Source organism: Triturus cristatus, chromosome 4_1 (genome assembly GCF_964204655.1).
Source record: "Triturus cristatus chromosome 4_1, aTriCri1.1, whole genome shotgun sequence".
Lineage (NCBI taxonomy): Eukaryota > Metazoa > Chordata > Amphibia > Caudata > Salamandridae > Triturus > Triturus cristatus.
In genome coordinates this window covers 1211340082-1212493514 of record NC_140585.1, presented here as the reverse complement: position 1 = coordinate 1212493514, position 1153433 = coordinate 1211340082, and the positions used below count along the sequence as shown (strand labels likewise).

General features: G+C 45.8%; 1 protein-coding gene across 8 annotated transcripts; it reads right to left on the bottom strand.

The window, feature by feature from the left end:
• Window positions 1–259875: 259875 nt before the first annotated feature.
• SCN8A (sodium voltage-gated channel alpha subunit 8) lies at window positions 259876–1087923 on the bottom strand. Of its 8 annotated transcripts, none has more exons than XM_085654551.1 (27): window positions 1087800–1087923; window positions 937376–937708; window positions 871681–871798; window positions 829794–829884; window positions 826449–826577; window positions 819837–819928; window positions 798854–799075; window positions 797515–797578; window positions 734322–734463; window positions 685826–686032; window positions 665051–665332; window positions 662016–662399; window positions 657401–657536; window positions 615152–615390; window positions 578585–578758; window positions 543218–543574; window positions 527891–528358; window positions 524350–524467; window positions 514283–514437; window positions 512654–512827; window positions 479913–480035; window positions 462696–462980; window positions 416526–416579; window positions 391311–391448; window positions 359655–359759; window positions 279314–279584; window positions 259876–264679 (listed from the first exon to the last, which is right to left on the bottom strand). In XM_085654551.1, exons 2-27 carry the CDS (start codon window positions 937652–937654, stop codon window positions 263532–263534), a joined length of 5955 nt encoding a protein of 1984 aa, XP_085510677.1. In that variant the 5' UTR covers window positions 937655–937708; window positions 1087800–1087923; the 3' UTR covers window positions 259876–263531. The 8 variants fall into 8 exon arrangements, with proteins under 8 accessions (XP_085510677.1, XP_085510679.1, XP_085510674.1 ...); XM_085654553.1 differs by having other exon boundaries at window positions 662049–662399; XM_085654548.1 differs by lacking the exon at window positions 819837–819928 and adding an exon at window positions 819630–819721.
• Window positions 1087924–1153433: the final 65510 nt, after the last annotated feature.

The following is a 1153433-nucleotide window of genomic DNA, read 5'->3' as shown; positions in this document are numbered from 1 at the left end:
GGTGTGTGGCATGTTAAGCATCTACGCCCGTTGCCTAGTGCTTTGGAATGCTATGAGGTGTATGCGTTCTCCTGGGCATTCACAGCCTGGCTGTGAGACCTGTAACAGTTTGATATAACTGCTCCTTGTGGATGGGATCCTTTCCATGTGAATAAACAAGTTTCTTCAACTTGAAAGTGTGAACCAATTCTTACACACCCCTATCAAACTTCGAACCACTGCCACTTGTGACTCTAAAAACCTGATATACTTATTGAAGTAGGAAGACTGAGAGAAAAATAAAAGTAGGTTTAACTGAACATAAGAGCACTATTAGGAACTATTCAGAGAAGTCACTGGTAGCAGTTCATTTTACAACCCACAAACACAACATCAGCCAACTGCGATTACTCGTACTAGAAACGATACCTTTACTAGAAGGAGTAGACAACAAAAAAAACTACTACAGAGAAAACTAATCTGGATAAAGAAATTGGACTCATGCCAACCAAAGGGCCTCAATGAATGTATTGAATATAGTTGCTTTTTATAACTGTTAATTGAATGGTGTACTTGCTGTTAATAATAGTTCATGTTGACATTCATGTTTATTTTCTCACAAAGTTGCAGTTAGCATGGCGCCCATTTTTTAATCCTATTTTTATCACGGTTCTTCCGTATGGATGATTAACCCAGGACTTAGCGTCTCCACACCAGTAATTAGTCACGGTTTCACTCAGTTTACAACCTGCACATCTACTCGTTAGGTAAGCCGACTCACCCACACTGTTAACACGCTGTCTTGCTATTTAATCTGAACCAGGCTCTTAAATTATTAGACTTCGTTACAGATTTCGGAACTGCTTTTTTTTTTTTTTAAATAATGGACTGCCGAGATAGACCAGCAACCTACATGTATTCTGTGGCATTTCGAGGTAGACGCAACATTTTTATTTTACGGGTTCACTTACATCGGCAACTCGCGCACTGATGTCATCATCATTTGAACACTCACTGATATACGTAATGCGGGGTCTACTTAGTTCTTAATAGCACGGTCACAATCCGATCCAGACTCTTTGTCATGCGTATTAAGATTGCACCAATTCTGTCAGGAATCACGCATATATTTCTTTTATGCATGAACACTATCACCAAAGCTTTTCACCCATTTTACATTTATTCTTCCGGTTACATATTTCGCGCTACCAATTCCGTCAGGCATCACACATATATTTCTCTTATGTATGAGCACCATCACCGAAGGTTTTCACCCTTTTTATACTTCTCTTCCATTATTTTTAACTGCAACCGGTTACTTATTTCGCAATACACACTCCTTGAGATTTAGTTATTTTAATATCAGTGTTGGAGGCTTTCAGCCCTTGAATCTTCAATATATTTTCATTGCAGAGAATGATTCCCCTGATGAAGGGTTTCCACCCGAAATGCATTGGGATTATGGAAATGCCATGTAAAATAATTTTCACTTTGGAGCTGTTTCTATGAACAACAAGAGAACATTCACATGTGATTTATAACATTGTGATTCTAAAAGAAGGAAATAATAAAGAAGAAATTCACTCTGACATTGCGAAAAAATTGGTTGAAATTTTTGGGACTTTTATGGCAAGGGGCGTGGAACCCCAAGGAGTGCAACGTGGGGACGCTAGGTACAACCTACTTAGTGCTATTCAATAAGTATTCATTCTCGTGCCCTCAGATCAGAGGGAATACCCACTTGCATCCAAGCTGATTAATTTTGGACAATAAATTCCATTCACAAGATCTTTACCATAGTGTGCCTCACCATATACAATTTATTTAGTTCCATGGTATACATTGACATCGTTACTGCCGGTATCAACACTGTTGGATGGGCATAGATTAGGGCACAGATTGACATTGCATTCATGGGTGTAGACACGGTTATGCAGGCACAGGTTATGAAATATGTTGAGATTGCATTTATTGGTATTGCCATTGTATTCATTGACATCATATTTACTCATTCCAACATTACCATATAGAATCCTGATCAGCGAGAGGTGAATTCAGGCAGCACAGAGCACAGAGTCGATTGCAGAGTTTTCACGGAGGGGCGTGTCACAAAATGTGAGACGCCGCAAGGAACAAGGCGCTGGCACTCCAAGGTCCAAAGTTCTCACCCATCGGACCCAGCAATCAGAAAACCATTGGAGAAACTTTGCGGTGGCGAGCCAAAAGAAGCCACGAGAGCCAAAGGCAGAGGCGAGAGAGGGGGCAGAAAGTTGCAAGCTGAGTCAGCGTCGCCTCCCACATCCCTCCGCAGGTCGCAGTGCCATCGTCCACCTAAACTACTACTAGTTTCCAGGTATGCTTCAGCCCGGGGACAAATAAAAGACACAAGACACCCTAGGATCACCCATGGTGCCCTGAGAGGCACCATGGTAAGCACTGGTGATAGCGGGCTGTGAGTAGGGTGAGGAAAGAGATGCGGTTAGCCCCTTGGCAGCAGGTAGAACCCTGTGCACCACAGAAGTGGCCCAAATAGGTTCTCGTGCAGCTTGTGGGGTCGGGTGTGCTCCACCCCCTCACCCCCGGCCGAATTTACCATCTCTTCACTTCTCCCCCCTGAGTTTGGTGCCACCCCACTGCTGGAAAAAGCTAAAGACGAGTTGCCTCGAATTCCCTCATCTTTGTCCTCGTTTCGCCTCACTCTGGGCCCAGAGAACAGGGCAGCAAGGCCCAGAAAGGCCATAACGGCAAGACAAAGACACTAAGAGTCAGAAGGAGACAAGTACAATGACCATGTGCACTCTGGGTAAGACCAGGAGTGGGGAGAGGGGGTGCAGAAGTGGTGGATATGGCAGGGTTGTAGTAGATTAGGTTCCATTGTCTTAGTAGAACCCCAGGTGTGAGGAAGCGGGTGTGTGTTGAGGCCTGGGTGAGCTACCCCGTGACAGTCCAGCCCCCACCTGGTGGAAGGTGCAAGGTTTGCAAGGTGCGACTGTGTTCAAACGTGCCACCATTCACCTCAGCTAGCATGCCAGCTGCTCCCCAGTTGCCCTCAGAGCATTGAGGGACAGCGAGGCTACCTGAGCCAGCCTGGGGAATCATTAAGAGACTGTGTTCAACACTAACAATGTTGCACAATGGTGCATAATGGTGCATAACGGTGCGCTTGTGCCCTCCCCCCGCAACTCCCTCTAACTCCCGATAAAATGAGAGTGACGTGGAAGCTAACCAATGGTAAGTAATGATAAGCAATGGGAAGGCTCTAAGTCCATTTTTAAGCTTTCTTTTTGTTAACAATAGATTTCACTGACGAAACCTGAAAAAGAAGCTCTCTGTGCCAGCAGGAGCCAACAGAGCTGTTTTACAGTGTAGCAAGCTACCAATCCGTGCAAGAATAACGATTAAGTATAGCATGTTAAGTGCGTACTGCATCTACACTGAGCCGGCTGAGACTTAAAGGAGAGAGAAGGAAGCCACGCAGCAGATCAAACAATTAGCAGAGATGAAAAAAGAAACATTAATCATATTAAAGCCACATCATGGAAATGATATTCTACATCCAGTTTGTACCAGCCATCGCAGTATAGGGATAGGACCCAGATTCAAGCCTCTCCCAAGTAAGCATAATTAAAAACTGTAACTCAGTACATGACCGGAAGTGAAACTGGAAACAGGTGTACTCAGCAAAAAATGCAACAAAATAACATGCCAGCCCCTCTTGTCCAGCAGAGAAGCAGCAACAGGGGCATAGCTACCAATGGTGTGGCAGGTGCAGTGGCACCGGGTCCAAAGACCTTGGGGGCCCACTTAGCCTCGCTTATTGTTGGATTTTCCTAGCCGTCCAACAGTAATGGGGAATGTTGCTCTATCTTGCACCCAGGCCCATTGCACCCTTGCCAGCCACTGAGCAGCATAGTGGCCTCTTTCACTCCCTATAAATGTTGCTTAGATTGCTCATTGAGGTAAACGCTTGCCGCTGATATCTGCTGTGAACTGCAGGTTTGGCGTTCAGGCAACGTCCCTGCAGCTTCCTTCTATCCAAGGTCTGTAATCAGAGCACCATTAAACTACGTAATAGTCAGTGGTGGCTGGTGACATTTGAAAGGGATGTATGACGTATTCACGCATGCTTTTACAACGAAAGCCTTTAAAACACAGGCAATACAACAAACGCGTCGTTGCCACACGTTCCATTACAACGCAAGTCGGTACAACGACTTGCCTTAGGGATGCGTTGAACTTTGGAATAGTATATTTTACTATTCCAACTCCAGTCTGTGCAACAGTAGGGAAGGTGTTGGATTTAAAATCCAACAATGCCTTCCCTAAAGCAAGTTGTTGTAACGACTTGCATTGTAATGGAATGTGTAGTAACCAAGCATTCGTTGTAGTGCCTGCGTTCTAATGGCACTGCATAGTTTTGTCTGTGTTGTAAACGCTGTTTCTCATTTGAAAGTGATGGCAGGTAAAAGTTTGGGATGAGATCCCCTGTGGCAAGCGAGCATAGCGAGCGAGCCCGACCATCATAAGGGGGAATCTTCCCCTGTGAAAATTTGTAAAAAAAATGGGAAAATTGGGCTTTTTCAAGCAAATTTAAGGAAACAAGAAGGTTAATAAAGCATTTGAGAAAATGCACTCATGACATCAGTAAAGAGATTTCCTATGATAAAGACATAGGTAGATGCTTATTCAGTATAACCAAAGAACTTCATAACAGACTTTGAGATAACAATGCTGTGTACCACACAGATTTCTTTATATATTGATATTATTTCTTTATTGACTCCATGTATGTTATTTTGAATTTCATTTCTTTTTTTTTCTTTTGCATGCGTGTATCCTACCTTTCTTTTACATGCATGCATTCTACCTGTACTTTATGTCTTCCCTGTGTGTAAATGGTATTTAATGGTTCTTTGAATTGTGTATGGACTGGTGTTAACACGTGCAAATTGTTTCAGATTTCATAATGAACAATCATAAACTGAGAACATTAATAAATGCAGTTGCTGAATTACTAGTAAGAATTCATACGATCCATAGCCACTCTTTTTTTTTTTACCTTATACTAATTAAAGTAGCAGAAAAAAACGAAAAGATTTTAAACCTATGTCTTGCAGTTTGCATGCCACAGTTTGCTGCTGGTTCATAACTCACTGTGCTATATTAAGATTGTAACTTATGAGCTGCAAGTAACAAAAGGATCTCTGTGACAAAAGCAGTAGCCAAAATGGGAGAAGTTGGCCTGGCATATGCTGGTCACTAGTTATAGTGGCCACCTTGCACCAGTCCAATTCGACTCTTATGTTAGATAGGTTTAAGACAACCTTTTAAAGAAAGCTATCCTAGTGGTAGCTGTGGAGAGCAGCCTTCAGGCTAAGTCTCAGAGGAATGTAAAGCAGCTTGCTTTACCTGATAATCTCTTGAATTACCAAATGAAAGGACACCACACAGGTATATATATCAAATATATATGTATTTATTACTAGACACACTCTACTAATTTCTTTATGAGATTAGAAGTCAGGAACATATGCAAATATCAATGTTTCACAATAAGTTAAGCACAAATATGGCTGGGGACCTAGGGGCGTACCAGACCATATACAAAAAAAGAGGTTTAGGAAAGTCGCTTGCAAGGGGACAAGGCCTAGGGCCTGTGGAATCGCTGGGGCTTCACTAATCCACCCAAGGCAGGTAAGTAAAGGGCCCACGAGAGACGCGTGCAGTGTGAGAACACAGCCCCACGTTCCCTATTGATTTCAATGGAGCAAGTCGCGGTTGGAATTTTAAAGTTTTAGGGTACTTCTAGAGAGTCTACAAGCAAGCCACTTACAAGGTAAGTAGTTCGAGGGCCAACACCCACAGGAGCACAGGAGTGCACGAGTTACCTCACCCAGGGAAGCCGGGTGCATAGGTGTCTTTTGGTGTTGGGTCACGTCGTCGTTTTCTATGGAAGCCGAAGAAGTTTTGCTGCTTGTGAAGACTGGAGAAGTGTCCGGTGGTATGCAAGGCTGGATTCAAGATGAAGAAGACCTGAAAGCAGAAGGGACAGTGTTCACAGTCACTTGCCAGTGACCCGGGGCCAGGAAGATGGATGCCCACGGACGAAGGGTGATTTCAGGTGATCAAGGGTGTTTTGACTCTTCAGCCACGAGGTCCAGGAGGCGTCGACGACAACCAGGAGCTGGATTCGGAGTGTCTCACAAAGTCTGCAGCTTACTGAGGTGTCGGCAACCGAATTGGAGCCAACAAGCCTTGGCAACAGCAAGTCTTGTGGAATGTGAAGAAAGTCAGCGGTGCAGACCAGCAAGGTCTGTGGGACTCACCCAGCAAAGGTAAGTCAGGAAAGGCCTGGAGCAACCAGGGGAGCCCTTTGGTTTGATGAGAAAGTCTTCAGGGGACCCACCAGCCAGCCGGCAAGGGATCGCAAAGACGCCTCGTGAGGATTCGCTTCACAGGAGCCCACGGTCACTCGGGACAAGGTAGGCCTCTGATGTTCAAGGGAAATCCTGCTGGAGGCTTGGACCATGCGTGGTCCAATGCACAAGTTTGTAGAATGTCGTGACGGAGTTGCACTTGACAATAATGCACGGTACCCGGGTATTGCTGTTCCTCGTCACTCGTGGGATCCACTCGCCTCAGCTCTGCTGGGGACTCACAATGGCCATCAAGAAGTCAGGAAATCCACTTCCGGGGCTGCAGGAACTTCGGACTCCAACGGGAGCGGGAAAGTTTGCGACCGTTGATTCAAGTTTTTGGTGCCTGCCAAGCAGGGGAGTCACTCCTTGACTCCAAGGGAGATTCTTCAGTCTTCCAAAGGTAGTGGAACGTTGAAGGGCCAGGATTCTTCTTGTAGAGCGTCGTCCAGGGATATCTGATTTGCAATGGCAAGGTTTCCCTAACTTATACCAAAAGAAAGGGAGGGACTAGCTCTATGACCACTCCTCTGGGAGGGTCAGGGGAGTGGGTGGTTACACCCACTTCCCTTTGTCCAGTTTCGCGCCAGAGCAGGGGTAGGTAGACCCTGAACCAGTTTGAGCTAGCATATGCACAGAGGAGCCTACTGCTCCCCCAGTGCAGGACTTCGAAGCACTCTAGGAGTGCACCCACCCAGCCCCAATACACTAAATCCTGTCTGGAAGGTGGTGACACCTCCCTGTGACAGGATGCCTATTGTTGGGCCTCCTCCACTGCGAGTTTCAGTCAGCAGCAGGAGGGCAGCCCAGTGTCTGTGCTGGTGGCATCCATTTTGTGATGCCAGGGTGTAGGACCTGGGGTCACCGGGCCCTAAAGGCGTAGCGTGACTCGAGCGGTTGGGCACCCGAAGGCTTACGTGTGAAGCAACCATACAGCACACACATCCCCTGAAGCAGAAAGCGCACACAATAATTGACACCACACAGTAGGTTCACTTAAAAATCAATCCAGTTTATCTAATTCATATGAGGTTCAGAGGCAATTGATTAGATTCTCACTGGCAGTAACAGTATACATTCCAAAGCAGCTCAGTTTAAAAGCAATTCATTAAACTTTAACTTGGCCACACCTGGCTACCATAAAACATCAGGTTCTAGGGAGATAGTGCTGCGCACAACGATTAATAGCGCTTAAAAATCAGGTTGCTTAAACATGGCCCTGCAATTAGCACCTTGATAGCACGGTGAACCAGGCTCTAAGATTTTAGCGCCGCGCACAGCAGGTCAATAGCGCTTGGAATCAGGCTGTCTGAACCGGGCACATAGCATACAAATAGCGCGTTAAAGCAGGCCTCAGAACATAGCACTGCACCCAGCATTTGACTAGCGCTTGAAATCAGGCTACATGTACATAGCGCTCCGGGCAGTCTTCTAGCACGTCACATGAGGCATTGGCCACCCAGTGGAGAATCTCAGCCTCCTCCCATCGGGCCCCCAAATAGGTCTTAGCACTCTGTGTCCCCTTCGCGCTTCCTATGTCAGGTCCACAATGAGGCCCACAGTATCTTCGGGGGGCCCTACCCAGGGGGGAGAGGTGCTGGTGACCCGGATCCCGGGTCCGGGGGAGGGCCGTGGCTCACTGGGCCTTGTGAGGAACCTCCCCAGGGGAGGGGCGAACTCGGGGCCTCCTTACGGCCTTCCGCCCGCCTCCCCCAGGGGTTACCTTGGTCTTCGGCCTTCTCTCGGCCCTGGCGACGGGTTCGCTGGTGGGAGGGGATCCCTCCTCCTTACGTGTCTCGCGCCAATCAGCGCTCCGACCGGCGGGGACCTCACGACAGGATTCCAGGCCGCCCGGCGATGTCCGGGCCGAGGGCCTCCCTCCTGAGCTTCTTCCACCGAGTAGAGTGGTGCGAGGAGCGGGGGACAACGCGCGGAGCTCCTGGTCGGGTCAGACGTGACCGGGGAGCTCCGCTGGCCTCACCGGGGGTTCTGGGGATCTTCTTGTGGCTGCAGGGGTCCGCGCCCGCAGCCGCCAATGGCAGTGCGGTCTGCGGGGGCGCGGCCCTATCCACCAATGGCGCTGCGGCGGGGGCGGCGTTTGGCAGTCCGCCCCCGTCAGGTGATGCGAGTGCTTGGCCTCAGGCCTACGCGGCCGCGCTGGGCCCAACGAGGCCTTCCCGGTGCCGGGGATCGCGATTCTTTGGCTGCGACGGCAGCGGCGGGGCCCCGGGCTTCTCCGCGGGCCCCGGTGATGACAGGGGGGCAGTTTCCCGGCCCTGGGCCGCAGCGGTGAGTGCACTTCGAATCCCCACTCCCGGGGGGGGCAGAAATTAAGGGGTGACTTCGGCGACCAGCGCCTGGTACAGGACGGACTAGGGGGATCCCAGGCAAGGTCGGGGAGCGCAGGGGTCACAGCGCTAGTACCTGGTTGATCCCCCAGCAGTCCAGCAGGGAGTTTTGAGGAGAAAGTTCCAAGATTAAGTTTCAGCAGTAGTTTCAGAAGTAGGTTTCTGCAGTCTGGGTGGCGCAGTTGGTTCTCGCGCCCTTAAAAGTTCTGTTCCTTGGGGGGGGGGGGTGAGTTGGTGACTAGTTCCCTCCTAGTCAGGCTTGGCAGGTCATTCCGGGGTCTCCCTATCGCTGGGCCAGATCAGTGGGTAGTACAGGATCCCTCACTCACTTAAAGGGCAGTGCCTAAACCCTGTCACCTTCAGAGGCATAAGTCCCTGTCTAGGCCCTACCGCCTAAAACTCCTGCGTGGGTTCCCCAGGTCTGCTTTACCCCAACTAACTAGAAAAAGTTCCCTCCCTCTGTTAAGTAGCCCTAGGTCAGGTGACCACCTCCTAAGGCGGCAAAAGTAAAACCCCACCCTTCTTCTAGAAGGTTCCAGCACATTCCAGGAGCTTCCCCACTCTAGGTATAGGACAAAAAAAGGCGGGCTGGTGTCGCAACATTGTTGTGGGGTCCCAGCCAGCTCCTGGCAGCTAGGGTGCTACTAGAAAGGCCATTCCGCAGTAGCAGGGGCCTGTGGCAGCCATCTTAGGGGAAGGGAGCACCTGCACCTTAACACTGATTGGCAATGAAAAGGCGCCCGGAGACCTAAGTCCAACACAAAAATGAGGGTGGAAAAAATGAGGCACGATGAAAAATACAGGGGGAGACCACCCTAGGGCTGACAGGTCTAACACGCGTCCCCCCCAGCCGAAAGAGGGGAGAGCTACCCAACCTCTAGGGAGTTCTCATCGCTAAGGCGGAAAAACCGGGAGAGACCGTCAGCATTGGCGTGGTCAACCCCGGGCCGATGTTCCACCCGAAAGTCCATCCCCTGTAGGGAAATGGACCACCTCAGCAACTTGGGGTTTTCGCCTCTCATCTGCATGAGCCAGCGAAGGGGGCGGTGGTCCGTCTGAATCAGGAAGTGAGATCCAAAGAGGTATGGCCTCAACTTCTTCAGAGCCCAGACCACCGCGAAGGCTTCCCGCTCGATGGTGCTCCATCGCTGTTCCCGAGGGAGGAGTCTTCTGGAGATGAAGGCCACAGGTTGATCTTGGCCTTCTGTGTTGAGCTGCGAGAGCACCGCACCTATGCCGTGCTCTGAGGCGTCCGTCTGTACAATAAACTCTTTACTGAAATCTGGGGTTGCGAGTACTGGAGCGGTACACATCGCTTGTTTCAGCGTTTCAAATGCCTCCTGGCAAGCAGTGGTCCATATGACCTTGCGAGGTTGTTTCTTGGACGTCAATTCTGTCAAGGGGGCTACGATGGTGCCATATCCCTTGACAAACCGGCGGTAATACCCAGTGAGGCCGAGGAAAGCTCGGACCGCAGTTTGGGTCTTGGGGGGCTCCCAGGCCATGATGGTCTCTATTTTGGCCTGGAGGGGTTGCACCTTACCTCCGCCCACCAGGTGTCCCAGGTACACGACAGATCCCTGTCCAATCTGGCACTTGCTGGCTTTAATGGTTAAGCCAGCGCGTTGCAGCGCCTGCAATACCTCCTGGAGGTGTTGCAGATGGTCCTCCCAGGTGCTACTGAAGACAGCTATGTCATCCAGGTATGCAGCTGAGAAGGACTCCAGGCCAGATAGTACCTGATTCACTAACCGCTGGAATGTGGCCGGAGCATTCTTGAGCCCAAAGGGCATCACTCGGAACTGGTAGTGGCCCTCGGGGGTGGAGAATGCTGTCTTCTCCCTTGCTCCATCGGCCATGGCAATCTGCCAATATCCGGACATCAGGTCAATGGTGCTGAGGTACCGGGCTGCTCCCAGCCGGTCCACCAGCTCGTCTGCCCGTGGGATGGGGTGAGCATCTGTCTTCGTGACAGAGTTCAACCCCCGGTAGTCCACACAGAACCGAAGTTCTGGCGTCGTACCCGGTGGGGCCGCTTTCGGCACCAACACCACTGGACTAGCCCACGGGCTGCTGGAAGGTTCTATCACCCCCAGCTCCAGCATCTTTGTCACCTCACGCTGGATGCTATCCTTCACTCGGTCAGAGAGCCGGTAAGACTTGTTCTTCACCGGGGGGCTGTCCCCTGTGTCCACATCATGGGTACACAGATGAGTGATTCCAGGCGTGAGGGAGAACAACGAGGCGAACTGTCCCAGGACATGGCGACAGTCCCTCTGTTGCTCTGGGGTCAAGGATGGGGAGAGGACTACACCTTCTACCGAACCATCCTTCTCTTGGACCGCAAGGAGGTCAGGAAGAGCTTCACTCTCTTCCTCCTCGCTCCCATCCGTCACCATGAGGAGAGCAAGCTCCGATCGCTCATGGTGTGGCTTCAGGCGGTTGACGTGGAGCACCCGATGGGGCTGACGGGGGGTCTTCAGGTCAACTACGTAGGTGGTCTGGCCTCGTCGCTCCACAATTTCGTACGGACCAGTCCACCGGTCCTGGAGGGCACAAAGCTCCCCAGGTTCCATGACCCACACCTTCTGTCCAGCGTCCAACTCTACCGTCCGAGCGTTGCGGTCGTACCACTCCTTCATGACGGCCTGGCTAGCCTCTAGATTCTCTGAGGCCGCCTTCCACAGCTTGGCCATCTGGCTGCGGAATGCCAGCATGTAGCTGACAATATCACGGGGAAGCTTCTGCGAAGTCTTCTCCCACCCCTCCTTCACTAGGCTGAGGGGCCCCCTAACGGGATGGCCATAGAGCAGCTCGAAAGGGCTGAACCCGACTCCCTTCTGCGGCACCTCACGGTAGGAGAACAGCAGACAAGGGAGGAGGACGTCCCACTTACGCCTCAAGCCCTCTGGCAGGCTCCGGATCATTCCTTTCAACGTCTTGTTGAAGCGCTCCACAAGTCCGTTAGTCTGGGGGTGGTAAGGGGTGGAGAACCGATAGGTCACTCCACACTCCTTCCACATGGCCTGCATGTAGGCCGACATGAAATTCGTGCCCCTGTCCGACACCACGACCTTGGGGAATCCCACTCGGGTAAAAATCCCCAACAGTGCCCGTGCCACCACCGGTGCAGTGATGGTCCTCAGAGGAATAGCCTCTGGGTACCTTGTGGCGTGGTCCACCAAAACCAAGATGAACCGGTGTCCCGCTGCGGTCGGAGGGTCCAATGGCCCAACAATATCGATACCGACCCTCTCAAAAGGGGTCCCGACCACGGGGAGCGGTTCCAACGGGACCTTCAACTTAGTCCCAGTCTTGCCACTGGCCTGACAAGACTTGCAGGTCTTACAAAAGGTGTCCGAGGCAATCCTCATCCTGGGCCAATAAAAGTGGGGGACTAACCGTGCAAAGGTTTTGTCCTGGCCCAGATGTCCGGCTAAGGGTATCTCGTGCGCTAACTCCAGCAGGAAGGCCCGGTAACATTGGGGGACCACTATGGCCCTCGAAGATCCATGTACCGGCACCCTGGGCTCACTGTATAGGAGACCATCCTCCCAATACACATGATAACCTCCCAGTTCCTGACTGGCCACTTGGGCTTCGGCCTGCCGCCGCATGCCTTCAAGAGTGGGGCACGTCCTTTGTGCCTGACAAAACTCCTCCCGGGTAGGTCCTCCTTCCACCTGCCAGTCAGCAAGGGTTGGCAAGTCCTCCACAGGAACGACATCTACCTCCGCGGACTCCGGGGGCACCTCTGCGGCCTCCCCATCCATCTCACGGGGCATGTCCTCCACCACCTTCTTCCTTCCATGTTTGGCTTTGGGTTGGGCCATGATTCCAGGCTCCAACCCAGGGTGAGTTCCATGCCGGGCAGCCATGGACCGCGTGCTTACGCAAGTCCACCCTGGCAACCCCAGCATCTCTGTATGCGCTCGAAATTCTACTTCTCTCCACTCGGTGTGCTCCAGGTCGTTCCCTAGCAAACACCCCACAGGCAAGGCAGGGCTCACCGCAACTCTCAGCAGGCCTTTGACTCCTCCCCACTCAAGGGGAACTTGAGCCACTGGATAGTGACTCACACTGCCGTCAGCCAATACGGCCGGATGGAACTCCTCTGGGATTACTTGCTCTGGGGACACCAGCCGCCTCACGACAGTGGTCATGCTGGCCCCTGTGTCCCTCAGAGCCTCCACCCCCTCCCCGTTAATTCTCACCTTCTGCTGGTATTTAGCAGTATTCGGGGGTAGGGACACTACGGGAACCATCTCTCTATCCCCGAGTGAAACCAGGGCCAGGCCTGTCCACTCCCCTTCCCTATCTAAGGGCAGCTCCATCCCAAGCGCTACACTACTTACCCCGGGGCTCTTCCCGCCCGTTGGGGCTGGGGGTCGCTTGCGACACTTGGGATCTCCCTTGTAGTGTCCAATCTCCCCACATTCGTAGCACCTCACAATCCTTGGCTGCTGACTCCTGTCAGGGTAAGTGGGTCTTGTGGAATTGGACGGGGGTGGGGTTCCTACTCCTTTCCCAAACTTATTTTGGGGGCCTTTTGAGAACTCCACCTTTTTATCTCCCCCCTCTCTCTTCTGGGGGAAACCCTGTCCGCCTTTCGAGCCATCTCCCCCGGGGCCCTTGTGAGACACCCGGGTGCTCACCCAAATATCTGCCTCCTCCGCAAGCTCACGGGGGTCCGTTATCTTGCGGTCCACCAGATGTTGGCGCAGCTCCGGAAAGCACTTATCCAAGAGGTGCTCCCGTAAAAAAAGATTGTACAAGCCCTCGTAATCCTGTGCTTCGCTGCCACGCACCCAACCATCTAGCGCCTTACGGGCGTAATCAAAAAAATCCACCCACGTTTGCGTGGACAGCTTATGGCTGCCACGGAACTTCTGCCGATACCTCTCGGGGTTGAGGCCAAATTTCTTAAGCAGGGCTTCCTTCATGGGGGCATACCTGACCTGATCTGCCTTTGCTAAATACAAAAGGGTGTCCCTGACATCGGGAGGTATGTAGCGATACAGGCCACCCCCCCAGCTACTCTCAGGTACCCCATGGGCTGTCAAGGCCACCTCGTATGCCTCCAGCCACTTGGCGATGTCATCCCCTCTCGTGTAACTGGCAATCACGTCTTTGGGCAAATAGAATTTTGACTCCTGGGGAGTCTTTGGTACGCTGCCACCATCGTCCCTATTGGACGCATTCAACTGGAGAGCGCGCAGCTCCAACTCTTTAAGCTGAAGCTCGTGCGCCAGCTTCTTTTCTTCCATTGCCCATCTCTTGTTTTCTCTTTCCTGCTCTAACTTGGCTAGCTCCCACTTCAACCGCCTCTCCTCCCTCCTGTCCTCATATTCCTCTGGAGACGCGCTTCTCCTGGACCCTGCCCTACTGCTGGCCCCAGAACGTCTCCCTGGTGGCCCCTTTTCGGACACATCCCCATTGATCAGGTCTAGTACCTCCTGCGCGCTCTCCTCCTGAGGGGCATCCTGCGCCTCCTGTCCCTCATCCCCTCTCCCCTCTGGGTGGGCTTCTACCCATGCCCTTAAGGCGGTGCGGAGTTCCGGTCCCTTGACCTTCCGCACCCCAGGCACCCCCATCTCCTGCCCGAATTCCCTCAGTTGCCTCACAGTGTACCCCTCGAGGTCAGCTAACCGGAACTCCATCGTGACAGGCGGGGACCTAGATACTAAGGAAGAAGAGGAAAAAAAAAATCCTAGGATGTGGGGGACAGTTTCCGGCTACTGGGATTCTACACCCTCAGTCTGGACAGTGGAATTCACTCCATGCAGTAATCAACAGTTGAAGAGCTTAACCACAAAAGGCGTCTAATTGCGGCGCCCTCCGCTTCACTGGAGGGTGCTGTATGGTCACAGGTCCTTATCCCACCGCTCGCCAACAATGTAGGACCTGGGGTCACCGGGCCCTAAAGGCGTAGCGTGACTCGAGCGGTTGGGCACCCGAAGGCTTACGTGTGAAGCAACCATACAGCACACACATCCCCTGAAGCAGAAAGCGCACACAATAATTGACACCACACAGTAGGTTCACTTAAAAATCAATCCAGTTTATCTAATTCATATGAGGTTCAGAGGCAATTGATTAGATTCTCACTGGCAGTAACAGTATACATTCCAAAGCAGCTCAGTTTAAAAGCAATTCATTAAACTTTAACTTGGCCACACCTGGCTACCATAAAACATCAGGTTCTAGGGAGATAGTGCTGCGCACAACGATTAATAGCGCTTAAAAATCAGGTTGCTTAAACATGGCCCTGCAATTAGCACCTTGATAGCACGGTGAACCAGGCTCTAAGATTTTAGCGCCGCGCACAGCAGGTCAATAGCGCTTGGAATCAGGCTGTCTGAACCGGGCACATAGCATACAAATAGCGCGTTAAAGCAGGCCTCAGAACATAGCACTGCACCCAGCATTTGACTAGCGCTTGAAATCAGGCTACATGTACATAGCGCTCCGGGCAGTCTTCTAGCACGTCACATGAGGCATTGGCCACCCAGTGGAGAATCTCAGCCTCCTCCCATCGGGCCCCCAAATAGGTCTTAGCACTCTGTGTCCCCTTCGCGCTTCCTATGTCAGGTCCACAATGAGGCCCACAGTATCTTCGGGGGGCCCTACCCAGGGGGGAGAGGTGCTGGTGACCCGGATCCCGGGTCCGGGGGAGGGCCGTGGCTCACTGGGCCTTGTGAGGAACCTCCCCAGGGGAGGGGCGAACTCGGGGCCTCCTTACGGCCTTCCGCCCGCCTCCCCCAGGGGTTACCTTGGTCTTCGGCCTTCTCTCGGCCCTGGCGACGGGTTCGCTGGTGGGAGGGGATCCCTCCTCCTTACGTGTCTCGCGCCAATCAGCGCTCCGACCGGCGGGGACCTCACGACAGGATTCCAGGCCGCCCGGCGATGTCCGGGCCGAGGGCCTCCCTCCTGAGCTTCTTCCACCGAGTAGAGTGGTGCGAGGAGCGGGGGACAACGCGCGGAGCTCCTGGTCGGGTCAGACGTGACCGGGGAGCTCCGCTGGCCTCACCGGGGGTTCTGGGGATCTTCTTGTGGCTGCAGGGGTCCGCGCCCGCAGCCGCCAATGGCAGTGCGGTCTGCGGGGGCGCGGCCCTATCCACCAATGGCGCTGCGGCGGGGGCGGCGTTTGGCAGTCCGCCCCCGTCAGGTGATGCGAGTGCTTGGCCTCAGGCCTACGCGGCCGCGCTGGGCCCAACGAGGCCTTCCCGGTGCCGGGGATCGCGATTCTTTGGCTGCGACGGCAGCGGCGGGGCCCCGGGCTTCTCCGCGGGCCCCGGTGATGACAGGGGGGCAGTTTCCCGGCCCTGGGCCGCAGCGGTGAGTGCACTTCGAATCCCCACTCCCGGGGGGGGCAGAAATTAAGGGGTGACTTCGGCGACCAGCGCCTGGTACAGGACGGACTAGGGGGATCCCAGGCAAGGTCGGGGAGCGCAGGGGTCACAGCGCTAGTACCTGGTTGATCCCCCAGCAGTCCAGCAGGGAGTTTTGAGGAGAAAGTTCCAAGATTAAGTTTCAGCAGTAGTTTCAGAAGTAGGTTTCTGCAGTCTGGGTGGCGCAGTTGGTTCTCGCGCCCTTAAAAGTTCTGTTCCTTGGGGGGGGGGGGTGAGTTGGTGACTAGTTCCCTCCTAGTCAGGCTTGGCAGGTCATTCCGGGGTCTCCCTATCGCTGGGCCAGATCAGTGGGTAGTACAGGATCCCTCACTCACTTAAAGGGCAGTGCCTAAACCCTGTCACCTTCAGAGGCATAAGTCCCTGTCTAGGCCCTACCGCCTAAAACTCCTGCGTGGGTTCCCCAGGTCTGCTTTACCCCAACTAACTAGAAAAAGTTCCCTCCCTCTGTTAAGTAGCCCTAGGTCAGGTGACCACCTCCTAAGGCGGCAAAAGTAAAACCCCACCCTTCTTCTAGAAGGTTCCAGCACATTCCAGGAGCTTCCCCACTCTAGGTATAGGACAAAAAAAGGCGGGCTGGTGTCGCAACATTGTTGTGGGGTCCCAGCCAGCTCCTGGCAGCTAGGGTGCTACTAGAAAGGCCATTCCGCAGTAGCAGGGGCCTGTGGCAGCCATCTTAGGGGAAGGGAGCACCTGCACCTTAACACTGATTGGCAATGAAAAGGCGCCCGGAGACCTAAGTCCAACACAAAAATGAGGGTGGAAAAAATGAGGCACGATGAAAAATACAGGGGGAGACCACCCTAGGGCTGACAGGTCTAACACAGGGCTCTTTCAGATTTCTACCGTGTTTCCACAGTAGATACATGTCGTCCCCTCTAGAAGGGTGGGATCAGTTACTGGTGTGGGGGTATGATTCCAAGTTGTTTGACACCAAACACGACATGTTTTGATGCAGTCATTCCAAAGTTAGCATTTACCGCTGGGTTATAATGCACTTAAGAGTATATGGTTTAACCGCATCCACAAACAGCCACAGAGAATAGACTCTGCCAGCTGCAGAGGGGCCCTGTTCATGCAGAGGCACCCCCTCACATTGTAAACCAAGCACCCTGCCCTCAGGATTGATAGGGCCTGCCTTAGGGGTGACTGATAGGTTTATATGTGTGTGTAAGGTGAGATATAGGAACCTATACCTCAATGAGGAGTGCTAACACTACCTCACCCAGGCTGCAGTAGCAGGCCTGTGGTGTCAGATTTAGTCTGCTTCCCAGGGGTGGCATAATACATGCTTCAGCCCCTGGTAGGCCTGTGAAGTACCTATGCCCTTGGTACCTAAGGTACCATATACTAGGGGCTCATAAGGTACCACAGTGTCCAATCACTAGTGCATCTAATATGCACTCCAAGTTGTTTAGAGAGAACATAAAGACTGGGGCCCTGATTAGCAGGGACCCAGCCAGACTATAGCCAGAAACCAGTGTTAACATCAGAAAAAAAGTGGGGGCAACATAAGTGCAGATCCTACTCTCCTACACCAACCCACTGAGCTATGCAGTCTGTGAATTGCATGTTATGTATTGTGCTTTGCAGGAGGCACATTAACCCTCTTCACCACTTTAGGATAAGCCAAAACTGCCACTAAGCAGAACTCTCCAGCAGATACATTAATCAACAGCGTTATCTTGACATTTGTATTATGGGCTGGGAACATAAGGAACTCTGCTCCAGATGCCTTTAACCCTTGGATGTTTCAAGTGGCAGCCACCCACCAGGGTGCTCTGTCCTAGAGCCTGCGGCGCTGGGTCGTGAAACGCAGCAGGGTACCGTTTATTGAGCCTGAGAATACCACAGTGACGATAACACAGAATATGAAAACAAATTATTACTTATGAAACCTGTGTCTACCTGGTTTTAAAAACACATCCAGATGTGCTCTGCTTCAAAGCTGTATGTTCAGCAATGGAATGGGTCGCCAATATTTGCACAACAAGGGGCGGGTGCACAGGTGTTCAGGGGTGACATGGCTGGAGGTGTGCGTTATGCTCCAGTAATAGTGTGATATCATGAAAAAGGTCCAGTAGCCGAGGTGTAGGTTATGAATGAAGATTTATTGATCTTAGTTGCAGGTAAGTATGTAGCTCTGTAATGAGCCCTATGATAGGCCCCACCAGGTGCAGCCTCCTTGCTCCAAATGACACTTGCAACACCTCACAGGCACCCTAGCATTCCATTGCATTCCATGCACCAACATTCCACACTGCACATTCATACTGGCTGAGCAGCAAGAACCAGAGCACCAGGGAGGATGCATAGTACAATACACCAGATATAACACAGCGCAGCTCACGTGCATTTATTTTGCATCAATTAAGCCAAATGTTTCCAGGGCTCAGTTGGCAGTTTACAAGAGGAGCTGCACACAGACTTGCTTTTAGTGTGGAAAGTAACCCTTGCGCAGGCGTCTTCACGTATGCAAGAGGCTTTGTCGTCAATCGAGGGTAGCCGCTGCTATCTCTGGCATGTCCTTTGCTACCCCGGACACCAGCTTTATTACTCTGTTAGATTATGCTCACTGATTCTTTTTAATACCATATATAAGTTAGCATTTGCTGCAACATTTTCCTTTAGACGCCATTTTCCTGCTGTTCGAAACTAATCGTGCTGGATTCTGAAAAAAACACCTTGCTGAGTTTTGTTTCTGCAAGGAAGAACTGTTAGTGCCAGTGCATAGCTTTCCTTCTCGGTAAAGGCCCTCTTCCACCTGTCTGGCAGTTTAATCGCAGCGCAGGTTGGAACGGCCTTGAAAATGTTCTGAGTTGTGCAAGATACAAGACTAGAAGTTTTTTTCTCTTTACTCGTGGCCGATGTAATTAAGGGCATGGCTTAAAAACACGTACACTAAAAATCTGTGCTTAGCATAGTGTGCCGCCCGATTTATTTTGCTGTTTCTGTCATTGCATCTAGATATATGATACAACAAGTAACATCATGCCTACAACAAGTCAGGACTATTGACTTTGTCAATGGTAATTAGTTCAGTGGTCGAAGTGGAGAAAAAAAGGAGAGGAACTGTGGGCAGAGAATCAAAGGACGGGAATAACCAGTGGATTGGATCAGTAGGCGGGGTCAGAGGTGTGGCCAGAATGCAGAAAACCTCCCAGTTTTTAGTATTTGTTTGCCATTTTACTGAGCAGTTACAGCTTTATTAAGTTAGTTCATTCAATCAATGGATACACATGATTTTCTAAGGTTTAATATGAGCTATTGACATTAAAATAGATTCACAAAGTGGGATATGTTTCCAATCACATAATGTCCCAAATATGCTTAAAAGTGAAAGCACAAGCCATTTGTCTACGAGCCATGGAGTTTCTGTCATCAGCACTTCTCCTCCCTTTTTCTGCAAGAGCAGTTCAAACATGAATGGCACAATATCCTAGTTTGCAAATGTTTTCTATATAATTATGGTTCAGCCATATTTGCCACATAATACAACATCTGCTGCATAACCTGACAATTTTAACTAATAACTTGTAGCTCAAACGGATCAACAGTTACAAAAAAAAAGAGGGACTTGTGCTGCTATTAAGTGGACGTCCCTTTGCAAAGGTTGACTGGTCACCTTTCTCACTGCTGCACTTGTATGTTACACTGGTACTAATATGGCAAAATATTTTCAGAGACTGTCAGCATGTGTAAAAATAATAAAGTATAAGAAAACATACTGCATTACACTGCAGACTTATTTTTCTGCATAATGTAGTCAATACTGCAGCATAATTCTTTGCTCCTTTGCTACATAATTCCAGTGACCGCAAAGCTGGCAGCACATGTTAAAAGTGCTTGTGTATGAAGCAGTGAGACTGTGAAGTTTGCAAACTTAGTTTGGTGTGCGTGCAAATCCTGCATTGCCGACCCCTAATGAGCTGCAGCTACTACTGCTGAAACAAGTCCAATGGAGGTACCAATTGGTGAGGCGGACTGGCCTTAAAAGCAGGGCCAGCTGTAGCGCTGGTGGCACCCTGTGCAACAATGTTTGTTGGTGCCCCCCAATGACCACCTCCACCACGGATACCTTCACTACCACCCTTTAACAGTGCCCCTCAAGTCTCCATAACCACACTCTCTCTCAGATGCATTTAAATAGATTTACAGCACCACTCATACCAGTGTAGGGTGTCAGAGCACTTTACATCACACACATTAAACAGAGACAACCAATTAAACGTGTATAAATCCCTGTGTATGAAATGTTACATAAGACAAAGGACTACAAGGTGTAGGAGACACATGACAACCATAATAGAAGGCAGTACAGTTTAAAAGTGATAGGTCTGGAGAAACACAAACTCAGAATTTGAAATGTAATACCATGGTTAGGGCTTCTCTTTAATAATCAGAATTGATTTATATCTGAAGTAACATTTTTTGCAACATTAGGGTAATCAAAGACTGGGGGAAAAAACCATAACGCTCTAATTTATACCTTTCCATTTGCATAGAGCTCGTAGATGACAGGTAATAGCTCGCTGTTCTATGTTAGGATTTTAACTTATAAACTGCAAGTAACAAAGGGATCTCGCTGACAAAAGCAGTAACCCACAGACCTATTCACATTATGTGCACTTTGTGATCTGCATGGTACAGGTTCTCTGCTGCAGGCACAGTAACCCTCTGCACTACCTTTCCGTGAGTCAAAACTTCCACTAGACATAACACGGATCTCGATCTAGGAAGAACATTAATCACCGAAGTTATCATGACATTTTTATTGTTGGAGGCCAGGAAGGCGGCCGCAAGTGCTTTTAGAAACATAATATACTTGCAAACACGGCGCTCCCATCAAAGTCAGCGCCTGGTGCGGTCACACTGGTCTCACCGCCCTAGAGCCAGCCCATCTCAAGGGTTCTGTGACCTCAGTGACAGGGTCACTGTTGCTCTAGGGTATGCTGCTTCATAGGCCTGCCCCCAAGGCTAGAGGTAAATTTCAGTATGGATTGTGATGGACGGGCCTTCAAGGTTAACCCCACACTTGCCACCGCTAAGGTCCACCTGCTGGTGCTAAGACACCAGGGCTTCTAAGGTCCTGCGGGATCTTCTAAGGTCTAGCATGGGAATTTGCTCCCTCAGGAGAGTGGTCTGGGGGACTGGTCATGACGACTGAACCTGGTTTTCCAGTTTGAAATTCGGCAGCTCTGACCATAGTGCCACATCCTCTCCCCCCTAAACACCATACTGCCCCACTGAGAGAAACTCGCACTGCCTTCGGCTACAACCCAATAATGCCCGCTATAAACCCCTAGATGCGACTCAGTTCATATTACACACTTGACAAGAGCAATATGCTGCCTAAAAAAAGTAACAACATCCTGAAAAAAGTAAATTCTCATAGGGAATGCAACATTAAGTAAAGCTTGTGAAATGTAAGCAGGATCAACATGGTTACCATAACGCTTTTACACTCACTATTCGGAAATCAGTGAGTGATTTTGCCTGAAAAGTTAGGGACATGACTACGGGGCCCGGAAGGGACCCGTTTCAATGTCAATTGCTCATATCCTTACAAACTATAAGCAGTAATGGTTTAAAAAGACCACATCCATGAACTCAGAGCTGCAGTACACATTTTGTTTTCCAATCACCCATCAACCAGGTATTGCACAGTACTTCCAGGGGAAAATGATGCTGTTCATAGAAAGACAAGGACACAAAAGTAGCCCTTCACTTGCAAACTCTGTAAAGTGGCGCTAATGTGTTTGGGTGTGAATAAAATCAATCTGGCATCTTTACGACCACCCTGTCTTGCTTGATTTTATCTATTAATTGTTCATATTTTGAACCTTTTATTCCCGAGGCTACACTTTGGAAGACATTTTCACCAAAAGTGGTTTTCTTTTCTGGATCCATTCCACAGCGGAACAAATAAACGAATGTAGGAAAGAGAGGACGAGAACCGTTTCTTGAAGTCACAGTTTTCAGTAAACAAGGAGGAGCGAGACAGAAAGAGACGGAAAAAGAGAAAGAAAGAGAGGGAAGTGCCAACAGAAGTGGACACTGTCCTTGTCTTCTCTGGTGAAGAGTCCTTTTCCTTCTCTGCCAACCCGCCCGTCCCTGAATGGCCACGAACGCCGCTGAACCTTATCTATAGGCCTTGGCTTTTTATGCCGTCCTAGGACGCATATTTAAAATAAAAAAGTAGGGGAACGATGTCTACTGAATTAAAGAAGTAGGGCACACCGTGCCCTGCCGATCCCGCCCACTTCGGCCACTGTGTTAGTTGCATATGATAAATAAGCAGCAACCATGGCTTGTATATAATATTGAAAAATCTTCCACTTAAAGCCCTGGTGACACCATGACAATGTTGCTGCTCCTGAGTTTCAAAAAGAGAAGGGAAATCCAGAGAGAAAATGACTCTTTTTAGAGCATTTCCCTTCCCCTACAACACTCCCACAAATGCCCACAAATTTATTTATTATGTTTTGGCTCTCAAGAGGGCCACATAAACATATACAATACACAGCAACAAATACAGAGAAAATACAAGAATTTAAAAACAAAATTCAATCCGCAATAGCTATACATCAAAAAATCAATCTAACAAGGCCGGACAGACAAAATATCACCAGGGATATTAATAAATAGCTAAAAATCCTTTAAAAAAGTTAAAAATATAAGAACAGAACATTTCGTTCGGAGGACAATAAAGTGCATGAAGGAAATCCTTTAAAGTGACAATGCTAAGGCGGATACAAATTACTTTTAGCCATCGATTGCGCAAATTACGTAACATAGGACAAATCAATAATACATGCATACAGTCCTGGGTGTTCAGTTTACACAAATTGCACAAAGCAGAAGTGCCATGCCATTTAGATAACAGTAGATTAAGTGGAATTAAATCATAGCGTAACAAAAACCAAAACCTACGTATCCCATGCGGTAGATTCCATAGGGCATAGGGTTGTGGCTGTTTCAACCTATAGGAGGAGATGAGAGGTTCCACATTCCTTTTATCACCAACTGATTTTTTTATCGGAGAGGAAACAAAACTCCCACGAAGCCTCCTTGAGGACATGTTTTAACTGCGTGGAGGAGTAGGAGAATAGAACACTTTCATCAAGTTTCAGTATCTTTACAGCCCTTCTAAAGTTGCTTACGAGTTTAGAGAACTCTTTAAAATTGCCCAAAAGTTCATTTTTGAGGAGAACTCGCAGGGTGCTATCACCCGCTATAGCCAAACTGACCACCCATCTTATTAGGGCGCATAGACGCTGAACCCAGGAACTCCTGAGTCCAAAGTCAAGCCTACAGGCGGCTAGTGGGCAAGCATTGTTTAGAGTCGAGAGGGATCTTAAGAGTTTCCCCTCAATCTTATGGCAGAAGTCCCAGTTTTTCACCTCTATTAATTCAATACCATACAAGATAGTTGCGGGGATTTTTACTCTAAAAACTTCTAGAAGACTGGAAAAATGTCTTTTCCTCGTTGCCTGGTATAAGGACTTTAACCCATTGCCATGGGCAAGAGCTTTGCGGGAGCAGTGCTCTATATGGAGTTTCTCACTCATATTGGCCGAAAATATTTTTCCCAAAAAAGTATAGGAAGTTACGACCTCCAATCTATGCCCTCCAATAGCCCAACCGTAATTTGTCGAGCGGCACTTCTTCTTACCAGCTATACACATCACTTTACTTTTGGTAATATTAATCTTCATGTAATGCTCACCAGCGAAGGCCTGTAGAGCCTGTAGCCGATTTGCAAGACCAATTGGAGTCAAGTCAAGAATCAGAACATCATCGGCATACATCAGGCAGGATATTGGAGTCCCTCCTATCATCGGGGCAATCCCCTCACTGGCAGACACGGCAACAGGGAGGTCAGCCGTATATAAGGAGAACAAAAGGGGTGCCAATAAGCAGCCTTGTTTAAGGCCATTCCGAGATGGTATTTTGGCCGAAAGCCCCCTTTCGCCCCCCATTAAGACCCTGCACCAGGTCTCAGTGTGCAGAGCCCGCACCAGTTCCAACAGGGGGGTAGGGACACCAAGCGTCGCCAGTTTTCTCCACAGCGTTCCACGATCTACTTTATCGAACGCTGTGGAGAAATCAATGAAGGCGGCATATACCACTCCTCCTCTCACCTGGACATATTTATCTGTGATCACCTGAAGGGCGGACAGGTTATCTAGCGTACCATGCTCCCTTCGGAAACCAGTCTGTTCAAACGGCAAAATATTGCCGTCCTCGACCCAATCAGAAAGAGATCTAAGGAGACATTTCGCAAAGACCTTTCCGATGGAGTCGAGGAGTGCAATCAGGCGGTAATTACTAGGGCTATCCCTTATACCCTTTTTAAAGACAGGGACCAAAATACTTCCTCTCCAGGACGCAGGAACAAATTTGGAGAGATGGCACGCCTTAAACAAGGGGTACAAAATTTTGCTCCAACTTAAGGGATCTTGTTTGAGGACCATCATAGGAAGCTCATCCGGTCCCATGGCCCCAGAGGGCCGCATATTTTTTATAGCCGTCTCGATTTCTTTCTCTGAGGGAAGGAAAACCAGGTCTTCAGAGGCAGCATATATGGAATTATCAATACCTGTAGTCCCGTTCCCTGCATAGAGCTCTCGGATATGAGAGGACCATACCTCTTCTGGTATAGGAATGGGGGTGGGGGTATGGCGCGTACCACATCCCTTCCCAATTATTGCCCAAAAGTCTTTAATATTACCATGTACAGCAGATTCCCTTAGTTTAATCCAAACTTCATCCTCCCTTTCCTTTTTAATTTTTTGCTTGAGTCTGCTTCTCTTTCTTTTTAACCTGGCAATTTCTTTCCCACGTTCCAGAACCCTTTCTAAATACTGTTCGCGAACTAGTTTATTTATTTCCCTATTCAGGGTACGCAATGTATTGGGGACTACCTCTCCTTTCCTAGGGGGAACAGTTTTTTTTGCGTACAATAAAATCTTTCGCATAAATTCTTCAAAATAAACAAATTCGCTACCATTCCACTCGTTTATTACCATTAGGGTATCGGCCAATAGGTCCTGCACCCCATTAATGGCGGCAAAGTTCCAGAAGCACCTTCCAGAAGAGGCATGGAAGGTAGCCTCGTTGCCATTAAGCGACCAAGACGCCGTATTCAAGGAATTTAAAGACATTGTTAAAAACAATATACTATGATCGCTGAGTGACGTAGGTATAATCTTTAGGTCCAGAATATGGGGAAACAGGCCATAGTCTGCAATAGCATAGTCCAAAATTGACGACCCAAAGGGGGATTTATGAGTATAATTAGCGGGGACGTCAGATGGAAATCTTCCATTTAAAATAATACCATCCCCAATCGCTAATTCTTTTAACAAAATCTTCCCTCTTTTATTTGTCACCAAGTTCTCAGGGAAAAGCGTCTGGGGAATAAAATGAACCTCTTCCTTAACTTTATTCCTGAAGAGTTTCAGACTAGCATTTGAAATTTTGCAATTTAGATCACCTACAAGCAAAATTACAGGGGAAGATGGGGAATTTTTTATCTGTTCAATATATCGGAGAACCTGCTGCAAACTATCATTAAAACGCTCCTCAGGGGGTATATACACATTAAAAATTACCATAGGATATTTTTCACCATTATAGAACAGATTTTCTAGAGTTATTGTGTGGAAAAGTCTACTAGGATCAATATAATGGGAGAATCTCCATTGCAATTTATTTGACAATAAGCAGGCAATCCCCCCCCTGGCATGCCCTTTCTTAGAGGGCGCAGCTGGTACTTCCAGGACATAAAAATCTTTTGATGGAGTTAGCATATCAATGCACCATGTTTCCTGAATGCACAATACATCCGCACCCAGAGAAGATAAAAAAGCAAGTTTCTCTGGGCAACTGTGGAATCCAGCCGCATTCCAGGAAATTATTTTTAATGCGGTGTTAAAGATGGTGAAACAATTTGGGGTTATCCTTTGTTTTTGTTGATAATGCACTATGGAGCCAATTCCACCGGTTATTATCATCTATGAGTGAAGAGTTCTCAGTTAGTGGAAGTGGCTTCACGTGCGAAACTGAGCGTTTTCCCCTAGAAACCCAAATTTTTAGGTCTCTAAGGGGAGAGGTTACCCCGTTTTGCTCACCACCCCCAAACCCCTGGTTACATAAAAGATTTGGCTTGCCTGGGTTGGAGATAGGGAGAATGTCAATGCCTAGGCGCTGAAAATTTTCAACTTGTTCTAGTATCAAGTTTGTTATAATAGGCGAATAAAATTTCACCCGTATACTCAATACCCTACTTCCACCCAACAGAGACACCAGTTCTATGTCTCTAGATTGAATATGGTAGAGACTTTCAACCTCACTAAAACGTTTGAGAAGCCAAGCTCTATTTAACAAAAGGTCAGTATCAAATAAAGGTACAAAATCTAGTACACGTACGTCCGCCAGGGCCTTAGTGATATTTACAGATCGGGCCGGAGGACAGTAATTTTCCGACTCTGATGTTACAGCAGAGGGGGGGGCCAAAGGGTTAAGAGCCCCAGATGGATAAGAAATTGGCACTCCTAATGCGCTCCGTGAAGGAGAGCATGGGGGAGAGCCCCCTACTTGCGGTGTAGCTTCCTGAGTAAACAAACTACGTTGTTCGTTTTCCCCCTCTACAGAGGTTAAAGTAGTTAAGTTCAAATCAATGTCCACCTTTAAGGAAGTAGAAGAGGGCTCCACATTGATTTCATCATTCTCCCTTACCGCTGAAATATTTTGGAAAATAATCCTCCGCTGCTTTTTCTTTCTGTATTTTCGAATTGGTTTCCTCTTGTTACCTTTATTAATTTTTTGTTTACCATTTTTTCCCCTTTCTTCTTTTACCTCCGGTTTATCGTCCAGGGATTCTTTTCCGCACTCAGGCACAAAAATAGGAAACAACTCCTGGACCGCTTTAGGGCCAGGCAAAGGTTTATCCTCCTCCTCTATCTCCAGAACTGTGTTTTTGATGCAGTTGGGAGCTGCAGTAAGAGGCATATCCTTGTGAGGTTCCAGAGTAGGCGATTCAACCTTCCTATCCAGTTCCCCTCTAGTATCTCCGGTTTTCCCCTCAGACAAGTAATGCTCAGACTTGGGGGGAGAGGCCTTCCTCATATCAGGCGATTTCTGCAGCAATGTCTTTAAAATTTGAGTGACTGATTCAAGAATACAGTCCGAGCTGCCTACAAATTTCCCCAAAAGCAGTAAGATTGAAGCAAGGAGTTGTTCCAGAGCGATCATGAACTCAGAGATCGGCTTTTCTCGTACTTCCGCAGTGCAGCAATTATCCAAGAGATTAAGGTCGGGGCTCCTGGAAATATTTAACAAGTCGGATATTTCATGGCCATTTAACGAAGGGGTGCTACTATACAACAGTAACCCAGATGGGGTGGCACCCCCTGAAGCTTTAAACTGCTCCAAAGACTCCACTTTAGCTGGGCTTACGTAGCGTCCCCAAAGTTCCAGGTCATTAGATAGTGCAGACAAGTCACCCCCCGGCCTATCATTCATAGGTGACTGAGGGATCGGTGGTATATGCACTGGATCACCTACGGTCATCATTTTCCCCTCTGTGGAGTCCCGTAAGGGAGACCCCCCTACCATTGATTGTGGGGCCCCATGCTGTACCGGAGGCGGTTGGGGGTCTATGATGGCTGGTGAATGAAATTCCAGAGCTTTAGTATCTGATCTTTCTGGCGTAACAAGTTTGGATTTTTTTGGACCAGCTAGATCCCAAAGTTCAGATAGTTGGCATTGACCTTTCAACGGTGGGTTATTCACTGATTTGTTTCTTGTACGGGTGGTAGTTAATTTTCGGCCAGGTTTTTCTCCCACTACCCTTCCTGAGCGTAGGGTTTTAGACATTTTCCACACTATTTTCCACAGTAATAGACTTAATCAAAAATGTAAATAAGTAAAACTGGTAAAAGTCTGGAGTGACATCAGTCCCTGACCGGCCAAGTAAGTCCGAGATACAGTATAGCTATAACAGTACACAAATCATTCACAAACCTACGAAAATGTACACAAGTTCAATGAGGCAGTAAGAAAATGTAAATGACCGGGCCCAGCCCAGCCTACCTCGGTCACTGAGGGCCACAGAGGGCCCGCCCTTTGCCCGGGCTTAGCCCGGCGTCGCCCGCGCGCGTCCCGCGATGCGCGGTCTTCCAGCGATAATGAAGGCAGGTGAGGGGGGCGTGGCGGCGAGATGTAGCTGGCCCCGCTGACTTGTGGGCAATGTGGTTTTCCTCACCCACGTGCCGCCGACTGCCTCACCCAGCGAGTGTTTCCCGCGGAGCGGGAAACGCGAGCAGTAAATCCCTATGCGCTGCCAGATAGCGCTTGCAGGGTACAGGCGCTTAGAGTTCTTTCCAGAGCGTTGTTTCTTCACACCAGCAATGAACACGCTTTCAGACAGCACAGCAGCACTTGGAAAGTGCTCCGCTCCTCAGCAGACTTCCAACGATAATGAAGGCAGGTGAGGGGGGCGTGGCGGCGAGATGTAGCTGGCCCCGCTGACTTGTGGGCAATGTGGTTTTCCTCACCCTCGTGCCGCCGACTGCCTCACCCAGCGAGTGTTTCCCGCGGAGCCTGGCATGACGTCATGCCGTAACTTCTGCACTAGTGAAAAGTGAACAGTGTGAGAACGCGCACATCGATGTGTCTGCTGTCACTGCAGTCTGGAAAAAAACGGGCTGCCTGTGTACCAGGGCACAAAACGGAGCCCAATAGAGAACCGTTTCAAGGCCTCCTTTAAAAAACTGTCAGTGCTCAGCACTGGTGAGACCCGGCCCACTTAAAGCCCTGCCTGCAGTGATAAAAGTCCATGGCCTGCTTGAGGGAGCTGTAAGATCACACATAGAATATCATATGACAGCCCTGTAAATCACTTTTTAATAGCCGCAAAGGTGTGCAATAATGTCGCCAGCAACTAAACCAATCCTGATGCTGCTTTCATATTGTTATATTAGTGAACAGCATGACAGCAGCACCTGGATTGGATAGGACAGGCAGACACGGTGCTCATATAGAGACCATGAGACTGCATCTATGTTCCCTGAGCTCACTTGAACAATATAGATTGAGACGAGCTGAAGTATGCATGTCAGGTTGGCCGTGGAATATGAAACAGCCAAACTGACAAGCGCACTTCATTTCACTGAGATGGGCATAGCGGAGGCCAATCATTATGCATGGACCAGCCCACTGTCCATAATCGGGCATGGTGCTAAAAGTCATGGCCCGGCTATAATTAAATTCACTTTAAAACTGCAAAATATATATATATTTTATTTGCGACGGCTAGCATGCAGTGAGGCAACACCGTGGCGTTCATACTGACGCACCGCCCTTGGTAATAGCGACAATGAAGTCTTACACTGCTTAGCTATGGCAGAAGGGAGGCATGGAGTGAACCTTAAACAGAAAGCCACTGGGCAAACACGCCCAACAGCAAAAGACAAAAAAAACGAGAATACGTGCTCCACAGAGCCCATTGCCCTCCTAGCTGCATTGCTGTACCACGAATACCAAATGAACAGCATCGACATTCTTGTCGCATTAGAAGGCACTCTACTGTTGCTGCCTTAGCTGAAGAGGGAAATGGAAAATAAATAGTTTCATTTAGATTAACTCCCTTTCCTCCAAGCTGCACAGTGATTAAAAAATATATATATTTCCCATGTTTTTCATCTATTTAGCAATACTCTTCTCACAAGCGAGACTGGTTTTTTGATGTCAGTAACAGAAATGCCCATTTATGTATTTATTAGCAGTTTTATGGTATTCAGGATGAACAATACCCAAGGGGGTGACGCAGCGCATACAGAAGGAAAAAATAAACGAATGAAAAGAAAGTAAACCACAGGGAGTGCACATTTACTCCACGTGTCTATGTGTAGCGGTCTAGTTGTCATAGCGTCACGCTGACGTGACGCAGGCGGCCGTGCTGGCGCCGGGGTGCGCGCGCAGATTAGCGCGCCGGGCAGCCAGAGCGGTAGTCGTGGCCGACGCTCCTCGGTACATGTTAAATTGAATGCTAAATAAATATAGCGATAGCCCAACACGTGCCTCGTGTGATTATTGAGCAACTTTACAGTGGCGACGAGCGCGGGATACAGACCTGACCGACGCGGGAGCACAGGAGAGGGCAACACTCCACGTGGCCCCCACGAGGCGAAGGAAGACACGCAAACAGGGCACCAGGCCCAAAACGGAACACCAGACAGGCCTGCCTGGAGCGGTGGAGTCACGGGAGACGCCCTAGTCAACCACGTCGGACGATCCGAGGTACGGAGCAACCGAGGAGCGTGGCAGTGCCACAGTACAGCACACGAACTGCACATAGGCCACAGAGACGACGCTATCCACAAACGGCCAAGAGCACACGCGCCACCTTCACACATAGCCACGTACAGGGAGCGCTGCGCTGGCTACCAAGGAGGAGGAAGCGGGGTCTAGTAACAAGAGCCCCCAGAGAATCAAGCACACAGGGAACAACAACAACACCCCAGGCAGCCCCCCGAGCAAAGCCACCGACGGAACGAGCGCCAAGGAAGTGAAGATGAGTACCCCGGCAGGGTATGCGATTGCACCCGTGCAATTCCTAACGAAACCCGGAGACCCACTGATGAAATGGGAGGACTGGAAGGAATACATAGACAATTTCATAGGGGTTCTGGAGGACGAAAATGAAGAGCAGTTCACTCCTCAGAGAAAAAAACGCATCCTGCTACTAAATCTGGGCCCAGAAGGACTGAGAATATACAAGAGTCTGGTACCAACGAAGAGAGAAGACACAGACGACGATGTGTATGCGCATGCAGTGGAGGCCCTAGATGAGCGATACCGCCCCACCATCTGCGTTTCAGTGGATAGATATAACTTCCAGCAAAGGAAACAAAGGGTGGAGGAATCCATCGAAGAGTATGTAGCAGCGTTGAGAAAGCTAGCAGCCCCGTGTAAGTACGCACTGTGGGAAGATGAATTCATAAAAGACCAGGTGATCATGCACACCACCAGTGCAAACGTGCAAGACAAGCTGTGGGCGAGTGGGGACACCACACTCAAGGAAGTAATGGTCATAGTGAAGAGGGCAGAACTCTCGAAGAGGTGCGCCGACGCTACCAAAAAAGAGGCGGTCACCCCAACCATGGTGAACAGGATACAGGAGGGAGATCACCGCAAGGACCAGAAAAACAAACAACCCATGGCCAAAGGGACTAGCAGATGGCAAGGGAAACAAGCGGACAGTGAGAACAAGAAAACGTGCTACAGATGTGGGAGTTGGTCCCACGAAGCCCACGACAGACGTTGCCCGGCGTTCCGAGCCAAATGCCTACACTGCGGTATCATGGGTCACTACGAGAAGGTGTGTCGGAAGAAACAACAGAAAGGAGTGGTGAAATATGTTGACCAAAGCGCAGAAGACCTGGAGGAAGCCGCAGAGGAAGAAGTGGTCACCGTCTTATGTATATACGATCAGGTATTGAGCGTGGATGCCAAGAGATCAACCAAACCCGTCCTAGAGATGTCCATGGGCGGCATCACCATTTCAGTAGTGGCAGACACCGGATCCCCATTTACCATTATACAGAGAGCAGTGTGGGAAGAACAGTTCCAATCCAAGTTGGGCCCTGAACTGGAGAAACTAGACATACGACCAGTTACCTATAATGGGGATCGCATTCCCATGCTGGGTTTCCGACGTCTACTGTTCGAGTTCAGAGGCCGATCCGCGTGGTGTAAACTGTATGTGGCCGAAAAAGGACCCTCTGTCCTAGGATGGTTAGACCAGGGCGACCTAGGCATAAAACTCGACCCAGGAGGAAAGGAACAAATTCTGCTCACAGAACAGGAGGAATGGCCGGACATAGACAGATGGAAGAAGAACTACCCAAAAGTGTTTGGGGGCACTGTAGGAAAAATGGAGAAATTTCAACATAAAATAGTGCTCAAGGACGGAGCCACGCCAGTGGCACATAAAGTGAGGAATGTGCCCATTGCAGTAAGGGAAGCCGTCCAGACAGAACTCCAAGATCTGGAGAAGAAGGGCATCATAGAACCCATTACATGTGCCGAATGGCTGGCGCCCTTGGTGGTCGTGAGGAAACCCAACGGGAAGGTCAGGCTCTGTGTGGACCTGAGAGAACTCAATAAAAACATTGTGGTGGAGAAATTTCCCCTTCCCAAGATAGAGGAGATGTTGGCAAAAACCAGAGGAGTTCAGTGGTACTCCACCATTGACCTTACATCAGCTTACCACCAGGTAGCTCTACACCCGGACAGCAAAAGCCTGACATCGTTCATCACCCCGTTCGGGTGCTACAGATTTTGTCGCATGCCGTTCGGGCTAGCCTCGGCGGCAGCTGTCTTTCAGAAGATGATGCACAAATTGTTCAGAGACTGCGAAGATGTACAGTACTTCCAGGACGACATCCTAGTGATGGGGAGAGATAGGAGAGATCATGACCGGAAACTAGAAAAGGTACTACGAACACTAGAAGCCAAAGGTCTCACGGCAGAATGGTCGAAATGTCGGTTGGGACTGCAATCGGTAACCTATTTAGGCCATGAAATTGGGCGACAGGGGATCACACCCAAGGCGGGGAACGTGAAAGCCATCGCGGAAGCACCGCCCCCCAAGAACAAGGAGGAGGTCAGATCGTTCCTGGGGATGGCGGAGTACTATAGCAAATTCGTGGTACATTTCGCATCCAAGACCTACAACATGAGGAGGTTGACGAGAGAGAGCACAGTGTTCCAGTGGACACCGGAAGCCCAAGCGGAATTCGAAGTCATCAAAAAGGGAATCCTAGAAGCCATACCACTCAAGGGGTACGACCCACAAGGCGCCACCATACTCATCACCGACGCCAGTGACAAGGGGTTAGGCGCTGTACTCATGCAAGACCGAGGAAGAGGGGACACGGAGACAATCAGCTTCGCCTCCAGAGCACTGACGGAGACAGAAGGCAAGTACAGCGTCATCGAGAAGGAGATGTTAGCGGTAGTGTGGGCCATGACGAGATTCCGGCAGTTCCTATGGGGTACCCGATTCCTACTCAAGACGGACCACAAGCCGTTAGTGAAGGTATTAACATCGAGCGGGCACGCCAGTGCCACACCCCGGATATCGAAGATGTCCTTAAAACTGTTGGAATTCAGATATGATGTGGAGTACATTCCTGGAAACAAGAACCGAGTGGCGGACTACTTGAGTCGAGCGGCGGCCATGGAGCCGGGAGAAGAAGACCCAGCGGACAAAGGAGAGATGGTAGCTCTCATAGAGGACCAAGAGAAGATAATCAGCATACAAGAGTGGACGGAAGCCTATGAAGAAGACTCTGACCTTATGGAAGTAAAAGCGCACATCACACAAGGGTGGCCTGATAAGAAAAAGGTGAAAACCAGCCTCAAACCATTTTATGAAGTGAAAGAAGAACTGACAGTAGGAGACAAGGGCATATTCATCTACCGGGGAGACAGAGTAATTCCCCCCACGAATCTCATCAACAAGCTGCTGGACTTATTGCACGAAGGCCACCTTGGCATTGGGAAACTCAAGGCCAGATCGAAACAGAACTACTGGTGGCCAGGTATGGATGTAAGAGCAGAGAGGCATGTCAGGGAGTGCCCCCAATGTCAAGGGGCCGACAAAACACTGAGACCACTACGTCCAGCTCTTGGGAAATTCGACACTCCCTCAAACCCGTGGGAAGAGTTGTCAATAGATATTCTAGGACCGGTGCTGGATGACCAGAGCATACAGAAATACGTGTGTGTCCTCATCGACCGTTATTCTAAATGGCCAGAAATAAAGGTGAGCGAATCCATGGACACGGAGAACATCCTGGAGTTTCTATCGGAAACATTCACCCGAGAAGGAATTCCCAAGTCCATCTTAAGTGACAATGGACCACAGTTCACGTCGGAAAGATGGAAACAATTCATGGGAAGAAATGGCATCTCTGTAAAGCACACGGCCATATACCATCCGGCAGGCAACGGTCTGGTGGAACGATTTAACAGAGTGGTGATGGGGGCCATACAAGCGGCCATCACCTGTAATAAAGACTGGAAGAAAGCGTTGGAGAACATGGTATGGGCCTACAGAATAACGCCCACAAGCACGGGGTATAGCCCGTTTCAAATTTTGAGAGGACGTGAACCCTTCACGCACGACAACAGAATCTGGAAGGAGAAGGTGGTGACCAGCGAATGGTCCCCGGCGGTAGTGAGAGCGAATCTGGAGAGAGCACAAGCCACCTACACCAACAACTACAACAAGAGGAGGAACGTGAAGGACACTCATTTGGAGAGAGGAGAATGGGTGAGAGTAAAGCTGGCGACCCTACAAAGAAAGGGAGACAGCAAGTACAGCAAGCCGATGCAGGTTAAGGAAGTTTATGATCGAGCTGCCCTGCTCAGTGATGGGAACGCGTGGTCGCAGGACCGCATGGCCCGGTGCAACAAGATATTGAGATGGGAACAGTGGGATCCGGAAGGTGAGGACACGGAAGACGGGGATGAAGAGAACAAGGAAGGCGGAAGTGAACAAAGGGAAGAAGCAGGTACAGGCGAAGAGCAAGAAGGTGTGTTAAGGGGTGAGGCCCCAGTGGTAGAGATGGACAGGCCGAGAGGCTATATGAACAGCGAAGGAGCGATGAGTGGAGGAACAGAAATCGAGGAAACGCAGAGCCAAGGGGCTCGAGGGAACATTGGTAAGGTGACCAGGAGTGGAAGACAAGTTGTAAGGCCTTCCAGGTTCCAAGACTTTGAACTAACCTGCGAACTGTAAGTGCCTGATTTTTGGTTTGGTAAAAGGGGGAGATATGTAGCGGTCTAGTTGTCATAGCGTCACGCTGACGTGACGCAGGCGGCCGTGCTGGCGCCGGGGTGCGCGCGCAGATTAGCGCGCCGGGCAGCCAGAGCGGTAGTCGTGGCCGACGCTCCTCGGTACATGTTAAATTGAATGCTAAATAAATATAGCGATAGCCCAACACGTGCCTCGTGTGATTATTGAGCAACTTTACACTATGCTCTGACAAATTGCCCCTTGGGTTCCATTTTTTATGAATATATGCATATTTCCGAATTTTAAATAACGCAGCAGTGCAATTGTAGTGACAAAGTCCTTGAAAGCACAGGCTCTCCCGCCAGAAGAGAGGCGGACGCCGGTCCCAGAATGCAGCGGGCGCGTTTACTTCCTGGTTTGGAGAGCAGGATTTGACTTTCGCCATCCACAATGATGGCGCTGGTTGCTGCTGGACAGTGCGCTTAGAGTACTGATCAGCTGGCACCACCAGGAGGCAAAGGAAGGCCTTTGAGGTTCCGGGCGTGTGTCCTCACGGCTCAACGCCAGACTTTACGATCTTTTAGTCAAAAATCCACCGGGAAGTTAGCAAAAAGCTTGATTGGGAGATGTTTCTCTACCGGCTTTCTCAGGCCTTCCGCGGCTGCTGTGGCGCTGCTGGTTTGTTATCTCCTCTTTTCTCACACTGTACTCTGAAGGTAAGATGTCGGAGCTGTCAGTCAAAGTCCGTGGCCCTCGGGAGATGACGAGCTGTCAGTCACGCTCGGCTGAGAAATTGCTCTCAGGATCTGCAACAGTGCTCCCTCTCTCACTGGGGAATGGGATTATCCCTCTCCACAACAAAGCACGCTCCTTCTTCCTCCTCCTTTTGTTCAGCTCCCATTTAAAAATTCTACCTGCCGGGCATCAGTAAAGACCACCCTAGACGAGCTGCCATTTTAAAATTGTGTTCAATATTCTTTGTCCCCCCCCCCCCTCCCACCAGGAGGGTGGTTGCGACTCCCCCAAACCATGCCATCACCTTGTGTGCAAAGGTCCAGCCACCTGGTGAGAGGAGCACAGAATACAACAACTACCATAAGACACATGCCAGGTGTATTCTACATATATGTTTTAATTAAGGGGCTATATATTGTGTTACACCCGTGCTCCAAGGTCAGTTCTGAGCATTAGGTTTGTTCACATCTAGAGAAGACAATCACAAGCCAACAGAGTCCAACCAGATTGAGTAAGGATCCAACAAGCAGTAGTCTTGTGTGGCTATCCTCACTAGGCTCGGGGCCGCAGACCAATCTTATGGGAATCACCCTGGTTAGTGCAACTGTGCGCAGAGGAGCGGAAGAGAGAGGGGAACAATATGTGAACCAGGATGTTAACAATCCGACACAATTGCACCAAAAAGATGCACATTTCTAAAACTACTTACTAATTACAGACTGTATTTGGGTTACTATGAATGGGATTTCAAACGAAAGGTACTTTTGTATTGATGTAAGTAACTTCTCATATAGAGCTACAGCCAAAGAGAACGCTGTGTCCCTGGTTAATGATGCTGGACGGTACTGTTTGTAATTCAAGCAAAGCGTAATCTGTTGTTGTGCTTCACCAAACACCAGTGATAAAGAAATTATACATATTGAGTCAATTTTGAATTTAATCACACTAGCGAATAACCAATAACCTTTTCGGTGAATAAACAGTTTCTTTCTAAAATCTAAATTTACATCTCCAAAATGCACCCAGCACAGCAAGAGCTTTATTTACAGAGAAGTTATTTGTGATGAAAGTCAATGTTTTAAATAGCTTTAGGGAAGTAAATCTGCCCTATTCATTAAATATCATGGGTCAATTTCATGCACTGACGGGACCCACCAACTAACAAAAAACTCTTTGGAACTTTAAGAGGTTCAGGAAAACAACTGCCTTAGAACCACAATGTAGCACACAAACATAGAGCTGAAAATGAATCTGCAGATAAATTGAGCCGTCAAATACAAACCATCAAAAGCGGCAATTAGAACTTTAAACTGGAATGTGTGGGAGAATGAAATATGATTGAGTTTCAAATTAAATACCATGTCACTGAGCAGTGATCAGATCTATATATAACAAACAGGAATCAATGCTTCTCTTGAAGCGGCAGCCAGAGAAACAAACAGCAGAATCCACGCCCACACACAAAGTGACTGACAGCATGGGGGACTGCCTCACAACCAATCGCCATGAGACAAAGCTGCATGGTAGTTGATCATGTTGCTGGACTCATGGAGTCTGCCATATGGTGTGTGTTGATCACAGGGCGAGGAAAGAAGAGCGGCAGCTATAGTCGGAGCAGTTAGAGCGTGGGACGGCAGACACACTACAAGAGTGCTGAAGCCACCCAGAAGCCAAGAAGAACAGGAGCTGCCAGTGAGTCTTGAGCCAGTTGGGCATGCTGTGCATCTGAGTTCACCAGTGGCATCATCAGGCCCACCCCGGCATAAGGGGCTTATCTCTGGCACAGTGCCATAATGGTGACCATCCCTTCATTGTACCGGCATAATGATAGCCTGCCAACATTTTTGAGCTTCTCTGACATAATATAGAGGTTAAAATATTGCGAAGAACTATCATGAACATCAATATCCACTTAACATAATTACAATTCAAAGTGAATAATATCAAGCACAAAAATATAGTGGCCAAAAATAACATAATTACGTAGGTTAAAATATTGTGAAAAAACATCATGGACAAAAATACAACATATATAACTGCACTAAAACAAAAACAAGTAAAAAAAAAATAACAAACAAGCTTCAACATAAAAACATATTTAAAAAGTACTGAAATTTGGAGGAATAAAATTCACTATTCCCAGTGCGATCTAAGCAGCAGAGGGAAAGTGTTGAACTTTGGAGGGGTTGGGTTTACTGTTCCCACTGCAACCTAAGCAACTTTAGGGAAAGTGTGACACTTTGGAGGGCTTAAATTTACAATTCCTACTGTAGGTTAAGCAACCATAGGGAAAACTGTTGCACTTTGGAGGTATCAGATTTACTATTCTCACTCCAACCTAAGCAACAGTAGGGAAAATGTTGGACTTTCCTGAGCTCAGATTTACAATTCCCAATACTAAATTTAAAATTAAAAAAAACAACCTAACTACCGAAATGTGTAATAATAAAATGTATAAATATAGGTTCAGCTAATATATTAAACAATCTAAATTAATTAACGAATAATGTACATATTATTAATACAAATATTAAAAAGTAACACAAAATATAAAATTATCAATAACATAATTTAAGATATAAAAAATATATACATAGTAGAACAAATATAAAAACAAAACAAAATGAAAAATATATTAAAATATAAATATATATGCTACAAATTATATTTGTTTAAAGCAAACAATATTAACTGAAAATATAAAAAATTGCAACATATAATATACAAACTAACCAATTAACAAATAATAAATTGAACATGTAATTGAAATATCATTTATAAAATAACCTCCATACTTCCCTACACACCAAACAACCCAAAAAAAACAAATAAAATAATTAATTAAAGGTAACAAACACAACATTACAAATTTAAAATAACAAAAATATTTCAAACATATTTAACAGCCTAAACAAAATGTATTCATAAACTTTTCATAAATATTTACTTCAAAAAATGTACTTCCTGCAAAAAAACAAAATATCCAAGTAAACATATTTACTAAATAAAAACAGTATATATATGTGTGTGTGTACATATATAGATAATATATATATATATATATACTCCCTTACAAACCCAATAGCTTGCAGAAAACAATAGAATACTACAAAAACACAATAAATAAAATAATGAAAACAATAAATATTTAAAAATACTTCAACATAATTCATTAAAATGAATTTAAACAGTTAAGCTAAACAATAAAAACAGCTTATTCTCTGGTTCAGAGAGGCTCTGGAAATGAGGCTGGACTGTTCCTATTGAAGCAAAGCCCAAACTGATTTGCATATGGCTAGGTCCAAACTGAAGCATGCTGGGCAAAAGACGGATGGGTTGGAATGCTAACCTGTGCGATTGCCAGTGGTTAGACTTATAGCAAGCATTCCTCCCATCACTTTTTGTGTGTTTGAAGAAAGAAACAAGCTGCACAGAATCTGGACTATTATCCATTAAAAATGTGAAGTCTGCCTCAACTGCATGAAAAGACGCTGAAGAAGGGCTACAGTCTACCTGAAAATTTGTACCCAAATAATGCTTTATTGATTTCATCCTTTAAAGAAACTGATTGCTTGTTTTTTTTTTTAAATTATCACTATATTAAAGGAAACTAGGCAATGCATACTAAGCTTACGAATTCTACAGACTGCAGCTACTAATTAGCTCATCACTTCAGGAGCACTGGAGACGAAAGTGCTGGTGGCAGCACTGTGCTCAGCCTCGGGAATAATCACAGAGATAAAGGCTGAGAAGTGCATAAGCAACACTCAAATCCGAGCCGATGATTACTTACCACCATTGAAACGGCAGACCTAGACACTATGCAGGATCCTTCACAGCGGTCTAGGAAAAACTGACAGTGACAGGAAAGTTTGGAGTTTCACATTATATAGCAGCAGGGATACAAGTAAAAGAGCAAAGAACAAAACAGAACCTAATATGCTCACCATTCCTGACAGGTATAATGTGAGATCTCTACTAAGAACTTGTCCAATGAGCCCACGTGTAAGAAACAAATCTGACATGGCTATTACACATTGACAGCCAGTTTCTCCTTGGCTCGGGGTTTACAAGGACAACGTGATCGGGGTCGAGGAAGAAGGAAGCCGAGTGGCTCATCTCCTTTTACCTGTCGGTTTACAAATAGTAAAAGCGTTCTTATGAGGGTCTAAAACCCTCACAATGTTGGTTTTAGCAACTTACAATGTTGAGGTCTGAAAGTATCAAGCTGAGGTGATAGACAGTGTTTGCATTCATGTTGTAAGTTAGTTACCGTATGGGAACATATTGTGGTTTTTTTCTTAGAAAAATAATTGCTGACAACTTGACTGTACCAATTGTTTGGCGACTGCAAAAGGCAAGAGTGCCCTCACAAAAATGGTAAAAAGAATCTGCCGTAAAATAACCCACATGCTTGCTTAACCGCAAAAAGGTGGCCTATGAGGTTGCTGAAGAACATTATGTCAACAAATATGTAAAACCACTCCTAGCAAGCATGCTTTCGCTGACATACTGCTACTCAGACCTCTTGATCTTACTGTTTATCAACTGTTCTTAATAATGAAAGGAGCAGCAGGGCGCATGCGCCGCACACAGCATGGGGCGGGGGGCCTGCATCTCGACCAATCGCCATTTTTAGGTCTCGGCTCGAAGGCTGCGCTTGCGCAGTCTCGATCCGAGATTTAATGACTTGGAGAAGAGGGGCTTGAACCCGCCCCTCTTCTCCCCTGTTCTCCATTGGCTGGCCTCTTGAATGCTGGCCAGCCATTGGAGAAGAGGTCCGTCATTTCGATTAGGCCCCGTCCTTTTCGGATCGGGGGCGTGTTTTTTGCAGAAAGTCTAATTATCTCCTCCAGCCAATGCCAAGAGGAGATAAAAGCAAAACACGCCCCCGATTCCGAAAACGCCACTGCGTTTCTCCGAGGCATTTCTGCTCTGCCTCGGAGAAAGGCAGTGGTGTGCTTGCCTTTTGCTCTGCCTTGTTTTTGCCTTGATCTATTTGACTTCTAAGAACTTCCTTTTCACGCCCAAAGGTAAAGCTGCTCCGACGCCGCTCTCGCTCTCAACTGGGTGGATAAATGCAAGGGGGCCGCAGGTGTCCCAGCAGGGGCCTAGACAGAGCTCTATGAACGAGGCAGGCCCGTCCTTGAATGCCCCCAGTGGAGACCAGCCTTCACGGGACCCCCGCGCCCTCCCCCGCTGCATGACAATGGCTTCCTGCGCAGCCCTTAACAAGCCAAATGTCTGCATTTAAACACGTACATTTCAAACGTTTCCGGCAGGGAATATTGGGGGTTGCAGCTTTGGAAATGTTTCAGAATTGTAGATAAGTGGGGTGGGGTTTATTTGTTGGCAAAATTGCAGTAAAATGAGTGGCCCAGTCTGGCGATCTCCAAAGATTTGCTATCGGTTGGTCGTACACAGTTTGTGAAAGAGATAAGATTCCAGCGAGTTCACTGCTTGTTGTGTAGTGAGCCTGTCTCTCCCCAGGGTTTGCCCTGTTCTCCCCCTCCCCTGCCCCTGTGGCCCCTCCTCCGGGGCTAAGCCGGCTGTCTCTCCTCCCTCCCCGGCTCTGTCTCTCCTCCCCCAGAACGGTCCCTCCCCCTCCCCGCCCCCGCTCCCGTATCAGGTTTACGGAAAAGCGGAGTCAGAGGAGCTCAGGAGTGCGAGAGACATCCGAGGGGGGAGAGACCCCCAGAGAGAGACACGCGGGGGTAAACACTTAGGAGAGAGACCACCTTCTCTCTGAGGGACACCCTGAGCGTGAGAGAGACGAGGGGTCTCTGCCCAGAAATTCAAGACCCCTGAACAAAGTTCGGACATCCGACGAGAGAGAGGACGGACGAGACCCCTGGGGAGAAAGAGAGGGAGAGAGAGACCGCGGAGGTGAGAGAGACCGCAAGAGAAGCCCACGCTCCAGAGGAGACAGACATATCGAAGCATATCTTGGAGTTCGACTGAGGGCAGGTGCGACCCCTGCGGCGAGAGAGACCTACACCCATGTGCAACCTCTAAAACTGAGGTGAGGCCTTAAGGCGCTATACACCTGCAGCCAGAGGCATTGGAAGATGGGGAGAGACCGCTCGAAGAAGAGACAGTGTTCTGCTTGGGTTTTCGGATCAGATAGAACCCGCTCAGCAGAGCCTCTCTAACCCAAACCAGAACGTTACCCCCTCCCTAGGGCCTATTCACACCTAAATAACCACATATATGTACCACCTAAGGACAGGGAATTCCTACTATATATACCAAGACCTACAAGTCACAGCCTCGCGGTCCCAAACGGACCCAGGACTTCCTGCCCACACGGCAGCCACAGACTTCCTGCCCAGACGGCAGTCACAGCCTCGCGGTCCCAAATGGACCCAGGACTTCCTGCCCAGACGGCAGCCACAGCCTCGCGGTCCCAAATGGACCCAGGACTTCCTGCCCAGACGGCAGCCACAGCCTCGCGGTCCCAAACGGACCCAGGACTTCCTGCCCAGACGGCAGCCACAGCCTCGCGGTCCCAAACGGACCCAGGACTTCCTGCCCAGACGGCAGCCACAGCCTCGCGGTCCCAAACGGACCCAGGACTTCCTGCCCAGACGGCAGCCTTAGACAAGTCACAGCCTCGCGGTCCCAAACGGACCCAGGACTTCCTGCCTAGACGGCAGCCACAGACTTCCTGCCCAGACGGCAGTCACAGCCTCGCGGTCCCAAACGGACCCAGGACTTCCTGCCCAGACGGCAGCCTTAACACGAGTTCATCCTATAATTACCACGACATACAACAAGGGAATCAGTGTTACTATATATCAGATCACACAAAGACAGCTAGTTGAGCACAACTTGTTCCCCAGTTCGAAGGGCTCCTTTCTCCCTTATTCAGTTACCACCTACCTGATCAGGATTAACATCTGTCCATGTCAAGTCACAGCTGACTAGAAGAATAGGTTACCCTCTTACACAAGAACACGTAGCACATATTGCTTTACTACTTTATTTAGTTATTACATACACACTCACGGAACATAATACATCAAAGAAAAGTGAAAGATTGAGTTGTACACTCTAATAGTAAGGGGTTGACATCACCTTGGTCGTATGTAGCCTGCACTCAATGGTCATCTAGGTTCCCTTCTCGTCTGCGCCTCGGCTTCGCCTGGAAGTCACACCTCCGCAATCACGGGTTTACTCCCGTCTCCCTCTCCGAGTCACTGGGACCTCTTCCTCATCGGCTACTCTCTTCTCTTTGGAATATCTATTTCTCGGTTTTTCTCCACCTCCAAGTTTGTCATCTGTCTTCCCTGGAATAAGTAGCAGCTTTACTACTAACGGCCAGGTGCCGCCCATGGACTAGAAGCAAGTGCCAGTATCTGCCTCAAACTTTTACTAATATAGACGTGCATTTCCTCATGGAAAATTCCAGCCCGTAGCCTGCCGCCCACCAAATTCTTGTACCTCCCCGTGCCAAGGACACGTTCCCAGCCGGCCGGCCTGATGTAGTGTCTTCGGCATGAAGAAAAATACAATCCTTCGATAAGGGCCGGCCTGAACCGGTTCTCTCCAAGCGAATAACACCTCCTAACTAAAACACTGCCTATGACCTAGAAACATCCCGAGCTGCCAGAGCAGGAGGAAAGATGGAGTCCCTCCCGTTTAAGGCCTACCAGGCCTGAATTCAGCACGGCTCCATGAAATACCCTCACTACAGAACAGATTACCCCTAATACTAACGAATCTATCCCCTAGGATGTATATGCAAACCCTGATCTATGGGGAAGAACACAGGATCATGTCGAAGTGCCTAATAAATAGGCTCTATACACTACTCTAACCCTTAGACTTGAATGGGAAGAGACTGAAGTCACCTAAATCACCCTTCAACACAATAAGACCGGAAAAATCGAGCAGTACATTTCACCCTTGACTTTAGTCTATTATACATTCATTAAATGGAGCTAACATCTGTGGAAGAATAATATGAAACAAAGCTAACTGATCTATGTCTAGTACCAAGTATGCAGAATTGAAATAATGAAGGAATACACTGAATAAAGCAACAGATAGAAATCAAAACAGCAACAGCAATCAAAATACCACCTAATATTTGGCGTAGCACGTGTATATCAGGTAACCAATTAAAGAGCCAGTCAAACCAGCCCTGGTCAATGTGTTTTCTAACTTCTTCTGTTAAGTCACGCAACTTGTCGATGTGAGCACGAATGGATTGTGTATGGTCAGACAAGTTAAAACAACAGAGACCTTCGAAGTCCGAGCAATCATGTCCATGTTTAAGCAAAAGATAATCAATGGCTGCTCTATTTTGCAAAATGGCCCTACGTTCACCCTGGGCGTCTAATAGCATGTCAGACAAAATTGTAGAAGTATGATTAATAGATTTCACCATCCAGCAGGCCATTTTCCCAATAGATTTGGCATTATAAACCGCCAAAGCAGGAACACCAATAATTGAAACAGCTAAGCTAAGGTATTCAGACTTGGAATATAAATGCAAAGATGGGTCACAATCCTCCTGTAACATTACAGTATCTCGAAGCACACGAGAGTTGGCATTCGGATGCGATGCGAACATCAACAAACTGAGTCTCGTAATGGCACAAGGGCCTCCGGAAATGTTTGCAGGGACAAATGGCCAGGAAGTATTACCACATGAGAAAAGCCATCCGGCAGGTAGTAACATCGTGCGATAGTGACTGGGGGTAACTACCAAACTATTACAAGTCATATTGTTCTGAACTGAAACACATGTGGTCGGTGTCCTTTGAAAGCACAAAGTCCGTTCGTGAGTTGTAAACGAAGTGGCGCCTTTTAGTTTTAGGCGCAGACATTCAGAGATCGCACTAGGATTACACGTAAGAAAGAAGCACAAATCACCTTGTGTGATATTATAAGTAAGTATTTGGGACTGGATGGGGGGTTGCTCGTTCGGCAATTCAATACATAGGGGGCAATATACATGGGTAGCAAAATCACCCAGGAGAATATTGGGACGGGCCTTCGAAACATTAAAAATATGAGTTAAAGTTTCCAATGAGGCGGGGACAGCAACCAGGCAGGTCGCCAGAATATCATGTACAGATCTCATCGGTGTCAAACAGAAGTGAGGGGCGTCAGTCACCCTCTTAGCAAGTGCGGTCCAAAAGTTCGATGATGAATCCCATGCAGCGAAGGAACGCAACACTCGGGTTCCCAGTTCATCCCGGGTTGATAGGATCCCTCCTTTCTCGTCGTACCAGTCCGAAAACAGTCCAGCTCCGACACATCCTGCAGCAACAATCCAAAGAATGATCTGAAAGAGAACCAAATACAGGCATTAATCATTCTCGTAAATAACATTTATCAGCCGGGACCGCTTCCCAGCTATCTTTCCCTGGTCTCATAACCAAAATGGTATTATCCTGACCGGTGGCAATGACCTCTGCTTGTTCAGGGGGATTCTTAGGCGACTGCACCCAAACTCTGGCCCCAGGATTATCCGTGGAGCCAAAACCTTTCTGGCCACATACAGTTAGCAACGTTGGAGCAGTGCCTTTCATTAATACACCACTGAAAACAGGCATTATGAGTAATTGAGCCACTCGGTCAGTGCGATGTATCAGTAAGTCAACCTCACTGCTATTCAGCAGGAGCACCTTAATCTCTCCCTGATAATCACTGTCGATAATTCCTCCAAGCACCTGAATGCCTTTTACAGCCAGCCCCGATCTAGGGGCGATCAATCCGAAATTTCCAGGTGGTATCTGAACACCAACACCTGTCTCTATGATGACTCGATCTCTACTTTTTATAACAATGTCATCCATAGCATGCAAGTCTAAACCTGCCGACCCTGGGGTCGCTCTACATGGAGCCAAAGCTCCGGGAGTAATTTCCCAATACATCACAGTTTCTCTGATTTCATTAGGCATAGCCTCAGCATTCGGGGGAAACAAACGCATGAGTGGAGATTCAGCATTTAAAAAAGGACGATTATTCAAAATCAATAGTGCTTGGGGCAAAAAGTCTCGCCAATTTTTATACTTGTCATCCGTTAACTTACGCAGCTGGTCCTTTAGCAGGCCATTCAATCTCTCCACCAGGCCCGAGGCCTGTGGGTAGTAGGGGATATGGAATATCCATTCAATATTGTTTTCTGCACAGAACTCCTGTACCAATCTTCCACGAAAATGGGATGCATTATCAGATTGAATTTGGAATGGCACACCATAGTACATCATAATTAATTCTAATGTTTTAATGGTATTCAATTGGGTAGCTTGCTTACAGGGAAGGGCTACCAGCAGGCCACTGTATGTATCAACAATAGTGCAAACATATTGACAATTCCTACTCATGGGAAGTGGACCAATGTAATCGATCTGCCAAATTTGAACGGGCAATTTGCCGCGATGTAAATGACCTTTAACAATTTGGGGCACCTTACGCCGTCTGATATGCTGACAAACGGGGCAGTGTAAAATAACATTTTTGATTAAATCTAAGGGAATATAAATTCCTCGATCAGCAGCCCACCTGCTAGTGGCCTTCTCTCCAAAATGTCCTGCCTTCTGGTGTGCCCATTTCGCCAATCCCGCAATATCAGAATCTTGCCTGTCCACCACTGCCTCAGCAATTTTAGACTTCTCATCTGCAATGTTATGAAAAAATTTGTCAAGAGAATCTATCGGGGTGTGAGCGTCCACATGGAAGATTGTAACAGTACTCTGTGGGAGCATCTCCCAAATTTCTTGCCATAACTCTTTTCCCCATAATTCTTTGGAATGTAACTTCCAATTATGGGAATGCCAAGTTGGCAACCAAACAGCCAGTCCATTGGCAGTAGACCAAGAATCAGTGAAAATATGACATGTACCAGGTAACTCTTGTTTCAAAACTTGGTAAACAGCGTAAAGCTCGGCAAATTGGCTGCTTTTACCTTCACCAGTTGTGCTCAACAATTTCTGTGTGATCGGATTATAGGACACCGCCTTCCAGTGCCGTGTCATCCCTATAAACCTCGCTGAACCATCAGTGAACCAAACATGGTTTCTTTCCGCTGCGGACAAATCATCAAAAGGCTTACCCCACTTGACAGGAGACTCCTGTGCTAAAGGTACGGAACATTCACTCTCAGTCTCAGTCGATGGCACTCGCGCCACCTGCTCATGTAAAGAAGCAACTCCTTTCGGGCCCACACGTGCCCTGTCTTGTATGTACCATTTCCATTTAATCACACTCGCCTCTTGAGCGTGTCCAATTCGGTGAGTTTTCGGCGAACTCAGAACCCATTGCATGATAGGAATTTCCGGACGCAGAACTATATCATGTTCCAAAGTCAATTGTTCGGTATCCACCAGAGCCCAATAACAAGCAAGTAACTGTTTCTCAAAGGGTGTGTAACGTTCACCAGCATCAGGTAACTTTTTGGTCCAAAAACCTAACGGTACTTTACTCCTGCCTTGTTTCTGCCACAAACTCCAATTTGCATAAAGGCCCTGTACAGACACATTCAAATCCACGTCACCATCACGTACAGGCCATAAATCCAGAGCATGTTGAATTGCCTCTTTTGCCAGACTAAACGCATCTTGCTGTGGTTTATCCCATTCAAATGCATTCTTTTTACGCGTGACCCGGTACAAGGGGGCCAATATTTGACTCAAATGAGGAATATGCTGGCGCCAAAAGCCAAACAGACCAATGAAGCTCTGGGCTTCTTTCCTATTTCTAGGAACTGCAAAATCAAGAATCTTCTGTTTAACCTGAGGGATCACTTCACGGTGCCCTTCATGCCAATTAATACCCAAAAATTTTACAGCCTGGGACGGACCTTGCAATTTATCTGGGTTGATTTCCCAACCTTTCTCACGCAGGCACTCAATGACTCTGTCTAATTGGGTCTGAACTTCCTCTTGTGTTTCGCCTTGGATCAAAACATCATCAATATAATGACATATCTGAATTTGGGGATGAACCGGTACCTCAGCCAAATGCTCTGCCACCAGCCGGTGACATATCGTAGGACTATGCACATAGCCCTGGGGAAGACTTCTAAACGTCATCTGACGCCCGTTCCACGTAAAACTGAATTGTTCCTGACACTCTGGGGCAATCGGAATTGAAAAGAAAGCATTAGCAATATCAATGGACGCGTACCATGTACCTGGATGCTTTTGGATTCTCTCAATAAGTGTAATAACATCCGGTACTGCAACAGTCAAAGAGGGTGTGTGCTTGTTCAATTCTCGATAATCAACGGTCATGCGCCAAGAGTTATCACTCTTACGCACCGGCCAAACAGGATTATTCCAAGCAGAAGTAACTGGGGTTATGACTCCTGCATCCACTAACTCCTGAATAGTGGTACTAATCTCCTCATGACCACCTGGAATACGATACTGCTTCTGACAAACCACACTTTTGTCGCATGGGGAACTTGTATGGGGGGCATTCTTAAACGACCAACCCGTATAGGTCTGGACGATATATAATGCGTTGTTCCAAATTGGTAACATCCGTCATCTAGATGCAAAGTCATTCCTCTCAAAATATCAATCCCAATTATGAATTCTAGAAGTGGCACTACTAGTACAGAATACTCTTTTCTGGGAATTCTACCTATTCTCATTTCAAGCAAAGTTTGAACTGCAGGGGTTTCTTTTCCACCTAATCCGGTAATAGTAAAAGGCTGACCTGTAAACTTCTTTGATTTTCCATGAATAAGAGTGGCCTCCGCTCCTGTATCTACCAATGCTCGGGCCCTTTGGATATTACGATGTCTCCAATAAATATCAATATCTACATAGGGTCTATTATCTCTGTGAGCCCATCTGTGTACCGGAGCTTGACCTATTTCCTAGTCATTCTTACTGCATTCTGTGTACCAGGATAAATCAGGATAAAGACTCTCACGTTTCTTAGGTATCGGTACCTCCTGTTCATATCCATTCCCAGTACGGAACGGATTCGTATCTTCTGCATTGTACTGCGGGTTACGATCGACCAAACTGTGACGATCCTCTCTCCTCCTCACCTCAGGGGATTGATCCCTATCATCTCTACGTCTGCTGTAAACATAGTCAGTTCTCCCCCTTTCTCTTTCCCCCTCTCTCTCCCTGTCTCTCTCTCGACGGGGGGACACATCACGTGCAGAACGTCGATCATCACGACGAACAGAGCGCCCACGGCGGTCGTCATCACCGCTACCGTCAGAACCACCACGATCACACTCAGTGGTCCGAACACGCCGGGCACCCTCCTTTCGATCCAAGCCACGTTTGCGAAACAACTCCCACAAACGAGCGGTAGTCTCACCATCAATGTCCTCCCTCCGCACACCATCAGCCAGAAGACCAGAAAAAATATCACGTCTAGTAAGTTTATTTTCACCAGGAGTACGAGTGTCAGGCCGGGACTGACGTTCAGGTTTAAACCACTCACCCAACTCACCGAGTTGGCGCACCGATTCCAAAACCGTAGATAATACGTTACCAGTCTGATTAATCAATAAAGTCATCATGACCTGCTTATAGGCAACAGGGGAAGATCGAATGATACGGTTCCGCACAGAAGATGTCAATGAACCATCAAGCAACCTGTCAGCAGTACCCAGAAAAATTGCCGTTTTCATCACCTCCTCTTTGAGACGTTGAGCAGCATCACGCAAAGTATACCACGGCTTGTCATTCACAGGCCAGTCAGACTCAGTAGGATATTTTAGATTACAACCCTCAGTCGCCAATTGGAGTAAAGAAATCTGACCAACACCATTATAGTTACGAAAATGATCCTGCACAGTAGAATCCAAACTCAAGGAACAGAACTTTAAACAATCGCCAGTATCCAACATAATACCAGCAGCGCCCAGTTCATAAAGGCGCACCATCCATGTGAGCAAGGACTCACCAGCTCGCTGCCGAAATCGCTGCAAAATATCACTAATTTCCTGCTGAGTAAAGTCTTCTAAACAGTCCAAAGAAATACCCTGCGGAGCATTGGGAGACTGCTGCAACTTCCGACGGAAAACTGGATGCGCAGAAACCGCGGGACGAGCATCACAAGGAGCCTGATCAGTACTCGTAGAGGGACAATCAGTGTAAGAAGCATTGATCCCACTCGAAGAACGAGCGTAATCACGGGGTGCACCATCAAAGGTGCGAGAAACAGACTTACAATCATGGCGGGAGCGAGAAGACTCGCGCTTGGCAGACTCCTCACCCGAGGAACAAGAATCAGTCGAGTTCCAGATATTACCATCCCATTCATCAGGATTCCAATCCATCCCGGCTGTCGCCACGACCAGACGCACCTTTCGCGTCGAAACCCGACCGCGCCTGTTCTTGTATTTATAACGAGCAATTCGCACAGCCGCCCGTTCGGCAATAGTTTGGTAAGTCTCAAGTTTATCAGCAAGCAACTTATTTTGACACCGCAACAAAGTATGAGAATTCTGAATCTCAACAAAGTGCGCTTCCACATCTTTAAGAGATATCTGTAGCTTCAACAGTCTCTCATGCAGAATCCTGTATGCAGACAAAAGAATCCAACCTCTGCGCCCCAAAATGGGAATCTCCTCACCCTTCGATACGGGTGCCTTCTGCAAACAAGCAATCACATCAGCCGGCTCTGCCAGCTCCAAAGAAGAATTCCAATTCTCACTCAAACCAGTAGAATCAGCCCACTCACGGGCCAAGGCTTCATAAGGCGTTGAATCCCATCCGGGAATATCAACGGGCAACTTAAAAGTAGATTTAGACCTTCTAGAAAACATCGTGAAAAAGGAAAAAGAAGAAAAGAAGAGAAAGAAAAGAAGGAAGAAAAATAAAAACTATACACACAAATATACAAAAATAAAATGCAAACAAAACCACGCACGCGCCGAAAGCAAACACAAGACAACCACAACGCACACAGGTTTCGTAAACGGTTCGTGACGCCAAATGTTCTGCTTGGGTTTTCGGATCAGATAGAACCCGCTCAGCAGAGCCTCTCTAACCCAAACCAGAACGTTACCCCCTCCCTAGGGCCTATTCACACCTAAATAACCACATATATGTACCACCTAAGGACAGGGAATTCCTACTATATATACCAAGACCTACAAGTCACAGCCTCGCGGTCCCAAACGGACCCAGGACTTCCTGCCCAGACGGCAGCCACAGACTTCCTGCCCAGACGGCAGTCACAGCCTCGCGGTCCCAAATGGACCCAGGACTTCCTGCCCAGACGGCAGCCACAGCCTCGCGGTCCCAAATGGACCCAGGACTTCCTGCCCAGACGGCAGCCACAGCCTCGCGGTCCCAAACGGACCCAGGACTTCCTGCCCAGACGGCAGCCACAGCCTCGCGGTCCCAAACGGACCCAGGACTTCCTGCCCAGATGGCAGCCACAGCCTCGCGGTCCCAAACGGACCCAGGACTTCCTGCCCAGACGGCAGCCTTAGACAAGTCACAGCCTCGCGGTCCCAAACGGACCCAGGACTTCCTGCCTAGACGGCAGCCACAGACTTCCTGCCCAGACGGCAGTCACAGCCTCGCGGTCCCAAACGGACCCAGGACTTCCTGCCCAGACGGCAGCCTTAACACGAGTTCATCCTATAATTACCACGACATACAACAAGGGAATCAGTGTTACTATATATCAGATCACACAAAGACAGCTAGTTGAGCACAACTTGTTCCCCAGTTCGAAGGGCTCCTTTCTCCCTTATTCAGTTACCACCTACCTGATCAGGATTAACATCTGTCCATGTCAAGTCACAGCTGACTAGAAGAATAGGTTACCCTCTTACACAAGAACACGTAGCACATATTGCTTTACTACTTTATTTAGTTATTACATACACACTCACGGAACATAATACATCAAAGAAAAGTGAAAGATTGAGTTGTACACTCTAATAGTAAGGGGTTGACATCACCTTGGTCGTATGTAGCCTGCACTCAATGGTCATCTAGGTTCCCTTCTCGTCTGCGCCTCGGCTTCGCCTGGAAGTCACACCTCCGCAATCACGGGTTTACTCCCGTCTCCCTCTCCGAGTCACTGGGACCTCTTCCTCATCGGCTACTCTCTTCTCTTTGGAATATCTATTTCTCGGTTTTTCTCCACCTCCAAGTTTGTCATCTGTCTTCCCTGGAATAAGTAGCAGCTTTACTACTAACGGCCAGGTGCCGCCCATGGACTAGAAGCAAGTGCCAGTATCTGCCTCAAACTTTTACTAATATAGACGTGCATTTCCTCATGGAAAATTCCAGCCCGTAGCCTGCCGCCCACCAAATTCTTGTACCTCCCCGTGCCAAGGACACGTTCCCAGCCGGCCGGCCTGATGTAGTGTCTTCGGCATGAAGAAAAATACAATCCTTCGATAAGGGCCGGCCTGAACCGGTTCTCTCCAAGCGAATAACACCTCCTAACTAAAACACTGCCTATGACCTAGAAACATCCCGAGCTGCCAGAGCAGGAGGAAAGATGGAGTCCCTCCCGTTTAAGGCCTACCAGGCCTGAATTCAGCACGGCTCCATGAAATACCCTCACTACAGAACAGATTACCCCTAATACTAACGAATCTATCCCCTAGGATGTATATGCAAACCCTGATCTATGGGGAAGAACACAGGATCATGTCGAAGTGCCTAATAAATAGGCTCTATACACTACTCTAACCCTTAGACTTGAATGGGAAGAGACTGAAGTCACCTAAATCACCCTTCAACACAATAAGACCGGAAAAATCGAGCAGTACAGACAGTCCAAGGAAGAGTTAGCCTGAGGAAGAGACATCCCTGGGGGAGACAACTCGACCGAGAGACAGCCTGAGGAAGAGACAGCCCGAAGGAGAGACAGCTCGAACGAGAGACAGCCTGAGGAGGAGACAGGGGGAGAGACAGCTCGAACGAGAGACTGCTGGGGGAGAGACAGTCCAAAGGAGAGACACCCAGGGCAGAGACAGCTCGAACGAGAGCTTGCTGAAGGATGATTGACCCTGGGAGAGCCCCGGCCGGAGGATGAGACAGACCCTGCCTCCGAGGAGCTCCCGAGACACCGCCGCCGAGCCCCGGGGCCCAGGGGCGAGACAAGCGGGGAGACCCCCGAGGAGGATGTTCTCCCGGGGCTCCAAGAGACGCACCTCGGGCAGACAAGGGGTGAGTGTGGCTGGGGCCGGGGATGGCAGAGGCTGATACGGGGTAGTAGGGGCTGTAGGAGCAGGGCCGCGAGTGACGTCACTGGGTTAGCGGTGGGAGTGGAGGCTTCAGTGAGCTGCACTCACCCAGGGCACTGGAGTTCTGCAGCCGCAGCTTTGTCCACGTTATGTTATGTTTACGATGCTCCATAAAGCGCACGCAGACGGTTTCTGGGCGCTAAGCCACATAAATGTACATTTGCCGCACTGGTGACTGGTCACATAACCCACAATCAGCTGCATAATTAAGATTTCAACACAAACTTGTTTCTAGTACGCAGGTAACCAGGAGTTGGCCTAACGGCTAGGGCGCTAGGCCGGGGAACTGGGTTCGAGTCTCGGCAACGACGCTGAACCTCCTGTGATTCTGGGCAAATCACTTAATCTCCCCGTGCCTAACAAAACAATGAATGTGTGTCCTCATGTAACGCAACGGGTGCTTGTGTAAAGCGCTCCGATACCTGATTGGATTCGGGTCAAGATCGCGCTATATAACAAGCATTTACAATGCAATGGTCTCGGCATTGGTAAAATTAGAGCTATTGGCATTGCTCATGACATTATTTTTGTTTATGTTTTGGTTTTTTAAACATTTAAAGAAACGGCATTGTCATGAGCAATGCCAATAGCTCTAACTTTAACAATGCCGAGACCGTTGCATTGTAAATGCTTGTTGTGTCAATGCTGCAAGTTGATCAAAGTTGGGGGCAGGAGACGAGTAAAGAAGATTTTAAAAAACAATACCAGGCGCATTTACTTTTCCCTGTTACACAGTACAGTAGTTTTTCAGCAGTAGGTAAAGTCTGTGGGTTGGGCTGGCAGGAAGAAAGTAAAACAGACTTGCTACAGGAAAAACAGAATGTTGGGCAAAGTCAGAGATTACCGACGGCGATGAGAACTAACGTACCTGGGACAAGCCAAGCAATATCTACATTAAAAGGATTCGTTTTAAACGTGACAAGAGAACAGAAAAGGTGCAGAAATCATAATGGGAAAACGATGACCAGTTCTGTAGCTGAAAAGCATAACAAAAAACAAGTGGTTTCTTAAGAAAACGGTGGAGGGGGCCGAGAATTGTTGCTATTTTGACTATAATTGAAATAAAAGATGGCCCTGACCCTCCAAGTATATGGAAATGTGCATATTTCAAAGCTGTATGAAGACCCTCTCAACAACTGAGCAGTCTGCACAGAGAGTTAAAGGATCAGAGAAAAATGGAGCCAAGTGGGGTTTACCCGTACCTCTGAATTTGTCTCAACATCATTGAGAAACAGCCAAAATTATCACATTTAAAAACGGCAAAGGAATTTTAAAAAACGAAGGTCAGACATGCCTCCTCTGGCAACAAGGACAATTCTGAACGTGTCAAACTATAAAACAGGGAGCTCTAACGCGGAGGCCCATAGTCAACACAGAGCCACACGGGATGAAGGTACAACAATCTGACATAGCTCTGGCACTCATGGACCAGAGTTGGACACCCCTGCTATTAAAGAGTGAGACTGAAGAAGAGCAGGCGTGGCACCAAAATGTCAAACTCAGAAATGTTCAAGGAGATAAGCATTATTTCAGAAAATTGAATCCCACTGCATGGGTGCCAACAGTGGATGGGCAGGGGTAACGCCCGATCCTCGTGGCCTGCTCTTTGGCACGGCAGCCACTGCTATACCCACCACAGGTATCAAGACCATGAAGGTTAGGGGCAGGACCAGAAAGTAAACCGGACTCTAATACCCTACGTCACTCCTGTAGTTTTCACTGCTTGACATTCCCCTGGCTCTTCAGCAGTCAGGAAGAGTTTCGTAGGAGAAAGAGCTTGACAGACAGTCCTAACCAATAATGTCGAAGAGATGTTTGATATCACTCCCGTTACCCCCACCCTTTTTGGTGAATTCATGGCAATGAATATCTGAGGCCGTATTACATAAAGTGCACCAGAGGCACAACGGGCGTTTGCGCCCACTTTGCGCACCCCCGGGGCATTTTGGCATTACAGAAGAGGCTGCATATGCGGCCCCTTCTGTAATAACGATGGCGCTGGAGCACATAAAGGGCTAGCGCTATCTTCAGAGGGTGTTTGGGGCACGCCTCCACGCAAATGAGGGAATTCCTCTGCCTCTGCGCCCACCCAGTATTACAGATGTGGGCGCAGAAGCAAAGAAGCTGTAAGGAGACGCACTGACAGTGCGCCACCTAAAAGGTGTACTATCAGTGCGCCCTCTGAGAGCAAGCCTCTGGAGGGATAAGGGGGTCTTATGGACCCCCCAGACATTCCCTTGCAGGCAGGTGCAGTCACTGACTGCACCCGCCTGCAAGGGGATCTCAAATTCCCCTTCAAAGTGCAGGAAGGTTGTGGCCTGCACTGTGAAAACATGGAGCAGTTTTAAAGCAGCCGCTCCATTTTTCACATCAATACGCTGCCCCCAGGGCAGCGCAAGTACGCGGCTGCCCTGAGGGTAGTGCATTTATCATAATGAAGCACATTTTCCTTCATTGCTCCTGTGGCACCTTTTTAAAGGTGCGCCCAGCACAATGAAGTAAAATGCGCCGCATGTATAATGCAGCCCCCTGAACTACAAATTTTTCTCTTAACGTGTTTTAGTTGACAACAGCAACTTCACCTTACAAATCGTGCCATTCTGGTGTCACTAACGACAGCAGAGAACAGCCATCTCCAGATAAACTACATGTGGGGATGACATTATATTCTTTGTATCCATTTTAGGGAATTGTATTTAATTTAAGTGTTTTGGAGCAGTGAAGTGCTTACATAGATCATTTTTATTGGCGCGCGAGCAACTGAACGTTATTTCAAAAGTTTTCATTATTTTTCAAATTGATGTTGCAAAGGTCCTTTGCATCAAGACATTTCAACATTGTCAGTGCTGACAGAATATAGCAATGGATAAGAGTAAACTTTCACAATAGCGGAGTTGATAATAGTTAATTGGGCCGGATTTAGCGCTGATGACGCCCGGTGCTACTTTCCCTTTTGGAGCCCCCTCAATGACCTCATTCTCTATATATTTCCCTCAATACCATCCCCCCCAACAGTGCCCCTCATCTTCCCATATCCAATCTCCCACATGCATTTCAATTGTTTTATAGAGCCACTTATACCAGTGTAGGGTGTCAGAGTACTTTACAACACCCACATTATACATAGACAATGAATCATACATGTGTAAATCAGTCTATAGGAAATGTCTTATGAGACAATGAGGATTTCCTCCACACGAGTAGGCAGTATATTTTAAGAGTGCTTGGTCTGGAGAAGCAGAAATGGAACAGTGGCTGGGGTTGGCTTTGCTAATAAGAATGCATTTCTACCTGTATGAACCCTTTTAGCGACATTAAGAAAATGAAAGACTGAGGAAAAATATAATGCTGTAACCTGTACCATGCAGTCTGCGTGCAGCCCTTTAATGGCAGTTCATAGGTCACTGTGCTGTATTAGTATTGTAATTTATGAACTGCAAATAGCAAAGTGATCACTGTGACAAAAGCAGTAACCCACTGAGCTATCCACATAAAATACAGTTCTGTGATCTGCAGGGTACACGCTCTATGCAGCAGGCATATTAACCTTCTGCACTACTTTATGATGAGTCAAAACTACCACTGAGACATAACTCCATCTTACTCCAGCAGGAACATTAATCACCAGAGTTATCTTTACATTTTTATTGCTGCCTGAAAACTGCTGGATGCAGAAGGAACTCTATAGCAGGTGCTGTTAAACCAGCATGTTATTTCTAAACATAGCGCACACCCCACCCCCAAACTCAGCGCTAGGTGCGGCTTAACCAGTCACACCACCCTTAAGCCGGTCCTGATAGTAAACTATCCGATCAAGCATATTAACGCTGTAACACTTCTACAACAAGCATTGGCATAGCCAATAGGTCTCGCATTTGGGACCATATAAGTGTTTAGACATGCAACAGTTGCATAACTAAATACTTATAAGGTCCCAAAAGCGAGACGATTGGCTATGCAAAGCGGCAACGAAAGTGAAAGTAATCACGGTCAAGCGTGGCGCGCGCGCCTGCGCACATGCACTGTAGCTCTAGGCTGGCCTGGTAGCACTTTTTGGAGCCCTCTCAATAAGTCTCGCCAGACCAGCGCATGCGCTGGGTCAGGCGAGACCTAAAAAACGGAGTATTTCAACAATGGGGAGCCACTTTACTCATATTATTGTACCAGCCAATCTCCAGCTACTAATGTGAAAGGAAGAGATAGTTTTATGCATCCCGTTCCTTTATAATACTCACTGGACAATAATGTGGAATTTAATGGTAGAGAGGTCGTAGAAACACAACAGTAGTTAGTTTAACTTTGCTGCTGAGTTCCACCAGTCGCAGAGGAAAGCCCGGGCGCAGCACTGTCAGTCTAAATCCACAAAACAAATTAGTTAGACAAATCCTAATCCAATTGTGGTATGTTGCTGCCGCCTGCTGGAATAAACATATATATATATACACTCTCAATTGTGTTCCGCTCACCAGCGCCCTACAAATATAGCTTAACTTTCATTGAACAATTGTTTGTCGAATACAATTCATGTACGTTTCTCCAAAACTATATTAACAGAACCACCATTGAAATTTCTGAGTGGTTCTGTTGCATACGTAGTAAATAAAGACAATGTAGACCCTTTGGCTGTGAAATCGATAGCACTATTAGCATGTTTGAGCTTTTTTGAATCCAGAGTTCCTTGCAGTCTTCTTAAATCTTCCAGCTAAGTCGTATATACCATCCCTGGTCGTGGCATGCCGTCCTTCCCCAACTCGTTTACTTCTGCTCGTGCCCTGTTATGTTTGGCACTTACTTCAATGTCTTATAGGCCCCCTTTTCACCCCTGACAGTTCCTGTCCGTTAGGGCTCGCTGTCTGTTCTGCCTTCCTCTGACGCAACTGAACTTCCGCCTCCTATTGCTGCCTCGCAAGACACCACTCATGCAAGCAGAGTGCACGTCACAACCTATTTTGCTCTAATGAATTAACTCTGGCTTCGCTGGCAAATACTGAAAAAATGACAGCAGGCCCAAAAATACGCCTCCTGCCTCATGGATTGGGGTACATTTTCAAACATTTTGCGCTGAGTTAGCGTAAAAAAGTGACGCTAGCCAGCACAAAATGCCACTGGAAAGTACCCTAAATGTAGCATAAAGCTTTCTGTTACTTAGCGCCAAGGAGGTGCTACATGGGCGTTCCAATGCAACCATGCATGCCTTTTGAAACAAAACCCTATCTACAAAAAATTGTAGACAGGGTTTAGTGCCAAAAGTTAATGCCACTTCAAAGGCAGTACTAAGAGGAGAAATGTTTTTATTTCTCCCTTCTTTTCTGACTTTGCATGTGTGGTGCCCTGTGCAGCACACATACAAAGTGGGAAAAGCTTCTAAACTTGTCTAGATATGGTATTTCAGTATAAAACATATGCAAGACTCACACACACACCCTAGTGCTATTGCGCTAAGGTGTGTGCGTGATGCTTGGCAGCTGAAAGTAGCACCGGCGCTATCTCTGTAGATAGGGCGCTCTGCTGCTCCCTCCCTGTCACGCAATGCAGCACAGCCTCTTTTGGTGCTGCGCTGCATGTATCTTTTGAAAATCTGACCCTTAGACCACATCGTTACCACACAAATATATGCTCTTCCTACCAATAAAACGATGCATCAACTTCAAAAAGATTTCCACCACTCAAAGCAATCTATGGTCCACACTCCTTGCAGGCGCCTTGCAATCCCACCAGGCAACAAGGTGCGTAATCTTTGCTTCCTAATACGCTCCGACTTATATCCAGCAAGAACACATTCTCAAGTTAGATCAGTCAATCACCAAAGGTCCAGCAAATGGAATCATCTCTCGCACAGTCTCCATCTGGACCCAGGAAGATTGGGGTTCGGAGGATATTGAAGACCATTCTCTGTCGCCCCGTCTGTGGAGTAGCTAAGCAAGCGGTGTCAATATTGATTCCATGTGCTATCTCACCCTGGTTCTTTCTCCTATCGCGCTCAGAAACAGGCATATGCCAGCATAGGCACTCATCAGATCAGCAGGTGCCCAATGTCGGTATACCCTCTGAATCCCTCCCATTTGTATCAATCTGACACAGTGAAGATAACCTTCAGATCTATGAATTGAGGAGAAAGGGCATTTTCTTAGGCAGTGCCTTTTAGATTTCAGTTTTTATACAACTTTAAATATATGTTGAAAGCCTTTCCTTAAAGTAGTCAGATCACCAACAATTCATCAAGTATCTTTTTAAAAAAAATTTTTTTATTCATTTATCCATGAAAAAACATCAAAAAGAGAATAAAAGAGGGATACATTCACAGACTTAAGCATTTCCAGCAACAAAAAACAAATCAAAGTAATTTTTTGATATAATCCCAGGTTAGCAATCCAAATCTTTTTTTCCCCGGTCGTTTGAGCCTATACAAAGCAGTTTCTAAATGATATATAGCCAGGATCCTAGTTCTCCATTCCCAAAACGTGGGGGGATAAGAGTCAACCCATTTAGATGTAATACATAGTTTAACAATAGACATACAAATTAATAGAAAACGATGCTCTGGTGCATACGCCCCACCATTGCCGTTGCATGCTGCTACCCCAAACAATACAACTTCTGAAGTCAATTTGCATGTTATACCTAAAGAAAAATTGAGGAAGTGTTCAACCTCAGATAAAAATACCGCCAGCTGGGGGCAAGCATAAAACATGTGAACAGAGTCGGCAGCATAGAGCTTACATCTAGGACACTTGTCCCCCCTTCCCGTCCTCCATTTAGCAATTTTTGAGGGTGTATAATACAAATTGAAGACAGACATATAAAATTGACTTCTCAAATTCCCCGCAAGTAGAACTGAATTGGCCATTTCCAGCATCGACTGTATATCAATCGGGGCATCACCAAGTTTCCTTTTCCAGTTTTCCTGGTGGGTCTCTAGATCGTCTGCTTGAGCTGATATTAGACATCTATAGATCTGGCCTATTTTACACTTAGCTGTGATCAGAATTAAAAGATTGTTTCGCCCTTCCTGAAAGAGACCTTTGGACCGGACATTGTCCAGAAAACTGTGTACCTGGAGATATTTAAAGTAATCGCCCCTCAACAAATTACATTTATTCTGAAGCTCTACAAAAGACAATCGCTGTCCAGATTCATACAGATGTCCAACATCACAAATCCCTGCTTGCTCCCACTGCCGAGAAACCGCGTCTTGAAAAATACTGGGAAGAACCCCTATAGATTTAAAAGGAGTCAGAAATGATATTTTAGGGATTTTATACATAATGCGTATCTTTTTCCAAATCAAAAAAGCAGCCTCCAAGACCTTGAACCTAGTCCTTTTATAATAGCTCGGCTCCAGAAACCTTACTAAAAGGTAGCGGGCATTATCACCTAGAATCATCCTGTAGATTGACGGAGTAAGAGCAGGATCATACATTACTTCTTCGCCCGCTATTAAAACCCCCAGATGCTGCAACAGGGAAGCCCAATAATAGTACCTGAAGTTCGGCACATCCCAACCACCACGTACTCTAGGTAAGTTAAGCCACTTTATTGCCCTCCTAGTTCTCTTGTATCCCCACATGAAGCGTGAGCACATTCTTTCAGTCTTGCTGAATAGAGCATTAGTGAATACCAGGGGTATGGCACGGAATAGATAAAGAAATTTTGGAAGTATTGCCATTTTCAGCACATTGGATCGACCATAAAGTGATAGATGTAGTCTATTACATTTTTGTAAAAGCTTATTCGAAGAACCCACGATCGGATCTATATTAATCTCTGGTATTTTCCGAACATCAGAAGAGATGCGAATGCCCAAATAAACTGCCTCGGAAGCAATTTCAACCTGTTGCAGAAGGCCCACCTCAGAATGGAGAACCTGGGTCTTACTCAAATTTAATTTATAACCAGAGACTGCACCAAATACCTTAGTAATGACTTCAATTCTATTCAGAGCGGTTTTGATATCAGAAGATATTACTGCCAGGTCATCCGCAAAGGCCAGAACCCTGGGGGCCACTATCGGAGAAGCAACGGGAGATATCAGAGAATCTGTCTCTAATTTAGAAATGAAAGGCTCCAAATACAAAACAAATAAAAGAGGTGAGCAGGACACCCCTGCCGGGTCCCCCTGCCCACCACAAATTCATCAGACTCTCCACCCAGAATCCTAATAGTGGCCAGCGCGTTCTTATATAAAGCCTGGATCGCTTCAATGAATATACACGGGAGGCCCTTCCAGACAAGTACTGCCCATAAAAAGTCCCACGACACCCTATCAAATGCCTTTTCGGCATCTAGGAGGGCCAATCCCATTTGAGATTTCGTTACTTGAGCCCAGTCAAATAATGCTATGACCCATCTTATATGGTCCGTAGTGCTTCGCCCACCAATAAAGCCATGCTGTCTCAAGGAAACTAATGGGGCAATAATTTTCCCCAGCCGAATAGCAAGGATTTTAGAAAAGATCTTGCTATCAGCATTTATTAAAGAGATGGGGCGGTAAGATGAGAGTTCTCTGGCGTCCTTGCCTTTTTTCTTAAACACTACTATCGTAGTCCTTGACCATAAATTTGGTGGCGATCCTTCAAATGCCCCCTGGATTATAGCAAGCAGTTCCGTTTTGAGAACGCGATGGAAAATTATATAAAACTCAAGGGGAATTCGATCTGGACCCATTGCCTTTCCACGGGAGAGAGACAAGAGTGCCAACTCAACTTCTTCCCAAGTAATTGGAGCACCTAGATATTCCTTATTACATTGTGATCATACCGATCTTTCAATCCCCGCTAAATATCCTTCGGCTGATATAGTCTTTTCATTCCTATAAAGTCCTTGATAAAATTCCCTAAATGCCTGTCTTATATTTAAAGGAGAGATCTGCAGATTTCCACGCAGATCTTTAATCTCCCCAATCTTATTCTGGGACTCCCTCTGGCGTAGTCTATTGGCTAACACCTTACCAGTTTGCTCCCCAAATTCGTAGCACTCTCTCTTATGTATCTTGAATTTTAAAGCGACATCTTCTGCAAAATGCTGATATATTAATGATCGTTTAGCAGCAAGTCTTGCCTGGCATTCTACCAGATCTAATTTAAGTTTAATTTTGTTTGTCATTTCTTTCTCTACCTCCGCTAAAGCGGCTAGGCTACTATCCAATTCATCTTTAACTTTTTTTCTTTTTTGTGCCGCAAAGCTTAATGTTTCACCGCGGATCCCGGCTTTGAACGCATCTCAAACCGTAGGCAAGGAAGCAGATCCCTTATTGACAGAAAAAAACATTTTGATCCACTCTTCAAGGTGTATACAATAGTCTTGATCCAGAAGAAGTTTCCTATCGAAGGACCAATTATTAACCAGAAATTTCCAGAATAAGCGGATTATGATCCGATATAATTCTTGGTAACATTTTCACGTATGATTTAGCCAATAATGTATACGAGACCATAAAATAATCCAGCCGTACCAACTTGCTATGGGGTGCCGAAAAGAATGTGTACCCAGGTTGATTGGGTCTTAATCTAGTCCAAGCATCGCAGAGTCCCTGGTCCTGCATTAATCCCTGTAAACCTTTAAAAACTCTAGGTTTTCGCCCCCTATAGGGCTGACCGATTAAATCGTTAAGCTCGTTCCCCAGGTGAATGTTGAAATCTCCGCATACTACTAAAGGTTGTGGCCATAGTGATAATTTGTTGTTGATTGAGTCCATCAGTTCAGCATCATCTAAATTGGAGCCATAAAGACTACAACCTGTAAGACCCTCCCCTTTAATCCTCACCTCCACAATCACCCACCGCCCCCACGGATCCTCCCTTTTTCTTTTGCATTCCAATAGCCCTTTCCTTGACAATATGGTAACCCCCCTAGTGTTAGTTGTTTGTCTTGAGCAGCCCAATAGTTCCATCCCCAGCATACCCAACCAAGCTCTATGGGCCCATGAAATATGAGTCTCCTGGAGACAGACTAAATCCCATCCTTGGGACTTAATTAACCCGGCTAGCACCTTTCGCTTTTTAGGATTGTTTAGCCCCGAAATATTAAGAGTACAAACAGTTAATTTCCTCATTGTAATAGTTCAATTAACTTATAGCCCAAGCTATTAGAGGTAAAAGATAGATTGAACCACTGATAATCAATTCTACATGGGAAGCTGATGAATAACCTTTACATGTGCAGTCTAAATACCACAAAAAACAGAAGTGATAAAAGAGACAAGATGGCTGCAAGACATATTGCTGGATAGCAGGACAACCAAAAAGTAAAACACTCAAAAACAAGATTTTCATGGATACTTTTTTCTTTCCCCCCCACACCCCCCCTCTACCATCACCCACACCACCTCCAACCCCCACCTCGAACCCCACCCTCCCTCCCCCTTTACCCACCCCATGGAGCTTGGGGGCAGACGCCCCCTTTGATGTAGAGTCGATCTCCCACGTTGCCCCCCCTCACCGATGCAATAGGAACCACAAACAAGAAAAAAGCCTGACAGAAAAATAACACTATAAAAACAAGCCAAACTAGGGAGAACCCAAAGACCAGAAAGTGAAATCGGAGCAAAACTTAGGGTTACGCCAACAAGCGCACCCTTAATGACAATATTATGCACCTAAAGACTGTAGAAATTCGTTAGCTTTAACTTCAGAGATAAAAATCTGCGTATGGCCTTTAAGAATTACTTTTAGCCTAGCAGGATTTTGTAGAAAAATGTGTGCCCCCTTGGCCTGAAAGAGTGGAGAATCATCTGGCGCATTCTCCAACGAGTTTCCACCGTGGCCTGACAAAAATCCGGCCTTACAAAAAACTCACAACCCTTGCCACGGGCTTTTTTTGGGGGGCGAGCCAGATCATAGAGAGCCTCCCTTGCTAGAAAATTGTTGAGTGAAATGAGGATGGCCCGTGGCAAGGCCTGCTCCTGCCCCTTCCTCTTCTTTTGATTAAAAGGGAAGCGGTGTGCCCTCTGCACCTCCTTTTGCCAATCCCACTCCCCCAAACCCGGGAAGGCCTCGCTCAGAAGTTCGATGACAAATTTCCTTACATCAGAACCCTCCTTGCCCTCCGGAACCCATAGAATACGGAGGTTATTACGTCTGGCCCTGTTTTCTAAATCTATCAGTTTCCATTGTATATCTTCTCTCTGAGACAGCAAAGACGCTGTTGCTTCCTTTTGTACTACCAGATCATCTTCTATAGTTGAGATCCTAATTTCAGTCTCCCCCACCCGTGATGCTATTTCAGCGCACAATTTTGAAATCCTTCGTATTGCATTCTGTAACCGCTTACAGGCACCCTGGGCGCGGTTGCTCTCTGCTTGGGTTTCGGCTCTATGGGCCATTATAAGATCATAGATAGTAGAGAGTGTAATATCCCCCGTTTGTGGTTCATTCCCAGCATTCCCACCAGAAGTAATCTCGGCCACATTAGCCACATTAGAAAGAGTAGTGTCTATATTAGGGGAATGCTGATAGTCCCAAGTCAATGAAACATCAGATCCCGTATGCTTATTTGCCACAAGAGTACTCTTGTTGTGAGCCACCTGTCCTTCGATTGCAGCGGAGCCAGATTTGTCTGGATTCCCTTCATCTTCGTCTTCGTCTTGGTTTAAGTCCACCGCCCATTCCTTAGCTAGGCTTTCCAACAAAGAATGATCAGATAAAGAGAAAAAATCATCGGTATTTGATTTTTTATCAGGAATGTCAAAATTACTAAGAGCCTCTTGATTTTCATGTAGGCTACCAGCCGCCTTATTAGAGCTATAGCCCGTATTAAGGTTCCCCATTCTCGTATCCATTATAGGCATCAACTCCTGCCGGTGTAAGCCTGGTATACCCGAAGGTTCAGATGGTTGCGTACATTCACCTGTTTTGCCTACAAGTCCCAGTATGCAATTTTCTAGCAAGTTGTTGCTGGGTTTAACCGGAGTGGATGCTACACTGGAGAGATCCGATCCTAAACCCAGCGCGTCTTGAAGACTGTAGAGTCCCCCAACACTGTCGGCGCCAGGTAATGACTGGGGCAAAGAAGGAATTATAGACTCACCGGCAATGCCTTCAACCCCAGTCCCCGGCTCGCTGCTTCCCCCATTGCCTCCCACGACAGAGGCAGCCCCGGGCTCGAGCTGGAGCCCCTTCCGAGAGACCCGCGAAAAAATTGCAGGTACCGTCGCCGAAATGCTATGTGTGTTTGTCTTCGCTTTCGCTGAGCCTCCGTGCAATAATAAACTGGCATCTGTATCCTGGGATGGCGTGGTCTGGGCTGGTAAATCTTTTCGACTTACAGGGCTAGAGCTCTTGATACTTTGTTTCGTCGCCGTCTTAAGTGCCGCCACAACAGAAGCATTCCTGGTTTTAGGAGGGACCCCGGCCGACACTGTATCGCCTTTTCCCCGTTGACCTCGAGAGGCAGCCTTCGCCGCCATCATCGGCCCGATGGAAGTGCACCACGGCAGTCCGCCAACCAGAAAATGAAGAGGTAAGCCGCCATGATCCCTCCAGCCTCCCAGCGAGAAGACTCTCCAGCGCATTCGCACTCGCACTCTTGCTCCTGACTCCCCTCCCTCGGGCTCCGCAGATCTTCCTTAGCTGATCACTGCATCGGCAGAGGGAGAGAAGGTCGACTCACTCGGCCGACTTATCGGCTGCCATCTTGCAATTCATCAAGTATCAAGAGCTTTATTAAACAGTGCTGCTCACATAAACCAAACAGTGTGAGAAACAGCCAGAAGGAATGGGATACAATCCCTGATTTTCACGTGCTCCCAACTTTACAGAGAAGGTGTAAATTGATTTAATGCTGCACAATAATACAAGCACAGAGAGCGAGCAACAAATTTTAGAATTCAGATGGTTACTGTTACAATTCAGGATCGTTTACAAACAAGCAGGGTTTCCATGCGGGGTCCAGTGCTTAATTTGTAAATAAAACAATAAGTGCCAGGGCTCTAGTCAGCAGGCCACTTCTGCTTGCACTGCCCATTGCCAAATACAGTAACAGCATAACTAAGTCACACTCCTAAAAGTGTAACAATTCCGACAATTTAAATACCCCAAAAATAAAAGAATGGCTTTGGCAGCAGGTATTAGTCATTCTTAACGCATATTGAACTAATAAACAACAGTTGTGTTCATCTTTGAATTAAAAAAACAGTGCCACCATGTGGCAGACTGTCATAGGTACTGGTGCTGACAATTAACTGCTGGTGCAGTCTGGTACCCTGACTTCTGGGTGGCCTAGCTTTCCTGAGGTAGTTAAACTGTCTACCAGGAGTGGATGGCTGTTAGGTATGGTGGCAATGTATGTGATGCAGCTTATCTTGAAGATTATGCAGGCTTGGATGTGGAGCCAGTGCAAATCGGTCACGATCAGAGCAATACACTGAAACTTTCTTGGGCAACTGATGAGAATTGCTGCTGAATAAAGGATGCTTTCCAGGTGTGGTGTCCAGGAGAGAGACAATTGGGGCATTACCCCCTTCTAGGTGAAACATAACTACGACTTGGTCAGTTGTTCTGAAGGCAGTGTCCGGAAGTAAAGTTTCACTTCAGGAGGGCGACTACATACCATGCTTTCTTGGTTTTCTTGTCAATGGGTTCTTTGAAGTAGAGGTCAATGTTAAGAGTGAAACCATGTGACTTTGATGTTTGGTGTCAGCAAGGGGAAGAACCTATCCAAGTTCATTTCAGAGAATCTGCCTTGAATTTGTGATTGTTTGGCACGATTGTCAAGCAGGACTTTTTCTGGCTTGGCTGGGATATGTTTTAGGTAGCCTCTGGGCATCCAAATGTGAATGAGATTAAGACAGGTTTTAAGTCAACGGATGGTGCAAGCGGTGGAGGTTTTCAGACATATTTGTATGTCATTGGTGTGTAAATTGTTTTCGATGCTGCTGTGGGGAAGTAGAGTTTCAAGACTTTCATGTACAGGCTGAAGATTATTGGTGACAGAATCGAGCCCAGATGCACTCCACAAGAGAAAGATAGTCTCTGGGATTTTGAGGTTCCTTTGTGGATAAACACATGGTAGTTGGGGACATAGGAAATGCACAAATACAGAGACATGTCAGGGAATGCCCATGTATATTTACAACATGTGGGATAATAATCGGTGGTTGATTGTTTCAAATGCTGCAAAGTTTTAAAGGAGGCTTAAGAAACAGTGGCCTTTCTTGTCAGCAATCAGGATAGTATTGCCGACTATCTGAAGAGTGGCTAGTCTTTCTGCTGTAGTAAGGTGTTGCTTGAATATGAATTTACCTTGAAAAACCAAAGACAAGAGGCGGTTGGCAAAACAGAAACAGTTGGTTTAATTAAACACATCAGCCGGGAGCACAACCCACAGAAACAGGTCTGAGGACTGATTCAATGTAAAATCAATTCATGCTGGCTTTTATACATTTCTTGGGTTCAAAAAAGTACATTTGGTGGTCCTTGTTTGGTAGAAAAATGTGGACCTTGTATGTGGAGACATAAATAAAAGTGAAAAAAGATTCAAATAACAAATGCAGGTGGGCCTTGACAAGGGGTGGGCACAATGTGAGCCAGCGGGTTGTCCGTTAAGATGTCCAGTCTAATGGGGCGCATGATCACTGCTTGTACTGTGTGTACTGTGTCCTGACTGGCTATGTGTTCCCATCTCCATGTGGCATCTAACGTTATGATGTTCAGGAATGCATGCACCCCTCTGGCCATGTGTGCTTTATTGGGGCCAATTTACCTGGACCATTGTGATGTCGCTGCGCTTATCTGGGGGATGGACCCGAGTTTTCTGTTCAAGCGTTTGTCTGCTGGCTACGTGCCACCTAACTTGTGACCTAACAATAAGTTACCACGAGCCTAGGTTGCACAGCCTGCCTTATCACCTATTTCTGAGTCAGGGTTGATTGAGAGTTCATGACGGGTGAATTTGATAATAGTGATGTGACTACGGTCATGTATGCGAGTGTATTAGTATAAGAATAGGCATTCAATTTATGAATATCAACAAAGGTCTGAAGCCAGACTGGTAATCTTGTAGGAAGTGATTCATAGTGATCTGATCTTATAATTCAATGTAGATTTATAATGGAATAGAGATTACCTTCTAAATAGCTTTACAGATATAAGGTAGGTGGGTGATGGGATGATATTTGGCTTAATCATCATAATTTAAGGTAGGCTTTAGCAGGGAAGTAATATTGCCTTTGTTAAGCGTGTCTGAGAAGTGTTTGCAATTCTGAGGCGAGTGTGAGAGCATCTACACTGAGGGATTTCATGATAGTGGGTGGTTGACTGTAATCTTTGTAGATAGTGGCAGTCATAGTTGAGGAAGTCAGTGAATTCAGTGCATGAGAGAAGGGTGAAGGCAGTCCACTTTGAGGTATAGTAGTGGTGGATTGGAGGGAATATATTTGCTACTGCCTGGAAGAGCACTTGTTTGTATTGCTTGCCTAGATAGTGGTAGTCTTGTAGGCATTGTCTTTGATGATGAAAGATGTGCATGCAGATTTAAGTGCTTTGAGTTGGTTGAACTAATCAGGGACTTCTGTTCATCTCCAATTCTTTTCATGTCTTCAGAGGGAGTTTTTGTTCACTGAAAGGACTTGTGAGTACTCTGGTGCTGAGCGTTTGTGTGAGGAGGATCGTGTTTTGGGTGGTGCATTGAGGCCCACAAACCTTTTCATGCCACTGTTTTATACGTCAAGGAATGTGTAGCATGTAATGTAGATTGGACGGAGGGGAAAGACTGTTGTATTCATCTTGGAGATAGTCCAAGAGGAAGTCCTTGAAGAAGCAATACGTTTATTTTACTCTCTTTGGTTGACCTTGGTGCAATGGGGTGATATGATAGATGGATAGGAGGATGACAATATTACTCGTTCAATTCGGAAGTATTGGAGACTATATTGGATTGAGGATGAGGCAGTTATGAGGACATAGAGAGTGTTGACAGTGGAGCCATGTGTTGCATGAGGTCCAGGTTTTGAGTAGTGTGTAAAGTGATTCTTTTATTATCTTGGTGTTAGCTAAAGCTTCCAATGAATGGGAGATGGTTGGGCTATGTTGAGGCAGATGTGATGCGATTGATGACTTCTCCAGAGAAGTGTATGTGTCAAGTCGAGGGATCTGAATATATCAGGTTGGCGGTGGCTGTCTTGGATGTTGATGGAAAAAGTAGAAGGTGAAAAGTCAAATGATTTAAATGTTGCTTATATGCTTGTGGTGCAGAAACAAGTGAACAAACTGTTATCAAACGACTGGAAAATTATTTCAAGAAACATCACTACCCCTTTTTTCAATCTTGATCATCAAGAGTTGAATACAGTACTACATTTAGGGAATGATCCTGAATTGACTATAAAACCAGCAGACAAGGGAGGGGTTATAGTCCTATAACGAACAAAAGAGTATCAAGATGAGTGTTTGAGACAGTTGGGCAACACCACATATTACGAGCCCTTAAAATCAGACCCCACAAAAAGATTAAAAGAGATGATCAATCAACTAATAGAAGATGCGTGTGCACAGGGCTGGATTACACTACATGAATAAGAGTTCCTTCAAGTGGAAAACCCTAGAATCTCTTGCTTTTATACTATTCCCAAGATCCCAAAAGAATAAAATCCCCTCTCCTGGGAGACCGATAGTGTCTGTCATAGGATCCATTTTAGAACCACTTTTCAAGTTTGTTGATGTCTTTCTTCAGCCTCTTGTTCAGTCTTTGCCATCATATTGAAAAAAGACACAAAGGCAGCACTCAACATACTCCAAGACTTAAGATTCAACTCTGGATCACATATCTTGGTAAGGTTGGACGTAGAATCTCCTTACGTGTGCATACCTCAAAGAGAAGCACTTGTAATTGTAAAGCATTTTCTGGAGGCGGGTAAGGCCACAGAAATGACCAGTGCACTTTGTCATGTGTTGTGCAAAATTGGCATTGACTGAAAATGTTTTCCAATTTTAAGAGCAGTTATACCTACAGACCTTGGGGACTTCAATGAGGAGTGTATTCATCCCTAGTGTGTGGAATATGTACATGTACAACTGGGCATGGGTGAGGTATGAGTACCTCGGTATGTATTTATATAGTCAGAAACCAACCCTTTCGAACTGAACATCAATATATGGAAGTGGTATTATGGTGATATTTTCGTGCTCTAGGAAAGTGATATGACAAGTCTTAATGACTTCTTTCTGTGAATCAATGAATGTGACTCACGTTTGAAGTTTTCGGGCCAGAGCAGCAAAGATATGCTACCTTTTTTTAGACCTCCTGATTTAAAAAAAAGATGGTAAGTTAGGCCACTGAGGTTTGTAGGAAACCTACAGATAAATATTCTCTATTGAACTATGGGAGTTACCATCAGAAAGCATTAATAGATAACCGTCCAGTAGGACAGTTCTTGTGTCTTTGGAGAAATTGGACAGATGTATCTGCTTACAATAAACATTCAAAGGTTTTGAGCAATCATCTCAGACAAAAATCATACCCCAAGCATATTATTGACAGGGCTGATAAAAGAGCTAAAAAAGACAACAGAGCTGCCCTTTTCGAGAAGACACCAAAACAGAGTACTGAGAAACTGGTCTGTGTTACTTCCTATTCCAGTTTCTTGAATTCTATCAAGAACTTAATCAACAAACATTGGCATCTATTAAATACAGGCAAGAAGCAGGTTTGAGCGTAGCAAGAACCTCAGAGACCCACATGTGCATACAGGACCTAGAATTACCAGGACTCCCTCTCAGACAGGACTTTAGGGTCTCCCAAAAGTTAAGGGGCACCATCAGTGTGGTGCTTGCTCAGTATGCCATCTGACTAATACTACGACTGAATTAGGTTTGGGCTTTAACACCCCTTGGGAGTTGCATAAATGTACCAGCTGCAATAGAGAAGAAGTTATTTCCATGATCACTTGCCCTAATTCCCTTCGCTATGCAGGCATGACCTCCCTCAAAATTAGGGGTGGGCGGAATTTGCGAAAGTGACTTTCGCAAATTATCGAGAAAATGTTAAAAATCTCCGCAAACACGCGGAAATATCGCGAAGATGCGGAAGTTTTTTTCCCGCCCATTCGCGGTATTTTCTGCGTGGTCGCGGCTCGCCAACTTACCCATGCGGTTGCTCGTGGGCGCGGCCATCTTGTTTTCACTCTTCTCGCGGTGCATGATCGCGAGAAGAAAGACGTGATCGCGCGACCAATGACATTACTGCGGGTGCGAACTGTCGCGAGACAGCGCAAATGGCTACCAACAATCCAACATCTCGTGGAGAACGGGACCGAATGGGGAAAGCTTGTCGGCGAACGCGGGGATTCAGGTAAGGCGATTGCGCGCGCGAGAATGTATTATTTTACAGCGCGCGCAAGAAACAAATTATCGCTAAGCTGCGGAATGTGGAATTTTTGACGTTTTCTCGCTCTCCGCGGAACGCGAAAATGTCAAATTATCGCAATTTCCGCGAGCGGAACAGAAATATAACCCAGGCGTACTCAAAATACGCACAAAAATATGCAAGCATTGGCGTAATATGGGCTGCAGAAGAAGCACAACCAAATGAATGAATCATTTTCTCAACTTGGATCATACAGAAAATGATTTTATCTGGGTGATAATTGACAAACCTGATTTGAATGGCGATCAGAAAAGACAAACTGAGGCTCTCTTGATGAAACAAGAAAAGTGGATACTGCACATTCATAATGACAAAAATGGTTTAAATGATGACGTTGCTTTGATGGCCTTATCAGCTATCGATATACAGTAAACCATCATTTTCAAGGGCCGTGTAGCATGTAATCCAACAGTATTTCTTTGTATGTGTAGGCGGCGGATCTTAATTGGACTGGAGCAAATTCCTATAAGAAACTTAGAGGACAGCAAAGAATAATGTGAACACCTTATTCCTTATGCGCCGTGATGGAATGCCATATATTTTGCCACAAGATTGTGTCTTGCAAGGCTTTCCAGAAAAAATTCACATAAGATACTTGGAGGATACAAAAGAATAACGTGAGCACTTTATTCTTCAATGCCACAAGGAAGCATTACACACATCTAGGCGCTTAATGCATGATATGAGCCTTATTTAGAATTATTTTTACAATATGGCCAGTTAATGAGGATGTTGATTTGCATGATGTCAATGTACTGGTTGGTAAAAAACAAAGCATGTAGGACACTTCACTCAATATGCTGTGCTTCTATCACTTCACTGTGTATACTTTATAACATGAGATGAAATTAAATAACAGACCTATGTTGTCAGTTTTATTGTGTGTATTCTTTTCGCAGGCCAGCATTACAGATTGTTGAGGTGAACGCTCAAACTAAGGACATACATCATATGCGGGGTGAATCATTTTCAATACTTTTCCTTAACACTTGGCACAATAGCAGAGAGGGTGTTCTTGGTCCTGAAGAATGCTATTGATACCTTCTTTTAGGATCATGGAGGGAGAAACATGTTGACCTTAAGTAGTGGGTAGAACCATTCCCCACTTTGTTTTAACTCTAACACTGGGGGTTGCCATACAATTTCTTACTCCACCCTGGAGGTAGTTTTCATCACTAAACTAATCCCTTCTGCACGTAGATGCTTTATGTTAGGTTCCATACAAGTAGGGAGACTATAGGAGTGGCATAGCAATACATTTATGTACATGCATACAAGGATGCTTCCCATATAGTAATTGGTTAATAGCTTATACCCCATCCATTTAGAAGGGTGTTAGGAGGAGCCCGATGGTGAAGCATGCCACCCATTGGGTAGGTGAGGGCTTTTGTCCTTAAACATTAAGAATCCCCCACCCACGAGGTTCTCTATTCCTTCGTGCTTATGTCCTACATATCACATACGGTCAGTTCTGGTGTGTTTCGGACAATTGTTTAATACCACGAAAACCATAAGAGGAATTACTGCAGCATAAAAGTAATATTGCTGACAGTTATCAAAGTTCAGAAATCATTTTCCATCCAAGTAAAAAGGCTTTGAAAGGATTAACCCTTTCATCGGAGCGTGTCAGGCTGTTGTTTCATGAAGAGCCCACAGCCAGTGCTACTGAATGTCAACATGCCAAATACCAATGCTGTGTAGTTTTGAATCCACATTATGCCTCTTTAATCCACTACCAGCAGGGCTGCTGGAATTATGTGGCAGGGGTGCACCAAATTATGCGGCAATGTTGACTAAATTATGTGGGAAGACGAGGTAATTATGCGGCATACTGCCACAAATTATTTTATAGTATTACTTCATTGTTTTGTAATTTGTACACATGATAATACTGTTCATGCAATGATTTCACCTCATTAGTACCAGTTTACCAATCAAATACATAAGTGAGCATCTGAAAGATGACCAGTTAACCTTTGCAAAGAGTCTTCCAACGCGTGCAAATACATATCGCCACATTTTAGGTAACTTTTGATCCTTTGAGCTAGAAACAAAAATTTTTGTTTGTTAAAATCTGCAGATTATGCAGCAGATGATGTATTTTGTAGCAAATGCAGCAAATCCTTATTTATGCGAAAAAAACAGCGGCCGCTGAATCACACAATTCCAGTAGCCATGACTACAGACACTCCCTGCCCCCTTTATCTCACGCTTGCAGGTTCCTGCTGGTCCCTTTTTTGGCGGGTTTTCCGTCTTACTCCGCCTTTCTGCTTTGTTTTTCCCTCTTTGGCTCATGGTGAATGTCCGATGCAGAATAATAAGTGCCGGTCCCTAGAAATGAATGCCGGTGGGCACCACCGGCTCAAATTAAGCACTGGTCATGCCGCAGATTATGGTTGATGTAAAATTCATAAAAAGTGGAAAGCTAATCGGTAAATTTCTGCTCTGACGTCTTCGGTTTCTTGTAGCATCCAGCCTGCTGCTCGCTGTTTTTTATTATTTTGTGACAGACAGGTCCCTCCATCTCAGGGATACACATTCACATCAGTGATAGTGGATCCAATATCAAGTATTCCCCACATGGATCCACTCATCTAAAGTCTTTCGGAAGAATATATTTCAATGTCTTCGTTTATGTGCGATTGTACCTTTTAATCACAATGCATGTCGTTTTGCATTTCTAGAACATCTCCCATGGGGATGATGTAACAGAGTAAGCAACTTCTAGGCGATACCTTTGGTCTTACTGTTTTTCTCATGAAAAAGACATACATGGCATTTGGCCATGGCAATCTCTCCATGTTTGGCCCAACAGCGTCGGCATAAATGAGTACTTATGCAAACCATTGAAGCTTTCCCTGTGCTCGTCCACTCTAAGCCAAAGCTGGGGTGAATGCATGTGCAGATAAACACAAAAGACTAGCACCCTTATTCTTCCCTGGTGATTATTAAAACACACTTATTGATGTGCTGTGTCCTCCATATGTAACAATGTGTCATTGATTCTTATCGTGTAAAGCACACACGAGTTCAGACATGTTAGAAGCTTTGGTGAGGCCTGCGGCCAAACATTTGCTGGGTAATACCTTAAGGAAACAAGTTCACTAAGGAAAGTGAAAACTCAGTGAATGGTGCCACCTAGTGGTACTGACGCATTTCCTGCCTCACGAAGGAAAGGTCAGGCCTGCGTTGTTACTAGTAAAATGTTAACAGACGAGTGGGACCCCAAAACGCGCGGGGCCTCGGGCAAATAACCCAGGATGCTCTCCTGTTGTGACAGCCCTTCTCCAGGTAATTTTACTCTAGTTCATCATCTGCAAAGGTGTACTATTGGTATTTTAAACCTTTCCAAAAATGTGACCATCCTTTTGTTAAGCCCTATATCTATAGGCCAAAGGCCAACATTAGTTGAATTTGAAGCCTAAGGATATTTACATTCGGCTTGTAGAAATCATCAATTAATTTGCTTCTGGCAATCTGGAAGAGCATGGGCCAGACGACCGCCCCCGGTGCACAGCCACTAATGTTTTTGCTCTGTAACGTATTAGGGCCTCAAATGACATGCACTGAGACACCGGAGTGAGAGCATAGAGTAGGCCACGCTGATTGGGCCCGCCAAACTATTCCTAATATCCGGTCTTTACACACCTCTTCAGGACTGGTACTGGCCAGCTGGGCCTACCAAACAAAGAGGCATGTTTACCAGACATGTGCTGGGGGCAGGCTCGTTTGCTGGGTAATGCAGAGCAAGGGCCGTCCCCTGAGACACAGTGAAGACACTGTTGGTATAGGGTGACCAACCGTCCGTAAATTTCACGGACAGTCCGTAATTTCGGCCGTCTGTCCTTTGTCCGTGAAGGATTCTTTAACGGACGCAATTTGTCCGTAATTTTAACCGGGCACCGGTCGCACCACCCTAAACTGGCACAGCTTCCACCCACCTCCCTTCTTGACTCCGATCCTCTGATGCAACACCAAAGCTCAGATCCCCAGCAGCATTGGGGAGGCACAGCGTGATGGCAAACCTCACACCCTCCGCCCTTGATGAGCTGCTAAGAGGTTCTTGAAGGTGACTGAGAGGGAGGGGCTGCAGCTTCAGGGGCATCCATTCAGATGCAAACAGCCCGGAATGCGTCAATGTCTCTGCAAATTAGAGGGGCCTCACACATTCCCTTTCTGCCCAGGGCCCCAAACACCCTAGAACCGGCCCTGATTACACCAGGCAGCACGTGGTTCTCTTCACAGAGCTTAATTCCTGTCAGCAAATTGTAAGCAAACCTCGGTTCTTCAAACATGCTGTGTATAATGTAATAAAATAAAGAAATGGCACAATCGCAGCAACACTGATTAACAAAGTATGGAGGACAATCAGTTAAGTCAGTTCTCTTCCAGTATCTCTTTTAAGTACTGTACATCACAGTGGGGGTGGCAAAACTAACATTTTAGAAAGAGAGCCTGTCCTCTCGTTGTCTTGTCCAGGAGGGGGTGAGGAGCCCTACCCCACCCTGGAAGAGACCAAGATGACACTAGAATACTGCATGCCCACCCCTGTGCCCACCCTGGTGGATCCTGTTCCCCCGCCTGTGATAGCTCCTACCCCCCCCCCTCCAGTGATGGCTCCTGTCCCCCCCATGTGGTGGCTCCTGTCCCCCCCCCCCTCCGCCTGTGATGGCTCCTGTCCCCCCCTGTGGTGGATCCCGTCTCCGCCCTGGGTGGCTTCTGTCCCAGTCCTGGAATGGCTCCTGCAGCGAGGGTGAAGTTCTTGATGGGCCTCTTCTCAAAAAGGCTCAGCTCAAAATTAATATGAAAAGGTGAACGAGTGATTAAGTGAAGGGATGGGTGGATGGCTGGATGAATTAGTGAAAGGGTGAATGGACGAATGAAAGATTGAAAGATTGAATAGATGGCTGAGAGAGGATGGATGGATTGATGAGTGAGTGCAAGGATGGATGAGAGAAAAGGTAAATAGCTGGATGTATGGGTGGAAGGGTAGCTGGATGGGCAAAAGGGTGGATGGATGAGTGAAAGGATGGATGAGCGAAAAGGTGGATGATGAGTGAGTGGGTGGATGGATGAGTGAAATGATGGATGGACTGATGAATTGATAAGTGCAAGGGTGAATGGATGGAGGGATGAGTGGATGGATGGATGGGTAGAAGAGTGGATGGATGAGTGTACAGATGGATAGGGTGAAAGGGTGTATGGATGGATAATGGAGGGATGGATGAAGGGATGGATGAGTGTAATGATAGATGGAAGGATACATGATGGATAGGTTTACAAATGGTTGAATATGTTTGGACATGGCTGGGCTTACTTATATACTATGGCGTGACCTCCTCTGATGTGTCTGTAAAACTTACCTATTGTCCTGACATTTTGTCCTGAATTTTGACCTCCTGTCCTGAATTTGTGTCCTGAATTTTGACCCTTTGTCCTGAATTTTTACACTCACCGTCCTGAATTTGCACCAATGCCAGTTGGTCACCCTATGTTGGTATGTCCGTATGTTGCCGGCGCCGTGCAGGGAATCCCACTGAAGTCAACTGAAAGGTAGGAACCCAATATGGACGACGGAACCACTTCCAGGTTCAAAGGTCACACGGAAGCGATGTCAGCTCATATACGAAGATGAACTGTAAAAGACTGTTAACCTGAATAATTAACATATACAAATTACTCCAGAGTCAAGCATTAAGACTGATGGAGCGTGATGGTGCTCTTTAAATTTGTAGAGGTGCATTATAATGACGAGTCGTCTGCACCTACATTTATTCCTTGTCATATTAACAAGTGGCTAGAAAAACGTATTTGGTCATAACAATGTGAAAGAGAAATGTTAGAATTATGGCCTGCCGTGTAAAGAATTAAACATGTCAGTTGCGTTTCGAATAATGTAACCTTTCGCTTTTGTTGCAACGATTAACAAAGCTGCTCATGTAGAATGTAATGCATAGATAAATGTGCACCATAATGTAGTAAAACCAAAGGGGATGATGGACGGAGTGTTGAACAATGCAAGCACTCACCCCCAGTCAACTGATCTGGGTTTAATCCATCATCATTCTTTAGCTCACTCCGCCACCCCAGTTCAGCCATGGCCATATGCAAATCAGTCTGACCCTGTGCCTCATGGGAACAGTCCAGCCTGAACTGCCAAGCCATGTCTTCCCTGGACCAGAAACAAGCATCCTGGGACCGGTTTCTGGCTAATCAGCCAGGCTAGCTTGAATCCAGTGGCAAAGTGAGCAAGGGACCCACGTCTGGGCATACCCTGCCAACTTAGGGCGAACAAAGCAAAACCAAAGGGGATGACATCCATCAACTGTTGTTCTTGCATTCACCATAATGTAGTGGCATATGATATGGCTAATTGAGATTTAATGCGTAGAATATTACAGGTTGCCCACAACGATTTTGTATTAATGGGCTCATGTAACGAGATAGTTTGGAAATGCGTATATAAATGTTTGCTCATGTGTAATTCATAGGCCCTGTAGGGCTAGACTAATACTTGTCACTTATCAACTGCAGATGAAGGCGGACCTTGATGTTGGGGCAATCATTGCCTGCGTTCTGGTTCGGGAAATTGACATTCTTTTTCTGCTTCAAAGATTTAATCTTGCTCGTAGGTTTGGATTTGTATTAGTTCCTTTGTACTTCTTCAACCCTGTCCTGAGGTGTTTCCTGAGGTGTTTGTATGTCCAGTTATTTTTGGCTTTGTAATAAACCCACTAATTTGAACTTTCGATCCAGTGGTTCTTAAGAGTCATGCCTCTTTCTAAAGTTGACTAGATTGTATAAATGATTGATTTCTACTCTCAACACTTCTCAGCAGGCAACAAAGGTCCATCGGCCGAGGGTTCCAGAGTAAGTTGGTAGTGTGGAATCCACCCAGAATAATCGCAGGTTTTGTCAGCGAGAGTGAGGAGATCTGCAACCTTCTGAAGAAGCTGTTGTTTCAGTGTCTTGCTCTGCTAGCCAATGGAAGACAGAACAGGGAGCGGCCCTGTGTGTCCGTATCTTAAGGTCCAAATAAATAAACTACATCCATTACAAAGCAGGCGCTAGTAGGATCCAGAATGAATTATAAAAAATACCACCCTATACGCTAAATAATAAGTTGAACTTGATTGAAACAGAACAGGAGACATGAGAAAAATGAAGTGGTGGATATTGCCTGCTGGTAATTCTATGAACAAAAGCACTTACGTACAATACACGTGATAAAAAAGATGGAAAGTAAAATGTCCCAGTGAAATCCTAAGACGTGACCAGGAATGACTGAAGCAACTCAGTGGTCAAAGTGAGCGGAATCGGCAGGGCACGGTGTGCCCCTACTTCTTTAATTTAATAGATTCTGTTCCCCTACTTTCTTTTTTTAAAACACACCCCAGGACGGCAATATAGCCAAGGCCTAAAGATAAGGCTCAGTGTTGGTAGCCGTTTGGGCAGAGAAGGAAAAGGACTGGTAGCTGCCCCCCTCTTCTTTGTCACTCTTCCTCTCTTTCTGTCTATCTCCTCCTCACTTACGGAAAACCGTGACTTCAAGAAGTGGTTATTACTCCCTTTTTCCTCTCCTTTTGTTTATTTGTTCCACCGTGAAATGGATCCAAAAAAGAAAAACACTTTTGCTGGAAATGTCGTCTTTTTTGGACATTTTTCAATTCCAAAGTGAAGCATTGAGACGGAGAGAAATAAAAGTTTCAAAATGTGAAAGATAACTAAATAAAGCAAGATAGAGTGGTCGCAAAGTGGCCAGATTGATTTTATTCACACCCAAACACATTAGCGCCACTTTACAGAGATTGCCAGTGAAGATCTACTTTTGTTTTCTCGTCTTTCTTTGAACAACATTGTTTTCCCTGGGTGGGGAAGTGCACCATTCCTGGATGTACTGCAATACCTGCTTGATGGGTGGATTGGAAAACAAATTGTGTACAGCGGCTCTGTGTTCAGGGATGTGGTCATTTTCAACCATGCTGCTTACGTTTTGTAAGGATATAAGCAATGGACATTGAAACGGGTCCCTTCTGGGCCCTATAATCATGTTCTTAACTTTTTCAGGCAAAAACACTCATTGATTTCTAAATGATGAGTGTAAAAGCAGTAAGTAAAAGCAGTAAGGTAACCATGTTGTTCCTTCTTACATTTGATATGCTTTACTTAATCTTGCTTTCCCTTGATTTGCTTTTTCCAGAATGTTGTTACTTTAACAACAAAAATATTTAGGCAGTATATTACTCCTGTCTAGAGCGTAATTTGAACTGAGTCGCATCCAAGAGTTTATTGCAGGTACAAGTGGGTTGTAGTTGAAGGCAGTGTGAGTTTCTCTCAGTGAGGCAGTAGGGTGTTCAGTGGGGGAGAGGGGGTGGCACTATGGTCAGAGCAACTGAATTTGGAACTAGGGGACCAGGTTCAGCCTTCATGACCAGTCCACCAGACCGCTCTCCTGAGGGTGCACATTCCTGTGCTCGACCTTAGAAGGCCCCGCAAAACCTTAGAAGCCCTGGTGTCTTAGCACCAGCAGGTGGACCCGAACGGTGGCAAGTGTGGGTTAACCTGACGGCCCGTCCACCACAATCCATGCTGAAGTTCACCTCCAGTCTTTTGGGCAGGCCTATGAAGCAGCACACCCTAGAGCAACAGTGACTCTGTCAGAAGTCACAGGACCCTTGAGCAGGGTGACTCTAGGGAGGTGTGACCGGTACAATCGCACCGGGCGCTGACTTCGGGTGGGGGCGTCATGTCTGCAAGTATATAATGTTTCTAAAAGCACTTGCTGACTCCTTCCTGGCCTCCAGCAATTTTTAGCAACAATAAAAATGTCATGATAACTCTGGTGATTAATGTTCTTCCTAGAGAGGGATCAGAGTTTTGTCTAGTGAAAGTTTTGACTCAGGGAAAGGCAGCACAGAGGGTTAATGTGCCTGCTGCAAAGAACATGTACCATGCGGATCACAAAGTGCACATAATGTAAATAGGTCAGTGGATTGCTGCTTTTGGCAGAGAGATCCTTGTGTTACTTGCAGTTTATAAGTCAAAATCCTAACAAGAGCTGCATGCAAACTGCAATTTATGAATTAGACCGTTATGGTTTTTCCCCCAGTCTTTAATTAGCCTAATTTTGCAAAAAGGGTTCATTTTTATAGAAATCAATTCTGAAAATTATAGAGAACCCCCAACCATGGTATAACGTAAATTCTGAGTTTGTGGTTATCCAGACTAATCACTCTTAAACTATACTGCCTACTAGCATGTCATGTGACTCCTACACTTTGTAGTCCTTTGTCTTATGTAACATTTCATATACAGTGACTTGCACACGTATGATCGATTGTCTCTGTGTAACGTGTGTGATGTAAAGTGCTCTGACACCCTACACTGGTTTCAGTGGCTCTGTAAATAAAATTAAATGTATCTGAGCGAGAGTGTGGTCATGGAGACTTGAGGGGCACTTTTAAAGGGTGATTGTGAGGGAATCCATGGCGGAGGTGGTCATTAGAGGGCACCAACAAACGTTGTCGCACAGGGCACCACCAGCCCTAAGGCCGGCCCTTGAGGCCAGTCCGCCTTACCCATTGGTACCTCCATTGGCTTTGCTTCAGCAGTAGTAGCTGCAACTCACCAGGGATCGGCAATGCAGGATTTGCACGCACACCAAACTAAGTTCACAAACTTCATGGTCTCCCTGCTTCATGCACAAGCACTTTTAACATGTGCTGCCTGCTTTGGAGCCACTGGAATTATGCAGCAATGGAGGTTAAAATTATGCCGCAGTGTTGTGTAAGTTATGCAGCAAAAAAAAAGGCTGCAACATAATTCAGTATATTTGCTGATACTTTATTATTTTGACATTTGTGCACATGCTAAAAGTCGCCTTATTAGTACCAGTGTAACATGCAAATGCAGCATTAAGAAAGGTGATCAGTCGACCCTACACAAAGGGCCGTCCACTTCGCAGAAACATGTCACATTTTTAAGTAACTTTTGATCCATTTGAGCTACAAACAATTGTTTTTGTGAAAATGATCATATTATGCAGCAGATGGTGTATTATGTGGCAAATATGGCAGAGTCATGCTTATATAGAAAACATTTGCAAACTAGGTTATTTTGCCATTCATGTTTGTACTGCTCTTATTTGTATTTGTGACATTCTGTGATATGAAACGAATCCCACTTTGTGAATGTATTTTAATGTCAATAACTCATATTATAACATTGGAATGTGGAGCACTCCATTGTAGACAATGGAGTGCTCCATGCTTCTACGGGCCGGTAAAGGCCCGCAGAGCAACATTCCAATGTTTTACAAAAGCCTCTCGAAGCTCGAGTGGATTTAAATCCCCTTGAGCTTCGAGAAGCCTTTGTTTAATTTGTTAGAACATTCTGCCCTCTAGTGGCAGAATGTTCTAATAGCCTTATAGCCCTTCGTAGCAGGGCTATACCGCTATTAAAGTCCCGCTGCTTTTGTTAAAGTCCCTCGCCTTCGGCTCGGGCCTTTAACGCTGCAGCGGGCCTTTAATAGCCGGTATAGCCCGCTACGGCGGACTATAAGACTATATTAAACCTTTTATTTTTTTTATTTTTTATTTTATTTCAAAAACCTTTATTCAGCATAGGATAGCAGTACACAGCATAATGCCTACAACCTCAAGTGGCCGGCAGCATGTTCTAAGAAATGAAAGGCGGTGGTGTACACAGCGGTTCGCCTACAACCCGATACGGGCCGGCCACGTCACAGTGATCACACATATACAATATAATAGCCCACCGGGAATTGCAGCATTAACAACTAAACAAAACACCTAAATAAACCCCGCCTCGCTAATCTCACAGTGAGAGTAACCCAAAAGAAAGGTCGACATTCCGCATCACCTCCTTAAGCATCTAGAGTGCAAGAGCCCAGTCCTAGCCGTGGGGGGAAGGGGGAGCTGGCTCGCCCGGCAGCAGCGGGTTCGACAGCAAGTATGACTTCAAGGGTCCCCATATGTCCCGGGGCCGGGATGCCGATGGCAGGAGATCAGAGTACAGGGCAAGCTCGTCCTGCGGCTATATTAAACCTTAAATAAACGTGCATCCATTGGTTGAATTAAATAACGTAATAAGCTGTAACTGGGTAGTGAAATGTCAAACAAATACAAAAAATTTAAATTATTTGCTCTTACTGGCCACACCTCTGACTCCACCCACTGACCCACTCCTGGGTTATTCCCACCCTCTGATACTCCACCCACAGTTCCCCTACTTTTCCCCCCCCACTTCGACCACTGAAGCAACTACATGCACTCCACCGAGAACAGACCACAGGAAAAGGCTGAACGACAGAGCAGCAGAACAGGAACTAGAGGGAAAGAGAGGAGTGAAAGAAGCAGACATGAAGCACATAGCAGGAGTATAAGGGACAGAAGCACAGAAAGAAAAAGCCAACATGGCTGGACTACATGGAATTAAATGCACCAGGACTGGTGCTGCAGAGGACCCGGGAACTGGAACACTAAAGATACTGCAAGCTGGGTAATAAGCAGAGGCGTAACGCAGGGGTCCCCTACTCCGCCTAAGCCCTACAAATATGTGACTGACACAGGAACATGAGTGGGCCCTCACTCTATTCTGCAGGGGTCCCCAGCATTTCACATTACACAGCTGCTACTAAGTGCGCCATGAGCTGTAGTGTACGTGCCACTGGTATATGAGCACGAGAGGCACGAGGACTGGAGCAGCCGATGACAGTGAGGACCAAGAGAGGGGACGAGGTAGGGGAGAGGCTCGAAAGGGCCATTTCAAAGAACTCAACATCAAAGATCAGCAGACTCTGGGGATTCTGGAAAGGGAGAGGAAAGAGGCACGATCACAGTTGGCACAAAGCAGCAAGGGCACAGCAGGCATGAAGCAGCAGGGGCTCAGCAGGCATGAAGCAGCAGAGCAAAACAGGCATGAAGCAGCAGGGGCTCAGCAGGCATGAAGCAGTAGGTGCACAGCAGGCATGAAGCAGCAGGGGCTCAGCAGGCATGAAGCAGTAGGTGCACAGCAGGCATGAAGCAGCAGGGGCACGGCAGGCATGAAGCAGCAGGGGCACAGCAGGCATGAAGCAGTAGGTGCACAGCAGGCATGAAGCAGCAGGGGCACGGCAGGCATGAAGCAGCAGGGGCACAGCAGGCATGAAGCAGTAGGTGCACAGCAGGCATGAAGCAGCAGGGGCACGGCAGGCATGAAGCAGCAGGGGCACAGCAGGCATGAAGCAGTAGGTGCACAGCAGGCATGAAGCAGCAGGGGCACGGCAGGCATGAAGCAGCAGGGGCACAGTAGGCATGAAGCAGCAGGGGCACGGGAGGCATGAAGCAGCAGGGGCACAGTAGGCATGAAGCAGAAGGAGCACAGCAGGCATGAAGCAGCAGGGTTCAGGACGGAGGCTCGTAGCTAGGAATACTTGTTGTGGGGGGGGGGCATGGCCCCCAGTAGTGACATAAAGGGAATGACATTGGCCAGGTGCACTCAGTGGCGAGTGTATGGTTCCAGAAGATCATGGCCTAAATATCAGAGCTAATAATATAAAATTAAACTTGCCAATTTAATAGGGACTACTAAGCAGTTCATAAGACACTGTGAACTGTGACATGGACACACCATACCCATATCCCAAAGTTCAATAGACTTAAATGCAGTGTATTCTTAATCAAGTACATACAACTAAGCTTCATACTGTGACCATACCATATCCAAAAAAGTGAAACTTCCTTCCCAAATCCAAGTTCAGATCATCAGTGCAGGTGCTGGTCCTCTACCACTTGGATGAAAGCATAGCTCTGGAGAGAGGCTTGCCCCTCTGCATACTGTCACGTCTGAAGGCATCCTGCATCAGGGTCAGCGCTAGGCATCGGCAGTGTGGGCAGCTGCCCAGGGCCTCGCACTCAGCCCACCAGTATGGGGCCCCAAACCGGTAGTGTGTCCTTTTGTTTCCCTGCCGATCCAACTGAAAGAAAGGTGTCTCCTTGCAATTAGCGTCCATGGGAAGGGCCCCCTCCCCGAGCCTTTCAGGGATGGTGTCGCGAGGCCTAGAGGGGGGAGGCACTTCCTCTTGTCCCAATTGCAAGGAGACCATTCAGAGACAATGCGGGATGCCCATTGTCCATTATTTTATCGCCCCCACAGTTTTAACTTTCAGCCCTAAAGCAATTCTCACACTTTCAGACAGATATGAGCTGTAAAAGAGGTGCTTGTAGGAGGCTGGGAGGAGGAGCTGCAGCCCAGGAGGAGTCTGCACAAAGCAGCTTTCTGAGCTGTGTCACTTATGTAAATTAGAGGGGCCTCGCACATTCCCCTTAGGCCTGGAAGTCCCGCAAATCCTAGAACCAGCCCTGTCCTGCATACTGGTGACCTGATACCATTCAAGCGCACCACCTCAACACTGAGGGAACTTCCAGACCTGCATCATTTCCCTAAGACTTCTCTCTTTAGCTAGATACAGGAATAGACACACAAGCGCCAGGGACTACCAGCACCCTGTGCACCTGGATACTGTAAGCACCATCTTACACTACATCACTCAGGCTGCACGTGAAAGAGCCAGTAGAGGTCTGTTAGTCAATGAGTGAACCCTTCCCCTAGAAAGCTGAATCATCTTCAAACCCTGGTGCATCATCTACAAGTGCAACAGAAACAAAAGCCCTATTCCACCTAGCAGAGGCGCTAGCCATCTTGTGGGACAATGCCACACCAAAAGCAAATACATTCCAAGCTTAACAGAAGGAAACACCAGATAAAGAGGACCAGTAGGCATCAGAAGACAAACCTTCTCAATGTACGCGCCCACTTCGAACAGCATCCCCATTAGCACCCTAACCACTCTTGCCCTCGTGTGACTCAGGAATTACCTGAAGACACATCTTTTCTCAGAACATCTATTAGAGCCAGTAGGTACTCCCCCTTGCAATTTAGGAAGATTGTGAAGACTCACCTCTTAATTGAAGACTATCTCCTGTAGTGTCGCTCCAGTGACGCAACTGGAGCGTCAGGATTACGTTAATGTGCCCCGATGTTAGGGGTTTTATTTTAATGCTCCTACGGGCTGAGTATTATTTGGTTTGTCCCCGTGACACGTAGGGTTTAAGAAATAAAGGTTACCTTTGCCGGGCGTGACCTCAGAGGAGAACTCAACCAGGCCAGGGTGTGAACAAACCAGACACGTATCTGTGTGATCTGTTCAACACGCGCTTGTGTCACAGGGCCCTCTGGCACACTTCCCGAATATCAGGGCTCGCTCTAACCTCACTTACGGGTTCCCGACACAACACTCCTCACTGTTAGTTACCCACCCTTTCTCTACCTTACTGTACATCTTTTCAACAATGGACCATGGTTCTAGCTCTACTGATTAGCACTCAGGCTGTCCACAGCAGTTTGGCTATATAAATACCCTGACAGATATACAATGTTACAAAAGAGGATCATTTCCAGGAGGGAAACAGTAGTTGGGCATGGAGACCGAGCTAGAACGGATTTCTCTATGGAGAGGCGAAATATTGATTAGGCGTTGACATAAATCTTTCCTGTACCTCAAATTTGATTTTATCAACAAAGGGTCTAAGGATTAAGGGAACATAAACCTATACCAATACCTCTGTCCATCCTATCTATATTGTATGGGGCGGTGTATTTGTGCCTCAGTGTTTGTTGGCTGTGTGTTGATGTGTGGACAAGTATTCCTGGCTTGCCTGTCTAACATTAATAAACATCTGCTTAGAAGAGACGTATTTTCGGGAGGGTGGGTATTTGGGGCGTGACACCCCCAAATTAATGCATTCTGGGCTTGAGAGTTGGGTCTAGGGGCCCAGAGTCAGGTTTCCTCTGCTTTTGTTGGTCCTCGTTTGACTAAAAGGTTTCAACTTATTATTTTATGTGTTTTCAGGAACTCGGACAGGTGCCCACCTACTGCAAATCAGTATGGAACTAGTTCCTCATGGGAGGTGTATCCCATACCCTGGTCATCCCTCCACCCTTCGGCATACTGTTTTTAATCGGGATCAAACGAGTCACACACCCTGAAACTCCCTGATGAGCCCTGAGTATTCACACTCTTAGCCCTATCCCCATTGGTTTATATCTCCAACCCCATGTTTCTGCCTCTTTCCTTCGCCTGGGGCCTATTTTCTTTCCTGCTCCATCCTTTTGGACAAGCAGACACAAAATGTTATCAACCACATCTCGTTCCCATTTGGGGGAAGATCATGCATTCATAGGCACGTCCCTCGCTCTTCTTCCCTCCTTTCCATTCTCCTGTCACATCTGACAGTTGTAAACGGCGACCCGCAGCATAAAGCGCTACACAAGCAACCAACGCGACACGTCTGGTGGTCTGTGTGTATGGGTGATTGCATGTCAGGTGGTTTAAGTGCACGGATGCCTGTGGTGTGGTATGCCTGGCTGATGTGTGTCTGTAGAGGCATGAAGAGTGGGGTGAAAGAAGCAGGGAGCTCGAGAACAGACAACTGGAGCACAGGACTCAGGGAGCGACAACTGGAGAGCTGAATTCGAGTCAAAAGCAGTGACACAGGGGGCAAGAGCAGCCACTGGGAAGCAGGACGCTGCAGGACACTGCAAGCAAAAATGTAAGAATGTGAGGACACACACTCAAGCTCTCGAATCCTAACAAAATATGCTCGGTAAAAATGACATATTCAAGGTGAAAACAGGCTGAAAGGCGGCACTTGGAGAGCTAAAGGTAAACTGTTGGTTCCTTGTCTAAATGCTGATAAATCAAAGGTAATCGGGGGCCTCAGGCCTCTGGAGATTTTAGTTATTCAAATATTATAGAGTGTATTCCATGCTTTCAGAACCACTAGAAAGTGCATTGTGGGAGCTGTAGCCCTTTGACTCTGGTGCAAAATTCTGAAAGCAAGAGGACAGTTTAGGGTTGGCTTTGGCGATAAATTCCAAATCCTCCATAGTTTATAGATGGTTTCTCCTAGTGGCCAAATGTCAGCTTTGTCACAAAGACACTGTCTTGCCAACTTCTCTTGCAGTTCCAGATTGGGAGCACCTTCGAATATTCCAGGATGAACCTCAGGGCCGAGTTTTTTAGGTTTGTCCTCAGACAGCTCTAGCTGCGTTCCATAGCTCACACAATCATCATAAAAAGAGCTTGAATAAACTATACCAAGAGAAGGGCTTTGGCTCCACGCCAATGTTGATCATGTTCTCTGCAAACATTCCAGTGGACAGCAGTTGTATTAATCCACACATTAAGTAGTTCAATTGCTAATTTCTGGCAAGTCTCCATACCCTTGGTTAGTAGCTTCCGCTCACAACGGGCAACACTGCTTGTTGAGAATGCAGCAAGAATGCAGGACAGGTCTTCCTACCCTCAGGTAGTTGTTGCAGCCACAACAAAAACAACTACTGGCAAAGCCAATAGGTCTTGCCTATGTGAGATCTATTGGTTTTGCTAATGTTTTTTAGCTATGTTGCAAATGGCTGAAAGTAATGTAAAAACACTGTGCGACACAGCAAGTGTTGTCCTCGTTATCGCACTTTTTAAATGTTTTAGTTATTCTGCAGTGAAGTTAGCGCTGCTGTATAATATAGCTAAAAACCATTGACAAAGCCAATATATCTTGCATAGGCGAGACCTATTGGCTTTGCCAAAGCTTAGTATGGCATACCATTTGATCCCTTATAATTATTTATATAGTGTTTACAACAGCTGAAGTACTAATATTATAGAATGGAGAATACCCAAGTTCCATTCAAATCATAGCCCTAGTGCCTGCAAGGTGACTGCACTTGTAACTGCTTTTTTAGTAGTACAATATAGCAATAATCGATGTTAAGTGGGCTTCCGAGACCTTTTGGTCCCTGCGCCACTGCACCTGCTGCACCATTCAAATCATGACCCTAGTGCCTGCAAGGACAAATGAGGAAATTGGTTATATCCAAGTAATATATGTGTTCTAGAAAAGGCACAGTTGCAGACACAATACGTAATTATTGAGTGGCTAAACATGAACTCAAAAGCTTTCATAAAAAGAGCCTTCAAACTTATCCAGCTCTCCAAAATGTGTTGCCACAGATGTCATAAATAAAGTATATGCTTTACACATCAAAGTGAAAACGAATCTTAAATTGTCTTGCAATGTTCTTTCTCTGGAAATGCACCCAGCATATTGAACTCTTTACCTAGAGAACTACGATGCAACCCCTCCTTCTCTCGCTTCAAAAGTGACCTGAAACTCCTCCTTCTCATCAAACACCCAAGCATTCTGAACATTGTTACTTATCTCTCTATATAGGTATCTGCCCTCTGTTATAGTCAGTTGTTGTTTTGTTTCTGCTGTTTAGTAGGTGTTTCTTTCCCTTAATATCACTCTGTTCGTATTGCCAATCCGATTAATCTATGCTCATTGCCTAATCTTTTTTTTATTGTGTTTGTTTCTATTGTTCTAATATGTCTCGCATCTTCTGGTAGGCTACCTGATTATACGGTGTTCTTCGATCATGTAAAGCGCTCTGATACCCTTCGGTCTAGCTAGCGCTATATAAAACCTATATATAAATGTGACTGGCTCTTTCCTGTGAAAATCTCTTAGCCTGTGCTTAACAATGAATGGGTCATAAAACAGTGTAAATTGCCCAACATCACCATATGTTAGGCTGACTCTGAGACTGAAATGCAGTTTTGTACTTTGTTCCTAAAAAGGGAGTTTCACAAATTAAATGGACTCACAAAAGAAGAGGACTTTTGCAAGAGACGTGCAAATGTTTTGTGTAGCTGGAGAAAGAGATACCCTTTGAGATGGCTATGTTTAAAATAGAATTTTTTTAAAAAGGGCACAAGCAGACTCCATGGAGAAAGTACGCTGCATTCCTCTTTCCTATAAACGCTCTCACTTTGAAGTTAGCTGAAAGCAAAAGAAACACCAGGCTTCCACAAAAGCACAGATTGACATTTGACCTCAGTCTTTGAATGTCCGGCAAATGTGATGAGATACGATTTGAAGGCCTGTTTATTACAGAAAATGAGTTTGTGGAAAAATATTGTAAACACAGCTTTAGCATGGGGAGGTACAAACTCAAGCTGTACAACCTAAAGCTAATCAAGCCAACAAATGGAAAGGCACGCGAGTTACAAACCACAAAGCCAATAACAAGCAATGAGCGGATTGCATTCTCAGGGCAACTTTCCGAAAGCCCCTAAGATGTCTTTCACGTAGCCAGACAGCTGCGCTGTCTGGTAGGTGGCAACCCAAAAAAAAACACTTTTTGAGAATGTCAGGAAGAAGGCCTGTCCGTTCTACCTATACACAGTCCACAATAGGTGTGGAAGGACTCCCTACCTTCAGCAGCAGTCACAACCCACAACTGATAAAACTGATAAAAACGGCAGTAGTTGCAACCTGTAACAGATAAAAGTGTTGGGTGAGACTGCTTTTGTTGCATGCAGGCCTGACCTGTCTCCGTACTCTTCTGGCTGCAGTGGTATCCTAGAACAGAAATTAACGCTCATTGAGAATGACTACAAGCAGGCCTGGCAGGTTTACCTCCTCCCAGGCAGCAGTTGAGCACCCAACAGAGTGAAATGCTTGGTGAGTACAAGGGCACTTAGGTCTTACCAGTCTCCATTCCCTCAGCAGAAGTCACAGCCCATAGAATGATTACTGGCAGGCCTGGTCTGTCTTCATACTCACAGCCCACAATCCAGAAAAAGACGCTTACTGAAAATAAATGGCAAATGTGCCTAGCTAGTCAAACTTATCCCAGGTAGTATTCACTGCCTACAACAGAGAAATCTGCTTGTCGAGAATGACGGCAAAAAAGTCTAAAAGTTCGGCCTACTCTCGGGTAGTGGTTGCGGCACACCATGAAAACAACAGAGGTGGGAAAGAGAAGCAAAACTCGATCCAAATGTCTGCCTCTGGGTCGGTTCTTGTCCTGTGGGTAAAGGCGAGCCCAAATAGAACTGAGCCAACATCCCAGGCACTTGAAGCCCACACACTCTGAGATTGAGTTGAGTTTGAGTTTCAGGTAATAGCATTTCAATCAGACGCATGCAAAGTGAAGCCTAGCTTCAGACAGATATGTTCTATTATGGTGGTTCCAAACAGAAAAGCACACTTTCAAATCTTATCTATCTATCTATCTATCTATCTATCTATCTATCTATCTATCTATCTATCTATCTATCTATCTATCTATCTATCTATCTATCTATCCATCTATCCATCTATCCATCTATCCATCCATCCATCCATCCATCCATCCATCCATCCATCCATCCATCCATCCATCCATCTAAATGTGTTTGTGTAGTGCCAGTTTGATTTAAGGTGTGATAGTGTGATAATCATCAACTTCCTCACCTATAGCCAGGAGATCATGCAAGGGAAAGACAACAGCCACGTGAACAAAATAATAACAAGAATATTCAAACAAGTGCTGAGCCTTCCAAAAACTTCATCCCCCGCTCAAATACGTCTTGAGTTTGGTCTTCAAGTTCACCAAGCAGTAGGGGCTGGAGCATTCATCAGGCTGTGCAATAAGCTGTGTACCTCCAGAGAATGAAGCCTGGAGGCCTTTTTGTGGCAGGAAATCTCAGCCTGACAGTTTGGCAGATCATACCGGCGTTATTTACAAGACTCTCTAAAACTCCTGGACACAGAAGAAATCTGGAGCTCCAATCCATCGCAGCAGGCCCTTAAAATCCACATCAAAAGAAAGGTCTGCCTCTGGTCTTTCCACTCGGATAGAGCCCAACTGGCACAACGTAAGCACGCCTGGACAATCGTATCAGGGTTTAAGCCAGGGATCATGACACCCTATTTGTCATGTACCTATTCAGTGTTGTGGAAAAAAAGATTTCTGGCCCTCAGAATGGGTGAATGGCCATTCCTGTATCATTTGCCAAGTTGGCGCCGCACAAATACCAACATAATGTGCAGGGGGTGCGGGAGTAGCAAGGAAATAATCGAGTATGTGGTATGTCTTTGTCCTTCACTCCTTGACGACTGAAAGATCTTGCTAAAGAGCGAATGGAACAAACTTGGCATCCGCACGTGTCGACAAGCTATCCTTGCATCAATGAACCCGGATAACCCACTGCTTAATATCCGGTTCACCAAGTTCGCTACAAGAACAGTAAGAAGAATTATAAACAGTGAGAGCCAACAAGTCAACAACTGTTAATCATAAAAGGGAGGATCAAGTCCAACGTTGTTTTGTTGATTTACTCATTCCTCTGTACCACTCAACAGCAGTTGATTACGGCCTTTTTGCACATGGATTATTTTGCTTTCTTGTGTGTCCCGTGAGCATTCAAATTATTGTATGCAGGGATTTTACCTTATAAATGGAGTTGCACTATTAGTGGTATTAGTCATTAACTCTTAAATGACTAATGTCTTGCCCCGTGGCCTCAGCAGATGCCAAATTAGAACGGACAACCACGGTTCTTAATTATTTCTTAATCGTTTCTTAAAAAGTCTTATTGTCTAGATGAAGTTAATATATTTTACTATTATGAACAAACATAGACTTCCAGGTCTTTTAATTATTCATTGATGAACTTTACTCTTCCTATTTGCTGTGATGGTACAAATGGACTAAATGGACGCGGTTGGGTGGATTCTAAAAAACTAAGAGAAAATAATGTAAGCGAAAACACAGGACTTAGATAACGCCTGTACTATGTGTAAATATTTTAGCAATTATTTGATATACGTTTTTTATTAGTGATGCATGTTCACCATTATAATAATTTTTATTAATCAAACAATAAAGTATTCGACGCGTGTGATAATACTAAATCCTGAAATAAGCACAAAGCATTGTCATTTGGTGTTAAAGCGAAGAAAGAGAGGTGTACCCCTATGCCAAATGGCCGAATTGCAAAATGTGCGGCCAGAAAGCCCGGTTCCAAGTCCAGGCTTCCCCACATGACCGAAGTGTGTGATCCAAGGCAAATTGCTTTGCTTCACTATGTATCATTTTCCTTGACCAACCAAGGTGAGTGCACATTGAGGTAATTCACTTTGGGATCAAGGTATACAAAAACCTCACTTGTATATGGATAATATAGGTTTGCATCACATATAATACAAATATAGGCCATATGCACAGAGACCAAGACAAACTGACATGTCTTGGGTAAATCCTGGAATTGTCAAGACATGAGGATATTCTGGAAAATGTCATGATTAAATAAATATTTTTATTTAATGTCACTGAATGCAGGGATCCAATCGTAGGTACTTACTTGAGACACTGATATATCAAATATACATTTCTTCATTTTAAAGAGACTTTATCCTATTTTTTCATGACTTTTGTTGCATGACTTACATGTTGAATCTTTAGATGGCTTGCCCTCTAGCTCTTAGTGCCGAGACTGACCCCTGGCTCGGCTCTCTCTTTGAAGTTGCTGGCTTGCATACCTTTTGTAAAGAGAGGCACAGCAAAGAAGGAGCAGGAAAATAACAGGTACTCCATGAATGGGAGCAAGAAGAAGCCAAGGACAGAAAATACATGATGGACTGAAAAGCAGGAATGAAGTGCCTCACCAAGGACGGAAACAAGACTCATGCGCTGTCTGCAATACCTGCTGTATTCGCTTTACGGAGTGTAATCCCATCTGCTGCTTGCAAACGGTTGAGTCCTGCGTCGCTTTTATTTCTTGGCTCCTTATTGGTTGGTACTCCCGATACATCACTTCCATTTTTAGCTCAGGAGCACCGGCCAACTACAGTTTCCTTATGTTTGTAGGTGTTTATGTATTCCTCTGGAGACTGCTTGTTTTATTTCCTGCTAGTGTTACTGTGTGGTGTGAGTGCCTGTTGCTAGCCCCTTGCGCTGTTTATTTTATCACCACGGAGCCCGCTTTACCGTGTGCATAACTTGTATGTACACGAGCGCATCCACATGCATAACTTTTATGTACACAGGAGCCGTGCTTTATATTTAGCACGGTGCACGCTTTTATGTTTTTTTTTATTTCCATGGCTCCGCTTCACGGGCGGCCACGTGCATACGTTTTATGTACATGGGCGTCGCCCTTTGTTTCACCACAGCGCCTGCTTTCATGTGTATAACGTCAATACCTCTAAGTCCCACAAGTGTAAGACACTTTGCATTGCAAGTGTTTATTATTCTCTCCTGGCGGATGCCATTTTACTTATGAGGTGCACCAGAAGCTTGTAAGCGTTCAAGGGCTGGATACGCCAAGGAAGGAGAGAGGAGGCATGTCATCAAAGAGGATGCTGTCACATTTAGGAAGCAAAGAAGAGACACAAGGAGAAAGGGAGGTGGAGACATATCCAGGAAGCAAAATGAGGCAAATCAGGAACCAGAAAGGGGGCAAAATAAAGGAAAAAAAGAGTAGCACTGAGGAATAAATAAAGAATGTAAGAGTGCGAAAGAGGAATTTCAAGCATTGCTGAAAGAGTACTATGATACGGCCGATTCAGAAATCAAACACTTGGGTAAAAACACGACGGCCCTAAATTATGGGGAGGGAGAGTGTCCGGGCTCGGTTCTAGCCTCACTACTAAAGAAACGCAGAGAGACGACAGGTGTTGTTGAACTTAACAATGAGGATGGGGAATCTCTAAATGATCCAAAGGAGATAGCGGGCAGATTTAAACAGTACTACTTGTCACTATACAGCTCTGAGAGTGGGGGAAACAACGCCGAAATCCTTGATTATATGGCGCACATCAAACTACCCTGGTTGAGAAACGAGCACAGGGAATATCTCATGCGACCTCTAGAGGCAGAGGAAATAGCCGTAGCACTTGACAGGATGAAGTCCGGTAGCGCACCAGGCATTGATGGCCTAACGGTCACCTTTTACAAAGAGTTTAGAGAGCTACTAACACCGCATTTAACTACGCTGTTTGAGGAGATGAGTGAGAGCGGAGTGATGCCGCCCTCGATGAGGGAAGCTTTAATTGTTACAATATTAAAACCAGATAAGCCGCCGACTGAATGCCCATCGTATCGCCCGCTGTCGCTCCTGAACGTTGACACAAAAATATATGCCAAAATATTAGCGAACCATCTAGCTCGACTGGTTCATCTTTTGGTTGCGCCGGAGCAAGCTGGGTTTGTCCCTTGTCGGAATCTGACATATAACTTGAGAATGGTGTTTGGGGCAATGCAACACACTAGACAGGATATACAGTAGGTCGCTGTGACATGGAAAAAGCGTTTGATTCTGTAGAATGGTTATACATGAAGCAAGTTCTGACGAGACTAGGGCTGGGAGGCATATTTCTACAAATGATAGAAGTTCTATACAACTCCCCCACAGCCAGAATCAAAATTGGTCGGTTACAATAACCAGAGGCAGGCGTCAGGGGTGCTCACTCTCCCCGTTACTGTACGCCCTGGTGGCGGAGCCCTTGGCTTGCGCTCTTCGTGAGTATCACAGTCATAGGGGAATACGTTTTCCGGGCTATAATTTGATTATTTCCACATATGCAGATGACACATTGTTATACATAAGAGTCCCGGACCATAATCTGTCATCAGTGCTGCGTGAAGTAGTTACATTTGGAGCGATGTCAGGCCTTAAGGTCAATTGGACGAAGTCAATCATCTTCCCGCTCACTCTGGCTACCACTCCCTTTAACCCTGAATACCTGTTAAGATGGACGACCGAACTGGTGTGATACCTGGGAATTAAGGTGCACATAGACTCGGAAGTGGTTTTCAAGGAGAACTATGGAAGAGCAGTCAGTAAATTGGAAGAGGATGTTGACCGATGGATCTGCTTGCCTTTGTCTCTGGCTGGTAGGGTCTCGATGATGAAGATGGTGGTCCCACCCCGGTTCCTGTTTTTATTTGCAAACATTCTAATGGTTCTCCCTTCTTTCTTTCGGACGATCACAACACTGCTAATCAGGTTGGCTTGGTCTGGGAAGCATGCTCGGGTCAGGTGGGATATACTCACGCTACCATATCACATGGGCGGGCTGGGGGCTCTGGACCTAGATTTGTATTATAGGGCGGCACAAAGCACACATGCTCACTATTGGATTCAGGGCCCCACTGGTACCCCTCACGTTCATATTGAGCAGGTGGTAGCAGATCCTCTCCCATTGCTGGCACTTTTGTTTCATCCTCCTGTCCGCAGAACTGGAATCCTGGATTCCATTAATGCGACCGTACATGCTTGGCAACACCTACTGAAATTACAAGCAGGGGCTTTCTTATATTTCCCACAGACTCCGTTGGAATGGTGCCTCTGGATGTCGCCATGCAAAGACAAAGGAGCGATTCGGGCCTTGAATTCAATAAATATTAAGACAATAGGGGATATGTTTATGGTAGTCGAAGTGAAGACATGGGGCGAGGTAGAGATGACGGGACAGCACGCCACACTGCTAACACGTTGCCAGTTTCACAGAACGAGGCAATCGTTGAAGGATATTTTAGGCAGTGACTTAGAGGAGCCGCCTGATGTAGCTCCCCTTACATACATGATAAAAACTGACTCGCCATCGCAGATAGTTTCAAAAATTTATAAAATGGCACAAGGATACCGGAAAAATCACTACACCAAGGCTAGACTGGCTTGGCAGGCAGATCTGGGCAAAGTTATTGATGATAAAACGTGGAGATATTGCTGTGAGAACACAAAACTTATTTCTTTGAATGGACGCCACAGGCTGATTCATTTTACATTTCTAAACAGAGTATATTACATGACTGAGAGGCTGTGCAGGTATGGGCTATGGTATACCGCAGAATGTGAACGCTGTGGTGAAAGCTCGGCAGACTTTTTCCATCTAACCTGGTTATGCCCAGGGATTGCCAACTTCTGGGACCAGACCTTTAAAACTTTGGGGAATATTACAGCTACGACATTGACACCTGACCCTTTGCTTGTCCTATTGGGGTATTCTTTACACTTGCCAAAAGTGGTAAGATGGCTGGTTGATATGGGGCTATTGATAGCTAGGTGCAGAGTAGCGATCTGCTGGTCCTGTGACCCGACTCCCCCTATGACACGCTGGTCAAGAGACATGGTGTACTGCAGTACACAAACTGAGTATTACAGTGATCTGCTTCCCCCTCGTAATCGTCCTAAAAACATCTGGGAACTATATCAAACCTATTTGGCTACTAAAGCTAATGAGACAATGTGTGCAGCCACCCCTGAACAAGAGCAAGTCGAGTAATGGCAGGATCCGTAGTTGAGAATGAAGTGTACAGTTTGGTCGCTTCCTTGGGGTCCTAATGTCCGACTGCAGGTTCGCATGGATCTAGCGGGCAAGTAGAGGATATAGGATGCTGGTTTTATCTATTGGTATTGCGACATGCTGAACTGCTTTCTAGATATTCTTGATGTGTGCTGCAACGTGTTCTTCTAGGATGATATTTCATGTGGCAACCACTGTTTCTCTCCCCGTCCCCCAGCGGCTTGAGACCCTCACGGGTGAGTAGCACACTCTAGAAGTCGCTGCTTGATTGATTGATTGATTGATTGGAACCATAATGTATGGCAGATTGTGATATTGGATGCTCTGTACATTGATGCATAAATGACGTGTCTCTGTTTTTTGTTACTCATAAATGCAATAACATTTTTTTTTTTTTTTAAATCAACAAAAGAAAAGAATAAATAAAGAATGAAAGTCACAAAAAGGAAGGTAAGATAAAGTGCAACATGTTTTCTTTGAAAGAGCGCTACTCTTAGTCCTTTCGGAGAGTGCAGCAATAAATCTCTGATGTAGAGCCAACTAATCAATGTCTGCCTCAGAGACAGAGCTTTTAATCAGCGTCTCAAATGATTGACTCATGGATCCAAGTACTATTAAATTACAGGAGTAAATCTAAATAAAGATTGGATGAAGTCCTGGATTACAGGCCAAACTATTCGACGAAGCTGCAGATCTAATTAGAGCACATGTCACATTGTGCTGTGAATTGTGTTTTTATCGGCTTAAAGTATGCATGCAAACCCTCAGCCAAAGCTGTCTCAATAGGCTAAATGTTGTCCTCAGGTCAACTCTTAATAGCTAAAACTGCTCTTAAATATGCTTGGCTACAGGACAACCTGTATTGGGTCACCTGTGAGTCTAAATCCCATATCTGGTGCCCTAGAATTAAATTACCTTATTGTAAGTCTTTTTCGCCACATGATTTACACAATGAGCTTCAGCTCCTCAACAGAACCCTCCAAGCAATTTTAAGCTCTAGCCTTCCCATCACTCTCAAAGATGGCCGACCTCCTTCCCCCTTGACCCAGTACACCTCACTTTCTGTTCAACTACCAATCCCAGTAATCAACCGCATGAAGCCGACAGCCAAACAGGGAGGGAGGGATAGGAACTCATACGGCGAGGAAAGCTATACTCGGAGTAATGAAGATTACCAGTAAGTAACTGGGGCATTCTCCAAATATTGAGCTGTGGGGTCCAAAGCTGGCGAAAGTAGCCGTGAATCTGAATGCTTGCTTGATGATGCTCTCTGCTAGCCTCCACTGGGTGGAGCTCAGGATACGAGCTTCGCGAGGATCCATTGCTTTGCTAGACGGTGGGGAATTAATGAGGCCGGCTGTTTGCATTAAGCACATTGCCAAGGAAATTTATTTTCATTTATTATTTAGTGTTTTAAAAGTAAGTGCATCAGTGAGGGGAAAATGCATATGCAATCTTCCTTCAGAGAGGCGATCAAATGTGACTCAAGCTTGCATTGATCAGCCCTCGATAATTCCTCCACTTTATGTCTGGCTTTCGCGACCCTTTTTGGCACACACAATCAGGCCCTCTGCTCTAATCAAGCACAGGAGTGCATCGTCAATAATTTCACGCAAGCAACTAAAGACAAAGTTCCCACATCATCCTTTGTCTTTCTATACTTAAGAAATGTTATAGGGAATAAATACTTCAGTTCTCATTGAGAACCGCCACCTTGGGATTGGGGGAATGTGGGGAAATTGCTCGCCACACCAGCAAAATGAATTATTTGTAAAGCAATATATCATCAGTTGTACATATCAAAATTTGTGGTGTTTCTTGGAAAAAAGATTTGTTTACTTGACGCTTCTGAAAATTGAGCTGAGGGATTTAAACCAAATATTTAGTGAAAAAAAGGAATGACTACAGCTTAATATTTCAGTTTTAGCGATACTGGGGGGTACATTTACAAGCCCTCAACACCACCGGAGTGTCACTTTTTTGATGCTACGGTGGCTTTACGCCATTTCCCATATTTAGAAGGTGGAGCTAAGCCATTTAACATGGCTTAACGCCACCTTATAAATATGCTCCTTACCGCCACAGTATGCTTCAGGAAAGAGGTGGGTAATGGGTGTTGCTCTGAGCGTTCCACCGCAACACTCATTGCTTTTTGACGCTGCCCCAGATTTACAATGCTGGGGCAGCTCTAAAAACTAAGGACAGGTAATATCTGGTCTTAGAATAGCGATACGAGGAGAAATTATTCATTTCTCCTTGGTTTTTTGCTCCTTCTATGTGTGCTGCATTCTGCATTTTTGATTGTTTATGTGCAGGAAGGTGTCCCTCCTGCACATAAACAATCGCAATGGCAGGTCAAGCACCCTTGCTACAAGGCACAAGGGTGCCAGTACTGGCGCTAGGCACCTTTTTTAGAGCCAGCGCAAGGTGAAACACAGGCGTGAACCGTGTTTTTGTAAATATGGTGCATCCTTGCATTTTGAAAATATCAAATTTGTGGTAACACCACACTCTGGCACTTTCTTGCAAATATCCCCCTTGGTTTTTCTTGCCCTGTATGTGCTTAGTGGCTGCAGTCTGTGTCAAGCCTCCCCATCAGTTAGAATGGCCTTCATACATTATAAAGACTACTATAGGATGACTATATTGTGACTAAACTGCAAAGCACATACAAGACGAGACACCACCTTAACAGATCGCAGGTCGGCTTCTATAATTATGGGGAAGCACGCACTTCAGGCTCACGCAGATCTCAACTCTAAGGGGCCTATTTATGTAGAAATCACGCAGTGCAGTGCAGCAAGTTGCCTTGCTGCGCTGCGTGACAGGGAAAGTTGAGAACCAGGACAAGGAGACCCTACTCACTAAGGAACCAGGGTAGGTAAAAAACATTGGTTCTTGTGGAATAATACAATCTATCTTGATTATAAGATGCGCAATCGCAATGATAAGGGTTTGAGTAATGTCAGAGGGAGAAGAAACCACATACACAAATGGTTCAGTATATCACAGTTACATTTTATATTTCAACAAATATTTGTGACACAAAGAAAAAACGAACCATTAACCAGCGCATATCACTGTATATAGCCGCTGTTTACCGTGTATATATTGAATAATGGTCGACTTTCAGAGAACTTGTCACTAATACCTTAGGTTCCTCTTTTCACTGGGGACACCACGCACAAATGTTGTTAATTTCTCTTTTTCATTGTATATATCCTTTTTTTATAAAATATAAAACTTTACTGTGATATACTGAACCATTGGTGTATGGGGTTTCTTCTCCCTCTTACACTACTCAAACCCTTCTCATTGCGATTACACATCTTATTATCAAGATAGATTGTATTATTCCACAGGAACCACTGTTTTTGATAATAATGCGTGACAGGAAAACGGCAGGAATACACCGTATTTAACACGATACAGCGCATTCCTGCCTTTTCCCAGTGCAGGCACACAATGTGCTGCCTTAGCGCCAACGTAGGCACTCATGCAACATGGTGCAAGGGTGCGTGCATTGTAAGCAGGATTGTTTTTGTGCAGGAAGGGGCACGTTCCTGCACCAAACAATCCCCAGTCTCATTTTCCTTTTTCTATGTGTGAAGCAGAATGCAGCTCACATACAAAGAGAAAAGATTAGGAGAAATAATGACATTTCTCCTTGTTACACCTTCCCTGAGAAGGCGTAGCATTTTGGCGCATTCCCAGGTCTACCAGTAATGGTAAATCTGAGAATGCGCCAAAATCCATGGGTGTTGCGCCAAAATCCATGGGTTAGGTTAGGACACCCACAGAATAAAAATTGTTTCACATAGGGAAGTACTAGAACTATTTTAAAATCACAACGCACACTCACTTCACTACCCTGACCACATACCCCCACACACCAAACGACTTCCTCTAAAAGATCTCCGGCAAAGAGCCCATTTGCGGGTGCCCATGGGGCATTGCAGCACCGGCCCGACGAGGAGCACAGCCCAATGATGAAGCATGACATCCTTCGGGGTGTGTGAGGGTAATCCATAAGAGACCTGAACACTCCTTCACCTCAGGACCTGAACACAAACATTTTTCTCAACACCCACACACCACCCATGGAATGCCTCCCCGGAGTAAAGTAACGCAACATAGCGGTTTGCGCTGCGCTGCATTACTCTGGATTTATCAAGCCACTTAGAGCCATGCAAGGTGGTCTTGCGTGGCTTGATGGATCGCATTTTAGGGTTGCGCCGCATATGCACCCCGTTGCATGGTGCAAAGGCCATGCAACCTGTACATAAATATTACCCCATCTACATTACATAATTCCAAGACTTCAACTATGAACTACAAGCCTTGAGAAACCCCTAGACCCACAAGCTACACAGGACAAACACGCGTTGGCTGGCTTTCAAGCATCAGAAATAAGAATTCTGAAGAGAAGATCTTGGAGAAAATCTATACAACAAAGATGAATAAAAAAAAGCATCACAAAGAACATCTCTTCACATGGCTTCTGTATTAGGTTCCTAATTTATTTTAACAGAGGAAATGATGTCCAAATTGATGATACTGAAACTATATCTATACTCGAATGTTGAAGTAAATATTATCCTACTACCCATTGATTTACATATCTGTACTGTCAACAAGGAGTCACTCCTTACATATATTGTATCTAACTACAGGAATAGGGCCTGAGCCGCCACGTGGATATTGGACACACCGAAAGTGACAAGACTATGCATTAAGGGCTTAGATGGCTATAACAGCGTTGCCCCATTGGCTAGACACTTTCAGTCTGGTTGAACCTATAGTCACATTTTCCCTACCATGTTTACTATTCTCAAAAAACCTTGTTGAAACAAGAATTTGCAGAAATTAATAAAAATATTTGAAATGTGTAATGCATTCTTTGTCAGGCACTCACCTTTTGCTCTGAGATTGTTGACAACTGTGTGCAGTGCATTACAAAAGTTGAAAAACAAATGAATAGCTAAGTATTACTCAAACAGCTTACCTGGCTGGGAGGACTTTTGGAACAGGCATGGATGTCACTTACCTGAGTGTATGTGCAAACTGTCCTGATTCTGCAAAATTTACTATGGGTCAGCATGCTAAGCTAGTGGCTCTTAACTTGTGGTCCAAGGATTATTGGGAGTCCACACCTCATATTCAGGGGTCCGCTGCAGCATAAAAGATTAAATGTTAACATATTAATAAAGTACATATACATAAAAAAGCAACATTGAACGTTTTAAAACAATCTGTAACGTGAAGGAATTTGAAACTGGATACAAAAAATTAAATTAGTATACCTATTTTAATTATTTGGAGCAGCACAAGTACAGCATACAGAATCAAGTCATGATGACGGGTAGCCTGAAGAGAAGCAGCACTGCTATGTGCCGACAAAAAGAGAGCATGCATTAAAAGCAAAAAAGATAAATTGATATGGTAGAATTTATCATATCGAGTAGTCTTTTCAAAATAAAACTACATATTGAAAAGCTCCAACCTTCTCATTAATATAAAAAATGTTGTATTAGTTTGTTTCTGTGTTAAATAAAAATATTTTATCATTTGTGTATTTGTTTAATATGTAATTGTTTCTATATTTGTGTGCATAGTTATGAGGATCAATTCGAACAAATTGCTTAAATAGGAGTCTCCGTACTTCAGTACTGATTTAGTGGGGGTCCATAGAGGTTAAAAGGTTAAGAACAACTGCAATAAGCCATCTTTCGTGAAAAGATGACACTTGCATCCAGGCTCTCCTCCAGTGACTGTAAAGGGCTGAGAGTCTGGCCCGGTGTGTTTGGGAAACAGCACTAGGTTAGTGGTTGTGACTGGCTTTATGGGCATAGATACCTTCACAGTATGTGTCTCACACATATTCACTAGGTCTACCATTGCATGCTCCACCCTGCCAAAAGTTGCCTCTTTTTACCTTTTCCAGTAAAGGACTGTAGGAAATTCGGTTGCTGGTTGAGGGGACGGTCGGAACCCTACTCAAGCAGAAGCCGCAATTCTTATCAGCATGGAGTCACAAGCAACACTAAATTAACCTGTGCTTAATCCTCTGGTAGCTTGGCACAAAAGCAATCAGGCTTAACTTAGAGGCATTGTGTAAAGTATTTATGCAGCACTTCAAACAGTAATAAAGTGAAAACTCAACCCAAGTAAAATCTCACACAATTTAGAGTAAAAAGTTCTTAAATTATTTGAGACCAAAATAACAAAAATCAAATCAGTCGTACCGGAGATACGTAATTTGATAGATTTTAGTGAAACAGTGCTTAAAAGCACAAAGCTCCAACTGTGGCTATCTGATCACGCCGGCCCGGAACAAAGTCACAAGTTCATGCAATCCCCATAGAGCGTAGGTCGGATACAGGGACCAAGTTAGGCCTGCTGAAGAAAGTACCTTAAATCCTGGTTGTGGAGCATTGCAAGACACTGCATGGATGATGTGTTGCGCAGATGCAATTCAGAGGAATCTTGAGGGTGCGAAGTGAAGTCCTGCGTTGTCATTGAAGACGGTGTTGATGAGGGGTTATGATTCGAAGTCTGGCATCGAGGATGCATCGTTCAGCATCAGTTCCGAAGAAGCTGTGGGCTGTGATGCGAGGTCCTGTGCTGTGCAGCTGCTGTTCTGAAGCGGAGCTGCGAGAAGATGTGTTGTGCTGCATATGTTCTGGTAGAGACCACAGCTGGGCTGGCTGAGCACCTTTAGCCCTCCTTCCAAGGGTCCAGAATTTGAGAAGCACAACTTGGGGTTTAGGACTTACAACAGGTAGAATCCAGGTGCAGGAGTCAAGATGTTTGGAGACCTTTCCCTGAGGCTCTGATCAGGAGGCCAGTCAACTAGTCCTTGAAGTCACTCTGGTGGTCCTGGATTCAAGATACAAGTCCAATCCTTCTCACTCACACAGCAGGGTAGCAGAGTAGCAGAGCACTTCTTCTTGCAGCAAAGCAGCACAATAGTCCTTCTGAGTTTTCCACAGGTCTAGAGCTGTGCTGAAGAGTTGGGTCTGAAGGTCCATTATTTAAATTTTTTGCCCACTTTGAAGTTGGAGAAGGTTCTGGTTTTCAACCTCAGAGCTGCTTGGAGTTCCCTGCCTCCTTGCCCTGGCCCCAGCTTGTCTTGACTAGAGTCAAACCCATTGTGAATGTGCTCCGGCAGAGTCTTTTTGATGAGCAAGTGAGGTAGGTGCCAGCGTCTCTCCCTCATCAAGCCAGAGATGGCCCATCATGTCAACACCTACTCTCCTTTTATCACACTGTCTAGGATCAATTTCAAAAAGACCGACTGCCAGGGGCAGAGTCATACCACTGACCAAGATACCCGCCACTCTCTGAGACTCCGGACACCCAGGGAGAATACATTGTTCCACTGTCCTGCTACCTCCTCCATCTGCAGCCATCTGAGTGCAATCCCCACTCTACATCTAAGGGGGCACGTGGGGAGCCATTTCTCAGGGCCTGAGTCCTCCATTATCAGCCATTCTCAGCCCGGATCTGGGACCGCCATAATGGGAACCTGATCTGAAGCCTCTTCTCTGCCGCAAACTGGGGACAGATTTAGATCAAGAGGCCGTGCCTTGGGGCACTCGTCCCCCTTCAGTTTATCCACTCGGCAGGGCCAGCTGTTTTTGCCCATCCTCACCACCCTGCTCGCACCATCTTCTGCCTGCCGACCACACTGCGTCGCATATGGTACTACGGGCTGGGCACGGTACCCAGAGGAGAGACAAGTGCAGAGAGGTCACAACCACACAATGGACGGGGAGGACCTGGCCCTTCGGTAAAGTAGCACCCTCCACCCTGATGCTTAATGGACTAGCGGGGCATTCGGAGGGAGCCTGCCCTGCCAGGGGCATCATCACCCTGCAGACTAAGGCCAAGCGGCCATGCCCTGGGACACCAGTCTACATTCAGCTGATCCACACTGCAGGTCTGTGTGTTATCCGCCCTCACAGCCTGCTGATCACACCGGCCGCATATTGCATCCAGAGCTGGGCACAGTCCTGACAGCAGAGGCGAGCGTGGAGAATTTGCAACGGCACTCTGAACGAGCAGGACCAGGCCTCTCAGTGAGGCCACATCCTCCACCATAGGGTCTTGTGGGCTAGCGGGGCATCCGGAGGGAGCCTCCACCGCCCAGGAGCATCACCATACAAAGGGGTGACGCAGAGACTTCTCCTAAGGCCTGCTGCATCAGAGGTTGCCTACCTGTTGGCATGAGTCCATAACACTGCTGTCAGGCCATCAGACCCAGCTGACCAGCTCTGCTCCATCTGCATCTCCATCTATAACCATATCCATACTTCCAGATGCTGCCCCCCCTCCACTACTCCCGGGCTGCCCATTACTTGTGGGTCCGGGAGCAGCCAGGAGACAGGAGACACAAGGGTAAAGAACACCACAATTGTCAGACTGTGGTAAGTGCAGGAAGCCCCCCTACCTGACATCACACAGCATACTGCAGTCCTCTCCAGTGGATACAGGGGACCCACACTTCACCAAGCCTCCTGCCGCAACCACTGACCCTGGGATAGCCGGACAACCCACTAGTTTTGTGGGCTCCTGAACAACACCAGCAGAGATCCTGATCCTGTCCTTTTTGGCCTCTAAACACACTGACATAGCTCTTGTCCAAGAAACACATCTCCCGGGGTAAAGGAATAAGAGGGACTGGGTGGGCAGGGCCATATACAACTGCCTCTCATCAGATGGTTCCACACCCGGCAGACCCAGCACAGCTACGACCGGGCCCAGAAAATGTGGAGTGACCATATTAATTCGTAAGTCTCTTCAATGCAGATTACTCCAGACTTGTCCAATAATGTGGGTCATTATTTGTTCACCAAACTAAGGGCTGATCCAAAAGTATTCATTGTGGGCTCCATATATGCCCATGCCAGCAACAAATCCATCTTCCTCCCCGGTCTGTCAACCCCCGTGCAGTGGCCCGCACCTACGATGTTATACTGGGAGGCAACTGGTACCTAGCCCCGGATGCCGCGCTAGATCGCACCCGCCCCATTGACTTAAAAACAATGGAGACTGGGCACTTCTTACAGACCTCTGGGATGATTAAGGCTTGCACGACATTTAGAGAGTTCTTTACCCCACTGAGACAGCATATACATTCCTCTTCGTGGCTCGCGGAACTCAATCCTGTCTAGACTACTTCCTAATCTCTTTACCGACCCTTCCTATGGTGCTGGACTGTGCTATCCTCCCGGGATCCCTCCTTTACCCACCACCGGTCTGGCTTAACCATCAATTGTAGCATTCAGAAACTCATTTGGAAACCATGGGGCCTTAATGCTATGCACTTCAACCTTCCCCAGGAGAAAGCCCGGCTCAAATCTCACATGGCCGCGTACATAACAGACAACAAGGACTCTGTACAATCAACACAGCTGCTTTGGGTACCCGCTAAAGCCACCCTCTGGGGCCAGTTGATGGTTGATGCTGCACTGCCAAACAGACTCAGAAGGCAAAGAAAGGTGGCCCTAGAGCAAGAGCTTCGCACTTACACTCGGCTGTCCACAAGCAAACCTTCTCCTGAGAACAGACATAAACTGGAGCTGGCAAAGATGGAGCTTAGCTACCTCTAAATGGGCCAAGCAGAATACAAGCTCCAGAAACTAAAAGCCCACCACTACCGACCTGGGGAGAAAGCAGGAAGGCTCCTGGCTGCTCAACTTAGACAGCCAGAGGCAGCCACAGCCATTCCAGCAATCAAAGATACTTGCGGGAGCTTCCTAGACACCCGACAACAGAATGCAGATGCCTTTGGTGCCATTACACCAAACTGTACCGCTCTGACCTAGATGGTAATAGGGACAGGATAAGTGCCTTCCTGGATGCTTTACTATTACCAAGCCTCAACGCCGATGGGCGAGCACTCCTTGATGGCGAGATTTCCAATCACCCACCTCCCATACAATGGCTTTCCACATGAATGTTATTGATGGCTGAGCGAGGAGACTGCGGACTCCCTCCATGCAGCCTTCCAGGAGGCCAATAACACCAGATCCCTTGGCATAACTCTCCAACAAGCGCTGATGTCAGTCCTCCCGAAGCCTGCAGAGACCCTCTCTGCTGCAGTTATTGCCCTATTTCCCTATTAAACTCCGCCACCAACATTCTGCCCAGTATCATGCAGCCGCGGCCGCTGCAGGTAAGAGCGGTGGGGCCTGGTGAGGGAGTATTTTGAGAGACAACTACGAGGGGAAAATAATTATTTATTTAATTTTCCCTTGTGGCCGTCTCTCGAAATAACCCCTTACCTGGCCCCACTGCTCTTACCAGTAGCGACCGCGGCTGGTATCGCGTCCTGCCTCAAACAGTTTATCCCCACCATGATCCATCGATCACAGGTGGAGTTTGTGCCAGGACGCTTATCCAGAGATCACTTGGGATCCCTAGTGCATTTACTCTGGCTGCACAAAGGCTCACTGGAGGCGGCCTTGGCCCTTTCATTAGATGCCGAAAAGGTGTTTGACCGCATTGAATGGAAGTACATGTTCTGTGCCTTAAGAAGGTTTGTCATTGGGGAGGACTTCATTGCGAAAGTCAGGTGGTTGTGCTCCTCACCCACATCATGGGTCAACTGCAGGGGTTTTCTCTCTGATCCTTTCCCGGTCCAGAGGGGCACGCATCGAGGTTGCCCCTCTCACCTTTATTATTCCTTCTGGCAATGAAACTCTGTGGGCCACCATTTGCCATACCCCGAATATTTCCGGCATTCCCACTCCTGTGGGACAGTCCAAACTCTTTTTATACACAGACAACCTATTATTCCCTCACCAACCTCGATGTCTCCCGTCCAGCCTTCATGTCCCTTATAGCTGATTTTTCAGCCCTCTGAAGCTATAAGGTTAATTGGTATGAGAGAGAACCCCTACCTCTCTCAAGTATTATGACTAGAGTAGCCATCGTGATCTCCCGTACTACTGGGCACCACATCACTTGAAGTATCTGGGCATCCTTGTGAACACAGGACTGGAGGGAATGGAGTCTCTCAATCTTTATCCGCTCAGTAGTAAAACGACCATGGAATATGCTAAACAGTTCCATGTTAACCTATAAATGTGGGGTTGACTGCAGACTGCCAAAATAGTAGTGCCCCCCTTCATATACCTAATGGACATGCTGCCCATCACAATGCAACCCCCTATTCTCTGTTCCATCAACAAGGCTATGCAAGCCTTTGTATGGGGCACAGTATGACCTCAACTGAAAGCCTCTAAATTATAGCGCACTGGCACAGCGGTGGTTTAGGCTTACCTTGTACCGACCACTACCACATGGCTCTACACCTTGCCCAACTGACATCCATGAGACCCGGAGTTGTAGAATCGCCGCTACGGGAGCAACTGAAGCGTGACAGAGCTCACTGTGGTCCTGGTCTAAATTTCCTATACCAATATCATAACCCCTCAACGTCCCACGTAGCCCTCTCATACAGACAACTATGGAAATATGGAATAGAGCCCACAAACTGTTGCAGTGCCATGTGTTACTACATCAACATGCCATCCCTTTGGAACAATGCAGCCAATCAGGTGGGCGTCAGACCAGTGCAATGGAGCACATGTAGGGTGGCTGGGATTGACACCTTAAATGACTTGGTAATGGCCGGAGACGTGAAAATGTTTGAGGCTGTACACAAACAATTTCATCTTCTCTGTTCCAACGATGGAGATACAGGCAGCTCGGCCATTGCTTACATAGCATACTCATCGCCCAAGCCGTGGCAGCTCCCCGATTTCCACATTTCACAGCACTTGAGACTCTGGGGCACCTATAAGGGTGTTGTGTCTGACTTCTATAAACTCATAGTCCATCAACTTCATTCATGACCCCCACTGACCTTCCTTCGTAACACTTGGCAGGAGTGACTCCAAATAGTATGTGAAGAGCAGAACTGGGTAGAACTAATAGAAGCAATGGATAAGGTGAACCGTGAATCCAGGATGACATTTTGCCTTTTCAAGATGCTACAAAACTGGTACTGAACACCACAGAAACTGGTGTCCTCAAGACTCCTATATAACTCCAGCTGTGGGTGCTGCAATGCACCGGACTGTGACATTACATGTATCCTCCATGTCTGTCCAGACTTACTCCGATTCTGGCCTCAAGCGAGCTCCACGCTCCGACTCTCTTTAGACCTGCTGTACACTCTTCCCCGCACATTGGTCAACCTGCATGATTCTGGTGACCTTTCTGCACTCTCGGGCCACACATGGCGATTTCTTAAGACTGCTTTCACCACAGCTAAGCTCCTTATCCTCCGGCATTGAAGGCCGCCACAGACACGTTTTGGTGACGAATGGATGTGAGAAATGTATAATTTAGCCTCATACAAGCGAATCATATATGACCTACAAGACCGTATGGATCTCTTCTCTACCATCTCGGCCCCTTTCCTGGATCCTGTCCAAGTGTGACTCCCTCCCCCTTCCACCCCTTATTGACAGAACTCTACCACCAGGGCGAATCACGGTTCTCCATAACGACATATGATTACTCTCTACCATCTTATGTTACCCCCATATGGCCACTGTCAACAACACGATGGCTGTCTCTTCACCCGACCACGATCTGTTGCTTGAACATTATACCTTCACAGAAGCCATCCCTCCTTCTCCTCCCCCTTGTCCTCTGCCCTATTTGCACTACTGTTGGGACTGACCCAGCTCTGCCCCATGATCATCCCCCCATCTGCCGGTGACCCCACCCCACACCATAGGCAATGGGGATGGAAATCTTATCTGTTTTTAACGTTGTTCTGATGACATTGAACTGATCTTCCAAACCCTAAATAGTTCCCTGAGCTCCGATTACAGCTAATCACCTGGAAAGTATTCCACAGCTCATAACCCATGGACATTGATTTTCCTATCCTCCACTCTGAAGCCGTGGAAAGGCTGCTAGGATGCCGCTTGGGACTCCCAGAACTCAATCGGCGAAGCCATGCCTGAAGACCCTACACTGGCTACCCATTCCGGAGAGGATAAAATTCAAATCCCTCTGTATAGCCCACAAAACTCTGATGGGCAAAGGGCCCTCTATCTATAAGTCACTCATTACCTTCTACTATCCTAGGAAACATCTTCGCACCGCGAGCCTGAGCCTGCCGTCATCTCCAAAATCCAAAGAATGCGAAGTGGGGATAGCTCCTTCTCGTATAGCATTTCCAGGCTCTGAAATACCCTGCCCCTGCAGTTACACTCAGAGACCCATCATCTCACTTTTAGAAAGCACTGGAAAACATGGTTATTTCAGAACAGTAACCTGTAAGCTTCCTTCCTTCTCCTGCTCGGCTGCTAGCCCTGGGATGCCTTAGGGTAGCTACGAGCTTAAGAAATGCTAACTAATAATACTAATAATAAAAGGCTCCTTTTTTCTTAAGAAGGGCACCAGGTATCATACCCTATACTCTACTCCTATGTTTCTTTGCACCGATGTTTCACGTGTCAATTATACCGAGGGGCATTGTTGCTGTTGTTGTTGTTATATACACGCAAAACTTCAATAAAAAACGGAGACAAAAGAAAAAACAAAGATCAACTGCCAGCTACACCTAGTCATGTGAGTCCAGGAAACAGGCTGGAGGCACTAAATGGCTAGGAGAAGAAAATGCCAACTTTCTAAAAGTGGTATTTTCAGAATTGTTACTTTTAAAATCCGACTTTACCATTTCAAAGGGTTTTAAATTACAATTCTTTAGAAACCAAAATCAACATTCCTATCAACTCCAATTGAAATGTACCACTTATTAAATGTAATAAGGAAACCCAATATTATCCTATGGGAGAGGTAGGCCTCACAGTAGTGAAAAAAACACTTTTAGGAGTGTTCACTACCAGGACATGCAAAACTTAAAAAGTCCATGTCCAACTTTTTAAAATGCACTGCACCCTGCCCTCTGGGTAGTGTAGGGCCTACCCTAGGGTGACATATGTATTGAGAAAGAAAGTTTGGGCTGAAAGAGGTTTATCTTGCCAGGTTAAAATGGCAGTTTAAAACTGCACACACTGGCAATAGTACGCCTGAGACATATTTAAAGGGCTACTTAAGTAAGTGGTTTAATATGTGCTGCAGACCCACAAGTAGCATTTTATTTACAGGTCCTGGGTGCAATTGGTACCACTTTACTAAGGACTTACATGTAAATGAAATAGGCCAAATTGGTGCAAGCTAGGCCAGTAGAATTATGCTATTGAGATCCTGCAGAGTTTTCCTTATCAATCAATCAATCAATAAAAACTTTATTTCGGTTTTGTTAAAACAAACCATAAAAGTACACACACGTACGACACAATAAGAGTAAATATTGGGAATGAGTTCATCATTAGGATACATCAGTGCTGAGTTTTAGGCGGTACATACTTATAAATCCAGGCATTTTCTATATTTAACAGCCGACTTTAAAAACTCTAATACAAAAAGAATACTGTCACTACATAGTAGTTGTAAATACATCATGGCAGGTCTGACAAGCAAATGATGAAATAAATTCATCCGAAATCTAGTTAATAAAAATTTATCATGAGAAGACAGAGATCCCATTAGGTAAGGCTCAGTGTGTGGAGTTGTTTTTAACATAAGAAAAGTCCTGACGCTTGATTTCTGTGCCTCCTTAGCTTCCCTCATCATTTTCCTGTCCATCATGAAGGCTATTTTTGTTGCCTCCACATCCCCCTTAATAATACATTCGGTAGTTTCGAATAGCTCACACCGCCCTAAGCTTAAAAAACCTTTCCTGATATAATTCAGCCAGGGCACAGCAGATGAGTTATCCATAGACAAGCAATATTTTAAGATCATGTGCGTTAGGGGGATATCTGGGTTTAACCATAGTTTTAACCAGCAAATCAATGGTCGCAGGGAAAAGATATCATTGATATACTGTACCCCCAACTCCTCATGAACAGCTAAATTAGATGTACCTTGTGGGAGACACAGTAAGCGTTTCAGGAAAGTATTCTCCACAATCTGTAACCGCTCACCCGAGCTATACCCCCAAATTTCACTTCCAAAAGATGCCATAGCCACTGATTTGGCATTATATAATTGCAACATTGCACCAGTAGGCTTTTCCCCCAGTTTCGAGGCAAAATTAAAGATAGCTGCGTTCACCCTAGTAAAGTGCCCTTTCTTTTTCAGAATGTACGGGCCCCAATTCAATTTGTTGTCAAAAAGGACACCGAGATAGGAGAACGTGCTAGAGATGGGAATCTTTTCATTGCCCACATTAAATTGAAAATTCTTTTTTGGGGTTTGACCTACCTGCATAATGAATGATTTGGAGTTATTTATTGTGAGATCCCTGTCTGACATAAAAGATTTAAAAGCAGTTAAGAGTTCTTGGAGACCTCTTTCAGTCCTAGATATAAGGACCGCATCGTCCGCAAATAGTAGGACCGGGATACCCCGGCGCCCCACTCTGGGACAATCGGCCCCTACTTCCTGCAAAAAACTATCTAAGTCATTAATATAAAAATTAAACAAAAAGGGGGCCAGTATACAACCTTGTCGGAGTCCCCTTTTGATTATGAAGTCCTTCGTCACGCTCAGATCTTGAGAAAATCTAACATTTGCTCTGGTGGATCTATGTAGATCTTCTAAAAAATCCACAATGCCTCCATCAACCCCCTTTGCCCTCATGGACTGCCAGAGCTTCTTTCTGTTCACACAGTCAAAAGCTGAGGACAAGTCCATGAAGGCTAGGTGGACAGTCCCCTTATAAACCACTGTATATTTACTTAAAATCAAGTATAAGTTCAGACATTGAGTGGTCGTGGATCAGCCTCTACAAAACCCATACTGGGAGTCGGACATGATATTATTGTCCTCTACCCAAGAGGTGAGCCTTTGCAGGAGGACCCTACCCATTACTTTCACCATTAGATCTAGGAGTGAAATAGGTCTATAGCAGTGTGACTGCTTTTATCCCCTTTTTTAAAGACAGGTATTATAGTTGAAGTCCCCCAAGACTGAGGGCAACCTAGTTGAACTGTGGCGTTAAAAACCGATTCCAAAATTGGTGCCCAGAAAGAAGGGTCAGTCTTGAATAGATCGGGAGGGATCCCATCGGGACCAGGAGCTTTTACCGGGTGTTAAGCCTACAATACCTTCCATTATTTCACTCCTCTCAAACCTGAGCTTCTTAATGTTAAAACCAAATACAAATCTATCATCCTCTTCATAGGGGCAGGCATACATCTGCTCAAAATGGGCCTCCCATTCCTCCTTCGTTATATAACATTCAAGACCTGCTCCTATCTCCTGGGCAAGAAATGGTTTTCCTTATAATTAAGGATTTGCTGCTAAATAACCCATTGTTTGCTGCATAACCTGCAGAGTTTATTAAAAAAAAGTTATTTCTAGCTCAAACAGATCAAAATTTACTAAAATTTGGCAATATGTGTTCACATGTGTTGGAAGACCTTACACAACAATAAACTTGCTGTGATGCAGGTTGGCATGTAGAAATAAACAGAAAACGCCAGTAGATTAGGAGAGGATTTATTGTACGTTATATTGATGCATAAGTTTCCCTAGCAGGAGCAGATGTAGTCAGACACTCATCCACGGTCTGTCTGGCTCCACCGTCCTCCAGGGAACTGATAGTGCGAGCACTGCAGAAGGGTGCATAACGGCGTATGGATGTTAATATTACCACACGTAACCAATCTAAGCCTCTATTTTATATGACTGCATTTTGGCCCATATCTATAACTGGTCCTCCGACAGACCTTTTATTAGAGTTGACATGGATTTGGAAACATTTTAAGATGGATATCCCCCTCATGAGGACCTACAACAAAGGGAATATTCTATAAACTAAACTATATACATCTAAATATAAACCTTATTATTTACAATAATCAATAATGACAGACTGTTTTACTATTCACTTTGCTTTATCTATTTTCTTTGAAAGCATATGAAATGGTCAAACAAATGTACAACATCGAATTTCAAACCATCACACAAGAGAATTCAGAACAGTAATTCACAATAACATCTCATTGCAGGACTATGAGTTGAGTGGATAGGGAAAGAGACAAAAGAGCATTATAACAAGTTCAATGCAAATACAGATTTTCATACGAACCTAAGAAAACTATAGCACAGCGTGCTAACAGTCGGAAAAGCTAACCCTCCAGCCAGAAGGGAAAGCTGAGGCAATCCTCACAAAGGTATGAGGAGCAAAGTTAAGGAGTCAGGATCAGACAGCTACAGCCATAGATAAGCTTAATAAATCAGTTCTCAGCTCACACGGAGATGCCTACCCACGTCACTTCTCCCTAAGCCACAGAGCACGCAGAGCAGATTCTAACACTAATAATTATACCCTAATGTTAAAAGTCCATCCCTATTCTAGTAACATAATCCAGAAAATTCTCTATCCCCATTGGTTCAGAAGCAAGTGTGTTAAGTCACATTACTTCCGTCGCTCTTCACTCTCAAAAGTTCTTTGTTTAGACTCATGCTGTCATCATCGTCCTTCAGTGTCGGGATTCTGATCCACAAGGCAGAAGTACAAATATCCTCAGAAGCGAAGAGAGTGACCCCACTCTCCCCTAAGGTATAGCCACCTTCAGCCAATCAATGGCAAACGGAATATTGACTAATACCCCCAGGGAGAGAAGAGATGACGCAGGACCACCAGAAAGACGTTTAACTGGGCCAGCCGAGGGAAAGAGCGAGAACCTGGAGTACTTGTTCCCAACACTGCAGTATTCAAGAAAACAATAAAACAAAAGAAAAAGAGAGACAAGGGTTAAATAAAGTTCCCACTTATAACAGTGTGATAGACTTTGTTCAATAGCAAAGGACAGTGAGCGCAGGTTGTGTACTCTCCCAGACTCACCCATAGTTAAAGAAGTGTCCCAGATACGGAGAGGTCTCTTTTGTGTATAGGAAGAGAAATCAAGAAACTTGTCACACGTTGAAATCTGTGAGGCAGCACAACAAATAATTATAGGCATACGTCTGCCAAAGAGGTATGTACAACGTTGTAGTAACAGCTGAAGGTAGTTGCAGGAGCATCCAGACAGTTTGACTTGCTAGTGATTCTTGTGGGAAGCAAAAACGAACTATAAAAAATAACAGCTCATCTGTCTTTCCCCTTAGCGCTTCACGCTATAGAACAGGGGTGCAGCGTGCTCCGAATATTCTCATAAAGGTTGATAACACAAAAAAACAGCGCGGGCTGACACGAGAGGTTACTTAATAAACGTCTCGTTCAGATCTTGCGCTTTGCAGAATGAAAAGAAAAACAAGCTTCGAGCTGCTCTACAGCAGCGTTGTGAAAAATGCCGGCAGCGCTTCCTCGCGCTTAAAGAAAGAAGTCACAGCAGAGTCCAGACGGGATACACCAAAGGAGCGTGTAACAATGAAATGAAAAGGAAATTTGTAAGAGCGCGAAACATTCACCCTTGGGTATCATGGCACTAACTCAGCATAAGTCGAGAGAGGAGCAGCTAGAACACAGTTCAGAGGTTAAACAGCCACGTCTTCAGAGCCCTCCTAAAAGCTGGCAGTTGATTTTCTTTCGTGATATGTCTTGGCAGTAAATTCCAAAGTCGGGCTGTACCGACTAGGAAGCTCCTCCCCCCCAAGCAGTCTTTTTGAACCTGGGTACTACCAGGTTATAAGAGTGTGTTGAGTGGAGCTGACATTGGCCCTGCGTTGTGGGTGGCCTTGAACGCAATGCAAAGTGCCTTGAATTCAATTCTTCTGATCACCGACAACCAGTGCAGTTTTTTGAGTGCCAAGGAGACTGAATGATATTTTGGAAGGTTTAACAAAAGCAGTGCAGCGACATTTTGCACCAACTGCAACTTATTAAGGCAGTGTTTACGCAGATTCATGAAGAGCCCATTGCAGTAGTCCGCTCTAGATAATACCAGGGCTGAGACCACTAACTTCTTCAATTCCGCTGGGATGAAAGGCAGAATCCTTCATAAAATGTTTAAGGTATAGAAGGAGGCCGAGGTGACCTGGTTGACGTGCCCTTCAAAGGAGAGCCTAGAATCAAAGATCACCCCCAAGTTATTAACCTTATCTTTAGGGCAGGGGAGTGGACCAAACTCTGGCGGCCACAACGCAGGGGTCCAGAAATTGTTTTTGCCAAAAAGTAAGACTTCAGTCTTACTAGTATTTAACTTCAAACAATTTGAGGTCATCCAAGTCCCAACCTGGCTGAGACATGTATGGAACTGGGCAGCAGTTTCATTCGTGGAGCCTGTCACTGAGACCACTATTTGGGTGTCGCCCACGTAAGATACGGCAGCGAAGTCCAGAGATCTAATTAGTCCAGCCAGTGGGGCCACATAAATGTTAAAGAGGGTTCAATGACGAACCCTGTGGGACCCCACATGGCAGTGTGAATTTCAGTGACGTGACCTGCGAAGGCCACAAATTGTTCCCTCCCTGAAAGGAAAGATTTTAGAAGCGTTAGGGCTTTGCTTCTGACCCCGATGTCCTCCAGAACTAGCAGTAGTCTCTGGTGGTTTATCGTATCAAATGCTGCAGAGAGGTCAAGCAGCTCAAGTGCTGCATTGCCTCCTGCATCAACGGTCTGCTTAATCATTTCCGAAGTGGAGATCAGTGCGGACTCTGTGCTGTGCTGCTTTTGGAAGCCAAACTGAGAGCTGTCTAGGCAGTCATGCTTTTCCAAATAGTCCGAGAGAACCTCATTCATAGCCCTTTCCACTATCTTTGCGGGCAGTGGGAGTCTGGAGATTGGGCGATAGTTGTTAGGCTCTGTAACATCCAAGTTAGCTTTCTTTAAAAGAGGGAGAACAGATGCCAATTTCCAGCTGTTTGGAAAAACTCCAGAAAGGAACATTTGATTAAAAATGAGACCGAAGATCGGAGCAAGAGTCTCTGGCACAAGCTGGAAGATTTTGGGCATAAAGGGATCAAGAGGGGACCCGGATTTCGTTAACATCATGTGCTTGATAACTTCCTCCGTAGTTAAAAGGTGAAAGGAGAGAAGTTCATATTGACCGTCTTTCTCAGCGGAAACCAATTCTAGTGCGGTGCCCTGAGAGAACCCCCTATAGACCAAGTTCACTTTGTCCTGGAAGAACGTGGCTAATGAATTACAGAATGTTTCGTTCGACAGTAATGTGGTCTCCTCCAGGCATTTGGCCAGTTTTTTTACTGTGGCGAAGAGCTCTTTTGGTGAGTTTTTGGCAGTTAATATGGCCTTAGTGAAGTAAGATGCTTTTTCTATAAAGCAGTAGTTTTTTATAGTCAAGTATGGCTTGTTTATAGAACACTTTATTACTCGTGTCGTTCGATAGTCTCCATTTCGTCTCCAGGCGGCGACACTTTTTTCGTTCCAGTCTGAGTTGTTCAGAAAACCAGGGTTCAGACTGCCTTGTTAGATGGCTGATGGAGGATTTGATCTGAAGCACTCGATCTATAGAGCTCTTAAGCCAGCCCTCCACGGTGGCCGCAGCCTCACATGGATTATCAGAGAGAATCGGAATGTTCTGCCACAGGGTGCTCTCAAGATCCTCCTCAGTTACCAACCTGTTCCAGGGTCTAAACCTTTTCATCAATTTGTGCTTGCCTACCCCTGACTGAAGGTTTGGGCCCCTGAGAGAAAACATAATAGCTTTGTGGTCTGACCATACAAGTGGTATGGAAGGGAGAGACCTCAGGGACTTATAATTTGTAAACAGACCATCGAGCAAATGACCTCCTAAGTGGGTGCTATCCTTCAGCTGCTGAGATAGGCCCAAGCTGTTCATAAGATCAAGGAACTGCGCAGCGTCTTTGTCTGCAGAGTCCTTAAGATGGAGATTAAAATCTCCCAAGAGCGTAAAGCTGGATGACTGTGACTGACTGTGATATAATATCTAGGGAGTTACCAATGGTGTCCAGAAACTCTGCTCGTGGACCAGGGGGCCGATAGAGTAAAATACCCTTAAAAGCGAACTGGTCGTTGATAGTAATATTAAATGTCAGGGACTCTAATGTGGGGCTATTATTGTGCCTGTTAAAAGTCCCTTTCCAGGTATTTCTGTAAACGACAGCTAAATCCCCGCCCCTCTTGCCCACCCTGTCTTGTCTGCACATGGAGAAGCCCGCAGGGTCTGAAGAAGCATCCCCCCAAGTTTCTGTTATAAACCCAACATCTACACCGTGTCTTTCTACAAACAGCGCAAATTCAACAGCATGTTTACAAAGGAAGGGAGCATTGATTAGCGTACCACCTATAGTTCTCGGCCCCTCCTGTGTAGCCTTAATATGTTTGTAGTCTATTGACTGTAAATGGGGGATAGACAGACAGATGACTGGACTGCATTCTGGGCATTTATAAGGTTCCATGGAGGGATGAAACCTGGAAATGGCCTCACTGCAGCACCTACCGGTGTTTCTTAGGTCCAACAGTTGGTCCCTGGTGTAGTTGGTTCTGACGGTGGGCTGCAGACTGCAACAGGCATCATACCTGGCCCTCGGCACGGGGCAGGCACGGACGGGCGCAGACGAGCTTGCCTTTGGCGCGCCGGCGGCGCAACCACATGCTTTTATCCCCGCGGCTGTGATCGCAGCCGGACCGAGGACCCGCCCCTGCTCCTTCCTGCTTGGGCGGAAGAGCGGCAGCAAAAGCAGTCCCCGTATCCCTCACTCCTTGTTGGCAGGACAGCACTACCCAGAATGTGTGAGTTTACTTTTTTTTTTAATTTGCAAATGTGTCACATTTTTTAAAAAGCATATAAATTCAGTGACTGTACAAACGCAGTGATTTAAAAGAAATAAAAACCACGCAGCCGCTAAAAGCACTCTGCCCTTAGGGACACGCAGCTTGACTACACGCAGCTTTCAAAGCACAGTACAATCAAAGCAATTCTTAACAGTGCAAAACGGGAGATTAGCAATATTGTGAGGCAAAGGAGGCACGCGCAGCCGTTGTGACCTCCGGCTCCCTCAATCAATTACAAATGCAAGCAATTAATTGCGGCCGGCACGCGGCCATGCTTTTATCCCCCAGCTGCGATCGCAGCCGGACCGTGGACCCGCCCCTGCTCCTTCCTGCTTAGGCGGAAGAGCGGCAGCAAAAGCGGTTCCCGTATCCCTCACTCCTTGTTGGCAGGACAGCACTACCCCGAATGTGAGAGGTTCCTTTTTTTTTTTAAATGTGCAAATGTGGAAAAAAAATTTAAAAGCATATAAATTCAGTGACTGTACAAACGCAGCAATTTGAAAGAAATAAAAGCCACGCGGCCACTAAAAGCATTCTGCCCTTAAACTACACACAGCTTTCAAGGCACAGTACAATCGAGGCAATGGCAGCGTGTCCTCTGGCTGAATTCAAAACGTCCAGGCAGGGAGTGGGAAAATGAAGGCAGTGCGTCCTCACGTTGCAATTCAATGTGCCCGGGCAGGGAGCAGAAAACAATGGCAGCGCGTCCTCGCACTGAAATTCAACCCGTCTGTGCAGAGAGCGGTTTACCTGCCAGCACTATCTCGCCGCTAAAATATCCAGAAACGCGGCAGGAGTTGGTGCTAAACCAAGTCTTCTTATAAAGTTCAGAAAAGCCACTAAGAAAGCGTGTGTGATGGAAACTGCATGCTCAGTGGCAAAGGAAAGGAATCCCAGATTAAGTCCAAAGAGCAGTATGCTGTTGTTCAAACCTGGCAAGGGGTTATCAGGTTGAACAGGAATCTAACAAGGAAGGGGACAGAACAGGGAGGCGTGGTCCACCAGGAGGAAGTAAGCCAAGCACTTGAGAATGGGGGCGGGCTTCTTTTGAGGCCTTGAGGTCAGCTGATTACTTCCTCAGTGCAGCATGGGATAGCACACAGCCTGATCACCCAACCAGTGCATTATTGGAGAGTGTGAAAGGCAGCGAGTCGTCTAAGACCCTCAATGTTGCCTGGTGCAGGGTTCCACCTCTAAATCACGTTGGGTTCGCTCTCAAAATAATGAGGAAAGCGCTGGAAACTGGAAGACAAGAAAAAGGTTTATTTCTCATGAGGAGATCACGTCAACTGCAGACACCGGGATGTCTGAGGGAGGTGCTCCGCTGATAACTCCTTTGGCTCTTCCTTTTATACAGGTTTGACACAATGCATTTGTTTCATCAACATGGTTACACAAGCTTGGAGTCCCCGCCCCGGGCAGGTTGTCACACAAGCCCAACAGTAATTCTCTTCCCACCCAGGTCAAACAGACAATCTTATCTTGCAGCTGGACCTTGCTTCAGGGTCTAAAACATGTGAGACCGGCCAGATCTAAGAGTCCGTTCTGTTGATAAATGCAGGTCCCATTGTTGGTAAAAACAAGTCTTGCTGTTTGCAGTGCAATAAATCATGTTGCAAGAGTCTTTTTGGTGTTTGGAACCTGTTTGTGCAACTAGGTGCAGTGACGGGTAGAGTGTCCAAAGGTTTGCCTGTAAACAGAGATGAGAGGAAAAACGAGTTTGTGGCAGCAAGTGGCGCTGAGGTTTGTTGTGGCAATAGAGTTTATAGCCCCCAACACACATACCAGGGCGGTCAGAGGGTCAGAGGGATGCTAGTAAGGGCAGGGTGAAACAAAGGTGACCAACAGAGTACAAAATGGCTGTGATAGATTAAAATGACTGCAGTTTATGTGCACATAGAAATTTCCACCAGACATGATGGCGCAGGCAATGTTCACGATTGTCGTTTTGCTTTTAACAGTGGCCCCTTTAAACATAACTAGCCAGCTTATCAGTCTATTTCGATCTCCATAATGTCCTGTATCTCTTGTTCATACATTACTCTCATTTTTGTTAGCTGAGTGTCCATAGTCTTAGGGTGCAAGGTAGTTATGCAAAGAGGACACAAAGGTGGTATACAGTGTATACCTAAACAACAACCACATATTGTTAAAACTGGGACCAAGAGAATCATTGATATTTTCCAACCCCACTCCTTCAAGATGCCCCACAGCCAACTTCCAATTGTCCAAGTCTCTGATACCTGATGAATTTCTGAAGACAGTCTATGGAGATGTTCGATTGCTTCATAGACAGAAGGTGAATTATCAGGAATGTATACACAGCAGCTGGCACCGATGATGCGGCATGCTCCTGCACGGTCCGCTAGTACCACGTCTAGGACCATGCGATTTTGCAGGGTAACCAGACGGACCGCTTGGAGCTCAGCAGTGTTGTTGGTGAGGATGCCAGCAGTGATGTTCAGGGCAGACTCTACCGCTTGGGACAGATGTCTGATGGCTCGGCTGTTTGCCATCGGACCCCATAGCGGGATGAACCCTTTTGCTACGTCGAGGAACTGTGATGAGGCAGAGTCTGCTTGATCAGTGTCTTTAGAATGCTTTTCTCGATGATGCTTTGCATGGGCTGTGCAGGTTGATGGCAAAACAAAGACGATGTAGCACGTGCCCCTCCAGTTTCTTGGGAGCCAGGTGTAGGCTTTGGTTCCACAAACAAAGTACATATTGGGTGATGCAACAAGCGCTGGAGGGTTGGCAGTGTTCAAAGTCCTTACAATGCTACAGGTGCTGTGACCCACATTCTTAGTCCCACGGCCTTCAATGCATACAAGGCCAGAGACGTTCACCACAGATAGGGCCATAGTCAGTGTTGCAGCAGTTCTTTTCTTCAGGTAGGAAAATGTGGCTCTGTGAGGATTATTGAACACTTGCATTTCCACTCGTTCTTTGGAGGGGACATTCATCGGGAATGTCGCATTGAAGGTGTGAGGGCAGAAGGGGGCGGCTGTTCTTCCTGTTTTGTTTCGTCAGAACTCGTTGTAGAACTGGGCGATTGTTCCGTCGGAAGTGGCATTGTCTTTGTAACTTTCTTGTAGGAGCATCATCCAGGCAAGGCAAGATCCGTGAATAGAAAAGGGCGAAGGGATGAAAGGGATGGAATGTTCAGTGGCATGTGGTAACAGCCCACAGACCCAACAGTTGGTAGCATTGGTGGCAAGATTGTGCTGGTGCAACATCTGCACGAAAGAAATATTCCAGAATTCTTTGCGTCGTTCTCGGAGACGTGGCGGTAGTGATACCAGGTAGTGTTCTTTCTTGGTGATTGGTTACATGGTGGGTGACAATGTTCTGTATGCAGGTGCATTCTCTTCAATGATCCAGAGTACGACCATTAGCAGGACACAGGTGAGAAATGCGGCTACAAGTGCAATTGTCTTTGTGCTGTGCAGGTTAGCCTTCTTGGTGTCTTTGCAGTGGCTTTGCAGGTTTTCAGTTTCTTCCATCATCTTCGAGGAGCTCAACAACTGGTAGGACCACAGACTTTCATCTGGCGCTTTCCTGGTAGCGTTGTTTGACTGTGCTACCGATCTGAGACCTTGACTCAGTTAGTGACCTGGTCGTTGGAGCTCCCTCCTTTCGTCGATCTTAGCCTGTCTTGGATGGCACCGTGGGGTCGGGAAATTCTGATAGTTTGAGGGTGTCTTCTTGTGGGTAGAAACTCAGAGCTGGTCGGTTCTTCGCGAGTACTTCCTCTTGCACCTCCACCCCATCACAGGTTGCCAGGGTTGGAGGGACTTGCTTGCAATGATGAGCGTGCAGCCAGTTTCGTTTTCCTTCCACTCGGAGGGCAGTTCGGGTGGTGATCAGGACTTGCCAGGGGCCCATCCACCTAGGCTCCAGATTCTTCGTTCTTTGGAGTTGCGAATCAATACATGGTCGCCTGGCTTTATTTCATGTCACGGGCCCCTGGATACGTCAGGCTAGGCTTGCTGCACCTGTTGGTGGATAATTGTTAGCTCGTTTGTCAATTTATGCAAATAATCCGACATTCATATGTTCGGGACATCGTTAATGGAGGTAGGTCTTGGTGCCGCCCAAATGCTCATAGGCCTGCCGAAGACCACCTCATACGGGGTCAGTCAGTGTTTGGTTGGGGTGGAGCGCATTGATAGCAATGCCAATGGAAGGGCGTCGGGCCATTTCAACCCGGTTGTGGCAACTATTTTGGCTAGTTTTAGTTTCAATGTTGCATTGTGTCTCTCTACCAGGCCCGCTGATTGGGGGTGGAAGACGGCATAGAACTTTTGTTATACCCCCAACCCTCTCAGTATGTTCTGTATCACCTCGGCTACGAAGTGGGGGCCATTGTCGCTCCATAAAATTCTGCAAAGGCCGTATCGGGGAAGAATTCTTTCAGCAATACTTTTGCAGTGGCTAAGGCGGTATTGTCGCGGGTGGGATATGCCTCCACCCATTTGCTAAAAGCGCACACAACCACCAGGACATATTTTAGACCATGGCATCTCTCTAGTTGGATGTAATCCATTTGAAGGATTTCAAAGGGGTGGTCAGGGACTCCAAACCCTCCCCGTGGTACTACTGTCCCCTTCCCTGGGTTGTGTTGTAGGCAGACTATACATTGTTGTAATAGGCGTTTTGCAGATTCTGCTATCTTGACATTTTGCCATACTCTGGTGATTAGTTCAATCATGGGGGTGGAGCCTATGTGTGCTGGTAAATGTGCCATGGTCAATATGGGGATGAGGTAGGCATTGGGTACCAGCCATTTTTTTCCCTCTTTAGTTCTCCAGCAAACTTCCTTGTCTTTTAGTCCCACCTTTTCCCACTCGGTCAATTCGTGCTGTGTGCCTGTAGTCTGTATGTCCCTTACAGCGGTCCTAGCATCAGTGCATTGTTCAGCTTGTGACCTGGTCACATACATTCGTGTCATAGTTCTGTCTCCTGCCATGGCTCGGCAGTAACGTCTGCTAGTGCATTTCCCTGTCCAATGAGATCAGTCACTTTCCTATGTGCTTGGCATTTTATCACTGCTAACTTCTTGGGAAAGAGGACTGCTTGCGTCAAGGCGGAGACTAAATCTCCATGCAGGATGGGTGTACCGTTTGAAGTCAGGAACCCTCTTTCTTTCCATAAGATCCCAAAATGGTGAACCACCCCGAAGGCATATTGGCCGTCGGAGTATATGTTAACTGTCGTGTCAGTCGCTAGGATACATGCTTGTGTGAGGGCAACGAGTTTTGCAGCCTGGGCTGAACGTTAGGGAATACGGGCTGTTTCCAGAACGGTTCGGGCTGTGGTGACAGCGTATGCAGCTAAGGTGGTGCCGTCGGGGAGTTTGATGCACGAACCATCCACCCATAGTTCTCCATCTGGTTCTAGAAAGGCGGTGTCTCTGAGATCTATTCTACTCTTTGTTTGTTCACTGGTTAGTGTCACACAGTCGTGTAGTGGAGTCACGCTAGGATCATTTTCGGGTAGGGGTAACAGTGTGGCTGGATTGAGGGAGGTGCATCGCTTTAGGGTAATGTGCAGTGCTAGCAGGGTCAACTCATATCCTGTCAGTCGGGCGCTAGGCAAGTGTTGGGTTGTGGTCTTGTTTAGTAGTGTGTTGACTGCATGGGGTACTAAAACAGTGACTGGATTGGAGAGCACTATTCCTTCGCTCTGGCGTATCGATACTGCTGCAGCTGCAACAGCGCGCAGACATGCTGGCCCGCGCTCTGGCTACTGGATCGAGGGTGGCAGAGAAATATGCACAAGGGCGTTGTTTGTGACCAATTGATTGTGTTAGGACAGACAATGCACATCCCTCCCTCTCGTGAGTGTAGCAGAAGAATGGTTTGGAGTAATCTGGGGTTCCTAGGACAGGCGCTGAACAAAGGGCATTGCGTAGTTCTTTAAAGGCTGACTGGCATTCGGGGGTCCAGGGGAGAGGCGAGGGGATGTCTTTAGCTAGGAGGGAGAAAAGGGGTTTGACAATGAAGCCAAAGTTCGGTAACCACTGTCGGCAAAATGAGGTGAGACCTATCAAGGAGCGGACTTGCTTCTGATCTTTGGGGACAGGGGTGTCTAGAATTGTCTGGATCCTGTCAGGCGTGAGTTTCCTCCCTTCTTTTGATAAAAGGTGACCCAAATAGGTCACTTGTGATTTACAGAACTGCAATTTCTTTCGGGAGACCTTGTGATCATTCTCAGCAAGAAAATGGAGTAGTTTGATGGTGGCTGTGACGGCTATTGGTATGGTGTCTGCTGCTAGAAGGATGTCGTCTACATATTGTATTAGTGCCACTCCATCTGGCAATTGTATGGCGTCCAACTGTCTTTTAAGCGTCTGGCTATAGATGCTTGGGCTCTCAGTGTACCCCTGAGGTGCTCTGCAAAATCTGTACGAACTGGAGTTTAGGGTGAATCCAAATAGATAGCGGCTGTCCTCGTGTATAGGTATGGAAAAGAATGCGTTTTTTAGGTCAATTACAGTGAAGGTGGTGGCAGCGCAGGGGATTAAAGTCAAGATTGTCGTGATGTTGGAAACTACTGGGTATTGTGGCACTACGATTTTGTTTATCTCCCGCAGGTCAATGATGAAGCGGTAGGCTTTTCCGTCTCCCTCTCCCTGTCTCTTTACAATCGGTAGTATGGGGCTGTTACAAACGTTGCTCACTACTTTCTCTACCACCCCTGCCTCTACCAAAGAGTGTATGATCTCTGTCAGTGCCTTCTCACCCTTTGGCGATATTTTGTACTGCGGTACTTTCAGTAGGGTTGTGTCCTGTCGTATTGTTACGTGTACTGGGTCAATCATCATTCGTCCTACGTCTGAATCAGCCCCAGCCCATAAGTGTGATGGCAAAGTGTCCAGTAGGGATGCGTCAGTCTCGGAGATGGAAAACATGTGCTGAGAAGGGTTCTCTCTATGGCGCTGGGGGTTGTCATACAGGATGACACACACTCCATCTGGTGAGCATCTGATAGTCGCATGGAAGTGTTTCAAAAGGTCGACACTCATAATGGCGTCTGGGGTGTTAGAAGAGAGGAGGAATGTCGTTTCGACACTATTGTTGTCAAGGTTAAAAGGGATCGGTCTGGACAAAGGGTTGGTGGTGGGCGTACCGTCAAATCCTATTGAGGTCACATGTGAGCCTGACAAGGGTGCCCTTGGAATCAGTCATTTGGATAGTGCACTACATGTTGCTCCTGTGTCTACCAAAAATGGCGACTTTGTGCCCAGGACCTCAGCGGTAATATAAGGGCCTTGCTGATCAACATAGAGCTCGAATGGATCCCTCCCTTGCCCCTGGCTGTCCTATGCAAAGTCGTACGTATTGTCATAATCTGTCTGTTGGTACTGATTCTGTTTGGGATGATTAAATGCGTTCACTCTTCCTGGCCTTTCCTAGTTTGCTTCACTCGCGTACCCTCTCCCACATCCTCTTCCTCTCTGTCCACTTGCTATTTCCCTCGCCCCCCTGCCCCTACCAGCTCCTAACAAAGCCGGGCATTGGGTTTTCCAGTGTCCATATTCTTTGCAAAATGCACATTGATCCTGTCCTAGGTCTTGGTGTCTTACATATGATGTCGATGAATTGTTTCTAGGTGGCTGTACTCTAGGGGTATTCTGCTGGTATCCTCCCCTATATTGCTCCCTTCTGTATTCGCCCCCTGGAGTTGTGCTATCATCACCCTTTCCTTCAAGTCCTTCTTTTTCCTTTCTGTAGCCCTGTCATTTTCGTTTCTCTGATGCTCATAGTACTGGGCCATTTGGAGAATGGCCGCCGGTTTAGATGCTGCCCAACTACTTTCGCTGGCTTGTAATTTCTGGGATACATCTGGCAGTAGCCCTTTGACGTAGTTCTGCACAAATAAGTAGTGTCTGGTTGCGGTGGACATGTCTTGTCCACTGTAATCGGAGAACACCGTTTCAAATCTGGAGAAATACTCTGAGACATCCTCTTGTGGTTTCTGGCGGCACGCGGTTACTATGGACCAGTCTATCTTTTTCTCTGGGATCAGCGTTTTCACTTTCTGAACTATTTTGTCAGTGAGGTCCAATATTGCTTTAACCGGTTTTTGACCAGGGTTCCGCTGTTTATATAGTGTGTTGAGTTGTTCCCAGGTATGACCAAGCAGTTCGGTATGATCTATTTTCCTAATCTGTTTCCACACATCTGCTGGCAAACATAACCCGAAGAACAAGTCTATGTCGGCAAGTGTCATTATTGTTGATCCCAGAGCAGTACCTAGCTCAGTGTAAAAGGCGGTGGTTTTTTTTCGTAAATCCGGTAAAGATTTACGGAACGTCAAAATGTCCTGTCTGTCCCATGGCTGATACACCCAATTGTAGACCACCCTTCCTCTAGCGTCTTGATGGTTCATATCGTCATGAGTCCCTTGTCCTCTAGGAGGTACCCAATAAGGGGCAGCTTCTTTTATCGGCATTATGCTACCTGGTTTTTTCACCGGGGGTCCTGCTATCTTAGATGTCCTGTCCTTATCTATCCGTCCTTGTTCCACGAGGTGACGGAATACTTCCAGTGTGGATGAAAAGAGTTCTGTAACATCGTTGTCGCCTTCATCTCCGGTGTCTACTTTCCTATAGAGAGCCACTAGTCGCTCGGGCCCTACATCTTGGTACTTCTCTTCATATGCAGTAAGAGTGTGGTAACAGAGACGTACAATAAAGTATTGTTTGTGATTTTCAACTAAGGAGTTGCATATGCCAGTTACATACTCTTCTGTCTCCTTCCTATCTATGAGGGATTTAACTATTTTATCAATGCCTGCTCGCTCATTTTTACTTAATCGCGGGACCCTGGGTGCTCCTTTTTCTTTTGATCCTACCTCTACTACTGTATCCTTTGATGAGGCATTTGGTGTGGGTGACTCGGGATGAGTAGGGGCGTAAGGGGGTGGCATGTATATGATTGGAGGACCTAACAATAAATCATCAACTACCCTTTGTTTTGCAGGTAACTCGGGGTAAAGGGTCGAGGGCGTTCTAACAGGGCATTGACCTGATATTTTTGATTCCTGTTCCTTCTTATCGATTTCTTTTTCTTTTAGTTTTTCTTCTAACCTTTTACAGGCTTGGTAAGCTGATTTTCGTGTTTCTTTATCTTGTCTAGCTTCGTCTCTTTTCTTTCTTTGAGCTGCCTCTTTTCGCCATAAACCAAAACTGTCAAACATGGCTGGTCTAGTTTTCTTTTTGTGGAGAGCTAATTCTAACGTTTCTATTTTAGCGGGATCGAAAGATCCCGTCAGTGGCCACTGATTTACCCGGTCCTTCCTAGTGTATTTATGCCATAGTTTGCTATAAGCTACGGTGGCTAATCCATACTTTACGTACATGTCCTTGTTAGGGGTGCCTTCCGGCGGCGCCGGCTGACTGACCTCTAACAAACGGTCCGGTCCAAAACAATACAATCAAGCAATCTAGAGAAAACAGGCATGACGTATTTATCGGTCAAAATGAATATCTCAATCAATCAATTTAGACAAAAAGTCTGCACTACCTGTCCTTCGCTGTCTGCAAAGAGAGAGAATATTCCTATTCTTCGTTGTTTGCAAGCAGGGAATGTCTCAAATAACTCAATATCAAACAAGCATTTGCAATGCATTAGGTCTCGCATTTACGCGAGTTTGAGCTATTGACATTGCAAATAACAATGCCTATTGGCATTGTCATTTACAATGCCAATAGCTTTAACTCGTGTAACTGCGAGACCTATTGCATTGCAAATGCTTGTTGTAAATGGAAGAATAAAAAGCTGACGTGGCCACTAGACAGCTCAAACTGGAACATTGAAATTGCCCATCGATTTTCTCAGTAACAGCATTAATTTGTGAGTTATTTTAATGGCAATATCTGGTGGGCAGGATATTGGGTGGTAATGTAGCTTACTGGGTTAAGGCGCCGAGTGCTGACATCTGTGTGTATGCAGCGGGTCTAAAGCGGTAAGATAATACTTCTGGTTAATGTGCCTGTTGTGGAGCACTGTGCATAACTGCATGTTATATACTTAAAGAGGTCTTCTTCTGTCTTCAGTTGTCCCCTTTCTCCCACCTTGGCTCGGCTTCCCCATCATTAAGGGTGATTATCATCAGCTGCCATGGCAGGGGAATGGAAGGGTGTGGCAGGGTTTAGGAACAGGGACTGGTGGACTCTTCAGCTAGGGAGATCAATCTCTATAAAAAAGTACAACCATAAACAAGCGAAAAAGAGGAAGAGGGGTTGAGGCCGAGTTAGATAAACAAAGGGGGCCACCTGGTGCCAATGTCTCTGAGTGGGCCTCCATGGCGCGGCTAACACACACTGTAATTTGCACATAAAAAAAGAGACAAAGCCGAACAAAACAAAACTAAAGTGCACTCACCAGTTGGTTTTAAACATAACGTGGAGTGGAATGAAAACAGAGTGTTGCTTCAGCCAACAACAAACAAACTTGCGGAGCACAGAAACAAAAAGACACTGGCGGAAAGCAGCTGATAGTGATAGATAGCCCTGTAGCTGGGGGGAGGAGGAGGGAACATGAGAGGATGAGAAACATCAAAGACGCCGACAATCTTAAAACACGTCAGAAAAAAAAAATAAAACATATAAAGGCTATCACAGCACTATGTTGGAAAAATTATTGGATGCTCTCTCTATACATGCTCATTGAGGAAGGGACCTTTCTGGGAACAGCTCTGCACAGGCAGAAACTGCAACCACAAACCAGATAAAAACGTAGGCTGTAAAACTGACCCTGTGCAGGTATGATGGTAGATATCCTGAAGACAAACAGGAAGTTACTGGCACGGAATGAAAACAGGCGAGGGATAAACGATCAGTTGCTAAGCGGGCACAGACTGCAGTGCAAAGTAGCAATATCAGAGTAAATTTTATCACTGGGGCGAGCATTGATGCAAACCCGTACGCAAATCCACATCACCGTTTCCTCACTCTCCTTTCTACTTTTTTTAATACTGGAAATAAAATAAGATCCAAAAGTTAATTTCAATCCATGCAGATACAATGTAGAAGAGAGGCCGTAAATGGAGGAAGTTAGGACGTATTCAGGGATTCAGTACTGTTTGAGAATAAACGGAGTGCATCAAACAACATGGGTGGGGTATTTGCTGTTGGGAACGTTAGTGAGCAGCAACACAACGGAGACAGGGAGGGAGTTAAAAGCACGTGAGAGATGGAGGGACTAGTGACTGACGTAAACAACGAGCAAAGTGTGGTGGATTGGACTGCCTTGGGAAAATGCGATAATATACGTTGTCCATACCACCGCAAACCTCTAGCAGACGTGTGCGCGTGCACACAACCAAAGCTTCCAGCCAGGATTTAACGGTGCAGGCATTTGTAAAAAGTGTTCAATGTGAATAATAAGCGCTGGCTCTAGCGAGACCTAAAAAGGAATACTAGTATTTCAATCAAACTATTCAATCAATCAATCAATTTACGTCGTTTTTTCACGACCTTACCCGGACCGTATGGACAGTTCTTCGTCTTCCCCTTCCAGCGCCTGGTTGTCCTTTCACTCCAACAATCAATGCGGCGTTCCTCTAAAGGTCCCAGTCAGGACCGCAGGTCACTCGAGAGAGGTCCGTTCGGAACCGGTGAAGTTCAGTCGATCGGCAGCCAGACGAGGGTCTTCTCAGGCAGGTATACCCCTATTGTTTAGTCGTTCACTCCGTCGTTAGGACCTCTCTACCAGACCCACGCGTCGCTGATGGGCCCTCACGTTGGGCACGAATTTGTGAAAGGCAGCGAGTCTAAGACCCTCAATGCTGCCTGGTGCAGGGTTCCACCTCTAATTCACGTTGGGTTCGCTATCAAAATAATGAGGCAAGCGCTGGAAACTGGAAGACAAGAAAAAGGTTTATTTCTCATGAGGAGATCACGTCAACTGCAGACACCGGGATGTCTGAGGGAGGTGCTCTGCTGATAACTCCTTTGGCTCTTCCTTTTATACACGTTTGACACAATGCATTTGTTTCATCAACATGGTTACACAAGCTTGGAGTCCCCGCCCCGGGCAGGTTGTCACACAAGCCCAACAGTAATTCTCTTCCCACCCAGGTCAAACAGACAATCTTATCTTGCAGCTGGACCTTGCTTCAGGGTCTAAAACATGTGAGACCGGCCAGATCTAAGAGTCCGTTCTGTTGATAAAAACAGGTCTCATTGTTGGTAAAAACAAGTCTTGCTGTTTGCAGTGCAATAAATCATGTTGCAAGAGTCTTTTTGGTGTTTGGAACCTGTTTGTGTAACTAGGTGCAGTGAGGGGTAGAGTGTCCAAAGGTTTGCCTGTAAACAGAGATGAGAGGAAAAACGAGTTTGTGGCAGCAAGTGGCGCTGAGGTTTGTTGTGGCAATAGAGATTATAGCCCCCAGCACACATACCAGGTCGGTCAGAGGGTCAGAGGGATGCTAGTAAGGACAGGGTGAATCAAAGGTGACCAACAGAGTACAAAATGGCTGTGATAGATTAAAATGACTGCAGCTTATGTGCACATAGAAATTTCCACCAGACAAGGTGGCGCAGGCAATGTTCACGATTGTCGTTTTGCTTTTAACAAGAGGTAGTGCTTTTCTAGGGAATAGGGACAAAGTTTAGGAAGCCTGACGTGTAACATTCAGCAAAGGAAATGAAAATCTTCTCCTTCCTTGACTCATGCACATTCGGGGAGGTTTGTTACATTTTACTAGCACAGTTATCCCCAAAACTAAACATTTCCTCAGACAGTAGGAAGTTTCGCTGATACTCCGAACACGTAGCCATCGATAAGAAATAACACAATAGTCCCTATGATGAATAAAACAACTTTTTCTACATTTCTACGTTTAAAGGCAAACTAATCCTAATGGTACTTTTGAGTCCTTCTTTGTAAAGCATGCAATTTTCTCTATCAATCATTTTAACTATTATTCTATGTACTTAATGCTACTTAAGTAAACGCGTTTTCATTCACATTTGCTCCTAAAAATATTTTTTTTTTCATTCTTTGCTGTCTTTCGTGCAGAAATCATTTGTAGCCTACATAAACCAATTGTCATTTTCCCACACCTTTCTTATTTCTTTTTCCAAAACAAAAAGTTATTCATATTTTCTTGGTTAATTTCAAAATCTTAGTTAATGATTTTCACACAATGGGAGGTTTAATAAGACAGGTTTATTTACAGAAAACGCGCATATACTAGTAAAGGGCCGGAGGAGGTTTGAAGATCAGCGAGGGTCATCTCCCCAAAATAGCACTAAACACAGGTTGACCCTCGGGTCTGGGGAAGAAGGAAAAGGGGAAGAAAGAGACCGAGAAGGCTGACTATCCAGAAGGCGTCCCTTTTAAGAACTTTTTCCCTCACCCACCATAGATGGCATGCTTAATTGGGAATCCATCTCGCACCATGAACCTAGTGATGGTGCGGGTTACAACACACTTGCTGCTAATAGTAGGGTAAGTTAAAACAAACTACAGGGTTTACCGCGTTATTTATTCTGGCTGCCCTGTGCTAGGATTAAAAACAAAAAGTACGATAAGAGCCATTAGATCGATCCGTGCTGATTAGATCAACATGTTTCAGCCTATAACCCAAAAGGTGTTGTAGCTTTCTTCAGGATCTATTGTTTGCTACTGCTATACAAATAATGCTGTAAACCCTGCAGTTAGTTTTAACTTACCTCACTATTAGCACTGCACCCCTCACCACACCTAGCTAGCTTACATTGGGTCTTAGCGTTACCCCCTCTAACAAACAAAACATCCCTGAGCTCCTCCCTTGCAGCGAGGGAGTTGTAGCCTGCACCATGACTAGGTTCATGATGCGAGGACGATTCCCAATGATGAAGCATGCCACCTTTGGTGGGTTAGGGAAACCGTCCTTAAAAGGGACACCTGGATAGTCAGCCTTCTCTGTCTCTTTTTTCCCCTTTTCCTTCTTCCCCAGGCCTGAGGGTCAATCTGTGTTTAGAGTTATTTACGGAAAACCCTGCTCCATCAGAACCCTCATAACACTGACATTCCATGACATCATTGGGTAACCTGACAAGCCGAAAGCCACAAAACTAGATAACATAAGATAAGATAATATTTTATTTTGCTTGATTAATTAAAATCTTTGCAAATACATGACAGAAAGATTCCCATTGTGCACAGATAAATATGTATAAAAGCTATTAAAAGCCGCATAATATAAATGGGTCAACAATGGCATATTCCTAATGTATACAATCAGCTGTTTAAAAAAAGATTCTCATAAACCTTTACAAAACTAGTCATCCTTCAGTTGCTTATTTATGTATTTGGATGCTAAACTTGTACTAATGAGGTGAAGTATTTGCCCAGACAGTTTACCAGGTGCAAAAATAACAACATAAGTAATACTATAAAAATGTGTCACAGTTTGTAGCATAATTTGCCTTTTCTTGCCTAATAATTTAAACAATTCTGCCACATAATTTGGGGCTCCCCTGCTGCATAATTCCAGTGGAAATGGGTGTAAGCCAATTTTACCATGTTGAAAGGAGAGACCACAAGCACTTTAGCACCGGTTAGCAGCGTCAACGTGTGCAGAGTCCTAAAGCCAGGACAAATGAAGTCAGCAAAAAGAGGAGGATGGAAGGCAAAAAGATGGGGAAAACCACAAAGATGTCAGGTCCAAGAAAGAGACTTCACCCCAGATTCTAAGCCTGAAAATTACCTTGGCAGATACAACATTGGCAGTCCGTAGGTTATTTATACGCTCACCTTGGTTTCCGTTTCCACCTGTTCAAACAGTTAATAGATTTTTGTAGGTGATATCCTATTCAGACTTACTTCTGCGTTTTCATTTTCTATTTCTTGCTTCTAGACTTGGTCAGGCACAGATTAAGTACTCTTCCACTCTTCTGTTACCCAACATGAGTAATAAAAACCAGAAACTCCAGTTCGCGTTTGACTCTTCAAGGCCGCTCCGCCCATAAGGTAATGCGGAGATATATATTTAGCCCAAAAACCTGGGGAATCACGTTATGTTCTGGGGAACCAGTGCTTTGTATTAATTCTTTGCACTGATTCTTGATTCCATGTTGTGTATTACCAACACAATAGCACACCCACGGCACGTTTAGGGCTTCATTGTGACAACCCAGGATGTCTCCCCACATCACCTGCGTTTGAGATAGAAGGAGTGCTGGTAACTCTGTGGGGTGGGATCACCGGCTCATTACTAGTTAGACCCTATAGGTCTTCTACAAATCATGGACGTCATTTAGGGGTAGCCAGGGGTCGCAGCTGCGACCCTTGACTTGCCTCCTGCGACCCCTGGCCCTACCTTTGCGACCCCTGGCATCAGCTGTCCTAAAGGCAGTGGCAGCAACACAAATTAAACACGGGGCTTATGTGGGTCTTGTTTACTTTGAGTAGCCAGCAGTTATTTAGACAGACTGATTATGGGAATAAATGCCTTCAGGAGTGGAACACTTGGCTACTGTTAAACTAAATATTTCCATGTGAAACTTGACAATGGCTCCACCATTCGTGTGCAGGGCGTTCTGCCCTGAGGGGCCCCTTAGCTAACTTTTAGTTAAGGAAGGCATGAAAAACAATCTCATGGCAGAATGCAACAACTTTGCACCTAGTGGAGAGGGGTTGAGGTAAAAAGGCGCCTCCATGTCTTTGGCTGTCTGGAGCACGTGTGGGGAGAAAAGAAAATCAGGCAGGGTATGAGAAAGATGATAGAAAGAAGGAAGTGAGAGACAGAATGAGAGAGTGCAAACTAGGGGAAGATGACCAGTGGAAGCTGAAGGAAGACAGGAGTAGGACACAGCAGAGTGGCAGAGCAGTGACAGAAAGACAAAGACCGGTATCTCTGTGTGTTTGTATGTGCAAGGGAGACAGTAAAGAGACCGCTGACAGACAAAGACCAATTGTGATAGCAATAGACATCAACACCTGAAAGGGAGCTTGAGAAAGGTGAGGGAAAAATACAGGCTATAACAGCAGATGATTGAGAGACAGCTGAGGTGACAGAAACAGACGGTGAGACAGGTGCGAGAAAGAAGTGATGGAGACGGGAGGATGAGAGAGACAGCAAAGAAAAAGACGGCGGCCAGATCATAATAGAACTCAATCTGTGAGAAAAACTGGGACCGTTAAATGCTTATTACTTTCGGGTATCAGGCCTCACTCACTGAATGAAATAATCACGGACGTGTTCACTCAAAGACATAGTCTTCTGGCTTTTCCATATATTCTCTCTGTTTTTTATATACATGTGTTATTAATGAATTGTATGTGTTTTTATTACATTTTTGACAAGATTTAGATATAATTGAGTCACTGTGTTCCCTTGTACTGTTAAGCATATGCTTTTTTAACAAAGTAATACATTGAAAATATTTTCATACATCTCCTGTCTCGCAGTCAATAGGAAATAGGTTGAAATTATACTGTCCCCTCAATGTATGTTGATAGCTTGAATGCAGGGGAGTGCGTCGTACAGTAGCGTACTTAGTTTATAGTATTCAATTAGCATTCTTCAACTCTGTTCTCAAGGTAATATTAAATGACAAAACACTGGGCGACTAAGTAAAGGGGGGAAAGGGCGGCTTAGATAACAAGGAAATTATAAGACAACTCTGGCACCCCACCCACAGGATCAAAGCCACTGTCCCTAAAAAGCAGAAGAAAACAAGGAAAGTCGCATGTCTCAGAATAAAGCACCAGGCATTTAAAAATTACAGAGACTTGCAGAGCTGCAGGGCAGCCCCTCCAGCAGCAGTAAAATCATTTTAGCAGACAAATAGAATAGGAACATTAAGCACAATTTCATTCACTAGGAGAGCAGCAAAGAAAACAGCTGATGCAACAGAAGAAACCTAGCACTGACTGGCACCAAGGTCAATGCTAGCAGCAGCAAACCTTTAAGCCTTTCTCAAGTAAAGTGTGATAGGTCACAAGTCAAAATGAAGCTATAAGGACGAGTCACACAGCATATAACCTATCAAGGAGAAGAAACAGAGAAGTCTCTCTTAGAGAGTAGTCAGGACATGAAAAACAACTGCCCAGGAGAAAGCCTCAGGACAGAAGGTGGAGGAAAGAGGTTATGAGGCAATGAAATGCAAGGTCGAGGACATGGAAAAGGACAAGACCTGGCCATGACAGCAAAAGGTTGTAAACCTCTGACAGGCTGAAGGAGGCCCACAACACACATCTTGAGAGCAGGTTACCATAAGAACTGCCGGAAGAGGAAGCACCTGGAAAAACAGAACCTGCGAACACAGAGAAGGTGAAAGACACTCTCAAGGAGGAACTGTTTCCAAAGAAGGGATCTCACATTCAGAAGAAGCCCCCATCCTCCAGATATCAGATAGGAATCCCTCCCGAAAGATTCCAGAGCAAGATCTGACAAGAGGAATTTAGTGAGGAACCATGCAAAAGAGAGCCTAGATGACTTTTTTAGTAGCTATGCACAGAGATGGCCAGATCTATCGCTGTCCTAGAATAAAGGCAGTATGAAAAACGATCGAGAGGCAAATGCCAATACCCAAAATTAATCATATTCATCCAGGTGACCACAATAAGATGTTCAGCTGCAGGAACTGGCAAAGTTTCGAGAAACAACCCCTGACTCAGTGTTTGTTAAATTGCCAGTGAGCAAATTCAAACAATCTCAAGTATGTGAGACTTCCTACTTAAGTAACACTCTAAAGGCCAGTGATGTCACCACATGACACTTAAGTAAGCTCTAAAGAAACACCGTAAAGGGCAATGATCTCACTAAATGACACTTAGGTAAGCTCCAAAGTCTCAACTGATTTAATAGTTCATTTCATTTTCATTTCATAAAGCTTTATTCGATCTTAAAAAAAAAAAAATCATAAAAGCACAAGACATTATTGAAGCATAAAATTCATCAAATATTACAATAAAATATCATAAAATAACGAGTATATACCAATGTTCTAAAATTAATTAAAAAGCTTCCTTTTCTTTATACAAGCCCAGAGGAAGTTGGCTACTACATAGCTGATAAAGGGATTGCCGAGTTTTTTAAGAAACCTAAGTGCCACTCTACATTGTCTAAAATTATACTGTCTTAGAACCGGTAATATGCATCTTGCTCGTTCCTCTTTACACAGTCCACAGAATAAGAAGATGTGGATATCTGATTGTTCTGAGCTTCCGATAGCCTTTTTGTTTACTTCCGGCACCATGACGCTTTGAGAGATCTTCGATCTAGAGGTAAGCGTCCTTGTGTGATGCTTTGTTCACCTGAGCGTCCTTGTTTTTTGCAGTACGCTCTTTATCTTCCTTTTATTCATTTACAGACACCCCAGCGCCATACCCTGATTACCGTAACGGACTCGTAGTACTGCGTCTTGATAGGTAATCCCACTCTTTTATACAGTGGGCTGATTTTCCTCATTTTACTCTTTTTTCATTTGAATCCCCATGTCGATTTTCTGCACCGTTTTTGTTTATTTTTTTATTCACGAGAACCTTTGGTGTACACCATCCTTCCCGCTTTTTGTCACCATCACGAACACCATGCACCCGACCGTATTTATCCATTTTCCTCAGTCACAGTATTAACATTACTGTTCCCGTTCGTGTTTAGCCTTGTTCTCTGTGCACTTTCTCCCTCCCGTAACTTTACATCACCTTTGGCGATTTTGTAACGGAACACCGTTATTCCCAAGTCTATTGTGAATTACAATTGTACACTTTAGATCCCGTGTCTTGACAGTGATTGCAATTTATTGGTTTGTTTACAGGATTATTATCCCCTGATGAAGAGTCTTTTGACTCGAAATGCATTGGGATTATTATTTTATTTGAAGGACACGTCTTATGGAATTTATCGACGCATTGAATGTAACCCGTTCACACATATAAAGAAGTTCATGATTTGAAAAACATTTCCACCAACCAATTAAAGAAAAGTCTTTTGATTTCAAAACACGTAAAGTCTGTGAAAATTTCTTGATAGTTTTTTTAGGCCCCACGCGGACCACAAGGAGTGCATCTGAGGGACGTCAAGTACTTTACCTTGGTGCTACATACCTGTTCTGAGCTTCCGTCACATGGACAAACAGACAGGTCACAATGCTTGTATTTTCCCGCTGGGTACCCCACGAACAAGGGAAACAAATTCATACGGAATCTTACTAGAATGAATCTGTGCTGTAGATTCGGAAATTCCTCTAGGTAGTGATAGTCACTCTCTAGTGAAGTAGGAAGACTCCGATATATCGTGACTGATGACTTAACTTTGTTTATCTCTATGCGCTTGTGCGCCAGTTTGGCCAAAAGGTTTTCTTTTAGAACCTTCTTGGGTATTTGGAGGCATTTGCTAGGATTTTTGTACAGATCCTCCAGGCCCAAGGTGCTAAAAGTGGACCTTACATAGAATAACCATCTTACTTTATGCACGTCATCCAGCTCGAGGCAATCCTTTATGATATGCTTTGTTTGTGGAAGCGCATTCTTCCTCCAAATTGAGTGCCATAACGCTAAAGGGGCTAATCTTATCCAATCACTAATGTAAGGGAAGTCTAGTTCCGCATGACAGTTAAAATTGGAACATGACGCCGGTAGAGCAATTAGCCGCTTCAGAAATTTGACCTCCGTAATCTGTAACTGGTAGGTTTTAGACAAACTCCACACCCCTGCTCCATAGGTAGTTAAAAATACTGTCTTTGCCTTGTAGATGCTCTTTATAACACTTATGGGCTTAGTTCCCAATTTTTTGGCAAATCTGGTAATCACTGCCATACTTCTCTCCATTGCTCGCACCCTATTTTTGATCATAGGAGCCCAAGTATGACCATTATCAAACAAGACTCCCAAGTAGGGGAAAGAATCGACTATCTCTAGTTTACGGGCCCCTAAGTGAAAGAATGGTGTTTTTCTTCGCCCCGTTGGGGTTGCTATTAGGATAAATGATTTCGATTCACTGACCCTTAAATCGAGGGAAGTCATGAAAGAAGGGATGTATGATATTACGACGCGGGTTTTTACCACGCGTGCAGTTACATCGCATGCGTTACAACGCATGCGATGTTACAACGCTATGCCATTAGAACGCAAGTCTTTACATCGACTTGCGCTAGATGGCGTGCTGACATTAAAAAAGTGTAATTTACTATTCCAACTCCAGTCCACTTAACAGTAGGGAAGGTGTTGGGATAGTAAACTACACTATTTGTAATGTTAGCACGCCATCTAGCGCAAGTCGATGTACAGACTTGCGTTCTAATGGCATAGCGTTGTAACATCGCATGCGTTGTAACGCATGCGATGTAACTGCACAGCATGGTAATAACCGCGTTGTAATGGCTGTTCCCCTGAAAGAAGTATAAGCCATTAGCATATATTGCAACGCCCTACCAGTTCTGGCCACTAGGACAGTATCATCTGCATATGCAAGCAGAGGCAGAGATAGAGACCCAAATTTTGGGATATCCAGAGACGTGCCTGCCAGGGCTGCCTCTACCTCTTTCGTATATAATGAAAATAGGATAGGGGCGAGGACGCATACTTGCCTAACCCCCTGTAGGATCCGGAATGAACGGGTACAAGCACCGTCCTTGCCGTACAGCACCGAGGCAGTAGTCTGGGAGTAGAGCTGTCTAATAAACGTGAGAATTGGGGATTCTACCCCGATGGCCTCCATTATCTCCCATAGCCTGCTGTGGTTTACGCAGTCAAATGCAGCTGAGAGATCCATGAAGGCCATGTAGATTGTTTCCCCTTGAGCCCTGGTGTATTTTTCAATAACAAGGCTTAAATTCAGACACTGGTCGGTCGTCCCCCTTCCCCGTTGGAATCCATATTGGGCTGGAATCAGTATATTTGTATTGTTAGCCCACTCTTCCAGTCGATGTATTAGAAGTCGTCCCATTAGTTTTGAGGTGCTATCAAGCAGGGATATGGGCCTTTAATTGCCTGGATCGCTTCTTACTCCTTTTTTGAAAATCGGGACGATGACACTTGTGCTCCATGATACCAAGGGGCAGTCCTTGCCTATAGCATTAAATACATTCTGCAGCAGGGGTGCCCATAGAACATGATATTCATGAAAATTGTCTACTGGGACCCCTTCTGGGCCTGGAGCCTTCACCCTTCTGCACCTTTCCAATTCTTTTGCTATTTCCTCAACCGTAAACACAAGCGGGTCTGTGTGTGCTAGAGGGGCTGGAGGATACTCTGCCGTCTGAGTTACCCCTGACCCGAAGATTGTCTCAAAATGAGTCACCCAGGCATCCTCTCCCACATGGGATTCCAAAGTTAGGTCACTGGCATCCTTAAAGTGGGGTTTATTTACCACCCTCCAGAAATCCCTGCTATTATTAGTTAGGGCTGCCCTTTCTAATTGTTCCCAGGCCTCTTCTTTCACGATTTTTTCCCTCTGCTTCCTTCATTCTTTATATACCTTCCGAAGTGATTTTACCCTGCCTTGAACTATGGCGACTTGCTTCAGGGTTTCAAGGAGGGTTTTTAGCGATTGTGAACATGCACGATCAAACCAACGCCCCACCTGTGCTTTCCTTACATGAGATTCTTTTACGGGTTAAAACCTTGTTTACTGCCTCTAATAATTTTATAAAGTCATGAATGATCAGGACCACTGCATATTGCCCACCTTCCCCTTAATGCCCACAACATTCCATGAAGCTAATTTATCCAATTTCCAACCTCATCCCCTCCCATAACTAATACACAATCTCCCTCCTCATTTTTATAAAAACACTTTTTATTGGTTTTTCACATAAACATCATCATTTATAGCATTTTACAGTGTTATTCCTCTATCGGTTATTATACTCTCCAGGGGTCTAATATTTGGGTGGGTAAATACCTTATGGGTAGTCATTCACAGCTGTCAAGCCCCTCTAGGGGTGCAAATCTGTTTTGTGTTTCCCACTTAAAAGTTCCCTGGTTGCTCAGGGGAGTTGTATTCCTCTGGTGGGATCTTTGTTGGGGTCTGTAAATTCCGTATAAAGAGGTACGTAGGTCTGGTTTCCCCAAGGCGAGTTGGACATAAAAGAAATCTAGTGGTGGGGCTAGAATCTGAGTGCCAGGGAGTGATGCTTCACATAATCGACGTTTCAGAAGACTCGCCACCTGTCGATTGTTAAAATTCACCACAACGCAATCTCGTTTTAAGCTTTTGTCTATGGAGCCCACCCAACCCACTCTTCTTGCCATTATGATGTTATTTGCTAGATCCCTGTGCCTTTCTAAGCCCAAACCCCGTGCTTATTTAACCAATGCAGTGATTTATCCATTAATTGGTGTGTGGATTCCTTCTGGTCCTCTCTCAGTTCAGGGACATTTGCTAAGACCAGGGTCGGTGTTATGGCTGCAGGGGGAAGATCTACCACGGAATGCGGGAGCTGGGTTTTGTTAAGTCTATTATTTTCTATCTGAGATATTAGCCATGCCCCATGAGCTTCAACTCTCTCAACCATATGGGTAGTGTGAGGAGGCATTCTTTCTGGCTGTAATAACCCCCCCTATACCCAGTCGGGGGGGGCTTGCTCGACTATAGGAGCGGGAAAAGAAAACACGTTTGGGGGGGGCTGCTCTGGATCCATACAATTGTCTCCCTTTCCTGATACTCCCAGAACTGATGATCCTTTGGGATTTCCTGGTCTTGTTGCTATTGGTCCTCCACCTATAGCACCCATTGAACCAAGTAGACCTAATTGTTCTTCTATCTTAGCAAGTCCATGCAATAGTGTCTGTAGGAGGAGAGACATAACGTTCTCCAGTCTATTCCACACCTCTTCATTGATCGTTACAGGTTTTTTTTTTACCAGAGGATGAGTGTGGCAAACCCAGGGCTCCTTCGTTCACTGCCTGAGGTCTTTTTGGTTTTAAGTTTTTAGGTAGGTTTATTTTATGTTTCTTCCCACACTTTTTCCTTTTTGCAGCCGGCTCACTATTGGACTCTTCAAAGGGAGGTTGCTTATCTACCGCAGCAAAGGCCAAGAGCAGGTGAATAGAAGTTTGAAGCTCACGGAGAGTCATTTTGCACAGTTCTGACCCAATCACAGTCACAGTGCAGCATATTTCTTCCATCCTGCTCCCCGTCTCAACGAATTCAAATTCAATGTTTACGCTTTACTTTCTAATTTTTGCCACTTTCACTTCCACCACCTGCTTCCACTGTTAGCGTCACTCTCATCTCATCTTACTCCCCTATTGTGCTGAAGAAAGATCAGATTATTCATTTATTTCTGATTTTTGATTAAAAAAACACCTAAAACAGGAAAATGGGAAAGCATGCCAATGCAGAATAGGAAGCAACTTTGACCAGTAAAACGATTGACTGGGAATGCGAGTCCTTTCTGGAGGAGGTTGCCTTTTTAGCACCATCTCGAATTATGCTACGAGTTCAACCCTGTGATAATGTGCACATTCTAGAGATGTGGCTTCTTTTATTTTCTACATAGGTCCACATATGCACAGCTGTAAATTAAATTTTAGTTTGTTGAAATTGGCTAACAAATTACACACATTTTGAGTTGTACTAGTTTGCATTAGCCGGTTAATGCTCTAATGCTACAAGAACGAGTGAGCCTCAAGATGCTCCAATTAACATGTCCTACCGGTCAGCCGGTGGTGGTCTCTACCTGTCTCTTCACATTTAGTCGAAACGTAGGGAATCATAATTTGTAGCAGAGTAGGATCTGCTTCACAATGGTACCCCCAGTTTTGCTGGTGTTTCACTGTTTTTCGACCTTAGTCTGGCTGTGGCCCTGCTAATCAGGACCACAGCCTAGCTGCTTCCTCTCTAAAATGGTTTCCATGTACATTAGGTACATATCTAATTGGATTCTGGAGTGCCTTATAAGCCCCTAGTATATGGTATACTATGTACCTAGGGCATAGGTACCTCAGAGGCCTACCAGGGGCTGAAGCATGTATTATGCCACCCCTGGGAAGCCTCTGCAGCCTGGGTAAGGGTGTGCTTGCACCCCTTACTGTGGTATAGGCTACCTATATCACTACCCTATACAGACACATATAAACCTATAAGCCACTCCTATGGCAGGGCTTGACAATCCTGAAGGCAGAGTGCTTGGTTTTGTGTGAGAGGGCGCCCATGCATGACCTGAGCCCCTCTGCAGCTTTCGGAAATACTTCCTTATGGCTGTTCTGTGATACAGCCATACCATATACTCTTAAGTGCATTATAACCTCGCGGTAAATGCTAACTTTGGGAGGGCTGCATCAACACATGTCGTGTTTGGTGTCAAACGCTTTGGAATACTACCCCCCACCAATCCTGGCGGTGGGGGTAGCATTCCACCCTTCTAGAGGGAGAGACATGTTCACACTGGCTAAACCCGGTCATCACAAAATGGATGCCTCTGCCACAGACACGGGTCTGGTCTCCTGCTGCTGACCGAAACTCCAGCAGGGGAGGCCTGGACAGTAGGTTTCCTGTCGAGGGGAGGTGTCCCCACCTCCCCAGACAGGCTGATGTGTATTGGGGCTGGGCAGGAGCACTCTCTGGTGCTTTGAAGTCCTGCACTGGGGGCACACTTGGTGTCCCTCTGCATACTCCAGTTCAAACCGGTTGCAGGGGCTACCTGCCCCTGCTCTGGCGTGAAACTGGACAAAGGAAATGGGTGTAACCACCCTTCTTTCCTGGCCCACCTATAGGTGGGGCCTTAGAGTTAGTCCATCCCCTAAACTTAGTATAAGTATAGAAATCCAGTCCCTAGGACTTTAGATTACCCTGGACGAAACTCTGCAACATATATCCTGGACCTTCAACGTTCTACTTTAACTAGAAGACTGACAAAATCTCCCTTGAGGTCAAGGAGTGACTCCCCTGCTTGGCAGGCACCATAGAAGCAACTGACCGGTCTGCAATTCTGAAGCTCCCGCCGGACGCTGAAGTCTCTGCATCCCCATAGGTGGATTTCCAGACTTCCCCGAGGCTACCCTGATTCCACAGCAAAGCTGAGGCCCGTGGCTATCATGGGTGACGTGGAACCGTGACCCCTGGACACCGTGAGCTTTTGCAGCAACACTATCTTCCTGGTCCTCCTTGAAGTGGTGCTTTGGGCTCCGAGTAGCCCCAGGCTTGACCACCTCCTGCACCGAAGATTGTTGGCCTCCACTCCACGAGTGACCCGTGGGCCAGCTTCAAGTGCGATCACTTGAGGCTCCTTCGCGATCACTAGCCCATTGGCTAGCAGGTCGCCACGAAGGTGACTCCTTTTCTTATTGGGCTTGCCTGGTTGCTCCAGATGTGCCCTGACTTACCCTCGCTGGGTGAGTCCCTCAGACCTTGCTGGTCTGCACCGCAGTCCTTTCTCTGAATTCCTGTAACTTGCCGTTGCCAAGGCTTGTTGGGTCCATTCTGGTCGGCAATACCGCACCACTCGACAGATTTTGTGGAACAACTCGAATCCGGCTCGTGGACTCCGTCGACGCCTCCTGGACCTCATGGCTGAAGAGTCAAGACACCCATCAACTCACCTGAAGCACCAGACATCTGTGGGCATTGGTCCATCCTGCCCTTGGTCACTGGCTAGTGACCCAGACTCTGTCCCCTCTGCTTTCAGGTTCCTTTCATCCTAGATCCAGGCTTGGATCTCTACGGACACTTCTCCTCTTCGCGGCAGCAGCAGTTCTTTGCAGGCTTCCATTGAAATTGACGACGCGACCCGACACCAAAAGACACCTATGCACCCGACTTCCCTGGGTGAAGTAACTCGAGTGCTCCGGTGCTCTCGTGGGTGCTAGTCCTAGAACTTCTGAGGTCCAAAAGGGTTTGGTCCAAACTCGATTAGAAGTGTCCGTAATCTTTAAATTTCCAACCACAACATTTCCCATAGAAGATAATAGGAACCCGCGGTTGTGTTTCCACACTGCATACAGTTTCCGTGGGTCCCCTGTGTCACTACCTTGGGTGGTTCCTTGGGGTCCCAGCGATTCTAGAGGCCATAGGCCTAGTGCCTATTCCAGTCATGGTTCTTATACCACTTTTTTGGTATATGGTTTGGTACGCCCCTAGGGCCCAAACGTGTATTTGTGCTTTTACTGATGCTTGATCACTTGTAACTAAAGTACTTCGAACTCCAGTCTCATAAAGAGACTAGAGGGGTGTGTTTTATCTTAAATACATATATTTTGAATATATACCTGGTGTGGTTGTCTTTTCATTTGATCTTTCCAGAGATTATAGACTGGTAAAACAAGCTGCTTTACATTCCTTCAAGACTTAGCCTGAAGGCTGCCCTCCATAGCTACCACTAGGATACCTTTCATATAAGGTTGTCTTTAACCATTCACCATAAGAGGTGGTTTGGACTGATGCAAGGTGCCCACTAGAACTAGTGGACAGCATATATCAGGCCACCTTCTCACATAATTGCTCTGGATCTACTGCTAGTCCCGGAAAGCAGTGCAGTGATCTACAGAGTCAATCAAGAAACAGCTGACCATGGGCTAGAAAAACCTTGCTTTCCTACAAATGAAGTGAAGTTGATGACAGATTCGTGGATGATACCGTTGGCTGCTGTAATGTGATCTATGCTCAACCTGACCAGCATAATGTGCTTGAATTTGCCAAAATGGGACCTCGTGACACAAATCTTGCTAGGAACGCGCATGTTCCTCGTGGAGGCGGGATGTCATTCAATGCCCTGTACTTCATATACAAGGACACAATGGAGCAAAGGCCTTGGATAACTGAAAAAAAGTGGCCCTTGACTAAACATCAGCTAGGAACCACTGGTCAGCAACCCCCTACCTGATTTGAAACCATAACGTCAAGCATAAAAAACATGCTCGGAGGTCACTGGTAGTGCAGGGTCAAATATTTTGAAATGCCCATGATGGAGGCCAAGGGGCAAAATAAACTATGTTTCAGGGGGTCCCTGAAAATGGAGCTATCCAGACTGACCTTTGACTGATGCACTGGTGCATCAAGATCAGCGACAAACAAATCTGGGATAGGGATCACCCTGCCCATGCGTTTGGTTTCTAACTACCTTTTCTCCTTTATTCTCCTAAAACCATGCACAATCGTTGGATTGAGCTTTGCATCAACATTCTCCCACATACCGTTGTGTTCCAAACCTCTACATGCCAAAGCTTTATACTCAATGCTGCTCCATGACTAATTGCGCCCCCTTCTGCTCGACAGAGCTCTTGCAATAAATTCCTATGGGGTAGAGCTGTAGTTTCAGAAAAGGATTGGAAAGAACTATTGAACTATATTGTTGAACAGATCACAGTGTCAACATAATCCATATCTGGGTCACATAACCCGATCAGGCGAAGCGGTGTATATAACAATCCCATGTATAAAGTGGCTAATACAAATCTAGCGCATAAATAGAATGATATTCATAGTGTATCCCAAATATCAGCCATCATGCACAAATTTCTTTCTATCCACTTTAGATGGAGTTGTTTACCTGTGGATTAGATTGAATAAACACACTCATTTGAATCAAGATCTAATTCATTTGTACTAGTTGGAAACAAAATCAGCCTCTGTGTGCATCAAGGACCCAGTCAGCTGTGCTGTGGCCCGGTATCACCCGTGGAAGCAGACGCGGACTGGACTTCTCGTTAGAAAAAACTGTGGTTTCAATGTCCGTGGCCTAGGACTATGGAAGCGACGCATTAGTGTTTTTAGAACTGGTTTTCATATATTATTTAGATCCATTAGATCCATATAAGGGAAAGGAGCGCCGACGAAGGAAAATGATCACACCAATGTGGTTCTTAGAGAGTATTTGGCTCGTTCGAGGCACTCACTCGTGAGGTGTACTGGCACCTCTGAGTCTGGCCACATCTTAAAAACAAGTGAGCAAATTTCACCCCACCGGCTTGACCAAGATACCACACGTGAATTCCCATGTTATGTATGGCTCTCGTGGAGAGCCTCTATCATGTATTTCGGTTTCTAAAGCTCATAACACTGCTATGAGGTAGAAACAGTTGATAACAAAACTCGTTACCTGCTGTTGCTACATCCTAAGAGGCCAGCCTGGCAGGTCTCTCTGAGAGCTTGTGGGCACAGGGTTGCTTGTCTGCATTGATTTAAAGGCAGAAAGTACAGCTGCAGGAGGTGGGGGGGGGAGCAGGAAAGGTGGTGAGGGTGGGTTAAAGAGAGCAGTTGAGATATTTGTTTTTTCAAATATGGGCCAGGGAGGAAAAGCCAAGTTATGGATTGCTCCCTCATTACTTGTATGCCCCTATTCAGCAGTTGCAAGCAAGGGCAGAAGAGTGTGGGGACCATATATAACATGAAATTATAAATGGGTTAAAGTGAATTAAGGTGAGAGGATGTGGCCTAATGGGTAGAGCGGTCAACCTCGAAGTTAGGTAACCAGGTTCGAGTCTTGGCAGGGACGCTCAACGTCCTGTGAATCTGGGCAGATCACTTAATCTCCCCGTGCCTAACAAAATGAATGTGTTCGTCTGTAACACAACTGGTGCTTTAAGTGCTCTGATAACTTTGGGTCGAATTGGCGCTATATAAATCTCCACCCCCCCCCAAAAAAAAGGGGGATGTTTTTCACTTTAGGTCCTGAGCGACATCATAGACAACTCAAGCCTCTATTTGATGTTGCTCAGATCATCTTGGTTAAAAACATCCCCGTAATTCACTGTTACCCATCTATAATTCTATATTTTTCTTATTTGCAAAATACACATTGGGCTAGTGCGTTCTGAGAAATTAAACAATTTTTTACCTTGGACATATGTTGTAATCTATCAGTTGAATTGTCAAGTGTGAAAAATAAGACATTTATGGCTAGATGTACAATTTGCAATCAGTATTGTTACGTCCAATGTGGTATTTTGTGAACCGACCAATGTACAAATAGGTCGGTTTGCAAAATAATGAATCACAGTGGGTTGCAATGTGACCTACCTCCTGAATAATGATGCGGTAGGTTGCAAATTGCAACCCACTATGGTTCGCAGCCATCACAGGGATGGCGGCGTACTGGGAACAGTAGACCACTATGTCTTTGATTTCTTTTAAATAAAGCAATCATTTTTGTCGTTGTTTAAAAATGCAGCCTGTTTCCTTAGAGGAAAACAAGATGAAATAAAAAAAGGAAAAGTTAAAGTAATATTTTTCAACAGTACGCAGTGGCCCATGGGTCTACTGTCTACCCTTAGAAACATATTTTTGTCAACATTTACAAATGGGTAAGGGTGCCATGGAGATCCCTTCCTGATTGCAAATAGGCTACCATTACATTTTTGTAGTCAGTAAAATAATAATGTTTTGCAACCAGATTTCAGATGCAAAACATGAATACATCCCATTCCGAATCGGTATTTGGAACAGATGGCCTAAACACACCCCTTCCAAAAAACAATCCAGCATTAAGTTGCAAACCCAAATTATGAATCAATGAAGTGTTGCTGAATCATAATTTGGATTTGTTACATTCCAAAAGGCCTTATTGTTGTTGCAAACGGCCCGATTTTGTGAATCAGACCTTTTGCAAACACAAAATTCCTTCGTACCTCTGGCCCTTTGATTTTAAACCCATTTATCTACTTTTGACTACTGCAATGGGTAGTCCTATTAAATACGTCTTCCTGGGGTTAGATTAATTACCTGCCAATATGAAGTGTGCTTAGAAGCCGGGTATCCCACACCAGTGGCAGAAGGGATGGCTCGTGGGTGGTGAGGCGGGGGATCGTGGGAGGGAGGGTTTCAAGGGGGGGGGTCGCGTAGGGGGGAATAAAAAAATAAATAAACCTACCTTGAGGCTGGGTCCCGTGTCTCTGTTTCTGCTCTCCTGCCTCCGACTCCAGGAACAGGAAGCCAGGCTCCCTCCCCTAAGCCAATCACAGCGCTGCAATGTCACAACGCTGCTATGCAGCATTATGATTGGTCTGAGCGCTGGAACACGGCGCTCAGCCAGGGGCTGGAGAGGCGGGCATTTTCTCCATGCAGGCTGTAATGCAGCCGGCATGGAGAACGGGGAAAGTGTGCATGGGGACTGGTGATTGCGCACTTAAGAGTGGGCGAACCACTCCTCCCCTGCCCTGAGATCAGAGCAGCCCGCCCACTAGCCCGCACGCAAAGCAGCAGGACACAAAGCATAAAATGATAATAACTCTACGTTTTTATCATTTTATGTTTCTACTTGGCACTGCTTAAGAGCAGTGGGGCAACACTCCTCCGCCATAGCGAAGGAGCCGCCACTGTCCTACACTCCTGCACTCCTGATTAAAATAAGGGTGGCTTATTTTTAAGTTTGTTGATATTTTTCTTATTTTGAACTGAGCAACTGTAACTTTCAGAAGGTTACAGTTCACCAAAAATAAATATTCAATGTATGGAGGCGTGATATGGGGCCAAGACAAATCCCAGTGGTGGCGGTGATCAGCCAGGGAGGGCCATGGGCTGAAGGAATACCTGAGTGACCCGTACAAGGCTGCCCCTTGATATTCGGCTGCAGAGCAGCAGGGGACACTGCCGAGGGGGGGGGGGGGCACTTTTGTCAACACCTGGGTCCACCCCTCCCTGTGGGAGACATATCAGCTTTGACTGGTGGGGGTCAACCTAGGCCTAGCGGAGCACGTGCAAGGGGAAAAATGTCTGCAGCAGAAGTAATATGCTTCAAGAAATCCGCTCCAGGTGGTGTAACAGGCCCTGGGTAGTGGGAGCCACGGTGGAGAGTAATAGCAGAGACGGCTGAGAGGAGACTTCTTTCCCAGGACCTTGATTACCCCACTCCTGTGGAGGCAGAACCTGGCCCCAGGGAAGACACACTGGCTCTGATGGAGATAGGCTGACCGGGTTTAGCAGGCCAGCGCAAGAGGAGCTGCCGATGCGAAAGAGCTCCACCTTGAGAAATCCCTGCTGAAGATTGCAGCTGGCCCAGAGAACAGGCGCTGAGATAGGAGAAGGGGCTGCCTACGAGGGACGCTGCACCAGGGTTGGGACCTATGGCGTTGATAACGAGAGGGGACTTGACGCCCCCCCCCATTGCCCAGAGTGATAATTTTACCACATAAGGGAGGTGCCGGGCTTGCACGCAGATTGTACATTGTGGCCCAACCCTGGCTGGACAGCAACAGCACAGGGTCGAATACAAGACACACAGTCATGGTGGTGGTTAAGCCACATAAAAGAAAGGGGGATAGGGAGAAAAAGCCCCCCAGAGTGTTGTACACAGAGGTGCAGGAGGTGGTCCCCTCCCTGTGAGCCTACGCTGGGCTATGACATAAAACACAGTGCCCTGCTGTATGACGACTTATCAACCCACAGTAAAAGTGAGCAGTTGGAAGCCCCAAGGTGCATGGCCTACATATTGACCACTCATGCCACCTTGGTGAGACATCAACGAGGGCTGTTGGGTCGCTACCTGAGAGAAAAGAGAGCCAACACCACCAGAGGCCACCCCCCTTGAAGATAGGGCTAAAGACAAGGTAGCCCACCCCAATAAGAGGGCACCCTGGACAAATTCACCCAACCTGGGTAGCCCAACACAATCCCAGGGAGCGACTGCTCCAAATGGGGGTTCAGACACGGATGAGGCCAACCCCTCCAATTCGGCAGTCCAGAAGCCAAAATAAGCTAAGTGGATAGCAATGTCATGCTACTCCGCTAAGATCTTCGCAAAGCCGTGGAGAGATTTGCTGATGCAGAAACCCGAATCTCGGGAATGGAGAACTGAGTCCACACACTACAACAGATGGAGGCATGCCTTTGTTCGCAGCCAGAGTGAAAGAAACAAACGGGCAAGCCAGGAGAAGCAATCTTCATTTCATAGGATTCCCCAAGGGCTGTGAGGACCCCTCCCCCCAATAGTTCCTAGATAACTGGCACAAATCCTTCATGTCGAAGACACCTTATCGTCCTGTTTCTCAATTGAGAAAGCACATAGAGTGTTGGACCAAAGACTCTGCCTCCAGGGCCCAAGCTAGCCCATAATTGCCCGGATTCTTAATTATAAAGACAGAGACGCCATCTTTAAACAAACTTGCACTATGGGACCCATACACTTACAGTCCATCACTATAATGATCTTTCCAGTCTACACTAAAATGCTGAGGGAAACATTTATGGCAGCTCATAAAAGCGGCTACAAGAACTCAGCATTAGATATATGCTCCTCTATCCTGCTAGGCTCAAGGTCATGTCCCTATCTAAGACAATGTTTTTCGATGCCCCAGAGGACGTCTTCACCTGGACAGATGAAAGAATCAACAGCAAACTCCATACTCCACCGCAAATGACCAATGATGCCTCCACACGAGACAAATGCCTATGATCCCCTAGCCGGTCCAGCGAGCGCACTCAGAAACCGACAAAGACAACAAAATGGACTGACCAATTGCAGGGATGGTCCGGCAGACACGGACATTATAGACAAAGAGGATCCCCATATCACAAACCAGATGAGAGTGTGTCCATGCACATCCTTTCAGCACAAGCCAGGGGGCTAGAAGAGACCATCCAAGGGACTAGAGGAAACTAGAACTGGGCTGCATTTGGAGTCTATGTCAGCCCCCTGAACTACTTCGATTGATTGGGACCACAAACTAGTCTCCCTTTTTGTAAGAGAAGGGACAATGCTACATCTATAGTGAGTGTGAATGAGTTGGATATGGGATATATTTGGAGCATGGTTGACCCGGAGCCCTGTTGGAGCCAAGATCAGTAATACACAACAAGGCCCATGGGTCTAAACAAAAGGTAAAAAGTACATAGAATAAAAGAGCCAGGATCAGGCCTGTTCCAAAACACATGCTTCAAGTTTGAGAAGTATCAATCATCAATCATACAGTACTTGTAAAGCGCAGCTTGTCACCCATGAGGGGCTACGGGTTTCAGTAGGAGAGCCAGGTTTTGAGCTTCCTCTTGAAGTCTGTCAGCAAAGGTGATGTTCAGAAGTGTAGAGGGAGGGCATTCCAGGACTTGGCCAAAGGTGGGAGAAGGAGCGTCTTTCAGTGTGGCAGATGCACGGTGTCAATGCGAGGGTGAGGTGGGCTGAGCGGAGGTTTCTAGAAGGTTGGTGTTTCATGTATGCAGGTCCTTGGTCGTGAAGGGCTTTGTCGGCATGGGTAAGGAGTTCAAAAAGGCATCTTCAATGGATGGGGAACCAGTGGAGGTCTCTCAGGTGCTGGGTGATGTGAGTCCTTTTGGGTAGGTAGAGGATCAGTCTGACTGCTGCGTTCTATATTTATCTGAAGTCTTCTCATGAGTTTGATGGTGGTGCCTGAATAGACTGAGTTGCTGTAGTCCAAATGGCTGTTGATGAGGGCCTGCTTTACTGTTTTTTCTGGTGCTGGTGGGGAGCCATTTGAAGATTCTGTGGAGAGTGTGGGAGCAGGCTGAGAAGACGGCATTGACCTGTTGTTTAATGGTGAGTTTGCTGTCCCGAATGATGCCAAGGTTGCGGACGTGGTTTTTCAGGGTGGAGGTGGGTCTGAGTACTGATGGCCACCAGGTGTTGTTCCAGAGGACGATGTGGCCGCTGAAAATCAGAACTTCGGTTTTCTCCGTGTTGAGCTTCAGGCAGTTGTCCCTCATCCAGGCTGAGACGTTCCTCATGCAATCGTGGAAGTTGAACTTCGTGGTGGTGGGGTCCGTTGAGAGCAGGAGGATGAGCTGGGTGTCGTCAGCACAGGAGATGATGTTGATGTTGTGGGTCCTGACAATGTCTGTTAGTGACGTCATGTAGATATTGAAGAGGGTTGGGCGGAGGGACGAACCTTGAGGGACGCTGCCGATGGTGCGCTTGGGTTGTGAGGTGAAGGGAGGGAGGTGGATTCTCTGGGTGCGCCCCGTGAAGAATGATACCATCTATCTGAGAGAGTCCTCTTTGATTCTAAACTGGTGTAGACGTTTGATGAGTGCGTGGTGGGAGACGGTGTCAAAGGCTGCGAAGAGGTCGAGAAGGATCAGGGCGGTCGATTCTCCTCTGTCAAGTAGAGTGTGCATGTCATCTGTCACGGCGATAGAGGCCATCTCGGTGTTGTGGTTGACTCTGAATCCTGATTGGGAGATGTCTTGCAGGTTGTTTCTTTCCAGGTGTTTGGTGAGTTGAAGGTTGATGGCCTTCCCCAGAACTTTGGCGGGAAACAGGAGTAGCAGGATGGTGCGGTAGTTCTGGAGATCGCTGGGGTCTGCAGAGTGTTTCTTGAGAAGGGGTCTGACCTCTGAGTGTTTCCAGACGTCTGGAAAGGTGGCTGTGGTGATGGAGGCGTTGAGTATTGTGGTGAGCTGGTGGCTGATCTCGTCGCTTCCAAGGTTGAAGAGTCAATGGGGGCATGGGTCGGAGGGTGCTCCAGAGTGGATGGAGTTCATTAAGGCAGTAGTGTTCGGTGTGCTGAGCTGTTCCCATTTGGTGAGGGGGTGGTCGGTGACTGTCTTCATAGGAGTGGGGAGGCTGGAGAGGTTAGTTGGTTGGGGGTCAAAGGTCCTGTATATTTTTGCTATCTTGTTGTTAAAGTAGTCTGCTAGTGAGTAGGGGATCGAGTTTTCGGTAGCTGATGGGCAGGTGAACTCTCTGACGATGGTGAAGAGTTCCTTGGTCTGGTTGCGCTGGCCTCCATGCAGTTTGCCAGGGCCTTCTATTTGGCATCTTTGAGCTGGTGGTGGTAGTTCTCCCTTATTTAATCACCAGGTGGCACATCTGTTTACAGTGCATGGCATCGCTGGCAGGCAGCCCTTAACATACGCTGGCATTACACGCGCTTGGCACATGTGTTAGCTTGAATGAGCATCCATGTTGTTCTGGGGATATAAAATTAAAAGGCACAGACTGCCTGCTTTATATTAAGTACCTTCATACAGCTTAATCAGTAGCTCATGTTTTAGGAGGGCGGCAGAGCTCACCCTTGAACAAAAAGGCTGTTCTAATTTTAATGCCATCAAATAACTAAATGCACAGCTGAAAAGGGCTTCTCTGGGAGCTGAAGATGTTCTTTTAAGATGCAGATGTCCATATTTATATCGCTACAGTGGCGTTAAGCCAGTTCCAAGTGTTCTCAAGTTGGCCAGTGTGTCAGACATAGGAAATGACTATGAAGGCTGAATCAGTGTGGAATCAATATGAAGCGCCGCCCAATTTTTCCAACTTTCTGTACAGAAGTGTGGGGCATTGCTGCATAGAAAGCTGGAAAAATAAAATGGTAACAAAATCATTTTATTACCATTTTATTTTTCCAGCTTTCTGCCAAACGGAGAGTACAGGGCGGGCCCTGTGCATCATTTCTGCTGATTGACAGTAATGACGAGTGGCCCCTTCAGTCCTTAGTGCGTATGTTAGTTTGGCCGGCTACCTTGCTACGCACATACTGACATACACAGTTCAAAATCTCCAACCCAGCTATCTTAGACAGCTGGGTTGGAGAGCAGGCATCAGCCTTCGGAGCGCTGGGGCAGCCTGCTACCGCCAATCTAGACGCTTCACTCATGCTGGTTAACAGAATGAGAGCAGCGTCTAGATTGGCTAAGGACCTGTGGGACCTCGCTCTTGGAGGAGTCTGGAGCCGGGGACTTAAGCACATGGAGGACGTGCTAAAGGCTATGGTAAGTGAACCTTTTCTTTTTTCATTTTTAAATGTTTTCACATATTTGTATTTTTTAAATTGTGTTTATGTCGCCAACTCGCCTCACCATTTTTGTCGGTCACTAACCGCCACTGATAAACTCCACATAATTCAACTCCGCACCATGCCACAAAATTTCATTTAACATAATACCACAATGCTACATTATTACACTCCTCTCCAAACAATATAATTAAACTCCACACAACACAATTCACTACACATAATTACATTCCAACCTACATTTCACACCACATATTTTCACTCCATATATCTCCACTGAATTCCAAAACACTTAATTGCACTTCACAAAATAAATTCAACTTTGCAGCATGCCACATAATTCCACTGCTTATGATACTACTCCACTTCACACCATGCCACATACCACTCCAACCCATCCCCATAATTTCACATAACACCACACAATTCAATGCCACACAATTCTGCACTACACTACCATAATTACACTCCACATAATACCACTCAGTGCCAAATAATTAACCTCCACATGATTACACTCTACTCAATACAACATCCCACATAAATGCACTCTATACAACATACCAGCAATCTACATAAATTCACTGCACACATAAAACATATTTCCAATAAGCATAACAATTCAACTCCACACCTTTCACACACCGCATAATTCAACACCAAACTACATATTTCAACTACACAACACACCATATACCTCCAGTACACACCACAAATTTCCACATCATGCCACAAAATTTAACAGCACACCACATAATTAAAATCCACAACATGCCACTTTACAACACACAATACCATTCCACATAACTAACTCCATAACACACAATCTCACTGTACATAATTCCACAACAGTTAATACCATTTAATTACTATCCACATAATTCAAAAACACACCATGCCACATATTTCCACTACACAACTCCACACCACACAATTCCACAACAAACAATTCCAAAACAACCCATCTCTGCCTCGCACTTCCACCAACCCATCATCTCTCCCCCACACACCCACTGCCCCTCTTATTTCTCCCTTACACTCCCACTACCCCTCTCATCTCACAATTCCACTGACCCTCCCTCACACTCCCAGTCTCCTCTTTATACTACTTGCTCACACATGCTACCTTCCTGTACCTCCTTATGCTGTGCAATAGTCCACCTCTCGGCCCCGCCTCTGGTTGCCCCTCCGACTCGTCCCTCTCTCTCTCTCTCTCTCACACACCTCTCTCTCACACACTCTTCCCGCCTCGCTCATATTGGATCACTTCAGTTCTTCGAGCACCGTTTCATTCCCGTGCCTTTTCAACATTTACGTCTCAAACCCGCGCTCTCCTCCTCTTCTTGGCGTGTCTTCTGCGTACACAGGCGCTCCCTCTTTTGCGACTGTGGCCTGCTTTCTCCTCATTCCTCTCTTTATCAGACACTCTTTTTGCTCCTCTGTCTGGAGTTCATTCACCACTTCGTGCACAAACTACCTAGCCCTCTCTATCTTGCTTTCCATCTATTCTGTACATCTCTCACCCATAACTATTCACCAGGCCACATAATTCTGCTACACAAATACACTACACACCACACAATTCCACAACTAACAATTCCAATACAACCCACATGATTCCACTCCAAACCACATACATCCACTCCAAAACACATTGGTAAAAGACATTTTCATATACAACGCCAATAGCTCTAATTCTCACAAATGCGCGGCCTTTTGCATTGCAAATGCTTGTTAAATAGGTGCTGGGTCACCTTTTCCTTTTAACATTAAAGGAAGGCTGTGTTTTCTTTACATTTTTATCATTAGGCTGCAAAAAGCAGGGCCTGTTAATGAGAAGTGCTCAGTCAGATTTATGGGCCAGGCTGAGTCACAGAGGTGAAGAACTGAAGTATTTAATTTGTGAATAAAAGTCCTTGAGGTGAGAAGAAAATGATGTTTCTGAATGCTCCAAAAAGGGAGACAATTTTAATAAAAAGTTAACTTAATGACTAACTCTTCATTTCAACTTTCTCCCATTTCAAAGTGTCACATTTACAAGCAGCAGGCCTTTTGCTACCAGTGGCCAGTAGACATTGTGCCATACTTAAAACTGAAAAATAGTTATTTTTTTCAAATGGAACAAATTTAAAGTGAAGAAAACTTTTTCTATGAAACAATAAGAATTAATGTCCTTCTCCCCTTCCAATTAGGCCAAACACGGCTTAATGTTTTATGAAGCATGTTTTTTCACTTAAAAAAATAAATATATATATATGTACTCAACAAGCCTCCAAGCTTTTAAAGATGCACTCCACAAGGATTGGTTCAACAGAACATTTAATTCCAGAAGCGATTACAAACACCTGATTCATTTAAAGTCCTGACGCGTTTGGATGCCTCCAGGCATCTTAATCATAGGGCAGGCAGATCGGAAACCCAGTGCTGGGCTGCCACATCTTTTACCCATTAGCACTTGCTCTCCAGTGAACAGTATGCTGGAAGTGGAAGTCCCGAGTCTTCCCCTCTGGTGGGGTCCGTTTCTCGACCAAAATTATAACTGCCAATATTTAAGTAATTTTTCACAACTCTCCAGTGGGCCTCAGGTACAGGCAATCGCTTCCCCAATCAAGTAATCCTTCGCGCTGGAACGCGACTGCAAATAGTTTACAGTCTCACAGACCTCCTTCGGTAACTGGCGGTGCAGCCTTCCACGGCTGGAGCAGCCGTGCATTCATGTACTAAACAAGCCTCCAAGCTTTTAAAGATGCACTCCACAAGGATTGGTTCAACAGAACATTTAATTCCAGAAGCGATTACAAACACCTGATTCATTTAAAGTCCTGACGCGTTTCGATGCCTCCAGGCATCTTAATCATAGGGCAGGCAGATCGGAAACCCAGTGCTGGACTGCCACATCTTTTACCCGTAGCACTTGCTCTCCAGTGAACAGTATGCTGGGAGTGGAAGTCCCGATTCTTCCCCTCTGGTGGGGTCCGTTTCTCGACCAAAATTATAACTGCCAATATTTAAGTAATTTTTCACAACCCTCCAGTGTGCCTCAGGTACAGGCAATCGCTCCCCCAATCAAGTAATCCTTCGCGCTGGAATATTACTTAAATGTTGGCAGTTACAATTTTGGTCGAGAAACGGACCCCACCAGAGGGGAAGAATCGGGACTTCCACTCCCAGCATACTGTTCACTGGAGAGCAAGTGCTAATGGGTAAAAGATGTGGCAGTCCAGCACTGGGTTTCAGATCTGCCTGCCCTATGATTAAGATGCCTGGAGGCATCGAAACGCGTCAGGACTTTAAATGAATCAGGTGTTTGTAATCGCTTCTGGAATTAAATGTTCTTTTGAACCAATCCTTGCGGAGTGCATCTTTAAAAGCTTGGAGGCTTGTTGAGTACATGAATGCACGGCTGCTCCAGCCGTGGAAGGCTGCACCGCCAGTTACCGAAGGAGGTCTGTGAGACTGTAAACTATTTGCAGTCGCGTTCCAGCGCGAAGGATTACTTGATTGGGGGAGTGATTGCCTGTACCTGAGGCCCACTGGAGGGTTGTGAAAAATTACTTAAATATTGGCAGTTATAATTTTGGTTGAGAAACGGACCCCACCAGAGGGTAAGAATCGGACTTCCACTCCCAGCATACTGTTCACTGGAGAGCAAGTGCTAATGGGTAAAAGATGTGGCAGTCCAGCACTGGGTTTCCGATCTGCCTGCCCTATGATTAAGATGCCTGGAGGCATCGAAACGCGTCAGGACTTTAAATGAATCAGGTGTTTGTAATCGCTTCTGGAATTAAATGTTCTGTTGAACCAATCCTTGTGGAGTGCATCTTTAAAAGCTTGGAGGCTTGTTGAGTACATGAATAAACGGCTGCTCCAGCCGTAGAAGGCTGCACCGCCAGTTACCGAAGGAGGTCTGTGAGACTGTAAACTATTTGCAGTCGCGTTCCAGTGCGAAGGATTACTTGATTGGGGGAGCGATTGCCTGTACCTGAGGCCCACTGGAGGGTTTGTGAAAAATTACTTAAATATTGGCAGTTATAATTTTGGTCGAGAAACGGACCCCACCAGAGGGGAAGAATCGGGACTTCCACTCCCAGCATACTGTTCACTGGAGAGCAAGTGCTAATGGGTAAAAGATGTGGCAGTCCAGCACTGGGTTTCCGATCTGCCTGCCCTATGATTAAGATGCCTGGAGGCATCAAAACGCGTCAGGACTTTAAATGAATCAGGTGTTTGTAATCGCTTCTGGAATTAAATGTTCTGTTGAACCAATCCTTGTGGAGTGCATCTTTAAAAGCTTGGAGGCTTGTTGAGTACATGAATGCACGGCTGCTCCAGCCGTGGAAGGCTGCACCGCCAGTTACCGAAGGAGGTCTGTGAGAATGTAAACTATTTGCAGTCGCGTTCCAGTGCGAAGGATTACTTGATTGGGGGAGCGATTGCCTGTACCTGAGGCCCACTGGAGGGTTGTGAAAAATTACTTAAATATTGGCAGTTATAATTTTGGTCGAGAAACTGACCCCCACCAGAGGGGAAGAATCGGGACTTCCACTCCCAGCATACTGTTCACTGGAGAGCAAGTGCTAATGGGTAAAAGATGTGGCAGTCCAGCACTGGGTTTCCGATCTGCCTGCCCTATGATTAAGATGCCTGGAGGCATCGAAACGCGTCAGGACTTTAAATGAATCAGGTGTTTGTAATCGCTTCTGGAATTAAATGTTCTGTTGAACCAATCCTTGTGGAGTGCATCTTTAAAAGCTTGGAGGCTTGTTGAGTACATATATGTATATATATATATATATATATATATATATATATATATATATATATATATATATTCACTTAAAAAACCATAGGTTTCACACATGTTATAGTTAGCTGGACATTTCACTCGTAAAAAACCATTGAAATTCCCACTTTATAGTTAGTTTAGATAACTATAACTCGCGCGACCGCAATCCACTGCTGATGACGTCACATATTACATCACTCATGACATGGTCAGTGGCATCACTCATGACATAACTGATGACATCATCCTTGTGATAGGATGGCGGTCGCGCGAGTTATAGTTATCTAAACTAACTATAACGTGGGAATTTCAATGGTTTTTTACGAGTGAAATGTCCAGATAACTATAACATGTGTGAAACCTATGGTTTTTTAAGTGAATTTGCAAGGTTTTTTAAATGCTAATTCCTAACTATAACGTGTGTGAAACCTATGGTTTTTTAAGTGAATTTGTAAGGTTTTTTAAATGCTAAGTTATGTACGTGTTATTATATTTTTTATATATTTATTTTACAATAAGCTACCTCTGTATATAGTTATAGATTGACTGTATCCTGTAATATGGAATGGCTCGTTTAAAATGTTTTTTTTTTTTTTAAATGTTTTTTTACCGTGCGAGCACCCCGTGATTTTTTGAAAAAAATAAAAATGTTTTTTTCACCCTTTGGGGTCCTTCAGGGACCCCCTGACAAAGGCTAGGGGGTCAGGAACTCTCTACCCTGCCCCCTTTTCACGTTCTCCACGTTTCTTTTTCACTGTCACACACAAAACACACAAAATGGCGGCCGACACTTCCTGATTTCGACCGATTCGATTGTTGACTGACATTTAACCACCAATCAGAATTACGCTTGCGCATGTTATGGTGCGCGCACGGTGCGCGCACGGTGAGCGCAAGGTGCGCGCTTATAGATATTTATGTGCTTTTAAATGCAATTTTCTCAGGAACTACTTAACAGATTGACACCATATATGCAAAAGGCACATGCCTGACCTGAGGACGACCTCTTTGCCAAATTTCAAGTAATTCTGTTCAGCCGTTCGGGCTGTACCTTCGACTAAATGTCCTATGGGAAAATGCATGGGGAAAACGCGTTTTGGGACCCCCCTTTTTTCTCAGCCCCCGCTTGACGAATCACCCCGAGACTTTCAGGGTAGGAGCTGAGCGGAGCGCCCCATTTGTTTCGAAAATTTCACGAGGATTCGTCAACCGGCGCCAAAGTTATTCAAAATAGAATTTTCAGATTTCCTATGGAAACACGGTCCTAACTATAACTATCTACTGGCGACCGCCAGTAGATAATATACACACACATACATATATATATATAAATCACAAAACAGCATAGCATTTATAAAAATGTGAAGGATAGACGGTCAGGCAAAGGCATATAAATACAATAGAAACAGTTAAAAAATGAGTAAAATGCTGTCCTTCACCATATAAAGCGATACAATTTATTGTACAGATTTAAGCTAAAAAAACATTAGTTTCAAAAAACAAACTATCAGCCAATCGGTTTAGCATGGGGCTCTAATGGACACAGCAAGCTAATGCAATAATTTACGGTTTACCTAGTCTTAAGAATGGTATGGAGTGTATGTGTGCTCAGTGCCTGATGGAGGTGAAGAGCGAGTTTGGCATAAAAACAACTCAGCAGCTACAGCCTTTTCTACGCTAGTGGTTCGATATTTTTCCTCCTCTGTCGCCACATAACAAATAGGTACCTTGATACGGCGAATTCAATGTGTTTGCTAGTGTCTGTAGAATTCTATGAGCCACAATATGCTGTCTTGTTCCTAGATTCCTACAGATTGGCATTAGCCATTTGGCCCTGGCCTTACTATAATCAGGACAAAAAAGAGGGTATGGGCAACAGTTTCTTCTCCAAAAACACAGGGCGGACAAACGATCTCGACCGGGTTAACAGAGCCCGCCCACTTCGACATATAGGTTAATAGTGGAAGGGACCTATGTCTGAATTGAACATATAACTTTCTGGCCAAAATCAGTTCGATTTCATCTATAAATTGTTCAGTTTCATTAAGATTGTTTACCCTAAGAAAAGAGTTAGTGAGCGTGCCCAGGGCTAGGCTTGAGGTGATAGTTCCTAGTTTGAAGTTTCTATAACACCTTTTCAGCTCCAATTTGCTGGGTAATGGCCCATTCCCCCAGGACCTTCCCAGAGTCTATCTTTCCCCATGCTGAGCAGGGTGTCTCATATATTTAATCAAGGAGAGATCGTCCACTCCTGGAGCTCTTGACACATAAAATGGCCCATCTAGTTAAGAGTTTGCTTCTGCACAGTCTTTCTCTTTTGACAGCCAGTTTAGCCAACAAAGAGCTGGTGTTCTGAAATTATTTTGTGAGAATGATGTAGAAGCTTACTGCACATTTCAGGTTGAGCCTGGGAAGCCTCTCCTCCCCCTTGATGGATGTGCAGGAAGGAAAAAGGATGAAGGCGACGGATTGTCCCAGATGGAAGGAAGACGTCACCTTTGGGAAGAAAGCAGATTTAGTCTGCAGCACCAACTTGTCCATGAACTAAAATGAACAGGGGTTGGACAGGCAGGCCTGTAATGTGCTGCCTCGACAAGCCAAGGAGATGCCAACTATAAAACAAGCATTGGCATAGCCAATAGGTCTCGCCTTTGCGACCTTATAAGTGTTTAGCCATGCAACTCTTGATGTTGTTGCACCAAGGATATTGTGCTGGATAACTAAACACTTATAAGGTCCCAAAGGCGAGACCTATTGGCTATGCCAATGCTTGTTTTCTCTGACTCTGTCTACTTCAATGCAGACATTACTTATTCAGGCAAGAACTTAAGTATTTGAAAAGAGAGATCTGTTTCTGTGCTAGAACAGATAAAGATGAGGGTGTAGCTCTTAGGCCTCTGAGCGATACATTTTACAGGTTAGCCTGAACGACCAACTTAACTTTAGTGTAGCAGAGTCTGCAGAGAGGGAAGACAGACTATACATGAAAAAAGAACATCAAGTCTGTCCATGGTTCTGTGTAGTTTTCTGCATTTCAGCAAGTTTTCAATAGTTCCAGAACAAGTATATGAAATTATGCCGCTCAATATGCAATAACACGTCCACTAGAGTAAGGAATAGGTAGTGAGAAGTGTCCTCTGGTGACTTCCTGGAGCAGTCAGGCGTATTCAGTTGAATGGGGCTTGAGAGGCCTGGCTCCTGAAGTGTCTTCAAGTCATGGGCACAAAAGCTCCTGTGGCTAAAGCTATCGATAAGAAATGGAATGCCTGGCATAAGAGCCGCACAGCGCAGTAGTTGCTGGAGGCGGCGCTGAGCAGTAAGATGTAGTGTTCAAAAGCAAAGCGATAAAATATCTGCTTTGTTGCTAATGGGACCTGGCACTCATGTCTGGCTTCAGGGGTGCCATTAAACGGGAGAAGGATTGCACAGCATGGTGGTTGCCCCGGACTCTTATTAAGTAGCAGCCTAAAATGCAGTTGGTGGACAGGGATGGGACATTTACATCTGCCAACAGAACTTGGCACCTAGCGAGGCTGACTGCTGTGCATTCTTGTAAGCATACACAGTGGATGAGGAGCTCGGGAGCAGTTGCAGATTTGGCCATTGCATGCCGAGCCCAGCCCTTACCTTTCCAAGCATCCAAAAGTACACTGGGCCTGGTGGTGGACGCTGAGTGTAGCCCCAGTGATGCTTCCTTAGCCTTTTAGTAGTTCTTAAACAGTGCTGTGCATCATAACCCTGCACTGTTCTCAAAAGCAGAACTGTCCTTTAGGTCATTGTGCAATGCCCACAAACATGATCTGTGCCTAATACCACTGCAGACTACTCCTTGAAATCAATCTAGGCATCGTACTACCTCTCACTACACAAAAATAGGTGTGTTCCAAACATCTGAGCCATTTATTATATATCCAGAGAGTGCGCCATAGGCACAGATATCTACACCATAATATGGCAGTGTTTGCAAAACTCAACTAGGCATCACACCCCTCCAGTTTCTAAAACAGTCTTGTATTTCTTGACACAGTGTTCTTCCCAAAACAGTATTGCATTACAATGTGACACCGCAGGGCACTTCCCAGAACAGAGCGGTGAGTCATTAAGGAGTAAGAGAAACCAACATTATCCAATGCCCTCTTCTGTCTACATGCTGCAATGCCAAGAAACCACGAAAAAACGTACAAAACAAGGAGGAACCTTCAGCAGCTAACCATGCACGGTTTAGAAGGGAAACAGGCGCGCCTCGCGCTGAAAGTAAAAAAAAAAAGGCGAGACCTAAAAAGCAACGAGTGAAAGAGGAGGATACCTGAATGGTAGGGGAGACAAGTGCAGGCTGCAGCAGTAGGGACGTCAGAGGGGGAGAGAGAGGCGGAGGGGCGTGCACGCTTGGGAGAGCAGTCTTCACTTTTCAAGCACTGCACTCGTGCTTGTGGCGCGCCGCTGCTCGCTCCCGCAAGGTGGATGCCACCACAAGCACGAGTGCAGTCCTTGAAAAGTGAAGAAGGCCCATAGAGCAACGCATGCATGCTGCCTAGGCGAGACCTAAACAGTATTCAATGTCGAAAGCCACACTGCATGGGATAAAAAGGAATCCCTATGAGAAATGTCAAAAACAAATAAGGGTCCTTCGAGCATCAGCATTATAAAAGGATTCGGTAGATACATGTTTGACAAACCTTTCAGAAATCTAATACCATCGGAGACTTTAACAGGGAAAGTTGATCTGGTAAAGATAAAAGCAGATAGTGCTGAGAGGTATCCATTGACTGTAGCCACTGCACAACCTTGTTGTGCCAAGAATTGCTGACTGATTTCTAGCGTAACCTGTGTGTAGCGCTTGCGCTTCTTTGAGCGTTTTATACTTGGAACTTCTGGCCTTAGGCTCTTTTTAAATCTTCCTCGTTTTGTATTTAATTTAAAAATTGTTTGCATTACTCCCTGGTTTTACATATTAGGTCCCCTGCTCACACCATAAATTGTATTACTCACCGCTGTTGGGCGGGCCCATCTCCCGGTCTCATTCTGGACGTTAGGTCGCCATCTTGGGAGTGCTACGTGACGAGCGTGTAGCTCGGACGCTCTAGCTGTCCGAGGTACGATAGACGCTCTAAAACGGAGTCATGCCTCCGCGCAGCGGACTCGCGCAGCGGGTTCGCCGGACTTCCGCCGGAGTTACGCCTGAGTTCAGCCCGTCTGTGCCCGTCCGCGCTGAGGACGGGCTGATGGGCGGGCCGGTCGCAGAGATCTCCTATTACTCGCAATATACAGTGAGGAAATACTCATTAGGTTAGTTGCTAGCTCTTAGTCCACTGCCCCTAGCGTGCCACTTCTGTCTCTCCCCTGAGGGCCTGAGACGGTCTTCCACATGCCGCTCGTGTGGGGTGGTGTTGTTTCCACCTAACGTAGTTAGGAGGGGTCCTCCAACCTCCTTAGTCGTGCGAATCACTGCTCAATCCAGAAAGGGTTTTTTGATTAACGCCAGGTCGCTTATCAAGAATAATATAGCGTTCCATGAATTTGTGACCGACAGGCAACCGGATTGGGTATTTGTCACGGAAACATTGGCGTCCGAGTCTTCCGGACATGACCTAATATTAGCGACTCCTGAGGGCTTTACGATTTATAGACAGGATAGAGTGGGACGTAGATGGGGAGGGCTGGCAATTTTATGTAGAGCCCCTCTCTCCTGTACGACAAAAACTCTTTCTGAGCCCTCTGACTCCTTCGAGGCTATGTATTTTTGCATTTCGCTCTCTCCAACAGCTTCTTTTACTGGCATCCTTGTCTACAGACCTCCTGGTCCTAGAGCCACTTTTTGCTCCGACCTATTTCGAATTTTAGAGCCATACTTCGGTAAATCGCAGATTACTATTCTTGGGGATCTAAACTTCCATCTGGACGATCTGGGAGCAAGGGATACATCTCAGCTGATTGATTTGCTGGAAGCTTGTGAGTTTAGCCAGCTGGTGAAAAGCCCTACTCATCGAGCGGGCCATATACTAGACGGGGTTTTCACTAACGACTCTAGACTCTCAGCTGGCTCTCCTATTCCCTTGGCCTGGTCGGACCATCTGGCAGTACCCCTTGAATCTATAATCCTGGGTGAAGAGCCACGCAGTTGTGCCTCCAGCAATAGAGGTTGGAAAAGAAGTTATAAAAATATTACCACTGAAGCCCTCGCTCCTTTTATAAGAGGCTCTGGGGCACCACCTTTTCGAGATGTTGATGAGGCGGCTCAGGAGCTTGCCGACTCCATTACCAGAGCGGTTGACGTGCTTGCTCCCGCCTCTTTGCGATATGTGGCTCGGCGGAAACCCTCAGCGCCCTAGTTCACAGAGTCTTTAAGACTCCTAAGACAAATCTGTAGAGCCAAGGAGAGGAAATGGCGTAAGTCATGGGATCCTTCTGACAGAGATGACCATAAACGGATGTTACGAACCTATAAAGTTAGTGTGATTAAAGAGAAACAGGACTATTTTTCGAACCTGACGGTCTCCCTTTCCTCGTCCAAAGAACTGTTCAAAATAGTTGACTCTTTATGTTGTCTGCAGACTCCTGGCCCAGTCGAGAACTCACAGGAGCTATGTAACAACATCTCCGACTTCTTTTATAAGAAAATTTCGGACATTCATCTGGACCTAGAATCTCAGAGGAATCTGTTAGACGACTGTCCCTTCCTCGATATTAAGGCCCCACAATCCGGGAGGAAGGACCCAAATAAGTTCCTTACCCTTTTTCCGCCGCTCTCTCTTGAGGGTCTTAACGCCCTACTTGACAGGACTAAGTCTGCTTCTCCTGTTGACCCCTGTCCCCTAAAAGTTCTAAAGGAGTGCAGGGAGGTCCTTTTGCCCCCATTGCTGGAAGTAATGAATGAGGCCCTGGCCCAGGGTACTTTCCCCTCGGCCTGGAAAAAGGCCATAGTGAAGCCTCTCCTTAAAAAGCCTTCCCTCGATCCTGGAGTATTGAAGAACTTTAGACCAATATCCCTGCTACCTGCTCCGGCTAAGATGCTCGAAGCCCACCTTAACCTTCATTTATCCACCTTTCTTGACTTCTCTGAGTTCCTTGATAGTCCTCAGCATGGTTTCAGGAAATTCCACAGCACTGAATCTGCTCTGACTATGGTGGTTAATAATATTCGCTGTAAATGTAGGTGTACTTGTAAATGTAGGTGTACTTGTAAAGCGCACTGTGACTCCATGGAGTATCCTGGCGCTGAAGACCGCTGGGGAACCCGTCCTGGTTTTCCCTGTGAGATGGTCCCTTTCTGGGTATCTCCAAGGTGAAACCAGGCATCCCCGGCGTCTGTGGGGGGCCGTTGTAGAGATGAGGCAAGCTTAATGCCCAGAGTTGCCGAGTGTGTTCCTGGTTAGAGTAGGTACCGAGGCGAGAATTATCAAGTCCGTTTTGACCCTGGTCCACGACCCTGCCGCGTCGGGAATTGAACCCTAGTTTTGACACCCTGTCTCCCTCTATCTTAACTTCTCGGTTAAGGGAGGCAGGGGTGGCTGGGTCGGCTTTAGGTCTCCTTGACTCTTTTTTACATCTTAGAGAGCAAAGAGTCATGCTCGGAGAGTTCCTCTCCCCTGCTAAATCTTTGCAATGTGGGGTGCCCCAAGGGTCTGCCCTAAGCCCAACTTTATTCAACATCTATGTTGCCCCCCCTTGCTAGATTAGTAAGATCTCAGGGGATGGAGGTTGTGTCGTATGCCGATGACACGCAAATTATGGTGTCCCTAGCCCACTCTGTTAGTGCCTCGGCGTCTAGCTTTAGGTCATGTATGCAGATGGTGGCGGAGTGGATGGTTCTAAACTCCTTAAAATTGAATGCCGACAAAACAGAGGTCCTGGTCTTTGGTAAGGACCAGGACATCTGGTCTAGTGATTGGTGGCCTACATCTTTGGGAACCTGTCCTTCCCCTTCCAAGTCGGCTCGGAATCTCGATGTCATCTTTGATACTTCGTTGTCCATGAATCTCCAGGTCAACAGGACGGTATCCACTTGTTGGGGAGTCATCATGACCCTTAAAAAAATTCTTCATTATCTTTCGTTTCAGGCACGTAAGCAAACCGTGATCGCCCTCGTTGGTTCTAGGCTGGATTATTGTAATGCATTATATGCGGAGATCAATAAATACCTTATCCAGCGCCTTCAGGTTGTGCAGAATGCTGCCGCCAAATTTGTTTTGGCTCTCCCAAAAGACTCTTCTACAACAACTGCCAGGAAGACCCTACACTGGCTCCCCATTCATCATAGGATTTCATTTAAACTCCTATGCCTCACATATAGAGCCCTTCTTGCTGGCCCTTCGGATGCTTTGGGGTCTCTGTTGACCCACTCACTACATTCCCAGTAGATGTCTCCGCTCCTCTGATGCTAATCAATTGGTAGTCCCTCGAACCAAGAAGATTAGATGGGGTAGCAGAGCTTTTTCCATCGTCGCTCCGCTACTTTGGAATTCCCTCCCTTTGGAGATTAAGTCCCAACCTTCCTTGGTTCTCTTTAGGAAGGCACTTGAGACCTGGTATTTTATGAAGGCCTACCAGTAAGTTCCTCTTATCCTCTAGTTAGAATTTTGTGGTTAGGCGCCTTGATGCCCATTGGGCTTAGTAGCGCGGTACAAGTCTGTCTCATTCATTCATTCATTCAATTGTGCAAACTGTAGTACTTTGGCAAAGGGCTCCTTGAAAGGATAAACCCTCCTCTCTGCATACCAGGAAACAAACTTGTTCCATCTCCCAGAGTAAATGGATTAAGTGGAAGGACAATGTGTCCAAAGGATTATGCCCACCCCTTCCGGTGGTAGCTGAAAGTCATTCAGATATCCCCACTCGGTCTCCACGCATGATGGTAGTGGATGTTAAGATGTTAAGATTGCGGTGCAGGATCTGTCCCCCTAATTGGGAAAACAGACCCACTCTGAGTGAAAGATGAGTGCGGGTTGCGATTAACAGCTGCTGAAAGTAAGTTTACCACACCATTTGGGGACAGTTGGGGGTATAAAAGAATTACTTGGATCCTTTGTGGTGAACCTTCCCCAAAGGCCGAAAAGTTAAGGGTATGCAGGGAAATGCACAGTGGAGGGGAAATTCCACACCAACTGAAACTTATCCCTCAAGGCTCCTTGCGATAGCTGTTAGAGGGTTCTTAACTCTGGGCAGTAGGCATTGTCTTGAGTGGCAAGAGGTTCACTTGACGTGTGGCCTCAAACCCAAAGAGGTCTAATACCACCTACAGATGGAGAATGAGAAAATCTGCCCTCTGTTCAGCGAACCTGCCAAATCATTAGCCGCATTCACAGACTGTGATGGTGTGCCCTGGGTCTCATAGCTTCTGGCATAGTTTGAGACCCTACTCCTCCATGCTTGTTCAGGTGCTACATCACAATCCTAGTGTTGGTCAAGATCTTGATCGACTGACGGTGAATTGCTGGGAGGAAAGCCTTGAGCGCCACCCGAATCGCCCGCTGTTTGAGCATATTAACGTGAGAACTCTACTCTTCTGGAGACCAGAGAGTTCTGATCTCTAGTTTCTCCAAATGTGTATCCTACCCTACAACCATAGGGACTGCTGTAGGAGAGCAGAAAGGTATTAATTGCAAGTTCTCCTGTCTTCCCCACTAGCTTAATTCCGCTGCAGCATCTTTGAAGCTCAAAATTGATTTTCCAGAACCTCTTGATATTGGTACTAGTGCAAAGGCACCACTGCTGAACCATCATGTGCCCATGTGCATGAATGAACAGGAGGATACAAGGAGTCCAACAAACCGATGAAACGATGGGTCTTCAGGACTGGTACTCTAGCTCCCATCCAAAATATCGGAATCATATCCTAAATGTCCCATATCCTCTGCTGAGGAGGGAAAGCTTTGAGTGAGACGGTATCCAGTACCGCCCTGAAAAAGAGGCGCGGATGCAAGAGCTCCAGGCAACATTTAGTGTCAATTATTGAAAACCTCAAGTCGAAGAGCAAGGAAGCTGGTGACTGCAAAATCCGGTGACCTGGCTTTGGTCAGCTAGTAGTACAGGTACGGGAATACTGCAATCCACCACCCGCTGCAGTGGACTCCACCACTGCCAACACCTTTGTGAAGACTCTAGGTGTTGATGTCAAACTTAAAGGAAGCACTAAGAATTGGTAATGGGTAGTACCCACCACAAACCGCAAATACTTCCTGTGGGACTGCATTATTGGCATGTAAATGTATTTGGCCTGCAATCCTAAAAACACCATCCAGTCTTCCAGCTGCGACGACAGTAAAACCAGAGTCGAGGGCAGCATCCTGAATTTGTCCTTTCTGAGGAACTAATTCAGGACCCTGAAATTGAGGATCAGCCACAGACTGCCGTCCTTCTTGGGAATTGAGTATAACCCCTCTTCTAGTTCTTGCTCTAGCAATATTTCCACTACCCCTTTCTGCAGCACGGACTCTACTTTATTCTGCAGGATCTGCAAGTGTTCTTCTGAAGCCTGAAAGAGACGGGGAAGACAAATTGGGGGATGCTGGCTGAAGGGTAATGTGTAGCCCTTTTCTAAAATGTGCAGGATCCAGCATCCCAATGATGGCCTTCCAGGACTGTAGAAAAAGGAGCACCTTTCCTCCATCAACATGTCATGCTCCTTCCCTGGTAAACTACTGCTGTTGCCTGGTGGGGCCTGAAAAAAGGAATGAGGAGGCAGGGAGCTGTCTGTATTAGTGTACATGGAGGTTCATCTACTGGCTGAGCTGCAGTAAACTAAACTGGTGTGATTTCCTTTGGAAATCCTGAGAGGACAAGGTTGGTTTCTTAAAAGAGACAAAAGGTTCTGGGAGTGGACTACAGTCCTGAAGGACATGCTGTTCCTCTATCCTCTTTGAGGCGCTATAGCGCAACATCTGCCTTTTGCCTAAATTACCTCTCTTTATCAAAGGGCAAATCCAACAGAGTGCTCTGGACATCAGAGGAGTACACTGTGGATAGTAGCCAAGCATGGTGTCTTAAAGTGACAGATTTGGAATTACCATGGCTTCAATGTCCCAGATTTCTATTCAAGAAGCAGGTGGCATTAAGGAAGCAAAGGGCTAATTTGCCAGCCCCAAAGTACGAGTTACTTACCTTCGGTAACGATGTATCTGGTAGAGACGATTCTAGCCGCAGATTCCTTCACGTAGAATTATCCCCAGGCGTGAGACTGGATCCGGAAACTTTTTTGCCACAGCATCCCTGCTTGCCATGGGCGGGGCGACATCACTTGACTCCGCCCAGGCGTCGTCCGCGTACGTGACGTCAGCGAGGTCATATAAGACCCGCCCCGGTGCGCCTACGTCAGTTTTCTTCGGGGAACTTTTCCGTACCACAACGCGGAACCACCAGATAAAAAACTGTGGAAGCATGGGAACAGTGTGCGAAGAGCAGAAAAGTTGGAAAGAAACGGTGACTAACAACACCACCAGAGTAGTGCCAACACCACAGAACCCAAGGGCAGGGAAAGAAGAAAGAAGAAGAACAAGCAGAAACCTGCACAGTCACCCTGCCAGCACATAGACAACCTCCCATCCCTGTGCCCCGGAGGCAAAGAACATGCGTAAAAGTCATGGCACACGTAGAAACCCCCCCCCCCATCTTGAGCAAGGAATGGGACCAGTCCCAAGACAGACAGGACAACAAACCTCCAAGTCACCCCAACCTAGACAGCAACCACCCACAAGGGACAAGGGCAAGACAAGGCCAGATGACCCTTAATCAGAGGATAGCAATGGAAGGAAGGGAGGGGAGGGAGGACAGGGATAGAAAGCAATCCCTCCCAAACCTGGAGTAGCCAGAGCAGCAGGGCACCGGAGCACCGGAACCCCGTCCTCCAAAGGACCAAAGGAGGAATGAACCGCCCCCAGACGGAGCCACCCGTCAAGAACAAGATGTCACTCACAGGAGACACAGCCCCCCACCGGAAAGCGAGTACCGAAGACCAACCCAAGGGTCCTCGCAGAATAGGGGAGGAAGGGCGGGCCATGAAGGAATCTGCGGCTAGAATCGTCTCTACCAGATACATCGTTACTGAAGGTAAGTAACTCGTACATCTGATAGAGACTACTAGCCGCAGATTCCTTCACGTAGAATAGATACCCTAGCCATACCCCTGGGAAGGAGGATCTACGAAAGGACCCCACCAGCCAATGCAGAACAGAGGGCCCCACAGGCCAAGGGAACTCCCATAAGCAGAACCCCACTGACCCCAAGGGGATGTAGGAGGGAAAGAAGGCTGAAGAGGCTCGTACACTCACAGCAGAGGAACCAAGGGCAAGGACGGAGAGGCCAGAGCACCCCTCTCCCCCACAAGGCAACATATCTTCCACCCAATGCCAAGACAGGAAAAGCGGAAGAAGAAGAAGCCTAGAGGGCCCAAAGAAACGAGGGAAAAGAAGGCGAACCCACTCCAGATGGAGAGCAGCCTACCAGCCAGAACAGCGCCGGCAGTCAAAGCTGCCAGAAGCAAGAAGAACAGCCCGAGGCCCCAGGAAGGCCGAGTAGGCAACGCCTGGCAAGGGAGAACACCTACGCGTGGCCGTGCACAGGACCTCAGGAAGCAAAAGCAACCTACCTAAACGCCATGGAGAACAGGCACCCAAAGGGGACCAGAACCCTCTAGCAGAGCACAAGCTATATGACAGCTACCACTACCCCACATAGGGTACATTAAGTCCCAAGATATGGGAACCCTCTTTGGAAGAACTTCCGCAGCAGAGGAAAAACAAAAGAGCCACGGGGAAAAAAACACCCGGCTGAAGGCGTAATAAGCAGCCCAAGCAAAGCAGAAGGCCCAATCTCAGGGCCAAGTCCGTGCAACAAGTCCTGCAGAACCCACACACAATCAACACAAGGGCCGTCCAGCAGCCAACAATGCCAAAGTCCCAAGGAAGGACGTAAGCGGCCAGAAAACACACTGCACAGCCAGAACAACCAGCCTAAGAAGGCCCAGAATCAACCCAACTCAGAAGTCACTGAGGAGGGGATGGAGGAGGAGGAGCAGGGAGCCCCGCTAAGAGCCTTTGGATGGCGGAGTCGGCCGGGGCATGGAACAACAGGCTGCCATCAAACGGAAGGTCGATGAGTCGCTCCCGAATATTCTCAAGGAATACTCCGTCCCGAAGCCAAGCATGGCGATGGAGAGCGACTGAGGAAGCCATGGCTCGGCCCAGCACCTCTGAGATGTCCAGAGCGGAGCGGAGAATAAACGCCGCAAGCTCCCGGCCATCCAATGCATGATGTCATAAGTCCACCTGACCAGACTCCTGGGACGCTGCAGATCCCAGAGACTCAGCCGAGTCCCACAAACAGGAGGAGGCCCTAGCCAGCACACACAAGGTGTTAAGGGCCCACAGGGCCGCGCTGGTCGAGGCGAACATGTTGCGCCCCCAAGAGTCCAGCCAGCGGGTCTCTCAGAACGGGGGAGTCAACAGTGGCAGCAGGAAGGGAAAAGCAGTCCGCAAAATGGGGCTGGCGGCTGAGGGGTGAAGGGAAAGACACGCCGGGTCACGCGGCGCCGGGAGGTGCCGGTGCAGAAGATGCTGAGGCACCGGGTCCGCTGAGGCAGGACGCCTCCAAGCCCCCATCAAGGAAGTAAGGAGCGAACCTTCAAAGGGAAGTAAGAACTCCCTCCCACCAGAGCCTTGGTGGAGGACCTCCAATAGATGGTCTGCCGGAAAGTGAGCCACCGGGTCACCCATGCGCAGGATGCCCACACGGTAGAGAAACAGCTACTCCGTGGGCGATGGCTGCAAACTAAGGCGGCCATCCCCGAGGCCAAGTGACACGAGCAAGGGCCAGACCTGGAAGTCAGAAGGAGTCGAAGAATGAGGGACCTGCCGCTCTTCCGATGAACACCTCTGCCTCAGGAAGGGCGGGGAGCCACCCTTCGATGCCGGTGAGAAAGACACCACATGGCGACCAGTCTCTGGGGAGGACGACACCAATATACAGCCTGCCTCCGGAGAAGAAGAAGCGTCCGAAGACGAATCCACAGTACGACTTCTGCGCGCAGCCCTAGAGTCTGCTGCTTGAGACAGGAGGTCGGCACCATCCGGCATCACCGGACAAGGTACCTCCAAGTCACCCCGCACCAGGAACCGGAGTGGAGACCGGAGTAGAGCTGGAGCCGGACCGGCTCTGGGGCGGCGCCGGAATGACACCGACCTGACCCCCGCTGAGGCAGCCCCCTGCGTGGGGGAATGAGACGGGCCTGGGGAGTGGCACGAAGCCCTCCGCCAGCCGCGGCCCAGAATGAGGCAAAGATCGCTCGGCAACCCAGGTGGCGGCGCCAGGGACGATTCAACCTCCGACTTGCCCTCTGACGAGGCAGCCGCCTGTCGGGAGGCACGAGAGGGGCTCGGAGAGGGACGAGGATTCCTCCCTTGACCTCGACCCGGAGCGGGACCTCTCAAGCCAAGGCCATTAACACCTGGCTGGCTGGAGGCTGCGACTCAGTGGCGCCCTTACGCCGCATTTCCATCCGCCGACCTAAGGACTCCAATAGATGGTTCAATGACCACCTAAAAGATCTCAAACTGAGCGCCCGTCGGGCGGAGAGGCAATGGAGGAAAAATTACAGTCCCTTATCAAAAACCCACTTCTTATCAACACTGGCTAAATACAAAACAGCAATCCTGGCTGCAAAAACCTCCTACTTTTCCTCAAAAATAACTTCTGCAAAAAATAAACCCAGGGAAATCTTCGGCATAGTGAATGACCTGGCATTCTCAGACCGAACCTCGTCCCGAATTCCTCCTTCCCAGCTTCTCTGCGACCAACTTAATACCTACTTCTTAGAGAAAATTGCTACCATCAAGACCAACATCCCACCACCCTCGTCTGTCTTCGTTGATACCTCCCCCCCTCCCGTCCTACGCCCTTTTACCTCCATCCCCCCTCTCACTCAGGACTCTTTTCTAGAGATACTTCCCAAAGTGAAGTCGGGGTCTCCTGCGGACGTCTGCCCGGCACGAGTCCTGCAGCAAATTTACCTCGGCTGCCCTGACCCCCCCATCGCCTTCCTCAACAGCTCTCTGGCACAGGGCGTAGTGCCCTCTGTGCTAAAGGCAGCTACAATAGTGCCCATCCTGAAAAAACCTGGCGCGGATCCGTCCATCTCGGCCAACTACCGCCCCATCTCCCTGCTACCCTTTCTGGGCAAGGTGATGGAACGCCACGTCACCGCGGCACTTAGCGCCCATGTCGAGGCAAATGGAGGATTAGCATCCCGCCAAGCCGGGTTCCGCCCCAGGCATTCGACCGAATCAGTCGTGGTCGCAGTCTTAGACAAACTCAGAAGGGGCATGGATGAGAACAAACACCAGGCACTGGTCCTCCTTGATCTCTCCGCCGCCTTTGACACGGTGGACCATACCATCTTACTTACCCGTGTCAAGGCGGCTGGTATCGGGGGATCAGCTCTGGTCTGGCTCTCCTCCTTTCTGCGGGACCGCACTCAGGCGGTTCGGCTAGGCGACTTCACGGCCACCCCTCTCCCTGTCACTTGCGGTGTTCCCCAGGGTTCCTCTCTCTCCCCGTTGCTTTTCAATCTCTATATCTTTCCTCTCATTTTCGCACTCCAACAGCTGGAGGTCACCGTTTATAATTACGCGGATGACCTCCAGCTCATCTTTGATCTATCCCCCTCTCATCTTTCTGTCTCTAACTTCCAGTCAACTATGACATTCATCAGGGACTGGATGAACCACAACCACCTTAAGCTGAACCCGGATAAAACCGAGCTGGTTCTCACTGGTGGTTCACCCAGCCCCTGGAACTCTTTCTTCTGGCCCCCCTCTCTCGGTCCCGCACCTACCCCCTCCACCACGGTCAAAACACTCGGTGTCAAAATAAACAACCAGCTCACTCTCCATTCACAAATTAGTTCTGTGGTATCCTCTTGTTTCCTCACTCTCCGCACGATCCGCACTGTTTCCCGTTTTTTTTCCCCCCAGGCACTTAAGATCATCATGGCCGCACTAGTGATATCGCGACTGGACTACGCAAACGCTCTTTACCATGGTATCCCCGCGTACAGCTTGCGTAGACTCCAGATTATCCAGAACCAGGCAGCTCGGCTGGTGTATGGCCTTCCTCGCTTTCACCATTCCACCCCCCTTCTCAGGGAGCTTCACTGGCTCCCTGTAAAAGAACGCTCCCTTTTTAAGATCGGCTGCATGGCCTTCCAGGCCCGTCAGGGCACTGCCCCCGCTTTTATCTCTTCATTAATCAATCCGTATGTACCTACAAGAGTACTTCGGTCTTCCTCTAAATCCCTTCTTCAGATCCCTCGTTTCACACGTAAAAAGTGGGGCGGGGCCAGCTTTTCCACCCAGGATCCAACTTTTTGGAACTCACTCCCTGACCATCTCCGCTTTGCCACTCAGTACCTCCCCTTTCGTAGAGATTTGAAAACGTTCCTCTTCAGCCAGGCCTTCCCCTCTTAAACTCTCTTAATATCTCTTCTTATCTTTTCTTCTGGTTTTCCCCCTCTGTTGCCAATTCCCCTAGCGCCAAGAAACCGCAAGGTGTACGCTGCGCTTTAGAAATATTTTTTTTAAATTAAATTAAATGTCATGTCATAAATGTCATGAGTGACCCCTGCGGCTCCGCCCGGTCCAGCTGCTGCCGGCGCAGTAGCGGCGTCACCTCAGCCTTAGACAGGACCACATTGTCAAAGGACCGAGAGGGGCTCGGGGATGCGACCCGACCCCGGCAACCTCCGTGACACAACAGGGACCCTCGCGGGAGTGTGCGGCGAGGCAGAGACGCCGTGGCCTGAAGGAGGTGCCCCAGAGGAGCCGCACCCCAACAGCACCACATCCTCCAAGCCTGAATCCGAACCAGTCGGCGGCGGGGCCGGAGCCACCGCCGCCGCCGCGGAGGGACCTGTGCAGGGCGAGGGATCCGCCGAAGCCCCAGGAGGGGAAGGAGGAGGAGACGCCAGCGAGGTCTGCAAAGCCGCCGCATATGTCTCCATTTGGACTCTCAACTTCCCAACACCGGGAAACAATGATTAGGACGATACGCGGGCCGCATCACCCGTGGAGAGTCCACGCCCCCGGTAGGCCGGAAACCAGCCCCCAGAGACAAACTGCGACACTTACCCACCGGGGAGCGACGCACACGTGACATCGGAGAAGGGCGAGGACGACGACCACGGCCGTATCTGAAGCCGTCCGCCGAAGCAGACCGAGGGGAGGACGTCGACCTGGAGAGACGCACCGAGAGAAGTTTTATCCGGAGCTCCCGCCGCGACTTCGTCTTCAACTGTTGGCATGCCACACAATCTGTGGTGCCATTATCCTCCCCCAAACACCACATACAAATGAGATGAGGGTCCGTTGCCGACATAAGACGCATACAAAACGTGCAAGTTTTGAAGCCCGAAGGCATTCGCACACTGTTCCACCAAGAGGAAATGGAAGAAAAAGGGGCCCTAAACAGGCCCGTAGCAAGGATCGGATCCGCGTTGCACGTGGAAAAGGAAAAAACTGACGTAAGCGCACCGGGGCGGGTCTTATGTGACCTCGCTGACATCACGTACGCGGACGACGCCTGGACGGAGTCGCGTGATGTCGCCCCACCCCCGGCATGCAGTGATGCTGTGGAAAAAAAGTTTCCGGATCCAGTCTCTCGCCTGGGGATAATTCTACGTGAAGGAATCTGCGGCTAGTAGTCTCTATCAGATAAACTTTTTTCCAATGGCTTCCCGGTGCTTGGACGCCATATCAGGAGGGTGAGGGAGGAAAACTCGAGGTTTGAATTTGGATATGAAGGCACTCTGTATCATCAATTTTTCCAATGAGGGGTGAACGGTTAGGAAGGCTGGATTCCTTGATGCTAACAGTGAACAATTCCCCTATTAACATCAGTCACCCTGCCAATGACTAAATGGGAAGCTGACATTTCTGGAGGAGAAGGTCTCAGAACAGGTCAATATAAAGTCCGGAGATGGCCACTACCCCCATGTAGGGTTAATAAATCTGAAGAAGACCGGTCACCATCATCACCACCCGAGACTAGACATCTAAATCAGCCCCCATACTGTGGTATGGGGCATACTGCTCTTCCTCCAGGAGGCAGAATTCCCCCCTCCTGAATTAATGACTCTTGATCTGCAACCAGGATTCAGGTGAAGGTTGATACCACTGACGCAGAAGGTGATATCTTATGCGAAGTTGGGTTTGGCTGTGGCAGTGAGCTCAATGTTGATATTGGACTTGGAGTAAGGTCAGCACTAACCAAAACCGAAGTTTCTACTAATGCGGGGTTCAAAGCCGGTGGGCATGGAAGGGGCCCATAAGACGGGGTGGAGTAGAATCCATGTGGGGCCACGGGCACACGCAGACTGAGGAAGTATAGGCCCATGACCTGCCCTATGAAGCCTAAGGGCACTCCAGAGGGGATGGCCGCCCCTTAAGGCATCCATCATGACCTGCATGAAAGTCAACGGATCCATGCTTGCTATTCTTGGAAAGCAGTTTGAGGAGGGGAAGGAGTGGAGGGTGAAGAAAGAGACACTAGCTCAGATGGCATGGGCACCACTGCCAGGAAAATCTCTGCTAACACCAACTCTGGAGACTGACCTTAGGGGACTCTGATCTGGACTTACCACATTATGACCTTCGAGGAGAGGAGTATAGTTTCTTCTTTTTGTGTCTCCTCTTGTCCTTGGAAGATCTGGTGGGGGACTACCTCGATGTTGACCTGGAACTTGCCCTTGACTGTGACCCAGATAGCCTTCTTCGGTGTGAGTCATGAAAAGCTTGGTCTTGTACTCCTTGATGGCCAGTTATTGTGCAGATCTGAGATTAACAGTTGGCTGTCGATATAAAAACAGGGCTTGGAAAAAGACTTCTTTGGAGGTAACATGCTAATACCATAACCTCGGCTCCCTTCTTCACGCTTAAGCTGCAAAAAAAGGTTTTCCCATTCATCCCGCAACGATTAAAAAAAATGGTTACATCCGCATTGGTCTTATCAAAGGTTGATTACTACAATGGTCTCTTCGTCAATATCAGAAAAAAATGCCTGACCAAATTACTGATTGTGCAAACAAAATGCATTGGCCTGTCTACTCCTAGGCATCCCCAAACAGAAATCAGCTGCACCCGTGCTAAAACATCTACTCTGGTCACCCATCAACAAGCGCATTATTTTCAAGGCTTTGTGCATTGCCTTCAAAGCGCTTCACAGAATCGGCCCGGAGTTCCTCAGGAGGAGCTTGCAATTGTATATTAAGGCTAGACCAGTTTGGTCTGCCTCAGCGAACTATCTGGTAGTACCCAAATACAGAAGGGCCGGCTGGAAAGGCTGGAGTTTCCTGGTTGGCACAACCAAACTCTGGACCACCCTTCCGTCTAATTTTAAACACGAAACCAACTTACTGACGTATAGGAAGGCACTCAAAACATGGCTTTTTAACAAGTAACTGTTTTTGCAGCCTCAATTTTTTCAACTAGCTAGCACCTAGATACTCTTGGGTAATAGCTGCGCTTTATAAATAAAAGCCGCGCTGTATTTGGGTGCACCACTAAAGTTTGAGAGAATGAAGCTCTGGACAAGTCAAAGATGTCACACAACTCAATGCCCAACATTATAACAGAGTCTGCACCCTCTACCAGAGAGGTACTGTAGAAGTTTACAGACCAATCTGAAATATTAAAAGGTGAGGAATCTTCAAAATTATCTGTCACAAAAGCAGTTACTTCTCTGTAGCATCATGATGCTCCAACGTACAGTTACCTTATAAATACCCTACAAAGACCATAGCCCATAGGATACTGAAGGTAGGACAATTACTGCTTGAATGGGACTCAGTGAATAGGCTTTTACTTTTTCTGTCATATAATGAAAATGAAATTAAATGAAAATTGAAACTTATAAAGCGCGGCTATTATCCTAGAGTATCTAGGTGCTAGCTAGTTGAAAAGATTGAGGCTGCAAAAACAGTGATTTCAGGCGCCAGATGAAAAATCCTGGGAGGGTAAGCATTAAGAGGGGACTCGATTTGGTTTGGTGAATAAGGTTCATAACCTGAGACACCGTGAGGGGCGAGAAGGAAGAAAGGGTGGGTGAGGCTTCAGAGATAGGGTGTCTGGCCGCCGTGTACGCTGACGGTGGCTGGTCTGAGCCAGCATTGAAACGTGGTTCCTGTCCCCCCTGAGAAGTTATTGGAGAAATTGTGATACACAGCTTTGATCTTGTCCTGAAAAAAAATGGCAAGGGATTCAGAAAATTTGGCTGACGTTAGTGATAAGTGTTGAGGGGAGGACGTGAGAGCTTTTTTACCATTGTGAAAAGTTCTTTGGTTGAGTCTTTAGCAATTTCTATGGCATTGGTGTAGAATCGGGTTTTCTCGGAAAGGATAAGTGTTTTATAGGTGGTGAGGGATTGGCTATATGTCTCCCTGCCAATGGGGTCATAATGGAGTCGCCGTTTCCTTTCTAGTCGGTGACACACTTGCTTCTGTGCCCTGAGTTCCTTTGAGAACCAATGCTCTGTAGGCTTCGTTTTTTAATTTTTTTATTCTTGAATTATTTACATTTTTCAAAGGTGCAATCGAATCCAGGGATGTGGTAATCCAATGGGTAAATTCTACTGTTGCTTTATTAGGGTCGCTATTGGTCAGTGATTAGTTGTGGGAGAGGGCTGACTAAAAGATCTCTGATGAAATGGCTCGCCAAGGGCGAGTAGCTAATGGCTCTTTAGATGGCAGGGAATTGTGTGATTGGTGCTTGGCCTTAACAGTGAAAAAGACCGCTAGATGGTCTGACCAGATCAACGGAAGAGGTGGTAAGGTTTGAAGAGCGTCATAGTTGGAAAAAATGCCATCCAGCAAATGACCACCTGAATGAGTAGCTCCTTTGACCAATTGGGAGAGGCCTAAGCTGTTCAAAGCGTCCGCTAAATCCACCGCATCCTTATCCTGTGCATCTTCCAAATAAAGATTGAAATCGCCTAAGATTGTAAATTGAGAGAACTGGACTACTGAATTTAACGGCTAATTTAATGCCAGGATAGATGCTACTCTGGAACCTGGCGGTCGGTAGATTAGTAGACCGCTGAAAGAGTCATGGTAGGTGATCTGAATTTTGAATAGAAGTGCTTCGAACCCTGAGTTATTTAGGTTGGTAAAATTTGCTTTAAATGGGCTGCGATAAATGACGGCAAGACCCCCACCTCTTTTTAACGAGCAGTCTTGTCTGAATAAGGAAAAACCGGGCAGGACTGCTATAGATAGTTCTGGTCCGGACGCCATATCTGCCCAAGATTCTGTAATAAAGGCAATGTCAATGGATTGTGTGATCAGGAAATCGGCACATTCCAGAACGTTAATGAGGGGGCATGCATTAACTAAAGTGCAGCAATTAGGTTTTGGGGGCGATGCTGAGTGTTTACTGGTGGTAGATGACGGCATGAACACTTTGATGTTTTGGGTTCCCAAGGCGAGCTCATGTTCGAGTCAGGACAGAGGGTGGTGCCAGGGCAGCACTTACCTGAGAGGTTCAAAAGCTGGGCTCTGGAATATTTCTTAGGAGCCACGGACAGTAGCGGGGAAAACTGGCTTAGTGGCTGGCGCTGAGTGCAGTCCAAGCGCAAACTGGTGCAGACGGGCTATCATTTCAGGGGACTTTAGTCATCCATGCAGGGGGCGCGTCTAACACGCGAGCGCTAAAGTGCGAACTGACCTTAAAACAAGTGGGGAAGAAAACAGGGTCAAATCCAGGGTCCAGCCGCCCCACAAACCTCCACAGGGTACCCTGTGTGAGGAATGGTACTGGGAAAATAAAGTAATTAAATCAAACGGCGAATAAAGTAACCCATAAAATTATTTAAAACGTGTTTGTATACGGCGCCCGTTTGGCGCTGGGAACCAGGCAACTCCGAAATGGAGCACCGAGTGCCTGATACACCCAGCTCCCTCAAGGAAAATATAAGAACTGTTTTGAACAGCGATTCAGTTTGCTCAACTGAGCTGCGAGGATCTGTGTGTCTTGTTTTCGTCTGTCAGATGCCATCTGACAGTGGTGAGTTTTTGGATACCGAGGCGATAGCCTCATTACTCCACATTCATTTTGAGTTTTTTAGTCGCTGTTCAGGTTGTCTTATTGATGTCTGACACTTTGTCACAGTTGAGGTTGGATCACAAGGTCAGCGCTGTGATTCAATTTGGTTTGCGGAAGTGTCAGCAAGATTTATCGCAGAGTCTTGTCTGCGCTGTCAGGGGTCTTAAGTATCTATCCATGCAAGGGGCATGTCTAACAAGTGAGCGCTAAAGCACGTACTAACCTTAAAACAAATGGGGAAAGAAAACAGGGATCAAATCCAGGGTCCAGCTGTCTCGTATCTATGGTATTTTTGAAGGGGCTGCTGTTACCCCCAAGTCATAGATTCTCTCATTCTTTAATGGTGGAGCCAGTTTCTTTACAGAAAGCTTATCCAAAACCTTAGCCATTGTAGCACCAAATCTCGTCCCCACCACCAATGTGGGATTGCTGTATGCCTCTCCCAGACAAGTCATCGTTTGAAGAGGATGACCATAAGGTAGATCCCGGAGGACTTTTTTATTGCTGAAAAGCAAGTGGTTGCAGCAATGGGCTATAGTGGGTCTGAGGTGCCAACAGGGTGCGGTTAACTGTTGCCATAGATGGCTCCTCTGGCCTTATGAGCTGCACTGGAAACCCCATGAGTCACACCAGCATCTACACAGGAAAAAGTAGTATCAATTTCAGGACTGTATGGAGTGGGGTTTCTCTGGCCTTCATACTTGTGCTCAGAGCACCCAAGGACTATGAGGACTATGGGCAAATTCTGCAGCTGAATCAAGGGTTTTACAAACCATGATTCAGCTGCTCTTGGTCCTCAATGTTGTACAAATCCAAGATGTCCGCCACAGAATTCACAATGCCAGTAGGTGAGGCGGCTAAAGGAGGATGCAAAGGGGACATCACATGTACCTGGGAAAGCAATTCCAGCAGAAAAACGTTCTAAATTCTGCTCTTCCAGGAAACTGATTGGCAGAGGCCATAGTGAGATAGATCATGTCCTTTTTGCATTGTGCTGCAGATGTGAGTGCATTTATAAATATAATTGAATGTCTAATGGAGCTAGCTCACTAGGAGCTGGAGAATCCACTTGGGGAAATGGAATTACTATCGTCTTACACCAATGACATATAGTTTTCATGCTTAATATGTCCACCAGACAAGTTGGCCAAAACTCCCTGCATCACAAACCCATTGGCTACTACTTTACAGTAGCCAGTATGGCTTAATGTAAAGAGGATTGTCTGCCACTAAGGCAAGCCTTGTGTCCCTATGTATAGGTTATTTAAACTTGTATTCATGATATGTGTCGAGCCTTTTGTATTACGGCAAGAGCGCTAAGGTAATGTAGTAAGCTCAGCTCACTGTAAAAAAACGTGTACACGTTTGCAGTACTCAATACTTTATTGTGTCAGCTTGTCAAAGACAGGTCATACAATATACAATACAAAATATGCACAATTTTATATTTAATAACTTGTTTCAAAGTAACATTATTCCTAAAAAGACTATGTACAGTCTACATGACCGATAAAAACCACTCTAGGAGATGAACACCCAAAAAAGTGCTAGATCTAAAATGCTAGTACTTGTAAAAATGCATTGGTTGCAGCTGGCCGAAGTTACATCAAATGAAAGAGCTGCAAACATAATTTAAAAATCATCCAAAACAAATTAAATTAATAATAAAGTGCAGCTCGAAATGACCCTACAATTATGCAAAAGTGCTAGTGCATAGCCATCAGCCGGCTCTAAGGTGCTAGTACTTATAAAAATGCATTGATTGCAGCTGGCCGAAATTTCATCTGATTAGAGCTGCAGAGAGAATTTAAAAATCATCCAAAATAACTTAAGTCACTAATAAAGTGCATCTCGAAATGATCCCACAACTTGCCATAGGCAAATACTGGCAACTGTTGTGCAGACAATAGTTTATGCAGTTAAAATGAGTAAATAAAAAACTTTATAAAAAATCCTGAACTGACAGTGCAATTGTCTAGTTGCTCTCAAAGCCACATATCTATATTTTTAATTTATATATATATAACCTCCAAATCCCGCTCCAAAATATGAACGGGCTCTGACACTGCAGGTACACAGACAGTGAGTTTATTAAACCACCATGACTTAAAATACATTCTTCTCAGTGCGGTGTTTGTAAAACCACCTGGCAGACGCGTTTCAGAGGAATGCCTTTTTCAATGCCAGTTTCCTGTGGGAAGTTTGACAGCTGTGGGAATTTTAAAGTCTCACTGGTGACTCCCATTGGAGGATGTGAAACATCAAAGAGAGAGGACTGCAGTCAAAATCTGAGGGGCATATTCTCAAAAACGTGTGATAACCATTGCAAAAGTTACTTAACGCAACCTTCAACATCGCAGTCTATCGCGGGAAACTTACGCCAGGTTAACCAAGTATCCACAACACGGCAGTACCATGCGATAGTCACCAGATAACGCATCAAATGGCCGCTTTAAAATCAACGCTACGCCGCAAAAATGCGAAACACGAACACAAAAAAAGTTGTGATGAGGCCAAGCGTGATACAAAAAGCTGCAAAAACCAGCAGCAGGTCTGCAAATCCCACGCATCTGTGGGGAAAATGCACTATAAAAGCAGAACAAGAAAAAGACATCAGAAAAAATCCAAAGTGCGCAGCAACATGGATGCACCCTGACCGAGTGCAGAGGCCAACGCGAACCCCACAAGCCCCACAGACCACCAGCAAGGTACCAGGGGGTCGGGGAAGGCCAGGGAGAAGAGGGAGAGGAAGACGGGGTGCAGTCCGCAGGAAAACAAGACCAGTGTCACGGAGATGCTAGAACACTACCATCAACTGACCCACAATCAGACTACCTTGAATGCAGCCGGAGTGTCGAGGAGTCCAAGAGGCGCTGGCATGACGTGAAAACCTAAACTAGGCACAAAGATGCCACCAACAGGAAGGCAGCAATGGCGACAGGAGGTGGGAGTCCTGCGCCACAGGAGGAGCTGGAGGAAATGGAGGCCAGTCATCAGTGTGGAGACTGTGCAAGGAGGTGGGAGTACGGACACAGCTCGAGAGGACCTGACACAACAACAGCAGGGTGAGTAACAACCAGGGACTGGGGGAGATGGGCACAATGGCACACATGCACATGTAAGTATATCACACTGCACACCCACCATGACTCAGGATCATGTCCCTCATCCCCGTGGCACACTGCAGCACACACACATAGCAATCACAGCACATCCCATGACAATGTGGCACCAAGAGCAACACTGACACTGCAGAACAGGGGACACAACTGGGTCCGCTCATGCGCAGAAACAGGGCAATCACATTTGACAGAGCAGGGAACTGTGAGATGCATATGTACGGGTACAACCTCACATCCGTCATGTAGTCCAAATGCCCCCTCAAATTGCCAGCACCACCCAAACAGTCACAATGTACATTGTCACACAGTCTGCATGTCAACAAGAATAATGCGCCAACATACATCTCAACACAATGTCAACATGCATCTCCCCTTCACATTGCAGAGAGACAAAAAACACCTCCAGCAGGTCAGACCAGACAACCCATCAGTGATGCCGGAGACGACCACCACACCTTCGACACCGACACCCTACAACAGCTCATGGACATCTCAGGCAACCCACCCCCAGGAGCATGGCAGCCAAGCTACATAGAGGAGACCCCAGCCCTTGCACAGACCACACAGCAGGAAGCACCTGCCACCACGGCTGACTTCCAACACTTCACCGAGGCACACATCGCATTCCAATGCCAGGTGCCAGAATGCCAAAAGGAGGTGTCCGAACAGGTGCGGGTGGGCTCAGAGCTCACGGAAGCTGAACTACATCACATACAGGGTGTCAAAGCCCCATCAGGGACCCACTACACCCCACAAAGGACACCCACACTGCGACAGAGACACATGCAGATGCACATTCCCAGTACAGAACCACGCCTAAGGGCACGCACATATCAGTCACACACCCACGTTGGCTCTGCGTACGACAGCCCAGTCCACTTCCCTTACGAATTGAGTGGGTGACAACAAAGCTACATGTCCAAGCTCTGACCCGCTGCCTGCGGTGACATGTCTGCGTCCGCTGTACACAGCACAATGTAATGTCGTAGGGCCCAGGGCCCTCATACATACAACAAGACCACAGGGACACACACATATATCATGTTGGACTGGCTACGGGCACGTGTGTTCGGCCCCTTTATTGGCAGGGCCACATGTACATTTACGCCTGTGCTGGATATGTGTGGGGTGAGTATAAGCCAGCTCACACGGAGTGCTTGGTGCTGGCAACAACTTAAACAGTGGACACCAATGCAATGGAAACAGAAAACACCTGCATATCAGAGTCAACCGCTGAGCAACATGGAGGGAGCCCAACATAAAAACAGAAGTGTGCGTGAGTTGCAGTGCACTGAGGTTGGGGCACTAGAGATGAGCACGCTCATGTGAAGAAAATATCTAGGATTGTGTCACTTCGGGTTATTCCTGATGCAGATGCAGTGGGGAGTGTTAGACCTGCATCAACTTCCTCATCAATGTCTCAGGTCTCCCACACTGCCTGAGGTGACATTGCTGTGCAACCTCTCCACAGCACAAAACTCAATCAGTAACGGTCCATGGGTTGCGGTGCACTGAGTCAATGGCACCTGGAGTGCTGAGCAGGGGATCAGGAAGATGATGGCATCCACGACAGGTCTGAGCAACTCCATTAGTCTGCCAGTACCGCTGTTTCGACTCTGGTAGATGGTGGTTGGAGTTGGCCCTGGTGATGGTGGCGTGTGCCTCCTGCGGTGATGCGACGTCCGGGACGGTCACAACTCGAGTTGATGTGTGAGCTCTGGTGGTCCGCAGATGAGGCCGGAGGCAGTGGACATCGCAGGGCCACATGCACTTGGCGTCGATGACCCCAAGACCACCGTCACAGAGGTCATCCAATATTCATTCATGCAGGGTGCCTGACTTGAGCTGCACAGAGTTAGTGGCCCCGGATGCACAGCGGCCGGCACAGGCACACCACCACGGGAGGGTGACTTGCGGTCCACTGAGGTAGGGCCATGCAGACTGAGCCGGTCCTCATCCATGTCGAAGGTGAATGTGTCGGAGGGTCGCAGGGGACAGTGGAAGGTGTCCTCCAGGGCATGATGCAGAGGGTAGAAGCTACCCGGAAGCAGCAAATGAAGGAGTGAAAAGCGACAGCCTCATTGCCTCCACCAATTCGGTATCAGCTGCATGAGGATGAAAACTACCCTCAGTCCATAGAGTCAGACGCCACCAATGTACAACCAGAGAGTGTCCATGAATGTCGGGGAACAGACTTAGTGGCACCAGGGCTGAGAGGGAATGCAGTCTGCAATGATGCCGGTACACTGATATGAACTCCGGCATTCCCAAATCAAGACTCTGTGACCTACTGGTCCGCAGTATAGGTCGGAGGCAGCGGTCAGCAGTGGGCCACAGCCACGTGTCGTACGCTTGCGATGCACGGAGTCAGTGACACCAGGGCAGTTGTCGGTAAGGTTCGATCACCTCTGTAACGATGATCATTTTCTCCTCCCAAATGCAACGCGTCATCCTCTTACGCCTCTCCTTGCGTGCAATGATATGTACTCTGCCTTTGAATAATCGATGTTCACTTCCAATTCTGTGACCTACTCGAGCGCAGCGTAGACCGAGAGCAGTAGTCCGCGTGGGCCCACAGAATCTTGCGGTTGAGATGTACTACTAAGACCTGGTGGCACCTCATCGAAGGGTGTATAGTGACATACACTCAGATATAATTAATGTGCTCTGCCATGATGTAATCAAGACTTAGTTCCAAATGTGTGACCTACTTGTTTGCTGTGCATGCCGGTGGAGTACGTCAACGAGAAAGGAGTACTGCGGGCCTGTGTTGCAGAGGCCGTGACGGTCTGAGGTGGCTGCCAAGGTCGCAGGCCTCGGGCTTGGTGATTGCACCGGCACGTGGTGGGCCCTCTTCGACACACGCCGGTGTCGGCAGGTGAGCATTGAGGCCTGGGTGCGTAGGGGCGAGCAGGACTGATTCGGGGATCAGTATCCCGGGGTGCAGCAGGCGCACAGGACCGCTGGCAACAGCGCTCACGGCGACGGCCTCGTGGCGGGGTGAGAGGCGCTGCCCTGGCAGGGACGTTGGGAATTCCAGAAGGGAACCACGCCCAGAGTTACGTGCCTTTTATTCACACCCCTACGCTGGCCTGGCATACGCCGGGCCGGCCCACTCCGCTCACGCTTACGGGGAGGACGTAACAAGCTACATTTCCACGATCTTCCCCACTGGATGGGGTGACATGGTTGCGTCCACTGTCCACTCCAAACACCAGCGGTGTGTGTCGACATGGATGTGTGTGTGTGGTCTGCATATTGCAGTCTGGCCAGCACATCCACGCCACACTTGGCATTGTGTACAGTCTCATTCATCTGTCACTTGCCTCCTTCGCATATGTCTGGGCCCCACCTCTTCCGACATTCTGCTATTGTGTGGCAGAGGTGCTATGCCGTTGATGGCTAATGTACATGGCTGGCCCAAGTTCCCACAGTGAGTTGTGCTGTCATGTCTGGTGGGTGTGCATGTTGTATGTGAGCTTGTGACGTGTGCATTTCCTGTGTTGTGTGTTGCATAATTGTGGAGTTGAGGTGTGTGGTGTGTGCATTTGGTATTGGCCAACGAGCAGTGCATTTCCGTAAGTGCCATCCTGGTGGCGCAGGTTGATGATGGACCGTCGGAAGGTGTAGGAATCATGCACACTTCCTGGGTGGTTTGCGGTGGCGTTGGCGGAGATTCCCCGGTGGTCCACTATTGCCTGCACATTGGTGGGATACGTGCGCTTTCTGTTGTGCATATTATGTGCAGTGTTGCCAGGGGCCACTAGTAGAACATGTGTGCAGTCAATTGCCCCCTGACACGTGCGGGAAGCCAGCTGTGGCATACACGCCTTGCTTGGTCTCCAGCTGTTCCTGCGTAGTGTGTGAGAAGTATAGATAGTGGGGTACCAAGCTGATGGTGTCATCCATGACTGTTGTGAGGGACTTGGATTGGCCTGGCTGTGTGACTCCTCCATCTCCGGTTGATTTTGGTCGGAGGGTACCAGAGGCCAACACGTGCAGCACGGCCATCAGCTTTGTTTGAGGTGGGATGTTGGTTTTCCGCTGTGTTGGTACCATCAGCCTGTGAGCAATGGTGGTCAGGATGCGGAAGAGGGTTGTCCCTTTGAGCATGTAGTTGGCAATGACATTCTCTGGTGTTGGGTCTGTGAGGTTGGTGCATTTTCGGAGGGTCGCTGTCTTGTCTGCGCTGCCTCGGTGTTGATCGTGGGGGGCGGTGGGTGTCTGGGGGGTGGGGGTGGTCCTGAGGGTGGTGGCGGTGGGTGTTGGGGCCCTCTTGGGTGTCCTGCACGCATGTTCAGTGGCTCCATGGCATCTGTTGTTCTTCAGGTGTGCTTCTCGGCTGGGCTCCCTTTTGTGGTGCAGGCTGCCATTCTACTTTACACCAGGTCAGAGCAGGTGTTAATTTCCTGCTGCTAACGTGCCTTATCGCATGTTTCGTGGTCTTTTCGCCGATCTGGCTGTTCATTGAGAATGTTACGGAGTGGTGTTGTTGCGGCTTTTGGCACGGGAACGCCTACTCTGCATCTCATTAGCGATAGTTGCCGGGCTCATCTGTACATATGTTTTTTGCGGCTGGTATCGTGGGTAAACTGGTGTTATGGGCTGTTAACACCAGCTTGTGAATGGGGCGATACATTTATTGCAACTTTGGCTGCGGTAAAGTGCCGTTAACTCTGAGATAACTCCTTGAGAATAGGCTCCTGAATCAATTGGCATCTTAAAAGTAGTCCTTTCAATCCATAACAGTCACTAGACCCATATAAAACAGCTTGATGCGCATCGTATTAAGCCACAAAATGTATGTTTGGCAGTCCAAATCTGCTAACATGGGTTAAGTAACCCCCGTTCGTACAAATAATATTGGCCCGACTTTCGTCAGCTGTTCTGTTGAAAAACCACACTTGCGGCCACACTTGCGGCAAAGTCTGTGGTGGTCATTCTCACAGGGACCGTGTCTCATTAAAGCAGTGATGCTGCCATTCTCTCTCCCCACTGTAACCATGATCGCACGTGCACATAATAATGCCCCGACTTTCGCCAGCTGTACTGTTGTATATATATATATATATATATATATATATATATATATATATATATATATATATATATATATATATATTTTCACCAAAAAGAAGAGATACTCGCACTCCAGGAGGATAATTCAAAAGTTATTTTACTTCAAATATTGCAAAAACAGCTTAAGCACCATCAGGTTCCCTTAGCTAACCAACGCGTTTCGACCACTCTGGTCTTGATCACGGTTAGTTGTGTACTACAAGTGATGTCTTTATATATCCAATTACCCATGTGGCCATTGAAGTGCATCATGGGATATGTAGTTTACATTGTGAAGAAGTGATTAATATATACAGTGTAATGTGTCACAATATTATACAGTTTTGAAGGAAGAATCTGATCATTTAATTTGTATAGAGTATATATATAATTTTTTATATATTTCTGTATATACATTTGGCAGTTCATTGACGGCTTAGTGCCCTGATTATCGGTATAGTACCACATGTGTCCTATTTTTTGCCAATCAGTTCCTTGCTGATTTTTGCATAAAGTCTATGATATTGTTTTTTAAGCATGAGCAAATTATTTACAAATGAACATGAAGTTCTTCATCACCGTTCAGTCCTCTCGGTTGTTTCGTTTGAAATCTAATTATTAGTTTTGATTCCAATTGTCTCAATTTTTTAGTTCTGTCACCTCCTCTCTCATTTATGGGGATTGTTGCAAGTCCCCAATAATTCATTTGTTGCCATCCGTATTCCTGATGTGTTTTCATATGTTTAGTCATTGCATATGTTTGGTCGTTGTTTTGGATTGCGCGGATATGTTCTAATATTCGTTTTTTTAATTGACATATTGTGCTCCCAATATATCTGCTTCCGCAATTGCATTCCAACATATATACGGCATACGTGCTTTCGCAGTTGATCTTTTCTTTGATTATGTATTTGTTTCCTTTTGGACCCATGATCTCTTTTTTATTTATTCCAATTTTACAGGCCTTGCATTTTTCACACTTTTTGAAGCCTCTTTGATGGTCCGACAGCCAGGTTTTCTTTTTTATTCCTGTAAAGTGGCTATGTACAATCTTGTCTTGAATCGATGGTGCCTTTTTATAGGTTATATTCGATCTTTCATTCAAGATTTTTTTCATATCTGGATCTCTCAATAAAATATGCCAATGCTTATTCATAATTTCTGAGATTGCATGATTTTCTTTGCTGTATGACAAGATCATTCTGATATCTGATGTTTCAATTTTTTGTTGTCCATGTTTGGCCTGTAGGGTGATTTCTCTTGGAATTTCTTCTGTTTTTGTTCTTCCCAGTCTTATATCTGTAGGTTTGTAGCCTCTTTCCAAGAATTTTTTCGTTGTTTCATCCATTTTTTGTTTGAGTTCATCCTCATCAGAGCAATTACGTTTCATACGTAGAAATTCCCCAAAGGGTATGCTTTTTATTAATGATTTTGGATGGAAGCTGGTCCCATGGAGGAGGCTGTTTGTGGCTGTAGGCTTACAGTATGTTGTAGTTTTTAGTTGGCCATTTTCTTGGTATACCTCAATGTCCAAGAATTGAATTTTTGTTTTGTTTACATTAAATGTAAATTGTAAGCCCTCCTTGTTGATGTTTAGCTTTTTTACATATGTGCTGAATTCTTCTGATGTTCCATTCCAGATAATAAACAGATCGTCTATAAATCTGAGCCATAGCACAATTTTTTCCGTATACATTTCCACGTCTTCACTCCATGCAATTGATCTTTCCCACCATCCCATTGTGAGATTCGCGTAGCTCGGCGAAAATGAAACGCCCATGGCAGTACCGCACATTTGGCAGTAAATCTGTTGATCAAATATGAATATGTTGTTCCTTAAACACATTTCCACCATCTCCAAAAGCATTTTGGAATGTTCCAGATATTTGATGTCTCTTTGGTTTAGAAAGTATTGCAATGCTTTGAGTCCTGTATCATGATTTATTGATGTATAAAGTGAGACTACATCTATTGTAGCTAATAGGTAGTCTTCTTGCCAATGGATTTCATTCAAAATTCTTAGAAAGTCTCCTGTGTCTTTGATATAAGAGCTTAGTGTAGTTACCATCGGTGCCAAAAATGAATCCACATATTTTGAGAGGGGTTCATAGAGACTATCACAACTTGATATTATTGGTCTTCCAGGTGGATCTATTAGGGTTTTGTGAATTTTTGGTAGAAAGTACATCGTTGGTGTTGTGGGATTATCCTTTGTCAAGTATCGCAATTCATCAGTGGTTAGTAGACCATTTTCTGACCATATTTTCAATTTGGATTGTAGTTCAATTGTCAGTTGATTGGTAGGATTTGTTTTTAGCTTTTTGTAGTTTTTGATCTCATTGAGTTGTCTTGTGGCTTCTTTTTTATATTGGATTTTATCCATCACCACAATATTTCCCCCTTTATCTGCGGGTTTTATTTCAAGATTTTCATTTTCCATCAATTCTTTCAAAGCTTCTCTTTCTGTTTTTGTCAGATTCTCCTTTTTCTTTCTTTGTTTGTTTGGTAGATTTTCTAGATCTGCTATTACCAGATCATAATAGAGATCGATCTTGTTGCCTTGAGTGAGGATTGGGCAGAATTTGGATTTGGGTTTGAAGGATGTTTTTTCTCTTCCAGATGTTTCAAAACCCAATTGTTTTATAATCTCCAATTCTTGTAATTCTTCGTCTTGCAAATCATGTGTGAGATCATATACTGTTTTTATTTCAGATATTTGATCTATTGTAATATGGGGTGATGAGTTCATTGTGTTGCTTGTTGTCATTGGCGTGGCAGTCTTGGGAAATTTTGCAAAATATTTTGCCAATTTCAGCTTGCGTAGAAATTTATAGGTTTCAATTTTAGTTTCCACTATATCATGATGCATTTCTGGACAGAAAGTCAGGCCTTTATTGAGCAGTGAGCATTGATTTTTTGTAAGTTTGGTCTTTGATAAATTTACAATAAGGTTATCTTCTTTTTCTAGATGATATTTGTTGTTTATTTCTTTGATTTGCTGCGTAATCGGTACTGGTTTGTGTTTCCTGAGGCTTCTCCTTGTTTTTCGACGTTTGATGACTCCATTGGTTTGCCTCTTCCACGGCCGCGTCCTCGGTTCTGTATTTGGCTCCTTCCCCTTCCTTGATTTTTTCCAGGCCTTTGGTCTATGTATAACAGTCTCATTTCGTCTAAAAAAGACGTTTTTTCTGGAATATATTGATTTTCTCCTTCATTTGCTTCCACATCTGATTTACTTGCAGTGGTGTCTGAATCCTTTCGTTTGTCGGGATTTGTTTTTAATTGTTTTCTTATTTGTACAAATCGTTTCGCAAAAGTGAAGATAGTTCCCGTTTGATAATCTTTCTCATCTCTGCGGAATTTCCTTTGTTTTCTCTCTTCAATTTCTTTTTCATATTTTTCTAATATTGACTCAATTTCTGTCCTATAGCGTTCACTTTCTTCTTGTTTTTTAAAGGATTGTATCTCTTTCTCCAAATTTTCGATTGTTTTATGAAGTTCCTCCAGGTCTTTTTTATCATATTTGATCATTATTTCCATCATGTTGCGGGAACATAGCATGTTGTTTCTCCCCCATTCTTCGAGCATTTCTGGTCTGGTTTCTGGATGATTTGGTAATGTAAAAATTCTCAGACCCCTTGGTACTCTATCGACTTCTAGATATTTTTCCATTGTTATTATTTCCCATCCTTGAAATATTTCTTTTTTTAGAACTTTTTCTAGTTTGAAAAAGGTATTTTTAAGGGTTTTTCCACTTTCTCCATTTCCATTAGGTTCAACTGATCCATAGTTGCCTTGGGTAGTTCTGTTTTGTGAAAACAAAGTTGTTGCTTTCATCTGTCGTTTATTCACTCTTTCTGCAATGTTTTCCATTTTTTATTATATAAAAATATATCTTGTTTCCTTTTAGATATTCTTTTTTTGTCTAAACTATATATATATCTATATATATTCACTGAAAAAACCATAGGTTTCATGGGCGTTATAGTTAGCTGGACTTTTCACTCGTACAAAACCATTGAAATTCCCCCGTTATAGTTAGTTTAGATAACTATAACTCGCGCGCCCGCAATGCACTGCTGAAGACGTCACATATTACATCACTCATGACATGGTCAGTGACATCACTCATGACATCTCTGATGACATCTCAAATGACATCACTGATGTACGAGTGAAAAGTCCAGCTAACTATAACGCCCCTGAAACCTTTGGTTCCTTCAGTGAATTTCTAAGGTTTTTTAAATGCTAATTCCTAACTATAACATGCCTGAAAAAACGCACAGAAAGAAAAAAAAGAAATGCAGAAAGAAGCAACAAAAGTCCTCAAAGACGAAGAAAAGTGCAGGAAGAAGGATAACGTGCAGAAAGAACAAACAGAAGAGCAGAAAGAAGCCTTGTTGCAAAATCATCCTGTACCCTCAACTTTTTCAGACGGATACTGGTGATAACTGAGTCTGACTAACCAGTCCTAGAGCCAGTGCTATGTTAAAAGACACTCAGAATACAGTGAAAACACCTACATACACTAGGGAACACTATGCGTTGGGGTCTCCATGTGATTAGCATGACCTCCTCTGTAAGCCCCTAGTATATAATAGGGTAGGGGATTAAAACTACCTCTTAAAACGTGCCACAAGGCGTGTTTGCACACGTCACCTCAGACCCCGTCCCCTCCCTTCCCCACTGTGTAAACACGCCCTGTGGCCGTTTTAAGTTGGGAGATTAAGTCCCCTTGAATCCTGAGGGTCCCTAGGGTCCAACTAGACCACTAGGTACCTCCAGTAAGCGCCACAGAGCTGCGTTGCAGAGAGATGTAAAAAGGGGCACGGCCTAGACCACCTCTCTGCAACACAGCGCAGTGGCGCTTACTGGAAGCACCTGGTGAGCTAGTTGGCCCCCAGGGTCCCTCAGGATTGAAGGGGAATTATTTCCCCAACTTAAAACGTGCCACAGGGCGTGTTTGGACACATTAACTCAGGCCCTGTCCCCTCCCTTCACCACTGTGTAAACACACCCTGTGGCCGTTTTTAGTTGGGAGATTAAGTTCATTTGAATCCTGAGGGTCCCTAGGGTCCAACTAGCCCACTAGCTACCTCCAGTAAGCGCCACAGAGCTGCGTTGCAGAGAGGTGTAAAAAGTGGCAGGGCCTGAACCACCTCTCTGCAACGCAGCTCCGTGGCGCTTACTGGAAGCACCTGGTGGGCTAGTTAGCCCCCAGGGGCCCTCAGTATTGAAGGGGAATTATTTCCCCAACTTAAAACGCGCCATAGGGCGTGTTTGCACACGTCACCTCAGGCCATTCCCCTCCCTTCCCCATTAAGTCCTCTTGAATCCTGTGGGTCCCTAGGTTCCAACTAGAACACTAGGTACCTCCAGTAAGCGCCACAGAGCTGCGTTGCATAGAGGTGTAATAAGGGGCGTGGCCTCAGAACACCTATCTGCAACGCAGCTCCCTGGCGCATACTGGAGATACCTGTTGGGCTAGTTGGCCCTCAGGGACCCTCAGTATTGAAGGGGAATTAATTCCCCAACTTACAACTGGCCAGGGGCGCGTTTGCAGAGTGCTGCAAGGAGGGGCGTGGTCTCCGGCGTGATGCCGGTCTTTTATTTATTTTATTTTTTTAAGAAGGGGCGCTGTGTGCCCTCCTTCTTTTTCTAATTTATTGGCCCTGGGGACCCCATCCCCCAGGGCCTGCCTCCTAAGTCCTTAATCGGCCCCAGGGACCCCAACCCCCGGGGCATGGCCTTTTAAAAAAAAAAAAATCTTTAGGAGGGTACTACATTGGCCCCCTCCTCAGGCCACTTATGAGCCTTGATCATATGCAAACAATCGAAAGAGACCATAGTGATATGCTGGAAGCCACATAATTGAAGGTATTGGAATTGTCTGACAGTTGGGACACGGGTACTATTTTGCTAAACCTAAGGCATTGTGGAAACTGTGGTTCTGTAAATACTTGAAGGAAAAAGAAACAGTGGGTCGCAAAAGGAGGATGCAGAACAAGAAAAAACAGGGACTTCCCTTGCATCGAGTCTAATGAACTAAAGCTACTGTTTCATTTATTTAAAAAGAAATATGAATTATGAACTTACACATGAACTGCAGTTACACCTCGGAGCTGATGAGTTGCCGTTAGGAAATGTGTATGTTGGTCCCTTGTCACTGTCCATGAATGCCGGACATAAAACAGATCAGGTGGTGACTGCAGGATTGTTTGCATATGATTAAGGCTCAGTGGGGCTGAAACGCATAATGCTACTTTGCTCTGCCCGAATAAAAATATTCTTGGAACGAAGCACAGTGGTCGGGCCTGATTGCGCACACCAGAAGGTGGAGTGCGTTTTTCATTTGGTATATATATATATATATATATATATATATATATATATATATATATATATATATATAGAGAGAGAGAGAGAGAGAGAGAGAGAGGGGAGTTTGTTCAATAAACATCTACCTGCCAGAGCCGTTGGAGTCCGTCTCTCTCTTTTTCGCCTGGAGTGGAATCTGGAGAGTATGCTTTTTGTAATATATTATCTACTGGCGGTCGCCAGTAGATAGTTATAGATAGGACCGTGTTTCCATAGGAAATCCGCAACATTCTATTTGGAATAACTTTGGCACCGGTTGACGAATCCTCGCGAAATTTGCAAAATAGGTGGGGCGCTCCGCTCCTACCCTGAAAGTCTCGGGGGGATTCCTCAAGCGGGGGCTGAGAAAAAAGGGGGGTCCCAAAACGCGTTTTCCCCATGCAATTTTCCATAGGGACCTTTAGTCCAAGGTACAGCCCGAACGGCTGAACAGAATTACTTGAAATTTGGCAGAGAGGTAGTCCTCAGCTCAGGGAAGTGCCTTTTGCAGGTCTGGTATCAATCTGTTCAGTAGTTCCTGAGAAAATCAAAAGTAAAATCATATATATATATGTGGGCGGAGCCTAACCACACATCTCATCCTGATATCTGATTGGCTGTCAGCACTTCATCCAAGAAGTGTTGGCAGCCATCTTGGGACCAATATACATGATAGCACCTCATTAAAAAGCATTGCAGTTAATAGAAGGTTTTAAGACTTTAGTTACATTATAAATCATTTGTTGATGGTACCATACTCATTTTAGGAATTGTGGTATGTTCTAAGGTGATTTCACCATGTGAAAAAGCCTTCTGCTGGGATATCATGATTGAGAGAAAAATATTTTCTCATGCTTTTCCCACAGAGGTTTGGAAGGTGATCTATAAGCTAAACTGAGAGCTTATTTTCTGTAAATTCACATTATCTTTCTCAGTCATGTGAGAATGAAGTCTGACATTCTCAGTAAAACATGTACATCCAACAAGGGCAGAGACTGTCAGTTGATTCCTTTGTGTTCTACTGCAGCTTCCCAGAGTGTTCCAAAGAACAACTAGAGCGCTAACAGTCCTACTTATGATAAACGTATGGCACACCTGAAGCCATCTTGCTTGGATTAAAGTAGTAACTCTTAAAACATTTAATTTAAAAAGGAACAAAATGAGGGGATTCATTTTTCCATAACAAGTATGATTAGTGCTGCAGAAACAAAAACTAGGGCACATTTTGACTTCTGAAATCCTCTTTTATTTCATTAAAAAATTCTGACATGCAGACTGAAACATGCACTTTCAATACCAGCAGCAGTTTTCCCTGGTGAGCAGTAGCTTTACTACAGTGATCTAATGAGCAAAAAGAGTGCTAACATTCTGAATTTATGGCAAATGTGTGACACATCTGAATGTCTTCTTGATGGAATCAAAGTAAAAAACTGAAAGTATTTCCTACTGAGGAGACTGCAGTAAATGAGGAAATTAGGAAACTTCATAACAAATAAGTCTCCCAAGATGGCCACCAGAGACAAAAGAGCCCAAATGTAGCCCAAATATCAATCAGATGTAGCCCAAGTATAGCCCAATGACAGAATGTCCCAGAGTGTTCTTAAAAACAACTAGAGCGCTTACTGTCTTCATTATGACAAAAGTATGGCACACCTGAAGTCATCTTGATTGGAATAAACTGGTAACACTTAAAACATTTAATTTAAAAAGGAACACACTGAGGGGGTTCATTTTGCCATAGAAATTATGATTAATGCTGAAGAAAGAAAATTAGGGCACATTTTGAGTGACTTCTCAAATCCTCTTCTATTTCATTAAAAAATTCTGACATGCAGACTGAAACATGCACTTTTAATACCAGGAGCAGACTTCCATGGTGAACAGTAGTTTTACTACAGTGATCTAATGAGCAACTAGAGTGCTAACTTTCAGAATTTATGGCAAATGTGTGACATATCTAAATACCTTCATGATGGAATCAAAGTAAAAAACTGAAAGCATTTCCTACTGAGGAGACTGCAGTACATGAGGAAATTAGGAAACTTCATAACAAATAAATCTCCCAAGATGGCCACCGGAGACAAAAGAGCCCAAATGTAGCCCAAAATCACCCAGATGTAGCCCAAATATAGCCCAATGACAGAAGTGAGCAAAACACTTATTATTTTGTGTTTTTGCAGTGTTATATAGTGCAGACGTGTCAGGTATTGGAGTGCTTTACATGAGCATTGGTTACGTCACACAAGAACAAATTCATTTTGGTTGTAGACATGGGGAGACTAAGTGATTTGACCAGAATCACAGAATGTCGAGCTGAAGCAGAAACTCCAACCTGGTTCCCCAGTTGCAAAGTCTGCAGTTCTGGAAGTAACACCACATCCTCTCCCCTAAGTGCAACATTTAATCAAGTGGTCAACTGGATAAAAAAACATAAAGATAACAAATAATTTAAAAGTGCTTTGTCGCTATTTGAAAACTCAGAAAATATGTCCTTATTTTAGTCTTTTAGAGCACTAACCATAATTTTGATGCCAATAAGACCCTCTCATATATGTAATTTCTAAAGGAAATGCTCTAGGTATTACAGTTTTGATTACATCAAGATGACGTCAGGCGTTCCGCACTTTTGTAATAAATATAGAATGTTAGCAATCTAGTTGTTCATTAGGATACTGTTGAGAGGCAGAGGCCAGGGGCACGGACTCTGAAAATTGAAGGCAGGTAGGAGGGTGCAAAGGCAACAATTTAACCACACTGAGCAGGCAGGAAGGGCCGTAGCAGCACAACAGACTATGGAGGGCAGTGGAAAGGAGGGCAGGGGCAACAAACCAACAATACAGGACTTGCAAGAGAGGCTGTGGCAATGTAATAGACCATTGTGGGCAGAAGGAAGAGGCAATGGTAGTACAACCATACATGCCAACAGACCCGATTCAGCCAGGAAACGTCCAATGTTTTTAAGCTCAAATGGGCTTTATTTGATCTGTCTCCTGTCTACAATCTCCTCTTTTTCAATGTAACTCAAAGGGGAAAATCAATACCCCAGTTTTTTTTCAAAATCTCCCTCTTACCAATTTCAAAATGTTCGCAAGTATGGTACATTGGATCATGGAAGGAAATGGGGTAGGGACATGGACTTGGATAACAGAGGACAGGAGGGACATGGAGAGGTGCACCAAACTGACCCTGCAGGGCAGGCATCAGGGTTTGCAGCAGCACAATACACCACACAGGGCATGCGGGACGGGAGTGCAGCACAACAATCCATAGAAAGCAAGAGGGAGGGGACAGGACCATGCACATGGACAACAGAGAACAGAGGGGCAAGAGGCAATGGTAGCTAGCTGACCATAATGGACAGACAGGAGAGAAAGCTGCAGCATAACAGACCATAAAGGGCAGGAGGGATGGATCAGGGGCATTACAATGGAACAGACAAGCCAGGAGGGAGGGAGTAGGGGTCTGCACATGTAAACAGAGGGCTGGGGGCAAGGGGGTAGGGCAGGAGCAGCAAGATAGCCATGGAGGTCAGGCAGGATGGGCACTAGAAGCAAGACACACCATGAAGAGCAACAGTGAGACTGTGATGGCATACACACAGACCATGGAGGGAAGGTGGCAGGGGGTCAGGGGCAGCTAACTGACCACACAGGGAAGGGGGGAGGGGCCATGGCAGCACAGAAGACCATGCATGACAAGTGGGAGGGTTAGTGGCAGCACAATGGCTATGATGGGCAAGAAGGAGGGTGCAGGGGCATGCACAAAGGACGATGGAGGATAGAAGGGAGGGTCAGGACCTTTGCACAGACAAGAAAGTTCAGGGGAAGGGGCCTCACAACAGACCGCACGGGGCAGGCAGGAGGAGCAGTTGCAGCACAACAGAGCAGGGAGGGCAGAAGGGTGTGGCAGTACAATGGACCATGTAGGACAGGAGGAAGAGGATAGGGGCATGGCATGTGGACAGGCAGGGTGGAGGTGGCAGGGACAGGTTACAGTCATCTGACAATGCTAGGCAGGTGGGAGGGGAGTGGCAGCTCAACAGAACACTCAGAGTAGAAAGGAGTGGCAGGTCCATGGAACATGGTGGGCAAAAAGCATGGAGCAGGGGCATGCACAAAGACATCGGAGGGCAGGGGGAAGGAGAATAGGGGCAGCAAGCTAAGCACAGAGTTTAAGCAGGAGGTCAATGATGGGGCATAGAATTGGGCAATGGAGGGCAGGAGGAGGGGACTGGTACATCATACTAAATTGAGGGCAGTGGCAGCACATCAGACCATGCATGGCAGGAGGGAGGAGGCTAGTCCATGGATTCACACAACAGAGGATAGGGAGGAGGGGGATGGGGCAGCAAGCTAACTGTTCAGAGAAGGCGGGTATTAGGAACTTTATTGTTTTTAAAATGTGTGTCTGTGCGAACTACTTACAATATGAACAAGTATGCAGCATAATCTCACTTTTATTCAGGAAGAAGAGGACGTTTGTGACTGTGACTCCGGGCTCACTTGGCAGAAACACCCCCTGACCCTCCACCCCCTATCGCAAAATGTAATGCCTGTGAAAAGGGTAGGTGAACACAGTGTTATATAGAACATAGTCCTGAGAGCACGATTGAAAATGAAAACTAGATATAGTGTATGGTATAAACTATGCACCAAAAAGTGTGATATAAGATGAACCGGGCGTGAAATATAATATGCAATACATTGTGCGCAATGACAGATTCATTGGAGAGCGCGAGATAGCACAAGCACTAGCGCGTGCTATGCGATGTGCGCCTTGGAGTGTAATATGCACAGGGCAGTGTTGTGTAACCTAACTAGTCTCTAAAGTTGTAATATAAAATATGTGCTGGGGAGTGTAACGTTGCATATGCACTGTGACAAAGATATGGATCCCAGATTGTAATATGTATGGCATCGCACTGTGCGTTATAACATAGGCATCGAGGAAGGCACGTTAGATGGGGCAATATAACCCGTGCGAAGACAAGCGTGGCATGACATATTCACGGGGTGGTGTTACAGTGCACATGGGCTAGAGAGTGTCATAGCATATGCACTAGCTGGTGGAATACAACACAGAGGTGTGTGGCACTCGGCAGGCAACGGTGGGTGTAACACAGCATTGGGCTCTGCCAGGAGCACGCTGTGACTCTCAAGTGATGTTCGTCCCCTTTCTAGAGAGTAAAATAAAAAGTATTACATATCCGGCAGTGGATGTGTGTTATATTAACCGTGAGGGTTCTTACATAGTTTTGGTCGAATTTTTGTCGAATCCCCTTTGAATGGATTGGTGTGCATGTGTATTAAATGTGCCTGTCAATAGCTACCCATGTTTGTATAAATAAACGACAAGGTGTCTACCGGGATTAGGCACGGTAGGGCATCAGACATGTCAGAGCTTCACTAGTGATGTAAATACATTCCACGTGGATTCATTGTATGCATAGTCGCCTTTTAATGAATATCACTCAAATCGTCATGGTGATAGGTACGTACGGTTTGTCCAGCATGTCATAGGTATGTCTATAAATATATATTTTTTTAAAATAATAAAAAACAGTGGCCGGCCCTGGGGATTTTGGGGTAAAAAAAATATAATTAGGAGACAGGCCCTGGGGGATGGGGTCATCAGGGCCAATAAATTAGAATAAGAAGGGGAACCACACAGCCCCCCTTCTTAAAAAATTAAAATAAATAAAAGACTGGCATTGTGCTGAAGGCCACGCCCCCTCCTTGCAGCACTCTGCAAATGCGCCCCCTGGCGAGTTGTAAGTTGGGGAATTAATTCCTCTTCAATACTGAGGGTCCCTGAGGGCCAACTAGCCCAACAGGCATCTCCAGTATGCGCCAGGGAGCTGCGCTGCAGACAGGTGTTCTGAGGCCAAGCCCCTTTTTACACCTCTCTGCAACGCAGCTCTGTGGTGCTTACTGGAGGTACCTAGTGGTCTAGTTTGACCCTAGGGACCCTTCGGTTTCAAGGGGACTTAATCTCTCAACTTAGAACAGCCACAGGGCGCGTTTACACAGTGGTGAAGGGAGGGGACGGGGCCTGAGGTGACGTGTGCAAACACGCACTATGGCACGTTTTAAATTGGGGATATAATTTCCCTTCAATACTGAGGGCCCCTGGGGGCTAACTAGCCCACCAAGTGCTTCCAGTAAGCGCCACTGAGCTGCATTACAGAAAGGTGGTCCAGGCTGCGCCACTTTTTACACCTCTCTGCAACGCAGTTCTGTGGCACTTACTGGAGGTACCTAGTGGGCTAGTTAGACCCTAGGGACCCTCAGGATTCACATGAACTTAATCTCCCAACTAAAAACGGACACAGGGCGTGTTTACACAGTGGTGAAGGGAGGGGACGGGGCCTGAGTTAACGTGTGCAAAAACGCCCTGTGGCCTGTTTTAAGAGGTACTTTTAATCCCCCTGCCCTATTATATACTAGGGGCTTACAGAGGAGGTCATGCTAATCACAGGGGGACCCCAACGCATAATGTTCCCTAGTGTATGTAGGTGTTTTTACTGTATTCTAAGTGTCTTTTAACATAGCACTGGTTCTAGGACTGGTTAGTCAGACTCAGTTACCACCAGTATCCGGCTGAAAAAATTGAGGGTACAGGATGATTTTGCAACAAGGATTCTTTCTGCTCTTCTTTTTGTTCTTTCTGCACGTTATCCTTCTTCCTGCACTTTTCTTCGTCTTTGAGGACTTCTGTTGCTTCTTTCTGCGCTTCTTTTTTTTCTTTCTGTGCATTTTTTCTTCTTTCTTCACATGTCCTATCTCTGTAGGCATAGTTAGAAATTAGCATTTAAAAAACCTTTGAAATTCCCAGAAAAAACCATAGGTTTCAGGCACGTTATAGTTAGGAATTAGCATTTAAAAAACCTCAGAAAATCACTGAAAAAACCATAGGTTTCAGGGCTGTTATAGTTAGCTGGACTTTTCACTAGTACAAAACCATTGAAATTCCCCCGTTATAGTTAGTTCAACTAACTATAACTCGCGCGCCCGCAATGCACTGCTGATGACGTCACATATTACATCACTCATGACATGGTCAGTGACATCACTCATGACATCACTGATGACATCTCAAATGACATCACTGATGACATCACTGATGACATCATCCTTGTGATAGAGTGGCAGACCTCCTCTCCCCCTAATATAACCTTTGATACACACATTCAAAAATAGAGACTAAAATTTTCAAAACAATGGACATACCAATACCAGTTACAACAACCTCTTCAGTAATTCTAAGATCCACATACACATCCACTCATTCACCAACAGTCCCATACAGTCACTCATACATGTACTCACTCATCATATGTACTCATACACCTATACATCCTTTTACACAATGCCACTCATCCATAGAGTTACTCACACACATAGTCACTCATGCTAATAAAGAATCAAACATACATTTACTTGCATATACAGTTATACACACACCACCACACTTACTTCTACGGAAACTTACACATACTTAGTCTTTTAAACAATCACTTATAGAAACACATACCTATTCATACAGGAACTCTTTCAATCTCTCACTCTCACATATACTCACTTATATACACCAATAGTCAAATATACTAGTTTAAAACATATGTATTTACTCATAAAGACACTATTGAGACAGTCATTCACTCACTAACACACCCATACACACACTCATCCACCCATACAGTCCTGCACACATGCTGTCTTCAACACATACAAACAGTGAGTCACTCATTCATGCACCTATGCACTACGTAATACCCCCCACCGAACCATGCAGACACTCAGACTGATACTCAAAAAAACAACTAATAACCTATATAGACACCCATGTAGCTACTCACCAACCCATGCAGCCACTTATACACAAAGTGAGAGACTGATACAGATATTTACATATTTAAACATTACTCACTAAGCCATGTATTCACTATGATACACTTAATCAGTCAGTTACACAATCAATTTTTCAAAAACAAATCATCCATTTAGACACTTATATACCCATTTATTCTTCCATCGACCTTGAGATATACATATATAAAACATATTTAATTTTCAGAAAAACAGACATTCACTGGATGATGTCATCAGTGATGTCATTTGAGATGTCATCAGTGATGTCATGAGGGATGTCAATGACCATGTCATGAGTGATGTAATATGTGACGTCATCAACAGTGCATTGCGGGCGCGCGAGTTATAGTTAGCTGAACTACCTATAACGGGGGAATTTCAATGGTTTTGTACTAGTGAAAAGTCCAGCTAACTATAACACCCCTGAAACCTATGGTTTTTTCAGTGAATATATATATATATAGATATATATATATATATATATAGATATATATATTCAGCTCACTCTCCAAACAAATGAAGAGACCGCAGCTCATGGATGGTCAAAAGAACTCTTTTTACCGGGTCCAGAAAAACAGGACGCGTTTCGGCTTGTGCCTTTTTCGACAATATAGAGCACTCTCAACACCAGCGACACTCTAGATCTGCTCACCTCAAATGTCTGCTTTCCTATCAAAGTCTTTAAGCATAGGATTAGCACAGTGCCATCCACGCTGAGATAGAAAGGGACGAAGAGGCAGATTTATTGGCCCCTTGTGCCACTTTTGCGTCACTTTTCCCATGTTAACAATGACGTAAAAGTGGCGCAAGCGTCTTGTAAATAAGCCTCAAAGTCTTTTGCTTGCCATTTCTACAGCAATACTGGGTGCTCCCTTGGGTCTGGACAAAGCTATACCTCTCTGAAGAGCTTTGAGTAGAGTAAAACAATGTGTCAAGGGTGGCTTTTACTCATTTCAGGTTGGCTTGGTTGGTATTTTATCAATTCAAAGCTATAATATTGTGCCTGGAGTGGTAAATGGCTTTTGTCATTTTAAAACTCGGCTTGGACCGAAATATGCTAATCCTAAGATTAAAGACTTTGATGTAGAAATGGCAAAAGACTTTGTCCCTTTCTATGTCGGCGTGGATGGCACTGTGCTAATACTATGCTTAAAGACTTTGATAGAAAAGCAGGCATTTGAGGCGAGCAGATCTATAGTGTCGCTGGTGTTAAGAGTGCTCTATACATGAGCTGCTTTCCACATAAACTTGGGAACCACCCATAATTCTCTGCTTCTTTTTTGCATAATTTATGCATCACTCTATGCCTGAAAGGGTATTGTTTTGACTTATACTGGGTGCTTCCTTGTGTCTGGACAAAGCTATATCTCTCTAAAGAGTTCCAAGTACAGCGAAACACTGTGTCAGGGGTTGCTTTTACTCATTTCAGGTTTGCTTGGTTGGTATTTTACCAATTCAAAGCTGTAATATTGCGCCTGGAGTGATACATGGCTTTTGTCATTGTACAGCTTGTCGTGGACAGCACTGTGCTAGTCCTGTACTTAAAGACTTTGCAGTAGAAATGACAAAAGACTATGGGGTATATTCACAAGAACGTGTGCTAAACATCACCAAAAAATGCTAACGTAACTTTACACATCGCAGCCTATCGCAGGAAAATAACCCTGTGTCAACTTGGAATTCACAACACGGCGGTACCATGCGATAATCTGCCGAAAACGCAGCCAATGTCCACGATACAACCACCTCGACGGAGATAAAAACACAAACCTCAATGAAAAAAAAATGCGATGTGCCCAAACGCGATAAGAAAACAGTGACAACCAGCGAGAGGCCAGCAATACCCACGCGTAATGCGGGAAAAAGCACAAGAACAGCATACGGAAAATGCCACTAAAAAATGACATCAACTGCTGAGTATCATGGATGCACCCTGACCGACTGCAGAGGACCACATGAACCCCACAATCCCCACGGAGGAAAACCCAGGAATACAGGGCCCGTGGAAGAGGAAGAGGAAGACGGGGTAAAGTCGCCAGGAAAACCTCATTATCGCCACGGATGAGCCAGAACACCACCACCAACTGCACGTCACCACCAACGTGTCATTGGCAACAAAGAGGCAAAGATGGCACACCACCTCGGACCATGTGAATGCCGCTGCATGGCAGAGGAGGACAATAGCAGAGCACAAGAGGCCCTGGACTGATGTGAATGGCAAAACCAAGCAGAAACTCGCTGCCAACACGAAAGCAGCAACGCACCCCAGAGAGGGGGGCCAGCAGAACACCAGGATCTGAATGACATGGAGAAGATGGTGGCCACAGTCACCAGTCGGGTGACGGTGACAGGAGTCGGGGATCCGAACACTGTCCAACATGACCTGACACCACATCAATAGGGTGCGCACTGACTAGGGAGTGGGTGGACGGGGGAGATGGGCCCAATGGCACACATGCACAATTAAGCAGAGCACACTGCACACCCACAATGACTCAGGATCATGTCCCTGATCCCACGGGAACACTTCAGCACACACAAACACCAAGTAGTCCCACGTACACCATGTGCCCAAAGGGGCACCCACACAACACATCAACAAGCACACAACCAACACATGCACACATGCGAAACACATCAAACATGCACATACGTCAGCCACACTGACAATGCAAGAGACACAACATGATGAGTAGCATGGCTGCAGTCCAATCACCATGACAATGTACACGGCACGACACTGAGGTGGCTGAGTGCGGACCACAACCGGAAAGGAGCAGGTCACACTCGGACACAACCACCTGCACAAACAACCCCTAACGTCAGCAACGCCTCTGTGGACAAACCATGCCCATGGGTCACAACTCGACAAAGAGAACAAGTGAGCCAAGTCTGCAACACCTCAGCACCGTGGAAGCACAGTAATGACAGGCACACGCATGAAAGGGACCAGTAGCAGACAAATCAGAGCCGCAGGAGCGAATCACCCACCAGACAGAATACGCACATAAGTATAAGTGCACCTCGACATTGACATTGACAAAATCCCGGTACAAACAGCAACAACCCCACAATGGAACACAGGACACAACTGGTGCCGCAAATGTGCACAACATGGCAAATCACATCTGGCACAGCAGGAAACTGTACAAGTACAACCTGTAACCTGTGCTCATGGACATTTAGTACTGTCCCATGAATGTCAGGGACAGCCACATTGTCACGTGCTCATGAGAAGCAATTGTCAATGATGGTGTTCCTACGGGCCATTCCTGCCGCAGCTGCAGTGGGATGTGGGCCACCTGCCCCATCGTCCCCCTCATCGTCCGGTACTTCTGGAACTGGGATCCATGGGGCATTGGTGCGTACACAGATGTTGTGCAACACACAACATGCAACGATCATCTTGGCTGTACAGGAGCTTTCCACCGGTGCCGTACAGGCACCTGAAACGTGACTTCAACATGCCAAATGTGCGTTCAACGATGCCCCTGGGGCGTATGTGGGCCGCATTGTACTGCCTCTGGGCGGGTGTGTTCGGGTCTCGGAGGGGTGTGATCATCCAAGGGCAGAGTGCATATCCTTGATCACCTGTGGCAGTGCAGTGAGAAAAGATTCAATACTTGGTTCGGCAGGATGTGATGGCAGGCCCACTAATCCAGTGATGCCTGTTCTGGCTGTGTGTGGGGTGAGTGTAAGCCAGCCCTCAGGGAGTAGCTGGTGCTGGCAACAACTCCAACAGGCATCAGGCACACAGAAATGCAATGTCAGAACAGCAAGGGGGATGACTTGAGTCACACAGGGTTAGTGGCCCCAGATGCACAGTGTCCGACACGGGCCCACCGCCACAGGACGCTGACCTGTGGGTGACGGGGGTCGGGTCATGAGGGCAGAGCAGGGTCTCTTATGTGTCATAGGTGCCTTCCGCGGAGTGTCACGGGGAGAGTGGGAGATCTAACCCCAGGGCATGATGCAGAGGGCAGCTGTGTCCGGCAACATGGCGGATATGAATGCCACAGACTCATGCCAGACACCAAGTCCGTTCCTGCCTGTTGCTGATGACAACCCCCAGGCCACAGGCTCAGACACCAACGATGTTCCACCGGAATCTGACGGTCACACACGGCGCACAGGGTTAGTAGCACCACGTGTCACAGGCTTGAGTTGATCAGGGTTAGTGGCACCACGTGTCGCAGGCTTGCGTTGAACAGGGTTAGTGGCACCATGTGTCGCAGCCTTTCATTGAACAGGGTTAGTGAAACCACGTGTCGCGGCCCTGTGATCTGGAATTATGCCTCACTGATCAAAGGGAGTCTGGTGCTGTGGCTGCTGCCACGGACTTGGGGTCACTGCCATTCAGGACTCAGGACACAGTTCCACATGTGGGACCTACTGGTACGAAGAGGACGCCGGTGGAGTATGTCAATGAGAAAGGAGTGATGAGGACCAGCATCGTGGGTGTCAGCGATGGACTGCGGAGGGTGCAGAGGTCGCAAGACTGGGGCTTGGAGCTTGCCCTGGCACGTGGTGGGCCCTCTTTGACACACGACATTGCTGGCAGGTGAGCAGTGCGGCCTTGGGGCACTGGGGCGGGCAGGCCTGGTCTGGGTATCAGCGTCCTGGGGTGCAGCAGGCGCACAGGGTCACAGGTACCGCTGCTCACAGCATCAGCCTCGTGGCGGACTGCGAGGCGCCGCCCTGTCAGTGACGTTGGCCTTTCCGGGAGAGAACCACACTTTGCGCCACAAGGTTTTTGTCCACACCCCTGCGCAGCCCTGGCATACTCTGGGCCAACCCACTACGCTCACACACACGGGGGGCGCAGTGAGTGACATTTCCGCTATCTGACCCACGGCCTGAGGTGACATGGTTGCGTCCACTGTTCAATACTCTCCAGTCACCAGCAGTTGTGGTCTGCATGGACATATCTGTGGTTTGCATACCCATGTCTGTCCTGCACATCCACGCCTCACTTGTCATTGTGTACATGTCGTTGCAGACCTTCTGAAAACGCACCAGCCTCACAGACTTAACACCAGAGGATGTCATTGCCCACTACAGGCTCCAAAGGACAACCATCCTCTGCATCCTGACCATCATTGCCCACAGGCTGACGTTACCAAGACAGCGGACAACCAACATCCCTCCGCAGACAAAGCTGCTGGCTGTGCCGCACATGCAGGCCTCTGGTACCTTCCAACCAACTACCGCCAGAGTCAGAGGAGCCTCACAGCCAGCCCTATAAAAGTTCCTCACACCTGTCTTGGATGCCATCATCAGCTTGGTACCCTGCTCAGCTCTTCAGGTGCCACTAACTCAGCGCACCACAATTCATGGACTCTTTCTGATTGAGTTTTGTGCTGTGGACAGCTTACGCAGCAATGTCACCTCAGGCAATAGGCAAGATCTGGGACGATGATGAGGAAGATGATGCAGGTGTAACACACCCCACTGCAGCTGCAGCAGGAATATCCCAAAGGGACACAATCCTAGAAAATTTCTTCACATGAGCATTTTCAGCTCTGGTGCCCCAACCTCAGTGCACTGCAACTCATGGACCCTTCTGATTGCATATTGGGTGACCTTTGTACTTGCTCCGGCTACCACCATGATGCTTCGCAGTTGTTTGTGTTATGGTGGTGTTTTCTGTTTCCGCTTTAATAGTGATCAATGTTCAAGTTGTTCCCAGCACCAACCACTCCATGAGGGCTGGCTTACACTCACCCCACACCCATCCAGCACAGGCGTCACTGTACATGTGACCCTGGCAATAAAGGGGCCGGGCGCACATGCCCTTAACCAGTTCCACAAACTATCTCAGTGTGTCCATGTGGTCATAATGTATGATTGTGGGCCCTGGGCCCTACCACATTACATTGTGCTGTGTACAGCAGACGCAACCATGTCACTACAGGCAGTGGGTAAGACTTTGGACATGTAGCTTTGTCGTCCATCACTCAATACCCAAGAGGAGTGGACTGGGCCGGCGTATGCAAGTCCAGTGTAGGGGTGTGAATGATTATTGCGGGGCTCTGGGCGTGGTTCAGTACTGGAAATGTGTGTGTCTCTGTCACAGTGTGGGTCTCCATTGGGGAGTATAAGTGGTCCCTGATGGGAATTAGACACCCACATATGTGATCTAGTTTGGCTGCCATGAGGTTGAACCCCACCCGCACCTGTTAAGCTTCCTCCTTTTGACAGTCTAACACCTGGCCTTGGAATGTGATGTGTGCTTCGGTGAGGTGCTGGGAGCCAGCCGTGGTGGTGGGTGCTTCCTGCTGTGTGGTCTGTGCAGGGAGTGGGGTCTCCTCGATGCAGCAGGGTTGCCCTGCTCCTGGAGGTGGGATGCCTAAGATGTCCATGAGCTGTTGTAGGGAGTCAGTGTCGAAGGTGTGGAGGTCCTCTTCATCATCACTGATGAGTTGTCTGGTCTGCTCTGCAGGATGTTGTTGATTGTCCCTCTGCAATGTGAAGGGGAGATGCACGTTAACATTGTGTTAACATGTATGTTGATGCATTGTTCAAGTTTACATACAGACTGCATGACAATGTACATTGTGACTGTTTGGGAGGAGCTGACTATTTGATGCGGGACAGTGGACATTTGAACTACATCACGGATGTGAGGTTGTACACGTACATTTTCATTTCCTGCTATGCCAGATGTGATTGGATAGTTTCTACCACATTTTCTTTGTACCACATTGTTGTCAATGTGGATGTGCTGTTTTTGCTATATGTGTGTGCTACATTGTGGGTGAGTCGCCCCTGCAGGCGTGATTTTGCTGCCCCTTATCCCTTTGAGGCTGTGTGCCTTTGACTTCTGTGCTTCTACAGTGCTGAGATGTTGCAGACTTGGCTAATTTTGGCTCTTGGTGGGAGTTGGGACTCTTGGGCATGGTTTATCCGCAGATGTGTTTTTGCCGTCAGGGGTTGTATGTGCACGAGGATGTGTCAGAGTGTGACCTGCTCCTTTCCGGATGTGTTTCACACTCAGCCACCTCAGTGTTGTGGCGTGCACCATGTCATGATAATTGGACTGCAGCCATGCTATTGGTCATGAAGTGTCACTTGCATTGTCAGTGTGGCTCACAGACACGCAGCTTTGCTGGTTTTAACACATGTGCACCACATGCCGGTGCAAGCTACAAGCCGGGTCCCGCAACCTTGGCAGCCTCCACATCATGCAGCCCCGCACTGCGGGCCACCACATCACACACTTGATTCTGGGTCTTGATTTCACAATGGCAGAGATCATATCAGTGCACATGTCATCATAGCAGGCTGCACACCCGCTCAGCACTTTAGGTGCCACTAACTCTGTGAACTGTGAGGCAACTCCACGTGGCGGTAGGCCCGTGCTGCCCGCTGGCTCAGGTCTACACTGTGGTCCAGCAGGGCACACACAAATCCTTAGAAGTCCGGACCGCCAGGATGGGGCATCATCGTAGGCTGCACACCCGCTCAGCTATTTAGGTGCCCCTACCTGAGTGCACCGAAAGACACTGTCCCATGGCGGAGTACCTGTGCCGGCCGCAGTGTATCCGGTGCCACCAAGTCTGTGCACCGCAAGTCATGGACCCTCTATGATTGGGCATCGTGGTGCGGACGCCATCATGTCTCCTCCGGCAGTGGGGAATGTGATGTGTTAGGGCCCTAGGCCCTCATGCATAAATATTAACCACACGGATACACCCAGCTAGAGAGTGGAAATGGTGTCGAGCACGTGCGCCCGGCCCTTTTTATTGGCAGGGTCACATGTCCTGTGACGCCTGTGCTGGATGGGTGTGGTGTGGGTGTAAACCAGCTATGAGGGAGTGGCTGTGGCATGCTGACAACTAGATACACAAACCTATATTAGGAAAGATTCCTAGTTAGGCAAGGGGCGAGAGGAACTCTGTGAGGGAGTACGCCCTCCCGTGGGTAAACACTGAATCACTATAAGTACTCACGTGATGGACCAGTCAACAATAAATATCTATTGCTAACTCAAATGATGGTATGCCCTATCTGAAGTATATTACACCACCTAAGTGTGGGGAAGGAAGCAAGTCCTTTTGATATTATATTCCCTCACACATCCTAGTGGTGTCATGCTTCATCATCGGGACACCCCGACGCCTAGAGGTCAGGGCGGGCTCGACCAATGTTTCAGGGAGCACTTAAGAGATGATTTTTGGCCAGGGGGTTTAAAGATTAAAAATCGGTGTCAGACCCCAGTTTCCCTTTAATCTTGGGTATGGCACTGATATTAAAAACAAAAGAAGAGGGTGTCTAGGGATATTATGGTCCTAGGACCCTATTGCCAACATGTTTCTGTCCTTAATGCCCCATGAAGGGTGCACGGACATTCATCAGGGCATGTACCCCTGTAAGATCAAAAAAGTAGAAGGGAAGTTCCCTATACTAATGTGCAGTAAGGGCAGGTAGCTGCTCCTTATTAAATTATATTGTTCTGTAAATGAATTCACTCCATCCCAATCTAGGAGAGGATAAACATCATGTGGGACCTCTATACGTAGGGTAGCCCTGTAGTCACACAGCCACCAAGGGTCCTGCCCCGTGTAGACACCTATTCGGTATTGATTCTTTTGTTTTTAATATCAGTGATCTGCTGCTACTCAAATGAAATTATGTAAGTCCTCAGTGTTATTCAACCCCATAGGTGCTTTGCTGTCGAACTCTAGTATATATTTGGTTTCGAGTTGTCTGAGAATTTTCTCTCTGTTGCCCCCTCTTCGCTGTATGGGGACACTGTCGACAACAAAGTATTTCAGGCAACTGAGATAATTATTGTGTTGTTTCCTGAAATGACGTGCCACCGGGTAGCTGGAGTCATTGTTGACAATTGTCCTTAAATGTTGTAAGATTCTGACATGGGCTTGTAATTTGTTGCTACCAATATAATACAAGCCACATGTACAGAAAAGGGCATAAACCACGAATTCTGATCTGCAGGTAAAGTGGCCCTTGATTTGTCTGGGGTTGGCACTGAACGGGACTGAATATTGGGTGGTATTTTGTCCGAATTTGCATGCTCTGCAACTGGTGCATTTAAAAAAAACATTTTTAGGTTTTAAACTAGCATGGTTTGAAGTGTTTGGTCTCATAAGCTCCCCTTTCATAGTTCTGGCCCTTCTGAACGTCAGTACTGGTTTAGGGGGTATCATTGGGGCCAATACACCATCAGTTAGTACAATAGGCCAGTTTTTGTTGACAATGGCCCTGATCCTATGGTGCTGTTTGTTAAATGTAGTGATCAGTCGAGGTACATTGGAGATTGCGTTATCAGGTGTATCAGCTGGATTGCATTCAGTCGTTCTTATATATATATATATATCTCGACCCCATCTTCTCTGCCAGCGACCACGTTACCTTCAGCCACTCCACGACTACACTACCACCCGCAACAAATCCCCCGCAGATGCTGGAGCAAAGTCACCACAGACCAGCTAACCACATCACTGAGCCAGAACCCACCAATCAACACCACGGACACCAACGACGCAGCCCGCAACCTCACACAGTGGATCATCAACTGCGCCAACACCCTTGCACTACTGAAGAACCCTCCAGGCAAGCCCGGCAACAGGAAAGCCACATGGTTCACCAACGACCTCAAAGAATCGAAGAAATCATGCCGAACCCTCGAGAAAACCTGGCGCCACGAACAGACGACAGAAAACCTGACAGCCCTCAAAAACGCCACTAGCAAACACCACCAGCTGATCTGCACCACCAAAAAGACATTGTTCATGCGAACATGTATAGGTTAGAATAGATAAGATAAGATGATCCCAAAGGTGAAAGGTGTAAGTGAAAAGGAAATGAACCCAAAAGTTGAATGATATAACGCAGAAAAACGTGTAACAGGTTGCCATGAAGAAGTGCGAAAATGTGAACAATTAAAGGAAGCGGAAAAATATAAAAATGGTACACCAGATAGAGACCAGCTGAAGTACTGACATATGAAAGGGTCATCGAGTCCAGAGTGTGAATCCCGGGGGTTACAGATCACAAGAAAATTCCATTCTGTCATTCAATCCAAAAGATTTAAGAGAGTTAAGGGCTTTAATCCAGTGATTCTCTCTTTGTAAGAGGTAATTGTTGTTTCTACCATCAATTTTCTCCACCATTTCTAAAACTTGGAATTGCAATTGACTTATGTTGTGTTGATTGTCAACGAAGTGAGCAGCAACTTTAGCTTTCAGATTTTTTATTCTAATGCTACTTTTATGTTCATGTATTCTGGTCTTAATTTTACGCTCTGTTTTACCCACATATGGAAGTACACACGTGCATTTCAAGAGGTACACCACATTGGTAGTATCGCATGTTGCTGTCACTTTCAGGTTGATGCGAGTCCCTTTCATGGGATGAGTCGTCCACGCACCCTTGATGACATTGTTGCAATTACTGCAGTTCAGAAAAGGTATGATTCCTTTAAACTTTCTAGCAGGGCTGACTTCTTTGGTTTTTGATAAAAGATCCTTCAGCTTTTTCTCTTTCGTGTATGCAAAAATAGGTTTCTCACTGAAGAGGCCCTTGAAATCTGGTTCAGTAGCCAGAATTTGCCAATGTTTGTTGATGCTATTCTTGTTACGTTGACTTGCGGTGGAACATTTTGATACCACTACCATTCGGTTCTGACGAGGTTTGAAAGTTTTAGTCAATAGAGATCTGGTTTTTGAAGCACAGCGTGACTTAGCGTGATCCAAAATGTGAGGAGGATAACCTCGGTTGGGAAATCTGGTCAACATATCATCAATTCGTTTAGTACAAATATCTGGTTGTGAGACAATCCGTTTCACTCGCAACAATTGTGAGTAAGGCAGGGGGACGCTAGAGGGCGCACGGCAAGATGGCCGCACTGTAGTGCAGCTCCGCCAGCTCTTCACTATCCTGCTCCCTGGCAGCCATCCAAGCCCCATATTGTGGGACAACGCTACTGATACCATTGTGCAGCAGTGTGGCGCAGATTACCTGCTCTGGTGATCTCTGCGAGCCCTCGCGCCTCATCCGGCTGGTTCCTGGAACGCAGGGCCCTTGTCAAGATGGCGGCGCTGTGATCAGCGACAGCGGCGGTGGGGGCCTGTGGTGGGACCTAGACACGGACCCAACCTAGACGCGGACCCAGTCTGGCGTGCATCCTGCACCGTACTCTGCACGACTACCGCGGTGAGAGCGCTCAGTGGTCTGCTGCCTCAGCTCCGCGCTGTGGGCGACGGACAACGAGGTGCTTGCTGAATCTGCCGCTAGCCTTCCCATGCGGATAAACACTACATCCTGGCCTGCCGATGCTGGCGCATTGAGCGACTGATTGCGCCTTCCTCCGCCGTGTGGTGTTGACTGCCACTTCCCCTGCCATTGCGCCGCAGACTGCGGCCCGCTTTGCCTGTGCCGCGGCTGCAGTGGTGCGAGCGCTGCGGGGCTGGGCCGCCTCACCTGCCGGCTGGCGGGGCCTTCACGCCACATACCCTGAGACTCTCTCTGGGCGTCTGCGGACACGGAGGTGGTGCGTGCTGCCAGCAGAGGCGTGCATCAGAAGCTACAGGGGAGCCTTCTCGTCTGCTGTGAGTAACCGGGCAGTGTGAATGAAGTTAGTTTGGCGGGCAGTTTAAACTGCTGTGAATAGCTACTGGGTGCTCGCATACTCAAGCCACGTTCTGGGCCACAGTCGGACTTTTGCCTAACCTGCTTATTAGTGGGACTACCAGCTACGGCTGACCTGGAACCGGGCCTACATTACCAGCACCGTGGTGCGTGCCTGGGGTCGACTGCGGGCTTTGGCGAAGACCCAGCGCTCTATGTGAGTTTCTTTCAGTAGGTGTACTCACGGAGGGGGTGCTTGGCGGTTAAGGACTGAATTCTGTGGATTATTCGCCAACTATCACCCTGACCTTTGAATTAGGGTAAGCGGTGGGCCTCTACTGTGGTACACGTGTGCTGGGACATCGCACCTTCATCGCCATGGGTAAACCAGATAAGAATCAGCCGCGCCTCACCTTTGATCTGCGAAAGTCTGGCAGGCCGGGGCAGTCGGTTGCATCTGATTCAGAGCTGGACACTGCCAGTGCGCCACCGACTGCACTGGAAAAGACGCTAACTGCCATACAAGCTAACTTGCAATCTATAGATGGCAAAATCGAGGCCCTAAATGGTCGAATGGACACTATATCTGCCAAACTGGATAGACAACGCCATTCGTATTGGCGAGGCCGAACAACGAATCTCCAACACTGAAGATGGACTACAGCAGGTCACCACAAAAGTTTCGGACATGGCAAAGGTTCTGGCAGTCATCCAAGCGAAAAACAAAGACCTTGAAGCACGCTCACGGCGCAACAATGTACACATTTTAGGGCTGCCAGAATCTACAAACATGGGCAGGTTGGAAACATATGCTACGTGAAATATGCGGCACCGACAATCTATCTACCATGCTCGTTGTGGAGAGGTCTCACCGATGGTTGGTCTCTCGTATGCCTCCGGGCACTCCGCCCCGGCCAATCATCGCCCACCTGCTAAATTACAGGGACCGAGATACAGTTCTATGTATCTCTCGACAAAAGGGATCTGTTTCCTACCAGGGCAATACCCTATGCTTTTACCCGGACTTTACAGCCGCTGTCAAGGCAGCGCGGAAGGAATTCCAAACGGTGAAAAAGCTCCTAGTGAACGAAAACATCCAATATGCTCTGCTATATCCGGCCAGCCTGCGTATAGGTGTTGACGATACGGCCCGGATCTTTGACAGCCCCTAGCGTGCTATGGAGTTCGCCAAATCTCTTTGTCGCAAGAAGACTCCCCCCTCCTGATACATCAGACAACGAGAACTGAAAGGGGGCCAGATGTGCTGCTCTGTGGGTTTCATATAGCTGTCACACTAGCATGTATTCAGGAACAGGTGCTGGAATACAACACCCTGGCAGACACTGAAACCCGCTATCTCTCACGTCGTCATGTTGCATGAACGTATGGTGAAGGGGGCCAGCCTAGTCGTCAACTGGCCAACCGACTTAAGTTTAGATCTGAACACCAACATATCACCAACATATCACAAAAATAGTGGACTCACAGGGGGAAGAACACCACGCCCCGCGGGATAGTGGAACAATTCAGGTCCTGCTACTCGGAGATGTACACCTCGCGGGGGTGTATGGACGAGGACGCCCTTGAGGATTATCTTTCTGACATTGCTTGCGCCTGGCTAGCGGATGGCCATCGTGAGTACCTGAGCCAACCAATCGATAAGACTGATAATAAAGCAGCGATGCGATCCTTGCCAAATACAAAAGCCCCAGACCCAGACGGACTCACAGCGGAGTTCTATAAGGAGTACGCAGATCTTTTAATGCCCTACCTTCTAGAGGTGTATGCGGAAGCCCATGACACTGGCATATTACCGCCATCCATGCGACAGGCTCTAACTATTACATTGCTCAAAAAAGATAAGTCCCTGTCACATTGTGACTCTTATTGTCCTCTGTCGCTCATTAATTTAGATGCTAAAATACTAGCCAAGATATTAGCCACTAAACTCCAACCGCTAATGTCCTGTCTGGTGCTGCCAGACCAATCCGGCTTTATACCAAAGCGCTCTACTTCCCATGATTTGAGGACTCTTTTTGCCATGTTCCACATTTTAACTTCCGATCTCCCAGCTGCAGCAGTCATGTTGGACGCGGCTAAAGTGTTCGACTCTTATCGAATGGCACCATATGTTTTATATCCTGAGGCGTATGGGATTCCCGAACATTTTTATAAGATGGGTGCAGCTGTTGTACACTGATCCGTCAGCGAGAGTCCGGGTGGGGGATCTTCCTTCCGAGCCATTTTCCATCAATCGGGGCACACTGCAGGGCTGTCCTCTCTCGCCGCTTTTATTTGCCCTCATGCTAGAACCACTAGCTTGTTTGATTCGTTAACGCCACAGGGAATCGGCGTTCAATTTCAATCATCGTCCTATTGGCATATCCTTATACGCGGATAACATGGTGCTTTTAATTCGTGAACCACAAAAATATTTGTCCCCCGTTCTGTGGGAATATACCTGTGGTGGCTTATTTTCTGGGATCCTGATAAATTGGGATAAATCGGTAATTGTCCCCTTGACGCCGAACACTGCACCCCCACAGATGGAATTCACGCTGATCTGGTCAACAGATCCGGTGAAATATTTGGGAGTGTGGGTACATCGTGATCCGGAGATTGTGGTAAGGGAGAATTATGGTACAGCTTGTGCTGCCCTGGAACTTCAAGTTGACAGATGGTCCTCGTTGCCACTTTCTCTGGTCAACCGCATCGCCATTATAAAAATGATCGTGTTGCCACGGTTTCTCTATCTTTTTAATAATATCCCAATTCGGTTGCCGAAGCAACTCTTTTGCACACTTCGCACCCACTTACTTAGACTTATCTGGAATGGCAAGCAAGCTAGGATAGGCTGGCATACACTCACCCTCGATTATGCTCAAGGAGGGTTCTGCACACCTGATCTATACCTTTACTACCTATGTGCGCAGGCGCAGTATGCCTATTATTGGTACCACCCGCACGCCTTCACACCACACGTCGCGGTGGAGGACGGGGATGCACATCCTCGTCCACGGACTGGGATCCTCACACATACACACAGGGGTACGCCCAGGACAGAAATAAATACAGTGGACACCACCATAGCCGCCTGGCAATCTATTTGCAAGCTGGCGACTAAGCTCCCGATTTACGCCCCAGCTCTACCAATTGCACACCATGCCTCAATTTCAGTTGCACAGGAGAGGGGTTCGATCCGCTCTCTGCAAGCAGTTGGTATTCGACACATGCATGATCTCTTTATAGACATACACTTTCTCACTTCTGAGGATCTTCACTACAATACCAACCAGACACCACTATTTCGTTTCACTGTTCATCGCTTGAAACTTGCACTCAAAACACATTATGAGTCATTTCCTGTGGAACCACCCACATTACAATCTTTGCAGATGTTGTTGGTAGCGCCCTCAAGGCGAAAACTGGTAACTAAATTATATAAGGCGGTGCGTGCTGAAATAGTGAGAGGGGAGGACCGGAGCTTGGCTCGGTGGAACACTGCATTGGATCCACCGCTGACCCCAACAGAGTGGGAGCACATATGTACATTAACAGGCAGACTAACCCCCAATGGAAACCTCAGGATAATTCATTTCAAATATATTCATCTGATTTATCACACACAGTCCAAACTGTACAGAATAGGCCTCCAGGACACAAGTAATTGCAAAAGATGTGGTCAACCGGATGCGGATTTCTGGCACTTGGCATGGCACTGTAATCTTGTCTCACAATACTGGGCTGCAGTCATTAATTGCTTGCAGGTCATGTCCAATCTAGTCTTACAAAGTGCGCCGGCGGTCTGATTACTGTGTTTTGTGCCTCAAGTCAAGGGCGCTTTGGGGAAATTTTTGAAGATTGCTTTGTTACTAGCAAAACGGCGGATGGCGTTAACCTGGGAAAGCTCCTTGGCCCCTCGTGCTGATCACTGGCTGAAGGACATGGTGTATTGTAGAGAAACTCTTGAACTGTATGCTGAAGAACTCCCGTCTTCCTCTAAGCACAAAGACATCTGGGAGCCATTACGACAATATCTCTTAGCGAAGAATCAAAGTAACCTTACAACTGATGACTAAATAGTATTTTGTTTCAACGTGCGACCATTGCTTTGTGATCCATAAGTAATAGGTGGTATTTTATCTTTAAGATGTGACTATACAGAAGAAGCAATCGCAATTTGTTTGTTGTTGTTCTTGTTTTCATTGATATTATGCCGTCCTGCGTGACGGTTTCTGCGCATTGTCTCTTCTTGAAAATCAATAAAGAAAATTTAAACAAAAACAATTGTGAGTAAGGCAGATGATTTTTGAGGGATTGTTGATGGAAACTATTAAAATGCAAAAGATTGTTTCTGTCCGTGCTTTTACGAAATATGTCAGTTTCAAGTTTGTTAGCAAGTTTCTTAATGTGTACATCCAGAAAGGACATGTATTCCTTGTGTATTTCAAAAGTAAACTGAATACGGTCATTGATTGTGTTCAAGCGGTTGAGAGCAGTCTTGAGTTCGTTTTGTGGGCCATTCCATAGGATGAAGATATCAACCATATACGTAAAAAAGACCTTGGAATGTGTTTTCCATACATCTTGGTTAAGAATAGGTCCTTCTTCGAATTGTCGCATAAAAATGTTAGCATACGAAGGTGAGGCACAATTGCCCGTGGATGTACCAGATAGTTGTAAGAACCATTGTTCATCCCACTTGAAATAACTCTGATAAAGGGTCATATTGAGTAATTCCATGAGAAACAGTTGGAAACTGGGTTCAAGGTCAGAGTTAAGAAGAACATTTTCAATGGCAGCAATGCCTGGATCATGAGGTATCGAAGTGTACAAAGATTTAACGTTGATTGTACATAACCACATTTCATCATCATTTCCAAAAGAGAACTGGTAGATTCTTGAGATAAAATCAGTGGTATCTTTGATGTATGTTTGCATTTCTAAAACAAATGGCTGTAGATGTCTGTCTAGGAATTTTCCCACAGGCTCATGTAAACTTCCACTTGTGGACACAATTGGCCTGAAAGGAGGGTGATTGAGGCATTTATGTACCTTAGGTAACATATAGATGGAGGGGGATTTGGGGTGAAGTTGTGTCAGATATCTTTGTACTTTTCGGTAATAATGCCGTCGTCCACAGCCTTTTTAAATAAAGTTCTCAAAATTTGAACGAAATCATCTGTGGGATTATGATCTAGTAGAGCATAAGTTTTGGTGTCCATCACGTGGCTGAGTACTTGTGCTTTGTAAAAGCTGGTGTCCATTATCACGAGGGCGACACCATTGTCTGCGTTCTGGCAGGTTATAGTGGGATTGTTGGCCAAGTTTTGGAATAATTTAGATTCTTTCATGGTTAAATTATGATGCTTTGATTTCTTGTGAAAGTTGAAAGAGTGTAGGTCATGTTTGACCAGTGTTTCAAAAGTGTCCAAGCTTTTATGATTTACAGGGGCCATGTATGTGCATGTGGGTCTTAAACCTTTTAGAACATTGTCATCTTGAGAGTCTTGAGGTTCAATGACATTCTGAAAAAAGTTCCTGAGACCTGTTCGCATGGCAGCTGTATGGCCCATCCCTTTATTCATTTGGCTCTGACACACTTTTCACTTCTTTCTCCTAGACTTTCACAATGCTTCTTTATCAATTTGACAGATTCCTATACTTTACTCATTTTATGGCACTTTTCTACCTCATCATGCGCTTACTTTCCTCATTTATTCATTTTTCTATGTTCTTTGCACTTAGCACCATTGTTTATTGAACGTTTCGACAGCCTATTATATTCAAGCCTTTTGATTTATCTCCCTTTGAAACGTTTATCACCACATTCATTTTCTCGGGACACATATAGTACTGATTGTCATTTTTCACCCGTAACAGCCTCACATATACAATTTGTTGCATGTTTTAATATGGCCGCCACTTTCCGTGATAGTGATTCAGTACTTTTTCACTGTTTAATCACCATATACTAACCCCGTAGAACGCCAGCTCCGACGTACGTGTTAAACTTTTTCCCCACTTTTGACTATCGGAACACGTAAGTTCATATTGATTTTAACGGCACTGTATTCATGGTTCGCAGGCACAGGTGATTCCATACACTTGTCCAGTTAATTTTTATACTTTTTGGCACTTTCCCGGTAATTTTTTGCATGTTGGTGTACTCCACAATCGTCTCGATTACGTAGTATTTCACGTTTGTTTTTGCACATGGGTACCTTTTATCTCGTTCACTGTTTACGCTTCAACCATTCACGACTGTGCCCTATCGCGGGACGCATTCATGCATGTTCATCCACTTTATAACCTTATCGTTTTGTCTCACTTTTGCGCTTCAGTTTGTCCATTTGCATGTTGATTATACCCTTTTTCAGTACTGTCGTTATTGGCTCTTTCTATAGTACGTTTCTTGATTGTACCCTTGATTGTTATTTGTAGATGTTTGGCCCCTGATGAAGGGCTTTGATAGCCCGAAATGCATTGGGATTTGATCATAAATAAATGCACCAAACTTGGATTTGTAACCATATTGATATGAAGAATATAATATCAACAACGATGGATACATATTAAACGATCTTTATGCATTCACCTCTTTTGTGCTAATTGTAATTGTAATTGTAAAAATATTTGTTAAGCGCAGTTGCTGCCCGTAGGCGTCCAAGCGCTGAGTGACGGGAAGAGGAGCTAAGGTACACAGGATTTGGCAAACAGCAGTGTCTTTAAGTTTTTACGGAATAAGAGGAGGTCTGGGTTGGACCGGAGTGAGAGGGGGAGAGCATTCCAGAGCCTGGCGGTATTCAAAGAGAACAGCCTACCCCCAGACCTGGCTCGCTTCACTCTGGGAACAACGGCGAGGAACGCCTCCGTCGACCGAAGGTTCCTGTTAGGGTGGTAGGGGATGACAAGGTCGTTGTTAATGGCTGGGCCCGTTTTCCAGAAGGCGCGGTGCGCAAAGCACAGCGCCTTGAAGGCCACTCTCTGCCTCACTGGCAACCAGTGGAGACTTTTTAGAGCAGGTCTGGCCGACTGGGTGCGCGGAATTTTCAGCAGGGAACGTGCTGCACAGTTTTGCACAACCTGCAATTTTCGGAGGGTCATCTCAGGTGCCCCCACGTATAGGGCATTGTTCGAGTCCAGGCGAGACTGGATGAGACCTTGTACAGCCACCTTTTTGGCCTCTAGGGGAAGTAGCGGGAGAACCTTCCTCAAGATTCTAAGTAGGCCAAAACATGTGGCGGACAGTTTTGTGGCCTGGGTGGAGAAGGAGAGTTTGTTGTCCAGCCACACTCCCAGGCTTTTAACACTTTCCTTAGGGATGGGGGGGGGGGGCCCAGTGCACTGGGCCACAAGGAGGTGAAAGGCACAGGAGAGGTTGGGCCTAGGAGCATGAGCTCCGTCTTTTCTCCGTTTAGTTTTAGGGAGGAGTTGGTCATCCATCCCTTAACGTCCTCTAGGCATTTTAGCAGATCGGCTGAGGAATGCCTGTTGTTCTCAGTGGCCAGCGAGACCACAAGCTGGGTGTCGTCGGCGTATGACACGATTTTAATGCCATACAGTTCAACAACACCCGCCAGCGGCCTCATGTACACGTTGAACAATACAGGGCTCAGGGAGGAGCCCTGTGGTACTCCGCAGCTCAGGGGTTTGCTAGAGGACACTGTCTCACCGTCGAAGATCTGAAACGACCTCCCAGACAGAAAGGAGTCAAACCACCTTAAAGCGTCACCTGAAACTCCGATGTTATGGAGACGGTCCAGCAAGGTGGTATAGCTGACCGTATCGAAGGCGGCACTTAGATCAAGGAGGATCACTGCCACTGATCCTCCCTGGTCCAGTATCCTTCTAGTTTCTTCGGTGACCGCTAACAAGGCGGTTTCCGTGCCATGCTTCGGTCTGAAGCCTGTCTGGGATGTGTGTAATAGAGAGTGGTCCTCCAGGAACTGGACCAGCTGCGCATTTATATACTTCTCTAACACCTTGCTAGCCCAAGGGAGAAGTGAGATGGGGCGGTAGCTGGAGTGGTCATCTGGGTCTAGGCTGGGTTTCTTCAACAGCGCCCGTACCATGGCCTGCTTCCAAGCTGTGGGGACAGAGCAAGCGGATATGGACGTGTTTAGAAGATCCAGGATTACAGGCAGGGTGGCTTTGCTTGCCTGCATCAGGACTTCTGGAGGAGCAGGATCACAAGGAGAGCCCGACTTGACTTGTCGTGCCACTTTGCTTAAAGTGTCGAGGTCCAGAGGAGGGAAGTGCTCGAGGGAAGGCTGGTCTGGGTGAAGAGGTGGTCTAGGGGGGGCGTGGATTAATCACATCTGGGGTTGTGGCTGCAGTTGGGAAGGTAGAGTAAATTTTTAGAACTTTGTTGTGAAAGAAATCTGCAAGCTCGTTGCATTGGTCCTGGGTTTTGTTAGGAGGGGGTGCCGTGTTGGCACTGGAACATTGCTTTATAATTTGGAAAATTTCTTTGGGCTTTGATTTCGCTTCTAGTATTTTCTCAGAGTAGTGGGTTGCCTGGGCCGTTCTGATCCCTTCTCTGTAGGCTTTGATCGCCTCTTTGTAGGAAGCCTTTTTATCTGGGAGGAAGTCTAAACGCCAGGCTCTCTCTCGTTGCCTACAAAGGCGTTTTAGGTGTCTTAGAGAGTCGGAGAACCAGGGGGCAGATTTCTGTAGTCTCTTCGAGGAGGATCTACGAAGCGGGAGGATCGAGTCTAGCGAGTGGGTGATCCAACTTTCATAGTTGACGTTTGCCACATTGGGGTCTAGGCAGGGTGACGGGCGAGTGGAGTCCAGGTTATGCAGCCAGGACTCCAAAGGGAGTTTTGACCAGTTCCTCCTGGTGGTGACTTGGGAAGGTAATTGGGGGGTTTTGTGTGTGACCCAGGTAAACGGGACCAAAAAATGGTCTGACCATGGAAGGGGGGTGGGTTGATCGACAGTTAGATCCAGGCAGTTACTAAATATAGGGTCAAGTAAATTGCCTTTTTCATGGGTCGGGGCTGCAACCAGTTGGGACAGTTGGAGAGCTTCCAGATCATCTAATAATTCCTGAGCAATGTGGTCTGAGGGGGAATTAAAATGGAGATTAAGGTCCCCTAGGATCGTGTGGTTGGCGGAAGAAAGAATTCTTTCCGCTATAATTTCTGGAAGAGACCTATGGAACACTTTTACAGGCTCAGGGGGGCGGTAGATCAGGGTGCCGGAGAAAGAGCTATTTGCGTTGAACTCTATGCAGAATGCTACACTCTCGCACTCAGAGATAGTTTCTGCTGTAGTTCGGCATCGGTACTGGTTCTTCAATATGATCGCCAGACCTCCGCCTCTCCCTACCGGTCTATCCAATCTAAGGATATGGTAGCCTACGGGTAAGGCTTGAACCACATCTGGCTCAGAGTGAGCAGTGAGCCACGTTTCTGTCAGGAAAACCGCGTCTGGCTTTTGCTCCTCGAGCAGCATGGCAATCTGTGTGCTATGTTTTGGTAAGGAGCGGCAATTTAGCGCGTACATACGGTACGTTTGTGCCGCGGCCGACGGGGATTTACGGAAGGAGTGTTTGCACCCCGAACATCGGGCGGGTAGCTCTGTGGGAGCATAGATATGGGAGCACTGGGGAGTGGCAGTCCTACCTATGCTGTATAAGGCCGCCGAGCTGTAGGTCCTGCTCTGGGTAGGGTGGGAGCCAGGGTTTGTGGCCCCGGGTCCCGGCTGGTCGCGGACGGGCGCAGACGGGCTTGCCTTAGGCGCGCCTTCGGCGCGCAGACGGCGCTCCCGCTGCGCTCGTCCGCTGCGCTTGCGTGGGAGGCACATTTGAAGTGAGAGGGTGTGGGCGTGGCCTGTAAGGTGGGCGTGGCCTCGCGTGTGCAGCGATGGCGTCCCTGACAGAATAATGTCCCAAACAGCGCTAAATCCGCTGATTTGTAAGGATCCTGCTAGGCGCTTCAGCCCAGAAGATAGCACAGGTAAGAGTGCAAGTGATTTAAAACACAGACAAAGAATCAACAATTTTAAAAATTTCACAAGTTTTCTCCTCCGGCTTCCGCCTCAGTGGTTAGGGTTCAACTAAACGCGCTCGTGATCAGCGCTGTAGTTATAGGTGGGGGGTGTGGGCGTGGCCTGTAAGGTGGGCGTGGCCTCGGGTGTGCAGCGATGGCGTCCCTGACAGAATAATGTCCCAAACAGCGCTAAATCCGCTGATTTGTAAGGATCCTGCTAGGCGCTTCAGCCCGGAAGATAGCACAGGTAAGAGTGCAAGTGATTTAAAACACAGACAAAGAATCAACAATTTTAAAAATTTCACAAGTTTTCTCCTCCGGCTTCCGCCTCAGAGGTAAGGGTTAATCCTTGTTGGAACAGAATTTGGCACATTGTTTTCTACCCATATTTCTCGTGGGACACAGCTGTGCTCGGGGGGACGTCCCTTGTACAGGGGACGCTTTTCTTTAGTTTCACATACACCCCTTGACCAGAGGGTGATACCCCTGACAGCACGCAACAAATTTACAACTTTTCATCATTCGGTGTGCGTAGTACACTCTTACATTTTCATATTAACTTTCTGATCCTCGGACTATAGCACCCTTGATACTTAGTCACCATGGCATACGAAGATATCGCCAATCTGTCTGAGCTCAGAGCTGATACTCTTGCATTTGCAGATGAAGATGCAATGAAGATTTATGCTTTGATACAAGAGGAAACGTCTCTTCCCTCCAGCAACAAAAACAAAGAGAGTACCATTCACCAATTACTTTACCTTACTAAACGTGAAATCAACCAGAGATTGCACGCAAGTACTTTAATTAAATATCATCGCACCCAGAGAATCCTACAAGGCCTGCAGATTCCACTGAAACCATTATTATGCAAAAACAGCCAGAGGTTCATTGAAAGATGGTACACCATTTTAAATAAATGCTCACTTGATTTAATCCTTCTAATTATCGAAGAATTATCCAAAACTCTTGAAGACTTGGCAAAAGACATCTCTCAAACCAAAGCAGAACTTACTAGCATGATGGATACTGAGACTCTCACCAAGACTTTGGAAGATATTAACATCCAACTTAGCAAATATGCACAAGAAATTAATGAGAGGAAGATACGCAAATATAAGCACGATACTATAGATTATAAACTTGGAGAAGTTTATTCATGGGCAGAAGTCTACGCCAAACGCAAACAAAATTGACCTTACATCCAAACTACTGAAACTGAAACCTCGTCGTCAGATAGTGACACCAGACCACGGTCACAACGCACCACAGGCGCACAGGCTACTACCAGCACGGAAACACCTCAAACTATCAATGTGCCTTTTTTAGAGGAGGGTACATCAGACAAAGACTACCCAGGCGGGGCAAAAGAAAAGGACAACACGGACCCAAGGAGTCTTCCAACAACCGGCAGACGATTGAAGGGGAGGAAAACTTAGATCTTCGCAATGCAGATCCTGATAATCTGATCATAAATATTTCCTCCTATACATTAAGCCCTTTTGAAATGAAGACTTTACAAAAAGGCACTTCTTTTGTTCCTACATGTTTTACCAATGCCCTTGAACTTGAAATCAGTCTCTTTCGCTTGATGCGTAATTTACGTCTCAGGAACTTCAAGACTCTCAAGATAACAATGTTCTAAAAGGGTTGTGACCCACAAGCACATAAATGGCCCCTGTAAGCCATAAAAGCTTGGACACTTTTGAAACACAAGGATTCAAAGTGAAACGGAGGGTCCAGAGATCCTGGTTCTGGATATAAATTCCTTAAATTCTTTTTTCCACACCGCGGAATTGCTCTACAGAACGGATTAATCCAGGGACCTAACTCGCATACCTCGAATTTTGACTGTTGCTACATTACCTTGAAGCTATTTGAAATGTATATAACTCTCTTCGGACTGTATAATTCTTGAACACAATGACAAGCCTTGAGAAAGCCCTGGCTCAATTAGCCACATAGGGCGAAACAGGTGTTGGCTGTTCCCTTCTCTCACAAACCCTTTCACAAAACAAGCCAAAAGAGTGAAATATATGCATAAAGCGGTGTATGAAAATAAAATTACTATCTTCACTCAAACTAACTTGGACTACTGTACTGTGTCAAAAAAGGATTCATCCTATTGGCTAAAACAGATAGGTTGAAAGTGAGGAACTTATAGCTTACACCTTTACCTACTTTTGAAACACTAGTTAAACATGACCTATAGTCTTTCAACTTTCACAAGAAATCAAAGCATCGTAATTTAACCATGAAAGAATCTAAAGTACTTCAAAACTTGGCCAACAATCCCACTATATCCTGCCAGAACGCAGACAAGAGTGGCGCCCATGTGAAAATGGACACCAGCTTTTACAAAGCACAAGTACTCAGCCACATGATGGACACCGAGACTTATGCTCTACTAGATCATAATCCCACAGATGATTTCATTCAAATTTTAAGAACTTTATTGAAAAAAGGCTGTGGACGACGGCATTATTACCGAAAAAGTACAAAGATATCTGACACAACTTCACCCCAAATCACCCCCCATCTATATGTTACCTAAGGTACATAAATGCCTCAATCACCCTCCTTTCAGGCCAATTGTGTCCACCAGAGGAAGTTTACAAACATCTACAACCATTTGTTTTAGAAATGCAAACATACATCAAAGACACCACTGATTTTATCTCAAGAATCAACCAGATCTCTTTTGGAAATGATGATGAAATTTGGTTATGTACAATCGACGTTAAATCTTTGTACACTTCAATACCTCATGATCTAGGCATTGCTGCCATTGAGAATGTTCTTCTTATATCTGACCTTGAACCTAGTTTCCAACTGCTTCTCACGGATTTACTCAATTTACCCTTTATCAGAGTTATTTCAAGGGGGATGACCAATGGTTCTTGCAACTATCTGGTACATCCATGGGCAATTGTGCATCACCTTCATATGCTAACATTTTTATGCGACAATTCGAAGAAGAACATATTCTTAACCAAGATGTATGGAAAACACATGCCAAAGTCTTTTTGAGGTATATAGATGATATCTTCATCCTATGGAATGGACCACAAAACGAACTCAAGACAGCTCTCAACCGCTTGAACACAATCAATGACCGGATTCTGTTTACTTTTGAAATACACAAGGAATACATGTCCTTTACGGATGAACACGTAAGTTCACATTGGTTTTAACGGCACTGTATTCATGGTTCGCAGGCACAGGTGATTCCATACACTTGTCCAGTTCCTTTTTATGCTTTTTTGCACTTTCCCGGTAAATTTTTGCTTGTTGATGCACTCCACACGCGTCTCGATTATGTAGTATTTCACGTTTGTTTTTGCACATGGGCACCTTCTATCTCGTTCACTGTTCACGCTTCAACCATTCACGACCGTGCCCCATCACGGGACGCATTCATGCATGTTTATCCACTTTACAACCTTATTGGTTCGTCTCACTTTTGCACTTCAGTTTGTCCCTTTGCAAGTTAATTATAACCGTGTTCAGTAACGTAGTTATTGGCTCTTTGTAAAGTACGTTTCCTGATTGTACCCTTGCTTGTTATTTGTAGATGTTTGTCCCCTGATGAAGGGCTTTGATAGCCCAAAATGCATTGGGATTTGATCATAAATAAATGCACCGAACATGGATTTGTAACCATATTGATATGAAGAATATAATATCAACAACGATGGATACATATTAAACGATCTTTATGCTTTCACCTCTTTTGTGCTAATCATTATTGGAACAGAACTTGGCACATTGTTTTCTACCCACATTTCTCGTGGGACACAGCTGTGCTTGGGGGGACGTCCCCTAAACAGGTGACGCTTTTCTTCAGAACCACCAATTTACCTATATCTCACTTACCTCTCACAGGTGATCAAGGATATGCACTCTACCCGTGGATGATGACACCCCTCCGAGCCCCGGAGACACAGGCCCAGAGCAGTACAATGTGGCCCACGTATGCATCAGGGGTATTGTTGAACGCACATTTGACACATTGCAGTCACCTTTCACGTCCATGGACGTCACAGGTGGTGTGATCCTGTGCATCCCAGAGATGGTGTGCAAGGAGATCACTGCATGTTGTGTATTGCACAGCATATGTGTGCACAACAATGCCCCATGGATCCAGGTGCCAGATGCACCGGGCAAGGATGAGGTAGATGAGGCAGGTGGACCATGCCCCACTGCGCTGCTTATCGCTGATATTATCGCTGTTGGGCCCATCGCAACTTTTTTCGCGTTTGTGGTCCCCGTTGGCTTATCGCCGACATCTGACGCGTTGACGGTGTGTTGGGACTACACCGTTAACACGGCGTTGGTTTCCCGTGATGGACGGCATTATGTGCAGGTGCGTTCACCTAGGTTGGCGATGATTATCGCCCGTTCTTGAGAATATCCCCCACAAACCTTTGTCTCTACCATAGCTATTTTTCATGGAAGGAGAAATTTTACCTTCAACTTAGAGGAACTTCAATGGGATTCGCTGGGCCTCCACGGTATGCCAACACAGTCATGGTAAAATTAGAATTTTCCACATTGTGGAGAATTTGACATGGCAACACAATGTGATTATGTACTGTCGCTACATAGACGATATCTTCCTAATCTGGAAAGGTACACCAGAAGCACTGCATCACCAAATCAGGGACCTGAATCAGATTGACTCAAGAATTCAATTCACTAGTACCATTAATCACACTGAAATTTCCTTCTTGGATGTCTGGATCCAACAAAAACTGAGATGGGTTTAAGCACTAGTGTTTACAAGAAACCTACAGATAGAAACTATTTGTTTTACCATAGTTTCCCCCGGACTTAATTCAAAACGTTCAGTTTTCTCAATTTCCCAGAATTCGAAGAATCACCTCTGATACGAAAACATGCTGGAATAGGATACAAGAAAGCAAAGTCAGATACCTTGAAAGACACTATACTGCTCAATTACTTGATGCTACTGAAGATAAAGTCATGAAAATGGAACGTTGACACCTGTTGATAAAACAAACTAAAGAATCTTCCTACAGAGTTGTGTTCATTTCCAAGTTTTCTACAAAGTCCTTAACCATCAAAAAAATCATTAATCGACGATGGGAACTATTACAGAAGGAACCAGAATTCAGAAGACTATTTGACATTAAACCTCTTTTTGCGTACACCATAATTAAAAATCTTAAAGAATCCTTAACGACATGCAACACAACCATTACTCTCAACTTTTCAGGAACCAAATAATTTTGGAATTGCATTCACTGCAACAACGTTATAGAGGGAAACACTATTTTGCACCCAAGATCAGGAGAAATCATCAAACTTTGACACTCCATGGATTGTAATTCACATAACGTGGTTTACAGGATAAAATGCCCATGTGGCATGCTTTACATTGGAAAAACAGAGAGGAAATTCAAAACTCGAATAACCGAACATAAGAGCAGGATTCGGAATGAAAACAACAATACAAACTTAGCTTTACATTGGCTAGAACACAGGCACACAATTTTACAACTACGATTTCAAATAATAGAAGCAGTACGTAAATACACAGGACACAACAACGCTCAGCTTTTGCTGCAAAGAGAGGCCTATTGGATTAAACGTTTTGATATGTTAGTCCCAAAAGGTTTAAATGATAAAATCGACATGAGTTGTTTCTTATGAGTGACCACAATAATGATCAATTTTTTAGTATTCAAAACCCAGGCATTCACAGGAGAGGAACACCGTTCATGAGCACCTTCATTTTCATATTGTTGGGTTCTATTCTGTTTTCTTTTTTTATTTGATATTTTCACCTGTCCACTTTGGGTATTTTCATACCTCCCGGTTTGAAATTGGGTCATTCAGGCTAGCTCATTTTTTGTACGATCGGCAGTACCTTTGCTATTTAGCGTAAACATGAACAATTGATTTTAACGTTTGAATTTCCATTTGTATTTCTGGGACTGAGACTGAATATCTTATGGTTTGTTTAAAAAAAATCTTCAATTTTTTAATAAACATTTTAGAATATCATCTTACTCGCACACGGGCGAATTACCATAGATTTGGTCTCCTTGCACCACGTTTTGAATTACTTTTATTAAATTGTAGACAGTCTTCTATAATGGCTTGCATTGATATTTCTGCTTTCGTATCACAAAACGGGTACAGAGTAAAAATGGCGGCCGTATATGTTTTGAGGCATAGGGCAGAGGAATATGCTTTTTTTAAATATTCAAGATCTTTGAACGTCGCTCACGCATGATACATTATACGAGTGTGTAATTGTCTCTTACTTTGTATGTCTGAGACGGGACTCCATTTTGAAATGTTTTTGTTAAACTGAAGACAGTCTTTCATTGACACTTGGTACTTGTATAGATAACCGGATACATAGTAAAACGGTGGCTACACTTTTGATGCACAGGGCAGAGGAATAGTACGAGACGGGTGTAGAGGGCTTGACAGATACGCTAAGAGGGTGAGCTATCATTGCGGTATTACGTGGTTATTTTCTAAGGTCAAAGATCTCCTATCTTCGGTTTTACTTTTACTTAGCCACTTTCTTGTGTGTTTACTTACCAGATTGAGAAAATTGAATACATAGCGGGAGTCTTTGTCGGGAGGTTCCTCGCTTCTAGAACTGGTATGTTTACTTAATATGCATGAAATCTTGTTGAACATACATTAGCAACAAGATGACTTAGGCTATAATACAGATATACCACAGTTTCTTTTCAGCTAAATTAATGGAACGCATTGATGACAACGTTTATCTGCAAGTCTTTCAAATTACGAGAGTTCCAGACACATTTGTTTTACATTTGACGGTCTCTTGTTTATTTGACTAAACACCCAGATTGGCACCGATTTATTTTTCACTACTGACATGGATATTGCTCTGGTTGAAGTAATAGGTGGTTTGGGTCTATCCATGCTTCAGCTCAAGTATACTCCTGGGACATGGTTGCATGGCATTGTGTTCTACAACACCTACAAAAATTGCAATTAAGTACACAGTTTTAAATCATATGTAAGAATAGCTTTTCAAGGGTTGTTGCTGGGTTCAAGTCCAACTTGTTGCATTTGTTTTATTTTTACAGTTATTCTATACAGCCCCCGAGGAAGGGAGTTCATCCTGAAATGCATTGGACAAAACGCTCTTTGTCTAGAGCATGATATGAGATAAACATAATATACGATAAAAAAATGTGTTATCAACAAATTTTATGTTTGTGAATGAAAATATTGTTTTGGGAAATTTAGGAGTGGTCTCTGTATTAGCAAAGATTGCTTGAATAATTTTAAGATAAGCAAAGAAAAATATGATTTTGGAACCATAAATAAGATAATTTATTATTGTGATGTATTTCCAAAGCAGTGCTTGCTGGGTCTAAGATACTAGCAGTTCTTAGCTCTCACTTTATAGATGGAGTCTCTGCCAGAAAAGGCGTTAACAAAGGTAAGTAACATACTCATCTGAAGGAGACTTCTAGCCACAGGTTCTCTACCTTAGAATAGATGCCAAAGAAATGTTGACCCTGGAGGTGGGTATGCAAAGCTAATTCTAAATCAAAAAGTCCTGCAGGACCGAACAGGCATAGTGCCCATCGCGACAGACCTGACTGTACAGGCAGTAGTGTTTGGTAAACGTACACAAGGATGCTCACGTTGCTGTTTGGCAGATACCCAGTACAGAAACTCCGCAGGTTAATGCAGTGGTCACAGACTTAGCTCTGGTGGAATGAGCACATAAACCCTCAGGGGGTTGCTTCTTGGCTAATGAGTAGCAGATCTTGATGCAGAGCACTATTCTGCACAGCCTTCCCCTTCTTAGCTCTTACGTACCCAACGAAGAGTTGATGGTCCACCCGGAACTCTTGTACGGTCTAGATAGAACGACAACGCTCTTTTCGGATCAAGAATCCAGACGGTTGAGTCTCTCCTTTTCTTTAAAGGGATGGGGCAAAGCAAAGAAGGTACGCATGGTGATGTTTTCGACAACATGGAAGAGATACACACTAAACTATACAAAAAAGTGATGGATGGAATGCTTGATGTCATCTCAGCCACTAATAATTACTCAGGGCTGCATCCCAATCCATCGTTATTTTGCACACCATGTCACCTCAGTTTGGATACAGTTATCTGCAAATCAGACTTGACTCTGCTCCAATCTCAACAATCTGCAAAGCCAGGTCCTCCCTAAACCAGAAGACTTGCAACTCAGGATCAGTTCACCATGGTTATGGGCTAATCAGCCAGGTTCAGTTTAGTTTCTACATGGTAGGGAGTCACAACCTGTGGAAGGAAGGAGGCATGTGCCCGGAGAATCAACTTGTCCAGGTAGACGGTAGTGTATGGAGTTTGTGCCAAGAGTGCCTGTAATTCACTGACCCTCCTGGCCAATGTCATGGCCACTAGAAAGTCAGTTTTGATGGTCAAGAACCTAGCAAGGCAATTTTGCAGATGCTCAAACAGTGCACACATCATGAAAGTGGGAACCAGGTTCATATCCGACCGGGGCATAATGAATGGCCTGGGGGGAAACGTGCTGCCAGCAATCAAGAAACCTAACCACAACAGGTAACTTAAATAACGAAAGTAAAGTTGATCCAACAACTTCAAAAAAGCAGAAATTACTGAAAGATAACCTTTAAATGTGCCCAGAGCAGACTCCTACTGGGCTAAGCAGAGAGCAAATAGAAAAACCTGGGATAGAGGGGCGGGCATGTTGTGGCAATCACACCATGTCACAATCTTATCCCAACAGGAGGCATAATTCGACATGGTGGAGAGACACCTGGCTGCTAGAATAACATCACAGACTTCGGGAGGAAGGTTGAAAGCTGTGAACTGAGGCCGCTCAATCTGCACCCATGAAGGTGCAGTTTCAGGTGCAGAACCCTCCCCTGATGCTGTGACAGAAGATCCTCTTGAAGGGGCAGACTGATCGGAGGACTAGTAGTCATGCGCAATAGTTTTGGGTAGCAGACTCTAGATGTCTAATATTGAGCCAAAAGAATAACTTAGGCCCAGTCGCCCCAGATCTTCTTGTGAACTCTGGGCACAAGTGGTACTGGCTGGAAGGCATACAGGAGGCCAGAGCTCCACTAGAGACGCAAAACGTCTCAGAGTGAGAGTCGCCTTGGAAATTCCAGTGTGCAAAACTGCTGACATTGTGAATTGTCGGCGTTGGTGAACAGATCTAACCAAGGCTCTCCCCACTGCTGAAAGAGTCTTTGCATCTCAACCGGATGGAGATGCCGTTTGTGATCCACTAGGCATCTTCGGCTAAGTTCATCCGCCCTTTGTGTTCTGAGTCCACCAGGTGTTGAACCACCAGAGAAATGCCCTGGTGTTCCAGCCATGTCTAGATACGCAGAGCCACTTGACAAAGGGTCTACGACATGATGGTGGTGTTGCCATCTGCACCAGTCTTCTCTTGATGTAAGGAAGAAAGGTATTTAATGCCAAGCGAATTGACTGAAGCTCCAACAGGTTGATGGGGAGCTCGGACTCTGCCAGAGACCAGGGTCCTCTGATAGCCACCTCTCCCAGAGGGCCGCCCCATCCCAGAAGTGACATATCTTTAACTACATGTTATAATAAACAAGGGAACCCAAGGGTATGCCAGAGACCGAGGGTGAAGTTAGTTATAAAGGAACAAAAGGACCCTTTCCAGAGAATTGCTCACAAAATTATCTATAGAAAACAAAATAATTTCTATAGCAGCCTAGAATAGGGTCATATACATAGTGATGAATGTTTTGAAAAAAGCACAAAGCCAAAGGACGGCTTAAGAAAGAAACTGAAAATAATATATACATATAAAAACTCAGACATTTGCAAGAAGGTGCCATAAATATAGAATTAGCACCACATAATGTTATATAGTGCCCATGCTATATATATCTCAATACACATTTGAAATAGTCATGGTGCTGATACGGTTGACGACGTTTCAGTCCCTCATTGAACTATGGGGATCATCATCAGGACTTAGAATATATGCCTGAGGAAAGAAATGCCTGTACGAGGTGCAACCAATTAAGTCAGTTCTTGCGCTGTACTACCACAAGTATGGCAAGGGCACAAATGAACACAGCCGGCTCAATGCTGCAGATTCATGACATGAGCTATTGTAGAACTGTGTCCTTGGCAACAAAAAGGCTAGGAAGCCTGGTGGCCATGGTGGCTGGGAGGGTGTGGACAGGGTTGGAGCCCTTCCGTGGCCACGAATAGGCTAGAAGATAGACTGGGGGTGACAAGGTGCAAAAGACAAGCCCAAGGACCTGAACTTAGCTCTGCTGTCCTTCAAGTGCTTCAGCACCGAGTCTGCCTTCTCTCCAAAAAGGCAAGAGGCATCAAAGGGCCTGATCATAAGTGAGGCTTGAAGATCCCATGACAAAAAAATCAATCTCAGTCAGGCGTGGTGCCATAGGACCACCGGCGATGAAATCACTCTACCCAGCGAGTTGGTTGTGTCAAGTCCACATCGTATGGTGAACCTATCTGCATCTCTCTCATCAGCAATAGCTTGGGAGAATGTGGCTTGGGCCTCCTCCGAGACCATGGGCAGCAATTGTGCAACCGAATCCCAGATGGTATGGGAATATCAGCCCAAAAGGCACAGGTGTTCGCTGACCGCAGTGCAAGGCTGGCGGAAGAGAAATTCTCTTGTCAAATGTATCCAGCTTCTTGGATTTCTTAGCCAGTGGAGTGGTAGGGTATGCAACCGGGTTGATCCTAGGGGTGGGGTGGGATGTTGGGTTAGGTAATTGGGGGCCCCAGGAGCGGGGCGAAAGTGGCGGGCAATTGTCCTGTGTACAAGAGCCCATGTGCAGAGCTTGGACAAGGCCCCAAGTAGGGTGACTCATGGCTTAAGCACTTCCATCAAGATGTTTGTCTTGACTGCAACAGAGGGCAGGTTAAGGTCCAAGATCTCAGCTACCTTATGCATCACCATAGCAAAAGAGGATCCCTGTTCTGTAGGTGTCAGGTGAATTGTCTAGCCCCCTGGCCTCCTCCAGGTCCTCATACCAGTTCTCCTCCTCATCTAAGGGATGATGCTAACCGTAAGGGCCCTCAGACTCATCCCATTCCTCTCCCTTGACTAGGCCTATCCATAGTAAAAAGGCAACGGTCCTGGTCGGCAACAGATGACCCCCATCCCGCTCCATGTCAGAGTTGGAAATGGAGCCGCCATAGGGCATCGGCAGCACTGGCATCAAGGAAGGTCTCGGTCTAGCCGATGGCTCAGCTCTGGTTCCAGCAAGGGATCCATGGGGCCTGAATGGCGCTGAGGGTGCACCCGCCGGTGGGGATCATGTTGAGCCCCTCCTAAACCCATGGGGCTTGAAGGTGCTCCAGAGGGGTCGGCCCTCAAATATGAGGTGCTGGCCTCATAAAATTCTTTGAGCTGGGCGGGGGTCGCTACGGCTCATTGGAAAATCAGGGAAGCGTGGAGTGGACCCTGACTCAGGTTCTGCCGAAGCATGAGGCCTGGACTGCTGACGAGCCGGCACCTTATCGGACGACTTTGACAGGCGCGGTGAAGTCTCAGACCTCTACATAGTCTCTAACTTTTTAAGCTTGTGGGACTCACCTGATTTCCCCAATGACACAGAGTGTGACGACGGTCACCGGGTGTGGCTCTGTAAACGATCCTGGGACTTTCCTCGCACTGGGAAATCTTGAGTGTCGCGGAGTCGTCTCAGAAGGAGCTTGAGGGATCGCTATATCAGCCTCTTCTGGTGCATGGCGAGGCAGGTCTCACAGGTCTTGAAGACATGGTCACCCTCTAAACCCCACAAACACATCTAGCTGCGACAGGCTCCATATGGTTTGAAACCAGCTGGGAAAAACTTTCAAAAAGAAAAGACAAAACGTCGCAAAAAGCCAGTCAAAAAAATGACTGAGGTTAGCTCAGACCGAATCAGCACTATTTGGTTCAGAAAGGAAAGAAGTGGCGTCAGCGAACCAGGGTGGCACCTATATAAGTACTGCGCACGTTAGTTCGGGCGTGGATGATGCAGAGCCAAATTACGCCAACTCCCAGCATGCATGGGTAGTGCTTAAGAATTGTCTGGATCTAGTTTGACGCCTGAGGGTATTCTAAGGTAAGGCATCTGTGGTAGAATCAGATTAAACAAGAAAGTGGGGAACATAATTATGCTCCACTCCCAGTCGCACTGCGTTAAAGGATATTTCATCCTACTTCAGAATTCCACATGTAATTTACTCCAATTTACTTTTTGTAATCCACATACATGATTTTTATCCTGCGTTTTGAATGCTTCCCATATTCAAAATGTGCCTATCCGGACCTCTTTTAAGCATACGATCAGAACACAAGATTCGTCCAAGGCAGCATTTCTTTATTGACACCAAATGCATTTCAGGGTTATAATAGCCCTTCTTTAGGGGTAACTGCAATTAAACACATTTAAGACAAAACACATCATTACTGCGTAATCCTTAATCAAACTTATGCAATTCTTCTTGCTACATTTCTTATATTTGTGAAACATTAGAGACACTTCCCCGTGCGTATTACTAAAATAAAATAAAACAACATCAGAGTTGACTGGGAGTGGAGCATAATTATGTTCCCCACTTTCTTGTTTAATCGTCAGTGCCAAACGACATACGCCCAGTCCACGCACACAATTCATTGATGAATGTTTAAATGCAGGATTAAAGCGAAAAATGTGGTGTGCACACCACCCCTTTGATGATTATAATTTATCCCTCCCTCCTAGAGAACCTCGCCAACAAAGGACTGAAACACTAGTCACTGCCCCACACACACAGCGGTACACTCACTCGACCCCATCTTTGCAGAAGTAAACAGATCACCACTGCATTCACTTCTCCTTCAAAAAACCCACAGTACACTAGCACGCCCACCGCCTCACTCGCAAAAACTGGAACAAGGTCACCGAAGACCAGCTTACCTCCCCCCTCATCAGCACCCCACCATCGACAACACCCGGGCATGCAACCTCCACCGCTGGATCACGACCTGCGCCAACACACTCGCCCCTCAAGAAAGCCACAGGAAGACACATCAAGAAAGCAAGCTGGTTCACTCCTGCATTCCAAGAATCCAGACGACTTGAAAAGACATGGAGGAACAACAAAACCCCAGAAACACACGCCGCCTACAAAGCAGCCACCACCGCACACCACCATTTCATCAAATCCACAAGGAAGAAATCCCTCCAAGACAGAATCCTCACCAACGCTCACAACATCAAAGAACTTTTCTCCATCATCAAGCAATTCAGCAGCAAAACAACAGACGTCCCACCCTCCCAGACCTCTGCAACAGACTCAGCACCTTCTTCCACCTTAAGATTAAGATGATCTACGACCTGCTCAAACAGACCCAATTCACGACAAAAGACACCCTGAAGACCATGAAAAGCATCCACTCCGGAGCACCCTCAGACCCTTGCCCACACCACATCTTCCATTCAGGCCAAGTATAGCTCATTTGCTTAACAAATGGAAACACAACACAGTGCTTTCTCTGGCTATAGGGAAAAACGTATTAATCCACAATGGCTGAAACTGTACATTTTTCCTAATTTCATATTGTGGTGCAGGGGGCCAGGAGATCCTTCAGGAATGTCAAGATGAATATTAAGTAGTTAAACCTGGATTGTATCATATTCTACCCAGCCAGACTAAAGGAAATCCACAGAGGAAAGGCCCATGTGTTCAATGACACGGAATCGGCTCTATCGTACCTAAAGAACAATGCTTGCTGTGGCACACTACTCCAGTGAATAAACTAGCAGATGGACCATTTCCAGTTGCAGCAACAATAACTGCATGTCCTCGCTCCACCTAAATGTCTATAGATGACTATTAGTTGATCTCTCTGCTGGTTCTTCATATGCATATTTTGGCCAAAGCCCTGGTACTATTCTTCATGTGTCATTCTCTCTTCCCATCAAGAATAGCTTACGTGTCCATGCTTACCATTTTTACTCATGGAATATGTTTTGGAGGGGACCAACTGTTGCTACACTATATGAAAAATGTGGCCTTGGACCTCTGCAACTGTTGGTCTGACGTCTACATCAACACACAGCCCATATATGCACCTATAATGCTTAAACCGACGGCCCATTATCTGCAAAATTTTCTACTGTCTCTTGCACTGAGCCTCTATTAAGCAGGCCATGGGGAAGGTAAGGATGGCATGGCAAGGCAAAATACATACATTTTTTGCCCTCATCGTGGATATGTGGACTGGCGCTGGTGACCAGCACTGCATGGCACTCAACATACATCGCATGACCTGGAATGTGAGGGGGATAAATAAAGCACAAAACTAGCATCTTAGACAGACACAGGACCAGCATCTACTCAGACCCTCCTGACAAGTTAAAGCCAAGGGGAAAGCCATATTCTAAGTCAGAAATTTCAACTGAACAGAAGACAAAGGCTAAAATGGCAGGCCCATCATTAACATTGAGACCAAATTTAAGTCCAAAGAGGAAACTTTTGGTAATCTTTTAAAATTCTGGAGACAATTTGAAGTTTGTCTAATGCACTATGATCTGGAAAAAATATTGCATGATGACACTGCAGCTAAATAGCCTTTCATCATACCAACACCAAGATTGATTTTAGTCAACGATAGGACGAACTGAAAAATCTGCACCATGGTATCTTGAAAGGGGTCTCCTCCTATAGCCTGGTACTAGTCTGCATAAGTAGTCCACCTACTATAATATACTGCCCTAGCAGAGACAATGGACAGCCAGAATATCATTCATTACACCTTCTGATAGGTGCTGTTTGCTCACCTTTCAAGTTTTAAGCAATCCTAGAATTCATGACCATATGGACCACGCCCAGCGGCAGGAACCCTGGATCCCCTGTCACCTGCAACTACACAAGCGCCAAACTCACTGCCTTGAATGGCAGGTGCCACAACAACAGCTGCTGAAACTTTCCACGCACAACTACAGGACCTTTTGCATACCACAATGGTCTCTTCTCCTGCAGCACCGAAGCACACGCACATACAGCCGCAGCCACTGCGCTGGCCACAAATGCACCTGGACAACTCCACTGCCTCCTGCTCAACGCCTGATCGCTCTGCAAATGTGTCACCAATATCTGGGACACCATCACCTCCCTCTCCCACGACGTCATCTTCCTCACCGAGACCAGGCTCAACCCTGCGTTCACACCCGACATTGCCACAGCCATACACAACTGCTCAAGATTGCACACCGGGACAGCATCAACAAACACAGATGTGGGATTGCCATCATTCACAAAGACTCCATTCACTGCATCACTGCCATGGACTACAGCACCCCGATCATGGAACACCTGAACTTCCAACTCAGAGAAGATGGCAAAACCACCATCAGAGGCTCCGTCGCCTACAGGCCTCCAGGACCATTCTCTGGTTTCTGCACCAGCATCCAAGAAATTATCACTCCTCAAGCATCAATACCGAACACTACATCTTCCTCGGAGACCCTTAACATTTTTGACGACCTCAACTACGCCAAAACAGCCAACCACCTCAAAAGCATGAACATTGGCCTCACCCAGCTAGTCACCGACCCCCACGCATTCCAGGCCATATTCTGGACCCTAACTTCACAGCCAGCAAAAAAGTTAAGTACAGCCATGCCATCGAACTTACCGGGACAGACCACTCAATCGTCCACTCCTCCTTCACAGCAGCCCGAGCACCGCCATCAGACCACCCAGTACCTCACACCACAGCCAGAACATATTATCTGAAAGCCAATGGATCAACGCCCTCAACACCTCCCACCCTGACACCACTACCAACCTTGAACAGGCTGTCAAGAACTTAACCACATGGATCGGTCCACTGTGCCTACAGAGTTGCCCCTATCAAACCAACCAAACCCAAAATATCCCCAAACTTGCCAGCTGGTACACCTTGAAACTGAGATCCGTGGAACGCAGCTGCAAGCAACTGGAAAGGAAACGGCACAGCACAAGGAGCCCTACGACCGGACCACCTTCAAGACATCTCTCAACCACAACCACCAATTCCTGAAAGAGTTACCAGAAGGAATGCCCTAGTGACCGTGTAGAAGCCAGCTCCAACCACAGCAAAGAACTCTTCAAAACCGTCAGCAACGGAAAAAGTCGCCCCCACCTCCCAGAAACTGTGACACACTGGTGGACTTCTTCCACGACAAGATCTCCATCATCTACAAACACTTCGAACCTCCAACCTTCGGCCGCTGACATGCTAAGCCTCCTCGCTCCCTCAGCTGCAATCTCCGACCACAGGATCACCACTTGAAACCAGTTCACCATGCAGAACATCACAGGCGTCATGCACTCCATTCACTCTGGAGCACCCACGGACCCCTGTCTGCACCACATGTTCAACCTCGGCAACAGGACCATCAGCAACAAGCTCAAAGCCATCTTTAACACATCCATCACCTCGCCCACCTTACTAAATGAGTGGAAACATGCAGAGGTCAATCCCCTCCTCAAGAAACGATCTGCCGACCCCAACATACTCAAGAACTGCGGGCCCATCTCCCTGCTCTCCTTTCCCACTCTCAGCGCCTGGATACCTTCGTGAGTGATTAGCTGTGCTCTATAAAACCGGTTTAATTGATTGATTCTACACTTACTTCCTTGTTCAAACAGAACACAGCAATCTCATTGTACGTCAGAATCGGTTTCTAAGAACATCTCCACTACAGCTGAAAAACATACCAGTGAATTCCTGCAGAGTCCACAAGACAACGAATGCCTGATTTTCCAAAAAGCCTTTAACTTGAGAGTATCCCTGACTGCAGGTCTGAACTGGAGACACCAAGTCAGAAACAAATATGATTTCTTCCCAGAGAAAGCCAAAACATGCAAAAGCATGTCTGTATTGCGCAGATGTTCTCAAGCAGAGGAACAGACAATGACCTAAGGATACAGCCATCCATATATGGATAGAGAAAATAACCCAGACTGTTGAGAAGAGCCACCACTCGAGAAGCACCTTCGTAAGCACTTCGTGGGCTGAGTTCTGGGAAAATGGCAAGGTGGCAAATTAATAATGCTCATCGCAGTGACTCAGGAGAGATACTGTGTCTGGAAACAGCGCACAGTAAGATATCCCCCCAATCAGAGAACCATGAACTGGAATTGCCAAGGGCATTGTTGGAGTTGAGAATGATGGCAAAGAAAATGGTCTCCTGCCACATAAAACCTCCTATCTTGCATCGGGATAAAAAGTAAACGTCTTTTGCTCCTACATCGGTGGTTGCCTTCATCTAGCAAACCCATTGGTGTTACCCCTAAACGTCCTATGCTGCAAATGAAATTTAAGTGATGGGGATGCCAACCATAGACTTACCAGTTACTCGTCTTTCGAAGAGGTGGTCAAAGATGAGCACACCTTGTTAGCCACCAAATGGCATATAATTCATTTAGGTTTGCACATCTCCTAAAACATTGGTAATTCTCATTCACCGTGGCCTGGAATTAGCATACTGGTCTTCATCAGTCTAGCAGCTAAGTTCATTTTGTTCAAACACATCTGCAAAGTCAATTTTAGATGTGCAAGACCACCCTGCAAAAGCTCCTGAAAAGGATTCAGTATTGCCCATGCCAATTAGGAGTGGCCAAGCCTAAGGATGAGTGGGGCAACAAATAGAGGTATGATTGAAGTAAATGTTGGGGGCACTACTAGACAGATCACACTTTTCCAGCTTGTTCATTCTCACCACTGCTCATTTGCACCTCCATCAAAGCATGAGCATAACAAGCCAGTAAACAAGTTGTATTTGTTGACATTATTGCCATAATACCAGAGCAATGTTTTCTTCTAAAATCATCCAATAGCTATGATCGCATACTAGGAGGAGCATTCAGGGTAGTGTTTTGTCTCTTGCCCAAAGACGCTTGGCCAACCATAGCCCCCAGTGTATAGAGAGTTGTCAAATATGAAGGACCCGACCGCGACCAGCGGCAGAAACCGTGGTTCTCCGAGGCACCACCGTTACGACTCAACCACCCTCCACACACTCAACCCCAGAAGGCACGCCGACTGCGCAAGATCCTCGCCAAACACCACCCACAGGCAGTTCTTGTGCAGACCCTGCCGCAGATCCTTCACCATCGACAAATCTTCCACGACTGCCGAATGCACGCCAGATGCACGCTCCACCAAAACCCTGACTTGCATCCTTCTCAACATGCGCTCCCTGCACCGACACGCCGTAGCGATCTGGGACCTTATGGACACCGTCTCACCCGACATCGCCTTCTTCACGGAAACCTGGACAAACGCCACCTCCGGCCTGACATCGCCATTGCCATCCCCGACGAATACAAGATCCAGAGAAAAGACGGTCCGCACCACCTAGGAAGAGGACTCGCCATCGCACACAAGACTCCCCTCCGACTCTCCACATCCAGCGCAAGTAACCCCCACTCCAACACAGAACACCTCCATTTCCAGATCCAGACAAGCCCAAGGACCATGCTACGCGGCACCCTCATTTACAGGCCGCCAGGACCTCGCACCCACCCCGCATCTACCATTGCCTAGCTCGTCGCCCCCATGCCATCACCTCTACGGACTACATTCTACTCTGGGACCTGAACTTCCACCTCGACAACGGCAACGACCCTGACTCCACCACTCTCCTCGACAACCTCACCAACCTAGGACTGAAGCAGCTCATCAACACGTCCACCCACAGAGCAGGGCACACCCTCAACCCCATCTTCACGGGAGGAACAAACATCCGCTTCAGCCACACCACCCAACCCCCCTGGACTGGCCACCACTGCGTCCATTTCACCTTCAACACCACCCCCGCACCCAAACCCGCCCTACGCTCGCCATGACGGAACTGGAGCAAGGTCCCAGAGGAGGACCTCAACTCCACCCTACGTCAAAACCCCCCCAGCGCCACAACCGACACTAACGCCACAGCCAGGGAATTTCACCGTTGGGCCTCCTGCTGCGCCGACAAGCTCGCACCCCTACGCCCCCGCCAAACAACACCCGCTGAAAGCCGCCTGGTTCACCACAGAACTTCAAGAAGCCAGACGCTCCTACAGACGCCTACAGAAAACCTGGCGAAACCTGACAACCACGGAAGCATGTAGCACCCACAAGAGCGCCCTAAAGGAATACCACCAGCGCATAAGAGACACCAAACGGACCTTCATAAGAGACAAAGTTCAGACCAACGTGACCAATGCCAAGGAATTGTTCAACGTCATACAGCAGTTCGCAAAACCTGCCTGCGAAGCCATGGACGTCACACCTTCCCAGGAACTCTGCGACAAACTCAGCTCCTACTTCCACCTGAAGATCAAGGCCCTCTACGACAACTTCCCTCCTACCGCCGCCGATGAGCCAACCATCACGGCCTGGGATCCCACTACCATCGAACTCATCGCTGTGACCATGAAGAAAACTCACTCAGGAGGCCCAACGGACCCCTGCCCACCGCACATTTTCCACAGGGCCGCCACCGTCATCGCACCCGAACTAGGATGCACCATCAACGCCTCCCTCAGATCAGGCATCTGCCCAGACGACTGGAAACGTGCGGAAGCGAAAGCCCTCCTCAAGAAGCCAACGGCCGATCCAACGGACATGAAAAACTACCGGCCCATCTCTCTCCTCCCTTTTTTTTGTGGCCAAAGTCACCGAGAAACCCGTAAACGCCCAGCTGACCGCCTTCATCGAAGAGAACTCCATCCTGGACGCCTCCCAGTCTGGATTCCGCAGCAACCACAGCACCGAGACCGCCCTCCTCGCAGCCACTGGTGACATCTGCATGCTACTGGACCAGGGACACACTGCGGCCCTCATCCTACCAGACCTCTCTGCAGCCTTCGACACCATCTCACATAGCACGCTCACTGCCAGACTTCACTACGCGGGAATACAAGGACCCGCCCTCGACTGGATCCAATCCTTCCTCTCCGGCAGAACCCAGAGAATTCGACTCCCTCCCTTCCTCTCCAAACCCACGAAAATCAACTGCGGAGTACCCCAGGGATCATCACTCTGCCCCACCCTCTTCAACATCTACATGGCCCCCCTCGCCGCCATCGTCAGACAGCACGGGCTCAGCATCGTATCCTACGCCAACGACAGCCAGCTCATCCTTTCACTCACAAAGATCCTCGAAGACACAGAACTCTGCTTCCAGGAAGGAATGGAGAACGTGGCAGCCTGGATGAGAGACAGCTGCCTGAAACTCAACTCAGAGAAGACCGAGGTGCTTATCCTCGGACCCTGCACCTCCGCCTGGGACAACACCTGGTGGCCCTCTGTCCTCGGGAACACCCCCCCCTACAGACCACGCACGAAACCTGGGGGGCATCATCCTTGACTCCTCCCTCTCCATGAACCGCCAGATCAATGCCGTCGCCTCCACCAGTTTCAACTGCCTTTGCATCCTCCGCAAGACCTTCAAATGGATCCCCCCGACTGCAGAAGGCCCGTCACCCATGCACTAATAACCAGCAGACTGGACTAGTACAATGCCCTCTACGCCGGAATCAACAAAACTCTTCTACACAAACTCCAAACCATCCAGAACTCTGCATCCAGACTCGTCCTCGGGGCACCACGTCACGAGCACATGACCCAACACCTACGAGGCCTCCACTGGTTCTCCGTCGAGAAGAGAGTCACCTTCAAGCTCCTCACCCACACCCTACAAATCCCTCAACAACATCGGACTCAAATACCTCAACAAGAGAGTTTCCTTCCACGTACTCAAGAATAACCTCCGCTCCTCAGACCTCGCACTGGGCAGAGGTCCCCCGCATCCGCAGAAACAGAACCGGCAGGAGAGCTTTCTCCTACATCGCAGCCAAACCCTGGAACGAGCTCCCGGTGAACATCAGACGCTCCTCGACCCTGCACATGTTTAGGAAGGACCTCAAGACCTGGCTCTTCGACTGATCCGGAGCTGCCCCCCCTCCCAGCGCCTTGAGACCCTCACGGGTGAGTAGCGCACTATATAAACCTCAGATTGATTGAAGATATTGCCCTGTATCTTCCAGAAGTTGAACGGAGACAGCCAGAAGAGATAGAAATCTATCCCAGGTTTTCTTCACCCTGTCATGCAAAGCTGCGCTGAAAAGCAAGAAAACAATCCAACTGCTTTTCTGCATATATCGGTTTAAATAAAATGGCTTGAACTTGATTAGTTCCAAGAGGAATGACCAGTTTCTCAGGTGTATTTTTAAATTACAGCTAGGAAAGCAGAATTTTCAGCTGAGTGTTGCCTCTCCAGGCCACTGAAATTCTGCAAATCAATCACCATTTTGAAACAAGTGTAGACACCAGGTAAAAATTGTTGATTTCAGTCATAACTGTCATCCCTATGACATTGTTCTGAAATTGCAAGGATGTCTTAACCAGTCAACAGGTAATTAAATATTAATTTCCCTTAATTAGGGATCTGCTTCAACCGTAGCACAATGTAAAAAATTTGCTGATACAAAGTACCTTACTGAACAGATTCTGGAGTTGTTGGTGATAAAAATGTCAAAGATGTTGACTTCTACTCAAGCAAATGAATTACCCACTTCCCTATTGAGATTATCTAATTCATAAACTGCTTTGAGACTAGCTTCGAAGAAACATGAGACCCTATCAAAGCCGAGCCAGAAGTTATCAGCATCGGTACAGTGTTAACCAAAGTTACAGGCACCAACGACTTTCAACGGCTTCAGCCATCTCATCAGAGAGCATGGAAACAGTGGCAAGGTGGCTTTTGGAAAGCATCTACTAAGCACCTGTTATAGGAAACTGACCTATTTAGCCTCCTAAAGAAATGGAATCAGTTTTGAAGATAAGTAAATGCTGTACTTCTGTATTTTCATTTAAACAATTCTTTATTAGGTTAACAAGCTACATATCCTCTACATTGGTCCAAAAACGATAAAAACAATACAGAGATCACTTCACAAATATATACATTCTGTGTTTCTTATAAGTTGTATGAGATTCCTTCTTGTGCTTTGCGTCAAGAAGCAAACTCCGTTAGGCCTTTGCCCTCCTCAATCCGGAAAGACTTAGATGTTGATTCCCTTGAAGAAGCCATCAGCAACATCCCTTCTCTTTACTTGATCGTTTTGCAATACAGGAGGGTACATAATTTCCCCAACATCAGAGACGGAGCCAGTGTCTGCCTCTAATATTGCCTCCAGTGAGACCCTCAAGGCTTAAAGCCACATGATTTTAACACCGATATGATGAAAAAAGGGTCAACAAAAATTTAGGAGCAATAATTGAACAATAGGTGAGCTCTGGATGCCATATCACTTGAGGCATGGAAAGAAAAAACAATGTCTGAGGTGCATTGGTTGCATTTAACAGCTGGCATGACTTTACTTAAGTGGCACTGGCACCTGTAGCATTGCCAAAAAACTATTGACAAAAACTTTGTGGACACTGCATAAATCCCCAAGTACTCTATCAGGGGTTACATAGTAAATGCATTAGCCTCTGTTCCTTGTTGTATACACTAACAAAGGACTCTGCCACCAAGAGCATCAGTACCAAGTGTCACAGATCTTCAGTAACTCTCCCCATCCAGTAACCAATACCAGGGGCATTGGCAACAGATAAAGTTCTAGGGGAGTATGGGCATAGTTCCTGGGTATCAACTAAGGGCAACTCAGGGTTCCTAAAAATGTATTGCTGTGGAAATCTGGAATTCTGGTTTTGATTCTACAGCTTATTCCTGATTTTCCCTTCTCCCCCAATGTATTTTACCTGGAGACCAGACACCTCTCACACCGGATTTACAGTGCTTCTACTGGACTTGTAATTACGATGAGATTGGTCACTACCATTAACAGCCCCATCAAATTTAGGAGGACACTCTTAATAAGGACTTCTGTAGTCAGTGATTTACAAATGTTATCATATTAGAGGCCTACATGTTCTCCAAATGTCACTGGATGTTGTTGGAGCAGAAACTGTATTCTCACAATACTTTAAGTGGGGTTCTAAAAATAGTTTAAAAGAAGTTCCATCCCTTGGTTTTAGTTATGCACTATTGCTACTCAATTCTCAGAAGGGCAGTAATCTCTGATGGAGTTGGTGATACAACATAATTAACGAAGTTCTTGACAATACTCTCTTAAGATCATTCTAAACCGCAAGCCCGGTGGTTCTGAATCACTTCATCCACCTCGTTGCCTTCAGCCGAAACAAAAATCTGCCTCATCTCAGAAAAGTACCTGAATCACCTTTTTCAAAGTGATCTTCAGAATGGGATGCATTCTCATCAGACCTCACTTTAGACACCAAAGACATACATGTACCTTGCTTTGCTTGTCCAAAGTGCTGGCTCCCAGCAGTGTCACAGGTTTGGGTAAATTATTAGTTACATCAGCAATAGTTGGGGTCATCAGGCTGTAATTCACTTTGTGGTTGCTTCAAGAGGCAAATCCCTTAGAAGCAGATTGTGCAGTTACTCCAGATCTATGTTGCTGAACAGGCACAGATAGGGCTGAAAAAGAAGAGCTATTCCAATTAGAATATAGTTGGTAGAATGTTGTCCTTGAATGACTTGAGTAAGTTTGAACTGCTCGAACTGAAATGTGAGCTCTTCATTTGCAAGAGCCCAAGCCTGAACTCTTGCATCAATGGGGCTATGCAAACGAATCTAGTAAAGGTACATCAAGACCATCCAAGAAAGGAGTCCTTTTCCTCTAACTGATACATGAATCTGGAAGACTGGTATGTGCTTCCAGATCTAAATTTTTTCCCAAGTTTCTTCTTCGCTGAACCCAACAAGGTACTTCAGTCAAGAGTTATCGGTTCTTGAAGTAGCGAGAACAAGTTGATTCTTAAAGAACTCCCTTCAGAGGGTTCATCAGGTCTCAGGAGATAAACCTAACCGGTCACAAATGCAATAAGTGCTGAAGGTTATTCTAGGGCAGGCAGTTCATTTTCCACAATCATGCTAATCTGCCTAACACTGCAAACTGAGAACATGAACACTACTGTTGGGGGCTGGGGTGGGCATAGTTGCGGAACCAACGTGTCTCAGAGGGCGGACACGAGTTAGAACTCATTCGGCTTCTTCCTCCTCTGTCCCTGCTTCTACCCTGGTTGATCCTTCTTCATCCAAAGGCAGGGATGTATCTTGGTGGCTTGGGGCCCACTCCGTGACCATAAGCTGGATTCTTTGCAGCATTTTGTCCATTTGGGCCTACCCTTATTGCCCAGCACTCTCCACTGGGATCCTCACCTGGGCCTGTGTGACCCCTTCGACAAACCATCTAAGGTCACTCCCCCTAGGAGCTTGACTCAGCAATGCCACCTGCATGGATCATTCCGGTCAGAGGCCTCTGGTACCCAGTGCTGTATCTCGCCTATGACCTTCTTCCTCCGCCGACTTCTGTAGAGAACCTTCGGGCCCACCCAAGGAGAGATGGGGCCCCCACAAGCACCAGGCTCGCCCTGCATTGCCTTCTGTCTCTCCTGCCGAGTGGATGGCAGTCCTGGAGACCTGTCGGGGGTCGTTGAGGTGGGTGCTCCCCCTACTCCATTCCAGGGTGTGTTCTCTCTGGCTCCCAGTCATTGAAGTGGGATCCACCCCACTGACTCATCTGACTTGGGAGGGTGAGGGGGGATGCTCCCCTGTTGCAACTACTGGGGCCCTTGGTTGGACCAGGTGCCATTCCTGTTCCTTCGCTATTACCCAGATACTATGTGGTCTTTTATAGAATGGACAAAGACTCTCAGGGCTGACCCTATTTTTCTCTCATCCTGGTGTTCTCTGAGGGGGGTTGTTGCTGAACTTGGGGCAGCGCAGCTTCACACTATCGTTTGGTCTGGATGTCCCCCTTCTTCCAGGGTGGACTGTGCCACTTCACATACAGGGCTATTACAGGGAACCCCTCTGAACAGGGACTACAATGCATTAGTCTCTTATCTGGCTAAGCCACTGCCCCATCCGCTAAGGCCAAGCTTGTGGTTTCCTGACTCATTTCATCTCAGTATCGGGAAATCCTGAGCAACCCACTCCGATCATCCCCTCTGGTCAAGAACCAAAGCCTTCTGCTGGCACAGTCAACAACATATTGGAGTTGATACTTGAGTGCATCTATGCCTCACGGTTAGCATTGGAAGCCACAATTGACTCCATTGTGACATGCTGGGCTACTCCACGCAGACGAGAGAAAGTGTGTGCAGCATGTCACCCTGACAGTGTGTCAGGAATCATATTAATGCCATTTCAACTCCTCAGAGTAAGAGCAGCACTGTCAAGAAGAGAAAGGTAAGCTCTCTTAGTATGTTACAAGATGGCTGCCACAGTATTAGGACTCTTTGATAGAATTTTGAATACTCGCGAGGCTACAGATGGCAAGTGGTGTGCGCGCGCTGCCTGCTGCGCACTTCAATTCGTTTTTGAAGAAGTATGCACGTTTCTTCTCTACTCCACCTCATGACGTTCGAGTGAGGTAGCGGTTGGTTCCAGTCTGCCTAACGTTTTCGGGAGATGGTTATCTCCATTCACAGAGGCAGTGAGAGTATCGTAGCAAGCAAACTAGAGAGTTATCCTGTCTTCCTGAAGAATTTAGTGTCCCTTCATTTTCCGCCCATTTTCTGCAGCGCGTAGTCTGTCAGCTGACTTGTCTACCTTCTGGAGCAGTTCAAGACAGTTCCTGTTCTCCGGTTGCTATTGCTGATAAGTACCTGAATCCCTGTTTTGAACCTCCTCACTCTCAAGTAAGCAACCTTTGTTATTAGAACTGCCGCTGCAGTCTCTTCAGGGACGCTATAGCTTCATTAAAAGAGCGTAATAAACTCCTGCACCTTTGGATATAACTACTATCTCTTGCCTCCCTCAGTGTCCTTCCTTTCTTTTCCACCCTTTTGTTCCTCCCCTGTTCCTTTTGCGCGTTCAGGCAACATTGAAGGAACAGTTCCCGATCCACGCAAGTACTAGTAGAGAATTGACTGAATATTGTAATATAGACTGCCTAATGTTGTCTGGGAAGGCTTTCCCTGCATGCAGACGCTGATACTTAGAAACTGTGCACTAGTAGAAGAGAAGCTAATACTCCTGCTTAAGCTGGTAGGGAAGGTCAGAGTAGAATTGTGTAACACTGTGTAGCAAGTGTAGTGTAGGAGATTAACCCTTGCTCCTATCTTGTTCTTCCTCTGTGCATTAGGTCCTCTCATATCCAGGAACCAATTGATTCTCCAAGAAGATCAGAAGAAGGCTTCCTAGGAGACAGAAATAATTGGCTGAGGTTGAAGTTGTCTCTTCTCTGTCCCATACCACTTTCCCCCTCGCTGGTGTAACCGTAGGAAGAATCCAATTGCGGTGGCACCGGTGGGCGGGCATTGGGACCAATCAACCATTCTGCTTCCGTGAAGACCAGGTACTTGACATAGAGTGAGCTACAAGACCTTCTCCCAACCACTCAAGACCATCACTGTCAGCTCCTGGACTTGTCAGACCATGTCTGGCTCCTCAAGGGCAGAGCCGAAGATGCAGAGGGCCGCTCCCAAAAAACACAACATGCAGGTGGTCAGTCTTCCAGAGGGTGCTGAGGGTGAAAACACAGCAAACTTGCTGGAACTGTGGATAAAATCCCTCATGCTAGCTCCAAACCTCTCACCCTTCTTTTCAATCGAGAGTGCATTACATTCCATTCAGGCAGCCTCCTCCAGATGCATCCCCTGGTGCCCTGTTACAATATGACAGAAACGAGACCCTCAGGCAGCCCACCTGGCGGGTAGTATTGAATAAAAGAATCGCAAGATCCTACTTTTACAGCACTGTACCATGGTTGTCTCAACATCAGCGCACCTCCTTTTTGGGTTGAAGAGAAAGCTTAGAGACAAGGGTGTTAAATACTCCCTCCTCTTCCGGGCTAAAGTTAGTCATGACTGATTGAGACACTTTGTGTTTTTACTGAATAAGAAGCAGCCTGGGATTATGTTGAAGGGCTTCCTCCCAGACAGGCAAATCTCACCATAGGACCTCAAAATATATGGCCTACCACCGGCACCCTTGGCCATGATCTTGTCCTCTCATGCCTGTTCCCACTGCTTGGCTTACCCCAATGCTCTTACTGTCTCCTTTATGTGACTAGGTGACTATAGATTTTCCTGCTACCACAGCCTGAAGTCTCACATCTCCACCTGCCATGCTTGCCCTGCAAGTAACACATTATACCCTTTTGTCCTGGAACATCCGGGGAATACACACAGCTAGCCGGCACTATAAAATGTACTCCTTTCTAAAGTGCAAGAATACCCATGTTGTGTTTCTTCAGGAGACTCATACTACTAACCGAGAGGTGTCCTGACTCCAAAAGAGTAGGTGTGGGCAAATCTTTTCCACAACCAATTCTGCGTTCACACAAGTGTCTCTGATTTGGGTTCGCCCAGGTGTCCCTTTCATGCTCAAGACCACCTTGGTAGACCCTAGTGGTAGATTTGCCATAGTATAAGGCTCTCTGGATGGGGAACCCATAGTCCTTGGTTGCATCTATGCCCCTAACATGGAGCAGTCTGCCTTTTTAGCTAGCTTCTCACTCACCTTATCTTAATGGGCGTATCTCCCATGGGCCATTGGCGGGGACTTTAATGTAATCCTGGATGTCACCCTCAACAGATTGCAACCCCTACTTCCTAAGGCCCAATCAGTTACAAATGCCAAATCTCTGACCTCTTAGCTGAACCACTGATCCCTTCTAGATCTCTTGCAACATATTTTTTTAATATCTATATCTTCATCCATAGTTTCCCTTGGTAAATTTAATGCTGTTAGTATGCATTTTTAGGATTCATGTTTGTACGCATTTGTTTTTAAGGTTCTATTTGACTTCTGCATATATAGATAAGACTGTAGAATCGACTCTTACTCTTTTTTTGCTTTTTCTTTTGTCATCTATTTTTTTCTCTTTATTTTCCTTTTCCAATATTTATGTGCTCCTATCGATATGATCTCACATAACACTAGATAGGATATACCTATTTTATATTCACCAAAATTTGGTTATAAGGCTTACTGAGTACTTTACTAAGATTGAATTTCTCCTGCTCTCAACAAATCATGAAACCTCCCAAAAAAAAAAAAAACATTTTTCCCTAAATAATTTATCAATGAAATCATAACATATTTATTTCTGCCATAAGAATGATCTGTTTTTACAGTCATACGAGTAGTTTAGAATTAAGAAGTGTAATATCATGTATTTTTGTTGATGTTAAATCATATTTGTAATTTCTCATATATATATTCTCTTGTTTCTAGCCCTGAAAAAGCAGTCTATAATCTGCTAAACATGTGCTGGCAACTTCAGTGGCTGTATAATTTTCAGTACTTAGGTGTACACTATACTTGAATTATAATAATTTCCTTTAATGTTATATCACCAAATTGATGTAGTATGTCTTTATATTTGTCAAATAGAATTATGTAATATGAAAATTATTCTGTTGTACTGTGACTTTGTATGTAGATTCCTCATGACACCTTGTGTTTTTGGTTTCATATAGGGGTCAGAAGGATAACTGACAGTGGGTGAGCACGTAGGACCCTGGACTCGGAGTATCCAGGGTTACTCTCAAATATGTTTATAGAGGTGAGATGGTCCCACAAATGAGGACGGATACCAGCCCACTAAGACCAGAAGCATGATCAATCCATGGAGCTTCTTTCCAAATGTGAGAGCCAGGAGTCTCATGAAGGATCTGCAGCAATGAGGCCAAAGAAATGCAGAAGAAGTGCAAAGGCACTTCAGGCCCCTGCTGGGTGACAAGTTTCAAGCTCGGCACCTTAATGAAATGTGTATATAAACTGAATTCATGTGATGTTAATAACACTCATGCAGGCCTCAAACTTCACTCAAGAAGCAAGGCTAAGAAAATGGTCTGATTTCACACTACTGTGGTAGTACACCTACATAAAACAAACCAAAGGGTTGTAAATGGAGTCCCACTCAGCCTTACATCACAAAAACAGATGATACTGCAGTCCATGACAGCAAAGGTAAGGAAAGTGGATGTCTGGACCTCTGTATTGCTAGACTCTCTGGCAAAACAAAGAAAACCGTAGGAGCTTTGGATAGTCTCCAGAAAAAAAATGACTTCATTAAAAAAATGCTAACGGCTTCCACCAATGAGATTCCGTGAATATCAAGGGTAACAAGCCAAAATTAAAGGATTTGAAAATTTGCACAAATAAATGCCAAATGGAACTTTAGTTACTGGAGTTTTTGATTCAATGATGCAGAGTACTTCTGACCTTCGTTCCGAGATATGTGCCCAAAGAGAAACAGGAAAAAACACACAATGGAGTGGAAAGTGGTCTGAATACTTACCATTGGCTGAGATAAATCCAAGCATTCCACATCACTTTTTTTTCTAAGTGAAATGCTGTAAGTGCGACTGGTATGCCCAGATGTGGGTCCTGTGCTTAATGGGCCCTCGGACTAAAGCTGCACCTGACTGACAAGGCCCAAAAGCCTGAAACTGGTCTGAGGTTTCTGGTGTCAGCCTCCAGAGCAGGCTGGCATAGCAGTTTGGGCGGGACTGTTCCTTTTGGAGAAGGACCAGACTGATTTGCCTAAGGCTAGTCTCTGTCTCGAGTGGCATTGCGGGCAAGAAAGGATGTACCATAATGTGTCCTGAGTAATTACCAGAGGCTGAGATTAATTCAAGAGTTCCACTAATCACTTTTTGGTATTCTCATTAAGAGGATGCACCAAAAATCTGATAGGGTGTGAATAAAGGCACCTGTGGCACGGCAGGTAAGTGGTATAGTTTCCCACCAGAAGAAAAGTCGTGTGGTTGTTCACAAGCAAGGAAGTTTTTGGCAGTGAAAATAATAAGTGACATTTCCTGAAAGGCCAATATTGTGCTGTGGTGTAATATGCAACTGCTTAGGAAGCAAAAGAATTATGATATTAAGGCTTCTGGTCCTTAGATCTTATCTTGCTTCACCCTGTAGATTCAAACAGAGGGCCTGCAGAGATCAGGAGATGAATTATGTATTTGTTGAAGGATCCTGAGGACGCTGCCGGTGGGGGATTTTAAGCAGGTGGAGTAGTTTTGCCCTGTTTCCCCTGATCTGCCGAGGATTGTGAGGACGTTGACGGTGGGAGTTTTGGAGCTGGTTCATCTAGTAACATCACAGCAGGATCTGGGTCTAAGAGGTTTGCTGGGATCCCTCATGGCAACAGTCTAACATCTACGCGTAAGTCCACACTAATCCAGCACTCCCTGGACCTGTCACCTCAATGTTGCCCTTATGTATTAGTTCTGGTGGGAGTACTGTTTCTGGCAGGTGACAAAGAGGAATCATATACAGAACGGAAAACCAAAGTTTGCCACTTGCTTTCACGGAACACTACATTTACTATGTTCGAGTATAAACACATATTATTGGTCAGGAGAATCAGGTGGATTGGCTCTTTGCCTAAAACAACAGCAGAGGGAGACTGTGTAATTATTCATTGTAGGTATCCAGAACAGGCATAATGGTTGATTGATTCTGGGTCCACGATTGGGTCTGGTTCAAGGTCTGGTTGCGTGAATTCATCCATTAAAATTGCCCAAGTGGGCTATTTTTACAAACCGAGCCCCATGTGCCTGCTTTCTCAATCTGGTCGACTGGAAAGGAGGGAAGAAAGAAGTTGTCGACCGGAACTAGTGGGAGTCCCACAAATCACTATTTCTAATAGATGTTTGCCACTTACTGGCTTGGATATCAATGACTGACTTGTATGCTCTTTGAAGGTACAGAAGGATTTTGGAACACTGTCTAATGGAGAGGTTGCATCTGGTCCTACGTCTCTCTGACTTCCTCACATGTGGAAACCAATTTACCTGCATTTGAAGTATTTATTGAAGTAGATTAACAATGACAGGAGGTTGCCACTTGTGTAAAGTAATACAGTCAATGTTTTAGCCTATTTGAATCATTATAACATGATGTTCTTTAGTTTATCTTTTTTAAAAGAAAAATTAATAAATGAAAACATGTAGGATGAATACGCTTTACAGTAAAACATAGTAGACTAGACCACCTTACGGTAGCCAGACTACTCAGGCGTTCAGTAAAGCACATCTATTACGTATAGTTATCTCTATTCTTGAAAGGAAGTATTAAAGAAAAAAAGATGGCAGATAAAATGAATTGTTAACGTGATAATCTTATCTAATTTTTGGGAAAAGGAATAATACATTGTCAAGACAATTTAATGTTTATGGCTTACAGTGTCAAGGTTCACGAAAACTTGGTCCGAATTTTGCCACTATTTTGAATATTCATTTTTTTCCCCAAGCCTTGTTTTTACCTCTTTATGAGGCACCTCATGCGGACAGTTAGTAAAAGTGTGCTTTTTCAGGTCCTTTGGTGCAGTTGCACTAGAGCAAGGCCACGTGTTCCAATGGTCTGGTGTGGTTTCAGGAACATGGAGACCCTCACAACCTCTGTAGGAAAAGATTTGGCCAAAGGCCCATCATGCGCAGTGCTCCCCTAATGCCTGGATCAGATGGGGGAGAACCTCTCCATAGTGCTATCCGACCCTTGTCTTGTTTGAAATCCTCCTGGTTTGAGAGGACCTTCTGGTAATGGAGTGCCTCAAGAGTTGTTATTCTGTACCCTTCCACCAATAGGCATTCACATGAGGGCACATGAAGAATGCCGCTCTGAAAAAAGGGGGGCGATTCTCTGATCAGCACTAGCAGCTAATGCCAACTCAAGAGACTGTGCAGTTCCCAAACCTTCATACTTAAAGGAGATGGCTTTCATGGTGCAACAAAGTAAAGTGTATCTTCTTTATAACTGAAGATGTCAGTTTCTTAAAGACCTTTTATCAGATGTAGTCCAAACGAATGAGAACTCATAGAACAAATATGAACTAAGAATGAAGTGCAGGCTTTGGAGGGGTATAACTACTGAGAACGGCTTGGGCATCCTGCAAACAAATGTTAAGCGCATATATCGCCTAAGGAAGGAATAATATATAATTTCTTTTGGAGAACTCAATTAAAGATAAAGGTTGAAAACCTTTCTTAAGAAATGGTGAACAACACAGCCTGAAAAAGGGAGGAGGATGCATAAAGTCTGTTGGATAGGAAAATGAATACGTGGGATGCTGGTGATACATACGTTGGCCACAAAGGTTTGGGTAAGCATTGGAAGCTGATGCTGGGCCTGTCAATGAAAAACGTTAACTTCATGCAGCTTATGCTTTCTCTCGTCCTGGAAATTCTCAAACAGCTGAGACATCTGAGTGGCAAGATGCCAGAGGAACAATGTACATCATTACGTCTAAGCAAGCAGCTTTGATATACAAATGTCAAGGTAGCCAAATGTATAATGTAATGCAAGCCTTAAAAATGAAGCTTATGCATTGCATGGAGGGTGCAGTATGTTAACATTACTGTTCCCAAACTGATTGAGAACATTAAAATACAATTCATCACCACACAATCTTAAAAATGTCCTTTACATGAATGTTTATAATACTAGGGTATAAAGATTTAAAAATGCAGGTATACAAAATACACATCCACTGTATTTCATTACAAGAGGACAGAATGCTAAGCTTCTATAACCCTGTATTTCATATGCATCTCTGGTATGACGTTAATGCGACGACTTGCATAACTTACCATCAGATCATATTAAGATTAACTAATAAGTGTATTTATTGTATTTCTCCCAAATTGATGGAATGCTGGACTTGTACCCGAAGGCAGGTACACTTAGTATATTCACTACTGAGAATACATTGATCAATTTAGCTAGAGTCATAAAAAATACACAGTGCTTAAAAACGTAAAATGACTCTGCGGTTTCTTTGATCCTGGTTGTGGCAGGTGCTTACTCGCAAGCAACGTAACCATGAGGCATCTAGTACAACTTAGTAGGGTACATCATCAGAGCCTTTTATGAATCAATACCGCACTTTCTTTACAGTTACTATGTAACAGTATAACAGACCTAGCCAAAGTTTCTTCCCTAAAAGTACGTAGTCCATAGATAAGGGAAGACTGCGTCACAATACGCAAGTACAACTGAACAATTTTTATTGACTGTGCTTGGTAAGATTGTTCTTGCCAGATTAATTTGAAACCATTCATTTTTGTTTAATGACGGACATCTCAAAACAGGAATAGGAAGAGGCAGGGCCGGCTTTAGTGCTAGTGGTGCCCTGTGCGAAAATGTTTGTTGGCGCCCACCCCCCCATGACCACCTTCACCACGGATTCTCTCACTAGCACCCTTTAACAGTGACCAAGTCCCCATAACCACACTCTCTCAGATGCATTGAATTAGTTATATAGCGCCACTCATACCAGTGTAGGGTGTCTGAGCACTTTGCATCACACACACATTACACAGAGACACTCAATCATACGTGTGTAAATCAGTGTATAGGAAATGTTACATGAGCCAAAGGACTAAAAGTGCAGGAGTCACATGTCATCCATACTGGTAGGCAGTATAGTTTAAGAGTGCTTAGTGTGGAGAAGCACAAACTCAAGGTCGAAAAAGAAACAGCATAGTTGGGAGTTAATAATAAGAATCGATTTCTAGCCAAATTAACCCTTTTGCAACATTAATCAATGTTCTAATAATGTATACTTTGCAGTGTGTATGCAGCTCTAGGATGAAACTTAATAGCTCACTATTCTATATTTGGACTTTGAGTTATAAATTGCAAGTACCAAAAGGATGTCTCTTTTGAAAGCAGTAACCTGCTGATCTGTTTACATCATACACACTCTGTAATCTACTTGGTACACGTTCTTTGCAGCAGGCATATTAACCCTCTGCACTAACTTCACAGAGGTCAAAACCTCAACTATACAAAACACTGATCTCTCTCCAGGAAGATAATTAATCACACGAGTTATCTTGACATTTATGTCAGGCCTGGTAATTGCTGGAGGAAAGAAACACTGCAGCAGGTGCTTGAAAAACATACTAAACTTGCAAACACGGTGCCCCCAGGAAGCCAGCACCCGGTGCGGTGGCACCGCCCTAAAGCCGGCCCTGGGAGAGATTTGTTTCCAAAAAGACATAAAAAAAAGGAATTGGATGGTTCCAATGAAATTGAATTTGCTGAGCACTAACTGCCGATAGTTGTTTTGCTCCAAAGCTTAGGTATTAGTAGTTTTTGAAGCATCAAATGGGCATTATAAAGCCTATGATTTTGCAAGTATGGGCTCTAAGGATCATTTCTCTCTAATCCTATTATTTTTAAATGTGCTGGGGCAATTTGAGGTCTAAAGTTTTAACTGCAGAGCATGCTGGCAACCATTGTTCACACAGTATTACATCTAGGACCATTGTCTCCAAGATCATTAATAAATTAATTTCATGCTTACAGTAACAGTTGCCAATTCATCTAGACTACAACGTATCTTACCTTTTCATCTACTCTTGTAGTAGGTCGCCAGCTGCTTAAAATTCTTATTTCTTCTGGAAACGTACATTTTTAACATGGATGTCGGAATACAAAAAAACTTAAGGGATAAAAGCATACCTTTTATTTACCTCTTTTTCCCCTAGTAACAAATATTAAAGAAACTGTGTTTCTGGAGAACGTGGCGGAAATTTTTGGGATTTAAATGCAAGTATATCAGAAATGTAACCTTCTCTACCATGTACATTATTGTAGTGTACAGCTAAATCTTAGGAGTGCACAAAATAAGGTATTTCGCTTCCACAAATTTGGCAGAATACTATAAAAAACAATATAATTACATTTATTTTTTTGATTTTGGGAGAACACAATTAAAAAGTCATTGCAGATGGAAAATTTCACAAACTTACCTTTTCCAAAATGTTTTAAACAAATAATTTTCTGAAAACAAATGCACATGACCTTTAACAGAGGACATTTATCTCCGAAACATAGGACCTTTTTGCTAGTGGTTTAATTCAAATGTAGTGCAAATGTTGCAAATTCATGAAATAATATAATGATTCATTACACCCCATTGCATTGGAAAATTATACTTTTGTACACTACTATATGAAATAGGGATCAAAACGGTAGGACCCCTATTGCGTACAAATATTTGACATGCTTCTGTGGTCAAAAGGAATTTTAGCATAGTCACTGTGTCATTCTACAATACACCAGTTTCACTTCAATCAGTTTTAATAGGTAAATCAGAGCAAACTAATAAGTGAACAAAAAGAAGAGGCAGGCAACAAACAAAAGGTGCACACAGACAGCCCTACCTGGTACAGTAAAAAGGGTAATGTTTATTTGTATTCTTCCTTTTGGCTCATAGTAATAACGTAATTTTTTAGCATGTTTGGGTAAGAACAGCATTAGCCACCATGCATTTACTAATACACTACTAATCTTTTCTATTGGCCTTTGACATAGTCTACATTTCATTGCGGCAAAAAGAAATTAAAACTTGGAAGAGGCTTCACTGCGCCGTGTTAATTTTTTGCATCTTTCATAATAGCTTCTGTATCAAATGTGGATGTTTTAGGAATTGTGAGCACAGCAGTCCATAAACTTCTATCCTCTCACACTGCATTGATTTACAAAAGTGTTGTAAAGACCAGCTCATAAAATGAAGGTGTAAAAGGAAGACGACAGAGGCAATCACCTTGCCTGACCCTTTGGCTATGCTTGTAAAATCAACAGCAGCGCTTCAGTTTTGATTGCGGGTGTTTATATACTGCATTAAGGACCTTTTTTTTTATAGAAAAAACTGCATTGGTGCTGTAACAGATGCTGCATTTCTGACTGACCTCTTCATGGATTTTGATTTTATATATTTTTTTTGTACTTTTTTCTGTTTTTTACTGAAGCTTAACCTCCCTCCCTTTTCCCCTCCCCAACATCCCACCCAATGAAGACATACAAAAATGTAAGACAAATTTTCAAAGCCTGTTAACTGCCTGTAAACTGCTGGTGAAGGTGTCATTCTGCTACTAAGAATGAAATCAATCGATCGATGTAACGTGCGTTACACAGGAGTGGTTTTTGAGGGGTATAAAGCATTCAGAAAACCACACCCTACAAAAAACACAACTACATGATCACTGAAGGACCAAGCCTATTGAAAATGGCTTTGTGACAGATGTCACTTTTTTTTGCAGTAAGAGTAACAGATACTCAAAGGGCAGATTAAATTCGAATAAGGTGATTGTTTACATAAGAAAACGCTATGTGTGGGAAATTCGTAGCAAGTTGTTCCAGTAGCCTGATGACATCACCAGCATGAGAACTAGAAGTACCAATCTTTGCATATGGATCCAGAGCCCACTATGGGACTCAACATCAAGTATGAAGTTTAGCCAAATCTTGCATAGAAGTGGTCATAATTTATTGCACACTGGATAAAGAAAACAATTGATATTTTAAGACCATTTGCAACAAAGCTTTTTTGTCTGACTGTTTCGGGATGTACATTGGCTAAAAGCTTCAAAATTCTAAAAAGAAATAAAAAAATAAAATTAAACATGACAATGGCATTAGCCAGAAGCCATTCTATTTCATTTGTAATTTTGTATTTACAAAAACATGCTGTTAAAATAAAAATTATATATTACAGTATATATATATGTATATATATATATAATCCTCTTAAAAAGTTCAACCACACCTTCAGCTTTTTTGTGCTGTTTACGACATTGCCTTTACATTTGCAAGCTAGTGTTTATTATACATGATAGCTTAACTTACCGGGGACATCTAACATGGTAAATTTGCTCTTCTCTCTGGTATCTAATACAGTACAACAGCTCTATTGGTGAGTTCACTGTTGAAATTTAGTTGCTAGACTAAGAGAACAGGAAGTCTGACTTGGCACCAATGTCTAAGCAAAAGGGGTTCTGCAATTTTGTATGGGCGGGTAATTACAAATGTTTTATTTTTGCGGTTTTACCATTGTGTAATATTCGTTTTGGTCCACATTCAAACCATTTGCTTACTTTTCTGCACTTCACTAGACATTCAACTTACCATGATTGACTACCATGTTGGCTCAACACAGCAAGTTAAGATTGGCAATGGTATTATTATTTATATACTTTTGGTGTGCCCATGGCCCGATGGATACAACACTTATGACCACCCTGCAATGAAGTTTGTTTTAACAAGGTGGGGTAATCAGTAGCTCCTTTCCAAATTGCAGATAACACAACAAAACTGGAGTTTTTGCAGAATCATATCATTCTGGGACATAGAAGAATAAAACTTAATATAAAATTAATTTCTGTGTTTTTTCCCCCAAAAATGCATTCTCTGTTGCAAAGATGACCTACAACAAAATGGTCAAAAGGCCAGTTGTATCTCAGCGTTTCAAATGGCTAGCTGGCCACCTTGTTAGAATGCTAAAAAACAAGACAGAGTTGGGTAGGATAAATTGTCTTATGTAAGGTCGATCATAAAATGAAAGTTTGTTTCAAACAGATGGAAGCCTTTGCATATTTAAACTACAATATGACCACAGAAGCAAAGAAATCCGCGCAGCTTAAAGCACCAGCTTGAAACCACCAGGAAAGTAAAATGGAACTATTCCGGGCACACATGCCTTCTCTTCATTCAAAAGAAAAGTGGCAATAGCTGATGTAAATAACATATGACCAAAAGAGCATCTTCTATTTTGAGGTGTTTTTGCAGTTGGCATGACCAAGGATAGATACAATGTTATGCAAGGTCAACTACTAAAAGAGAAGTAGCAAATTCTGCAACCTGAACTGACCTTGTTTAGTCTATTCAGTTGGCAAGGGCCCCTACTTCCCCCAAGGAAGTTTATTAATGAGGTCAGAAATCCAACCTAATACAGCACTTTTCACACTATAAACACATTTCCTCTTCAGAATGAAGTGTGAATAACAAATACTGCAAAATACAGAGATTTGTTTAAGCCCTAGGTTTTGGTTTACGAGTGACACTGCAGTACAAGCTTTTAGTGATTTAAAACCTCCTCCCAAGGGGAGGAAGCGGGCAGCAGCAACAAGTTTGTTTTAATGTGCGACAATGGCTGTATGTAAAGAACTTTATTAAACATACACACAAAATTGTTTGATTGCTTGTTCCCATACAGAGGGTGTATGAAAAGTTTAAGAATTGGTAAATATTTTGAAGGGCATATATTAAGTTGTCTCCAAATACAGTGCTCAGTATTCAGTGGAGTGCCTTCAACGTATGGCTTTGCCACTGCAGTGGACAGAGTACTGGCGCCTTTGTGGTCTATGGTTCTTCATGCATGATTCCTGATCAGAGCATGCCATCATGCAAATCATTTCTATGCATTGAACAAGCACATTTATATTTTTATATTTTTTGGAGTCGGCCTGAGCAAGTCCTTCTCAGCCCGAAAGAAAACCTGATTTCCCCCATCTTCCAAACTAAGTGAATCCCTTGTCGTGAAACGTATGAAGGGTTACCAAATAAACCGCGACAATTAAGTGGCATGAGCTGAACGCCTCCTTCCGAGTTAGTTTGTTTTCTGCTTAACTAAATGTAACAATGCAAAGATAGTTATTTGTGTGAACAAACATACCCCTTAAGTGGTGCTTTCTGTATTTGACAATCAATAAAATGGAAGAAAAAAAATTCCATTGGACTGCTTGGGAAATATACCCGATCCCAGCAGCCTTTTGTTGTTGTCTTTAGTTGCACTGACTTATGTGGAACATGCAGTATCCACCTGCCCAAACCAATATAAAATCCTTTGTTCATTACAAGGGTCGCATTATACTCCTTTAAACAGGTGGTGTGTCACTGCTTTAGATGCAACAATGTCACATTGGAAGCAGACTAAGTTTGGTATATATCCTCAGGTAAGTATTTCCATAGCTGTTCTGCATTGATATATTCATGATGTCTGTAAACAATCTTTGCTTGTGAATTTGAATAGGTAAATTGTTTCAACACTTAGATTCCCTGACATCTTTTAGTTTTTTGACTCGATCTCTTCTTCCTTCTTCTGTTCGTTCTTGTTTCTCCTTTTCAGGTTTTGTTACACTGTCATAGGATGGGAGGGATGCAGTGGACGGGGTGCCCTCCTTTTTGTCCGGATTTGTACCTCCATTCTCAAGCTTAGTGGAGGCTGGCTTCCGACAAATGAAGCCCCGGTTAGCCAAGTGCCGTCTGTAGCCCCGCTGGATGATGATAGCAGAGACATCTTCCTGTTTGCGCCTGAGCGTGGTTGTAATGGGTTCATAAGACACTTTTGATGGGTTTGACGCCACAAACCTCTCTTCCATCTGCTGCCGCAACATATCCAGCTCATCACTGTCACCCAGTACACGCTTAGTGAAGGCAAAAAGAATGTCTAAGCAATGAATCCTTTCCCCACTTACCATCGGCAGGTCCATGGCTATAAGTTCAATGGTGTTTGGCTTAGGAAGTCGAAGAGGATGCTCCAGGGCATCAGCAAAATCTGAGAGTTTACCGTACTGAATGAACTGAGTGGCATCGGGGTCAAACTTCTCCCATATTTCATAAAAGGTCTCAAAATCATCCTCGCTAAGGGGCTCTGCGCTTTCCTCAGTGGCCACGCCAAAGTTCTCAAGGATAATGGCAATGTACATGTTCACCACAATCAGGAAGGATATGATGAGGTAACTGACAAAGAAAAATATCCCCACTGATGGGTTGCCACAGTTTCCTGAGGCAGGGCTCCCGGGGTTCTCAGTCTTGGGATCACAGTCCGGTGGCCGGTTTAAGATGGGCAACAGCAAGCCATCCCATCCCGCAGAGGTAGTGACCTGAAATAAGCAGATCATGCTATTGCCAAAAGTTTCAAAGTTAAACATGTCATCGATCCCTCCCTCCTTCTTGGCGTAGGCAAAGTTGGACATTCCAAATATAGAAAAGATGAACATAACCAGGAAGAGCAGCAAGCCAATATTGAACAAGGCAGGCAAGGACATCATTAAGGCAAAAAGCAAGGTGCGGATTCCTTTGGCTCCTTTGATCAGACGCAGTATACGGCCAATGCGGGCCAACCGGATGACTCTGAATAGGGTGGGTGAAACAAAGTACTTCTCAATGATATCAGCCAGGAACATTCCTATGAGAGAAAGAATTGTTACAATTTACAGTAGTAAAAATAAAGAAGAAAAGTTTTTTCTACAATATTAGATTTTCTCTGATGTACAATAATGCTCATTCTGAAACAAAATCACAGCACAATTGATACAATAGTGTTCTTGTTAGTGAATATGACTGAGGGAAATATTCTGTAAACATAGTACTTTTAACTGATGCATACAATGTGTTTTCACCAACTGGGGTGAGAGAGGGCCTTACAGATACAGAGCTATCATATTTCTATTATGTATCTATTAAAGACTATTGAAGCAAGCTACTGACATCCAGGGGTACAAAAAACAACTAAAAGCTGCTTTTGCCCCTTTGTAGCCACAGAACGTTGGAGACAGTCAAAGGCAGAAGTGCAAGACGAACCAAAAAAAGTTATTAATGTGAATATCTGAGGAGAACAAGTTACTTGCGTTCGGTAACGCCTTATCTGTTAGAGACTATATCTAGCCACAGATTCCTCACCTTTGAATTTCCTCACACGTCAGACTTGATCCGGAACATGTTTCGTGAGCAGTACCCCAGCGCCGGTAGGTGGTGTTGATAGGCTTGGTGTGTGACATTGCAGTACCTATATAGGAACGCTGACATCAGTTTCTCTTCACGACTTTCCATGCCAGGAGCGCAGAGCCATGAAGTACACTGACCACTTGTGTGAAAGCTAGGGCCCTAAAGGGGGTCAGCCATGTTTCTGGAACCCCGTTAGCAGCGGGGAGGAAGGGTGGGTCGGTAAGGAATCTACAGCTAGATATAATCTCTATCAGATAAGGCTTTACTGAAGGTAAGTAACTTGTTCATCTGATAGAGAGCTCTAGCCACAGATTCCTTACCTTTGAATAGATGCCCAAGCAATACCACATGAAGAGGTTCGGCAGCACTAAATGGGAAAAGGGCCCATCCCTACGGACCTAACTGCCCAGACAGGAATGTTTGGTAAAGGTGTGCAATGAGGTCCATGTTGTTGCCTGGCATATGTGCAGGACTGGAACTCTGAATGCTAACGCAGTGGTCGCAACTTTAGCTCTGGTGGAATGAGCTCCCAAGCCTTCAGGAGGTTGCATCAAGGCCAGTGCGTAGCAGATTTTTATACAGAGCATGACCCAGCTGGAAATGGACCGTTTCTGCACCGCCAGACCTTTATTCACACCAACAGAACTTCCTTCGCAACAACATACCCCATGAAAAGTTGGTTGTCCACCCGAAACTCTAATTTGCGGATAAGGTAGAACGACAATGCTCTTTTTGGGTTCATACGGTGGAGTCACTCCTCTTCAACAGAGGGGTGTGGAGGAGTGTAAAAAGTAGGCAGGGTGATAGATTGGCCTACATGAAATGGGGTGACCAATTTCGGTAATATGGCGGCCCATGTGCAAAGCACCACTTTGTCAGGGTAGACTGAGAGGTAGGGCGGCTTAGATGATGAGGCCTGCAGCCCACTCACTCTGCAGGCAGATGTAATTGCCACAAGGAAGGCCGTTTTCAATGTCAGAAGCCTGAGGGGATAATTGTGGAGAGGCTCGGAAAGAGCACACATTAGGGATGTTAAGATCAAATTAAGTTCCCACTGAGGCATGATACATGGTGAAGGGGGAAAATGATGGACAAGGCCCTTGAGAAACCTATGTACAATGGGGGACCTAAACAATGAGGGTTGATCAGTCAGCCGCAAGAAAGCAAAAAGAGCAGACTGATAGCCCTTAAGAGTCCCCAGAGCAGAGCTCTTCTGGGCAAGGGAAAGTATGAAGAGAAAGACCTCAGAAAGAGGAGCAGAAAGGAGATCAATATGTTTTTCTGCTCACCATGCCACACATTTTTTCCAACAGCAGCCGTATACCTTCTTGGTGGAGGGACGCCTGGCTGCCAGAATGATATGACAGACTTCAGGAGGAAGTTCAAAAGCTGTCAACTGCTACTGCTCTTTCTCCACACAAGAGTGGACAGGTTCAGGTAGAGAAACCTCACCTGCGACAGAAGATCCTCCCGAAGGGGCAGCCCGATCAGAGGTATTGAGGGCCATGCTCAGTAGCTCGGGACACCAAACTTTCCGTGCCTAGCCTGGAGCAACATGAATGACTTTGGCCAGGTCGTTCCTGATCTTCTATAGAACTGTGGGCAGGAGTGGTATGGCCGGAAAGGAGTATAGGAGACATGAGCTCCATTCAAGATGAAAAGAGTCTCTGAGCGAGGGCCGCCTTGGAAACTCCAGCACACAAAACTGCTGACATTACATGTTCTCGGAAGAGGTGAACAGATCCAACCAAGGGTCTCATCATTGCTGGAAGAGACCCTGTGCGACCTCCGGATGAAGATTGCATTTGTGATCCACTCGGCACCGGTGTCTGAGTTTGTCTGCCCTGGAGATTAGAAGACTCTGGTCTCCGATGAAATCCAGACTCCACATCAACATGCGGAGCTTTGAGTGATCTGACTGGCATTGAAAGCCTTTCTACCCTCCTTCAAGGGAAGGCTAGTGCAGGTGTTAACGTACAACACCACCGCCTTGCAGTACTGCAATAAACAGGACAGAGTGGGGTGGTGCACCCTTTGTCAAGAGGCCCTGCACCTATGGACACGGCTGGAACAGCAGGGCATATCCCTGGTGGTACAACGGCTGGCTGTATCTCCGAAAGATAGGGCAGACAAACTCAGGGAGGCTTGGAGGTTGCAGTTGCCGAGGGGTGATGGACTGACCAGACCACTGACACCATGGTACCTGACCCACGAAGCCTGTGGGTACTGAGCAGTTGTCCACACAGAGGCTGGGAAGAATGCGTGGTCCAGTGGCTGTAAGGAAAATGGCATGGTTGGAAGCCCATTACGTTGCAACGAAAGGCAGATTGAGGGTGACATGGGGCTACAGAAAGGTCAAAGGACTTGGCCGTAACCCGATAGTCCTTTAAGCGCTTGAACACCGAATATGCCTAGTCTACAAAGAGACAGGTGCCATCGAAGGGCAAGTCCATAAGGGAAGCTTGGACATCCCCCATGAAGCCAATAATCCTCAACAAGGCCTGACGCCTCAGGGCCACGGTCAATGAAAACGCTTTGCCTAGTGAGTCAGTCGTGTCGGGTCCACATTGTATTGTGAACTTTGTTGCATCTATCCAATCTGCAACAGCCTGGGAGATGATAGCCCGGGCCTCCTCCGGGACATGTTTTAGCACTTGCACAACTGGGTCCAACAGAGTGTGGGAGCAACAGCCCAAAAGGCATGCAATGTCCACAACCCGCACTGCTAGGCTGGCAGAAGAAAACAACATCTTCCCCAAAGAGTCCAGACTCTTGGATTCCCTATCCGGGGGAGTGGTAGGGAATGCACCTTGGAATGTTGAGACTTGGACCATCAAGCTCTCTGGGGTAGGGTATTGGGTGAGGAAGTTTGGGTCCCCTAGGGCTAGTGGGGGGGAGGGGGTGGCGGACGGCAATCGTCATATTCAAAGGAGCTCCTGTATTGGATTTGGACTAAGTCCCAAAAGGACAAAAGTGTGGCATTGAATATAAGTAGGGGTTCGGATGAGGAAACTCCGGATTGCCGTACCTCTGTCGAGATCAAGATGTTCGTCTTGACTGCCTCCAAGGGTAATTGAAGGTCAAGGACCATAGAGGCACTTTGCACCACCTAACATGGCTCCCTCCCCCGTAGCCATGTTAGGGGAAGAAAGCATACCAGTATCTTGAGAAGTATCCATGCTACTGACTTCACCCAGTTCCAGAGGGGTTGGGCTGCCCAAATATGAGGTGCATCGCCTCATGGAACTCTTTCAGTTGGCTCCCAGAAAGTTGAGGAGGCTCCGAGCAACCAGGTCTTGAATGTAGATGCTCCCTCATTGTTTTGGCAGACAGACGAGGAGAAGTCGAAGACCGATTCGACTTCTTGCTCGTTTTCTTGTGCCTCGATATACCAGAGTGCCCTGAGGACTTGGAGTGAGATGATAATGACTTCGGACTCTGCAACTGCTCCTGGGACCTTCCTCTCGAATGTGACCTCGATTTTTGGGCGGAGTTGCATGCCGGGCCACCATGAGCTTTAGGGACTGCTCCCTCAACGTTTTCGGATTCATGGCGGGTCAATCGGAGCCCAACTTCAGGTTGCGGTCCTGCTCCAGACACCACAGGCAGACAGGGTCTGGGTCTGCTACCGACATCGGTCGATGACAGACTCCGCAGGGCTTGAATCCTGTCTACCTAGATTACATACTTCTAACAAACCAGGAGAAAAACTTGAAAAACTCTCCACAAAATGTCAAAAAATCCAGCCAAATAGTGACTGAGGGGTAGCTCTTCTCTGGATCAGCTCAGGCTGGCGTGTAAAGATAAGAACGGACATCAGCGTGCCTAGGTGGCGCCTATGTAGATACCTCAACGTCACTTCTGGCACGGAAAAAGATGACAACCCACACAAAGCAGACTGACGCTACCAACCGGTGTACAGGGGTACTGCTAATGAAAAATATTCCGGATCCAGTCTTTCCTCCTGGGAAAATTCAAAGGTAAGGAATCTGCAGCTATACGTTTTTTTAGAAGAAAGAAGGAGATGCAGGTGGCAGGTGAGTGTTTGCACAATAGACTGCAAATTCAGGTAGATCAAGAATCAAAGTAAGAACAATTGTGAAATCACTCTTTCTTGTGTTTTACTGTTGCCATTTCAAATGTGTTTCTGATAATCCACTGTTTAAAACTGGTGAAACGTGTCTTAAGGGAGAATAACAGACTGCCATTACAAAATGTTACTAACCAGAAAGAAAAATCGAACCAAAGTTAAATAGGCGAGGTTAGAGGAGTAGAATTGGGGATAGTCTCAAGAGCTTAGTGAAGCTGAACTCGTTTAAAGAACGCTGGGAACAGAGGTTCCTTTAAAATGATAACAGAAATGAAAAGATCTAACAGTCTTCTGATATGAATATGACGCCAGATGTGCTGAAACATATGAACTTAAAGATCACCTTTAAACCCACACCGATCTTGGTCAGTCTATGGCTAATAAATTAAAATACAATAGAAGTGTCCTCGAGGATACTGGGAAATGTGAGGCAGGATTTGGCCAGTGGTTTAAATTCAGATGAAATCTAATAACTGTGGTGAGATGTTTAAAGAACGAACTTCCACAATTGTGATGGATTTATTGCAATAAAAGGGGAGCAAAGTTTCTGGAAGTAATGTAAAAAATAATTGGCAGGGTTCATCTGCAGTCTTAGCAATGTATATGCAGTGCAATGTAAATTCTTTATGTTACATGTTACTTTCAGGCCAAAACATTAGACATTATAGTTTAACTTTATCCAGCAACTTATTAGCTCCTGTATATTAATTGTAGAACATTACTGTAATAAGAAATCCTTTTAGAATATTTGCGTATCTGTAAGGGTGCCAGCATGCTCATAGTGTCAAACAGAACGATGATACATAACCAGATGAATAAATCTGAGATGTTAGTGGAAGGGATGTTTTGCTCAAGTCACCAGAGTAGTGACACAAATACACTCGCACATAGTAGCAAGTCTGCCAACTAATAGAAGATATGCACACATTTTACAACACTTTCATGGTAAATCCATATCATAGTGATTGATAAGACAATGCTAAACTCAACAAGAGGCAGATTCACTTATATGTTTTCCATAAAGAATGTTGATGAACTGATGTCAGAAAACATTGAAAGGGGTGGAAGGCTTAGTTCTCAGGCCTTCTGCTTTTGCTGAGTTTGCAAAGAATATTTAATGTGAGCCAGGGCTTAAAAATACTTAATTATCTACTACACCAAACTGCAAAGAGTGCAGTTGCATGGTTTATTATATCAGGAAAGAGATAATGCAGATTTACATGTAGTCATTTCTTTTAATTGTAGGTTATAGCATTTTTATACCAATAGCATCTTCAGTTGGAAGTAATAGCATGAGTAATTGTCATTTTGATACAATCTTTTGCAGACCAGGGTCACCAATTCATTTAAGATGAGAAGAATGTTTTGCTGATAGTTAGAAATTAAGCATTAATTTCTTTCTGAAAGTACCAAAGCAGTGCTTTATTTTTGATTTTACGGGAACACAGTTGCACCTTCTTGGTTTCTTCTTTTACACACAATTCGAATGCCTTTAAGTTCACTAAGCATGGCTGACGCCAAAGCTGATGACTAATCAACACTTAAACCTTAAAAACACTGTAGCAGTGGCACCCAACACTCGCTTATTGGATGCTAAGAAAGATTGCGATATATGTTCCATACTACAAACGCTGAAATGGGAAAACCCTCATTGCGGTCATGGGAGGAGAAATATATATTTTTTTAAATCACAAGGAATTTATTCAATTCTAGAGTAGATTCCAAATGCTTTTTGAACCATGGCCACACATCTTTTACCCGAGACTGTAGGGCATAGCAGGCCAGGTATTAAGACTCACTTAAGGTAGCTGTGTTAAATAAGTTTGTGGGTGATGGACAGGACAATTAATCCACAGCCTCTATTATAAGAAACTCTATGCTGGGAAGGTGAAACTTTTCTCTGTGGTTACATCTTCAAAGCAAAGCAGGACAACGTTAATTTTCCAAAACTGGCTGATGCCATCATAGGTTTCTTATCCAACTCAGTCAAACCCAACTTTGATCTCTAAAATGAAAACCTAAAAATGTATAGAAAACAAATAAAGACTACCTCTAAAGCACTCAAAGCAGGTAGCACTACAATTTTGCCAATTATTCCAACACCTCAAAGAATAGTTTGATATGGTCAACATTATGCATTCCTTGCTGGAAGTGACGTGCATGCTGCCTATATAGGTGCCACCCCAGCGTGCTGACGTCAGTTTATTTTCACCACTTTCCATGCCAGGAAGAACACTGACCACTGGTGTGGAAAACTGGGGCCCTGAAATGGGAACAGCCCTGTCACTAGAATTCTGTTCGCAGAGCGGGGAGGATGGGTGAGTTGGTAAGGAATCTGTGGCTAGATAGCGTCTCTACCTCTAACTTGTTCATCTGATAAGTACTTCTAGCCACAAACTTGACTGAAATGCTTTGTGTATGTGTGCAGAGAAACACACATTACTGCCTGGCACATATCAATGCCAGACCTGTGTGTGCTAATGCAGTGGTTGCAGCCTTCGCTCTGGTGCAATGAGCACTCAAACACTCAGGGGGTTGCCTCTTGGCCAACGCGTAGCAGATCTTAATGCAGAACACAATTCATTGGAAGATTGTCTGCTTCCGGAACAACCATTTTCTTCTTCGCTCTGACATACCCCACGAAGAGTTGATTGTCTACCTGGAACACCCTTGTGCAGTCACTCTTTTTGGATCGAGTCGGTGAAGTCGCTCCTCCTCTTTAGCAGGATGTGGCAGAGCGTAAAAGGTAGGCAGGGTGACAGACAGGCCTACTTGAAAAAGAGTGACACATTTTGGCAGGAAGATAGTTCTAATGCAAAGAACCAGCTTGTCTGGGTAGATGTTCAGGTATGAAAGCTTGGATGGCAAAGCCTGAAGCTCATTGACCCTCCAGGCAGATGTTATTGCCACCAGGAAGGTCGTCTTGATGGTAAGAAGCCTAAGAGGACTGTTGTGCAGTGGCTCAAAGGGAGCACATACCAGAAACGTCAGGACTAGATTAAGGTCCCACTGAGCATGTAGGGTGAAGCAGGAAACGTGTTGCAAACCTTTGAAGAACCTATTTACAACAGGGGATTTGAAGAGGGGTGGCTGATCTGGCAACCGCAGAAAGGCTAAGATGGCAGAACATAAGCCCTTTAGGGTGTACAAAGCAAAGTCCTGCTGGGTAAGAAAAGGGATAAAGAGAAGGAACTGAGAGAGGGGAGCAGAAATGGGGTCAACCTGTTTCTCTGTACATCATACCACAGAATTGCCTGCATGGCAGGTGTATACCGTCTCGGTGGAGCGACAACTGGTTGCCAAGATAACATTGCACACATCGGGCAGACTGTCAAGAATCACCGCTCAATCTCCACCCATAAAGGCGGAGCTGTGACAGGGTTGGGTGGAGAACCCTCTCTTGCTGCTGCAACAGAACATGCCAGATCAGAGAACCGATGGCCATGCTCAACAGCTCAAGATATCAAACTCTCTGTGCCCAGTCCGGTGACACAAGGATGACTTGGGCCCGGTCGTTCCTAATGGTCTTGAGATCTCTGTGTAGGAGTGTTATGGGCAGAAAGGCGTACAGGAGGCCTGAGCTCCATTGGAGATGAAAAGCGTCACCGAGGGAGAGCCGCTTTAGAAACTAGAGCACAGAACTGATGACACTGCGCGTTCCCTATGGTGGAGTCTCTCTTCTTCTTTAGAGGGATGTGGCAGAGCAAAGAAGGTAGGCAGGGTTATGTTTTGACCTACATGGAAGGGATACACACTAAAGTATACCACAAGTGATGGATGGAATGCTTGAATTAATCTCAGACACTGATATTTACTTAGGCCACATCCTAATCCATCATTATTTTGCACACCATGTCACCTCAGTTTGGCCCCACCCTGCATCACCCACAAAGCCCTTCACACCGCAAACCCTAAATATTTAGAAAATAAGCTATTGAGAGCGGGAAAAACTCTGGCTCTAAGAAGCTCCGACTCATACCTTCTCTTCCCTCCCAAATTGAAAATAAATCATCCCAGAAATGTTCTCTCTCAGGTAACACTTCACCGAATTAGAACTCACTTCCTAAAGACCTTTGCTGCAATACTTCCTATACCTGCTTTGAACTGAATCTCAAAACTCTACTACTGAACAAATACCTCAACCCGCCCCGAGTTTGCTACGGGACATTCAATACAGTGCTTGACCCAATTCAGTGTATATGCCTCGGAAGGACAATGTTTGATTATCTGTTACTCTTTGGGATACATATATTACGTTGCACTGTTTTTATTCCCTCTTGTTATACTATGTCAACTGTGAACTCTTCTATCAATGCCATGTCTTGGAAAAGTGCTCTGATATCCCGGGGTCTGGTCAGTGCTATATAAAATTCTCAAATAAATAAATATATGCAAATCAGTCTTGACCCTGTTCCAATGTGAACAGTCCAGTCTGAACTGCCTAGTCTGGTCCTCCCTGAACCAGAACACAAGCAAACTAGGACCAGTTTTGCCCTAGATATGTGCTCATCCGCCAAGAACAGCTTGGTTTCTACATGGAGGATGTCACAATCATACATGGTCACCAAACATTCATACATACCGTTATGATTCGTTATTTGGAAGGAACACCCTAAACACGCCCCTTCCAAATATCGAATTGCAAACCCATTTTAACAGGTTACTGAATTGCAAAATAGAGTTTGATACATGGGAAAAGCCTTTGTTGCGTTTGCAAACAGGCACAATTGCTTGATACATGTGGCCCCTACCTACAACAAGTGACTTAAAGAAAGGAACTTGATCCAGCAACCACAAAAAAGCTGAAATTTCTGAAAGATAAACTTTAACTGTGTTCAGAGCAAAGCCCTGCTGGGCTAAAGAGAGAGCAAATAGAAGAACATGGGACACGGGTGCAGAAATTAGGTGGGGGTGCTGATGTTGTGGAAATCACACCATGTCAAAAACTTATCCCAAAGCCAGGCACATAGCCATGGCACAAGTGCTAAAAAAAAAAAAAGAGGTGGGAGGGTGAGGGGAGGACTAAAGCAGTATGCAAGTGACATCATGGCGCGTGCCATCACAGCGCATGACATCACAACGCAAGACTTTGCATGTGGCATCAAAAGACGTGACATCAGATATTAAGACCTCACACATACATTTCTCAGGTATAGCATGAGTATATTTAAGGGCATTATGAGATTCAAAAAATGAGATTTGGCTTTAGGTTGATGCAAAATCAGGGCCTCAACTAATACATTTTTTTAAAACCCTGTCACAAAGAAATTGGCAACACGGAGAAGCATTGTAGTAGATCTATTCTGCTAAATTGGTAGCAAAGGCTGCATTTTAAAATATTTATTGGGTTAAGGCATCTGCTGCAGTGGTGCCCAGTACATCTCAGGGAATAATAATAATGGTGGGATAACTCTGGAGGTTAATGCATTTGTTGGAGAGACCTGTGTAATCCAACATTTCAATCAAAATAGTATAGAAGGTTAATGTGTCTCCAGCTAAGCACATCATGTAACATGCAGATGAAAGATTTCTATTTTATGTAGCTAGGTAAGTGGGTTACTGCTTTGAATACAGAGATCCTTTTTGTTTTCTTGCAGTTCATAAATTGTAATCCTTCTAATAAAGCATAGTGAGCTATAAAGGGCATGCGACTCCTACACCTTGTAACCCTCACGGTCTCATGTAACTCATCTTGCACATTGATTTACACACTTACATGGCTTATTGTCATTGTATAATGTGTATTTTATGGAAATTGCTCTGACACCCTGCATTGGGATGAGTAACCCTATACAAAAATAAAATGGTGCTATTTAAATTATGTGTGTAAATACTGGGACAGAGCAACACTTCTGACATTCTTACAGTGCATGCACTTAAATAGAGGGACTGAACAAAGTCAAAAGCATGCCTCTCTAAAGTACCTTTGAAGAGATATCAAGCACTGTGCTTTTGTCTCCCCACTGTTACATTTGCAATTAAGTGTGAGGTTCCAGGTCACCTCCAGTCAGGATACTCAATTTAAAGGAGGCCTGATGGCGGTGAAAACAAAAGCCCTTCTTGCTGCCTGCATGTTGCTGTTGGGAATGGAAAGCAGACAATGTGTCCCGGTGTCTGAAAATTAAACCGGGACAAGTTCAGCATATTTCTATGGGGCCCAACTTCTTGGCAGGGTGGACGGCGCCCACCATGTGAAAATAGTGGTTGGACGCTGTGTACCCCCGACTTGTGCCCTGCGTATACCAGACTTGGTGGAGGGATGCCTAGCTGCCAGAATAATATCAAACACTTTGGGAGGAAGGTTGAAAGCTGTCAACTGTCACCGCTCCTTCTCCAGGAATGAAGGTGAAGGGTGTGCAGGTTCGGGTGCAGAACCCTCCCCTGCTGTTGTGACAGAAGATTTTCTCGAAGGGAAAGCCTGACTGTCGGACGGATTGTCCTGTTCAACAGTTTGGGATACCAGACTCTCCGTGCCCAATCTTGAGCCACAAGAATAACTTGGGCCTGGTTGTCCCTCATCTTCTTGTGAACGTTGGGCAGCAGTGGTATTGGCGGAAAGGCGTACAGGAGGCCGGTGCTCAACTCAAGATGAAAAGCGTCACAGAGTGCGAGTCACCTTGTAAATTCCAGCGCACAAAACTGCTGACTTTGCGCGTTCTTCACGGCAGCTAACAGATATAAGCAAAGCCCTCCCCACTGCTGAAGGACACCTTGCACCACCTCTGGATGGAGATGCTATTCGTGCACTAAGTTAATATGCCCTAGCATTCTGAGAGCCTGCCAGGTGGTGAACCATCAAGGATATGTCCTGATGTTCCAGCCTTGTCCACAGAAGCAGGGTCTCTTGACAAAGGTTCCACAACCCCACCCTGTTTGTTGTAATACCACATAACAGCGGTGTTGTCTGTGAACACCTGTACTAGCCTTCCCTTGAAGGAGGGTTGAAAGGCTTTTAATACACCTATTTCCCAGAGCTCTAGAAGTTTGATGTGGAGTCCCGATTCAGGCGTAGAACAGAGGCCTCTCATGTCCACCTCTCCCAGATGGCCACTCCACCACAGGAGTGACGCATCTGTCAGTACTGTTAGATCTGGTTGGGGAAGGGAGAGGGGTCTGCCACAGACTCAATTGTGGTTCGTTAACCACAACTACAGATCTCTTACAGTTCCCTCTGAGATCTGGACCATGTCAGAGATATTCCTCTGATGCTGCACCCACTGAAACTTCAGGTCCCACTGCAAAGCCCACATATGTCAGCAGGCATGTGTCAAAAGCAGGATGCAAAAGGCCATGAGTCTCAGCAGCCTCAGGGTCTCCCCGAAAACCAGGATAGAGGCTGAATCAATGGTATCATAGCCTTAATATCCTGGACTTGCCATTCGACAGGCTAGGACTGAAACTGCACAGTGCCTAGAATAGCGCAGATGAAATGAAGCGTCTGAGAGGGAGCCAGTTGCGACTTTGGCAAGTTGATAGTGAACCCAAGCGAATGCAGGGGATCTGCTGTAATCTTGAGGTGGGAGACGACAACCTGGGTTGAGCCCGCTTACAACAGCCAGTCATCGGAATAGGGGGAGACTGACACCCCTAAACTCTGCAGAAGAGCTACAATCAGCACCATCACCTTGGTGAACACCTTAAGTGCTCGTGGCCCACCCTGAACTGCAGGTAACGCCTGTGGGCAGGAAGGACGGGAATGTGGAAGTATGCATCCTGCAAGTCCAACGCTACCATCCAGTCTCCTGGGGTTCATGGCAGACAGGACTTGAGCGAGCGTGAGCATTTTAAACTTCTCCTTCTTGAGGGCGCATGTCTAGGATAGGAAAAAAGGCGTCTGTTCTTCTTTGGCACCAGAAAGTAGGGGGAATAACAACCACTACCTAATTCTGGCATCTGCACCCTCTCTATGGCTCACTTGGCCAAGAGAGCCATCACTTCTTAATGGAGCAAGGAGAGATTGTCCTCCATCAGCTTGTCGCAAGTGGGTGGCATGGGTGGAGGGGAGAGAGTAGCCTTCAGACAATCTGAAGAACCGAGCGGTCTGATTTTTTTGACCTCCAGTGGGAGAGGGAATGGTGTACCCTGCCTTCCACTGGGGTCCCAAGATGGTGAGAGAGCTAACTAATGGCGTTTGGATGCTGCGGCTGTCAGGGAGGTGGTGGACTGGCCTGACCTTTGGCTACCCGACCCACGGGGCCTGTGGATACCGTGTCCTTGGCCATGCAAATGCTGGAAAGCTTACACACCATGGCTCAACTGAGGAGGCAAGCCTTGAATGAAGAAGCTCCCTCGTCTCAACGGATGACTTCAACAGACATGGTAAAGTCGAAGACCTCTTTAGCTTCTTATGTTGGGACTTAAAAGTGTGACAAGGATCTTGGGCTCTGCGACAGATACCGGGACCTTGCTCTTGACTGGGATCAAGACTGTTGCTGCATCGCATGTCGAGCGGCAAGGAGCTTGACGGAGAGCTCCCTCAAGGCCCTGGGTTGCATGGCACAGCAGTCGATGCAGGTCTTCACGCCGTGGTCGCGTTTGAGGCAACAGAGGCAAACAAGATACGGGTCTGTCACCGACATCTGTTGGTGACAGACGCTGCAGAGCTTGAAGCTCGCTTTCCTAGCTGACATACCTGCCACACCAAGAGAAAATCTCAAAAAAGACTTTGACAAAAGTCAAAAAAGGTCAGTCAAAAAAATGACCAGGGGTAGCTCTCTCTGGATCTGCACTGACTGGCTTGGAAAGAAAAGAAGTTACCTCAATGCGCTGGGGTGGTGCCTATATAGGCACCACTCACGTCACTTCCGACACAGACGACGCCACATGGAACCGAACATCACGACCTACCAGCATCCAGGGGTGTGGCTCACAAAAAGAATTCCAGATCCAGATAATTCTATAAATGGGAACCTGCAGCTAGAAGTCTCTAACAGATGTATTTTGAGGTAACTGTATTGAAGTAACTCATGCCTTGATTTTTGTGCGTCACGCTATGCTTGCTGAATAATCAGGTAACATTTCATACATTGCCCAACCCATTTCAGGATTTGGTTAACAGTTCTGAACGGCATATAAAAACATATTTTCCATTTGCATTTCTTGACCACTCAGTAACCACATGAATGGAAAAATCCAAGAGCAGAGTATATTGTTCATGGGTATCAAAAAATCCATCTTTCTTGTACATATTTTTATCTTGATTTGGCTTAAATTACAGTGAACCCCAAAACCATACAGAAATTGAATGCCAATGATAACACCCATTTTTAAAACACTACATTACTAGAAGTCCCATCAAATCTATGCATATAATTTATTTTATTCTTTATATTAAACATTTATAGGTGACCATACCTAAATTAAGTGAGCACATTTGTTAATCTTCAAATGGTCTACTGATCGTTGAATTCTTGGGGAAATAGCTCCCAGTGAAAGCAAGACATAATTGTTTTCTTCATAGTATAAATAAGACAACCATCGAATTAAATGTTTCATTTGAGAATAACCAAACCCAGTGTTTTCTTATATGGGATGATGGTGCTGGTGTTACAATGATGTAAACTATGCTATAAGTGCCAAAAAGCTAATGGGTGTGTTACAAATATATTCATAAAAAAGGCTTGTTTTAGGCAGCTTCAAATTCACTTACATAAAACTCTATGCTTGTTTTACATGGTCACGGATTTAGGGACCTCCTCAGCTCATATAGCAGAGCCTTAAGATTGATATAATATTAGCTTTATAGTGCATCAAAAACTCAAGTATATCTGAGCACTGTAAATAAAAGGACTTAAAAATGTTAAACTCATTTTGTCAGCCTTTTTCTTATTACCAAGTGACTTGCCAGAGTTGACTCTGAATTTGAGCCTGTGACCTGTAGGTCCCAAAAACGTAATTATAGGTTAGGGAAAACATTGGTATCATATAGATGTGAGAAGTTGCATGTGTTGGAACAAACTAGTACTGACAATCATAAGAAAGCCCTCTTGGATAGATTTTACTTACCTACAATAGAAAGAATCACAACCACAAAGTCGAAAATGTTCCACCCAATAGTGAAGTAATAGTGTCGCAATGCAAATAGTTTTAGCACACACTCAGTGGTGAAGAAGACGATAAAGACTAAATTAATCTGGTACAGAACATTTTCCATGTATGGGCTCTGGTCATCCGTTTCCACCATCATGGTCACCATGTTCAGGCAGATGAGAATCATTATAAAGATGTCAAATGCTTGCTGGGTGATGAAGTCAAACACAAATCCTTGAATCTTGTTCTGTTGGACAATAGAGGAATTAAAAATAAAACTGAGAACAATGAAGACAAATTAGCTAAACAGGTCAGGAGATGAAAATTGCTTTGTATCAAAGACACACAAAAAAAACAACAGTTACTGAGTTGAAATGAACACTTGTATTCTCTTTAACACCCTGAATTTTCTTGAGATGTACAAGAACAGTGCTGATTATTCAGTCAATGACAAGAAAGTAGGAATTTATTAACAGGAAAAGTCTGTTACTATGTGCTGAAAGGCACACATACCTAAAAATATATATATATAACATACATAAATTAACTGCAATTATACACACAATTGGAACGGCGGAATACTGTTTCTGCTCAACATGGTTAGTTCTGTAAAGATTGATGCTATCTTTGCAGATGATGTTTCAATGCCACAAGGACTGAGTTTGAATTATATCAATCTTATCTGGCTAGTAATTTGAAGCTATTTTTGATGAATATACTACACATTTTAAAACTTTGGTAGACCTAGTTTCACGAGATTTCTTCGCAATGAGGATCTCAGTTCTTTCTCCATTGAATAAAAGACACCCCCTTCATTCATTCTTTGCATGTAATCGGACAGAACTTGATACCACCCTAATTAGCACTTAAAGGTCTGCATTCTTCCGAACAAGTTATGCCACTATTAGTTCAACTGGAATAAGGGACGTGGCAAAGCTATGTTTCTGAAATTACCTTATCATGGGTCGTTAAAGTGATATAAAGTTATCAACATAGCAGTAATAGGAAAAAGGCTGTAACATGGGTCTGTTTGGAATTAAACATGTCAGATACTGTTGGAACATATCCTAAGGGTTTTCAAATTAATGAGCACCAAAAAGGGTCTATGCATGAGTTTGTCTTTGAATTAGACCCTCCAATACATTACCTAAAATCACTAAGACTAAGAAGGTCTTAGGACAGCGGTATAAATCATGAAATGCAAAACAGCTGTCACTTATGAAGAAATCATGTGGTTGTTGGTTAATCCTATAAAGAAGTCTTGTATTGTAGCATTTGTATAGTGCTTACTACCCCTATGTGAAGCACTGAAGCTCTTACCCACACGGATACCAAGCTATACCATGATTGTGTGGTTCGGAGGGTGCCATATTTGTTGTGAGTTTTTTATGGGAGGTGTTGTCATGTACAGTAATTGTGTTATAGAGTGCAGCAACTGACGGTGTGATGAGTGAGTGTATGTGAGAGAAAGATGCATAAAGAACAAGTTACTTACCTTCGGTAAAGATATATCTGTAAGAAACATTAGTAGTGATAGATTCCTCACCCCCAGGTGTCAGACTGGATCCGGAAAGTTTTCGTCAGCAGTACCCCTGCACGTCGGAAGGTGGCGTCGTGCGTCTCCGGGTCCGTCGTGGTCGCCGAGATGACGTCGCGGCAGTACTTAAGACGCCGCCCTCGTGCGCTGACATCAGTTCTGTAAACGACTTTCCGCGCCAGAAAACGCAGAGCCATGCAAGATACTGATCACTGGTGCCTCGAAACTAGGGCCCTGAAAGGGATGACCTTAACCCTAGAAATCAGTTCGCAGAACGGGGTGGATGGGTGGGGTGGTAAGGAATCTATCACTACTAATGTTTCTTACACATATATAGTTACCAAAGGTAAGTAACTTGTTCATCTGAAAGAAACACATAGTGATAGATTCCTTACCTTATAATAGATACCCCAGCAATACCAACCCCGGTGGTGGGTCTGCGAACCAAGATCACACCAGGAAGTCTTGAAGAACAGAGCGGCCAAAGAAGCTGTTTCTCTGGACCTGACTGTCCAGGCAGTAGTGCTTATTAAAAGTGTGCAGCGAGGCCCACGTAGTTGCCTGACAGATGTCTTGCAGGGGGACACCATGTCAAAATGCGGTAGTGGCTGCAGTCGCCCTGGTGGAATAGGCGCGCATCCCCAACTGAGCTTCCTTTTTAGCCAGAGAATAACAGGCCATATTACACAAGACGACCCATCTGGAGATAGTCCTCTTGTGTACTGCCTGATCTTTTTGGCGCCAACGTAGCCAACAAAGAGCTGGTCATCCACCCGGAACTGTTGAGTGCGGTTCAAATAAAACGAGAACGCACGTTTTTGGTCCAGACGGTGGTCTCTTCCTCCGTAGAAGGATGCGGAGGCGGAAAGAAGGTGGGCAAAGTGATGGTCTGCCCAATGTAAAAGGCAGTGGCAACCTTTGGCAGAAAGGATTACGTGTCCTGAGTACAACCTTGTCCGGATGGACAGATAGAGAGAAGGAGACTTACAAGAAAGAGCCTGGAGCTCACTCACTATCCTAGCAGAGGTGATGGTCACTAGGAAAGCAGTCTTCAAGGGTAGCAAACGAAGAGGACAGTTGTGAAGAGGCTCAAAAGGAGCGCACATTAAATATGGTAGAACCAGGTTCAAGTCCCACTGTGGCATCACAAAAGGAATATGAGGGAAAAGGTGAGTAATACCTTTGAGAAATCTATTTACAACAGGGGACTTGAAAAGAGAGGGCTGATCAGGGAGCCTGAGAAAGGCCGAAATAGCAGAAAGGTAGCCCTTGATAGTGAAGAACTTCTGAAAGAGGGGCAGAAAGGGGATCCACAGCCTTTGCTGTGCACCTTGCCACAAATTTGTTCCACCTGCAGTCATATACCAACTTAGTGGAGGGACGCCTGGCTGCCAGAATGACATCACAGACTTCAGGACGCAAGTCAAAAGGAATCAACTGCTGCCGCTCTATCTCCACGCAAAGAGGTGGAGGCTGGACAGGTTCGGGTGGAGGACCGTCCCCTGCTGCTGCGACAGAATATCATCCCAAAGAGGCAGTCGGATCAGGGGATCGATTGTCATACTGAGTAGCTCGGGATACCAAACTCTTCGGGCCCAGTCCGGTGCCACAAGAATTACTTGGGCCCGGTCGCGCCTGATCTTCTTCAGCACTCTGGGCAGAAATGGTATAGGCAGAAAGGCATACAACAGACCGCAACTCCACTAGCGACGAAAAGCGTTGCCTAGTGAGTGCCACATTGGAAATTCCAACGCGCAGAACTGCTGACATTGCACATTCTCTTCGGTGGCAAATAGATCTAACCAAGGCTCTCCTCACTGTTGAAAGAGACCTTGCGCCACATCCGAGTGAAGACGCCATTCGTGATCCATCATGCACCTGTGGCTGAGTTCATCCGCTCTGACGTTCAGTGAGCATGCCAGGTGTTGAACCACCAGGGAAATGGCCTGCTGTTCCAGCCATGTCCAGAGGGGCAGAGCCTCCTGACATAGGGTCCACGACCCCACCCCGCCCTGTTTGCTGCAGTACCACATGGCGGTGGTGTTGTCTGTGAACACCTGCACTACTTTCCCTTTGACAGAGGGAAGGAATGCCTTCAGTGCAAGTCGGATCGCCTGAAGCTCCAGAAGGTTGATATGGAGCTAGGACTCCGCCAGAGACCAGAGGACTCTGATCTCCACCTCTCCCATCCCATTAGGGACGCATCCGTCACCACTGTGTGCTCCGGTTGGGGAAGGAAGAGGGATCTGCCATTGACCCAATGCTGGTTCGTGAGCCACCACTGCAGCTGGTGTGCAGTGCCCTCCGAGATCTGGACGTAATCGGACAGGTTCCCCTGATGCTGCGCCCACTGGAACTTCAGGTCCCACAGCAGAGCCTGCATATGCCATCTGGCATGAGTGACCAGCAGGATGCAGGAGGCCATGAGGCCTAGCAGCCTCAGGGTCATCCTGACCGAAACCCAGGATAGAGGCCGAAAGATCGGAATCATAGCCTGAATATCCTGGACTCGCAGTTCAGGAGGATAACCCCGAAACTGCGTCGTGTCCAGAACCGCTCCGATGAAGAGGAGCTTCTGAGAGGGAACCAGGTGCGACTTCAGCAAATTGATGGAGAACGCCAGCAAATACAGGAGGTCGGCCGTAGTCTGGAGGTGGGAACCGACTGTCCGGGGCACGCCAACCTTCAACAGTCAGTCGTCGAGATAGGGAAGACTGGAACCCCTGATCTGCGCAGATGAGCTGCGACCACCGCCATCACTTTCGTGAACACCCGAGGGTCGCTGATAAGGCCAAAGGGGAGCACGGAAAACTGAAAATGCTCATGCGGTAGGCCGGCAGGACGGGAATGTGCAAATATGCCTCCTGCAAGTCCACGCTACCATCCAGTCTCCAGGGTCGACAGCAGACAAGACCTTGACGTCTCTGAGGTCCAAGATAGGACGCAGGCCCATGTCCTTCTTGGGCACCAGAAAGTAGTGGGAATAACAGCCATGTCCTAGTTTTGGCACAGGAACGCGCTCGATGGCCCCCTTGGCCAAGAGGGCCGTGACTTCCTGTTGAAGTGCCAAATGATCCCCCGACATGCGGTGTTATTGGGGTGGCATGGCTGGAGGGGTAGTCTCAAATGGGAGGGAGTAGCCACTCCGGACCATGTCTAAAACCCGCCTGTCCGAAGTGATGGTGTGCCAGTAGGGGAGGTGATTGCGAATCCTGCCGCCCACTGGCATTTGATGGGCCTGAAAGACCGGGCTAGGAAGGTTTTGGGGCAGTAGTCGCTAGGGTGGAAGTGGACTGACCAGCCCGCTGGCCCCCTGATCCACCTCTGCGATTCCCACGTCCAGGGCCGGGCTGAGACTGCTGCTGCTGCGGTCTGTGGCTCTGAAGCAAACGTGCTGGGGCACCCCTTTCGTTTGCCACGAAAGGAGCGAAAGCAGAAGGCAGAGATGGGCGAGTGGCAGACTGGCCCAAGGAATTGGTCTTAGTGTGTGAGTCCTTAAAACGCTCCAACGCGCTATCTGCCTTGTTGCCAAAAAGGTCCATCAGGGTGCTCTAGACATCCCTCGGGAAGCCAGTAGTCCTCAGCCAGGCGTGACGGCGTAGTGCCACCGTCGTGGAAATCAGCCTGCCCAGCGAATTGTGAACTTGGCCGCATCTCTCCCTTCAGCAATAGCTTTCGAGAGCACTGTCCACGCCTCCTCCGGACACTGAGGCAGCATTTGCGCCACCGTATCCCACACAGAGTGGGAGTAACGGCCCAAGAGACATGAGGTGTTCACAGACCGCAGCCCTGAACTGGCGGAAGAAAAAATCTCCCCAAATTGTTCCAGTCTCTTGGATTCCCTGTCTGGGGGTGCGGTAGGGAATGCGCTCTGGGATGTTGAGGCTTGGAAAACCAAGCTCACAGGGGTGGAGTGTTGGGAGAGGAAAATGGGGTCGCCCGGGGCCGGGCGATGGCGTCGGGCCACGTTCCTATCCACAGGAGCCCCTTTGTTGGGCCTGGACCAGGTGCCCAAAAGAACGTCAGAAAGTGCCTCTTTGAAAAGCAGCAGTGGCTCTGCAGAGGTAGCCGCCAGCTGAAACACTTCTGTCAGAAGGTCTGTCCTGACGGCCACAGTAGGGAGTTGGAGGTTGAGGGCCTCCGCCGCCCTACGCAACACTACTGCATAACATGCACTCTCCTCCGTAGCCACGGTAGGAGGAGTGAGCATGCCAAGGTCAGGGGAGGTGTCAAGACCACTGGCATCCCCCAGTTCCTCTGCCCATTCCGGGTCATACTCACACTGAGCTGTGAGAGGGTCCTCAGATCCCTCCTAGTCCTCCCCTTCCTCCTCAGGCTGATGTCCAGGCTGAAAATAAGGAGGCTGTGCATAGGGGTAGAAAGGCCCCATCGGTGTCGGAATCAGCGTCAGGCGACGCCGTTCCGGCTCCATGTCCATGTCAGGGCTGAAACTGGGGCCGGCGCCGTCTGGTGCCACGGGCGACATCAGAGCTGGTGCCGGTGGGGTCGACGTTGGTGGAGGTGTAACGAGGTCAACCGGCGGCGACCGGGATCCAGGTCTGGATCCTTGGGGGCCCTGTGGCGCAAGGGCCAAAGCCGACAGTGAAGGGCGAGGATCCCCAGTCGGGCCTGCGGGGCCAGAAGGCGCGCCTGCGGGGCCCTACGGCCCAAAGAGGCGGGCCATGGCTGACATAAATTCCTGCAGCTGGGCCGGAGTCGCCGACGGACACGGGAAGGGCGGATAGGCCGACTGCGACACCGTAAGCTCCGCCGGAGCCACGGGGGAGGCACCACCCGCACCCTGAGATGCGTCGCGCGACGGGTGAGAGGAAGTCGTTGAGCGATGACGCTTCTTCGACTTCTTGTGCTCCGCCTTACCTGACCCCGAGTATGAAGACTTCGATCCAGAAGAACGATGGTGATGGCCCTGCGACTGGTCCCTTGACCTCCTACGGGACCGGGAACTTGAGCGGTGCGGCGCGGAGCCGACTGCCAGACCTTTAGCAACTTTCAGGACCGCTCCAGCAAAGTCTTCAGCGCCATGGCCCGGCAGACGGGGCACGACTTGGGGTCGTGGTCGTGCCCCAGGCGGTAGAGACACACGTGGTGCGGGTCCGTCACCGACATCATCCGAAGACAGTCCCCGCAAGACTTGAAACCGGGCATCCCTACGACACCAAGAGTCGATCGACTCGAAAAAAATCGAGACTAAAAGCCTCAAAAACACAGTCAAAAAATGACTTGGGGAACTGCTCTTTACGGACCTGCGCTTGCTGGCGCGGAAAAAGAAAGAACTGACGTCAGCGTGCAAGGGCGGACTCTAAGTAGCTGCCGCAACGTCATCTCGGTGACCACGATGCCAACGACGCCACCTTCCGACGCGCAGCGGTACTGCTGACGAAAACTTTTGAGGTCCAGTCTGACGCCTGGGGGTAATTCTAAGGTAAGGAATCTATCACTATGTGTTTCTTTCAGATTTATAGTTATAATGAGAAATAACCAGGTGGATGCTGTGTGCCGTACAACAAAAATTGGGGTAATCGGAAAAGTCCCAGTAATCCGTAGAGCGACATACGCCGGGGAGAGATTAAAGAGCAAAATGATACCAAAAGGCCCAGAATATGAACAGATGGCATAAGCAGCAGCAGTGCACCATTTTATTTTATGTATTTAAATATTGAATGCGGGAACACTCCCCACAGCCAACCGAATACACCTTGGAAGGAAGAAAGATGTGAAGACCAATCAAGTGTTAACTGTCTGCTGTGTACAGAGGTTGAACAAGAGAAATACATCCACAGAATGGGAATACATATGGCTCCTTTCAAACATTCTGTCTTTTCTAATGGATAGCTGGTTTAGATATTTGAACTTCCCACCTATCTACACGTTTAACTTTCTTTTTTAAATCGACAGATTTCCCTTTTGAGCCTATGCATAAATCCACATCCTTCACAAGAAGTATCCTTTATAGTGACAAGTGCTTCAGCACAGATTCCAGCCATACACTCTTAGGAATCAAATATATTTCATAAATATCAAATGGTTTTGAGGACAAATCCATCTTTGTGCCCACCCTGTAGAATGTTTCATGTTGGTCAATATATACCTCTTCTCACCTTCTTCCAAACCCATCAGATGCTGAAAAGAGAGCCTCCCACATCATTGATGTTACAAGTCTTACGTGATTGCTTAAATAAGACAAAATATATTAGAAAAGCTAAACAATGTTTTGAGAATTATGAGACTGTGAATTACTGTTTGGCAACATCTAAAAGGTATACTGCAAGATGGATAGTCTTGTCCATACATGTTAAAACAGAGAGGAACACAAGGCAGATATGACCAACTCTTTATCCTTTTTGCTACATTATCAAAGAATACAGCAGGTCAAAGGCACTGTTGTTTCTTTTATGGAGTGGGAGCAATCTGTATAATAGTGGCTGTATGGGAAAAAAAAATCGTTTGAATGATAGCGCAAAATTGCTCACCACAGAGGCATGCCTCATGACTGGGCTTGCTCCTCACTCCACTTCAAATGCATAAACAGGATGGCTTGTAAAGGCCTTTGGAAGCTTTTTGGAGCCTCACTTCAAAGAAATAGTATGGCTCCAGTCTTATGGTGTGCCCGAGAAAAATACTGGTAACATTAACTTGATTGCGTCCAAGCTAGATAGGACCTCATGGCTACAGGAAAATATCAACACTATCTAAAGTTGACTAGTATTCTTTATTGTCTCACTGTAGTAAAATGTAAAACCTGAAAGCTTACATACAGCATTTTAGATAAGGAGGATCAACATGTTTCTGCCAGTCAGGTGCCCAAAAGAGAGTCAAATGGCTATCGCGGGCACTTCCTATGACTAGCAAAAATGTTGTTGATGTCTGGCTATGTGTGAGTTGTCATGTTAAGGAGTGAATAAATGTCAAAAGAAATCTCACCAGATGGCATGCATCCCTCCTGTATGATGTGCTACAGATAACTCTTCTTGAAGGATCTTGAAATCATGGAATTTTCAGTGAAGTTAAACGTCCCAATGGGGAACTGGTAGCAATGGGATGGTAATTCATACAAAATGAATTGACATCTCAATTGCTAAAGATGAGCATGGCAGTGGAGCCACTGGTTCCATTAAGGGAGCAGGGTTTGTGTTCAGAATTTACCGTAATAATCCAACAAATCAGACTACTCTTAACTGCATTTCAGATTTTTGAAGCTGTTGCATAACTGACTGCGTTTCCTTTCAATGTTCTTCTTTTGACAAGGACAGCCATCTGTTATACTTTAAAATTATTTTTGTCAAGAACTGGTTCCTTCTAAATTGACCAAAAATACTTACTTGTATCCTTTAAGTTTCATTTGCACCCACATAGGTGAGTATTTAAAAACTTTTTTTTAGAAGAGAAAATCTCTGCGAAACTGCTAAAGGATCTAGTACATTGAAAGGAATAGTGAGATTTGTGGTCAGTAATGATTTTATGATAAAGAAGAAAAAGTTACTTATTTGTAACACTAGTTATCTATATGGATATTTTCATAAAGCCCAAATAAGCAATGTCTCTGTAAACATGCACAATCACGCAAAAACAACTATGGCACGCAGATTCTGGAATGCCATAGATGAAGGGGACAACTCACACCTACCCCCAGCCATTTGTTTGTAATTCTGGAAAGGGCAGTGGGGCAGGTGTGAGCTGCTGCTCCCTCCATGCATCCCAAAAATCTACAGGTCACACAGGAGTGAGCAGCTCTCAAAGCGGGAGTCAGGAAGTGGGGTGTCTCGGGGAACTGTCAATTATTGTCCACTGATCTCAAATATTTACAGATCTAGTTGGTGAAAGCGCACTGCACAGTTTCATTTTCACTTGCATCACTAAAATGTCAGGTCAAAAATCCAAGAAATGGTACCAAATGACAACAAGTATTGGCATAGCCAATAGGTCTCGCTTTTGGGACCTTATAAGTGTTTGGTTATGCAACTGTTGCGTGGCTAAACACTTATAAGGTCCCAAAGGCGAGACCTTTTGGCTATGCCAATGCTTGTTTAAGACATGTTGCACAACTGCGTGGCTGCTATAGAGCATGGCTGAAAGAGGAAAACGATTGATCTAATGCAGCCTGCATTGACTGCCATTGCACTTTTTTTTATGTTACTTATTTTACTTTTAGCCTTGCTGCACAGCAGCTGTGCTGGTATCTAACATGGCCAGGAAAAATTAAACAACTTGACAAAGTTCATAAATTTCAAATAGACGAGACCTATTGGATTTAACCAATGGTTATTTCACATGGAGAGTTGTGTTTGCTATCCTTTTATCTGAACTCATGGTTAGCATATATTGCAATTCTACCTACTGACTGATACTCTTACTGTGATACAGCTGAAAGGAGAAGGCCACACGATTTCAGAGGTTTTCTAATATGCATACAAAAGTGCTTCCTTTACAGAGTTAAATACAAATATCTCAATATATATGTCTGAAAAATGGAAGGTACAATCAAGCAACTTAAATCTGTAGATGTTAACGGCCATCACCCCTATTCTAAAAATGGTTACAGCACCGATACCAGTAAATGACACAAGTCTGAGAACACTGAACATATATAATGAAAGGCTATTCCAGGCTGAAAGTGAGTGTGTGAAATCCAGTGTTATAAGAAGGGCCACTCAAATTATGTGGCAGGAGAGGCAAAATTATGCGGCAGGGTTGAGCAAATTATTTTGCAAGAAAAGCCAAATTATGCGGCATAATGCGGCACATTTTCGGATAGTTATACTTAATTCTTTTTACACTTGTTAACACTTCTGGGCATTGGTTACACCTTGCTAGTACCAGTCTAACTCCCAAATGTAGCAATAAGCAGCAGAAATCTACCCACTTATCCTTTGCAAATGGCTTCCCACTGTGCGACAGTACACGCTTCTGTTTTTGTTTTTAGTACATTTTGAACCATTTGAGATAGAAATATTTGTTTTTTGTTAAAATCAGCAGAATATGCAGCAGATGATGGATTATGTGGCAAATCTATTATCATGCAAAAAGCACTGCAGCCAGAGTAATAACATAATTCCAGTGGCCCTGGTTATGGGCAGGTTTTATCACTAGACATGGATACGAGTGGAAATGGGAGTTCTGTGAACCAGATCAGGAAACGGAAATGACTTTACCAGCCTGGCTAGAATGTAATCTGCTATCTTTACAATAACAACTCATTTTTAGTTAGCGTTGTGTACTTTTGAGTTGTAAATCTCCGCATGTTTCAGCAGCGAGCATTTAACTCAGGGGGTCACCCTGCTGGCTTAGAGATTGACAGAGCCTCAGAGCTAAGGACTATAAGAAATGTCTAGGCTTTTTTGATGTGTAGGACAGCTCGCTGGAAGTTTACACAGAGCTGCACGTGGCCAGTAGGGTGAGGAGGTAAACTCCAAACTAGAGGGATTTTTGTATTGAAAGGTGACTACCAGGCGGTCTTTTATGAAGATTTTCTGCCTGTTTAATACCCAGGATGCAGGTGTCAATGAAGCAGGGAGTCGTGGCGGGAGTTGGAGTGTTCCTCCTTTCAGTGTCACCTCTCGCCCCTTCCTCGGTGGTGGTGGGGACTCTGTGCAGCCGAAACCCCTTAGCTGTCCTCCATGAGACCAGCCACACAGGGCATGACAGTGGTCTCGCAGTGCTTAATTTGAGCAAGTGGTTGCTGTTCAGGTCCACTAATACTCTGATTTGGGGACAGGCACGTACTGTTCCTCATCAGACCTTCACCCAGAGCAAGAAAGAAAGAACACAAAAGGAGAAGAGAAAGAGGCGGAACAGTGAAGCAAGTATGAACAAGGGAAGAAAAATAGGTGGGAGACAAAGAATGAGAGAAAGAGGAGCGAGGGAGAGTGTGAAACAAGAGGAGGCTTGGGGTGGAGAGAAGGAAGAAGAGCCAACAGAAGGGGGCGATAGAGAGATGAAGGAAAATAGACATGGCGAGAAAATGAGGGGGTGGGGGGGGGGGGGGAGACAGAGCACAAATTGAGGTGCACCATTGAGGTGCAGTATGGGGGGGGAGACCGTGAGATGCGGCGGTTGAGAGAGAGCGAAATCGAAGGATGTGACGTAAATGGGGAGGGGATGTGAGAGGGAGTGGAAGAGAGAACGAGCGAAGAGAAGGACAAGAAAGAAGATCAGACAAAAGAAAGCAAGAGGTGGGAAAGATGAGAGCCAGCTCGAGGAGAAGAAGAGGATAGATAGATAGATGGATGAGCAGGAGAGAGAGAGGTGGAGGCGAGTGGAAGAGGACGGATGAGCGAAGGGAGGGGGCATGACGGAACGGAGAACCAGCTGAGCCATCGGTGCAGAGACACAGTGAAGAGGAAACACCAGGGATAAAGCCATGAAGGAGTGAAGAAAGAGTTCCCGTTGCGAGGGAGGGCGGAACTGACCGTGCTGGGGGAGATCTGAGGGAGTTTGGTGTAGAAGAAATGAAATGCTGGGAGGCGAGTACAGACTGTGAGGGGAAGAGAGCCTGCTTTCATGAAATGCAATATTCAGCAGAGACGAGGTGTTGCGCCGCGGGCAGTCCGCGCTTGTCATATAATTAATAATCTGTACAATGTGAACTTCTAAATAAATGATCAGCCCCCCACGGCCCGCTGGTTGCATGAAAGGAGCTGGTGCGCTTCGAGGCGCGTGCCCCGCCCCCAAAAGAAGGAGACATTATAGGAGTCTGCGAAGTTGTGCAACGTCATGCGTTATGAAACAGAGGCCGCCTGAAATCATTCTAGAAGAAAGAAAACACGTTTTCAAAACTTTCCTTGAAATGACACGTCAGTGTTCCCTTCTAAGGCTCGTGGCAAAAGCAATGAACTGAATAAAAGCTCAGACTGTGGTGGATACTTCAAGAAATGTAGAAATGTTAATTGTCAAATTTAGCTACTGGATGCGGGTTTTAAAATACGAGCCTCTTCTTCACTGGGAGCTTCTGAAACCAGCACGGTCCGCTTTCACTTTCGTCTCCACCTTCCAATAGAACAATTGTTGCTGCTTCGGCACAGGGACAACAAGACAAGCCAGGCGGAGCGTGGCACGCGCGCTTGGCGGGGAGCGCATTCCAGGCGGGGGAGCGGACCCTTTGAAGTATATGATGCCGAGGGCGCCAGTGGGCTGAAGCGCTTCCCCAAACGGATTGCATGGCGGCACGATGCACGTGATTGTGCGCGTGCTCGCCATGCAATCCACTTTTGGGAGCCCCTTACTAGAGTCTCGCATAGCGATTGCTACGCAATAGCTAGGCGAGACCTAAAAAGGCTGTGGTGCTATTAGTATTTTACTACATAATAGAACATTTCCACTCCCCAGTGTTTATTCTACAGAGAGCTAATTATATAGTTATTAACTGACCCTACTCAAATAAATCTTCTTACTTTATTTTCTCAATTTCATTAAGTTTCAACAATAGTTTACAAAATACATTACTCAATTCATATATGTACGGTAATCACATACTCATACATCCTTCCACCAACTAACAAACCTTCCCCCAACAATTCCGATTGACCCAATTTGGAGAACAAAATGTATATCTTCTACAACAGCTGTGTCATGGCCAGGGGAACTTCATACACAGTCGACGTAGGTTTCAGTGGGATAGTTGATAAATACCATCTTCTTGAAGACCGAGTATAAGTTCTTCTCTTTCCTCCAAACAATGGGTAGCCAAGATCTTGGTTGTTATTGATCGTAGGCTGAAAGAGCTCAATAGGGCTCTTTTATTCAACACTGACGGATGCTCAGAATTTTCGGAAAAACTCTTGGTGACCTAATTAAGGCATCAGAGGAGGTCAGCAATGAATTCAAATGCTTATCACTGGACTGGACACTAATCTTCAGGGAGGCCTCACAAACCTTTTTTAGTGTAGGCTCTGTGACCTCAACAGCTATCGCTAGTCTAGCTACACTTCTTATCTTGGCAGGCCTCAAAAAACTACTACTGCAGGTTCTGTCGATTCTAAAATTTAGCAAGTGTTCATCACTTACAGATCATTTCGGGGCCTCACTGACTAGATGGTCAGTGAGGCCCCGAAATGATCTAGGGAAGCAAGGCTCTAGGGAATCAAAAAGTTATTACTAGACTGCTACACTTATCACCTGAGCGTAACTCAATTATCTGTGTTGATTCTAATACTAGTGCTAGAGTTGCACATCTGGGTGGGTCTCAAAAATACTATTGCAATCTGTATGTTTCCTAAAGCCATTACTAGAGGACTTCACTTACACATCTGGGTGAACATCATACAGGTACTAAACATTAGGCTTCTGAAGCTTTCACTAGACTAACTACACTAGATATCTTGGTGGGCCTCAAAGCAGGAAATACTACTGTAGGCATTGTGGGTTGCAAAGCTACCACCAGTTCTTCACTTACACACCTGTTGGGCCCCATTAACGCACCGCTGTAGGCTCCGAAGATTCACATGATAAGTAGTTAGCTACAGTTCCACATCTGAGTGGATCACAGACCTTCTACTGAAAGCTCTGTGACTTCAAGAGCCATCACTAGACAAGCTACACTTTTTTAACCAGGCGTTCCTCTGTGGATTTTAAAGATACTGCTAGAGTTCCTACATTTCCGTGCAACAGAGGCCACTCGTTTACAGACAGGACTCCTAAGCTCGGTAATCAGATTACCAACAAAATTCCAAAGAAGGAAGAATCACAAAACTTCTTCTCAGACCACCTGGCATCAACTGGTCCCATCAAAAATCCCTTCTTGCTACCCCACCATCCAGCCAAGGTACTAACCTATCCTACTTCTGCTTCTAAATGTTCTACCCTTGCCCCATTCTCCCTGCTTTACCGCTCTCAGTAATTTTAGTATCTTCCTACAATGACAGACTACCTACAATCATCCCTACTACACTGTTACTTTAACTCCCCTTTCTGTGGCAATTACATCTACTGCCCATGTTTACACATCAAACTCTTGACTCATGGTTTTATGGCATGACACAGAGGCTAACATTATGCAAATCTCCTTTATTGTCAGCTCTCAGCAGCAACAATTGAAGAATATAGAACTTTGTAGTGATCAGGTCCACACAGGTAGAAGTGGTTCAGAGAGGTTTATTCAAGATAGTTACAAGATCACAAGAAGACTGAGTCAAGACCAGATCAAGACCCCACCAGGAGCAGCCAGCATGCTGCTCAGCCCAGCCAACTGCGTCTATTTGACTCCCAACATTCCATGTTATGTCATTACACCAAGATTCCATTGGCAGGGCAAGAATAATATTAGAGTCAAGATACAACAAACTTCAAGTAACATTCTAACACAGTATAAAGTCCATCTACGTACAGCTATCTTCGTTCTTTGTTGCTGCTGCTCACAAGATAAGTACCTCTAATTTACTTTGAGTTTTTTATGTACTTTGTAGCTATATTTTGGATATTAAGTACCTTAATATATCATGTATTGGGTCCTACAGACCCTACCATGCCATCTTCTGCTTTGTCCTGTCATGCGGGGGTTAGGTTTGATAACATTTTCCACTTTTTTATTGCTCCTTGTTTTTACTCTGTGAGGGACCCGTAAATCTAACAGGCTGTGTCCCGACACCCACCCCCACCCGCCCCCCATAACCTCCGCCGTCCCGACAGGGGGACTGGTTACCGAGACTAGACCTAAACGATGCCTACCTCACCGTCCCTATTTGGCCCCCACACCAAAAAATCCTACATTTCACCTGGGAAGGAAAACTCTGGAAATTCTGCACTCTCCCCTTTGGACTGTCATCGGCCCCTTGGTGCTTCACCAAAATCTTACGTCCAGTGGGAGCCTGGGATAGGGAAAGAGAGGTAAGATTGATAATATACCTAGCCAATATCCTTCTAATGGCTCAATCCAAGTTGGTAGTCTCCCACCACACAGAGCTCACCATTCGCTTACTAGAATACCAGTGTTTTTTTAATAACCACAAAGAAATCATGCCTAATACCGAACCAGGAGACACAATTCCTGGGTTTTGTGGTAAACACAGTAAGAGCAGAATTAAAACTCTCAGGGGAAAAGGTAAGGAAACTCTGCAAATAAATCAGGAATTCCCTTTGAGGTTTCTAGCAAGGAGCCTAGGTCTCCTATCTTCAACGATACAAGCCATTTTTTTTTTCAGGCCCCTTATACTACAGAGGTCTACAGAGACTCAAAGCAAGGACATTGAGAGCAACACAATCCTACTCCTAAATGAAATCTTTAGACCAAGACTCGAGAAGAGAACTGCTATGGTGGCTCAAAAATGCGGAATCATGGAATGGCAGAGCCATCTTTGGGGAGGTACCAGAGTTAATAATAGAATCGGACACAAGTTTAGAAGGATGGGTTGCGAGATGTGGCAACTCATCAACAGGAGGTCGCTGGACAGATCAAGAGAAGGAACTGCACGTCAACTGCTTAGAATTACTAGCAGGTTCATTTGCAGTTTGTTGCTTCACCTAGAATTAAATGAAATGCTGTGTGATGCAACACATGGACAATGTGTCAGAAGTGAGGGATGTCAACAAGATAAGGGGGACCCCACTCCAAGGGACTTACAGAACTAGCGAAAAGGTTTCATGGGATACTGCTTGAACAAAGGTCTTTCAGTCATAGCAGAACACATTCCTGGTCAAGCAATGGTGTGGCGGACTGGTTCTACAGACTAGACAGGGGGATATTTGACTATCCAGGCCAATTGGGGTCCCTTCGGGACAGACCACTTTGTGGACAGAGTGAACACTCAGTTGAAGAACTTCTTCAGCTGAAGACTGCGCCCTCAAGCTTGAGGGGTAGAGGCATTCCTCCAAGACTGGAAAGGTTTAAGGCCCTATGCTTTCCCACCATTTGTCATGCTACCGTGACTACTTCTGCATGCACAACGATGCGGAGAGAGTCCGGTAGAAATAACTGCCCTTTGGAGATCACAAGCCTGGTTCCCAGTCATTCAGGAGATGAGCATAGACTTCCCCATCCTAATACCATCATTCAGGGAAATACTCTTCGGTCCAGAAGGAGAATTACACCCCTCGTAGAACAGGGACTACTGGTACTGATCACCTGGAATGGAAGATTTGAGGAGACAAGGGCAAATCCCAGGGCTTTCGCCAGATGCTTTTTGACTCATATCTAACTACGATCCCGTTTCAACTGATCTAGTACATGTGGTAAACTTCCTATCAGAATTATTCACATCAGGCCTAAATTACAGAACAGTTAACGTTGACAGATCAGCCATAGTTGCAGGAGACTGTCTTGGTGGGCCAAAACATATTGACTAAAAAAATAATGAGAAGTTTGCGGGTACTTAACCCACCAACTGCAAAATACACTGCCTTATGGGACGTTAAAAACATTTTACAGGTCGTATCTTCCTGGGGCGACAACTCAAACCTGTCTCTTGAACGTTTTTCCTATAAACTTACTGTACTACTCTGCCTGGTGTCTTTCAAACAGACTACAGACGTAAGGGCATTAGACGTCACTAGCAGGGCCTGTCAACCTGAGGGAGTTTACTTCTATCTCAAAAAGAGAAACAAAACTATGTCATCTTCTATCCGTTCTTTCCACAGAATGAAAGACTGTGCATTGTGAAATGTTTAAAAGAGTATGAAAAGAGAACTGAAAGCTTGAGAAGAGATGCAACTCAATTATTGATTTCTCACAAATGGCCACATTAGGCAGTTTCTTCTCCTACACTGGCGAGATGGGTGAAAGAAGTTATGAGCGAAAGTGGCGTGGATGTTTCTATTTTCGGAGCACACTCCATTAGGGGTGCATCAGCTTCCAACGCTTTTATTTTTACCTCCCGCCCGATCGATATTTGTGGTCCCCTAGTCTCCTATCTCCAGCGCCAGAATGCCCTGCCCCCGGCGACCTCTCCCGCGCTCCCCGCCGGCGCTGCCTCCCCACCCGCGCACTCTACAGGTTCCTTGTGCCCTCTTTCATCAGCATTGGGCCTCTACCGGGTGATTCCCCCCGCTCTCCCTGTTTCGCCTCAGTATTTCTCTCTCTGTGTACTGTAATGGGCTACTTATATACGATGGTTCATATAATGTATGTAAATATAATGTATGTAACAGATGTGGTTCTCCTCTTTGATTGTGAACCTTCCCCCTGCATATACTGTAATTTGAAGTGCAATTTTTTCTCAATAAAGGTTTTTGAAGGAAAAAAAAAAGGTTTTATTTTGGGTGGAGGCCTTCAGGATATTCTTAGAGCCACAGTCTGGTCGAATAAAAATATGTTTAAAAACTGCTATTTCAGACCAATCACAAACGTGATTGACAATGTACTAAATACACTCTAAACTTGCATAATGTTAGCCTGCATTTTATTAAAAAAACAGAGGCTAAGATTATCCCTCCACATGTTACTGTGACCCACCCCAGGGGTTATAAAGATATTACCTACTCTGTTCTTTTCTATTTCAGATTAAGAAGTCTCCTCCTGGTTGGCTTGGCAGGAGTGAACCATTTTCCATCGAAGTTTAAGTTTTTTTCGCCTGGAAGATATCTTGTTTGCAGCTTCTGGAAAGAAGGAAGATGGCTGCTCGTAGATGGACTTTATAGTGTGTTAGAATGTTACTTGAAGTTGTATATTCTTCAATTGTTGCTGCTATGAGCTGGCAAAGGAGATGTGCATAATCTTAGCCTCCGTGTCTTTAATAAAATCCAGATTTTCTGCCCACCAGGCTGTGAAAAATATACATTTTCCAGCTCCACCACTAATGCATACTTAGTGGCATGATAGCAGTCATAAAGAAAATAGATGAAGTCATGGCAACTGTAACCTACCTCCCCTAATTGAACAGCCTGCAGCCTCCAACTACCTATTTCTAGTGTTCAACTCCTTTCCTCACTCCTCCTCGTCCACACTCCACTGCAATGGGTAACCAAAACCGCTGTCCAATTGTTACAATATCCGCAAACAATCACACTTCTCAAGTTTTCCCACCTCGAAACCCCGTCAAATCTTCCCTCTTTCTGTTAGATGAACATGAAGACCTAGAATAAGCGCCAGCCACATACCTAAAGAGCCTGCCACATAGGCAAACAGAAAAAGAAAAACATATTTGCTCTCACAACGAAAAGTTCAGTCAATGATGGAAGGGCAACTGAGGGCAAAGACAACGAAGCCATCAGTCTCAAAAACATCAGGAGCTAAATCCCAAGGAAACATTGGCACACCCACAAGAACCATTACTGAAACATCAATGTGTCACTCGCTGACAAAGAGCAGTCAACTGATCCTTGGGCACCCAACATCAGTAAGCACTGGTTCAAGGTGTCATGCTGCCACCGCGTGACCAAAACTCTAAAAGTATCAACATGACCATAACAAGAAAAGATTACACAACCTTTCACTTGTCACGAAATAATACATATGTGTATGTAACATACTAAGCGATTCCAGCCCAGACCGGCTCTCTATCGAAGAAGATTGGATAAGAGATTACCCTGCAGTTATGTTACATCAAGCCATTCCCAAAGAATACCTACAACTCTACATAAATTGACCAAACAGGTGTGGTGAAAGAATAGCTGTAGTCTAAATAAAAATCTACCCAACAACTACCATGATAAAATATCAGTGACCACCAGAATGCCAATCCTTACTATCGGACGGAAGGAGGAAGAGGGGCGAACAATAAAAAAAAAAGCACATACCTTTTTACCGCCGAGCACCACCTCTTATTTCTCTGTCCAACTCTCTGCATGGCAGGAAGCACACAGGCCTCCCAGAATACCCTGGCCAATCACAATGCTACCTTAGCAGCGTTATGATTGGTCTGAGTGCCGTGGTTTGATGCTCAGACAGGAGCTGGCAGCCTGTGCATGGTCTCCACCCAGGCTGTAATGCCGCCTGGGGGCAGAACATGCAGAGTGCACATGACGCCTTGGCCGGTCTGAGACGACCAGCCAAAGCGCCATGCGCACTTTAGTTGTTACCATCTCTCATCCCCCTGTGACGCACAGGGAGTCCAGCCCCCCCGTCTGGCTTCAACTGCCTGCAAAAAACACGCTATTATAATTTTATTTTTTGTGTTAAGCTTACAGCTGAAGAAGTGGGGCGACACTCCTCCGCTGTAGAGAGGAGCCACCGCTGTCTGGCTCAGCTCGAGGTCCTCTGGGAACTTTGAACACAAAATGGGGTGAGCTTTCACCAGAGATGACATGGCCCAGCTGCAGACCATGCAACAAGGTAGACCCGGTGTGAATTCTGGCAAAGCTTCGCCTGGTGAAAGAAATTTAACGTTGTAAAGCGCACTCGTGTCCTTTAGCAAGGTTCATGCTATGTAAAACTGTCAAACATAAAATGTAGATTCTGACCGATATATCTACGCTGTTTTCCTTCCTCCAAGAATTAAGAACAAATATTTAACTTTGATGTCAGAAAGAGCTACCTCATCAGGTGGTTGAATTGCACAGTGTGAAACTGGAAAATTCAGGATCACTCCAGACTTTTCTGCTTAACAAAACGGTGTGATCCTAGGCAAATACTTTGTTTCACTGAGCCCCCATTTTATTATCATTTATGAAAGCACCCTTCAAAGGTGTGAGCTCAGAATGTGCAATGTATAAAAAACTCTCATGTTTGATTTAATATGTTACAATGGTGCTCCATCTATAATAAGAGGCTAAGCTACATATAGGCTACACATGACCACTTATTTGCCTCTTAGTTAACTCAGAGCATTGGCATCAGTGAGGGCAGTAAATGTTTCTCAGTGCATGTTTAAAACGTCTTCACTTTTAATAAAGACTTGTAGTGAAATGCTTCGAGTGTTAAACATCAACATATTATTTATTATACTCTCTCTCATGCCTGTGTTACATGACCAATATTTCAAGGCACGGCTCCTGCACGGGTTCTAGAGCCAGGCCAGGGCTGTCACATGGCTTGGCTCTCCCAGTTCTTTTGTTGGTTCGCCACCTGTGCACAATAGGAACCTTTGCCACTAGGCTCACTTTCCTTCGCGAACCAGCAGCAGCCCGCAAACAAGCATTTGCAATGCAAATAGGACTTGCTATCTCTGATAGTTTGAGGTACTGGCATTGTAAATAATAATGCAACTCCAAAAGCCCATACTTTCAGTAATGCGAGACCTAGTGCATTGCAAATGCTTGTGTAGTGAGTCAGGAACCAACACTGTATCTCTCAGTGCAGTACCGTAAGCTGCTCCAAGATGTCCCTTGTGAGCAAGGCAACAGCACTGCATGTCTAGGTGCGGTACCGCAAGCTGGACCTAGAGGTCCCTAGTGAGCAAGGCACCAGCACTGCATGTCTTGGTGCAGTACCGCAAGCTGCTCCTGAAGGTTCCTAGTGAGTAAGGCACCAGCACCGCATGTATAGGTGCAGTACCACAAGCTGCTCCTAAAGGACCCTAGTGAGCAAGGCACCAGCACTGCATGTCTCGGTGCAGTATTACAAGCTGTTTCTAGAGGCCACTAGTGAGCAATGCACCAGAACTGCATGTCTAGGTGCAGTACCGCAAGCTGCTCCGAGAGGTCCCTAGTGAGCAAGGTACCAGCACTGCATGTCTACTAAGTTGGAGTAATTGGCATTACAAATGGCAGCTTTTTACCTAGCCATGTTGCAAGGTCCAGTACCATATGTCGCCAAAAGGTGACCTCTTTTGGTCACATATGGTACTGCACCCTGCAGAAGATATGTTAAATCCACCCTACCCACAATGCATTGCATGCAAGACAGTACTATGAGTACATTCAAAATAGCTATGTCCATATATACAATTAGTAGCTTTGAAATGTGACAAAATAATTACTACATTAATTTCGGTTTAGGTTGTACTCTGTGTGGAGCTGATGAAGGAAATTTATAGAAGGTCTCATAAAAGTGAGATGTTCTAGTGAGTGAAGTAACCACTGCCAGTCTAGCTTAGGACCAAGTGTGTGTCCTGCCTGAAGCCTTTCAAGAAAATAGTGCATTGAGGCTGTAATTTAAACCTAGGGAGTAACAACACCTTTAACAGGGGGTGTCCTCATGGGAGGTTACAACAAGAGACAAGGTGGTACTAAGGGGGGACTACTAACCTATTGACCAATGAAAAGCAACCATTTACAAAGGACAGGGAGAGGAGTCAATTTAAAAGATGGGCGGAAAATGGACGGAGCTTTATGCCAATATCCTCAATACAGAAAGTCTCGAAGAGACAGCGCAAGCGCTGCCTAGGCAAGACCTAAAAAGAAATACTGGTCACAGGGAAGAAGCTCACAGCCCACACCGGGGTATGAAAGGCACCGCAAACTGGACAGTGTGGCTGCAGCTTCAATAAGACATGCCGGGCTGGGCTTCTCTGTTGCGGGATGGTGAGAAAGTGCTTGCTTCGCTGACATGGCCAGGATAGGAGGCACACACCAGTCAGTGTGCATGCGTCCTTCCCACCACATGCTCCCCTAACTCAGAGCTTTATCCCATTACAAATCAGAGCCCTGCTTCTTCCTTCTTAAGACGCCAGAGCCACAACTGAAACCGTTTGTCTTTTGCTGTGCTGGAATTAGAAAAAATGATTCCGGGAACCTATAAACTGGGGGTCAAGATGTGGCAGAGGAAAGGGTGGAGTCAAGAGGAGCAGAGCATGAAATTCACAGTCCGACAATCAATGTATAGATTTCTTTAAATACATCAACTGCAAAAAAATTGGCAACAAGGACATATGGACAGTTAATCTGTTCTAGGTTACTTAATTGGTCGCCAAAGGCTGCATTTTAAAATAAATTACCGGGTAAGGCCACCTGCTGCAGATATCATTGTGGGCCCAGCAATTTTGAGGGTACAGTAATAGCAGTTTTAGGAGAGTTCTGTATTTTGTTCTGTTTTTGGATCGCATAAAGATTCTTTGATTGATTGATTGACGGCACATGCTTACCGTCAGTGTACGCCTTTCAAGATCAGGGTGCTGTGACGCGGTAAGGGGCACACGCATGTGTACTGCATGTGGGAGGCTACTAATGCGCGTAGCCCAGTAACTGCGCACAGGTAGCCTTATGTAGTGTAGACTCTGCAGGATTAGATATTGACCTGGGATATGTCTTATAAGGTTAGTGTGAACTAGTAGGAAAAGTCAGTGTGATTTACTTTATACTCTGTAGTAACACTTTATTACACACATAGGGAGAGAATTGCCTTTGAGTGCAGTTTGGCTTCCGAAGTTACCCAAACCCAGTGCTTGCCGTCAGAAGCCCACTGAGGAATCAGGTTTTTGCATGCAGGAATCGGGAGGCAGGAGACTAGCCTTGAAATCTGCCGTCTCCCGCCTGAATCGGGAGGGTTGACATGTATGTTAATGAGCGTTCTGCAAAGCACATAGTGTAACATTAAGATAACAGATTTGTATTTTATTTAGATAGGTAATCAGGCTACTGCTTTTGACATTGAGATCATTAGGTCTTGGAGAAGAGCTTGCATGCACTGTTTCACTGAGGGGTATTGTTTACAGCAAAGGGCTGGAGCCCGCCTATTACTTACCATTTGCTGGCTTGATTGTCATTCTTTTAAGCGGCCTCCTAATTGGCCACCAAATTACCCAGGTCACTTCCTTTTAGTTCTCCAGAGCATGGACCAAGTACTAATGAACAAGTTATTTACCTTCGGTAACGCCTTACCTAGTAGACTCTATCTAGCTGCAAACCCTTTGGGAGTTGATTCTTGGCCAAAAGAACTGACATCAGTGCGTGGGTGTGGTGTCTATATAGGCACCACACATGTCACTTCTGGGGAAGACCCCGCCATGTGGAGCCGAACAACGTCATCTACCGGCATGCAGGGGTACTGCTAGCAAATGTTTTTCCAGATCCAGTTTGACACCTGGGTATAATTCTAAGGTAAGGAATCTGCGGCTAGAAGTGTCTATTAGATTGATTTAATGTGATCAGTGTCCTTCCGCTACTCAGCTGTGATTCAGAGACATTTTAATAATTTTTCTGTTCATCATTTCCACTTCTATACTACACCTTTGGGTTGCTTTTGACTTCCATTCTCCAAGTCTGACTTAATTCATTTTGGAATTCAGTGCGTCTTTTAACAGCACATAACAAATGGCAAGGACTATTAAAGCAGTTAGTGACATTATACTGCCAAACAAATGGCATGGAACAGTGGCTTTTGAACGTGCCTCAATTTTGGGCAGCGCTGCAGGTAATCCATTTCTCCTTAAAACATGTGTCCTATGTCTTTTTTGTATTTCCCCCTCTTCTCCACACATACAAAGTATGTTTCTGTTTAAAGCGCTTCAGTCTTGTGCAGTGCAGCAACTACTACTACATTTCTCTTTAAAACCTGTGCCCAAGTCCACATTCTCATATGCATTTGTCCAAAGCACTTGCAGGTGCCCTAAATTCATATGCACTTGGAGGAAAGAGAGGTAGCCTGACAGCCACAGCTACACAACACCTCACCTCACTCCACCGCAATCTACACCACTAAACTCTACCCCAATCTACCCCACTCCACACCAATCGACCCTACTCTACCCCACTTCATTGCAATCCACCCCACTCCAATACAATCTACCCCAATCCACACTACCACAATCTACTTCACTCTCTCACAATCTACCCCACTCCACACCAATCTTCCCAACCCCACTCCAATCTACCCCACACCACTCTAATCGAGGGCACTGACTCAACCCCACTCCAATCGTCCTCAATCTACTCCACTCCAATCTACCACAATATACTTCACTCAAATATACCCCACTTTAATCAACCCCAATCTATCCCACTCCTCTCCAATCAACCTCACCCCACGATGGGGCGTGGCCGAGCCGAGCCGCAAGATGGCCGCCGTGTAACGGGGCTCTGCCGGCCGAATGAAGAATCCGACGGCCCATCCGTACACACCTCCTAGTCTGAGCAGCTAAAGTGGCGGCGGGAGGAGCTGGCAATCCGAAGACCCGCTGAAAGCAATCGCGGCTAAAATCGGCTGCGTACTTCCTGAGATCCGGCCCTGCGCTACGTCGGCGGCCCGCCCACATCAGGCCTGACGGCTTTTGCCGCTACGTGAGTCCCCGGTCGCGGGCCTGCGGCCTGGTATGCGGGTCGCGGCAGCGGTGGAGTCCTCTGGGGGCGCAGCGGAGACATCCTGGGCAGCCTGATCGCGGCTGCGAGACACCAGTACAGCGGTGAGCGGACTTTCCCCTGTGGTTGGCGCTAAACGGAGGGAGCCTGCGGGGACGCACTGGAGGGACCTGGGCGACGAGGCTGCGCCCGTGACGGTGGTCTTTGCCGGCGCTCCCACCGAGGCGTGGACATCGGACGGCGGCGCCCGTGTTGGCGGAGACTAACTGACCGGTGGAGAGAGGTAATACTCGGCTGCCGCCCTCCGCCGTACCCCCCCTGGAAGATGTGCGCTGCTGGGATTGAGGGGACGGAGGCCCGGCAGGGGTGGAGAGCGAAACTCGGACTTACCTGGGGCGGCTGCCTGCATTAACGGCGGAACAGGTGCACGAATTTTTGGCGGTGGAGCCAACACGCACTAGCGGCTGGGCTACGCTGGTTGGCCTGCTGGGCCTGGCGGGTTGACGGCCGCTGAAACAGCGACGGGAGCTGCCGGTGGAGGCGAAGCTGCAGAACCTGCGGGGACTGCCCGGGGTGAGTCGCTGGGGCTCCCCCCCCCCCCCCTTCCCCAGACCCCTCCGGGAGATACTTCCCCTGTAGAACAATGGGGAAGCCTGATGCCAAACAGCCGAGGCTGAATTTCGAAAGGAGAACTACCCGGAATGTTGAAGTGGAACCGGCATCGCAAACTGTGGTGCCTGAGACACAGATGGAACCCACGCAAGAGAACGATATAAAAAATATGTTCCGTGAGCTCAAGGGCTGCTTAAGGGAGATTGACAGAAAATTAGACTCCATGGCACAGCGAATGGAGGGCATATGGCACACAGTCGACCAGCATGAGGAGAGATTAACGGCAGCGGAGACGCGGATTGCAGAATGCGAGGAGAGCCACAGCGACACCCGGGAGAGACTGCTCCGTATGGACAAGGTCCTGGAGGTGATACGTGGGCGTAACGAGGATTTGGAAGCTCGGTCCCGCAGAAACAACGTCCGTATTATTGGAATTGCGGAATCCACGAACATTGGTAATATGGAACAGTTTGTTGAGGGTATGTTCCGCGAACTGTTTGGGGCAGAGCTGTCGACGATGTTCCTGGTCGAGCGTGCCCACCGAACGCTGGGCCCACGCCCGGTGCGCCGCCGCGACCGATCCTTGGCCAAGTTCTGAATTACCGAGACAGCGACACCATACTGCGGCTATCCCGAGAAAAAGGCAAACTCACTTTTCAAAACATGGCTATTTCCCTATACCCTGACTTTACGCAAGCTGTGCAGGCCGCACGGCGAGAGTTCATTCCGGCGAAAAAAATCTTCCAAAAAGTGGGGACCAGATATGCCATGCTGTACCCTGCAAAGTTGAAAGTCCACCACAAAGGGAAGCCACTGATTTTCACGGAGGCGAAGGAGGCGTTGAAGTTTGCAAAAAAAACAGAACGGTCGCGTGGGGAGCTGCGAGATGGTCGTGTGGCCCCCCCGGCGGACCAGCCCAGTGATGTTGAATGAACCACCGAACATTTCTGGGTACATTGAACTCCTGCACCACTATGAGACGCCCTGGGCCTTGGCTCATAGGCCTATACTGCTCTCCTTGTTGACCACATCCTGTTCATTGAGATGGGCGGGGGGTGGGGGTGGCGGCCGACGAGGCCAGGGAAGCGCGGGGCAGGGACAGCCTTGACCCGAGGAGATGCTCCACTATCGCACAGGGCGATGCTTCAGAAACAGCTTGCTATGTTTGGTCTGCGCATGACTATGTGAGGTGGGAAAAGTTCGGCCACCCTATCGACTTTAGATGGGGGAGTGAGCCGGTAACCCCACGCCCTCGAAGGGATGATTCCTATGCTAATGTTACAGAAGGACTGTTTTTGGGTTAGTTCTGGGGGGGGGGAATGTATCTCAACCTGATTGGGGGGTTGGAGTGGGAGGAGGGGGGGTGTGGTTTGTTTTGGTTTTTGTTAGTGAACTGCAGCATGTTCATGCACAACTACATGACGACACGGTAATGTCCCCAGCCACGCACGATCAGCTGTCGAGTACGAGACGGTACACGCAAGGTCCCTTGCCCTATGCCCCACCCCTTACACCTCGGATCGATACATCGCTGCGCACAACCCATCACCACATATGTCACTGACTGCGCTGCGCTGCCTGACATGGAACATTCGGGGTCTTAATGACCATCGCAAGATCCGGTTGACCCACGCGCACTTAACCAGGCACCACATAGATATATGTCTCTTGCAGGAGACCCACCTACTGCAGAAAAATGGTGACAGGCTACGCCATGCCCGATGGGGTGAGGTGCACACTTCCGGATACTCCAACTACTCACGGGGGGTGGCCATATTGATTCGTAGGGGCCTGCCCTGGTAAACCTTTAAAGTGTGCGCTGATCCGGAGGGGCGGTATCTAATATTACTGGGGAAACTATTTCACAAGCAGTTAATCCTCATCAACACTTATGGCCCTAACTCGGATGACCCAAGTTTTTTCCGGACCGTGTGGCTTAAAGCACAATCACTGGGCGAGGGAGAGTACATATGGGGAGGAGATTTCAATGCGGTGCTTTCACTGGAGCACGATCGGAAAGGGGCCGAGCGCACACATCACCCACATACGGCGGATTTTCTCCAAGGCCTAATGGAGGAATGCAACCTGCTAGACTCGTGGCGGGTGCTGCACCCCGAGGGGAGGGAGGGCACCTGCTTCACTCCACACAGACAAGCATGGTCCAGACTAGATTTTTGGCTCCTGACCCCGCTTATACATGCTTGGACGTCCGAGGTCCACCACAGAGCGCGCACACTATCCGACCACTCCCCGGTTGAACTGGTGCTCCAGGTCCCCAAACCCTATATCACACCATTCACGTGGCAATTGCCGGCGCAGGCCCTGCTGGATCAGGTATTTCGAGAGGAGATACACCAACACATACTTGACTATTTCGACCTAAACACGAATTCGGTGGCGTCTGTGGGCACCCTATGGGAGGCGTTCAAGGTGGTTATCAGAGGCCACTGCATAGCGGGGCAAGCCAGAGTGCTGAAGGACATTCGTAACACGCTTGGGAAGCTGGAGGACCGCCTGCACGCACTAGAGACACAGTACTGCGCTGACCCCTCGGGGGCGGTGCTGGCAGACACGCGCACCACCCTAACGGAGTACCAAACGGAGGCGGACAGGGAACTCAAATTTTTACATAAACATGCGGCGGCGCGCCGTTATGGATAGGGGGATAGCTCGGGCAAAACGCTAGCGCATGTGCTGCGATCACAGAGAGCTTCCTCTTACATCCCCTCAATCGAAACATCGGAGGGTGAATAAGCGTGCACACCTCCGGAGATCATTTTACAAGGACCTGTACTGTTCCCGGGGAGTGCCCACGGCGGAGGATCTCTCCGAGTACCTGGACACGATTCAGCTGATTTGGTTCAACGCGCACCAAAAAGGATACTTCGACCGCCCCTTCACAGTGGAGGACGTCGGGGAGGCAATCGGGTCCCTGGCAGCCGGTAAAGCGCCGGGGCCGGACGGCCTGCCGGCGCAGTTCTACAAAGAATACACTGACCTCCTGGCCCCCCGGCTGCTGGCTGTGTATGCAGAGGCAGTTGAGGCGGGTATCCTCCCAGCGACAATGAGAGAGGCTTTGATTATTGCCCTCCTAAAACCGGATAAAGCTGCCCAGAAGTGCGATTCTTACCGGCTAAAATGCTCGCTCTGCGGCTACAGCCGGTGTTGCCGCTCATGATCAGGCCGGATCAGTCGGGCTTTGTTCCTGGCCGCTCCACGGCACACAATTTGCGAACCCTCTTTGGGGTACTACACTACTTGGCCCCTCACGTCCGGGCCGCGGTGGTGCTCCTAGACGCCACAAAAGCGTTCGATTCCCTGGAGTGGGGGGTTCCTATTCCCCTTGCTACAGCGAATGGGGATAAGTGAAGCCTTCATCAGATACATTAGACTGCTCTACACCGCCATCACTGCCCGCATGCGGGTTAACGGACTTGTCTCTGAACCTTTTCCCATTGGCAGGGGCACGCGGCAAGGGTGCCCACTATCTCCCTTATTATTCGCGATTGCCACCGAGCCTTTGGCGGCCCGGATTAGACAGCACCATGCGGACAGGGGCATCGGGTTCTCATCTCGGGCGTTGACCGTCTCGATGTACGCAGATGATATTACACTCTATGTCATTGACCCGCAGGATAATCTGTCCCCCATGACGGGGGAATTGATAAAGTATGGCCTGCTGTCGGGGGTGACTATAAATTGGTAGAAATTGATCATTCTGCCCTTGACGACTGGTACGCCACACTTCGCTCCAGATTGCCCACTGGAATGGGCAACCGGTCCGGTGCGCTACTTGGGGGTATGGATCAGCACGGATATGCAAACATTATGGACAGAGAACTATGGGCGGGCACTGCGGTGGATAGAGGAACGGGTCGGCCGCTGGAAGCACTTGCCCCTGTCACTGGCGGGTAGGATAGCTGTGGCCAAAATGGTCATCCTGCCCAAACTGCTATATTTATTTGTTAATGTCCCACTCCCCCCGACTACGCAGTTTCTGAGCAAGATACGCTCGCTGATGATCGAACTGGCGTGGGGGGGAAAGCAACCGAGGGTGGCCTGGGAGACCCTAACTCTACCACAGAGACAGGGTGGTATGGCGGCGCCGGATTTTGCGCTATATGCTTATTGCGCACAGGCGCAGTTCCTGCACTATTGGACGCATCCCACGCCGTTTCAGCCGCATGTGGCGGTGGAGGCGGATAGGGTGGCCCCGTTGCCGCTCAACACTGCCCTATATGCGCCGCATAAGAGGAGGTGCAACGAAATTGATACAGTACATGCCCTTAAATGGGCCTGGGACGGGCTGCGCCGCCGGGCCAAGCTGGACCTCCTGTACACCGAATCGGTGCCTCTGCGCGGGAACCCCATGTGGCCCCCGCTGCAACACATGAAAACTGGAGAACGCGCGGCATTGCGCGGCCTTCACACGGCCGGGGACATTTTCCCTGACGACATATTCATCACGATGGAACAAATGTGCGCGACAGAGGCCCCGACGATGCTCGATACCCTGCTTTACTATCAGCTACGACATACATGTCGAAAACAATTTCCTACATTTCCGGCGCCGCCGCCGAGCTTACTGGCCCTAGAGAATGTACTGAAGGTGGAATCGGGGCGCAAACTAATTTCCTGACTATATGGGCGCATGCAAAGTGACCATCCAATAGCGATCCCAGCGGCGCGTAGTATGTGGATCACTGAACTGGGTACTGAAATCACTGATGATCACTGGGACATTTGCTGTAAGATGCTTGAGGCCCTGTCCCCTAACTATAGGCTCCGGTTGATACATTTCAAATACATACACATGACATATCGCACCCCTAGCAGGCTCCATCGTATTGGCTTGAGAGACACGGACAATTGCTGGAGATGTAATGCACGCGGAGCTACTTTCTTGCATATGGCATGGGAATGTCCCATGCTGGCCTCCTTTTGGGCCAAGGTAATGGAACTGGTGTGCACAATCACTGGATTACAGATCCCACGTACTCCGCAGACTGCACTATTGGGGATCTTACACATGGTGAAGCCTAAACACCGTAGATTGCCAGCCATGCTCATTCTGCTTGCCAAAAGACAAGTCGCGATGCACTGGGGGGCTACCACATCACCCACCATTAGAGAATGGATCAAGAGTGCGGTGTATTGCCAGACACAACTCACCTTGTATTGGGAGTTTATGCCGGCACGCTCGCGACCGCGGGATATATGGGAACCGTTCACACAGTGGTTAGCTCAAACAACGCTTCAAACACTGTAGCACAATGCTCCCTACTGCATATGGCTGGGAGGAGCTGGACGCCAGGTGGAACATGGGGTGCTGTGATCGATGCAGGTGGTGGGGGAGATGATTGAGGTGGAGGTGGGGGCTAAGATGAAGTACTTGTATGACTATTGCCGGGCGCTGACGGGTAGATACCGGTCGGACCTATGGATAGCTTTGATTGGTTGGGGAAATGTGTTGCCAAGAATGTATCGTACGTATACTGCAGTTCATTGTGGTTGTTTTGTTGACAAAAATGCAAATAAAAAGAAATATAAAAAAAAAAAAAAAACCTCACCCCACTCTACCCTGATCTAACCCACCCCACTTCCATCTACCCCTTACAATCTAAATCCACCCAACTCCAATCTTCCCTACTCCAATCCACCCCACTCCATACTACCCTGCTCCACCCTACCTCATCCCACCCAACCCAATCTACCACAAAAAATCCACCCAAATCTATCCCACTTCACCTCAATCTACCCCACTCCACTTCTACCCCAAACTACTCCTCTCCAATCTAATATAACCCAATCATACCCACTCTGATGTACCCCAATCTGTCCCACTCAAATCTACCCGAATCTACGCTACTCCACTCCAGTCCACTCTACCCAACTCCACTGAATCTACCCCACTCCAATCAACCACAAAATACCCCACTCCAATTGACCTCAAAATACCCCACTCCATCCCAATATATCCCACTCCACCCTACTCTAACCGAATCCACCCCACTTCATCCCAATACACCCCAATCTACTTACTTCACTCCCCTCCACCGAGTCTACCTCACTCTACCCCACTCCAATCCAATCTACCCCACTCCACTCCAATCTGCCTCACTCCACAGCAAAACACTCCAATCTACCTCACTCCAATCCAAACCCCACTCCAAAGCTTTCACTCCAATCTACCCCCACACTATCTGTCTACCACCTCCACCCCAATCTACCCCACTCCAGTGTAGCGCAATCTACCCCACTCCAATCTTGCCCAATCAACTTTGCCTCAATCTACCCCACCCCATTCCAATCTACCCATCTCCACTCTAGCCCACTCCACTCTTCCCTATCGCACACTATCCCACTCGACTCTACCTCACTGTAGCCCAATCTAACCAGCTCCACTCCAATTTACCCCAACATTTCCCGCTCCACTCCAATCCCCACAATCTACCCCATTCCACTCCACCCTACTCCACCCCAGTCTACCCACTCTACTTGTCCCCAATCTACCTCACTCTACCCCAATGTACCCCACTCCAATCTACCCTACCCCACTTCATCTCACTAACCTATAGTTATGCTGAACAGCAGCCATACTGGTGTACAACATGGCTAAAACACATTACCAAAGCCGAAAGATCTTGCATAGGTAAGACCTAGTGGCTTTGCCAATGCTTTTTTTGTTACTTACAGTTTATACATTGCAATCCTTCTAACATACAACAATGATCTATTTACCGGTATCAAGGTGTTGCATGCCAACTGTAAGTCTTGGGCGGTTTCCTTTTCAATCTGTTGATATTGTCGGATTGCAAAGAATGGTTCTTTTGGAAATTAATAAAATCTTGCCCTAGTACAGACAACCACAATCAGTGTGCTACGTTTTATATACTGACTGCTTCTCCAGACCATTCACTTGAGTCTACAAGGATGGATATGTGATTCCTACACCTTATAACCGTCATTGTTTTATGCAACATTTCCTGTACACCGATTTACACACTTGTATGATTTATTATGCCTCTGTTTGTAATGTGAAGTGCTTTGACACCCTACAATGGGAGAAGTAGCGCTTTGAAATGATTAAATTAAAAAAATACTAACTGCCGTTTAAATCCATATTTGTGTAATTATTCATAGAGAGAAAAAAATCTTACTTATTACAGTGCATGCACATCTCTTACATAGAGAGCTGAAAAAATGTAAAACAGTGCCTCCTATGATATCTTCTAAATATTTGTGAAGTGATAACTAGCTGCAGCTGTGTACCTTTGTTTCCTTACACTGCATTGGTGTTAAGCTTCAGATAACTCCCAATCAGGATAATAATTGAATAAAAGAAGGGTTGATAGCCCTTTAAATCAGGCCTTTGTTTGTGCCCTGGCTGGAACTGAAAATAAGAAAGTCCCCTCGCTGCCTGCAAGTTGCTGCTCTGAAGAAGATGCAAACAACATACAGGCACTGCTGAATTATGTTCTGGTGTCGGAAAAATTATACCAGGACAAATCCAGCCGTTTCCTTTGGTCAGTCGGATCATTGATTTGGCCCAGAAATAGCTGCAGGCAGATTTCCCCTACTTTCCAGCACTGACCCTTTGCTTACATAAAACTGCTTGGCACAGAATGAAATGTAACCAGTGTTTAAAATGTATGTTCCTGAAAAATCTAATGACTTGTACAGTGCCTTCAGCACTACTCTCTCATTTCTGCTGCTTACAGGACAAGTTGAACCATTGGAATTAAAACTGAATTGAGCTCTACAAACCCCCACAGATTTCACGCTTGGTGGCCTTAGTTATAAATGCCACCCTTTACAAAACTACTGCATTATTATTTTGCAAAAGCTATACAACTGAGATCTGAACTTTTTGTAAAAATAAATACATGAGTGTGTTTATCCTCTGGCATGAACATTTATGTGAACATTTATGTGTCTCTTGCATGTGGATCCTTGTATGCCAGCCTCAAACGCCCTTTTTATGTCAACCATGTTAAGCATGCTTTCGAAACTACTGGCATGAGAAATATACAAAACGTACATAGCAAGACACCTGTTGAAATATTGCACTTGGTGTAAGTCCAACCCAAATCAAACTAACTTTATTCGGCAAAGCAGCAGCCATAACAGCACAAAATTCACACATACATACAATATTCCCAACAGTTAAAAACATCCAATTAGCTAAAACAGAAATCATAAAACAAGTACATACATCTATTTACAGTGCACTGATATTCTACAACATGTCCTTAATTGGAGCCGCTTTGTTGTTTGGAGGTAAATTGTAGCGAACTACAGGTCCTAGGGGGAGTGAGGAGAAAGCCCGCACCTGAGCCTGCTTGTCCCGAGGAGAGAGGGATAAAACACCTTGCCGCTCCCACGGGAGCCGCTTCGTTGTTTGGTGGTAAATTGCAGCGAACTACAGGTCCTAGGGGGAGTGAGGAAAAAGCCCGCACCTGAGCCAGCTTGTCCCGAGGAGAGAGGGATAAAACACCTCGCCGCTCCCACGGGAGCCGCTTCCTTGTTTGGTGGTAAATTGCAGCAAACTACAGGTCCCAGGGGCCGTGAGGAGAAAGCCCGCACCTCAGCCTGCTTGTCCCGAGCAGAGAGGGATAAAACACCTCCCCGCTCCTGCTGTCGCGGGAGCCGCTTCGTTGTTTGGTGGTAAATTGCAGCGAACTACAGGTCCCAGGGGGCGTGAGGAGAAAGCCTGCACCGGAGCCTGCTTGTCCCAAGGAGAGAGGGATAAAACACCTTGCCGCTCCCGCTACCGCGGGAGCCGCTTCGTTGTTTAGTGGTAAATTGCAGCGAACTACAGGTCCCAGGGGGTGTGAGGAGAAAGCCCGCACCTGAGCCTGCTTGTCCCAAGGAGAGAGGGATAAAACAGCTCGCCGCTCCCGCGGGAGCCGCTTCGTTGTTTGGTGGTAAATTGCAGCGAACTACAGGTCCCAGGGGGAGTGAGGAGAAAGCCCGCACCTGAGCCTGCTTGTCCCGAGGAGAGAGGGATAGAACACCTCACCGCTCCCGCTGCCGCGGGAGCCGATTCATTGTTGGTGGTAAATTGCAGCGAACTACAGGCCCCAGGGGGCGTGAGGAGAAAGCCTGCACCTGAGCCTGCTTGTCCCGAGGAGGGAGGGATAAAACACCTCACCGCTCCCGCTTCGCGGAACGCACGCTGGGCGAAGCCCGGGCCAAGAGCGGGTCCGTTTGAGCCCAGATTTGAATTGGGATTTACGGAAAAGATGGAACAACTCATCAAGTCCTCTATGCTACCGCTGCTGGCGAGATTGAAATCTATCGATGAAAGACTCAATGATGTTGCATAATGATCAATTTAACATCCTGACCTTTAATCGCTTCGACAGGCTCTATGGGCTTGAAGGAGTGGATTGACTGAGTACAGGGAACGTTACGGTTAATGATACTTCTAACTCACAGAATACATCTGTACATAATGTCCTAGTTGTTTTTACCCTGACCCCATTGTTGGAATCCGGATATTAGATCCAGAAGCTAGCAGGGAATTTGGGGGATAATTGTTTTGCAGCTAACATCCACACTGAAAATAACATCAGATCTAGTGACGCCCTTAGATGTAATAGTCAGGTAGATAGTGCCATCAAAGAGAGTAAATGGTCGATCATGTTTTGGAACGTGGCCGGGTTAAAAACGAAGGTGTCCAATCAATTGTGGCCTGTTTTTGTAAATGGGTATGACATTTTAAGTCTACAAGAAACTTGGGCGGAAGAGGCTCAACATTTGTGTGGTTTTAAGACTATACACACATCAGCGATAGGCTCCAGATCTGGAAGGGCAAAAGGGGGACTTTGTACTTATATATCTAATTATCTCAAAATTGAAAAAATAGAAACAGTTCATAATACTCGATACTATCATACGGTTAGGATACATGTAGATAAAGTCCTTTGCTTGGTTATCATACATTTTTATAATATTGTCCCTTCTGATGCAATTGAAGACATATTAAGAGCATTGAATACAGATGTTAAAAGTTTATTAGGCTGGAAAAATAAAGAAGTCATTGTTATCTGGGGAGGGGATTTTAATTGTTCATTATGTAAAAGAGGGGAGCTAGGGTCATGCGGTATAATGTTGGACAATGAGACTAGCTTATCACATTTTGAGCACACTGTATGTGGGGATCTAATGAATGAAATAATGTTTTCTTGTGATATGGGCTATGCTAATAGACTGTCAACCAGAGACCTCTTTCTGTCCCACATTCAATGGTAGAGGCGCTTCTTCAATAATTGATTTTATAATGATATCCTCTAGATATGCAACACAAGTTAGGAATTTTAATACTCTTGATATTGTTTTAAGCGATCATTTCCCTCTAAGTGTTGACATTTTAATTCCCATTCATGACCATGTTAGAAATAGAACATGTAGGCAAAATATAAATATAATTAAATATAATGTAAATAACATTGCCTTGAATAGACAAAATGGGTATTCCCTAAAATGGATAAAGGTGATACCAGATGAGTTTCTTTTTAGTTTAGTTAAGAAATGTGAAGCCAGTATCTATGTTTGCCTGGATGAAAACTCAAATAACTCTGAAATTATCAAATATTTTGCAGTTATTGCCTCTTACATCAAGGAAAGCTTGTGGATAGAAACTAACAAACATAGAGAAGACTCAGTTGGTTGGTTTGATACAGCATGCACTAAGGCTTATTCTAACCTGAAACATGCTTTAAATGCCCCTGAAAAAGACCAGATTTTAATAAGGGATTTGAGAAAAAATTATAAGAAGACACTTAAGAAAAGAAGAGACGAAATGAAAAAAGAGGCATGGAACTCCTTGTGTGAGGCTTCACTGAAAAGAGATACTGTAGCTTTTTGGAAAGTGGTTATTGCTCCTTTTCTTAATGATAAAACAAAAGATACAATAGAGATAGCCATAACGGAGAACGAATGGGTATCACACTATACAGATTTATATAGTGTTTCGCCAGTCAGATTAGGAAACAATGGGGAATGTACAAGGGCTTTTGGAATTGCAAGAGTAGTGCGGCAAGGATGTGTCCTTGCCCCATTCTTGTTTACAATTTATATTAATGATCTAGAAAGAACCTTGCTGAGGGACTGCAGGGACATGCCTAAGGTAGCTAATAGATCTGTTACGGCACTCCTATACGCGGATTACGCGGTATTGATGGCCCCGACGCCCGTTGCCATGCAGAGGATGGTAACATCCTTCTCTCATTTCATGACAAGTCTGGATTTGGGAATTAATTGTACGAAGACGTTTTGCATGAATTCTGGCCTTGGGGCTAATAAAAAGAAAAAGGTAATGTTTATTAACTCTAAACCCATTGACTTTACACCTACATTTCCCTATTTAGGAATGTTTTCCGACCAGACTGGTAATTGGACAAATGCGGTAAACACAAGAAGATTCCTGGCATTAACTAATTTTAGTCGAAAAATGGGTAGAAGACCGATTGGGGAATATGTGTATATAGAGCCACCTGTGTAGCTATTGCGACCTATGGCGCAGGGATATGGGGATATCCAAATGTGAAATCATTACAGGTTGCAGAAAATTGTTTCCTGAGATCTCTCTTATCAGTCCCAGATAGTGTCTCCACATTTATATGTCACACTGAACTCGGACAGTTGTATCTAGAAGATGTGATTAAGGTACAACCAGTTCTGCTGTGGCACAGGGTATGGACTACTGAAGGATGCAATGAAAATTAATAATGTTAGTAAGATTAAGTGGCTGCACTATGTAAAGATGTTTCTTATAAAAATTGATCACCAGGAGTATTTTAGCGATCCTCCATTGATGTGTAATGTCTCAAGGAAAGAGCTTAAAAATCTTTGTATGACATACCTGAGTGATTGTAGAACTATCTGTGAGATGACAAAAACTACCGTGGTGGGTCATCATCTAATAATGACTACTTTTAACACCCGACCGTATGTTAAGATATACATGAAGGACTTTGAAAGGTTTTTACCAACACGATTCAGGTTAAATATTTTATTTAGGTTTTTAAGCTTCCCCAAGATGAATGACTGGACAAGACAACTTTATAAATGTCCATGTGATGATATGTCTAATCAATCAGACATACACATTTTGTTCTTCTGTAAGTTCTACTCAATACTGAGGAGAAGATGGATAGTACCAATATTAAAGAGTATGGAACTTAGGCAATGTCGCCCTGCATTTCTGGCTATTCAGAAATTAGACAATACATTTACTGTTGCATCTGTTTCCGCTTTTTTTAAAAATGTTCTTAAATCACGGAAATCAATCCATGTATGACATTTTATAATTTATTTTAATGAGGGTTGACTTCTTTTTATCATTTTTTTAAATATATATTGTAAATGTGTTTTAAACTGTACTTTTATGGTTATCCTCAACATAATAACCGAATAAAGTTATTTTTGATTTGATTTGAGTGCACTTTGTATGAAGTTAATTACAGCCAGTGTTGCAATTGAGTTCCGCCAATTCAGTATGCCTGGATTTTTTGTTTTTTAGATCACCCAGTTTTGGACTTTTTACTGTGGGTGAATCTCATTATGTGTCTCACCTACAGTAATCACATGGCAAATGGACTGCACATGGTTACTGCCAGTGTCCGCCTTTCAAAATCAGGGTGCTGTGACGCGGTAAGGGCCACTTCACTCATTACATGTGTGCTCATGCATGTGTACTGCGCGTGGGAGACTACTATTGTGGTTGGCCCAGTGACTGCGCACAGGTAGCCTGATGTAGTGCAGACTCTGCAGGATTAGACATTGACCTGGGATAAGTCTTATAATGAACTAGTAGGAAAAGTCAGTGTGATTTACTGTAGTGACATTTTATTACACACATAGGGAGAGAACTGCCTTAGCCTCCTTTCCGTACTTAGGGGTTCATTTCAATAAAAAACAATCATGGGCATGTATGGTGAATAATAGGGCGTTAGCAATGGAGCGGAGGATGGAAGCAATTCAGACGTTTACAAAAAGACTAGGGTCAAAACCACTCTCAATGATAAAAAAAGGTATACCACACAAAGATAGTAACAGCAGTAAACTCTGGGCCAGAGGTATGGGGTACGGCAATCCAACTTTAAACTTTGGAGGATAGATTTTATAAGTAACTGTTCGCCGTACCTATTTCATATTCAAATTATAACTACCATCTTGAATTGGGGAAACCTTATTTGATTGATAATATCAAGGTTGCCCCGGTACTCCTGTGGCATTCTATTTGGCGAAGGGACACAGTAAATGTAGCCCATTTATAATTAAAAATTGCTTATTTTGGACAACACCCACAAAATTCCCTGGCTTTAGTATGTGAGATCTTCATTGATGGCACTGGGAACTTTTTATTACCCCGAGTGCATGTAAAAAGATAAAGGAAAAATTGAAGTCTATTTTTCTAGCGAAATTAACGAGTGAGTGCCAAAACTTAAATTATTTTAAGGATACAGTGATGTTGTATCACCAATCTCTGATGATATTACCGGGGGATTATTCATATCTAGAGCATATAGGAAATTCGTAGCACAGATTTATTCCGATTAGATTTCGACTAAATATAATCCCCCTTATGCTAGGTTTTCCTGCAAAGGAGGTTCAGATGCGATGACCTGGCACCCTGCCCTTGTGATTACAGATCGGAGCAGTCTGATCTCCATATACTTTTCTTCTGTGGGTTTTATGTGAAGGAACAAATTACATTTTTATTACCAATTTTAAAAAGAATAATTATTAAGCAATGTCGCCCTGCATTATATTTTATAAAGAAACTTTTGGATCGTTTTTTATGTTTTTTGATAGCTAGCTTTTTATTGGCATGCATAAGGAGAAGGAAAACTGTGTAGTTAAATCTTGAACAGGTGTGAGGAGGTGTATCTTGTATAGTAATAATCACCCACTTACTATATTATGTAATGGTAGCTTGAGGTCGTTTATGGGTTAGCTAACACCTTGTATATGCCCTTGACACTAGAGATGAAATTGTTTTTATCAGATTTATTAAATTAAATAGAGGTAGTTTATGGGACATTTATTATTTTGTATATGCCCTTGAAACTAAAGATGAAATGGTTTTTTATTAGCTTTAATACAATTTTAATGTAACATGGATAATTTCAACCAGTATCTATGAAATGAATTTGAACTTTTGTATATGCCTGGTGTTATAAGCTAAGGGGAAACTGTGTTAATTGATTGAGATTTAAAGATTTTTTCGTACTTTTAAGGTCTGTATTTTAAACGGATCGAATAAAATTTCTTTGATTGATTGATTGACTGCATGTGTTTACCGACAGTGTACGCCTTTCAAGATCAGGGTGCTGTGACGCGGTTAGGGGCACTTCACTCATTACGTGTGCGCACGCATGTGTGCTGGGCTTGGGAGACTACTATTGTGGGTAGCCCGGTAACTGAGCACAGGTAGCCTGATGTAGTGCAGACTCTGCAGGATTAGATATTGACCTAGGATAGGTCTTATAATGTTAGTGTGAACTTTACTGTATACTCTGTAGTAACACTTTATCACACACACAGGGAGAGAACAGCCTTAGAGTGCAGTTTGGCTTCCCTTTGGCCTACAGAGACCAGTGACGTATCGAACCGGGGTGTAAACTGTGCAAGTAAACCAAATCTGAAAGTTCCACAATGATATCTGTACAACTTGTGGGCCATCCAGATTTGTAATATTTCTCTGGCTCAGGATCAGACCCCAGACATTTTGTCACACTGTTGTGCCAGGTCAAGCACATTTCTCTTCAGCAGCAGAAACAAAGGCCTCCCCAAACAAAGGGAGTAATTAACAGTGCTCCACTCAGCTCCTGAGGAGGTAAAGGGTGGGGCAGAATGATCTGCATCAAACAATGAGCTGTCACAGTGTACCCGGGAAGGGCCTGCCCAAGCCCACTGAACAACAGAGGAAGCCCAGACCTCTGGAGCCAAACAGGAGGGGGGTTCCCCTTTGAAAATCTATTGAGAAAGGCCCTGGCAATGATAGTCAGGGGTGGAGCTGAAGCCTCCAGAAGAGATGTAACTAGTGACTCTTGGATGATGCCATTTTGAACTGCCCAGCATGCTGTGCAGGAGGGTTGGGGCTGGGGTGGAGGGGTGATGTGGCACCCTAGGATTGGCCAGGGGTGCTTAGCTGCTGGAACCTTCCTCTCCCCCTTAAAAACTATTGCACAAGGGGGAAGACTCTCTCTTGCCTGGTGTGTTTTTGTGCTTTGCAGCTGGACCCTGGGACCGCCATGGACGGCTGGAAGAAAGAACACCTTGATGCCCACTAAGGACTCTGCCCCAATTGACCCCAGGACCAGTGGGTCTACCAAGAGGTAGTGAGGCTGGCCCCCTTACCCCATGAGGACCAGTTAGGAGTAAGCCCTGGACTTCTGTGCCCAGATTGAGTCCAGGAGGAAGGCTGGCGCAGGGAGCGAGGAGAACCACATCCCTGAGGACTGCATCACTTGAGAGCTGAGGTCTGATGCAACTGCCCATCGTGGCTAGAGCTCGCTACCAGGACTAAAATGAGCCCAAGTAGTCGAAATCGGGCCAACGGGCCGAGTTATGACATTTAAAAATTTGGAGACTTTGATCTTTTAGCCATGCTGCTTGTGGGGGCTCCATCCTTGGACTCTCTATTGGCTCAGGGACCCTAGCCCCTGGGCCGTTTTTTTACTGAAAAGTGGACAAGACCCCCGGCCCCAAAAGCAGAGGAGGGCAGGGGCATTACTGTTGTGCGCCTCCAGTAGCAGTACGCCAGCCCCACTCCCTGTGTCGGGGGAAAGCAGGCGGCTACCGCAAGAAAGGAGATCTCTTCGGGCAGGGGAGAAGAGCTGCTGGCTCCCACGAGCAGCAGATAAGATCCTGCCCTTGCGGGGAGCCAGCAGGGGCACCCAGAGGTGGGCTCCCTGACTGCCCCCCATGATGGAGGCATGTGGGGATGCTCGGTGGGACCGGGCATCCCCAGAATAAAAATAAAAACCAAAAGAAAAAACATACGGGTTCCCGGCACAGTGGGAGACCGGCTGTTATGATATTCACTGCTCCTGGTTGGAACGCCCCAGAAGGACAGGGGCACCACCAACAATTTCAGAAAGTGTTGTGGGGGGCTCTAGCAGTTACAGCAGCCCCCCAGCAGTAAAGTTTATAAACTGACCCTATGTCTGTGTAGTCAGGAATCCAGGACCTTCCAGGATTTTATCAGTTTTTTTAAGTACTCCCTGGAATGAAGCTTCTGCTCTACAGCCGAGCGTGCTTCCCCACCCAGGGGCTCACTTTACAGTTATATTTATCGTGGCTTGAACGTGTGTAAAGGAAAAAAACACATCCTGAAGCGCTCTCTAGGGGCTAAGTCTACGGTTGAGGTATTAATGTAGTTAAAATGTGATGCCCTCTCAGGCTGCTTTTAAGATTGGATTTTCATGGTCGGAAAGTTTATAGAAAATACACAGACACATGTTTTGCTCATTTTAAGTGCTTTATTGAGATAACTAATGTGGACGATGAATATTGCTCACAGTGTATATGTTTCATTAACAGTAATAAGTGTATTTAGATATGATTATTATTATTGATGATTGCATTACGCACAAACTGATGTCCTTAACATGTGGTTTGTTTATCTTGAACCTTCGACCAAGTCAGTTACCTTAAATGTTGGTATGACTCCCTTTAGGGGGTCAAAAATGTGATTATGCAATGTCATCTATGGAATTTTCCATGTACTAATTTATATATTTGTAAATTACTGCATAGTATTTAGTAGTGTGTGTGTAAAATAAATGCACATCTTTTTCTAAAGAAAAAGTACTGATTGGAAAATTGCTAATTGAATGTTATTATTGCATGCCAGTGAACGTTGATTACTAGCGCACACCACCTACCCTGAGTGGGCCTTGGGCTGCTCTGCCTTGCTACCCTGAGTCAAGCGCTACCATGGTGTGCTTCGTTCCTAGTAAGGAGAATTGTGGATCTATTACTTGTGCAGGCTACACAAATAATAACCCAATTTCCTACAGCCAGGCAACATCTTTCTGAAGCACGTTGTTGAATAGCCAAGAGTGCTGTTGTTTAAATAATGGCAATAAATTTTTTTTTAGGATATGTGTAGTGTGCTCTAACGATATTGATTATCACATGTGCATAAAAAAAGAATTTCAAACAAATGACCACACTATGAAAAAGCTACCACAAAGTGCAAAATATTCAATCTAACAAACATTAAAGTAAATACAATCTATGCTGGGGATTTAATACCAACAAGAGGTGTGGTTCTAGTCCTTCCACTATCAAATCTGTATGGGTTTGCGTTGTAGATTTGCTTATTTCAACCCTCAGCCAAGCATCTTCAAGGCATGATGTGTACTATTTTTTCACCTTATCCTTACATGAAATCCTCATCATTTTCTGGGCAATAAAATCATGTGGCACACACAACTGATAAAATGTATCCTTTGTATAAGCAAGCCAGGAGATGCACCCTGCTTTATCACGGAGCAAACCATCACTAATCGCCTGGGTGAGACTCGATTCCTGCTTGGACAATATAGAAGCCCACAATAGTAGTTGTCACATTTAATTTGATCAGAGATAAAAGGCAAACACAGCTCATTATGGCATATAAAGGTAGAACAAAATTGAGGGACCGCCAACATTCTATGCAGAAATGTATTTTCTATCTCTTGCAATGGATCTACGATTTCAAAGCCCCATAACCCCACTCCATAAGTGGCTAAAGACAAACACTATTGTATAATTTCAGCATTTCCTTAAAAAGCTTACAGACCAACTTTTGTGCACATGTAAGAATAGCCTCCAAGGATCTGGCAATTTGCAGTTGCCTAATATTTACCAGGTGCCACCAATCAAACGAAGATTGAAATGGGATACCTAAATAGGGTAAAGTATTAACATACCACAGCGGCGCCATCTATGAAACAAGAGTGCTTTTTTTGTGTTTTTAGGAACATATATCATAGCAAATGTTTTTGTTAAATGGACTTTAAGATCTCAATTTCTCATAAGAAGAGTAACTAGTTTAACAGAACCTGGAGACTATTTGCAGTTCTAGCCACCAGAACTGCATCATCTGTGTATAAAGTACGGGTATCAGGTGTTTTCCTATCAAAGGAACATCCTTCCCCAATTAACTAAATAATCTGTCCGTACATTAATGTGAAGCGTAAAGAGAAATGGGTCCAGGATACATCCTTCAGGAACACCCACAGTCAGATTTAATTAACTCTGTACACTCCCCATTTGGACCAAAACTAACCCTTGCTGTAACACCCCTGTGCATATCCTTTAACAGGGTAATCAGTAATATTTTCACTTCCATCTCAGCCATAATAGACCAAACCTTTGATCTGTTTACTGTGTCAAATCCAGAGGACAGATCCATAAATGTCAAATGCATAACTGAAACCTGTGCTTCAGTATATTTTGCTGATAAACACAGATTAAACGATTGTTCCACTGTCCTTAAGCCATGTCAGAACTCACAATGAAAATTCACAAGAATTACATTCTGTTCTACCCAAGATTCTAGTCTAGCAGAAGGACTTTACCTAGAATTTTAACTGTAGATTTCAACAACGAAATTGGGCAACAACATTCAGGACTATTCCGAATGCCTTTTTCAAAAATAGGAACAATTATGGCTTCCAACCAGACCGCGAGGATCGAGGTTGTAGAGGCTGACTGTAAAACATCAAAAAGGTCCATTTGGCACATTATTTTTATACAAATCGGTTGGGATACAATTTCGCCTCTGAACATTCATATTAGGGCCATCATTAATAGCAGCTACAATCACTGCAAACTGGAGAGGGGGGCTCAGAATACCCAGCTCCACGCTCTGCGATAAATTTGTGCCCACCAAAATGTTGCTCTCATCTCAAAAAACCTTGGCAAAGTGTTTAAAATATGAGTCAACAGACATTCTACTTTTGGGGTAATAGGCTCTTTAAAACAAGGGAGATTAAGTATCTTCCAAAACAATCTGCTCTCTTTCAACTCACCTGCTGCTACCAAATCTGTCCAAGCCGTTTTCCTAATATCCATCTTTCTTTGTGCAATCACCAACTTCTAGTTCTTCCTGGACTTCCATACTACCCCAGGCACACAGGGCTTCTTTTTAAGGGCTACTAATAATTTATTTGCCAAGGGACAAGCACTATCTAACCACCAAATTAGTTTATTCTCTTTTGGGCTTTTACACAAGGTCTCCAAGTATTTTAAAGTGTCACAAAGAGAGGAGAAAGAGTCCATATTCACAGAAGGGGCTGCACAGTCCTCTAAGAAAACCCCGCACATTCTCCCATGTAATTGGACCAAATCCTCTAAAAACACATGTTGGATCTAAATTGTTCCATTTAACCAAGAGGCCTTGACTCTTAGAAAAAGTCAAACCTCATATCCCCAATTTCCATAGAATCAGACTCTAAGCCCAATCTCAGACTGGTACTAAGAGGGTTATGAGTGCTGCTACAGTTTGGAATTATGGTGAAGCCTGACAACCAGGGATGTAACTCACATGAGAGAAGAATAAAATCAATAGTGGGCAAAGTATCATTAACCTCTTGACAAGCATCCAAGGAAAGTGACAGGTTAGATTTCACCAACAAATTGAGAATGTCACTATAAGGTAATGCCTAAAGAGCAGTAACCTGTTCCCATTGGTGTCTAACAATCCACAAACCGCAGGGTTGATATAATTGCATTAAGGAGTATTGAAATTGCCCACTTAAATAATATTAACCACGCCCTGTGTTTTCATAATAAAATAATCAATTTCTGATTCCAGTTCGTTTAATACTGGGCTAGTTCAATGATCAAAATGATTATAATACAAATTCACCAACAGTATATTATGAGAATACAAATTTAGACATATAACAATTAGAATTGGCGAGTAACGACAATACTTCTCATTTTACTAAAAGGACTAACAATGGACACCAAAACAGCAAGTCCTCAGCTGGGCTAAAAGAAATCTGGTAAAAAAGATAAAACAAAGAGAGGAGCACAGTCCAGCCTCCTCAGGTCTCGGACGAGCCTGTCTTTGCCCGGGAACGTTCCGTGCTGCGTGTGTGCCCCAGGCGCTTTATAGCATCCTCTCTGCTGTGGGGGCTTCTAGGCAATGGAGTCTGTCCTGGATGAAGTGTCGCTGGATTAACTCTCGCCTGTGCTGCAGGAGTAGCTAGGTGCTATATAGCATCTTCTCTGTTGTGGGATGAAGCGTTGCTGCTGGATTAACTCTCTCACATGGTGTAAGTCATTAAAAGATCTTCAGTGTTGCAACCATACACTGTGATTATTGATTTATTGCTGTGAGGTCATCTAAGTAGCAGACATTACATGGCTGTAGGAACCAGCGGAGACAGGGGAATTTATCAGAACATGTCTCTCTGAACAAGTTTCTCTGAAGCCATGCTGCAATATGCCAGTCTCCTTAAAGCACTTTAACTTAAAGAGCAAACTCTGTTGGGCTGCAAGACCTTTGCTACATTAATTATTTAATTGTGGCTAGTGATGCATTCAGCCTCTCATAAAATCATTCTGTTTGTCAGACCGGGCAAGCCAGTAGAGCAAGGGAAGGCAGGAGATAATATGTTATGCTAATGTTACTGCTGTCTGGCATGACTTCAGTAAAATAAAGATTTGATGAAAAAGTGAAAAGAGGAGTGAAAAGACTGACCACGGTCGGATTAGTGCTTCCCTTTAATGCTACTACTCAAATAAAATAAAAGTGCTGAGGCAGACAGCCCATTCTCACACCCTGTTGTATCCAGTTGTATACATTTATTGTGGTACAAAACATATTGCAGGGGGGGCATCCCCTGCGAACGGATGTGTATGGCGTCCTTTTGGTGAGTTCCAGCTTGGTTCCTCTTCCTCATACCCCCAACGCTGTTATGCCAGGCATCCCAACATCGTCATTGACAGCCATCATGCTATGACAGGAGAGGGCACCATCTGAGGCACCGGTAGCTGCTGGGAGGAGCTGCGTTGCTTCATTCTGAGAATGGCGCCTGACTGGCAGAGGGGAGGCAGAGTCACCATCCAGAGGCTTGTGATCATCCCGCATGAACGACAACGAGGGCACGCTCGCATGACTGTGTGAGCCGCCTGACCCAACTTGGGAGATTGGCTGCCGAAAGTGCAGATCTGATCAGGCCCAGAACTGAAGCCAGGGTCCTCGACTGGTTCCTCCATGTCAGAACCCCGTGACACCTGCATGCCTAGCATGAAAAGGGTAAGCTACGCCTGTCGTTATTAACTTAGACTGCCCTCGGTGCCCCAGCACTAACTCAGGTACAAGTGCTGAAGGAGCCCCATTTAGGTGGTCGGGGAGCTGTTCTCGGAAATTTTGTAGTATAGGCCCCTGTGGTGGTGTCCCTAGCAAGTGCAACTCTGGCCCTCAGGACAGAAAGGCTTGATGGCGACAGGCCCCAATGAGGGGCCTGACCACCTGGTGATCTGTATGGAGCTTTCACTGGGCTTCATATGGAGCCTGGGCGCCTCCCCTTCTTGGCCCTCTTGTTATTTCTGTATGCCATTGCTAAAAAGGGAGAGGTCTAAGAGGGCAATTTAAGACTGCTGGGGAATTGAGAAAGGAGCCATCATTTGACTTTCAATACCACACCTCAAAGCCTCCTACCCCAGAAAATGGCATCCAAGAAGCGGGAGGTGGCCTCACCCGTCACAAAAAAAGATCTACAGTCTTGCCTGGTGGAACACCATGATAAACAAGCAACTATGGTCATCACCCAGATGCAAACTCTAAAATCGGACATGGCCTCTGCCCTAGCACATATGTTGAAAGATTTACAGGCACGGGGAAACCGATTTGCAACAAATTAATATGACATAATAGCACTAAGCCAGGAGCAAGAGAAAGCTCAGGATGCCCGAGCCAAGATGGAGGAAGATATAAAGGCTCTGTGGACAAATGTACTGACCTCGAAAATAGATTGCATAAAGATAATATCAATTCATACTAAGCCTGGGTTTGAATTGCTGTTTTCTATTGAGCATAACAAGTTGTCCACCTACAGCTCATGACCTACTCACAGTTTAAGTTTAAGCTTGAAGAATGCTACCCAAGTCTGTTTCTTCCTAGAAGAGAAGGGTTCATAGCTCTATAATAGAGCTTTAAAGATAGACAGCAGTTCATAAAATATTATGTTTTCAAGGTTCTACTGGGAGGGGCAGAATTGTATTCTAATGTAATGTAAGATGGATTTGTAGAGCGCTACCTGTCACCCATGAGGGTATCCAGGTCCCACCCCCCCTTTGCCAAAGGGGGTGGGGCCAAGGGGAGTTGCAGACTGCCAAACGTTCAACACCATGTTGGGATGGATCTGATCCCACTTGCGGGGCAGTTAGGGCTCAAGTTTGGGGTAAGATTAGAGGGGGTCCGAGGGTGAAAGAGTATTGTTATATAGGTGTACATGAGTTTGGCGATGACATGAATGAGTCCATCCACTATGTATTTACATGCGTAGTTGTAAAAGATTAAATGACAGGGGTTGCTACTTGTAGGTTGGGATTTTGTTATCATTAGCACAAACGGTTAAGATAATTTCCGGGAATGTTAGAGGTATAAACTCCCCAGTGAAGCGGCACAAGATAGCAGCAGAAGGTTACCTAAGGGTAGTCCCATATTTTATGTCTACAGAAGACCCACCTAAGGAAACTCGATACTAACTATATGAAACACAGATTATACCCCACCCAGTATTTTGCAACAATCAGGTTTCTGACTGGGTAGAGGCACTGAAACAGCGTTAACTGCAATCTGGCAATACCTCAAGAACACCGAAGACTCCAACAGTGGAGGGCCAATCCTATTATTGGCTCTCTCAGCAGCTTTTTAACACTGAGGACTACAACCCCCTTTTTAAGAGAGTAAAGGATGCAGGAATACATGGTACAGCCCTAAAAAGGGGTCCGTCCTACTTCACTGCAGGACTCAACATTTTATCTCTACCTTCATACCCCTCAGTCCCGAATCTTCAAAAGGCAGGTGTACCCCAAGGTTCAACAGCACCTTGCTTAGTCAACAGATACTTGGCACTGCTCCCTAACCGTCTAAATTCCTTAAAACTCATCAGTTACGAGGCGTGGCTTAGCCGGCTGCAAGATGGCTGCACTTTAAGTGGGCTCTGCTGGCTAAACTCATCATCCGCCAGAATCCTGCATACTATATCCCCCAAACCGCCTGGCTCCGGCGTATCTGGTCTTACCCTGTCCAGGGACATCGCCTGTTGTCATTTGTGGCCCCCCACGCTGCTTCTGGGCCGAGTTCCACTCCTGTGCCTGCACCTCACGGTCGGGCCTTCCCGCTGGCACCACAAGGCCTAGCTGCCTCTCTTCAGCTGCGATGCACCACGTTTGGAGCGCCAATCTGTAGTCTGCCCTCCTCTGCTGCCTGGAAGTGCCAGTGAGTGCTGCCGTTGCCGGGGGCTTTCGGCGGCGCAGTTGGGGGCGTGTGAGCCGCACCGTCTGGCCTGAGCTGTATCACTGTGCGGGCGCAGCTCGTCTAAGCTCCAGCGCCAGCCATGACGGCCCTCCCCCACCGGGTCGGGCGACGCGCCTTCCATGACTCCTCGCTGCTGCTCGCCTCTTGGTTTAGCGGCACCTGGTCCCCTGCACAGCCCCGATGTTGTCTTCCTGATTGGCCTCTGCCGCACAACGGACCTGGTCTTACTGCGGCCCACATATCTTCATTGTTCTGTGGCCCGCTCTCCGGGGCCGTTCCTCGGCCCTAAACGCTGCAGACGCGCTGGTCTGTGCGGTGCCTGCCAACCTACCTCCCTGCATCTGAAGCTGCAATCGGATTTCGCTTCAGTCTCCTTTTGGGCCCAGCGCTGACCGTCATCGGAAACTGGTAGGGGCCCCTGAACCCGGCGGCTCGATTTTGGCTGGACTACCCTACGCTGCTCTGCAAACTACCCTCCCGTCTGTGCCTGCTGGGATCTACCTGCTGCCCCCCTCCTGTTGCATGGGGTAAGTGCTTTTGCTGCGGGGGCAGTCGCGGCTGGGCTGAGAGCGTGCGCACCATACCGCGGGGCCCCACTCCTAACCGCCAGTACTGCTGTTGACCTATTGCCCTCTGGCCCTGCGGATTTGGTCCTGCGTTGGAGGCCGCACGCCCTCCGTGTCTCCCCGCTGCCCCGTCCTTGTGGCTGCACCCCCTCTGAGAAGGACCCACCCGAACTGACATCGCTGCGATTGTGTTTTCTCCGGTCTTCATTGTGGAGCGAGCCCACAGCTCCCTCGGCCCTCGCCCAGGCCCCGGACTGCCGGCCCGCCCAATCATCGCCAAAATTCTCAATTTTAGGGACCGTGATGCAATTCTTCAAGTTGCCAGGGAGAAGGGTGAGATCCGTCACCAGGGAAACTCCCTGTCGTTCTACCCCGATTACACCCTGGCGGTACAGGCTGCCCGCCGTGAGTTCCTGCCTGCGAAGCGGATTCTCTAGAAACACGAGGTCTCATACTCTCTGGCATATCGGGCCAAGCTACGAGTCAGGCAGGGCTCCAAGATGCTCATCTTCCCTGATCCTAAGGACGCCCTTGTCTTTGCCAAGAAACTTGACTGCACGCATCGCTCCATCCCAGCCAATTCTCATGCCTCTGCTAACGACAACCTAAGCGACAATGACTGACTCTGCTGCCTTCCGTGAGTTTACAAGCTTGTTCTCTCTCAGGCTGCCCGTTCACCGGTCTAGTCTGGGCCCTATTTGCATACCCTAGCTCCAAGGTGGCTTGCCCCCTCACTGCAATGCTTAGGGGCTAGGTACTTCTGTTTTTTGGACGCTCTCTACCCCGATGTCTGCTATTACACCTGGCTTGGCCACCCTATCTTTTTGGCAGGGGTGTACACCGAGCGACGCCATGCCTCCGCGGGATGATTCCCACTTTGGTTATAAACTTTCCCCTTCCCAGTTGCGGTTCCCTGAGGTGGTTGTGGGTGGTTTCTCAGCCTGTTTGGGGGGTTGGTGTGGGCGGCGGGAGGGGGGGTTTGGGTGTTTGCGGCCTCCTTCTGAGGCTCTTCTGATTTTGTTTGTATGTATTTTATTGTTTTTTTGCTCGTCTTAGAATGAGGTGCCATGCATGCTCTGCAGTGTTGTATCGCATTGCTCCCCGCACTCACTCGAGGTTCTTTCCTTGTGTACTTCACTCCTCGATACTTCTTTCCCTAATTTGGGGGAATTTGTGGTCTCCCTTTGAGGCCGAGTCGTTTTTTATGGCACATTCCGGGTTGTTTTCTTGCATCCCCAATATTGTTGTGCTGCTCATCTCTCTTTATTTCATGCTGCACTGTTCTACGCATCTGCACAAGGGCTACTCCCTATTCACCACCTCCCTCGTCATTATTTTCCTGTATACGGCAACATGACAGACACCACCTTCTGGACATGGAATGTCCGTGGCCTTAATGACCACCGCAAGGCGCGACTGGTACATGCCCACCTTCTCCGGCACAAAGTGGACATTTTTCTCCTTCAGGAGACCCACCTGCTCCCTGCGTCCGCCTCCAGACTCCTATCCCGGCACTGGGGAGAATCACACACTTCTTTTTATTCCAATTACTCCCGGGGGTATCAATCCTTATACGTAGAGGGCTTCCTTAGCAAACTTCCCAGGTATTTGCTGACCCCGTGGGGCATTTTGTTATCCTCCATGGTACACTTCAGGCCCAACCATTGATGATCGCTGCGCTGTACAGTCCCAACTGTGACAACCCAGATTTCTTTGCGCAAGTATGGTATCACATTTCGTCCCTGGGCCCTGCTGCGCTCCTTTGGGGAGGGAACTTTAATGTAACACTGTCCACTGCATTAGATCGTTCTGGCCCCCACACCTACTACCCGCGTGCTGGGGCACTCCTTAGCTCTATCCTTGCTGAGAACTCCCTGTTTGATGCTTGGCATCACATGCGCCCAGAGGCTCGCGAGGGCACTTGCGTCACTGGCACTCCTGGTTGTTGGTCCCGTCTGGATCTCTGGATCACCACTCCAGATGCGCTCTCCTGGCTCACCTCCGTCGATCACAAGGCGCACACCCTCTCAGATCACGCGCCTGTTCAGCTCTGTCTACGCCTCCCCCAGTCCCCTTGGCGCGCGTTTTCCTGGCGGCTTCCTTGCAATGCGTTGCAGGACTCTGTCTTTTGCGACGAGATTCAAACCGCGACACCAACGTGCTCCGCAAACGTCCGGCATATCCTCCTCTCGTTTCGATGTACTGACGCTGCCAGGTAAAAAGAATTTGACCTGAGATTACGAAGAGTTAAACGAAGAAGGCCAGGCCAACCTTAGAAGATGCAAGGACATTGAGGATTCCGATACCGATGAATAGGGCCAGAGTAGAAGCCCACCTGTTCTGAAGCGAGACTAGCTTGGATGAATATACAGATTATATCCCCGTCCTGAGGAAGCCAAAAAGAAAGTGGAGGCTGAAACGCGAATGCGTCGACACATAGACGAAGGAGGAGTCCACCTATTGTTGGAATTAAAACATGAGTTATATGGCATAACAAATTAAGATACAGTGCTAATACCTTTTTTGCCAATAGGACTACCTTCGAATGTATCACTAGGATCGAGAAGTGTACATTTTTAGGAAATATTTTAGGGGAAAATATTTTGGATTGAGTTATTTTATACATGAGTATGTATATATGGATTGTTTTGTAACTTATTTTTGTATTTGTGTAACAAATGTGTTTAGTTTTGTGTATCATTCGTTTTGATGCTCACTGATGGATATTTGTGCCTTTAAAAAATAATTATCAAATTTGCCATAATAAAGAGGCTATTGCCAAGTTAATTAATAAACTCTTGTGCAAAAACAAAAGAATGATCTATCCCTCTATACCATCTGTTTATATATTCTAGATGAGGCCAATAGACAGCTCTCGTTCCTCGGTAGGGAGGCGCGAGCGCGCCGCTTTGGTGGGGGCGACCGCCCCAGCAAAACCCTGGGCAATCTCCTCCGTCCGCCTCGCGCTGCATCCTATATAGCCACCCTCCAGGACGGTGGCCCAGCTCGGACCACTTTCCCAGAGGAAATTAAGATACGATTTTCAGCTTTTTACACGCAACTGTACACGGCTGGATCTGCCGCCCCGCGTGACGTCCTCGACCAATATTTTGATACCCTTGAACTCCTTTGGCTTGATAATCATCACCGGGAATTCCTCGATGAGCCCTTCTCTAAAGAAGAAATCCTAGCCGCCATAAACGGTATGTCTGGCGACAAAGCCCCCGGTCTGGACAGCCTACCAGTTTCTTTCTACAAGACCTTCGCCCTGCTTCTGGTCCCGCACTTGGCCGCCATGTACAACGAGTCCTTCGAGAGCGGTCAGTTCCCCCCCTCGCTTCGCGAGGCTATGCTCACTCTACTCCTCAAGCCGGACAAACCTCCTGAGTTACAAGATTCCTATCGCCCCCTGTCCCTTATTAATACAGATAACAAAATCTTTGCCAAATTGCTTGCCTTCTCCTTCTCATGCCGCACATTGCCTGCCCGGACCAGTCCGGTTTTATTACAGGCCGCGCGACTTCCCACAATCTTCGGACCATCTTCTCCGTTCTCCACCAAATTAACCCAGCGCTCCCTGCAGTGGCCGCCTTGCTTGACGCAACCAAAGCCTTCGATACCCTAGAATGGCCCTTCTTTTTTTTCCTACTTCCACGTCTGGGCTTCAGCCCGGTCTTCATTCGCAAAATCTTACTCCTTTACACCCTCCCCACTGCCCGTCTCCGGATCAATGGCCAAATATCTGTTCCCATCCCCATCGGGCGCGGCACTCGTCAGGGGTGCCCACTGTTACCTATGCTTTTCGCCATTGCGATGGAACCCCTTGCAGCTAGACTTCGACAACATCACACCCAGAGGGGCATCGGCTATGCGGCCCGCGCCCTTTTGGTCTCCCTGTACGTGGACGACGTCACCTTATATGTCTGCAATCCCCAGGAAAATCTCAGCCCTCTGGTGCACAAGACAATACGTTTTGGTGGCTATTCAGGTGAGTTGGAACAAGTCCGTCCTCTTCCCTTTCATTGATGCCACCACGCCTTCCACCCCGGACTACCCCTTCGTGTGGGCGTCGGGCCCCACTCGCTATTTAGGTATCTAGCTGAGCAGGTACGTGGACGAACTCTGGAGGGCTAACTTCGGCCGTGCTGTGGACTGGTTTGAGCCCATGTGGACTGGTTTGAGTCCAAGATTCCCCTCTGGAGCTGGCTGCCCTTGTCGATGGCCGGTCGAATAGCAATTGCCAAGATGGTTGTGCTCCCGAAATGTTTATATTTATTCATGAACATAACCATTCGCCTCACTGCCCACTTTTTCCGCATGGTCCGTTCGTTGCTCATCTCTTAAGTCTGGGCAGGCAGACAGCCCAGGATCGCATATGGCATTCTCACTCTTCCGATGTCGCGCGGCGGTCTTGGCGCCCCAGACTTTACTCTGTGCGCTCAGGCCAGTTTTCTGCATTTTTGGCTTCATCTCACTCCTTTTCAGCCGCATGTGGTGGTAGAGGCTGATCTTGCTGCCCCGTGGCCGCTTACCACCGCCTTGTTCGCCCAGCCAAACTCCCACGCACTGAGATTGACACAGTGAGAAACTGTGCTGGGCCTGGGAGGACTCCACCGCTTCTCCGGTGCTAATATGCTTTCAGCGAATACGATGCCAATCGCTCACAATCCGGCTTGCCCTCCTCTCCAGACCTCTGGAATGGTTAAACACGCCACTCGTTTAGGGTTGACTACAGTGGCGGATCTCTACCCGGGAAACACATTCTTCTCTCTCGCTGAAAATTCTGGTCCTATGGACACCCTACTCTATAATCAACTCGGGGTGATCTGAAGGGAGTTACACCCCACATTTCCCCAGCCCCCCCCCCCCTTCTATGTCCATTCTTTTTCTGTATTCGTCTACCTCCCCATGGAAGTTGGTGACTAAAATTTGCGACTTTACGCTAGCAGCCTCTTCCATCTCCACTGACCGGGCACGCGTGGCATGGGGTGTGGACCTTGGTGTGGAAATCTCCCAAGCTGATTGGCTTGACTGTTGCAATCAGATTAAGCGACTGTCCCCAAATTACCGTCTGCGCCTCATTCACTTTAAATATTTGCATACGCTCTACCATACTCCCGTTCAACTGCACAAGTTGGGCCTCTTCCCCAAAGATAGATGCCTGCGCTGCTCTGCTCCTGCGGCAGACTTCTCCCACCTTGCCTGGCTGTGCCCCAAGGTCTCCGCTTATTGGCGTGAGGTCTGTGCTGCTATTTCTGAGATCACTTCATCGCCGGTTTAGCCCGACCCCCCACTCTGCCTCCTAGGCTTTGTTAAATTCTGCCCAGACGCCTCCCGCCTCTTGATTGCCATGCTGCTTGTCCTTGCGCGGCGTAGGGTCTCCATGTGCTGGGGTCGCAAACCTGCCTCTAAGGTTGCCCATTGGCTCGAGGATACATCGTGCTGCCCGACTCCACTGTCTGAATTCTGGGAGCTTATGCTAGCTAGATCCCGTCCACTTGACATATGGGGCCCTCTTGTGTCTTACCTCCTAGGTCGTAACTTCCAGAGTCCAGCGATCTCTCCCACGCTCCCCGCCGGTGTAGGTCAATGATTAGCTCGCCCCCTGTCCCTACTCCCTCCGGCTTGGCTCGTCCCCTTTCCCGCATATTGGGTGCCATTTCACCAACACTTGCTCACTGTTCTGGTGCGCCTACATTATATTTGTCATGTTGTTGCTCTCCGACGATATGTACTGTTGGTCAACCTCGTCATATTCGATTGTATTCATGTGTATGGTGCTCTGATTTGGTGTAAGTATGTAACCTATCTATGCAATTTTGTCAATAAAGGTTTTTGAAAATAATAAAAAAAAATACTCAGCAGTTACAGCTATTCATATGACACCCAGATTACTCTGAAACCGGAAAGACAGTCAGACCACGACACATCAGAATTTACTAATTGCTTAAAAGCAGTTAACAAGTTGATGCTCTAAAACTTAAACCCTCCAAAAGCGAGAACTTAACTTGCGAAACATTGATGACTTATGACACAACTACTGTCTTGCCAAAGGCAAATAGATATCCTCATATCATGTCGACAGAAGTAAAGACATTGGGGGTGATCATGGACTCAGAACTCACACTTGAAGACAGGTCAACTAGGTGACAAAATATGTCTTCAGCATCATAAGAACTTTGATGCAAAATTTCCAATAAGCAATACCCTTGAAGTCCAACCCTCACTAGTCCTAGTACGTTTGTGCCTAGATCATGGCAAAGGACTCAACAGTGGCCTTATAAAGTGACTGATCAATGAACTGCAAAGGATGTAGAATGCTGCTTTCAGACTAGTTCTAAAACTAAACAGATAGTACCATATCAGCCGCGGTCTAAAGTCCTCCTCTGATTACCTGTTGCAATAAAATTATCCTTCAAAGTTCTCTAAATTGGACTCAGGTCAATCCAAAGCACTGGCCCCATGTTTCGCTAGTTTTAGCTCAAACTCTACACCTAAAGGGGAAACCTTAGCTTGAGAGCAAGCACTACTGGTAATCATCCCTCCTTACAAAAGAAACAGTATATGTGGAAAATCCTTATCAGTACAAACTTCCAAATTATGAAACACAACTCCCGAGAAAATAAGGACAATCAGCAACCATTTCGAATTTAGAAATGAAATAAAAACTTTCCCCCGCCCAAAAAACAGGATTCAATATCTAAAAACGTCATTTAAATGCTCTGTCCAATGGATGAACAAGCCCACAATCTTTTATTCAAAGGCCTAGTAGGATAAGCAAACAACATTGCAAGTGGAGTAGCAAGCTACGGGAGGGCCCCCTATTCTTTCCCACAATAATGTTTGGCCCAAAAAGGTGTTCTGAAAGTAGGATTATACCTGCACCATCAACGGTACAACCTCCATATAAATAGATAAACATAATGTTGTAAAGTCCAAGCATGCGAGGCTGCGCCTATCATTTACGCCCTCTATCCCGCACATGATTAAGCACTGTTAAAACACTACACAACATCTCTATCTTGCCTCTATATCCTCCTCATTCAATTTCTTTCCCTCACAAAGGTCAATATTTAAGCAACACACTTTGACTCGTGGACTGGAAAGGAGCACAGAAAGTTAATGAAAGACCAAACCCTTCCAAGATATGGTCACAGCCTCAAAACACTGTATACATTATACATATGGAGTAGTTACTTATCCATTAAGAAAAAAATGGTATGGAAAGTGCTATATAAATATCAATACAATGTAATACACCAGGACGGAGAAATTCTCCTCCCTGGCCCTTAGTAGCGTTAATGCTTAGACTGTCATGAAAAAGCTGTGCTGCTTTTAAAATGCATTTACCATCGCTCTTTAATGGATGTACTCATTTTCACCTCTGAGTTTTTTTTGTGAAATGAAAACAATCCCTTCTCTACAAAGAGAAATCAATCAAAATGAGGGAGAGACAAAACTAACAAACTAGACGACTTTTACCACTATCGTCAACTCGTTAACAATATATGGATTTCAATGCAAATGGAAAAACTGAAGGGAAAAATGTCAAATCGTGACTGAGTCATGCTGATGGCAGATTTGTGTCCTGACTTCCCTAAAGGCATGTTTCCTTAAAGGCTTAGTGCAGCTTCATATCTCTATTGCAATAGTACGCCTATGCTGGGTATTGCGTTACACTTTTTCCTTTTAAAGAGGGAAATAATAGGGATGACAAATGTGTTTCTCACACCCTTTTTTGATTTTCTGAGAGTTCGGTTCTAAAGATTTCAATTTCCTTTATTAGAAGTGAAAATACTAAAAATCAATTGAAGCCTGCACGCAGGCAGTATTTCTTATGTTGAGAGGATGATTTTGTTTTATTATCTATGTTGGAAAGGTGTTCGAGGAGCCCAGAAGCAGTCAGGTACATTCACTGTTTGTCAAATGTGACTGATTATAGTGTCAAATGATGCACTAAAATCCAGCCGGATGAGGCTATATTGATTACTGGGGGGGGTCCCAACATGGTTTCTTTCACCATTATCATCACTTTTCAGCCAATGAGGGTGATTTGCTGGGGCAGAGTTAAGTTTAATGTACTGATTGCTTATTCAAAGTTATGTTGTCGACTAGTCTAGACAGACATCAGTACATCAGCCGAACAAGGAAAATACTTCAAAGAACCAATTGGTGGTGAATTTATAATAGACTGTATTTTTTTCATGTTCTGTGAAGAAATAATTATGAACCTTCAGACTAATTTGATGTTGCGCTGCTGGGCTTTGGGATTCTGCAGTATGAATTTATAAAGGGTAATAGAGGACGTAAACATTTTTAAAAGCTTGGAAAACAAACCTATTATCCAAATCTTCAATTTGATTTGCATACAATCGTGCATTGCCAATTGCTTGTTTATATCTTATTTTGCTTCTTTTTAGTAAGCGTTTTTGGTGGTGGCGTTCTAGTACTAGATGTTCCTTTTCACTTTAGGTAGGTCCCTATTTAACAACCGTTTTCTGGTCTCTATTGGTCAAGAGACTTTTAGGAGTTGTTTGGAGAATTCAATAGGGAGCTTTGGAATTTAATGATAAAAATGATGGGAAACGGACTTATCTGTAATCTTAGATTTTTCCCTAGTGACTTTTTATTAAATTCTCTCAGGTTGCAATTCTTGATCAAACCATTGGGAAAGAAACCAGATTTTGTCCCCTCCCCAAACAGATGGGAGTTGGTTCAATTTTATGTTTAGATTGTTTGCAGTTAGATTTGCGCTAGGATGTTCTTGAGTGTCCTTTGCCAGAATGAGTCAGCACAGTCATAATATTTGTACATTGGTGGATATGTCTATGAAGGTTCCTGGTACAATCTAAGCGCAAAGAGCACTTGTGGTTGGGATAAATCTGTGCTTGAGATCGCAAATAGTCAGCCCGGGGTTTCCAGGTGGTGCAAATGGGACTTGCTCATTTTGTGTGTCCAATTTCCATTTAATGTAATGGATTATAGCCTTCTCAATAAATCCAGAAAGGTATGCAATGTCATGTTCTTTCACTGTCTATTTTCTGTTTTGCAGCTAATGAAATATTCACAATGAGTGTGCAGTCTTTGTTTGTTAGGCTATCCAAGTTGTCTGGTCTAAACCCCAGGATTAAGACTTCTGGGTCCTCTGTGATAGTGAAGACCAGACCTTTCCTGATATTGCTTAGGATCTCCTTCCAGCAGGTTTGTATCGCGGAACAGTGGCACTATATATGTAGGTTGTTTTCTTTTGATTCACATCCTAGCCTACACCTGTCTTTCACTCCTGGGGACATCGCATTTAATCTCTTTAGCAATATTTTACCAATTATACAAAATCTTGTGTAAAGTTTCTTTATTTTAGACACCCCGAGTCACTTTAGGAATGATCTCACCTGAGTTTCTGCCATGTTTCAATGTAGATGGGCCTACCTAGGATCTCCCCCTATCTATTCATGTAAATCTAATTATGTGTGTTTGTAATTTCTGTCATCACCATACATACATTGGAAACTAGTTTACCCGTTGCTGTACATTAGGGAAAAATCTTTTAGAGTCCCTCCCTTCCTTCTTCACGCCGACTGTGAGTTGGGGGGGGGGGGGTTCTCCAGTGCACTTACATGGCCGCCCACGCCCTGAGATTATCTTCCACCCTATTATCGCGCCTGATCTTTTCATAGGGACTTCCTCTACCATTGCCCACTCTGACATGTCCCTAAGCCACTCTCCCACCCCAGGGGGCTCTGTCGCCTACCATCTCATGGCTGTAAGTCTCTTTGCTAGCACCACTTCCTGCTCAGTTTCCTACCCTTTGGGTTCAGTAGCAGGCCCAACAATAGCGTTTTGATCTCAAGCTGCAGGTCCCACCCTGTGACCTCATTAGGCTTCTCCACTGTCACCCGCCAGTAGGAGCCGAGGGTCCTGCAAGCCCAAGCAATGCATAACACGAACAACTTGCCTCTTTTAAGACATATATTGTGGGCAGGGTCTTAGAGGGGAGGTGCGCTTGATGAATATAATTATATTGTATTAGCTTGAACCTTGCTTTGGTAGACACAGTCCTCACCCCTCCAAGCACCTTGCCCCAGTCCGCTTTCGTAAGTGGGTCCTCCAAAGTCCCCATCTATCTCGTCTGATTTTTTGCAGTAGGGTGATTCTCCTGCAGTGCTCAATAAAAATTGGATATCCGCCTTCTCCCCTGCCAAGACCAGAAGTGCACCCTGGGGTTGGGACTGTGGCAGCTCCAACAGGAAGGACGGCCACAGTTCACATGCCGAGGCAGAACATTTTGCGTACTGGAGGTATTGTGCATGTCCCAACTCAAATCTTTCCATCGCCTCCTGTCTCGTAATAAATCAACCTTCTATGTATAGGATAGGTCCCCCAGAGAGTTACAACTACTGTGTTCCACCGCTCTACTGCCATGGTGGCAGCCATTTCCTCAAACGGCTGGAGCACCCAGATCCGCATGTCGAGTGCATACAGCTCCCCTTCCAATCACGGTTTTTACTGCCCTTTACCAGAGTTTACATGTTAACCTCACCAGGTATGGAACATCCAAGGGTCCTCCCGCCCTTTGCATCAGTAACTTTGGCAGGCCCTCCGTGTCACAGAAGCCCCTAAACAGCTGCTTCTCCCAGTTGTCCTCTGGGTCCAGCCAATGTACTGTGTGCTGCATGTGAGCCGCCACATAATATGCCTCTAAATCCGGCAACTCCAGCCCCCCACCGTGACCAAGGACTTTTAAAGGTGTTGAGTCCCACGCTCACCTGTTTACCGGCCACAGCAGTTCCGTTAGGAGTGTGTAGAGGCACCGCAGCAACAATACCATTCTAATCTGGGCAAGTCTGCCCATCAAGGATTAGGACTGCGTCTTCTAAAACTGGATGGACAGGCTTAGGCCTTCCACTACCCAACCCACATTTAGGTTGATTCCAACGCTGTCTGAGCTACCCTGATTCCCAAATACCATACACTAACATTTTACCAAGTAAGAGCAGTAATCAGCAGCTTTACGGACACTTCCTTCCAAAATTCCCAACAAGAAGAGTGAGGAATTAACACTAATATGCATATCACAGAATTTACAGTATACATCGGAATTCAGCGTAGCATTACCTAGTCTATTTTATCACTTCCCTCCTAGCCTATTGAATCCCAGCATGGCCTTCTTGACTTCCCCAACTCTTGTTATCCCTAACCTTTCAACTCTCAATGTTTAGTTCCCTGTTTTTGTTGGCTCAGATAGCTACCCTATCATTTCTGACTATCTCATCTTTTCTAGTGGGTGTCATATGCAGTTTTTTCACTATGGGTCATTCTTTTCAATATCTCTCTTCTGGACCATGGGGATAGAACTCCTGAATGGCTAACCTGCCCTGTCCTAGCACAGTGCCAGGGACCACAAATGTTTACTTCACCTTACTCTTTCACAAATCTGGTAACATGCCCAGTAGGCTCTGCTTTATCGAGACTATTGGTATGGTGCATGAAGGAACAACATATAATGCTCTTCTATGTAGAGATCATAATGCTCACACCCCTTTGTAGCTTACTTAATGACAGCAAGGAAAGCTAACTTCTGAAACAAATGCTATACACTTGATTTGTGTGTGGGCTGAACTGTGAAGGGGTAACGGTGGAGAGACTGCGGGGGCATTACTTTTAAAAGAGCAATATGCAGTTCCTACAGAGGAGAAAGCCGCGCAGATGGGGCAAACACCTTCTTAAGACCTTCATGACCATACATTACAGGAAAGGTGAGAAATTATGCAAGAGATAGATTTCTGCCTCAAGCAAAGATCGCAGCAAGATATGCCAGTACAATCTTTTCTTCACAGTTCATGAACTGTTTTTGAAGTTCGTAGATACTAAATGTCTTCTACTTAAAGGGATATGACAATAAAGTAGAAGGACTCTTGTGTGGGCTCTCACAATTTTAAACTGGTTGCACTGAAAGTACGCAGGAGCTAGGCAGTTAAGCTCAGCAGTGGTATGCTGTAATGATGAATCTTGTCGAACATCCTCGTGAGAAGGTCCGACTCGCATAGAAGTCTCCTATGGCTGCGACAAGCGAAGCAGGTCCAGATAACACTAAGTCAGCTAATCCAAGCTAACCAGGATCTGCATTATTCGACTACATATCATCCACTACATCGGGGGACTACTTCAACACAATTACACCAAAGCATATTCCACTACAACGAGATAAGCAACAACTCATTGCCTTGACAATGCATTTAAGGGTATAAGAGTGGACAGTGGTGGTGCTTAGGGCTTCAAAGGGGTTTAGGGCATAGATTGACTTTTGTGACAGCACAGGGTTTTAGGCTTCAAGGATGGATAGTGTATACAAGTAAAGTTTTTTTTAGTGTTCATCGATGGGCAGTGTAGAGAGGTTGTAGGTTTTTTTTTTAGGGTTTAGGAATGTCTAGATTACAGGGTAGTAAGGGTTTTTTTAAATTCAATGATGGGTAGTGTATAGCGGTAATACGTTTTTAGGGTTCAGGAAGAGGTATTGTATATGAGCAGTGAGCATTTTTTATGGTTCAGGGATGGTAGGAAGGGTTTTGTATGGTTCAGGGAATCAGTAATTTATAGCGGTTTAAAGGAGGTTTCAGGGATGGCTATTGGATAGGAATAGTAAAGGGTTTTATGGTCCAGAGCTAGTTAGTGTACAGGGGTTCACAGAGGTTTTTAGAGTTCTGGGTTGGGTAGTGTAGAGGGGTCTTAATGGGGTTTTAAGATAAAAAGATAAGTAGTTCTGGGCGGTAGTAAAACAAAATCTGTTTAGGGATGTGCAGTGTTCAGGGACAGTTTGTATGTGTATATATACATATATGCACACACGTCATAATGTGCTGTAATGTAAAGTGTGGTTGTGTTTTGCCTTGTAATGGTAAATGTCACTGAGGCGAATGAGAATGCGTGCTAAGTATAGTTGTTGTGCATGCACGGAAAGTGCGATGCATGGTGTTTGAGTTCGCTGTTGTACCTTATACTCATGTCGAAACTGTTCCAACTTTGAAATGACCTTTGGAATCAGGGGGGATTGGAAATAAAGTGTAAGTGAATGTCCTTGACCAGACAATCAAAAGAGAATATTGTGGGATCAGTGAGCCCTGGGATCGTGGTCCATGGGAATATGAATGCAAAGTCTTGGCATTCTGTGTCTTTGGCAGCGGTACCTCAACTTTGAAGATATCTGACCAAACATCACAGTTATACACCCACACCCACTTCTACTATTCTGAGCCATCTGCTTTCACGTTCTAAAGGCCTGGGAGAGTGGAGGAGAGGAGTTGGCCTAACGGCTAGGGCGGTCGACCTCGAATCTGGGGAACTGGGGTTAAGTCTCGGCAATGACGCTGAACATCCTGAGATTCTGGGCAAAATCACTTAATCTCCCCGTGCCTAACAAAAAACCCAAAAAAACATGTGTTCTCATGTAATGCAACTGGTGCTATGAAAAGCGCCCTGATACCCGATTCGGGTCTAGTTCGCGCTATATAAAACTCTGTAAAAAAAATATATATATATTGCTTGCCAGAAGTCAGTGGCACATTGCCTGCACATCCCCAGACAAGATTGAATCTGGTTTCCCCCTGTCGGCTGAGACAGTGCATTGTCATAGTGTTGTACATCGGAAGTAGAAGAGATGAACAAGTTACTTACCTTTGGTAACGATGTATCTGTAAGAAACATTAGTTAGTTAGATTCCTCACCTTAGAATATGCCCAGGCGTCAGGCTGGATCCGGAAAGATTTTTGTAGCAATACCCCTTGCGCGTCGCTAGGCGTCGTCTGCGGCTCCGTGTCCGTCGATGGCGATGTGCGCCGGAATGACGTCGTCGGAGTACTTAGACGCCGCCCTCGCGCGCTGACGTCAGATCTTGTACATAGCTTTCCGCGCCAGGGACGCTGAGCCATGCAAGAGACCGACACTGGTGCCAAAAAATCCAGGGCCCTGAAAGGGAGAACCTTAACCCTAGATGTCGGTTCGCAGAACGGGGAGGCTGGGTGGGTCGGTGAGGCATCTAACTAACTAATGTTTCTTACAGATACATCGTTACCGAAGGTAAGTAACTTGTTCATCTGAATGAAACACGTTAATTAGATTCCTCACCTTAGAATAGATACCCCAGCAATACCAACCCCGGTGGTGGGTCTGCGAACCAAGATCACACCAGAAAGTCCTGGAGAACAGAACGGCCAAAGTGGCCATCTCTGCGGACTTGGCTGTCCAGGCAGTAATGTCTCGCAAACGTGTGCAGCGAAGCCCACGTCGCCGCCTGACAGATGTCTTGCAAGGGGACTCCCCGTCCCAGTGCAGTCGTGGCCGCTGTGGCCCGAGTAGAATGGGCCCGTAGCCCAACAGGAGGAACCTTTTTCGCCAAAGAATAGCAGGTCTTAATACACAACACGACCCACCGAGAGATGGTCCGCTTGCGTACCGCTTTACCCTTCTTAGCCCCTACGTATCCAACAAAAAGTTGGTCGTCCACCCGGAACTGTCTTGTGCAGTCCAAATAAAAGGATAGCGCACGTTTTGGGTCCAGACGGTGGAGCCTCTCTTCATCTTTTGAAGGATGCGGAGGCGGAAAGAAGGTGGGCAGCATGACAGATTGCCCGATGTGAAAGGGAGTCACGACTTTAGGCAGGAAAGAAGGACGTGTCCGGAGGACAACTTTGTCCGGATGAACTGAAAGGAAGGGAGGCTTGGATGACAAAGCCTGGAGCTCACTCACCCGCCTAGCGGAGGTGATGGCAACCAAGAAAGCAGTTTTCAAAGTCAAAAGACGGATGGGACAGTTATGAAGGGGCTCAAAGGGAGCGCACATCAGAAAAGTGAGAACAAGGTTCAAGTCCCACTGAGGCATTACGAAAGGAACAGGAGGGTACATATGAGTAATGCCCTTGAGAAAGCGTGAAACAACAGGGGACTTGAAAAGAGAAGGCTGATCAGGAAGCCGAAGATAGCAGCAAGATAACCTTTCGAGGTGCCCAGAGCAGAGCCCTGCTGGGCCAAAGAAAGAAGAAAGAGGAGAACCTCAGAAAGAGGGGCAGAAAGGGGATCCACAGCCTTTGCTGTGCACCATGCCACAAATTTGTTCCACCGGCAGGCGTATACCGTCTTTGTGGAGGGACGCCTGGCTGCCAGAATGACATCACAGACTTCAGGAGGCAAGTCAAATGGCATCAACTGCCGCCGCTCAATCTCCACGCATGTAGGTGGAGGCTGGACAGGTTTGGGTGGAGGACGGTCCCCTGCTACTGCGACAGAAGATCCTCCTGAAGAGGCAGTCGGATCGGGGGATCGATGGACATACTGAGTAGCTCGGGATACCAGTACCTTCGTGCCCAATCCGGAGCCACCAAGATGACTTGGGCCCGGTCGCGTCTGATCTTCTTCAGCACTCTGGGCAGAAGTGGTATAGGCGGAAAGGCGTACAACAGACCGCAACTCCACTCACGACGAAAAGCGTCTCCGAGCGAGTGCCGCCTTGGAAATTCCAACGCGTAGAACTGCTGACATTGCGCGTTCCCTTCGGTGGCGAATAGATCTAACCAAGGCTCTCCCCACTGCAGAAAGAGACCTTGCGCCACGTCCGAGTTCAGACGCCATTCGTGATCCATCATGCACCGGCGGCTGAGTTCGTCCGCTCTGGCGTTCAGAGAGCCCGCCAGATGTTGAACCACCAGGGTGATGCCCTGGTGTTCCAGCCATGTCCAGAGGCGCAGGGCCTCCTGACAAAGGGTCCACGACCCCAACCGCCCTGTTTGTCAGGAGGGACGCATCCGTCACTACCACGTGCTCCGGTTGGGGAAGGGAGAGGGATCTGCCGCTGACCCAATCGCGATTCGTGAGCCACCACTGCAGCTGTTTCGCAGTGCTCTCCGAGATCAAGACGTGGTCGGACAGGTTGCCTCGATGCTGGGCCCACTGAAACTTCAGGTTCCACTGCAGAGCCCGCATCCGCCATCTGGCGTGAGGTACTAACAGGATGCAGGAGGCCATCAGCCCCAGAAGCCGCAGCACCAACCTGACCGAAATCCAGGACAGAGGCCGGAAGATGGGAATCAGGGCTCGAATGTCCAGGACCCGCTGTTCCGGCGGATAGACCCGTAACGGCGCCGAATCGAGAACCGCCCCTATGAAAAGGAGCTTTTGGGAGGGACTCAGGTGCGACTTCGGCACATTGATGGAGAACCCCAGCGAATGCAGGAGGTCTGCCGTAGTCTGGAGGTGGGACGCGACTTGCTGGGGCGAGCCTGCCTTCAACAGCCAGTCGTCGAGATAGGGGAAGACTGGGACCCCTGATCTGCGCAGATGAGCTGCGACCACCGCCAACACTTTCGTGAATACACGAGGGGCACTGGTGAGGCCGAAGGAGAGCACGGTGAACTGAAAGTGCTCCTGACCCACCGTGAACCTCGGGTAACGCCGGTGGGCCGGCAGGATGGGGATGTGGAAATAAGCGTCCTGCAAGTCCAACGCTACCATCCAGTCTCCAGGGTCTAAGGCAGCAAGTACCTGAGCCAAAGTGAGCATGTTGAACCGTTCCTTCCGGAGGAAGGCGTTCACGCTTCTGAGATCCAAGATCGGGCGTAGGCCCCCTTTGCCCTTCTTGGGAACCAGAAAGTAGTGGGAATAGCAACCACGACCTACTTCTGGACCAGGAACGCGCTCGACGGCCTCTTTGGCCAAGAGGGCCGAAACCTCCTCCCGGAGAAGATGCAAATGATCCCCCACATACGGTGGTTCTGCGGCGGCATGGCTGGAGGGGTCGTCTCGAAGGGGAGGGAGTAGCCCCTTCGGACGATTTGCAGCACCCACCTGTCCGAAGTGATGGAGCGCCAGTGGATCAGGTGATGGCGAACTCTGCCCCCCACTGGCGTTGAATGGGCCTGAAAGCTCGGACTAGGAGGGCTTTGAGGCGGATGCTGCCGGGGTGGATGTGGACTGACCGGCTCGTTGTCCTCCAGAACCGCCTCGGCAGAAACCACGTCCACGACCGTCTGCAGGTTGGTTCTGCGGCCGGTGGCTGGGCGGACGTGAGGAGGCGCCCCTTTCTTGGCCACGAAAGGGGCGAAAGGCAGAAGTTTGCGGCCGCGGGGCCGAAAGACCCAAGGACTTGGCCGTGGCCCGGGAGTCCTTGAACCGGGCCAGCGCACTGTCCGCCTTCTCGCCAAAAAGGCGAGTGTCATCGAAGGGCATGTCCATGAGGGAGCTTTGGACATCCCCTGAAAACGACGTGGACCTCAGCCAGGCGTGACGCCAAAGCGCCACCGTGGTGGAAATTGCCCGACCCAGCGAGTCCGTGGTGTCTAGTCCACATCTAATGGTGTGCCGCGCTGCATCTCGCCCGTTAGCAAGGGCTTGGGTGAGTCGCTCCCGGGCCACCTCCGGGCACAAGGGCAGCACATCCTCCACCGCATCCAACAGCGAGTGGGAGTAACGGTCCAAAAGGCAAGCGGTATTTAAAGACCGCAGTCCCAAACTCAGGGACGAGAACAGTTTCTTGCCAAACTGCTCCAACCTCTTGGATTCCCTATCCGGAGGAGCGGACGGGAAGGAGGATTGGGAGGTAGAGGCCTGGATAACCAGGCTCTCGGGGGTGGGGTGGTGGGAGAGGAATGTGGGGTCGCACGAAGCAGGGCGGTGGCGCCGGGCAACGTTCCTGTCCACAGGAGGGACTGTGGAGGGCTTGGACCAAGTGCCCTGGAGAACGTCAATGAGGGCCTCATTAAACTGCAGCAGAGGCTCAGCTGAGCTTGCTGTCGGTTGAAGCACCTCAGTGAGGACGTTAGTCCTCACAGCCACAGCAGGCAATTTGAGCCCCAGGGCTTCAGCCGCCTTGCGCAGCACCACGGAAAAAGCTGCACCTTCCTCCGAGGCCACAGTCGGAGGAGAGATGAATCCAGCGTCTGGAGAGGTATCCAAACCGCTGGCGTCCCCCAATTCCTCTGCCCAGTCCTGAGACAATTGGGCCTATTCGGCCAGAGGGTCCTGAGACCCCTCCCAGTCGCCCTCATCATCCGATTCCTGGTAGACAGGAGGAATGATCGGAGCCGGACGGTGGATGAAGCGGTCACCAATCGGCGCCGGTAACGGCGTCGGACGGCGCCGGGTCCGGAATAGGGCTAAACTGAGGCTCGACGCCGATCGGGGTCGGGGCGGAACCGTTGTCGGCGCCGGCGGAGGAGGCGTCGTGAGGTCAACCGGCGCCGGCAGAGATCCAGGCCTGGATCCCTTGGGGACCTGCGGCGTCGGGGCCGGAGCCCTCGACGGCGCCGGAGCCGCCGGCACGCAAGGTCGCCCAGTCAACCCTGCGGGGCCCGAAGGCGCGCCGGCAGGCGTCGACGGCGGAGCCAGATTCCTCATGACCGAGAGGAAGGCACTGACCTCCGCCGGAGTCGCGTCAGTCCCAGGGACCGGAGGGTATGGGGACGAGCGCGGAACCACCCGGACCCTCGACCGGGTCGCGCGACCGGCGAGGGGAGTCCGAAGAGCGCGGACGCCGCTTGGACTTCTTAGAGTGTTTGGAGTGACGGGACTTACCCAAAGATCCCGACGAGCGATGTCGATGGCTGCGGCTCCGCGAGCGGTCCTTGGACCTCCTCCTGGACCGGGACAGAGAGCGACGCGGAGCCGAGTGTCGAAGCTCGAGTAGCTTACGGGACCGCTCCCGCCTAGCCTTCAATGTCAAGGCCTGACAGTCGGGACACGACTCCGCGTCATGGTCGGCCCCCAGGCAGTACAGGCACCGGCGATGGTGATCCGTGACCGACATCAGTCGGTGACAGGCGTCACAATGCTTGAATCCAGGCATCCTACCGGCACCAGATGTCGAATCGAGTAACCAAAAGAGGTCAAAAAGTTAGTCAAAAAGTGACTAGGGGTAAGCTCTTCCCGGATCGGCGCTTACTGGCGCGGAAAAAAGAAGAACTGACGTCAGCGCGCGAGGGCGGCGTCTAAGTACTCCGACTACGTCATTCCGGCGCACGACGCCAACGACGGACGCGGAGCCGCAGACGACGCCTAGCGACGCGCAAGGGGTATTGCTACAAAAATCTTTCCGGATCCAGCCTGACGCCTGGGGATATTCTAAGGTGAGGAATCTAACTAACGTGTTTCTTTCAGATACTGCAGATAATGACTGAAGGAAGGGTTATAGGGCTAGGTAGTCTGCACTGAATCTCCTTAAGTTGATGTGGTAACATTGTTCTGGTGGAGCCCACCCACTTCCTTTCAATGAAGACCTTTTAGCTCATGTGGACACCCCAATCCCAACATCAATTAAACAATGCTTTGTCACTATGTTTAGAGTGAACGGAACATTTTGATACTGTACTCCAGGAGCAGGTTCGACTTCTAGGCCCACCAGGAGAGAGTGAGTGTTTATCTAGGCATTCATTTAACGTACAAATGTGCAACCTTCGGTGGGAATAATGCATGCAGCCATGCTGCCTACGACAAAACAATCCCCACTGGGACTGCATTCAGCCTCATGACCGGGATCTTCTATCATGCTGATACCAGTATCTCTAAAATGAAACTAAGGTAAGCTCCAGGTGGAACATTATAAAAGGAAGGAAGGAAGGAGGGGGGAAAAGGATGTACCAATAGTGAAAGGGAATGGCTCTATGAGTAAAATGAGTAAATAACAAGAAAGTATGAGAGATTGTAACAGAAACATTCTTGACAGATTGTTTTTCAGTGTTGCTCCCAGGTACTGGTTGACCTAAATGGGTTGCCGTACCAGTTTGGAAGAAGTGATCTGGAAGGGCAGACCCATGAGCAGATACACAGTTGGCTGGAGGTCCGGCTCAAGTCTTGTTGGCATTCATCAGTCAGTCGTTCAAGTGAAAATAAACAAAGACTGCGTCTTAGAGCAACTGCTATCACTGCCACGCACTTCAAGGACACAGAAAGAGGGCTATTTAGGCAGAACCTTTTATTCAGAATTCATGTGCCCTATCCAAAACCACAGTAATGTTCAGTGATCTTTGATTAGTGGGGTGTGAAAATATTGATCTTGTTAGCATATGGATGCCATCCAGTTTGATCAGGATTAATTTTAAAGCACATTTTTATAAATGTATTGTCTAAAACCAGTTGGGTTTAACAAGCTGTTCTGGAAAAATAGATTCCAACACTTCAGAGTACCCACAGTAAACAGGAGCCTTGTTTATTATTTATATAGCATTATTTATGGACAACAGCAAAATTGTCCTCATCCATGTGCCTATAGGGACAGGTGACCATTCTGTTAGGTTTGCTTTCAGGACTAAGGGCGGAATGGCTGGTGCTCTCAAGGACCATTTGGCCTAAAAGCAGCCCCCTGTTCTACAGGCTGCAGGAGATTCCCCTGTATCACTTAATTGAAAGTCCAACCATGACAGGCCTCACAGTTTCAGTTGTTGTGACGGATTCCCAAATCAATCTTTAACAATATTAGCCCACAATTGTTACAAGTACTTAAAAGCTGAATGTATTTAGCACAATTCAGGGAAATTTCCTAAAACTCTAACGAAAAATGGGTATATATTCATTGGCACTCTCAATGGCTCCCCATCCCACGGCTTTTCAAAGTACCACCATTGTTGTGTGGAAAAGAAAGCGAGAGCATAATGGTGCTGTCTGGGTGATTTTATCACTTCTGTGGCCATATTACAAAAAAGTGCCCCGGGGGCGCAACGGGCGTTTGCGCCCGCTTTGCGTGCCCTGGGGCACTTTGGTATTACAGAAGGGGCCGCAGACGCTTGTGCAGCCCTTTCTGTAATACCGACAGCGCTGGTACTCAAAGCACCAGTGCTATCTTAAGGGGGTGTTCAATCATTTGCCTGAGGGCTGAGTCCCATGTAAATGAGGGAATCCCTTTGTCTCTACGCCTGCACTGTATTACCGACGTGGATGCAGAGGCAAAGAACATCCCCTTGCAGGCTGGTTGCAAGGGGATCTCTAATCCCCTTTAAATGTGCAGACGGGTTGCCTCATGCACTGTGAAAACAAGGAGTGGCTGTAAAGCAGCCGCTCAGTTTTTCCACCGAATGCGCTGCCCCCAGGGCAGCCTCAGCACGGGTTTGCGGCTGCCCGCAGGGCAGCGCATTCATCATAATAGGGTGCATTTTCATTGTTTGCCCCGTGTGCACCTTTTAAAAGGTGCACCTGACGCAAACAATGAAAATGAGCCTTGTCTGTAATGCAGCCCATGGTAGGTTTGATGTCATTTCTGAGCAATTCTCTTGAATTGAACATAGTGCTGTTCAGCAATCCGTAAAAGATAAGTTTATGAGAGCCTTGACTGAAAGACATCTATTCCAAAAGCAATACATTTAAACAAAGCAATATTTGTGAGTTGCTTCTGAGAATGAAGAGGTAGAGTGCACATGTTTGAAGAAGAAAATTTCCCAAACGATAATTGAGCTACAACAATTTCAAAAGGCTTTGCAGCCAATATTGGTACCATTGGTTTAAGTAAAAAGATGAGACAAAGTCACATCCAAGATAAAGATAATGAAATACCAGCATTTGTAAAGTGCACAGCTACCTCCGGAGAGGTGTTCCGGCGCTGGGGGCCGTCGGGAAGATTAAGCGAGCTATTGCCCAGAGTCACTTGGTGCTGGGCTAAACTCACGCCGGCACTGGGGATCGAACAATGAACCCCATGGTCCGGAGTCAGGCACTCTGGCCGCTGCGCCATACCTCTTCCACAGTTGAGTACAGTGTGATATCATCATGTCATTCAGAGTGTTTCTGCATGGCATAAGGTGTAGCAGCGTATCTATGTTTAATCGATCACTCGCTACATTTTATTTCTTTACAAATGTTCTTATTTGTTCATGGGACATTTGTCATCTCAATTCGGCCAGAAACTTCTGTTTTTGCCACAATTTGGATTACGACTTGACTCAGATACAGCCTATCATCATCATCATAATATCTTTATTCGGTCATTTGTAAAAACCATCAAAGTGTACAAAATATAAAACATAAATATATCTACAATAAAAATAGTATTAAACCATTGCAATCGTGAATACAAATGACATATCAAATCAATTTAAGAACATGAATACATGTACCATCAGTCTAATCATGCTTATGGAGAGGAGCAATACAACCAACAAGCATAAGAAAGATAAACCATATAAATCGGCTAGGGAAAGAAAAGATTAAAATGGTATCATAACTACACAGGAGATTTTTAGAATAATATCATAACCAACAAAGGAATTTTTCACGAATGAACCAAAAGGATAATAGAAAACGACTAAGGGAAAAAACAATTGGTCCAGAAGTGTCTGCTTTAAAAATTCTAAACGCGATCTGGTACTTCCTGACACCCATATTAAGGCAAATAGGTCTAATCCATCTCCTGCGTAGCTGCCTGTACTTGGAGCAGACAAACAATATGTGTTCTTCGGTTTCGTCAGCTTCGCAGCATGCAGGGCAGGTGTCAATTACTAAACCCCTCACCCCTTTCCCTGGAAATTTCAGTAATAGGTTACCATACCTAAACCAGACATATAGGATTTTAGCAAGTGAAGGCGAGATCAAGTCAAGGAATGGTTCAAATGAGGAGCAGGATTTTATAAATAAAAAATGTGCTGTTAGCTGTCCACTAGCTAAATTATTAGTGTAGGGCGGGGGACCGAGCTTCGGGTGGGGGCGGGGTGATCTCACTCAGTGCGATTGTACAGTGATGGTTGTCAGGCTCAACATTTTCCTTTGCTGTGTTTTAAAAAACTCCAATAAAAATTGTTTATCAAAAAATTATTAGTGTAGTGCTCCCCCACCACCTTCCAGTAAATAGGTTTAAGGGACAGAATGTCACGTCCGGTAGCCCGTTCTGGATTCTCCCATAGACCCATTAGGTTGAGTGACTTGCACCATTTAGCGGTATGCTTGAACCAGGGAAGTTGTTTTGCCCCGTTAAGTGCCAGGATCTCACGTAAAGAGTTGCGATATTCAGTTAATTGGGGAGCAGTCCATAGGCGCAGCCAATAAATTAAGGGTTTCAGGGCAACCAAGTCATCGATTCTTTTTAGCCCAAGGTCACAAAATAGTGGGGTAAGTGGTGTTGTGACGGGTAGTGCAATCAGAGCCCTTGCAAAGTTGTTCTCGCAGGTTGTTAGCTGGGTTACAGGGGTGAATCCCCAGATCTCCGCTCCATACAGAGCTCCGTTCTGGGCTTTTGCCCGATATATTTCAAGGGCCGGGGAGAGGGGTTGGGTGTAAGATTGTTTAAAGAATCTTAATACTGATTTAGATCATTGGCATAAGGTCAAGTAGCTTTTCCTCAATTGATAATCCCAACTAAGTGACTCACTTAAGCCTATGCCCAAGTAATCAAAATCCTTTACACGTTCCAGAGGTTCATGCATGATCTTAACCTCTCGAATACCAGCCCTTGTTTTACCGAACACCATAAATTTAGTTTTCGTGGTGTTCAGTTCCAGTTTCCTATCCTTTCAAAAACCCAGGAATTTATTCAATAAGACTTGTAAGCCCATGGGGGTAGTGGAGAGTAAGATAGGTACTTTTGCGCTATTCAGTGAAGGGGCATCATTATTGCAATCCATTAAGCAGCTCACCACATCATTAATGTACAGAGAAAATGTGGGAGCGAGGACGCACCCTTGGCGGACCCCGCGTTCTATCGGAATCCTCTCCGTCAGTTCCCCATTTACCCCCCACCTAACCTGAGCATAAGTGTCCTTATGCAACCTGGCAATCATAGTCACCAAATCAACCGGGGCTCCTTGGTCAAGCATAGTCTTCCACAACAAGTTGCGTGGCACCAAGTCGAACGCAGCTCGCAGATCCACAAAGGCCACATAAAGCCGCTGTGTCCTAAGTAGTACGTACTTCCAAGCCAACAGAGAAAATCTGATGGCTTGGTCGCACATGCTAATTTTTGCACGAAAACCCGCTTGGGCTGAAGACAATATCTTGTTATCATCCATCCAATTTTGGAGTTTATCTAAAACTTGTCCAGCAAAAACCTTCTGTAAATTGTCTATCAGACTGATGGGTCTATAATTAGAGGGGATAGCAGGATTGCCCTTCTTAAAAATGGTTATTACCTCTGCCCCCCTCCAGGTTTCCGGGATGGACCCAACAGCTAATATACAATTAGACAGAAGGTTTATGTAAGGTGCCCATATCGCTGGTTCAGACTTATACAGGTCCCCTGGGATCAAATCAGGTCCAGGGGCTTTACCTGGTTTTAATTTACGGATTGCTGACCAAGTATCCTCTAAGCTAAAGGTTCGCGAGGGATTAAGTGTGGGCCCGTCACAATCAATAATATCTTTAGACAAAACAGCCTGGTCTGTGTGGGAGTCTACGCTAACCCTTCCGCCAGAATATAAACCAGAAAAATGATCCACCCATACCTCCGGCTGAATATGATAGCAATTAGAGGTGGGATGCTCCGCAGTAGCTTTAGACACAATCAGCCAAAACTTACGGCAATCTCTTGCTTTTGCTGCTAAAACTAGGTCATTCCAGTTGATGTCAACGTGTTCACGTTTGGCTTTACTAAGTGCAGCTTAATAGAAGTTGAGGGCGGAGATTATGTCTAACCTAGATCGCTCTCTAACTGCTATTTGGAGTGCCTTCTTGGCACTCTTACAGTCATCATTAAACCAGTTGTGGGCCCTTACACTGGTAACTTTTCCAGCTCCACTGGGTTTTAGGAAGGCAAGCTGCAGAACTTCAAAAAGTTCTTTATGTGCGGCAGTAACATACAAAACATTGGACAGGACGGAACTATCCTTAAAACTATACATATTAGATAAGGTGACTGCTACGGACTTGTAAATTTTTGCATGGAGATTTGAATCGGCTTGAATTTTGGGCCATCTAACTCTCCTACGGTTGTTAGTTGAACTCGGCTCAATTAAATTAGAAATATAACAGTGGGCACCCCTAAGCAGGTCCTTACCCTTTAATTTTAAAAACAGAGAATTATGGTCACTGTCTGTCCTTAGTTCAATTGACATATCTTCCACTCAAGACCATATTCTAACACCAACGAAGATATAGTCTATAATGCTAGTGTGGACACTCCTTTTAAAGGTAGCCTTCCTTGCTAAATCTGAAGGGGTTCTCCCATTACATGCCCTCATACTCCTACCGGCGGTTAGGGAAGCAATCTGCAAGGACACACTAGACCAACGCTGGGCATGTTTACCTATTACCAAATTGGGAATACCCCAGATCTCGTTCTCTTCTTCAAGGGAAGCACTTAATAAGGCATAGGGTTCGAACGCGGCATTAAAATCTCCTGCAACTATGATTTTAGAATTCACCTGATAACCTCCCACTAAGTCATCTAGCAGTGAAACTACTACAGATTCGCTATTACAAGGTTCGGACCTGGTGTACACGTTAAGCAGGGTCAAAATTAGACTAGACGGAAAGGTAAGCTCAATACCCAATATATCGGGTGAGTTTATAGTGAGTTGCTTATACCTACAGGCTATGTTGTTTTTGACCAGTATTAGTAAGCCGCCACTGGCCCTACCAGACATTTTTGGGGGGAGAGCATCCACACAATAAGAAGTATAGCCATTAATGTGCACCTTGTCTATGGAAAAAGAAAAAGAAGATAGTACGCGCACTTCCTCAAGTTGCCGGAGATTCTTTGTAGGGTGTACCGTGCTCACGGGGTATCACTCTCCAAGGTGGAGTGTAAATGTAAACATGAAAAGGCACCCCCAAAAATTTGGGGTGTGTCCCCCAGGCACTGGTTTAAGTCCGCAAACGGGGTTTCTAATTATTAGAACAGGTATGTATTTTTCTCGAACAAAGGAGAAAAGGAGTTCATCACAAGTTGATATATTCATAAAGTGAAACTTTACTGTTTTCTATTGCTTCATAGAAAATCGAGATGTCACTTTCAATCCATAAGCGAAAATATCTCCTTTACAATTTGCAATTACATTGTCATTCCCAATGCATTTCGGCAAGATTGCCTTCGTCAGGGGAAATCTACAAATAATGATACATATCATGAGTGTAATATACGAGGATACAGTGTTAATAGTTGACCAGCGGTGGGTGCAGGTTTGAAAGTGAAATAGAAACCGTGTATTTCTTAACGGTGAGTACATAAGTGGAAGGAGATATTTTCGCTTATGGATTGAAAGTGACATCTCGATTTTCTATGAAGCAATAGAAAACAGTAAAGTTTCACTTTATGAATATATCAACTTGTGATGAACTCCTTTTCTCCTTTGTTCGAGAAAAATACATACCTGTTCTAATAATTAGAAACCCTGTTTGCGGACTTAAACCAGTGCCTGGGGGACACACCCCAAATTATTGGGGGTGCCTTTTCATGTTTACATTTACACTCCACCTCGGAGAGTGATACCCCGTGAGCACGGTACACCCTACAAAGAATCTCCGGCAACTTGAGGAAGTGCGCGTACTATCTTCTTTTTCTATATAACTCATTCCGACTCCTAGCACGCAGCACACCAACTAAACAACCATGCAATTTGATGAAATCTCACATCTCACGGATACAAGAGCGGAAACATTCGCCTTCGGACATGACAAAGCCGCCAGAATCTACACCCTTATACACGAGGATTCAACCACATACTCCAGTCACAACACCAAAGAACAGAAAATCCGTCAACTCCTCTACCTTTCCAAAAAAGAAATAAATCAGCGCTTACACGCCAGTACTATGATCAGGTACCATAAAGCACAAAGAATACCAAGGGGCCTTAGAGTACCATTGAAACCCTCGCTTTGTAAAAATCAACAGAAGTTCAAAGACAAGTGGTTCGCGATTTTGAACAAATGTTCGCTAGACCTAATCCTTTTGATCATTGAAGAATTGTCATCCATCTTAGAAGAACTCACCAAAGATATCAACGATATCAAAATCGAGCTACAAAAGTCCTTAACACCTGAGCAGCTCACCAACACACTCGAGAACATCAACATTCAATTAGCCAAGCATACAGCGGAAGTCAACAAACGCAAAATTCGTAAATTTCGCAGGGATACAACAGATTATAAGATGGGAGAAGTATACTCCTGGGCCAAAATATATGCAAAACGTCGACAAAACAAACCTTATTCTGCTAACACTGACACCTCATCTTCAGACAGCGATCGGACTCAACAACCTAGAAGACACATACCCAGAGACATCATTTGCACCAAAGCCGATAAAGGAGGAGCATTAGTTATCCTTAACACCAACTACTACAATTCTCAAGTATCGGCCCACCTACAGGACACAAACACATACATGAAATTGGAATCTAATCCCACAACATCATACATGGGAATTTTACAACTCCTGATTCAAAAAGCGGTTGAAATGGGCACCATCAACGAGAAGGTCAAGAAATTTCTCATACAACCAAACCCAAAAAGCCCTACAATATTTATGGTACCCAAAATCCACAAAAACCCGACTAGACCACCATGTCGACCAATAGTCACCACACGAGGAAGCCTACACGAGCCAGTGGGCAAATATCTCGATCGTCACTTACAACCCAGTGTCAACAACATGAGATCATTCATTAAGGATACAACTGATTTCCTCATCAAACTACACGAAATAACAATCACTGAAGACGAAAACATCACCCTATGTACAGTGGACGTCAATTCTTTATATACCTCCATCCCTCATCAATCCGGTTTGGAAGATATTGAACAAGCACTACTACAATCCAACTACCCACAGGATCTACAAGTCTTTTTAATGGAACTGATGCAATTCACTCTCCTACACAGTTACTTTCAACACAACAACGAGTGGTTTCAGCAACTAACGGGCACTTCCATGGGAAATTGCGCAGCCCCAGCGTACGCCAATATCTTTATGAATCGGTTAGAAGAAGACAATATCTTTTCCATCAAAGCATGGACTGACCATCTAAAGCTTTATCTGAGATTCATTGATGACATTTTCATCGTATGGAAGGGCCCCATTGATATCCTAGAAAACCATTTGGAACAACTTAATCAAATTGACCAACGTATACAGTTCACTTCCAACACCAATTCTCATTCAATCACATTTTTGGACGTCAATATCACACGATCTTCCACCGGTTTTGAAACAGATCTGTACAGGAAAACCACGGACAGAAACAACACCCTCCACTATCAAAGTTTTCATCCCTTACTCCTCAAACAACATCTCCCGTATTCCCAAATGCTCAGAATCAAAAGAATCGTCTCAAATCCCATCAGAACCAACACACAAATGGATACCTTAATGAAGAGATTTAGATCTCGTGGATACCCGGATCATGTACTGCAAGAAGCACTGAAGCGATCATCAACCAAGACTCGCAATGAACTTCTCAACCCTCAAATCAAAAACACCAAAAATCAAATCACAGTGGTATCTAAATACTCCACCATGAGCGCCTCATACAAGCACATCATCCGAAAACACTGGCAACTTCTTACTTTGGAACAGGATTTCAATCATATATTTGACGAGACACCAATTTTTGCCTTCACCAGAAACAAAAACCTTGGGGAAATTTTGAAACAACCTCAACCTACTACCCAGCAAACATTCAAAGGCACCATCCCGTGCCTAAACTGCAACAACTGCAATAACATCATCAAAGGCAAATACGTGACACCCCATGAAAGGGCATAAAATCAAAGTCAGAACGACAGCCACATGTGACACCTCCAACGTCATATATATGCTCAAATGCCCCTGTGGCATAATTTATGTTGGACAAACCGAACAAAAAATCAAAGTCAGACTTAACGAGCACAAATCTAACATCAGAACTAAACAGTTGAAGTCATCAGTCGCCCAACATTTCACAGAAGCAGCACACAACGTCAGCCAATTGAAATTCTGTATCCTGGAAACCGTCGACAAAAAAGAAGGGAGAGACAACCACAAATTCCTACTACAACGAGAAAACCATTGGATTTATTTGTTGAACTCTATGAAACCACATGGAATGAATGATCGTATAGAATTCACATGCTACCTATAGTGGTTACTACAACAACATCTGCATTAACCACCGTTCATAATTGATGGACTATCGCCAGACATTGTTTCATTTAAGTCTCTGTGTTTTTTCAATAGCCTCACACCCTTTTACAACCATTTTTGGTGTTTTGATGTTCTGTTCCCAAGTGTTGTAACTTCTCTCATTTTTTCCCCTTCCTCTTCTCCCTCACTTTTTTCCCCCTATAACCACTCACACTTATTTTCTTCATCCTCCAATGTTTATTTATCCTCCTCGAAACCCAAATGCTTACATTTCCCACATGGCTCTCTTTTTTTCATGTTATATATGTCACATTTGTCTAGCATTCTAAATTACCCCAGTATTTCCACAGTCTTTTTTTCACACAGCAATTCACCACACCCGCATAGTCTTTTTTCACTCTTTAACGCATCGAACCCGCACCACGTGATCACCTCTCTTTTCAGTCTCCGGACGAGATCCGGTACTAACCCACCATTGACCCCACGCGTCGATGCTCTGCGCATTCGGTAAGAAAAATACAACCTAACAACACCATTTCATTTTAGGGGTCGTTTGATCATTTATTATCTTTAACGATTGTCACACCCACTACCATTAATATCACAACCTCGACCGTTACCTCGCATGCCACTCACTCGTTATTTTTTCTTAAGACACCTCCAGCGAACACACCACACCACCCGAGGCCACTCACATCTTCACCACATCCCGCAATTAGCCGCATGCTATCCACCCCTCCATTAATCCATCACCCATGTATTTTTTCACCACTTATATACTCACCGTTAAGAAATACACGGTTTCTATTTCACTTTTAAACCTGCACCCATCGCTGGTCAACTATTAACACTGTATCCTCGTATATTACACTCATGATATGCATCATTATTTGTAGATTTCCCCTGACGAAGGCAATCTTGCCGAAATGCATTGGGAATGACAATGTAATTGCAAATTGTAAAGGAGATATTTTCGCTTATGGATTGAAAGTGACATCTCGATTTTCTATGAAGCAATAGAAAACAGTAAAGTTTCACTTTATGAATATATCAACTTGTGATGAACTCCTTTTCTCCTTTGTTCGAGAAAAATACATACCTGTTCTAATAATTAGAAACCCCGTTTGCGGACTTAAACCAGTGCCTGGGGGACACACCCCAAATTATTGGGGGTGCCTTTTCACCTTGTCTATGGACCAGGTTTCTTGAAATACACATATATCAATGTTATCCATGGCAGTAAACCATTCGGGATCTTGCATTTTAGACTGTATCCCTGCAAGGTTCCAGGATAGTATACTTAAGCTATTATTTACCAGTGAACTGCTGTCAGTGGCACTCCCGGATGCACCGACTACTCCATCGGAGTTAATTATGATTGTCTCTTCAGTAGCTACGGTTTGGAAATCCCCGACTATTAGTTCTCTGTAAAGAATGACGTCCTGGAACTCGGTAGTTAAGGCACAGACGTCATTCCGGGTAACCAAGGGCAACTTTTTTGTGTGAAAGTTAACAGTATGCCCACTCTCTTTGCTGAAGCTACCAATGATAGACTTCATAGATAAACCACTATCCACCTCTCTAAAATCGGAGGTCCCCACAGCTTCCACACAGGTATAGGGATGAATTTCAGGAGACATACCCCTATCTGGGGCTGTATGATCAAAGTGCCCTTTACAGCCTATCCATATGATATAAAAAACTGCAGCAACTCAACAAAGCAATGTGCAGGGTTTACTCTTACATAGATCAAGTAAGGCTGCTGCCATATGCCACTCCCTAATTGTAAGAAAATGACACAGAAGGAACTTTTTACGATGGAAAAGTAAGGTACACTATCAGTGAAAGCATATTTTGCCTGGAGCACCAAAAATGCTTGCACTGTCCATGGCAGTAAGCTGCATGAAAATTAAGCTGTAGTACTCAATGTTTTACACATCAAGTTAAAAAACAACAAATTATTATTTTTTAACATGGACTGGATTATTTTCCTGCACCTTTAACCACAACTATAGCATACTTACTAAAGGCCTGGGAATAGGCTTCTGTGGCTTCTTTGATCCTAACTTTTTCATAGCGTTGTAGTATTTCTTTTGCTCCTCTGTCATGAAGATGTCTTGACCTCCAAAGTAATGGGCGAAAAAAAGAATTGGTTACAATCACACAATTAGTAAATGAGAAGTTTTGCTTCTTCATAAGTTCTGGCAAATGCATTAGAAGGGAATTAAACATTTAGAATGTGAATGATTCCAAATTCTAAAAGATGGATTTCTCTCTAACAAAACTTATCTATATTTAGAATATTGGAATGTTGGAAGCTCTATTGAAAACAATGGAGTGCTCCAGGCTTATAATGGCTGGTATGAGCATGGAGCTCCAACAATCCAATGCTTGTTTGTGGCTGTGAACAAAGGCTTCAGGGAGCCTGAGGAGATTTCAATACCCTCACACTCCCTGAAGCCTTTGTTTAATTTGTTAGAACATTCTGCCCTCTAGTGGCAGAATGTTCTAATAGTCTTATATAGCCCATCGTAGCAGGGCTATACCGGCTATTAAAGTCCTGCTGCCTTGTTAAAGTCCCTCGCCTTCGGCTCGGGCCTTTAACGCTAGGTGGGACGAACTCCATCGTGCCAAAGGATCCAATTAATTGTTAATCAGCTGCATCTAAACTGACAGCAAAAAAGTATGATTTCCTTTTCTTATTAGCCTCTGAGAATAGTGCAATCTTCTGTGCCAGTCATATTTGTTTTATATGGCAACAGATTTTTCACCTAATATTTCTATTGAAAGGCAGTATGGAACATTTTCTGAGAAGACCCTGCCCATCTTATTAGAAATTTTGGCCCCAGATTCTACACTTGCTAAATCATCTTGTGTGGTTCCCATTTTAAACTAGCCTGCTTATTGAACGAATGTAGAGGAGCACAGTAGGAATATAACGCCTCCCGCTTTAATCAAATTTGAAACAGTTAGAGATAATATTTAACATATAATAGTTTCCGGCCTCCTATGGGTAGATTTTAAATGCCCAACCTTGATGTACCCCAATAATATCACTGGAAAAGACACCCTTAGTTCTGCAGAGCCAGAGTAAAGGATCTACTGCGTAACTTTCAGCCAGCATTTTGCATCAAGTCATAAGGATGAAAGGTCACATCTAATTTAATAACAGCAAATCTCTGAAACAGAACTATCCAGGGCCTCTGTACAAAATACTTACTCATAGTCTTAGCTATCAATCAAGGTGATCTTCACTGACTCAATAAACACTGAATAGTTACATCTATGTGTGAAACCATGGAATTTTCTTACAATGGTTGTGTCTAGGTTAATATAATGATTTTTGACAAGTGAAGCCTTCAGTGGGTCCTGAGGCCCAGTCCTTATGTCTCTAAATAGTGGTAATAAATTGCAGATTAAACTCTACACATCTACTACATATGCCACATTATTTTTCAAGTGAATTTGTTTTAAAACTTTATTTTTTTAAAGGATCTTAATAAAATCAGGATGTTAGGGGCTAAAAATTATGCAGTAAGGTAGAAACACATTGACGAGTCCTTGTGTTTTCCCCTGAGTAAAGTCTTTGTATCATGCAATCCTTGCTTTTATCATGTCACTTTCGAAGTAATGTGGTAGTAACATGGAATGTGACTAGAGAACTGTATTTGTTAGTATGGTTGCTCCAATTAAGGTGTTAAAACGAGATACAGTTATGTTCTTTGTCATGGTGCACACACATATATTTTACACAGGGTTAGTCACCACTGTGTGGTTATAATTAGGACCTAGTTACCATAGGTAGAGTGGTTTGCTAATATTTTGACGCAGTTTGATGACTCTTCAGGAAACTTTCCCAATTAAAAGTTCAGTCACCTCAGCTCCTTCCTGCAAAGTTATGGGATGATCTATCAACAATAAACAAGGGTGGAGGGAGTGGGGTGTGCAGGGAGGGGGGCAAAACACAATTTCCCCATGCTATTTTCAATAGGATAATTGTAGAGTGATACCGCAAAGTACACCAAATTTGGCAGAAAGCTAGATCTTGGTCCAGAAAGTGTGAGTTTTTTGATTTGTTGTAATTCCGTTCAGTATTTTTTTTTTTTAATTAAAGTTAAAAATTTTGTCTACCTAGACGTCTGGGTTTGCAGGAAGCTCTCAAGAGTCAAATGATCATGCAACCTCGAACAACAGAGCAAAATGATTCACCAAGGTTTTTTTTCCCCCATCAGCTGCCGCGCTCCCGCAGGAGCAAAACGCTCCTATAAATTCCTGCTTGGACTGGCTAGGACTCAGTCCCGTGCCCTGAATTAAAAAATAAAATTAAGTAGGAAAAAAGGGGGCAAGCTGGGAGTTCTCTGACCCCTGGACCTTGTGTGTGGAGGGGGTATACTTTAGAAATTCATTTTTGGGGGGGGGGGGGGGGGGTTCCGCAGCCCCATGGACTCTCGCAGGTGCCACAGGAGTGGAGGAGCTGTGCGGGGTCCTGCAAGAGTCTTTTGCTGAGTTGGAAAAAAAGTATACATTTTTGTTTAAAAAAGGGGCAGGGCATGAGCGTCAGCAGTGGCCTGCCACAAACAGGCAAAGGCTGTGCACGGTAGAGATAGGCAGGTGGTCGAGTTGCCTGCCAGTGACCAGGCTATGCGACCAACGCCACACTGACCACAGCCTTTGGTCATGTGCAGCGAGGTGGTTGGCTGCAGTGGTTGGGGTGAGCGCGGGGCCTGACCACACTCTAACTCACGCCCTTGCCAGGCACTGCTTATGACCTTACATACTACAACACTCATGACATGTTCTGTGACATCATTGACAGCAATGCTAATGACAACTAAACTGACATCATTGACAACAACACTGTGCATGGCGGGGGTACGAGTTATATTTACTTGAAATAACAACTTTTTGAATGTTTTTTTTAATATTTAAAATGTTACATCTAAACTAACATTTTCACCTAACTATGACACTTTAACCTTTTTTTTCGAACAATTTCTGAGTATTATATATATATATATATATATACTATATAATAAAAGACCAGCATCGGAGGCCACCCCCCCTCCTTGCAGCACTCTGCAAACGCGCTCCCTGGCAAGTTGTAAGTTGGGGAATTAATTCCCGTTCAATACTGTGGGTCCCTGAGGGCCAACTAGCCCAACAGGTATCTCCAGTATGCGCCAGGGAGCTGCGTTGCAGACAGGTGTTCTGAGGCCATGCCCCTTTTTACATCTCTCTGCAACGCAGCTCCGTGGCGCTTACTGGAGGTACCTAGTGGGCTAGTTTGACCCTAGGGACTCTTAGGATTCAAGGGGACTTAATCTCTCAACTTAGAAGGGCCACAGGGCGCATTTACACAGTGGTGAAGGGAGGGGACGGGGCCTGAAGTGACATGTGCAAACACGCGCTGTGGCGCGTTTTAAGTTGGGGAAATAATTCCCTTTCAATCCTGAGGGACCCTGGGGGTCAACTAGCCCACCAGGTGCTTCCAGTAAGCGCCACTGCTCTGCGTTGCAGAGAGGTGGTGCAGGCCGTGCCCCTTTTTACACCTCTCTGCAATGGCGCTTACTGGATGTACCTAGTAGGCTATTTTGCCCCTAGGGACCCTCAGGATTCAAGGGGACTTAATCTCCCAACTTAAAACAGCCACAGGGCGTGCTTACACAGTGGGGAAGGGAGGGGACGGGGCCTGAGGTGACGTGTGCAAAAATTTGGGGATATAATTCCCCTTCAATCCTGAGGGCCCCTGAGGGCTAACTAGCCCACCAGGTGTTTCCAGTAAGCGCCACCGAGCTGCATTGCAGAGAGGTGGTCCAGGCCATGCCACTTTTTACACCTCTCTGCAATGCAGCTCTGTGGCGCTTACTGGAAGTACCTAGTGGGATAGTTGGACGCTAGGGACCCTCAGGATTCAAATGAACTTAAAGAACAAGTTACTTACCTTCGGTAACGATGTATCTGTAAGAAACATTAGTTAGTTAGATTCCTCACCTTAGAATATCCCCAGGCGTCAGACTGGATCCGGAAGATTTTGTGTCAGCAATACCCCTTGCGCGTCGCTAGGCGTCGTCTGCGGCTCCGCGTCCGTCGTCGGCGTCGTGCGCCGGAATGACGTCATCGGAGTACTTAGACGCCGCCCTCGCGCGCTGACGTCAGTTCTTGTACATAGCTTTCCGCGCCAGGAACGCAGAGCCATGCAAAGACCGACACTGGTGCCAAAAATAAAATCTAGGGGCCTGAAAAGGATAACCTTAACCCTAGATGTCAGTTCGCAGAACGGGGAGGATGGGTGGGTCGGTGAGGAATCTAACTAACTAATGTTTCTTACAGATACATCGTTACCGAAGGTAAGTAACTTGTTCATCTGAAAGAAACACGTTAGTTAGATTCCTCACCTTAGAATAGATACCCAAGCAATACCATCCCCGGTGGTGGGTCTGCGAACCAAGATCACACCAGAAAGTCCTGGAGGACAGAACGGCCAAAGAAGCCATCCCTCCGGACTTGGCTGTCAAGGCAATAATGCCTGGCAAACGTGTGTAGCGAAGCCCACGTTGCCGCCTGACAGATGTCCTGCAAAGGGACACCCCGTCCCAAAGCAGTGGTAGCCGCCGTGGCCCGAGTAGAATGGGCGCGCAGCCCAACAGGAGGGTCCTTTTTTGCCAAGGAGTAACAAATTTTGATGCACAAAACAACCCACCGAGAGATGGTCCGTTTGTGCACAGCTTTCCCCTTCTTAGCACCCACGTATCCAACAAAAAGTTGGTCGTCCACCCGGAACTGCTTCGTGTGGTCCAGATAAAAGGAGAGCGCACGTTTTGGGTCCAGACGGTGGAGCCTCTCTTCCTCTTTGGAAGGATGCAGAGGCGGAAAGAAGGTGGGCAAGGTGACAGACTGCCCAAGATGAAATGGAGTCACCACTTTCGGAAGAAAGGAGGGACGAGGCCGAAGGACAACCTTGTCCGGATGAACAGAGAGAAAAGGAGGCTTTGAAGATAAAGCCTGGAGCTCACTCACCCGTCTAGCCGAGGTGATGGCTACCAGAAAAGCAGTCTTAAGCGTCAGCAGACGAAGAGGACAATTATGAAGAGGCTCAAAGGGAGCGCACATTAGAAATGTGAGAACAAGATTCAAGTCCCACTGAGGCATTACAAAAGGGACAGGAGGGAACGTGTGAGTAATGCCCTTTAGAAAGCGTGTAACTACAGGGGACTTGAAAAGAGAAGGCTGATCAGGAAGCCGCAAGAAGGCAGAGATGGCAGCAAGATAACCTTTCAGGGTGCCCAGGGCAGATCCCTGCCGGGCCAAAGAAAGAAGAAACAGTAGAACCTCAGAAAGAGGGGCGGAAAGGGGATCCTTTGCTGTGCACCATGCCACAAATCTGTTCCACCGGCAGGCGTATACCGTCTTTGTGGAGGGACGCCTGGCTGCCAGAATGATATCACAGACTTCAGGAGGCAAGTCAAATGGCATCAACTGCCGCCGCTCAATCTCCACGCATGGAGGTGGAGGCTGGACAGGTTCGGGTGGAGGACCGTCCCCTGCTGCTGCGACAGAAGATCCTCCCGAAGGGGCAGACGTATCGGAGGATCGGTCAACATACTGAGTAGCTCGGGATACCAGTACCTTCGTGCCCAATCCGGAGCCACCAAGATGACTTGGCCCCGGTCGCGCCTGATCTTCTTCAGCACTCTGGGCAGAAGTGGTATAGGCGGAAAGGCGTACAACAGACCGCAACTCCACTCGTGACGAAAAGCGTCGCCGAGCGAGTGCCGCCTTGGAAATTCCAACGCGCAGAACTGCTGACATTGCGCGTTCTCTTCGGTGGCGAACAGATCTAACCAAGGCTCTCCCCACTGCTGAAAGAGACCTTGCGCCACCTCGGAGTTCAGACGCCATTCGTGATCCATCATGCACCGGCGGCTGAGTTCGTCTGCTCTGGCGTTCAGAGAGCCCGCCAGATGTTGAACCACTAGGGTGACGCCCTGGTGTTCCAGCCACGTCCAGAGGCGCAGAGCCTCCTGACAAAGGGTCCACGACCCCACCCCGCCCTGTTTGTTGCAATACCACATGGCGGCGGTGTTGTCCGTGAACACCTGCACGACACTTCCCCTGACAGAGGGAAGGAAGGCTTTCAGTGCAAGTCGGATCGCTCTCAACTCCAACAGGTTGATGTGGAGACGAGACTCCGCCGGAGACCAGAGGCCTCTGATCTCCGCCTCTCCCATATGGCCACCCCATCCCAGGAGGGACGCATCCGTCACCACGACATGCTCCGGTTGGGGAAGGGAGAGGCTCTTGCCCTTGACCCTATCGCGGTCCGTGAGCCACCACTGCAACTGCTGTGCAGTGCCCTCCGAGATCAAGACATGGTCGGACAGGTTGCCGTGATGCTGGGCCCACTGCAGAGCCCGCATGCGCTGCCTGGCGTGATGCACTAGTAGGATGCAGGAGGCCATCAGCCCCAGAAGCCGCAACACTAGCCTGACCGAAACCCAGGATAGAGGCCGAAAGATGGGAATCAGGGCCTGAATATCCCGGACCTGCTGTTCCGGCGGATAGACCCGGAACTGCGCCGAATCGAGAAGCGCTCCGATGAAGAGGAGCTTCTGAGAGGGACTCAGGTGTGACTTCGGCACGTTGATGGAAAATCCCAGCAAATGCAGGAGATCCGCCGTAGTCTGGAGGTGGGAGACGACTGTCTGGGGCGAGCCCGCCTTCAACAACCAGTCGTTGAGATAGGGGAAGACTGGAACCCCTGATCTGCGCAGATGAGCTGCGACCACCGCCATCACTTTCGTGAACACCCGAGGGGCACTGGTGAGGCCGAAGGGGAGCACGGTAAACTGAAAGTGCTCTTGGCCCACCGTGAACCGCAGGTAACGCCGGTGGGCCGGCAGGACGGGGATGTGGAAATATGCGTCCTGCAAGTCCAACGCTACCATCCAGTCTCCAGGGTCTAGGGCAGCTAGAACCTGAGCCAAAGTTAACATCTTGAACCTTTCCTTCCGGAGAAAGGCATTGACGTTCCGCTGGTCCAAGATAGGGCGTAGGCCCCCTTTGCCCTTCTTGGGAACCAGAAAGTAGTGGGAATAACAACCACGACCTACTTCTGGGCTCGGAACGCGCTCGACGGCCCCCTTGGCCAAGAGGGCCGAAACTTCCTCGTGGAGAAGATTCAAATGATCCCCCGAGATACGGTGGTGCTGCGGTGGCATGGCTGGAGGGGTCGTCTCGAAGGGGAGGGAGTAGCCCCTTCGGACGATTTGCAGCACCCACCTGTCCGATGTGATGGACCGCCAGTGGAGCAGGTGATGGCGAACTCTGCCGCCCACTGGCCTGGAATGGGCCTGAAAGCTTGGACTAGGATGGCTTTGAGGCGGATGCTGCCGGGGTGGATGTGGGCTGACCGCGTCGTCCTCCAGAACCGCCTCGGCGGAAACCACGTCCGCGACCGCGCGCAGGTTGGTTCTGCGGCTGGTGGCTAGGCGTACGTGAGGAGGCACCCCTTCCTTTGCCACGAAAGGGGTGAAAGGCGGAAGTTTGCGACCGCGGGGCCGAGAGGCCCAAGGACTTGGCCGTAGCCCGGGAGTCCTTAAAGCGATTCAGCGCACTGTCCGCTTTCTCGCCGAAAAGGCGAGTGCCATCAAAGAGCATGTCCATGAGGGTGCTCTGGACATCGCCCGAAAAGGACGTGGACCGCAGCCAGGCGTGACGTCTAAGCGCCACTGAGGTAGAAATCGCCCTACCCAGCGAGTCCGTAGTGTCAAGCCCACATCGGTTAGCATGTCGCGCTGCATCCCTCCCATCAGCCAGAGCCTGGGTAAGTCGTGTCTGGACCTCCTTCGGACACAGGGGCAGCACGTCCTCCACCGTATCCCACAGAGAGTGGGAATAACGGTCCAAGAGACAGGCGGTGTTCAAAGACCGCAGGCCCAAACTAAGGAAGGAGAACAGCTTCTTGCCGAACTGTTCCAGTCTCTTGGAATCCCGGTCCGGCAGAGCGGTCGGGAAGGAGGATTGGGAGGTAGAGGCCTGGATAACCAGGCTCTCGGGGGTAGGGTGTTGGGACAGAAAACTGGGGTCGCCCGGAGCAGGGCAGTGGCGCCTGGCGACGTTCCTGTCCACAGGAGGAACTGTGGAGGGCTTGGACCAGGTGCCCTGCAGAACGTCAGTGAGGGCCTCATTGAATGGCAGCAGAGGCTCAGTGGAGCTTGCTGCAGACTGAAGCACCTCAGTGAGAACGTTAGTCCTCACAGCCACGGCAGGTAGCTCGAGCCCAAGGGCTGCAGCCGCCTTGCGCAGCACCACAGAGAAAGCAGCACCCTCCTCCGAAGCCACAGTCGGAGGAGAGATGAATCCAGTGTCTGGAGAGGTATCCAGACCACTGGCCTCCCCCAGTTCATCTGCCCAGTCCTGTGACAGTTGAGCCTGAACGGCCATAGGATCCTCGGATCCCTCCCATTCGCCCCCATCATCCGATTCCTGGTATGCAGGAGGAAGGATCGGAGCCGGGCGATAGACATAATGTGTCTCCAGCGGCGCTGAACGCGGCGTCCATCGACGCCGTAACAGCGCCGGGCCCGGAGCGGGGCTGAACTGGGGCTCGACGCGGAGCGGAGTCGGAGGTGGTACCGGCGTCGACGCCGGCGGAGGAGGCGTGACGAGGTCGACCGGCGTCGGCGGGGACTCGGGAACGGGTCCCTCGGGCACTTGCGGCGTCGAGGCCGGAGCCGTCGACGGCGCCGGGGCCGCCGGCAGGCAAGGTTGCCCAGTCGGGTCCGCGGGGCCCGAAGGCGCGCCAGCGGGCGTCGATGGCGGAGCCAGGTTCCTCATGGCCGAGAGGAAGGCACTGACTTCCGCCGGCGTCGCGTCAGTCCCAGGGACCGGCGGGTATGGGGACTTGCGCGGTGCCTGCGGCTCCGCTGGAGCCGCGGGGGTGGAACCACCCTGACCCTCGGCCGAGTCGCGCGACCGGCGAGGGGAGTCCGAAGAGCGGTGTCGCCTCTTGGACTTCTTGGAGTGCTTCGACTTACCCGAAGACTTGGAGCCAGACGATCGATGATGACGTCGGCTGCGGCTCCGTGACCGATCCTTGGACCTCCTCCTGGACCGGGATCGAGAGGGGCGCGGAGCCGAGTGGCGAAGCTCGAGAAGCTTACGGGACCGCTCCCGTCTAGCCTTCGAGGTCAGGGCCTTGCAGTCCGAACACGACTCCGCGTCGTGGTCGAGGCCCAAGCAGTAAATGCACCGGCGGTGATGGTCCGTAACCGACATCAAGCGGTTGCAGTCAGCACAGGCTTTAAAACCAGGCATCCTACCGGCACCGGAGTCGAGACAAGATCAAAAAGGATCGAAAAAAAAAGATAGTCAAAAAGTGACTAAAGGGGTAGCTCTCCCGGATCTGCGCTTACTGGCGCGGAAAAAAGAAGAACTGACGTCAGCGCGCGAGGGCGGCGTCTAAGTACTCTGACGACGTCATTCCGGCGCACGACGCCGACGACGGACGCGGAGCCGCAGACGACGCCTAGCGACGCGCAAGGGGTATTGCTGACGAAAAATCTTCCGGATCCAGTCTGCCGCCTGGGGATATTCTAAGGTGAGGAATCTAACTAACGTGTTTCTTTCAGATCTCCTAACTAAAAACGGCCACAGGGCGTGTTTACACAGTGGGGAAGGGGCCTGAGGTGACGTGTGCAAACACGCCCTGTGGCGCGTTTTAAGAGGTAGTTTTAATCCCCCTGCCCTATTATATACTAGGGGCTTACAGAGGAGGTCATGCTAATCACAGGGGGACCCCAACGCATAGTGTTCCCTAGTGTATGTAGGTGTTTTCACTGTATTCTAAGTGTCTTTTAACATAGCACTGGCTCTGGGGCTGGTTAGTCAGACTCAGTTACCACCAGTATCCGTCTGAAAAAGTTGAGGGTACAGGATGATTTTGCAACAAGGCTTCTTTCTGCTCTTCTGTTTGTTCTTTCTGCACGTTACCCTTCTTCCTGCACTTTTTTGAGGACTGCTGTTGCTTCTTTCTGCATTTCTTTTTTTTCTTTCTGTGCATTTTTTCTTCTTTTTTCACATGTCCTATCTCTGTAGGCATAGTTAGAAATTAACATTTAAAAAACCTTGGAAATTCTCTGAAAAAAACCATAGGTTTCAGGCACGTTATAATTAGGAATTATCATTTAAAAAAACATAGAAATTCACAGAAAAATCCATAGGTTTCAGGGGTGTTATAGTTAGCTGGACTTTTCACTCGTACAAAACCATTGAAATTCCCTCGTTATAGTTAGTTCAGCTAACTATAACTCGCGCGCCCGCAATGCACTGCTGATCACGTCACATATTACATCACTCATGACAGGGTCAGTGACATCACTGATGACATCTCAAATGACATCACGGATGATATCACTGATGACATCATCCTTGTGATAGAGTGGCAGACCTCCTTTCACCCTAATATAACCTTTGATACACACATTCAAAACTAGAAACTAAAATGGACATACCAATACCAGTTACAACAACCTATTCAGTAATTCTAAGATCCACATACACATACACTCATTCACCAACAGTCCTATACAGTCACTCATACATGTACTCACTCATCATATGTACTCCTATACAGCCTGTTACACAACGCCACTCATCTATAGAGTTACTCACACACATAGTCACTCATGCTATTAAAGAATCAAACATCAAATCTACTTGCATATACAGTTATACACACACCACCACACTTACTTCTACAGAAACTTACACATACTTAGTCTTTTAAACAATTACTTATAGAAACACATACTTATTCATACAGGAACTCTTCCAATCTCTCACTCTCACATATACTCACTTATATACACCAATAGTCACATATACTAGTTTAAAACATATATAGTTACTCATAAAGACACTATTGAGACAGTCATTCACTCACTAACACACCCATGCACACACTCATCCACCCATACAGTCCTGCACACATGCTGTCTTCAACACATACAGTGAGTCACTCATTCATGCACCTATGCACTGCGTAATACCCCTCACCGAACCATACAGACACTCAGACACTCATGCTGATACTCAAAAAACCAACTAATAACCTATATAGACACTCATATAGCTACTCACCAACCCATGCAGCCACTTATACACAAAGTGAGAGACTGATACAGATATTTACATATTTAAACATTACTCACTAAGCCATGTATTTAATAAGATACACTTAATCAGCCAGTTATACAATCAATTTTTCAAAAACAAATCATCCATTTAGACACTTATATACCCATTTATTCTTCCATCGACCTTGAGATATACATATATAAAACATATTTAATTTTCAGAAAAACACACATTCACTGGATGATGTCATCAGTGATGTCATTTGAGATGTCATCAGTGATGTCATGAGTGATGTCACTGACCATGTCATAAGTGATGTAATATGTGACGTCATCAGCAGTGCATTGCGGGCGCGCGAGTTATAGTTAGCTGAACTAACTATAACGGGGGAATTTCAATGGTTTTGTACGAGTGAAAAGTACAGCTAATTATAACGCCCCTGAAACCTATGGTTTTTTCAGTGAATTTCTAAGGTTTTTTAAATGCTAATTCCTAACTATAACGTGCCTGAAACCTATGTTTTTTTCAGTGAATATATATATATATATGATGATCAAGTGATCAAGGGCTGCTGAGCCCGAAACGCGTCTTGGCGGCAGAGCGCACAAACTAAAAATAAATTGATTTGGGTACAACCAAGTGGAGTCCGTCCCCTTCTTGATCCATGGTACAGAGGATCGTTCGAAGAAAGGTTTACTGTTATATATATATATATATATATTGTGAGAAGCTGGCTTAGTATATGGTGCGCACTTATGTAAGTGGGCGCACTGCACTAATCCAGACAATTCTTATGGCGATTTTAGTGGTCTTAAACAACCTTAGAAAGCTCTCTAAGTGGTAGCTGTGGAGAGCAGCCTTCAGGCTTAGTCCAGAAAGGGTGTAAGGCAGCTTGTTTTACCAAATGAAAAAGAACCACACAGTGTATTTATAAAAATATTTATTTATTATAAGATACAAACACATACAGATTTCTCATAGCTGGAAATATACACATTACACACAATACTTAGCAATAGAAACAGGTAAGTAGCACAGATACACAGTGGTCGCCAGTGCGAGACCAAACCATATACTAAAATAGTGGTATGCGAACCACGACTCAAGTCAAGACTGTACCCAGAAGACGTAGAAGAGCCGGGGACCCAAGGAATCACCAGAGGTAAGTAACCAGGAACCCCACAGAGGCAGTGTGCAGAGTGGGAACACAACCACGGGCTCAATACAAGTCAACGGGTAAGTCGTGGTTGCAATTTTAAAGAAGAAGGATCCTTCCCGGTGGATCCTGAAGAAACCCACTGCAATACAGAAGGTTGAGAAGCCACCCCACCCGAGGATACCCTAGTAACCAGGATACCTAAACCAGGGAAGCCGGTGCATAGGTGTGCATAGGTGTGAAGTGGCGTCGGAAACGGCAGTCAGACTCAATGGAGAACTTCAGGAAGATGACAGCTGCTGAAGAAGGTGAAAGTGTCCGGTGGAACCCAAAGGTGGATTCAAGAAGAGAAGTACCTGCAAGCAGAGGAGACAACAGAGTCAATGCCACTTGGGAGTGACCAGGCGGCCCGGAATACGAATGGTCACCGAAGTCGAGTGTTGCAGGAGAGCTGATGATTACCTTGGAGCTGCAGCTGTGCGGACTAGGCAAGGGGTTGGTGTCAGTTGGGAGCACCAACAAGCCTTGGCAACTGCAAACAACATGGAAAGCGAAGAAGATGTAGTGTCAGGACCAGTAGGGTCTAGGTGACTCACCACAAGCAGGGGAGTCAGAGCAGGCTCCGAGCAATAAGGGGAGCCTGCTGAAATCAAATTAGACCCATAAGAGGACCAAAGGCCGGAGGCACTGGAGTCGCAAGAGGACCTCGATCAGCTCACCAAAGATGCAGGCCTATAATGCAAGTGATGCAGTGAGGACGAGGATCTTGGTCACAGGAGATGCTTGAGTTGAGGCTGGGCTGCTTGGAGTCCGAAGATCTTGGTGGAAGGAAGCCAACAAACCATGTGGTGCACAGGGGTTTGGTTCCTGCGGATGTGACAAGAGATACTGGCCTCAAACTTGGTGAGAGGACATGGCAGGCCTCGAGGGATGTGAAGAACCACCACCTGTGTTGCTGAGCCTTTCGGAATCTGTGGGAGCCCAGGAGCAGCAGACTGGTCAGCTTTGTTGCGGTGCCTGCAGATGCAGGGAAGTGACTCCTTCACTTCAAGGGAGATTCCTTCAGGGGTCTTGGATGTCCACAGGTCTTGGAAGGTTTCTGTATGAAGCACAGGCACGGACGTTGTAGCAGACGAGCAGGGTGACGAGACCAGGAGCAGTAGGAGTCTTCCCTGTTGCAGTCTTGGTGCCCAGAGGGAAGTCCAGCCAAGTCCAGATCGCCCAGACGGTCAAAGAAGAAGTGGTTGTCTTGTTATGAATGTCCCACAACGAATCTAGGGACCTACCCACAGGTAAGCCCTTAAGTACCCTAAGGAAAGGGTTGGGACAATTCAGGGTTCTCTCCCAGGGGGGGAGCGAGTAGGATGCACCTGTGTCCTTTGTCTAGTTTCGTGCCAGAGCAGGGGCCAACAGCTCCCGGAGCTGGTTTGAACTGGACTATGCAAGGAGGGCACCAACTGTGCCTCTCAAACAAACTGGTGGTGCTGGCAAGCGCTCCCACCCGTCCCCAATACACTAAACCCTGTCTGGGAGGTATTCACACCTCCCCGTGACAGGATACCTATTGTTCTGCCATCCTCTTGGCTTAGCAGCAAGAGGGCAGAATCGTGTCTCTGGTCGGCAGCAGCCATGTTGTGCTGTCTGCGTCTAGAAGACTGGTACCGGGAGCGCTGAGGGTGGGATGATACCACATTACAGAAATATATGGAAAATGATAAAATACCTAGGGGTTTAAGAATACTTATCTTCCCACCTTTGAGGACCTTGATCAAGAGTCATTAAAAGATTGGGAGGACAACCTCCAGAAAGCGTTTTATAATATGATGCGAATTTTGATAAAACATACAGAGAAAAAGGATAGCAAACTACAAGCTGAAATAGAAATGCTGGAAAAGGAAATAAATTACTCTGATCTAACAGAAGCTATCAAGAGAAATTATGACATCCTTAAAAAAGAATTGGAGGGTCACCAACTCTACTTACGAGATAAGAAGGTCAGAAAAATAAGAAGGGATGATAGGCAGAATATACACTTTTGCACACAAATATGATAACATGAAGGCACAAGGAGATGGAGAGAGATCCTGGGAGGAATCACTAGAGTTGGGTTCTGCGAGTAGTAATAGTTTCCTAACATCTGTGGCAAGCTCTGTTTCGACTGAAGACACACCAGGTGTCTCAAGACCAGATATTCAATCCAATTTTTTTGTGGAGATGGAGAGACTAAGACTAAGTGTAAAAACCACAAGAAAGAACCAAAGACAAGAAGGGGCGGGAGGAGATGGCAAAAACTAAAACAACTGTACACAGGGAGTAACAACAAGGTCCAAGAAGAGCTAGCTAGACAAACTCGGGCATTTGGTGGGAATGTGGGCATCCAATTAGAGGGTGTTATGAATGTGGATACACAAGAATTAACTATACTTAACCTCTCTAATCGAATTTTGCCTGAAAATGAATTAAAAGTACTCAGTAAGGGCTGGGGTTGTGTCCAACCCAGTATGGGAATGATGTTGATATTTTTTTTGAATTGTACACATTTGTTCGACCATTAAAACTAAAAGATCACTTAAATCGCAATCCTTTTCAATCTGTTCAGGCTGTTACATCTCAACCTTCCCCAATTCAAACTGTATCTGACTTACATGACCAAAATCTGTTGTTGTCCTTACAAGATGATATACCTACAAATGTAAATATCTTTGAGAGCTGAACTCAACATCACAGAAAATGTTTTTATTGACAGTGGTTTGAAAACACGTTCCAAGTTTAGACCCGTAGGAACACATGAAAATATTGACATCTTTAGGGAGAAGGTCTCTAAGGACCTTTACAAACTACTTGAACGCCTTGTCCCCCAAACAGAATTACTCACAATTTGAATGTGGCAGAAAGAGCAGCTCTGGGGGAATTACAATCTGACTTCTCGATTGTAATCTTGGAGGCGGACAAGGGGGGAAATGTAGTTGTAATGGATAAGATGGATTATATGCAGGAGATTAATCAGCAATTTGTGAAGATTACCTGCTATACCAAGGTGACACATAATCCCATTAAACCCCTCACTTCCTTTAGTAACATGAGGCTGGCAGATTGGTGAGAAAGTTGTTTAATAACCGACGAGGAATTCAATTACCTGATGGTTAGGGAACCTCGGTTTCCCTGCATATAGATACTCCCCAAAATGCATAAGGGGGGATAATTTCCCCGGGGACGACCTATTATTTCAGGTGTTAACTCACCAACAGAAATGTTGTCTTAGTACGTAGACACATTTTTACAACCATTTGTCCACAATTTACCAGCATATATCCAGGATAGCAAGGATATCTTAAACAAATTTGATGAGATGACATGGTCTGATGATACATGTTATCATGGATGTGGCTAGCTTATACACCTGTATCAAAAAAGAGTTTGGTATTGGGCCGTTGAATTATTTCTGGGGCAAAAGATGGCAGATCACTTTGAACACAATACTGTATAGGTTGAGATGATGGACATTGTACTGTCCAAAAAATACCTCCTACATGATAACCAGTGGTATCACCAGGTACAGGGAACTGCGATGGGTTCTTGGTTTGCTCCCGCTTATGCCAGACTTTTTATGGGCTGGTATGAGCGGGAGCATGCATGGGGACGTTTCGCTTCCACTTGGATTGAGCATGGTGTATTTTGGGGCAGATACATAGATGATATTATTATGCTCTTGAATAGAACGATTGATCAGTTTATGGCTAACCATGAGTTTTTTTAATGACAACACTTACAATGTACGTCTATTGATCAATCACAGTAGGGAACGCATTGAAATCCTTGACATTTTGTTTTACCAAATACAGAGCACTATGCTTCAAGTGCACACCCCAAGCATGCATTAAACAATATTACCTATGGTGAAATGGTGCGCATTAGAAGAAACTGTAGCTCCAAGGATACGTTTGCCACAAATATTGAGAACACTAAACACCGCTTTCTAAGGCTTGGTTATGCAGGGAAAACATTGGTAAAGGCTGAGAAAAGAATTGCAAAAGTAACTAGAAGTGACACCCTCAAAGCAAAGGCACTAAAACAAACAAGACCATACCTGTTGTCATTCAACACACAGTAAAATACACATAGTAGCAGTCTTTATGGCATCCGTAGAAAACATTGGAATCTCCTCACTGAGATACCTGCACTGAAGGATATTATCTCCTTGACACCCAAGGTGACATATCGTAGGGGTATAACACTCAGGAACTGGCTTTTTCCCAGTTACACTGTGACGCAAATAACAACCACATGGTTGTACAATACAGTAAAAGGATTCTATATGTGTAGGAATTACAATGTATGTACCTTAGGAAGAGTTAAGACCAAGTCATTTGGCTTAACACAGCAAGGGTATATGACATCAAATACCACAAAAATTGTAAAACCAATTTTGTTAAATACATTCTGGGTTGCCCATGCAATAAGATTGACAGGGGCAGCACCATTAGATAACTAAAATCACGTATTCAGGAACACACTTGTACTATAAGGAATGGGGACTTGAAATATCCTCTGACCTTCCACATGCAGGAGCAACATGCACACTGTGATATGATCTGGTTCATGGGAATTGATCACATACCTCCTAAACCTAGTGGGGGAGACAGAGAACTCACCTTGAGACAAAATGAAGCAGACTGGATTTGCAAATTGCATAGTGTTTAATTAGGTCCCAATTCAGATGAGGAATTTCATTATTTCTTATCGATTACATTTGCAACCTTGTTAAACATTCCGGGTTTGTGCCTGACAACATGCTGCCTTTATCTATTTATGTATGGACACGTGTGATGTATCCCCAAAGATTGCCTCCTTTGGAGTTGCTATATACTTGCCAGCCACTTCCACCTACTGCTTTGTTTGGTCTGGCTACTTTGGTCCGCTCACTTCCCTGTCTGGACCATCATGGCTTTTAGCCTGCATTGTTGACATTCCCATTTTTTAACAAGAATCCTAAGTTAGCCTTTTCGAACTAGTAATCCCCATAGCCTTCTTTATTTACTGTGCCCAGCTATGGCTACATCTAATCTACCACTTCTTCTATGCTTATAGATTCTGCAAGCTTACTGGGTGGTGCCCCTTTGGTGATTGCTGTTCAAGAGTGATGATTACATGTGACCCCATATATTTCTGTGGTCCACTTTGACAATTTCTTTTCTTTCTGTTATTATTTTTTCTTTGGAGTATTCTTCTCGATTGCATTTTTTCTGTATATTTTATTATTATGCTAATGATTCTCTGGGTCAAGTGCCATGGACATTTTGAGAAGCTAATATCTTGGACTTTCCAAAACATGACCAAATAGTCTTATATTATACGATGCAAGTCTTCCTTCACAAGCCTTGTCTCTGTGATGTGTATTAATGTTAGAAAGAACTGCTCTAATCTTAAGGACAAAACTTTAGCATAAAATTTATAGTTTACAAAGACTGCAGAGGTAAGCTAATTGTTGGTTTCCAGGGGGTCTTTGTCCTCTCTGAGAATCACTTCTATTGTGACTTCAGATGCTCTTCTCCCTGTTTCCCAATCGTGTGTAAAAGATTTTTCCATACGTACAGTTAAGCAAGAGCAATCTGCACTTGGTGCATTTCCATGTTTTAGTGACTGAATTGCCTCGATTATCTCTGAGGTGTTGATTCTTTTATTATACTATAAGTTATTGTTCTCACTTAATGAAGGCAGTTGCAAGGTATTAAGATAGTTACTCCTCCCTCAAGGTGAGCTCAGTAGGGTTATAGAGATTAGAATAGAATATCTGAAAGCAGTCCAGGATATTTTATAATCAGGTAGGGGTTTCCCAGATTTAACTTTGATTGCAACACTGAGATTTATTGCCTTTAGCTTCGAGATAGTTGACGAGGGTCCTCCTTGCCTTGTTTGAGGATATTCTTCACATTAATGTTATTAAACCACATATGGGATTTTCTACTGGTAATTCGTTTACACTCATACTTTAGGGGTTTGAATTTGTGTATGCCTGCAAACTGTGACCACTGTAACTATGGACCCAGCCATCGTGTCAGCTCAATCTTACATTTTTAACATATTTGAGGATCAGTTAGGGTGGGACTTTGCATGGCTTTTAGCTGCAGCCTGTGGAGCTCCTAACTGGTACCTATGGAGGAGCAGTCATGGTGGGGAAGGACATGAGAATACAACTCATCTCTTTCGTGTTTACGAACTCTAGACTGGAAAGGGTGCAGGACCTCAGCTGGAAAACAGGGGTTGTACCTCACCTGAAATACAGAACTATCAAGGATCGGTGGAGTGGTGATAGCAAGGAAGAAGATGCAGCCACTCAACCCCGTACCACCTCACAACAGAAGTAGGAGGATTCACAGGGTGGCCATTGTGGAGGTGTGTTGCATAAGAGGAGAAACAGACGATACTCTGGACAGTGAGAAATGAAGAGACCTGAAGGGGATACCACCTTCAAGTATCCTTTAAGCAAAAGGTATGGAGTACTTACGCCCTTGATTAGAGAAAAAGACGTAACTAGGTACCAACAAGGCCTTAATCAATAGCGAAAAGTCAGAGAAGACAATTATCGCTACCATAAAAGAAAGAAGGCATAATTTGGAATGGTGTCCAGTGAGAAGATATCGGTCGAGGGGCCTGGGTAACTCCCATGGGTTCACAGAGTTGAGAGACGAAGAAATGGATTCTGTCCGAATGGCAGAAAAATTCGAACTAAGCTGAGCTGCTGATGGGACCTAAAAGCAAGAGTTTGGTCATAGCACCCTACATGAGCACTTACCCTTCAGCTGATTAACAATAATTTTTTTCATCCTACAAAATTGTGCCCCTAAACAATGATATGTGCCTGTAATCATTATGTAAGTGACAACCCTTATATTGTATGTTTTTACGGTAAAGTCTACTAAAACTCAGAAAATCATTAATATTTGCGTTAAAAAAAAATCTGTTCAAACCATCACTTACCAAATCAGGAGAAAGATTTTCTAATGTGGTCAAGAAGGCTTAGCTCAACCATCCTTGCCAATTCCCTAAAGGTGGTATGTACTGGCTTTGGAGGCGCGTGGCATTGGCAAGGTTTGAGCCGTCTGAAGCAAAAACGTTATGGTATCTCACTCATCAGAAAATGCTCCCTGCACTGATAAGTGCAGGCAGCATTTTCTGATGATGTCTAAACCACCAAACTCTCCAGAGAGGGGTGTGTTGATAAGTACTTGGGATTGGACAGCATGGGCCACTGATGCTGTGCAAATCCGCCAGGTCCTCAAAACTGTTTTTCTCAGGCGCCAATACAGATTTCAGCACCAACTTGTTGACTTACAAGGTGGGAGAAGAGAGTCTCCTCTGCGCACCTAAAGTCTTAGTTAGGCATGTCCAAGCTGTCGGATTCTGGGCAAAAGAGCTTTAACATGAGAGCAAATCTCAAATGGGACCTAGTAAGAAGTCATCCGAGGTGGCTCAAATTTGTTCTTGTGTTCCTCAAATAATCTTTGCTAACTTTGAGGGAAGAGGTGGCACTGCAACCAGCACCAGGGCTGTATAGGAGATGTCACCATGCATGGACCTGAAGGAAAATGTTTTACTCAGAAGCAGTGTTGAGTCCAGGGCCTTTGAAGGCATTAAGTTGGGTGGCATTGGGATGGGTGCCACTGGAATCACCAAACCCAAAAGATCTGGCCCATAGTTGGAGTTTGGCACAGGGGGATGTGGTACAGTCCTAAAGATATCCAGCACTACGTTCAGGGGATCCTCAATATGGTAGAGTAGAAGGACCTGCAAACTCTGGTTTAAGTTTTTTGAGGGCTGATATTGTCCACAAAGACCACGAGAAAGAGAATAGTCTTTGGAAATGGCACATCAGAGTCTTCAAATGGTTTTGGGAGAGGACCGTTTCATTAAGGTTGAAAAGGACTTCTTGTGGCATTTTTTGTGTGAAGACCCCATGTGGGATTTTTCTTGTCTGGTAACTTTCCTGAAGGAGGGGAGAGGCATCATTTAGAGTTGTCCTTACTAGCCCTGGCCGAGAGCAACTTGAACTTGTGCTCCTTGTTGACCTTTGGGTGCATGAATTTGTAGTAGTTGCAGGCCAATGGTTCATGGGCAGGTTCTAGACAACACAAGTAGATAACATGGGGAATGGAGAAGGATATCTTCATTTGACATTTTCAATAGGGCTTAAACATGAGATCTTAAATTAGGAGGTGACATTTAATCTAGTTGCAGCCGAACAACACTAAGGAATTGTTTTAATGATACTGAAGACCTTTGGGACACGTGGTGGTAAGGCATTCAAAGAACAGGAACACTAGGGTGCCAGGTGACACCTTATTTAGACCAATGTCATCACATACTGGACTTGGCAGGTAGAGTCAAGACAGAAGATCCATGGCAGCCCTGGACAGTTAATTGTGGGGAAAAAGTTTTCCAGATACAGTCTGGCACCTGGAGGATATGCCTAAGATTAGCTTGCACACTGTAAATTCAACACCAACTCCTCAAGGAGAAGGAGCACTCTGCCGAGACTCCTCAAGGAGACGGAGCACTCTGCGGGTGTCTTTATAATAGGCACTTTTAATATCGTGTTGCCATGGAAATGTAAAGGTGAACCAATGGGAAAAAATGTAAGTGTATTTTAAATCAATCATGTGACCACACATACTAAACCAGTATTGAGAAAGGCTGTTTGCTGAAACGCGTCTACTGGTACATTGATATTAAAAGTGCCTATTATAAAGAAACCCGCAGAGTGCTCCGTCTCCTTGAGAAGTTGGTGTTGAATTTACAGCGTGCAAGCTACTCGCACGACACGGAGGCACCCGTCTATGGTGTTCGGCATTCGAGTGGCATTTGGTGGAAAAGTAAATTACTTATGCCAGAACCGCTGCATCCACGAGGGGCATATGCGCCGTGAAGGAGACGTTACCAAATGTCAAACCGCCGGCTACAATGAACGGCGTTTTCGCAGATGTTTCTTGAAAATGAGGATTGCGGCTACGAGGGATACAAAGCACTAATACACAAAGAAAACATTGCTCCCACGATGCAAAAATGCACAGTCATCATGCAAAATAATGAGCCATGCGGCGTGATTCCATTAGGGTCAAAAAGCTACTTATGCTGTGAAAAAGCCAAGTGAGACTACATTGAAAAATTGGATGGTAACTCATTCCAAGATGGCTGCGTGCTTACACTGGACATCGTGTTGCCATGGAAATGTAATGATGAACCAATGGGAAAAAATGAAAGTGTATTTTAAATCAATCATGTGACCACACATACTAAACCAGTATTGAGAAAAGCCTGTTTGCTGAAACGCGTCTACTGGTACATTGATATTAAAAGTGCCTATTATAAAGAAACCCGCAGAGTGCTCTGTCTCCTTGAGGAGTTTGTGTTGAAAAAAAAAATATATATATATATATATCGCGGAGGCGATCGAAACGCGTCTGAGGCGGACACTTGTCTGACAACATGAAATAAAAGTCAGAATTGATACGTCAAACCGCTTGGTGTACTTTCTTGGACGGCAGCATGGTGCATAGATTGAGGTCCGTACCTGATCTTTAAACTCCCCAGCTTGCATTTGGGAGTTCAGGACTTTGTTTTGATATATATATATATCTATATATATATATCCATATAACACACGTACCATTCCGTAAAGTGAGACAGGCCACACCAGCATTGCTTTTCACTCTTCTTTATTTGGAGGTAGAATGAATATGCTACTTACCAGTATGCATCTGTTCTTGGCATGTAGGGCTGCTGACATTCATATCTGTGCATAGATCGCCGCCTAGTGTTGGGTCCGGATGTTTGCACGTTGTTGTCCCGGAAGAGTCTTCGAAGTATCCTGAGATAGGTGACTCCTCCCCTGGACCACAGTGCGCATGGGCATCCTCTCCATCCTCAGATTGTTTTTCGCCATTGTGGCAGTGATGGAGTAGATACAGAAAGTGATGACCATGCTATACAGTAATTCTGAGAGCTGCAGCTGCTACAGGCGCCGGGGAGGAGGGTGGGCGATATGAATGTCAGCAGCCCTACATGCCAAGAACAGATGCATACTGGTAAGTAGCATATTCAGTTCGAGGCATGTGGGCTGCTGAATTCATATCTGTGCATAGAATAAATAGCAGTACCGCCTATTAGCGGCGGCCACCAGTGTCAGCTGCAGCGGTCTGAAAAAGATTTCTGAGAACAGCCTGTCCTACAGCTGCCTGCTGTTTTGAATGTACATCTACACAGTAGTGTTTGGTAAATGTATGTATAGTGGACCATGTGGCTGCTCTACATATTTCCTGTAAAGGAATGTTTCCCAGGAAAGCCATGGACGCCCCTAACTTACGTGTTGAATGGGCTCGTGGGGGAATCGTTAATGTGAGTTTAGCCTTTTGATAGCAAATTTGAATACATTTAACGATCCATCTTGCTATACCTGCTTTGGAAATGGCGTTGCCCTTGTGTTGTGGGGAAAAGGCAACGAAAAGTTGTTTTGTCTTCCTAAAGACTTTAGTTCTGTCTATATAGTACATGAGGGCTCTTTTTACATCTAGTGTATAGAGCATTCTCTCTGCTACGTTTTGTGGATTTTGGAAGAAAACAGCCAGTTCTATAGTTTGATTCATGTGGAACTGTGATATTACTTTAGGCATGAATTTGGGGTTGGTACGAAGTACGACCTTGTTTGCGTGAACCTGTATGAATGGCTCTTGAATGGTTAGTGCCTGGAGTTCACTAACTCTTCTTAACGAAGTGATTGCCACTAGGAAAGCTACTTTCCAGGTGAGGAATTGAATCTCACATGAGTGGAGAGGTTCGAAGGGTGGACCCATTAGTCGGGTGAGGACCAGGTTGAGGTTCCACACCGGTGCTGGTGGGTGTCTTGGGGGAATTACTCGTTTAAGTCCCTCCAAGAAAGCTTTGATGGCAGGCACTCTGAACAAGGAGAGGTGCTGCCTGTTCTGGAGATAGGCTGCTATTGCGGTCAAATGGATACGTATTGAGGTGTATGCCAGATTGCATCGGTATAGGTGTAGGAGGTAACAGATTATATTTTGAATGGATGCGTCTAGCGGGTTAATGTCATTGTTGTTGCAGTAGATGACAAACCTTTTCCATTTAGCTGCATAGCAGGCTCTGGTAGTGGGTCTCCTGGCCTCCTTAATGATCTCCATACAGTCAGGTGGCAGGTTTAGGTAGCCAAACTCTAAGACTTCAGGAGCCAGATTGCCAGGTTCAGCTGTTGCGGATCAGGGTGCTGAATTTCGCCATGGTTCTGCGTTAAGAGTGCAGGTTTGATCCGAAGCCTTTGATGCGGCACCACGGAAAGTTCTAGAAAGGTGGTGTACCATGGCTTGCGCGCCCATGTGGGAGCAACTAGGATGAGCGTCAGTGAGTGCTGTCGCAGTTTGCGTGCCACCAGCGGCATCAATGGCGCTGGGGGAAAAGCGTACGCAAATCTGCCGGACCAGTTCATCCGTATCGCATTGCCCTGCGACTGTGGATGTGGGAACCTGGCGGCAAAGCTTTGGCATTTTGCGTTTTCCCTTGTGGCGAATAGGTCTATGTCTGGATGACCCCACTGTTGGAAGTACGGTTGGAGTACTGACGGATGTAGCTCCCACTCGTGCATCTGGTGGCTGTGTCTGCTGAGCAGATCCGCCATCTGGTTGTCCTTGCCGGGGAGGTGTTCCGCCATGAGGAATATGTTCCTCTGAATGGCCCACTTCCACATGCTCTGAGCCAGATGAGACAACTGTGGAGAGTGTGTTCCTCCCTGCTTCTGTATGTAGTACATGGCAGTCATGTTGTCCGTCCGGATCAACACGACTTTGTTGCACAAGTGTACCTTGAATGCTTTCATTGCCAGGAAGATTGCCATCAGTTCTAGAAGGTTGATGTGCATCTTCTTTTGTTGTATTGTCCATAGTCCCTGCACTGTGTAATTGAGTACATCAGCTCCCCATCCCTGGAGAGACGCGTCCGCCGTCAGTATTATTTGTGGAACAGGCTCTTGGAACGGTCGGCCCTTGCAAAGGTTTTGTGGATTCCACCAATGCAGAGAGTTGTATGCCCGACCGCTCACCAACACTAGGTCTTTTAATTGCCCTTGAGCCTGATTCCATTGACGTGCTAAACACTCTTGAAGCGGGCGCATATGTAGTCTCGCGTGTGGGACTATGAAAATGCAGGAGGCCATCATGCCTATCAACTGCATGAACACCCGCGCAGGAAGGGAGTGTTGAGGTTTGAACTTTGAAAGCAGCATCTGCATGCTGTTGATCCTCACTAAATTTGGCTGAGCTGTGGCTGCCAGAGTGTCTATGGTCGCACCTAGGTACTGTTGTACGTGTGCGGGTTGGAGATGTGATTTTGGGTAATTTAGTGAGAATCCCAGGCTGTGAAGAAGGTGGATGGTGAGGGACATGTGGTTGGCACATTGCTGGGCTGACTTTGCCTGAACAAGCCAGTCGTCCAGGTAAGGGTAGACGTGAATGTGTTGTCTCCGTAGATGTGCAGCCACTGTAGCTAGGCACTTGGTGAAATCTCTGGGTGCTGTTGTCACACCGAAGGGGAGGACTTTGAATTGGTAGTGCTGCCCCTGAATAGTGAACCGGAGATATTTCCTGTGTGACGGGTGTATGGGGATGTGGAAGTACGCATCTTTGAGGTCTAGTGTGGCTAGGAAGTCTCCCTGTCTGAGCAGCGGGAGAACCTGCTGTAGGGTGAGCATATGGAAATGCTCTGAGAGAATGTAGTGGTTGAGGGGTCTCAGGTCTAGTATAGGTCTGAGTGACCCGTCCTTCTTTGGTATTAAGAAATACAGAGAGTACACCCCTGTCCCTTGCTGGTGGACGGGCACGACCTCTATTGCACCTTTTTGCAGCATACTTAGCACTTCCTGCTGCAATAATGCTAAGTGCTCTGAGGACATAGGACGGTGCTTTGGCGGTATTGTGGGTGGAGTGGAGGTTAATTCGAGACAGTAATCGTGTTGGATAACATCCCTGACCCACCTGTCCGTGGTGATGGTATTCCACGTGGACAGGAACCGCTGGAGTCTCCCCCCGACAGGTGTTATGTGGTCGGGGGGAAGGGAGAGGGCGTCACTGTTTGTTCTTGGGTGAGGACCTGGTGTTGCCGTAACCGCATCCTCTGCCCTTGGTGCTGGAGCCACGATATCCACCTCTGGTGTTTTTATCGTAGGTACTCTGTGTGCCCCCTTTATTGTATGTTTGCTGTGACCCCTGTCCTCTAGCCGCTCCCTTATTTCCGGGGCGACGAAAGGAGCCACTACGAAATGTCTGCGTTTGCAGAGCCCCCATTGACTTTGCAGTGTCTGTGTCCTTTTTGATCTTTTCTAGGGTGGTGTCAACTTCTGGTCCGAATAAGTAGTCGGGGTTAACAGGCTGATTGATGATGTTATTTTGAACCTCAGGTTTGAATCTGGAGATTCTTAACCAAGCGTGTCGTCGTAGCATGACCCTGGTGTTTATTGCCCTCGCAGCTGTGTCGGCGGCATCCAGTGCACACTTAATGGATGCGTTTGTGAGAAGTTGTCCCTCTCTGATGAGGAGCTCCGCTGCCTCTTTGTACTTGTCTGGTAGATGTTGGGAGTAGTGACTCCAACGTGTCATAGTGTGAGCGATCGTAGCGAGCCAGGAGCGCCTGTGTATTGGCAATGCGCCAGATGTTTGCTGCCTGGGCTGCAATCCTTTTTCCGGAGGTCTCCAGCACCTTGGACTCCTTGTCCGGGGGAGGAGCATCACCAGTTGTCTGCGAGTGCGCTCGTTTGCGAGCGTTAGCAACCACGATGGAGTCCAGAGGTAACTGGCCTCTAATGTACATAGGGTCCCCGGGCACAGGCTTGTATTTTTTCTCGATCCTGGGGTTTATCACCTGTGCCCTGGTTGTTTCCTTGAAAATGTCCTTTGCTGGCTTGAGGACACCTTTTAACATGGGCAGAGTCTTGACAGTCCTCTCTGAGGAGGCGAACGTGTCCACTAAGAAATCATCCTCAATTGTGTCTGAGTGGAGTTGCACTCCATGATTGGCTGCAGCACGTTCAATGAGGGCATTGAAGGCAGCAGTGTCCTCGGTGGGAGATGTTTTGGCGCCATAAAGCTGCGTGTCCTGGGTATCTGTAGTGGCACCCGGGTCTGCAGGGTCATCCCAAGCTTGATCTGGGTCCTGCTGCTCCTCAGGATCTATATCCCTGGGGTAGGTGGTGTCATCACCCATGTAATCCTCCATTGCGTCCGTGTCGGAGGGCGTCGGAGAAAAGGACTGGGGATCTGGATAGGAGGTGTGGAGGCGTTCATATAGAACTGGTTCCGATTCTGCTGGCAGTTTCTGCTTTAGAGGGATTCTGTAAGTGTCCAAAGCCTGGTCGGAAGTGATTTTCCGTTTTCGGAGCATGAGCCTGCCGGTGTCGGCGTCGATGAATTGGGACGGTGAAGGCCCCGTAGGAGAGTGTCCAGTAGATGGGGAGCTTGTCTGGGTGACACGTGTTCGGATCTCGAATAGTTTTGGCGCTGTGGACGGCGGCAAACCAAAAGTGATGTTGGTTGGTGTCGAAGGTGCCTTTGAAGCCTTTTTCGGCTCGGAGCCCGACGTGGACTGGAGGGCTGCCTGTTCTCTGATACGTTGCAAGGACGCTGCAACTTGTCGCACCGAGAACGCCGACGGTTCTTTGGTGCCGAGTGGTTCTGTAGAGGTAGGCGTGGACTTCTTCGGAGCCACAGGGTCATCGAGTCGAGGAGAGGTAGTAGCGGTCGACGGCGTCGATGACTGGACCGTAGTCGCTGCCTTCGAAGTGGATTCCGATGGAGCGGCCATTTTAACCTTGGTGGTCGGGGCCGATTGCTTCGGTGCCGGGGGCCGAGGCGCTTTGGTGGTACCGATGGCCTTCCTTTTTGGATCGGTGCCGACATCCGCTGCAGCGAGTTCGGCGCCGAAATCCCTTTTGGTGCGTTCGGAGCCGATGATTTTGGCTGTCGTCGAAGGAGTGGAGGTCTTCGAGCCGACCAGTGCCAGTTTCACTTTCGGTTTCTGTTGAACCGGTGCGACGATTGGTTTCGGTTTCGTTGAAGGGAAACCAGTCTTTTTCGGTAATAATGGCTCTCGCTGGATGTTCGAGGCCGGGCCAGAGGGCGGGGCCGAAGAACTGCGGGATTGATCTCGGGTAAGGCCCGAAGGCGATCCCTCGACCGGAGCCGTAGACTGACGCATTTTAATAGCCTCCGTTTGGACGGGTAGGCCCTGCTCTTCACCAGAGCTATCTTCTTCGGCCCCGAAGGCCTCATCGTAGTCCTCTACCTCATCGTCGGCTTCTTCCCTGTGAAAAAGCTCTTCATCGGCGTCTTCCGATCGGGAATCGTGTTCGGAAGCGGGGCTGGAGTTTATGTTTTCCAAGCTTTCAACATCTTCGTCCTCGGTGCTGAAGATGTTGGTCGGGGCCGGTGCCGATTGCTGCGCTTCTAATCTCGCTGCTCGTCGATTCCGGAGAGTCTTCTTGGATCGGAACCGGGCACAGGCCATACATTTCGATTCGTCGTGATCCGGAGAGAGGCATTTGTTGCACACCGGGTGGACGTCGGTATGTGGATATTTGGCGTGGCAAACAGGACACCGTTTGAAAGGGGTCCTCGATTCCATCGTCGATGTAAGGTCGATGGTCGGATTAAACGGATCCGAAAAAAGTTGATAAGGTTGCTAAACTAGCAAGTAAGCTGTCGATACCGAGCGGGAACAGTACCGACGAAAACTAAAGGCCTTTTGGCCTGAAACTAAATTTTCCTAACTTGAGTCAAGATAAGCACATCCGAACCCAATGGCGGAAAAAAACAATCTGAGGATGGAGAGGATGCCCATGCGCACTGTGGTCCAGGGGAGGAGTCACCTATCTCAGGATACTTCGAAGACTCTTCCAGGACAACAACGTGCAAACATCCGGACCCCACACTAGGCGGCGATCTATGCACAGATATGAATTCAGCAGCCCACATGCCTCGAACCAAGCATTACGCGTTTCGCCTCCCACAAGGCTTAATCATATGCAATGTTCTCTAGGTGGGTTTGTTGGCTTTTATCAACGTGACTTTAAACATTGAAGAAGGACCAGTGTCCACAGTTTCGATTTAAAGTGGTAGTAGGTGTCTCTATTCTGTATTTTGGAGGTGTCTGGCACACCTGTGATGGGCCCCGACCCGTAAGGCGGAGGCGCTCCTGTTGCCGGATCTTTGTTTGGATTTATCGTCGAGGAGTGCCCGCCGGCTGTGGAATTGAACGTCTTCGAAGTAATGATGGAAGGGCCACACTGAGAGGCCCGCCAAGACTTGAGAGATGAACACTGAGACGGCCAGGGTTTGCAAAGGGATTGTCCCGTGCACTTCGTGCTTATGAGTGTCGCTGTGGAAGGTAACAAATACAATTGTTTAATAACTTGGTGGTAGCAGAATTTACTTGACATTCAATGTGACCCCCCTTGATTCAGCCATATGATGGAACTGTTCCTTTTAAAGGCATTTTGGATGTATGGGGTACACAGTGAAAGCAAGTTTGAATTTTTGCAAAAATCGACATTGAAGTAACAAGTGAGTGAAAAACGGCAGTTCTGGTGCATTTTGGATATTGTGGTCCTGGTAACTACAATTGAATATATTAATTTGATATGGCTGAGATGAGGCACAGTTTAACGCCGAAACACGCCGTCCTTTATTTGCTGCACAATAAATCATTGTGCTGTCTTCTGGTGTGCCGCATCTTGTTACTTTGTATTGTGGGCAGAACAAGAGAACTTATATATAAATATATATATACATTCAGAAGAGATTTTCCTTTTGTTCAGGATCTCACTCAGAGGTGAGTTTTGAACATCAATAATCTAATGATGGAGAATTTTGAGTTTCGCAGCTGCTGTCATTATTATACCTGTAAAGGTCAGGAGGTTAACACGGGAAGGGTTCACATGAACTATTGCAGAGGAACGTGAAGAATCGAAGTTTGTTCTCCTGCAAAATGGAATCTGCACATGGCCTACGTGTAGGGTGTTTTGACCATGAAAGTCCAACATGGTTGAAATGGGTGGTTCCTCCTTACTTAGTGTAAAATTTCTGGAATATAACACAGTCTTCTATCTGCTATTTTAGGCATGGAATGATTCCAAAGTTCAGTTAGGATATTCAAAATCTGAGGCCTAGAACCAGTTGAGGCTGGCCTCAAAACTGCTCTTGGCATCGGGTTCAAACAATGTAGAGTACTAAACCTAGGGTATCATGAGTGTAGAAGGTGTCCACCATATTGTTGGTTAATTTTTCTGCGGGCCTCAGTGAATGTATCAATGTCACAATCCGAGACACCAAGCCTTCCACACTGAAGGCTTTGGAGCTGTAAGTGTCAATATTAGGATTCAATCAACAGGAGAATCACAATGTTAAAAAAGTAATTAACGAGCAACTCAATGTTGATGAATGTGATGGTGACAATGCTGACTAGATTGACACACATGAAGAGACTAATAAAGTATATGCTTGTAAGACGGTTAGTGGGATTGTGCTCCTTCCTGGATCAATTTCTGGGCTAGTATGCTGAATTCTCCAAAAGAAAGATTATTCTTAAAAACCCACCAGATTAGTCTTAAGTAGAATTCTTTCCCTGGTTCTCAGTCTTATAACAACGAGACAATTTCTTACAGTGGGACTCTACCGCAGAAAAGAATGCAAGCTGCATGGTTATAATTCGTTGATATTTTCCTACCACAGGAGACACCTATTTAAAAAAATTACGATATGGCCACTGGGAAAGCAGAGGAGGGAGACTAGCAGCTTTCTCTCCACAGGACACAAAAGGGGCGCTATAAAAAATATGGGAGAAATTTTAAAAAACGACATAAAAAAAGATGTAAAAACTGCTGGACTGAAGAAGTAGTACCCCAGACTTCAGCGATTCTTGCGTTACATACAAAAAATGACTGCTAATCACAACAAAGGATTGTGGGTGACTTTTAAAGTGACACTTCTATTCCCTCTTTATGCTTGTCTGCATATTACTAATGTTTTTCTTTTTTTTTAATCAAATATAAGCAGTTGAAACAAAAAAGCTGCATCACTGTATTTACTTCCAGTTTACATGAAAATTACCCATGTAAAACAAATCCAAACGGCATTTGTTATTTAGATTTTGAAAACAGATTTATCTTGAATAGATGCAATGGTATCCTCATCTAGCTCAAGATAGTCATTGTTTATGAATAATAATGTACAACTCGTGATGGAGAACGTTAATTTTCTCAACTGACCAATTCCTTGCTAGCTCCACTGAGTTGTGACTGCAAAATCCACTGAAGCATCAACAAGAAAGTTACTTTGCATTGAGCAGTTTTAAAATGTAAACTTGTGAAGATGAGGTGGATGAGGTGGATGTGGGCATGTGCCCCCATTGCACCACAACCCATATTCATTAGGGATACTGTGCACGTCTTCACTCCCAAGTCCTGTATGTGATTTTAGGAGCCTGATATGCCTTCTAGTGCACATGCACAACATGCAGGTGTTATTTCTAATCATTTGTGTTGTTAAACTTCATCAATTATGCTTGTACCTTAGCAAAGTATAAATATAAATCAATGAAATCCTTCTGAATATGTTAACATTGAACCTTTGGAGCACATCCTAACTATTGCTTTGTGCAAAAGAGCAAAGGAGGCAAACAACATTCGGCAGGAATCCATTCCTGTATTGGACAGTCATAGTGAATAAATTAATATACAGAAACTGTGTGCGCATGGGGTTTTGTGTACTTATGAAGAAGATTTAAAGGCAACAAGCAATCTGACGCTAGCTCCCCCAAATTCTGTAAGCCACTTTAGTTAATCAGGGGATCTGTGCAGTTGTCGGAGTGGGTGCCAGAAACGCAATCTCCCATTTTTGGTTTTGACAATCTTGTACACACTTAAGGTAATTTGCCAAAATGCGTTTTAAGTACGTACGTGTCAGTATCTCATCACACCGTCACTGTGAATGTTTCGTCATGAACTACGACCCCTTTGCAAGTAAGGTAGGCTAGAGTAATGATTGTCTGGAGATGTGTCCTCTACCACATATCCAAATAAACCATGCCTAACAAGTTCTTGCTCCTCTGTTTCATGGTATAACCAACTTTCTATCAGCACACAAGAGTTCATTAATAAATTATAACAAATGCATACTATAACTACATTTTTACATGCAATGAAACCGTGTCACATTAATTAAAATTGCTGAAACAGGACAGGATTAATTGAACTATCAGGTAGACTCAAGTACCTTGACAATATTTGTTTGGCATCCTACAACAAAGTCCAACCGTAGGCTAATAAAAAAAGTGGACTTATCTTTTTCTTTTGTTGATTGAAGTTATCAATGATGACACCAATGAAAAGATTGAGGGTGAAGAACGATCCGAAGATGATGAAGATCACAAAGTACATGTACATGTATATATTGTCCTCGTACTTCGGTTGTTGATGTACCTTAACAGGAGACAAAAAATGCAGCAGTTAAACATAGCTCTAAATGATGATACGCAATACCCGTTGTCTTGTAGTTCCTGGGAATCCCCAGGACCTGCGCGTTTTGGATGACCTAAACTGAGGGCTTGGTGTCCAAACCACTTCCGGACACCCCCACAGGATATGTCAGCCGCTAGACCAGCTAACTCTACAGTGCCACTACCACCCCCCTGTATCTTACACTGGTGTAGGTAGTTTCTGGCAACCACTGAACATGACAACCCTGATTCCTCAGGGATCATGGAAAACACGACAGTACTTTGCGCTCAGTCACTTGTGCGCACATATTCTCAGAAAATACACAGGATGGCGATTAGAACTTTTTAATAAGTATTTATTGGTCCAGCATCAGTCTCGGGTAAAACATATTTGCTGCGACAATCAGGAGACAAAAGCATATGAAAGAAATTGCAAGTACCAATATAGTAAATAGTAGATACATTTCTACCATAGTGCTAATAAGATGAACGTAAGCAGTTCAGATAAAAACAGTAGGACTTGCATATCCCTAAAATGTGCACCCTAAGTAATTTGCCTAAATGTACCTAGCCTAGATCTGTATGTGTAGCATGTATATGTATGTATGTATGTAGCCAAGAAACCCCTTAGGGTAGAACCACCCCCCTCACCTGATGGTTGAGAATGAAGGACCCCGTCTCTGCTTCGAGGATTAGTCCCCGCAAGGGATGTCAGACCGCTGCGTGTCAAAGATTCAGGATGCAGGACCCCTTGTCAGCTTATAAGGAATTCTCCTCTAATTTGCAGGGGGGGGGTTAAGGATCTTATATACTAGAGTGGTCATTCCAGGGTTTCTTCTAGAATTGATATGTTTAAAAAAAAAAAAATAATAATTTTTCCAAACAAATGCGATCATGCACAGCGGGCTGATGGCCAAGGATGAAAAAAAAAAGGGGTGACCGTTATACAGAATAATTATGCCATGCCTGAGAACATGTTTATGTACGTCAGGTACAGGGATTATGGTAGAATACTAAGAGCCTCGTGTCGAAGAGACAAGAACAAGCTACTAGGTAAAAGGTCACCTGTTCAGAACCGTTATTGTCATGTGGATGGGATAATGTATGTAAAAAAAGGAGGCATACATGACAGGACTATCCTAAAAGACATGACACAGTATTCACTTAGTGCACAACAGAAAAATAACTCCAGCTTCCTATTGTGAATTAACACTACTCATAAATCTGGGTTCCAATAACAAACTGATGAACCTGATGAGTCTAGCAATCACAGAAAGCTTTTAGAGTATATTACACAAGTGATGCACCATTAGTTAGCAACAAAATTCGTTTTTGTCTTTAATCAATGGTGCATAATTTGTCGTTTACCTCTGATGTCTCGTAGTCCGTCCTACCATGGCTTTGCAAAATGGGCCAAGTACAATCCTTTCAGAGCTCGACTCTCAACTAGCAATGGCGAGTAGTCACAATAGTCTCAGAGAGTGAAGTGTGGGGTACAACAAGCTCAGCATTCAACAAACACTGAACAGTATAATAGCTGATGGCCCAGCCCACAGCTTGACTTTTTTAAAAGTACTTTAATATACTTTAAAACGCGATGCTACACATTACAACATGCAGGTACTCAGTCTCTGGCACAGGGTCAATGTACCTCAGCCAGGGTATCTCCTGTGCTCACCTTATCTCCCCCTTTTCTATATCATAGGGCAAGTCTGAGGTAGGTCTCAGGCAAAAGAGCAATATCCCATCCTCCCCACAGACAAAGTGTGTGCTCAGTCTTTCAGTCTAGAACCAGATATTGGGGAGAGGTGGTCTGAGGAAGAAGCATAGGAAAGAAGAAAACAAGTTACTTACCTGTAACTGTAGTTCTCCAGTATTGGACCTTTCATAGATTCACATGCCTGAATCATTCCCCGTCGTCGAGACTGGAGTCTCCGGTACATAAAAAAGCATTGCTTAGTAGTATAGCAAACTGAAAAAAGGCCTAGGCCCATTTTCCTTTGCAACCCATAACCTTCGTTATGTAAAAAAGGACTAAACTTGTCCCTGAACCAATCAGAGCCTCTCACCCTCTAGAACACTCCTGATAGAACCTTCTGCCCCTCAGATGTTCGTGCACTTGTGCAATAACACTCTTTGTGCTAAATCCGAGGTGAGCCTCTCAGGGGAGGAGGGTGGGTTGCATGTGAATCTATGAAAGGTCCAATACTGGAGAACTACAGTTACAGGTAAGTAACTTGTTTTCTTACTCCAGTTTTGGAGCTTTCATAGATTCACATGCCTGAATCAGAATAGCGAGCAGTAAATAAATGCACATTTTTTGTTACCCAGAACCTGAAACAAGGGAACATATATAGCGTGATAAAGATGGTATCTATAAAACCAAATTCCACATATCCAAAATCCCTTGCAAATGACATCCAATACAATAAACAACAATAAAATGTGCAAAAGTAGACAATAAAGGAAGGAGGGATGGTAGAAAAGGCTCACCGTTACTGGATAAGGTTCCTCAGCACAGCTTCTCCCACCGCCACATCACTCCGTGGCCGCATCCAAGCAGTAATGCCTGGTGAATGTGTGCGTACTCGTCCAGGTCGCCGCCCTGCAGATATCCTGGATCGGTACTCCTGCAAACAGAGCAGTAGAGGTGGAGACTGCTCTTGTCGAATGTGCACGGACTCGTGCATTCAAAGGTCGACCAGCTGCCTGATGACAATACACTATGGCACTGGAAATCCATCTGGCAGTACCCCTTTTTGACAAAGGGAAACCCTTTCTGGGTGCGCTAAAGGCAACAAAAAGTTGTGAAGACTTGCGGAAAGGTTTTGTTTTCTGCAAATAGAACTTCAAACAACGCTGGACATCCAGCGAGTAAAGAGAGCTCTTTCCGCAGCTGTTGATGGTTGTGGAAAAAATATTTTGAGAATTAATGGTTCGTTCAGATGATAGTCAGTTGGAACTTTTGGAATAAATCTTGGATTAGTCCTGAGTATTATTCTGTCCTCTTTAAATTGCAAGAAAGGCTCCTGGACCGTGAGAGCCTGAATCTCTCCCACTCTCCTGGCTGAAGTGAGCGCAATGAGAAGCGCAACTTTCCACGAAAGAAATTTCAGCTCTGCCCTGTGAATTGGCTCAAAGGGCTGTTTCATTAACTGGGAAAGAACAACGTTCAATTGCCAGAGAGGTGGTGGAGGTTTTATTGGAGGGAAAACTCGGAACAATCCTTTCATAAATTGTTTGATGACTCTAGCAGACCACAGAGACGGACCAGAGTCAGTTCTTCTGAAGCGTGAAATTGCAGCCAGGTGTACCTTTATAGATGCATGAGCTAAACCTGACTTAGCCAAAAGCAAGATGTATGGAATAATCTCGTGAGCTTGTGAAAGCACTGGGTGAATGTTAGACCTCTTGCACCATAAACAGAACCTCTTCCACTTCATCCGGTATGTTTTGTTTGTACTATCCGTTCTGGCTCTAGATAGAATCTCCCTGCACTCTGTAGGGATGTTCAGATGTTGAAATTCGCAGTATTCAGGAGCCAGGCTGCTAAATGCAGAGATTTCAGATCCGGATGAAGAACCTCCCCCTGGCACATCGTCAGAACAGCCGGTATCGGCTGCAGTCAAATCGGGCGCTCCTCTGACAGTAGGAGAAGCTCCGCAAACCAATGCTGTCTGGGCCACCACGGAGCTATCAGGATTATCCTGCATGGTTCTTTCTTGATCTTCATAAGAACCTGCAGCAGGAGAGGAATTGGAGGAAAGGCGTAGGCAAAGATGCCTGACCATGCCATCAAAAACGCATTCCCCCAAGATCCCCGTTGGGGAAGCCAGCTTGCGAAGAACTGACATTTCTTGTTCTCCCTTGTCGCGAAGAGGTCTACTGTCGGAGTTCCCCAGTTTTGGAAGATGTTGCTCAAAACCTCGTTGTCGATCTCCCATTCGTGGCAGACAGACTTTAATCTGCTTAGAGTAACCGCCTTGGTGTTCTGGTCCCCTGGAAGATGTTCTGCCGTAATGGATACTTCGTATCGAAGAGCCCATTCCCATATCAACTGGGCTTCTCGAGACAGGGAGAGTGATCTTGTTCCTCCCTGTTTGTTCAAATAGTGCATTGCTGTTGTGTTGTCTGTTCTTAACAACACAGCTGCACCTTGAATCCTTGGCAGGAACGCCAACAATGCTAGGTGGACGGCTCTGAGCTCCAAGAGGTTGATATACAATTGCTGTTCTTTTAATTTCCAGCGACCGCTGACTTGCAGATCCTGAAGGAATGCTCCCCAGCCTTCCAAGGATGCATCTGTCGTAACCACTAAAGGAGCTGGTTGAGTCAGGAAAGAAAGACTTTGCGAGATGTTTCGATTCCGGGTCCACCATGTTGCTGCGTGGATCATGATCGGCGTCACTTTGAGTATATCTTCGAAGGATCCTGTCGCTTGATGCCACTGAAGATCCAGCTGCTCTTGTAACGGACGCATCCGTAGCCTGCAGAAAGGTACGAGGGGAATGCAAGATGACATCGTTCCCAGCAATGACTTGTACTTGCGTACTGAAAGAGACTTTCTTTTCATAAACGCCTGGGATAGAGATATTATTCCCCGCTGTCTTTCCTCGGAGGGGAGCGCTCTGTTTACCTCCGTATCTAGAATTGCTCCCAAGAAAGTGATATTTCTTGAAGGTTGCAGAGTTGACTTCTCCTCATTTAGAGTGAGGCCTAATCTGGCAAATAGTTCTACGCAAGCCCCTGTTGACAACCGGGCTGACGCTGCTGATGGAACCTTGACTAGCCAGTCGTCGAGGTAAGGAAACACTTGGCGTTTCTGTTTCCTTAGAACCGCTGCCACTGCAGCCAGGCATTTTGTAAAAATTCTCGGGGCTGATTTCAGACCAAAAGGAAGCACCTTGAATAGGTAATGATCCTCGGCCACCACGAACCGAAGGTACTGCCTATGTGAAGGATAGATTGGGATATGAAAATATGCATCTCGTAAGTCCAGTTTGGTCATATAATCCCCTGGGTTTAATAGCAGCAGAATATCCTGGAGGGAGATCATTCTGAAGGTCTGATCCTTGAGGTAAGTATTTAGGGCTCTGAGATCCAAAATGGGGCGCCATTGAAGAACGTTTTTCTTGATCAGAAAAAAACGGGAATAAAATCCCCTTCCTCTCTGGGAATTCGGTACCGGTTCTATTGCTCCCTTTCGGAGCATTGTCCGAATTTCTTGACGCATCTGATGTAAATACTTGACCTCTTGATATCTTGGTGGTGTACAAGGGGGGATTTCCAGAAACTCTAGAGTATGACCGAATTGTATTATGTTGAGGACCCATTGGTCCGTCGTTATTTGCTGCCAATTCTGAAGGTGATAGGAAATTCTTCCACCCAGGGAAATATGCGACATATGAGGAATAGGTGTCACCAGACTGTCATTGCCTCCGGGTGGTGTCTTTCCCTTGGCGACCTCCTCAACCTCTAGGAGTAGATTTTGTAAAACCTCCTGTTTGTCTCTGTGAATACTGTTGGCGATATGGCTGAGATGATGTGGAGTAGGAAGAATACCGGCCTTGTTGATAACCCCCTCTATAAGAGGTTTGGCGTCTACCTCTTGAGCCACGAAAAGGAACTTTCCTATATTGTAATGTTCCCAGAGATTTCGCTGTTTCCGTATCCTTCTTGATACTCTGTAAGGCCTCATCAACATGCTTCCCAAACAGATCTTCTCCATTGAACGGAAGATCCAAGATCTTATTCTGGACTTGGGGCCTAAAAGATGTTGCTCTCAACCATCCTTGTCTGCGTAAAACAGCTGCTCCTCCCAAAGATCTGAAGGCCGTGGTCGCAATGTCCATTGCGCAATCTATGACTTCAGCCGAAGTCCTTTCACCTTCTTGGAGGATTTTCCTGGCTTCTTGTCTGTCAGCCTCAGGTATGCTGTCTATGTATGGTGATAGGTCGCACCACATTTGCCTATAATACCTGCCCAGGATGGCTAGGGCATTTGCCGCCTTGACCAGAAGGGCAGACATGGACGAAAACCTCTTCCCTGCATTATCGAAGCCCCTACCCTCTCTGTCCGGTGGCGCTGAAATTGGAGCAGACAGATTCCTTGATTTTTGTAGCGCCGCTTGAGTTATAACGTAGTCCGGTTTGGGGTGGTCTAATAAACAAGCCGGAGCATCCGAAGGCGCTTTGTATTTTTTGTCCAGTCTAGCAAGCACTGGAGTAACCGTTGCCGGCGTCTCCATAACTTTGAGACCTTCCTCCCATAGATGACTCACAATTGGAAGAGATCTAACCGTCTTGCGAAACAGCTCTTTGAAATCATATAAAAAGCATTCCGCTTTATCCGATGACATATTGAGCGCAAATCTCTGTGCGGCTCTCTCCATCAGATTTTGGAACCCTCCAATGTCCTCCGGAGGGGAGTCCACAAGCCTCGGTGAAGGAGATGAAGGGGACGGAATCAGATAATCATCCCATTCCTTACTAGGTTCTGTTCTCTCCCCCTCCTCCTGCTCCTCATCGTCAGATGTGTCTAGAACCACACGGAACAGAGTGCGACATAGCCACTGGAATCCTTTGGGTAGAATGAAGCAAAGGATGCCTCCTCTTATAGTCGTCCAACATGAACTGTAAATCCGTCAGTAGAGAAGCTGGAACACTCACCATCTCTTCCTGATCATGTTGTCGGGGGCGGTCCTGATAACCCCCATACTCATCCTCCCAGTCATCTTCCTGACATTTAACGTGTAACTGAGAGGGGCTACTAGCATAACCAAAAGGACCCTCATTATCATCCTGCGAGTCCTCCTCCTCCAGCAAGTGGGATGGAACCAGAGGCGTTACCTTACTAGGAGACGTAATGTCCGGAGTAATCCTTCTTTTCCTGGCAAAATCCCATTTTTCTGGGGTTTTTTCCCTTGTCGACGAGCCCGTCGACGAGATTGCCATAGTAACCGCCAACGAAACTGTCGTCGACGATGCCGCAGTCGACACTGTAGCCGTCGTTGCCGTTGTCGACGATGCAGTTGTCACTGCCGTCGACGACGTAGTTGTGGTTGTCGTCACTGTCGTCGTCGTCGACGCTCTCGTCGTCAACACTGCAGTCGACAATGCCATCGTCGACGAGGGTACAGGTTTAATAATGACCTTGATCTCACTTTTCTTCGTCGACGACGCTACTTTCTTCGTCGACGATCCCGTCGACGATGCAGATTTTTCTAATTTCTCCTCAGGCGAAGTAGAAGCTGGCTTTTTAAGCGTATGTTTAATTTTAAGGGGTGATTTTGAAGGCTCTGAACTTGTCTTCTTTGAGTGCTTTATCCCTGAAGCATGACCCTTACTCTCCTTTTCCTTAATTTGAGGAGATTTTGAGGGACTGCGCTCTGAAGACCCAGGTGTGATCTATTTAAGAGCCTTCTCAGGTTTCTCCCCTGAGGTATGAGCCTGAGGAGATCTACCGCTTTTCTGACACCTCCTTGAAACAGTTGACGCCTCATCACTGTCACTAGACACGACGTCCTTCCTGGTCTTAAGTTTCTGGAGCCAAATTAACAGTCTGCCTTCACGATCCCTCAGAGTCTGATTAGAAAAGGTACGACATACCTTACACTCCTTCGCCTGGTGGTGTGGGTAAAGGCAGTATATACAATCTTTATGAGGATCGTCAGTATATAACCTCTTCTTTGAACAGGTGGCACAGGCCCTAAACAAGCCCTTCTTCTCCTTATCCGCCATTCTCCAAAAGTTGAAAAATCAGTTGAAAATTCTCCTCAATCTAGAACCAACTGTAGAATTTGAGCAGAGCTCAAAGGAGACTCCCTAGCACAACGTGCAGTTGAAAATCTGAAGGGCAGAAGGTTCTCTCAGGAGTGTTCTAGAGGGTGAGAGGCTCTGATTGGTTCAGGGACAAGTTTAGTCCTTTTTTACATAACGAAGGTTATGGGTTGCAAAGGGAAATGGGCCTAGGCCTTTTTTCAGTTTGCTATACTACTAAGCAATGCTTTTTTATGTACTGGAGACTCCCGTCTCGACGACGGGGAATGATTCAGGCATGTGAATCTATGAAAGCTCCAATACTGGAGTAATAAAGGCGATCCTAGTCAGGATCAGTCTGACATCAGAGAATCAGCCCTCGTCTGGTCATAAGGTGAGTCAGTGTATAGTTGGGGATCACAGGTCCTCGCAGGGTCCTTCTTCCTCACAGGCTGGCTAGTGAGTCTGCTGCTCCCCTGGAAGGTCCTTGGGTTAAAATGGCAAAATAGTCTTCTTCGGTTCTCAAGTCCAGCTGGCAGCAGCTGGGCCATTTCAAGGTGCTTCACATTTCAGCAACTGTGTCAAAAGTCCAATTGGACACACTTTGGGTCAGCACTTTAGCAGCCACAAGCAGGGTCCCGATGAAGTAGTATACTTGGGCACACTTTCAGCAAGTGCCGTGGACTACTCATTTTAGATTACATTCAGGCACCATTAAGTCAACTACCATGGGCTTAGCAGCAATGAGGTTCAGCAAAACAGTTGACTCGGACACACTGAATGCAAATGTTGGTGGCTAACCATTGCAGAGTACATTGGGGCACACTACAGGCAAGTGCCATGGGCATGGCAACAGTATGATGAGGCACGTGTACCATGGACTTTGCAACAGTTGGTTTGGCAATATGATCCACTCTGGCACATTTCGGGCAACTGCTGCAGGTCTAACCCTTCCGTGAGGGTGGCAGGCCCCGAACTGTGAGCATGCCAGTCACATCCTTAGAGGTCTGCTGGATGGGCCTCTGCCATAGAGTCAATTGCTTCTTGTCTATGCTGGCAGTCAGCTCCTCCTGTATGGTTGTCTCACTCCTTCCCTCTGCTCTCAGGAAGAGTTCTTTCAGGTGCTTTAGAACTGGGTGACAGCTTTTTCTTAAGATCAGACTCCAGGTGATGTCCTCTAACCTCTGTGGACCTGGCTGTTAGGTAGACACCAGCCATGATTGCACTGCAGTCCTCTGGGTACTCTGAAGAGCACGCTCATCTTGGTTAAAGAGAACTTGGAACGAGCGGTTCAACAGCTCCCACTTTCATACAGATATAGCAACCAGAGGATGTGTATTCTCTGTTTGCACCTTCAGAACCAGTTTCATGTGCCCTTCTAGGCTGTCTTCCAGACTAGACTTTTGAGTACAGTAATGCTAATCAAAGCAAGGTATTCTCTAGACTGGTGCACCCACAATAGAGACAAAGAGAAGTGAGCATTTTGCACCTGGCCATTAACAACCATACTGGCAGTGATCAGCAAAAGAGGAAAAAAGCTGGCCTCAACTATAGGACCCTTCACACTCTAAAACAAGGGAGTCTACACCCCTGCCCTTCAATCCCACCTTCTATAAAATGACAGTGCTAGGAAGACCAATCAGCAGCCCTCTGCAGTAAAATAACCATCAAATTTCTATGGGCAGAGCTATCTCCCATTCTCCCACTTGAAAGTCGAAGTCACTTCCCTCAAGTCGAATGTCAGACATATACTTCCTCTGAGAAAACATCACCACCTCTATCTGGTACACATGAAAATGCTAAGGGGTTCCAAAACATAAACTGCAGGCCTCCGTCACTCTGGTTCACTCATACATCTTCCTTGTGGGTGTTGAGAAGATCATACACACAAGCTTAGAGATATTAGCACTAGGATGGGGTTAGCCTGTAGCAGAAAAACTGTACACGTGGGAGCCAGAAGGCTCCCTCTCTCCTGGATAACACAGGAAAAATATGTATTTTCACCACCACTGATTTGTGAAAACAAGGTATGCTGCCATCACAGCTCTACATACTAACTCCTAACAGTGATGGTAGTCCACTGTTGCAAAGCAGAGTGAACTTGGTGCACCCCTTCAGTTCTAGGACAGATCTAGGACCTCATGTCAATTAACATGCCTAGGCCTTCATGCACATGTTAGATTAGTGTGAGACTGGGTCAAACTCCAAAAACAAGGATACCAAGGACTCACAATATGAATGTACACCATGCAAGGGATATTACTATATATACACAGGAACACCTTGCATTTATGCAACACCATGCTTAAATTTTCATTCTTAATAACACATTTTTTGATAAATTCTGAGAAGGAACAACCCACAGCTTCATATACAATATTACTGCATTTCCGCTAACATGCTCTTCCTTCCCAATTTGCTCTGTGTAGAGGGCTTGCCCATCAACATTCAATTTTATAACAAGATTTAGAAACATAATCCTTAAATTCAATACATAAATTAAAAGATCTATCCATCAGTGGTTTTCAGGATATTCTCTACAGAGCCAAGATTAGAAATAGGGGCTGTAGGTTGACACTCCAGGCACAGTACTGCTTATCAGCAGTGTTGTGGAAGTTAGGTGCAATATGTCAAGTGGCTGGCTGTATACAGAAAGAGGGGTCCGCGGATCTGGCGATGTATGCTCTTGCAATGGTAGGGACAACATATAGTGCCTTTTCTGTGTGAATTGCCTGCTAGGGGAGTATTATTTTTTGGGGCCTTGTATTTCAGACCACTCACTCCTACTGATGAACATTGGTAAACATAGTAGAGGGAATTGTGGAGTTTAGAGATTGGATGTGTGGTAATTAAAATAAATTAGCACTGACTTAACACAGGACTACAATTTCTATTAAGTTTTTACAGGAGAATAAGGGATCGATGCATAAATAAGTTAGCTTTAATGATGCCTTTTCTGGTAGGGACTCGAACAGCAGATTCCTCGCCTTGTGAATTTCCCAAGGCACCTACTGGATCTAGAGGATTTTCATGGCATCTCTCTCGCACGCCGGTAGGTGGCATTGTGCAGCTTGCATTTGATCCCTGCCCTCAATACATGAAGGTGGGCAGATTGTCCTTTTTGGACTCCACCAACATCTCCTTCGTTGATGCAACGTCTGGGACACTATATCAGCATCACCTCTATGCACTGATGTTACTTTCTCACTGGTCTTTCTTTCATGCCATTGGGCGCAAAACCCATTGCAATGACAATGTGCCTGTGTGCAGATCTCTAAAATTAGAATCTTGCAGACTGTATGAGTGCCTTCCACATGACGTGAGGGTGTGTCGGTGAGGAGTCTGTGGTTAGAGTTTCTATAAGAAATGGCTTTAACGAAGGTAAGTAACTTGTTCTCCTGATAGAGAACTGTAGACTCGTCACCTTGTGAATAAATAACAATGGAGTACCTCTCCATGTAGAGGGCCTGTGGAATGGCTCAGACCAGAAAATCTTGCAGGACTGATTGGGTAAAGTTACCCTCCTGCTGGGCTGGACTATTCAGGCAGTAGTGCTTAATGAATGTGTGGAGGGATGCCCATGTAGTAGCCAGATAGATGTCCAAAACTGGCACATCGCATGCAAGCACACTGGTAGCAGTCTTTGCTCCATGGGATGAGAAAACTAGCCTTCTAGGACCTGCTTCTTGGCTTGTCCATTGCAGATCCTTATGCATAATACAATCCATCAGAATGTGGCTCTATTTTGCACCACTTTCTCCTTTTTGACAAAGTGATGGATTTTCCTGTGTGAAAGGGCGTGATTATCTTTGGACGGAGAAGACCTGGAGTTCACACACTTGTTGAGCAAAAGTGAAAGCGATGAGGAACACAATCTTTATGGTAAACAGGCATATAGGAAACCAGTGCATTGGTTCGAAAGGAGCGCACATAAGTACTCAAGAGCCAAATTGAGGTCCCACTGTGGCATCACAAAAGTGTAGGGCGGGAACATGTGGATCAGCCCTTTCAAGAACAACTTCCCGACAGGGTGAACTGAAAAGAGATGGCTGATTGGGTGACCATAGGATGGCCGAAAGATAACCCTTAACTGTTGCCACAGCAAGGACTTGCTGGGCTCGACAAAGAAAAAACAACAAAACGTCAGACAACTGTGCCTGTAATGGCTGACAATCACAGGAGGAATACCAGACAACAAACTTCTATCAGCGCCCTGCACGTTCATTTTTAATGGCAGGAAGCTTGGCTGCCAGGATAACACTAACTACTTTGGGCAGAGGATCAAAAGCCATCAACTGTCGTTATTTAACCCCTTGTGTGCCCATGACGAGCTGGACTCGTCATGGAGCACAGCCGCGCTGTGCCCATGACGAGTCCAGCTCGTCATGAGGCATTCCCTGGGGAATCCCTCTGGTGCGGACACCAGAGGGATTCCCTTTTACTGCAAATAGCCTCGGGAGCAGGGGAAGAGCTTCGCCAGCTCCCGAGGCGACCCCCCCCCTCTCACTGTAATGACGATCGGCGCGCCAACGTCATTACAGTGAAAGTGAAACTGAAATGAGCCAAGAGGCTCATTTCAGGTTTCACTTTGTACGTGCTCAGGGAGCTATCTCAGCCCCCTGAGCACGTAGAAAGACGGGAGAGGTATCGTTGGAAAGGGGAGAATCTCCCCTTTCCAATCAATGGATCCCTGCTTGGGGATCGCCACAGGAGGACGAACCCCAAGCAGGGATCCACCCAATAGACACCAGGGAGGGGGGAGCGGCCCCTTGGGCAAGGGCCTTTGCTCCCCCCAAAAAATGTGGGCATTATTTAGTCTTTTTGCCCTCCCTGGGGGGGCAGATGGGGCAGTAGCCCCCAATCTGCCCACCGGGGAGGGGCAAAAAGTCCACTAGACACCAGGGAATTTTCCAAAAAACTAAAAATAGGGGTGGGGGCTGCCCGAAACGGGTACGCCAATGCCCCCACCCACCCCCCAATTATTACAGTCTTTCTGCCCCCCCCCAATCTGCCCCTCCGGGGAGGGGGGGGGGGGGGCAGAAAGCCCGCTAAACACCAGGGATTTTTTTGCGCAATTGTTTTTAGGGTGTGGGCTGCCCGAAACGGGCACGCCAATGCCCCCACCCTCCCCCCCACAAAAATGACAGTCTTTTTGCCCCCCAGGAGGCAGATGGGAGCTGTAACCCCCAATCTGGCCCACTAGAAACCATGGATTTTTTTGTTTTTATTAGTGATGGGGTAGGGGCTCCCCAAAATGGGCATGACAATACCCCACCCCACCCACAGAGAAATTCCAGTCTTTCTGCCCCCCCCCCCCCCGGGAGGGCAGATGGTGGCAGTGGCCACTAGGCGCCAGCGAGTACGCAGGCTTTTTTTATGCATGGGGGTGGGGGCTGACCAAATTGTTCATACCAGTGCCCCCACCTCCACAAAAAACAGCCACAGTCTTTCTGCCCCTTTAGGGGCATATCAGGATGAAACCCCCTTCCCCGATTCTCCCCAGGGCGGCAGAAAGGCCACTGGGCTCCGGATTTTTTTTTAGCAATGTGCATACCTGTGGATTTTGGGCCCTAGCGCAGTTGACACGTAGGCAAACCTATCAAACCTGCACATTCTTTAAAACTAGACATCGAGGGGAATCCTGGATGGGGTGACTTGACTGGCTCTCACCAGGTTCTGTTACCCAGAATCCATTGCAAACCTAAAAATGTGTCAAAAATAACACATTTTCCTCACATTTCTGTGGTGGAAAGTTCTGGAATCTGCGTGGGTCCACAAAATTCCACCCACCCTGCGTTCCCCAAAGTCTTCAGAGAAAAATGGTACCTGCGTGGGTAGGCCTAGTGCCCGCGTCAGGCAAGGGCCCAAAACCTATTGAGGAGACATCAAAATTACCTATCACAAAACAACCTGGTTTTGCAAAGGGGGTCCTAGGAGTCTTTGGCCCGGTGCTCGGCGGCCACCTAGGGGAACCTACCAAACCCACACATTTCTGAAAACTAGACACCCGGGGGATTCCAGGGAGGTATGGCTTGCGTGGATCCCCCAACGTTTCCTTACCCAGAATGCCCTGCAAACCTCAAATTTAGGCAAAAAATTCACCTTTTTCACACATTTTTGTGTGGGAAAGTTGTGGCATCAGCGGGCTGACACAAATTTCATACCACCCAGCGTTCCCCGGGTCTCCCGATAAAAACGGTGCCTCACTCGTCTGGGAGGCCCAAGTACCCGCCACGGGCAAGGGCAAGGGCACAAAACGTAGTGAGGCGACATAAAAATTGCCTACCTCAAAACGACCTGGTTTTGCACGGGGGTCACCTGGGTTTTTGGCCCGGTGCTTGGCGACCACCTAGGGGAACCTACCAAACCCACACATTTCTGAAAACTAGACACCCGGGGGATTCCAGGGAGGTATGTGGATCCCCCAACGTTTCCCTACCCAGAATGCCCTGCAAACCTCAAATTTAGCTGAAAAAAAACACGTTTTTCACACATTTTTGTGTGGGAAAGTTGTGGCATCACCGGGCTGACACAAATTTCCTACCACTCAGCGTTCCCCCGTGTCTCCAGATACAAACGGTGCCTCACTCGTGTGGGAGGCCCAAGTACCCGCGACAGGCAAGGGCCCAAAACGTATTGAGGCGACATGAAAATTGCCTACCTCAAAACTACCTGGTTTTGCAAGGGGGGTCACCTGGGTTTTTGGCCCGGTGCTCGGCGGCCACCTAGGGGAACCTACCAAACCCACACATTTCTGAAAACTAGACACCCGGGGGATTCCAGGGAGGTATGGCTTGTGTGGATCCCCCAACGTTTCCCTACCCAGAATGCCCTGCAAACCTCAAATTTAGCTGACAAAATACCCTTTTCACACATTTTTATGTGGGAAAGTTGTGGCATCACCGGGCTGACACAAATTTCCTACCACCCAGCGTTACCCTGGGTCTTCCGATAAAAACGGTGCCTCACTCGTGTGGGAGGCCCAAGTACCCGCCACGGGCAAGGGCCCAAAACGTAGTAAGGCGCACTACGTTTAGCACCCTTGCCTGTTGAGGCGCACTACGTTTTGGACCCTTGCCTGTCGCGGGTACTTGGGCTTCCCACACGAGTGAGGCACCGTTTTTATCGGGAGACCCGGCTTGAATATTTTCCGTGACCTCACCCTCACGTTTCGTGGAAGAATAGCACCCGCCACGAGTTCAGCAGTTCAAGGGTGAGACCTGGAGCCATAATTTACTACTGCTAGAACCACCGAGAGAAAAAATGAATAAGCATCCTACCAGCGCAGCTGACAATTATTGAATTGAAGGACAGAAGTAATACATACGAAATCCTGTAGGATGGTGCAACATTTAAGATCCTGGCAGGCGAGGGACTTCAATATTACATCATGGCACTGACAATTGGAGGCACTATGGCCGGATTATTTCTGAGGGGCCAGATAACCCATGCAGCGTGGAAATGACATTGCACTTTTCATCAAAGCAATTATACATGAGAAATTAAGAACTTTGAATTACAAAAACGAAATGCTTTGCATCAGGCTGTGAAGAAAGTAACACACGCAAACATGGCAGCCAGGAAGAGAGGTATTTGACCTTGAACTGTGTTTGTCCCTCATCACTGGCTAGGATCATGTGCCTCTCCAATGAGATCGTTTTAAAATGTATTTAAACCTGCGCAATGTCTAATGCCAAGTTGACATGCACTGAAGAAGGCTAGATGCCGAAATGCATTTGCTTAAATAAATTCAACTGGCTGAGTCCCGTGAGTGCTCCACATTTGCAGCTTGAATATTTTCCGTGACCTCACCCTCACGTTTCGTGGAAGAATAGCACCCGCCACGATATATATATATATATATATATATATATATATATATATATATATATATATATATATATATATTCACTGAAAAAACCATAGGTTTCACACATGTTATAGTTAGCGGAAATTTTACTGATAAAAAAACAATGAAATTCCCCCGTTATAGTTAGTGCAGGCAACTATAACTCACGCGACCGCAATCCTCTGCTGATGCTAATACTGTATTTAGACACTTATTTGCCCATGTCTTCTTCCATACATTTTTAGCTATACATATATTACAAATATTTTTTTTTCATAAAGACACATATGTCATCAGCAGAAGATTGCGGTCGCGTGAGTTATAGTTGCCTGCACTAACTATAACGGGGGAATTTCATTGTTTTTTTATCAGTAAAATTTCCGCTAACTATAACATGTGTGAAACCTATGGTTTTTTCAGTGAATTTGCAAGGTTTTTTAAATGCTAATTCCTAACTATAACGTGTGTGAAACCTATGGTTTTTTCAGTGAATTTGTACGTTTTTTTAAATGCTAAGTTACTTTACGCCATTTGTGGCGTGCGCGCCCACTTAACGCAGTTCGTTCCGTGCGCGCACGGTGCGCTTCGCGCACCGCGCGCCCACTTTACGCAGTTAGTGCCGTGCACGCACGGTGGGCACACGTTACGCTAGATGGGCCATGTACGCACGATGCGCTTCGCGCACCGTGCGCACATGGAGGACATATGATGCACTTCGTTTTGAAAGATAATATTTTAATTTTTCGTATATGTTATAAGCCATGCACAAATGGTGCCCTTCGGGCACCATTTGCACACGGGGTGGAGAGAGTGTGGATAATTTTTTTTTTTATTATTATTTTTTTTTTAATTTTAGTTTATCTCATCTCTAATAAGCCATGCACAATTGGTGCCCTTCGGGCACCGATTGCACACGGGGTGGGGAGAGTGTGGATATTTTTTTTTTTTTTTATAATTTTTTACCGTACGCGTACGGTTAGCGTAATCGGCGAAATTACCGAAAAAATAAAAATTCCGTTTTTGGCCTTGGGGGATCTTTGGGGACTCCCTCAACATGGCTATGTGTGTGGGAGCTGTCTAAACAGCCCCTTTACATGTTTTTGTGCTTTATATTTTAAACATCACTCTCAGTGCGAGAGAGAAAATGGCGGCCGCCGCTTCCTGGTTTCGGCCGATTCGAATGTTTACTAAGATCTACGAGCCAATCAGAATCGCGCTCGCGCACGCCACCGTACGCGTACGGTAAGCGTACGGTAAGCGCACCGTAAGCTGGATCAGATATATATATTGATTTAAAGGCTATTTTCTCAGAATCTACTGAACAGATTTACACCAAACCTACAAAAGGCACTTCCTTGACCTGAGGACTACCTCTCTGCCAAATTTCTAGTAATTCTGTTCAGCCGTTCGGGCTGTAGCCCTGTCTAAAGGTCCTATGGAAAAATGCATGGGAAAAACGCGTTTTGGGACCCCCCTTTTATCTCAGCCCCCGCTTGACGAATCCCCCCGAGACTTTCAGGGTAGGAGCGGAGCGTAGCGCCCCACCTATTTCGTGAGGATTCGTCGACCGGCGCCAAAGTTATTCAAAATAGAATGTTGCGGATTTCCTATGGAAACGTGGTCCTAACTATAACTACCTACTGGCGACCGCCAGTAGGTAATATATATATATATATATATATATGTATGTATTTTCTATATACTCCGGGATCCCGCACGTGGGCGGGGATTATTCATAGATTATGACTATTGATGAGTATCCCCTGGATGAGAACTGTGTGGCAGAAGTTCATTTTACTTGTTTTCTAGTTATGAAGAGTTGTTTTTGGACAGCTGCGAATACGAAAACATTAGGCTAACACACTGCGGCCAAATAAGTTCTGCTTTCCAGTATGAAATCAGAAGTCTACAAAACACTGACACACTTCTACCTCTGCTATCATTGCTAGTATCTTATTCAATCATCCAGAATAACTGCAAAACATTTGTCACAGGACTTTGCACTCACAGTTACACAAAGGGAAAAAAGACAGCTTGCACCAGGGCACCTAGCTTGCCACTTGCCAGTGGCCTCTGGCCTCCAGCTCCTTCTTGTTCCTGCCTGACCAGTTGCTGCCTTTTTACCAAGTGCCACCGCACTGGGTTTTTCCAGCCTAGTTTTTTCCCACTCACCGTTCTTCCCGGCAACAGCCCTGCCCACCCCAGGACCTAATTATTGCAGCCTGAAGCACAAACCCTTCAGTAGGTACCTGGGCACCTAGCTTGCCACTTGGCCATGGCCTTTAGCTTCAGCTTGTTCCAGCCTGATCCAGTTGCCACTTTTTGACCAATTGACACTGCTGCTACCTGGGTATTCCCACCTAGGTTTTTCTCAATCACCGCTCTCTCCGCCAACAGAAGCCCTGCCCACCTCAGGACAGTCTTAATGCAGGCCGCACAGCTGACACGCCGCTGGCACGCCAAAGGCAAGCTCATCTGCACCTGGACCGCGCCAGGAACCCTGGCCCCATGACCATCCAATGCAACACAACAACTACCACCTGAGCCAAGGAACGCCGCCACTACTACTCCTTCGTCATCCTCTGCGACCTCAATACACACCGGCAAACACGCTGCTGCCGCGCATCCCCCAGCACCACTGTAGGACCTTTTTCCCGCACTCTTTGTGATTTCACCTGCGACACCTCAGATGCTGACTCCACCACCTCCAAACAGCTGATGCATGCTACCACTCCACACCAACTATACACCCTGCTCCTGAACATCTGATCCCTTGGGAAACACTCCACCGAAATCTGGGATCTTTTCTTCCTGACTGAAACATCGCTCAACCTAGCCTCCAACCCGGACATTGCTGCAGCCATTTCGCCAGCCAACAAAATCATTTACCAGGACCGAACCCACAAACCAGGTGAAGGACTTGCGATCATCTACAAAAACACAACTGACTGCATCACCTCCACAGACTCGGACCAACCTCATGGAACACCTCCATTTCAAAATATGAACAGACAGAAACGCCAACCTTCGGGAAACCCTAGCCTACTGTCCCCTCTCCATCAGATCAACTGCACAACTACATCCTCCTCGGGACCTCAATTTCCACCTGGAAGACACCACAGACCCTAACTCCACGGCCATCCTTAACAGCCTGAGCAACCTCAGACTCAAAGCACCATCAAGACACTGGGACAAAATATCAGAAGAAAATTATACCAAGACCCTACATGAAAGCCCGCCCAACAACTTCAGGAACCTCAACGTCGACAATAAGGTCTTCAATAAATGGCTCGCTGACTGCGCTAACCACACCGCTCACACCAGAAACAAGACGAATGACCTTAGGGAGTTCAAGCGTCACAGCAAACAGCTTGAAAGAAAATGGAGACTCTTCAAAAACTCCACCACAAGATCCACGTACAAAGCCGCCCTCAACCTCTACCACCAACTACGAGATGCAAAGAAAAAGGCCCTAACTCTCAGACTCGAAGCCAATTCCAACAATGGCAAAGAACTCTTTACAACCATCAAGGAGCTCTCCAATCCCGCAGCTGCTAACAACGACAGCATACTATCCCAAGCACTCTCCAACGACCTCTCATATGTCTAAAACAGAAGATTGCCAAGATCTACAACACATACAACCCACAGCATTCCAATACAAACTCCTCAGACCAGCCGGACACCTCCTTCATCTCCAAACAGCAGCTAAGCAACTGGAAGCCCCTCTTGAATGAAGAAACCATCGCCCTGATGAATTCGATCCACTCAGGAGCCCCCTCAGACCTCCATACCCACCGCAACCTTCCTGTCTTGCTGGAAAATGCAGAAGTCAATGCCCTATTGTAGAAACCAACAGCAGCTACTGACCCAGCTAAAGTCGTTGAGAAAGTCCTCAATACCCAACTTGCATACCACCTAGAACTCCATCAATTCCTAGACAGTTCTCAATCAGGCTTTCGCACCAACCACAGCACAATGACAGCCCTCATTGTGGCCACCGATGACATCAGAAGCATCCGTGAGAGAGGAGGAATGGCCACACTCATCCTTCTCGACCTCTCCGCACATTTGGATACGGTATCCAACAAATCACTCATTAGAAAGCTTGAGCACTTGGGCATCTGTGGACCGAGCCTCAAGTGGATATCCTCCTTCCTCACGGACAGAACTCAATGAGTTAGACTTTCCCCCTGCACCTCAGAAACCAAGAAATGAATCTGTGGAGTCCCTCAAGGATTGTCGCTCAGCCCAGCACCCTTCAACATCTATATGACGCCCCTCGCGGACATTGTCAGAGTCCACGGCATCAACATAGTATCCTACGCTGATGCCACACAGCTCATCCTCTCCCTTACCAACTCAACCAGAACCACCAAAGCAAACTTCACCAACTGCATGAGAAACTTTGCTGCTTGGATAAAAAAAACTGCCTCCAGCTAAACAAAGACAAAACTGAAGTCCTAATCTTAGGCAACAACCACTCTCTCTAGGACACCTCTTGGTGGCCCCCCTAACTTGCCCAACCCCACCCCAGGGGACCATGCCAAGAACCTCAGGATCATCCTGGACACAAACCTCTCCATGAGCAGACAGATCAATGCTGTCTACTCATCATGCTTCCACATCCTGCGAATAACAGGCAAGATTTGAAAGTAGGTTCCACTGAACACCAGACGAACGGTCACCCAGGCTCTTAGCACAAGTAGACTTGATTACAGAAACGGTCTCTACATTGGAATCTCAGCCCATGTCCTACGACGACTCCAAACCACCCATAAAGTTGCCGCCAGACTCATCCTGAACATCCAGGGAAATAACCACATCTCTCCACACCACAACAATCTCCACTGACTCCCAAACGAGGAAAGATGTAATCACAAGCTACTCACCCATGCCCACACAGCTCTCCACAACATCGGTCCAGATTACCTCAACCACCGCCTCAACTTCTACCAATCCACCAGACATCTTCGATCTGTGTCACATGCAAGAGCATACCTCTTTCGCATCAAGAAGACCAGAAGAGGAGGACCCTCTTTCTCATACCTTACAGCCAAAACCTCGAACGATTACCCAAAACACCGCAGAACTTCACCCTTCCTTATGATCTTCCAAAGGTACCTCAAGACATGGCTCTTTCAGACGAAACAGGCATGATCTCCTCCTCTCCCTCATCCTACCCTACTCAGCACCTGGATACCCTTACTGGTGATTAAACCGCGCTCTACAAATTCACATAACATGTCGCACAACGTATGTGCAGTCTTATTTCTTTACAAACAAAACCTGTTTTTAACTTGCAAGAGTGCTTTACTTAAGAGGCATCTCTCTTTGCTGTGCACTACGAAGTGAGAACAAGACCACCACAAGTGGTTTACTCACACAGAACGACTTATAAAGGCCTTTACAGCGGCAATAAAAACAAGCCAATATTTTTAGCTTATCCCGAGATAGTCCAACAAGCAGATGTTAAACCGAATGCAGGTTATGTTCTGCAAATAAATCGAATACAATCTCTGCACATATAAAACTAGCCGATAAACCTGGATGGATGGAGGGCTGTGGCAGCAATTTCGACACACCCAACACCGCATGATGCAATTAACAATGACCCTAGAGGATAGCCACAATTTTAAACCATAATAGTTATGGATAAGGTGAATAACTTGACTCTCTCTCAAGGGTTGTATATGGGACACTACATAAACATGCCTTTTGCACCCATTTTTTTGTTTTTTATTCAAGTGAAACACATTTGCTTACTGTTTAATAAGCCACATACATATTGAACTTCTGCACTAGAATACTTTACGGATAGTAAAGATCAACAAATGAAGAAAAAAGGCTGCATCATTTTTCTTTTCAATTTTACTGTTTACAAGTGTCTTCTTGCTTACATAAACAGGACGTTTACGCATTTGGTACATGACATAAGGTCAGATAGTTGGTTTAAAAATCCCACACTTCCCAAGTTAAAAGAAACCTTTCATGCTGCACTTGCATCAGCATTGACAGTGTATTCCTTCCCAAAAACAAGCACGTTTTGTGCCACTAAAACACGAATCTCCCACGTTTTACAACCCCACTTTACAAGCTGTGCCCTAAGCACGACTATAATACACATACATTTCTCCATATTACGAATAAAACTCAGTAGATAAACATTGAAACAATCAAACTGTGCAGAAATGGGACCAGGACTTTGGTGAGCCGCCATTGTCAATATGTGAGATTTCCAATATTTCGTGGACACAAAATTATAGCAAACATAAAATACGAGGTGATTTATTTTCCAATCTATCAAATGTGTGATATAAGACAATATTTCTCTTGTTTGGCCTTATAAATTAGATGCCCAGAGTGATGTACATTTGGGAGTACTATCCTAGATTAACAAATTATTCCCAATAGATTTTTCAGCACACGATTAGTGTATAATCCATCCTAAACCAGTAAAATGTATCTAGGTCATCTATAGAGCTGCATAAAAATCTGGTTACAAATCATAGGCTTTTATGCTTGACACACCCATTCTGCCAAATAACCATCATCAAGCAGGTAAACTAAGGCACTTATTGCCCAAGAGGACAGGTATCCAGTCCATAAATTAAGCCTGGGAGGTGAACTCCGCTCGCGGAGATTTACGCACTCCTCTTTACGCAGAGATTGCGGAGTTCCCAAAAACTCTGCTTCGCGTTGCGGAGCGGAGTTTTTTCCTCGCTCACGCTTGTCAACATCATGTTGGCGAGTGCGAGCGAGGAAAATCGACCTCCCAACGAGATTTCTCAACTCAGGGGATCGGATTTCTCATTGCAAGTGGTCGCGTATGCTCGCGACCGCTCGCGTGGAGAAACTGTCCATTTGCGTTGAGAAAGTTGCACCGCAAGTAAAAATCTACTCGAGTGGCAGAAAGGAAAGCAGCGCCAGCTTGCGCTGTGCATGGTGCCGTTCGAGATGATTGCACAGTGCGGATAAGCATCCGGGACCGCAAATCATCGCTTTTATTTCCAATTTGCGGAGTTACATGTAGCAGAACTCCGCCCAGGGTTAGTATAAATCGATCTGCCACATATGGATGGAATCTTGGAGGGCTTTAATAAAGTTCTTGCCTGTAGGTTCCTCTCTCGCCTCTCACCATATTCAAAACCAAATACACTGAAGTGCTATAATTCCCTTCAAACAATATCCGCTCACATAAGGGATGCCTGTAACGGATGCCATCCACGCAGATCACTTGCTCCTACCTCATCTGGCCACCGAAGATTTGTTGAGTAGATGACCTATTTGATGTATCCATCATAGAAGATAATTTGAACTAAACAGGGTCCCTTCGGAGTACTTCATAGCAGTAGCTGACGATTGGAGCATGCCGTCTTTCACTCAAGCACACTGCTAAGGGCTGAGACTCAGCCTATAATAGAAGCATCACTCAAGTCATTCACGCACAAGAGCAAAAGGATTCCCACAAAGATGCACAGCAGGTACAACACCCTTCCAACCAAGCTTTCCCTCACTGTGTAGACCGATAATGCATTTCATAATGGGATATGAAGTGCTATACAAAGGCAAAAAAAGCTACAATATTCATAATACCAGTTGCACAGAGGTGGATAACTTGGTTACGGGATCCTGATTATGCTCAGAAAAGGGCTGCTTTGCAAGCAAGGGTGACTAGTTGCTGACTAGCCAAAGAGGTGGTGAATAGCAGCAAGAAGATTTATGATATACATTAGACCAATTTGGAATCAACGGGGCTACTTTTATAAAAACCTTTTCCTCTTGCACACACATCAATGAATAATATAGAATATTTTAAATCTCTTTATATAGTTTAGAATGAACACCAATGCTCAGTGGTATTCAACCTAGAGATGTCACCTGTTGCAAACGGGCAAAGCCTCTGGGTGGAACACAAGTGGGAACATGCAAAAATCAGCACAGCACTGTAAGTCTGATTCTTGCACATTATTTCCCCAAAAATTCCTATTCGCCATTATACCACCCCACAAAAAATTACTGGGACCACAATTAACTTACTTTCACGGGAGGGAAACAACGGGGATAGTTACAGCTCACTAATAAAAATAGAATTCGAACTTTACAAATAATAGCAACTTTTCACATTCCGGACAGAGTTTTTCTGTAAAAGAAGCCAACACGCTTAGCAAGATTGAGAGATAGTTGCCTCTACATCACAAGGGTAAAGAAGAAGCTACAATGCACGTTTAATTAGCCACAGTATAGAGTGACCGACTCAAGGTGGTATTGCGGAGAGCACTAGGAAGGGTAGAGCCCCTCCTGGCTTTTCACTTCTCCACTGCCAGTCTTATGCAGTGATTAGTAAAAACTAGAAGGGGCAAAAAAAGGAACCCATCCCTAACAAGTATGACTAAGGTAGCCTTATAGTAGCTAAGGGTCGCACATTAACGTTATTGATTTAGTAGTAGCATCACTGCGTAACAATTATAACAATAAACTCATTAGTTGGAAGGTTAGTATTGTCTAAACCCAAAACTGATAGGGGCAACCAAGAATTCTCTGACCACCATAAACTAGTTGGCCTACAGCTACATCGTACCCTGAGGAATACAGACAATGCCAAGGAGGTCACCAGAGTTAATGAGGGTGTCTATCCAAGCAAGTAGTGTGCAATCCATTTGGACACTACACATGTATCTTTTGCTTGTCCTCAGGTACCCAGGGCATGACATTTAATATGGGACTAGCTAATCTGGGTCTCACCTTCTATCGTCTAAATGCAGTTATTCTTGTAAATCAAATTTCAATTCGAGCACAGGAGTTGATCAAGGAAGTCCCTTCCTGTTCACATAAAAGGAGAAAAAGTGCTGGAAAAGTGTCATCAAGGAACATGCAGCGATTCTGCTCTCATGTTGCATGAGGCCACATATTGAGTGCTTTCATGGTCACAGATTCATACCAGGAGTGAATAAGCATGGACAGGACACAAACATGACAAAATGATTACTTATGAAATGGACGAATGAATGGGTGACTACATGGGTGAATGAGCAGCCATCCATTCATATGCATGTTTTCATCCGGTTATCTGTCCGCATATTCAGATAGTTGTTTGCCCATTAATGCACTCAACCATTCATATATACACTCTGTCATTCACTCATCCATCTCATTACCTAGCATTTAACATTTTTTCATTCATGCACTCAACTACCCACATGCTCCCACAAACAAAATTGGCAATCGATAAAGAAACACGTTCTTTGAAATGAAAACCAGACTTACTGGCCTTGCCAATGCTTATTTATTTTGATGTGGCTCAGATAGACATCTCTTTCACGCATTTATGCTGAAAGAATTATATAGGGCTTATTTTTATTTGAGAGCCATCAGTAGAAAAACAGACAACCTTTACCTGTAAAAGGTCATTCTGAAGCATGGTAAAACCAGATATAACTGAAGCCACCTTACCTTCCTAGAGTCTACAGCAGCATACATGATGTCCATCCAGCCCTTGAAAGTAGCCTGAAAACATAAATGAATTTTAGTTAATGCCGCTGCTATAAACTAGCTAAACTATCAAATCTACCAATAAATTTTAGAAGTTGCACATGTAATGATTTTTACACTTAAATACAGATGGAAATAATCTGCTTCCTTTGTCTGTATATATTTCAAAAATAGATACATATACATTTGATGATCTGATGAGTGGCTTGCAGTATTGTCATTAGTAACTGACAGTCAAAAGCTGAGCAGAATGATAAGGGGAGCTAACTACTAAGTAATGTCATTTTGTGAGGAAGAAAAAAGTTACTTGCCTGTAAATGTAGTTCTGCAGCGTTGGCTTCTTTCATAATTCACATTAATGAATCATTTCGAATCATCGAAGTGGGAGTTCCTAAGTAACTTTAACACAGCAGTACAAGTCACTTCCTGTCTGGCGAGGCCCAAACAGCGCCCCTTTATTAGCGCATTAATGTCAATATAAAAGGCCCAAACTTAAGCCAATGATAACAGAGTGCTCCTTGTTCCACCCCTTCCAGAGGTCTTCACGCCTCAGATTTCTTAGCACAGAAGTGGAGCATAAAGAGTAATGAAATGTTTGAGTTGAGCCTCTAGCTGGGCAGGAGTGCAGGCAGCATGTGAATATATGAAAGATACCAACGCTGGAGAACTACAGTCACGGATAAGTAAAAATGTTCTTCTCCAGTATTGGAGCTTTCATAGGCTCACATGCTTGAAAAAGAACAGCAAGCAGTACTAAAAACTTAGATATATATCTATAACAGCAAGAGGACGATGCGATAAAATAGCTAATATCACATTACTTTAAAAGAGGTTGTAGAACTGCCTGTACCTTCGCGACTACCTCCAGGCAATAGAGTACTTTGTGAAGGTGTGCTTGTTTCCCTATGTTGCCACTCATCAAATATCAACAAGCTGTACACCTGTGTAAAGTGCTGCTGAAGCCGCCATGCTTTTTGTGGGATGGGTTTCAACTGTACCGCCAGAGGTCTTCCCATTTATCCTATGTCAGAAAGCAATCGTTGCAACAACCGATCTAGAAATTACTTGTTTTGAGACTTGCAATTCCTTACACTGACTGGAGAAAGTAAATAAAAGTTAGGCTGATTTTCTGAAATCTTTCATTCTGCTTAGGCAGAATGCGATACAACTTCTAACGTCAAGTGAATGCAACACTCTCTCTGGAGAGTTGGAAGGATGTTGAACAAAGGCTTTTAGAACCACAGATTAATGCATATGAAAGTCTGCAAGTGTGACTGACTGTCTTAGGCAAATTTTAAGTAGAGTTCCATAAATGTGAAAGTAAATAAGTTACTTACCTGTAACTGCAGTTATCCAGTATTGGTACATCTAATAGATTTACATGCTTGAATCATTCCCGTCATGGAAGTGGGAGTCCCATGGTACAATAGTAAAGCAGTATGCAAAAGTATCATAGGCTATAATGGCAATAGGCCATCAGTTTATGCCCTTTTTAAAAAAAGGATCAAACTTGAACTTATGACAAATCAGGTGCTAGCACCCTCTAGGACCTTCCCAAGAGAGACATATGTATATAGTTATACATACTGCTTTACTATTGTACTGTGGGATTCCCACTTCCAAGACGGGAATGATTCAAGCATGTAATATATATGCATAGAGTATATCTACAACAAAGACATATCTTGAAACTGTAAGTGTTCATGTCTATAAACTATAGATAAGTAAATATGAATGGAATAATCAAAGCAGTAATAAACAGAGTCTGAAATACACTTGAATTTGATATGAAAAAACACCTCTATAAAAAGAGGCTCACCTTATTGGATAATATAGCCTAACACCGCCTGGCCTACGGCTGCATCACTGCGCTGTGACAGTTCCAGGCAGTACTGCTAAGCGAACGTGTGGGTGGTCTTCCATGTCACAGGACGGCATATCTTTTCCTGCGGAACGCTTGCAAACAGACCAGCCAAAGTGGATACTGCTCGAGTAGAATGCGCTTTAGCTTTCATTATTAAAGGTTTGCCTGCTTTAGTGTCAAAAATGGATTGTAGCTGAAACCCACCATGCTATCATTGCTTTTGTTACTGCAGTCCCTTGACAAGATTGCTCAAACAAGACAAGTGGTTGATGTGTTTTGCGAATATTCTTTGTTCGGTGTAGGCAAAATTCGAGACATTGCTTTATGTCCAAGGTGTGGACAGCTGGTGTGGCAGGATTGGGGGAAAAAAGTTCAAAGTATTACAGGTTCGTTGAGATGAAATTGAGAAGGAACCTTGGGAATTAATTTTGGATGTGTCCTGAGAAGTACTAACTCTTCAGAGAAATGTAGAAAAGGCTCCTGTGTTGTACAGGCCAGTAATTCACTGACCCTTCTTGTGAACGTGAGAGCGAATGACAGAGTAACTTTGCAGGTGAGAAATGTTAGATCAGCCGTGTGAATGGGTTCAAAAAAATGATTCGTCAGTTGTGAGAGAGCCAAATTGAGATGCTATTCTGGTGAAGGAGCTTGCACTGCTGGGAAAACTCTGAACAGTCTTTTCATAAATTGTTTTATGACTCTTGTTGAGTAGAGAGATAGGATCTGCGTACAGTGTCTGCATCTTGAAATTGTGGCAAGGTGAACCATGACTGAAGCATGTACAAGGCCTGACTTGGCCAGCGGGAGGTATAAGGCAAAATCTGTGTTCAGGAGAGGCTTCAAACAGGTGTAAGTCATTTTGTTGACACCAGGAATAGAATATTTTCCATTTTAACTTGAAGGTTATATTTCTGCCTTCCGCTCTTACTTGGGATATAATATCTCAGCATTCTTGAGTAATCTTTAAGTTTCAAAACTCATAGAAGTCATGCGTACAAATGGAGAGAGGCTGACTCTGGGTTCGGTATCTGACCCTGGTCCATTGTCCGTAGTGTTTGTGTAAGGCGTATGGGACTGGTCTCTGATAGGAGGATGAGCTCTGTCAACCGGTGCTGCCTGGGCCACTTGGGGGCGATCAAGATCAGGCAACAGTGTTCTGCATTCATATTGTTATCATTGGTGGGAAAGGGGGGAAAAGCGTATGCATATATTCTGGACCATCCCATCGAAAGGACATTCCCCCATGACCCTGGGAGGGGTTATCAACTGGCATAGAACTGGAATTTGATGTTGTTGTTTGTTGCGAAGAGATCCAGTGCTGGTTTCCCCCACATCGGGAATATTTTGTCCAGCAGTCGTTGGTCCAGTTCCCACTCGTGGCAACTGTCTTTGGCCTTGCTGAGTGCGTCTGCAAGGGTGTTGTGTACTCCGGACACCTGCTCGGCATTCAGGGATATGTTGTGAGCCATGAGCCAATTCCAAAGCTTGTGAGCTTTGTGAGAAAGTGCTAGAGATTAGGAACCCACAGAGGATCCTGTTATTCATGGAAGAAAAGCTTGCAGGGTGAAGATGGCTTTGAGTTCCAGGCTGTTGGTATGCATGCACCTGTGAAGTGACAACCACTTTCCTTTGATCTGTAGGTCCTGCAAGTGGCCTCCCCAGCCTTACAGTGAAGCATCCGTAGTGATGACAAAATTGCGTACCAATGGTAGAAACGCGAGGTACAGAGACAGATGAGATGCATGTGCCCACCACATTAATGTGTATCATCGTTGGGGTTAGGAAATCAAGTCCTCGAAGGACCCTTCTGATTGAATCCATTAGAGCTGCAGTTCTTACTGCAACGGTCTCATGTTGAGGCATGCCAAAAGGACTAGGTTGATCGCCCATGAAATCATGCCCAGTGGTGCCTTGAACAGCCTCACAGAAACTGACTTTTTTCTTGATATTTTTCGAGCACTTGGTGAACATGTGAGGGGCTGACTTGAGGCCGGATGGGAGAACTCTGAATTGGTAATGGGTACCAGCTACAGTGAAACAGAGGTATTTTCGGTGTTTGGGATGAATGACTATGTGGAAATATGCGCCTTCGTGAACCAGAGACGTCATGTAGTCTCCGCTGTTGAGGAGGTGAATGAAGTCAGAGAGTTATTATCCAAAAAGATTGCTTGCAGAAGAATTTGTTTAATTTTCTGAGATCTAGGATGGGTCTCCATTCCCCTAATTTCTTGCGTATGAGGAAAAAATTGGAGTAGAATCCTTTCCCCTTTTGGGTAAGTGAAACTTTCTCTATTGCCCCGTGGCAAGAATTATGAAGGCTTCCTTTCATGATAAGTGAAGACGAGGGGGGAGCGCTCCTGTTGGCGGAGTATTTGGTGGCATTTCCGGTAATTCCAAGGAGTGGCTATAGGTAATTAGGTTCAAAACCCATCTTTCTGAGGTGATGGTTTCCCAATCATAGAGGTAATTCGAGATATTCGCACCTACAGGGTGAGAATTAAGGGGTGTAGCTGGTACCTGATCGAGATCACTGCTTATGACCTGTGTCCATGCTCTGAGGTTGTGGCCATCGGCGCTGGCCTTGCTTGGTATAACTCACTGTAGTTGGTTGACAATATGCTTGTTGGTGATAAGCAGGCCTGTATTGAGGCTGGTAGGACTGATATTGGTGGGAACGTTGGTAGCCACCTCTATAGGTTGAGAAACATCACCCGCGCCCCTTGAAAGGTCAACTTCCTGTACTGGGGGGTGCAGAGGGACTTCACTGTGTACGTATCGGTTTTAATTGTAAGAAGAGCATTGTCAATGTGCTTGCCGAACAGTGTGTCTCCATCACAGGACATGTCTAATATATCTTGGGTTGAACTTCAGGCCTAAATGAGGTCGCTTTGAGCCAGTCCTGGTACCTTAAAACAAACGCTACTGCCAACTGACCGAAGTCTGTGGAGGCGATGTCCATGGCGCAATCTATGATCTGAGCGGAGGTGCATTTGCCCTCCTGTAAGAGCTTCTTGGCTTCAGGTCTTCTTTCTTCCAGGATGAGGTCAATGATGGAACTGATATCCGATCACATTTGGTGGTCACAGCAGCCCAGAATAGCCAGTGAGTTAGCTGCATGAACTGTGATGGCAGACATGGTGGAGAACCTTTTGTCGATGTTGTTTAAACGATGCCCCTCCTTGACCGGCTGCGCCGATATTGGAGCGTAAGGGTTCTTGGATCGACGTTGTGTAGCCTGAGATGTGTTTGGGGTGTCCTGTGAGGCATGCAACTGGTTACTGCTCTTTCTATGAGGTTAAGAAAACCTCTGATGTCCTTTGGAGGCGAGTCGACTGGGTGCTCAGGAGGTGGGGACGGTGTGGGTATGACAATCATCCCAGTCATATAGTGGAGACTGAGGTTCAGGAAGCTCGCCTTCTTCTCTTTCATCATAAGATGGATCATCCCTCTGTGGTGCTACTATATCGGAAGCAGGTGTCATTCTAGGAGTGGGAGGTGGGGGAATAGGTGCCAGAGTAACAGGAGACACAGGATGTGATGGTGTCACCTGGTCCTGAGGTGGTTGAGGGAAAAGTTTCCTGTAGTTTGACAGCAAAGCTTGAAGATCCTGGACTAAGGATCTAGGCATAGGAAAGTCCTCCAGTCAAGGTGGAGGATCAGGGTAGTATCTGAAGGGCTCATAATGCCTTTGAGCAGGAGGAGGATAATAGTGCTGATAATACTGTACAAAGTCTTCATCATCTTCTTAGCATTTTACGTGTAGTTTGGAAGGACTTTGCGCTGTTCCGAAAGGACCATGGTAGTTTAACTCTTCAAGGTCAAGTAAATGACTTGGAAGCAAAGGAGACACTTTGCTGGGCAAAGTAATCTCTGAACGCAATGTGTTCTTGGTTATCTTTGTGATTTTGATCCTCATCCACAGTGGCGTTGAATGTTGTGGTCAGAGCAATGTATGTATTGTGCATTGATACCTGTGTTGAAGATATGCCACTCGTAGACAGAATCGTCAATGGGGCTGTCGTCGATTGAGTCATGGTTGATAGGATCATCGTCAGCGGGATGGTCTTCAACGGGATCTTGGATAGGGCCATCATCGATTAGATCATTGTCGATGGGGGTGTCGACGAGAGTTTAGATGATGGTGCAATCTTTGTAGATGAGATGGGAGCGTATACGGAGGCTGTTGTCGTCAATGCCACCGATGGTCTCAACGACAAGACTGTTGTAACAGTCGTTGTTGATGATCTTGCTGTTAACAGTGACGTCGATGGGACCTTGAGGGAGGATTTGTGCTTCATCGACGAAAATGAGGAGGAGGAACAAGTGTGGTCTTTATGACTATTAGGAGGCGTTGACGGTACAGATAAGCTGTCTCTGAGGAGAATTGTTTCGGTTTCTCCTTTTTCTTAGAGTCCTAGGCCTGATGAGAAGTCTTTAGGGATTTGTTGCTCATTTTAGAAGTACCTTTATGGGACCTAGTTCTCTTGTGAGACCAGGAAGAGGTATCACTCTCTTCATCAGAAGATGTTTTTCAAGCTTTGGCTTTTTAGAGCCACAAGAGCAGGCTCCCCCCCAATATTTCAAGGTTTTTAAAGAGAAAGTATGACAAATCTTGCACTCTTACCTTGTGGAGGGGTAGAGGCAGTATAGGCAATCCTTAAATGGTCATCCACATGCACTCTTTTCTCTCCACAGGTCTTGCAGGGACGGAAGAGGCCTTTTTTATCAGACATTATCGATATAGAGCAAGTTAAAATATTCCTGTAGAAGAAAACTGAGCAGAGCTCAAGGAGACTCCCTTCACACACGACATGCAGTAAAAATCTGAGGGAATATGCCTCTCTTGGGAAGGTTTTAGAGGGTGCTAGCACCTGATTTGTCATAAGTTCAAGTTTGGTCCTTTTTATAAAAGGACATAGATAGGCTATTAAACTGATGGTCTATACCCATTATAGCATATGATAGTTATACATACTGCTTTACTACTGTACTGTGGGACTCCTGGATTTCACTTACTATTGCAGCAGACATGTTTGCCAGTAGAGCTGCAGTTCTCCATGAGAGATATTTTATATGTGATCTGTGTATTAGTTCAAAAGGGTTTGACATATATTAGGAAAGAACAGTACTCCATTCCCACACTATTGAAGGGGAATAGACCTTTTAAGAATTCCTTATTGATCCTATATGACCATAGCAATGGTTCACTTGGGGAGCGTTTATAAAATGAGATTGCCGCTAGGTGAACTCTTATTGAAGCATGCCTCAATTTTGATCTAGCCTGATGGATGAATGAATGAGGTATTTATACAGCGCCGGCTACTATGAGGAGTGTCCTGATGATTAACAGGAGGAGCCCTTAGGTACACGCCTCAAAACACAAGCCTTACTATCGCTCAAAAATTAAACAGGTTTTAAGTTTCCGGCGGAATGCAGTCTTCAGTGGAATCAGAAGCAAATCATGTGCAAGTTCGTTCTAGGCTTTAGGCCTCTGAAAGGAGAAATCTTTACCACCCCTTTGGGACTGTTGAAAGTGGGGAATCGACAAAAGCGAGGCAGATGCAGAATGCAGCACGCTAGTAGGAATATACTGTACAAATCTCTTTGCCAGATATCAAGGGCTGGACAGATATACAGCTCTATGAACCAGGACCAGGGCTTTGCTCTAACACCTAAGGTAAAATCTAGTTGGCTTATGCATGGAAGAGGTGCAGATCTTTGGGGGCACACCATAGACCGAACCTTTTCCATTTGGAGGTTTAGGTTTTTTTAGTTGATAAAACTATATATTGCACAAAGACATTCCTATGTTTCTTCGAGAGACCTATGCCCTAAAGCTCATGATATTCAGGAGAAAAGCTGTCAATCTTAGAGACAGTTTGTTAATGGTAAAATACTTGGTCCCAACATCTTGATATTAGGTCTGCCCTCAAACCTAATGGAATGGGTGATACTTCCGCAAGAAGTAGAGGGTCCTTAAACTAGTACTTTTTCGACCATGTGGGAGCTATGAGAACGGGATGTATGAGGCAACAAAGAAAGCCTTCACACCGAAGGCTTTTACAACAAAAGCGAAACAATGAGGATAGCACTACCATGCCAGTTTCTTTGTCGAAAACCAATATCACGTCGTCACACAGGGAAGCATTTCAAATACCGCAACAACGAACCTCATTTTAACGCAAACTTTTACTTTGATTACCATTACAACGCCAAATTGTAATAAACAGCAAAACATGTTCAAAAGGCATGTACAAAAAAAATACTTTTCACTTACCATTTTAGGTGCAAGGAATTTGGTGATATGCCAATCAACGTAACCACGTTCGGGAAAGAAACTGTTCATACCCTGGGGGCACTAAAGAGCGCAGTGTTTTATCAGAGGTTGGTAAATTGGCTTTCTTTACAAACTTGTGAATATTCGCAGTTACACAAGCAAGTATTGCCACAGCTGTGTGCCACTCTGTTGAGGTGTAAAGGATGCGTAGACGTGTTACATTATCTTCTTGAGTCACGTCATTGTCAACAAAACTAACGGTGGTTCTATGACCTGCCCATTTATTAACTTCCTAGCACATGCCTGAAGGGCACGGTGCTTGCTGGGAGAAAAGGACGTAACCTGAACGAACTACAGTGTCCCCCAGAGGAGTCTTTTTACGTCTCAATAGAGTGGCACACAGCTGTGGCAATACTCGTTGCCATAACTGCAAATATTCACAAGTTTGTAAAGAAAGCCGATTTCCCAGCCTCTAATAAGACACTTCGCTCTTTAATGCCCCTGGGGTATGAACAGACAATTAACTTACCTTCTGTAATGCCTTATCTGGTAGACAAATGATCTAGCCGCAAATTCCTTACTCGTGAACTTCCCAGGCGTCAGACTGGATCTGGAACATTTTTCTAGAGCAGTACTCCTGAGCACCAATAGGTGGCGTTGGCCGACTCCGTGTGACGTTGTTGGCCTCGTCTCTGTCATCGTAATGTCTGCGTCGTCAATATAGGAGCCAACTCGGTGCACTGACGTCAGTACTTTTCATGACTTTCCACATTAGAAGCGCAGAGCCATGAAGTTGACCGACAGTGGTGTGTTTAGACAAATAGGGCCCTGAAGGGGAACAGCCCTAACATTAAGAACTAATCCACAGTGGGGGGAGGATGGTTGGGTCAGTAAGGAATCTGCAGCAAGATCATGTCTCTACCAAATAAGGCGTTACCGAAGATAAGCAACTTGTCCATCTGATAGAGACATCTAGCTGCAAATTCCTTACCTGTGAACAGATACCCAAGCAATACCATCCCCGGAGGAGGGAACGCGGAAAAGTTTACATCAGAATGTCGATAGAGGCTGTCCCTATGGACCTGATTGTCTAGGCAATAATTCTTGGCAAACGTGTGCTGGGATGCCCACGTCGAAAGGGTAAACTTGCCAACAAGGGATTTTATTTGTAATGAAAAAATAATTTGAAAGTTTCAAAGAACTTAATCTATAAATGTGTCGAAATGAATTAACACCACAGTGAAATCAATCGACTTATCTAATCATCAGTCATTAACAACAACACACACGGGGATTTTTTCTGTGATTGAAACACAATGATCTTTATATATTCATCAAGGATAAAAAGGAGTACAGATGGAACAAAAGTTTGAGCAATATTTCATGAAAGCAGGGAACGATATTAAATCCACATTTCATCAAAAAAACATCTATTCCAACTTAGTTTGAACAGAGACAAAACTCATTGTTGAGCAGATAGTCTACTGTGCATAACAGATATACTGGAAGTAGATGGTATAGTCGACGTTTCGGTCTTGGGTGGTGTCAATCCGTCAGACCATCTTCAGGACAATAATTGCATAAACAAGACTCCTAAATGAACATAATACAAACAGTTACATCCATGTAAACATACTTTGTGCTGTCAGACTTAAGTACATAATCTAAAACATAAAATCCAACCCGTGTGTGAGAGATGGAACTATAAATGTTATTGTCTAGCAAACCCAAACTGTGTCCAACACCTATTGTTGGCAAAGAAGTTATTGATTTATAGTAAAGGGTTGCATTTTGGAACAAACAATTTCATAAAAGAAATAGAATGTGCTTACTTTTTGAATCTTTTTAGTGTTCTCACGAAACTTTGATTAAAATCGTGAAAATATTTCCAGTGGTACACGTAGCCGCCTGGCAGATGTCGAGGACCAAACACCACGCTGGAGAGCCGTGGTGGCAGGCTTAGCTCTGGTAGAATGAGCTCAGAGGCTTTCAGGAGGCTGTTTCTTTGCCAAAGCCTAGCAGATCTTAATGCAGAGGATAACCCATCGGGAGATGGTCCTCTTCTGCACAGCACATCCCTTCTTTGCACCAATGTACCGCACAAAGAGTTGGTTGTCCACCCGGAACTCTTCAGTGCGGTTGAGGTAGAACAATAACGCTCTTTTTGGGTCCAGATGGTGGAGACGTTCTTCTTCCTTAGAAGGAAGCAGCGAAGCATAGAAGGTTGGCAAGGTGACAGACTGCCCTAGATGGAAAGGTGTCAAAAAAGAAGCCCTAGGGTGGAGCACAACCTTGTCCAGGAAGAAAGTAAGGTAAGGAGGCTGAGAAGATAATGCCCGCAACTTGCTCACTCTCCTGGTAAAAGTTATTGCCACTAAAAGGCTGTCTTGATGATGACCAGCCAGAGGGGGCAATTGTGAAGTGGCTCAAAAGGTGCACACATTAGATAAGTGAGGACCAAGTTAAGGTCCCACTGGGGCATGACAAAAGGTGAAAGGGTAAACAAATGCGTAATCCCCTTCAGAAATCTATGTACAATAGGAGACTTTAATAATGACGGTTGATTTGGCAACCGTAGAAATGAAGAAAGGGACAAAAGGTGTCCCTTTAAATTCCCAGAGCAGAGCCCTGCTGGGCAAGAGTTAGAATGAAAAAAAGGATGTCAGACAGGGAGGTAGACAGAGGGTCAATAGATTGCTCTGTACAATATTTACATTTGTGCCATCGGCAGGTGCATATCGATTAAGTGAAGAGCCACCAGAGAAACTTTGCATACTTCGAGAGGAAGGTCAAATGCTATCAACTGTCGCCGCTCAATCTCCACCCAAGGAGGTGGAGGGTTGACAGGTTCGGGTGAACGACCCTCCCCTGCTGCTGCGACAGAAGATCCCCCCTAAGAGACAACCTGATCAGAGGATCGATACACATCTGCAGAAGCTCGGGATATCAGACTCTCTGTGCCCAATCCAGAGCCACAAGAATGACTTAGGCCCAGTCCCTCTTGATCTTCTTGAGCACTCTGGACAGAAGGGGTATGGGCGGATAGGCGTACCGAAGGCCTGAACTCCACTCAAGACGAAAAGCGTTGCAGAGAGAGAGCCGCCGTGGAAACTTCTTATTTTTTATATTTTTTTTGTTTATTAAATACCTGGTACAACAACAATAAATACATTTCATACTTCAATCTGTTAAAACCCAGTATACACAGATTCATAAAATGTAAGAAACCATCAAAATAAATACATTGTGGCATTCTACCATTGATTGAGAAGCAGTTAATTAATATGAGTAAAAATCAGAGTGAGAGACCAGATAAAAACCTCATGTAGACTTGCGGACCCATTAAAAATAATAACAGCCTGTTACTTGCGAGGGGCTTACTCCACACACATCCATATATAATCTTCTACCCTCGCCCCTGTTCATAAACGAGAATCCCTCCACCCCTTAAGGGGGGCTCAGATGTTCAACCCCAGCTCCCTCATCTTCCGGCCTCTCCGAATGTATAAGGAGGATTCAATATTATGGATCCCCAGGAGTCTAGCTAGCCACATCTGAAAGGTGGGTGCTACAGTATCCTTCCAGCCCGTCGCTAGCAATATCCGCAGGACTGCCACACATATAAAACAAAGGCTTCCTCCTCCTTACTGAGGCCCAAATTACTGTCAATTCCTATCACCATTAGGGTAGTGGATAGGTTGATCTTAGTACCTAGCAGCCCCTCCCAAAACTTCTCGATCTCTCCACGAATTACACCTAGTTTATCACATTGATGGAACATGTGTACCAGATTAGCGGGCCCCTCCGAACACCTTGGACATTTATCATCCTCCCTCTTCCCCCAATCATATAATTTGGCTGGTGTAAAATAAAGGTTGAAGAGGGTTTTATAGTGTTGGGCTCTTAGATTTGTAGAGCGAAACAATTTCCCTACTAATTCCAGAGCTTTATATAAATCTACATCCGAATTGTTTAATTTCGTCATCCAAGAGGCCTCAAATTTTTCGAGATCATCTTGTAGACTCGATAATAAAGAACAGTCCACCATTCTAATTATAGTTCCACACCTAATAAATACTCGATCATATTAATTCTACCCCCTGGAGAGATCCGTGGCCTAATACCCATAAGAGTATTGTATATGTGCAAAAATTTGAAACCTTGATTTGCGTGGATGCCAAATCTCTGCTGGATGGAATTGAAGTCCACCAATTGGTCCCCATCAAATATATCTCCTATTCTTCTAACTCCTTGCTGCTCCCAAGATCTCCCCAACCTATCATAGCTAAGTTGTGGGAATATGCTTTAATTCCAAAGGGGAGTATGATAATGTATTCTTGGAACAGCCAACGTTCTTTGTATCAGTTTCCATACCTCCCAGGCACTGTCCATTATCTTATAACGCATTTATTTTGTAATACCGCCTATCAGTTTTCCGCAGCAGAAGCCCTAAGGCTTCTCTGCCCAACATCAACTCATAAATGGAAGGAAGAGTCTGGCTACCAAATGAGGTATCAGTCGGGCTGCTAGCAGAATCAAATAAAATTGCCATCTGGCTTACTAGACACACCCAATGATAAAATCTGATATTAGGAATCGCCAATCCTCCCTTTTCCTGCGGCAGAGACATATATTTCATGGCACGCCTGATTTTCCCATACTCCATATAAAATTCATAAATATTGCCTCTATCGATTTTATTAGACCCTCGTCAAGCATGAACGGGATAGAGCGACAGAGATATAATAGTTTGGGAAGCATAGTCATTTTAAGTACATTGGCTCTCCCTATTATAGACAAATGCAAAGCATCTATTCTTTTTAACTCCGCTGCAATAGATGTTACCACCGGGACAAAATTGTCCTTTATAATTATATCAGTTGTGGAGCTTATCCTGACCCCAAGATAGACTGCTGTTTCTATACATTTTACATAATTCATTATAATATTATTGGTGCAGACTATCTGGGTCTTACTTTCGTTGAGCAGATAACCAGAGCGCCGCCCAAATTCGCTCGAAATCTCCGTAATAGCTCTCATAGCCCTGACTGGCTCCAGGGTAATTATGGCCAGATCATCCGCATAGGCCAAAAGCTTGGTCTCAAACCCATTGCAGACTATTGGCTTAATATCTTGAGTTCTTAATATTCTCTGAATCAACGGATCGATATAAAAGGCAAAAAGAATTTGTGAACAGGGACAGCCCTGCCGCGTCCCCCTGGAGATAAAGATTCTTTCCGAGCTCCCTCCCATTAATTGTATTCTAGCCTTTGGCTCCGAATACATGGCCTTAATAGCTCTCATTATTTTGAGGCCAAAGCCACTACGCTCCAATATCCCCCACAAATACTTCCATGTCACACGATCGAAAGCCTTTTTCCGCGTCGAGAAGGATTATGGCCATCCGTCCCCCCGTGACAGCCTGCACATCAAAGAGCGTGATGGCCCGCCTAATATGGTCCGTTGTCCCTCGGCCTGGGATAAACCCATGCTGCCACAGGTACACCAAACCGCCAATGACCCCTCTCAACCTTTTCGACAGAACCTTCGCGTAAATCTTAGTGTCTGTATTGATGAGGGATATTGGACGATAAGATGCAGGATTCTCTTTAAGTTTCCCTTTTTGTGAAACACTACAATGTTAGTTTCCTTCCAGGATTCTGGAATTTCACCAGAGACCATTATGCCATTAAATAAATCTATCAATATAGGGGCAATCTCGCTCTGAATACATTTATATACTTCAAGTGGAATACTGTCGGGCCCAGCCGCCTTACCTACTGATAGATTTTGCAGTGCTTCCACAACTTCCCCTATTGAAAAATCTTTCTCAAGTACTGCTCTGGTCTGACTACCCAGCTGAAGACCTGTATCATCAAACTCCAAACTATCGGGAACTGTTCCAATCTCTTCTGCATATAGTTTTTGATAGAAGTCTTTAAAAACCTTAAGTATATCGTCTGGCTCTGTATAATTCTGATCCCCCTCACGTATATTTGTTATTACGTTCTTCGTACTTTCTTGCCTAATCCGGAGTGCTAAAAGTTTACCCACCTGCTCGCCTGTCTCATATAGCTTACCTCTATGTGACTGGTAATCATCTGCAGATTTCTGGGCTATCCATTTATGTATTTCTGATTTAATAGTCAAAATCTTCTGCTGAATCTCAGTGACCTGTTTTTGCTGGCCGATATCTATCATATGTTGTTCCTCTGCAGCTACTAGCTGAGCCAATAATCTCTCATTTTCATCCCGAGCCTCTTTTTTTAACCTAGCGGAGAAGCTAATCGTTTCCCCTTTAAGGGCTGCTTAGAATGTATCCCAAACGATATTCCGGGATGCACAATACCGATTCATATCAAAGTAGTTTTGGGTCCACTTCCTTATATATTCTATAAATTTAGGATTAGCTAATAACCTCCTCTCGAAGGTCCATCTTGAATGACTTTTATTTATGGCTTCTACATCAAGCTGTAGCATTAATGGATTATGGTCCGATACTACTTTCGGTAATTTCTCAATCGTAGCTTTCCTAATTTCTGTCATAGAAATCAAAAAATAATCTAGCTTGGTATACTTCTTAAAGGGGCAAGAAAAATACGTGAACCCTGGTTTATTAGGTTCCTTGTTCCCCCAGACATCTACCAGCCCATGAGACTTAATGAGTTCAGTGCTCGATATACCTTTGGTTTACGGCCTACGTACCTGATATTATTTCTGAAATCAGCAGAGATATTAAAATCTCCGCAGACTATCAAAGGTCTCGGCCAATTCGTCAACTCTATCTCCAGCTGGTCAAATAAATCAGGATCATCCTGATTATACCCGTAGATTGTACAGAGAGTAATTCCTAAGCCGAGTTCGACCACCGCCCACCTCCCAAGGGCATCTGTCATTTGACGTTTTGCCCCTCCCAGGGCTGACTTAGCCAATATTGCAACCCCTCTGATGGTAGATGTCTGGGAGGAACAAGCCAACAGATCATATCCTCGAATATTTAATAAATGCCTTTTTGCCCATGGTAAGTGGGTCTCTTGTAAACATAGTAAGTCTAACCGGTTTGACCATACGAATTGCCCCAACCGTTGCCTCTTTCTCCAGTCATTTAGACCCCCAATGTTAACTGTACAAATCCTAAGCTTCCCCATTTTCCTCTAAAGAATTGCCACAACCCTCATCACTCAAACCATTTACCTGGTTTATATAGAAAACCTTACGCCACAATACAAAATCCTGCCAGGTATTAATTTTATTCCCCTCGCCGTGCACCCCCCCCACCATCCCCATCCCCCAACACACCCTCTGCACCCCTCCCCCCCCAACACACCCTCTGCACCCCTCCCCCCTGCTCCCTCCCTTACCTCGTGCTCCCCCACCACCCCATTGAAGCGCTCAGACCATGGTCTGTGCATGCGATGTACGCAGCGCTAGCCGCAAGGGTCATTTCTAATCCGAAATAAATTACAATACCCCCTTACTCCTATTAAACCATAGGTTTTAACCACTCTTTATACAGCAATGTGCTTCCTCCGACTCCCCCCCCCCTATCTTCCCTTACTCCCTTTATACCCAGCAATGAATACCCTTTCTTTCCCTTTTCTCTCTCAAAATTACTCCAGATTTAACTTTATTTGTCCAAAGCGTCCAGGTATTCCTTTGCTTTTATCTCCGATGAAAAATACCGAGTCTGCCCCTCATGGATCACCTTAAGTTGCGCTGGGTTGATGAGATAAACCTGGATATTTTTCTCCTGGAAAGGTGTTATGAGCTGCCTCAGTCTCCAGCGTCTTTCTATTGTCGAGTGACAGAAATCGGGCCGCAAAAAAGAACGAAATCCCCCCATTTGATCTCTTAGCTTCTGGTCTTGCCTTGTCTGAGATTGCCTGCCGCAGAAGGAAGTTGCCAAAGAACACTAAAATCGGCCGTGGTTTATCGCCTTCTCTTGCTTGCGCTCGTGGCTTAAAGGGGGATGTGCTCTTTGTACTTCTGCTGCCCAATTCCAGTCTGACAGCTCAGGGAATGCAGACTTAAAAAGATGGATTATATATGCCCTGGTGTCGTACCCTTCCAGCTCCTCCGGGACCCCAGGACCCTGAGGTTGTTCCGCCTTTGTCTATTCTCAAATTCCTCCAGCTTCCACTGGATATCTTTGATTTGCGACACTTGAGCCTCCACCTGGGTTACTGCACTTGCCGCTTCTGCATTGACAATTCTCTCCTCGAGATTCGTCACCCTCTCCCCTATATTTATGCATGCCTTAGAGAGCTTCCTGACGACTCCTTGCATTTTTCTCATTGCAGCCTGCACTTTCCGGCTGTCTTGGCGCGCTTCTTCCCTATGGGAGAGGATAGCTTGATGTATTACCCCCAGAGTAGGAGTAGTAACGCCAGTTTCCGAGGGAGATATACCAGAAGGGGGGCCCGATAGCGGAGTTGCCGATGAATAGCCCCATTTTAAGTCCTTTCTCCCCTGACCTTGAGAAGCCGGGCAAAAGTTGGATTTTTTCGCTGTTATAGGGAGGACTGGGACGCTCTCTGTATCTAAATTACTGGCCCCTGAAGATGTACTCAGACCGTCATCTGACCACTCTGCCCCCTCTGAGACAGAAAAGAAACAATCACTAGGCTCCTTATCCAGTTCAGCCCTGTTCTTGTCCCCTGCTAACAGATCTGTTGCCATCATTGCATTATTCCTCTCAGGTGCTAAGACAAGAGACTGGTTACCATTTCCATCTATTTGCTGTATTTCTGGATTGTCAGTATGGCCGTCCAATTTGTTTATACCCGCCGCGTCCTGCTCCACCACCTTCACGCGTGGCTTTGGGAGGGGAGGGGGGGGGGGGGGGGGGGGGGGGGGGCGGAAACACAAGCCGCTGCCGCCACTGCAGCCATGGCATGCTTCACATTATCGGGCATCGTCACATTACCCTCTCCTCCAACAATAATATCCTAGGGGGGGGGGGGGGGGGGGGGAGCCTCACCCTCCACCCCTGCATCGGGAGAATGTCCCCTCCGACCCCTGCATCAGAAATGTCCTGAGTCTCTTCTCGACTCACCTCCTTGTTCTGCCTGCCCTTCTCAACGCCCTTCTCACCGCTTGCTGCTCCTGCTTCAGTCTGTGGCTCGTTCGCTCGAAGCAGTAACTCACCCACCGACAGGCCGGCCGGGCTATCTTTTCCTGTTGCTCCGCCTCTTCCTCTCTTCACTGCCGGCGGGTTGGGCGTGAGATTCTGCTGCAGGCGTTCCGGTGACTGCTCCGAAACATTGAGGTCTGCTGGCGTCTCTCCTCGCAGTTTTCGATTTCCAATGGATTTGGATGCGGCGGAGATCACTGCTACCTTCGGGGCCATTTTTACAACGCTTCTTGACTTCTGCACCATCTGGTTCAGGTATTTATCTGCGGCGCGTCTAAGTATCCGCAATCCAACTTTGGTCCAGGCTGCCCAGACTCCGTTGCAGGGGCGCCGTGATTTCAACATAGAGGGGAGAAATATTTAACTTGATCGTTGAGTGGTTCTGTTAAGTTCAACTGTCCTTACAGGGGTTTCATATCACCAAGAGACCCACCGAGGCTCACTAGTGCTGCTGTCGGCCTCCTATGCAGCCGCCATCTTGCTCCTTAAACATCTAAAAGTTAATTGTTTGGTGCCGCCTTGGAAACTTCAATGTGCAAAACTGTAGACGTTGCACGTTCTCTTCGGAGGCAAACACATCTAACTAAGGCTCTCCCCACCGCTGAAAGAGTCCTTGCGCCACCACCAGATGGAGATGCCTGAGTTTGTCTGCTCTGGCATTCAGGGAACTGGACAGGTGTTGAATGACCAGGGATATGCCCTATTGTTTCACCTAAGTACAGAGACGAAAGGCCTCCTGACAGAGGGTCCATGCCCCCACACTGCATTGTTTGTTGCAGTACCGAATAGCGGTGATGTTGTCCGTGAACACTTGAACCAGCTTTCCCTTGCAAGATGGCAAGACGGCTTTCAGTGCCAAATGGTTCGAGTGGAGCTCCAACAGGTTAATGTGGAGTCCGACTTCCACCGGAAACCAGAGTCCTCTGACCCCTACCTCTCCCAGATGGCCACCCCATCTGGTTGGGGAAGTGAGAGGGGTCTGCCTGTAACCCATTCGCAGTTTGTTAGCCACCACTGCAGATCTCGCGCAGCTCCCTCTGAGAACTGGACCAGGTCGGTGAGATTTCCCCCATGTTGCGCCCACTGGAACTTCAGGTTCCACTGCAGAACCTGCATGTGACATCTGACATGATTCACTCGCAGGATGCAGGGGGCCGAGGCCCAGCAGCCTCAGAGTCAGTCTCACTGAAATCCAGGATTGAAGCTGAAACATTGGTATCATAGCCTGAATTTCCTGGACTCGCCGTTCGGGAGTATAGGCCCGAAACTGCACCGTGTCCAGAACAGCTCCAATGAAAGGGAGCATCTTGGAAGGAGTCAGGTGTGATTTCGGCACATTGATAGTGTACCCCTTTTATTACAGGAGGTTTGCCGTAATCTGGAGGAAGGAGAAGACTGCTTGGGACGAGCCTGCCTTCAACAGCCAGTCGTCAAGATAGAGGAAGACTGGGATCCCTGATCTTGGCAGATGAGCTGCGACCACTACCATCACCTTGTTGAATACACTAGTGAGGCCGAAGGGGAGAACGGTAAACTGAAAGTGCTCGTGGCCCACTGTAAACTGCAGGTAGTGGCGATGGGCAGGCAGGACGGGAATATGGAAATAAGCATCCTGCAGGTCCAACGCTACCATCCAGTGTCCTGGGTCCACGGCAGATAGAACCTGAGCAAGAGTGAACATCTTGAACTACTCTTTCTTGAGGAAGTAGTTGAGGGTTCTGAGGTCCCATCCGGCCTATCTCCGAAGAGACAAGAGACATCAAAGGGCAAGTGTATCGTGTCAGGGCCACAGCGTATAGTAAACTTTGCTGCATCTCTCCCATTGCAACAGCTTAGGAGAGGACAGCCTGGGTCTTCTCCGGGACTTGTGGCAGCACTTGCGCAACCGTCTCCCACAGGGAATGGGAGTAACGGCTCAAGAGGCATGTGGTGCTTACGGTCCGCAATGCTAGGCTGGTGGAAGAAAACTTTTTCTTGCCGGAGCCATCCAGCCTCTTGGATTTCCTATACGGGAAGTAGAGGCTTGGACCACCGAGCTCTCCTGGGTTGGGTGAGAGGTGAGGAAAGCTGGGTCGCCCGGTGGCGGCGGGCGATTGTTCTATTCATTGGTGCCCCTGTGCTGGGTTTAGACCAGGTCCCCAGAAGAACATCAGTCAAAGCGTCATTAAATGGCAGCAAGGGTTCCGTAGTGGAGACACCAGGCTGCAGGACCTCCGCAGCCCTACGCACCACTATGGCGAAGGAAGCTTCCTTCTCCATAGCCAGGTGAGGAGGGGAAAGCATGGCAGGCTCTGGAGAGGTATCGAAGCCACTGGCATCACCCAGTTCCTCATACAAGTCCATTTCTTCAGTATAAGCTGTGACTTCTGAGGGGTCCTGTGTTCCCTCTCAATCTTCCTCCAATCCTAAGCCTTTTGAATAAGGCTGAAGATACGACATGGAGCCCAAAGGCTCCGACAGCGCCAGTCTCTGCATCGGAAGTCGCTTGACTGGCTCTGTGTAGTTGGGGATAAGAATGGGGCTGGAGCAACCGGCAATGCCAGGAGTCTCGGCGCCAGACGCGGTGTCAGAAAAGGTGGAGGAAGTACAACCAGCGTTGGTTCGGATCCATGCCCCCTGGGGCCAGAGCTGCCGGCGTGGAACCCAATGAGACTCGGTCTACTGAGCCTGAGGGGCTGGAAGGTGCGTTGACAGGGCCAGCCCACCCAAAAAGGGCACACATGGCATCATAAAACTCCTTTAATTGGGTGGGGGTCACTCCAGGTTCCAAAAAGGGAAGGAATTCGACCCCGGCACACGTTCCTCAGAACAAGACCTTGAACGGCGAGTCTCCTCTGTCATGTCGGGTGACAAACGGAGTGAAGTTGAAGCATGCTTCCACTTCTTGTGATGCTTCCTACCAGAGGACTTCGAATGGGAGGATGAAGACTTGGAGCCCCCAGAGCGGTGCTTGGACCTTCCTCTCGAACCAAGACCAGGACCGTGAATGAGACCAAGACCTCTGAGGAGACCTCCGAGTTGCCAGACACAGGACCACAGGCAGCTTTGGGGACCACTCCCGCAAAGCTTTATGAGCCATGGCCTGGCAGTCGGAGCACGACTTTGAGTCATGGTCGTGCTCCACGCACCGAAGACACACAAGGTGGGGATCCATGACCGACATGGCGTGGTGACAGGCGCCGCACAGTTTGAATCCCGAAGCCTTTTTAGACATGATGGATTCCTGCACACTAAAAAAGGTCGAAAAAAATTCTAAAAAAGTTCATAAAAAAATGACAGGGGGTAGGCTCTCCAACGGTTCTGTGCTGGCTGGCATGGAAAGAAAAGAACTGACGTCAGCGTGCCAAGGTAGTGTCTATACTGATGATGCAGACATCACGATGATGGAGACGATGCCGACGACATACCGCAGAGTCGACAGACGCAACCTATCGGCGTTCAGGGGTACTGCTCAAGAAATATCTTCCGGATCCATACTGACACCTGGGAAGTTCACAGGTAAGGAATCTTCGGCTAGATGTCTCTATCAGATAGTTTCTTTTTACAACTGCCAGCTGTCTAGCTGAACATAGTGTGAAAACGACAGGTGTGTCTCAATATAAAATATCCTGCATTAAATCCCTGTGTGACTTTCATGGTAAAGACTAGTGTTGTCAATTACAACAATAAATTTTGCTGTAGTGACATGCGTTGTGATGTCTTTCCTAGTAGTGAACAATTCAGAGCAAAGACGGGCATTGTAATGACTCTGTCATGGAGCCGGTTTCGTAGTTAAGACTTTTCGTTGTAAAGCCTGTGTTAAAAAGGATGTTTCCATTATGATAAAGCTGCAGGGCTCTATATTCATTTGGCAATTACTTTGACCAGAAGTAGAATTGGTGGAAAAGCAATAGCCACCTATTCTGCATCATCTTATCGAAAGAGCATTCCCCTTTGAGTTTGGCTGGGGATGCCTGCTTGCATAAAAGCAGCATTTATTGTTTTTGTATGTGGCAAAAAAATCTATTTCTGGCAAGGCTCTAGCTTCATTTGGCAGTTACTTTGACTAGAAGTAGAATTGGTGGAATAGCGTTAGCCAAACATTCTGCATCATCTTATCGTAAGGGCATTCCCCTTTGAGTTTGGCTGGGGATGCCAGCTTGCATAGAAGCAGAATTTGTTGTTGGTGTGTGTGGCAAAAAGATCTATTTCTGGTTTTCTCCATGTAGCAGTTTGTTCAAAATATTGTCTTTTAGTTTCCACTTGTCACAATTCTCCGAAGTTCTGCTGAGATAGTCTGCTTGTTCTGCATCTAGCCAGATGTGAAGGTGAAATACCCAATGCCATAGTTCATGCAATTCTAGTGACATTATCTGGGAGTGTGTTCCTCTCTGTTTGTTGATATAAAACATTGTTGTAGTGTTGTCTGTCTGGATCACCATCATGGAGTGTTATATAAGTGTTAGAAATGATTGTAAAGCTTTTCTCACAGCACGCAATTTGAGAAAGTTTATGTGTAGGTATTTTTCTTGAAGAGGACCACTGGCCCTTGGCTGACAGTTCTTTAAGATGGGCACCCCCCTCCCTCTCTGACTAGTCTGTTGTGAAGACAAAGTGGGATTGTGGCTAAAGAAACATGGGCCCTGGTGTTTCATTCTGTGCCCACTTGTTATGAAATGTAAAGATTCCACCCAATACCTGGGCTGAAGCCTTACATGGTTGTAAGATGGTAGCAATGTCATACGCTTCTACCTACCAGTAAGAACTGCACGTTTGTTGGACAACAAATGTCGAGATGGTGCCAGACTGATTCTATACACCCCCTCAGGATACGTTGGCCTGTAGTCCTGCTAGCTCACAGTGCCAACATAAGTAACCCTAACACCTAGGAGGGTAACAAATGGATTGGGCAACCTCAGAACATGAAAAACCCTGACTGTTCAAGGAATGGTGGTAACTAATCTAGAACCTGTTCGCTCAGTCACTTGTACATGCCCAGAGAGATACACAAGAAATACACAAAGAGGTATTTGAATATTTATTGAACAATTGTGATTCCTGTGTAGAATATATGTACTGCAATGATTAATAGACAGAAGCAGATGAAAGTGAGCAGTAATATGAAAACGGTGAAAAGGATAGACAATTTCACCATTGTGCTAAAGAAGTGTATCTATTTATGCTGGCATTTAAATACTGTGCATAGCTTACTACTACTATGTGATCCCTAACCTAGGTGCCTAGGGTGGGTGATCTGCCAAAATCCCCTACAGGGTGATTTAACTCCCCATTACATGAAGGTAAGTGTATGCAGGTCCCCGTCTTTAGCAAATGTTGGACACCCCTCCTCGCAGAGGGAAAACAGGAATGAGCTAGGCTGAGACTCTGACAACAGCGACGTCGCAGTGACAGCAAAGTGCTCCTCTCATTTGAACACAGAAATGTGTGTGTATTTATAACAATAGCTATGCTTGTAAGGCGAGGCCTCAGCCAGGCTGTCATTATTTATCCTCTTGTGATAGCTATGTCGCATTACGGATGAATAACAATTAACATTTGCACAATGCACGTTTAGCCTTTGTACTAAATGTTCAATGTGTCATGCTAGCGTACTTACGAAGTAGAAATGTAAGCAATATAGTTTCAGAGAAACTAATCCTGCAATGTCACGCAGACAAATGTGTGTCAAAAGTTATCGTATAGAAAAGAAGGCAACTTAAGAAACGTGTGCATGTAAAATGGCAGTGTTTCTTCCTGGGGCCTAATACAGCCACGTGACAGCCGGTGCCTTGTAGCTGTCAATGATGTTTAGCATGCTAACCTCTGTGTTCGATTAGCTTCTACTGTAGGATTCGGTATGGGACTGTCTGCAGGCCGGTGTTGTTGAGGGGTATAGTATGGTCAATACTGTTGAGGTTGATATGATGGATATCAAAAAGACAGGTATGATTCACAGTATGGGTACTGTTTTCTGCACCCACAAAAGGATTGTGCTCAATAATGTTGAATGTTACTAGTGATCTAGATGTTTCGGTTATGAGTTTTCAACAAGTTCCCCGAAAAGCAGTTTTCTATCAAAAAGCATGTCCATGATTTTTGTTTAGACTTGTGGCCTAAATGAAGTGGCTTTTCACCACTCTTGCCTCCAAAAGGGCAGCCAATTAAGCTAATTGGCGGAAACCAATATTTGGCACATCCATGGCCTATTTTCTGAGCACAGCAGAATCTTTCACCTTCTTGTAGGATGGCTTTGCTTTTTTTCTTTTTGTAGTCTGACAACATGCCCAGATGCAGGGCAATATCTGACCACCTCTGCCCATCACTTACAAAAGCCATTCAATTGGCAGCTCTCTTTCCCCACAGATCCATTCTATATCGTTTGCTATTGGTTGGTGGTGAGCAGGGTATCACTGGGTTTCGTGAACACCATTGAGCACTTTGCATTAAGACAAAGTCTGCTCTAAGACAATCTGGTGAATTGTTTTGGATTTTAGATTTCTTGTCCAGTCTAGGAATACTGCTGCAACAGTGGGTGCGGTGTACATCAGTTTGGCTCCCTCCTGCCAGATGTGATCCATTAGATGGAGGACTTTATTGGCCTTCTCACCAGCTCTTTATAGTCATATTTGATATAGTCATTTTGTCGTGACTGCCATATGGAGGTCAAATCTCTCTGTGGCTCTTTCCTTCAGGGTATGGAGTATACCAATGTTGTCCGATGGTGAGTTAATCAGTGGAGATGTTGGCGTATCCAACACAGGCAGGACGTACTCATCCCATTCAAATGAGGTAATTTGCCTTCTTCTGGTGAGTTAATCAGTGAAGGTGTTGGCGTATCTGACACAGGCAGGACGTACTCATCCCACTCAAATGAGGCAATTTGCCTTCTTCTATGTCTGCATACTGATCAAAAAGAACAAATGATCGACGGAATGCGGAACAAATCAATCATTCACCCCCATACACAGACCTGGGTTTAATACATTGTTTTTTAGCTCACCCCACCACCCCAGTTTGGACTGGACTGTTCCCATGGTCAAGAATGATTTTCATATGGCAGGGTCCAAACTGGAATTGAATGGCGAGCAAACAGACAACAGATTTAACCCAGATCTGTGACTGAGGGGTTAATGTTTGATTTGTCAGGGTCTATCATCTGTTCTTTTTGTATACTGATCACTGTCAGACGTGTACACTCTGATAGGCACTTGAGGAGCCTCTAAAAACTGCTGGAGTGGTAGGAGTGGCACAGTGGTGGCGGTGAGGTATCTTCTCTTATGGAAGGTCCACCCTCGATCCTGTTGAAATTAGAGACTTAAGCTCAGGAAGTGTCTGATGGGTTTCAGTAGCCAATTGCTTCTTTGCGCCTGACTGGAATCTAGTGTAATAATCTGCCATCTAATGGCAGACGTCTGCTATAAGTCTACTGGCACTCATCATTTGATGCTGTTCATAATTTTCCTAGACAGTTTCATATGGGTCATAGTGTCAATCAATTCAAATCAATTCATCAACATTATTTCGGCCCAATAGTGCCATAAAAGTACACAATGGCACATTTAAAAAGGATAAATAAAATCAGTATAAACCATGACAGAACACATTCTCAGCAGAATCAATGAAATACACAAAAATCACAATTGCTCATCATACAATGAGACTTAAATAAGATCTAGTATATTCTCCACAAAATTAAAAGTCATAAAATATCCTACTCAAACTCCAACATTCTAACAGTTCTGTAGACACACTGAGATATCTCCAAAGTACTGGGATCCCAGGCGGACAAAAACCTTCAGCCATAGCCAAAGAATAGCTCTAGAAGGGTGCGCCATGTCATACGGGCATCTGACAATACAACCTAAGATGGGGATCCCTCCGGAGCGCTAACTGATACTGGTGTACATAAAGTGCAAAAATATAAAAGACAATTAAATACATTCAAATAAGGCTGTGATAGTTCGGAAGGTTACCTTCCTATGATCTACTAACCCCAACAGCCTGCAACCTAATATGTCAGATTGAGTGAAGGGAGTTGGAAACCGAATAAACATTACTACACCTATTATCTGACTTACAAACTCTCAAGGCTATATGCCGGCTTTAAAAATGGAGAAACCTGCAGAGAGGAGCAATCCAACGTGCACGCTGTTCTGTATAAGCCTTGCAGAAAAACAGAACATGTTCTTTGTTTTCCACACTCAAGCATCCCATAGAGCAAACGTTTTTGGACGTACCACTGCTTTTGTTCGATGTGGCAGTAAAAGCAGCTAATGGAAGGAACCCTAGCCTGAACTTAATAAACAGAGATCTCATCAAGGGAACATTCGCAAAATCCATAAATTCTTCAAACTGGAAATCACATTTGGAAAATAGATAAGAATCAGTCAGACTGCCCAATGGTACAGTTGAGATTCTCCTACAAAAACAATATTCCAATAATTTGATTCAACAGTTTCCCTAGCATTCTTAGCTATGGAAGAAGGGTTCAACCAATAGTCAGACAGGTCAAGCCTGATCAACCACGATTTTACATGGGAAACCAGGGAATCAATGATGCTAACCGACTCCTGACTATCTCCCTTAGGTGGTCTCTGTACAGGGCCAATTTCTCTGTTGACCAGATTCTGATCCAATAGAGGATAGGTTTCAAACAGGATCTGTCAAAAATATATCTGTGATTTAAATCCAACCTCAGAGGCAGTATAGGGGCGCTTTTCAGTAATCTCAGCAGATTTAATGAAGGAGTTTTCGCCAAAGCCGAGTGAATGAAGGTTACTGTAACCTAACAAGTCAGCCCCATATAGCATCACCTCACAGACCTGAGCCTTGTAGATCTCTACCGCTGGCAAGACTGGATATGAAGTAGCTCTATTAACAAGTCCATGTATGGATCCAGCTCTATGCTTGGGTATCAAGGCACTGTTTTCGATCTGGGCTGGCCCTTTATGGTAGTCTAAGTCTCACACTCAGGTAGTCAAATTCGGCCACTCTTTCTAACGGAGCACCCTCCAGGACCAGATTCCCTCTAGTTCTTTTCTGGTGACTTAAGACCATAAACCATTTTTATTACCATTTATCTCAAGGCCATGATGCTTGCAAAGTAAGGTAAACTTCCCCCAAAGAAAATTTAATCCATGCAAGGTTTTAGAGAGGAGAAGAGTGTAATCTGCAAAGAGGAGACACAGCACTTTAGACCCTACCATTTTTGAGGAGTCATTCTGGCAATCCATAAGGTACGAAATGTACTTGTCAATGAATAACAAAAATAAGGTAGGTGCCAAAACCCATCCCTGGTGAACTCCTCGCCAAATAGAGATGTCAGTGGTTGATTCGCCACTGTGACCCCATCTGACCCTGGCAAAGTTCCCTGAGCACAGTTGTTTAATCAGTGACAAAACACCAAGTGAAACCCCAATTTTCCCTAGGACTTCCCACAGTTTGCCCCTGGAAATAAGGTCCAAAACTGCATGCAGGTTGACGAAGGCAACAAATAATGAACCCAGTTCAATGCTGACCATTTTCCATTTTATGGTCAAGAAACGAAGGACATGGTGCACTGTACTTGTACTGGGCTCGAACCCAGCCTGGAAGCATGACAGAACATTATTTGACCGAATCAATTCCCAAAGCTTATTCAATATCTGTTTACTATACATTTTTTAATGTTCTCTACTGAGTCTAATGGGATGATAATTCCTTGGGTCTTGCCTATTCCCCTTTTTGAAGATGGGTATAATATCTGCATCTCTCCAAGAGGCCGATATAGTGGCACTTGCACCCAATAGCATTAATATAATAGGAGTTAATATAAGGGCCCCAGATTAGCAATTCAGATCTAAGCATATCAACAGGGATTCGGTAGAGATCAGGGGCCTTCCCCACGTTTTGTACGTTAATCGCATCAAGGGTTTCTCTCTGTGTAAAGACCACAGGGTCATTTCCCTCTACCTGGGTAAGAACTATAGACTCCTGATCAATATCAGTGGGTTCAAACTCGCCATTCAGAGAAGTAAAATATTTTACCAATTCTCCTGTGAGGACATGGCACTCTGGATCAGCATGGTCTCTACGTCCCCTGTGCGTCACCAGGTGACAAAATAATCTGCTATCCTTCTCTCCCGCTGCTTCCAGGATATCATCCCTTATCCTGGTTTCCCAACTGGCCTTACTAGATGGAATAACCCTACTATATGTCTTCCTTGCAATAATAATATCAGACTTGTTACTTTTAAGAGCTTTTATAAGGGTCGTTTTTGCCACTCTGCAGTGTTGGTCAAACCAATCATGCACCTTAGAAGCTTTTTTGTGGGGTTTGATTTCTTTTTCAAAAATCTGTTCAAGCTCATCTTCCACAGAGCTGCCTCTGCCATAGCACCTGAACTACGACATACAATCAACTGCACCCTCGAAACCGGCACTTTCCCTGATGACTGGCAATGAGCTGAAGTCAAACCCCTCCTCAAGAAGCCCTCCGCAGACCCGACAGACCTGAAGAACTACAGACCCCTCTCTCTCCTCCCCTTCGCTGCTAAAGTGACAGAGAAGCTTGTCAACTACCAGCTCACAATTCATAGAATCCAACTCGATCCTCTCCACTTCTCAATCCGGATTCCGCATCAACCACAGCACCGAGACCGCCCTCCTAGCCGCCACGAACGACATCCGCACTCTTCTCGACCAAAGCCACACGGCAGCCTTTATTCTACTAGACCTCTCAGCAGCCTTCGGCACAGTCTCCCACCGCACACTAGCCGCCAGACTCCACGATGCGGCATACAGGGAGATGCTCCAGAGTGGCTCCGCGGTGTGGCGCCACGGCCAGGGCGACTGACGCCGGAATCTGGGGATCACGGTTCGATCCCCGGTGGCAGATTAGGCCTGCACCATGTGACTCTGGGCAATAGCTTGCTTAATCTTCCCGACGGCCCCCAGCGCCTAGAGACCCTTGCGGGTGATTGTTCGCGCTTTACAAATGTGGATTATTATTATTATTATTCCTCGCTGGCTGAACTCAAAGAATCAACTACCGCCCTTCCTCTCCGAACCCACATAGATCAGATGTGGAGTACCCCAAGGATCTCCCCTCAGCCCCACGCTCTTCAACATCTACACGGCCCCACTCGCAATTATCGTCAGAAAACACAGACTCAGCATAGTATCCTACGACACCCAGCTCATCCTCTCCCTCACCAAGGAACCAGACATCACCAGACACAGTTTCCAGGAAGGAATGAAGGACATCGCATCCTGGATGAGCAGCAGCTGCCTGAAGCTCAACTTGGAGAAAACGGAAGCCCTTGTCCTTGGATATACCCCCTCCGCGTGGGACGACACCTGTTGGCCCCCTGCCCTCAGTAACCCCCCCACACCCACTGACCACGCCCTCTGCATTATACTCAACTACTCCCTCGCCATGAGCTGACAGATCAACACCGTATCCTCCACGTGCTTCAACACCCTCCACATACTCCGCAAGACCTTCAAATGGATCCCCCTGAATCCAGAAAGGCCGTCACCCACGCACTCATAACCAGCAGACTGGACTATGGGAACGCCCTCTACGCCAGAATCAACAGATCTCTACACCACAAACTCCAGACCATACAGAACACCGCAGCCAGACTTGTCCTCTGCGTCCCATGACAAGACCACATCACCCAGCACCTACAAGACATCCACTGGCTCCCCGTCAAACAAAAATTGATTTTCAAGCTGCTCACACAAGCCTACAAGGCCCTCCACTAAAGAATCTCCTTCTACGCTCCCAAAAGAAACCTCCGCTCTGCCGACCTTGCACTGGCCGAAATCCCCCGCACCCGCAGAGCCAGAACAGGAGGTAGATCCCGTCTCTTACATCGCAGCCAACACCTGGAACAAACTCCCCTCAGCATCAGACAACCCCCCCCCCCCCCCCCCTGCAAGAATTTAGGACCTGGCTCTTCAGATGAGCCGGAGCAGCCCGAAACCAACCCCCACCCCTGAGCACGTTGAGACCCTCAGGGATGAGTAGTGCGTTTAACAAATCCCTGATTGATTGATTGATTGAGCTGGAGAATAAGTCACTATAGACTGCGAGTATTGGAGGGGTGTACAATTGTGTGCAAGAAGTACTACCAAGGCTTCACTTGTTCTTGAGTCAATGTCTTTCTGAATATGTTGCCTATTACAAATATCCATCCATTATGCCTATTATTAGTTAGGGCAGCTTCAAGACCAACGAGGATCAGAGGCCGGGAGAGATCTTTCACTCTGGACCCCTCTAAAGTAAGTGCAAGAGATAAATGGTCAATTTCCCAACTATGGCTGGCCTCCATATCTACCATCTCATTCCAGGCCCTGACAAACAGTAGGACATAGTCGATTTTGCTTCTATAGTTCCCCCTCTTCTAAAAGTTGAGTCCGACATAGAGCGTCCATTGCACACTCTTAGGCCATAGGCCGCGGACAGGTTCACTATCTGAAGGGCATCAGAGCTCATCCTCAAGTGTTTTCTAGGGTCATGTATAGGCTGAAATGCACCATCATTCATTCTCTTCCCTGATTAGCTCTCATATGGGAGGATAAGGCTCGAAGGACGTATTGGAATCACCTGTGCTAACTGTAGGAAGGTGGATATCTGACTATGGTTACCCCCAACTTTTTGCCTAGTGTCTAGCTGGTTTTTCGACTTAGCTGGCCTGAGATCCTGCCATTCAGGGTCTCAGGCTGTCTGCTCTCTCTTTAAAATGGACTCCATGTACCCTAGGTACATACCCAATTGGTAAGGATCACCTTATTGGACCCTGTACAGTGTACCCTAGGTACCCAGGGCATAGGTGTACCCTAGGCCTCCCAGGGGCTGCAGCATGTATTATGCAACCCCTGGTCTGGCCTTCCAATCAGACACAACTGGCAGATCACTCAGCTGGGGCAAGGTCGTGTAATCACCCCTTGCTTAGATATAGTATACCTATATCTACCCTTATATATAGACACATGTGTACCTATCAGCCACTCCTATGGCAGGCCTTAACAATCCTGGAGGCAGAGTGCTTGGTAACATGTGAGATGGTGCTCTAGCATGAGCTGAGCCTGTCTGCAGCTTTTGGAACCATGTCCTTATAGCTGTTCTATGATATAGATTGGATACATTTGCCCGGAGGGGCGGCTCTTTAAAGCACGCTCACGTAGTTTGCTAGCGCTATTTAGTCTCACCTAGTGTTTTTATTTAGTGTGCTCTTTCTCATTGCTGTTTGATAGGACTCCCCCCTTACCTGCACATAATATTGGAGAATCACCGCTCTTTTAGCGGGTCCGGGCTCCCTGGTAGTTTGGAACAGCAGCGCTCCGATTTTGGGCGCCATTTTGGGTTGGGCAGTGGCGCTCTGGTAGCGCCATCTTTAGCGTCCTTCTGGGACAGGTAGGACCTCACCTGGAGGACCTATTTAAGGCGGCTCTTGTTTGTGCTCGCCCTCGTTGGATACATTTGCCCGGAGGGGCGGCTCTTTAAAGCACGCTCGCGCAGTTTGCTAGCGCTTTTTAGCCTCACCTAGTGTTTTTATTTAGTGTGCTCTTTCTCATTGCTGTTTGATAGGACTCCCCCCTTACCTGCACATAATATTGGAGAATCACCGCTCTTTTAGCGGGTCCGGGCTCCCTGGTAGTTTGGAACAGCAGCGCTCCGATTTTGGGCGCCATTTTGGGTTGGGCAGTGGCGCTCTGGTAGCGTCATCTTTAGCGTCCTTCTGGGACAGGTAGGACCTCACCTGGAGGACCTATTTAAACCGTCCCTTCTAGCGCAGCGGGATCGCGCAGCGGGGTTGCCTTCGCTTTTGCCTGAGTCTTGCCAGAGTCCTGCCCGTCTGTGTCCGTCAGCGTTCCGGAGGCGGCGGAGCGGCGAGAGTGCCTGGCTGTAAGTCTGTTTTGTGGGTAATATGGTTTGTTATACTGCTAGGGAACTACGTGCGTTGCAAAGCTCCTCTTGTGCTTGCCGCTCCGTGTTCCCGGGCCGTTACAGAGGTAAACGGTTGTGTCCTGCCTGTGGCTGGTCGCCAGGTTATGCCCCGGCCGCTTCTTTACGGAGAGATGAGGTCTGTGTTAAACACCTCTGCTTAATGCTTAACACGAGATCGGTAGGGAAGCACGCCTTGGAGATCTTTGATCTTGTTAGAGAGAAACCACTTTGTCTCCTGCTGACAGAAACTTGGTTGGGGGAGACGTCCAATCCGGACATTATGGCGGCATTTCCTCCTGATTATACAATCTTCCGTCAGGATAGAGTGAAAGGCAGGGGAGGAGGGGTGGCGGTAGTAGTGAAAAAGTCAGCTACCTGTTCTATCGCTTCTCTGGACACCATTGCAGGAGCCGAATCCCTTGCCTTCACTATTACATTAACCCCTCATCAAGCTCTGAAAGGGCTGCTGGTATATAGATCTCCTGGACCAGTGGGCTCTTTTTTTGATGATCTTCAGGGGGCTATATCTGGTATGGCATTAAGTACGGAGCACTGTCTTCTGGCAGGAGATTTTAATTTTTATATGGACGATGGCGATGATCCGGATGTAAAAAAACTGCTCGACATTACGGCTCCTCTCGGTCTTGTCCCGTTTTTGGTTGGTTCCACACACGACAAGGGACATACTTTAGATCAGGTTTTCTCCTCGGTTCCTCTTGTTGATGTTGAGCTCCTTCCGGTGCTCTGGACCGACCATAGGTTGGCCAGATTTGGTGTATTGGGTGGCGAAAAATCATTCAGTAGCGCCCCCAGACAGCATGGCACTGTTCAAAGGGCTCTGCACAGAGTCACACCTGAGCTGCTGGCTCAGGCTGCTATGGACCATCCTTGCCCTCTTTCAGGGGATTTAGAGCAGGATGTGGAGTCCTTGCAGGGATGGCTGTTGGAGAGGCTGAACGATCTGGCCCCCGCAATGGCCCCTCGGGATAGGGCTAAGAGGGTTTCAGCCCCATGGTTCACGAAGGCATTGTGTGCTACTCGTGCCCAGTGTAAGGTGGCCGAGAGGGCATGGCGCCTTCGCTATGACCCGGAAGCTAGATTGGCTTATAGGACAATGATTAAATCCTATCATCAGGATATTATCCGGGAGAAAAAGGATTATCTGGCCAGGAGGATTGAGACTGCCTCCAACTCTTGTAAAGAGATCTTTACTGTGGTGAGGGAGTTTACGGCGCCCAGATCCAACGTGGCCCACAGTGTTCCATCGGAGCGCTGGGTCTGTGATCTGGCCAAATTTTTCACGGATAAGATAAAATCTATCCAGGACTCTTTCCCAGTGAGGTCTGTGGAGGTGTGTTCCAGTCCGATGGCCGGATTGTCCTCCCCGTCCGCGCAGGGTGCGGTTCTTGCTGAGTTTCCTCCTGTCTCGGCCGATGTTTCTTTTGCTCTTCTGGCCAACCTTAAATCGGGCTCACCATTGGATTCTTGTCCTGCCAAATTTTTGGCCAAGATGGCGGCCGTGGTTAACCCACTAGTCAACCCTTTGGTGAATCTATCCTTGAGGGAGGGGAGGGTTCCGGTGCCCTGGAAAAGAGCTATGGTGATCCCCCTCCTCAAAAAGCCTGGGTTGGACTCTGAGGTTTTGGCCAATTATAGGCCGATTTCCCTTCTGCCGGCCTTGGCTAAGATTACAGAGAAGCATGTACATGGCGTTCTCTCTAGCTTTCTCGAATCCAATGATTTGTTCCATCCATCGCAGTCCGGTTTCCGTCCTAATTTAAGTACGGAGACGGCACTTCTGGAAGTGTCGGAGATCATCAGGGAGACACTGGATTCTGGAGGAAGGGCCATGCTCGTCATGCTGGATTTGTCGGCGGCCTTTGACACCGTCCCCTATGAGGTGCTCCTCTCCAGACTTTATGACATCGGTCTGAGGGGGACGGTGTTCAATTGGTTTACATCTTTTCTCGAGGGCCGCCGACAAACGGTCTGGGCCTCTCCGAGCTCCGCCGAGATGCCGCCATTGGGAGTCGGTGTTCCACAGGGTTCTGTGTTGAGCCCGACTCTGTTCAACATCTTTATGACACCTTTGGCGGCACTGGTGGAGTCCTTTGGGGCCCGGATCGTATCCTACGCTGATGACACTCAACTGCTCTTCACGTGTGGGAAAGATCAGGCTTTCGATGGAGAGAACATCCGGGGTTGCTTGGAGATGGTCTTTGGCTGGTTCCAGCGGAACAGCCTTAAGGCAAACTCCAGTAAATCGGAGGTGTTGTTTTTCGGGTGCTCTCTGGACCCTGACTGGCAGGCCTGGTGGCCATTAGGTATGGCTTCCCCTGTCCAGGCATCGCTCGTGGCTAAGAATCTGGGAGTGAAGGTTGACAATAGCTTGTCACTGAGCTCACATATTTCTGGCCTGGTGGGTAACTGCTTCGGCATTCTTAAGATGCTCCGGAAGTTCCTGCCTTTACTCACAGAAGAGCATAGAAAGATCACTGTGCAAGCCTTGATAGGCTCCAGATTGGACTACGCGAGCGTCCTTTATGTAGGTCCTCCGGAATATCTGGTTCAGCGGCTGCAGGTTGTGCAGAACTCCGCGGCCCGGGCCATCTTTGGCCTTCATAGGCGAGCGAGAGCTTCGGGTCTGGTGCGATCGCTTCATTGGTTACCTATCCGGAAGCGGATTATGTTTAAAGCACTGACCCTGGCGCATAAAGCGCTTTTTGGCGCCGGAGCAAAGTATCTACAGCGGAGGGGGGCGCTAGAGGGCGCACAGCGGAATGGCTGCCTCTTGAGACAGCTCCGCCGGACGGGGAACGCAAATGCCGAAAAAAGCATGACCGGGGGCGCTCCGAAGCCAGAAAATGTCGCTGCACTGATCCGAGGCTGCCCTCCACGGTAGGGGAGCACGAGAACAACTCAGATGCCCTGCGAGCCTTGAAAACAAGGACCCAAGTGATCCGCGGTGCGAGAAGCTAACGGCTCCCAAGATGGCGGCGCCCGACGACGCGAAGACGCGACCTTGCAGGTGGAGGCCCAGCCACTGAAGACCGATGCTTGTGAGTGATGCGAACACTGAATGGCCCTCGGATATCCTTTGCTGACACGCCGCGGTGGACCGGAGAGCACGGACAACGACAGAAGAGCGCTGCGGAAGCCGCGCCCAGACAAGACAACGCTGCGGACGGGCGCTGCCCTGGGAGGAGCTGCATGCTGTCCGCCGGCCTGACCGCTGAAGAGGTGAGGGTTGGGCCGCGGTGAAGCTGCGCGGCTGGAGGCAAATAGCGCTGGGCGGCGGCGTCGACCGCGAGGTCGGAGGGACGCTGCGGAGGGCCGGAGTGGACGTGTACTACAAGCTGGCTGCAGGGCAATGAAAAGTCCGGACACTGGCGAGATACATAGGCGGCTGGCGTGACGCTGCCACTGCGAGCATTACATGGTACGCGCCGTGGAGGGTGCCGACTACGCAGGCCTGCCGGCGCTACGGTGAGAGCTGGGCCGCATGGCGGTCATGGGGCACTGACGGACGGCACTGGAGCCCAGATTGGCATGCAGAGGTGAGAGCCTGAGAAACTGCCATAATACTACGACACCCCCCAATCCCACCTGGGGGGGGGAAGGTGCCGGTCGGTGGCTGTGTCGGCGGGACCCCCGGGGCCCAGGGGCGCAAGCGGACAAAATGGGGAAACCAGAGAAGACACAGACAAAGCTTCCATTTGAAACTAAGCGCCAGACCAAAGGCGCTGTAATGTCACCAGACGAAGTACCGGGTGCTGAGGACTCGACACCACGGGGCATGGCGGAGGCGCTGAGGGCCATCCAGCAGAGCCTACAGGATGTACATGGCAAACTAGACACTATCACGCTGCGTGTTGATAACATGGCGGCGAAATTGGACGCGCACGGGGAGCGCCTGACGGAGGCAGAGAATCGAATTGGGGCGCTGGAGGACGCTTCGCAAACCACAACTCAGAAATATACGGAGGCTGAGAGACTGATGGAGGTGCTAAAAAACAAGGCAGAGGATTTGGAGGCGCGCTCAAGACGCAATAACGTGAGAATCACGGGGGTTCCGGAGTCTACCAACACTGGACGGATGGAGACGTATGTTGAGGAGTTAATTAAGGAAATTGTGGGCGCGGAGCACCTATCCCCAATGTTCCTCATTGAGCGGGCCCACAGGACACTGGCCCCGAGACCGAAGCCCGGGGCGCCTCCGCGGCCTATAGTCGCCAGAGTCCTCAATTACAGGGACCGCGATGCTGTCCTCCGAATAGCGCGTGAAAAGCAACAGATCACGCACCAAGGAAACACCCTGGCGTTCTATCCGGACTTTACACTCGCAGTTCAACAAGCGCGGAAGGAGTTCAATCCGGTAAAAAAGAAACTTCGTGAGATGGGGGTCGATTACGCCATGCTATATCCTGCCCGGCTTCGAATAACACACGATGGACGTGCGACGCTGTGCCATTCGCCCCGAGAGGCGCAGGAACTCACCAAAAAAATCGGTGCTAAGCGAAAGGAGAGGCGGAGAGTTGAACAAAATGCGGACACTGACTAATAACTTGTGCAAAGAAATACCAGAGGAAAGACTAAGCGACTCTACACCGTGTGCTGATCCTGCGGCCCTGCCGGAATGGGCTGCGGAGAGCGATATGGCCGGTAAGGCGACTTCTGGCATGGCACAGACGGAGACTGCACCTACTGCGCACACACATACCGGGGAATGTGAGGGGATGATGTCCGGTAACAGTGCCGCTATGTCCGTCATGGTGATACAGAGCTGACTCTTGCCTGCGGGCCATCGGTGGTGGGACGCCATTGCCAGACAGGGCCCGCGTAGCGTGGGAAGCAGCCGTCCCATGCTGGGAGGGCATGGGGGTTCTCTGGGATTGAGGACGGCCCCCCCAGAAGAGCAGCGAGAGCAACAAACCCTGCCTCCCAGACCTAGATCATAGATACATAGGTAAGGGGCGGGAGGAGGGACAAACAAATGACTGGAGGGAGCTCGTCTGCTGGCAGGACAGTAAAACCGTAAATGGGACGATATGAACACTGATGCGGCTGCGTTGGGCCCTGGGGAGAGTCACTCAGATGCTTACATGGATATGGGGCCCAATGGGTTCTGAACAATGATTTGTCCCCGTCCACATCCATTGAGTTGGATGGAGTAGTGTGTTCTAGGCCGTCCCCCCAAACAAAGGGAGATCCCCGAATCCAGTTACCCTAATGTTTAAACTTAGTTATGGGGTATGTCTTTGGCATGGTTGGGGTGCTGAAGTGGGTGGGGGGAAGGGGGGTGTGGTTGGGAAGTTGAAATGTTGGTCACTGTACATGAGACGCATTGCTGAAATCCAAGTACGTTTGCTGAGAAACAAGATGGTCATTACCCGCTACGAAAGCTATAGGGACGCGTTCACTGGACGTGGGGGTGCCTGGGGCATGCATGCTGATACGGGGAAATGGCTGATACCAGATTGAGGGAGGGATATATCCGATTATTAACGTGGAATGTTCGGGGGCTTGGTAACCCCAAAAAAATTAGGCACACGCTGGCATATCTAGACAGACAGCGCGTAGACATTGCACTCATACAGGAAACCCACTGCGCACCGTCGCGCCGAATAACTGTGGGCCGCAGATGGGCCGAATCAGTACACTATTCCTCTTACTCCTCATATGCGCGGGGGGTGATGGTGCTGATAAGAAAAGGACTTAAATATACAATTGAGGGGGTCGAGAAGGATGATGTGGGGCGGTTTGTTATTCTAACCGGTCTCCTGCGGGGCCAGAGGCTGGCTGTGGTGAATGTCTATGGGCCTAATGTGGACGATCCGCAATTCTACCAGTCACTGTGGAGCAAACTGCGCGAACTGCAGGCTCCACACGTGGTGTGGGGTGGAGACTTTAATCTTGCGCTCTGCGATGACATTGACCGATCTGGGACGACAACAGAACCACATAGGCGCGCACTCCATGTCCTCCAGGACATAATGATAGATAGGGCACTCACTGATATTTGGAGGAGTAGACACCCGGCTGAGCTGGCTGCTACCCATGTGACTACGTCGCGAGGTAGCTGGTCCCGCATAGACTACTGGCTGGTGTCGGGGGAGGTTGCATTGTGGACGAGGGAAGTTCGTCACCTACCCAGAACACTATCCGACCACAGCCCAGTGCTCCTCACATTGGAGCTCCCGAACTACACACCACCTCCATTCAGCTGGAGATTTAATGCTAAGGCACTCATAGACCCCCTATACGCTGATGCCATTGGGCAGGCGATACAGGAATATTTTGACAATAATGCGCCCACTGCGACCGACCCGGGAGTGCTCTGGGAGGCCTGCAAGGCAACGATACGAGGCGTTTGCATCAGCACCAATGCGGGCATCCTTAAAGATATTCAAAAGCAAATCGGAGCCAAAGAAGACAAGCTCCGAGTACTAGAACGGGAATACGAGGGCACTCAAAATGCTCGGATACTGGGGGACATTCGGATAGCTCTATCCGAATTTCAGAGGCTTGCGGATGATGAAATTAAATACACCATGAAACGACAGGTGGCGAGGGCCTATGGGGAGGGCGGCAGGCCAGATAGGCGATTGGCGGCTAACATATGTGAGGGACGCGCACCGCAGAACATACAGGTGATCCGTGGACGGCTAGGAGAGCGGAAATATGGTGAGCGAGAAATACTAGGGGAATTTATGGCTGCATACGGAGAGCTGTATGCCTCCAGGCCTACGGCCACTGAGGCTGAAATTGGGGAGTACCTTGAAGATGTGGCGATAGCGTGGCTATCGGACGCACATCGTGAATACCTATCCCAACCCATCACAGTGGAGGAGGTCGCAGAAATAATTAAGTCGCTACCAAATGGTAAGGCTCCGGGCCCAGATGGCTTTACGTGCAAATTTTATAAGGCGTTTGTTGACCAGCTGGCCCCCCGCCTGGTGGAAATGTATGGTAATGCCCATGAGCAACAACACCTGCCGCCAACCTTACGTGAAGCATTACTATTAGCACTCCCCAAGCCACAGAAAGATACGGAGCTTTGCGACTCATATAGACCGCTGTCCCTCATAAACGTGGACAACAAGATACTGGCCAAACTGCTGGCTGCTCGGCTAAACCAGCTGATGCCCAGATTGATCTTGCCTGACCAGTCTGGATTCATACCCGAGCGCTCCACTGCGCACAATACAAGAACGCTGTTTGCGCTTTCACACTATTTAACGCCAGAGACGAAGGCTGCGGCGGTCTTTCTAGACGCAGCCAAAGCCTTTGACTCTCTAGAGTGGACATATATGACTAAGGTACTGCGGAGGATGGGCTTCCCGCTCATGTTTCTCCAGTGGATCCACCTATTATATGATGCGCCTGTGGCGAGGATTCGGGTGAATAACTATATCTCAGACACCATTGATATCCGGAGGGGGACGAGGCAGGGATGCCCGCTATCCCCTCTCTTGTTCGCAATAGCACTGGAGCCCCTTGCCTGCAAGATAAGACAGGGACATCACTATTCGGCCCTTCAGTTTCCGCAACGGCCATTGCACATATCGTTGTATGCAGATGATATGCTGCTATACGTGAGAGACCCACAGACCAATCTGAATCCGTTATTGAGGGAATACATAAAATTCGCGCGTCAATCTGGTGTCACTATAAACTGGGCCAAATCACTGATTATTCCCTTGACCGACACCACACACCCGCACCCCATAGATTACCCTTTGGAGTGGAAAACGGAACCGATAAAATATCTGGGTGTGTGGTTCCACAGGGATCCGGAAATTGTGATCAGGGCTAATTACGGGACGGTGATTGACATGCTAGAGGAGAAGGTGGGGAGATGGATTCAATTGCCTCTATCGCTGGCTGATCGTATCGCTGTGGTCAAGATGGTAGTACTGCCGAAGTTACTCTACCTGTTCGCTAACATCCCTATACACCCCCCAAAGGAGGTGTTCCGCAGGATTGCTTCGATGGTCCTCAGGCTTGTCTGGGCGGGAAAGACGGCCAGGGTGGAGATGCGGACGCTCACATTACCGTACAGTCAAGGAGGGTTCGGGGTCCCAGACCTCTATCTCTACTATCTCTGTGCGCAGGCACAATACGCACATTATTGGTACCACAGGATCCCATTTCTCACCCACACTGCGATTGAGGAGGGAGATGCAATGCCAATTCCACTTGAGGCGATCATTACTCACCGTAGGCCCCCTTTGCACACGCGAGACATAAATACCGTTGACGCCACGAACAAAGCATGGCATACCATGGGCAGACTGGCCAATAAACTGCCACTGTATGCCCCGGCGCTCAGGCTTCAATGGCATCCGGCCATCTCGGTAACGCAAGAAAGGGTGGGATTGGACTTACTGCGCCAAGTGGGCATTGAAATGTAGGGGACTTGTACGAGGATGGGACCTTTAAAACAATTGAACATCTAACATACCTTAGTAACATGTCTACATTATTTCGTTTCAACTATCATAGGCTGCAGAAAGCTGTGAAACATCTGTATCCAACGTACCCGTTGGAACCGCAGGAACTGACCGCGTTGCAATGGCTGATAACCACACCTGAAAAAAAGCACCTGGTATCAACACTATATATAAAAATGCAGGGGGACATAGCGGGGAACACACACGCTTCCATGGACAAGTGGAACAGCTGCCTAGACACGCAGTTAACGGAGGAGGAGTGGACAACGGCATGCACCCTGACGGGAATGCTGACGCCCAATGGTAACCTCCGCATACTACATTTCAAATACCTACACCAGACGTACTACACACCGGCTAGGCTACAGCGATATGGGCTGCGTGCGGATTCTAGATGCGAACGCTGTGGAGCTGAAGGGGCAGATTTCATGCATCTGGCATGGTCCTGCGCGGCAGTAGGAGACTACTGAGAGAAGGTGACGAAATTGCTGGGGGTCATGGTGGGTGGTGAGGTGCGCTGCGAAGCCAAAACCTGCTTGCTGGGACTGCTGCCTGACCTACGGGCACTAAAGCGCAGATTCTGTGTGATTGCGTTGCTAATGGCCAAAAGAAGGGTCTCGCTATGCTGGAATGGGAGGCGAATCCCAAAACCGAAAGACTGGCTTACGGACTTAACGTACTGTAGAGATACCCTGAGAACTTACGAGGAAGAACTCCCTGCTGGATCAACACCCAGGGACTACTGGGTATACCTAACCCAATATCTGCAAACTGTTTCAACAGAACCCACGAACGACTAGTATGCAAGGGGAAGGGTGTTGGGTATAGAAGACCTCTGATTAGGAAACGAACAGGAAACTTGGATGAAGGATGCTGTTGTGCTGTGACCGCAATGTTCTGGTTGATGTTTGATTGTAAAATATACCAAATGCCAATAAAAAAAAAAAAAAAAAAAAAGTATCTACAGCGGAGACTGTCTTTCTACCGCCCAGCTAGATCTCTGCGGTCGGAATCTTTGTTTCTCGCGGTGGTTCCTCGGGTGAGGAAGGCCCGCACTGGGGGTCGCTCTTTTAGTTTGAGGGCCCCTCAGTTGTGGAACTCTTTGCCTTTGGACCTACGGTCCTCCCCTTCTCTCCTTTTGTTTAGGAAGAGCCTCAAGACGTGGCTTTTTAACCTTTAGGGTGTCTCTGTCTTTTTCTTTTGTTTGTTTCATGCTTTCTGTTTTACTGAGCTGCCTCGATAAAGCGCCTGGACACTCCACGGAGTAGCCGTGCGCTATAAAAATAAAAGTTAACATAACATAACATAACATATAGCCTACCATATACAATTAAAGTACCTTATAATCTTAAACGGTTATGGTAACTATGGTTTGGCTTTATCTAAACATGTCGTATAAGGTGTCTAACACTTTGGAATAATACCCCCATACCCTATCTGGTGATGAGGATATTATTGCTCCCTTCTAGAGGGAGAGACATGTTAAAATCCTACTTTGCTGTTTAACTCTCACCAAAGCCTCAGCATCACAAAATGGATGCTGCTGCCACAGACACGAGTCTGACCTCCTACTGCTGGGAGCTCTCCCAGCCAGGGAGGCCTGGACAATAGGTTTCCTGCTTGGGGAGGTGCTAGCACCTCCCCAGACAGACTTTAGTGTATTGGGGCAGGGAGGGCTGAAAGGAATGAGACATGCCTGGGGCACACAAGGTGCTCCATGCATAGTCCAGTTCAAACTGGTGCTGGGGCACTCCAGCCCCAGCTCTGGCGCGAAACTGGACAAAGGAAAGGGGGTGTAGCCACTCCCCCTTCCTGGTCCCACCCATAGGAGGGACCTTGCAGGTAGCCCAGCCCACTAGCCCAGTATATTAGTAGCTAGTTGGGCCCTGCTAAATTAGATTATCCTGAACCTGCAACTTTAACAGAAACTCTGGACCTACGACATTCGACGAAAGAAGAAGACTGAAGAATCTCCCTTGTGGCCAAGGAGTGGCCACCCTGTGCGAACAGGCACCATCAAGAGACTTACCCTTTGCTGAAGTTCTACGAGGGACCGACTGCAGAGCCTGACCAGAGCCTTGACTTCCAGACTTCTACGACCCTGATCCACATCCACAGCCGAGCTGAGATCCGTGGAGGCGACGAGAGACGTGGGACCGGCTACCTGGGAAAAGTGGCGAGTATCTTCCAGCGCAGCTTCTGAGGCACCCTCGAAGTTGTGCACCGAGGATTGAGAAGCCCCAACCCCAAGCACCATCTGCACCGAAGATCCGCCCCCCACACTCCACGAGTCCTGCGTGGGGCCCTTCTGCATTTTCCTGCTTGCCGCGTCTGTCCGGTTGCTTGCCCGTTTGCTAGTAACCTTTGCGACGACACACCTACGATTTTCGACTGCTGGTTTGGCTCTTCCAGACTGGCTCCTGCTCCTCTGTAAAAGAGAAGCACCCCAGACCTTCCTGGTCTTCCAGAAGCAAGTCCTCCATTCTTCGTGGGTTCCGCTTGCCAAGGCTTGGTGAGTCCTAGTTCGACTTCGACGCCGCCGACAGCAAGAGCCTTCGTGGGACAGCTCGGCTCCTGGTCCTGGTCGTCCTCGACGTCTCCTGGTACCCGTGGCTGCTGCGACAAGCTTCACATCTTCACCTGCAATCTCCCGACATCGCCTGGTTCCTTCCTGGTTCCACGTGGTCACTGGCTAGTGACCCACACTCTGTCCCTTCTGCTTGCAGGTATCCTTCCTTCTTGATCCCGGCCTTGGGATCCACCGGACACTCTTCACTGACTGCCAGTCAGCATCTTTCCTTCAGGCATCCATAGGAGTCGACGACGAAACCCGACGCAAGTTCACACCTATGCACCCGCAGCCCGTGGGCTAGGTAACTTGGGTACTCCGGTGCTCATCAGGGTATTGACTATCCTAGTGTCTAGTTCTCAAGTCTTGACTTCCTAGCTACTCCAGAAGTGTCCTAATCTTATTAATTCTGAACTGTACTATTTCTATCGATTATACGCATTACGCGTGAGTGTTTCCACTCTGCACCTGAATCCCGTGGGCCTCCCACTTCCTAACCTTGGGTAGTATAGTGTAGCCCCAGCGATTCCCTAGGCCTAGGCCTATCCTATTTCCGTGACAGTGGTCCTTATACCACTTACTTAGTATATGGTTTGCGTGGCCCCTAGGGCCTAACTGTTTTACTTACCTGTGTGACTTAATGTATGCTTGAATAAGACTGTGTTGTACTTACCTCGAATCTCATAAAGAGTGCTGAAGGTTTGACTAGAATAAATACACTTTATTTTATATATATATCTGTTGAGGTGTCCTTTCATTTGGTATTCAAGGGGTTACAAATGGTATAACAGCTGGCTTCACATGCCATTCAGAGTTTAGCCTAAGACTGCTCTTGTCCATGCTACCACTAGGATAGCTGGTCTATAAGGTTGACTTTACAACCAATCACCATAAGGGTTGTTTGGACTGATACAGGGTGTACACTAGAATCAGTGACATCATATATCAGGCCAACTTCTCACACTAACTGAAGGTAGCTTTCCATAAACCTATAACAGTGCAGAGGGATTTTAGAGTTAGAGGGGATTTGTTAAAGGGACAGGTTGTATACATTGACCAAAAGGTAAGGTGTCCAGGATTCAGGTGCCAATTTAAGTACTAGAAGATCTGGGCAATTAGTGTTCATAACCTTTATTAGACAGTTAAGCGATGTTTTGACCCATACAATGAGACCTCCAAAAAGGCCTGCCAATTAGCGGAACTGTAGCTTCAATGGAATATTTAGTAAACCCCTGCCTATGAACCATATCTACTGCTCAAGTTTCTTGAAAGAGACAGATCAGAAATTTGTTATGTAATTTCCCCACTCAAGATCAGGCAACTTAGATTTGATTCCCGCTATGTTCCAGCTAACGAGTTGTAAGTAGGAATGAGATTGGGGTCCAGACCAGCCAATTGGAGTTCATAAGACTCAGGCATGGCAGAGTGGAACAAGAAAGTCTCACCTCCAGCAGGGTCAGAGAATCTCACCCAACCTAGGGGAAGCCTGTAGGTTTAAGTCCAATACAACAGAGACCCTTTCTACCACACGGGAGGACACAGAGTGCATAGTCAAACAATCTCTGTTAGACCGCTGCAGCTGAGGAGTACCTGGAACGGGGTCTGCAGCTGTGAGCCACACCAGATTGTAAAGATGTACTGCTGGGAACCTCCTTCATCCTAGGCCTTGTGTCTATCATAATATTCTCAATCTTGCTTCTCCCAGTGATGCTAAGGACAATTAAGATGTAAGGATTCCTATTGCCTTTTCAACTAATACAATTGCTCTTCTTCTGTGTCCTTCCATAGAATTGTAATTTGCCCTGGGCTATTTGCTGCTCCATATGAATCCTCAGGATCGGAAGAGAGGTACTGTGCCAGGATAAGTGTGCTCCAGGCATAAGTCCCCTAAACTTTGCTTTGAGACATTGTAGTTTTGCAAGGGGATGCTGATGTGGATGGGCCGCTCAATGATGGTGGTATTGTCTCTTCTGAGGTCAGTTGTCTAGTCAACAGTTCAGTCATCCATAGTCTCCTCAACATTTCAGTCTGCTTATCGGTGGGGCAAGGGTCAAAGGCTTTTATAGCATTTTTTTCTTTCTGCTGGCATGCTGATAACTGTCTCTGGCCTTTGACTTGTGGCATTGACAATGGGTCATCGACCACAGTCTTAGGCAGAGCCATTGATGGTATGACAGCCCTTGCCTTTTTTGCCCGAGAAGGAGGCATAGAAGTGGGAGAATGCCTCTTTTCGTGTTGCTTCTCAGGAAAAGTTGGTTGCTCAGCTTTTTGGAGTCCTTTCTTGAGGTGTTTTTTACTAGAAGACTGTTTCTAGGCACCATCCATTTTGTGAAAGCCTAAAGAGTTTCAGCTTCCTTTTTTCAGCTTTTGTCTCTCCAGACCTATGGAAGCTCGATTGAGACTCATCCCCTGAGGCGGGATGTAGCCCAGCTTTGGCCTTTTGGAGCTATCTCAAGAGCCTTCCTTCTTTGCCCATGAAAGGTTTTGCAGAAAAACGTTCAAAAATGTTTTCAGCCCTAAGGCTTGTGTTCTGGATACAAACAACCCTTTAGTGGTGGTCATCTGTGAAAGCTCATTTTTCCACAGGAGTCATAAGGCTTGAAATGGCTTTTGTTAGATTTGTCAATATCATTTGTTTTTGCCAGTTCTTTACCTTTAAACAAAAACAAAGATGATGATGATTGAAAAACTACACTTTACCAATGAAAGCATCTTTTTAACTCCTTTCTTAGGTGATGTGTAGACATAACGGATACAGTAGCAGGACCAAAGCTCTTTAACTCCTTTCCACACAATGTCGATGTTCAGTAGAAATTTGGGGAGTGAAGAACACTGGAAGGGGTGAGCCAGAGAGCACTCTCACCTCTTAGGCTGAAGTTTGGGCCGTTTACAATCAAATGAATGTTCTAATAAAGAGGCAGTGTTTGGGACTAACCAGGCAGACTTTGCCTGATCCGGCTATGTTAAAGTTACAGAGGGACTATTACTTCAACGACAGCGAATCAGTCAAGCATATGAATCTATGAAAGATCCAGTGGGCAGAACAGGATTTACATTTTTTGAAACCAGATCTGAAAAGCACAGAAGCACCAACTCTAAGAAAAGCCAGAGGAATGTATCAGAAGTCAGTAGAAAACAAGGACTTTCTATAAAAAAACAAATTAATTCATTAAATCAAAACATCCTCGTCAAAGAGTCTAGAGAGACAGCCAGTTTTGTACATTTACAGAAATGATAAAATGAGTGCTGGCAGGAAGCCTCAGAAGTGTGCGGGCATCTGATCCTAGATACAATCCTTATGCAGACCTCATCTGAAGTACTTAAGAGGCCTAGGTATAAGAATGCATTTAAAGGCTCGTTCATATGTTTACCAATCCTTAACAGTAGCAAAATGTTAACTAAAATTTTGATAGAAGTTAGGGTCTTTCACAGGATTGGTTAGTCATTTGGCAGACCAATTGGATAAATAATTGTAAAAATAATATCATTAAAATGCTCTAGATCCCTCCTTTTGACAGACATTCTTTCAAGTTTACAGCGTAACAAAGAAGCAGTCACCAAAACAAGAAACCCATCACAACAAGAATATATGATGAACATTGCACTACACAGTAAAAAGCATAGAACAACAAATCAATAGTTTACTATTATAAGTTTAAAACCCCTTTTTTTCTTAAACTATAACACAAATGCAAGCGTCATGTAATTGTGTACCTCTGAAGAAACACTAACTAATATGTTTTAAATATTTTGATTCTCCTCTGCATGTGTTCTATCCATCTGCACATGGTTGCTATTCATCAATAGCATATTTGCTGTCCCAACGTAGCTCATATATACATTTCTGAACCAAAGTGTTAACAACAAGAATCTATGCTGGTCCAAAAAGAATACACTGTCGAAAATGAACGCAAACTTACTATTTGAAGAAGTGCAAGGTATCCAGCTCCAACATTGTCGAAGTTGATTTTTACATTTTTCCACCTGATTTCTTCTGGGTTTGTTTCAATCAATCTAAAGCATTCGGTCTCATTCTCAATCTCTTCTATTTCAAAACGTGCTTCTGCGGTTTCATTAAAGCAGTAATAGAACTTCCCAGCAAACAGGTTAACCCCCATGATGCTAAAAATCAGCCAAAAGATAAGGCAGACCAGCAGCACGTTCATAATGGAAGGGATGGCCCCTACCAAGGCGTTCACTACCACCTGTACCAGAAGAGGAAAAAGAACGTTAAAGTTATAAGTCATGACTTAAAAGCCACTATAAATTATTCTTACAAGGAAGAGGGATGCTAAAGACCACTAATGATTAGTTACCATTCCTATTTATGGCTGAAGTCATCTGCTATAAAGAACTAGGAAAAAGCATTGCTTGGCCAACATACTCCACTCAGAAAGTTTTGATCGTAAATAGGTGCGACTTATTCCTAGAAATTCTGGTGTATTTCAGGAGTAAGTCATGCCTACCCGCACAAAGCCATCCCCTCAAGCGTCAACGGTTAATTTGGAGACTTCTTCTTAAGCATCTCACTTAACATGCCACCCAAATCTGATTCAGCAATTTTGTTACAATAATTTAAATTATGTGTTGTGCATGCAAAAAAGATGGTCTAGGCTACTTTTAAAAACAACAATAAAGTGAGAGACCATCTGACACAAATTGAAGGCACATTAAATGTTAAAAGATACTTTTATCTAGATTTGTTTTAGTTTATTATCTATATGTGTTTTAGGTGAATCATGAGTTAGATATAGGGTAAAGTATATCACGATGTGGTCTTCAGCAAATCACCCCTTATTTAAAACAAAGCCATTACAACACATTGAATTACCTACCCTTTGAAGTACACAGTGACTTGGTGATTGAAATATTATGTGCAATGCAGGCCAATCAAGTTGTCACAGGCAAATAGCTGAACATGCAGTTAATGCTGGCTCAATGGAGAAAAAGCCACATTCCCTCCTTTGGAAAAGCAACATATGGTTAGAACAAAATAAAATGTTTACACATGAAAATATTTTCCTTCATGAAGCAGTAGCATTAATAATGATTATTCTTTTAAATATATATTATAGCAATGTCCTCTTTTTTATCTACTATCTCAGCTAAGATGTTCCATGAACTAATGTCCTCATGTTATTCCAGATCCTCCTTTCTACAGCCTCCAACTGCAGCCTCAGACTACTTCTTCATTTAAAATCCTGGCTTTATTGATCTATTTTATTCCATTTAGGCACTTTAATGTCTATAATGCCCCTTATATCTTCCTTCGTTTATTGCCTCCATTTTGAGTTTGTGAGGCTCTTCCTGCAACCCGTGGTTTATAACAAGCTTAACACATCTGGACTGACTCTTCTATTTATCATAGTTGAGATGTGGCCTCGACACCAGAAACGGTATCTCAGATAGAGCCCCATTTCAGAAACAATCTGCATCCTCATCACCCCATTATTTTTGTTGCTCCTCCCAACCCTTTTTCACATTAAGAGTAGCTCTTAGGTTATCCCCATCTGTTGGAAAAGCCTAACCAACATAGCAATCTTGAAAACCTTTCCGTCCATCTTATAATTTACCCTTGATTTTTGGGTCTGATGTATAGTATAGTCTTTGCACTGGGAAACACTTAACATTAGTTGCTTTCTCCAGGACCAGTTCACTTCCCCAACTTTTGAAGGTGTCTTATCTCCTTCTTGAGCGCTACCCATACAGTCAATTTTTGCATCATTTGCAAGCAGGAACAGGTTAATGTCCAACCCCTCTGTAATTAATTCCCCCTGTAAATAAACTGTAAGGAATAAGACAAACAAGGGATCCTTGGTCTCCTCACACTGATGAGAATCAATTTAATGCCCCAACCCTCTTTACCACTGGTTAATATTCCAGTTGCTAAACCAGTTTCCTACTCTACCTGTCAGCTCCAAGACTGTTCTTCTTCTTAGTATCACATAATATGAAATACCCTTATCAAACCCTAAACAGAAAATATCCATCACCCCTGCCATTATCCATTTTCATCATACCCGGTGACAAAATCCAAGTGATATTTCTCAGGTACAACAATCTCACTGTTGAACTGTGCTGCTGAGTGGACTGTAAACCACTGGTTTATATACATTTCACAGTTCTCTTCTCTATTACAGATTTAACTACTTCAATTTCCATTTGGGATCAGATGATTGTCCTACAGCTGGCAATCTCTTCATAACCACCATGTTTATTTGGCAGTATGAGACAAGTTCAGCGTTAACATTTTCTGTGTATGGTGACCTTACACAGTATTTGGTATAAGGCACTCTAATGATCCATTAAATATCCTGCTATAGAATATTTGCTATCTCAACCGGTGGCCTATCCACTTGTGGAGAAAGCAACATCCTTTGTGTAGGTTAACAATCAACTTCTCAAAATTCCATAGAAGTTACTGATTCAAATACTCCTCTTTTTTCTACTCACTTCATGCTCACTTCTGCTTTGTCCCTTGTGCCATACAACTAGGCCTGGTATAAATTGTGTTAAAAAAGCAAAATCTTGCATTATTCCCAAAGGTTGGGGTTGAGATAACTTTCTCCCTCTCCAGGTTTAGTTTTTACACACATCTGTTTTTCAAATGAGAGACTGATTTGAGCAGAAAATGTGTTGCAGGAACTGTAAACTGAAGCATACTGTAGAAGCCGAAGGACATTTTCTGCTCAAACCAGTCTCCTGCTAGAATCTTGTGTGACTTGTGTGTGTGTGATAGGCCACTGCATGCAATTTTCCGGCAAATGCCTGGTGACATTTATTTCCTAGAATGTTTTGAAAAATATGCAAGGAAAAATAAATTGTAATTTTGTCCAGGTGTGCACGAAACAGATCGTTACACGACTCTTCTAACTTTTGCTCAAATACATACACTTTATCTTCTTGAATCATAAGCTTAATAATTTCAGAATCCATATCTGACTTTCTTCTCCAGCCTGCTGCTCAAAGACCTATTTATTTTATCATCGATAGTTTCCATTCATCCTCTGCTGCATTCATTAAACCACTGAAGTGCTGGCCACCCTTCCCCACCTTAACATGTTTGTTCCTCCAGCATAACATAAATGCTTTTTTGTTCTTTCTTTGTTTTATCTGCATGATAGTTTTAAAACGTCCCCTGAATGGCTCCCTTTCTTGAGTGTAATATAATTATGTTGGTTGTGCTTGCCTGAATTTGATGAGTACTGTCTTTTACTTTATTCTGTGTGTGTAGTGTATTTGCTTTACACACACATGCACTTAACAAAATGTAGAGTTCCTTGGTCTATATTTAGACTACGAAGTGACATTTTCAGTGGCAAATCTTTATATATATTCCCTCTTCCCACTGGGTACAGTTTAACTATGTTAGAAATGTGATATGATAGAGCAAACACAATGGATGAGCTCTATCATATTACAGAATTACAGGAAGCAACAATAAAGACAATAAGGTTTACTTTATTAAAATAATTCTAAACATAATATGTTTACAAAATGTTTGAAATATAGCTTCAGACCTAAATGACTGTGCACTTGCATTGATAAAAAGGTAATAGTTCTGTGTAACAGCTCTGACTGTCACCCACAAACAAAGCCTTTTCTGTGTTGTGTAAATGGCAACTGTAGGCAACTACAAACCTATTTATTCCAAAGTGCAGATGGTTAGCTGACAAGTTCACTGTGATGACTTTCTTTGAATGGATACCATGGAATTACTATTTAAAAAAAAGTCAATCCATACCGCCTTTTCATTGAAATTATCTGTGCTCATTCTCTCTCTCTATATATACATATATATATATCTGATGATAAACGGCTCTTGGCTCAGAAAGAGGAGGCGCACACATGCTTTAGTGATTAAAATTCTTCACCCTCTTCATCACTAGAGCATGATTTCTCTTTCAGAGTCAAGAGGAGTTTTGTCATTCATTCGGGTCTCAAACCCAAGCACACCACCGCTTCTGGGGCTGGAGTGTGTGTGGCTATGTATGCATGTATGTGTGTGTGTATATATATATATATATATATATGAACATATAAATATATACATATATATATGTACACACACACACACACATATATATATATATCTGGAAAAACTTTTAACTGGGCAGGAGATACATGCCCACTTATGATCTACAAACATGTAGGCGCCAGCAAGAAGCTGTGAAAATGACCTCGGTCTCAGAAAATAAGTGAACAAAAACAGAGCAAGCATTGCCTTTCTAATAGACAACTAAGGGTTGGAATGGTATGCTATAAAGGAAAGGCTGTCTGTAGCAAATGATGAATCCTTACCTACAAAAAAGGCAAAAGGTGGATATGCTCTTTCTTTCCCTGAAATGAATGTCCCCAATCACATTTCTTGTCACTCTTCACTGATCTTCCTTTCACAAATTGCCTCCTAATTTTTTAATTATAATCTTTCTTCTGTTTATAATTTGCACTTTATTTAAGGAAAGCTGTTCATTTTTACTTTCGACAATTTTCTGTATTTATTTTTCCATACAAAGGTTAATCTTGAATGAATGGTAATTCATATGAAAACGAAATATAATGGCACGCTGTAAAATGGGTGAATGGTTATAGCTGAGCTGTATTTTCTATTTCAAGACACTATTTTCTATCAGATCTTTAGTTATCACTGTGCATTTAGCATAGAATAACTATTCTTAATACGAAACCTTATTTGTGATGGATTTCAGCTTTTAAAAAGATGAAGAAATAGGAATTATGTATAAACAATTAACCCTTCTTTATTAATAACCACCAGTACTGAATTGGCGGTTATACCATTAAAAATGCTAAAGCACACCAATATTGATTTGGGAATTTAGGAAGACTATTTTGTATTGCTTTTTTATTTATACAGCACTTTCCATACAACTTCCAAGGTCTGAGGTGCTTTGAGAATTCTATACAGCTATCAGAAAATGGAAGATCTTATACTTTGTCGAATGTGAACAAATGTACATTAAGCAATTGTTTCATCTCATCTACAGTGTTAAAGCTAACAGTCTTTACACTGTGTCTTTGTAGGAATTACAACATAAAACGTTTACTGGGTTAGCACTTGCAGTTAGAAATCAAGATCAAACATAAGAAAAAACATAGTAAGAACCTTCCATACTTCTTTATATACATGCTAACAATCGAATGGCTAAACTGCAGCCAGCTTACAGAACATGATGGAGGGAACATGGCTTTTATGTGCATATTATGCAATGGCAAAAAAAATGCATGCATGATTTCTAATATTACCATCATTTACAAATGCATGCTATTTAAAAGCAGACCACTATCAAGTAAAGTCAAATGATACAATTATAGTTTATAATTCCTCTGCAAACTTTACAAGCATTTTAATGTGCTTTCTTCAACCCAACAATAGAGGGAATGACGCCAATTCACGAGAACAAGTCATCAGCTTCTACAGTCAAATTGAAGAAATTACTATCCAGAGATTTTGCTTGTTTTATGGTAACACTGTTCCAATACACCTCACTGTATTAATTTATGTATTTTCTGATTTGCTCACAAATTCCAATTACAACTATGGTCCAAATTCTTCAGGAAGCCTTTAGTTAGACTTTGTATTGAAAAGGGTGAATGTCATAAATTTATCTGACCAGTCAAGTACAACAATACAAAGACACTGCTTAGCACGAGACTCATACAGCACAAAAGCACACACCATACTGGCAAAGAAAAATATGGACTGTTATTACGACAAAGGGAAGATAAGGAAGAGGAACTTTGCTTGTGCTCCATCCATTCACCTCATGTTTGTAATAAGCCTCCTTACAACAAACTCAGGCAAATCTGGATATGAAGAAATCCAGTCAATGAGTGGGTTTCTTCATCATCTGAACCAGGAATTAAGTTCAAGTAAATCCAGGTAGACTAAGATGCACGTTAATGTTTAATAACAAGGTAGAGAGGAGGTGGAACACGCAAGGCTCCTGGCAATGTTCATTATTACTTGGAAGGGGCTGTTGTTCACTGTGCACTCGGGGACGTGTTTCCTAGTTGAGATAAAAATGCAATTTTCAATAGTTTGAAGTATGTCTAAGTGAAGGAAAGACAATAAATTCTCATTTTTTGTAAGTTGTGTTAATACCTCCCTCACCACCCCCCAAAAATCATGAGCTTAAAGTGGAAAGTTCATGAGTTTCAAGAACACCTATCCCTCGATATAACTGCAATTATTCTGACCAGACACACTATTGAACCTTCAGTAGGCATCTTCTGATAGGTGGGAATGCAATGTAATGACATTCAAGTTTTAAGAAGGACTTTGCCACACCCTTGTTAGGATATAATACAATTTTAAGTATGCTATCTAAGTGAATGAAACGCTTCACGCTACTCTGTGTTTCTGGCCATCAGAGAGAGCCATGATTACATCTCCACACACATGCTTCAACATAGCCACTGTTTATTACAACCATCAATACTATACTGGGTAACTGTCAAATACCAATGGATAAAACTTTACCAGCACTAGTTCAATAATAAAATGCATGAAATGTATCCGGGCTTATAAAGGGTACCCTGCAAGGGTGACATCTTTATGCAGCCCACGCCGAAAGGTTGCAGTCTAACTCAAAACTACCACTAGTGGAAAATATTTGGCGATTTAAGAAGGAAACGTGATACAAACTAAGACCAAATTAAGGATACATTTAGCTGAAAATAGACAAGACATAGTACTAGTTTAGACAATTCTGTTAGTACACCCGAGCCTGCATGATAGGTCATAGTGCTCACAACCTTTTAGTGCCTTCATTCACACCTTTGCCTTCATGTGGCCTCATAGGCAACACATCTATGCCAAACCCATCACTTTGACAAAACATGAGGCACTGAAGAAATATACTTGATTAATTGACAACTGGCCCAGTAAACGAAAAATCCTGTTTAGTGCAATCGATAGACAGAAGTGCTGTTCCTAGTGATTCACAATTCAACTTATGTTCCGAGAGGAGGTTTCCTTTTCATTTGACAGTCCAAAAAGCTCTCCCCAAGCATGGAGGAGAAGAGTGAGACTATCATCCTTTACTGTATTTACTACCATCATAGACTTATGGCTGTCACCTCATAATTTATCCTCAAATTGTCGAACTCTAATTCAAAATTATAGTTTCAAAGTAGTGCTCTCACAAGGATAGTATGTCCACATCTCTTCCAATTTTGTAATGATAATTAGAATTCAGATTTAACTTGATAGTTGGGAAAATCATTGCTGCTCACTAAAGAAATATATATGTGCTTATGCTAGTACTAAAACATATTGAGTGAACATAGCTAAGGAATATGAGAGAGATTCACAAGTTAAGAAGGTAGGAAATGACTCAAGACTGGGAACCAAAGAGGATGGCGAGAGAGACAAGGCAGCGTCCTTTACGGTACAGCCCCAGAAGCAGCAAGGTGCTGGCAGTTTCCTTATTGGGGGGAACGAGTGCCCTTGAAGACACAAGTTTGCAGCTCCTTTTTGTGGACAAGCCAGCCTCATCTAAGAAAGTATGCTTTTGGGTGCATGTGCTTTAGAAGACTTCTATTCACTTTTCCCTGTAAACGGGTTGTTTAAGAATGGCCCTAGCTTATCTATTTTCAGTGTTGAAATGATGCATAATTTGTCTAAATATAAACTACAGGGCACATATGCATTCCTTCTTTCAGGTGAGAGCAAAATACATCAGGGACCACCAGTGATGGAATCATAGGTCATACTGTTGAGACACCTTGATAGGATTTTAATTTTACATTGGATAACATCTAGTTTTTGGAGTGACAGTGGAGTTTTTAAACAGGATTACCCCTTGGATGCACCTTTAAGAAGATTACATTCCTGATCCTATCAACAGGAAGACTAAAAGTGCATAATTCAAAAGTATCCTGAAGCATCCTCACCCAATGGGTATCTTAATCACTGTTGCTAGAGATATGCAGGCCAGCAGTAACTGGTGATTTTTGTCATGCAAGATGCTGGTCCATGAAAAGGATTTTCGTAAAGGAAGATTCACATCCCAAAAAGGCATTGTTCTGCACTTTGGAAGATGTTACAAAACTCTCTACACATACAATTTCAGATTTGCCAATCTGATGACCAAAGGTCTTCAGAAAATATTCCTAATTAATGGATACTGGTGGAACTTTAAGGTACAACCAACATTTCTTGATTTTAAAATATTCAGCTTTAGAAGACGCCCAAGAAGGAGTAGTTTCTTTTCTGTAACTCTAGTTCTGTAGTAGGGGTATCTCTGTTATAGTCATAATCTAGTGAATAGTCCCGCCCATGTGCGTGGACCCCGGAGCAATAACAAATAATCTCTAAAAGGTGACAAATCATGCAGACCTGCATACACCTTTAAGAGAGAATTTAATTTAAAGACAGATAATGCAGCCTATACCCACAGGCTACACTGTCCAGTACTTCAACTAGAATTCCACCAACATCCACAAACAGCACTGCCTGTCTAGTTTTTCTCCACATAGGAAAAAACCCTGCCTCTACCAGCAAAAGCCTCTGGAATGATAGAGAGGAAGGAGTGGACAGACAAGCCCCATAGGCTGCCATTATGTGGCTTAGAACAGGATACTGTGCCTTTAAGAAAACTTTCCAGATTTCCAGAACTTTCCCCAGTATCCCAGAATGCCCAGCAGGTCCCATTTACTTTCAGTTCTTTTTGAAGGCGTAGCACGCCAGACCTGTAGCATTCTTCATATGAATAAACATCTCTCCACCGGGGAGGAGGGCGGGCGTTTATGACTATAACAGAGATACCCCTACTACAGAACTGGAGTTACAGAAAAGAAACTACTCCTTCTGTAGTAGGGGATCTCTGTGTATAGTCATAATCTAGTGAATAGAATGGCAAGCCCATCCCCACACAACAGCAGCGGTGGAGAACAAACAAGACAAACCCACTACTGTGCGAACAAATTTCGCAGCGAAGCCTGCCCAACCTGAGCATCTGCCCTGGCATCCGAGTTCAGACAGTAATGCGCAGCAAAGGTATGGACCGACTTCCAAGTGGCCGCCTTGCAGATTTCCGCAATAGGAACATTACGCAGCAAAGCCGTCGTGGCAGCTTTGCCCCTGGTGGAATGAGCCTTAGGTTTACCCCCTAAGGTCTTATTAGCCTTTTGATAACACAATTGTATGCAGGACACAATCCACCTAGAAATGGACTGCTTAGAGGTCGCAAGACCAGTCCTGACTGATCCATAATTAACAAACAATTGGTCAGACCTACGAATATCCTTGGTCTTTTCCAGATAAAATTTCAACACCCTCCGAACATCCAGGGAATGGAGAGACCTTTCCGCTGGCGAAGAGAGATTCTGAAAGAACGTAGGTAAAGTTATGGTCTGGTTGACATGAAAATCAGAGATAACCTTAGGAAGAAATTTAGGGTGAGTACGCATCACAACCTTAGCAGCATGAAATACAGTATAAGGTTCTTGACAACATAATGCCTGAAGTTCACTCACCCTGCGGGCCGATGTAATGGCCACTAGGAACGCCGCCTTCCAGGATAGGTGCTGCAATGAAGCCTTGTGAATGGGTTCAAAAGGCTCCTTCATCAGTCTGGACAGCACCACATTCAAGTCCCAGGAAGGCGAGGGAAGTCTGACGGGAGGAAACACTTTCTTCAAGCCTTCCAAAAAATCCTTGACCACATGGATCTGAAAGAAGGAAGTCTGTGAAGGGCATTTCCTGTAAGCGGTCAAAGCAGCCAGATGAACCTTTATGGAATGGAAATTAAGGCCAGACTGCGCCAGATGTAAAAGGTATGGAAGGATGACATCTTCCTTACATGTTGTCGGATCAAAGTTCTTGGACTTACACCAGATACAGAACCTCTTCCACTTGTAAGCATAGGATGTCCTAGTGGAAGGTCGTTTAGACTCCTTCAGTATGTCCATACAATCGTCTGGTAGATTCAGATGGCCATATTGCACTATTTCAGGAGCCATGCCGCCAAACTCAAAGACGAGAGGTTGGGGTGCACCATCCGTCCCCCGAACTTCGTGAGAAGGTCCGGTCTGCACGGCAACCGCATGTGAGGAAGGAGAGACCGGTGAAGAAGGTCCGTGAACCACCACTGCCTGGGCCACTCCGGGGCGATCAGGATCATCCGCGCCCTGGACTGGGACAGCTTGATGAGCACCACCGGAATCAGGGGAATGGGTGGAAAAGCGTACAGAAAGTTGTTCGACCAATCGATCCATAGCGCATTCCCCAGCGTCCCCCGCTGGTAGTACCTGGATGCGAAGTCTCGGCATTTGCTGTTTTCGGCGGTGGCGAACAGATCTACGTCTGGAGTCCCCCACCTTGCGAAGACTTCTCCTAGTACTTCGTGTTTATGACCCATTCGTGGTTTTCCTGAATCAGCCTGCTCAAGGCGTCCGCCTGAGCATTCTGCACCCCTGGCAGATGCGTGGCCGTAATCGTCAGTCCTCGGGCCAGCAGCCAGCGCCAGATCGCCTGCGCCTCCTGCGACAGAGTGTGCGATCTCGACCCCCCCTGCTTGTTGAGGTAATACATCGTGGTTGTATTGTCCGTCTGTATCAGCAGCGAGTTGGTCTGGAAGGACGGAAGGAAGGCCTTCAGTGCTAGGAAGACAGATCTGAGTTCCAGGAAATTGATGTGGTACGTCGATTCCAAAGGAGACCACTTTCCTTGAATCTGCAAGTCCCCGGAATGCGCTCCCCAGCCCTGGAGAGAAGCATCCGTCACGACACTCGTCGTGGGAATGTCCTTGTGGAAGGGAACCCCCTTGAGGAGGTTTTCCGCCGAACACCACCACTTCAGAGACTGAAGAGCATGCAGCGACAGTCGTATCTTGTCGTCCCAAGAGCCTGTCCTCTGATCCCACTGATCCTCCAAGCACTCCTGCAGTGGTCTAATGTGTAGCCGTGCGTGAGGCGTGAGGAAGATACAGGAGGCCATCGATCCCAGTAGAGAAGACACCTTCCTCACTGTCGTCGATGGAGCAGTCCTGAGGTCCTGAGCCTTCCGAAGGAGTGATAACCGTCTCTCCTCTGAAGGAGACACGCTTGCTGACCACGTATCGATGGAGGCCCCCAGGTACTGTATGCACTGGACCGGAGTCGTGACTGATTTGGACATGTTGACGTGTAACCCCAGCTTGTGCAAGAGAGCGCACGTCCATCGGAAGTGATCTTGCGCTTCCGAGAAGGATGAAGCCTTGATCAGCCAATCGTCCAGATACGGGTAGACAAACACCTTGTTCCTCCGCAGGTGTGCCGCCACCACCGCTATGCACTTCGAGAAGGTCCTGGGCGCAGACTTTAGCCCGAATGGCAGTACTGTGTATTGATAGTGATTGGCGCCGACTTGGAATCGCAGGAACTTCCTGTGCTTCCGAGCTATGGGCACATGGAAGTACGCATCCTGTAGATCTATGGCACAGAGCCAGTCTCCCCGTTGCAGCTGAGGGTAAATCTGGTGCAACGATAGCATGCGAAACTTCTATCTGCGAATCCATTTGTTTGCCTGTCGCAAATCCAGAATGGGCCTGAACTCGTTCTTGTCCTTCTTGCGAACGAGGAAGAACCGAGAGTACAGACCTCTTCCCCTTTGAGACAGAGGTACCTCTTCTACCGCCTTTTTTCTCAACAAGATGTCTGCCTCCGCCTGGAGCTCTCTCAGCTGGAATCGAGAGCTGACCGGCGGGATCGCTGGAGGCGGGCTGATAAACCGAAGACTGTATCCATTGCAAACAATATTCAGCACCCACTTGTCCTGAGTAAATTTTTTCTCCACTCTGCCGGAAAAAATTGAATGCTTCCCCCCAGTGAAGTGGGTAACGGTTGAGGGGGAAGTAGCCGCTCAGGGCCGAGACCCGGCCGGGCCCTTGGTAGTGGTAGTAGCCTGCTGGCCTCCTCTACCCCTCTGGCGCTTCTGGAAGGGCTTGCGGAACTGCTGCTGTTGTTGCTGCTGCTGTCCTGAACCCTGCCCACGCCCTCTGCCCGAAGACCCGAACCGCCTCTGGAACGGGCGCTTCTTCTTCTCGGCCTTCTCCAACCCGACGGCCGTCAGGGTTTCCGCCTCCGCCTTCATGCGGGCCATCTCATCATCCGCATGTTTCCCGAACAGGGTTTCCCCCGAGAAGGGCAGGTTGGCCACTCTTTGCTGCGCCTCTGGCCGGAGGGACGTCAGGCGCAGCCACGAATGCCGTCTCTGGTGGATGCCATGACAGTAGGCGTGGGCGGCCAACAAGGATACATCCTCCGCTGCGCCGATCACCTGATTAGAAACCAGCATGCCTTCGCGCACTGTCTCCAAGAAGTCCTCCTTCTTGTCCCGGGGCAGCAGGTCCGCATACTGCTGCAGGGACTCCCACAGGGCCCGGTCGTAACGGCCCAACAAAGCCCCTGCACTCGCCACCTTCATGGTGGTGGCGGCGGTACCACACACCTTCCTGCCCGCAGAATCCATCCAGCGGCTTTCTTTGTCAGGCGGGACCGTCGATGAAGGGGCGGTCGCATGCTGTTTCCTCGCCGCCGTCACGATGACCAATCCGGCTTCGGGTCCACCCTCAAAAAGGTAGGGTCCGACTCCGGGGCCCTATACTTTTTCATGAGCCTGGAGGGGGCGGCCTTCGTCACCGCGGGAGTGAGGAACAGCTCCAACGCGGGTTCCACCAGTCCTGGTACAAGAGGCAGTAGAGGGCGAGACAGATGTTTCTTATGAAGTGTCTCGAATATCACGGACGTCGTGGGTGTTGGAACCGTCACCGTGATACCCAACTTTGCTGCCCCTCTCAACAGCACCTCTTGGAAAGAGACCAAATCGTCCACCGGAGACACCCTAGTCCCCGGCGAGTCCGACAGCGTCGGGGAAAAGTCTCTGGCCGAGGAGCGCGTGTGTGACCTGGACCTGTGCCTCCTACGGCGCCGTCCTGAGTCCGACGATGACCGTCCATGACTCCGTGATCTTCTCCTCCTGAGAGAGCGGGAGCGCGACCTCTTCGGCTTCGGTCTGCCCGCCGGTCTAGCCGGTCCCGGCGACCGCGGGCGTCGTGGCTTCGGAGTCCCCTGCGGCGGAGTCGGGTACCTCGGAAGGGAAACCGACCGCGGGGGAACCGCCGGCAGCCCCACTGGAGTGCGTGGCAATGACCGAGGTGGGGGCGGCGGAGGCAGTGTCCGCGGCTGTGGAGGCGGAGGTGGAGGTGGTGGAGGTGGCGGCGGTGGTGTTGGCAGTGGTGGTGGAGGCGGAGTCGGAGGTGGTGGGAGAGGAGGCGGTGACGTAGGCATCCGAGGAGGCGTATACACCACAGAGTACACCGATCCCGATGACTCTCTCTTCCTCGACGACGACCTTCGCCTCGACGTCGACCTTCGCCTCGACCTTCGCCTCGACGTCGACCGCCTCGACGGCGACCTTCGCCTCGATGGCGACCTTCGCCTCGACGGCGACCTTCGTCTCGACGGCGACCTGTGCCTCGACGGCGACCTGCGCCTCGACGGCGATCTGCGCCTCGACGGCGATCTGCGCCTTGACGGCGATCTATGCCTTGACGGCGATCTTCTTGATCTCGAGTGCCTCGACGTCGATCTCTTCTTCGACGGCGACGTCGACCGTCTCCTCTTTATCGACGGCGAACGGCGAGCGCCGACGCCGGGTCCGATCTCGACGCCGACTGCTGGACGGCGCCGTAGACGGCGTCGTCGCCGACGATGCCGATGTAGTCGACAGCGGCCTATTCAGGTCCCTCGACGTCGACCGTCGACGCCGCTTCTCCCCAGAGCCCTGGGGAGACGGCGAACAGATGGTGGTCATCCTCCTCGACGGCGCCGTCCTCGACGTCGACGGGGAGTGGGAGCGCTTACTGGTCTTCCTGCCCCTGGGGAGCCCCCCAGAGGCCTCAGTATGGGCCAAATCAGCCCCTCCAGACCCACCTGGTGCCTTCAGTCTTCTCTCTTCCAGAACTTGAAGCCTGATTTTCATTCTGTCCCTCAGGGTCCTGGCAGAGAACGAGTGGCAGATATCACAGTCTTCAGGCACGTGGGACTGGGGAAGGCAACCTATACACACCTCGTGTGGATCAGTTTTAGCCTTCTTTCTACCACATTCCGGGCACTTGTCGAACAAGCCAGGCATGTTGACAGTACCAGCTACTAAGCACTTGAAAAAGTGACAAAAATTGACAAAATGTCCAATAAACCCTTGAAAAGGGGAGAGCTCAATGCTCCAGGGTCCTGCTAGCAGGAGCCGGAAAAAAGAACTGAAGGTAAATGGGACCTGCTGGGCATTCTGGGATACTGGGAAAAGTTCTGGAAATCTGGAAAGTTTTCTTAAAGGCACAGTATCCTGTTCTAAGCCACATAATGGCAGCCTATGGGGCTTGTCTGTCCACTCCTTCCTCTCTATCATTCCAGAGGCTTTTGCTGGTAGAGGCAGGGTTTTTTCCTATGTGGAGAAAAACTAGACAGGCAGTGCTGTTTGTGGATGTTGGTGGAATTCTAGTTGAAGTACTGGACAGTTTAGCCTGTGGGTATAGGCTGCATTATCTGTCTTTAAATTAAATTCTCTCTTAAAGGTGTATGCAGGTCTGCATGATTTGTCACCTTTTAGAGATTATTTTGTATTGCTCCGGGGTCCACGCACATGGGTGGGACTATTCACTAGATTATGACTATACACAGAGATCCCCTACTACAGAACTGCTACAGTTCCAGGTTAAACACCAGCTGGGGAAAAACCAGCAAAAGCCTCCCATTAAGTTAGTGGCACCGAATTGAATGCCCCCCCCCAACTATTTACCAACGCGTTTGGGGTTCAAATGTTCGTAGACAATCCTTGCAATAAAAAAACACAAAAGCAAGCAAACATTCACAACTAATATCTCAAACGCAAATTGGTAACTATTTCTGAAAGTTAACATATAAAGGTCTTGTGAACAAAGTTCAAAGCAGCATTTTTGCCTCTGCCAGCCAGACTGTCAGTGGTCAGAAATAAAGTCTCTGAGGTGTCCCTATTTACCAAGAAACCCTTTGATTCAAGCACTGCTTTTGTGATACTTTAAAGTACAGTGACTTCAAGGCATCACAGATCAAAGGGTGGGAATAAGGTCAAAGTGAGGATTATCCAAAGTAACACCAATAAAAAGAGGACATTTAAGCTGGCAGATAAAATCTGTACTGCATGCCATAAAAAGTGATCCAGATATTCTCTTATTCTACTCAACAATCAGAAAGCACTGCAATAAAAAAAATACTCTCAATACAAGAATGTGTCTCAGGTAACAACTTAGAGAAGTATCATCAGCTCAACTAACACTCAGTTCCTTCCGAATAAGACAATGGTCATTTTCTGCGCTCAAAGTATTTCACTACTTTAAGTAATACAGTTCAAGAATGACCATCACACATCCATATATCAGCTGGTGTGAAAGATGAGCCCTCACCTTCATGAAGGCCCCACATTTGAACAGGAGTGTGGTTTGGGGCAGCAAGATCCAATGATATCACTAGATCCAAGTAATTTCACAGCACACTCCAGATTAGCCAAGAAAACGTCCACTACCTCAAAAAACTGAAAATGTTTAGGTTCCTAGAAATGTTTTCCTGATAACTAAATAAAAGAATAAGCCTCTAGTGACAATCATATTATGAGCTCTGATCTAAAGCTCCACTTGGGAATAGCAGTGAGCATTAAAAGTGAGGGTAACACAATACCTCACCACGAGCAGTGATAGTCACTGTTCTTTTGTTCAAACATCTGTAAACCTAGGGCAGGAGATCGCAACCATGTTCACTCTTAACCTCTAGAGTTCTCTCACAGACTTCAACTTACAACCTTGCATTCCTCTAGTATTTCTTTCGATTTTCAACAATTTACCTTTCTTACCCTGGAGTGTTGAACTTCTAATCACTCATAACCATACAAATTTAAAAGCTTGCTGAACTTTTCGTTCACAAGAATGACCTTTCTTTAGCGTTTGCTTCACCTCTTTGTTCAGAATGGTTTCCTAATTTACGGTTAGTTGTTTTTGCTAAGTTAATTCCACTGAAAAATTTAAGCTTTTCAGCTATTCCTTGCTGATCATTGGTCCTAGCAACCCGTTTGGATCATTTTACAATTACACAAGGCCATTTTTCCGTTTTCCTTAGATGTAATTCAATACGTTGCTATCATTCCTTCTGAGAAAATGTTATTAACAAAAAAGAATACCTTGCATTTTTCTATTTTGTACATTCATTACATATTATAACAAACAAGGGTGTTTGAAAAATAAGCCAACAATTTAGTGCAAGCAGATAAATCTAATGGTGACCCTTTCAGTCCTCATTATGTACATATGTCATGGAATGCATCGAGCTCCTGGCAGTGAAGGGGTTTTCATGCATTCAAATTGAGTTAACACTGTAGAGGGTGAATCTCGGGATGCATTTTATTAGTGACATTCAATGGTTAGGCTATTCATCTTCAATAACAGAATAATAACAGTCATTTCAGAGTGACAGGACAGGGTACCATAAAGCATGGTGAAATAAGGAGAAATCAGAGAGGAAAACTTCACTATCAGAAAAGGCCACCAGTCACTAGAGGACTGGACTGAGAACAACAAGGTGCAAGAAGAGGAATTAATCCAAAGGGATTTGCAATTTAAATTTCAAACTTTCAATTTCTCTTGCTTTGAAATATCAAATGACCCCTTACTTAAGCCCACCCTTGTCCATTTTCAAACTGCATGATAAGTGTTCCCCTACTTTAAGAGCTCACCCACTTGGCCAATAGCATCATCAACTTGCAGTTCACATTCTTCTTCTTAGCACCTGGTGATTCTCCCTAAACATCACAGCAGGGAAATCCTCTCAAATGCAAGAGGTACAAGCCAGGCCAAATGAGAACAGCCAATGTTTTACGTCAACGAATGGCATGTCGTTTTGGGCCAAAAACAATGTGATGAGGCAGCTGAATGCATCTCCCTTTCTCTTACGGCAAGGGAGTAAAAACAGAAACAAAGAAACCAAGGAGGAGGGATCAAGTCAGCAGCTGCATCGTGAGTCTGTCTTTCAATCCAGTTTGATCAGTTCTAGCATGCTTAAACTGTTCCATAGGCATGCAGAAGGATCAGCTGCACATGGCATCTTACCCTCATCCCTTCAAATCGTGACAAGGCTCTTAGGGGTCTCAAAGCTCTTAGTGTCCTAAGGGACTTAATGGCACCTAGTTCCGAGAAGCCCAGGGCATTAGCTACAAGGCTGACTATAGAGACCTATACGGAAACAGAGAAGCAAAAGAAAGGTTCCAGAGTGTTAGAATCGAGCCCTGGCACAGATGTCACAGCCTGATTTCAAGCCTCAGGGCCCCAGTGGCACACAACACTTGGCTGAATCAACCTGGAAGGAAATATGCAGTTGAGAGAAGCACAAGAAAAAACAAAGGGGAACAATATGTAAGAGAGACGCAGAGACACAGACAAAAAGGGGAGGGTCTGCCGAAAGAGGAGCCCAAACAGATGACAAGAACCTTACCCTCACCCTTTACTGTCTGCAGGTCCAAGCAGCTCCCATTAAATTAAGCCAGACCCATTAAAGATACCTGTGAGAAAGAATATGGATGAATACACACTGTAAAGACCCCCTCCGATTAACTTCTTCAGCGGAGACACGATCATACTTCTGGCTGCAGCTATAATCAAGCCTGTGTTTGTACAGTCGCAGATCAGGGAACAGGGCTTTCTTGGGAGTTTAAGCAATTAAACCACAGTTTCTCAGTGCTCACCTTACATTAAAAAGTATGGTTTTTAACCTCTTGTAACAAACAAAATATGTCATGGCAAAAGCTTTCTCCTCTTGTCGACAAATGGTATACGGATCTTGCCATGCCATGCCGGACATTGCTTGACTTTTTAAAAAAAAAGGGTAAGCAGAAAGGGCTATATATTTCCTGGTAAAAAAGAGAGTTGTTAAGCACACCCCTATATGCAATAAACCTGTTCTCTTTTTGTGCAAGACAGGGTTAGTATAATTTTAAATATGAAAGCATGGTGTGACAGATGTATGACTATTAGAAATAAACAGGTGTTTTAAAAATCAAATATGAAAGGCAAAATTGCATCATATTTAAACCTGGTAACTACATAACTATACAAGACACTTACCTGTAACATGAATTATCTCACATTATCTCCAACAATTGAATGATATATTAACAGGAATTCTGATATGATAACCATATTTTTTAGCAAAATTAATTACAAAATGACTGGAGGGTGTAACAAAAAACGCACAAGCCAATCGGCTATCCACTGTTTTGTCCAGAAGCAGCTCCAACTAAAACAAGGCACTCGGCGAAAAACTAAATATCAGACTAGGGATCATTGACTAAGGCATGTCAGAACGCTTAACTTGTTAGTGATTAGGTTGACAACCAATGCTCGAAAATATGGTTTAACACTTAAGTTACATAGCACAGCTTGAATAAAAAAAACATCTGTTCTGCAGCCTTGTGTTACATTGCCTCATAGTTCTAGTAGCCAGTGTACAAATTTACAGTAAACATAAGTTGCACGTTAAAGTAGCGTCTCTGACTTTAATTCATTGTGTGTTTGCCTCTGGATTTAGATGGCCATTAATGTTTCAGCCAAAGCACTAACAGACAGGAACATGCTACTTACCAGTATGCATCTGTTCTTGGCATGTAGAGCTGCAGAGATGTACACTTTTGCATAGATCGCCATCTGGTGTTGGGCTCGGATGTTTGCATGTTGTTTTTGTCTTCGAAGAAGTCTTGTAGTCACGAGGTTGGTGCTCCTTCGGTCGACAGTGCGTATGGGCATCGGCTCAATCGTTAGATTGTTTTTGCTACGTAGGGTTAGAGCCAGTAGTGAGAAGTAGAAAGATGTCCATGTGTGATGTATCTAATTAAGATAATACTGCAACAGATAGAGGTATCCGGGTAGGCGGGTGGGCGTGTACAACTCTGCAGCTCTACATGCCAATAACATATGCATACTGGTAAGTAGCATTTTCCGTTCGAGGCATATGAGCTGCATACTGTACACTTTTGCATAGTCTATACAGCAGTTACCTCCTTAGCGGTGGCTACCTGTATCTGTTGCAGTAGTTTGAAATAGTGTTTTTAATACAGCCCGGCCCAAACTAGCTTGTTGTTTTTCCTGAACATATACACAATAGTGTTTTGTGAAGGTGTGTGGTGTAGCCCAAGTTGCTGCTTTACATATGTCATCTAGGGGAATATTCCCTAAGAATGCCATAGAAGCCCCTAGTTTGCGTGTAGAATGAGCTCTAGGGGGAATGGTTAGTGTGTGTTTGGCTGTGATGTAGCATATTTGTATGCATTTTACAATCCACCTTGCAATTCCTGTTTTGGGTATAGGATTACCTTTATGAGGTGGGGAGAAAGTCACAAAAAGTTGTTTGGTTTTCCTTAAGGATCTTGTTCTTTCAATGTAGTAGAGTATCGATCTTTTACCATCTAAGATGTGTAGAGCTCTTTCTGCCACTGAGTCTGGTTGAGGAAAAAAATACTGGGAGTTCAACAGACTACTTCAATGGTAGGCAGATACTACTTTGGGTAAAAATTTAGGGTTAGTTCTAAGAACCACTTTGTTATGATGGATTTGTAAAAATGGTTCTTGTATGGTTAATGTCTGGAGTTCACTCACTCTTCTGAGAAATGTCATAGCAACCAAAAAGGCTACTTTCCAAGTGAGGAACTGTAGTTCACATTTGTGGAGAGGTTCAAAAGGAGGACCCATTAGTCTGGTAAGGACTATATTAAGGTTCCACACCGCAGAGGGTGGAGCTCTTGGTGGAATTATTCGTTTAAGTCCTTCAATAAAAGCTTTGATAGCAGGAACTCTAAACAAAGGCAAATGTTGTCTGGTTTGTAGGTAGGCCGCTATGGCGGCTAGATGTAGCCCAATAGATAAATACGCTAGGTTACATTGTTGTAGATGCAAGAGGTAACAGATGATGTTCTGAATGGAAGCATCTAGTGGGTTGCTCTTGTTGTGCGTGCAATAAATGACGAATAGCTTCCATTTTGCCACATAGCATGCCCTTGTTGTAGGGCGTCTGTCCACTTTGATAATGTTCATACAGTCTGGCGGGAGATTAAGGTAGCCAAACTTTAAGAATTCAGGAGCCGCATCGCAAGGTTGAGTTGATTGGGATCTGTAAGAAGTTTGGGTGAGAGGTGTAGCTTTTGATGTGGTACTACTGATAGTTCCAATAGAGTTGTGAACCATGGTTGTCTTGCCCATGTTGGAGCAACTAGGATCATTGTGAGGGAATGTTGTTTGAGTTTCCTCACCATTAACAGAATGAGTGGGAGAGGCAGAAAAGCGTAAGCAAATTTGCCTGACCAATTCATCCATAGCGCATTGCCTTTGGACAATGGGTGTGGATACCTGGATGCGAAGTTTGGGCATTTTGGTGTGTGGCAAACAGATCTATTTCTGGGTGTCCCTATATGCGAAAGAATGGAAGAAGAACTTGAGGATGAAGTTACCATTCGTGGATCTGCTGTGCTTGACGGCTGAGCAGATCCGCAATATGATTGTGGACCCCTGGTACATGTTCTGCTAAGAGGTATATCTTTTGCGGAATAGCCCATCTCGAAATGCTTTGCGCTAGGTGTGAAAGCTGTAGGGAATGTGTCCCTCCTTGCTTCTGTATGTAATACATTGCTGTCATATTGTCTGTACGGATCAGGACAGCTTTGCCTAGAAGGTGCAGTTGAAAAGATTTTAACGCTAGGAAGATTGCTAACAATTCCAGGTAGTTGATGTGAAAATGTTTTTGTTGGGGGGTCCAGATACCTTGAATGGTATGGGTTTGAAGATGAGCTTCCCAGCCGGTGAGCAATGCGTCTGTTGTTAGCACTATCTGTGGTACTGGCTCGAGGAACGACCGCTCTTTGGAAAGGTTCTGTGTGTTCCACCATTGCAGAGAGCAATGGGTGCGGTCGTCCACCAACCCCAGATCTGTTAGCTGACCTTGAGCCTGGTTCCACTGACGTGCTAGGCACTCTTGTAATGGATGCATTTGTAGTCTTGCATGAGGAACAAGAAAAATGCAAGAGGCCATCATCCCTATTAGTTGTATGAACACTCGTGCTGGTAGTGAGTGTTGTGGCTGAAGTCTTTGAACTAGCGCCTGTATAGCACTTATCCTGACTGGGTTGGGACATGCTAGGGCTGTGGAAGTATTTACTGTAGCTCCTAGATATTGTTGTATTCTGGACGGTTGGAGATGGGATTTGCCCAGATTTAGTGTGAATCCCAGACTGTGAAGCAGTTGTATTGTACAGAGTGTGTGTTGAACACAGCTGTTGTGGGATTTTGCTTCTATGAGCCAGTTGTCCAGATAAGGGAAGACATGAATCTGCTGTCTTCCCAAATGGGCTGCAACCACTGATAGGCACTTGGTGAACACTCTGGGTGTCGTGGTGACTCCGAATGGTAGAACTTTGAACTGGTAGTGTTGGCCATCTACCACAAACCTGAGATATTTCCTGTGAGCGGCATGAATGGGAATGTGGAAGTAGGAGTCCTTTAGATCGAGAGTGGAGAGAAAGTCGTCTTGCTGGAGTAGTGGAAGCACTTGCTGTAAAGTGACCATGTGGAAGTGGTCTGATTGGATATAGAAGTTGAGTGGTCTGAGGTCCAGTATTGGCCTGAGAGCCGTCCTTTTTTGGAATTAAAAAATAGAAGGAATAGTCCCCTGTGACTGGTTGGGACTTTTGTAGGATGAGGACGGGTGTTCTGGTGTATTTGTTTTGGAGCCTGCTCTATAGAAGGATCGCCGAAAGGAGCATCTGGTAGAGGGTGACTGTAGGGCTCCCATAGACTTGGCAGTCTCTGTGTCCTTTTTTATTATCTTTTACAAAGATGTGTCCACTGCAGGGCCAAAGAGGTGCTCATGGTCAAAAGGCTGATTATAGGATGGTATTTTGTACCTCTTGTTTAAAACCAGATACCCTGAGCCAGGCATGTCTGCGTAGTAAAACACTGGTATTTACTGCTCGGGACGAGGTGTCTGCTGCGTGGAGCGCGCATTTGATAAATGTATTAGTGATTCATTTGCCTTCCTGTATAAGGTCATTGGCTTTGTCCTTATGTTGTTGAGGTAGGTGTTGAATGAGCTTTTCCAGCTCATCATAGTGAGCCCTGTCATACCTTGCCAGAAGGGCTTGCGTATTGGCTATTTTCCAGGAGTTTGCAGCTTGAGACTCCACACGTTTGCCTGATGCGTCTAATAATTTAGATTCTTTGTCAGTGTGTGTCACCTGACCCCTGAGAGTTTGCTCTCTTGCATGCATTGGCTGCAACCAGGGAATCTAAAGGAAGTTGACCCTTGATGTATATGGGGTCAGTGGGAGCTGCCTTGTATTTCTTATCTATTCTGGGGTTAAGAACCCTAGCTCTAACTGGGTCTTTGAACACCTCAGGAGTGTGTCTAAGAAAACCTTTTAGCATTGGCAAGACATGAGCAGATTTTTGTGGCTGGTCAAAGGTTTCTAGAAGAAAATCCTCTTCTACAGGGTCTTACTGTAGTTTGACTCCATGGTATGCTGCGGCCCTATTAATTAGTTGGGCAAAACCCACATTGTCATATGGCGGAGATGGTTTTGAGGGGTAGAAGTCCGGATCATTATTTAGATCAGGATCAGTATAGTCATGCCATGGGTCTGGATTCTGTGGTGGATCATCAGGATCCTCAGTGTCTAATTGTACTATATCTTCATCTTCTTGCCCCATCCCCATGTGCATCGTTACTATCCTCTGGTTGTGGAGAATGTGCTGGAGAAATGAGTAAATTAGGGTTAATTGGTGGAGGGGGTGAAGGTGGTGGTGAAGTATTAGTAGCTATGTGTAATTTCTTTCGAGGAACTGGTGCATGTGGTAAATGTTCTGGTTTCCTCTTTGTAGGTAGCTTGGTAACTGTATGACCAGTCTTTGGATGAATTAAGATGGTGGCTTGCTTCGGATTGGGGACAAAAAGTTCTTTGGGATCGACAGTTTTCTTCGATGTGGAAGATTTCTCCTTGGAAACTGGTCTTGGCTGTTTATTGACAGTGTCCGGTATAGAAGCTTTCCCTGGCTTTGAGGCCTTCGGTGTGTGTTGTTTCGGCTCTGGAGGTGTTTGTTTAGGAGACTTAGTTATGGGAGGCTTGTCCTGAATTTGTTTTCGGCCCTGAGGTTTTCAGTGTCAAAGTCTTTTCTGTGTGCTTCGGTTCCGAGGTCTTATCTGGCTGCTTCGGTGCCGAGGTCTTATCTGGCTTCTTCGGTGCCGAGGGTTATCTTGCCGGTTTAGGTGCCAAATGTTTTTCCAGTGCCGACGGAGGAGGGCGCGACATCTCGGGCAACTTAGCTTTCGGTGCCGAAGATGGCTTTTCGGGACCGGGTGGCTGGCTCAAGCCGGTAGGCTTTTCTTTGTCCTTTGGCGCCGGGCCCAGAGGCGGGACGCTCGCAGTCTTTGTACGGTGTGGACCTGAGCCCGGAGGCGAAGGCGTCACCGGAGCCTTTGTTATGGGCTTGGGTGGGGCGGGGTTCTCTGTACTCACGTCCCCTTGAGCCGGGGTGATGTCATCTTCGGCGTCGGAGACGTCTGCTTCGGAGTTCAGGACCTGTTCTTCCTGTTCTGGTTCCGGAAGGCTATCGGGACCAGGATGGAAGATGTCCGGAATGGAAACTGTGCCTCAGGACATCTCGTGGCGTCGAGCTCGACGATCCCGGATGGTCTTCTTGGACTTGAAGAATAGACAAGCCTCACAGGCGTCCTCTCGATGTTCTGGAGAGAGGCACAGATTAAAAACAGGATAGAGGTCCGAGTGTGGGAATTTAGCACCACACTGGGGACATCTCTTAAAGGGAGTCCGTTCCATCGACGTCCCTCTTTACTGGCGTGGGTAGGCCCAACGGCCCACATCGAAGTTCGCAGGCGTCGAAGTTTTTCGAAAGTTGTTGTCGAGTGTACGCATCGAAAGGAACGCGATCGAGACAATACAATTGGTTAGCTGTGATTGGACGTCGAAAGGGGGTTCGATAACCACACCGACCCGGAGCACAGCAAGTCACATCCTTACGCAATGGCGGAAAAAAACAGTCTAACGATGGAGCCGATGCCCATGTGCACTGTCGATCGAAGGAGGAGTCACCAACCTCGTGACTACAAGACTTCTTCAAAGACAAAAACAACATGCAAACATCCGAGCCTAACACTAGATGGCGATCTATGCAAAAGTGTACAATCTGCAGCTCATATGCCTCGAACATAGGCTTTCTCAGGTGGTGGAATATCCCTCATTGGCTAACCAGAAACTGTTACCCTATAGATGTCAATGTGACTATAAATAATTCTGACTTTTAATTTGTGCTATTAGTACTGATGGAGCAAGCGGGAGGTCAAAAAAAGTTGAGAAGAAGGGGTATCTTTAGATTAAACATTAAGTAGCTTGTAATCCCAAAGAAAGCTAAATCCGCGTGACAGTCATCAAGGATTTGGAAAAAAGAGCCCTTTCAGTTGAAGTAATGGCAATGGGGAAGACTGATTTTAGTGACACAAACTGAATGCTGGGAGAGAGACGCATCTAGATACTGAAAGAATATTGGCTCATATTCCTTTTAAATTAGGTCAGAGCATTTCTAGAAAGAAGGTGCGACAGATGAATACATTATTTACAGCATGAGTTTTTATTAAATGTGATCTATTGGGTCTGCATCTTCAGGAAACACTTACCAATAAATATACTTGATAAAAATGACCAACACAGCAGTTGATTTCTAACAGCCTCCGCAACTTATCCACCCTATCCTCAAGATACCAGCAGAACGCCATTCTCTTTCATTATTTCTTACAGCGTGGCTAGCAAGAATCACTGATCTCTTGAGCCTGTCTGACCATAAACGGCTCAGTCTAGCAAGGGTAGGAGGTTTGAGGGTGGTAGCTATAGAGGGGCTGAATTCGACTGCTGCAGAAATGAAGGGAACAGAAGGTAGTCAAGCTTAAATGGGATCATTTATTTGGGGAAAGTTTTATGGGAGGTTTTACATTCAATTTCAACCTATTTCTATATTTTATATTTACAGAGTTTTATATAGCGCGAACTTGACCCGAATCGGGTATCAGAGTGCTTTACATAGCAACAGTTGCATTGCATGAGGACACATTATTTAATTTTTTTTGTTAGGCAAGGGGAGATTAAGTCATTGTTTCTTCTGCTACATTACTCTGCGAGCATGGGCAGTATTATTCAATACCCAGCAGAGTATCTGTACATTTTTTACTTCTCAAGATGCAGGATTCAAAAGAGAAGTATTTCATCTGCGCCATAATCGTTTTGTTAGACACTTTAGTCTATTGGGCAAAAATGTTTCTCCAGCTCATCAATACAATGTGCTTATGTCAAACAAACACTTGTTTTTGGGTCATGTATTTATTGAGTAAGGGGTATAAGAACTAGGTAGTTGACAAGAAACCTGTTGGTATTTGGAGAATGCAAACTTTCAATTCATAATGGGCTTTCTCCTAATGCTTTTTAATTCATTTGCTAAGGAAACTGTGCTTCTAAAATATTGGCTACATCCACAAACGCTATATTGAGTAAACCCCGGGTGTACCATTTCAAAATTAAACCTAAAAAGATCTTGTTTCTATAATCGAATGGAACAAGTTAAAATTTCCTTTAAATTGTTTAATTCTTGAGAAAAATGTCGTAGAGGAGAACATCCACAAACCGTGCTTCAGAGGACTTCATTTTAGTGTCTTAACTACAATTATGTACCTTTGAGTGTTTCATTGTTAACTTGCTGAAGTAAGAAATGTTTATGAATAATTAAATCATTACAACTTGTTATAAAATGCATCACTCAGCATTAACATTTTAAAATTGGAGTTCTATAAACAAATGTGAGTACCTGTAGAGTAGGCATTTACACCCCAATCACTTGTGCCCGTTTAGATTTGTGAATGAAAATTCTAGTTCTGTTTTGGTACACAGCAGGTCTTAAACTGGTATGAATCTACCGAACATAGGTGACATGCGTAGTATAAGATGCAATCTGACATACTTTTGTATTTAGCTTAAGAGCACAGCTTGGTCCCATACCTTACATGTGGCAAGTGGAGCTGTAGAAAACAAACATGTTCTCCTTCAAGCATTACTGAGGCAGATGAAACATATGTGTTGGAAATAGCAGAACAGAATGAGCGTGTGGTCACTTTAAGGTGCAAAGTATCTAATGTAGGTGAGGAACCTTTTAACCACAAAGGTGGCTCAGAGAGTTAATCCATTGCTGCTGACATCCTGTGTAAATCTCAGAAAGGTGAATTCCGCCTTGTATCCTTCCTTAATCAGTAAACGGAATACCATTATATGGGACAATAGTAACATCTGTATTGAAAGGACTTAGAAACAAGAGAAGTGTTATATGAAGTAAAATATGAAAATACATGTTGTGACAAATATACCCTTTTTAGTGCTAAATAAGTAAAGGGTTAAACACTGGTTTCACTAATTAGACATGGCAGTGAAGACTTTTCATGCATCAGTGAACTGGGCAGTAACATTGGACATGGCTCCACAGTTGTCTTTCCAGATTACAAACTGAAGGAGCTGTGTGAAGAGGTACATTACAACTGTACCCTGAATGATCAGAATGATTGACAAGTAATGTTAAGAAACAAAGCCCGAGAAGCAATGCCTTGTAAAGTTCAGAAGATTTGGAATCACTTGTTCTGTAGATTTACAAACCCAAACAAACCGGTAAACAATGATCAGAATAGGGCACTTCAAAGTACCGCAAACTGACAACATTCAGCCATACATATGTGACTTCAACTCAGAATTAGAACAACTAAGAATTTAAAAGGCTGGACAGGATACCAGAGGCCATAGGCATAAGCAGGGGCAACAGGGGTTTGCTGATGCCCAAGAGATAAATATCTCAAGAAACATGAATATTTTCCAGGTACTCACAACTCACTTAGACCTTTTAGATAAATTCCAGTAGACAACAGACTTCAGAGACAACCTTCCTATGGCTTTCCATTGTTGATCATAGAAAAAAGAAAATCTAAGCAAGTTGATCAAATATCTTTTAAGCATTTTTGGATCCAGATTTGAGCACCTACAGCTGCCTTTTTGCTTCTGACATTCATCTGGTTGCAGTCGTCAATCAAAGAAAAGGGGATTCATGTATGAAATTAAGGATCAAGTTCTGCCCTAAATCCAACATGATGAAAGAGATGCAAAGCACTGTATACAAAAAACGAAATTGCGCTGACAAAGATTCCAGACATTGTGACGCAATTGAAATGTATGTTAAGAACAACTTTCAGCACAAAAGAAAGTATAACTCACAGGCAGATCAGTGGATATTCACAATGGTCGGTGGCAATCCTTTGCAAGCCCAATCACAGACCTCCAGCTAGTTTTTCTTGAATTTTGCTAAAAAAGATGGTTTTGGATCCCAGCATGACAGAATTCCACAACAACTTGATAACACGGAGAGACTGCCTTCAATCATGTCACATTTTAGGCATGCCAAATACATACATTAACAATATTTATTTTGACTTTACTAGTCCATTATTATTTCATTAACTATTTGGTCATGCCACTAAGACGAAGGCAAGCAGGTGCCATTAAAAAAAAAAGAACATGAATACATATTCAAACATACATAAACACATTTACCCATATAAAACAAATGAAAACAAAAATAAAACTTTAAGTAAGGTGATAAAATCACTTCATGTGCATACACCGTCTGGTAGATTTCAATTCATTCATTTCCCTGGGGAATTGTCAAACATTGCAAACAGATGATTTTTTCCTAGCCTAATTAAGGTAACCACTGTATATTTTCTTTGGATACATTTTAAACATATCATGCTAAGAAACCAATGTATGAAACCTAACTTAACTAACACATGCACAAACACACAATCACAAGTAGGATAACCATAAACTTTTCAGAGTCTCTTGCTGACGCAAAAATGGGCACATGATAAATTGAGCCAGTAAGTTCAACTGCGGGACAGCTACGGAATTCAGTTCTGTGTACCTACATCTCAGATCACCGATATTCCATCTTCCGCTCCACGTTACACAAATGAAGTTAAATACTGACAGTAGGATTTTCACTTCTAGAACTCACAAGAAGGGGCTCTCCGCTTAACAACATTAACAGATGTAATAGAAAGATGGCAAGTGGTTGTAACATGCAAAATGTTTTAGACACACTATTGTGCGATTGCACGTGGATATACAACAACATATTGACTGCAATCGCTCTGCCGACATCACCAGTGGAAACCAACATGTGAGACGACATCCTGCTCTAAAGGGAAAACAGGTTAAAAAGTATTTTTAAAAAATCCAAAAGTGCAAAGATGAGGGCCTACTGATTCAATATTAAAAATAGGACATGGCCATAGAAATTGTAAGCCACAGATGCCTCAGAGAGGGATTTTAGGATGATTAACATATTATATCTTACTGTAATTGGACAAACTGTGGTAGGTTTAATCCCACTTGCCTGAAATGATAATCTTAGTTTCTCAATGTGCTCATTGACGAATGTTAAGCTAGTTAAACAAGAAAAAGTAAACCATTTGAGTAGAACATACCATTTGTCAAAAATAAGGACAGGTAACATGACCACACAAAATCGTTATTAGTGAACTTCCTGTAATTAAATAATGGCACAGTTTTACATAGAGGCATTTATGCCTACACAATTACAGTGGGGAAAGCTTTGCAATAAACGCAGGTTTCAGCATTCGTTGCTGAATTAGTAAGCATGACAATAAAAAATACTACTTGAAAATAGAAGTGAACCAGTAGATTTTGGTTATAATATCTTAAAAACTGTCACTTCATGCTTTTTTCTTTCTTTATCCCAGGATTCTCATGAGAAATATTTGGCGAGTTCTATGGATGTAGAACATAAGACATTCCGTAAATTTTACATCATTTGAAAAAATGTTTTTTGTACATTGATATGTTTGATTGTGTCTGCTCTCTACCTCTGAACTAATAACACCTTGAACTTTGGTGGTTATAACCCACATAAACTGTAGGGTATGGCATAACAATGCATCTGGTCAGACTGGTGAAAGCCTGTAGTGCAGCTAGCAGGATTTCAGACATGTCTGATGTCATGTGAATATAGTTCCCGGTCAGTCTTCTGAAAAAAGTAGGTTCTGTGATCTTTTGATTTCAATAAAATGAAGGTGGTACTCTTGGACCAACTTTGGGATTAGCTCTGACAGAAACCATGCCTCTTAGGAACCTAAGAAAGACCAATGAAAAACCTCCATGTCACCTATTTACCTAACAGCGCAGATGGCCAGTAAGAGAGCAATTTTCTAGGACAGATGTTGATTGGACTCCCAAAGGAAGTAGTTGAAAGTTGCCAACATTATATTGGACAGCACTCTGAGGGCCAAACAGAAAAATGCCTCCTTTTCATTACCTAAGTCCTCCAAGGTGAAGGTTACCTATCTGCCTGTAGTACCTGTAACAACTGTTGAGAGGTCTACCAAGTTATGTACTGAGCAGTCAAGCTGTGACGTGCAAATAGCAGTCTGTTACGAAGAACCTGTCCTTTGTTAAGTGATAACAGAAAAAGATCTGGCTTGCACTGGTTTGGTGTCTGTATCAACATTTCTGAAAACCAGTGCAGTCCCATCTAAACCAATACTGTAGTTCCCTCTTCGTTTTGCACAATACCATGAGGATGAGCAGAATTAGAGGAAAGACAAAGAAACTTGCTAAACCAGCTCATTGAAAACTCCCTACCTTAGAGCACAAACATGGTAATACGTTGGTGATCAAAGGACACTGTGTTCTGGTCCGGGGGAAACAGTTCCTAATATGGAGTTCTCCAGCTCTGAAATATGAGGGACAACAGTTTAGCTATTTGTATAGCAGGTCTGCTACCCACGCCCTCAGCTGAAATTCAATCTCCAAATCCAGTGCCAAACATGAAATGCTTTCAAAGACAACAGGATAGACCTTGTTCTTCCAATTTGCTAGATACTATAGTATACGTGGTCATCCTGCCATCCGTGCAAACCACTGCATGAGAGTTTTTCATCTATGGGAGGAATGCCTTAAGGGCTAACCTTACTGCCTTGAGTTCGAACAGGCCGATGTTTAATTTGGTTTCTATTTAGCTTCACAAAACATTGACATGCATGTTCTGCAGGTTATTTTCCTACATTGATAGGTAAGCATCCATTGTCAGAAGGCTTGGGGAGTAGAAGGAAATAGTGTATGGCCTCTAAATATCTGGTCACTCTTCAGCCACCACTGGAGTTCTTTCCACAAATGCAGAGTGGCCATGGTGGGATAATATAAGTACCCACTTGCTTGCTACTACAGCATGCTTAGTTTCTTTGTGATAGAACTCATGTCGGGGCAGCATAGTAGGTGAAGCAAAATGTGGGAATACCTAAAGCCCAAGCTGTTTTGAGCTTTCTGACAGTTACTATTCTTAGGAACAAATTTGAGAACCCAGGAATATGGGTTAATTCTCTCTCTCTCTCTCTGTGAAAGGGTACACTTCACTTTTAACAATTCTAGAGCCTGGAAAGATGATGCCTTTTAAACGATGCAGAATAGACTTCCTGATGTTGAAAGCAAGATCCAACTTTGATACTAGGAGTATAGTGGCTTGCACTACCTAGTACACCCTGGCAGGGAGGTTGACAGAATAAGCTAATCATTAAGATACAGGTTCCACGTCAAATCCTGCCTATTTAGGTAAGCTGGCATTGGTTTTATGTACTTGTCAATATCCAAGGGGCAGGCTTGAGAGCGAAGGGAAGTGCCTGGAACTGGAAATGTTAACATGAAGATTAGGTACTTTCTGAGGGAGAGGAGGATTGAAAGTAAGAATCCTCCAAGTCGATGGATGTTAAGAGGTTATCTTCCATGATGAAAAAGAGGAGCGCGTGAAGAGTGATTAAGAGTCCTTCATCAAAATAGCTTTTGACTACATTTTGTTCTCTGGTGTTTTTTTCATAAAACTTGAGATTTCGTGCCTAACCTGCTTGTCATAGTTTAACAAAATGCCTAAGGTGTTAGTAATCTTGACAGAGGTGGCAGCCACCTGGTTACCCCTCTTGCCCGTAGAGATCCTTTGTGATCATCTTTATCTGGTGTGGCAGTGTACAAAGAAGACTGATTTCTTGAATCTCGATTGCTTACAACTGACATTATCTGTCTCTACGTGATTAAAAAGGTAGGCAGTGGGTGTGTCAAGCCTTATATTCTTCTCTAGCCTTGAAAGGATAGCTGAATCTGGGGTTTTCATTTGTGTCAGACTTTCCACTCATAGTGATTCAAAAGAGATAGCCTTTAAAAAAAAAAAAAAAAAGAAAGCACCATTTTTCAGTTTATCGTTTTTCAGGCTGAGGTAATGTGTCATCCGTTGGAGAATATGTATGACCTCATTTTCTGAATGCTCCAGCTGCTGGCCTGGTAGTAAAGTGGAGGGGGATGCAGCACAGTTTGTGATTTTTTCTTAGGAGGAGAAATAAATTAAGACAAACAGATGCAGCCCTGTAGCAGGTGAACTGTGCCTGATGGAGAAGGTTTGAAGCAGGAAACCGCAGATTGATATTTTCAACTATACATTGGAGGGAAGTTCATGGGTCTAGTGTAAGTTGAACATTGATACGCAGGGACCGTTATATTGTCTGTCATCCCTATGATGAGGCAATAGAGGTGGCTGCAAGGAATTGTCCATTCATATGCTATGAATTTGGTATAATTCCTCTTCCAATTGAAGTTGCACATATTAAGTGTCTAAAACTAAACGTCTAGTGGCTCGCTCGTCCTCGTTATGATATTTCACCCTTGTTGATGAAAGCTTCAACATGCTTCTCAGCATCCCATTCTTGATCGCCATCTCCCCCTTCCTATCTAGAACAGTAGCACTGCCACAGACTGGAGGTTTAAGAATTCTGACAATGAGACTAATAGTGCCTGTAAAATGTATAGTGGATGAAGTTGGTCAAGTGGCTATGACGTAAGACTCCAAAATTTGACTGCTGACAAAAGGATCACCAACAGAGTCACTGTCAATGAAGAAAGAAGAAAAAGTTACTTGCCTTTGGTAAAGTACCTTGTGGTGAATACTCTACCCATCTGCAGATGCCTCACCTCTTGAATGTCCCAGGTACTGCAGTGGATCTTGAAATTCTATACTCTACCCATCTGCAGATGCCTCACCTCTTGAATGTCCCAGGTACTGCAGTGGATCTTGAAATTCTGACGCAGTTCTCCTGCACTAGTAGGGGGCACCAGCTCCATCTCGTCTATAAAGTAGAGTAGCAGTGATGGCACTGGAGCCATGTAACACCCACCCCAGCGCTTTGTCAGCTATGTCAGTTCCTGTCTGTTTTTAGAGACATCAGCAGTTCAGATCAATAATCTAATATCAAACCTTATCAAAGGAGTATGACCTTACTCAAAAGGGAGAGGAGGACTGGAGTCAGCAAGGAATCTGCAGGTGGAGTAGCCATCAAAACGATCGTTAAAGAAGGTAAGCAAATTTTCTTCTGATGGATACTTCTACTTGTAGATTCCTTACCCCTTAAACTTATTTCAAAGCAGTGCCTCCACCCAGCAGATGGGCTGGTGGAAATGTCAGATGAGGAAAACCTATAGAGGACTGAGCAAACAAAATGCCAATCCCTTCTCTCTCCTGAGTCCAAGCAGTAGTGCTCGGTGAAGGTATGATGAGAAGACTATGTCACCACTCTGCATATTTAAACCACAGGAACAACTCTGGCCTAGGCTGAGTAGAAAAGATTTAGCGCTCATGGAATGTGCATGAATACCCGCCAGTGGCTCCTTTGCAATGGCGTAGAACATCTTGCTGCTCTAGTACCCTATGAAGTACTGACCGTCAGACCTGATTTACTTTGTGCAGTCCAGATAACTAACTGCACCCCTGGGGACTGGGCGATACAGACACCTCTTCTCTTTGTTTGAATAGGATGGAGGGTAATAGGTGGGTAGAGTGATAGATTGACCAAGATGGAAGGGAGTCACCACTTTGGGGAGAAAAGCAGCTTTAGTTCAAAGACAAACTTGCTTGGGACCAAGCATGTGAACGATAGTAGAGTGATAAGTGTCTGCAGCTCAGTGACATGTCTTGCACCGGAAACAGCAACCAGAAAAAAGTGTTGAGGGTCACTAAACATAATGGGCAACTGTGAAGGGACTCAAAATGAGCACCCATGAACAAAGTCAATACCGAGTTCAAATCTCATTGGGAATACCAAAGGGGACGTCCCTTGAGAAAGGTTCTCCTCAGTCGATCACAAGCCCATTGAGGAATCAATGTAGATCAAGATTAGATCTGCTAGATATCCCTGGTGTTGGAACCACTGCCTGCGGAGGGATACTGGAGGGCCCTGATGTGCCAGTATGCATGTATGACCATAAGGAAGCAAGGATCCAACAGACCCAGCAGTCACAAGACTAAAGTGCAAACTGCCACGTGAAACATCAAAACCCTATCCCAAATGTCCAGGATCCTGTACAGGAAGGCATGCTTGAATCAATGTAGTATCAAGTACTGCCTTTATATGAATGAGTGATGCTGAGAAGGTTCTAAGAGAGATTTGGGTACGTTGATGAAACGTTGAACTGCAAGTATGTGGTTACCTGCAGGTAATGCAACACCATCTGTGGCGAGCAGGCTTTAAGCTGACATTCCTCGAGGTAGAGGAATACTGGGATTTCTGACCCCCTGAGATGGACTTCAACTACTGCCATCGCCTTTGTGAACTCCATTGTCAACCCAAACCAGATGACCGCAAGCTGGACCCTACCACAAAATGCAGCTCGCTTTTCCGACTACGAGATGTGTATGTGGAAACAAACATCCTGAAAGTCAAGATACACCAACCAGTCTTCACCTTCCAGTGCCAAAAGAACCTGAGCCAGGTTCAGCATGTTGAACTTGTCTTTGTGTAGGTAAGAAAATCAGGAGCATGATGTCTTGGTTTGGACGAAGCTCTCTGTCCTTCCTGGAAGCCAGGAAGTACAAAGAGTAGCACCCCTGTCCAATTTCCTGATATGGCACCTACTCCAATGTTCCAATCTCCAGTAGGGCTGCCACTTCTTTCTGCAGTATTTGCAGATGGTCCTCTCACTGAAAAGACTGCTGGGAAGCAATATGGTGAGTTGCTGCTAGGAGGATAGATTATACCCCTTTTTTACAATTTCAAGAACTGGTCTTAAGTTAGGGCCTTCTGGCCTACAGAAAGAAGGAAACCCAATGTCCCACTGGGCACACATGCTACTCACACGAAAAACTACAGAGACATCATTGGTGATGTTAGTGGGGAGGAGGATGAGGACTGGTTCTGGCAGGCCCTTCCCTGCACTTGCACTGCGACACAAATGGATTTTGCTGTTAGCTTGTATGGGTAGATTGGTGTTTTGTTCTGGTTGCCTTTCAAGAAGACACTGAACTTCCAAAATGGATGAAAATATTTTAATGAAGAGTGCAGTCCCAGTGACTTGGCTGTAGCTCTTACAGGCTTTAAGCGCTCTAAAACAGCATCTATCCTTTCTCCAAAGAGGTGCTAACCAAACAGAATGTCCATAAGTGTGGACTTGACATCTGCCAAAAATCCTGCAGAGTGCAATTCGGCTTGATGGATTAGGGCTATGGAGGACCCCATATCTCTGGCCACAGGGTCTGCAGTACGGAGATCCGCTCTGACAACATGCATGCAAGTATTCTGACATCACAGACAACCTGCACTAGATAAACCTAAAGACAGTCAGTGAGGTTGGGTCACCAGCATAGCTGGCATATCCCATGAAGAATGCGTATCGCATCTATGACGAAGAGTAGCATTGAGGGATTATAGTGCCAAGTTCCCATCAGAAAATAGCTTCTTGTCAACTCCTTGTAAGTTCTTGGATTCCCTGTCAGGTAGATTGGTAGGGAAAGATTCTGGATTAAGTCTGGTGATCGACAAAGCTTGAAATATAAGAATGGATGGATGGTGATGGATGCAGCAAAGAAAGAAGAAAGGACAGATACCCCACTGCCAGCCTGTTGGTTTCTGCCAGACCTCGTTCATAGATTCCAAATAGGCTTCATTAATGGACAACATTGCTCTGTAGAAGTAGTTGCACACTGAATATCCTCAGTAAGAAAATTTGTTCTGAACATTGCAGAGGCAGGGGTAGCTCGAGCACCTTTGCTGTTTTTCTACAAACCCCATCTCGGTCCTGGAGGTAAGTCTATAGCAGTGCCCGCTGATGTATCTAGCCCACTTCAATCAATCAATCAGGGAATTGTAAGCGCGCTACTCATCCGTGAGGGTCTCAAAGCGCTGAGCGGGGTGGGGGGGTCCGCAGATCTGTTTAGCCGAAGAGCCAGGTCTTGAGGGGTTTCCTGAAGGTGTTCAGGGAGGGGGCGTGTCTGATGTCTGCTGGTAGCTCGTTCCAGGTCTTGGCTAAAATGTGAGAGAAGGATCTTCCGCCTGATCTGGCTCTGTGGATGTGCGGGGTTTCGGCCAGTGCGAAGTTGGAAGATTGGAGGTTTCTTTTGGGTACCTGGAAGTTGATTCTGTCGTTGAGGTATTTGGGTCCGTTGTTGTGTAGGCATTTCTAGGCGTGAGTGAGGATTTGAAAGTGACTCTTTTCTCCACGGGGAGCCAGTGGAGACTTTGTAGGTGTTGGCTAATGTGTTCTGTGTCGAGGGATGCCGAGGAGGAGTCTGGTACGAGGTAAGAAACAAGGAAACCCTAGGAGTCAGACGGGACCAAGGGTAGGTACATATTTATAAGGAACAGTGGTCCCATTCAAACAAGAGTAAAAAAGTGCCACAATTAGTGCAATGAAAAATTGGGTTTATATGTAAGTCAGTGCAAGAATAAGATAATAAGAAACAATAGTAAACAATTATAAAAACAGAACAGTGAGTGAGTTTATGCTGTGGCAGGGTAAAAAGGAAATCAGCCGATTTCCGGAACCCAGGCAAGTGACTTAAAAGGTGACTTTTTTAGTGCAGGTAACGAATCCTGCTCCTATGCTGGCAAATCCGTATTCTGATCTCCTGTGTAGTCTGTCCCACATAGATCAAGTTGCAGGGACAAGTTATGGCATATATAACATTATTGGTATTACAATTGGAAAAATGACTCTGGGTACTGTTAATGTTAGCATGCACACATTTTTTTGTGACCAATGTGAGCCTACAAACACTGCAACCCGCACATTTAAAATGACCCGCCAAGGGTGACAAATTACAGAAGGATCTGAGGGTAGGATCCCTTTTAACGTCAGGGAGTGCAGCTCTAACCAAGTGATTAAAGATCAGGTTGCAGTGTTTTTTCAAATTGTAATACCAATAATGTTATATATGCCATAACTTGTCCCTGCAACTTGATCTATGTGGGACAGACTACACAGAAGATCAGAATCCGGATTTGCCAGCATAGGAGCCGGATTTGTTGCAAAACTGCTAATGCGCCTCTTGTCGAACATTTCACACAACTGGATCACACTGAGAAAGACATGAAATGGCAAGTTATCAGTGTGATCGTACAATCTTCAAGAAACATGAACATTGCTGCTGTCCTCAACAAGGAGGAACTCAAATGGATAATCGGTACTGACAGTCTCCACACAGGACTCAACCGTCTGGAGGACTGGTCTAACCTGCTGTAAATTGCTTATTATTGTTTGCCTTCTGAATTCCGTGACCATTCCGTGCCCTCTACTTTCATTCCCCTTTATCACCCCTTGAACCTTCCTTCCCTTGGAATTACTATTAATTCCATTCCCCATCCATGCTACCTCATTTTTCCTCCATGCTCCCCTCTGTCTGATACCTTTTCCCACCACTACCCCCCTTGCAACCCCTTGCACACCCCCCTCCAGGTCTATCTCCCTCACCCTTCCCCGCAATTTACACCACCTTGGGTTCTATTCACCATCTTCCTCCGCACTTCCCCCTGACCCTCTCTACTTCTCTACCATGGCCAGCGCTATCCCCTAGCACCACCTTTCCTTTTCCTCACTGTGAACCTTTAATCCCCTTTTTTTTCTCTGTGATTCTTGTCCACCTTTCCTTTTCCTCACTGTAGACCTTAAGACCCTTCCATCATGGCCGCCCCCCTTTTTTCTCAGTGATTCTTGTCCCTCTTTTATTTCCCCTTGTGGGCGTGCCTATTTCTACTTCCGCCTGCGCTGGGGACCCATTACCGGCTCGGACACCATGAGCCTCCACAACTCCACCCCAGCACTGCTCCGGGAGACCTCGCATCGCGGATCTCCGCTTCTCTAACTCGGTAAGCCCATTCAACCGCCGCACTCGGTTTTCCCCTTCAATTGGCCGCGATTTCGGCAACGCGCTGATTTTTCCCTTTCTCTACCCTCAGTGACATCGCACCTTCATCAAGGAACCATCCGCTGCAACCCAGACCGGCTCTGGGAGCCCACGCACTGCGGATCACCGCTTTAACTACTCGGTAAGCCTTTCCAGCCCCCGCGATCGCCACACTTTTTCAAGCTGGCCACAACTTCGACCAGGCGCTTACTTTATCTTTCCTTACCCGCAGCGTTATCACGTCTCCTTCTCGCTACCCTCGTCCGGACTCCAGCATTCCTCGGGACTCGAGGACCCCTCGCTTCATGCTCAGTGAGGTCCAACCCGCTTCTGTTTGATCTCCACACCCTTTGGCACTCGCTGGATGTCAATTTCCTCTATTAGATGCCTCGGACTATCGTTCCTGTAAGTCCCCTTTCACCCCTTCCTCCCTTTTACCACTTGCACCATTCCCGTATTTTATTCTTTATTTGTTATTTATTTTTTATTTCTTATTTTTCATTCCCCCGAACCCCCCCCCCCCCCCCCCCCCCCCCATTCGCCTCCCTGGTATTCCTCTTTCATAAGGGCACTGTCTGGGATGCACTATTCCTCCAACTCTTCACATATGCATTCTCCTTCCTTAATTAACTCACCTGGCCTTTAGGCTCCTCACATCCCCGCCCTCCCTTTACCACTGTTTTCTTGACCTCTGTCTTATCCTCCATACCCACCACTCCATTCTCCTCCCTCCCCCTTAGTTCCTGCACTGAGCACTTGAATCCTACCTTTTATTATATATTTTTCTCATATTGTTTTATGATACACTCTTCCCCTTCTCTCCCCTTCCTTCCCTCCCCTCCCCAGGCTAACTCCCCAGGTAATCCTGCCATCTACCTGTCCTGAAGAGATCCCACTATCACCACAGGGATCGAAATGTCGTCGACAAGCATTTCTAAACTCCTCGATATTTAATAATCAAATGTTGGAGTATGAGATGTTCAATTGACTTTTTGTTACTGCTTATTTACCTGCACTAAAAAAGTCACCTTTTAAGTCACTTGCCTGGGTTACGGAAATCGGCTGATTTCCTTTTTACCCTGCCACAGCAAAAACTCACTCACTGTTCTGTTTTTATAATTGTTTACTATTGTTTCTTATTATCTTATTCTTGCACTGACTTACATATAAACCCAATTTTCCATTGCACTAATTGTGGCACTTTTTTACTCTTGTTTGAATGGGACCACTGTTCCTTATAAATGAGGACGAGTCTGGTGGCGGTGTTCTGTGTTGTCTGGAGTTTGCATTCTGAAGGGCTGGGCGAGTGCGAGGTTGGAAGATCGGAGGTTTCTTTTGGGTACGTGGAAGTTGATTCTGTCGTTGAGGTATTTGGGTGCGTTGTTGTGTAGGCATTTGCATTCTGAAGGGCTAGGCGATCTGCATTCTCAGATGTGTGGATGGGAGGGACAAGCTCCCTCCTGTCTAAAATGATTGTACAAGGTGTGCCAGTATTATTAGTGTGCACCAACAAGATCCTCCCTACGTTTCTCTTCCTCCAATACACACTAGGCCACTCTCTGATATGATAACTTCCTACCTGGGCCCAGGACAACATTCTAAGGAAGAGGTTGTGGTGGTTGAGAAGGCAATGCCAATGAAATCGGTGGTGGGGCAGGAGGAACTGATGAGGACCACTGTGTCGAAATAACATCATAAAGTGCTGGAAAATGATCCAAAGGAACCAAATAGATGTTCAGTGCTGAAGGAGACCCTTTTAGTGACCCCGAGCAGAGCCCCGTACAGTCCCTTGTGGCCTAACAGAGTTCCAGAGGGGACCGAAGCCCATTTGAACAGTTCCCTCATAGCGGGGATGAACAAGACCAGGAACCAGGAACTCAGGGTAGCCTGGAGTCAGTACTGTCAACAACACCAGTGGTGGAAGCAGCACTTCAGTGTCATGAGTAGGAACCATCGCCACTAATCCTGGCTCTGAAAAAGAAAGAGCCAGGCGAGAAAATCGAGGTGAGGACTTACCATTTGACCTCAACCGCCTCCTGGAGAATTCATAATGCTTCTTTTTTTTATGTTTTCTACTCTTTTCCCTGGAGAGCTTGGCACTGGTGAAAATCTCGCTCCATGTCTCACTACTCTTCTCACTGTCATCTGACCATAACGATCTTCACTGGCACGGCACATACAAAGTTTGGCATCCTCACTGATCACTTTAGGGTTCATACCACAGATAATGGTTGTAAGTGTTAGAGTAATTTCTTGAGACCAGAAACCACAGACAATTGTTGTACGGATCTGTGATCGACATTTAAATGTTGCACCTGCAACAGGGCAACCTTGAATTCTTTGATGGGGGATAGGTTCCAAACGCACTGCAAAATTTATAAGACAAGATTTTTGGAGACGAAATATCACTCACAACTGAGGAGAAAAGCTCCTGACCTGTGTTGAAAGGTGCAGAGAGAACGCAACTGATATCAGGGCATCAAAGGGGGTGCATTAAGGTCTAGTGATGTCATGACCACTCCACTTCTGATGTTGAAATGGAGCCAGCGGCACCTACAGGCGGGGGTAAGCTATTTCAGAAAATTCCAGATCTAGACTATCATCTGGGATACACAAGAGGAGAGACATTTACACGTAGAAGTATCCAGCAGAAACAGTGATTGAGAAGTAGGCAACTGCCAATGAGGAGAAGAAAACAGGAGAAAACTGTGAAGGTCAGGGTTGAGCTGTGGCTGCAGGCTTAGGAGCTAATGGCAGGAGACAGCCAACGAAGTCGCAACTGATGCAGTGACAGGTAACGATTGAAAAGTCAACACTTAAAACTGGTTTTGCAACCGACGAGTCCGCCAGTGAGCTTCTTTAAAGGCACTTTTATTGAGTCTAGAACAACAAACTTTTTGAAGGATCAACTGAAAGCAATATATTTTTCTTTTAAAAGTCCCAGAGTTAGGCGTGTCTTCCAGTCTTTGGGATTCTTTTTGCAGAAAAGATGAGTCAGGTATTGTATCTCTTTAGGCCACATCCAGGAGGAAGGAAATAAGTACCCTTCTTGACTGACAAGAGGTTGAGAAAAGGGTCAGGAAGTTAAGTGTTTAAAATGCCAAATCAAAACAATCTGAGATCAGAACTTCATAGGAGTCACTAACAGTTGGGCATGCAGGAGAAGAAGAATCTGTTGAGCCTCAGAGCATTGTCTTTGAACCGCACTGGCTCAAGTATTGGTCACCTAATGAGATGGAGAATCTACGAGTAGTATGTGGGTTTTACAATGTTTATTAAGTGTGAATGTAGACTCTTATGTAAACACAGACTTCAAAGGGATCCCTGCATTCTGATGGGGAATAATTCAAATCAAGAAATATCCTCATTCGAAATGCAAACTCTGCTAATAACAATGATGTGACACGGGGTATTGTAATCATTTAGACAGTGGAAGGCATAATGTGATAAGTGTATAAAGGTACTGAAATGGCTGTACTATAAGGCCTTCAGATAAGATTTCTAAGGGTGATTGTATATCTAAGCCTTTGAAAGTTGGAACACTGATATTTTTAGGGAGTAAAGCCCATTTTGAATGAAGAGGTGGTAATTGTTTCTAGCTTCCAACTTCTTACTTTCAGTTTGTGCTGACACACTATCAGAGATGACTGTTGTAATGGAAGCCGCTATCCTCGTTGGTGCACAAACCAGTTTATGCCAGAAATGGGAGGGCAATGAAGAACAAGTTACTTACCTACGGTAACGATATACCTGTAAGAGACATATATTAGCTATAGATTCCTTATCTTTGAATTACCCCCAGGCGTCAGACTGGATCCGGAGAATTGTTCTTCAGCAGTACCCCTGCGCGTCGGTAGGTGGCGTTGGTCGACTACACGTTCGTCGTTGGCATCGTGATCACTGGAATGACGTCGCTGTATCTACTTAGACGCCGCCCCCGCACGCTGACGTCAGTTCTTTACACAACATTCCAAGCCAGAAGCGCAGAGCCATGCAAGACACTGGCCACTGGTGCATAAAACTAGGGCCCTGAAAGGGAGTCCCTTACTCTAGCAGTCAGTTTGCAGAACGGGAAGGATGGCTGGTGCGGTAAGGAATCCATTAATAATATATGTCTCTTACAGATATATTGTTACCGAAGGTAAGTAACTTGTTCATCTGAAAAAGACAATTTAGTTATGAATTCCTTACCTTAGAATAGATACAACAGCAATACCAACCCCGGAGGTGGGTCTGCGAAGAAAGTTCACACCAGGAAGTCCTGAAGAACAGAGCAGCCAAAGAAGCTGTCTCTCCGGACTTGGCTGTCCGGCAGTAATGCTTAGTGAACGTGTGCAATGAAGCCCAAGTAGTTGCCTGGCAGATGTCATGAAGGGGGATTCCACATCCCAAAGCAGTAGTGGCTGCCATCACCCTTGTGGAATGGGCGTTTGTGAGAAGTTGGCCTGGTATATGATGTTCACTAGTTAAAGTGACCACCTTGTACCATGCCAAGCAACCCTTATGGTGTGGTTGTAAGTCAACCTTTTCGGACTAGCTGCCCTAGTGGTAGCGTAGGCTAAGCAGTCTTTGAGGCTAAACTCGTTAAAGCGTGTTAAGCAGGCTGTTTTACCAAATGTAACCCCCCTTTATACCAATGAAAGGACACCACACAGATATATATTGAAAATATATATGTATTTATTTCTCAAAGTATCCCCTAGACTATTTATGAGCACAGGAGCACAAATCGTTAAACAAGAATACGTTAGAATACACAGAAGTTGCACTTTATATGGATAGGCCCTGGTGGCCACTCGAACCATATACTAAAATAGTGGTATAAGTACCACGAACAGAAAAGGGAAAAGGCCTAGGGCCTCTAGAATCGCTGGGCCTACAAGGAGCTAACTTTAGTTAGTGACCAGGAGGTCCACGGGTCGCGTGTGCAGAGCAAATAGTCACACGCGGGCTCCCATAGGTTCTCAATGGGTGCGTAAAAGTTACAAAGTTACTGCAAAAAGGATCTTCCAGATGGACTATGAACTCAAGATTGGAAACACAGACACTAGAGATGATACTCTACACTTGGGCACCGGAGTGCCAGCTTTACCTCACCCACAGGAAGCGGGTGCATAGGTCTCGAAGTGCGTCGGGTTTCTTCTATATGTTCAATGGAGCCTGAAGACAAAGATGCTGCAGGCGGTCGGTCCGGAAGAGATGCGGTGGATCCAAGAGTGGATCGGAGTTGTAGAAGACCTGTAAGCAGAGGGGACAGTGTTCACAGTCACTAGCCAGTGACCAGCGTGGCACCAGGTGGGTACCAGGCGATGTCGGGTGCAAACAGGAGGAAAGGTGCAGCTTGTCTCTGCAGCCACGTGGTCCCTGAAGGTCGACGACGTCCAGGAGTCGGTTCACGAGCTGTCCCACGCAGGCTCTCGCTGTCGGCGGTGTCGGCGACTTGGTCGAAGCAAACAAGCCTTGGCAAAAGCAATTGTTGTGGAAAACGAAATAAGCTGATGGTTCTGACCAGCAAGGTCAGAGGGACTACTCCTTTGGAGGGGAGCAAGGGCCAGTCTGGAGCAACCAGACCAGCGGTGTAGTTCTTGAAGTTCGTCGCCAAGATGGCCACTAGCCAACGGGCCAGCAACCGGTTAGGCGCGTCGAGTGGCAAAATGCAGAGGGGCCCCACGCAGATCGTGGAGATGCTGGAGGGCTCACCTTTGGTGCAGATGCTGCTCGGGTGTTGGGCTTCTCAGGACCCAAAGCACAACTTGGAGGGAGCCTCGGTTGTCGCGCTTGCAGCTTGTCGTGGTCTTTTCAAGATGGCTGGCTCCACGTGTCTCGGTGCCTCCACGGGTTCCTTCTTTTCAGGGACTGTGGATCGGGCGGTGAGAGGTCTGGAGGTCCAGGTCTTGTCAGTCTCTGGGCTCGGGCTCCGGCGGGAGGCGGCGGCAAAGCAGACGTTGATTCGCTGGATGGTGCTTGCGTTAGCAAGGTGGTCACTCCCTGACCACAGGTGAGATTTCCTTCAGTCCTCTATGCAGCAGAGCGTCGAAGTTCCCGTCTTCTTATTGTAGATAAGTTGATTCCAGGATGTCTGAACTCTTAGGACACAGCTCCTACCTTTAAGCGGATTCTAGGGGCCGGACTACCTGCTAGGTCCCTCCCTAAGGGTGGGACCAGGAAGGGGGGTGGTTACACCCCCAATCCTTTGTCCAGCTCGCCCCAGGCCCGGGACTGGTGTGCCCCAGGACCGGATTGAACTGGCATATGCACCGAGGCTCCTTGTGAGCCTCAGGCATGTCTGGTTTCTTTCAAGCCCTACCTGACCAATACACAAAATCCTGTCTGGGGTGGTGCACGCACCTCCCCTGGCAGGAAACCCTTTGTCCACACCTACCAAGCTGGAAGGACTCCCAGCAGCAGGAGGGCAGACTTGTGTCGGTGGTGGCAGCATCCATTTTGTGGAGCTGAGGCTATGTCTGATTTTACCCGGGTTTCAGGTACTGTACATGTCGTGTTCCTCTAGAAGGGTGGAATGCTAACCCCGTCGCCAGAATTGGCGAGGGGTTAGTATTCCAATTCGTATGACACCTTACTCGACATGTTTTGATAAAGCCAAACCAAACATAGCATTTAACCGCGAGGTTCATAATGCACTTAAGAGTATATGGTATGACGATATCTGGAAACAGTAGAAGGAAGTGGTTCCGACCACTGCAGATAGGCTCAGCTCATGCCAGAGCACCATCTCACATGGAACCAAGCACTCTGCCTTCAGGATTGTTAAGGCCTGCCATAGGAGTGACTTATAGGTTAACATGTGTCCCATTTAAGGTTAGGTATAGGTATACTACACCTAAGTAAGAGGTGGTTACACCAACTTACCCCAGCTGAGTGATCAGCCAGTTGTGTCAAATTTGTTAGGCCAAGCCTGGGGTGGCATAATACATGCTTCAGCCCCTGGCAGGCCTTAGATACACCAATGCCCTGGGTACCTAGTGTACACTGGTACAGGGGCTCACAGGGTGATCCATTTCCAATTGGTTATGCACCTAGGGTGCATAGTGTCAATTTAGTTAGAGAGAACAGCAGGCTGGGGGTCTGATTAGCAGGCCCACAGCCTCATTATGTCAAAAAACCAGTGAAGTAAAAAGCAAAAATTTGGGGTGTCCATAGGATAGCAGACCCTACTCTCCTACAGCGTGCAACCCTACTGGAGGTTTCTTTTTCACCAAGGAATAACTAATTTTAATGCAAAGAACGACTCATTGAGAGATGGTTCATTTTTGCACGGCCCGACCTTTCTAGGCTCCCACATAGCCAACAAAAAGCTGATCATCCACCCGGAATTGTTTTGTGCGATCCAGATAAAATGAAAGCGCACGGTTTGGATCCAGACGGTGGAGTCTATCCTCTTTAGAAGGATGCCTCGGCGGGAAGAAGGTAGGCAAAGTGACGGTCTGTCCTATGTGGACAGAGGTAACCACTTTGGGAAGAAATGAAGGTTGAGTTCGAAGGACAACCTTGTCCGGATGAAAAGCAAGGAAAGGAGGCTTAGAAGAAAGAGCCTGAAGCTCACTCACTCTGTGAGCAGAGGTGATAGCAACAAGAAAAGCAGACTTTAAGGTCAAAAGTCTGAAAGGACACTTATGTAGTGGCTCGAAGGGAGCACACATAAGGTAAGTCAGAACAAGGTTCAAATCCCACTGGGTCATTACAAAGGAATAGGAGGAAAAAGGTGAAAAATGCCCTTAAGAATACGATTTACAATAGCGGACTTCAAAAGAGAAGGCTGATCAGGAAGGCACAGAAAAGCCGAAAGACAGCCTTTAAGAGTGCCCAGAGCCGAACCCTGCTGGGCCAAAGAAAGAATGAAGAGGAGAACCTCTGAAAGAGGGGAAGAAAGGGGATCCTAAGCCTTTGCAGTGCACCATGCCAAATATTTGTTCCATCTACAGGCGTATACCATTTTGGTGGAGGGATGCCTGGCTGCCAAGATAACGTTAAAGACTTCGGGAGGAATGTCGAAAGCTGTCAACTGTCGCAGCTCAATCTCCATGCAGGGAGGTGGAGGCTGGACAAGTTCGGGTGGAGGACCGTCCCCTGCTGCTGCGACAGAAGATCCTCCCTAAGGGGCAGTCTGATCGGAGGATTGATGACCATGCTCAAGAGCTTGGGATACCAGACTCTTCGTGCCCAGTCCGGAGCCACAAGAATTACTTGATCTTCTTCCGCACTTTGGGCAGAAGTGTTATAGGCGGAAAGGCGTATAGAAAACCGCAACTCCACTTGCGACGAAATGCGTCGCCTAGCAAGTGCTGCCTTGGAAATTCCAACTTGCAGAACTGCTGACATTGCGCGTTCTCTTCGGTGGCGAATAGATCTAACCAAGGATCTAACCACTGCTGAAAGAGATCTTGCATCACCTATGAGTGAAGATGCCATTCGTGATCCATCATACACTGGCGGCTGAGTTTGTCCGCCCTGGCGTTCAGGGAACCTGCCAAGTGTTGAACCATCAAGGACATGCCCTGATGTTCCAGCCACTTCCAGAGACAAAGGGCCTCCTGACAGAGGGTTCACGACCCCTGTTTGTTGCAATACCATATGGGGGAAGTGTTGTCTGTTAACACCTGCACCACTCCTCCTTTGACAGAAGGAAGGAATGCCTTTAGTGCGAGACGAATCGCCCGCAGCTCCAGAAGGTTGATGTGGAGCCCGTACTCCGCCGGAGACCAGAGGCCTCTGATCTCCGCTCTCCCATGTGGCCACCCCATCCCATGAGTGACACATCTGTCACCACTGTGAAATCTGGTTGGGGAAGGGAGAGGGATCTGCCGTTGACCCAATCCTGGTTCGTGAGCCACCACTGCAACTGGTGTGCAGTCCCGCCGAGATCTGGACGACATCAGACAGATTACCCTGATGCTGTGCCCATTGGAACTTCAGGTCCTACTGCAGAGCCCGCATATGCCACCTGGCACGATCCACCAGCAGGATGCACAAGGCGATGAGGCCCAGCAGCCTCAGGGTCATTCTCACCGAAATCCGGGATACAGGCTGGATCATCGGTATCATAGCCCGAATATCCCAGACTCGCTGTTCAGGAGGATAGGCCCGAGACTGCACTGAGTCCAGAACCGCTCCGATGAAAAGGAGCTTCTGAGAAGGGTCCAGGTGCGACTTTGGCACGTTGACTGTGAACCCCAGCGAATGCAGGAGGTCAAACGCAGTCTGGAGGTGGGCGACGACAGCCTGGGGCGAGCTCACCTTTAACAACCAGTTATCGAGATAGGGGAAGACAGTAACCCCTGATCTGCGCAGTTGAGCTGTGACTACCGCCATTACATTCGTGAACACCTGAGAGGCGCTGGTAAGGCCAAAGGGGAGCACAGTAAACCGAAAATGCTTGTGGCCTACCGTGAACTGTAGGTAACGCCTGCGGGCTGGCAGGACGGTGATGTGCAAATAAGCGTGCTGCAAGTCTAACGCTACCATCCAGTCTCCAGGGTCGAGGGCAGCCAGGACCTGAGTCAATGAAAATATTTTGAACTTCTCCTTCCGGAGGAAGTGGTTGACGTTCCTGAGGTCTAAGATAGGACGCAGGCCTCTGTCTTTCTTGGGCACCAGAAAGTAGTGGGAGTAGCAGCCACAACCTACTTCTGGCACAGGGACTCGCTCGATGGCTCCCTTGGCCAAGAGAGCCGCAACTTCCTGATGGAGAAGAGCCAAGTGATCCTCCGACATGTGATGGAGTGTAGGTGGCATGGAGGGAAGGGTAGTCTCGATGGAGAGGGAGTAGCCCCTTTGGACTATCTGCAAAACCCACCTGTCAGACGTGATGTTGGGCCAGAGGGAGGGGGGGGGGATGATGGGATCCTGTCGCCCACTGGCAACTGGTGGCCCAGAAATGTCAGACTAGGAAGGTTAGGAGGATGCTGCAGAGGGGGCACTGGTGGACAGGCCCGCCCGCTAGCCCCTAGACCCACGGTGGTGGGTCCCACGTCCCCGCAGAGGCTGGGCAGTTTGTGCGGGCCTGTGGCTCTGGGAAGAACGTGGTGGGGCACCCCTTCCGTAGCCACGAAAGAGGTGAAAAGCAGACTGTGCAGGGTGAGAGGTGGTAGCAAGGCCCAAGAATCTGGCCGTAGCCCTAGAATCCTTGAAGCGCTTGAGCGCATCGTCCGCCTTGTCGCCAAACAAGCGACGGCCATCAAAGAGCATGTTCAAAAGAGTTGAATAAACATCGCCAGAGAAGCCAGTGGACCTCAGCCAGGCGTAGAGTATCAGGGTTACCGACGCAAAAAAAAGTCTTGCCTAGCGAGTCAGCGGTGTCCAACCCACAGTGAATGGCGAAATTCGCTGCGTCCCTCCCTTCAGCGATTGCACGGGAGAGTACGGCCCGGGTCTTCTTTCGGGCACTGTGGCAGCACCTGCACAACCGTGTCCCACACAGAGTGAGTGTAACGGCCCAAGAGACATGCAGTGTTCACCGACCGCAGTCATGAGCTGGCGGAAGAAAACATATTTTTCCCAAAATGATTCAGCTTCTTGCAATCCCTATCTGGGGGTCCAGTAGGGAACGAGCCTTTGGACGATGAGGCTTGGACCACCAAGCTCTCAGGGGTAGTGTGTTGGGAGAGGAAAGTGGGGTCGCCCGGGGCTGGACGGTGGCATCGGGCAATCATCCTATCAACATGAGCCACTGTGCTGGGCTTGGACCAGGTGCCCAGAAGGATGTCTGTGAGGACCTCATTGAACGATAGCAGGTGCTCCGAAGAGGCTGCTGCTGGTTGAAGCACCTCAGTCAGGAGGTTAGTCCGTACTGCCACAGTAGGTAGCTCAAGGCCCAAGGCCTCAGCCGCCCTATGCAACACCACAGCGTAGGAGGCTCCCTCCTCCGTAGCCACAGTAGGGGGAGAAAGCATACCAAGGTCTGGGGATGTATCCAGACCACTAGCCTCACACAGTTCCTCTCTCCAGTCCGGATCTTCCAGCTGGTTTGCTAGAGAGTCAATAGACCCCTGCCAGTCCTCCTCACCCTCCTCTGGCTGCCACTCAGGGCAATAAAGAACGGCAGGATAGAACAGAGGTACAAAAGTAACGGTCGGCACCGGTACCGGCATCAGTCGACGCCGGTTCGGCTTTGTGTCCATGTCGAGGGGGAGGCCGGGGTCGATGCCAGCTGGGGACACAACCGATGTTGGAAGGGGTGGAGGTGTCGCCAATGAATTCGGCACTGGAGGTGGTGTCGTAAGGTGGTACGGTGCCAATCCAGATCCAGGCCTAGATCCCTGGGGGCCCCATGGCGCCACAGGCAAAGCCGCCTGCATCGAAGGCCTAGAACCCCCAGCCGAGTCTGCGGGGCCCGAAGGTGTGCCGGCGGAGTCGGGCTGCCCAAAGATGGAGTGGAGGGCTTCGTAAAAGCTACGAAGTTGGCCAGCGGTCGCCCCGGCTCTCGGAAAGGGAGGTAGGCTCAGAGCCGACCCAACAGGCTCTGCGGGCAGAGCCAGATGACCACCTTCCGCATCCTGCGTCGTGACGGCCGACGGACAGGGAGAAGGCGAAAAGCGATGGTGCTTCATCCCCTTCTTCTTGTGCTTCGATTTACCTGAAGACGAAGACTTCAAAGAGGAGTGATTGCGGTGACCCCGCGACCTCCCTCTCGACCAGGACCTCGAGCGGCGCAGAGCTTTTGGGACTGCTCACGCAAAGACTTCTGGTATATGGCTCGGCAGTCGGAGCACGACTGTGGGTCGCGGTCCAAATACCAGAGGCACATGAGAATTGGGTTTGTGACCGACATCAACTTGTGACAGGAGTCACAAGGTTTGAAGCGGTCTGTCGATGTGTCATCCTTTGCACCAGGAGTCGAACAACTCGAAAAAAAGAAGTCGACAAAAGTCAAAAAAGCTCTAGTAAAAAAAGACGAAGGGTACCGCTCTCTCCGTATCTGCGCTGGCTGGCACGGAAAAAGAAAGAACTGATGTCAGTGCGCAGGGGCGGCGTCTAAGTAGATACTGCGATGTCATTCTGGCGGTAACAACACAAACGACGAACGTGGAGTCGACCGACGCCACCTACCGACGCGCAGGTGTAGTGCTGATGAAACATTCTCCAGATCCAGTCCGACGCCTGGGGGTAATTCTAAGGTAAGGAATCCATAACTAATAGTCTCTTTCAGATACACAAATTTTAGGAGTTGAAGTCAAACAAGAGAGTCTGCTAAGGATCATATAAATGGCTATTGGAACATGACATCTTAAAGCTGACTCAACCAGCTAGTGTCACCAGAAACGGTAAAGTGCAGTGCATGCCACCTAAGTGGCTGAGGCTTATCAGTACCATCCATGATGTACAGAATAATGGTCGATTTGGGACATGGGGCAATGGTCATACTCAACATGGTATTACACAAAAATCAAAATGAAATTGAACCACTACAGCCCTTTAAAAAGTAGCATTACTTGCACAACTTTGAAGCTAGGAATGTGAATACGTACAGCAACAATGAGAAAGTCCAGCCAGCACCAGGCGTTGGTGAAGAACTTAACAAATCCGTAGGCGAGCCACTTCAACAACATTTCCAAGATGAAAATGTAGGTGAAAACCTTATCCAAGTACTCGAGCATGGTTCGGATAGTCTTTCGTTGTTCTATGTAAATATCTTCAAAGGCCTGCAAAAAAATGATTTGGTTTAACATTTGTTTCACATGGATTATAAGAGCAGAGTCAAGGTTGACAAAGACACACAACTTTATAAATAATGGATTTAAACTTCATCTTCAATCACATCGTATTCACTATAATGTGTGAGTCATGAAGTAAAAAAGGTACAATAATTCTAGTTAAACCATTCTGACTCTAAGTAGCTTACAAATGTCTTCAGGGACAAAAGCTGCAAACCATGAAAAGCACTAAGAGTTTCAAGTCTTAATGAATGCAAATGTAAGACATATGTAAACGAAAGGACAACCGTACACACTTTTAACTCAGATACTTGTGAGAAATGCTCATATGTCTGACCTTAGGAACTCATATGCTTAACAAACATCAAAACTTGTGGAAAGAGAGAGTTAGCAAATACTATTTGTCAGGTATATTTGGAATTAGAAGTGCTGAGTAACTGTTTGAAATATGGATTCCTCACTGGTCTACCCGGCTTTACAACTTTATGGATAATATACAAAATAATTATAGTTTTGCAAGGTCTCAACAGGCCAACTAAATGGCCTCAGGATACCACAAGTCACAAACAGCACAATGAGAAGAAGCAAGTGCAAGGAAAAGAGAGGATTCTTAAGCACTGAGACAAGTTGGAGGGGATTTCACAAAGACTAAGACAGGCTTCTCCACCGAGTAGCTAGTGAGCTACTGGTAGCTCTCCAGGTACCTGTAAGTAGTTCCACTGAGTGTAATCCATTTTACTAAATTTGAGTCTTTTGCTTGACTGAATTGAATATGTATACTAACATTGAAAATTGTGCATCTGAGACGAAAATGTATTTTCAGACCTCATAAGCTTGTTTGGAGAAAAATGGTTGCATTTCCAAAATATATTTAAAGCTGATATTTATGCCCCAAATCATTTGGAACTGGAGGAAACCTATTACCGATAGTATTACCTTGGTACCAGGTGTTGCAGCTGCTGCGGCTGTGTATTATCCATATTAAGGCATTCCAAATTGACAACGTATTTTTAACATTACTTTTGGCAAACCTGCCTGATGCAGTGAAGTTATCATTACTTGAAACCCTGCATTGAGGTGACCATTGCTGGTAATCTTGCATAGGGTTGCCACCAAGATAATCTTGTCTGATGTGGTCATTATTACAACACTAATAATATCAGTAGCTCAGGATGATTTTCATTCAGCATAAATAGCTCTCATTACAGAAAAGGTTGGAGAGCCCTGGACTAAGATGATCTGTTTTTTTCTTGGGGTGCTGGAGAGCTGTCAGTAGGAATGAGAAAAACATCCTGCTTTAGTAGGGAGTATGAAATTTAGGTACTAAGCAAGGAGCCTGAAGGTCAATGCATGGCCCTTGGGTGTATGGTGGAATTTAGCACTGAGATGTAGAAGGTAGAGTGGAGCAAAGACAGAAAAACAAGTACCAAAAACACCTCTTACCAGGGCACCACTACTGAGGAGAATCATGAAGATGATGAATGTTTCAAACCAATTGTGCTCCACTATAAGAAAGCAGGTCTTCCGCAGGGTCCACCATTTCTTTCCAAAACCATCATCAACACTGACCTGGCAGACCTTAAACCGTGCAACACAGCCTAAAAGAAACAGGAAGTTAAATAAGTAACAAAATAAAATGGTAACATTTGAAAAACCTAAACTACTGTTCATTAATATTTGCGAGCACCTTATTAGTAAAGTGCACACCTGTTGTTGATAGGTAAAAGAAATGATTAAAGGACAACATAGAATATAAATATGAGTGAGGAATCCACAGGCAGATACTGTATCCACCAGAAAAAGTATTACCGAAGGTAAGTAACTTGTTCTTCTGATGGATACATCTGCCAGTGGATTCCTCACCTTGTGAATAGATTCCCACAGCAGTCCCCACTCCCGGAGGAGGGTGTCCACCCTTCTATACCAGAAAGTCCTGAAGGACGGAACGAGCAAAGTGTCCGTCCCTCCTCACCTCGGTGTCTAAGCAGTAATGCTTTGCGAAAGTGTGAAGGGAGGCCCAAGTTGCCACCCTACAAATGTCCTCCACAGGAACACCTCTAGACAAAGCAGAAGTGGAAGACTTAGCTCTAGTGGAATGAGCCCTTAAACCCTCTGGAGGTTCCTTACCAGCCAAAGAGTAGCATATCTTGATGCACAAGACAATCCATCTGGAAAGGGTGCGCTTGTGCACCGCTCTGCCTTTCCTGCAGCCAACAAAGCCCACGAAGAGCTGGTCATCAACCCGAAAGTCTATTGTCCTGTCAAGATAGAACTCACCGCCCTCTAAGGGTCCAAGCGGTGAAGTCTCTCCTCCTCCTTGGAAGGGTGAGGAGGAGGATAGAAGATAGGGAGGGTAATGGACTGCCCCAGATGGAAAGGAGTAACCACCTTTGGCAGAAAAGCAGCCCTGGTCCTGAGTACCATTCTTTCAGCATGAATGGTCAAGAACGGGGGTTTTGTACTCAGAGCTTGAAGCTCACTTACCCTCCTTGCCGAGGTGATCACAATGAGAAAAACCGTCTTGAAAGACAACAATCTCAAGGGACACTTGTGCAAGGGCTCGAAGGGAGAACCCATAAGATAAGTTAAGACAAGGTTTAAGTCCCATTGAGGCACAATAAAAGGAGTAGGAGGAAACTTGTTTGTAAGGCCCTTTAGAAATCGTAAAACAATAGGTGATTTGAACAAAGACGGCTGATCCGGCAAACAAAGGAAAGCCGACAAAGCCGATAAGTATCCCTTTACAGTGGCCACAGCAAAGCCTAGCTGAGCAAGAGAAAGGGCAAACTACAGAATATCAGATAAACGAGCCCTCAAAGGATCAATTGACTTCTCTCCATACCAAAGAACAAATTTAGACCACCTATAGGAATAGATAGATTTAGTGGAATGACGTCTTGCAGACAAAATTACATCTACCACATCTGGCGGGAGAGAGAAAGAATTCAGGTTGCCCCGTTTAATCTCCAGGCATGAAGGTGTAAGCTCTGGAGGTGGGGGTGTAGAACCTGCCCCTCCAACTGCGAGGAGGTCTGCCCTCAGAGGGAGATGGAGCGGAGGGCACGAGGAGAGGTGGAGAAGATCTGTATACCACACCCTTCTTGGCCAATCCGGGGCGATCAATATGACTTGGGCCCGGTCTTGGTGAATTTTCCTCAGAACACGAGGAATCAGGGGTATGGGAGGAAACGCGTAAAGGAGATGTAAGTCCCATCTCAACTGAAACGCGTCCCCCAAAGCTCCCTGCAACGGATACTGGAGACTGCAGAATGACGGGCAGTGAGCGTTCTCGTGAGTGGCAAACAGGTCCACCCGAGGAGTTCCCCACATCCGAAAGACGTGACGAACAACATCCGGATGAAGCCTCCACTCGTAGTCGGCGGAGAACTGCCGACTGAGACTGTCTGCACGTACGTTCAGAACTCCGGCCAGATGATTTGCCATCAGACAAATCTGATGATCCTGAGCCCAGGACCAGAGACGCAGGGCCTCTCTGCAGAGACAATGCGACCCCACTCCTCCCTGCTTGTTGACATACCACATCGCGGTAGTGTTGTCCGTCAGGACTTGAACCGACTGACCGCGAAGGGAAGGGAGGAAGGCCTTGAGCGCCAAACGTATCGCCCGTAATTCCAGAAGGTTGATGTGAAGCAACCTTTCTTCTGGAGACCAAAGACCCTTGATCTCTAGATCCCCCAGATGAGCACCCCATCTTAAAGTGGATGCATCCATTATCACTGTGGCCACCGATGGAGGAAGATGGAAGGGCTTTCCTTGAGACAGATTGCCCACCACGCTCCATCAAGACAGATCCGCCGCAGCTTGTCTGGAGATCCTCACAGACTCCCTGAGATCTCCTTTGTGCTGATACCACTGCCTGTGTGCATGGTTGACCAACAGAATGCAGGAAGCAAACAGACAGAGCAAGCGAAGGACCTTCAGGACTGGAACAAACGCTCCATTGTAAAATAAAGGAATCAATTCCTGTATGTTGAGAATCCTCTGTGGAGGTGGGAATGCCCGACACACAGTAGAGTCCAGTACCGCCCCTATGAACAGGTTGCGCTGAGAGGGCACCAGGTGAGATTTGGGCACGTTTATCGAGAAACCCAATTTGTACAACAGCGGAGTTGTATCCTGTAGATGATGAAGCACCTTCTCTGGCGACTCCGCTTTGATCAGCCAGTCGTCCAGATAGGGGAAAACTGAAATCCCCGACCTTCTGAGATGGGCTGCCACCACCGCCATCACCTTCGTGAAGACTCGAGGTGCAGTTGTAAGACCAAACGGAAGGACCGCAAACTGATAATGCTGCGACCCTACCGTAAACCGGAGATACTTCCTGTGCGACTTCAGGATGGGGATGTGAAAATACGCATCCTGCAAGTCGATCGACACCATCCTGTCCTCCTGACTCAGCGCGTGAAGAACCTGCGCAAGGGTGAGCATCTTGAACTTCTCTTGCTTAAGATAAAGATTCAAGATCCTGAGGTCCAATATCAGACGCAATCTGCCGTCCTTTTTCGGAATCAGAAAATACCGGGAGTAGCATCCCTGACCCCACTCCTGCTCTGGAACCACCTCTATCGCACCTTTATCTAGTAACTTTAGGACTTCCTCCTGTAGGAGAAGACGGTGGTTCTCTGAGCAAGCCCCTTGGCAAGGAGGGTAATTTGGAGGAAAAACCCGAAAGGGAAGGGCATACCCACTTTCTACAAGATCTAGAACCCAAAGGTCTGTAGTAACCAATTCCCAATCTTGTAGAAAATGGGTAAGCCGCCCCCCCACAGGACCAACATGATCCAGAATGGTGGATCTAGGGCTGCTTTGCGGTGGTGGGAGGGGCTGAGGAAGAGGAGGAGGAGGAGGAGGAGAGCTGCCGGCCACAAGTGCGACCCATGATTCTGCCTCTGTACCCCTTATACAGAGTGCTCTGCTGCTGTTGCTGCTGGGGCTGCCTGCAAGTACGAAAGGTTGCCCTTCCAAAACCCCTGTACCTCTTGACCTATCCCCTTGACTGGGATTGAAGGCCCAAAGCTTTAGCCGTAACCTTACTTTCTTTAAAACGTTCAAGTGCAGCATCCGCCTTCTTGCCAAAGAGTCCGGAGCCATCAAAAGGCAAGTCCAACAGCGTTGATTGAACATCAGGGGAAAACTCTGATGACTTAAGCCACGCGCTCCTCCTAGTGGCAACAGAAGATCCCATGACTCTTGCTACCGAGTCAGTTGTGTCCAATCCACTCTGTATCACCTGACGCGCTGCCGCCTGGGCATCCGAAAGGACCTCATTAAAACCAACCCTATCCTCCTCTGATAGATTTGGGGCTAGCTGCTTCGCTGAATCCATGAGCGCATGAATATAGCGTCCCAAGAGGCAAGTGGCATTCGTAGATTTAAGGGCCATGCTGGCCGAAGAAAAGACCTTCTTGGCCGACTGATCCAGTCTTTTAGCCTCCCTGTCACTCGGGACCTGGGGAAACGAACCTGTAGATTTCCTTGAACATGCCGCCTGAACCACCAGACTCTCAGGAGACGGGTGAGAAGTTAAACATTCTGGGTCCCCCGGAGCGGCCCTATAACTCCTGGCAATGGTTTTCGAAACTGCCGGAGCAGAAAAGGGCTTACACCACACCTCCATCACTGGCTCTATGATGGCTTCGTTAAAGGGAAGTAAAGGCTCAGAAACAGTAGTGGGAGAGTGCAGCACCTCTGTTAAAATGTTCGGCTTGAATTCAGCTGAAGGCAACTGCAGATCTAAAAGTTCAGCCGCTTTTCTTATTATCGCATGGTATGGTGCCACATCCTTTGAAGGTGCATCGGAAGGAGGAGTAATCTTCCATTCAGGAGACAAGTCCAGGCCACTAGCCTCCTTCAACTCCTCAAAAACATCATCTGACTCCATGAGCTCCCCTTCTTCTACCTCCTCCATTAGGTATCTTTGCTCATCCAACACTCTGAGCCTCCCTCCTAGACCTGATTCTTACAACCGGCTTCGGTGGCGCCGTGATCGAATCCGACGGCGCAGGTGCCGGCGTCGAACGTGGATCCACAGGAGCAGCCGGTGTCAAACAAGGTCGAGTCGGCGCCGGTAAAGAAGTGAGCTGCGACGACGTCCTCGGCGCCGGTAGATGCCAAGACGGCGTCGCCAGAAAAAATGGCATGAAGGGGGCCTAAGGATAGGCTTGAGGAACCCCCAAACTGAAGGCCATAGGACCCATAGGTGCACCAGAGGGGTACATGGCTCTGGCGAATACCCCGTACATTGCATTAAGATAATGCGTGGGGTCCTGACCTGGTCCAGGGAACGCAGGATACTGTTCAGGCATCACCGGACTCGGGCCAACAGGCGCCGACGGTCGAATCTGCGGGGCCGAAGGCTCACCCGGAACTGGAAGCTCCTCAACCGGAGCCGGGGACGAAGCCGGAGCCAGAGATGGGACCGGCGTCGGAGATGGAGCCGGCATCGGAGATGGAGCCGGAGCCGGAGAATGTTCCGGTGAAGCCACAGGTGAAGACGGGCCAACAGGTGAATCCGGAACGGGTGAGGGAGATACAAAGTCCTTACGGCGTCGAGTGGGCGACTTCGATCTCGGTTCCGTACTCTTATTCGAGTGACGCCGAGAGGAATGCCTCCTCTTCTTCTTGTGCTTCCTGGATTTGGAAGCATGCCCCGAAGTCGACTTCGGCGCCGACCTCGATCTCTACCTCGTCCTCGACTTTCTCCGGCCTCTCTTCTCTTTCTTCATCCTGGCGATGAAGAGCTTTGCTTCCCTCTCCTTGAGAGCCTTGGAACTCATCTTGCGGCAGCAAGAACATCCCTCTACATCATGGTACGATGACAGGCACCATACGCAGTCGTCATGTGGATCCGTAATGGACATATGTGTCCCACATTCACAACAGGGTTTGAATCCTGACTTCTTTGTCGACATTTTCACAGAAGAAGACAAAGAGAAGCAGTAGAAAAAACAAAGTAACAGTGAAGCTACAGATAGAGATTCCCGAAATCCGTTGGCGTCGACGGCGCGGAAAAAAGGGAACTGACGTCATCACGCCGACGAGGTCTCCTTATGGAGCCGGTGACGTCAGCGGAGTCGCGAGCGGAGCCGTGTCTCTGTGACGTCGTCTTCGACCTCATCGACGTGGACTGCTACAAAAGTTTCCGAATGTTGCTGGTGCAGGGGTTATTCACAAGGTGAGGAATCCACTGGCAGATGTATCCATCAGAAAAGTATTTACAGTTTTCCTTTAGAATTAAAACAAGAAGTCAATCAGTATAACTTGGGGACAGGTTTTTTTTTAGGAACTTTGATCAGAAGAAGCATACTACAATTCTCAGTTTTCTTATTAGTTTCACGCAAAAAAGTTAAGCAAGTGCTCATAATCGGTTCCAGGAGCTCAGGAAAAAGGGGATAAAAGGCCTGGACAGTTTAGTTTCTGGATAGACGTGAAGATCATCAAGGTATGAACTATGCAGCCGTGGTGTCAATGAGCTTCCTGAGCTCTCTAGCGGGGCTTTCATGGAGGGTCACCATATCAACAGTAGTTGAAACCTGGGTAGGAATGGAGTATAGGGATGAATGAGAGAACAGAAAAAATGTCTCCAATGCGTAAGCATTTAAGAAACATTATTGCTGGGCTGTTCCTTTTTCCTTTATACACGAAGAGGAGTGAGAAGTATATGGTAAGGGTATACCCTAGGCTTCCCTATTTTAATATGTAATATACACAAGGAGAGGGGAGACCCAGTTATTTGTGACAGTGTCTGTCTTGCCTGCATCGGAGATAAGTGAGCGTAATGCACCCAGGTAAATCGATGCTTGTTTCACAGTTTCTCAGAGGGTAAACTTTAGTAGGATGTAATTGGCTTATACCATTTGTCCTAATTATGAGAGCTACAATTACTTGTGCAGATCATGGTAGAGAATAGACAATTACTTGTGCAGATCATGGTAGAAAATAGATGAATTCTAACTAATCTGTATGTGAAATACCAGTTTTAAACAGACCAAGCAAGTTTAATGACCGAAGTGAATGATATAATAAGATAAAAGGTTGGTATCATGATACCAAATATGTATCCAATTATTTAAAAGTTAATTTAATAACAGATTAAGCAATCAAATATTACTTTAAAAAACATTTTATAAAACTGGAACAAACTTCTGTTATAAACAAATATTTGAAAGTTAGCATTTAGCAAACCTGACATAATTGCACTTAAAAACACCAACAAAATGATTACTGAATCCATAACTAATTAAATAAAAATAAAAAATAAACCTTAGAATGAGTTTAGAGCAATGACTTTCACCATTTCTGGTTTGCTACTGGAGCACAGAGTGGTGACAGATTTAAAGATCCAGAAGCATTCTTCATGGACAGAGACAATACTACTCTGCAGGTAATGCCCATGTTAATTTGCAATGCATCCTTAGCACTGGAGCATGAAACACTCACTAACTGTAAACTCTGCGCCATCACATTTACCTCATTTCTCCCACAGAAAGCCTCCAGCGGCTGGAAAAACATTACATCAAATGACGATCCAGTAGGCATACTCCCTGGTTACCTATAGGTGAACACTCACAAATTGGTAAATATAACATTTATCACTCGAATAACGGTCTATATTACAACGTGCGCTCCCTCCCTAAATACGCTATTGAAATATGAGACCTTATTACCCCTCACCAACCAAACATTTGCCTTTTCACAGAAACCTGGCTTCATCTGCTGGCCTCACCCAGCATCTCTACAGCCATTCGTGCAAACTACAATCTGATAAAACTAGATAGCAAGACTAAAAAAGTAACAGAATGCATAGTCCCCCATGTACTCGCCTCCAAACATTTTCTTTTAGTAGGAGATTTTAACTTCCATGTGAAACTAGGTTAAGATCCAGAAACACAACTACTTCTCCCTGATCTAGAGATGTTAGGGCTCAATCACAAAGTAACTGGCACACACTGACTGACATATCTTAGATCTTATGTTTTAATAATGTCCGTGACCTTTAGGTGGATTGCCCCCAGAATCATTGTGCAATTAGCTTCCAAATCCCTATCAAAGAGAAACAGTCTAGTGGGAAGAAAGAATCCCTCAAAAAGACAAAGGCTGTGGAAGAACATCTCTAATGTCCAATTTCTTCCATCTTTCCAACCCAGTATGTCATTCAATGCTCTGACATACATATTGCTCACACTAGACATAGTCACCCCTCTCAAGCTAAACCGCTTCAACTCCACCAAGCTGTTTTCCCCTTGGTTCTCAGGAAATCTAAAACAGGAGAAAACAGGCTGTAGTGAGAGGGAGAGAGGGTGATGCACCTCCAGATCCCTCCGTGACAAAACCACCCACAAATTAGCACTAAACAGCTATCATAAAAAACTCAAAGCAGCCCAGAAGTCACACATTTTCAAAAGAATTGACAATGTGGGGAACCTAGCAAAAGATCTATTTAAAGTCTTAAATAAGTTCATGAGGCCTATGGGCTGTACATCTTCCACCCGTTTCCCAGGAACGATATGGTGACCTGGCAGACCATTTTGATGAAAAACACCGCAACTATCTATAAAACCCTCTCTCACAGCCCCTCATTAACCAATAACTTAAACACCATCCCCCTCCTACCAATCTCTCCATTTCTCTGGAGCACTTCAAACTGTTCACATCGGAACTTGCGCTGGAAATGATGAACAGAATGAAATCAAGTTCCCCCTCTGACCTCTCCCCTCCCTACATTATGGTGACACTTGCTACCACACTGCTTCCTGCCATCACATCACTGCTTAACCTTTTTCTAAGCACTGCAACTGTTCATCTCGCTTCGAAAACTGCACAAGTTATGCCAATTTGAAAAAAAGCCAATGAGGATCCTCTGAAACCTACAAACTATAGATCCATATCACTCTTACCCTACCTAAGGAAAAACCTGGAAAGCTTAGTGAAACAACAACAAAGAAACAAATGCTTTCCTGGACCCCTTCCAATCAGGCTTCAGCGCCGCAAACAGTACAGAGGCCGCACAGATGGCGGTACTAGACACCACCAAGCTCTCCCTGGTGGCTTTCCAGCTATGCTGGTGTTACTTGACCTGTCCACAGCATTCAACACCATCTCACATACCATCATGGTCCAGAGACTTTCAGATTTGTGCCAGTGGAAAGGCTCTAGGATGGCTTCAGGACGTCCTCAGCAATTAGACGTAAACAATCAACTTAGGACCATTTAAATCTCATGTCATGCCAATAGACAAAGGGGTACCAGAGGGGCGTTTGCTGAGCCCTACGCCTTTTAGCAAATATGTTGCTCCACTGGCTCAGGTAATAGGAGCCTGCGGCCTAGATGTAGTCTCATATGCAGATGACACACAATTAATCATCTCAATGGGGCCAAAACAGGAATCCGCGAATCTCTAATTCAGAGAATCTATGAGGAAAGTCGCATCCTGGATATCCCAAACTTGCTAGGAACTTAACAGCGACAAAACTGAGATTCTGCTGTTTGCCAAGGCCGATGCACACAGGTCGGATGACTGGTGGTCGTCCAAACTCAGTATAACTCCACAACCTAGAAGGGGGTAAAGAATTTAGGAATCTGAATAAACGATAACATCATGACGGAGCAGGCAGGCTCTAAATGTGGCGCCTATTTTGGAATAATGCACATGCTTAGAAATGCATTTCAGTGGTTACCCCTTCACTCCAGAAAAACTCTCACTCAGGCTCTTGTGGTCAGCCACCTGTATTATGGAAGTGCCCTCCTGGTTGCAGCAAATGAAGCCCTATTATCAAAACTTTAGGTGGTTCAAAACACTGCTGCACGCCTCGTCTGCAAACGCCCACCCAGACCCTCCTCAGAGCCCATTTTAAAATCTCTTGATTGGCTTCCTATCACAAATCACACAATTTTAAGTGATCCCTATCGGGCAAGGTCCCTGTGAGTCTTCAAAACAAACTTCACCCCATCTCCCCTCTTGAAATCTGAGATAAAAAATCAGCTACTGTTCTGCTTTCCCGCATTCGTATATCCAAATATGACAGCCGATCTGTCTCTTACCTTGGCCCACATCACTGGAACAGATTACTCGTACACATTTGTGCCTGCCCCCACTTTGTCTATTTCAAAAAGCTTCTCAAAACGTGGCTATTTTAAATTTCCTATACTCTCGTTCCCTTCTCCTACTTGGATTGCGCTCCAGCGCCGAGATACCCCTTCTGGGGTGATTAGCTGTGCTATAGTAAGTGTATATAACATAACATGGCTGATGAGTGGATCTGATTCACGATTTGTAACCAGGGCAACCCAATTCATCTTTACACTGATTTATCAAGCAGAGTCTCCGTGGGCTAAAGCACCACTGGCAATGCAAGTAAAAGGAAAAACATTGGAAATTCACACTTATTGGTCAAGCAACATTTGACACAACATCCATCATATGAGACTCAGAAAAAGCACTTACAGTTTGACTGGCTCCCTTGTACATTAACATGATAGTCATTAACTACCTTCAGTAAAACAGGCATCAGGATCCAAATATTCCTCTGGTTGATCCACTGGTATTTCTTCTGCTTCTGGCTTTATGTCAATTGTACTTCCTTCCGAAGAGCTGGTGTCATCCGTTTTCTAGCACAAAGACAAAACAATGGTAATAGAACATTTCACAATTCAATGCAATTATGAGCCATAAATTGTGCACTAAAAGCATCAATACTTGCAAAAACATCAACATATGTCCAAAAAGAAGGAGCAGCCGAGAAGAAAGACTGAGTCAGACTTCTCTTACATAATTGAGATGAGGCACATGCCCCTTTCCTCCCTCTTTGGTGACTGCCATCTTTTGAGAGACTGGTGACTGTGCAGAGGTGAATCGTACAGCTGTAGACCCTCTTCACAACACATCTGAGGCAGTTCAGGTCTCAAAGCCACCAAACATGGTGTTCAAAGCTTGGTTTTGTAGGCAGCGGTGTGCAAAAGTGTACCTGACTGGCAAAGCCCATGCATGATATTGTGTCTGACCCAGGATACTGCAATAAACTTTTCTGCTGTATTTTACTGTTTCTACTGGATCAGCATTACCATTATTGTTTTTCATTGACCTTTTATTATCTTCTATGCAGATACTTTATCTCTGAACTATTTCACTAACAATACCTAAACAATTTGAATTAAGAAAACTGCCTTTGGCTGTGCGTATCAGGGTGTACCTGCAAAGCCCAGCAACCAGACTCCCATGTGGCCAAACTCCACTACGTAAGGATTGGCTATAGGACCTGTTCTGTGGCCAACCTTCCCCCCACGCGCACATAGGTTTGGTATCATTGCAGCCAACTCCCACTGTGCATTGCCTTTGACTGTGCAAAGTGGTTGTATGCAGCAGGGACGGACCTGCAGATACGTTCTGTGAACAACTTACCGTGTTAACCTCTCATGCTGAGCCGACCATCTGGCCTTGTGCAGAGGGTATGGGCCACAGGGGCTGACCTAGAGCAGGGTCCTATGATACATCAATCATGCAATCAAACCCTGCCACACACATCCCGCATGTCACTGAAACAGTGGTTCAAGGTTAGTGTGCAGTGGGCCGTGCCGTGAAAAATGCCCTGAACCAGTCTCAGAGTTCACTATCTTTGACTATGCCGTGTTGCACTGTTTGGTTTCCATTTTTTTCACGAGCCCCATATTATAATATTACAGTTTTCAAAAAATTTGCCCACCAGCCCAAGGTTTTGTTGACCTAATTCCGAGTCTGCGAAGCCTATAGTGTAAATTAGATTTGTTTTGCTTTTCTCTTTTAATTTTAAACTCTTCCCAACTTCTCCATGTGGTCAGGGGATGTTCCCCCGAGCCCCCTGAAATGCCCATACCATTTTACCTCAGGATGCATGATTTGGAGCCTGGCAATTATTTGTAAACACCTGTTTCCATCACACATGAGGGACACAGGTGTTTACAAATATTTGCGGTCTGTTACTATGCCATCTGGGTGGGGTGCAGTGTGGGTGGGAAATAATAACACATAAAATCACAACAGCGATACAAAGGTGCAAAAGATTTGAAGTGGGGATAACCAATGATAGGGGTAACACATGAACCATGGTGTGTTAAACCCACATAATATATTGAGGAGTTACTCACAAGTACAGAAACTAATGCTGATTTTTATTTGTATTTTCTCATAGGAAATTCCCAATGTGTTACTAAAACAGGACAGTTAAGTATACACAATAATCATCACCTAGGAAATAAATAGTAGGTAGGATAATACGGTATCTACATCCTGAGGCATGCCATAGACCTCTAGGGGGCATGACAAATTGGCAAGAAACATGTCGATGATATGAAGCAGAGAGGGTGACAGGGACGCTAATTCCCTTAGTACACCCGTAATATACATTTATTACCTCTATCAGGAAGGACCCAAGAATAAAGTAATATAGAGGGTACCATAGTAGATAGTTTTAACCAAAACCACTGCCTCTGCATAAAAAAAAAACACAACAATTCGCTCCACCCTGTATGTTGGCCTACAGCAGGGAGTAGAAGCGGCCCTATGATGAAGCATGCCACTATCTAGTGGGTGAGTGCAGTATTAAAAACCCTGAGGGTTTTCCCAGAAAACAGACTTAATAATCACTGAATTCAAAGGCTTTCTCTTCTTTATGTGTGTGGTTAGACATTTTTGAGGGAGGACTAGAGAAGGTCTGTTTCCTCTTGCACCTTCTTTTTAGAGTGTGATTAATCCTGTTGTGATTACCTGTTGCTGCCAGCTAATATGACTGCCTGGATCCTCACATTTTCCAAGGAACTGCAGATCAAGCATTAGACAGGGTAAAAAAACTTTTACAATTTGATTAAATTTTTTAAATTTTGGATCTTGAAATCCTTCACAGATCTGGTTCTTTGAAAGAACCACAAATTAACTGGAAAGATAGACACATTTATCTCCCCAAATAAACACTTGAAGTCTGCCATCCACCATTTCATAACAACTATTTAAGAAAAACGAATTAAAGTATTTACACCAGAGTAGAAAAATATCATATGCTCACTAAAGTGGCAGCTTTGCCAATTCTGATAAGCATGTGGTGGTGAAAAAGCTATCCTACTGGAGTTTCAATGGGAAATGCACGTTTTGTTTCCCCTCCCCAAGGAAAGATCAGCACAAAAACTGATGTGCCAGAAATTAATCATATGGCCTAAGAGAGTGCCAAGTTTTGTCCACTTTCATGAAATTGGCCCAAAGCTACAAGCATATGAAAACTGAAACTTAGCAATAACTACAGAGACGCTCTTGCGGACTCAAATATAAATGTAAGTCAATCATGATTAGGGGCAGAGAGATGGTGACCAGTTATTCAGAAACGATTGCTGGACATTAAGACCAATTGTTTCTAAAAGATCACATTACTAATATAATTTACTTGGCACCTTTTCAAATCGATCGAGGGCTGTTGAAAACACAGTAAGGAAGAAGAAAACCCTGAAGACAAAAGTTGGAGTAGGCTTCACTTTTTCTATACGGGCATGCATACACTTTCACGGATTGCAACATTACGGAAAAAGATCTTGCTTAAGTAAAGCATACTTTGAACAATTGAAGATTCTAAACCAAAGGTAAATTTACTGCCCAGCAGATACAAAGTCTACTACCATGTTTAGCTCAATGTAATCAGTCCAATAAATCCAACAGAAAAAGTGGGAAATAAGGGATGCACAGGAGTCTGAACAATGTTTAGGCCACACTTTGCTACCGCTGCATCCAGATCCGTGGCCTCCAACAAGTCACTCTACTATTGCTCAAACGCAGACTAACTGAAAAGAGGCTTCAATGTGACAATGCACCTATTCAGTTACATAAATTAGAAGCTACAAGGTAACCACGGCTTACAGCATAAAATACCAATGTTTTAAAAATGTACTCAGCGCCTTCTACAAGGAATGATGAATATTTTACTCATGAATAAATCAATTCACGCCCAGCTTTTAAATGTACGGCAAAAAACAAAATCACTTCAAAGCCTAATATACTTGAAAGTGAAATCTTACATCTTTGCCTTCTGCATCAGATTCACTGCTGAATTCCTCTGTATTTAGATTTTCGAAATCGGATTCCCCTACTGCAATCGGCACTCGGACAGTCAAATTTGGATTGTGTATAAAGGACATATGGTCCCCCTCAATGATATATCTTTCCATACTGCTCCCGATGCCGCTGGTCGTGCCGTTGCCATTTTTCTGGTAATCCATATCCCTGTTGATGTCAGCCCTTGTATGGTTTGCGATGCAGTTGATCTTTTTTTCATACAACTCATCCAATGGTTTGATTTCATCCGCATCCCTCTTTTTGAAGTAAGTCTGTATAAACTCACGGACTTTACTCTTTAACCAAGCTACCCCTTTTTTAATCCGAATGACAGAAATCTGAAGATTGTTCATTTCTCCATCCTCTTCAGGTGCTGCTAAATTGTCCGCGCTAAAGGAGCTCAGTAGCAAGGCCAAGAATAGGTTAAGCACCTGTAAAACAAGAAAATAAATTAGAATCTACAAAAATGCTCTGTCAATATTACACCAAGAAAAACATTCTGTAACATATTACAGTGCATGTGTAGTTTCATTTAGCTTAGTCGTGAGTCGTGTTGTTTGCTGGACCCTGAACATAAAACGACAATAAGAGATGACATCAAAACTGAGGTGGCACCAATATTATATGCAAGATGAAGGGGGATCAGAGGAGACACAGGGCATGTCTCTCAACAGGAAATTATCATCCAACCAGGGCAGAAATGTAGATCAAAATTAATACAAGTCACAAAAAAATGAAATTAATCTTATGTACATATATGTCATATGTGTGCATTTCTCTCAAAGCTCATTCGATTACTGACTGAAGTGTACCTATTCCAAGAAATCTAGCAAATAAATGACTTTGTTGCCCTAATTAAAGTATCAATTCTTGATTTTCTTTAAATGAATATTAATGTATCTTCGCTTTGGCTAACCAAGTACACAGAACGTGAAAACCTGAACTAATACATACATATGTATACATCTAAACACACACATATTGTGTAGGTGTGTATATATATATATACATATATACACACACACACACACACCAACACATTGGTGGAGTTATTGTTAGGATCTAGTTTTCATAGCAAGAGTATTTTTGGTTTTGCCAATAACTGGTGTCGTTTGATGAATCCTCACAAATCTAATATGGCGCTCACTTCAGCAGCCGTCTTGAAAGTTTCAAGGTGATCCGTCAAGCGGTGGCTGAGAAAAAGGGGGGGGGGGGGGGGGGGGCCCAAAACACATTTTCCAGATGCAATTTTCCTTACGGAATTTAGACACAGCTACAGCCCGAACTGCTGAACGGAATTACACCAACGTTGGCAGAAAGGTAGCCGTTGGTCCAGAGAAGTGCCCTTTTTGGATTTGGTGTCAATCGATTTAGTAGTTTTAGAGATATTAACCGAAATCTAAATTTGTATCTATAGTTTTGCGGATCTTACGAGGATCCGACAGACCCATGCTGAAATCTGATTGGCTGCCAACACATCAACCAGGAAGTGTTGACAGCCACAAAAAAACGTTTAAAAATAAGAAAAGGGGGCAGTGTAGGAATACCCTAACCCCCTAGATGTGGTGTTGGGGTCCAAATCGGTACCCGCCACGGCCGTAAAAAAAAAATCCTAACAAAAATTTAAAAAAACTTGCCTCGATCAACAGCTCCTGCCGAGTGAAAAAAAAAAAAGAGGCGCGGTGTCCGACGCGTCACTAATGTTTATGCCCCGGGTGGGCCAGGTCCTGCGGGTAGGAGCAAATATATGCAGAAGGGGGCGCATGTCATGAGTGACGTAATATGTGAGGTCATAAGCAGTGCATTGTGGGGTGTAGGTTATAGTTAGCTCAGGTAACTATAACTATGGAATTTCACTGGTTTTGCAGTGGCTTCCTCACAGTATATTATCTAAGCTGCTAGCGATAAAGTATGTTATTTATGTCTATTGTTTTTTAAGTATGAATGGAGCAACAAGATGGCACATGTTTAGACTGATAAAGGCAGTGTCACTACCGAAACACATCTATATACAAAGCTAGAGAGGGGATACATAATGTGTAACCACATAGTATGATCCTATACTTCCACTAAGAGATTCTAGTGACATTATAAACCATGAGGCAAAAGCCAGGGGATTATATATGTCACCTGAACCTTAAGGCGCCATTATGGAACCATATTATGTTACCAGTGGAGCACATTTTATATCCAAAGTTGATTTTGGTTTACTTAGCTTAAATACAGAATATTGGATGGAAACGGCATTTCATAAGAAGGATATCATTTGTGGAAAAAAGGAAAATATTGCATAAGTATGATATCATCTCTGACATGCTTATAGTTATTGTATTGGTTGAAAATGCAAATAAAAATATATTTAAAAAAAAGTATGATATCATCTCAATGAAACATGGATTTATTTTAAAATCACTGCCTTTTGTAATAAACAACAGCCAAACATTTTTTTATTGGCTGTTTTTACTACACAAAAAGCTACGTTTACGAAATCCATGGTTTAGCGCTCTACAGGAATGACGTCAGAGGTGTGAATCATTTTCGAAAATGACTTAATACATTTGAAATGAAAACTTTATCCAGTGGGAGGTCTAATCTCAGCTAGTTTTCCTTCTCTAAAAGTTGATTAGTCTCAGCATAAGAGTGCATTTAGACAATAACAGCGACAAGTCACTTTTGAGCTTTAACACTGCCCTTTCGTTAATTAACTTCCTCTTCGTGAAAGGTAAACACCACATACACATTGTTTTTGCAATCAGAATCCAATCTAAGTCGAACTATCTCCCCAGAACCAGATTCACCACTCAATTCTACAGACAGAATGTACTTCAAAGCAAGACATGTCTTCACTAAAACACAGTTTCACAATACAACACGTATGTTTTTAAATTTTTAAATAGACAGCTAAACAGCACAATCCAGTATTTAGTTAATTATTGTAAAGGAATATGCTACTTACCAGTATGCATCTGTTCTTGGCATGTAGAGGTGCAGATCTACACACTTTTGCATAGATCGCCATCTGGTGTTGGGCCCGGATGTTTGCAGTTTGTTTTTTCTCTTGGAAAGTCTTTGGAAGTCACGAGGTCGGTGACTCCACCCTTGGTTCGTATTGCGCATGGGCTTCGGATCCATCATCAGATTGTTTTTCGCCAACAGGGAAAGATGGAGCGTAGTAATCACAGTGAAGAAACCCATGTGTGTTGTATCTAAATAAGATAGACTGGAACAGATACAGGTAGCCGGGGAGGCGGGTGGGCGTGTGTAGATCTGCAGCTCTACATGCCAAGAACAGATGCATACTGGTAAGTAGCATATTCCGTTCGAGGCATATGAGCTGCAGATTACAAACTTTTGCATAGACTCTATAGCAGTTCCCAACCCTAGCGGCGACCACCGGTATCTGTTGCAGTGGTTTGAAATAGTGTTTTCAGTACAGCCTGGCCCACACTAGCTTGTTTTGCACATCTACACAGTAATGTTTAGTGAAAGTGTGCGGTGTTGACCATGTAGCTGCTTTGCAGATATCATCTAATGGGATGTTCCCTAGAAAAGCCATAGAAGCCCCTATCTTTCTTGTAGAGTGGGCTTTAGGGGGAACAGATAGCGTGCGTTTTGCTTTGTGGTAGCAAATCTGTATGCATTTTACAATCCACCTAGCTATCCCTGATTTAGAGATGGGGTTGCCTTTATGAGGTGGAGAGAAAGAGACAAACAGTTGCTTTGTCTTTCTGAAAGTTTGTGTTCTCTGGATGTAGTAAAGTAAGGCCCTTTTAACATCCAGTCTGTGTAGAGCCCTTTCTGCAACGGTTTGAGGTTGCGAGAAAAAAAACGGTAATTCTACAGATTGGTTTAGATGAAAGGGTGAGATGACTTTGGGTAGGAATTTTGGGTTGGTACGGAGAACAACCTTGTTCGGGTGCATTTGGAGAAAAGGTTCTTGTATAGTAAGTGCTTGTATTTCACTGACCCTTCTAAGGGAGGTGATGGCTACCAGGAAATCTGTTTTCCATGTGAGGAATTGCAGTTCGCATTTATGCAAGGGTTCAAAAGGCGGTCCCAATAGCCTTGTGAGTACTATATTTAAGATCCACACAGGTGAGGGAGGCACTCTGGGGGGAATTATGCGTTTTAGGCCTTCCATAAAGGCTTTAATGGCAGGCACTTTGAAAAGTGATAGGTGCTGTCTGTTTTGTAAGTAAGCAGCAATTGCTGCGAGGTGTAGCCGAATAGATGTATATGCTAGGTTACATCTTTGTAGATGTAGTAAGTAGCATATTGTGTTGTTATGGCAGTAAACAACAAATCTTTTCCACATGGCAGAGTAGCAGGCTCTAGTGGTAGGGCGTCTAGCTTCTCTGATAACATTCATACAGTCGGGGGGAAGGTTAAGGTATCCAAATTCTATGATCTCAGGAGCCAGATCGCAAGGTTGAGCTGAGCTGGGTCCGGGTGCCTGATCTCTCCATGGTTCTGGGTTAGGAGGCATGGTGAGAGGTGTAGCTTTTGGTGTGGTACTACCGAGAGTTCCAGCAGTGTGGTGTACCACGGTTGTCTGGCCCATGTTGGAGCTACTAGGATCAGCGTGAGGGAATGCTGTTGTAGCTTTCGCACCACTAATGGAATTAGTGGGAGAGGTGGAAAGGCGTATGCAAATTTGCCTGACCAGTTCATCCATATCGCATTGCCTTTGGACAATGGGTGTGGGTATCTGGCGGCGAAGCTTGGGCATTTTTTGTTTTTGTGGGTTGCGAATAGGTCTATTTGTGGATGCTCCCACATTTGAAAGAACAGGTGAAGAACTTGCGGGTGAAGTTCCCACTCGTGGATCTGCTGCGTTTGTCTGCTGAGCAGATCTGCCATGGTGTTCTGGACTCCTGGGACATGTTGGGCTAGGAGAAAGATTTTGAGTGGAATTGCCCATGTCTATATGCTCTGTGCTAGTTGAGAGAGCTGTGGAGAGTGTGTGCCGCCTTGTTTTTGGATGTAGTACATGGCGGTCATGTTGTCCGTGCGGATAAGGACTGCCTTGCCTAGAATCTGTGTGTGAAAGGATTTTAGGGCTAGAAAGATTGCCAGTAACTCCAGAGGATTGATGTGGAGTAACTTTTGTTGCGGCGTCCATGTGCCCTGCACTGTGAGGTGTAGAAGATGAGCTGCCCAGCCGGAGAGCGATGCGTCTTGTCAGGATTATTTGTGGAACCGGGTCCAGGAACGGTCGACCTCTGGAAAGATTTGTGGTGTTCCACCACTGCAGAGAGCGATGGGTGAGACCGTCTACCAACACCAGATCTGTCAGTTGCCCCTGGGCCTGGTTCCAATGGCGCGCTAAGCACTCTTGGAGTGGACGCATCTGGAGTCTTGCAAGAGGTACTATAAAAATGCAAGAGGCCATCATCCCTATCAGTTGCATAAACACTCTTGCTGGGAGGGAGTGTTGAAGTATGAATTTTTGACGCAAAGCTTGAATGCTTGTGATCCTTGCCGGATTGGGGCAGGCAATGGCTTTTGAGGTGTCTATGGTGGCACCGAGGTATTGCTTTATGTGGGATGGTGTTAACTGGGACTTTTGGTGGTTCACCGTGAAGCCTAGTTGGTGCAGTAGCTGGATTGTAGTGGCGATGTGGTGTACACATTGGTTGTAAGACGCGGCTTTTATGAGCCAGTCGTCCAGATATGGGAAGACGTGAATGTGCTGTCTTCTGAGGTGTGCCGCCACTACCGCTAGGCACTTGGTAAATACCCGTGGTGCTGTTGTGACCCCGAATGGGAGCACCTTGAACTGGTAGTGTTGCCCGTCCACTACGAATCTGAGATACTTTCTGTGGGCATGATGTACCGGAATGTGAAAGTACGCGTCTTTCAAGTCCAGTGTGGTGAGAAAGACGTTCTGGGAGAGGAGCGGAAGTACCTGCTGAAGTGTTACCATGTGAAAATGGTCTGAATGTATGTACGTGTTTAGAGGCCGGAGATCTAAGATAGGTCGTAGAGTCTCGTCTCTTTTTGGTATCAGAAAATATAGGGAGTAGACTCCTACATTTTGCTGATGGTGGGGGACCTGTTCTATTGCGTGTTTTTGTAGGAGGGAGATCACCTCCTGCTTTAGTAACGTGGAATGTTCCTGTGACATTGGGCGTTGCCTGGGTGGAATGTTGGGAAGGTTAGATGTGAGTTCCAGGCAGTACAGTGAAAGAATAATTTGGGTCACCCACTTGTCTGATGTGATGGACTCCCAGACGTGAAGGAAATTTTGTAGTCTGCCCCCGACCGGAGTGGGGTGGTCTGGGGGGAGCAGGGGAAAGTCATTGGGTAGGCGGTGTGGCAGAGCGGGCAGTACTTGTTTTGCCTCTGCCTTTATTGTTATTTCCTCTATATCCGCCCCTTTGATAACCTTTTGTAAAGGTGGACTGAGGAGGGGATTTGTAAGATGTGGCCGCGGTATCTGAGGAGTAGCCTCTGCCTGTGCCACGAAAGGAAGAGCGGCGAAAGGAGCGTCTAGGAGGGTGTGACTGTAGGGCTCCCATAGATTTCACCGTATCTGTATCTTTTTTCATCTTCTCGCGGGCCTCATCTATTTTTGGGCCGAATAAATGTTCCTGATCGAACGGGTGGTTTAATATAGAGGCTTGTACCTCCGGTTTAAAGCTGGACACTCTCAGCCAAGCGTGCCGACGGAGTAGGACGCTGGTGTTAATGGCCCTGGAAGCTGTGTCTGCTGCGTCTAAGGCACAGCGTATAGAGGTATTGGTTATGGTTTTACCCTCTTGGATTAGTTCATTGGCCCTTATTTTATATTTTTCTGGGAGATGGTGCATGATGGTTTCTAGCTCATCATAATGCGCCCTGTCGTATCTGGCCAATAGCGCTTGAGTGTTGGCGATACGCCACATGTTAGCTGCCTGTGACGCAGTGCGTTTTCCTGATGCGTCCAGGAGCTTTGATTCCTTGTCAGGTGGTGGTGCTTCGCCTGGGAATTTGATCTCTTTCTTGCGGTGGATACCACTAGGGAATCCAGTGGCGCTGGCCCTTTGATGTAGACAGGGTCTGTAGGGGCAGCTTTGTACTTTTTTTCTATACGCGGGTTTAGGACCCTAGCCCTGACTGGGTCTTTAAAAACTTCTGGCGCATGTTTTATTACCCCTTTGAGCATAGGACAAGGTAATATAGCAGTAGACCTATGCGCTGTATCAAAGGTATCTAGGAGGAAATCTTCCTCTACTGGGTCAGTGTGTAGCTCTACCCCGTGATAATGTGCCGCCCTCTGAAGTAGGTGGTGAAAACCTAGTGAGTCTTCTGGTGGTGATGGCCTGGATGGATATAGGTCATCTTGTGGGACATCTGGAATGTCTGGATTATTATAATCATCCCAGGGGTCTGGGGATCCTGTAGGGGTGGGGGTCTTGTGGCACATCTGCTGGGTCGTAGTATGGGTCCCCCTGATCATCATGGTCTGGAGACGGGGTCGGAGAGCGATGAGGCCGGGGTGGAGAAGGTGGAGGGGGCAGAGGGGGAGAGGGTGGAGGAGGTGGGGAAGGCACTCTGAAAGGGGAGGTAGCACAGTCCTTCCTCTTTGGAGGAGGAGCTGGTCTGTCCAAAAGTCTCTTTTTGGAAGAAAGTGCCAAATGTTTAGTTTTTGGCTCCTTGGTAAGTGTCTTTTGTAAAGGATCCGGTGTAAAAAGTTCTTGCGACACTGGTTGTTCGGTCGGCGCCGAAGTTTTCGGGGCCGACGGCTTCTTTGGCTTGTCTGTGCCGTGCTTTTTAGGGACCTCCGATTTTTTGTTCGGTGCCGATACAGGCCTCGGCGCGGGAGTGTCGGTGCCGAGGGCCTTATGACGTTTGGTCGGCACCGAGAGGCTAGGTATTGACACTGAGGGCTTTGGTGTGGAGCTCGGTGTCGAGGTAGAGGCCGATCTTTTCTTCGGTGCCGAAGGGTGTTATTCGGCACCGCTGGCAGGCTGGCTCGAGCCCGAGCCGCCGGAAGGCTTGCTTGGCTTCGTTACCGGGCCCGAAGGTGGGGTGTTCGAAGCTGTGTCTTTGGTCTTGCCTAGGCCCGAAAGTGAAGGCATGACCGAAGCCTTTTTGGGTGTCGGCGCGGGTGTGGGAGGGGGTATTTTACTCATGACCCTCTGTGCCGGGGTGATGTCCTCCACATCCGAGTCGTCGGCTTCGGAAGCACTGACGAGGTCCTCTTCGGTGTGCTGGTGTCCGGGAGCTTCGACGTCGTCCCCGAAGATGTCTACTGGAACGGAGGTCGAGGAGTGCGCCATTTTTCTTCTGGCCCTTCGATCTCAAATAGTCTTTTTAGACCTAAAAGAGTTGCAGGCGGGACAGTCTCGAGCCTCGTGTTCAGGGGAGAGGCAGAGGTTGCACACCTTATGAAGATCGGTGTGGGGGAATTTGGACCCACCAAGGGCACTTCTTGAATGGAGTTCTTTCCATCAGCCGGGACCGGAGCCTGGAGAGGCCCGAAGGCCGCCGTCGATGACTGGAATCGAAAGTGCGTCGAAGAAGAAGGTGATTGAGGAGATTGGTATCTAAACAATACCGCGGAAAGCGAGGATTTGCTTCGATTGTCGAACTGGAATGTTCGGAGCCGGAGCACGAAGAATTACATCCGAGCCCGATGGCGGAAAAAAACAATCTGAGGATGGAGCCGAAGCCCATGCGCAATACGAACCAAGGGAGGAGTTACCGACCTTGTGACTTCCAAAGACTTTCCAAGAGGAAAAACAAATTGCAAACATCCGGGCCCAACACCAGATGGCGATCTATGCAAAAGTGTGTAATCTGCAGCTCATATGCCTCGAACATTATATTTCCCTGTTAGGAAAAAAAAAAATTCTCGTGCCAACTGCAACAAAATAAACCTGTAAAACACAAAACACATAATGGGTAATGTGCACAATGGATCAATAAAGCAACCCCACTGTGCCGGAGACATTTGCAATAACTTGACCTTCAGCATCAAGCTTTATTTTTGTCCTTAGAATGTCTTAATGGCACCATCAAACCAAGGTACAGTTACCCATTATGCATGTGCTTGTGGATTGAGTCAGATGAGGATAAAGTTAGTGCACTCATCTGCCACAGTAGTTCTCCAGTAGTGTTTTTACTCCAGGATTAATAAGCCTGATTAATTCTTAAAAGTGCCAGGCCAGACAACAGAATACATTTTATGCACATTTAAGTTTGAAAACAATGTAATATTTTAAGAACATGTAAAAACCACTGCATACCTGAGAAAAGAACAAGAGATCATGTTCTTAGGGCTCATCATCAACAAGTGAAAGTCCTCGATGTATCCCATAGATTTCCTCCCGTTGCTTTAGCATGGGCCACTGACCTACAAGTTCTAATAGACGGCTTAAGGTATCTCAGCATCTGTGGGACATGAAATCCGCAGATGGCATGGGATCGGAACATCCAGCCTCAGTTGGATCCACTGGCATGTAACCTCGGGGATTCTGGGCCGCACTCCCCTTGCCCATTATGAGACACTCTCCAAATATAAGATGGATGTCCTTCTGCGCCTTTTGTATCAACTTCAAGAACTACCTGCTACGTTCTCCCTGCCACGTTCCTTTTTCAGGAGAGCATTCTCTCTCCTGCTGAACCCCCTGTGGAAGCAGCAAAGCCCGAGAATTGCCCTACCCTAATGCTATAAATCTAAATCTGAAGGAAGCATTGCATTCTTACTACAGGGAGTCCCACCTAATAATTATCTATGAATGGTGGTTTCATAACATAGGAAACCCTGTTTTTTGCCTCTGAGAGATGGGCAATGAAGTAAACTCCTCTCTTACACTTGCTTTAAGGAGAAGCCCCCACGGTCTCTTTCCCCGGCCACACAGGTGGAGAACTTGACCAAAACGATTGTCCTGCGGTTCGGCACCACATTGAGACAAGTGTCGTATCTACAGAGATTCGAGTTTTGGGATACTATTTGTATCTCAAAACTGGGGACTTCATGTCTGATTTGGCGCTAAAATCCTTTGCAGACCCACAGTGGAACATGAGCTACGGCATAGTCATCTTTTTAACTATCTGCAGCTCTGGCATGCTCTTACGCCCTACATAGCAGACTTAGAAGAATAACAGGACCACAGCCGGATAGAGGCTAAGATCCTACTTGACGAGCTGACTGTCCATAATATATACCATGTACGCCATTCATTGGTGATTAATTCGAAAGACATTGGACCAATTACAGCTGGCGTGGGCTGGGGACCCGGGATTGCTAACGGATGATGATTGGAGAGAGGCTTGAGCTCTCCTCGAGAAGCAGCAATGGCCTCACAGTTTAGACTCAACTGAGATACTTAAACAGGGTTTACTATACGTGGGAAAGTTGGTGGAGGATGGGAGCGTTAGCTTTGCCAAACTGTCCGAGATGTGGGGCCCAGAGGGGTAACTTGCGACACACTTTTTGGGCGTGGGAACAACTGCTTCCATTCTGGAAGGGTGTACTTTCATTTCTGGGGAGAATGCTGGGATCAAGACTACCCAGAGATTCCAAGTCCACTCTAGCTCAATATTACAACAGACAGTGACAGTAATGGATATCAGGCAGCTTTGGTGTTGTTGGGACTGGTTGTGACTAAAAGGGACATTGTTAAAACTTGGAACTGTGCAAATCCTGCATCCTTGGAAGAATGGAAAACAGGACTAGAAAATTGTATGAGCATGGAAATTCACATTTATGCAGTCAGAGGGTGTCCACAGAAACATTACAAAATATAGGCCAAGTGGTGCCAATACCGAGGAATTTTCCTTGAATGACGAAGAGGCTCGCCCTGTTCTCTGGATGATGAAATTTGGACCAACGAAAGTTGCATGTCAGCTTGAAACTTGGTGAGTGACGGGCGGGGTTGGCTATGATGCAATGAGTCTTTATTATGTGATCACCCACTAGGCTGCTTTCAGAGTGGAAATTATGCTATTTATTTGTGAGGTGCACTTATGTGACTGTGGCCTTGTTCCCAATTGATATGTCCGAGATAAAATCAATAAAAAGTTGCATTAAAAAACACAAGGGATCATGTTCACTTTGAACTACTAGGAGCCTCAGCATAAAGAAAGCCTTTTCAGTTCATTTTGCAATACTGCGTTATTTTGGGCTCCCATTTCAATGGGAGACAGAGGTTCTGAATCTGAGGAAATTTCTCTTGCTGGAGAACAACCGTTCCAGCTAACTGATGTGTCCTTTTGTCTCCGAAGAGTACTCCTTTCTTTCAAACATTAAAACGCATTTCATAGCTGTACTTTAACTATTTAGAAGGGAATGTATGGAGTGAATGTACTGTTAAGGGAGTTACAAGACATGTCTGAATTTTTTGCCTACCAGTTCTTGTGGCAGATTCAAGGCGATACCGTGTTCTAGACTTTGGAGTTTATAAATAATAGGTACGTGCCAGTTAAAGGAAAAATTTGAAAAATATATTTCAGGAAATACATGAAATATTTACGATACCCACCAGGTTAGAATTTGGTATTAATTAGTCAATTATAATTTAAAAAAAAATAAAGCTAAGGAAAGTATGGGTTTATGCCCCTGATGACATTATACAATTTTTCACGTATTTGTTTTGGGGGGGATCTTTTGGATATCATGCAGAGGCTCTATGCGCCTTTTTAAGTCATATGTTGCATCTTCAAATGTAAGTTTAACACACCGCTTAAATCCCGTGACTTGGAACAAAGGATGCAACATCTGTCTCACTTTCTAAAAATCCTTTATTATGTTCATTGTGTTTCATTTATAATAAATATATAGCCCTTACATCCACTTCTTAAGGTGCCCACACTATACTGTAGTGCCCCTCAGAGCATCTATAATATGCAGAGCCTGAAACTGTATAATTTGAATCCAGCTCAGATGATATCAATAAACCTTTTCCGTAAGAAAGAGGAGTCGCTTTTCAAAACTACTTTTTCCTTATGAGAAACCATGAAAGGTTTATCAATCACAGCCTGGATCTCACAAACCTTTATGTTGGTAAACCAACAAAACTCCCTTTTCCAAGTCAGAAATTTCAGATTGCTCATATACCCAAGTTCAAAAGGAAACTATAAGCTCTGCAAGACCTACATTCAATTCCTATGTTGGGGCTGCAATCCAAACAGAAGATCATTTCAATTTCAAACCATTTGGCAAACAATAAAAACAAGGGAATCTGAAGAGTGCCATTACTAATGAAGACATTTTGTAGCCTGTCACAGCTTACAGAACAGACCTCAAGAAGTAATATTTTGTCAGTCTTGCCAGATGCAAACCGTGCAGCAGAAGTGCTTGCTTTAAACACGTAAGTGCATTACAACTGTTGTCCAAGCACCAGGTATACATCTCTTCTAAGCGGGTGACTAGTGTGCTTCATTGGAAAGCTTCTTGGCCTACCTTACATTTTCCAAAAAGGAGTCCAGTAGATTTACCCTACACAAATGGAACGCGCGCACCACAGTGATCATCTGAGCGACTACAGTTTATGTTACACAATTCTTCCTCACTCCTCAATAGGAGGTTAGATTTGTCTGGAGTGCTTACAGAGAGAAAACTGGAGCAAATTCAGTTTCAACAAATAAGATCATGGTAAATCCCAAGTGTTTCAATTTGCAAACTGCTGGGCAGATAAGAGGGAATGACTGAAAAGCATACTGCTTAATCTGTTGAAACACAATTCGCAGAGACTGCGGTTATGGCAGCCTGAATGCATATGATGTGCTCTGCAGCGCCTTCTATGAACAGGCCTTTAAGACGGGGACACACAACAATAGATACAGAGTCTAAAGCCTTTTAATAAAGCTTCATCCAGGGGCATGTCTAAGAAGTCTCCCTGTTTGCTCTACATGGACAAAATATGCTGAACCATACGGGTCTCAAGTAGTTTATAGCCTTGAAATGCTAAAGGATCTGGTCACATCTGGTGCATTGTGAACATACTGGTTGTGATGATATCTTCACGAGGACCGGTTTTCCTTGTACACCACAGCGAAAAAGCTTTAAGGGCTTATCTTGTTGCAGTTAATTCCAGAATGTTGATTTCCATACCGTTGCTTTCTTTGACTAGAGTATCTTGGTCATTGGGCGTCTTATCTGCATTCTGCATCATTGTGCAAAAGATGAGCGATAGATATGGAGTTCTCTCTTTGAAAGGAGGCTTTGTCCTATTCGGAGCACGGGTACTCCTAAGGGATTCATATGCAGGTAAGCTTTGGAGAAGGCAAAGAAAATGCGCAAAAATACCTGCCATTGGTTGAAATGATGAGAATCATTTGTGAAGCATAGCACTAAGCTTCATAATCACACCACACAGGATGTTTGTTAACTTTGATTAGCTGACTGAAAATCCCAGTATCAACAGCACTTTAATATTTGTATTAAGTGAAATGGCACAATTGTGTTCCCGGCAAAACATTCTAATTACTCAATCATTTGAATGAAGGTGGATTTGAAGGTCGTGTTCAACACAGATGTCTTCTACTACTACTACTAGATACTTGGAAAAACTGAAGGGTAGAACTCCGAAAAAGTAATGTTCCCCCTTAACCGAGAAACTGTTGTTCTGTAGGGTGGCACTTTTGTTTCTAATGTCACCATTTTAAAAATGCTCCCTTCAACTTTTTTACACAGTTCCAGGAACACTCGCTTTTTTCTATGTCACGTATATTGCAGAACAGTTGCCCCACAGGGCTTGCACAACTTTTTACTGGATGAGCGGAAGAAAAGTTAACCAACTGAATGAAAGAAGCCATCAAAACTAGCTTTAGGGAACTCAAAATTAAAATTTAATAAAGGAACATCTAATCTATGAAGCAGAGAGCGGGAAATAATTACACTATTTTCCAATATAGAAAAAGGACCGGAGGAGCTAATTCATGCATTCTGCCAGGTAGAAGGATCTGTATGTGGCAGCTGATAATAAATGGACAGGGTGCGGAGCTCAGGCGTGTTGACTCACATTTGTACATGGAGATATTCAAAACATTTACAGGGACACGGATCTTTTACTCCAATATTTTCTGATCAGTGTAAGGAATTCTCACCCAAATAAGGGAGGAAGCAGGATGATAAAGAAAGTAATTTGTTGGTAGTGCTTCTCTAGAAGGTAAATGAGTCTCCAAGGTATTAGAGCAAGAAAAGATGGTGCAAGGTGAACCGGTAAGTGGAACTTAATGGCTGTCCTCTGTAATATAGCTGCAATTGATGAGGAGTTCAAACTGGGGAAGGGGAGGGACAGGATTAAGGATTATATGATAAAAAACAATTTACCCAGTCTCCTTCAAAATTCATTGAAAAAGCAACAAAATGGAGAAAAATAACAGCATAACTCACAAGTGCAACACAAACTAGCGTTCAGGAATCCTGTCCTGCCAATGCACGAAAATGATTTGATAATGTTTCCTTGGTAGCGAGAACTCTTGGAGTCAAAGTGAAAGTCAACTTTTTGGGCTTTCTAATGTGAGGTGTTTTTATTTTTGTTGAAATTACTTAAAAATATAATCAAGACACTTTATTGGATTTATATTTTAACTAAACAATTGTTTTCTAGGGCCCAGCCAGGTTTTCAGGGACTTCTTCTGAGGCTTATGAATGTTGGCATTGTCCTTTTATGCAGAATTTCTTTTTTTATTTGAGAAATACCAAAAAAACCTCTTGGTACCCAAACACACTGGGATTCAGAACTCGGAACTCATGCTCTAAGAAGGTGGGAGACGAAGACGACACCTAATGCCCGGCACAAGACTTTTATGCCAAAAGGAAGAGGAATAATACTTTTAGGGATCAACCTGTGCAGGGAGTGGAACTATTTAGCAAATGTGGTAAAGCTGTGGGTTTGAAGAGTGTGTGCTCAAGGCACAGTCAGACTGGGTATAAGCAGAGTGTGACCTTCTTAATTGGTTAGAGAATCTGATCAGCCAGAGGATCAGTGGATGTATTAAAAAGATAAGCATAGACAATTTAAAGTATACAGGAAAGCCAATGCTAGACTTTAGGAACACAACCTATTATTAATGACAGAGAATATAATGTAGGGGTTCAGCCAGAAAATATACGTTTTTTTCTGGGAAAATCTACTGCAAACACTTTTCTGGAGCTATTTTGCAAAAGTAATTAAGTTCACAGGCAGAATTATAATTTTGCACAGCTCAAGTCATAATGCATACATGCAACCTTAATGAAGTAACAGCAGACCATAAGATATTTCAAGTGAAATTAAAGATTAAGGTTTAAGCAAAGGCAGTTAGGAAAATTACGTTTTTACAATTGCAGGAAAAAAAAGGAATTTTTTACATACCACCAGGTTCCCGATGACCATGACCATCATGAAGACGCACAAGCACATGGCTTGTCCCGCCACCTCCATACAGTCCCACATGGTTTCAATCCACTCGCCACAGAGTACACGGAACACAATGAGGAAGGAATGGAAGAAGTCGTTCATGTGCCACCGAGGAAGAACACACTCTGAGTTGATTTTGCAGACACAATCCTTGTAGCTTTTACCAAACAGCTGCATGCCTACCACAGCAAAGATGAACACAATGATGGCCAAAACCAAAGTCAGGTTTCCCAGAGCTCCAACAGAATTCCCGATGATTTTAATCAGCATATTTAAAGTTGGCCAGGACTTTGCCAGTTTGAAAACTCTTAGCTGCAAAGAGTGAAATAAGATAAATCATTTAGTTTTTCTCATTACTCTCTCGCAAACATGAAGTGAAAATAACATATTAGTAATAAAACATTGAATTATATACTATGTTGTGATACATGTTGAGAAATACAGATCTTTTCTACATCCTATTTTAGGAGTTGAAATTGAACATACATATCAGTGCTGTGCAAAAAGGTTCTGTTTAAAATAAACAATGCATACAAAAAGACTGAGCAAACTTAACCCCTTCTGTGCCACGCCCTTTCCCCCTCCTGTGCCGGGCGTTACACACGCGGGTGGGGTTCATGACGAGATAGTCTCGTCATGGGCACAGCGCGACCGTGCTCCCTGACGAGACTATCTCGTCATGGGCACAGAAGAGGTTAAAAGCAAATGAAACCAGATACACAAAAAAGGAACAGTAAAATACATTTAATTTAATTTAGGTAGTCAAAACATGAGAAAATAGATGGAGCTAGACACATTTTAGTTCACACCAAGATTTTCATCAGTCTTTCATCGGTGGTAAAATCTTGCTCGCATCGTCAGTAGACGTTTCAGATGAAGAAACCTCAAACTCCTTCACCCCACCCGCCTAATTCTTTGTAAAAGAAAGGACTCTTGAACATGCAGGTCCTTTAGGTTCTGGGCAGCAGTTTTCATACCACTGACCAATCATGGTCTGTGAGGGTGATGAAAGCAGCTTGATATACACATCGCTCAAGGTACAGTAAAACTGACTAGGAAGAGCCTAGCTGCACATCTTTAATATGATTCACTCACTGTTATGCAAAGACACAACACTCAATCAGAGTTCTAGCCATCGGAAGCAAACTGACAAATGGACACAAGCTGCTTTACCAGTTTCTAAAATGGGAAATCCCATTACTTGTGCTTGGAGGAACTGTTATCAACACAGCAAGATTATGGTCTATTTAAATACAATGAAACAGTTATTTGTCAAGCTTAGGAGGCATCCACATGCTGCCATGGCAAGAAGACACAATAGCCAGTCCATGCTACCCAAAATGTCCTGCTGCAAGTAAATAATCAGAGGAAGGCTTAATCTAGGCTCCTGCATAAAGTCACAACAGGCATTGCTTTATGTAAGATTCCAACTGAAGGTGAGGTCTGCTGGGGTGTAACAGAAAGGTAAAACTAGGGAATATGTGGTTCAGCACTTGTTGTCACTATTCTTGGATGACGCTCTATATATGATTTATAGAACAATGCCTGCCCTACTATTAGGTATCACTATTTGTATACTATTGATAAGGATTCCGCTTAAATATATGTAATGAGGAGCAGACGTTTCCTGAAAGGACATTCTGCTCACCACCATTTAGCTGTAAACTAGCATTAGTGCACACCTACTTATGGCTGAGTACTCTGCCATGCTGTCTGGAGAGAGTAAGCTGTGCCCATTTTTCATAAGTCCATCTTTGCTGGCTTACACTAACACACACTGGAGACACTTTAACTAGTTGTGAAAGGCTAATGGCTTTCAAATTATTCTCATTTTGAAGCAGCGCAACACATGACCTATGATGTAAAAGGCAAACACAAGGAGATGATGGACAGAGCGCTGAAACTTTTCAGACACTCACCCCCAGTCACAGATCTGGGTTGAATCCATCATAATTCTTTAGCTCACTTCGCTCGCCGTTCGAGAGACACTGGATATTTTACATGTCCTTACCACCTTCTATGACAACTTGTATGTATCTCGCCAGAAGCGAGGATTAGACACAGATGCCTGTCCAGAGGACATAGCGTTGGGCTGGCTAAGCAACAGTCAATGAGTGTTGCAGGCTGCCAATATCGAAGACTATAATATCAGAGAAGTAATTATGCAATTACAGTCTGGTAAAGCCCCTGGACCTGACGACCTCCCTGCAGACTTTTACAAGACATATATTAGTGTGCTATTACCGATACTAAAATCTGTCTTCCTGGAGGTGAAAGGGTCCGGCTCCCTCCCTCCCTCAATGAGGGAAGCACAAATTACCACTCTGCTCAAACCGGTGTAACCCCCTGATAACTGCGAGTCCTCCTGGCCCCTATCACTCATTAACTGGGATGCCAACATTCTTTCAAAAATACTAGCGAATCGACTCTGTCTTCGAATGTCATTCCTGGTTAGACCGTACCAATCAGGTTTTATCCCCAAGTGATCTACATCAAACTATTTGTGCATGCTATTTACACTCCTACAGGACGTAGATCTGGATCTTGCCGCGGTGGTGGTGTTCCTTGACACCACTACGGCATTTAATTCACAGGAGTGGGATTATTTTATGACTATCCTCCGGATCATGGAGTTTCCCTCGCTTTTCCTGACATGGACGGCCCTCCTTTAATGGTGCCATCTTGACCCTGTTCCCCATCTTGCAGATAACTTGACAAGGGTGTCCCCTCTCGCTGTTGCTCTTTGCTCTGGCAGTGGATCCCATAGTTCCCAAGCTTCTGCAACATCACTGCGAATACGCGATCAGATATTCCTCTAGACACTTGCTAGTATCAATATACACTGATGATATTACGTTATACTTGAGGGAACCGCAGTAAAGTTTGAATGGGGTACTGTGAATCTGTGCATTTTGGGGGGCTGTCCGGCATTCAAATTAACTGGGAAAAGTCATATTTATTCCCCCTCACCCCAGCCACACGACGATTCAACCCTGATTTTCCTTTGACATGGTGTGAAACTGAGCTCCGATACTTGGGGACAGTGGTGTCGCGGGATAGGGAGGAAACTATTCGAGCTAATTATGGTACAGCTTTTTCCACTATAACAGATAACATTACTCCCTTGATATCGTTTTTGTTTTCTCCAAATTTATATAGTGCGAACTTGACCCGAAATCAGGTATCAGAGCGTGTTACATGAGCACCAGTTGCCTTACATGAGGACACTTTAATTTGTTAGGCACAGAGAGATTAAGTGATTTGCCCAGAATCACAGGATGTTGAGCGCCATTGCCAAGACTCGAACTGAGTTCCCCAGATTTGAAGTCCTCCGCCTTCGCCGTTAGTCTACAAACTCTTCCCTCTCCCTGGTCGGACGTGTTTCCCTTATGAAAATGGCCATAATCCTGAAACCTTTATATCTATTTCTTAACATTCCTTATCTGCCGATGCAACACTTCTTAAGACGTTAAAACGCAACTAATACAACTAGCCTGGGAGGGGAAGCAACTGCGTCTCAAATGGGATATACTTACACAACCCTTTTCTAGGGGAGGCTTCAAAGCACCGGACATGGAACTTCAACATTATGCGCCCATGCGCATTATGCCATACATTGGTACAGGTCTACTCCTTTTTTACCACACTTGGCCATTGAACAGGGATATATGGTCCCAATGCCCCCTTATTTAGCGTCACGGCCAGGCTCAGCTACCTCCTCTGACTCAACGGTTACCTGAACAACTGCAGCATGGAGCAAACTAGCTCTGAATCTTGCTAAACCCATGCTCTATTCCAAATGAATTCCTATACACTATCACTCACTCTTCCCAACAACACACGAAACAGCATCTAGGCACGTGCTCCAAAAGGTTTGAGTTTCCACATGGGGAGATCTCTAGTCTGACGGCACATTTATTACCAGTGAAGCATTATTTACAAAAGGGCCGCTGACTCCACTGGATATATTTCTTTATATCCAGCCGCGACATAATGTAATAGCTGCTACCTCCAATTTTCCTCGGGCACCACCCACTCTCAAAACACCCTACATACGCTGCTTAAAATCTCCACTTAGAGACATCTGGCCTCCATCTTATGTCATATGGCTCAGTTCGAGGCATCAATCCTAACGGGCCACACCCATTAGGAACTGGAGAAAGGTACAAATCTCACGTATTAGCAATGGCAGGGCTGCTGTCTGCAGACAGGGCAAATTGCTTCTGGTAGCAGGCTCCTATTCATACATTATACATTTCCACACAGAATGTATTACACACATGTATTACACACATGTCAGATTGCACCGCCATCATCTCCGTTCGGACAATAACTGCGACAGCTGTAGTATGGAGAAAGCAGACTTTCTCTTCCTCGCATGGGCATACGGCCCGATATAGACATGTTAGCAGGAGGTCTCTGCTGCCCTTTCTCTCATGATGGACCAAATGGTCAATCTGACACAGTTAAAAGCCCTCCCTACTAGGATATACAAAAGAAGTAGAGCCCAGTTTCAGGAAATATGTGGCACTCAGCCTATCACCAGCTAAACAAAGGATTGAGAAGATGGAGGGCACCAAAATTTACAGAACGGCTTTAGAAACTTATCTATTGCAAGGATCAAATGACCACTTATGCTGAAATGCTTCCTCCTGGCTCTAGGCCCAAAGACATGTGGGAACCCTTACAAAGTTACCTTCGGTCTCAGACATCGGAATCTGCCGATTAAACTTCCCCACATCCCCATCCTGGGGAATCACCATAGTCTATTGTCACGCGGGGAAGGGAAAAGGGAAGGTGCGGTGGGAAAATGAATACAGCTATGTCTTGTGTTGTGCAATGTTTATTACAATCTTACATGGATGGCGTCCTGATAGAAAAACACCCATCCTATATGCAACTATACCTTCTACATTGAAAATGTCTGTTTTCTGTACCACATGATCTGATTTTAAGATATGCTGTACTGTTAGCACATATATGGGGGCACTCTGGCAAAATACAAGAATTGAAAAAGATGTTGTGATGATGCACTTTTAGTGTTAGAACTGTTTGTTAACTGTTGTTGGCTGTACAAGCGATATGTACTTTGGAAAATCAATAAAGAAATAATAAAGATATAAATGAATATGATGTTTTGTCATTTACAATAAAGAACCAAGTGACCAAACCCACCTGGGAGTGCTGGACGATTATTTCCTGCAAAGGAGGAAAATCTAATTTTTGAATATATATATATATTGATTGGAGATATATTCTGAAAAGACCTTTCAGGAATTCCTTAATCAGAAATGACCATAGCGATGGTTCGCTTGAGGAGTGTTTGTAAAGTGGGATTGCAGCTAGGTGAACTTTTATTGAAGAGTGCCTCAATTCTGATCTAGCCTGTTCTAAAAGGTAACGTAAGATCTGGTAGGTTTGTGCTTGAAAGAGGTGAAGACCTTTAGAGGTGCACCACAGACAGAACCTTTTACTCTTGGCAGTATAGGTTTTATTCGTCGATTAAGCTCTGGATTGCAGTAAGATATTCCTACATTATCCAGGTGGCGATCTATGTGCTAAAACTCATGAAATTTAAGACCCAAGCTGACAACCTTAGAGACAGTGGCTTGTGATGAAGTATTTGGCCCTGGCATCTTGATATTAGGTCTGGCCTCAAACGGAGTTTAATGGGTGGTAGTTTCAAAAGAAGTAGAAGGTCAGTAAGATAGTACTGTTTAAGAGATGTGGCAGCAATGCAAATGAGTCTGCCGGGCTTTCTCATCATTTTGGCAAATACTCTGGGCAGCAGTGGAATCAGTGGAAAGGTGTAGGCAAACGTTCTGTGGTTTTGAATTGGCCAATATCATAGTTTCTGTGCTTCTAGTAACAGTATCTGGGAGCGTGTTCCCTCCTGTTTGCTGATATAACACATTGTTGTCGTGATGGATATCCACATCGACATCATGGAATGTTGTATACATGGTAGACATTTTTGTAGGGCGCTTCTCACAGCACACAATTCGAAAATGTTTATGTGTAGGTGCTTTTCTTGCAAAGACTACAGCCCTTGGAGATGGGCACCCTATACAGTCACTGATGAGTTTGTTGTGAACACAAAGAGAGATTATGTCTGAAGAAGTATTAGCCCTCGTATTATATTCTTTAGTGATGTCCATCACAAAAGTTCTGGCTTTATCAAGTTTGTCACAATTATGCCTTTGTAAGATCCAGACACTTCTGTTCACTGCTCATCTAATTCTTCCTCTATGCCCCGCAGAATGGCGGCAACCTAACAGAATTAGGACTATGTGTGACAACATCATTCCTAGCAGGTGCTTAAATAGATGAACCTTGATTTCTAATTGTTTCATTATCTGCCTTGCCATGGCATTGAGAGAAGTTTAATTCAGAAATAAGGGGAAGTAGAGGTAAAAATTAGGTTCACCCTCCACAAATATATCTAGCAAAAAAGACTATCTAAACAAGTCAGATAGACAGGAACCTAACTGGGAAAAAGCAGAAGGTGTAGGAAACAATTTGATCCTTGAAGACACCGTTATCCGAAAGAGAAGTATTATCTTTTTCTATAGTCCCCTCACTCACCAGGGTTTCCCCACGGTGACATGCTTCATCATAGGGGTCCTCCCAGTCCTCTACGGACTGAGGCGTGCTGCGACTTGCGGTGTTACGTAGGAGCACTGAGAATTTGGGTAGACTATGTGTGGTGTAAGTGAAGTGGTGGAGTGGGAAAATTAAAATAATCAGCTAGTGGGCTACAGAATAAACTTTATTGGTGCTCTAAGCTGAAAAAATTAAAAACGGGGTAATATGACAAGGGACCCTAACTATGATGGAAAGGTGTGCCTAGCATATTATGAAGTCAACTAGTTTCGAGCTCCCCAGCTCTTCGTCAGGACTACACTGGGACCAGCCCAGTGTCGAGAAACTTGCCACTCCTAGTCAACCTTAATAGGGTGAGATAAGTGTGATGCCACAATAGTAAGGCATGCGTTTTAAAATATATATACATACGTTATGTACGTTGGTATACTGATCTGTAAATCACAAAATCACAGTTAATGGCGAGAAAAATTATATATACATATATATGCGCATAGTGTAATACATAGTAGTAGCTAAAGATGTGAACACACTACACACAGGTGAATGCACACTTCCATGACTGGCGTGCCGCTAAGTGAAAAAAGGAAGAAATGCAATTATTCACTCCATGCCGGCGTAGTGATGGAAAAGTTGTGCTGGAATTAAATAAATAATTAGGTCTGACTAAACACACACAGTAACATACAACATACAACATGTAACCTACTTAAGAAAAAGCAACACTGTGCCTCATGGTCACTGGAGGGGATGCGGGGATCTCGTACATCTAATGGACGAAGGGAATCGAGATCGTTAGAAAGAAACGGCGTGTTCCGTCATGACGGATCGCCTAGCGTGGTGTGGGGGGGTAAGAGAATGGTTTCCACGCTTCCTTCAGGAGGTGAGAATGGCAGTACTTACTTGTACGTTGAACCCCACATGCTTCTGACACCTACTGAAAGCCAAACCTCTCGGACCGCATTCTGGCGTGTCCTCGTAGCCGCAATGTTTTTATGTGCTGGCGGGCGTGTCACGAGGTTAAAAATAGAAGAGGGCAAGTTCCAGCGCCGATGTGCAAGTGGAGCCGCCATCTTGGAAAGGGGTAAGACAAGAGTTTGTGATACTATTAAGCATCCAAATATGTTTCTGTGTGGGCTCAATGTTCCTGCCAGGGTATGCGATCGCTCACAGCTAGATGGGGAATGAGAGCGAAAGATGGTGCGATATGGGGCCGCACTAAGATGAGGCTCATATTGGGAAGAAAAACGAACTTAAATGAAAGACCTGTTCAGACCCGGGTCAGTTGGGTCGGCTAGGATGGAAGCCGCCATGTTGGAAAGGGAAAGGGAACAGGATGAATGGTCATGAAGAACTACTACTAATTAAGCGCTGGAGACAATACGCTTAGGGGCCGTAAAGAAAATAGTGATAGTGGCCACAATTGAGACACAGATTGAGGGAATGAGGGAGGGATAATGGCTAATGGAATAACGTGAATGGATAACAACGTGCTAGATGATTTATCAAGTACAAACTGATGAAAAAAGGAAGGCTAGATCAGCAAATGTTCCAGTGATTGTTGTTTAAGTGAACTGGCCCCAGGGTATGTCATCATTGAGACCCCTGTCGTCCGAACATAGCTTGAACACCCAACGTTGTTCCTTCTCATGTAGCTGTTTCTCTATGTTGCGATGATTCTTGATGTGTTCTAAGACAACCCAGTTGAAATCATTCGGAGTATGGCGTTTTTCCAGGAAATGTTTGGTCATTTTTGTGTTATCCCGTTTAAATTTGCGGATGCCTTTTTAAGACCCTTGGTTCAGGCTACAGAAACCTATCTACAGGACACCAAAGCAGTCCTTTGTTTAATCCAGGATCTCGAATTCAACCCCACAACTAACATTCTGATCAGTCTAGATGTAGAGAGTCTCTACACGAGTCTCCCTCATAAAGAAACCTTAGACATCCTTGAAGAGGTACTCTACCAAAATGATTGGGATTATCACACCCCTAGACATGTGGTTCTTGAATGTTGCCGTTTGGCTTTAACTGAGAATTTTTTCCAATTCGAAGATGTCCTATACAAGCAAACCCACGGTACCAGCATGGGAAGCACATTTGCGCCGAGTGTGGCAGGATTGTATGTGCATCATTTGGAAAAGCAGAATATTCTCCACCAACACAATCCTCACATTGAACACATTAAACTATGGAGAAGGTACATAGATGATGTACTGTTGATCTGGGAAGGCAATGAACAGGAGGCTGAAGATTTCCTAGTCTGGCTTAACCAACAAGACCCGTTCCTGAAATTCACCTCCTCGATGAGCCGATCCACCATGGTCTTTTTAGACCTTAATATATCAGCACAAGACGGACGCCTCTACAGTACTACACATTTCAAACCTACGGCAAGGAACTGCCTGCTGGTATATGACAGCTTCCATCCTCGCAGCCTCAAGGACAACCTCCCTTTTGGCCAATTTTTGCGCCTCAGAAGGAATTGTACAACAACACAAGACTACAATATTCAGGCAAAAGAACTATCAGAAAAGTTGATACAGCGTAATTACCCACAACATCTTGTATCTAGATCCAGGAAAAGAGCTCTCAATAACAATAGGGAGGCTCTTTTAGAGACAAAAACCGTAGCAAGACAGGATGAGCCACGAAGACAAATTTGTATTACTACATACAATATTGCATCCAACTTGGTTAGCAAAATAATCAAGAAACACTGGCGCACCCTGAACAGCGGGGGCCTAGACCTACAGGAACCGATGTTCAGCCATCGCAAGGCACGCAACTTAAGGGATCATCTTGTCCATACACGACCAACGACAACAAGAACCGCAGGTCCTCAACGCCTGCTGCAACCCCTACCAGAGGGCCATTTCCCATGCAGTAACTGCAGTGTGTGCCATCTGACCAAGGTGACTAAGACAGTGGAATGCAACAATGGGATAACCTGGAATCTTCGGTCATTCACTAATTGTAACACAACATGTGTGGTGTACCTAATAACTTGCGTTTGTAATTTGCACTACGTAGGTATGACCACCAGGAAAGTAAACACCCGAATGATCGAGCACCGTAGTAATTTCAGATGTAAACGGGATAACACAAAAATGACCAAACATTTCCTGGAAAAACGCCATACTCCGAATGATTTCAACTGGGTTGTCTTAGAACACATCAAGAATCATCGCAACATAGAGAAACAGCTACATGAGAAGGAACAACGTTGGGTGTTCAAGCTATGTTCGGACGACAGGGGTCTCAATGATGACATACCCTGGGGCCAGTTCACTTAAACAACAATCACTGGAACATTTGCTGATCTAGCCTTCCTTTTTTCATCAGTTTGTACTTGATAAATCATCTAGCACGTTGTTATCCATTCACGTTATTCCATTAGCCATTATCCCTCCCTCATTCCCTCAATCTGTGTCTCAATTGTGGCCACTATCACTATTTTCTTTACGGCCCCTAAGCGTATTGTCTCCAGCGCTTAATTAGTAGTAGTTCTTCATGACCATTCATCCTGTTCCCTTTCCCTTTCCAACATGGCGGCTTCCATCCTAGCCGACCCAACCGACCCGGGTCTGAACAGGTCTTTCATTTAAGTTCGTTTTTCTTCCCAATATGAGCCTCATCTTAGTGCGGCCCCATATCGCACCATCTTTCGCTCTCATTCCCCATCTAGCTGTGAGCGATCGCATACCCTGGCAGGAACATTGAGCCCACACAGAAACATATTTGGATGCTTAATAGTATCACAAACTCTTGTCTTACCCCTTTCCAAGATGGCGGCTCCACTTGCACATCGGCGCTGGAACTTGCCCTCTTCTATTTTTAACCTCGTGACACGCCCGCCAGCACATAAAAACATTGCGGCTACGAGGACACGCCAGAATGCGGTCCGAGAGGTTTGGCTTTCAGTAGGTGTCAGAAGCATGTGGGGTTCAACGTACAAGTAAGTACTGCCATTCTCACCTCCTGAAGGAAGCGTGGAAACCATTCTCTTACCCCCCCACACCACGCTAGGCGATCCGTCATGACGGAACACGCCGTTTCTTTCTAACAATCTCGATTCCCTTCGTCCATTAGATGTACGAGATCCCCGCATCCCCTCCAGTGACCATGAGGCACAGTGTTGCTTTTTCTTAAGTAGGTTACATGTTGTATGTTACTGTGTGTGTTTAGTCAGACCTAATTATTTATTTAATTCCAGCACAACTTTTCCATCACTACGCCGGCATGGAGTGAATAATTGCATTTCTTCCTTTTTTCACTTAGCGGCACGCCAGTCATGGAAGTGTGCATTCACCTGTGTGTAGTGTGTTCACATCTTTAGCTACTACTATGTATTACACTATGCGCATATATATGTATATATAATTTTTCTCGCCATTAACTGTGATTTTGTGATTTACAGATCAGTATACCAACGTACATAACGTATGTATATATATTTTAAAACGCATGCCTTACTATTGTGGCATCACACTTATCTCACCCTATTAAGGTTGACTAGGAGTGGCAAGTTTCTCGACACTGGGCTGGTCCCAGTGTAGTCCTGACGAAGAGCTGGGGAGCTCGAAACTAGTTGACTTCATAATATGCTAGGCACACCTTTCCATCATAGTTAGGGTCCCTTGTCATATTACCCCGTTTTTAATTTTTTCAGCTTAGAGCACCAATAAAGTTTATTCTGTAGCCCACTAGCTGATTATTTTAATTTTCCCACTCCACCACTTCACTTACACCACACATAGTCTACCCAAATTCTCAGTGCTCCTACGTAACACCGCAAGTCGCAGCACGCCTCAGTCCGTAGAGGACTGGGAGGACCCCTATGATGAAGCATGTCACCGTGGGGAAACCCTGGTGAGTGAGGGGACTATAGAAAAAGATAATACTTCTCTTTCGGATAACGGTGTCTTCAAGGATCAAATTGTTTCCTACACCTTCTGCTTTTTCCCAGTTAGGTTCCTGTCTATCTGACTTGTTTAGATAGTCTTTTTTGATTGAGAGAAGTTTCTCACTCTACTTTTGAATATACAACTGCCTCTTTTAATTACTGCTCCTAAAAATTGCGGTCGATAGGATGGTATAAGCAGGATTTTCTTTCTTTTCGTTTGAACCTAAAACTCTGAAAAATGTAATGCAGGCTGTAATCGAGCATTTTGTAGATGATATGGACGAGCCTTTAACCGTCCAGTCATCTTGGAAAATGTTCTTGATGCTGAGTGAAGGCCAAAGGTAGTAGGCAAAATAGGTAGTGGTGACTGGCTAATACGAATTTTAGGAATTTGCACAGTTTTGGTGAATGGGTAGGTGGAAATACAGGTTTTCATGATCCAACAATGCCATATACTTCTACATGAATAATTGCAGAACCTCTTGACCGGTTAGAGCTCTGAACAATTGTTTCCTTAAAAATGGATTGAGGTTTCTGGGCCACACCAGGGAGATCAGTGTTGCTGGCGAAGTTAGAAGCATGTGCAGCACTAATGGAAGTAGAGGAACGGGAGGAAAACATATTGTCTTTTAGCAGTTGATCAAAAGGGCATTGCTGAGTGAACCTACTTCCGCCATTTCGTAGAGGATAAGCTTTCGTATTTTGTGCTTTTGCAACAGATATACGCTTGACAAGCCTCATAAGAAGATACTGTGAAGCACTTTATCACCTAATGCCCATTTTTGACTTCACGACTTATTTGCTCATAAAATCTTCTTGTTGGTTCTGGTTTCCTGTAAGGAGAAAAACATTCATGAACAGGGTCCTGGCCAAGAGCCACAACCACATTTTTCATGCATCCTAGGACAGAGGTCTGGATCAGATTCCTACCTGCTTGTTTGTAGAATGTGCATCATGGTGGTGTTGTCTGTTTGCACAAAAACCCGATTTGATGTTAATGCAAGCAGAAAATCCTTCAGCACTAGGTGAACAGCTCTAAGCTCCGGGAAGTTGACATTGTAAAAGCTCTCGTTTGACAGATCATGTCATGTTCTTTGGACAGACAAATTGCCCAGGTGAACTTGCCTACTTAAAACCAAGACCTCTATCACTAATGCCTGAGATGGTAGGCTCTGTTGGAACAGAATGCCCAGGAAAATATAGCTGCTTTTGCACCACCATGCATGCGTCTAACTTTTCAAAGTTTGGTTTTATTTTGCAGTACGAGGCTCCTGCTCCTGCCAGTGCCGGTATGGAAACCCAAAGCAGCCCTGGCAAATGTTGTCAGAACAGTTCCTGTACGGTGCTCACCAAATGCAGTGAGTGAGCCTGCCCACTACATAGGGGACTGTAGGGGGCTCCCCCCCCAAGAAAATGTGGGGGGATATGGTGCATTCTACAAAACATTTGTCATTATAAATTGAATTGTATTAGCTTTTGAAGAATAGTAAATGATGACCTTACTGTGCACCGGGATACAACAATCTTTGTTGGGGGCTCTTCAATGATTCCCTCACTATCACCCTCCAACAGTGCCTCCCATCTCTCCATAGCCCCTCTGTCACATGTATTTAATTTGTTTTATAGCACCTCTCATACCAGTGCAGGGTGTAAATCAGCGTATAGAAAACTTCACACAATGCAAAGGGGACTACAAGGTGTAGGACTAATGTCATCCATACTGGTAGGCATTTTTTAAGAGTGCTTGGTCTGGAGAAGTGCAAACCCAGGATTCAGAACATAGCACAGTGGTTGGCGTTGACTTTAATAATAAGAATTTATTTCTACCCAAACAAACCTTGTTTAGCATCATCAGGATAATGAAAGACTGGGAACCAAACATAACTTATTAACTTGTACCATGCAGTTTGCATGCTGCTCTTTGATGGCAGTTCATAGCTCGCTGTGCTAGATTATGATTGTAACCTATGAACTGCACAGTAACAAAAGAATCTCTGTGACAAAAGCAGTAACCCACAGAGCAATGCACATAAAATACTAATTTTTACATGATGGTACATATTCTTTGCAGCAGGCATATTAACCATCTGCGCTACCTTAGATGAGTCACAGCTGCCACTGGACAAAACTCCCATCTCTCTCCAGCAGGAACATTAATCACCGGAGTTATCTTGACACTTTTACTATTGCCCAAATACTGCTGATTGTACAAAAAATTCTGAAGTGCTTTTAAAACTGCTGCCTGGGGGCCCCCTGGGAATGTGTGACAGATCCTTGGGGGTCCACGGACCACAGTTTGGAAACCACTGCAATAGAGCCTTAGGTCTAGACATTGCTGACCTCTTTGAACTAATGGCTCATGATAAACGGTATATGTAATATTATTAGTAGATTACATATCTAAGTGGGTAGTCACCAAGTGAGTAGTCACTAAGTGTGTGTCTTTTGTAAATACCAAGACAGTCATTGCATTTTTGAAAGAGGAATTCTCTAGGCAAGGTGTTCCCAAAAGTCTTTTCACTGATAATGGAGTATAATTTGTGTCCCAGGAAATGAGAGATTTTCTCAAGGAACTGTCCATAGTACATTTCAAGATAGCTTTTGCTTCGCCTCAAGCTAATGGTTTCGCTGAGAGTATTAATAAGACAGAGAAGAGCTATGCGCAGTGTGTACTTCTTAATAAGAAATCCCTGAAAGATGTGTTGAGAGAAATGTGATGGGCATACAGTGCGAGGCCTAATATTGGGACATCAATATCTTCATTTGCTTCACTTAGAGATTGGAAACCTCACAATAAACTGAACCCAGTCTGGTTAAAGTTGAGCATAGAATTAGAGTAACGTAATTCTAAAGAAGATCTGGTTTTGCATAGAGTGGAAGGCCAAGACAAGTATAAAGAGTATTTTGATGCAAAGAATTGTGTACAAGAAAAAAGGTGGAAAGTGGGTGACAGAGTGTTGGACTTGGCCCTTTTTCCCTCATTTTTTTCGTTTTTGTAATGTTAAGGTGCAGGTGTTCCCTTCACCCAAGATGGCTGCCACAGGCCCCTGCTACTGCAGAGTGGCCTGTTTTTGTAGCACCCTAGCTGCCAGGAGCTGGCTGGGACCCACAACAATGTTGCGACACCAGCCCGCCTTTTTGTCCCATAGGTAGAGTGGGGAAGCTCCTGGAAGAAGCTGGAACCTTCTAGAAGGGAGGTGGGGTTTTACTTTTGCCGCCTTGGCTGGAGGTCACCTGACCTAGGGCTACGTAAGAGTGGGAGGGAAACTTTGGTGGTGAGTTGGCCATTGGGGTGAAGCAGAGCTGGAAGAATCCACCAGGAGTGTAGGCGGTAGGGCCTAGCCAGGGACTTATGCCTCTGAGAGTGACAGGATTTAGGTACTGCCTCTTAAGTGAGTGAGGTGCCCTGTGAATCCCACTGATCTTGCCCAGTAGTAGGAGGACCCAGAGACTCTCTGCCAACCTGACTAGGAAGGACCTAGTCGCCCTCTCCATCCCTACCCCTGTAACAGAACCCCTTAAGGGCGCCAGATACATCTGCGCCAAAAGACTTCATCTGTCAACTGAGAACTGAAACCTAACTCTAAGAACTGAGACTGCATGACAAGAGCGAGCTGTAAGCCTTGAATGCCAGTGCTGAGACTGCGGGTCCAAGCTACCCTCTTGAACGAAATACTAAGCCGATTGCCAAGTCACCGGGGATCGACCAGGTACTAGCGCTGTGACCCCCGCGCTTCCTGCCCTGGTCTGGGACCCCCGGCAGCGTGCTCCGCTGAGCACTTTACCCCCATCCTTAATTTGAGCCCCCCCCTGCAACGACGAAGCCAGCACGCTCACCGCCGCGGCCTGGAGGCCTGGAGGAGTGCCCTGCTGTGTCGCGAGGCCCAGGCGAAGTCCGGGGCCCCACCGCTGCCGTCGCAGCCGTCGCAGCCGTGTGAGGAGGTGCGCAAGGTCAGGGCCGAGTTCCCCCAACGTCGTGAGGACGGACGCCTGCTGACGCCGAGACGGAGGTAAGCCCGGAGGCCGAGATCCCCCCTGGTGCGCCCCCTGCTGGTCTGGAAACCACACCGCACTTGGCCCGGGTTGTCCCCTCCGTGGGAGTCCCCTCCCCTGCCTGCGCGACGGAGAGACCCCGCCGAGGGATCCTGTCCGTGTCCCCCCTTTTGTAATACTGAGCGCGGTGCTCTGTGAACTGCACCGGAGCATAGGGACCCGCTCCTCAAGTCCGGTCACCCTCCCCGCTGGAAGCCGCCCAAAGAACTGACTGACATTACCCTCGTGTGGCGCTTCACGCCACCGACCCTGCTTCCCCAGCCGGAGAGACCGGGACTGCGAGTAACCCACTGTGTTATGTGCTCTGCTCGAAAGTAAATTACATGCCAAGGAATGCGAGTAGCGCACTGTTATATGCTCTGCTCGGAAGTAATTACCTGCCAAGGAATGCGAGTAGCGCATTGTGTTATATGCTCTGCTCGAAAGTAAATTACATGCCAAGGAATGCGAGTAGCGCACTGTGTTATATGCTCTGCTCGAAAGTAATTACCTGCCAAGGAATGCGAGTAGCGCACTGTGATATATGCTCTGCTCGAAAGTAATTACATGCCCAGGAACGCGAGTAGCGCACTGTGTTATATGCTCTGCTCGACCGTAGTTACATGCCCAGGAATGCGAGTAGCGCATTGTGTTATATGCTCTGCTCGATGGTAATGACATGCAACTGATTACGAGTAACGCGTTGTGATAACTGTTCTACGCAAACGTTTCCACATGCAACTGATTGCGCGTAGCGCTGTGTTTTGTATGCCTTGCTTCACAGTACTAGGGGCCAGTGGTCACGAGGAGCGCTCAGTTCGAGGCGCCATGTTGATGAACCCAATGTTCCCCCTTACAAGTATAACGCTGTGTTAGACGGCCTGTTCAGGGAAAGACTTTACATAAGCGCGCACAGCGCTAGAATCTCCCGCATTTAACCAGCGGGCGTGGGTACATGAATGAGGTTAGGCACTACACAGATATCCCCAATAGTGTCGCATGTACTGAACGATGGTATTATGATTCTTGTATTACCTTGTTATTTCCTGAACTGCAACTGACCAGCTATACTTGGATAAACTTGAAGTATTTGCATAATTTAAACGGTGTGGCGTCCCTTATTGTGTGTGACTCTAGTCCATGAGAAGCGTGTGGTGTATGGTTGCTTAACACATAGCCCTCTGGTTGCCCGACCGGCTCGCGCCACGTTACCGCCCATAGGGCCTGGAGACCCCAGGTTCCTACACAGAGTAATGGTGAAAAGACCAGGTATGATAAAGAAGAAGCGTTCAAAATTCATTATACAATTTTAAAATAACTTAAATAAAAAATTTTTTGTTACAATTTTGGATTCAGGAGATGTTTGGAGCATGTCCAAGTTAATAAAAGTGGATGCTCCATCTTTTCAAAGTGTGCAATCTAGGAATCATACTATTGAGGACCCGAGTTGGAACTTATAACAAAAAGGTTGGAATTTAAGCCTAGTTGGCAAAAAGACTATATATTGGATGAGCGTTTAGATAAAAACTAGTGATGAGTTCATGATTTATTATTATACAATACTGCAATGTGTTTATACATGTTATAAGTTTGATTGTTTGATTTGTTGTTTTGTTTCAATGCATTTTCGCCTTATTCTTAGGTATTGGTTATTATCGCTTTACTTTAGACAATCTTTGGTTATAGTTTTCATTTTTTGTATATTGTACTGAAAATTGTAAGGGGGGATGATGTATTATGGCAGGTTGCTATGTGTGGAATATCATGTATGTCAATTTGTGATGTCAGTATTCTATGCACCTGGAGGTTCTAGTGTTTGAACAAGGGACAGTTAGATGGGAGATTTTTCCTTCCAGTCACATTCACACTTTTGTTCTCTCTATCAAGACAAGAAGTTGTCCACGTGCTCAAGGACGTTTCTTACAGGCCGCACCCACAAAGAGTCCAGTTTTAGATTAATAAGGAGGCAGGCTGAGACTTACGCCAGAGACTTATATATATATTTTTTTTGTAGCCAAGGTGTGGCTGCTTTGTCATGGCTGATGTAAGAAATTGTTCTCCCACTATTTCGGTCAGACCTAGAACTAAAGGCAGAAGAGGTCTGGGCTGAAGCGTCCCTTTAATGACAGATATTGTTGTATGAGGTGCTTCCAAAACGGTATTAAGGATGGATGCTCCTCTTGCCAAGAACTCCTAAAAAATGATGACATCTACTGACAACACTCTAGAACGAGAGCCAGTAATCAATTTGAGAGGGTAAGATGAAGAAGAATCCCACACGTCTGAGGATCTGTCAAGTGAAGGAGAAGAAGTCTTATTAAGGCTGCACTTCCAAGGTAGGTAATCTTCAACAGAAGCCTCAGGCAAACCTAGAGGAGGATGAGCTCCTCCATGCAGGTCTCCACTCTTAGTGATGGAGGCCTTTTCTTTACTGGAGACACTGATGTCTGCCTGAAAACCTTAACCTTCGGAGTTGAAAGAGAAAACAGGTCACGTGACCTTAGAGGAGGATGATGAAATCACAAAGGTCTGATGCTGGAAAAGAGCTGGAGAAGCAACGGGTGACAGTGAGAGATGTTCCTCCTCAAGTGTACCGAAGTCAGTTGCCACATTGTCAAATGCCTTGAAGTTGAATGGCGTGACTTCTAATAGCGCTTGAAAGCAAATGGTGGGAACATAATGCTTCAATGACCTTTCAGAATGGCGGTGATGTTCTGCTATCGATCTGTTCTTCAACGGAAAACAGGTTGGTGAAGTTCTCTTTGCCAATGTCAAAAACGTAGACATTGAATGAGACCACCCAAGTTACGATTGGTGGTACCTTCTCCTCTATTATTAACTGGGCTTTCTCTCCTTGGTTCTTCTGTGGGAGTCCCATGGAGGGAAAGGCAGTGTTCAAGTGGGAGCACATGCTTCCCTAGAGGTTTCCTCCTCATTTTTTCTCCTTAATAAGCATGTTCTTCTAATTCCCACTTAGCCTAAGGCCCTCACAATTTGTGAGGATCCTGTTTAGGATGAAGCCTAACAGGCAGCGCAGCTGTCTGGTTTCACCACCGACATCTTGAGGACATTCGGAAAGCTTCCCTAGGATTGTATCCCGCCCATTGCATACCATTGGCTTTGTTGTTTGTAACTCACATTTGCTTGCTTTCTATTTGCTGGCTTTATTTGTTTTAGGTTGTCTAGCTTGAGTTTGTCCCTTCTCTTGCCAAAACCCAATTTACTGTATTCGACCACTAGTGCTCGATTTCTGTAAACAGGCATTTAAATCTTATCATCACATCTGCTGTGCTTTCAAAGACTAATGCCATAGGTCATGCTCTGTGTACTTGGTGTTTACTTTTTTCTCTGACTTCAAAGTAAGTGGATTTATGTGACAATCATGCTGGCTCCGGGGTGCCCTTAAGGAAGGCTGTAGGATGGTATTTGTTTTCTAGCACATACGATTTAAATGTCTGTAAATAAACTGTGCAGATATTTCAGAAATAGAAAAGCCCAAATAAAGTAAATTATTTGGTAATTTTAAAGTGTGTTGGAAACAAATATTTTAAAAAGATCGAACCAAATCAATACACAAGATGATGACATTTCCATACATTATTGTTTATGAGCTGTATTCTTTTATCCATAAAACTCTATGTCTGTGAATATGTAATGGTGACTAATTGAAGCAGAGGTGTCTGTAATGCAACTGTGCTACAGTACCATGCATATTCTGCTCTACACCACTCCTGTCTACGCCACTTCATAGTGTGTGACTGAACTCTACTCTGCACGACTCCACTCTATGCCACTTCATTAAACGCCTCTCTACTCTATACTAATGCACTACTACGCACCACTGCTCTCTACACTCTGCGCCACTGTATACCACTCTAATATGCAACACTGCACCCTATGCCACCGCACTGTACGCCAATGCGCTCTACACTGCACCACTCCCCTCAGCACCACTGCACTCTACACCAGTTTACTAAAAACCAATGCTCTTTACGCCACTGCACTCTACGCCAACCACTCTGCACCACTGCACTCTGTACTACTATACTCTGCAATACTCTACAATACTCTACGCCACCATAAGCTATTCTGCAAAATTTTATGCCACTGCACTCATTGCCGTTGTACTCTAAGCCACTCTATTCAACTCTGCACCACTGTACTCTATGCCACTGCTCCTACGCCACTCTACTCTCCACCACTCTATGCCACAGCGCTGCTAATTTGGAAAAGGGGAAAGTGTTGGTGACAATGTTGCTTGATTTTTAACTGTTTTTAAAAAAAGGCTGGTTCTAATTTTAACCACTTTTGTACTTTTGTGTACGTTGTGCAGACCTTGGACGGTATCAGCAGGGTAGAGTAGGTACTCCATTTTTCTTGGTGGTCTAGTCTTTAGCACAGGGAGGGGGATAAATGTGCAGGCTGACGCGACCGCGCAGCGCTGCTAATTTGGGAAAGGGAAAAGTGTTGGTAACAATGTTGCTTGGTTTTTACTGTTTTAAAAAAAAAAAGGCTGGTTCTAATTTTAACCACTATTGTACTTTTTTGTACATTGTGCAGATCTCTGATGGTACCCGCAGGTTAGAGTGGGTCTGCCATTTATTTTGACGGTCTAGTCTTTGGCACGGGGAGGGGGACAAATACATAGGCAGACACTAATGTGCAGCGCTGCGAATTTGAAAAAGGGGAAGTGTTGGTAACAATGTTGCTTTTGTTTTTTACTGTTTTAAAAAAAGGCTGGTTCTCATTTTAACCACTTTTGCCCTTTTTTTACGTTGTGCAGACCACGGATAGTAACGGCAGGTTTGAGTGGGTCTGCCATTTTTCTTGACGTTGCATCCTTGGAGCAGGGAACGGGATAAATGTACAGGCTAACGTGACTGCGCAGCACAACTGATTTGGAAAAGGGGCAAGTGTTGGTGACAATGTTGCTTGGCTTTCAACTGTTTAAAAAAAGAAAAAGGCTGGTCCCATCTCGGATCCCTGAAGGGGTGCGCGTTCACACTAGCTCTATGCGCAGCTACACAATCCCTTCTAGGACGATGGGGCACAAGCGTGATATCACAACATATGGACTGGCTTTACAAGCTGTGGGATCTACTGGGGATGGAGAAGCTCACAGCAGTGGCAGAAAACTAACTCCCACAATTCGATAAGTTGTAGGGACCCTGCATTAGATACCTCAGTGGGGAATTTAGGGAGCTGACGTGCCCGATGTACCTTTGAATACTTTGCCTAATACCAGAAGAGACACCATCCACGGAACAGGCTTCAAATACTTAAAGTGCAGGGTGCAGTCTATATTAGCAACACTCAAGAGAGGAACCCTAGCGTTTGACTCCTCATAACACCCAGGAGACAGCCCATCCACTACTCCCCTTTTCACTTGCTTCCTTCCTCTCTTTCAAATATTATGGGGTTTTTATTTTGTTTTGGTATGTCTTATTTGCGGCATTTCTCTTATTGCTGCCTCACCGGCCGTTGGATGTAGGTGAGAGTATTTGTATTGTCTTGCTGAATATACCTACTTTAAACAATAGCATTATTTAAACATAAAAAAAGGCTGGCTCTTATTTTAACCACTTTTGCACTTTTTTGTATGTTCTGCAGACCTTGGATGGTTCCCGCAGGTTATAGTGGGTCTGCAATTTTTCTTGACGGTCTAGTCTTTGGCACGGGGAGTGGGATAAATGTACAGGCTGACGTGATCGCGCAGCAGGAGCGCCTAAGACAAGCCAGTGTGGGGTGAAGGTCCTGCAGTCACACTTAATTTTAGTTCTTAATGTAGGAAGAGGATTTGAGCTGAGCGATGTTATTTACAAATGGGTGTATAATTCCTCATTTTGATTTAGGCCTCTTGGATCCAAAGTCCTGAACATGAGGATGTGTTTTGATTCCTTTTGGCGTAGTTTTCTGAGACGATCGCCTCCTCTTTCAGAGATTGGTATTTGTTCCAAGGCCCAAAATCTTAGTGATTCCCATTCGCTGTTATGATGTCTTTCCATGTGTTTGGCGACTGTGTTTGTCCGATCTTTGTGAATTATTGCACGCATGTGTTCCAAAATGCGTTTTTTGACTTCAAATATGGTGCTGCCAATGTATCTTTTGTGGCATGGGCATTCGATCATGTAAATCACGTAGGAGCTTTTGCATGTTAGATGTTGCCTTATCTTCCATGTTCTGCCTTTTTGAATTTGCACTTCTTTCAGTGGTGTTGCTATTTTACAGATTTTACATTGTTTACACGGCCAGAACCCCTCTCTCTGTAGCCATGTGAGTTTCTTTGTGTCTTGGAAGTGGCTGTGGACTAGTTGGTCCCCAATGTTTTTCGATCTCCTGTATGTGATTTCTGGGTGGTCTCCTATGATCTCTGCCAGTGTGGTGTCCATTCGTAAGATGCCCCAGTGTTTCCTGATGATTTTGTTCAGTGTTTTATTTTCTGCACTGTATGTTGTTATTAGTCTGATTTTTTCATCTGTCTCTTTTGCCTTTGTTTGATGAAGTATCATTTTTCTATCTAGATTCAGAACTCTATCTAGACATTTTGTCACCACTTTTTTGGGGTATTGTCGTGCCAAAAAGCGACTGCTGGTGATGTTACTGTTTTTGGTGAAGTCTTGTGTTTTGGAACAGTTCCGTCTCAGTCTCAAAAATTCCCCATAAGGGATGCTCCATTTGAGATTTGTATCATGAAAACTTTGCCCATGTAGTATGGCATTTGTCGCTGTACTTTTTCTGTGCAGGGTGGTTTCAATCATGTTGTTTTCTATGTAGATCTCAATGTCCAGGAATGTTATTTTTTCATCACTTATTTCGTAAGTGAATTTGAGATTCATGGGAGAATTGTTTAGTATCTCAAAGTATTTTGCAAAATCTTCCTTTGTACCATTCCAAATTATTATGAGATCATCAATGAATCTCAGCCAGGAAACAATTTTGGTTCTCCATTCATAGTTTTGTGTGTTCCATGCTATGTGTTTTTCAAACCAGCCCATCGTTAAATTTGCATAGTTTGGTGAGAACGAAAATCCCATGGCGCATCCCTGAATTTGTTTGTATATCTGTTTGTTGAACAGAAAAACGTTGTTGTTGATGCATAGTGAGATCATTTCATTGAGCATTTCATTGTGTTCTCTGTATTTGATGTTCCTTTTGCCTAGATAGTGTTTACAGGCTGTTGTGCCTATGGAGTGTTCGATATTTGTGTATAACGACGTCACATCCATTGTGATCAGTTTGTAGCCTGATTTCCATTCTATGTTCTCCAGTTTTTGGAGTAAGTCTGTTGTGTCTTTTAGGTAGGATGGTAATTCTTTCACTAGAGGTGACAGGAAGTAATCAATATAATTGGAAGTAGGTTCCAGTAAGGAATTGTTTGCGGAGACAATTGGTCTCCCCGGCGGTTTTTCCTTGTTTTTATGAATCTTTGGCAGACAGTAAAACGTGGGTAACGTGGGATGTTTTTTGTCCAGATATTTTTGTTCATCTTTGTCGATTAGGCCCTTCTCTTGCCAGGTTTGAAGTAATTTGTTCAATCTATCCTGTAGCTCCGTTGTTGGGTCTTTCTTTAGACGTGTGTAACATTTTGTGTCTGACAATTGTCTCTGGACTTCCTCCACATATTCAGTCTTGTTTAAGATGACGATGTTGCCGCCTTTGTCTGCCGGTTTGATTTCGATCAATTGATCATTTTGTAGATCTTTTAGTATTTCCTTTTGTTGCATATTGAGATTGTTTTTAAGTATATTTGGTGTCAATCTGTAGAGTTCTTCCACTACAGTCTCATGGAAGAGATCTATTTTGTTGCCGGGTGGTAGGATTGGATTGAATTTAGATTTTAGTTTTAATCCACTTTCACCTGCCCCTGCCTTTGGTAAAGCTTGGTATAGATTGGTTAGGGCCTCTGTTTCTTGCGAGACTGTGGTGGTCGATATTGTCATTAATGTTTCCATTCCGTGGATGTCTTCTGCCAGTAAAGGATTGTCTGTTTGATCAATATTTATTGGATCAGTCCCTTTACGTTTTTCTGCGTAGATTTTTGCCAGTTTTAACTTCCTGGTATATTTGAACAGATCTATTCTAGTTTCAGCTACGTTCAAATGAGATGTAGGGCAGAAATTTAGGCCTTTTTTCAGGACTTCATTTTGTATGGGAGTCATGACACGCGAGGATAGGTTTATGATGTTTAGTTCTTTATTTGTGTCCTCTGTGTTCATTATTTCCGTAGCGGTCTCATTCTGTCTCTTGACCATGTGTTTGTTTTTGCCTCTCCCCTGTCCTCTCTGGCCTCTTCGGGCCTTCCTCTTCCTCCTCGATTCCAGCCTCTTCCTCTCCCTCTTTTTGTTTGTTTGTTGCTGGCGTTTTGCTGTTCTAAGGCTAAACGCATCTCCATTAAAAAATTGGTCTTTTTTCCGGTTTCTGCAGTGGGGGGTGTGTTCATTTCCCCTTCGCTGATGTCCGCGCTTGATGAGGAGTCAAAACTGGATGTCTCTTGGGTATTTGCCTCTGCTTGTGGTTTTCTCTTTCTCTCTTGATGTAACTTGTTGAAGGTGAATATTCTACCTTCCTCAAAATCCGCTTTGTCGCGTTGAAATTTGATCTGTTTCCTCAGTTTTACTCTTGCTTCATGTTTATCCAGATTTTTTAGGATATCTGATTTAAGTTTTTGTTGTTCCTCCGTTAGAGTTAGTTTGCCAATTTCTTCTTCCACATTTTTTAATTCATCTCTTATTATTTTGAGGGATTTATCGATGTGTTTGATTAGGATGATGATTAGGCCAGTTGAGGATTCCAAGAGATGTTCACCCCATTCTTGGAGGAGTTCTCCACTTGTATCCTGATGGCTGGGCATTAATGTCAGGCGTAATCCTCGTGGGATTCGTTTCACTTCCACATACTTCTGTAGTGTTAGTAGTTCCCACCATTTGTTGATTTCTCTTTTGGAGAGTCTTTCCCAATGTCTTAGTTTGTCTTTATTTGTGTTTGTTGCAGTTATTTCACCCCTTTCTGTTCGGTGTTGTGGTAAGGATGTGAAAAGATTAGGCATGTCCGCTATTCTTTTTGCTTCTCTGCTTTCCATGGCAAGTTGGTTTGTTGGTTTGGTTGTTCTTCACCTTTCCTAACTACGAGTCCCAGAATCCCTTGCTGCGCGCTGGCCTTTTCACTGGAGATTTGCTGTTGTTATCTGGTTAAGCGTTTGGTCTCTCCGTGAGTATAACGCGCAGTTTACCTTGGGATGCTACAATGTGTGATTTACACTTGCTCTGGTACGCTTTTGCTCGCTCTAAACAATTGACATTGCGTGTTTGAGGACAGACATAATTTGAATAGAGACGTGAAGACGGAAAGATGTGATTAGATTTCTTACCCGGTTCTTCGATGGTCCGGTTGTTTGCCTGTTCGCTTCCGCGATTTGATATTCGGCTTGATACTTTGTTGCCATTCAGTTTCTCATCGCTTTGATTGAGGCTGGTTACCGTTGCTTTCCCGGTGTATCTGAGCTTCCAACTTTCCGTGCCGTCTCGGTTGCTTGCTCCTTATGTCCGATGTCACACAAATCCAGTTGTTTATTTTGCTTGTGTTGAGCGAGGGCTGCCTTGCGTCTTGAAAATAGAAGTGCACAGGATGGATCCCTTTGTGACGCCGGCGCTCAGTTTTTCGCGCGGTGCAAAATCCATACGACAGGATCCAGTCGTTTAATATTTCAAAGTGGGTTTCTAGTCCTTTTATTTTCTGCACTGTATGTTGTTATTAGTCTGATTTTTTCATCTGTCTCTTTTGCCTTTGTTTGATGAAGTATCATTTTTCTATCTAGATTCAGAACTCAAAACACATCCTCATGTTCAGGACTTTGGATCCAAGAGGCCTAAATCAAAATGAGGAATTATACACCCATTTGTAAATAACATCGCTCAGCTCAAATCCTCTTCCTACATTAAGAACTAAAATTAAGTGTGACTGCAGGACCTTCACCCCACACCTAAAAACCTCAAAAACCTCGTTGAACTGGAATATATACTCACTGAAGAGTACAGAACTGTAAAAGATCATCACATTCATTATTACAATTGAATAATGAAAACCGATGGGATGATGAAATCCATGCTCACCAGAGAGCAGAAAAAATCAACTAAAAAACCTTAAGCATCATGAATAAACTTCGTTTATCATGAGTCCGCATATGTATAATTTAGATCAATGAAGAATTAAATTTTTGAGCACTGTTTAAATATAATTTTTCACTGTATATAAACTACACTGACCACAATGCAATTGGTAATTAAACAGGAAATGCCAATATGTCAAACATAAAAGACAGACATACAATGTAACCATATCCCGTGATCAAGCCTCCGTGAAGAGGTGAAACGCGTTGGGTTTTTGGCAAGAATAAAGACCTTTCCATTAAATTACTACGAGTGAGTGCAATCCTTTTCTAGTCCAAAAGCCAAAGGACTAGAAACCCACTTTGAAATATTAAACGACTGGATCCTGTCGTATGGATTTTGCACCGCGCGAAAAACTGAGCGCCGGCGTCACAAAGGGATCCATCCTGTGCACACACACACACACACACACACACACACACACACACACACACACACACACACACACACACACACACATATATATATATATATATATATATACTGAAAAAACCATAGGTTTCAGGGGCGTTATAGTTAGCTGGACTTTTCACTCGTACAAAACCATTGAAATTCCCCCGTTATAGTTAGTTCAGCTAACTATAACTCGCGCGCCCGCAATGCACTGCTGATGACATCACATATTACATCACTCATGACAGGGTCAGTGACATCACTGATGACATCACTGATGACATCACTGATGACATCATCCAGTGAATGTGTGTTTTTCTGAAAATTACATATGTTTTATATATGTATATCTCAAGGTCGATGGAAGAATAAATGGGTATATAAGTGTCTAAATGGATTGTATAACTGACTGATTAAGTGCATCTTAGTGAATGCATGGCTTAGTGAGTAATGTTTAAATATGTAAATATCTGTATCAGTCTCTCACTTTGTATATAGGTGGCTGCATGGGTTGGTGAGTAGCTACATGAGTGTCTATATAGGTTATTAGTTGTTTTTTTGAGTATCAGTATGAGTGTCTGTATGGTTCGGTGGGGGGTATTACGTAGTGCATAGGTGCATGAATGAGTGGCTCACTGTTTGTATGTGTTGAAGACAGCATGTGTGCAGGACTGTATGGGTGGATGAGTGTGTGCATGGGTGTGTTAGTGAGTGAATGACTGTCTCAATAGTGTCTTTATGAGTAACTACATATGTTTTAAACTAGTATATGTGACTATTGGTGTATATGTGAGAGTGAGAGATTGATAGAGTTCCTGTATGAATAAGTATGTCTTTCTATAAGTGACTGTTTAAAAGACTAAGTATGTGTAAGTTTCTGTAGAAGTAAGTGTGGTGGTGTGTGTATAACTGTATATGCAAGTAAATGGATGTTTGATTCTCTATTAGCATGAGTGACTATGTGTGTGAGTAACTCTATGGATGAGTGGCGTTGTGTAACAGGATGTATAGGTGTATGAGTACATATGATGAGTGAGTACATGTATGAGTGACTGTATGGGACTGTTGGTGAATGAGTGGATGTGTATGTGGATCTTATAATTACTGAATAGGTTGTTGTAACTGATATTGGTATGTCCATTGCTTTGAAAATTTTAGTTTCTATTTTTGAATGTGTGTTTCAAAGGTTATATTAGGGGGAGAGGAGGTCTGCCACTCTATCACAAGGATGATGTCATCAGTGATGTCATTTGAGATGTCATCAGTGATGTCATGAGTGATGTCACTGACCATGTCATGAGTGATGTAATATGTGACGTCATCAGCAGTGCATTGCGGGCGCGAGAGTTATAGTTAGCTGAACTAACTATAACGGGGGAATTTCAATGGTTTTGTACGAGTGAAAAGTCAAGCAAACTATAACGCCTCTGAAACCTATGGTTTTTTCAGTGAATTTCTAAGGTTTTTTAAATGCTAATTCCTAACTATAACGTGCCTGAAACCTATGGTTTTTTCAGTGAATTTCAAAGGTTTTTTAAATGACGAAGAAAAGTGCAGGAAGAAGGATAACGTGCAGAAAGAACAAACAGAAGAGCAGAAAGAAGCCTTGTTGCAAAATCATCCTGTACCCTCAACTTTTTCAGACGGATACTGGTGGTAACTGAGTCTGACTAACCAGTCCTAGAGCCAGTGCTATGTTAAAAGACACTCAGAATACAGTGAAAACCCCTACAAATACTAGGGAACACTATGCGTTAGGGTCCCCCTGTGATCAGCATGACCTCCTCTGTAAGCCCCTAGAATATAATAGGGCAGGGGATTAAAACTACCTCTTAAAACGCGCCACAGAGCGTGTTTGCACACGTCACCTCAGGCCCCGTCCCTCACTTCCCCACTGTGTAAACACGCCCTGTGGCCGTTTTAAGTTGGGAGATTAAGTCCCCTTGAATCCTGAGGGTCCCTAGGGTCCAACTAGACCACTAGGTACCTCCAGTAAGCGCCACAGAGGTGCGTTGCAGAGAGATGTAAAAAGGGGCACGGCCTAGACCACCTCTCTGCAACGCAGCGCAGTGGCGCTTACTGAAAGCACCTGGTGGGCTAGTTGGCCCCCAGGGTCTCTCAGGATTGAAGGGGAATTATTTCCCCAACATAAAACGCGCCACAGGGCTTGTTTGCACATGTTAACTCAGGCCCCGTCCCCTCCCTTCACCACTGTGTAAACACACCCTGTGGCCGTTTTTAGTTGGGAGATTAAGTTCATTTGAATCCGTAGGGTCCCTAGGGTCCAACTAGCCCACTAGGTACCTCCAGTAAGCGCCACAGAGCTGCGTTGCAGAGAGGTGTAAAAAGTGGCACGGCCTGGACCACCTCTCTGAAACGCAGCTCAGCGTCGCTTACTGGAAGCACCTGGTGGGCAAGTGAGCCCCCAGGGGCCCTCAGGATTGAAGGGGAATTATTTCCCCAACTTAAAACGCGCCATAGGGCTTGTTTGCACACGTCACCTCAGGCCCCGTTCCCTCCCTTCCCCACTGTGTAAACACGCCCTGTGGCCATTTTTTAAGTTGGGAGATTAAGTCCCCTTGAACCCTGAGGATCCCTAGGGGCAGAATAGCCCACTAGGTACGTCCAGTAAGCGCCATTGCAGAGAGGTGTAAAAAGGGGCACGGCCTGCACCACCTCTCTGCAACGCAGAGCAGTGGCGCTTACTGGAAGCACCTGGTGGGCTAGTTGGCCCCCAGGGTCCCTCAGGATTGAAAGGGAATTATTTCCCCAACTTAAAACGTGCCACAGGGCGTGTTTGCACACGTCACCTCAGGCCCCGTCCCCTCCCTTCACCACTGTGTAAACGCGTCCTGTGGCCGTTCTAAGTTGAGAGATTAACTCCCCTTGAATCCTAAGGGTCCCTAGGGTCAAACTAGCCCACTAGGTACCTCCAGTAAGCGCCACAGAGCTGCGTTGCATAGAGGTGTAAAAAGGGGCGTGGCCTCAGAACACCTGTCTGCAATGCAGCTCCCTGGCGCATACTGGAGATACCTGTTGGGCTAGTTGGCCCTCAGGGACACCTCAGTATTGAAAGGGGAATTAATTCCCCAACTTACAACTGGCCAGGGGGCGCGTTTGCAGAGTGCTGCAAGGAGGGGGCGTGGCCTCCAGCGCGATACCGGTCTTTTTTTTATTTTATTTTTTTAAGGAGGGCTGTGTGGCCCCCCTTCTTTTTCTAATTTACTGGCCCTGGGGACCCCATCCCCCAGGGCCTGCACCCTAATTTTTTTTGTTGAAAAAAATTAATTTGGCCCACCCAAGGCCTTAATCGGCCCCGGGGACCCCAACCCCCGGGTCCGGCCTTTGTTTTTTAATATTTAAAAAAATATATATATTTATAGAAACATCTAGGACATGCTGGACAAACCGTATGTACCTATCACCATGACGATTTGCGTGATATTCATTAAAAGGCGACTATGCATAGAATGAATCTACATGGAATGTATTTACACCGATAGTGAAGCTCTGACGTGTCTGACGCTCTACCGTGCCTAATCCCGGCGCCCCCGCCGGTGGGTACTCTCCAAGTAGACACCCTTGTCGTTTATTTATACAAACATGGGTAGCTATTGACGGGCACATTTAATATACACGCACACCAAGCCATTCAAAGGGGGTTCAACAAAAATTCGACCAAACTATGCAAGAAACCCCCCTCACGGTTAATAAAACACTCATCCACCGCCGGATGTGTAATACTTTTTATTTTACTCTCTGGAAAGGAGACGAACCTCACTTGAGAGTCACAGCGTGCTCCTGGCTGAGCCCAATGCTGTGTTACACCCACCAGTGCCCGCCGAGTGCCTCACGCCTCTGTGTTGTATTCCACCAGCTAGTGCGTATGCTATGACACTCTCTAGCCCACGTGCACTGTAACACCACCCCGTGAATATGTCATGTCACACTTGCCTTCGCACGGGTTATATTGCCCAATCTAACGTGCCTTCCTCGTTGCCTATGTTATAACGCACAGCGCTATGCCATACATATTACAATCTGGGATCCATATCTTTGTCACAGTGCATATGCAACGTTACACTCCCCAGCACATATTTTATATTACAACTTTAGAGACTAGTTAGGTTACACAACACTGCCCTGTGCATATTACACTCCAAGGCACATATCGCATAGCACGCGCTAGTGCCTGTGCTATCTCGCGCTCTCCAATGAATCTGTCATTGCGCACAATGTATTGCATATTATATTTCACGCCCCGGTTCATCTTATATCACACTTTTTGGTGCATAGTTTATACCATATACTACATCTAGTTTTCATTTACAATCGTGCTCTCAGGACTATGTTTAACACTGCGTCCACCTACCCTTTTCACGGGCATTACATTTTGCGATGGGGGGTGGAGGGTCAGGGGGTGTTTCTGCCAAGTGAGCCCGGAGTCACAGTCACAAACGTCCTCTTCTTCCTGAATAAAAGTGAGATTATGCTGCATACTTGTTCATATTTTAAGTAGTTCGCACAGACACACATTTTAAAGTTCCTAATACCCACCTTCTCTGAACAGTTATCTTGCTGCCCCATCCACCTCCTCCCTATCCTCTGTTGTCTGAATCCACGGACTAGCCTCCTCCCTCCTGCCATGCATGGTCTGATGTGCTGCCACTGCCCTCCATTTAGCATGATGTACCAGTCCACTCCTCCTGCCCTCCATTGTCCAATTCTATGGCCCATCATTGACCTCCTGCTTAGCCTCTGTGCTTAGCTTGCTGCCCCTATTCTCCTTCCCCCTGCCCTCCGATGTCTTTGTGCATGCCCCTGCTCCCTCCTTTTTGCCCACCATGTTCCATGGTCCTGCCACTCCTATCTACTCTGAGTGTTCTGTTGAGCTGCCACTCCCCTCCCACCTGCCTAGCATTGTCAGATGACTGTAACCTGTCCCTGCCACCTCCACCCTCCCTGTCCACATGCCATGCCCCTATCCCCTTCCTCCTGTCCTCCATGGTCCATTTTACTGCCCCACCCTTCTGCCCTCCCTGGTCTGTTGTGCTGCAACTGCTCCTCCTGCCTGCCCCGTGCGGTCTGTTGTGAGGCCCCTTCCCTTGAACTCTCTTGTCTGTGCCCAGGTCCTGACCCTCCCTTCTATCCTCCATGGTCCTTTGTGCATGCCCCTGCACCCTCCTTCTTGACCATCATAGCCATTGTGCTGCCACTAACCCTCCCGCTTGCCATGAATGGTCTTCTGTGCTGCCATGGCCCCTCCCACCTTCCCTGTGTGGTCAGCTAGCTGCCCCTGACCCCCTCCCACCTTTCCTCCATGGTCTGTGTGTATGCCATCATAGTCTCATTGTTGCTCTCCATGGTGTGTCTTGTTTCTAGTGCCTATCCTGCCTGCCCTCCATGGTCATCTTGATGCTCCTGCCCTGCCCCCTTGCCCCCAGCCCTCTGTTTCCCTGTGCAGATCCCTATTCCCTCCCTCCTGGCTTGTCTGTTCCATTGTAATGCCCCTGATCCGTCCCTCCTGCCCTTTATGGTCTGTTATGCTGCAGCTTTCTCTCCTGTCTGTCCATTCTGGTCAGCTAGCTACCATTGGCCTCTTTCCCCTCTGTTCTCTGTTGTCCATGTGCATGGTCCTATCCCCTCCCTATTGCTTTCTATGGATTGTTGTGCTGCACTCCCGTCCCGCATGCGCTGTGTGGTGTATTGTGCTGCTGCAAACCCTGATGCCTGCCCTGTAGGGTCAGTTTGGTGCACTTCTCCATGTCCCTCCTGTCCTCTGTTATCCGAGTCCATGTCCGTACCAAATTCCTCCTGCCTACCATGATCCAATGTACCATACTTGCGAACATTTTGAACTTGGTAAGAGGGAGATTTTGAAAAAAAACTGGGGTATTGATTTTCCCCTTTGAGTTACATTGAAAAAGAGGAGATTGTAGACAGGAGACAGGTCAAATAAAGCCCATTTGAGCTTAAAAACATTGGACGTTTCCTGGCTGAAACGGGTCTGTTGGCATGTATGGTTGTACTACCACTGCCTCTTCCTACTGCCCACAATGGTCTATTATATTGCCACAGCCTCTCTTGCCAGTCCTGTATTGTTGGTTTGTTGCCCATGCCCCCCTTTCCACTGCCCTCCATAGTCTGTTGTGCTGCCACTGCCCTTTCTGCCTGCCCAGTGTGGTCAAATTGTTGCCTCTGCACTCTCCTACCTGCCTTCAATTTTCAGAGTCCGTGACCCTGGCCTCTGCCTCTCAACAGTATCCCAATGAACAACAGATTGCTAACATTCTATATTTATTACAAAAGTGTGGAACGACTGACGTCATCTTGATGTAATCAAAACTGTAATACCTAGAGTATTTCCTTTAGAAATTACATATATGAGAGGGTCTTATTTGCCTCAAAATTATGGTTAGTGCTCTAAAAAACTAAAATGAGGACATATTTTTTGAGTTTTCAAATAGCGACAAAGAACTTTCAAATTATTTGTAATCTTTGTTTTTTTATCCAGTTGACCACTTGATTAAATGTTGCACCTAGGGGAGAGGATATGGTGTTACTTCCAGAGCTGCAGACTTTGCAACTGGGGAACCAGGTTGGAGTTTCTGCTTCAGCTCAACATTCTGTGATTCTGGTCAAACCACTTAATCTCCCCATCTCTACAACCAAAATTAATTTGATCTTGTGTGATGTAACCAATGCTCATGTAAAGCACTCCAATACCTGACAAGTCTACACTATATAAAACTGCAAATACACAAAAAATAAGTGTTTTGCACACTTCTGTCATTGGGCTACATGTGGGCTACATCTGGGGGATATTTGTGCTGCATTTGGGCTCTTTTGTCTCTGGTGGCCATCTTGGGAGATTTATTTGTTATGAAGTTTCCTAATTTCCTCATTTACTGCAGTCTCCTCAGTAGGAAATGCTTTAAGTTTTTTACTTGGATTCCATCAAGAAGGTATTTAGATATGTCACACATTTGCCATAAATTCTGAATGTTAGCACTCTAGTTGCTTATTAGATCACTGTAGTAAAACTTCTGCTCACCAGGGAAGTCTGCTGCTGGTATTGAAAGTGCATGTTTCAGTCTGCATGTCAGAATTTTTTAATGAAATAGAAGAGGATTTGAGAAGACACTCAAAATGTGCCCTAATTTTTCTTTCTGCAGCACTAATCATACTTTCTATGGCAAAATGAACCCCCTCATTTTGTTCCTTTTTGAATTAAATGTTTTAAGAGGTACCACTTTATTCCAATCAAGATGGCTTCAGGTGTGCCCTATGTTTGTCATAAGTAGGACTGTTAGCGCTCTAGTTATTCTTTAGAACACTCTGGGAAGCTGCAGTAGAACACAAAGCAATCAACTGACAGTCTCTGCCCTTGTTGGATGTACAAGTTTTACTGAGAATGTCAGACTTCATTCTAACATGACTGAGAAAGATAATGTGAATTTACAGAAAATATACTCTCAGTTCACCTTCCAAACCTCTGTGGGAAAAGCATGAGAAAATAGTTTTCTCTCAAACATGATTCATGATATCACAGCAGAAGGCTTTTTCACATGGTACATGGTAAAATCACCTTAGAACACACCACAATTCCTAAAATGAGTATGGTACCATCAACAAATCTTAAAACCTTCTATTAACTGCAATGCTTTTTAATGAGGTGCTATCATGTATATTGGTCCCAAGATGGCTGCCAACACTTCTTGGATAAAGTGCTGACAGCCAATCAGATCTCACGATGAGATGTGTGGTTAGGCTCCGCCCAGATATATATGTGATTTTACTTTTGATTTTCTCAGGTACTACTGAACGGATTTACACCATTTAAGCAAAAGGCATGAGTCTGAACTGAGGACTACCTCTTTGCCAAATTTGGTGTAATTCGGTTCAGCACTTCGGGCTGTAGCTGCGTCAACAGGTCCTATGGGAAAATGCATGGGGAAAACGCGTTTTGGAACCCCCCTTTTTTCTCGGCCCCCGCTTGACGAATCACCGTGACATTTTCAGGATAGGAGCGGACTGGAGCTGGCCAAAAGTTTGGAAAATTTCGCGAAGATTCATCAATCGACGCCAACGTTATTCCAAATAGAATGTTGCGGATTTCCTATGGAAAATAGGTCCTAACTATAACTACCTACTGGCGACTGCCAGTAGGTAATATATATATATATATATATTGCACACAAACAGAATTATCCTGTGCTTATGAATCTTAGGGAGGATTCTTTGACTGACTGGACAACTATGAATGAAGCCAGTTTAAAAAAAATTTAAATCTCTCTCTTTAAGGCACAACTGAACTCTTAAATTGAGTTTGTGCTTTGAAATGGAATTATGAACTTATACTTATGGCTATTCCATAAAAATGCTTTGTGAGTCATTTAGAACAATCATTTCAAAAGGTATCACCCCAGTCCCCACAAAATTAGTATAAAAGGAAATGAGAATTTATTTTAATGCTAGTTTTGCATTGTAGGGATCTTCATTAAAGTCATAAACATACCTCCCAAGTCATTTTGCGAACATAAATTACACTTACAACTTACATCTCATTGTACTACTTAATAGAAATTGAATAGGGACTGCAAGGCAACTTTCGGTACAAGGTATGCTTCGATAAAGAAGCTGCTGGTTCCGTAAAGTCACTTTTCCGTGCATTGTGTTTCATGTTTATGTTTTTCCTTTATGCACTTTCTTTCAGAGTTTACATCTTCTATTGTTTAATCACAACGCACAGGCACTCATGCTGCAATGCTACCTTGTGCATTATTGAAGGTTAGAATTAAAACAAAATCTATGTTGTTAAGACTTTGGAGGTTTTTGTCCACAATTTAAAAATGGCTGCTATGCACCTCTCATGGATATAATGTTATATGCTGAAAGTGTAGTGTTTTAGGATGTATTCCTGCAGGAGGGAATAATTCAGGTTTATGACAATCAGTGAAGCTCCTATGGCAGAGAATATTGTCTCAGATTTTATTTTGGTTTGTCACCAAACACTACAACGAAGGCAATGACCAATATTATACTAAACAATTGTGTTTTGAAATCCATTAACATATATCACACTAAAAAGTATTGTACAATATGAAATCTCAACCTACCTATTCTTTGAATTACTAGATATTAAAGGGAAAAAAAGAGTAAATAGATGTAAGAAATGACAATATGTAAAAAAAAAAAAAAATGTAAATACATATGGCATACCAATCGAAAAGATCGCAATACAGAAAGGCCTTCCACATCCTGCAGGCCCAGCTCCATTAAACTGAGACTGACAATGAAGCCGTCAAAGATGTTCCAACCTTCTTGGAAATAATAATATGGATCCATGGCAACTAGCTTCAGGAACATTTCTGCTGTGAAAATACCAGTAAAAACCTGAAAAAAATAAAATTAACTACATTAAATGATCCTGCAGGAATACAAAAATTATACTTTTCAGCAATGCAGCATCTTCAGTCCCATTACTACCAAAGGCTGTCACCCTGATTTTGTTTTCCTCTGCAACACAAATCCAGAATTGCAGGTAACTCAACCCAAGCTACCCGGGCCAAATCCAAGCCATATAATGGACCTGGCATTGCAATGGCCCTCCTTTAATATTTGTTTTATTCCTAATTACTAAAGTTTAATGGTTTTACGAATTGTATACAACTTCAAGCAAACGTCCCAATTTTGCCATCACAGCATGGATACGTATTGACAATCCTTCCTGGACAGTAAGGGGATTTTATGTCATAGTCACAAAGTGCTACCAAAAAGTACTAGGTATACATGCAGCATGTTTAGTTTATGCATGTTTTTACATTATATGATCAAGAGAAAGTCCTTATGTTTGTTGATTTACATTTTCTTTTCAAATAAATACATGTACTGGGTAGATGGTAAACATACACAGCTGTTTAATAACTACACTTCACAACTTACACCGTAACATTTTAACAGTTTTTTAATACAACTTCAAAAGGCTTTTAAAATAAATGTAGGAAATACAGTACCTTTACCCTCAAAGAGATGAATTTACTGCTAAGTAAGATGTAAGAAAGATATTCTGGCTTATCGCATTTACAACCTAGCACAAAAGCTAAAATACTTGACCACATTTGAACATAAAATAATGTATTCTTCTGTTGGTATAGTGAAAATTGTTTTTTTTGTGATTCCAAATGCTGTCAGTCAATACTGCCAGTCTATTAGTTGTGCTGATTTACAGGTAATGGAGTTAAAAAGGAAAGAACGTATCCAAATGAAGCTTAAACAAGTTTCCCTGCGCCAGGTTGATACTAAAATGTATAATTTATGGGTATTTACATTATTGAAACCTGTTAGGCATTGAAAAATGAGCATAAATTTACTGGTTAGATACATGTGAAACTACACTAGTTTCAGCATAATTTTTTTCACAGACCCAAAAATAAATGTGGATAAACAGATGGAAATGTCAAAAAACATAAATACCATAAAGCACAAGTTACTTACTTGTGTAACAATATATCTGTAAGAGACATTAGTTAGTGATAGATTCCTTACCTTAGAATATCCCCAGGCGTCAGACTGGATCCGGAAAGTTTTTGTCAGCAGTAACCCTGCGCGTCGGTAGGCGTCGTCGTACGGCTCTGCGTACGTCGCTGGCGTCGTAGCCGCCGAGATGACATTGTCGGAGCTACTTAGATGCGCCCACGCGCGCTGACGTCAGTTCTGTACACAACTTTTCCACGACAGGAGTGCAGAGCCATGCCAGAGACCGACTACTGGTGCAATATAACTAGGGCCCTGAAAGGGATGACCTGAACCCTAGAGAACAGTGCACAGAACGGGGAGGATGGGTGGGCGGTAAGGAATCTATCACAAACTAATGTCTCTTACAGATATATCGTTACACAAAAAGTAACTTTTGCATCTGAAAGAGGCACGTTAGTGATAGATTCCTTACCTTAGAATACATACCCAAGACATACCAACCCCGGTGGTGGGTCTGCGAAGTGAGATTACACCAGAAAGTCACGGAGAACCAAACGGCCAAAAAAGCCGTCTCTCCGGACCTGACTGTCAAGGCAATAGTGCTTAGTGAAAGTACGCAACGAGGCCCAAGTGGTCGCCTGACAGATGTCTTGCAGGGCGACACCGTGCCCCAATGCTGTAGTAGCTGCTGTCGCAATGGTAGAATGGGCGCGCAGCCCAACAGGAGGTTCTTTTTAAGCCAGAGAGTAACAGGCTTTAATGCACAAGACAACCGATCGGGAGATAGTTTGCTTGTGTACATCCCGGCCTTTCTTGGCGCCCACGTAGCCAACAAAGAGCTGGTCATCCACCCGGAACTGTTGTGTGCAATTGAGATAGAACGAAAGCGCACGTTTTGGATCCAGACGGTGGAGCCTCTCATCTTATCTTGAAGGGTACGGAGGCGGAAAGAAAGTGGGCATAGTGACAGTTTGCCGGAGATGAAAGGCAGAGACTACTTTTGGGGGAAAGGAGGGACGTGGTCGAAGCACAATCTTGTCCGGATGAAGCGCCAGGAAAGGAGGTTTGCAGGAAAGAGCCTGGAGCTCACTCACTCGCCGAGCGGAGGTGATGGCCACCAGGAAGACAGTTTTCAAAGTTAATAACCGCAAAGGACAGTTATGAAGGGGCTCAAAGGGAGTGCACATCAAGTATGTGAGAACCAGGTTCAAGTCCCATTGAGGCATCACAAAAGGAAGAGGAGGGAAAAGGTAAGTAATGCCTTTGAGAAATCTATTGACAACTGAGGACTTGAAAAGAGAGGGCTGATCAGGCAGCCTAAGAAAGGCTGAAAGAGCAGAAAGGTAGAAAGGCAATAGAACCTCAGAAAGAGGGGCAGAAAGAGGATCTATCTACAGCTTTCGCTGTGCACCATGCCACAAATTTTTTCCACCGACAGGCGTATACCGTTTTAGTGGAGGGACGCCTGGCTGCCAGAATTACATTACAGACTTCAGGACGCAAGTCAAATGGAATCAGCTGTCACCGCTCAATCTCCACGCAAGGAGGTAGAGGCTGGACACGTTCGGGTGGAGGACCGTCCCCTGTTGCTGCGACAGGAGATCCTCCCGAAGAGGCTGTCGGATCGGGGGATCCACGCTCATACTGAGTAGCTCAGGATACCAAACTCTTCGAGCTCAGTCCGGTGCCACAAGAGTGACTTGGGCCCGGTCGCGTCTGATCTTCTTCAGCACTCTGGGCAGAAGTGGTATAGGCGGAAAGGCCTACAATAGACCGCAACTCCATTCGCGACAAAAAGCGTCTCCGAGAGAGTGCCGCCTTGGAAATTCCAACACGCAGAACTGCTGACATTGCATGTTCTCTTCGGTGGCGAATAGATCTAACCAAGGTTCTCCCCAGTGCTGAAAGAGATCTTGCGCAACCTCTGAGAGAAGACGCCATTCGTGATCCAACATGCACCTGCGGCTGAACCACCGAGGAAATGCCTTCACGTTCCAGCCACGTCCAGAGACGTAGAGCCTCCTGACATAGGGTCCACGACCCCACCCCGCCCTGTTTGTTGCAGTACCACATGGCAGTGGTGTTGTCCGTGAACACCTGCACTACTCTCCCCTTGACAGAGGGAAGGAATGCTTTCAGATCAAGTAGGATCGCCCTGTACTCCAAAAGGTTGATATGGAGCTTGGACTCCGCCGGAGACCAGAGGCCTTTGAACTCCGCCACTCCCATGTGGTCGCCCCATCCCAGGAGGGACGCGTCTGCTCCGGTTGGGAGAAGGGAGAGGGATCTGCCGCTGACCCAACGCTGGTTCGTGAGCCACCACTGCAAGTCCTGTGCAGTGCCTTCCAAGATCTGGACGTAGTCGGACAGGTTTACCCGATGCTGCGTCCACTGGAACTTCAGGTCCCACTGCAGAGCCCGCATTTGCCATCTGGCATGATAGATCAGCAGGATGCAGGAGGCCAGCAGCAGCCTCAGGATCTACTTGACCGAAACCCTGGACCAGGGCCGAAAGATCGGAATCATAGCTTGAATGTCCCGGACTTGCTGTTCGGGAGGATAAACCCGAAACTGCGCTGTATCCAGAACCGGTCCGATGAAGAGGAGCTTCTGAGAGGGAATCAGGTGCGACTTCGGCACGTTGATGGAAAACCCCAGCAAATGCAGGAGGTCTGCCGTAGTCTGGAGGTGGGAGACGACTGCCTGGGGCGAGCCTGCCTTCAACAGCCAGTCGTCGAGATAGGAGAAGACTGAAACCCCAGATCTGCGCAGATGTGCTGCGACCACCGCCATCACTTTCGTGAAGACCCGAGGGGCGCTGGTAAGGCCAAAGGGAAGCACGGTGAACTGAAAGTGCTCGTGGCCCACCGTGAACCGTAGTTAACACCGGTGGGCTGGCAGGATGGTGATATGAAAATAAGCATCCTGCAAGTCCAATGCTACCAGCCAGTGTTGCGGGTCTAGATCAGACAAGACCTGTGCAAGCATGAGCATTTTGAAATTCTACTTCCGGAGGAAGCAATTGACGTTCCGGAGGTCTAAAATAGGGCACAGACCTTTGTCCTTCTTTGGAACCAAGAAGTAATGGGAGTAACAATCACGATCTACTTCTGGTGTCGGAACGCGCTCAATGGCCCCCTTGGCCAAGAGGGCCGCAACTTCCTGCTGGAGAAGTGTCAAGTGATCCCCCGACATGCGGTGGAACTGAGGTGGCATGGCTGGAGGGGTAGACTCGAAGGGGACTATTTGCAGAACCCACCTGTCCGAAGTGATGGCGCGCCAGTGGCAGAAGTGATGGCGAATCCTGCCGCCCACTGGCGGTGGTGGATTGACCTGCTCGGTGTCCTCGGGACCCACCACGTCGGGTCTCACGTCCCTGGCTGCGCTGAGTCTGCGGCTGTGCAGGCCTGCGGGTCTGAAAGGAACGCGATTGGGCGCCTCGACCCTGACCTCGAAAGGAGCGAAAAGCGGACCCCGAGAGATTGAGCGTGGGGGCGAGGCCCAAGGACTGAGCCGTAGCCCGAGATACCTTAAAGCGTTCCACGGTGCTATCCGCCTGGTCACCAAAGAGGCGTGTACCATCAAAGGGCATGTCCAACAAAGTGTTCTGAACATCCCCGGTCAAGCCAGTTGTTCTGAGCCAAGCGTAACAGCGGAGCGCCACCGTTGAGGAAAGTGCCCTGCCGAGTGAATCAGCCGTGTCAAGTCCACAACGGATAATGAATTTAGCAGCATCTCTCCCCTCGGTAATGGCCTGGGAGAGCACCGGCCGAGCTTCCACAGAGCACTGAGGCAGCACCTGTGCCACCGTGTCCCACACAGAGTATGAATAGCGGCCCAACAGGCACGCAGTATTCACCGCCCGCAACCCTGAACTGGCAGAAGTGAAAATCTTTTTCCCAAACTGCTCCAGTTTCTTAGATTCCTTGTCCGGAGGGGCAGAAGGGAATGCGCTCGGCGAGGCAGAGGTCTGGACAACCAGACTCTGAGGCATCGGGTGTTGCGTGAGAAAGCTGGGGTCGCCTGGCGCCGGGCGATGGCGGCGCGCCACACCCTTATCCACAGGTGCCCCTGTGTTGGGTTTGTTCCAGGTACTCAACAGGACGTTGGTAAGTGCCTCGTTGAAAGGCAGTAGCGGCTCCGCTCATGATAGGCACAGAAGGGAGCTCAAGGTTAAGAGCCTGCGCCACCCTACGCAACACCACAGAAAAAGTCCCAACCTCCTCCGTAGCCACGGACGAGGGGTACAGCGTACCAGGGTGTGGAGAGAAATCCAGATTCACTGAACCCTCCAGGTCGCCTTCCCATTCAGGCTCATCCTCGCATTGAGCTGCAAGAGGGTCTTCGGACCGGTTGTTGAAGAGGCCGGTAAGGACTAGGTGCCCGGGGAAATGGGACAAACTCCCCACCAAGAAATGGAATCGGGGGGTAAGAGACCAATCCTGGTTCGGCGCCGCCCGGCACCGAAGCCGGCACCAGAGGTGGCATCGAGGCCAGATCCAGTGGCGGTTCCGAGGCCAAAGCCGACGGTGCCGCAGGGTATGGTGCTGGCATAGTCGAGGCCAAAGCGGCGGCAAGGGGGCAGACCACCCAACGGGTCCGCGGGGCCCGGAGGCGCTCCGGAGGGACCCGAGGGGCCAAACAAACGGCTCATAGCCGAGAGGAAGGGCTGTACCTCATCCGAAGTTGCGTGCGGGCATGGAAAGGGCAGGTAGGCCGCAGGCAACAACGGAGGCTCCATTGGAGCCGCGGGGGAGTGACCGCTCGCTCCCTCCACCGCGTCCCGCGACCAGTGAGGGGTAGACGAAGAGCGACGTCGCTTCTTCGACTTTTTATGGCACCGTGACACACCTGTCCCCGATTCCGACGAGCGATGGTGACGGCTCCGCGACCAGTCCCTCGACCTCCCACGGGAGCGGGACCTCGATCGGCGCGGAACCGATTGCCGGACCTCCAACAACTTTTGGGAAAGCTCCCGCAAAGCTTTTGGCGCCATGGCCCGACAATCGTGCCCCAAGCAGAAGAGACACACGTCGTGCGGGTCCGCTACCGATATGTTCTGACGGCAGGCCCTACAGGACTTAAACCCAGGCATCCCTACTGCACCAGAAGTCGAGTACTTGACAAACAACAGAAACAAGTTCTCAGAAACCAAGTTACAACTTTTAACTAGGGGTACCGCTCTCTCTCAGAACCGTGCTGCTGGCGCGGAAAAAGAAAGAACTGACGTCAGCGCGCGTGGGCACGTCCAAGTAGCTCCGACGACGTCATCTCGGGAGCTACGACGCCATCGACGTACGCGGAGCCGTACGATGACGCCTACCGACGCACAGGGGTACTGCGGATGTAAACTTTCCGGATCCAGTCTGAGGCCTGGGGATATTCTAAGGTAAGGAATCTATCACTAACGTGTCTCTTTCAGATACTGGGAGCCTACACAACTATAGTTTAGATGAACAGTTGTGTTTTACTTTTGCTTTGGAATCACATATATTGAAAAAAACAGCACCAGAATTAGTCAAAAACAGAACTTTAAAAAATACGTATATTCTTCATTTCTAAATATGTAAGTACTCGTTCTTATACAAAGCACTTGCAAACTGAAAACTTAAAGGAGTCTGAAAAGTATTTCCTACGTCTCGTGGATATGAATCGTGAGTGATATAGAAAATAGTTTAAAGTAAGCGTGAGATTGTATTTTTTAAAGACGGAGTAGATTCTAAATGGTTATGTTCTTAACTGGTATTGAGCGAAATCGATCAAATGTTCCAAAAGAGTGTTAATAAGTTATTTAAAATCTACTTGGGGCGTGTCCAACATGGCGGCCGTGTAACAGCACCTCCTTGGAGCTCCACCTCATGTTAGCCAGGCCGGGATGGATGTAGCACTCCCCCAAGCACCTCATAGGCTGATTCCAGACCCGGAAAAACTCTTCAACGCCTGCTGCCCTGTCGTGACCGCTAGCGACCGGGGGAAGCCCACGACTGCCGAGGGTTTTTGGACTGAGTGGTCGGCCGCGCAGCTAAGTTGGCTCCGGCCATGCGGCTCAGACCTAACAGCCCCATTGGACCTAGCCACAGCAGCTCACCTCCCTCTCTAGTGAGCCAAATGAGCGAATTCCTCTGCATTGTTGAGGTCTCCTCCCAGGAGCCCCGTTGGCACTTCCTGGGGACCTGCTCGCCCTGACGGACCAACATCGGCAATGGTCTGTGGTGGCCGTCGGCTGTGGGCAGCCATGCACCACCACTGAGGCCAGGACCATACGCTATCTGGGAGTGGACTAGTATGAATCAATGCAGCAGTGCCCTGCCTTTCGCTCTGTCCCTTGGAGGAGCAGCCGCCATTTGAGCCTGCTGGTGGCTTCATTTGAGCCGTGGACTGAGAGGTATGTGCGTGGCCTATTGCAGCCTAGTGCCCCTTCTTGCGCTACACACTGTGAGCAGGCTTACCGTCCTCCTGCTGTGCTCCCTCCGGCACTTCAGCTTACTCTGTTCCCAGCCCCACAAGAGACAGGCCTCCTACACTTACACTGTGGCCGTGATGCTTGGAGGAGGCCCGGGGGAGGGGGGTCTGACTCTATAGCGCCTATATTGGAGACTCTGCCTTCAAGCCGGGGTGCCTCCCGCGGGGTCACCTTTTTTGCCTGCCTGTGAGTGGGGGCTACATTTGATCATAGCAGACCCTGCTGCATTGCCACTGCCGTCTGTGCCCTCCTCTTTGTCCACCAGTATGTGATTCTCAGTGTATCACCTCTGCACCATCAACGCTGATTACCCCCAGCTCTGTGACCAAGCCCCCTGCAGAGGTATTGCTGTGACCCCTGGCTAGGATGTTCTACTCCTGAGGTCCGCACCGCTGTTAGTGCAACGCCCTCTCGGACCCACAGCTGCCGGTCTGAACCCTGCTCTCTACCTCCTTGGTAGGGACACAAGCACTTGGTGAGCGTATTGTCTGCAGGAGGCTGGTGGCGTGATCTTTGATGCACGCTCCCTTCCCTGCCCCGGACTCAAAACTCACTCACGTCACTGCCATGACCTCTCAACACAATCCTAAGAGGGACTCCATATTGAAAGACATATTTGCTTAACCGTTGGGGAAAAAAACAGATCAGACTGGCTATAAGCACCCAAACTACACGTGCTTACGCGTTCTTTTCTGCAGCGCACCTGTATTACTAGCATGCCCACAGTGGTAGATATTGGGGTGGCAGCCCTTTCAGATTACTGCTCATTATCCTTAGTTGCTTTCCCCCCTATCACGGCATTTCCCCCGCAACTGTCACCATAACGGCAAACTCCTCACATATACAGACACAGTTACTGAGATTACAAATACTATCAATTCCTGTTTAGTCGTAAACGACACCACGGCCACGACTATGGCACTGCTATGAGAAACGCTGAAGACAGTGGTACGTGGTCTGTTTATAGCTATAGCGGACTGCTTCAACAAGGACAGAAGGACCACCGAACACACCTGGAGAACAAAGTTAAAGAACTGGAAGAGGCACATAGGGTTACTGACTCGTTTGCAATGCGGCGCCAACTTATGGCAGCTCGCAAGCAGCTGAAGACCTTGGACATAGATAGGGCAGAACATGCCCTGCTTCACACTAAACAGAAATACTAAATTGGGGGAAATAAAGCAGGTTGCCTGCTAGCACACTGCCTTCGTTCGCAGGCTGTCCACCACAGAGTAGGGGAGCTTCCGACCCGGAGGGTACCACTATCTACTAGGATGACCTTATTGCACCAGAGTTTGAATGCTTTTATGCTGCCCTCTACACAGATGAAGAGCTGGGCACCTGGCGCATTGACTCCTACTTCGCACAGGTTCTTTTGACCCGCCTCCCAAAAGAGGACTCCTCCACTTTGGATAAAGACATCACCACTAACGAGGTCCTTATGGCTATACATCGCCTCTAATCAGGCAAGGCTCCTGGTAAAGACGGTTAAAGCTCTGAATTTTTTAAAACATTATGGTCATTGCTAGCTCCCATACCAATGCGATTATAGAACACCTTTAGCACCACTGGTACCCTGACCGATACCATGCAACTTGCCACAATCACAGTAATCCCTGAGCCTGGTAAGGAACCTGCATAATGCTCCTTCTACAGTCCTATTTCTTTACTTAATGCAGACGCCGAGATTTTTACAGGCATCTTGACACATGAACTTGGTCCCTAGATGCATGGCCTGGTGGATTTTGACCAAACTGGCTTCATTCCCAAAAGGGGGTGTAGCGACAACATGAAACACATGTCAGCTGCTGGACAGGACGCAGAGCTCCCGTATCCTGCCCCTCCTCTAAAGATGTAGAAAAGGCCTTCAGTGTCAATAGGGGCACCCGACAGGGCTAACTCAGTCTCCTTTACTGTTTCCCTCTGTATGGAGCCATAGACGAAAGGATACATAACATACAAGACATCTCTGGAGTATATATGGGACCACAACTATGCTGCGATCTTGGTGACAACACGCTCTGATCACTCTAAATGAAAGGGGTATGGTCATTCTTGGCTAGGGTGCTTATTAGCTGTAAAAATGGCACTTCTGCTGAAAATTCTTTATATCGTGCAAACCCTGCCACCATAACCGAACCCACCCCCAATCAGGTAATCGAGAAGTTACAGTGCCTTATTGATAATTTCAAATCGGACGGTGTACAGGGCACGACTAACCCGGCGGCAGACACAATCACAATCGGAGGGTTGAGCTGAGTATCTCAAACTTATTATGCTATTATCAAGCAGCACACCTGTGTTACATGGTATAATGGTCTCAGTCTAGCACCGAAAAGCACTAGTGTTTTATAGACCAAGCAGGGGCAGGTATTTATATTTGGAAAATCCCCTGGCTCACGAAATAGCACTGACTGACCGGAATCTCCGCAGTGCTCCGGGCAATGATGGAAGTCTGAGATAGAGTGTAGGTATCCTGGAAATGATTCACTCAAATTTCACTCCAGATGCCAATTATAGGAAACCCTGATTTTTCCACTTCGCACTCCATGGCTCTGTGTTCACTCAGTGGCAGGACGCTAACTGCAAGTGGGTGGACGACCTGTTTCATATCGTTGGGCTTTTTATCCAGATTCAGTCTGCCTACGATCTCCTAGCTGCCGTGCATTGACAATACACAGCTATCCGCCACTGGGTTTCACAACTTGCAATCCGCTCTCACACAAGTAGGCCCCTTACACCCTTAGAAAAATGGCTCATTACATGCTCCTCAGACAGACGCTTTCTCTGTGACAGCTATACATTTCTTAACACTCCAATGACGACCTCAAAACCACCGCCACATTGTCGATGACAGGAAGAATGTGAACGTACATTCACCACTAAAGAATGGCGTGACATTACACAGAGTCCAGGCTTCTGCCCGTAGCACTTCTGGCAAGGAAATAATCCTCAAAATCGCATTTTATTGGTAATATACACCAGCAAGGGTTGCCCGATGGAAGGCAGGGGGAGATAGCAAGTGATGGCAACACTGTGAACAAACGGACACTCTCAAACACATTCTTTGGCACTGCCCTAAAATCAGGGTTTTTGGCAGCCGTGGACGAAATGTATCACACCAAACTCCACAGATTTCCCAGATACATCTTGCAGAGACTACCGAACCCACTGACATTCCCTTTGAAATTAGCGAGGGCCTGTGCCAGTGCATTAGCGCTAGGGGCTGCCAAGCAGCTTTTATTCTCTCGCTGGGGCTCAGATACAGTCCGACGAGATTATACTGGCTGCATAAACTATGCGGGCTCCTAGGGGTGGAGAAACTGACAGCGGTTGTCACACACACATTACCACTGTCTGATAAAGCATGGGGACCATGCATACAATACCTCTCTGATGACTTTAGAGAATTGACTTGCCCAACATACCTGCGTTTCCTCCTCTTAATTCACTTGGATAACATACCCGCCTGAACAGGTTTCTGCTGCACTGCCCTCAACTTCTCTTACATCATCCCTTCTCTTTACGTTATGAGTGGTGACCCATATTTGATGGGTTGTCGACATAACCCAACCCCTTCTTGCACCCATTTCTCCCTTAATGTCCTCTCCCTGCCTCTCTAGTTGTCTTCTTAAGTGTTCCTCTTTCAGATGGTGGATGTAGGTGGGATGATTTTTGTATTTTGCTGTTGCAAACTTATGAACTAAAGATTGAAACTATAAAACATACAAACTTGACTGCATCTTCGATTTAGTAATCCTAAATTGTTCACGGGCTAAAATATGGGCAACATTTTAGTGCTTACATTGCTGAGGCACAAAGCACTCAGTCGCTGCTCTAAATTTCTTAATCTATGCACTCAGTACTTCAAGGAGGTTGAAATTAATAGTCTGATAGTGCTAATCCAGTGAATGGTTCAGTTCGCATTTGATGGCATTTTCAATGTCTGCAATGCAGCAGGTTCATCAGTGGAGCCGATGTCCCTTATGTGGATAATGCACTTGGACACAGAATCATTTTTTGTTATAATTGGTTGACAGAATACCCTACTATGCTCTATGGAATCAGAACTTCAGTTCACGTGAGTCCAACAATACTCTATCTTGATGACATGCTAATATGAGCTCAACCTATGCCCTAGACTCTTTAAAACGCTCAAACAGCTTCGGACTTTCCATCATTTGGGAGAAGTCGCAACCATGGCAGAGAAATCTACTTAAGGCGAGCAGTTCTTTAGGCCTACTGTTTATCCACGCTGAAATAGTGCCTCATCATTTCATTCCTGAACAAAATTGTGGTGATTCTGTGTTGCTGATGCAATTAGGCAACTCCCTAAGCTAGGTTAAATATCAGAACTTTCCAGTGCAATTTAAATCTCATTGCGGTCACTCCTGTGAACTACAAACAAAAGATATTGCAGTTTCTTTTCAAATACTGTATTCAGAATCCCATTATTGTGAAGTGATGTTCTTTTCCATCTCCTGAAGTCAATTTAATGATCATGACAGATTCATCAAAGTATTTCAGGGGAGCTTATTTGTACAACATCAGCTTTGTGAGATCTGCATCTATCATTACTTAGTTTCATAGCAGTTACCTGTAACCTAAGCCTATGTTACTGATCCTGAAATGTCTCCTCCCTGTCCCATTCCTTTCAAATAACTGAAGTGGTTCAAGCCTTTATGAACCATACAATATCCAAGTTTTTTGTATCAAGCAAGGTAGGGCTTTCTCTCACTCCATTTAATAACAATAATAGCTTGTAGAATAATAGCTATGTAGTGTGATACTGCACTTCTACTGTTTTTAAGTGCAGTGACTAACAGACATGACTACTACCTAATGTACAGTACTCAATTCATCCTCCTTGGAAAGATGGAAGGCTGAGAGTGCCATGCAGGGACTGGAAGTCATGCCCTCCACATCACTACACTTACCGGCATTGAGCATTCAGCTCAATGAGGTATGCTACCAGCAGGGAATCTGTCAAATGTGCCTCCTGTCTTGCTTGATCTAGAGGTGACAGTGGTCCCTAGAAGGAAGAAATTGAAAATAGGGAATGAATATAGACTCAATTGTTACTATATTAGGTTGACTTGTCCAGCCGGACAGAGGTCTAGTATTTACTTCTTAGCAAATAGACACAATTAGTACAAACAATACATAAAGTGAGACACAAACCTGTGTCCTACTTAGCCATGAGGTACAAGGAGAGAGAAGCGAACAACAGGAGGCTCAGGCAAAGCTTATTGGTGTGTTTCACATGAAAAATACACAGTGTTATGAGGAACAAATCGTAGGGAACACCTTTACAACGAAGTAAATGAAGGTTTTTCATATAAGGTATATCAAAGTGTCGACGGAGTTTCGAACCATAAAAGGAATAGGCGGTTCATCATTAGAGCCCAAAACTAAACCTAACTCAGAGCGCTTGGTATGCGTAACTACCTTCTCTCCAGTCTCTAATGCAGTACGCAAAACTATCCTAAAAAATTGGTCTGTCCTAAATGCCGGCACACTAAGGTTGGAACATTCGATGTTTGCTTTTAAGAGAAGCAAGAACATCAAAGACCACCTTGTTCGCACAGCACTACCCAGCAACATAAAAAGCTCCAATACCCTTAATGACCTATGGGCCCTTGCACCTCTTAAAGGCCACTCCAAATGTGGTAATTGTGTGGTCTGTGATTTCACCATAGAATGCAAAGAATTTGTATTTAAAGATGTCAAGACTGAATTGAAAATGTTTACAAACTGTAATACTTGTAATGTTGTGTACGCAATTTTCTGACCCTGCAACAAAGTATACATTGGACAGCCCACTCAAAAAATCCGCCTACGAATCTCCCAACATCGAAGTAGAATTAGGTGCAAAACTGCCAACGCACCTTTGGTTGAACACTTTGAACAGAATGGACATTCAGAAAATGACATTCGCTGGACTATTATCACAGTGGTCAAACTGCCTCCAAGAGGTGGGGACATTTCCAAACTACTGAACAAAGAAGAATTGAAATGGATACTGAGAACTGACAGCCTCGATACAGGACTGAATCGCCTTGAGGATTGGACATCATTGATCTATTTTGCTTCCTGTCATTATGACACTCTGAATGTTTCTTAAAGTGCTTTGTTTTGGTTTTACCTGGTTTTATGAACAAATCACCTTTCTTCCGTGTACTATTCACAGCCCAAAGATGTCACCATCCTCCCTGACACTCGTTAGCCCCTTTTTCCATTTCTTGCACTCTCTGAATTCTTAGTCCTTTCTCTATCTCTCTCACCCCTCCACCTGACCGGAAACATCCAATCCATGCTCCTGCCCGCCTCCATTTATTACCACATGGCATGCACCTCTCGGAACGTATACACGTCCGTGAGAATCCCGCCATTGAGCACGAATCTTCAATCGGTAAGTCCCTGATTGACAGCACTTGTACGCGCGATTAATTTCACCGCTAGCGTCTAAACCTGCCCTTGTTTCAGGCGATTGTGCCACTGAGAACACGCACGAATATCTGCCGTCATCCCGTCTAAACTTCAGAACCCTTCCCGTTGGTGAGTGTTCACTTCGGATAGCTACACTCCCATCCCCGACACCGCATGGCTTCTAACTCTACTCTTTCACCCCCAGAAGCCGCCATCGCAGCGGCGCCCCCATCCTCGCCTAATCGTTCCCTACCCGGATATTCCAATTAGGTATGCTATGACTACCGACCATGCATGACACCTCCCGCCATATCGCCGCTACAGGTTCCTTCCCTACCTTCCTTCTCACGATCTCTTTATCTATTTTTGTATTGCACCTAGCTGTGTTCCTTAAACAATCGCATAATTCTGGTTTTGATACGAGTGTCTTAAGCCATATTGTGGTCATATTACAAAACCGACAAGTTTTTTATGATTCAGAGCAAACTTTTTTTGCTATCACTTTAAAGTAAACGTGAAAGGAGAGAGCACAACTGCTGTGAAAGAAACCCCTCACCCACCTACCTAGTAGGTGGCATGCTTCATCATCGGGGCCCAACTGGATTGCCTAATACAATCCAGCTGTGCTACAACGCCTGGATTACAGCGGAGCAGGATATTGAGCAGAGAGTACACTATCTAAAAAGGTAATCCCCGGTTAATTTAAGGTTCAAGAGGTTGGAGAGAGTCAAAAATATTGGAGTATGGACCTCTTAACCAACCTATCTTATTTTACTGTGTAGAAAAATCTCTAAATCAATATAACAAACCCCCCAGTGTTCCACATAAATATACTGTCTTCACAACATAGGTGCTTTTTCTTTGTTTTTATTATTTAATCAAAAGTAAAGCATGATTTTTTTATATCAAAAATATGTATTCATATAACATTTTCAATTTTTCTTTTTTTGTTTTGTGATTTACATGAGTTGACAAAAAACATACATGTACATAATCAATCAATGTAGCCAGCAATTTAATCGTTGCCTAAAGCAAAAATAATGTTAAATAGTTGACAGTGCCCCTCAAAGAACAACAAAAGAAATTATAAACATAAAGGTTTAGCTGCCTAATCTCACATACCAACATCCATACCACATACTACATAATGTACACAAAAGAGATTATAAAACATATATTTAACAACTGGAAAGGTTTTCTTTTAATTATTATCTATCAATGTGTTTATTCTGTTGACATTTTTCTCAGAGTGACTTTTTTTCTTCGGTTTTAAGTTGATCCATATGAGTTTATTTTCCAGTTGTCAAAATAGTTGGTCTGGTCTACGCACGTTTCGGTGATAGAATGATTAGGATCCCCTTCCTCAGGACCATCAAAGAGTTAAAACCGTAGAGGGGCTACTTTTATTCTGTTTCAACACAGATTGTATAGTTGAATTGCTAGGCTGGCACCTCTGTGGTGGCTATATAATGAAGTAAAAGTCCATAATTCATGCACACTGCACGAAGACTGACTGCTTGAATATATACAGGGTCAGAAATTCTTATAGTTGTTAAATTTCGTTCTTATTTGCCCGTATTAGCTATATGTCATGAGAATCTTCTTGCATGGAAATGTATCTCTAAGCGAATTGCAGAGCGCCAGACAAGAGGGTTGTCTATTTCGCATTTGAGTGCCTGTGGTTCATGTTAAACTTATACATGATGTTCAAGGTATTGGTTCTCTCGTGCTTCAGTACAGCGTGTCCCTCTTGTTGCTCGATGTCATGTCGTAGGCGAGTGAAGCCTTAATTATGTAGGTTTTGTAATATGAAAAATAGGAACAAAAAGAGAGCGAGGAAAAAGAAAAAGAAAAACTTGTCCTCTTCCCCAATGACTTTGGCAAAACAAAATGGACAAGTTTTTTATGATTCAGAGCAAACTTTTTTTGCTATCACTTTAAAGTAAACGTGAAAGGAGAGAGCACAACTGCTGTGAAAGAAACCCCTCACCCACCTACCTAGTAGGTGGCATGCTTCATCATCGAGGCCCAACTGGATTGCCTAATACAATCCAGCTGTGCTACAACGCCTGGATTACAGCGGAGCAGGATATTGAGCAGAGAGTGGCGTGCTATGTGAGATGTGATTATGGGTTAAAAAAGTCTCTGGGAAATGCCCTATGGAAAAAACTTTTATTAGAAGGGTCCCAGGACTAATGTAAAAAAGTTATGCGGGATATATAGTTAGGAATATTATTTTCCTGAAATCCCTTGTAAATAAGGTCAACTAGTTTCAGCCTTCTGGATGGTTCTAGAGGCTTTCGTCAGGACCAGAAAAAGGTGAATGGCCATATGAACAAGGTATAGGCCACGTGTAAATATCAGCACACACCCTAAAGTGTGCTGTGAGTGTAGTGGTAATGTACTCACAGTATCTCCGTTTGAGATTACCTGAAAATAAAAAGTTAATAAATAAAGATATGGAGAACTGCTGTGAATCATGCATGTATATAAATGCATGCTCCTTTCAACTTGTGGCTAGTGATCTGAAGCCAATAACTTGGTGGCCGTGCACGAACACTAGAACAGGCTTGCGTGGCTACAATGTGCCCCAATAGTGTAGACATACACAGGGAATCCGTGAGTGAATCAATATCGTAATACTGGGGCACACGGTGCTCATAATCTTTATCATTTGTGTGCGTGCCTATGGCGCAATCGCAAAAGTATTGCACACACTAGGTGTTACGAGGCAAATCATGGAAAAACTAGGGGCCCAATATGCTTTTTAGGCCAAGTGCGCGTGCAACATAGTAAATGTTTGTTAACATGGTGGCGCATACTAGCATGGTGTCAAGTATATGTGGAGTTCAACAAACAAACAATAAATGACAAACAAACAATAACTTTAGTGACAAACAACATGGAAAGCGGTCTCACTTGAGTAAAAGAGGTAGTTATGCCTCTGGAATTTGATCGCCGTGTAACTCCCCTCTTGACCTTAATGAAAAGGAAAGGTAATGGCGGGGGGAATTGGTTGTGAAACGCATGAAGGCTTCGAACAATAAAATTACTGGGGTGAATCAACGTGACTATCTGGATATAGACGGAAAAGTAATAAGTCGATCGACATGATCCCATCCGCGTCTTGTACTCACAGTTGTCAGGGAAAGTAAGGTCCGAGGTACCTAGGACGACGATCGGGTCCGCTTGTTCAGCCCCGTAATGGAAATGGGGAGTGGTTAAAAAGAAAAGGAAAACTAACAGGAAGACGGACGGGATGTCACGTGGTGCGGCTCTGGAAGACTAGAGCGCAGTGTCTGCAAGTAGTGCAGACGGAGCCTATGTGTAATGGAAATAGAAAAAATAGAACACAGAGCAGAACTACACGGAGTCTCGTGTTGAATGCTCCTGGTTTAAATAGAACTAAATTAAAAATATGTATTTACGTCCCTCTGTGGTGCAGCTGAAAAAATGTTAATAAATACATAAGGGACCTGGTGGGGAGGGTCAAAAAAAGGGCCCCCTTGTGTGTATAGTAGCAGGCATGTGCTTGAATAACTCAGTCATGATAGGACTGTGCCTAGATGTAGTGAGCAATGTACTAAGTTTCCGGCACATGGAGAGTAGAAAAAGGATCTGTACTAAATCCTAGAAGTGAGTTTTAAGTCCTAAGCATAGGTGTGATGCACTGTACTAATTGTACAGATCAGAATTTAGATACAGCGAAAAATATGTAAAATAGAAGTCTGCACAGGGTCAGTGATAGGTAGACGCTCTGTATAATAAGGGCATAAGACTAAGGAAATTATATTTTGCAGGCTATTTTGAGAATGAGCAAATGCAGTAACGCTTGTTCTTAACTACACTAGTTGCCATCATGAACGATGTATACTGTTCCAGGGTACATTATCATTAAGCCCTGAGATGTTCTCCGGAGAGGAAGAAATACACATTGGCAACAACCATGGCCCAATATGCACCCAGGAATGGTACCCAATTATCCGGCTCCTTTCCCGCCTATGACTCAACCGATGTTCTATGGCTGGAACCCACAATTTCAACAACCCCCACCCCAATTTGGCAACCCCAATCAACGGTTTCCTTTTTTAGGATCAGGCCAGAGGGGACGCGGAAGACGCCCACGGAGAGGCCAAGTACATTGGGAAGACAACCAGAACCCGAGTGCCAACACACGCAGCAGGACAAAGGAACCTCAGCCGAGCACAAGCAGAGCCTAATAACTAACCTATCAGACCACACTCTCACAACAGCAGAAGAACAGGTTCTGAACAGAGGCCTTGGGTTTTCACCTACAGCGAAACTTGATAAATTCAAATTACATTGCGAATTATCAGAATTTTTTCGCAAACTTAAACTCAAAGCTTTCTTTGAAAATTCACCTACAAAGGAGTCACAACAAGAAGAAAAGGGCGACACCACCCTCAAATTGAATTCAACTTTCATTCCCCCACCCCACACAACACCAGCGGAACTCATCGCCTTCGAACAAGCGATATACAAAGGCATAGAGAATACCCATGAGAATAAAGTATTCAATAACACCACAGCTCAACAGTTCAATGCCATCCGAAGTCTTAAAAACAACAAAGATATCATCATTAAACCAGCTGATAAGGGTGGAGGTATAGTCATTCAAAATCGGAATGCTTACCATCTGGAATGCACACGCCTCCTAGATGATCCAAAGAACTATAAAATACTGGATGAAGATCCCTCAGACAAAGTCAAGACCAAAATTGACATTATGGTTCATGAAGCTGAATCTAATGGTCACATCAGTAAACAAGAAGCATCATTTCTCACTTCAGGTGGCAAAACTATTCCATATTTCTACACCATTCCAAAAATACATAAAAACAAAACACCACCTCCAGGCAGACCTATTGTCTCCGGAATAGGTTCACTGCTTGAACCCCTGTCCCGCTTCTGTGACTTCTATTTGCAACCTATAGTTCAGTCAACACCAGCTTACTTAAGAGATACTAAAGACTTACTGAACCAAATTAACAACCTAGAGTTCAACCCTTCTACATCCATCCTTGTAAGTCTGGATATAGAAAGCCTCTATACCAGCCTACCCCAAGATGATACCCTAGAGGTCATCCGCACCTCCCTCGACAAAACGATCTGGGATTACAACACTCCAAAATCCTTCATAATGGAATGTGCGGAAATAGCCCTTAAAGACAATTTTTTTGAATATGAGGGCACCCTCTTCCTCCAACAGTACGGTACATCTATGGGGAGCACTTTTGCTCCCAGTGTAGCGGGTCTGTATGTGTCCAATTTTGAAGATTTACATATCTTCAATCATCAATCAGCATACACTCAGGACATCACCTTTTACAAAAGGTACATCGACGATGTATTTCTAATATGGACAAGTGACAACCAAAGACTCAGCGAATTCCTGAACTGGATTAACACACTTGACCCAAACCTACGATTTACTCACACAACAAGCAGTACCAAAATTACCTTCCTAGACTTGGAGATTGAAGCACGAAATGGAGTACTCTTGACTAAAACCCACTTCAAACCAACAGCAAAAAATTCTCTTTTACACTTCCAGAGTTTCCACCCTAGGCCTCTGAGGGACAATTTACCGTTTGGTCAATACCTTCGATTGCGCCGAAACTGCAGTGAAATAAAAGATTTTAAAAAACAATCAGAAGAATTGACTACAAAACTACAAAACCGTGGATACCCCAACAAAATCATTCACAAAGCGCAAAAAAGAGCCAGGAACCAAAACCGAGAAGGCCTACTGGAACCAACAGTGGATATGCCAACTACCATACCACTTACATGTGTAACTACCTTCAATTCCATCTCAAATCAAGTAGCCAAACTGATACAAAATAATTGGAAAAGTATAACTTCGGGTAAGCTACAATGGGAAAAATCCCTATTTTCCTACAAAAGGTCATACAACCTCAGAGACAGTTTAGTGCCCACGAGACCCAAAAAGATCCTGAGTGCTCCTAGTACAGTACTGAATGCATGGGGACTACCAGAAGTGACAGGCCATTACCCGTGCGGCAACTGCAGTATCTGCCATCTTACCCAACCCACCAAAACCTTACATCTTGAACAAGACAAAATCTGGACAATTATGAAACATACCAACTGCAATTCGGCAAATGTCATCTATCTGATCACATGCCCCTGCAAATTACGATACGTCGGGATGACTACCAGAAAGGTCAAAATCAGAATCTGCGAGCATCGCAGTAACATCCGCTGCAAACGCAGCACGACAAAACTCACAGCAGTTCTCCATATCTTTATTTATTAACTTTTTATTTTCAGGTAATCTCAAACGGAGATACTGTGAGTACATTACCACTACACTCACAGCACACTTTAGGGTGTGTGCTGATATTTACACGTGGCCTATACCTTGTTCATATGGCCATTCACCTATTTCTGGTCCTGACGAAAGCCTCTAGAACCATCCAGAAGGCTGAAACTAGTTGACCTTATTTACAAGGGATTTCAGGAAAATAATATTCCTAACTATATATCCCGCATAACTTTTTTACATTAGTCCTGGGACCCTTCTAATAAAAGTTTTTTCCATAGGGCATTTCGCAGAGACTTTTTTAACCCATAATCACATCTCACATAGCACGCCACTCTCTGCTCAATATCCTGCTCCGCTGTAATCCAGGCGTTGTAGCACAGCTGGATTGTATTAGGCAATCCAGTTGGGCCCCGATGATGAAGCATGCCACCTACTAGGTAGGTGGGTGAGGGGTTTCTTTCACAGCAGTTGTGCTCTCTCCTTTCACGTTTACTTTAAAGTGATAGCAAAAAAAGTTTGCTCTGAATCATAAAAAACTTGTCCATTTTGTTTTGCCAAAGTCATTGGGGAAGAGGACAAGTTTTTCTTTTTCTTTTTCCTCGTTCTCTTTTTGTTCCTATTTTTCATATTACAAAACCTACATAATTAAGGCTTCACTCGCCTACGACAAAATCTTGGTTGCCTATGTAATGTTTTGCTCTAAATAATTTTGAATCGGTTACCGTGGTAACTTTGCAAAACTCTTATGGAATTGCTCGCCTTCGGCAAATAATTGAAATACCTCTATGCTGTTTTGCTTAACTTACCAACCGCCATGCGTAACACCATGGGGTTTCTGCCATAACCTTAGTAACTCCGTTGAATAATTCTGTGTGCACAATTCATGTTGGCTTTACACAATGTTTTGCAATCTAGCCATGTACTGAACCCTCTTACATCTGGCATGTTTCTTGTATAAATCCTCCTCGTCCAGTGCCCTCCTATCAGCTCACCCTCTTTCCCAGCATGAGATGCAAATTCTATTTTAATCTCGTCCATCTTGCATTAATACCAAGCTTCACTGGTTAGACCTTGACATCCGTGTAGTGCGCACCTTGTTAATTCGTCGCAGGCACCTTGTCGTAATTACCATCCGCTCACTCGCTTCTAGTATTACGACCGACTTCACCTCTTCCCGCAATTACAATACGTTCTTGGCCTATTCAGCCTACCTGACAGGTCTCACGTACAGTGAGAACCTCGCTACACTGTACTCTGTCACTCCCACTGCCGCAAATAAGTTACTGGAACCAGCTTCTACTCACCTTCTAAATGCACAATTATGCACTTAAACTTAATTACCACACCTTCTTGAGTCACATGCTGCGTTGTCTTTAAATTTCACGACACCAAGGCATACATACCCTAATTTCTTCTCTTATGTATTTTCCTTCCATACCTTCCCTCCAGGCTAATAGGCTCTACCTAACAGGCATGAATTGAATGTCCTGATGATGAACCGCCTATTCCCTTTATGGTTCGAAACGCCGTCGACAATTTGATACACCTTATACGAAAAAACTTTCATTTACTTCGTTGTAAAGGTGTTCCCTGAGATTTGTTTCTCATAACACTGTATTTTTCATGTGAAACAAACCAATAAGCTTTGCCTGAGCCTCCTGTTGTTGGCTTCTCTCTCCTTGTACCTCATGGCTAAGTAGGACACAGGCTTGTGTCTCACTTTATGTATTGTTTGTACTAATTGTGTCTATTTGCTAAGAAGTAAATACTAGACCTCTGTCCTGCTGGACAAGTCAACCTAATATAGTAACGATTGAGTCTATATTCATTCCATATTTTCAATTTCTTCCTTCTAGGGACCGCTGTTGTCTAGAATAATTAACACCCAAGGTCCCTGGTTCACTACCTTTGGGTTCCCTTGTTGCTCAAAAATATGATCTAGACGTGAGGCATGTGGATGCAGATGATCCAAGCAAAGGTGTTTATGCTCCATATAAACATTAGATAGTAAGGAAAATGTTACTTACGCTGTAAGCATCTATTCGTGGCATGTAGTACAGTAGATTCATATGCTTAGCTAGTCGTAGCATGTAGTACCGTAGATTCATATGCTCAGCATAATCATGCCATCTAGTGTTAGGTTCGGACGTTTATAAGTTGTTTATCTCCGAAGAAGTCTTTCAAGTCATGAGGTAAAGTGACTCCTTCTATAGTCTGTATGGCGCATTGACATTGGCTCCTTTGTTGATGTTTTGTTTCATTGGGTGAGCTTGGGACAGGAGCAGTAGAGAGATAGTAAAGATGAACATGCACGTTATAGCTTGATAAAGATAAGTGTTTACGTAGAATAGTGCATATGTCAGTCGATGGCTTCCAGGGAGGAGGGTGGGTGCATATGAATCTACAGCACTACATGCTATGAATAGATGCTTACAGAGTAAGTACCTTGTTCCATTCGTAGCATGTGTTGGCCATACATACACATGCTTACCACTTAATGTAAAACAGTGCTCCCCTAATGTGGTGGCTAGCTAGTGGCTGACCTAGATGTTTAAAAGAGTGTTCGTAATACAGCTTGACCCATTGTAGCTTGTTGATTAGCTAAGATATTAACACAGTAGTGTTTTGTGAATGTATTGGGTTATTCCATTTAGCTGCTTTATAAATATCCATTAGTGAAATGTTTCCTAGGAAAGCCATAGAGGCTCCTTCTTTATGTGTGGAATGAGATCTTGGAGCTGTAGGTAGCAATCGCTTAGCTTTGTGTGAGCAAGTTTGAATGCATTTTACTATCCCCTTGCGATCCCTGCTTTATATATATTACTAAATGGTTTCATTCTGTCAATGTAGAATATTACTGCTCTTTTAACATCATGTGTGTAGAGCTCTTTCCACCACTGAATTTGGTTTAGGAAATAATACTGGGAGCTCAATGGTTTGGTTTACGTGAAAAGAAGAAACTGCTTAAGGGAGAAATTAGGGGTTTCTTCCTAGTACTAATTTATCTCAACAGATTTGGAAGAAAGGTTCTTATAGAGTGAGCGCTTGAAGTTCACTTATCCTTCTGAGAGATGTTATATCCACTAAGAATGCTACCATCCATGTGAGGAACTGTATATCACATGAATGTAGTAATTAAAAGGAGAACCCATAAGTCTGGTGCGGACTATATTAAGATTCCAGGCTGGAGCTGATGGGATAGAGGGAAGAATGACTAACTTTAATCCATCCATAAAGGCTTGAATAAATGGAATTTGTAACAAAGACATGCTGCTTGTTTCGCATTTAGGCAGCAAGTGCTGCCAAGTGCAACCTAATAGAGGTGTATGCAAGAACTGCTTGTCATAAATGGAGTAGGTAGCAAATAAGGTCTTGTTCATAGGAAAGAGTGGTTGGATTTGTTTTGCTGAACAAAAATGCACAAATCTGTTCCATTTAGCTGCAAAACATACCCGTATGGTAGGTTTGCGAGTTTGTTTTAGAATGGTCATACATTTGTGTGGAAGATTGTGGTAACCAAGTTCTAAGACCTCAGGAGCCAGATCACTAGATTTAGTTGTTTTTGATTAGGATGTGTTACCCGTCTCTGGTTCTGAGTTAGAAGACAAGGCCAAATGGGCAACTTCTCATCTGGTAGAACTGATAGTTAAAGTAGGGTTCTGAACCATGCCCATCAAGCACTTGTTGGGGGTATTAGAATTAGTGTGAGGGCTATCTGCATGACACTCTGAACCACGTAAGGAATGAGTGGGAGAGGAGGAAAAGCCTAAGCAAATATCCCTGACCAGTTGATCCACAGGGCATTGCCTTCACATTGTGAGTGAGGAAACCTGGAGACATAGCTTTATCACTTTGTGTTCTGCTGTGTGGCAAAGAGTCTATCTCTGGGATTCCCCACCGTTAGAAGTATGAGTGGAACAGTGTGGTATCGATTTCCCACATATGTACCTGCTGTTGCATTCTGCTGAGCATATCTGCAAAGTCGTTTTCCACCCATGGTAGGTATTCTGCTAGGAGATGGATGTTGTGATGTATGGCCCATTGCCATATGGGCTGTGCTATACGCGAGAGCTGTATGGAGTGCTTGCTACTCTATTTTTTAATGTAGAACATGGCTGTTGTGTTGTACGTGTGGACTAGGACAATCTTGTGGAGATGTTGTTGAAACGATTTGAGAGCTAATTGGATTGCAAGAAGCTCTAGATGACTGATGTGTATATATTTCTGCACTGGAAACCACTGTCTGAGTATTGTAAGGTCTAGCATGTGTGCCCTCCAACTGTATAAGGATGTGTCTCTATTAATGGTTACTTGCGGAAGAAAGGTTATAAAGGGCCAACCCTGCAACAAATTGTTGCTGTTTCACCACTGCAGAGAGTGATGGGTCGCTGGCCCTACCATCACTAGATCTTGTAGTTGCCCTTCCACCTGAAACCACTGTGATTTGAGGCATTGTTGTAGGGGGCGCTTACGCAGTCACATGTGTGGTAATATGGAGATACATGAGGGCATCATACCTAAAAAGGCTCATTATTGTTTTGACAGTGATGTGATGACGTGGTTGATTAAGTGGCAATGCAAGCTGGAACTTTTGTACTCTTGCAGGACTAGGATATACTTTTGCTTGGGCAGTCTAGGGTTGCACGGAGAACTAACTGTACTTGTAAAGGTTGGAGGTTGGATTTTGTAGCATTGAGCGTAAAACCCAGCTGGTGTAGAAGGTTGATTACCTTCCGAGTGTCTTGTAGGCATTGTTTGCTTGCACTCTTGATCAGCCAATCCTGTAGGTATGGGAACAGGTGTATAACCCCTCCCCCCCTTCTGAGAGGAGCTGCTGCCACTGCGAGACATTGTGTAAATACTCTTGGTTCAGTAGTCAACTAAAAGGCAACACTTTGAATTGATAATTTTGGCTATTTACGTAGGATGGGCTGGGTGTATTGGTATGTGAAAGGAGGCGTCTGAGGTTTATGGCGATCATGAACTCTCCTTGCTGCAACAGTGGTATGATTTTTTGGAGCACTGCCATGTGGTAATGCTCCAACAGAATTTCATTGTTGAGTGGCCTGAGGTCTGGTGTAGGCCTTAAGGTGCCATCTTTTTTTGGAATGAGGAAATAAATCAAGTTTACGCCATGTCCCTGGTGTTGCTTTGGAGCCAACTCTATGGCCCCCTTTTGAAGCACAGCTTGTACTTCCTCTTGTAGGAGTCAGATATTCCCTTGACGTTGTTTGTGCTTGTGGTCGGATATTGAGTGGCAGAGAGGTGAGTTCCAGACAATACTCATCTTTTATTAAGGAAAGGACCCACGAGTCTATGAAATGTGTCCGCAATCTATGAGGTAGTCCTGAAGTCTAGGGGGGGAATGGACTGAGTCACTGTTTATTGGAAGTGGTCCCCTTGGCAGCAGATCCAACTGATCTCTGTTACCTCTGTATTGTGTTTTGTAGTATGCTCAAGCGTACTGTGTTTGGTAGGACCTGTGTGGCTTTTGAGAAGTGGCTGTGACCGTGAAGGTAGCTGTTTTGGACACCTCTCTGTATTGGCCCCTCCGAAAGGACATCCTGTGAGGATATGACTGAAGGGCACCCATGGCTTTAGTGGTGTTGGTGTCCTTTTTTATTTTTCCAGCATTTCATCTACTACCAAATAGGTGTTCCCCATCAAATGGTATGTTAAAGAGGTATTGCTGGACATCAGGGTGAAAGCCTGATATTCTTAGCCAAGCATGGTGCTTAATGATAATGCTGGTGTTAACCTCCCTTGCGCTGGTGTCTGCTGAATCTAAGGCACATTGAATTGTTTGCACTGGCTATGACCTCTTCCTCTCCTAATTCTGAGCCTCTTTGTTTATACTGATATGGGGTGGTAGGTGAACTCTACCCCGCCGGCAGATCTTGCAGAGTCTTTACTACTCCGTGCTCCGCTTAGAGAGCGGAATTTGTCAAAAAAACTGCCGCCTGCTGCCACGTAGCGGAGTTTACCGGTGCCGGCCCACCCCCTAGAGCAGATCTACCTAGAATTGGGTTATTAGGACACCTCAACCAATCCTAGCCCATCCCACTGAATTCCGAAGTTTCGATTGGCTGTGGAGGTGGCATGCCCCTTTGTCCATGGCGTTCCTTTCTTACATTCGGCGGTTGCCTCTCGTTTTGAAGTTTTTACAGGCAGGGGGTGATTGGTTGCCTGTGCTGGGTCAGGCGCACCAGCTTAAGGTGTTGCCACTTATGGTTCTGGATTGGAGGAATACACAGAGAAGAAAGTAGAGCAGAGGGGCTCAGAATCAGTGGCGACTCTTCCGCTAAGTCAGAGGAGCATCGCCCCACTGAGCAGGTAAAAAAAGGAAAAATTAAAATGATAATAACTCATTGTTAGTATCATTTTATTTTTCCCCTTGCTCAGCTGGGTAGGGGTGTGGCTGCTCTGTTCAAAGAGGGGGGCAGATTAGGAGTGGTTTGCCCACTCCAAGTGCGCAGGACACTTTGGCCGGCCATCTCGGACCGATCAAACCGACATGCGCACTTTGTATGCTCTCCATGCAGGCTGCATTACAGCCTACATGGAAAACATGCCAACCTCCCATTCTCTGGCAGAGCGCCGAGTCACGGCGCTCAGACTAATCCCATTGCATTGCATTGCATTGCATTGCAGCATTGTGATTGGCTATAGGGAGGCTGGGAGCCGAGTGCTTCCAGCCCTGGAAGTGAGCTAAGAGGAGGTGGTGGCAGCGTCAGACAGATAAGTGTTTATTTATTTATTTTCATTTACTCCCCCCCCCCCCCCCCTGCTCCAGCCCCGCCACCTGCCTCCCCACCACCGTTAATGACCAGCTGACACAGGTCAGTGTGAAAAAGAATCTGGCATTTTCTACCACTGCTGGCCATTGCGGCTGTACACATCCTGTGTGTCACATCCTTTAAAGCATCAGGTGTTTGTGCCCGTTTACTTGGTAAATCTCTTCTTGGAAAACATTCACAGGAAGTCGTTACTATGAAAGCATGCATTGTGTAGCTATGTATTTTTTCAGACCTGGAGATGGGATACATTATTTTGCAGTGCGGCGCTCACTGTCGCTGTGCTTTATAGTGCAGTAAACCATAAGGGTGCCTTTGATTTCACACTGAAGCTAATCATGTTTTGTTTCTTTTTTGGCATTCTCATTCCTGTGTTTGGTGTCAGTCTCTCAACCTGGCAAATTAAATTTATATTTTTATTAGGCCGCCGTCTTTCCAGACTGTAAATCTGGCAAACAAACTCTACTTTGCGTGAGAAAAATGCTTGGGTTTAGGGTCGTGCAGTTTTTACGGAAAACTATTTCAGACTGTGTCTCACTCTCTGCCCGATAACCATAGCAGCATGAAATAAAACCAGTTTTTGATGGGCACTGGGCATTTGGGGCTGATCTGAATCCCGTTAAGTTGATAGACAGATCTGAATAAGAGGTACAATTACATTTCCAGCAGCCCATTTGACTCATTGCGTGATCTGAGACTATTCACAACTGCTTTGATGGTTCTATTACTGTCTATGTGAGACGCAAACACCCTATTAGGGGAAAATATTTGGTGTTATAATTTACTGCGAATTTAAAAGAAAGCACTTTTCTGTACTGGGGCGATATACATGTAAAACCATTTACATTTTTACTATGAAAGTATTTCTGTTGGGATAATTACTGACCCCTGGTGACATTTTAGTAACCGAAATATTTAACACAGCGGATACATCAGGTTTATTTATTTTCGTGCATCCTCTGATTTCTAAAACAACCCTTTCCATGTCTCTTTGGTAGCAGTAGTGATCACGTTGCCGTGCTGTAAAGGTGTTATGTGCCTCCTCAACCGTGCAGAAGAGTAGGGCGGAGCAGAACTCCGAAGAATTCCACAGAGAACTCTGTGGAATCAGCGTAGTGCAACTCCGCGAGCTCTGCCCACTCCTAAGTTGATCAAGTTGTTTTTTGAGCAATTTCTGCATCTCGTCCTACTGTGCTATGTCGTGCCTGGAGAGGAGACCTACAGAAGTGGTGATCTTTGGGTGGTTTGCTGCCTACGCTGCTACACGCTTACCTGCAACGTCGAACAAGTTACTTACCTTCGGTAGCGATATATCTGTAAGAAACATTAGTTAGTTAGATTCGTCACCTTAGAATATCCCCAGGCGTCAGGCTGGTTCCGGAAAGATTTTTTGGCAGCAATACCCTTGCGTGTCGCTAGGCGTCGTCTGCGGCCCCGCGTCCGTCGTCGGCGTCGTGATCGCCGGGTTGACGTCGGAGTACTTAGACGCTGCCCTCGCGCACTGACGTCAGTTCTTGAACATAGCTTTCCGTGCCAGGAATGCAGAGCCATGCAAGAGACCGTCACTGGTGCCAAAAATTCTAGGGCCCTGAAAGGGATGACCTCAACCCTAGATATCGGTTTGCAGAACGGGGAGGATGGGTGGGTCGGTGAGGAATCTAACTAACTAATGTTTCTTACAGATATATCGTTACCGAAGGTAAGTAACTTGTTCATCTGAAAGAAACACGTTAGTTAGATCCCTCACCTTAAAATAGATACCCCAGCAATACCAACCCCGGAGGTGGGTCTGCGAACCAAGATCACACCAGAAAGTCCTGGAGAACAGAACGGCCAAAGAAGCCGTCTCTCCGGACTTGGCTGTCCAGGCAATAGTGTTTGGCAAACGTATGCAGCGAGGCCCACGTTGCTGCCTGACAAATGTCCTGCAAGGGGACTCCCCGGCCCAGAGCAGTGGTCGCCACTGTGGACCGAGTGGAATGGGCCCTCAGCCCTACAGGAGGTTCCTCTTTAGCTAAGGAATAACAGGCCTTGATACACAAAAAAACAACTGAGAGATGGTTTGCTTGTGCACCGCCCGCCCCTTCTTAGCGCCCACGTAGCCAACAAAGAGTTGATCATCCACCCGGAACTGTTTGGTGCAGTCCAGATAGAAGGACAGCGCCCGTTTTGGGTCCAGACGGTGGAGCCTCTCGTCTTTTTTCGAGGGATGCGGAGGCGGAAAGAAGGTGGGCAGTGTAACAGACTGTCCGATGTGAAAGGCAGTTACCACCTTAGGGAGAAAGGAAGGACGAGTCCTGAGAACAACTTTGTCCGGATGGACGGAAAGGAAAGGAGGCTTAGAAGAGAGAGCCTGGAGCTCACTCACCCTTCTAGCAGAGGTGATGGCAACCAGGAAAGCAGTCTTAAGAATCAGAAGACGACGGGGACAATTATGAAGTGGCTTAAAGGGAGCGCACATAAGATAGGTCAATACTAGATTCAAATCCCACTGAGGCATTACGAAAGGGACAGGAGGAAACATGTGAGCAATGCCCTTAAAGAATCGAGAAACAACAGGGGATTTGAAAAGAGAAGGCTGATCAGGAAGCCGTAAGAAAGCAGAAATAGATGAAAGATATCCCTTAAGGGTACCCAGAGCAGAGCCCTGCTGGGCCAGGGAAAGAAGAAAGAGGAGAACCTCAGAAAGGGGGGCAGAAAGGGGATCCACAGCCTTTGCTGTGCACCATGCCACAAATTTGTTCCACCTGCAGGCATATACCGATTTTGTGGAGGGACGCCTGGCTGCCAGAATAATATTACAGACTTCAGGAGGCAAGTCAAATAGCATCAACTGTCGCCGCTCAATCTCCACGCATGGAGGTGGAGGCTGGGCAGGTTCGGGTGGAGGACCGTCCCCTGCTGCTGCGACAGAAGGTCCTCCTGAAGAGGCAGGCGGATCGGGGGATCGATCGATAGACTGAGTAGCTCGGGATACCAGTATCTTCGTGCCCAATCCGGAGCCACCAGGATGACTTGGGCCCGGTCGCGCCTGATCTTCTTCAGCACTCTGGGCAGAAGTGGTATAGGCGGAAAGGCGTACAACAGACCGCAACTCCACTCGCGAAGAAAAGCATCTCAGAGCGAGTGCCGCCTTAGAAACTCCAACACGCAGAACTGCTGACATTGCGCGTTCTCTTCGGTGGCGAATAGATCTAACCAAGGCTCTACCCACTGCCGAAAGAGGCCTTGCGCCACGTCCGAGTTCAGACACCATTCGTGATCCATCATGCACCGGCGGCTGAATTCGTCTGCTCTGGCGTTTACAGAGCTCGCAAGATGTTGAACCGCCAGGGTGATGCCCTGATGTTCCAGCCATGTCCAGAAGCGCAGAGCCTCCTGACAAAGGGTCCACGACCCCACCCCGCTCTCTTTGTTGCAGTACCACATGGCGGTGGTGTTGTCCGTGAACACCTGCACTACACTTCTCCGGACAGAGGGAAGGAATGCCTTCAGTGCAAGTCGGATCACCCTCAGCTCCAGAAGGTTGATATGGACCCGGGACTCCGCCGGAGACCAGAGGCCTCTGATCGCCGCCTCTCCCATGTGGCCCCCATCCCACCACTGCAACGGTCGGACAGGTTGCCCTGATGCTGGGCCCACTGAAACTTCAGGTCCCACTGCAGAGCCCTCATCTGCCATCTGGCGTGATGCACCAACAGGATGCAGGAGGCCATCAGACCCAGAAGCCGCAGCACCAACCTGACCGAAACCCGGGATAGAGGCCGAAAGATGGGAATCAGAGCCTGAATATCCCGGACCCGCTGTTCCGGAGGATAGGCCCGGAACTGCACCGAGTCCAGAACCGCTCCGATGAAGAGGAGCTTCTGGGAGGGACTCAGATGCGACTTCGGCACATTGATGGAGAACCCCAGCAAATGCAAGAGGTCGGCCGTAGTCTGGAGGTGGGAGACGACTGCCTGGGGCGAGCCCGCCTTCAACAACCAGTCTTCGAGATAGGGGAAGACTGGAACCCCTAATCTGCGCAGATGAGCTTCGACCACCGCCATCACTTTCGTGAACACCCGAGGGGCACTGGTGAGGCCGAAGGGTAGCAGCGTAAATTGAAAATGCTCTTGGCCCACCGTGAACCGCAGGTAACGCCGGTGGGCCAGCAGGACGGGGATGTGAAAATAAGCGTCATGCAAGTCCAATGCTACCATCCAGTCTCCAGGGTCTAGGGCAGCCAGAACCTGAGCTAAGGTGAGCATCTTGAACTTCTCCTTCCGGAGGAAGGCGTTGATGCTCCTGAGGTCCAACATAGGGCATAGGCCCCCTTTGCCCTTCTTGGGGACCAGAAAGTAGTGGGAATAACAACCACGAACTACTTCTGGACCAGGAACACGCTCGATGGCCCCCTTGGCCAAGAGGGCCGTAACTTCCTCCTGCAGAAGTTGCAAGTGATCCCCCGAAATCCGGTGGCACTGCGGTGGCATGGCTGGAGGTGTCGCCTCGAAGGGGAGGGAGTAGCCCCTTCGGACGATTTGCAGCACCCACCTGTCCGATGTGATGGTACGCCAGTGGAGCAGGTGATGGCGAACTCTTCCTCCCACTGGAGTGGAATGGGCCTGAAAGCTCGGACTAGGAGGGCTTTGAGGCGGATGCTGCTGGGGTAGATGTGGACGGACCGGCTCGTTGTCCCCCTGCTCCGCCTCGGCGGAATCCACGTCCGCGACCGCATTGAAGTTGGTTCTGCGGCCTGTGGCTAGCCGGACGTGACGGGGCGCCCCTTCCTTGGCCACAAAAGGGATGAAAAGCGGAAGTTTGCGGGCGCAGGGCCGAGAGGCCCAAGGACTTGGCCGTAGCCCTGGAGTCCTTAAAGCCCTCCAGCGCACTATCCGCTTTGTCACCAAAAAGGCGACTGCCATCGAAGGGCATGTCCATGAGAGTGCTCTGGACATCCCCGGAGAAACTCGTGGACCTCTGCCAGGCGTGGCGACGAATCGCCACTGTGGTTGCCATTGCCCTGCCTAGCGAGTCCGTTGTGTCCAGTCCACATCGGATAGCATGCCGTGCCGCATCCCGCCCCTCGACAAGAGCCTGGGCGAGCCATGTCCGGGCCTCCTCCGGACACTGGGGCAGCACGTCCTCCACCGTATCCCACAGGGAGTGGGAGTAACGTTCCAAAAGGCACGCAATGTTGATAGACCGCAACCCCAAACTAAGGGAGGAGAACAGTTTCTTCCCAAACTGTTCCAACCTTTTGGATTCCCGATCCGGGGCTCCCAGTCGAGCCTGCGGGCCCGAAGGCGCCGACGGCAGAGCCAGGTTCCGCATGGCCGCGAGGAAGTCCCTGGCCTCTGCGGGAGTCGCGTCAGACCCAGGGACCAGAGGGTATGGGGACGGACGGGACTCCTGCGGCTCCGATGGAGCCGTGCTGGTGGTGCCTCCCAAACCCTCATCCAAGTCGCGCGACCGGCAAGGGGAGTCCGAAGAGCGATGTCGCCTCTTCGACTTCTTGCTATGCTTCGACTTACCCGATCGCAAAGACTTCGACCCCGACGAGCGGTGATGGCTGCGGCTCCGTGACCGGTCCCTCGACCTCCTCCTCGACCAGGACCTTGAGCGGCGCGGAGCAGACTGCCGGAACTCGAGCAGCTTGCGGGACCGCTCCCGCCTAGCCTTCAACGTCAAAACCCGGCAGTCGAGGAACGACTCAGCATCATGGTCGGCCCCAAGGCAATAGAGGCACCGGCGGTGGTGATCCGTGACCGACATCAGTCGGTGACAGGTGTCACAAGTTTTGAAGCCAGACATCCCTATCGGCACCAGAGTTCAAAAAAGTTTGTCAAAAAATTACTAAAAGGGTATGCTCTTCCCGGATCGGCGCTTACTGGCGCGGAAAAAAGAAGAACTGACGTCAGCGCGCGAGGGCGGCGTCTAAGTACTCCGACGTCATCCCGGGGATCACGACGCCGACGACGGACGCGGAGCCGCAGACGTCGCCTAGCGACGTGCAAGGGTATTGCTGACGAAAAATCTTTCCGGATCCAGCCTGACGCCTGGGGATATTCTAAGGTGGGGAATCTAACTAACGTGTTTCTTTCAGATACATTTTTTTGCTTTCCCTGTCAGTTGGAGGAACATCCCCAGTGTCTGGTGAGTTAACCCATTTTCCGGCCATATGCATCACTAGAGAATCGGGTGGAACATGCTGTTTGATGTAAGCAGGGTTAGTTGGTGATTGTTTTGTATTTCTTATTGACCCATGGTGTTAGGACATTTGAATTTATGGGCGGTTTAAAAATCTGTGGTGGGTTTTAGCATACCTTTGAGCATTGGTAAAACTGGACTCTACTTTGAGTTTTAGATAGTGTTTCGTCTTAATCCTCTAGAGTGTGCATGTTGACTTTATGATACTGTGCAGTACTTCATTGTATGGACTGGTACCGTCTGATGGGGACGGTTTTGAAGGGTATAGATCAGGATCCTCATGTGGGTCTACATCATAATCATCCCATGGTTGATCTATATTGTGGTGGTGCCTCAGGAAAATATAGTGTGCCTTAGGTGTCAAAACGATACCCTGTACTATGCTCCCCTATGTACTGGGTGACTCTTGTGGGTGGCCGTGAGGAGAAGATCGTGGGGAAGTTGGAAGAAGTGGAGGCGCAGCTGGTACTGGCAGCGAAGGAGGTGGAGGAGAGGGTATAGGTAGCAGTGGAGTTGGAAACTGGCTGGGGCTGGTGCCCTTATCTGTATGCTTTTTACGGGGGGCTTTTGAGGTTGAGGCCCCATGAGTTCCTCCTCAAAAAATGTTTTTTCACTTTGGTATGTCTTTGTAGGTTGGAGAGGTGGTTTGGTTACCACTCTTCCTGTGCCCCAGTTTATCTCCAGGATCTCTGTTTGGCATCAAGCTTCTCGGGAAACAACCATTACAACGCAGTCATTACAACGCACTACATTTACAACGCAGTCATTACAACGCAACATCCTTTACATCACATGCCATTACAACGCAGCCATACAACGCATTATAAGGTAAGTAATGGGGAATACCCCTACACTAACCAACACTTACCCTACTGTTGCACTCACTGGAGTCGGAATAGTAATTTTTACCCCTACACTTTCCAAAACTTACCCTTCTGTTGCCCTAAAAGTGTTATGCATTGTAATGGTATGCGTTGTAATGGAATGCTTTGTAAATGTAGTTTCTACAAATGCGTTGTGATGGCATGCGTTGTAAAATCATGTGTTGTAATGGATGTTGCGATATAAACACCCCGTTGTTAAGGCATGCGTTATAAATCTTTGCATTGTAACGTGTCCTATTCTGCACCTCCTGTAATTTTGTCAGGATACGCTGAATTGGGTGCTCTTTTGGTTCAGTGGTCGTTTTTAGTATTTTTAGCAGAGAGTGTTTTAGGCAGTGAGGCTTTGGAGGCCGAAGATGTTTTCAGCACAGAGTTCAGTTTAGGTTTTGAATCTGCAGACGCTGGAGTTGTCTTCAGTTCTAAAGGCCCCTTGGGTGTTAGTGGGATAGGTTTCAGATCCGAAGGCTTTTCCAGTGTTGATATTTGTGTTATCGACACCAGCTCCGAAACTGGCTTCGATTTCATGATGGTCGGTGCCTTTGTCTTTTCAGTTCCTTTATGGTTTTGGCGGAGGGACAATTGTCTGCTCCTTTGCCTTCAGCCGAGTACCTCCATGGCCCAAGTGTAGTGGGATTCCGGTAGCCTGGGTATGTGTTTTTGTGTGTGGGCTTAAGTAGCTTTCGTTACAGTACTCGCCTGCCCTGTCGAGGTTTCAGGGTCGTGCTCAGATTCAGACACTTGCCCACTGCTGGCCAGAAGGATGGGAACGTCCATTGGCACACCTTGTTTTTCTGCCTCCTCCTCAGCATGGAGGGCTTGTGGCTGGTCCCCGAAGATATCGGGTACATTTTCAGCTTGGCGTGACTGCATTGTGTTATGGGCCCAATGCCAACTCTTCATTGCTGAAGTGATTTCTTGGAGCGAGAGGCCATGTACGCTTCACACGATGTTTTGTTATGTTTTGGAGACAGGCAGAGTTTGCAGACCGGATAGTGATCCTGCCAAGAATGTTTAGCGTGGCACTTGGGGCAGAAGCTGAAGGGAGGCTTTTCCATCACTCCTCGTGTGTCGAGTCCAAGAAAATGGCGGTGAAACTGTGGAAGCTGGAGTCAAACCGGGCATGGTACCAGCCGGGTGAAAAGAAGACCATTGAAAAACCAGTAGTTGGCTGTGATTTGTTGATTTTAATCGAAGGGTGATGAATCGGTGTCTAATAAAGCCACTGGTCAACGAGTCAAAGCTTCGATTCCGGAGCTCCGTGATCGACATCCGAACCGAATGGCAGAGAAAAAGAATCTAACAGAGGAGCTGATGACCATGCGCAATACAGACTACAGGAGGAGTCACTTTACCTAGTGACTTTGAAGAACTCTTATAAGAAAAACAACTTGCAAACAGCCAAGACCAACACAAGATGGCAGGATTATGCAAAGCATATGAATCTACAACCAACACAGGCTAGGCACCATTGATTTGACTCTTCACCACCGAACATAAGGGCCTCATTGCTACCAGGCTAGAATGTACATATTTTGGCATCTCTGAAGAAGTACTGCTGTTCTGTGTGCTGTTAGCAAACAATGTACCAGGAATCAATACAGGGAATTAAGGTTAAGCTTATGATACTGGGCACTGGGGAGGTGGGGTCAGTATTTCTTTTTTAACAACAGTGAATGATGATACACCCTTCATCTCAAATTTGACCAGTATATTGATCCTATAAATATTATCGGTCTGCAATTGCCATCTACCTCAACAGACTTCAAAATATTTTTCTCTGACAATTGAAACCACAGCATGATTCGGATTGTTCCTTCCTCATCATCCTGCCACTGGAGATCTCACCTCTATAGCACATCCAAGATGTCCATGATCCTTAATGCATGAAAATCACTCCAGTTAACTAATAGATATCACATTCCTCTAGCACCGACAGTTAAAAAACTCTCTAGGTCTTATACCAGTCCAACATCTCAAGTAAGGACCAAGAAGTGGAAATTCCTGAATTGTTTCCATTCCCATTTCTAATGAATCAGACATGTGGAAACTCAAGATGGACTAATTTAGTATCCTCAATATTAAATCCCATTGTTATGTATACCGTGCTGAAGTATGCAGGCAAATCATACTAATATTGATAAGTAAAAATGAAGACTTGAAAAGTAACATGAAAAAACATGGTGCTCCTAAAGGATAATTAAATCAACTTCTACAGGCAATGTTTTGCAAACATCTTACCAGATTTCCTACAGATAACACTCCCTCGAACTGTTCTGTCATAGGGTAGTGTTCCATTGCCATGAACAAGGTGTTGAGAACAATGCAGATGGTGATGGCGAGGTCCACAAAGGGATCCATGACAAACAAGTTCACTAAGCCCTTAAACCGTATCCACATGGGGCAGCACTCCCAAATCAAGTACGTGTTTGCAAACTTATACCAGAAGGGAGGGCACTTTTTCTGGGACTCTTCCAGTTCTGAAATAAAAAGGAGAAACACACACAAGGGTTAATTTCAGCCCCAGACAAACTTGATTTAGATGAACTAGGACTATTTTAAGTTATTCATTTTGTAATATACAGAAAAAGAAGATTGCAGGTTCGTTAGTGTGTTACAAGATTTCAGACTGATCAAATCAGTGTACGAGTTAGCAGTCTGGTTGCATATCTCGAATAAACAGCTTAGTAGGAGTCCTGTCTACAAGCGACCAACAACCTGATAATCCCAACAAAGCTAGGAGTTTTGTGAGCAGACATTTGAAATGGCATCTCCTTCATACATCCCCATATGAACGCTTCTGCTTGGGTTTAAATAATTAACACACCCGGTGGAAAGACTAGATGAAGTGGCAGTACTCTATTGTTCAGTATTAGAAGGCTGTAGATGAGGATAATAATGCGAGTCATATGTAAAACTAGAACTCCAAGAGGTCACAGCAATTTACATGCCAAGAAAAGGACACCGACAGGGTACACAGGTGAGCTGTATTAAAAAATGATCCCACATTATGCAGTATTTCTAGTGCTTAATGTCCTGTAGCCCATCATTACTATGACTGTGCAAACTGAGCCAACAACAGATATTTCTGCACTGGCCTCTAAGGGTAGTGGGGGAAATCAGTTACTGGCTTTTCATAGAGGTAGTATAGTGCTCCTCAAACTCAGAAGTTACCAATCAATCAAAAAAGTAATAATGTGTATTTCAAGCCTAGTGATTCTCTTCTCAAGAAAGGAAGTATTTTATTACACAATGATACTCAACACTACACAGAACTAGCAGCTGAAATCAAGTCAGCATCTCAGGCACTATCCTGCAGGTGCTGTGGTCATCTCTCCCTCGCTGTACATGCAGTCCAGAAGCTCTCCCCGGTTCTGGGTGGTCCCCTCCATCTCTCAGGGAAACAAGTGTAATGTCAATCTAGCAAAAGTGCAGTGCAATCACCTTTAAACAGTTGTGCGCTCAGTTTCTGTTTCTGTTTCAGTTTCTGTTTTTTTAAAGTCTTTTTCCCTCTGATGGGTGAGTTCAGTCCTCCAAAGTCTCACTTGGTCCGCCTGGTACTCAGTGGCATGCCTGCAGACAGTGATGAGTGGCAATGTACTGGTAGGCAGTCTTCGAGTACCTCCCACCACGCGTTTGGGAGAGTACCGGCTACATCTCTTCTGCTTTCAGGAGCAGAAAGCAAAAGTCTTGAAGAGAAGAAATCCTGTCTGAACCAGTGGTAGGTGTGATTCCCTCTTGAGGAGGTGGTTGAGCCCTCGTCTGGACTGGATCGACCACAGATGAAGCCTCTGACAAAGCGCACTTGGCAGCTGCATCCCTGACGTGAGCTAGTTGAGAAATTGGTTGATGTAGCTCACCATGGGCTGGTCACAACATCAGCAGGTGTGGTCCTGCATGGAGGGATCACAATGTTTAGCAGTTCCAGCCCCACATGGGCTAATTGAGCTTCAACCCCGCAAGGGCAGATCACAAAACACAAATACATGCTGACAATGGCACTGCTTTGGAGTCACAGTTCCCTCCTACATCAGTCTGGAGAGTATGGGGTGCCACAGATGACTTAGTCATCCCAGATCACTCTCCAGCAGTCTGCTCCTCTGAGTGCTCCACAGCCATCAGGGATGCGCTCCACCTCACTCACTCCTGGACAGTCCCTTCCGCTGTCAGGTAGACGAGCTCCTTTCCTCTCTCATTAGGCAGGCAGGCAAGTTTCTAGGCACTCCAGGAAAGATACACAGCTTCTCCAGCAAGAGATCTAGCCCACAGGTAAAGTTCCCTCATCTATAGGAGACTGGTTGTCAGGCAGACACCTGCCCTGGTTGCACAGAAGTCCTTTGAGTACTCTGTGAAGCACTCCCATACTTGCCCATAGAGTACTTGGAACAAAAAGTGGAGTCATTTGTGGCAGGGTTTTGTTCTATAACACATACATGTTACAAAGAAGCCAGGCCTCAACTGTACACCATCATAAAAGCACTCTCCCTTTGGAATCTGTGTGACAGGCTTAGGGGCTAGAAAAATATTATTCTGAACAGTGATGCTAACAGAACAGTGTATGCACGGTTCCCATATTTTTGTCGGATATTTTCAGAGATGTAAATTGACATTAGTTTTGAAAACAAAGCAGAGTACTGGAAATCATCTGCTCTCTGAAAGCTGCACACAGCGATTACAGCTACAGTCATGCTGCCTCGTACAAATCAAACTTCCAAGAAAATACAACTAGCAACATTTTCCTGCGGTTCTGTTACAGAAACCTTGTTAGTGTTCCAGAGTGATGATATGAGAACTGTGCAGGAGTTTCATTTCCACTCTGCCTTAGCAAATACATGGAGGTAAAAGTGTAGGAGAACGTAAGGGTTCTGGAAAATCGAGCACAAATTCTGATTGCGGAAGGGAAATGCCAAAGTGTCAATACCGAATGCGGATGCAATGGCTTTATAAGGTATGCAGGGATGATACTTACATGACTTGCCATAAAAAAATTAGGGTGCCCTAATTTGTTCAGCCGCTATAACATGCCTCTGGTTGAGAATACATATGTAGATAGTAGGTAGGGGCTAGTCTAGTTCAATATGGAATGTATGATGTACGATGAAATATGCTTGAGGTTTTCCTATTGTTTATTTTAATTTAAATCATGACTGCTTAGATTACCATGATAATTACCATCATACCAATACACAAGATTTATGGCCTAGTAAGGAATATGCTACTTACCAGTATGCATCTGTTCTTGGCATGTAGAGCTGCAGATCTATACACTTTTGCATATATCGCCATCTGGTGTTGGGCCCGGATGTTTGCAGTTTGTTTTTCCTCTTGGAAAGTCTTTGGAAGTCACGAGGTCGGTGACTCCTCCTTTGGTTCGTATTGCGCATGGGCTTCGACTCCATCCTCAGATTGTTTTTCGCCAGCAGCGAAAGATGGAGCGTAGTATTAACAGTAAAGAAACCCATGTGTGTTGTATCTAAATAAGATAGACTGGAACGGATACAGGTAGCCGGGGAGGCGGGTGGGCGTGTATAGATCTGCAGCTCTACATGCCAAGAACAGATGCATACTGGTAAGTAGCATATTCCGTTCGAGGCATATGAACTGCAGATTATACACTTTTGCATAGACTATATAGCAGTACCCAACGCTAGCGGCGACCACCGGCATCCGTTGCAGTGGTTTGGAACAGTGTTTTTAGTACAGCCTGGCCCACACTAGCTTGTTGCTTGGTTTGCACATCTACACAGTAATGTTTTGTGAAAGTGTGCGGTGTTGACCATGTCGCTGCTTTGCAGATGTCATCTAATGGTATGTTCCCTAGAAAAGCCATAGAAGCACCTATCTTCCTTATGGAGTGGGCTTTAGGGGGAACAGATAGCGTTCGTTTTGCCTTGTGGTAGCAAATCTGTATGCATTTTACAATCCACCTAGCTATCCCTGATTTAGAAATAGGGTTGCCTTTGTGTGGAGGGGAGAAGGAGACAAATAGCGGTTTGGTTTTCCTGAAAGGTTGTGTCCTTTGGATGTAGTAAAGTAAGAACCTTTTAACATCCAGTGTGTGTAAAGCCCTTTCCGCAACAGTTTGAGGTTGTGAGAAAAAAACTGGTAATTCTACCGATTGGTTCAGATGGAAGGGAGAAATGACTTTGGGTAGGAATTTTGGGTTGGTGCGGAGTACAACCTTGTTCTGATGCATTTGGAGAAAAGGTTCCTGTATAGTGAGTGCTTGTATTTCACTAACCCTTCTAAGGGAAGTGATGGCCACTAGAAAAGCTGTTTTCCATGTGAGAAATTGCAGCTCACATTTATGTAATGGTTCGAAAGGCGATCCCATTAGCCTTGTGAGAACTATATTTCAGTTCCAGACAGGTGAGGGTGGTACTCTGGGTGGAATTACTCTTTTGAGGCCTTCCATAAAGGCTTTGATGGTAGGCACCCTGAAAAGTGATAGGTGCTGCCTGTTCTGTAAGTAAGCAGCAATTGCTGCGAGGTGTAACCGAATGGATGTATATGCTAGGTTACACCTTTGAAGATGGAGCAAGTAACATATAATGTGCTGTATGGACACATTTAGAGGGTTGATTGTGTTGTTATGGCAGTAAACAACAAATCTTTTCCACTTTGCAGCATAGCATGCCCTAGTAGTAGGGCGTCTAGCTTCCCTGATAATATTCATGCAATCAGGAGGGAGGTTAAGGTATCCGAATTCTAGGACCTCAGGAGCCAGATAGCAAGGTTGAGCTGAGCTGGGTCCGGGTGCCTGATCTCTCCATGGTTCTGGGTCAGGAGGCATGGTGAGAGGTGTAACTTTTGGTGTGGTACTACCGAGAGTTCCAGTAGTGTGGTGTACCACGGTTGTCTGGCCCATGTTGGAGCTACCAGGATGAGCGTGAGGGAATACTGTTGTAGCTTTCGCACCACTAATGGAATTAGTGGGAGAGGTGGAAAAGCGTATGCAAATTTGTCTGACCAGTTCATCCATATCGCATTGCCTTTGGACAATGGGTGTGGATATCTGGCGGCGAAGCTTGGGCATTTTTTGTTTTCGTGGGTGGCGAAGAGGTCTATCTGAGGATGCCCCCACTTCTGAAAGAACGGGTGAAGAACCAGTGGGTGAAGTTCCCATTTGTGGATCTGTTGCGTTTGTCTGCTGAGCAGATCTGCCACGGTGTTTTGGACTCCTGGGACGTGTTGGGCCAGGAGAAAGATTATCTGCGGAATTGCCCATCTCCATATGCTCTGTGCTAGTTGAGAGAGCTGTGGAGAGTGTGTGCCCCCCTGTTTTTGAATGTAGTACATGGCAGTCATGTTGTCTGTGCGAATGAGGACTGCCTTGCCTAAAATCTGCGTCTGGAAGGATTTTAGGGCTAGAAAGATTGCCAGTAACTCCAAATGGTTGATGTGGAGTAACTTCTGTTGTGGCGTCCATGTGCCCGGCACTGTGAGATGTAACAGATGAGCTCCCCAGCCGGAGAGTCATGCGTCTGTTGTTAGGATTATTTGTGGAACCGGGTCCAGGAACGGTCGACCTTTGGAAAGGTTTGTGGTGTTCCACCACTGCAGAGAGCGATGGGTGCGACCGTCCACCAACACCAGATCTGTCAGTTGCCCCTGGGCCTGGTTCCACTGGCACGCTAAGCACTCTTGGGGTGGACGCATCTGGAGTCTTGCATGAGGCACTATGAAAATGCAAGAGGCCATCATCCCTATCAGTTGCATAAACACTCTTGCTGGGAGAGAGTGTTGAAGTAAGAATTTTTGACGCAGAGCCTGTATGTTTGCAATCCTGGCAGGATTGGGATAGGCTATGGCTTTTGAGGTGTCTATGGTGGCACCGAGGTATTGTTTTGGGTGTGATGGTATCAGGTGGGACTTTTGGTGGTTCACCATGAAACCTAGCTGGTGAAGTAGTTGGATTGTAGCGGCGGTGTGGTGCACACATTGGTTGTAGGACGTGGCTTTTATTAGCCAGTCGTCCAAATACGGGAAGACGTGAATGTGCTGTCTTCTGAGGTGTGCCGCCACTACTGCTAGGCACTTGGTGAATACCCTTGGTGCTGTTGTGACCCCGAACGGGAGCACCTTGAACTGGTAGTGTTGCCCGTCCACTACAAATCTGAGGTACTTTCTGTGAGCATGGTGTACTGGGATGTGAAAGTATGCGTCTTTCAAGTCCAGTGTGGTGAGAAAGTCGTTCTGGGAGAGGAGTGGAAGAACCTGTTGAAGGGTTACCATGTGAAAATAGTCTGAATGTATGTAAGTGTTTAGAGGTCTGAGATCTAGAATAAGTCGTAGAGTCTCGTCTCTTTTTGGAACCAGAAAGTACAGGGAGTAGACCCCTAAATTTTGCTGGTTGATGGGGACTTGCTCTATGGCTTGTTTTTGCAGGAGGGTGATTACTTCCTGTTTTAATAACGTGGCATGTTCATGGGACATTGGGCGTTGCCTGGGTGGAATGTTTGGGGGGGTAGATGTTAATTCTAGGCAGTACCCTGAATGAATAATTTGGGTCACCCATCTGTCTGAGGTGATGGTCTCCCAGACGTGAAGGAAATTTTGTATTCTGCCCCCGACCGGAGTGGGATGGTCTGGAGGGAGCGGGGGAAAGTCATTGGGTAGGCGGTGTGGCAGAGCGAGCGGTATTTGTTTTGCCTCTGCCTTTATTATTATTGCCTCTGTAGCCGCCTCTTTGATAACCCCTTGTGAAGGTGGACTGAGGAGGGGATTTGTAGGACGTGGATGCGTTATCTGAGGAGTAGCCTCTACCCGTGCCCCGAAAGGAAGAGCGGCGAAAGGAGCGCCTAGGAGTGTGTGACTGTAGGGCTCCCATGGATTTCGCCGTATCAGTGTCTTTCTTCATCTTCTCGAGGGCTTCATCAACTTTTGGACCAAATAAATGTTGTTGATCAAATGGGTGGTTCAATATGGAGGCTTGCACCTCAGGTTTAAAACCTGAAACTCTTAGCCAGGCGTGGCGACGGAGGAGGACACTGGTGTTTATGGCCCTGGAGGCTGTATCTGCTGCATCTAGGGCACAGCGTATAGAGGTATTAGTTATGGTTTTTCCCTCTTGAATCAATTCATTAGCCCTATTTCTGTATTTTTCAGGGAGATGGTGCATGATGGTTTCTAGCTCATCATAATGCGCTCTGTCGTATCTGGCCAATAGCGCTTGAGTGTTGGCGATACGCCATATATTGGCGGCTTGTGACGCAGTGCGCTTCCCTGACGCGTCTAGGAGCTTGGACTCTTTGTCAGGTGGTGGTGCTTCGCCTGACGCCTGAGAATTTGATCTCTTCCTAGCTGTAGATACCACTAAGGAATCCAGTGGTGCAGGGCCTTTAATGTATGCAGGATCTGTGGGGGCGGCTTTATATTTTTTCTCTATACGTCGGTTTAGGACCCTAGCCCTGAATGGGTCTTGAAAAACCTCTGATGCATGTTTGATTACTCCTTTTAGCATAGGTAGTATAGCAGTAGACCTATGTGCAGTATCGAAGGTGTCTAGGAGAAAATCTTCCTCTACTGGGTCAGTATGTAGCTCTACCCCGTGATAATGTGCCGCCCTCTGTAGTAGGTGGTGAAAACCTAAAGAGTCTTCTGGTGGGGATGGCCTGGATGGATAAAGGTCATCCTGTGGGACGTCTGGGATGTCCGGATTGTTATAGTCATCCCACGGGTCTGTGGATCCAGTAGGGGTGGGGTTTTGTGGCACATCTGCTGGATCGTAGTAAGGGTCCCCTTGATCATCATGGTCTGAAGACAGAGTCGGAGAGCGATGAGGCAGGGGTGGAGAAGGTGGAGGTGGGGAGGGTGGAGGGGGTGGAGGAGGTGGGGAAGGCACTCTGAAAGGGGAGGTAGCACAGTCCTTTCTCTTTGGAGGTGGAGGTGGAGCTGGTTTGTCCAAATGTCTCTTTTTTGAAGACAGTGTCAAATGCCCAGTTTTTGGATCCTTGGTAAGTGTCTTTTGCAGAGGATCCGGTGTGAATAGTTCTTGCGACACTGGTTGTTCGGTCGGCGCCAAGGTTTTCGGGGCCGACGGCTTTTTAGGCTTGTCTGTGCCGTGCTTTTTTGGGACCTCCGATTTTTTGTTCGTTGCCGAGAGAGGCTTCGGCACTGGAGTGTCGGCGCCGAGGGCCTTATGATGTTTGGTCGGCACCGAGAGGGCGGGTTTCGACACCGAGGGCTTTGGTGCTGAGCTCGGTGTGGAGGTGGTGGCCGATTTTTTTCTTCGGTGCCGAAGGGTGTTTTTCGGCACCGCTGGTAGACTGGCTCGAGCCCGAGCTGCCGGAGGGCTCAATGGGCTTCTTTACCGGGCCCGAAGGTGGGGTGTTAGAAGCAGTGTCCTTGGTCTTGCCTAGGTTCGAAAGCGAAGGCGTGACCAAAGCCTTTTTGGGTATCGGCGTGGGAGGGGGTATAGTACTCACGACCCTCTGCGCCGGGGTGATGTCCTCCACATCTGAGTCGTCGGCCTCAGAAGCACTGACGAGGTCATTGTCATCTTCTTCGGTGTGCTGCTGTCCCGGAGCTTCGACGTTATCCCCGAAGATGTCGACTGGAGCGGAGGTCGAGGAGTGCGCCATGTTGCGTCTGGCCCTTCGATCTCGAATAGTCTTTTTCGATCTAAAAGACTTGCAGGCGGGACAGTCTTGAGCCTCGTGTTCAGGGGAGAGGCAGAGGTTGCACACCTCATGAAGATCGGTGTGGGGGAATTTGGACCCACATCGAGGGCACTTCTTGAAGTGAGTTCTTTCCATCAGCCGAGACCGGAGCCGGGATAGGCCCGAAGGCCGCCGTCGACGACTGGAATCGAAGAAGTGTCGAAGAGAAGGTGATTAAGATGATTTGTTATCTGAAGAATCTCGATGAGCGAGGATTGTGCGTCGATCGTTGAACTGGAAAAGTTCGGAACCGGAGCGCGAAGTATTACATCCGAGCCCGATGGCGGAAAAAAACAATCTGAGGATGGAGTCGAAGCCCATGCGCAATACGAACCAAAGGAGGAGTCACCGACCTCGTGACTTCCAAAGACTTTCCAAGAGGAAAAACAAACTGCAAACATCTGGGCCCAACACCAAATGGCGATCTATGCAAAAGTGTTTACTCTGCAGCTCATATGCCTCGAACATAACAATATGCTGTAAATTACCAACAACTGCGTGTCTGAAATTTCTAGGGTCTTTGTAGGTATCCATATCTATATACAATGCTCCCCCTGTAGATGAGATTTACCCTGACAGGGTTGTCAGATTCCTAACGCTCCTTATATGACAAGCATAACGTGTTGTACAGAGCAGTGAGACACACCTGCCAGTTTTCTCGGAAGAGAGTGCATTAGGTATTCTTCTTATTATTATTTTGGAGACCTACCAGGCTGTGTCTCTAGGATGAAGAGTCACAAGAGTGGGATCACACATTTATACACACCTGGCAGGCTGGAAATATGGATCCACTGTCTGAGATTGTAAAACCAATTTAGGGCAGTTCTCCTTTCAAATGTTTTTTCCAGGATGGGCTCCAGACACAGCCTTTATATAGAGTGATGCCCCACGGAGCAGGGTCATCTTCATCCTGGAGCACCAACAACAGAGGTACAAAGAGGTGTGAAATTCTGCACCTAGCTGTCATCAGCCCAACTAAAGGAATAATCAGGAAAAGAGAAAAGGACAGACCTCACAAGAGTCTGCAGTTGCACTCTTCCCCCCAACATCCACCAAATATCAATGTTCTGGAACACTGACCAGCAGCTCCTTGCTACCAAAAGGCCACAGTGAATATCTAAAAGAAGATGTGTGTCCTCTCCGCATATGTCAGTGTCTAGGTCTCCTTCTTGAGCTACAGGAATGTGAGCAGTATAGTACCAATGTCTTGGAACACAGTCCTCACCTTCATCTTGTACAAGGCCAGGCCAGGGGTATCCAAAATGGACCCAACTGGCTTCCATTTCTCTGGCTGACACACACCATTCATGTATAATGCAGGCTACCCACATCAGAACACTTATCATGCACTTTGGATGTTAGTGCTAAGGACTGGCTAATTGCACAGAATTGGACCTCTACGCGAGTGGGCCAGAAAGCCTTCACTCTAATAACTCAGCTAAAAAGATATGGTGTTGCTGTAATTTCTTAAAACACGGTATGCTGCCAACACCACTTTGTACTGAACCCATGAGAATACAGTAATCCACTGTCGCCAAATGAGGGCAGGCTTGGTGGGCCACCTCTAGGTCAAGTATAATTTTGTGACCTACTCATGTCAGGGACAGGCCTAAGCAAAGGCTCGATTAGCATGACACCAGGTCCAGAAATCTTAATCCAGCATACTAGATACACACTTAAGGCAGGTGAATACATCATGCCGGGGACATTTCCACCTCAACAAAGGGACTGCTGTAAAGCAAGACCAGCTAATTTCAATGCCTCTTTCTCTCATTGTCACGGTTTTCATATCTTTTTCTTCCCATTCTTTCTCACTATGCAGGCTTTTTACTCTCCCAGGGAGGTAACGTTTTAGGATGAAAAACAAGTTCTGGTTGACAAAAATAAGAGCTGGTGCTCGCCACCTGCAACCACCAGCACAAATTTAGCACCAAGTATCTCACTTAATCCATACCATATCTTACATTGCCATGTTCAGCTCCTAAACACATTTAGACTGAAGGAAACCAAGTCTACCCATACGTCATGCACGAACAGATTGGTAGGCAGTACACTATATAACGTTGGCCAATTTCAACTTATGAGTAAGTGACCTATTCTCCCATTTCTCTGCAATAAGTAAGTAGACCCACAATTAATCCACTGTAAAAGCAGTGAAATTACTGAGAACATTGGGAGGACAGAAGAACTAACATAAGTGACTTTATGAGGCAACTACGTAAAGAACAAGTTACTTACCTTCTGTAACGATATATCTGTAAGAGACCTATGTTAATTATAGATTCCTTACCTTAGAATTACCCCCAGGCGTCAGACTGGATCCAGAGAATTGTTTTCTTAGCATTACCCCGGCACGTCGTGGGTGGCGTCAGTCGACTCCGCTGTCGGCGTTGTGGTCGCCAGGATGACGTTGCGGTGTCTACTTAGATGCCACCCCTGCGCGCTGACGTCAGTTCTGACACGACTTTAAACGACAGAAGTGAAGAGCTAGGAAAGACAATGACCACTGGTGCGCAGCAACTAGGGCCCTGAAAGATGCTCAACTGTGCCAAGGCAGAGGGTATGACACTGCAGAGGGAAGACTTACTGGGACTCTGCAAGTTCCCTTTTGCCACAGATTGGGGGCTGTGGTGATAGACTTGCAGAATTCAGCTCCACCCACAGCAAACACGCAAGAGAAGGCGGAGGTCGCTTCAGCGCCAAGAGGGCTCTCCACACTCGCTAATGTGTCGCCATAATGGGAGCTGCCTTATACAATCCTCACACGCCCCATTAAAACACGGTATCTTCATGCACTACAAAAGCAGTTATTTAGCCGTAGCTACATTTCAGGGCCTTAGGTCACGGGCGGTTACCCCTTTCCCCTAGTTAAGTTATTTTGTCCTCATTATGTTGAATCCTCCACTCATCGTTCATTACTACTCAACATCACGGATAGTGGGGCATCACAATGCACAGCTCTGTGATCATACATTCATTCACACTTCATCTTAAATGTTCTGACATTATGGACAACCCAACTGCACCATACCCGTCACAGTGATCCCACGCTGCCGTGGCTAATGCCAAGCATTTATCTGCTACAGTATCCTCACCTGGCATTTGCGGACAGTTGTCTATTGTTATGCTGTACTGGTGAAATATAAATGTCAATAAAAAAGATTGAAACAAAAAACTAGGGCCCTGTAAAAGAGTCCCTATCCCTTGAAATCAGTTCGCAGAGCGGGGAGGATGGGTGGGGTGGTAAGGAATCTATAAGTAACATATTTCTCTTACAGATACATCGTTACCGAAGGTAAGTAACTTATTCATCTGAAAGAGACAGTTAGATATAAATGCCTTACCTTAGAATAGATACCCCAGCAATACCAGCTCCGGAGGAGGGTCTGCGAACCAAGTTCACACCAGAAAGTCCTAGAGGGCTGATCGAGCAAAATAGCCGTCCCTCCGGATTTGGTTGTCCAGGCAGTAATGTCTGGAGCGTGTGCAAGGATGCCCACGTGGCTGCCTGACAGATGTCAAGAAGTGGGACTCCACATGCCAATGCAGTGGTTGCTGTCGTAGTTCTAGTAGAATGAGCACGTAGCCCCACTGGAGGTTACTTTTTCACGAAAGCATAGCAGATCTTAATGCAAAGGACAACCCATCGAGAGATGGTACGCTTTTGAACAGATCAGCCTTTTTTGGCTCCTACATAGCCAACGAAGAGTTGATCACCCACCCGGAAGTCCTTTGTGCGGTCAAGGTAGAAAGACAGCGTACGTTTGGGGTCTAGACAGTGGAGTCTCTCCTCCTCCTTGGAATGGTGTGGAGGTGGGAAAAAGGAGGGCAAGGTAATCGTTTGTCCAATGTGAAATGGTGAATCCACTTCAGGAAGGAACAAAGGCCTCCTTCTAAGCACCACTTAGTCCGGATGCACAGAGAAGAAAAGGGGCTTAGAAGACAGATTGAAGCTCACTTACTCTGCGAGCAGAGGTGATGGAAACAAGGAAGGCAGTTTTCAGAGTGAGAAGCCTGAGAGGACAGTTGTGAAGAGGCTCGAAGGGAGCACACATAGGATAAGTTAAAACAAGGTTCAAGTCCCACTCGGGCATTATGAGGGGAAAAGGAGGAAAGAGATGAATAATGCCCTTAAATAATCTATTTACAATAGGAGACTTGAATGAGGATGGCTGATCTGGCAGCCGAAGGAAAGCACAAATAGCTGCAAGGTAGCCTTTAGGAATGCCCAGGGCAGAGCCTTGCTGGGCTAAAGAAAGCAGATGCAGAAGGACCTCGAAATAGGAACACCATGTGCACCAAGCCACAAACTTGTTCCATTGACAGGCGTATACCGTTTTCGTAGAGGGACGTCTGGCTGCCAAGATAGCATTACAGACTTCGGGTGGAAGGTCAAAAGCTGTCAACTGTCGCTGCTCAATCTCCATGCAAGAAGGTGGAGACTGGACAGGTTTGGGTGAAGAAACGTCCCCTGCTGCTGCGACAGAAGATCCTCCCGAAAGGGCAGTCTGAAGGATCGATGGCCATGCTCAAGAGCTCGGGTACCAGACTCTTTGTGCCCAGTCCGGAGTCACAAGAATAACTTGGGCCGGTCACGCTTGATCTTCAGCACTCGGGGCAGAAGAGGTAAAGGCTGAAAGGCGTACAGGAGGCCGCAACACCACTTACAACGAAAAGAGTCGCTGCGGGAGAGCCACCTTTGAAACTCCAACGTGCAGAATTAATGACATTGTGGATGGTAGCGAAAAGATCTAACCAAGGCCCTCTCCATCACTGAAATAGACCTTGCACCACCTCAGAGTGAAGACGCCATTTGTGATCTACCAGGCACAGAGGGCTGAGTTTGTCTACAATGGCATTCAGGTAACCTGCCAGGTGTTGAACCACCAGGGAAATGCCCTGATGTTCCAGCCATGTCCAGAGGCGAAGAGCCTCTTGACATAGGGTCCAGGACCCCACCTTGCCCTGTTTGTTGCAGTACCACATGGCGGTGGTGTTGTCTGTGAACACCTGCACCACCTTCCCTCTGCGAGAGGGAAGAAATGTTTTCAGTGCCAGGCGGATCGCCCGGAGCTCCAACAGGTTGATATGGAGCTCGAACTCCGCCGGAGACCAGACTCCTCTGATTTCCGCCTCCCCCAGGTGGCCGCCCCATCCCAGGAGTGATGCATCTGTCACTCCTGTGAGGTTTGGTTGGGGAAGGGAGAGGGATCTGCCTCTGTTCGTTAAACACCGCTGCAGTTGTTGTGCAGTTCCCTCCAAGATCTGGACATAGTCGGAAAGATTTCCCTGATGCTGCGCCCACTGGAACTTCAGGTCCCACTGCAGAGCCCGCATATGCCATCTGGCATGATCCACCAGCAGGATGCAGAAGGCCATGAGGCTACGAAAGGGACAAAAAGCAGACTGGAGTGGACAAGTAGGTGCAGTGAGGCCCAAAGATCTGGACGTAGCCCGAGAATCTTTAAAGTGCTCCAGCACCGAATCTGCTTTGTCACCAAAGAGGTGACGGCCATCAAAAGGCATGTCCATCAAGGTAGACTGGATATCCCCCGAAAAGCCAGATGTCCTCAACCAGGAGTAGTGCTGAAGGGCTACTAACGTGGCAATCGTTCTGCAGAGTGAGTGGGTAGAATCCATACTACATGTTATCGTGAAGTCGTCTGCGTCCCTCCCATCCGCCACTGCCTGGGAGAGAACGGCTCAGGCCTGCCCCAGGCACTGAGGCACCACTACCGCAAACGAGTCCCAGATTGTTTGGAGTATCGGCCCAAGAGGCACATGGTATTCACAGACCACAGTGCTAAGCTGGGAGAAGAAAACATGCGCTTCCCAAGGTGATCCAGCTTCTTGGATTCGCTATCTGGAGGAGCAGAAGGGAATGCGCCCTACGAGAAAGAGGCTTGGACCACCTAACTCTCAGGGGACGGGTATTTCCACAGAAGCTCCTGTGCTGGACTTGGACCAGGTGTCCAGAAGGATATCAGTGAGGGCTTCATTGAAAGTCAATAGGGGTTCGGAAGTGGATGCCAGGAGGTTAGTCCTGGAGGTTAGTCCTGACCGCCACTGAAGGGAGCTCTGGGCCCAAGACCTCGGCCGCCATTCTCACCACCACAGCATAGGACGCTCCCTCCTCCGTAGACATGGTGAGAGGAGAAAGCATGCCAAGGTCTGGAGAAGTGTCCAGACCACTGGGTCTCCCAGGTCCTCTCTCCAGTCTGGCTCGTCTAGCTGGTCTGCTAAAAGGTCCAGTAACCCCTCCCAGTCCTCAACACCACCTTCAGGGTGATAGGGAACACCAGAGATGAACAGGAGAACAAAAGTACCCTTCTGCGTCAGATCCGACGTCAACCCATGTCGGTCCAGCTTCGGGACCATTTTGGCGGTGAGGATGGGGACAGCGTCGACCGAGGGCACGGTGGGCGCCAGGGGCGTCGTCCTCGGGATCGCCGCCGGGGAGAGTCGGGTAAGATCGACCATCGTCGGTCCGGATTCAGGCCTGGATCGGGGAGGGCCCTCCGGCACCGAGGCCAGAGCCACCAGCATTGAAGGCCCAGGACACCAGCCCAGCTCCGCGGGGCCCGAAGGCGCGCCGGCAGAGTCGGGCTGCCCAAAGACAAGGTGGAGGGCCTTGTAGAACTTATGAAGTTGGGCAGGGGACACTCTGGCTCCCGGAAATGGGGGGAGGCATGAGGTCCTCACTGAAGGAGACACCAGAGAAGGTGCCTTAGAGTGACAGCACTCCAGGTCCCATGTCACATCAGCCAACTGACTGGGAGATGGTGAAGAGTGCCGGTGCTTCTTCCCCTTCTTCTTGTGCTTCGACTTACCCGAAGATTTTGAAGTGTTTGAGTGCTATGAGGTGTGGGGGCTCCGTGAGTAGCCTAGAGACCTTCCTGTCGAACGAGACCAGGAGCGACGTGGACCGCTCCCGCCAAGACTTTGGATTCATGGCCCAGCAGTCGGAGCACGACTTCGGAACGAGGTTGCGCTACAGACACCAAAGACACACAAGGTGCAGGTCCGTCACAGACATCAGTCAGTGAAAGGCCTCGCAAGGCTTGAACCCGGTCCGACGGTGGGACATTGCTCGCACACCAGGAGTCGAAGACTCGAAAACGCAGTCGACAAAACGACGAAAAAGTTTAGCCAAAAAGTGACTAAAGGTGTAGCTCTCTCCGGATCTGCGCTAGGCTGGCGCGGGAAAAGAAAAAACTGATGTCAGTACGCCGGGGCGGCATCTAAGTAGACACCGCAATGTCATCCTGGTGACCACAACGCCAACGAAGGACGCAGAGTCGACCGACGCCACCCACTGACGCGCAGTGGTACTGCAAAGAAAAAATTCTACGGTTCCAGTCGGATGCCTGGGGTAATTCAAAGGTAAGGAATCTATAATTAGCTGTCTCTTTCAGATGTAAATATTCTATTCATTTTGGAAGAAATGCTGTATATAGCACACCATGGTACATAAGGTGCAGATCAGTTTGTATTTATTAAATTTGTGATACAACTGAAGGTATAGTGGGTAATGCATTAAGTTTAAATATAAACAATGCACATACTCATATTTCACATCTTATAAGCACATTTCTGAGAGGTTATAATTTCAGGTATCGCTATCAAAATTATAGCATTTTAAGGATTAATGCAGGTAGGAGCCCTCCAGATCACTAAAATTAGACTACTTTAAGAAAGGTACTACATTACATCTTGAAGAGTACATGAAGAGTACAAGGAAGGTAACAGATTATTCAGAACAGACAGGAACACTTATTATATTTTTTATTATTGAGCGCGACGTTCACCTGGCAGGCATCTTGGCACGATCAGAGTTTATCCAGGATCGAACACTGAAGTAACCGGTACCGGCGCCGTCCTTAATATATTTAGGGTAGAGGCAAGTTTTTAGGTCCTTCCTGAAACGGAGTACACTTCTGTTTCTTCTAAGGAGGGAGAGGGGCAGCTTATTCCAGATTTGTGCTACCTTGAAAAGCTCCCCCTCCTACCCTGGATTTCCTAAACCTGAATACATGTACTAGGTTATCTGAGGATGATCTCAGCCTTCTTGCTGGTTTATAGTAGGTGAATTTTTCCTGTAGGAGTCTGGGTCCAGCTCCCTTCAAGGCCTTATGGACTATGCACATTGCTTTAAAGATGCCTCTCTCTTTCACTAGTAGCCAGTGCAATTCATGTAAAGTTTCTTTTGCGGAATCAAAGCAAGATTTATTCAAAGCTAATTTAGCTGCCAGTACTTGTATTTTACGAAGCCTTTTTTAGCAGGTAGTCCGTGATTCCCAGTAAAAGGGCATTACAGTAGTCAATCCTGCTTAGATATTGTACACTGCGCCACCAGCTTTCTTGCTGGTTGCAGAAGCAGGGGGACAATTTTTCTCAAGTTTCTCATCAGACCATTGCAAGTAGCCACTGTCTTATTGACCTGCGTTTCCATCGAGAGTTTCATATCCATCCGTAATCCTAAATTATGCACTGATTCAGCTTTGATCACGTCTGCTGTTTACGTCCATGGCCAGAAGTTATCTGGGTGTTGGGAGGGGACTTTGTTGGAGGAACAGCATAAGAATTACATTTTGCTGCAGTTGAATTTTAGAGTATTGTTGCTGAGCCAGTTTGCCATTTCTAATAGACAACTGTGGAAGTTATTCAGCTGGTTAGGGTCATCAAAGTCCAGAGATATAATTAACTGGGTGTCGTCTGCATAATTTATTAAGGATATCCCAAATGATTTTATTAAAGTTAGTAAGGGGCATAAGTATACATTGAATAGGATGGGGTTTAGAGCTGACCTTTATGACACTCCGTGTAGTAGCGCTATGAATTCTTTTCTGAACGGAGGGAGAGAGATAGATTGCCATCTCTCAGAAAGATAGGATTAAACCAATTTTAGAAAGATGCTTTCCACTCCGATCTCTTTTAATCTAGTAAGTAAGATTCAGAGGTTGATGGTATCAATAGCTGTTGACAGATCTAATAAAATTAGGACTGCAGACTGTCCCTCCCCAACTCGTCTCTTCAGTTCATCGGATGCCACTATAAGGGCTGACTCCATACCGTGGGACGGTCTAAAGCCCACCTATTCAGGTTCAAGTAATTGATTAGATTGTAGAAATGTTGCAAGTATTTTACTGCTGTGCTTTTCTACAATCTTAGCCAGGTAGGGGAGTTGTGAGATTGATCATAAGTTACTAGGATCTCGTGTATCCGCTTGTGGTTTCTTTAACAAGGTGGTGACTAGTGCTTACTTCAACGCCACTGGAACTGATCCTGTCTTAAGTGATCGAGTACAGATTTTCTGTAAGGTTGTATATAATTCAGGCCCCCTCTCTTTCCAAATTTCCTGCGTTATGGGGTCTAAAATAGAGCCAGAGGAGATTGACAGCGCTAGTGCCCTGAAATCTTCCTCTTTTAACCTGTCTATTTGGGCAGCTTCATGCCAGGCTCCGTCTTCTGTAAGGTTATCTTTGGTAGCTCAGTAGTTTTAGGATTGCCGTCCTCTTTTGTTGGGTTCTCTTTGCTAATGTCTTTTATGATTAGGTCTACTTTGGTATGGAAGAAGTGCGATAGTTTAATGCATAATTCTTGCGCTGGTTCTACTATTTGTTTAATGCAATCTGGGTGGGCTAGTTCCTGAACAATCACAAATATCTATTTTTGTTTTCTCAAGTGCATTGTGGAAAGTGCTGGTATAATAGTTTTCCTTCGCTATCATGATTTCAGTTTGATAGAATCTTAACCCTTCTTTCAATCGTAACTTGTTTACCTCCAAGCATGATCTTCGTCATTGTTTTTCTTGTTTTCTAACTTCCAATTTTGTGTCCTTCAGGGCTTCCTTACACCACGGGGCTGATGGTTTTTGTTTAAGTGTCATCAGTTTTATTGAGATAAGTTCATTTAGTGAGGTAGTAAATTAATTCTGTAAGAAATTAAAGTTTGATTCTACTGACTCATCTTCCTGGAAGCAGTATGTAGTGGTAAATATATATTTCTTCCGTCCAGGTTCCTTAATCTCCCCCAGGCTCTATGCTGCAGCTTTGTTCTAGCAGATTTTAAGGATTTTGTTTGGTTAAGTACCATTAATTTGAATTTGACCAAAAAATTATCTGACCAGTTGAGAGGGGACACATCCTCTATAACCACCAAGTTGTGAGGCCACAATATCAGGTCCAGGGAATGTCCTCCTTGGTGTGTAGGGCTTTTAACTATTAGCTCTAGTCCTAGTGTTTCACATGAAGTGAGGAAATCGCTAGATTGGGTGTTAGCACTATTTGGGCCAAGATGTTGAAGTCTCTGAGTACTAGTAGTTTGTAGTGAGTTAGGGTTAAACTGGAAATTATGTTTAATAGGTTTTGCAGGTCCTTTATGGGATTACCTGGGGGTCTATAACAAAGAACCCCTGTTAGAAGAGTTTCTCCTCTTCCTTTTAGGGAAAAGCCCCAAATTTCTATTCCCTTAATGTCCTCAACTGTTGAATTTACAGTTCCCATTTTTGTTTGAAAATGATTGCTATTCCCCCTCCTCTTTTGTGGGTTCTAGGCCGATTTATTGCTTTGTATCCTGGTGGGCAGGTGAGACCCAAGTCTATCTCTGCACCGTTGGGAATCCTAGTATCTGTTATGAATAGTATGTCACACTCCGATGAGTCTAGCAGCAGGTTGATCGCTTGCATGCGCTTTACTATCGGGAGCACATTGATAAGACCACATTTAAGGCTCCCCTCTATTCCTCTATTCTCTTTTCTATTACCCAAATGCACCATCTCTCCTCTAATGTCCATGACTAGGTGCTTCACTCTGAATGCCTCTGCATCGGAATTGGCTTTTACTGCACTCGCTTTAGGGTTCAATTCCCATAGTTACTTACTTGAATAAATCAGTTTTCTGGCTTCCAACGGGGATTCTATTCAATCCGGCAGCATGGCTGGTGCTGGCCGCTTCCGGAATGCTGACGGTGCAGATGGGCTTGCCTTCGGGGCGCTGCCAGCGCACCCGCAGTACCCCCAGCTTACGTCCTAAATACCCCTTTCCTGTTCCCAATATGAAACAGCTAGATCGCTCACCACGGCCATGCCAAAATGGTGGCCGTCAAGCGGTTCCTGTAAACCAGCCCGGGTAAAAGAAGGAAAAGAGGTAAGGTACCTTCCGTATTTCCCACCTCCTTCTTCCAATTCAATTCTACAATCAATATTTCCCTCTCCGTTCTTCAAATCCAATTGTCAAAAATTAAAATATAAATTTATAAAAACACAATAAAAAAAATAGACCTCTGATTTTATGACTAAAAACAGTGCAAGTTTGCAAAATTAAGAAACAGTGCAAGTTTTCGAATAGCGCCAAAGGTTAGCATGGTCTCTGTACTTTCAATCTCCTGGATAAACTTATTGGACAAGAAGCACAAGTTACTTACATGTGTAATGATATATCTGTAAGAGACATTAGTTAGTGATAGATTACTTACCTTAGAATATCCCCAGGTGTCAGACTGGATCCGGAAAGTTTTCGTCAGCAGTACCCCTGCGCATCGGTAGACGTCGTCGTATGGCTCCGCGTACGTTGCTGGCATTGTAGCCGCCGAGATGACGTTGTCAAGCTACTTAGACGCGCTCTGACGTCAGTTCTGTACACAACATTTCCGCGCCAGAAGCGCCGAGCCATGCCAGAGACCGACTACTGGTGCAATAGAACTAGGGCCCTGAAAGGGATGGCCTGAACCCTAGAGAACAGTTTGCAGAAGGGGGAGGATGGGTGGGCGGTAAGGAATCTATCACAAACTAATGTCTCTTACAGATATATCGTTACACAAGTAAGTAACTTGTGCATCTGAAAGAGACACGTTAGTGATAGATTTCTTACCTTAGAATACATACCCAAGCAATACCAACCCCGGTGGTGGGTCTGCGAAGTGAGATTACACCAGAAAGTCACGGAGAACTGAACGGCCAAAGAAGCCGTCTCTCCGGACATGACTGTCAAGGCAATAGTGCTTAGTGAAAGTATGCAACGAGGCCCAAGTGGCCGCTTGACAGATGTCTTGCAGGGGGACACCACGTCCCAATGCTGTGGTAACTGCTGTCGCCCTGGTAGAATGGGCAAACAGCCCAACCCTTTTTAGCCAGAGAGTAACAGGCTTTAATGCACAAGACAACCCATCAGGAGATATTTCGCTTGTGCACAGCCCGGCCTTTCTTGGCGCCCACATAGCCAACAAAGAGCTGGTCATCCACCCGGAACTGTTGTGTGCAGTAGAGATAGAACGGGAGCGCACGTTTTGGGTCCAGACGGTGGAGCCTCTCCTCTTCTCTTGAAGGGTGCGGAGGCGGAAAGAAAGTGGGCAGTTACAGTTTGCCCGAGATGAAAGGCAGAGACTACTTTTGGTAGAAAGGAGGGACGTGGTCGAACCACAACCTTGTCCGGATGAATCCCCAGGAGGTTTGCAGGAAAGAGCCTGGAGCTCACTCACCCGCCGAGCGGAGGTGATGGCCACCAGGAAGACAGTTTTCCAAATCTATAACCGCAAGGGACAGTTATGAAGAGGCTCCTCAAAGAGAGCGCACATTAAGTATGTGAGACCCAGGTTCGAGTCGCATTGAGGCATCACAAAAGGAAAAGGAGGGAAAAGGTGAGTAAGGCCTTTGAGAAATCGATTGACAACCGGGGACTTGAAAAGAGAGGGCTGATCAGGCAACCTAAGAAAGGCTGAAAGAGCAGAGAGGTAGCCCTTGATACTGCCCAAAGCAGAGCCATGCTGGGCCAAAGAAAGGAGGAACAATAGGACCTCAGAAAGAGGGGCAGCAAGAGGATCAACAGAATTTGCTGTGCACCATGCCACACATTTTTTCCACTGACAGGCGTATACCGTTTTAGTGGAGGGACGCCTGGCTGCCAGAATCACATTACAGACTTCGTGAGGCAAGTCAAATGGAATCAGCTGTCGCCCCTCAATCTCCACGCAAGGAGGTGGAGGCTGAACAGGTTCGGGTGGAGGACTGTCCCCTGTTGCTGCGACAGGAGATCCTACCAAAGAGGCAGTCGGATCGGGGGATCCACGCTCATAGCTCGGGATACCAAACTCTTCGAGCCCAGTCTGGTGCCACAAGAATGACTTGGGCCCAGTCACGCCAGATCTTCTTCAGCACTCTGGGCAGAAGTGGTATAGGCGGAAAGGTGTACAACAGACGGCAACTCAACTCGCGACGAAAAGCGTCACCCAGCGAGTGCCGCCTTGGAAACTCCACCGAGCAGAACTGCTGACATTGCGCGTTCTCTTCGGTGGCAAATAGATCTACCCAAGGTTCTCCCCACTTCTGAAAGAGACCTTGCACCACCTCAGAGTGAAGACGCCATTCGTGATCCAACATGCACCGTCGGCTGAGTTCGTCCGCTCTGGCGTTCAGTGCTGTGCAGTGCCCTCTGAGATCTGGACGTAGTCGGACAGGTTCCCCCGATGCTGCGTCCACTGGAACTTTAGGTCCCACTGCAGAGCCCGCATATGCCATCTGTTCTTTTTGCATTTGGCATTATCGATCAGCAGGATGCAGGAGGCCATGAGGCCCAGCAGCCTCAGTGTCTTCTGACCGAAACCCAGGACCAGGGCCGAAAGATCGGAATCATAGCCCAAATGTTCCAGACTCGCTGTTCGGGAGGATAAACCCAAAACTGCGCTGTATCCAGAACTGCTCTGATGAAGAGGAGCTTCTGAGAGGGAATCAGGTGCGACTTCAGCATGTTGATGGAAAACCCCAGCAAATGCAGGAGGTCGGCCGTAGTCTGGAGGTGGGAGACGACTACCTGGGGCGAGCCCGCATTCAACAGCCAGTCCTAGAGATAGGGGAAGACTGAAACCCCTGACCTGCGCAGATGAGCTGCGACCACCGCCATGACTTTCGTGAACACCCGAGGGGCGCTGGTAAGGCCGAAAGGGAGCACGGTGAACTGAAAGTGCTCGTGGCCCCCCGTGTACCGTAGGTAACGCCGGAGAGCTTGCAGGACGGGAATACGAAAACAAGCATCCTGCAAGTCCAACGCTATCAGCCAGTCTTGCGGGTCTAGAACAGACAAGACCTGAGCTAGCGTGAGCATCTTGAACTTCTCCTTCCGGAGGAAGTGATTGACGTTCCGGAGGTCTAAGATAGGGCGCAGACCTTTGTCCTTCTTCGGAACCAAGAAGTAGTGGGAGTAACAACCACGACCTACTTCTGGCGTCGGAACGCGCTCGATGGCCCCCTTGGCCAAGAGGGCCGTAACTTCCTGCTGGTGGAGTGTCAAGAGTTCCCCCGACATGCGGTGGTACTGAGGTGGCATGGCTGGAGGGGTAGATTCGAAGGGGAGGGAATAGCCCCTGCAGACTATTTGCAGAACCCACCTGTCCGAGGTTATGGAGCGCCAGTGGGGAAGGTGATGGCGAATCCTGCCACCCACTGGCGTCAGGTGGGCCCGAAACACAGGACTAGGAAGGTTTAGAGGCGGCGGCGACAGGGGAGGTGGCGGACTGACCCGTCCGCTGTCCTCAGGACCCACCATGGTGGGTCCCACGTCCGCGGCTGCGCTGAGACTGTGGCTGCGCAGCCTTGCGGGTCTGAAAAGAACGCGCCTGGGCACCACGGCCTTGACCTCGAAAGGACCGAAAAGCAGACCCGCAGGAGTACGCGTGGTGGCGAGACCCAAGGACTGGGCCGTAGCCCGAGAGTCCTTAAAGCGTTCTATGGCGCTATCCGCCTTATCACCAAAGAGGCGTGTAGCGTCAAACGACATGTCCAACAGGGTGTTCTGGACATCCCCAGAAAAGCCAGCAGTTCAGAGCCAAACATAACGACAGAGCGCCACAGTTGTGGAAAGTGTCCTATCGAGAGAATCGGCCATGTCAAGCCCACAACGAATAGTACATTTTGCAGCATCTCTCCCTTCGGTAATAGCTTGGGAAAGAACCGTGGAGCACCTGTGCCACAGTGTTCCACACATAATGGGAATAGCGGCCTAGCAGGCACGCAGTACTCACCGCCCGCAACCCAGAGCTGGCTGGTGTGAAAATCTTTTTTACAAATTGCTCCAGTTTCCTAGATTCCTTGTCTGGAGGAGCAGAAGGGAACACACTCGGTGAGGCAGAAGTCTGGACAACCAGACTCTCAGGCGTCGGGTGTTGTGTGAGAAAGCTGGGATCGCCCGGCACCGGGCGATGGCGGCGCGCCACACCCTTGTCTAAAGGGGTTCCTGTGTTAGGTTTAATCCAGGTGCCCAACAGGATATCAGTAAGCGCTTCATTGAAGGGTAGTAACGGTTCCGCAGAGAAGGACTGCGGCTGCAGGACCTCAGTCAGGAGATTGCTCCTGATAGGTTCAGAAGTGAGCTTGAGGTTAAGAGCCTCAGCTGCCTGACGCTAAACCACCGAAAAAGTCCCAACCTCCTCCGTGGCCACGGAAGAAGGGGACAGAGTACCAGGGTGTGGAGAGAAATCCAGATCCACTGTGTAGGAGAGTAGGGCCTGCCTGGGAGTCCTTCCAGCTTGGGAGGTTTGGACAAAGGGTTTCCTGTCAAGGGAGGTGCTTGCACCACCCCAGACAGGATTTTGTGTACTGGGTTAGGGAGGGCTGAATAGATTGAGACATGCCTGGGGCACACAAGGTGTCCCCGTGCATATGCCAGTTCAAACCGGAGCTGGGGCTCTCCAGCCCCAGCCCTGGCGCGAAACTGAACAAAGGAGAGGGGGTGTAACCACCCCCCTTCCTGGTCCCACCCAGAGGAGGGACCTAGCAGGTAATCCAGCCCCTAGATTTGGAATAAGAGTAGGAGCTGTGTCCCAGGACTTTAGATCATCCTGAAACTCGACTTGAAGAAGAAGAATCACTGGACTTCGACGTTTTGCTGCACAGAAGACTGAAGAGAATCTCCCTTGTGGTCAAGGAGTGACCACCCTGTGAACACAGGCACCATCCAGCAACTCAACGACTGCTTTGCCGCCGCCTCCCGCCGGAGACCGAGCCCAGAGCCCGACAAGACCCAGATTCCCAGACATCTCAGAGCCCAATCCACAGTCCCTGCAAAGAAGAGACCCGTGGAGGCACCGAGAGACGTGGGACCGGCCATCTTGAAACATCCACAAGAAGCTGACTGCGCAGCACCCGAGGCATCCTCATCGCTGTGCATAGGGCCCTGAGAAGCCCCAACACCGAGCAGCATTTGCACCAAAGACCAGCCCTCCAGCATCCACGAGATCTGCGTGGGGCCCTTTTGCTTTTTGCCACTCGACGCGTCATCCCGGTTACTGGCCCGTTGGCTAGTGGCCATCTTGGCGACGAAATCTACAAACAACACTGCTGGTCTGGTTGCTCCAGACTGGCCCGTGCTCCTGTTAAAAGGAGCAGCCCCTCTGACCTTGCTGGTTAGAGCACCAAGCTTTCATCGACTCCTGCGTGGCTTGCATTAGCCAAGGCCTGTTTGCTCCAATCGAGAGGCCGATACCGCCATCAGCTAGAGCCTTCGTGGGACAGCTCGTGAGTGACTCCTGGACGTCGTTGACATCTTCACTTTCACGTGGCTGCAGAGACAAGCTTCACTTTTTCACCTGTTGCCACCCGACATCGCCTCGTTCCCTCCTGGTTCCACGCCGGTCACTGGCTAGTGACTCTGAACAATGTCCCCTCTTCTTTCAGGTCTTCTACTCTTCAGATCCACCCTTGGATCCACCGGAACTCTTCTCGCCTAGCCACCTGCAGCATCTTCATCTTCAGGCTCCATAGACCTGCACGACGAAACCCGACGCACTTTGACACCTATGCACCCGCTTCCTGTGGGTGAGGTAACGCTGGCACTCCGGTGCTCCTGTGTAGAGAAACATCTCTAGTGTCTAGGTTTCCAGTTGTTAGGTTCTGGTCCATCCGGAAGACTCCCTTTGCTTTAACTTTGTGACTTTTACGCACCCATTGAATCCAATAGGTGCACGCATGTAACTTTCAACACTGCACACGCATCCTGTGGGCCTCCTGGTCAATAACTACTGTTAGCTCCTTGTAGTCCCAGCAATTCTCAAGGCCCTAGGCCTTCTTACTTTTCTATACGTGGTTCTTATACCACTATTTTAGTATATGGTTTAGCGGGCCACCCGGGCCCATCCATAATTGTGCAACTTTTGTATATTTAAACATTGCCTTGTTTTAACGAATGTGCTTCTGTGCTCATAAAGAGTATAGGGGATACTTTTAGTAAATAAATACATATATATTTTGAATATATATCTGTGTGGTGTCCTTTCATTTGGAATTCAAGGAGGTTACATATGGTAAAACAGCTGGCTTCACATGCCCTCAAGAGTTTAGCCTGCAGACTGCACTGTCCACACTACCACTAGGATAGCTGGTCTATCAAGGTTGACTTCAACCACCACCATAAGGGTTGCTTGGCATGGTACAAGGTGATCACTAGAACTAGTGAGCAGAATATACCAGGCCAACTTCTCACACACTGGACCCTCCTTCCCACTCAGGCTCATCCTCGCATTGAGCTGCAAGAGGGTCCTCAGACCCCTCCCAGTATTCCCCTTCGTCCACCGGTTGCTGAAGGGGCCGGTAAGGACAAGGTGCCCTGGGAAACAGGATAAACTCCCCTCCAAGAAATGGAATGGGAGGGTAAGATACCAGTCCCGGAGCCGGTTCCAAGGCTGGCGCCGAGGCCGGAGCAGGCGCCGAGGCCCGGGCCGAGGCTGGCGTTGCCGCAGGGTATGGCGCCGGCGTAACCGAGGCCTGAGGTGGCTGCACGGGGGCAAACCCTTCCGACGGATCCGCGGGGCCCGAAGGCACTCTGGAAGGACCCGGGAGAGCAAACAAATGGCGCAAGGCCGACATAAAGGCCTGCACCTCATCCGAAGCTGCATGCGGCCCTGGAAAGGTAGGGTAGGCCGCAGGCAACAACGGAGGCTCCAACGGAGCCGCGGGGGAGTTACCGCCCACCCCCTCCACCGCGTCCCGCAACCGGTGAGTGGTAGAGGAAGAGCGACGTCCCTTCCTAAACTTTTTATGGCGCCAAGACTTACCTGTCCCCGATTCCAACGAGCGATGCGGATGGCTCCGCGACCGGCCCCTTGACCTCCCACGGGATCGGGACCTTCATCGGCACGGAACCGATTGCCGGACCTCCAACAACTTTCGGGAACGCTCCCGCAAAGCTTTCGGTGCCATGGCCCGACAATCGGGGCACACCTCGGGGTCATGGGCGTGCCCCAAGCAGAAGAGACACACATCGTGAGGGTCCGATACCGACATGTTTCGACGGCAGGCCCTACAGGACTTAAACCCGGGCATCTCTATTGCACCAGGAGTCAAGTACACGACAAAACAAGTTGTCAGAAACCAAGTTAAAACTTTTAGCTAGGGGTACCGCTTTCTCTCGGATGTGCGCTGCTGCGCGGAAAAGGAAGAACTGACGTCAGCGCGCGTGGGCGCATCTAAGTAGCTCTGACAACATCATCTCGGCGGCTAAGACGCCAGCGACGTACGCGGAGCCGTACGACGACGCCTACCGACGCGCAGGGGTACTGCTGACGAAAACTTTCCAGATTCAGTCTGACCCCTGGGGATATTCTATCTAAGGTAAGGCACCTATCACTAACGTGTCTCTTTCAGATTTCTTTTATAAAAAACATTTTCACCATATTTGTGTCCAAACCATAAAAATCTTGCGGATTTTCTCTGTTAATAATGTTACTCTAGATAAGTGTGTCCACCACCTTTGGCATTCCACCGGTGCAACATCTTTTCCACAAAGGAATAATAGGAATTAAGCCAGCAGAGTAATAGATGCAATAAGACATACATAAATTAGGACCGTCTTGAATGGAAGACAATTTTATTTTTTGTTTTTTAGTGACATTACTGGAGCACGAGGCAAGGAGGCTTTTGAAAGTATCGAAACCCCATATAGTGGGACGGATGGGACGGATAATGAGATCTCAAACCAACGCCTCTAGGACGCCCCTTCAAACTGGGATCGACGATCATGTAACAGCAGACAGTTCAGAAGACACCCTGAGAGGTGGTATACAGGGCGACACAATAGCTGAACCCTGTGTACTACAGACAATCTTATTTGCAGCCTCCTCAGCCGGAAAGTCCACATAATACAGGATTTGAGGGGTCACTAGGAGCTGATATATCTAATGGAACAGGTAAATTATTTTCCCTTACAGAGGATTCACGTTCAGAAACTGTCGAGACTGGGCGTAGCGATACTGAAGGTAGCGCTTCAGCCTCTGGGTCGAGTACACTGGAGGCACCCGAGACTGCTTTTAAACATCAGAAATCTTGAAGGGGCTCTAGGCGATCTAAAAGTCAATCCGAGGCCCGGGCTGAAATGGGACTACTCCCATTCAAGGATCATGGGCCCCCTGGACTCTGTTTATGTAAAATGGAAACTCTTCAGTCGAGCAGCATGATGAGGCCGCTGCGAACATAAACCCTGCTTTGAGTTTGATCTTGGAGTCAATCAGGGAACATCGAGCAGAAACCAAGGCTGATGGAAAAAAAGCAAGACAGGCCACAAAAAACTGGAGGGCGCAGTAAGGAAAGTGGGGAGAACCTGTCTGGAGATTGGAGAACGGTTGGATACTATGGAAGAAAGAACTTCTCTGGTAGAAAAGGATCTAGACGTTGTAAGAGAGCAGACAAAGAATCATGAGGCTCTACTCACAGACGTTATGTGGAAACTGGAAGACCTTGAAAACCGCCAGAGAAGAAACCTTCGTTTTCTTGGCATTCAAGAGGGACTGGAAGGAGATGATATCAGTTTGTTTATTCTGGACCTCCTTAGAACTGCCTTTCCTGAGCTCTCAGGGTGGGATTGGGAGCGGGAAATACAGAGGGCTCATAGATTTCCTTTGGTCCGTAATAAAACCCACAGTCAGGAGTCAAATCAGCCAAAGGCCATTTTGGTCTTTTTTGGTAATTTTTCTCTGAGGCAGGAAATATTTGAGACAGCTCGGCCTGATGCAAGAAGACAGTACAAGAGATCATCATTTATCGACTTTTGTCACATAACCGTGGAACACAGATGGCGTTTACGGCAGTTAATCAAACCTTATCAAGACGCTGGTTTTGAGGCATTTTGGTTGGCCCCGGCCAGACTTAAAACTATTGCGAAAGGTTCGGTAAAGTTTTTTACATCTGAAATACAGGCAAGAGATCATCTGGTTCAGGCTCAAGCAGAGAAAAGAAATGTATAATCAGTCGGTTAAATGTGTATGGTCTGAAATGCTTAAGACAGCAGGGGTTCATTAGAGAGTCATTATTTGGGAGAGTAGTTATGGCTATTTCTGCTTTTTCTCTTTTTTCACTGGGAGTATCTCCTGGTGGGTCTGGATGCTTTCAAGGGTAGGGGGAGGGTTAAGGGAAGAGGGAGGGGTCAAGGACGGGTTTGGGTGGGGGGGTCACTTTGAATAAAGTCAGTATGCAACTTGCAGCTAAATATTATCGTGTTCATTATAATTTTGGGAAACATTAAAACTGCTGAACAGTGTATATTTGATAGTCAATCAGAAAATCTGGTATACAGACAGTGTTATCAGGAAGGGTATATGTTCGGGCACGATATCACATTGTTATTATGGCTAAGATTCATATAGCCTCTATAAACATCTGTGGTTTAAATGATGGGGTAAAAGAAGGAGGATTAGCGAGGATCTTAAATTTCTACAAGCGGATTTGGTGTGTCTTTAGGAGACTCATATAGCCAGCAATGATAGCAATGTGTTTAATTCTCTAGGCTTAAAAGTTCTCGTCCATACAACACAAGACGTTAGGACTAAGGGGGTCGCCATTCTAATGAAAGGTGGGGTCATTATGCATGGGAGAAAGACCGTGGACAAGAATGGTAGATGGATAATTATGGAATGCAGTGGCGGGTCAGAAACTTTTACGTTATGCTCAGTCTATGCTCCAGGCTTGGACGATCCAGAGGTGCTGAATATTTTAGCAATCGAGTTACCATCTTGGCCTGCTCCGTATATAGTGTGTGGGGATTTTAATATCAACAAGTCTAGGATAGATATAGAGAGGAATGGGGTATTTAGCAAAGGGCAGAACCCTAAATCACCCAGGGCAATGAAAAACATTTTAAGGGATATCGGCCTGGTGGATGTATGGCTTAGTCTGGGGGCTGAGGAGCCAGGCTATACTTATTATTCAGCACCTCATGGTAAGTTTGCAAGACTTGATTACTTTTTAATCTCACCATCCCTAATTCAGGAGGCTCGGGTGGAGCTCTTTCCTAGGGTGATGTCAGATCACAATCCCCTTGTTTTTGAATTCTCTCAGGCAGGGTTAAGAAAGGAGCATAAGAAGTGGTCTTTTGAGAGAGCACTCCTTTCAGATCAAGAGTATGTCAAGTATATGAAGGGGTGGATTGTAGAGTTTTTTAGCAACAATAAAGATAATGCCCCTCCTGGAATGATCTGGGATGCCTTCAAAGCATCATTAAGAGGTGAAACGCTTCGATATAGCCTGATCAAACAGAAAAAAGGAGCAGCTCAAATTAAAGCGTTCTATCAAAAACTTGCCCTTCTCGAAATGGAACTAATTAATATTGTGAATTGTGGAGGCAATACTACTTCAGTTATGAATCTAATAGCTATCACTAAAGCCTCTTTAAATTACTTTAATACTGAGAAGACAGCAGGTAAATTTATTGCGAAAAGGCAACAGTCTTTTGAATATAGCAAGAATGTTGGCCGATTGTTAGCAGTTAGGGCTATGCAACAAATTGAAGCAGGTTACAAATAAGTAAGGGGATATAGTCTCTGACCCTGCAGAAATTAGGGAAGCATTTAGGGGGTTCTACAAGGAGCTATATACTGCCCTACCTGGAGGGGGCCCTCAATCAGGAGCACTGGGGTGAGTTTGCTCCAAAGATGAGGACCCCCCAGGAGGAGAGTCTCCTGTTGGGGTCGGAATTTTCTCAGGAGGAATTTCATTTAGCTCTTCAAGCTCTTCCATCGGGTAAGGCTACGGGGACTGACTGTATTCCATTAGAATTTTACAAAACCTTTGCTAATGAAGTTACCTAGGAATTACTTGGATTATTTAAAAAGGTAGGGGAGGGGGTGGCACCTCCTGGTACATGGGGCACCACAAATATTGTTATTTTTTTAAAGAAAGGTAAAGATCCCATTAATCAAGGCTCCTACAGGTCTATACCACTCTTAAACAGCGACACTAAGCTTTACTCGAAGATCCTCGCTACTAGATTGAATAGGGTAATGCACCATCTAGTTTCAGTATGGCAGCATGGATTCATCCAAGGGAGAGGGACGGTTGACCATGTCAAGCGTGTCATCTCACTTTTTGATGCTACTGAGGCTCTCACGAAACCTATGGGGGCGGCCTTTCTAGATGCCGAGAAGGCCTTCAACAGGGTGTCGTGGGGGTATCTTTGGAGGGTCTTGGAAGCTAATGGTTTAGGGGGCTCCCTTATCAGATCAGTACAGATGAACGAGTTACTTACCTTCGGTAATGATGTATCTGGTATAGACATAGTCTAGCCGCAGATTCCTTAACATAGAATATCCCCGGGCGTCAGACTGGAACCAGAAAATCTTTTGCAGCAGCACCTCTGCGCGCCGGGGGCGGCGCCGTCCGGCTCCGCCCTGACGTCGTCCACGGACATGACGTCAGCGGAGCCATATATGCCCCTCCCAGCGCGCTGACGTCAGTTTTCGTCTGAGAAACTTTTCGGCGCCAGAACACGGAGCCATCACCAAAAAACTGTGAGAATATTGGAACAGTGTGCAAAAATGATGAAAAAATAGGAAGAAATTGACAGGTGAGACAGAGCAGTGCTCTGAAAAGCCACCCCGCAAGAGCGAAGGCCAATCATCGTGAAAGGGAGACAAGGATGTGGAAAAACAGCCTGGCAGAGGACAGAAAGTCTGCATCCACAAAGTAAAACAGTGAAGGAGAACAAGTCCGGAACACCAGATTAAGGAGAGGTCACCACAAGGCGTCACCAGAAAGAGACGTCGCAACCCTAATAAAGGACTCATAAATATACAGAGCCAAGAGATCTGAAGTAAAAGGCTGCAGGGGTGGCAAAGACCACAAGGCAATGGGGAAAGGGAAGAGCGGGAAGGTGGGAAAAAGCATGAATAGATTTCACACCGCACAATCCAGACCAAGGGCTGGAAAGAACACATGATCTATCAACATACCACCCAATCTTGAGAATGGGCGGAATGGAGCCGAGAAACAGAACGGAACAGTCTGTGTTGGAGTGAGAGAATATCACTTTGCAAAAGGGCAAGCCACCCAAAGGGAGGTGAATATAGAAAGCCCCAACCTGAAAAGGCCCTTGCAAACGGGGAGGACGGGTGGGCGTTAAGGAATCTGTGGCTAGACTATGTCTCTATCAGACACCTTGTTACCGAAGGTAAGTAGCTCGTTCATCTGATAGAGACGTCTAGCCGCAGATTCCTTAACTTAGAATAGATACCAAAGCCATACCCATGGAAGAAGCGGGTCTGCGACTGAACCCCACCAAGTTCCTGAGGCAACTTAGTCGACCATAAGGCGACTTAACAGCACCGTCAACCTTTGGACCGAACCACAATGAGGACAGTAATGATAACGCAGTTAACCACCAGACCATGAAGCTCTAAAGAGAGCGGAAACAATGGGAGGCAAAGGCACCAGAAGCTGTAAAGAGCAGCACGAAAACCCTGTTGTGTATACCGGGTTGAGAGAAGGAAAGCACAGAGCCAGAATGCCCGTGGCAAAGTGAGAGTTCATAACTTCCGAAAAGGAGATGAACCAACCCAGGGTTTGAGGGATCCGAGGTGGCGACAGAAAGCAAAAGCAAATACCGGTCGACCAAGCAGAACATTGGAAAAATGCAGTGCGGAACCTGCACCTGCAAGCCACGTGGGGCAGCAGTGAAAGAGGCTGACCCTTACCCAGCAAGTGCCAGCATGGAGAAGAAACCATATACTAGATATGCTGGAGTAAAAAGGAAGGTCATGACTTCGCAAGAAGTGGAGCTGAACCGAGGAGTTTGAGAGATCCGTTGTATGCTGCGTGCCTATGACAGCAAAGCCTCGAGAGACGGTAACTGGTATGACAGAGACATCGCACACCGGCCCAATATGTACAACAGCTAAAAGGAGCCTTGTTGAAACCGGTACCAGCAAGACACAAGTGACAGCCGTGGTAGGATGCCAATCCACGGCCGGAAGGTGCCGGTAGTACGAAAGCACAAGACACGCCAAGACCTAGGCGGTCCGTCGCAACATGTGAAAGGGCCGACGACAAGCAGTCGAGCGTCTAAAACAAGAGCAGAGACCAGAAGGTACCTAAGCATACCGGAAGGTATCTAAGTATACCGTGTGTACGCTGGAACCACACGAAGTAAGCAAGAACCCCCTGAAGGGTAGCGAGAGCAGCTAAAAAGGCGCACAACAGCAAGAAGGCAACGGGCCAAAACGCACCAAGCAAGCCGGACACCACATAAGAGCTGGTGGTAGAAGCAGACCGGGCCAGGAACCCCGGATACAGCATGAATGATATAGCCTGCACGGATCCGCCGGTTAAGAACACAAAGCAGATACCGAGCAGGAAGAAAAAATGCAGAAAAAAAGATGTGTGACCCAACAAGAGTCTAGGGTACTCTAAAATGACCCGCAGACATGTGAAAACTGGATAGGACAATATCCAGGGCAGTAAGCAACACATGCCCCTTGCCTGGGAGGAACAACGGTCCCCCGCAAGGCAGAGTAGGAGAAAGAGCCAGGCACGACAGTGGAAAAAATTGAGTACGAATGTAAAGGCCCTGGACCCCAAGGAGCGAGTATTCCAAGGAAAACACGCCCCTTTGAGAGTTCACAGTGTGAACCCAAGCAAAAGCGTGGAAACACTCGTACGGAAACAGCAGGGATAAGGACACTGCTGTAGGATAAATGGCCAGAAAGAGGACATGACCACGCATAGCAGAGAACATATGCTAATCCACTAGCATGGACGACAAACTGAGAAGGGGCTGTACGTCCAAGTTGCACCAATTAGCACAAAAATAAGCAGACCGCACCGTGGCAAATAGGGTGTCATATGTGAAAGAACTGCGACAACAAGATGTCTCACCAGGCGTGCGAGATAGACACCGCATGGCACGGAACCTATGCCAGGTTCCGATGCACTACAGACAGACCAACCGACATGCGTAACAGAGCAAAGCTATACCAGAATCACTGTAGAAAGAGACAAGTGGCTCCCAGCAGAATGTCCGCTCGAAGACTCCATAGGAGTGTACCAAGGCAAAGGTAGAACCTAATGCCAGCAAATACCCCACATAGGGTGAGGCTAATCCCCAGGAGTAGCGTTCTCTTGGGTTAAGCACACAGTCAGAGGACTGAAAAAACAAGAGAATCAGCCAAACGGCTGTACTGAACGAACATAGAGATGGCTAACCAGCCATGAACACCAACCGGTCACTATATCAACCTGTGCATTAGGATGTGCACCGGAAAATATGCAGAGAATATGGCACCAAGATTTACTGCAGCCCGAACGAAAGACGGGAGACCACCGAATCCGCGTGGCGGTCAAAAAGATCCACTCCATTGAATGACAGATCCCTGAGGGCATCCCGAATATCCTCTGGGAAGCAAATTGTCGCGCAACCAAGCATGGCGGCGTAAAGCCACAGCGCGAGCAAGGACCCGTCCTATAGAGTCAGTTGCATCGAGTGAAGACCTAAGGGAGAATTGTGCCATGCTTCTGCCATGCAGCATAAGACAAAGCAATTCTGAACGTGGCCCTTCTGGAATGGAAGGGAGAAGGTGAGCAACTGAGTCCCAAAGAGCTGAGAATGCGCGCGCAAACACACAGGCTGTATTTAAAGCCCAGACGCTTGCGCTGGCAGAGGCGAAAAGCCGGCGACCACCATCATCCAGCCACCTTGACTCCCTGGTGGGAGGTAACCATGGCAAAGAGGGTGAAGACTGTAAATTAAAAGTCGCCTGAACAACTAGGCCCTGAGCCGTTGGGTGAAGAGATAGACAAAGAGGATCACCCGGAGCAGGGAGGTGCCTACAAGCAACAGCCCGATCAACAGGGTCACCAGAAGAGGGTCTTGACCATGTGCCACGCAGGATGCCAAGCAGAGAGTCCCCAAAGGGCAGCAAAGGATCTACTTCAACAGGCTCCAAAGGGAGCAGATCCAATAAAGGATCAGAAAGTAGAGGCACCACAGGAGGCTGAAAGCCGTGTACAGCAGCCGCCGCATGAATAGCGCACGAAGGTAGCACCAGATTCAGTCGCCATCGGTGTAGGTGACAACAAACCGTCAGTAGGAGATGGTTGAAGGCTAATCCTGCCACTAGACATGAGGCGTGGAGGAGCCGGAGACTGACCCGAAGGCCAGGCAACACTGGGAACTTGCACCCTGGCTCCTTGATCTGGGAAGTCCAGAGAAGTAGCAGGTTCCAAATGAGAAGGCGTAAATGGTTGAACCGGCGTTGACAGACGCCGCGTTGGAGACCTATCGCAGGCCAAGGAGTCGGGGGAGCAACCACCAAGGGAAGCGAAATCGGCGTTGGTTCCGATGTCGTTCGACGCCGCATCAGAGTCGCTTGGATGTCGACGACCTCTACAGAGGACGAGACCAGGACGCCGACCGACGTCGATCCCAGTGCAACCTGCCTGGAGGAAGCAGGAGGTGCCGGGGCCGGCGTCGAGCCTGGTGTAGTACCCGGCGTCAACCCCAGCGTCACCGGCGCCGCCTCCAACGTCGGCGCAGGAAGCCACACAGGGCTATGCGCTGTCAGACATGGAGGGCTGTGCCCTGGGTCCTGGCTCAGTGGTGTCGCGTTGGCTCCGGAATCGGAGTCGACGCACACAGCCGGTGCTGGGGAAACATCCGCAGACGAGGACCCGGAATGAGTGCCTGCTACCTCTGTGGGACCCAAAGGCGCACCAGGGAGAGGGAGCGACTCGAAACAAACCTGTAGTTGGTAAAACATTTTTTTATTGGCATTTATAAACAATTATACACGGAAGCACAGGCGATAGCGCCATTATGATAGCGGCTTACATATCAGGAGCGCCCAGTCACAGCCCTTTCGGTCTCTCAGTCTCGTGGGCCCTCAGGCCACTCGCCTGTATCCTGAGTGGGGCTGCAGGTATGTGTCCGGGACCAGCCGCTGGGTATGCCCTACTGGAGCGCGCAGTGATCGCCTCGCCGCTTGGGTGCCGTGCAATGTGAGTGAACCCCTGCAATGGGCGTCGTAGGGGCTATAGGGTTGCAGCCATTAGCTAACCGTTAACTAACCGGGGACAGAGAACTAGGGAAAAGGGGTGCACTATGTCGCCTATCAGGAATACTTGTAGCTGTGCGCTTGAGAGCTGGACCATCGTGTGGGATAAAGTCGGGGTGGTCACGGATGCGGAGGAGGGAAGGGGGGCAAGGGAGGCGGGAGCACCGATCTCGAAACAAACCTGTAGTGCCTGTGAATAAGCCTCCATTTGGACACGTGTTGCCCCAACACCTGGAAAGGGTGGATACGGAGGAGGCTGCAGTGCGCCAGTACACAGCACAGTGCGAGGGGAATGGGCGGCAGCGGCACAGACATTGGAGGAAGATCTCCGTAAGCGACGCCTGTGCTTACGCTTACCTGTCGTCGCACCGCAGTAGCGGGAGCAACCTCGGAAACAAACCCGATCTCGAGAAAAAGAGCAGCGACGGGAGGGAGCCGGTCTGGATATCCGTATGGCCAGCAATTTCATTTGACGCTCCCTCAATGACTTCTGTTTCATCCTCTGACAGGCGTCACAGTCCTTGAGGTCGTGGTGCACGCCGAGGCACCACATACAGATGAGGTGCGGATCAGTGCCAGACATCTGATGCGCACAGGCTTCACAAGCCTTAAAGCCGGAAGGCATTGCACACTGTTCCCATGAAACCTGAGGATGTCGAGGGCTCAAAAACCAGGCCTAGGAACTGTTGGTTTTCCAGGATCCGCGCTTGGACGCAGAAAAGAAGAAAACTGATGTCAGCACGCCGGAAGGGGCATATATGGCTCCGCTGACGTCATGTCCGTGGACGATGTCAGGGTGGAGCCAGACGGCGCCGCCCCCGGCGCGCAGAAGTGCTGCTGCTAAAGATTTTCCAGATCCAGTCTGACGCCTGGGGATATTCTAAGTTAAGGAATCTGCAGCTAGACGTCTCTATCAGATTCTGTATTGTAATCCTATAGCACAACTGCAGATTATGGGCAAAGAGTCTGGGACTTTTTTCATTGGTAGGGGAACCAGACAAGGGTGCCCCTTATCTCCCTTGCTGTTCGCGTTATACATAGACCCCTTTCTCAGAAAGCTGAAGGCATCTCCAGACATAGTACCAATAACCCTACATGGCTGGGATACGAAAGTATTGGCCTATGCCGATGACGTGGCAATAATTACGGCAGACCCTGATAAAGCATTGCCGTTGTTGGAAACCATTGCCGAAAATTTAGGGACATCCTCAGGATTCTCTTTGAATAAAATAAAAACTCACATTTTGACAAATAAATGTATCACCTCCACCGATAGTACGATTGTGGAGGTCGCAGTTTATCTAGGAATACACATCACGGCAAAGATAGATTACATTGTCGACATAAACCTGGCTCCTATAATGGGGAAATTAAAGAACGATTTGCGACGATGGGATAATTTAAAACTGTCTATCATTGGAAGATGCAATTTGATTAAAATGATGATTTTACCTAAATTACTATATATTTTTCGCACAATTCCTTTAGAAATACTTAATGACTGGTTTAGGTATTGAGAGAGAGGTGGCGTGATTCATTTGGTCATATGGCAGAACCAGAAGATCCAACGTATTTTTATCCCTCCCTAGAGATAGAGGTGGGCTTGCGCTTCCCAACTTTAAATTGTATTACCTTGCTGCATCTCTGCAATATTTTTTGGTACCAGGTCTAGAGAAGAATATGGCTCCAGCTTTATTCCATCAATTTACGAGATGATGATCGGACCACAGGGTAATGGAAGTCTCTTAAAGATCTATGAACCAAGTTATTTCAAAAGGACACGGTTCAAGACCCTGATTACCGCATTTCGCAATTGTGCGGGTGTTCGTAAAAAACTGGGAATTGGTCGATTTAGTAGATACACCCCCTTGGTATATAATGACCAATTGCCAAAGGTTTTGCAGGATAATTGCCTGGCAAGGTGGGGAAAAGGTGGCTTCTTCAGGATAGAGGATATGCTGGCAGAGGACTATATAGCATCGTTCGAAATGGTCAGGGAAAGATTTAATTTAGGTCATAGGGACTTCTTCAAGTTTTTGCAATTAAGGGATTTTCTCTTGAAAAAGGCAGGCGGAGCCGCCGGCTTCTCAAAAGTACCCCTGATGGAATTATTAAAAAGGTCTTCTAGCACTACGATCTCACAATAATATAATTGTATGCTAGAGAATGTGACGGACGATGTGGATAGGCATGGGCAGAAGTGGAATGATAGGCTCGGGAGTCCCATTTTCTGGAGTCACTGGAGATGGGCAACTCTATACTATGTTCTGCAAACCTGCGCGCACAACATTTTAAAACCCTCTTTGATTTATACATTACCCCTGCAAAAATAGCCAAGTGGGGAGGAGGGGAAGGGACCCAATGCTTCAGGTGCAAGACAAATGGTGCAGATCTGGTTCATATTTCCGCTACATGCACACTAATAGAACCTATTGGTCGAGAAATAGCGGACTTCCTGCAGTATATATTGAAAGAAGATGTTCTGCTCTCACCCCAATTGATGATACTGGGGGTAAATGAACTAAATGGTAAAATTGGGGAAGAGCTTATGTTTATAGCAATGGCAGTGCTTAGACTTTGTGTAGCGTCAGCCTGGCGAGATCCCTCTCCTCCAACTTTCCAGCAGTGGAAATGTCGCTTCCTACACATATTTAATCTGGAAAAAGCATTATGTGATCAGAGAGGCTGGAAAAGCAGGATTAAAGGTAAAAGAATCTGGGGGCCATTAACCACATGAATGGCCCAACTTGCCCCAATAGATTGAATACTGAGGTTTTGTTTAACTAGCGTCTAAAAAAAAAAAGGTTTTTTGATAAGTCTGTGTGAATCTTGAGGACAGGTGTATATACTGCATCATTTTCTATGATATCGTTGCTATTCTATTGTACCCTGCTTTCTATAATTATTGAAAATGGGGAGATCTTAAGAGCCTATTGGTAGGATTGTTTAATTTCATGTCTACATAAGAAATGTTTGAATTGATAATGATTGACGTAGGAGAAATATGGTATTTCTAAATTGTAATTATTTTCCTGTTATTTTTTCTTTTTTTTTATCTCTTTGTTGTTTTTTTGCTGCAGCTGCATTTCATTTCTGCATTATGTTTTTTTGATTTACGTAAAAAATAAAAAATAAATGGAAGACAATTACTAACGTTAAAAATGCTGAAACACAACTTGCAGCTCAAGGGAAAAGAGGTTCCATAAAATTCAGATTTCATTATAACATTTTGTAAAATCTGAAAAGATTTTTTTGATAACAGTGTGAAATTGGTTTCTTGTTTAAGATTTGAGTATTATAGCTAGATAAGTGTGTAGTTTTAGTGACTAGAAGAAGTAGTCTGGGAGGATGAAAAGATAGGGGCTGAGGTAGGCTACCCACCTGGGACCGGGAGAGTCAAGGCTGCCAAGCTTATCAGGGACATTTGATTGATGAGTGTAGATGTAGCAGGACTATCTTGTCATCTGGTATCAAGAATGATTATAGTAAGGGCAACACTGTAGGAGCCCACCCTTTTTGAAGGCAGAGACCCAGATCAAAAGATTACAGGAGTAAAGGCTAAAACGGCTAATGTTCATAATAGAACAGTCAGTACAAAAAGCTGGAGAGAAGGGGCATAATAACAGAGAATTAAAAAGGCTTATTTCAACAAAAAACATTACAGGCTTCGGGACTTCTGTGCATCCTCAAACAGAAGACATAAATTAATGAGAAATTACTCAATTTTCAGAAAAGTGCTTAGAGCCATTCCCAACAACCTAGACATCCTATTCCTCAATGAAATATGGATGAACTATTCATCACAACCTAAACTAGACCTTTTTCCCACTGAGAATTTTATCACACACTAGGATCAATTAGGATGACAAGATTAGAGTGTTGCAGTTTTTAAATAAAAACTCAATTAAATAAATTAAAATAACTAAATATTATACAAAAGGATGAATTCAGATCATTAGAATGTCTTTCAGATGAAGTCAAGCCAACCCCTATAAAAAATAATAATCTTATCTATCACCCTCTGGAGGACAATATAACTTTTGTAGAAAAAGGTACTGATTTCACCACAGATAAGTTAGCAATATCTAAATTTGCTTATTTCTTAGCAGGTAACAACTCTGTACAATTTAATGACCAACATTAACACACAGAGACCTCCTTGTTGCAAAGAAGAGATGACCAAATCAGAGAAACCAATTGCAGTAGCCTTGTCAGACCATTTACTTATCCCCTTCACCATCTTTTCAAAGTCATTTGCTCAGGCCAACCAAAGAGAGGCAAAAAATGGATCAGAGACCTTAATAATATTAACAGGGCAAACATAGCCAATTATATAGCATCTAGAGGCTACTCCCTCGAACCACAATGCCAAAAGGCTGACTAATCAACACTCAGAGAGCCTTACAAAAAATCAGGGATACCACCGTCACCAGGAAACGGTAAAGAAAAAAAAATCAGCACAATGGTATTCTAGAAAGCTAAACGAAGAAAGGCCGGCTGCCGGAGCTAATGCATACATTTGGCATAAAAGCCCCTCCCCTCTGATTATTGAAAAGCTGAGACTAGGGATATAGAAATACAAACAAAACATCTCCGAAGCTAAATTCAGGAATATAAGAAGAGAGAATAAGCAAGCAAAACATTACCACCAAAAACTCTATGATATTATTAACAGAATCCAGCCCCTCTTTCTACTCATATTATTGAATCTGTCAGCAGCAATTGACACAGTACATCACTCAATCCTTCATGCACTCCTTAATTAAAGAATAGGACTAAGGCAGTGTTTAACTTGTGCCGGTATTTGGCACAGGCACATATCTGAAAAACCTGCACAGTTTAGGAGAGTAAACCACACGGTAGTGCTCTTAGCCTATTTGTCAACCACAACACAAGTGTTTAGCAATTCAATGCATTTAAAAAATGATAAAACAAGCACTTCCAGGCCATCCCTACAGCTTGGGGTTACCTACAGTAGACCAAAATGGCACACTTGCTTAAGTGTAATGGTTAGTAGGTATTCTTGGCACTGCTATTCAGCAGCAGTGGCAGGAGTAGTTGGTGGTATCAGCTGCGGTGGAATACCTTGGGCCCTGGCATTTATATTTTTACAAATTAAGAACTGGCTAAGGGGTTTAGTCCTCAGCTAGTTTTCAGTATCTTTCAATAACTAACACACTGAACTGTCTAACTTACTTTCTAGCCCTTCAATATTGCAGGTTGGTGTCCCCATAAAGATCCATTCTCTCCTCCACTCTTTTCCATCTATATATGCAACCACTGGCCTCTAACCTAATACTCCCTCAGATTGCATACCACTCCTACGCAGGTGACCCATCACACTACTTAAAATCTGCATTTCCTAAGGAAATCAAAAATGCAGCAAAATACTAACTGATGGGCAACAATGGATGGCAAGCCATCAATCGAGGCTCTGCCCACTCTTTTGATTTCCCTGCCAAACAGAAAATCCCAATTGCAAACATGGCTGAAAGAATGCACAATGTTGGATTATTAACCCTCTATTGAGGAATGCATCAAATCACTAGGCTTCTTCAAGAATAAACATTTAAATCAGCATTCTCAATTAAACTCCTAGGCCAAAAAGTGCAGAATGTGAAATAAAACTATTAGAAATAAATAATCCCTACATTCTGGAAAATTACTCTAAAACAAGCGATCCAAGCAGTTGTGTTCTCCAGGCTGGATTGTGGAAACACAAAGCTAATTGGAATCTCTTAAATACACACTGCCCTTTTGACCTACCCTTAGAAAGAAACTAAACATATCTGGTGGTCAGAGGGAACACTGGAGCTCAATTCCTTATTGTTTGAAATATCAGCATTTACAAAGTCCCTATTCAATCATTTTTCGCTAGTTCGCAGAGGGGCTGGAGGGAACGCTATTCCTTCGAACATCTACAAGGACATTACTTTCCTGAAAAATATATATATTTTTTAAACTAAAATATCTGTTGCAGCAACCCTTCATCACTTCTTTATGTAGAGTGTTAATAACATTCTGCAAGCTGAAATTGTTTCCATCAACAGCACCTCCCTAGATTTTGTGAAAAACCTAAGTAGGTATTTATTTGATATGTGTGTGTGTGTACATAAAATATTTATAATTTAACCACAGTAACTTATATTTTATACTTTACCAATGTAATGCTTTTGCCATTGAAGCAATTGTGCTGAAGTAAAATGCTCTGTCAACCATTGGATCTAGTATGCGCTAAATAAAACTACTAATGTATAAAATGTCTGGAGCGAAAACAGCATGGCAACATCAAAATATGTGCAGGAGAAAAGCAATGGAATCTACAGTCTCCCGTTTACTGTAGCTAATGGACAGATAGTCTAACTGGTCTTTTGCCCTAAATAAAGTAGGGGGGGAATCAAGAAGAAAATATACTAGTGGGGTCCTTGACAGCCTGCGATCCCTTGTGAGGGACTATACAAAGGATTGGAAAACAGACGGAAACCGATGCATATGTCAAATACATATAGATGAAGGCATATGTTTTACATACCTTCAACTAGTGTGTTGGGCAGAACACTCAATGCACTATTGGCTCGATCTTTTCTTCCGAAGGATGCATTCAGCTGGTCCATGGATACCCGGAGAGAGCGTGAATTGGTTTTTTTAACATCTACCTCCGTAGAGGGCTGCAAAGCGAGCACAGTGTTGGTTAGTGCTGCCATGGTTGTTCACAACTAGAATCAGAAGCACAAGTTAACAACGTGAAAAGTACTTATTACAACTGTGGTTCCTATTCTAGCCTTGAGGCCTGAGATGTGCATATAAGCTCATTATAATTCACTATAATGTTGGCCGCACTAAATAAACTGTATAACATCCCTTAATAGAAACCTGGTGATTATGTTTCCTTTGTTCACAACAGACTAAAAATAAAATAGTGCATTGGTGTAGATTACTACAGGACATGGCTTCCCCACATACATTTAACTTGCATATATTATACACACCCAGCCCAAGATGGTACTTTGGATACAGCCTCATTTACTGTTCACCTTGAACATTTTCTACATCTGTTCTACACTTCTTTCACTGAATGCCACTTTTATGGTAATGTTGAATCCAGTTATAAACATTTATCGCCATGTTGATCACTGGATAAGAATTGTCAATAAATATGGCTAAATACTTTTAAAAATGCCACTTTAAGCTTGTTTGCCTGAAGTAGTAGGTAAAATAACTGTCTGTTGGAGACAGAAAATGGCTTAGATGCTAAGTTCCTTTTCAGGCATAAGTCTAACAACTACTGAGGAAAAGGAAGCATTCATAAACAGATACAAATGCATAACTTTTTAGATTCAGAATGCCCATTAATGTTTACATTTTTAGTTCAGCTTGTTTACATTTTATAGGATTGAGCCGTACAACCTGTATCAGTTGGCTAATATTTGGATAAACAGAAGGACTTCTTGAGTGTCACCATCAACAACACTTTATGGCACCACATTAACAGAACTATCCAATCTTCCAACTTGCTTTTCCCCTTAATTTAAGATCAGGTAATTAATTTCCTCTAACCACAGCAAAACTGCTGCCCATACACTAATCATCTTTTGGCTAGACAGAGGCACTCTATTTTGACTTGCATTTCTTAATCATAGATCACTCAGATCATGACTGAAACGCCACAGCTCGCCTTATCTACTCTAAGAGGAAGTTCAACCACATCTCTCCAGTGACTGAAAGTTCTTCAATGAATGCTAATTGAGTGCAACAATAAATGTAAACATTTGTCCTCAGATAATAAACCAGTACAGAAGAACATTATATAATTTACTTAAGAGTAAAGATAACCCCAATATGGACGCACTGTCACCTAAGGGATTTATTTGGATCCTTAAGGGTTGCACAGCATCCAGGGTTGGGGTTATTGATTCCCTGCAAATGGTACAATGGTCATAATGTACTGTAGGGATAGATAATAAGTCACATCAATGGTATCACTCTGTAGGAGTCAATAATGGGAGTAATAACAAGAGGTTGGATTTTAAGGGCCTGTTTTGTTATCCCACAACAGGGAGACAAACATAAACAAGTTTGGCAAAGCCAATAGGTCAGGCTATAATTTGCGAATGCATTAGAGTTAACACATTGGAGACAGATATATAGCCAGGTGCCACCAGGATCATACAGATAAAGCTATAGCTGTAAAGTGTATGTCATGCAGTTCAATGCAAGCACTGGAGTGGAGGTGTAAAGATACGCCGAAAGAGCCACTAGCATTAGGGGAAATTTGAATATTCCACTGTGCTAAGCTAAGATGTGATAAACAATGTCTTACGGCAATAATTGAAAGAGCCTGGTTGGAGAAAGCCAACAGATGAAAGGGGCAGCACCAAAGAACACTGTGTATTGTCAGCAATAGGTTTGTTTGACAGATGCATTGTCAAAAAATCAAACCTAAGAATGTAAAACAAATGCAGGTCTACTAGCTTAGGCATGAAATTAGTTCAGGCAAATTTGCACAGATGGATGAATAAACCGATCTGTGTACAATGTGCAAAAGTCTATACTAGTTCCTTGCAAGCATTTTGCACACTGTAAGGGTGCATGTACTATGGGAGTGGCTAGAGTCTACATGTGCCTCCTTATCAACTATGCCCCAGTAGGGTTTCAGAAAGAAATGCACAATGTCCACTTTGTGATACATCTAAAGTTTGCGGGATAACATGTGGCGATAGACTGCATGGAAAGAAAGGCTCTTACCACAACCTAACCAGGCCTTGCTGCTTCGGTGCTACAGAACTGGCAGAGACAAACTCTAGACCAAACCGATTACTGCCCAGTTCATAGTGGACTATTTGCACATCTGTTCAAGCCAACTGTCTTATATAAGGAAAGGAGATCCAAAAATGGAACAGATATGGGTACTCTTGGACATACATTTCTGAAACAACAGTTTTGTAGAAAACATGCACCATGCTTAACATACATTTCCCGTGCTAGGTAAAAGTGGAGAAAGAAATAGATTAACATATTAAGCTAACATGCTACTTTATCTGTGGGATGTGACAGCTAAAGCTTGACAAAACTAATGACAGAGGAATAAATTATTGGTAGGATTAAGGGATAGGATATGATTTAGGCTGCAACTACACAAAACAGCTTGGATTTTACGAACAAGATAGCAATGCAAATAATCAATTGGTGCACAGGAATTGTTGCTGAATGTCACTACAACAAGATAGAACACTTATCTGTCGATGATTTATTTTTATTTGAGACAGACAACAACTTCTTACAGTTTGATGCAGCCTTCCCCAGACTGTCATGTATTCTGTGGTAGAACAGATTTGCACAAAGCCCGTTTAGTCTGAAGGAAAAGGGTCTTGGTGCATGTTCAACCAGCAAATCTACATTATGTACTTTTTGGCACTTGGGAGATGTGTCTGAGGTACTTTGAAAATTATATATTTCCCAAGAGTCAGGAGAGTCTGCAACCTACGCAAGAACAGACAAGAAAGAGAATGTCAGCCATCAGGAGAGCACTAAAAACAAATCTTTCCAAGGAACCATTCACACTACACGAAACAGCATTTGAACCAGTCCCTTCATTGAAGAAGAAGGAGCCCACCAATCTCTGCTCTCTGGATCACAATTAACCTTCAACATAATCTAGACTTGAGAACTCTTTAACATCAAATAGTTGAAAGCTCTGCGCACTACAAAGCAGCTGCTGGGCGACAAGTTGACTTTGTGCAACACAACATATTTGAAAATTAAGAAGCCATGATCACGTGCCAACCAACTTTAGGTTTGTGAGGTGCGAATAAAACAGTATAAACTGGGATCAAGGCAGTCCATAACAGAAATAAAATATCTGTACGGGGGCCTCGCCGTAGAACCCGAAATGAAAGAGTAGATGTGTGATTTACATGTACACTGTAGCTGTGCAACACTTGCTCGAAAGCAATTTCCAGAGGTTATTTTTAGCCAATTTTTATTTTGCCACCCCGGTTCCTTTTGCAATATTTCTGTAATTGGCAGCAATTAAAATATAAGCTCAGTCAAGGTAATTCAATCACTATGAGAATCACTGAACATGAATAACGAGGTATATTGAGAATTAAACTCTGCTACAGTCGTTCATATTAACTGGCTGCCTAAAGTATATTTCAACATCATAGCTGTTCCTGGACAATCAAAAGGCAGACCATAGTTTTAATTAGTGAAATTCATTAGCACTCACCTCAAATAAACAAGATTATCTATCCCTATCCAACCTGTTGCAAACAACAAACTTAGCATTTGAACAAGACAAGAAACGATATTGACTGATAATCAGCTGTTTTGAGCATTACCCCTCTCGCTATAGCTCTAGAAGTGCCTTAATTTGTGAAATCGAATTTTGTGCATTAGTTTTTCAATTTCTAATTCAAAGCAAATAAAAAGTGAAGTCCTCAGCATCAGTGAACTGGTTTAGGGTGACATAGGAAATGTCATCTCTGTGAGCCCACGCTTCAAAACCAATCTACCCAAGAGCTTCCACCTAAAAAAGACAAATGACATTGGACCAGGAATTGGCATTTATCAAGATGAAGCATGAGAAGTGGCATAACCCTGATCCTCTTAATTTCTTATCCTGATCCTCTTAATTTCTTATAGCTAAGACAACTGCCTTCTACATTAAATTTCACCACCAATTAGTGTCAAGAGCCAGCAAGTGTTAACCATGATAATATTTCCCACTCTGTTTTGCACTAGGCGTTATTTCAGTTCCGATCCAAATCATTTTCAGGTTTCATTTTGTAATCACGTTTTCTACCAACTCATGAGCTCTCTTGAGCAAACATGTATTTGGCTGTGGTAATTCTGATTTATTTTGAGTTGCAATCAAGTTGTTAAATTCAAGCTGTTTTTTTTTCAGAAAGGGAAACAGAGGGTCCATTTGTTAACTGAAGTGAAGGCGTAAAAGGTAACAATCAAAAAATAAATAAAAGGCATAACCATTTTGAACCAGGTTTCCAATCACATTATCATCCGAGGTTAGGACAAACCAATTATCATTCCGTTGGAAAAGATCCATTTTGGTACTGGAGGGCGGCATTCAGAGGAGCAGAAGGGGCTGACCGCCATGCCTAGACTAATCTACTAACAGACTTCCTTACACTGTCATCGGTAGCTGCCTTATCTATTTTCACCTCAGGCAGAAGACGTCCACCAGGCATATTAGCACCTGGACCACCGATGAGGGACACCACGCCATTACAATCCACGGTGCTATTCCTTTTCATGTTCCGCCGCAGGTTCGGGAAGATGCGGGATGATCTACTTCCTTGGCTGTACCCACTGTAACTGTTCCTCCTCTCGTTGGAACGGAATGGGACAAACAAGGAATCTCGTCTGCCTTCGCTCTCTTCAACCGTACTGTGCTCGTCATCTGCAAACTCATTTTCTGAAGCGGGTTCTCTGAATCTGCCTTTAAAACTGAAGACGCTGCTTTTGCTGTTTTGCCTGGAAAGATACGGAGATCCTGGAATGCTAAGCAAAGACTGCAAAAAACAAAAACATGAATTATGAACAGATTTTTAGAGGAAGTTAACTGCGTAATTAAAAGAACAGTGACCCTTTGCGGGTAACGAAGACATTAAATTCTAAGCAAGAAGATCATTTAAAATAAACATGTAGAACTTAAGGAAAAAAGTATGCTACTAATGTTACAATGTCAGAAAATCTCTACAAGAACACAAATAACCAACCAAGCATGTGTCAGCTTCCTTTTTTTTCATTTGATTTTGGATCATACAAAAACAAACATATTGCTCATACAAAACTAAAATCAATGGCCATAATAAATGTATTTAATCTCTTCTGGGAATGAGAAGGGAGTCTATTCCCCTTTCATTACAGTTCACATACTTGATTCCAGAGAGCAAGAGCAAGGAAACACCTGCTAGAAGGCAATATCATCATTCCCATCCACAAGGGGCCACAATACTTTGTCTTTTTCATATCTGAATTAAGCCTCAGACACATATAAAGTGATGCCCTAGCACATAGCTTCCCAGGCCAGCCCAGGCAGAGAAATCAAATGAGTCCTGCAACAACACAGATGACAGGTCATGTGTCCTCCTATGGATACCTCTGCCAAGCAAGTTGCGTCCTTCAAGAAAAAGCCCGAAATCTGAAAAGCATAAAATATGGCACTGTACTGGATACAAATCCATTCTACAGATAAGCCTTCCTATAGTTAAATTCAAGAGAACAAATTGTAGAAGGCTTTCCCGTTAGTGATTTTACATTGACATATCTTGAACAAACAGAAATTATGAATCTAACAAGTGCCTTGAATTGAAATTATGTTGTATAAACTGAATAAAAAGCTTGTTTATTTCAAACAGCTTTGCTCAAATAGCCAACAGCTATAACAAGACTCTTCAAAATTGGCTCTTTGCTTATGGTTGTCAATATATTCTAAGCTTAATAGCCACTATACTTGGAACTGACATGAAATAACAAGATACAGCTTGGGGCCGAGCTTATATATGTGACATTTTGACTCTTATAACCATATAAGGGATGGTTCTCCTTAGGCACAAGATACATTCACATAATGGCATTTCCAATTTATCAAAATCATAAAAACAACCTATTGAAACCTTTCACCTATCCTGCTAGTGGCCTAGAGCCTATTTCTTTAACTCCAACATGGGTTGCTACTTTAATCTGTTGTCAACTGATAGCCTCAAGTACTTGTAGCTACTAACCATCTTGAGCTTATTTATTGCAGTCAAGATACAAAAGCTAGTGATCACGTGAAGTGCACTACTTGCACCTTATCCATACTTATGGTCAAACTGTTGTCCAACACATACTCATTCAGCTGATTTTTACCTTGCTGCTTCTCCACTGGGGTCACATAAAGTAACACAGGAAAAAACAGAAGTGGGCAAGGACGTGCCACATGCCTTGGATGGAAATCTTCCTAATTTCACTTGAAATTCCGTCTACATTTTTGGCAGAATATCTTGTTCCTCTTTACACTCCATAAGTTTGAGTCTTTGGCAAACAGTGTAGCATATAGGCATTACATAGTCAGTTTGTTAGTATGTTTCTCTCCTGCCTCCAAATGCATGGCAGTTTAGAAAATCTGGAATTCCTTTACAAGCATCGTAACAGAGGCTGTCAAATTCTTATTTACTTGCATGGTTACCTGCTACCATAGCGCAAGTAGCCAAACATGTGACTAATTTATGTCAGTCTAAATTTAGTGAAAAAAAAGACCAGTGTTCAGTTTCTATGTGTGTATGCTACACAGCAATTTATCTGTAGGTAAAGGTGTCTCTGATATAGCAGACCTGGCCCTATACACAGAGCCATCCCCAAGAATTCTTGTACACTTTTTCCTAAACCTTTCATGACGTTTTAATGTTCGACCCGTGAACATCAGTTCCTTTTCACTTCAAGCCCCCCCCGGTCAACCTGTTGATGAATGTCATTTCTTTACACCTAAAACAAATAAATCAATCACTGCATATACACTGACAGTTGCTGTTTCTGCAAATTTTCAAGAAGGAGTTGAAAGAGGAAATTAAGTAGTATTAGTCTGAACTATCTGCCTTCTTAAATTGAAAGTAATGAAACTCATTCTGAGCATCAGAGACAGGCATGCATAAAGTGCAGTCTTCTAATTGTTCAACATAAGTGCAAGGGGAGAAAGGAAGGATGTCTTCACGCCACGAAGCACAGGCTAAAACTGACTCAAACGGTATAACGTTTCAAGATTTAGAATTTTCCTACAAATGCCCTTGTAAAATACACTCAAAAGCAAATAGCCATCATAATCCATACTCCCACCAAAATTGAGCAAAATATCCTGCTCTGACAGTATTACAAGGAGAGGGTGTCTGAGAGATTTGAAATTTGCAAACAGCCAGGTTCAGATCCCTTTCACTGAAGGACGATGCACAAAAGAAGCAGGATGAAGACCACAAAGGAGTGACATGATCTACGTAAGAATTGTTCTACAATCAAATATGTTATGGCAGTGGAACCACAGGGGCTAATGTATATACAACCTTTTCTTTCTAATATCATCAGAATTGGAATTTTATCTCTGCTAAACATTGACAGGGAATTGAGAATAATTGTATCACAATGGCCACAGTTTGGGTTAGGACAGATAGCACAGTCTGAAACCTACCTGGTTCATGATAGAGAGCTTTCTTCCTAGCCTGCTGTCAAGACGAAAGCCCCTACGTTTCATCCCATCATCAGACTCTGATTTCACAGCTTTCTCGTTGTCTCCTTTCTCTTCCCCTTCAGACAGCTCTTTCTGTTTCTTTTTCTTTCTCCGGTTTCTTCGTTCCTTAGCACTCTTTGAGCTGAATTTAGAGAACTCAGATGAGCTTCGAGACAACGTTCCTTCACCTTCCTCTTCAATGGCATCTTCAGAGACAGTTCCTGCTGAGGTAGCCACAGCAGCCTGAAAAAAAAGCAAAGTCATACTGAGTTATGTTGAAAGGTAGTACCACACGTCCATACAACTTTAATCTCTCTCTGCTGTATAAAAATGCGTATAGGATAAAGGAAGAAATTTGTCAAACACTCCAGAAAATGCACAGGTCATTGTCCTTTCAAGTTAGAATGGGCACTAAACATGGGAAAAGTATGTATTGCAAGTTAAACAGTTGACCAGGTATGTATAGAACACAAATGCTCCATATGCAAAAATAAATGAACAGTAAGTTTTGTTGGAAGGCGGTGCTGCCTACTATACATAAAAAAGTAATACTTGGATGCCCAAAACCTACAAGTAAGTGTATATTGGCCTGCTATACATACATATATACACATTATATATATATGTGTGTGTGTGTGTGTGTGTGTGTGTGTATATATATTAGATATCTATAGACAAATCTGTGTGTGTGTATATACATATAATATATAAAAAACAAACAAGCTTTGGAAAGGGTCTGTCCAATCCAAGTGCTCTAAAATAGAGTCCACACTACAACTGGACAGGCCACAAATAAAATAACTATTGGGCAGCGTTAGTCCTAGTCACCTACTTCAAGAGATTCATACATAGCATGGCAGAAGGAGCAGCAGGTCTTATTTTTCTACACAAGAAGGCCATAAGAAACTGCATTTCATGGTCCTCAGAAGCTGAAGTAGCATTTGGGGACTTGCTACAGACTCTCGCTTTGGAGCCTGACTGACCATGCTTGAGCACACACTCGCCTTTACTCTACAAACTGATGCTTCCAACAAAGGATTATTAAGCAAATGAACGTGGTAAGAAGGAATAGATAGGCGAATTACTTTTTCATAGAGTACTTTTAGTTACTCTATTTCTAGTTTATTAATCTAGAATGATTATTTCAAATTATTTAAACATTTCTGCATCTACAATGACATCAGATCAAGAAGAGAGTGACAACTCAACATACAGACAAATGTACACATAAATTATACATAAACAAATTATTGACATACAATGAACCACAGACACTGTCTACAAACAAGTTAACCCCTAGAAAAGAACAAAAGATTTTTACTCGTGTCCTCCAAATGATTTTAGGACGGAACACTATGCGGTAGTCCTGCAAGAGCGCTGCGACTAAATCAGTTATTGTCGAGCTTTCCAGTGCACTTGGCAAAAAGTTTTCCAATAGTATTTAGTTTCTGGGACTCCTCCTAAAACAAGGTCTACGCAAATGCGTTTCGGCGATACACTTTCCTCGGCCTCCTCAGGACAGGGTTAAAACAAGGACTCAACCCACAATGGGGCAGGAGGCTCATAAATGAGGGTCATCCGTGTTCCCAGAGGCCCGCAAAGTAAAGGGCCTTCCTCGCCCGTGGTATCTATCCCTCCTTGACAATTAATGGATCGATTAATGGATCAAAGTTGACCGGCGCCTTCTGCAACTTTGGAGCATTGGTGCGTGTTCCGGATTATTCAGTCGGATTTGTCAAAGTTACGGACCAGATTAAACTCCCTAAGGAAGGCTTCGATCCATTAATTGTCAAGGAGGGATACCACGGGCGAGGAAGGCCCTTTACTTTGCAGTTCGGGCTGGACTGTACCCATAAGGCACAGGGTCAAGACTGATTTGCATATGGCTGGGTTCAAACTGGAACGGCATGGTTAGCAAAAAAACAATGGATTTAGGCCCAGATCTCTGCACTGGGGTGAATGTATGACATTGTTCTGCATTCTGTCAATCAACTGTTGTTTTTGCATGTGTCACCACGAGTGGGAAGGGTATACCCAGACGTGGGTCCCGTGCTCTCCATGCCACTGGAATCAAGCTATCTTGGCTGAAGAGGGGTGAAACCCCAAAACCGGTCCTAGGATGCTTGTTTCCAGTCCAAGGAGGACCTGGCTTGGCAGTTCGGGCTGGACTGTACCCATGAGGCACAGGGTCAAGACTGATTTGCATATGGCTGGGTTCAAACTGGAACGGCATGGTGAGCAAAAAAACGATGGATTTAGGCCCAGATCTCTGCACTGGGGTGAATGTATGACATTGTTCTGCATTCTGTCCATCAACTGTTGTTTTTGCACATCACAAAGCACAGTCTTCTGCAAGCAGGGGGATCCAGCGCACAAAGCACAGTCCCAACAGCCTCTTCCTTGGTTAAAACAGCAAACTGCAGACCAACCCCAGATCACGAAGCAAGGGTAGGTCCTTCCCAGCAGTCTCTTCAGTTGTTCCTTCCTTAGCAGATGTTCCTCTTGACCACGAAATGGGTCCAAGCCTTTTCAGTCTCAATCATTCCTTTTTTTTTTTTTTAAATTTCTTTATTAGATAGAGATCACGGGTACAAAATAAAAAAAAAGAAAAAAAAAAGAAAACATAACCCAACATTCCATTAGTTATACAATGCAGATTCAATTCAGTAAATTTGAATTACAGTCTCAATCATTCCTATTCCAACGTTCAGGGGTCTCAGCTCTCATAGTTATACCCCTAAATGTCTTTGAAGTTCATTGTGCTCTGGGGTCCCTGGCCCATACCGAAATCAGTTCTGGGCGTCTCCCTGACAGTGTCACCTTTCTCCCTTTGATACTGGGGTCTGGATCCATAATCACTCAGCAGGAGATGGGTCAATTATTTTATAGCCGCAGCCCAGGCCTCTTCACCTTCCGGGGTTTCTCCTACGCCCCCTCTCCAGATGCAGGTCAGCCTGGTGCCATCTCGACCCCTCCCTTCTCAGATCCAGACAGTCAATCCACATTCAGCAGAGACACACAGCAATGCTAAGAGCACAAACTCAGCCACTTTCTAAAAGTGTGGTTTCTGAAGACACACTGACAAAACCACTTTCATAGAAAGATGTGTAATGACACTGAGTTCATACATACTAAACTTCACCTCTCCATTTTAATCTTATGGGAAACTAGGCTAACAAACACAATACCCAGCCTCCCCATACTGTCCTATGGGCAGGATGGCCTTTCACTGTGAAAAACGAAATGGAGTGTTTTTCACTGTCAGGACATAGCACACACTTCAGTATATGTCATGCATTTAACCTACACTGCACCCTGCCCAGGAGTTACCCGGGACCTACCACAGGGGTGCCCACTGTGTACGCAAAAGGGAAAGTAAGGCCTGACAAGTGGTCGCACTTGTCAGGGCAACATGCTAACTTAGAAAACTGTGCGCAGGCCCTAAACTGCAGGCCTGAGTTCCCTTCTCCGCGCACCTTTGCATTACTAGCCCTGGCACACACAGTGCACATCACTAGGGACTTTACTAGTAAGACAAACATACCAATCATGGCGAACCAAATACCATTACACTTTACACAGGAAACACTTGTACTTTGACACTGATCAGCAGTGGCAAAGTACCCAAAGCATCTAAATTGGCAACTCTATGACAGGAAAACGGTCTAGGGGAAAGCAAAAAGTTTAGGGAACTTTAGCCAAAAAGACCAAGTCCTACAGTGCGTTATACCACAGCATTCTACATAAGGGTACAGTCGATGTAACCTCATGCCACGCACAGCAATGCAGATATTGCTTTATATTAAGTAAAAAAAAGATGAAAATTCACTGAAAAAACAAGGTTAATCAAGGTTAAAAGGATGTAAAAGTTAGGTGAAAACATTAGTTTAAATATACAGGTTTAAAGAACAAAACCACTGAAATTCTATGTCAGGACCGGAGGCTTCGGATTATGCTATCTCTCTTCGCTTTATTACTTATCAGAAACAGACAGCAGCCAGAGAGATTCGTAAATATCAGAGTAAAAAACCATACAAAAACTACAACTCCCTACAACCAGGGAGATAACATAGTAGATTAGTCCATCAACTATTTCTGTGACACCATTTAAAGTCCTCTGTCAGCTCTCTCTCCTTCTCTTTCTTCGCTGCTGCGCAGCCAGTTAAGTGATCTTGGTCATTATTCTACTTTAAACGAGTGATTGTTTGTTTATTTTGGTGCTAATTACGTTCGGATCACGTTCGTGGGCACTCAAAGTCATTTTTATTCATTTTCGGTTTGTTTTCATTGCAGAGCCCCTACCGGCCGCGGGAGCGTTCTCGCTCTCGGCTCCCCTGCTGCTGCGGCTTCGTTATACGCCGCTAGGGGCGCTTGACCTCCTTGTCGCTCTCGCGTCGCGTCTCCTCAGATGAGGAGCGCGCCGCGAGACCAACGGTCACAGCCATCCCCTGCTGCCTCACCTCTGACGTCCGCATCGCGGACTGTATACTTATCACGGCATTATTAATTCCTACGCCCCGGTGGGGGTCTGTATTGCGGTATAAACCGCGTTGAACGCGCTTTGGTTCTCAGCGCTGTAAGCACCAGCCGAACACCACGCATCTCGCGGATGGTGTCCCATTATATTCTGGGCATTTCCTTCCAAATTTAATTTGGGCTAAAACCACCGTTTCCAACGCGGTAGGGAGGCAGCCACCCGGTAAGGTGATTCCTGAGGGTTTTTTTCCGCGTTGAGGGTCTGGTGCAGCCCTATTGTAACCCTCTGGGCTACCCTGTCTTTGCGGCCTTTGGTCTGCTCATAATACTATTGCCCTGCTGGTTATGTGACAGTCCTGGGTGTCTGTAGGCACTTACCTTGTTGACGATGGCCAGTCAGTCTGAATACTATGAGGAGGAAGTGCAGGAATACTTACCTTATAGCAATGATTTCTTTGACGCAGTTGATGATTCAATCTACAGGGTGGTTAATGAAGTAGTGGGTCCGATGGAGCAGCGTCTCTCGGATAGGATAGTGCAAGAGTGCAACAGATTGGCGGCGGCACGTGGCAGTGCGGCGCCGGCCCCTGGGCAGCTTCCCGACCGGGCCCCTCTCCCCCCTAAAAAGCAGCGTCCTGATGGAGTGGATGCGGACGCCTTTGCGCGCCTTAAGACGGCGTTTTTGGCGAAGACGGCCCCAAGTGCTCCCCTTCTCCCAGCGAGTGACCCACTTCAGGATACTCCAGACCCCCCATCCCCGGCGACAGATAATGATACCCAAGGGGATACTGATGATGAGGCGGGTTCTTCCCGTCCTTGGCGGCCGGCTCCGGCGACCACTTCGGTGGCACCTGAGGAGGATGCTGATATGCTGAACCCAGATGAGATAATGCATCCCCGGTCTTCAGCTTGGGTCCCAGGGGATAAAGTCGTCAGGTTCCTCGCCAACCGTTTGCGTAAACCTCTGGAGAAAGAGGCGCGGAGTTGTTTGAGGGCGGAATGCCCGCGTCCCTCCTTGCCAGACAAAATCGCGCTTACGCCGGAATTAGACTCCAAAATGGCTACGTTCCTATCAAAATTTGTAAAGGATCCCCGTAAGGGTATTGATAGATCTTGACGGTCCTGTCAGGACAAGCTCCTTGACGCCGTCGGCCCAATGGCAAAAATCCTGGACATGACGGAGGAGGCTAAGGTAACTGGCTCAACTATTTCACCTGAAGTCTTGTCTAATTGGGCCCAACGGGCCATCATTTTTATGGGCAATGCAAATTGTGCTCTTTCAACGGAGCGTCGCCGCTCCTTGTTGATAAAATTGGACCCCAAACTTGGGGACTTAGCTTCTTCTGAGGCCGGAGCTGTTGCTCAGGGGGGCCTTTTTGGAGAACCGTTTGTTAAAGAACTGGGGAAGTTTGTCTCTACCTTTACCTCCTTGGACAAGGCCCAGTCGGGTATTAAGAGAGTGTTTACCCAGCGGGTTTTCCGCGGGGCCGGTCGAGGCAGGGGCCGCTCGTATGGCCGCGGATTCCAGCAAAACCCTCAAAGGGGACAAGGCTCTGGCCGCGGTCAGTATAATTCCACCGCAAACTACACCAACTTTTATCCAACACGAGGACAGCGTTTCAAGGGCCGTGGAGGATACAAGTCCAATTCCGGAGGCGGAACTTCAAACGGTAAGTGTCCTCCCCGCATATCAGTTGAGGATAGGGGGGCGATTGGCATGCTTCAGACAGGCTTGGGCGGAGCTAACGTCCGATGCATGGGTCCTGCAGACGATTCGAGGCTTTCATGTGGAATTTATGGGCAATCCTCGTCAGGTCACGCGGCCGTGTCCACTACAGTTCAGCCTTCAGGACGCACGGTTGATAGACGACGAGGTCGCCGACTTGCTTCGCAAAGGCGCCATTTGTCGCACAACTTTGCATCCTCAAGGTTTCCTCAGCAATATATTCCTTGTGGACAAAGCAGACGGAGGTCGTCGTCCGGTAATCAACCTCAAGGAGTTCAACGCGTGGTTGGTGTACCGACATTTCAAAATGGAGGGAATACACCTCTTGCGAGATCTCCTGCGCCCTTCCGATTGGATGGCGCGTCTGGATTTAAAAGACGCCTACCTCGTGATTCCCGTGCATCCGCACAATCGACGATTCCTTCAGTTTCGTTGGGGGGGCTTGGTATACGAATTCACGGCCCTTCCGTTCCGGCTTTCCTCGGCACCTTGGTGTTTCACCAAGGTGCTTCGTCCCGCGGTAGAATTTCTCCGAGCGCGGGGTATACGCATGATCGTCTATTTGGACGACCTTCTTCTGATGGCTCAGTCTCCCCAACTCTTGGTGATGCAACTCCAGCAAACCGTTTCTCTGCTCCAGAACCTAGGGTTTGTTATCAACACGAAAAAATCGATACTTCAACCCTCTCAGTCAGTCACCTTCCTGAGGTTTGTGGTAGACTCTGTTCAAGCGACCCTGAGTCTTCCGTCTCGCAAGATGGTGAAAATTCGGCATGAACTACGCCGCACGGTGTCCAAGCCCACCATTTCCTTGCGTCAGCTTGCCAGAATCATAGGCCTCCTGTCATCCTCGATCCAGGCGATTTTTCCGGGCCCCTTGCACTATCGCGCACTGCAGCGTCAAAAGGCCTACCACCTCAGACGGGGTCACTCATACGATTACGTGGTGCCCCTTTCGATGGAAGCCAAAGAGGAAATTCTCTGGTGGCTTACTCATATGGAGGCATGGAACGGTCGGGCGATTTTCGGATCCGTTCCAGACTTGGTCCTCGACGCCAGCAAACTGGGATGGGGTGCTCGATGCGGGGATTTTTCCACCGGAGGTGTTTGGTCAACAGACGAGCGGGATTTTCACATCAATTGCTTGGAGCTGCTCGCTGGCTCTTTCGCAGTGCGCTGTTGGACCAAGGACAGGGTGCAGTCTTGTGTCCTTCTGAAGATGGACAACATCTCCGCGGTCCGTTATGTCAATCGGTTGGGAGGGCCCCGTTCTCGGGCGCTGGCCAACCTGGCAAAAGATTTTTGGGGCTACTGCCTGGAGCATCATATATCGGTGACGGTGGAATATCTCCCGGGCCAGCACAATCAGGTAGCGGATTGGCACTCCCGTCATCTCTACGACTCCAGCCTCTGGAAGCTGGATGTTCCGATCTTCCAAAGGTTGCACAACCTCTGGGGACCGTTTTCAGCGGATCTTTTTGCCTCCCGTCTGGACAATCAAGTGCCAAGATTCTTCAGTTGGAGGCCGGATCCAATGGCTCTGGCCACGGATGCCTTCCTCCAGGACTGGAGGGAGGAGAACGGATATGCGTTTCCACCGTTCTCAATGATCATGAGGACGACGGCCCAGATCCGGCGTCAATGCGCGCAGGTGATCCTGATAACCCCCCTTTGGAGATCTCAAGTCTGGTTTCCAGTTCTTCTGGAACTTTCCTGGGATTCTCCAATCCTACTCCCCCTGTATCCTCAGCTTCTTCAGAACCCGGAAGGGGATTTTCATCACCGGATCACACAGGGGACACTCCGGCCCATGGCGTGGCGTCTTTCAGGCGACGATGGTCGTTGCCGGGACTATCGGGACAGGCTGAGGCCCTCCTGTCAAAGGCATGGGCAGACAGTACCACGAAACGTTATAGATCCTCGTGGTCACGTTGGGTTCGTTGGTGTCTTCGACGGGATCTGGATCCCGTGGTCGCAGGAATCGTTCCCCTCTTACATTTTTTCGCCGATTTGGCGTCGGAGGGCTTGGATTATCGCTCCAATAATGCTATCAGATCAGCGGTTTCCGCCGGCCACGAACCTCTGAACGGAGCACCTATTGGGGAACACCCAATGGTCTGCAGACTTCTACGGGGCGTGCGGTTATTGTTACCCCCCCCCGAAACCTCGCTATTCCGTCCTCTGGGATGTCAACAGGGTACTGAATCTGTTTCTTTCTTGGCAGCCTAATCGGTACCTTTCTCTGAAAGAATTGTCTTCCAAGCTTGCTATGCTTCTCTGCTTGATCTCCTGCAGGAGAGTTTCCTATGTTTGCGCGCTTGATGTCTCGGCGCGTGTTTTTTCCCCAGAAGGGGTCGTTTTTACGATTGGAAGCAGAACTAAGTCCAACTCACGAACAATAACGTACCCGGCTTTCCTGGACTCTGCCAAACTTTGTGTGGTAGACTGTTTGAAGACATATGAGGATTTGACGCAGGAACTCCGCCCGCCGGGCGAATGGCAACTCTTGATAGCTCTGAAGAAGCCACACAAGGCAGTCTCTTCTCCCACCATTGCTAGGTGGGTGCGATGGGTTATGCAAGAGGCTGGCATTGATACTAAACAGTTTGGTGCCCATTCTGCCAGGGGCGCTATGGCCTCGAAGGCTTTCGCGCTCGGTGCGCGTTTGGAGGATTTAATGCGTGCAGCGGACTGGTCGTCCGACTCCACCTTTAAGAGGTTTTATTTTAAACCGGTTCTTAACGTAGCACAATTAGTGGTAAGTAAGCTTTGAACTAGCATAATCCGAAGCCTCCGGCCCTGACATAGAATCGGAATTTGCCTAGTGTTATGACGGTAAGTTCCAATTCTATTAAGGACACGGAGGCGAGGATTATCCCTTGGTGCGAACCCCCCCGTATGGGAGTAAGTAAGTTTTTTCTTTGATACTGGTTGGCGAAAACGCTTGCTTTGCTTGCTGTTATCTGGTACTGTGACCATTGCATAATCCGCTCCGTATGGTTCGTACAGTTCTCACCTCCCTGTTTGGTTTCTTTCAGGGAATGATGGATCCAAACAAGACCAATAAGAAAATGGCGTGACTTGCGCGAAGAAAGAGGAGGAGAGAGAGCTGACAGAGGACTTTGGATGGTGTCACAGAAATAGTTGATGGACTAATCTACTATGTTATCTCCCTGGTTGTAGGGAGTTAGAGTTTTTGTATGGTTTTTTACTCTGATATTTACGAATCTCTCTGGCTGCTGTCTGTTTCTGATAAGTAATAAAGTGAAGAGAGATAGCATAATCCTCGCCTCCGTGTCCTTAATAGAATTGGAACTTACCGTCATAACACTAGGCAAATTCCGATTCACCAGTTATACTTATCTCAAGTAACAGTAACTTATACCCTAAAGTCACTATAACTCCGATTTTATATCACTCATGATACATTGATAACATCACTGCAACATCTGAAATGACATCATATTGATGACAATACTGTGCATGGCGGGGAGCTAGTTATGGTTACTTGAGGTAATTAACTGGTAAATTACAGTGGTTTTGCTAGTTTAAAACAGTATGTTTTAACTGATAGTTTTCATCTAACTATAACATTATATATATATATATATATATATATATATATATATATATATATATATATATATATATATATATATATATATATATATAATGAGTATTCCTCCGCTGAATTCCAACAAGCGGTTCTCCCGAAAGATGGACACAGACCCAGAACTTTGTGCAAAATATCTCCTTTATTCCTCTGTCGCCATTACGCGTTTCGGCTCGCCTGAGCCTTGATCACATGACAGTGGCATCATAGAGGTAGCTCTTATTTAAAGTGAAAGTACGAGTGTGCTAGTGACCACGTGATGAACATGACGTACTGATTTCAGCATAGACATAGACAAAAGATCGGCCGTGTTTGCATCGTCCAGAGCCCACAAGACATTTCTGTATTAGTTAAAATCATTATGTAATGTCATTTACGATGGTGCATATTAACACCTTCATTGTTAAATGTACTATACATAGTCATACATAATACGCATATTATGGTGTGTCAAATCCTCATTTCCTCTATTGATGAGAAAAAAACCAATTTTTGTTAAAATATAAGACATGCATATCGGTAAAATACCACCTTGTTGCTCATAATAAATCCTGTGCCAATCATTTATCTATGTGTGGGAATTTTTTCATCGTGGTACATTAATTAAAAGCAAAAACAATGAAAATAAAGCAATTGTTTCTGTAAAAGTGCAAAGTGTTATGTGCAATATATGTGCAAAAAGAGCCAAATAAATAAACCGGAATATCATAATTCAAGGGGCAATTCGGTTGAATTTTGTAGGTTCATGTCGATACATCGTTACCTTGTTACATTGTTTACTCTGTTTAGTGAGGTGATATTTCATTTACTTCATTATTTGTCTAAATATATGGTGGGATCACACCTTGCCTCCGGTTATTATCTTTGTGATCAATTGATCGTTGAAATCTAATTGTTTAATACAGCGACCTATATTACTGTTCTAATAACATTCATCATTTTGGGTCAATGAAGTCTTGAAACATGATCCTAATGTTTAATCAAATCCTCGGTCTTGTTTACGGTTGGGTGGATTCCTTGATTATAGATATATATATATATTCACTGAAAAAACCATAGGTTTCACACATGTTATAGTTAGCGGAAATTTTACTGATAAAAAACCAATGAAATTCCCCCGTTATAGTTAGTGCAGGCAACTATAACTCACGCGACCGCAATCCTCTGCTGATGCTAATACTGTATTTAGACACTTATTTGCCCATGTCTTCTTCCATACATTTTTAGCTATACATATATTACAAATATTTTTTTTTCATAAAGACACATATGTCATCAGCAGAAGATTGCGGTCGCGTGAGTTATAGTTGCCTGCACTAACTATAACGGGGGAATTTCATTGGTTTTTTATCAGTAAAATTTCCGCTAACTATAACATGTGTGAAACCTATGGTTTTTTCAGTGAATTTGCAAGGTTTTTTAAATGCTAATTCCTAACTATAACGTGTGTGAAACCTATGATTTTTTCAGTGAATTTGTACGGTTTTTTAAATGCTAAGTTACTTTACGCCATTCGTGGCGTGCGCGCCCACTTAACGCAGTTCGTTCCGTGCGCGCACGGTGCGCTTCGCGCACCGTGCACGCACAGTGAGCACGCGGTGCGCTTCGCGCACCGCGCGCCCACTTTACGCAGTTAGTGCCGTGCACGCACGGTGGGCACACGGTGCGATGACAAAGCAAGAAAGCACGTCAACAAATCTGTTTCTGCTTTCCTCCGTGACTATGGTATGGGTGCCATTTACCACAACAACTTGCGTTATGACATGCAAGACATTTATAGAGGAGATGGTGTGCACTTCAATGATGAAGGGAACAGAGTCTTCCTCTTGAACCTTAGACTCTGCATCGGTACTTACTTGTAGGTACCACTAAAAAATCATTTCATAAACACAACGGCTCTTTTTAGAGCCCCCTAATATCTAAACACTTAAATCTGATTTTCATTTTTTTTTTTTTTTTTTTTTTTTCTACCGTACGCTTACCGTAAGCTTACCGTACGCGTAACCCGTGATTTTTTTTAAAATCAATAAATGTTTTCTTTGTACTTTACAGTCCTTCTTTGACCCCCTCACAAATGTAAGGGGGTCTGTAACTCTCCTCATTGCCCCCTTTTCTTGTTTTCACTCTTTTTTTTCTGAGTGAAATACACAAAATGGCGGCCGCCGCTTCCTGGTTTCGGCCGATTCGAATGTTTACTAAGATCTAAGAGCCAATCAGAATCGCGCTCGCGCACGCCACCGTACGCTTACGGTAAGCGTACGGTAAGCGTACCGTAAGCGGGCTCAGATATATATATTGATTTAAAGGCTATTTTCTCAGAATCTACTGAACAGATTTACACCAAACCTACAAAAGGCACTTCCTTGACCTAGGGACTACCTCTCTGCCAAATTTCGAGTAATTCTGTTCAGCCGTTCGGGCTGTAGCTCGTTCTAAAGGTCCTATGGAAAAATGCATGGGGAAAACGCGTTTTGGGACCCCCCTTTTATCTCAGCCCCCGCTTGACGGATCCCCCCGAGACTTTCAGGGTAGGAGCGGAGCGTAGCGCCCCACCTATTTTGAGAAATTCGCGAGGATTCATCGACCGGCGCCAAAGTTATTCAAAATAGAATGTTGAGGTTTTCCTATGGAAAAGGGGTCCTAACTATAACTACCTACTGGCGACCGCCAGTAGGTAATATATATATATATATATATATTCCGTCAATCAATCCTTTACTCGAAAAAGATTGCGCCGAGCCCCAATTTAGTTGATAACAGCGTGCTTTGTTCGATCAGGTTTGTGGCAAACAACACCCGACGCGTTTCGACTGATGTGTTTGCTTGATTACAAAAGGGGTTTATATTGGTAGTACTATCAACCAGGTGAAATTGCGCATCTTAGAACATATGCGGGCAATAACAAATGAGGATAAACAGTATCCAATTGCACGGCATTTTAAGGAATGCCACAACAAAGACATCAGTCTATTGAGATATTGTGCCCTAGATAGAATTCCTTTATCCGAACGGGGAGGGAATAGAATCCAAGATTTGCGCAGGTTAGAATCCAGACTGATTATAAAATATGATACGGTACATCCGGTGGGCATTAACAAAGACGAGGAACTGTCAGTCCACCTTGGTTGACAAAAATCTTTTTGGCCTTTTCTGAATTTCATGAACTGTCATGTAAATAGAATGTAAATAGAATTATGATGATGTCGCGTTGCCTCCTGGGATATGATGTTCAAAATGTCTTTTAAAAAATTCTTTGTATATACGATACTATTTTATTGATACACATTTATTATTCTTTATAGGAGACGGAGCTTTTGCCAGAGGTTGAGAAATATGCAGCATTAGCAATCTGTTGAAAAATGAACTAAAGGATTGAATTTCAATTGAGAAATGTTTGCCCACTGGGGCTGTTAAATGAATTACATATCACAGCATACCCACTTGGGTTAACTGACGTGACCGGTTTAATTACGATGAGGAAATCGTTTATTATTTATGTTCTGCAATCATTGGACAAGTCGATAAATTTACACTTGTAATTTCATTATAGATATATCAATGTATTGTCCATTTGAATGTGTCGAATCTTAAGTTAATATGCTGTGACCTAATCATTGAAATCCAGTATCTTCTTACCATTCAAAGATGGCGCTCATGCTAACTATATGAACCTGGCAGCATTGTAGTCCTTTGTTTATATAATTTTTTTCACACATTGTGTACTATATCATGTGACGAGTGTCAACATCATATCGACCCGTGACCAAGAAACCGGAGGGTTTCGAAACGCGTCGGGTGTTGTTTGCCACAAACCTGATCGAATAAAGCCCGCTGTTATCAACTAAATTGGGGCTCGGCGCAATCTTTTTCGAGTAAAGGATTGATTGACGGAATAATAAGGGTCGCGTCCTTGCCGGCAGCCCGCCACCATTCTGAGGCAGAGGATATCGCGAAACAAGGTTTGAACTTGTATATATATATATATATATATATATATATATATATATAGTATTTTCTCGCTTGTTGTTTCCTTCCATGAATTAAACGAGCGTAGACCCAAGTTGGTGCATAGTATTCTTTATTGCCATCAAGCTAGTCCGCCATGATGCGTTTCGGCCATCCCATGGCCTTGATATATATATGTCCTCCCACTCCTAGGGGGCGCTGTTGGAGTGCCGTTTATCTATGGTTTTCAGCACGATTTTGGAATTCCTCTGACTGGAATCCCAAAATAGTGCTGTCTGCCTAAGCCTCTGTTCGCCCCTGCAAAGTGATGCCATGGTCCTGGGGTCTGTATAGGCTTTATAGCCTGGTGCAATGTCTACTTGACGCCTGAAAGGTCTGTATTGTAGTGCTGACTGACACCCCACTGGGGTCTGTATCACTGTTTGCAGGCGCAGAAGCCTGGTAGGGGACACGCTCCCAGGGGCTGCAACACCCTGACAATATTAATTTTGATTGTAGCCAGGTGGGTGGTGTCCCCAGGGCTATGATTCCACTCCCCCCCCAAATGGGAGCCTCTGCTCTTTATTGAATTGTTGGCTTCCAGCCCCATATCGGCAAAGTCTAGCGCTAAGCCTCCTAATTTCAGCACCTGCCACACTGTAGAGTTTTCATAGCGCTGAAGGTGGGCTTGCTCTGCGCTGTGTAGGGGTCAACTGACCTATGCCCAGATAGTTGGCAACTGTGATTATAGCGGAGAACCCGCTTTCAGTACCCCTCTAAGGTGTGAGCACTCGTTTTCATGGAGGGAGGGGGATGAATTTTATGAGGAAGATCCTCTAGATGCCCTCCCATGGGATGATGAGTTCTATGCTGTAGTGTAGTGGTGTAATGACACCATATAACACGCTGTTGAGGAGGCAATGGTTCCCATGGAGCAGAGCTTAGCCAAGCAAATGGCGCAGGAGTGTGCTAAATGGTGCCAGACGCAGGTCCCCGGTGCCCAGTCTACACACTCCTCCCCCCAAGCCAAATGTAGGGGAGCCCACCCCAGCTAAACACCCCCAGGAGGAGGGGGTGGATCACAAAGCTTTCAAGTGCATCCGGGAGGCATTCTTGAATCAGGCCCCACCAGCCTCCAGATCTGGGTAGGCTATTGGGGAATCGGCCAATACACCACTGCCCCCAGATGATGATGCTCACAGGGACACGGACGAAGAGCTTGACCCCTACCCTTCCGGCCTTAGAGCCTGTGCCGCAGGATGATGGGTCCAATATGCTCGACACCAAGGAGCGCATACACCCGCGGTCACCCGAAATTGCCTGAAGGATAAATGCCCACGCCCCTCCTTGGATGGCAAGTTAGCACTGACCCCAGAGTTGGGCCCTAGAATAGCTACCTCCTTAGCCAAGTTTATAAAAGATCCCAAAAAGGGCATTGACAGATTCTGGCAGGCATGCCAGGATAGGCTCCTGGATTCTCTTGGCCTGCTCACCACGATAATGGATATGGCAGAGGATGCCTAAGCCTCTGGACAACTTATTTCCTCTCATCTTCTCTCCAGATGGGAGCAGCGAGGGCTGGACTTTATGAGCAATGCAAACTGCGCCCTATCCACAGAGCGGAGGTGCTCTTTTCTGATAAAGGTGGACCCAATGCTAGGTGACTTGGCGGATTCAGAGGCTGGCGCAGTGGCACAAGTTGGCCTGTTTCGGGAGACTTTTATCAAGGAATTTGGGAAGTTTGCTAGTACCTTCGCCTCTCTTGACAAGGCCCAGTCATCTACTATGAAAGCTTTTTCCTCATGGGTTTTCCGTGGGGCCGGGCGAGGCAGGGGCCGCTCGGTTGGCCGGGCCTACTCCCAGAATGCCCAAAGAGATCAAGGCTTCAGACGCGGGCAGTACCAGAATCAGGCTGGCTTTGGAAAGTTCTACCAAACCCGCGGACTGCAGTCCAGAGGCACAGGCTACAAGGTATACAACATTGTCTAATACCAGTGAGTGTTGACGGTAGGGGGTCGCTTGGCGTCCTTTTCACACAATTGGCGTTCCATTACAAACGATGCATGGGTATTGCAAATAGTTCGAGGCTTCCACATAGAGTTTTGCTGGTGTCCCTATCAGGGTACAAGGCCCAGCCCTCTACAGTACTCATAGTACGAGGTGACCCTGGTGGATGCAGAGGTGACCATACTGATTGAAAAAGGAGCTATCTGCCCAACTACTCTACATCCCCAGGGCTTTGTAAGCAACCTTTTTCTGGTACACAAATTGGATGGGGGACAAAGGGCGGTTATAAATCCTCCAGTTCATATGGCAAGAACAGGTGTTTCAATTCACAACCCTTCTTTTCAGCCTCTCTTCTGCCCCGTGGTGCTTCACGAAGGTTCAGTCGTGGAACATCTCAGGGCCCAAGGGATACGCCTGATTGTCTACCTAGACGATATGCTCCTGTTGGGGCAGGATCCCCGTCAGTTGTCAGCGCACTTGCAGTTGGCAATTTCCTTGCTGGAAAACCTCGACTTTATTATCAAGGAGAAGAAATCCCTCCTGACCCCATCCCAGAAAAGCGGTGTTCTTGGGGTTTGCCATAGACTCCACAGAGACTGTCTTGAGTCTTCCTCCGAGCAAGGTGTCCAAAATCAAGCACAAGCTGCAGCGTATGTTGGTCAAGCAGACGGTGTTTCTGAGACAGATTGCCTGCTTGGTGGGTCTGCTGTCCTCATCCAGCCAGGCGATTCACCTGAGGAAAGGGGCATTGTACTCTCAAATGGTAACTCTTTCAGAGGACCACCGCAAGGAGATCCGTTGGTGGCTCTCCCATATGGAAGCCTGGAATGGCAGAGCAATTTTTGACTGCGCCCCAGACCTCATGATAAAGTTCGAGGCCAGCAAGTTAGGCTGGGGCACTTGCTGAGGAGAATTTTCCTCTGACGGCTCGTGGTCCCCTCAGGAGCAAAGTTTACATATCAACGGCTCATTTGTAGTACGCTGCTGGACGCGAGACAGCGTGCAGTCATATGTCCTCTTGAAAATGGACAATAAATCGGCCGTCCTCGTATATTTGCCCGACTGCAAGAGAAATGGGGCCCTTTCGCTGTGGAGCTTTGTGGCTCCAGGTTGGACCATCAGCTTCCTAGATATTTCAGCTGGAGGCCGGATCCTCTGGTGACAGCCACGGATGCCTTCCTACAGGACTGGCACGTAGAGAGGGGCTTTGCGTTTCCCCTGTTCACGATGATCACCAGAGTTTCGGCCCAGATCAGACGTCAAGGGCAGAGGTAGTGTTGATTACCCAGATTTGGAGGGCTCAAGTTTGATTTCCGGTTCTTCTTGAAACTTTTTGGGATTCTTCAATCCCACTCCCCTCTACCCTGTTTCCGACTCTCCTCCTCAATCCAGATCAGAATTCACATCAGATGGTCCTTGCAGGGTCACTTCAGCTCATGGCATGGAGAATTACTGGGCAAGAGGTTGGATCCCAGGCCTTTCGGCGCAAGCGGAGGACCTCCTGTCTAAGACATGGTCTGATGGCACAATCAAACTCTATAAATAGGCTTGGAACAGGTGATATTATTGGTGTATGCGAAGGAAGCTCAATCCCGCGGGTACCGATGTTGAGCAGTCTTACATTTTTTGGCTGACCAGGCTGAGAAGGGTCTGGTGTATTGCTTCATCAATACCTTTCGCTCAGTCATCTCGACGGGACATGTCCAGGTAGAAGGGGTCCCGATCGGGGAACATCCTTTTGTGTGCAGGCTTTTATGGGGCATCAGGCTATCATTACTTCCAGAATCAATGTACTTGGCCGTTTGGGATGTTAATAGAGTTTTAAACCGGTTTCTGTCATGGCAAACTAATTGGTTTCTTTCAAGGAAGGTGATATCTGCGAAGCTTGCAATGTTACTCTGCTTGGTGTCTTACAGGAGGGTGTCAGATGTTTGAGCCCTTAACATCACGGGAAGACCCTTCTCTCCATCAGGGGGTCGCCTTTTAGGTGAGTAGACGTACAAAGTCTAATACCAGGTTCATTGTGAATACCCAGCTTTTACAGAATTACCTAAGTTGTGTGTAGTGGAGTGTCTCAAAGCCAATGAGTCAATGTCAGAAGAGATTCGGCCCCTGGGGGAATGCCAGCTTCTAATCACCCTCAGGATACAGCATAAGGCAGTGTGCTCTTCACCCATAGCCCGCTGGGTGCGTTGGGTGATGCAGGAAGCAGGAAAAGATGGATATGGCTCGGCTAGTGGTAAGTAATCTTTGAACCAGCATAATCCTCGCCTCGATCCTGACATAGAATTAAACATTTCCTATGTATCATACGGAAAGTTTAAATTCTATTAAGGATTCGGAGGAGATGATTATCCCCACTGTGGATTATGCATCCTGAAAACCCTTCGCGTGACTAGTAAGTAAGGGTATGACTTACTGTACTTGAAACACTGCTTCTGGTTTAAAGCTTACATGTATGGCTACTGTACCTGTACTCTTTCACCTTGATTCCGCCACATCCGCGCATTCACTTTCATTCACGCATCTTTGTCTTCTGTTTCACCAATATCCTGGGCACTCCGTGTTTCACCACAGTAGTATTCCCTTTTACAGGTTGGATTTTGCCTCACGTGCATGCCCTAGGCATATTCGCCGCTGACCACATATCACTCTCAACATTCGCCTCTTTGTTGCAAGGCTGCCTCACTGCCGGTTTCCTGTCTTACATGCTCTAGGCATATTCCCCGCTGTCCTCACATTGCTCACAGCATTTGCCTCTTTGTTGCCAGGCTGTACTACTGCAGGTGTTCATGTCACACATGCATTCTGCAACATTTGTTTTGCACAGGTTCATGCACCAGGCCCTTATCAGGGAGGCCGAGACAGGACGCATCGCCTATCACTTCCATGCTCACCCAAGATTTCATTTAATACGTCCGCATCCAGTGTTGCGCCACTCATTTGAGAAATCTGGTAATTACTGATTATATTTATCTATTTTTTCATTTCTATAATAGTACTCGTTGCTTCCGCGGTTGGTCACACAGACTTTAATGGTACTCATTTTGTCGTATATATATCCTGGCAAATACTTACTCAGACAACGATAGCAGGCACTACTGCTACTTGTGTTGGCCACACAGACATGGTAGGGACCCATTTAGACCATTACACCTCCTGATGCATACAGACTTAGACATACAGCACCGCAGCCTCTTGCAACTGACGATTATATTCAGTCTTCTTATATTAGGCCCCGGTCTCTCTATACTGTACACATATTCCACATGGGGTATTCTAGAAGCACATCACACATCTTTATTAAAAAAATAATTTCCCACGCACCAGTGCCCTTGAACTCTCAGTTTTTGTCAAGTTGTGTACAGCATACAACATATGGCATGGGCGCCATCCTGGCCCACCTGGCATGTATTGTATTTCCAGACATCCCTCTCAGTGAGGAGTACAATGATATCTGCTTGTCTTCTTTCTACTATTTTATTTTTCGTTTACGACTATAGTGAGGCGCTTAAAATTGATTGTACGTTGCGAGCTGTTTCTCTCATTTCGCAAATGCGTTTAAATGTTCTATGTGTAAGTGTCTTTGTTTACGATTATGTCTTATCACTTTTCTTTTTGTTGTGTCAACTTCGGTATATTTGTGTACTTATATTGTAACTTTTCAACCCTGATGAAGTTCAATAGACATAGAACGAAAAGCGTTGGCTGAAGTCCACATTTTTGAAGTTATTGAAATAAAGGAATTCTTCACATAAAGAAATTGGTCAGTCTTCTGTTATCAGGAAAGGCTACCTGGTGGTGCACCGCTCCACAATTATCCATGTATGGCTACTGTATTGGCTACGGTATTGAAATTTTACATTAATGTGAAAGTTATATTGTTGCTGCTTAAGGATTGTAGGTTATCTAATGTATTTTTGGCAGGTAGATTATGTATGACAACTTGATGGTCTTACGAACTTGGTAGAGTTCAAATTATTAATATTACCTTGTTGTTCTCAGGAATGGACAATGGAAAATCAGAGTCTTAGGAACAGAGCTGTGGCGTGACTCGTGCTATGAAAGAGGAGTTAGTGACAGAGGAGAAGGACTACGTGGAAGAGTGCTGGCCTCTGATTGGACCTGCAGCATTGTGGCACTGTTGGATGTTTTGGTTTCTACCATTCCCAGTGTTTCATGGAAAATGTAGTTTGTTTTTCAAGTTAAAATGCCTGCTAACATTAAAAGTGGAGAAAGATAAAGCATAATCCTCGCCTCCGAGTCCTTAATAGAATTGAAACTTTCAGTTATGATAGCTGGAAAATGTTTCATTCTCACTAACAATATCAGCAGACGGCTCCCACAAAGCCATATTGTACTCACAAGCTCCCGTCAAGTGAAGCTAGCACCTGCTTTGGAGCTCCAAGATATCCACAAAGATCAAGTCCAAAATGAACTTTTTAATCTAACGAAATACTACAGCCTATTGGGCCGCACTTGCTCTTTGGCCCACTTCACAACTAGCAAATTGTTATGGCAGATCTCTCGTGTTCACTTAAGGGCGCAGCATCTTGTGCTCGGTACTCCACGTTTTCTTGAGATGCAGCCTCTATTTCGTTTGTGGCTGAATTGCTTGTGTTTATTCTTCGGCCACAGACTGAAACTGCTATATTCGGATTGAACCTAATTTTTAACGCCTCACTCACATTTCTCACACAATGAGTGTTACCAAAGCCTAGAAGGTAGAAAGCACTCAGATGAACAACCGTATTTTCACTGTTATCTGATGGATTGCTGTAGATCAAGGATGAAGGAAAACATATATTATGTGATTTGTTTAAAATATGACAAGCTCGAAAAAATGAATTACAGAGAAATGACTTTTGTTGTTTCTGTAGTCAGAGCTCAATTTAAGTAAAAGGTATTTCCACATGAATAAAGCATTTGCGCCTTTAGAGTCAATTAAAAAATTTAGCAAATGATTCACCTGCGCCTCCTCCTGCTGCTTCTTTAGCTGTTCCAACATAGCTTTGAACTCTGCCTCCTTCTGCTCAGCTTCCTCCAGCGTGGCCTGGTTTTGCTCATCATAGGCCATAGCCACCACAGCCAGAATAAGGTTCACCAGGTAGAAGGAGCCCACAAAGATAACCAGCACAAAGAAGATCATGTAGGTTTTTCCAGCTGCTCGCAGGGTCTGGAAGAAACAAAGCATTTTTGTTTGACTCTCTCTTGAATTAGTAGTTTTTTAAAGCGGTCCTCTATTAAGATTAAATTTGTTGAAACATTTCAGAAAGGACCAAAGTGGAACTTCTCAAATGTAATAAAAAAATATAATTCAAACATTAAGGGCCAGATTAAGAGTTTGGCGGTCCGAGCACTGCAGACTCGTGGTGGGGCAGTTGTGGTGGATCCAGCAACGGCCGCACCAGCGATCCAACCACCCGATAATGATTATGTCTGTTGGACTGCACTAGGACTGGCGTAGGAGCGGCGTTAAGAGGCCGCAATGTGGTTGGTGAGACCGCCATGCATATTACGCAGTTCCACCGCCATGAAAGGCCTAGCAGAGAGGAAACAAAGGGGGCCCTATAAGGCCCCCTGTGCCGCAGACATATGTTGATGCACACAGGGGGGCATAACATGTGCACCCTGTGTGCATGCACATAGGTTCCTGCATGGCATGGACTTTCGAGTCCATGCATTGCAGGAACATTGTGAGGTGTTCCCATTGGGGTGCCGTTTTAAAAGGCACATCTGCCTTTTAAAGGGCTCTGTAGGGGGAACCGCCAGGCCCGCCCGCCAGACCACTGTAAAGTAGTAATCTGGAGTGCAGGCGGTGGCGACCTTCGGCGGAGCGGTGGTTTGCACCGCTGCGCCAAAGCTCCACTGTAATGTCGTAATCTGGCCCGAAGCGTTACAGTGAAAATTGCACTTGCAGAAGGCAATACCATGCACACGGTCAGTAGCATTCTTACCACTAGTACCTTCAGCATCTATGATTAATTCTGAGATTCACATACGGTTGATCTTGTAACTTAGGCCTATGCTCTCAGTACATTGCCCCTACTTTTGCGTGTGTATTTTCTCAGATCCTTGCTCCTTTCTGCTTGTCCAGCCATTGCAGTACAGTTAAATAGCTATAATCTATTCACACATTGGGTTTCTAAAATACTTGATGAAATCAGTTCACAAGCATCTCCTGCAATGTCCCAGTGAGCATGATATATGGCTGTTCTAACAAGAATAAGCAGTGAGCTACAAGAAGTCACAAGGTCAGGTTTTCTTGGCAATGCTCTGGAAAACACATTTTTATTCTGCTCGGTCAACCTAACTCAGGAACTATGTACTTCTATGAGCGGACTGCATGCTACATCACCTTAATAACCTAGAAGTGATGACAGGATCGCTTTAGTCAAATCAATAGAGCAATTCACGGATGGGTGCATGGTTGGAATGCCATCCTGAGGAGAAACAGGAAAAAACTACACATACTGGATGATCCCAAATTGAATAATGCCCCTCGCAATAGATGCAAATTAATCTATTGACCTTCTCTTGATCTTCATCCAGGTGAAGCACTAAAATCCCGTATGGTCTAAAATACTCTATAGCCCCATCCAACAGCTTCACAGCGCAAGTGCCGAGCTCTATGAAAACTTGGGTTGTTAGTTGGCTGGAGTGTCAGCCCTGGTCAAGCAACAGCCACAATCCCTGACGGAGCTAGCGAAAAAAAGTTACTAAATTAACCTATGCTTAACCCTGGGTAGATCGGCACAAAATCAGTCAGGCTTTACTTAAAAGCAATGTGTACAACACTCAAACAGGAATAACATGAAAACAACACAAGAAAAATGTGAAAAATAAAGAGACAATTTCAATATATTATTTGATTCCAAAATCATAAAAATCCAATCTGTAGAAACAGATCTATGAATTTTGAAAGTTGTTAGTAAAAACTAGCTCCTAAATAATCAAAGCACCAACCGCAGATATCTAGTCGCACGAGACCAGGTCAAAGTAAAACAATATGGCAGACCGTGATGGAGCGCGGGTCAGATACAAGAAGTGGATTGGGCCCGGTCGATGCTTACTTTCGGATTTAGAAGAAATTTTGGATAAAAAGTTCTGAGAAAGTAAAGTTCAGCGAGGCAAGACTACCAAGGAAGGACCGTCGCTATCAGGGAGCTGCTGTACGAAGTTGCTGTGAAGATTTCTATGTCAATTTTTGGAAGTGGAAAATCTCCAGCGGGATGAGGCAAGAGGCTGTAGCCAGTGACCATTCCAGAAGACCAGATACCCCTTTGGCGAATGACGCCTGAACAGGATTTGATGCTGCAGAGAAGAACATAGCGGGAGGCACCGCAAAGTCAGACTAACAGGTAATGCACCTCGGGAGGATCAACAAGAAGGTTGGTCCTGGTCTTCCATCTGGTCTCAGGGCAGCTTTTTGACAAAAATTTCCTATTTCCCATGTTTATGATTTTGTCTATTTGGGCCCTGTAACTCTGAACAGGAGACCAGCAAACTAACCCTTTGAGTCCCTCGGGTAGTTCTGGTTTCAGGTGAAAAAGCAGGGCTCAAGCAGCAGGGCAGACCTCTGAGGGGTCAAAGTAGACTCCATGCAACAAAGTAGTCCTTCCAAGTGCAGCAAAGCAGTCTTGTGGAGTACAGAAGAGTGGGTCTGAGGGTCTTATTTTTATACCTGGTGCCATCTTTGAAGTAGGAGAAGTTTCTAGATGTTTCTCTATTAAGTGCTTGGGATTTCCTGACTCTCTTACCCTGGCTCTAAACTAGCTGACAAGCTGGTGCCAAGCCCTTTGTGTGAAGCCAAGAGTAGCCTATTTAGTAGCAAGTGGGTCTGTGCCCAGCTCCCCCTTCATCCTGCCACTAGATAGCCCATTGAGGCACACCTAATCCATCTATTGTGTGACTGTCTGGGAAGAATTCACAAAGTCTAACTGACAACTAGACCCAGTTATGTTGCAGGCACCAAGTGGCAGAGAGCTGGAGAATGCCAACTTTCTAAAAGTGGCATTTTCAAAATCGTAATTTAAAATCAGTTTTTACCATTAAAGAGGATTTTTAATTACAATGTCAGATACCAAACATGAAATGTTTATCTGTTACCAATCAAAAGTTAGTATTTACTAAAAGTAATAAGGTAACCCAATGCTATCCTTTGGGAATGGAAAGCCTTACAGTAGAGGAAACGAATTTAGGAGTGTTTCAATACAAGGGCATGTAGCACTTAAAAGTACATGTCCAATTTTTTAACTACAATGCACCCTGTCCAATGGGTTACCTAGGGCCTAACATAGCATGACATATATGCATTTAAAGGAAGGTTTAAGGCTTGGCAAGGGGTTTATATTGCCAAGTCAAGTTGGCTGTTTTAAACTGCATTCAGGCATCAATAGCAGGCCTAGGACATGTTTTATGGGGCTACTTAAGTGACTGGCACAATAGGTGCTTTTCCGCCCACTGATAGCATTTAATTTACAGGCCTTGGATATATGGTATTACACCCTACAAGGGACTTATAAGTAAATTAAATATGCCATTCAGGTGTAAGTCAATTTCACCATGTTTAGGGGAGTGAGCACAAGCACGTTAACACTGGTTAGCCATGGTAAAATACACAGAGTCTTAAGCCCAACAAAAACTTATTCTAGCAAAAATGGAGGGAAAATGAAAAAAGGACTGGGGGGAACCCACCCTAAAGCTGACAGGTCTAACAATATATTTATCTACAAAAACAGTAACATCATGAACCAATCCTCAGATTCCAACCTGAGCACATTTGATCACCATTTAGCAACCTTGTTTAGTCTTAGGGGCACACAACTATCACACAGCCTGTTATCTGCTACTCATCTCCACGACTGCTTCCAGAACAGGTTACCTCCGCCTTTCTATCAACAACTACCTATCTCCTAACTCTTAACTCACTCCACTGAAGGGTGCAATTGCCTTATTGATTTGACTCCCAGAAGACCGGCTGTCAACGCCACCGACCTTGCTCTAAAAAAATCAATAGTCAAGTCTCTCTGTTGTGGGCTCAAGTTATCCCACTTGTCCCATCATCAACAACTACGGAAGTGACCCCTCTGTCCCAACATGATGACTATCTCTCCATATAGACAAGGAGATAATCTCCACACTAAACCTATATCCAAAACTGTTGCTTTCCAAGTGACTAACAGAGGGCCCACTCTACCAAAACCTCCACCCAGCCCTACAGCTGAAGCAACATGATTGATAAATACTCATAATTCTCTCCTACCCCACACCTTTGGAGAGTACATATACCCTGCTAAAATCCCTTTTCCACCCACACCGGAGACAACCGTGCCACAGGATATTTTTCCCTTGCACACAGTCCTCTAAAATCTGGGACTAACTACACTGCAAATAAGAATAAGTTACTTACCTTCGGTAACGCCTCATCTGGTAGAGACAATATCTAGCTGCAGATTCCTTACCTTAGACTCTCCCTATCTGGAAGACTGGATCTAGAAGATTTTTTGTGAGCCGCACCCTTTCACGCTGGTAGGTGGCGTCGATCAGCTCCACATGCATCGTCGGCGTCCGCACCGGAAGTGATGTCCGTGGCATCTATATAGGTGCCACCTAGGCGCGCTGATGTCAGTTCGTTTCTTTCCGCGCCAGCCAGTACTCTGATCTTGAGAAGAACTACCCCTCAGTCAATTTTTGGCTGGATTTTTTTTATGCTTTGTCAAAAGTATGAGATTTTCCTTTTGGTGTGCATAGGATATGTCATACAGAAAGACAGGTTTTAAGCCCTGAGGAGCCTGTCACTGACCGATGTCAGTGACGGGCCTGCATCTCGTCTGTTTGTGGTGCATCAAGTGCGACCACGACACGAAGTTGTTCATCTCAAAGAGACTTCTAGCTACAGATTCCTTATCTTAGAATAAATGCTCAAGCAATACCATCCCCAGTGGTGGATGTATGAAGTTACAACGCATGCTGTTACAACGAAACTGTTACAACGCAAGTGGATTTACAACGCATGCCATTACAACGCAAGTCTTTACATCGACTTGCGCTAGATGGCGTGCTAACATTAGAAAAGTGTAATTTACTATTCCAACTCCAGTCCACTTAACAGTAGGGAAGGTGTTGGGATAGAAAACTACACTATTTGTAATGTTAGCACGCCATCTAGCGCAAGTCGATGTAAAGACTTGCGTTGTAATGGCATGCGTTGTAAATCCACTTGCGTTGTAACAGTTTTGTTGTAATGGTAGTGCGTTGCAATGCATGGCAGATTTTGATGCACAGCACAACCCAGCGAAAGATGGTTTGCTTCTGCACTGCCCAACCTTTCTTCAAACCAACATACCTCACCTATAGTCGGTCGTCTACCCGGAACTCTCAAGTGCAGTCCAGGTAGAATGACTATGCTCTTTTTGGGTCCTGACGGTGGACTCACTCCTCTTCTTTAGAGGGATGTGGAGGAGCATAGAAGGTAGGAAGGTTTATGGACAGGCCTACATGACCACTTTTGGCAGAAAGGAGGCACTTGTGTGAATATATATATATACTGAGAGTTAAGGCGGCTTAGATGAAAATGCAGAAAGCTCACTCACTCTACAGGCAGATGTAATGGCCACCAAGAACGCTATTTTTAATATGAAAAGTCTGAGGGGATAGTTGTGGAGAGGCTTGAAAGCAGCACACATAAAAAAGTGAGAACTAAACTGAGGTCCCACTGAGACATAATAAATGAAGAAGGGGGAAACATGTGGGAGAGACCCTTCAAAAACCTATGTACAATAGGGGATTTAAACAAGGAGGGTTGGTCAGGCAGCCGCAAGAAGGCAGAAAGATAATCCTTAAAAGTACCCAGAGCAGAGCCCTGCTGGGCAAGGTAAAGAATCAAAAGTAAGATTTCAGAAAGGGGGGCAGAAAGGGAATCAATGACTTTTTCTGCACAGCATGCCACAAATCTTTTCCAACAGCAGGCGTATATCGTCTTGTTGGAGGGACACCTGGCTGCCAAAATTATATATCAGACTTCGGTAGGAAGGTCGAAACCTGTCAAATGCCGCAGCTCAATCTCCACGCAAGAAGGCGGAGAGTGGGCAGGCTTGGGTGCAGGATCATGCCCTGCTGCTGCACCAGAAGATCCTCCTACAGGGGCAGCCTGATCGGAAGATGAATGCTCATTTTCAGAAGCTCGTGATACCAGACTCTCTTATTATAACCTCGATTTCCAAAAATTCCTCCTAGTTTTTAACCATACCGAATAGAGGCAGGAATAAAATAGATATACCTACTAGCCAGGTATTTTTAGACTACACAATAGCACAGTACTATCCTCCACTCCCCCACTTATAACATCTTCTTTATCATCATATAAAGACCAATAAGTGCTCCCACGTAGTTCGTAGGTCGAAGCACGCCCCGATCCATAGCGGACCGGGATGGCCCCCATGATGAACATTGCCACCAAGGGGTAAACCTGGTGAGGGGTTTACAAGAACAACTTTGTTTTTCCCAGCATGGAGAGTTATCAGGTGTAACACTACTGGGTTCCTTTACATTTTATAAAACAATGTTGTATGGAGGACATTTTACATCGTACTATAGATTTTCAGAGGTACTAAAGATTGTTTAAAGGTCACAATCCCAATACTTATATGTTTGTACTTAATAAACAATTAGCTTGATTGCCTAACAGCCTTAGTTTTCAGTAGGCAGAAACTGAGCCTTACAGCTTTTCTGATATCCAGTGTGTGGAGAGATTTTTCTGCAACAGACACAAAATATCTTAAAATATCGGAATGAAAATAGTCTGTTGAAGTGTGAGATGGACCGAGGGAGGAAAGAAGGTGTCTGCTGAAAACTACACCTCCCTATGTAAGAGACGGAATGGCTCGTGGAGCATTACACCTGTATTTTGCTTACCCTATAGGCCAATTTTATAGCTACCAGAAATGCTACTTTCCAGAGAGATGTTGGGTGTCATCTTGTCCGTAGTCTTCAAAGGGGAGTCCATCGGCTTCGATAAAATGATAATTAGCTTCCATGGAACAGATGCTTTCCTTATCAGAGAAAATACATTTTCAGTACTTCTTAAAAAAGCCTTATTCATAGGCATGGTTAAGAAACCAGTAGAGAATTCTCATCTGCTGTGATGGCAGTGTGGTATACTTGTATGGAAAACAGTAAGCTAAATTTAGCCAGCTACAATACATAGTGTAGTATGATTTGAACAAGTTACTTTCCAATTCCCAACTTACTGATAGATACTTTAACCACAGATTCCTCACTTTGTGAATACCCAGGCTGGATCTGGAGATTTGTTTTCTTCACATTGCTCTCGTGCGCCAGAAGTTGGTGTCATGCGGCTGTGTCAGCTTTGTCCCGCCTAAGAAGTGCACATGAATGCCATCTCTGCGTGCTGACGTCCGTTTATTTCTTGAATCAGTCTACTCCCTCAGACCTGGAACTCAAAAACTGATCAGATGGGACAGTGTGCAGACGGTTAGATTGGAACCATTTTTAATGGAAAAAGAGAAGATTCCACAGAATGGGGAGGCGAGAGGGTGGTGAGGAACTTGCGGTTAGATACAGTATTCACCAGAAAGAGCATTATCCAAGGTAAGTAACTTGGTCTTCTGATGGATATTTCTTACAGCAGATTCTTCGTCTTGTGAATAGATACAAAAGACATATCTCCCAAAGTGGTGGGTATGTGGAATGCCTGACCAAAAACTCCCGTAGGACTGAACTAGCAAAATGACCATCCCAACAGACTTGATTGTCAAGGCAACACTGCTTAGTAAATGTGTGCACAAATGCCCACATAGACGGCAACCAGACACGCACTGCGCATGCCAACACAGTGGTAGCAACCATGGCTATGGTGGCTGCTACTTAGGCCATGGCAAATCCTAATACAAAGGACAATCTATCAAGATGTGGTCTGCATTGGCTTGCTTTTCTTCGCTACAGAGAACCCCACACCGAGCTATCGTCCACCCAATGGTCCTTGGTACATTTGATGTAAAAGCTCAAAGCTCTTTTGTGGTCCAAACGATAGAGTCCCTCTTCCTCTTTTGAGCAGTGAGGTGGAGCAAAGAATGTCGCTCTTGTGCTCTAGCAGGTGGCATCATGTGGCTGTGTGAGCTTTGTCACACCATCCAAAGGATTCCCAACCTGCGGCAGGAACATTGCTCTGGTCCGTCACACTAGTATGTAAGCAGAAAAGGTGGTGTAGGACTGTTGGACTGAAAGACCCTTAGACTTCAGTCTCTTTCTGTTGTTCACATGATTAGCTGAAGTAATCTCAATGAGACTTTCGAGAGTAGGGAGATGTAAAGGACAGTTGTGCATTGGCTCAAATGAGGTACATATAAGGAATGTTAGAACCAAATATGCTCCAACTGAGGCATGGTAAAAAGGTTTAGGAGTAAACGTGTACTAAGCCTTTGATAAAATGGTATCCCAACAGCTGACTTAAACATGGGCGGTTGGTCTGGTAAATTCAAAAAGGAGAAAAGGGCCAAGAAATAACTGTCAACAGTGCCCAGTGCAAGGCCTTGCTAGGCTAAAACAACATACAAAGCAAGACATCCAATAATTTTGTCTGTAATGGGTCCATGTTGCTGGAACTACAACAGGCCACAAACTTACCCAATCGTCCAAAAAAATAGATTTGGTTGATGGGCGCCAGGCTGCCAAAATGATGTGTACAACTTCAGGAGCCAGGTCGAATGCAATCATCTGCCGTCACGCATGGACGTGTATACTGTGTAAGCCTGGGTGCAAGACTCGGCCCTGTTGCTGCGACAGGAGATCCTCGTGAACTGGCAGTCTGATCGGAGGACTGATGCTCATATCCAGAAGCCTAGGTCCACTGGCACTATACAGAGCTCAAGGATAACTTGGGCCAGGTCTTTCATCATCTTCTTCAGAACTCTGGAGAGTAAATGGCAGATGCAGGAAGCTATACAGGAGCGCCAACCTCCACTCTCTGCAGAATGTGTCTCCCAGGAACAGGCTTCTTGGGAAGTCCAGTGCACAAAAGTGTAGACATTGCGTATTCACGGTGGTGGAGAACAGATCGAGCCAGGGTTCTCTCCACTGCTGAATACACCCTGTCCCTTCTTGGGGTGTAACTGCAATTCGTGACCCTATAGGCATTGCAGGCTGAGTTTATCTTCCCTGGACTTCAAAGTTCCAGCCTGGTAGTTCACAGCCTGAAAAATGCCCTGACAGCTCAGCAGGTTCCAGAGGCACACATCACCCGCACAGGACCCAAGACCTCACCCTGTCCTGCTTGTTGCAATGCCACATGGCAGTGGTGTTGTCCATGAGGACCTAAACCAGCCTCCCTCTTTGATGGCTTGAAGGACGGCTTTCAACGCCAAACCAAATAGCCTGAATCTCCAACAAGTTGATGTGGTGCCAAGTCTCCAGAGAGATGGAGGTTTCCCAGATGACCTCCCCAACCAGCAGTGAAGCGCCTGTCACCTCTGGTTTGGGTAGGTTTAAGGAAACAGGCATTTTTGCAGATCACCACACATTTGTTCTCCAATGCTGATGGTTTTTGACTCTGAAAGTACACTGGAGCTGGCAAACCAGGCCTCGCTGCCAGTGGTCTCTCCTAAAATATGATGCATGTGAATTGGCAACCCCAATTGGCAAGTACTTTAACCCCCTTATAAGTCCCTGGTAAGTGGTACCAGTGGTACCTAGGGCATGGGAGACAAAATGGTAACCAGTACCTGAAGTACTAATTGTGCCTCCAAGAGTGATCCATGTAAAAAGATGACAGCAGTCCTGCTATTGCAGACTGCATGAGCAGTGCAAACTGCTCAAACTCGACTTTGCCCTTGCCATGGTCACAGCACCATTGTTGATATATGGCAGATATAAATGTTAATCTACTTTCATTCTATCACCTTATTCTACAAAGGTTCTGCTCATATCATCTTGTAATAAACGTGTTTGGTGCTGCACCAGCAAGCATCAGATATTGCTCACCTTTGTTTAGTCTGAGTTTTTATCTTGTGTCTTAACCTTGGTGTTTTTTTTGCACATATGTAACTTTTATGGTTATGTATTTTAAATGAATAAAGTATTGATGATGATGATGAATATATGCCAGTCATCCCTAAGGTAGGCTGCCTGCGCCCAAGAGGCAGGGTGCATTATATTAAAGGTTTGGACATATAAGTACAAGCTTATATGTCCCTATAGTAGCCTCCTTCCATTAGGGGATACTATAAGTGTTCAGGAGGTCCACTGAATAACATGGACTGGCGTTTCGCCTGACCTGCAGGCTTGTTCGCTAGTGAACAAGCCTGCAGGTCAGGCGAAACGCGTCTAGCATTTTCAGCTGACATTAAACTCATTTTTTGCACAGACACGGCGTCGACTGCTTTTCTTGGAGAAGTTTGGCTGAATATTGTGACCTTGTTTGGGAGGTCTTTCGTCGACGCGCCCTTCGTTCTGGAGGCAACGGGTGCTCCCATTCACCTGTGGAACATATATATATATATATATATATATATATATATATTTATTTCAGGGGTGTTATAGTGTTATATTTAGCTGGACATTTCACTCGTACAAAACCATTGAAATTCCTCTGTTATAGTTAGTTCTACTAACTATAACTCGCGCACCCGCAATCCACTGCTGATGATGTCACATATTACATCATTCATGACATGGTCAGTGACATCACTGAGGACATCTCAAATGACATCACTGATGACATCATCCAGTGAATGTGGTTTGGTTCGTTATTTAAATATGTATTATATATAGCAATCTGTATTGATGAATGAGTGGATATATAAATATCTGTATGGAGGATTTAGTAGCAGTGTGATTGGCTGTTTACTTGAGTAATTTATAGTGCCTCACTAAATATATTGGATAGTGACTAAACTGTGTGAATATCTGTATCACTTTGTCAGTTGTTGTGTAAACTGCTGCACCAGTTGGTTACTAGCTACGTGAAAGTCTATATTAGTTATTGATTAGTTAACTGAGTATTTGTATGGGAGAGTGAATGTGCGTGTGTGGTTCGGTGGGGTGTGTGTGACTGCCCAAAGATGTGTGAATAGTTTATTCAGTAGGTATATGAGGTTAAGACTGCATGTTATAACTCTTGTTTGGGTGAGTGAATATCTTTATGGGTGTAGTGATGAGCAAATATATCTCTCAATGGTACATGTCCAACATACTAGAAAAATAAAAGGCAGTGTATGTGACAGTTGTTGTATATAAATAAGTATACATAACACTCAGATTATATGAGTGACTGTATGGATAACTGTATACTTGTAATAGTGATTTTATAACACACTAAGTACGAGTTACTATCTACATGAATAAGTAAAAGTGGTGTTTGTATTAGTGTGTAGCTGACTAAATGTAAGTATGATCCATTGTTTGCATAAGTGAGTAGGATGACTGCATAAGTTAATATGATGTGTGCTGGTGTGTAATGTTGATATAGGTGTTTAAGTATATTTGATAGTGTTCTTTGTCAGCATGTTTGAGTGAATTTATAGTTAATTGTTTAGATGTGTGTGTAGATCTAGGAATCACTGAGTGGGTTTTTAGAAACTTATATTGGGGTGTCAATGGATTCAAATATGGCACTCTGTATTTTACAGTGAGTGATGAAAGGTTATACTAGTGTATGATGAGGTGTATCTGTTCTTCTTCTGGAAGACACCACTGTTGGTGATCTCGACCTTCGTGGTGTTCTTTGTGGAACCTCAGAAAGTGATGGAGATCTTGACAGGCGTGAAGGTGAGTAGGTGCGGGAATAATCCGTACCCGGGCTACTAAGAGCCTTAGTCTTCCTACGCCGAGGCTCTTCGCCAACCACCGGAGAGCCCTCCGAGGAAACCTGGACAATATGTAGTCCTGGAGAAGATGAAGATCTTGAGGGTGAACGAGATGTAGCTCCAACCTCCTCCGAGACAACAACAGGCTCTTTGTTCCTCGACGTCGATGGCCTCGACGTCGATGTAGGCAACTCCTTTGACGTCGAACTGTGCTTCTCCCCTGACTTGGGGGGATGCCTGGAAGGAGCTAAGGACCTCGCTGCCCTCAACGGCAACCCAGCCTTCTTCAAAGGGGATCTTGACGTCGATCGCCTATGACGTCGTGGTGATCTCGACGGCGAGCGCTCTCGCCTCCTCCTCCTCGTCGACCGCCCTTGGCATCATGGTGACTTCGACAGCGAGCGCTCTTGCCTCCTCGACGTCTACTCCAATGCTATCGACGTCAACTGCTCTCGAGACCTCTTCGCCGTCAGCAAGCTTCGCGACGTCGACCTTTGGTGAGGCGACGGAGACTGCCTCGACGTCAATGGGTGCCTAGATGTCGTTGGGTGCTTAGACGTCGATAGACCCACATCCTGAACATACCTCGAGCCCAAGGTAGTACGCTTCGACGTCATTCTCAACGACGGAGACTCATGCCGTCTCGACGTCGGAGACTGTGTAGGCCGCTTCTTCGACGGCGGTTACGACGTCGACGGCAAGCAGTCTGGAATCTGCCGTTTCTTCGACGTTGAAGAGGCAGAATGATGCTGACGTCAATGTTTCTGATGAGCTCCTGACCCTCAGGACCACTTTCCAACCGAGCTGTTACTCTCTCAACTACAGTTTGGAGACGAATCCTCTCTCTGTCGCGAAGAGTCCTCGCAGAAAACGTCTGAAAATGATAACAAGAGTCTATCTTGTGACTGGAAGGAAGACAGGCGATACACACAGAGTGTGGATCAGAGATGGCCCTTTTTTTCCACAGGCTGGAAATTTGCGGAAGAGAGACGGCATTCGGACAGGAAAAAACGAAGAAGTTCTGTCAGAAAATGATGAGAAACCTTTGCCAGCACAGGAAGAACCGCAAAAAATCAAGAAAATTAACAATTCCTGACAGAAAAGTCAGAAAACTGTCGAGCTCAAGCTCCAGGATCCTCACAGAAGGAGCCAGAAAAAAGAACTCACCTAACTGTTACCTGTGGGGCACGCTGGGAGCATAGTGTTTCAGGAGGTTCTTAAAGTCAAAGTGCGTAGATGCTTGTAAGCCTTAAAGGCAAGGTGCCAGTTGTCTTTTCTGTACTAAGACAGTTTTTCTTATGCAGCCTATGGGCCAAACTGCCTACAATTACCTGTTCTTCCTTATTTTTGGAAAATAAAGGAGTCTTGTTTGAAACCATTTTTACATATATGTAGGTATGCATACATATGTAGGTGTATGGGGTGAAAGTCTTCATTTACTTTAGAATCTGGGCATACACCTATATATGTATGTAGCTATTTGTATGTGTATATATATATATATATATATATTGCTATATGCTCGGGATCCCGCACGTGGGCGGGGATAATTCACTGCTTACGACTATTGATGAGTATCCCCTGGAAGAGAACAGACCCGAGTCTGTGACTTCAGGATGCGCACAAAGAAAAGTCGCCAAAGACTGCACCTATGGCAACCACCCTGACCCTGCACAACTATGGCTCGTCCTGGCCCAGAGACCGACTCTAAAGGAACGAGGAACTCCTCTGAAAGCCAAAGGCAACTACAGACCTCCCTTGGACTAGAGGTACTAGTCCCCCTACAGCCTGCAGGGAAGAACAGCTCCTGGACCCAAAGACTTGCTGGCCATCGGGCCCGCCGAGGGAATCGCCCAAAAGTAAATGGTGAAGTGCACTGTGGGAAATGTAGTCCTGACTTTCAGCAATTTTCAGGCAGCTACTGTTTTCCCCACAGACTCCAGGACGTCAAAGTGACCGAAGGCTGAGCTTGCCACTACCAAGGCTTATTGGTGTCCAGTCCGGCTACCACTGCCTTTGATAAAAGCTGTGCATCAAAGGAGCCCTGCAGCATCTTCAACACAATGCCTCTGTGGTCCCGTTGTTGAGATTTTGCATCCCCTTCCTCACCAACACCATCTAAGTGGTAAAACCAGCAAACCAGCAGCTCCGGCTTCAGCTCAAAAGACAGCCAGGATAACTCTGCACCCGCGGCCTACGAGCCAGGTAAAAATCAACTGACTGTCCGACCCTGGTCCTCGGACCCGTCTCACCTTCACTCTCAGTGGTTTCCACTGAACTCGACCTGCAAGTGACCGATTGTCACTAGTTAATTTTCCCGTTGACTGCAACATTAAAGTTTCATAGGACTGAAATGCACTGATTTATCTTTCCTTTAAAAATCCATAACTCATCCAATTGTGTTAGTTGTGGTGTCTAAATTTTTATAAAAATCAACTTTATTTTTATTAATAGGTGTCATATTTTTTTCTAAAAGTGTCAATTACTTATCGTCCATGTTGGTACTCTGAAATGCTTAATACATGTTCCTGTAGTAAAGCCTGACAGTTCTGTGCCACACTACCAGGACAGAGCTAGAGATGTATTAGTGTAAATCCAAAGGACCTATTTGGGGTATTGTGAGATTTTTGCATTGTAAAGCCTAACCAGCCTCACTGCATAATAATCCACTTTCTTACCGTAGGGGGAGACGTTTCAATCAATCAGGATTTGTAAAGCGGAACTACTCACCCGTGAAGGTCTCAAGGCACCTGGGGAATGCTGGACCGTCTGAGCGCTGTTGATCAGTCGAAGAGCCAGGTCTTGAGATCCTTCCTGCAGCAGGTCCATTCGCGGTCGAGCAACCACCACTGCAGAGCACCTATGTGGCATGTGGCATCTGGCATCGACAAACTGGATGCATAAGGCCAAGAAGTCTGTTGACCCACGGAAAGGATCGAAACTGCACCGTAACTAAAATGGCTCCAATAAACTGGAGACTTTGCGAAGGAGTCATGTTTGACTTAGGCACGTTGATCAAGAACCCTTAAGATATGAGGAGGCTTGCTGTTGTCTGACTGTGACGAGTCCATCTTCAACAGCCAGTTGTCAATGTAAGGGAAGACTGCTATACCCAACCGCCGAAGATGTTCTGCAACCACCACCATTACTTTTGTGAACACATGAGGGGCCCTGGTGAGGCTGAAGGCCCTGGAGGTGGTTCTTCAGGGCCCACCAAGAATGATGGTACTACTTCCTAGAATGGACCCCAGGGTCTTCAAGAATAAATACCTAGTCGACTAAATTAGGGAGAGGGCACAACTTTATTTCTAAGAAAATGAAGGGTCAGTCGATTCGGCATGCACTCTATGGGAAACATTTAAATCAGTGATAAGTGGAGCTATTCAGGCACAACTGGGGTACTCAAGCCGTATCAGCTATGATCAGAATCCGATCCAAAAAGGTTTAGTGCTAGTGGGTGGCTTATAGGTTATGGCAACATCCTATCAGAGTTTGAATGAGGTTGCATTTGTTGCCTCCGGACTTGCACGGAAAGCAACTTTGGTCCGGGTTGTGTTGGGTTTGGAGTCAGACGAAGTAATCAAGTCCTCCTCCGGAGTCAGGCGCGTTGAGTCTGGCATTAACGTGGCAAATCTGGCATGGATCTGGGAGATGGAACCTAAGAAAACAAGTTACTTACCTGTAACTGTAGTTCTCCAGTATTGGACCTTTCATAGATTCACATGCCTGAATCATTCCCCGTCGTCGAGACGGGAGTCTCCGGTACATAAAAAAGCTTTGCTTAGTATCATAGCAAACAGAAAAAAGGCCTAGGCCCATTTTCCTTTGCAACCCATAACCTTCGTTATGTAAAAAAGGACTAAACCAGTCCCTGAGCCAATCAGAGCCTCTCACCCTCTAGAACACTCCTGAGAGAACCTTCTGCCCTCAGATTTTCGTGCACTTGTGCAATAACACTCTTTGTGCTAAATCCGAGGTGAGCCTCTCAGGGGAGGAGGGTGGGTTGCATGTGAATCTATGAAAGGTCCAATACTGGAGAACTACAGTTACAGGTAAGTAACTTGTTTTCTTACTCCAGTATTGGAGCCTTTCATAGATTCACATGCCTGAATCAGAATAGCGAGCAGTAAATAAATGCACATTTTTTGTTACCTAGAAAGTGAATCCAGGAAACATATACAGTGTGATAAAAATGGTATCTGTAAACCAAATTCCACCTCTCAAAATTTCTTTGCAAATGGTAATACAATAAACAACCATAAAATGTGCCAACGTACATAACAAAGGAAGGAGGGATGGTAAAGAAGGCTCACCGTTACTGGATAAGGTTCCTCAGCACCGCTTCTCCCACTGCCACATCTCTCTCTGTGGCTGCATCCAAGCAGTAATGCCTGGTGAAGGTGTGTGTACTCGTCCAGGTCGCCGCCCTGCAGATATCCTGGATCGGTACTCCTGCAAATAGAGCAGTAGAGGTGGAGACTGCTCTTGTAGAATGAGCCCGGACTCGTGCATTCAAAGGTCGGCCAGCTGCCTGATGACAATACCCTATGGCACTTGATATCCATCTGGCAATTCCTCTCTTTGACAAAGGGAAACCCTTTCTGGGTGCGCTGTAGGCCACAAAAAGCTGTGAAGACTTGCGGAAAGGCTTAGTTTTCAGCAAATAGAATTTCAAACAACGCTGGACATCCAGCGAGTGGAGAGCTCTTTCCGCCGCTGTTGATGGTTGTGGAAAAAATCTTTTGAGAATTAAAGGTTCGTTCAAATGAAAGTCAGTTGGAACCTTAGGGATGAATCTTGGATTAGTCCTGAGTATTATCCTGTCCTCCTTGAACTGCAAGAACGGCTCTTGGATCGTGAGAGCCTGAATTTCTCCCACTCTCCTGGCTGAAGTGAGTGCAATGAGAAGCGCAACTTTCCAGGAAAGAAATTTCAGTTCCGCCCTGTGAATTGGTTCAAAGGGCTGTTTCATCAACTGGGAAAGAACGACATTCAATTGCCAGAGAGGTGGCGGTGGTTTTATTGGAGGAAAAACTCGGAACAGACCTTTCATAAACTGCTTGATGACTCTAGCAGACCACAGAGATGGACCAGAGGCCGTTCTTCTAAAGCGTGAAATTGCAGCTAGATGTACTTTTATAGACGCATGCGCCAAACCAGACTTAGCCAAAAGCAAGAGGTATGGAATAATCTCGTGAGCTTCTGAAAGCAGCGGATGAATGTTAGACCTTTTGCACCATAAACAGAACCTTTTCCATTTCATCCGATATGTCTTGTTTGTACTATCCGCTCTAGCTCTAGATAGAATCTCTCTGCACTCCGTAGGGATATTCAGATGTTGAAATTCACGGTATTCAGGAGCCAGGCTGCTAACTGCAGAGATTTCGGATCCGGATGCAGCACTTCCCCCTGGAACATTGTCAGCAGAGACGGTATCGGCTGCAGGCAAATCGGGCGCTCCTCTGACAGTAGAAGAAGCTCTGCAAACCAATGCTGTCTGGGCCACCACGGAGCTATCAGGATTAACCTGCATGGTTCTTTCTTGATCTTCATAAGAACCCGCGGCAGGAGGGGAATTGGAGGAAAGGCGTAGGCAAAGATGCCTGACCATGCCATCAAAAACGCATTCCCCCAAGATCCCCGTTGGGGAAGCCAGCTTGCGAAGAACCGGCATTTTCTGTTCTCCCTTGTCGCAAAAAGATCTACTATTGGAGTTCCCCATTTCTGGAAGATGTTGTCCAAAATCCCGTTGTCGATTTCCCAATCGTGACAGACAGACTTTAGTCTGCTTAGAGTATCCGCTTTGGTGTTCTGGTCCCCTGGAAGATGTTCCGCTGTAATGGATACTTCGTGTCGTAGAGCCCATTCCCATATCCACTGGGCTTCCCGAGACAGGGAGAGAGATCTTGTGCCTCCCTGTTTGTTCAAATAGTGCATTGCTGTTGTGTTGTCTGTTCTTACCAACACGGCTGCACCTTGAATCCTTGGCAGGAACGCTAACAATGCTAAGCGGACGGCTCTGAGCTCCAAAAGGTTGATATGCAATTGTTGTTCGTCCGCTTTCCAACGACCGCTGACCTGCAGATCCTGAAGGAATGCTCCCCATCCTTCCAAGGATGCATCTGTTGTAATGACCAATGGAGCTGGCTGAGTCAGGAAAGAAAGACCCTGTGAGATGTTTCGTTTTCGGGTCCACCATGTCGCCGCGTGGACCATGATCGGCGTCACTTTGATTATATCCTCGAAGGATCCTGTCGCTTGATGCCACTGAAGATCCAATTGCTCTTGTAACGGACGCATCCGTAGTCTGCAGCAAGGTACGAGGGGAATGCAAGATGACATCGTTCCCAGCAAAGACTTGTACCTGCGTACTGAAAGAGACTTTCTTTTTATAAACGCCTGGGATAGAGATATTATTCCGCGCTGTCTCTCCTCGGAGGGGAACGCTCTGTTTACCTCCGTATCCAGAATCGCTCCCAAGAAAGTTATATTTCTTGAAGGTTGTAGAGTCGACTTCTCCTCGTTTAGAGTGAGGCCTAAACTGGCAAATAGTTCTATGCAAGCCTCTGTTGACAACTGGGCTGACGCTTTCGATGGAGCCTTGACTAGCCAGTCGTCGAGGTAAGGAAACACTTGGTGTTTCTGTCTCCTTAGTACCGCTGCCACTGGAGCCAGACATTTTGTAAAAATCCTCGGGGCCGATTTCAGACCAAAAGGAAGCACCCTGAATTGGTAATGATCTTCGGCCACCACGAACCGAAGGTACTGCCTGTGTGAAGGATGGATTGGAATATGGAAATATGCATCCCGTAAATCCAGTTTGGTCATATAATCCTCTGGGTTTAACAGCAGCAGAATATCCTGGAGGGAAATCATTCTGAAGGTCTGATCCTTGAGGTAAGTATTTAGGGATCTGAGATCCAAAATGGGGCGCCATTGAAGAATGTTTTTCTTGATCAGAAAAAACCGGGAATAAAATCCCCTTCCTTTCTGGGAATTCGGTACCGGTTCTATTGCTCCCTTTCGGAGCATTGTCCGAATTTCTTGACGCATCTGATGCAAATACTTGACCTCTTGAAATCTTGGAGGTGAACAAGGGGGGCTTTCCAGAAATTCTAGAGTATGACCGAATTGAATTATCTGGAGGACCCATTGGTCCGTCGTTATCTGCTGCCAATTTTGATGATGATGGGAAATTCTTCCACCCAGGGGAATATGTGACATATGAGGAGTAAGTGTCACCAGAATGTCATTGTCTTCGGGTGGTGTCTTTCCCTTGACGACCTCCTCGACCTCTAGGAGTAGATTTTGTGAAACCTCCTCTTTGTGAATATTGTTGTTGACGATATGGTTGAGATGATGTGGAGTAGGAAGAATAACGGCCTTGTTGATAACCCCCTCTATAAGAGGGCTGGCCCCTACCACGTGAGCCACGAAAAGGAACTTTCCTATACTGCAATGTTCCCAGAGATTTCGCTGTTTCCGTATCCTTTTTTATACTCTGTAAGGCCTCATCCACATGTTTTCCGAACAGATCTTCCCCATTGAACGGAAGATCCAAGATCTTATTCTGGACTTCAGGCCTAAAAGATGTTGCTCTCAACCATCCTTGTCTGCGCAAAACCGCCGCTCCTCCCAGAGATCTGAAGGCCGTGGTCGCAATGTCCATTGCACAATCTATGACTTCAGCCGAAGTCCTTTCACCCTCCTGGAGGATTTTTCTAGCCTCTTGTCTGTCCGCTTCAGGTATGCTATCAATGTATGGTGATAGGTCGCACCACATCTGCCTATCATACCTGCCCAGGATGGCTAGTGCATTTGCTGCCTTAACCAGAAGAGCAGACATGGACGAAAACCTTTTTCCTGCATTATCCAAGCGCCTACCCTCTCTATCCGGTGGCGTGGAAATTGGAGCAGAGGGATTCCTCGACTTTTGCTGCGCCGCTTGAGTTATAACCGAGTCCGGTTTGGGGTGACCTAATAAACAAGCCGGAGCATCGGAAGGCGCTTTGTATTTTTTGTCCAGCCTAGCCAGCACTGGAGTAACCGTTGCCGGCGTCTCCATTACTTTGAGACCTTCCTCCCATAGATGACTCACAATTGGAAGAGATCTAACAGTCTTGCGAAACGGTTCTTTAAAATCATATAAAAAGCATTCTGCTTTATCTGATGACATACTGAGCGCAAATCTCTGCGCGGCTCTTTCCATCAGATTATGGAACCCTCCAATGTCCTCCGGAGGGGAATCCACAGGTCTTGGTGACGGAGATGAAGGGGACGGAATCAAATACTCATCCCATTCCTTACTAGGATCTGTTATCTCCCCTTCCTCCTGCTCTTCATCCTCAGAAGTGTCCAGAGCCGGCTGTGGCAAAGGTGTTAGTGGCCGCGGAACCGGTATCTCCTGTCTTCGCAGTGGTGTACATGGCACAGAGTGCGCCGGAGCCACTGGCATCCTTTGGGTAGACTGAGGCAAAGTATGCCTCTTCTTGTAATCATCCAACATGAACTGCAAATCCGTCAGAAGAGAAGCTGGAACACTCACCATCTCTTCCTGTTCATGTTGTCGGGGGGGGTCCTGATAACCCCCATACTCATCCTCCCAGTCATCCTCCTGACATTTAACGTGCAACTGAGAGGGGCTACTTGCATAGCCAAACGGGCCCTCATTATCCTCTTCCTGCGAATCTTCTTCTTCCAATAAATGGGATGGAACCAGAGGCGTTACCTTACTAGGAGACGTAATATCCGGGGTAATCCTTCTTTTCCTGTCAAAACCCCGCTTTTCCGGGGTTTTTTCCCTCGTCGACGAGCCCGTCGACGAGATTGCCATTTTAACCGCCGTCGACATCGTCGTCGTCGATGCCGTCGTCGACGCTGTAGACATAGTCGTCGTTGCCGCCGTCGACGATGTAGTTGTCACCGTCGTCGACGGTGCCGTCGACGCTGTAGTTGTCGTCGTCGTCGTCATTGCCGTCGCCGTCGGCGCTCTCGTCGTCGACACTGCCGTCGACGATGCCATCGTCGACGAGAGTACAGGCTTAATAATGACTTTTACTTCACTCCTCGTCGTCGACGACGCTACCTTCTTCGTCGACGATCCCGTCGACGATGTAGATTTTCCTAATTTCTCCTCAGGTGAAGTAGACGCTGGCTTTTTAAGCGCATGTTTAATTTTAAGGGGTGATTTTGAAGGCTCAGAACTTGTTTTCTTTGGCTGTTCCACCCCTGAAGCATGACCCTTGCTCTCCTTTTCTTTAGTTTTAGGAGATTTTGAGGGACTGCGCTCTGAAGACCCAGCAGTGGTCTTTTTAAGAGCCTTCTCAGGTTTCTCCCCTGAGGTATGAGCCTGAGGAGATCTGCCTCTCTTCTGAGATCTCCTTGAAACATTTGACGCCTCCTCACTGTCACTAGACACGACGTCCTTCCTGGTTTTAAGTTTTTGGAGCCAAATTAGCAGTCTGCCTTCACGATCCCTTAAAGTCTTATTAGAAAAGGTGCGACATACCTTACACTCCTTCGCCTGGTGGTGTGGGTAAAGGCAGTATATACAGTCCTTATGAGGATCATCAGTATATAATCTCTTCTTTGAGCAGGTGGCACAGGCCCTAAACAAGCCTTTCTTTTCTTTATCAGCCATTCTCCTAGATGATGTAGAAATTTCAGTAGAAAAAATCACCTCAATCCAAAACCAACTGTAGAATTTGAGCAGAGCTCAAAGGAGACTCCCTAGCACAACGTGCGGTAGAAAATCTGAGGGCAGAAGGTTCTCTCAGGAGTGTTCTAGAGGGTGAGAGGCTCTGATTGGCTCAGGGACTGGTTTAGTCCTTTTTTACATAACGAAGGTTATGGGTTGCAAAGGAAAATGGGCCTAGGCCTTTTTTCTGTTTGCTATGATACTAAGCAAAGCTTTTTTATGTACCGGAGACTCCCGTCTCGACGACGGGGAATGATTCAGGCATGTGAATCTATGAAAGGCTCCAATACTGGAGTAAGTTGAGTTGGCCTAAGGTTCTGAATTCAGGGTAGGTGGTGCAGCAGAGTCAGAAGGCACAGGCGGTGTCAAGGACGCATCAGAGTCTAGAGCAGTGGTCTTCAAACTTTTTAATTCTGTGCCCCCCCCCCAGTGTAGAAAAAAAAAATCACCGCCCCCCCCCCCCCTCAACATTTTTCACAATTATTCTATTTAACTGGAAATGTTTAAATATTTCTAGACTTATTTAAACATTGCAGCTAAGTTCTGTCACTGTTTTAGAAATGCAAACAAATACAGGATTTCCAAACATTCTATTCTGGTGAGGCAGGCCTTACTAATGTGTAATAGTATCCACAGTGTGATTATTTGAAATGGTAGTGGGGATTTCGGAGAACATTTGGAGTCCCTTTCCTCTTGACGCCTTCTCGCAGCCAGAATTTAAATGACAAAGGATGTTAATGATGGCCAATTACAGACGATCTTACTGCAGCTCATTTTTTGGGCTGAAAATAAAGCATAATGTTTCTTCTGGCCAGAGACTGGTGCCCCCCCTGGGATCACTTGAGGCCCCCCTAGGGGGGCCCGCCCCCCAGTTTGAAGACCTCTGGTCTAGAGGGACTTTTCGCAAGTACTCTCTTATTTAAACTCTTTTAAACTGTATTTTTATCGTATTTTACACAATTTTTTAATGCAGCTCATCACTTCTTAGCCTCAATTTGTTTGGTCGCCTCTTACCTCTTGTCCTTAACCGGGGCTGCTCTCCAATCCGCCGCAAATGCAAGGGTGCCGTTTCAGCAGAGGGAACAGTCCTCGAGGGTAACTTCTGGAATGTCAGCTGCTACCATTTTGAGCAACTGACGTTCTAGTCTTTATCCTTCACATCTCATCAGGCTTCCGCTTCTCTATTTATTCGGAGCCCGACGGGGATGCGCAGCGGACACGTGCAGCGGGCGTGCCAAAGGCAAGCCTGTCTACGTCCGTCCGTGCCTGCACTTCGCCAGGAAGGCTCCATCTTTCTGAGTAAATTATGTTTCATAAACTTACTTGAGTGTGGAGCTTACAACGATAGAAAAACACACGCACCTTCTGTCAAAAGAAACTCCACCTGACAACCTAGACCACTGGCAATGTAACACCTGTAGGTTTTCCTGGGCTAGTACCATTTCCCCAGCTAGGCATAGATCCCCTGGGCCCTCAATATTTGATCCCTTAACCAGCAATCCCTCTGTCAGTAGTAATATTATTACTTTGGAGAAGGCTAATCACCCCTGCCCCTCGTTGCAGTGCAACTATTTAAATGCACGTTCTATCCCCAAGCACGCCTCAGAACTTGGGGATTTATAAGACTCTACAAAGCCAGACATGTGCTTCATTACTGAAACCTGGCTAAATTTGATCTCCTCCCGTTCCCCCTCCATAGCAATAGGATTTCCTCAAGGCTACAGTATAACTAGGTGTGATAGACAGCACAAAAAAGGAGGGGGGAGTAGCTATTATGACACTTAATACTTTAAGAGCAGATACCTTGGACTCTTGTTCCACCTCTACGGTAGAAATGATAATATTCCAATTAAAAGCCTCAACCCAACTAGCCTGGAAGGTAGCACTGGTCTATCGCCAACCTGATGGAAAGAAAGATTTCAGTGCAAAGCTCATGTAACAGCTAGCACCACACATCTTAGCAGCAGATGATTTTCTGCTCTTGGGGGATTTTAATTATCATATTGATAATCAAGCTGACCCCGATGTCATGCATCTCTTAGCAGACATGGAATCACTGGGGCTCTACCAGAGGGTATCAGGCCCAACACATTTAGCTGGGCACACTCTTGATTTAATATTTACAGATGCTTTTAACCTAGTGGAAACTTCAGTCGCGCAGGTGTGGACTGACCACTTCACTTGGACATTCAGAAACCTAAGGATGCCCTCCGTCAGGCCATGACACTCACCAGACCCTGGAGAAAGGTAGTCCCCTCCACCTTTCTCCCTGCCTTTACTCCTCCTATCATATCGGAGTATGAAGACACCAATCTTGCACTAAAGGCCTTTGAAGACTCTTTTATAAAGGCTTTAGACACCATTTCCCTGCTAAAAAGATCAAAAATGAAATAGGAAACCCCCCGCCCCCTAGTACCCCGAGTCTAAAGAAGGAGAAGTCTGCAGTTAGGAAATTGGAATGTAAATGGAGGGAATCCAAATCAGAGGAGGGAAGACTCTCCCACAAAATAGCCCTAAGGAAATATCTAAAATATTGTAACATTGCTAGAAGAACTCACATAGCCGAGAGAATCAATTCTGCAAAAAACTTTTCCGAAGACCTCTTTAAAATCCTTACGGAACTTACAAATCCGGGCAGCTGCAATCCCATAATACCCACTTCCCAATCACATTGCGATAATATCACTGTGCACTTTGAACAAAAAATGAGCAATATTTACAATTCTCTTGCAAATAACACGATACCTATTACTCTAGAATCTCAGGAAGTCATGATTAACTTTCAATCTTCCACCCTTGAATTTTTCAATCCTGTTACCGAGAATCAAATACAGGCTCAACTAAACTCAATAAAAACTGGTTTCCTGTCGGACCCTGCCCCCCCCCCTTACGTGATTGCCACACTGACCCCTATTTTGCTTACCTCAATCACAGACATATGCAATCTCTCTCCACAGTCAGCCACTATTCCACAGAAATGGAAGACAGCATGCATCAAACCCCTTCTTAAAAGACGGCAGACCCTCTAGACATATTAAACTATAGACCAATATAGGAGATTCAATTGCAAAGGTTAAATTACTCACATGATGCTTCGACACTGTAACTGTGTATTCTACTATGCTGTCTGAGACTGTATGATATTATGCCACGTATGATTATGATATCGTATCATGTTTTGTTGTTTATTTGAATGGTTGTGTAAAATCAATAAAAAACAGATTTAAAAAAAAAAAACTATAGACCAATATCCCTACTCACATCCATATCCAAAATCCTAGAGTCTTTAGTGAATCATCAACTAGTGTCCTATCTCGAATCCAACCGCCTGCTGGATTCCTCTCAGTCAGGCTTCTGTGCATTTCATAGCACAGAATCAGCCTTAATAGAGGTCACTGATACCATCAAACTCGCTTTAGATCAGGGATCCTCAGCTATGCTAGTTCTCTTGGATCTATCATCTTCCATCAAATCTTAGGGCAAAGACTGGGGAAGATCATTATCACTGGTAAAGCCCTGAAATGGATGGAGAACTTTCTGTCTGAGTGTACCCATTCTGTTCAGTTGGGCAACTATTCATCAAAACTCATGGTCTTGGACAAAAGGGTGCCCCAAGGCTCAATCCTGAGCCCCACTCTTTTCAATGTTTATGTGGCTCCCTAGCAAAACTCATTAGGTCATGTGTTTTTGAAACCAACTCCTATGCAGATGGTACGCAACTTGTCATTACTATGGATCCTAACTCAACTCTTACCAAAATTAAATTCAAGGACTGGTTGTTAAAAATTGCCTCATGATGACCATAATCTTTCTGCAGCTTAATACGAATAAAACAGAGACCGTTTTATTTGGAAAAGCCCACTTAGTCTGGTCGGCAGTCTGGTGGCCATCAGATCCGGGTTTACCACCAACCCCAAACAAAATTGGTAAAGAACCTAGGTGTCCTCTTAGATGATAATCTCTCCATGAGTGAGCATGTTAAAAGCATTTCCGGAACCTGTTTTGGCCTCATGCACATGCTTAAGAAAGTGTTTCAGTGGACCCCTCTACAGGCCAGGAAAACTCTAGTCTCAGCTCTGATAATAAGTCGAATCGATTACGGAAATGCCTTATTTGTGGGAATAAATGAAAGCCTCCTTGCTAGGTTCCAGGTGGTGCAGAACACAGCTGCATGCCTCATCTTGAACCTCCATCCTCGCTCTCCATCGTAACCAACGTTGAGCTCCCTCCATTGGTTACCGATTTAAAAATGTGCTCTTTTCAAACTTCTCTGTCTAGTCTGCAAAACTCTGGACGGAAATGGACTGTGTTACCTCAAAAATAAACTACAACCATATATTCCTGTCCGTCTGCTTAGATACAGCGATCTATTATTATTACGCCCCAAACATATTCGAATGACCAGATTTGGGAACTGCTCCTTTTCCTTCCTGGCTCCCCCATCACTGGAACCAACTGCCCTTGTTCATCTGCGCCTGTCTCACTCTTTAAAAAAACTTCTGAAAACTTGGCTGTTTAACCTTTAACCCTGCCATCGTACGACGATATGTCCCCTGCTGCCATGGAACCTTAAGATCACTTCGGGATGATTTGTGTGCCCGATAAATAAATAAACAAATCAACCGATGGTAATCCAAATGAAGACATTCTTGAATCCGTGGGGTCGGAAGACAAGCTAGAGGGACCTAGAAGGGTGCCGTCTGTTCTCAACATTACTTATTTGAAAGCCTATCTGCTGCACCATTAACAACAGACACAGGAATTTGAGGTGCGTCAGGATAAGTTGGGAAATCTGTTACTTGGAAGAAGACTGAGAGGTACTTTGATGTCCGTACAACTTCTCTGGTTGAGAGGGGTGGGACAGGGAAGAATCCTGCTTCCTTTTTTTGTGTTTATTTTTGGACCTAGACATCCCTGACGATTTTGAATGTGAGGGAGGTCTTTTAAGGGAAAAGCCTCCAGAGCAGAAGAGGATCCTTTAGTTGGTGCTCAGCGGCATAGGGTTTGGCTTTTTGGTCCCAAATCGCATTGGGGTTCCTACGGGCACAGTCCTCACTAGACTTGGAGTCGTGCGCTGACCCTAAATACCAAAGACATACCTACTGGAAGTTTGTCACAGACAGTCCCTACAAGGCTTAAACCCTGTTGTGTTAGGTGGGGACATGCTTCCTTGCACATAGTGAAAGAATCTGAAGCAAAAATGTTGTCAATGAAGAGAAAGAAGTTTGGCGCAGGCTGCTGATCCACGTCCAAAGGCAAAAAAAGAAAAGAGTTAACATCAACATGCACTGGTAGGGCTTACATGCTGCTCTGATGTCACTTCCAGGGCAAGATGTAGCTGATGCGGATCTGAATAACACCCACAGCTGGAATGAGGAAACAATGCTCTAAAAAATCTTTGGATTCAGTCGAACACCTGGAGGTCTTCACAGGTGAGGAATCTGTGGTTAGAAGTATCAAGACGTTCTGATGGATACTTGAATGAATGAACCAGTGACAATTTATAAAGTGCCGCTGCAGCTCTGAAAAAGCATCCAGTTGCTCAGAAAAGGCAGATGTGGAAGTAACCTTCCAGGGAGAAGGAGCAAGCAGGAATTATGAGAACAATGAACAATTTATATAGCGTAACAGCTTCAGTGGATTAATTTGCAACTCAGAATCTCTTCCACTTGAAGAGAAAAGACAGGGTGGTGGAAGATCTCTGCTTCTTCAAGCCTAGCCATGCAAAATGAATCTACTATAAGTGTCTGTACTTCAGGAATACAGAAGCTGGGCTGCAAAGTTCAGTGATGGAAAGTGTAGATACCATAACTTTTCCAGCACCAGGGACTGCAGGTTTCTCTTGCTTACCTTGTAGGAGATATCTGACCCACTACTGTCATATGGAAATCCAATAAGAGAGCGAGGAAAAAAGGGTAAATGAGGGTGCATCCTTTTCCCCAGAGTAATAATCAAAACAACTTGGACGGACCCGCAGAGAGTGGTACCACTTAAGTTGACTCAGCTAGCTCGTAGCAGAGAGCAAACATCCAATGGATTTTTAAGAAGACCCCTCACCCACCAACCTAGTTGGTGGCATGCTTCATCACTGGGGTCCTAGCTGAGTTGCTGAATGCAACCCAGCTGTGCTACGACGCCTGGTTACAGCGGAGCGGGTGTGATGGAGTGAAGTGAGTGCTCTGAGGATAGGGTGCTCAGTGAGTGGTGAGATTAAAAATGTCTCTAAGATATGCCCTGGAAAAAAACTTTATTAAAAGGGTCTTAGGACATGATTAAAAATAATACTGGGATATATTGAGAAATAGATTGTACTTCTATATCCCTTAAAAACTGGTCAACATGTTTCAGCCTCTTACGTTAGTCATAAGGCTTTCATCAGGACCAAAGTGTTGAAAAAAACAGTGAGGTTGTTACAAATGTGGAGGTAACCACGTGTGTAAAATATCAGCACACACCCTAAAGTGTGCTGCGAGTGTTGTGGGAAAACCGTACTTACAGAACCACTGCTTGGTTTGGTATATTAACCAAGAGTAAAGCAATCTATTTGATCCTGCGTGGAGAGGGCCTCCTGTAGTCAAACATTCGTCAAAGATAGACCCCCATATTCAAACCTGTAGTACGAGTTACTTACCTTCGGTAACGATGTATCTGGTAGAGACGATTCTAGCAGCAGATTCCTTCACGTAGAATTATCCCCAGGCGTGAGACTGGATCCGGAAACTTTTTTGCCACAGCATCCTAGCGTGTCGTGGGCGGGGTGACATCACGCGACTCCGCCCAGGCGTCGTCCACGTACGTGACGTCAGCGAGGTCACATAAGACCCGCCCCGGCGCGCCCACGTCAGTTTTCTTTGGAGAACTTTTCCGCATCACAACGCGGAACCACCAGATAAACTGTGGAAGCATGGGAACAGTGTGCGAAGAGCAGAAAAATTGGAAAGACACAACACCATCAGAGTAGTGCCAACAAAGCAGAACCCAAGGGCAGGGAAAGAAGAAAGAAGAACAAGCAGAAACTTGCGCAGTCACCCTGTCAGCAATAGACAACCTCCCATCGCTGTGCCCCGGAGGCAAAGAACATGCATAAAAGTCATGGCACACGTAGTAACCCCACCCCCCCCCATCCTGAGCAAAGAATGGGGCCAGTCCCAAGACAGACAGGGACAACAAACCTCCAAGCCACCCCAACCTAGAGGGCAACCACCCACAAGGGACAAGGGCATGACCTGGCCAGATGACCCTTAAGCAGAGGATAGCAATGGAAGGAAGGGAGGGGAGGGAGGACAGGGATAGAAGCAATCCCCCCCCAAACCTGGAGTAGCCAGAGCAGCAGGGCACCACAGCACCGGAACCCCATCCTCCAAAGAACCAAGGGAGGAATGAAACGCCCCCAGACGGAGTCATCCATCAAGAACAAGGAAGGCACTCACAGGAAACACAGCCCTCCCACCGGGAGGCGAGTACCGAAGACCAACCCAAGGGTCCTCGCAGAATAGGAGAGGAAGGAAGGGCCGTGAAGGAATCTGCAGCTAGAATCGTCTCTACTAGATACATCGTTACCAAAGGTAAGTAACTCGTACATCTGATAGAGACTACTAGCCGCAGATTCCTTCACGTAGAATAGATACCCTAGCAATACTCCCCGGGAAGGAGGTTCTGCGAAAGGACCCCACCAGCCAATGCAGAACAGAGGGCCCCACAGGGGACCAGATCTGTGGACCAGATAGAACCTCGCCCTTGCCAGGCCAAGGGAACCCCCACAAGCAGGACCCACCCGACCCCAATGGGATGGAGGGGGGAAGAAGGCGGAAAAGGCTCGTACACTCACCGCAGAGGAACCAAGGGCAAGGACTGAGAGGCCGAAGCACCCCACTCCCCCACAAGGCAACATAGCTTCCGCTCAATGCCAAGACAGGAAAAAGCAGAAGAGAAGAAGAAGAAGCCTAGAGGGCCCAAGGAAACTAGGGGAAAGAAGGCTAACCCACTCCAGATGGAAAGCATTCTGCCAGCCCGAACAGCGCCAGCAGTCAAAGCCAAAAGCAAGAAGGACAGCCCGAGGCCCAAGGAAGGCCGAGTAGGCGACACCTGGCAAGGGAGAACACAGGATCATCCCAGACCTCAGGACAGGAGCAGGGAGAGGAGGAGATACCTGGGCACACCACTACGAGTGGCCGCGCACAGGACCTCAGGAAGCAAAAGCAACCTACCTAAACGACATGGAGAACAGGCACCCGAAGGTGACCAGAACCCTCTAGCAGAGCGCAAGCATGGCAACGGAGAGCGACTGAGGAAGCCATGGCCTGGCCCAGCACCTCTGAGATGTCCAGAGCGGAGCGGAGAATAAACTCCGCAAGCTCCAGGACATCCAATGCATGATCCCGCAAGTCCACCATGCCAGACTCCTGGGACGCTGCAGATCCCAGAGACTCAGCCGAATCCCACAAACAGGAGGAGGCCCTAGCCAGCACACACAAGGTGTTAAGGGCCCACAGGGCCGCGCTGGTCGAGGCGAACATGTTGCGTCCCCAAGAGTCCAGCCAGCGGGCCTCTCGGGACGGCGGAGTCAACAGTGGCGGCAGGGAAGGAAAAGCAGTCTGCAAAATGGGACTGGCAGCTGAGGGGTGAAGGGAAAGACACGCCGGGTCACGCGGCGCCGGGAGGTGCCGGTGCAGAAGTTGCTGAGGCACCGGGTCCCCTGAGGCAGGATGCCTCCAAGCCCCCGTCAAGGAAGAAATGAGCGAACCTTCAAAGGGAAGTAAGATTTCCCTCCCACCAGAGCCCTGGTGGAGGACCTCCAATAGCTGGTCCGCCGGAAAGTGAGCCACCGGGTCGCCCATACGCAGAATGTCCACAGCCATGGACACGTGTGAGCAAAGGCTGCACCCGCCTCCGTAGGGCCCCGCGGTGGAGAAAGCAGCTCCTCCGTGGGCGATGGCTGCAAACTAAGGCGGACGTCCCCGAGGCCAAGCAGGGCGGGCAACGGCCAGACCTGGAAGTCAAAAGGAGCCGAAGAATGAGGGACCTGCCGCTATTCCGACGAACACCTCTGCCTCAGGAAGGGTGGGAAGCCGCCTTTCGACGCCGGTGAAAAAGACACCACACGGCGACCAGTCTCCGGGGAGGACGACACCGATATGCAGCCTGCCTCGGGAGAAGAAGGAGCATCCGAAGACGAATCCGCGGTACGACCCCTGCGCGGAGCCGTAGAGTTCGCTGCTTGAGGTAGGATGTCGGCACCAGCCGGCGGTCAACGGGCAAGGGACCTCCAAGTCACCCCGCACCAGGGACCGGAGCAGAGACCGGAGTAGAGCTGGAGCCGCACCGGTCCTGGGGAGGCGCCGGAGTGAAGATTGCTCAGCAACCCATGTGGCGGCGCCAGGGACGATTCAACCTCAGACTCGCCCTCCGACGAGGCAGCCGCCTGTGGGGAGGGATGAGAGGGGCCCGGAGACAGATGAGGGGTCTTCCCTCGGCCTCGACCTGGAGCGGGACGAGGGGGGTACATCGACCCCTGTGGCGCCGCATGGGCCAGCTGCTGCCGGCGCCGTAGTGGTGTCACCTCGGCCTTAGACAGGACCACCTTGTCAAAGGACCGAGAGGGGCTCGGTGATGCGACCTGAGCCCCGGCGACCTCGCGCGACACCACAGGGACCCCCGCAGGAGTTTGTGCAGAGACGCCGTGGCCTGAAGGAGGTGCCCCAGAGGAGCCGCACCCCAACAGTACCATATCCTCCGACCTTGATCCGAACCAGTCAGTGCCGGAGCCACCGGCAGCGCCGCAGAGGGCCCTGCGCAAGGCGAGGGATCAGCCGACGCCCCAGGAGGGGAAGGAGGAGGAGACGCCAGCGAGACCTGAAAAGCCGCCGCGTATGTCTCCATTTGGACTCTCGACGCCCCAACACCGGGAAACGGTGGATAGGATGACACGCAGGGCCGCATCACCCGCGGAGATTCCACGCCCCCAGGCCGGAAACCAGCCCCGTGTTCAAACTGCGACACTTACCCACCGGGGAGCGACGCTCACGTGACATCGGAGAAAGGCAAGGAACACAGCCGTATCTGAAGCCGACCGCCGAAGTAGACCGAGGTGAGGGCGTCGACCTGGAGAGACGCGCCGAGAGACGTTTCATCCGGCGCTCCTGCCGCGACTTCGGCTTCAACTGTTGGCACGCCGTACAATCTGTGGTGCCCTGATCCTCCACCAAACACCACATACAAATGAGGTGAGAGTCCGTTGCCGACATAAGATGCCCACAAGACGTGCAAGTCTTAAAGCCCGAAGACATTCGCACACTGTTCCACCAAAAGTAAATGGAGGAAAAAGGGCCCTAAGAGGCCCGAAGCAAGGATCGGATCCGCGTTGCACGCGGAAATGGTAAAAACTGAGGTGGGCGCGCCAGGGCGGGTCTTATGTGACCTCCCTGACGTCACGTACGCGGACGACGCCTGGGTGGAGTCGCGTGATGTCACCCCGCCCCCGGAGCCCGCGAGGATGCTGTGGCAAAAAGGTTTCCGGATCCAGTCTCACGCCTGGGGATAATTCTACATGAAGGAATCTGCGGCTAGTAGTTTCTATCAGATACGTCCTTCACAGGCAGGATCCTACCAAACCAAGCAGTGGGTCCGTAAGTAATATAGAAGTACAATCTATTCTTCAATATATCCCAATATGAGTCAACTCAAGTGGTACCGCTCTCTGCTGGTCCGTCCAAGTTGTTTTCACCACTACTGTCATAGCCATCATATAGCTACAGCAACATTCAAAACCTAGATTGTTAAAGTTTGATTATCCCATTTGGCATGAGGGTAATCTGTGGAAAAAGGACAGAAATATATCCTTATACAGTTTATCAAAATGGAATTCCCCCTCATGAGGTCCTGATATCTTACACAAAGTTATGATATTTTGTGCTTTTTCCTGTAGTGAATATGTCTGACTGGGGCTGATACCATGATTCGAAGAGTTGGTGGTGACATTGTCTTTAAGAAGATATAGCGACAGATCACTGTAGCCTCCTTGGTAAGCTCTGTTCCTCCTTCTTTCAGGTAAACTGTGGCTGTGTTGTATTTCATATCAACACTTACATGTTCATCAAGGCTGTTTGGAAAGAATCCATCCATAATGGACGCCTCTTAAATCCAGCAGGTTTATATGGCAAGAAGATACAGATCTCTGAAATGACCCTGCCATACTATCAGGGAGGCATCTAAGATTATCTGTGGTGGTATCTTATGTGTAAAACAACTCCACGTCAAAGAAAAAAAATATTTCAGAAATTATGAAAATATCTATCAAATTTACATAAAAGTGGGTAGCTAATTCCTTATTTTCGTCAAAGTTATTTCAAATTCAGTTTGGTTGGGCTACAAATTCACCAGATATGTAAAAAAAAAGGAAAGGTGTTCAGCAACAAAAAAACAAAGAAATGCAACCCTAAAATATCTGTATTCTAATGACAGCATAACAGATTTCATGCACACAGCATTAAAAAAGTATGACTAACTACAAGAATAAATAAATGTATTAATCCCTTAGGGTTTAATGGCTAACACATCCCCTCCCTCCAAAAAAACAAAGCCATCTGTTTGACATTTGGTGCAGATCACTGCCAATACTTCATAGATTTTTAGTGGGGTTTTACACAAATTATATCTAGGCCAAATTGATTCTACACATGTTGGGGACTGAAAAGAAACTCACGGTTTGAATTACTTTGGAACAACGCAACAAATTAACCAAAATTTGGCAAACATTTCTTTTAAATGAAACATAAGTGAAGTGGGAGAATATTTTTCATTTCAGGAGAGGACAACAAAAGGTATGCTGTGCTGAAATCACTCTTCAGCTTACTAAAACAGTTTGAAGAAAAAAAAACAATGTTTTCAAACATTATTGTAGCATTTTTGTAAGCAGTGGTCACTATTTCCTATTGTTGTTGCTCCTAATGCTTGGAATTCATGGGGAAAAGGAGAGGAAGCCAACAAAGCTGTTCACTCTACAATCTAGACAGAATTATGTATATAACAGAGGTAATTTGTGTAGATAGATCAATAGTATCCCAAACAAAATCTCACAGTAATAAATAAAACAGAACAGAAATGGGAAACAAATTACAACTTGTTTACGTTTCCATCAGTAAATCTCATATAAAGACGGCTGATATATTACAGTGGTAAACTGCCACATTCCCTCAGAGTTTTCAATTCTTAGACATGTATACAATTTCCCAGCAATTAAGCGTTGCAAAAGACTGCGCGTTTCGGCGGGCCTTACATTTCTGTTGTGCCGCTTCTCTCTGTTTGCCTTTTGGTCTGCCTCAGCCTCTGGGTGATAGTGTGGAAAGAGCACTCTGTTCTACTCACTTCCTGGTTGCTTCGATTCAGGCACCATCTTCCAATGTTGGCAGCTTCGTTTCCTGTCCGGCCTCACCTATTTAGGACACATGTCAGCGCAGCCGCGCCTAAGGCAAGCCAATCTGTGCACGTCCAAGCCTGGATGGCGCCAGGGACGGAGGATTGGAGCTCTGTGCCGGGAAGGGGGGGGGGGCACATTAATTGCACAAGGGCTGATTTAACCAAAGGCAAACTGTTTAGCTGCCCCAGCTGTAATTTTAGGTTTAGCCTGCCAGTAAGCATCCCTACTCAAGCCTGTTTTATAAGAAACTCTAAAGAGAGGGAAATTAAACCTACTATCTGTACTCAAATTATCTGTGCATTATTTAATGCACGCTCTTTGTGTAAACACAACATTGAAATTCATGAACTCATTACATCCCGCCATCTTGCCTGCCTTTTCGTTACAGAAACTTGGGCTTCACAGGTCTCAGGCCCTGATTTGGTATCCACTATTCCATCTAGATATGCTATGTCTCAGCAAGAAAGTCTTGGTCGCAGGGGAGGCAGCCTAGCGATCATTTAATTGCACTCTTTAAGCAGTTACGTTGCATGGCTCAGAAGTCACCGAGGTGAAGTTTTTTAGATTGAAACCAGCTGCAATACCCAATTTCGCAGGGCATCTAATTTATCGCCCTCCTGGCCCGCGCACCAATTTCTTTGAAGCTTGGGTCCAAGCGCTAGAACCCTTTCTGGTTCATCAGATTTTTGCTGCATTTGGCAATTTCAATTTTCATTTAGAAAATCTATCTAACAAGGACGCTTTATCCTTAATAGAATCCATGCAGAATTTTGGGGTTTTCTCAGGTGGTGAAAGCCCCTACTCATTTAGTGGGGTACACTTTAGATGGTATCTTTTCGAACTCTCCCGCAATGACATTCAATGAAGCCATCCTGCTCAGTTGGTTGGATCATTATATAGTCACCTGTAATGTGAGCATCCCTGCACTGATGCCTATGGGGATGGGCTTGGGACTGTCTAAATCTAAGAAAGTCCTTGGTAGGAACTGGAGAAGAATCACATCAGAAGGCCTTGAGCAGGCGCTCAACACGGTGCACAGCTCTGTGGCTACCTTGCCTGTTCTCTCTGCTGAGGGATTTCAAAATTGGATAGGGGCCGCCCTTGACATTGTTGCCCTTCTGACAAGTAAATGTTGCACTAGATCCAAACCTTCGGCGACCTGGTTTACTGACAATCTTAAAAAGCTGCAGCAAACTTGTCAGAGACAAGAACGGAAATGGCAATTGAATTGCAACCCTATTGATAAAATTAATCACAGTTCTTATTCATGAATATAAACGAGCTATGGACCATGCTAAATCCATCTACTACACAAACAAAATTAGAATGACAAGTAACTCTTCTAAGGAACTCTTTAGAGTTGTTAAAGAAAAGTCTCAGCCGTCTACTCCCGGCCTTACTGATCCTTTACAAGATTTTTGTGATAGCGAGGCCATCTACGTCAGAGACAAAATCCTTAAGTTCTACTCTGAATTCCCTCCATCTGTTAAACTCAGTTTTTTAATGGCATCATTGGCCATCTCTATTGAGCCTTCTAAGTCCTCCTATTTCCGAGCAGAAAAGCAAGGAGCTTCTCATGAGCCTTAAATTAGGGCCCCTGGGGGACCGCTGTCCACCTAACATTCTGTAGCGGGCACCTGATTGCTTTGCCAAAGCTTTACAGCATGTTCTCAATCATGCCCTTGATTCAGGGACTTTTCCCCAACCTTGTAAGGAGACTACTGTAATTCCTCTTAAAAAAAAGCCTAACGCTGACCCTGATCATATGAAGAACTTTCGTCCAATCTCACTTCACTTTCTGCCAAAATCCTGGAGAAATGCCTTAATCAGGAATTAGTGAAGCTCACTGAGACATATGACATTCTGAACCTTTCACAGAATGACTTCAGAAATGGTCATAGTACAGAAACAGCACTGATGTTCGCCACAGATAGTATCAGGCACCAGGTGGATCAGGGTCGGGTGGTTATCATAGTGCTGCTGGATCTTTCATCAGCCTTTGACACCATCTCACCCATGCGCCTGGTACAACGTCTTCATCAGGCAGGTTAGAATGAAAGCCCTTCATTTCTGATGTTCCTTACTCACCAATATGGTGCAGGTTATCAGCTGTGGGGGCTTTAAAGCTAAGGCTTTTGGTGTTCCTTGTGGGGTCCTAAGGCTTTTAGTCTTCCTTTTGGGGTCCCTCAAGGGGCCTCGCTAAGATCCACTCTTTTTAATCTGTACATCGCTCCTCTTGCAGAACAGGTACATTCTTGCGGTTTTCAAGCACTTTCATATATGCTGACGACACACATTATCGTACACATCTCTTACAACCTGCCCTCAGTAGCAAACAAGTTTAATCTTTTCATGACCAAGTTTAACATCTGGATGAAAGAACATTTTCTTAAACTGAACACAGAAAAAACGGAGGTGCTGGTGTTTGGTGCACAAGAATCCATTTGGTCTTGCAGTTGGTGGCCTGAGGAATGTGGCCCTTAACCCAGTCCTGTTAAAGCAACCAAAAAGGTTAGGGTAATCTTCTATACCTCCTTGAACTTTGACTCACAGTTCAATCACATCACGAGTACCTGCTTCCACATAATTAGGGCTCTTAGGAAGGTCTTTTCTTTTATCACAGTTGCGTAATTCGGTAGCCATTGCATTACTCTCCTCCAGACTAGATTACTGCAATGTGCTCTATTTGAATATTAATGCCTCCTCACTGAACAAGCTGCAAGTGGTGCAAACCATGGCGGCGGGCCTTATTCTTAACACTCTGAAACGAGTGTCTGTCAGAGACGACATTGGATTACTGCATTGGCTCCCCGTAAGGAAGCGCATTGTCTTCAAGGTTATTTGCTTTGTGTTCTTCGCTCTCCATCACAAAGAGTCCAACATCTCTCCTACCTCTTCAACCGGTACATTCCAGGCAGGTCACTCAGATCTTCTTCAGCTAAGAAAGTCTCTATTCCCAGGTTCCGGAAAGACAGACGGGGTGGGCGGTCCATTTCCAGGGCTGCTTTCAAGTTAGGGAATTCCCTGCCCGCCCACATTGCTAGACTTAACTCCTTTGTGTTGTTTAATAAATCGTTAAAAAAGTGGATTGTTTCATCGTAAGCTCTCGGGCTTCTCTGTGCTTATGAGCTCTGTTTTCTGGCATAGTGCTAAGATACCCTTAGGCTTAATGCGCTCTATAAGTTCATATTTAATTTCATTTTCATTTCAGAACACAATGGTACTGAGACATTATGCAACATTTGAATTGCATCAAAAATATATAGTGGCCAACAGACCTAAGATGGTGGGCGCTTGGTAATCAAGATCCCAGCCCATGATCCTTAAAGAAGGTAGCAATTGGTAGCAATTGGACCATCTCCTGTAGTAGTGGGTGCAAGATTGGAGGAGTGCTGGAGACACATTGAGCATTTGATCCACCTGACATTGTTGCACAGAAGACTGAGTGGGTAAGGCGCTAGGTGGCGGGTGCACCTAAGAAGCTATAAATTTATATATGATAGATGGGTAAGCATGACAGACTTCACTTCATTTTATCAAGTGATGAATCTAGCAATTAACAACTGATTGTACTGGCATACAGAACAGCCATATTCTTGTACTTTCTAAACAAAGGAAACCATCCAGGAGATATCCCCAGCAACGAATGTAGTCATTAATGTACGGAAAGCAGTTCTGGCACACATGAAATGGCAGGGGTACTGCTGTGGTGAACAGAAGGCTCCCCCAGGTTTAAGACCAACAGTGATTTGAGTTTTGGGGACAGGCTGGAGATTTCAATATACAGTGCTTTGGTAGCTCAAAATGTCATGAAATGAAATGCTTCGTCAATCTACAGAATTCATTTGGGCTGCCACACATCCAATTATATTGATACGTACACATTTGACACACCCCCACACCGTACCTAAATGACCTAGACGCACTTTGAGATTTAAAACCTCTTAAGGTTATACAAATCATTAATGATAAATGCAAGCAACATCTTCCATGTTCTTTGACAAGTTAGGGAGCTAGTTACAGGCCCTCCTCGAAGACCAAGACTGGCAGTTTACTCTCATGGTCCTTCGGTAGACTATTATATTGTCCACATATAGGCTTATTCAATTCAAATACTTGCATTGAGTTTACTTTACCAGGCAGCAGTTATGGCACATGCAAAAAAACTGCTAAGCTACATGTTTCAGTGGCCACAAAGAGATAGGCGGCTTTTTTTACACTGTCAGGACCAGCAAAATTATTTGAGTCGTTTGGATAGCAGTGGAAGTACTGCAGAGGTATTAGAATGGCACAATATACTAACTCCTCTTTTTCAACTCGCCGCATCTGCTGCCTTGGAAGCTGCCAGGGGGGGAGAGACGTGGCTGCTCAGGTCACTGCTGGGGGACTCTAATCCCCCAAATCCGTCCTACCATCTGGGCCATCATCCTCGTGCTTAAAAGCATTTCGCAGCCCCACTGCACTTGAGACTCAACTCAACACATTTGCTGGCTTGGAAGCCTCCGGGGGAGAGCAGTGGCAGTTCCGGTCACCGCTGGGGGACTCTACTACCCATATTACCTCCTACCATTTGGGCCTTCATCCTCATGCTTAAAAGTGTGCCGCAGGCTGGCTGACGGTATGCGCCCGGGCCAAGAGCAGGCTCGCTTGTGCCCGTCAGCGTCCGGAAAAGGCTAGGCCGGGACTGCGCTCTTGGCTTGTAAGGTTACTGAGCGTGACTGTTTTACATATCGTAGCCAAATGGGGAAAAGGAAGATGGGGCGGGTGTCCCTGGAGGTGTACACATACTACTATTGACTCCTTTCTGGTCCGGGAGGTGGGGATAATTGCTGAAGAAATTGAACTGATGGAAAGAATTCTCTCTCTTGAGATAGCCAGGAGCAATTTGGGTGTATCTCCTCAAAGTGATACTGCGGCGGCTGAACCCCCACTGCCAGGCTCACTTTTTTTGTACGCTAGTTTGCAGTCCACGGTAATTGAGGATTCTTCTGACAAGATTAACTCTCCCCCTGCTAAACCGACGTTAAAAAAAAAATTATGGGGTGAGGAAGAAAGAGGGTGATGCCAAGCCGCAAGGGGGCGGTTGCAAACTTGTATCTGAGGGATGTTCCCCAAGTTGAAATAGCCCTGGACAAGCTTCTCCCAAATTTCGAGGTTTTGATAAAAGGACTATTGGCACCGATATTAGCATGTATTGATGGGATTGAGACAAAACTATCTTACCACTCAAACCACAGCCTCTGTTTCAAGGGGAGTTGTCAAAACTGATTCTCCGCCTATTATACCTCAAGCAAACGGTATGAGTGTAGAGGGAGAGTATAGTGAAATTATGGGTAGCAATGGGGTGTCGGGTATAGCTTCACAGGTGATGAAAAAAGGGCCCAGTAACACTTTGTCAGTTGTGTCAAGTGTGCAACCCTCCTTGCAGGGGAGGAGGGATGGGGCTCTTTGCGTTCTACATCTTAATATATCCCATGGCCAGAGGGTCGGGCAGCAGAGTATGGTTAAGAAGCAGCACCCATATAAACCCATCATGTTGCCCAAATCTCAAGGGGATGGTACTGCTTCATTACATCGCCCCCCTGAATTAGAACCGCTAGTAGGGGTTTTAACTGGTGTACCCCCTATTAAAGCAGGCACAAGGGAAACAACGGCAGAGCTCATGTGCAAGGTGAAACATTGGTGTGATCGCACCCTAGTGAATGGGCCCCTTTTGTCACATCCCAACCATGGCAAGAAGAGTTGGATGGGTAGGTTGTAAAGGGAAAAGTATTGAAGGGGATTGTGTTGTTGTTAACTTAAGGCACCCTAGGTTTGCAAAATATCTAATTCAGGGTAGATTTACTACCCATAACAAGGTCTGATCAGGGTCTTTGCTTGCACAATTTTTACCCCACACTCTCCTCCCATTCTGGTAACAAAGAGTTGCCTTTACTAAATTTGCATGAGAGCAGGGGGCGATGATCAGCATAGAGAAATAATGCTTGAGAACATTTACGCCTCTGTGTGGGTTGGAGGATAACGATTGACTGGGTCCACCTCAAGTAAGTTTCACCTCCCCTAGTGCGCAGGGAAGGCAGGGAGAGTGTATTGTTCTGCCTCAACCCTCTCACAGGCAGAAATCGGTGTTAAAATGTATGTGTTGGAACATCGCTGGGCTGAGAGCCAAAAGGGATGATGCTAGGTGGCTGGACACTTTAGTTGGGAATCACACCGGCGCAATGCAAGAAACGCGGGGCATGGAAAACTCTTTATTTAGATGGATCTTCTTCTACATCGCCTTCATCCTCGGGGCGAGAAAAGGGCAGTCTTCGCACTTTAGTTTCACTCAAAATCCGTTGTACCCTTGCCTTGGTGGAAATGGGCTCTCTTAATCTGTTGGCAATAGAGTTGGTATTCAAGAACCACTTGTCCCTACTGGTGGGACATTTTTATTATTCATTTGTAAGGGGTGTATCAACACAACACCTAACCCACTTAAAATGTTTTTCGGAAGGCTTTGGGGAGAAAAAGACATTGTTATATCAGGTTTTAGTCCTTGGCGATTATATCACTTGGGGGTTTTGTAAAGAATTTCACCACTGGCCTTTAGTGAAGGGGAGGTGTGTGAGGTCATCATAGCTACGGCAGGGCGGAAAGCCCCAGGCCTGGACGGGGTCCTGCAGACCTTTACAAGGTGGACCCCAAACCTGGGCTAGCATCCCGGCGAATGTATTTAATGCAGCATGTAAAATAGGCTTTTCTTCATTTTGGTCTAATTCAATGATCTTACCCATATTTAAGAAGGGATGACCCGCAATGTTATTTTCCCATCTCCCTTATTGTAATCTCGGCCCTCCAATATGGTTTTAGGCAGGGGAGAGGGACATTTGACCAGTGTATCAACCTTCAGAAGACTGTTGGTAAATACACCATAGCCAAAGGGGGTGCCTTTATGTGGCCTCCATGGACTTCATCTCAGGCTTCCACCTGGTAAATAGATCTACGCTCTGGCCCTTACTTATTGAGATGGATGTTGAGAATAACTTAACCTCTCGGCCTCTGTAAGGTATAATGAGAATGGTAGTTTGTCTGCTTACTGGAAAGTTCAAAGGGGGGTTAAATAGGGGTGCATCTTGGCCCCTCTGTTATTTACCCTTTATATAAATCAACTGGATCCTGTGTTAACTGCCACCTGTAGGGACATTCCAAGGGTGGCATCTAAATGAATCCCCTTGTGGAGCAAGAACCCCTGCGAATAGAACCAATAATGCGCGAATTGTGCTTGAGCGCACAAATAGTAGAGACGCATGTCTGGTGCCTCAAAGCCGCCGCGGTCAAATGGTTGTACAAGTGTTTTCCAGCTGCATAGATGCTTTTTGCCCCCCCCCCCCCCCCCCCCCCAGACGAACGACAATAGGGCGGACTGCATTGTTTTTAAGAGAGAAAGATTCAGACGGATAGGAATGTTGACAAATAGATATACTAATTTGGGTAAGATTGTCATTTTGATCACCGCTATGCGGTCCGCAAGCGAGAGAGGCAACCGGGCCCAGGGCTCAGCCCTGTCTGTTATTTGAGAAATGGTGTGACCATAGTTCATGGAGATCACTTGCTCAGGGTCCCTATGGAGCCAGACCCCCCAGATATTTCACCAGGTCCTGGGTCCAGGACAACGGGAAGTCCAATTCGATCTCACTAGTGCTAGCCGTCATGGGAAACACCGTCGACTTAGCCTAATTAATCCCTAAGCCGGAGAAACGTTAACATTTTACGTATTCGCGAAGCAATGCTGGAAGGTAGGTTGCGGGTTTGAGGACATATAAGAGCAGGTCATCTGCATAAAGCAGATAATAAGTGGGCGCTGCCGGAACCTCAATGCCGCAGACGCATGCAACTAGCGCAGCTTGCAAGCGAGAGGCTCCAAAGTCAGTGCAAAAAGCATCAGCGACAGGGGGCAACCCTGCAGCGTGCCCCTTCCAATGGGAAAGGCTGAGGACACCCAGCCATTAACACGAACCCTGGATATCGGCTCGGTGTATAAGACTCTGATCCACTGGAGAAAAGATGGGGGAAGACCCATTCTCGTGAGGACTGTAAACATGTAATCCCATTGAAGGGAATCAAATACTTTTGCTGCATCGAGCAGCACAGCTACGGCCTGAAAGTCGGAGTAAAAATAATGCAGTGTGGCGAACAGTGTGCGCAGGTTGTGCGTGGTGGACCGGGCAGGCACAAACCCTGACTGGTCAGGAAGCACCAGCATGGGAACCAAAGGCTGTAGCCTGAGAGCAATCATCTTGGCTAATATCTTAGCGTCAATATTAATAATGGAAAGGGGCCTGTAGGAGTCGCAACGATTAGACGCCTTGTCAGGTTTCAATAGCATAACCAACAGGGCTTCTCTCAAGGAGGCCAGGAGATGGCCAGTTTTATATGCCTACGCGTACACTTCCAGAAATCTGGGGACCAGCGTGTCAGCATAAGACTTATAAAACTCACTAGGGAGCCCGTCCAATCCAGTAGCTTTACATGTGGGAAGGGACATGATAGCGAGCTTTAGGGCCTCCTCGTCAAAAGGTTGCGTGAGATATTCCCTGTGATTTAAAGACAGCCACCCAAGAGCTATGTCGTCTAAATATGCGTGGAGATCGTCCTGCTGCGTTACGGTCCTATTGTCATAGAGTTTGGCATAGAAGTCAAGTATGGTCCTACTAATTGCCGCCGTAGTGTAATGTGCCTCCCCCGCCTCGTCAAGAATCTCGGTAATGATGTCCTGGCAATGTGGAGCAGCCAACCTTTGAGCAAGGGATCGACTAGGTCTGCCCTCCCTCGCCGTAATATCGAGCCTTGCTGCGTCTAGACCGATGGGCCATCTCTTGATCAACTGTGTTGTTGTGCTCAGTGACCATATCCCGATAGCCGAGAGTGTCAAAGGGGAAGGGTCAGACTCATAAGATCGTTTTAAGGCGGAGATTTCAGCAGCTAATTTATTAATTCTGCACCTCAAGTCCCTCAGGACGCCGGCCTGCGCCTCCATGCACGCCCCCCTTATGGTCACCTTAAAAGCTTCCCAAAGGACGCCAGTGCTGTCAACCGAACCCGCATTTTCCTTGAAGAAAGTGTGAATAGCCTCCCCTATCGAATGTTTAAAGACAGGGTCGGACAATGAGGATGGCTGCAAACGCCAAGTGAACGGAGGCCGCTCGCAAGCAGGAACCTGTAGCTTTAAGAGCACAGGGGAGTGGCCTGAGAGCATCCGAGCCATATGGCGGACCCCAACCACCCAGGTGCAGGCAACCTCAGTGGCCAGCCAGAAATCCAGGCGGGACCAGGTGCCATGAACAGAGGAAATAAAAGTACCCTTGCGCGCCCCAGGATGACGCGAGCGCCACACATCTCTCAAATTTCCAGCATCCATCAGTCCCAGCAACATCTCAGCTGCATGCTTAGGCCGCGAAGTCTTGCCACCCATACAGTCAACAGCCAAGTCCAGACAAACATTGAAGTCTCCACCCCAGAGTATCTCCGCCTCCGGGAAGTTAGTAATGCGGCGCCATCGCCAGAGAAGAAGGCCGGGTCATCAATATTCGGGCCGTACACATTCACTAGTAACACACTTGCTCCGCCCAATTGCCCATGCACTAGCATAATCCGGCCGGAGTCATCTGTGTTTGTCCGAATTAGCGAAAATGGGATCCCACGTTTGACTAGAATCATTACCCCTCTTGCATAACTAGAATACGAGGACATCACTCGCACCCCCGCCCACCGACTCCCAACATTTTTTTCAGACAGTTTTGTGAGATGGGTTTTCCTGTAGAAAGGCTATCTGGATGTCCATTCTGTCTAGATAGGCAAGCACGGATCGAATCTTCTTGGGGGTGTTTAGGCCTTGAACATTCCAGGTTAACAGTTGCACTTTACCACTCATTGAGTCAAGAGAGTCATCATATAACAGTCAGGTAAATAAATAAAAAAGTATGTGCCTGCTCGTGCAGATGAAACGATGAATATACCAAAACGGAAAAAGCCGTCCCCCGCACCCCCCACCCACTTCAGCATCCCCAACTCGCCAAAACCATGCCAACTCATCCCAGTCCCAACCCAAACTAGGGATAACCGGTGGAAATTGTAAGAGGGGTACTCACATTGGGGGCACCAGAGTGCCACTAACCTCCTAACTAGTAGGGGGGTGGCTGAGCATAAACATCATATATGCCTGGTCAGAATACAGCGTAGAGTCCCATGATAAGGAGACATTGCGGTGGAAGAAGAAAAGAGTCTTTAATGTCCACCTGCGCTGGGAGGATAAACATGGAATGCATAAGAGATATAGCTGCCCAGGTGGGCCACATGGCAAAACAAAATATGAATGTGTTCCCAACATTCCTACTGTTCCTCAGTTTCGGATAGTGTCTGGGATTCGCGCCGCCTTCTCTTGAGATGTTTGGCATGTCTATCGCTGCCTTGGGGTTGGTGAAGATCTTGGAGTCCCCATCCGGGCCTATCTTCAAGCGGGCGGGGTATAACATAGCATATGGGACACCTTCAGATTGTAAGAACTTTTTCACAACCCCAAACTCCCTGTGTGCAGCCTGTACAGTTACAGTAAAGTCAGGGAAAAAAGAGAGTGTGTTGCCTTGATGTTCGATAGTTCCCTTGTCTCAGGCTATGCGCAGGATGGCGTTGCGGTCCCTGTAATTCAACACCCGAGCAATGACAGGGCGTGGTGGAGCACCCGGGACAGGCCTAGCTGCAAGAGAGCCGTAGGCCCGCTCGATGAAGAACACGGCAGAGAGCAATTCAGTACCAAAAATATCCTTAATCAAATTCTCAATAAAGGTCTCCATTTTGCCCACATTTGTTGATTCTGGCAGCCCCATAATTCAAATGTTATTTTGGTGGGAGCGGGCCTCCAAGTCCTCATTCTTGCCCTGGATGAGGGAGAGAACTTTTTCCATATTAAGTGTTTTTCCTGCTACCTCAGTCAGACCATCCTCAGCTGCAGAAACATGTTGTTCGACCTCTCCCACTCGTGCGCCTTGCTTTCCGAGTTGTGACGACATGTGGTCAAGGCGCTGATTGACCGCAGTCATAGTGCCTTCTATGGATTGAAGGCTGCGGGGCTGCATGGCCAACAGCTTTGTCTCTATTGTGGATGGGCCCCCATCCTGGGCATCTGCTTCAGAGTCGGAGGCAGCTTTTTGTGGGGTCTTGGATGACTTGCGCACCTCGAACGTGAGGCGAGGTTGGGATTTATCAGTCCTCCCCATCCTATCAGCAATCGAGTCACACCACCGCGGAAGTGCTTTAGTGGGCGCCCCTTATATGAAACTTGGTACGAACCAGCAGGTGGACTAGACAGAGCCAGGGAGAACTCACAGTCGGGCTCACCAAAGAGGTGACAATGGTTTTAGATCTGAATGCAGCTTCGGGGAGCCCTTAAGAGCACTGCGCAGCCGGATACCTAGGCTCTCATGGGCTCTGTCTCATGTAGCAGGCCTCACGCAGTATATCCCCCGGTGACAACAGTGATGCTAGGCGTCAGGAGCCTTCCCAGTTTCATAAACGTAGTGTAGAGCAACGCTATGGGGGTTGGCAGCTAAGACACTCCAACAGGTAGAGGTGTACCAACGTCCAAGATAGGTCTACACCTGTGTAGCAAGGCGCCTCTGCAAGTTCCAATGGCCAGTGTAGGTGTGGAGCAGAGTCAGCAGTCACCGGATGTATGCCTGCAGCCCAATGCTCAGCACCACGGCGATTCTGGAGCAGTCCAAAGAGTGGAACGGGGCCCAATGCGCAGAACTGGCAGGGATTCAGCGCATCCAGGTGGGAGATCAAGGCAGGCAACAACAGAGGGCAGCCGCGACCGCTCTACCGCTATGCGGGAAGCAGCCTCTCGATACAGGTGCGGGCTAGAAGAAGCGGCCACGCAGCGGCGGAGCCCCCATGTACATCTGAGGCACTCCGGCCGGAACGGACTCCCAGAGGCAGCCAGGTAAGATGTTGGGAGGCAGTGCAGGGCGGGCACACACCGGAGCCCGCCTCGCAGTCCCCGCCAGCTCCAACAGCCCCGGGCTCGGCGGTATGGCAAGTGTCAGCAAGGCGACACGATAAGGACGGCCACAGCACTAAGCGCCCACCCGCCCCAGCCACAGTTCGCAGGCCGTGGCCCACTCCCTGGCCCGCACCCACCTCCACAGCCACCAGCCAGGGACGAGCCGCTCCCCACTCACTACAGCCAGCACAGGCAACGCTCCGCTCTCCCAGGCCGACTCGAAGTCCACCTCTGCGCGATGGGTTCCGCAGATGTCAGCTCACCGCGGGCCAGGCCGGAGCTCCACATGCACCAGGCAGAGACCGGCTCACCTCCTCCGTCGTTCGCCCCGGGGGCCACCACCAGCAATGTCCAGGTAGAGCTGCACTTCTTACGGGTACCGCAGCAATGGGCCTCTGGACGCAAGTGAGGCTATGGCAGTACGCAAGATCCGCACTCAGGGTCTAGCGGCCGCCGCCATTTTGTAGAGGCACCACCGGATCCGATCAGCATGGCATTCGTAGCGCTGTGGTGCTCCCCAGCGGCCCAAACTAGTGCAAGGTATTCCAGAGGGGCTCACAAATCAGGGCAGCCACGTTAGTGGCTTGGATTCAACTATTAACAGGCGGATTTTAGTCGGATAGGCGCTCAGCCGGGCAGAGCCTCACTAAGGTGCGGCCATCTTGCCGTGCGCCCTCTAGCGCCTCCCCAACTTCTCGTATTTGGGTGTTCTTTTTGATGACCGGGGGACTTTGATACCACAAAAGATCTTGAAAAAGAACATCCTATTGACAGCAGTGGCTGCAACAATGTATTTTGATAAAAGATTAGGTACCAAACCGGTGTAGGCACTGGTTAAGGTCTAACAAGAAAAATGTATCCCAATAGCAAGTTATGAATGCGACATGTGGGGGTATAAAGATGGCAGGGAGCTCCAAGTAACAAAAAACTATTTTTGCAAAGGCTCCTGGTGGTTCCCGCAGGCACCTAATCTTTTGTGGTACATGAAGAATTAGTTTTAGGGTACCTTTCGGATCTTATTGCACTGGCTCCTGTAATGCACTGGCTCGGAATCTGGGTAAATCCTGCACTTGTACTCAATCAGATAGTGACTGATGACTGTAGATTGCTGAGGGAGCAATTTGTATGCCTTGTTTGAGATACGTCAAAAATAGTTGGAGAATGTGGGTGGGCCCGAGTTATAAAATAATCCTAAAACTCTGTAGATAAGGGATCTGCCAGAGTTAAGAGAGTTTGCTACTCTCATTTAGGATGGCAGTAAGAGAGGGGAGGGAGCTCTGAACCATTGGTGAGATAATATATTTTGCTGACAAGGGCTCACTAGGTGAACCATATTTGGCGATAGCTAATAATCCTCATCACCATTTCTACAGACAAGATTTAGGCTTAATTTAATATCTTGGCTCTTAGCTGTTCCAAACGGTTTTCATAAAACTGGGGAGATGAAACCTTGCTCTTGTGGTAATTTCTCCCAGCAAGATACTAAATATTTGTTGCGATTTTCATCAGACACTGAGGCAATGCTTCATTGTTCCATAGATGAGAGAAAATCAATTTGTACAAGTTAAACCAGCATTGATGTATTTGCAAATGCTTTCGTCCCCCATGGTTTGGTTTGGGGTTGCAAGTTTTTTGTCTGGTGCCCTCAGTTAGGAAAAGGCTATTTAGTTATTAAGATGCTTTCGTATATAGAGCTCCTAACTTTTTCCTGACGTGAATGATGTCAAACCTGGTTTTAGTGGTGTTTTATGTAGATGTTCTGTGTTTTTAGACTTTTTCACATGCTAGTATTTCTCTTTTTATATTTAATAATGCATTGTCGTTTTTGTATGGTTTTAAATTACTGAATAAAGTATTTATGCCTGACTGAACTTCTCTATGTTAGAAGATTTACGCCTGAAGAGATACAAGAAAGCTTTTGTGGGACTAATGCTATTAAAATGGGGAATTGCTCAAAACTGGAGACAGAGGAGCTACCCTGGTCAAGTGGAATGAATGCTAGATTTTGGAAATGCAGCTTAACGAGGGCGGCGGATACCAACAAACATCAGAAGAGATAACTGGCCACGGTGAAAGGGGTTATTGTGTGAAAGGGATTTATCACTGTGAAAGTTTACAATGCTGCCTACCCAAATTGTAATCCCAATGCTGAATACTTCTGCAAAACACACAAGATGAAAAATCAATTCAAAGAGCAACAATCTGCCTACATTTTTTAAATAAACATAACACGTTTTATTTGGGAAAAACAATTCTGCTACTTACATATAACTCATTGCGTTGTGAAACGGTGGAGCAACATTTGAGTATCAGAAATAATTTATTAGATTGTCAGTGCGTTTGTTTGTTTTAAAGGCCAAAATCTGCATGTGACCCTGAGTTCCTATTTGCACATGTTTACAATTAAATCATTAGGTACACCTAGAGAATATCATAGTAAAAATATACAACATAGATGCAGTGAGAAATACAGATTTCACAAGTACTTACTAACTGGTACACGTTTTCCCAATAATCCTGTGTCATGAGACGAAACAAGGCCAGGAAGGCCCAACCAAACGAGTCGAAGCTGGTGTAGCCATAGTTGGGATTTCTTCCTGCTTTCATGCACTGGTATCCTTCTGGACATTGACTGCAAATCAAAAAAATAATAACCTGGTTGTTCAAAATAGCAATCAAAGCCCAGTGGCATACATTTGACACATTTATAGGTTATGGGAGTTCTGCGATAGCTGCAGAAATCAAAAATGCATTATCAGGGTCAAATATTTTTTGCTACAGTTAAAAACAATCATATGAAATACAACTTCGCTATGACGAGAGCAGTTCATAGTTAAATTACTTACATAATAGCGTGTCGGTATATAAAAGCCCTCGATTTTCACAGTTTTGTTACAGGGTCCTTATCTTGGCCCTGCCAAAACAGACTTCTAAAAGCAGTGAATGGCAGTTGGGCCATGGACAAAGGAACGTGGGTTTAAACGTTGCACAGGTGTCCAAATCATTTTGTGGGAACGGAAACCAAAGTTCGAGACGACTCTGGGATTTATGAAATGCATCCTCATTTTAACTAATCCCGACTTTTAGTTGCGTCTTTACAGAGGGGGAGGGGGCAGATGACACCCGTACCCCGGCTCCATTTGCCCTGGTACCACGTTGTGCCCCATCACAACATCTGTTGATTGTGCCAGGAGGCGACAGAAAAAAAAAATAAACACTGCACCTAGGCACACAATTTAATTTGTCCAACTACCTTTTATTGCAACAGAGTGATGTTCGCTTTAAATGTTTAAATCCGACTGTGTGTGTATCTTTATCGAAATATACTTATATGAACAAATTGCTTACCTTCAGGAAAACACTCTCTCTAGTAGGTGTTCTTTCTAACCACATATTTCTCAACTTCAGAATATCCACAGGTGCCCGACTGGATCTGAAAGATTTTTCAGCAAAGCCCCTGAACACAAGCAGGCGGCATCATGCAGCTGTGTGTCGAAACTGCTCTGTCCTGGCAGTCACGGCTGGAGCCAATTATATTAGTGCACTGACATCAGTTTCTTTCTGGACACCTCTGCACCCTCAGACAAGGAGCCCAAAAACAATTATTTGTATCAGTGTGCAGATCTCTAATTTGGGAACTTTTTAAGTGGAAAAGAGTCCATTTCACAGAATCAGAAACATGAGGGTGGTGAGGAATCTGCGGTTAGATAGAGTATCCACCAGAACGAGCGTTACCAGACATAAGTAACTTGTTCCTCTAATGGATACCTCTAGCTGCAAATTCCTCACCTTTAGAATCCGTACCAAAGTCCTTTTTCCTCCGATGGGGAGCCTGTGGAAGGACTTAGACCTAAAAGTTCAGCAGGACACAATGGCCAAAATGCCTTTCCCAGCGGAACTGGCTGTAAAGGTAGTAAAACTTCATGAATGTGTGCACTGAAGCCCATTTTATGTGTTGACAAATATACACGATAGGGACTCAGCCTGCCACCATTATGGTAGCAACCTTTGTCTAGGTCAAATCAGCCCTCAACCATTCTGGAAGTGGCTTCTTCGCCATAGCACAACAGATTTTACTGCAGAGGACTATCAACTTAGACAAAGTATTCTTCTACACTCCTTTGCCTTTATGCGTCTGATCGTTTTTGGTACGATTGTTTGTGAGTTGAAATGATGGAGTCTCTCTCTTCCTCAGAAGAGTGATGGACTGTCCAATGTGAAAGGCAGACACAACCTTTGGTATAGAGGTCACCCTAGTCCTGAGCACCAATTTTTCCGGAAAGGTGGAGGTGTAGGGTGGATGGACTAAAAAAGCCTGTAGCTCACTCACATGACGAGCTGAGGTTATTGATATAAAAATATATCCCCTTCAGGGTTGGGAGATGTAGAAGACAGCTATGCAACAGATCAAAAGATGTGCACACAAGAAAAGTATGGACCAAATTAAGGTCCACTGACGCATCACGAAGGATTTAGGATGAACTTTTAAGAAATCACACCATAACAGGTGATTTGAACAAGGAGAGTTGGTCCAGTAAACACAAACAAGCCAAAAGGGTTAACAGACAACCTTTAATTGTGCTGCCAGTTCGTGCCTGTCCATAGACAAAATGAACAAGACATCCAACAGTTTGGCCAGTAATGTGTCTGTATTGAAGGTGCCACCCAAGGCCAAAATGTTTATGCCAGTGACTAGAGTAAACAGACTTTGTAGAAAGATGCTTGGCCGCCAGGGCAATCAAGGCAAGAGGCGCTTAGACCCAGACGTCCCAAGTATCACCCTTTGCTGCCCCAATATGGAGCAACTAAGATAACTTGGTCCTGGTCACTCCTGATCTTCCTAAAGCATGGCAAGAAAGGCAGCAACAGGTAGACGTGCAGGAGTCCTGTGCTCCACTCAAGGCGGAATGAGCCTTCGAGAGAGAGTCTTTTCGGGAACTCCAACGTACCAAAAATCAACTCTGGACGTTCTCGGAAGAGGCAATGCAATCAAGACAGGATTCTCCCCATTGTTGAAAGACACATAGTGGCACCTCCAGTTGTATCTGCCATTTGTGGTCTGCTACTCCTCCCTTGCTCGTTCCCCTTCTTTGCATTTAAAAATCGCACCAGGTGGTATACGATTAGGGAAATGCCCTGATGATTCAACCAGTTCCCAGAGCCACAGGGCTTCCTGACAGAGTCCAGTACCCCACCACACCCTGCTTGTTGCAATATCACATGGCAGTGGAGCGGTCCATGAGGACCTGAAGTAGTCTGTTTTAGGTGGATGGCAGCAAGGGTTTCAATGCCAAGTGAATGGCCCACAGCTACAGAAGGTTGATGTGGAGATGGGTTTTCCTTTCCCAGAGGACCGTCTTAACCCAGCAGTGATGCGACTGTCACCACTGTGAACTTTGTGTGAGGTACGGAGAGGGGTCTGTCACTGATCCTATTGCGGACCAGCAGCCACCACGGCAGGTTTTTCGTATTCTCCTCTGAAGTTTGGATGAATTCTTACAGGTTCCCTTAGTGCAGGGCCCACTGAGACTTCAGATCCCACTGCAGAGAATACCTGTGCCATCTCACATGATCGAGGAGCAGGATGCCAAAAGGCCACGAAGCCTCAGAACCAACCTCACTGAGAACCAGAACAGAGGCTCAAACATCGGAATCGTATCCTCAATGTCCTTAATTCGTTGGTCCAGAGAGAAGACCCAAAAGTACACAGTATCCAGGATGGCTCAGATGTAAGGGAGCGTCTGCGAAGGAATCAGGTGTGACTTTGGCAAGTAGATTGTGAACCCCCAGTGATGTAAGGAGGAAGCAGTCATCTGGAGGTAGTCCACGACTGACTGTGGTGAACACAACTTCAGGAGCAAGTCATTGAGTTGGAACAAGACTGGCAACCTGACCTGCAAAGGTATGCTGCAACCACCACCATTATGGACACCTGAGAAATAGTAGTGATGCTGAAAGAGAGCATGAAAAATATAAAATGCTCGTGGCCCACCTTGAACTATAGGGCGCACCTGTGGGCATGCAGGATAGGAACATGGAAATATGTGCCCTGCACGTTCAATGCTACTAGTCAGTGCCCTGGCAGCAGGGCAGATAGAACCTGGGCCAGGGCGAGCATCCGGAATTTGTCCTTGTGCAGGAAGAAATTGAGGGTGGGGTTGAAGATCTAGGATTGGATGAAGCCTCTGACATTTCAGGTCAGAAATAACGGGAATAGCTTCCAGTTCCAAAGCTGGGACCCTTTCAATGGCTCCTCTGTCCAAAAGAGCTAAAACTTCCTGCAGCAAAATGGACAGATGGTCCTCTGAAAGACACTCTAATGAGGGTGGAAGAGACTGTGGGATGGAGAGGACTGGCAGGGCATAGCCTCATTAGACTTTTTGCAGGACCCACCTGTCAGATATTATGGCTTGCCACCTGCAGATAAAATTACTGATTATGCCTTCCATGCCGCTGGGTAGTGTACCGCATTACGGAAAAATTAAAAACAATCTTGGAAGCTGCTGCAGGAGAGTAAGGGGACTTGAAGGCTCGCTCTCTGTGCGGGCCTGAATGTTGTCTGTTGGACCCCCTAACCTAACCCTCAAAGGTCTGAGGAGCCTGTTGTTGGGGGTGCTAGAACGTGACGCTGCTGTAGGCGAAACCCATAGCGATGCTATGAAAGGGTCAAAATTGTTGGGGATACTGCCTTGTAGGCATGGATAGACTGATGGAGTGCGTGGTAGCTCTACTTTCCCTGAAACGCTTAGGGTGGAGTCAGCCTTCTCGCCAAAAGGGAAAGGCCCGTCAAGAGGCATATTGTTGAGCGATGCTTGAACACTGCTGAAAAGCCTGTGGATTTTATACATGCTTGATGCTGGAGCACCACACTAGCGCCAACCTCTCTCTCTAAGCCATTGGTCATGTCCAAGCCTCACCGCATGAGATATTTGGCTGGGTCCTGGCCATTGTGCATGGTATGTGCTTAGCTGGCACAGAATTCTGCTGGGCCAGCGGGCCAGATCTCAGCAACCATGTATCATTATGCATGGGAGTAACTACCCAGCAAACGGGTGGGAGTGACTGAACTGAGGGTAAGACTAGCAGAATAAAATAAATCCTCTCCCCAAATGCCTCAATTATTTTTGATGCCTTGTCTGGAGGACTAGTGGGAGAATAATTGGGGTCACCTCTGCTAGTGGAGGCCTGTAACAGCAGGCACCTAGGAGTGGGGTGCTGCGTTAGGACAGTAGGGTCACCCACTGCTGGTCTGTGGTGACGAGCCACTTGTCTATTCACAGCAGGGTTTAGCCCAGATGCCCAAGAGGGTGTTAGTCAGGTCTTCATTGAACCGTATCAGTGGTTCAGATGAGGCCTGCACACTTCTCTGAGGATGTTGGTTTTCATTCCAAATGAAGCCAACTACATGTACAACACTTCAGCTGCCAGTTTACGGACAACGCTGAACCATGCAGACTCATCCAAAGAAGGACCATGTCAGGAGAAGTGTCTGGTCCACTGGCCTCTCGTATGTCCATATAAAATGTGTCCTCATCATAATTGGGAGGGGGGCAGTTCATCCCCACTATCCCAATCAATGCCATCATAACCAAAAGCTGGTTGGCTCTAGTCAGAGACCGATCAGTACAGTTGCTGGAGCACTGGAGGACAGCTCCTAGGCAAAACCACTGTCTTTAATGAGACAGAATATATTGGAGTCAGCCGCATCAAAACTGAGCTAGAACGCAGCTTTAGCCAAGGTTGAAAATGATTTGCTTTGGAGTCTACAGAACAATGGGATCAGTGTCCTCCTCCGGCATTATAGCAGACATTGATAGGGCAGGACCCAACATGGACCGTGGTGCTAGGTATTGAATCAGCTTCTAAGTCATAGCTAAACCCAAAGTGGATTCAGGAGGCACAGACTACGCCGAGGGGCAAACCTGATCGGCAGTAATCCTACTGGAGGCCTCTGCAGGTCCATAGGGACCAAAGGAGCACCAAAGAGAAACAATAGAGTGCCAAAAATGCGTAGCATCCCCACCTAAAATGTCATAATCTGTTGTGGCATTGCCATTGGACCTGGAAATTCAGGGTACATTGGGATCAGCTGCAGAATTGGCTCCTCAGTAGGGGACTGGGAGAATCCCAATCCTTCTCGGACAGAGTGGCAAGCCTGGGATGAAATCCGCTTGGACTTCTTGTACTTCTTTTTTGACTTGGACTTCGACCGTGACAAGATGTCGAGAGACCCGCCCCGGGAACAGACCAGTGTCCTTGACTTTGAGAGGGAACAGGGCTTACACAACTTTCAAAGTTACTCAGTGACGTAGAGCTTGATTTTGCATTTCCTGTACGCCTTCGGGTGCATCATGGAACACTAAACACACGACTTGGAGCTGTGGCCTGAACCCAAACACCAGCGAGACACTGTGTGAGGATCTGTCAGACATTTGTTAGCAACAGATCCTACAAGGCTTAAACCCTGTAGTTTTAGAAGGTGACACGTTCACATGTTTCCTTGCAACAGGAAACAATTTTGAAAAAGGATCGAGAAAAAGTTAGGAGCTAGCTACGGGTCAGTATATGAAGATGCTTGAAGAAAGCAAATGACAATAATGCTTGGGTGGTCCTTATATGTGGCACCAGCCATCCCTTCCAAAGCAGAGCTGAGTCTAAACAGAGTCACATGACTCCACCTACTGGGCTATGGTGAAAGATCTTCTGGATCCAGTTTGGTGCCTGGGGATAATCACAAAGTGAGGTATCTGCTGCTAGAAGTATCCATCAGAAAAAAAAAATGTATATATATTTACTAAAAAACAAAGGTTACAGAAACGTTCTAGTTAGGCTCACCTTTCACTTACGCGCCTGCAATGCACTGCTTATGACCTCACATATTATATCACTCATGACATGGGCAGTGACATCACAGATGACATCTCAAATGACATCACTGATGACACAGTGAGTGTACGTTTTTCCTTAGAGTTTATGATTGCTAAACATATATATTAAGCTAATACAAACGTTAAATTAGTATCCTAGGTGTACAACTAATGAGTGATGCTATTTCTAACATATATTATGTGAGTGGTTGTTTGGCTGTGTGTCCATGTGTGAGTGGGTGTTTGAGTGGCTGTATAGGTGAGTGAGTGGGTGGGTGAGTGTGTGAGTGGCTGTATGTGTGTATAAGGGGTATGTAAGTAGCTGTGTGTGTGTGTGTGTGGCTGTGTGAGTGGCTATACTGGTGAGTGAGTGGGGGTGTCAGTGGCTGTATGAGTGAGTGGGTGTCTGAATGGCAGTAGGAGTGAGTGACTGGGTGTGTAAGTGGTTATATGGATGAGTGAGTGACTGTTTGAGTGGGTGTTTGGTTAAGTGAGCTGGTGTGTGAGTGGCTGCATTGAAGAGTGTTTGTGGCTGTATGAGTGAGTGAGCAGATGTGGGAGTGCTTGTATGGATGTGTGAATGGGTATGTAAGTGGTTGTGCGGGGGGGTGTATGAGTGCTTGTATGAGTGAATGAGAAGCCATGTTGAAAGGCTATATGGGAGAGTGAGTGGGTGGGTATGTGAGTGGCTGTATGGGTGAATAAGTGGATGTGTGAGTAGTTGCATGGGGGAGTGTGTGGCTGTGTGAGTGGCTATATGGGTGAGCGATTGGTTGTATGAGTAGCTGAATGGGTGTGTGAGTGTCTGTATAGGAGAGTGGGTGTGTGAGTGTCCCTATGGTTGAGTGAGTGATTGTGTGAGTGGGTGTATGAGAGGTTGCATAGTGGTGTGAATGGGTGTGTGAGTGGTTTGTAGATGCGATTATATCATCAGTGATGCTACTGACCATGTCAGCAGTGATGTAATATGTGGGGACATTAGCCGTGCATTGCGGAAGCATAAGTTATAGTTAGCCGAGGTTATTATATCTGCTGCATTTCTCTGGTTTTGTACGAGTGAAATGTAAGCCTAACTATAAAGTCCCTGTAACCTTTGTTTATTTCAGTGAAATCCCCAAAATGTTTAAATTATATTTGAGTCTATGAGTGGATCTGTGAGTGGATACATGAGTTTCAGAGTGGGTAAGTGAGTGGGAACATGAGTGTCTCAGTGGGTCTGTGAGTGGGTGCGTGAGTGTCTAAGTGGGTCTGTGACAGCGTGCAGGAGTCTGAGTGGGTCTGTAAGTGGGTGTGTGGGCCTGTGAGTGGGTGTACGAGTCTCTGAGTGGGCCAGTGAGTGTGTGTGTGTGTGAGTGCGAGTCCCTCGGTGGGTCTGTGAGTGGGTGAATGAGTGCTTCAATGGATCTGTGAGTGGATGAATAAGTGTCTGTCAGTGGGTGGGTGTGTCTCTAAGTGTGTCTGTGAGTGGGTGCACAAGTGTGTGATTGAGTGTCAGTGGGTATGTGGTGAAAAAGTAGGAGGGCACACTGGAGCAGGTCCTCATGCGAGATCCCCCTGTGGTGGTCCTCCTATACAGCTTGCCTGCGTCCTCTGCTCGCTCTCCTGCCCTCTATGTTCCCTCTTTCTGCCCATTATTTTGCCCCTTTCTCCTTGTTCCTGGCCTTTATTCTGCCTCTTGCTACTTGAATCTAAACTCTATTTTGCCTCTTGTTACTCATTTCTCACCAAAATTTGCCTCTTTCTGCTCATGCTGCCCATTATTGTGCCTCTTTCTGCTCACTTCTGACCTGTATTTTGCCTCCTTCTGCTCATTTGTAAATTGTATTCTGCCTCTTCCTTCTCGTTTCTGACCTTTATTCTGCCTTTCTGCTAATTTCTGCCAATTTCTTACCTTTATTGTGCCTTTTTCTGCTCGCTTCTCACCTTTATTGTTCCTCTTTCTGCTTGTTGCTGATTCTTATTTTGCCTCTTTCTGCTGGCTCTTGCCCTCTATGTTGCCTCTTTCTGCTTGTTTCTGACCTTTATTCTTCCTCTTTCTGCTCATGTCTGACCTCTAATCTGCCTCTTGCTGCTCGCTTGTTTCTCACCTTTATCTTGCCTCTTTCTGCTCAGTCGACCTTTATTCCGCTTCTTTCTGTTCGTTTCTGAGATTTATTTTGCCTCTTTCTGCCCATTTCTGTCCTCTATTTTGCCTCTTCCTGATCTTTATTCTGCCTCTTTTTGCTCCCTTGTGACCTTTGTTCTGCCTCTTTCTGCTCGTTTCCAACCTTTATTTTGTCGCTTTCTGCTTGTTTCTAAGCTCTATTCTGCCTCTTTCTGCTCGGTCCTAAGCTTTATTCTCCCTCTTTCTGCTCGTTCCTTGCCTCTTTCTGCTTGTTGCTGACCTTTACTTTGCCTTTGAGCTATTTTCTCACCTTTATTCTGCCTCTTTCTGCTCATTTCTGACCTTTATTCTGCCTCTTTCTGCTTTCTTTTGGCTTTTATTTTGCCTTTTTCTACTCGCTTCTCACCTTTATTTTTGCTTGTTGCTGACCTTTACTTTGCCTTTGAGCTATTTTCTCACCTTTATTCTGCCTCTTTCTGCTTGTTGCTGACCTTATTTTGCCTCTTTCTGCTCACTCCTGCTCTCTATGTTGCCTCTTTCTGCTCATGTCTGACCTCTATTCCGCCTCTTGCGGCTCATTTCTGCCCTCTATTTTGCCTCTTTCTGCTCGTTTCTGATCTTTATTCTGCCTTTTTGCTCCCTTTTGACCTTTGTTCTGCCTCTTTCTGCTAGTTTTCAACCTCTAATTTGTCGCTTTGTTAGTTTCTAAGCCTTATTCTGCCTCTTTCTGCTCGTTCCTTGCCTTTATTTTGCCTCTTTGTGCACGTTTCTCACCTTTGTTTTGGCTCTTTCTGCTCGTTTCTCACTTTATTTTGCCTCTTGCTGCTGATTTCTGACCTCTTTTTTGCCTCTTTCTGCTCGTTTCTGACCTTTATTCTGTCTCTTTCTGCCCCATTCTGACTTTTATTCTGCCTCTTTATGCCTGTTTCTGGCCTATACTCTGCCTCTTTTTGTCTGTTTCTATCCTTATTTTGCCTCTTGCTGCTCGTTTCTGAACTCTACTGAACCCCTTTCTGCTCATTTCAGACCTTTCTACTGCCTCTCTCTGCTTGTTTCTGACAATTATTTTGCCTCTTTCTGCTTGTTCATGACCTTTATTCTGCCTCTTTTTTGCTTATTTCTCACCTTTATCTTGCCTCTTACTGCTCATTTCCCACCTTTATATTGCCTTTTCTGCTCATTTCTGACCTTTATTCTGCCCGTTTCACACCTTTATCTTGCCTCTTCTGCTCACTGTTGACCTTTATTCTGCTTCTTTCAGCTCATTCCTGAGATTTATTTTGCCTCTTTCTGCTCGTTTCTGACCTTTATTCTGACTCTTTCTGTTCCCCCGGGACCGCAGGGGGAGCCTCAAGGCCGCCATGGTCCCAGCCGGCTCCCCACATTCTGCAGGAGCAGGATTGCTGCTGCGCGCAGGGAGCTGCTGGAAATGCAACTCTTTGTGTGCAGGAGCAATACTTTAATTTCTTCCACTGACATGCGGGCAGGGAAAGAGATTAAACCTCCACTTCCAGCAGGTGAGAACACTTTGACTGCTGCCGCTTGCTGGAAACAAAGTGTTTCCTTATGCTTGGCGGGAGCTGTCAAAGCTCCCGCAAAGCATAAGCATCCTGCCAAGCATAAGCAAACAGCTATGTCCCGGGGGCGGGCACCCAGAGACATAGTAGGGGTCTGCCTTGGGTGGTGACGGCCCCTAGGGCCATGGATGGCTCTAGGAGGACAGGGCGTCCCCCACAAGCTGGTGGTCCCCGAACCGAGAGTGGCCCAGGAGGGGAGGCCGCAGGGCCCCTCTCCCATTCTTTTAAAAATGTATCTGGCCCCGGAGAGGTGGTGGTCTCTGGAGCCAAGGGGGTCTGAGGGGCCACTCTATTCTGTGTCATTTAGCCCCAGGGAGGTGATGGCCGCCAGGGCTGGAAGGGGGGGGGGGTTGTTTGTGTGGCCCCCTCATCTAGTTTAATTGCCCCAGGGAGGTGATGCTCCCCGGGGCTTATAGACCCTGAGGAGGGGGGCTCTATGCGCCCCCTCCTTTTAATAAACAACACTCCTGGGACCTGGCTCTGTTGGGGATCCCAACTGGACCCCAGAACCAGGGCTAGGGACCAGGACCAGGGCAAGTGGGGTCAGGGTATTCTTACACTGCCCCCTTTTCTTTTTTTTACTTGTTTGTGGGGCTTGGCTGAAGCAGAGTCCCAAGATGGCTGGCAACAGTTCCTAGTTGAAGTGTTGACAGCCAATCTGTTTTCAGCATGGGGACTGTCAGATCCTTGTAGGAGCCACGTCCCTATATATACAAATTTGGTTTTCCCGTAATGTATTCAAAACTATTGAACAGATTTACATCAATTTACAAAAAGGTCGCTTTCTGAACCAAAGCTGCCTTTCTGCCAAATTAGGTGTAATTCTGTTCAGCGGTTCGGGCTGTAGCTGTCTCTAAAATCCCTATGGGAAATTGAATGGGGAAAACCGTTTTGGAACACCCCCACCCCCTTTTTCTCAGCCCCAGCTTGATGAATTACCCAGAAACTTTCAAGACAGCAGCTGACGTGAGTGTCGTATTAGTTTTGAAAATTCGTGAAGATTCGTCAAACGGCGTCAAAGATATTGGCAAAACAAAAACCGTTCTTCCTACGAAAACTAGGTCCTAATTATAACTACCTACTGGCAACTGCCAGTAGGTAATATGAAATATATATATATATAAATGTTCATGCTGTTGTATTTTATGTCATTGGCCCTTCCCTCTTCTCGGCCAACCACAGTAATGAGCACATCCAGATGCATTCTGGTCATAATAGTTCATCAAAACCTCACGGTTTAATAAAAACAAAAGCTGTCTTCAAAATTAATCCCACAATGGGCGCAATATTCATGTTCCAATTATCGGCATACACGCCTGAAAGCTCCCGGCAAGTCCATCATGTATAGATTATGTTAATGTATGTAAGCTTCTATTTTTGGCATGTAGTGCTGTAGATTCACATGCTCTGTATACTACTGCCATCTAGTGTTGAGTTTTGATGTGTGCAAATTGTTTTTCTTCAAAGAAGTCTTTTGAGTCACAAGATAAAGTGACTCCTCTTGGTGATAATGCGCATGGACATCGACTCCATTGTTATCGATTGTTGAAAAGTGTGTGTAGCACTGCGTGCTAGAACACCTACACAATAATATTTAGTGAAAGAGTGTGGTATTGACCATGTAGCTGCTTTACATATATATCAGCTGGTGGGATGTTGCCCAGGAAAGCCAAGAAAGCCCCTATTTTGCGAGTAGTGTGTGCTGTAGGGCATTGGTAAAGTCCTCTCACCTTTGGCGCAACATGTTTGAATGCATTTAATTATCCACCTGGCAATGCCTGATTTGGATATGGGCTTTCCTTTGTGAGAGGGAGAAAAAGCAACAAAGAGTTGTTTGGTTTTACAAAAGGCTTTAGTTCTGTCGATGTAATACATTAGAGCTCTTTTACCATCTAATGTATGAAGAGCCCTTTTTGCAAATGAGTCTGATTGAGGAAAGAATACAGGTAACTCAAGTGATTGGTTAAGGTGGAAAGGGAAGAAAGACCACCTGAGGAAGGAATTTTGGGTTGGTCCGAAGAACGACCCTATCCTTGTGTAGCTGGAAGAAAGGTTCCTCTAGGGTTAGTGCCTTCAGGTCACTGACACGTCTAAGTGAAGTGATGGCAATCAAAAAGGCGGACTTCCAAGATAAAAGTTGGAGGGGACAGTTATGTAGTGGTTCAAATGGTGGACTCATAAGTGTTGTCAGAACATTGTTAAGATTCCATGTTTGTGCAGGTGGAACCCTAGGCGGAATCACTTTAAGCCCTTCCACAAAAGCTTTGATGACTGGTAGGTACTTTAAACAAAAATAAGTGTTGTCTATTCTGGAGATAGGCGGGCTACTGCAGACATATTTAGTCATATGGCAGTGAACGTAACCAGAGAGCTGTAAATGGAGAAGGTAACAAACAAAGTTTTGTACTGTAGCATGAAATGGATCAATAGTGTTATTACAGCAGTAAAAAATGAGTCTCCTAAATTTAGCTGCATTTTATGCTCTAGTTGTAGGTCTGCGAGCTCCTTTGAGAATGGTCATGCATTCAGGTAAGAGATTGAGATAACCCAATTCTATGACCTCAGGAGCCAAATTGCTGGGTTGAGTTCCCTGGGATTTGGGGGATTGACTTCCCCTTTGTTCTAAGTGAGACGGTCCAGGTTGAGGGGAAGCTCAGGTGAAACTACTGAGAGTTTGAGAAGTGTTGTGAGCAGGGCTGTCGGGCCCATGTGGCAGCCACTTGTATGAGTGTGAGGGATGTTTGCCTGAGCTTCAGAATGAGAAACAGAAGGAGAGGGAGAGGTGGAAAAGAGTATGCAAACATCCCTGACCAATTCATCCATAAGGCATTGCACTTGGATAGTGGGTGTGGGAACCTGGAAGCGAAGTCTGGACATTTTGTGTTGTCTTATAGTTGCGAACAGATCTATTTGTGGAAACCCCCACTTGTGGAAGTAGGGGAGGAGGACTTTGGAGTTCCCACTCATAGACTTGTTTCCACATCCTGCTGAGGAGGTCAGCAAAGTCGTTGGGAGGTGTTCCGGTAGGAGATGGTAAGAGATGAATATTGTGACATAGAGCCCAACGCCAAATGGTCTGAGATAGGTGTGATAACTGTAGAGAGTGTCCCCCCCTCCGTTTTTGTACACAGTACATAACTGTCATATTGTCCGTCCAGACTAAGACAACCTTGCTGATCAGGTGAGGTCTGAATGCTTTCAATGCTAGGTGAACAGCTTAAAGCTCTAGGTAGTTGCTGTGGATACCCTGGTGTTTGATGTCCCAAAGATCCTGAACTGTGATATTTTGTAAGTGGGCACCCCATTCCATCGGTGATGTGTCCATTGTCAGAATGATGTGGGGAACACGGTTGAGTAAATGTCACCCTTTTACAGGTTTATTGTGTTCCACCATTGCAGAGAGTGATGACTGCGGCTGTCTATCAATATTAGATCCTCTAACTGAACCTGTGACTGAGACCATTGTTGGGATAGACATTCCTGCAGCAGACGCATGTTATGTTATGTTACTGAGAATTATACCAAACGGTGTCTTTGCGCTAGCAGTCTAGATAACAGGCAGGTATAACTATTCATTAAATAGACAGGTCGTTAGGTCTTTACGAAAGGATATTAGAGATGGAAGATTTCTGATGGAAAAGGGTAGGGCGTTCCAAAGTTTCGTAGCACTCACAGTTAAGCTTCTGCCACCCCAGTTAGCCTTACAAAATCTTTGAGAGAGCATCAATTTTGCCCTGTCAGACCTAAGACATCTGTTTGGTGAGTACCAGTTTAATGACCGCCTCAAAAATTGAGGGCCAGTGTCGTGAAGTGCTCTATATGCAACACATAAGGCCTTAAACTTAATGCAACCCTTGACTGGAAGCTAATGAAGTCTCCTAAGGTGCTTGCCTATTGATTGAAACTTAGGGATCCCCAGCAGGAGCCTAGCCGCTGCATTCTGGATCATCTGCAATCTATGAATCTGCTTCACGGGCATTCCGAGATAGAGCCCATTGCAGTAGTCCAGTATAGCCATGACTAGAGAGGTAATCACTGTTTTTCTGCTGTCTATTGGGATCAGAGGTAACATTTTCTTGATCCTCTTAAGTAGAATGAAACTGGCTGATGATACTATTTCGACTTGCTCTTCAAAATTCAGTCTCTGGTCTATAAGCAAGCCTACATTTTTTGCTTTGGTGAACACGATGGGTGCTGCTCCTAATTCATCCGGCCATGAGATCTGTGACCAGTTAGGGGAGAAATTCCCAAACAGAATCAACTTTTTCTTTCCAGAATTAAGCTTGAGGCAGTGCGAACTCATCCAAGCGTTGACTGCCAGCATACAATCTCTAAATCTAGTTACTGGTGAGATGACATCTTTGCAGATGGACAGGACGATTTGAGTGTCATCCGCGAGGATGTTAAAGCCATCCCAAAGGATTCGATTAATGCGGCCAGTTCAGATACATCTACATTGAAGAGCATAGGGCTCATTGAAGAGCCCTGAGAGACACCACATGAGAGAGTGAAAGACGGGGAATCGTAATTACCCAAGGCCACTGATTGTATCCTATCGGATAAGAAAGAAGAGATCAAAGCTAAAGCGTTGTCCGTAATGCGTAACACATTTAGACGGGTGAGTAATAGTTTATGGTCGACCATGTCGAACGCTGCCGACAGGTCGAGCAAGACAAGACCCGCAGCCCCACCTGCATCCAAGACTGCTCTGATTTCATCAGTGGCTTTTATCAGAGCAGTCTCGGTGCTATGCTCTGCCCTTAACCCAAACTGGGATTCATCTAAGAAGTTATATTCCTGTAGATATTGTGTAAGTTGATCATTCATAACTTGCTCCACCAATTTGGCAGGAACTGGAAGACGTGAAATGGGCCTGTAATTATTAGTGTCAGCTTCATCAAGATTTGATTTTTTAGAAGAGGCAGGATCGAAGCCCTCTTCCAAATGGAGGGAAAGACATTCTGCTGAAACATAGAATTAAAGATTGAGGTTAGGCTGGGGACCGAGAATCTTAGGGAGAGCCAGATTTGGCCTGAATAATATAGGTGGTAACCTCATCCACCGTTACTGCTCTGAATTCTTTGAAGGTTGGAGCATTAGGAGGTAGCGGGATACCTGGGTCACGAATCTCAGACCTTGTCCCATTTTCGAAGGTGGTATAAATTTGTTCCACTTTACTTTGAAAATGTCGAGCTAATGAGTTACAGAAGTCCTGAGAAATGATTATTTGCTGTTTTATCTGGTAAGGTATGTAGACTAGTTACCACTCTTAACAGCTCTTTGGTAGAATTTTCTGCCTCCTTAATTTGTTTGGAAAAATAGGACAGTTTTTCGGTCAGAATTAGATTTTTATAATCCGCTAATACTATTTTATACTTAGCGAGATCATGATCATTATAATATAATCTCCAACATCTCTCTTGTCTTCTACACTTTTGCTTTTTTAATCTTAAAGTTTCTGAAAACCAGGGTGCTGTTGGGGTCTTCCTATTACTTGAGATTTTTTGAAGAGTAGCAATATTTTCAGCTGTCTGCGTAAGCCAATGATTGAAATGTGATGAAGCCTGTTCTGCCTATTCCGACATTTTTGTTTGCGAGCGCAGAAGCTGAAACCTAAGCGAAGAGATATCGACCCGTTTACAATTGCGGTGGGATCTGACTGGCCTATTAAATATATTAGGTTGGTCTTTAGGAGTACTAGTAAGCTAAACAAGCATTGGCATAGCCAATAGGTCTCGCCTTTGCGACCTCATAAGTGCTTAGCCATGCAACAGTTGTTGTTGCACAAAGGATATTGTGCTGCATAACTAAATACTTATAAGGTCCCAATTGCGAGACCTATTGGCTATGCCAATGCTTGTTTTAATTATAGTATTTGTGCATAGTGCACGCTTTGGTTGCTCTTTTTTTATCTACAGTACTGATTTTCTTGGCAGAACAGGTGGGCTATTTTCTTCCCCGTCTGCATGGGGCTTAGCTGGGTCAGTGGTGAGGAGACACCAATTTGGGGAGATATCAGCATCCCTGGTCCGCGCACTTCAGTGTACTTGAGAAGGACTCAAGACATTAGGTTAAATAGCTGTGAAACTGCGGATTTACTGAAGGGATATTCCCACTGCAGGGCCGTCTGTGGAGGCCATGTCTGCCAGAGGCACGCTCTTATTGGCAAAGGTGTCAGGGAGCACGTGCAGGGCTTCCCGCCCTCACAAACACACCAGCTGTGCTGCAATGAAGCACACCTACACGGGCAGATATCAGCGCCATTTTAATTGTATGCGGACTGATCACGCACTCTGATTTGTTTTTAATTATAGTATCTGTGCACAGTACGCGCTCTCGTTGCTCTTTTTAAGTACAATATTGATTTCACTGGGCAGAACTGGCAGCCTCTTTTGTCTCTTGTTCTCACAAGTCTTAACTGTGTTGGTAGTGAAAAGACATTAGCTACGGAGATAGCAGCATCCCTGGTCTGGTTTGTGGAGGGATCAAGACATCAGGTTAAACAGCCAGTGTGAGAGGCTTTCTAGTGAAACATCGTAAAATAGCAGCCTTACTGGGTGGAGATATGCCCATGGTACGGACCTCTGTGAAGGCAGTTTTTTCAGAGTGGAGCTCTCTCTCTAGTTAGCTTCCTGCCCTTACTTGGCTGCGAGGCGCGCGACAGCCAAGCTCACTGCACACGTCCGCGCAGACAGCAGGGCATGCTGCTGGCAGGAGCGAGATAACTACTGGCCATTAACAAGGGAGGACGGCTGGGCTTTAAGAAAGCACGCCGTGAAAGCACGTGTGTTTATCAAGATGGCGGTGGGCTGTCCACTGTCCTTACATGCACGCGCATGCTGTTAGGTTTGGACAAATGGCGAGAGCAGCCATCTTTGTCCATTCCTGCGCGTGCATGTAAGGCTTTGGCAGAATCGATTGCAAAAGGTCTCTCTGACGAGAGCAGCGCATGCGCTACTTTCGTCAGGCGAGACCTAAAAATGACCACAAAATGGTCAGTCCAGGTCTGAGGTAAGATCTCCTTAATTTTGAGTTGATCATTGTTAGTAAAAATGCCATCTAAGGTATGGCCTGCCCGATGTGTAGGGCCAATGACCCTTCGATCTAAGCCTGCCATCTTCAGGGTATCGAGTAGAGAGATCGTCTTTATGTCAGTAGCAGCCACTAAATGGAAATTAAAATCGCCTAAGATATAAAAGCTGTTTTCAAGAGCATAGGTTTCAAGGAGTGTGTTAAGAAAATTTAGGAAACCATTTTTTGCCCCAGGGGGCGATAAAGCAACAGCCCCTTAAATACAAGGAGATTATTTAGCTTTAAATTAAGAAAGAAAGCTTCGCAATCTTGAGAGAGTACCGGCTAGAAGGAGGCTATGTAAACCGCCAGGTAAATCAGGGCTACCCCTCCGCCTTTTTTGTGGGTTCTATCATGCCTAAAAACCGTAAAACCCAAAGGAACAGTAATGCAGAAATCAGGGCCTGATGCCTGATCAGCCCATGTTTATGTGATAAAAAGCATGTCAAGACCCTGGGAGTCTATTAACTCAGCAATATCCAATGTGTGTTTTGGCAGAGACCTAGAATTGATAAGGGCTCCACGGGGTGTTAGCGGGGGATTGCTGGTGTCTTTCGGTGAAGGAGCAATGTTAATGGGGAGTGTACGAGATCGTAGCATACGTATTAGAGAGAAACCACAACTAGAACAGGTGGTGACTTTCTTGAGAAATACAGATTGTTGTGGTCAAAACATGCACATTTATTGGAGAGAATAGTATGTGATTGATTTAGTGGCCGTAATTCCTTGCCTGTATAAGTCGTGCGGTGTGCGGTCGAGTTCATCCGACAGGCAGCATCTCTGGCGCTGGGTGCGGTCCAGGCATGGACATGTGCAGACGGGCTTGACTTCGGCGCGCCGGTGGTGCGCCAGCTTCGCGCTTCCGCTGGGCGTCCGGCAACACATGCTGCTTCAATGGCCACCTAACACCTGCCAGAAGTTGGTGCAGCTAAGGGGAGGAGCTCTGTCCCTGCACACAATCGGCAGGAACTGCCGTGGCGGACCGGGTACTATGAGTGACCGGAGAGGGGTAAAGTGCAATGTGCGATGTACTACAATGATTCAAAGCCATTTAAATTACGATTAAAACATATATAAGAACAAATTTGTTTTTAAAAGAAACAGTCCGCAAGAATAGTCTGCCAGTTAAACCTCGGCGTGCTGTTTATCTAGTGCTGTGCAACCATGCATGGGAAACTATGGCGATGCATGATGCCATCATCCCCAGTAGGCGCATGACAAGTCTTACTGTGAATTGTTGATATGACTGAAACTGTGGCATTAGGGTTTGAAATGTTTGGATTCTTGCTGTATTGGGATAGGCTAATCCCACCTGTGTTTTTAGGATAGCCCACAAATATGGTTGAATCTGTAAAGGCTGAAAATGAGATTTTTGGAAACTGATGGTAAAGCCTAGCTGGTGTAGCAGGTTTATGGTATTTTGAGTGTGTTGTTGACACAGAGGATGAGTGCTGGCTTTGATAAGCCAGCTGTCGAGATATGGGAAAACATCAAAATTTGGGCATTTGGTGAATACTCAAGGTGCAGAAGTTACTCCAAATGGGAGAACTTTGAATTGGTAATGTTTGTCTGCTATCACACATTTTAAATATTTGCTATGTGCCAAATGTATTGGAATGTGAAAGTAGGTCTCCTTTAAGTCTAGGGCTGACAGAAAGGCGCCTTTCTGTAGTGAGATCACGTCTTGGAGAGTGACCATATGGAAATGCTCTGACAGAATGTAACAATTTAAGAGTTGTAGATCTAATTTTAGCCGCAAAGATCCATCCTTCTTGGGGATTAGGAAGTACAAGGAGTATACTCCTGACTCCTGATGTTAAAGAGGGATGGGTTCTGTGGTTCTTTTGAGAAGAGCTTGAATCTCCTGTTTTAGAATGATGTTCTAGAGAGAACCTATGAGTGCGAGGTAGAATGTTTGCAGACAATAACATTGGATAATATCCAACACCCATTGATCCGATGTTATGGATTGCCAAGTGGGGAGAAACTGTTGCAATCGTCCCCAGACAGGTGTAAAATGATCGGGGAAAGGAGAAGAGACTCACTGCTTTGTGGTGGGTGCAGCATCACATGGGGAAGCACCGTTGCCTCTACCCTTTGAATTGTTGCCCCTGTATATGCCCCTGTAGCCTCGGTGAGAAGAGTGATGACTGACCTCGGTGATATGAGGAAGAGGCCACGAGAGATGTAGTCTTTGAGCCCACCCTATAGGAGGAGCGGTGAAAGGAGCCACAGAGAGATGGTGTTTGTAATGCACCCATGGACTTTGCAACTTCTGTGTCCTTTTTCATCTTTTCAAGAGCCTGGTCAACTTGTGGGCCAAAAAGGTGTTCCTTATCAAAGGGGACATTTAACAGGCTTTGTTGCCTGGCAGCAGTGTCTGAAGAGTCAAGGGCGCATGTAATGGAGGTATTAGAAACAGGCTTGCCCTAAAACACAAGCTCCCGTCTTTTTTATGCTCCTATGGGAGGTATTGGAGGAGCTCCTCCATTTCGTCCTAGAGACACAAGCGTATCTGGCTAATAATCCCATGGAATTAGCAATATGCAGGTGATTGGCAGGTTAGGCTGCTACTCTTTTGTCAGAGGCATCAATAAGCTTACTCTCCTTAACAGTAGGTGGAGCGTTACTGGCAGCCTAGAAATAAGACCTTTTACAGGCATTGGAGACAATGAAAGAGTCAGGTGAGGTATGCCCTCTAATAAAAAATAGGGTTAGAGGGTGAGACTTTTGTATTTTTTTATTGATCTACCCTGGGAGTGATATTATGGGTTCGCACGGGATCTTTAAAATATCAGGATGCCACAGCATACCCTTGAGCATAGGGGGATTTTGTGTTGCCCTATGTGTTATGGAAAGGGTTTTGAAAAGGAAATCCTCCTCTATAGACTTTTTATAGAGCATTACCTGATGGTAAGTTGCAGCCCTGCCAATAAGCTCCTGATAAGAGGTGGTGTCATCTTCGGAGCCAAGATGGATTTGTGTTTCAGAGCTGAAGTGCTTGTTTGCCGAAGATGAAGCCGGTCGGATTGGTACCGAAGTGGTCAGCTTCGGATGGAGTTTCGGTGCGGAGGGCGGGCATCTGATTCGGATTTTCAGTGCTGCCCATTGTCTGATGGACGTGTTGGCCTGGGAGCTTTTTTTTCAGTACGAAACGTATGTTTTTTCGTTAGCAGGACGGGGACTTTGGTACTCACAGTACACTGACCTGGTGGAAGGAGTCAGAGTTTTCTATGGGAAAAGCCTCTTCCTTGGCAGCAGAGGCCTCGTGGAGTTCCTCCTCCTCATCCTGTTGTCTGAAGATGTCAGGCATATCGTCGATCTCTCTCTGCTGCATCTCCCTACGACATGCCCTTTGGTACCGTAAGGTTTTCTTCGACCAAAACTATTGGCAGGCCTTGCAGTCTTCTTCCTTGTGGTCAGGAGACAAGCACAAGTTGCAGACCTGCTGAAGGTCGGTCCGCGTGTACTTAGTGTGGCACCTCGGGCAGAAACAGAACAGCATCCGTTCCATCAGCTGGGCTTTCTAAGGCGAAGCGATAGGAAGATAGGCCTGGAAGTGCGAGGCCCAAAGGGCTGCTGTTCAAGCGTGTAAATCCGTCAGGCAATAGTTTTCAGGTTTCAAAACTCAAAGGGGGGAACGCGTTCGATAACAATACCGATGAGGATAAGGGTGAATTACAAAACAAAAGAAGTCCCAAACGGTCTGAAACCTGAGCGCAGTAATACCTGTGCGAATCCGACAGCGGAAAGAAAACAATCTAGCTATGGATTCTTTGCCCACGCACATTATCACCAAGAGAAGGAGTCACTTTACCTTGTGACTCAAAAGATTTCTTAAAAGAAAAATAACTTGTACATATCTGGACCCAACACTAGATGGCAGGAGTATGCAAAGTATGTGTATCTATAGCAACATATGCTTCAAACACATATACATGAATACACATATAAGCCCCAAGCCCCACCACATTTATGTGTGCCCCTCCCCCAGAAATTCCCTAATAGAGATGCTACTGCCAACATCTTAACAATAGGTACATGCAAGCGAGATCAGTTCATCATACACAAAACCAGATTAGAAAATTGAAAGCTAAAAATCAAATACCTCCATTTCTGAAATGCAGTGGGTATGAGTTTAGCATTTTTGTGCACCCTACTCACAGATTCCAATCAATGAAAATCTGAATCCACAATGAAACAATACCTCATCCTGAGACTCACACATCGTGGACAAGCAATAATCAATGTTAAAAAAATAGGCTGTCTCCTCGTAAATCAGACAGACGCAGTGGACATCTAGTGCATTGGAAGCTGGACGTTTCAAAGATAGAAACACTTCTTTAGAAAACAATAAAAGGTTATGATGGGGCAGTACCACCATAGCAAGGTAAGATATAATACCATTTTCTCTACTTAGCATTTAATCCCTGCACGTAAACACATACAAGTCCCAGTGCACAAAAGCGTCTTCTTAAAGGAACAATAGGGCATCCTTACTTATATTACCCTCCTACCCACAACTACATACACATTTTACTCCTCCTTACATAGTTTGTCTTAGGTTTTACATTGCTGTGGCGTCAGTCCGGTCTGTTTTTCTTTTTGCAAGGGAAGAGGTGAGGTGCGGCAGACATGTTTCCTTCTTGTAGCTGACTGGAGGCACCATTCTGGGGAAGCTGGCGTTCTAGTCGCCAGAGGACTCTGATGAACGCTCCCTACTTAAGGAGAACTATGGCACAGACACACCTTGGATTGCAAACAAATCTTTGAGGCATCTGATTTGGAGGAAGCCATATTTTAGTTTTTAAACACTTTTTATTCCGGTTTTTCTGTTTGGATGGTTCATGTACCCTAGATTGTATACTACAAAGTGTTTAGCTACAGTTTTTGCTCTAGTACTTTATCATAGCAGGAACATATAGTGTTGTGGGGGGGAATCTTTATTATTCTTGGGGGTGAGTGTGTCTTTCTGTGGTGGAGGTTTTACACTGCTGTTGGCTGTCAGGTCTGTTTTCTTCTTGCCGGAGAAGAGATCAATCTCATGGTCGACTAGAGGCACCATTTTGAGAGGTTAGCACTCTAGTCGCCCAAGAGGTCTTATGGACAATCTTTACTCAAGGAGGAGGTGCGCGTGGCCAAGCCGCAAGCTGAGATCGCCGCGCGGCGTTGAAGCTCCGCCATCGACCCGGCGCAAAAGCTGATTTCCTCGCCCTCCTGATGCGGGCGCGGGATGCCTGACACCGCCGCTGATCCTCCTGCGGCCCCGGAGCGCGCCGAGATGCAGACCGGACCGCTCGTGTCGCTGGGGCGTCCGGCGAAGACCACATCGCCCTGAGGCCCAAGATGGCGGCCTGACTCGGGGATTGGGGACGCGAGTGCGTAGACGGCGGCCGGCCGAGAGACAGGTACCCGGGGGGGGGCATTGAGCACCGTGGTGCGGACTGGCGGGGGTCTGCTGCTCTCCCTGTGCCGTTGCGGGCCAGAGGGCGACCGGGCGCTCGGCTCTTGCCCTGCGCGGCCTTGCTCGTTGTCTCCTCCCTGGGGCCCCGGGCTAATTCGGTCGGGGAGCCTGGGAGGGGTGGCGGGACGGCCTTTTAGCGGTGGGGGGGGGGGGGGTTGGGGCTCTGCGCTGGGTCTGGTGCCCGGGCTGTCTCTGCCTCTGTCCTCTTGGGCCCTCTCTGGGTGTGCCATGTGTTCTGCGGCCGGGTCGGGCTGTCCTCCCTTCCGGCAGCGCCGAGTCGCGACTGCTGAGTACATCGCGCTGGTTCCCCCGGTGCTCCTTCGGGACCCTGCTGGCTGCATATAGTGGTGGCCCTGGCCTGCTGCACAGCGGAGTCGAGACCTGTCCGGTGCCCGGTGGGCACTGCAACGCCCGTGGACCGGAGCTGCTTGGCTGAGGATTGGCCTGCTCTGCCGGACTGATGCTACATCGTACCTGTGCCACCCTTGATCTACACACAGCTGGTTGGTGGCAGTCTGGCGGTGGGGGGCATGGGTCGCAAAGACCCAAAGCAGAAAACGTTGCCGTTTGAGAAACTATCTGAGCAGCCTGCGGAAAGCCACCCTGACATGCCGGACCCTGCTGGTGGCGCGTCCGGTGGCCCGACGGCCCGTGCCCCATCCCCGGACTGGCTTCAGGAGATGCGTGCCGGCTTCAGGGCCCTGGATGGTCGCTTTGATGCCCTGGATAAGACTCTGGAGACTATGGGGACCAAGATCCAGGCACACGACAAGCGTTTGGGGGAGGCTGAGGCCCGGATCTCTGCAGTGGAGGATAGATCGGTGCAGGAGACCAAAAGGGTGGACAGACTGGAGCGCATATTGAAAGAAGTGGCCAGCAAAAACGAGGACTTGGAATCGCGCAGTCGGCGCAACAACGTGCGAATCATTGGGGTTCCGGAATCCACGGCCACGGGCAGGTTTGACGTTTTTGTGGAACAACTGTTGGCGGACATCTTTGGGAGAGAATCCTTCACGCCGGGCTTCGTGGTGGAACGAGCTCACCGCTCCCTGGGGCCGAGACCTAACCCGGGGCTTCCGCCTCGCCCGCTTATTGCCCGTATTATGAACTTCCGAGACCGCGACACTGCCTTGCGGCTAGCCAGAGAGAAGGGTGAGATTACCTGGCAGGGCTCGAGACTCTCACTCTACCCAGATTTTACCGCCGTGGTCCAGGAGGCCAGGCGTAAGTATGCTGGGGTGAAGGCTGCGCTCCGGAATCTAGGCCTCAAATATGGCATGCTCTACCCTGCCCGGCTGCGGGTCGAGATCGATGGCCGCGCTCGGCTCTTTGACAATCCCACTGAGGTGCAGGACTTCTGCCGAAACTACAAGCTGCGCAGAGGCCCGCCGGGTGGGGATGAGGATGGACGGTCTCCCCCCCATAGTGGGTCTGCGGGCAGCCAGGACCTGTTTTCGACCTCCGGTGTCGGCTGAGACGGCGCCCGTAACCTAACTTTGTTCTATTTGACTCTTGCTATCTGGGGACGTATGAACATTTGGAGTATACTTGTACTGCAGCGCTGGGTTGATTGCGGATCGTTGTCACCCCCCTTTGGTTGAAACCGTTGGGATCACTTTTGGTTGTGATGCTCTGCCTCTTTCTGTTTGGTTACACTTGGTATTACTGTTCAGAGCCATGTTTTTTTCTTCTAGGTTTGGGACTGCCTCACGTTTGCGTGATTTGGCTGGGTGGGGGGAGGGGGGTAGGGGAAGGCAATTTTGATCCTTCTGATATGGCTGGGTGTGAGCGGACTTTATTGATACACGGAGACATTACGTCTTTCCTGCTCCCATCACCTGCAGACTGGCATCAATGGCCCATATAGGTTTGAATGAAGCTCCTCTCAATCTATCGTTAATGACTTGGAATGTCCGGGGCCTAAACAACCAGCGTAAATGCAAGCAGATACTGCACTACTTAAATCGGCTCCGGGTTGACATCGCTTTTCTTCAAGAGACTCACTTACACGCCTCGATGAACGCTCGCTTTGCAGCTTCCTGGGGCGCTCACCGATACTTTGCCAATTTCAGTAATTATGCTAGAGGCACCGCGGTGCTGATCCATAAGAGAGTCCCGTTTCACTGCCAGACGTTTCTGGGAGACAGGGAGGGACGCTACTGCATTGTGAAAGGGGTGTTGATGGGTCATGTGGTCACTCTTGTCTGTGTGTATGCTCCTAACACTGATTCCCCGGACTTTTTCCATGCGCTTGCTGCCCAGCTGGCAACCCTTGCGTCGGCTGGTATCCTGCTTGGCGGCGACTTAAACCTGTTACTGGATGTGGGGCTGGATAGCACTTCTGGGGCCGCAGATTCTAAGCCTAGGGCAAGGCGCGCGCTCCTGGACCTCTGCCGTCGGTTCTCGCTGACTGATATATGGCGCAGGCGCAATCCGAGCACTACTGATTACACACACTTCTCTGGGCAAAACAACACTTGGACCAGGATTGACTACTGGCTCCTCTCCCCGGGCCTGTCCCCTTGGTTCCGCGTGTTGAGGACGTTCCCGAGAACATACTCGGACCATTCTCCGGTCTCACTGGGTTTAGACGTTCCTCGGCCTGAGGGTTTTGAGCGGCAGTGGCGTTTCCCCGGGAGGGCGCTTTTAGACGACCTCTTTGTACATGAGGTTTCCGAGGCGATAGAAGACTACTTCACGATTAACACTGGCTCGGTGGACTCGTGGGCAGTACTCTGGGAGGGGTTCAAGACCTATATCAGAGGGGTTTGCATAGCTAAACATGCTGGGGTCCTGAAGGCACTGCGCACAACAATCACACAATTGGAGACACAGCTAGACGCGATAGACACTGAGGCACAGCGGGCGCCCTCTGACGAGGTGTTTACCAGGCGCCTACGCCTGCTGTCCGACTTCCGGGAGGCCGCGGACAGAGAGATCCTCTATCTGGGGAAATACCATGTTGCTCGTAGGTACGGGGAGGGGGATCGGCCGGGGCGCACGCTAGCGCAGGCTCTGAGACCGCCGTACAGCAAGTCCCTGATAGCCGAGGTGAGGGGCATGGATGGTGCGCTCCGCACGACGCCCGCTGAGATCCGGGACGAATTCCTGGCCTACTACACTGATCTATACACCACCAAGTTGGGGGACTCCTCAGCCGCTCGTGAGGCCTACCTATCGGAAATCGCTCTTGTGTTCCTGGATAGGGGCATGCAGGAGTTCATGGCAGATCCCATAAGGGTGGCAGAAGTGCGGGGGGCGATCAAAGTGCTTCGGGGCTCTTCAGCCCCGGGCCTCGATGGCTTCTCCGGGGATTTTTACAAGGCCTTTTCTGATCTGCTGGCGCCCAAGCTCATAGAGGTTTATGCGGAGGCTTTGGAGCGCGGCTCCCTCCCGTCTACTCTTGGTGAGGCAGTCATAGTGCTGCTCCCGAAACCGAATAAGGACCCGTCGTTGTGTGGGTCGTACAGGCCCCTCTCCCTCTTAAACACCGACAATAAGATCTTGGCCAAAATAGTGGCCAACAGGCTTTCCCAATTGATGGAATTCATTATATCGCCCGCACAATCGGGCTTTGTCCCCAGTCGCTCGACGTCACTGAATTTGCGAACGCTCTTCACTGTTCTGCACAGAATTAACCCGACCACACCTGCTGCGGCGATCCTCCTCGACACCGAAAAAGCGTTTGACTCCTTAGAATGGCCTTTCTTTCTTTCCGTCATGGAACGCATGGGCATGCCGGCGAACTTCCTAGCTACTACTAGACTCCTCTATAGTCGCCCTACGGCCCGTTTGCGTATCAACGGCACGCTCTCTCGCCCATTCTCGCTCACGCGCGGTACACGGCAGGGTTGTCCGCTTTCACCGCTCTTGTTCATTTTGGCTATGGACCCCCTGATCCGGCATTTCCAGGAGCGGCACCTTCACAGGGGTCTCCAGTTTCGGACAGGCCCCTTGCTTGCCTCTCTCTATGCGGATGACACAATACTGTATGTTAGAGAGCCGCAGGCCAACCTTGCCCCCTTGATCCGTGAGATCCTTCGTTTCAGTAGCCACTCGGGACTGGGCATAAACTGGCATAAGTCCATCATCTTCCCGTTGACTAGCGGCACCTCCCCATGGCAGTGTGAGTTCCCGTTGGAATGGTGCTCTGACTCGGTACGCTACTTGGGCATACAAATACATTTGAGCACGGACGAAATTATCCGCCTCAATTATGGCAGCGCGATTGCGAAGCTGGAAACGCAGGTGGATGGGTGGCTGCGGCTCCCACTCTCTATGTCAGCCAGGATAGCCATTCTAAAAATGGTAGTGCTCCCCAAATTTTTGTATCTTTTTAATAACATCCCTGTTCCTCTTACCCGGGCCTTCTTTTCCACCCTGCGGTCCCTCCTGATTAGACTGGTATGGGGCGGGAAGCACCCCCGGATCCGCTGGACGACTCTTACACTCCCACAGGACAGAGGTGGCCTTGGAGTGCCTGATCTATATTTATACTACCTTGCCGCTCAATGTGCACATGCCTATGCCTGGTATCATCCTGACGCTCGGATCCCATTCCTTCGCCCAGACGCGGACTTTGTTCTCCCAGGTCGCTTGTCTGCGGTATTGCCCAAAGGTGTCCCCAGACACCCTGTGGATATTCAAACGGTATCCACTACCAGCTGGGCTTGGAACAGACGTTCTCGCTACTTAGCTCACCCTCTGCTATATTCTTCTTCTCTCTCGATACCCAACCCTGGGTTACTACCGGGCACGGGTGAGGCACTGGTGCAGCGAACGTTAACCAAATTTAACCTCACCGGGATTGGGGATTTATACCCGGGAGGGCACATTTTCTCGGCATCGGAGGAGGCGCGATTCAGTGAGGCTACGTTCATGGACCGGTTCGTTCTTCGCCGGCTCTATTGCGCAGCGAGAGCGGAAATTAAGGGATTCCCCCTTGAGCCGGCTTCCTTGGAACCCCTCACCACCCTGATTGATAACGATACGGGGGCCCCGTATTGTTTCTAAGCTGTACAAGGCGTGTGCAGCTCGGGTCCCATGTGCGGATGACCGGGCGCGGGAGGAGTGGGGGACAGACTTGGGTAGGCCTATCACGGACGAACAATGGACGGCATGCTGCAAAGTCACCAACACGGTATCACTGAACAGTCGTCATAAACTCCTACACTATAAATTCCTGCGCCGTTGGTATATGACCCCTGATAGACTCCATTCCATTGATCCCGCGCGGCCACACACATGCTGGAAATGCTCTGCACCACATGCTGATTTTGCACACATGTCCTGGACGTGTCCGAGACTGCAGTCGTTCTGGACACAGGTTTACAAGATCCTGGAAGAGATGCTAGGGCTTACACTGGTTCCCGCTCCTGAGGTCGCATTGTTGGGTTATACGGTACATTTCCCTAAGAATGTCTGTAGACTGGCCTCTCTGGGGCTACTACTTGCCAAGCGGGAGATTGCCAGGCACTGGGGGGGTAAAACGGCTCCCACGGCCAGGACATGGCTTACTGCCATGGCTTTCTGTAGCACGAATAGCGAGATCTACTCTAGTCTCCTCCCCACAGTGGCGCGACCTAGGGACATCTGGGGCCCTTATAGAACATATATCGCAGGCTTGCCTGGCTCACCCCCGCCATCCTCGAGTTCCGGAATAGTTCCCATGGGAGTGGGGTAGGTTGTGCTACACCAGCGTTGCGCGGGTGGAGTGGTCATGTGATGGTTAGGACACAGGGGTATTCGGTGCCTGGGGTCAGGTGATGTTGACTGCATGGATTTTGACCATGACCGAGGTGTGATCAGGGGAGGGGGGTTGCTTTGGAACCCTAGGGATGGATCCTTGGTCAGAGATTCCCCTGTTTCAGGTCGGACAGATGTTGATGATGGATTGGTAAATGGGGTCCTGATGTCTGATGCATTGTTGATGTGGTATTGTTTATCTAAGAACCGGAAATGTCACAGTGTTGCTCCTTACTTGCTATCTGTTGAACACACAGCCGCAATCTTTGTATTGTTTGCCTTTTCAGATTTAAATAAAGCTTTAAAAAAAAAAAAGGAGGAGGTAGCATGGACGTGCCACTGGTGTGCCAAATGCAGGCCCATCTGCACCCATCCACAACCATTCTGTGGACAGCACCAGCCAAGCTGCCTGTGGAGGTTCAGCTCAGATGCCCTGCAACACCTCACAGACGTTTATGGCCTTTAGGCCCACTATGCTAGGTCCTCAAAAGCTGGCTGTGGATAATTGTTTCTGGGAGTTTATGTGTAGGTACGGTCATAGAATCTTCTCTCTCAAGAACAGTACTGAGCGAGAGATCAAAAGGGGGCTCTGCCACTCTAATCTACATCTTACATCCTGGCAACTTTCAGCTATATTGACTAATATCCGCTCCTTGCACATGCATGCTTTGTATATGCATTGTCTTTTGAGTAACTTAAGGATTGATTTCCATTTCTTGACTAAAACATGGATGTATGATTCAGCTGCTCTGGACATAGTAACTGTCAATCCTTAAGGGTATTCTTTGGTGCACCTGAATAAGGTCAAAAAGAAATTCGAGGAGGGGGGGAAATTGGGTGGGGGGGTATTAGTGATTGCTTCCAAGCATGGAGTTCACTGTACCACCTTTCAGTTGCCTGAACTATTGGGATCCAGGGGTCTAGGTTTTTGTTTTTCAGTATCTGGCAAGCTCTCTCTAGCAGGTGCTTTGATCTAAAGAGTCACTGGGCAAAGTGGGGGACTTTATCAACTCACTGGATGAAGCTCTGGCTCAGCTGACCCTTCAATATGCTAATTTTACACTGCTATGGGATTTTAATCTACAGACAGATACCTCTACAGATAGACGTGCCTATGCCTGGGAAGGAAAGCTGGCCTTCCTCAATTTCACCCAAGTAGTAACCGCCCCAACCACCAAGCTGGGCATACCATTGATCTGATTTTCTCCAACCTTCAGATTTTTATCCAAGAGCCCCAAGTTGTTTTGTAAGACCATTTTGTCATTCCTTTTGGGTAGTTCCTTGAAGCCAATCCTCAACAGGCCAGGCACGATAATAGACAGACCTCTCGAGTTTGATATAAAATAAGGTATAAGAAGCTTATTGAGCTCTTTTCCAACACAATTCCTTCTCTTTCAGGTGCCACTGATCGGTTGGCTTCAGGCAGTCTCGGAGGCTCTGGCCCAACTGCAGCCAAAGAAGGACCGCAAATGTGGATTTGTTGCCCCTCGGTTTTCTCCCTCGCTTCCCTTGGAAAGAAGAGATTGTAGGAAACTAAGGAGTGAGTGGCTCAAGATCTATTCTCCTGTGGTTAAAGCCATCTATAGGAATAGGGCAGACCAAGGACCTATCATTCCGCTATCAAAAATCAGGTTGACTACCAATGGCCCTCAAGAAATGTTTCAGAGCGGTAAAACATTCCTGGCACCCATGGCTTGTAACAGGTGTACCTTTTTTTCCAGGAGCTCTTCAACACACTTGCAGATTCAGGACAACATCATGAAAATTCAAATGAATTTACATGACCTTTTCATTGCCCAGAGGAAAGGCTGCTGGCTGATTTACCTGCTTGTAAACATCACGATCTTTCTCAGTTCAGACCTATTTCTCTTGAAAAGTCTGAAATGGCTATACTGAACTGTAAATCAGGATCGCACCATCATCTACCTTGGCGCTAGCAGTTAGCGTGATCAACCCGGGTTATAAATAAGGTTTTCAATGCTTCGTTATCTACAGCCACAGTGCCAGCATCCTGGAAGCAAGCTAAGGTAGTTCCGTTATTAAAAAAACTTTCGCTGGACCCCAACCTGCTATCCAATATCCGACCCATTTCCCTTATCCGTGCATTATCCAAAAGGAAAATGTTACTTACCCTGTAAGCATCTGTTTGTGACATGTAGTGCTGTTGAGTCACATGCTCTGAGTTCTTCCACAATCTAGTGTTGGGTTCGGATGTGTGCAAGTTGTATTTCTTTAAACAAGTCTTTCAAGTGATGAGGTAAAGTGACGACTCCCTTCGGTGATAATGCGCATGGGTATAGACTCCATTGTTAGACTGTTTTCCCGCAGGCGGGTGAGAATGGAGTGAGAGTATATAGTGTGAGAGTATCAGTAAAAAGATGCCCATGGAAAGAAATTAATGTGAAGGAATGGCCACAGGTGTCCGGGGTGGAGGGTGGGTGCATGTGAATTGACAGCACTACATGCCACAAACAGATGCTTACAGGGTAACATATTGCGTTTGATGGATGCGTTGCTGCAGATACACATGCTCTTCATAGACTGAAAAGCAGTCCCTCGCTAAAAGTGGTGGCTAACCTGTGGATGTTGCAGTTGTTTGAAAGAGAGTAAATAGAACTGCCTGACCTACATTAGCTTGTTGGTGTGCTAAAACATTCACACAAAGTTAGGCTGAAAGTTTGTGGTGTAGACCATGTGGCTGCCTTACAAATGTCAGCTATTGGACTATTGCCCAGGAAAGCCATGAAAGCCCCTATTATATGAGTAGAGTGTGCCCTAGGAGGAGTAGGTAAAGTCCTTTTGGCTTTGGCATCATCATGTCTGAATGCATTTGATTATCCATCTAGGAATACCCGATTTAGATATGGACTTTCCTTTGTGAAGGAGAGAAAAAGCAACAAAGAGTTCTTTAGTGCTGTGAAACTGTTTAATTCTGTCAATATAATACATTAGAGCTCTTTTGACATCTAGCGTATGAAGAGCTCTTTCTGCAACTGAATCTGGCTGCAGAAAGAAAACAGGTAAATTAACTGACTGGTTGATATGAAAAGATGAAACCACTTTTGGAAGGAATTTTGGGTTAGTTCTGAGAAACTCCCTATCCCTGTGTAGCTGAAAGAAAGGTTCTTCCAAAGTTAATGCCTGGAGTTCACTGACACACACGCCTAAGTGAAGTAATGGCCACTAAAAACAAATCAAGCTTTCAAGAAAAAAATTGGCGGGGAGAGTTATTCAATAGTTCAAATGGTGGAACCAAAAGTCTGGCAAGTACAATACTGAGATTCCATGCCAGTGGAGGTAGAACTCTAGGTAGAATTACTCTTAAGGCCTTCCATAAATGCCTTAATAACTGATACCTTGAAGAAAGATAAGTGTTGCCTGTTCTGTACACAGGCAGCAACTGCAGCTAAATATAGAGGTATGGAAGTGTAAGCCAGCCCTGAATTTTGTAAGTGAAGAAGGTAGCAAACAATATTTTGCACAGTTGCGTCAAATGTATCAATTTGTTTACTGTGGCAGTATTTGTATTTATTTTATTATGCACGATTAATTAAAACCTTTGCATATACAGAAATAAAATTCCGCTCGATACATGATAAAATCGCTATATACAATTAAAACTTGTTTGTCACAATCATAACATTTTTAACACAAATTTCACAAAAGTTAGCTATTGTTGTTTTTTTTTTTTTTTTTTGTAATTGTAGCTGAAGGTATTTTAATCTGAAATTCATATAGAACTTATCCTTTCAGCGACTCAGGCCGGGTTTTTTAGTCTCTTTGCGGTAATGTCAAGAAATTTAATTAACCTACAGTTTAACTGTACCCAGTCGGGGTTAAAGCACAACAGTAATGCTTGTCTGCATGATCTGACACCATGTTGTTTAAAGGCGGGTTTTAATAGGGTACTCCTGATATCTTTTAACTTTTTACAGATGCATATAATATGGATTGCATCTTCTGTACCGCTACAACATAGCCGGCATTGGACGTTTTCATCCTTTCGCTCCCACAGAGGCAAGAATTGGTTGAAGGGGCCTGCCCCCAGTCTTAGTCTGAGGAATTTTTCCTTTATAATAGTCTTTAAGCCCACTTTCAGGTAGGGCTGGGGTGCGAGTTTATTATAGGTATGTAAGACCATCCAGCCATGTGATCTTTTAGCTAGAGTTATTTTATCCCCTAGTGCGGATAGGGTACGAGTTACCTTTGTGACTGTTTTTTTTTAAATTTGGTGGTTACCCTGGACTTTCCACAGTTCTGTTAACCCCAGCTGTTTAATCGCTTCCTGAAGGTATACATTTGCTGGAGAATTTCTTGGAAGGGAGAGTTCTGTCCAGAGTAGCTCATTCAGGGTTCCCTTGTCATCGTTCTTAATTTTGTGCAAGCATTTCACATAAGCTCCCATACGTTCTAAGGACTGTTTTTGAAGACCGAATTCTAATCGAATTTGAGCGGGGGAGGCCGTTCGAGGAAGATGGAAAATTGCGCGGTATGCCTTGGATAATATATTGTCAAGAATTACAGCATCTTTTCCCTTCAGCGCTTCGCTCCCATAGTATATGGTTGGTTGGAATTTTGCTTGCATGATCCTAAGCAAGGGGTCAAGTGACAAGTCCGGTAAGAGCTTCTTTAGGGGTTTAATTGTTAGATATGTTGTTACCCCTTTTCTCCGCACGGCTTCTAGCTGTGGTTTTGCTGAGTTATTTTGATCCAATATGACCCCTAAATATTTATAACTAGCACATTGATCTAGGCGATGTCCATCTAAAAACCAACTACGATGTTTTTTCTTGTGGTAGTTAACCGCCATGGTTTTTGTTTTAGTATAATTTATTTTTAGTGCGTTATCTTGCGAAAATTTTAGAGTGACGTTCAGTAGGTGTTGTAGGCCAACAGGGGTCCTGCTTATCAAAATCAGGTCGTCCGCGTAAATTAAGCAAGATAGGGGGACATTCCCTAGTTTTGGTACGTGGCCTGTGCTGTTGCTCAGTAAATCTGGTAGGTCTGCAAGAACTAGATTGAATAGCATAGACGCTAAAACGCATCCTTGATTAAGTCCTTTTGTGGTGGGAATTTTTCTCGATATTTTGCCACCATTTGTTAGCTTTATCCTAACCCATGTATTTGTATGCAGGTTCCTTAGTTGGGAAAGTAGGTTAGAAGGAATTCCCCAACTGTCCAGTTTTTGCCATAATTTAGTGCGGTCAACATGGTCGAAAGCTGCCGTGAAGTCTATAAAACATAGGAAAAGTGGGTATTTTCCCTGTTTAGCAGCGTCCATGAGCAGGGTCAGTGCCATTATATTTGTTATAGTTCCTTGCCTTTTCCGGAAACCAGTTTGGGTCAGGGGTATTATCTTATTTTCTTCAGCCCAGGTAGATATTTCTTTTAAAAGGAGCCCTGCAAAGTATTTAGCCTCTGTGTCAATCAGGGTTATTAAACGATAATTTTTCGGTTCTGCCCTAGCACCTTGCTTGTAAATTGGGCTTATAATTGAGCCTTTCCATGAGTCTGGGATTGTAAAATTTGTAGCTGCGTGTTGGAAGATGGGCTCCAAGGCCTTACTCCAGAAGTACGGGTCACTTTTAAACAGCATTGATGGAATGCCGTTAGGACCCGGAGCGCCTGATGGTCGGCCTTTTGCTATTTGGTTCATTATCAGTTTGGTAATTTAAACCGTGGTTTCTCCGTTTGTGGACAGGTCTGCTATGGATTCTATGGAGTGCTCTTTGACTTGGTCTGGAAATATTCTTTTATAGTTGTCAGATGGATACTGGCTGGGGAGAACGAATTGATTTTTAATCTCAATGCTACTCCCAGAAGTTTGATGTTTAGAGTGGCTTATTAGTTCTTCATTGTTATTAAAGTGGTTGGAAAGAAAATTAGCCCAAGTTTCTTCGGAGATGTTGGAGCTAATTCCGCAATGGTGCGGTTGCTGCAGTTTATTAATAGATTGCCAACATTTAGCACTGTTCTTTTGTTTGGCATCGTGAATCAATTTGGCCCAGAAATCGTTGTTCTTTGTTGTATTTCTTAGCCATCTTTTCTTTTTTAAGAGGGCTTTAGTTACACGTAGCGACTGGCGCAGGTTTTGGTTATCGGGTCGTCTCCGTAGTTGTCTTAGTGTATGGTTTATTGTTGTTTTCACTTCCTTCGAATCGGGACTGATATTTTTCAAGTTTGGGGGAACATTTAAATGCTTTTTTGAACTTTTATTTGCTGGAAATCTTTTTCTAAGTGAGACGATGAAGGTCTCCCATATTTCCAATGGGTGAACTAAGTTGTCTTGTGCTTCCTTCAGCGCATCTTTAACCTGTACTGCTACAGTTTCTATGTTTGTTGAATTGCACCCAATACGGTGGAGGTTTATTGTTCCCACTGGGACAATAGATGTTTCAGCCTCCTGGTGTAATATTGCTGTGGAGTGAAGTACCATCTCTTGCGGTATATGGTCACTGAGAGTACTATTGCCTATTCAAAATGATACGATTTTATTAAACATAGCTAGTGTAGTAAAGGTGAAGTCAATTGTCGTTGATGCGTTAAACGAATGAAACGTTGGTGCTGGGGGTTTATCTTCCTTGAAGCGCCCATTAATTGCCCTCAGATTTAGATGTTCGAGTTCTGAGTATTGAGCTCTTTGTAGATTTGTTTGCCAGTGGGAGGCCTTGGTTTGGGACGCCCCAAATACCAGACAGGTCAAGGCAAAGGTCGTCTTCCTGTGTTGTCCCTAAGAGGTGCATGTTAAAGTCTCCTCCTAGGATGATTTTGTCAGTATTTTCCTCTTCCATTATTCTTGATATTTCTTTGACCACTTCCTTTGATGATTGTACTTTATTTTTCGGCTGAAGGTAAACGTTTATCAGTATTACCTTTTGGATTTTCTGGTCAAGGGACATTTTGATTGCTGCGGCTTGTATGCAATTTAGAGAAGTGATTTGCATCGTTAACGGATGCATCTCGACGAATTTCAATATTGAAGAGAAGAGGAGTAGGCCACCCGAGCGACGTCCAAATCTGGTATTTTTTGTTGCAGGTTTGAAACATGAGATATATCCCGGGAGGTCAAAAGGTGTATCCTCCCAGGTTTCCTGAAGTAAAATAAGGTCAAACATTTTGAGGTAGTTCAGGAATTCCGGGTCGCTTTGCTTAGAATTTAAACCATTAACGTTCCAGATACTTATTTTAATTTCGTGAGGACCTTTGTAAGGGGGCAATGTAAGCCATGTCTTTTGTCAATTTGAATTTGTTAACAGAATGGTCCGTTGTAGGCCTTGTCTTCCATTCTTGGCCAGGGAATTCTTTTGGGCGAGCTGGTCGACGGTTGGAGTACAGCTTCTTGCGCCCCTATTGACGTCGTTGTACGGCGTGGGCTGTCTGAAACTAAGAATGGGGTTTGGTATTGTGGTTTGGGAACTGTTGTTAGTGTTACCCCCCAATTTTGAAATATTGTAGTTTCTTTACCGATTCTAGATGCTATCTCCGATGTTTTCCAAGTTGTTTTCGAAGCTTCCAAGTTTGTTCATTTGTAATATGGAATAAATTCGACAGACAATAGATCAGAGCTATGAATCGTTGTTAAAGATGGGATGGCTTGTAAAAGGCGTAGTATATTCCCCCTGTTTAGGATATCTATCCGATCTCGCGACTTATATCTGGGGGCGAAGATGATCGTGTCGGAGTCCTCTACTTCAGTGAAATCTTCAGTTTGATAACTATTTGGGGAGGCCACACGACTGGCCCGGAGTGTACTAAAGCTATCTTGTGCGGGGTGGCCCGGTCTATTTTTTCCAATTTCTTTTAAAGATTTTGTTTGGGAGTACTGACCTTTGACTTCTAGGCCACCGGATGACAAGTTGCCCAGTCTATTGTTTCCATTTTCTTTTAAAGATTTAATTTGGGAGCACTGACCTTTATCTTCTAGGCCTCCAGGTAGAGGAGAGTTTGGGGTTTTTGGTAATTCATAGCTTTGTATTCTTGCCGTCGGCTCTTGGGCTTGTATGCTCTCTTTTTCCTTATTTAATATTTGGACCTTTATTTGCATGGTTGAAGGTTTCTTATTATCGTGAGATTTGTGGACTATAGGCGTTGGGGGTGTTTCCAATATGGAGCCTTCGTTGATATCATCGCTGTCTGTTGTGCTTAACCCTGGGTGGTTTGTTTTGGGGCAAGTTTGCTGATCAGTTTGCGGCGTTTTTTCAATTGAGGTAGAATTTCTTGTAATGATTTAAACCGGGTGTAACGTTGATGAATTTCGGTTGTTTGTTGTTTTTGGTTTCGTTATTGCATGATCTTGTGACAGCCAAGCAAGTAAAGGTTGAGCTTGTGCCGTATTTTTCTTTTTCCTCCCCTTCCTTTTATTTCTGCGACCAATAGTTTTTCCTGTGCTTTCCTTGCTTGGTGGCGACTGGTTTGTCGGTGCTTTCCCTAAGAGGGAGACTTCTAGGGGTTGCAACTCCCTAAGTTCCCCTGTTTCATTCTTCTTGGTCGGAGATAAGCTCTCAATTAGGGGTAGGTTCTCCGGGTGTTGTGATGCCGTTTTTATTAACTCCTTTGTAGGAGAAAGTGAACTTTCTCTTGTTTGGGATGGAACAGCGGCTATAGACAATATGTCGCTAAGAAGTGATGGTAACATGGAAAGTTTGTCTATAATTGGGGCACAGGTACAGTCTTGCCGGAATAATTTGTCATTGAGAGCTGCATCCTGACCTCTTCTAATTAATCCGTTTAGGTCGGCCAGCTTTGTGTCAATAGCAGATGTAAATTCTGCCAGGGTTTGAAGTACTGACAGTTGTAGGTCCATTTTATGTGACTGGTATTTCAGTGCTTCTGTTGAATATTGCATGGTGCAAAGGAAGGTTTCCCAGAAAACTTCCTTAGACTGATTACATTTATCGCTGGTTTTAACCTTTGTACTGGTTTTGCTATTTTGGGACTTGTTGTTATATGAGGCTACTAGGTCCTCCCATTCTTTGGAGGCTAAGAAAGACATGTCGCAATCCGAGTTATAAGCGGTCGCCAGGTTAGACCTCGGTGAGGATTTTACGTCTCTTTCACGTTCCTCTTTCTCTGAAGTTGTTGTTTCATTTTGAGGCCGGTCTCTGTTGATTTGCGCTTGTCTCAACCATAAGGTTGGATCGTTTCCATGTGATCGTACCTCGCATTCTTGAGCTGTAGGACGTTGAGATTGACCATTAGAAAGTTGCGGTAGGCTGGTCCCTAAAGGATAAGAGTCATCAGTAATTTGGACTTTGCATTCTTTAATTGTTAGACAGGCTGGGGGTGAAGCGCTAGCAAGTTGCGGGGAAAGCTGTTCCGGGGTTTGGTCAGATCGATACTCTGAGTTCTGTGCATTTGACCGGTTAGTACTTGTAGCTGCAATTGACTGTTGTGATAATGGATTGCATATAGAGGTTAGCTCCAAAAAATAAGGGTCCTTTGATTTTACGGGGCTCTCATAGAGACTAATTGTAGCTGTGTTTATTAAGGGTTCTTGCTTTAGTTTTAGTGAAAAAATTTGTTTTTCGTCTTGTTTTTCGTCTTGAGATTGCAATGGAGAGCAATGAGATTGTACATGGTTTTTATCGATTTTAGTTACAAGGGCACCCACTTCCGCATTATTGAGTGGTGCGCAGGCTGCTGTTGGATTAACTGATCCCGGGTTTGGATCTTTTGTCCTTTCTAAGGTATCAGAGTTTTTTTGGCCGCGTTCCTTTGTTAGCGGGGCGTTGTGTAACTGCCTATTTACTGGGCCATTTTGTTCAGGTTCTAATTGTAATACTGGATTGGTTTTTTGTATATCCGTTGAATGAATTTGTGCCACTGTTTGGTTTGGATTTGGTTTTATTTCAGCGTCAGAAGTGAGGTTAAATTTGAAATTGCTTGGGTGCAAGGGTGTTTGCAAGCCCTTAATGTCGCTTGTCTTGGAAAATATTATGGATGCTGGGTCTTTCAGAAACGCAAACTTGGTAAAGATCTTAGGTTGAAAGGAGTACAAATTCTTTTGTTTGGGAGAGCCCTCTATGTTTATTAGGCTCTTGTTTCCTGGATTTAGGCGTGAGCCTGCAGTATAAGTAGTTATTTGAGAGGGTTTTATATTCGGTTTTGGCATTACCTCTAGTGATGACGTGTCCCACTTTGAGCGGGTTTTAAAAAGGGTTTGACCTGGATTCCGGTTAGTTATCTGATCATCCAGTAGAGTTGTTATATCACTTAGGTTTTGATGTGATATAGGGTGACTGGTTGACTCAAGCTTGGCATTTTTTGCTTTCTGGGTGTCCAATTCTCCGTTATCAATAGCCTCAGGGCTACATTCGTGAGTTCCGTCATGAGTTCCATTGTCTAGCGTTTTTTTCCTTTTTGTTGGTTTCTTTGCTTTTTGTGCTGGTTTAGTGCTAGGTAAATCTTTTCTTGTCCTGCCGGACCTCATAGTTTCACGGTTGCCCTCTCGTGGAAGGTGGAGGGCAGGGCAGGCCTGGGAGTACAGTGAAGCAGGGAACTGGCCTAAGTGGCATGGATAGGTTTTCCTACTGAATTTCTATTGATCCTGTTATTATTGCTTTTGTCACGTACAGATTTAACAACGGTAGTAACCAAAGGCTCTCACCGGTTGGATGATGGAGATTTGCCTGCTGTCCTGGTTGTTGAGCACCGCTTTGTGAGCCTCTATAGGCGGCGCCTTCCCCTCTGCTGGCAGCGCCTTCTCCTCTCCTCTGCTAACGGCTCTGCTAGCTCCACTTCTGCTTCCGACAGCAGCCTCCAGCTATACGGAACGTCTTGAGGTAACTCACCACTTGCAGCTCACAGAGTTACACTGCTGCGGTGGGGCGCAGTTTTCACGGCTCTACGGCTGAGAGGGGCTGAAAGGGGGGCTGATAGATGACGGGGGTGAGCGAGCGAGCAGAAGCAATAGCCGTAAATGCCCCGCTCAAGCTCTAGCTCAAGCTCCGACCAGACTCCCTGAGTTCAGCCCCGTACATACGTTTTCGTTGCACACTGAGCTCCGAGCTCTGTGTTCCCGCTCTGTGAGCTCCGTTCGGGCTCCGTGAACAGCAAAGGGGCTGAAGCTCCAAGTGGCCGCACCTCCTGCAAGCCGCACCAGACTGCCCCGTCTCGACTGAAGCGTGAAATTCCCGAGCTTGATTTTTCCCCTATCTCCGGTTTTTAGACTCAGTGCGCCCGGCGCCCAGCGCGGTAACCGGCAGCCGACAGCCCTCCTGCCTGCCTGCTTGCCACCCCCGTCTCTGGCTCTGGCTCCGGCTTCAGCACGACGATCGGCTTGCTCGCTCGCTTGGACTGACTCAGCTGCTCTCAATCGTGCCGACTGCGCATCTGCTCATCTACTGTGGCAGTAGAAGACAAATCTTTTCCACTTTGTTGCGTAACATGATCTAGTGGTAGGCCTATGAACTTGTTTAAGAATGGTCATACATTTAGGTGGAAGATTACAGTTACTGAATTCTATGACCTCAGGAGCCAAATTGCATGGTTGCGCTCCTTTGGATTTGGGTGCTTGATTTCTTCATGGTTCTGCATGAGAAGGTCCTGGTTGAGGGGAAGCTTCTTGTGGGGAACTACAGAGATTTCTAGGAGTGTGGTGAACCATGGCCGGCCCTTGTGGGAGCTACAAGAAAGAGGGTGAGAGACGTTTGCCTGAGCTTTCAAACCAGAAACGTAAGAAGAGGGAGAGGTGGAAAAGGTATACAAATTTCCCTGACCAATTCATCCATAGAGCATTGCCCTTGGATAGAGGGTGTGGGAACCTGGAGTCTAAGTCTGGGCATTTTGCGTTGTTTGCGATTGCTAACAGGTCTATCTGTGATAACCCCCACTTGTGAAAGTAAGGGAGGAGGACATCTGGGTGGAGTTCCCACTCATTGACTTGTTGCTGCATTTTGTTGAGGATGTCTGCAAAGCGGTTGTCCATCCCTGGGAGATGTTCGGCCAACAGGTGGATGTTATGATGTATTGCCCACAGCTAAATCGTCTGAGATAGGCATGAAAACTTTAGAGAGTGCCCCCCTCCAAATCCCCCACCCCCCTTCCCCCCGGGTTTTGTAAATAGTACATAGTTGTCATGTTGTCCATCTGCCCAAGATAACTTTGCTTGTCAGGTGAGTTAGAAATGCTTTTAATGCTAGATGAACAGCTTGAAGCTCAAGGTAGTTGATGTGGAGACTCTGGTGTTTGGTATTCCAGAGACCCTGAACTGTGAGATTTTATAGGTGAGCCCTCCATCCTGTAAGAGACGCATCTGCTGTAAGAATGATCTGGGGAACAGTGTCGAGAAATGGCCACCCCTTTGATAAGTTTTGGGTGTTCCACCACTGCAGAGAGAGATAAGTGCAGCTGTCTACCACCACCAGATCTTGTAGCTGACCCTGTGACTGAGACCATTGGCGTGCCAGACATTCTTGCAGTGAGCGCATATGTGGTACTATTGCAATGCAAGATGCCATCATGTCTAATAGTCGCATAACTGTTTTGACTGGTATGTGTTGAGTGGGTTGAAACTAAGGTCTGAGTGTGTGAATACTTTGAATTCCGGCCTGATTTGGGTATGTTAAACCCAACTGTGTGTTGACGGTGGCTCTTAAATACGGCTGAACTTGTAAAGGTTGAAAGTGTGATTTCTATATGTTGATAGTAAACCCAAAGTGATGCAGAATATGGACAGTAGTTTGAGTGAGTTGTTGACACAGGAGAAGTGTACTGGCTTTGATAAGCCAGTCGTCCAGATATGGGAAGACATGAATGTTCTGTCTGCGTAGATGTGTGGCTTCCACTGATAGGCATTTGGTGAACACCTGTGGTGCAGTAGTGACTCAGAACAGGAGTACTTTGAACTGGTAATGCCTTGCAATTACAGATGCTCTTTATCGAATGGTACATTCAAGAGTGTTTGGTGTACCTCTGGCTTGAAGCCATGGATACGTAGCCAAGCATGGACCCTGCAAATACGAAACTGAACTGCAGATATGTTAAGTTCCTTGCGATGACCGAGCACAGACTGTTAAACTCACTAAAACCGGCGATCAACTACACAGATAACAAGTAGGAGGTCATTAGGACGCCAAGGAACATGCTGCCCTGCATCAGGGAAAAAATGCTGCTGGACAATTACTCTGGGTCTTTTACTGTACGCTTTTAAAAATGATGATTATAATGAACAAACTTTTATGTTATTTTAAACTTTTGTAAAATGTTTGCACTGGTTTTAATTAACTATGCATAATAAACTTACCTTACCTTACCTTACCAATACGTTTAGACTCTTTGTCAGGTGGAGGACCATTTGCAGAGGTCTGAGAATTGGCCCTTTCACAGGCATCAAATACAACCAGTGAGTCTGGGGGAAACTGGCCCTTGATATAAATAGGATCTTTGGAGGCTGATTTGTATTTCTTGTCAATCCTGAGTGTGATGATACGTGCCCGCACTGGGTCCTTAAAATGTTGTCAGAGTAACGCAGCTCGCCCTTGAGAATAGGGAGATATTGGCATGAGCTATATGTGCTAGCCGATGTCTTGCAAAGAAAATTGTCTTTGATATGGTCTTTAAGTAGTGTTACCTGGTGGTAAGCTGCTGCTCTAGCTATAAGGTCTTGATAGGACGAAACATCATGGGGGGTGATGGTTTGGCATGGTAGAGATCTGGGTCAGTGTCACCTGGGGAATCAATGGTGTAATTATCCCAAGGAACCATGGGCTATGGATGACGATCCTCATCTCCTTCTCTATGATCTATGATCACCAGTGGAAGACTGTGGAGTCCCCTGTGGTGTAATGTTCTATGGCACATCATGCAAATGATGTGGTGGTGGTGGTGATGAATGTGGACGAGGAGGATGTAGAGGACTTGTTGCAATGTCCTTTTTATGATCTATGGCCTCTTCAAAAAAAGTTGGCTTTTAGATGGCTTGGGTGCTAGGTTTTTAGCCAAAATACAGCCAGTGCAAGGCTGTATTTGCAATCATTTCGGCTTCAGATCAAGCCGCTCCTGCATTAGTTAGAGGACTGGTTCCGGAGGCAATGTGGAGGCTGAAATGTTCGATATCAAAACATGTCTCTTATTTGGAGCCGATATGGTTGGAACAAAAGCGAGTGACCGTGAGATGCTCGAAACCGAAGTGCTAAATGGTCAGCTTGGTGCCAAGTCTGGCTGGTTTTGGCTTTGCTTTCGGTGCAGAGCCTGAGGGCGGGGCATCTGTAGCAAATAGTCGGTGCCTACCAAAGCTAGCTGGCAGTGGTGGCCCAAGAGCCAAATATTCAATCAAAAACTTGTGTTTTTTATTAGGTGGAACAGGGGCAGGGGTACTCACGGTATGCTGGCCTGAAGGAAGAACTTGTGTCTGCATACCGTTTTCAAGGTCGGAGCAGGAACCGGAGCCAGAGTCATGGATGGAAAAGGCCTCTTCTTCACCCGCAGAGACCTCCTGAAGCTGTTCCTGTTCCTGTTCGTCATCCTGTGATCAAGAAGCTTCACAGTCTGCCTCCTGATGGTATGTGGACAGACGTGAGTTGCAAACCTGATAGAGGTCGGTTCTTGGGTACCTCGCGTGGCACCTGGGACAGAACGAAATTGAGTCTGTTCCCTTAGCAGTGCATTCTTGATTGAAGCTGAAGATGTGAAGAGTAGGCCCGAATTGGCATGGCCCGAAAGCTGCGATTGGAGCAAGTTGAATCAACGGGCAAACGTTTTCTGGGTTTCAGTACACGACAATCGAAAACCCTACTGAAACAATACCGAAGGTCAAAATGAACAGTGAACCGAAGCAATCCTGAGACGGTCTCGAAATGGAGCGCCACACAACAGGTCCAAACCCGACAACGGAAACAAAACAATCTGGCAATGGAGTCGATGCCCATGCGCTTTACCACCAAGAGGAGGAGTCACTTTACCTCATGCCTCGAACTCCTTAATCTGTTTGTTAAAATCCAGCTCTCAGATTTTCTGGAGCAGCACAAGCTGTTGCGTCCTTGCCAATCTGGGTTCCCGCAACATAGTACAGCGATTGCCTTGTTTGAAGTGTTGGACTACATCAAGTTGACACTCCATCAAGAGAATAATGCAGCTTTGATCTTACTTGTCATTTAGTGGTATTCAATAAAGTCTCTCATTCCAACCTTTTGCAAGGTTTTGTGAATTTGGGGGTTGGAAGTCAGGCACTGGGCTTGATTGAGTCCTTTTTGGACTCCAAGCAGCAGGCAGTCTGGTTGGCTCCATTTTCATCGGCTATTACACCCCGTGATAAAGGGGTGCCCACAAGGCTCTTTCTTGAACCCTACTCTAATATATACATGGTTCCGTTGTCCACGCTGGTTGAGCCATTTGGGTTTCAAATCATTTCTGATGCCAATGATACCCAACTGCTTCTCTGTTTTCAGTAGTAGTTAGAAAACCGTTGGTATGTGTTTTGAAGCCTGTTAACATGCAGACTTCAACTAGATGCACAAGTCAGCTGAAGCGCAATTCAGAAAAGACTGGAATTCTTTGGTTTGGGTCTCATACTGCCAATTGGTGGGAGTCAGGCTGGTCAGCAACTTTACCATTCCATAAGGCAACCCACCACAGTTGCAAAAAATCTTGGTCAAATTCAACAAAACTTTCCTTCCAACCTCAGAAGTCTGCAGTGATAGGCCCTTGTTTTACGTTGCTTTGCACCCTCATGAAGTTAATTTTCATGCCCCGACTGCACTCCAGTAAGACAGTGGTTCATGTGATGATAACCTTCAGACTGGAACACACTAATGCTCTCTATCTAGGGATCTCTGAAGGCCTTATTAGACAGCTGTAAGTGGTCCGGAAAGCCGCAACTCGCCTAATTTTGAAACTACCCTGGCGCCTGTTGGTTTCTATACTTCTTAGATCCCTTAATTGTCTACCAATTATGAATAGGATCCTCTTCAAGTCCTTGGTACTGGTCAACTTGGCCCTTTTATTCTTCATGTCACGCATATCTTTCCAAAAGGTTTCAGTCCTATCTTCTTTGAAGAGTTTTTTGGTCAGCCAAGGCGGTCTTGAAGGTAGTCTCAAGGGTCAGGCAGATGAAAAGGGGGGAGTCTTTTTCTTTCTTAACAGCCAAGGCATGAAATCAGCTCCCTCTTGAACTTTAAACCGTTGGCTCAGAGCTGTGTTTTCGCAAAACAAACAAAGACATGGTTGTTCTCCTCTTTCTTAATTTTTGCATGGCCTCTTTGAGTTATGCAATCTTAAGCACCAGCACATTTCAAGGACCAGCAGAGCGCTTTATAAAACAATTACATTCATTCATTCAAAAGTTGATAACCCTGCACTGCCCATAAAGCACTCAACCAATTTCCAATGGACGCAAGGAACAAGATCAAGATAATCTATACGGTCCACAAAACCTACTGGATACTGGCGCAGGCTTCTTGAAAAGACTAGAAACATACTATGTCTGTCCCAACTACAAACCATCCCTTAGCAACTGCACGCCTGATAAACCAATAAACCTTTCTGTCTTTTTTGCTTCTTTGTTGGTATGTTCCCTCACTGGTCCTATTTAACCCTTGAGCTTAATGATGTGCCAAAGACTGGAACTCATGAGGCACTGACTGGGTCGTCATTGCCTGTAGACTCTCTACAGGTTTTTAAAGATTCCAGCCAGCTAAACCTGACAGAAGCCTACATCACTGTGTGACTTGAGTGAACTGGGGAGTTTTATCATGCCCTGGAACAGAATATTGTGCTCAATAGAATAAACAGTTTCTAACCTGGAGGTCAAGTAAGGCAACAAAGATTAATCATGCCACCCGATGCAAAGGGTTTTATTTCGCAGATATAAACTTAATGTCTCCAAACAAGTGCAATAGACCAAACCTTGTTCAATGACTGGAAATACAAGGTATTAGCATAACGAAATTATGCTCTTAACATGTTTGACCTTAATCGCGGCTTCTAATGCGTATACCGTGTCCAGCTTTCTCCTACATCCTTTTATTTAATTATCATACAGAAAGCCTGCTAGCAACCTCCACACATGAACTCGGTACCAATGAAAAACGTAATAGTATAGATATAAAACGAGTCAACACTACCCTTCGGCCTGTGAGACAAGTACACATACTTGGTCAAAAAGAAAGCATGGGGTTGGATCTCCACAAATCACAGAAGCAATTTCAAATCTGTACTTCATGTCTGACTGGCTTACCTTTCTTAGGTGTCTATGGTTCCTTCAGGCCTCTTGTAATCTGCAATCCGATCTCTCAGATTCAGAACAAGACCCATTTTTCTTAACTTCATAAGAAGTGTCAAAATGTACCCTCAGGAGAAACGTAAAAAATCCTCTATCCCGAATTAATTCTTACCCCCCCTCAGAAATGTCCAGCCTATGCAATAATGTTTTTTATTATTTGATCTAGCTGCTCATTGCCACATTATTGTGTGCTTTAATCCTGCTTCTATGTAATATGTACTCACACTTACAACTGAAGTTCCCCAATGCCTATGTTGGTGCAGACGTGCCACAATTGAGCACTGTATAAATAGACATGGCCACTCCGGGCTCAGTCACACAGTTTGAGGGTAGTCATGAGAATAGCTGTGATATGGCAGTGCAGGCCTCAGGAGTGGGCGTCTCTATCAGCAGATTCTGATGTCTGCATGTTGTTGAGCAACAACAGTGTATTCAAAGGCAGACAGAGAAAGAAGGTATTTGAACTGAAGCACAATTGCCCTGTTCCCAATAAACCTGACTAAATGTCTAAAGAGGAGCTGCACAAATATTCTTGCTGGTTTCAGTCCATGATGTAGGTTAGGCTTTAACTGACTGAGGCTAAACAAACACACTCTGATTACACACCATTATATTGCCAAGGCACCGGCAGGAGTCAAGCATAGATGCACAGGAGGGAATGTGGTTTACTCATATGGGATGCAGTAATATCAGTGGCAGAACACAGAAGCAGGACAGCACACTATCTTATCCCCTCTGAAACATACACTGAACTCACAATACAGCAAATCTAAATTAAGTACCACTGTGGCGGCCCAGGGCAGCAAGGGTCAGTTAGTACCCTTTGTAGAGACAAGCTAAATTCTCACTGGTTACTTGTAGCCATTGAAGAATGTAACATTGTGCATACCAACTGCAACTGACGTTGGAATGGAATTTGGAATTAGCCATGGTTGAAAAATATATTCACACCCTGAACTGTCAATCCATTTGTTGTTCTGCTTTAGTTCTGAAAGGTTTATCCACACAATTTGGAGAACAATCTGACACAGAAAAAAAAAATAAACGGTAGTTGTAATTCTAGTTCAACAACAACTTACTTTCCCATTTTATTTTTACTGTGGTGTGCCACCCAATCAATGTTCTATGTTATTTGCCATATTGTACCGATTTTCAATGCTATAATTTGTGTGGGATATCTGCAAATTATATTGTTGACTGAATATTTTCTGGGTTATCATCCTCTACTCAAATCCATGAATTTGCCAATATGCAGTCATTCTTGTTTTTTTTTTTTTATAGTATTATCATTTTCATGATACTTGATGAATTGGTATTGTGATTTGAAACGCAAAACAATATGGAGTATTTTCCTTCTTACATTTTCACTCTGATTGACAAGATGAACAAGTTACTTACCTTCGGTAACGATGTATCTGTAAGAAACATTAGTTAGTTAGATTCCTCACCTTAGAATATCCCCAGGCGTCAGACTGGATCCGGAAGATTTTTCGTCAGCAATACCCCTTGCACGTCGCTAGGCGTCGTCTGCGGCTCCGCGTCCGTTGTCGGCGGCGTGCACCGGAATGACGTTGTCGGAGTACTTAGACGCCGGCCTCGCGCGCTGACGTCAGTTCTTGTACATAGCTTTCCGCGCCAGGAACGCAGAGCCATGCAAGAGACCGACACTGGTGCCAAAAAATTCTAGGGCCCTGAAAGGGATAGCCTTAACCCTAGATGTCAGTTCGCAGAACGGGGAGGATGGGTGGGTCGGTGAGGAATCTAACTAACTAATGTTTCTTACAGATACATCGTTACCGAAGGTAAGTAACTTGTTCATCTGAAAGAAACACGTTAGTTAGATTCCTCACCTTAGAATAGATACCCAAGCAATACCAACCCCGGTGGTGGGTCTGCGAACCAAGATCACACCAGAAAGTCCTGGAGGACAGAACGGCCAAAGAAGCCATCCCTCCGGACTTGACTGTCTAGGCAATAGTGCCTGGCAAACGTGTGCAGCGAAGCCCACGTCGCCGCCTGACAGATGTCCTGCAAAGGGACTCCCCGTCCCAAAGCAGTAGTAGCCGCCGTGGCCCGAGTAGAATGGGCTCGCAGCCCAACAGGAGGGTCCTTTTTCGCCAAGGAATAACAGATTTTTATACACAAAACGACCCACCGGGAGATGGTCCGTTTGTGCACAGCTTTTCCCTTCTTTGCACCCACGTAGCCAACGAAAAGCTGGTCGTCCACTCGGAACTGTTTTGTGCGGTCCAAATAAAAGGAGAGCGCACGTTTTGGGTCCAGACGGTGGAGCCGCTCTTCCTCTTTGGAAGGATGTGGAGGCGGAAAGAAGGTGGGCAAGGTGACAGACTGCCCAAGATGAAATGGAGTCACCACTTTCGGTAGAAAGGAAGGACGAGGCCGAAGGACAACCTTGTCCGGATGAACAGATAGAAAAGGAGGCTTGGAGGATAGAGCCTGGAGCTCACTCACCCGTCTAGCCGAGGTGATGGCTACCAGGAAAGCAGTCTTAAGAGTTAGAAGACGAAGAGGACAATTGTGAAGAGGCTCAAAGGGAGCGCACATCAGGAATGTTAAGACAAGATTCAAGTCCCACTGAGGCATTACGAAAGGGACAGGAGGGAACGTGCGAGTAATGCCTTTAAGAAAGCGTGACACTACAGGGGACTGGAAAAGAGAGGGCTGATCAGGAAGCCGTAAGAAGGCAGAGAGGGCAGCAAGATAACCTTTCAAGGTGCCCAGGGCAGAGCCCTGCCGGGCCAAAGAAAGAAGAAAGAGGAGAACCTCAGAAAGAGGGGCGGAAAGGGGATCCACAGCCTTTGCTGTGCACCATGCCACAAATTTGTTCCACCGGCAGGCGTATACAGTCTTTGTGGAGGGACGCCTGGCTGCCAGAATGATATCACAGACTTCAGGAGGCAAGTCAAATGGCATCAACTGCCGCCGCTCAATCTCCACGCATGGAGGTGGAGGCTGGACAGGTTCGGGTGGAGGACCGTCCCCTGCTGCTGCGACAGAAGATCCTCCCGAAGGGGCAGACGTATCGGAGGATCGGTCAACATACCGAGTAGCTCGGGATACCAGTACCTTCGTGCCCAATCCGGAGCCACCAAGATGACTTGGGCCCGGTCACGCCTGATCTTCTTCAGCACTCTGGGCAGAAGTGGTATAGGCGGAAAGGCGTACAACAGACCTCAACTCCACTCGCGACGAAAAGCGTCGCCGAGCGAGTGCCGCCTTGGAAATTCCAACGCGCAGAACTGCTGACATTGCGCGTTCTCGTCGGTGGCGAATAGATCTAACCAAGGCTCTCCCCACTGCTGAAAGAGACCTTGCGCCACCTCGGAGTTCAGACGCCATTCGTGATCCATCATGCACCGGCAGCTGAGTTCGTCTTCTCTGGCGTTCAGAGAGCCCGCCAGATGTTGAACCACCAGGGTGATGCCCTGGTGTTCCAGCCATGTCCAGAGGCGCAGAGCCTCCTGACAAAGGGTCCACGACCCCACCCTGCCCTGTTTGTTGCAATACCACATGGCGGTGGTGTTGTCCGTGAAAACCTGCACGACACTTCCCCGGACAGAGGGAAGGAAGGCTTTCAGTGCAAGTCAGATCGCTCTCAGCTCCAACAAGTTGATGTGGAGGCGAGACTCCGCCGGAGACCAGAGGCCTCTCCCATATGGCCACCCCATCCCAGGAGGGACGCATCCGTCACTACGACACGCTCCGGTAGGGGTAGGGAGAGGCTCTTGCCCGTGACCCAATCGCGGTCCGTGAGCCACCACTGCAACTGCTGTGCAGTGCCCTCCGAGATCAAGACATGGTCGGACAGGTTGCCGTAATGCTGGGCCCACTGAAACTTCAGGTCCCACTGCAGAGCCCGCATGCGCCGCCTGGCGTGATGCACTAGTAGGATGCAGGAGGCCATCAGCCCCAGAAGCCGCAACACTAGCCTGACCGAAACCCAGGATAGAGGCCGAAAGATGGGAATCGGGGCCTGTATATCCCGGACCCGATGTTCCGGCGGATGAACCCGGAACTGCGCCGAATCGAGAACCGCTCCGATGAAGAGGAGCTTCTGAGAGGGGCTCAGGTGTGACTTCGGCACGTTGATGGAAAACCCTAGCAAATGCAGGAGATCCGCCGTAGTCTGGAGGTGGGAGACGACTGACTGGGGCGAGCCCGCCTTCAACAACCAGTCGTCGAGATAGGGGAAGACTGGAACCCCTGATCTGCGCAGATGAGCTGCGACCACCGCCATCAATTTCGTGAACACCCGAGGGGCACTGGTAAGGCCGAAGGGGAGCACGGTGAACTGAAAGTGCTCCTGACCCACCGTGAACCGCAGGTAACGCCGGTGGGCCGGCAGGACGGGGATATGGAAATATGCGTCCTGCAAGTCCAACGCTACCATCCAGTCTCCAGGGTCTAGGGCAGCTAGAACCTGAGCCAAAGTCAACATTTTGAACCGTTCCTTCCTGAGGAAGGCATTGACTTTCCTGAGGTCCAAGATAGGGCGTAAGCCTCCTTTGCCCTTCTTGGCAACCAGAAAGTAGTGGGAATAACAACCACGACCTACTTCTAGGCTCGGAACGCGCTCGACGGCCTCCTTGGCCAAGAGGGCCAAAACTTCCTCTTGTAGAAGATTCAAATGATCCCCCGAGATACGGTGGTGCTTCGGTGGCATGGCTGGAGGGGTCGTCTCGAAGGGGAGGGAGTAGCCCCTTCGGACGATTTGCAGCACCCACCTGTCCGAAGTAATGGTACGTCAGTGGAGCAGGTGATGGCGAACCCGGCCTCCCACTGGCGTGGAATGGGCCTGAAAGCTCGGACTAGGAAGGTTTTGAGGCGGATGCTGCCGGGGTGGATGTGGACTGACCGCGTCGTCCTCCAGTACCGCCTCGGCGGAAACCATGTCCGCGACCACGTGCAGGCTGGTTCTGCGGCCGGTGGCTAGGCGGACGTGAGGAGGTGCCCCTTCCTTGGCCACGAAAGGAGCGAAAAGCGGAAGTTTGTGGCCGCGGGGCCGAGAGGCCCAAGGACGTGGCCGTAGCCCGGGAGTCCTTGAAGCGAGCCAGCGCACTGTCCGCTTTCAAACCAAAAAGGCGAGCGCCATCAAAAGGCATGTCCATGAGTGTGCTCTGGACATCCCCTGAAAAGGACGTGGACCGCAGCCAGGCGTGACGTCGAAGCGCCACCGTGGTAGAAATCGCCCTACCCAGCGAGTCCGTAGTGTCGAGTCCACATCGGATTGCATGGCGCGCTGCATCACTCCCATCGGCCAGAGCCGAAGAAAGCCGTGCCCGGGCCTCCTCCAGGTACAGTGGCAGCACGTCCTCCACCGTATCCCACAGAGAGTGGGAATAACGGTCCAAGAGACAGGCGGTGTTCAAAGACCGCAGGCCCAAACTGAGCGAGGAGAACAGCTTCTTACCGAACTCCAGTCTCTTGGAATCCCGGTCCGGAGGAGCGGACGGGAAGGAGGATTGGGAGGTAGAGGCCTGGATAACCAGACTCTCGGGGGTGGGGTGTTGGGACAGAAAACTAGGGTCGCCCGGAGCAGGGCGGTGGCGCCTGGCAACGTTCCTATCCACAGGAGGGACTGTGGAGGGCTTGGACCAGGTGCCCTGCAGAACGTCAGTGAGGGCCTCATTGAATTGCAGCAGAGGCTCAGTGGAGCATGCGGCAGACTGAAGCACCTCAGTGAGGATGTTAGTCCTCACAGCCACGGCAGGCAGCTCAAGCCCAAGGGCTTCGGCCGCCTTGCGCAGCACCACAGAAAAAGCTGCACCCTCCTCCGAAGCCACAGTCAGAGGAGAGATGAATCCAGTGTCCGGTGAGGTATCCAATCCACTGGCCTCCCCCAGTTCATCTGCCCAGTCCTGAGAAAGGTGCCCCTGAAGGGCCATAGGGTCGTCAGACCCCTCCCATTCGCCCCCGTCATCCGATTCCTGGTAAACAGGAGGAATGATCGGAGCCGGTCGATAGACCATATGTGTCTCTAGCGGCGTCGGGCGGCGTCGCATCGGCGTCGGAACCGGACAGGGGCTGAACCGGGGATCGACGTCGACCGGAGCCGGCGTCGGGGGTGGTATCGGTGTCGGCGGAGGAGGCGTAACGAGGTCGACCGGCGTCGATGAGGGCCCAGGCTCGGGCCCCTCGGGGACCTGCGGCGTCGGGGCCGGAGCCTCCAACGGCGACGGGGCCGGAGCCGCCGGCACGCGAGGTCGCCCAGTCGAGTCTGCGGGGCCCGAAGGCGCGCCAGCGGGCGTCGACGGCGGGGCCAGGCTCCTCATGGCCGAGAGGAAGGCACTGACCTCCGCCGGCGTCGCGTTAGTCCCAGGGACCGGCGGGTATGGGGACTTGCGCGGCGGCTGCGGCTCCCGTGGAGCCGCGGGGGTGGAACCACCCCGACCCTTGGCCGAGTCGCGCGACCGGCGAGGGTAGTCCGAAGAGCGGTGTCGCCTCTTGGACTTTTTGGAGTGCTTCGACTTACCCGAAGACTTCGAGCCAGACGAGTGACGATGTCGAGTGCGGCTCCGCGACCGATCCTTGGACCTCCTCCTGGACCGGGATCGAGGGGGGCGCGGAGCCGAGTGGCGAAGCTCGAGAAGCTTGCGGGACCGCTCCCGCCTAGCTTTCGAGGTCAGGGCCATACAATCGGAGCACGACTCCGCGTCGTGGTCGAGGCCCAAGCAGTACAGGCACCGGCGGTGATGATCGGTCACCGACATCAGTCGTTGACAGTCGTCACAGGCCTTGAAACCAGGCATCCTACCGGCACCAGAGTCGAGAAGTGACCAAAAAGAGTCGAAAAAGTTAGTCAAAAATTGACTAAAGGGGTAGCTCTCCCGGATCGGCGCTTACTGGCGCGGAAAAAAGAAGAACTGACGTCAGCGCGCGAGGGCGGCGTCTAAGTACTCCGACGACGTCATTCTGGCGCACGACACCGACGACGGACGCGGAGCCGCAGACGACGCCTAGCGACGCGCAATGGGTATTGCTGACGAAAAATCTTCCGGATCCAGTCTGACGCCTGGGGATATTCTAAGGTGAGGAATCTTACTAACGTGTTTCTTTCAGATTATGATTGTTAAGGGTTTCTGTCACACCATGTTGCATTCCTTGACGGATGAGGTGTAAAGCTGATAGCTCCTTATATTTTGGTCTTCTTTACAAGTTAATTCATAAGTTTTACCTGTGACCTGTCATTCTATTTTTGCCTCCTTTCCAGTATGGTACATCTGACTTTGCTTTCAGTATTATGTGTCAGAGATCAATTTTGCACAGTTGACATCTCTTTCACAGTCAAACTAAAGATACATATGGCATGCACCATCTTCAGTGCAGTGTCCCGGTGCCAATGCATTATTTTCCAGTACAAGGTGTGACTCTTGGCAACATAACTTCCTCTCCTTGTCACAACATCTTTGTAAATCCAAACAGCCAGATAACTGGAATCTATTGATTGGCGGCTCTGATGGCATTTTTCATAATGCATAACCATTGGATGAGGCTTGTCTTTGTTTATTATAGTTCACGTGCTGCATTATCCAGAGTTTATGTTAAAAGTTTACTAACAAACAAACTTCAAATTCTGTGTCCCAGGTTTTGCACTGTTTTATGGTCCAACAGACATCATGTAGGTTAGGGATACTTTTTGCCATCACTGCCTAGGGACACAGATTCCAATTACCACATTTGTAGAAGCTTTTCCCTTCTTTCCTTCTAGGCACCTTCTGAAACGCAATGGATGGATATATTCCTAATCTGGTATGAACAGTATGGAGTAGTTTCTTACCTGTAACTCCAGTTCTCTTGTAGGGGTATTTCCCTGATAGTCATAATCATGTGAATAGTCCCGCCCATGTGCGTGGACCCAGGAGCACTTCATTAGATATATCTTCTTAAGTTGTCATCGTCTGCCTTTCTTCAGGAAGGCCTGCATAGACACTTAAGAGATAAAGAGACAATAATGCAGCCTAACTAACTAGGCTACACTGGCCATTACTTCATCTTGAAGTGAAAAAAGATAGCCAGTTAACTTTTAAATTTAGTAATTTTACTGAGTTCCAGCACATAGAAAACTCCCCTTCACAAAACTTCTTTTTTCATGATAGAGATGAAGGAGTAGGACAGAGGAGCCCCCCATAGGCTGCCGTTATGTGTCTGCAAATGGATACCGTGCCTTTAAGAGTCTCCAGAGACCCCCGGTATCCCATGATGCACAGCCAGAGGCAGTTACTTTCAGTTCTTTTTGAAGGTGTAGAGTAGCAATGCCTGCTGAGTCCTGGGAACGTCTGTTTCTGCCACCGGGGAGGCGGGTGGATTGCTTATGACTATACACGGAAATACCCCTACAAGAGAACTGGAGTTACAGGTAAGAAACTACTCCTTCTCTTGTAGGGGATTTCCATGTATAGTCATAATCATCCGAGTGAGGCCTGCCCAACCTGAGCATCTGCCCTAGCATCAGTGTCTAGGCAGTAGTCCTTAGTAAATTTATGGACCGACTTCCAAGTGGTAGCCTTATAGGTACATTACGAGGTAAAGCCGCTGTAGCAGCTTTACCTCTGGTAGAGGGAGCCCCAGGCTTAACAACAAGAGTCTTGTTGGCTTTCTGGTAACACAGCTAAATACAGGAAACAATCCACCTAGAAATGGATTGTTTGGAGGTAGCTAGACCAGTCCGGACAGAGCCATAGTTTACAAATAACTGGTCTGATCTATGAATATCCTTAGTCTTGACCAAATAGAACTTCAAGACCCTCCTGACATCAAGGAAATGAAGCGACCTCTCAGCAGGAGAAGAGGGATTCAGAAAAAATGTAGGCAATGAAATAGTTTGATTCACATGAAACTCTGAAACTACTTTAGGGAGGAACTTTGGCTGAGTCCTCATAACTGCCTTAGAGGAATGAAAAACTGTATATGGCTCTCAACAACAGAGTGTCTGAAGTTCGCTAACCCTGCGGGCAGAAGTTATGGCCACAAGGAAAGCCGTCTTCCAAGACAGATGCTGAAGAGAAGCCTTATGAATGGGTTCAAATGGTTCCCTTATCAGTCGAGAAAGAACCACATTGAGTTCCCAAGGAGGTGAAGGATGCCTAATGGGAGGAAAAACTTTTCTCAATCCTTCAAGAAAATCTCTGATGACTGGGATTTAAAAAAAGGAAGTTCGTGAAGGACATTTCCTATAAGCTGTTAAAGCTGCCAGGTGAACTTTAATCGAATGAAACTGGAGGCCAGATTGAGCTAAGTGTAGCAAGTAAGGAAGAATGACATCTTCCTTGCAGGAGGTAGGATCCACATTCTTAGACACACACCAGATGCAAAATCTCTTACATTTATATGAATAGGAAATGCGTGGGGATGGCCGTTTGGCCTCCTTCAATATCTCCATGCAGTCCTGAGGGAGATTCAAATGTCCGTACAGTACTAACTCAGGAGCCATGCAGCCAAATTCAACGACGAGCGGTTGGGGTGTACCATCTGTCCACCGAACTTCGATAGACGGTCCGGCCGGCATGGAAGATGGAGATGTGGGAGGAGAGACCGGTGGAGCAGGTCTATGAACCACTACTGACGGGGCCACTCCGGAGCAATGAGGATCATCTTGGCCTGTGATTGCGAGAGCTTGATCAGTACTGTCGGGATCAGGGGAACTGGAGGAAAAGCGTAGAGAAAGCCGCCTGACCAGTTGATCCACAGTGCATTCTCCAGAGTCCCCGGTTGGTAAAACCTGGAGGCGAAGTCGCATCAATTGCTGTTTTCCACGGTAGCCAACAGATCGACCTCTGGAGTACCCATCTTCCGAAGTTGTCTCGTACCACTTCGTCGTTTAAGACCCATTCGTGAATTTCTTGAATGAGGCTGCTGAGAGCGTCTGCCTGAGCCTTTTGAACACCTGGGAGGTGAGTTGCTGTGATGCTCAAGATTCCTGGCCAATAGCCATTTCCAGATGGTCTAGGCTTCCCGAGATAACGTTTGAGGTTTCGAGCCCCCCTGCTTGTTGAGGTAGAACATTGTTGTTGTATTGTCCGTCTGAACAAGCAGGGAACGGCTGGAAGGCTTTCAGCTCAAAATGAACTGCTTGAAGCTCCAGGAAGTTGATATGGTACGTGGGTTCCTTCCGAGACCACGTGCCCTGTATCTGAAGGTGGTCGGAATGCGCACCCCAGCCGTGAAGAGATGCATCCGTCACTATGGTTTGCGTCGGTATCTCCTTGTAGAAGGGAATCCCCCAGAGGAGACTGCGGGGAGAACACCATCATCGGATGGACTGGAGGTCCTGCTGCGACAGATGAATCCTGTCTTCCCAATCCCCCAGTTTCTGGTCCCACTGATCCTCCAGACATTCTTTCAGGGGTCTCATATGGAGGCGTGCATTTGGAGTGAGGAAGATACAGGAGGCCATGGAGCCCAGGAGAGAAGATACCTTCCTCATGGTCATGAGAGCCTGAGCCTTCCGAAGAATCGATAAGCGTCTCTCCTCTGAAGGACACACGTTTGCTGTGCGAGTATCGATGGTGGCTCCCAGTTACTGTAGACATTGGACAGGAGTCGAGACAGACTTTGTGTGGTTGATGTGGAGGCCCAAACGAAGAAGGAGATTGGAAGCCCGATTGAAATGCAGGTGCGCTTACTGAGACGTAGCTGCCTTGATCAGCCAGTCGTCGAGATATGGGTAGACGAACACCTTGTTTTTCCTTAGATGTGCAGCAACCACGGCCATGCATTTGGAAAATGTCCGGGGAGTTGACTTCAGGCCGAATGAAAGCACGGAGTATTGATAGTGATTGTTGCCTACGGTGAATCGCAGGAACTTGCGATTATTCCTCGCTATGGGCACGTGAAAATATGCGTCTTGCAGATCTATTGCGCATAGTCAGTCTCCCTAAAGAAGTTGAGGGTAGATTTGATGCAAGGACAACATCCGAAACTTTTCTCTGTGAATCCATTTGTTTGCTTGTCGCAAGTAGAGGATGGGTCTGAACTCGTTCTTGTCTTTCTTGCGGACTAGAAAGACCCGAGAATACAGTCCTGTTCCTCTCTGTGCATGAGGAACCGGTTCTATCACCCTTTTCTGTAAGAGGATGTTGGCCTCCCTCTGTAACTCGCATAGCATGTAGCGTGAGCGCGTTGGAGGAATCGACAGATGAGGGCTTGTGAAACGTAGCGAGTATCCATTGTGAACAATATTCAGCACCCAATTGTCCTGAGTTATTTTCTGCCACTCTGCCAGGTAATTTTGAATGCTTCCCCCCACTGGAGTGGGTAACAGAAGTAACCCTTGAGGGCTTGGAACCAGCAGGGGCCTTGTTCCCTTGTGCAGACTGCTGGTTGGACCGTCCTCGTGACTGACGTTTCTGATACGGCAGAAAAGACAGCTGAAACTGCTGTTGTTGATTGGACTGACGGCCTTGAGATCGTTGGAACCTCTGGGAGGAATAACGCTGTTGGAAGGGGCGGAAGGTTTTCCGCTGTTCTTTAGGTTTCTCTAGACCTACAGCCTTAAAAGTCTCCATTTCCGTCTTCATGCGAGCCATCTCGTCATCCACATGGGAGCCAAAGAGAGAATTGCCAGAGAATGTCAGATTAGAGATGCGCTGTTGGGCCTCCGGCTTCAGTGAGGTAAGACAAAGCCAGGAATGCCTCCGGAGAGCAACTCCGTGGCAATACCCGTGGGCTGACAGGAGTGAAGTATTCGCTGCAGAACTGATGATTTCATTTGAAATCATCAGTCCTTCGTTCAATATCTCCTGAAAATCTTACCGCTTGTCCCTGGGCAGGAGGTCCACAAATTGTTGAAGCAACTCCCTCAGGGATTGGTCATACCGGCCCAGCAAGGCAGTAGAGCTGGCCACCTTCATGGATGTAGCTGCGGTGTTGCAAACATTTCTCCCCACCGAATCCAGCTTACGGCTTTCTTTATCAGGTGGTACCGTTGAAGTCGGAGCCGTAGCATGCTGTTTCCTTGCCGCCACCACTATGACAGAGTTAGGGTGGGGTCCAGTCGGAGGAAGGCAGGATCTGAATCAGGTGGGCGGTACTTCTTCTGTAGCCTAGAAGGCGCAGATTTTATAGAAGATGGAGTCAAGAGCAGTTCCATAGCCGGTTCCACTAGACCAGGCACCAACGGAAGCAAGGGACGAGATGTTTGTCTCTCCTGGAGAGTTTCAAATATAACGGAAGTCGTCGGTATAGGAGTAGACAAGGGAATGTTCAGCTTTGATGACCCTCTGACCAGGACCTCCTGAAAGGTGGTGATATCATCAACGGGAGACACTCTTTGAGGGGGAGAGTCCTTTAGAGTAGGCGAGTACCTCCCCGTACTTGTGGAAGAGGTGCCCCTGGTATGCCGGGAGCGAGATCTCTCGTAGCGATGAGATCGCGTGGAAGACCTGCGGTGTCTATGGAATGATGTCTCGGCCGATAACGTGACCTTGGTCTTCGAGGCTCTGCAGGACGCGTGGGCGGAGGAGCTGTGGGCCCAGGCTGAGGCAGAGGAGGAGGCGGAAAATGAACTGGAGGAGGAGGAGGAGGCGGTGGAGGAGGTGGAGGTGGCAGTGTTGTTGACAGGTCCACCGGTTGACGAGGAGCAGGAGGCGACCTTGATGATGAATAGGTACGGGAGTACTCCGAATCTGCGGTAGAGACCAGCCACCTCAGTTTTTGAGCTGGCAGCGAAGAAGGAGCCCTGGACTCAACGCCAGACCTCCCCCTCGACGTTGATCTGCTGCTCGACGACGAAAGCCGACGTTGTCTGGATCCTGAACTCCCTGTCGACATCGACAGGCTCACTACGGAGCAAGTCCCGAACGGTACTTTGACGTCGAACGTCAGTGGTGACTCCTCGACGTCGACCTTCTCTTCGACCTTCTCTTTGACGTCGAACTTCTCGTAGACGTAGACGGCAATGACGCATCGACTGCAACCGCCGGTGCCTTCTTGACTCCCATCAACGACGATGATGTCTGGACGTCGATCTGCGTTGATGAGTCGACGTCGAACAAGGGGACATCTGCGACGGCGACCTCGTCTGAGATCTCACCGTCCTTCTCGACGTGGAGTGTCGACGTCGCTTCGACCCAGATCTCTGAGTCGACGGAGAGCATATAGTCGTCATACCTGCTCTCAACGTCGTCGTCTTCGACCGGGACCGGCGTAATTTTTCCGCTGTTTTTCGACTGGGGAGCCCCCCCAGAGGTCGGAGCATGGGTTTGGGCAGAGGACTTACTCTCTCCTTGCCCAGAGGCTGTAGATGCTGCCTTCTGTCATCGCTGCTCCAACCCTTGGAGACGAATCTTCTCCCTGTCACGCAGGGTGCGCCTAGAAAAGGTTTTGCAAATAGAGCAGGTGTCAGCACATGAGAGACAGGCAGACACAGAATACAGACTCTGTGTTCATCCGACTTGGCCTTCTTCCTATCACAGTCAGGACACTTGTCAAACAGAGAAGGCATTTTGACAAGAAAACTGGAGAAATTCTGCCAAAAAAAGGACAGTAGAAGGTAGATACAGGCCAAAGACGTCGAGTGAAGTTGCAAAAATTCAAATACTGAGCAAAAATTGATGGAAATACCAAAAAAGGTAGAGCTCAATTCTCCAGGGTCCTGCAAGCAGGAGCCGGAAAAAAGAACAGAAAATACCTGCCTCTGGCTATGCATCATGGGATACCAGGGGTCTCTCGAGACTCTTAAAGGCATGGTATCAATTTGCAGACACATAATGGCAGCCTATGGGGGACTCCTCTGTCCTACCCTTTCATCTCTACCATGAAAAAAGGAGTTTTGTGAAGGGGAGTTTTCTATGTGCTGGAACTCAGTAAAATTACTAAATTTAAAAGCTAACTGGCTATTTTTTTCACTTCAAGATGAAGTAATGGCCAGTGTAGCCTAGTTAGTTAGGCTGCATTATTGTCTCTTTATCTCTTAAGTGTCTATGCAGGCCTTCCTGAAGAAAGGCAGAAGATGAAACTTAAGAAGATATATCTAATGAAGTGCTCCGGGGTCCACGCACATGGGCGGGACTATTCACATGATTATGACTATACACGGAAATCCCCTACAAGAGAATGTCTATCATTAATAAGTTACGAAAAACAGGATTAGGGAGTGAAGAGGTAGTGTCCATAATGGGCACTGGAGGTGGATACATCCTCCTCAGAAATTCATACAAAACAAAAGGATCCACATCTAAGGAGGTTTAAAGGAATGCGTTTCCTATCTTGGTACGACACACACAGTGTTTGCTTAAATACCACCACGGAGCCCCGGGATGGCGTTAAATGGAGTAAGGAGGTGTTGACTATGATAATACAGTGGCAACACCCTTCCCACTCGTTAAAAGGCTCATGGAGCATTGTCTCCTGTTTATTCTAACTTACATTTCAGAAATACTGATTGGGCTTACAGTTTAGCAATACTTATTCGGTGCTGTATAGAGTGCATGACATTTTGCATCTTTTTTCACTTTTCTGTATATAGCACATTGTTCCAGCACAAATTGATAGCAACATAGTGAGTACTGAAGAGATCATTCCCAGTCCTGATGAAGACGCCTTGATGCTTCGAAACATGTTGACTTGATCAGAAGGATCTGCACATTACATTTAGGACATCTCCGAACCACCTTTTTAACAGCACCAGCCTCTATGACCTATTAAAGTTTCTAAAGTTCATGAGGCTAGGTTCTTTTTAATTCACTTTCCGCATCCACCCCTGACCCTTCCTCTCACTACCTCTACACCACACATAGTACTGCAAAATCAGTGCTCCCGCGTAGTCGCTGGTCGTAGCACGCCCCGTCCCGCAGCGGGGCGGGAAGACCCCATGATGAAGCATGACACCAAGGGCCCTTTTGGTGTGTGAGGGGTATTTAAGCAAACACTGTGTGTGTCCTAATAAGTGCCAACGTTTGCCAAATATCTGGTTAATTTGATTCTCTTTCAATAATGAACAGGAATGGTGCAAATGTTGAGACTGAAGATGATCCTTATGTCTTGTCATCTGCCTAGATCTCCTTCGGTGGGAGTCCTTAGGTGATGAGAGCAAGGTGGAAAGAGTGGAAGGAGTGGAAGGAGCTACTTCCTTTGGCACTGCAATTCAGCTTTCCCCCACCTCCTTGCATCTTTGCTTCTTAAGATCTTCTTCCCATCGGACGAATGCCTTCACTATGTTTCAGGGTCCTCTTTGACATCTTCAGACAGAAAGGATATTCTTTCACAGAGCATGAGATGGTAAGGCAGCGTACACAAAGGCCCTGTGAGTCATTTGCAGGCTTTTTTCTACCATATCTTGGCTCTTGTCGAAGTCTGAAATACGGAAAAAAGCCTGGAAACATTATCACTTGCTAAATATGTCTCATAAAACCAATAAGATTGCAAAAAAGAAACAAATGTGAAAACCACAGCCAGGTACCCTTCTCACATGACCTAGAAAAAAAGAACTGTGGCTCTGAAACAAATGCCAGTTCAGGGTTTGATAGGATACAGCAACTGCCAGCTCCTTAAAGAAAAGTCTCTTTTTAACTTTTCATGACTGATGCCTATCTGACGGCTTGTCCTTAAAATGACATTTACATTGGGGCAACAAGGAACCTATGTCACTAGGCCTTAAGGAATCCAGTGACTACACAATAATTTGAGCCTTTACCTAGAAGGTAAACCGATTAAGTACAAATCACAAAAAGTGGACATGTTTTTCGGTGATCGGCTAGGCTCCTGATGACTTAATTCTGCTTAGTCTGAAACAGTAATGATGTGGATGGTCTAGCCACCAAACAATACAGGCCCCTGAATCCAATGCACTGCTACTACAATTCACTGGCTCCAAAATGACAACATTATACCTTCAACTGCCACATTTAAACACTTGATGCAGACTAGGGAATTACCAAAATAGGGGCTCTAAATGTAACACATACAATCAACAGAAAATAAGGTTAGGAAGTATGAATAAAATCTATAGAATGCACAGTGTATAACTCACTCATAGCTGTCCATATTAGCACAGCATGTGAATTCACAAAACATTATTGGTAATACCAACCATAGCCTACGTAAATAGTCTCTTATTTCATGTCACTACAGAGCATTGCAAGACCACATTCCGTTCTGACATTAGCAGGTTTATTGAAGCACTGTTTCCATGCTTAGCTTTGGCCCATTTTTGCTGCACTGTCCTAAGATGTGGCTGTAGTCTCCTGGTGATTCGCTTTACTCTTTGCATAGGGTTTAAAACAGATTTTGAGCAAAAATGTAGTTCTAGTGGACCATTTTTTCACGAAGAGCGCGAGGATTTCATTGACCTCAGATCACATATGGAGGGTCCCCTGTGCAATGCTGCAATTGTGGCAATGGATGTGAATCTTGTGGTAGTGTAGAGACACGCAGGGGGGTCACTCAAAATGGTGTGAGCATGTTTAGGGGAGTGCTATTCCATGAACCAATGTGAAGACTAGATTGAGCATTATTTACTAGGTTACATTGTAAACTTCAGGCCTGCTGACCTGATGCCAAATAAGTTATACGAGGGGCACGAAGTTGGCTCAACTTGGTGTAGGTGACAAAGATGAGGTTAAATGAACTGGTTAGTGGTAGCCCTGCAGGTGAATGACAAGAGCAGAAACAAATCATTCCATCCCCCTAATAAAAGAAAACACAAATTTGGGGTCAACAAATATGTGAATATCATGCCCCCATGGTGGTAGAGTTGTCAAAAAACAGTACCAGCGAATAGAGTTTGGGGAACTCCCATCATCAAGGTTGAGAAGGAACAGCAACTGTTATTGAAATGCGGACAGAGTGGGTGCTTCTGTATAATGAGTGAAGGAAAGATGGTTCATTGTGAATGAGGAGAGGGTTTTGATTTTTGCTCAGATGTGGCAAGTGATGAGTCAGCAAAAAAGAAACTTCATTTGGAAGTGGAGGGATGAACATGGGAATGTAAGAGGAAGTGTGGAAGAGGATGAAGGGATAATCAGTAAGGAGGACAGTTATGAGTGTCAGGATTTGGGCTATTGTTGGAGAGAATTGAGTACTGAATTCATATGCGGAAACCATGGACTGAATGGCTGTAGTATATGAGGTGGTTAGGAGCAATGACTCAACCACGAACAAATATTGAGGGTGGTTATGGAGAAAGGATGTACGTATTTGAACGTAAGAGAAAATCACTCAAAGACAGGCTTGTAAATCACTGAATTCCACTATTTTCCAGAGTAATCACTGTTATCTTAGCCATACAATTTACTGAACATGTTTCTGAAGCACTGATATTTTGAGCTGATAATGTAAAATATTCATGATCAGCATTCTGTAATTATATGACAGCACCAGGATACTCTTGCAGGTGATAGTATGCTTTACAAATACACAACACAATTTCTGGCTCCTCTTTTCAGAAATACATGGGCCAATGTTGTAGGTCACTGTGTTTAGCAATATTTTGCTCCTGCGCAATCGCTGTGAAAAGTGAAAAAAAAGACTGTTCTATTTTACTTTTATGAATAGCAAAGCCAAATGAAATACAACGCTCCAAACGTTGGCGTCAGGTTGTTTTTGATTTCATCGACTATGGTTAGAAAGTTATATTTGATCATGTTCTACACCAGAAACGTACAAAGGAAGCAACCTTACCCTGCATCTGAGCTGTTCCCACACAGTAATGGATCCAAAGCTCCATGGAGGTAATAAAAATTTGCTGAACAGCACATGTTGGAAAAATGGAAAGTGCATTTCAGGTGATGACAAATACGTTTAAAGAATTAACATGCATGAATTTCTTAGGTGGATATAACATTCTTCTCTAAAATATTTGAAGCATAAAAATTATATCATCCATAGTATTACAGATTATTGCAATTTTCTGTCATGATCGCTATTTTTAAAGTACATATCAAAGTTCTGAAATAAAAAGAGTGTTTGGGCAATACATTTCTTTAGAACAATGCTCACTATAGATGAGGAAGCCTAACTGTTTTTAATAATAGGTGGCTTTGGTTGGAAAGGACTCCGCTTCATTACTAAAATAAAGCTGGGATTCTTCTGAAGGTCATGAACCCATTCAAGTGCTCGTTGCAGAATCTTCAAAACCCTATTTTATGGAAAAACAATCACTAACCATTCTCAAGCTCTAAATTTCTGATAGCTGTTGAAAATTGTAATGTTTGGCAGAATACTCTATATTGCTAGCAGAAAAAACAGGGCCAATTCAAGACAAGGTTACCAGCAGGATCACCTCAGGTGAGAGCATTGGAAGTGTCAGATAAGCTGTTGCTTAGCCCTTTAGGGATATTGGGACCTAAACTGATCGGTATCCACATAGATGTAAAACAAAGTCTTGTAAGATTGGTCTAATGCACTGTGGTTCCAACTAATCTATAGTTTGTAAATGCGCACTTCTCAATCCATGTTTCAGTGGCTTTCTATTTAACACTTGATGACCCAAAGAACAGATTGATTGGAAATCAGTGGCATTCTTAAAGAGTACCATTACTCTAAAGGAGACAAATGGCAATTTATATTCCTCATTTATTCTCCCATTTCTGATCCTTGAACATGCAGGGATTAACAACCAAATACCCTGCATGAATAAGCATCTGCAGCAACACACATTGCATGTAGGTAAAGACTTCGTATCCTTTGCTTAGTGTGAGTCTGGGGCCATTCCATCCAAAAGCTGGTAGATAAACTCTCAGGAGCGAAGACAAGATCAAACAGCAACATCTTTTATGTACACCTACTTCTCTTATTAATTTCCATAATAACATTGTACAAATACAACACGTTTTCACATCCAAAGCCATGCAAAGCGGTTCACTATATTTCACATCATGTATAAAACAAAACATTTGACACCTATTTCATCAACTTATGTAGGTTACAGTCCAAAACATAAAGCCTTTTATACAACATCTAACTAACATGACGTAGCGCAAATGAAGACCATGTAAATAAGCCATGCAGAAATACTCACTTTCATTGTGGATGTACTCTTTCCAATCAAACCCTCTGCTGCCATTGCCAAAATAGCTGTCATTGAAGTTCACTGGCCAAATAACACACTTGTTCCGCAGATTGCCCATGAACAGCTGTAGTCCAATCAAAGCAAAAACACTAAGGCAGAAAACTGTCAGAATCATCACATCTGACAGCTTCTTCACTGACTGGATAAGAGCCCCAACAATAGTCTTCAAACCTGCAGAAAAAAAGGGGCACTGCAAAATTACGGCCACACTGTTCGATTGTCTGTCACAATCTCATCAGTGTGAAAAGAGAAAATGCATGTCTCCTCTGTCCCTGTCTCATTCTTCTCCAACACACCAATCAGCCTCAGTCACAACAAAATAAATGCAGAATTCTGCATGCTTGAAAACGGATGAATGCATGCGATATTAACATTGATCAATGTAGGTGTTGTACAATGTGCTGGACTTACAGACTTTTATCTGCTTAAGAGCGTTTTGTCCCGGTAACTGAGGCAGGTATAGAATAGCTGCATGGGGATTCTGAAGGTGCCCACTGTAGCAAACACAAGAAGATGATGGACGGTGTGCTGAAACTTTTCAGACACTCGCCCCTAGTCACTATTAGATCTGGGTTGAATCCATCATCGTTCTTTAGCTTACTTCACCACAGTAGAACTAATATCATTCAGGGCGACGGTTGTTGGTGGCCTTCTATTCTCTCATGTAAGACCCCATCACTCTGGAGGTTCTACTTGTAGAAGCGTTCAATGACCTCTCACATCTACAGCAGCATTGAGCTGGTTCTCACCACCAGGTAACTGTCTCAGTGGTGAATGAGCGCCTTTGAAAAACAGGCTTTGTTCGATGCCTAGTGGGTCAACGTGGGAACCACACTGAGGTGGCAGTGGACAGCGCTTGGGACGAACGTGACAATTTATACAGTTTCATGCCTGTAAATCATTTAGCAAATTAGATGTTCTTTATGGTTCTAGGTTATGCTGAGGCATTTCAGCTTGCTGAATTCACTTGGGTACAAGGCAGTTCCATCATAGTCAACAAGTCTGACCTAAAGAAAATCAAGTTTTTACTATAGGGTTGGGTTGTTGAATCAAATCTATTTTTACACAAAGCATACGGCATACTTGTGTATGCTTTTCAATAATTTAATCAAAGGAGAACACCCCAAGCTCCTTTTAATTTGTTTCGCTCCACCCCAGCGACTGCCTGCCACAGCCCCATTCTTATTCTTACCAGGGGTGGGAGAAGACGACAACACAAACCCATCCAGTTTACTTCCCTGTCTTTTTTTGCCTCAGAGCTGTGTCTCCTCCTGCCCCAACCTCTCTACTTGCATTTAAAAAAGTTGCTGCCTTTCCCATTCCTCCCTCCTTCTCTTCCCGCCATTCTTTACCATTCCTTACTCAAGCCGTCTCTGATACCAGATGGGGTTGCAACTAACATCGAAGACAGTTTACCGTGAACTGATCTGATCTTTTGCCTTACTGTTTTTTTTTTAAAGTAATAATCCTTGCAATTCTCAGTTATATGAATTGTGGGACTTTTTTTTAACCCATATGGTCACCACGCCTCCAGCCTAAGGAGTTTATCGTTCAGCAATTCTTTAATTGTTCAAATATAATTTGAACAACCATTAACTTGAGCTTAGTCATTCTGCCCTTTAGTCAAATTATATTAGTTAGCAGTAGTGTGATAATTTTGTCACATCAGAAAGAGAAAGACCTGTTCTTGACATTCGATTAGATGATCTACTTTCTTAGAAGCCCAATATCCATAATTCCAAAGCCCTCTGTTTTCTCTATTTGTTCTTTCAGTTTTGGCCGTCTCCATTTATACAATCAACTTGCTTTTCACAGAATTACTACCTCTGAATCTGCATGCAGGAAAAATATTCCCTGTTTTTTAGGTCTTGGCCTGGCGAAAGCAGTGCATGCGGTGCTCTGCCATGCAAAGGCCTTTTGGAATCGTTAGGATTCCAGCGTGCACGCGGGGAGAAAAACGAGACAGAAGATGTGCACGCGGGGATTGGATGCTTTACTGGCGGCGTGATACACTGGAGACTTTTCTTCTGTCCGTCCCATGACGGGCCGCGCTTGTTTATCTAGACATCCTTTCTGCCGTCACTTGTTTTTATTTCTCAGCCCTAAATGGCTTTATTTTGGCTGTCTCCCCCATTAAAGTGTCTCTCCTTCAGTAGAAGTCAATGGGGAAATACATTCTGTTGATTTTTTTTTTTTTAAATCAACCCCTTTTCTCCTCACAAATGTCGGCATGTATGCTCATGGTTGAGGGAGACGTGCTGCCCAGGTATTTTAAGTACGTTTCAGTAAGAGGCGTGGACTGTTTCTTTGATATCATGCCTTGGTTTCATTTGCCTATAGAGTTCACCAAAAGCGTTCAGCAGATCAGCGAATGGAATGTATGCATTAAACGCTAGCGATATATGTTTTAAGGAAAGGCTTTTAGTGATTCTTGAGTGACTGCGTTTATTGATTTCAAAGTCTGTTCCTCTTGATTCTGTGCTCTCTTTATTCAGTGTCTGGCACCCATGGTTCTTTTGAACTCCCCCTGCACCCCTGCTTTTGCAGACCTTCCTCACAGCACGTGCTGTGCCACACTTAGCCTCATTCCGTGGAAACCTTGCGGCCTCGAATTGAGACACTTGGGAGTTATTTACAAGCCCCTTGTGCCGCCGGTGCGTCACTTTTTCCCATGTTAATAGTGACGCATTGGCAGCGCAAGAGGCTTGTAAATAAGTCCCTTGGCTTCTGTGCTTTCCGTCTTTGTGTAATGACTAACAAACTCCTTGCTGAGAAACGTGCCTTTACCATTTTGTTCGTTAAGTGCTGCTCCTAGGGTGCTGCTGAACCATAACAAAAAAAAAATCGATTACTATCTTGCCAATAAGCACTGTTCTGGGTTCAAAAGTTCAAGGTTATCTTTTCTGTTTATAGGGAGATGTCTTCAGGGACGTTAGGTGAAGTTCCGTACTTTCCCTGGACAGCCTAACACACTGTGGGAGCTGTAGACTTTTTCAGATGTTTATTTATGTGCCTTATAAAGTGGGAAATCCACGGAACTGGATACAGAGCTTTGTAGATTTACATCAGAGATTTGCAGTAGCACTGTGTGTAAACAAACACAAAACGCATACCGCAGACTGTCACTGTGAAGGTAAATAAAGAAATCAATATGGATTGATCTTGTCAGGAATTACAACTGGAAAACAAGCATTGAAAATGCAATAGGTCTCGCCTTTGAGTAAGTTAAAGCCATTTGCTTTGCTAATGGTATTGTATAGCAAAGCAAATGGCTTTAACTTAATAAAAGGCGAGACCTATTGCATTTTTAAAGCTTGTTTTTAATGAGGTAAGTTACAACAAATATTACTTTTAAGAAAATTAATCTTCCATTTCTGGAGGCTTTAGAAAAACTGCACAAAAATGGGTTTGGCTACTGTTGATAGTTACTCCTTAACACAACAATTAGTAAGCAGTACTGAAAAAGTCATCAATCTATAGGAATTGGTCTGTTCCGCATATACTCTCATTAAATTTAAATCAAACCCACTATTAGGCATTTACTCTAATTCAACACTCAGAAGTATGTTTAAATTCCATACTTCAGGTGATCCTAAACTCTACAAAATCCATGTGACTGAAAAGTTTTTGTTTTTTTATGTAAACACAACTAAGCAGCTGATTAGGTGCTGAGTCAGGTAGATGTTCAGCCTCTCTGGAACCTTGCGACTAAGCCAAACATCTGCAGTTTTAAAATTCGCAGAAATCTTCAAAATGATAAATGAGAAGGCAGTCTTTCCATGTTTTTTTAAACTCTTATGCAGTCAGGAAACAGGGTTTGTTTTGTTGTAGAAAATTGGTCAAAACAGTCATTTCTACTGCTGATTCACTTATAAATAAGTGTAGCCGGGGAGAACTTTTACTTTGCAGATGACCGTTAATGTCTAAAGTGGTTCTAAATAGATGAGAGGATATTTTATTTAAGAAAATAACATATTTTGGTGGCTGTGTTAAAACATGCTAAAGTATACAAAAAAGTGATAGATGGAATGCTTGAATCAATCTCAGCCACTGGTAATTAACTTGAGGCCATATCGCAGTCCATCATTATTTTGCACACCGTGTCACTTCAGCTTGGACTTAGCATTATGCAAATCAGTCTTGACCCACCTCCATTAGGAACAGTTCAGCCTGAACTGGCAGGCCAGGTCCTCCCTGAACGGAACACAAGCAATCCGAGACCGGTTTCACCATAGTTAGAGCTCATCAGTCAGGTATAGTTTGGTTCCAGTAACAGAGTGCACAGGTCATTTATTTATGGACCCATGTACCTTTCAAAAACTAGGATGGAAAGTTAATAGGAAGAGATGGCCTTTCCCCCACTACTTGGGTGAAACAACTGCCTCTTCTTCACTACAAAATGTGACTTCTTTTCAACAAACAGGTCACTTTTAATGATGTTTTTTCAATTGTATTGAAAAACATTTTTACAACTATCTTTAATTTGATTTTTTACACAAATGATCTCCACCAAACATTCTTAAGAAAATGACTGGAACAAGTGGGAGGCCGTGGTGACTGTAGCTTTAGTAGATGTAGCACCTAACTATTGCAGATAATGTTGATCACCCACAAGTCTCCCATTATCTGAAATCCATACACTTGACAACACACCTGTGTGAGGAAGGATTATAAAGGAAACCTTTCCTCACTTTTTTGGGTGTCTCTAGGGGTGGAAGGCTTGATGGTGTCAAGTTCGCAGGCGATTTCTTGGGATTATATTCCCTAATCAGAGATCCACTGGCAAAATTGAGCTTCCTTCTATTCATCTTCTCTTTGACTTGTGAGGAAGAAGCGGAGACAGACAAGCCAGCAAATACTATGTGCTGAAGTGGTTGGGATTTTTTCGGCTAGCGAAGGAAAAAGCCCAAAGGAGAATCACAAATTAATTGACGTCTGTAGAGCTCCTGGATGTCTCTGCTGTGGATCAGCTTTTCACCCACCTTTTGACCAAGCATCAAAAGATATACAAATTCTGGTGCTGTAGAAGCAAAGCATATTTTACTATGAAATGTGAGACACTGGGCACTCATATTAGGCTCAATGACGTAACTAACTTTTCAGATGCACATTTCTAAACTTTAGGACACCACCCTTTTTGTCCAGAAGAAGCAAATTCTAATCACATCCATCTCTGCTTTTGTTGAAAAAGTGTAAGTCTTTCTTCTTCCTTCTGAATTTCAATCCGCCATCCAAGTTTCTGTTGTGTTAAACTGGGCCGTAGTAATACTCTTCTCTTCAGTCTTCCTTTATCAAGCCTTGCCCTACTAAATACTATATTTCACTATGTAGCATGATTGGCGGTTGTGTCACATAGACAGGATCACATCACCCAACTTCATTATCTGTTGTTATTCTAGAATTCAATATTTAGTATACCATATTATCTTCAAGAGCCCTCTTGTCCCAACTCCCCATGCAAAAAAATGGGGAACGCTAAAAGTTCCTCTTACAACACGCCTGAGAAAAATATGGGAAGAAATCTAACTACAGCCAATAAACTGCTTAGATGTATCCAACATAATTATCACCTCAGCCACAACTCTAATGTAGCTAACAAAGAAACATGAGTCTTTTCAAGCAAGCAAGAATTCACTATTCCGTTTGCAGTATCCCCAATTATCTGACACTTGATGCAAATTTATCACATTCTTTAGACATATTTTGTGAAAAAATAGGTGGACTTGAGCATGAGATCAAGAGCATATACTTCAGCATTATCTAGCGTACCTTTACTGATTGGCTTGCTATCAACTTTTATCAGTTCTATGCCCATTACTTAGCAGCAGCTTCTGTTCTGGGCAGAAAAAATAAGTCTCTTCTTTAGACCTCAGTATGTCACCTACACTCACGCAGATACTTTTTCAACAACTGAGCTTTGGTTTCTCCGTCCACAAATGACAAAATCTTACCTCACAATCTAAATTGTCTTACAAACTATTTATATTCCATTTTGAGATAAAATATTGGAAATAATTTGACTCTTGAGTCCTAAAAGATCCCTGTATATCTGACAGCTGCATGTTTGGCCCATACGTGTTGAGGTAGTCAACGTCTGTTGAAATAGTTGACGTATCATCTACTGTCGCTCATCAGCCTGTCTGGATTGCTTGTGCCACTTTTTGGGGATTACACCCATGTGATCAGTCATTTCTCATTTCAATGGTCACAACCGGCCTTTTGTGGTCCCAACATCTCATGAATGCCACCAGACCTGCTGAAAATGTATGCGTAGTCTGCTGCAACCTCATCCACCACATGGCGTTTAATTTTAATTGCATGTAGATAATCTGACCCATCTTGCATTGAATGTGGATCTGGGTGTCAAAAGCTTTCAATTCCAACGGTTTATGGCCGCGATCAAGGACCAGATGAGTGGCCATTCGCTGAAACACCACATAAAGACAAACATAACAGTCTGGCTGATAGCGAGGGGGAATATTGAGATAGTTAACCACATGCCATGTGCTTTTAACATAGCCATGTTTCTGTGGTGCAATATGTGGCCTGCAAACTGGATGGTGAACTACAATTATACCCACAGATAAAGCCAGCAGCCTCTTGCTGTGTTTACCATCTACAATTTTAAAAAATAGTTTCTTTCTCAAGAGGTACGATCTTCTTTAGTAGTATAGTAATGCCATGTATTTAGGATTGCTTCAATACCAGCTGCAACTGCTTCAATTTGTCCAAAATATAGCACTCTGCTTTTTTTAAATGACAGAGAGAAGATTGTATTTTGATTTTTTCCAATGCTTTGCACAGTCTGAGGCTGAGCAACAAATGCAGACTAAGGTTCTGTGCTTGACAAATCATATTATTAAGGATCGAGCCAAGCTAAACATGTAAGTCATTTCTGATTAACGTGGTGACTGAAAAGTAAGATGATCTGTTTAATACATACAGGTGAACAATGTGTTAAAAAATGCTGCGCGCTTGGAGTTACAGGTTGATTGGTGCTATACGAAGTTACTAATTCTGATCCTAAGCTAAAGGGATCTTTTGGTGCCCGCATGCTCCAATTGTAAATATGCTACCAAATGAGTGGTTTTCTGGAAAATGTAAATGCAAGAATTTCTATTCCACATATCAAGCTTCTTGTTGGATAAGTGAACATTTTGTGCATGTTGTTGCGTAACACATTGGTTCTAATTAGTATCTTTATGTAGACAATGGCTCGATTGAAGACTCTCTATTAAATCCAGCATTCTGGAATACCCTTCTTAACTCACTGCACGGTATAGATCATTGTGCCACCAAATACTAAAATTTAAGTTAGGTTTTTCAGGATCTTCACAATACAAACATCAACAATAACGAAATTATTAAATATTTGTCAGTCAAATCTTGAGTGTAATTTATTATTTGGCAGCCTAAGAGACTCGCTTGACTATTTTTACAAAGGCTTAAAATGTTTCCCCTAGTAAACGGAATGAATTACACTTAAATGTTCATTGGTATTCAACCTATGCTTATGGGAATTGGAACTGGAACCATACAGAATGACTGATGGCACTGGGCTCTGTTCCAAACCTAGAACATGAAATGTCCTTCAACAGTGAATGAAGCGCACACTATAGGGTTTCAATAACTGTATTTATGTGGATTTCAAGACTTCACCCCTTGACCAATGTATTGACAACTCATTCATAACTTCTTTCCCTACATCAGATATGACCAAAAAGCTCACCACAGTAATAAAGAAAATCATAGGAAACATTTAATGGCAAAATGAACAAGCAGTTCCAAAAACAAATCACACCATGCACTATGAAAGACCAGCTTTACGAGTGAACCACATTTCGCTAAAAGCCATGTGGTTTCCGGAGGATGTACGATACATAAGGGAATTTACAAAAACCGGGAAAGTTAATTTCCCTGGTAACGGAGTAAAACCGAACAAACATTGATCCAAACAAACTGTAGGGGCATTGAGTTTAGAACATTATAACATACATCATTTGCAGAAGCTCAGACACAACAATGTGAAGCAAATGCAGCTGCATAAGCATGGATTCGAGCAAGAGCTGCAATATATACGCATGCAAGTCATTTAAACTCCAAGGCTGAGCAAAATCAAATTGACTTTCTTAATTTCTTACGTTTTGAGCATTTCAAAACTGGTTGACCTGAAAACTGATCAATCCAAATTGCAAGCACACATCGAGTCAATGCATTCTATGAAAATCAAGAACGAATTCATAAAAAGGTGATTTTGGATATTGGATTGATGCTGCCATGCACGTATTAGAATTTCGCTTGCAAAGAAACAATGATCAAAAGTGTTTAGTGGTTATCTGTTAGTTAAAAAAGAGGCAACTACGTTGAACTCGTTTTGCAAGCAGTACAGTTTAGCCAGCGCATACCAGCCTTCATCAATCAGATAGGGAATGCAAGATAGACAAATCGCTCAAGGAAAAAAAGAGCTTTGGCAAACATAGATCAGTTATCAACAATGAGTTGGTGTGTTGATGAGTTAGAGTGTTGATGTCCTAAGATCGGAAACTTTCTAAATCTGTGTTATCTAGTTATTATGTTAATGAAAATCCTAAATAGGATACAGCACGTCTAAAACTTTTAAGGTTTCCAATAGGTTGGTGCCCTCAATGGCATACTGTAATAAACATTTAATAGTAGTGCTATTGCCAGGGTAGAAACTTTTCCTGATATGTGGACATGAGGCCTAGACTTTATTTGCTGATGCCCCTACATATGTAATCAATTACAGTAAATAATTGAGGATACAAATAATAGATTATAGCTAGCCTAAGTTTAAAGGATCCATTATCAGATTTAATGCAAACTCTTGTGTTAGCAAAATGGGGGACATTGCTTCCTCTTTGGAAAAAAAAAGTATAAACAACTGTGCTGCAGGTGGTGTTCCTTACAGAAACAGCAGAAAACAATTGCATCATGTAAAGCAATTTGTTAATGGATCGTGACTGACCTGCAAGCACAATGACGCACAGTACAGAAATTGCAAACCTACAGTCTGGGATGGCCACCATTAGCTAGATCATTGCCACTGCCAACGGGCTCTAGCTCAACAGATACAAAATCACTGTCTGCATATAAGGTACTGAGACAGTTTTGGGGGTTGTGTGTTTAAAGAGAGGGAGAAGACCAACATGCTTTCCCTAACACAATCTTCGTAGTTCAACTTGTGGGATATCATGGAAAGCTATTTCGATGATTCCATACTACTGAAACTGTGTCCACTTCTACTCAAAGACTTTTTGGGGCCTACCGCAGATTCAAGTATATTCTTCTCCAGGTCTTCTACTGCAACAGCCCCGAATAACGTATACACCTGGTTTTACACCGCACCACGGCTCGGTAGATCAAGCCAAGGCATGTGGTGTAATTTTCTGACTCACTCAATGTTTTTGTTTAACCAGGAAAAAGTAAGGATGATTATTAAATGGTTGAGCTAGGACTTAAAATATTAAAACATGTACTCCTCGTTTTAATGTATGCTGTCTGTCACAGGCTGCAATTTGGAGGAGTTTATTTCAAATAGCCAACAAAACGGTATACACAGAGGGTGTCTAATGAAAGTAAAAAGGAGATTGGTTAATACCAGATGTTCAGCGTAATCTCTAAATGCATACATTCGATTTAGATCAGTTGAATGTAAATTGAATCCTACTTTAACATCCTGACAATCTAACAAAAATCTGACCCCCAGGACCTACTGTGTATGGACATCCCTATTTTATATGTTACACATTCCCCTCTCTCACTTCCGAAACTCAATATCTGGGAAAATACAAATGCTAAACTCTCCAGAATGATCGTCCTGCAGATATCAAAATTCTCACACAAACATGTGCAACAAAGTTTATTACAATCTATTTACTGTTTTGTTCTGCAGTGTTTAGTCATCTTAAAAGCCATTAAGGAATGTGTAACCATGCAATCTATAAAAGATGGCTGATAAAAGCCATACTCTGGCAACATTGTGAAACACTACTGCCAACTGAACCAGGATTTCCTGTATGGTTGGACAGGGGGAGGGAAATGATGTGGAGGGGGAGAATGCAGGGAGGTGGTGTGTGTGTGTGTTTCAAGTGTGACGGTTTATCCTTTTTTCCTTGCTTGCCTTTTGATAAAATATATTTTGGATCATTCAACGTAATAAAAGCAGATGATCATTTAAGAGCGTCATGCAGCAAATGTGTATCCATTTATTTAGGCTTGGCAGTCTTTGGTGAAAAAAACTCAATGAAACAAGCATTTAAAAAGCCAATAGTTCTGCCATGTGTTAAGGTGGCAAATAGAATGTTTTCTTCTTTGTTATTTAAAGAAATTATTTCTGCTCAAAACATTTCAATGGAAAAAGGAGAGGACTATTTTCAGATCCAATACCATCCCTCTTAAAAATCAAGTAATTATGATCCTGCAACAATTGGAGAGAGTACAGTGGCTGCAGACAACAGGGCTTGCTCAGCCAACAGGCTTGGACAAATGCCTAACCTCCCTATTTTCCTCTTATTTTTTCCCAAATTTCTGCTTGTGTGTGCCATCACCAGAAGATCTGATGAACGATCTCCTTGAGAGAAAACAAATTAAAATTGTATTTGCACTGTTACTATTTCTTGCTTATTGCCACTATTTACATTAAGTACAATTAGAATAAGGGGTACAGTATAAGTAATAGGCCGTCTTGGCACAGAACAGAAACCATATATTTAGGAAACAGAGTGAGAAAAAGAAGATCTATGTTAAGCATTTTTAAACATCATTCGCCTCGCAGCGTCAATTAGATTCAAAATGGGCACGTACCTATATTGTATGGTGGAAGCTAAGTGATAAATTACTCATCTGGATTCCACAGGAATGTGCTGCAAAATATGCCATCGGTCTCATGACAGCTCACATTTGTAAAAGAATACATAGAAGCCCAAGTTGCAGGCTGTGACATGTCCTTCTGACAAATGTCTGACAAAATAATTTAAGTTCCCTTGTAGATTGTGGGAGACGTGGAAATTGCTTCAAAACATAAAAGAGTTGTAGCCAGCACAACTTAGTGCCAAACTGCACTTGAGTACCCACCTTGTCTGTCAAACAAAATGGTAGTTGATGGATTTCAGTAAATGGAAAAAACACCTTAGGACTGAGAGTTTCAGCTATACATTGACAGTCACATTCCATAACTCTTATGTCCAGATTTTTTCTATTCCTAGCTTACAGGAATGGACTATCAAGAAGAAGACGTAGGCAGGAGAAACCAGCGTGGCAGGTACGGGCGACAAGTACATATGATAGATCAACCATGCCAAGTGTGATGTTTAGAAAAGTCCTGTTGAAGCCTCCACATGGCAGACAGAGATTTCACAAAGAGCAATCTATGGAAAGCAACAAAAGCTGCATCAACTGTAATGTACATAAACCCTATGGAGCAGAAAACAACAATTCTGAGATAGAATAATAAGAGTGTCTATTACTACTGTTGGAACCCTGCCGACCCCACAAATGTTGAAGATTTGACTTCTTTGGTTTAGTGTAGACTATGAGCCAGCTCATTCTTCTAGAGTGAGACCTCTGGAACGTCTCAACAATGGAAAAGGTCTGATTTCAAAGACAGCTCTATAAGCCAGAAATACCAACAGCAGAATCCAATGCACTGGATGCAAGCTCCAAACTTTGCAAGTTTTAGTGGAGATATTCCTCCTAATATAGGAATAAGCACTCTATCCTACAGAAGGGGTGACTGGGCAAGCTGACTAGTCGAATGCAAAAGCAGGGGAACCAATATTTCAGGCACTTTAAATACTGTACCAAAACCCTGAAGCAGTCATTGGTAATTACTATGGTGAGTGTGATAAGCATCTGACCGGTTAAGGGATTTTTAAATGAAGTCACTATCAATAGCAATAGACTAAACATCAGCAGGACTGCAAATAAGGCCCACTGACACCATTTGTGTTGGAGAGAAGAGAGGTGCAGAGACTGTAGGTCGTAGCCCGAAACCAGAGAGATTTGTGCTGGGTTGGTACAATAAATGGAGTTGATGGTGGCCTGCATTTAACCATCACACTCAAGTAATATTCTCTAATACGAGAGTCTTATAAGGTTTTCTTGCCCTATTTTCTGTGAGATCCAAACATTTTGTTATTCTGGTGCAAGGTGTCACATGATGCAGGTAGGTACTAATATTTCATTGACTATGCCTTTCTGTTAAGTCCAAAGGCTGTGACCCGTGTGGTATTTAAGTGAGTTCACAAAAGAATGCTCTAGTTACAAGAAAATCTGTGAAGATCTTAGTAGCCATATTCATATTGAAAAGAAGAGGCTTCTACAGAAGGCAGACACCACAACAAAGAGGGGAAAAGTTCAATTCCCTGCCTTAGGAAAGAGATGTGTTCCATAACAGTATAGAATGGCTCTAAGCAATACAATCATTCATGTTAAATAAAATAGCAAAACAGACAGTCAAGAATTCCATTGATACTAGTTCTTTGAAATCAAACTCAAGACATGTTCACACTTAGCAGATTTGGAGATCATACAATCCAGGCAGCAAAGAGGTTGGTGCATCGGATGTTGGTGGCTGCATGTGTCTGAAGCAAGCAACCTTGTACGATGCTCTCAAGTTAATGTTTGGAAGAAGCCACACATTTTTCCTCCTTTCTCCAAAAGGAATGAGTCCCTTGGGTGGCAAATGTAAAATAGCTGCTCCACACACTTTTGCCCTTTGATTATCTTGGAAATAATGTTTTAATGGGGGCTAGGCTTGGAATTTGTTGCATGGAGATGAGCAAAAACAAACATGCCACTGAACTGTCTGACGAACTGTCTGACTAGTCAGTGAGTGTTGTCACAATCTATCTTAAAAAACGATTACACACTTTCTGAACATTTATGTGGAGGAGTCCTGCATATCTGCCCTAGGCAACCCTTAACTATGTGTGTATGTTGAGGAAATTTCAGCTTTGAACTCCTCCAGCTTCAATCTCTTTATCCAAAGTGGATGATGAAAGAACAAGGTCTGGGAGTTTCCCTACAGATGTACGAACAAGAATACACTAGCCTGCTTCATTATTTATCACTAAGATAGGATTCATCTTTGGTCCATTTATGAAGTTCAACTGTTTTCTTTGGCTAGTATCAGATCGATTTACCTGTCAGATAGTTTGGATCAGCAATATAAATCACTTTGCATGATTGGAAGTCTTCAAAGAGGACACCTGATTTAATGAATTAAGGATGGATAGACTTCAAACATATTCTTATTCAAGAAGGCGGCTTTCGGCAAACATATATGGATCCATTCCGCCCACGCAGAAGTAGTGTTACGTTGTTTCTTCATACCTTAACAAAAATATTGGCATGCTCCTTCTCATCTATTCATGGCATTTATGAGGAAGAAAGTCATTGAAAATGATTCAAAACAAGCCTCACATCACTGAGATTGACTGCCAAGCTACTGTGTTCTTCCATTGTGGACAGCTAAACAATTGTTTGACCATCCTGATGTAAACCGATCTACTATATCATCCTATGACTTGACATGAATTGCATTAGGTGTCTGAAAAAGCCTGTAGACCCGAGAACTCACGAGGAAGAAGGAGTACTATATTGCAAACTTTTTTGGTGCAAATCTTGCCCACAGTTTAAATCTATTGAGGAATATATTTCTGTGATTACTCCTTTTCATAACCTGCCTTCTTAGGCATATCCTTCAAAATCCACATAATTCAAGATTTCCTACTAGGTCTTAGAAGGGTCTTTCGCAACATTCAGGTAAATTGTGTTCTAATAACATTAGAGATGGGAACATTTGGGGTTTCATACAAGGAGGATCTCCCACACCTATCTTGGAAAGTGTTTTTTAGATGTGAGCAGTTCAGCTATTTGAGTTCTGAGCTATACACTCTGTTTACCAAGGATCCTTACAATGAATTCCATGGTAATAAAGTCTACCTAAAGGCTCACCCTTCCATTCTTTCAAAAGGGATATCTGATATTAATACTAATCAGTCAACATCTGTTCCAAGTTTCTACTGGAGCTGGATCAAATATGTACATAAAACCAAAGAATTGTAGAAAACTATGTAGTGGTTTGTACAGGTCGTCTTTCCTCCAAACAAAAAAATAATCAGGGGTATAATCTTCTACATAAAATGTTCCAGAAAGTAGATAGCATGCTCTCTGGTAAGCCCAAATCCCATTCTACTACAGAGACAGGCAGATACTGCTGCATTCATAAGGAATGCACCATGCCTAATATATGCAGAGGCCATCAGTACACACCTTTGGAAAATAGTACTGAAATGATTCGGACTCCAGAGCAGGTGCCAAAGTGGGGCAAGCTGCCCTGGGTAATAAGTCTGCATAACACCTTTCTCTTGATTCCTCATCCTTTGCCTAAGGTTGGTTCTAATGTGCTTATTTATTCAAATGTTCATGAATATAGGAGCGAATCCTATAATGGACAAAGGAAAGTTACTTAGAATCCTGGATCCCCAATGTTGTTATTCTTTCTGAATCTATAAACCTCACACCAACCTCTAAGTGGACCACCAACACAGGTGGTTTAGTGGTCTTTGTAGGCTCCCTCTAAACCAGACATCCAAAAATGAACTTACACATAGGCCCTGGTGTGCATGATGAACCAGGCGTCATGCTGGATTTGGAAAGATTTTTCGTCAGCAATACCCTTGCGCGTCGCTAGGCGTCGTCTGCGGCTCCGCGTCCGTCGTCGGCGTCGTGATTGCCGGGATGACGTCGACGGAGTACTTAGACGTCGCCCTGGCGCGCTGACGTCAGTTCTTGTACATAGCTTTCCGTGGCCAGGAACGCAGAGCCATGCAAGAAACCGACACTGGTGCCATGAATCTAGGGCCCTGAAAGGGATGACCTTAGCCCTAGATATCAGTTCGCAGAACGGGGAGGATGAGTGAGGAGGTAAGGAATCTAACTAACTAATGTTTCTTACAGATATATAGTTATATAGCAAGTCCAAGGATGGTAGCCTTGGACTTGCAGGACGCATATTTCCACATCCCCGTCCTGCCGGCCCACCGGCGTTACCTGCGGTTCATGTTAGGCCATGAGCACTTTCAGTTTACCGTGCTCCCCTTCGGCCTCACCAGTGCCCCTCGGGTGTTCTCGAAAGTGATGGCAGTGGTCGCAGCTCATCTGCGCAGATTAGGGGTTCCAGTCTTCCTCTATCTCGACGACTGGTTGTTGAAGGCGGGCTCGCCCCAGGCAGTCGTCTCCCACCTCCAGACTACGGCCGACCTCCTGCATTTGCTGGGGTTCTCCATCAACGTGCCGAAGTCGCATCGGAGTCCCTCCCAGAAGCTTCTTTTCTTTGGAGCATTTCTGGACTCGGCGCTGTTTCGGGTCTATCCTCCAGAACAGCGGGTTCGGGATATTCAGGCTCTGATTCCGATCTTTCAACCTTTATCCCGAGTTTCGGTCAGGTTGGTGCTGCGGCTGCTGGGTCTAATGGCCTCCTGCATCCTGCTGGTACATCACACCAGGTGGCGGATGCGGGCTCTGCAGTGGGACCTGAAGTTCCAGTGGGCTCAACATCGGGGCAACCTGTCCGACCACGTCCTGATCTCGGAGGGCATTGCAAGGCAGTTGCAGTGGTGGCTCACGGACCGCGATTGGGTCAGTGGCAGATCCCTCTCCCTACCCCAACCGGAGCATGTAGTGGTGACGGATGCATCCCTCCTGGGATGGGGGGGCCACATGGGAGAGGCGGAGATCAGAGGCCTCTGGTCTCGGCGGAGTCCCGGCTCCATATCAACCTATTGGAGCTGCGGGCGATCTGGCTTGCACTGAAGGCATTCCTTCCCTCTGTTCAGGGAATTGTAGTGCAGGTGTTCACGGACAACACCTCCGCCATGTGGTATTGCAACAAACAGGGCAGGGTGGGGTCGTGGACCTTTTGTCAGGAGGCTCTGCGCCTCTGGACATGGCTGGAACATCAGGGCATCACCCTGGTGGTTCAACACCTGGCGGGCTCTCTGAACGCCAGGGCGGACGAACTCAGCCGCCGGTGCATGATGGATCACGAATGGCGTCTGAACTCGGACGTGGCGCAAGGCCTCTTTCGGCAGTGGGGAGAGCCTTGGTTAGATCTATTCGCCACCGAAGAGAACGCGCAATGTCATCAGTTCTGCACGTTGGAATTTCCAAGGCGGCACTCGCTCAGAGGCGATTTTCGTTGCGAGTGGAGTTGCGGTCTGTTGTACGCCTTTCGGCCTATACCACTCCTGCCCAGAGTGCTGAAGAAGAACAGGCGCGACCGGGCCCAAGTCATCCTTGTGGCTCCGGATTGGGCACGAAGATACTGGTATCCCGAGCTACTCAGTCTGTCAATCGATCCCCCGATTCGACTGCCTCTTCAGGAGGACCTTCTGTCGTAGCAGCAGGGGATGGTCCTCCACCCGAACCTGTCCAGCTTCCACCTCCATGCGTGGAGATTGAGCGGCGGCAGTTGATGCCATTTGACTTGCCTCCTGTAGTCTGTAATGTCATTCTGGCAGCCAGGCGTCCCTCCACTAAAACGGTATATGCCTGCAGGTGGAACAAATTTGTGGCATGGTGCACTGCAAAGGCTGTGGATCCCATTTCCACCCCTCTTTCTGAAGTTCTCCTCTTTCTTCTTTCCCTGGCCCAGCAGTGCTCTGCTCTGGGAACCCTCAAGGGATATCTTTCAGCTGTTTCTGCCTTCTTACGGCTTCCTGATCAGCCTTCTCTTTTCAAGTCCCCTGTTGTTGCTAGATTCTTTAAAGGCATTACTCACATGTTTCCTTCTGTCCCTTTCGCAATGCCTCAGTGGGACTTGAACCTGGTGTTAACCTATCTGATGTGCACTCCTTTTGAGCCACTTCATAATTGCTCTCTTCGTCTTCTGACTCTTAAGACTGCTTTCCTGGTTGCCATCACCTCTGCCAGAAGAGTGAGTGAGCTCCAGGCTCTTTCTTCTAAACTTCCTTTCCTCTCTGTCCATCCGGACAAGGTTGTTCTCAGGACTCGTCCTTCCTTTCTCCCTAAGGTGGTTACTGCCTTTCACATCGGCCAGTCTGTTACATTGCCCACTTCCTTTCCGCCGCCACATCCCTCAAAAGAGGAAGAGAGGCTCCACCGTCTGGACCCAAACCCGTGCGCTCTCCTTCTATCTGGACCGCACTAAACAGTTCCGGGTGAACGACCAACTCTTCGTTGGCTACGTGGGCGCTAAGAAGGGGCGGGCAGTGCACAAGCAGACCATCTCTCGGTGGGTCGATTTGTGCATTAAGGCCTGTTATTCATTGGCTAAGAAAGAACCTCCTGTGGGGCTGAGGGCCGATTCCACTCGGGCCACAGCGGCTACTACTGCCCTGGGACGGGGAGTCCCTCTGCAGGACATTTGTCAGACAGCAACGTGGTCCTCGCTGCACACGTTTGCTAAGCATTACTGCCTGGGCAGCCAAGTAAGGAGAGACGGCTTCTTTGGCCGTTCCGTTCTCCTGGACTTCCTGGTGTGATCATGGTCCGCAGACCCACCACCGGGGTTGGTATTGCTGGGGTATCTATTATAAGGTAAGGAATCTAACTAACGTGTTTCTTTCAGATGAACAAGTTACTTACCTTCGGTAACGATATATCCGTAAGAAACATTAGTTAGGTAGATTCCTTACCGCCCCCATCCTCCCCGTTCTGCGAACCGATATCTAGGGTTAAGGTCATCCCTTTCAGGGCTCTAGATTCATGGCACCAGTGTTGGTTTCTTGCATGGCTCTGCGTTCCTGGCACGGAAAGCTATGTACAAGAACTGACGTCAGCGCGCAAGGGCGGCGTCTAAGTACTACGACGACGTCATCCCGGCGATCACGACGCCAACGATGGACGCGGAGCCGCAGACGATGCCTAGCGACGCGCAAGGGTATTGTTGACGAAAAATCTTTCCGGATCCAGCCTGACGCCTGCGGATATTCTAAGGTAAGGAATCTAACTAACCAATGTTTCTTACAGATATATCGTTACCGAAGGTAAGTAACTTGTTTGTTTGTTTCAGATAAGATAGTTTCAGTCTCTTGAGTTCCTTAAGGGGAATGATCAGTTTTGTTAATCTATTCATTTAATCTAAACAAGGACACATAGAACTTCACAATAAATTACTTGTAGTTTTCACTTTTGCATAATTTCTTTGATTCTACAGCACTTACAGTAATTGTTATTGAAGGAAGAGGAGGTCAACTTTAGTCATGACAACTTACGCAAGGTAAGTTTAAATGATTTGAGCACACTGGTCGAGGATGAAGAGTGAAGACTGCTGTGGTGTGTGTAACAGAGAACATGGAGGCCTGAAATATTTACTTTGTTCGTGCTTTTCTATTGCTTGTTCAGTGAAGATACAGAGGGCTTCTGGAAAAAGGGATGCACTACTTAAAGCAAAGTTATTTTTGATTTTTTTTTAGAAAAGTATCTCTCCCCTTTGTGATAATATTCTCAACTAAGGTATGTAAAGCTGATTGAGATTGCTTAGTGTGACTCAATCTCAGAGAAGCCTGTACTTAAAAGGAGGAAGAAAAAGTTTGAAGAAAAGAAGACTTAATCTTCAAAGACTCAGGAAATTAGGCAGTCAATGGGCTGTGAAAGGATCTAGACAAAAAGCAAACTGCACCAGATCAAATTCAGACTATCCCTAACCCTACTTGACTTAATGATGTACTTATGCAATTGCCAATACCATTGAGTCACGTCTGCGTGATTAAGTAATTTGGTACATGAGGACTTAAGGTCTTTTACCAGTGGAACAAAGATGGACCTTCATATCAGTGTATGGTGTTGGTTTGATTGTCTTTAAACAAACACAAGTCACTTCATACACATGCCATTTTAGATATGAAGTATGATGATATGTGATTGGTCCAAACAAATACAGCTCACGCTAAATATATGATTGTCCAATGTTCTGAATCTACCATCTGCAATTTTAAAAGTCCTAGAGCAATTTAAACATACAAAGGCAAGAGATTATGCCTCTAGTTTGGGTTAGCCATAGATAACTATCTGGTTGCATCTTGCAAAAAAGGTTGAAGCTATATCTCAAGGGGATGCATCAATAACTGATACCAGGAAAAGAGAATGTTCCAAGTTTGCCAGAATTTCCTCAGCTAGATTAAAGCAGAATGGCCCTGACATTTAAGAACACTAATGCTGCTGGTTGCAAAAAGAACAGTAGGAACATTTAAAACTATTTTTTGCAGTCCTGCATTTCTTGCAGGAAAATAAGGAAACAGAAATTGCTACAGAGGAGATGAAACAAGATTGTGGGAGTAGTCACATTAAGAGACATTCCCTCCCATGAATTCAACAATGTTCATGAAACAGGTTTTAGTCCACACGCTAGCTATTGGTAAACTCAAGAGGTGCAAAACAGTGAGAGTCACACATGGATGTGATATATTTTTAAAAAGGTTTCAATAAATACACTGTTAATAAATAAAATATATGTTTTGCTTTGTTGCGCTACTAAACTATCGCCTGACTTACCCAAGAAGACCAAACATATTAAGATGCAAATTGAAGACAGAATGGTAGGGAGTGATCACAATGATGATTGCTGTTTCTACAATATGATAGCTTTAAAAGAAATGTGTGGATCTTTGAAGAATTATTAAGATGGCAAGCTTTAGAATTGTGCAATTTCTCTTTACAAAAATCCACAACAGAACTACCAGGATTATGGCTCTCATGAGTGCTGATATCCTGGCCTACTAACCACAAATTGTACAGTTAAGAAATCCATATTGAGAAAACCCTATTCCAAAGACAACTGTAAAATTAAAGCTTCATAATCAGAAACGGTTTTTACACTGAGGCTTTTTGCACATCGTGAGCATGGTCCTAGGACAATTAAGGTTTCGGCTCTGCATAAGTTCCGACTTACAGGAGATCCCTGTGCATGCAAGTAGCAAATGCGGCTCCACAATGGAGAGGTGGCAGAAATATTAGACTCACTGGGGTGGCACAAATCTTTCCTCATTTATTTTTTCAGGATTTTTGAGGCACTAAAAACAAATGTAATCATTTTCTGAAATCTCCTGTTCCAATTAACAAATCTCCTCAAATGTACTTCAAGTTTTGTACTTATATTTGTCCCTGCATGATCTACAGTCCTCACCTGAAGTCTGATTGCAATTGTCCGATACACCATGTAGAACACAGCTGTTGTCAACTAGTACATGGAAATGTTGTGTTAAAAAAAAAAATATATTTATTGCCCCATGATAGTAGTCTCAAGGGCATTTATATTTCCTGTGAAATAAGTGGACATTGTAGTCAACAGACATACGGTCTTCAGTGGAACTGCAGGTTTATATATGTAAATAATTTCACAGTCATTACAGAAGTATAATACCACGTCTTACACCAGAGTTCTCACTTGCCCAAATTATCTGCCTTTGCTGACTTTAGTATGTTACAAGGGGGAGAAAACTTGTTTAAGATGATGCCTGCATATTTTCAGGCTCAAGCTTGTTTGACTACATCTCACCATTCCCCATGCAATTGGTTTTTCTCTGAATTCACAGCAGAAATGTAGATTACATGAATTTACTTTGCTTGTTAGTAAATGCAGACTGCGAAGCCTATCAAAAATGTATCTGTACCATTTTTGAAAGAAAGACAAAAAAAGGAAAGACAAGAGATCAGCCTTAGTGTTTAAACTGTTTCTCACCTGGAATGACAGAGATAGTTTTCAAAGCTCGGAGAACTCTGAATGTTCTCAACGCTGAGACATTCCCAAGGTCCACAAACTCTGTCACATATCTGCAATAAGGGAGGTCACACACAAACACAATGACAAAACACAAAACAACATCTACAAGAAAAAAAAAGTCACAGGGCCTACCGAACACCTAACACCAACTGCAGGCCACCTTACCTGGGATAACAGAAATAGTTTTCAAAGCTCTCAGTACTCTGAAAGTGCGTAGAGCTGAAAGATTCCCTAGGTTTACAAACTCTGTTATATACCTGCAGAATCAAATCAAAGTTATTCTTGATGGCATCATTGGTTCAAGAAGGCAACAGTAGCCGTTTTCACAGCCAAGGACAAATGCTCTTTACTTGACTGTGAAAAAGGAGCTAGGCACAGACCATTTTCCAGCAGAACTCTGCTCTACATGCACCGGGCCAGCTACTAAAAAAGTCCATCTGTCGAGTAGTTCTATAGTATGTTAAGTCAAAGTTCTTGCAAGAGATTCTACCACTGATCTTTTACATTAGCAACCCTACAGTTAGCTGTGTCTTGCAAAAGACAGATATAAGAGGGTTTTTAAGTGAATGTATAGTAGTTGAAAAATTTGGAAAATTGCTTTGGATCATGTAAAATTTGATGCAATGAATGAAACATAAGTTGGTCTACATTACCAGTTTTGCTTACTTTAAGTTTTGATGTAAACTGTGTTTTATCTCCACTAAGAAAGGTTACCTCTTAAATAGCTATACTGGTATAACTAGCCTGCTTAGCGAGGCAGTCAGTGAAAAGCAAATTAAAAGCATTACAAATACACTACTAGCTGAAATGGCAAGATGTTGCTGATAAACACAAAAGAACCAAGATTTGTTTAAGCAAGATGGGTCATCCTACTCGCCACATGGACTTTTGAAGCATTGGCTGCTTTGAGAGGAGCAGAGTTTCCATATAACATTTAATTCATATATTTAGTCGGTAACAGTACTACATCATTCGACTATAGAAAATTCTCTGTATTCTGGCTACGGTGACCAACCACAATTAGAAGTAGGAAATTACAGCCAATTTATGTGTGTATCATTTAATATTCAATATATTGTGTTCACATTTGCCTGCTTGTCAGATTTCAGGACTTCTGGGATGTTGGTTTAACTGTTTGGAGATAACAAGTCCAAAGAAAAACAATTGTACTGCTGATATAAGTGCGAGCAACTCGTCCCTACGAGTAATGAGCCTGTATATACACATGAGATATTTTGTTAACAATGTTAGAGATATTTTGACCATAATCCCTGGAAATGTACATGTGCATACCTATCCTTGATGTAATGAACGCAGTGTTTAATAAAAATACGTTAAAAAATAAAAATAAAAGATTTCAGGACTTAACAGGCCTATTCTTCTCTTTCACTGCTCAAAAATTCACACAATGTTTAAGGGACAGGCAGCGGTCTCCAAAATGAGCATTTGTAATGCAAAGGCAACTCATCTTATAACAGTACACCTTAGTTGTGGCATCAAAATGGCATATCAAAGTAATACTTGGACACTTGATGTTTTCAAGGCAACTCTCCACTTTCGAAGAGTTTTAGAAACCATTCAAATCAGTGCCATTTTAGCATCAATTGAGTAATGTAGGCCTCAAATTCAGTCCATTCTCCCGCAACCTCAACATAATTCTAATACTCCAACTATACAGGCTATGAAACCTAGCCTTGCCTAACTAATTAGGTCCTTGGTGTTTAAAGAGGTGATTCTGAAAGACTCTCCTTTTGATTGGGCATTGTAAAACTACCATTTACTGCATTCTACAGCATCTTGCTGGGTGCTAATTTAAAGCAGAGTCTTGGAAGACCCATGTTACCAATTCTTGTCTTTGCTTTTTTCAATGTACTTTGTGGTGGCATTCTGAGATAGTTATTTGTTCAATGAGGTGTGCTTTCAAATGTTTGTTCCAATTTTTCGGTGTTCAGGTGAGTACATGAAGGACTAAAATGAACAAAATAGCTCCCATCATGGAGAAGGTGTGCAGTGCTCACAATCAGCCGCATAATTATAGCATCTGTTCTCAGACCGATCCTCAAACATGGGCTGGTCATGGACTGGACTGTCCTGCCAAGGCAGCAGCTCGCCCTATTGTTCAGAACCCTCACTTTCAATAATTTAGGATGTGTTTCTTTAACTCTAGCAGCAACAATAAACGACCACCTACTACTATGGCCTTTTCTCCGCCTCCTAAGATAACTACAATGTCTGTTTACACAGCAGCTGCCCTGTAACTTGTCACCCTGCTGTTGATTCTAAAAATGTTACAAAGATTACTTCATCTACTGAGGGAAGGGACCTCAGGATGGGAAACGAAGGGTAGAATCGCAGTTAGCATAAACACTCAGAAGAGCAGAAAGCAGAAGGAGTTGGGTCCAACGTCACTGTCTGTGGCTCTTCTCTTGGGAAGTAAGACCAGTAGTTCACTTCCATCCTCTTTAGAGAGCTATAGGTACAGGCCTTTACAGCAGCTGTGTATGGCTGAGAGCAAGGGGCTTTGATAACCCTGCCAATTTTCAACTGCAAGGAATCTTTTTTCTTTTAAACTGCTGATGTTCGCTGTGTGTGCAACCATTATGCCAACTTATTTTGAACTAAACTTGAAAGATATAGCCCCTTTAGTATCATACTAAATAAAGCTGTGCATTGTGTATGTACACTGGCAACGGAGGAGTTTATGTCTCACCCACTGGCATCTGAAGAGGTGCTGTTCACATAAGGATCATTGAGGCTTCCAGAGATCATGCTCATCTAATATGTGGGAGCTCGTAATCTCCCTAGAATGTATTGTATTTTATTTTCTGACCTTCACTCAGCATTTAGGAAGATGGTGAGCAGCAGCCCAAGCATTGTGTGTGCAGCAGTAGTTCAGTAGTTTTAATGGAAACTGTCACTTCGCAGAGACCGTCTCTGCGGGAACGAAGGCAGCCTGTCCAAGGTAGCGTGCAGGAATATGCAATGTTGGTCTATTTAAGAAACGAAAATAATGTATTTCCCAGCGGATATTAAAATAACTCGTGTTGGCTCCTCTACCTTTCTCACCCGTTAAAGTAATAATAGTTTGTTTTTTTGGGCTGGCCAGTGCTACTAATTCCTGGAGGCTGCCTAAGCGCGGCTGCTAAAATACTCGATGTCATGTGTCACACCACCAGCAATGCCTGTCTATGTAGCCTGAAGCAGATTGAATTCTGGGAAATTAAGTTTATTCTTCAAAATTGAAACTCCCAACATGCAAAGTTCTATGGCCTATAATTGCGGGACCACAAGATGCTGTCACATATGGCACATGACTGTGTGTTGGCCTTTTAATGTGTTTTCAGGAGAAAGGGACACGCCCACATATTATATGAGACAACATATGTCATTACTGTACATTATAAAGATTTGGCACATTACCTCGGAGTTCCATGACCAATAAAGGCACTTTGCCTGCAGCCTATATGATCACTGAGCTCCTCTGAGAATTGCAATATGCCTATAATTTACAGCCCTCATCACATATATCCTGCGCATTGACACCTCAGGCTTCACATGCTAATGGCTTGAGCATAGGTGGATTACACTGTGGGTGATCTGTACCCTTAAAAAGACATTTTGATAAGGAGCAACGTAAGGGAAAGCAGAAAATATTTGCAATGTACTCCTGACTACAAAAAACCTGCTGAACAAATCTGTCCCTGAGTTTGAAACACAACTTGATGAATTGGAGCTGCCTGTACTGAACATGCCATTTAAATATTGAGCTGAGGGATTTTTTAGGTATCCTAACTGTAACTTTCTTAGTTACTCAACATCTATTCTTAAAAAGAAGTTTAGTTGTGGGATTGTTATGTTTGGAAAGGACCATTAAATTGGGCATTATCTAAAAGCACACAAAATAAGTGTCAGCAACACTAAATCAGATTTGGATTTTAACTGAGCATATGTTATTGGCAAACAAAAATATAGGTCAGCCCAATAACTCAGAGGAAGCTAGGTCAGACAATATCTATAGAATCAAGTGCTTCCAAATTTTCATCAAATGATACATTTCTAACATTGTTTTGACAATAATTGCCTGGAACTAACAAAAATACAGATATAGTATTTACATATTTATTTCAATAAATATGTATACTTATAACAAGACACATCAGGCGAGAAGAAGCCAACACACAAAGAGTGACAACGATTACACATAAAAAACAACATATAATAATACATAAACAAAAATGTGTGCTGGAGATCTGCATTTTGGTGACAGTTAATGAATAATGGCAAATTGTACTGGCAGCTGCAAAGACTGGAGTTGACCGTAATGGTTTGCCAGTTGATTTTAGCATTATTATACAACAGTGAGCCTAGATGCCCGCTATTACTAATCTACGGCAACCATTTAATTGGTCACAATTAGTAGTCTTTGAGATGGATTGAATATTAACATATATCAATTGTGGTTGTATCTTAAACTTATCACGGACAGCTATAGATTAGCTAGGGCCTTGGATGCTTCACAGGGTATGTTGCGCTCTCCTTTTAGTAGGTATGTGTCTATAACAAGTATGTATCTATAGAGCAAACCTATCAAAAAGGCAGCGGAGCACTGTACATGGTCAAAGAGAAGCATAAAGCTCACTAGTAATAGGAGAGAAAGTTGGGTTGTCAACAGTTAATCATTGTGATGCAGTGTTCTTTAAGAGGTGAGCCTTCAACCCTTTCCTCAATTGAAGCCGCGTTGAGACTGTCCTGATGGATAAGATTTAGTTCCCAATCCTGGGTGCATATATGGAAACGGCCTGCTGTCAAGGTCTTTTATTTTTCACACTTCTTAGTCTGTCAACTGACAATGCCCTGGCTACGGGTGTGCAGAGAACCACCAGAAAAGAGTGTGTCTGCAAGATAAGCAAAGGTGCTTTTCGTGATGGCTCTGTAAATGATGCCGCTGGTTTTGAAGATGGTGCAGGCCAGCAAGGGGAGCCAAGAGAGTTCAATCAGGATGGGGGGGATGTTATCATATATCTTCAGACCCTGGGTTAGAAAAGCTGAGACACTAGGTCTGTGAAATCTCCTCAATCATATTTGGACTCAGAGGAAGCCCTTTCTTTACAGGCCTTGCATGTTTCGTAGGCCTTGATGCACTCTGTTAGCATGAGAAATTATCTCCAACCACATATGGTTTCGATGAGAGCCCTTTCTTTACCTTTGAGGACTTTATTGTAAGACTGCATGAGAAGGATCTTATGCATTTTTGAGAACTTATAACCATTAACACCAGATCCGATATGATTAAGAGTGTACCTACACTACTTGAATGAACTGCTCAGATAGACAAGAATATATCTAATTGAAAACAATACATTACCAAAGATATGTGATGAACATGTGCTATCTATGTTTAATCTTTGTTATTTATGTGTGTGTCGGCTTATTGTCCACGGAAGTCTTTTATAAATATCAGGAGGGGCCCGTGGAAGTAAGAGCGGTTGGGTGGGTAGATTGGAACTCAACAGATGACGATGAGTCCCCGTCCCCCCCCCCCCCCATCCCGCCCCACCGCTCTAACCTGCATGGGCCACACCTGATAAATGTACATACTTACTCGACCAAATGTAAATGAAATATTTGTCTTTTTATAAAGTATTAGTTACAGGGAATCATTTATTGTCTAACAAAACAGTGTTTTAAATTAATTTGTTGATTAATGAAAATATTAAAAGACTCCTTTGGAAGCACTCGTATATATATATATATATATATATATATATATATATATATATATATATATATATATATATATATATATATATATATATCTATATATATATATATAGATAGATAGATAGATAGATAGATAGATAGATAGATAGATAGATATCATTAGATATCATTTGTAACTCTGATAGTTCAATTTAGGTAAGAGGTGGTCTTTTTGAGAGCTAACATTTAAGATGGGTGTAAACGGTTATTAGCAAGTATCCTAAAATTCTTAAGTACTTTAGTATTTTGTGATAACATTTTAGGAGTATAAATATTCTTTAAGGTGATATTATGGTTAGTCATCTACTCATGAGGTTTGGGTTACATTTCTCAGTTCATATTATAGATAAGTATTACTCAATACGACTAAGTTTTTCTAACTATATATACTTTACAGCTGTACACAGCTAAGCTCGAATATAAAGGAGTATCATCTTTAACATTAAACTACCAACAGTTATTCAATTAACATCTCTAAAATTGATAAGAAAAATACAACTCTTACTAAATTACCAATGAAGGGTTGATTTCAGTTTGTTTTTTCTGCAAATCTATGCATAAAGTATATACACTATGAGCCCTCTAGCTGTTTTCATGAGCCCCAAGAGCATAGGTGACAAGGAAACTGGCAGGTATTGTATGTGGCAAGCTGGTGGTAGACTCTCTACCCCTGACAATCTCCACTTTATAACATGCAAGTGACAATTGTCACTTACTCTCTTGGACCACGTGAGAATCATTCTTAGGAGACATTCAGACATTTAGCTGATGAGGCAATTTATTTCAACCCTCTCTATGCTGTATTAGCAACTTCTGGTTAAGCCCATCTGCTCAAAATGGATCAGACAGCTGGTGAACAAATCTGCCAGACATTTGTAGTAAATGGCACGTGTTATTGAGATGAATTAACAAACGTCAATATCTATCATGTTGGTCTGAATAGAAAATTCTAAATGCCTGATTTTACAGCCCACCACAAAACATCTTAAATTTAATATATTGAGAATGCCAACTTACGCCATTGAAATGACGCTGAAATCCAGCCAGTTCCATGGATCGCGCAGGAAAGTGAAGCCATCTATGCAGAACCCTCTGGAAATAATCTTCACAAGAGATTCAAATGTGTAAATGCCAGTGAAGGTATACCTACAAAACGAAGGTGGTGAGAGGAACAGGTTAAAAAGTAGTGCTATTGCATGTAAAACACCGGCACTTATCATTGCCCTTCTTGAACAATCGTTTTATGTTGATGGCATCCAGGGTTTAAACAGTCAACCCAGAAGGACCATGATTTAACCTTACCTGTGACTTCGTACCTTACTGTGCTTTGGTAACTGCTACATTGATGGACACATTCACCCTACCACATAATAAACAAACCACAAAATGGCGCTATGTGTAGACTGCATCAGTACGTTTTTCAAAGTCATCAGGAGGTGTCAGAGCAGCTCCAAATAACTCAGTCAGCAGAACACATAGGGACTCCAGGACCAGACGTGACCTACACATCTTCAACTACAGTGACGTATCCTCACACCTCAACCACAATCTTCTCCCAGAAAATGCCAATAGATGGCAGAACTATTACATGATACAAATCTGAGCACAATCTTTTACTGGGGCAGGATGGGAGAGCAAGAAAAATGAGTATGTGGTAAACCTATCCAGAAGACAAAAATTCAACCAAAGGCAAATTCATGTTACTCATGTGCATACCATATTCTAGCATTTTCTTATCTATGGAAGGCAAGCATGGCATTAACAATATCATAAAATGAAAGGAGGGGTGATGAAGCAGCAATCACAGCCTTAAGCCTGATCTTAAGAAGGACGCCTCACCCAAAAAGAAAAATCAGATTCCCCCATAGCTGTTATCTTGTAGAAATTGCAAGTGAGTGCTATCAGACAGGTGTGGATGCCATGGGAACCAACTTGCAAACAAGTTACTAAAAATGCTCAATTAAAATTGCATCACATTGTGATTTCACTTATGTGAAGATTGCACTCTACTTCTTTGATCCTGAGAGGCTAAGTAAGAAAAAGTTAGCAATCCTTCTAAGTCTTGTGATAGATTAACAGAATCAAACCAACCAAAGGAGTCTCTCCTTTGCACGTGACGAATATGAAGGAGTATAGTACCTAGTCAAGGTAAACCCAGTCAAGTCCACCTTTACCGAAAACTGAGATTAAGAGACATCCCTCAAGAAGAAAACCACCACACTCCAGTATTTAACACAGGACTTTTAAAAGGAATGGGGCTACTTTTTGAAAGTCTGAATTCTGATCATCAGTATTTACGGTAAAAGGTGCCCATCACATCATCCAGGATGGTGTTATGTATTACTTTGCTTATGTTTGAAGTTGGCTAGGAGTGTGGCGTGGAATACTTGTTGCATTCTTTCACGGAGTTCCAGTCCAGGAGTCAGTTGTCACCGGCGTCTTGGACTGGAAGCCATGTTGCCTGGCTTTCGCCTGTTCTATCAGATCAGCTCAATAAATAATGCATGGATGTAATTCCACTGTCCTTCCTTCTTATCAGATGGTGATTGAGATTTGTGAATCCTACAAGGCATTCACCATAATATACTGCATTATAAACTTGGCCTTAGTCCAAACCATTTCAGATTTTCCTACTTTTTTCCAATCTATTGTTTTCCTCCATGAGGTCATCTCATACACTTGATGCAAGCCTTTAAATATTACCCAGATAAAAACAAATGTGTAAGTAATTCAAACAAATTATTTGTTAATTACAGGCCTATCTGCACTGGTTTGGCTTTCTCAAATTCTCCATAGGTAAATGAACAGGGATTTGCATCACGACTGGCTATCAACAGGCAAAAAGAAGTGTTAGGGTTAATCTAGGGCCTAAACTACAAGAAGTAAATTAGCCATGCATCCTCTGTCTAATGTTCTGTTAATGAGGGATGCTGAATACCCAACTGGAGTGCAGCTCACATTTTGGTCAGCACTGGCACAGGTTCTAACTCAAAAACAGGTACTTTTGTAGGCATGGTATCTCTTTGCAATTTGTTTATTTAATATAACTATTAGGAATTTCCCAATCATCATGCTTGACTTCCCCCAGTCTGATGCATGGCCTTGCTATTGCATTCTAACACACACAAGTAACAAAGAAGAACGCAAGGGATAGTTACTTGTAATTCTAATACTCCACCATGGTAATCTTTAGCTTCGTAAACAAATCCCCCAGCCGCCTTTGCAGTAAATCAGGAGCATATCTGGAACTAAAAACCGTGGTCGGATCTTTCAGTCAAAATCCCTTGCCCAAACTGACGCTGCTCTCTTTATGTCGTTGCCTCGTGGCTCCGTGCTTCCTTAAAATGATAGTGTAAAAATTCCCCTCTTTTAAGGGTCATTCCTATCTGCACCATTTACGGCCTGGTTTGTCCTATTTTTGAAGGGAAAATAATTTGGTGCTTTCAGCTAAACCCTTACCAAGTATGAGGTACTGGACTAAATATAAAAAAAAAAAAATGTTGCCCATAGGCATGGATAGTATTTAAAAATATATATTTTGAAAAGCTCTATTTAAAAGGGGTTACAGGATTGGCACATAAACTGAGACAGTCCAGTGCATATGAATTCAAAAAGAGGATACCCAAGATGGTGAAACAATTTAAAAGTGTTCTGCCCTTTACCTACCAGTTGACTAAGCAGCAGTAGGAAACCTGGTTTCTAGAGATAAAAACACAAAACTCTTGCATATAGCAGGTATGAATGCATGTTCTTGCAAGAGAACGCTACCCCATCTATTCCACAATCAAACCTATTGCGAGGATATTTCATGTAAAAACACAAGTCCTTATTTAAGAGCTGCGATTTGCCATTATGTTCTCCCAGTTCATAAGCAAAACAAGTGGCAGAGAAAATATACCAGGCCCATGACAGTTACTTTGTCGACCCTAACTGCACACATGCATATTGTGAATTTCTCCCGTTTTAGTGTCAATTACTTGTGCATAGGCGTATCTAGTAGCAAATCAAACTTAATTTATTCTTGGTAAGTTTAGTAATTAGATTGTTTGCAACTACCTACGTATCTGCAAAAGAGCATGCTATCTTGTCACATTAAACAGTTGTTCACACAATGACAAATCCTTCCAAAAGTACCACAGAAAATGTATGCCAAAAGGGTTAACAGTTATTATTTTTTTTTTTATAAAAAACGATTGCCATACAAAAAATAGGAAACGTTTTAGCATGCCTGGCGTCAATATCATTGACAATGAAAAATCATCTTTCTGTTTGCGGAGAATGTTTTAAGCAAACACATACAGGCGACTAACATTTTATAGGTCGAACAAACATGCAGGCATAAAGAGCTGAAATAATACTTACTCCACTTGCTTCGACCACTCGGGGGGATTACTAAAAGTCATGAACACACAGTTGGTCAAAATAGTGCACATAATGATCATGCTAAATACTGTATAGTGAGGTCAAGGAAATAATACTGTCCACAGAATGCAACAAGACCTAATTCACCACAATTTCAAGTTAACATTATTGCATAATTCAATATCTTGCGACGTACTTTATTGCATTTGAAGAGTTGACGTTTTACTTAGCTTGGTGACGTGCCAGTGTAAAGTAGGTACATGTTCCAGAATCACAGGTCATTATTATGCGCATAGTCGCAGCAAGAGGTTGCTCTTGGATAACTCACCTTGCCTTGCCACAAGCTCTATCGGTGACCAGGGACTCAGGGACACGCTGCTGCCACGCTGCTGTCGTTGGGCGCTGACCGCTGGGTGCTGACTGCCGGTCATCGCGTGTGGTCAAACTTCAATTCCCAGAATTCTGAGCAGCGCGCAGGCTGCTGACGAGGTCCCAAGCGCCAGGAGGCGCATAAGTATCGGCGAGAGCTCCCGCGACGCGGGACGCGCACGGGCGCGCCCTGGCAAAGCCCGGGCCAAGGGCGGGCCCATCAGCGCCCGTCCGCGACAGGAAGAGGCCGGGGTGGGCCCGGGCCCCTGGCCGTCCAACACGAAGAGAGGAGCGCCTGGAAAAGAGCCCCCTAGCTTAGTCAGAACTTTGAGGACTCCAAGATATAAAAGGTAAGGAGATGGGGAAACGTAAGACCGTTATGACCACGAAGGCCAGGCCACTAACCTCATCAATTACGAACTTTTCAACGACGGTGATGGGGGCAATAACAAGTGAAATAGAGTCCGTGGAGGAGAGGTTGGGTGAAACGCAACGAGCTCTGCAAAATGGCATCCCCATGGAAATTGTGGGTGAGCATGACAAAACATTAGAAGAAAGAATATCATCTATCAATTTGGAAGCTAGTGGAGACAAAGCTAATACTGGTATCGTTCAGGAGGGGGGATTTGTGGATACTCTCTGCCCACCGCCATCTAAAAAATCTAAGGCGTGTGGGAAAGCCAAGAAAGTTATAGAACCCATAGTGACACAAAAGAAAACCATGGCCCCAATACGTAAAAGCCAGTAACACGAGCAACGGGTGCTGTTAAGGACCCCACCAACACTGAGTATATAGGGGACAATGCATTATTCAAACATTACACAAGCTCGATGGAGGCTATCATCAAATTAATTCTAGAACCCCTGGTACGGGTATTAAACATCATTGCTGTCTCGTTAAAAAAATTAATCGGTTCTAGTATTTCGAAGGTTACTACAGGCTCAGAGACTCTAACAAACCCCATCTTGAATACAAATTTGGTCATTTCTGAGGCAATTCCACTCTCTCAGAGACCGGTTTCTGGGGTCGGAGTAGTTATTAACACTGAGACTACAGCGCACTCATCTAAACAATTTGATAAAGTACGTCCGGGACCATCGTCAGCAAATGTGGAACAAAGTGACATTAATCCCACTGGTAGAAACAATAACACCCACTCAGCCGGTGCGAATAATAGTCTGAGGACACTCCACCTGCCTCCGGAAGTTACCCCTTACGTCAATGTCCTAAAAAATGTCCAACCTCTGCCTCACAGTAAGACAGAAGATTGGAAACAGCTGAAAAATAAAACGGTGCATTGGTTGGTGAAGACTTTGGACTGGTCAGGCTGTGACATTCTAAATGATAAAAATTAATAATGTAGAACATGTGTTATGGGTGTGTTCTCAGGCAAAAACTGAAACGGGAGACTGCATTGTTGTAAATTTTAGGGATAAAAACTTTGTGCACTGGTTCAAGGACAGACTCCCTTGGAGTAATAGCATGGGGGGAACCATCGAAGCTGTACTAATCGGCTAATTCTATAGGCCGCTGTAAAATGTGGGCATTGGCCAGGCCCAATCCCATCTTAAAACATTCTCCCCATTCATGATTCCAACCTTTAACCCCTTTTCTCCCCTAGATCAAGTGGACTGACCGAATGGTCAGTTGATAAGGGAGTCTGGGGATCAAGATTTAAATCCAACCTTTTTGCATGTTTTAGCTGACATAGAAAGAGATAGTTATCCTGCCCCCTCAGGCATTTCCCCGTCTTTTTCTAATATCAAAATCTTAAATGCACTGGGTCATCCCAATCAGGAATGTTTATTAAACCCGACATATTATTCAGGGCTCAATTCTCCTAGTCCATTCAATGATGGCACATTAGATATCCTGCCAGTAAGCCCTGTTGCTGATCTAGCTGGTGCTGTGAATCTTACTGTAATAACAAATATGATGACAGTAGAAAGTGGTGTAACAGACACCGGCTGTGTAGCGAATAAAGACACCCCTTATGTTAGCACATTTACTCACGGTAGTCTCTTCTGGAATGTAGCGGGTCTGTTATACAAATTAGGCATTAACGACTGGGTAGAGTTTGTCAGCAAATTTAGCATAATTTGTTTACAGGAAACTTGGATGTGTGAATCAGCTTATATAAATGGTTTTTACTCTGTACACACATCAGCTAGACCATCTGTAAGTGGTCATGATAAAGGTGGCCTATTAACTATGATCTCCACAACATTAAATGGCAGAGTTAGGAAATTGCAGCTGGACTCCCCACATTTCCAGATCATAAATATCTCACTGAAGAGAAACCTGACCCTTGTGGTTATTAATTTTTATCTCAATAATTTTAATAGTGCAAATATTACCATTGTCCAGGAATTTGAAACTGCACTCATGAAACATATTGAGGAGATAAAAATGGACTATGTAATACTTTGGGGGGGGGGGGGGGATTTTAATCGTAAATTGTGCTCACTGTCTAAACGCGAGGAATGCCACCATTTAACAAGGGATGTGGTGGGCGGCTATCACTTTGAGCACAAACCTTGTGGGAACATTTAAAAAATGTTATTGTCTAAATTTGTACTTTTCTTAACCTTAGATTTCATTGAGCTCTTAAATTCTGATGTGGTAACATATGTTGGAAGAGGTCAAGGGACGCTAATTGATTTTATTATTTTGTCTGATTATTTTAACTTTGAAACCGTGGTTTTTAACATTCCTAAAATATATTTTAGCGACCATTACACACTAACATTATAATTAGCGATCCTACCAGATCCTCCCAACATATCAGTTAAGGTAGTCCCCTTAATCTATACTAAAAATAAGGGGTTAACTCAGAAGTGGTCCTCTGTCAACCCTGACATTGTTCTGGAGGAGATTATAAAGAACAACCTTGCGCAAGTACTGGACTGTCTGGAAGAAAATGTAAGTGTTACATCCATGATCAAATCGTATAATGCAAGAACTGAGTCAACAAAGGCGCTCTTAACTAAAAACCAGTTGAATAGCTCACACAAAAATAAAAGGTGGTTTGACAGGAATGCTCCCAATTACATAATAAATTAATCAAGATCCTAAAAACTAAACCACGAGACAGGGTGGGAGTGAGACAGGCGCGCATAGATTATAAACGCGCACTGGAGAAACGCAAGAATGAAATTAGGCAAGAGGCATGGGGCAAATTACATTCGGCATCACAGAGTAAAGATTTCAAACTTTTTTGGAAAACTGTTAACAAAGAATACTTTGGTGACACAAAAAATGGTCATATTGACGCAACAATTATGCCCGAATCGTGGGTAAAACACTTTGCCGGCCTCTATAGCAACAGCACTGAGAAACAAAGTGCTGTCCACTTCCAACATGTGGCATGCCCCTTGGAACCCCCAAACTTAGGTGAAGTAAACAGGGCGCTCTCCCAGACTGTAACGAACATGCCCCTGGGCCAGACGGCATACCCGCTGACCTATTTTTAGCAAATACCCCCTTTTGGCACCCGCTATTAACAAACAAATTAAGATGTTATGCAGCTCAGGGCCCCCCGGAGTCATGGAGATCAGTTACAATAGTTCTCATATTTAAGAAAGGGCGATAGATCTGATCCCAAATGCTATCGACCTATTTCTTTAATCGATAGCACTTGTAAGATTATGGGACGAGTAATACTGGAGAGGTTGGAGACTGGGGTTACAGAAAATGGGAAGTTCTCTGCTGTGCAGTATGGCTTCAGGAAGGGCCTGGGCTTTGTAGCACAGTGCCTTAACCTGCACCTGGTCATTGGCAAATACATCATGGCTAAGCCAGGGTCCTTATACCTGGGGTTTATGGACCCGACATCCGCCTTTGACTGGATGCAGAGGGGGAAATTGTGGGAGAAAATGCTCCTTATGGGCATTAATCCTTTCATCGTCCACTTTTTAGCTGCAATGCATCAGGGCGTCACAGGAAGAGTACGCTATGGAGCAACTGGTGAGCTTACCCGACCCATAAAGATGGATTGTGGGGTCCGACAGGGATGTGTACTTACCCCTTTCCTTTTCTGCTTATATATAAATGACTTAGAAAGCCTCATCAGAATTGGAAACGTAGATGTACCAACAATAGGTCGCAGGACTTTACCAGCCCTGTTATATGCAGACGATTGTGTCCTAATGTCGAGAACCGGGGTGGGTTTAATTAGTTTTAATGAATTTATGAGCGATCTTGGGTTAAAAACAAATGTTGCCAAGTCACATGTCTTGGTAGCAGGAAAAGCTCCCTCTAGGACGAAAAATTTCTATATAAAGAATGAAATATTAGGTGAGGTGCCAACTTTTTCTTATTTGGGTATTCTTTTTAACGAAAAAAACTCTTGGTCTCACCTAGTTAATGCCAGGATTGGGCGCTTCAACAAAAACATGGAGGCCATTTTTAGATTTACAAAAAAATTAGGTTCTCGCCCCATAAAAGTAATTATCGATATCTATAAAGCACGAACATGCGCCGTTACACTATACGGTGCGGAGTCTGGGGTTGCTCAATCACATCGGGCCTCCAAAGAGCAGAGAACTTAATGTTAAAACGTGTGTTGACTCTACCTAAAAGCACCCCTGCCATTATGTGCCATAATGAATTAGGTGTTACACCATTATCTTTTCGCACACAATTAGCACAATTGATGCTTTGGCGCAGCATTTGGGTAAAAGAGGAACCAGTCCTGAATCGTGACATAATTTTAGATTGTTTAAAATTGGATTATGTAAAAAAAATTCCGTGGCTCTCTTATCTGCAAGAACAACTGGAGAAGCTGGGATTGCAGGATTGTTTTAACAGTCCCGGAAATATATCTGCAATTCCTAAGACCAAGCTTAAAAGTGATTTTCTTTTACTTCTGAAGCACGAAAGAGACAGCCAAGAGATGGTAAAAAAAAGGGTTGTAGAGCATTCACTGTTAATCAGCTCCCCACGAATTGAATCCTATCTTTCTTTTTACTTTAATCAAGCAAAGATGTTTTATCTGATCAGGTTCAGGATGGGTATTGCTCATTTATTAGGTCTCGCCTAGGCAGTGCTTGCACTGTCTCGTTGAGACATGCAGTATATACTATAGTGGGGAAGCTTCGTTTAAGCTCCGCCCACTCTCCGCCCATCTTTTGGATTGGCTCACATCCTAAATGCTGCATTCTGATTGGTTTTCGGCTTCTTAGTCCCTCCCATTGACGGCCATGTCGTCATTTGTGTCCTTCCACGGCTATCAGCCCCTTTACTGCACAGACTACTTTCTTCCCATCCCTCCCCTTCTCTCTTCCCGCAGTCCGGGCTTCTTGGCCCCCCTTTACTTGCTTGTTACACATGGCTTGTGCTATTTCGTTTAATATGTTTCTCCATTAGCGGACGAGGTGTTTCCCTTACATTCAGCAGCCACGCCCGCTTTCATTATTGAAACAACAGCGTTGAAACCGGAGACAGCTGGTGGAAGTGCAAGTGGATTATTCAAGCAGTCCCAGCCACCGCAGGACTCCGTGAAAATCCCAATCCCACGCCCCTTGCACCATGGAACCCTCGAGGACAAGGGGAGTGCGCGCAGGGACCACGGGTACAAGCAGACAGAAAGGTAGAGTCCGATATTTTACTGCCCTCGCAAGTTTTCCAGCGAATAATAAAGCTTTTTCGAGCCAGACCTGAAAACAGCACTGTGTGCCTCCCTCTATATTGCAGTACGAGGGTTTTTTTTCGGAATAAAAAAAGATGCGGTGTTATCGTGTGCACCTAAAACCCCACGCGTTATTATTCCTTGCTCACACACTTTACAAACCGTCACCCTGTATTGCAGGGTTTCGATCGGGGGTCATTATAGGCATGGCCCGGCCGAGCCCAGCTGCATTCTGGGAGCTCCACATCCCGGGAGGGCTGGGAGTCCGTGCCCAGCTGCACAGCTTCTGCCCCTGACCAGCGCTTTGAGGCAGGCGCCTAGTGTTTCAGGAAGGCGGCTCAGTGCAGGGGGCCCTGGGAGGAGCCGGCGGCCTGGAAACGCTGCAGGCGAAGGGCAGAGTCATTTAGTGAAAACATCCTGTGCAGGTTCGGCGTCCAATCCATCGGCGAAAGAATCATGTATTTCAGATCTGCATCAAAAATACCACTTTTACTTCACTGTCTTTATCTAACGTGAAATAAATGTTAACAAACATTTCCCAGGACATTTCAATAGCTGCTTTGAACTATCTCAGTCCCTGCTTTCGCACACATATCTTACATTTCCTGCAGTTTCCTCCCTTGTCGTTTCTCATCTGGTCATTCTACTTGTCACATGACTCTCGCTTCAGAGTCCCGACAAGCCATTTCCTGCGGTCACCCTCTGAAGCATTTCTTCAAGTCAGGCAGGCGTGGGACACTCCCAGGCAGTCCTGTCTCTGGAGCCACGCTGAATGTAGAGCTGGCAGGTATGTAGTGACCAGAAGCTCAAACACTCCATGACGCAGCTCGCTCTTGGACAGCGTGACCAGCCCACTTCTAGAGACATGATGTCATGACACATGGCGATCCGCTTTTATCGAAAGTTTTAGAGCCAGGTAACTCCCTTTTAATCAATAAAAAGCTCACAGCTACGGGCCATCGGGTAAAGAAAACTGTTCGCTTGAGATGTCCTGCGGTGTGAGCGCTAAGAATGAATCATTTCTGTTTGTGGGTTTAAAACATCGTTCCTGCCCCGAGTGGCCTCTGCTGCAGTCTCAAGTTTCCATGGTTATGGTCTAACCCCATGTAAAGAACCCTTAAAGACTTCATGTGATCGGCGATGCACTTCTGTGACATCAGTGATGTAATATATGAAGTCTTTAAATGACTGCATGTTATATAGCATTACACATCTTTGATGATAATAATACCAGTATTTGTAAGCGCGAACAATTATCCGAGGGTGTCAAGGCGCTGGGGGCCATCGGGAAGATTAAGCGAGCTATTGCCCAGAGTCACACGGTGCAGGGCTAACCTGCCACCGGCGCCGAATCCCCGAACCATGAGCCCCCGTGTTCCAGAGTCAGCCACTCTGGCCACTGCGCCACACCTCTTAGATGCAAAATGTGAGGCCTTTGAATGACTTCATGTTATCGGAGATGGATATCTTTGACATCAATGATGTCATCAGTGATGTAATCAACAATGTAATTTAACGTCATGAGTGAGGTAATATGTGAAATATGAAACACGGCATGGAGGGGGTGCATATTATAGTTAGCTCAGTAAATTATAGCTGTTCAATTTCAGTATTGTTTTTTGTTTTTAAACATTACTTTTTGTGTTATTTGAACACCTAACTGAAACATCACTTTAACCTTTTTGTTTTTTCAGTGAAATGTATTTATCTGCACACATTTGTTTACTAAAAACAGTCATATTGAAGTTATGGTTAACTTTAGTTATAACAAATTAACATATGTTTAAAAAAAAAAGAAATTTATGGAGAAACCACAGTTAAAATAAGTTCTGGTTATAAATTAAAATGCCCACACTCTGCCCACCTTTTTCATTGGCTTGTGTCATTGTCCGCTGTAAACTGTGGCTGTTCATTGGTCAATAGCTTAGTCTCATTTTCTGACCTCCCATGGCGACACCCCCCCATTACGTGTGTTGTTGCTCCGTTGGCTTTAATTACAGGCTCCGGGCACTATACACGCTCTATTCTAATGCATTTTATAAATTTATTAGAACTCATTTGTAATGCAATAGTTCTCACATTTGAGAGAGTTTAAGCTATTGGCATTGTAAATGACAATGCCTTTTATTAATCTGTTTTAAAATTAACCCATAAATAAAGGCATTGTCATTTACAATGTCATTAGCTCGAACTCTCAAAAATGCGAGACCGATTGCATTGCAAATGCTTGTTGGTTTTGTACCCACGTGATGTATATTGTGATGCCAAATTAGACCTGTGTCCATGTAATTCAATTTCTGCACAAAGCACTTTGCACTTTATGTTTTTTTGTAAATTGTATTTTAACCCTAGACGCACTTTTTTAAAAACCACTATTAAGACTTTTAAATATTAGAAAGTGTCAACCTGCATTATGTCATCTACTTCTTTTAAACAATGAATTCACCTGTCTTATGGTCTATAAGTATATCTCTGCTGCAGTTCGACTTCGTAATGCCGTTGGAAAATGAATTCCTGGGTATTGTTTTAGTTGGTTAAAATTTTATAATGTGTATTATTGTTAAAATAATGTTTTATCTGTTCTTTTATGGCTGCCATTAAGCCGAATAAAGATTTTTGACTAACTGACTGAGGTTGCATGGCAGTCGTGGAAGGAATGGGGGCTAGGTAGCTGGCTACCCACATTTAGGTACGACTTGAGTTTTCAACTATGGCTTGTAGCAGGACAGAAACCGAAAAAAAGAAAAGAAACAGAGACGGGGCGAACATGCAAACACAGATTAGAAGAAAAGGGAAACAAACCCAGAATACTGAAATAAAAAAGGGAAAAAGGTTCTCACTTGCGGGGTGATTTCTATTTGACAGCAGGTGACTGTACAGCGTAATTCATCTTACAACTAGCAACAGAATTGACTAAGCTTTGCTTTCCCTCAAAATAAACCAGCAGTATATGAAAAGCAGAACTACCGAAAGTGATATTTTTCACCCCGAAGCAAAGAGTCATTGCACCACGTGGCACTTATTGACAAGTCACTATTCCTAAATGGAAATGGTTTAGACAGTGGCAAGAAGGGGGTGACTTGTGAGCTTTAAAGATAAGTTTATGATAAACAGAACATCAAAACACAAGCATTAACATCGGGCATGCACTATCTATCACAGAGCCCATTGAAACATCTTTTGTTCTCTCTCAAACATGCATTTTCCCGCTATCTCATAACTCTGCGCAGTCGCTGTTAGTTCGGTATAGGAAGTGCCACAGGCATTATGCAGGGGATTACATTTTTTAATGAGTTCAGTAATAACCACAGCTTAGTGCACCATTGACCAGTTGTCTGGGGCGTACTGTATAGCACCGCACTTCAATTGAGAAGGTCCCCCATTCTAGAGTCGTTTCAGTTCCCAAGTCAGTCATGAGACCTACACAGGAGTGAGTGGGCTCTATTCCATCGCACCTCCGCGCGGTCTAGCACTAGGAGGGTATAAAAGCTCTGTGAAGAGCATCTGCCAGTCTGTTAAATCGTCTGCCAATTTACCATTGCTACTTCTTCATTCATGCCATCAATTGGTGTTCTGCCTACAATCACCCATGGATATCCTCTAGCAGTACTCTAGACTAGGCCTCTTCAGCTGCAATCAATGAGATATTCTCATTTTTTGCAAATAACAAATGCATCATCAAAAATCAAACCAAAACGAGTACGTACTTTCAGTCAGATATTGATTACGCCGCATACCCACAGCCTAGGTCCCTCCATGGCTGTTAGACCTGAAATTATTGGCATTGTATGCCCCCAAACATGTTGCCTTTATCTCTACTGTTTTGCTGAATTCACTTTTGTTGGCTTTAGGACTCTAGCACTGGTTAAGCGCAAAAGTGCTTGTGCCCGCACCCTAAAACATGGTACAATTGGCATCTACTTGATTGGTACATTTAATTTACATGCAAGCCCCTAGTAAATGGTACTACATGTACCCGGGGCCTGTAAAATAAATGCTATTAGTGGGCCTGCAGCACTCCTTGTACAACTCACTCAAGTAGCCTTTTAAAACATTTCTCAGGCCTGCCACTGCAGTCTGGAGTGCAGTTTTCAACTGCCATGTCGACCTGGTAAAATAAACCTTTTGCCAGGCCTAAACTGTCTTTTTTAATACGTATAAGTCATAACTATGGTAGGCCCTAAAGGCTCATAGGGCAAGGTGAACGGTATTTAAAAAGTAGGAGGTGTGCATTTAAGTTGTACATGTCCTGGCAGTGAAAAACTCCTAAAGTCATTTTAAACTGTTGTAAGGCCTATCTCTCCTATTGACTAACAGTGGGTTACCCTATTACATATAATATGCACTAACACTGGATTGGGAGCACGTTGAAATATACTGTGTACAATTCAGTCAGTCGGTCAATTACTTTTATTCGATCAATAAAAGATCATAAAAAGAGACAATACAAACAGAAAGTCACATTACATAAAATACAAGGTGCATAGTCATCAATTACAGATGTAAAAACATTACCAGTGTTTAAAAATTTTTTAAAAAGAACTTATTTCATAGGTTCAATTCTAAGTTAAAAAGAAGATAAATATAATATAAAGATAAAATTTTCATGTTAAAAAGTCTAACAGGGATAGAAAAACTCTACACCTAAAAGCCACCCTCCATCATGACCGCATCAATTACGTTAAAGCTAGGCCGTGCACTAAGGCGCTTCTTGCTAATACGAACAGCTGCCACTAAAAAATTTGCTACATGAAAAGCGACAGTAATATTAGGCATCAGCTGTAGGAACAGAAGCGCAGGCCGAACCTGAACAAAACCAGCCCCTTTAAGTATAGGTAACAAGTATTTTGACCTAATCTGCGCATAATGTTCACAAAACATAATAAAATGTAATGTATCTTGACAAGAAAAATTGTCACAATCACATGGTGTAGCATTATCAGGAGTAGCCCATGTGGGATAAGAACCTAGCACAAAATGTATCAAATTTAGGCGAAACTTGGTAAGAAGAGACCTATGAAGTGGCATGGTTACAAAAGTCAGGTAAGGTTCAGGACCGGGGACAGTTATTAACCCGTAGTTCCTTCTTGCTAACGGTTTATTTAATTCAGTGTCCTCCCTGTCAACCATGAAACGTGTTAGTAGTGCAGTCTTAATCCCCATAATGTCCTTTTTATTAATACGATGCGGGGAATGAAATAGCTCAGGTCTGCCTGCTATTGCCAGCATCTTTTTGACATATGCAAACCATGGAATTCTCAGGGCTCTATCCAGAGCAAGGCAGTCCCTTAGTATCCGATGGGTTAAGGAAATCTCCTGGTTAAGCCAAGATTTTAGCCAGCATATCACAGGGGCCACTTTAATTAAGTCTGCGACAAACCCCATACCCAGTTCTGTGTGTATTGTAAAAGTTGGTGTAGACTGGGGGACAAACAGCAAAGATCTCAAGAACTTATTTTCCGCCCTCTGTATGTTGTTGGTGTTAGTATAGCCCCATATTGCAGAGCCATAGGTGGCTATTGCCAACGATTTTGCTTTGTAGACTTTCAGAATGGCCTCCAGGGGGCGAGCTCCCAGCCTTTTGGCAAAACCAAGTATGGCTGTAGCTGATCTGGCCAGAGAGTTGCCTTTTAATTTTTGTTACGGGCCCCATGTACCTTTCTCATCAAAGACGACACCCAGGTAAGTGAAAATTGGTACCCTTTTAACCTCGTGACCTAGGCACAGAAAGATTTTAGATTTCTTTTTCCTGCTGGCCTGGCCGGTGATCATGACCTGTGATTTTTGAGTGTTAATTTTCAGGTCTAATGATGTCATGAAATCACCGAAAGATGCCAATAGTCTGTCAAGGGCCACCCCTGAGCGTGCCAAAAGCACGGCGTCATCCGCGTATAGGAGAACTGGGATCTTAGTATCTCCTGCACGAGGTACATCCACCACAGCCTAGGTCCCTCCATGGCTGTTAGACCTGAAATTATTGGCATTGTATGCCCCCAAACATGTTGCCTTTATCTCTACTGTTTTGCTGAATTCACTTTTGTTGGCTTTAGGACTCTAGCACTGGTTAAGCGCAAAAGTGCTTGTGCCCGCACCCTAAAACATGGTACAATTGGCATCTACTTGATTGGTACATTTAATTTACATGCAAGCCCCTAGTAAATGGTACTACATGTACCCGGGGCCTGTAAAATAAATGCTATTAGTGGGCCTGCAGCACTCCTTGTACAACTCACTCAAGTAGCCTTTTAAAACATTTCTCAGGCCTGCCACTGCAGTCTGGAGTGCAGTTTTCAACTGCCATGTCGACCTGGTAAAATAAACCTTTTGCCAGGCCTAAACTGTCTTTTTTAATACGTATAAGTCATAACTATGGTAGGCCCTAAAGGCTCATAGGGCAAGGTGAACGGTATTTAAAAAGTAGGAGGTGTGCATTTAAGTTGTACATGTCCTGGCAGTGAAAAACTCCTAAAGTCATTTTAAACTGTTGTAAGGCCTATCTCTCCTATTGACTAACAGTGGGTTACCCTATTACATATAATATGCACTAACACTGGATTGGGAGCACGTTGAAATATACTGTGTACAATTGAATGAACTGTCATTCAAAATCCTCTTTGATGGTAAGGTCGGATTTTAAATTGGAATTCTCAAACTGACACTTTTAGAAAGTTTACTTTTTCTTGTCCCAACCATTTGTGCCTTCTGCCATTATCAGCGGTCACATGACAGTGAATGTCTGCTACTGGGGTTTGGGTACTGCTTACAGGCAACACAATAGGGGCTTAGGTGTGGACAGAATGCACCAACCTGCTTTTCCGAGCCCCACTTACACATCAAAGGGCTTTGCCTCCTGCACACACAAAGGAATTTGATACCACGACTGCCCTGTCTCAGACAATTTGGAAATTGACAGAGGAATGGAATGAACTTTCCAGAAACAGGTGTGGGGCTAGGATATGAGTCTACCCACAAAAAGGATGGCACTGGCTATAAATAGTTGACCTCCAGATCCACTAATTAGAACACTCGTGGGCTTGTGGAAGTAGCAGAAGAAGGACCACCCTGCTGCTTGAAGGACTGCCTTTCTGTCAGAAAGAAAGACTGGCTATGCCTGCCTTCATCCCAGGCTAAGCAGAGTGACTGCAAGGGACAAGTTGGCTAACTTCCAGTGTGAGCTACAGGAACACAACAAGCTTCAGAGGGCTCTCTGCAACTGCCCAGCTGACCTGCTGCAACTGGACCTGCCTGAGCCCTGCTGGGAGAGAGCCTCAGATCCCCAAGAGGTGATTCCCCAGGTCCTGGACCCTTGGCTGACATCAAAGTGTACTGCTCCTCAAGAAAAGGTGAAACTCCTTAAGCTTGGGCTCCTGACGACCGGGCCCATTCAAGCCAAGATGTTGCTGCCCGTAACAATGAGACCTGCTCTTCACATCAACAGTGAGCGCCAGCAACGACCGGCAAGGAGAGACCAACATTTCACGCTATAGCAACGACCATCCGCAACGCCCGACTGGCTCTTCGCGCTACAGCGACGACCATCCACAACACCTTGCCTGCTACTCGCACTACAGCGACGACCACTCGTGGTGCTCCGCCTCCTCTACCATCCTCGCGGACTCCTTCAACCTAAACAGAACTCTTTGCACCAGACTTTAAAGGTAAATTTTCAGTAGGACAAACGTGGCTCCTGTATCTGACAAGTGTTCCATCACGGTTGGCCTGAGCTTGTGACTTCCCCCCAGTTTAGTGAAAGCTGATGACGGCAAGTGGCGATTTGTACTTTTAGGTACTATTTTCATTATGAACGTTAAAATTGAATATCCCCGGTTCTACCAATGAGATTTTTGTTGTGCTGGTATTTTATTCATAAAAATGTACTCTATTTGTCTGACTTGGTTTGGCATTTTGGGATCTTGTGTTGTGTTTTCACTTTATTACTGCTTGAGTGCTGCATAAATACTTTACACATCCTTTAAGTTAAGCCTAACAGCTTTTGTGCCAAGCTAACAGAGGGTTAGGCACAGGTTAATTAAGTGACCTTTGTGGTTCACCCTGACAAGTACGGTGGTGGTTGCCTAAATGTGGGGCTTCCAACCCTCTCAACCAATAACCCAATTTCTTAAAATAGCCTTTCTCGCTGCTGACTTAAGCATATGTTTAGTGTATGTGTATCTTACATCAAAATAAATGCTCAGTTTATGTAGCGTGCCCAAATCGTATGGACATCTGCGTAGTTGGGTAAGGAGATACCATCACCAACAATTTATCAAATGGCAGGTCCTATATGTTGACTGAATAAGCAGTCTGTAGATATTTCATGGTCACCCACCAGTCTGTTTACTAGGATATACCTATCTTTTACATCCTTCTGTGATGTACTGACTCTAAAAGGCATTACTGGTGCTAACCACATGGCCACTCCCTTTGTCAATGATGAATAGGAGGCCACAAAGACCTGTCCCATCCATCATTAATACAGCTTTAGTATTCCTCAAAGAATGATATTCTTATTTTAATTCTGAATATAAAGAAACATAACCAATATCTTTAAGAAAAACAATTAAGGACGGAACATTCCACGTTAGCAAATTTACAATACTCCATATTCTGGGTACTAAAACATGGAGCCAGAGCCCATGATTATACACACTGTAGATCTAGTTGGGCCTTCTCCTTTCCCATCATCCCCCAAATTAGCATTTACATTTGTCAGTCTTAAACTTCCTATTCTCCTACAGCAGGCAGTTATTCCCAAAAGAAGAGACGAACAAGTTACTTACTTTCAGTAGTGCCTTACCAGGTAGAGACTATCCAGCTGCATATTCCTTGCCTTAGAATTATCCCCACCCGTCAGACTGGATCCGGAAATTTTTCTTGAGCAATACCCCTGTGCACCGGTAGGTGGCGTTGTTCTGCCTCGAGTGGTGTCGTCTGTGCCAGAAGTGATGGGCGCAGTACCTATATCAGAGCCACCCCAGCACGCTGACATCAGTTCTTTTCTTACCGCGCCAGTCAGTGCAGATACGGAAAGAGCTACCCCTCAGTCAATTTTTGACTAACTAGTTTTGACGCTTTGTCAAAGTGTTTTGAGGTTTTTTTCCAACTGGTGTGGCAGGAATGTCATCGAAGAAGGCCAGCTTCAAGTCCTGCAGGGTCTGTCATCGGTCGATGTCGGTGACGGACCCGCACCTAGTTTGCCTTGGGTGCCTCAAGAGCGACCACGACCTGAAGACCTGCTCCCAATGACCGCGCCATGCACCCGGCCTGGAGGGAACAATCTCTCAAGCTCCTGAGGTTTCGACGTGCGACTTGGGAGCCATTACAGAGCCCAATTTGCACTCAAAGTCATTGGGTCGTTCAGATAAGTCCAGCCACAAGAAGTAGTCTTCGAAGAATGCTTCAACTTCACTTCATCTGTCAGCTGACGAGACAAGGGAGTGTTGCTCATGGCCTGGCTCCATGGTTGAGCCAGCGCCTGGGCCAGATCTGCACCTCCCGAGTTTCCGAGAGCCAGAGCGACCCCGCCCAATTGTGAGAATTTTATGAGGCTATGCATCTCATATATGGGCATTCCCTCCAGCGCACCTTCAGGCCCCCTGTGTTTGGGAGGGGCCCCTACTGGATCCACGCTGGCAGCTCCAGAGCCAGTTGGGCCCCAGGGATCCAAAGATGTTTACACTTCAGAAGCCCAAAGCCTGGGCCAGAGTACAAGATGGAGGAGAGGTTACTTTTTCCAGACAGTATATGTGTATTGCTGTTCCCTTCTAGCGGGGAGTGGGCACACTCGACACTAAGGTGAGGAGAAAAGACTGGCTTTCGTTAGAAGTAGCTGGACCCTGATATATGGGGCTGTAAATTACTCTGATTGCAGCTACCATTAGGCAGAAAGCAGGGGGGTACATGGTGAGGCCAGCAGTATCTGTTCCTAGTGAAAGAAGTTATTTGAAGGGGCACAGATTCCGGTCTCTCTGTCTGATCTCTGTGAGGAGGGGTGGTAAATAGCTAGGTGCAGCTTGCTCTCACCCCTATGCACTTCTGTGGTGGGCATTCCACCTGGAGACTGTCATACTGGGCAGAGCATCCTTGCAAAGGCCTGGTCTTGAAGGTGACCTGGCCCAGACACATGAAAAGGGAACAGACCCAAACTGGTTGAAGGACGCAGACGTGTAATACACATCCTTCGTCTGCTAAATCGGTGCATAGGGAACTCGAGACATCTGATTTCGCTGGCATCCGAGACATTAAAGTAAGAAAAAAGATCAACTCCCATGTCCAGTAGCAAATATGCAGCCCAGGTCAGTTCCTCAACCATTCCTGCGATGGGCAATGACTCTTTAAGGGCCCCTTACAACAGCCTGGGTTGCCAAAAATCAGCACTGAAACAGTACGTCCGGGGGACTGTGGTAATCTAATGTCCTTTAACTGCCTGGTCTACCAGTTTCGCCAGGACCGCAGTGTGTTCATGTCCTGGTATGAGAGATCGGTTCCACTTTGCGTTATTTCCATCGAAGCACCAGGCATATACAGAAATATAAGATGTGGGAGACAATTTTGCTATTATAACTTTCATAGAATAACAGGAAATCCTCTGGCCTTACGCTCCTATTATTTGTATTGCTCTCTACTGATTTCCATGGCAGCACCCTACCTACACGTACACCACAAACCCAATTTTAACAGGTCACTGTCTTGTTTTGTATCAATAGGTTGTAACCACCATTCGCATAAGACCTTTCTCCTGTCCAATTTACAATGGCCACGGTCTCATGATCCGACTGCACACTGTAAAGGTGCTTAATTTGCATGCTAGAATCTACTTTCAGTGCAATGTCAGTTAGACCATACATAAAGAGCTCGCCCTAGGAATTAGGCCCCAAATTACAATGCTTTAGGGTGCCCTTTATGCAGCCCAGCAACTGGAATAAAGCAATGTTGTACATAGAGCTCGGCAGGAAATGGTGGCTCCTTGCTGTGGATCTGTGCTGAAGATGATGGAAAATCTGTATTATACTATTTATCTGTTTCAATTTGCCAGTGGTTTCCATCTGCATACTGACATATTACTGTTTATAGAATGCCTTCAGGGATGCAATTGTCAAAGTCTTACTCATTGACTCATGAGATATTGTGCACTGTCAACTGATGTCTTTTGTTTCTGACTGTAGAGTGGCATGTATCGCACCTATAAAAAATGTGAAATAAAGCCGCTTAAAACGAACTTATCTATAATGAGTAATGAAGCTGCTACGGTGAGTTACTGAGGGCAACTCTAACATATGGCTCATCTACATTCTTCAGGCAGGTTACCAAAGAAGAAAAATGGAAGTTTGAGTAGGTGCAGGCTTGAGCCTGCGCTTAAGTGGTTTGCCTAAACCCTCTATAGAAGAGGAAAGGTCATGTTTTGGTGGACGTCCAGGACAGCCTGTATGAGCTGGAGGTTCTGAGTCGAATAGGGTACAAGGTTGCCTAACTGAGCAGTCCAAGTGGTTAAAAGTGTCAGGAATACCCTGTAGGCAAGTAAGCATAAATAAAATATCTGGGTAGCAGTAGTGGCAGCAGGTGCAGGGGATTGCATACTCTTTCTCTTCTATCACTGGCATTATCTTTCATGCTTCATTTAGACAGAGTAATGCCTAACTGATTGCCATCCTCCTATGTCCTCTGACTTTCCCTAGGACTGCAAAAGAAATTAAACCAATCTGTTGTTGTTATTCCATAATATATTTAAATACATAATTCAGGATATTAGGATCAGGGACTACTAGTCAGAAGAGCGATCTGGAGAACTGATTATTTGCTGAAGGGGAGTTTAATGTAAGTACTGAAGTTCTTAATAAAGGCAAAAGCTCGAACTGGATGGACTTCTTGTGCAGCTGAAATGTTTGACCAGTTACTGGATAAAAAGCCTTGAATCATTTAAAAAAAAAAAGCGAATCCTAATAGATAATGTTTTATTTTGCTATAGCACGAAAAACAAGCTTTGGTAACCTTTGGCAGCCTCAGGCTTACACAATTTCCCCCAGACCATATTTGTTTTAAATGCCCCTCTGCTGATCAACAAGTGATCACTTGCCACTAGTGGTGATATTAGCTGTTCTTGGCCAGCAGTATAAACTGATTATTCCAGTTTGTGGGCCTGTTCTGCTGTGGAAACAAAAGGGGAAACGTATTTTGACAACTTTCATTAGTTTCTCATCTAAAGAATTTGTAGAGAATTTGAGGAGGAAATTGTTTCCTCATTGGTGAGGCAATATGTGTGTCTCTGGTCAGTGCTAGCCCGTCCAAAACAGAAGCAGCAAAGCTCTCAGTGACAGGACAGTGTGCATTTAGCCCTTAAAAGACAAACCATGCAATCGAGTACCATGACTTACCATTTGAATCCATGAAAATGAAGTGCGACATATAGACTCAACAAAGAGGCAGGAAGGTAGCGGGAAAATAACTTCAAAGGAAAATGCTCAAAATTTAAGCAACTCTTCTAAAACCTGGAGACACAATTATCAAGCAGAGGCTTTCCAGATACTGCTCAGGAAAGAAGACCCAACAAGAAATTAAATCAGACATTGTTGTGTCCTTTAAGAATAACATTTGGAGACCGCCTGAATGCCCAAATAGTTTTGTGAAACTACAACACTGCCACAGAGTCGCACCGAGGACATGGCACAGCACAACAGAAGGAGCTGAGACCAAAACCCTTGGGTCGCATTACTGCATGAAAGGATCAGGATAGCGACTGAAGGATCAGAAGTGGGAGCTGCATGGATACCATGTGTGCGTTTTCTGGAAAGGAGGAGCGAAGGTCCGGTGAACACAGAAGATTACAGCCACCTGTTAAAGCAAAAGCACCTGGCTTGGGGGCCTGTGCAGGGGAAACTGGAGGCAGTTAGGTGCCAGAGCTCAGCCCAGTTGCACAAGTCACGGTGCCCCTGGGGTGCTGCCCACAGTGCCGGAGATGAGAGATAGCCATGACTGCCCTGAGGGCAGGAAGAACTCTTAGGATGGAAGGCAACCCCAGGAGAGACAGGACATTGCAATAGAGGGCCACTTAGGTACAAGAGACTGACCACGACAAGGGATGTTCGTCGCAGATACTCACCCCTGCCTCTCCTTAAATCTGGGCACTGGCATAGACAAATTGGCCCGGGGAAAGGAGAGTGGAGGAAGATGTTATTGACCCACATAGTGATGCGTGGAAGGCAATTAGGGGGACGGTGGTGGTGAGACTCAAGGAGGAAGGACTAATAGGGGCCTCCCTCCTGCCTTGAGTCTCTGTGGAGCCAAGAGAATTGTGGAGGATGGCCCAAATGAAGGCACAAGCATCCAAGAGGCAACAATTAGCTCTCTGCTTAAGGAAATATTGCTGAATGACCAGTGATAACCCTGCGATGGACTAGAAAAGCTGAGTGGCTAGTACTCTTAGTGAACAGTAGAAGTGGGGGGTGTACTGTCTTTTGGATTTGACTGTACAACACTAAGACGCATCTGACAATTGAAACCTCAGGAAGCTGTAGTACCAATCCACTTGGTCAGATAAGACAAAACAATAGCACTATGAGGTCTTTGAATATAATAGGGTGCCACCTCAACATGGTGAAGAGTTTATCGTGGCGAGGCAAGCTAAATTAAAAGAAAACATGACACAAGACCAGGGAGCGGGGGGTCAGGGATTAGGATCCATAAGACACCCCTCCCCAACACTCTTCCCAATGGAACCTACAGATACAAATAGGGCTGAAAACCTGAACGCCATACTTTTTGTTATAACATGCATTAGACACAGTCTGGAAAGCAAATTTGATACAGTGGTGGTGGACCTGTTCCTGCTAAGGGATGACCAGAGGAAGATGGCAAAAAGAGTTAGCAAGGCAGAATACACAATAACAGAGCTGAAACCGGTCACAGATGACCTCTAGAAGCAAGTGCAAGACCAAAGAGAACAGGTTCTCTACTCGGAGTACAGAGTTTATGACAATGGATGGGGGAGAGCCTGAAGGACAATATTAGCTAGTGGAACTGCTTGAGTAAACAGAAAGACCAGGCATGATTACCCACCTGGAACCATGGCTTACATAGAGGGAGGTAACAAAGAGATTTTCTCTTCTCATTATATTGGAAAAGGCCTACAGGGTACCAGAGAGACAGCTCCTGCCGGGTAGGTCATTGGTGGCGAGGTGATTTCATTCCTGAGACCAGGACCACGTACTGCAGCATGCACACAAGAAAATACAAATTGCTGTTGAGAATAGTCAGATCATGATTTCACCGCCAAAGTGCAGCAGCAGAGAGCTTCCCTCACTGAGACGAACCACATAGTATGTAGAATGGGAATCATGTATGCACTTCCCTTTCCGGCCAAACTTTAAGTAATGACGGAAAGTGAAACCTGTTTTTCACAGATCCCCATGAGGTTTGGAATGAACAGTATTCAACCCAACGGAATAGCTGACCTGCAAATAACAGTATGCAAACGCACCGATCTAATTGTCCAACATACTGAGAATGCCTGCAAGAGAAAGAACTGTAGCCACAACGGTGAACCTCCAAAAGGATTCGGTCTGAATGGGTTGAAACTGAAGGAAAAGGATTGAGCAAAGGCTTGAAATATGTAACTCAGAAGAGGAACGAGAAATGCTAAGTGTGCCCCCTAGTACAGTGGATGAACTGATTTGAGACTCTAACAACAAATGGGCAATCCGAGTGTAGAAAGACTGGGAATGGAGCACCGGAGTGATGAAAATGCCAACACCAAACACAGCAAGTGGCACTGATCAGGTCTGCAGAGGCCGGCCAGAGTGATAGCTGAGGCTTAAATTGTTCAACCCCTTGGATCCCTGAATCACCAGGGTCTAGAAATGGGTATAAGTAGCTGGCAGTATATCGAATATGCTACTTACCAGTATGCATCTGTTCTTGGCATGTAGGGCTGCTGACATTCATATCTGTGCATAGATCGCCGCCTAGTGTTGGGTCCGGATGATTGCACATTGTTGTCCTGGAAGACTCTTCGAAGTATCACGAGATAGGTGGCTCCTCCCCTGGACTACAGTGCGCATGGGCATCCCCTCCATCCTCAGATTGTTTTTCGCCATGGTGGCATAGATGGAGTGTAATACAGTGAATGATGACCATGCTAACTAGTAATTACTGAATGCTACAGCTGATTTAGGCGCCGGGTTGGAGGGTGGGCGATATGAATGTCAGCAGCCCTACATGCCAAGAACAGATGCATACTGGTAAGTAGCATATTCGGTTCGAGGCATGTGGTCTGCTGAATTCATATCTGTGCATAGATTATGTAGCAGTCCCTCCATTTAGCGGCGGCTACCCGTGCCAGCTGCACCAGTCTGAAAAAGAGTTTTGAGAACAGCCTGTCCTACAGCTGCTTGCTGTCGTGAGTGTACATCTACACAGTAGTGTTTGGTAAAGGTATGTATAGTGGACCATGTGGCTGCTCTACATATTTCTTCTAAAGGAATATTTCCCAGGAAAGCCATGGAGGCCCCCAACTTTCGTGTGGAGTGGGCTCTTGGAGGAATTGTTAGCGTGCGTTTAGCTTTTTCATAGCAAATTTGTATACACTTAACTATCCACCTAGCTATTCCTGCTTTGGAAATGGGGTTGCCTTTGTGCTGTGGAGAAAAGTCAACAAATAGTTGTTTTGTCTTCCTGAAACCTTGTGTTCTATCAATATAGTACATGAGAGCTCTTTTGACATCAAGTGTGTGGAGCATTCTCTCTGCTACATTCTCAGGATTAGGATAAAACACTGGTAGTTCTATGGATTGGTTCATATGGAACTGCGAAATTACCTTGGGCATGAAAGTTGGGTTGGTACGTAGTACGACCCTGTTTGCATGAACTTGTATAAATGGCTCTTGAATGGTTAGTGCCTGAAGTTCACTAACTCGTCTCAGTGAAGTAATGGCAACTAGGAAAGCTACTTTCCATGTTAGAAATTGAATCTCACAGGAGTGTAGAGGTTCAAAAGGTGGTCCCATCAGTCTGGTGAGGACCACATTTAGGTTCCAGACTGGTGACGGGGGGTGTCTGGGGGGAATCACACGTTTGAGGCCCTCCAGGAAAGCTTTAATGGCAGGCACTCGGAACAGTGAGAGGTGCTGCCTGTTCTGAAGATAAGCTGCCAGTGCGGTTAAATGTATACGGATGGAATTGTATGCCAGATTGCATCTGTACAAGTGTAGTAAATAACAGATAATGTTCTGAGTTGACGCATCTAGCGGATTTATGTCATTATTTGCACAATAAATGACAAATCTCTTCCATTTGGCCGCATAGCATGCTCTGATAGTGGGTCTCCTTGCCTCCTTGATGATATTCATACATTCTGGAGGCAAGTTTAGGTAGCCAAATTCTAAGACCTCAGGAGCCAGATCGCCAGGTTCAGCTGTTGCGGATCGGGGTGCTGAATCTCGCCATGGCTCTGCATTAAAAGAGTGGGTGTGAGCTGTAGACGTTGATGTGGTACCACGGAGAGTTCCAGAAACGTGGTGTACCATGGCTGGCGTGCCCACGTTGGAGCAACCAGGATGAGCGTCATTGAGTGTTGCTTTAGTTTGCGTGCCACCAGCGGTATTAATGGTGCTGGGGGAAAAGCGTACGCAAATCTGCCTGACCAGTTCATCCATATCGCATTGCCCTGCGACTGTGGATGTGGGAACCTGGCGGCAAAGCTTTGGCATTTTGCGTTTTCCTTTGTGGCGAACCGGTCGATCTCTGGATGACCCCACTGTTGGAAGTACGGCTGGAGTACTGATGGATGTATCTCCCACTCGTGCATTTGGTGGCTGTGTCTGCTGAGCAGATCTGCCATCTGGTTGTTTTTGCCCGGGAGGTGTTCTGCCATGAGGAAGATGTTCCTCTGAATGGCCCACTTCCACATGCTCTGAGCCAGATGAGACAACTGTGGCGAGTGTGTTCCTCCCTGCTTCTGTATGTAGTACGTGGCGGTCATGTTGTCCGTTCGGATCAACATGACCTTGTTGCACAAGTGTACTTTGAATGCTTTCATTGCAAGGAAGATTGCCATTAGTTCCAAAAGGTTGATGTGCATCCTCCTTTGTTGCATAGTCCATAGTCCCTGCACAGTGTAATGGAGTACATGAGCTCCCCATCCCTGGAAAGACGCGTCCGCCGTCAGTATGATTTGTGGAACAGGCTCCTGGAACGGTCGGCCCTTGCAAAGGTTTTGTGGATTCCACCAATGCAGAGAGTTGTATGCCCGACCGCTCACCAACACTAGGTCTTTCAACTGTCTGTGGGCCTGATTCCACTGACGTGCCAAGCACTCCTGAAGCGGGCGCATATGTAATCTCGCGTGCAGGACTATGAAGATGCTGGAGGCCATCATGCCTATTAACTGCATAAACACTCTTGCCGGTAGTGTTGAGGTCTGAATCTCTTTATGAGCAACTGCAGGCTGTTGATTCTCCCTGAATTGGGCTGTGCCTTGGCTGCTAGCGTGTCTATGGTTGTGCCTAGGTACTGCTGTACGTGGGCGGGTTGAAGGTGGGACTTGGATAATTTAGTGAGAATCCCAGACTGTGAAGAAGGTGAATGGTGTGGGATAGGTGGCTGGCACACTGCTGGGCTGACTTTGCCTGGATAAGCCAGTCGTCCAGATAAGGATAGACATGTATGTGCTGTCTCCTTAAGTGTGCCGCCACTGTTGCCAGGCACCTGGTGAACACTCTGGGTGCCGTTGTTACGCCGAAAAGGAGGACTTTGAACTGGTAATGTTGATTTAGAACCGTGAACCTGAGATACTTCCTGTGTGAGGGGTGTATGGGTATATGGAAATACGCATCTTTGAGATCTAATGTTGCGAGAAAGTCGCCCTGACTGAGCAATGGCAGCACTTGTTGTAGAGTGAGCATGTGAAAATGCTCGGACAGAATGTAACTGTTTAGAGGTCTTAAATCCAGTATGGGTCTGAGAGACCCATCCTTTTTGGGGATCAGAAAATACAGTGAGTACACCCCTGATCCTTGGTCTTTTGCAGGCACGAGTTCTATGGCTCCTTTCTGGAGCATACTGAGAACTTCCTGTTGGAATAAGTGCAAGTGCTCTGCGGACATATGATGGTGTCTTGGTGGTATGTTGGGTGGAGTGGACGTGAACTCCAGACAATAACCGTACTGGATAATATCTCTCACCCACCTGTATGTAGTGATGGATTCCCAGACCGGCAGGAACTTTTGGAGTCTCCCCCCGACAGGTGTTACGTGGTCGGGGGGCAGTGACAAGGCGTCACTGTTTGTTGGTGGCGGAGGACCTGGAGCTGTTGTTTCCTCGGCCTCTGCCTTTGACATTGTTTCCACGGTATCCACCTCTATTATTTTTATTATAGGTGGTTTGTGTACCTCCTTTGGTGTACTGCGACTGTTGGGAGTTTTGGTTTTTAGATGGTCCTCTGGTGCTAGAGCGACGAAAGGACCCACTCCGAAACTGCTGTGATTGCAGAGCCCCCATAGACTTTGCAGTCTCCGTATCTTTTTTGAGTTTTTCCAGGGTGGTGTCAACGTCGGGGCCAAAGAGGGAGTCGGGGTTGACAGGTTGATTGAGGATAGTGGTTTGTATCTCAGGTTTGAATCCTGAGATTCTCAACCAAGCATGCCTTCATAACATGACGCTGGTGTTGATAGCCCTAGCTGCAGTGTCAGCTGCGTCAAGAGCGCACTTAATGGAAGCGTTGCTTATGAGCTTCCCTTCTCTAATAAGTGACTCTGCTCCTTCCTTATACTGATTTGGGAGGTGCTGTAGTAGTGTTTCTAGGGTATCATAATGCGCCCTGTCGTATCGAGCCAGAAGCGCCGGAGTGTTGGCAATTCTCCAGATGTTAGCTGCCTGTGCAGCAACCCTCTTTCCTTATGTCTCCAAGACCTTAGACTCTTTGTCGGGGGAGGAGCATCACCCGTTGTTTGTGAGTTGGCTCTCTTCCGAGCATTGGAAACCACCAATGAGTCCAAAGGCAACTGTCCTCTTATATAGGCAGGGTCCACAGGAGCTGGCCTATATTTCTTCTCAATTCTAGGGTTAAGAACTCTAGCCCTTGTGGTCTCTTTAAAAATGTCATTAGCTTGTTTTAGGACCCCCTTCAGCATGGGCAGAGTTTTAACAGATCTTTCTGATGTAGAGAAGGTATCCATTAGAAAGTCGTCCTCAATAGGATCAGTGTGGAGCTGTACGTCATGATTGTTAGCAGCTCTTTCAATTAATGCATTAAAAGCAGCCGTATCCTCTGTAGGAGATGTTTTTACCACATATGCCTGTGTGTCTGGAGCAGTCTGGTCCCCTGCACCAGAATTCTCCATCCAAGGTTGGCTCTGATCTTCAGGGTCAGTGTCCACAGGATAAGTGCCCTCCACATCACCAGCATCTCCAGCATCCATATCAGAGTGTGTTGGTGAGAATGACTGAGGTTCTGGGGTACAATATTGAATATGTTCCACCAGAATTGGTGATGTGGCTTTTTTCTTTTTTAATGGAATCTTGTATGGCTCCATTGGTGTCTCTGGTACTATTTTCCTCTTGTATATGGAAAGTCTACCAGTGTTGGCGTCGATAAATTGCTTTGGATCCTCATGTTCGTGAGGTACTGCAACAGCTTTCAGTCCTATTTGTATTCCTGTCGGTGCAGCGACATTTTTCTTCGGGTCGATACCGTCTTGCGGGTAGGGACCCTTCTTGGCGTCGAACATCTTCGGGCGCACCGCTGGCGGGAGTACGAACTTGATGTGCGTCGAAGCGATGTGAACCGCGCTGACCGTCTTCGGCTGGGGGGCTGTGGTGGCGCCCAGCATGGAAGCTCTGTCTTGGATGCGTGATAACGACTCCGACACCTTCTGCTTCACGAAGGGAGACGGTGTGGATTGGACACGGTCCCTCGACGCCTTCTTCGTTGTGGCATCAAGCCCCATACCCGACGTCGTCTTGTGGACACGATGGGAATGGGTTGGCTCTTGAGGGTCGCTCTCAACCTCGGTGTGGACGATCCTTGGCGCTGATATTTTTGGGTCGGCAACCTTGACCTTGATCTTCGGTGTCGCCCTCGGCTCGACGTCCCCATGACATTTGTCGGCGTCGACAGCCTTCTTTTGCGTCATCGGCTCCGAGGGCTTCGAGGCCTTGTTGCCGATGAGAGACTCCTTCACTTTCGGTTTCGATTTCGGTGCCGTCGCCTTCAGTTTCGATTCCCGTTGATCGAGTGATGGCGTTTTCGATACCGATGGCTCTTTAGGATAGTTCGACGCCGGGCCTTTATGCGGGGCGGAAGAACGAGAGGAATGGTCTTGGGTAAGGCCTTGTGGCGATCCCACGACCTGAGCCTTATCAAGTGTCTCCGTGGGCCCTGTGCCGATCTGTGGGCCTAGCTCACCTTCTGAGCCATCCTCTTCGGCCCCAAGGGCCCCTTCGTCGTCTCCTACCTGTTCGACGACGTCGTCTTCTTCTTCACCTAAGATATGTTCGTCTTCGGCATCATAGTCGGAGTCACGCTCCGAAGCCGTATCCGATATCTCTCCCCGAGTTTCAAGGTCCACGACCTCCTCATCTTCGGTCCCGAAGATGTTGTCCGGGTTCGGCGCCGCTTTTTGCGCCTCGAGCCGAGCTGCTCGACGAATGCGAAGGGTCTTCTTGGAGCGAAACCTGGAACACGCCATGCAGGTGGCTTCGTCGTGTGTTGGAGAGAGGCACTTGTTGCACACCGGGTGCACGTCGAAGCGAGCATACTTTGCGTTGCACAGAGGGCAACGCTTGAAGGGGCTATTTGAAGTCTTTGGTTCCATCGTCGATCCTGCTCGGGCCTTGGATGTCGAAGGGCAAATGGCTAACTTCGATGAAATAACTCGGCGCCGAACGAAAACAATACCGACGAGTAGAGGCCTAAATACTCAAAGAGCTAAGATTAGGACATCCGAACCCAATGGCGGAAAAAAACAATCTGAGGATGGAGGGGATGCCCATGCGCACTGTAGTCCAGGGGAGGAGCCACCTATCTCGTGATACTTCGAAGACTCTTCCAGGACAACAATGTGCAATCATCCGGACCCAACACTAGGCGGCGATCTATGCACAGATATGAATTCAGCAGCCCACATGCCTCGAACATTAGTTATATTCTATTTGGACAGAGGGCCTTTGCCCTACATCTGGGTGCGGCTGGAGGAAGAGGGTTGAAGATGTTTATTTATTCCCAGTTCGGGAAGGTACAGATCGAAGAGGGGGGTGTGTACAATAGCATGATTACAATCAAGTTCAGGGGTAAATATGGCCATCAACACCAGACATGCCAGTGGAGGCAAAGGAGTAACAATGACTGTATTACAAGAGAAGAATGAGGAGATAATAGCCAAAAGTAAAGCTCCTCATTTAGAATATAAGGGGACTGATCAGCGCAGTGAAGATCTATAGCTTTAAGGCAGATATTAAGAGGAGGGGTGCTCAACTAGCACACTTATAAAAGACACACCTGATGAAAAGTTAGGAAATCGCACTACAGAGGAATGCAAGATGCATATATATATTATATACCCATATATTATGCTCCCTACTTTATGCCACAGGAGTGCTAACAAGGATTAAACCGGAGATCCTTTTCCAAATAGGGAAAGAGAAAAGGCAAAGAGGGAAGATACACAATACTAAGCGGCAAGTTAGACAGAAGAGACATTGTACTGGCAAACATATATGATCCCCAAGGTAGAGCAACCACTGTCCTTATATTAGATATAAAAATGCCTCTTTGATTTGATTCAGTAGTAAGAGGGAAATTTGACTGTGTTGCGGATGCAAAGCTAGATAGTTTGCACCCTCTCCTTCCCACTTCAGTGACAGATTAGAACAGCATAAGCAACGAGCACCTAGCTGACGCAATCGTTCTTGACAGACTCCTGGAGAACCTATCATTCAGATACAAGAGAGTACTCTTTACTAAGGCATGTACAATTTGCACATGAGATTAGACAAGTTTGTGAGCACTTCTCTGATAAATGCTGGAGGGGAACATGCTGATTACCTAATCAGGATGTTCTCTGAGCCCAACCCGCTGCTGCTGGTGATGAGGTGAGGTAAGGTGAGAACGTCAATTCCCAATGAGAAATTAAAGGTAGAGGCACAGGTAGACCAGGTTTCAAAATTACTATAAGGGCAAAGCCTCATATTTAGCCATTGAGTGGGGATGGTGCAAGTCAAGGGTCTTAACCTTTTCCTTGTTCATTCTCGTGACCCTTACCTGATGAGCCATAACATCAGCTACTAGGATTTCTTTCTTTTCTGGCAGAAGAATCATTATTACCGCCTGTAATAAATACTCTCGAGGAAGCTGAATGTCAACCACCTTCAGGACTGTGTACAAGTCTGTATAGTAGTCCGCAAAGTATTCGTTGATCTGTGATGCATATGACTCCTCTCATATATTTGTATAAGAAAACATACTTCTATTCTTAAATAACATACATGCAGATGCTGAAGCAGGCATAGGAGCTCTTGAAACATTTGGACCTAATATGGGCATCAGGTAGGCATGGAGTTGCCCTGGCTCTGTGGAAAAGGGCAAACTGGCCACATCAAATTTCGAACTTTACTATGTAGTGGCACAGATGCAGTGGGCCATGTGGTGGAAGGAGGAAAGAATATCATACCTCAAGAAAGAGTAACCCAACACCCGCACTTAGCTAGCATTAATAAAGATATTACTGAGGCCTACGAAGGAGGCTAGGCAGGACAAAATCCTATTAAAAAATATTTAGGTACTGTTGGACCAGTTGCCTGCAAAGGATACACTCAAGCATCATGCACTCCTGAAATCCCATTTGTGGGTATTTAGGCTAGAATGGAATTCAAAGAACAAGTGGCCTATACGAAGGTGTCTCATTTATAGAATCTGTGGAAATGATGAGGGGTTGTGATCTACCAGAAGGGAATTTCCAGCTAGATGGCTCCTTTGGTGCTGCTCTGCAGGGCCTGTGGAAAAAAGGGTCACATGGAGCTCATGGACATCATGGCTTCAAAGTGCTATGTTCCACTAAAGGCAGGCATAAAGCTACAAGTGTAATGTATAGAGAACTAATGGGTCAGACTAAGGGGCCTAGTCATGAACTGCACTGTAGTATGTTTAGTAGTACAACAAACGTAGTATAAAATGCCATTCACAAGCCTACGCGTGGAGAGTGCCACCTCTCCTATCTTTTCTACGCAGATCTCCCCATTCATGTAAGTATACATCTTAGTAGAATATGTAGGACACGTGGGAGTAATCCAGGGGAGTGGCTAGAAAATGGGGGAATACATACTCCTAAATGGGAGGAGATTAAGGTGGAATAAAAAAGGGCTTAGGGAGGGACAAGCAAATACAAAATCCACTCACAAAAGAGTAAGTCCGTTGCTCTTCACAAACTGCACTTCTAAAATTACTACAGCCAAAAAGGACCAAAAACAGTAGTAAATCTACTCCAGCCCAGCCTTGGAGGGAGATCACCGCCACACATGGCCACTCATCGGTACTGCAGCACACTTACATTAAAAAATCAACAGTGCTCGGGGTCAAAAAACATAAAACCCATAAGGAAATAATGTTAAATAAAATATATATATATTTTCGTTTTAAAGGTTACCTTCAGTTTTAAGTAGTTTCCAGATTAAATATGTTTTCGTTTACAAATTAAAACAAACTTTTAATAAAAATGTTAAGAAATAAACTAAAAATAAGTTTCAATAAAATCTACTGAACAATAAATATAGGAATGAGAGTGAGTGGGATAGTTTTAAAATTGTGAAAAATACTTATCAATTAAATAATATATTTTATGCTTTTCATTATTTAATAAATGTAGGTTGATAATTATTTCAAGTTAATTAACATTTTTATTTTAGTATTTTGTGATAATTAAAGTTCATTATTTTTCCCAATACTTTACGAACGGCTCTTCACTCCAGTGGTGGAAAAGGCCACCTATGTGTGAAAAGTTGCTAGTAGTCACTTAACACTCATAAATCCTGTTCTAGCAGACTACACCTCAGTTTTGAAGGGTTGGAAACATGCAAGTCTGTACCTAGTAGTACATTTACACTCTGAAATGGTGAATAGCAAAATAAAGTGCAAAGTTACTACTATGTGCAGCAGTAACTTAAAACATGAGTTAATCTAGTTAACTTTGTGAATAGGCTCCAACATGTTCATTGGAAACATTAAGGGATACATGAATGATGGATATATAAAACCCATCACCAGAAAGGATTGGAGCAGAATACTGAGCAATACCCCTAACAATCTCAAGAAACTTCCACATTCCAACTCATACACTACTAGGACATCCACTAAGCATATTTCCACACCCAAGAGAATAAACAGGTTTTACCCAGGCATAGTGTCCAAAATGTGGTTCAGAAGATGTACATTTCTTTCACATGGTTTGGAGCTGGGTTGACCAGACGAATAACTGGTGGATAGGTTACCTATTTCATTAACATGACAACATATAGGCATATAGCTCCAGTGCCTGGATTTATACATACAATACACAAGAAGTACTAACTCTGGAGTTCTGATGTAGTAAGGAATCCCTTAATACGTACATACATTGTTAAGTTAGCATAACCATGTTAGATGTTAGAAAGCCATCTTGCTGCTTTTGCGCACGACACTGCATCTACATGTTATTGTTTAACTAAACTGCTGCCTCGTGCTTTGCCTCACACGAGAGCAATCTGTTGTTACCATCCCGAGCTCTGCGCAGCGACCTTGGTCTGTACATGGTGTAACAAGAACAGTCTGGGTCGTTAGACAATGCATGTTTTCCACTCTAGGTTGATCGACTCACTATTTAGCCCTAACATACAGGCAGCTGCGAATACCTGAAAGTTGGTGCTTTTAATATTGCAGACATCATGTTTAATATTCAGACCGAAGACGAGCCTTCCTGCGAGAAGACTTCTGATGCTCCTGTGATGTGATTTCACTAAGCTGATCTTTGAGGTATGGGGTCCCCCCTTCAAGCCTAAGAGACCTTTTATTAGCATAATAATAATATTAGTTTCTTAGTAAAGGGAAGGTGGTAGTATCCACTGTCATTTATAACATGATCACTCCCTTTATATTCTATGATATTGTAACGATGCTGATGGTTTTAATTATAATCATTTGTCTGCTTGTATTAGCCAAAGTACTGCATCTTAGGACACGTGGTCTATAAAATAAACTCTTTTTATTTTCACCGTGTCTCTGTTTATTCTTGTTGTGGACTGATGTGAGAATAATATACGAACAGGTATTTCCGATTCCCACCATTCCTGAGAGTACACTGAGTCGCTTGTTCTGGGTTGTCTTTTCATTGGGACCGCCGAGCTAAATCTCGGATAACGAATGGGACACTTATGCTAGCCGGATACTGGGTTCTGGGTTCTGAGGTGAGTTTCTGGTACACCACAATTCACTGAGGTCCTGGGGTTCCACGTATAGTTCTGTGTATAAGCAGAATCCCTGCAACATGGCGCACCTAACGTTTGGTCTATGAGTTGAAACGCCTTAGTAGTGCTTATATTAGTCCACGGCACCCTCATTCTTGTTTCCGGATAACAAGTCTGACGGATTTAAACCTACCTATTTCTGTTGATATAGGTTTCTTCAAGCTTGTTCATTAAAAAGGTTATTGAACCCTTGTGCTACTGATTACTTCGAGTGTAGCTTGTCCTTATGGCGGTCGAAATAGCGGCGCACAGTCGAGCACCTCTGAGACGTCATTTGACGCAGTATGGGGTGCCGGACACTGGTATGAACGTAATCTTTGTGGTAGGGGCCGATGCGGCTCATCCTTGTGAGTTGTTTTACTCTTGGGTGACGCTTCCGGCGGTGAGTGAGGACGATAACTCTTTTCATACTTACACTGCCACTGCCGTGCCAGCGAACTATACACCGTATAGGACACAAGAAATACCAATATCTGCTTGGCAGCATCTTATTTGGTTTAATGGCGCCCTCCCCCATGCGGTTATACCGCCGAGAATGGGCCCTTTGTCAATTGCAGGGGCCACTTGGCCGGTACTAGCCGGATATCCGCCTCATCCCCGTTACCTAACGGTGCCGGTGGCTGATTTGCGTGTACTGCACACTGCCCTTATTACAGTACATAGGGCTTTGGTACAGTACGTGTCACGCAATGTGCAGGCGGGGGCACCTGCTGTTGCGGGGCAGCCTACTGACCACCACGCGGTGGTCATTAGTCCTGTTATGGTTAATTCTGTTATGGGCAAGCGCCCCCCAAATAGGGATGATTCCCTTTTTGGCTTGCTGAAAAATTTGACCAAATAGAAGCGGTTTACCCGAATACATCTCCTGTGGAGAAACACAGGATCCTTACCATTAGTTTGCCTAAAGACTTGGTCCCCGACATTGATGATTGTGTAAACTGGGGCAAAGTCTTTGCAGCGACGTACTCGCAGTGCTTTGGCACTCCGTCTATGTCGGTACTGCCCTCCGTTATTAAACGTGTTCAAGATAACCACGGTGCGGAGTCTGCGATAGAATTAGGAATGCGGCTCCTCGGACAGTTTGACCTGGTGGCTACCATGGTAATGTGTAACCTTAAGGGTGATGCTATGCAATTCCAAGTTCGTAATGAACTGAAGAAGGTTGCTGATGAGGATAAGCCGCGGGAGTTCGCGAAAATAATCTCGACGGCATACAGAGATTTGGGTCGTAGCTCTTTAGGAGTTAAACCTGTTGTAAAAACTCCCGAAATTAAGCAGCAGGGTAAGGCAGATGCCTCTGGTAAGGATGACCGTCCAAACTTTCCGAAACAGAGTTGGCGGGCAAAACAACAGGGAAAGCAGCAGCAGAAACAGGGGTCTCGGCCTGCCTCTCCCGTTCAGTCAGGTAGTGAGCGCACTTATGATCTGCGTGATCGTGCTACTATTAAGTCTCCTGATAGATTTCAGGTTTCTGAACAACGTTCTCCTCGTTCTTCACAGGAAACATCGGCTTCACAGTCCGGTGGCGGAGGCGGTGGCAAAGGTCGGGGTGCTCCACAAACACGTGACCAACCCCGACAGACTGAAGGTAAAGGCAAGCAGGACGAATTCGCACGACAAAGGCCCCCGTTTCAGAAGAAGAAAGTGGCTGCTCTGACGGCAAGGTATGCCTCAGATAGTGCGGACACGGCTTCGGAACCGGACATGGGCGCTGACGCTACTGGACAGCGCAGCGGAAATTACCATAGTCCGTCAAGCTCTGCGTCCATTTCTGGCGGCGACATCAACTGATACATTGGTTACTGTTGAGACAGCTGACACCAGAGTGGCTCCCCTCCCCCTGACAGACTCTATGAAATAGTCTTACTAATTGAGGGTGACATGCAACGTACAATAAAAGGGATTTTTTGGGATAATCTGACTACCACCTATGATATCCTCCTAGCGGAGGCAGATTGGCCCCCAGCTTTCATTTTAGACGCTCCTAGAGGGGAGGAGGTAATCCTCCCGTCCTTTGCGCACACAGTGGCTAAGGACCAGGCTGAAGTGTATGCTGAGGAGTGGGCACTGGCACTAGCGCCGGCATTGTATCGTACTCAGGTGGGATGGGACCGGTTGTCCCCCTGCCATGAGATTCCATTGCGGTCTATGCCCCAGCCACAGCCCCAAAATCCTATGCGTCGTGAAGCTAGACCGCACGTCGCTGCAATCCTTGACCAATTGGAATATCAGGGTGTTATTGAAACTTGTGTGTCCCCTATGAATAACCCTTTATTCACAGTGACGAAGCCTGACGGGTCGTACCGTTTAGTTTTGGATTACCGGCACTTAAATTCGCATTGCCGGACCTGCGCGGTACAAAATACTCACAGCTCGGCTCTTGTCGACAGTCTCGTGCGTAAGAGATTTAAAACGACACTTGACATATCCAATGGCTTTTTCAGCCATAACCTGTCCACACTGAGTAGCCAGTGGACGGCGTTTACTTCAGGCGGCAAACAGAAACAGTTCACAAGATTAGCCATGGGCTATAAAAACAGCCCTGGCGTCTTTGCCGCTCGCGTGGTCTCTCTCTTAGAAAGAATGGACCCCGACGCATACTCCTATGTTGACGATATCTACCTCACGGATGATGAGCTGAAGCCACATCTGTCTTGAGTCGACAATATCATTACGGGTTTTGCGGACTATGGCTACAAATTTAATTTTGCGAAGTCTCACATCGCGGAATATACAGTGTTGTTTTTGGGCTACGAGCTCAACAACGAAGGTAAGGGATTGGCTCCTCACTTTCTGGAGAAGTGCGCATGCCTGCGTGCTCCTACAACACTGAAAAAATTACAATCTTTGCTGGGCTTTCTGAATTTCGGACGTACATATATTCCTGATTATGCCCAACGCATCAAGCCGCTTTACGCCTTGGTACAACCTTCTTTTTCGAAGTCTAGCTGGCAGCTAGAACATTCTGCTATTCTACAGTCTTTACAGGCTGATCTTCTTGCTTCACAATACTTACTGACGCGTAATAACCGCACTAACCTGGTAATAAGAATAGTACCAGGCGAAGTGGGTTTCACGTACTTGACGTTCAATGAGGGCGACACAGTCCCCATTGCGTATAAATCACACTTGTACACCTCTGCTGAGTTGCGTTTTTCCGCTGTCGAGAAAGTTCTGACAGCTGTACAGATGGCGATCCTTAAAGAACGCTCACTGTCACAAGGAAAACGCATACTGGTTGTGACACCGTATCCTGCCCTAGAGGCGGTGACAAAAGCAAGTGTACCAAATTCTAAAGCTTTGCATCCACGGTGGATACAATGGGCCACGACTCTGACATCACCAGATGTCACTTATATCTTTGACGCCTCTTTGCAGACTCAGGAGTACTTACAGTATGAATTCGTTCATCCGGCTCCTCTTTCTTTGCGCCCGCTCGAAGAATACCATTGTGTCATATACACTGACGGCTCGGCGCAGCCGGCGATTGGATCGAAGCATGCCTATTCAGCGGCTTGCGCAATTGTCGTGGGTACATTCGTAAATGGTGAATTCCAATCTGATGCCGTGCATACGCAGTCATTGGGTGATTGTACCGCGCAACTGGCGGAGCTCCGGGCTCTGGTGCTTGCACTGGAGTTTGCTGATCCCCGAGTCACTACTCTTATAGTAAGTGACTCCTTTTATTGTGTCCAGTCCTACAATGACAATTTACACTTCTGGTCTCAAAACGAATATCGCGATACCAAAGGTAGCACAATTAAGCATAAATTGCTTTGGGTTCGAGTGGCAGACTTTAAAGAACGTCTCCCTCTCGTGAATGTTATTCACACTCTTGGTCACCAACGACTTGGTGTCCATGCTGTCGGTAACAGCTTGGCTGACGAGGCAGCAAAAACAGCAGTGGCTACATACTTAGTGGCAGCAGTTACAAGATCTAAAAGTAAGATTGATGATGACATCTTGGCAGCTATTGCTGCTACAGAGAAGGGAAGTGATTACCCGAAGGGTTTTCCTTCTCGTTATTTATATCACTTAAGTCCTGATAACGTCCCGTTAGTGAGGATTAACGACGTTGGTGACAGAATTATTCCCAACGCGGACTGCAGACCATCTCTGATACTAGCAGCGCACGAGGGGTTGGCATCTGCCCACGCCGGCGTGTCTGCTACTATATCTCTGTTACAACAACGTTACTGGTGGTTCGGTTTATACAAACAAACGCGCGCTTATGTTCTTGATTGTGACATTTGCCAACAGATTAAACCTTCAACAGTTGCGCGCCCACCACAAACACAGTTGTACATATCTAATAAACCATTTGGTTGTGTTTATCTAGATCACTGCGGTCCTTTTTCTTCTGATACTGCGTACAAGTATATCTTGGTTGCAGTGGATTCGTGCACACGTTTTCTTTGGGTATGGCCACAAAGGAGTGCTGATTCACGGACTGTCATCAGGGATTTGCGTGTCTTTGTGGGAACTTTTGCGTGTGGTACCTTCCATTCTGATCAGGGCCCTGCGTTCGCCTCTAAGGCTTACAAGGAGGCTATGAGAAATTTGGGGGTCCAAGTCAAATTTTCGTCCCCCTACCGACCTGAGGGTAATAGTGTGGTGGAGCGAATGAACCGTGACTTAAAGCAATCTTTGACAGCACGTGTTTTAGGCACAGGCCTGAATTGGCTAGCCCATTTGTATAACGTCCAACGTGCACTTAATAATCTCCCTAGAAGGTCTCTGGGTGGGCGGACCCCATACATGATGCTCTTCGGAATCAGAATGTTTGTCCCAGACCTTGATGGTCTAGACATGGCGGTGTCGGCCGCACCCTTTGACGTAGATGATCACTGTGCTGTTTTGCAGACCCTACAAGAAGCCAGAGACACTCTATCGAAGGAACACTTGCCCTCCACATCTGATGCTGAGCTTCAGATTCCGGTAGTCGGCTGGCTACCCCGAGTTGGAGACCTGGTCCGTGAGAAGGTGGAGAACAAGAAGGAGTTCGGCCCCTCTTATCGTGCACCGGTTCCAGTGCTTGGAGTGCAGGGTACAAGAACAGTCATTTTACCTCCACTTCCTGGTCGCAAAGAAAACAGGTACATCTCTATTGACAATGTCAAACTTCAGCGAGTGGCCGATACTTCTTAGTATGACTCCAGCAGTTTCATGCCAGACGATGCAAAGAAATTCAGTGTTGGTTCCTGCTTCTACCACCTTGTCTGATGTTGCCATCGAGATGGTCAGTTACTGATCCCTTGTTAATACCACCGGCTGGTGGTCTGCCCGAAGAGACTGAGTATGCTTATCCTACAAATGGTCAATCGCCTGTTTTACAATCTACGGCGGTTACCCAGTCAAGTTTCTCCTTTGACACTAACTCATTGCCTTCCACTTCCCCTTCGAACATTGCTATTTTTGTTAGTTGGTTCAAAAGACATTTTTTGATTCCCCCTTGGACATACATTTGGCTGGTGCTTATAAGTATTTTTTTGTTTATGTCCATTAGATTTGTAATAGTATTTTTCCGTCTGGTGAATGGCCACTATCTCAAAGAGAGATCTATAATTAGACTTATCGATGGAACTTTGGCCCCCCACTCCTCGTCCCACATCATGAAAAGGGACCAGACTTTTGTGAATATTACTGCCTGGCCCGTTTTGGATGGAATTGCGTGGGATGCTGTTAAATTCCAAATACATGGTCCTACTGAGGTCATCAATGTGCCTAATGTATTTCGTGTTTCTATGGGTGATGTGGTTAAGTAGATCATTCGTTCTGATGATTGGGATGTTCATGCCATTGAAGCACTGTTTTCTGATTTGAAATATTATGCCGCTTTTGATGCAGAAGATTTATATGAAAATGCGGCTAACTATGCAGAACAGTATTGTTTTCAACATTATGGCAATCACTTCCTGCATAAAGCAAATACGTTTCGAAATTTTGTAAATTTTACCCAATGGGAACACTGTCCTACCCCATCTTTAGGCAGTTCACCTACATTGGTTGATAAATATACTTATTTTACTGATTTCAGTGTTTCCAGCCCAGCATCCTTTTATTTTAAAGTGATTTCTGAGTCTGCCTCGAAGGTTAGACTGACACACACCAAATTACTATATTCTAAGTCCTTTATGGATGAGTTGTCAATCAAAGGTTATGATCTGTGGAAGGCTACTATTGATCTTAAATCGGTTTGGGGTTCCAAACCGTGGCAGGTTCAGGGAACTGAAGCTTTACATCGTGCCTGTTTTGTACCAAATCATATGTTGTTTTTGAATTCGACCATCTTCCAGACCACCTGTTTCGGATTGGCCACTTCTAAAAAACTGAATTTCCCCTCTGTTCCAGATCTGGGCGCTTACCCAAATTGGGATAACCAAACAGATCTGTCCCTTCCTGCTTTGCAGTCATTAGTCTCTAATACATCTTTCAATATTTCGAAATTTAGTAGTGAAGGATGGTTAATTTGGCAAAGCAGTTCAGATGCATGTCAACGTCGTTTTCTAGGTCTGAAACCGGGGTATACGCAGCAGCGCGTAGACCCTCGGTTTGAGTCCTCTCATACAGTAACTACCTACTCTGTAGGGAAGTTATGTCAATCCTGGCTGCGACATTCCACCTTGGAATCTGTCAAAGTTCATTTATCAAAATTACATGACAAAATAGATTTGAATGATTTTGTTAAAGGTCCTGTGGGTGGCAGATCCAAGAGGTGGGCATATGCTATTTACAACGAAGTATGGAAATTGTCGCAAATTGAAGCGGCTTCAAGATTGAGGGCCATTGATCAAGCAAATATGGAAAAGGTCTTGGCCGTTATAGATAACAACATTAACACACTTTCTTCCAGAATTTATACATTAGACAATATTGTTTCTTCAATTGTTGATATTGTACATGATATGTCTGTATTGTATCATGGTCAAAACCAGTTGCGTTCTGTTATGCAGTTTGCATGGACATTACAAACGTTAAAGGCAGGAAAGGTCCCCTGGGACTATCTGAATACGACATCATTATTCCTTCCCTTTAACCTTACTGTAAAGCAGCAGTTCATGTCCATGAAAGATGCTACATATTCATTGTTACACATTGAAAAATTGGAGCCGTTACCTTTCTCTGTGGCGGAATTGAATTCAGCCGTGTGGTTAGTACATGGGTTGATCACGCTCCCTTTCGCGCTTTTTAAGTTTACGTCATGCATGAAACACTATGCTCTGGGTAGATATGAACAGTTGGGTACCGCGTTCCTACATGAGGTTTGGTCTCTCCCTTTTACGTATAGATGTACAAGAGACGGTACAGAGGTTTACCTGAAAGGTGAGGAGTGTACCTCGACACCTGATCATTCTGTAGTATGTAGGCACATTCAGTTACACGGTGCATGCAATGTACACGCCCCAAATTTGGCCTGCGTCCTCAAAGGTGTCCCAGTGGCAGTGATTACACCATCTTTCACACTGCTTGCAAACGGTAGTTATTTAATTTTGAATAATGAAGCTTGCTGCGGGATGTTAGTGGGAATCCCATATATAGTAACTGTATCGCAGAGAGTAGTCTGCTGCAATAATGTTCTATTTCCACCCCCGCATGGGCGGCTGGATGTTTCCATCTGGCCTTCGATTCCGACCTTGAAAGCAGAGTTCAACAAGATGAGCAGAATAAGAGCTCTATTGTCCCAAAAAGAGGTGCCATTGACTTCCTCCCGAGAAACATTTGTCCTTCACGTGGCAAATACGCGCACTGAGGTACAGGCGCTTTTGAATACTGACCTCCCCCAGCATTTTGGAGCTTTGATCCAAACAATCTTCAATGCCTCGTCAACCACTGGCCTGGCTCATTTTTTTAAACTTGTGGGCTCAGGCCTCGTGACCTCCTTCCAAACTATTTTTGGTGTGATTCCGGCATTTTTTCATTCTATTTTTTCGAGCGTCTTTGGCGGTGTTCCGCTGATTCTGGCGCTGGTGGCGGGTGTGCTACTTTTACTTTTCATACTACGAAATGGCTGCACTTTCTGTGCCTCACGACAATCTGCCCCGTCTGCATCTTCTTCGTGACAGGATGCTTGAATATTATGGTACGCTGCCATTGGCGACTTTGAGCCTGGCGTATGGATTATCCTTCCGGTATTCCTACTTTACCTGCGTACAACCTGTCTTTCACTGCCTAGATTGTCCCTTTGAATGGCCTCTGGATTTGTGCTTAACCAACACGGTGTCTCCGGTACCGGATTATGATCGACTGATGAGTCCCTTAGTGTCTCACGAGTTTGCCTGTTCTGGTGTTCGGATTATGGCCTGTGGTGCGGCGCATGGAATCCTGGGTAATTGGGACATCGCAAGGGCTGCCTATGACTTCTTGGATATGAGTTATTTGGAAGTACACGTCGGTTGCCCTCTGATGGTGTTAGAGGCTCCGCTTATTGAAGAACATGTATGTTCCTTTTCTTTGGTTAACTGGATGGCTGAAACTTTTAGTGGCCGTGCCAACGATTTTCTGTTGGAAGCTGTTGCTACGTATGCTGCATACACGTTCATGGATTGAGTGAACTGTCATTCACGATGTTTTTTCTACCATGTGACTTTGGATTGCTGGCTAAAGCAGCATTTTTCATTTTTTTCCTTTCCCTTTTTGAGGTTTTTTTTTTGCTTTTCTTTTTTCTTTCGAACTTTCTCTGAACTGATGCTTGGTTTCGATTTGAATACGCCTTGTTCTGCTCTGTCGAATTTGAACTCTGCGTTCTCTCATTTCTTCCCTGCTGGTTAGTGCTTCGATCAAGGGGGCATGTAGTAAGGAATCCCTTAATACGTACATACATTGTTAAGTTAGCATAACCACGTTAGATGTTAGAAAGCCATCTTGCTGCTTTTGCGCACGACACTGCATCTACATGTTATTGTTTAACTAAACTGCTGCCTCGTGCTTTGCCTCACATGAGAGCAATCTGTTGTTACCATCCCGAGCTCTGCGCAGCGACCTTGGTCTGTACATGGTGTAACAAGAACAGTCTGGGTCGTTAGACAATGCATGTTTTCCACTCTAGGTTGATCGACTCACTATTTAGCCATAACATACAGGCAGCTGCGAATACCTGAAAATTGGTGCTTTTAATATTGCAGACATCATGTTTAATATTCAGACTGAAGACGAGCCTTCCTGCGAGAAGACTTCTGATGCTCCTGTGATGTGATTTCACTAAGCTGATCTTTGAGGTATGGGGTCCCCCCTTCAAGCCTAAGAGACCTTTTATTAGCATAATAATAATATTAGCTTCTTAGTAAAGGGAAGGTGGTAGTATCCACTGTCATTTATAACATGATCACTCCCTTTATATTCTATGATATTGTAACGATGCTGATGGTTTTAATTATAATCATTTGTCTGCTTGTATTAGCCAAAGTACTGCATCTTAGGACACGTGGTCTATAAAATAAAACTCTTTTTATTTTCACCGTGTCTCTGTTTATTCTTGTTGTGGACTGATGTGAGAATAATATACGAACAGGTATTTCCGATTCCCACCATTCCTGAGAGTACACTGAGTCGCTTGTTCTGGGTTGTCTTTTTATTGGGACCGCCGAGCTAAATCTCGGATAACGAATGGGACACTTATGCTAGCCGGATACTGGGTTCTGGGTTCTGAGGTGAGTTTCTGGTACACCACAATTCACTGAGGTCCTGGGGTTCCACGCATAGTTCTGTGTATAAGCAGAATCCCTGCAACACTGAAACAGTGAAGGCATTGTAGGAAAATGGGAGATAGAAGGGGATCTATTCCCTCTGTTCCATGCACCTCTGTGCCATGCACCTCTGTGCAAATCATTTTCCTGAAATTTCTCCAGCCCTCTTGATAAATCTTCATAACTCACAAAACACCTCTAACCTACCTCCTCACATTCTTTCCGACACTTCCCTAAACAACTGAAATTCCAATTAAGTATTCCAATCAGCCAGGCCTTAAATGACGGGCAGCGGAAAACGGATCAGCAGTTTCTCATCTGCAGTCAAGATCAATGCATTCATTAATAATCTATTATTTAGTCTGCTAAGCTGGAAAGTGAACTAAACAAAATTCAAACTACGGGGTAAAATAAACAAATAGTAAACTGTATAACCACTGCAATATTTTAGCAAGACTTACAACAGAACGGAATGAAGGTAATCAAGAATATAAATTACCGTACAAAATACCAATACATAAAAAATGTGTTTACATCTTTTGGTAGGTTTGCTAATTTAACTGTTAAATGCTCATTAAAATATAGATCAGTTATTGCGAAATCCAAAAGATGTAATTCATCTAATATACTTCATCATTTTATGATTCACATATTTAGGTTCATTATTCAAAGAAAAACTTAATGTTAGTACATGCAACAGACAGTTGTGTATAAAAGGATATGAGTGTATCAAAATTTTAATAGCGAATTTCCTCAATGGATTAAAAGGACTTATAATGTACAAGGCAGGTGTGGCACTAAATCGAAAGATTGTTTTTCCTCTGTTTAGTACTATAAACGTCTGTGGAGAAAAAGAAAAACAAGTTGTAAGAGTAAGTCTCAAATATTGACATTAAACAGCAGATTTTCTTTAGGCAAAGTGAATAGAAAAACAAGAAAATTATGTTAAATTCTATCATTTTCCATTGTATTTCACAGATTAAACTTCAACAGAGCTGCATGCAGGTAAAAACATCAATCAAATGCTTTACTACACAGGAGAGAGAACAGTTTCACATTAAGTAATATTTATATATTACTATGACAGAAAAAACTACAATGCAGTTAACATTACAAACAATATATCTCATTCAAAAAAGCTAAATACCAAAGAACCCGATAAAAACATTTTTCCCCTGAATCAAATCATGCACTTCAATAAAGTCTGTTATGAACACTAGCAAAATACCTCGAAAATATACATAAATCAGAATTGATTTAAAGCATTCAATACAAAGGCACATATTCAAAACCTATTCTGAAGAAACAGTTCTTTAAAAAAAACAATACACTACTATTTAAACAAGATCGACAAGGCCAATAGGTCAGGCTGACAGACTTTTGACTTTATCAATACTTTTTTTGTCATTTTTTTTCATATTTCCGTTTTAGTGAAAATGTTGCGTCCTCAGCAATATACAGAAAATTACTGGCTAAAAGCAAATATATTCTTTTGGTCTCAAAAAGCACACACTGCCATAGTAGTTGCAAGCCCTTGAGAACTGCTTTGTGTGTATCTGCTCTTACTGAAAAGGGCTGAATGCCATCACTCATAGTGAAGTAAGTCAATGACTGTTGTGGGCTGAATCATTGTGCAATGCAGTGTGCAGTAGTGGGTGGACTAAATTGTGAATGATGAAAGCTCAGTGAATGAAGAGGGATGGCTGACAGGTCCTTTAATATATTATACTTATTTTGTTTGTAAAACCAAAAGATCTTGGCTAACACCAGACCTAAAATGGGCACGACAATATATGCATCAAGGCTTCAAAGCCCTATTTACAGAAACAATAGTACATCTTATTCCTTTTTTATTTCAAACCATGCACTTTCTATAACAAGAAGCATGCGATATTGAAATCTATATCCAAGAAGCGGAGTCTAGTATCTGTAATCCAAAATATTTCAAATACAATTCCCTTCATTTTTCTTTCAGATATGAAACAGATCAGCAATAACTTTTAATCTCTTCTCGAGGTATCCCTCCAAAGGGAAATCTGCTTTCATTCCAAATCCCACAAAAAAGAAGTGATGAGTTGACAAGTACTGTCTCCCTCCCCAGACACCTAACAACACCCAGTAGACTGCTGCTATGATTTTAGTACAGATCTCAAAAATATAGATTAGGTACGATCCACAATATAAAATACTCTTGCAATGCCCAAATCTATGTGGAGAGCTGCACAAGGCACAGCATTCTACCATAAATACAAGTTCCCTGAGACAATATTTCTATTTTCAATAGGCTACTTGACCATCACTGAATACAAACTTTGGTCTCATGAATCAGATTGGTAACACTACGATTGAACAAGATAAGTAGTGAAGGACCTTTATCCTGACAAAAGTCCAAAGATCATCTCAGCCTTCATAATTGATAATGTTAAGCATCTTGATAGTATTTCAAAGACGTCTAGAATTGATATTTGCAAAATAAGTACAGTGCTCCACAAATTCTAATGTATATTGTTAATATAGTAGCCTAGTTCAGAATTTGAACTTTCAAACTTCTTAATTTGGATTTACCAAAGTAGACTCACAACATATTCGACATAAAAAAGTCTGCAGAAGCCAATCATTAGCTCAACAGACCAACACAAGGTGGTGATATAACTATGGTGTCATAATTCTAGATCCAAACCCCAAAAAAGTGGTCTCCCAATCTAGGAACAATATTTGCTCTCTGATGTGCATAAGGAAGATCAGAAATCTAAATTAAATAATGAAGGTGTGGTCATAATATATTGACTTGCATTAAATAAAATTTAAAAAACGTAGAAATTCACTGAAACTATATCTTGGGCCCGAAGTAACTATAACTCGTGCCTTCCCTGTGCACTATTACCGCCAATATTACATCACTTGTTCTATGATACCATTGACAACATCACTGCAAAATCTTAAAAGACGTCATTGATGTCAACATTGTGCATGGTGGGTGCATGAGTTACCTTAGGGCATGAGTTATAGTTACTAGATATAACTATAACTGGTGAATTTCAGTGGCTTTGTTTAATTTTCACCCAACTATAACGTCACTTTAACCCCTTCGATGCGGCGCCGATTCCCGCTCAGCGCTGACCGTTTCTTGCGCGGGCGTGGTCATGACGGAACGGTTCCGTCATGAGCACAGCTCAACCGACGCTCATGACGGAACCGTTCCGTCATGAGCACCGAAGGGGTTAACCTTTAGTGCTTTCAGTGATATATATACACACATACACGCACACACACATCATCATACCATTTAAGCTGTAATGTAAAGGTACCACAAGATAAAATATTGTGATGTAACCTATCACAATGTACCAACATGCAGTGCAACAACTAACAAGAAATCGAACTAAATACAAACATTCAGACAACTCTTCTACAGTTGTACGGTAATAAAGACAAGCCAACAATTACAATTTACTTTACTCAACGTGGACTCTGGGTTATAGGAAAAAAAACAGTCTCCGAAACCTTAATGGTGCGAAGAAAACTGATGAGATTACACGTTATATGGGACTGCAAGGAGATCTAAAAATATTGTGAAAGAGTAACACGCACCCTAGAAATGGGACTGCACAGAACAAAAGAATAATCACTAAGAGTCAAGTTGCTAAGGGTTATCGCGGACTCTGGTTGGGGGGAGGTGGGGGGTCCTGGGAGAGAGGACCCTAATAGGGCTGGGATGTTTGCTAGCCAAGAGGGCTATAGCCAAATATTGGTTCTCTATACTACATTCCACTATCAGTAAGGTTACAGATAGATGTGCAGTATAAACAGTAATCAGAAGTGGGAAAAGTACTGCTGCTATGTGGGGCACAGAAGCACTTGCACAGGTAGCAAGCAACACTGTGTAGGGTGTGACTGGTAGAATCTTGTCTAGTGTTGTGAGCCTATAAGGAAGGTGTTTGGGTGTGGTGAGTGACGAGACACGTGTTCTCGTCTGGTCTTAGCATGCAGCGCTTAAGGATGTATGACGGATTCATGCAATACCTTTAACAAGCATTTTATTTACCTCAAGTCATTATCACGCATATGCCTTTACCATGCATACCTTTACATCGAAAATTCTCATTGTAAAGGTATGCATGGTAAAGGCATATACATGGAAAAGTCGTACATGGTGACGGCATTACATGGTAAAGACGGCGTGGTAATGGTAAAGCATGGTAACGACTGTGTGGTAAAGCCTGTTTCCCAGCACTTAATAGTGTGTTGGCGGTAAAAATAGTGTGATACAGCATGCACAGTTTACACTAACACAAACACTCGAGGAAATTTTAAAGCAACCATGGTATATACACCTAGTGGAGCTCTTCCTGAAAAATAAAAATACTGAGGCGGTATTAGGCAACCAGGGTGTAAGATCATTTAGGATGGGGAGCACATTGGGGACTAAAGTATAAAGGCAGCTACAACACACAAACCCAGCCAGAAGGGCAGCGGGGTGCTATGTGTATTTACACCAAAAGGTGGGGTAATGACAGAAGGCCAAGTGATACAAGCACCATTTGCAAGGAAGGGATACTGCTAAATAACTAAAATGGGCGAAATAAGAGTTGGAGCAGGAAAACAAGTTGCTGACAAGAGCAACAGTCACACAGCTTTTAAAGCAGGGATGGGCCAACTGCTGTACAAATACACCTGACTAAAGTAAGTGGTGTAAGAGCAATCAAGGTCGGCAACCGAGCAAAAGCTACACAATCACTTAGCCTACTTCTGCTAGGCCAAAAGAGCCCAAATTTCTGAGCAGATGTATCCGCCACACACAGCTCTCAAAGGCAGACAAACAGCAAATAGGCGAGTCCTAGCTGCGTTACAGCTCATATACTAGCCACAGTCACACCCTGCACTTGCAAGGGTGAGTTGTGACTAGCTTGGAAGGTTGCTACTGCAAATGACCAAAACGGGTTACCCTTCAATACTCATCCCTCCATGAGAGCCTAATACTTTTTTAGATATAAGAGGCCCACTCTCTAGTTTGCATCAAGAGTCATCCTCCTGCCCTTATAGATTTTCCTTTCGGCCATGCAGCAAATCCTACTGTTCTGGTAGCCATTCTGAATTTGATATTGCCTGGTCAGTGGTGCACTACAGGGTGCTAGCAGGTGTCATAAAAAGAGATGCAACAGGCACGTTGTGCGATCGAAGATATCTGGCCCACTGCAAATACCCTCTAATGATTTTTCTCACATTTTTACAAAAGTTACCTAATAGACCAACCTCTTCCTAAGTCGAACCATCTCCAATCTAGTCTCCTTTCTCACCCAACAGGTGCCTAACCGTGGCCAATACTTCCTCAGGTATACAAGTATACTACCTACAACCACCCAATGAAGGCTTCTATAGATCTACCTGGAATAGTGAAGGACTGCAGCACATTCATGTACATCATGATCTTTTGCAGCATCCATGGGTTCCTCCAGTACCCTTGCCATGCACTTTGAGTGGTCATCAAGTTGCATGCTAATAGGTATAAACCCCACAATAACTGAACAGTAGTTTGCCAGGGCGGGCCCAATGTATGAGTGTCTCGCTGCTGAGGACCAAGAGTGTGTGAGCGCAAATGTTCTACTAATAAAATAACATGCTGTATTTGAATTGCTGCTAATGCTGAACAGGGTTTACATCGTCTTCCATATTGTTTAAACGTCATCCTATGTCCCATGATATTATTGTTGATATCGTCTCTACAATAAGCCTTAATAGTTTCACAAAAGTCAGCAGAGAACATTCCCAGAGAACTCTGCCTAAATTTACCAAGTCAAGGATAAACCATTCATACAAGTACTATCATAACCAAAACTGTGAGAACAAAGATGTGTTGGTGGTGGGAAAATCACTGAATGTATTCTATGTAGAAATGTTTCCTTTAGACTTTTTCCTATTTTGTTAAGCTTTATGAATCATATGTTCCCATCAAATGTATGAACCCTATTGTTCAAAACCCTATATAAGAGTGTGCATTTCTCTCACAAGAGACACCCTAACTCCCATTCTTAAAAGGCAAATCTATGCCAGATTGCTTACTGAACTCGTGATTTATATTCTATACTGCTAATATACTGATGGCATATTTTGTATTTTGACTTTAATACTTAGATCAAGCATTTAAAAAGCTCTACTGTCGGTCATTCTTATGAGAATGTTTCAGATATTATGTGGGCCCTTATTGAAATAAAAGTGACAGTTCCAATATAGTAGCACCAAAGTCCGAGCTAAAGGGAATATCCCGCTCCAATGAGTAAAACTGTGGTGCTGAAATAGTATGGCTTTATTTAAGAATCCTGAAAGGGTTCTTTTGCACCGACAGATTATGGCAGTAAAAAAAGCACCAACAAGTGTGCAACAGACTTCTGCGAGTCCCCATCTGGGTGTTCTAATCAAGGGGGGAGGGGACAGGACACTTCATTGGTTCAGTGAAAATAGAGTACCACTACCAGATCTAAAACACTGATCCCAATGTATGCAGAGTCCAGCCTCAGAACGTCAGATATCACCAGGAAACAGCTTACAAGATGTTGTGACGTCATCGAGTTAAGGCAGACCCAACGATGTATTACTCACAGCAGGAAAACACAAAACCCTTATCCTCAATGTCTAAATTATTAAAGGCCCAATTAACACCCCTTTAACATGTTGCTCATGCCCCCCCCCCAACTATTAGATGCCTTTCATTGCTAGAGCAATCAGTTTGAGGATCTATTAAAAAAATCATTAAAAAAAGAAATGTTGAATGAGTCGGCCTTTAATAGCGTAAACAAGTCATTCAAAGACAGCGCTAAGGATCTTGCTGTTGACCTTACACTGGAATGGTATTAATACCGACACTTTCGATAGCACTACAACTGAAGATGTCTTTGCTTTGTTACCTAGCACTACTGTGGAGATTTCTGGTGCTGGTAGTAGAGAGATCATTCTGATGGACATATCGTCCGAATGAGCAAGTGTCTGACCAGCCTGCCAGGCATTTCTGGATTATATACCTTAATACAGTTTAACTCTCCTGCATTTCAGCAGTGCCTTTTCTCCTATTCAAGGATTGCTGGGTGAAGAGGGGTATAAAGCGTTACAACAAACAATTGATGGACGGAATGCTGACAATGCAGACATTCTCCCCCAGTCAAGAGATCTGGGTTAAATCCATCGTTCTTTTGCCCACTACACCACCCCAATTTAGACATGGCCATATGCAAATCAGTCTTGACCCTGTGCCTCATGGGAACAGTCCAGCCCGAACTGCCAAGCCATGTCTTCCCTGGACCGGAATCAAGCATCCTAGGACTGGTTTCTGGCTATCAGCCGTCATCAGCCAGGATAGCTTGACTCCAGTGGCGTAGTGAGCACGGGTCCCACGTCTGGGAATACCCATCCCACTTAGGGCGAAAAGCGTTACAACAAACAATTGATGGACGGAATGCTGACAATGCAGACATTCTCCCCCAGTCAAGAGATCTGGGTTAAATCCATCGTTCTTTTGCCCACTACACCACCCCAGTTTAGACATGGCCATATGCAAATCAGTCTTGACCCTGTGCCTCATGAGAACAGTCCAGCCCGAACTGCCAAGCCATGTCTTCCCTGGACCGGAATCAAGCATCCTAGGACTGGTTTCTGGCTATCAGCCGTCATCAGCCAGGATAGCTTGACTCCAGTGGCGTAGTGAGCACGGGTCCCACGTCTGGGAATACCCATCCCACTTAGGGCGAAAAGCGTTACAACAAACAATTGATGGACGGAATGCTGACAATGCAGACATTCTCCCCCAGTCAAGAGATCTGGGTTAAATCCATCGTTCTTTTGCCCACTACACCACCCCAGTTTAGACATGGCCATATGCAAATCAGTCTTGACCCTGTGCCTCATGGGAACAGTCCAGCCCGAACTGCCAAGCCATGTCTTCCCTGGACCGGAATCAAGCATCCTAGGACCGGTTTCTGGCTATCAGCCGTCATCAGCCAGGATAGCTTGACTCCAGTGGCGTAGTGAGCACGGGTCCCACGTCTGGGAATACCCATCCCACTTAGGGACCCGGGACCCGTGCTCACTACGCCACTGGAGTCAAGCTATCCTGGCTGATGACGGGAAAAGGGAAACCAACAAATTAAACATAGATAAAAACCGGTGCAAAAAAATGAGCGATGTAAAAAAAAATGTGTTTTTTTTTCTTTTGCTCCAGTCACGGACCACAGAATCAAAAAATAAGGCGCACACTCTCGCCCTTTCAAGCTGAGCTGGCCCATCTGGCAGTATCAGAGTGCCAGATTGCCTAATAGACCAATCCAACAGTTATCATAGCCGATACAAATGTAGATAAAATATCAATGTACTTCTAGAGGGCAAGCAAACTGAAGGCAGTACAGACTGAATCAAATGGCTGCCTGTACCCGACGTTGGCTCTGAAAGTAAGGATGATGCAACCCACTGTAAAGTAAATGCAAATCTTGACTGATCGCTCTTTGCAAGAACGTAGTATGTATACTCTCAGCTTTCCCAAGCTCAACCCCTGAACACATTTTGATTCTCAGAAACAGTTCTAGAATGCATCAGTTTCCAGTAATGGTTAAAGGAAGTGTCAGCAAAATACACGAAAATCGATATACTTGTATCGCTGACATAGCATGTGCCCAGGAAACGGACTAGGAATGCTTCCAAGCGTATGCATCACTTAAAGCCTTTAACAAGGGCAGAAAAGGACCAGCCATCTTCCACTTTAGAATCCCCTCAGTGTATTGTCCCCAGCTTTTAGAAATTCATATGTATGTGTATGGCTTTTGTAACAAAGTGAATAAACTTAACCGCCACTTCGAACACAAACAGTTTAAAAAAATCTAAGACAAGGTATTTGATTTACTTGTGATCGGTCTTTGCAGTAACCAAGCCTTGCGCGGATTCAAGGATAGTTGAGGGGAAGACAAGTGTGCCGCTCTTGAAGATGGAGGACAGAGACTACCCCGGCAGCTGACATTTAATGGAGCATGCTAGAGGCCCTTCACCAATGGGAGGACTGCTTCAGTAACGTAAATGCTCCAGCCGTCACAGCTACATCCCCCTGGATACATTAGGTACCTCCTGGTTCACACAAGCCCTCCTTGCTTGAGCTAGTAAAACATAGATTTCATCATCAATTTACCTCAAGGGAGAAAAGCCTGGTTCAAGGTCAGATTCACTATCCCTTTTTCCAACGAACTAAATACAGTTGGAGAGGAGTCACCTTTAGCTTTAGTATCTCTCTCTCTAAGACAGCGGTTCTAAACCTTTTGACTTCTGTGTACCCCCACTCAATCATTACTGAAACCTGGGGACCTCCACTGAATTACAATTGGAATCCGCAAAAATTACACCCAAAAATACAGATATAAGCATTCATCAAACAAATGCACAAAGGATTAAATATTTTATGTAATTCAAAGTAAAATATAAATAAATAATGTTAATGGTAAGGTTGAGCTTTTCTTAATTCATTTGAGACCACTCATCTCCCATACTATATTCTGTTGGATGCACTTGCTGTCCTCCCACAAATCGATCTGAGGATATTAACTCAATTTTTAGCCTCCAATTTCCAATTCCTTCACATTTGTAGAACGTTTTTAAAATGTCCATTTTACATTTTGCTTCTTTATTTATAACCGCTTTTCTAACAGGTTAACGTTATTTTTTTTTTAAGCTGTCGCAGACTCCTTGAGTAGGCTTTGCAGACCCTCAGGGGTGTCTGCAAAAGTAAATAGCTTCACAGAGCCTCCTGGCACAGGAGCTAAGACTCCTCTCCGCCCAGTTTGTTACAGTACCACAAGGCAGTGGTGTTGTCCGTGAGGTCCTGAACCAAAATCCTCTTGATGGGCAGGAGGAAGGACTTCAATGACAAGTAAATTGCCCGCAACTCCATAGACTGATGTGGAGGCATGTCTCAACGGGAGTCGAGAGTCCTCAGATCTGCACCTCTCGGATGGCCTCCCCAACCTAGCAACAATACATCTGTCCCAGTCATCAATTCTGGGTATGGTAGGAAGAGGGTCTGCCACAAGTCCAACTGTGGTTGAGAAGCCAATTGTGCAGGTCTTCCAGAGCTTCCTTCAAAACCTGGATGTAATTAGACAGGTTTCCTTGATGCTAAACCCACTGAGACTTCAAATCCCACTGCAAAGCCTGCATATGCCACATGGAGTGCTCTACAGCAAGATGCAAGTAGGTCAAGAGGCTTCAGAGATACTTTTACTGAAAGCCAGGACAGAGGCTGAAACATCAGGCTCAAAGCTTGAATGTTTTGGACCATATCCAGAACATCTCCCATGAACAGGAGCCTCTGGGAAGTAGTAAGGTGTGTCTTTGACATTGTGATTGAGAACCCAAAAGTCGAGAGGAGGTTTGCCGTTGACTGGAAGTGGCATATGATAGACTGGTGAGTCTGCCTTCAGCAACCAGTCGTCGAGGTTTGGAAAGACTGGCATACCCAACCTCCAAGGATGTGCAACAACCACCGCCATCAATGTCATGAACATCATAGGCGCTCTGGTAAGGCTGAAAGGGAGCACAGAGAAATAGAAAGACTTGATGTCCACCTGGAACTGCCGGTAGGACGGGGATGTGAAAATAAGCATCCAGCAAATCCAACGCTATCATCCAGTAACATGAACCAAGGGCAAAAAGAATCTGTGGGTGTACCTCTTGAACTTGTCCTTTTTGAGAAAGAAAATGAGAGATGAGGGTCTAAAATAGAATGAAGGCCTCCATCCTCTTTCGGCACCAGGAAAATACAGGAGTAACATCCAGTCACTATATAACCTCTCGATGCCCTCTTCGTTCAAAAGTGCTTAGACTTCCTTTTGTAGGATGGACAAATGGTCCTCCGGCAGCTCCTCTGGTGTAGGTGGCATATGTGCCGGAGGTGGCTCAGGATGGGAGTGGAATGGCAGAGTGTATCCCTGCTAAAGTATATGGAGATTCCCTCTGTCTGATGTGATGCTGTGCTACCTGTGCATGTAATACCTTAACCTGCCTCTAATGGGATGACAAACGCCACAGAGGGCAAGCTAAAGAGGTTTGGAACCAGTGGCTGGTAGGGCCCACAACGTCTGCATGGTGGCACCTGGGCACACACCAATTTCACAAGGAGACCTGGGGGGGAAAGGTGGTCCCTGGGGCCAAAAGTAAGTAAGTAAAATAAAGTAACGGTATAGAGCGCACGGCTGCCCCAGCAAAGGGGCATCCCGGCGCTAATAGCAACAGAAGGGCAGCAGACGACAGAAGTGGCCTGTAATAAAGGAGAGGGGGGAATCTAATGACCTAAGCAGAAACACAAATGGCAGTGAAACAGCTTGGGGTGGGGGGGGGGGGGGGGGGGAGGGGGGAGCTGGCCGCCCTCCCATAAAAAAAAGAAAAAAGAAACATGGGGGATGGGTTTGCAAGGACTAATAAGCCTCTGGGAGGAGGGTCACGCAGCCACCTCGCCTTTAAATAAAAAAAACAGAAAGCTATGGGGTCCCCAGGGCCTAATGGGGCTTGAGGAGGGGGCCACATTGCCTACCTCACCGTTAAAATACATAAGGCCCAAGGGGATGGGGTCCCCAGGGCCTAATGGGGCTCGGGGAGGACACACAGACCCCTCACCCCTTTTTTATGGGTTTGGCCCTGGGGATTGGGACCCCCAGAGCTTAATAAGGATCGGGAGGGGTTCCATGCGGCCCCCTCCCATTTTACTTATATTTGGCCCAGAGGATATGGTCCCCAGGGGCTAATAAGACTGAAGGAGAGGGGCTTCATGCCCCCCTCCCTTAGATTTTGGCCCCGGGGAATGTGGTACTGGGGGCCTATTAAGGTTCGGGGAGGAGAGCTGCACGCCTTTCTCCCCTGTTTATTTGTATTTGACCCTGGGGGATGGGTCCCAGGGCCAATTAAGGGTTGGGTAGGAGGCTGTACGTCCCACTCCCCTTAAAATATATGGTGTTATCCTGTTAATGGGGCCCTGGCCTTAAGGTCAACCATGCGCTGTAGACAGCAAAGGCAGGGAGCTGTGTGGGGTTGGCAGCCTGTAGGGGGTTAGGCCACAGGGCCTGGCTGCAGGCCAAGCCCTATAATCAACCCCCCGCTGTCCACAGCCAAAGGCTGTGCACAGCGTGGGGTTGGCTGCCTGCAGGAAGTTATAAGCAGGGCCTGGCTGCAACACATGACTGCGGCTTACGCAATGCATGAGCAAAAGCCGAACGCACCATGGGGGTGGCTGCCTGCGAGGAGTTGGACGTAGGGTCTGGCTACAAGCCAGCCCCTGGGGCCAATCCCATGCCATGCATGACGAAAGTCAGGGCACAATGTGAGGATTGCTTTCGGCAGGGGGTAGGCTGCCTCCAGGTGGGTTGGTGCAACCAGGCCCACTTGCCAACCCCCTGCTGTGCATGGCTAAAGGAGGTGGGTGTTGCATGGGGTTCACTGCCTGTGGGGGGTTTGCGACAGGACCAGGGTGCAGGCTAGGCTGTGCGCAACAGGGGGTTGGCTTTACATATGGTAATAAATTATTACTTTACGTCAAAAAATACCAGAAATTCACTAAAAGAAACTAAAGGTTAAAGTAAGGTTAGAATTAGGTGTATATGTCACTGACAACATTAACCTTTTGAACAATAAAAAAGAATGGAAAAATTCACCAGTTCTAGTTAGCAGAGCTAACTAGAACTTGCGCCCCCGCCATGCACTGCTTATGACCTCACATATTACATCACTCATGACATGGTTTATGACATCACTGGTGGCATCTCAAATGACATCACTGATGACAATATCCAAGTTTCTTTTGCACAAATTGCTCTATAAACTAGTATGGCATTAGAGGACTGAAAGTAAGTGCAAAATAGCTCAGAATAATATGAAGCATCATTACTGCTACAATACATAAAACCCACAGGAGGTGAAGCTAGCACGTGTTATGTGCAACATTGACCCTATACCATACATTTCATGGGTAGCCAAATTCATGTTGACTATCAACCAAATAAAATGGTACCTGTACAGCATACGGTGTTCAATATGTATACAACCAATCTGGGAAAAGTTCCTCCAGATACACAATCCCTGTTACATAACTAATGCTCTACTACGGACAGTCTTTATCTGTATAAAATTCCTAGAGTCCCTGAACCTGAATATATGTCTTTGTCCTGCAGCCTTTTTCCCCGCAGGGATTCACAACGCGTTCGTTACAACGACCGCGTTGTGATTCCGCATACCGATACTCCGCAAGTCGGAAAAACGATTTGCGGAGGGGGGCCGCTGAATGTTGGAATAGTATAATTTACTATTCCAACTCCAGTCTGTGCGGACACTAGGGAAGGTGTTGGATTTTAAAATCCAACACCTCCCCCCCCCTGCAAGTCGTTCTTCCGACTTGCGGAGTAATGGTATGCGGAATCCCAACGCGGTCGTTGTAACGACCACGTTGTGAATCCCTGCGGGGAAAAAGTTCCGTCATAAACGTTGTTTACCACTGAACCTACATTGAAAAATGAAGTAGATTGGGGTAGAAAAGTGGATACTGTTAACTCTATGGAGAGATTTTACCCTGTACCACACTGTTTGCAGACATTGACACTCTCATGAAAAATACACCAGAGTATTAACCCCTTCGACGCGCATGACGGAACGGTTCCGTCATGCACGTCGGTTGGGCTGTGCTTATGACGGAACCGTTCCGTCATGGCCCCGCCCGCGCACGGAATCTTCAGCGTGGCGCGGAAATCCGCGCCGCGCTGAAGAGGTTAAAGAGTATCTACTAAGAACAGTATACACTCTATGCAAAACTTGTCAAAAACTTGATTTAAAAAGATGTGAAGGTGCTAAAGATCATACTACCTGAAGCCTTCATACTGTGGTGAAAACTTTACAGATAGTCCATCTTCTGAAGCAAAACAAGCACATGGATATAGGTTAGTACCTGGTGTACACAGTCTTCTATGTTATGTAGACACTGTCATGCTGAGACAATTCTGTCTTATAACTCATGGCTGCATACAATACTTAACCTGTTGCATGTAGATTCTTTGCCAAGTTGGAAACTTTTTCTGCAGTCAAAAACCTTGTGTGGAACATACTAAAACCAGGTAGTCAACTGTCACCTACACACAGAGTTACTCTTCAATACAAAGATTTATAACGTGTTCAATACCTCTACATACCTATGATTCATTAGGAGCACATGCTTTTTGGAAATCCCACACCCATTAGTTGGACACAGGCTGTACAAAATTAGATAGAAAAGTAATATGGTAGCTACCCACCACTATGTAAACTGTCAAACAAATTAACGCAGTCATTGAATGACACCATAGAACATGTAATGAGTGATGCCATAAGCAAGGTCATAAACAGTACATGGCGGCGGCTCAAGTTATAGTTCACTCTGCTAACTATAACTGTTAACTATAACTGGTGAATTTCTGTGGAATTTTGAGTGCAAAACGTTAATACCACTGACATATTCACCTAAGTAAGACATATAAATATTTTTTGTTCAGCTTTACATAGCGCAAACTAGACCCAAAGGTATCAGAGCGCTTTACATGAGCAACAGTTGTGTTACAGATGGACACATACATTTATGTTAGGCACGGGTAGATTACGTGATTTGCTCAGAATCACAGGATGTGACATTCCCGAATGCCCCCTCGCATGGTTTTATCCTCTGGGCTCATCCAACCTTAGAAAAGAAGACAAACTGTAACTTACAACTGTCTCACACTCAACACAGACAAGACAGAAGTACTCATCTTCAGGAAAGGCAAAGACACTCTCTGGAACAATGAACGGTAGCCACCTGAGCTAGGCCCAACTCCCAAACCCACCGAACACACCAGCCACCTAGGCATCATCCTCGACAGCCGGCTCTCCACGGAGAAGCAGGTCAGCGCTTACACCTCCTTCCTTACCCTTCAAAGGCTCAGGAAGGGAATCAGATGGCTCCCACCAAACACCAGGCGAACTGTCACACAAGCTCTCGTCACCAGTAAACTAGACTACGGTAACTTCCTCTATAATGGAACTACCACCCAACTCATGATGAAACTCCAGACTATCCAGAACTCTGCAGCCAAACTCATCTCCAACCTCTCCAGGCAGACTCACATCACCCCTCACGAAACTCCACTGGCTACCAGATGCAAAGAGATACCAGTTCAAGCTGCTCACCCATGCTTACAAGCCACTACACAACGAAGGACCGGCGTACCTCAACATTCGAATGAACTTCCACCTACCTACAAGAAAATCCGCTCCAAAACACCCTTCCTAGCAGCCAACCGTCGCATCCGTTGCACCAACAGCAGAGGCCGCTCCTTCTCCCACCTGGCAGCTAAGACGTGGAACAACCTCCCCCTGCACCTCAGAGTTCTCCATAACTCCAGCAGTTCAGGAAGGACCTCAAGATCAGGATGTTCAACCAATAGGAGAACCGGCAGACAGCTCTCCAGCGCCTCGAGACCCTGATGGGTGATGCAGTCGCCTTCTACAAATCAGTATGATTGACTACTGCCAGCTGTACAAGAAAGTTTAGCAAGCTGAGGGCTCAACATACGCAATGGATGGGTGAGGGGATCGTACTGGACCAGCTGTGATAGGGGCCGATACAAGCCCTTCCTCCCCCCAACCATACCATTCTAAATCTGAGACTCCCCTCTACGTGTGCATCTTGCCTGTAAGCAAGTTGGGCCTGCAGGAATGGAGTGGTTCATCTCAGTGAAAGTGAAATGAGCTTGGGAAGTCTATCTTTAACCTTTGTTCATAGGAATTAAAGTATGGCCTGAAACCTGCTGGCTGGACCTGCATCTATTTCCCTGATTGTACACTTTCTGCCTCAGACATGTTCATGTACAATTGAAAAGTATTGCCAAGCAATCTACCTGCTCTCTTTGTTGTAGGCTTTAGTTTGCAGAAACAATAAACTAGGGTAGAGAAGAAAAATAAGTGTGACTGGAGCCTGCCTTATGGCAACATTTACTGTCTGATATTTGCTCCTTCTCTGGATTCTCCTGCATGGTTGTGAATGCCTCTTGCTAAAGGTGCCCACCTTTGTTCATCACTGGATTTTGCCACCCATATAATGTTTGCCATCTTTGGATTTATTCCCTCATCAGCCCTACCCTTAGGTGGCACAGACACAGCTGTTTTGGGTCCCCCTCTTCTCTTTCCCTGTGGCTGGAGGGGTGGCACTTACTGTTCGGACACGTCTATAGTAGCAGCACTCTATGCCAGGGACTCTGCTTTCAGACAGCCTTTCCACATCTTCGGACGCAGTGGAAACTGGTATCTTCACACCTTCATGGACTAATAATCTTGCAAGCCAGCAACTAATCTTCTTGGAAGCAATGTCAAGCTCAAACTCCAAAGTAATTGCGAAACTATAGGTGATCACCCACTCATTAGCTCAATGATGGACAAGCAGGAACCGAAGGTACCGGAAATGTTTACAGATATAAACTCTGGATGTTTAGATGTTGTGTCCTTCCACTCCAGGCTTGACTCTTCCAAACGAAGACTGCAAGACACAGAAACTAAACTAGCCAACTCTCCAAATTAGGGTCAGGAGCTATGGTATCATGATGGGAAGTGAACGATTATGACTGCTCCCTCAGGTACAAAGTCAGGTTCCATAGTGTGCCAGAGAAACTCAAAAAAGATGACATGATGGCCTTTCTGGCTACCTTCAACCCCACACCTCCTAAATGTTCCCTTTTTTTTTTTTAAACTTGTTTTTATTGGCATTTGTTAGTACTTTCGTTACATATCAGTATTGGATCGCAGTATCATTAAGCAAATGTTTTCAGTCAGGTGAAATCAATCTTGACATTTGTAATTATCTTTACTGCAGTTATATGCAATGTAACAGGTGTTTGCCGTATAAAAGATCAAACTCCTAAATGTTCCCTTTATAGAATCATTTATATTTTAGATGGCACACAGGATCCTGCCTAGAACTCCAACTCGCAGAACTGCCCATGGCCAATAACAGTAGGGATGTCAATCTCCATACAATTGGAATTTAAAAAAAAAAAGAAAAAAAACAATAAACAAAACTAGTTCCTGGCTCTCCAACCACGAATATATCAGAGGGGTATCAAGTATGAACACTTGGAACCCACACCATGATCATTATCATAGACAGTAACACCATAGAGTAGAACAGCAATATGGAGGTCACTACCAAACCTCACTGATCACCCAGACCATAGTCATTTCACCCATGAGGCTTGTACATATTAACCACAAGAGCCACCAGGATGTCCCCAATACCAGGCGGTGTACTTTCAAACAAGAAGGACCTGCACCGCATTGCGGAATTCCTGACAAGGGACAGGAATAAATCTAGCTTGCCACTGAAGGCCTCGCCTTCAGCTGATGGCAACTGTGGAGGTCCAAGTGACACTTTGACTTAAGTCTGACAATTATAAGCGGGGCCTGCCTTTTAAGGCTGATAAAGCTCCCAGAATGCATAGGTAACTTGTTCAACACAGGCTAATGTTAACCCCACGGATTGTCTTAGGGTCTTATTTTCATATCCTTTGTTTGTCTTGTCTAGGTATCTATTGGGCTCTCTCCCATGGCAAATAAGTTCTATTGTTATTCACTGGGGATACTTTGGTGGGTTACTACACGGTATGGTGTATCCACTTGTTTTAATCTGCACACAGAAGTTTATTACACCGCTTGCTGGGTTATAGAAGCTGTGTTGTTCATGGCTCAGAGTGGCTGTGGCCTGAGAGCCAGAGGTAGGGTTACTTTTTAAAGTTTAGTTCAAGGGTTTGTCCCTATGTGAGGGTCCCATTGTACTACACTTATCTTGATGTCCTTTTCGGGTCTTTCCGAGAGACCCCAGATGGTTCCTCCACAGACTCATAAAGCCTCCATCTCACCAGGTTGCCTTTTAATCCAGCGCTGCACTACCCTCTTGCTCAATGGTGTATCCAATGCATAGGTTGCCCACTTCTATCGTTAAACACGCTTTAGGTTGCTAGACACATTTGTAATAGGTTCTCCATAAGGCCCATTGACATAAAGGTATTCCATTTCTCTCTCTTGTTCAGGCTATTATCCGATTTGGCCAAATGCGGGCAGCCCTATGGGGAGACTTGAATCTTGTGATTGACCCTTTCTTGAACAAATCAGGACCAGTTAACAATTGTAATGACTGTGACAGAGAAGTACTGCTTGATCACATAACATAACACAGCCTTATTAGATGTCTGGAGGCTGCTTGAACCCAGGAGAGAATGACTTTTGCTTTCTGTCCCCAGCTCATGGCATGGCATTGCGTATGGATTCATTTTTAGTACAGTGCAGAATAAAATCAGCAATCTTGAGGTGGGTTGTTTTGGTGGACGCCATATTGGAACATTGCCTGATCTATTTTATTTTGGTCTTGGAACACCACTCCTTGACCAAATCACACTCTGATGCATGCAAACTGCAAGACAGAGGCTCCCAAAGGAAAACCTCAGGTCTCAGATCTGCATTAAATCCAACACCAATAAAGATCCAGTTACGTCCAAGCAATTAATGTGGGGTGGCCACAAAGGAGACTCAGGAGCAATCTGGTGGAACTCTGCATTGTGCAACTATTGAACAAAAGGGGAACAAAGCAGAAAATACATTAAGAGATTTGATCAAGCAATATATGGCCGCTTCTCCTGCCAACCTGAGGCATGACCCAGAGAAAAATAATTATTCCATTAACTGTTTTACCTCAAAAGCAGTACACACCCTTGCAAAACGTAGGCGACTTAATTATAAAGGGCGTGAAAAAGCAGATATAATGCTAGTGTTTCAACTACAACAAAGAGATGTGCACAAAGATATCCCTTCTATAGCTAATGAAGAGGGTTATTAAAGACCCATACCTTGGAAATAGTAAATGCTTTTGAAATTGTATTATGAGATCCTGTACAAGTGTGACAAGACTGATGAAAACCAGGATGAAAAAAACCAATCCTAGATGAGCTGCCTTTTCCCCACCCTTTCTTCTGATAGTAGGATTCTATTGGATCAGAGAATCACTTAAATATAGGAAGCCACAGCTGCCCTTCCTACTTGCAATTCTCTTGGTGAGGATGGCTTCCCCGGCGACTTCTAAAAACTAGCGATACCCAAATGGTACCAATGCTGCCTATAAGGCGGCTGAGGTGTAGAAGCTCTTTGGGCCACTTATATAATACAGATATCATAACACACCAGCCAAACAGTGAAGCACAAGCTAGGCTCTGAAAGGCTCTGACAGATATCCTTCCTTTCAAGGAACAGCAAAATCAGATCTAATCCTACACTCTTGCTGTGGAGGTACATACATACACAATGTGATCTGCTGCATATTCATTGGGGTTACCCTGGACTGACCAAATACTGGTGCAATGCTTGGGAGATTCTCACCTCTGCTTACAACTTTTAAGTTCCTTCTTTCGTGAATCCAGAAACACGTGTTTAGAGTTACACAGCACAGGTAGCACCAACAAGGGGTATCAACTACTGAAGTAAGTGTTATCATACACTGCATTTACCCTGATGCATGGGGGAAAACTGAGTGCTGAGGTGTAAGGCAGTGTGCTCCCACCCTCCTTCTCTTTGAAAAGGCTCCCTTGAGTTACTAAGCGGACGAGCTTGTGTTCATGCACCTGCGCCCAGTCAGTGGTACAGAGACCTAAGAAAACTTTTGGGCTGCATTTCCAGCACCCCCAAAAGGACTTGTTGCTCTACTGATGAAGGAATTAATCCAGAAATATGTATCTAGAGTTACAGAACAGGCTGCAACAACAAGGGTGAAACATTAAAGACCACTACTTAAGTAAGTGTTATCATGCACTGCATTTACCATAATGCATTGGAGCACATTGAGGGTTGGGATGTAAGGCAGTGTGCACCCACTCTCTTTCTGTTTCAAAAGGCTCCTTTGAGCAACTGAGCTGGCAAGCCTGTGTTGATGCACCTGCGCCCACTGAGCGGTACTGAGAAGCCTTTGGGCAGCATTTCCAGGACCCACAAAACAACTTGTTGCGCTCTACGGATGAAGGAATGTATTCATAAATAAGTGTCTAGAGTTACAGCACAGGCTGCACCAACAACAGTGGAAAAGCAACGGCTACTACTGAAGTAAGTATTATTATGCAGTGCATTTACCGCGATGCACTGGGGAAAACTAGGTGCTGGAATGTGAAGCAGTGTGCTCCCGTGCACCTTCTGTAGATAAAACATTGTAGCTTGTCTAGCCCTAAAAAGATTAGCCTTTGCAGAGAAAGATGTTTTTGCTACCTAAAGGTGCCAATTTTCTTTCACAGGGTCCGCTGCAAATTTCCATTAAAATCTAGAAAACACTTCTAGTGTAATATTTTAGGGTGTACAAGAAACTGAAGCAAGACAATTGAGCCAAGTCTTGTGGAAGGGTTGTGACTGACCATGAAGTGCTATGCTTTGAAATAATTTGACAAATTCACTTGAATACTTGAGAATTACACGTACTAACCACGTTTGAAATGTGAGGAGATCCAACTTTGACAATTAAGTACCAAATATTCAAGGAAAACCAAACCCAGAAACATCTTTCCCTAAGAGGGTGTTTGTAAGACCATTGAGTTGAGTGGTGAGGCAAACAGGAAGAAAAGATAGCAGAACCCTGGGTTGGACAGACACTGCACTTGGGCCTTAATGTATACAGAAGAGGCTGCAATGTCCCAATGAGCGCAACCTGAGTACCCATCTGATCAAATACAAACTTCAAAATGTAAGATAAAAAGGTTAACTAGAGACCCTGGAGCACAAAAAAGCTTGGCTGTCTGTTGCAGCTGAATGAACTTTTAAGACATCTGAACACCTTCAATCTTACTACAAGAGATTAGGAATATTTCCTGCTCTTGTTACACAAAAGAGTAATAACAATTATAAGAATGACATGCCCTGGTGTACGATATTTAGGGCCAGGTTAGAGTGTGCATAAAATTCAATCACTTGTACAGGCCACCAACTCAGAGGAGAAAAGAAAAAAAGAAAAATCAAGAGATCTACAGAGTGCTGGAAACATGTAACACTGTTTTTTGTCGTAGAACAAACGGTAGTGCGAGAGCCTAAATTCAAGCTGGTGACCTGTAAACAGCAAATGTGTATGGGACCAATGAACATCTTTCATATGTTGCTAATTGAGGTTGGGAGAGGTGAACAGGGAGCATTACCTGGGTGATTACATGATTCATTGGTTTAAAATGTATTTTATGTGTTGATTAAAACTATCAATACATTTAGAGTAAAAAAAACGGTACAGCAGATCCTACATAAGGGTAAAAGGGAAAAGATGGTTATGGACCTGATCGTGTTTCGAAGATGCATAATGCTGCAAAAGATAAACGAGTCTGTTGGACATAATCATTTATAAAGCAAACAAATGGCGGCCACACTGGTCTGAGACAAACTAAGTGAGCAGGCAAGAACCACGGAGCTTGAAAAGATCTGGAGTAGCTCACATGAGGCTGTGACACATTATTCTATTGTGTATCGCACAAGAGGGTTCATGTGTACGGAGTAAACAAAACGCATAGACATCACTACTCCAAACTATGTATCTCACAAGGGTGATGGAATGCTATTGACCTAGAGAGGTCACTACTGTGTCTATTAGCAGGAAAACAAGGACTAGAATCAGAAGTCTTAGTTTATAAAGACGAGAACCCTCACTCACCCAAAGGTGACATGCTTCATCATTGGGTCCCCTCTTGCACACTGCCACCGCAAGGTAGACAGTGTGGGCTACAACTCTCTTAAAAAATGAGAGGAGCGTGAGGTGTTTTACAGAGTTACCAATTTAGGCAATGGGAGTAAGGGACAGAGTGCACAATACAAAACAAAAAGGTGCATTAAAATTAGCTCCTGGGTGACAACATTTCTTTTTTTAATAGTAGTCCCCATGGGCTAAAGTAAAAGTATGTGATAAAGGACTGAAAGAATATCCTATTTATCAATGGTCGACATGTTTCTGCCAGTTTGAACATAAATTTGCGGCATTCATCAGGACCTATGATGTTGTCACTCTGTGTATAAACTCAATAAAAAGGACATAAAAAACCATACTTAATTGAATATGGTAGTTCTTGGACAAAGGCACCAGCTTCAGTCAGGTCCAATGTCTAAGGGGTAATGTTAGTTTACCTCTTCCCCCCTGAGGTAAACTAACATTACCCCTTAGACATTGGACATGACTGAAGCTGGTGCCTTTGTCCAAGAACTACCATATTCAATTAAGTATGGTTTTTTATGTTCTTTTTATTGAGTTTATACACAGAGTGACAACATCATAGGTCCTGATGAATGCCGCAAATTTATGTTCAAACTGGCAGAAACATGTCGACCATTGATAAATAGGATATTCTTTCAGTCCTTTATCACATACTTTTACTTTAGCCCATGGGGACTACTATTAAAAAAAAATGTTGTCACCCAGGAGCTAATTTTAATGCACCTTTTTGTTTTGTATTGTGCACTCTGTCCCTTACTCCCATTGCCTAAATTGGTAACTCTGTAAAACACCTCACGCTCCTCTCATTTTTTAAGAGAGTTGTAGCCCACACTGTCTACCTTGCGGTGGCAGTGTGCAAGAGGGGACCCAATGATGAAGCATGTCACCTTTGGGTGAGTGAGGGTTCTCGTCTTTATAAACTAAGACTTCTGATTCTATTCCTTGTTTTCCTGCTAATAGACACAGTAGTGACCTCTCTAGGTCAATAGCATTCCATCACCCTTGTGAGATACACATTATTCTATTGCCAATAGAGCGGGCACCAAGTTAAATATCCCAAGATTCCAACAGCATGTGCATAAAAAGTGAAAAGTCATACATCCAGTCCCCAGCAATTAACTATAAAATAGACAGTCAAGTGCAGAACAGCCACAGCCAGCAAAAAGCTTGCTGAACAGAGTGCACATGCTGAAAGTACAATAAAATAAGAAGAGGTGGATAGTGCAAGCCAGAGAAGATGAACGATTTGCCAGAAAAGACACTAGGCAGACTGTCAGCAGTAGTGAGTGGCAGACTTAACAGTGATGGTAAGCATGATAAAATGAGTATTTGCTTTCACACTCTTCTTGCCCTTCAAATGGGAGACTACAAGAAGAATGATTCTCTCAAAGAATAATTCCCAAAATCAAATCACTTCAAGTCGAAGAATTGTTGTTCCAAAAAAACATCGTATTGGCCATTAGGAATTGAAAAACCTCTCTTCAGGGACAGAAAAAGAAAACTTGGGGCTTAAGAAAACTGGAATATCTGTTTTTGGCTTCCAAGAGAAGAGATGCCTGATGGATTTGCCAATGTGATGCCCGCAACACCAAAAGGAATGTGTGGGAAGTGTGATTGAGGCACAGCAGCTTTAAATGGGAAACCCTGTAAATTGTTGCCTCCTGAGTCATCCAATAGAGAGATTTAAAAGTGCATTGGTAGATTTCAAGCTATTTGACCAAAACTCAAAATGCTGATTCCAGTCTATTGAAATGTTGAGCCTTCATCTGCCAACTTGCCAAAAGAACAACTATGCAGGAGGCTGAGTACCAGAAGCCTCTGAATTCATAAAGGGGCATTCATCGGACATTTGCAAAAGTGTTGACTTCTTGGAAATGAGCAGAACTGTTGAGAGGTATGCATGCTAGGCCCACTAATGGGTTTACTACAGATCCTATGAATTCTCTAGGTTGAAACCAGATATTATTTTTATGATGGAGATAAAAATCCCATACTATGGCGTTTGTTGTATATCTTTGGTTTTCTATTGTTCTAAAGGGTGAATATTCATGTGCCATATGTCTACCTAAGGGAACGGGTAAAATGCCACAAGATAAACACGGACCACAGAACTTAAACACGCTGCAGAGTTTAGGCCAAAATTGGGAGATCTGTACTGAAGTGGTGGCCGATTTTGGCAATGCTGTTCCTATTGAGAAGTAAGCACCCTTGAGGTCCACTAATGTCATTCAGTCTTCCTTCTTCATCACTGCTTGAGCTCAGTGTGAAAGCCACAATGTGAAATGATTCGATCAGGAACTGTTTCAGGGTGTAATAGGTTTGCAACAGGCTTAGTGGCATTTGGGGACAAGAAAATACACAAAGGAAAATTTTGGATACCTCCATTCCCTACTATCAACTTGAATGACGTTTTGAATACACTCTAGGAAGAGTGGTGATGAATTTGGAAATTGTGGATGTTCTGGATTGAGTGAAACAAGGTAGGGCAGTGGTCTTCAAACTTTTTAATCCCCCCAACCCCAGGTAGGAAAATAAACATTGGGGGACCCCTCAGAATTATTTACAATTATTCTACTAAATTGGCAATTTTTAAAGATGTCTAGACTTGCAATTCTGTTACAATTTAAAAAATGCAATCAAATATTTGCCTGCCAAACATACTATTCTGATCAGGAAGGCCTTACTAACTTGTAAAAGTATCCACAGTGTGATTATTAGAAATGGGGGTGGGGGTTTTCAAGAATATTTAGAGTCCTCTCCCTTTTGCTACATACTCCAAGCTAAGATATAAATAACAAAAGATGTTAGTGATAGCCCATTATAGAGTGGTTTACTGGTGCTAATTGCTTTCTGCTTAATACAAAGCACTGTTATCAGCGAAATGCTTCATTTGGCCAGAGCCTAGCCCCCCACCCTCCTGGGTTCACTTGAGGCCCCCAGTTTGAAGACCTCTGAGGTAGGGTGTACAACCCTTATTGATTGTTGTATACATACATACATCTATTAACAGTAATGAACTCCCAATAATGGTAAAAAGACAAACTTGCGATGCATGCCTGAAGTGGACTACAAACTTGCTGCACTCCCATGGAGATTTCAAACCAACTTTTTTGTGTTGGCTGGCAATGGGTTACTGGTTGGGTATGTTACTCTCTTTAGAATTCTGTCTGTTTTTTTAAAAAACAATTGAAGTCAAGGGAAGGGTGGCAAGTACCTTACTTGGGACAAGCTGCAGGGACTGCATTAAACACATATTCACAATCACAACCCAACGCTTGTGATTTTCAAGCTACATCTGTCAGCAAAAGGCAAAAGTCAAAAAAATAGTATTTCGGTCAAAGGTTAATTAGATGACCTTACCCTGAATGTCACTGTATAACAAGGATGAGCCTTATTAAGCATGTCTGCAAATACATATAAGGATGTCATCACTCAAACTGGTCTGTCAGCCAAAAGTACTATTGTTAGCAATTAAAAGGATAGGAAGGAGCAAGGTGACAGAGAGGATGGCAGGGTTCACATACAGCTCTGCAGTAGCCCGCGCAAACTGGCCCAATGTAGACTTCGGTGACAAATGAGTGAAAGTCGCCTACCTGGTGGATAGCTGAGGGAGGTGTCAAACTTTCTCGGAGTGGCCTACGCTGGAGGAAGGACCTGTCTGAGGACAGCTTGAGCCAGCAGCTGAGCTCACAGGCTTAGATCCCGACCTACTGCTCACAACCCACAGTGGAGGTGGGGCTGCTCAGGTGCAGTCAGATGGAAGCAGAGCTGGGGTAAAAAGTGACAGAGATCCTCTGGAGCAGATCAAAGGATTCCTTGAGGGGCCAGTGCCCGTGCAACACACCATGGCTGCTACAGTAATGAGCAACAGAAAGAGGATTTCAGGCAGTCATCTTGGAGAGGCCTGCCCACTTCCACAAACACCCTGAGACTGATCATACTCCCCCATGCCGGCACATGATTGTTATGGAGCTCTGACAACATTAGAATAATAGAGCTAAAAGATGGAGGTACTTCTGTCCCACCATTGGACATTGTTGTAAACTACAATACTGTGACTCCCTAGTGCTTACCTAAATAGAGTGTGCACATAAGCGACTGCAAACTCATTAAGCTTGAGTGACTAAATCCCACTACAAACCTTTCCTCTATGCATCATCTGCCTATTAATCAAAAAATCAATCACCTCTACATATTCTGGGAGAATTTGATCTCATCCTACTAGCAGATGATTGAACAGGCCCTGCAGGACGTAATCTGCATTTATCTAAAGGTCTTCCTCTTATCAATTTTGACTGTCAGATGTCAGTTGCTATCTGTCCAAGACTACATATCGCAGACAGATGACTTGGGAGTTCTAAGCAACTGCCAACAGTACTGATCTGGGAACCACTATACACAAGATGTCCAAGCTGACACACCAGCACTTCTTTATGGAGGCAGTTACCAGAAAGACTTTCATCTATACTTGAGCAAGGGGAAATACTGTAGGATACCACCCTATTTACCATTCTGAGTGAATTAGTGGCCCTCAGAACATCCTTGGAAAAAGTGGAAGATAACACAACAAAACCACCTGCGGAAATCCTCTCCATGAGATCGGATATTGCATCCTTGAACACATGCCTACGGGGTTTGTGGGGGCACAGATTTGCACAGGTGGAAGGGAAGATTGCTGCCTTGATCAACTAGGAACAAGATCATTCCTTCATGCACAGAAAGATTGTGGAAATGGAGGACAGAAACCTCAAACAACCTACGTTTTTCTGGAATGCCCAAGCAATTAGAAGGCGGACACATAATAGCGATTCTCGCTCACTTTATAACAGGAATCACCAAATTAGCGTTTAAACCCCCATTAGAACTGCAGCGAGCTCATAGTCTAAAATCTAACAGCACACCAACAGAGACGGGCCTCGCCAGGTAATTGCCCATTTCCTCTGGCTCTAACACACACAACTAATTATAACAATACACTGGGGACCCATCTTTAATATGGTGAACATTTTTGTCTCTCAAGACTATTTAAAGGACACAGTCCAAAGACATGAGATTCCCTATGCTGAGACCCCCTATAAAGAAAATAGGCAAATGTTACAGCTTTCTAGAACCCACTGCTACACTAATCCCTTATGATACTTAAACTTTGGACTATTATGACCCGGGCCAGCTTGAAGGCTTTCTGGATGCCATTACAGACATAAATATGGAAGTTACCCTGAGACATGATGAGCATAGTCTACACACAAGGATCCACAATTACCTGACTCCCAACCAGATGAAAGACGTGGCTAGAAGAGGTCACAAGGCAATGGTCCATGGGGCTCAGACACAAAGACTTGAGTAAACCTACCCCTGTGAGAGAAAAGTCACAATTTTGTTTGAAATCCAAGTAAAGACTTTCCTAGAAACAGTCTTCTAAACCCAGACACCTCAATCAGATCGATAACAGTAAAGAACAGACTATCTTCTATACCCATCTGCCCAATGGAGGGCAGGGAGGGCACATGGGGAGAGCTCCAGACAGAACAGTATAAGCTATACTTGAGCTAGATTGAAGGGTCACAGACTCCCTTCTCCAGTCCCTTCAAGCAGGTAAGAGATGAGAAGGAAGAACCACAAGGACCCAGGATTTGTACATTACCCATCATTGCTCTATCCATGCTGTAACAAGTATAGTGTTTTCCTGCCTTATACTGCTATATGACACATGCTAGGTGATCGACCACTGCTTAAACGCTCTGACTAGCAGGCAATCTTTCTCATGCTGCATCAGTCTTACGGGGAGCATCTACTGACTCATGCGACCGATAACTCCCTCAACAAACGAATTAGAGCCCCCTCTCAAAGTTGATATTTCTCTGACATACTCCTAGTTTAAGGTCATTATATTTTTATCAAAGCAATGACAGAACACCAACCTCTACTGACAGACCCAGTTTATATTCCGACGCATGAAAGACGTGAAATCTTCAGTGGCATCACCAAAATACTATTGCACAAGTCCAGATCCAAGTACTGGAATTTGGCATTGGACCCCCTATCTAGATAAATCAGGTCAATAATATTACAGTATACTGGCAGAGGCATGCTGGATGACTTGCTAACTGTTTTCACACTTAAGGCTCCTGGAAATTGATACATGTGACCGGGGATTACATGTATACCTCCTGTGTACATGGTATGTGCACTTGTTTTAATTACTTTCTAACCTCAGAGCTACTTCTGAGTACACTGACTGACACAGCCATACTGCCAAACAGTGTCTCAGCCCACAATGCCATACAAATCCAACTAGACTTAGCGATTGTAAAACTACCTATGGGACAATGGTGACTCAACATGTCACAATAAAAGTTCCTTCATGACAAAAACACTAAAAAAAACAAGCTCCAAACATAGTTGGAGGAAAACAAAAATTATATTTCTATATCCTCCATCCTGACTGTCTGGACATCTGGCAAGGCCTTCATACTGAGTGAGGGGATGCAGGACTCTTCCAGCTACAAACCGAAGGCACAGCATACACAACATATTCCGAAGCATAAAACAAAAGAGTTAATGTTCAAATAGTCTTCCACCCACTCATGAGAGGTCCCGCATCAATTGCTTAAGGTGAAATAGGACCTTTACATGATATACACTTCAAAGGTGGGAACTGCGCTGTTTCACCTCCAGCTGCGACATTATGAACAGGATACGAAAGTGGGCTGTCTCTCAGCTCTATAGTTACAAGAACAAGAAGCGCATCACTCTATTCCTGCTATTTGAAATGCTCAGCATAAGATACTTACACACCCTTCAGACATACTTTTCACATTGTGACTTTTTCAGAATGCCTTGACATCACAACAAAGACGGATGAATTTCTATCTGCACTTCGTATACGGACACTATTGTCTGATCAGGTGTTAGGTCTTGACAATTATATCACTGAAGAGGAAATCTTCACTACCATCAAGTGCCAGGGTAGATGGACACCCTTTGGAATTCTACAAATTCAAAAAGGATCTTATAACACTTGTGCTGAGTAAAATATTCAGAGAAATTTAAGAGGGGACAGACCTCTTAGAAGAATCCAATATGGCAGTATATCCCACCTCCTCAACCCCTGATAAAGATCCTTTTTTTCTAGCTACAGACCATGATCAATGAATAACGTGAACACAAAGATTCTATCCAAACTATTTGTCTATTGGCTACGAGAGGTACTGTTGTCCCTAATCCACAGAGCTGGTCTTTTTCCTGTATCACTTCTCTACATCCCATTGTTAATATCGGTGAATGCGAATGTCAATGTACACTATGATCTATGCACTCATAACAACATCAATACCAGTAAATGCAACGTCAATGTTCGCCATAATCTATGCATGCATAGCAATGTCAATAACAGTAAACACAATGTCGGTGTACATTTTGAAATATGTACACATAATAATGAGAATGTCAGTAAATACGATATAAATGACCACCATGTTATATGTACACATAATAACGAACTCATATCATTGCTGTCGAATTGACCCGATGGACCTCCCCATTAACCCCGAGTCAGAGATACGTGGTCAGACAAGACTTTGTGACCCAAACCAAAGCCTACCGATTGATAGGTCACAGGAGGGATTCACTTAGCCCAAAGACAAACTTGATAAACAGGAAAACCCCGATTGATCCCACAGATCAGCAGTTACACCACAAACAGGTCCAAGGAGAATGGCCCTAATAAAATACCACAAAGTCCGATGCCACATATAGTTAGGAACACTCAGCCATTCAGAACACAGCATGCCCACCACACGCAGTGATCACACTCTCCCCATTCCGGACATCTGGACACATACACACTGGCCCACACTAGCTCTCCACTAGGTCAACAGCCACCTGTATGCCCCCTATCAGATGGTTGTATTTTTGGTTCATGACTAGGCCCGAATCTACATACTTTACAAGGATGTGTCATCGTTTTATTGTACCTCAAGAACTATATATATTACTGGCCAAAACTTCTGTACATTAAGACTGTCTTCAGATACGACTCTGTTGATGCTCTCTCGGTCGTTGCGTTTAATTAAACCAACTTGTTCCTGTTTTGCCAAACACCTCTTTCTTCATTTTTTTCAAGGTAAATTTATAACTGACCAACACCATCAGAGATTGCTTGCTCATGTGCTCTTGTAAACAGATGATGCAGAAGAAAAAATGTGGCGGTCTCACTGGACATAGAGAGAGCCTTTGAGGAGTGGAATGGAAGTATTGTTCTGGATAATGGAAAAGATGGACATGGGGAAGAAATATCCAACAAAGGTAAAATGGTTAAACACTAAACCAATGGCAGTCTTAACATGTAATGGTCACATATTCCCCGATTTTGAAATAAGGAGAGGTACTAGACAGGGTTGCCCTTTCCTTCCATTTCTTTTTTAATTGATGTGGGAACCTCTAGCAATAGTTATTTGCCAAGCCAAATCTGTTGAAGAGGAAGAACATGCTTTGGTCTATGCGGACACTGACCCTAGTCAACACAAGAAGCTCCCTTATAGCCCTCACAGAAATAATCACTTCCTTCTCTTCTTTCTCTGGGTACAGAATTAACTGGAAGGAGTGCGAGACCCTCTCACTAACAAGACATGCCACAGTGATCGAAGCCCACCCATTCAAGTGGAGATCATCCAATTTAAAATACATAGGAAGTGGCTTAAACTCAACATTGTGCGTGCACACATAAATGAGGATGACATTAACACCTTGCTTATGACACTCAGTACTGATATATCTAGGTGTTCCCCTTTCAATTTGTAACTCTGGGGAAACAAGTTAATTAAAATGAATGTTAAAGCCCAATTGAACTAGCCCTTTTTACTACTTCGATTACTCTTCCAAAGAGGATTCCTTTAGCTTCTTTTTAGCGAAAGGAGTCCTTTTTATCAGGATGAGGAACCAAATATAAAGATGGTAGAAAAGAACTTGAATTTACACTACTGTGAAATATGTGACAAAACACAGGTCGAGCGATCACAATTTACCAGAAAGAGTGCCTGGTACTAACTGACCTAGAGGGTGTACATAGGAGAACTATCACGTATCTTGGTGAACCAAAGCAATTCAGCGGTTTTGCATTTCACCCAAATTTACAGGAGAGAAAATAATAAAGTATTAATAAAAAAGATTAAACTATTTTTAATCTAAAAATGTCATTCCACTCAAACTGAGGTGTTCTTGGATTTTGACAGGCTTATCTCTAGTGAAGACTTGGCAGAAAACCATGTTGATTTTAAGCCTTTAAAAAGTGACTGGTATGAGATTCTGTAAAAGTTTGTTTTTTTATTTTTCATTCTCCCCGTTATATTTTTGTTTACAAACAGAAGTAACTCCACACATACAGGCTATGGTTAGTACTCAGGCTTGAGAGGTTTTAAAGATTATTGAGTGTATATGTAGAATCTTTTTAAATGTGATGTCTGCACTTTTATGGTATTTTTACCGAAATAAAGTTTTCTGACTGACTGACTAGTACTCAGGCAAGGATTGATGTTTTAAAACTTTGACAGCAATGACTAGAAGTACACTTTTCAGGACCAGCCATTTTGTTTTCCAGGATGCTTTGCACAACTACACCAATCAAAGGCAGCACTGCTAAAGGTATTATGATACCAGTGTCCTTTAAGACACTGTAATAACCTTTTTGGGAGATCTGGAGGGTGTGCTAAAACAAGTGTTTAATCCTCTTCAGTAAAGTTTTGAGGAAGAGGCATTTTCAGCATCTTATCATGGTTTCAATATTTTTCGGGTCCCACAGGATCTCATGTCTTGGTCTTTCTCCTAAGATAACTTCACCCACCAGTGTGCTCCAAGCCTCATTGGTGAAGTCTAATGGCAAAATATCTCTCTTTGGAACGTTCAGAACTATGTTGGTTAAAAGATTTTTCTGACAATATAGGAAGTCTTTTGACTATGATTCTTGTAATGCATATGATCAACTGGAATCCACTCCTGAATGGGCAATCAGGTGCCTGCAGATAGACCAATTTAGCTAGTTAGGAATGACAGGCTAAAAAATAATAATTTATGTCTGGTGCTTCTAATCAAAGTATTGGACGAGAATCTGCTACATTGCAGCTCACCTAACAAACTCCCCAACCCTGTGCATACACATAATCCTCAGTTCAGTTCAGCCATGTGAACTGAAAAGTTTGAGAAACTGAAGATGGGAGGATGTAGGATGTTGTCAGACATGTTTGCTGTGATCAGGATAAAACTATTAATGACTTGCAAAACAGATTTGGGCTTTCATGAGGGAGAAAGAGTGAGCCATTTACAAATAAGGCACTTGGCTCAGGTTCTAGACAATAGGGATGCTGGAACACGGGGCCTCACACTTTCAAGTCCTTTCAGGTTATGTGCCTCTTCAACGGATATCACATTTGTCATTTAAAAGTCACTGGGGGTGGAGACACTGAAGGTGGATGCCATACATGACCCCGTTGAATCTTACTTCACATATCTAGAACGAATGGCACGCCCTACTGGTTGAAATGTTTAACACAACACTGAAAGAGCATTCCTTAATGCCAATGACCGGCTAGGCATTACTTGTGTCCATATTGAAGCCTGGATGTGAACCGACAGACATTTCTTCGTACAGAGCTCTGTTGATGCTCATCATCAAACAAAAACATTAAATAAGATTCTGGCCAGCAGATTGCTTCAATAAGTCCCACAGCTGATCCATCCTCACAACTATGGATTCATTGAAAAGGCGTATAATACCTATATATATTGGAGGCCAGAGCAGACAACAGACATTGAAAAAGCGTTTGACAGCCTGAGTTGGAGATACTAGCTGTACTGAACAAGATGGGGTTAGGCCCTGGTTTCTTAGATTGGTCTCGCTGAACTTACCTAACAGTATAGGTGCAGGAAGACTCTGGAGACATATTAAGGCTCCAGTAGAACTGAACTATATCTATTATATTCCAGATACACTCATACATAAACAGAATGGCATTGTCTCTAACATTCCAAAGATTGAAATGGGAACTACGATGTCCTGCTATTTAAGGGTGCAGATAAACCACTGTGACCACAACCCAGGTGAAGGAAATATCAGGGAGATGCTAGAAGCAGTTTAAGGGAAGCGTGTTTTTCTAGATGACGATACCATGATCTGTGGCAGGAAAAAAAGATTTGTTGAAATCTGTCATCTTCCAGAGTAGGAGGTACTACTTTGCAGCTTTCCAGATTTATTTTCCATTTCTTCAGTGAGCTCGATGTTGTACTACTGGACTTAATGAACAAGTTTCTTACCTCTGCAACTTCTTATCTGATAGAGAATTCTAGCCACAGGTTCCTTGCCTTAGACTATTTCCGAGCCGTCAGACTGGATCCGGAAATGTGTAAGCAATCCCCTTGTGTGCCGATGGGTGACGTCATTTGCGCTGGAAGTGAAGTGCACAGAGCCAAGATAGGCGCCAACCAAGCGCGCTGGCCTCAGTCCATGACTGTTGTTCTGCGCCAGAAGCCCGGAAATCAAGATGAAGAGAAATGACTAGTGAATCATAAGTGAGGTCAGAAGGATCTCTTTTATGTGAGCAGACAGTTTGCAAAACGGGGAGAATGGGAGAGTCAGTAAGGAATCTGCGGTTAGGTAGAGTCTCTACCAGATAAGACATTATCAAAGGTAAATAACTTTTTCAGCTGATAGAGACTTCTAGCTGCAGATTCCTTACCTTAGAATAGATACCAAAGCAATTTCTCCCTGGAGGTGGGTCTACGGACTGTGTTAAACTACGGAATCCTGGAGGACAGAATGGGCAAAGTGTCCATCTCGCCAGACCGACTGTTGAGGTAGTAGTGTTTGGCAAACATGCAGTGATGCCCACATAGCTGAGGATGATCCGCTGAGAGATGGATCTCCTCTGAATTGCCTGGTACGATCAATGCAGAAAAATAATTTTATTTTTTGATTCAGGCAGTGGAGTCTCTACTCTTTTTTAGAAGGGGGAGAGGGTAAACAGGGAGATGTTCTGCTCGACATGAAGTAGTGTGACCACCTTTGGCAAAAAGGATGCTCGAGCTCTAAGAACCAGCATGTCTGGAAAGAAGGAAGTGTACAGGTTTTAACAGAAAGTGGCTGCAAATCACTAACCCTCCTGGCAGATGTTATTGCCATATGGAGGACAGTTCTGATAGTTAGGAGCAGTAGTGGCCACCTGTGCAAAGGCTCAAAAGGGAAACACATGAGAAACGTGAGAACATATTCAAGTTCCATTGGGGCATAATGAAGGGTGTGGAGGAAGCACATGTTGCAATCCTTTAAGGAATCTAGTCACCAGAGGTGACAAACAGGGACAGTTAGTCTGGCAACTGTAAAAAGGCAGAAATGGCAGACAGATATCCCTTAACAGTGGCCAAAATAAAGTCTTGTCGGGCCAGGCATAGAACAAACAAGAGAACTTCAGATAAGGGTGCATACAGAGGATGAAACCGATTCAGACTCACACCAAGCCACAAACGTATCTGATTGGCAGGCATAAATAGTTTTAGCGGAGGAACGCCTGGTTGCCAGAAAGACATCACACACTCAGGAGGGAGATCTAACACCCTCAACTGTCTCTTTTCAATCTCCACGTGTGAAGGTGGAGAGTGGACAGGTTCAGGTGCAATACCCTGCCCTGTTGCTGCAACAGAAGATCTTCCTGAATGAGCAGCCTGACTGGATGACAGATGCCCATGCTCAGGAGTTCAGGGCACCCTACTCTCCAGTCCGGAGAAACTAGGACGACTTGGGCTAGGTTGTTCCTGATCTTCTTGAGAACTCTGGGCAGGCATGGTATCAGCAGAAAGGTGTACGGGGGTCCTGAGGTCCACTAAAGACAAAAATGTGTATCGGAGCGAGAGTTGCCTTGGCATGGCCATTCTGGCCTCCTTGCTATGGTGTAGCCTGATCAGCACTGCAGGTATCCGTGGCACTGTATGTATCAGCGGTCTCCATGACCAGTTCATCAAAATGACATTCACCACAGAGCCTGGTTGGCAGTACCTCAAGATGACGCTTTGGCATCTTGTCTTGTTTGCATCTGCACATAAGTCCTATTCTTCTAAAATGCTTTGCAGCACTTCTTTGTTGAGAACACCAGCTGGTATACTTGTAATGACTGATTGAGGGAGTCCACGTGTTTGTTCTGGATCCCAGGCAGATAAAGCTTATCTCTGCCATATTAAACTAAACTCTGGTCTAAACTGCGAAAGAGCACAAAACTGGAAGATTAAAAATTGCACAAAATGTGGTGCATTGTGAAAGGTCAAGCCAAAGTAACACCATGCCTTGAAAGGCAATATGGCCAGGTCAGAGCAGACATTACTTTTGCCGAAATCGCGATGAGGAAAGGTTTGCGGGAGGGTGATATTTTTAAATTTAAATGTAGCATTCTCAAACCATGAATAACAGTATTTAACTTTATCTTTAAACAGGGTCAATGGAATTTGTGACCACCATTATTCTCAAACCAAGTCCCAAGGTAGTAATACTTTGCACTTTGAATTATAACCACATCCTCTATGTTCCAGTAGGTTAAGTTACTTACCTGTAATCCTAGTTCTCTTCCAGGGGTATCCTCATCAAAGTCATAAGCACATGAATATTCCCACCCATGTGCGTGACCCCAGAAACACATCACATATATGTGAAAACCATATATGTAGCTCTATATATATATATATATATTCACTGAAAAAACCATAGGTTTCACACACGTTATAGTTAGGAATTAGCATTTAAGAAAACTTGCAAATTCACTGAAAAAACCAGAGGTTTCACACATGTTATAGTTAGCTGGACATTTCACTCGTACAAAACCATTGAAATTCCCCCGTTATAGTTAGTTCAGCTAACTATAACTCGCACGCCCGCAATCCACTGCTGATGACGTCACATATTACATCACTCATGACATGGTCAGTGACATCACTTATGACATCACTGATGACATCTCAAATGACACCACTGATGATGTCATCCATGTGATAAATTACCACATCTTCTCACACCCTAATATAACCTTTGATACACCGACTAAAACTTTCAGAGTTCCATTCTCAAAACCATACATACTGCAATACCAATAACTACATACCCACTTATTAACTCTTAGGTCTACATACACCTCCACTCATTCACTTGTACCGTCACTCATACTTACAGTCACTCCATACAAGACTATCATATGCATTTATACACCTATATAGACACTCACAAACCACCCATAATCCATAGAGCTACTATCACACCTAGTCAGTCATGCAAAGAATCACACTCCCATTTACTCACCTATGCAGTTATACACACTCAAGTTCACTTACTCAAAAATAGTACCATATTCTTACGCTCTTATAGAATCACTGATACAAGCACACACTCATCCATACAGTCACTCTCACAATCACACACTGTCACATCTACCCACGTATATACTGTTACACGCATATATACTGCCTTTCAAATATGTAGTTAGTCACAAATGTACCACTGAGGTATACATTCAATCACTAACATACCCATACATACATGTATATATATATATATATATATATATATATATATATTCACTGAAAAAACCATAGGTTTCACACACGTTATAGTTAGGAATTAGCATTTAAAAAACCTTGCAAATTAACTGAAAAAACCATAGGTTTCACACATGTTATAGTTAGCTGGACATTTTACTGATAAAAAACCAATGAAATTCCCCCGTTATAGTTAGTGCAGGCAACTATAACTCACGCGACCGCAATCCTCTGCTGATGACATATGTGTCTTTATGAAAAAAAATATTTGTAATCTATGTATAGCTAAAATTTAATGGAAGAAGACATGAGCAAATAAGTGTCTAAATACAGTATTAGCATCAGCAGAGGATTGCGGTCGCGTGAGTTATAGTTGCCTGCACTAACTATAACGGGGGAATTTCATTGGTTTTTTATCAGTAAAATGTCCAGCTAACTATAACATGTGTGAAACCTATGGTTTTTTCAGTGAATTTGCAAGGTTTTTTAAATGCTAATTCCTAACTATAACGTGTGTGAAACCTATGGTTTTTTCAGTGAATTTGTACGTTTTTTTAAATGCTAAGTTACTTTACGCCATTCGTGGCGTGCGCGCCCAGTTAACGCAGTTCGTTCCGTCCGCGCACCGTGCGCGCACAGTGAGCACGCGCTGCGCTTCGCGCACCGCGCGCCCACTTTACGCAGTTAGTGCCGTGCCCACGTTACGCGGGATGGGCCATGTACGCACGATGCGCTTCGCGCACCGTGCGCACATGGAGGACATATTATGCGCTTCGTTGTGAAAGGTAATCTTTTATATTTTTAAATATAATATTCGTCCGATTCGAATGTTTACTTAGATCTAACAGCTAATCAGAATCGCGCTCGCGCACGGCACCGTACGCGTACGGTAAGCTTACCGTAAGCGCACGGTAAGCGCACCGTAAGCTGCCACAGATATGTATATTGATTTAAATGCTATTTTCTCAGGATCTACTGAACAGATTTACACCAAACCTACAAAAGGCACTTCCTTGACCTGAGGACTACCTCTCTGCCAAATTTCAAGTAACTCTGTTCAGCCGTTCGGGCTGTAGCTGTGTCTAAAGGTCCTATGGAAAAATGCATGGGAAAAACGCGTTTTGGGACCCCCCTTTTTTCTCAGCCCCCGCTTTACGAATCCCCCCGAGACTTTCAGGGTAGGAGCGGAGCGTAGCGCCCCACCTATTTTGAAAATTTCGCGAGGATTCGTCGACCAGCGCCAAAGTTATTCCAAATAGAATGTTGCAGATTCCCTATGGAAACAGGGTCCTAACTATAACTATCTACTGGTGACCGCCAGTAGATAATATATATATATATATATATATATATATATATATTCAATGAAAAAACCATAGGTTTCACACATGTTATAGTTAGCTGGAAATTTTACTGATAAAAAACCAATGAAATTCCCCCGTTATAGTTACTGTAGGCAACTATAACTCACGCGACCGCAATCCTCTGCTGATGCTAATACTGTATTTAGACACTTATTTGCCCATGTCTTCTTCCATTAAATTTTAGCTATACATATTTTACAAATTTTTTTTTTTCATAAAGACACATATGTCATCACCAGAGGATTACGGTCGCGTGAGTTATAGTTGCCTACAGTAACTATAACGGGGGAATTTCATTGGTTTTTTATCAGTAAAATTTCCAGCTAACTATAACATGTGTGAAACCTATGGTTTTTTTCATTGAATTAGCAAGGTTTTTTAAATGCTAATTCCTAACTATAACGTGTGTGAAACCTATGGTTTTTTCAGTGAATTTGTACGGTTTTTTAAATGCTATGTTACTTTACGCCATTCAAGGCGTGCACGCCCACTTAACGCAGTTCGTTCCGTGCGCGCACGGTGCGCTTCGCGCACCGCGCGCCCACTTTACGCAGTTAGTGCCGTACACGCAAGGTGGGCACGCAGTGCGCTACGCGCACCGCGTGCCCACGTTACGCACCGTGCGCACATGGAGGACATATTATGCGCTTCCTTGTGATAGGTAATCTGTTAAATTTAATTTGTAAGTGATGACAATAATATGCCATGCACAGAGAGTGTTTTTTTTTTAATTAAATTTTTTAGCGTAAGCGCACCGTACGCGTACGGTAAGCGTAATCGGCGAAATTTTCAAAAAATAAAAATTTACCGTTTTTGGCCTTGGGGGATCTTTGAGGACTCAACTAACATGGCTATGTGCATGGGCGCTGTCTAAACAGCCCCTTTATATGTTTTTTGCCTTTGTTTACAGCCCCCCCCTCAGAGTGCGAGAGAGAAAATGGCGGCCGCCGCTTCCTGGTTTCGGCCGATTCGAATGTTTACTAAGATCTAACAGCCAATCAGAATCGCGCTCGCGCACGCCACCGTACGCGTACGGTAAGCTTACGGTAAGCGTACCGTAAGCTGGCTCAGATATATATATTGATTTAAAGGCTATTTTCTCAGAATCTACTGAACAGATTTACACCAAACCTACAAAAGGCACTTCCTTGACCTGAGGACTACCTCTCTGCCAAATTTCTAGTAATTCTGTTCAGCCGTTCGGGCTGTAGCCCTGTCTAAAGGTCCTATGGAAAAATGCATGGGAAAAACGCGTTTTGGGACCCCCCTTTTATCTCAGCCCCCGCTTGACGAATCCCCCCGAGACTTTCAGGGTAGGAGCGGAGCGGAGCGCCCCACCTATTTTGAGAAATTCGCGAGGATTCGTCGACCGGCGCCAAAGTTATTCAAAATAGAATGTTGCAGATTTCCTATGGAAACAGGGTCCTAACTATAACTACCTACTGGCGACCGCCAGTAGGTAATATATATCCATATATATATATAAAAAACACACAATGCAGCCTCCCATAGACATGCTGAGCAATTTTGCAATGAATTCTCATATACATGAATACATTCCAATAAAGCAGGGAGAAAGAAAGTCTTTGAAAACTGCTTTAATATACAGCAGAAAGCACAATCCTGCAAGGAATAATGAAAGAAAACATTGCCAGCACAAGGGCTGCATTGTAGAAACATTAGTGTAGAAAGCTGAAAAGCTAACCCACATAAACACTCAGATAAACTGGCACGTGCCTTTAAGGCAGCCATGACCCCTAGCTTCCCATCATGTCTCAGGGGTGACAGTTAGGTCAGTTGTTCTTTGCGGATATCGACAGACCATTTTACAAAGAATTGCAGGAAGGAAGGGTGAGTTCACATAACCACCCTATTACGGTGGAAAACCGTATAGGGTTCTTTAGAACAGAGCACTTGTATTTCACTTACTCTGCGTGCTGATGTAATTGCTACTAGAAAAGCTGCTTTCCAAGTAAGGTGTTGCAAAGTAGCCTTATGAATGGGTTCAAATGGAGGGCCATCAATTTAGACAAGACTATATTCTACTCCCAAGGAGGAGAAGGAGGTCGAACAGGGGGATAAACCTTCTTCAACCCCTGTAGGAAGTCCTTGACCATATGAAGTTGAAAGAAAGAAGGTTGGTTAGGTGATTTACGATATGCTGTGATGGCCGCCAAATGTACTTTTATGGAAGAATACTTCAAACCACATTTGGCCAGGTAGAGTAGATACAGCAAGATTACCTCCTCTTGCCCGTTCACTGGACTCCAACCATTACGGATACACCACAAGTAAAACCTTTTCCACTTAAGAGAGTATGAAGTTCTCGTGGAAGGTCTCTTTGACTCCCTTAAAATGTCCATGCAGCTTTGAGGAAGGTTCAAATGTCCGTACTGCAGGACTTCAGGAGCCATGCTGTTAAGCTGAGGGAGGGAAGACTGGGATGCAGAATCTTCCCTCCCATTTTGGTGAGAAGGTCCGGCCTGCACGGAAGACTCCGATGCGGGCGAACCGAGAGTTGCAACAGGTCCGGATACCACCATTGGCGAGGCCAGTCCGGTGCTATGAGTATCATCTTCATCCTGGTTCGTAGGAGTTTGGCCACCACCTTCGGAATGAGAGGGAGGGGTGGAAAGGCGTATGCAAACGTCCCTGACCAATCGATCAAAAGCGCATTCCCCCTCGTTCCTGGTCAGTAAAACCTGGATGCAAAGGTGTAGCATTTTCTGTTTTGATTGTTTCCAAAGAGGTCGATGAAGGGATGACCCCATTGATGAAAAATGTCCTCTACCACTTCGTCGTTGAGCACCCAGTCTTCTTGCTCTTGGAAGTGACGACTGAGGGAGTCTGCTCGCACGTTCTGCTCTCTCGGCAGATGGACTGCCGTGATCGATAGGTTCCTGGCTAGCAGTCAGTGCCAGATCGCCTGGGATTCGAGAGACAGAGGGCAAGAGCATGTTCTACCTTGTTTGTTCAGATAATACATGGTGGTTGTATTGTCCGTTTGTACTAGGACCGATCCGGATTGAATTGACGGCTGAAAAGCTTTGAGGGCTAAATGAACCGCCCGCAGTTCCAGCATATTGATGTGATACGTCTGTTCTCTGTTGGTCCATCTGCCTTGAGTTTGCAGATGACCCAGATGTGCTCCCCAGACCTGAAGTGATGCATCCGTGATCAGGAATTGCTCTGGTAAAGGTTGGTGAAAAGGGACTCCCACCAGAAGGTTCTGTGGTTGTAGCCACCAAAGAATGGACTTCTTTGCTGCAGGAGAGAGGAGAATCCTGTCGTTCCACTGACCCGAGGATTGATCCCATTTGTCCTCTAGATCCTGCTGCAACGGTCTCATCCTCAATCTGGCGTTGGGTATGAGAAAAATGCAGGAGGCCATCGAGCCCAGTAGAAAAGCCACCTGTCTCACTGATGGCTGATGAGTTTGAAGGATGATGTTGCCTTTGTCTCTCATTGATGACAGTCTCTCCGCCGAAGGAAACACTTTCCGAGGTCGGAGTTGATATTGGCGCCCAGATAGTGGAGTGATTGAGTCGGTTGAAGGATTGATTTCTCCAGATTGACGTGCAGGCCTAAGCGTTGAAGGAGATTCATGCAGATGTGAAGGTGTTCCTGCACCATATGAGGAGATGATCCCTTCAACAGCCAGTCGTCTAGGTATGGATACACAAACAGGCCTTGTCAATGTAATGCTGCTGCTACCACTGCCATGCATTTTCTGAATACCCTTGGAGCTGATTTTAGACCGAAGGGTAAGACTCTGAACTGGTAATGTCTTGTTCCCACCATGAATCGCAAGAACTTGCGATGTTGTGTTGTGCTCGGAATGTGAAAGTACGCATCTTGGAGGTCCACCGAACAAATCCAATCGCCTTTTTGTAGATGTAGGAATATTTGATGGAGCGCCAACATCCAAAACTTTTCCTTTTTGATGTATTTGTTCAGAGCACGTAGATCTAATATAGGTCGGAACTTGTTTGGTTGGTCTTTTTTCTGAACAAGGAAGTATCTTGAGTAAACTCCCTTTCCTCTCTGTGCAGGAGGGACCTCTTCTATTGCTTGTTTCTCGAGAAGGGTCGACACCACCTGACGCAGAAGATCCAGATGTAGCGGACAAGAATTTACCGGAGGAATGTCTCTTGGGGACGCACAAAAGCGTAGTGCGTACCCATTTTCTAGTATATTTCGCACCCACTGATCTCTGGTTATGTTGCGCCACTCTTGAATGTAATTTGCTATACTTCATCCCACTGGAGTGTGCAACGGTGCTGAAGGAAGCAGAGACTCATTGCTTCCCTGGAGTTTCTGTTGTGGAGGAGGACTGCTGTTGATGTCCTCCTCTTCCCCTTGAGGAGCGTCAGCCTTGGTATTGGGATTTACCCTGTTTGTTTTGCGATCATTGAGGGGTTTGAACCCTCTGTTGGTTGCCTCTCTGATTGTACCGCTTCCTAAACTCCTTTTTCTTCTCCAGGCCTACCGCATTTAAGGTGTCCAATTCGGCCTTCATACTTGCCATTTCCTCGTCTGTGTGGGCCCCAAACAGTGAAGTGCCAGAAAAAGGGAGATTCAGTATACGCTGCTGTAAGGCGCAACCAGGAAGATCGTCGTGCACATATGCCATGTGCATAAGAGTGAGCTGCCAGAGATACACCGTCTGCTGCAGCGCTGATTACCTGGTTGGCCACCAGAGCACCTTCCTGAATGATTTCAGAGAAGTCCTGCTGATTCTCCTTTGGAAGATTGTCTCTAAAGCGTTCCAGTGAATCCCATAGGGACCTGTCGTAACAACCCAGCAGGGCCGCAGCGTTGGACACTTGTAGAGAAGACGCTGCCGAGCCACAAGCCTTCCGTCCCCAAGAATCTTGTGCTCTACTCTCTTTATCCGGAGGAGCGGAGGAGGAAGATGCAACTACATGCTTCTTTTTCGCTGCTGCAATAATGACAGAATCCGGAGGTGGATCCGATCTAAGGAAAAGAGGATCTGATGCAGCTGGTTTGTATTATTTTATGATCCGTGCTGGAGCTGCTTTAGCCGATGATGGGTCTAGGAAGACATCCATTACCGGCTCAATGATCCCAGGGACCAAAGGGAGCAATGGTCTAGCCGCAGACTTTTGATTGAGAGTCTCGAAAAGAATGGACGTGGTCGTGAGTAGCTGACATGGTGATGCCCAGCTTCTCAGCTTCTCTGGTGAGAACATCATGTAAAGTGTTCACATCATCAATGGGTGACACTCTGGAAGCGGGACTATCCGTCAGGGTAGGTGAGTAATCCCTCTTGGATGAGTGTGTCGAAAAGGACGACCAAGACGGTGTACACCATCTTTTGTGATGCCCCTGAGTCGACCGGCGTTCAGAGGATCTGCCTCAGTGTTCTCTGGACCGACTGGTAGGTGAACTGTCCACTTCCTGCACAAGACGCTGTAAGGGAGATCTGTGCAGTAGGCTGGAGTATTGCGCAGGCCGTTGAGCGTGACCTGTGGTTACTGCCTGCCAATAATGAAGAGGTTGCAGACATCTGGGAGAAAGATGGATTGAAGGAGATTGCTGTCTCCTTGGAGAACCTCTTGGCAGTGATCTTGTAGGCTCCTGTGAATGAGCAGAAGCACTGCGTGATGACGCAATCATCTGGGGTGAGCTCCGAATAGAGTGGGAGGACTCTCTGTGGCTTCTGGAGCGCGATCGTCGTCGCAATAAGAGATGTGACGTCGATGGAGAGTGTCTTGACGCTAATCAGACCCACAGCCCAGCTGTTCTCTCTCTAAATTCCTACTATGTACTTTAGGTGCATAACCCAATTGGTAAGGATCACCTTATTGGCCCCTGTATAGTGTACCCTAGGTACCCAGGGCATAGGTGTACCCTAGGCCTACCAGGGGCTGCAGCATGTATTATGCCACCCCTGGCCTGGCCTTCCATTATGACACAACTGGCTGATCACTCAGCTGGAGCAAGGTCGTGTAATCACCCCTTGCTTAGGTGTAGTATTCCTATACCTACCTTATATATAGACACATGTGTACCTATCAGCCACTCCTATGGCAGGCCTTAACAATCCTGGAGGCAGAGTGCTTGGTAACATGTGAGATGGTGCTCTAGCATGAGCTGAGCCTGTCTGCAGCTTTCAGAACCATGTCTTTATAGCTGTTCTATGATATAGCCTACCATATACTCTTAAAGTGCCTTATAATCTTAAACGGTTATGGTAACTATGGTTTGGCTTTATCAAAACATGTCGTGTAAGGTGTCTAACACTTTGGAATAATACCCCCATACTATTTCTGGCGATGAGGATACTATTCCTCCCTTCTAGAGGGAGAAGACATGTTGAGACCTACTTACCCGGTTAAAGTTAACCAGAGCCCCAGCATCACAAAATGGATGCTGCGGCCACAGACACAAGTCTGACCTCCTGCTGCTGGGAGTCCTTCCAGCGAGGGAGGCTTGGACAATAGGATTCCTGCCTTGGGAGGTGCTAGCACCACCCCAGACAGGCCTTAGTGTATTGGGGCAGGGAGGGATGAAAGAAACTAGACACTGCCTGGGGTACACAAGGTGTCCCATGCATAGTCCAGTTCAAACCGGCGCTGGGGCACACCAGCCCCAGCTCTGGCGCGAAACTGGACAAAGGAAAGGGGGTGTAACCACTCCCCTTCCTGGTCCCACCCATAGGAGGGACCTTGCAGGTAGCCCAGCCCACTAGCCCAGTATATCAGTAGGTAGCTGAGCCCTGCAGAATTAGATTATCCTGAATCTGCAACTTGAACAGAAACTCTGGACCTTCGACATTCGACCTCAGGAAGAAGACTGAAGAATCTCCCTTGTGGCCAAGGAGTGACCACCCTGGGCAACCAGGCACCATCCAGCGACCGCTGCTTGCTTTGCGACTGAATCCTGCGAGGGACGACAGCAGAGACTGACCAGCGCCGAGACTTCCAGACACCTCTGAACTAGATCCACATCTACAGCAAAGCTGAGACCCATGGAGGCGACGAGGGACGTGGGACCGGCGACTTGGGAAAAGTGGCTAGTAACTGACTAGCGCGACTTCTGAGGCTTCCTCGAGGCTGTGCTTGGGGAATTGAGAAGCCCCAATCCCGAGCACCATCTGCAAAGAACATCAGCTCCCCACACTTCACGTGTTCTGCGTGGGGCCCTTCTGCACTTGAGTTGGTCGACGTGTTGTCCGGTTGCTGGCCCGTTGGCTAGTAGCCTCTGCGACGACGAACCTTTGATTCTAACTTGCTGGTCCGGCTCTTCCAGACTGGCACTCGCTCCACTGTGAAAGAAGAGCACCCCAGACCTTCCTGGTCTGCACCAGAAGCAAGTCCTCCATTCTGCGTGGGTTCCGCTTGCCAAGGCTTGTTGGGTCCTAGCTCGACATCGACGCCGCCGACAGCAAGAGCCTTCGTGGGACAGCTCATCTCCTGGTCCTGGTCGTCCTCGAAGCCTCCTGATACCCGTGGCTGCTGCGACAAGCTTCACCTCTTCACCTGCATCTTCAAGACATCGCCTGGTTCCTTCCTGGTTCCTTCCTGGCTCCTGGCTGGTGACCTAGACTCTGTCCCTTCTGCTTGCAGGTACCTTCCTTCTTGATCCCATCCTTGGGATCCACCGGACACTCTTCACTGACTGCCTGTCAGCAACTTTCCTCCAGGCATCCATAGGAGTCAACGACGAAACCCGACGCAAGTTCACACCTATGCACCCGCAGCCCGTGGGCTAGGTAACTTGAGTACTCTGGTGCTCACAAGGGTATTGACTATCCTAGGGTCTAGTTTCCAAGTCTCGACTTCCTAGTTACTCCAGAAGTGTCCTAAAACTCTTAATTTTTAATAACTACTATTTCTATCGACTTTTACGCATTACGCGTGAGTGTTTCCACTCTGCACCTGAATCCCGTGGGCCTCCCACTTCCTAACCTTTGGTAGAATAGTGTAGCCCCAGCGATTCCCTAGGCCTAGGACTATCCTGTGTTCGTGACAGTGGTTCTTATACCACTTACTTAGTATATGGTTTGCGTGGCCCCTAGGGCCTAACTGTATTACTTACCTGTGTGACTTAATGTATGCTTAAATAAGACTGTGTTGTACTTACCTCGAATCTCATAAAGTGTGCTGAGGGTATTTTGACTAGAATAAATACATTCTATTTTTATATACATCTGTTGTGGTGTCCTTTCATTTGGTATTCAAGGGATTACAAATGGTATAACAGCTGGCTTCACATGCCATACAGAGTTCAGCCTAAGACTGCTCTTGTCCATGCTACCACTAGGATAGCTGGTCTATAAGGTTGACTTTACAACCAATCACCATAAGGGTTGTTTGGACTGATACAAGGTGTACACTAGAATTAGTGACATCATATATCAGGCCAACTTCTCACACTGTTTTCCAGGAGAGATACTTGAGATCCGCTCTGTGTATTGGCTCAAAAGGGTGCTTCATAAGTTGAGCCAGAACCGTGTTGAGCTGCCAAGCAGGAGGTAAAGTTTTCACCGGAGGGAATGTTCGAAACAGGCCTTTAAGGAATTGTTTAATGAGCTGATGAGACCACAGAGAAGGACCTGCGGAGGATCTCCTGAAACGTGATATTGCTGCCAGGTGGACTTTAATGGAGGCATGAGCGAGACCAGATTTTGCCAAATTAAGAAGGTAAGGCAGGATTTGGAGAGGATGAAAGAGGGTGCCTTTTGTTTGACTTGCACCAGATACAGAACATCTTCCATTTTAAGGAGTACGTTTTGGTGGTACTATCTGCTCGGGCCCGAGCTAGAATTTCTCTACAATCCGGAGGGATGTCTAGGCCCTGGACTCTCTGAACTCAGGAGCCAGGCTGATAATTTGAGAGATGCCGGATCCGGATGCTGGACTTGTTGGGGGTTCATAGTGAGGAGAGAGGGAAACGGTTTCAACCTGATCGGCGGTTCCAGGGAGAGAAGGTGAACCTCTGTGAACCAGTGTTGGCGTGGCCAAGCTGGAGCTATCAAGATGAGCGTGCAAGGGTCCGCTTTCAATTTCCGGAGCACCCTGGGAATCAGGGGAATTGGTGGAAAAGCGTATGCAAAGACGTTGCACTATGTGATCAAAAGCGCATTTCCTAGAGACCCTTTCTGGGCATGCCAGCTTGCAAAGTGCTGGCATTTGGCGTTCTGCTGGGTGGCGAAGAGGTCCAGAAGAGGTGTGCCCCATCGAGAGAATATGCGGTTGAGGGTCCGCTGATTCAACTCCCACTCATGACATGCTGCTTGCTGTCTGCTCAAAGAGTCGGCCAGCACGTTGTGGGTCCCTGGAACATACTCTGCTCGAAGAGAGATGTTGTGAAGCAGCAACCAGTTCCAGATTTTTTGCGACTCATGAGTGAGTGTCAGAGAACGAGTCCCTCCCTGCTTGTTCAAATAGTGCATTGTCGTGGTACTGTCGGTTCGTACAAGCACTAGAGAGTTCCTGATTCGCGGAAGGAATGTTAAAAGAGCGAGATGCACTGCTCGGTGCTCCAGAAGATTTATGTGGAGTTTCCTTTTGGAAAGGGACCATTTGCCGCTTATCTGGAGTTCTTGAAGGAAAGCTCCCCAGCCCTCCAGCGATGCATCCGTTGTGATGGTATGAGGAGAAGTAGGAAGCAAGAAAGGCAAGCCTTGAGAAAGGTTCTGAGGGCAAATCCACCACCTTAGAGCCGATTTCATCAGAGGGGTCACCTTGATGACATCATCGAAGGACCCCGTACATTGGACCCATTGAGCTGAAACCGCTTCTTGAAGAGGTCGCATGTGAAGGCGACAGTGTGGAACTAGCAGGATGCAGGAGGACATCATCCCGAGCAGGGATTTGAAGAGGCGCACAGAAAGAGTCTTTTTGGAACGTATGCGAAGCACCAAGGAAAGAAGTTTGTCTTAGCGCTCCTGTGACGGAAACGCCTTCCTTTGTAGCATGTCGAGGGTAGCTCCCAGGAAAGTTATGCGCTGGGAAGGCTGAAGGATGGACTTGTCCTGATTGAGAATAAGCCCCAAACAATCAAAAAGCCTTAGACAGGCGCTGAAAGACCTGGACGCGCCTTCTAGAGAGGGTGCTTTGACGAGCCAGTCGTCCAGATACGGAAAGACTTGGTGGTGTTGTTGTCGAAGGTATGCAGCCACCGGAGAAAGACATTTTGTAAAAATGCGTGGCGCCGATTTGAGTCCGAAAGGCAGGACAAGAAATTGGTAATGCCTGCCCGCCACTGCGAATCTAAGACATTTTTTGTGGTTGCGGTGGATCGGGATGTGAAAATAAGCGTCCTGAAGGTCTAAAGACACCATGTAGTCGTCCGCATTGAGGAGTTGTATTACTTCCTGGATGGTGACGACTTTTTTCAGGAATTTGTTTAGATTTCTCAAGTCCAATATCGGTCTCCATTTTTTCTCCTTTTTGCGTATGAGGAAAAATCGGGAGTAAAATCCCTTTCCCTTTTGACGTGGGGGAACTCTCTCTATAGCTCCTTTCTGGAGCATAAGTGCAACCTCCAGGAGCAGAGCACACAAATTATGTGGAGCATAAGTCGGGGAGGGGTTTGGGGATGAATTTGGATGAATTCCAGTGAATGTCCGAATTGAACTAATTGCAGGACCCAACGGTCCGTTGTTATTTGCTTCCAATTTTTCATAAAGTGGGAAATTCTTCGTCCAACTTTGGAGGGCAGAGAGGAGTTGGAGACCGGCGGTAGTGTGAAGTCATTGTCGCCTAGCAGCATCTTTCTGTCGCCCTCCTTTGCCACGAAAGGAAGATTTAGTGTAGGTGGTGTGCTGTTGACGCTGTTGGTATTGAGGCCGATATTGCTGAGTGGAAGAGAAGGAAGATCGGTGTTGGATATCCCCTCTAGTAGATGTTTGACCTCTCCCTCTTGAGCCTCGAAAAGAGGGGGTTCCGGAATTGCAGGGTACCCAAAGCCCTGGCCGTGTCGGTATCCTTTTTAATACCTTGCAGCGCTTTGTCTATATGTGTCCCAAAAAGAAGCTGGCCATCGTATGGCATGTCCAAGACTTTGGTTTGCACTTCCGGTCTGAAGGAAGTCACCTTCAACCAACCCTGGCGCCGTAATACAGCTGCGCCCGCGAGTTGGCGAAATCCGGTAGAGGCGATATCCATCACAGAATCTATAATTTCAGAGGCAGATCTCACGCCCTCCAGTAAGATTTTCTTCGCCTCTTCTTTTGACTCTTCGGGCAAGGAGGCATGGTATGGAGCAATATCTGCCCACATCTGCCGGTTATAACGTCCCAACAGTGCCAAGAATTGGATGCACGTACTGTCAATGCAGACATGGACGAGAAGCGTTTGCCAATATTGTCCAGCCGTCTACCCTCTTTGTCCAGAGGAGCAGTCAGCAGAGCGGAAGGATTTTTTGATTTCCGCTGAGCAGCTTGAGTAATGACTGAGTCCAGTTTCGGATGGCCTGTCAGGCAAATCGGAGCAGTATCTGGAGCTTTATACTTCTTATCTAGACGAGGCAATACTGGAGGTACCGAGGAAGGGTTCTGCATGATCTTAATGCCCTGATCCCATATGTAGTCAATAATAGGGATAGATCTAACGGCCTTCTTAAAACGCTCTTTAAAATCGTAGAGGAAACAATCCTGTTGGTGTGTGGGCATAGGTATTTGGAAGCGCTGAGCCGCTCTCTCCACGATATTGTGAAAGCCTCCAATGTCCTCCGGAGGCGAGTCAGCTGTGGTAGGAACGGGAGAAGCTGCACAGGGAAGTATGTAATCATCCCACTCGTCCCGATTACATTGGGAATCTTGAAGTTCCCCTTCTTCGTGGTCCGCCTCCTCTTCATCATCTGTAGAAAGAGGAGGTGGTGATGTGACAGGCTCAGACTGTAAATTCAATGGAGGAGGTTGTGGCCGTGGTGTTGGAGGCACAACCGGAAGCAGAGATGGTGCAGACGTTGGAAACCTCTGCTTACAGTCCGAAATGAGGAACTGTAGGTCAGAGACCAGGGAAGCAGGCAGACAAACCATGGGAGGTGGAGGTGGAGGTGGAGGTGGATGGTATTCTTCAGGAGAAACCGCCTGATCTTCCTGCCCTTGATCTTCGTAATCAGAACTGTCTTGGTATTTAACGTGCAGTTGTGATGGACTTTTCGCCGTTCGGAAAATACTGCCATCGTCCAAGTCTTCTTCCTCTAAAAGATGTGCTGGAGGCAAGAGCTGGACTCTACTAGGGGAAATCAGGGCCGGTGTCAGTGCACGTTTGGTGATTTTTAGGTGCACATACCTACTTTGTATGGCAGAATCTGCTGTCGTCGACGGGCCCGTCGATGGCATAGTCATCAACGGTGAAGTGTGGACAGGCATCATAGTAGACGATGATGAAGATGTCGACGGGACAGTCTTCGTCGACGGTGTCGACGCCGTCTTCGGCGATCGCAGCGTCGACGGCAGCTTGGACGTCGACGATGTCTTTTTAATTTTCAGCGTCGACGAGACAGATCTACCGGCCGTCGACGATGGAGTCGTCGTCGTCGATGTTGATAGTGAATGAGACGCGACAGAAGTAGAAACTGTCGTCGTCGACGAGGTGACATGCAATGCCGTCGATGGAGATTTCCTCGTCGTTGAAGCCACCGTCGACGAGGCCGTCGTCGACGGGGTGGAAGAAGGCTTTTTGAAGGCATGAAGAACTTCCTGAGGAGAAACCTTCGCTGGAAGAGTCTTAGGAAGGACCTCTGAAGACTTTTTATGCGCCTTCTTTTGAGGTGGCTGAGACGAAGGGCCCGAAGAAGCCACCATTGGTCTTTCTTGAGAGGACTGTGAGGAGATGGACGAACCCTCACTTTCCTCAGAAGACAGTACTGTATCTTTGTCTTTAAGCCTCTGCAGCCAAATTAAGAGGCGCCCATCACGATCTTTAAGGGTCTTGGAGGAAAAGGTACGACATACCTTACAGTCCTTTGAAGAGTGGTTCGGTTAAGGCAGTAGAGACAGTCTTTGTGCTGATCGTCCACATGACGTCTCTTTTTACCACAGGAAGCACAAGACCTGAAAAGGCCCTTCTTCGGAGTGTTGGCCATGAGGAACTGAAGAACTTCACACAGAAAATGGCAAGCTGAAACGAAAAACACTGGTAATCCAGAAACAAGGAATGCTGAGCAGAGCTCAGTGGAGACTCCCTTAGCACGACGTGCGGTAGAAAATCTGAGGGACTAGAGCTCCTTCCAGGAAGGTTCTAGAGGATGGTGATAGCTGATTGGCTACTATCCAAAGTTTGGTCCTTTTTTACAAAAGGACGTGGATATGTTACTAAGGTGAGGCCTTTGGCCTATTACTCTATATGTCTACTGAAACATTACTTGATTCAGGCATGTGAATCTATGAAAGATACTCTAATACTGGATAAGAGTGTCTAGCCTCAGGTGATGAGGCGTGTTTCGACGTCGATCGTCGCCTTGTTGACGTCGACGGAGATGTATGCTTCGACGCCGATGACCCTGCAACGGCGGAGCCTGTCTCGACATCGACAATCGCCTGGTTGACGTCGACGGAGATGTGTGCTTTGACGCCGATCGCTGATGACCCTGCGACGGCGGAGCCTGTCTCGACGGCGACGACGGAGATCTGCCTCTCGACGCTGGGCGAGCCCGCACCTGCGGAGAGCGACTCCTCGACGCCGATCGTCGCCGGGTTCACGACGGCGGAGGATTCGACGTACCTTTCTTCGACGACAACCGGTGTTCTCTCGACGGCGCGCCCGCCGTCGATGGTCTTCTGGTAGACGTTTTCGTTGCTGATGAAGGGATATGAGGCGCCGAGCCCGACGCCGATGGAGAGCATGCTGGAATTCTAGATGGAGTGGATGTTCTCTCCTTCCTCTTCTTCATCGGTGACCTGCCTCTAGAAGGTGATCTTCTCTTCTCAGCCGGCCCATAGAGGCGAATCCTCTCCCTGTCCTTCAGAGTTCTCTTGGACAGCAGCTTGCAATGCTGGCAGGTTTTAGGATCATGAGTAGAAGGCAGGCATAAAATAAAGACAGGATGAGAGTCTGTTTTAGCCTTTTTCTTAACACAGGAAGGGCAAGGGTCAAAAAGAGAGAGCATTTCTGACTAAAAAACAATGCTCATCTCTCTAAAAAACAGTAGAGAAATACTTCAACACCAAAAAGACGTCGAAATAAAAAGGGTTTAACCCAAAAATGTAAGTATTTTCTGACAGAAATCAGAAACAAAATAGAGCTGAAGTAACCACGGTCCTGTCAGAAGGAGCGGGAAAGAATAACTGACCTAACTGTCACCCCTGAGGCATGATGGGAAGCTAGGGCTCATGGCTGCCTTAAAGGCACGGTGCCAGTTTATCTGAGTGTTTTATGTGGGTTAGCTTTTCAGATTTCTACACTAATGTTTCTACAATGCAGCCCTTGTGCTGGCAATGTTTTCTTTCATTATTCCTAGCAGGATTGTGCTTTCTGCTGTATATTAAAGCAGTTTTCAAAGACTTTCTTTCTCCCTGCTTTATTGGAATGTATTTATGTATATGAGAATTCATTGCAACATTGCTCAGCATGTCGATGGGAGGCTGCATTGTGTGTATATATATATATATATATATATAGCTACATATATGTTTTTCACATATATGTGATGTGTTTCCGGGGTCCCGCACATGGCCGGGAATATTCATGTGCTTATGACTTTGATGAGGATCCCCTGGAAGAGAACTTCTTTTTACATTTACTTCAGCCAAAAGTTTTAACTGTGCATTTGTTTCCATTTACCATCAGGCCATTTTAGTGATTACACTGATAAAGAACAGTAAGGCATTTTTATAGTGCATTGTCGGCGTGGTTAACTATAGCCGTGTCAACTGCATAGTGTAAGACTTTTAGCTGGGACTCACTCAGTCTGGAAAGAAAAGATCTTGTCTGGAGGAGTTTCTCAGTATAAACTATACTAAAAAGGTGCCCAGAAACAACACAATTTAAAGTCATGGTTTCTATAAACCTTCCAAGAAAGGAATGCTCTCAAGCTTAACTTAATCCTTACAGAGACATTAGAGTAGAAAGATTGAACAGCAATTAGTATGGAGCTGGAATTCCCAAATTATGTAACTTTCTCCAAAGTGAAGACCTATTAAATTTGCCCCCCTCAAATGCTTATTTGTTAGGATTTAATTTTGATTTGAATTACAATTTCTAAAGTGCTCGATTGCCCGGAGGTGTTTCGGCGGCGACTGATCATACAATTTGCGACTCACTAATTGGGATGCACAACAGTGTCTGAGACACTGTTTGCGATTCCCAATGGGGTCGCAAATTGCATGCCCCATGCATATTAATGAGGCTGTCGGAATGGCTGGCACTCCCAGGGGTGGTGGCCTGCTGGGGTCAGCAGACCTCCATGTCTGGGATTGCTTTTAAATAAAGCAGTTTTCTTTTTTTTTTAAATGCACCCCATGTTCCTTAAAGGAAAACAGGATGCATTCAAAAAATAAAAATGAAACTTTTCAGTTCCATTTTTAAAGGGCAGGCAGTGGTCCATGGGACACCTGCCTGCCCTTAAAAAATATTTGTGCATGGATTCACAAATGGGAAGGGGTCCCCTGGGGACCCCTTCCCTTTTGTGAGTGCTTTACCACCCATCTGAGAAGGGTGGTAAACTGCAAGTGTTTTGCAACCGCAATTGCAGTCGCAAAACATTCTTGAATAGCTTAAGGAGCCGCTATTAGAGAGCCCCTTTCTAATAGCGAGACGCTAACCCTATTTTGCGAGTCGTAGGATTAGTACATGTGCCACAGGTTTTTTGTGGGCGCAAACAGTTCTAACACCCATTTGCGCCCACAAACCTTTGTACATCTGGGCCTAAGTCCTTCCTCACACCAAGGAATTACAACTTGCCTGATCTCTCAGTGCATCAGTCCTATTGCACCAAACCTAAAAGGGAAGACTGCCTCAATCCTATGGATCTCTATATGCCCAATGGTGAAGCAGAGCCTTCTAGAGGAGGAGGCGGTCCTTAAAAACCTCTGTTCCTGAGTACTTGATAGTCATTCCAAGAACATGGCATAAATGGATAAGACTGAAATAAGGTGTCTGATACTGTGGGTAAATGGTCAAGCACAATAGTGCTCTGATATAATCTGGGTTTATTTACACTACTAGTGTAAGGCCAACAAGAGTAACCTCCACACTGGAAGAGAAAAGGCCCTTGATGAATCACTGCCTCACTAGCAGCAGTGCTTGATACTACACCACTTACACAAGACCCTGTACTGATATCATACCTCTTCTCCCAAATGATAAAATCTAATATTTTATTCAGATATGTGCACCCGTAATGTGCATGCAACCCAGGCATTTGCAGAGGGTCTAGTATCAATGGTAGCAGACACAGTGTAGGCTTGCTCCTGGGGTTGTCTCCCACAAACAAAAGAAAAAGATTAAGTGGGTCAGCTCCTGCACATGTTCAGTGACATGGCAATCATGTCTTAATGCCACAACATTCTGGCTTAAGCTAAGCAAATGGAATGGAGGAGGCAAAAAAGAATTTTAAAAAGTAACTAGACTTGTAACCAACAAAGAGATACTTGCCTCTTGAAGATTGAGAGAGGAGGATGCCTCATCCCAGGTATGAACAATGTGGTACAAATACAGGAAGAAGAAGAGGGAGATGGGTGGAGGTAAAACTGTAGCCATAGAGGATGAGGAAGAGCTCTCACCACGAGGCACAGCATCAATTATTCAACAACGACTATTGATTAAAACAAGGATTACATGCTAGGCTCACTCCACCTCTCTTCATACTCGCCTCTGAATGTGGAGCGAGTCAAGGTGCATAAATCATATTATCATAAAAAAGCCTACAGAAATGCATCCATTGGAAGGCGGAAAATCAAGGGGTTTTAAATTTGCAGGAGATGCAAAGAAAGTGAAACAGTGTTACAGACTCCAGGGTTAGGTCCTACGCAGTTTGGAGCACCTTCATATATTAAAACGCGTCCAAAGGTGACAGTGGTATCAGCAATGCACAAGAAACAACCCACAGCTGACATCCCTGGGATGATGCTGGGATCAGAAAACCAAGGTCCGAGTCTGCATCTGATGACAGGAGTTACCCTCCCACTTCAGGAGCACGACTGAGACTCAAGAGTTTGCTGCAAAGCAAGTAAAAATCCTTTGATATCACTTCTTAATGGCATTAGTGCGCTTTAACAAACCTAATAGCGTAAACCTCATATTAATGTGGGAGTAATCAGAAGCACTAATAACTTATTTATGTACTCAGAGTGCTAGGCTCTTAAATTAATGGAAACCACGTAAATGCATTTTGCTTCTATTAACTATTATACATGAAAATGTTTCATAAAACTATTTATATACAAAATGTTAACAACTCCCAAAGAGCTTACTACTCGGGAAGCAGTGTACCTCTGTACCAGAGATGAAGATGAAACTATGTCTTCTAGTTCAGTTGATGTGGTGAAACGGGGTTCTATGGTGATATTGTGCGACACTTCCCAATCATTTTTCATCACCCCGTTTGACGGATGTTACTGCATGACGACAAACATTTTCCACAAACATCTTAGGGGGTTCCATTCCTTGCCCCATCAAAGCCATACCTCTTGAAAATATGCTCATCGGTATGTTAATGGGCATTTGTTCAAATGAGAGAAACCCACTAAAGAAACTCATGGAGAATATAGGGGTGTGATCAGTGCTGTGAATGAATGGGGAACCGGCATATAGGGAAAAACACAATAAGATACAGAGAACTTTGAGAGTACCTTGCAGCTCTGAAGGAGCGGAGTTTCCTGCGGAACACGTGTTGTCTGATTACATCACAACTGGGTGTCAATAGAGAAACTGACTGCCAATATAGAAATGGATGGCTGGCACTGCCAAATAAAATACTGTGTGATGTGTAAATCAGTATTGATACCACAAATGGAATGTTGCTATATGATCAATTTTATTAAAAAAATGTGATAGATTGATCTGAATTTTTTTTGTTATTTCCATTGTATTCTCCTTGATGCACAAGTTACTTACTTGTGAAACAATATATCTGTAAGAGACATTAGTTAGTGATAGATTCCTTACCTTAGAATATGCCCAGGCGTCAGACTGGATCCGGAAAGTTTTCATCAGCAGTACCCCTGCGCGTCCGTAGGCGTTGTCGTACGGCTCCGCGTACGTCGCTGGCGTCGTAGCCGCCGAGATGACGTCATCAGAGCTACTTAGACGCGCCCACGCGCGCTGACGTCAGTTCTGTACACAACTTTTCCGCGCCAGAAGCACAGAGCCATGCCAGAGACCGACTACTGATGCAATAGAACGAGGGCCCTGAAAATGATGATCTGAACCCTAGAGAACAGTTCGCAGAACGGGGAGGATGGGCGGGTGGTAAGGAATCTATCACTAACTAATGTGTCTTACAGATATATTATTACACAAGTAAGTAACTTGTGCATCTGCAAAGAGACACGTTAGTGATAGATTCCTTACCTTAGAATACATACCCAAGCAATACCAACCCCGGTGGTGGGTCTGCGAAGTGAGATTAAACCAGAAAGTCACTGAGAACTGAACGGCCCAAGAAGCCGTCTCTCCGGACCTGACTGTCAAGGCAATAGTGCTTAGTGAAAGTATGCAACGAGGCCCAAGTGGCCGCCTGATAGATGTCAGCCGGAGGTTCCTTTTTAGCCAGAGAGTAACAGGCTTTAATGCACAAGACAACCCATCGGGAGATAGTTCGCTTGTACACTGCCCGGCCTTTCTTGGCGCCCACGTAGACAACAAAGAGCTGGTCATCCACCCGGAACTGTTGTGTGCGGTTGAGATAGAACGAAAGCGCAAGTTTTGGGTCCAGATGGTGGAGCCTTTCCTCTTCTCTTGAAGGAGGCGGAAAGAAAGTGGGCAGAGTTACAGTTTGCCCGAGATGAAAGGCAGAGACTATTTTTGGTAGAAAGGAGGGACGCGGTCGAAGTACAACCTTGTCCGGATGAATCGCCAGGAAAGGAGGTTTGCAGGAAAGAGCCTGGAGCTCACTTACCCGCCGAGCGGAGGTGATGGCCACCAGGAAGACAGTTTTCAAAGTCAATAACCGCAAAGGACAGTTATGAAGAGGCTCAAATGGAGCGCATATCAGATATGTGAGAACCAGGTTCAAGTCCTATTGAGGCATCACAAAAGGAATAGGAGGGGAAAAGGTGAGTAATGCCTTTGAGAAATCTATTGACAACCGGCGGCTTGAAAAGAGAGGGCTGATGAGGCAACCTAAGAAAGGCTGAAAAAGCAGAGAGTTAGCCCTTGATAGAGCCCAAAGCAGAGCCCTGCTGAGCCAAAGAAAGGAGGAACAATAGGACCTCAGAAAGAGGGGCAGCAAGAGGATCAACAGATTTTGCTGAGCACCATGCCACAAATTTTTTCCACCGACATGCATATACCGTTTTAGTGGAGGGACGCCTGGCTGCCAGAATCACATTACAGACTTCGGGAGGCAAGTCAAATGGGATCAGCTGTCGCCGTTTAATCTCCACACAAGGAGGTGGAGACTGGACAGGTTCAGGTGGAGGACCGTCCCCTGTTGATGCGACAGGAGATCCTCCCGAAGAGGCAGTTGGATCGGGGGATCCACGCTCTTCCTGAGTAGCTCGGGATACCAAACTCTTCGAGCCCAGTCCGGTGTCACAAGAACGACTTGGGCCTGGTCGCGCCTGATCTTCTTCAGCACTCTGGGCAGAAGTGGTATAGGCGGAAAGGTGTACAACAGACCGCAACTCCACTCACGACAAAAAGTGTCGCCTAGCAAGTGCCGCCTTGGAAACTCCAACGCACAGAACTGCTGACATTGCGCATTCTCTTCGGTGGCGAATAGATCTAACCAAGGTTCTCCCCACTGCTGAAAGAGACCTTGCACCGCCTCCGAGTGAAGACGCCATTCGTGATCCAACATGCACCGTCGGCCGAGTTCCTCAGACCTGGCGTTCAGTGAACCTGCCAGGTGTTGAACCACCAAGGAAATGCCTTGACGTTCCAGCCACATCCAGAGAAGTAGAGCCTCCTGACATGGGGTCCACATCCCCACCCCTTGACAGAGGGAAGGAATGCTTTGAGTGCAAGTAGGATCACCCGGAGCTCCAAAAGGTTAATATGGAACTTGGACTCCGCCGGAGACCAGAAGCCTCTGATCTCCGCCTCTCCCATGTGGCCGCCCCATCTCAGGAGGGACGCGTCCGTCACTACTGTGTGCTCCGGTTGGGGAAGGGAGAGGGATCTGCCGCTGACCCAACGCTGGTTCGTGAACCACCACTGCAAGTCCTGAGCAGTGCCCTCCGAGATATGGACCTAGTAGGACAGGTTCCGCCGATGCTGCGTCCACTGGAGGCCATGAGGCCCAGCAGCCTCAATGTCTTCCTGACCGAAAGCCAGGACTAGGGCCGAAAGATCAGAATCATAGCCCGAATGTCCCATACTCGCTGTTCGGGAGGATAAACCCGAAACAGCGCCGTATCCAGAACTGCTCCGATGAAGAGGAGCTTCCGAGAGGGAATCAGGTGCGACTTCGGCACGTTGATGGAAAACCCCAGCAAATGCAGGAGGTTGGCCGTAGTCTGGAGGTGGGAGACGACTGCCTGGGGAGAGCCCGCTTTCAACAGCCAGTCGTCGGGATAGGGGAAGACTGAAACTCTTGATCTGCGCAGATGAGCTGCGACCACCGGCATCACTTTCGTGGACATCCGAGCGGCGCTGGTGAGGCCAAAGGGGAGCACGGTAAACTAAAAGTTCTCATGGCCCACCGTGAACCGTAGGTAACGCCGGTGGGTTGGCTGGATGGGAATATGAAAATAAGCATCCTGCAAGTCCAACGCTAACAGCCAGTCTTGCGGGTCTAGATCAGACAGGACCTGATATAGCATGAGCATCTTGAACTTCTCCTTCCGGAGGAAGCGATTGATGTTCCGGAGGTCTAAGATAGGGCACAGACCTTTGTCCTTCTTCGGAACCAAGAAGTAGTGGGAGTAACAACCACAACCTGCTTCTGGCGTCGGAACGCGCTCGACGGCCCCCTTGGCCAAGAGGGTCATAACTTCTGGAGAAGTGCCAAGTGTTCCCCTGACATGCGGTGGTACTGAGGTGGCATGGCCGGAGGGGTAGATTCGAAGGGGAGGGAATAGCCCCTGCGGACTATTTGCAGAACCCACCTGTCCGAGGTTATGGTGCGTCAGTGGGGAAGGTGATAGCGAATCCTGCCACCCACTGGCGTCAGGTGGGCCTGAAACACAGGACTAGGAAGGTTTAGAGGCGGCGGCGGCCGGGGAGGTGGTGGACTGACCCGTCCGCAGTCCTCGGGACCCACCACGGCGGGTCCCACGTCCGCGGCTGTGCTGAGACTGTGGCTGCGCAGCCTTGCGGGTCTGAAAAGAATGCGCCTGGGTGCCCTGACCTTGACCTCGAAAGGACCGAAAAGCAGACCCCGCGGGAGTACGCGTGGTGGCGAGACCCAAGGACTGGGCCGTAGCCCGAGAGTCCTTAAAGCGTTCTAGGGTGCTATCCGCCTTATCACCAAAGTGGTGTGTACCGTCAAAGGGCATGTCCAACAGGGTGTTCTGGACATCCCCAGAAAAGCCAGTAGTTCGGAGCCAAGCAGAACGATGGAGCGCCACAGTTGTGGAAAGTGCCCTACCGAGAGAATCGGCCGTGTCAAGTCCACAACGAATAGTAACATTTGCAGCATCTCTCCCTTCGGTAATGGCTTGGGAAAGAACCGCCCGTGCTTTCACAGGGCACTGAGGCAACACCTGTGCCACAGTGTCCCACACAGAATGGGAAAAGCAGCCTAGTAGGCACACAGTATTCACCGCCCGCAACCCAGAGCTGGCAGATGTGAAAATCTTTTTCCCAAATTGCTCCAGTTTCCTAGATTCCTTGTCCAGAGGAGCAGAAGGGAACGCACTCGGCGAGGCAGAGGCTTGGACAACCAGACTCTCAGGCGTCTGGTGTTGTGTGAGAAAGCTGGGATCACCCGGCGCCGGGCGATGGCGGCGCGCCACACTCTTGTCTACAGAGACTCCTGTGTTAGGATTAATCCAGGTGCCCAACAGGATATCAGTAAGCGCTTCATTGAAAGGCAGTAGCGGCTCCGCAGAGGACGACTGCGGCTGCAGAACCTCAGTCAGGAGATTCGTCCTGATAGGTACAGAAAGTAGCTCGAGGTTAAAAGCCTCAGCAGACCGACGCAAAACCACCGAAAAAGTCCCAACCTCCTCCATGGCCATGGAAGAAGGGGACAGAGTACCAGGGTGTGTGGAGAAATCCAGATCCACTGCACACTCCACATCGCCTTCCCACTCAGGCTCATCCTCGCATTGAACTGCAAGAGGGTCCTCAGACACCTCCCAGTATTCCCCTTCGTCCACCGGTTGCTGAAGGGGCCGGTAAGGATGAGGTGCCCTGGGAAACGGGATAAACTCCCCTCCAAGAAATGGAATGGGAGGGTAAGATACCAGACCCGGGTCGGCGCCATCCGGCATCAGCGGCGGCGCCGGAGCCGGATCCATGGCCGGCGCCAACGCCGGAGCCGGCACCGGAGACGGCGCCCGAGCCTGCACCGGAGCCGGCGCCCGAGCCGAGGCCGGAGCCGGCAGCGCCGCAGGGTATAGTGCCGGCGTAGCCGGGGACAGAGGCGGCGGCATGGGGGAAAACCCTTCTGATGGATCCGTGGGGCCCGAAGGCGCTCCGGAGGGACCCAGCGGGGCAAACAAATGGCGCCAAGCCGACATAAAGGCCTGCACCTCGTCCGAAGTCACGTGCGGCCCTGGAAAGGGAGGGTAGGCCGCTGCCAACGACGGAGGCTCCAACTGGGCCGCAGGGGAGTTACCGCCTGCCCCCTCCACCGCATCCCGCGACCGGTGAGGGGTAGAAGAGCGACAACGCTTCTTCGACTTTTTATGGCGCCGAGACTTACCTGTCCCCGATTCCGACGAGCGATACTGATGGCTCCGCGACCGGTACCTTGACCTCCCACGGGATCGGGACCTTGATCGGAGTGGAACCGATTGCCGGGCTTCCAACAACTTTCGGGAACGCTCCCGCAAAGCGTTCGGCGCCATGGCCCGGCAATCGGGGCACGCCTCGGGGTCATGGGCGTGCCCCAAGCAGAAGAGGCACACGTCGTGAGGGTCCGATACCGACATGCTTCGATAGCATACCCTACAGGACGTAAACCCGGGCATTTCTATTGCACCAGGAGTCAAGTACACGACAAAGAAGGTGTCAGAAACCAAGTTAAAACTTTTAACTAGGGGTACTGCTTTCTCTCGGATCTGCGCTGCTGTGCAGAAAAAGAAAGAACTGACGACAGCACGCATGGGCGCATCTAAGTAGCTCTGACGACGTCATCTCGGCGGCTACGACACCAGCTACGTACACGAAGCCGTACGACGACACCTACCGACGCGCAGGGGGACTGCTGACAAAAACTTTCCGGATCCAGTCTGACGCCTGGGGATATTCTAAGGTAAGGGATCTATCACTAACGTGTCTCTTTCAGATTTGCGTGTTATGTATTTAGGACATTGTGTACTGTGTGACTTCTGGTATTTTTTAGGTTGAGGGTAGCAGGGCTATGAGCAGACTTAAAATTCCAATTTATACTGCACTAACCTAGAATGCCTATTCTGCCTCGATACATATCAGCATCGACCAAATACACCATTGTTGTACCTCCTGTAGTACCTGCACATAGAAATGTAGTGCCACAGCCAATAGATTCTATCAGCAAACAAAGTAACACGTGCAAAGTGCAATAGAAAGATGTGTAAAACTACAACATCGTAATGATAGAGAAAATGCTTTTAAATGTATTCCTATTTGAGCTCCCATAAGAAATTGTGCTCTCAGCTACCTCCCAAAGTGCTTAATGGATTTGCACCAAACTTGACATGAAAGTAGAACCTTACACAGACAGCATGCTTAGGATGGGTTTGTTTAAATCAGTCAAGTAGTTTTAGAGCTAGAAGCATTTTAAAAAGTTGCCCAGTAGGCTTTAAGGGATTAACATTTAAGTATATCTGTACAGGAAGAGATACTGCTTAGCCCCAAACTTATGCATTGGGAGTACCAGGGTACATAGGTATGCCCTGTATGAAACTATCATTTTGTACTGTAAGAAGGTATCTCTTTTTGTAAGTTTATGCATTAAATGAGAATAAAGATTTTAAAAAATACATCAAAATTACGCATTTCTGTTTCGTGTGGGTTTCAAAATCCATTGCCAAATCCGGAAATTACAAAAACCAAATGATTCAGATTGGGTGAGGAAGCTTTTCTCCATTTGTCCCTTTTAAATGCATGTTTACAATGTTGTAACAGGGGACCCAACTCACTGGCGCAAGAGAAAGATTTCTCTTGTGGCGAACATTTAACAATATAAGGCTCAGTTCCTTTGAAAAAATTCTAAGGCCATATGAAGGGATATGGTAGGCAGACTCTGACCTCCAGGCAATGAGTGGGGGTGGGACCCTCAAAAGGACCACAGCCACAGGCCAAATCTAAAAAACAAAAAATAAAAAGAATATGGCTTTAGATCTGCTAATTCTTTTCAGGATTCCCTAATCCCTGACAAATAAAATGGCAATCAGGGCCCACAAACTCCGTAAATGGTACCGTAAATCCAGTGCAAGCTTTATGTGGGTATATGAGTTGTATGCACTCTATGCACCAGTACTAAAATGCTAAAAACAGCTGGGTTGGGGCACGGGCCTTGTTCAGGAGCAGAAGTCTCCAACTCCATTCCTAGTCCCCAGAACTCAGGAATATCCAGGATTTGTAAAATGCTAAACTGACTGTATACGGGGACACTAAAAAGAAGGCAACATCTAAGTTATAGGACTGTTAAGCCACAAGACACTGCTCATCTGCCGGTTTACACATTTTTGCATGCTTGCCAATGTCTGAATTTGGTAGCAGCTGCAAGGATTTCTTGCCCCCCCCCCCCCCTCCCAATTTTCCTGGAGGACTTATTTTCATCCAGTGGGAATGTCAGTTCAAGCTGAAACAAAGACACTGTAAACCACCTTTGTATACCCTACAGCTCCTGAGTATTCACATATTACAAATCTGGTGTCACCCTCACCTTAAACTAAATTGGGCCCTTGTCATTGGTCCAGTGTGTTCCCTTGGCAACAGAAACAAAGGCTTTGAATGGTATAAACAGAGATATCCATACCTGGTGTCAAACCAAGCCCTCCGGTGTTAATCTTAAATTGTTGGCTCTTTCATGTACTTTGGTTGGCACTTCTGACTCTGTGAGGAACTCCCGTTATGTCACGAGTTAGATCTTGAACCTTTATCCTGACATGTTCAGGAACTAGAACTAACAAAATAAGACTCTCTCCAATATCTACAGGGCCCTTCAAGTTAGGTATGTTCTTCAAGTGAGGTTGGCCCTGAGTATTTCCCCTTCGCAGCCCTTGGTAAACTTAAACATAGTACCCTGAACTGAACTACAGACCAGTTTGTCTGTCAGTTGGTCTCATGACTAGTGTCAAATGCCAACAACTAATGAGTCTGAGACACAGGAAACCCCTAGACCCGCAAAACAGTCTTTGGGTTCAGTACAATTAATTTGGTGGTGTTTCGGTTCAGGCTCATAACACTGACTTAAATCTACTAATAAATGTGCTAGTGGCAAAACTAGACGGAACGAGATAACTAAGCTAGATATCTCTATGCATTTACAGTCCAGCCCTTTTAATAATTTTTATTAACTGTCACTTATGCTCAGAAACATAGCTGTCTTTTGAGGACTCAAATGGATCCAGAGATTGTCATAGCCGTGCAGTCACTGCTCCACAAGCTAACATCCAGCCCAAATGAATGAGCATTTAGTTTAATAGGTACTTGAGTTTAAGCACTAAATTGAAATTGGGGATCATAATACAGCATCCTCTAACCTTCTTTGCTCCTTCTAACTTTAATTACCCTACATTCCTGACGGTAAATAAAAGTCATTTATTTTTAAACCATCATAACATTAATAAGTCAAGTAATTAGAGTCTCGGCTAACTACTGCTATGCACCAGTACCTAAGGTTATGGGGCATTTATGATAAACTACAGTACTCACAAGAACAATTCCAGGTGATCCCTAATTCTTCCGGAAACTGCAGAATCATCCGTCCCTGACATACGATCTGTTCAGAGACTATAATATTACCAATATATATGTGTAACAAAGTAAAATAACTTCTCTGTCTCAAGGCTATGTGCCACGAAATGTTGCGAGTACAGTTAAGCAAATATTTACACCTTACCGAGGGGGACTTTGTATCTCCCCAACAACCAAACTGGCAGGGAACAATAGAGACATGTACCAACGGAGGCAAAGAGAGACAATGCATTAATACCCTTAATGAATATGCCTGTATAAAGAATGCGTTCTAGTATATAAATCATATATGCTGCAATACTGTGACCTACGATGTTTATATTTTGAAATGTTAATAAAAAGATTTAAAAAATATATATTTACAGCTTTAAAATCTAGGCATGAAAATATATTTATGCTGGCCAGGTTTACAAAAGGTATTATGCACCTATATGTACTTGGTTCACACATTAACAATATGGAAACACTTGAAAATAGTAGAACCACTGAAATTATCCTGGACAAACCCCTGCTGAACTAAACGGATCATACGTGAAATTTACACAGCAAGTAGAGAGAAAATAAGAGGACAAGTACTTCCCTTATTTGACTGATCCTCTAAAATGACTCCACAATCCACGGTGATTGACCATCTCCTTCCTGACCTTCAGGAAAGAACTCTACATAGTTCTCTTCTCACTCCCCTCCCTTTACCCCTGGACCCGATTACACCATCTGCTTCTGTAATGCACACCTGTCTTGCTGTCATGTTGACCATGTCTACCTCAGATATGCTCTATTACTTTTGTAAAAGTTAGTTTGTGAATTTGTAATGTGCATTCTCTGGAATGCATCTTCCTAACCTATGTACATCCTCCACCTTAGGTCCACCTCTGCACTAAGCAAAAACCCATATAAAATAAAAATTAATCTAATACTCCTATCGGGTCTGCTGCGCAGTTCAGTTCAAAGTCCAGTAGAAAATAATTACAGAAAAAAATAATGTGAACATAAAAAGTGTTCCTTTTTAGGTCTGACTTGACAGCACAGTTGTCAGCTGACTAAATGTTTACAATACACATATATTGGTATTTGGATCAAGCACCTTAAATCACTGAATTATTTGGGTCAACCTCCTTCAGCCACTGCTCTGAAACTGCATTTTTCAAATCTTGGATCAGCCCAGAAGAATATACATCTCAAACCTCAGCATACTAGCTGTTTTGGTGCATACTTCCACCTCCTAGGAAGTGCTTCCACTGCAATGCATGAGGAAATATTTTACATCTTGAAACACTGTGAGCTAGTCAACTCTCTCTCATCCAAGCACAAACAAAAGACAGTCCTTTTTCTTATTTAAATTTCAATACAAGGCACGTTGGTTCACTTTACAGCACAACACATTAATTCCAATGCACGGCTAAAGAGAAGTTACTGTAATAGTTTGCCATTAGAGAAGTGACTTTGGCAACCACAGCAACTACATCAAGATGTCCATTTCTCATAAAATGTCAGTGTACCATGAAATATAAATGTGACAACACCATGTGCTTGGTCTCACAAATCAACCTGCAAGCCAAACTTACAGGCTTTATCAATGCTTAAATCAATCTTGCACAATGAGACACCTAGCCTGTGAATAAATGTATGCCTACCTTCAGGTACTGCAACACAAAATCTCTAAAGGAGACTACCAGAGGGTTATCTATTGAGCTTTGTCAGTTTTGTAAAGGCACACAATTGCATTTTAAGTTTGTCAACATCTTGAACATATTCCTTGCAAGGAAAACATTTAGGAAGGCAGGGCTGCCAGCACAGAAGTAAATGGTGTGCCAATCCAAACGCTACTATTTAATAAAGACTCAGGAGGTTTTGAACAATAAGCCAAAGTGGGATGTAAGATGTAATGGAGCCATAGCTTTGTATTCAGTATTACACTTTCCACAGAGAAGGGTAAATTCTATTGTCTCCTATGTTTTCTGCCACTCAGTAGCCTGACTTGAAACTAACCAGCAGAAGATTAAATGCCAGAGGTTGAACATGGTCCTATTGAATAAAAAGATATCTGCAGAACAATACACCGCCCTTTCATACCTGTTATTAACTAAATTCACTGCCAAAAAACGTATTAGTAGAAAACTGTGGATATAAACACTACACAAGAATCCCTTAACTGTATTCACCAAACCCCCATTAATAAAAGTAGTGTAGATTTTAGGTAACTTGAAATGTGACCCAATACTTTTGATGAAGGATGTAAGCTTGTACATATTCGACGATGGCCTGCTATCCTCATATCAGTTCTATCAAATAAGCATATGAAGAAATGTGTTACCAGTTTTAACACAAATTCTGTACGAACACACATTTGTCAACATTGAAATCAGACTATTGATGAATACCATATGGAAATGTAAAGCCTGAATGTAAACCAATATCTATTCAAGACAAAAAGTGTCTTGTATGTGCAGGCTAGCTTTTAAGATTGTACCAATACTTTGTGAACCTCTCCTATCAAAGAAGAAAGCGAAAAATCAGGCAAGAGCCCTGAGAGCTCTCTCTGGCAAACTCACTTTCTGGTTTAAATAATAAGGGTCCAAGTCCTCAATTGGCTCAGCAAGAATTTCTGAAGGGACGTCGCCATAAATAAATGGCACGTTTTTGCCCGCTTCCAGGTCGCTGCTTGGTTTTGGTTTATTTTCATCATCATCATCATCTCGGTGACTGGTGTCGGGCTTTGGAGGTTTCTTTGCCTTCTCCTCAGCAATTCGCTTTTCAATAGCCGCCAGAGATTCGCGGGTGAATCTTTTGAAACTATCAGGGCCCGGTGGTGCAATAAGCTGCGCTGCCATCTTTTCATCCTGCAACACCGTTGTTAATTAGGTCTTTTCCAGGACAGGTCAGCTCTGTGGAGTAAGAAGGACATAAAACCATTAGTTATGTAGAAACAAGAAGAATATCTTACTAAGGATCTTTAGTATGATGCATATTACAAGTAACTGAGAAGCAGTAAAAAATGCAGACACTTCATTATATTGGTTAGCCTCACATGTCCTCTCTTCCACACTACCTTATGAAGCTTTATTCAAAAACAATATCTTAGCTATCTAAGACCAAATAAACCGTAAGCAAAGCCAAAATGTTGCAAATGGTTTTCATCAGTAGCAGCTTGCTTAAAACAAATTTATAATAATGGGAGGCTAACATAAATAGAACAAAATCATTCATTAATGGTAAAATACATTGCTCTCAGAAGCAACTTTCCTTAAAAGCATTACTTACAATAAATCGTACTAAGTCTGGAACTCCTACGCAACCCCTCTTTAAAACCTGCATTTTTATAAAGAATACAGAGAGCTGTCTCCGATGCAATCAGAAACCGTGGGTGGGACAGTACTGGCCTCCGTGTACTTAATAGAACTGAAACTTTCTTTTACTTTAGCTAGTATTTGTTTCGGTCTATGTATCAGGACCAAAGGTAAGGACTAGGCAAATTCCAACTTACTTACCAACAGAAAGGCTATATCCACAAATTTTTTTAACTAAAACGTCTTGAAGGCGATATTAGAGAACCTGTCTGTTGCATTCATGATGTCCTCCATTTTCACTCCCATAGAAAAAGCCTTAGATGCCATGATCCCTCTGGTCAAGTGGGTTCCAAATAAACAATGCCAGCCTCTAGCATTATCCACCAAACCCATCTAGCATTGGTGGGTGGAGGACACAGCCTTAAATGGAGCTGGTCCAACATCCTCCTTCATGGCCTCATACGCTTTTAAGCATTCAACCACAAACTATTTTGGACAGTCTATTAAGGGAAATATGAGATTACTCTGGAGTGACATTTTTTATCCTACTCAAGTTAAAGGTGATCCTCTCTGGGATGAGCATCATGCCTGATATACCTAGGGCCCATGCATCCTAAACTCTCCTGCCGGAGACACTGCAAAGCAGAATTGGCAGATTCCCTGACCATTCAGCCCTAGTCATGTATCTATGCTGTAGCAAAGAGGACGGAATTCTGGGTTTTATTTATATCGCACAAGGTGCAGTGACATGGCCCTGGGAGTACTAAAAGTCAAATCACCTAATAGCTTCCTTACCAACGGGTGGTCACCTACCTGCATGCCATCAATCGGTATATGTCCAGCTGATATGGAGAAAAAATAATAATTTACTGACCTGTAAGCACCACCCTAAATAGCAAATTTAAACCACAAATTTAGATTATGGACCAGTTGTGGCCATAAGTGATCCAGCAGTCGTCCAATACACCAACTAAGCCATCTTTTCCAGGACGATCTATATTATTTGACTGTTATCTGCCAATGCCTTCTGGATGAGCTCTTCAGCTTGTGCTGATAAGCCTTAGATCTCCCTGGTAATCCTCCATGCCATCAATCACAGGCTGCCGTCCATCACCAGGTGGTGAAAAATACCCTCCAAATTCTGATGGATGATGGGGGAAGAGGGATCAAAGAATTACAGGAAAGTTCCACAAGAACTAGATACCAACACTCGAGATTTCCAAATCCAAGCCTCAAAAACTAATAAAAAAATACTTGTGTTTGATTGAATATACTAAACTTTGTTCCATGTATAATAAGAATCTAGCCCACATATAGGGTACAAATGACCCCTGACTTGCCTCTTAGTTCACTAAAAGCATTGTCATAAGAGTTGAGGCAGGAATGTTTTTCAGTTTATGTTTAAAATCTCTCACTTTTAATAAATATATTACTAAAGCATGATTTTCCATTAAATGGGCCACAAAATGTCTCACTGACATGCAGTTTTACTGATAAGACCACAGAGCGTACAAATGATAATGAGAGGAAATAGAGTTTTAAAAAAATATTTATAATTTGCACATCACCAAGTAAAGTGTTTTGATTTGTTTTGATCTCATTTGAATCTTTGTTCCCATCACACTTCTGAATTACAAACAAAAAGTGCTTTTCTAACTGCTGATACATTTTGAAATATGTATACTGTTCATTTAAAAGCTATTTACATTTTGAGTGTTATTAAAAAAAGTGATATCGTACAACCTTTCATTTCACACTTCCTGTACCCCAGCAGGATTGTCAGACAGTTCACTTCACAAAAGAATTAAACTTTTCAGTCAGTTAAAAAAACAGTAAAAAATTCTCCAGGATAAAATCAGCGGTAATTTGTAAGATACAAGCTGATATTTTACCATTTTCTTTGAACCCACAGCAAACAAGATTTAAAGGTATCTTTATTGCTCACTCAAATTCTGAATGACCAGTTCGCCTGTTCTTTGCCAGCTCAAGCTCTCTAGCCATAACATGCCATTATGCCCTAAAAATAGCTCCCCCTGATAAAATCTGACTCGCCATAGCGAGTACGCAAATAGCTTTTACCAGGCCTGCAATCAGGGTGACAATCATCACCTTTGCCTTCTCTATCCTGATCGGTGCTGTGATGCTTGTGATCATGGCGAGCAGTGGGAATGAATATCCCATCTTGGTTCCAGTAGTGTAGGAACTCATCCATCGCTGTTGAGCTGAATTCCAGTCTCCAACTGATGTGATGGTCCAGACATGATGCAACAAGGTAGAGAACGAACTCTAGGTATGTTCGATCATGTGTAAAACCTCTGGGTCCAGCTTCCAGATATATGAATCCTGTAGCTGTCTGGAGTGCCAATTTGCCATTGTGTTCTGCATACCTGAAAGATATTCCGCTGTCGCCTGGTTGTTCAGGCAAAGATGCCAGAAATCACTAGCTATCTCTGTCAGGATTTTTGAATTTGTTCACGTCAGGTGGTTTAAGTAGAGTACTGCCAAAATGTTTTCAATATTCAGCAGTACACAACATTGCGTCTTTCCCCTGGTCTAGCATTTGACCGCAAAGGACTCCAATAGAAGTTCCAGACAGTTGATGTGAAGGCTGAGCTCCTCTTCGGATTAACCACCTCCTGTAGAAAACACCCCACAGTGAGTGACCCAGCTAGTTCCACTGGCATCCTACTCTGATTTCATGGGGGTCTGATCCGAAGATGGCCTTTCCATTCCATGTCTCCATGTGGGCCATTCACCAATGGTTATCTTCCTCTGCATCCAACGAAAGGGGTATCACTTTCAAGTAGGTTCGGCCTTGAGTCTCTGCAGAACTCCGTAATAGAGCATCCCTGGAAAAACTGGCTCTATCAAGGAGGAGAGCAGTCCCACAAAGGGAGACTGGGGATAGTTCTTGCCAAGTTTATTACAAGTGCAAAAAAGGTCACCTCCTGTGAGGGGCACAGCAGGGATATTTCCTCCTTGATGGAAAATCGTATACTTTCCAGCAGGTTAATAGTCTCCATATGTTGGGCTGCTAATCGCTTGGGCACCTATCCATCAGTAGGATGTCGTCCAGGTAGATGATGAGACAAATGCCTTGTACTCTGAGGTCTTTCATTCCCAGCTTCAAGACCTTGGTGAAGCATCATGGTGGCCAAGGAGAGGCCGAAGGGTAATGTCTTGAACTCATAGATTTGTTGTTTCCAGGTGGAGAAAACTGCGGTGTGATTTGAAGATGGGGGATCATGAGGTACACATCCTTGAGGTTTAGACAAACCCGTCCAGTCCCCTTGACATAGGATGTCCTGAAGGAAATGAATGCCCTTCATTTTGAAGGGGTGGAACACTAGCCATTCACTGAACTGTTGCAGGTTTCAACTAAGAAAAGACTGCTAGAAACTGTCATGGATGAGCGTAAGGCCTTGAGAAAGCACATTTCACTTCCAGATCTGCCACGTCTCCATCAGTAGCGAGTCTACTTCTGAAAAGGACAGCGGGCGTGGTCGAGAAGACTGACCTAGGGAACAATAGAAATCTATGTAGAACCCATTGACCCTCTGTAAAATCCAAGAATAGTTTGATAGCGGTCTCCAATTGTGGACAAATCTTGGCAATCTGCAGTCTGCCATAACACGTAGAAAGGGGAAGACTTACCAGAATAATGTCTGCAGTAAGAAGTACCTAGCGGTGCTCCCCTGGGGCCTCTTGATCTTGTGGAACCCCTTGAGGGGCAAAACAACCTTCAAATCTACTTTTATTATGCCAGTGGCTCTTACTAAGTGAGGTATGATCAGCGTCGGGGAGCATTGTTGTAACGGCTGGCGGAGCGCTTCATCCAGCCCCCGAGTAAACCTTTGACGAAAATACTTCTTAATGTAAGCCTGAGCTTTGTACAAGGAAGTGAAAGGGGAGCACATTTTCCCACCTCTTTAATGAATGGGTCACTGAATAGCACCCCCCCCCCCCCAAAAAACAAACACAGTTCCCGAAGAGAACAGGTCACCTAGTTTTTGGGCCACTTTTATCTGAAGAGACCTATGCTGCCAGGACATTTGCATGTTTAAGGATTGATACAGAAGACATACTATTTTTAAAAATGATATTGCTGTCTAAAAGGAGTAACTAAGTAGTGATTACATTTGGAATAAATTGTGATGATTTTTCCAAACTTATAATTGTGGAATAACAAAAGGAATACAACTTACATTAACCAAAAAGCAGACTGAAGCCACTCTCACGGATCCTCTAAACAATCAATCAACCAAGCTATTATACCCATAATAATCATTTAAGGGATACATTCTTTAACTTGGTTCATAGGAAATATTATATTTAAAAATAATCATGGATTTTTGAAGAGTATCAATTTATGAAATTGAGAAACCTTATACTAATATGCTCTAAACACATTAAGATGATTCATGAATGTTTGAATTCTCATATGATAAATTCTTAGTATTATCCTTTGATTTAAATTAATCTTTTCACAAATTTTTAGTAAAGATTATGCTATATGTTTTTTCATGTTGTTTACAACCTCGAGAAAGTGGTCCTCAGTGAAACGTGCTTCTGCTGTAGGCGTAAATATATCATATTTTAGACAATTGTACTGTTTGGATAAAAGTATTTACCAATAAAGATATCAGAAATTCAGGGGTCCATAAATTTACAGACAGTTATTTGAGATGGTTCAACAGTTACCCAAAATGTATTGGACGTGCCAATGACAACTGTTTATGCTAACGTCTTATACCAGTGGGGACTGGTAGTAGAGGATTTCGTGCCGGGCTATGTACTCTACTACCCCAGGGCTTATGTGTTTTGTTTAAAAACATATTTGCTCACATTATTTGTAATTTACTTTGTTATTAAAAATAAACCTCGGAACTAGAAACAATCCAACAATAACATTAGTAATGAAATCGACATCTCTCCAACGGTAGGACTTCTCTTACAGGACAATATGAAAAAGAACAGTAGAACAGGGTTGTAAATGTGCCAGTTACACAGTTTAGTTATTTAATGGCCATGATTTATCCACACCACTGGTGATTAAAGCTGTTCTACTATGTCTTTCTGACATTTTACAAGAACATTTGTAAAAGTATAACCTTTGGATGGCTAACGCACAACCGAAAGGACCAGGTGCCATAACAAATTTACAGGATATCCACACAAGAATTTGACAATCAGTTAATCTGAAAAGAACTCCTCTACTTATCCAGTGCCCACCCTTAAGATCTGGCACAGCTCCAGTACTCAGCAAAAAAAGAAGAAAAAGAAACCCAATGCATCTAGAAAATGTTAGCCTGTCTTCAATTCACTGCTGCAGCTTCACAGGAGGCAGACAACAAACAATAATATTAAAAACCTCATGCTTTATGTATCGCATGTTTTATCCCATGGCTCAAAATATATGGGCAGCATATGCATGAGATACACCCCTTACCAATCGATTAGATCTAGAAACGAATTTTGATTTGCTACCCCCAAATTTAACTTGATGATAGGGGGAGAGCATTAATGATTAATTGTGCCCTTTTATGGAATTCAGTTCCCCTGAACTTGGTGTAATGTCTTCTTCTGGAGGATATAAACGTCTGTTCTCAGTGCAACATAACTCCCAAGCTCCTCAATTACTCACCAAAAAGTCAAGAGTCCCTAGATAGGGTGTGTTACGCTCTTAACAAATACCAGCAAATAAATAAATAAATGGTGGACACCAGAGAGCTGTAAACCACCTTTCTACAAAAGTATCAATATCCAATGGAAATAGTTTATTCAGCGCTTAGTTCTAACAGAACCTTCTTTCACTTCGTATTACCAGAAATTAGGAGTCATGGAAACGTCTGTGGGAAGTGGAGCTCCTAAGTCGTGTGACCCTATAGGCTGGAGTTCTAGTCTTACAATAAGGGGAATGGATTGTTCAAATATGTCATACTGAACTGGTATTTACTGGCAATACATCTTAACTTTTAATACATCCAGTACTGAGGATTCCCAGTCTGCCCACTAGAGATATTCAAGTTTATAAATCAATGAAGAATCCAACACTGAAGAGCAGTCCTTTCTGAGGAATTTCCACCCTATAGTAGAATCAAAGCAAAAGCATAAAGTCTGTGTGTGCCAATGCTAATCAGTAACTCAAAGCTAACCATCCAAATGTCAATGTAAAATTACTTTAAAAGTAGGTTTGTCAGCCAACTAATGGGCATATCTTTATGCAAGATTTTCAAAATACAAATTTTTCTCTTTGTGAGGAACCCAAAGTTAACATACCCCACCTGTAAAGTAGCAAATGATATAAAAATATAAACAAGAAACAAATTCTCAAAATTAAGGCCCAAAGTAAAGCTGCTTAGAAAATAGGGAACATCAACAAGCATTTTAATTTTGAAGTCTCTATATTTTTCTTCCGGACAACTGAGATTTTAAGATGCCTTTGGCTATGGTTGATCATATTCAAAACTGAAGAACTTCACTTCTCAGAATCCCTGGTGGGTGAATCAATGCTGGGGCTATGAAGCATCACAGGCATTGGCTGCCATTTAACATTCGAAGTCACATCCGGAAGGCAATGGACTACGTAGGAAACATTTGCTAGCAAGAGGATCACCCTCAGCACCACAGGAAGAAACAACTGTTCTGCTTTGAACCATCTTTGGTTTCCGTCAACACCCAAATTAAGAAACTTTGATGAGAATCATGCATTTCTATCCAGCATGGGAGACTCTGGAAGAAAGAACTGCTGTATCAAAGGGTTGGCTGGCGATCTTTAAGGAAAGTCCAAGAAAACATATGTTAAAAAGTCCTCCAACAGAGACTCAAAGTGCGCTGATAAGCAGTATGTTACTTACTCTGTCAGCATCTATTTGTAGCATGTAGTGCTGCAGATTCACATGCTATGCACACTCCTGCCATCTAGTGTTGGCACGGACTCTGCAAGTTGTTTTTTTCAAGGTATTGCGCATATTCAACGGCCCCTTGTTAGATAATGTTTTTGCCCCTGCCCTAAAGGAAGTGAGGGTATAGTCTGCTAAGTTAGCTTTGCTGTTGAACATACTGAATTTGTGTGTATTTCTTCCACCATCTAATACCTGCCGGTAGTCAAGAGGGTGCATGTTAATCTGCAGCATTACACGCTACGAATAGATGCTTACAGGGTAAGAAACATGCTCCATTCATAGCATGTGTTGGCTGCAGATACGCATGCTATGCAGGACAACAAAGCAGTACCCCTTTCGCGGTTGCTTTAGGCATGAGATGGTGCGTTTGCTTGAAATAATGTGCGTGGAACATTTTGTCCCACTAGAGCTTGTTGTCTAGTTTGCACATCTACACAATAGTGTTTGATAAAAGTGTGTAGGTTTATCCATGCTGCCGCTTTACAAATGACAATTAGCTGGATATTTGCTAAAAAGGCCATTGATAATCCCTTTTTCCTTGTTGAATGAGCTCTTGGCATAGTTGTTAGTGTTTGTTTTGTCTTGGTGTAGCAAATTTGTATACATTGACTATCCATCTTGTTATTCCCAATTTTGAGATAGCATTACCTTTGCATGGTTTTGAAAAGACTACAAATAGTTGTATTTTCATGAAAGAGTTTGTTTTTGCCACATAGTACAGAAAAGCTTGTTTGACTTCAAGGGTTTGTAATGCTCTTTCTGCCACTGTTTCTGGTTTTGGAAAGAAAACAGGTAAATCCAAAGATTAATTCAAATGGAAAGGTGATATGATCTTTGGTTGAAACTTTGGATTTGTCTGTAAATGCACTTTGTCTTGGAATATTTGAAAGTAAGGTTCTTCAATAGTGATGGCGTTTCGACCACTGTAGAATTACACGGTCATCCTCAGGACTAAAAGTTCCATTGAGCGTCACAAACAATTCAGTGTCCGAAAAATACATATGGGTCACAGTTGGGTATCTGTGGGAGTTTTACTGCACGGTACTCGTTTCCTCCTTTTTTCTTCTCTTTCCTTTTTAATTAAGTGGGCCTTTTCTTTCGAAGAAGCTTACTTTTTAACAACTGTGACCCATGTGTATTTTTTAGACACTGAATTGTTTGTGACGCTCAATGGAACTTTTAGTCCTGAGGAGGACCGTGTAATTCTACAGTGGTCAAAACGCCGTTGACGCCTATGTGGCCAAAATGTATGAAGGACACATTCATTTTGTATATGCTGTACCCTCATTGTAACGTGTATTTTTTCGTTTGCCACTTGTCTGGTCTGTGGTTTGTATTGTTTGTATACCAGCATATTATTTTGAGCGTTATTGTATTAACTGTTTTAGATTTTGTAATAAATTTACAGTGATTGTTTTTTTGCATATGGGCACTCTTATTTCTTTCTTTTTCTTTCACTAATGTATTAAATATTTGTTTAGTGTATGATTTGTATATTTGTGTGCTATTTTTGTATTTTTAAGCAAATTGCTTCTTGAACCTTTGTTAGGAATATATATTATTGCCCCTGGTTCAGGTGTGTTGGGCTGCCCCTGTTGTTGGTAATAATCACTGTAATGTTAAGCACCCCTGCAGGGGTCTCATATGTAGTCTTGCATGAGGAACTATTGCTATGCAAGAAGCCATTGTACCTAGAATGTGTATCACTCTTTAGACTGGTAGAAGACAATGTGGTGAAAAATAGCCACTTGGTTCTGGAGACTGAGAACCCTTTGTGGGTTGGGGTGTGCTGTCCCAGAGATTACATTGAGTTTGGCATTGAGATATGGTTGTATTTGAAGCAGCTGTAAATGGGATTTTGTGGCATTGTAAATCCCAACCCGTGCAATAGTGCTGGGTGGACTGGGATGTGAAATTATGCGTCCTTCGAATCTAATGCAGTTATGAAGGCGCCTTCCTGAAGCAATGGTATTACATCCTGAAGCGTAACCATGTGGAAGTGTACTGTTAGTACTACATAGTGATTGAGTGGATGCAAATCTAGTATGGGATGTAGTGACCTATCCTTCTTTGTATCAGGAACTAAAGGGAATATACTCCTTTGTTGTGATGTTTTAATGGGACCGTCTCTATGGTGCCGTTCTCTAATAATGCCTTTACTTCTTCCATTAGCAGATGTAGATTCTGTTAATTTAATACGTGTCTTCTTGGTGGGATGATTGGTGGTTGATTGCTTAGTTCTGGACAATAGTCCTTCCTGATGATTTCTAGTACCCATTGGTCTGATGTCATGTCAGGCTACAATTGATGGAATTTTTGCAGACTATCCCCACATGTGTTTCGTGATCGGGAGAAGTTTTGGTAAGTCATTGTTTGGTTGTAGAGGCTCCCTTTATGGGTGTGCCTCTACCCTTTCCTCTATTTTTGTAGCCACCTCTGTAGTACCCTCAACTTGTTTGGTGGTGCTACTTTTGTTGCTCTCTGTGGCAGTACTCTTGGAGGCCCCTCTCCCTTGATAGCGGCTAAAGGACTGCTGCTTTTGTGGTGTTGCTTATAAAGCACCCACAGATTTTGCAGTGTTTGTATCTTTCTTGATCTTTTCTAGCTGTGTATTTACTTCTGGCCCAAAAAGATGTTATCCATCGAAGGGAATGTTTAGAATGTGCTGCTGAACCTCTGACTTAAAACCAGATATGCGTAGCCACGCATGTCTACGCAGCATTACTAAGCTGTTAATGCCCCTTGCAGAAGTGTCAGCACCATCCAGTGCACATCTGATTGCTGCACTGGAGAATTGTTTGCCCTCAGTCACTTACTCTTCTCGTTTTTAGGTCTCGCCTGACCCAGCGCATGCGCTGGTCTGGCGAGACTTATTGAGAGGGCTCCAAAAAGTGCTACCAGGCCAGCCTAGAGGTACAGTGCATGTGCGCGGGCGCGCGCGCCGCGCTTTACCGCAATTACTTTCACTTTCCCGGCCTTTGATGTTTGATCGTGATCCCGATCACTTTAACTTTCGCGGCCGCAAGGCCGCTTTGCATAGCCAATAGGTCTCGCTTTTGGGACCTTATAAGTATTTAGTTATGCAACTGTTGCATGGCTAAACACTTATAAGGTCCCAAAGGCGAGACCTATTGGCTATGCCAATGCTTGTCTGTATTTCTCTGGGAGATATTGCATTAGATCCTGCATTTCATCCCAAATAGCCCTATTATAACGAGACAGTAATCCCCCTGAATTAGCAATTTTCCAGTGGCTTGCATGCCCTGTGGCCACTCGTTTGCCTGAAGCATCTGTCTGTTTACTCTCCTTGTAAAGAGGTGGCGCCTCTCCAATGCCTTGTGATGCCACTCTTTTCCTAGCAGTAGTGACCACTAAGGAGTCTGCTGGTGGGTGACCCCTGATATATACTGGGTCTGTAGGTGAAGGCATGTATTTCCTTTCAATGCGTGGCTTGAGTACCCTGGATTTTACTGGGTCTTTAAATATGTCCTTTGAGACATGGAAGATGGAGCCAAACATTAGAAGGTTTTGCACTGTGTGTTCATTTTTAGTTAAAATTTGTTTATTGGGATTTAGCATTTCATGTTACACGTTAACACATAATATCGGTAAAGTATATTGACATGTGGTTGCAGACAGATAAAAAATGACTGTATAGAACAGAATGTACATCGTTACTGCATATCAAACACTACAGATTAGGCACAGTAAAAAATCCTGGGAGGGACCCCCTTGCCGGACTCTGTTTCTGTAGTAGTATTCTTTCTAGAACCTGGCTGGGTTAGTTTCCCATGAGCGTGGATTGATGTTTTATCCCCACATTTACATTGGAGTGCTATCACAGATAATTTTGCATGAAAGCGTTCCCGTTTAAGAGTCATCAGGTTCGGAAATGCCGATGAAGAAGCAAAACTATTAACTTGGGGGGTGACCTGGGAAATATGTTGGGGAGCTGCCGGAATGTATGTCTGTGAGATCAATTGTGTGGATAGTTGTTTCCATTTCACGGTGCGGTGTCATGCGTGTGGGGGGTGCCCTGGTGAATCATCCTGGTGTAGTTGTTGAGACCACCTGATGTGGCCATGACATAGCACTGGCCTTAGGTGTCTGGGCTCTGCCTTGTACTATCTACAGTCGGTCCCGTAGGGGATAGGGGTGGAGTCTGAGATTGAGAGGCCACAGGTGATTCTGTAGGCGCTGTTTCATGTGTGAATTGATATAATAATTGCACCCACTCCAGAGATATGGAATGTTTACGTATTCCCCTCACTTCCTCATCTCGCAACACCTCTTCTTCCGCCGCACCCCATTTTTTCATGGCGCCTACCCAGGCTGCTTCGGGGTGTCCCGTCGGGGCCCGCCAGTGCATGGCTATTCACCTTTTTGCTAAGAGAATGGCTAGGGATGCAAAGCGGCTCTGCACCTTTACGGTCTTCAGTCTGCGGAAGATCCCGAGGGCACATGCTTCCCATGTGGACATGGTCATAATGTTGGTCGTCACTCGGAGTGTCCGGTGTATGTTGTCCAGGTCCTTTGGGATAGTGGGGCAATCCCAAAACATATGCTTGTAGTCCGCTTCAGGGGTCTGGCAACGGGGGCATGCAAAGTGTGTCGGGATAAAAACGGTGGAGGCGGTGTGGTGTGAGGTATGCTCTGTGGAGGATATTGAATTGAATGTTCTTGAAACGCACGTTCCTGGAGACCTTTTTGGGATATTCTAGTGCTGTCTCCCATTCTTTGTCATTAAACACCCGCCCCACTTCATCCTCCTAGGTCTGTCGTAACGAATGTAGAGGGTTGAGGATCAATTTCCGAACAGCTTTGTAGAGCCATGTGACTAAATGTCTACCCGCTCCCATATGCAAAATGGTATGTATCACCGGGTGTGTCGGAGGTTCCCCCTCATTTAGATCCCAGTAGTGACGGCTGCTGTCTAAGAGTTTCCTGTGTAGCAGGAACTGACCCGACGCAAGGTCATAGTGGTCAGCTATTTGGGCTTAAGTCTTAAGCTGTCCATCTTCGAACAGGGATTCTACCTCCGTGACTGCATGTTCGGTCCATACCTGCAGAGCACCGGCGGTACAGTATTTATCCTTTCGGGGGAACCCTACCAGTGGGAGCAGAGGTGAGTACAGGGGTTTTTCTCTGGACATGCAGTGGATTTTCAGCATGCACGTGCGTGCAATGGACACCTAGGTGCGCAGTGGTTTGGTACCTGGCAGGAGCATTCTTCGGATTGCCGGGAGGGGCATGCGACCTTCATCAGTAACTGTTTCTCCTATATGACGTTCGCCGTCCAGTGCGACAGCCACTGGAGTTGAGCCGCCAGGAAGTATGCTTCAAAGGATGGAGCACCCAGCCCTCCCTGATTCGTGGGCAAATACAATGGGGTTCATGCTACCCTATGTCGACCCCCTCCCCATATCATCTCAGCGAGCAGGGTATCCAGCTCCCGAAAGAAGGGGCGTGGTGGTATTACTGGGAGATTGGTGAAGTGATAGAGCAATCTGGGTACCATGATCATTTTGGCGAGGGCTAATCATCTAATGGGAGCCAGGGGCAGTGTTTTCCAGAAGCCTACTGCCGTGCGTATCCCCGCCAGTGGCCTGCGGTGGTTTCCTTCATACAGGTCCTTGGGAGAGTGGTACAGCCTCACCTCAAGATATCTGGGCGCCACAGCACTACAAGCAAGCTTCTGAGCTCCAACCTGGTATGTCCAAAGAGGCCAAATAAGGGCTCAATGGATAGTGTGGATTTGTCCCAATTGACTTTAAGGCCGGAGGCCTCCGCATAGTCCCGTAACGTCGTCCAGATTGGGGGGGGAAGTCACTGGTGACGACTCAGACATATATCAGGAGGTCATCTGCATACAGTGATACACGGTGTACCGTATTTGCTATCGGAATACCCCATGTCTCACCCTCTCGACGTAAACGTATCGCATGGGGCTCTACCGCCAGGTAGAACAGGGGAGGGGACAATGGGCACCCCCATCTAGTTCCTCGTTCTATCACGAGTGGCGCCAAATTGTATTTACATATTCTCACCCGCGAGGTAAGGCCTGTACAGAGAAGCTTTGTATACGCCATCAGGGTAGGCCCTACGTTTATTCTGCAGAGGAGAGCAAATAAATATGGCCACAGCAAAGTATCAAAAGCCTTTTTGAGGTCTAGAATCAGACACGCCGCATTGGGAACCGTGTTCTCACCCTGTCCTGGTTATGGAATAACCTACGTAGATTCTGCAAGGTGTTATGCCGCGGGACAAATCCACATTGGTCTGGGTGGATCAGTGGTGTTAGAATTTGGTTATAACGGTCCACTAGTATTTTACCCAATATTTTACAGTCTGCGTTTAGTGGTGTTATTGGTCTGTATGAGGCAGGGAGCGTTGGGTCTCCGTGTGGTTTTGGAATGTAACTAGGATCGATTCCCTGAGTGAGCCTGGGAGTTCGCCTCTTTCCAGCGAGTCTTCGTACATGGCTACAACACGGGGGATCAGTTGGGCTGAGAAGGTGCTATAATATTCGAGTGGGAAGCCGTCCATTCCTGGCTCTTTGTTGCGCGTCAATGCTCTGATTGCTTGGGCTTCATCCGGGGACTTGATCCTCGCCTCCAGTGCTTTTTTGTCTGTGGATGGGATGCGGGGTATGAGCAAGAGGTGGAGGAACTGGGTAATCACGTGGTGGTCTCCCGGCACTGGGGCCTGATAGACACCGGAGTAATAGTCGTGAAAACTTTGCAAGATATCGATCTGTGAATGTCGAGGGTTCCCGGTCTTGTCAATTATTTCAGTGATAGGTTTCACATCTGTGTCTTGCTTGGCTAGCCAAGCTAGGAGCGTCCCAACTCTATTGCCTTCTCGGTGTACCTTGGAAGTATAGACCCTAAAATTATATTTACGGAGGACTCTCATTGCCTCTGTGTGGGATGTCTAGGCGGTTGCTACTTGCTCTGGGTGTCTTCGCCTATATCAGTTTTTATCGTTCGCCACTAGTGCTATTTCCGTGCTTTGCAGTGATCTACGTACCCCTACTATTTGTTGTATACAATGCCCCCTGGCTGCGACTTCGAATACGTCCCATTCTATCAGTCTGGACGTCGCCGTGCCGGCGTTTAGTGTGAAATGCTCTTGGATGTGATCCCCATGTTTGTAACAAAACACCTGGTCTGTGAGGCAGTCCCGCGGTAATTTCCAGGTGGGTATGGGGGGGGGGGGGGTGGCTTCCACCTGAGAGTCAGTATATGTGCGTCATGATCCGATAGTACCCTAATTAAGTAGTCCGTGTGCTGTACTTTCAGGAATATTGTTGTGGAGCAGAGATACCTATCTAGGCGCACTCGCAAGTTATGTGGGATGGAGTGGAAGGAATATATTTTAGTGTCTGGATTCTGCTCCCGCCATGCCTCCGCCAATGCCCAATGCTCTACCCAAATTCGAAATAGCTCCGTCTGCTTGTGCGCAGGCGACTGCGCCGACGGGGGGTGGGATCCATCAAGACGAATGTCCAAGGCGCAATTGTAATCACCCCCTAAGAGCCACGGGAACAATGTGTAGTGGGTTAACACTCCTGTAATGCGACTCCAGAATTGATCTTGTTCTACATTAGGAGCTTATATGCTCCCTAATGATATTGACTGCCCCTCTAATAATCCCTATAGTAGGGCGTATCGTCCTTCTTTATCTACGATACACGTCTGTTCCCTGAAGGGAATCCCAGGCCGAATCCAAATCAGGGCCCCCATAGCGAATGCTGAATATGTTGTGGCACAAATACCCCGCCATTTCTTACGCAGTGAACCACCTCGACTGCTGTCAAGTGTGTCTCCTGTAGGAGAGCTATCTGTGCTTGCTGCCTCTTTATATATGCATAGATGGCATAACGCTTGATCGCTGTGTGAATGCCCCTGACATTTAATGTAATAATTTTTAGGTCGAGGACTACCGGTCTGCCGAAGGCAGAACCGGAAGTCGGAAGATTTAATGTTTTCTAGAGTGGCTATTTAGCCCGCCTCTCTTTTAGCTTCTCCTCCATTGGCTGGCTTCCTAAACGGAGGCCAGCCATTGGAGGAGAGAGCTGTCCCTCCAAATAGGCTCCGTCTTTTTCAGATTCGGGGGCGTGTTCCTTGCTGTTCTTTCCACTTTTTAGCCACGCCCTTTTAGAACAGCTGGAACACGCCCCCGAATCCGAAAAAGTTTCGAAGCTTCGATCCGCCATTTTTTTGTTGTCGTCTGGCCGTGAGCAGAGAAATGGCGGGGGTCTATCGACACAGCGTCTCTTCTGAAGTCAATATCCGTTCTTCCTGCTGAGGTCAATATCCTTCTCTTCGGTAAGGGGACGTGGCGCTGCTCAGCCCCTTCCTTCCCCCACTCTCTCACCCAAGGCACCCACGGCGTCAAGCACAAAAGAAGAGGTGGCGAAAAATGCGAGAGCCTTTAGCATGTAAGAGCATCCCTTGTATGTATAGTAAGAATGAGCATCTCCTTTCCCTAACCAAGAACAGCAAAGCTTACCACACAGAATTTAGTTAATACCCTTGCTTATGTTAGATAATCCTGTAGCATTCTTTGTGTTTTTTTTTCTTCTTTTGAAAATACTACCACTGCGAGTCTGGACCTCACTGGTAATATTTGATGTTAACTCCTTGTTAAACAATACTATTACTCCCGTTAACCGCCTCGTGCTCTTTACTATGCATCTATGGGGAGTACACATCACCAGCGCTCCCGGAAGAACCTGCATCCCAAACCTCATCCGACCTTGCAACCCGGGAACACTCGGGCGCTCCCTCCTCCCCCCGCGCTGTATGCTTTCCGTGATGTGGTCTCGGGCAGCGCGCCACACAGGACAGCCTCGCTGTTTGTACAGCAACTCGTGTTAAAGACGCGCATGCTGCATAACATGTCCTCCGTGCATTTCTCCGCTGCTGCTTCGAGCTCGGCCAAAAAACATAAAGCCCAGATCATCGAATAAGACTTGAAGGTGGAAATCGGCTGCTTTTTAGTCCAGTCAGCCGGTCCCATTGAGCTCACAACGCACGTGTTCTATTGTACAGGCCTCTGCACATTCTAGACAGTACCTTTGGATAAAAGCGTGAGTGATGGGAAAGAACAAACGTGTTGCGAGGGTTCAGGGATATGGCTGATACAGATTTTGTGTACGTGTTACCTGTTCTGAAATAAGTACTCCTGAGAGTTTCAGTTTCTGCATGAATTGTGCTTACCCCCTCGCTTGGAGTCTGCCGACCATCAATCCATCTTCTTGCATGCAATACACCGGTCACAGGGTGTCCTCGATTGGCCACATAGTGCCCCCCGTCCCCGAAGCTGCCAGTCTGTCATAAGCTTTGTCGTTTAGTTCAGATTGTGTGTTTTTTTTTTTTTTTTTTAAAGAAAGTTCAGTCTGCACCAAGCAGCCATGGTATTATTTACTCTTTCTAGAGTCTTTTGACCCTCTCTCGGAGCAACAGTTCTTCTTACCCACCAGAGCAACTACTTGTGATCACTCCTAGATACATGCAGGCAGCAGTTTCAAATATTTGTTGTGCCGCGGACTTGTTCCAAAGTGATGGCACGTAGCTGTGATTGCAATATGTCTAAGAGGCTCATGGGTGTAGCAATCAATAGTGCAGGGTTCTGAATGTGGGCCTGAAAAGTTTCCTTTTTAGAAATGATTGTTTTGGAGTGTATTAATTACTGTAGATAATCTGACATTGACGAGGACTACAACTCCCAGAATGCATTTTGTTACATGGGAGGTCGGGCTGGAGCACTGCATCTCTGAGATGGCATCGTCTCGTAACTTTGTGCCTCCAAACTCAGTGTTTGCAGGTTGCTATGATCGGTGACGTCACGTGGGAACCCTGCCTTTGATTGACTTGCATAAGACTGAACAAACTCGCTTAGGCGTCTGACCTCGGGGCGGAAGGAGAGGCAGAGACGGCAGTCTCCCTTCCTTCTCGGTATAAGGCAGCTCTTGTGCCCCACGCACGCGCCGCCTGGAGAGACCGAAGTAGTTAAAAGTCAGAGGGCCGTTTCGCAGGAAGTGGAGTAAATGAGAGGCGGTGTGTGTTGGATCACATGATGTGGCAGCGCCTCCCGCTGATTGTGTCTGACACTTCTCGTAGGTTGGCATCGGGACACCACGCTTGCGGAGCCGGGGCTGTGTAGAGTTACTGATCTCTGACTTTCATCAGCAGCTGAACCGCCGTAAGTACATCTCTGAAGTGCAAAGGTTTAAGAACCTCTACAGTTTGTTGTGGGGTGGGGGCGGGGAGTGCTCTTTCTCAGATCGTAGTTTGGCAAAGTAGAAACCTATATTGGCGGTTGCTTCCACTAATGTTTGTGGACATGAAATATACTTTGAACGTTTCGGCAAGCAGTACGAAAAGAGGCTTTCCTTTAAACCTTGCTATTCTAAAAAAAAAAAAAAAAAATAAAAATTCAAGATGTCAAAATAGGAGCTCCGGGAATCCCGCACAGCGCAAGAAAGATTCCGCATGGCTAGATCCACTCTATCTCACTATCTCACAACCTCTCTCTCTCGAAACATCACTACCTCACTCTCTAGCTCACAACCTCACAACTTCTCTCTCACTCACTACCTCAATCACTCTCTATCTCACTACCTCACTCTTTCTATCTCACTAACTCACTTTCACTCTCTCTTTCACTACCTCTCTCTATCTCACTACATCACAACATCACTCTATGCTTATATATCACTACCTCACAACATCCCTTTTTTTCACTACCTCACTCTTTCAATACCTCACTCTTTCACTACCTCACTCTCTCACTACCTCACTCTCTATCTACCTCACTCTCTATCTCACTACCTCACTCTCTATCTACCTCACTCTCACTACCTCACTCTCTATTTCAATACCTCACTCTCTCTCACTACCTCACCCTCTCTCTGCTAATGCAATAGGTATCACATATGCACAAAAAAAGCTAATGCCAATAGAAATGACAATGCCATTTATTTAGGGATAAAAAAATAATAAAAAAATAATGAGCAATACCAATAGCTCTACCTATAATATTGCCGAGACCATTGCATTGTAAATGCTTGTTAAATCTGTGTTGGGGATCTTAGTTGGCCATGTCGTCTGACGTCTAAAAGAAAACCGACTATGTGTGATGCCCAGCTGAACCCTCGGGCCCTCCCCCATTGGAATGGCAACCACAAACATACATTTGACATTTCCGCTAGTTTGCTCCATTAAGGGCAATTGGGAAACCTGAGAAAGGGGAAGAAAAGAACTAAACACCGGGAAATATTCCCAACTTGAGGGACCTATCGTTCGAAGCGACACGTCCAAACTACACTGCATGTGCTGTCTTCAGTTCGTTGTTTGAGGGAAATGGCCGTACGTCTCCGCTATCCGCCGTCGTCACTGCCGCCCGCCCGCTATTAGACGGTGAATTGGAGATGCCTAAGGGTTCCCCTTCACCCCCTCCTATGTTATGTTATGTTATGTTATGTTATCTGCATTTATAACGCGCGCGGCTACTCCGAAGAGTGTCCCGGCGCGGCCCAAGAGGAGACAACATCATAACCAGACCTTACGCGAAGAGATGTGTTTTCAAAAGTTTCTTAAAAACTCCATGGTCATCAGAACAGCGAAGCGAAAGAGGAAGCGCATTCCAGGCGCGCCCAGCGAACACAACCAAGGAGGAGCCGCCATGCCTATGACGCTGAAATCTAGGTATCTTCATCAGCCTTAATGAAGCGGAGCGTAAGGCTCTCCCCGGCACATAGAATGAAAAACGTCTCTGCAGGTAACCGGGGCCTTGACCATGTAGAGCACGATGGGCCATAGTAAGGGCTTTGAATACTACACGAGCCCCGACCGGTAGCCAATGAAGGGAACGGCGGTACTCCTTCACGCTCTGCCTGGGCGCCAAACCCCCCAACAGGCGGACCGCCGCATTCTGGGTCACCTGAAGCTTGTTAAGAGAGTAGGCAGGGATCCCAGCATAAAGAGCGTTGGCATAATCAAGTCTGGATAAAATCAGAGCCCGAACCACCGCTTCCTTGGCAGCCTGCGGAAGCAGCGGAAGAAATCTTCTCAGGATTCTGAGGAGGCCGAAACAACAGCCGGTCAGACGCTTAACCTGACTAGCGAAGGAGAGGTTACAATCAAAATAAACCCCTAAGTTCTTAACCGTCTGACTCGTAGAGGCGGGCAGAGGGAACCCTGGAGGCCAGAGCGACTCTCTGAATCCGAGGGGGAAGTCGCCAAACAATAAACCCTCGGATTTGTCCTCATTACACTTTAACTGGGCAACTGCCAGCCACTTGAAAACCGAGGAAAGACACCTCTGTACGAAGTCTACCGAGACCCCCTGCTTCTCCCACGTGAACAGAAGTTGGGTGTCGTCAGCGTAAGCAATAACCTTAGCCCCCAACCTCTCTGCTAGAGCCACCAAGGGAGTGAGGTAGATGTTAAACAAAAGGGGGCTAAGGGAGGAGCCCTGAGGGACCCCCGTGCTCACTTTTAGAGGTGACGAAACACAAGGAGGTAACCAGACTTGTTGGAGCCGGCCCTCCAAGAAAGACTGAATCCAGTCCCAAGCAAGGTTGGACACCCCGATCTCAGACAGTCTTTGTAGAAGCAATATGTGGGGGACAGTGTCAAAGGCCGCCGACAGGTCGAGCAGCACAAGGGCTGCCTTCCCACCGGCGTCCAGACACTCCCGAATGGCCTCTGAGACTTCTACCAGAGCACCTTCCGTGCTAAACGAGGAACGGAAGCCAGATTGGGCTGGGTGAAGAAGACCCGCTCCCTCAACAAAATCCGATAACTGTCTGCTCACAATCTTCTCACATACCTTTGAAAGGCTAGGGAGAAGAGAGATAGGCCTGTAGTTCCCGGGCGTCGAGGGGTCAAGACTAGGCTTCTTTAGCAAGGGGAGAACTTTAGCCTGCTTCCAACCGGACGGAACCCTGGCCAGCTGAAGGGATAGGTTAATGATGTGATTAACCTCCCCATTCACCGTCTCAGCAACAGATGCCAGGAGTCTTGCTGGGCACGGGTCATCCGGCGAGCCGGACTTAAGGCCCTGCAAAATTCTTAAGGTGCAGGACAAGTCCACCGGTGTAAAATTCGAGAGGGAATGCTCAAGAGGCAGGGCGCCGGGAGCAGTGGGCGGTGAATCCAGAGGGGCCGTGGGTCCATTTAACACAACAGGGATAGAGAAGCTACTCTGTATCTTTAAAATCTTATCCCGGAAAAAAGTGGAGAGTGATTCGCACCAGTCAACTGTCACCGGAAGAACACTGCTCTGCGCCACAGGGGACATAAAACTCTGGACGATAGAAAAAATCTCCTTGGCATTATTCTGAGCCTGAGCAATCCGGCTGGAGAAGAAGGCCTTTTTTGCCAAGACGATGGCTTTGTAGTAAATTTTCTGACCCTGTCTGAGATTAGCCTTAGCGACCGGACAGTAGTTCCCAACACGCCAAGACCGTTCCAATTTCTTACATCCCTGCTTCAGCAGGTAGAGGTCCTCCGTAAACCAAGGTTTAGAAGGTGAAACCCTAGTTTGTCTGGCCGAGGTTGGCGTGGCGATTAACGCCAGGGAGTCTTGGAGCCAGTTGGAGAAGGCAGCTAAAGACTTATCCAGCTCATGAGGCATTGATGGCCTATGGGCCTCCAGCGTCTTAGCATAGAGAATAGGATCAACCTTTTTACACGCTGGTTTGTGGCCAACGGCAGATCTAGTACTAGGAGAAGAAACGACCCACGAGAAGCCAATTAGGTGATGGTCAGACCAGGAAACCGGGAGCGGGGTTTTGATGGAAAGGGGGAAATTAGAGAAGATAGGATCAAGAGTATGACCTCCCAGGTGGGTCGGCTGATCCACCCATTGTGAGAGGAGAGCCGACTGGCAAATATCCATAATCTCACATGTGTCCCATGCGTTTTTCAGGTCGAAATGAATGTTAAAATCACCTAAAAGCAAATAGTGAGAAAACTGCAAGGCTCTCGAAGAAATCGCCTCCGCACATGCCTGAAGAAATGTGTGTGCCGCCCCTGGAGGGCGATAGATCAGAGAGCCGCCCAGAAAGAAGTGGGCAGAGCAACGGATAGTAAAATCAAGTGCTTCACAGCCACCCCACGAACTGAGGGAACCCTTGTGCAGCTCCCACTTCTCTTTAAAGATGACAGCCAGCCCCCCACCGCGCCCTGTTATCCGGTCTAGCCTGGAGATTTTGTAACCCGACGGGACAGCCAGGGATATAATCGGGTCGGAGGAGTTGTCAAGCCAAGTCTCTGTTACAAAAAGAAAGTCCAGTGACTTGTCGTCCAAAAGATCAAATACATCCGTGTGATGCTTTTTCAAAGAGCGGACGTTAAGCAACATGTGCAGCATTCCAGTCCGGTATATAGCCTTGTAATGTTTGGGATATCGTTCCGCTGTGCCCTGCTGAGTTATAGCAGTGTCCTCTTTCCAGATACTGCGGTCTCAGAGGATACATCACTCTGTGGTCGTCTCGCCCTGGAGTGTTCATCATATCAATGTGTCCGCCGTTTGAGGGTCACTATTGGAGGTGTGACTGAGCCATCACGGGAGGTTTTCACAACACTAACTTCCTCCTCCGAGATAAATAAATGTGGGCCTTTCTCTCCATCCAAGCTTTCCCCTGTCAATCTCACCACCTCAGCCGCTTGTAGTGCTCTCCTGCGCTCCGCTATGATTTGCTCAAGGTCGGGAGAGTTTTTTGTAACAAAATCAGATCGCGGGCTCAGTTGTGTGAGGGTGACTCGTTTGTGTTGCCGCCGTTGACGGCCAGAGGGCAGATGACTTTGTTTGTTCCTGTGACCGTCTAGGTCTGCCAAACATTGCTCCGCGCAGGTACTTGCCTCCGCTGGGTCCGTAAAGAAGTGTGTGATTCCGTCATGTATAATTTTGAGACGAGCAGGAAATAAGAGAGCATATTGTATGTTCTTTTGGCGCAGGGTACATTTAACTGCCCAAAAAGTGGCTCTTTGTTGGTGGACAGCGCGGGAATAATCTGGGAATAGCATAACCTGTTTGTATTCCACTCGGAGTGGCCCTTTCTGTCTAGCTGCCCGGAGAACAGTGTCTCTGTCTTGATATTGGAGCAGTTTCAGTAAGAACGGTCGGGGCGGTGTTCCCGGTGGTGGTTTGCGGGCCGGGACCCGGAGCGCTCTCTCTACTGAAAAGAAAAGGGTTAAGTCTTTTGCCTGGGTGAATGTTTTAATCCATGTTTCGAGATAACGAATTGGGTTGCGGCGGGAGCGTCTTTCCAGGCCATCCGCTTTGTTTTCCAGGATCTTCACCCTGGATTGCAGATCTTTCATGGCGGCTTGATTTGCCAGTTTCCTATGGTCGGCCCGTAGTAGGTTAAGGTCCGTGGCCGTTCTCCAAATCTGTTTTCCATTGTCACTCTTGAAAGTTCGATGGCCGCTAGGACTTTATCCACATTGTCGGACATGGACTCTGTGCGGGAGGGCTCTCCTTCTGCCTGGATGGCCTTGGGATCTGGGGCGCTCGGCCTCGTGTTCACAGGTGCTTGCGATGCTCCAGTTATACGTTGATGCCCCATGTAGTCCTGGGGATTTGTTATCTTTTACAGGCTGGTCCCTGAGTTGCTCCCAGGGGACAAGTGGCTGGATGGCGGTTGACTTCTGAGGGCTGCTTTCCGCGATTTGTTATTGTCCTGCCCTTTCTGTTGGAGTTTATCTGGTGTAGGCACGGTCGATGGCGAATGACACCCCTTCCAGTAGTTGCCGCCTCGTGGTTGCTATGGGCAGATGCTATGGGTTATGCCACCGGCAGTTTAGGGTAGGGGTGGGCGGAAAGCTCCGCGAAACAGGTAAAAAATCTCAGAGAAATTGCTTGTTACGCCTGTTCACAATGCTTTTTTTGATGTTCGCGAACGCTGGTTGCGTGCTCGGGTAGAAATATTTTGCGAACGCGCATTTTGAACAAGCAAAAAATTCCGGGAAGCCCCGGAACGCGGAATTTTTGGCAATTCCGCGTTTTCATCAGAACGCAAAATTACCCAAATTACACAAATTCCGCAAGCGGAACGGAATTTTCCGCCCAGGCCTAGTTTAGGTATCCACTGTTGCAACGAATTCACCTAGGAAGGTAAAGGGAAGAGGTGGATATTATCGTGCAGCCCTGTCGATGTAACGGAGTGAGACTTTACAGTCCCTAGGACACTGTGGCCCCCTCCTGGCGTTCCGTCGCGGTTCCACGCCACTTCTTAGCTTCTGGCCGTATCAGTGTGGGCCCCGGGTATCGCTGCTCCTCAATCGTGAAGTGTCTGTCTTGGCCCGCCCGCTGCGCGCCTCGGGGCCTGGCGCCGTGCAGCAGGGGCCCGATAAAAAGACCTCAGGCTTCCGGGAAGGTCTCCTCTGTTCTATACCGAGACTTCCAGGAGATGTGTGGCTGCAATCTCCTCCACCACGGCCAAACCGGGTTAGTGTCACCTGGGGTACCCCGGTGGCTCAGGGCAGATTGCCACAACTAGAACATACCCAGTTCCCTCCGTCCATCCGCCCCGTGCCTCAAGTCCCAGCACCGCGTGGGGGGAGACTTCTGCAGCCCGATGTGGTGGGGTGCAAGGAGCGTCCTAGCAGTGGAGTTCCCGCCTCTGTTCACCCGCTGCGCGCCTCGCGGCCTGGCGCCGTGCAGACCGGGCCTAGGGGTCTATGAGGAGGGGATGAGAGTGCCAGGCCCAACCGAGGTGCTCCTCCAGCGTCAGAGAGGGACTGCGCTCATTCCCCTGTGGGGAGCAGATGCATCTGCGGTGCAGAGTTCGAGCTAGAAAGCAGACAAATTGAAGGCCCCACTCCTGTTCGGGTCAATCGGGGTGCACCCACGCTTCAGGAGAGCTGGCAGAGATAGCAGGTGGTGTTTAGGGGAGCTCTCACCGGCTCAGGTCAGTATGTTCGGAGCGCATGCTACCGTCCGCAGCCCCGCGATTCCGAAGTTGGGCCAGGCCTGGGCTGGATACTTCGGTGTGGCGATGAGGCCGGCCACAACCAGTAGTCCCCCAGCTCTTCCCGACCTCCAGCCGCGCGCCTCGAGCCCCAGCGCCGTGCGGGGGGGGGGGGGGGGGGAGGCCACAGTATATGAGTGTGGTGGGGCGCAGGGTGCAGCACTTTACACCGGGGGCAGGCAAAGGACCCTCTGGGTCAGATCCCTGAGGCGGGGGCCGATCCGTGTGGGGCCCGGGAGTACTTACAGTCTCCACCCGGGGTCCCACCGCCCGCAGGCTGCACTCTCACCTACAATACCTGAAGTCGCAGAGGCACCCAGGGGGGCAGTGTCACCTTCCTCCCCGCCATGGTGGCGAAGGACGGGGAAAAGCCAGATTGACTTCTCAATTTCCGCCGTCTCCGCAGCGGGCCTTCAACGTCGGATGAGCGCTGCCATATTGGCCTCCTTGCTAGTAGAGGTCTCTTGTGGCGTGGAGACTGCCTCACGATCAACGATCCGGAACTCAGAGGGTACCCATTTGAATGCGCCGGTTCCGTGCTGATTTTCTGTGGGTTCTGGGGTAGGTACGGCATGGATGACTGTTGATTGCGCGGGCCGCCGAGGGAGCACTAAGGCGGTACGTCTGCCATCTTGGCCGGCTTGGCCACGCCCCCCTTGCACTGTGCGTTCATTGCCAGATAGTGTCTCTACTAAACATTCAGATTCTTCCTGTGTTGTGTGCATAGGAAGTTTGTAGTATTCTGCAGTCCCTTGGTTGATACGATGATAGGATGAAGTGTCATCTGGTGGGCATGCTGTGGATGGGATTGCTGGTTCAGTATCAGGCAAAACCACATCAATCATCCCATGGGTCTGGGCGGTGGTGGGTATCCCCATGTGAATCATCTGTGTCACAATCCTGTTGAGGTATATCCCCCTCCTCCTCTTCCTATGCTGGTGAGGGTGATATTGTTTCTGGGGATTCTGGTTGACTGAATGTTATGGGGTTTGGGGACCATGTTCAATTTTCACTCTTCTTGTTGGAGGCTGTGGCACTTCTATGTCTTGTGCTGGCCGTTTTGAAGAGTCTTTTTGCCTCTTTTGCATATGTTTATGCAGTCCTTCAAACACATTACCCTCTTCTTCAATTGGTACTTGTGTTCGTGTTTTGTGCTTCGTTCACTGGTGGCATGGCTGTGGAATGTGTCTTTGCCCCGAGTGTATTTAAAACATGGCTTTTCTTCAGTATCGAAGTTTGACCATGTTCTTTCTCTTTTCTCGCTGCTAATGCTTTATTGGAGTCTGAATGGCTCGAGCCTGAGCGTTTCCTCGGATCCAATGGCTTCCCTTGTGTCGAAGCCTGTTTGGTTTTCTTCGGTGCCCAAGCATCAGTCGATGCCGATTTGTGCTTCGGTAACGGTGCCATTCTCGAGTTCAAACCTCATCACCCGATCGGGATCGAGAATGTTCTTGTCCCTTCTTGGCTCTGATGCATACTCAAGGTGACGCCCTGAGCCCAAGGGCTGTGGTGCACATAGAGTGGAGGGGGAGGTGCGTGCAAAATGTTCTTAGCACGTGGTGGTCAACGGTACTCATGGCCCTTGGCCTCGCCTTTTTTTCCTGACCCAGATACCGGAGCCTTCTGCATGGGGTCCTCCTCTACACCAGTGCCTCATCTTCCCCGCTGGACTTGTCAGAGGCGACATAGTGGGGGCTTGTGATGACCTATCCACCTTGTGTAGCCATACCGGTGTCCGTCTCCTCTTTGCTGTGCGAATTGTCGAGCAAGAATTCAGCCTTGCCTGCCATCTCCATATAATGTGCTAGGCTCCGATCTCTACTCTGTAGAGCCTTCTTGTTCTTGAAGAGGTTGCACGCTGCACACTCCTGTGCCTTGTGCTCAGGTGATAAGCACAAGTTACACACGTTATGAGTCTGAGTAAGCATACTGGACCCCACACAAAAGGCACCTGCGAAATCAACTTTCTTTTTCGTCTACATTAACAGGAGACAGACATTCTAGACAGGTGTGGATATTGATTGTGCGTGCATTCTTTTGATACTTGATGCCAACGTGTATCGGAACCGTTCATTGTTGATCTTAGGTCGCGTATGTCGCCGTAGGCCACGTGGGCCTCGAAACCTGTAGACCTCTGACGCAGTTCGTTCGACCCCGATAGCGGAAAAAACTATCTAACAAATGAGCCACTGAACATGCGCAATGCCTCGAGAAGAAGGAGATACGAAACGTCTCCATACCCGACTGAAAGCACCTGTACCCAACTATTTACCAGAAAATAAACGTATTGGGGGGGGTATAACAACCCAAACGCACCTCCATTAAGCTACGCCCCTGTTTGTAATTGGTCCAAGATTCTGAACCTAAGTGTTAGCAGGATACAATAATCCACAAATCCACAGGCTGCAGTCTAGGTCAATGGGTTCTCCTCCCCTTTTTTCTACCGACACAGACACAGATACAACACAAACATATGATGGACAGAATGATGAACATTGTCAAACCAACCCCAGTCACATATATGGGTTTAATCCATTGTTATGTTGCTCGCCCCGCCATCCCAGGCATATGCAAATCAGCCTTGACCCTGTTCCCCATGGAAACAGACCAGCCCGAACTGCCAGGTCAGGTCCTCCCTGGACTGGAAAACAAGCATTCTAAAACCAGTTTCGGGACATCAGCCCTCACCTTCCAGGCTAGCTTCAAACCACTGGTGTAGCAAGCACTGGACCCATGTCTGGGCATACCCTTCCCACTTAGGGTGAAAATGCAACACAAAAAGATGATGCACAGAATGTTAAACAATGTCAAACATTCACCCCCAGTCACAGATCTGGTTTTAATCCATCGTTAATTTACTCGCCACGATATAGTATGCAAAATCCTAGTGAAAAACAGACTTCAATTGCTTGGCCAGGATAAACAGCCTGGCTTGGCAAAAGAACCTGATTCACCTGTCACAGTGCCTGGCACGAGCCCTGAGAAATCAGCCCAATTGCACATAAATAGCAAAGCTCCACCAAATGTATCTGATACTAAGCAGTTTGAAGGCTTTTTTATGGGGCTGAGGGTAGAAACAATGAAGATATTTGAGGTTTCTGACCAAAATCAAAAGGAGATTTAGAGGGCATACCAGGCTCTGGGAGCAAAGTTGGATGACTTAATGACTCACTCGCACGTTGTATCTTGAAGACCAGAAGGAGGGACCAAGGTTGGCAAACTCTCAGGAGATAGCAAAATTGAGGGGCCAAAATGCGCAGTTGAAGGAAGACATGGAGAGGTTAGAAATCCACTCCAGAAGAAACAATATACGCATTCTAAAACTCCCAGAGGGGGTGGAAGGATAGGATCTGAGAGATTTTTGCATTAAAATTTTAAGGGAAGGCGTACTGAGTTTGAGATAGATTTAGAATGAGAAATCCATAGACACCCATTTAAACAAAATCCTAAACACAAAGGGGATATGAAAATCTTGATCAACTTTCAGACATATGTTATCAGGGAGGAAATTCTCATCACGGCTTTATATATTGGCTTGTTACAATAGGAATCTTTCACTAATCAGATTAGATCTGATGTGGCAGAATCAAGGTGCAGAAATAATGGAAGCTAGGTGAGAGAATGGGAACAATGAGAGGTGCAACTTTAATTTCCAGCTATTTTATAAGTATTGTGGATGCACCAATTAAGAACATAAGAGGAGGATTTAATACACAAGATGCAAGCAGCTATCAGACAGCTTAAAGGAAGTTTAAGAAGTGCCTGTCAGACAATTTATTTGAGCCAGTGTTGTTAAGAGGCCCTTGTGGCCCCTTTTCCCTCCCTCATGTTTTTGCCCGCTGCGTAAACACAGCATTACTATTACGCCCTTATCAAGCCTTTCCCAGTTTTGATTTCCTTTTGGGTTGGGCCATAACAGTTGAATAAGAAACGACTTACAGAGTAAAGTCAAGTTACTTACTTTTCAGTCATTCTGAAGGATTAACCCTGAAGGCTTTTGCACCATATGGTTTGAAGGGGGTCCTCAGGGTGGAAGCAAGTGGGATAAAGATTGTTTTCCCCTCAAGTCATGCCTAAAAAGGGTTTAAAGAGTGTGAAAATGATTAGGTGTAGGGAGGTTCGAGGAGAAGTGGTTTTAGGATGGTGTATGAAATTAAGGTAGTCACATGGAATGTGAATGGCCTGAGAGGGGGTAGCAAGTGTGAACTGGTATTAGAATTCTTAAAAATAATAGAAGCCCAGATAATCATCCTGCAGAAGACACATCCAGCCACGCAGGAATGTAGATCGACCCTAAAAAAGTGCACTAGGGTGCAAGAGGTTATCTGCTCTGAGCAAACAGTACAAAAGGAGTAGCCATACTCATAAAAAAGAACATGGGAATAAAGGTGATATGCGATAAAACGGATACTCGGGAGATGGTTAGTCGCTGTGCTGTGGGTCGGAAGGAATGAAATACTTTGTGCAGGATATATAGCCTGAATTGCGAGGATCCTAGATTTTTGGGCCATTTGCAGTTAGGCCTAGCTGAGTGCCTGACACCCTGTTTGGTTGGGGGAGACTTTAACATATTCCTAAATATAGATATTGACAGTACTTCAAGATCCCCTATGCACGTCTGGGCAAAACTAGGGCCTCTCTGAAAAACATGATGAGAGATTTTGCCCTAATAGATGTCTGGAGGAAAAACAACAGGTAAGTAAGAGGTGACACCTATCACAGTAAAAAGTGTGGCCATCATTCCTGTATTGATTACTTTCTCTTAGATCAGGGGTTAACACATTCAGTCAAGACAAAAACATGTTCCCGCAGGGTTATTTAACCATACAGCCATACAATTGGTCTTGGAACTACCTTCAATAAGGGCTCCTCCAAGGTGGGCCCTAAAAAGTGAAATACTGTTGGATGAGGAGGTGACTAAAGCTCTAAATCTTGATCCAATAGACTACTACAAGTACAATGAGGCACACGTCCACTGCTGCAGTGGTATGGGAGGCATATAAGAGCTATATCAGGGGCTGCATAGTTAAATTTTAACCTGTATGAGTTAGGAAGGATCAGGATTCCAGAGGGAGTCGATGAGAAAGATTGCCTTGAAGGAGGCAGAGTTGCAGGATGAGGCAAGGCAGTGTTCTGAGTCCAGCCCCTTGTTGAGGAATAATTTAGAGCAGTGTTTCCCAAACTGGGGTCCGAGGAACCCCAGGGGTCCGTGGCACATTCTCAGGGGGTCCGCAGGCAGCAGTTTTAAAAGCACTGCAAAGTTCATTGTAAAATTAGCAGTTTTCCAGCAACTATAAAAGTGTCAAGAAAATGCCAGTGATTAATGTACCTGCTGGAGAGATGAGAGTTTTGTCCAGTGGCAGCTTTGCCTTATCTAATGTGACACAGAGGGTTAATATACCTACTGCAAAGAACGAGTACAATGCATTGAAAAAAACTGTATTTTATGTGCATAGGTCAGTAGGTTACTGATATTGTCAGAGAGATACTTTTGTTACTGTGCAGTTTATAAGTGACAATCGTAATCTAGCACAGTGACCTATAAACTGTCATCAAAGAGCTGCTTGCAAACTGCATGGTAAAAGTTAGTAACATATGTTTATTCCCAGTCTATCATTATCCTGATGCTGCTAAAAAGGGTTATTAGGGTGGAAATACATTTTTCTTGTTAAAGTCAATGCTAACCACTGTGTTAAGTTCTGAATCCTGATTTTGTGCTTCTCCAGACCAAGCACTCTTTAAAAATGACTACCAGTATGAATGACATGTGAATCCTACACCTTGTAGTCCCCTTTGCCTTATGTAACATTTTCTATACACTGATTTACACATATGATTCATTATCTCTATATGTGTGTGATGTATAGTGCTCTGACATCCTACAATGGTATGAGAGATGCTAAAACAAATTAAATACATGTGACAGCGGGGCTATGGAGAGATGAGAGCCACTATTGGAGGGTGATAATAAGAGAATCATTGAAGAACCCCAACAAAGATTGTCGTATCGTGGTGCATAGTAAGGTCTTTATTTACTATTCTTTAAAAGCTAATACAATTCATTATATAATGATAAATGTGTTGTAGACTGCACCATTGTTTCCTAAATTGTTTTGTGGGGAGAGCCTCCCAAAGCCCCCTTCGTAGTGGTGAGGCTCATTCACTGCATTTTGTGTGCACCGTATAGGGACTGGTCTGAAAACATTTGCCAGGACTGCTTTGGGTTTCCAGTCAGGCCCGAGCAGGAGCCCCATACTGCGAAATAAAACCAACCATTCAAAAGTTAGTTACGGAGATGCAGCACCAACCGTCCCATTGAAAGTTTCGGTTTCTTTGCAAATCCTTTCAATATAAAATACGAAGGGGGATATTTACAACAGAATTGGCGGAGTGTGTCATTAGTCTCCTTGGCTTAACAACACACTCCGCCACTTCAGAAATGCAGGGCTGCACCATATTTACAAGAATATGGTGCAGCCTTGCATTTCCCCCTGCGCTGGCACTACACTTAGCAGTGTAGAGCCAACGCAGGCACCCTTGCACCATAGTGCAAGAGTGTCTGCGTGCAGGGGAAGATTGTTTATGTGCAGGAAGTTCCCACTTCCTGCACACAAACAATTTTGAAATGCCGTTTTGTCACCTCTATGTGTGCTGCCTAATGCAGCACACATGGAATTTACAAAACGTCATTTTTATTAAAGATTGTTTATGTGCAGGAAGGGTCACCGTCCTGAACATAAACAATCCAAGGTGTTTTGCTTTTTCCGTGGGATAAAGCAAAAAGGAGGAGAAATAAGGCATTTCTCCTCGTTTCGCCAAGTTAAGACCAGGCTGCCTTGTTAATCAGGCGAAGCCCCTATCGCCACAGGAACATCGCAAAAAGTGACATTCCCATGGTGATAGGGACTTGTAAATATGCCCCTAAAATCCTTAGTAATTCGAGTATTTGTTTTGTGTGCACACGTGTGTTTATTTTTTTCGAATTACTGTTTTAATGTTTGAAATTTAAATCCGGCAAATTGCTTGGGGGTCCCCGGCTTCCAGTGGTGACTCAATAGGGGTCCTCAGGAGTCAAAAGTTTGGGAACCACTGATTTAGAGCATCAACAGCGAGAGTTCAAGATCCACAAATGTGAGCCTATTAAGCTTCAGCTCAAAATCTAGCTAATGATAGGCGACCGGCCCAGATGGAATTCCAGCCGTATTTTATAAAAAAAGATGAAGGTATTGATACACTTCTGGAAATATATGTTTTATGAGCTGTTTATAAACAGACATACAATCCCATCCTCATGGTACGAAGCTACTGTGCAGATGATGCTTAAACCAGGCAAGAATTCTAGGTCCGCAGACTCCTACAGGCCTATACCCTTGCTTAACTGGAATTACAAAATCTTCACAGGAATCCTAGCAACAAGGTTTTCAAAGATTACACAAGCCTTAATTCACCCAGATCAAAAGGGGTTTGTCTTCAGTAGACAACTATATGAGTTGACACATTGCCAGATTGGCACAATTGATGTGGCAAAAGCTTTTAATCTCCCCCTGATAATTGCCACAATTGATGCCACTAACGCTTCTGACATGGTTATTTAGTGTACCTTTGGGCAGTATTACGGTGCTATGGGATTAGCAATAATGTGATCAGCACTATAAAAGCCCTGTACAGAGCGCCACTAGCCAGGATCCTGCTACATGGGGAGCTTGCGTGGCGACATCTACATTGCCTACCAAAAAATGTTTTGGGCCCTTGCCTGTCGTGGGTACTTGGGCCATCCACACAAGTGAGGCACCATTTTTACCGGGAGACCTGGGGGAACGCTGGGTGGTGGGAAATTTTTGTGAGCCCGGTGATGCCACAACATTCCCACACAAAAATGTGTGAAAAAAGTGATTTTTTTCAGCTAAAATTGAGGTTTGCAGGGAATTCTGGGTAAGGAAACATTGGGGGATCCACGCAAGCCATACCTCCCTGGAAGCCCCCGGGTGTCTAGTTTACAGAAATGTGTGGGTTTGGTAGGTTTCCCTAGATGGCCGCCGAGCACCGGGCCAAAAACCCGTAACCCCCCCTTGCAAAACCAGGTGGTTTTGAGATGGGCAATTTTGATGTCGCCTCACTACGTTTGGGGCCTTGCCTGTCGCGGGTACTTGGGCCTCCCACAGAAGTGAGGCACCATTTCTACCGGGAGACCTGGGGGAACGCTGGGTGGTGGGAAATTTGTGTGAGCCCGGTGATGCCACAACATTCCCACACAAAAATGTGTGAAAAAAGTGATTTTTTTCAGCTAAAATTGAGGTTTGCAGGGAATTCTGGGTAAGGAAACATTGGGGGATCCACGCAAGCCATACCTCCCTGGAAGCCCCCGGGTGTCTAGTTTACAGAAATGTGTGGGTTTGGTAGGTTTCCCTAGATGGCCGCCGAGCACCGGGCCAAAAACCCGTGACCCCCCCTTGCAAAACCAGGTGGTTTTGAGATGGGCAATTTTGATGTCGCCTCACTACGTTTGGGGCCTTGCCTGTCGCGGGTACTTGGGCCTCCCACAGAAGTGAGGCACCATTTCTACCGGGAGACCTGGGGGAACGCTGGGTGGTGGGAAATTTGTGTGAGCCCGGTGATGCCACAACATTCCCACACAAAAATGTGTGAAAAAAGTGATTTTTTTCAGCTAAAATTGAGGTTTGCAGGGAATTCTGGGTAAGGAAACATTGGGGGATCCACGCAAGCCATACCTCCCTGGAAGCCCCCGGGTGTCTAGTTTTCAGAAATGTGTGGGTTTGGTAGGTTTCCCTAGATGGCCGCCGAGCACCGGGCCAAAAACCCGTGACCCCCCCTTGCAAAACCAGGTGGTTTTGAGATGGGCAATTTTGATGTCGCCTCACTACGTTTGGGGCCTTGCCTGTCGCGGGTACTTGGGCCTCCCACAGAAGTGAGGCACCATTTCTACCGGGAGACCTGGGGGAACGCTGGGTGGTGGGAAATTTGTGTGAGCCCGGTGATGCCACAACTTTCCCACACAAAAATGTGAGAAAAAAGTGATTTTTTCAGCTAAAACTGAGGTTTGCAGGGGATTCTGGGTAAGGAAACGTTGGGGGATCCACACAAGACATACCTCCCTGGAAGCCCCCAGGTGTCTAGTTTTCAGAAATGTGTCAGTTTGGTAGGTTTCCCTAGGTGCCGGCAGAGCTAGGGTTCACAAACTACAGCTAGACACTTTGCCAAAAAAGGGTCATTTTTCACTGCGAAATTGAGGTGTGACCACGTTGCATTTTGCGCCGTTTCCTGTCGCTGGCACTAGGCCGACCCGTACAAGTGAGGTATAATTTTTCTCGTAAGACTTTGGGGAACGCGGGGTGGATGGAAATTTGTGGATCCACGCAGATTCTAGAACTTTCCACCACAGAAATGTGGGGAAAATATGTTTTTTTTGGACAATTTTTTAGGTTTGCAAGGGATTCTGGGTAACAGACCCTGGTGGGAGGCAGTCAATTCACCCCATCCTGGATTTCCCAGGGTTTTTAGTTTGTGTATGATGATCCATTGTCGTGACCGCACACCCTTTCATCTTCATATTACATCATAGCAAGCATGCAAACTCAGCACTCTCAATTTGCAATACATCAATCCATTCTTTGCTACACCTCACCGGAATCTATTATAGCCATCTCAATTCCCATGGATAAGAACTGCCTATTACAAGCTTTTTTAAAATAATAAATTTGATTGGTTTAACAAAACACAATATACATTTAGTCCAATATCAATGCTACCAAACAGTGCAGTGATGTCTACCCCCACCCTGGTAATCCCATCCCACGGCAGGAAATATGACACATCGAACAGTCTAAAGAAGGGCACATATCCAGACAACTGAAAAAACATGGCCATGTCTCCATTGCTCTATCGGGTGAGTCACTCTGGTCTTATTTAGCCCACCCGCTTTCAGGTTCTCCCCTCCCTGACCCCCCATTGTGTTGTATTTTTCCACTCCGACCCTCCCCCTTCCTCACTGGTCCTCTCTCTTAGTTGCTACTGGTCGACCCTGCCAAACCTTTTCAAACTTCCATGGGCAACCCCAGCCCCCATAGACCAGCCTTTTGTGGTTACAGTGCAAATCAATCTCTCAAACCCAATCTTGTATTCTGGGGTCAACCGCACTACCCCATCTCCTCGCGATCTCTCTCTTTGCTGGGAGAAACCCCAAGCTCCCCAGGATGTTCTGAGAAGAGTTAAGGTCTGCGGGTCCCTACACTTCCAGCAGTGTCAGCCGTGCCTGAGGCGCAAGCAGTTCTCTGATCGCAAACTCCAACACGCCCCTTCCAGAAGGGGTGGATTTTAGGGCATTCCCATAACGTGTGTAAAAATGACCCTCTCTGGCCACAGGCACACACAAGCATTCATCGCTCCATGCCCTCCCAATCCTGCGCAGGAGCGTCCTGGTATAGTAAATTCTGTGGTGGATTTTGAATTGGTTGAGACGGAATCGCGCATGGATAGCTACCCATCTTGGGAATTGTAATGCTTCCTTCCATTTGTCCGCCTCTAAATCACCCACATCCGCCTGTCATTTTATCCATAGCTGTGCGAATTCTCTCCGTGTATTGTTTATGAGAGTCTTATATGATAAGGAGATCGCGTTAGTTAGCATGTGTTCATCTAGGAATCATCCTTCTAATGGGGAGTCCTCCATCGTGTCATCCTCTTGTGTTATAGGTCTCCCTATGCATGCGTTAACTAGTAGCATTTAAGAAACTCGGTGGGGGCCATATCGTATGACTCTCGAAGGTGTGCAAAAGGTACCATACAGTTTGCATCCCAGGCATCTCCAAGAGTGGAGAGGCCAATCAGGTTCCACCCTCTTAAACCCTGTAGGTCCGATAGCGCTGCTAATTTCATGCCCACCCACAGTGGGGTTCTGGAGGTCTACCTCTTTCCCCAGCCCTTTTGTCTCAGTAGAGTCTCCCAGATCCTACTCACTGTCTTAGTCGCAGCCGGGGCGTTGGGAGCCACCATATAGAATGTGAAAGTCGGCCTTCACCCCTAGTGTGTCTCGCTCATGCCGATAAGCCCGGACGATCAGTGCCACAAATACCCAGTCGTTTATCGTACTAACCTGGACTTCTTCATAATATTTGCGGATGTCTGGCAGGGCTATCCCACCCTCGTACGTAGACCTGTGTAAGGTGCGGAGGGTTACCTGTGGTGGTCAATCCATTCACAGCAATTTCCTCACACAACCACTGATCTTACAGAAGAAAGCCTCCCATAACAGATATGGGCTACTTTGTAGGATATAAATTCATTACAATAGGGAGATCATTTTAAACAATACCTAATTGGAAGAAGTGTCATCCAATGCATGGTATCGGTCTCTAATTTATGCAAAAGCAGGGCCAGGTTATTTTCATGGTGGGTGGGTCGATCCCTGGAAATCCAGAGGCTCAAATATCAGAACCACTCTTGCTCAAATCTGAGGGACATGGGGAGAATTCCGCTGGCTCCCCAAGAGCCTAGGTGGAACAGGAGGGATTTTTCCTGGTTGATACTCAACCCTGAGCACAGTCTATAGATCCTACAAATTTCCCCTACTTGCACCAATGACTGCTCCGGTTCCGATAAGTATAACAGAATATCGTCTGCATACAGTGATATCCTTTCCTCCCACGTATCTCCCCAGCACCAGCCTCAAACCTGTGCGTCCACCCGGATCCACTCAGCCGATGCCTCTAATGCCATACCGCATAGGCAACAGCAGCAGCCTGGTCTAGTCCCTCGACCTATTGGGAATTCCCGAGAAAGAACACAGTTCACCTTAGCGTGAGCCCTCAGTGCCTTATAGAGGAGGCTAACACATCTCCTGAGCTTTGGCCCCATGCTCATCTTTTCCAAGATGGCAAATACGAAAGACCATACCACTGAGTTGAATGCTTTGTTTGCTTCTAAAGATACCACCACCAGAAGAAGTCTCACAGTGTTAGCTGCAGCCATATTTCATATTATTGTGGAGGCGCAGAAGATTGAGTCTTGTCGATCATTGCGGCATGAAGCCATCGTCAAGAGGTTCACAATGACTTTGGACAGTACCTTTGCATTTGCATTGAGTACTGATATCAGGCGATAGGAGTCCCACCGCTCATAGTTTCAAAGGTTCTGGGATTAGAACTATCGTTGCTAGGTTAGCGTCCGGTGGGAGTTCCCCTTGTCCATGCGCTGCCTTGAACATCTTATGCAGTTAGGGTGTCACTATAGCATCTACTTTATTAAGAAACCCAGCCAGTAGCCCGTTAGGGCCTGGAACCTTCCCGGATTGTAGATGGGTCAGCGCAGCTTTGCACCTCTCCACCAGTCAAATCCTCTTAGCACTTCCACTTGTTATTGACAAGCCTTCAACAAGGGCATTCTTTGAAAAAATTCAAACACCTCCTCTGTGACAGGTCGGAGCTTACTTTCATAAAAGTCACTCAGATACCCTGCCAGACTTTCTGTAATATTCTCAAAACCTGTCACTAGGGAACCGACCAGGTCTCAAACTCCCTGTATGTGGCGCCTATCTTGATCTCGCCTGCTGAGCCACGCCAACATTTTTCCTGCCTTCTTCCATTTCGTATAAATGGTTTGCCTGCAGTATGTATTGTACTTTAGCCGCGTCAGTCGTCACTGAGTGGTATTCCTCCACCTTGTCAAGGAGGAGGATATTCACCTCCACTGATGAGCCTGATGTGTCTTTATCCTCTAAACGGTGCCTCTCTCACTCTAGGGTCACGCTGCGTTCCTTGCGTTTTCGCCTATTTCCTACCTCTCCTGCAATAATCACCCCACGGATGGTGGCTTTGTATGCCTTTTTTTTAAGTGTAGCTGCTTCCTGCACCGATTTAGTAATATTGGGTGGAGGACGTCCACAACTGCGTCACCTCCTTTCCATCTGTGAGCCTCCATGATGCCATTCACCACTAACTCCTACCTTGTGTATGAGAGGAGTCCATCGTAACCTCCAGCAGGGTGTTTCCGTAAATCCCCCAGGCTTTGTATTCAGCATCAGTGAACCTACCGCAGAACACCCTCGAGGTAAAGAAGAAATCAAAATGGGAGCGAGTGTCATGTGCCCTTCAGTAAAAGAAGTAACCCCAATGTTGTCCGTCACATTCCCTCCAGATATCCCCCATACCCATTGACTGAATACATCGATCTAGTTACCCCAGGGTCTTTCTTATGAGTCCACCTGACTTGGGCTCTGTCACGCTGGTCATCCAGCACGATACTGAAATCGCCACCGACCTCGGTGGTAGCCTGTAGTACTTCGACCAGCAATTTGCTTAAGTGAATCAGCGTGTCTCCCTGAAGTCCCAGTGGTGCATAAACATTGATTAAGGCCAATCGTTCTCCTTCCCATTCACCTAATACCGCTGTATAATGCCCGAGCTCACCGTCCAAGTCTGTTGCACCTGGAAGGCCACAGATCTTTTGATTAGAATTGGCACACCCCTAGCACTAGTGGAGTAACCTGCTTGGGCAAGGATCCCATATTTACCATGTGCTAATAGCCTCCCCTTATTACCTTTCATGTATGTTTCCTGCAGGAAAGCTGCATCTTCCGCATATATTGCCAATGCTTTCATCATCAATCTCCTTTTTATCTTGTCTCACAGACCATTCACTTTCCACCTCAACAGTTTAAGCATGTGGTGCATCATCCCAAGTGATTGCCTGTCCCCTCCCCTCTTCCCTGTACCCTGTCATAGTGTGAATAGCCACACAGGACGGGAGGTGGGGGGGGTACCCCATCACTGCAAACCTGTAAACAAAACACCCCAACCCTATTCTACCGTGTAGCGGTCTCTGTATATGCCACTGCCCCAACTCACATTATGTATGTCGCCCATATAACTTGTCTAGAAAAAACATAGCCATCTGGAATCATCCTACGGCCATGAGGGTACGACCCCGGGCAAAATAACCAGCACCTAGCCATCATCGGGCACACCTGTGCAGACCCTGAAGGGCCCCCACCAACGGATACTGATCACATAATCTCCTCAGATGTCATCGGTGTGACCCGAGGTGGCGTCTCACTCCCCGGCTCCCCCTCGGTCACTGACGACCCTTCATTGTCCCCAGCATCTGTCCCTCCCTCAACCAGTGCCTCTCATCTGTTGTCAGACACCGGCCATGTTCACCGCTGGAGGTCTGCCACCACTTTCCCCTTTTCAGATTCTGCCTGCGTTTTCCATGGTGTGGCACCCGGTGTGGTCCTCCTACTGCAGTTGTCATTGCTCCAGCCAAGGCTGGGCCTGTGCAACCTCGCACCTATCCATCTGGAGTTGGCATCCCCTCTGTTTAAGCCGGGGCCAGACCTCCGTCACAGAGGTAAAAAAATGTGACTGATCCTTATCAGTAATTCTTTGCTTTGCTGGAAACTTCAGGGCATACTGGATATTTAGGCTTCTCAGGTATTGTTTGACTTTAGGATAGGATTCCCTCTGCCTTTGGACCATAGTTGTGTAGTCCAGGTAAATGTTTACTGATTGACCCTCTATTGTCCACGTGGGGGAGGTGCAAACCACCTCCTCCACGACCACTTCTTGATATATTTGATACATTTCATTAACATTTACATTCTTTGAGAAGTTTGCATTGCCTATGCAAGAGGCGAATATTCTGCAGCCCCCAATATTTCCCAAGTCTTGAGTCTTCAAGCTGTACAACAGTACCACTAATTGGTCAATGGAATATTAATCTTTTACCCAGTCAAGTTACGAGAAGCAAAAACCTTCAAAACAGCAATAATTACGCACATTGCATTGTCCCCCTGATGTCTCATAGAAAATCTGGTGTTCATAATAAACTTAAACTTGTGTAATCAGATTACACAAAGACTTCTGAACCCGAGTCTAGTAGACTACCTCCCACAATCTATTGTTTAAATATTGCAATGTTAATTCAACTGAATACTGACTAACAGTGCAAAACACTTTAAAAAAAACAGTCACGTTGCTGAAGTGATAATATACAGAAGTGACTAAAATATCCACATACTTCATACGTCCTCTTGAACCACAGGATGACAAGTCCATAACAGAAGCTACTGCGGTAATCATCACAAATGGCACTAGGTTCTACTACAATGGCCAGCAATAAAGTCTAATTGCCACAGAGAAGCAGTATTACTTACTACATGACCAAGTTCACCATTCATCGTGTATGATATTCAACAAGTCCTGTTTAGTGCAGTGTTCTGAATGCCATGTGTTATTGGGCCATACCTATTCGCACTACCATGGCATAAATAGATTCATGCCATGGCTGTGAAAATAAATGGGGCCAATTAACACGTTTTTTGGAACAAATGCACTAATAATCTAACTTCCAGTCATTAAATACTACGGTGCAAAGGTCATATTTATCAGATTAACCACAGTCCTTAAATAACTGACTTGAGAAAGCACTGGTTAGTGTTTCACTGATTCCATTCTAGAATCATCTGAAAAAAGAAAACAACTGGGGGCCATAAAAAACAAAGATTAGTTGGGAAAAGCTGTTTACCTGTGATCCTAAATGTCATGGGTATTTTCTCTTTATCCGTAAGCAATTGGAATGTCTCCCTGCACGTGCCGGATCCCCGCAACACCATTTAAAATATTTTGTAAGTGAAAATATGCAATAAGAACATTTTCTACTCCTTTTTTCGGTTTTAAAAGAACGTTTCAATTAGCTAAATTAATATATTTGGCTGAAAGCACAACTGTACTACCTCATTGAAAACCACAGAAGCAGGGAAACTGCAGCCTCTGACAGGGTGGGAACAGAGTACTAAAACAAAGACAAGGCGCCTTTAAAAACTCAGAGGCAGCCTTCCCATTGTGCTGTGTTGATCTCTGGTTTTGAAGGAAATAAAAAGAATGGCTAATGTAAGAATAGTCTTTCAGTAGCATTCAAAAGGCGGGAAGTGGGAGGGTTATTTATGGATTAAGCGAAAATACCCAGGTCTCCTGGTACACAACTCTTCCTTCTCTGTATTGGATTATCACTCCGATACCCATATATGATACGAAAAGAGTAGCAAGTTAGAAAAATGCATTCTTCCCAGAAGAAAGTTTGTGAAGGAGAGTGGCGAAGACAAGTGATAACCATTAATGAGCAAATACAGTTCCCAAAAATGCCTGACGGACCGGAGTATCAGTTCTGGAGTCAGAGTCTATACAAAAATGTTTGGCAAAAGTATGTGCAGACCTCCAGGTCGCTACCTACAGATATCTTAAATTGATACATTCTATATGAGAGCAAAGGCAGCTGCTTTCCCACTAGCAGAATAAACTTTAAGCTTCCCTCACAATGCAATAAAACAAACACCAAGCTCTTTGGATTGTCAATTGGATTTAGTCTTATACGGGTAATAATTTCAAAGTTCTCTTTACATATAAAGGTATGAAGCGCTCTTTCAGCTGGAGAATAATGGTGTGGAAATAACTTATTAGCAGAGATCGACTCAATAGAAAAGTCTGAAATTGGTTTCAGTAAAAAGGCAGGTGAGCCCTTGAATCAAGGTTGTGCCAGTCGAAGACCAGATATGGCTCCTCGAGCGGAGAGCTTGATGCTCAATCGCCCTTCTGACCCATTATAGCTAAAGAAAGGCAACTTTACTAGAGTATGTTGGAGATATGCCTTGTGCATTGGTTCAAATGGAGGACCCATCACATTGGAAAGCACAATGTTAAGCCCCCACAGCGAAAACTGAAAATGTACTCGTGTTGGGGGAACCTTTCTCAAACCTTCTAGAGAATCCTTTATAACAGCCATAGTGAAAAAAGTATGTCTGAGAATTAAGTTTCTATAAAATTACATTTGGCTGCGAGCATTGCTTATAGAAAGTGAGCTAAAGGCCAGATTTATCAAAAAAAGATGAGGCACTTCAGTCTCTTCTTGACAAGATCTCGGTCCACTTGTTTTTTGAGGGACCATATGCCGAACCTCTTCCCTCCAAAGGAATATAAGAAGCAAGTAGATGTTTTCTTCACTTCCTTTAGAATTTTCATGCAGTCAACAGTAAATGTCAAGTGCCTATACTGGAGGAACTCAGCAGTCAGTTCGTCCAGTTCAGCCATTTATACTGGGAACGAAAGAACCTGCTAAAATCCTGAAAAGTAGGTTTGGTTTGATCAGAAGTCTCCTGTGAAATGAAAGCAACAGATGAAGCCGGTCTGGGTACTGCCATTGCCTCGGTAATTCCGGTGTTATAAAAGTATCATCTTCATCTCGCACTGCATCATTTTTATAACGACTGTGGCAAGCAGTGGCATAGGAAGTCAAGCATTTGCACTGCAACAGGTCTTGCATTACTGAAAGTTTGAGCAATTGGCGTTGCTAATAATAATGAAACGCCAATAGATCACACTTTCAGTAATGCGAGGGCTATTGCATTACAAAGCAATTGCGGCACTCGAGGTTTAGCTTTAAATATTTTAAGTTAAAGCCCAGGTGCTGCCATTGTAACAAAAGTAAACAAATATAAAGAAAATGGCGGGCGCACGTTTTGGAAAAAAATTATTTACTTTTGTTACAATGGCGCTACCCGCGCTTTAGCTTTAAGCATCTTAAATTAACGCGCGGGTGCCGCGATTGCTTCAAAAGTAAAGAAATTGAAAAAACAATGCTTTTCTATTTCGTTACTTTTAAAGCAATCGTGGAACCCGCGCTTTAGCTTAGGATATTTAAAGCTACAACGTAGATACCACCACTATAAGCAAAGGACATAAACAGAAAAAAAAAGGTATGCGGCGTTCGGCACCTTGAATAATAAAATAAAAGCTAGCCGCCATTATTGTATCCGAGGTGTGCCACGCTTGTTAAATTAATAAAACTTATTTTTTTTAAAGCATTGCAGCCTTAAGCACTATTTTCTTAAATGTACAACACATGTAACGGGGGTGTCCTCATGGGAGGTTACAAGAAGAGAAAAGGCGGTACTAAGGAGGGACTACTAAGCCTACTGACAAATAAAAAGCCACCATTTACAAAGGACTATGACAGCAGCCAATTAAAACAAGCATTTCCAAAGCAATAGGTCTCGCATTAATGAGAGTTTAAGCTACTGGCAATTCAATAGCTTGAACTCTAGCAAATGCAAGACCTTTTGCATTGCAAATATCTATATATTTTTAATAGGGCCATTCATGAAGGCCACTCCCCTTTCTTTAAACAAGCCGCGTCTAAAGAAAGGGGCGTGTCTGACTTTAAAGTGAAACCGCGGCATGGGGGCTTTGACAAAAAAAAGCATTGGTTTGTCAAGTTGACAAACAGATTTATTTTTCGGCAAAAGCGCCCATGCCATGCTTTCACTTTAATTTCGGCTGCGTACCCTTCTTTAGACGCAGTTTGTGTAAAGAAAGGGGTGAGGCCTCTATGACTGTGAAAGTGCCGCATGGGCACTAGTAAACAAAATATATAAATGCGGACCACGCTGCTAAAATAAATAAATACAAAACACGGCTCTGTAGTTAAAGTGGACAGCCTTTGTTAAAAATTATAATGAAAGCAAGAGGCGTGCTGCGAGGTAGTGAGTGGAATAGGGAAAGGGCATTAAATAAAATAGTGCTCACCGACTTATAAAGCAGACCATGCAACACCACCAGTTAAAGGTCCAGTCATTATGGGAGGTAACAAATGCAGACAATGAGGTACCAAGGGGGGACTAATAAGCCTAATAGCGACTCAGAAGCCAGCATTTAGGAAGGACATTGACACAAGCCAATTAAAAATATGGGTGGAGAGTGGCCTGGGCTTCAAAGCCATACTCCACTACTACATGCCTCGCAACAGCACATGCGCTGCCCAGGCTTGATCTAAAAATGGGCGGAAAGTGGGTGGAGCTTCATGCCCATATCCTGAATACAATTAAGAAGAAAAAGACAACCTGGCTGTCGGTTTATGAGCCACTATTTATTTAGGCGGACCAAAGCTAAGACTGTTAAGTTCAGACATGGATTGGTGCATGCTGCAGGAAAAGATAGTATATGTCTCGAGAGGGTGCCCCGGGAAGTGGGTGGCGATCTGGTCTCCCTGGAATGCATACCGGGGCAACATCTGCAAGCCCCCAGTCCCTTCTTCCCCAGAAGAAATGGTATCCCCATAAGATGGTGAAAATGTCATATCCTGTTATGTTGTACCTTATTGCACTGAGGGACGGTCCAGGGGCTTGCGGATGAACACTGTAACTAATGATTTTCAACTGTGAAGTGACCAAAATGTTGAATTTTGTTAATAAAAAGAATTTACAAACAAAAAACAAAAAAAAGACTGTTAAGTTCTTACGCTTTAAGTGTCTTAATCACATTATTTTACCATGTTAGACACATTTATAAAACATTACAATCATACAAAGCAATTCCAAGGGGCCCTATAACTTGGCAAAATTTATGGAACTGCCGCCACACGCTTTAAATCAGCGTGGTATTGTTCCTGCGATGGTGAAATAATCACTGAACGACTCGGGCTGCGAGCAAACTTGAATCTTGAATCTTCCAGTCTCCTCCCGCTGACATAGTTGTCCTGGACACGTGACATTTAACCCATGTGAGAAGCACAACAAGTGCACTATTACAACTTCAGGTTACACCGTGCTTCAGCCCTGATGAAAATCTCATGATTGTTCTTCAGGATTGGAAACGCCTTGAAGTGTAAGAACTTAACAGTCTTAGCTTTTGTCCGCCTAAATAAATAGCGGCTCATAAACCGACAGCCAGGTTGCCTTTTTCTTCTAAATTGTATTTACACGTCCATACCTGGCGTCTTTTTGGACGAAACCCCCCCTTGTTTTTGCCATATCCTGAATACAGCATGTCTCGAAGAGACAGCACAAGCTCTGCCTAGGTGAGACCTAAACAACTTAGGCAAATGTCTTCAACCAGCCTATCAAAAAGGTAATTGCCTCTGGATCCGGGCTCTGGGTACCTGGACACAAAGGTGTTTCATTTAAAATGTTCTTCAGAGGAGAATAGATATTTTTCTGGAGTGCTTCATTAGTATAATATATTTTAAAACCTGGCGTTCTCAAGCACCCATTTGTGCTGTTGCAGCAGTTGTCCTTAGACTTGTGTTGCAGCTGATGTTAAGCTGTAGTCTTGGATAATGAATCACTGTCAGAAAGATGTTCCTCAGTAAAAGACAACACTCGGGATCTTGTACCGACCCAACGTGCTTGTGTACATAATGAATGGTGCTTGTGTTTTCTGTTAGAATGAGCACTTTTGTCCCTGATACAGAATGAAGACACTACCTCAGAGCTAGGTGGACAGCTCTCACCTCCAACCTACTGATGCAGTAGAGTTTTTCTGCAGGAGACCATTGGCCCTGAGTTGAAGGATCTACCCTTTGAGCTCCCCAACTCTCTAGTGATGTATATGTGGTGAATGAGATGGAAGCTGGAGGTTTTGCAATGGAACTCCCTGTAGTATATTTGTTCTGTTACACCACCACTCAAGACACTGGAATGTCAGATCATTCACAGTGACTGTATGATTACCAGTCCTCTGTCTTCTGACAGTGCTGATCTTCCCGGCATTCTTTTAATGTTCGTAGATGCTATCTGGCATTGGGAAAAAGGAAGATTCCTGAAGCGCAGCTGCCTAAAAGAAATGCCATCTGTCTGGAGGAGCGGCAGTTGCTTTTAGAGAAGCAATCTTCATGCTTTAAGACAATAGTCTTTACTCCGAAGGAGACACTCTTGGCTGCACTGGGTCTATTGTTGCTCTCAGGTACCTTATGATCTGTACTGGTTGAAAGATTGAGTAGGATGTACCCATCTGACGAATCAAGCTGTCAATAAGCGTTAGACTGTTGCTCCTGTCCAGCTGAAATTTTTGATGCTGAACATCCTTTCACCAGCTGCTTGTCTAAATACGGAGAGATGATCACCCCTCTTCTTTCTCAGAACTGCAGCTAGCATCACAATGCATTTTGAGAACATTCTTGGGGCCTACTTCAACCAAAAGGACTAAAATTGGTAGTGAAAATGGACCTCTTTGAAGCAGAGAGGATTGTATAAACAATCAACCTTTAGATCTGTCAAAGTCATCTAATCTCCTTTACAAAGATAAGGGAACAATCTAGTGCAGAGCAAAGATTTAAAATTGCTCATTCTTCACTCATTTGTTCACATACTGGAGATCCCATATGAGATGAAATTCCACGTTTTGACTTTTCTTCTGCACAAAGAACTAACACAACTAAATCCATTCACTTCTCTGAAATTTGGAGAATTTTTCGATCGCTTTCTTGTGAGATAGAAACTTTGCTTCTTGCAATAGATGCAACAAGTATAGATGTTGGTATGTCTTCAGAAGAATGGGTGAAAGAAAAATGGAATACGGTTTTGTATGTAGATTTTATAATACTCAGCACGTAGTTGTCATTTGTTATTACTCGACTGATGTCATTACCACTGCATCTGTTGCAGTTTTTTCCAAAACAGAATATGGGAACATGAAAAGCCTTTCCCATGATCCTTAAACTGTACGTTCTGGAACATCTTCCTCTTCTCCAAGCTCACTGATTTTAGAGTCTGACTCAGCTTTCACTCTGTCGTTCTATATCTGTATGTAAACCAAAGTGGAAAGATCCCAAACAAAAGGTATGTCTACCATTTTTTGGTGAGCCCAATGAGACTTAGAGGTGAATGTAAGCAAATAATTGCAATAAACGGAAACACTGTAACAAATGTCTCTTGCTGCAAGATCAGCTGAAACTTTGGCCACACTGATGACCTGGTCAAATGTAATCAAACCCTCTTGAAGAATGTTTTAACAATTTTCTCCATCCTCATCAGGAACTCTGTCTAGATAACAACTCTTTAAGTTTTGCTAGCTCTCTAGTGCAACAACTGAGGAGTGTGATGAACTGGCTACCTTATTGCTGTGGTAAAACAGAACATACTTTCCTACCAAACTAGTCCATCTTCTAACTTTCTTTTGCATTAGCAGCAGATGAGGTTGATCCAGAAGCATTAAGGAATAGGTTACTTATCTTCGGCAACGCATTATCTGGTAGAGACAGGATCTGGTAGTAGATTCCTTACTTTAGAATTTTCCCCAGGCATGAGACTGGATCCGGATTTTTTTTCCCCATAGCACATCCACGCGCCACGCATTTCCGTATAGACGTCGTTCACTGGATGTCACGTAGATGGGGTCCATATAACTCACTCGCCAACGCACTGAGGTCAATTTCTTCCATGACTATATTCTGCGCTTAAAACGTGGAGCCACATATGGAAACTGGCTATTGAAACAGTGTGCTAAAATAAAAGACACCCTTGTGTCAAATAATCACTGGATCCTTCCTTTTATTTATTTATTCTTTTTTTCAGCATATGAATGACCATAATGAAATCTTTGAGACAGAAGAATACTCAGTTCACAGAGCGTGGAGGACGGAACGGTTGTTAAGGAATCTGCGGCTAGATCCTGTCTCTACCAAATAATGCATTACCGAAGGTAAGCAACTTGTTCATCTGATAGAGACGTCTAGCTGCAGACTCCTTACTTTAGAATCAAATGCCAAAGCTATAGCATCCCCGGAGGAGGGAAACAAACTGAGACCATGAACAGTATCTTACTATAACAAGCCCAGTCCAGAACAAGAGGAAAAAAAAACATTCATAATAATCTAGGTGATAAATAACATACTCTACCACAGAAAAAGCAGCAGAAGGAACCACAGGTAAGTAAAGTCACAAAACATCTAAACCATAAGAATCAAATACTCATGTTAGTATGACAAATCTGGGTCCCCAACCAACAATATGAGTATAAAATTATTTGCACCCCTAATGGGATCCGAACCATGCATTTTTACCTCACAGTAACTGTGGACAGAAAAACAGTAAAAAAAAGGTTTTAAAAAAAACATTAAAAGGATGGGGGTAACATTGCCCCTGACAATAAGACAACGTTGGCAAAATGATCATAAGAAAATAAACCCAGTTGGTCTTATAACCCGGGCAGAACCGAATGTTGAAACACAGAGCAGCAAGCCATGCTACTGAGCAATACCTTTATGCCCTATAAAGTCCAATCCTACCCAGGACTGCCCTGCAAAATACACAGAGAAAAATCTATATCCCGTGTAGAAAACATAACAAATGTTCTCATCAAGAAGAAGTCGAAGATAACAATAGCAACTTTCCATAGGAAAAAGAACTAGAGATGCTACAATTACCCAGAGAGAGAGAGAGATAGATAGATAGATAGATAGATAGATAGATAGATAGATAGATAGATAGATAGATAGATAGATAGATAGATAGATAGATAGATAGATAGATAGATAGATAGATAGATAGATAGATAGATAGATAGATATAGATAAATATGAAGAAATTCCTTTTCAGGCACAAAAAGAAAAGCTAGCCACACCAACAAGATTGTATTCCGTGGACATTTTAATTGGCAAAGAAACAAGACGTGTTTCGACCTGCTTCAGTCTTGGTCACATGACCACAAAATCCTAGCTACCGACATAAATACCGCGTCACACAGTACGCGCTAAATAGACATAAATAAAATACTTAACGAGTGAGTACAATATACTCTTCTTCCACATTCAATTCTATGGTAACTTTATATGTATTTGTTAATTAACACAATTACAATCTTCTCTTTTGCTGGGTTCTTCAAATTGATATAACTTTATATTGACAAATCGTGAACATCTGGTCAAATTGCATACTTCAAAATAAGCCAATTAATCAGATTTCTACAATAATTAATTTCGTTAGACAAAGAGTAGAACGTCCAGTTAGATCAATCAAGGCTGATTCCAGTTAAGTAAACCAATTGTTTTCACAAATAGTATTGTATAGGTAGGTATTTGTTTAATTAACTGGAATCAGCATTGATTCATCAGAGGTTAAAGTTTGCACATGAAGGCGGCTGTAAATATTTCCGGATCCAGTCTTGCACCTAGGGAAGATTCTAACGTAAGGAATCTGCGGCTAGACATCTCTATCAAATACGCTTTTAAGCACAGAAGCCATAAGAAATCAAGTGATGAGGCCTCTTTCGAGAAAGGATCTGATTCCATCACTTAATGTTTCTTTATCTAACAATAGTCAAAGGATTAATGGGCGCTAGTATTAGGAATGTATCCATTGTTGATTCAAGAGGGTCTGGAATAAATGTTAACATAGGTCTCATTTGAGGTTTTGTTAGCAAAGTCTTAATAATTATCCATGTTTGATAGACAGAAGCAGTACTTTCAATTATGAGGTTTCTAACCTCCGTGTTCACCACTTGATGGAAAGATACAAGATCATCTGCTGAGGAGATCCTAGTCAGTGGTCAGTCTGGAGACCTGACAAAAATCCCACTGAAATCCAAGCCTTAAGATGGCTAAGATCTTCCTAACGGACTGTGTTTGGAAGATGTGCCGAAGCTTTAGTTTTTTGAGGATCATAAATGATGATCTTCTTTTCCCCCATCCACATCGTGAGGAGAAATATGATGGCCATGGTTTTTCTTCTTTTGCTGCTGTTGCAGAGCTGAAGGAGGCAGTATAGGTGAGATATATGTCCCATGATGTGGTGAAGGAGCGACTGGAGTGATGAATGGACTAGAATCATCCTCCACCAAGGGAGAAGGTGGAACTTCAGCAGAAGGCTGTGGCTGGAAGATGGCGCGTTTAAGATGCATCTTAATGATCTGACTTTCTCTCGGGAAGTCAGCGTCTGACCTATCAGCGCCTAGGGAGTTACAGGAAGATCCTTATGACACTCACATCCTCCGATGCAGGGACATATCTCCTTGAAGAGGAACCACCAAACAATAACAGGGACACTCCTGAAATCGGTTGATTGAGAGCGACTTGATGAATTGCCTGAAGAGGGAATTAGACATGGTCACACCAGGGGTCCAATAGAAGGTTGAGTACCCTTGCCCCTCTGGAAGCAGTGGACCTTGACGCAGAGTGACCAATTTTTCCTTGCTCCTTCTAGAGACAAGAAGTATCCCTGTCTCTGAGGCACCTGTAAGGCATCTCTAAGTAGATCCTACACTTTGTGATGAAGTGAGAATCTGGGAGACAGACGACACATAGATCATATGTTCATCCTTCAAGGACTTCTTACCTCTACACGAAGGGCATTCGTCAAAGAGAGCTGTCACAATGCTCAGTGAAGATAAATACCTCAGATAGAAGTAGGTGAGAAAAAAAACAGTTCCGACAAAAAAATGCAGAAAGCTTAAGTAAACGTCGAAAGACATTTAATGAAGCTAAAACCCTCACTAAGAACTTGGGTTTTCAGACAAAAAAGAGCAAGAGAAAGGCAACAGTGTTCAGGGATCTTTCCGCTTCATTGAAAAATCTGACAACTTCACAAACTCTACACTGCATGATGGGAGGTTTTTAAAGGTGCAGTGTTTTATTTTGGTACTGTATGTGCCCCACCTATTAAATGCTACGTTTCGCCTAATTTCCAGGCTTTTAAAGAAGGTAGTAGTGTTTTTAAGCCATTAGTTTGGCTAATTGGACCTGCTTTTTAAAACCACAAAAAGTGGTAGAAAATATTGCCTGGTATGATTTCATTTTTTTTTTTTTTTAATGGTGGGAGTCCTACACGGGTGCAAAGATATTAAAATTATTTAGGGATATCAGGGATCCCATGAGAGAATTGTGATTCAACTTCAGTGTATGAAGTGCAGTTGCCTGCAGGGAAACAATATTAAAGAGGGAGAGGGCAGATGTCTCACGTAGGAAATTTTGCTCACAACACATTTTGCTCACAAATGAAAATCCACTGAATGGATTTACAACAAATTAGGTAATAATATAGAACTTTGCTCCGAAAGTATGCATTTCGTGGTTTGAAGTAAATTCTCTCAGTAGTTTGAGATATACAGGGTGGGCATGAAAGGGTTAACACTTGTGTATCGCTCGACAGTTGTAGAAGCATTTCTGATTTGTTTGCATCAGCTGCTGGAAAAATATGCTTGAAATTTGCAAACTTCACATGTATAGCTTATTCTATTATGAGTTTAGTGGGGCAATATAATGTTGAACTGGGACTAGCAGCTCTTTTTGATGAACCTACAATGGTATGAGAGGGACACTTAGGAAGTTAGACCAGTGCTGGTCCTTCAGGTTGTGTGCGGATCCAGTGAACAGGGGCACATGATCGCACATCTACCATCATGCATATTTATTAAACAGTGCTAAAGTTATTACCAAATCAACAAATGCCTTTTAAACTGTCATAGGATACAAAAGTGTTAACTCTTTCAAATCATCTGGCATCTTTTTCAAGTTATAACCATCTAAAAAAACTAGTGAATGGATGTGCAGTAGTCTACGAACAGCATGCTCACTTTATGCCAAGTTCAGAGGTTTTTGCTGTAGAGGTGAGGAAAATTTCTTCTGGTAGCTAAAACGAGAAAGCTCTTTTTGCACACCATGCTTAATTTCTATTTCTCCTGCTTAGAAAGAAGAGTACAGAATTAGCATGTTGAGTGATGCTGCATTTGTTAAGCGAGTGCCGATCTGCCCATGCGGTAAAGTTATCGGCAAATCAAAAATGCCTTCTCAATGAAATGCATGGATGAACCCTTAACTAAACAGGGATGCCTACCACTACGTAAGAAGCACACCGTTAGTGAGGTTCCCCTGGGCTGAGCACACCAAAATAATCTCTAGGGTTACCTTCCTTAACAAAAGCAGACAAAGAGCAGCCCTTGGAGCGCAGACAAGCTTTACTGATCACAAGACAAAACAAGCATTTGCAATAAGATAGGTCTCGCATTTATGAGAATTTGAGCCATTGGCAATGCCTTTTATTTATGTGCTGTTTTTAAAACAGATAAATAAAAGGCATCGTCATTTACAATGCTAATAGCTTAAACTCAAATGCGAGACCTACTGGAATGCAAATGCGTGCTATACAAATTTTAAAAAGCTGTTAGGAGAGAGTGTGTCCTGCCAGACAAAGCTATTTGAGAAAATAGTGCTCTGAGGCCGTAATTAAAGCCTACAGAGTAACAACACACGTAACAGGGGGTGTCGCCATGGGAGTGCTGGAGTGTAGCGGGTGCCTACCTTTGCAATATCTGGTCTCTTTTAAAGTAGGTGTCCTTCAACATAATTTATATAAATTAAGAATAAAGATCGGGGTAAGATACAGCATTCCCCACTTGGACCAAAACACATTTTTCCAAAGGTATCCCAATGGAGGTGGCATAATAGTGTAACTAGTGCCTTTTCAATCCCCTGGTTTTTTAAAATGTCCCATCATTTGGATCGTTTCACTGTGTTAAAAGCACAAGACAGGTCCATAAAAGCTAAATGCAGAGTGCTTCTCTTTACTTGAACATACTTGCCGATTAAAAGAGAAAAGGTTTAACCATTGCTCTACAGTAACAGGTCCTTGTCTAAAACCAAAGTGGACCTCTGAAAAGATGTTATTTGTCTCAGTCCAGTTCTCCAATCTCGTCCAGAGGACCCTTCCTAAGATTTTCACTGTTGACTCCAACAAGGATATTAGACGGTAACAAGCTGAACTATTTCCATCGCCTTTTTAAAATATTGGATGATGATCACTTCTTTCCATACTGGTAAGAGGTACAGTAATCGCTGCTCCAAAAACATTTGTAAGCAAAGGGACCCACAGGTCAATATTTTCTTTAAAAATATCCAATGGGACTCCATCTGGACCCGGAGCCTTGCCACCTTTGCTTCAATTAATAGCTGCAGCAACGTACACAACCCCAATGGTGTTACTAATGAAGGGCAAACTCACTGTTGTACCCGAGTGGTTCCTAATCATCTTGTTCTGTAAAGGGCAGAATAACTGATTTAAACCCTTGGGAGAAATGGGAGACCTAGGATTTAGCTGAAAATCAGCAGTCTATCTTCGAGGACGGCCCTTCTGTGAACAGTGGAGTGTTTTACTACCTCCAAGAAAAATCTGGGGTCCCTGGCATTACCTGTCATTAGAAGGTCGGCCCAAGCTGAGTCTCTAAGTTCTGATTTCCTGTCCCTGAGCAGAGCTTTGTAAAGTTTCTGGGCTGATTTACATCAGCGCAATTTTTGGGATAGATATTTAGGACTGTCTTAAGCACTTTATAGGCTGCAGAGCAGGCTGTGTTATACCAGCGCTGCAGGGAAGGAGTGGTTGGCCTGCATTTTGTTGTAAGTGCTAGGGAAACTGAGTGACACATGGAAACACAGCTATTAACTATAGAACAAGGTGAAGTGTCTATGGATAAACATTTATTTACTACGTCTAAGTTTTGAGACACTGGTCACTAAAAACTTTATCGGGTCAATAAAGTTCCATTTAATACGAAGACCCTATTTATGGAAAAAGCATTATGGATCACATCCAAATTACCCCTGTCCTTCTACTGATCTCTATTCAAATAGAGGGCGAGAGGATTGTTATTGCTCATGCAATTGGGGGAGATTCTAAATTTCAATATTAAGAAACTTTATTCTTTCAAAATCAGTACGAAATGCTGCCATCTCTGTTGGTTATACCAGGAGGGGGATGGGGACTAGGGGATGATGGGCTGTAGTTTGGGGATCCATTGGTGGGTGTGGGGTGGTACCCCCTGTTGGGGTCTGCCGGCACTGCCTGCCGCGACAGGTACTTCACTGTTTGAGGTACGGGGTAGGGGTAGGGGGTTGGTGGGGTTGTTTTGGGAGCTGTTGTTGTTTTCTTATCGCACTGTCCAATTGCGGGTTGGGGTTGCGCTGCGTGACATGTCCTGGGCAGCTGGGGCTCTTCCTGTTTCTGATGCTTTGGTATGGCCACCAATACGGGTAGATTGCTGGATTCCTTGGGATCCCTGCGCATTTTGAGCTGGAATATCAGAGGGGCGATAGATAAGATCAAGCGTGGCGCGATCCTTAAGCAGGCTAAACGCACCGGTGCTGACATCCTGATGCTCCAAGAGACACACCTTATGGGGACGAAAGCACTGTGCTTTCAGCGTTTTGGATATGTCTAGGTGTTCCATGCGGGCTTTGTGCGAGGTTCACGGGGAGTGGCAGTCCTGATCCATAGACGAGTTCCTTACATCCATGTTAGAGCGTGGGGTGATACGCAGGGCAGTTATCTTTTCCTACAGGATAGTTGTGGGGTGAGTTTGTGATTTTTGGGAGCGTGTACGCCCCGCCGCTGCTGTCCTGGAGTTTTGTTGAGAAGCTTGTGACCGTGTGGGCAGACATCCCAAGGGGTCTGGCGGTGGTTGGTGGGGACTGGAACGATGTTCTGCATCTGGCTCTTGACAGGCGGAGGCCCGACGGGGCCCCAATGGGTGGTAATTCCACCAAGCTTCATTCCCTCGTGATGGGCCAGGAGTGGGATGACCCGTGGCGTTGTTTGCATGGCTGGGCTCCGTGGTTCACCTATCTCTCGGCGGTCCACGACTCCCTCTCTCATATCGATTATATCTTTGTGTCTCGGGGTGATGCTGGCAGGGTGGTGGAGGCTGATATTCTCCCTCGGGGGCTATCTGATCACTCGTCAGTGGCCATTACGCTGCGTGCTGGCCCTGTGCGAGGACCATTCCGGTGGCATCTTTCCGTATGGAACCTCCAACAGGCAGAATACAGGGAACACATGGGAGACGCCATAGATCATTATTTGCAGCAAAATGTGGGAACGGTGTCGGCAGTGGCGTCTCTGTGGGAGGCGATGAAGCCCACGCTCCGTGGGGTTGATATCTACTTCTGCGCTGCGGCACGCAAGGCCCGCAGGGACTCTCTTGTGCGGGCGGAGGCGAAGATCTTGGATCTAGAAACGCGCAGTGGAGGTGGGGGAGGGGGCGGCGCGTCCGCCGCCAACTGTTGCTAGCGCAGCAGGATCTCTCTTCCCTTTTGCTGGACGAAGCCGCCAGGCGTGGTTGGCTACCCGCAGCAGGATATATCAGTGGGGGGACAAATCGAGCAAACTCCTACATAGATTGTGCCAAGGGGCTCCTTTGTTCTCCCGGGTGTAGTTGGACCCGTTGGAGTACCGATTTCGGACCCGTCGGCCATCGCAGAAAGCTTCGCGGCCTATTACGCGGACCTCTATGCTCCCCGAGAATGTTTGCCGGCAGAGGTTATTGCCCGATTTTTAGATGACCTTCCGCCCAGGAAGTAAGCGCGGATCTTGATCGCCCATTCTCGGTAGATGAACTGAACTCCGCTCTTCAGGTGCTGCAGCCTGGTAAGGCGCCGGGTCCCAATGGATTCCCGAACAAATTCTTTAAGCGATACTCCCAGCAGCTCGGCCCTCATTATTGTAGGGTGGTGAAGGAGGCTAGGGAGGTTGGTCGTTTGCCCAGAGACTGGCGGCATGCTGAGGTGGTGGTATTTCACAAACCCGGCCGGCCTCCTGAACACCATGCATCCTATCGTCCTATCTCCCTTCTTAACGTAGAAGCTAAGGTTTTGGCCAAGGCGCTTGCTAATCGTCTCCGTCCTCACATCTCGTCTATTGTGCATCCCGATCAGGCCGGGTTTATGACCCAGTGGGCGACCCGTCATAATATACGCAGAGCGCATACAGCAATTGCGGCAGTGGGGAGCGTGGGGGTACACGCGGCCCTGTTGCTTGCGGATATGGATCGAGCTTTTGATTCATTGAGCTGGGAATATCTATTCGCCCTCCTACGCCTATTGAATCTAGGACCTCGCTTTCTCTCCTATCTGACTTTACTTTACACAGACATAACAGCGTCTGTGCGTGTGGCTGGCTGTGTCTCGTCGGTCTTTCCCATTGGTCGAGGCACCAGGCAGGGGTGCCCTCTGTCACCCTATCTGTTCGCCCTGGCAATGGAGCCCCTGGCTGCGTGTCGATGCGCAGGTATAGGGGCTCGAATGGGCCAATGGCTTGTCAGATCGAATCGCTTTATATGCGAACGACGTGCTATTCTTTCTTACGCAGCTGGATAGGACTGGCCCGCGGCTGTTGCGCATCATGCAGGTGTTTGGGGAGCCTACCGGCTTGTATATGAACGAGCGTAAGTCTACCCTTTGGGTCCTGGGGGGAGGGGCCGACCCTGATGCCTGAGCCTCCGCGGTGCAGGTGGCACGTGGGGGGCTGAAATATTTGGGCGTGTTCCTCTCGGACGCTCGGTCGACTTCTTGGGAAAAGAACTTGGTGCCGGTATGGAACAGGTTGTGTGACGATCTCAGAATTTGGTCCCACATGCCCCTATCTATATATGGATGCTCGGCCATTTTCAAGATGGTTGCCCTTCCTCGATTGCTGTATCAGCAGCAAAACCATCCATATCCTATATCCTCGGGTTGGTTCCGCCAGGTGAATGCGATGCTGGGTCAGTTTCTCTGGGGCAGGGGGGTTGTGAGGGTGGCTCTCCATACTTGCTTTAAATCCACGTATTGCGGGGGACTCGCTACCTCCGACATTCTCTCATACTATATGGCCTCCCACTTGCTGGTCCTTAATGAATGGTGGTATGGGGACAGGTCGGATCCGGCATACAGCCTTGAGCGCCGCTTAATGGGAGATCATTCACTGCATACACTCCTTTATTCTGCGCCCTTGCGGCGCTCTTTGCCGAGTGTGACACAATTGGTATTTCAGGTTTGGAGACAGGCGTTGCGGAGGATGGCCTGGTGGAATCGCCTAACTCGAGAGACGCCACTATGGCGAAATGGTGGCCTGCCGCAGTTGGCGACCTTGCGATTGGATGCGATTGGGATCTCCACTCTGGGGGATGTCATGAGGGGTCCTATCCTGAAATCCTTCCAAGATTTGCAGAACGACTTTCAAATGCCGCGCACCCAATTCTTTAAATATTTGCAGTTCCGGCATGCTCTTTCTCCCAGCTTGGCGGGTCTGCAGGAGTTGGACGATTTTAGTCCAATAGAGGCGAAAGTCTTCATGGGGGACTTGCGCAACCATAAGATATCGAAAATATACCAGTCCCTTGTGACACACTGCTCCCCGTCTCTGCAGCGTCTCCGTGGGGTATGGGAGGAGGATGTGGGCCGGCTTGAGGAGGAGGACTGGATGGAGGCCCTGGCCTCTCCACGTGGGGCGGCCATCGCCATGAGCCTTCGACTCATCCAGTTTAAATACCTCCATAGAGTGTATTTTACCAGAGTTAGACTGTATAGGGCGGGTCTGGTGGCATCCCCGAATTGCCTTCGCTGCTTGCATGAAGAAGGGACGCTGCTGCATACTATATGGGATTGTTCTGCACTAACTAGGTTCTGGCGGGGTGTACTGACATGCCTCTCAGAGGTTCTGGGTTGGGATCTCTCTTGGTCTCCTAAACTAGCGCTCCTGCATGTTATGGACGATATAGGGGGCAATGTTTATAAGCGCCACCTGATGCTCCTGGGCTTCACTCTTGCTAAGCGGGACATAGCGAGGGCTTGGAAGGCGATGGACGCACCCTCCGTATCAATTTGGAAGGCTGGGCTAGATTTCTGCATGGGCCTAGAGGCCCCCATTTTTGTGGCACGGGGCTGCCCGCGTAAACATTATAAAATTTGAAAACGATGGGCAGATTACAGGGGACTGATAAGTAAGTAAGTAAGTAAGTAATGTTTATTATTTAGTTAATTAAAACCATAATAATCTAAAACAGGTAGCAAAAGCACAAAATTACAATGAAGAGTTAAAAACAGCAATTTAGTATAAAATCGTTTTTTTTTTTTTTTTTTTTTTTAAATTCAAGCAGAAAATTAAACATCATTTGTCCAACTTCCGACCCTTTTTAGCAATGCTTTTTGAAGGCTTTAAGAAATTTGATCAGTCTACTATGCAATGGAGGGTCTGAGGGGCTTAGGCATGCCATTATTGCGGCTCTGCAGGATCTAATTCTTCTTTCATTGAAACTTGTCTTTAGAAAGATTACACGTTCAGCCCGCAATTTTTTACATGTGCAGATTATATGAATAAAGTCTTCTTTATAATGATTGCACAGCCGGCACGATATAGGGCCTGTGTGCCGCCAAGCTGGCTGCTCAGCCTGAGATGGTAATGTTCCAAAACGCAGTGCCATAAGTTGTTTTTTTATGTTAATTGAGTAAGTTTCACATAAATAAGCTGCCGGTGCGAGGGTCTTATAGTGGTTTATCACCATCCAAGCATGCGACCTTGATCTTAGAATATTTTTGTCCAATAACAATGAATGAGTTTTTGAAGCTTTATTTACGACTTGTTTGAACGATTGGTATGGTAAGTTTTTGTTCCATATTTCCGTCGTACATGTGACCGAAAGGGATTTACAAAGGTATTGATTAAAAGGAGAAGATGTATCTTGATTAAGTTCAGTCCAGATGGCCTTGTTGATTTTTGATTTTACAGCATTTAGCTTAAAGCGGTACCAGGTTTTCACCGTCTCATACCTTCTGCCAACGACTTCATTTATGAGACCGAATTCCAGCCGGACCTGAGCTGGGGAAGCTGACCTTGGAATCTGGAATACTTTTTTGTAAATAGAAGCTATTAGTTGGTTTAGGAGCTCTCCATCCTCGCCATGGAACGCCGCACTGGCATATGTTATAGTTGGCAAGATTTTTGCCTTCATTACGGTGAGCAAGGGTTTATAAGAGGGGCCCTTCAGCTTTTTGGCTAATAGGCTGAACGCAAATATTAGTGCACTTGTTCTCTGAGACATATATTTTTTGTGCTCCATAAGATTTCTTGAGTTGTCGATATAAAAGCCTAAATATTTGTATTTTTTTACCTCCTCGAGTTGGACTCCGTTGAGCCAGATTGTCTGTTTTCCTAACTGTTTTTTCCCAATCACCATAGTTTTTGTCTTAGTTGTATTTATTTCAAGTTTGTTTTCTGAAATGTAGATTGACATTTCATTCAGGCATCTTTGCAGGCCGATCTTAGTTTGGCTCATTAGTACCACATCATCCGCGTAGGAAAGATGCGAAAGTCTCAGTTCGCCAAGCTTTGGTGGGTGGGAATTAGTACAATCTAGCCTTGGAGAGAGGTCGGATAAAAATAAATTAAAGAGGTGAGGGGCCAGAACACACCCTTGTTTCAAGCCTCTGGTGGTTGTCAGCTTCCTTGAGAGTCTGGACCCATCACCTATCTTAATTCTTAGCCAGGTGTTTGAATAAAATAACAAGATGCCTTTTAGAAGCCTCTCGGGGATGCCCCAGGCTCGCAGCTTTTTCCACAGAAGATGGCGATCAACGCTGTCGAAGGCAGCTTTTAGGTCTATGAAGCAGAGGTAAAGATGCAGTTTCTTCTGCTTACACTTGTTTGTAATTAGCGAGAGACCTAAAATGTTTGTCATCGTACCAAGGCCTTGTCTGAAGCCCGTCTGGTTTCCCGGGATTAGGTTATGGTCATCAGACCATGCCTTAAGCTCTTCAAGTACCAGGGAGGCATAATATTTGGCCTCTACATCCAGCAGGGCTATCAATCTGTAGTGCGCTGGGTTTGCTCTGTCTCCTCCTTTAAATAAAGGTGTCAAAATCGAACCTTGCCAGTTTACCGGTATGATGTTTAGTTTCTCTATTTCTTGGTATAAGTTGAGAAGGTGTTTGCCCCAGAACGGAATATCATATTTAAAAATTGCTTGGGGGATTCCGTTGGGGCCAGGTGCGCCGTCGTTTCTGCCTTTCTTAATTACTCTTCTAACTCCTTCCATTGAAGTGGACGAGAAACTTATGGCTAGGATCAGAGAGACATTTTCCTCCAGTGGATTTCTGATCACGTTCAGTTGCTCCTTCTGTTTTGAAATTGCGGCGTCAACTGGGCTGATGCTTTCCAATAACCAAGTGGGCTTCGCATGAACTGCCCCTTGATTGTCGGTGTTTCCCACTGATAGTTCTAACAAGGGAGATTCCCAAAATCTCCCGGATAGAAATTCCACCCACTCAGATTCTTGTATGTTTGAGGATAACACTGTAACTGGTCGATTCAGGTTATTTATAATGGTCCAAAACTGTTTTGAATTGGATTTTTTTGAGCTACAGAGGAGTTCGGCCCAGAATTTGTCGTTGCTCTTTCTTTTTTCTTCCCAAATGTCTTTTTTGTAACATTTCCTGAGCTGTCTCACACTGTCCCATGCTGCTGTGTCAGGAGTTGTTCTTTTTAGCGTCCTTATGCATTTTTTGAGTTTGCGTTTCATGATTCGCAGACCTAACGTTGTTGTTTTATCCTGGCCGATGGGCTGTTTTTGTCCTGAAGCCATTAATGATTTTAACTCAGCTGTGAAATTTTCCCATGCTTGTATTTTATCCTGAGCTCCAATTTTGCTAATAATTAACAAGTTTTTTATTTTTAGCTGTAATGTTTCAATTGTGTCGTTTGACCATTTTAGACGTTTTAGATCCACTGTGTGTATGTTGCCATCAATAGTTGTATTTACTTGATGTTTGGTAATTTTTGACCTAAAGTGTATCAACTGGTATGAATGGTCACTCCTGGTTGTAAACTCTATCGAGAAGTGAGATAGGGATGGTATCAGCGAAGCTGAAATTGCTGTATAGTCCAGTCTTGACCTTGTCTTCCCCCCGTGGAATGTAAACTTAGGGGGGAAGTCATCTGCTGTTCTACCATTCAGAACTCTGAGCCCAAGAAACTCTAGGGCATTAACCAACCCTTGACCTATGCGGTCCACTTTTGGCCTTATTGGCTGGAATTGATGTGGGACGGACCAATATATGTTGTCTGCTGAGATAGATTCGTCCTCGTCCGGGGTATGAATTAGGTTTGAATTAAAGTCCCCTGTGAGTATCAAGTCCCAGATGGGAAAGGTGCTCCGGATGTTCGTGATGATATCGATTAGTTGTTTATTGTGGGCCAATTTTTTCCTGACCGAAGGATGTGTGTATGTATTTATCAAAAGGACGATTTGTAATCTGTTAGCAGGCCCTAATGACAATTTGATTAATTGAATATTTGGTCCTTCTGAATCCAGTTGTTCACTCACAATCTTTAACTCCGAAGAGATATAGACTGCCAAGCCCCCTTTAGGACGACCAAAGGTTTTGGTTTTGGTTGCTGGAACTGTATAGTAGATGTAATTTGCCAGTGGGAGTGCTTCTAGAGCCCAGGTTTCCTGCAAGGCTATTATATCATAATTTTCCCATTTTCTTGGGGGTTCTCCATTCTCCAACCATTTTTTTGCCCCCGCGATGTTCCACGAGAGCACCTGTATGTTGCTTGAGTCTTGAGTTAATAATTTATTTTCTGTTGGTCAGGGACATGCTTTCGAAGTTAGCACTCCAGGCAACCATCCCCAGTTGTCCTTATTCCTGTGCATTCTATTTAGCCGGTCATTATGTTGCTCCTCTTTTTGTTTCGTGGGCAGGTTGCCGCCAATTGCCCCTTTGAGTAATGTTTGAATGTTAAGTGTGTTATCATTTCGCCTTTGAACTTTTCCTTTACTACAGTTAAGAGCGTTGTTTAGAGGGCCGGGATAGCGGGGGGTCGCTGGTTTTAGCAATTTAATTCCCCATGCTTCAAATTGAACCTTAGAATCCATGATGTGCTGCGCGTCTTCTTCAGTCAGCCAGGTGGTCAGTGTTTGTTCCTTACTATTTTGATGTTCCATTCCTATGAATTCTACTGTCAGTAGATTCGCTGATGTTAAGTATTTTAATGCCGGAATGTTTGATGTTAACTGCAAGATGTTCCCTCTATTTAATATATCGTGCGGTCCTTTTGAATCATATTCAGGGATTAGCATCAATTGCCGTTCAGGGGACTGGAATTGGAACCCACTCCAGCGGAATAATTGTGTGGGTGGCAGTCTTTCTCTCCTTTGTTTTGGGGGGGCATGTAACATTTGTGTATTGGGCGCAGTTGTGTCTCACGGACATGGTCCATAGCGAGGGTAGAATTGTAGCTACGAACAGATTTGCTGCTTTGGCTGGATTGGCGGTGCGATGGGGTGTGGGGTGTTCTATGTTCATTTGTTTAGTGGGGTTGCATTTTTTATGCACGTCCCTTATGTAATTTTCTTTTGGTGTTTCATAAGAAAAATGTCAAAGCCAGGATTTTGTTTATTGATGCTACGGAAGTCTCTGGGTTACAAAGCTCCGCTAAATGTGTATTTGACGAATAAAATTTGTTTACAAAAAAAAAATCAGTATGAAATCAGTAGTATTATATGCACTGCCTCTTGTGAAAGCTGGGTAAGCCATCTTGTTCAAAGCGTCCCCATAATTTGTGTGCTTAAAATGGGCCAACTCCTGGCCGTTTGATATTCTAAGCCCAAACCGGGGAACCACTAAATGCACATAAAGTATCATTGAAATCCCCCACCCATATCTTAAAACATGCATGATTTTTAAAGTTCAGATCTGCAACAAAGTCATCTAACATGTCCACAACTTCTGTGGAGTGATGATCAAAAGAATTATAATCAAAATTAGTGACCAACAGGGCCTACACTGGACAGCATCAATACTTGGAACCAAGGTACAGAGCACAGGGGCTTTAATTTGAGGAAGGAAAGCTTAACCTAGAACAAAGTAGCTAGGCCCCTCCTTGCCCTCCCAGAAGATGAAATCACTGGAACACAAAATGATTGGAAACCACTAAATAGAAGTCACCCGTAAACCAGGTCTCTTGGAGACAGATTATTTCAAAATCTTTTAAGTATGAAACTCAGTCTTCGTTGGACAGTTTAGTGAGAATTTCTGCAATGTTCCAAGATAACACATTAGAGGCCACAAAGTGCCTAGGGGCCCTTGATTTGATTTTTACTTTTTGAGGGGCTCCTTGGATTGGCCTGAGATGATCGTGTGCAGCCATAGAGTCGAGCGTAAAGATTGAGGACCTAGAAATTAAAGGGGGCATAGTAAGAACTGGGGACTTGGATGACACAAATAATAGAACTAGGCAATTTGCAGGAAAATAATTTGTTCCCTATTTCTTAGAAGGCGTCAGGTTAAATATGTTTTTGGGTGGGGATTCCGTTTTGACAGTGCCGGCTTATTTTTCAGATTTTTTTTTGAGAGAGGTGAATTTAGCTGGGGCGGGGGTGGCGGGGTGTCAGGGATAAGCTCAATAGTCTCAATAGCGTCCAGCAAAGTACTAAGAGACACACACACAGGTTACTAATTAAGCCATTTCCATAGTCCGCACTCTTCCTGAGCTAGAAGTATTAATTGGCCCGCAACATCCCTCTGCAACAGCATTGGGATCTGTCCTGAGATTCATAAGGGCGTTAGGAGTTCATGAAATACTGGCATGGGGATGTACAGCGAGGCACCTTGCAGTGTTGATTCTTTCCTTTACCAAAACAATCTGAGTCAATTGCTCCCATACAGTGGACAAATAGTTAGTAATAGGTGGAGCAAACCTGTTTGAGGATTCTTCCCCCCTTTGTATTAGGTACTTTTTCTCTTTCGTGGCCATGAGGGGAGAAACAGGATAACACTTCACTAATGTCTCAGTGAACCCACACAGAAAGTCCTACCTTAACTGTGTGAAGCACCACTCTTCAACAGGGTCAAGGGAGGTGGCTCTGTCTCTTCCTGGTGACTGGTCAGCGCTTTACAGCGCAATCCGGATGCTGGCCCCACCTCCACCAAAGCTTTCTGGGACTTGCAGTCCCTCACAATGCAGAGTTCGTGGTCTGCATAGCAGGTGACTGGGTGGCGCTTTGTAGTGCTATCTGAAATTGAGCCCTACCTCCACCAAGGCCTCATGGGACTTGCCGTCCCTCACAATGCAGAGTTTGTGGAGCCCCAAGGGTCCCCGACGATGGTAGGGGGAAGGACTGGCCCCAAGACCACTCCCACCAAGGAATCGGGCCCATGTTGTAACAGTTTAGGGGCATCCTCACCACATGCAAAGCAAAATCCCTGCAGCACCCAGTCAGCAGTGATCAACTCACGGTGAAGAGGGGATGAGGGGGTTTGGAGGCAGGGATAAGGCGCCAGCACTAGCCAGCAGTTGGGGAGCTCAATCGTTGTACTAGATATGGCAGGTTGGGCCCCCTTTACCCTCCTCAAACCTCCCTGTAGTTATGCCTCCACTAGAGGGAGAAGAGAAGGGAGGCCCACGAGGTCAAAACGCTCCTTTAATCCCATCTGGGTGAGAGACAACCGGAGTATGCCATTCAACAGCAGGGGTAGGCCCAAGGGGACACCCAGCAGGAGCAAAGTGGGAGCAAGTACCCTCAAACAGTCCCCTACCTGAGCATTCAAAAGGCTTGGTCAGTATTCGGGTCCCCAGGATCAACGCCTCCCTCTACACCCACCAGCCGAGGCCCCCTGTCGACCACCAAACTAAAAGGTAAAAGTGGCCTCTCTTTTCCCCCTTCAAAGCAGATGCTGGGGCTCGATAGCCGCTGTTTCTCCTGGCTAACGCTGTACCGGTCTCTCACTAGAGGTATTCAATATAACAAAATGGAGATATGCTCTGCAGATATTTCATCCTTTCAAGAATAATTTTGGCAGGTCTTTAAGAGAACTGCAAGCATTTAATGGTAGTTGTTAGAACTGGCATCTTTTGGCGTGCATGAGCAGAGCCCCTCTGCAGCCTTCGGAACCTTTATTACAGGGTTGCTTGTGATGCAGCCAAACCATGTACTCTTAAGTGCATTATAACCAAACGGTAAATGCTAACTTTGGTGTGGGAGTATGATCCCACCCTTCTAGAGGGAGACACATGACAGCACCGGTATACCCGGTACCAGCTAAGAGAGCCCTGGCATCACAAAATGGATGCTGCCAGCCACAGACACCAGTCTGCCCTCCTGCTGCTGGATGAAACTTCGGCAGGGGAGGACTGGACAATAGGTTTCCTGTCACAGGGAGGTGTCACCACCTCCCAGACAGGCTTTAGTGTATTGGGGCTGGGTGGGTGCACTCCAAGAGTCCTTTGAAGTCTGCACTGGGGGCACATTTGGTGTCCCTGTGCACAGTCCAGCTCAAACCGGTTGCAGGGGATACCAGCCCCTGCTCTGGCGCGAAACTGGACAAAGGAAATGGATGTAGCCACCCCTCTTTCCTGACCCTCCTATAGGTGGGTCCCAAGAGTTTGTCCCACCCCTTCCTTGGGTATAGTCTGAGGCCCATATCCCTCATGGCGACCGTGCAACCCGAACCCCTGAACACCGCGTCACTTTGCAGAAGAATCAGCTTTTCAACGACTCCTGCAGCTGAGCTTTGGGTTACTTGTAGCCCTGACCCCGAGCAGCATTTGCACCGAAGATTGCCCGCCTACACTCCACAAGTGTTCCATGAGCTGGCCCTATGTGTTTTTTCTTGAGGTCCCTTCACGATCCCTGGTCCGTTGACTGGTGGGTCCCTGTGAATGCAACTTTAACTTTAATTGGGCTTACCTGGTTGCTCCAGACGTGCCTTGACTCTCCATCGCTTGGGGAGTCCCCAGGACCTTGCTGGTCCACACCGAAGCATCTTTTCTCTTCCTGCATGGGTTGCTGTTGCCAAGACTTGTTGGGTCCAATCCGGGCACCGACACCGCAGCACTCGACATCCTTCGTGGGACAGCTCGAATTCAGCTCCTGGTTGTCGTTGACGCCTCCTGGTCCTCGTGGCTGCAGAGTCAAGCCTCACCTCTTCACACCTGAAACACCGACATGGGTGGGCATTCGTCTATTGTGCCCCTGGTCACTGGCAAGTGACCCAGACTCTGTCCCCTCTGCTTTCAGGTTCTTCTGATCTTTGATCCAGGCTTGGATCACACCGGACACTTTTCTCCTTCCCAGCAGCAGCACTTTGCAGCAGATCACCATTGAAATCAACGACGATTCCCTACTCCATTTGACACCTATGCACCCGCCTTCCCTGGGTGAGGTAACTCGAGTACTACAGTGCTCCCATGAGTGCTGGCCCTAGAACCCCCTAAGTCTAAAGGGGTTTGCTCAAAGTCCTCTCCTAAGTGTCCTTAACTTCTAAAATTCCAACCGCGACTTTCCCATCGAATAGTACGGGGCTCGCGCCTGTGTTCTCACACTGCACACGTTCCCCGTGGGTCTCCTCTGTCACTACCTTGGTGGTTCCTTGGGGTCCCAGCGATTCTACCTGCTCTAGGCACTGTGTCTGGTCAAGTTGTGGTTCTTATACCACTTTCTTAATATATGGTTTGGTCTGCACCTAGGGCCCATTGTATATTGTGCTATTTACTGTCATTTTAGAACTGTATTATTGTATATCTTGGACTCTAATCTCATAAAGAGATTAGTAGTGAGTGTTTAGAAATAAATACATATATTTTATATATTCCTTGTGTGGTTCTCCTTTCATTTAATAATTCAAGAGGTTATAATCTGGTAAACCAAGCTGCTTTGCACTCCTTCAAGACTTAGCCTGAAGGCTGCTCTCCATAGCTACCACTAGGATAGCTTTCAATAAAGGTTGTCTTTAAACCTATCATCAATAAGGGTTGTTTAGACTGGTGCAAGGTGCCCACTATAACTAGTGGACAGCATATGCCAGGCCAACTTCTCACAACGTGCTTATGTAAAAGCCTGGATGAGCAACAGAACGCATTTGAAAATGCGTGAATAAAGTATTCCGCTCAATCTAGCTGTTTCTGGATTGATTCTATATATATATACTAAGATTTGGATAATTTTGAATGACGCATTGATTGGTTCACTATGGATTACTTGGATTATATTGAAGACTTGGTTTACTTGAATCACTTCATTGTAGCAGTCCAGCAGCTGGGCGTGCCAATTGTGGTACCCTTTTTCAGTATCTTAGATATGCTGTGGTGGGACGACTCACAGCGCTGCTTGCACACATTTACCTGACAGTTTCAGCTAAAATAAGAAAGATTATGGGAAGGAGTGTATTCGCCATTCATACACTTGCTTAGCACTTTTAGAAAGTTGGCATTTTCTTACTTTACCCATTCTGGGCCTCTGTCTGTCCCTAGAAGACCCGTTTGTGTTGGATGACAGTACGGCTTTGCGAATTCTAACCAGACAGTCACACACAAAGGGAGCTGAGGTGTTCCTTGTATATTCTGATGGCCCTTCACCAGGCTGATGTGTCTTCCTGAGATACAGTGGTGGGAGGAATTGACACTTGCGCCTGAATAGGGCTGTGGCTGTCCCCTCACAAATATATGCCTACCCCCTATAGTGTGTCTGGAGCCAGGGAGGGCAGGGTCTTGTGCACTACAAAGACCTTTCTTTCAAGTCTCCCACCTTGTGGCCTGACCCTCGACACTTCATTGACCCTGCACCACCAGCAGAAGCTACGCCTCACCAACGTTGCATCACCTTCCATTGTGCCTTGCAACATCCCAGGCGTCACTGGCTAAAAGACTCTGCACCGCATCAAGGAACCAACACCCCACTTGCTTCAGTGATGCCTCACCTCCGTTGTGCAATGCACAGCCGGTGTACCAAAATGACAATGACCTGCACCCACAGCAAGGAACCGACGCAGCACTGGCATCAGTGACGCCTTATCTCCCCGGCGCCTCGCAATGTCTTTGTTTTGGTATCATTTCCAAGGTACTGCAACGGGGTCTATTGTGTTTCTAAGAGACAGAACTGCATTTAATAGTTCGTATTTTGGTTTGTATATGTCGGATTTGTATTGTTTTGATCTTGTTTTAATCGGATAAACATTGGCTATTTTTAAGTGTGTAAGTGTATGTGTGTGTATATATATACGTAATTAGGAGTTGTTACCCGCCGGTTCCTAACTATCATCCATCTTAGGTGGATCAATCTCACCAACGTGATTATCCTTGTAGTGAGTAGGCAAGTGCTGTTCATGAGACGGCGCCCAACAAAAGCCAATAGGCGCTGGTCCTTCCCCCTATAAGGATAAACGTGAGAGAGATTGTGTTCTGGATTCAAACCTCCATGCCTCCCAGGCTTACAATTTAAACACACTAGAAAGAGAGAAACCTTCTGGGCACACACTGTGAGTCAAACAGAAGGTACATCTGCAGTTCCTCAGATGCCATGGACTGCACAAATAGGTTACAGTCACAACTGACGGTCCTTCATCCATTTGTGAGTCACTGTTATGTGGTACACTCTTACGAGTTAGTCCACGGATCCTACTTTGCTGGAGGACTGAGCTTACTCCAGTGTGCCTGCTAATGAACCCTGGATGCAGTATGCACACTGACTCAGCAAGCGCAAGGTGCCATCCTTCCATCCACCAGTTGAACTTGGGCTCAGCACAGGCTTTCACCTTAGTTCAAACCCTTGTGGATGAGGTGCGGTCCTGCCAGCTGCTCAAACACCTGTGGCCCATATCCATTAATCTACAGTGGTTCAACCTCCTGCTGCAGATGTCCCAGATTAAAAAACATACTGTTGACCGGACACAGCTGGTGAGGGTCTCAAATGAATTTTTAATATGATCCTCCTATGGATTTTGGTCCCACTTATTTTTGATATTTTGATATACCCTTTGAAAGCAGCGTGGGAAACTGATACTCCTTGCTTCTCTCTCCCTCCATTTGATATTCATATGTGACAGGTCACACACAGCCTGATCCTATCTAAATGGGATGCTTAATTCCTTCTCGAGCCTTAATTAGGCCGCCGAGCTACATATCACATTAAACAACAAAACAAGGAAAAGGTATCAAGATTAAATGAAAAATGCGTCTTTTAAAAGCACAAGTAGGATGGCCAATGTGCCCTCAAACTGATCAGCATGATCGGGTCTACAGAACACTATTAATCCGTTCATTATATACACAGCCTTTAAGTCACAAAGATTCAACCAGCAAAACGTCGAGAGGGTGGACTGGTCATGGTTGCCAGGGACTTTATCAAAACCACGGAACAATTGAAACATTATTCACCAGGACCTAACAATATGCACCTGGAACATTAACGGATTTGGGCAACAAAAATCAATCCCCCGCCACCCTTGGTTTCCTAAAGGAATACATCATCCTCCTCTTACAGGAAACCTGGGCAGTAGAGAGCATCCCCATAGAAGGCTACCTGGAATTTATGTCATTCGCCTCAAGACAATCGAAGTTTGGCAGGCCGAGTGGCGGCCTTTCGATATATGTATCGACCAAACTATCCCAACGCATCAAACAGATACAACTTGAGGAAAACTGGCTCTCTGGCATAGTGTTAGGAAGTTCACCCATCGATCAGCAGCTGCTTCTCCTTAATGTCTACATTTCTCCATCTACCATTGACAAAAAATCCAAAATGGACAATCTAACCAATCTCCATTGCAACTCTTTAGTGGACATCGGGATCGATCCCCTAACGGTTCCCGCACATTTTGTTCCACAGTCGACTCCTACTGGAAACAGACCATCGAAACTGGGGGAGTACGCGGTAATACAGCTGAGTAGAGTAGGATTCACCGTGTTGAATGGGCATCTTCATACGAACATTCCCCCTGCATGGACCCGTTCAGACGGTCGAACACATTCCTTTTTGGACTTTACTCTAGGGAGCCTAGAGGTACTTCCCTTGATCGAGAGTTACTACATCGCACCACAAGCCGAGAGCGATCACTGACCACAGATCATAACACTATCAGCTACCACCCCACTACACCATGAACTCACCCACACCCACTCAGACTGTCAAATAGAAAACTTAAAGCGAATAAAATGGACGGATGCCACGGCTCTCCCCTTGATGGTAAAATGTAGAGCTATATTACATCTATCACAGGAGGCAGACACTCAGGTTATCATCAGCTGGGCTAGCTTCATAAACCAACTATTTGAAGACTCTCCACTAACGCGGAGTAAAAGGCAACAAGCATTTCAATTCCGTATCTTCCCCGTAACAAAGCAATTAAAAGCCCAAAGAAACCTGCACTACGCCAATCGAGGAAGAGCCCAGGTGACAAAACCAAATTTTTAACCTACAAGCAAGCCCAGGGAGCCTTCAAGGTCACATTACGAAGGGAAAAACAAGCGGCCTCGGATCAATTTTGGCTGAAACTCATCAATGAAAGCAAGAACCCCAACTCAAAACAATTCTGGTCTCTTGTTAACCAGAGGCTACGAGGCAGAAGTGGAGTCGGTAACGCAAACATCAGCGCAGACGATTGGAGCCAATTTTTATCAACGCTCTTTAAAGATCAGAACATAAAGGATGACCATTCTGAAGCCCATAGCTCAGCCAGTCCAGCCAACTCGGCGATTATACATTTAGAACCAAGGAGTCCAAGATGACTTGAGCGCAGTTACTCACCTACTATGCTGCCTGAAGTGCCAACAATCGAGGGCCCGGCAATTAACAACGATTTTCCGTCGGAGTCCATTGGGACATCGGATGAGTTAAAAAACAGGATTTCATGTTCCATAAGGAAAGCCAGGACCGAAGGAGCTCCAGGGCCAAACGGTCTTCCCCAGGCCATGTTCAAATTCGACGTGGACTTATGGTCAGCCTATCTGACCCCCCCTGTTTCTCCATTGCTGGCTAAACAACACTGTCCCCGAGTCCTGGCGAGGTGCTATCATCCATTCAATCTACAAAGGCGGGAAGAGAAACGACCCCAACAATTACCGAATGATAGCACTCCTAGATGTTGAGTCCAAACATTACACCAGAATTTTACTAGAAGATTTGCAGGCCTGGGCCGACTTAACAAAGCGCCTCCCCTTTAACCAGACTGGATTTGTGGCTAACTCTGGCACAACAACCAACTTATTCACCTTGACTGTCCTGACGGAGAAAGAGGCAACCCAACAAACCCAGCTGCACTGCTGTTTTGTTGATTTCAAAGCGGTTTTTGACCGCGTACCCCGGGCCCTACAGTGGCAAAAATTAGAGTCCTGGGGCATACCCCCGACCGTGTTAAACGCAATCGTCCAAATCCATTCGGAAACATGGATCAGAATTAAGCTGGGCGAAGGCTCCCACGTTTCCAAAAAAATCAGAACCAATTCCGGCATAAAACAAGGCTGTGTGCTGGCTCCACTTCTTTTTAACTTGTTTATATCAGACCTATCTCCGTCACTAGACAGTGTCAATTGCCATCCCCCTCAACTAGATGGAACCCGCATCAGCAACCTTCTCTATGCCGACGACTTAGTGTTACTAAGTCATACCAAAGTGGGCCTACAAAGGCTTCTTGACGAACTGCTTCCATACACTTTAAGAAACTCCTTGAAATTGAACCTGTCCAAAACTAAAACAATATCTTTCAGGAACAAAAAAAGGCCACGTGGCGGGTTGTTCTTTAACAAAACAAAAATCGAACCAACATCTCACTATAAATATTTGGGTATTTGTTTGGACCGCAGATATTCTTTCGTCAAACAAAAAGATACGCGAAGGTCCTAAGCCCTGTCACTAGAGGCCGCCGCCGCGAAATTATCAAAACAACTACTTGGCCCAAGTCTAACTCCCATGCTGAAAGTGATGAAGACGAGGATAATCAACTCTCTGTCGTATGGGCAAGAGATCATGAAGGGCACAACTAGCTCATTACTAAACAGATTAACAACTAAAATCTTTATAAACGTGCCTTCCGCCTACCAAAATCAAGTTCACCATCGCAGGTCCGTCTTGAACTGGGCCTATTGGATCATCACGGCGTTGAGGCTGGCACATTTATAAAGTTCTGCAATAGACTGCGCCACTTAAGGGAGGGCTCCCTGGAGGTTAAAATTTGACGAGAAATAGCAAAATGCCAGTCCAGCCTGAATCATCAGCAACACCTGGATCGCAGCTTAAAACTGCTAGGAGTCAAAGAACTCTGAGAAACAAACTCTTCCCAGCAGTTGCTTAAGGCTGTTATTAAGAAGAGCGTCCGACTGTGGTCATTTCATTCAGACAGGGCAATTCTGTCAAAAAGGAAACATGCCTGGGCAGTAATCTCCAATTTCAAACAAGGTGTTGAGTCTCCTCACTTATCCAGCACTTTTCTATTTTACTTGAAACAAAAGTTCTTAGCTCTAAGGATGGGTGACTGGCCATTTTTAAAGAACCTGCCCGACTGGCGTCGCCCAGACAACATCGAATGCAGGTTGTGTGGCTATAACTCTGAAGCAATGGAATACATAGTTTGTGCATGCCCCGCTATGCTCACAGACAGACGGCTACTATTGCGGGGCAAATGGATCAGGCTAGGAGTTCGAACCTGCCGCCAGGCCATAATAGCAGCCCTAAAACCTGAAAACACTAAACTGAACATTGGGCTTACTAAATTAGTCCACAAAGCGTCAAAGCAGCTGGAAGAAATTAGCGCCGCCAAATCTTCCCCACCGCAGCAGGATGGCAGCCAGCCTGCCGGATCAACAACAGAACCTCAAACTGCTAACATCAGCCGTACTGTTCCCGATCCTCCAGGCGAAGATAATCTGCCCACAATGTATTCAACGGTTTTAAATAACTTATAACTTCTGCATTCTATTTAAAAAAAAAAAGAAATTTTACACGTTGACCATCATTTATTGACAATGTTCTAGTGGGTTTCTACTCAGTGGTCCTTTTTAGGATGAACTGATCAAGTTTTAATTTGTAATGGTTTTAACCAAACAATAAAGAATATATATACTAGTCACGCAGAACAATTCTCGTAAAGAGAAATCTACTCCAAGGCATGCCAGGCAAGGGAAATCAATAAAAAATAACACAGTTGCATAACCGGGTTTCAAGAATCTCCGACAGTCTGATGTACCTGCAGTCTCAACCTCCTCAGACGGCGTGCCCAGCAAGAGGAACGTAGCTTGCTGGGGATGTGCAACATTTTAAATGGACGCACGTTTGTGCGTAGGAAGGGGCGAAATTTCCGTATAGTGGGAGATTCATGTATGCGCTACTAGTCATGATTAGTGGAGTCTTAATCTACTCTGTGAGATAATCTAGAGCAATGCAAGTAGACTGTATGCATTGACCCCGCCGGAATTCACTAGTAATGTGGGATAGACGATAAAAATTGGTTTTTACTTAAAAGGATCTCTTGAAAAAGAAAAAAGAAAGGGCTTAAAAAACAGATTGTACTCATTGTGACTACACAAAGTCCCTCTTAAAAAAATGTCTAAAATACAAGAAACAAACAGAGCATTGATCATAATAGACCATCATGATTTACGCGAAGGGATTGTAAAAACCTTATCATAGTGACACCCATCAACTAAGGATAAGGCCCTGGGGAGCGTGGCTTTGCCGAGCAGCAAGATGGCCACTCGCTAAAATTGCTCTGCCACCTGGGTCTTTAATCCTGCATACATCCACCTCATTCAAGGCAATCGGGGAGACACATTCACTGGCTGGGCTCTCCCAACCGTCTGCTGAGCCAAATGGTGAAACCCCGACGTCTGCGACCCTTCGGTGAGCAAGTCACAAGCTCCCCACTAGCTGGGCCTGCAACACTCCGGCTGACCGCGCGCGCCATTGCCCTAAAGCCGAGACTGTGACCCTCAGGCTGGAATCCAAAAGAGACCACCTGACCCAACAACGGGGGCATCTCAGAATACAGGAATAGGTGCCCAAAGGTACTGCGGTTTGCTGTGATGTGCAGAGCCTCACTAGTCTGCCGGGATAGAGCGCACGTCTGGATGAGCGGTACAAGGGCTGCAGAGTGATCGATAGAAACGCAGACATGTGAGTACCCTTTTGGCCCTCAGACAGAACGTGCCCGGGGCAAGCCTGCTGGTCGGCTCGACTGCCGGAGCCTGCAGTGAGGGGGGGGCCAGCTGGGGGTGGGACCGGAGACCCAGGCTGGGACGACCGGGCGGACGGACCAGGTAGGTGCCGCTGCTGCTACCCTGGGCGGCAGACCTCAGTGGGGCCTTGAAGGAGCAGTGCCGGGCAGGCTGGCAAGCCACGTGTTTGCTGCACTCACTGGGGCCTGGTGCTGATGCCTGGGACCTGCGGGAGTCTGGGTTCCGATCATGTCGCCAGGGCAGATGCGGGCAAGGCCACCTAGCCAGCGACCCCCGATCACATTCCAAATCACCAACATTGGCAATATCCTCAACTCCGCGAAATGCCAGTGTCGCCTGACAACACACTCCTGAGCGTAGGTAGTGCAACGCTGAGACCCATACGGCGCTACCGCACACTCCCCTGCAGTTCTGACATTACTGGGTTGAGAGGCACTCGAATTCCGGCAGCAGAGTAAACTAAGCCCAATACCTTATAGGCAATACAGCGCCCCGTAGCCACGGGAAACAGCTGAGTCATTTCTGAAGAAGACAACCTTTCCTCCGAACGTAGTCCGCCGGCAAACAATAAGCTTTTAGGTGTCTAACGTCTCAAGAAAATGGGGAAGACCGACCCCAAACAATCAAAGCTGCCATTTGAAAACAAGTGAGTCACCCGCCTGGTGGAAGCAGGCCCAGAATCCAACCCAGATTCTGGCACCAAGGATGACGGAGAAAGACAGGGAGAAGACCTCTGCGTAATCCTACTGGAGGTCAGAACAAGCCTCAAGACCATCAACACAAAACTAGATGCCCTGACCTCCAGGCTAGACCTGTTAAAGAAACAGGTCGACTCTCACAAATCCCAACTGGACCTGCTTGAAAAAACACGCTTCTGACGCACATGAATACCAAGTAGAATCCAAGGAACATCTCCTTCAAATGGAAAAGATCCTAAATGGGATTAAAGCTAAGAATGAGGACCTAGAAGATCACTCAAGGCATAATAACCTCGGTGTTACAGGTATACCTGAAAATACTGCTATCTCCAAGATGGAACACTATATAGAGGCACTATTGCGTGACCTGTTTGGGCCAGAACTTTCACCTGTGTTCACAGTGGCAAATGCGCACCGCTTTCTAGGTCCCCAACCACTCATGGGTGCCACACAGAGACCCATCATAGCTCACTTTCTTAACTATCGGGACCGAGACACTAATCTGAGTCTGGCCAGAGAGCGTGGAACCATAAACCATCAAGGCAACAATATCTTGTTCGATCCTGACTTCACCCCTCCGGTTCAGCTAGCCCGCCAAGACTTTATTCCTGCAAAACAAATTCTTTAGGCGGAAATCCCTTACGCCTTGCTCTACCCAGCTAAACTGAAAGTAACCTTTGAAGGACAATCACGCTTCTTCACAAATGTGAAATCGGCCCTTAAGTTTGCCAAACACATCGGAGGGCAAAAACGAACCCCCGGGTCCACTCCATGCCCTGGAGCGGAGACTGGCATGAGCGACAATGATTGAAGATGCTCTACTGTATCAATCACCTATCCTTTATTGTTTGGGATTTCCGAACAGTTGCATCATGTAGCCCATGTGGACCACAAAATGTTGTTGATCTTGATAATAAGCCTATATTGCCTGAGCTTTAGAAGACGCTTTGAAAATCCCACCCTCTGTATTGCCTTCTACACATACACAACTCGGCCACCCCGCCTACCCGGCAGGGCAGTAAACCCACATTGCAGCCTCCCCCAGGAGGACTCCCACTCTTACGCTGGTCTGGGGGTTATTTGTTGTTTGGGGGGTGGCGAGTGAGGTGTAACTTACAATCTAGTTGGTGGATTGGTGTGGGAGGAGAGTCGGTTGGTATAGTTATTACAGTTTGTTCAGGGATGGGGAGGGGTGAATACATGGGCGTTGGAAGAGGATCGAACACATAGGCACTTACTCACTTTATACTGAGACACACAGACAACCACGTTGCCTACGATATCATCATTGCATACCCAGGCTAGATAGCAAAACTTGGAGTCATACCAGGCTTCTCCAAGATACACTTGAACACCAACAGCCAAAATGACCTTGATTACATTCCACACCTGGAACATTAGAAGGCTTAACGACCACATGAAAACATGGCTTACCCACTCGTCCTTACTTAGGCACAAGGTAGACATCTGTTCCTTGCAAGAAACACATCTCAAGAACACATCCGATTCCAAATTGCATAATAGGCGCTGGGGGGGAAGTGTTCTCTTCGGCATACTCTAATTACGCCAGAGGCATATCTATATTGATACGCCATGGGTTCGGCTGGACCACTTTCGTAACCATCTTTGACCCCTAAGGTAGATACATCATTATGGGCGGAACATTGAGAACGACTAGAATTACCGTGGCGGCGATATATGGGCCCAATGTTGACGACCCCTGATTCTTCAACACTATCTGGTCGAAAGTCACCTTGATGGGATGTGACACAATCACATGGGGCGGTGACCTTAATGTCATATTAGATGACACCCTTGACCGATCGGGCTCCTCCCGCTGTCCGCACCCCAGACCAAGTCAGAAATTGACATCTATCACTAGTGAACAGGGGTTAATAGATATTTGGAGGAAATAGCACCCAGAGGCAAAGGAGGGCACTTGTATTTCGCCACATCACTAAGTCTGGCTGGTAACCGGAGATGTAGCGACATGGACCATAGATACCCGCACATGTCACAAACACTATCTGACCTTGCTCCTGTCATCCTCAGGTGGTCAATACCTCAAGCAGTCCCCCCAGGGTATATAGTTGGGACTACCCACAAATTCCTTACTAGATGTGGTCTTTAGGGAAGAGATCACAGCGAGATAGTGCAGTTTTTCTCACTCAAAGAGGGTTCAGTATCTTCCCCCTTGGTGCTCTGGGAATCCTTCAAAGCTGTGATCAGAGGAGCATGCATAGCCAAGCATGCAGGGGTGCTGAAGTCAATTAGATAGACCTTATCAAAAGACATCCGAGGCACTAAACTGATATACTATTGCACTAGTGGGTCTGAAAACTTACCCAACCTCTAAAGGAAAATCACCAAGTATTGGGAGGAAGCTCACAGGGAAACTCATTTTTTACGCAAATATGCCAGAGCTAGAAGCTATGGCCAGGGAGATCACCCTGTAGAACCCTGGTCACAATACTTAGACACCCACGGGCTTCATCATATATCACTTAGCTACTAGACAAAAATGTTAGCCTTGTAAGAGGACAATAAGCCACACTTGATCTCCTTGCAAACCTTTACGCCACACTTTATACTGCCACAAACGACAACTTGAACGCGAGTTTGCCAGAATATTGGACTTGATAGACCTGTTGTGGCTGGATGAGGCACATCACACTTACCTAGACGAGCCCTTTATCACCAAAGACATTATTCAGACCATAAACAGCATGCCAGGTGACAACGCCCCGGGACTGGACGGGCTGACAGTTTCCACTCTACAAAACGTATGCAGTAGCGCTGGCGCCCCACCTTCTCGCAGTATACCAAGAATCACTGGATATGGGGACTTTACCGCAAACCATGCAAGAAGCTGTAATAGTATCACTTCTAATGCCAACCTGCGAATATTCGAGACTCGTACCGCCCATTGTCCCTCATAAACATTGATAATAAAATATTTGCCAAACTGCTTGCAAATTGCTTGCTACTAGGCTTCAACCTCTCCTACCACTCATCGCCAGACCTGACCAATCGAGGTTTATTCCTGGACGCTCCACGGCACACAACTTATGCACCTTCTTTATAACACTTCATCACCTAGATCCTCAAGTACCGGCACTCGCTGCCTTCCTAGATGCTGCGAAGGCATTCGACTCACTAAAATGTTCACCATCCTATCCAGAATAGGCTTTAGTACTAAATTTACTAAATTAATCTGCTTACTTTACATGAACCTCACTGAAAGGCTGAAAACTAACGACCTAATCTCTGATCCATTTCCAGTCGGAGGCACTCGACAGGACTGACCTCTTTCCCCGCTCCTCTTCGCCGCAGCTATGGAGCTTCTAGCGGCAAGCTTGCCAGAGGACTGAGATTCACATCTAGAGGACTGATTGTCTCACTTTACGTGGATGACATCACCCTTTACATACACAAAACTGAGGAGAACCTCAACACAGGGTTGAGGGAAATCACATAGTTTGGAGGACTGTCCGGAGTTAACATAAATTGGTCCTTTTTCCTCCAACTAACGCCACACTCCCCTTTGTACTAGAATATCCCTTAACTTAGGCTACAGGCCAGATCAAATTCCTGGGATTTTAGCTCAGCCGCGATATGCATGAACTCTGGAGCATGAATTACGGCTGCGCTGTAGACTGACTTGCAGGGAAAATCTCAACCTGGTCTAGGTTGTCCTTGTCATCAGCTGTCAGAATTGCCACAGCGAAGATGGTGGTGCTGCCAATGTTCCTATATCTATTTGTAAACCTACCCCTGCGACTCAATCACTCATTCTTCAAGAGGCTTCACTCCCTTATGGTGACCCTGGTGTGGACGGGCAAACAACCTCGTACATCATGGGAACTAATGGCACTGCCACTCAAACAGGGAGGCCTAGGTGCACCGGATTCCCTCAATAGATGCATGGATCCTTGATATCACTTATTGTCAAGAGCAACTATCAGTCTTTTGGGAGTTAATGCCCCTAGCATCCTGACCCAAAGACATTTGGGCCCACTTCACACAATGGGTGAGCACACAGAACGAAGACACACCTGACTCGCACAATGTATACTTAAACCTAGCGACACCCCCACATCAGTGAATTGAACCTACTTAGAGGTGCTGGCAACTTTTCCAAGTCTGCCGGCATAGATCAGAAACCTATTAGACAATGGAAATGTCAAACCATACCATACAGGTGCATGAAAACCACGCTGTGCTTACTTGCCCTATAATGTGTTGTCTTTTCTGCAATGTGCCCTATACTGCTGACTATTCTGTAACGATGCCTAGTCCTCCCACCCCTTTCCCCAAATGTTAATTGTTGATTGAATTCTCAATAATGAGTCATGTATTTATGTACCAATACAAAATGCCTTGGTACAATGTATGGCCATAAAAGTGAAGATTATAAAATAACAATAATTTTAAAAAACTAAGGATATGGCATTCTAAGACACGACTCATGATGGTCCATTATGAGCAAGGCTCTGTGGGTACAACCTGCATGCCTCAGAGTACAAATCTCAATACAAATCCAGAATTACAGTCCACAGAACTTTTCTGCATTTCATAGCACTAGCAGAACCCACTCACTACAATCCTGTCCCTTGCAATGCCCTCTGGGATAATCTCTTGACATATTGCCAATCAAAAGTGCCTGACGTGCAATCTACCTACTGCGGGGGCATAGCGGTGGCGGACGTTCAGGCATGTTACAGGGCCGCGCATCTCCTAGTTATAAACGAATGGTGGTACGCCTCCCCCACGGATCCAGCTTACGCATTGGACCGGGCCGCATTGGCAGAGACGCCTCTGCTGCATCTCCTCTATAGCCGTTCCTCGCTGGGACGGTTGCCCCCTGCGTGTGCCACGGTGGTCCGGATCTGGCGGCAATCGGTCAACTCCATCGGATGGCGTGGTAGGCTTACGCGGGCCACCCCATTGTGGCAGGGTACCCTGCTCAAGGAGACGGCAAGTTTGGAAGGCTTTCGGTATTGGGACATAATCGGGATTTCCACGCTGGGGGACGTCATGAAGGGGGTGTCGCTCAAATCGTTCCAGATGTTGCAGGCTGAATTTGAGCTGCATAATTCCCAGTTTCACAGATACCTTCAATTGCGACATGCCCTCACACCTAGCATCCAACATCTAGACACTCTGCCGGAGTTCCACCCGCTAGAAGGCAGGCTTTTGATGGGGGACCTCGGGGATCACAAAATCCGAAAGCTTTATCAGACGCTGACAACATTCATGTACACCACCCTAGATAATACCAAGGAGGCGTGGCAGCGAGATATCCCCACACTCACGGAGGATGATTGGGCGGAAGCTATTGCGGGTCCGCGATATGCGGCTGTGGCCACCAAATACCGATTTATACAATTTAAATATTTGCATAGGGCATATTACACTCGGCACCGCCTTTGGCGCATGCACTTGATTGAGTCCCCCACGTGTCTCCGATGCGGCGACGGTGACGGCACATTTATACACACGGTGTGGGATTGTGGGCGGCTGCGCCCGTTCTGGGAGGCGGTTCTGTCATGCTTGAGGGGGGTGCTGGGTTGGGAGATACCCCCCGATCCCCGCTTAACACTGTTGCACTGTACCGAGGAGATAGGGGGCAATATCTATAAGCGACACGTCCTGTTTCTGGGTTTGACGCTGGCCAAACGAGATATTGCCCAGCATTGGAAGTCCTCTACCCCGCCCCCGGTTCAGGCCTGGAAGAAGGCGTTGGATCGTTGCATGTCCGCGGAAGAGGCGGTATTCTTGGCAAGGGGTTGTCCGAGCAAGCATGGTAAAGTCTGGAAGAGATGGGCGCGATATCGGAGCATCGTATTGTCCGTACAGGAGGGTGCAGTGTCATTGGACCCCATAGAGAGACTGATTAGAGCCCCGGTGGCTTCCCCTCCGAGGCCCCATGACCTGTGAGCCGGAGGAGGGTAACCAGAATATGGAGCAATCGCTGATAGGAAATGTTGCATATCCATGTTGGACTGTGGGTTGGTGTGCTGTGCGGGAGGGGGGGAGGGTTTGTGGGTCTGATGTTCTGCAGACCAGGGGGGGGCTGAACAGGGATGCCAATTCTCACTGTTCTTCTGTCTGCATTGGTACCATGTATAGGGGCGAGTTCCCCGGTGTCCTTCAAAATGCCAATAAAGTTTGTTGTAAAAAAAAAAGTGCCTGACGTGGTTGTACCCAAAAATAACAAATATGCAATTGAAGTGTCTACACTGTTTGTCTACTACAAATACAATTATCTTCGGACATCTCATTTCTTAGCAATGTAATAGCTTACAAAATTGCAGAAAGAACTCTGATGCTATTTCTAAATAAACCTGAGGCTTTTTTGGAGGGACTTCAAGGGTCTTTTTTTAAACTCAGTTTTAGTAACAAGCACTCTTGGTAGGACTGCTCCAAGCTGCTGGAGAAAGGTTATGGAATAAACTTCACTCAGACATTTATTAGGCAAAGGAACAAATATACCTTAAGGAAAGGTTAAAATAACTTGGTCTTTTGAGAATACCAGGTTGTGATCTTGAATGACTGAAAGAGCCTGGATATGGGATGTTTTAGTGACCTGTATGTGAGTTTGACTGAACTGAATCAAGGCATAAAAACCATGAATCAAAAAAGAGCATAAACAAAGGCTTAAATGGAAAATACGATTTTTTAAAAATGGAAATGGAGCTGGTAACAAGGGGAATGATGACATATGTTAAAACCTTGTTGGCTGAAACGAAGTCTTCACAAGAGCTGCTTGAACCTTTACATATAGCTCAAATGAAACCTATAAAATTCACAGAGTGTAAAAATACTGCACAGCCTATAGAAATATCAGGGAAACAGCAAGCAGGACTACAATGTCATGATAGGATATGTTATATTGCAGCAATTGTCTATCACAACCAAAGAATGACTCAATAAATAGAGTCAGGAAAATATCTCACCATATCCAATCATTGATAGTTACAACTTATATCAAAAGTGATAACTGAGTTAAAGAAAAGTTGGTGATATAACCATTCGGTAAGATAAGGGCAGTGATGGGACATCAAAAATAGGGAATGGGTTTTATGGAGGAAGTAGCAGGAAATAAGTCTATATGACAAATGTAGCAAGAAGCCTCTCAAATGGGGTAACATATAAAAAAGATTATCAACATTTTCTTGCCACTTTATTCTTCTCTCAAATGATTCTTCAATGCACTATGACGTCCCGTTGTAAACCATTGTTGCTTACTAGTAATCCAGAGAAAGAAACCTGGTAGGGAAATCGGACAAAATGAACAGTGGATGAGGGTACAATTTAAGTGAGTATTAAACAACTCCACAAAAAAGAAGATGGCAAGAGAGAGTTCTTTACCTGAGTAACCTCAAATCGTAATCATATTGAATTCAAGAGGAGGAATAGAAATGGAATCAAAAAGTACAGTCACTGAAAAATCTGATGTGGGGGATGATATGCAAAGATATCTAGGGTAGAAAATGTAATTCGTTCTTCAAGCTATTTTGCAATAGAAACTCCATCATTGGAAGGGTAGATGGTTTGAAAGGTCATAGAATTCTTTTCATCTAGACAAGAATAAACAGTAGTATAGAAAACCCACTATCCTGAGAGAAGACAGTCTTGGAGCTAAGTACAGCTTTGGAGGATTTAAAGCTGGAAAGAAGATTGACTGAGGAATGGGATGCATAGGAATGACCCTTAGGTACCCAACTGTTTTTACACCACTATATAAGCCACAGGTCACACACAATAGGTTAACCAGGGAAAAAATATATAATTTCTGAGAAACTCCAATTAAACATGAGGAAGACCTAAAAACGTTTTTTATCAATTGACTTTATAAGACTAGGATGGCTAGGTGTAGTAAATTTAGCTGGAAAAATGTGGAGGTCTGCAGATTAAGTAAATATGATTTTTTCACAGACACCAATGCTACAGTGGGGCAGATTAAAGGTTCTACGATTCAGAAACTATCGGGATTCTCATATTTTAAAGAAAGTGATAGCTGGATTATATATTGATTTAAAAAGGACTACATCGACCACATTGACTGAAATACCTGAATACTATATATGTTTAAGCCTGGGGGAGATGGTAATGTCAACAGAGAAAATGACTATATAAGGAGGGAATGATCCCCGATAGGATGGACTGGTGCTCCTCAGTATTAAAATACACCAACAGTGGATAGTTTAAAAGCTAAGTAGACAAAAATAAGGTAAGAGAACACTGCAAGTTCTAAGATGCGTTAAGGATTAACAGATTTGCACAAATTTTAAGAAACGTTCTATTGTTTGAATACAGGCCATATGTCTGACAAAAGCCGCAAATATACAAGTGTATCAAACCTTTAGGTTATGCATTGACTGAGAATAGAGTTTTTGGTAGTAATTGCCACTTACCTAAAGCTAGAGGTGACTCAATCTACTCAGTCCATCTCTCATGTTTTACTTTGATGTGTAAAGAATTGTCAACTTAAGAAGATTTCAGTGGTGCTTCTAAAGATTCATAGTAGAAAATATTTGGCATCAATTATTAGGGAGCTGACACAAGAGCATTCCAGGGATCAGTTTATAGTTACCAGTGACAGCAATTTAAATAGGTTTCAAATGAAAATCAAGATGAAAGGCTTAAGGATCAAGACGCTGTATGAGGGACTTTATTAGCAGGAGTGCTGGCACAAATTGAATTGAAACCCCTCAATGGGTGAAAACCTTCAGATATTCCAATCTGCATTCTCGCATACTGCAAATTTTTTAACATATTTCGGATTATATGTATCGACTGAATTCTTCAAACACCATGTATAATTTTGGATCTCATACAGAAAATTATCATTTGCCAGAAATAATAGCTTGAATTGTGCAAGGATTGGATTTGTTACACTTAGAGCTTATCATTAAACTTTTCAGACTGTATTTATCCAGGTTTACTGATTGCTAAATTGATGATTACTTACCGATATCTGATATTGTGTGAATGATAAGATGGTAGAAGTGTTTACATCTGGCTTCCTATTTGTTGGCTGGTTTATGGGATAGGGGGAACATGAATATAGTGTTGGTACACAGCTGGGGGTAACACATTGTTAACACTTACATTTATTCAAAATTTGATAGAAAGTAATGTGCTCTAGGATGCCCATTTGGGTTTAATACTTGGAGAGAATATGTGAAGTAGAGCAATTAATAACGCTAAATCCTTAGGAGTCCCTGGCCTGAATTCGCTCCCAATGGATTTATTGAAATGGCACTCTGAGCTTTGGCCAAAACATTAACTTCCAATATTCAAGATGATTATAAAGGGTCATCATGCTGGATTCATGGCAAGGTTCTGTTATCCATCACCTATATAAGGAAGGTTATCAGAGTGACCATAGTTAGAGGATGATTGCCTTATTGTATGCAGAGAGAAAGGTTTATGTGTGGCTGTTGCTTTACGAGTTGGTGCACTGAGCAAGCAGAAAGCCATTAATAACAATTGAACTAATTGTGTGTGTTGCTAGACTGTGGATAATGCTATTCTATGGACAAGTGAACCTCTTTATTAAAACATAGGTGGTTGTAAATACTGGCAAAGGTAACTGTACCACTAGTCTACACAAACTAAGGTGTTAAACGCGATGCAAACCTGCAACCATTTTGTTAATTCTGCGTACTGCAGATCTAGGATCAAATTTAGTAACAGAGAGTGGCCCCATCAAAGAAGTCCAGGAGCATGTGACAAAGGCGAAGCTTGTGTATTAATCCTGTTACACCACTATGCAGCATTCCATGCCATCAAACATAAAGCATTATTAGATTAGACAGTGGCAGATAGTTTACTGGGACATAATGACAATGCCTGCTTCTCGTTTTTCCTAACCCATTGGCAATAGCATATGAGGTCAGGCCATTATCTCAGTGAAAGTTCCACAACAAATTGAGAGGTTCCTCAATCTTTTGTATCAAAAGTTCTCAAAATCGGTACGGCGATGTTGACAGTGTCTTTAAAGTATATAACATGGCTTACCAAATTTATGTTGCCCACACTCTGATTAGATTAGGCTGGATGAGGGATCCGGCACACATCAATAATCAGCCAACTGCCATGAAGTCCAGGAGTGGATACTGAGCACTTGATCTGCTCTTAACAGCCAAAAGACTAAGATTGCACTCAATGGCCCTATCTATGAGACAGTCCCTTGGCATGACTTGTCAATACACACAGGATCACTAAATGTGGATTCCACTAACTATGTCTATTTCCTGGAGTGATTCAATTGCTGTGTCTCTCCCACAAAGTGGTATTAGTGCTAACTGCAATCTTCAGTAAGTTCGACCACTGAAATATATTATATAGATGGCAGCCAAAGACACTGCAAACATTCATGACATCCAAAGCTCATAAATTATAATCAGAAGGAAAGCAATCTATTGACTTGCTCCTGAGGCATAATGTCTTCTATATTACTCTCTTTTTTATACTCTTTAATCTGAACACAACATAAAGAACTCAGTGATTTTGTTGGCCAGGCTTGGTAGGAAACTGAGCCAGATCTAGCCTACATCACTAACAACACTGAATCATATAGTAATATAGAAGACATTATGCCTCATGAGCAAGACATTCATGGCTTTTCACCTGGCTAGAGCTTAAAAACATATAGGGATAACCACCTGAAATCTGCAGATCATCCACCCAACCTAAATAAAAGGTTTGGCTGGATTTTTCTTTGCAGGCACTCTTCTTTATTGGATTCTTTTCCATTCCAATTCAGACTGAAAAGACTCATTAAAATGTAGGAATTATTCAAAACTGACCATTTCCGTGTTGCCTCTAGTTAAAACTTGGCCCAACCCTGTCACCATCCCCCCATTCCAGCAACCATATGACTGTATGTTCTTTCATCTGGTCACATGCTTAGGGCCACGCTTGTTCACATTAGTGGCAGATGCTATATTTCATTTGCTCAAGACAGTCAATCTTTGGGAGAAAACACTACCAACAGTATAAACAAGACGAATGCAGGAATGCTAACCAGAAACCGTTCCTCAAAAACCCCAAAGCTTTTGCAATGAGAAGGGACCCCAAAACACCTCTAGGGAGGAGAGGAATTTCCGGTGATGGGGAAAAAAAACTTTGAGGCCTCTAAGTTACACTTAGACTGTGCCAACTCCCATCACAAAGGATTTAGGGTTGTCCTGAGAAGCCTCAAAATAATGGAATGGCCAAGGCGATAGTCTATATGGATTCTGGTGGCAAGTGTGAATCAGAGGGCTGTATAGTGGTCCTCAATCTTCCAGATGGAGGAGGAGGCCTGGCTAATAGGTCAACGTGCCTCGACTACCAACCTAGAACTCCCACCAGCAGTGTGTTGGACGGGGTTCAAAAGTTTTGCTTCCACTGGTGTCTGACAAGAGCTAGTGTCCCTAAAGGCCTCTAGAAACACAGGGACTAGTCTCTACTACAAGAAAGAAGATTGTAAATAAGATGCCCTACCATGTCTTTGGTATTAATGCATCTGGGCTGAAGTGCCTTGTGTCCTTTCTCTTTGAACAGTAATGAAAGGCCAAGCTGATTTCCATCAACTTTTCAGAATATCTATTTCGTGTTGCGTAAGGATCGACAATAGGGCTCGTTGCTGTGCAATGTCCACACAATACCTCCAAATAAACTGGCCACAACCCCACTGCTGGAACTCTCAGCTTTGTTTCAAACTTGAGCAAGGTATCAATACTCAGTTCAGGCAGGGTCTACAACTCACCTTCTTGGCATATAAAACAGACATTGAAAGTTTAGTCATGTTCCTGAAGTATTTAAATCAGTATAACTCAGTTCACAAGCTTCAATTTTGACTTTAAAAGGGTGTATTTAACATCAACTACATTGTCAACAGCAAAGTGGCTCAGTATGCAAATTGCCAGAGAAAAGATTACCGTTTTACTTATGATTAAAAGCGAGTTAGACAGATGTCATTTTGCACAGACATGTCATTTTGCAGAGTAATAATATATTTAATAAAAACTGTAAGTCTAGTATTCTGTGTGACCTTTGAGCTACAAAAAAAGATGAACTAAATGGTCAGTAGAGTCTGACTAAATACGTATATATATCTATATATATACAAATATGTGTATGAAAAAAGATTCCCATCACCCACTGAAAGTGGCTCGCTTCATCATCTGGGAACCAGGAACTAACAGAGAACCATCTTCTACTAAGGTTATGTAGATATTGGTTCAGTGTATGTCCCAGATATATATATAACAGTGTATTTCTTAGTGAAGGAGGCAATTTATGTTGTAGTTTGGGGTGATGGTTGCAGTGCAAATGATGAAGAAGAAAGGGTGCTGTTTAAAATTGACTAACCGGGCACAGAATCAATTTAATAAGGTGCTGCCCTGATGCCAATGAAATAAAAACAGTGCTTTTACAGCTTTAACAAATAACTGTATGGAAAAACTGGTCTACATGTTTCAGCCTGCGGATATTTGAATCCAGGCTTTCCTCAGGACCAAAGAAAAGCTACTGCAAAAAAATAGTGTTATTGTGCAAACACAACAAGAAAACAATTGGTAACAATACAACCTGAACCCTTCTGTGAGTCCAAAATGATTTACAGATAGTGGTTCTGGAAAGTTTACCTAGAAAAATCAAAAACAAGACAGACTCACCGAGAAAGTAATGTAAATTTTGTAGCGTCAAAAATAGGTCTAACACGCATATAGATAAAGTGTATCTTTTATGCAAATACTTTATATGTATCTTGACATCTTAAAGTCTGTCATATCATACTGAAAAAGGTTTAGGCACTTACCTGATATGTTGCGGGTGTATACCTCGCCTCACCTCGCTCAGGCTGTGAGGCACCGCTCTAAAATAAAACAAGTGTAAAACATTTCACACACCTCGAGTTGGTTTGTATAATATTATACACTTGACTCATGAAGTTATTTTAGCACACATTTAAAACAATGGCAGAACAATCACAGGAGCCCCTGTATTGATGAGTTTTTTTTAACTGTGTAAACAACATGTGTATTGTGTCATAATTCAGAAGGAAATTCTTGAATACCTCAATGACAAAAGCAACCTCTTAGAAAGACCTCTAGTTGTTGTACAGGGTCAAATCAAAATAGTCATAACGATCAACAAAAGCTAGATCTTGAAACGCGGTCCATTAAGCCATGGTATGCATTTACAAAATACAGAGTCTGTACCTGTAAACGCCTAGAGAAGTATAAGTTCTACATAGGGCGATTACCAAGACCCCCTTGAATATCGAGTAATGTAGGCATTGTTGCAAATCCGGTTATCGATATGGAGCCACACTCACCTCTCCGTCGGTACCCCTCTCTAGTGCTGAGCTAGAAGGGGAGGTAACCGGCATCGGTGAGGATCCATTTTTTAATAGATGGCTGAGACGTCTCAATCACAGCGTCTCTTGCGTGGTGTACGTCAGTGAACGGGACGCAAAGAGATGACGTCATCGCGTCTCACGTAAACAACCCGCTTTTTCTGGGAATTGTAGTATTTATCAAACACGCATTGTTTATGAAAGCGTGAAGCTACAAAAAGTACCATTTAGAAGCACACCTATGTTGTAAGCTACCCAATATCGGGACCATGAGTATGGATGAGACGAATGATCTAATACCTTTGTGCTTGCTCTAAAAATAGTAGGGTATTGTAAACTAACTCCTACACAATGTATTAAAGATGAGTGATTGCTGAGGCACTGAAAATGTTTCAAAACACAAGGCGCACCCAAAAGATAAAGCACTTTAGTGGAATCCCCTGTGGTGTATGTATTAGCATGAGTAATTGCATAATGAGCTCGCACTGAAAAATTCTCTTTGCATAAGCCACACGTCAGAGATAGTATTATGAGGTGAAAGCCCTTTTAGTATGTACACTCTCATTGTTAATTAACAAAATTCTAAGTGAACAGGGACACGTAATCAGGTAGATGACTTTCTCTGAATTACAATTTGTATGTTTACGTAAAATCCATGGTTTATCAGACCCGATGTCTACAGTTTTAGTTGGTTGGGTTTGGGGACACACAGAGCACGAACCATATGGGTAGTGGCCTTGTATGGGTGGTAAATCCCATAATGTCGATGCTTTCGTGCCTGATTTGGCTCTAGGTCTCGTATGTACGAGATTATCAAAACACTCGCAGCAAGAAGGGTCCACAACCGACAGGGGTGAACACAGAAACAACGATCTAGTAGTAAACTTGAGTTCTAGACCTCTTACATCAGATGAACTTCATGTTCTTAACAAAGGTTTAGGCTTTGTCCCGACAAATGTGGGTGATCCATTCCAGCTCAGATGTGAAATTGGTAAATCTTTCAGGAAGATACGATTGCATTTCTTCTTTAGATCTAAAGAAGCAGTGGCTACCAATTCATCTGATATTGATTACCCTTCCAAGACAGGTCTTAAGTCACCTTATACTTTTAACCCGCCTGCTCATTTAATACCAGATCAGGTTAAAGTATTTGAACAAGCTGTAACTCACAACGTTATCTCACTCAATTCTAAGAGTGATGGCGTATATCAGAACTTACCTCAAATTGAAAAACAAGCCTTGAAAACTTTGGCAAATGATGAAACCATCACTATTAAGCCCGCCGATAAAGGCGGAGCCATTGTCATTATGGATACAGAGGCCTATCGTGAAGAATGCTTGAGACAGCTGAATGACACTAGAGCATACAGTGTCCTTCCAGAAGATCCTACCCCGAGATAAGCAATGGAAATCCATGACCTCGTTAATGAGGCAAAAGAGGCAGGTTGGATTACATCGCAAGAATCTGATTTTCTAATTACCAAACATCCGGTTATGCCTTATTTCTATATTCTTCCAAAAATACATAAAATAACCAGGCCCCTGCCTGGTCGCCCTCTCATATCAGGCATTGGTTCTCTTTTGGAACCTTTATCTACTTTCGTTGATTTTTTTCTACGGCCTTTGGTTAAAGAAATGCCCACATTTCTCCAGGACACAAAAGATGTCCTGAGATTACTACCGGAGATTGTCTTTAACACCGACACTGACCTGTTGGTTTTTATACAATTCACTTGGGAGTGAATTGTATAAAAAAAACAATCCAGGAATTCATTACTCAGTTTTCAGAGTCATCATCCGAAGTCTCTTCGAGAAAACGTACCTGTCGGACAGTTCCTATGTATTCGGAGGAACTGTTCCACCAAGGATAGTTTTGATTTTCATGCAGAAGAGCTTTCGAGACAACTAAAGGACAGAAAATACCCGAAACATGTGGTCAGACAGGCCTGTAAATGAGCGTCCAATAACAACTGGGACACTCTTTTGGAGCCTCCTGTACCTAAATCACCCCTCACAAGAATAACCTTTGTGAACACCTTCAGCACATTATCTAATAGTGTGCAGAAATCTGTCCGCAAACATTGGCGCATTCTCAATGTAGGCAATGAGAACATCCCACTCCCGCTTTTTTCTTTTAAAAGAGGGACCAGTTTGCGAGATAATCTCGTACATACGAGACCTAGAGCCAAATCCGGCACGAAAGCATCGACATTATGGGATTTACCACCCATACAAGGCCACTACCCATGTGGTTCGTGCTCCATGTGTCCCCAAACCCAACCAACTAAAACTGTAGACATCGGGTCTGATAAACCATGGATTTTACATAAACATACAAATTGTAATTCAGAGAAAGCCATCTACCTGATTACATGTCCCTGTTCACTTAGATACGTAGGAATGACAACACGTAAGTTCAAAGTACGTATCAGTGAACACAAAAGCACTATCAGGCGAAATAAACAAGCTACTAGATTGACTAACCATTTTTTGACATCTAAACACAAACCAGAAGATCTCAGATGGCTCATATTGGAACAACGTTTCATTCCACCGCACATCACGGATATTACAACATTTCTGTTTGTGAAGGAACAGAAATGGGTATTTAAACTTCAAAGTGACTCCCGTGGGTTGAATGACGAAATACCATGGACATCACTATGACGGATGTATCTGGTTTTTAGGGATATCTTGCCATTGTTTCTAACGAACTTCAGCAAGCTTATTGCGTAATTTTGTTAATTAACAATGAGAGTGTACATACTAAAAGGGCTTTCACCTCATAATACTATCTCTGAGGTGTGGCTTATGCAAAGAGAATTTTTCAGCGCGAGCTCATTATGCAATTACTCATGCTAATACATACACCACAGGGGCTTCCACTAAAGTGCTTTATCTTTTGGGTGCGCCTTGTGTTTTGAAACATTTTCAGGGCCTCAGCAATCACTCATCTTTAATACATTGTGTAGGAGTTAGTTTACAATACCCTACTATTTTTAGAGCAAGCACAAAGGTATTAGATCACAAAGGTATTAGATCATTCGTCTCATCCATACTCATGGTCCCGATATTGGGTAGCTTACAACATAGGTGTGCTTCTAAATGGTACTTTTTGTAGCTTCACGCTTTCATAAACAATGCGTGTTTGATAAATACTACAATTCCCAGAAAAAGCGGGTTGTTTACGTTAGACGCGATGACGTCATCTCTTTGCGTCCCGTTCACTGACGTACACCACCAAGGGACGCTGTGATTGAGACGTCTCAGCCGTCTATTAAAAAATGGATCCTCACCGATGCCGATTACCTCCCCTTCCAGCTCACCACTAGAGAGGGGTACCGACGGAGAGGTGAGTGTGGCTCCATATCGATAACCGGATTTGCAACAATGCCTACATTACTCGATATTCAAGGGGGTATTGGTAATCGCCCTATTTAGAACTTATCCTTCTCTAGGCACTTACAGGTACAGACTCTGTATTTTGTAAAAGCATACCATGGCTTAATGGACCGCGTTTCAAGATCTAGCTTTTGTTGATCGGTATGACTATTTTGATTTGACCCTGTACAACAACTAGAGGTCTTTCTAAGGGGTTGCTTTTGTCATTGAGGTATTCAAGAATTTCCTTCTGAATTATGACACAATACACATGTTGTTTACACAGTTAAATAAAACTCATCAATACAGGGGCTCCTGTGATTGTTCTGCCGTGGTTTTAAATGTGTGCTAAAATAACTTCATGAGTCAAGTGTATAATATTATACAAACCAACTCGAGGTGTGTGAAATGTTTTACACTTGTTTTATTTTAGAGCGGTGCCTCACAGCCTGAACGAGGTGAGGCGAGGTATACACCCGCATCAAATCGGGTAAGTGCCTAAACCTTTTTCAGTATGATATGACAGACTTTAAGATGTCAAGATACATATAAAGTATTTGCATAAAAGATACACTTTATCTATATGCGTGTTTGACCTATTTTTGACGCTACAAAATTTACATTACTTTCTCGGTGAGTCTGTCTTGTTTTTGATTTTTCTAGGTAAACTTTCCAGAACCACTATCTGTAAATCATTTTGGACTCACAGAAGGGTTCAGGTTGTATTGTTACCAATTTTTTTCTTGTTGTGTTTGCACAATAACACTCGTTTTTTGCAGTAGCTTTTCTTTGGTCCCGACGAAAGCCTGGATTCAAATATCCGCAGGCTGAAACATGTAGACCAGTTTTTCCATACAGTTATTTGTTAAAGCTGTAAAAGCACTGTTTTTATTTCATTGGCATCAGGGCTGCGCCTTATTAAATTGATTCTGTGCCCGGTTAGTCAATTTTAAACAGCACCCTTTCTTCTTCATCATTTGCACTGCAACCATCACCCCAAACTACAACATAAATTGCCTCCTTCACTAAGAAATACACTGTTATATATATCTGGGACATACACTGAACCAATATCTACATAACCTTAGTAGAATATGGTTCTCGGTTAGTTCCTGATTCCCAGATGATGAAGTGAGCCACTTTCAGTGGGTGATGGGAATCTTTTTTCATACACATATATGTATATATATAGATATATATATATATATACGTTTTTAGTCAGACTCTACTGACCATTTAGTTCATCTTTTTTTGTAGCTCAAAGGTCACACAGAATACTAGACTTACAGTTTTTATTATATATATTATACGTTGATTTGGGGATTATAAACTGTTTAAGTCTTTAAACTTATCCCTAAGACCCCCACTCTTTCTGAGATATTGTTTTACTACTATTTTGCAGAGTAAACCAAAAAATCATTTGCCTGGGTACAGAGCCATGGTCTCAGCTTCAGTCCAATTCCAATTATTTTTCTCTTAATAGAACTGTTAGGTATTTGCTTGATTCTAATGAGACTTTGATCAAAGGAAACCAAGGCTTGAGTAAGGATTTCTGCACACTAAGAAAAATTAACATTTTGCTACTCGACAAAAAGTTGATCATTTATTTGGAAAGGGGGGGAAGCATACCAACTTAATAAACACATCCTGGACAGATCCCAACATGTCTCAGTGAAACGCAGCAAAACTCATGGCACAAGCAACAGGCAACTCCATAGAAAAATGGGTGTTACGTTAAAGCACTAGCAACAATTTTAGAGTCACGAAAACAACACAATGAAATTCTCGAACCAATTTATAAAAAGAGGACAATTTAATAAGGAAAAAAAAGACATCAAATTGATTACAATTGGATAAGGAAAACATAAGTTTTAATTTTAACAGCTTTAGGGTGTGGTGATACAACAAGAGGGTAGTCCTGATTAAAGTTTTCATTTTTTGACTTAGTTTCTGTTATGGAGGTAAAATTCTTCCTGCATGGCAAGGTCCACGGCTGAAGCCAGAAAGAGTCCCTCAAAATTATGTAGGTCATTGTCAAGCTCCCGCTAAAACCATTGGTAATGGAGTCAAAAGCTGCAAGCGGGCCAAAGACAGATCTTTAGTATCATCAAGGAGGCTTCCCTGCTGGGACAGATTATCCGCCCAAAACCAGTCCAAGGTATTATCTTCAGACGTACTTTCTTGGTTTTAAAAATCCTCCAGCAGGCAAATTGGCTGGAAATTGTAGATCCAAAATGTCCAGTTGAAATAGTTTTCAACATGGCAAGAAGCTACAAGTGCACAAACCTTGCTTTCTTGACTGCCTAAGATGCGTGCACTGCAGCACGATGTTCCCATCCTCTAAAGGCTGCAAAATCACTACACTCCTGGTTTCTCCAACTGCTGAGGAAGTTCCTCCAGGTCACTCCTGCCCCCAGGTCCTTAGGGCAAGCTTCTAGGCATTAGGTCTCTCTCCAGACAGGCTTCCTGTAGATCCCAGTCCTTAGTGATCATATGGGCCTTCTCATATTCAGGATTCCTTCTGCTTTATGTATCCTTGGAGCAGGGACACAGGAGACCAAACACTTGATGAGCAGTTCCAGTGCCTGGGCACCAGCAGAAGTCAAGAGTACTTCAGTTCTTTTCAAGAAGGATCTTCTTTCTTGAGGTGTGGTCTTCTCAGATCCAGGAGTGCTCTGAGGATGTGGTGGTAAGGTGCCAATTTTATCTTGTGCGTCATCTAGTGATTGGATATATGTTTTCCTATTCAACTCTGTCTACGCCTCTTTTTGCAGCTGTTCCTCTTTGCTTTATTGTAAAAAGTTCTAGAAGCCATAAATCGTAAATGACTAACCCGTTCTTCCACCATAAGGGTTTCTGGCACTCCCTAAACTACTTCCCTACTTAGATGTGGTATCCTTCCTCTGTCAGGGTAAAGAATTGTTTTTCCGCCCTGCTCGCATTGGAGCCAGATAGTCTAGGAGGGCCCTTGCAATGGATGGCAGTAAAACATGCCAGCCCCATTTAGCATTTCCATGTCGAAGAAGGTAGTGTGAAAGCATTCCCTTATTTAGTACCACTCCCGGATGGCTAATCCTCATTAAGTGGCCAATTGTGTAAAACAGCCCAGCATTCTTGAGTCCAGAGGCCAAGCTGTCTTCCTTTGGACAATATGGTTGTTAACTCCAGTCAAGAAAGGGTATTAAGCAGGGGTTCGGGAACTGTTTCATTTCATCCATGAAATTTGACAAAAGCGCAGAGTTCCGGCCAAATCCCATCAATACCCGCGTGGCAGAATTGTTTTCCAGCGAGGCTCCAGAAATGTGAGCTGGCAAGCGACATTTGGCCACCCCCCAGTACAATTTTCTATTGCATGCGGTTGCTGTCAGAGGGCTATTTCTGGAGTAAATTTGCTTCAGCTCAAGTAGATTTTAAATTGAAGCACAAGCAGCAAAACATGTGTAGTTTCCACCGGTTATCAGAACTCTGTGGAATCTCGCAGAATTTTTATGTAGCTCGGCAGAGTGAAGCTCCATGAATTCCACCCACCCCTAGTATTAAGCATTTTGAAGTAAAATGACTGGCAAAACTGGTTCTGAACCCAGTTTTTACTCACACAACATGTAGTAAATTATTATTATTATAATGTTATTTTTCCACTAAAGTTAACAAAATCTACTTTCACCATGTGATCATCTTGCCAACAGTTGAAAATGGAAATTAAGGGTTTGAATTTTACCTAGCCCTATTCATTAGGCATCTAGCTAACCTACACAATTAAACAGCTTACATCCATTTAATCACTGTGAGGGCAGACTATTCTGAAAACTTAGGGTGAAACTTTTTATATATTATGAACTAGAATTGTGGGCTCACAATGTACATTTCACGAGTTACTGATTAAATAAAACGATGTTTCCTACATGGCAGAAGCATTTTTCCTTTCCACGTCACTGAAGTGCTTTAAAACTGCAATCAACTCAGAGCACAGTAGAGCATCTTGACAGCCATTTAGGTTTGCCATTTATGTGGCAAGTGGAAGTACATATCCTTCTTTGGAATTGGTGCATTTTAGTCACCAATTACAATGAACTTGTAGGGTAGTTACTAAATAGGCCACACTGGTAGTTAAATTGAACAGGGTTGGCAGGGGAGGGGGGGTGTTGGGGTACCGCAGGAACTACAACATTTATGTTGTCGTTCCATACAACATCTCTAAGCAACCCTCGAGCAACATCAGATCCTTTGGCTTGAACTACATGTTTTATGCAGAATACACCCTGCTTATTTTGAGACTTCACAACACTTAGATGAGAATTAGCACACTCTCCAGAACTGCCACCTGGCCATTAAAACATAGACGCGTAGCAAAATGATGAAGGAGAGTGCCCAAAAAAACTGAGATGATCATATGTGGCCCAGATCATCTATGGAATGCCAACTTCTATCCCAACTAGCTGGGAGCTTCTCCCTACCCTGTCAGTTTGGTTAAGAACCATGGTTTTTGCCTTATTAGGAAGGTCCAACTGGAAAACAAGGGTATTTAGTTGCACATACAGGTCAAGCAACTGGCGCAATTTCTGCCCCTAATACCATGACCTTACAGGTAAGTTAAATAGACAAATCAAGTGATGCAAAATTTGACAGTACCATTTTAGGGTCAGAGTGCACTGACTGTCAGAGTCACAATGCTCTGAGTTCTAAAAGAAGCGAAAATAGGATACAGGAAGACACAAAACAATCTGGGTGACCATGCAGAAAAGAGGACTGCTACACTATTCTTTCCATTAGGCAATGTGGTTTTCTATCCTGCTTCCAGTGGCTATAAGGCACACCATCCTGACTGTCCTGTAATGATGTCCTGGCCAACACTAGAATGCCCAATTTATTGTTTTCTTTTCAATAGCATGGACACCTCCCAAGCAGATGTAAGCCCTTTACAGATAAGGGGGATGGTGAGCAACTTTTCATTACAGAGGTTCCAGGATTAATTTATGTAGCATTTTCCATTACAAAACATAAGAAATAGATATTGGGTACAGGTGAATATTTGTTTTATATACATTAAATTGAAATACATCAAGTAGAATATCGAGGTACCAAGCTGGGTAAGGAGTATGTTTTTTTTCCGGCAAGTAAGGGGCCCTTCTCATTACGATTTAGATGTTTGCCATATCTTGGGAGCAAAACTTAAGAAGGAAAATAGTTTTGAGATTCAATATCAATGAGAAACATTCTTAGTACTTCACAGATGCACATGCTTCCCTGAATAGTGAGGTGTGTTAAACATGAATTTGATTAGGAATACTGTAACGTGTTCAAATGTTCATGTGCTGGTAATCAATCTTGTCACAGTGGTGATGATCGCCCTGAGGGGCCGATTACGATGTTGTTCAGAAACTGTTACGAACAAATCGGTCTCAGAATCGTTTCCAAATGAATGGGGTCCTGCGACTCGGAATGATCCATTACGATGCTTCCCAACATCGTTCGGTCGGACTCGCATTGACTTCAATGGAAGCCTGTGTTCTGAACGAGAACATAGGCTCCAATTGAAAAAAGTGGTGGTTGGGGAAAACCTTGCCCCACCCTGTGGCGGGCACCTCATGGTGCCTGCCACATTGTGCATGGTTGGGAAAAGGAATCCCTTGGGTACCCCCACGGGCCCTAATCGGACGCCTTCGGGTGAAGGGGTTGCGTAACGGGCCTCCATAAGACAGATTCCGACAGCCATTTCGTGACGGGCAGACCAAATTGGAATGGCTGTCCAAATCGGTCACTGTAATCACTCATTTGGAAACCGTGTCCATAGAGCTGTACGATTCGGCTCTGAAAGACTCGGGCTGTCCGAATGCCTTTCGGAACCGATTCGAATTGCCCGAACGGTTTGCGGGCATCGTAATCGATCATTGGGAAATGTGTATGATTTGTTCAGAAACAAGGGTCCGAATCGGATTCTGCAATACCGAATCCCATTCGGAGCCTTTCCGAATGACATAATAATGGGCCCCTTAGACGGGTTATCCAAATTGAAAGGAGAACTGTAGGATGTTCCCATATTCCAACCGTGCTATATCTAATGCTTATGCTACGGGTTTTAGATCTTTAGTGATTATGAATCTGTTGAATAATTTCAAGAGTTTCAGTTGGTGTTGGGCACCCTCTGTCATGTTTTGTGTGTGTGTACGTGAATTTGTTGTTTATCGTCATAGTAAGTGCTTTAGCACTGAAATGTTTTTGAGAATAGGTCAGCTTCAAATAGATATGAATGCCATTCCTCATCAATATTCTGCTTATGCCCGAGTTGAAAGAATATATCCAGGAATCTTCGCTATGCATGCCTTAATGAAGTAAATGGAAAAAAATTACAGATTTTAACTAATAGCTCTGGATCATTACCATATTAGTGGTATAACGGGCCAAAGGAATTTCGTTAATTCTTTAAGTGTTACAGGTTAGAACTAATAAGGGTCTATCGTGAGTGTGGGACATCAAAAAGGAGTTCTATAGGGTGTGATAAAAAATTAACATTCACAATTGGAAGCATTAATTAAGATACATCTCAACCATCTTGTCACTGTTCCCTCATTACAGAAGAGGGAGGTCTCGGCGCTAAACAATAAGCTATAGGCAACCATATCAAACAATGCCGACACGTCAAGTAGTATCTGAAGGCATGCTTCATCTTTGTTCAGCATCTGAAAAGCATCATCAATAACACTGAGCATAGCAGGTTATGTGCTGTGCCCTGATTTGAACCCTGACCTCAAATGGTAAAGTGCCCATTTGTGTCAATATATTAAGTTGCTTTACTACACATATTTCCTTAATTCTGACAAGGGACAGTAGACCTGTGACGGGTAACAGCTTTCACTGTAGTGATGATTAGCTGTAGAGCATTTCAGGATGGGACGTACAATAACGCCCTTCATTAGGGATGGTGAAGGACATGGTCAAGGAGGAGCCGCTAAATACATTTCTCAGAGTTGATAGTGTTGGATAGGTTAGGTGGTGTGGGATCAAAAGCGGAGCTGCCTGCTCTAGCAGAGGATATAATTTCCTCTAGAGTCAGACATGGTCAGGTTGAAGGAAGTCCGGCTATCAAGATTATTTCCAGATCTGTTATAGTTAGATAGGATCAGAGGTAATCATTTGGAAGCAATCACAATTTAGGTAGGTCTTCTTGTTGAAGATCGTAACTAGCAGAAGCAGCAGTCTGGGATTTAACATTGTTGACTAGTTTCCTGGTCTCATTCTTTGTTGATCTAATCATTTGGAAAAGTACTTTTTTTTTTTTAAACTCTGTTTATTTAACATAAGGGAACCGTGGTCATGATATACAGTTCTTTACATCATACGTATCACTTGCATCATTTTCACACGTGGCAGTACATCTTTTCCAACGTAGCGGGTATGGTTACAGTACATACATTCCAATTCACACTGTAATGTGGTCTTCTGGGGATGTTACATTCGGTGGTTCACACAGCCCCCCCCCCCTGTACACATTCCATTTCGACCAAATTGCTAACCATTTTTTGGGGCATCCCCGTGCAACGTAGACAGTTTTCTCGCGAACCATACACCAGTCCATATCTTCTTTCCATTTCTTCAACGTAGGTGACGCAGCTGCACCCCACAACTGCGCTACATTGCGCTTGCCAATCGTCTGCCCTAGTGTGACCCATAACCTCCCTTTCACGCTTAAGTCCGTCGGCTCCCAAACGTTCAAAAGGCATCTCTTGGCCTCAGGCAGCAAGTGTACCTCCCACACAGTACTCATAACTTTAAGGATATTCCTCCAGAAGACTTGAATTACCGGGCATTCCCAGAGCACGTGTAGGAATCCGCCCTGCATTCCACATCCCCTCCTGCATACCCCATCCACGCTACTCCCCATGTGGATCAGCTGGGACCCTGAGAGGTAGACTCTATGTAAAATCTTCAGCTGTATTCATTTTAATTTGGCGGATATAGCCACCTCCTTGGGTGAGGAGAGTGCTTCCTGCCATTCCTCATCATCTAGTTCCAGTCCATCTCTTACCCATTTCTCCCTAAGTGTGGCGAGGGGATCAGGGGTGTGGTGGATGAGTTTTTTGTATGTGAGGGAAATACATTTGTCTGGAAGATGTCCATCTAGCAGTCTGTCCTCTAGCGGGGATGCTTCAGGTAGCTCTGTGTCAGATTGGATGTTGGCCTGCAGCGCATGCCGAATCTGTGTATAACGGAAGTGTTCTGACGTTGCCATTTCGTATGTCTGTTGCAGTGTATCAAACGTCACCACGCCGTCCCGCCCCCATAGGTCCCTAATATGCGAGATACCGATTAGGTCCCATTTTTCAAACCCTTTGGTTCGTCCCAGAGTGCCCAGCCGTTCCGAGTCCCAGAGGGGTGTGGCTAACGTGAGTTTCTCGGCCCATCCCAGCGCTTTGGTGGCCACATGCCATATCTGGACAGAGTGTTTAGTGGGCCCTGTGAGCCTATACCTCGTAGGCCTGGAATACAGTGCTCTCGTGAAGTCCCCACCTGGCAGTAACCACCTATCCATTCCGTATGCTGGGTCATCTCCACTTCCGTACTGGCATTGGTTAATTGCAGCCAGTTGCGCAGCCCAATAGTACTTCCTGATGTCCGGCAGGGCTATACCTCCATCGTACCACCCCAGTGTGAGCTTACCTAACGCTATTCGAGGTCTGCCATCCCATAGCAAATCCCTCTGCAAGGACTCAACCTCCTTAAAGAAGGCTTGCGGTACCATGTCTGGGTAATTCTGAAGGGCATATAGGAATCTCGGCAGTGCCATCATTTTGAACAGCGCCGCCCTCCCTAGCATGGACAGGGGCAGCTTCTTCCAGACATCGACATCCCCTCGGAGCCTTTGCAGTGGAGGCACCAAGTTGCGTTCGTATCGCTTCCTGACATCAGTGGTTATGAATATACCTAGATAGCGGAAGCCGTCTTCCGCCACCTGGATTGTGCACTCTCTAGGGAGAGGGGGAGCCGATACACGGAGCATGTAGAGCATTGACTTGCTCCAATTGATACGAAACCCTGAGTTTCTCCCGAAACTGGCAAAAATATCTAACACTACTCGTAAGGAACGTGCAGGGGAGGAAAGATATAGTAGGATATCATCCGCGTACAACGATATCTTGTCCTCCCAGCCCTCAGTCCAACGGAGTCCGCGGGTTGTCTACATCCCTACGTATCCAGGCCGCTAGCGGCTCGAGGGAAAGAGCGAATAATAATGGTGATAGAGGGCAGCCCTGCCTGGTTCCCCTACCAAGCGTGAACACTTCTGACATCTTGTTGTTGACTGACACTTTCGCGAGCGGTTCGGTGTATAAGAGGCGCACCCATCCTATAAATTTGGGCCCAAAATCCAGTTTCTTGAGTACTGCAAAAAGGTAAGCCCATTCCAGAGTATCAAATGCCATGTTTGCGTCCAAAGACACCACCATGGCGTCTTCCTGGATTCCGGCGCAACGCCCCAGAACTCCATGCAGGCGTCTCAGGTTAAGGGCCGTATTGCGATGAGGCATGAAGCTTGATTGGTCAGGGTGCACTAGTTTGGTGATGACGGTACGAAGTCTGTTGGCTAAGACCTTGGCCAGTATTTTGGGTTCCGCATTAAGGAGCGATATTGGTCTATATGATGTGCACTCCGCCTTCGGTTTCCCTGGTTTGGGAATTAGCACAAGTGTGGCTATGCGCTGATCTCTAGGTAATATACCTCTCTTCTGTCTATCGTAGTACATGGCTTTCAGATATGGCGCTATCTTATCTGGCTTTAGCTTGTATAGTTCAATAGGGAGACCGTTGGGGCCCAGTGCCTTACCCACCTTAAGATCACCAATTGCTTTAATTAGTTCCTCAGATGTGAGATCTCCTTCCATCTGGTCGTGGTCTTGGTCTGTAAGGGTTGGTAGCCTAATGTTGGTTAAGAGGTCAGCAGAGTCATCCTCCGCGAGGTCGGACTGTCTCTGGTATACCCTCTCAAAGTGTAAGGCCAGTTCTCTCGCTATGTCATGTGGCTCGGTGAGGATGCTCCCCAAGGAACTCCTCAGTTCAGGCACCACTCTTTGCTCCCTTTCTTTCCTATCCAGCCATGCAATGAGTTTGCCTGCCTTGTCACCCTGGTCATATATACGCCCATCCCTGTCGCGAGCAAGGGTTTTAGCTGCTTCTGTGGCAATGGCTTTGTACTCCGCTGCTCTAAGTTGCAGTTGGTGGGAGCTCTCATCAGGGTCACGCCCGAGCCTTTCCTCTAGGCGCGTGATTCCGCACTCGATGGTGGCAAGCTGCTTTTCTTTTTCCTTGCGCCTACCCGCTATGATTGAGAGAGCTTGTCATCTTAGAACTGTCTTGAATGCCTCCCACAGCGTGGACGGTGAATCCACTGTACCCTCATTATCAACAAAGTATTGGTCGATTACTTTTACCAGTGACGCTCTGGTCTCCGGGCCTTTCAGGTGCCATGGATTTATTGGCTTTACGCCTCCGACTCTCTTGTTCCCCATCGTCAAATGGACCCATATTGGCGAGTGATCCGAGATGCCTCTAGGCAGGTGTTTAATTTCCGTCGTGTTCAAGTCTGTCTGTACCGGGGAGAGAACGTAGTTGAGTCTAGACAAGGTATGGTGTTCCCCCGATAAGAAGGTATATTCTCTACTATTTGGGTGATGTTTCCTCCAGAGATCGACAAGGCCAAGGGCGTCAAGGAACTGGGGGAGCCACTGTTGGCCCATTCCTATAATACGTGAAGGATACCTATCCCATTCCCCGGATACCACAGAGTTAAAATCTCCGCCAATCACAAGGTGCCCCGTAGGCAGGCCTAATAAAAAGGCACCCAGGTCTTTGTAGGACTGCGCTTGCAATCCTGGCGGAATGTACGTCGCCACCAGGATGAGCGTTCGGCCTTCCCACTGTCCCGCGACTGCGACGTAGCGCCCTAACTGGTCTGTCCATGTGTGTTGAACAGCAAAGGGGAAAGTGTGGCGCACCAGGATCCCAACCCCTCTAGACCCCGTTGTGAACCCCGCATGTGTCACCATTTTGTAGCCCCACCTGTTAAGCGCTTTACATGTGTTTCCCATTAAGTGTGTTTCCTGTAGCAATACGACGTCGGGGGAGTGTCGTTTGAGGTATTACAGCACAATACTTCTTTTTATTTTGTCTCCCAACCCGTTGACGTTCCAGCGGATAATTTTAAGACTTTTATCCCACTGCATGTGTGGCCTGGAAACTGAACATACGGTGCTTTTCAAGCCTTAAGCAGCCCGACCGTGTGACTGATGCTATGCATTTATTTGACCAACAATAATCCCCATCACCTCCCACCCCTGCCATCATTAACAACCCAACAAACATGAATTCCAAAAGGTATCAACTCCGGTGTCCCCGCCCCCCTCCCTGCTACCCTGCCATGTAGGTTCCAAACTACCCACATCCCCCAACCAGCAGAGTGCCTATCGCCCCAACTTGTGAACAACTGTGCCTTGGAGACTTGGACAGTAGCCGATCCCGGCCGCTCGAGCCCCTCCCCCGTGATGAACTAATTGGTTGCCGTATATGGGATCAAGAGCTGCCGCTATATACCCCTATAGTGTCTGCCCCCTCGGGGAGCAGTACATCCCTCCAGGTACTGTGTGTTGCATGGTAGGGCTGTGTATCTGGACCTCCCGGTGTTGCAAAAACAATAGCTGGTTGTAATGTGATTGCTTTTATACCCGAGCCCACCCCCTGGTTCCCGTTTGGGCAGCATCCCCCCCCTTTGTACATTACGGTTTCGCAGTCTTCTTCAATGTGGAAGGCATAGGACCTATGGTTCAGAGTCATGCGTTGATGGCGCCTGGACCGGGCTGCCGGACCGCGATCTCCAAGCACGGTCTGCGCGCAGTCCCCTCGCGACACCGTCTCCCACTGGTACTACCCTTCGAGTCTCAGGCTCCGTCTTTCTCGCGGTGTGTCCGTTGCGCGGTCGATGGTCTGCCCTCCCCTCCAGTCCTGCACCTCCTGAGGGCTCGTGAAGAAGAGTGATTTCCCATCCACCAGGATCTTAAGCTTCGCAGGGAAGAACATCATATATGTGATCCCGCGTTGCCGCAGGGAGGCCTTCACCCCTTCGAAGGACCTCTGCTCTTGTTGGACCTTTAGAGTGAAGTCTGGAAAGAATCGTATAGTCGCATTCTCGTACTGCACGTCTCCCTTGATCCTTGCGGCCTGCAGGATGGCATCCCGGTACCTGTAGTTCAGGATTTTGGCAATGATCGTTCTGGGAGCCGCCCCTGGTTTCGGCTTTGGGAGCAGTGCCCTGTGCGCCCGTTCCACTGTGAAGAGCTTGGAGAGTCTTTGAGGCTTGAGGTGGTTAAGTATGAGGTCCTCCAGGAAGAGGTCCACACTCGGCCCTTCCAGTCCCTCTGGAACCCCCACCACCCTGATGTTACTGCGTCTGGCCCTCCCTTCTTGGTCCTCAAGCTTCGCAGCCATTTGGCGGTGTTGGTGAGTCAAAACGTTTATTCTCTCCTCCAGCCTTTTCGTAGATGTCTGGAGGTCAGTGACGTTGGATTCCGTTTCTTTGACTCGATCGGTTGTTTTCTGCATGTCAGCCCTCATAAGGTTCCTTTCGATTGACATCTTGTCTATTTTTGTTTCGAGGGTAGTTCCGAGTCCCGTAACGGCCGCCATGATGGACTGCAGTGACGGCTCCGTCCCCCCCTATAGGTTCTCCTGCCCCTCTTCGGACGGTTGGGACGCTTTAGGAACCGCATATTTGTCCAGCTTGTTGGATTGAACCGCGGATCCGTGTTTTGGCTTCATATTTATGGTGGGACCGCTGGCCGGTTCTCCTTCGCGTCCCGACCACTCCAGTTACCGCCTGCCGGCCCTTCGGGAGCGGTCCCACCGCCGATCGCTGGGAAGGCCGCCCTTCGTCCCACGGCGCCAAGCGCGGCGTATCCGGCTGTGTCCCACCCTTTCTCGGTATTTTCCTCCCCGGCGGGCCACAGCCGGGCGGCCGGCTGGCTTCTCCCGTTCACACCGGTGCTGTACCCAGGGGGGCTCCAGGCGTGGATTCCCCGCCCCGCATCCGCCACCCGGCCGCTGGATCAATGTATCATGCTGGGGCAGCCATTTCCAGCAGCCGCAGCCCCGCGTGTGGCGGTCCACCACCTGGTCCTCTCCCGTATATGACTGAAGTCGCCCGCTGCGGTCGGGACACCTGGGGGGGCCACGGCGACTCCCACACTCCGGGCAGTCCACCCACTTATCCCACTGTGTCACAAGTATATTTTTGGCCACGAAGCTCCGTCTGGCAGTACAGGCCCGCTCTCACCAGGTGTCCGCCATGGTGCCCCCTCAATGGCGTATGTAGAGCAATCCTACCGTTCCATATGGCAAGCAAATTGGGCGCCCTTACCGCACGTGTCGGCTCTCTCCTGCTGTTTACCTAGCGCAGGCCGGCTGGATTCTAGATTCCCTCGTTGCGTCCTGGGGATTCTGCTAGAACATCTGCGTGGGACTCTCAAGGGCCCCCACATAAAGGAGTCCTGCAGGGGGCCGGGGCGCGAGCTACCCCACCCGCACACCGCACTTTTGCGTCTCTCCGGCACAGCTTGCCCCCAGACTGTTCAGTAGCTGCTCATGCGCCCCCAGGCATGGATGCAACGGGGCATGGGGTGCAGGGTCCTCCACGATGCCCTGCCGCCGCCCGCCTCGGGCCCGACGACCTTACCGGCACCCGCGGCGCAGATCCCAGGCCGCTCCTCTCCCGCAGATGCAGATCGCGCTGAGTCGCAGCAGCAGCCGCCGCGTAGTTTCCTCCTGCTCTCCGGGTGAGATAGCCACCGCGATCTTTCAGCCCCGGTGCCCTGCGACTCCGCCGCCCTCTGTAGCTTCATGCAGGGGGGGGGGGGACGACTCCTCTGGGGCGCCACTGTCCCTCGATGCCGTTATCCCAGCCCGCGCTATCTCGTGGTCTGCACCCCCTCCGGATTTGCAGGGCTCCGCTTACCCACTGGCACACAGGGTCTCCTCAGCTCTTCCGCGGGCGCGAGCCCCTCCGGCAGCACCCGCAACCCTCGGCGTTCCTTTCACTCCGAGTCGGAGGCCAGCGGCTGGGCGGAGTGCCGGCTCCACGTTCACGCGGCTCCCAGTCGCCGCCGGCCCCGCACGCCACCAACTTCTACCGGTTCCCTTGCTGGATCCAGCGATTTTTAGGGGTCGCTGGGTGCCAGGGTGCTTCCGACGTCTGTTTGTGCGCTCTGCTCCCGTAAGGCCGGATTTATATGCGGATTGTACGGGTTCTTGGGCCCTAGCTCCGGCGGAGCTCTGTAATTAGGCGGCCATGTTCCTCGGCGCCAACTGGAAAAGTACTTTTGTTGTTCAGTATTTTGGATTTATATTTTCTCCCAACTTGTTTTAGATGAGGGGTCTCCAAACTTTTCTGTAATAAGAGCTACTAAAATTGAATGAAAATCATCCGGAGTTACTAATACATCAGAGAAGATTACATAAGTGTCACTATATGCAACATATTAGCAGTGTTCACCTAGGTTCATTAGGCATGATTGCTAGCATTAATGTAAAAAAGGTCTGTCAATGTAGAATGCTTCTACATGGCTAATAAATAATGGCCACAGCTGGAATGCCAACAGCACAAAGGTGATAATAGGTCTCCCCAACACCACAAGTTATCACTCAGAAATCAGCTTTAAATATATTTTGGGAATTCAACCATTTTTCTCCAAACATCAACTTGTAAGTTTTGAAAATATACTAATTTTGTCTAAAATACACCCTTTTCTATTTTGGTAGGAATACATTAATGTAACCAAAACAAAAGCTTCTAACACAGGAGAGCTACTTACAGGTAGTTGGAGAGCTACCAGTAGCTCATGAGCTACAAGTTGGAGAAGCGTGTTTTAGGTTTAATTAGGGTAGGCAAAGTGCAGTTTCCCACTTCTTTTCCTGGCAGGTGTGCCTTGTCTTCCAATATTGATTTGGGAGCTGCTGAGCTTCTCTACCACCGACATGGAGAACTACATTTAAGAGGTGAAATGTGCTAGAATGGACTGCCACAATTGACATCGTTGTCACCTGCATCACTCACCACCACTCAACTGTTACAACGGGTGGCAACGTCAAATGAGGAGCTTTCGGAGCGCAACTGAAGCATCACGTGCAAGTAAGATAGCAGCGGCTGTAAGAATAGTGGTACAGAGAACAGCGGGCTCAGCATAGGAGTGAACTCAATGCATTCCTAGAAGATCCACTTTGAGGCAGCCCCCACAAACTATGGTAAGCAACAGTAGGCTGACCCTTTAATGGGAGACCACTCTGAACAGCCCATGAAAGCGGGCTTGCGTGAAGCACTCAGAAAGACTCATCGGGATGGTGGATGTAAGGGGCACATACCCAAGCAGGGGAAAACAATAATGGCTCATTCTCTGTACATTCCTGGACCCCCATGACGGGGCCAACAACTGTAGCGAGCTTCAGGAGTTAAATCAGACTTGAGGGCGTTATCAGGTGACACAGAGCAAACACCCGCCACGAATTTCGGAGACAAAACAAGCAGAGTAAAAAATGCATGGGGAAGTTGAGACGATGACATACGGCAACCTCGATGCAAGCTTCTGGGCATCCCACAATTTAAATATCAATTAAAGAATAATGAGCACAATAGCACCATACCCATGTGAATCCCTCCTGAGAACAATACCCAGCCACATCCAAAGCGGGGCAACACTACTCACCAAGACTCATATGGATGCTGTTAGAAGCCTTTAAAATACAAATGGGCAACAAAACAGATTGAAGGCTGGCTATGTGTCTAATACAAAGATTTGAATGCTGTGCATAGTATAGAGAAGAGGCTCAAATGCCAAGAGCTTTAAATATTGCTTCAGTATTGAATTACATACCATTCTCTACCACTTCTGGAATGGAGCCCTATTTAAAATCGATAGTAAATCCAGAACATAAATTTTGCATAACAAAGTTAAGATTAAATACAATCCATTTCCTAATTGCATTTCCTTGTGCTGGATCTTGGTTTGTATCTCTATCATGCTGTACATGTGATGCTCCTTCTACTCAAACTACTATGCATTTTATGCTATTTTGCACTTTATACCACACTTTGAGAGGTTGCTTTTCACACCCAATTTTATTGTCTGAGCAATTTATATCTCACCAACAAGGGATGGATTCCTTAAAGTGTTTATCTTCTCTGGAAATCGTTTTATTGTTCTTACTTATATTTTTGCTGCTAACAAACTAAGAAGGAGATAGGCTTTATGAAATTGGAGATTTTCTCAAGGCTGTTGACTGTATGTATTTTATTTTATGCTTGTATGGTCTTTTTAATGACAGAATAAGGACTATCGACCCAACTGCCATACAAATCCAAATGGCAAGGACAAAGCTTAAACACTATTTGGGGAATTACCCAATGCCAAGACAAAGTAGCACATGATTTTAAAAAAAGACAATGTTGCCCTCATGAAAATTTACATCCTGCCTTCATGAACTATGCAATGAATAGAAGACAGATCTGAAAGGCAAACTGCTGTGTTCGGAATGTAATGGAGAAACCAGAAGGGATGAACATTGCGGTCTATAGTCAAGCGTTGTTCTCCCAGATCCTACAAGTAAAGGATGGGTAGACAGTTGGAAATTGAAAGAGCTCACAGGTTGGGTGCCAGGCCCAATTATTTCAACACAAGATTGAAAGACATAGTTGAAAAACTCTCCTTGTATCCACAAAAAGAAATAATACTTCAAGAGGTGAGGAAGTTGTCTTCCATACAATACGGAGGTGACAAACTTATACTGCTTCAGGTTCTCTCACAAACCATCCTTAAGAACTGAAAAAGGATGAAGCTGCTAACATATGAGCTAACCAACAAACGGAGCAGATACACATGGACATTTCTATATGGCACAGGAGGGGAAACCGCAACATGCCCAATCAGCGAAAGCGAGAATTAGGATCTTGGGGGTGATCACAGAACGCACAAGGCAGACATGAATGAGACACAGAAAATGGAGTTAGAGGACACCCTCCACTGCTTTTGCCATGAAGAACCATTACAGATCAATCAAGACGAGACTGAAAGAAACTGAATATATCTGGAACTTCAACATCAGGGTCCCACCAGGAACTAAGCTGGTACTGTATGAAGATTTTGGATTACACCTTCTAAACATGGTTGAAGAAGACCACGATGTTTCACCTTACAGGTATTAGTATCAGCGGTAATGATCTCAAAGAGGGTTTCTATCCTTGCTTTAGTTTTATGTTTCTTGTTTATAACACTGTTCAGGTTTACTTAATGTAGCTTAGATATTGCCCCCCCCCCCATTCTAAAGAGAGTACTGAACAGGTGCACTCCAAAGGAAATGTGGGGTTTAAAAAGGGGTGGGTAAGAGGGGAGATGTTTTCAGGGGGTGATACACAGACTAACACACAATACAATGCTTTGGACCCTTAGATGCCAGATGATCCACCTATACTACATTTACTGAATGTGAAGGATCTTAACTGCTTTTCCAAAAGGAAGAAAATTCACCCCTCCCTCACTTCCCAACAAATCAGAAGTTGCGACACTTCAACATGCTTGATGAAAGGCAATTCCACTCCAAACAATACATACCAATACCATTAAAATGCTTCTAATAAAACTAGCCGAACTGCAATACTGCCAACAAAAAACTTTGGCATGTTGACCAAGAAAGTTCTAACACATAAGGGATGGAAGATATGAGATGATAAAGGGCACTCTGAAAGGGGAAATGCTCATGATTGAAACACTCCATGCCCCAAACACAAAAAAGATTCCCGTAAAGGGTACTTAAACCACTTACGGCATTCAAAGAGGGGGTTGGCAGTACTCAATTGGGACTTTAATACAGTTCTACAATTAGCACTAGATGGATCAACATGTAACTGGGTTGCTGCTACAGAAATGATGTGGGGAAATAAGACCAAATCGAAGAAGTAGGGTTTGTTGCGGCATGCAAGGCAATACACCCACAGGACAAGGACTACACATTTTATTCAAACGCACATCCGTCTTGTGCAAGGATCGACATGATTTTTATCTGGCTAAACCCTCTTTGTTGGACAGAGGGATTAGAATAGTAGCAGCCTTGGATCATGCCCATATATGGCTAAAGCTACAACCAGGGCCTTAACAAAACCAAAACATACACTGGAGGCTTGGAACATATTTACATCAAGACCCAGTTAACAGAGCAGAGATAGCCACAGCTGTAAAAAATGATAGGGCCACAAATCATAAGACAGACACATCTCCAAGTACTTACTAAGACACCCTTAGGGTGGCACTTGAAGAAAAGTTATTGCTCTGGCCTCTTCCGCTGAAAGAGCTCTATTACATCATATACTGGAAAAAAATAGCTAAAACAGGAGAAAGACAATCTTGTTCTAGGGCAGATTTCAAAACCCTCATGAGTGTAAGAGGCCAAATTGTGCCCTTCAGATAAATAGAGCCAGAAAACTACTACTGTCACTGTAGCGTAAGGTTATTGATGAGGACAATAAGGCCCACGTATACTGACAAACAAAAAAGCCAGGCAAATTAAAGAAAGCAAACTAGGCCTACAAATATCACTAGGTCACCTTACTTCTGATTCAAAAGAAAAAGCAAATGTATTCAAATACTACCACGACAGCATCCAAAAGGGACAAGATCGTAACCCAGGCCATATAACAATAGTTGGAGACACTACCCTTTCCTAAAATAACGGGTGAACAAATTCCTACTCTCTAAGCTCCCATAAGGGAAGCTGATTTAAGGCTACCATAAAAACAGCTAAGCAAATGAAATAACACCCCACCAGGGCCAGATGGCTTTGGAGTGGAATTTTCCAAACCCTATACACCTACCTAAACTTACACCAATATTGAAAGACATTCAATCCAGATCAATCTTTATTTGTGTCAGAGCCTCACATAATAGATTACACAGAAATTAAACAAACATAATGAAATAGATAACAAATACATTTAATCCGGCATTTACAATTACAGAAGCATTACTTTCGTAAGTAAACTGCTGAATTCAAGAATGAACCTATCCTAAAACACAACTTCTAATCATTTAATAATTGGAAAAGTCAAAGTAAATTGATATTTCATTTAAAGCGGGATTAAAAACCTTTTAGTAAAAATAGCACAAAATATGCAAAAAAGATCAAATGTAGTAACGATTGGCCTGGTACCCCGTCGCAAGGACATACATGGGCGGATGTTTCACAATGATGATCCACTGGAAAGCAAAGCATGTATCTCACTGTTCCCGCCCTTAATCGAAACAATGACCTTTCCCAATTTTTATGTGCCACGTATAAGATTCTATGCCAATACACATTTTATAACGGCGTAAGCCATCACAGATAATTTGCCAAGTTCTATGTTTTCCCTGGCAGTGATCCTTTTTCCAGAAATAATAGCTTAATTGCCTTTTAATCCTGAATACAAACATATGACGGGTTGTCAAACAAGGAGACCGCTCAATCTCTGATGGATACAGGCAAGCCAGGGTATACTATGCCCTTTGTCACAGAGAAGTCATTCTTTATTAATAGATTGGTCCAAGCTTGCTTCAGGATTAAGCCGGACAGATAGCCACAAAGAAAGTGGGCCCAGTTTAATTTGATCTTCTAAGTAAGGGAAACCTAACTCTTCATGACATACGTAGTGCGAAGTGGAAGGATGTAATGAAAGAAGCCACCTGCAGAAGCAATTCTCACCGACCTGAATTGCAGAGCAATTAGCATACCAAACACAAGGAAAGAACCCAAGATGTGTGCATGTAGTCCTGCAAAATCAAGAAAATGTTAACTGGTCCCAGGATGCATACAGCTGGGTCTAAACTGGGGAGGTGTAGTGAGCTAAAGAACGATGATGGATTCAACCCAGATCTGTGAGTGTCTGAAAAGATTCAGCGCTCCGTCCATTATCTCCTTGTGTTTGCTTTGTTCCCCCTAAGTTGGCAGGGTATGCCCAGATGTGGGTCCTTTGCTCACTTTGCCACTGGATTCAAGCTAGCCTGGCTGATGAGGGGTATTACCCAGAAACCGGGCCCAGGATGCTTGTTTCCGGTACAGGAAAGACCTGGCTTGGCAGTTTGGGCTGGACTGTTCCAATGAGGCACAGGGTCAAGACTGATTTGCATATAGTTGGGTCTGAACTGGGGTGGCAAAGTAAGCTAAAAAACAATGGTAAATGCAACCCAGATCTTTGAGTGGGGGGGGGTGAGTGTCTAAAAAGTTTCTGCACTCCGTCCATCATCTCCTTGTGTTTGCTCAACTAGCATACCCCCAGGTCCCAGCTCTGTATACAATGGTAGGAGTGTACTGGGTCTTATAAATTAAAGATGATGTATGATTACTCAATGCAATAGGCAATACCAACAGAAGCATTCCATCGACGGAATATACCACAATAGTGGTTCTTACCAAACCAGGAAAGGATCACTTGGAGTGCACGGCCTACAGGTTGATCACACTACTGAATCTCGACATAACAATTTTTTTTTTAGGTATTTGTAATGCGACTGCCCCCCGTTCTCCAACAACTCTTTCACGAGGATATCCGACTTTATAAGTGGAATGCAAACCTTCAATAACATATGCCGCATACCACACATTGTCAAAAGGGCTGGGCATACAACACTGAAAAGGGTTCTGTTAGCACTAAATGCTGAAAAAGCCTTTGACAAAGTGGGCTGTCAATTCATGAGGTTGATGCTACATTGATTAGATTTGGGGATGCCTTTATATGGATGATTATGGCGGCATATCCTCAAACTAAAGTCAGAGTCCTGACAGATTGTTTATTTTCAGATATTTTGAAATTGCTAAGAGGTACAAGACACCCTTATTTTAAGCTATGGCTATTGAGTCATTTATGAAATTATCGGAGACGATACCAACCTTCCGGTGTCTGCTCGGTGAATATGGAGATGTGTCAGGATATAAAGTCAATGTGAGGAAATCTGAACTCTTGTTCCAGAGTATCTCGGACATGTTACGCACACCCTTTAAAAATGCCACTGGGGCCCTGGCGAAGCTGACGCTCCCGTGGTACGACGGGGGGGTTGCCCTCCCAGACATCAAGCGATATTACTGGGCCTCCCAGCTGGCTGCGATAAATCACGGCCTTTACGGGCCCGCTCTAAACCCGGCCTTTGAGATGGATAAAATGTTACTGCCGGGCGGCGACTATAATCGGGCGCTTTATTCTAGCTCGCTCGACGCACGTCTGACGGGCCCCATGCGGGTCATGGTGCGAGTGTGGCACGCGGCTAACTTGGCGATGGGGTGGAAGGATCGTTTGACCCGGGCGACGCCACTATACGCATCTGAGCGGCTGGGCTCCCTGTGGACCTCGAAGGGTTTTGAGAAGTGGGACATGATAGGCATCAGCAGGGTGGGCGATCTCTGGACGAGGGGGGAATCAAAACGTTCGATGTGCTGCAGACGGAATTCCAGTTGCAGGACAGGGAGAACTTTCGATATATGCAGATCCGTCATGCGTTGTGCTCCGTATTCCCGGACGTTGCCTCCATCCCGGAGTACTCTCCTCTGGAAGATAGAGTGCTAGATGGGCATGTACCGGACGGCACGATTTCATTAATTTATAAAAAACTCATCAATGATCGCTCGGGACTGCTGACTGGCCTTCGTGAGGCGTGGGGGGCTGATGGATTGGAGCTGGATGACGAGGACTGGGTGTCTGCGGTGGCCTCCCCGAAAGAGGTGGCCATACCGGCTCGCCTTCGCTTCGTCCAGCTCAAGATACTCCATAGGGTCTATGTTACGGGGCCGAGTCTGATGCATATGGGCTATGTTGTGGACGGGTTGTGTAAGCGTGGGTGTGGTTCTTTGGGGACCTTTCTCCATATTTTGTGGGAATGCCCGGAGGTGGCGCGATTCTGGCGTGGTGTGCATGAGGTTTTGCAGGCAGTTACGCATGTGCCGCTGCTGCCCGAGGCGAGGAGATGTCTCCTGAATGTGTGGGAGCTAACCGACTACTCAGTACCGCAGACGTGGTGGGTGACTCTGGGATATATGGTGGCCAAGCGTGATATTGCGCAATTGTGGGGTTCCCAGAGGTCACCGACTGTCTCGGTGTGGAAGGACAACATGGATTGGTGTATGTTTCGGGAAAAGGTGGTGTATGTTGCGAGAGGTAAGCCTGGGAAATGGGTGAAAGTGTGGGGCCCCTGGAACGCCTACCGTGGGGGAATCTGTACCCCGCCGCTGATGGCTGATCCGTCACCGGCCCCGTCTCCTTAGCCTGCTTGTCTTCCTGGTTCCGGGCATTGAGTCCACTTTGTCTCCGTCCCGACCTATCCCCCCCTTGCTATTCCTGTGTATCGGTAGGGTCCCCCCCAGGGGAGCACATGCTATTGTTTCCGATTGTGGGTTGCCTTGTGGACTTGTTTTTTCGTTATTTATATAAAAATGAAACCGTTGTGTGGGGTCCGGATGGTGTGGCTGCCAACGCTTCTCTCAACTCCTGCGATCCCACTTCTGCCGCAGCGTGTGTTCTACTGTTTGTATTATATGCTCTTTTTGTTCGCTAGCGGCCGGCCTGAAGGTTGTAGGCCCATCTTTGTATATCTTTTGGATTCTGTAATAAACGGTTTCAAAAAAAAAAAAAAAAAAAAAGCCACTGGGGAAATTCGATACTTAGGAGCTAACCTAGCCCACTCCCTTTCAGGATGGTACAAAGGTAACATTTCCCCATTGTGGAAAGAGAATAAGTGGGACTTATTTAAGTGAGGTCAACAGTATATCTCCTATAAGATGCATTACAGCAGTGAAAATGAATTTAATTTTCTCAGTTATTATATTTTTCCAAGCACTGCTAATCCATATGAGATATCAACGCTAGACAAACTAGAAAGATTCCTGTTTAAATTTGTCTGGCAAATATAGCCCTGAAACTGGCTACAAAACTACTGCTTACACCAAGACAAAAGGACACACAGGCTTCTCGCACATTCGGACTATTACAGAGCAGGACAACTGGGAATAATTGGCAAATGGTCAAAAACGGAAACTTAACGAACACAGGTTCCATAAAAATAGGGCAATATTATAGAGGTCTCTCAGGGGTGGGGGAATCATATCGCCCGACGCCCGAGCCATGTTGTTTTTTGTAACGGGCAAGAAGATTTAATGTCTATTTTGTCCGATGGACAAGTAGACATTAAATCACGTAAGTAATACAGGCCCAGAGTACCCACAGCCAATCAGAAAGGCTGGAAGAGAGCCAGAGACCCGTTAGAGGCCTCTGATTGGCTAGCAGCCCATGACTGGGCTCGAGCCTAGCCAGTGATTGGCTGGGGGAGTGAAACGTCAGTCTCACTCAGCTAGTGGTAGTTTGTAGCCGGCCGTTGCGAGGCTTACTGTTATATTAAAAATAAGCACTGCCATAATGACTGCTAAGAAGGTGTATCTTCTTGCAACCAACTCACTCTAAACATTAATAGAAACTCACTGCCTGATGTCACGGAAAGCGTCTAGTGAGGCGTCCTTGTGGCTGCAGGAAGGGCGGGCTCATATTGACCTAATCGCTGCTATTGGAGCAGTGCCGTAGCCGTGCTGACTGAACCTTTTAATTGGTCAGCGCAGAGCAGATTAAAACGCCACTTTCGCGCCAGGCATGCTGCAACAATCCTAACGGAACGAAGGCTGAGAGGCTGCCTTTGAGCAGGTCGGTGTGCAGTGCTTCTCCCGGTATCATGGCGAGTGACAGCAGCAAATAGGAGCAGTAGAGGAAACCGGCAGTGTGTGTGCGCTGCATCACTGCCTGTTAGTGCTGGAGTGCAGACTACGAGCATCGCCAGCCTGTGTCCAGCACCTTAGTGCGGCATCTCCTCAGCTGCAGGATGGCCTGGCTGTGCGTCATGTCATCGGTGCTTTGCAGAGCCGAACTTGAACTTAAGGTACACGATTACGAGACTTTTATGTTGAATATATGTCGGGCGGGGAGTATCTCCCTCGAAGTATCTGCACTTGCTGCTCCCCTGCCCCCACCCTTTACTAAGAGGACTCCTGCCTCGCCACCCCCCTTCTCCACCCCTCTTCTCGGTAATGGAAGATACGAGAAGCTTTCAGTAGTGACCTGTCACCCCGTGATCTTAAGACATGAAAAGCAGTTAAACTGACATCACACACAGCAGTGGTGATTAGCAACACAGCGGCATCCCCGGGGGCTAATTACTGCATAGGGTAAACAGCGTTTACTTCGCATGTGATTCTTCGCATGCCATTACAACGCGGACGTTAGTACGACCGCGTTGTTAGTTCGTATACCTTTACTACGCAAGTCGGAATAGCGACTTGCGTTAGAGGGGAGAAGGTGTTGGATTTAAAATCCAACACCTTCCCTAGTGTCCGCATAGACTGGAGTTGGAATAGTAAATTATACTATTCCAACATCCAGCGCCCCCTACTGCAATTCGTTGTTCCGAATTGCGTAGTAAAGGTATGCGAACTAACAACGCGGTCGTACTAACGACCGCGTTGTAATGGCATGCGTACTAAACGCATGCTAAGTAACGAGTGATATTCCTGCATAGCCCCTAAAGCCAGTGGTGGCAAAAAGCAAAGCCACCAAATGGACACCAAAGCCTCACCGATCGACTCCAGCGCACACTTTAGTGGGTAAAACCAACATAGGATTGAGTGGGCCAGTACTCTCTGATACCGGAATGTAGACGTTATATACAAATCATAAAAATAAAAACACAATGCCATACTCTATTGCTGTTTTGCAGCTGAATCGATCAGGTATGTATATTGTTTCCTAGAGCTGCGTCGTATGCTTCAAAGCACTACATCAAAAATAAAGAATTCTGAAATACTACAATTATATTGTTCTCAAGGGGTGAACATTACCCAGTGAGTCCGACTCCACCACGGTATTATCTCTACTATTTCCCACCAGAGGTTAAGGCCGTGCTGCCTGGAGGGCGCATGAAGGCCTCAGTCACCGTTCCCTGTGTGACTGTGTTGATATGTGTGCATGCATGGGTGATTCATTTGGGCATGTGTCTTGCGCAGATAAGGTCATGGTTTCACAGGAGCATCGACTTGCTATTGTGAGCATTTGCATTGCTCCTCCCTTGCTTACCTTGTAAAGTTTTAAGAGAGCGTAATGTACTGCCAGAAAGATCATATTGCTCATGGGTGTGCTAAACTCTGATGCAGAAATATGTATGTAGCCCGCAAGTCATTAGAATGTTTGTAGATGTTCCGGCTTATCTATTCATCCTTCCTCTGAAAAAAAGGACAGACTTCAGCAGCCAGTTTGTTAAAAGGGTCTCCCACTTCAAATGTGAAAATATGGGGATTTGTGGCCACATCCTTCTTTTACTTTCTGGTGCCTTTTTAAGGATTTCCCTTGCCCTCAAGTAAACACGTCAGTTTGGTGTGCGTGGCCTGTTCATCAGGTACGAGTGCTGAAGGCTCAATAAATGGAAATGTTGTGCTGCCGTGGAGGTGCAGGGGTGTTGCTATTCTTGTTCTGAGCCATATCCTCTGACTTTTTCTATGACGAAATTCCTAGTAAGTAAGAGGGTTTCCAGCCTGATGGATTAATTTGAAGAAAGGGCAGGTAGAAGCACTCCCATACCCGAAAAAAGCCTGAGCCCTCAGATAATCGAGCTCAAAGCCAGCCTTGTTTGAAATGACCCGCAGAATCCAGGGAGGGGAAGGCCTAGATGAGTTATGGTAGCGTGGGGATCAATAACTGAACTACCCAAAAAAGTGATCTTGCCTCAGATTATCTCTCTGAGCAGAAGTAGTTATCATGGATACTAAGACTTTAACATTTGCACAAACTGTGTTCACTTCTTGCCTGTCAAGATCCTTAGAATTATGTACCAGCATTCCTGCGTCTCCCACCTCTAGAGCGATTCATAGTTACTCAGAAGGCTGGCCACAGACTTCAGTGTAGTGTGCCCTGCACAACCAACATCAGTGGAAGTGACACTTTTCACACTTCTGCTCTGTTAGCAGCAACACGTGCTACCATGCCACAGGAATGTGATAAAACTGGAGGATAAGTGCAGAAACTGGCAGATGCTTTTATAACCTGCATTTCATTTTCATTAAAGCTGTCCATTATAGTACTACCTGAAGGTGAAAGACCCAAAAAAGTTAAACAATATTTTGTTTTTTTTTTGCTACTGCTTTGACCGCACCCCCAGACTCATTCACCCTGCATCCTTTTTGTGCAGCATAACTGAGCCCTTTCTTTTATAATGCACTTCTTCGACCATTGAGCCTACAGCACCTTCTCCAGCCTCACATCCTGTGCCTGCTACCACTACTGCGCTCATGCTGCCCCTGCTACCACCGCTGCGCTCACACTGCCCCCTACATACAGTATTCAGAACACGGCATGAGCAGGAGTAGGGCCAGGGCCTCCTGTCACAGACTCAAGACTGGGAAAAGGGAGCAAATAGTCACCTAATGCGAAGAGAGAGTGGGGCTGCTTCATCACCATATTACCAACCACCACCTCTATGCCAATCACACACACACGCATACCAACCCTGCTCCCGACCCCACTCCCCCCAGTTACAGCCAGAGCTGCCGATTTCAAACCTTGGGACCACGTTCGAGTCTCAGCGTTGCTAAACATCCAGTGATTCTGGGCAGTTCCCTTAATCTGCCCATGCCTAAATAACATGAAGATGACCTTGTGTAAATGTAACTGGTGTTCATTAAAAGCGCTCGCCTTCGAGTCATGTTTGCGCTATATAAAAAACCTGCAAAAAATAAACGCCCACACGAGGCTCACATTACAAGCTTGGTGCTTTCCTTTCACAGATGAAGCAGACTCCCGGTTTAAAGGTGAAAGGCAAGAATTGATGTAGGGACGGGAGTAGGTGGGACAAGTAGATTTTATAGGACATGTAGATATCAGTGGCATTTTGTCCCTTGGCCAAGTAGATTATTAAAAAAATTCCACACCCCTGGGTCTCTATAGGACATAATTTGGATGTCACGCAAACAACACACCACAAAATGCATACTGCAGTCAAATCGCCAGTAAACTACTTGCAGTCTGGGACACTGTAGTCCTTAAAAACGCCATTATGACTTTTTCCTCGCCTCTAACTCCTAGTTTAGATAACCCAGATTTAACACCAGCACTGGGACTGACTAACCACCCGCACTGGAGAGCAAAAGACTGCTGAATGATAGCGGACATGTTCTTTAAAGAAGTAATTAGATAATTTATAGAATGCAAAAAAAACATACAACCTCCCTGAACAGAAAAGATTTCAATACCAACAGATTGTAAACTAGGAGCTGCAGATAAAATGAGCTGCTATAAAGCCACTTAAACAAGAGGAAAGACTACTCACCACATGTCATGGAACTAAAGGGTGGATATCAATCATTTGCAAACACTTGAGCTGACATAAAATGCCATCTTCCTGATCATATATGCTTATATGGTCTTATGCCTTACAACATGAGATAACACTTAAAAGATGAGACATACGTAAATGTAGCCTATCTGCACGCCACACAGTATCAGCACCAAAGGTAATGACAGGATGGCACCTCATGCCTGACAAATTACACAGGATGTTTCCTCATACAGCCACAAATTATTGTTGGAGGCGTTGTGGTCAGGTGGACACAGGCCTTTAAGTGTGTTGGGAATGCCCTAAGGTACTAGGGTTTCGGAGAGACGTACTGGCTGTCATAAAGCAAATAATAGCTATACCACTGCCAGCCGACTCAGAAGTAACAGTCTTGAGTCTGTGCCCTGTGGGACGGGAGGGGAGGAAATGAGGAGTAATTGGCTGCTGCCCTATCAACTTCTGTTTATAGTGAGGAGGAATATTGCTAAATATTCAAAATAATCTGTAAGCCCAAAATGACACATGAAGTGCTGGCACAACTGGGAAACCATGGTCCTGGAACAAGTAATCAGAGACAACCACATGAGATGCTGGCAACCAGTGTTGTTGTATATGGAAGGAGAACGAGGAGAGTTGATATTCCTCTTAGGTATAGGCACTGAGACTGTTTGATTAAAACATCGTATATTGCAATGCACAATACCATGAAAGGAACTAGAGGTAGTTGTGCAGATTAACACACCCACATCAAATAGTTCCTGAATTTTTATTGTGACAGCTCTGGGGGGGAGGGCAATTAAGATTAATTGTTAAGGGGGAGCAGGGGTAGTTTTTAGGTCTTGCAGACCTATCGCTGGTGCACGCATGCGCTCCTCGCTCTGCGAGGCTTATTGTAATCGGTAAGATTTCAGAAGTGGTGTTTAAGCCCCGCCCCTGCATTTCATTGGCTTGCGTCATCATCCATGCTAAACACTGGTTTTGGATTGTACAGAAGGCTTCTTAGTTCCTCCTTGTTACCGCCCTGTCTAATTTTAGCCCCGCCCATCCGGACTGCACGGTGTACTTGCGGCGGTACACTGTTGACTTTATTAGTTGGTGTAGGCACTTTTTTCATTAAAGTGAATCTGCTTTCATGTCAATGCATAGCATACTTTTTTGCGGCGTAACACTGCTTTCTTTATTACTATTATTGGTTGTAGGCAATTTTTCATTTAAGTGAAGCTGCTTTCACGTGTTCATGTTGTGTTGATGCGTGGCGAAGAAAGCGCCGAATGTCCTCCGATTGTCTAATAATATACCACGGAGAGGTTAGTACGTTCGGGGATATACGCTGCGTGTTCAATTGTTGCTCTTCTGCTTTCACGGGAGAGGTTAGTACGTTCGGGGCAATATGATGTGTGTTAAATTTTTGCTTTTCTGCTTTCACGTCGCTGTGCATGTTTGTGTTGTATTGATTTGGGGCGAAGGAAGCCCCGACTGTCCACCGATTGCTTAATAATAAGCCACAGACAAGTTAGTACGTTCCGGGCAATATGCTGAGTGTTAACTAGAATAGGGCAAGCCATTAGACAAAGAGGGAGGTAGAGGCTCACGGGGAGACAGAGCGAGAGAGACACAGAGGCAGTAAGAGCTTTCACATGTTCGTGATGCGTTGATACGTGGCGAAGGAAGTGCCGAATGTCCGCCGATTGTCTACTAATAAGCCACGGAGAGGTTAGCACGTTCGGGGCAATACGCTGCGTGTTCAATTGTTGTTCTTCTGCTTTCACGGGAGAGGTTACTATGTTCGGGGCAATACGCTGCATGTTCAATTATTGCCTTTCTGCTTTCACGTCGCTGTGCATGTTTGTGTTGTGTTGATTTGTGGCGAAGGAAGCGCCGACTGTCCACCGATTGCCTAATAATAACCCATGGACAGGTTAGTACGTTGAGGCTTCTTAGTTCCTCCTTGTTACCGCCCTGTCTCCTTTTGGCCCCACCCACCCGGACTGGATCTTTCACTTGCGGCGTTACACTGCAGATGTCAAGCTGAGTCTCCAGGGGGAAGAGGGGAAACAAAGAAGGTAAACAAGCCTTCCAGCTGCCCTCTCGCCCCTCCCTCCCAGTCAGGCTCTATCCTCGAAGTGTAGTGTAACTACACCAACGGCCTTCTGTCTGACCCCAGGGGTCAGATTTTCGCCTCTGCTCTTCATCCTTCTGTAGTTACTGAAAGGTGCCACTGAAAAATCCTCCCCCTTCTAGGTGCTCGTGTTTTTTAATTGCATGGAAAGTAGAGGGGCAAAACACTTTGTGGTGAGTAGCTGCCGGACACTGAGCAGAGAGACAGAAGCCACCCACAGGGCAGCTAACACCGCAGCAAAAACAGGCTCGCCCGTGGCCGTAGAATCTTCTTCAGAGAGGGACAGGTAGTGAGGGACGACATTGTGCCCCGAGTGTGAGGAGGGGGTCGGAGTACTTGCAGTAAATTCATCTTGTGGCTTGGGGTGTCAAGTTAAATAAATAATGTAATACTTTCTACGGCTTGTGTTTGCTTCAGATGGATAATCAACAGATTGCGCCTTTCTGTATCCCAAAACAAAGTATAATTATCACGCCCCCTTCTATTAGGGCAATGAATATAAGTTCCAAAATAAACAAGGCAGGATTTGTTTTGTTTGAAAGCTACGTGACTCTGCGGTCCAGATGTGTGAACAATACAAGCTAGTACAAGCATTTTCAATGCAATAGGTCTCGCATTTACGCGAGTTTGAACTATTGACATTGCAAATGACAATTCCTTTTATTTTTGTTTTTAAAACATAACTAAAAGGCATTGTCATTTACAATGTCAATAGCTTAAACTCACGTAAATGCGAGACCTATTACATTGTAAATGCTTGTTGTTAATGTTACTGCATTTAATGAGCTATTACATCACTGATGTTGATTAGAATTTCACAAAACAAAATAGTAATACATAAAAATGTAGTGACTTTATTGTGAGGGCTATTAGTAATCCACTAGCGGCAGGAGTGCATTAGATTACTGGATGGGTCATAGTAACCAAGAATGAGATTCAGTAGTAATACAACTGCTCTTTCATGGCCAGCTAAACCTTTCTTACAGTCAAACATTGCCCATGCTTAGATTGGAACATATTTCATCATTTAGCCGCAAACATCATCATCTGTGAGAAAGAACTTCCAGATTCATTGCTCAATGTGCAATACCTCACTTTCTTTTGTGCAACGGGCCTCAGGATTATTAGAAAATGTACTCAATCACATCTCATGGATTCAATCATCTACACAATCAAACAAGTGATGTATCTTTCTCTCACCTGGAAACTGGTATACCTCTCCTTATCACTCATCAACAATATATACATTATGAATGCACTCATCATCATCAGACTAAAAACTGTTCCAGATTATCACCTCCCATTTCTCTACAAAGGTCCATATACCTGCAAATTCAGAAGCAACTGTTTCTGACCTAGACTGGCAGCCCAATACCCTTCATAGATTACTTATTATTGTGTCATGTGGTTTTATTTTGGTTCTCTTATGTCACTAGGATACTTACAAACCTTGTTGCTGAAATTTTAGTGAGTTTTACTTCATTTCAATTCAAATCCGTCTAGCACTCTGAATCTGTCCTTGGTCACAACTTGATTAGAGTAGTCCAGCACTACTTACCTCAATGAACTAATCGCTGGAAAGAATGCAAATTTGGTTAAAGATCACAAACAAAAGTCATTAAATAATCCAGATTAAACAAGAACACAATTTTAATGACCCACTTCATCAATAGTGTGTGTGCCTGCCTGTCTGTCTGATCAGTTCCACTGTGCCAGGCCAGCGCAAATGTTAAAATAATGCAAGAACCTACCAGCAATAATTAAAGTAAAATAATTGTGTCTGTTGCGCGCTGGACTTTGATATCAACAGCCACCTTAAATTTTGTAACGTAAAGATATAAAAATGGAGGGTATCTTTTGCATTAAAGTCCATATGGATTATCTTTTAATTTACTTTCGAGATCAAAATGGAAAATTAGTAAAAGTTGGATCTGTAATCTAGTGCGTCAATGAGACATTAGCTGATAGTAGGTAGGGAGGGAGAGAGGCAGGGGAAGCGGTATCGGAGGAGCATATATCATAGACACGGTTGGGGATATGCCCATCTCATCTGATGCTCGTGCTCCTTACTATATCAACGGATCAGCACAGTTATTCAGTACGGTGAAGAGCATCCACTCACTCAAGACCATATATATTCATGTGGGTTTCATTTTTGTAAGGGTATCTGGGTTTATCAAAATATTTTGTGAGAATACATATTTTCTACCTGGACAGATTTGTTATGAGACTGCTACATCACCAACATGATAGACCCATGACCATCATGCATGTACTGACAGATTTTCAGCTTTCTACCAGTTAGACATTGACGTCCTAGAGTCCACAGTCCATAATAAAACCAATAATAATAAGACTGTTCTCTGTAGTCTTATTTCTGCCATAACACCAATATCACTAAGCTGGAACATACTGGTTTTAAGGCCATCCTCAAGTTGAAAAGCTGGTTAAATTTAGAGTTGCTACACAAACATCTTGAGTTTTGAGTCATGGAGCATCATATAGATCAGCATCACTCTGCCAGCAGTGACAGCATCATACCCAGTAAAAAGCTTTTGGAATGTCTCTGGAGTAGGGTTTAATAGATAAAACCAAGCATAAAAATATTATGCTTCCTCATGGTTCTGTCAAGTAGTGGTAAACAGAATATATTTCCAAAAGTCATCATTGTCAGAGTTTTCCTCTTGAGTTTTTAGAGCTCAGAGGTTAAGTGACGTTTGGACTGCAAGCAGGATTGAGTTTCAAAATGTCAGGTATCTACTGAATGAAATTTAGTTTTGAAATAAAGCATTTAAAGGGGCCATCCCATCGAGAAACAAAATAGCTTCTACCAGTCCTACATCTCTATCCCCAACATGGTGATAGAGGGGGCATTCTGGAATGTTGCTTTGTTTGACGAGTTCATTGTTATTTTGAGATGTATAGTGACATTATTCACCGGATGGCCCCTTTAAGTTTAAGAAAGGCATAAAAGAGTATTGGAATGGCCATTTTTAGTTGAGGTGGAGTTGGGCAAAGGATAGGGCACCATCACCCAGCTTCCATCCAACACATCACTGTCTTTTTTTCTTCTCATTCTTCGATCTTGTCTTGCTTTCTTATTGCCCCTTCTGGCTCAACACACAATACAATCCTTGTAAATGAAAAGTAATTTTATTCCCCATCTTTTGCTTGCTTGACATATCTAAATGCTTATAATTCTCATTCGGTAGACATAATAAAATGTATTTATAAATAATGTTAAATACAGATTAGTATAGCAAACGAACAGCTGCTAAGTCTATTGTCAATGAGTAGTGATTTCATTTAAAAGAAAAAATAGAAACCCTTCAAATGTCAGAATGAAGAGAATTTAACAGACTAGATACATACTTATGGTCACTTTATAATCCAGGCCTGTCCTGGCACTACACCTTTACGTAATGAGTAGACAATGGACAAACTATTGTGGTCTTATTAAAAACTGAAAAAATAATATGGCTAAAAAGATTTCTTTAGCAAGGTGAATATTATTAACATTTTTGCTTTACAAGAGTTCTTTTGGCTAGGGGTTTTGGACATTTAATAAAAAGGTTTCAAAAGTGCAACATGGTGCTAATGGGATTAAAAATGAGTCTTGTGGGGGGCGTGGCCAAGATGGCAATCAGGTAAGACGTGTTTCGTTCGTCTCCCCACTCTCATCCGCCCGCTGAGTCGCTGCCTGACGCTAATATAAAGCTGGAGACCCCAAGAGAAAGAAGGAAAGCAGCGTGATTGCAGCTGAGACCTCCATGCACATTGGCGGCGCTGGGAAGCCATTAAGAGAGGAACAGAGGACGTCGCAAGTTTCAACCTAAAATGGCGCCATAAGTCCCGGTCTGAGAGCCGACAGGGTCTGGAGGAAGTGCCGCGGCTGGCGGAAGCATGTCGGAAGAGATATCACACATTGGAAATAAAGCTCCGTGGGTAGAAGCAAGAAGTACTCACCAGTAGTGAGATGCGAGCCCAACCACTACGCGCCGGAGAGAGACCGTAAGTGCGCAGCAGCCGCCGGAAGGCGAGCAGGGATGGAGCGGAAGAGCCCAGCCTGCTTCGTGCCCCACTGCAAGCAAGCCGGAGTGAAAGAGGGCACAAGAACCGCCGCAAGCAGGCTGCCAGGGCAAGAGAGACATCGTTGTAGGCACCCACAGGGGTCGGCGGATCCCGACATGACATAGGGAATCCGATAAAGTGAGGCACAAGCGGTTGGAGGTACGCACTACACCAGGCTCGACAGTACCAGCTGGGCCCACACTCTCCATAAGCCAGTGGCAGGGAGATGACAAAAGGAGAAGAGGAGAGATACATGCACAAACACTAAGTGCCAGAGAGAGACCATAAGGGCGCGGAAGAATCCGACAAGGGAGCGGGGACAGAGCGGAAGAGCCTGGACTGCTTCGCACTTCAACGCAAGGAAGCCGGAGTGAAGGGAACGTCATAAGCAGCCTGCAACGGGAAGCACAAGCGGCTACAGGTACGCACTAAACTGTGCCCGGCGGCACTAGATGGGCCCTCATTCCCCATAAGCCAGTGACAGGGGGATATCAAAAAGAGGAGAAGAAGGGAAGGGAGAGGAGTGCACATTCCTTAACTTAGGTGGACAATACTGAGCGCTAGGAGACCCGTAAACAGAGGAGGCTCCTCTGTGATAATTACACACTGGAAGTAGGAGAGGCGAGAGGGAAGTCAGAGAGAGGCAGCGCGTTGGCAAACAACTCAACTGGATGTGGCTCCACTTGTGAACAGCTGGAGTTTGCCCCATCACCAAAGCGCTAAGGTAGTAGACAAGAGGCTGGGATAGTGAAGTCTACAACACTAGGTAAAAAAGACAGAAATGTAAAAGACATGTTCACCAAGATGACGGGGCAAGTGGAGATGGGAGAGAGTCGCTGACCGTAACAGGGGGGCAAGACACGGAGAACGCAGAGGAAGCTTTTTTGGAGCACCTATTCTCCACAATCCGAGAAGATCTGCAGGCTCTTCGAGGAGATTTCTCAAAAGAGATAAAAGAGGTCCAACAGGAGATCGAAGCAATAGGGGAGAGAGTGGCCGGCATAGAGGATCATAAGATGGCCCGCGATGAAGAGTTGGAACAGTTACAGCAGGAGGTCTTACGTCTCCGATTCTAACAGATCGATATCCAGGCCCATGCTGAGGCCTGGAGAGTCGCACCCGAAGAAATAATATACGTGTCAAGGGCGTGCCATGTAAGGAAGAAGGAACGGATATTACGCAGTACCTACAGGGCCTCTACAGAAGCATCCTACAGGTGCCCCAGGACTTTGAAATTAAAATAGATAGGGCGCAGAGAGTAGGCTTACAAAGAAGAGCACTGGCGCCCCCCCCCCCCCGCCCCCTTGGTATCCTGGCATACTTACCAGACTTCCAGTTGAAAGAACGAATACTACAGAAGGCGCGTGATAGCCAAACTCTGTCATATCAAGGACTAGCCATCGCTCTATATCAGGACCTGGCTACAATAACGCTGCAGAAAAGACGAGACTTCAGGCCAGTCATGACACACTTGCGGAACCAAGGCATCACATACTCATGGGGTCAGAACTATCTTCAGATAGGAAGGCAAGCTACGTCAGATTAGGTCACTGCAGGAAGCGTGTCAAACCCTGGGTATCGAGAATCCCCAACAAAAGAGGTTGAAAGACAGGGACAAAGCATCACAACGAGAGCGGTGGAGACGCGTTAGAGGAGGCAGATTATTGGACAAGGAGTCGAAACCTGACCCGGAGACGATCGCACAAGAAAGACAGGCAATTCTGGAAACATTAGCCAACGAATCCCGCTCCAAAGATGGCATCTGAACTGTTTTGGGGTCAGATAAGTGTCTAAAGATATGTCGGGCAGGCGTCGGGTGGAACTCAGGGGAGCGGGGGGGGGGAGATGGGGTTGGCCACAGCATGCACCCTCCAAACTTGTTTACCAAGGACACGCAGACTCGATCTGCGGGTCCTGGACTACTTGGGGATATGTTTAATACGGTTCCAGTTGGGGTTAGGGAGGGGGTACAAGTACTTAAAAAAGGGGGGGCTCGAAAAGGACACAAGTGTCAACAAGGAGTAGGAGGGAGGAGAGCAGGATGAGTGGGAAAATGTGAAGCGAAATTGGGCCCGAATGAGCATTAAGGGGAGTTACATTTTTTTTTTGATTTTCAAAAACCTTTATTGATCAAATTGCATTGCAAAATTACAGAATTGCACCATATCGAAGCACTGTGTATATAAATTCAATCTATTACAGCAAACATATACTGCTGAAGATCAATACAGAAAAGGAAATAACATAAGAGCACCAGGACAGTGGGGAGAGTCACGATGGGAGGAACCATGTGAAGAGAGAGGGATAGAACAAGCTGGGGGAAGTGTGATCACGGGGGTAAGCTACTCATTGATCTTCACCAGCGGGAGCGCCGGCGGGGAGAGGTCGCCGAGCGCTGGGAATTACAACTTAGGAGGTAGGATACGAGTGGGCCCCATATATCAAGTGGACTGGATCTAGATGGCATACGGTCTCAGAATTCGGACAGGAGGGTCTGGCAGCGCGATGCACCCTCAAGCCATAGTGCGGCCTTGGGTGCGGGCTTGCGGCCCCAACACATGGAAACCCTACGCCGCGCAAGGGCAAGGAGCATAGCAATTAGGGGGCGGGAGGCATCTGGACAATATTTAACAAAGCCTAAGAGGCAAAGCGGGGGGTCGGGCTGCATCGGCATCGAGGTGATCTCAGAAATAGCAGCGCATATCTCACGCCACTAAGCAGAGACCTGAGGGCACAGCCAGGCAAGGTGAGAAAAATCAGCCGCAGGGGCAGAGTAGCGCAAACAGCTATCAGTGGGAATAAGTCCCATCTTGTGTAACTGGACGGGGGTCCGGTATAGCCTATGTAAATATTTAAAATGAATAAGGCGCAAACGGTAATTCGGGGACAGGCGCTTAATCTGATTGTAACAGTAGAGCCAGTCAGCTTGAGATATCTCCACACCCAGGTCCTCACCCCACGCCACGCGCGCATGGTCAGTGGAAATGGAAGAAGCCGCGAGTGTAAAGGCGTATAGTTTAATCAGCAGCTTACGAGGGGAAGGAGACGAATAAAGGAAGTCGAGAGTGGCCATCGAAGGAGGGGGCTGGAGAAACAAGGGGTGAAGCTTCCTGCAGACAGCCTTGAGTTGATAATAAAGTAGGGTGTCCATGGGGCTGGAATCAGCAGCGAGAGAGAAAAAAGTGTTCCCAGGGTAAAGATCCGCCACTGTGGACAGCCCTAAGCGAGTAGCGTGCTTAGCCATCCCGGAAGTCTGGAGAGGCGGAAAAGCCGGATGATGAGCGATAGGCATCGTATTTGCAGAAAGCATATCAGCACCGGAGGATCTACGGAGCCCATCCCAGGCACAGCGCAGGGTCTCGACCGTATCGATCTCAGTGGGAGGGAGTTTTGCTGGGGCAAACAGGGCGGTCGTGAGCGGCCACGGGGCAGCAAGGTCGGCTTCCACTGCGACGTGTGGCTGGAACAGTGTGGGATGGAGCCAAAAATGAGGAAAACTGGCCTGGGCACTAAGGGCGTAGAGTTTAAAATCTGGGGTGCCAAGACCGGCGCGCGACATCGGAAGAGTGAGAATGGTTAAGGGAAGTTACTTGGAATGTCACTGGATGTATTGAAAGACCTTACACTAAACGTGAAAGGGCTTAATAACCCCGTCAAAAGATGAGCTATTCTCTCCTACTTAGAAAACTCAGAGGCCGATGTATGTCTCCTACAAGAGACGCACCCACTGCCCAAAGATTGGCATCACCTACGCTCGAGAGCGTTCCCCCATCAGTTTTTTTCCTCTACTGCAGAAAAGAAAGCAGGAGTTGCCATCCTGATCGCTAAACATTGTAAACGGGAGGTGAAAGACAAAGTGGCAGAAATAAAAGGGACACTACTGGCATACACAATTCAGTTTGGGGACCAAACTATGGTGTTGGGATCAATATATGCCATCAATACAGGCCATGAAGTTTCCTCAAAGCAGCAATGGCGGAGGTCATGGCTCTGCAAACACGCATAACATTGGTAGAAGAGGACATAAATATGGTTCTTGATAAGGCCAAAGTAAGGTCTAGTACTAGCTTTAATCAAAAGGGAGAAATATCAAGAGTAGGGAGGAAATGGCTACAGAAAATGGGTTTTGTGGACCTATGGAGGGAGGCTTATCCCCACACATCGCAATACTCATTCTTCTCTCATGCCCATAGGTCCTACGCTCGACTCGATTACCTTTTAAGTACGAAGGAAATAAGCAGGGTAATGAAAGAAGTAGACATAGAACCCGTGGCTCTCTCAGACCATGAGGCAGTGACTATTAGTTTACAGTTACCACCACAACAGAGGAGGGCAGGGTGTTGGAGACTCAAAGAAAATATGCTCCATAAAGCGGCGGTGGTGCTACAGCTCGCCAAATGTATCCAAGATTACCTAGACATCAATGATTCCCCTGAGGTATCCATAGCTACAGTCTGGGAGGCTATGAAAGCGGTAGTACGAGGAGAACTAATAGTTATCTCTGCTGCGGATAACAAAGAACGCAAAGAGAAACGTGCGCAGTTATTCACGCAGGTTCAAGAATTGGAAAGAGTACTTAGTCGGACTAGGGCACCTAGAGTGTGGAGACAGCTAAAAGCTGCAAGGGTACAGCTAGCAGGGATAGATCTAGATAGGGCAGAGTATGCAGTGGTTAGATTAAAATACTCTTATTACATTGGGGGTATAGGACGTGGCGCTTATTATCAAGCAAACCTCGGGCCTAACAGCAACAAACAAAAAGTACACTCGCTTAAGGGACAAGGAGGAGAGGAAGTTACTGATGACAAGGAGATAGCCCAGACCTTCCGGGAGTTCTATGAGACTCTATATGAAAGAGACACCTCATCCGGATGCAATATGACATCTTATCTACAGAGTGTCCAAATGTCCAAGATAACACCAGACCAGGCAGAAACCTTAGATGCCCCAATAAGGAATAAGAAAGTGGTCAGATTTCCCAGCTTAAACTTCTCAAATCACCAGGCACAGATGGATTCTCAGGACTGTTACATAAGAAATTTTGCCACATCCTAGCTCTGATACTGACGAGATTATATAACTCTTTTGGGAGCCTGGGACTGATCCCTTCCAATAGGTTAGCGGCGGCGATAGTGGTGCTACCAAAACCGCGGAAGGATAAACAGGAGTCCGGGTCGTACAGGCCGGTATCCCTGCTTAATGTGGACTTGAAACTGTTCATGGGCATACTACCCATGAGATTAGGCCCGCTAATGCCGAACATAATAGAACCCGATCAGGCAGGGTTTCTTCAAAATCGGCAAAGCGGAGATAATACGAAGAGGATCCTCCACTTCATAGGCAAGGCACACCAAACAAAAATGGATGCGCTCTTATTGGCGGTTGATGGCGAGAAGGCATTTGACCGGGTTGATTGGAGATTCTTGGAACATACTCTGGCACACTTTGGGTTGGGGGGGACAGGTTTCGGGCGTGGGTAGGATGTTGCTATAGCTCTCCCACAGCCTCAATCAGGGTTAATGGTGTTTCCTTGCGCCCTCTCTCTATCCAACAGGGCACCAGACAGGGGTGCCCGCTGTCACCACTCCTGTTTGCACTCTACTTCGAACCGTTAGCACAGAGGATCCGTGACAACCCGGAGATTAAAGGGATCCCGTTCAGGGGGAGGCGCACCCCATTAGCTTATACACGGATGACATACTAGCAGTGTTGGAGAACCCAAAGTGTTCACTTCCTGCTTTTTTAGAGGAGCTAGAGTTCTTTGGACAAGTCTCAGGATTCAGGGTTAATGTCCGCAAATCACTGATACTCAATTTGAAGTGGGCGAACCGAGCTTCCCAGGGCGCAGGGGATCAGATCCTGGGGATCCCGGTGGTGGAGTTGGTTCCTTACTTAGGGATTGAACTGGCAGCTACAATTAACCAAACGATCAGGCTGAACTATGATAGGCTGGCTCGGCAGATTAAAAGTGAGCTGAACAGTTGAGGGCGGCATCAACTATAGCTCCTGGGGCGGGTGGCTGCGATCAAAATGTCCATACTACCGAAAGCACTGTACCTATTTCTGACTCTGCCGTGTTCTCCGCCAGAGGGAACCCTCACTTCACTGCAGAGGAAAAATCTTCGTTTTGTGTGGGCTGGAGCTAGACCGCGCATATGACGGGACCTCGGATATATGAGCCTGGAGAAAGGGGGTTTGGGGATCCCGAACCTGTTGGATTATTTCATGGCGGCCCAACTGAGAAATCTTGTAGAATGGAGTAGACCCGAGTCCGAAAAGCGGCCGCTATTACAAGATAGAGCACTAGCGGGGCTACCCTTATGGAAGGTCCCCTTTTTGAAGAAATCAAACAGGCCCCAAAGTCTACAGAGGTCACCAATCACAAAATCTGTTAGAAGGTATGGGAGGGGGTAGCTATAAAAGGGGGTTTACGACGTTTCCCTCACTAATGACACCTCTTTTTGGGAATAGAGAGTTCACTCCAGGATTGGAAGACAAGGCGTTCAAAGCTTGGAATGACACACCATGCAGATCAGCAGGGCATCTGTCTGATATAGAGGGCATAATTTCATTCTCACAAATGCGGAAGAATTACGGGATTCCAGAAACGGAAAGGTTACGCTATTTGCAGCTATGGCACTGGGTGCTCAAACCCGGTATTCGACCACAAGTTAGTCGCAAACTGACGCAGTACGAAAAATGGTTGATCACAAAACAAAATGACAAGGGGCTGATCTCTGAATTGTATGCTATGCTTAGCCAGTTGGCTCCAACGCAATCCACGCCTAGCCAGAAAAGATGGGCGAAAGAACTTGGAAGGGATCTGTCGAAGAAGGAGTGGGGAGGGATCTATTATAGAGCGAAGCATATAGCATGCAATGTTGCCAGTATCAAGACGGTTATTAAAATAGCCACGTACTGGTATCTTACCCCTGTCCGTCTCAATAGGGGCAATCCGGATCGGAGTCCTACATGTTGGAGGGGATGCGGGGAGGAGGGGACCCTGGTGCACCTGTTGTGGGAATGTCAGACCCTGACGACTTATTGGACCAGAATACTGGATGACATAGATCAACAATTTGACACACAGATTCCAGGATTGTCCGTGCATGTGCTGCCGGGATTACCCAACCCACTAACATACCCACTCAAAAGCTGTAAGGGAAGACAGATGGGGCTAGCATTGGGGGCAGCTCTCCAAATATTCTGACACACTGGGGGACACAAACAACACCCACATATGTAGGTTTGCTACACAGGATATGGTATATTTTAGGAATGGAACGCATCAACGCGTCTTTAACTGGTTCCGAAAATGCATTTCAAAGGGTTTGGAAACCATTTCTTACCCTACTGTCGACAGAGTTTAATGAAATCACATGCCCGAGATATCTCCGTGGGTAACCCCTGACAGAGCCAGAGCCAGCGGACCAAATCCCTCTGAACACCCAGAATGGGATATCCTCGAGCTCCGGAAGAAAGCCATAGAGGAGGAAATTAGATCACCGGTAGGGGAGAGGGAGGGGGTGATTTGAACAGTTTGTAAATTGTTGGTTTGTCTTAAAGAGTTTGGATTAGCAATACAATGAAGATCATACATATTTGGAAAAAAAACATTTGCATGAAAGTTGGAATAAGAAATGTACTGTAAGGAAGGGAATCTTAAACATCATGATGTATGTAAAGCGAATATGAATAAGTTGAATAAGCAAGATGTGTTACCTAAACCAATAATAATAAAAAAGATTTAAACATAAAAATGAGCCTTGTATTATCAATTAGATTTATCCTGATAAGCTGAATATAAAATAGATGGGTACTACAAACACACAAAATAAATGCCTTATTTTAATGCTGCGAAAAGTTGCGGAACACTGCGGACACAGTGACCGCACTTCCTGCTAAGTTCCCTTTGTCAATAAGTCAACACTATATCCAGATGAGTGTGCACATACAACTCCAGCACCTGCCGTCGTTTGGTGCCCGCTGCTAGGCAGAGAGAGAAACCAAAGAAGATTGGAGTGGTGCACTACTTCAGAGTAAAGACGGTCCTTCAATAAGTCATTTAGTCTCGTTATCTTTTCTCAGCAAATCCTTTATTTTTCATATGCATCCAACAGTAAAAAATGTACCAGCCAACGCGTTTCGTTCATATACAATGAATTTCTTCAGGGCATAGAATGAAGTAAGAAGGTAGGGAGAAGGACGGTTCCAAATTTCCCCTGGTGTTCTGTTGGGAGCTTAGCACCAGCTCTATGCAAAAACGTGAATTTGTAGCAAAAGATGACAGATATGCACAATTAATGTGTCTGCGTGGGCCTCCTTGATAAGGACCAGCACTCGAGCGATCTGAAAAGGCTGAAAGCTGCCGCCGGCTCCGAGCAAGAGTGGAATTTTTAGACTGTTGCGCTTTCTATCGTATGAAACATGAATCCGATACCCTCCTTGGGCTGACCTTTGCTATACCAATCTTTTAATGAACTCTTCTGCATGGAATAATGTCCATGTTGTTTGTTACATTTTGGAAATGTACATGCTGATGATATAGTCTCCTGTAATTTTAGGTCTGCCTGTGTGTCCCACACCGCTTATTTATCTCCGCCCTGATGAAGGTATTGCCCTGTCCTGGGCTGTACACCGAAACGCGCGTTGGCGTTTAATTTTCCTCGTGTTACTGGACCTTGCCTCCATTCACCACTGGAAGGACACACGAGACCTTTCCACTCTGGCACCTTGTGGCTGTCTTACCACCTAGATTGAATTTTGATGTTCTAGGAATGTTACTGTTGAATGAATGTGTATGTCTCTACGAGTAAATGTGAGTAGGACTGATGGCTATGAATTTTACGTGTGGGACCTGTATATATTTATTAATCATACCTTATGTATTTAATTATTTACTATGTGAAGTTTGATAATAATGTCTGAAACAATGATAATAAAAGAAAAATAAATCTGTCTACTTTTGAACTTTTTGAATATATGCATTTATCAGCCCTTGCTGTTTCTGTATAATACTGTGACCCCTTTTCTTTTGGGGCATATTGAAATCCTGATACATAGGCAGGTGGGTTTTGTTAGTATTTGTTTAGGACACACAGTGCAGCCCTCTGCAACATGGCTGCCAACAAGTTTAGTTAAACAGTGAAGGCCAAGAGGGAGGGTACGCAGGGACACACACTAGAGACTAAAGCTAGAGAGGCAGGATGACCACTGCCATCAGTAACTGTACTGTGACACCATACCCTATATAAGAGGTGATGTTGGACAAGGCTGGTCGTGGTAGTATCCGGAACAGCGGGAGAACTGGTGTACTTCAGGCAGGCATGACCGCTTGGAGGCACACATGCTCCATGTAAGCAACTTCAGGGGAAGCACAAATGAAGGTATGAGAAAACAAACAAGCATCATTGTCATGCACCCCACTGTTGCCAAATAGTGAATCAACACACAAGCCAGGGGCAAGCTTTTGCAAGTTGGAAGCACGTAGGAGAAACAAAATCATAAGTCACAACAACAAACCACTGTAGGAGAGTAGGGTCTGCTATCCTATGGTCACCCCAAATTTTTGCTTTTGCTTCACTGGTTTTATGACTTAGTGTGGCTGTGGGCCTGCTAATCAGACCCACAGCCCTGCTGCTCTCTCCCTAAATGAATGCCAATGCACACTAGGTGCATTACCAATTGGAACTGGTTCACCTTATTGGACCCTGTAACAGTGTACCCCAGGTACCCAGGGCATAGGTGTATCCAAGGCCTACCAGGGGCTGCAGCATGTATTATGCCACCCCTGGCCTGGCCTCACTATTTGACACAACTGGCTGATCACTCAGCTGGGGTAAGTTGGTGTAATCACCTCTTACTTAGATATAGTATCTCTATATCTAAAAATATATGGACACATGGTAACCTATCAGCCACTCCTATGGCAGGCCTTAACAATCCTGGAGGCAGAGTGCTTGGTTTCATGTGAGATGGTGCTCTGGCATGAGCTGAGCCTGTCTGCAGCTTTCGGAACAACGTCCTTTAGCTGTTTTTTTATATTGCCATACCATATACTCTTAAGTGCATTATGTACCTCGCGGTCAAATGCTAACTTTGGTTTGGCTTTATCAAAACATGTCGAGTAAGGTGTCATACGATTTGGAATACTACCCCCTCGCCAGTTCTGGCGACGGGGGTAGCATTCCACCCTTCTAGAGGGACACGACATGTACCCAACCTGAAACCCGGGTAAAGTTAAACAGAGCCTCAGCATCACAAAATGGATGCTGCCACCACAGACACAAGTCTGCCCTCCTGCTGCTGGGAGTCCTTCCAGCTTGGAGGTGTGGACAAAGGGTTTCCTGTCAGTGGAGGTGCTTGCACCACCCCAGACAGGATTTTGTGTAGTGGGTTAGGGAGGGCTGAATAGATTGAGACATACCTGGGGCACACAAGGTGTCCCTGTGCATATGCCAGTTCAAACCGGAGCTGGGGCTCTCCAGCCCCAGTCCTGGCGCGAAACTGGACAAAGGAAAGGGGGTGTAACCACCCCCCTTCCTGGTCCCACCCAGAGGAGGGACCTAGCAGGTAATCCGGCCCCAAGATTTGGAATAAGAGTAGAAGCTGTGTCCCAAGACTTCAGATCATCCTGAAACTCGACTTAAACAAGAAGAACTACTGGACTTCGACGTTCTGCTGCACAGAAGACTGAAGAGAATCTCCCTTGTGGCCAAGGAGTGACCACCCTGTGAATACAGGAACCATCCAGCAACTCGACGACTGCTTTGCCGCCGCCTCCCGTCGGAGACCGAGCCCAGAGCCTGACAAGACCCAGACTCCCAGACATCTCTGAGCCAGATCCACAGTCCCTGCAAAGAAGAGACCCTTGGAGGCACCGAGAGACGTGGGACCGGCCATCTTGAAACGTCCACAAGAAGCTGACTGCGCAGCACCTGAGGCATCCTCAACGCTGTGCTTTGGGCCCTGAGAAGCCCCAACACCGAGCAGCATTTGCACCAAAGACCAGCCCTCCAGCATCCACGAGACCTGCGTGGGGCCCTTTTGCTTTTTGCCACTCGACGCGTCATCCCGGTTACTGGCCCGTTGGCTAGTGGCCATCTTGGCGACGAAATCTACGAACAACACCGCTGGTCTGGTTGCTCCAAACTGGCCCTTGCTCCTGTGAAAAGGAGCAGCCCCTCTGACCTTGCTGGTTAGAGCACCAAGCTTTTATCGACTCCTGCGTGGCTTGAATTAGCCAAGGCCTGTTTGCTCCAATCGAGAAGCCGACACCGCCATCAGCTAGAGCCGTCGTGGGACAGCTCGTGAGTGACTCCTGGTCGTCGTCGATCCCTTCACTTCCACGTGGCTGCGGAGACAAGCTTCCCTTCTTCACCTGTTGGCACCCGACATCGCCTGGTTCCTTCCTGGTTCCACGCCGGTCACTGGCTAGTGACTTTGAACACTGTCCCCTCTGCTTACAGGTCGTCTACTCTTCAGATCCACCCTTGGATCCACCCGAACTCTTCCTGCCGGGCCGCCTGCAGCATCTTCATCTTCAGGCTCCATAGACCTGCACGACGAAACCCGACGTACTTTGACACCTATGCACCCGCTTCCTGTGGGTGAGGTAACGCTGGCACTCCGGTGCTCCTGTGTAGAGAAACATCTCTAGTGTCTAGGTTTCAAGTTGCTAGGTTCTAGTCCATCCGGAAGGTTCCCTTTTCTTTAACTTTGTGACTTTTACGCACCCATTGAAATCAATAGGTGCACGCGTGTAACTTTTCACACTGCACATGCATCCTGTGGGCCTCCTGGTCACTAACTACAGTTAGCTCCTTGTCGTCCCAGCGATTCCCAAGGCCCTAGGCCTTCTTTCCTTTCTATTGGTGGTTCTTATAACACTATTTTAGTATATGGTTTAGCTGGCCACCTGGTCCATCCATAATTCTGCAACTTTTGTATATTTAAACACTGCCTTGTTTTAACGAATGTGCTTCTGTGCTCATAAAGAGTATAGGGGATACTTTTAAGTAAATAAATACATATATATTTTGAATATATATCTGTGTGGTTTCCTTTGATTTGGTATTCAAGGAGGTTACATATGGTAAAACTGCTGGCTTCACATGCCCTCAAGAGTTTAGCCTGCAGACTGCACTGTCCACGCTACCACTAGGATAGCTGGTCTATCAAGGTTGACTTCAACCACCACCATAAGGGTTGTTTGGCATGGTACAAGGTGATCACTAGAATTAGTGAGCAGCATATACCAGGCCAAGTTCTCACAACCACCAGGCAGAATTCTGCCCTGAAAACACATTTTAAGCCACCATCCATAAAAAGAACGTTCCTCATGGAAGAACGAACTAATCCTGGGCCAACAAGAAAAAATAAAGATATACACCAGGATGCACAGGCACAAGAAGTGGAAAACTGAATATGATCAAATTATAAGATGGTCGTCTTCTACACAGTGCCACACCACCAATGCTTCACACTTGAGATGGGTATGCTAATTTTAAGGGAGCTCGCCACACTCATCAGCTTCTTTGAGAAAGCATAAGAACCCCACAATGATCAGTAATCTTGTCCGGAACTGGCAGGACAACAAAACAAAGCAAACTTTCCGCATTTATCAAAATATGCTTGGCCAAGTAGAACATGACAAAAACACTTTACATTATGCTGGCTGCGAAAAACGGTTCACCAATATTGAAGGAAGATCTACAAGCCTGCCTAGAGCCGACCTCAACAAAAAAACAAAAAAAAAAAATCACAAATCCTTATCAGAAGGCATGGGTAAACCTTGAACAGGCGCGGACATCTCAGAGATTAAAAGAATATGCAAAACCTTGAAGGGAGAACAAATGCTGGACAAATACTACAGTCACTTTCAGACATGAACCAAGTGATAGCAACATTCATTGTCTCCCTAGAAACTCAAGTCAAAAGACTATCAGAGAAAAGTGAAGACCTAAAGAACAGGTCCAGGAAAGACAATGAGGATTAGAAACCTAATAGAAAGTAAAGAGGGAGAAACTCTGGAATCCTGCATTTGTGACCTCTTCTGAGAGATCCAGCAAAAAGAGGATGACTTTCATATCAGAATGGAGAGGACACACAGAATGGGAGAAAGTCCGAAGAAAACAACACCAAGAGACATTGTCGCAAAAATGACATCACATGCTATGAAAGAACACATCCTAAGAGTGTCCCTTTCTCAGAAATTCATAAAATATGGAGAGAGTAAAGTCACACTCTTCAAGCCACAAGCTACTTGGCCAAACAGACAAAATTGACCAGAGGTAGAGCTCCTGAAAAGCAAGAGAATATGCTACAAACGGATATGTTCCGAGGACATTGCATTCAGGTGGATGAGCAAAGAAATGATGGAGAAAGCATCTTTGGAGGACAAATATAAAGTTGGAAATCCAGGAATGCGGCAACAAACTGTCATACCTGGATATAGGAAACATTTGAGGGATCACAGGAAAAGAAACACCTCAGAGCCCAAGCAGAGGTGGACATAAAAGAGGGAGATTTTGAACAACCCAGAGAAACAGTCAATTCAAAGAAACCTAACAAGTAAAATTACCTGCAGACTTTTGGGGATTGCAGCACTGTTAATTAATGGAGGAACAAAGCAACTGGTATAACATACCCACAAGGAGAAAGGGAATGGTATTTTGTTATCATATTAAGGGGCTCATCTCATAACAAGTACATTCCTTCTCAGTAGCCCTGCCTGGTGGGTAAATTCCTAGAAGATGAGGATTAACCACCAACTTGTCTTCGGCAAATACCTAAATACTACCAGAGAGAGACAATTGATGCTTGTTTCAAGTTGTATGTTAGATGTTGAAGAAACCAATCACATAACAAGGATTATGATAAATGCTTAAAATACTATTGATGAATGTGAGTAGCCTTAACTTGCCCAAAGACCAAGATTATGATAACAACTGAGGCAGCAGCAGGCAGATATCTAATTGCAAGGAGTCCCCCTGGTGGGTAAAGATCAGATTAGACTTGCCATTAGAGATTTTATCATTCATCCTCACTCTTAGGCACTTAAAAAGACAGCAGGTGAAGCCCTCACATAAACCTCACCTGCACAAAGGAAGATAACACAAGGAGCTACATCCTTACTTAACTCGACTATAAGGGGAAACCTATAACTATATTGAACATATGCCCCAAAGGTAAATCAAGAAGCAGATATTATACAATGCGTGCAACCCCTGGACTGCTACTAAAGAGAGAAATTGTGGTGGGAGTAGATTTTAACCTAATGTGGGATGGCTGTCTATACCTCTCTAACAACTAATGCCTAGACCGGAAGGTTGCACACAAAATGTTAAGAAATCTCCTGGACAAAATAGGTCTGGTGGACATCTGTAGAAATATGCAAAAAACAGTGAGGGGCTATTCTTTTTTCTCTGCCATGCACAGGGCCTAGACATGAATAGATTAAATTTTAATGGACAAAAGGAAACTGGATGGGGTGTCGTGAGCAGAGATGGGTGATATACCCCTCTTAGATTATGTACAAGTCATAGTGGAGTGGGAAGTAGTGGTGCATAAGAGTGCAGGTAGATGTCGATTCAGAATACTTCCTTAGAGATCTGGTGAACCACACTGAACTTTGCACCCAGACAGAGGAACTCTTGCACCCACAATGTATAAAGTGAGATGCACTAAAACCATACATTGAAGGGATTTTGATAGTGATGGATGTACAAGACTCAAAAGAATGAAAAGTAGAATATGATAACATAGTTGGGGAATTGAGGGTTCAAGAGAGAATTTTTAAATCTCCTGCCAAGCAGGAGCAACCCCCAAAACCGCAGGCAGGAGCTCTGAAGATGCTCCTGCCTGCTGGGAGCAGACTTTTGATCTGTTTCTCAGCTCACACAGAAACACATCAAAATATTGCTCCAATATTGTGGGAGGGAGCAATTCCACCACCCGCTGAAGGTGGGGAGCTAGGAGGGGCTGCGGGGTGCCTTGGGGCTCCCCGAGCAAGAGCATGGTGGATGTCCTGGGTAGACACCTACCTATAACAGGTTTGGGTCCCAGGAGATGGGGAGCCCAGGGCTGAAATAAGCCCGGGGAGGGGTCCGCTTTCCCCCTCACGCCCAAAATGATGCCGGGCTTCAAGGGATTGGTTCCCCGGGACCAAAATTAGCCCATGGTGGGGGGCTGCATGCCCCCCTTCCCTTGGTATGACGCTGGGCCTCAGGGGATGGGGTCCCTGGGGCGAAATCAGCCCTGGAAGGGGAGCTGAGTGCCACCCTCCCCCTGGAAATGATGCTGGGCCCCAGGGTATTGGGTCTCCGAGGCCGGAAACAGCCCTGGAAGGGGAGCCGCATGCCCCTCCTCCCTTGCAAATCACACCAGGTCCCAGAGGATGGGGTCCCCGGGGCCAAAATCAGCCCGGGGAGGGGACCACACATGTCCCCCTCCCCTTTGAGGATGGGGTCCCCAGGGCCTAACACAGCTCGGAGAGGGGAGCCATGCAGCCCCCTCTCATTTAATAGTAATAGGCCCTGGTGATGGGGTCTCAAGGGCCACAGCTTGGTCTTGGCTGCATGTGGAGAGCTGACCACAGGGCAGGCCCTATGGCTTACTACCCACCACACACAGCCGAATGGTCACGCGCTGCGGTAGTTTGATTTAAGTATGATAATTAAATATTACTTTAAAAAAAACTTAGAAATTCACTGGAAAAAAAACAAAGGTTAAAGTAAGATTATAATCAGGTGAATTTTTGAAGGACAATATTGATGTTTTGAACTAAAATAAATACATAGAAATTCACCAATTATAGTTAGCAGGACTAACTGTATGAAGCGCTCCCTGCCATGCACTGCTTATGACCTCACATATTACATCACTCATTACATGTTCTATGACATCATTTATGACATCACTGATGACATCATCCAAGGAGTATGCTGGTATGTTTTTATAGTTTACACAGTGGCGGGTAACTACTATATTACTTTTCTATCTAATTTTGTACAGCCTGGGTCCAGCTAATGGGTGTAAGTGTTTACAAAAACATGTGCTTCTAATGTCTCATAGGTGTGTAAAGATACTGAACAAGTAATAAATATTTGTAAACAAGAGTAACTCTGTGTTTAGGTGACAGTTGACTTGTGTTCATTATGTTCCACACACTTTTTTGTGTTCTGCAGAAAAAGTTTCTAACAGGAGAAAGATTCTATGTAGTAGAAACTACCTTTTGTAAGTGGCCCTGAGTTATTAAACAGAATTGTGTCAGCATGGCTATTTCTACATGTGTGCACCAGGTACTAACCTAAGTACATGTGGTTGTTTTGCTTCAGAAGATGGGATATTGTAAAGTTTTCACTAGCGTATGAATGTTGCAGATAGGATGATCTTTAGCACCTTCAGATTGTGGTTATTTTTTAGAAAATAGTGTATTTTTTGACAATTGTTGCATAGAGTATATACTGCTCTTGGTAGATACTTAAATAATTTGTAGTGTATGTCTCATGAGACTTTCACTGTTTACAAACAGTGTGGTATAGACTAAACTCTCTCCATAGAGTAAACACTGTTTATAGTACCCAGTTTTCTACCAATATCAACTTCATTTTTCAATGTAGGTTCAGTAAGTATCAGGGATTTGATACAGATAAAAGCTGTCCGTAGTAGAGGATTCGTTTTAGAACTTACATTCCCAATTTTTAGGAACGTGGCTTTCTCTGAACAGTTGTATACGGATTGAACATTGTACTCAATGAGAGTTTTCTCATATATCTGTGGTTGATTGTTAATGTGAACTATGCTACCTATAAAGTGTACGGTATAGGGTAAATGTTGCACATAATGCATGCTTTCTACACCTACGAGAGTTGTATCTGTGAAGGCAGTGATGATGCCTCATATTCCCCTGAGCTATTTTATACGTTCTTTAAGGCCGCTAATGCCATAGTAATTTATAGAGCAACATGCGAGAAAATAAAGCTTTGATGATGTCATCAATTATGTCATAGAACATGTCGTGAGTAATGTAATATGCGAGTTCATAAGCAGTGCATGGCGGGTGCACAAATTAAAATTAGCGCTGCTAACTATACCTGGTGAATGTTTTTTTTTTTCAAAACGTTAATTTTGTCATTGACAAATTCACCTAATTATAACTTTACTTTAACCTTTGTTTTTTTTCCAGGGAATATCTATTTTTTTGTTTAAATTAAAACAGATCTTTCTATCACACCAAACTATAACGTTACTTTAACCTTTGATTTTTTCAGTTAATATACACACATGCGCACTCATGCATGCACACACTCGCGCAAACACACACACACACACGACACTGGGAAGGCTTTTGACCCCTAGAACGAGTTTTTGCCACTAGGTATTAGATAGCTGTAAAGACAACATAGCTAGAGTCCCAGTGAACGGCGATGAATCGGAAGTTATAAGGCTGCAGAGATGGACCCATCAAGGAGGTCCTCTCTTGGCCCTTTTATCCACTCTGTTTATTGGGCTATTGACTATTCTAGACCTCAAAAGATCACGCAACTAGAAATCTTCAAAAGAACTGCTGGATTTAAAATAAGTACTAGAAAATCAAAAATGTTAAATATTACGCTGCCCTTTGAGGAAGTTAGTTGGAATGATAATTTCTTTTTAAGATGAGTGGAGAGACATTGGTTATCTGGGCCTAAGCAGCACACCAAAGCTTAAAAAAACGGTCAAGGTATATTGGCCACCTTTGAAAATTGAGATTTTGACGGATCTGAATAAATGGAATGTGCTGCCCCTTTACGGGCTTGCGAAAATAATTGTTATGAAAAAGAACATCCTGCCACATCTTCTATATGTTTACACGGCAATGCTGACTCCAATATGTTTACACGGCAATGCTGACCCCAATTTTAAAAGACCAGACAATGTCCCAGCAAAAGTAGTTTTTCCGCAGGAAGTTAAGAGGGCTAAGAATTTCCAAAGACTTATGTTATGTCAGCACCTCAAGAGAGAGTGAGTGAGTGAGTGAGTGAGTGAGTGAGTGAGTGAGTGAGTGAGTGAGTGAGTGAGAGTGAGTTCTTTTAGGGATGTGCATTGGCTGCCCTAACGATCCAGACCCAAAAAAATAAATGCAAGCGTTATAATGGGCACATTAATGAGGACCTGGGACAAAAGCAAAGGAGAAGAAACTTGGTCTGACTACATATGCCCCTCCCTCCACCTCAATCCATAATAAACCCGAGGTAACCCCTGTCTTGAAACAACAGCCATTCCAAAAGTGGAGTGAGGGCGTGTTATAAACAAAGCGACCTATTTGACAAAGGAGAGGTCACATCTTTCCAGCAGTCAGTAAATGACAGAATATCATATGCTACGGTATAACACTGGATCATGAAGCCGGATAAAAAAAATCCACAGCAGCAATTTTAGCGATTTTGAACAATTTGTTTATAAATGTCTGGGCTTCAAGAGGACAGCAAATATGGACAAATTACTGAAAAGGATGAAAAAAAGAGTACACAGTGAAAATTCCAAAGAACATAGTAGAGAATTCTACAAAGAAGCATAGATGACAAAATGAGACAAATTAAGGTGAAATATTCTGACCAACCAAAAACTTGTTATACACAGGGAGTCACATTATAAGTGAGTGTATAATTGGTATCTTACAGCACTGCGTCTAAAAGAGGTATAGGCCAGTCTTAAAGGTGAATGATAGAGATGTGGTGATTCAGAAAGATCAATCTTGCTTTTCTGGTGGTTATGCACCAACTGAGACATTTCTGTAAAGATGTGCTCGACAAAAGTAAACAAAAAAAGGGGCTTTTCCTACAAAAGATACCTCCAGGTGTAGTCTTACTCGGACTACCAGATAAGAGGGCAAAACCATGACTAAGGTACAAAGGATACACACTGTGAACCTACTAACAGCAGCTAAACAATCGAGCCTTGTTTCGGAAACTAACAGAATGCCTACCACTGCTTCAATGGTACACTAAATTGTGGATGGTGCTAGCTATGGAGAAGAATGTATGACCTAGCTCAACAACGTAAAAAGGTTCAAGCAACGTGTCAACAACTGACCGATCACCATGAGGGTGTTGGATCCTTAATGATGAAGAACTTGCACTTAAAGAATTTGTAGGAGAGGAAAATTGGAGGGTTTCTCACCTTCTCTTTTAAAAGTAAGCAAGAAGTCTGGGTTGAGAGGGAGCTGTGAGGAGGAGGGGGCAATGGTAAATGAGCGAAGACATGACGCAAGTCGATGAAACGTGATGCATTTGAGATACTGTCTTACCCCAACAAAAATCGTTTTCAAACTAAACTTTAACTAGGCACACTGCTCCTCAGAAAGTGAATACAAACAATATCAAACTTTGTATCTTCCACCAACATGCATTTTGCATGTATTCTGGAAGTTCGCAGGTGCACTCCTGTATGGCCAAGTCAGCCTCGCCAAACCTGGAGATTCGGTCAACACTAAAAGTATTTGGGCTATTCATATAACCTTGGTAATACAGCTGGAACTCGCTGGCACTTCAAAGAGGACATGTATTAGGAGACAAGGAAGCTGCAAGGCACCTAACCACTATTGCTGATACAACGAAACTATACACAACATAGGCAGTGAACTCTAACAGTGGTTGCATAAACAGATATTTGCAGAAAAAAAATAGTAAAAGTAAGATCTCTCAAATGTGTTTGGAGTAGTAAGGATGCCTTCAGCATCTGCTGATTTTGATAGCAATTTTTGTTTGTAGTGACTCCCCGTTTGTCAAGTTGTGCACTGCCATGTTTCCTATGCAAAATATGTATTAATGTATAATGACCATTAAGAGAAGTCACGGGGCATATGATGCCACGTTTGCTTTAACTAGAACTTAATGATCACACGGCACAACACCTACAATCATCTAAAGTGCAAAAAAACACAGAATTTACAATTTGCATTAACTGAGTACAAAAAAAACGAACTAGACAAGTAGGCCGAGAGAGCTCTCACAGCAGAAACCCTGTTAGCATAAAAAAATATATAAAAAGACTGGTTGCAGCATTGTCTAAACCACTTTCAACAGAGGACTAAAAACAAAAGAAAATGCAGACAGCCCCCATCATGTAATCAAACAAGGAGTCTGTAAATGTGTTTGAATACTGGAAGCTGTGTTAACTGTATTAGACCAGTGCTGAGCAGGTAATTTATAGATCAAATACAATTCTGCTGTCACAGTTGTCAAATATGGTGAAGATTATATTCAGATACGGATGGGGTTAAATGTTGTAATACAATACCAGTGGCCAGCAGGAGAAAAAGAGGGAGCGGGTTATTTCAGCAACAAATTCCAGTAACATACGGGTTTCAACAAATAACCTCGGAGCACCTACAGTCACAGAGGTAATAATATCGCTGTACAAGATCTAGAGTCTTTCAGGCTGTAAGGTTCAAACCCACTGCTCCAGAAAGTTAACCCTGCCTGGCAATCAGCAGTGTCCTCAATGACCTAACTAACTCACCCATGCTTTCCGAGAGTACGAAGTCGTCTAAACAAATCAACGCAGGGAAGAAAACAAACCAATATAGTTTTCTAAACAAATTGCCTGCCCAATAATCAGCCTGCAATGTAGGGCATCAGTAAAGAATTTCCCTTTTGCCACACGTTCTTCCTTGCACGTCGGCAACAAAATGCGCCATTTGGTTCAACAAAGAACACTCTCCTCTTGCTCAACTAAAATACACCCTTTCGTTACTTTTCAATACGTTAAAGAGAGGAGTGAGAGTGACAAGACTGTGGACTACACTACCTACGAACTAAAGGTAAGGCGATTTAGTTACTCAGTGGCAACGTTAATTTTTTATTCAGTGACAGACCATGCCTGTTTAGTTTCTTCTTGGAATGTATCAATAGTTGCGAAGTGCAGTGTTCCCGAACCAAATGTTAATTTTACATCCCTGCTGGGTTGAATTATCTGGGCCAGGCCTCTTCTTTGAAATTCCGTACAAAAAATGGTCTATTGATTCCGTTTTATTTCCTTATTCCAGTGACCATTTCAGCTACCTCAGCAAAAAGGCAATCGATAGGGAGTAGAAGTCATGTCTGCATGGAGACTATGCGCTCGAAATCTGCATCCAGCACTGGGGAGAAGCAGCATGTTACCGTGTCAGAACACAGTCTGCAGTCAACCCAGCATTAATAAATTTAAGATGATGATGAAGACAGATTCATAAAGCACACAGAGGCTCCTGGGAGTGTGCCGGCGCTAGACAACTGGATCTGTGCAACAACAAAAGTGCAAGAAAATAAAGTTTTCTGCACTGTGATGTGCGAAAATGTTTCTGTTTCATCTTCAAAAGTTCACCAACTCTTGGCATATCAGATAAAATGAACAGTGGAAGATATGCAGAGGAAGAGGGCGTGATAGAGACAAGATGCCCTGATATTACTGAAACCTTTTGAAGACAAAAACATAACCTGGGATTCATTTATACAATTCTTGCAACTGCACTTCAGCAAACAGTCAATAGAAAATGGTTTAACATCAGTTCAAACTGCGATGCAGATACATAGACCAGAGGAGGAAGGTAAAATGCACGCTGACTGAGCCTAGAATGGATTATCCACCAGCCAAACGTTTAGGGATATATTTTACCTTCTAGATGTGTCTGCAGTGCATACCTTTGTAGCAACATTGATGCATGTTAATGACACCATCCTTTGCTCGTATATTAAAAGCAGTGCGTTCTAGTTGATGGGCACGAACACCCACAAAAGACTTCTAATATCACTGTGAACACCTATGTGTTTAAAACACAAACACAATCTGCATCAATGCACGGAGGTATCAATATATGTCAATAGCAAACACCAGACAGCTTTCTCTACCGAGGCTGGTTTTTAATAACTAAATGAGTATCGCAAGTAGGTAAATATCTTGAGCGAGCTTTCCACTAGGTAGTTCCATGTGCGAGTGGGTGGTGAACTTCAGATCTGTGTTGAAACAATGGTTGGATATTGTGTTACTACATATCCATAGTTTGACATACTTTGCTGAACTCGATGAAACACTATGCCGACAGCTTTCAATGCAAAGGTTTTCGACGTTCCATAAGCCTTCTTCAGCTTGAAATAATACATACACCTGAGGAAGGACGGAGTCAGGCTTACACATTTTTCAAACAAAATGTTTTTTTTTCAAAAAGTGGCAGGCAGAAGCCGAAACTTGTTTACAGTTGTGAGCTCAGTTTAATACTTCTACGACAGCGGAGGCAAGGTCGCCCCTTCCAGTAGTTGACAGGTACATCTTGTGGTGCACTGTTAGCTCAGCACTACAAGGTAAGGGACTGGAAGAGGCTACGTACATATTATGGCGTGCTGCCTACTCGGTATCACAATGGAAAATCTCAATATATAGGAACTGGTGGAGCTAAAATAGACACGGTGTGCTATCCACTCAGCACCACAACCAGCGACGTCAACATTGTACCTTATCGTGTGTTGTCCACTCAGCACCAATAAACAGACCAGCATATAATCTGGTTAGAGAGGAAATGTTCATATTAATGAGCGCTGATCATTTATTGACACAACAGGCAACATCAATATAGGACACAGCTAAAGCGGGTATGTACATATTAAGGTAGGCTGTCCATTCAGCACCACAAGGAGCGGTGAACATGAGCCTTTACAAACATTTTATGGTACGCTGTCCATATACCACTACAGTGGGTCGGACGTAGACCGAAATTTATATGTGCATGTATGTAAGTGTGTCTTAGTACAAATTGATGAACTGGATGTTAGGCCACAAACTACAGACTGTAAATCAAGTCCGAGATCCGAGCCACAAACAAAACAAGGCAACGACGAGCAGCGGCGTTCAGGACCACGGACAGCACAGAAAACAAACTCGGATGCGATAATGGTGAAAAAAAGCAATTTAAAAGGATGAGTGGTTGCTATTAAATATTGCGTTACATTATTTATACACTGAGTTGCAACTGCTTTTTGTAGTTTAAACACGTCTGGAGGGGCGAATGTTTCAAAAAATGCTTTCTATAATCTTGTAACTGTCACCGCCTCCTCTCCAAAAACAGTCAAACGGATCTAGTGTTCTTTCTGGCTAGTGTTAAAGTGAACGGGAAGAGGATTGGGGACAAGCGGGGTGAGCGACGGTCCCAGCGCAGCTCTCCAGTGCTCAGTGCGCGGCCCCTCGGCCACGAGTTCCCCCTGAAAAAAAATACTGCAGTATACAGGAAAGGATCCGCTCAACACACAGAGCGAGAGACGGGCACGCCTCCTCATAGCCGCCCCCACTCAGCAGAGCAAAGCAAGTATCAAATGCATCTCCTCCTTGGACGAACCAAAACCCTGAGGCCAAAGACCTGGCATTCGAGCATGTACAGACTTTATAATACAACACATACTGGGAACACAAGTGACAAAGTAGGTGCAAGAGCGTCGTGCTTTCCCAACCTGCGCACACTCACAAGCCAACAGCAAGCGACCTATATACTCCTATATACTCCTTCAATCAGTACATTCTTGTACTGTGCAAGCCACTCGAACAAGCAGGGCACAGGAAATTACATGCAACATTCACCTTGGTCATCTGTGGCAAACCTCTCACGCCAGCCAGCAGAAAACAGGAAGTAACAATACAGACCACCTCCAGGCCATACTGATAGCACAGCGAGTGACAAAACCATCGTCATGGGAAGCCTGGCAGCACAGCAAGTGAACAATGGCTTCCCTTCTTGTTACACAACACGTACAACACTACCCTGGCAAGCAACGTCACAATACAGTGTGTGCCAATGCACCCTCACCCTGTGCATCCTGGCAGCGGAGCACAGCAAGTCGCATACAACCTTCAGCCTACCCAGAATTAGCAGCAAAGCACCACGAGTGATGCACAACCCTTTCTCAGGCCACCGCTGGCAGCATGGCACTGCCCGCGACCTACAACCCTCACCCTTAGGAGGGCACTGCGAGTTGCAATACAACTAACACCCTGCCCATCATCCCCTGTCATTAGAGCGTAAGTGAACTGTATCCCTCGCCCAGGACCTTCCTAGACCGCAACAAAACAGAAACATTTCTCGGCGCTATGGCACGGTCAGCAGAGCAAGTGGCAAAATGCCCTCAAAGCCTGGATATAACCCAGTCTCTCACAGCGAGCTATGGGTGATAACACGTGACTCGTGGCCAACACAACTTCCCTGCCAGACAGCCAAAAGCTGAAATATCACCACCCTCAACAATCACCCGTACAATCATATTTGGCTGCTACCCCCTCCCCCAACAAGAAACCATTCTGGAAAATCAGATGGGGGGGAACAGAAAAGTCAAAACCGATCTATGCAGAGCACCTACCACGCCCGCAGCGGAGCCTCCTCCAAACAGGCCTGTGGCAGGGGGAGCAGGGAGTGCACGGAGCCCGCCCCCTCACTGATGGCTGTTCTCTAGGGACAGCCTGTCTTTGCGAGGAGGAGCGGCAGGGGCATTGCTGTGCACCAAACACTATCTTTTAAGCGGGTGGAACACTTGCTTACGCCGGAAATAAACGGTACTAAAGATCAAGGGTGAGAATTTCTACCCTCAGACCAGCTATTAGAAATAAAGGGGGTGGATGACATCCATGCGCTACTGCGAGGAAATTACGTTCATATGGATTTGATGTTACCTTAAATAAAGAACAATGAATATTCCAGATAAACGCCATTTCCAGTGAAGGCGAGGGGAATAAATTACCACTCAAAGACGCTTTCTAGGAGCGGCGTTATATATCACAATAAATGAGGGGGTAAAGGTTAGGTGTAAATAGATAATTAGCTAATATTTCCAAAGAAGTAGAAGTTTAAGATATCTGCACAAGACGGAATTTATCTCAAGAATTATTAAAATTGTGCGCTCTAGGTTAGCAGCTATTTAAACGAGGATGAGCAAGCAAGAAATGCATGGGACTCTACTTACAACGCAGACATAAGCTGAAGGTGATGGCGTAGCTAGTTTCGATGTGAGCTATTACTCTCTTTAGACCCGTTCTATCTTAAACAAGTTGAGGTACCTACTACTACCAAGACCAACGCCTTTTCAATTGCGTAAAAATTAACCATTATAAGTAACAGAGGTGGTGATTATCTGTTATAGATCTGTCCTGGGTAATAATGCTGTGGGGTGGCAGTGAATAAGTAGGAGATGAGACTTCCTGCCCAACTGGGTCCCAAACCAATCACCACAATCCGTGGAGGGGCCTTTCCCAGGGACACGTGCTGTGGGAAGGTGGAGGGGGGCACCTCCACAGGCCCATCCTCTAGCAATTCACAATAGCATCACAAGGCATAACTAGCATCCTCTCCTAGGGGTGGGGAATCACTCTATCGAGGGGGAGCCCGACCCGATCTCTGATCAATGGGGTGGGGGTGAAGGAACTACCTTTCAGGCAGGGGGAGGGGACTGTTCTTCGGCCGTTGCTTTCTTTCCAGTAGGGGGGAAGGGAGTGATGAGCCAGCGATTCCCCTTTGACAGAAGAACGAAGCGGGTAAAGCGAGCTTCCGGGAGGGGGTGCCTTTTACAGTACGCTTAAATGATGGTAACTACAGGGAAATTAGCTATTCTAGAAAAACAAGGGCGATATAAACCTCAGATTTCCCAAATGGTTAGAGGATGCTAATAATCAACTATTGTCGATATGGGATGATGGCAGGTGACGGTGACAAATGCTTCTCTTTTACAACTCGGGGGAAGGGAGTCCGTAGATAGAGCACATGCAATTTAAACGAACATCTATTGCAGGCCGGGAGCATACCAGATTATGGACGTACACATATTAATAGAATATAAATGGACCCCCAGCTCTTGTGGACAGTAGAGCTACCCAGCTGGAACTCCATTTCACGAGGAGGGAGCTGAGAGTTATCCGTGGGATGAAACGGGACAAGTATCTCCTATAAACTGACATTTTCTGTCCTACTACGGAACGGCCTCGCGCGTGCCTTGGGGGTGGCGACACCTTTCCTTCTTTAGTGAAATATGGTGCTGAAATTACTTTACACACCCAGAAATAACTGTCATACCTGCAGACTGCAAGCACGGTCCTTCAGTTCGGCTCGGGAGGGAGGGGCCCCAGTCCTCAGGAATGCGGGATGCAAAAAAATCCCCCCGCTCTGCGGCAAAGCACCACTCGGACGGCCCCAAGCCCCCAGCCCTTCCCCTAGTAAAGCCACTCCGAGGTCCGGGGCCTACTCACCGTGCCGCGCTCAGAGAGGAGTCCGCAACGCGCTGCCGCGGCCGCCGCCGGACTGCAGAGGCGCGGGAGCTGCAGGAGGGACTGCGGTGGTCGCCATCTTAGGCTGCTGCGCGCCTCCTCCCCCTGCTCCCCCGCCCGCGCACACACGGCGCGCGCCCGGCCCGCCCTCGCACAAGTGACGAGCCTCAGCAGAAACCTCGGGCACCGTCTGCAAAGACCCCCGTTCGACCCGTAGAGAGCCCCAGAGGCAAGGGAGCGTCGAGAAACTGGCCGCTCGGGTTTAACAGTTAGCCCCGTAGGGCCGGGTTTCGAAAGAGGGCGCGCAAGTGCTTAAACTCAGCACCGGCACTTAAACATCAAATGTCGGCGGTTAAAGCGCGACCTCGCTCAAAGCGTTTTTCCACGAGCACTCGCTAAGAACACTCTCATTTTTGGAAGGCACGGAAGATTTCGTGATTTGCCCAGTATCACAGGATGGCTGATGCCGAGACTCGAACCTGGCTCACCAGCGTCGAAGTTTGCGGCTTTGACCATTAGGCCACGTGAATGGACAGATTCAGATTCATGTAAGCTGGCTCCCTGACTAAGCCCTAGCATTTTTTTTTTTACAAATTAAACTATTGGGGTGCGCACACTGTTGAGGGTAACTAAACTGTCTGTCTCACACTTTAAAGCCAACCATCCTTCATCTCTCAATTAGAGACCAATCAAGCCACACAACAAGGGGTCAACCACCTGTCAGCTCATATTAAAGGGCTAACAAGTCATTATAGATTTACAGTGTGGGACCAACCAACTCTGAGCCTTCAATGTGGAGCCTAACAAACTTCATAAAGTGGAGCACTCACTGCTTTGCTCACAATGAGGGCCAAACCAACCCTCACAAAGGGGCTAAAACACACCTCATACGTTTGGTCCAAACCTCAACATGAGAGTCTCTGGGTGTTTGGAACACTCAGAGGCTCTCATGGTGAGAGATCAACTATCATTCAAAATGGGGTGGGGCTGGGGGCAAACCACCCATTGTCTCAGAATGAGAAGCTAATCAAACCTCACTATGCAAGACCAACCATAGTTCACACTGTGGGCCAAACACCCTCATCTCATAATGGGGGACCAAGTATCCCTTACACTGTCAGGAACAGTTGCGTGAATTGAAACTTTAGCTCAGCTCAACACGCAGGGCCAGCCTTTAGCATGGGCAAGCTGGGCCCAGGGCACCAATTTTTTTAGGGGCACATGGAGCTGTGTACATTATGTTTATGCTAACAGCAGCACCCTTCTCATCTTGTTCCAGCCTTGTCCTTGTCACTGCCTGTTTGTTTCTGTCTGATTTGCCAGTTTAAAGTGGTTTTAGGGGCGTGGCCAAGATGGCAAGCAGGTAGGACGTGTTCTTCGTCGTCTCCCCGCCCCCGGGCGCCCAAATCTGCCCCCCATCGGAGCTATGCGGTCCTCTATAAAGCGGACTTAAGTATAGAATAACCTCCAGCCCAACACTGCTATCCTGAAGAATGAAATTGGGTGGAGAAATGTCCCGAGCATTTCCCCTGCGCAGGGGGACTAGATAGGGGTGTCCCTTGTCCCCTCTTCTTTTTGTCCTGGCCCTCGAGCCGCTTGCACACTGGATTAGGAGGGACAGGTCTTTCTGGGGCCTGGCGCTCACTGATGAGTGGGAGGAGCGTATATCTCTATACGCAGATGATATCGTCCTTTACATGGCCAGACCCTACCATTCGATAGCGCAGGCGCTTCATCTCTTCGAATTGTTTGGTAGCTACTCTGGATACACAATCAATTGGGCCAAATCCCTCATTTATCCCCTCTCGGGCCCGCCACCAAGGATCCCAAGGTGCTACTCGGCCTCGATAGCAAAGGGAGGGTAGAAGCCCGAGGATAGCAATGCAAAAGCTCACAAGAGGAGTGTATGACGGGGGGCTGGCCCTCCCGGATGTCCAATTGTACTATTGGGCCTCTGTAAAGAAGGGTCTGTTCTTCAGTAGCTTAAATGTCAGAAGTTTATTTGACGAAACGATCAGCAGAACAGCACAGCACCAACGTTTTTCAGTCGATCTCTCTCCCCCTGGAATGCGTGAACATCATCATGTACATCACTCCATTCCATTACATGGAGAGTGTTCCAAGCACAGATCACAACACATCCCCCTCCCAATAAACAACACCAGCATATTAATAATAACATTCAAAATAAGAAAACAACAATAAAACAATGTGAAAGATAACCCTACATGACAACATAAGTTTAAACAAGAAAAATAAAAGATGAGCACAAAATAGCATAACGACTACACTAAGGCGGTTACAAAAAGATGAAAATTGACCCTAATGCAACACATAATCCCTCAGTTTGACGGGCATATTCCTGCACCTAGCAGAAGGAATTCTGGATTCCCTGCCGCCAGAAACACTACTGCCATCAGAACCCTCTGCCCCCATCGACGCAGGTCTGGGAACACCTTCATCACGAAACCCACCAGCGTACTTGACCAACCTAGACATGCTCCACCAGGAACCAGAGTCAACTTTGACCACATTTTTTTTGATGACCATAATGGTAAAAGGACCTAGAAAACCAGATCTACCTTTTAAAGTATGTCTAGGATTTTTCACAAGTACTCGATCACCAACACACCACTTCTTGTATCTTACATTCATCCTAGAATCATAACTTGATTTATATCTCCTCTGATAATCTGCAACCCTAGTGCGTCTCATGTCTGCAGATAAACTGTTATCAAAACTAGGAGGTAGCCAACTAGGATTCAACTTGGAAGAAGCCTTCCTCCCCCTCAAATCCTCAAAAGGAGACTTAAGCGTGACAGCACTAGGTGTGGTGCGGTGAGCCCACCAGGTGTCCCTTAAAACAACATCAAAAGGTAACCTCAACTCCAGAGCCCGCTGAGCACAACTCTTAACCACCCTGTTCATTCTTTCAGCTAAACCGTTAGCCTGGGGAGAGTACAAAGCTGTCTTCTGATGAACAATGTTGAGGTCTTTCAAAAAATTGCACATTTCATGGGAAACAAATTGCACCCCATTATCCGTAACCAAAAAACTTGGGACTCCTTCTGCCGCAAAAACATCCCTAAGGAAGTTCAACACCGTTTTAGTGCTAGCCAGAGACACACATTTGGTGACAACCCACTTCGAAGTATAGTCCACTAGTAAAATAACAAAACGTTCAGAAGAAGGTAACAATTCAAATGGACCCACTATATCTAAACCCAACTTCGTCCAAACCCTCTCAGGAACTTCAACAGGAGACAAAGGAACCTTGCTAGGAGTATGTGACTTGTCATTAGCAGCACAAGACAAACAGTCTTTAACCACAGCCTCGATCATGTGATCCATACTAGGCCACCAATACTTCTCCCTCACCCTAGCTTTGGTTAAACTCCTCCCCAAATGACCTTCATGAGCAAGGTTAACTACTCTTTCCCTAAAAACATTCGGAGGGATCACTCTGTCACCTCTCATAAGGTTGTTATAACAAAAAGATAACTCCTCCCTCACACCCCAAAAAGGTCTCATTTCCAAATCCAAAGTCTTGTAGTCAGGCCAACCATGACTTATCCACTCTCTAAGGAGAACAAAGTCACTGTCATTATCTACACCGTCCGCCCACTCCTTAGACGAAAAAGCAGATTCCGCTACCCACAGCACACCTTCCTCCACACCACAGTCTGAGACTTGTCCTACCGGTAGACGTGAAAGACAATCCGCAGATTTGTTACACAAACCAGGAATGTAACGGACCACAAAATTGTATTCCTGGAGTCCTTCACTCCAGCGTTTGAGTCTAGGTGTAACATTCTCATTAGGACGACACGAGAAAACTTGGACTAAAGGCCGATGATCTGTCCGAACCAGAAATGGTATGCCCCAGAGATAAAACTTAAAGTGTTGAATTGCCCAAAAGACACTCAACGCTTCTCTCTCAATGCACGAGTAATTAGCCTCCGCATCTTTGAGGGCCCTGGAAGCAAACGCTATTGCTCTGTCTTCACCATCCACTACTTGGGAGAGCACTGCTCCCAAACCTTTCAGACTGGCATCTGTCGTCAAAACCGTTTTGCAATTCACATCAAAATGACCTAAGGTGGGCATTCTACCAATCTCAGCTTTTATGCATGCAAAGGCCTCCTGGCACTCCCCCGACCATGTGAACTGTGTCCCCTTTTTGAGTAGAGATCTAATCGGCTCAGCTACACTAGCGAACCCTGGAACAAACTTAGAGTAAAACTCGGCGAGACCTAAAAATGATCTCACCTGATCTTTATCTTGGGGGACAGGAGCCTTCTCTACAGCTTCGGCCAACTCCAACTTGGGTTGTATGCCCTCCCCCGAGATTACATGCCCTAAATATGTCACAGAGCTCAAACCCACACGACATTTTTGTTTTTTAACTGTGAGTCCTGCATCTCTCAACTTCTCCAACACAGCATAAAGAGTCCCACGATGTTCCTCTTCATTCTCCCCATAGATCAAGATGTCATCTTGGAAAAACATCACGTTGGGTATTTTCCCAAGAACCATCTTCATGACCCTTTGAAAACAGGCCGCCGCCGAAGCCAGCCCAAAAGGCATTCGTAGGAAGCGATAAGCCCCCAAAGGCGTCACAAAAGATGTAAGGTGTCTTGAGTCTTTGTGCAGTACAACTTGGTGGTAGGCCGAAGATAAATCTAGTACACTGAAAATCTTGGCCCCTTTTAACATGCTTATCGACTCGGAAATGTTGGGTAACGGTTGACGGTCAACCCAAATCCACTCATTTAACCCTCTCAAGTCCACACACATCCTAACACTTGCCCCACCATCCTTAGGAGCAAGAACAATGGGTGCAAGCCATTCTGAAGCTTCAATCTCTTCGATGACTTTTAACTTAAGCAACCTCTGCAACTCCGCTTTTAGCGGTTCAATCATCATGTTCGGCACCCTTCTTACTTTGTGCACACACGGTACTGCTCTCTCTTTTAAGACAATGCGATGTTCAAATCCTTTAAGACACCCTAAAGCGTCTGAAAAGACTTCAGGGAATTTATCATAACAATCATCGCTTACACTCAAAGAGTTTATCAACATGACCTGATCCTTGGGATCCTTTGCACAAGGGTTAAGCATTATGCCCAGATCTCGCTGGTGCCTCCATCCAAGCAAATTGTCCCCTCTTACAGCCACATAGACTTTCCCTATAGTATGCCTATCTTTAAATCTGATGCAAGCTTGAACATACCCAAGGACATCGATCTTGGCACCACCATAACTAACAGGGTTGATATCAGGTGCCAACAAGGTCATATTATCAAGACCCACACATTCATCCCATTGCTTATTTCCAATCATGGTAAAAGGCGAACCAGAATCCGCTAGTACAGTAAAATCATATCCATCCACCATGATGTTACATTCCGGCATAATCACCCTGTCCGCATCTACCTCCCCACCCTCAGCCTTCACGTTCAAAAGAATGGTGCGTACAACCTCAGCACTTTTCTGCAAATTGCGGTTCTTATCAAACCCCTTGCACACCCTAGCGTAATGTCCCTTCACGCCACACTTATTGCACACAGCTTCTCTAGCAAAACAATGTGGGTAGTTGGAAAAGTGTGAAAAACTCCCACATCTCATACATTTAGGCTTAGAGGTGGAAGGAACGGGTTTATCATTGAAATCATTACTCCCCTCAGCAGGATGATTGTCACGTTCACCTTTGGTGTTAACACTCTTAAAAGGAGTACGTACACGTGCGTCCTTTCCCACTGGTGTTTTGCTATTGGTGGAAGAAGAAGAAATCTTCGCCAATGTATTGCAACCCTCATGACTTTCCTCTTCCTCAATAGCATGTACATCATTAGGCTTTAGAGTTTTTTCCTCCTTGTTTTTCCTAATTTCCTTCACCCATTTGGAAGTGTTCTCCATCCCCTCCACAATAGCAACAGCTTCAGATAAAGAAGGGTTTTTTGACAGAAGCTTCTCCTGAACTCGAACACTGTTGGTGCACCTTACCAATTGATCTCTTACCAACGAATCCGAAAGGTCACCAAATTCACATGTGCGAGCAAAAGTTTTCAATGCCGCAACATAACTGCCAACACGTTCCACCGGACCTTGGATTCTGGTAAAAAACTTATGCCTTTCCAAGACTACATTGATGCGAGGGCCAAAGTATCTTTCAAGCATAAGCAGAGACATTTCATACACATCACCAGGAGAACCATCACCCTCGCCAATGGGAAGTAAATCCATACTATCATAGGTATTCCTTCCCTCTACGCCCAAGTTGTGAAGAAGAATTGCCTGCTTCCTGACCGCAGAAAATTTTTCTCCTCCAATGGCCACAATGTATGAATCAAAGAGATTCTTCCATCTTTTCCAAGGTAGGATAGGATCACCTTCTTCAGAAAGAAATGGTGGCGGTTGTGACATACTCGAAGATGAGGCCAACGCCATCTTGCTCACTTAGAAATTCACTTGAATTATATAATATGCATCCAAGTGTCTTTTTATTTTTCCCTTGATGAACAAAAACAGCTGATCATTCCTTTGCTTTTCAGTCCCAATAAATGAACTTATAATCCACTCAGATGACTTTAAAACAGGAATTAAACCAGTTATTTCCTTGTTTGTTCAGTTAAATAAAGTTCCTGGGTAAAAAAAAACGTTGTTCGTGACCTTTCCGCGTTTCATTCACTCCGTGTAAGCGTTGTCATGGAGATTACAAACAAAATGGGCACGATGACACAGCGCGTAACGTAGCGTGAGACGCGCGTTCCACACAAGTTCCGGAATGCGTTCCAACAGCAGGGGAGGCTCGCGGAAGGCTCGTGAACCGAAGCAAGGCTCGCGAAGACCAACGGCCGGAGCACGACGGTAAGGATAACTTTAAAAAAGTTACTAATCCAGAGAAATCTCACCAATGTCACCAGGCCAATGTCATCGGGTTGAAAACATCCTCTCGCTACACCCGATGGTGGGAGAAATACGATACGATTCGTATTTAGATCCAAAGTCCAAAAAGGCAGGGGAATTGGTGCTTCAGCTCGTTACCTGTCCCCAATCAGGCATTCAACAACTCGTCGCCAGTGTAAAGAAGGGTCTGTTCTTCAGTAGCTTAAATGTCAGAAGTTTATTTGACGAAACGATCAGCAGAACAGCACAGCACCAACGTTTTTCAGTCGATCTCTCTCCCCCTGGAATGCGTGAACATCATCATGTACATCACTCCATTCCATTACATGGAGAGTGTTCCAAGCACAGATCACAACAGCCTCCCAGCTGCAAGTGGTCAATGATTGGGTTTACGCACAGGGTTCGGAACCAGCTTACCAAGTCGATAGGTATGTTATGCCGGGAGGCAATTGCGAGCCATTCCCATACTCGCAAAGGTTGCGCGGGGATCTGCCCTCGCACACGGGTGTGGTACTCCAATGCTGGCGGGAGGCCAATAAATTTCTGGGGTGGGAAGGCACCCTAACAGGTAGGACCCCACTGTGGCTAGGGGACCAACTAACAGAGGTAAAGGGGCTAGCAAGCTTCAAGGGATGGAAATTAATCGGGATTGAGTACCTGGGCGACGTATGGAAAAGAGATGCCCCTAGATCCTTTGAATATCTCAAACAAGAATACCAATTACACAACTCCCAACATTATCATTACCTGCGCCTCATACACGCCCTGTGCTCTCACATACACTCAGACACTTCCATTCCAGAATACTCTCCCATGGAGGACAGGCTCCTCCTTGATCCCATTCTTGGAAAGCCAACGCCCACTATCTACCGTAAACTCACAAATAATATGCCTGACCCACTGGTGTCCCTGAGGGAGAGATGGGAGGGAGATATCGGCAACCTGGAGGAAGAAGACTGGCAGGATGCCCTGCAAAGCCCCCGCGAAATTGCTATCTGGATAAGGTTCCGCCTCGTACAATTTAAAATTTTTCATCGGGTATATTACCCGCAAACACACCTATTCGCATGGGGTAAGAGCTTGTCCCCGTTATGTGTGAGGGGATGTCAGGAGGAGAGGACATTCTACCGCATCCTCTGGGAATGCTCGAATATAGTACCCTTTTGGACGAAAGTAGCAAACACGATGGCAGCAGTGGTGGGTTAGCCGGTCCTGGTGGAGCCTAGGTGGCTTTTACTTATGATTAAAGGACCCACAGATTGGTCCAGATATAACGAGCTCTGGTTGGCAATGGCAGCCGGAGTGGCAAAGTGCAATATTGCCAGTTGCTGGGGGGCGCAGGCTCCCCCACAATGGGACCAATGACTCCGGGATCTGGACTGGTGTCAGAGGGCAGAGTAAACCATATACAAGTCCAGGGGCTGCGTAAAGAAATGGAAGAAGATATGGGGGCCTTGGCGGAGGTATCGAGCCACACAAGGTGGGGAGGGGATTGGGGTTTAAGTGTAATCGAATCATTGTACTGTCAAGTTTGCATGCGACTGTACCATGCACAGTGGTTATCCTTCATGCCTTGTGAACACAGCTGTATACTGAATGAGAACATAAGCAAAGTTAATAAAAAGATTTTTTTTTAAAAGAATGAAATTGGGGCTGGAGGCTTGAATTTGTTTCACCTGGTGTCCTGCGCGGCCGAAGGACGGGGCTGCAGACCTCTTGGAGGGAGCCGGAAGGAGGACCTAGACGAGAGGACTGGCGGCCGGCGCCTCTGGTGGCAGGCTCTGAGAGCGAGAGAGGTAGGCCCTTGGACAAGGGGCTTGGCGGCAGGGGGCTTTGGCCGGACTTGTTGGCTGGCGCAGTCCCTTGGCAGTAGGAGTGATGAGCGTGAGGCCTGACTTCCGCCCGCCAGGGAAGACTTTGGGGCCGGGCTGTTCACGGCCTAGGAGGCAGGAGAGTTTCCAGGCAGGAGGCCGCAGAGCAGTAAAAGCATCAAGGGGTCAGTTGAGGGCCGAAGCACACGGCGAAAGTGGGCATCAGCCAGACACATCGGCTGGCGTCCAGACTTTACAGAAGCGCACTCACCGGAGGCCGGGGACCTCGTGGTCGGGCCCTGAGAGAGGAGGGAACTCCGGAGGTTGAGTGGAGCGGTGGGGGTCTGAGCCGAGGTGACCACTGAGGAAGCAGGTACAAGGCCTCTGGGACCAGTGGACAGAGGAGAGGAGCGGGGCGGGACGCCCCAGGCAGATCTCGTGGCCCAGTCTCGGTGGCTGAGCGCCTGGCTGTGCGAGGCAAGGAGAGGCCCGGTAGGCCGGAGAGGTGAGCGGCCGGAGGACGTCCGAGCTGCGGGCATACGAGGGAGGGCTGAGTCGAGCCCTGTCTCGGGGAGCTCGGCCAGACATTCAGCTGGTGCTGCGGACGCGCTTCAGGGCCAATTGGAGGCTCTTACGGGCCGGGGTGGGCCTGGGGAGTCTGAGCCAGCAGAATCCACATGGACGCTAGGAGCCTGAGGCTGCTTGATCAGCCAGGCGGGACATAGGCCAGCGGCAGCATCTGAAACCCATGGTGGCGCAGTGAGGCTGTGCTGGGGTCCTTCACGGGAGTGGTTGGAGCAGCAGAGTGCGAGGCTAACCCTGGAAAGCCAGTAGAGAGTTTGGTGGAGCTATCTGAAAGCAGTGCAGTACCGGAGTGGGAAAGCTAGGAGATCTCCCCACACTTGACGATCTGTCTTACGGGGCACCTATACTGAGGGAGCTGAGACGGAGCTGCGGCCCGGGGCACACTGGAGTCCCGTTTGTCCACTGCTGATTCTTTGACAACAGAGATAGGGGCGGCAGGCCCACTTCAAGGGGGCCTTGAGGAACTTAATCCAACTTAATCCAATATCAGGGCCACTCTATAGTGTTGTACCAGGACCTGGCTGCCATAACACTGCAGAAAAGGCGAGATTTCCGAGAAGTGACCTCCCACTTGCATGACAAGGGTGTGGCATATTCCTGGGGACACCCCTTTGGTATCATCTTTAAGTGGGAGGGCAAGCTTCAACAGATCCGGTCACTCCAGGAGGCTCGCAAGCTGTTGGGTCTGCCGCTCCAAAGCCATGATAAAAAGCCCACCTTGAGTCCACGGCCACCCTGAAAGCGATGGCAGAGAGTTGGCTCGAGACGTCCGTCAGGATCTCCGCGGGGGCCTGACCCCGAGGTAATGGCGCGAGAGCGGAGGGTTGCGCTGGAGTCAGTGCTCAAGGACACAGCGTCAAACGATAGCTCTTGATCAAAGTGGGGACTGATGCCGATCAGACTGCAAATGGGGACGTGCGGGGGACGGGAGGCTGCCTTTTGAGTCACTTTATGTCCCTGTTCACCTGTTTTTCCAGATGCGTGCGACCAAGCCTGGCGGGCTCTGGACATTGGGGGGGAATTGGGGTGGTTCAGTTGGGGTTAGGGAGGCAGAGGGGGGAACTGGTGTGCTGTTTAGGACCCCACGCAAGGGCAGGCGGCGTAGAGGGAGGGCGGGGGATAAGGAGCAGAGAGGGAGGGGGGCACGGTTTGGCAGCGCAGTGCGGCCCATGGGCAGATAAAGCGGCTTATGCTCATACATATTCTATGACGCCTTCAGAGTTGCATATCCTCAAGCTTAACGTGTGAGGCCTAAATAGTCCTAATAAGCGGCGTTCCATATTGTCATATCTAAAAAACTCAAACTCGTGGGCGGATATTTGCCTCATACAGGAGACTCACCTTCTCCCCTAAGATTGGCATAGAAGGCGGTCCAGAGCGTTCCCTTAGCAATTTTTCTCTTCCACTCAGGACAAGAAAGCAGGGTTGGCTTTATTGGTGGCTAAACGTTTTACCGGCAAGGTGGGAGACAAAGTTGCGGAAATCAAAGGGCGGCTGCTAGCCTACAAATTGTGAATAGGAGGCTTACCACTGGTAGTAGGGGTGATTTACGCTCCCAACACTGGCCAAGAGAAGTTTCTCAAGGCAGCCCTGTCAGATAGATGTCCTCGGGGCTCAAGAGCGACGGGTACTTGTTCGAGGTGAACTAAATTTAGTCATGAATAGGTCAGCGGATAGGTCTAGCCACAGATACGCCCAGACCGGGGATATCTTTGCAGACGGGCGACAGTGGTTACAGAATCAGGGGCTCATCGATATTTGGCGGGCGGCTCACCCCCACACCTTGCAATTCTCCTACTACTCTCACGCACACCACACATATGCCCGTTTGGATCATTTGTTGGGCACAGCAGAACTGAATGCACTGGTACGGGAGGTTAGCATAACGCCGGCGGCCCTATCTGACCATGATGCAGTCCTAGTGACTCTGCAGGTTCCGACCATAGGGAGGAACACAAGGGGTTGGAGGCTGAGAGAGAGCCTGTTACATAAACAAACGGTGCGGGACCAGATCCTCAGATGCATCACAGACTACCTTGAAACCAACGACACCCCCGAGGCGATACTTTGTGGGGGGCTCTTAAAGCAGTCGTGAGGGGGGAACTGATCGCGAACATCTCCGCCGAGAATAAAGAGCGTAGGTTTAAACGCGAGCAGCTCACTGCCCAAGTTCTAGAACTAGAAAAGGTACACAGCAGGACGGAGGAGCCTAGGGTCTGGGGTCAACTGGCAGCGCACGCACAATTGGCGGGACTCGACCTCGACAGGGCCGAGTATACCGCACTTAGGCTTAGGCACTCCTACTACATAGGTGGTGACAGGACAGTGCGTCTGCTGGTGAATAAGCTACAGGCCTGCACCTTGGATTCTAAAGTGCACTTCCTCACGTCGGCCTCGGGGACTGTGGTCGAAAGCAAGGAGGAAATAGCTGAGAGTTTCAAACATGCTATGCAGAGCTGTACCGCAGGGAGTCTCCTCCACCCTCCCAGGTCAAGGCCTACCTCCAGGAGACACACATAACCGTCTTAGGCACCACCCAGGCCGAACGGTTAGAGGCACCCATATGGATTGAGGAGGTGACAAGTGCGATATCTTGCCTCAAGCCTTTGAAGGCACTGGTACCTGATGGGTTCTCGGCCGGGTTCTCTAAAACATTCTGCACAGTGTTGGCCCCAATACTCACAAAACGTTTTAACTCCTTCACGGGACCGGGGTCGATTACCTAAGATATGCTAGCGGCTTCTATTGTTGTACTGCCGAAACCGGGCAAAGACAAGTCCCTGTGGGGCTCTTACCAACTGGTGTTGTTGCTTAATGTGGATCTGAAGGTGTTCACGGGTGTACTGGCGGCTAGGCTGGGTCCCCTCATGCCGGGTATTATAGAGCCTGACCAATCAGGCTTTATTCAGAACCGGCAAAGCAGCGACAATACCAAACGCCTTTTCCATCTCACTGACAAGGCTCATCGCACAGATATGGATGCCCTACTATTGGCGATGGATGCCGAGAAGTCATTTGACCGAGTCGATTGGGATTTTCTAGATAAAACCCTAATTCATTTTGGTCTTGGAGAACGGTTTCAGGCCTGGGTGGCGAGCTGCTACAATCAGCCTACGGTGACTATTTGGGTGAATGGGGTGACATCTTGCCCATTCGAGATACAGGGAGGAATGCGCCAGGGATGTCCGCTGTCTCCCCTTCTTTTTGCCCTCTATGTCGAACCACTGGCTCAGAGGATCAGGGAGAACCCGGATATATTAGGCATCCCGTTTGGGGGGGGGAAAGACACACAATAAGTCTTTATGCGGACGATATCATCGCATTCCTGAAATCACCCGCGCGCTCGGTCTCGGCGTTCTAGCGGGAGCATCAGGATTTTGGCCGGGTCTCGGGCTTTTGGGTCAATGTAGGAAAGTCCATGATCCTGTGGCTGAACCAAGCAGGGCAGTCACTGGCCCTGGGCGTAAGTAGGTATGAGGGTATTCAGGTACGAACATCTATCCCCTACCTCAGCATTGAACTGACACCGTCGGTATCTCAAGCGGTCAATCTTAACTATGCCAAGCTCATCTCGAGAGACCTGCACCAGTGGAGGCAGCATGGGTTCTCCCTTTTGGGCCAGGTGGTAGCCATAAATATGTCCATTCTCCCCAAAGCATTATATCTTTTCCAAACCATTCCGATATGGCCACTGCCAGGTACTCTTCAGTCGCTGCAGCAAGCGCTCCAGAAATTTGTGTAGGCGGCAACTAGGCCTCGACTGAAGAGGGAACTGGGCTACCTACGACATTACGAATGGGGATTGGGGATACCGAATATCTTGGAATATTTCCGGGCTGCACAGCTCCGATATCTAGTGGAGTGGAACAGATCCGAATCGGAGAAGAGATGGCTGTTCCAGGATACAGCTTTGGCCAAATTATCGCTTTGGAAGGTCCCCTTTCTTAAAAGAGAAGATAGACCTCCGAATCTCAAGGGTTCCCCCATCATGCACACAGTGCTGAGAGCCTGGGACGGGGTCACCATCAAAAAGGGTTTGTACTCTTTCCCCTCGCCCTTGACCCCCATTCTTGATAACAACGACTTTTCCCCGGGAGCGGACAAAAGGGTGTTTTCACGATGGAGGGAGGCGAATGCAAGGCAGCAGGGCACTTTTTAGGTCTCGCCTACGCAGTGCGCATGCACTGCATAGGAGACCTTTAGTTGGCGTGGAGCTCTTTTTCAAAGCACATACTCGTGCTTGTGGTGGCATACAGCTTGCGGGAGTACGCAGCGGCGCACCACAAGCACGAGTATGTGCTTTGAAAAAGAGCTGAATGCGCGCGCGCACACACACGCGATCGCTTTTACTTTCGCGGCTGCGTCGGCCGCGCACGACTCACACATGCGCGATCGCATTTACTTTCCAATGCTTGCTTTTACTTTGTCGGCCGCGCGTGCACGCACACACGCGCGATCGCTTTTACTTTCCAATGCTTGTTTTGCTATTCTTTTTATTCCTCCAACCTGACGGGTACCACTACCAGCATCCCGAGTCGCCCTCAAGCTTCATGGTCACGTGACCTCTGTGCAGTCTGACACTTCTTTAATTGTGCTGCAGATGACGTTGAAAATCTTTTGGGGAATGTGGGCCAATTTGCCACCTTCATACTGATGGGAGGAAGGGTTGGAGCAAGAACACAGAGCGCTAGTTGGGGAAGTAGAAGTCTTTCGGAGGCTGTGTTATTCGTGGTGAGGCAGATTCACCTTTGGAAATCCCACTGACATACTTTCTGCTAGACTTCGAACATTTTAGTGGACATGGCCTTAATACCATCAGGGGGAATTCTGCTTTATAATTGTATGACTTGAAACACTTTCAAGCAGGTTCTTCCTGAAATGCTGTTTCACCAGCTCCAGTCAGATGCCTGGAGCAGTTTTTTTGTAAGCCAATGTGATGTCAGCGCTAATGCATGCCCTCCTCCTGTGGCACAGTCTGGGTATGCTATTTGCGTTTTTATTTTCTGAATGTCTGTATCCCGACACCCTGCTCCTACGGTGCACAGAAATGCTAAACTTCCTACGGACACACAGGGCAGGAGCAGCACACATGGGCGCCCCTCCCCCTTATAGCAGGACTTCCCTCCCCTCCATAAATAGCTCGAGCTTGGCTCACGCATCCAGTCTTCCTTCCAACAGTAAGTTTTAGAAATCCTCACGTGTTTCCTCTCTTGCACACATTTACACAGACATTCTTTCTCTCAAACACTGTCACAAAGATTTTCTTAAACTGTGACAAACTCTGACACTAATTCTCTCCCACATGGTTCTCGGGCACGAGCTCTCTCTCTCTCACACACACGCACACACACACCCAGACCTCTCTCTCACTCACACACTCTCTCACACACACACACACATACACACATTCTCTCTCTCACACATGTGAGAAGGTGGCCTGATATATGCTGTCCACTAGCTCTAGTGGGCACCTTGTATCAGTCCAACAACCCCTTATGGTGATAGGTAAAAGACAACCTTTATTGAATGCTATCCTAGTGGTAGCTAGGGAGAGTAGCCTTCAGGCTAAGTCTTGAAGGAATGTAAAGCCGCTTGTTTTACCAGTCTATAATCTCTTGAATGATCAAATGAAAGGACAACCACACCAGGTATATATTTAAATATATATGTATTTAGGTTAACACACACCCCTCTAGTCTCTTTATGAGACTGGAGTTCGAAATACTTAAGTTACAAGTGAGCAATCATCAGTAATAGCACAAATACACGTTTGGGCCCTAGGGGCGTACCAACACAACCGCGGGTTCCCGTTATCTCCCATGGGCAATGTCGCGGTTGGAAATTTACAGATTAGGGACACTTAGAATCGAGTCAGGACCAAACCCTTTTGGACTTAAGAAGTTCTAGGGCTAGCACCCATGGGAGCACCGGAGTACTCGAGTTACCTCACCCAGGGAAGCCAGGTGCATAGGTGTCTTTTGGTGTCGGGTCGCGTCGTCGATTTCAATGGAAGCCTGCAAAGAACTGCTGCTGCCGTGAAGAGAAGAAGTGTCCGAAGAGATCCAAGCCTGGCTCTAGGATGGAAGGAACCTGAAAGCAGAGGGGACAGAGTCTGGGTCACTAGCCAGTGACCGAGGGCAGGATGGACCAATGCCCACAGATGTCGGGTGCTTCAGGTGAGTTGATGGGTGTCTTGACTCTTCAGCCACGAGGTCCAGGAGGCGTCGACGAAGTCCACGATCCGGATTCGAGCTGCCCACAAAGTCTGTCGAGTGCTGCGGTGTCGGCAACCAGAATGGACCCAACAAGCCTTGGCAACGGCAAGTCACTGGAATTCAGAGAAAGGACTACGGTGCAGACCAGCAAGGTCTGTGGGACTCACTCAGCTCATGCTTGGGCACCCTCTCACACAAAACCAAGCACTCTGCCTTCAGGATTGTCAAGGCCTGCCATAGGAGTGACTTATAGGTTTATATGAGTCTGTATATATATGTGGATATAGGTAGCCTATACCCCTGTAAGGGGTGCAAGCACACCCCTACTCAGGCTGCAGTAGCAGACCTGTGGTGCCATTTTGGAGTGCTTCCCAGGGGTGGCATAATACATGCTTCAGCCCCTGGTAGGTCTCTGAGGTACCTATGCCCTAGATACAAAGGGGCAGATTTCTAAGCCCTGTGCGCCACTTTTGTGCCGCCGTTGCGTCACTTTTGTGACGCAGCGGCGGCGCAAAGCTAGCGCCATGTTGCGGCAGATTTACAACGTGACGCATCTAGGGAGATGCGTCACGTTGTAAAGCCCTGTACCACATTAAACCTGCGTCAGGTTTAATGTATGCAGGGTGGGCGTTATGTCGGAAAAAGCCTCGGAAAAGTGACGCAGTGAAATCTACAAGATTTCACGCAGTCACTTTTCCGACGCTGGTGCGTCAAATCCTTACGCCTGCTTCAAGCAGGCGTAAGGCATGACGCACCATGTTAGGGATAGGGCAGGTTGGAACAGTGCTGGAGTTGCATCACGCTTGCAACACAACTTCAGCACTGCGCCAATCTTACGCCGGCAGATGCGTCACGCATCGGCTTGTCCTTGCGCCACGATGCACAGCATTGTAAATGCGGCGCATCTGCCGTGGCACAAAGGCAAACTTGCGTAACGCATCTTCCCTGGCGCATCCCTGCTGATTTGCAGGGATGCGCCAGGGAACGTAAATCTGCCCCATAGTATACCATATACTAGGGGCTTATAAGGCACTCCAGAATCTAATTAGAAATGTACCTAATGTACATTGAAACCATTTTACAAAGAAAGTAGATAGACTGGGGCCCTGAATAGCAGGATCCCAGTCCAACTAAGTCATACACCAGCAAAACACCAGGAAAAAAAGTGGGGGCAACCATATAGTCAGATTCCACCTTCCTACAACACACACTGACACTCTGTCTCACTCACACTCTGTCTCAACACTCACACACACACTCACACACACTCTCTCCCACACACACTCACTCACACTCTCTTTCTCACACACACTCTCTCTCACACACATTATAAATCTGTCTCTCGTCCACAGGTTCAGAGTCCCATCCCTGTGAGTGCACAACCCCACTAGCCCTTGTCGCGTTGCCAATTCCGCTATACATGCAGTGACTGCACAGGTTGCCGCATCCCGACTGACTTTAGTGTATGCACCCGCCGGTACCTCGCAGCCAACTGGCTCTTGTGTCTAGTTGTCAGTGCCGGGGGTACAGCTTTTCTTTCATCAACCGCTTCTAAAACTCCCAAATCACTTGTCACTTTGCTACACTTGCGGCACTTAAAGCGCACACACCCCGCGAAGCTGTTGTGCCCAACCTGTGCCAGGTGGAGCCTCTGACTGCATATGAAGCTCTGACCTCTGCCGGAGAACCTCTTGTGGTGTGTGTCTGTGTTTCACGGAGGATTAAAATGTAGATTATAGGGCAGATGATGGATTATGCGGCAAATATGTAATAATGGGAAAATAGCTGTGGCCGCACAATTGCATAATTCCAGTGGCCCTATCTATATCCCAGTAGCTCAATTACTGTCAATAGAGCCCCTTCGATCTCTCCATCATTCTTGCAACTCTTTTGCATATTATTTTCATTCATCCAGTCCTGTTTTATTTTTTCTTCTTGCCAAATGCATTTCTTAAATAGAGTCTTGAAGAGATGTGGTAAATGCTGTGAAAATGTCTAAATGCGCCTCTTCAAATATTTGGGAACTTGAATGTTCAAAAAATGTGCACTAATAATAACGTGGTGAACAACAACGGGGCAAAATGTTTCATCAGTACACAAGGCAATGCTGAATTTTAATGTATGGAAAAAATATATGTCCCCATTTCCAGTGGTAATTACTTTCAAGACAAATGCCATCGCGATTTACTTTTCTTCATCTAGCCATTATCTGAGTTGACACCTACATCCTAGCAGCAGGACGAAACGCCGGCACAGAAGGCACAGAGATCCGATTTCTACATTGAAATGCCTCCACTCAATTTCTCACTGACATGCAGTTTTCTTGAACTAAATAGTGTGCAAACAATAATGTTAGGAAATAGAGTTTCTGCACATATGTTTCATTTGCACTTCATCATGTAAAGTTTTTTGATTTGTTTTGCTTCTGTTTAACTCTTTGCATCACACTCCTTAATTACAAAACAAATGTGCTTTCATAATTCCTGATATATTTTGTATTATTTGTAATATTTATATACAGGCTATTTACTTACGTGTTATGTGTTGGAGAGAAAAACTGGCATCTTCAGACAGCTCACTTGACAAAAACCTTTAACTGTAGTAAGAGAAAGGAAAATATACTCCATTTTCAAAGCAGTAATTAGTAAACAAGCATTGACATAGCCAAAAGGTCTCGCCTTTGGGACCTTATAAGTGTTTAGCCATGCAACACTTGATGTTGTTGCACCAAGGATATTGTGCTGCATAACTAAATACTTATAAGGTCCCAAAAGTGAGACCTATTGGCTATGCTAATGCTTGTTTGATCTAGATGGGATTCTCTCCTTTCCAGACCTGCGCGCAGAATATGGCCTCCTGGAGACCGAGAGGTTTCACTACTTGCGACTTAGGCACTGGTTACTTAACGCAGAGGTGCTGCCGAAGGTCTCTCGGAAGTTAACAAAATTTGAGAAATGGCTCTACACAAAAAAAACAGATAAGAAAATGATCTCTGAGATATACAAGGCGTTACGCCCTCAGGTCCTGAGGGAACACACGGCAGGTCAGAGACGATAGGTGAGTGAATTGGGGAGGGATCTCACAGCGAAGGAGTGGTCGGACATTTACTACCGAGCCCCCCACACCGCATGAAATATAGCGAGCAAAGAGACGGCGGTTAAAGTAGCTATGTACTGGTATTTGACCCCGGTCCCTCTGCATAGGGGTAACCCTATACGCCCACTTTGCTGGCGGGCATGTGGTGAAGAAGGTACACTGCTGCATTTGTTGTGGGAGTGCATGGAATTGACAAGCTATTGGTCTGCGATCCTGGACGATGTGGATCGCCAGTTTGACACGCAGATTCCGCAATTAACAGCGTATGTGGTGTTGGGCTTGCCTAACCCGCTGACGTATCTGCTCAGATCCCGGAAAGGGAAGCAGATGGGGTTGGCATTGGGGGCGACTCTCCAAAACATCTTACCGCACTGGGGTATGAGGGTAAAACCGACCTATGTTGGGTGGCTACACAGGGTATGGTTCATCCTGGGTATGGAACGCATACAGGCCTCACTTAGCAACTCCATGGCAAACGAAATCACATGCCCCAGATACCTGCGCCTTCTCCGCCTTATGGGCCCCACGTCACATACTTAGAGACGCTGTCCTGCATTTAAGAGAGGGGCTCACATAGGGGTCCAGTTTGCAGCTTCTTAGCACAACAGTTCGAGGGAGGGAGAGGGGGGGAGTTGCCTTTCTTTCTTTCACTTTTCTTTTTTTACATTTCTTATTCCATGGCATTATGGTTTAGAAGTTGGAGCAGGACTCTGACATCATAGAAACATTGGGGATTTGCTAATGGGTCCAGTGGGGAGCGTGCTGGGGCGCCTAAGTAATGCATGTCTAGGCTGAGCAGGTATTAAAGTAGCCCCGTTTAATGAACACATTGTGCGGATTCCTGAAACTGTATGTTATTATTTGCTGAATGCCAATAAAAACAAAGTTAAACCTAAAGTGGTTTTAGTCCTTTATTATCATACGCCGAGTGATGTTTTTAACACCCCTTTAATCCCTTTCCTTGCCCTCCCTTCATCCTCTGACCCCAGCTGGCACATGTTGGGTTCTCCTTCTATTCTTTGGACGTCTGGAACTTCTGTACATTAAGAGAATAGAAGGAACCTTGTGGTGCCGGGGTTCTGGGGACAGTTGGAAGAAGTCTGACATGAAGACGGATCATTTTCTGCTGTCTTGTTGACCTTCAATAAAATACCTTGTATCAACATACCTGCATTCGTACTTCTCTACACTGGCGACCAGTCAACAGGACTTCCACGCGTGCAGCGTCTTGCCGCCAACGATTTGTCTGTGCATACTGTTTCCTGTAGTGCCAGAGATTCCTTATTATGTACATGCACAACTTTCCGGTAAGGCATATCGAAGCGGAAAGTCACCCTGAGCTCTTTGCCATTCAGCCAGGGTTTTGATTTCTGCCGTGAACCGCCATCACTGCAGTGCGCGAGCGCTCCTTCTTCTAGAGTGCAGGCATTCTCTTTCAGCGTTTTCGTCTTCATTGCATTTCCAAGGGCGGTTCACAGTAATCTGCACACCACGGCTTAACGTGATACGTCATCACGCATACGTCCCGTGGCCATCTTTAAATCAGACACTATTTCCTAGCCTGCAACGTTGTCTTAGTTTCAGACATTTCCAAGTCAGGCATACTTTTCGTTTATGCCGATCTCTGTGATCTGCACACTATTTTCCAATTTAAATATCTACATGTGCGGATCTCGGCGATCTGCACACCATTAATTTTAATTTCATTTTAATTCAATTCATTATTGAGTGACACCATTTTCCAATTTAAATATCTACATGTGCTGATCTCGGTGATCTGCACACCATTCATTTTAATTCCATTTTAATTCAATTCATTATTGAGTGGTTTTCTCTTTCCTTCAGTGCATACCAAACTTGAATTTAATATTTATATTGCACATATTCAACAATTATTTATTTTGTGTTCTGAAGGTGCATACAATCTTACAGTTCCGCATAGCATTATTTTAATTCATTCTAGATATGTTCCAAGCTATTTCTCCACCTGCACCTTTTCTACCCAATCCAGCTTCTCCAGAAATAGATTGGGAAAAATGGAAAGAAGAATTTGAAGCATATCTCAAAGCTCTTGTTGGAGAGTCTTTTATTTGTAAAAAGAAATATGCTGTTCTCAGACATTTTTTAGGTACAGAAGGCTGCAACATATTAAAACAGATTCCTAAAAATGTTGTCATCTTTGGTGATGGTGAAGGTGACAATGTAGTAGACGAATATGCTACTGCCATCAAGGCATTAAACAATCGTTTGAAAGCTTGTAAAAATGTAACCTTGGAAAAGACACAAATTTTACAAGAGAATTCAATTACAAGGGGAATCAGCTTCAACTTACGTTGGCGCTTTGTGCATTCTTGCTTCTTCCTGCGAATACAAAGCATTTGAAGAGGAAATGATTAAAGATCAATTAGTTGAAAAGACCAACAACAAAAAAGTTCAAGAGGCACTTCTACCTAAGCCTGACCTGACTTTCCAAAAAGCCTTAGATATTGCTACAAGGATTGAAAGCACGTGTTCGTATATGGAGCCAATGACTTTAACTGACACCAAAAATCAAAATGTGTGTGCGATCAAATCGAAATATAAAAGATCTAATGACTTAAAGGCTAAACCAGATAAAAAAAATACTAACACCACATCTGGGAAAGTACCATTGTGTTACAGATGTGGCAGTACTAATCATCTTGCCAATGCTGTCGTGCCCTGCCATTGATAAAATATGTGTTAAGTGCTCCAAAAAAGGTCATTTTGCAGCCGTATGCAAGTCTAAAAGAATTGGATCATTCAAGAAAGTACACGTTGAGTCTTTAATGGACGAAAACGTTTCATGCAGTGAAGAAAATGAAATTATTGTGGACATGGATTGTTCCAATGGTATTTGGGGTGTCAATCCTCAAGGACTGAGGAGACCTCTGTGTACAATTATTGTGAATGGTGTTAATGTACAAATGTTGGCTGATTCTGGGTCTCCTTTCACTTTGGTAAGCAAATCACTCTGGAAACAATCCTTTCCAAAGCAAACTTTGAGTCTTGTGTTCATCCCATTGGTTATGGTGGAAAAATCATTGATGTTGTTGGTGCATTTAATGCTGATTTCAAATTCAGGGATAGTGAATCCAAAGGCATCATATACGTAGCAAGGGATGAGGCATGTCTTTTCAGGAGGGGAGACCAAGGTAATCTTGGTTTCATCCTTGATCCCAATAACATTCAACAGGTGATGTTGAAGGAAGATTTCTTCTAAGTTCAAATTGTCCAACCAAATGCTTGGGATGTGTTATATTCAGAATTGTTTAAAAAAGAGTTGGGTCTTTTCAAGGGTTTCAAGCACATGATTAAATTAACACATGGTTCTCAACCTGTGATACACAAGGTCAGGGGGTGCCCCTAGCTTTACAATCTGATTTAAAGAAAGAATTAGATAGATTGTGTTCAAGTGATGTAATCAAACCTATTGAATCTTCTGATTGGGTGTCTCCTGTGGTTCTGGCTAAAAAGGCTAAAGGCAATCTGCACACGTGTGTAGATTTACGTGATTTGGATAAGAACATATGGATTGATCCTCTTCCCAATATCACGCAGATGACATCTGCTCTCAAAGGTGCCAAGTTCTTCAGTTTATTAGATATGTGTGATGATGCCTCATCACCGACGGAGTGCGCGGACTCCTCTAACATGGCGGAGGAGGACACCCTGAGAGGCAGCCCAGATAGCGGTCCAGACGCTCACGTCAAGACGGAAGCAGCGAGTGACGGGGAGGGGTCAAAAACGCCGTCTTCGCGCTACGAGAGGCGCATATGGAGGCGAAGAGGACTCTCCTGGAGGAAGGCGACACGGCGGGAGATAGGGAGACAGAAGACACCCCACAGGAGGAGACAACACGACGGGGGAACCGGTTGGGACGAGAACCGAGGACCCAGGAGGACAACCGCCCTAAGAGCAGCACCCTCGAGTCCGGTACTCCCACAGAGGAGGTGGAGGCTGTGACTCCTCTTCCCACGGCCCAGGAGGGTCGTGGGCTTAGGTAAGTGCCGGGTTCTTCTTTATTTTGGGGCTGGTGGGCGGGCATACGGGGCACGACACTTTGAGCACCGATGTCCTCCCCTCACTTAGGCACCCCACAAGTAGGGTTATGGTGATGGTGGCACAAATCCCCCCTCCCTGTTAGAAGGTTCAGGAGAGTGTCCTGACAGTTTTTTTTGTTTTCTCTTCTTTTGTATTCCCATCCGGAGGAACCGGGTCCCAGAATCCGAAGAAGACACAAGAGACAAGCGTGCCTCCCACTCAAGACCTTCTTTCCCCTCCCCCTCACTCAAGAGCTAAAAAAAAGTACTTCTTCGAACCTAGTGACACTTAAGAGACGATATCATCCTTTGCAGAACGCTACTTCTTGCCTTTTTTTTGTGTGTTCCTTCTTCTGTTTTTTTTGTCATCCTGGAAAAGATAAATATAAGTAGATACCAGAATAAAGAAAAACAAAAAGAACCCAAGTAATACCCTCCTGACTCCGGCCGGAAGTATATCTTGTAGAGGACCAAGGGTTAATAGATCCCGCCTGGGGTGACTCAGGACTACAATATGTTATCTGCATATCATCGAATTGAATTACACACTGAATCAAGGCATCTAACTGCTTTCATCACTCCTGAGGGCCTTTTCCATTTAAGCGCATGCCATTTGGTCTGGCCTCTGGGTCTGCCGTCTTCCAGAGAGTGGTTGAAAGTATGTTTAAAGGTGTGCCTGGGGTTATGGCCTTTCAAGATGATGTTTTGGTGTATGGTGAGGATCAAAGTAAACACAATAACAGATTGTGCCAGGTGTTGTCTTTGTTAAAATTAAAGGGTGTCACCCTTGGCATTGACAAATGTAAACTTAATTTCACTACTGTGGACTACTTGGGGTATATGTTATCTTCTGATGGTGTGCAACCCAAACACAGCCTGGTTAAAGCCATTGAAGATTTCGGAATTCCAAGTGACAAGGATCAAATAAGGTCTTTTATGGGCCTCACTGAATTCTATTCCCAGTTGTGCATCTAAACCTTACAACATTAGATCTCTTCTCAAGAAGAACGTCAGTTTTTCTTGGAATGATGCATGCACTAAAGAATTTAATCAAACATGAAGTAGCTCATGCTATTCCTCTTAAAGTGTTTGATCCATGTGACAAAACAATAATCACGACTGATGCCAGCCAAAAAGGTTTAGGTGCCGTCCTTTTGCAAAATAGAGATGGCAAAGATGAGGTGATTGCATTTGCCTCAAGGAGTTTGCATGGAGCTGAACCTTCTTTCTCCATGATTGAGCGCGAAGCTCTTGCATGTTGGTGGGGCATCACTCATTTCAAGCATTACCTGTATGGTTCAAACTCTGTGGTACGTGTTGACCATAAACCACTTTTCGACCTGTTCACCACTAAAGGGGCAGGGAAAGCTACCCCTAGAATTGCGAGATGGCAATTCAGACTTATGGAACACAACTTTAGCATTGAGTATGTACCAGGCAAAATAAATCTCCTTGCTGATTATTTATCTCGGTTACCTTCAGTCAGCAACAAGATTGTTGAAGCGAAGGATGCTCATGATGATTTTGAATTGGTGTGTTGTGTTATAAGTCAATCTGAGGATGTCATTTCAGAGATAAGCTTCTGAATGTCATCAGGAATTTAGGGACATTTTGAACATTTTAAGTCAAGGTTGGTCTCACAACATTGAAGAAAACAATTGTGCCTACAAGTACAAGCATGTTTTCAATGAGTTATCCATGGCGAACGGTCTGTTGTACAGATCATCCCTATTAGTTGTTCCTGAAGCTATGAAGAACAAGGTTCTTATGTTAGCTCATGAAGGCCACATAGGTATGCGTGCCATTAAAAGAAGGGTAAGAGAACATTATGGCCGGCCTTGGACAGACAGGTTGAGCATTTTGTTAGGGATTGCATGGACTGTGCCATCAGTGACAAATCGCAAGTAACCTGCCCCTCTCTTATTGAAGCCATAGAGGTTCCTGACAAACCCTGGTTTAAGGTCGCTATTGACATTATTGGCCCTTTGTATTTGTCTGCCAACTTACCTGAGTATGGCATTGTTCTCATGGATTTTCATAGTCGTTGGCCAGAAATCAAGTGGGTAAGAACTGCTGATTCCACCTCTGTTATTAAGTTTCTCAAATCACTTTTTGATAGAGTGTTCCTGAGGAACTCCTTACTGATAACGGCCCCCAATTTGTTTCAATTCAATTTGAACATTTTCTAAGTTCTGTTGGTATTAAGCATGTTAAAACTTCTCTTTATCATCCTAGAAGCAATGGCCTTGTGGAACGTTTTAACAGGGTCATTAAACAGAATGTGCAGTTAGCCAAAAGCTAGTGGTCTGAATTGCAAGGCAGAAATTGAAAAACGTCTATGGGCTGTTCGCACCACTGCCAATTCTGATACTAGCGTGTCTCCATTTGTCTTATTAAGAGGTCATATACCTACCTCTAAACCTTTGAGAATATGGATGGGTGACAAAGGGTTCGTTTTGCCCAAGGATAAGATTGAAGATGTTGGCAGAAAGCGTGTTGAGGCACAAAATAGATATGATCAAACGCAGTCCAAACCTGTTCCCAAGCAATTGAATGTTTGTGTGGGGGACATGGTGAGAGTGAAGTGTTCTAGGATTTCACCTAAAGGGGAGTCCAAATTTTCTGTTCTTGAGAAGGTGGTAAAAGTTAACAAAGGTGCTGTCAAATGGGATGATGGTAGGTGGTGGAACAAGGGGAAGATTGCTGTGTCTAAAACAGGTTTGTGTGTTCAACCAAATACATCTCTTTGTGCTGATGTTAGTAATGACACCAATTCTACTTTCCGTTCCCTGTCTTCCAGGACCATCAAGTTGCCCTCCAAATTTCATGATTATATTTTGCAATGACTTTTATGATCTTTTTGCTGTGTCAATTCATGTGTTTGCTCTTAGTATTTTTTTCTCTTTATCTTCAAGTTTGTTTTTCTCATTGTTAAGGGGAAAGATATGTTGGGTTCTCTTTCTATTCTCTGGACGTTTGGAACTTCTGTACCTCAGGAGAATAGAAGGAACCTTGTGGTGCTGGGTTCTGGGGACAGTAGGAAGAAGTTTGACATGAAGACGGATCATTTTCTGCTGTCTTGTTGACCTTCAATAAAATACCTTGTATCAACATACCTGGGTTCGTACTTCTCTACATCACACATTAACAAAACCATCATCTGCATGAGGCAGCTAAGCTACGGTGATTTAGGTGAGCTGGGGGAGGTCCGGGGATGTTTGCGTGCAGGGACCAGTCCCTGCTCAACCAGGGACTGACCTGGGAACACAAAAGGGAGCCCTGCTGCCTCATTTAATTCACTACCATGAGCAAGGGTGCCAAATATTTCTCCGCCCACTCCCAGTGCTCTATCTTAGCAAAGGCCGGCTCTGTCTACAAGGTTTGTTTTGGCACCCACGGGAGACACAAGTGAACTATGTTCAATGCACCAACACTTGAATGTTATTGTAGCCCCGCAGAACCCCACCAAATACATAGTTGAAATGGTGTCAAAGCTTTTGAGTTACTAACATTTCCTAAACAGGGAACCAGCGAAGCCATGGTGATTGGAAACAAACCTATGATGTTCTCTAAAATTTCACACACAAACTGCAATAATAAAAAAACACTTGAACTAAAAGTGTTTTATTTCAACAGTCTCAACCTGTTGCTTACCACATTTAAAATAACACACAAAATATCATAATAACAGCACATATAAATGTTGCGAACGAGAATAAAATGAACATTTCTACCATAGTTAAAATGCCATCTAAAAACTTAGCGCCATAAAAACCTATTTCTATGCACTATTCTAGGAGAGCATGGTGTAGTATAACTTGCATCTAGAGTTTCTTAAGGAGAATCAGTGAACTGCATACCTGTTTATAGCAAAGCGCTGTAGCTGTCATAAGTCGGGCAGGCCTTGTCCCCGGTGAAAGGTAAACACACGTCGCATCAGCTCCTCTTCTCCTGGATTTGGGCTTAATAAACAAGTTACTTACCTTCGGTAACAATATATCTGTAAGAAACATAGGTTAGTTATAGATTCCTTACCTTAGAATTATCCCCAGGCGTCAGACTGGATCTGGAGAATTTTTTTGTCAGCAGTACCCCTGCGCTTTGAAAGGTGGCGTTCGTCGTTGGCGTCGTGGTCGCCAGGATGACGTTGCAGGAGCTACTTAGATGCCGCCCTCATGCGCTGATGTCAGTTCTGTACACGACTTTCCACGCCAGAAGCACAGATCCATGCAAGACACTAACCACTGGTGCACAAAACTAGGGCCCTGAAAGGAAATCCTTAACCCTAGAAGTCAGTTCGCAGAACGGAGAGGATTGGTGGGGCGGAAACGAATCTATAACTAACCTATGTTTCTTACAGATATATAGTTACCGAAGGTAAGTAACTTGTTCATCTGAAAGAAACAGTCAGTTATAGATTCCTTACCTTAGAATAGATACCCCAGCAATACCAACCCCGGAGGTGGGTCTGCAAACCATTTTCACATCAGAAAGTCCTGGAGAACAGAACGGCCAAAGAAGCCATCTCTCCGAACTTGGCTGTCCAGGCAGTAGTGTCTAGTGAATGTGTGCAGAGATGCCCACATAGCTGCCTGACAGATGTCATTGAGGGGGACTCCTCATCCCAAAGCAGTAGTAGCTGCCGTCGCCCTGGTGGAATGGGCACACAGCCCCACTGGTGGCTCCTTCTTTGCCAAGGAATAGCAAGCCTTAATGCACAAAGTGACCCACCTAGAGTTGGTCCATTTGTGCACAGCCTGACCTTTCTTGGGGCCCACGTAGCCCACAAAGAGCTGGTCATCCACCTGGAATTGTTTGGTGTGATACAAATAGAAGGAAATTGCCCATTTTGGATCCAGACGGTGGAGCCTCTCTTCTTCTTTTGAAGGATGCGGAGGCGGAAAGAAGGTGGGCAAAGTGATGGTTTGGCCAAAGTGGAAAGAAGTAACCACCTTGAAAAGAAAGGAAGGTCTGGTTCTTAGTATAACCTTGTCCGGATGAACAGCCAGGAAAGGAGGTTTTGAAGAAAGAGCCAGGAGCTCATTCACCCTGCGAGCAGATGTGATGGCAACCAGAAAAGCAGTCTTTAAGGTAAGAAGTCGAAGAGGACAGTTATGAACTGGTTCAAAGGGAACACACATAAGATAAGTCAGAACCAAGTTCAAGTCCCACTGAGGCATTACGAAGGGAATAGGAGAAAAAAGATGAGTAATTCCCTTGAGGAAGCGATTTACAACAGGGGACTTGAAAAGAGAAGGCTGATCAGGAAGGTGAAGAAAGGCTGAAATGGCCGAAAGATAGCCTTTAAGAGTGCCCAGAGCAGAGCCCTGCTAGGCCAAAGAAAGAATGAAGAGGAGAACCTCTGAAAGAGGGGCAGAAAGGGGATCCACAGCCTTTACTGCGCACCAGGCCACAAATTAGTTCCATCTACAGGCTTATACTGTCTTAGTGGAGGGATGCCTGGCTGCCAAGATAACATCACAGACTTCGGGAGGCAGGTCAAACAACGTCAACTGCCGCCGCTCAATCTCCACGCAAGGAGGTGGAGGCTGGACAGGTTAGGGTGAAGGACCGTCCCCTGCTGCTGCGACAGAAGATCCTCCCGAAGAGGCAGTCTGATCGGAGGATCAATGGCCATGTGTAGCAGCTCGGGATAAAAGACGCTTCGTGCCCAATCCAGAGCCACAAGAATGACTTGGGCCCGGTTGCGCTAGATCTTCTTCAGCTCTCTGGGCAGAAGTGGTATAGGCAGAAAGGTGTATAGAAGACCGCAACTCCACTCGTAACAAAAGGCGTCGCCTAGCGAGTGCCGCCTTGGAAATTCCAACGCGCAGAATTGCTGATATTGTGCATTCGCTTCGGTTGCGAATAGATCTAACCAAGGCTCTCCCCAATGCTGAAAGAGAACTTGCGCCACCTCCAAGTGAAGACGCCATTCGTGATCCATCATGCACCTGCAGCTGAGTTTGTCCGCCCTGGCGTTCAGAGACCCTGCCAGGGGTTGAAACACCAGGGATATGCCCTGATGTTCCAGCCATGTCCAGAGACGGAGAGCCTCTTGACAAAGGGTCCACGACCCACCCCAGTTTGTTGCAGTTCCACATGGCAGTGGTGTTGTCCGTGAACACCTGCACTACTCTTCCCCAGACAGAGGGAAGGAATGCTTTTAGTGCAAGACGGATTGCCAGAAGCTCCAGAAGGTTGATGTGGAGCTCGGACTCCCCCGGAGACCAGAGGCCTCTGATCTCCGCCTCCCCCATGTGACCGCCCCATCCCAGAAGTGATGCATCGGTCACCACTGTGAACTCTGGTTGGGGAAGGGAGAGGGACCTGCCGTCGACCCAATCCTGGTTCATTAGCCACCACTGCAATTGATGTGCAATGCCCTCCGAGATCTGGGCGCAATCGGACAGGTTCCCCTGATGTTGAGCCCACTGGAACTTCAGGTCCCACTGCAGGGCCCGCATATGCCATCTCGCATGATCCACTAGCTGGATGCAGCAGGCCATCAGGCCTAGTAGCCTAAGGATCATCCTGACCAAAACCGGGGATAGAGGTTGAAAGATTGGAATCCTAGCCCGAATATTCCGGACTCGCTGTTTTGGGGGGATAGACCCGAAACTGCGTAGTGTCCAGAACCGCTCCAATGAAGAGGAGTCAGATGCGACTTCGGCACGTTGATGGAGATCCCCAGCAAATGCAGGAGGTTGGCCGTAGTCTGGAGATGGGAGACGACAGCCTGGGGCGAGTCCGCCTTCAACAGCCAGTCGTCTAGATAGGTGAAGACTGGAACCCCTGATCTGCGCAGATGAGCTGCGACCACCGCCATTACTTTCATGAACACCAGAGGGGCGCTGGGAAGGCCAAAGGAGAGCACGGTAAACTGAAAGTGCTCGTGGCCTACCGTGAACCGCAGGTAACGCCGGTGGGCCGGCAGGACGGGGATGTGAAAATAAGCGTCATGCAAGTCCAACGCTACCATCCAGTCTCCAGGGTTGAGGACAGACAGAACCTGAGCTATCGTCAACATTTTGAACTTCCCCTTCCGGAGGAAGCGGTTGAAGTTCCTGAGATCCAAGCTAGGACGCAGGCCTTTGTCCTTCTTAGGTACCAGAAAGTAGTGGGAATAGCAACCACGACCTACTTCTGGGACAGGAACTCGCTCGATGGTTCCCTTGGCCAAGTGTGCCAAAACATTCTGTTGGAGAAGGGCCAGATGATCCTCCGACATGTGATGGTACTGAAGTGGCATGGATGGAGGGGTAGTCTCGAAGGAGAGGTAGTAGCCCTTCAGACTATTTGCAAAACCCACCTGTCCAACGTGATGGTGCACCAGTGGGGGAGGTGATGGCGAATCTTGCTACCCACTGGCGATTGGTGGCCCTGAAAGGTCGGACTAGGAGGGTATGGAGGCTGCTGCTGAGGGGGCTGTGGTGGACTGGCCCGCCCCCTGACCCCCAGAACCACAGCGGTGCTTCCCGCGTCCCCGGCTGTGCAGTGGCTGAACAGCTTGCTCTGGCCTGTGCCTCTGGGCGGGATGTGGCGGGGCACCCCTTCTGTAGCCACGAAAGGGGCGAAAAGCAGACTGCGCAGGGTGTGTGGAGGAGAGGCCCAAGGACCTGGCCGTAGCCCGAGAGTCCTTAAAGCGCTCCAGCGCGTTGTCTGCCTTGTCGCCAAATAGGCGACGGCTAACAAAGGGCATGTCTATAAGAGTGGCTTGGACTTCCCCTGAAAAACCAGTCGACCTTAACCAGGCGTACCGTCAAAGGGCTACCGACGTGGAAATCATCCTGCCTAGTGAGTCGGCGGTATCCAGTCCACAGCGGATGGTAAACTTTGCTGCATCTCTCCCTTCGGCAACTGCCTGGGAGAGTACGGCCTTGGCCTCCTCAGGGCACTGGGGCAGCACTTGTGCCACCGTATCCCACAGGGAGTGGGTGTAACGGCCCAACAGACAGGCAGTGTATACGGACCTCAGTCCCAAGCTGGAGAAAGAAAACATCTTCTTCCCAAGATGGTCCAGCTTTTTTGATTGCCTATTGCCATTAGGTAATGCGCCTTTGGAGGTGGAGGCTTGGACCACCAAGCTCTCGGCAGTGGGGTGTTGGGAGATTAAAGTGGGGTCGCCCGGAGCGGGTGGTGGAGTCGGGCCATCATCCTATCCACAGGAGCCCCTGTGTTGGGCCTGGACCAGGTGCCCAAAAGGATGTAAGTGAGGGCTTCATTAAATGGTAGCAGGGGCTCCGAAGAGCTCACTGCCAGTTGAAGCACCTCTGACAGGAGTTTAGTCCTGACTGCCACTGTAGGTAGATCAAGAGCATCGGCCGTCCTACTCAACACCACGACGTAAGACGCTCCCTCATCCGTAGCCACAGTGGGAGGAGACAACAGGCCAAAGTCTGGTGAGGTATCCAGACCACTGTCTTTCCCCAGTTCCTCTCTCCAGTCCGGTTCGTAACCCAACTAGTCAGTTAAAGGTTCTCCTCACCCTCCTCTGGCTGCCAATCTGGTCTAAAAGAGCCACGGTAGAACAAGGGCACTAAAGGACCCGTCGGCTAGGATCCGGCGTCGGTCGCCGCCGGTCCGACTTTACGTCGAGGTGGAGGCTGGGGTCGACGCCAGCTGGGGACACAACCGGCGTTAGCTGCGGATGTGGTGCCGGTAGAATCGGCGCCGGGGGAGGTGTAATCAGGTCGACCGGCACCGATCCGGATCCAGGCCTGGATCCAAGGGGACACTGCAGTGCCAGGGCTGGAGCCGCCGGTGTCGAAGGCCCAGGGCCCTCAGCCGAGTCTGCGGGGCCCAAAGGTGGGCCGGCGGAGTCGGGCTGCCCAAAGATGGCATGCATCGCTTTGTAAAATTGGCGAAGCTGGGCAGAGGTCTCTCTGGTTCTGAGGAAGGGAGGGAAACTCGGCAGGGGCACCACCCGCATCCCTCATCATGTTGGCCGACCGACGGGGAGAAGTCAAAGAGCGATGATGCTTCTTAGACTTCTTCTTGTGCTTCGACTTACCTGAGGAGTGCGAAGACTTGAAAGAAGACTGGTGGTGGTGACTCCGTGACCGGTCCCTCGACCTCCCATGCGACCGGGACCTCAAACGGCGTGGAGCCAACTGCTGGGCCTCGAGAAGCTTTCGGGACTGCTCCCGCAGAGACTCCGGATTCATGGTCCAGCAGTTGGAGCAAGACTTGGGGTCGTGGTTGCGCTCCAGCCAAAAAAGGCATACGCAGTGCAAATCCGTCACCGACATCAGTCGGCTACGGGAGCCGCAAGCCTTAAAACCGAGCAACCCTGATGTGCACTAGGAGTCGAAGACTCAAAAACGGTGTCGACAAAAGTCGCCAAAAAGTCAGTCAAAAAGTGACTGGAGGTCCAGCTCTCTCCAGATCTGCGCTGGCTGGTGCAGAAAAAGAAAGAACTGACGTCAGCGCACGAGGGGGGCATCTAAGTAACTGCTGCGACGTCATCCCAGCAACCATGACGCCAACGACGAAAGCGGAGCCAAGCAACGCCACCTTTCGACACGCAGGGGTATTGCTGACGAAAAAATTCTCCGGATCCAGGCTGATGCCAGGGGGTAATTCTAAGGTAAGAAATCTATAACTAACTGTTTCTTTCAGATATCAGCTTTCAGTAGAAAGTGAGATGCAGCATCATCTCACATTGTCAAGATCGTCTCTGGCAGTATCTTGCACAATAATCTGGGACAAAGGACGTCTCCTGACAAGTGGTCAAGTGTCAGGCACTTTATACCATATCTTATCTAAAGATGGGATTTCCGTCATCACCTTAGGAATGTCTAGCATAACCAATGTGCATCAAAATGCTAGACTTAGATGCAGTCTTATACACAAATAAGGTAAAAATACGACAATTCAGACTACACTGTTTTGGCTATTGTTCTTGTTTGACCCTGAAATAGAGATAACAAGGTACTTGTTCCAGACTGATGTTGTATCAAATGTCTTTCAATGTTATTGTCTGAGTGACTTGACACTTTCACAGGTTCTTGGAAAGATAAGGATATACAACACCTGCATCAAAGCAAACATGTTGATGATTCTGCAGAAAATAGAGGAAAATTGAGTCTTGGCCTGCTCAAAATGGAGTCAGACCTTATGGTCTTTACATCTGAATTGTGCCATCATATGGGCGGAGAGATATATAGGGATGTATCTAATTAATAGGGAAATCCATGCTCTCACAACATTGAGATATAACATTCTATATTTAAAATAATCTCATAACATCTGTCATATATATATAAAGCATAAAATGAGTATACATAAATATAACTTCATAAAAGCATGATTGCATAAGATAGCAAGAAGGAACTATGCATGAATTGTTTCTTAAGCCTTGCATATTTTTAGCAATAAAACAAGAAACATTGGAATATAAGAAGGGAATTATAAAAGCCATTGTCGTAAAAGTATTATGTCAGCCGACCCCCAGGCAGGGGCCAGCTCCCACCTGGGACATTCCCAAAGCTGGACATGGGTGAGTGGACTTGCCTTCAAAGGGGCGGCTGCCAGATCTCTGGTTACATATCACCCACAGGGGAAGCTGAGTCACCACAAAACCTCACACCTATAGACCCCAAAGCCACCAGAAATTGTATGCTGATGAGCACGAACCATGAGGACGCTCAGTCCAACCCCCAAACACTCACATCCCCCATCTTCTGGACAGGTATCTCCTCCCTGTCCCTCTCCCTCCCCCATTCCTTTCCTCTACCCTCTATATATCTTATCTTGTTTATAAAATGCACATGCCATCCATGTTATCATTGTTTCTGGCTATTGTATTTGAGTGGCAGATGCTGACCCTCCATGATGTATATTCATATGAATTTTTAATAAAGAATTGCAACACAAAAAAAGCAATATGTCAGTTAAGGGGGGTGAATATTGGCAATTAAATAGATCAGACATGATACTGAATATTCCAATAAAACTCATGCAGCTTTAAAAAGGTAAAAGCAAAAATAAAAATAGTCCTTTGAAAACCTTAAGCTTCACAATAACGTCTCTGTGGTAGGTTAGAATCCTGTTAATGTGTCTGGTCAAATCATATGTTGCTTTTTACTACCCGTCTGAGGACATATCAACTTCATCAGGTTTACACACATCATATGTGTGGTTGTGGAGAAAACCAGTCAATGCGTGCTTGCCATAAGCTTGCACGTTAGATGGGCCATCAAGCGGTTGAAATTCCAAAGTACTCAATGATGGTGAGAGTACTTCTTTGAAGGCCCAAACGAGAACAGTGAGTCAAGCCAGTCATCAGGCAACTCATTGAAGACTGACACTGGTGCAGTTGATCCTTTATAGTTAGCATTTTGCAATAGGGGCTGATCCATTGCTTGGCATTGTCTCTGGTGTGATTACAGTAGCTGCAGGAGCATATATATATCTAGGAAAGCCAATGGGAGTTGTTGTAGATGTAGATCCAAGGTGAGTTCAGCTGGACAGTTTATAGACCAGAACACAATTTTCACTTGTTTAGTATTTATTTTATAAAAGGAGAGCATCCTGTTCTTGGTGAGTTTGGAAAGTTCGGAAAGCCAAGCATGTCTCAAATAGCATGCTAGGGCTTATCTGCATCTTTGTTCATCTGGATATGCGTACTCCATGTTATTTATTTCCTTATCAGCTCTGGAGAAAGACGACAATACCTGAGCAGTAGAATGGTTGGAAATCCTCCAAAAAGACTGGAAAATAAAGAGTGAAAAATGTTGGTTTCAATTCAAACACTGCTTTAAATCCAGTCACTATACCTGATCCAATGTTCTTAAAAAGATGCACGATACCAGTTTTTTTGATGAATTAAATATCATATACACGATATCAGCAAAGTGAGGTAGGTATTTGCATCTGTAACAGCCTCTGATTTTCCAAAGCAGTTCTGGCTGTTTGCAAATTGTAAGATTCTACCAAAAAGTCAAAGGGACTTCTTTCTGCAGTAACGCTGCAACTAATTTGCTAATTGCATCAAAACACATGCCTCTCTGATCAATGCTAAGTCAAGGAAGATTTGTGATTGTTTTTGGAGGAGGTGGGCTCACGGTTCTTCCACAACACTATTGGTTTAGAGACTGTCATCAAGTATAATTGGCCTGGTTTCAAATCGCAACAAGGGACATTGGTTTACATTAAATAAGAACCATTGTACAGTAATTCATGGTACGTGGAGATGGATGTAGTAGGGGTAACTAATAAAACACAACTTAACCCTGGCATCAAAGCACTATACATTCCATGCAAGGAAATGGTGTCACACAGAAGGGAGTGACCGAGGGAATTTCTGCAGCTGGAAGTGCTAGTAAACACACGGCCATCATCATTCAAGTACATGCAAGAATACAGAAACTTCCATGAATGGAACAGATGTGAATTATACATTATTTCGTACCAGCCTAATGAATTATATTTCTGGCAGTCATGAAAATGAAAAGTTGCAATCAGTAGGGAAATAATACAGTGTATTAGCCATGAAATAGGTGGATGGTCAGTAACTGAAAATGGTGCTTCGCTTCTTCCACTTGCTCAATAGTCAGCAAAAGTATGTGGAATCTATTTTAGCCATTGTTTTTTGTGTTAAGATCTAATTCTAAAGCTCAAAAATGGGTGTTTTGTGTAGGAGTTGCCAAGGCACAAAACCTGATCTGAGTGTTTGTAAAGCCCAATTTAGTTGTATAATAGCTTTTAACTGAGACTGCCCATCTTGTCACAGAGCTAAGTCTCCTTTAAGGCGATCTAAGGCTGAGTACAGGATGTGGTTTAACAGGTACACTGTCTTAGAAAGCCTATGCATGCCATTGTCAAAAACCTTAAAAACTGCAGGTTTTCATGAGCTATCTGCCTAATTCTCTCTGCAGCTTCTTTTTCTGAGTTGTTATTCCATTAATTATAATTGACATATATCCCTGTAGCTATCATTCATTTATTTTGGGTGGGACGTAGTCCCTGGATGCAGTCAGAAAAAGTCATGTTTTATTTGATTGAGGATAAATGTTCTTTTACAGCTGAAATACTTGAATGTGCTAACCATTGTTGCCATAGCTGCCCACACTGTATGTGGTAAGTATTGCAGGTGTATGTGTTCTACATCACAGATCATGGCAATTAGCGTTATGATCAGCGGTGTTGGAAAGAATACAATGCATGCATGTGTTTTTAAAGATAAGGCTAAAACTTAAGATGGTAATTGAGAGAAATTATAGGCTCCAATCAGGATCATCTATATATATCAAAATTAGAATTGTTTATTTGTGATTTCCAGTTATGAAACAGGGTCAAATTACCTTTTGGTACAGAACGTTTTATAAAGTCTTTAATAGTACCAAATCACAGACCGGTGGTATGCTGGATGGTTTTGTTCAGAAAGATAATTTCTTTAAGTCTAATGCATGCTCACAATTAGCTATCCTTGTCTTGAATTTGCCAAAATTTTGTTACCCAAATGCTTTTCTCATCAATATTGTCTTTCCAATACTCATATCGTTGAATAGCCAAAATCTGACTGAATTCTTTTGCATAAATCAGCTTGTTAGTTGTAAATTGATTCTACTGAAGTCATTGTGGAGTTTGTGAAACAAAGAAAACTGAGGTATATGACCTGTCATTGCTCTGGAAATAAGGACATTTTTTCAAGAACTGTTGGTGACTATTAGGAGGTGGCACTAATATGCTCTCATTGTGTGTAACTGTATGTTTCTCTAAGATAGCTAGCTCTATGTATGTAATCGTGTGCATAATGATGATAACAATACATTTCTTTACTATTTATCGAATTCAAATAAGGATTTTCTTTGTTCAAAGTGGCATGTGCCTGTAAATCAGACATCATTCTTTTTACAGTCTCTGTATCCCAGTCATCTGAAACAGAACCAGGAATAACAATATAATTCATTCACATTTTTAAAAAACATATGGTAATTGCAATGTCTCAGTGGGTCCCATGATACCTTCTCCCAAGGTATGTACTCGGGAACAAGATAGGCTGTGATGGTTGCAGCGTGGAAATCTCTTTGAGCTCTGTGAGATGAAAGATGGGGTTGTAGTTCACAAACCACAGGTTGTGCAATTGTTCTTTCAGGGACGTAATGTCCAGTCAGTAGCAGTAGAATGGTGATCATCGTTGCTAGTCATTTGATAAAAACATATAATAAAAGAGTGGTCCAAACATAGGACCAAGGTGGAGTTAAGTATCTGTCACAAAACCAATGATAAGCAAGTAATAGTCTATGGTGTATGACTTTGGAGCATGGTGAAAAGTCCTGTGTGCAAATTTCAAAGCCGTTCTCATAAATAGTTGTTTCTTGGAAAGGCATATTTTCAATTGATGTGGACTCAGGAGGTATTCATAATAAATCATGGAGGTGCATGAAATATGTGCAACTGTGGTGATGGCAGCATCAGTTTCATCTGTAAAGTTCATTGCCATGTTTAACACTGGAGAAACGTTACTGCTCTCATTTATGGGTACTTCATTCAGAGCAGGGGGAATCTGGGAGGTTCTACTATAACTTATTCTTGGTTTCTGTGATGGTCTGCTGTACAGAATCGGCCACATAGTGCTTTTCACATAGTTAATGAACAGCTGTCTATTTCTCCTTGAAATAGAGAAAGGAGGCATTGTGAGAGTTTGTTTGCCTTTTACCCCAAGAACTCTAACAGGTGGTCTGTAAGATGGTTCAAAAGTTTGCTGGTCGTGAATCTTTTTAGAACCATTACCTGAGTGAAATGAATGAACTGCTCCCATCGCTACCATACACTGCAAATCCTTTACAACTGCTGAAGCACTTGCATTTCGCTGTACCCACACCCATAGGAATCGAGAACATGAATCAATGGCTACCAATATATACTATTATCGGTTAACAGAATTTAATGGGTGTATATTGTCTAAATAAATTACCCTGAATGGGATGTTGTAGACTATATTGGGAGTTGGCAAGGGTCTCTTAACAGTAGATGGTGTGATCTGTTGACAAAGATTTTTTTTTAACATAGTCAATAGTCTGTTTGTACAAACAAGGCCACAAGTAGCACTGCTGTAGCATTGCCACAGTTGCATTAGCCCCATCATGGGCTGATGCCAATCCCTCATGTGCTTCACTGATTACATCTTAGTCTGAGATCTGGTTTGGGCTGCTACTCTAACAGTCTAAATTGCAGCTTTAGCAGCTAAGTCAGCCACACAATTCCCTTCAGTGTGAAATCCATCATGCTGATTGCCCAAAGAGTGCCTCACATGTACCTATGGAGGCTTATCTAGTAAGACAGCTACCTTTACCCAAAGCTGCTTATTCTTAATGTGCTTTCCCTTTGAATACTTGAATCCATTCAAGCACCATGTTTGCAAGTCAGTATTGTACCCTTACACACTGAAGGATGAATCAGATGGTATGAGCATGTAAACTGATGGATGACCGTTCTGAAATGCAAGCACCAGGGCCTGAAGTTCTGCATGTTGCGCAGTGATGTCGCCTAAGATTTTAGTGTGGGAGCACTGTGGACGGAATTCACCACCTTTTACTACACCTTGCATTGCAGCACAGGCTGTGGAGTACTTATATTTTGTTCCTACCGCTGGTTGAGCAGAGCCATCCATATGGAACATGCTCTGATAAGACTCAACAGATAAGGCTTTTGTTCATATTGGAGAAAAGCCTGTGTAAAAAGAGTGGGATCATGCTAAAACTTTACATCCACTGTACTTAAGGAAGAAGAACACTGGTACCCATCTTGGGTGTAGAGTGAAAGCATTATGAATGCTTGCTTTAGTAGCTGCTTCTAGTGCCTGTACAGGAAAAAACACAATCTTTAGTTTTCCCTTCGCCAGAGGTTGCTCCTTTAAAATAGCCATTTGCAGAGCTGCAAGAACCTTTTCAATGGAAGCAAAACATGCTTCTGCTGGAGAATACAAATACGACTTGCATGCTATAGGAACAGTCTGTCACTCGTAGGTCACCTGATTAGCTCAGTATGTATCTGAGAACTAGGTTAGTCTTGCTGTTTCTAGTTTATAAATATTTTGATGTAGCATGTCTGCTTGCAGAGCACACAAGATATCAATATGTTTGTTCATCCACTGTTTTGCTGAAAACATGGGAGAAATCAAGTCATACAAGGGATTTACTCGCTCAGCATAATAAGTAGATATGTTCAAAGTTTAGGAATCCCAACAGGAATTGCAACTTCTTCAGTGTATCAAGAGGCTACAAGGTAGGACATTTCTGAAGAAAATCAGAAGTCAAGCGTTGTCCCTCATTGGCTAACTCATATCTGACGAAGGTCACCAAAGGTAGGCAATCCTGTAACTGTGTGATATTAATAGCGTTAAAACTCTGTCCACCCTTGTTAGGTGTACATCCAAGTGATTATCCGTAAGATAGATATCAACAATATATCAAGATCTCCATGATGCCTGCTGAAAATAAGCCAGGACTGTTCTTATAGCCCATAGATAAGAGTTGAAATCAGAACTGAACCGCATCAAAACTAAAAGCAGTTATGATACTCACTTTCATTGGACATATCTAGGGTTGTTTTGTATTTTTTCCGCACCAGGTTCATCATTAAACCTGTGCTATGTGCATTTGACACCCCATATGTTTATGTATGGGAATTTAAATTCCTACACCCTAAAACTATGCAATAAGATCCATCAGGTTTGGAAACATAAAAAACAGGTATTTCATTGTTGAAAGACAAGGTGCAATTATGCCCTGATATAGCAATTGGTCTAATATTGCTTAGATACCACGCTTGCTTATGACTTTAAAGGGTATTGAGCTGCACTTGAGGTTCACTGCATAAAGAAATGATATGGAAAATAGAATGTTTATCCCACCCCGCTTGGTTTCTGTATAAGGCTGGAGTCTGTCTTACAGCCCATTTACTGGTGTAAATTTCCCTGATTCCTTCAGGTACTATGCAAGAAAATGCTACTCTTATTACTTCCTTTCTCCGGAGCTCTTCCCCAATAAAGACTGGAGCCCAGTCATCTTCATCTAGCATGATGTGATAATCCTCAGATAAATGCAGCCTGAAGACTCAATCAATCAATCAATCAATCAAGTAGTTCTTGCATAGCGCATATTATCATACAAGAGGGTATCCAGGCGTTTGCTGCAGGTCTCAGTCAAAAAGCCAGGTCTTGAGTTTCCTCCTGAAATGGGTCATCAAAAGTGCGGTGCGGAGGTGGAGGGGAGGGTGTTCCAGGCTTTGGTGACGAGATGCGAGAAGGAGTGTCCTCCAGCACAACAGCGGCATAAGCGAGGGACCTGTGCAAGGGCGAGTTAAGCGAAGCGGAAATTCCTAAGGGGTTGGTGGAAATGCAGGTGGCGGTTCATGTAGGCGGGTCCTTAGTCGTGGGGGGCTTTTTGTAGGCATGGGTCAGGAGCTTGAAATGGCAACTCATCTGGAAGGGAAGCCAGTGAAAGACTGCTTTAGTAATGAGTGGTATATCCCCTCCAATTTGTATTTCTAAATTAAAAACCCTATCAGGAGGATTTAAATGTTTACCTGGAGTCTCAGCTTGTTTAAACTCATCAGTTGGATTTGTCACCAAAAACCTCTGAAGCATATGATGCATTATCGTGACTTATGCTGCACTGTCTGGACGCACTCTCGTTCAAATCTTGTTTTGCAGGTGAATCTGTAATTATATCGGCGTGTTTCTTAGAAAGTCCTGCTACTTTCTTCTTAATTGGAGTCATAGAGTCCAATCCTTTCTCTTTCCCCTTCATGCTGACTTCAGCCTCTCCTTCTTGTTTCACCTTTCCTGCTATACTCTTCATTTCTTCATTACTTAGATTGACTTCCCCTCTCTGCTCATTTACCACCAGTGTCCTGAAAAGAACGTAGAGAATAGATATCAGATTACAGATCCTGTTCCATTTTTTCATTTTATCACAGTCTCTTAAATTATAAACACCCCTACAGGATTCCTGAGATGCAGGAGAACCAGTCCATCTTTGCTCTTTCCATATCTGTTTCTTTCTGCCTTCAGTTGCAGATTTCTGTTAGCTGAACCCTTAAAGTGACTTTTATGTTTTCAGTTGCTTAACCACTTGTGTACCTAAGGTATCACGACTCACAGAAGTGTAAACTTTTGCAATTATTTTCAGTACTTCCCATTCGCAATTTGGAACTGTAACTGCTTCCCGTCTCTGACGTATGGCCGGAACTGAATCTTCTCCCTTAACGTTGCTCAGGATGAAAGACGACACTGCAGAGAAATTCCCCATTAACTTCTTTCTTAAGTCCAGAGATAGTGCAGCTTCGTGCTCATTATGAACTTGTTTCAGTACCTCAGGGAGAACTGCCAATGAACTGCCAATGAAGCCATGCCAGGCGTGCTGGTATATATGCATGCAAATATGCTTCCCCAGGTGTAAAGTTTCTCTTCGGGAGGCACCATCCCAAGAGTGACACACATAGTCAGTATTCTATGCTTGGGGGGCACTAGCGAGCCCACGGCATCCATGGTTAAGAGCATAGAGAGGGAACCCCGCAAGTACACCCCTACACCCCGTGTGAGTCTGGACTGTGGGTCGTTCCGATAAGTGACAGCAAGCACGGCTGTCGGTGAACGGAGTGGCCGTGGCACGCAGTGAAGCAGGTTGGGGAACTGAATCCGGTGGACTGAGCTAGGGAGCCGGTCTGTGGTGGTGCTGACGGCCCAGGCTTGCCAGGACCTGGGCTCATGGAGAGACCGTAAAGGAGGTGGGGAGACCATTGCACGAGGTGTGGCTGTTACCCCGTGGGCTGCTGGGTGCCGGCCGGAGGCTGTGTCCATGTGGGACCGCTCCCCTGAGGAAGGAGGCGCGGCGGCTGTGAGGCTACACGGGCGCTGAAGCTGCGGTACCGGAGTGGGTCCGCCGTGTCTGCGTCCCATTTGGCGGCCCTGGGGCTCCAGGGGTGACCACGCTGCAGGCTCCCTGCAAATCCCAGAGCACGCTTGCTGATGAGTGCAGTTGAGCTGGCACTTTCTGGGAGCAGCCTCCACTTGAGGAGGCCCAGACTTTGGCTACAGCCCTAGGTGAAACAGGACGACGCTGGACCCCCCCTGACAGGCGCGGGATTGGCGGCCTCATAGTGATCATCGTGGACTCCACGCCTCACTGGCTCGCCACCTGGGACAGGAACCCGTGGTCAGGAACTGGCGGCCTACAAGAGAAAATACTGAGACCTGCCTTGAGTCCCTGGGAACCCTCCTACTACAACCTCTACAGAAGAATGGAGCCGACAACAACGGTAAGCTGTTCAATTGACGGCTGGGTGCTGAAGGAGGTCAAAGGCATCTTGCAAGCGAAGTGGGCAGTGCTGGGCAAGAGCACATCATGGGGAAAACAGACAAGCAGCAGTTCTGCCTTACCTTTGAGGCGAAGAAGGTGCCTAAACACTCACAACATGCTCACACTGACTCTGAGCAGGAGGCCCCCAGAAGCCTGAGAAGACCCTGGAGGCCACCCTGCTGGCTATGCAGCAGAGCTTGCAGTCAATAGATGGCAAAATGGACATTCTGAACGCACGCATGGACAATATGGCCTCCAAGTTAGACAAACAAGCTATGCGCCTCACTATGGTTCAACATTTTGGGAGCTGAAGATGACATCCAAGAGCTCACCCGTAAACAATTGAACATGGACAAAATCTTGGCCGTTATCCAAGCAGAGAACGAAGATTTGGAGGCGCGTTCTCTGCGTAATAATTTACGCATAATAGGTATCCCAGTGTCCACAAATACAGGCCGCCTAGAGAAGTAAGTAGAAGAAATGTTAAAAGATATATTTAGAAGTGAAGCGCTGTCGACAGTGTTCTTAGTGGAGCATGCTCACAATTCCTTGCAGTCTTGCCCACCTCCTGGGGCCACCCGAGACCCATCATTGCCAAACTTCTGAATTACAGGGACCGGGACGTAGTGCTGCGCCTCTCACGTGAAAAAGGAGTCACGCACTATCAGGGGAATGAAGTGTCCTTTTACCCTAATTTTACAGTACCAGTGCAGGCAGCGAGAAGAGAGTTCGGCCCTGCGTAGAAGAAACTGCAGGCTCTGGGCCTAAAGTACGCTATGCTGTACCCCGCTCGTCTACAACTATATTCGCCAGATCCCAAGGCAGCTATGGAACTTTATCAAAGGAGCAGAGCTCTAACAACGTGCATCCCCGAACGACGAGGTGACTGCGGCTTGCAACGGAAAATAAACTTTGAGACTCCAAACAAGTGCTATTTGTAAATAGAGCGCCTCCTGAGATTTGACTCAGAACATAAGGTCCTATGGGGTTAAACATGGGCTGCACAAGTATGGTACGACTGTAGTTGGCTGTAAATGCTTTGTCTGGCTAACTGGAGAGACGCTGGATGGGCATATATTAAGTAACATTGCATGTTACTGTTCCCCTCAGCACCCTGGGACAAATGGACAGGGAGTGGCATTGGGGCCTCCTGTCACTTTGCAATCTCTGTTGTCCTGGAACCAATTAATGTTTTTTCCTGGCCCACTCTGTTCCAACACAGGGTAGAGGGCACCTTGCGCCACCATGAGGGTACACCCCACTGGGAATAAATGTCCTACATTGTTAGTTACGGCCCTTTTGGGCCAGGTTATGTTGTAAATTTAAACTACATTTGGGTTTCATATTGGGTATGGCTTCGGCAAGTTGAGGGTGCTGAAGTGGGTGGGGGGAGGGTATGGTACTGTTGTTCTGTTGTTGATGCTCTGACTGCATGCCATCTGTCAAACAACCACAAAGAATGGCCTCTTGCCATGCGTTCCCGTACTGCATTGTAGCATAAACACGATATGAGCACAAGGGTGGTGTTGAGTAAACTTAACTTGCTCATGTGGAACGTGGGAGGGCTAAATAATCCCAAAAATATCAGGCAGGTATTAGCCTACTTGGATTGACCACCAGATACACATCGCTTTGACACAGAAAATGCACCTCACTGCCCAGGCAGCGATTAGCGTGGGGACACGCTGGACACACCGGAAAATAGCTTCCTCCTACTCCTTCTACTCCAGAGGGTTCTCATCTTGATTTGTAAAGGTATTCCCTTTACCACCTTACACTCCAAAACAGACGATATGGGGAGATATGTTATATGGCAGGGCATATGCGGTATCACAACAGTAACCCTAGTTAACGTGTACGGCCCCACCACTGGCAACACAGACTTTTACACCACTCTCTATGCCTGCATTTATAGGCTACAACCCACTACAGTTGTATGGAGAGGGGATTTCAACGTTGTATTAGATCCCCATGTCGGGACCAAACAGGGAGGGTCTAGCGGATTTAGAACTCATAGATATTTGGCGGAACCGACATCTAGAGAACAATTAGGGCACGTTTATCTTGTTGGCACACAATATGTGGTCACGCCTGGATTACTGGCTGATGTCCAGGGAGGCAGGCACATGGGTGCAGGATGTGTGTCACCTACTCAGGACACTGTCGGATCACTCCCTTGTGCTATTGTCTCTGTCGCTGCCATCAGGGGTCCCTTTCAATGGAGGATCCAGGCCTCCGCTCTACAGGATGCAGTTTTCAAAGATAATATAAAGACAGCCACTGTACAAAACTTTGTGGAGAATAAGGGCTCGGCTGCTAAAGCTAGGACGATGTGGGACCATGCATTGGGATCCGAGTGGGCATTCTACAATCACTGGGATCTCGTTTGAGACAGCTGAAAACCGCTATTCAATCTCTCAAGAGAACATACGAAACCAGCTTAGAGCCTAAGATACTGGCAGACATACGAAAGCACCTGTCCGAACACGCTGAGACAGCAGACCAAGAAATCCGTAATATATCAAAGCGCTGAGCTGCACGCCCATATGGGGCGGGGGGGCCGTCCTGGGTGCAGCATGGCAACTAAGATAAGAGGGCCTGAGACATCCCACATATACTAAGCATCGCGACCCAGGACGGGAAGCACCATCATGACACCTGGGAAATCCTGCAATGCTTCGTAGACGTCTATGCTGACCTCTATGGCGAGTGCCCATCGGTGACCTCCAGGGAAGATAGACTCATATTTAAATGATATTGCACTGGTGTGGCTATCACCAGGTCAGAGGGAATATCAAGTCCAACCAATAACGGAACAGGAGGTGTGTGAAGCCATCCGCCTACTCCCAAACGGGAAATAGCCTGGGGGGATGGTCTCCCGTGTGAGTTTTACAAAACATTCTCTGACCTCTTAACACCCCACCTCCTAGAAATGTATCAGGAAGCATATGACAGTCACTCTTTACCTCCCACATTGCACAAAGCATTGTTAATTACGCTTATAATAAACCGCCCGATAAGATGCACTCATATCGACCGATGTAATTAATCAACACTGATGTAAAAATACCAGCAAAAATAATTGCGTCCCGTCCGCAGCTATTGTTACTGTCGCTGGTACTCCCGGGCCAGGTGGGCTTTATCCAGCTAGATCCACAGCTCATAACCTTCGCACCCTCTTTGCCGTTATACACCGGTTGAACCCAGAGCTGCCAGCGGCAGCTGTTTTCCTGGACGCCACTAAGGCGTTCAACTCTATACATTGGTCCTACATGTTCACCATGCTGGCCTGTATGGGGATGCCATCAGCATTTCTGCGCTGGATCAAGCTGCTGTATACAAATCTAGCCATGGGGGTTTGCATTAATGGAAAGATTTCCAACCCCATGCAAATACACAGAGGCACAAGGCAGGGCTGCCCGCTCTCCCCGATTTTATTAACTTTGGCGTTGGAGCCCTTTGCTTGTATTTTCAGACAGAAGCACTCGTCGGTGGCTCTGCGGTTCTGGCAACGGCCACTGGCTATCTCACTGTACGCCGACGACATGGTGATGTACGTGAGGGAACCCGGTGTTAACCTAGATCCAACAGTGTGGGAGTATATTAAACATGAATGGTTCTCCCGGTTAAGTATAAATTGGACCAAATCAGTGGTCTTTCCGCTGACCCCTGCTACGACACCACACACACCACAGTATCCATTAGATGATGCATTGAACCCCTAAAATACTTGGGGATCTAGGTACATCGTGACCCAGAAGTAGTGATACATCAAAATTATGGAACCGCTATAACGTCATTGCGAGATCAGATAAACCACTGGATTCGACTGCCCCTCTCGTTAGCAGACAGGCTGGCAATTATAAAGATGGTCGTGCTGCCCAAGTTTTTATATTTGTTTACTAACATCACCATCCCACTAACACAGGACTTAACGACTCTCGCATGGGCTGGCAAACTGCCTAGAATAGGATGGCAGATGCTCACTCGACGCTAACTTCAAGGAGGGTTCAATGCACCGGATTTCTACCTGTGCGCTCAGGCCCATTTCGCTCACTACTGGTACCATCCCCAAAGATACATAGCACACACTGCTGTGGAATACGAGGAGGCTCAACTAACCCCCCTCAGCGCGATGGTACCACATGTGGGGTCATCTAACAATCTCAAATCCTTCGGTCCAGTGCATACTACAACTAGAGCATGGCAGGCACTCGCATCCAGAGCAAACAAAACCCCAATATATGTTGCATTGCTACCACTAACACACCACCCATCCCTCTCAGTCACTGGAGAGATAGGGGCACTACATATTTCGCGGGAGGCGGTGGGTGTAGACCACTTTCCCTGGGGGCACTTTCCTAACGCTAACAGAATTCGGAGGGGACCGGCCACGCACCCCGCTGCAGAGCTTCGTATATCACAGGCTGCCTGCGGCAATGAAGGCGCTCTGCACTTGCTTTTCCCAGGAGCCGCCTTCGTTGGCCTCACTACAGATACTGATCTCATGTATTGACCGGAAAAATATAATCACCAAACTATACAGTGCCTCCCAATGCGAAAAGGGCGGTCCTGCGGACAAGGATAAAGAAAGATGGGATGCCATCATGGACGCCCCATGTCGCAGGCAGACTGGGAGTTCTGCTGAGTTTTCCTAGACAGGCTTACGCTCAACTGCAATCTCAAAATAATACACTTCAAATACTTGCAATAGGCCTACTACATCCCCTTCCAGCTTCACAAATATGGATTACACTTAGAGCCAACATGTATACTCTGTGGGGCTGCTGAGGCAGACTCTTACACTTGGCGTGGTCCTGTGGGCCTGTGTTTAGGTACTTGAAACAGGTCACGCAAACCCTATCCAAAATGGTAGAAACGCAAATGGACTGCAAACCCGCAATATGTCTGTTGGGCCTCATTAAAGCACTTTCGCCGGCAATACATAAGCTGGTGGCAGTGGCACTGCTAATGGCTGAACGCAGGGTATCCATGTGTTGAGGAGGGGAGAAGAGCACCATATCATTCTGACTGGCCACACGACTTAGCATATTGCAAAGCACAACTGGAAACATACGCCAAAGAGCTACTTCTAGCATCCAAGCCAAGAGACTTTTGGACCCCATTAATAGCCTACATGCTGTCTTCCATCACAAACTAAATGCTGCACCGAGCTGTGCTCAATGGGGGTGGGGGGGGAGGGGCGGTTGGTTGGGAGGGCAACAAATCAATCTGTGTGATTTTCCTATAGGGTGGGTTGGGGGGTCATTTCAGAGCCTATATTCTGTTACTTCTTGTTGCTTTGTTGTACAGGCTAGCATGTGATGTATAAAACCACAATAAAAAGATAATTAAAAAAAGTATTCTATGCTTGTCTGGGGATGTCATCTGTGGATACACCGCTTCAAACTAGGTGGTCTTGCGAGAAACCCAGAAGGCGATCTCATAATGCTTCGTGGACACTTTCCCAACAATAGCATTTATAGTCTGCAGAATAATGGATTGTACCTGTCCCTGAACTACTGGCTGTGCCACGAGAGCAAGTCTAGAGTTTATGGTACGTAGTACAAACTGTACAAGTCTCCTGTATAAGGTGTAACTCAGGATCACTACATCATCAGCGAGTGCTAATGTGTCAGGCCAAGGAATGGGTGGGTAACCAGCTAGTACTGGCCATGTAGCCCATTTGCTCAGAGGGCCCAGAAGGACATTCCTGTGCATGTGAGGTAACTGACCAGGAAATCAGTTCTGATGTTCCTGGTAAGTCAAGGGGATTTCCAGATCTTGATAAGCCCTATAATGTGCAGGCTGTGGTACAGCCTTATAAGCCTCAAACTGCCCTGAGGCAGCATCAATAGCCTCAAACCCCACCCATGAGTACAACTTCTCAAAGGCATACACCCCATGAGCAGCTATGACAAAAGTAACTGCTCCCCCTGCATCGGGGGCACCTCAAAGCTTGAGATTCTGAGTTACTGCTTCCCGGTAATTGGTTCCTTTCACATGCCATGAAAATGAATGGATTCAAGTGGAATGGATTTAAAGAAATAGAAAACCGACAGACTAAGGAACAATTTTTTGAAAGTGAAGCTTGACAAACCTAAGGTAATAGGTGCTCTCGTATTCCCTGTATGAGGTAACACGATTAATACAGAAGTCTCAGTAATGACATAATAATGGATCCTGTGTGTGCATATCAAAAAGAAACTACCCAAGAGTTTCCAAAATATCCCGCCCCAGCGTTGGCTGCCAATGTTCCGTAAAATGAGACTTTGGCTCAGCTCTACAAGGTTTATTTGCATACCCACGGGTGATACCAGTGAATTTAGTTAAATGCACTAATGCTTGAATATGAAAGACAGGTTATTATAGCCCCACAGAATCCCACCCAATAAATGGTTAAAGTGGAGTCACAGCTTTTGGTTTGCTAACAGATTCAGGTGATTGGAAACAAACCTATTTCATTCTCTCAAATATCACACACACAAACTGCACTAAGAAAAAGACACTTTAACTAAAAGCATTGTATTTCAACAGCCTCAACCTGTTGCTTTGCACATTTAAAATAACCACACAAAATATCATAATAACAGCAGATCTGGATGTTGCGAACAAGAACAAAATGAATTTCGTTACCATAGTTAAAATGTCCTCTAAAAACCTAAAACCCTAAAAACCTTCTATATGTGCTACACTAGTAGAGCATGGGATAGTATAATTTGCATCTAGAGTTTCTTGGGTAGAATTAGTGTACCTCATACATGTTTACAGCAAAGCTCTGTAGCTGTCAAAAGTTGGGGTCAGCCATGTTCCTTGCAAAGGTAAAAAGGTAAACACACATCTTATCAGCTCCTTTTCTCCCATACTTGGGCTCAATATCAATTTTCAGTAGAAAGTGCGATGCAGTAGCATCTCTGGCAGTCAAGATCACCTCTGACAGTGTCCTGGCGGATAATGTGTGGCGAAGGACCTCTCCTGACAAGTGGTCAAGTGTCGGGCCTTTTATATCATATCTTATCTAAGATTGACTTTCTGACATCATCTTAGGAATGTTTGGCATAACCAATGTGTATCAAGATGCTAGTTTTAGACCCATTCTTATAATCAAATAAGGTTTGATTAAAATTTGTATCTGGCATTGATTTTAAACTGTTTTAAGATTTGAGTGTGTTTTGGTGTGATTTTACTACATAAACCCACCCCTCCCCTCTGGGCACCACCGCGCAGCTGCTGGCATCGCTGCGGCGGGATACTTCCTGGTATTGACGCTCCCCCCGGGACTCCCAGGACACGCCCACTAACCGCCAGGCCACGCCCCCTAACATACTGTTAAATAGCGCGCCACGAACAGCGCGAGTTGGACTACGTCGACCTCCTGAGGCGGAAGCCGGGAGAGGCGATCCTCGCTTTTTAAAATTTGTATCTGGCAGTGATTTTAAACTGTTTTAAGATTTGAGTGTGTTTTTGTGTGATTTTACTACATAAACCCACCCCTCCCCTCTGGGCACCACCGCGCAGCTGCTGGCATCGCTGCGGCGGGATACTTCCTGGTATTGACGCTCCCCCCGGGACTCCCAGGACACGCCCACTAACCGCCAGGCCACGCCCCCTAACATACTGTTAAATAGCGCGCCACGAACAGCGCGAGTTGGACTACGTCGACCTCCGGAGGCGGAAGCCGGGAGAGGCGATCCTCGCTTTTTAAAATTTGTATCTGGCAGTGATTTTAAACTGTTTTAAGATTTGAGTGTGTTTTGGTGTGATTTTACTACATAAACCCACCCCTCCCCTCTGGGCACCACCGCGCAGCTGCTGGCATCGCTGCGGCGGGATACTTCCTGGTATTGACGCTCCCCCCGGGACTCCCAGGACACGCCCACTAACCGCCAGGCCACGCCCTCTACCCATTCCCTATTTATCATGTGCTTCCCCCGGAAGCGCAGCGGACGAGCGCAGCGGGAGCGCCGTTTGCGCGCCGAAGGCGCGCCTAAGGCAAGCCCGTCTGCGCCCGTCCGCGACCAGACCGCGGCCAAGGCCAGTTATGCTGCCGGTCACAGAACTCAAGGTGAGAGGATAGTGTGGTCAGGTGAGGAACTAAGAGCATTTGCCCCCCCATCCAATCGGTGCTCTCACACTTTAGACCCTCTGACCTTCAACCCTCCGCAGACCTGTGGCAACTGTGAAATAGTTCTAGGTAGAAATGACTTTGTAGGGCCCCCTTACCGTAAACTACCAACCCGCACAAGCCTTAGAGCTGGCCTATTGAATTGTAGATCCTTAGCCAAACATGCAGATGATGTTTGGCTATTACTAGAAGAGCAGGAATGGGATATCCTATTTTTAACTGAAACCTGGATGAAGGAGGACAATATGACCTCGATTGCACTAGCTGTACCTCTGGGATTCAAAATATGTCTCGCCAACCGACCTGGGACAAAAAGAGGCGGTGGCATAGCTATTATTTTCAGAGAACAACTAAGGCTAACATCCTCGGCCCCGACTACTATCCAGGGAATTGAAGGCCTCCACTTTTGCTTCCAGGTTAGCCCTCAGCTGTCACTCGCAGGACTGGTGATATATCGCCCCCCTGGCAGCACAGATGCCAACCTTTACAATTTACTGGATACGATTGTTCAGAGCTCCCTCCTCCACCCCCATTTCCTTGTGGTAGGAGACTTCAACATCCATATGGATAAGTCCGACTGTGCCATGGCAGAGATGCTCAGAGCAACACTAAATACTGCCAGTCTTAGACTGATAAATGAGGGCCCTACACATTCAGGGGGCCACACGATTGACCTCATTTTCTCTAATATGAAGAACGTGTTGCCTGAAGCACCACTCCCTCTGACATGGTCAGACCACTCTCTGGTCCCTTTTACACTAAACATGGTCTATGACACTTCTGCTTCAAGCAAATGTTACTTCTTGAAGAGACAATGGAAAAGGCTGACCCCTGACACTATGGGCCCTGTCCTAGCACAAACCACCCCTTCTTTGACCAATAATGCTAATACAGATGCCCAGCTTCTTAATGAGTGGATCGGAAAGATGTTCTCTGCCATTGCTCCGGCTACACGAGCATTATCAAAGAGAGAATCCCCCTCAGCGCCCTGGTTTTCGCAGGACCTAAGGAAAGAGAAAGCAGCTTGCAAAAAGCTGGAAAGGTTATGGAGAGCAAACTACAGCCAGGAAGAAAGAACGATATATAAGGAGGCCTCCAAAAAACTGCGGAAAGCCATTAGGAAAGGTAAAAAACAATACTATGCGGACTCTATTTCTCAGGCAGAGCAGTCAGGCAAACAGATTTTTAAAGTAGTACAATCGTTTTTTAAGCCTAAGTGCATTGAGAGGGAGGTCGCACCGACAGCTACTCTCTGCGAGCAAATTTCCGAGTTCTTTGATCAAAAGATCAAAAAGGTGTATGAATCCTTTGGACCTGAAATAAACACGCTAAAACAGGACCTCGTGTTTAAAGACGCACCTAACGTGACCCTCACCCAGTTTATGACTATCCCTCTGAGCGAGGCGAGAGAAGAACTCACTCGATGCAAATCCGGCTCCCCTGACGACCCCTGCCCAGCAAAACTATGGAGCTCCATTGCTGAGTTTGTAGCACCTACACTACAACACATCTGGAATTCATCCATCTCCTCGGGTACATTTCCAGATGTATGGAAACATGCCACTCTCCTCCCATTAAAAAAAAAACCCAATGGTGATCCAGAAGACCTTACTAATCTCCGCCCTATATCACTCTTAGCCGCCCCCGGGAAAATGCTAGAGAAAATCCTACAGCGCCAACTTAGCAAATTTGTAGAAACAAATAATGTACTACATGAGACACAGTCAGGCTTCCGTCCAGGCTTTAGTACGGAGACTGCGCTCATCGAGGTAGCTGAATCAATAAGGTGGTCGATGGATGCAGGCAACTCAGCAATGCTGGTACTCCTGGATCTGTCGGCCGCCTTCGACACGGTGGACCATGCCAGACTACTCAGCCGGCTGGCCGAGATAGGCATCCAGGACAAGGCGCTGGGATGGATTCACTCCTATCTGTCCGAGAGGACACAAAAGGTGGCACTAGGGACGATTTCCTCAGCCCCTAAGGCCCTTAGCTGTGGAGTCCCACAAGGGTCGGCCCTCAGCCCCCTTTTATTTAATATATACCTTGCGCCTCTCTTACGTTGATTGCCAACTGGGGTGTCAAGGCAATTTCTTATGCCGATGACACCCAGTTGGTATTTCCATACTCAGAGATGACGCAGGAGTCCTTTTCGAACTTCAAAGGATGCCTCCAAGATATCTCCCACTGGATGAACACGAATAAATTAAAACTGAATGCCAATAAGACCGAAGTGATCTTCTTCGGCAGAGGCCCCACCCCCGCCTCAGATTTTTGGTGGCCAACGGAGATGGGCCCAGCCCCCTCGCCCAGCCGCTCGGCAAAAAACCTTGGAGTTAGATGGGACGATAGTATGGCCTTCACCGCCCACATCCAACAAGTTGCCGGGTGCTGCTTCAGCAAACTTAGAAATCTCCGGAAAATCTTGAGATTCCTCCCGGAGAGTTGCCGGAAAACGGTTATCCACGCCACTGTCACATCTCGGCTAGACTACGCCAATGGACTTTACCTTGGCCAACCTAAATACCTGACGCAAAAACTCCAGGTAGTCCAAAATGCGGCTGCAAGACTGTTACTGCGAATTCCTCTCAGACAGTCAGTCTCTCCGCATCTTCGCTCTCTGCACTGGCTGCCAGTGACCAGCAGAATAAAATTCAAAGCACTCACGCTAGCATTTAGATCTCTGCATGGATCCTGCCCAGAATATCTGAAAAAACGCCTTCCAAGGTATGCCCAAACACGTGCACTTCGGTCCAACTGCCGTGTTCAGTTGGTTGTTCCACGATCGAGAAAGGCTCGACTAGGCGGCCGGACCTTCTCGGCAAACGTCACCTCTCTTTGGAACACCCTACCTCAAGAAATTCAACAAGCACCTTCTGAGCCTTGCTTCAAGAAATTACTGAAAACGTGGCTCTTCATTCATCCCCGCTAGCCTCTTTCCTTCTGCCTCTAGGTCAATTGTACTCCTCTAGCGCCGGGACACCTCCATTGCGAGGTAGCTGTTCGCGCTTTATAAAATGCAGTATTATTATTATTATTATTATTAAAAATATGACAATTCAGGCTACACTGTTTTGGTTATTGCTCTTGTTTGACCTTGAAATAGGGATAACAAAACACTTCTTCTAGACTGATGTCGCATCAATGTCATTGTCTGAGTGACTATATGCTTTCATGGGTTCTTGGAAAGATAAAACCAGGAGACACCTGGGTCAAAGCACACATGTTGGTGAATCTTCAAAAAGTAGATAAAATGTCATGTGTTGTATCCTTTGGAAAATAGAAAAATAAAATTGTTTAAAAAGTAGAGAAAAATTGAGTCTCGGCCTGCTCAAAATGGAGTCAGACTTTATGGTCTTTATGTCCAAACACTTACTCAGCTTGCAATGAATAACTAACCAATCCTCACAATGATTGGCCAACCATGTCTTAGCTCACATTGTTGGGCCAACCATCCCTCATAAAGAAGAGCCAACCATTCCTTGAATTGCAGTGAGAGTCCAGTAGCTGTCAACCCCCAACACTTCTGAGACTACTACCCCTCAGCTCTCATTTAGGAACTTAATAGCGTTACAATGAGGGACAAAACCCCTCCTCACATTGAGGTGCAACCGACCTTTCTGTTGAGAGGCCAACCCCAGCTCGGGTCACATTGAGGAGTCAACCAACCTTCACATGGAGAGGCCAGCTACCCCATGTCTTACAATGAGGGGCCAGCCTACCCTCACAAAGAGAGGCCAATCATTGTTCATGCTGCGTGACCAACCAAACCTCACATTATAAGGGCACACACCTCTGATTTCACAAAGAGGGAACAACAGCCCCTCACGTCTTGGGACCAAACAAGTCCCACACTTGGGCCTATTGTCTCTTACACATCAGGAGCTAACAATCCTTAACTCTATGGGACAAACCACTCTCACATTGCTGAGTCAACCATCCGTCGGTTCATAATTATGAATCAACTGCCCTTCACTTCCAGGGACGAAAAACCTGTCTCATTAGCTTACAATGAGCATCTAACTGCTCCTCACCCTAAAGGGACAAAATAATTTCATACATTGCATGGTCTAACTTCCCTTCACATTGGGATGAGCTGGCCTCACACGCTTCTGTATGGAGGGGAGCAAAGACTAATTAGCACATAATTGGTCTTTGGCTGTAGCTGCACAGTGGGCAAACAGTAATAAAATGAAAGTAGCTATAAGGAGTGATAAGTCTTTTTCCTATTTATTTATTTTGAAAGTTTTATATAGCGTGAACATGACCACCGAGGGTATCAGAGCGCTTTACAGATTATGCATCACTAAGGGTATAAGCAAACAAAACAGAATAAACAAAGCGACAAAGTCAACGTCTACGATTGACCAATATTACCATATGCATGGTTCGCTGAGCAATCTATCGCTGTTAAATTGGAATATTGCTGGTATTAATACAAAATAATGCTGAAACAAAAGTGTAGAATGTATTAATCAATTCAATATGTTATTATTCCAAGAAACATGGGCTGTTTCAGAGTTATATTGTTATGGGTTTACATGTTATTCTAAACCTAAACTCCCCTCAAATTCAGGCAGAGCTAAAGGAAAATTATCAACCTGGTTCAAATTAACACTACTTTGCCAAATATGCCAAATTGATGCCAGTCATAGATGAGTTCAGTTGTCTTTGTAAAATGTCGTTCTGAAAATGCTTATTTAATTTTTATAATGATGTCCATAATGAGATTGATGGCTGTAATTTTAATTGTTAATTTACTTAGATTGATGGCCTGTGCCCATGAGTTATGTCTGATTTATCTTCAATTAATTCTTTGCTATGCAGTGATTTCAGAGCCAAAATACACAAGGCACTTTTTTTACATGATGATTTTAGTTGTCATTATTTTTCAGAATTACTCTCCAACCTTCAGGGCGAACCATTTTAAAATATATTATTGAAAGAGTTTTACTTAACACACTGAAATCGGTGAGGGGGAACATGGCGGCCGCCAGCTAACCGGCAGCGGTCCTCTGGAAGGGATATTTTTGCTGCGTTGAGTGGGCCTCTTCCCCCCCAAATTCACCCCACTCTACTTGCTCCTTCTTCCCCGTTTGTAATTCACCTGGCTCCACCTGATGGGGGTCCGGTGGCTGGAATTGACATTGGCGGCGTCTGCAGTGGGCGTCGGCTCTCCCTCACTCAGGGACCCGCGCTGGGAGATTGCTGCAAGGGAGCACAGCCGGTGCGGGGTGGCAGGTGTCTTGTTCTGAGGCTGCAGAGGAGGTGTTGGCCAAAACTGGAAGGTGCCTGGGCCTGTGTCTGGGCTATTGGCGGTGCTCTTCATCCCTGACCTCGGTAGGAAACAGAAAGTTACCCTCACACAGGTTGTAGGATATTCCAATTTATTTATAAAGGATGTGCGGAAAGGTGAAGGCCCTTTTTGTGTAGTAAGGAGCCTGCAGCCTTTTCGATCTATGGAGAAGGATAAGAACCATCAGGATAGAGCTATAAAACCTGCAGGGAAAATCTGTAGGAATACTCTGCGTACTAGGGATATTCCAGCAACATCTAGAGTGGAGCCAGCGTCGGAGATTCCTCCTGTAGTATTGCCTGACATCAGATTCTCTACCAAGAGCCAAAGTGCACAGACCAGGGGGGTTGTGAGCGAGGGCGATCCTGCTGCAAAACCAGAGGGAGTGGAACAAGTTGCTTGAGCAAAGAGCCCACGGAGTAGGGGTAGGGGCAGGAGAGTGCCTGCCTCTAAGATAAAGGTTACCTCTTTTCTAAAATCCTACTATAGGGTCCTTGCATCCCCGGGACCTCAAAGTGTGGAAAGAAGAGTTGGTGGGGTACAAGCCGGCAGCACTCCAGTATGGATCAGAACACCAGTGAAGCCGCAGTTAATACTGTAGCAAGGACTGGTCTGTTCCTTGAGGTCAACAATGGCCTACCAGAAAGTTTGTTAATAGTCTGGCTTTGGTCTCGGTCTGTACTTTCAACAGGTTTGAAGCCCTTATGTTTGTCAATGATCATAGCCTCGAGGAAGGGTCCCCCCCAGCAGGAGATGGATAGAGCAAGTGCGCCTAGGGTGGTCCCGGAGGAGTCTTTGGCTTCAATTCTCTTGGGACTAAGAGAGGAAATGAGGAGCGGATTAAAGATTTCTGCGCAGAATCAGGCGGATATTCAGGCCTCTTGCACGCCTTTAGCTCAAAAACTTGAGGAGGCAGCTGTTCGAACCAGAGTATCGGAGAAAGAGGTGACCACTTTGCAGCAGGATATAGCAAAAAATAATGCTGGTGTAAGTCGTCTGGTTAAACAAAGCCAGGACGTGAAGGAAGATCTCGAGAGGCTTGAAAATAATTCTTGTAGGAACAACCTTAGGCTCCACAATGTCCCTAAGACTGCTGAGGGCTCAGACATCAAGGCCTATGTAATTTCGCTGTTGCGGTATACATGTCTGATGGCTAGGCCGGACATCAATCTTGATTCTGAGATTCAGCATGTGTATAGGGACCCCTTTAAAAGGAACTCCCAAAGTCTGAGACCAAGAAAAATCCTAATTAACTTTCTATCATATACAGTAAAGGAGGTGATTTTGACTGCGACATAAGGAAATGGCTTCTTTTCAACTAGTACCTACTCATTTTTCATAAGATCGGATGTCTGTCGTGTCACTGACCAGAAGCAGTGGGAATTGGGGAAGAGGATGGAGGAACTGAATAAGCTTGGTGCTAAAGCACAACTGAAATTCCCTGCCATGCTTCGTATAATGTGGAACAATCATATGTACATCTACAGATCAGTGGAGGTAGTGGATGAATTGATTGATATAATTAGGAAAGGAGCAGGTTCTTAATTCATATAGGGCAGGGATGGGCTTTTGAAGAGGAGGGTATGGGCCCGCCATAGTAGGTATTTTCACTATGGAAGTACCTTACCAGAGAAGACCACTAGGCGTTTATGCCTAAAAATCAAGGGAGGGTTCCCCAGGGTGAGGGGGGGACGGGGACACAGGGATGGGTTTGGGGTAGGGCACAAAGTGGGGAGCAGTGGGAAAAAATCTCAAAAAATAAGTCCTCAATATCGCTTGCGCATGTGAATATAGTGCTGCAGGTAGGCCCGCGTAGCACTAAATTTAACTATTATGATGTGGGGGCCAATGAGTTAACTTTTTGTCCTGGAATGTAAATGGCCTCAGGTCAAAGGGTAGGCAGAGGTTAGCTATGAGATACTTAAAAGAAATGAGGTTCAAGTTTTTCTTCTGCAGGAAACCCACAGAGCTGCTAGTGGGGTAGGGCCCTTTTCTCTAAGTGTAATTGGATAGAAAATGACGTAGTCTCTGAGCATTGAGCATTGTAAGGGTGTTGCAACTGTGATCAGGACAGGGACCGGGGTTGTGATAAAATCCGCAAAAACTGACAACTCTGGGAGGTAGATAATTGCAATCCTGGGCTGAGGGGGAGTTGAATTAGTTTGTGCTGTTTTTTATGGACCTAACATTGATGACTCCCATCATTTATGTAATTTAGATTGGAATCTAATGGAGGTTACACCTGCAATAATTATCGGAGGGACTTCAATGTCCTTCTTGATCCTACTCTGGATAGGTCTACTTCAAAGTATTATGCCCATGTGCAGCAGGCTCTTAAAAATATGCTTTATAATTTAGCTTTTCTCGCTGTCTGGAGACATGTGATGGGGGCCAGGCAAGGCTTCATGTTTCATAGCAAAAAATATGGCCAGTTTTCTAGACTAGATTAATTCTTCACGGATAGAATCTTGGTGGATGATATAAAGGCAGTTTGTATTTTACCTGGCCATATCTCAGATCATGCTGCAGTCACTCTGTCCTTTAAAGGCTATAGCGGTTCGCCGATTGGCCATTCACTGGGGATCCCCGGTTAAACCGCTAGTAAAAACATGGATACAGGATGTAGTATATTGTCAGGAACAGTTAGACAATTATTGGGATCTACTGCTCACAGCGTCTCGTCCTAAGAACATCTGGGACCCCTTCACAGATTGGCTGCACCTCAGAGAGGGTTCGATTGACGAGGACGAACCCATCCTTGCAGAAGACGGCCCCTCTGTGTCTGCAAAATAGGTATACTGGCTTACACATTTACTACACTAGACTTAATCCATGCTATGCACATTGACACTAGCCTTTGCAAAATGTTCTTGTTTTGACATGACTGATGTATCTAAGTACTTGACTGTTCTGCTGCAGTTTGCCTTTGGATACGAACTGCTATTGTTTCATGTTTCATATCTGCGCCGTGACCACTACCTATTGTGTATTCTATTATCAGATGTATAGACTGTCTGCATGTGCTGTAATAATGTACCCGTGTTTAATTGAACAAATGCTGTCTCACAAAATTACAAATAAAGTTATTAAAGAAAAAAGGCTATAGCAGTCTACCAAGGCCAAGGTGGACGTTAAAAAGGGCTATCCTCTTAGACCTGGATGTTGTTGGGATCTTAAAATGAGCTAGTGGGGGTTATTTTCTTGACAATGTGGGGTCTACTTCCCTGGATGTAGTCTGTGATGCCTTTAAGGTGTATATTAGAGGGGTGTTGCAAAATCTGGCCCATTTTAAGAGCAAGACTGAGAAATTAGATCTCAAAAGAATGGAAGATAGAGTGGAAGCCTTAGAGGCTGATCTTTTACGGCACCGCCCTAGGTCGAATATAGGAAGAGGCCAGGCTGAACTTTAGAATTAAATTAGAGCAGAAGTGTAGGGAGCAATGGCAAGCCGGGCAAATGAGGAACTTTGAGTATGGTGAGAAAGCGGGGCACAAGTAGCATGGAAAGCCAGGGCAAACAGGTCAAGAAATTTCATCAGGCAGTTAGTAGTTAACCCCAGGGGAGTTGTCTCCGATAAGACATAAGAATTGCAGGTTGCCCCTTTCAGTTCATCATCTTATAGCAGTAAGATTGCACTATATGCCGATGATTTGTTGATTTATAAGTCTGATCCCGCCATAATTATCCCGAGAGTAGAATAACTGGTAGCAGAATTTGGTGCTGTCTCGGGGTATTCGGTGAATAACTCCAAAACTGAAGAGATGAGTTGGAATGTCAAAGGATGGAGTGGGAGGGTCAGCTCGAACATGAAGTATTTAGGGATCTCAATTGTAAATAAGGTAGTTGAAATTCCCCAGTGTAACCTAAAAAGAGTTGCCAGGGAGATAGATTTATTGCTTTCCAGGTGGAAGAATTTGCCTCTAACAATCTTTGGGCGTGTGAATTTAATAAAGATGGCGATCCTCCCTAAATTGACCTATCTCTTTAATTGCACTCCTCTTGCATTTCCAAACCCAGTATTGATAAAATCCAGGGGGAAATAGTTAGTTTTATCTGGGCTGCTAGGGGGACCAGGCTGGCTTAGAAAAAGCTTAGACGTAGGCTTGGTAAGGGCGGCCTGGCTCTTGCGGATTTTAATCTGTACTGCACAGCATTCCAGTTCAAGAATGTTCGGATGTTAATAGGGAAACCCGATAACTCTACTTGGGGGATGCTCCTGGGTGAAATGGTTAGAGAAGTGAGTGCTGAGGTATTCTTGTATTAGTTTGGTGCCCCTAAATTCTTCAAAACGTTGTGGTTGAAAGTCCGCACTGAGTCTATGGTACAGGAACACGAAAATGCTTAGCATAGGTTATTACTGACTTTCCCCCAATATCGGATTTCCCGGGCACCCTGGTCTGAATGAAAGATGAGCTTAGTCTCCCATTAAGGCGGGCTGGGATTGCCACCTGGGCAGATTTAATGACAACTCATGGGCTGCTCCCCTGAGAAGTTCTTAGAGCGAAAGTTGGAAATAACCTGTCCAGGTTTAAATTTGTGCAACTATCTTCCTGGTTTGCGGCCTCGAAACAGGAGATAGGGGGAGACTGGGATTTCGAGTTTTTATTTTAATTTTAATTTTATTTTGAAAGTTTTATATAGCGCTAGCTTGACCCGTAGGTATCAGAGCGCTTTACATACATACTGTAAAGAAAAACAGACGGAATTTGCATTACATAGTAGGCAGTAAGGAAGCAAAACCAGGGATAAAAAAAAATACAGCATGGAAGAAAAGGTGGTTAACACAGTCCGGTAGCCAAACTATCCTTGAATGTCAAGAGAGAGGAGTAAACTCGGATATTAAAGTCTAGGTTAGTTGACGTTGGTCAGGAAAGTGTTTGTTAAGGAGATGGATTTTCAGGTCTCTTTTGAAACAGGAGAAGGAGGGGTTGCATCTGAGGACTCTAGGGAGAGCATTCCACATCCTGGGAGCGTTGCCAGAGAACGATCGGTATTGTGTGGTTTTCTTATTCAGATTCGGATGAATAAGAAGGAGTGAGTTGGAGCTTCTCAGCGATCTGGATTGACCTGCTCTTACCAGTTTGTTGTTCAGGTAGTTAGGGGCCGGAGCGTGGAGGGTTTTGTGTGTGATGCAGGCCAGTTTGTAAATACACCTCCCTTCCATGGGAAGCCAGTTGAGGGAGTTGAGAGCTGGAGTGATGTGATCAAATCTTTTTACTCCAGATACGAGTCGAGCGGCCATGTTCAACACTGCCTTTTGAGGGGCTAGGTGAGCTTTTGGAGTCCCTGTTAGGATGGCGTTCCCGTAGTCGATTTTAGAGAGAACTAGGGATTGGACTACTGTCTTGAGGTCATCATGGGGAAGAAAAGAGTTTTCCATCCATGATGTAAGATCTAAGAGTAAGGAGGTCGCAGCTTGGTGCTGGAGACTCTTGACCGCAGACGAAAATAATATAAAACCTCTGTACTTAGTGTGGAGAGATGTCTTTCAAGAGGTGGATCTTTCCCCAGTCCGGTGTGACTCTCTGAAGCTCCTATATTCTGTTGTTAAACCAGCGAATTTAAAACGGAACCACTTTTTTACTATTAACCGGCTTTATTGGACGCCATTTAAAATAGCTAAGTTCGCCCGTCTGCCCACCCCCAGGTGCAGAAGGTGTGGTTTTGTGGAAGCTAATTATGACCATACTTTCCTCCTGTGTCCCAGGATAAAGGAATTCTGGAGTGGAATAGAGTTCATCCTGAGAGATATCTTCGGGGTGGTGATTTTTATGAATCCAATGTTAGTTCTCTTGGGAGCTGACAAGATAATGCGCAACCTCCTAAGGTGGGAGCACAGTGGGTTACTATTTTATCTGATACTTATTGCATAGAGGGAAGTCTGCAAGATGTGGATTGATTCGCCACCCAGAAGGTTGAGGACTGGGTCAGGGCGGCAATCTTGGTTTGGCGCTCAGATTTCAGATGTAAAATGGGCAGTGCATCTGCAATGTGGGCGGATTTTTCGAAGTGGTGTAGGGCCCAAGGAATTGGTCAAGTATTCCAATGATTACACTGAATCATGTCAGGGGTGATGGTCCTGCCTGGCTGTGCCAGGACCTCAGGTGAATGCAGTTGACCGCAGGGCAGATAGATAGAGCGGTCTGAGATTTGCAGACGCTACACTGATATGAGGACACAAAAAAACACACACACACACTTGAATTGGTCTGACACTGCTGTTCCTACTTTCTTTTGCCAGGATTATAACACAAATCAAAAGACATTTGGGATCATAATACTTTAGCTGGCTTATTTTTAGGGCCTTCACCCTCAGTTTTTGTTTTGTTTTTTTAAAAATATCTTTATTGCATTTTATCTTTTCTGGTACATTAGTCCACAGGCAGCTGTACAAATCAATATGTCAACGACATCACTTGTTCCTGAACACTTTGCATATAAATCAAAATATGTCCATCATTTTACTTCATTGTCAGCCATGCCTAGGGCGTGGGAGTTACATTTACGTATACCAGTCCCTTCGGGCACCTACAGCCCGCACACTCTGTCATCTCCAATGGAGGGCCAGGATGAAGGCACTAAGTACGCCTCTCCATGGCAGCGAGGGCGATTCGTAAGAACATCAGTGCATACTGATAAGTACATTTCGCAATCAGATCCAACTCTGGAATTGTATCATATAACGTGTTATGAGTAAATAGATCAATGGGCGTTCCAGCGTCAAGTCTGTGCATTAGATATTTTTTTTTTCCTTTTTTGTGTAAAAACAATTCAACCTCATCCAACAACAGGAAATAATAATATAAAACAAGAAAAAAAAAAGTGTAGACATCGGTTAACCGAGGGTGTATGATTCCTGTGTCTAGAGTATCTTTCAGGTGGAGCCGGGGCCGGACCGGCGTGCAAGTATGGTGTGTGGGCTGCTATGTTAATGTTCCGTATGATGGCCTGATTGTGGAAGTGATGCGCTACAGGAGTTGCTTTTGCATGGTGTTTTTTGTTTTTTTTGTTTTCTGTTTTTTGGGGGGGGGGAATGTGAGGTTCCTGCCTAGTCTAGCGATTACAATTGGGCTGGCATGTAAAGGCAGCGCAGTGTCGGCGAACAGGAGGCTCTTTAGGCGTCAGGTCCTGCCTGGTGCGCTGGAGGCATCTGCAGCATGGCCTGAGGGTGTGTGAGATATTTTAGCATTTCGTCCCAAGACTGTGCAATGGGATACTATTGCAACCCTGCCGTTTCTTCCCTGTGGAGGGTGGTACCCTCCGCCCGTGCCCAGACTTCAAGTGATTTCACCCAGTGTGTTACCTCTGGTGGATCCTTGTGCTTCCACCTCTTAGTTATGAGGCGCTTCGCTGTTATGAGTTCCAGGTCCCGAAACCTGGAGCCTGTCTTATTGGCCTTGGTACTCTTATAAAGCCCCAGAATGCAAGCCTCCCACGTGGAGGGTATCTCAGTGCTCGTGCAGTTGGCTAGTTTTACCAATATCGCGTGCCAGTAGGGTAGAAGCAGGGGACAGGACCACAACATATGTAATAGATCAGCACCTAGGAGATGACACCTCGGGCATTCGCATGTGTTGACATTGAAATATTTATTAATTTTGTCTGGTGAAAGGTACGCCCTATGTAAAATGTAAGTCTGTATTAGTTTGAATCGTGAGTTTTGCGGTATGTGCATGGCACTAGCTATGACATGCTCCCACTCTTTATCCGTCCAGGGACGGCCCCTGTGTTCTGTCCAATGTGTGCGGAGTCTCTGCAATGGTTTCAATACATGGATAAGCAGGGCTTGCACCAGCGAATGTATCACATGCGAGCCCTCCCCCATTACATGCAGGTACTGTATTAACTGGTGTGTCGGCGGCTCGTCGGTCATGTCACCCCACTGTTGTGTGAATGTTCGCATAATGGCTGCGTACAAGAGAAACTGGCCCGCTGGCAATCCATTTTCTGCCGTCAGTGTAGCGAAAGGTAGTAGGGCACCGTCCACGTACATGTCTCCAATTGTCTCCACACCCACTGCAACCCAGGGCGTCAATGTCGTGTCTGTTATAGGATCTCTGCCCCTGGGCGTCCCAAGAAGCGGTAGTACCGGGGCGTATGGGAGCGTGTCTTTTGTTAGGTGAAGGCTTCTCCTGAAACACCTGTGAGCCAGCTCGACATGTATTTGTGTTGGGCGAGGGAGGGCCTTCACCCTCAGTTACTATGTCTTCCACTGATAACTTTGGTCTCTCAGTCCAAATAACCTTCTTAGACTGGCCTAGAAATCAGCTCTGTCTAGAACGTTTAAGGTCATTACCCCCTCAAACATTCTTTTTATTCTAAAATTGTCTTTCTCTTGACCTCACTCAGATGGTTGTTATTCAATTTGTGTTACGTTAAGTAATGTAATTAAAAGTGCATTAATTAGGCCATTATTACAGCACAATACCAGGGAACCTACGTGGTTTAACAATTTACATTCTGCTACCAATACAAATCTTTATTGTGCACTGACCAAGAAGCATAGGTGGAGGTTGTTTCTCTTAGAGTTCATTATAAAGCAACATTAAAACAGAAAAACTGAATTGAAAAATGACACATGGAAGTTCTTAATGAGGGCATGAAAGTTAAAACACACTATAACAATTTGGGTTATTACGATCGCACAGTGGACCCGTGATATGACGTATTGCTGCACTCAGACTGAACTATTCAGTGATCTACTACCTCCACGTAATAGACCAAAGAATTTGTGGGAGTTGTATAAAACTTATTCATTTGCAGCAACTGAAGGAGAGACCTCTGCACAGGACTGTACACAGAATTAAGTTGCCATGCTGTCCACTCAAGGCAGAGATCGTGATGCCCATGTAGTTTTCCGCACTGCAGTCATTTGATATTGTAATGGGAGGCCATTATTGTGTGGGGTTGGGGAGGGTGTGGGAACGACTCAGCTGGTACCTGCTTGTCAGTAGTGTGGTTTGTCCAAAAGCTTTGGATCATACTGATTTTGAAATGTCAATTCTACTTTTTGGCCTTGTATAACTTATGAAAACATCATGTAATCATGCACGTCTGAGTCTCACTGTTGTTTGTATTACGAAAATCAATAAAATAAATAAAATATAAAAAATAAACAATTTGGGTTACTCTTAATACTACTCAACAAAATAATGGTCACATGGCTAGTATGGGTTTTTTATATCCCTGCAGAACAGTGAGTAAACCACTTTTCTAACATTTATTGTTCTAATGTTAAAACCACTCAGTGCATTGGTTTAGCACAGTGATGTGCTTCCTCTAGGGCTGTCTCTATTGTGTTCGAACTTTACGAAGCAGCGGTGATCATTTTCCATAGTCCCTCAAATAAGGCACCTGGTTCGGACTGTGAACAAGTTGATCTTTATAAATGTAATATTGATCTACGGGCACCACTCCTTTCTGATGTGTTAAACCATACCACCAGGTCTCCATTGCCCTATTCATGGGGCACATCAATCATAGTCCCTATTTAAAATAATGGCAACAGGTTGGACCCACAGTGCAATAGGCCGATAGATTTATTAGATTCTATGGTAAAAGTCATAGGGAGGGTTATATACAAAAGGATTGTTGAATGGGCAACAAATAAAAGCTCATTTTGTGTCGCACAGTATGGATTCCGTGAAGGAGTAGGTACAATGGAGCAAAGCCTTTACTTACATTTAATTATTAGTAAGTATAACATTCATTGCTAAGGGCTGCCCATTGTACCTGGCCTTCACGGATTTAACCATTGAATTTGATTTTGTAAATAGATTCAAATTTTAGCTTAGTCCGAGAAATATTGGTCTGGGTGAAGCATCAGCATATTTGTTTTAGTTAAACTTCATTATGATCTTACAACTAAGGTCAGATTTGGGGCTAATGGAAAATGTACAGAATCTTATAATTTAGAATGGGGTGAGGCAAAGATGTATCTTGTCCCCAATTCTATTTATTTTATGTATTCATAATCTGAATTCTTGTTTGATCAAGGCAACACAGGCTGTGCAGATAGTGAGCTCTAGTTCAAATCCCAATCTATTATACACAGATGATGCCGTCTTGCTTGCCCATATTCAATGGGTTGAAAGCATTAGTGAAAGCGTCTGAGAATTTCATAGGTGACCTTGATTTTGTGACAAATGTTTCTCAATCATAAGTAATGTATTGAGGCCCTATGAATTTAGATTACATACAATATCTGT

Excerpts from the sequence above, each read along its gene's own strand:
- SCN8A (XM_085654551.1), bottom strand. The coding sequence starts at position 937,654 with ATGGCAGCGCAGCTTATTGCACCACCGGGCCCTGATAGTTTCAAAAGA. Across the intron at positions 615,391-657,400 it reads GCCCAACACACTAGTTGAAG|AACTGGAAGAGTCCCAGAAA; the intron begins GTATGTAAAACA and ends TTTTTATTTCAG. Across the intron at positions 480,036-512,653 it reads TGGACTTTCTCATTGTTGCT|GTCTCTATAGTCAGCCTTGT; the intron begins GTACGTATTCAC and ends GTTTCCGTATAG.